Source organism: Podarcis liolepis, assembly GCF_965112155.1.
Source record: "Podarcis liolepis genome assembly, chromosome: 1".
Classification (NCBI taxonomy): domain Eukaryota; kingdom Metazoa; phylum Chordata; class Lepidosauria; order Squamata; family Lacertidae; genus Podarcis; species Podarcis liolepis.
Genome location: NC_139554.1, coordinates 109,541,287 through 110,568,847, shown reverse-complemented (window position 1 = coordinate 110,568,847; position 1,027,561 = coordinate 109,541,287). Strand labels below are relative to the sequence as shown.

The window sequence follows — 1,027,561 nt, the reverse complement described above, 5'->3', positions numbered from 1 at the left end:
GCCTGGGTGGCTTAGCAGATTTCTCGCAAGTTTTATGGCCAAGTGCACATGACACATGACAACATTCTCACTAGAATTCCTGGTATGTGACATGTTGCATGCTACATTGGGCGCTTACAGACTTGTAGCTGCCTGAAATGATAATATATAACCCCCAACTTGAAATATACTTTTAAGTGCTGAAGTAAGGGGAATGCATGTGTAATTTTAAGTTTTTCTGTAGTTACACAGAAAATTAAGTTGATATTTTTTATTTGACCTAACGACTTCTTTTTACTTGTATTATTAATAATAAAAATAGTAATAACAATAATTTTAAGTAGAGATTTTTATCCCAGTCTGCCTCTGTATTGAATTAAAAATTGTTTTTATATGAATTTGTTTACATCGTTCTCTATCTGAGATCATCCTATACATATATTTTGTTCATGTTTTTATTCAAAAATCGCCTTGGGATTTTCCTAGGAAGCAAATTAATGGAAATAAAATTGATGATGATGATGATGACAAACACAACACAATAGGGAAAAATCAGAAAGAAAGTCAGTTAGTTCCACACTGTGTATTCAACTTTTATTGGTGTTTGGTATCCATTTATTTATGTATTTATTTCATTCCGTCCTCTTCAATGTAAAGATTCGCAGAGCAGCTCATAATATAATGCTAAAACAAAAAAACAAAGAATTAAACAACCCAAAACAGAAAGTTTGACAAAACATAACAAAGAAACATTGGAAGATGCCTTATACTAAGGCAGACCATTGTTCCATCTAGCTCAGTACTGTCTACACGGACTGGCAGCCACTTTTCAGGATTGTCAGTCTCAAGTTTCTCCCAGCTCTACTTGGAGAGGCTGGGGATTGAAACTGGGACCTTCTGCATGCAGCTCAGATGCTCTACCACTGAGTTGCAGCCAGAGCATTTTTCAGCCAGAATCCACCAGAACTCAGTTCCAGCACCTTTCAGGTGGGCGCCATTGCCATTACATATTTTTTACCTATTTATAAGAGAACAAGGGAGGCATTCATGATGAGTTCTGGCACTTCCTTTTCTAGAAAAATAAAACTGGTTACAGCCTTTCCCCAGCAGCATCACAGGCAAATGAAAAACAGAATTAAATCCACTGGCGAAGAACAATCGGAGAAACGAAAAGGATTTCAAGAAACTTGGTGCCAGAAGAACCTCTTTGGGGATGTGCACGCTGTGGACTATAAGTAAACAAAATGTTATTTGTAGTATTTCATGGCCTCGGGACAGTTTTTTGACCATTGAACCTGGCAGTGATTTGCAGGGCAGATGGCAAAAAATCATGACCCAGCCATGGCATTTAGTGTGCATTTTTTGTACCTGCAGGCTGAGGTTAAAGCGTGCATGCAGTCGCTTGCCTTGCCCTCAGTGTTAACATACTTTGGAAACGATGTCTGGTGATTTAAAGGGAGCAGGCTTCCAGGTAAGAATATTGGAACGGTGGCCCAAGGCACACCTTCTTTCAATATCTCCTGTAACATGTACGTAACAGGCTATGTTGTTAAGGAATTTACATAAGAAGATCTCTGTTGGATCTGATCATGGGCCCATCCAGTTCAGGGCTAGCCAATATGGTGGCCTCCAGAAGTCAGGGTGGTGTAGTGGTTAAGAGCAGTAGACTCGTAATTTGAGGAACCGGGTTTGCATCTCCGCTCCTCCCCATGCAGCTGCTGGGTGACCTTGGGCCAGTCACACTTCTTTGAAGTCTCTCAGCCCCACTCAACTCACAGAGTGTTTGTTGTGGGGGAGGAAGGGAAAGGAGAATGTTGGCCGCTTTGTGACTCCTTTGGGTAGTGATAAAGCGGGATATCAAATCCAAAGTCTTCTTCTTCTCTTCTTCATTGGACTATAGCCCCCATTGTTCCTGACCACTGGAGTGCTTATTCTTGAATTAACTTTAGCTCTCCTCTCGATATTTAGAGTGGATGTACTGTACCTAACTACTATAAACCACTGGTCATGAAGTTCCTTGTGGCGATACGGCTAGAAATTCCCAGGAACTGGAGAGGAGCAGAACGTCTCCCTTAAGTAAGAATAAGAATAGGAATAAGAATTTTATTTATGGTACCCAGCCACTCTGGGCGGCTCCCAAGAAAATATTAAAAACACAATACAACTTCAGCCATTAAAAACTTCCAGAAACAGGGCTGCCTTCAGATGTCTTCTAAAAGGCAAATCGTTGTTTATCTGTTTGACATCTGATGGGAGGGCATTCCACTGGGAGGGCTCCATTGCTGAGAAGGCCCTCTGCCTGGTTCCCTGTAACTTCATGTCTCACAGTGAGGGAACCACCAGAAGGCCCTTGGAGCTGGACCTCAGTGTCTAGGCTGGACGATGGAGGTGCTCCTTCAGGTATACAGCTATCATATTGGTACAAAAGAGTTTGTCAGCTAGCCTTGTATGAAAAGCTGACCCAGCAAAGGAGAAAGGCATGGGAGGAAATCGAAACTGATAAATTTACAATGATTTGGTATCCTTTTATCCCATTTATTAACAAAAGTGATTCAATTGAATGATACCCCGCCCGTGCCCCAAGCTCCCTCTCTCTGACCTGAGGATCTGCCCTCCCCTATTTCTTCCTCCTTAAAGTTTCTTTAAACCGTTTTCATTCATTTCTTCTACTATTGTAAAAAGTGACACTGCGGTAAATGACTCTTCTGACTGCTGAAAATGACTATCTATATCTATCTATCTATCATCTATCTATCATCTATCTATCTATCATCTATTATCTATCATCTATATCTATCTATCTATCTATCTATCTATCTATCTATCTATCATCTATCATCTATCTATCATCTATCTATCTACCTATCATCTATCTCTATCTATCTATCTATCTATCTATCTATCTATCTATCTATCTATCATCTATCTATATCTATCTATCTATCTATCTATCTATCTATCTATCTATCTATCATCTATCTATCATCTATCATCTACCTATCTATATCTATCTATCAATCTTCCTAGGATATCCATCAATGCAGAATTGAGTAAGTACAGCAGTATTCATGACTGACTGTCAATATGCTGTCATCAAGGTTCAGAGCTTCATGGGGTCAAAAACTATTCAGGTCTACAGGCTTTTTCTTACTCACGCAGATGTGTTTGCTCAACACAACCAAAGCATTTGCAAAGAATATGCCGGTGGACCTGCAAAGGCCTGGAGCCTTTCCAAGCTACTCATCCATCTCTAATGATGTTGAAAAACGTTAACAAAAAACCAGGAATGCCAGAAGTCTGACATACTGATATGTTGCTACATGAAATGCATAATTCAACTGTAAGCAGCCTAAGGCATTGCTTCACAGTGAGGCACTCCATTAAATAACATTATAGCTAAAGCTAGGCAGCTATCCAAGCTTTAGCAGCTATTCATATGTGTGTATCTGCTGTCTTTTAATAATGTACTTTCCACAGTGTTGCATTAAACACAGCAAATGATTCATTTTAATCGTTTTAACACAAAATGAAGTATCAGAAAGTTGCAGGGAACACTGTAATTATTAGTCGTTTCAGGAGCATTTTGCCCAAGCCTCCAGTGACAAGTGTTGAATCCAGGAGAACTCCCAAACCACTCCTTCCTAGGGGGAGCAATCCCATCCAGGGCAGAAGCACCATGACCAACTTGTGTATTTGGCAACCTAGAAAGGCAATTCTTGCTCAGTATATTTATGCTTACGATATACGCATTGGGTTTTTTTTCTTGTTGCTTTGTTATTTTACGTATAGTGCTTTTAAAACACATCAAACTTCTTGTTACACCCCATCCTTTCATTTTTTTTAAATTTAAGCATCTTTAACCCAACTCGCGTGAGACCTTTGTATAATAAAGCCTTGCAATTATGCTGGCAGTAACCTTGGAGATAACAGTTCAAGCCTTAGCAACTGCATGGCAACCCACACTGCAGAACTGATACATTTGTATGTGTGTGTGTGGCGGGGGGGGGGATAGGTTTTTTTTGCTTACAGATCTTGGCAGCAAAGAAGCAGGTTGGAGCTAGTGGATGTGAGGTGTAAAAAAAAAAGCTGAAACTATGATGCAAGAGGAAGTGGTGGGAATAAGGTGGGGGTGGAATATCACTGAGGGGAGAAATGTATCTCTGTGTGTTTTAAGGCAGAGGTTTGAGTAAAAAGGGACTGAGGGACAGTGCAGGGTTGTTTTGAAAACACAAACAAACTAGTTTTAACAAGAAGAAATAATAATAATGATAATGATAATAATAATAATAATAATATATAAAATAATAATAATAATAAATTTATATGCCGCCCATCTGACTGGGTTGCCCTGACAAAGCCTTTCCAAAATCCTTTCTTGCTGTACTCAAATTTTGTTTTAGTTGCCACTCCCCTCTTACCAGTCATTGCTCGCTTTACTTGGAAGCCTGCCATTGTTTAAAATAGCCTCGTTTCAGTGTCCAATCCTTCTCGCTATACTCTTAACACCTCCCTCTTCCATTGCTCAGTTGCTTCATGTGTGAGAGAAAGGATGCATAGCTATCAAATACTCCACAGTACTTTACTCAAACGTCTGCCATTGTTTAAAACTGGCATATTCCCCTCAGTTCCTTCCAACCCTGCTGTATTCAACATACTCTTATTTTAAAGCACCACTTTCCTCCTCTCAGTGGTCCTCTCACTTCCATGCCGTGGCCACTGCTGTTGTGCAACCTCTCTTAACTTTTGCTCTCCTGCCCTGCCTTGACTTCATGCAAATCCAAGATTGTGAGGTGGCTCTACAAATACTCCAATGGAGGATGTGCGATGACATCCTTACGTTTTTGTTATATAGATTCACGTGAAGTAATTCCATCCCTGACAATGAGGAAATATGCGGAAAGTAGGAATTTCTGCATCCATTTAAGTTTCTGTCATAATTCTCCAACATTCCTAACAGAGGGAGTTGGGTACGTTTAGCCTGTGAAAGAAGAGAATGAGAGGAGATATGATAGCCGTCTTCAAATATCTCAAGGGCTGACACGTGGAAGATGGAGCAAACTTGCTTTCTCCTGCTCTGGAGGGCAGGACGTGAACTAAGGAATTCATTCAAGTTACAAGAAAGGAGATTCCAACTAAAAATCAGGAATAACTTTCTGACAGAGCTGTTCGACATTGGAACGGGCTCCCTTGGGAGGTTGTGGACTCTCCTTTCTTGGAGGTTTTTAAACAAAAATTGGATGGCACCTGTCATGGATACTTTAGTTAAGATACCTGCATTGCAGGGGGTTGGACTAGATGACCCTCAAAGTCCCTTCCAACTCTACCATATGAGACCATAGCGCCATGAAAGACTCCCTCCATTTCTTAACATCTCTGAAATGTATACATTTTATTATTTTTCCCATTTTGCTCTGTCTCTGTTTTCTGTTTTTGTTTTGTTTTTTGAAAACCTGTCAAAAGGGTTCCTCTCCTTTCCTTCAGTGTTCGGAGCAAATGGGATTACAAAATAACCCAGATGGTTACGCAGTGATCCATTGGTAACTCTCCCCTTCCCAAAATGCTTTTTGCCCAGCTAAGACCACAATTGTTATCTAAGCTTAGGTGGGAGGGGAGTAAACTGCTTGTAGAAAGAAGCGGTAGTGAAATAACAGAGAGTTCTGCACTCCTCACCTCTTTTTGCTTTTAAATCAGATCCCCTCACTCCACACACGCCTTCATTTTCTACTGCAACCGACACATCTAGTTTGGTCCTCTCATTTTCCACATGTGGCCACTAGGTGCCAGACTTGATTCAAATTTAGATGATTTTAAGAAGACCCTGACTGCAGCCAAGACAAGCAGTAGTCCTTTACACTAGCTTTGAGATGTCAAGACTAGCAGCTAGCAACCCAAGCTGTTCATGTGCTTTGCATTTTTGGATTTTCATGTCACTCCTAAGTAAAGGCCTTCTGGGGAAACCCAGCCAGATGGGCAGGGTATAAATAATAATAATAATAATAATAATAATAATAATAATAATAATAATATCTGAAGAATACAGGGAGAGTAAACAGGAGACATTTCTATTTTCTTGGCCATCAGGGCTCTTGAACTGTATCACATGCATGGATTGAGACTGGAACTTTTCCTACATTAGACACTTTGTATTTAACCTTTCAAATGCCATCCAAAGACAGGTTACTAGTCACCAGTCTTGACATCTCAAACCTCGTGTAAAGGACTGCTTCCGCCTCAGAAAAGGATAATAGTAGAAATCCCTCAGTTTGATATATATCAAAAAATGTGCTTGCTTGGTCAGCTATGGAAACTAGGTTAGCTTGTGATTTAGGGTATATCCAAGGTGTAGCAGCTTTCTGCTTATTTCTTTTGATAAGCAACATGTCCTCTCCTAACGGATACAGCTCAGGACTGCAATACCTCAAGGACCGCCTCTCCCCATATAAACTGCCCCAGACCCTGCAGTCATCATCTGAGGCACTTTTTCATGTGCCTCCTCTACAATAGGTCCAGAGAGCAGCAACACAATAACTGGCCTTTTTTGTGGTGGCTCCTCGCTTGTGAAATGCTCTCCCCAGGGAGGCTCCCCTGGCACCTTTGTTACATATCTTTAGGTGCCTGGCAAATACATTCCTCTTCTCCCAGGCGTTTGGCTAATTTAACAACCTATGGCCTTTTAAACTGTGTGTGTGTGTGGAAGGAGTATTGTTTTTGTTTGTTACTATGGTATGTATTTTGTTTGGTTTTATGTTGTAAATTGCCCTGTGATCCTCAGATGAAGGGCAGTATAGAAATTTGACAAATAATGATAATGATATTCTGAAGCAGAATTGGTTCAGAGAGGGTACAAATGCATATCAGCCAGCTTGCATTAGATGCACCTTACTTCAAAATTGCCTCAGCAAGTTAGTTATCCAGTCTCTCCAGCATAATGATGAGCCTGTGAGTCTATGATTTCTTTGGTCTTGTAATCCTTTAATTAAACTTTCAATCTATCCCCATTGAGTTATTCTTCTCCATTATCCCAATGTATCATTAGGTAACAACAAATGCCTTTTGTTTACAAGGCGTTTTTTTTCTGTAGGAATTAAGTATCACAAGAAGAAGCTCATGTCTTGTGGCACTTTTACAGACTGGAACGTGAAGCACCGAGATTATAGGCTGCTGAAGAATGGAGAGAAATCAATGTCTGTACTTGTGTGTTTGAGCCAGAATGCCACCCTTTCCCATTTCATATAAAGTGGGAGGAAAGATTGGTAGCTCTCCATCCTTCATTTCTTCAAATTTCTTCCAGCCATGTTGTAATGAATCATAGCAGGTTATTTTAAATGTTACATTTTAAAAATATTAAAATTTCCATCCTTGCATTTCTTCAGATCAAGAAGGAGCAACAGGTGGCCTTCCAACTGTGTCTGGACTACAGCTCCCATCAGCCAGAGCCAATATGGCCGGTGGTTATGGATAATGGGAGTTGTAGTCAAACAAAATCTGGACTGGGAAGGGGCAAACTTCCCCATCCCTGGTTTAGATATTCATGTGTGAAGACCAACACGCAATAATTATTCTAGGACTCTCCTCCACAGCATGATGGTGGTGGTCTCAGTATTGGATCCAAATTAATTTTTTTTATATATGTGCTGCTGCAGCTGTTGTTGTTTCTCAAAGGGTTTTACGTATATATCTCATTGTTTTTATAAATGCAGTTGTTCTGTGGGGGAGGTTTATTTATTGATGAATAAATAATTATCTATTTTTTTTTATAAAGCACCTTATTAATATGCTCCAGACCCTGTACAGAAAATTTAAAAATACAAACAAATTAGGCTTTTTATTGCCTCCAGCAGCCTTCACCAACCTTGCCCCCTCAAAATGTTTTGGACAACAACTCCCACCAGACGCAGTCAGCACTGCCATTGTAATCCAAGTGAGAGTTGTAATCCAAAATATCTGGAAGGCAGCATGTTGGCACCTGCAGGCTCACCTTCTAAAATTCACAAGATGGTGGGGGGAATAAGGGGAGTACAATATCAAACCAGGAGAGACTTTAAAAGTAAAGAAGGCAAGTTAAAGAATACAATAAGTTACCCAGGAATTTGGGAGAGGCTACCAAGTAAACAAAAAATCCAAGTAGATTATCCAGAGAAAACAAGCGGAAGGGAGTATGAGTTTTGAATAAGTTCCTTAAGTGAGATGAAGAAAAGGCCAGCCAATTATTTCAAGGAACAGAGTTTCATACTTCAGGGGCCCCAAGGATGGAGACAAGAAATAGCAGAGGAGAAGATTAGTGTTTGATCAGCAGAGGGACAGAAGAGGAGAGCAGAGAGAAAGCAATGGAGATTATAGATAAGAAGGGGGTAAGGTCATGAAGAGATGTAAAGGTTAAGAGAAGAAATGTTTAACTTGATCCAAAGCAAGGGAGGAAACCAGTGAAGGGAAACAGGTGTATAAGCTTTACCTCCAACAACATACTTGCAAATGCAATTGTGCTTCTTTGTGTGCATGGGGTGAAAGGTGGGAAGGGAGAAATTCTCCACCTGGGGAAGAATCCAAAAAAAGAGCTGGATTGTACATAAAATCATAGACTTGGAAGGGACCCTAAGGGTCATCTAGTCCAACCCCCTGCAATGCAAGAATCTCAGCTAAAGCATCCATGACAGATAGCCATCCAACCTCTGCTTAAAAACCTCCAAGTCCAGCACCTCTTGTGGGAGTATCACCTAAGACACAAATACAATAAAGCAATGCTCAAATTCAAAACGTGCAAAAGTGAATGTTGCAACAGGCAATCAAAAGTCGTATATAAGAGCTGAGAGATGCAGTCTAATTCTTCTGTTTTTTATCCTTAATAAAAGCACCTTCAACAGGCTTTCGTTTTTCAGCTAATACCCTCCGCTTTGAAAAATGTGGGCTTCATACACCTCACACACTGAAAGCATCCCCTCCCTGAATCCTGGTCACTGCAGTTTATAAAGGGTGCTAGGAATTATAGCTCTGTGACAGGGTAACTACAGGTCCCAGGATTGTCTAGGGGAAGTCCTGTGCTTTAAAGTACTTTATGGTGTGCACATTCCCTAAAACTTTGCAGACTGAGTTGTAACAGGCCTCCATTGACTTATTACAAAATCTACAGAGAGCCACAAGTTGTAGGCAGATTCTAAAAATTGAAGAGCTGGACACTGAGGGCGGGAGTCAACTGCGTTGCTGTGTGTGTGGAACAACGTCTGCTTGCACAATGGGACTTCCCGCTGCCTTCACTCTGAGACTTCTCCAAGTGTACTTAAGGTCCCAGAACAAGTTTATAGGAAGCACAGGTAGAGGAGGGAGGGGGAAATCATGTTGTGCAAGGACACTTTGTCCTCCATGTACATACCACACTTAGCACAATATTGAATTCCACTCTGGGTTTCAAAATCTGACCCTGGGAACCTTCTGGAATTGACCAATTTCTACCCACACATGTTTTTAGAAGCTGCCATTTTCTTCATTCATCTTTTCATTCATTCCTTCATTTTCAGCCTTTCGACCCTGTACTTTCCACCTCAGCGAAGCTCTCATAGAAAGGAGAGAATGGAAAGGAAGAGAAAATTAAGCTGCCAACGTCGTAATGCTGTTATACAAATCTATTGTGCCACTGCAGTTGGAATACTGTGTACAGTTCTGGCTGCCTGACCTCAAAAAGGATATTGTAGAGTCAGAAAAGAAAAGAAAAGCCAAAATTATCCGTAGGAATGGAGTAACACACACACACACACACACACACACACACACACACACACCGTTGAGGAAAGGTTGCTGCATTTGAGGCTTTAGAGGAAAGGTGAATTTGAAGTGGCATCCTAGAATTTTATATAATTATTCATGGCAAACAGAAAGTGGATGGAGAAAGGTTTTTCTCCCCCTGTCATAACACTAGAACTAGTGGGCCTCCAATGAAGCTGAACGTTGGAAGATAAAGACGAGTTGTACTTCTTTGCACTACTCATAGTTAAACAATGAAACTCGCTCCCAAGGGGAATGGGCAAACTCATGGAGGATCAAGCTGTCAATGTCTACATAGGAAAAAAGGTAAAGGACCTTTGAATTGTTAAGTCCAGTCAAAGGCGACTATGCAGTTGTGGCGCTCATCTCTCTTTCAGGCCGAGGGATCCAGCGTTTGTCCACAGACAGCTTTCCAGGTCATGTGGCCAGCAGGACTAAACCACTTCTGGTGCAACAGGACACCGTGACTGAAACCAGAGCACATGGAAATGCCGTTTACCTTCCCGCCACAGTGGTACCTATTTATCTACTTGCACTGGTGTGCTTTTGAACTGCTAGGTTGGCAGGAGCTGGGACAGAGCAATGGGAGTTCACCCTGTTGTGGGGATTCGAACCACTGACCTTCTGATCAGCAAGCCCAAGAGGCTCAGTGGTTTAGACCACAGCGCATCCTGCAAGATCTACTAGCCATAATGGGGCTAGGCTCTTCTTCTAAATACCAGTTGCTGGAAACTGCAAGACGGGAGAGTTCCCTTGTGCTCAGATACTGCTTGCCAGTTTCCCATAGGCACCTGCTTGGCTGCTGTGAGAACTGGATATTGGGTTAGAAGGGCCATTGGCCTGATCCAGTAGGCTCTTCTTATGTTCTGACAAGTCCAACAACATCTGGAGGGCTTCCCACCACCATGCTCCGACAGACCTGTATAAGTCTACATTTTTCTCCCCATGAACCTGCCCAGTTCCAAAAGCTCTATTCTTCTGGCAAAGCAAGGGATTCAATATACTACCGAAGGCCTTTTTTTTTTTTAATAAATCAAAACAATCTCCAGAGAAGTTAATGCAATAGCTTCGGAGTAAGTGCAGTGTGAAAACAGAAATGGTACCTGTCTCCTTCCTGACAGTGCAGCTTTTAAGATAAGAGATTTTCTATTTATCAGCAGGTTCCCACCCACCCGGACACGATAAGCATAAAAGAACCAGACTCTCTTCTCTCAAGCACCATGTGGAGTAATCCATTAAGGGAAGGATGACCCCTACCTTCATTTAGGGAACTGAGTCACCTTTTTTTCAGATAACAAGATCTTCCACCAGCAAATCCTGCAAAACCCAGCTTTTCCCCTGAGAAGACAACAAAAGGTTTCAGACAAATAAATGCCATTATCTCTTGCACCTTGAGATAATTAGGATGGTTTCTTAAAGGTCAACACATCCTTTTTTATCATCCAGTTGCTGGTGCAGGGGCTGAGGTTGGGCATTTTGTGTATGTGAGATAGAAATATTAAATATGTGTCCCTCAGACAAGGACACATATTTGAAGGACATACCCATGAAGAACAATAGGCAATTTAAGCAAACAGACCTATAAACCTTCCTCTTCAAGATGGGAGAAATATCTTTCGAAACAAAGTGAGCAAGCTTCCCAATGAAATATTAACTTTTCTGCCACGGAGGCAGACATATAAGCTACGACATAAATATAGCCATTCTTTTGTGGTTAAATAGGAGCTGAGTTTACTCCCCATTAGTATTCTCATATATTTTCAGCCTCCTATGTGAGCAAATAAAAATGTGAGTATCAATCACGTGTTGTAGGCACACACAATTTCCTAAACACTTTCAAAGGCTTGCTTTACTCTAGCGGAGAGGCATGAATTAGTTGCTGATGTAATAAATTGTTTGAATGGGTTTTCCAATCTGACAAATGTTTTTTTTCTGCTGGCTCACACATTCCTAATAACTCTTTTTAAAGCAGCATCATTTTTGGGCACTTTGACAGTAGTGGATTAAAATTACCATGCTATAGTAAGTGCTGTGATAGCAGAACAGCTCTGTCGTAAATCTAAACGAGCAGATGTAAAAATATTACCGTAACTTTCCCCTCTTTTGCTTAATGTCTTCAGCAAAGATAGAGAGTAGCGTCTTCACAAGCCCCACACAAATCTTTTGAATATCTGCTATCTAATTTGGTGCCTTCCTCAAAACGGCAACAAATTAATGAGCCCTACAGTAATTATTCGTCTGCTTGATAGGAAACTAAGGCACAACCTTAATTTCCATGTCAGGATTGGGTCTCATTTAATTTGTCTGACTAGGAACAGCCCAAGGAACAGCTCCAGTTCACTACATCCATCCTTCAGTTTCAACCTTTTCTTCACAGCAGTGCTACGCCAATACTGCCCAGAATATAAGAAAAGCCTGGTAGATCAGGCCCAATGGCCCATTTAGTGCAGCATCCTGTTCTCACAGTGGCCAACCAGAAACCTATGAGATGTGCATAAACAGGACCAAAGCACAACAACATTCTTCCTTGCTGTGGTTTCCAGCAACTGGTATAGCAGGTCCTCCGTTAAAGAGGGCACGTGTTGCGGTGAGACCTGGCAACCAAACCCTGTGTTGTGGGTGGGTTGATTGAATAGCCACAACACCCAATTGGTAGGTCCCTTTGATGCTGGAGTCAATCAGGCCAATGGGACGCAAGCTAAACGGATCAAGGGACCTATATATACCTATGCACATGACCCAGAGCTTTCTCTTTCGGTGTGTGCATCAGGCTGCACGGTTGACCTTGCTATGCCGTCATCTGTCGTTGGGACAGGGGCACGGCAGGAATTTTCCCCATGGCTGATTGGCTGGTGCCATTTGGGTTTCGCCTGCCGCATAGCAAATCGTCACAACTTGTAAGGTTGCGGATAGGCTCTGGTTCAAGTGATAGGGATGGGAGAACGCTCTCACCATCCCTATGTGAAGGGTATTCCGTTAAAGGAATCCAGGGACTCAATGGTTCGGTCAACCCCTGAGAGGGAGTTGTGCCCATGCCTGAGTCCAGGGGGGCATTTGGGTGGCGGAGATAGCCTGTTCCTGGCTTTCTGCTTATCCAGGTGTTCACCCTAGGCTGACCTACGCTGGTGCCTTGGGTCAGTGCTGCCTGCAACGGGGCAGGGAGCTAGTCAAACCAGAGCTTATGCAACCACTCACTTGCTGTAATCAATAAAGTTGTGGCCTAAATTCTGCCAAAAACCAAACAAAATTTGAATCTTGTCTGAATTTATTTAAGGGAGAGGTTTAAAGGTCTGAACACGCAATCAGAAGGCTATGTTTGTCACGTTTGGATGAAAAAATGTGGTTTGAGACAATCCAGGAAGAGAAGTGTCAAATCTTTCCTAGGGCTGTGTGGGTGGGTTTGAGGAATGCGGGGATTTGATTAAATGATTTGTACCTGCACCCAATGGGAAGCTGCGCATGCCTCCTCTGCACCGGAAGGAGCGCCAGAAATAGTGTATGCGTATGTGCGCACTCCGGCCCACTGTGGCATCTGCGGGACTGTGAACCGGCCCAAGCCACAAAAACTTTGCCGACCCCTGCCCTAAACTTTAAGTCAGGCTTCCTCAAACTCAGCCTTCCAGATGTTTGGAGACTACAATTCCCATCATCCCTCACCACTGGTCCTGCTAGCTAAGGATCATGGGAGTTGTAGGCCAAAAACATCTGGAGGGCTGAGTTTGAGGAAGCCTGCTTTAGGTGGTGGAAGTTGCTCTAAGATTAGCTAAAGGTGGACAATATATGGAATTGCACCATTATTTACGGGTTGCACTGTTGTTTTTGATTTGTGAAAACCTTCAGAACTGCAGTGGGGCAAAGAAGCTCCTTTTCCACTATACTGTCATAGGAATGTAATGATGACTATTTTATTATTAGGCTGTCCGTCAGTATGTTTTTTATTATGTTTTTAAAACTGATGTTCTGCAATGAGTTTTTATTGTTGTACACTGCCCTGGGATCTTTTGATAAAGCGTGGTATATAAATTGTAATAATAATAATAATAATAATAATAATAATAATAATAATAATAATAATAATTTCATAGCCTGTATAATGTGGACAGCACCTGCAACAATTACCTCTGCTGCAATAGCTGGAATATCCAAATGAACTGGACAGATAATCACTGACAGGACAGACAAGTTCATAGAATCAAGATTACACATGCTGACTTTTTTTACCATTTCCTGAATAAAATAACCATAAATCATAGTGTAATCTGAAGCCTCCGCTTCATGAACTTTGGACTATTAAAACAGATCTACTGTACCTAGTCATTAACAAAGGATTATGGGGAACAGGGCTATTTTCAATGGTGCCCCTTATAAACTGCCTGATACTTTGAGGTAGGGTTACAAAGAAATGTTAACCGCTCAGGATTAAAGTTATGCTGAATGTGGCAGAGTGGAGTGTGTGCCGCCTGCGACTCGCTTCGGCCTGGGCACTTCACGGTTCCAGCTTCTGCACCAGCAGCTCTAGAGAGGGTGTGTTTGCGTTTCTCTGCTCTTGCTCCTCATCTTAAAAGCATCTTTCCAAGTGGAGTTGCAAGTGGAGTTTCAAGCAGAGAGAATGCGGTGGAGCACGTGGTTTGCGTGAAGAGTTTGGCTTCAATCCCCGGCACCTCCTGTTATAAAGGGTCAGGTGGCAGGTACTTACAAAGCCCTCAACTGGAGACACCCTGGAAGGCTTCTGTCACTCACAGGGCACGATGCTGAGCTACGGTGCCCAACAGAACACATTACAAGATGAACAGAGGGCTTCCAACACTGTGCTGGCCTTGTAGGGCTGAAGTAGGAAACTGTGGCGATCACACAGGGTCCCCGGACGTTTCACCGTCTATTGATCCCTGTGCCACCACTTTATTTCTCGCTGCCACCACCCAGGCCCTACCTGGTAAAATACTGATTCCAGCCAGGGTTAAATTGGAACATCAACTTCTGTTTATTTATTGCAGTTTAACAAGCGTGTGGTTTCATAAACGGTCTCAGTCAATTACAATCATGGGCTGCCTATCCAGACCTATAACCTCTGCTACCTGTTCTCACTCACTAAACCACCTCTCAGATATTTACTTGTCTTCCTAGCTCCTAACTGTTCCTGACTCAGCTTATTCCATCGCTACACTAACTCAACCTACCCACAGACTCTTTCCCAATTTACTCCTACTCCAACCAACCACCCAACTCCCAACGAACTCTCCCTTCACACCTTCCAGAGCTGGTTTTATAGTCCCTCTGACTCCACCCCCTGGGTTCTGATTGGGTAACCTGTTTAACTATTTCACCTCCAGCACTCTCATATGTTAACATCACAGAAACAATCAATAACAAGGGATGCTTCCCTTTGCCCATCGCCTACTGATTCCCCTGGGCAAGTGTCATCTCCAAATCCCAGAACCTGGGTAGAGGATCCCCTGCTTCAACTGTACATCTCCTGCTTGGCGCTGCAGTGGGAAGCAAGAATCAGCCCTCTCTGGCATTGTACCCTAGGATCTCCAGGGATTCCCCAAGCACAGGACAAGCGCTGGGGAGATCCCCTACTCCCTCTGCAGCCCCAGGCTTGAGAGGGAAGCCTGTCACACTGTGCTTCTCAGAAGCACAGGGCAACTCAGAGTGCTGGTTCCCCCATCCCACCAATGGCTTCATGTTCCTCCAGCAAGTGAATGTTGGAGTTATGAGCATAAGTACATACGGGAATAGCCCCTTTGTGGCTTGCTTTCTTTATCTATTTTCTGCCTAGTGTTCCGGAATTCTAACTCTGTGGGAGTACAGGAGATTAGAAGGGGAACTGTTTCTGAGCTCTGGCAAACCTGGTTATTGTGATGAAAGTTTGTCGGCAGCTAATGATTGCTGTCATGGCCCGTACTTTGACTAGGTACCCGTGTCTCTGCCTGCCATCTCTCTCCTGTGAAGTGAGCTCGCAAACTGACAGCTCACACCTGTCATGGGAAAGTGGGGCAAAACAGATGTCTCTCAAATCACACCCAAACAACAACCGCTCCACACAGAAAGAATATCGAGGGTCCTTTCCAGATCTTTCACAAGAGTCACCATTTTTCTACTATAATCAAAAGGTTTTCTTTTCCTCTTTTTTTAAGTACGTGATTTCAGAATACAGCGGTACCTCAGGTTAAGTACTTAATTCGTTCCGGAGGTCCGTACGTAACCTGAAACTGTTCTTAACCTGAAGCACCACTTTAGCTAATGGGGCCTCCAGCTGCCGCTGCGCCGCCGGAGCACGATTTCTGTTCTCATCCTGAAGCAAAGTTCTTAACCCGAGGTACTATTTCTAGGTTAGCAGAGTCTGTAACCTAAAGCGTATGTAACCTGAAGAGTATGTAACCTGAGGTACCACTGTACTAACTGGATAATCATGATGAAGGATAATAATAATAATAATAATAATAATAATAATAATAATAATAATGCAACTATACCACTATAAATTGTAAGTGTGAGAAAGGTCACTTTAAGGCAGAGTGTTGTGTGGGACTGTTCAGAAATCCAGCCACAAATGCATTCTGCAACATTGTCAATGGCATGTTGCAGAACATATCGGGGGTGTGGGGCGACAATCTGGAGGGACCCCCCAGTAGTTTGCAACTGATACAAAAATGTACTGCTTCCTAACACCAGATGAAATGGTACTGGGTTCACAGATGTTTTATCTGCTGCTATTATTCTGCACATAAAATAAATTACTTAGAAAATACATTATAAAAGTAATTAACAGGAAAATAATATTAGCCATGCCTTAGTGCTCAAATGGACTGCAGCACAAGGCTTTGTTACACTCAGTAATCCTGAAATGGGAGTGAATGATATTAATGAGAAAATTCCCCGATATGTTAGCATCATTACATCATCAATATATGTGACGCTTTATAAAGCAACGTAAGCAAAACAAAACATTGTTTGGGTGGCAATTCTGTGAGTTTGCAACGGAGAGCAATAAAGCTTGGGCACTGCTGCTAATTGGCAGCAAACCATATTGTGCATTTTTACCTGAGAGCATCTGGTCAAATCAGGGTCCCAAATGACAGTCTGCTCCAGGTTTGGGGTCCTGGCTTTTGGATAAACACTAGCCGTCTTCCGAAATATTGCTCACACATTGATACAGTGCAGGATACGGGCCACACCAATTACCTTGTGCCCAGTGTTGCATGCTTCACTTTGCCCTACTACCCAGGGAATAGTGCAAGGACTTCCCTGGGGCAAATTCTTGTACTATAGATGCAGCTGCCAAGGGGGAAGCTGGAGGGTGCAATGTTAGTGAGTCTAACTGGCACAGCCCCACTCCCACCTTATATCATTTATTGATTTATTGCATCTATACCCCACTTTTCCCCTCCAAGGAACTCAAAGTCCTAGTCTGACACATGAACCTCTGAAGGGAGGCTTGTAGTTTCCCCAAACCAATGTTTGCCATGTTTGAATGAGAGAGAAAATGTGGTTTGAGACAAACAGAAGCACCAAATCTTTCCTAGGGCGTAAAGGAAAGCCCAAGGCTTGCTGCTGCTTATTCTCATAATGGCAAGGACCATTGTGCATTCCCAAAGAAAATTTGGGGGGGAGAAATATGCAATGTTGTGTGGCACTGATGCTTTGCTATAGAAAAATGGATGAATAACTCTTCAGCTGCTCTGTTGCATTGTCAGGCTAATGGATGCTGCCTGTACTTTTTCTTTGAACTTTCTGTATTTAGAATCATAGGGACACAAAGCCTCATACTGAGTCAGACTGCTGTTCTGTCTAGTTCAGAACTATCAGTACTGCCTGGGATTCCAGAGAGCAGGATTTTAATTTGTACAGCCTTACCTAGGGTGCTAGTGGGCAGCTCAGTAGGTTAGAGCGTGGTGCTGGTAATGCCAAGGTTGCAGGTTCGATCCCCATATGGGACAGCTGCATATTCCTATGTTGCAGAGGGTTGGACTAGATGATCCTCGAGGTCCCTTCCAACTCTACAATTCTATGTATTGTATTTTTCGCTCTATAGGACGCACTTTCCCCCCTCCAAAAATTAAGGGGAAATGTGTGTGCATCCTATGGAGCGAATGCAGGTTCCTTGGCTTCAGCAATAGCAACGCAAAGCCTCCGAAGCAGAGAGGGAGCGCTCCCTCCGTGCTCCAGAGGCTTCACGTTGCTTTCCCTGAAGCCTGGAGAGTGAGAAGGGTCAGTGCGCACCAACCCCTTTTGCTCTTCAGGCTTCGAAGATAGCCACCTGAAGCCTCCAGGTGCACTCTGGAGGCTTCGGGTTCCTTTCGCTGAAGGGTAGGTGCCCCTTCAGCTAAGGCGCAGCGCCCCTTCAACTAAGCAGGAGGAGAAATGGAAGGGGCTCTTTTTCTCCTGCCGCTTCGCTGAAGGGGCGCTGCACAAAGAGGCGGAGAATTTTTTCCCCTTGTTCTCCCCCTCTAAAACAAGGTGCGTCCCATGGTCGGATGCATCCTATAGAGCGAAAAATACAGTAATGCTGGGGATTTAACCTGGGATCTTTTGTGTCCAAAGCTGGTGTTGTACCACTAAGTGAAGGTTTATGTTAGCGGTCAGGTAAGGTGCAATTTTTTTTCCCCCTTTTCATAAAAGCTTTGAGTTTTCCCAAGACTTGACTGTGGATGTAGCTTATTGCAGCAAGTAACAATTATTTCCCCATTTTCATTTGTACACTTTACCTATTTAGGAAACTGGAGTTTGGCTTTTGCCATAATTTTCTGTCCCTCTTTAATCATTTATCCTCTCTGAATTTCAAGACGCCTCTATCTCAAAAGCTTGATTCGTTTTGACACACAAAGTGAACTCTGGTCTGAATTCAAATTTTTAACCTTAGTGGCCAGGTCAAGTGTTTGATTTACCAGAAGATTGCGCAACTACTCCGAACAGGAAGGCACTATCAGCTTTTCTGATAACTAACGAAGTGCAAAAACAAACATTTCCCAAACTGGGGAAACAGTCCAAATCATTTCATATCTTCTCAGATTATCAGAAGTATCATTTCCCTTCCCGATACACTTCACTGAGGTCAGATTTTTGGCAAAGGTATTGACTCCACAGAACAATTGGGGCAATACATTTATCGGACCAATTCATGTTCACCATCGTATTAAAGGTGAAGATGCTATTAAAATAATTTGAGGTTGTTTTTTTAAAAAAAATTATGACTTAAGACCCAGATTGATGTTAACTTAATGTTGAATGTTACTTCTATTTTTTTTTTTAAGAAGTAAGAAATTGTAAGTACCGTAGCCATGTATCCAATAATTTTGTAGCTGGTGTCTTCATTAAACGGATTATAGTGTGTTTTAATGTACAGGTACATATATATAATTTTTAATTTATCAAATTGTACACTACCCTATGTTCATAGATCTCAGAGCAGTTCACAACATAAAATTACAATATAATGTTGCTTGTTCTCTCAAAGAGGTACCTTGAATCACAATTCCATCCCTGTTCCCTTCCAAGACAGGTTTATTCCAGAAGACAGGAGCTATTGGTATCTGGATAAAATCATTCCTAGAAAACCATCCTCTGACTCTTGACTGTACTAACAAGCTGTTTTCATACAATCATAGAACTGTAGAATTGGAAGGGACCCTGAGGGTCATCTAATCCAATAGATGTATTCATGTGCTGAAATAAAACTGGAACACATTTTCTGCAACTTTCTAATGCGAAAAAAAATGGCATTACACTTGTATGCTTATTTGATCTTTGCCAAAGAATATTTACACTGCCTTTTAATTTGCCTTTGAGTGACATGCGCTCAGAGGACGCCACACAGCACATGGCCAGGGAACATTCCATTTCCTTTCAACAGCCTGCAAAGGAGAAGGGAGAGAAATCTTTTTTCTTTTTCAACGTGGCCTTCAGATGTTGCAGAAAAGCTAGCAAGCAGGCATCACATTCCTAAACACACAGCATACTCCTCTCACTGCCGTGTTTGGAATCCTGTGCACCTCTCTTGTCCTATAAAGGTAAAGTTAAAGGACCCCTGACAGTTAAGTCCAGTCGCAAACGGTTGCAGCGCTCATCTCGCTTTACAGGCCAAGGGAGCTGGCGTTTGTCTGCAGTTTTTCCGGGTCACCTAAAGACAGCCTTCCCCATTTCCCAGGTAAGATCACCAGCTCCCGCAGAGACTTCAATGGCTTTAAGTTACAAGAAAGGATATTCTGACTAAACACCAGGAAAAACTTTCTGACAGCAAGAGCTGTTTGACACCGGAACGGTCTCCCTTGGAAGATTGTGGACTCTCCTTTCTTGGAGATCTTTAAGCAGAGGTTGAATGGCACCTGTCACAGATTATTTAGTTGGGATTCCTGCATCGCAGGGGGTTGGACTAGATAACCCATCCAACTCTACAGCTCTTTGATTTTATGCGACCATACTGCCATACAATTCTATTATTCTTAACGGCGAGTCTTTCAAGAATTCAGATCTTCAATTTCCCGGGTCATGTAAAAATAATAACCCCTTCCTTAAAACCCACGTGCTCGTGCAAAGTGGGCAACTTGGGACTTCTCTGGCCATGCTCACCTGCCAGGTTCCATGTAGCCAACCTGTGACCATTGCAACTTTTTTTTCTTTGGGGATCAACGGGGGTGGGCAAGATTGGCTGCTGTCAATGGATTCCTGCCTCTCCCCACCCCTGATTTAGGATTTTTCTTGTTGTTGTTAAGACTCGCATTGCAGCTGCTTTGGTCTGGCCAGCTTACCCCTCCAGCCGCCTGTGCCTTGCTGTGAAACCATGACAAGAATTCCAGTGGCAACCCTGCAAGACAAAGCAAACAACAATAGCAGGGGGAATAAAGCCCTTGGGGCAGAAAGGAATGTTTCAGGAGCTGTTGGCCTGTAGAGAATGGAGACAGGCCGGCAGGCAGAGAGAGATTTGGAGAGCCCCTCCCTCCCTCCTCCTCCCCTTCCCCTCTCAGCAGCTCTAGATCTTGTGATGGAGAGATCTGATCCCTTCTTTGTGATTCAGAGGTGCCAGGAAGCTCATTGAATATTCTGATCTGCCCCCAGTGTTTCTTGTGGCTTGACCCCGGTGCTGTGTCGTACCACTACCCAAGCAGCCCTGAACCTGCATAAATCACAACCCCTGCTGAAAACCTTGCACACTCTTGCTCTTTTCCCTTCTGCTTTCCCTTCTCCCTGCTCTAATGGAAACGCCTGAGAGGTTATTAGAGAGTCCTTGAGGGTGCGATCAAGGCAGAAAGAAGAGGGAGTCTGGGATTTTGAGAGACAAGGGCCCTCCAGTAAATAACCAACAGTTCCCAGCTGTCTTGACATTTGAAAGGATATAATTTTGCATGGACTCTTCCTTGCGTTTGGAACATCCAGCAGGGAAGTTCGATCGTGTGAACCTTCCCCCCCCCCAAAGTTAACAGCCCTGGATATGGCCCGAGAGCATAAGGAATCATAAAAAGTAATATAACCAAGTATTACTCTTTGGAGCACGTATTAGCAGAGGCATCCTATTTCGGTCAGAGTTCTCAGATTTAGGTTAAAAATGCACACACCTCAGCAATTTTTAAGGTTTCAGCAAGTTGTGTCGCTGTAAAGGCGGCATTTCTGTTGTTGATTAATAAATGTACCACTTTTTGCCAAAATTTAATGCATACCCAAATTGTGACGTTCTGTAACACGTCTGCCCTTTATTTTCCTGGGCCAGGAGGTCTGTCTTCCACATGGTGACATCAAATTACAGTCATCTGCAACTGTTTCCTTCATAGAACAGACCTTATTCCGGTGCACTGAACTGAAGGTTTGGAGTGTCAAGCTCAGTTAACCAAAACACAAAACAAAAATTCCTAAGTTGTATATACATTTAACCAGAAGAATTAAGGATATTTAAATAATATTTACCATCCAAGGCTTCTGTATTTAGATGTGCATGTAAAAAAGGAAGAGAAATAATTAACTGTCTTGTGCTTCGCTGAATATGGGCAGGTTCACACATGCGTGTTAATCACTTGATAGGCTGGAACCAGACTAGGTTAGCTGAATGAAGTTAGTAACAACTAGGTCAAGTCCTACTGATTTCAACCAGAACTAAATTCAGTTCAGTTTGATTTATTGTGTTTAGCGAGCAGCCATTACGCACATAAAAATAACAATAATACTGCTCATAATAGTGGTTTGCCTTTCTACTCCACAACCTTTACAGAATAAATCATTTCCCATTTCCCCTTTCAGTTTTATTACATGAATTTTTAAAGCCTTGGTAAGAAATTTGGATGTTCTAAAGGATATACAGTGGTACCTCGGGTTAAGTACTTAATTCGTTCCGGAGGTCTGTTCTTAACCTGAAACTGTTCTTAACCTGAAGCACCACTTTAGCTAATGGGGCCTCCTGGTGCTGCTGTGCCGCTGGAGCACAATTTCTGTTCTCATCCTGAAGCAAAGTTCTTAACCTGAAGCACTATTTCTGGGTTAGCGGAGTCTGTAACCTTAAGCGTATGTAACCTGAAGAGTATGTAACCCGAGGTTACATACCTCTCTACATCAGACAACAAAAAACAAGTCTTGGCAACAGACGCCCTTCCCTTCTGCGATCTTAACCACAGGAGAATGTAATTGTTTAAGAACTAAATTCAGCTAAGGTTAGATGCAACCGGATGGCTGTGACATTGCATGTATGAATGGGTCACCAAAGAAGAGCAACATGTGTCATGCTTGTGCCTGGGGCCGGCAGGTATAAAGAGCTTTATGCAATGTCTGGAGGGTGGGTGTATATAGAAAACTTGAAGCCTCAGCCGATGAGCGTGCCTTTCTTCTGCAACTAGTGGGATAGGAAGAGATGGGGCAGGGAGGACGGAAAAAACACAGCAGAGTTGTGCAGAACTTTCATAATGCTGCACATAGGCTAGAGCTGCCAATCAACAAGCGTACAGTAATCATGCAGAGAAGAACTCAAGATGCCTGCAGGCATGAACTAGGTTGACAGCCATAATGTAGATCTCAATCACTTGCTCATGCCAGCTGCAGTCTACGATCTACTTAATTTGAGTGTGATCTTGGAGTAATTCAATGAGTAACAAACTCCAGAGGAAAGGGTTTCTGGGCTGGAAATTAGTTTCTAGTTTTGACAGCCACCCCACACCTTGTATTAACAGGAAACACCTGAGACTCAGAAAGAATGTTTCCCATTGTGTTTGATACTCTGTGGGTGATGCACACTGTGTTGTATCCCACCCTTCCTCACAAGAGAGCCCAGGGTGGCTAACAAGCTCCATAAATTACAACACACAAGCACCACTGACATTACAATTCTAAAATCACGACAACACATTACAATAGTAAAAACAGTCAGCAATAAGAGTTTAGTAAGACCATTTCCATTATGTTCTGAAGACCAGCATAAATCATTAAGATTTTAACAACTGATGGCCGTGGGGAGGGGGGAACACAACCAAATATCCACCAAAACAGAGATTCATTTTTAATAACTGTAGTAACTACATACATTTGTTTTATTTTCATAGTAAACTAATCTGATTCAGTAGTAGTTACCAGGGTGCATGCATATTTTTGATGTGCTATATATTAAGTATGGGCCACAATCCACAATTGAGAGTTTAGAATCCTACCCTCTGGGTTGATGTATATCAGCTAAGCCTCAAAGTGTCTCACAGAGGTCTCTCTGGAAGTGCCAGGGATTGAACCTTGAACCGTCTGCAAACAAAGCACTGTTCTACCACTAAACTGCATCCCCACCCTCCACAGTAATCCCTGAAATTTTTGCAAACACCTGAGGATCACTAATGAAAAACTGTCAGTGACATGAGCATAGCCAAGGGGGGGGGCAGTTGCCCCCATCAATAAAAACAACATAAATGTGAGGTTCTGGCACCCCCTCCACAAAAGCTTGCTCGCCCCAACAAAAATCCCGGCTACGCCCGTGGACAGTGACACCAATTGTTGCAACAGCCTTTCACAACAATAACTTATAACTACTACAGTCCTGGAGAGCTCTTTCCTTAAAACAATAATAACATCGGAGTACGTAATCCTATCTGTTAATGAAGATGTACATTCTGAATTCACAAGAACCAGCATTCTCCGTACTTGACTGTGCAAGGATGCACATTCATTTTAGGTTTCTCAAAACTGCTTGGCTTCAGCTACCCTTTCTTCCATAGCTCTAGGGCTATTTAGTTATTCCCTATTCATCATGTTGGGGCATGTGTGTGTGCAGGGGGAGAGAGATGGAAAATGTGGAATGGGGGGGGGGGGGAGAGAGAAATGACACAGGTCACACCAGGACAGATTTGGGAATAATACAGCTGGTTTGAAAATGTGCAGGTGGGCATAACAGAAGCAAATTTAGTCATCTGAAGACAATGTACGTTGGGAAAACATGTCACTGAACCCATAGATGAAGGTCCACTGAAACAATAACATTAACATAACAGTACTTTGTATGGGGTATTCGTGTTGGGGCTGTATCACACATTTTAAGCACCCCTCTAAGGCCGGCTAGCTGCCCAGCTGCCACTTGGGAACCATTTATAAAGCATTTCATACTTTTAAAAGAAAACTCTCCAATTTCTTTTTATAATTTTTAAAATTAATTTTCAGTTATAATCCAATAATAGCCTCATTATAACAATACCAATTTATAATACAATCAATCATTCAAATACCAAATTCTATAATTTGGAATTATGTGAGAATTGATGGTTTTCTTTATTTCTGTGTTCCAAAACCTTACTGGTATAGTTTGAGATCCTTACCTGTAGTTTTATAAATCATTTAATGTGTCAACACAAATAAAATATTGCAGCTGTTGTATAAGGAATTATGATGATGGCTGGAATGAAATTAAAACTCTCCCATTTGAAATGCCCCCCTCCAAAAAAATCTTGCCTTCACCCCCACCCTTGACAAGCTTTCTTTGAGGGGAGCAGCTCCTCGCGAAAAAGTCCCACTTGAAACTTGCTCAGTATTGTTGGGTCGTGATTCTTGCCCCATCTCGCTCCTGCTGCAAAGGCCAGGGACCCTGCAGGAAGCGACTTGGAAGTTTCGCTTGCAAAGTTGCATCTCCGCGCGCCCCGGTTGCAAAGTGCAATTGAAGGGAGGGGCAAGCGCTGCCCGGGCTTCCCGGGCCTGGAGCAAATGCCTCATGCTAGTTCCGGGGCCGGCGGGTATAAAGAGCTTTATGCAATGTCTGGAGAGGGTGGGAGCGTCGAGGCCAAGCGATGCCTCAGCTGACGAGCGCGCCTTTCTTCTGCAACTAGCGGGATCGGGAAAGACAGGGCGGGCGGGGAGAGAGAGAGGCAGACAGAGGGAGGGCAGCCCCAGAGGTGCTTGCAGAAGCGCGCCTTCCTCGCCAAGCCCGTGGGCTCCCTGCAAGCATCCCCGCGCAGATGGGACCTCGACGGCGCCTGGACGGCGGAGCAGCCGCTGCCTGCCAAGTGCTCGCCTTGCTCGCTGCATGCATCTTGCAAGCTGCCTGCCAAGGTAAGCCCCCCCCCCGCGCCTTTGCAGCTCCAGGGGGAACCCCACAACTTTTAAGTGTTTTTTTTTTAAGGGAGGGGGCAGGCAAGTTCTCTCCCTGTCTTTATGGTGGAGGGGAGAAAGAGGACTGAGGGTGGTGGGGGGGGAGGGGGCTTGCTCTCCTTTAGTTTTTTCCACCTAGCGGGTCCTCTATGGAAAATAACTTTCTCCCTCCCAACAGTGGACGCGCTTGACAAGCGACAAAGAAGCGGGCTCCAGCTTCTTCCATCGCCGAGGAGGGATTTTCCTCACAAGCGCGCTCGCTCAAAGGCGCTCCGAATTCGCACCCGGACCCGCCCCCCGCCCCGCGCGCGCTCAGCCAGCCCGCGTTTGTGTTCGCGAGTTCATCATCTCAACAGTTTTGTAACTGTTGCGGGCCGAGCTGGTGCTAGTCGCTCGTGCGGACGGCCGTTGGTTGGCTTTGCAATTTGGGCATAGATTCATTTCAACTCTAAATCGCGCGCGCACGAGGGCCGTGAGGGTGGTTTTGTTTTTTTGCTGCTGCAAGGTGCATCCGCTTACCATCGTCTTGCAGTGGGGTGGCTTTGGACCGGTGCGCGCGCGCGATTTTTAGTTGCAATGAAATATATACCGGTACATTATACATATACATATACAAATGTATGTATGTATGTATTGGAGGGAAATTTGTGCAAATTTGTACGCTGGATGGGTTGTGTTTGCGCGTTTCCTTTTTGCAAAGCAAAGAACGGTGGTTGTTTTTGTCCAAAGCAGAATAATAAGCCCCCTTCCCATCGGTCAGGCTCTCCCTGGCAGATTTGAAGTTGCAGGAGAGAACTTTTTCTCTGAGCTTTGCTGTTGCTAGGCAACTGCGGGAAGCATGTGACTGGCAGAGCCTTTGGCCGCATCACCACACCTCCTCCTCCTCCTCTTCATCCCCTGGTACTAATCTGACTGTTGAGGATGGAGGCGCTCTATCTCCCCCAGCCTCATTCCCACCTTGTAATGGCAGCCCCTTCCTCCCTGCCCCTCTCCCTCTCTGGCCTCCCGCACAAGCAAAGCGTAATTACCTTACAATTAATGAAAACCCCATTGTTGAAGCAGGATTAGGACTAGATTTCTTGGGGCACATCTGTAGGCCTGGGGAGTGCCCCCTCCAGCCAGTGTGTGTGTGTGTGTTGATTGTGTGGGTGCATTCAAACTGTTAATCTGCTTTCTTTGCTCAACTCTTAGCCTAAGCTCCTTAGAAGGAATCAAGTAAGTAATTATACAGCAACTGCTGCTAACAGCACCCTCTTTCCGAGGGGGGGAAGCAGATACCTGCAAAAGGTCCCACTGAGAAGGTCAACATGGGCAGGAAGCTAATTCCTTGCAGTTATTATTTTCATTAATGTCTGGAGCCAAGGAAGGGCTGGCATGTCTTTGAATTTTCAGGGCCCCCTCCCCTCTCCCCCTAACACTGCTGAGAGGGCATTTTCATTCCCAAACCTTACTTGTGTGGAAAATTCTGGGCTCTGAGCATCGCGTCAGGCCTCAGAGACACATTATGTAGGTTTAAGCCATGTTAATATATTATACCAAATGCAACATTCTTGGTATGTGCATGTGTGATTGGCGGGGGGTAGTAAGTCTGTGATATTTATCGCCAGTATGGTGTAGTGGTTATAGTGCTGGATTTAGACCAATGATGATGATGATAATAATAATTAATAATAATAATAATAATAATGTAATTTATTATTCATACCCTACCCATCTGGCTGGGATTCTCCAGCTACTCTGGGTGGCTCCCAACAGAATATCAAAAACACGATAAAACATCAAACATTAAAAACTTTCCTAAACAGGGCTGCATTCACATGTCGTCTAAAAGTCAGATATTTGTTTATTTACTTGACATCTGATGGGAGGGCGTTCCACAGGGCAGGTACCACTACCGAGAAGGCCCTCTGCCTGGTTCCCTGTAACCTCACTGCTTGAACCACCAGAAAGCCCTCAGAGCTGGACCTCAGTGTCTGGGCTGGAGTGCGGGTGGAGATGCTCCTTCAGAGGCCTGGGTTCAAATTCTTGCTCGACCACAAAGTTTGCTGAGTAAGCTAGGAACATAGGAAACATTGGTTTACGGATCTGTTCATGTTTACATGAACATGAAATGCTTACAACAGAGGTTTTCAACCTTTTTGAGTCCATGGCTCCCTTGTTCCACTGTACATTATTTCTGCGGTACCCCTGTGGGGGGTCAGTTTTGTCACCCCTTGCCTGCACAGCTGGCAGCCTCTCAAAGCTCCTGGCAACCAGCACCCCCTGGCCAGCCCCAGAGGCACCATTTGCCTGGGGAGCTTGTAGCCAGGGCTGCTGCAACAAATAGCTGTGCAAGCCTTTGGGAGGCAGAGACATGAGAGGGTGTCAGAGGAGGGAGGGAAGGAAGGAAAGCAGGACAGAGGCCAGTGTTGCCCGCAGCACCCCGACCATCATTCAAGGCACCCCAGGGTGTCACAGCACACTAGTTGAAAACCACTGGCATACAACATTTATAATTTGAATATAATGGGCAAAGGTCTTAGCGTTGGGTCTTTCTCCTTTAATTTCACTTCATTGCCACCTGCTTTTTGAAAATAAGTATAGATCTTACAATGTGGCTGTGGGGAAAGAAAAACAGTTGTATTTTTTAAAAAGGCATATTACAAAGGAGGACAGCCGCTGACAGTAATTTGAGTTATAAACTCAACTGGAGAATGTTCAAATTTCATGGCTATTGGGGCACCAATTAAGATCCTCCTTAACAAATGTACAGATTTTTTTTAAAAAAAGCTATGAGACAATTAACGGCATATGAGAAAATAGTCATGGGAGAAAACACAATGATAAAGGGTGTGATCTCATTTATATGTAGATAAATTATAGAATCACAATTCTGTCCTCAACAAACTTTGAAAAGTTGGTGGGAATTCAAACTGGAATGGCATAGAAGAAGAGGAACAGAATAAACAATGGCCAAAAGCATCATATAAGTTCTTTCAGCAACAACCAGGGAAAGAACTTTCAAGATTGTACACGGGATGGTATTTAACTCCTAGGCATCTATCCTATATAAAACCAAATAGCTGTCCCATGGGCAGGATGCTCTAGTATAGCTATGTACCAACATTTTCTACTTTGGATGGGAGTGCCCTGTGTCAGGAGTGTGCCAGAGAGTAGAAAAACTTTGGAAGCATATATTTGGAGAGAGATCACTGATTATGGCACAGATAATTCCTATGGCCCTTGGCTTGGCGTTACTCAATTTATATGGTCAGGACACGGAGCAAATCACAAATAAGGAACCATAGGCAGACCCTGGAAATCTTTACAACACAGAGCAGTAGTATAACGTTGTATGGCAGGCAGCACTGCTGGAAAAACTAACACAAAAATTAAAAGTGGCAAAAGAGAAAAAAGAAATGGGACATTTTTTGTGCAGTCTACCACAATTTTATTAATTACACAAGTATATGCCAATGAGTTTAAGAGGGTCTTCTGGCGGTTCTCTCACTGTGAAAAGTGAAGTTACAGGGAACCAGTCAGAGAGGGCCTTTTCGGCAGTGGCACCCACCCTGCGGAATGCCCTCCTGTCAGATGTTGTAGAGATAAACAACTGCACGACTTCTGGAATACATCTGTATAGGGAAGTTTTTAATGTTTGATGTTTTTCTGTGGTTTTATATATGTTGCAAGCTGCCCAGAGTGGCTGGGGAAATCCAGACAGATGCAGATGAGCGCGGCATAAATAATAAAATTGTTGTTGTTGCTGTTATTACTATTACTATTATTTATTATTAACTAAAGGCTATAACATTACAAATGGGACGCAGGTGGCGCTGTGGGTTAAACCACAGAGCCTAGGACTTGCCGATCAGAAGGTCGGCGGTTCGAATCCCCGCAACGGGGTGAGCTCCCGTTGCATGGTCCCAGCTCCTGCCAACCTAGCGGTTCGAAAGCATGTCAAAGTGCAAGTAGATAAATAGGTACCGCTCCAGCGGGAAGGTAAATGGTGTTTCCGTGTGCTGGTCTGGTTCACCAGAAACTGCTTAGTCATGCTGGCCACATGACGTAGAAGCTGTCTGCGGACAAACGCCTTGGCCTATAGAGCGAGATGAGCGCCACAACCCCAGAGTCGGCCACAACTGAACCTAATGGTCAGGGGTTCCTTTACCTTTACCTATAACATTACAAATTGCCAAACTGTGAACCATAACATACCGCGCACAATCAATTATGTAAAGCAAGGGAGTCAGAGTTCATAAGTGTCACCTGCTAGCTTATACTGTACCTAGCTTAACTTCTGTTAGACCTTTGAATCTCCAGTGCAACTTATTGCAATATTCTCTCTCTCTGTGTGTGTGATCACGGGATACCTCAGTCAGTAGAGCCTGAGACTCTTAATCTCAGGGTCATGGGTTTGAGCCCTGTGTTGGGTGAAAGATTCCTGCATTCAAGGGGTTAGACTAGGTGAACCTCATGGTCCCGTCCATCTCTACGATTCTATGATTCTTTCAAAGTGCCACTTTTATCTGTCACAAATCTGTTGGCGTCGCTCAAAACAAAGGGAACCATTTCTGCCTTAGTAAGCCTAATTAGCAAAGGTTTCCGAAATCGGTCTCTTTAATCCCTATAAAAAAGACAGATTAACAAGTAATGCATGCTGTCTTCCACCTGTGGCTGGCCCACATATGCAGAGTCCGTCATATGGGAACCTGTTGTCCGAGACCCCCGTGGACATCGCCTGGAATCTGACCTCCGACCTCCTTAAAGGCATTTTTTAAACCAGGCATGAGTTAGGTATGACATGCTCTGAAAAATGCTCCATTTTCAGAAGTGGGAACCATGGTGAGAATCTGGAATTCCTAATTAAATGCAAATCCCATCTGGATTCTGTCCAGAGGAGCTAGTCCCTAAGTTGTCTCTTATTCATGGTTAAGAGCAGAATTTGACTCTGAGAAGTATAAACATATATAAGCTTTTGTCGTGTAGATGCCAAGTATTCGATATTACACCATTCTGTATAACGCAAAGCAGGAAAACATTCAGCTGAATTACATATATGGCAGAGCAGGACCTGTAGTTTTTTTTACAATGAATGTAGTGTGGTGTATATACTTTACTTTATCTCTCCCCCCCCCCTTGTTAATTTGATTGTTTCTGGCCAGTTATTCAAAGATGAAAACAAAAATGTATGTAAAACCAAATCACTGACATGCTTACAATGTTACTTACCTGTGTTTGCCAGTCTAAAGGATACGTGTAACTAAAATAATTACAATACTGTTATTGTAACTGTTCCATCTCTTTTCTCTCTTCATCCAGTTTATAAAACGTAAGACTTTTATTTCATTTTTTCTTTTGTTTATGTTACCTACACTCATGTAGGTTGCATGCTGTTATGCAGTTTAAGTTTGTATATTTTGCAAGTGGAATATCAGTAAAAAAAAAAAATCAATAAAAATAATAATAGTAGGGAGGATACATATGGATACAGAAGTCAGTTTGTGAATTAAAAGGAAAACAAAATGTTAAACTTTCTAAGAGGTTCCCGTGACCTGTGAGTTTGCAGGATGCTCAGAATGTTGTGGTGGCAATTGAGAGAGAAAGTAGTGCAGTAGTAGTAAGGAAAGAGGAAATTAGCCTGGCTCCTAACAAATTGTCTGGGGGAAGCATTGGTTGTGGTGGGGAAAGTATGTTCTTTAGAACAAATCTCTTTGTACTATGCAGGGATGTTTTAGAAGGGAGAAAAAGAACAGGGTGCCTTTTACCTTTCCTCTCTCTGGACCTTCTTCCAGAGAGTACAGTACAAAATGTAAGTACAGTACAGTAATGTACGTACAGTACAAAAAACCTCAGATTCAAGGCTGGCAGCCCTGAGTCCTCTTCAGTGAAGGTGCCAGGGAGGTAAGGGACTGGTGTGTGCGTGGAACCTTTGTCCCTCCCTTGCTACTGAATCTTCTCATCTCCTCCCCTCCACCCCATGCAACAATTACACTCAGAGTAGACCTATTGAAGTGAATGAACATTGCTAACACAAATCCATTAATTTCAGTGGGCCTACTCATAAAAGATAATTGAGTACCACCCTATAAGGCTCACACAAAAATCCACTCCTCACCCCCTTCCTCAAATCAGGAAAGCTTTTGTGTTGTTCATGTTAAATAATTGGAAATCGGAAATTTGTACATTATCTACCCAGAAAGCTATCAAGAGATCTCAGTACACTAACTGCCAACTTCTGGTATACAAGATAAAAAATCAGACTGACCCATTCACAATGGCATTCCCAACAGCAATGTTAAACATTTAGCTATGTTATCCTAATTCAACAGCTGTTGTGAACTATAATTTTGAATGATCCATCTAGGCTAGAACTTCCTGACAAATTCTCCTTCAGCAGTTTTGAATGTGAGCCTCTCTTTAAAGTCATCTTGTTGAACCATGTTGACTTTCAAGTCAGCAGCAGAGTGCCCTTTAAGGGGAGACTGAAATATTCTCCTTCTGGAAGACAGAAGCTCTTAATTAAGTCATTTCAGAATTGTACCGATTTATTAGCTTCTGTTGAAACATTGGCTTGTTTTATTTATGTAGGCATCATGGCAGGCGATTGCATATGTGGACACATTGGGTGTTGATCAGGTGAATGAACCTCGTGATAGTATGGCAGATGTTACCATGTATTGTCATAGCGTTACCTGAATAAATATGGGAACAGAGTCTGCCTCCGAGTTTGTTCCAGAGCTTAGTTCCTGGGTTTGCATCTTTGTTAAATAGTTGTAGGTGAGTAGCCATTTTAGACTAGGGGCCAGTCTGTGAATGAGAGCTGGTCTCCTCCCCAAGGCATTTGAAGGAGAAGTATCACTCTGAATGGGTTGTAGTTACATTTTGGCTGGGGCCTGTGATTGACATGAAATGTTTTGTCAATTTCTCTTCTGGACCTGTCACAATTGTTTTCTCTTGAGCACCAGTCTGAGCTTCTCAATCAGATTCTTAACTTAATTGGGTGACTACTGCAGTTTTAAGACACCCTGCTGTTGTTCTAGCTCTTGTCTGATGAGCTGTAACAAATGTAGTTGTGTTGTAGAGCATGACTGTAGTTGATGGATTGTGTGATGCACATTTGAGTTAGTTGAAAACAAGCTGATGTGTGGTGGTTAGCAGTGCTCCCCCCCCCTAGAAAAATAGGTGCAAGTACTCACCATGAAGTCGTTACAGTAAGTGCCACACAACATAAAGATGTGCCCTTGACTATCCCCTGAAAAGAAAAGCACTGGTGGTTAGTAAGTTTATGGTATTAGGTGATGGTTGTCCTCATAACTGCATCATGGTGCTTGGAAAATTAACTTGCTGAAGAGATTGTTCCAAGCTCAGGTTGAGGATGGGTTGAATTCTGGTGGAACCTAGATGATGGGTCTAGATCAGCGGTTCTCAACCTGTGGGTCCCCAGATGTTGTTGGATTACAACTCCCATCATCCCTGAGCTCTGGCCTTGCTAGCTAGGGGTGATGGGAGTTGTAGTTCAACAACATCTGTGGACCCACAGGTTGAGAACCACTGATCTTAGATGATGCCAAGCATATCTCCGGTAAACATGAGGTACTGGGAAATGAATTGTTGGCACGGTGGAACCATGTTTGGTGCCAATTGCAATGCATTTAACTTAAAACCCTATAACCCTACTCATAAATAATGGCGGGTGAGGACACAGTGGGAAAGCATGCTATCCAGATGTGCTGTGGCAGCATCAAGGCTAGTATCCCTAGTAGCCCATCTTTGTGGGGGGTGTTAGTGTACAGAACCTCCGGCATCTATGGTTGTTGGAATAGCATTCTGTGGAAGATAGTTAATGGGCTATTGTTATCTCAGGTATGCTTATCTCAGTAAATAACTAGGGATAGCAGCACACAGCTTGTAAATTAAGTCTGTAACTAAAAATCCCTACTGTGATAGTGCCAATGCCACAGACAGCCAGGGTTGTCTGGTTTGTATTTACTCAGATGATAGAACATCTGAATCTCTGAATGAGTAGCCACCACTTCCAGCGGTAAACTCTTCACAGCCCTTCCTTGCATCCAAATGAGTTGAACCATAGTTTGCTTAACCTATGGGTTTGTGAACAAGCTGGAATCCAAAACAATGGTTTGATACTGGCTTGGTCATGGTTTGATAAAATTGGAAGTAGATTTCCAATTTCGTCTTCTGGTGTGGGGTTATTCATGAGTCTACAACTCTTTCACATAGCAGGAAGCCATAGTTTCCAGTTCTGTTTGAACCAGCCCATTATGTTCTCTGGAGTTGTGCTGTTCCATTCTAGTACAGGAAAAAAAATTATATTATAAAGGGCTTTTAGTAAGCCTTGAGCCAAATAAACTGCTATGCACTGGGCTATGTCCTGTACTCTTGTGGAAAGTCTGTAGTGGAGATTTGATTTTGATCAAGGATGAAGGATCTAACTCAACAGGGGGAAAGGATATAAAGGATATTAAATGTTTAAATTTATTGTTTTGTATCCTGCTAACTTTTAGTTGTGATGTATCATTTTACTTTTTCCCAGCTTTTAGGAAATTAGATTGAATGTTGTTGTATTTTCACAGTTTTTATGTAAATGTCTTAGATAATTTTTTTATATTAAGCAGCATAAAATTTTAATAAATACTACCATTTTGTGTTGAATAAATGTAGTAATTTTTACAATTTGCTCTCATTGTAGTGATAACTATTTTGTATTTGCTTTATTCAAGAGTATCGAGTACTAGGGTAATATTTCTGTCATTAATAGTCAGTATTGTTTAGATTTCTCCTTAATTCTTTTAAAATTGTTTAGAACATTGGTGGGTGTTAAGAATAGCAGCTCAGATTCCCTCTTACTCAAAATAAGTATAGCAAAAGGTTATAAACTATTTGTCTAATTTTATGGGGGTTTTCCCCAGAAGAAGATAAAGAAGCTGTTTGCAAGTCTTTTAATAGGTTGACAGCAAATTAAATATCATTTAACTAGAGAATCTTTATCGGTGATGTATTTTTGAATAAATGGTGCTCGGTTTTTGTACTTCCCTTAATCTTTCTTTAATAATTTACTCTTTTTCTATGTCCCAAGCAGGGAAGCGTATCAGGAATTTGCTAAGTAATCACTTAAAGTGGAGAATAGTACAAGAATAGGACAATTTCAGTTACACGTTGAAAGCAGTAACTAGATGACACCTGGTTAGACTTACGGTAAATTCCACTTTGCCAGTGGTTAAAGTTACAGCCAATTATTAAGCTGCAAAACTGAAGACAAACAGGTACTGGGCATCTAAGGAGACTTAAGCTAAGATAGACGTGCAATCTATTTAACACTTCCAGGTCCATGAAAGACTTCCCTTCTTTTATATATTGAGCTAACTAGAAATTTGAGTAACACAATTCCACTTTAATCCAGATTTACTTTCCATGTGTTCTACAGGAAATTAGAACAGTCATTTGAGGGGAGACAGCAAATAGCAATACCAGTAAAGCCTTTTCTCCCTTTCCTTCTGGGCTTTGTGACCTGAAGTAGTATTGTTCTGAGCTTTCCCCTCATATTTGTCTTCTTGCAGTGTTAGGTTTTTGGGAGATCAAAGACCAACCGTGTTTATTTTTCTTTTAGATAGTGAAGAGCTAAACCTGCTGGCCTTTAGCTCAAGGGTTCCCCCCCTTAAGTTTTTTTCCTTTTTTAAGTGCTTACCCCTGCAAAATTCTACCAAATGCAGTGGACTAAGGAAAGCCTTTCAGAATTTGACCCCGAATCATTTGCATTACTTTAGCTGACACAACCTGAATGTAAGATTAACCCAAAGGAAACTTTTATTTCTTGTCATTTAAGAAGAAACTACAGTAAGTTTTAGGATGGTTGGAGTAGTTTCCATACTGGTCTAAAGATGCATGTTAAAACGAATTAGGCATTTCTCTGGTCAGTGCCCAGATACGAGACTTCTTGGCAAACCTACACAGCCCTGAATTAAATGAAGACAGGGTATACATTTAATAAATAGATTCTTCATGTGCCAGGGTGGGGAATGGGGAAGGGACAGGATTTTGTCATATAGTCATCACCTCCACAATTTTCATATTTTGCCAAACTTAGCAAAACTTCTTGCAATTTTCTTGTAAACTTAGAAGATTCTTAATAAACTACAGAATATTTGGGTGCAGGCAATGAAGAATACATAGGTTATCTCCTTGATGAAAATGTGTAGTATAGGATTTCAGCCTAAATATGTCATTTTTTTATGACATCCGCACCCTGACCTGAGCTTTACTCCCATGGCTCCCATGAGGATGTGGGATGCCCCATTGTTTTATAGAAAGCGAAAATCCACTTATGTACATGAAGCCGCAATAGAATCTGGAATAAATTGGTACAGCTCAGGGACGCGGGTGGTGCTGTGAGTTAAACCACAGAGCCTAGGACTTGCCGATCCGAAGGTCGGCGGTTTGAATCCTCGCGACGGGGTATGCTCCCATTGCTCGGTCCCTGCTCCTACCAACCTAGCAGTTCGAAAGCATGTCAAAGTGCAAGTAGATAAATAGGTACCGCTCTGGCAGGAAGGTAAATGGCGTTTCTGTGTGCTGCTCTGGTTCGCCAGAAGCGGCTTAGTCATGCTGGCCACATGACGCGGAAGCTGTACGCCGGCTCCCTCGGCCAATAAAGCGAGATGAGCGCCGCAACCCCAGAGTAGGCCAATTATGGGACCTAATGGTCAGGGGTCCCTTTACCTTTACCTTTACCTTTAACAAAGTAGCTCAGGACCATGTGCCTGTAGGAAATTTTGGCTTAGGTGAGGGGTGAAAGGTTCTGTTGTTCTTTTTCTCATCCTGAATCCAGAACCTGGCCATTTCAGGACAGTGAAAGGCACCGAAAGAAAGGTACAGTGATTAAAGTCCTTTGGAATACAGGCAACTCCCAATTTATGCAGGGGTTACATTGCAAGGCACCACACGTCTAAATGAAATCACACATATTTGAAACACCATTGAGAAAACCTGCAAAGACCCTGCTCTGCCCTGGCCTTGTTCCACCCCTTTTCATGACATTTTTGGGTCGCTTCCGGGTTTGGCGCGATGTGTGTCTGCGCAGTCGTGCCCATATCACATGCACCTAAAACAGTTGCTGCCTGTATGTTCTGAAGATGATTAAAAACACCCCTCCTTGGAAGTTGTTACTGTGAGGCACACAGTTACAGTTTTGTGAACCAAAGACAGCTGCTTTGAGATTGCCAAGTAGTCTTAGGAAGCCACTACAGGCAACCCCAGATTGGGGCGTGTGTGTTTGTGTTCCGAATCATTGCACACTTGCATGGAATTGTGCAATTGAAACACTCTGTTCTGCGCCTGCCCCACCCTTTTAGGGACATATTTGATGACGTTTTCAGGTCAATTCCGGGTTCAGTACTCTGCTCATATCTGTCACGCCTAAAACAGTTTGCCTGTAGTCAGTTGATCAAGATGACACCGGCAGCTAAAGAAAACTTTGCTTAGGTTCTGCGTTGGCTTTACAGTGGTACCTGGGGTTAAGTACTTAATTCGTTCTGGAGGTCTGTTCTTAACCTGAAACTGTTCTTAACCTGAAGCACCACTTTAGCTAATGGGGCCTCCCGCTGCCGCTGCGCAATTTCTGTTCTCATCCTGAAGCAAAATTCTTAACCTGAGGTACTATTTCTGGGGTAGCGGAGTCTGTAACCTGAAGCGTATGTAACCTGAAGCATATGTAACCCGAGGTACCACTGTACTGACTATATCATAAGCCACATTTAAAGCAGATAGCCATCATTGGCACTCAGTGTTTTCTCCCCACCATTAACTCCATCATGAAGCACCCTGGGTTACCTAAGTTATAAAATATCAAGTAAGTCTTACAGTCCTGTCATGGGAATCATTTCAAGGCAGGTGATCACTGGCCTCATTCCTTTTAAAGAGCACTGGAATGTTCTCATCTAGCTTGACCACCAAAGAGAGAAGAAGACTGTTCTCTCTACTGCAAAGAATTTCAGACATTGTTGAACATTCTTCATTGTGGTTGACTGCACCTGTCTGGCCACTTTTGACATATGTTTGAGAGAAAACGTTACTATCAATTTATATCCCCCATAATTGTCAAGATGGTTTCTAAGCTATTTGCAAGTATAAAACAATTATAAAGCACACAGTATTAACATTCACAATATGTGCATGAAAACGTGTGGTATGCATATTTAAAAGGTCTGGGTCAGGGATTTTGTCCCTCAAATTTTTTTTATCTGGTTATGGCCATGCAAGCTTTGTTCAGTGTGTTGTATCGCAGCATGACTGCAATTCTGTGCATGCTTACTCGGAAATAAGTCTCACTGTATTCAGTGGGGTTTACTCGCAGGTAGATGTGCATGGGATTGTAGCCAGAGTTAATTGGAGCATGAACAGCCAACACATTAAATTATCTTAAAATTAAAGTCTATTCCTTGTGATGTGTTGATGGTATTTCTCAGGTTTCCCAGTATGATCAAATTCTGCTTGAACAATTGAGTTCACCTTTTCACTTCATTGGTTTTCAGGTGTTTATTTTAGGGGCATAGCAACCCTAACAGCCCAGGAGTTGTTCAGAGTGGTGGAACCACCACTGCCCTCAAAAGTCCTGCCAACTTAACACGGCTGACAGGATGGAAATGGTGGTTCTTGTCTGGTTTGGCTGTGCCAACATCAGGTTAGCGCAACTGAAGGGCCTCTCTCTAGTAAATGGTTTGGCTTAGGATTCAGGAACTGCACTGTTACAGGACTTTGCGTCAGCTAGTGCTAGCAGCTGCATTGCTAGTCGTGGTTCTGAAACGGGAGACGGAACGGGGTCTTCCCATCTCAGTAATATGGATTGGGTGTTAGTATTGTTGAAGCTAACTTGCCCAGAGGGCAGTCAATATATCAGACTCAAAAGTTAGGAGCAGTTAGTACACAAACCTTTCAATAGTTTTACCATTTTTGGAAAATCTTTTGAAATCAAATCCTTTTTGCACCTTGAGCCCAGCATCGTTCTTTCATATTAAGCTGAGGTTGGATGGGCCTTCTGTGGTGGATGCTCTTTAGTTGAGATTCCTGCCTTGCAGGGGGTTGGACTGGATTGGCCCCTGGGGTCGCTTGCAACTCTACAATTCTGTGATTCTGTATTGTTTCAAGAACTCGACTTACCATGGCCCTTTTGATGTTTTATTGGTTTTCCAGTTCTTACAAGAGACTGAAGGATTAGCGTTGTTCTGTATCTGTAAAAGAAAATGATATAGAAGTGTCATGGTATGTCTGAAATATACTCGGAGTCCTGTAGTGATTTCATACTCTTTATTGCAGCTTGTAGAACACTGGTTGAATTGCCCCCCAAACCTCAGGCTTTTCTATACATTTTTTACACAATGAGTCCCACCTGATTGGCTGATTCTTCTTCCCTCTTGGAGCCTGAGTGGTCTTTTTCTGCAGGCCAATCACTCCTAATAGGCTGATTAACTTATTCCTGGAGCCTGATTGGTCTTTTCCTGCAAGCCAATCAGTTGTTGCATTCTAGGATCCTACTTGCCTATTGTTCTAGGATCCAAGCTTAGTACATAACAATGTCTTTACTAGCAAAATGCTAAGAAAGCAAGATGCTTGGCAGCTTCGATTAAGTACATTGGTTTACACCTTTAGTTTGTGCGAAGGTGAGACAATATGCCTACATCAGATCCATTTGACTTAAATATACATGCGTTTCACAATAATATATTGAAAGTCTTGGGGCCACAGATAGATAGATAGATAGATAGATAGATAGATAGATAGATAGATAGATTCTTTATTGTCATTACACTAGTGCAACATTGCACAAGTGCAACGAAATTGGATGCCATCCCTTAAAAACAACAAAAGCAAAACAACAACAACAACCAAACAAACCACCTTCCACCCACACCCACACCCACACCCATCAACTCCCAGGTCTCACTATCGAGTTACAGCATTCAAAAAGGCCACAGCTCTTGGATAGAAACTGTTTTTCAGTCTATTTGTCCTTGACTTGATGTTTCTATACCTCCTGCCAGAAGGCAGTAGTGCAAACAGACTGTATCCCGGGTGAGATGGATCCTGCAGGATGTTGTTTGCTTTCCTAAGGCAACGGGAACCGTACAGTTCTTCCAAAGGTGGGAGAGGGTGACCAATAATCCTTTGGGCTGTAGTTATGACCTCCTGGAGCACCTTCCTCTCCCTAGCTGTACAACTGGGGAACCAAGCACAAATACAGTATGTAAGTATGCTCTCTATGGAGCCTCGGTAGAAGGACACCAGCAGTCTCTCACTCAGATTGTTCTTTTTTAAAAGTCTGAGGAAATAAATTCTCTGCTGGGCCTTTTTCACCAGAGCAGTGGTATTTGCGCTCCAAGTCATGCCCTGATCCATAGTCACTCCCAAAAACCTGAATTCCGCCACCCTCTCCACCCGTTCCCCGTTGATATACAAGGGCTGAATGTCCGCCTTTTTTTCCCTGTAATCCACCACCAATTCCTTGGTCTTAGCCGTATTAAGAGCCAGGTTGTTCTCTCCACTCCAAACACAGAGCCGCTCCACCTCATCCCGATAGGCGGACTCATCCCCTCCTGAAATGAGCCCCACCACCGTAGTATCATCAGCAAACTTGATGATTTTGTTGCTGGAGTAGATGGCTGTACAGTCATACGTATAGAGAGCATAGAGCAGGGGACTCAACACGCAACCCTGTGGTGAGCCGGTGTTAAGGCTAAGGGCTGTGGACACATGTGACCCTACTCTGACCCTCTGAGAACGTTCTGACAAAAAATCCAAAACCCAGAGACAGGTGGAGTTGGGGAGTCCAATCGTCTCTAGCTTGGACACCAGTCTATGGGGGAGGATAGTGTTAAAAGCAGAGCTAAAATCCACAAACAGCAGCCTCACATAATTCCAAGAACACAAGATCTGTTGCTTGTGCTGACCAGGTTGGAAGGCATGGAAGGGGCAGAGGCGTATCTAGGGGTTGGTGAAAGCAGCCCCTGCCAGGGGTACAGACCTGCTCCCCCCAAAATCGCCTGTTGGACTATAGAGTGTATGACGTATATGTGTGGTGCAACGCGCCATCATTGTTGTGGCAAGATCAAATGTGGGAGGAGCTTCCTATCCTTCTCGCACCATAACACAAAGGTGTGTGGTAAAGCAATTTTTTGGGTTGGTGGTTGGGTAATACAGCTCCCTGCCAAGGGCGCAAGGTACCCTTGGTACGCCTCTGGGGGAGGGGAGAGAGAGAAAATGTCCCTTTGCTGTGCTAGCTCGTAGACTGGCACAGTGAAGAGGTCCCTACACATGACAGCTGCAGAGATGGCTCAGGATCCAGCGCGTTGTTTGCTGGCTGTGCCTCCCCCCTGGCACAGGGGGTGCAGTTGGCAGGGATGCTGCCACCACCAGTTTCTGCCCACCCACTGTTTGGAAACATTGGGGTGCTTCTTTCCGGGGGGGGGTCTTTCCTGCCAACTACAGTGGATTGGAGGTTTGGGTTGCTCTGCCTGTTTTACATATAGCAACCTTGTACATGTTTTGTACTGCCGAAAAAGCCTTGGGAGAGATGTGCAGCACTCTGTATATATTCACCGGGGTGGCAAAACAACAACACTCCGTACTTTGCAGAGTTGCTGCTGGCATCCGTCCGTCTCTGGAGACAATGGAGGATTTGCGCCTTTGGGGGTGAAGTCAAAACTGTTGGAAGGTTGGAAGCAGATCCTTCTACAGATTAACAGTTGTGGTATTCACTGGAAAACTTTGGCAGCTGCCGTACTATTTGTTGAAATGCAGTCAGCCATTTTTTTATTCTGTAGTATTGATTTATATCAGACCTTCAAAAGTTGCAACCTGCCAAACTGAACCCAACCTACCAGCTATGTATGTTGATTGATGAAGGCGGTGGGGGGGGGCAGGTTTGCAAAAGCAGGAAGAGGTGTCAAATCACCTGCTCGCCACAATACGTGGGTGGTGGTCCCAAGGTGCACCGGCGACTGGATCTCTCTTATCCACCCCCACTCAGAGTACTAAACAACAGATGAATGCATTTTGACAGTTCAAATGTCTTAAGAGATTCATGTGGATACAATAGTACAAACATATTTACCAAGCTATTATTGGCAGATTGGTGTGAATACTTAGTGATAATATTTGATGCGAATTGTAATTAATGATCATTTTAGGTAAGGCAAAATTTTGCTGCGCTGAATGTTTGAGTTCTGCCGTCAGTATGGCAAGCAGGAAGTGCAGCAGAGGAGCTCTGATATTTTCTAGGATGCCTACCAAAAGTATAAAAATTGATTAATTGGTAGTGCTAAGAGAGGGCCATAAGTTAAATGTGACATTTGAAAACAACCTTAATGTCTGAGATGACAAATGTCTCAATCTCAGCTCAAAGTCTCCTCTTCCTCTCCCCCCTCCCCTGTGTGTGTGTGTGTGTGTGTGTGTGTGCGCGCGCGCGCTTTTGGAATTGATTCAGTGTTTTTGTTAGCGCTAGGCAGTAAAATACTTAATACCTGCATAATCTAAACAAATTAACATCACATTTTAACGGTAACTGAATACTTCCTGTGGGAGAGAAGTGGTAACCACTTGGGAAGGATTGATAACTTCTGCCACTCTGGTCATCAGTGAATTGGTTCAGATAAATTTAACTGACTGATGGGTGAACAATGTTAGCCGAGATGCACAACCTTTTTGTAAAACTTCCCTAGTTTTGTAGACTTTCATTTCAGTTTGAAGATTCACATGGTTGCTTTCAATGGGTTGCATCTCAGCGTGACAATAAAATAATCTAGTTGAGATATTTGAAACCACAACAGACTCTGCTTATGAATACCGCTGTATATTTTTTTCTGGGCATTATGTATTGGCTTGCATAAAGGCCTATTCATGCATCATTTTTTTTTTGTCATTGTCAAGCATAATAGTTTTTAAAACTATTGCCCTTAGAAGTGAATGGAACAACACACTTGTCTGAAATTAGCAACAGTGCTTCTAGCCTCATGAGTGTGAATGGCTTTCTTTGTTAGCTATTCAGGTTTTGCCTCTTCCTTTCAAGTCAGCGACAGGGTGCACTTTAAATATATGTCTGGTTCCACAGTTGGAACTCCCTTCTTCTCCTGACCATGTGTGAGGGCACCAAAGAGACAGATTCTTTTCATTTCCTCTGTGCTTATGTGTTAGTGATTAATCTTGGGTTTTGAGAAGTATGGATTGGGCTGATTTCAGGACATTTTGCTTTATCTGTCAAAGGCTTCCGAAGGTAGGCACATAGGAATTTTTTTTGGCAAGCGAGGAGGTGGACATGTTGATAATGAGTAACGCTCAAGATCACACTGTGTTTCTTCAGGAAGAATTTTATCCCACCTCCGTTCTGTCTTTGAGGCCATCAAAGTTTCAGCCTTGCTTGGACTATTTCCCATCCTTGTTTTGTTTGAACTAGTAACAACAAAGACAAGTATAGTTGTTTGATGGCAGCACGTCTACAAATAAATAACAACTAGCTAAGCTTTGGGAGAATCTCCATGCTGTTGAACATAGCTCCTAAGTCCCTTTTGTCACTTTTGAAGGCTATTGTTCAGGATGTTGAGCCAAGTCTCTGTGATCTGCTGGTGAAACAAGCTCCAGCATACCCTACCCTTGTTCCACTCGTATCTCTGAATTTTGTCATTGTGCTGTAGGCTGCATGCAGAGGGCACATTTCTGTGCTAGCAGTATTCTGAGCCCCATGCCCCTTCTCTTCCTCCTGCATAAGGTGAAAGAGGCAGGTGAACACAAGGAGGGATCTGTGGTGTAACAATTGAGTGTTAACCTTCAATATAAAACTCCTCAGCAAACTTGGTAGTAGCCCCTGGTGAGATACTTCAGCCCTCCCCAGGTATCCTAAAGCCAGGGCTTCTTTTCAGCCGGAACTCACCGGAACTCAGTTTTGGCACCTCTCAGGTTGGGTGCCATTGCCATTCTGAGAGAACAAGGGTGGCGTTCATGGTGAGTTCTGGCACCTCTTTTTCTAGTAAAATAGCACTGGTTTTCTAATCAGGAGGGATACTGGCTCCGTCAGGGCCGCTCCTCGTATTGGGGTGGTCTATTCACCTACATTTGTAGGTGAGGAGAGCCCTTCCCCACACTGTCTGAATATGTGGGCAGTTGAAAAGTGTTTCTGCCACAGATGACAATGGAGGCAGACCAGTGGGACCAATCCTTTCAGCCATATGGGAGCGGGGTCTTTGCTAACCTCCCGTCAGTCTTTCCTGCTGTACGTCACAAGGGGGCTCTAGACTGGGGAGAACAGATGGTGTGTTGCCTTTCCGCTTCTTCCACTTGTACCTTTGCACTGGGGCTTGGTTGGTTCTTTTCTCAAGATATAGCATTTTGTTAACAGTTCAGTTCTGTCCTGCAGATTGAAGGTCCTTTTGTCCTCAAATCTATCCGTTTCTTTCCTCATTTCTCTGAAACGCTTGCATCGCTTGCCAATAACAGTGAAGTATAGGCATTGTCCGTATTTGAGCAACTATCAGCCAGTGTATAGACCAGGGTTAGCCAACATTAAGCCCTCCACATATTATTAGATTACAAAACCCATCATCTCTGACTGTTGGCAATGCTGGCTGGGGCTGATAAGAGTTGTAGTGGAGGGAGCCACACTGGCAAGCTGCAGTATAAATAGTTCTGAGCCAGTTGAACTATTTGTCTAACTTAAGTTTTGACTAAAATGAACGTGGAACAGTGAAACAATGTCTACTCAATGCACTTTGGCAGTACTGTATTTATATTTGATTATGAATGAACGGACATGAAGCTCATTGAAGCACGATATTTAAATGCCTTGTGAGTGTTGATTCAGATTTAAGAATATTTTGTGGATTTCTCAGTTGGCGAGGAGGTGTGCATCCATGACATTTTTCAGTAGTCTGGGAAGTATTGTAACAATTCCCCCATCTCCTGCAAAAGCCCACAGGAGGGAGAAGGGACTGACTCGGCCAGTCAGTCCCTTCTTCCTCCTTGGGGAATTCCCCCACCTCATAGAAAAGCCCGCAGAAGCCGCGCACCCTTTAAAGTGCGTGCGGCTCCTGCGGGCTTTTCGACCCAGCTTGTGGAGCTGGCAGTGGGGGGAAGCGCTGCTTTCCCCCACCGCCAGCCTCAAAGCCGGGTCGGGGAGCAGCGCTTAGGCGTTGCACGCCTTCTCGCTGCCCCCCCCCCAGCTTGTGGGGCTGGCGGTGGGGGGAAGTGCTGCTTTTGTTGTAAATAAAAATATGCCCTTTTCCCTTATGGGGTATCCAAGAGCCCATATAGAGTCCTTACATAGGTTCCCTATTGGTAGGAGAAAATAACAGAGGCCAACCAGAGAATACTGAGAAGCAAAGCAGCTAGTAAGCTTGATCTTTATTAATCTGTTGCAACAGGGTGCTCCCCTCACACGCAGGAGAGGAAGAGGACCCCCCAAAATTGCTGTGCCAGGGCTTATAAAGACTTTTGAAATTCCCATCCTCTAGATCAAGACCACTCCCAGAAACATTATGCATACATCACAGAAGGGGTGTAACCTAAGACCACCCCTCAGATACATCCCACCTACATCACAGAAATTTAAATGTTGTTTTTCTCCTGTCACAGTTTATCTCCTGTCTGGCAAGTTACTTGATTGGATTGCCTGGGGAGCCTGGCCATTCTTTTGTAGTGGTAAAATACTTATTTCCTGGGCCAGGTCACAGGCTCACACCTTATTCAAACACACATATACTTGAGACAGGATTTGTGAGGAAAGAGACAATGGGGAGGCTTTTCCAGTTTAACCTTGCAGAGAAAGGATTTGGTCAGTTTAGGAATCAAAATGGTTCCAGGTTGGTCTTCCTGTGTTGATCTATGTATGTGCAGTTATGAACATTACCATATATCTAAGACCATAAAATTCCTATCACACTTTCCCCCACCGCCAGCCTCAAAGCCGGGTCGGGGAGCAGCGCTAAGGCATCATGTGCCTTCCCGCTGCCCCCCCCAGCTTGTGGGGCTGACGGTGGGGGGAAGCGCTGCTTTCCCCCACCGCCAGCCTTAAAGAGCAGACTCTCCTGGCTTCAGCGAAAGCAACGCGAAGCCTCCGGAGCGCAGGCTTCGGAGGCTTCGCGCTGCTATCGCTGAAGCCAAGGAGCCTGCATTCGCCCCATAGGACGCACACACATTTCCCCTTCATTTTTGGAGGGGAAAAAGTGTGTCCTATAGGGCGAAAAATACGGTAAGCTGCAACAACAAAGTGTCGGGACAGTGAGTCTACCCTGCCACTCCTGCTGCTACAGGCCCTACACATCTGTGATTTGGTGGGAGCTTTCTCCCAGAAGACATTCAATCTATACAGATTTTGGCCGATTGGGGCGAAAGAGTCTACTTGCTTTAGGATGCAGCTCCACACTGGAACTTTGGTTTGGTCCCTCCTTCAAGGATCTGCTCCACAGTTTGCATTTGGTAGAACATTGCTCTGACTCTGTGATACTTCGGTAAAACTAAATGTTTAGTGGTGTGTATGATTTTCACAGTGTATGCTTCTTAATGTTATCTAGTTATTGTAGTAACAGCAACACCATCATAGGGATCATCTTTATATGAACCATTTAGTTAGTTATTATCAAGGCTGATTTAAACAACAGGTTATTTTATGTGATGTTGAGGCAGGTAGGAAATTTTATATAGCCTGTCATCTCCAGTTCATCTGCTGGAATGGTAAAGATCTGGCTCTGTGTTTCTAGAAATGTTGAAATGTTGCAGTATAGTTTCAGGACTAAGTAATGTAAACTTTGTGGCATAAGAACGTGTGTCAGCCCTTTCAATGGGAAACAAATCTGAGGCCATTTGCTACATATATATCCGGAAGAAATACTTCCTTCAGGCCTCAGGAGATCATTGATGCCAATCTTTAAAATCTCATTTCCCCTTTGTATAATCCTTAGCGGAATGTGTCTTCCACACTCGGGCTCCTGTTAAAAATACACTTGGGTAGATAATTAGATTATTATACTGTGGTTATGATTTGATAGATAGAAAATAGGGTGCAGCAAAAGGAGATGAACAACAACTTTGTAGAAAAAAAGAGGTGGGAAGTTGACAAAAATAAAAGACGAAATTGTGTTTTGACTGTACGTGTTAAAAGTGTTGAAACTTAATAAAATGCAATTGCAAAACTGTGACCGCTGGACACAGTGGGACTTACTTCCAGGTAAACTTGCATAGGATCACACAACATATGTACTTGCAGCTTGACACAGCCACTGTTGCCCCACCTCTCTGCAAATCAATCTTGCGCTACTGTACATGGTAATTTTAAACAAGCATCTAATAACATATGAAGTTGGGCTAATGGTGAGCTTTTGGTTGTTTTAATGTTCGAGGAAGATTTGCAACAGCAATTGCATGGTAGTGGAAGAGGCTTGGTGTTCGTATATGACGATAAGCCAAGTCTGCTGGCTTATCATGGTTTTTATTGGGAGCAAACATTGTGCTAATGTGTGTTGCCCAATCTGTCCTGCTGGTGTGGGCAGGAGAAACCAGCTATGAAGCCGCAGTTACCACTGGCTTCCCATGACATCAGAACCTGAGATTGCAGTTTGTTTTCCCAGTGGATTGCTAGCTAGCCATAAACTAGGGTTTGTTGTTGGCTTGTGAATCCTGCCATGTTGGGTGAAACAGCCCATGATCCTCCGTTTGGATGTCCTAGGAAGCCATGTTCTCCCGCTTGTTCTGTGGGAGAAATGGAAGTAGGAGTCATGAGTTGCTGGGGGAGGGGTACCACTGAAGACCTGGACCTCCAGCGCTGATGTCACTGCTATGTTCTGGGCTGGGAGGGGAGCAGGGATGGTGGATGGCAACATGGGAGCAGTTAAGGTGCACCAGTGGAAGTGCTGAATTGGCTTTTCTGATGTGCCAGAACTGTGTATCTTGCTGCTGACCTAACCAGCCCTCACACCATCCTGGTATGTTGTTGTGGCAGCACAGCTGGGAAGCCAGATCCACGGTGCTGCCCCTCTCTGTCAGCCACACCTGGCAGGAATGAGGGGGCAGCATGTACCAGCATGTAGATCATTAACAGTAAACTACTGCAAGACTGCATACCTAGCTTGTCATTGTGGGAGAACTAGCTACAGTGATTTGCTTTTATAATTCTATCAGAATTGGTAGCGACCTTTGTAAAACTGACTAATTTGTTCCAAACTAAACCAGTATTGCATCTGAAGATTAATATTAAGTAAACATTTTTTTAAAAAAGCATAGCGAGAAATAGATCGTATTTTTAGCAGACTATTTTCATTTATAGCAGCGTTTAAAAATGCTAATTGAAAGTAGCACGTGAGGCTTATGAATTTCTTTTAATTCATTTACCATGTGGGCTCTTTTGAACTTCATGCCCGCAGGAGACTTTAAACTTTATTTCCTTTGAAGACAAAAAGCTTTCCTGCTTAGTTTCAGCAGATTAGAGCTCTGAATTTCTTAAATTCTGGGGTTTATGCAGAGGAATTAATAGCCATGAATCTATAGGCCTCTTATGACTGTATTAAACTGGGGGAATGGGGTGGAGGAGTGGAAATAGCACGGTTTACAAACATAGTAAGCAATTGCCTTTGAGCTATGGAAGGGAATTGATACTGAGCTTTCCTCCCCAGTTCAGATGACTGGCATGGGCGTACCCCGTCCCCTGATCTGGATTGGACCCACAGTGCGAGAAAAAGGTGTTACAGCCCACCTATGCCCCATGTCAGGTTCCCCTCCAGACCATCCCCGCAGCCCCTGCAATTTACATTTAGAAATCAACAGCTGTGTGGATGGCATCGGGTTCAATTTGACCCTTTGAGATGATTTTTACAACCGCTGTGTGGCATTCTCCCCCTCAGCATTTCTAAAGTTTCGCTTCTGGCAAACTTATCTCTTCAACTATTTGTGATACATGAAATAGATTTCTGTTGCATTTGAACTGCCCCAGGGTCTTCACATATCCATCTTTTGCACTTTGGATAGATGTCCCCCTTTCCACCTTGCAATACAATTTACGTGGTGTCACCCATGGTAGCAGACATTAGAGCTTATTTGCAAAAATGCAATGTTTAAAATAGTTGTTTTCACTGATAATGTCATTGTTTTATCCTTTTGTAAACCACTTCGAGGATTTGTTTTGTATTTGCAGTCAAGCAGTGTATAAATGTTATGGAATAAGCAATTCAGTTGCAAGAGAGTTGCAGTTATATGTATACCACTCTACTGTTGTGGTCCTGATTTCGATTTACATTGATAAACTGTGTGCAAAGTCTTCAGATTTGCATGTACAGAGCGGTACGTTGGTTTACAAGCATTATCCATTCCGGAGGTCTGTTTGTAATCCAAAACAGGTTGTAACCCAAGGTGCGCTTTCGCCAATGGGGCCTCCCAAAAAAATTTGTTCGTAATAAAAAAATAATGGGTTGTAATCCAAAAAAAGGTTGCAAACCGGGACACGCACTTCCGGGTTTGATGTGTTTGTAATCCAAAACGTATGCAAACCAGGGCGTCTGCAAACCAAGGTACCACTGTATTTATTTGTAGGCTAATTGCTGCTGTGACAATATATGGGAGTATCTGAGAGTTACAGGGTATCTGGGAATTGTCAGACTGAGACAGTGGTACCTCGGGTTAAGAACTTAATTTGTTCTGGAGGTCTGTTCTTAACCTGAAACTGTTCTTAACCTGAAGCACCACTTTAGCTAATGGGGCCTCCTGCTGCTGCCGCACCGCCGGAGCACGATTTCTGTTCTCATCCTGAAGCAAAGTTCTTAATCCAAGGTACTATTTCTGGGTTAGCGGAGTCTGTAACCTGAAGTGTATGTAACCTGAAGCGTCTGTAACCTGAGGTACCACTGTACTCCAAATGGATCTTGTCAATCGTTTAACACCTCTTGGGTGTTAAGGTTGGCATAGGGGGTCTTCACAGCCCTCAGAGGTTGGGAGAGGTGTGTGACGGTCTAGGAGAGGGCATTCTTTGTGGTAGCCCCTAAGATGTGGATTACTGTTCCACAATGGTGCACTTGGCACCTTCATTATATAGTTTTCACTGTACAAACCCTAGCTTTTGACACCTGAGATGCATATTTTTAGGACCCACCCTATTCTTTTGACTATAAATTCCTTTAACTGATTTTAATGCTGCGTTTTTAAATGGTTATATTCCTGCTTGGGACCTCGTGGTGAAGGATGGCTAGCAATTCAATATTATTATAATTATTACGTAGAAGTTACATTTTCACAAATCACTGTGGGCACAAACATTTAGTCGTGATTGGGATGCGTGACAACGGTGGGTATTTTGTCGCTGAAGAGGACGAACCTGGTTTCCACGGGCATTTTAAAAGTTGTGGATGTGGTGTACAAGAATTAATGACTATGAAAGAAGAAAAAATGGAGGGTGGTTTGTTGTTTAGGTTTGTGTGCATGGATGAATGATAAGACAATTAATCCATTCCACCACCACCCCTTTTCACTAGTGTTGGGTTTCATTTCTTAGATTATTAAAAAAATTCAGGTAGCACAAAACAATCATGCACATAAATACGGTACCAAAGTTACTTAGAATAAAACGACAATTCATCACCATTAAACAAGCAATCTTCTACCCCAACAGTGTAGGAAAAGTTTGAGGAACCTTATTTTAAGGGATACCTTCAGTTTCAGGAATTGTGTTCTGTGTTCTTAATCTTGAAACGGCCTCATGCTCTGGTCCATTGACTAGGACAGCTCTGGTCTTCAGATATCTCTTTCATTTTTGGAATGTTGACCTGCCTCGTATTGCAACCTTCAGTGCAGGGGCAAAAGAATTCCAAAGAACTGCTAAAAAGATAAGGAAAGATCTTGTCACTTAGTTATCTTTTTGGAGAATGTATATGGCACTAGTAAGTGATTGATGCAGTCAGTGTTAGCACTGGGCTTCAAAGCCACAGGGTTTTGATGACTGGTCTGCTAGATGGAAAGGGTAAGGTGCCTTAAAGAATTCCTTTGGGCAGAAATCTTCTTTCACATCATCATCATCATTATCCAAGGAAGGTGTAGCTAAAGTATTTGTAGTCCACATGTTTGTTGTAGAGATTTGGAATATTTTATTCAACCAAATCATTGGGGTACGAAGATGCCAGATTTGTGATAAAACTCTCTTTTTTTAATTGCACCACAAATCTAAGCACACTTACTTTGAAATAGGTGGAATATTTAATCTGGTTTGGAACTCTGGTATGGGATTTTAACACTTTGTCTCCTGCTTCAGTTCTGGTCTGGATCGGTACCTTCACACCAGCAGCTTGCATTGGGGAAAAAATCTCCAACTTGAGAAAATGGAGCTTTTACCCAGCACAAATTGTAGGCAATGACAGACTTTTTTCTTTTACTTATCTATCCACAGAGTCATCCAGTGAAAGTTTTCAGAGTTACGACATGTTTGTCATACCAAGGATTGGTAAAAGTTGATAAAGGGGACTTGGTTGCCCACTCAGGTCTGGCTGTCTGAATCTGTGGTGTGTATAGTGAGGTTTGAGTACTACTTTCCTGATGTTTGGATAAGTGAATTTTCGAATAGCAAGCATTCAGATAGTGAAATCTGTTTGCATACACTTTACTCTTGCTCTTCTTAGCTGATTAAGGCAAATGGGAGAGATCTGGTTGAGTGGGAACAGAGAGGGCTAAATCCATCTTTGGAAGAAGAAGTAATGCCTTAGTTACATCCAGATGGAAAGTGTTGGCAAATGCCTTGGTCACATCTAGATTGATTTATTGCAATGCACTCTGTGCATTTTGAAGTGTTTTGGAAACTGTTTTGAAGTGTCTTTGGAAACTGCAGTAGGTCCAGAATGTAGCAGTGAGAATGGTTGTGGATGCTTGCCTACAGGATCATACAACATTTGTCCTGCAAGGGCTGTACTGCTTACCAAATTCTTTCCAGGCAGAATTCAGACCCAGAAATGGCTTAGGCCTACATATTTTAAGGTTGAGATAGACTCCTGCCTGAAACCCTGACCTGGAGAGACAGTGTAAACAATACAGAGCTAGATAGACCCAATGGTCTGCCCAGTAGAAGGCAACTTCCTATGTTCCTATTCTGTATGAGAATATACACTGTGAACAGGGCTGGCCCACACATGAGGCAAGATGAGACGACTGCCTCAGGTAGCAGGATTCACCGGGGCAGAAGATCCTGAGCTCAGTCTTTCTTCCTCCCTTGTTTCTGATGCAGATCTTCCCTTACCCCTTCTTCCCTAATGGGGAAGAGAGTGCCATTTTGGGGTCTCTCTCAGGTGCCAAAATGTCTTGGGCTGGCCCTGATTCTGAAAATATACTAACAATAAAGCACAGGAACAGGAAAACCCTCCTTTTTCAACGGTCTCCCCCTCATAACTCCACAGTGCAACTTTAACCGTGCTTAGAGAAATAAGTCCTATTGAATTCAACCCTAGAGTCGGACACGACTGGTCCATACGGGCAAGGGTACCTTTACCTTTTTTATTCCCAAGTAAGTGAGGCGAGAACTTCAGCCTTACTTTATTCATAGATACATGTTGTGGATGGTTTCAAAACAACCTTTGATTTAATTGCTTTATTGTGTATATGAAATATACTGGTAATTTCCTACAGGTATCCCTCATGCCCCGTCGTTAGCCCGAAAGAAGCAGCTGTCAAAATAAATCAGTGAAAATTAGCTCATTAGTATAACTTTTTTTTTTTTTGGCAGCCTTCAGTTGATTCCTGCCCTGCCATTTTTTAAAAGGGCTTATTAGGAAGTAAATATTGCCTGTGAAATAAGTGTCAATAATTATTTGCCTTCTTCTTATGAGCCCAATTTCCCCCTCTTAATGCTGAGGCTGTTGTCCACCAGGTTACACTTGCAGTTACGAGTGTTCTTTGGAGTTCTGTGGATTTTGAAAGCTTGATCTGTGCATTTGGTTGCTGTTTAAATGTAACTTAAAAGGCAAAATGATAATGCTTTATATTGCTTTCAGCATGAGGGGAAGCAGATCAAAGGGGAAAGGGAGGCTGTAGGCCCACAAGGATTCTCAGCATTAATTAAAATCCCCAGTGGAATGACCCAAGCAAGCAAAAACATTGTGGGGGGCGAAATCCCCCCATTGACCCCCTACCATGACTCTGACAATCAACATGGCAGGGAGGAGGTTCATAGCTTTCCAAATGTCACATACCAATTGGATTTGCCTTAGCTGGCACTCTTGTCTCATGGTAGGAGCAAGCACTGGGCCAAATTCTCATGATTATATTATTTGAAGGCTCAGGGCAGGCACTGATGCAATACAAAGAGGGAACCAAACGGTTAAAAGACTAATTGCTCTTTAGTGATCATAGAGGTTAAGAATGAGCCCTTAATTATGTAGGAATTCTTTATTCTCCTTTGAACTCATCTCAGTCTTATAGGGCTAAACTATAGATGGCATGGCAGTAGATCCCTATGTGAAGGTATCCTAGATACATTTATAATACATACTGTCTATAAACAAGGGACATAAGCTACCTCAGAGGTTGGTTCAAAATATGAGAAAATGTTATTAATTATATTCTCAACTACCAAGGACAGATCAAGAAGGTCATCAGTTTTTGTTGTAGGGAAAATGATTTTTATCACATTGTCAATTTTTGTGTTAATTTTATTTGTATTTATGAAAAGATTTCTGTGGTGTCTTTTGTGTGCAGCAACAAGGCAGTGTACAGAAAATAGATCAATTATGGATTATAATTACAATGCAGATATATATCTGCACTATCTAGGTTAGTTGTACTGTACTGAAGTTTTGAGTATAAATGGCTGTGGTTGCTAAAGTACATTTTGACTGCAATTTATTGCTCACTAGTTCACAGGTGAAACATGTATTTAAGCCCGTTTGTGACAAAAAAACCTTTAAACTATTGATTACTAGCCTTCATTTCTCACCTCAAAGGACCCTTTCCAGCTTAACGGAATACTTTTTTCTTTGTAGGTGACTACTAAGTGAATAGAAAGCATAAAATCACCCATGTGCCAGGCTGTTTTGCTTTTGTGCAATCATAGTTTGAGGCTGCAGCATTCATGGAATAAGCCAGCAGAGAAGATTACGTTTGGAAAGACTCATGCTATAATTAAGTGAATTATAGTAGGTCTGCTGATGAATTGTGCAAGCGGGCATTGCTACAACACCAACTGTGTGTAGATATGAATGGCTGGGTTTTTTATTTTTTATTTTCGGGTAATGTTAGAATGACTGTAAGGTTTACTATTATTCCATTAAGCTTTAGTAATACTGCTGTTTTTAACTTTGAAAAAAGGCAATGTTATTCTTAAATGGAATTGTGCGACGCATACATTGTAGGGCAGCGTGCTTCCTAAAATCGCATTGCATACACAATACCTATGCAGGCCTTTCCCTGCTATATTAAATGAGTAAATGCGGTGTTTCGTTTGCTTGTTTTACGTACACACCATTTACTTTGTAATTTTCTTTCTTGCTTGCTTTGTTAACAGCCCAGGTTTGTTTGTTTTTTTAACTAGCCCCAAGATTCTCTCATTTGCAGGGCAGAATTCAATCAAAGGGCCAGAGATTCCAGCATGCATTTATACATTCCTTCGGGGCATTTTTTGCAAGGGAGGTTGTTGTGCTTTTAAAGGTACTTGATAAGAGACCTGCACCACCAACCCCAGACCTGCACCACCAACCACCATCATGCATTAGTCTAGAAGGTATTTGGGTGTACATGTTCCTGTACCACCCGGTACCACCATTTATCCAAGCGAAATATCTGACCATTTGTAGGATACATTATAAATCAGGATGTCACTACCAGACAATCAGATTTGAACATTCCTCACATAAAGCCGTTTGCCTACGGTATACACCAAAGGAGTGCATCACTTAGCTGTGTTTATGAGCGGTGATACGCCTGGTTTTTCTGTCGGAGCTCAGATAATCTGTTGTCTGTTTATCTCATTGTGAGTTCAAGGATTTACTGGCATTGCCTGTTTCTCATGAGTTACTTTCCGATGAGTTGTAATTGGAAATAAGTAATTTTTTAACACTTGGTTAATAAGACGAGACAAGATTTTGTTTGGGCCGACAAACGATGAGAGAGGTTATTTTTTGCTGCTGCTTTTTGCCCTTTGAACTGTCATCCTTTCTGAAACTTCATGAAACACGACTTGATTGAACGTGTTTATAGGGAACAGCTATCCAGTTGCCTGTCATTTTCACTGCCTTGTTAATTTAGAACAAATCTCTCCTACAACAGCATGGCTTACCCCCTTTGTGATATTACTAAAGTATTTTCCTGCTGCCCTAGCCATAATCCAGCACACAGAACCAATTCTCAAAAAACAAATTACAGTGGTACCTTGGGTTACATACGCTTCAGGTTACATACGCTTCAGGTTACAGACCCCGCTAACCCAGAAATAGTACCTCAGGTTAATAACTTTGCTTCAGGATGAGAACAGAAATCGTGCTCTGGCGGCGCAGCGACAGCTGGAGGCCCCATTAGCTAAAGTGGTGCTTCAGGTTAAGAACTGTTTCAGGTTAAGAACAGACCTCCGGAATGAATTAAGTACTTAACCGGTGGTACCACTGTACATCTTTTAGATTTGCACCAGTATTCTGCCCATTCCAGTTGCCAAATTTGACATCTTCTTTCCTTTCATTATGTTACTAATAGATTTTTTAAAAAGAAACAATGCATTTCTAAAAATGGAAAGATTTCCATGGAAAAATATTTGTTTGAATTTTTTCCTACACATCACTGGATAGAACAATTTTCCATGTTGTTATACCATATAATGACAGCTTCATAACAGATAAATGGAATAGTGGTATTTTGAAATACACTGGTTGAAGGCTTCTTCTGTACCTGGATAAATGCATGTGAAGAGATAAAAATTACCAATGTTGGACTGTGCATTCCTATAGCAGCTTTACAACCATCTGTATGGGCAGAGTTCAGACCAAGGAATGTCTCTCCAACCATAGAAAACCATTCCCAACCATTCCTAGATTTCCTCTCTCTGCATTATAACTGCAAGGGGATCTAAATGCATGATCCAAACACATTTCATAAATGTGACACTATATTTTAAAATAGAAGTATGTGGATTATTTGTGACAAATGGGTTCAACGCTTGCTGAAATGTTAGCTTTGTCACGGTGCTTTTTGGCTTCTTAACACAGCAGTAATGGGTGTCATTATTAAAAAAATACGAGCAGGTAGATAACTTCTGGTTTGGTGTTTACATGGTTTGACTTGTGGCTGTCTTGTGTGAAATCACATTGGTCTACTATTGAAAGCAGAATTCGGCCGTTTTATGTGTGGCGGGGCATTCTGTACAACTATTGTCTACAGTCATACCTCATGTTATGTCCGCTTCATGTTACGTTCTTTCAGGTTATGTCCTGCGGCGACCCAGAAGTACCGGAAAGGGTTACTTCCGGGTTTCGCTGCTCCTGCATACGCAGACGTGCAAAATGACATCATGTGCATGCGCAGAAGCGGCGAATCGCAACCCACACGTGCGCAGACGCACTGCTGCGGGTTGCGTTCTTTTCATGTTGCGAACGGGCCTCCAGAACAGATCCCGTTCCCAACCAGAGGTACCACTGTACTTGCTGTTTGATACAAAAGTAAGGACACAAGCTGTATTCCTTTCTTTCAGGGTGTGAAAGTGGACAGTTTCGTTGTGGAAATGGACGCTGTATCCCCGCCGACTGGAGATGTGATGGAGCAAGGGACTGTTCGGATGACTCCGATGAAGCTGGCTGCCGTAAGTGAAATTAAGCTCATTCAATGCAGGATAGATCTACCAGTGACTGTTAAGCCACAATAATTAAATGATTTTTTTCCTGCCCAGAGACTGTTGTTCTTGTGTTCTGCTTGTGTATAGTCAGGTCCAGTCAGGCTAGTCATGTTTAGAAGCAGCATGGTGGACCAGGTGGACCTTTGGTCTGACCCAGCAAGGCTGTTTTTACGTTTGTGTGGAAGGCACTTTAACCACCCCTAACCTTGTAGCCTCTCAGACTTTCCGCCTTCTTCCATCATGTGGCATAGTGAACATTGCCGCACTTCTACAATTACGCTGAGAATTGCAAGGAAGCAGAGAGCGCTTACCGAATGGCTGGAGACTATGGAGGACCTCAGCACAATGTTAGAAAAAGGAAATGTAGAACCTTATTTGGATTGGTGGCTGGTTGCAGAGTCTCTCAGATGTCTAATAAATGGACTCTACAATTGACCCATGATGTCATCATACAGCTTTATAGATTTGATTTAAGTGATTTTATTCAGCTTGTGGCCTGAAGCTGGTGGCTTGACATGCCTCCAGTTGGGCTGAGATAAGGGGAAAGACTATTAATTCAAGGAGTAAAACAGTAAATGGAATTTGTCATGTTAGAGTACTGGTTGATAAGTGCTTCTATATAAAAGTCAACACCCACATGGGAGCATCCTCCTCCTCCTTGTCTCTCTCTCTGTCTCTTATTTCAGAGAACTGGGGGTGCTGAGGGAGGAAGAGGAGCCCTTGTTTCCTTAACCCTAGTGGGATGACAGATAAAAGCTATGTAATGGAATAGCCATAACTCCAATTTGTAAGAGGTAGCTGTGGACTGGATGGCAGAGCTGTTGGGAGAGGGAGGAGAGATAGCTTCATCTGAGATGCAGAGATGTGAGTCTTTTGTTTATCGGCAGAACTTAGAAGTTTCGAGCTAAGACTTTATCCAAATAAATGTAACCATGTTTACCCTCCTGTCAGTAGAGTTATCTGATCTTATAATGGATGTATAGGTCTTATTGTGAGGTCTGTTGACTGGTTGAATCAACTGAGTGATTAAGTCTGTTATATATGTTTCCTTCTGGGTCTGTTTTGCTTTGGCTTTCTCTTACAGTCTCCCATGTCTCTTGGATTATGAAACGTTGTCAGCAATGAGGGCTAGGTGGTAACATGAAGTGTTAATTGAGAAGAGGTGCAATATGAAGTCAGTTAAAGTCAGAGTAAGACAGGCATAGTGAATGTGGAGGTTTAAGGTTTAAGAAGAGAAGGAAGTTGCTTTCCATCCCTTCATCGTATGTTTAGGGAATTGGTATTCATAGGACTCTCTGGAACTGGTTATTCCAGGACTCTGGGACACACATCTGTTGACTATGATGTCTGCTCCCTCATGCACCTGTTTGACTTACGTATGTTGACATTGACAGCGTGGCTCTATTTCCTTATTAGAGATCACCGCTGGTTTATAAGATAAACGGAGGATAAAACTGGAGAACTTTGTCAGAGGCAAATTAAAGTTTTTGTCTCCGTTACTGTGACATCGGAAAGGTGTCTTCTAGTCTAGCCCAGCCAAATGGCATGACAAAGCTAGCATACTTGCACCAAGAGCATATTGTTAAGACTTGAAGCCATTTTAGTAGCTAAATCTCTTTATTTACCTAACATCCAAGCTGGTGGTTTCAAACATTATTTGCTTACCCTCACTAGCACATCCCACCTGTGAAGGAAATCAGTTTCAGTGCCACAGCGACGGAGAGTGCATTCCTCTGCCATGGGTATGTGATGATGAAGAAGACTGTGAAGATGGCTCTGATGAACGTCAACAATGTCGTAAGTTATGAACTAGCAGTGACTCCTATAGCTCAGTTGTACAGCACGAATGTTTTGTATACAGAAGGTTCCAGGTTCAATCCCTGTTGTCTCCCAGGTACAGCTGGGAAAGACTCCAGTCTGAACCTTGGAGAGCTCCTGCCAATCAGAGTAGAGAATAGTGAATTAGATGGACTAGTGGTCCAATCTGATAGAAGGTAGCATCCTATTTTACCCATTAAGTGACCTTTCAAGCCTTTGTTGATGGGTGGGTTGTGGGTTTTTATCTTTGTAAGTTGCTTTTTGTGGAAAGAAGCTAACCTTTGGACTTCGTTTTAGGGACCTTAACAGTGCAATCATAAATTCAATCCAAAACTTAAGTGAAATGGGAAGAAGAGCAACTAACCTCACAAGAGTTGCTAGGATGAATTTGGATGAATAAAGAAGTGCAATTACTTGCCCTGAAGTTTAGGGTCCAGGAGGGCTTGTTGTGGGTTTATGTTCAATGTTCAAATTTTCCCTGTGCTCATTTACAGGAATTGCTAAGCCAACCCAAATTCTGCTCAGATACTCACTTTCTGGGAACTAATTTCCCCAGTTGTGCTGCAGATCAAGATTTGGACTATTGACCAAGGATAAGACTTTCAGATTATTATTATTTTTAGCACGCTCTAGAAGAGAAAGACAAGCTCACCTTGTTCTTTGTCCTCATCACCCTTTGACTAGGGGCTAATGCCACAAATAGTTACACATCTACTAAGGAATCAGTAAAGGGCAAAATCCAGGCATTTCTAAGCCATCACTGGACTAAATCATGACACTTGCTTTAGTTTTGCACGTCTACACATTAACTCAAGACCTTTGGGAAGTGGCTGTAAAGCAAAGTCCTGCTTCTGTTTTCGAGTCATTTTCAGGAAGATGCACTTGTTGCTTGCTGTGTGTGGTCACCTAACTATTGTATTAGAGAGCAAGCCACACTTTGGACACTCGCAAAATGTAGCCCAGTGTTACTCTTTCCATCCACCCACAGAACCATAAGCGTTAAAAGTGACCTCAAGGACAGTCTAGTCCAACCTTCTTGTGATACAGGAAACCTACTGTTACAGCAGTATCTCTCTCACGTGGCCATTGCACCACAGTGAACAGGGGTTGTTCATTCTTCTCCTTCAGGCTGATGTTTAGCGGGTTCCAATGACTGAAGGGGGACACAGGTGGCATTGTGGGTTAAACCACAGAGCCTAGGGCTTGCTGATCAGAAGGTTGGCGGTTCAAATCCCCACAATGGGGTGAGCTCCCGTTGTTCCATCCCAGCTCCTGCCAACCTAGCAGTTCACAAGCATGAAGTGCAAGTAGATAAATAGGTACCGCTCTGGCAGGAAGGTAAACGGCGTTTCCGTGCGCTGCTCTGGTTCGCCAGAAGCGGCTTAGTCATGCTGGCTTAGTCATGCTGTACGCCGGCTCCTTTGGCCAGTAAAGCGACATGAGCACCGCAACCCCAGAGTCGTCTGCGACTGGACCTAACGGTCAGGGGTCCCTTTACCTTTACGACTGAAGGATATTATCAGTGATAGTTGATAAGTAATGGCCGCAGCCAACTGCACTTGGTTTGGATTTGTTCATGAGAAATATGACTGCAAATCCCTTCTAAGGCTCTGAAATGTTCAAAGTGAATCCATCTGCATACAACAGAGCCATAGTGACAGCGTTGTTTTTTCCTGTTCAGTTTTTGTACTGAGAGCGAGGACACATAATTCAAGTATTCGCAGGGCATCCTTTGCAGTAGGCATGGTGGCAGCAGGTGCTCCTCCAGCTGGTGTTTTATCTTTTGTGATAAAACTGAGGAGAGAAGTGACTGATAAGTCCTTGGACCACCTCATAAAGGAATCGAGTTTGCAAGCATAACACGAAATTGGGCGACAGTGCATCTTCGGAGGCATCCGGATTGGCACAGTTTGGAACCATCACACCAGATTTGGCAACAGTATATTCAGAGCCTTCCAAATCTGTGCTGTTTGTGATGGCTTGGTCTGCCATCTTGATCCAAAATGGCACCCAATATCAAGCGTAGATGAAAACTGCCTCTGCCACCTCAGACAGACAAACCATTTTACAAAATACATAGTAGAAAATAGAATAAAGTAAAAAAAAAAAAGGATACAGAGAGAAATAGGATACAGCTTCAAACAAAAAAAGTAATATTTTTCTCTCTATATAAGTGATGCACTTCTAAGCAAACTGTGTTTTGCAGCTGGGCGAACATGCTCCAGTCAGCAGTTTACATGTACAAACGGACAGTGTATCTCAGGAGAATACAGGTGCGATCGAGTCAAAGACTGCACAGATGAAACAGACGAGAGAGGCTGCCGTGAGTACTTTTCAATCTTTAGCACTAGATTTGGTTTCATCCCTTGTCTCGCTGGCATTTTAATCAATTTGTAAGACTAAGAGGTTTGTTGATGGACAGAAATGGCCACAATATGCTTCTTGTTATCAAAATTTCATTGCAGATTCTTTCATGGATTAGTGTTGATGCTCTTATAACAGCTACATTGTTTTAAGACTTATTACCTGAATTATTGCTATGTTGTGGGGTATGGTTTGTAAGAATCTCTCTCTCCCTCTCCCTCTCCCTCTCCCTCTCCCTCTCCCTCCCTCCCTCCCTCCCTTCTTTTTTTCTGATGCTAAACAAAGAGATAACAGCCCAAAGTTAGCATAAGCAATTTGGTTTGGAAAAACAAGTATATGCAGAGAGATACAGTTGGGGACACCTGCATATTAACCAGAGGTGCCCCCCCCCATATAGTGTTGAACTCTAGCTCCCATCAACTGCAACCAGCAAGGCCAGGGGTCAGGGATGATGGGAGTTGTAGTCAAGTAACATATTCTGGAGGGGCACAGTTTCCCCATCCTTGACATAATCTATGGAATTTTGGGTGTAAAACATACATGTCAAAGAACCCCGTTATTCAAATGAAGATAAAGTACCTTTTATTTGGGCTACAGAAAGCGAAGTGCTTCTTTCCCAGTTTGATACAGAAATTGAGTGAAGGCACTGGGAGTCATGTAGAAGTGCTAAAGCACTAGGTGTATAGGAGCCAGAGAGTAGAGACTGTGGGTTTCAGGAGCAAAACCAGCCTGCTGTGTCCGCTGTCACTGTGTAGAGTCCTTCTTGAAGGGTCCTTGTTGAATGATATTGTTGTGTAAGAAAAGGCTAATTATAACACAGGTCTGAGGCTGCCTTTTTCAAAGGGATGCTTATAGTACTTCTAAGCTACTCTCAGTTTGCTTTTCTGGCATACCTGACAGATATCGAGTGTGAATTAGTTTTGCCATGAAACAGATTGTGAGGCAGGTGCCCCCCTCCACCTGCCTAGGGCATAACCACATATTGTTTTCTCCGGAAGTAGGTAACAAAATCTAGGCCAAAGTAAACATAGGGTGCTGGAACCTGTGGTTGTCAGGTGGTGAGCCACCAGCCACATCAACCTGCCATTCCTGTTTTGATACCCACTTTTGTAGTGTTTGGTGATAGTATTTCATACATAGAAGATGGGGTTTGCCATGAGTTCTGCATCTGTGACAAGTGATATCCATAAAACAGCTGAAGCTAGATGTTGAAACTCATCTGTAGTGGTATTTAATATATATTTTTAGAACCACTGTGAACATATAGCCTGGCCTCAGTACTTGGGAGGGCAAGCTGGAAAAGAAAGTAGCCCTCTTCATTCCCTTAGCTCAGCATTTTCAAACCTTGGGTCTCCAGCTGGACTACAACTCCCATCATCCTCAGCCAAAGCTCAGAGATGGTGTTAGTGGTAGCTCAACAACATCAGCAGACCTAGGGCTGGGTAAGGCTGCCTTAGCCAATTCCTTACCGGATTGGAATATTCTGCAACTTTATCTATGAGGCAAAAAACATTTGAATGGCTTGCACATGGAAAGATCGCATTTATGATGAGCCAGCAGCCTTTTATCCCTTTCATTCACTAAAATCAATAACGTATCCAAAACGGTAAGCGGTTCAGACACAAACTGGAATAAATGGCATCCAAGAGAAGACAGCTTGCAATTTTCCCATGTAACAGAACCACAGACAACCTCAAAGACTATGAGTATGCCAGCGGCGCTAAAGACTATGAGTATGCCAGTGGTTTAAGGAGCCAAGTACTAGGGCTGGAAAGCAAGTTTCATATCTTGGCAAGTGTGGCCTTTATAGGAGAAAATAGTTTTTAATGTGCCTTTGGTAGAGGAAAACTTGATTACTTGAAAGCATGTTTTTGTTTCTTCTTTTCTCAATGATTAAGTCTCTGGGTGGATGTGTCCAAACTAACTTCTTTCCCATTGTTTCCACACCATCTATGATTTCCACCCTTTTGATTGACAAATGAGGGTCAGCCCAGCTAGTCATGACAAGAGTAGGCTAAAAAGAAACGAGCAGCAGAGAGCTTATGGGGATTACAGTGTAATCGTGGACATCTGCTTGCATCATTTGCTTATTAAACATGGGCTCTGAGTACCATTCCTTATTGCCTATTGTTCATTATGGCCCCGTGTTATCCTACACAACAGTGTTAACTACCAGAGTGGGTATGACAAACAACAACAATATTGTGTGTCGTATTTCTGTGAAACAATTTACGTACGTACATTAGACCAAAGGTGGAACCTTAAGGATGTTAGTTTGGACAAACCACTCTGTGTTTCCCAAAACTGTAGACAAAGGTAGTCTATAGGAACATAACTATTAATTGTGGAACTTCTGAAAGATGCATTATGAATGGGCAGAATCTCTACTGCCTTCCTTACCACATTCTGCTTCCTGCCCTGATATTCTCATAGGCCTGTGATAAAGGTTTTTCTTCCCTCTGGTCAATAATGAATCTCCAGTAATGATTTCCATTCACCATTTCCGTGAGTTCTAAGAACGATTTCTCATCAACACTTACCAGCTGCGGGGACCCAAAGAGGGAGATCCCGGGGCCGCGCCTGCCTTAAATGAGGCAAGGCACGCCCCCCCCCAAGCCAGCCGATTGGCTGGCTCGGGAGATGATGCTGCCCGAGGATTCCCCTGTTCACGCGGGGCTGGAAGCCAGCCCCGCGCGTGTGTTGGTGGCGTGAAGCCCGCAACACCACCTCTTCCTGACATCAGAAGTGGCTTTGTAGTCCAGCAGCATAGGAAGGGCACCGGGTTGGCTATGCTTCTTCAGTCAGTGGATTTAATTGAATTCTGTAGTTTTTGCTAAACTTTGTCAGTGAAGCACGAAAATTAAAGTGTAAAAGTTCAAAAGTACTCTGTTTAATTTTAAAGCCCACACCCAGCCAAATCAGTTAAGTGGGCCTGTCATTGCTTTAAGGTGATTAGTTTCGCACAGCAGTGTGGGAGACCCAGGGTTAATGCCTGATCTCCGTTTAGTAATCCTTGGACCAATAAATCCTGGGATTGTTACAGAGTGGTAGACTCAGCCTTGGACTGAGGGAAGGCTTCATATCTTTCAGCAACAGTCATTATGACTAATTAAAGGGTTGGTGTTGACAAACCTTCTTAATCAACAGAAGGGAGGTGCCTGTTAGTGTGGGGTCTTAAAGATAGGAGCATTGCGCTGATTATGGGAAACCTAATGGCAGCGAATAGCAAAAGTGTGTTAATGTTTTGGAGGGCATACAATGTGGATAAAGTCACAAACAATATGGGCCCCTCATAGCTCTCTTTTACCGCACTCCGTTCAAAGAATCTTTCATGTGGCAGGATCTTCAGCCCTGGAAAGATCCGTCTGCACAGATTTATTGATGCATCAAGGCCATTTAATAGCGTTCACTAATAGAGCAACGTACACCCCTTCTGCAAAATCCCTGTAGAAAAATGTCCCCAATGTCATGAGGCATGTGACTGCCTGTGACTAGCTTCTGTATAAAATTCTCTTGCAAAAGCCAGTGGACTGGGTTCAGCTATAATGTTCAATAGAAGTGAAGATAAATAGCAGTGCTTTGAAGTCAGAATTAAAGAATGGGACCCATGAACGAAAATACTGTCACCCAATAAAGACGAGGAGAGCTTTAAGGCAACGAGCTGCTGTTGAAACAACTCTGAAAATGAAGACATACAGAATTTGGTTTCTCCAGCAGAATTTGAAGAGCCTTTATTCTATTTGGCAATTGGCATTGCTGGAAGTAGGTTTAACTGTGTAGGAGATAAACAATGTTTCTGAATGAGGTATGATATTTAAGAGATTGGTCAAATGCACAGTGCTCTGCAGTTACAGGCAAAGTAAAATGGAACAAGCAGATCGAAGGCCACAGCCCATTTTACTGCTAATGGGATTAACAGCAAGAAAAAACTACCCATGCAAAGGCTAAGATAAACATCAGACCAGCGTTTCAGCTCCAGTCCATTTAATTAGTGTTTCTGCTTCATAAAAATAATGGTTTTCTCCACTTACATAAATGCATTGCTCTGATTTAGAATCCTGGCTTCTCTCTCAAGAACATTTCAGATAAAGCCATTGTGAAGAATGTAGAAGGAAAGCACGGAAATTAGTGTGGGTATAATTGCCTTACACTTAAAGTTCCCCTTAGTTTTATAGGAGCCATTTTTAATCCCATATTTCTTTGATGCTTTCCTATTAACAAAATGTAACCAAGCTTCAACCCTATTCCCCACCCCAGCTGAAGCTCTGAAATTCTAAAACGCCAGGTCTTTTGAAGATTGTAGCAGCTATTATTACAGTCCTGTTCAGACGTAACCTTACATGCATCCTACTAGTTCAGGAAAGCACACATTCTGCCTCCATACAAGCCAACCCTAACCTGATTTCTTGACACATGTAATTTGCCATTTTTATGGACAAGCATCTTAATGCACCAATTATGACTTACTATTTTGCTTCTGCGCTGTGCTGCTAAACTGTAGGGAAACTGTGGTTGGGCCAACACATTTTTGCTATGTGAATCAGAATGCCAACTGATGGCCAGATAAACTATGGCTGACACATAGTGTGCTGGTGCATGCTGCTGAAATCGTCGGTGTTTTGTTCCTCCTCCTCTGCTGCTGCTGTAGATGGTCTCTAGGACCAGGCACAAATCCAAGCATCATCAATGGCAAAGGAATATCACTGCCAGCATTTTCCACTTTTGGGTCATGTTGAGCATTCCCTGTGGTTTTCATGCTGTAGTAGCTGGAGCCCTCATCTACACCAGGTTGAAGATTGGCCGAAGAATGTGTTAATGAAGCATTTCAACTGCACTGTCTACAACACCACATATACGTGCCACTGTCTCTGGAGCAGCTAGCAGCTGTTACAATATTGTCAAGATTAATCCCATTAGCCCCTAATGACCAGCTGTCCCCGATGATTATCCTGCCCTGGGCTCATAAGGTTTTACTACTGTTGCTTCATTTAGACAATGATTTAGAAACGTTGGACAATAGGAAACGTTGGAACAAAAAACTGCGCTTTAAAAATAAATCTGAAATAAAAGCCTTCAAATGAATTAAAATAGTAATAGTTAATGAACTATGGGAAAGATTATGGGAAAACAATGCTATCGTAGTTCCAGGTCTAGAGGTTCTGCAGCTCTGCAGTTGCAGGTACCCTTTGTTTGCAAAGCTTGAACCAGAAATAAGAAATGAATGACAACATCTGAATTCCCCCAGTCATCTGAACATGGGGAGCTGTATTTAAATAAATTTTAAACTCATTGGTGAGAGGAGATCCTACACTGTGAGATCTTCCATTTGGTCAATCACATTTCCTTGTGGCGCTGAGAGAAGTAGGAGTGAGTGTGTGCACAAGCACTTTCCCCCAAACTCTTCCTAGGATTGTTCTGGGTAGGGCCAGACCTACCATTAGGCAGAGTGAGGTTGCTGCCTCGGGCAGCTGATTTTGAGCATTGTGAAATTTTGCTGTTCGTTAGTTAGCAGATCACTAGTTATTTAATGTATTGGTTTTCTATTTCTGCTGCCAGGGAGGAAGAGAAGTGTTTGGGTGATTTTCTGCCATAAGTTCTAGAATAACTTGACTGGCCTTGGATACCATACACCTTGACCTCAGTTGCCATTTGCTGCTCCGTCACAGACAGTGAAATGTCTTGGGTTGGTTTTGGTTCTGGGGAAGAAGTAAATAATGCCCAAGCAGACTTCATAGATTGCTTGCAGTCTTGGGAAAACTGGAGGATGATTCAAGAGCTCAGTGGCAAAGAAGCACGAAGTCAGATGTTTCACAAAGCAACAATGAAAACAAAACTAAGTGACATAATGAACAGCTGGGAGGGGAATAGATGGCCCTTTAGATTAGGCATAGGCAACCTTTGGCCCTCCAGATGTTTTGGCCTACAACTCCCATCATCCCTAGCTAACCGGACCAGTGGTCAGGGATGATGGGAATTGTAGTCCAATACATCTGGAGGGATGAAGGTTGCCTATGCCTGCTTTAGATGATGATGGACCACAACTCCCAAAGATCTCTGATCATAGGCCATGGTGATTGAGGCTGATGGAAGCTGGAGTCCATCTGCCACCATTGCTGATGTATAGCCTAACTGCTTCCTCTGATGCATTAGAGTAAAGCATCTTTCCCCTTGCAGAGTACCCAACATGTGATCAGCTATCGTGTTCCAATGGAGCATGCTTTAATGCAAGCCAACGCTGTGATGGCAATGTGGACTGCAGAGACGCCTCTGATGAAACCAACTGCAGTAAGTACTGCATATGCACACCATGGAGGATTCAACTGGTGTGCTTGGTCGTAATAACCAAAATGCTGGCATTTCTTTCTAGGCCACGTTCATGTGTTTGTCCTTCTTTTCAGCTCGTGGATGTTCCAACTCCCAGTTTCAGTGTGGAAATGGAGAATGTATCCCCCGAGCCTTTGTTTGTGACCATGATGATGATTGTGGAGACAGGAGCGATGAAAATTCTTGCAGTACGTCAGTCTTCACTTGGGCTTCTTTCACTACATTACAGCTTAGAGATAGGGAACTTGTGGCTCGTCAGTTGCTGTTGGACCACAACTCCCACCATCCTTGATAACTGGCCATGCTGGATGGAGCTGATGGGAATTTGAGTTCAACAGCATCTGGAGGGCCACAGCTTCCCCATACCTGACCTAGAGGCTGAGCTTGAATTAAGCATGAAATGTACTGTTTAGAATATTGGACAGCGTACCTGTGAGTTTTACCAGCAGTGGAGCAGGTTCACTCAAACCTGGACCATTTCAAACGTGTGTGTGTGTGTGCGCGCGCGCGGATGTACACTGAAGATTGATGATGCCCCGCTACTGAAATCCCTAGATGGGACATATCTCTGTCAACATAGCTAAGGTCAGTAACATGGGACAAAAATTCTTCCTACTTGTCGCTTTACGGTAGGTTAGAAATACAGGGGATGTTCTCAACTCTGTGCTCTTTGAAGGAAAATTTGTTTGGGGGCTGGAATAGAAGGCACCTCCTTCTTTCCTAAAGCCAGTCTTTTTCCTGCCATTGTAATGTGTGGTTGTGCGTCCCCTCCTGGTCTTCTTCTCTACTGCTTTCATCCAATTCAGATGTCCGTGTTCCTGCTTGCAGGCCTGGTAGAAAAGAAAGAAGTTAAGAAGGCAGCATTGTGCACCAAACCTTGGTGGTCTGAACTTGCTCCAGCAAGTTTTATTTCCGTGTACACATGTCTAGAGTCCAGGAAGGTAGTGTGAAAAGTTTGACATGTGAGGAATTCTTTATTATTATTTTTTGCTGTTCTCTTCCTCAGCATATGCAACTTGTAAAGGGAATTTCTACACTTGTCCAAGTGGTCGCTGTATTCATCAGAGCTGGATATGTGATGGAGATGATGACTGTGAAGATAATGAAGATGAAATAGGATGCGGTAAGCAATGAAATAAGCTGGCTTCAAAAGTAGTGACATTTGCAAATATGACTTTTCTGCCCCTTCTGGGTGACGATTTATACAAATGCAGGTAGAAGATAACTTGCCATATTTTTGCATCCCCTTTTACAATGTCCATTTTTAAAGCAATATGTAGCTTTTCTTCCCAAGTTCAGTCCAGAACATTAGACTATGACGTATCAATCCTCAACTGCACTTTGGCGCTCAAGATGTAATATCAGAGGTTTTGTTTAAACTCAGGGTGCGTTAGTGGGACAATGTGGTAAGTGATGAAATCATAATATACACTTAATGGACAAGATCCTTAAAAAAAAATCTATCTGCCACAAAACTCATAATACATGCCAGAAAAGTCTAATTCCTAGTTAGAAAGATGTGTATGTGGAACCCAAGACATATTTGTCAAAATGGTGTGACCATAGGCTGTCCTAAAGCAGAAGGACATGAGGCCCTATATGCCATCCCAGTTACTTATACCTTGCTCAACTTGACAGATGTTTCTGAAATCAGTAAGAGTTCCACCATTTCACACACATTCTCAGTCTTTTTAAAATTCAGCCTGTATTCTGCCATACTGTTTCCCCCCCTGAAGAAACAGAAGCCACTTCATCCATTTGATTTGTTAGATTTGCACTTAGAGCATTTTAAGTTTATGTTTCAACATACATTGTGTGATTATGAGTGATACCGATTTGCAAACATGGAATATCTTACAAGCGGGCATGTCAAGGAGCTGTGATTGGAGGCAGCCATTGCCTTGTTGGCAAACCCAGGTTCATTTCTGCGTAATCTGTGAATTGGTCTCTGGAAATAATAGAAAAGTTTGTTTTCTTAAGTACCATGAAGCTGAAAGAGAGGCAGAAAGAAGTAAAAGATTGGCTGATGGAGGCTTTTCTAGTTATACTACAGCTCAGATAGCTAGTGACAACCCCATCCCTCAAAATAACAAATGCTTCTTCAAACCTGAAATACTATTTGATACTGTGTAATGATTTTCTCTTCTGTTCCTTAGAGAGCGGGCATCGAGAATGCTACCCTGGTGAATGGGCCTGCCCTCTGTCAGGACAGTGTATTCCAATTGGCAAAGTCTGCGATGGGACTCCGGACTGCCCAGGCAGAGAAGATGAAACAAACATAACTGCAGGCAGACACTGCAGTGAGTAAATAACACATGCAAAAATGTATGGAAGGATCACTCTTGCCATCTAGGCAACTATGGTTCATCTCTGAGAACCTGGTATTGGAAAGAAGAAAAGGGAGCAAGACTTTGTTTAACTTGCATTCACAAAGTCTGGGACACCCTTCCTGATTTTTTGCAATGCTTCTTCTACATAAAAGTTGGCTCAGTAATTTTAAGTATGATTTGTCTACAGAGATCAGTGGCAGTCCCCTAAGATGAATGCTTACCTGGAATCATCCAACACATAACTACTGGGGTGCGATTCCTAAGCTTGAATTGCATACTAGTAGTTATGTGTTTGACAGGGCCTGTGAACATAGCTGTTGGATGAACTCATGGTGCAAAATGGCCACATTTCCCAAGTGATGTCTTTGCATTGTGCACACATTGGCTTATAGTTAAGGTTCCCCATTTGTTCCCTGTTTGCTGAAACAGATATTGTGTATGTGTGACAAAATACCAGTTTGCAGAACCAAGCTGCTCATACTGTGTCTTAAGGGCGATATTCAAAATGACTTTGTTTTTGGCAGACATATCTCGCTGTGCAGCGTTGAGCTGCCAGTACCGCTGTCACTCTTCCCCTTCTGGAGGAACATGCTATTGTCCTGCAGGATACATAATCAGCAGCAATGACAGCCGCACTTGCATTGGTAAGTGAAGAATGTTGAGATATTGATCATCCATCTCTTAACTTCCTCCCCACAATTGGCATGGATGTTAAGAACTTTCAGTCTTCTAAAGCTATTGTTACTATCCATTTTTTCTTTTGTTACGGTGACCCACGGGTTCAGATTTGCTTGATATTGGAACCCATTGATAGATTGCCTGATAGCAATCATTCATGCATTTTAACTGCAAGTTTGCCTGTTTTATAACCATTACTTGACACATCTCAGCAAAACTTTGCTTAACACCCCTATTAATGTGGAAGCTGTTGAGATGTTTATAATGCTTTCCAAGTTATTCATAGTTTTGTTGATGGGAATGTAAGAACACCAGTGACCATCTGATTGCAGGATATTTCTTCATAATCTATAGAAATGTTTTCCAGAAACATACAGGCACACAAACTGTGTCAGATGTCGCGAAACATGAATGGTTTTAATCATTTTATTCCCAATAAAGACCATTTTGACATGTATCAATGGGGTGGTTGAGCTTGCATTTTGCCAAATAGTAGATCAATGCATTTCTGGTGGTGTGAATTTCTGTTGGACAGGGATACTGTGTTAGTACTAGAGCTGTGCCCCATATCTGAACAGGTATTCATGGGACTTTAATGTGGGGCTTCGAATGCAGCAGAAGAAAAATGGTAGCTTGCTTTCCAATGTATGGCACAGCCCGTGCTTTTCTACTTGCTTTTTTCGCTTGTTGTGTTACTCTCGTCTTCAGTTATATATATGGTGATGCCCCAGTGAAAGCAGTGGGCTTTCTGCATGCGTGACAAGGCAGAGTATTGCAGTGTGTGATGCTTAAAGGTGTAAGTTAGAACAATAAGGTCGTGTAATCCTCTCCATTACCTTTTGATCTAGTTCTCTTAAGGTGCATATTGACAGTACCACTTCAGACTATAGATGACGGAAGGAGGGTTGCTCAGACAGCTGAATGTTCTTCCACCATTCAGAAAACTAGCTAGCAGAGTTCAGTCCAGTCCAGCCCAGCCCAGTCCAGTCCAGTCCAGCAGGGTTCAGTCCAGTCTTCTTCCTGTCAGCCTATTTTTCCTATGTGTGGATAATTTTGTTTGTTTGAAGGAGTATGCAAATTTGGGAGCCCCCCTATCTAAAGTGGTACAAGCCCATCCTCCCTGAGGACTAGACCTTTATCTGTTGGTTTGTTCTTCATTCTGCCTTACTCAGACTGCAAACGAAAAGCCATTCACCTGCAAAGTAATCCAATTTCAGTTGTCCTTACAGTTTTTGAGATGGAGGAGTTTAATCTTCTAATGCTGAAAGCCGAGTCCAAATTAGTGTCAATAATCTGATTCTTGCTTGCTCCTGTTATAAATGTTGTGAGATGAGAGAATAAGAGGCATGTCTGGCTTCAAGGTGATTTCTGAAATGTCAGAAGACAAAACTTAGATGATTTGCTTCATTGTTAAGATTGTAGTGCAGCTGAGAAACCCCTAATAAAAACACACAATTGTTTTTTAAAAAAAATTGGTTAGACCTATCCCTTCTGCTAAAGCATGATTTTGTGAAGTCTCTCATAGCTACTGGCATTGTGGTCCCCATCATTTTAAGAAAGGTGGTTTTCACAAATCACAGAGCAAGTTAACTTTCTTGTTTAGTCGTTTAGTCGTGTCCGACTCTTCGTGACCCCATGGACCAGAGCACGCCAGGCATTCCTGTCTTCCACTGCCTCCCGCAGTTTGGTCAGACTCATGTTTGTAGCTTCGAGAACACTGTCCAACCATCTCGTCCTCTGTCGTCCCCTTCTCCTTGTGCCCTCAATCTTTCCCAACATCAGGGTCTTTTCCAGGTAGTCTTCTCTTCTCATGAGGTGGCCAAAGTATTGGAGCCTCAGCTTCAGGATCTGTCCTTCCAGTGAGAACTCGGGGCTAATTTCCTTAAGAATGGATGCGTTTGATCTTCTTGCAGTCCATGGGACTCCCAAGAGTCTCCTCCAGCACCATAATTCAAAAGCATCAATTCTTCGGCGATCAGCCTTCTTTATGGTCCAGCTCTCACTTCCATACATCACTACTGGGAAAACCATGGCTTTAACTATACAGACCTTTGTTGGCAAGGTGATGTCTCTGCTTTTTAAGATGCTGTCTAGGTTTGCCATCGCCTTTCTCCCAAGGAGCAAGCGTCTTTTAATTTCGTGACTGCTGTCACCATCTGCAGTGATCATGGAGCCCAAGAAAGTAAAATCTCTCACTGCCTCCATTTCTTCCAAGTTAACTTACATCTGATTTAGAGTTGCTGTGAGTTTTTATTGTAAAATAAGTGGTTGGGATTGGTTTGAATAAGCATTTGAGCATATAAATTGATATATCTCTTTTTCATTTTGATCAGGGTAGACTGAGCAGTGAGGAGTTGTGATTGGCAAAAGGACACCAAGTTTGTTTCATGGCTGGGCAGCAAAAGCCAGTGATTGAACTTGAAACTTGAAACCAGGGTTCAAACCCAATGTCCTACCTGTTGCATTACATGCTGCCTCATATAGTTAGTGTGTCATCTTTATTAAATGGCAGCCCACATTTTAGCCAAGGCAGCGGTTTTCCAAAGATGGGCATCAGTCTGGGGTGAGTTTAAGGAGAATGGAAACTTAATGCAACCACATAGAGGAGCTGGTTGTTGTGGCTGCTACTGCTGTGTCCTGTGGACCCCTTACTCAAAATACTCTCAGAAGTCTTGGGTATTTTTAGATCCTAAGTTCCTGGAAAATATGGAAGAGGCATGCGTTTATAACATCTGAATCTGATGGGCATCTTTCTGTTAGTAAGGAAGCATGTGCATCCGTGTAAGATAGGACTCCTGCAAATAGGCAGAAAGAAAGTGATGAATTCTGTGGACAGAATGTGCTTGGCAATGTTTGCAACCTTGTCTGTGTCACAGACTTCGACGACTGCAAGACGTGGGGTATTTGTGACCAAGTGTGCGAAGACCGCGTTGGCCACCATCGGTGTCACTGTGCAGAAGGTTACGTCTTGGAGCATCACCGCCACTGCCGAGCCAATACCTCATGTAAGACAGTAGCCCTGGGAGCTGATCTTTCTCCCCTGAGCGATGCTTTGAAAGCTAACATTATCTTGTCATCTCACAGGTGCTTGAAAGGAAAGCCGATTATATGCTTGTGATAAATGGAATGCCCTTGAGTGTAATGCAAGGATGCTTAAAGTTTTGCAAGGCCTCCCAGCACTTTGCTGTCACTGCCTGCACCATTTATTTACCTATTAGCCAGTTGTTGCTGAAAGTCCAGGCAGCAAGTCCCCTCAGTATCCTTCACCAAGTAATGAAAACAAAGACACTCGCCCCCTCTGCCATTAAGGATTTCTAAGTGCCATTGATTTAGATGGGAGAGGTTTAAACAAGACCATAGCTCAGTGGCCAAACTTATGGTCTGCATGCAGAAGGTTCCACATTCCATTATTATATCTCCAGAAAGAAATTCCAGTCTGAGCTAGATGGACCAGTTGTCCGGCTCAGTATGTGGCAGCTTTCTTAAATGTGCATTTATCTCCACAACAGAAATCGGTGATGCTTAAAGGTGCTTTAAATTGGGCAAGTTTGCACACAATGCACATATTTTTAAAGTATGAAAGTCGTCAAAGAGAAATGAATAATTTTTGCCTAGCACTTTAAATATGTGTACTAGTTCATCTTCTCCCAGAGAACGAGACCCAATTTACATGTTACACCAGTTATGTGGCTTCTTCCACAATGTGTAACCATATGGGCACTTCTGCGATATAGTTAGTTACCTGTATGAATTGGTGGTGGTGGGATTAGGTCTTGGTTGTATATTGACCTAAGAAACAATAGAAAATGAAAAATGTTCGGAATAGGGCTATGATACGAACTGCATGAATACCTGTTCATACAAGCAGATAACTGTATAGACCATTATCCAGATAATCTGGGAATCATGACTCTCTGTTTCATGTGTAAATTGGGTCTTAATATTGGGGTTGCCGTAGAGAACCAGATTCTAGAAAATGTGTAGAATAGGAATGCCCGTAAGGTAATATTTTATAGCCTGGCGGTACACCCAGTTGTCACAGTTAACTGTTGGTCGCTACCCACCCTTTCTGTAGTTTTCTAGCTAATGCCCAACTGCACAAGAAATGGCACATTAATGCCATCTGTTCTTTCAGCTGGAGTTGCCTCAGTTATTTTTTCTAATGGCCGTGATTTGCTGGTTGGCGATGTTCATGGACGCAGTTTCCAGACTCTAGTCCGATCCCGGAACCGTGGAGTCGCCGTCGGTGTGGACTTTCATTTTCAGCTGCGTAGAGTATTTTGGACAGATACAGTGCAAGATAAGGTAGGTTGAAATGTCGAGCAAAATGGCATTTTTGGAGCAGAGGGATCCAAGAGCAGGATGTGTTGATAACTTTTCATTTCTCGGAACAGATGCAGGGCCCTCCTTTGTTTCCCAACAAAAACGAACTTTGAGATGGTTTTATGATAATGACCGCACTTGCGAGCTATGCTCTTACATGTGATTTATCAAACAAAGCACACTATTATGCTATGGTACTATCTTGAGCAACTCTTAATATGATTGGAAATGGAGTCCAAAAACCTAATTAAGAGAAATAGTAGACATTCTTTCAAAACTGAGTGTATTTTTTCCTTTGCAATTTCTTGAAACTTGATCATTTAAAATGTGAAAGTACTGTGTTCTCTGAGGAGATAAAAATCAAATATTCCTCAAGTATATTACAGATAATTGAGCTCTAGGTAAGAAATATTGACAGTGTGTTGTGCTATGGGCCAATATTTTATTCCATTGCTTTTATGCATTGCTTATATTAAGTTCATATAATCCAAAAGGTGTATTCAGCTTCAAATCCAAATGGTTCAAGAGTAATTACTTTAAAAACATTGGGAATATGAGTTAAGAAGAACAAGTTGCTTTTTCTCTTGCCTTGCAAATGCCTTTAAAAATATTCTGCTGTCCAGTTACTAAAAAAACAAACTAAAAAACCTATATTTGGGAGCAGGAAGGATTTGTCTCTCAGAACAAATTGGTTAGTAGTGATGTGGAGAACATTTGCCTTCATCTGTAGCCCGTTCTCTGCATCCCCTAGGTCAAGGGCTCCCAATCTGTGGTCCACAAAGTTCACTCTGATGGTCCATGACATGTCTGTGCATTTGTGGTTGAAGATGGGAGATGGCACATCCATCACATTCAATCTTCATGCTGATTTTTAATTGTATTTTTATTCTTTTATTTTTTATATCGTGTTGTATTTTATTCTGTTCTTGTATTGAATTCTATGGCATTCCAATTACTTTACAATAAAATACAGTATATAAGAAACAAAAGAAACATACAATTAAATACAGTGAAAACCCCACAGCATCTAATATAGCACGTTACAATTGCTACAACAGGCAGAAAAATAATTCAAGGGATCTGCCAGGACTCAACAAATTTCAAGTGGTCTGTGCAGACGAAAGTTTGATTGCTGATGCTAGACCTGTATTCAGAGGGGGCTCTAAATGTCCAAAGACCTCACCATTGTCATTCAAACTTTACTTTCAGGTTTTTTCAGTTGGCATTGATGGCTCCGAAATCCATGAAGTTTTAAATGTTTCAGTCGACACACCTGAAAACCTAGCTGTGGACTGGATTAACAACAAGCTCTATATAGTAGAAACCAGTGTCAACAGAATTGATATGGTAAATTTGGATGGAACTAATCGAGTAACTCTTATCGCTGAAAGCTTGGGAAACCCTAGAGGAATAGCTGTCGATCCTACTGTTGGGTAAGTTATAATGCTGAATTAAACAGAATCCCTTCTGTTTGTAAACTGTAAACTTTAAAGCAGTTAAAGTTTTTGAAATATCATGGACTCTTCCTCTTGCAGAATTGCATTATTTTGCTTTACATTCCTTTGTTCACTGCTGTGACAACTGTGTTCCGGAGCAGCAGTACAAGAGTCGTGATAGCAACATTTTGCTGAATCCAAGAGAAGAGGAAGAAATATGGTGCAACTCACTGTGTTTATCTCTGTGGCAGGAGATGGCAGGCACCTTCTTAGTACAGTGGTACCTCTGGTTACGTACTTAATTCATTCCGGAGGTCCGTTCTTAACCTGAAACTGTTCTTAACCTGAAGCACCACTTTAGCTAATGGGGCCTCCCACTGCTGCCGCGCCGCCAGAGCACGATTTCTGTTCTCATCCTGAAGCAAAGTTCTTAACCCGAGGTACTAGTTTTGGGTTAGCGGAGTCTGTAACCTGAAGCGTCTGTAACCCAAGGTACCACTGTACTTGCTGCAGAATCAGTGCCTGGGAAAGATGGGTGTGAACATAAAAATGGAGATAGTGATAATTAGTTATCTCTCACATCAACATGCAGACCATGCATTCAAAGAACATGGCTTCCCTGAAAGAATCGTGGGGACCATAGTTTACCCTTCACAGAGATACAATTCCCACCGCTCATGAAAAAACTAGAGTTCCCAGGATTGTTTGGAGGAAGCCATGAACTTCAAAGGTATGGTATGTATGTGACCTTACTTAGAAATGTCTTCTTACAAAGAGATTTAGTATAACTATACATATGTTGATCAGAAAGACAACTTAGTTGATATCTAGCTTGCTCAAGTTTAGAAGATCTATCCATCTGACAGACACATCTTTAAAGTTCTGTTGCTTTAGGCGATCTACATTAATCAGCTGGTTGTAAGTAGATTGGGGCCTTGGTCTCTGTTTGCTGTAGTTAGTCCACTGTATAAGATGCTGGGAATAGTCTTCTCATTGCAGTGATTCTGCATGGGACAGAGGGCATTACTGGGGAGCTCCTCCATGCAGTTTGAGGGACTGATGTGATAAGAATTTGCATTTCTTGGTGGCTGGTGTAACATATACACTGACCCTAGTTCATCATGTGTCCTATCCTGGCCAGTGAGCAGAACGGCTGGTCTGGTGCCACAAGACTATTTCTAGTATTTCTCTGAAGACTGAGAGGCACTCAGTGGATTTTTCTTTTCTTCTTCCCTTTTATAGTTATTTATTTTTCTCAGACTGGGATAGTCTCTCTGGTGACCCGAAAGTGGAAAGAGCCTTCATGGATGGAACAAACCGCCTAGACTTGGTTAAAACAAAATTAGGCTGGCCTGCTGGGATAACTTTGGATATTGTATCAAAGAGACTTTACTGGGTGGATAGCCGGTTTGATTACATCGAAACCGTAACTTACGATGGACTGCAGAGGTGGGAAGAAGTTTTAATCAATATTTTTGGTTAATTTATTTGTACTATCGCTTGTTCCAATGATAATCTTCATATCAGTTTATGAGAGTTGTGTGTTATGGATTTCCATTAAATCCACACAGGATTATAAAGCAGATGGATAAAAATTTGAAACTATATTATGAAACATCTGGGGTTTTTTTTAGATATTCACCACTGTCCCTGGATCTGTGAGCAGTAAAAGGCCAGGGGTAGCTAACCTCAGATGTTCTTTGGCTGCAACTCCCATAATTCCTTACCATTAGCCATACTAGCTTGGTCTGGTGAGAGCTGTGGTCAACCAACATCTGAAGGACTCTGCTGGCAACTCCTGGGCTAAATTATTAACAGAAAAGTGGTAGGCTCTCCCTGTTTCATGCATTGATAGGAGAGAATAAGGATAAGAATATTGTGTTGATCCTTAGTATTTGTAGGAGTGCAGAAGGTTATTTCATCGCCCATGTTGATTTGTATATTCTTGGGTAGGGGGAGGGAATGGTTTGGGGGCTTCAAATGTTGATCCAAAGATGATTGTAGAGGAGGGGCAGGGTATCCCTTCTGGAAATGTCAATCCCTAAATACTGTACACAACTCTGCACAACTCTGGATGCCAGGGAGTTGGCACCCACACAGCGCCTTCCATCCCATTTGCTCCTTTTGTTTACAGTGGAGAACTTAATTTTAAAGTCCTATCTTTGTTTTTCCTTGTAATCTGGACTTTTCAAGGTCATTTCCACTGTCTAGTGAACCAGGAACGCAAATAGAATACTCTCCCCCACCTTTAAGATAAAAAAGCCTGTTACTTATTGCTGCCTGGAACTTCAGATGTAACATTCCTTCCAGAGAGGAACAGTTGCTAGTTTATTAATATAAAAGTAAATGAGATGCTTCGGTATAAGCAGCATATTTAAGATAACATTAAAAAATGCACTTTTAAGCAAAAGTTTCGATTCGTTTGGATATAGTACAGCAGCAGTTCTTCTGACACATACAGCTAAAGCACACACCCAAATGCACATTTAAAGCGCACAGCCCTCCCCTCAAGAATTCTGGGAACTGTAGTTTGGTAAGGATGTTGGGAGATTTAGCTCTGTGAGGGAAAAACTGCACTCCCCAGGATCCTTTGGGGGAAGTCACATACTTCAAACGTATGGCAGATGTGCTTTAAATGTTTGGTGTGAATCTGCTAATTGCCTTGCTTCATAATTAATGCCGCAATCAATTCCAAAGTCCATTAAGGCTATCAATAGCTATTAGTTCTGATGGTTGTGCTCACTGTCGTCAGATGTCAAGGAAATAAACTAACTATCTGACTTTTAGAAGCCACCCGAAGGCAGGACTGTATTGGGAAATTTTTAATGTCTGATCTTTTACAATTTTTAAAAATATGTGCTGTAAGCCGCCCAGGGTGGCTGGGGAAACCCAGCCAGATGGGCGGGGTATAAATAATAAAATTATTATTATGATGAACAGTTGCTGAGGATTGTAGGCATGCAATTGTGTGCCACTGTGCGCAGGTTCTGCTTGTGGGTTCCCCATAGTCTTCTTTTTTGACACTGTGAGAACAAGATGCCTTTAATCTGATCCAGTAAAGCAGTTAAATTGGTTTTATTGGTTTGAACCCTTTAATTTCTTCCTTACTTTTTTTTTAAAGAAGCTCATCTAGTTGACCACCACCTTATAACCCTTCCTTGATGTCCTGTTCAGTCTTTTCAATTTTACATCATCCCAATAGTTTTCTCCTCTATGATTTTTCTTCTTTGACCCTCAGTGCGCATATTTGTTTATGATTCCGCAAGTCAGTTGCTAAATCCCTTGTGAAGCCACCTTAACCAGAGATGGAATGTAATATTGATCTTGCCTGACTATTAAGTCTTCATTTTCAGATTTTGTTAATGAAAAATAATTCTTTCTGACTCACAAACAGGAGAACAATAGCTCACGGAGGCTCCTTGATTCCTCATCCTTATGGAATAAGCCTTTTTGAACACAATGTGTATTTTACTGACTGGACAAAGATGGCGGTGATGAAAGCTAATAAATTTGAGGATTCTAACCCACAAGTTATTTATCAGTCTTCCTTGCGTCCGTACGGAGTGACAGTCTATCATGCTCTCAGGCAGCCCTATGGTAAGTCAAATGAGGGAGCCAAAGGGAAGTAGCCTCTTTAAAATGGCTGGAGGTGCGATTGGATGCCGTAGATTTGGCTATTAGTTGTGATAAATGTGTTGCATGAATGCTTGGTATGGGTGATGTTCATTCAGTGCCTTATTCCTTTGAAGCTTTCAAAGAATAAAATACAACCAAACAGATGTAAGGCATGTCTGGCTAAACTGCAGCCTTACCATCGACCATGCCATCTTTGATGGATAGGACTTGGAGGCCCTTGGCTCCCCATCTCCGACGTAACGGAATCTTTGCACTTGTAAGGGAAGAAGGAGCCCAATGGATATGACAACAGCATGCAGGACAAGGGATACTTCGTGCATCTAGCAGTTTGGGCTGTATGTGAGCTGTTCTCCTGGTTGGTTTGGTCGCATCCTTGATGTGCATGCACACTATCTGAAGAAGTGTGCATGCACACGAAAGCTCATACCAATAACAAACTTAGTTGGTCTCTAAGGTGCTACTACTGGAAGGAATTTTTTTTATTTTGTTTCGACTACCTACCTGTAACATCACAGCATACTTATTTACGGGTTGGCAGCTGGGATATTAATTATAAGCACCCTGTCCTATCTTCCAAGTGATAAGTGTTGTTAAAGCTGGCAGTGCTGATAATCTTTTGGGAAGGTCTGTGTATGGAAATTCCCTTACAAGAGGATTTCTAGGCCTCAGCCAGCCTCTGAAGTATATTTTGGCATGGAGAGAGAGGGAAAGAGAGAGTGTATATGTTTATATATATGTTTATGTTATATATTTCTCCGATGAAAATAGGGACATCCTATTCCATAATAATAATCTGATTATTTATAGTCTGCCCATCTGACTGGGCGGCTTCCAACATATATAAAAACATAATAAAATATTAAACAATAAAAACTTCCCTATACAGGGCTGGTTTCAGATGTTTTCTAAAGGTTGTGTAAGTTACTTATCTCTATACCCTCCAACATTTCTCCAATGAAAATAGGGACATCCTAAGGAAAAGCGGGACATTCCAGGATCAAATCAGAAACTGGGGCAGATTCTGTAAATCTGGGACTGTCCCTGGAAAATAGGGACACTTGGAGGGTCTGGTGTGTGTGTGTGTGATTTTCTTTTCTTTATTAAGCATACTGTTCTAAGTACTCTTACAGGGGAGAGCGGCATTTTCTTATTAGCTGGAATGAATGAATAAATGTGTTTCAGATGAATTAGGTGTGAGACAGCCTCTGATCCAAGAAGTTACGCAATTCAAGTCCCATTGTTTTCAATAGGAGAGAGGAATGCTTTTTGCTTTCCCTTTTAAATCAATGGGACTTAAATGAACTTGATATGTAGAAAGAAAAACTCAACATGAGTAGAGGAAAGCTGATATTTTGTCCCTCATGTTGTGCATGCACTTAGATAAAAGTACCAATGAAATTAAAAACATCATGAAAACCTAACATTTGATTTAGTTTGGTAAGGCTGTAACTGTATTATTTTTTTCCAGTAAGAAACCCTTGTGGTAGCAATAATGGAGGGTGTGAGCAGATCTGTGTTCTCAGTCACAAAACAGATAATGATGGTCTTGGCTATCGTTGCAAATGCATGTTGGGCTTTGACTTGCATGCTGACGGACGACGTTGCATTGGTAAGGACTCATGCTGACTCTCTTTAAGTAATGCTTCTATGGATGGCTGTATTGCTAGCTGGCTTTTCAGTTTCAGTGTGTGCAATCCTCACAGCTGCTGTGCACCATTATGTAGCAGAGTGCACATGGGACTACTCGCATCTCCCCATAGGGGTGTTGTGCATGTTTCCTATGCTTGCCCAAAGTATTCCACAATGGTGGGAACTGTTGTGTTTAAAAGATAGTCCCATATCTGCAGCCCATCCCAGTTCCTTGGCTTGCATCCACTGCATATGCTTCTCATTTCAGAAATGATTTGGGCGTGTGATTGGGTTCTGTTGTGATCAAGAGCAGGCAAAGTTCCATTGCTGGGTTTAGCCCTTATTTTATTTATTTATCACATTTATATTCCACCTTTCTTCCATCACAAATCTCACAATATACCGTATTTTTCGCTCTATAACACGCACCCGACCATAACACGCACATAGTTTTCAGAGGAGGAAAATCCGTAGGCATGCCACCTGTAGGCATTTCCTCCATAACACGCACAGACATTTCCCCTTACTTTTTAGGAGGAAAAAAGTGAGTGTTATGGTGCAAAAAATACGGTAGGTTTCTTAGACAGTGTCTGATGGAGGCAATGGCCTGATGAAGGCCTGCTTAGTTTCAGCAAGTTGACAACATCATATGCCTTTAGATTGGGCACTTGTTTAAGGTTGTATACATGCTTCGTTGTAATTTTCTGTTCTTCACGTTTCATTTTTAATTGAGTTTGTCTTTTCTGGTAAATGTTCTTGCATGGATATTTTCTCCTCTCAGTTATGTTTTTAAAAGCATTAACTTCCAACTATTAGTTTAGGATCACTGGAGCCTTGAAGTAAGGTAGCTGATTTTTTTTGGTGTTCTTTCCCTTTACAGCTGTGCAGCAGTTTCTGCTCTTCTCATCCCAACTAGCTGTTCGTGGAATCCCATTCAATCTTTCCACCCAGGAAGATGTGATCATCCCTGTGACAGGGACCCCTTCCTATTTTGTTGGGATTGACTTCTACGCCCAGGAGGATACCATCTTCTATTCTGATACCATTAAGGATATAATTTATAAACAAAAAACAGATGGGACAGGTAAGATGCAAATCTCTCTGTTTTGATTTCCTCCTCTGCCTATCTTAGCATATTGAACTGAGCAGGAAAAAATGGGTAATAATCGCTTTTGATCCCATTGATTCAGACTACAAAGCAAAACTGCTGTTTTAAAAGAGCAAAAATAGCTCATCTCTATAGACTGTCTTATGTAATAATAATAATTTATTATTTGTACCCCGCCCATCTGGCTGGGTTTCCCCAGCCACTCTGGGCGGCTTCCACAGAGACCAAAAATACACTAAAATGTCACACATTAAAAACTTCCCTGAACAGGGCTGCCTTAAGATGTCTTCTGAATGTCAGGTAGTTGTTTATCGCTTTGACATCTGATGGGAGGACGTTCCACAGGGCGGGTGACACTACCGAGAAGGCCCTCTGCCTGGTTCCCTGTAACTTGGCTTCTCGCAATGAGGGAACCGCCATAGCTTCATACTGTCTGCATTGATTGGGAGCTGCTTTTCAAGGCAGGGGTCAGCAAACTTTTTCGGCAGGGGGCCGGTCCACTGTCCCTCAGACCTTGTGGGAGGTGAGACTATATTTTGAAAAAAAAATTGAACAAATTCCTATGCCCCACAAATAACCCAGAGATGCATTTTAAACAGAAGGACACATTCTACTCATGTAAAAACATGCTGATTCCCGGACCATCTGTGGGCCGGATTTAGAAGACGATTGGGCCTCTTAGGCATGGGTAGGCAAACTAAGGCCCAGGGGCCCGGATCTGGCCCAGTCGCCTTCTAAATCTAAAATATAGGCCTGAGATGCTTCCCAACTATGGTTCCTCAGTTCCTTTTAACAGGAAATTGAACCTGGGATCTTTTGCACACAGAAAATGTTTTCTACCACTGAGCTTATAGATAGGGATTCCATAGAATTCCTATGGAAATGGGAGTGGAAGTTGCCGTAATTTGCATGTTCAACCTACTTCAGGAATGGAGCAGTATTCACTATCATTATTATTAGTCTGCAAATGGTATGCTGTAGTCTGCACTGGTTTTGATGGTGCCCTTCCACTGGAATTAATTACTGGGTAATTAGGTTAGTTCTAGCCATAGCAAATAGGTTTTAATGGAAATCAAACTGTAGTGGAACGGAAGCAGCGTTGATAGCAATGAACACATGATGAGATAGAAATCTACTGCTTACTTCCCCATCCACTGGCCACTCACTTTGGGGATTGCAGAGGGGAAGTGGTTAAACAAATAGTTAACTATCATATAACGCTTAAATAGAAAGTTCCCCATTTATGTCCATTTTATATGAACACCAGGCAGGGAAATCCTTGTAGCCAACAGAGTGGAAGGAGTTGAAGACTTGGCTTTTGATTGGATCTCCAAGAATATCTACTGGACGGACCCTCCATATAGGAGCATTAGTGTCATGAGATTGGCTGATAAATCGAGAAGAGCTATAGTTCAGAATCTGAATAACCCTCGTTCAATAGTGGTTCATCCTGTTATTGGGTAAGTCTCAGCACTCAGCTGTGTGTTCAGAAATATAACAAGGTAAAGCCCTTCTGTGATGCTGCTGTGTGATGCAGGCAGTGCATCATGTGCTAGAACGCTCTTCTGTGTCAATAGTCCCCTGTCTGGAAAGCTTGAATGCTATAGAAACGATTTCTACTGTAACCTGTTTTTCCACATGCAGGATTGCTATTAAAAATGTGGGTATTCAACCATGCTGTTGCACCGCCTCCATTCTGAAGTGATACCAGGTCCGGGAGGGCTGTACCACATGATATTTCTGAAACTGTAGATTGACTCCAACTTTTTTTTTTTTTACTGTTTGTGTGTGTTTTAAGGGCCATGTGGTTTTGTATTTCAAAAATACTTCTTGCTGTTTTCAGTCCCGGAGCCTCCTTTTCCCATCTCAGATATCTTCCCCTTGTTCAGGCATCCCTCCCCCTCCTCCTTGTTGTCCTGGCACCAGTTACAACATCCAGAGCAAAACGCAAGGTGGTACAAAATCAACACAAAAGGGGTATTCAGCAGAATTATCTATTAAAAAACCAAGAAGCGTTTGTTCTGTGCTCTTTCTTTGGATTGGAACAGAACTCACTGCAGCGTAAGAGTTCCTGTTATCTCCATGGTGTTATCTGTATAAATAACTCTCTTGGAGGAGTGTTAGAGCATGTCTTTCACTTACCTAGTCTCTGATACTCCGTTCTGAGGGCCAAATCCCAGCCTGATGTTTTTGCTCTGTAGAGGAAAAAGAAGTTATTTCAGAATGCAAAGTCCATGCGGAGCTTATTACCATGGTTATGTGTACTGCCTCTGATGACTGGGGCTCCCTCTCCTGGCACTTGGTTACGCAGCTGGAGTCAGTTCCCATTATCTCTGGGCGAGAGGCTAATTTAAACCTTCTATGAATGCCTTGTAACTTTGATTATACTATGGAAAAACCTTCCTCCTATCTATTTCCTTATTTCCATATTGTTAACTGTTGACAGATCTGTAACAAGAAGCCATAATGTTTTTATTTATTGCTGTTTATCCATAATGGATGGGGAGGGAATGCTCCAGTTCTTAGCAATATGGCTGGCACTTGCTTCTCTATTGAGTTAAACTTTTGTTTTGGTGAAAACTGGTCACTGCTACTACTATTACTATTATTATTTAGGGTCAAGTTATCCCTAGGTAATTTTTCATGGATTTTCCCTTGCAGCACACTGTACTTCCCTCCCAAAATACTCCGCAGGGTCACAGTGCCCTTTGGAACATCATGGGAAATAGCACTGTGGGGGGCATAAGGGGAAAAAGAAATAGATGAAAATTTCCTGCCAATTCCTTCCCCCAGTGTAGTTCCCCCTCAAGGGAAATCTGAATCCAATCCATTAATATCCTTTTATTTAGTGAGTGAGTGAGTGTTGAGTTGAGTTGAGTTCAGTTTGTTTTTAAATTTGTTTCCTCTATAAGCGATAGCAAGAACAAGTGTCAGAACATAGTAAGTACTATGTCTAAAAGACCGTTTTTAGTTTGGGGGTTGGGTTTTTATTGCACTGCAGGTGACAGGCCGGGGAGAAATATCAACATTTTGATGACTATTTGTAGTTTCAGTGCATTTTTATTATTCTTTCCAGATACATATTTTGGACGGACTGGTTCCGGCCTGCTAAGATCATGAGAGCATGGAGTGATGGATCACATGCCTTACCAATTGTGAACACAACACTTGGCTGGCCTAATGGCTTAGCTATTGATTGGAGGTAAGAAATCAAATCAAAACAAGGATTTTTAAAAGCAGATATTATGCAACCAGCGGACATTGCAGAAATAATCTTTACACTACAGCAAATGCAGCATCAAAATGACCATTTCTTCCAGAATGCCGATAGTCACGACATTTTCTTGCAAACTACAGATGCTTTTAGTTTGTCACCAAAAGTTGAAATACTTTAGATGGTAGGGAAGTAAGTTATGAAATGCCATTCCGAACAACAGATTTAAGTTTTCAATTACGGCTGGGCTGAAAGGGTGGGAGAGGGTACCTTAGCCAAAGCTTTGATCTGTAGTGATAGGCACCTTTTTTCCAGTGTTCTCCCTGCCTCAAGGTGTGCTTTGAAAGGAGATTGAAATGGTTCACACCTCCGAAGTAAGGGCATTGCTGAGCCAGAAAGCATTGCCCTCATTCTGGATTGACTTATGCAACTGATCCAACTCTGAATGGCTGTATGGAATCAATCATTTTATTATAGTTTTATTAAATTTGTACATCGCCCTTTATCTGAAGATCTTCGGGCAGTTCACAGTATAAAAATGCAAAGTAAAACCACAAAATACATAATAAAAAACAAGAACAAAACAAACCCATATCCCCCCCCCAACACATTTAAAAGGACATTTGTTGTGTGGGCCCCAACTGACAGGGAAGATTTCCCAGGAAGAAGCCTCATTTGAAAAGGGGAGCAGCGAAAACAGTGAGGGAACTTGTGAAAGGTGGATTCTGGAACATTTCATCCTCCTCAAAATACTAATTTTGCTCCGGATGCTTATGGTGCAGAAACCTCCATTGAGATGAATAGCAATTAGATGGGAATTATTTACAGAGGAATTTACCTTCCACCTGCATGTATCTGCAGGCAAACTACCTTTCTGTAAAAATTCAAATAAAACTCTCATTTCTTTCAGTTCTTTAAGGCTTTACTGGGTGGATGCCTTCTTTGATAAGATTGAACATAGTACCTTTGATGGGCTGGATAGGAAGACGCTGGAACGAATTAATCAGATGACACATCCGTTTGGTCTCACTATCTTTGGAGGTCAGTATCTATGTTGAGTCCTCACAGCGGTCCTCAGTCTCTCACGGTATAAAAGGCTTTTGGAATATAGTAGGTTGCAATGCATTGAAATGCAGGTTTTCTTGCAAAAGGATTGTTCACAGCAGGGATGGGGAACTGGTAGCCTTGCAGGTGTTGTTGTGACTCCGACTTCCACCAGCCCCAGTCAGCATGTCCCAAAGTGTAAGGGATGGTGGGAGTTGCAGCCCAACAACATCTGGGTGGCTTCAGTTTCCCTTATCTCGGGTTTATGAGGTTTCACTTCTTCATTTGCTTTTGGAATACACACACAAACAGAAAATGCAGGTTTCAGCCTTGCATCTGACTCTCTTGACATTGCAAGTGCAGCTTTGGTCATTTTCTGTCTGATTTCCAGTATGTTGTTGTTGTTGGTTGGTTGGGTTTGTTTGTTTTTAATGAGGGAAATAATGTTGGTTCTGAAACTCTGTGCTGTATAAGCTGTTGCTGTTTCTTGCTCATATCACCAAATGTGAACGATGCCATTCACCATGGCCTCTTTCTGGAGCAAGTATGTGGAGAAATAGACTGAACCTCACATCACGCATTCATCTTCATGCTGCATCACCCAACTCCCCATGTGAAATTCTACACTGGTCCAGAGATCACTTTTGCAGTATGGATAGAAGAGGAGTTTGGATTTGATATCCCGCTTAATCACTACCCGAAGGAGTCTCAAAGCGGCTAACATTCTCCTTTCCCTTCCTCCCCCACAACAAACACTCTGTGAGGTGAGTGGGGCTGGGAGACTTCAGAGAAGTGTGACTAGCCCGAGGTCACCCAGCAGCTGCATGTGGAGGAGCAGGGAAGCGAACCAGGTTCACCAGATTACGAGACTACCGCTCTTAACCACTACACTACACTGACTCTCACTAATTCTGAGGAAGAGTTGAGAATTGACTAGCACCCTAACTTCCCTAAGTGGAGATCAGCTCAATGGAACAAGGCTTTCTTGCCTCCCCCTTCTCTGTCCTTCACTTCCAGTTTGTTCCAGTTTGTTCCTTCCAGTTGGGGGAACCTCTAGAACAGCATGTGGTGGTGGTGGTGGTGAAAAAGTGGAATCCATAAAAAACCCCACCCACCCCCACAAACACGGCTCACAGCCAGTTGGATCCAAACCAGTACATATGCCCAGTCAGCTTTGGCCTCCGTAATGTTTTGGTTTTTTGGTTGGGTGTTGCAGGTTATGCATATTTCACTGACTGGAGACTTGGCGGAATAGTTCGGGTCCGAAAGTCTGATGGAGGAGAAATGACTATTATTAGGAGGGGAATCAATAATATCATGCACGTGAAAGCATATAATGCTCAGTCTCAAATAGGTAAGCTTATCTATTGTACTTTTTCAAGGATGTATGTCGAAGCATCTTGATTTGCAGTAGCATTATCTGTTCAACTCCTTTAAACAGATTCCCAAGTTTTTGCCCTTCCATTTTCAACTTTTACCTTTTGTGTCTCAGGTATCTTTTCCTTCTTCGGAAAAGGGGGTGTTTTGTAAGTGTTTCCATAGTGTTGCAAATCTTCCAAATTAATTTTTCATTGTGTTTTCGAAGGCAATAACTACTGTAACAGAGCAACAAATCCCAATGGAGACTGCAGCCATTTCTGCTTCCCAGTGCCCAATTTTCAGCGGGTTTGTGGCTGCCCCTATGGAATGAAACTGAGCTCTAACCAGTTGACCTGTGTGGAAGATCCATCCAATGAGCCTCCCACTTTACAGTGTGGTTCATACTCCTTTTCCTGTGGCAATGGCAGGTGTGTACCCAGGTACTATCGATGTGATGGTGTGGATGATTGCCACGACAACAGCGATGAACAGAACTGTGGATCCCTCAGTAAGTATTGTTTGTATTCCCCCCAAATGTCACTTTATTTGTTCAAAAATTTCTCAGTTGCAGTCCACCTATTGCAATAAATCGGAGAACATAGTTTAAGCCTTCGATACCATTTATTTTATTTTATTTTAAAATTAGTTTTTATTAATGATTTTTTGTGTTACAAAACAGATAAACAGGGAAAGGTGCATCTATTGTCTCCACTTTTGATCCATAGTCTTTTTGTTTACATTTAGTGAGAGACAATTTTGTCATAGACATCTTGCAGCTGGAGGAAAAGAGAGCTCGCATTCTCAGTATAAATAAATAAATAAATACATAAACATACCCACACGATGCTGACACAAACCCCTACACCAGTAATAGGCAGTAGAATGAAATACCATTTATGTTCCTCAGACCTAATGAGTTTTCTCCCCCTCACCACCCCCAAATTGTGTTTTTACATTGAGTGGAACATCTTTGTGTGGTAGCCAGGAAGGCTGGTTTTGGTGGCATTATAACTCAGATCTTCTCAACGTTTTATTTTCTCGTCTAGACAATTCTTGTGCTTCGTCGGCCTTTACCTGCAGAAATGGCCAGTGCATTCCTAACCGGTGGCGATGCGATAAGCACAACGACTGTCTCGATAGTAGCGATGAGCTCCACTGCCCTACGCAGGGCCCCACTTCCTGCCCGGCAGCCTTGTTCACCTGTGACAACAGCAAGTGCATTCCCAGAATCTGGCTGTGCGATACAGACAATGACTGTGGTGACGGATCAGATGAAAGAAACTGCAGTAAGCATTCAAATAGGGAGGATACAGCGCTGTGCTTAGTCTTTCTCGGCAATCTGCTTTTCAGCAACAACAGCACAAAACCTCTCCTGCCTTTTAAAACCCAAAGCAGTGTCCATGTGATCCCCATCCAGGCCCTGAACAGTCCCAGATAGTTTAGCTCCAGGGTGCCTTAAGCCCCCTCTTCAAAGTCATTGCTTTTCATTCTCTGCAGCTCAGCTTCTACACAGCTCTGGCTACCATTGTAAGCATTCTTAGTAGGAGTAAGCCACAGGTAGGGTTGGGAATGACTCCCGCCTCAAGGCCTGGGGACCCACTACTAGTGTGCATTGGCAACACTGAGCTAGGAGGACCAGTGGTCTCCTAAGGTAGATTCCTATGTTGGTTCTAGACTGAACTAGTTGCACTTAACATTGAAATGGGTGGGACTTAAGTCATAATGAACTTGTCCTACTGGTTCCAGGGAGATTTTCCTTCTTAGAAAATACATTTAGGATGGTGCTGCACAGAGTGTAGCTCTGTAATATTCTGCATAGTGTGTTAATGCAAAATAGGGCTATGGGAAAATAGGTACAGCGGTAGCTCGGTTCTCGAACGTCTCCATTGACGAGCGTTTCAGAACCTGAACGCCGAAAACCCGGAAGTAAATGCTTCCATTGGAAGCCGAACAGCTTTTCTCAATTGAATTTGCAGACTGCCCTTTGTGCCTCAGTTTTCAAACATTTCGGAACTCGGAAGGTCTTCCGGAATGGATTACGTTTGAGAACCGAGGCACCACTGCATTCTATTAAGTTGGTGTTTTGTTTTTATGCTGTCTTGTTTAGCTTTCACAGAGACATGTGAGCCTGGTCAGTTCCAGTGTCCTGATCACAGGTGCATCGATCCATTTTATGTGTGTGATGGTGACAAGGATTGTGTAGATGGAGCGGATGAACATGATTGCAGTTAAGTATCACCTGCCTCCTCCTTCCACTTGACATTTTCATCATCAGGGCTAGTCACACTTCTCTGAAGTCTCTCAGCCTCACTCACCTCACAGAGTGTGTGTTGTGGGGGAGGAAGGGAAAGGAGATTGATGGCCGCTTTGAGACTCCTTAGGGTAGTGATAAAGCGGGATATCAAATCCAAATCCTTCTTCTTCTTTTTCTTCTTCTTCTTGTACTTCAGGGAAATGGGTGATGCAAGCATTCCTCCTGTTCTCTAGAATCCCCAGGGATATATATTTAGTCGTAATTACTGCCTACCATGTTCTCACTCTTAGTACAATGGCAGAAAAACTGTCCAAAAGCTTGTCACCAAGTGAAACCTGAGATAATCTTTCTTTTTTATTTTAGTTTACAACTGTAGTTCCAATGAGTTTAAATGTGCAAGTGGAGACCAGTGTATCAGCAATTATTACCAGTGTGATGGTGTCTTTGACTGCAACGATCACTCAGATGAGGCTGGTTGTCGTAAGTACACAACTGACCCAAAACGTTTGGCTGCCTGAGGCAGAACAGCAGATGCCTGTCCTCCCAAGTCAAATTACTTATTACCCAAGTACTTGAGGGAGAAAATCCCATATACACCTCCTTTCCTCCTTGGCAGTAAAATGCATCAATGATTGATTGAATAACTAGCAAATTGCTGCCCTTTAATGACATCCAAAGTATCCTGCCTGAGGCAGCTGCCTCACTCTCCATAATGACAGGACTGGTCCTGACTATAGGAACAGACAAAGTTCCCTGTTACTAGTGAAATATTATGAAGAGTTGAACACGCTAGCTGCGGACAAGATGAGATGTCTGCAATAACTCAGCTTGAGGCGCATAATAAAGTGACATTCTCCAATAATAACATGACATGGGTTAGATCTCACATGTCTTCTGAATCCAAATTTGAGTCAAGATTTTGTTATACTGAACTGCTTTGTGTATAGTTTTAGAAACAATTCACACACTGAAAGCAACAAGAGTTTTCCTAATGGCTTCAATGAGATGTGCATTAAATTCCCTTTTTAAATAATACAGGAAAAAAGAAGAAATATCAACACTATAATGGCTGCAAGAGGGAATGATGTTTGAACGAATGAAAACTCTTTTTATATGACTACAAAGTATCCATACTGCTTTATATTTTTAAGTGAAAAAAATCTTAAATCAGTTTACAACCAGCATCAAAACAATCCAAGAGAACATTCCAAAATAAAATATTATAGAAGAAAACAACATACAAAATACACATTAAGAGCAACATAATTAACGGGAAACTGAAAATATCTGAAACATTTCAAGATAAAACAGTACTAAAAGGAAGTGAAATATAGAATGCACATTTAAAACAGCATGCTTAGCAAAGGAATAAAATTAGCAAGAGAAAAACGTCCCGCACTTCAGGCAAAGGCCAGGGGATAGGTGCAAGCTTTTGTATTGAAGCATATCCAAAATGTTTGGTTATATTTTTACGTAAGTAAAATTGCTGCTGTCCACAGACATTAAATGGAATGTGTACTAGTCTCTGATATCTGTGTCTGAAGAAGTGTGCATGCACACGAAAGCTTATACCCAGAACAAACTTAGTTGGTCTCTAAGGTGCTACTGGACAATTTTTTAATTTATTTCAACTGCGTCAGACCAACACGGCTACCCACCTGAATCTAGTCTCTGCTATGCCATTCTGTCATGTCAAGGGTAGTCCTTTTGCAATTCCTCTTAATTTCCAAAAATTTGCTGCCCCTTGTGTCCAAGATGTGTGCCACAGCTCTTCTTGCTTTCCCACCAATGCGTGGACTGTCTCCCACATGCTTCCTATGACTATGTTTCAGCCACGAGGCCAGCTGGGATGTGCCATCAGAATGAGTTCCAGTGCCAGTCGGATGGCAACTGTATCCCTGCCAACTGGGAATGTGATGGGCACCCCGACTGTGTGGATGGCTCAGATGAGCATCATCGATGCCCCCCCAGGACATGCCCTCCTTCCCTTTTCCACTGTGACAATGGGAACTGCGTCTACCGTGCTTGGGTCTGTGATGGTGACAACGACTGCCGCGACATGAGTGACGAGAGAGACTGTCCCACTCAGCCTTTCCGGTGCCCCAGCTGGCAGTGGCAATGTCCTGGCCACAGCATGTGTGTAAACCTCAGCAGAGTATGTGACAATCTTGCTGACTGCCCTAATGGAGCCGATGAATCGCCCTTGTGCAGTAAGTTACCTTTTTTTTAAGGGCAAATGCAGGATGGACCTGCAAGATGCCTGGATATTGGATGGGGCAGGAAACTCCTAGGGAAATCCAGCCTATTCTATTTTACAGGATCATTGTGAAAGGTAAAATGGGAACAGCTATATTTGGAATCCTGAGCTCCTTGAAGGAAGAGTGGGATACCGACATAATAAATTGTAAAATACATAAAGGTTACAATGAAGTATAATATACTTGTTTGTACGGTAAACCTGCAACTTAACGTGGGGGTTACGTTCCAGGGATGGTGCCTAAAGCCAAAATTGAATATAGACAAAGCACATTCAGTGGCAAGTGGGACTGCCACTTTCTGTCTGCTTTTTAATTTAATTTATTATTATTTTTTTCTATGCACATAAAGTTGAATATGGACAAGTTAAATGTGCATAAATTGTGGTCTTACTGTATATTAATTGCAATACCTGGAGCCCGCAGTTGCATGTCCCCACCATAACTTTCAGGCCTTTTGCAACTGTGCAAGACTGTGAGTATGTTCCTTATTTTCGGCAGTGCTTTGGTTGAGTTTAATATGTTAAATGTGTTTCAAACTTTGCTTATATCCTCAAATACTTGTTAAATTCACTGTCTATGAGATTGGGACATAATCAGTAGTTTCTTTTAATTAAAATTAAATTTCATCCGGTCTTTAATATTTTCTGTACAATTTCTAACTTTTATCTGATAATAATCTCAAAAAATGGCAAGCGGCCAGAAGTCGTGTTTGTGATGATTACTGTCAGTGTTGATTTACACTTAATCCTAACTTCTTTCTTTCTTTCCTCCTTTTTTTCTAATCAATGCACATTCTCAGATGAGCCTCAGCCAGGTATGAGTCTAAAGCATACTAGGTTAATATTTTGACACCAAATTGCATTTGTTAACTAAAGGCTTGTTTACAGAAACAGGTATTCCTAAGAAGGTTTCAAAGACTATGGATTTGGGTTTGGTTTTTTCCTGAACCGAAAAACTTTATTGAGGGTTGAGGAGGAAACTCCAGAATGTGGCAGCCATGTATTCATCCTCAATAGCTCAGGGGGCTGTATTATTTCAGATAATCTCCAATCCACTCCCTTGGGCATCTTCAGAATTCTATGTGTGCATGCAAAGGAAGTGCTTTCACATGTGCAAATGAAACCAGCTAAATTTTCAATTCTAACTATAGGCTGTTCTGCCACATCACATATCTCTGTGGGAATTCCCCCAACTCTCAGGATCATGTTGTGGGGTTTGGAGGGGCATTTAACAGGCCGAGGTAGAAAACAATCGCAGAAAACCCTTGGTATGTGTTCACCATACCCGATCCTCTCTATCACAGCCACAGTCACTTAAAAGGGTTCAAAGGGGAGCCCAAAGTTCTGTACAGTGGAACCTCGGGTTGCAAATGTGATCCGTGCGGGAGGCACGTTCACAACCCGCAGCGCCGCAGGTTGCGATTCAGCACCTCTGCGCATGCGCAAAGCGCAATTTAGCACTTCTGTGCATAACTGAAACCTGGAAGTAATCTGTTCCAGTACTTCTGGGTTTGGCGTGGTGCACAGCCTGAAGCGTCTGTAACCCAAAGTACCACTGTACTATCCATATGTTCTTGTTCTCACTTCACTTTGTCTTCAAATTGACACCTTGAGCTTGTGGGGGGATAGGAAGAAACAGCAACTCAGATTTAAGCTACACCAAACCTGTATTCTTCTCTCTGTATACCTGATTATGTAAAAATAAGCCTCCAATTACCACAATTCCTAATTCTGGTATTAAACCATTCCTTTTTATGTGCTAGTGGTGGGAGAGGGTGGGCAATCCAAGTTCTTTTTGAGCTTCTCACAGCCTACATTTAGACTTCTAAATTGATCCATTTTTGTGTTGTTAAACAGTGGTGGGGAACCTGTGGTCCTCCAGATGTTGCCAGACTCCCCAACTCTCATCAGCCTCAGCCAAGATAGCTGATGGTTAGGAATGATGGGATTTGTAGTCCATCAACAACAGAAGGTCCACAGGTTCACCACCTCTGCTGTAGATTTTAGACTTTACACTAGCAGAGGGAAGTGACCTGCTAGAGTATATGAGTATGTTTGAAAGGATCATGAAGTAAAAAGCGAATTATTTTGACTTTGCATCTCATCATAACATCCAATACCATATTTACCTCAATTAGTTTGTGGGGAGTGGGAGGTGGGGAGAACTCATATAGGCAGCAAAGTATTTGTTGTTCATTTGCAGAAACCATAGCTGGGACTTTGAAGTAATGTTTTCCTCATTATTATTTTTTTAAAAGCTAGGATGGCTTTCTGTCTATCAGTTTTCTTGCTATGCCATTTGAGGATTCTGAGCACCGGCTGTTATTTTCAGATGCCTGTTAGCTGACGATACCTTTCAAAATCTTTTTCTGCTTCTGGTACTACATGGATGGCATTTCAGCAATGACAGCCCACAGGAAAAGCAGGCGTTCCGTGCTGGCTATAAGTGTTAATACCTACCAAATTGGCTCAGAATTTACCTCAAAACATGTTAGTTATATGTATACATATTAGTATACATTCCTTTTACTTACTTAGTGCACTTGTGGCCCTCTAGATATTGTTGAGTTCCCAACCTCCCCAGTCAGGGAAGATGGGAGTTGGGAGTCTAATCGTAATATATGGAAGGTTCCCCAATCTCTCCTACTCCTACATAAGAGCAGGCACTGTTGCTTTGCATTTGTTACGACTCCCTTTTCTATACTTTAGGGGAGTTGAGAGGTTTTCATACCTGCTGGTTTATGTCCCTCTCCCACTTATTTGCAGACCAGGAGAGCTGTACGGATAATAATGCCGGGTGCACACACGACTGTATCCAAGGCCCCTTTGGCGCTCAGTGTTCTTGTCCCTTTGGGTACCAGCTGGCCAACGACTCCAAAACCTGCGAAGACATCAACGAATGTGACCCTCCAGGGTTTTGCAGCCAGCACTGCCACAACGAACGAGGGTCTTCCAGATGTTACTGTGACGAAGGTTATGTGTTGGAACCCAATGGGAGGACTTGCAAAGTAGCAGGTGAGGAAGGCAAAGATAAGTCCATAAAGACAAGTGCACATGTAGATCCCCATGTCCCTAGCTATCCTGTGGCCTTGGCAAAAGTTTGTCCACTGTTAAGTCACTTAATATGTGAAAAGAATATGTGAAAAGAAAAGGGGTGGGGTGGGATTGAGCTGGTGAAACTTGCAGGTGTTTCGTTTGGTTGCTCAGCGTTTTCTGTTTAAAATCAGTTGTTAAAAATTAGCAGACAGTCAGTGGTCGTATTTAAATTGGCACGCAGTCAATGGTTATATTTATTTGCACAGAATAATAATAATTTATTATTTATACCCCACCCATCTGGCTGGGCTTTCCCAGCCACTGTGGGCAGCTTCCAACAAAATATTAAAATACGGTAGTGCATCAAACATTAAAAGCTTCCCTAAAGAGGGCTGCCTTCAGGTGTCTTCTAAAAGTCTGGTAGTTGTTGTTCTCTTTGACATCTGGTGGGAGGGTATTCCATAGGGAGGGCGCCACTACCGAGAAGGCCCTCTGCCTGGTTCCCTGTAACTTGGCTTCTCGCAGTGAGGGAACTGCCAGAAGGCCCTTGGCGCTGGACTTCATTGACTGGAAGCCCTCCCTCTCTGTCTCACAGTGAATTATAGCATTTCACTGGAGGGCCCCCCTAAACTCTTTCTTTCTAGATGGCAAAGAGGAACTGCTTCCAGCTGGAAAGTACTGTATATAACATTTTTATTTTATCTTAAATTTGCATACTGCCCTATACCTGCGGGTCTCAGGGTGGAACAACCAAATTAACCCCCCCCCAAAAAAAAAACATTTAAAAAGGGTATTGATGGGTACTGGTGCCTAAAGGTGTATAATGAAGGTGCCAAGCGAACTTCCCTGGGGAGAGCATTCCACAAGCGGAGAGCCACTTTCTTCATGGACAGAACATTCCCATTCCTGTTTGTGGAGCAGAGGAAGCTGTCTTACACCGAGTTAAGACTCTTGGACCCATCTAGCATAGCATTGTCTAGGCCAGGGGTAGTCAACCTTTTTATACCTACTGCCCACTAATGCATCTTTCTTGATGGTAAAATTTCCTTACCACCCACCAGTGCTCAATGGAAGGAGGATTCAGCTTGTGCCATAGAAACCCTACTGCCCACCTAGAATCCTGAAATGCCCACTAGTGGGTGATAGGGACTAGGGTGACAACCTCTGGTCTAGACAACCCCTGGTCTCATGCTTTACTGACTGAGCTATCCCTTAGAGGCCTCTGTAGCATATGCTCTGCTGCTGAGTTCCTGTCACGAAATTGAGGCCACTACTAGTCCAGGGGTGGCAATTTTATGACTGGCTTTTCCTCCAGCAGGTTTTTGTTTTTTTAAAAAAAACTTTTGCAGAATTTACTTGACTTTGCCTGTTTTTGCAGAATTTGGGAATCTCCTCTTGTTGGTGGCAAGCCGTAACCAAATTGTCGTTGACAACATAACTTCCCATGCGCAGCACATTTATTCTTTGGTTCGCGATGGAAGGAACATTGTCGCGGTTGATTTTGATTCGGTTACTGATCGAATCTTTTGGTCTGACACCACACAGGACAAGATTTGGACTGCCTACCAGAATGGGACAGACAGGAAAGTTGTAAGTCTCTCATGGAATGCAGACATTGGCCGCATGTCACAATTGCATGGCACCCCTGTGTGTGTGTGTGTCCACTTCTTCATTTGTACCGTAGCTAACGTCTTTACAGATGTTCATGCAATGCACAGATGTTGAAATGGTGGAGCCAGCTGTTTTCATTTGTGTAATGCATGAAGGGACTTATTCCCATGGCAAATGTCATTGTTTGCATTCTTTGACCCAGTGGAGTGAATAGAGCCACACAAAGGCATGTGCTGACCTCTGCGATTTCCCCAGATGTGGGAAATTTGACATCATAATTTGTGGTAGACCCATCTCTCACAGTTCCCTGCCTTAGCGCTTGTTATGTACGTACGCTGTTGGGAAAGGGAGTAGAAAACAGAGCTTGTTATGCACTGTGGGGATAAGCCTGCATGACTGCTAAATGTTGCAGACTGGGTAGAGGATTTGCTTGTTTCATTTGATGTCTGTCCCTTGTTTCAATCCGCAAGGGTTTCATTTTCTTGATGCTTGCAAGTTTTTGAATGAATCCGTCTCTAAGGGTTTTGTACAGCAGTTTTACTTCCAGCACACTGCTGGGTAGATTCTTCCCATAATAAAGGAAACAAGCTGCACAGGGCACTATATTTCCTAGTACGTAATTGATAGTACTTGTGACTTTTGTTTAACCCTTTGCTACTGCCAAGTCCTCTTGCTTCTCTTGAGCTATTAATGTACCGTTAACGTTACTCAAATACTATCCGAATATGAGAGCAGGCCAACTGCTTCCAGCCATAAGCCATTTGTTTGTAGTAGTTTTAGAACAGCAATGAATCGTTTCATTGCAGTGAATTAGTCTCTTTGGGAACATGAGTTACACAGCATAGCTCTCTTTTTGCTGTCAATAAGAACGAAGCTGCTCCTTTTCTTTTCCATAGACAGTTCATTAATTTTCACTCATTTTGGCTGTAGCAAACTGCAAGAGCACTAACTTGTTCCTTCATGGTTTCCGGCAGGTACTTGACAGTGGTGTTACCGTAACAGAAAGCATCGCAGTGGACTGGGTAGGCCGCAATCTTTACTGGACAGACTTCGTTCTTGAGACAATCGAGGTCTCCAGACTCGATGGGAGCCACAGGACAGTGCTGATCAGTGAAAATGTAACAAACCCAAGGGGACTAGTGTTAGATCCCAGGACAGAGTAAGGTTTTCTCCTTTTTTCAAAAGACACCTTTCGACAATGGGATACTTGCTTCCTTGGGAAGGGCAATTTAGCAAAGAATTACTGAATGAACAAACTGTAGTGTTATATTACCATTTGCTGGTATTTGTATGATCAGACTGGCCATCTTGTGCCACTTGACCACTTCCAGTTCACCCCATTGTTAAGCAGCTCCTTATACAGGGAATGTGAAATTCATAGGACATTAGGTGTAGTTCTGGCTATGTTCTATGGTCCTCCTATTCCATAAGCTGTAGGAAATGGTCTGACCCAACCATGCCAGCCCAATAAATCCAACTCTTTGGCCGGCTTGGGTTAGTCATCACAGATACATTTAGCAAACACTTTTTATTGTTTGCATGGTATATTTGAAAATGCATCAGTCACTTATTTACATAAGAGATTATTTGAAGAGTTGAGGGGCTTTACGATCCCACCTTTATATATTCTCCATGAACTAGGTTGTGTTAGTTCAATTTGAGAAACAGTGGAGCATTCTGGAGAGTTAGCAGCTTGCTGGGCCTGCTCCAAGAGCAGAGATGCTGTTTTGCTTCAACCTAGATGTTTTTTTTTTTTTTTTGCTCCTTGTTTTCCATAGACAGTAAGTTTTGAGAAAAGGGGTCAAAGGACATAAGGAAACATGGGCTGAGACACCTTGCTCTGCATGTATCTTTTTGAAAGAGTATATGCTTCTCTCTCTCTTTCTCTTTTTGCAAATGCAGGATCTTTTCCTCCTTTGCACATTTTATAAATTGAGGTTTATATATCTTTGACTCCTTTGTTTAGAAGCAGTCAGTTCCACTTCTTTCAGGTCTGGGGTTCTTGTGGAAATGTATTAAATCAACTTGGTGTCGGAACCACAGCAAGCATCTTGACAAAGTCTAGTTTAATTAATGTGGTTGCTTATTACATTTCTGAAGCCCTCATGAGGCTGATTTCAAGGCTGAAACTAGGGGCAGTGTGTGATGACAAGTGTTTCTGGGTAGGGCTGTCTGAACTCTGCCCTAAAAATAGAGAAATTAGGCAGAAAATAGCCCCATTTGGGCCCCAAGGAAAGCTGGGCAGGGGACTAAGGCCAAGGGCTTGGCTTGCCTTAAGGCCACCTAAGTGAGCTCTTGGCAGAGGCAAGATTCAAACCAGGGACCTTCTGGCCCTTGGCTCTCTCTCTTAGCCATTACTCTATAGCACCTTTCAATATACCAAAAGCAGCTTTTGTGAATGAGGTCCTTTGACATTTCCGACTGTACCAGTGGTACCATTGTTCCTGCGATCGTTAATCAGTTGTTTTCCACAGTGCTCACGTGATGTTCTGGACAGACTGGGGCCGGAATCCCCGAATCGAAAGAGCAAGCATGGATGGCACATTACGAACCACCATCGTCAGTAAGAAGATCTATTGGCCCAATGGACTTGCCATTGATTACCCAAACAAGCTGCTATATTTTGCCGACGCCTATCTCGACTACATTGATTTCTGTGATTACAATGGAAACAACAGGCGCCAGGTGGTGGCAAGTGACTTGGTATGAAAAGGGAAAAAACAAGGAAATTGGCCGGGGGCGCAGGGTGTGACCATGGATTCCTGTATGGTGCAAATGGCTTCTGTGTTCTTCTGTGGTGAGGCAGCAAGTCCCAATCTTTACTCCAAAACTCTTGCGTCTAAGTCCAACACCTGTCCACTGCACCATGACTGATTTCTGAAGCCATCAGCCTACAATATATTGCTTAAAAGTCACTTATTAAAAAAAGTCCTGTGGCTGGCTGTATAGTTCCTGTATGCGATGCAGTGCTTGGAGAGAAAGAACATAGGTCAACTTTGTCTTGTAGGTGTTGGCTTAAGGCTGACAAAGTCTACTGAACTTAAAAAGACTTAACACATTTGCAGAATTCAGACATCCCACTGTATCGTGATTTTTGGGACCCCAAAACATGGCTTTCATAAGAAGAGAACTATTCAATCTAAGCACAAGAGAGCAAAACTGAGGAGTGCGGCTTATATGATTTTTCTTTTCGGAATAAATTTGATTAGGGTTTATAGAGAAAACTAACAAAACAGTACCAAATATTGTTTCTTCTGTTTTATCCAAACTAAGACTTTGATCTAAATACAATAAAAACATAAAGAAAAAGGAGGGGAAGAGAAAGAAATAAGGAGAAAGAGAGAAATAAAGAAAAAGAAATAGAAAAGAGGTTAAAAGAGAGAGTGGGGAATAAAATCCAGAAGGTAAGGGACTCCTGATTCCTCGTCCGTCCACTATTAACAATATTCACTTTATCCCCTCCAATATAAGACCCAACAAAGCCACTTTCTATAAACAAACATCATCTTCAATCCTCAAATCCAAATGTCATTATTTTTTTTTCACTCAAAAGGTCAATGAGAGGTTTCCAATCTTTAACAAATGTTAACAATGGCTTTTCTCTGATTAAACATGTTAATTAAACATGTCAACATCTCTCAGCTAAGTCCGTTAATTTTAACAGCCATTCTTCCATTGTTGGCAAGAACGGGTCCTTCCATCTTTGTGCATAGCATATAAAAGTCCCGCAGCCTGGAGCGATGCTTAACATCATTTCTCATATTTTATTGGGTCGTGGGAGAAATTATACTTGAGAGTAGCTGTAGAGATTTCTGTGCTGTGCCACTTATTCTGGATACCGGTAACAACTGTAATAGCAACAGTGTTAAAATGAAACTGAGCCCTTTGCCCTTCTTTTAGGTGCTGCGGCATCCTCACGCGCTGACCCTTTTTGAAGATTTTGTATACTGGACGGACCAATACACCCACCGAGTACTTCGAGCCAACAAGTGGCATGGAAGAAATCAAACTGTGATGGTTTATAACATCCACCAGCCTCTGGGCATTGTTGCAGTTCATCCTGTGAAGCAACCGGCCGGTAAGCTCAGCCAATTACGATTTTGCAACAGAAAAGCAAAACCATCCAGTGTAAATATTAGTAGACATCAATAATATTTTGGATACTTCCAGCGATGATATTGGGCAAACTCTCCAGGGCCACAGCGCTAAAGCAGGGGTGGGAAAGAGGGTCCAGCCCCTGCAGGCCATTTTGACATGTGGGTGGGATTGTCCATCTGTCAGTCCCCTGATGTCACAATGATGTCAGGTCATCTATTTATTATTTATTTTTTTAAGTACAGGCGCAGCTCCAACTGTTAGGAGACCCTTAGAAAACTACTGTTCCCAGCATTTTGGGGGGGAAGCCATGATTGTTAAAGCGGTATAAGGATGCTTTGAATGATTGGCGTGGATGAGGTTCATGAGTACAAGGAGTTAAGAGAAAACAGACCTATTTAGAGGGCCTCATAAGCAGCTTTCCTTCCAAATCCCTACTGTTGTTCTAAAAGTATAGGTTTCTTTTCTTTCTTTTTTTAAAAAAGGTTTTTATTAGGGTTTATAAAGAAAAATGCAAAGATTATTGTCAAATATCCTTTTTTGTCCAAACTAAAATGAGAAAGGAAGGGGAAGAGATAGAGAAAAAGGAATAAAAAAATATTTAAGAGTGAGAGAGAGGAGGTAAGAAGCTAAAGAACTTAAAATTCTTCGTCTGTCTGCTATAGATAAACATTATTCACTCCATCCATCGAGTATAACCTAAAAATAAAGGTTTTCAATGCAAACCAAGATTCTGGGAATAGTAATAATAATAATAATAATAATAATAATAATAATAATAATAATAATTTATTTATACCCCGCCCATCTGGCTGAGTTTCCCCAGCCACTCTGGGCGGCTCCCAATCAGTGTTAAAAACAGTACAGCGTTACATATTAAAAACTTCCCTGAACAGGGCTGCCTTAAGATGTACCGAGACGCCCTCAATAACTAGTCTTAGCTTGATGTAAAAAGCCAGATGTGACAAACCAGTTGTCTTGCCTAATTTCCTCATTTCATATCATGCTACACTACTGCTCTGCTTTTTTCCAATTTACCTTATCAGTGCTTTTATTTCTCTCTCTCCCAGGTATCAATTTTTGCAGCTCATCCCCCTGCAGCCACCTGTGCTTGCTTTCTGCATCGGGACCACGGTTTTATTCCTGCGCCTGCCCGTCTGGCTGGACTCTCTCTCCTGATCATGTGAACTGCATGAGAGGTGGGGTCACAGGAACTGTAGCTGGAGAGAGAAAGAAAACCACAAAACATGCCACTATCAGGGAAAGACTTCTCTAATCCCCGTCTGGTATTTCAGCAGAGTATAGGGGAGCAAATCTCCCAGATTTTGTTGTTATCGTTTTCAGGAAACACTGTGCAAATGCAGTTTATAAAATTAGACCGCCAAACCTGAATCAGTAGGCATGTATTTTGAAAACATTTCAGACTTTGCCTTACATGCATTTAATATGTGTAGGAATCCACGTTTTCTAGAATTTTCTGCTATACACTGAAAACATACTGTATTATGATAAATGTTAGAGTTCAGTCAATTGGACTTGATAATGCACAAGAATACCTAACTTCCTTGGAGATGCTCTGGCAGGCCATGGGTCATGAGACTTCAATAGGATAGATTCCCATGGGATTTGAGCATCCTTACTGGATGCTTAACACTGCAATCCTATGCCTCCATACCTGGGACTAAGCGTCTCTGGAAACAGTGGTTAGGAGCCTAAGGTTCCCTTTTCTCTGGGAGAATGAGCTTCCTCAATGGAAGAAGTGATAGAAGGACTTCTTTCCACTGATGAAAAGAACCTTTTGGATCCAGCCTAGCAGGACTCAGCTTCTGAGTTAACATGCACTGCACAGTGGTTTTAACAGAGAAGAGCAGATCTTAACAAACACAAGTATTACACATTCTCATTCAGGATTTGGAAAGAATAGGTTGGGGTGGGGTGGGCTTGACCTTTTCCCCTGCAGAGATTGATTGGGGCTGTAATCCTTGCTGACATTGTTTAGTTCAGCTTGCCAACAAGAAACTTTCAGCAACTGCGCTGAGTCGCGTTTTGCTTGCATTGTTTTCTTTTCACCACAGTGATATTGTTTTAAGTCTGCACAGCTAATTGGTGGAGCCAGTATTGCAAACCGTCACGATGACAGAAAAGCACAAAGTCCCAAGCAGCACTGTTTTCTTGTTTTTTTAATCATCGCATAGCAGTTTGATCCATGATATGCAACCCTTGAACATTTTTGTGTTTCCCTCCTTTCACTGTGAAGCTGTTAAAACCATATTTTTTTGTGTGCTCCCCATCCTCCTTTTTTTAAGCAGTAGAGCTGTGTAGTAGTACGGTGGTCCGGGTCTCTTAATATGCAAGCGGTTCAGAATTTCAGGACATTTCAGGCCTCTGTGATAGGCCACACTTTGATCTCTGAAGGGCTGTGTGGGGAGAGGAAAGTATCTGCTATTGGAGTTGACTTCGTGCTTGCAAGTCAAAAAATAGGGCAACGGCTGCTGAAACGCAGAGTAGCTGCAAAGGTGACAAAGACTTGAGTCTCTCTTGGATGCCGATTTCAAGCGGACTGCTCCAAAATTAGTGCTTTGAGGACATGGATGCCTTATAGGAAGGGACCAAAGCTCAGTGGTGGAGAGACACGCCTTTTATGTTAAAGGTTTCAGGTTTGATCCCAGGCATCTCCATTAAAATTAAATATACCTCGCAGCACAGCCTGGAGAGCCACTGTTAGTCAGAGTCAATAATACTGGTCTGGATGCACAAATAATCTGACCTGGTATAAAACATTCTACTGTGTTCATACGTGTGTTTCAGTAAGCTGAATTTCCCCCCAAAATTTAACAAGCCAGAGAATTACATTTTCTTATTTTTAGGAAATACAGTAGAGTAAAATTTTGCTGCTTGCCATGCTGTTTTGCAGTCGAAGAGCCGTTCCTTATAGCCGTAAGAGATAACATAATTTACGGCATTTCTCTGAACCCCGAGGAGAAGACCAATGATGCAATGGTTCCAATAGCAGGAGTGCAGAATGGATATGATGTTGACTTTGACGACTCGGAACAGATGATCTACTGGGTTGAAAATCCAGTAAGTAAAATGCAGTTGCTTTGTATAGCTGTTGGTTGGAAGCGCTCTGCTTTGTAAAAACTGGTGTAAGGAATTGATGCTTTAGCCCATTGATAGGCATGCTGACTTTTATCTGCAGGGCAGCGCCAAATGGCTTATTGTACTTTGCCTGTTTTGCCACCCTGTGCTTGGCAGGTAGGCAGACACCATCTTGTGAAGCAGGTCATTCATTGCAATCTATTACGAAAGCCGAATTCATTATTTGGCTTGCTTGGAAGAGCTGCCAAATGTCAGGCCTGCAATTTTTTTTTAAAAAAAATATTTTATTCTTAACTGCACTTGTGACTCATATTTTCGCTGAAAGAGCCCCCTATGGTGGCAAACTATATCAAGGTCGCATTCATGCACAATGAGTTGCATTCAGCTAAGTCGTGCTCAGAGTAGACTCACTGAAATTAACGAACCCAAATTAGATGTGTCCATGAGCTTCAGTGGGTCTACACAGAGTAGGACTAGCATTTAAACCACATGGTTTCCCCCAAAGAATCCTGGGAACTAGTTTGTGTAGCTCTCTGAGGGGTAAACTGCGGTTCTCAGGATTCTTTGCATTTGGAGCCTCCTTTTCTCTCTACCCGTGATTCTTTACATCACTGTTTAGGACTGGCACATTTATTTTCATTTATCAGACAGTAGCTGCCATCCTAAATACACTTCCTTGGGAGTTTGTGCAATGGGACAAACTTCTATGTATAGAAAGTGTCTTAATTTGAGGGCTTTGTTTTATTTGGTTCTTTTTTACATTCAATTTGTAGTAGACCCAAACATTCCTCCTTAGAGCTTGTAACACTCTACAATACACCATGTGCAAGACGTTCATGCTTTTTCAATGCTTGGCATTTTTTTTTCTATCTTCAGGGGGAAATTCATAGAGTGAAGTCAGATGGAACAAACAGGACAATATTTGCCCCAGCATCTATTGTTGGTTCCCCTATGGGCCTTGCTTTAGACTGGATATCTGGAAATCTGTACTACAATAACCCTGCCACACAGTCCATTGAGGTAAGCCATTATTATCTTCAGGATAACAATTTTAGGATCAAAAAATATTTGGTTTAACACCTCAGCTAAGTTGCTTATAGGTTCACTGCTGTGCCAGCAAGTGTGCAAAATGTGATTTAAAGTGCCTTTCTTAATTTCTGTGCCATACGGTTCGTTTGGTAGGTACTGACGCTCCACAGAGAAGTAATTTATCGAAAAACACTAATCACCAATGATGGTACAGCTGCAGGATCTGGAAGGCCAGTTGGTATAACCTTGGATCCCATTCATGGGTAAGTTCAATAAATTGTTTCTGGCTCTGTCAAGGTTTTATATTCCTGGCTACCAGGTTTGTTTCCCAGGGAGGTCACTTTCCTGCTTTCCTGGTCACTGGATCCCAGACTAGCTGAGACAAACCAACTCCAAAGCACAGTTTATAAAGCTGGCTTCTTTCAACTAACCATACTTAAGTTTAATCACCGTTTTGGGTTTGAACAGCACATTAAACTGAGGAAACGTCCGGTCTCTTTGTGGCCAAGAGAGGGAAGCGGAAGCCAACAAGCCTGAGGGTTACTGAGGCTCGTAACTGTTGTAGCGCTAAGCCATTTGGTTTAACATTATGTCCAAACACCATCTGTAGTAAAACATGTCATTTTGTACTAATATAAAATGAGGAGTGTTGTTATACACACTTCAATAAGAATTCCACAAAGCAATTCTATAAAGGCCTACTCAGAAGAAAGTCTGAGGCCTTAGGAGCCTGCTCTTAGGTCGGTGTGCATAGGATTGCAACCAGAATGCCAAAACTCTAAATGCATACACACACACACATTGGTTACTGAAAATCCTCATTTCCTGCTTGCTTGATGATTTAAATAACATTACGTTGCAGGAAGCTGTATTGGACGGACCATGGAACTGACAGTGGGGTCCCAGCCAAGATTGGCAGTGCGAATATGGATGGCTCAGGTATCCAAACCCTCTTCACTGGTAATCTGGACCATGTGGAGTTTATCACCATTGATATCAAGGAACAAAAGCTGTACTGGCCAGTCACAAGCACCGGAGTGGTATGTATGCACATATAAACTTGGGTATGTTTGTGGTTCTGACTTCTGCTACTTATCACAGCCAAAGAGTTATGAGCTTTAAAACAGAAATGGTGAGGTGGTTAACGTTGAGGAGGGAAGAGATGGATCCATCACAAAGTATTTAGTGTGCAGCTTCGGGTAGCTCTGGAATAAATACTGCATTGCAAATGTTTAGTGGATGATTAATTTCTAGAGTTAATAGGAATGCTTAGCAGAACAATTCTGTGAACGTCTACCCACGGAATTAAGTCCCATGGTATCCAGTGAAGCTTACACTTCTGTTTATATGATCCAAATGGTTTTTATTTGGGATGAATTTTGGGTGTTTCTGAAAACCGTTCAGTCATAACTGGAAATTTAACTGCCAGACCTAGATATACTTTAATTTCTGGCGTGGAATTCTTGTGGACAGAGATCTGACTTTGCAGTCAGTTGTAATACAGTCCATGTCCTTTACCTCCTAGATTGAACGAGGGAACGTGGATGGCACTAATCGGATAACGCTGGTTGTTCACCTCTCTCACCCGTGGGGAGTGGCGGTCTATGGTTCTTTCCTGTACTACACTGACCGGGATTATGAGGTCATTGAGCGGGTTGACAAGTCCACAGGAGCAAACAAAGTGGTGTTGAGAGACAATGTTTCAGGACTGAAATGCCTCCGGGTGTATTATCGAGACAGTGAGTATAAGATGTCACCTGTGAGAAGGTTTCACAAATTCCTAATTTTGAATTGCTGTTGAGTTTGTTCCTCAGTGTCAAGTACAGTGCTTTAAATAATAGCTAAATAAACAAAAATCCAGAGGGAACAAGTCTTTAACTACAAGTTTTTTTTACCTGTGCAGGTAAAAGTGTCAGATTACTGGATTGGGGTTGGGTTAGCTATGCAGATTGAGCTGGGGCATTGGAAGGAAGAAATTTTCATTTCAGCTCTACATTTATTGTTGTTTGTTGGTTTATTTTAAAAGCTTTTATCAAACCAAACAAGCCAGTTTTGACTCTTGTGGAACCTTACAATTTTATTTTATTTTTAAATACCCTATCAAATCCAGTAAAGTTATCAGAGTAAAATAAAATAAAATCTCACCTTCTTAAAACATAGCAGCCTTGAGCAACACTCCTGCAGCCCACTGCGCCATGGTCACAGACAGCAAGCCCACCTGACGAGCTATGCTTCCATCTTTGTACTAAGGACAGGTAGAGAGATTTCAAAGTGGGCTTCCCCGAGAAGAGAACTCCACAATCATGGCCCTAGATTACAAATTGCCAAATATAATTCTTCTCTCATACATGTTTATTTTTAACAAGTTGGTCCATATAGTGGGAGTTTAATTCACTTGCGGCAATCTGTTGTTACTTTTGGATTTCTTTAAAAATTTGTTTTCTTTTTTTACTAGTAGCTTGGGAAGGTTCTTATTTCATTTACAATCCAAGTTTGCCGTCCCCTTTTTTGATACTGCTTCAGGGTGCTCATGACTCATGCTTGGCAGGGGGTTGGACTTGATGGCCCTTGTGGTCTCTTCCAACTCTATGATTCTATGACTCGCTGTTAAATGTTGGTTCCTATGTATTCTTCTCTCTCCCTGCTTTATAGATTCTGCTGGTTCCTCAAACGGCTGCAGCAACAACCCTGGGACTTGTCAGCAACTGTGCCTGCCTGTGCCTGGTGGACGCTTCTCTTGTGCCTGTGCTACTGGGTTCCGGTTAAATCCAGACAACAGGACCTGCTCCCCTTACAGCTCCTTTGTCGTCGTTTCCATGTTGTCTGCAATTAAAGGCTTTAGCTTAGAGGCATCTGACCATTCTGAAGCCATGGTCCCCATGGCAGGAAGGGGTAGGTTGAGATTACAGGAGACGAGCAAAATCCTTTTATGCTTAGTGCCATAATCTACTGTTGCAGATGGATAATGCCTTCTGTGTCTTTCCTGTAAAACGCGTGTATTTAATGTCCTGAGACTAAAAGTCAAGTGCGCAAACCAGCTAAGCAGAAGCGTTTCGATTTAAGCCAATTTATAAATAGGCTAGAGTCTACAAAGCCTGGAACATGGGGACAGAGGGCAGATTCAGATTCTAGTAATTGTATAGCAGTGCTACACAGGGAGACCATAACACAGGGATACTGCTGGACTCCCAACTGCCTTCCTCCTTGACCATTGGCCATGCTGGTTGGGGTTGTATTCCAACAATATCTGGAGAGCCACAGGGTCTTCCTCTCTACTGTAGCATTTTAAATGTCCTCACCAATCATATGCATAGTTTCTACACAATTGCTACGGAGGCCACAAGTATTGGAGTGGAAGTTGTCCATGTTATTGGGACAAAACACCTTGATAAGTGGTTTCAGGTGTTAAATACTCTCTGTGCAACATCACGTCAGCATGTCTGTAAAGGGTAGAAACTCAGGTGCTGACTGAACACAAGGAAGACTTCCAGAAGAGAGACCCAGGAGAGCTGGTGCACCAGGAATAACCTAGACTGAGATCTTATTAAATAGGATCTAGGCCAGTGTTTCCCAAACTTGGGTCTCCAGCTCCTTTTGGACTACAGTTCCCATCATCCCTGACTACTGGTCCTGCTAGCAAGGGATGATGGGAGTTGTAGTCCAAAACCAGCTGGAGACCCAAGTTTTGGAAACACTGGTAGATTCTACAGCCTTTTCTGGCTGTCAGCCAGGCCCTGATCTGGACAGGCATTTACACAGACTTCCCTTTACTTCCGAGAAGCCTTGTTTGACTAGCTGGGCACTTTTCTGGTGCCTCTGGAGTTCCTGTCTGGCTCATTGTTTCTTCTGCTCTTGTATTCCTGAGGTTTTCCACCTTGCGGTCCATGATGTAGCTGGAAGTTCAGGCAACCAGTATGGAGTCCTCTGGTGCCCATGACTGGAGTGCTGGCATCCAGAGGCTCTGCTTGAACGGTGGGCTCCTCAGAGTTGTTGACAGTGTCAGGGTTCATTGGGACCTTAGCTTTTCCATTACCTAAGCAGTGCATTTTAATACAATGAATTAAACGACCTGCTTCCTTACTCACTATTTTTCAGGGAGAAACGCACTACATGTGGATGTCCACATGCCTTCTGGTTTCATTTACTGGTGTGACTTCAGCAGCAGAACTCCGTCTCAGAATGCAATACGCAAAATCAAGCCAGACGGTTCTTATTTTAGGAACGTCATCACAGATGGCATAGGACTCAATGGGATCCGTGGTATTGCAATTGATTGGGTAGCTGGTCAGTATTACTGCTGCTTAACAAACTTGTTTCTAATACTTATCTTTCAGAAGCACTTATGCCAAGAATCAAGTAACATGAAGAATAATTATAATGACCCGTTAAAGCAGGGATGGGAAACCTACAGCTTAAGGGTCAAATGTAGCCTGGCAAAGGTTTCGGTTTGACCCATGAGGCTATTTCGCCCAAACTGTGTCCTGCCCACCTGTCAAAGTTGGCCCGCAGTGGTGGGGACAAATAAGGATCCAGCCTACAGAAGAGAAGGGGGAGGGGAGCCTGAGACTCACTGGTGCTTGTTCCTGTAATGTTAAGAAATGGTTTAGCATTACATATGAATGTGGGCAATAGGAAATTCAAGTGAAACAATGTGAAATCTGTGAATCTAAGGCTGGCCCTGGAAGGATGTGTGCAGGAAGACACAGGTATAGCTGCTTGCAACCCTTCAGGAAGAGCCAGGGAAACTGCCTTTACCATGGTTTGCTGAGCAAGGATGTAAAATGTAATCATGCAAACCACAAAGTTTGCAAATCCAGTTCAAACCTAACTGATTTGTGGGCATCCATTGACCATGGTTTAGGTATTCAGATGTAACACCTTTTTTTAGCATGTTGGAAACTGATGTAAGAGTTTGACCCTAAAAAGTGGTTGAAATAAACACCTTGAATAAATTATGACTAAGAAAAATCTGATTAAAATCAAGAACATTACAGGACCATCCTGAAAAATTATATACTTTCTGTACTAGGTTATCATACTAGTGTTTTGTTTTATTTCATTGCACATAGGAAATCTCTATTTTACCAATGCATTCCTGACTGGGACATTTGTAGAAGTTCTTCGCTTAAATACGTCTTATCGCCGCGTTCTGCTTAAAACCACTGTGGATATGCCGAGGCATATTGTCGTCGACCCCAAAAACAGATTCCTCTTTTGGGCAGACTATGGACAGAACCCCAAAATAGAACGTGCCCTTCTTGACTGCACTAACAGGACTGTGCTGGTCTCTGAAGGTATTGTGACCCCACGTGGCTTAGCAGTAGATCACAGCAACGGATACATTTATTGGGTGGACGATTCTTTAGACATGATTGCAAGAATCCCACATGACGGTGGAGAGCCTGAGATCGTCCGCTACGGCAGCCGTTACCCAACTCCTTACGGCATTACTATTTTTGAAAATTCCATGATTTGGGTGGATAGAAACTTGAAGAAAATCTTCCAAGCCAGCAAAGAGCCAGGCAATAGCGAGCCACCAACAGTTATAAGAGACAACATCGATTGGCTGAGGGATGTTACCATTTACAACAGCCATTATCAGTCGCTGTCGCCTGCCGACATCAACAACAACCCCTGCCTGGAGAACAACGGAGGCTGTTCTCACCTGTGCTTTGCACTACCTGATACGCAAGCGCCAAAATGTGGGTGTGCGTTTGGGTTCCTAGAAAGCGACGGCAAGAGGTGTTCTGTCTCGACGGACAACTACCTGATCTTTGCTTTGGAGAACGCCATTCGCAGCATCCATCTGGACCCTGAGAATCACAGCCCTCCGTTTCGTACAATGAACGTATTGAGAACTGCAGTAGCTCTGGACTATGACAGTGTGAACAACGTGATCTACTTCACTCAAAGCTCTCCTGCAGGCACAGGAAGAATCAGTTATGTTAGTATCTTCTCAGGAACGGGTAATCCCACTGTAGTGGCATCAGGTAAATATAATTAAACATCGGAAACCAGGAGTTTTATTGCAGCCTAGTCTTAAAAATATTTACTCAGGTGAAAGTTCAAAGTGATCTAGAGTGATCTGGTGAACATTGTATACTTGACACTCTAAAAGCTTTTGATAAGACTCCTAAGTAAGCTTTAGAAGTCATGAGATAAGAGGACAGGTCTTCTTATGGATCAGTAACTGGTTAACTTACAGGAAGCATAAAGATAAAAGGTACCCCTGCCCGTAGGGGCCAGTCGTGTCCGACTCTAGGGTTGTGCGCCCATCTCACTTAAGAGGCCGGGGGCCAGCGCTGTCCGGAGACACTTCCAGGTCATGTGGCCACTGTGACGAAGCTGCTCTGGCGAGCCAGCACCAGCGCAGCACACGGAAACGCCATTTACCTTCCCGCTATAAAGCGGTACCTATTTATCTACTTGCACTAGGGGTGCTTTCGAACTGCTAGGTGGGCAGGAGCTGGGACTGAAGGACGGGAGTTCACCCCGCAGCAGGGATTCGAACTGCCAACCATGCGATCGGCAAGTCCTAGGTTTTACCCACAGCACCACCCGCGTCCCTACAGGAAGCATAGAAGAGGAATAAATGGATAGTGTAGATCAGAGCTTTCCAAACTGTGCCGCGACACGTTAGTGCGCCTACTGCAGTGTGTAGGTGTGTCACACGAATGCTCCCCGTGCTCCTCCTGGGGCTGGAAAGGGTTAGTTGAACCTCCAGTTTGTTAGTAAAACTGAATTACTGCAATCACGAAATGATGCAAAACCGAATTACTGTGTCGCAAAATGATGCGTGTCCAAAAAATGTGTCACCAACTTGAAAAGTTTGGAAAGCTCTGGTGTAGATGATCTTGTGGTAGGGGTTAAGTGTGAGGCATCTAAATTTGGTGACGGCACCAAATTGTTTGTGGTGGTAAAAACGAGAGGGGATTACAATGAGCAGTCTTCCCAGGTACAGTAATGGGGCCTGAACTGTCAATGACTGACCAGGAAAGAGATCTGGGGGTCATGGTGAATAGCTTAACGAAAGTCCCATTGAAGACTGTTGAAGCTAGAATAAGAGCGTTTTTGGTGCATCTTATGGTTGTTTTCACGCAGGGATTTATTTGTTCCCTACATTTTTTTGCTCTCTGCCTCTTTAAGATTTGGGAACTCCGGATGGCATTGCCTTTGACTGGATCAGCAACAGGCTTTATTACAGTGACTATCTAAATCAGACTATCAGTTCAATGGCTGTGAATGGCTCTAATCGCTCTGTGGTGGCCCGTGTTCCACGACCAAGGGCCATCGTCTTGGATCCTTGCCGAGGGTAAGTTATAATTTTTGTGTGATGGAAAAAGGGGTGCCCATTTCTGTATAGCTGCTTGTCTCTCTGACTAGCATTAATATGGGAGTTATTTTTAAAAAATATCCAGTTCTTCTTTGTGATCTGCTCCTTTCCCAAGCATTGCTTAAGGCCTCCTTCCCTTAACTGGTGATTTTCCAACTTCCAACCTCCATCAACTCCAGCAGGGCCAGTTGCCAAGGATGATGGGACTTGTAGTGCCTAGTCCTCCAAGCCAAGGCACAGAAGAAGATGCAATTTTATCCACCACCCCATATCCACCCCCCACTTCCTTTTCTTACTTATAGGTGTCTTGCTGTTCCAGGTGAAAATGAGTTATTTTACTGTCTCTGACTCCTTTTTCAATTGTCAACTGTATTGTCGATCAGGTACATGTACTGGACCGACTGGAGTTCCACTCCTAAGATCGAGCGAGCCACACTTGGAGGTAACTTCAGGACTGCCATTGTAAGCACCGACTTAGTATGGCCAAATGGACTTACCCTTGACTATGAGGAACAGCAGCTGTATTGGGCTGATGCAAGCTTGTACGTATTTTGTGTTCCATTTGCTGCATGTTTTACTGCTAGGCTTTCTCAGCTTCTGTCAGATGTCTGCATGGGGTCCTTTAAATAATATGCAGCTGTTTATTAATTTAGAAACCGCATCCAGAGTAAATACTAATGATTCCAAGTGTTTTAGAAATGTTAATAATGCGAATTAGGGCTCGGCATTACCTGGTTTTCAACATCACGATCAGCTACACAGCACGATATACGGATATATCGCAGTGTCTGAAACAGGGATGTCACCAAGTAGAGATGATCTGGTGGCAGCTGCTACTTAGGCGTCTAAAGCGAATACATTTTTACTTACCTTTAGCACTTGTTACAGGTGTTATTTTATAGTATAGAGCAAAAGGGGCAGCAGGAATCATGAGAGAAGTGATGAGAAGTTTTTTCCCATATCACAATTTTTTACATAGCACACAAACGTTGTGATTTGCGTTATATTGCCATGTCAAATATTATGAAACCATTATGTGGACTACAAACCGATTTTGGATGATGTATTGATACATCACCCAGCCTTAATGTGAATGATCATGTAATGGCTATAGCAGGGGCTCCCAAACTATGGCCCATGAGCTTCATTTGGGTGACGCATGGCATTGCTGTGGATTTGTGGTTGAAGGTGAGAGACAGAGCATTTAATATGAATTAAATGTTCATATGGCTTTTTTATTGCGTTTTTGTGGCTTCTCTTATTTCTTAACATTATTATCGTATTGTATTACAATTTGCAGTCTGTGGAATTTGAAGTACAAGATAGAAGAAATAAAAGAAGCCATAAAATACTTTTTAAAAAATCACCCAGAATTTAGTGCAGCTCATTGCAATTCCCACAGCAGGCAGAAAAAAGCATTTAGAGAGTCTCAGCGACTTTCAAGTGGTCTGTGGGGAAAAGAGATTGGAGACCACTGAATGTAGGTCGCAGGAGAGTCCTGAAACTAACAATGGATAGTTTTGCAGCATCTTAAAGACTGACAGTTTTAACAAAGACCTGGGCTGTATCTTTCAACATCCCAATGGGGTCTGTAGACACTTACAGTTGCATGGAATGTTACAGGCTCATGGTTTGTCTTCAAACACTAACATGTCCTACTTGTTTTAGGCAGAGGATTGAGCGTAGCTCCACTACGGGTGCAGATCGTGAAATTATTATTAGCATTGCCCTGTATCCATTTGCGATGACCCTCTTTGATCAGCACATTTACTGGACAGACTGGAATACCCGAAGCATTTACCGCGCCAACAAATATGACGGGTCGGATCAGATGGTTATGCTCTCGAACCTGCCCTCCAGACCAATGGATATTCACGTTTGGACCAAAAGCAAGCAACAGCAGTGCACCAATCCTTGTAATCAGTTCAGTGGCGGTTGTAGTCACATCTGTGTACCAGGTAAGATATTTCACGGTGCCTTTAATTAAAATGCACGTTGTAGCGGAGTACTGGGTTTCAGCAAAACATCCGATTGGCGGAAGGAATTGTTATTTTAAAGGCTTGCACACTAATGGAATTTTGGCTTGGACCACCTTATCACTCGGCACAAACAAAGCTAAGCCACGGCAAAACCCAACCATACCTGAGGCTGAAATAATAAACTAGACATACTGAATCAGCCCGTTTAGTATGGTATTCCCTGCTCTGACTTGCATCATCTCTCCAGCATACCAGGCAGAGATCTTTCTCATCATCTGCTACCTGATCCTTTTAATATCCATGGAGGTGTCATGGATTGAACCTGCATACTGTCTAGCACTGAGAATAAAATCATAGAATTGTAGATTTGGAAGGTGCCCCAAGTGCCATCTCATCCAACCGCCTGAAATGCAGGAATCTCAGCTAAAGCATCCGTGACAGATGGCCATCCAACCTCTGCTTAAAAACCTCCGAGGAAGGAGAGTCCACAACCTCCGGAGGGAGTCCGTTCCACTGTCAAACAGCTCTTACTGTCAGAAAGCTCTTCCTGATGTTTAGTCAGAATCTCCTTTCTTGTAACTTGGAGCCATTGGTTCAAGTCTTGCCCTGCAGAGCAGGAGAAAACAAGCTTGCTCCATCTTCCATGTGACATCCCCTTAGATATTTGAAGATGGCTATCATAGCTTCTCCCAGTCTCCTATTTCCAGACAATACTTACTGCATTGTCAAGGGAACATGCAGCATTCCCTTAGGCTGGGCACACAGTACAACTTTAATTCTAGGCACTGTAGTTCATTAAGGATAGCTGGGAATTGTAACTCCGTGAGGGGTAAACTGCACTGCCCAGAATTCTTTGAGGGAAACAATGTGCCTCAAAGATACAGTGTGTGCACTGAGACTGATGGAATGCCTCAAAGCAGTTGTAATACACCCACACAGCAGATGCAAGTCCAATACCATGCAAGAGACCTTCCTCTTCTCATGGTGGGGCACTGGCCTTAGGAACCCACTGTGGAGAGTTGGGGGCAGGCAGGAACCATTTTTCAGGTGCACTGGGTGACAGTGGTGGGTGGGTATGAACACAATCCTCTGTGCTTTACAGCTCTTGAGCTGCTCAAAATGTCATTGGTCTGAAGAAGTATTGACTGTTAATACGGGGATGCTGTTTTCCTCGAAATTGTGCTCACCATTTGTGGGTGAGAATGCCAGTGTGGTCATAAGCCCACGACATCAACATTCTTCTGTTTTTTTCCAAAATTGCCGTCTTTTGTATGTCTGCTTTGAAGCCGGTGATTAAATTCCCACTGGTTCCAAATAGAGGAGAACTCAGTTAGTGCTAAGCACAGCTGCCATGTTACGTTAAGCAGCAAAAGACCTGAAGAGACCCTTCTTATATGCTGACATAAACTGTAATATTTGCAGTCCTGAAACCCCTAACTCTGCAGTGGACTCATTATCATAAAAGTGGCTTTGTACTTCAGGGTACAAAGTTAATGGATGGAGTCCCTTGTGCTGTAAAGGAAGCTACGTGTGTGTGTGTGTGTGTGTGTGAGAGAGAGAGAGAGAGAGAGAGAGAGAGAGAGAGAGGGAGAGAACTAACATTCTGGGAAAAGTGTTATGTAGAGATGTTGGCCTGTTATCATTTTCTTGTTGTAATTAAATACAGGTCCAACTGGTGCCGAGTGTCAGTGCCCTTCTGAAGGACACTGGTATTTAGCCAATAACAACAAGCATTGTATCGTGGACAATGGCACCAGGTGTGGAGAAGGGCTCTTCACCTGTCTGAATGGCTGGTGCATCTCAGAACGCTGGAAGTGTGACAACGATAATGACTGTGGGGATGGCAGTGACGAACTGGAAAGTGTGTGTGGTAAGCACTTCAATAATCAAGTCAAGGTCTCACCCAGTTGCTGTTGATTTTGGGGTGGGAGGCGGAAACGTTTTGGAAAAAGTTTGAGCGATAACCAATATGCGTTTGGTCAGAGAACCATTGGGCTTGTGAACAGGGCTGTGTACAAGAGCTGATCTCATTCAGAATGTATTTCTTTTAGTGTAAAAACGAACAAGTAAAACACTCCTTTGGTTACTATGAAGGACATGACAGCAACATTGAAACTACGTTACCTTGTTCAATTTGAGCAGTGTAGAGAAAAATAACTGATTTTCAGAAGGGCTGGGAAGTATCTGCCCAATTGAGAAAAAGTCTGCATGTGCGAGACTTGGGGGTGAGAAGCGCTTTGGAGTAGAAGATGTCCTTAAATAATTCACTAGCAATTAAACATTTCTTAAGATTGTTTCTTCCTCAAAAGATTTTGCAGGGTTAGGACTCTAAGCTACCATTCCCCTCTATGAAATCCATTGGGTGCATAAATCCATCCTGGTAGGACGGTTCTCCATACTGAGCAAGCAAGGAGGGAGAAAAAGGGGAGGGGGTGCATCTGAAGACCCCTTTCTTGTAACACTCAGTTATAGAATTGAGAGTGGATCTACGAAGTGAAATGAAAGTCGTGTTTTTCATTGGCTTTTTAATGGCAACGAGGCCTTGTAACTTTAGGGCTGTGTATTACATAGGAGCCCCAAATAAAATATTTGAGCCCCCCCCCCCAAGTTGATGGGCATTCAAATGGTGTGGTTGCACCGTGCCATGTGATTGATTATTTGGGGTGGGTCTTGCTTCCTCCCCATATTTTATTCAAGTTTGCAGTCCTGCTGTCTTAGCTACAGAACTCCAATCTACTCTCTCCCTCCATGCCCTTCCATTTGAACTTCTCTCTGGCTCATTACATTTTCATTTAGGGCAAAAAAGGGTTCACAGGGGTTTGAAGTGTCTGGAAATTTATTATTCATGTAGAAACAAAAAGAAATGCATTGCCTTCTATATCTGACTGATTCAAGGTGTGTATTTTATTTTACATGCAGTCCGTTTTGCAGCCGTGTTTGCCCTGGCAGGTAAAACAAACCGAGTGCTCTGTGTTTGTGTGTATTTCTTTGATGTGTTTGTCAAGGCCTTCAGATTCTCTTCTGTCAGTGACATTGCTTTGTTGCCTCCTCTCTCCCTTCAGCTTTTCATACCTGTCAGCCAACAGCTTTCACCTGCGGCAATGGGCGGTGTGTACCCTACGCTTATCGCTGTGATCACTACAATGACTGTGGAGACAACAGTGATGAGGTGGGCTGCTTGTTCCGAACTTGTGACTCCCACACAGAATTTACTTGCAGTAATGGAAGGTGTATATCTCTTGAATACGTCTGCAATGGTGTAAACAACTGTTATGATAATGGCACGTCAGATGAGAGAAACTGCCGTAAGTTGATTACAAACTATGTATTGTCCTTTAGGATCTCACTCGTTAGGCTACAGAAGAAGAAATGTCTTCTTAAATCAATCAATCAATCAATCAATCAATCAATATTCTGTAGAAAAGAAGAAAGCACTTTGCAAAAACTGTATTTTTGACACAATGGTATCATTTGCATGTAATGCTAAACCAAGCTGTGACATAGCAAGCTGTGACATAGACTTCCCTTTTCTGCTAGTCCTCCTGATGCTATGCAAACCTGGGATCTGTTTTTTGCAAACTGTTGAGCTGTAAAACAATAGCAAACCTTGGTTACAACTCATGGGTTTCTGGGAGCAGGACAAACCATGAGCTCAGGTTCGCACTTAATGCCAAGCCAAACCATAGTTTCGCTCTGGCAGTATGGCAGCAGCAGGGCTGAGGGAAGAGTGAAATAGTCATGATTTTCTTCTGGGTATTTGCAAGCTTGCTTGTTCTCACTAAGCCATAGTTTGAAGTGTTTTGTGGAAACCAGACCACTGTCAAATCTACAAGGAACATTGAAAAACTGAATGGCTGCTGTTTGATTGTCTGTTGGCACCTAAGACTGACTGATTTATTGCATTTGCCACCATGGAACATTATGGCAAGGACTTGAATCAGTATTTCATGGTGCCATTTGTTGTGCAATTCTCAGGGCAGGAGGAGAGGGGGAATTGGTTTGGTTTGGATTTGTATGTTTCAGGAATGAAATATAAGCGTATATAATCCTAACTGCTTCCTTTTCTGCTCTTCCTGCTGAGCCAGAGAACAAACAAATGAGGGGCTGGTTTCATGTTATTTGTGAACCAGTGACTGTGGTTTGTTTCCTAAGACAAACCATGGCAGGGAAATCAAGGACAAACTTTAAGAACATAAGATGAGCCCTGCCAATGGGAATCTAGTACAGCGGCCGGCCCATGGGAAACTTGTAAGAAGGAGCTGAGAGCAAGAGCTCTCTCCCAACTTCTGATTCCCAGCAACTGCTATCCAGAAACATTCTCGCCTCAGACAATGGAGGTTGGAGGCAGTGTTGCAGTGGATCACCTTGGCTTCCCAGCTGTGGGTTTGTTTGAGAGTTGTAATGAAAAGCCAGCCTCTGGTGTGCTTCCTTTGGGGCACGGCAGGAGTGGGGAGGGAGCAATTTAAGAGCTTTAGAGAAGTGCGCACCAACACTGCTTGTTCAAGCAGAATCATGTTTTAAAGTAGGCTAGTTTAATGTGACATGAACCAGGCCAGTTAAGGATAATGTGTCCCAGACTGAATTATATAGCGTATCATTAGTGCATATTTTATAACCACCCCAATTTGTTAGTTATTTGAAATTATTGGGAATGTTGGCATTTTCTCCATGGGAATGATTAATGTACCCAATGTACCTAGCCCCATAGCTTTTTTAGACCAAGTGCTTAAGATGTGGGTTTTCCTCATGTCTTCTACCTCTGGTTGGTTGCTGATGGAGCAATAGCCAGCAATGCCCCTGTTCATGCAGTGGCCCTGACGCCATCTTTGGTTGGCTGTACTGTTTGTGCATAGGACTGAAATGATCAGAGAATGAGTTTCGTGGTACTGGAGAGGGGTCTCCGGTCTTCCTTTCTCCACTTATATCGCAAGACCAGCAGAAAGAGTTTTCATCTGTGGAACCCTTGACACATATTTTCATTAACAATTCTACTAGATGGAGGTGGAACTGTCAAGGAACAAGAGATTACACTGTCTCATTTGCCAGAGAAACAAATAGTGCCTTGGTAGCTATGGTGCCATAAGCCAATTTTCTTGGAACCTAGAGATGAGTGGACTGATAGGAGAAAGGTGAATAAGGCCCTTGTCATGAAGCCCACCCCTTGCTAGGAGCTGTCTCTCAGGTGCATTGCAATAGTGTGCCCATTCAGTCAGAAGGAAATCCTGTTCTGTTCCATGCATGAACTTTGCAAATGATTTCTAGGATTGCAGTCTAGATAGACCCTTAAAACTTCCAACCCCAAAAGTGCAGTGTTTGGGCTATGAGGGGCTCTCTAGGCTTTTTATTGCTGCATGCTGCCGGCCATGAAACCTTGCTGGGAGGTTGTTTGTGACTTGGTGAGTCGCAGGATAAGCCAGTCTTAACGCTAAATGCTAAACCGGGGGCTTTGTTGTGATGCTGGATTAACATGAAGCAGATGTCCCAATTGTTGCTTGGTTGTTCCAAGACATTTTTATAGAGCAGTTGGCTGTAGCTGATGGAGGAATATATGTTTTGAATCAAGAGGCAGATGCTCTTTAGGAAGACAGAAGAACAGATTCACACATACAGCCCTGTTTAGGGAAGCTTTTAATGTTTGATGTATTGCTGTATTTTAATATTTGGTTGGAAGCTGCCCAGAGTGGCTGGGGAAGCAAAGCAAGATGGGCGGGGTATAAATAAATAGTAGTAGTAGTAGTAGTAATAATAATAATAATAATAATAATAATAATAATTTATTACAAGGGAAAGCTGACTCAAGCCTTTACTACTCACATAACTGTTTTAAATACTTTCATTGAAAATCCATAGTTAAATCTGGCGAATAATTTAGAAAGGATTGTGGTGTTTTTTTAAAAAATATGTGTGTGTGTGTGTGTATAACCATTCTATACAAATATTATAGACGGATGACAAATGTTGCTAGGTTCACTTAAAGTTGTCCAGCTATGACCAAATATGCCATGTGAGTTAGTTTCTGTCTCTCATGATATGAGGCACAACCTGTCTATTCTGTCTAACAGATAGAAATCTGCTCCGTGGAGATGCAGTTTGAAAAGTGTTTTTTACCACATTTTGGATAATTCTCCTAAATGACTGCAGAAAGCAGAGAGGCAGGAAAAAGCTGCAATCATGGTTCAATAGAATGTCTATCTGATTTAAATAATGAGCATATGTCATTGGATAAAATAGTTATTTTGAACATACAGATAATAAGCATGAGCATGATATAGTTAAACTACTGCCCTCAGAGTGAATATATTAGCTCAGTCTTGGAGAAGGCATATTAGGCGTGTCTGGGATTGATTACTGGATACATAAGGGTACCTTTCAAAATTTCATCCCAGAACAACGCTAATAGGGCTGTGTGCAATTACTTTTTGAAAAACAGAAGCATGTTATTTTTTTAAGAAATCGAAAACTCTTTAATATTTTTTTTTTGCCCTTTAAAGCTGACCGTACTTGTCAACCTGGTTATACAAAATGTCAGAGCACAAACATATGCATTCCTCGAACATATCTTTGTGATGGGGATAATGACTGTGGAGACATGAGTGATGAGAGCCCAACTCACTGCGGTAAGCTAATGGTTCCCCCCAATTACCCTCCTCCATTTCCTTCGACTCTGGCTTGATTTCTGGTGAAAAGCCAAACATTCTTTTAGCTTCTCTTCTTTGTTTTTGCTTTTTTGGATTGCCTTCCAAAAGACACAGTTGACATGTGAGAGAAAGGGAGGGAGGGAGGGAGGGAGGGAGGGATGACTATACTGCATTTAAATAAAAGACAGAAGCTCCTTAAATAAGAGAATCATGGACACACTTGGGATATGTAGAAATGGCGAAACTCACTGGAAGATTAAGGAATCAAGATGATAGAGTCTTTAACTTAAGAATGGAAATCATTTATTGAATTTTTTAAAAAAATTGTAAACAAATACAATCATTAGCAGGATTAACGTAAAGATGTGCAGTGAGATAAAATCAGTTTTTAATATATATGGGATAATTAATAATTAAGCTTAAACCAGGAGATTCAGTGAAGATACTATCAATTTAAGCAACCGCAGAAAGGGAGGTCGGTCGGAATGGGGTATTGAAATTTGATGTGAAACAATATCTTTTTTTATTTTATGTAAAATGATAAATAATTAAGAAGAGAGAGAGAGAATCGTGGACTAAAAAGACATACAACTCCGCACAGTTGGGAATCAAAAGGAAAAGAATAAGACAAAACGTAGAAGTTGTGTTTTTTCTTTACCCTTGCAGTTTCGCTGACTTGCAGCAGCAGCGAGTTCCGCTGCTCCTCTGGGCGTTGCATTCCTGCTCATTGGTACTGTGATCAAGCAGTAGACTGCGCTGATGGCTCAGATGAGCCTACCTCTTGTGGTAAGTGAGAAGTTAAAAACAGAGCTGTTTCCAAAGGTATGCCCTGAGTAGAGAAGGAGATGAATTAATTGATTGGCCAATCTTACTGTCAGGTATTGGCAAGTCAAGTCCAAAGAACGAGACAGTGCTGCTCTGCACCCCCACTGCCATGCCCCTCTCCCTCAGCTTAAGAGGCAGTGGGGAGATGGAGAGGAATATTGTCTACCCCTCAGCCCTGCCAACCACTAAAGGCAACTCCCTATTTACGTGGGGTTGTGTTCCGAGGCACTGTGCATTTAAGTGAAATCACGTATGTTGGGAACACCATTGAAATCACCCTCTGAACCATCTGGAAACCCTTGAAAAACCCTTCAAAACCCCAGCAGCACTTGCCAGATTTGCTCAAAAGCCAACTCTCTGCAGGCCTCAAAGGTCAGTGGAAAGGCTCTTGGGATTGCACTCGCGTAGGCTCGTGAGATTGCTGGATGCTGTTTTGTGCCATTTTTTGCACATTTGGGGGGCCATTTTTGCCCCTTCAAGCACCACTTCCAGATTCGTGGTGATGCGTGTGCACACAGGCACACATGACTTGAATGTGCATAAATGGGGAGTTGCCTGTACTAGATACAAAACGTAGATCTGTCTCTTTGCACAACCAAGCTGGTGTGTTCACATTCCAAAGTAGGAGTGCCACAAGTTCCTTTTGCCTACACCACCTAATGCATCTGTTGGCTGCAGGTTTAGCTAGCATTGGCCAAGAGAAAACAGTCACTTATACCTTTTGAGGTTTTAGTTTTGCCATAGTTAGTGTTACGTCTGAATGTGGCTGTCACATGGAACATGACTTTTAATGTGCTAGTAGGAATAATGCGAACACTGTTCTTCTTTTTCCAGTTTCCCCTGTGCGGAGCTGTTCAAGCGAACAGTTCAGATGTGACGATGGCAGATGTATACCAGCAACGTGGATCTGCGATGGTGACAATGACTGCGGTGACATGAGCGACGAGGACCAAAGACACAATTGTGGTAAGTACCTATCAAACAAAAAGCTTTACAGCATGGGTAGGCAAACTAAGGCCCGGGGGCCGGATCCGGCCCAATCGCCTTCTAAATCCGGCCCACGGATGGTCCAGGAATCAGTGTGTTTTTACATGAGTAAAATGTGCCCTTTTATTTAAAATGCAAAGTTGCATTTTAAATAAAAGGGCACATTCTACTCATGTAAAAACATTTGTGGGGCCTGCCTGGTGTTTTTACATGAGCAGAATGTGTGCTTTTATTTAAAATGCATCTCTGGGTTATTTGTGGGACATAGGAATTTGTTCATTCCCTCCCCCCCCAAAACATATAGTCCGGCCCCCCACAAGGTCTGAGGGACAGTGGACCGTCCTCCTGCTGAAAAAGTTTGCTGACCCCTGCTTTACCGTTATGACATTATAATGTTGCTTCTTTACCCCCTAGACATCTTTCTTGGCAAACGCAGGGCTGCAGAAGACTTTGGGAGGTCAAAGAGGGCCAGGGACAAGAGACTTGTGTAAATGACTAATAGGGCAAGTTTAAACCAGCTGCTGAAATATTGTTCTTCCCCCCCCCCCCAGCAAACCGCATCTGCTCAGACTCTGAGTTCACATGTGTGAACAATGCGCCCCCGCTAAGAAGGTGCATCCCTAGGGCTTGGGTCTGTGATGGTGATGCTGACTGCAGCGATGCTTACGACGAGCACCAGAACTGCACAAGGAGACCGTGCATGGCCAATGAATTCGCTTGCAGCAACGGGCTATGCATCCGTAACGCTTACAGGTTTGTAATGATGGGTTGGGCAGTTTCGGCAAAGAAAGTACAGCTAATAGTAAAGGACCTCAGCCTGAACTTAAAAGTCCCATTTTAGCGTAGAGCTCACCGTGTAACCAAATACAGGTCACTTAACTCTCAGCCCCAGTGCCATGTCATTAAGCTTGCATCTAGTGAAAAATGATGTCTACCTAAAAAAGGTAAAGGGACCCCTGACCATTAGGTCCAGTCGTGACTGACTCTGGGGTTGCGGTGCTCATCTCTCTTTATTGGCTGAGGGAGCCAGCGTACAGCTTCCAGGTCATGTGGCCAGCATGAGTAAGCCGCTTCTGGCGAACCAGAGCAGCACACGGAAATGCCGTTTACCTTCCCACCGGAGCGGTACCTATTTATCTACTTGCACTTTGACATGCTTTCACACTGCTAGGTTGGCAGGAGCAGGGACCGAACAACGGGAGCTCACCCCGTCGCGGGGGGATTCGAACTGCTGACCTTCTGATCGGCAAGCCCTAGGGTCTGTAGTTTAACCCACAGCGGCACCCGCGTCCCTGATGTCTACCTACTAGGTGCCAAATGAAAACGTTCCTCTTCAACCAGGCCTTAAGGCAGAACTTTCCAAACTGTGTGTCACAACACATTAGTGTGTCGGCCGCAGGGTGTAGGTGTGTCGCACCAATGCTCCACGTGCTCCTGGAGCTGGAAAGAGTTAGTTTAACCTTTGGTCTACTAGTAAAACTGAATTACTATGTCACAAAATGATTCAAAACTGAATTATTGTGTCCAAAAAGTGTGTCACCAACTTGAAAAGTTTAGAAAACTCTGATCTAAGGCCTTTTAAATGTGTGTGCATGTCTGTGTGAGAGATGTGTGTTGTTGTGTTTTTGTGTTGTGAACTGCCCTGTAATCTTCGAATGAAGGGAGGTATATAATTTAATAATAATATTAATAAACCTTTTCTCTTTCTTAAACCTATGCTGGAATGCTGGCAAAAGTCTGTGATTCTAGACCGCTATTGTTTGATGCTATAACATTGAACCTAGAGCAGTGGAAGGTGGAGTTCTATGCTCACATGCGAGGCAGGGAAAAATATGTCTATGGAGGAGTTTCCCTGCCTATTTGCTTGCTGTGATGAAATGCCCTGTCCAGCCCAACCAGAATACTCCTCCAGAATTTGCCTGATCAGAAGTCGCATATACTGCAGTTTTGTGTGATATTATTGCCATCCTGTTCAGCGTCTTCATTTATCATGATCAACAGAACATTTGTGAAGCTTTCCCTGAAATCTTTTTGTATGCAATCCCTCTGAAGTGGAGCTTCTTCAATGGAATAGTTTCTCGGGTCTGTTTGAATAAGGAGCAATTCTTCTGCCACGATTTTCAAATCAGGCCATTTCACCATACCAGAGCAGTGTGCAAAAGACCTCTCAAAATTCTCTACCTTATTTGCCAGCAGAGAGAATAAGGTGGACTTACTATTATACTGAATTTATACAGGGAAAGCAGACATTCTTCAATAGTTTCTCAAGGATTGTGGGGGGTCCCCAATAGCAGTGGCATAGCTTCTTTCCTCCCCTCCAAGTTTTAACATTCAAACTTGTTGGGAGCCTGGACACCATTTTGTTTCCTCCACTATGCCCCAGACTTAGTGTTAGTTTGAGGCATTATGGGTGGGGTTGGGGTGGGGAATGGCAGCTGCCACAGAGAAATGGAGGATAATATTCAGAGGAAGATATGCAAGGAGGTATTTTTCTAGAGGAGTGTGAGCAAAGAACAATCTGATACATTGCAACTCAGCGCTTGCAACAGATAGACTTCTCCAGTGGTTGAAGAAATGAGAGCTTCAGCTGTTGTATACTAGCATTTCCCCCCCTGGTTCGTATTAACCAGAACTTACATTTCTGCCTGGCTGGCAGTTTCCATCTGTTTTGTAACGTTCCAAAACTGGATTTCTTTTCCAGGTGCGACCGGCGTAATGACTGTGGCGACAGCAGTGACGAGAGGGGTTGCGTCTATCAGCCCTGTGCACAGTATCAGTTTACCTGTCAAAATGGCCGTTGCATCTCCAAAGCCTATATCTGCGATGGGGACAACGACTGTGGCGATGAATCAGATGAACTGGAGCACCTCTGCGCTACCCCAGAGGCAACCTGTTCTCCCCATCATTTTAAGTGTGACAATGGGAACTGCCTTGAATTGGTCAAAGTCTGTAACCGAGTGGATGACTGCTCTGATAACAGCGATGAGAAAGGATGTGGTATGTATAGAACCTTTTTGACTTAGCCGATATTTATACAGTGGTACCTTGGGTTAAGAACTTAATTCGTTCTGGAGGTCCGTTCTTAACTTGAAACTGTTCTTAACCTGGAGCACCACTTTAGCTAATGGGGCCTCCCGCTGCTGCCGCGCGATTTCTGTTCTCATCCTGAAGCAAAGTTCTTAACCCAAGGTACTATTTCTGGGTTAGCGGAGTCTGTAACCTGAAGCATCTGTAAACCTAGGTAGCACTGTATAGTGTTCACCTTCAGCTTCAGAAATTGGGTGGTTTATCTTACCATTTAGTTAACATCCACTGTAAATAATAGTATATAATATAACAGTTGTACTGTTTTCTTGTTGTTAGCTGCCCTGAGCCCGGCTTCGGCTGGGGAGGGCGGGATATAAATAAAATTTATTATTATTATTATTATTATTATTATTATTATTATTATTATTATTATTACCCAGTGTTCTTAGAAGAGCAAATTCATACAGCAGATTCATCTTACCACATGCCCAGGAGTGATTGGTTAGGTGATCCAGGAGGCAACTCCTAGTGAAGGAGGATTGGGAAGCAGTTTGTTCTGCTTATGGTTTCCTAAAGACAAAGGTGACAGAATCTTTGTATTACTGGTCCACCAGGACTGATGAGATAAGAAACCGTTGTGTTATGTGAAACCAACTATGACCATTCTGTGCAGCCTGGATGTTTGCTCCTGTTGTAGTTGATTCAACAGTTGATGGAATCAATCACTATATATAATATAATTGTGGCACATGCAAGGTGAACATTTCCAGTGAAATCCAATGCTGCCATTGCGCTTGTGAAACAACAGAGGGAACTCGTAGTGGAAGAGGGCTGGCAAGCAGTTTTCTCTTATTCCCCCTACACCAACTTCCATGCAGTTCTGAAAGGTCACCTAACCATCTGGAGCAGATTAGTGGTATTAGTGGCATGGGGGACTGCAGCAGGAAGAAGTAGGAAGGAATCTCTTTCCTTGGCTTGCATTAGTGGGCTTCTCTGCTAATCAAAACCCATTCCAAGAGCAGAATGGCAACTCTTTAAGTGTATAAGCAGAGACCAGTGCAGAAATGCAGCTGCTGCATTATTTCCGGATGAAAATTGAGTGATCTATTTTGTTCCGTTTTCTGGCTATAGGTATAAACGAATGTAATGACTCTTCAATCAGTGGCTGCGACCACGACTGCACAGACACCCAGACCAGTTTCTATTGCTCATGTCGTCCTGGATATCGGCTCATGTCCAATGAAAGGTCTTGTGATGACATTGACGAGTGCAGCGAGACGCCATCCGTGTGTAGCCAGATTTGTGAGAATACCATTGGCTCCTATATCTGCAAGTGCGCTCCAGGCTACATCCGGGAGCCGGATGGGAAAAGCTGCCGGCAAAATAGCGACATCTTGCCTTACCTCATCTTCAGCAACCGCTACTATTTGAGAAATCTCACGACGGATGGCCAGTCTTATTCCCTCATTTTGCAAGGACTCCGAAACGTGGTGGCGCTGGACTTTGACAGGGTGGAGAAAAGGCTGTACTGGATTGATGTGGGCAGGAAGGTCATTGAAAGAATGTTTTTCAATGGGACAAGCAAGGAAGTAATCATTAATGATGGCGTGCCCAGTGGGGAAGGCATTGCTGTTGACTGGGTTGGCAGGTAAATCTCAGTACGTTGCAATAGTCATTGCCGAGGTGATTATTTTAATATGGACTAATGTTTCGACCCACATTCTCCAAAATTTGCCAGGCTTTCTTCTAAATGTGAGTTAGAAGGACCATTGTGGTATAGTGGTTAGAGTGTTGCACCTGCGAGACCAGGGTTCAAATTCCTGCTCAGCCAAGAAACTCACTGGATGGCCTTGGGCCAGTCACATTCTCTCAGCTTAACCTGCCTCACAGGGTTGTTGTGAGGGTAAAATGGAGAAAAGGAGGGGGTATAAATGCACTCAGTCAACAGAGGAGGTGGGCTATGAGGGCAATCAATCAATCAATCAATCAATCAATCAATCAAAGAAAGCCATGCATATCTCACTTGTGCCTTCTGTTCACAGTCCTTTGCATGTAGTCCTTAACGACAGCTTTGTACAGTGGTGCCCCGGAAGACGAATGCCTCGCAAGATGAAAAACTCGCTAGACGAAAGAGTTTTCCGTTTTTTGAGTCATTCCGCAAGACGAATTTCCCTATGGGCTTGCGAGTTTGTTTCCTTTTTCTTAAAGCCGCTAAGCCGTTAATAGCCGCTAAGCCGCTAATAGCCGTGCTTCGCAAGACGAAGAGACTCACGGAACGGATTAATTTCGTCTTGCGAGGCACCACTGTAAAGTCATCATTATTGTGATTACAGATGGCAGACTGCATCAGTAGCAGTGTGCTTGGTGGGGCTTGGGTTAAGTCTATTGTTATTTGCTTTTCCAAAGTTCCCTTGGGAAAGCAAAGTGGGTTGCCACGCTGCGTCTTTCTTTCTGTCCTTTGGGTGGGGAGGGACTTATCTGCGGGATGGGGAAGAGAAGTGACCAGAGACAAGCTGATGGCTACAGCTCTTGCTCAATAACCCAAATATGTCCATAGGCTAAGGTTACCAGACGTCCCCGTTTCCCGGGGACAGCCCCCATATTTACAAATCAGTCCCCGGACAAAATCCGTCTGTTTAGTAGGAAGTTGAAAAGTGTTCCCGGATTCATTGGAAAAAAATCTGATAACCTTACCATAGGCCTAAAAAGGTTGGCAACCCTTAAGGAAAAACGACAGTTGATATAAAATAAATAAAATGAGGAGGACTCTGTGTAACAGGCACCTTGTAAAATATTTCAGAAAACTCTACTGGGTAGATTCCTCCAAGGACTGCCTCTATGTGTCAGAGCTTGATGGTCGGTTCCGGAAAAAACTAGCTGATCGGTGTTTGGATCCCAACAACACCTTCTGTTTTCAGTACCCTAGAGCTATTGTTGTTCACCCCAAATATGGGTAAGCTATTTCCACGATTATTTCTTTTGAGTACAATGGTTTTTGGTATCCTGACTGCGGAAAACCATTGGGATAAAGGCTAATAAGGGCATTTTTAAAATCTACGATGAGACGCACAGATTCTGAGCCCAGCTTCGGCTGGGGAGGGCGGGTTATAAATAAAATGTTGTTGTTATTATTATTTTATTATTATTCTGAATGCATTTAACATACTTGCTTGGAGATCATCCTTATCTACCTCTTTCAGAGGTAAGGCTGAATGCATTATCTACTACTCGCGCTGCTACTCATTTATTCTGATTTAGCAGTGCTGCAATGAAAGAGGCAAAGTTTAGAACTGAAAGAACGAAGCTGATATTCACACGAACCTGAATATTACAGAAATACATTTACATTGGGGGAAGCATATATAGCTATATGAGAAAGCCACCAAGTCTGCAGATTTGGGGAGGGGAGGAAGAGGACGTCCTGTTGTAGAAGTCTGTTCTACTCACAGAAGGGCACCACTGGATTTCACCCAATTTTACTTCTAACTAATGAAATAAAAGTATACATTACCTGATGGGTTCCCTGCCTCCTCCCACACATTGTTCCTTCCAAACCAGATTTTTACGTTGGTGCATGTGCTATTGCATTACAAATGAAGACTAGATTAATTTACGTTGTGTCTGTTTAACCAGGCAGGTCTATTGGACAGATTGGGCAGAACGAGCATATATTGGACGCTTGGGAATGGATGGCAAGAACAAGACCGTGATTATCTCTACCAAGTTAGAGTGGCCTAATGGACTCACCATAGATTACACCAACGACAAGCTCTACTGGGCGGATGCCCACCTAAACTACATTGAGTACGTACATAGAGAAGAATAAAGCAACTGGGTAACTCTTCATACCAAATTTTGGGGGTTGCCAAATTAGTCTGCTTCAGCTTTATTAAAGGGACACAACCATGATTACCCATTTAGAATTTATGTTAGTTCAGTTGCGTCGCTGTAACAATTTATGGGCGTTTGTCACTAACATCAAAATGTTTTGGAGAGTTATACTTCGGTTTATGCTTTATAACAAATATGAAAATTACGAGCAAACCGTTTTGCTTCTCTCGGAATGTCTTCATCAGTTTCGCTTCTGCGTTGCATTTCCACCCAAATCTGAAAATCTGTAGTCGGTCACCAAAGTAGTCTTTCGACAGATTTGGTAGTTTAGCATTCTGCATTATGTCATCAATAAGAAAGGTCTGTGAATAACAGGGAAAAGATTTAAAGATATTTAAAATATATCAAAGTATAGAGGACAAACAGCAGAAAGGAATTTGGGGTGCTTAAAATTTAGCAGAAAATATAAATGTATATCAGACGTGAGGAAACTTTTGCAGCCCGAGTGCTGCCTTCCTTTTTGTGCTACTTTCCAATGGTCACATGTCAATAGAGGGTGGGGCATGAGGCAGCAAATATTAATCCTACCTTTGTTCTGCTGGCTAGTTTCTACACACACTCTCCCCCCCTCCATCCTCCACCCAGGCGAGCAAGAAGCATTAGCTGAGTTCAGAGGCATCAGACTAAAACACTCACAGCTGGTACATAGAGCCGCCAGTGAGGGGTGTGGCCTGGGATAGTTTTGAGGGCCAGATAAATATGCCAGAGGGGCCACACCAAGCCTCGGGGCCTGTGGTTCCCTAGCCCTGCTGTACATAGCATATAGCTCAGTCTATCGTTTTAATTAATAAAAAAAATATTATTTGTACCCTGCCCATCTGGCTGGGTTTCCCCAGCCACTCTAGTGTTCCAACAGAACACTAAAAACAGAATAAAACTTCAAACATTAAAAGCTTCCCTAAACAGGGCTGCCTTCAGATGTCTTCTGAAAGTCAGATAGTTGTTTATTTAATTATATGAATATGCTGTTTACATTCTTAATGGTGAAGAAGCCTATGGAAAGCACTCTTTGAAATCCCAAAGGCTGGAAACAGATAATATGGAAGTGTTCTTCTTTCCATCAGCAGCTATGGGAAACATGAGACTTGTGGTCTTAGGGATTGTGACTGTTATGTCCCTTATGCCAGTCTATGGGTAGGTAAAACCCATCTTTTTGGGGCCTCTGTACCCAGGGGTATGCCTGGGAACCCTTGGAAAGACAAAGAGGAAATTTCATTTCCCAGTCTCGTTTTTCTGAGGGCTCCAAGCAGGCGTTCCAGCCACTTGTTTACTCGCCAAATGGCTCAGTGGGAGTGGACAAGAATGGAGATCAGAGTAGCTCCTAGATCGGGCCCGGAGGAGCTAAAGTCTCAAAGGCCTACCTTCTTCCCCTCCTTCCTGTCCACTCTAGAATTCTAGGCGAGGGAATCAAAATACTATAATTGCAGATCTGACTGGAGGCCAAGAGGTTGGAGGTTGGGTTTCACCAGTGATTCTTACGCCCAATACTTCACTCCGCACCCCAATATGTTTTCATGCCCCTGATTTTTTTTAATGTCTTCAGTCACATAGACAGTGAAAGGTAAGCAACATAGAAAGTTGGAGATAACAGTTCATTCTTTCTCTAGAGGGTAGTGAGAGGTAATTTGGGAATACAGGAAGTTGCCTTTTACCAAGTCCCTCTAGTTCAATGTTCAACTGGCAGTTGGCTCTCCAGGGTTTCTCGTAGGGGTCTTTGCAAGCTCTACCAGCAGAGACCAAGGAATGAACCTTGGGACCATCTGCATGCAGATCAGATGTTCTCCCACTGAGCTACAGGCCCTTCTGAACTTGAACCTTCATCTTACTAGCATCTTCTGGAGAGAATGCTTAGGGAGGCGTTGTTTTACAACACAGGAGGTGGAACTGAGTGGAGGTAATCAGTTGTGTGAACAGAATGTCTGGGGTTCCATTTGGAGACCCTTGGAAGAACATAGTTGGTTACATTTCTTTTTCACTCGCTCTGAAGCAATAGAAAAAAGTTCAGCATTACCCATGCTTGCTTTTTTTCCTGCAGGTACTCCGATTTAGATGGCCAACACCGTCACACGGTGTACGATGGGACATTACCTCACCCATTTGCAATTACCATTTTTGAGGACACCATCTACTGGACTGACTGGAACACGAGGACAGTTGAAAAGGGAAATAAGTACAATGGATCAGGCAGGGCAGTTCTGGTAAACACCACTCACAGACCTTTTGATATCCACGTCTATCACCCATACAGGCAGCCACTTGGTAAGCAGAGAGGGGAGATGGATCGTGCAAGTTCTAAACTATGGTTTAGTGTTTCCCCTGAATATAGCCAATGTCATCATCTGGGAACCTTGCCTGCCCATGCACTGTTGCACTTATTGTAAAAGGGTAATTGAATTAATTAAATTTGGATGTTTCTTGTCTGTTTTGATCCCAGCAGCCCTATAACAGGGACTAGGAAAAAGCTGCTGGCAGGTTGGTTGTTGTGTTTCTGCTGATGCCGGTCCCTTGCACCTAACTTACAATACCTTGTTATACTTGGCTCAACTTCTTGTTTGACCCTGGATTTGAATCGGCAATGGTTTCTCTTGATAGCATGTTTTAAACTAAACTCCTTCATTGGGTTGAGCCTTGGCTTGCTTGACTCAAGCCCATACTTGTTCTCATGCTCTTCAGAGACCATGGGGATCTCCCCTTCCTTATAATGAAATACTGGGCACAATCCATAGTCCAACCCAGATAACATAGTCAGGGTACATCTGTCCAATAGGCCAAGATACATGTTGCAGTATTACCTTTTGGTACGTTGAATTTGTTGCAAATATGCATCAATAGGAAACAATCCCAGTATTGTTCGTGAATGCAAGTTGACATGTGCCACCAAAGATGAAAGCATTCTTTGCAATTTAAGTGGCAATAGTTTCATTTGTGGGTTGTTCTTTGCCGGGGAATAATTATATTTTCTTCCTCCTGCCCCGTCTTCTTTTGCTAGTAAGTAATCCTTGCGGGACCAACAATGGTGGTTGTTCGCATCTGTGCCTAATAAAAAGTGGTGGTTACGGTTATTCCTGTGAGTGTCCAGATAACTTCATGGTAATACAGTTTGGAAACACAGCTCACTGCCTCCCGATGTGTTCCAGCACTCAGTTCCTTTGTGCAGACAGTGAAAGGTATGCATATAAATCACACATCATTGTTTTACTTGCTTATTTACATCACACGTGAATATTTCCTACATATACGTGTCCTACCTCCAAGGACTCAAATATGGCATTGTTCCTTGCTCTCATTTTATAGTCTTCGTTTGGCTGGGAATTGGGGGGGGGGGTGCAGTAAAACTCCCAATTCAGGAATCTCATTCCACTCCATCACAATTTAGGCAGCAGTGGCTGTATATTAAGACACAAGAACAGGTGAACGAAGCCCAGAGCCTTAATGGAGATGAAGATTGCCCCACCCCGGTAATCAGACCAATCACTTGATGAGCAGAGAAGGGGGTAATAGCCCCCTCCTCAGCTGATTGGTACAGAGAGAGTGTGGAGTGGCCACGCCCATCACTGGCATGTGTCCCACCCTCCCTAGGGTTGGCCAAGGCTGAACGTGGCTCTCAGGCCAAGACAGCTTAGCTATCCCCGCTATGGAGAAAGGTAGGGTAAGAGGGAAGAGTGACTGACGCAAGGTCACCAGCAGAGCTTCAGGGCTGAGTGGGGATTTGTACCTGGGTGTCCCCAGTACTAGTGTGACATGCTAATCACTATGCTGCACTAGCTCTCCCAAGTCTTGGTGGCACTTGGAAGCATAGAATTGGTGAACAGAGGTAACAGACAATAATACAACACTTCTACTTCTCCAGGTTTATGCCCTGTTGCTGCACTTTGCCTTAGTACAGTGGTACCTCGGGTTAAGTACTTAATTCGTTCCGGAGGTCTGTTCTTAACCTGAAACTGTTCTTAACCTGAAGCACCACTTTAGCTAATGGGGCCTCCTGCTGCCGCCGTGCCACTGGAGCACGATTTCTGTTCTCATCCTGAAGCAAAGTTCTTAACCCGAGGTACTATTTCTGTGTTAGCGGAGTCTGTAACCCGAAGCGTATGTAACCTGAAGTGTATGTAACCCGAGGTACCACTGTACAGTGGTACCTCTGGTTGTGAACGGGATCCATTCCGGAGGCCTGTTCACAACCTGAAAAGAGCGCAACCTGAAGTGTCGCAGGTGCGCGGTGCGATTTGGCGTTTCTGCACATGTGCAAGTGGTGAAACCTGAAAGTAACCCTTTTCAGTACTTCTGGGTCGCCGCGGGACGCAACCTGAAAAGATGTAACCTGAAGTGTCTATAACATGAGGTATGACTGTACTTCCTTCCTGTTGCCGCTCCTTTGTCACACCATGGCACTGCCATGTTTAGGGAGGTTTTTAATGTTTGATGTTTTATCGTGTTTTTAATATTCTGTTGGGAGCCTCCCAGAGTGGCTGGGGAAACCCAGCCAGATGGGCGGGGTATGTATGTATGTATGTATGTATAAATAAATAAATAAATAAATAATTCAGCTTACAGCCTGCCATGCTTCTGACAGTCTCCCTCTATCTCTTGTAGTCGTGGCTGTGGCTGGAGAGAGAAAAATGATGGTGGAATGGCACAGTTGCGTGTTGTGCTTCTGCACTTGCTTTGAGGGCACTATACAGTACTACCTTGGTGCTCAAACTTAATCCATTCTGGGAGTCTGTCCGACTCCAGAAACCGTTTGAAAACCAGGGTGTGGCTTCTCATTGGCTGCAGGAGCTTCTTGCACTCAAGCGGAAGCCGCACAGGATGTTTGGGTTCTGAAAAACATTTGCAAACCGGAACACTTCCAGGTTTGTGGCATATGGGAGCCTATTTGTTCAGCAACTAAGCCATTTGGGAACCAAGGTACCACTGTATAAGCAGCTGAGTAGTCCAATTACTTAATCATTAAAGGTGCCCCCAAACCCTCCATCCCCGGGCATCACATTCCTGATCAGAAGACTGTGTAGCTCTTTGAAGGGTGGCCCTATTCACTGAGCATTGCAGCCTTAGCAGTACTTAGGAGAAAAGTACCTGGAAGAAGGATACATGACACTGATAAATTAAAATCTCTGAAATCACCTGTAGTCTATAAATATACATGCCCATACTTGCTGATTGGCTCAAATGCAGTATTTTCTAGGACAAACTCAGTTATGTGGAAGGGCCTACTAAATGCATGCACAAAGCCTTGGGTCAAGAAAACACATTAATTCTTCATGATGGGAATCATCCCAAAGGCTCTTGTGTTTACAATCCTAAGTGTTCTTGCCAGGAAGTGAGTCCCATTGACTTGCTTCCAAATAAACATGACTATAGAATATGTCAAAGGCATTGCCTCTTTGAAATAAACATTATGGCGTCTCTCTCTGTTTTGTAGGTGTATTCCCATATGGTGGAAATGTGATGGTCAGAGAGATTGCCGGGATGGCTCCGATGAACCGCCCACATGCCCTCACAGGTACTGCCAAGTTGGGCAGTTCCAGTGCAATGATGGCAACTGTACGAGTTCCCATTACTTGTGCAACGCCCTGGCAGACTGCCCTGATGGATCAGATGAAGATCGTGTGCTTTGTGGTATGTTGCAAGTGCTAAGTCTCTAAATCGGGGGTCAGCAAACTTTTTCAGCAGGGGGCCGGTCCACTGTCCCTCAGACCTTGTGGGGGGCCGGACCATATTTTGGAAAAAAATAAAAAGAACAAATTCCTGTGCCCCACAAATAACCCAGAGATGCATTTTAAATAAAAGGGCACATTCTACTCATGTAAAAAACATGCTGCTTCCCGGATTGTCCATGGGCCAGATTTAGAAGGTGATTGGGCTGGATCCGGCCCCCAGGCCTTAGTTTGCCTACCCTATGCTCTAAATTAACCTGTTACTCGGTACAGGCAATAACGGGTCTAGAAATTACTTGTTCCATGAAGAGGAAACTAGTATGGTTAAATAACCTGTTAACAAGGCACTCCCGCTAACAAAGATTTTGTTGTCTTGACATGTAGTTTATAGGGCTAGGCGATATCTTGACATATTGTCCAAAAATGGTTTGAAGTCCATATCGTGATATCAGTTTCATAATTTTTGATCTTGCAATATATTGTGAATCATGGTGTATGTTAGGGCTAATTTGATCAGTAGAATATGCGAAATTGCAATCAGTCCAATTAACACACAGCATCAGTACATTACAGTTGAACTCTTGAACCCGGTGACATTGAGATTGTATTTGTATTCTTTAAGCTCACATTATTTTGAGTTATAGTACGTGTTGCATTGAGATATTTAGCATACAGTATACTCTTATTTCATATACAGAGTTGTGATTGATGAGGTATGTTAGGGTTATGCAAAAATCACAATGTGGGGAAAACTGTGAAGCCAGCCACTGCTCTCGATTCCTGCAGCCCCTGTTAACTCTGTCAGCTCAACTCTCCCCTGCCTCCTTCAGGGAGCAGCGAATCATGACGTGTGAAAAACCATTAAGCCAGCCAATACCTCTACATAGCTCCATCTTTATTTCCGATATCATGACATATATTGTATGTATATTGTGATGTTTAGCTGGTGATATATCACGATGTTGAAAACCAGATATCACCCAGTCTTAGTAGTTTACCCAACATATATTATCTCCATGTCAGTCTTTTCTCTGTTTATACAGTGGTACCTCGGGTTAAGAACTTAATTTGTTCCGGTGGTCCATTCTTAACCTGAAACTGTTCTTAATCTGAAGCACCACTTTAGCTAATGGGGCCTCCTGCTGCTGCTGCGCCGCTGGAGCACGATTTCTGTTCTTATCCTGAAGCAAAGTTCTTAACCCGAGGTACTATTTCTGGGTTAGCAGAGTCTGTAACCTGAAGCATCTGTAACCTGAAGCGTCTGTAACCCAAGGTACCACTGTTTAGCACTCCTATTTAGCTAAACAGCAGCATTGCTCAAAATAGGATTTGTTTGTTTTTATCCCTGTAGCAGTTTGGATAAGTGAGAGCATACTGCAATTTCATTTTATTTCATTTTAAAGAAATCTTCTAATACCACAATTACGTTTGCCTTCTAGCCAATCACCAGTGTGAGTCTCATCAGTGGCAATGCGCCAACAAGCGATGCATCCCAGAAGCCTGGCAGTGCGACCGAGAGGATGACTGTGGAGATAACTCGGATGAAGATGCTTCTCATTGTGCCAGCAGGACCTGCCCTCCAGGCCAATTCAAATGTGACAATGGCCGTTGCATCCCCCAATCCTGGAAATGCGACGTGGACAATGACTGTGGGGATAACTCAGATGAGCCGATTCATGAATGCAGTAAGTAGAGCACAGCTTGTGTTGATTGGCTGATGGATTGCTCGTATAGCTCATCCTTCCTCCTTAATGGAAACCAGAGTAGCTAACAAGAAGACAAATGGCAAATTGGTCAGTTGTTTTCCTAATAATAATAATAATGAGAAGGAAGAGGAAGAAGAAGTTTATTATTTGTTCCCTGTCCATCTGACTGGGTTGTCCCAGCCACTCTGGGTGGCTTCCAACAAATATAAAAGCATAATCAAACCTCAAACATAAAAAAAATTCCCTATACAGGGCTGCCTTCAGTTGTCTTCTAAAACTTGCACAGTGGCACCTCAGTTCTCGAACAAAATCCGTTCCAGAAGCCCGTTCGGCTTCCAAAACATTCCAAAACCAAGGTGTGGCTTCCCATTGGTTGCAAGAGCTTCTTGCACTCAGCGGAAGCCACGTCACATGTTCGAGTTCTGAAAAACATTCGAAAACAAAAGCATTTACTTCTGGGTTTTCAATGTTCGAGAACCGAAACGTACAACAATGGAGGCATTCGGGAACCGAGGTTCCACTGTATAGTCATTTATCTCCTTGTCATCTGATGGGAGGGGGTTCCACATACCAATGACCATGGCTACCCTTTATATTTTCTGCCTCAGGCACCAAAACAAGTTTGCAATGTTATCATTTTCATTTTAAGTATAAAAGCCCTTTTGTACATTTAAATATGAATAAATCTGGGGCAGGCCATGGTGTCTGTACATTGTCTATCCCATGTAACACATTCTCTGAAATGTATTTGGCAGCGGTGTGCAGCAGCTGTGGTAAAAAGGCAAAGTATTCAAATGTTGACTCTTCCTTTTATTTCAGTGGGCCCTGCCTATCGTTGTGATAACCACACAGAATTCAGCTGTAGAACAAATTACCGTTGCATCCCGTTCTGGGCTGTATGCAATGGTCATAATGACTGCAGAGACAACAGCGATGAACAAGGCTGCGGTACGTTTTTGGCCTGCAAAATGTACCTGTAAAATCATTGTGTACTTCAGGTGCTGTTCAAGTTGTGAAGCAATGACCTTGGCCAAAATTCCATGCACTTTCATTTATACCTGCTTCACAAATTAGGCTGCAAATGAAGGTGCAATGAAAACCCTGTTAGCAGCATGTCACTCTAATTGATGCTTGTCATTTGATGTAACCTTGGAGGTCACTTACTATAATTACAGTTTTGGCTATACCTGATGTGAATGTCTTGAGTTATCTGAAGCAGTTTTTGGGTCACTGGGTCACACTGTGCAGGCAATTAGTGTTATCTGTACTTGTGAATGGGAAGTGTTTTCTGCATTATTACCATTGCTGTCTTTTCCTTGAACTTCATTTGAAGCATCCATGATGGCTGCACCTAGAGGTGAAAGGATGGTTAGATTTAAACTAAATAAAGATTCCTTTTAGTTAAATCAAACCATTATGCCACCTCTCGTTGCATCCGTTTTGGATGCTTCAAAGGCATCAGAAGAAGGAAAAACCGTAATCATAACAATGTGGCAAAGCCTTCCCTGTTAAATAGGTGTACATTCTGCTTCATAGCTGACGAGGCTCAGATATGTTTTCATGGTCAGCTTGCAACAGTTCATAATGCTTTGTCTAGGAGACAAATTTGCTCCCCACTCACCCCATGCTTGTTAGCTGTTGCCTTCACCTGTAGTTTGAGCCTCCTGGATTTGCTGTTGCCATCATTATTTCTTCTCCTTCAGTGGTATATATTTTGCTTTTGGCAATCCTTAATGTGGTGTTTGTGAACGAATGCTGTATTTGCATGTCACACTAAAACATGGCTTGGTGAGATATGCAAGAACTGGAAGGACAAGCCTCAAGACTAATATGCTTCTTTTCCCTATCTCCTTTCCCTGCACTGCTAGGAGGAGGATTCTGACAGTGTTTACTTTTCGTGTTCCTGAGTCCCAGTTTGTTGTGTGGTCCAGAGATAGTGGTTTGTCTATAATTGTGGTCAGTTTAAACAGTTTAAGCCAGCTTCATAATCCAAGGTTTGAAGATGGCTTGTTTTTAAACTGAAAGTAAATAAATGCTGCTAAAGTAAGCCTTCTTGCTTCACCGGGGCAGGGGGGCAGAGGCTGAAACTCATGGCAGCACCTTCCTCCTCTTGTGCATTTTACTAAACCATGGTTTAGTGTGACAAGAAAATGCAACCAAAAGCTGAGTTGTGCTTGGCAATTGTTTCCAAAATCTAGGTGGTGCTCTTTACAGCTTCTCCAGCATTTTTTAAAAAAATCATTGATGATGATGATGATGATAATAATAATAATAATAATAATAATAATAATAATAATAATAATAATCTATACCCCGCCCATCTGGCTGGGCCTCCCCAGCCACTCTGGGCGGCTTCCATAAAAACCAAAAATACAGTAAAATATCACACGTTAAAAACTTCCCTTAAGATGTCTTCTGAATGTCAGGTAGTTGTTTATCGCTTTGACATCTGCTGGAAGGGCGTTCCACAGGGCGGGCGCCACTACCGAGAAGGCCCTCTGCCTGGTTCCCTGTGGTGATGTGGTGATTGAGAGGTTTGATCAGCTGAGTATACTGAAGGTATACTCAGCCTGGAGGATGATTTTCTAATTTTGGGAAGTCAAATTATTCCACTTTGTGATAGTTATATCACACATTGCAGTGAAAAGCACTCTGTTTACCTTTTGCAAAAGCTAGACACAGGGAGAATACTTGGATTTTGGGAAGCTTTTTCTCCTCTTCCACAAAGTATATATGTTAAGAAGCCGCTTTGAAAACCTTCCTAAATTGCTTGACATTTCATTGTACCACGTCTGCTGTACCTGTTTTCATATTTGAGAATAGCATGTTAGTCTGTGCTGGTGTATTGACAAATTTAAACTGTGTATGTGTGTTGCAGAGGAGATTACTTGTAATCCTTTGGGAGATTTCCGCTGTGATAACCATCGCTGTATCCCGCTGCGGTGGAAGTGTGATGGAGATAATGACTGTGGAGATGAATCTGATGAACAAAACTGCAGTAAGATATTTCCTTCCTTTCCGACTATTGATAGCCTTGCAGCCAAAGGCTGCCTGTTTGAATGGTGCATTTTGCATTAAGGTCGACATGAGGTGCATGTTTTATATTTAAAAATCTTCATGCTTGTACAGTTTTCTCAGGATTAAGGTATGAAGTTAAGTATCACTGTTGGATATTGCTTCATTGTGGGAATCTAGGATTCACCCGTAACATTTAATGGATACCTTTAGGTGTGCATGTGTGTGAAGTTTCACTGCTTACCTATCAGTTGTTGTTGTTTTTTTAAATCCATAATATAAAATCACTCATTACAGGAATAAAACAAATGCTCCTCTAACTTAGGGTAGATATAGATATATAGTGGTTATTTCAGCCCAGTGTTCCCCAAACTTGTGTCTCCATCTGTTCTTGGACTACAACTCCCATCATCCCTAGCTAGCAAGACCAGTGGTCAAGGATGATGGGAATTGTAGGGGGGGGGACAACAGCTGGAGACCCAAATTTGGGAAACACTGTTTCAGCATATCACTAAAAATAGCCATCCCTGTGACAAGTAATTCCCCTTGCAAAATCCATTTCACAAAATCCACCTAAGCAGTAAATAATAAATTCACCGGGCAGTCCTCAACACACTAAAGATAATGAGATGCAATGCCAAGGAGATGACATTTCCAACATTGAAACTGTTATTTTATACTCTTACATACCAGTTCTGTTAACTAGAATTCGGCAAGGATAGCTTAATCAAACCCTTAACCTCCGCTGGGAGTGGGTAAATGGGCGCAGGGCTGAGTTGCTTGTGAAACATCTTAGCATAAAAACACACCCCACGTTTCATGTATGCTGCGTCTCGTTATTGCAAGGTCCCCGTGAGTGCACAGAAAGTGAATATCGGTGTGACAACCTGCACTGCATTCCTTCTCGGTGGATATGCGACCACGACAACGACTGTGAGGACAATTCAGATGAACGGGACTGTGGTGGGTTGTACAATTTGAGCATATTTATTTGTTTGTTTGTTTTAATCCAGCTTGTCTTTCAAGGCATGTTGCCCTCACTTTTACAAATAAAATTTCAAAACACACAATTCCGTAAAAATGGGCATATAAATCATGAAAATACCACAGTTCTTTTAAAAAACAGTAATGACCAGGCAGTATGTATTTCCCTGGGGATAGAATTTGAAACATGTTGGGGTCACCACCATAAAGCCCTGTCTGTGGTCCTAAAGGATTATGCAATAAATTTAATGTCATATTGAAAATATTGTCATGGAATTCTACTCAATATTGATCCAGAGTAGAACTCCAATGTATGTAGAGTAAAAACTTAAGTACATAGCAGGAGTCTCAAAAAATGGACTAGAGGCAATTGTATTTCATCCAGCAGAGCTTTACTGCTACTGAAGGCAAAAGAGCATAATGGTCACAAATCCAATACATTCAGCATTGGCACTGTCCATAAGAAATCCAGTTGCAACAGACTTAACTTACAATAACTTATAATAAGACTAAACCTTAACACTAAGCATACTATGTACAGAACACCACACCGGAAGGAAAAGAGATAGAAAGAGAAAGTGAAACTCAGGCTCCTTCTGGCCTTACTTTTATAGTCAACATGACCTTGACAGAAAATATAACCAGTTTAAGTCAGCTGTACTCAGCCAGCATGGTGTAGTGGTTAAGAGCAGTGGACTCGTAATCTGGTGAACCGGGTTCGCTTCCCCGCTCCTCTACATGCAGCTGCTGGGTCAGTGGCGTAGCGTGGGGGGTGCCAGGGGTGCCGGCCGCACCGGGCGCAACATCTGGGGGGGGGGCGCGCTCGCTGCCTCCGGAGTCGCCGAAGAGCCTCGGGCGCAGGCTGTAGCGGAGCCGCATGTCTCGCGGAACCGCCGAGCTGTGCGCGCGTCCGGGCTGAAGGCGCCCGGCAGGCAGCGGCTCTCAGCGCTCGCCGTGGAGGACGCGCCAGGCAGCCCCTCTTCACAGCCCCGCCTCCGCCGGTGCTGCTGCAGCTGCTGGGCAGTTGCATTTTCCTCGCCTCTCTGCCCCCCTCCTCCTCCGGGCAAGCGGCAACTCGCGGGTTAGGGGGGGCGCAAATTACTTGCCTTGCCCCGGGTTAGGGGGCGCAAATTACTTGCGTTGCCCCGGGTGCTGAGAACTCACGCTACGCCGCTGTGCTGGGTGACCTTGAGCTAGTCACACTTCTCTGAAGTCTCTCAGCCTCACTCACCTCACAGAGTGTCTGTTGTGGGGGAGGAAGGGAAAGGAGATTGTTAGCCACTTTGAGACTCCTTAAAGGGAGTGAAACGCGGGATATCAAGTCCAAACTCTTCTTCTTCTCTGAAGGAATAACCCAAACATCATGAACCTTCTGCTTCTTTCTTTCACACAGAGAAGCTTCCTGAACCCTCTTGAATTCATTAGAATAGGAAAGATCTCTACACATCAGATCAATACTTTCTGCACTAAGAAATGCAAACTGACAAATATGACATTACAAAAGCACTTTTTGTAAAAGAGACATTTTGATGCCAGTCTACTTTACTTTGTAGAACTAAGGACCTGCCACCCAGGTTATTTCCAGTGCGACAGTGGGCATTGCATTGCAGAACGTTTCCGGTGTGATGGAAGTGCCGATTGTCTGGATTTCTCTGATGAAGCAACTTGCCGTGAGTGCCTAGATCTGGGGCAGAAACTTACTGAAATGCCTTATGAACCTCTCCTTTCTGTGGGGCGGGAGAAATGAAACACCTTAGTATTTTTCTTCTTCCGTTAGAAAGATTCCAAGAAACGCTGAATGCTCTCAAGCAGAGCTTAAATAATGATACAGAGTTGTACACAACTAAGTTATACAGTGGTACCTCTGGTTACGGACTTAATTCGTTCCAGAGGTCCGTTCTTAACCTGAAACCGTTCTTAACCTGAAGCACCACTTTAGCTAATGGGGCCTCCTGCTGCTGCCGCGCCACCGCTGGAGCACAATTTCTGTTCTCATCCTGAAGCAAAGTTCTTAACCCGAGGTAATATTTCTGGGTTAGCGGAGTCTGTAACCTGAAGCGTATGTAACCTGAAGTGTATGTAACCCGAGGTACCACTTTATACAGATTGGACCCATTGAAATTAACATGAATGCCTAAGTCCATTAATTGAAATGGGTCAGAGACCGGTAACCTGTAACTTGCTGCCTCCTAAACTGTTTTTGCTGCGTCAGCAGCACCAAAGTGACCTCCCCGGGGTGCAAGCCTGGGCAGTTTGTATGGAGATCATGGGCTATTCAGATGGCAGGACTCACCTCTTGGCCTCACCACTGATGTGGTCCAAAGGGAAGCAGAGCAATACGCTTGGCACCAGCTTGGCTGCAGAAGTTGCCAGAAGGAGACATAACAGGCACCATCCAATCATCTTAGGGATTTCACTCTGGATTTGTGTAGGGTTTATTTACTCCTTATCCTTTTCTTCTCCCGAAGATGCCCCACAAAGCAGTGGGTACAGGTCTGCATAGTATTATGAGGACAAGTAGATTTTGATATTAAAAGAAGGTGTTTCTGTTTTCCAGCCACTCGCTATCCTAACGGCTCGTACTGCCCACGCACAATGTTTGAGTGCAGAAACCATGTATGTATTCAGCCATACTGGAAGTGTGACGGTGACGACGACTGCGGAGATGGCTCAGACGAAGAACTTAACTTATGCTGTAAGCTGGGGGGGGGGGGAGCCTGAATCGACCCCACCTTGAACCCCGCCCCCTACAACTCTCTTAGTGAATGCCAAAGGGCTGGGCATATCAAGCAGGATGCGTTTGAAACAGAGGCTCTTGGTACCCAATTGCTGTGCGATGTCAAAAGATCCTTTTGAAATTCCCCTTGGCTTTCAGAAGCAGTTTGTTATGTGGCATGGTGGGCTGCCCAAAGAGAAACACAAGCCTTTAGATTCTGGCCTGTACATTTCTTACAGAAACTTCAGTGCATATCTAAAGTCCTAACACAGCCAGTGAAATGCAGGCTTTTCCTGCACGTGAAAACTCTTGTTGCCTCTTCCTGGTTTGTCTGTTTCCCCTTTGGAAACTCAAAATGTTTCTGGGCCAGGAGAACCTCACAGAGTTTGCCTATCTTGTGACTGGTTCAGTGGGGCCAATGTGGGTGTAAAGGAACATGATTATTACATTTGGCCTTTTAGCTAGAATTCAGGGATCAGGAATGAGCTCTGGACCCGTGTATTTGTGTTAACACACATCATTTTACATTAGTCAGATGATCTCAAGAGAACCAAGGTACCGAAAGAGAGATGGGAGGAACTCTGGGAGAGTGCAGGATCTTTCAGTCCTTTTGCCCTGATGAAGGCCAGTGCAACACTGGCATTGGTTTAAACATCACAGTAAATCACTGCAGTTTAGGATTGCTGCCTGGCATTTTGATCACCTTTTAAAATAAGCTTTTATATTTGTATCCTATAAACCAAGTTAGAAATCACTGGCCTGTTTTATTTCAGTGGATATTGCCTGTGAACAACCATTCCGTTTTCGCTGTGGGAACAACCGCTGCATCTATAGCCATGAGCTGTGCAACCAAAAGGACGACTGTGGAGATGGAAGCGATGAGAAAGAAGAGCACTGTAGGTCTATCAACGCGCATAACATTCAAGAATTAAGAGATGAATGTGCCTAATGATGATTGACAGTAATTCTAGGTTAAGGCTGCTCTTAGATCCTACTGTTTTTAATGTTTAATTCACAAACATGTTAGCTAGATAAAAAGGAACACGCAGTGGCTTGTATTTTTCAAGAAATATGTCATCATTCCCCAATTACAGTGGTACCTTGGTTTAAGAACAGTGAAGTAGGTGTTTTGGTTTGTGAACTTTGCCTTGGAAGCAGAACATGTTCCGCTTCCTGTTGAGTGTAAATTGAGTCCCCCGCTGCTATGGGAAAGCACGCCTTGGTTTAAGAACGGACTTCCGGAACGAATAAAGTTTGTAAACCAAGGTACCACTGTATTCAGTACCAGTAGTATGAATATACTGTAGACCTTTATAGCCATGAATGAAACATGGGCTCATCCATACTGTCATTCAATGTGGATAGTACCTCCATGAATTCTCCGTTGTCTATATGAAATTCTCCTCTAGTTCACTACTTCCTCATACTTTCCACTCCCTCAGTGTGGGTTTTCTCATAACCTCTCATTTTCTGAATATCCCTGATATGATAAAAAAAATCTGGATCAAAGGAGGGGAAAATATGGGAAGGCAGTGATTTCAGATACAGACATTAGATGTGTGTGATATGAATAAGTAAGCTACAGGGATGCTGTTGAAGTTCTGTATGCTGAGCTCTGAGAGAGGAACTGAAACGAAAGACAAGCTTTGACAGCGCCTGGATTCTTTAGTGGCTCAGATTAAATCTGAGCTGGGGAAGAATTGCCTGATTCTCAGGCTAACAGGTGCTTTGCACAACCATGAGAGAAATACCTCCCGGATGAGCAAAGGCTTTGTAAGCCAGGGATCGGGGGTGGGGTGGGGCTTTAGCAGCCAGAGCCTGAGCACACTCTGAGCTCTGGCAGCATGCATGCTCTTCAGCCTAACAGTAAATGAAGCCCAACTCTGGAATTTCCCTGTGAGTGTCTCTCAAGACCGGACAGGTAGCTTTAACGGTATTGGAAAGACAAAAGCTGAGATGTGTGGGGGAGCCCACCACAGGGGATTGGGCCAAGTTGCCCTAACACAGTTTGTATAACAACGTCTGCAATATGCATGCTATAAAATGTGCTATATGTTTGTGTGAGGAGGTATGTGTGTGCATTATCTTCATGCAGGCAGAGAACCCACTCCTAAGCCTTGCACTACTGAGGAATTCAAATGTGGCAATGGAAACTGCATCCCACTACACTACGTATGTGATAATTATGACGATTGCGGGGACCACTTTGATGAATTAGGCTGCAGTAAGTACCACAGTAGCTTGCACTGAGTTCAAACTGTATGTTTGTTATGGGGAGGAAAACCAATGTTGAGGTGAGAGCTTTGCGTGTGCCCGTGTTATTGGGAAACGTTGAGAAATCCTCGGGAACAGAATAAATCCTGGAATGCAAACCCAGCCTTCTTCCTCCCCCAGTCCTCTGTACTTGATACCTGATGTGCGTGCCTCCCTCACTCCTTCCACCTTCTCATCTGTTTCCACCCCTCTTCTTTGATGTTCGCTGCAGTGATGGTCCTAAGGTAGCTGAAGGGCTGGGTGAGCCCCTTCCATCCACGACACAACTCAAAGAACATGTGAGCTAAAGCCCACATGATCCCACAGAAGAAAAGGATGCCAGAGCATCCCTACATTACTGGCATATTTTGCTTAGGCCAGCTGTGAAGGAGGAAAGGTCCTATCGGCCTCTATTTGTAAAGAATTTTAAACCGTGGAGGAAAACAGGCCCTTGGAATGTTCCTTAATAGTTCAAAACAACAACAAAAAGTCAGCAGTTTCAAGAGATTTCAGGAGTTCAGTAGATCTGAATTATTATTATTATTATTATTATTATTATTATTATTATTATTATTATTGAGGACCAGAGGTGAGGGAGAAATTTGTTTCAGTTTCTCATTAAAATGCAACCTATGTTTTGTTTTGTTCTTTAGATTCTGGAACGGGTAGGACCTGTGCTGAAAATATCTGTGAACACAACTGTACCAACTTAAGCGAAGGGGGATTTATATGTACCTGCAGACCTGGATACAGCCCCAGTGAACTGAACAGAAATACCTGTGATGGTACCTTTCATCTTGAAATAGATTTCTATCTCCAAATTGCTCAGCTTTAATAAACTCTCTCATCATTTTCATTATGGCACTGCTAAAACATTCTGTGCCAGCTCTCTAAGCATCTCATCACACTGAGATGTTTTGCTTATTTATGTGGAATCCTATTTTTCTCATAGCATTTAGGTGCAGGTTCCTAAAACATTTTAGATAACTTAACCGCCTTAATGCCTTGGATCTCATTGTTTTTCTCTCTCCCTTGTGTTGCTCTTTGGAGCCTAACCAGTTAGGGTGATACTTCTCTGTGTGATGGATTGCTGGTGTAGGTTTCCTCTTCAAACCTGTGAAGACACATTTTCTTTGGAATGGCTACTGTAGTTTCTCACTGAAAAGCAGTGTCTGCTTGCAGAGTGCATTGGATTGGATCCAAAGAACAATGAATGGAATAAAATGTCTGTGCACATACGTCTTTACAGGCTCCCACAGTATGGCTACCGCGGCTGTCATTCTTCTTAATGTTGCGTTATGCACAAAAAGATAAAACATGTTCCATTCTTGTAAGCTCATAGTCTGAATATTCATAAAATGAGGGAGAGAAAAGAGGAAGGGGGAAGATAAAGGAAAGAAGAAAATTGGAATGGACCATGGTAAAAAGGAAAAAGGAAATAGAAAAGGCAAGAGAGAGAAAATGAGTTGAATATTGGGCAGGGATGGACCCAGAACTTAGGTGCCTGGGCTTAAAAAGAAAAGGACCTGAGCAGAGCAAGGGAGACAAGAAAGAGAGTCAAGAGAAGCTAAAGAGGCCCATTCCTGTGATAAAAAGATTGATACATTATATAGGCCTTTGCTGCGACAACATGGCAGTTATTTTGTCATTAAGTTTATAATACTTTCTCTTTGCCTTCAGACATTGACGAGTGTGAGATCTTTGGAACATGCCCCCAGATTTGTAAGAATTCCAAAGGAAGCTACGAGTGTTTCTGTGCAGAGGGATTCAGATCTGTTGGGGATCAGCAAGGAGACCAGTGTGCTGCCAGTGGTAAGCTCAGCCAGCATTTCCATTAGAGCCAAATTAAATTAAAACTAAGCACCATGAACTGTCTTCTGAAACAAGTCTTATTCTTTTCTTGGCCACCATGCTGCATTGCATTGCTGTCTGTTGTCTTCTGCTCGCTTCTTCCCAACTCATTTGTGTAGAATCATGATTGTAAGGCTCAGTAAAACCATTTGACTGCTGTTATGCCGCTGAATCTGAAAACAAACCAGAACTTATCTGTGACATCTTCAGTGTCCTGTCTCTTGTCCTCACAGATAGCCTTGCACATTTCCAGAGAACAAAAGGGCTGTTCATGATGTAGCTGGTTGTCATCAAGAGAAAATTAGCTGTAGTAATTTCTCTAAAGGCAGATTATATTGATATAAATCAAAGACACTTTGCTGACAGACTGTCATGTATGGTTCATGGACCATAAAAAATAAAATAAAATAATTGTCCAGTAGCACCTTGGAGACCAACTAATACTACTAAAATAAATAAATAAAGTTAACTGGAATTCAACTGGTGTCTAAAAGACCACAATATAGGTGGCCAGCCAGCCATTCCTCAGAGTGTATTCTACCGTCAGGACATCACCACTCAAAAAAATGCCCTGTCCATAGTGCCCTGTTTTTCGAGCATCTTCGTGCCGTGTGGCAAGGTACTTTTGAAACTGAGGCAACTTTTGAAAGCTGTTTGTGTTACTGTACAGGGGACTGCTATTGTAAGATAAAATGGGTCATCCAATTTCATTAGGTCTGCACAAGTGACTGATATAAAAACAATGTTTTGGATCTTGACATCCTTCACCTTTGAAGAAGGTTTGAAGAAACCTGCTACCAAGTAGAACTAGGGATAGCAAGGATTTAAAATCCATAGCAGGGGAAACATTGAATATTTGCAGAATGGCCTCTAAATTTTACAGTCCAAAGTGGTCCAAGAGTTTCAGAAAAAAATGTTTTCTTCAAAATGGAAGCAGAAACTTTGACACATCAGTTATTTACCCTGAATTCCCTCATGGAAAGAATTGCTAAACACAAGAGTGACAAAATGTATTAACTGTCTTTTCAGGTAACCCACCAATATTACTCCTGCCTGACAACGTCCGCATTCGAAGGTATAATATGTCATCTGAGCAGTATTCTGATTATATTGAAAATGAGGAGCACATCCAAGCCATAGACTATCACTGGGATCCTGAGGGGATAGGCCTCAGTGAGTATATTTGCTTTTTTCCCCCGGCTATCCCTCAGCTAACTAAAAAAGAAGGTTCTTTTTTTAATCTGGCCTCAGGAACAAAAGTAATGGGTGGAATTCAACAGTACTCTAATTGGGGTATGTTAGCAGGAGCTGAGGTCCACTTGTGCAACAGGACTTTATCTCTTTCCCCTGCATGCCCCCTCCCATGCCCCCCTAAGCCTGCGTTTCCCCCTAAGCCTCCAGAGCAGATTTAGGGGGCACGGATGAGAAGGGGAGGGATGGAAAGTCCTGTTATGTGAGCAAACCTTGTTCCACACGCACAGCAGCTTTGTTAATTAAATATTTTGAGGGGATTCAACTTCACACATAGCCATCTCCCTGTTACCTGTTTCTGAGTCTCCTCTCTGGGATATAAAGTTATTGGGTCTCTAGGACACTATGGGGTTCCCCTCATTAAAAGTGCCCGTTTTAGATGCTAGTCAGGATTTGGGGCAATTCACTTATATTTCGCCTTATAGCTGCAACAGAAGCACTGCATGACCTTAGGGGAGTAAGGTCTCTTGACCTGAGTAAATGACGAATTGTTTCTAATGGCAGAAAAAAGGAAAGTGATCTCTGAACTTTCCACAGGTGTCATATACTACAGCATTATGGGGCGTGGTTCAGAATTTGGTTCCATCAAACGTGCCTATATCCCCACATTTGAAAGCAGCGGAAATAATCCCGTGAAAGAAGTTGACTTGAACCTGAGATACCTGGTCAGTCCCGTTGGTTTAGCTGTGGATTGGATTGGGAGGTAAGCGCAAAAGCTGAATAAAAATGGTTCGGAAAACCTTATTCACCTTTGAACGTATATATAAATATATGAATGTTTTCCCCCAGCCTGGTACCCACCAGATGTTGGGACTACAATACCCATCATCCTTGAGCTTTAGCAATGCAGCTTGAGGCTGATGGGAGTTGGAGTCAAAGGCCAGGCTGGAAGAGCTTGATAATAGAGTAACCTTTTTGGTTAAAAGTCCTGGACTCATTCAGAACATGTATGTCCCAACCATCAGTGCAGGTGCTCATCTAGGGTACTCTACCTGTTTTGAAACAGATTGATTTCTGACCTTTAGCTTCTTTTAATTATTATTAATGCCCTTTTGTCCAGTGCTAGGGAACCACTAATTAAACCTTTCCCAGACCTCAGAGGCTGCCGTGTTGGGCAACCCATGTGCACTTTACCAGGTGTACGGCATCAAGCATGAGAAACTTGAAGCCATGGCCAAAAGGAAGAGTCAGGAGCACAACTCTTCCCCCTCCCCCCAATGCATCTAAATGGCAGCATATTTGGAATTTGGCATCTTTTTTTCTTTAACCCTCCACTATGCCAAATTCACACAAAAAGGTGCCACATTAAAAAAGCAGTGACTTTTTGATGAAAAGGAAGAATCAGGAGCACACTTTACAGCTCTAGCTTAAAATCAGACACAGCTTGAATTAGCACCTCTGATGTTTTTTTCCTTTGAAGTTGGGCCATTGTGACATCGGGTGATTGACAGATGAACCGGTCTGTACCCACAAGTGGTCTGCAGGGGGGAGAATCCCATCAATCAGATCCTATTGCTTTAGATCTGATATCTCTTTCAGATCTAATATCAGTTCTTTTGTGAGCTCCAGAAACCAGGTTTTGAATCCCAACAATGTAATTTAATAAGTGAAACAACTTTAGCTCATGAAGTGGGATTTCTCCATGCCTACCCAAATTTGTTCCAGGGGACTGAGAGGGAAACCCGGAGCAAATAGGGGGATTAGAACAAGGGGATTTACATCTCTCACACAGCAACCATAAACTCGTGTGCATTGTATCACATTTATTTGGCATTGTCTCTGAATTTTTGGCATTTTACTACTGAATATTTTTTAAAGGCCTTTCCCATACACTGTTAGTGGATGTTGACAAAATACACAGTTCATTTTTTATTTTAAAAAAAGTGATTGGATCTCAACTAGGCACCTTTACTGGACTGATTCCGGGACAAATCGAATAGAGGTGGCAAAGCTTGATGGGAGATACCGAAAGTGGCTCGTCTACTCTTCGCTGGACCAACCAGCAGCTATTGCTGTCAACCCCAAACTTGGGTAAGCATTTTGGCAGCTGAAAGCATGAATATAAACGAAAGGAGATGCTGCATGAACTGTCTAAAATATCTAATGAATAGGAAATATCTAATGCACCATAATATCTATATTCTATATGTTACCTGAAATACTTTGAATAACTAGCAGAGGTTGCGATGGGCAAATGTCACAAGACTTCTTGTGGTTATTGTTATGTCACGACTGGAAGCAGAGACAGACCTCAGTAAAGTGGGGCAGATGGTTTCCCTCCCCTCTGTTGTTGGAACCCTTGTGCTGAATTCTGCTGTTTTCTCTTTACAACTGAACTGATAAATACCTAAAGTCACTAGTTACACTCCAATTACATATAACAAGCAGTACATCAGTTCGGGGTTAACTGTGTTGCACGATAATTGTTTTAGCGCAGCTGATAGCTTTCTCATCAGCAGATGGTCGTAAAAATGGGCATAAAAAGCAAGCAGCATGTAAACAAACAAACAAAATAGGCCACAATGAACCCTTACATTGTGGGAAAGTTTCAAAAGCAAATCATCCTCATATTGATGTGCTCTAGTAGCTTTTTACTTTGCCTAGGTATTGGGCTCCACTGTTTGTGCCTTGGCAAAGTCCACATAGCTTAGAAACAGCAAGCATAATTAGTGTCTGTCTGAGTTATTGGCGCCAATCTCCTCTGATGGGAGTCACTGTTATCATTTTAAAGGGAATATTTATCAATGTAAAATGAAAAAGCACATTGTAAAGAAATAGTTTAACGGGGAATTATTGGTGGAAAACACAAAAGAGAGAAAAAGAGAATGGTTCTTAGAAGCAAAAAATAATTTCATGACACAGAGAGAGGCAATCGTTTGGATATTTTGCTGTGAAAACCATTGTCTTGATTTTAGGTACATCGTAATCTTACTTACAGGGTTGCGGAAAGGATAAAAGAGACAAAGAAATACTGTAGAAATAATCAATAAAATGAAATGCATCAAGAACAGATAAACAGAGCCGTGTACACACAATATGAAATAAAGTTGGATAGCTACAAAAGGACTCTGGAGCATATTTCTCTGAGGGAAAAAGTGGTCAGCCATGAACTGCCAAGTTCCTACCAACTTGATTCTCATTTCATGGAGATTTCTCTCTTTTTCTGCATAGTGTTTGTGTGCTTTGCTATGTTATATCTAACCATCTAAAAATACCGATTCTGCTTTCCTCAGGCTAATGTATTGGACTGACTGGGGAAGGCAACCCAAAATTGAAAGCGCCTGGATGGATGGGCAACAGAGGCAGACGTTGGTCTTTGAAGACCTTGGTTGGCCAACTGGCCTTTCAGTTGATTATTTGAACAATGACAGAATCTACTGGAGTGATATGAAGGAAAACCTAATTGAATCAATGAGATTTGATGGAACAGACAGGAAGACTGTTCTTCATGGACGTATGTATATGAATATGGACTGAGACAATTTTAATCAAAGTTTTCCCCAAGATACTTGGAGACTAACTATGGTGGCAGATGGCTGGGGACAGGGTGGTTATTATCGATGAAGTAAGGGACTTGCACTATTACAGTTACTCAAACTGGGGACCTTGGGCCACTTTCAAGTGGCCCTCTGTGTCATAGCCAGCTCAGTGCCACCACACTTGACAACACCACTCCCTAACCTCGGTGCTTTTGGTTCAACCAATGCCAGTACCAATAACTTCTTGTAAAGGTGTGGCCAGGAAACAGAGAAGTGGGGGGAAGGTCTCTCCACTGAGGGAAAGTTGCCAAAGGAGGTGAGGTGTTGAAGAAAATGAGGTATTAGTAGTAGTGTAAATTGGGGATAGAAAGCAAGGGTATAAGAAGGGAAAGCTTTTCCATAAGGAGAAAGTGAATGTGAAGGGAACAAGGGAGGAGGGATCAATGAAACATGCAGTTTGCAGTGAGTGTATGGGAACAGGTCCAAGTTGAACACTGAAAGGAGAATATGAGAAGAAATGGCAGGAGATGGGTAAAACACCCCCAGAGCATATAGCAATGCCTCCAGAGCAAATGTCCGCATTTATCTTGAGGGAAGTTAAGTTGTGTAATCTCTTGCCGCAAGCAAAATGCTGCAACAAATAATTCAGCAATTTTCAAAGATGGATTAGAATGCTGTAGAAAAATATGTCTGTAATTGCCTGCAGATTATGTCAAGCTCTGCTTCTGTTTGCCACTATTTTGTTTGCCTCGGTAACTTTCAGCCAGAGTAGAAAGTTTGAGAACCCCTGCAACAGTATAGATTTGGCAAGTAGTGCAGATTCCTGTGCTCTTTTCATTTGTGAGGAAAAACCTGAAGTCTTTTTGAAAGTACTTCTGGTTTACTTGTGAAATTCCCACAGGTCACTGTGATTTTGCTTCCAAAGCATACATTAATCTCCACTAGAAGGAAAGCTTAGAAAATGGCCATAATATGATGTGGAGGAAGGTATACTTTGGTTTCAAGAATGTTCGTTAGACAAACAACATTGCTCTCCTTTTGCATGTTAACTTACCTACTATTTTATTTCACCGAGAAGTTAGCAGCCCGTACAGCCTTGATGTCTTCGAGGGTCACCTATACTGGATATCTAAGGAAAGAGGGGAGGTCTGGAAAGAAGACAAATTTGGGAAAGGAGAGAAAGTAAAAATGCTGACTATAAACCCTTGGCTTACTCAAGTCCGTATCTATCACCAGCACAGATGCAATCAGTCAGGTAATTGCCAGCCTTGTATAGTGCATCATCTATGAATCTTTGCTTTTTAAAGTAGTTATATTTTATTAAGGTGATTTCAATTAAAAGAAATAAAGTGATACAGAAAAAAGAAGGAAAAGTGAGAAGGAGCAAACAACAAAGATACATATAAAAGTGAAAATATGCAGAAAAAAGCATACATTCTTGTATACATTGGAATAGTTTTATTGCCCTAGTGCTTATGTAAATGTTAATAGCCTACAACAACTCTCCGCTCATGATATTGGTGTTTCTGAAAGCATAGAACTGGTGCTGGCCAGAGTCCTCATCAAGTGAGCTGTTGAATAAGCCTTTCTGGTTGAACTGTGAATTAAGCCTTCTCCCTTTTCCTGTTTCCACTGTACACAATTTTCTCCCCTTCGTGATATGGTGTTGTTATGGTTCTTCATGGCACAAACGGAGAATAGGAAGGAGAGGTGGAGTTCAATAAAGGAGGGGCTATTTCCTCTGGGTGAGGCACTTCTGTTTCTCCTGTGGCCCCTGGAAAGCTGCCCACGATGGAATGTGGCCCTTCAGATGAGACAGATTCCACATGCCCAAAAGAGAAGGTCATTACTGTCCATTTTAAGAGTTTCTGCTCACCTGTCTGGGGAGAAAGGGCAAAGTGGGAATTGGCCTTTGCCCACAAAATGAATGATGGGCGTGGTTGAATACTGAGCACACATGTGCATGGACAGAGGCTTCCCACCTTGTGCAGCAGCACCATTTTGGAAGGGTGCTCTGCATACAAAGCTTCTCATGATTCAGTCATTAAACCAATAACTGGAAGAAAATAACGGCATCGTATTTCTTAAAACATCCAAGAAAGCTGGTTGTGAGCCAGAGAGGAAGCATGTTGTTCCCATTTTATTACTGCAATATATCATTTGTACATCATGCTCCTCTCCTGGCAGAGGCAGTAATGAATTCACCTGCCTGCCTGCATCGCCCATCTCAGGCATGGACTATTTTGTAGCTGCCCTTGCCATTTGGGGCTCTGTAGGGGAGGACAGGAAATAGCATGTATTAGGAGTGTAGTTAAAACAGCAAGACACTACCCGAGGTGTATGCCATGGATAGAAATGGGGCAAAACACTCAAGGTGCTCTTCAGACACATTAATCTTGTAGTGCCTGCTTCTGTCCCAGGAGGTTGGCGCCAACTTAATTCTTCTAGGAAATTAGGCTTGCCTGGTGCTCCCTGTTCCTTTCTCTTCCCCTCTTATGCAGCCTTCCTTCCCTTCCTATGAGCTTTGTAACTTAACTACGGTTTGCATTTTGACTGCCTGTGTTTTCACTAACCACTGTTAGTGAAGCATCTGTTTCTGGTCATGGCTGCAAACTGTGGCTTGGCGCTAACTGCGAATGACAGAAACACCAGTGCAGAGATAACATGACCGATTGGTTCAAAAACTGACAGGGAGGGAGAATGTCTTCGTGAGAGGGGGAGAGACAAGTTTGCAAGTCTATGGAGCAGCACTGTGTCTTCATTGAGTCTACATATCCCCAACCTAGTTCTCTTGTCTGATTGGAAGGATCCCATTAGCTCTCCTAAAAGATCTTCAGGTGTGTCTTTGTTTATCATTACAGTGTCCAATCCATGCAAGGATGTCTGCAGCCACCTCTGCTTGCTGAGACCTGGAGGATACACCTGCGCATGCCCACAAGGAGCTCGTTTTGTGGAAGGCAGTTCGACAGAGTGCGATGCAGGTAAAGAAATGGTGGAAATAATTGGAGATTGATAAGGTGCTTTATGTTTCACAGAGTACATAAAGACGATTAACACATGCTTTCCATTTTTATAGCCATTGAATCTCCTCCTACGATGCCTCCTGCCTGTAGGTGCATGTATGGAGGGACATGCTACATTGATGAAAGTGGGCTTCCTAAATGCAAGTAAGTCTATATGGAAGGGCCAGGTGAGATTTGTAGCACATGAAGATCTGCTCTTTATAACATCACCAAAGTCTGCAAGCGAAAAGAGATGCTCATTACAAAATTTCCCTACCCTGCCTTTCTCCAGTATGCACTCAAGACGACTCGCAAACAATGTACACCAGTCACATACTCACATCCTGCTGACACATGAACAGCATTAGTCTGATGGGCGAGCTATATGCATACATGCCGTATAGTGCTTCCTCCATGGAAGCAGGAACCCTGGTCAGCCAGAGCTTCTGTTTATTTGGAATTCTATTGGGTGCCCATTAACAAAGTGCAGAATCCATCACCATAGAGGGAACCCCACGCATCTACGTATTCTCAGACTGGTCCTGATCTTGCATTGGCCAGGGCGCATCATGGCCCGCATATATGTCAGTGGCCATGGGAGCTGGTCTAGTCAGTGTTTTCTTGATAGCCTCTTCATGTATTCAGTGCTCATGGGTACCGAAAACCAGAATCAATGAGCATCAGCCCCACTGATGAGCTGTATCCATTGCTGGGTTGTGCCATTTCAAGCTGCAGGTGGAAGGGGTGTGTGGAATGTTTGAATGCTTCCTCATCCCACAGCACACATTCAAAACTTAACACATTGGGGCGAAAGCTGTAGGGTATCCCCTTTTCTAGCTTTGAATTTGCATGGAGTAAATTATAGGAGGGGAAGCAGTCTGAAATGGTACAGCCCAAGAACAGATACTCACCTCAAATGAGGCTTTTGCTCATTGTAGCTCTTAAGACCTCATTCTAAAGGTGTTTGTAAAGCTGAATATCTGCTGCCTCGGAAATGGGGAAATGGCAAGCAAAGACGCTTCCTTAAAGATGGACAATTTTAAACGCAGCAAGTCTTTTATTTTTAAGAGAAAGGGTCAGAGGACAAGTTACTCAGATGCCTGTTCCACCAATGAAAGGAATATCTCTTAAGAACAACAAAAAAGAAACACACACACTTGCGTTCAGCTGAGCCTGTAGGGGCCACTGATACTCCACTGAAATGAAATCTTCTTTAATGTTTACAAAGCCGGATTTTTTCATTTGTGACTCAGCATTCCTACATGCTCATTTCCAAGTAAACAGTCAGCAGAGGTGTGTGTGCTCCCCTTGAAACATGTAATTACTAAGGAATGAGTTTGAAAAACCATCCCATGCTGATGTACCTCACAGAGGGCAATAAATAGAGCCAATGTTTTAGTAGTCAATTCCAGTTAGACATCTTGCTTCCCTTTTACAGATGTCCGTATGGCTATACTGGAAATTACTGCGAAGCAGGATTGTCGAGGGGTGTGCCTCCTGGGACAAGTAAGCTTTGAACTATACTTTTATCCAGAATAACCATGCACAGGCCTGAAAACATTTGCATGAGAGAGCCAGTCTATAAGTTATTCTTGAGGCAGTGTTGACATCTGAGCGGTATCTTCCGTATCGTTCGCTTACCCTTTGTCTTCTCTGGTAGCAGCAGTGGCCGTGTTGTTGACCATCATTCTGACTATCATCATTGGATCTCTGGCTGTGGGAGGCTTTTTAAATTACAGACGGACGGGCTCTCTCTTACCTTCGCTTCCCAAATTTCCAAGGTAGGTATTGCAAGGTCTAAATGTCTCAATATACTGTCTCAATATACACATTAAAAGTGGTTCACAATGGCCTCTGCTAATAACGAGCAACAAATTCATGTTTCGAAGCGTCATTTTCCTGCAGCTGCAAGTCCTATATATATGCTTACCTGTAAGTCCCACCGTGTTCAGTGTGGTTCACTTGCAAGAAAAATATGCTTAGAGTTGCTTTGAATTGGAGGAAGAGCAAGAATTTATTGACACTCTTAGAAACATGAAGTCACAGTAGACACAACTCTCTGTGCATTTTCTGGTTCATGTCTCTGGGATTTCAGATTTAGCTACTGATACCTTGTGAGTGCTGGACTCCAGTGCCTAGATTACTTTCCACTTGTCTCTGCATACCCATAATCAATAGCATTGTCCTTCACAAAGTCTTTGTTGAAAACTGACGGCGTCATCCAGCTGTCGCTCAGTTGTTCATCCCGGATAACAAATAAAGAAGTTTTTAGTTATGTTGGCTATCTGCCATGTCTTTGTAGAGCCCTATTTGCCCTTCCAATACATACCCAGACGTTCTTCACGAGTCAGCTTATAGAAGGGACAGAGCAAGAAACATAGATACAGGGGCTGTCTGTGTTCAAGATTGGAGGTGCCCTGTGCAGCTTTCACAGTGAACCCATATATCTTGCCATATCAACAAATCCACACTTTCTAGCCCTTACCCCAAGGACATTTGGCTCACAGTAGAGATATGTTCAAGTGTCTCAGCTTAAGTAGCGATGGAGACTTCTGCTTGCGGTGTTAGAAATGCTTTTCTTCAAGAAATAGTTTGACTTTTCTTTTTTTAATCATATGAGTTATTATTACCACATCAGTTCCAAACAATTAAAACTTGATTTAAAAAAGACACGATGAGAAGGTAATGTTTATTAAACCATCTTCTGCTGGTTGTTTTTTTTTTTAATGTTCTTATTTTCAAAGCCTAAGCATTCTTGTAAAATCCACGGAAAATGGCAGTGGGGTAACATTCCGCCCTGGAGCTGATGTGACCATGGACATTGGTGGGTCTGGCTTTGGAGCGGAATCTGCTATTGACAGAGCAATGCAAATGGTAAGAATCCCCCCCCCCCACTTCCATATGAAGTGCCTCATTTTGCCCTCTCACCGTAGTATTATGATGGGGAAACGCTTTACCTACCAAAAATGGGCATACAGTACTTTGTAAAACGAGGGTCACACTTCCAGAACAATCCTAGCTATTGGTGCATGTTTCCCCCAATCCAAACATTTAGAGAAATTTAGCTTACTCCATCCTTTCCCCCCGGGCTGAGTGTTTGCCAGGTTGCTAGGTCACGTGCCTGAGCTGAAAGAGGTTTGGAGTAGGTGTAAGTCTCTCCTTGCTCCCATGTTTCCCCTGCCACGCCACTTTTGGCGTAAGTAACACTGACTTGAGTTCCACCAGCTAAACCAGGGTGCAGAACTTACGCTGGCATATCTCCAGTTCAGCCAGGGTGAGAACTGAAAAGCAGCTTAGGCCCTCTGAGCCCAGAAAGCCTCAGATCCACTGGATCCAAACTGCCTCACCCTGGTGGATCTTGGATTTGAACCACCCTGTTCGCATGGAACTTTCCTTGCACGTGTTCAGTTGAAATAAATGTGTGTGTTTAAGAGCCAGTTGTGTTTTCAGAGGCGGTTGTGCTGTCTCTGAATATTATATTGAAGATCCCGTAACTATGCCAAAAATCGCACCAGGAAATTCTCTGCACGTGGAATTGTTGGGGAATGTTGTACACTGGAATGCTAGTTGATCGGGAAACTGTAGGAGGGCTTACACACACACACACACACACACACACACACACACACACACACACACACCACCTGACCCTAGAATACATTTCCAGACAAATATAGGATATAGTAAATATTTTTTTCACAGTACAGTTTGCTCCAGGCCACAGCAGTATTGACATTACTATCAATTGGCACTATTGAGGTTTCACATCCTAAAATGCATTGCCTTTCAGCCTCCTTGTGCAGGCTCATCTTCTGCCACTGAGAGGAAAAACAGACTCTGGCTCCCCTCTGTCCATTTCTCTTCCTTCAAAACAGGAAGGCAGCTGGCTGCGCCTTTGACAGAGAACAGTTTCATGCCCTGCCTTTTCTGCCTCATAGGCCCTGAGGAAGAGAGCTCAGTTCCCTCTTTTTCCATAGTTTTCTTGCCAGCTTTTAGACGGCACGTTTGCAGTGTTCTTATTGTTAGTTCCTTAAAATGGGGTTTTTGCTGTATTCCCCTAGGAGATGAATCTCCTCCATTGTCAGATACTCATTTGAAGTTTCAGCCTACCCTTTCATATTCCAACTAACCTTCTGTCCTCAAGGAGAACATAAATTCCCAGTGTAAAACAAAGACTAATGCACATACCCTCCAAAAGTAGCCATTTTCCCACCATGAAAAATAAATAAATCCTCCCAGTTTTTCATTAATTAGCTGATTCTTTTGGGGGTTTTTTTTGAAGACTCTACAGCAAGAGAGGGAGCTTGCAGCCTTCCAGTGATTGTTGGACTCTGAAGCCCATCAGCCCCAGCCAGCACAGGATGATGGGAGTTGTAGTCCAACCATATCTGGAGGGCCACAGGTTCCCGCATCCCTGCTCTACAGTGAGGTATCTATTTGGAAATTATGGTTTTGGAGGTATTTTCTTGCAATATGTTTGATTTGTAGAACCTTGCCTTCTGTTGTGTGGCATTTTTTAGTGACTGATGGGAAAATATTTTTATTTTTACCAGCTGAAATGATTTATGTAGCATCATCCTTCAGCCACCCTTAGGAGAATTGGCTTGGTTTGATAATCTCATACACTATTCTTTTCCTATGTCACTGGAAACAATAATGTATAGTAAATTCCATGCTGAGTTGAATATATTCTAGAGCATATAATGCTTATATTTTGGTTGTTTCTTTTTAAAAGAGAGAAAATATTTATCCCAGAAGAATTAAAATTACATGGAATTCTTATGTTACTGTTACGTTTTGCTTTAAGAATTTATAAAATTAATGGGTGGTATTCAGCTATATTTTACTCAGAGGAGACCCAGTGAAATGAATGACCATGACTAGGTTGGGTTCATTAATTCCACTCTGCTTAAAACTTACTTGAAAACCACACAATATTATTTGGAAGTGAGCATCTCACTGTTGTTCTCAGAATGAAAACTTTGCTGTTGAAACTGGGAAGCAGCCAATCACATTTGAGAACCCGATGTATACGACGAAAGACGGAGGAGCTGGGGACATGAACGTAGTCCCTCCCACACAAGTAAGGGACAAACATAATAGGTGGTCTTTAATATTTCTTAGCCTGTTAACCATTTGATACTGCTTTCGCCAATCTTCCTTCTTCGGAAAGTACATCTGTAGGTTTGATGACGTTTGAGAGCAAGGCAGGCAGCCCAAGACACACACACACACACACACACACACACACGAACACACTCTCAGCGCCCAACGGACACCATCTTTTCCTGTGAGGAGAAGGAGAAAGAGAACAAAGAGGCAGGCAGAGAAGACACCAAGGGGCTCCTTCAATTAAACCTTGGTATCCCAGAGCAAGCTGGTCAGTAAATCGCACAATTCAAAGCTGGAGTTAGTGAAACACAATCTTCACAGACTTGGCTGAGTTTCTGGCCTAGTGGAACACAGCAGCTCATGCCCTGTAGGTCCCTACTCCGTGAAATCTGTTGCCAAGACTAAAAGTCTCTACCTCCCAGCAGCCATATTTATGTCTCCTTCTCTCCAGAGTTTCTTGCAAGCAATCGGAGACTGTGCCTGTGTGGCGCTAATCCCACCTCCTCTCTCTTCATGCTTTTCCTGGTTCTGGGAGACCAGTGAGGAGAGGAGCTTGTCCCAGCAGCAGCAGCAGGAGACACCTGTGCCTCTTCACCAGCCTGACTCATATCTGCCTCTTGACCTCCCTCTTCCTACTCTCCTGCTTCAGCATCTGCCTTTGCCCCCCGATTCTTGACTTCTCTCTGCCACAGACTCTCCCTGCTCACTAAGCCCTGTTACTTCTTCATATTCCAACACCTCTCCCCCCCAGCCTTCTCCCTCTTCTCTCCGTGATCACTCATCATTGTCCCGCCACCACTCCCTTGGTGGTTCCTCCCCAGCTGGTTCCTCCCACCATTCCTCTGTGTCCAACCAGTCCATGACACCTGGTCAATGTTACATTTTATATTATTTGATTTAGTATTATTTTTTTATTAAAAAAAACCCACCTTGAGTGCTTTGGCAGGCAGCTAGTATATAAATGCAATAAAGAAACAAAATAGCTCGCATGTTTTTGCTGTCTTCTCAAACAGTTTTGTGTCAACAGGTAACAGCTTCCAGCAGCGAAGGGAATGAAAACTTTGAGAATCCAGTATATGCCACGCCAGTATCTCCCAGTGCTCCTCAGCCTCCTGCAAGTACAGATGCAGCACCGGTAATAGAAGGCTGTTCCTGCAAAATGTGCCAGGATTGAATATGGAGAATGAGGCATCTTGCTTAGTAGAGCCCTTGGATGTCAAGCTCGTTGTGCCATACAGCGCTTGACTCATGAATGTGGGATATCCAATCCATGCTCAGAGCCAGACCCATTGAAATCAATGGCATCAGTAACTTAAGTGCATTGATTACAATGGATCTGCTCTAATTTTTGCTTCATTGGATATCAGCCAGTAATATTTGCCTTCCATGATACTGCATATAATTTAGATATGCACCAAGAATGCTTAGTTTACCAAAACTAAAGGTAGTCATCACTTGTAAATATCTGCATCTTTATGCCTGTTTATTTCTCGTCTTACACCCATTCTTGCCCTCTTGTGTTTCACTTTATGCACACTTTGACCTGGTTCAGATATGATAACTAAAAGTTGTGCCTGTTTAACTCCGCCATGCATCTGTTTTAGTCTTTCCTCTCTCCACCTTTGCCTCAGTCTGTGCTGCAGGAACAGCGATGATCATCCTTGACATTTGGTTAAACCAGGTGCTAAATAGTCAGACTTTTTTAATTTCTTGGAATAGTTCCGTTTTTCAGCTTGTGTTTGTTGAATCACCATTGATCTAAAAATAGGTGCAAAGTTTCAAACTTCTTTTTTTACACTTCCAGGAGTCAAAGTGGAGCTTCTTTAAAAGAAAACTGAAGCAGAGTACTAACTTTGAAAATCCAATCTATTCAGAGGTAAAGTCAGTTTGCTCAAATTCATTCTTAGGAAAAAAGAAGGGAGTGCTGGATGACATCTGTCTGTCTGTCTCTTGGTCTGTCATTATGACAGATGGTTTAAAACGTAAAACTGGCATGGACCACTAAAATGCTGGTGAATGGGTAATGAACTTGGGAGACATCTATATTGCAACAGTGCTCTCACATCAGCTTTAAGATCTCGGTTCTATCATTGATGATAACCTGGGTCTGGCACAAGGACAAACAACCTTCTCTAAGGACAGAAACCATTTTTTGAAGGGCATGGACCCTTTGATAAATGCCATGCATGAACCTCACCATGACAGTGGTAGGATTTGGGCTCCCAGGCTTTAACCCAACACATCTTCCACTGGAATCAAGTGCTAAGAAGTAGGTCAGATTCTCTGGGGTCCTCAATTCAGCAGGGATGCCCTCTGCTGCTCTGCTCTCTTTCTCAGCAGTGTGTACTCTGGAATGTGTAAGATAGAAGAATTCTGGGCATAGCAGAAAGGATTGCTGTATGTCCTGTAAGATCGTTCGATATGAGACTACAGGCAGAGATCATTTGGGGGGGGGGGCTCCATTCCTGACTCCCATGTGCGTCGGCAGAGCTTGCATAAGCCCCCCCCCTCCCCCGTTCCACTCTGTTTTTGAGCCACTTCTGGATCGGCAGCAACAAGCATGTGAATGATTTGCTCCTCAATCAGAGGCACATAAAGTGTTCGCTGCTGGTACATATGTACTGATCAGTTTTGTGGCAATACATTCCACAAGAGGAAGGAAGGAAGACTGGAGATTACAAAGAGTAGAATGTGTAGATATATGAGATACATAACTTGAGTCCCAAAGGAAGAGGAGAGGAAGCATGAGACGGGAATTAAAGCACTATGGTCACTATTGGGTCTCCCTGATACACCATTCACTGCAGATGAGGAGGCCCCTCCCCAAGCTTCATTTCTCCCGCTGCACCCCCTTTCTGAAGGTCTTCAGTTTCTCTCCCCCTACCCACAAAAAGAACACTCTACCTTTCTCCTCCACAAGCTTCGAACTGCCTCTGACAACAAAGTCAGTTTCACCATCTCTTAGCCTAATCTACTTCACAGAGGTCTTGTGAGGATTAAGTGGGGAGGTGGGGAATCATGTCCACCGCCTGGAGATCCTAGGAGCAGCAGTTCTCAAGCTGTGGGTCCCCAGATGTTGCTGGACTGCAACTCCCATCCCTGAGCTCTGGCCTTGCTAGCTAGGGGTGATGGGAGTTGTAGTTCAACAACATCTGGGGGCACACAGGTTGAGAAAGGCTGCCTTGGAGGATAAATAAAATTCTCAATCCGCCTTCAGGTCCTTAGTGCCCACCATGTTTGTGAAGCCTTTGCCACAGGCCCCTAGTTCCCATGCCCAGGTGTAACAGGGCCTGTAACTAAGTCTAAATATGTATTAGTGACTTGCTGCATGCTTCCCTGTCTCCACTGCCTCTGCTGTTTCCCCTTTGTTGAATGGTAGGTTTTAGGTTCCTCAGACCTGTTCTCTACTCCGTAAAGCACGTTAAGCAATAGATCAACACACACACAGAAAGAGTGTGTGTGTGTGTGTGTTGATCTGTTGCTTATGTCACTAAAACTGAGGCGTCAATTGAGGAGAGCTATGTTCAGAGCATATCGTACAATGCATTTTGTTGTTTCAGATGGACAAGGAACACAGGGGAGATGCTGAAAGTGTCCCTCCCCCATCTCCATCACTGCCTCAGAAGATCATTCTCAAAAGAGATCAACCGTTAGCCTATACAGCAACTGAGGATTCGTTCAAAGACACCGCCAATCTCGTCAAAGAGGACTCTGTTGTATAACTAGCTCAAATAGGGAATAATTAGGCACACTCGTTTGCACATATATTTTTGTAAACAGAAGGAGGAAAAAAATGGTTCACATCTCTTTATAAAGAAATATATTTAGCCTTTAGCTGGAGACATCTGTTGAAACCATGCCTTGTTGTTATTATTTTTTACACATGTCAATGCCTATTTTTATGAGCAATTATCACGGTGTACTATATGTATATCTTTGCACTGACACTCTCTGAAAGTAATGTTATAAATATACTGTACATTTGTAAATTTCTGAAAGATTATCTGGATGTCGATGTTTTCGTATGAATCTATTCTGAAACTGCATCATGAGGGGTGCACCCCCGATGTAATTAATTATACTAAATAATATAGAGGAGAAGGTGGTGGCCCTCTGCGGAGTTGCAACAACCTTCAGAGCATATATTTATAGGCAGCGCTCTGCTAAGTCTGCACTGGTGCTTCTTCTATCCATCTCTGTTTTACATACCAGAGCATATGAAAAATAGGTGCCTCTTTGTATGATACGAAACAGAACATGAACACTTTCCACAACTCTTTTCTTGGGCAACAAAAGAATTACAAGTGGCACAGAATGTTTTTGTCGGGCTAATATTTTTCCTGCTGGAAATAGAATCCTTCTTTCCCTCAGACATCATCTTTCCCTTAAGGTCCCAGTTTTATACACTGTCATTCCAAATGTCTGTAGGAAGCTGGGCTGTCCTTTACATTTTTGCTGCATCCACATTTAATTTAGCAACTTGTTTTCCTGGTCATCAATGGAAGAGTTCTATTCTCAGCTGAAGCCTCTGCAAGTCATTTGTGTATGGTTAAAACCAATTTTAGTCTGCTATCCAAAATGCTTGATTTCTGTGCCATAGCAATATGAACAATGCTGGTACGCTTTAAAATGAGCCGTCTCCGATGTTTTTCATGTGAACATTTTTGATATTTGTCAACTATTTATTTCCTGAGCTGGGCAACAATAGAAAGGGAAACCATTTTTACTGATACAGCCTTGTACTATACATCTTGTTAGTTTTTACTACTGATCAAGACTGCTTTGTAGCCATAATTTGAACCCCTTCAGGAAAATTGTATGTGCCACTCCAGGAATAGTCTGAGCTGCCATTTAGTGTTCCTGACCTAGCTACTCAGAATAACGCCAGGCTTCAAAATTCATAACAGACTAGACTTCTTCTGTTTGGAGCGCATATATATATATATATATATATATATATATATATATATATATATGCACACACACACATACACACACCTGAATTCTCACAAGTCAAGTGCTATCCCTCTTTTAATATGCTTGATTTTATTACCTTGATACGTACTTTGATTAGAAAACTGGAAAATGCTGCTGCTGAATAAATCTAATGTGTGTTTTATCATTGCCTGTGTTATCACTGATGGACTGTAGAGCATTGAGCCACATTCTCATCTAGTGGGTAGAGTTCAGAAGTCGGAAACAACCACCATTTCCCCAAGACTAGATATGCTTATACATAGTTTGTAGTTCGAAAGAAAATTGCAGAAAAGGGAACTTGCAACACAATCACGTGCATATTGGAAAGATTTGAAGTGCTCATTTGTGTTGGCATGTCCTTACTTTATTTTTTTAAAGAGGTGTGAACTCCCCAAATTCTTCTTATTATTTTTTTAAGCACAGATAAGTTCAGGAACCTGGAACAAGAAAACTCTTCAACTTAAAAAAAAAATCCTTATGAATGCTTTATGAAAACTTTTGTTGTTGATTAAGCAATATATAAAACTTATCAAATAAGATAAAATAAAAGTACACTGTTCAGTTCAGGTCCATGGGATTGTTAGCAGCCAAATGCAAGTAAGAAGAGATAAGTCTGCAAAGGGTGATCGTGATGGAAATGCTTTGAGGTTGAATCAAGGTGTTTTCCTCTCTTAAGGACATGGTTGTCATTTATTGTGAGACAGAGCTAGTGATTGGCCACGGTGCCCCTCCCTAGTATTGTGGTGGCTTCAAATGTGCTTACTTAGTCCAAGCACAGAAAAGTCAATAGCCACATCCATAATCACATAGAAGACCTATTCAGGTAGCTTTTCAGCAAACCGGTCAGTTGCAAAGCTGTATGGCATGAGGAGTAAAGGTCTGTTGCGGCCAAGAATGGAGAAGTTTGATTCAGTACATGTTTAAAGCTGAATCTATCTGATTCACACTTCCCAAAATGATATACCAACTAAAATTGCTAGCCATTTATGTGTGTGTGTATTATTGAAAAGTGTTCAGTTTTAGAAGAAGAAGAAGAAGAGTTTGGATTTGATATCCCGCCTTTCACTCCCCTTCAGGAGTCTCAAAGCGGCTAACAATCTCCTTTCCCTTCCTCCCCCACAACAAACACTCTGTGAGGTGAGTGGGGCTGAGAGACTTCACAGAAGTGTGACTGGCCCAAGGTCACCCAGCAGCTGCATGTGGAGGAGCGGAGACACGAACCCGGTTTCCCAGATTACGTGACTACTGCTCTTAACCACTACACCACACTGGCTCTCTCTTATTTATTTTAAAGAAATAAAGTGATGCAAAGGGGAAAAAATGAGAAAGCTAGCCTTAGAAATTTGCATGTACCTGGATTTTGTGGTTAGTTCTCCAGATGAACAATATTTATCAAAATGTATATATTATGGGAACGGCATAATATATAACAACGATGTTGTTAGTAAAAATAACATCCCAAGTGCATTATATTAGGATAAATGTCTTGCAAAAATGTAAAATAGTCAAAACGGCGTATTAAAATGTGCTTATTAGAAATTTGCACTAAAATGCTGATGAATGGGTAATAAACTTGGGAGACATCTATATTGCAACAATGCTCTTACATCAGCTTTAAGATCTCAGTTCTTTCATTCATGATAACCTGGGCCTGGCACAAGGACAAACAACCTTCTCTAATTAGAAGCCATTTCGTGAAGGGAAGTTCCATTTAGGTATCTTTCAAGGCATTTGACAGAAATCTAATTTCAATATCTCGAGCCCTGCTTGGCATTCGCACACAGTAGTGTAGAGGAACATGTGGGATTTTCTTTTCTTGAGCTGCTGTACTGTCCCGTTGTGTGGCTTCCTCTCTTTCTGGTGAACGGAGGTAAACTTAATTGAGCTAGTTTTTAATGATTAATCAGAAAACCTTAAGCAAACAAAACCTTTATCCTGACCTTTTTCCAAGACCATTGTGCACATCAAATCATGTACTGAACCAATAATTTCCTAATAGAAAAAATTCTAAGAAGCTCAGCATTGTAAACTCTTTGGGCATAATTTGTGCCAAGACTCAGTCCCAGCATCTGTTTTTAGCATTAAAATACGAAACAAGCAAAAATGAACATGAGCATTTCCCTCAACACTGAGCAGTTGTATTTTATTTCATTTAGATTTGTATCTCTTCCAGCTCTACAATCCTATGATTTTGTGATTATAAATTTCAGAGAAGTCATATTCACCAGGCAAGATAGAAGAGTCTATAAGAGCACCATGGAGACAACAGTTTGCTTCAAAACATTGGCACATTCACCTGCCTTAAACATCTATTTGATATCTTTTTGCTGGATTACTGTCGCCTGCTGGAACTGGAAAAAGCATTCTCAGCATTGCGTCAGAGAGGAACGTGGGGGCATAGGAGAGCGGGAGCCACAATAGCTTTGCATCCCATCCAACTCCATAGCGCGTCCTTGGGTACTTGGCGGTCAAGGCGTGCTCCATACACTTTGTGACCTTAGAAACATCAGGATCACACAGCCTTCTCATGGATAGCCTTTGCAGCCTTAAATCTGCTAGGAAGATAAAAGACCCCATCAAATCAAGTGAAAATCCAGATTTTTAAAGCTAAGGGAACAGAGATCAAAACACAGCTGTAGTTCTAAAGCAGCAATGCAAACACTTTTCACCCCACTAGTCATGCTGCGCATAAAACCCAGCAACTCCTAATTCATTCAACAGCCGTCAAGTCTGCATAAAATACAGCATGAAACCCCATTACCTGCAGCTAACAAAATTTCTGGAGTCATCTGTGCACCTGTTTTTCTAAATGTGTCCTATGGGGTGTCTTGCTGTGCCAGTCTTGTCCTAGAGGTACCATTGTGAAGTTGCATTTTGCCAGTTTCTGTTCGTAGTAACACATTACAGTTTGGACAAGATGGGAGGACTTTCAGCACTGAAGATGCTGATTCAGTAAGACTCTGCTCAGCAGCTTGTTAGATCTTGCCTGCCTCACAATTCACCGAGATTATTTTACACTCAGAAGGTGCCCTCCCGTTTGCCTTGTCAATGCAATCCAGTTTAAGAGACTGCATATGCATATAGCAAGATATTTTGGATGCGACCTGTAATGATTGACTATATCAGGATCTATGAGACCTCCCTGGATCCTGTGAAAGCTAGGTTGAAGAGCATAGGTGAAGTTATGGCAGGTGAAGTTATTTGCCTACCTAGTTGTCAGTGGCGTAGTGTGGGGGGTGCAGGGGGGGCCGGCCGCACCGGGCGCAACATCGGGGGGTTAGGCAAATCCACGGGTTAGGGGGCGCAAATCCACGGGTTAGGGGGCGCAAATTACTTGCCTTGCCCCAGGTGCTGACAATCCACGCTACGCCACTGCTAGTTGTATATCATCTAATTGACCCTCCAAGGTCTCAGAAAGAGGTCCTACCTACTGCCTGCTACCTGGTTCTTGTAATTGGCGATGCCAAGGATTAAACCCAGGGCCTCTGGTATGCAAAGCTATGCACTACCACTGAGCTATGGGTTGGTCCTCCAAATAATAATCCCCCATGGTCACTTTTCTCTGCCTTCATGGAGTGTGATCTTTTGAAAACACATGTATCTCCCAATGCATTTGATCAACAGCATTCCAACTCAGGAAATGGTTCAGGGTCCCCTCCCCTCCCCTCCCACCCCACCCCATACCTCCCTATCGAAAACGAAGCTCTTTCCCATCACAGTCAACAAAATGATTCGAAGCTGAAAATGATACATTTTCAAAACATTAAGTTTGGTATAATGCCAAGTAATCCTTGCAGAAATCACCACATAACTGGAATAAAATGCAGGCATTCAAACCATCCCAAAGTTTTGTGCTGGACATTTGCACTTACAGTCAAGGAAGTATTTCTCCCCGTATGAGTCTCTGGCCTCTGGAGTCAGCTGGTTCCACAGTCTTTGTAGGTCTCTCTCAATGTTCCCTATATTAGTTACTCCTGTCTTAAAGAATCCTGGCTCGATAATGCTCACCTTTACTCCGAAACGATGCATATCCCTCCTAAGAGAAAAAATTTAAAAACTCATCAGTTTGTGGTGGGTTTTACCAATCCAATTAATGGTGCAATCTGAAGGCTGCGGGGCTGGTGAAACTGGAGAGGATGCACATGGCATAAGCAATGTCCTGCTGGATGTTAATTTAAAAATGGTGAAAGTTAGGCCACATGAGTCTTATTTGTTTGCTTATGGTTCCCTTCCCATTGGAATAAGTGGGATCAAGCTATGCCAGGCAGAGATTAAGATCACCTGCTGCTACCCAAGATCCTCTTAGCCAGAGATGTTGAGGATTGAACATGGGACCTTATGCATGTCAAGCAGACAATGCTGGCGTGTGGCTTGTCACCCAGAATGGGGTCCTGTAGGTGGAATCTGTGCCTGGGTATTGCCTTCTGCAAATCCAAGATTGTGCCACCCTTACAGGAAGCAAATGCTCCTGACTTAGCTTTTTCCATGCTGTAGCCCTGATGCATCCTCTTCCGCGGTATTATAAATGGTTGTTATGACAAATGAGTTTTGGCCTTCCTGTTTTCTTTTCCATGTGAACCCACAATTATACTTTTCAGTCGGTTCAGCCTGAGTTGCAGGCAGTCACAGATGTGATTGAACTTTCTGACAGTAAGAACTGTTGAACAGTGGAGCAGACTCCTTCAGGAGGTGGTGAACCCTCTTTCCATTGGAGGTTTTTAAGCAGAGGTTGGGTGGTCATCTGTCCTGGGTGCTTTAGTTGAGATGCCTGCATTTCAGGGGGTTGAACTTGGTGATCCTTGGGATCCCTTCTACAACTCTACAACTCTATGACCACAGAGACAGTAGTAATCTACCATCTGTCACCCACAAGTCCACGGCAACTCACCGCAAAGTGTCAGAGAATGCCTCCACTCCCCATTTCGACACACAATAGCCACCCCCTAGAAATGCCAGGCGGCCCAGAACACTTGACACGTTGACAATCCTTCCTTTATTTTTTTTCAGGAGGGGGAGGAGCTTCAAGGTGATCCCAATCAGCCCCATTAGATTGACATCCAGGGTTTTGTAGAAATCATCCAGCTGCATCCAGTCAGTGGGGGCCATGGGTATGGATCTCCCAGCGTTATTTACCAAGCCATACAGTCCTATTTGAGTATTTTAGGAATAATTATAAAAAAAAATAATGTGAAGAAGCATGGAAAGGATATCAGAGAATGAACTGGTAATATGGGTTTGGAGACTTGTCCTGACCTCAGATTGTTACATTATATATCTATATATGAAAAATTTCTGGCTGTAATTTGTAACACTATGTATTCTTACACTAGCAGAAGTAAATGATATCACATGAACAATACTTTTATCTTGACATTTTGCACTGTGTATAATTGTGCTTTAAAAACTGGAATGAATCTAAAATGCATATACCTAGGGAAATCTGGAGCCCAGGTGCCTCAAATCAGGCTTAATGTTCAAGAAATAGCGTATGTCATTTAAACCCCACAGACGTCGTAGACCATCTGGACAAATTCTGAGCAAACCATTCTGAATGGATGCTCAATTCAGGTTGCCTCGAGGTGCCCCCTGTCTTTTGAAAGCAAGGTTGTGTTCTATAGGCTGCTTACCTACGCCCTCAGTTTCTGCCCGCACAAACTCCACAGCCTTGTCAATACTGCCAGGGTCCGTTAGATCAAGCTCCACAGTTTGCAATGACAAGGAAGTGTTGGCTAGTAGCTCCTGGCTCCCTTCCTTTGAGAGACACGCAGCAATGATGCGAAATCCTTTCTGGTCGAGGTACTTAGCCAGGGCATGGCCAAAGCCACTGTCACATCCAGTGATGACAATATACTTCCCCCTCAGGCCTTCAACTTTGAGGCAGTCTCTGATGAACCAGCAAACAGCGATGGAAAGGACGACAGCCACCATCCCTATCTCTCCGCCATCTGAAACAAAATCAGGACAGCAGTGTGTGGACCTATCTGCCACAAGTGCTCGCCATTCCCGTCAACTTGGGCCCTTCACAGAGGCTTTTGTTTCCCGTTCCAGTTTCATTGAATCTTCCTGTCAGTATAAGTTGGCAGCTAGAGACTTCTGGCACAACCTGAATAGTATCCAAGAGTAACATGCTTTGGAGGAGCAGATTTCTCCACAGCAGCTTCTCAATAGTTCTCTGCTGCTTTCAAGATGGCATCTGCTCTATATTGGCCACTAACTCCCATCTGAAAAACCCTTCAACGTGAAAAAAGGGAGCTCAGTTAGCAGTTGGGGCAGTGCCCATTATGGTGAACATTCATTAGTATTCAAGGCAATGATAAACATAGGATAGTGAATGGAGAGGGGAGGGGAGGGAAGTTTGATGGCTCTCGAGTGATGTGGAGGACTGTGTTCTTTCTGTTACTTCCCACAATGCCATTCTGCAATGGAAACGGATCGCAACCCTGAGCAAACCACGAACTTTGGGCTCTTTTTGGTGAGTATAATGACCCCTCTGCTTTGTGTTTTGTATGCTGATACTAGTGCTGACAATCTATATTCTGATCTATCAGAGACTAGATTTAGCATGGTGTGAACTCTCTTTCTCTTTCTTTCTTGACTGCCTTTCACTAGCCTGACCATTGTAACAAAAGTGTGTTCACAGTGTTTATTCAGCAAGTGATGTCAAGGAAGTTTTCTATCTGCACATCTTTGTATATGAAGCATGCAAAACACATGTTTGCTTGGGCAAATGAATGCTCTTAATTGTGAGGCGATTTAATGATGATATCTTGGCATGTTGTTAGAGTTACACAGGGAAGTTGTAAGCAATAAAGTCAGCAAATATAGCCAGAAACATTTACAGCAGTGCTATTTCTCTAAAAAAATCGGTGCCGGAACTCACCATGAATGCCTCCCTTATTCTTTTATAATAGCAATGGTGCCCACCTGAGAGGTGCCGGAACTGAGTTCCGGCTGAAAAAATGCCCTGATTTACAGTAATTATTTAAACCCTCCCAAGGTGTCATACAATTAAAATATGTACAGTACAGTACAAAAACAATTAAAAATTAAGAGCCGGTAGAAATAAATTACAAACATTCACCCTAAAAAAATACAAAGACACAAACCATCATCAGAACAAAACTCAAGAAGAAAGAGGCAGAAATATGTGGTCCTTCAGTGCTTCCCTAAACACTTGATGTCAGAAGTGAGGAAAACCACATTCTGAGTGGCAGACGCTAGTGCTAAGTGGGGCCAGAAAAAAGCTTTACCTCAAAGCGATACCCACATTGATACTTTTGTAGAAATGCTTGATAAATTCTCTAAGGAACACCACAGGTATCTCCGCTTACCCTCCCACCAGGAAATTCTTATGCTGATGTTCACATGGGGTGTCATCAGCATAAGATACTAGTAAGGCAGTGCAATTGAGTACCTATGGATCTATCTCCATGAGCTTTTTATCTCTTAAATCTCTGTCAGATAGAAAACTAATTATACCCAGCAGGCTCAAGGAGAGCCCCAATTACAGCAGCCACATGAAATGCAGGCCAAAGATAAAGGGGAATTTAAATCAGGACTGCCCATTTCATGACCCACTGAGCCAGACATAGCTCACCCTGCAGCTGTTGACGGTGGTATACCAGGTCCTTGACAACCTGTCTATGCCACCCACCCCAGGCAGGCTCCCCATTATCAAGCTTTTCGTAGAATTAACTTGCTGGGTCACCAACTGAGCAGACCTGCTTTAAGTGATGGGGGAGGGAGCTCAGGCAGAAACATTAAGGCACATCCATAATTGTTTTGGTAAGGATTTCAGCCCTGTGTGCGCTTACTTGTGAGTAGGTCCCACTGGACTGAGGATTGCTCCCTTGAAAGAGCAAAACACTGAGCCTAAATACACTTACTTTAGGAACCACCAATGAACAAATCTCAGGGCCTGGTCTGACGATATCTGAGGCCACCATTTTCCTGAGATGACTATCTAGGAAAGACATTGACATTGCCTTGGCTTCCATGGTAGAAGAGAGACTGGATATTAATGTAACAGCAGCAGCAACAACATCAATAAATTAAATAAAATGAAGATCACTGTCATCATCTATACAATACTCATAGAGTGGGACCTATTTTTGATTATTTAGCCTATATATGATAGTCACCTGTCAATACACTGACTGCGATATCTTCTGAACCATTTTGCCAAGGCGTTGGTTTCATTCCGTGACTTGTACTTACACTCTGCAGAGACGTCTCTCCAGCTCATTGCAGGGTCAGAACACTCAATTCTTGGGTTTTATGCTGGTTTCAAAATGGATGGTAGTTGGGTTTTCAACTCATGAGGCTTCTCAGTAGCATCTGCACAATTACATCTTTCTGGCAGTCTAAACGAATATACAAGTATGACACTGTGATTTTCTTGCAGGCATTTACTGGCACTACTCAGGTCCTTAAGACGGTGGATATCTTAATGCCAGTGACCCCAGCTGACCCTTTCACTCAGGCTTAGCCTGATTTATATCCTTGATGCGTGCTTCTCCCACCTCAGCTGCCAACAGAAGGAGTGCCAATTCAAATTAGAATAACTTTTTGAAATCTGAAAGCTGCCCCCTACTCATTTGTGTGCTGGTCTCCTCCCTGCACTGTTCAAAGAATAAATAGATTAAGAAATGATTTGAGGTACTTGCCATCTTGTGGGTGTTATCTGCACAGCATCCAACTATTTCATTCATTATCTGGCAGGCAGGTTTTTGGACTTGAATAGTAGAACCTGGCTACCTATTTGAAAAATTGAGAAACAGCACGGGTAAGGAGGGTATCATTACTTCTCTCTTTCTCTTTGGCGATCACTCGTAGCCGAGTAAGATTGTCTTCCATAAACACAGTTTTAACAACGAGTCCATAAGTGACTGTGGAGGCCAATTCTGGATCTACACATCCTTCCACAGTGGAGACATTGGTTCCCAGGCGGGAGTTGATCACAGTGTGGATTTACCAAGTGTGTCTTCCTCTTATCACGTTTCTCCCTTACGTTCTGAGTTCGAGTGTCTTCAAAGCCCACGGCACCTTTGGTAAAGGCTGTTCTCCAACTGGAGTGCTCGCAGGCCAGTGTTTCCCAGTTGTCGGTGTTTATACTACATTTTTTAAGATTTGCCTTGAGACAGTCTTTAAACCTCTTTTGTTGACCACCAGCATTACACTTTCCATTTTGAAGTTCGGAATAGAGCAACTAGCTTTGGAAGACCATAATCAGGCATCCGCACAACATTAATTATAGCCATGGTACCAATGGCAATTTGAAATTCTGAGTCAAACTCTCGATCTGCATGTGAAGCTCTGGATCAGAGTGGAGAATGAGTGTGGGGAAAGCTAGTTTTATTGAGTGTGTTGGGCTCTGAAATGACCAAGCAAGTGTGTCTGCCTCTCTTTGAGGAAGAGGGGGAAATTGCTCCACCAGACAAGCAGAAATGCTGATAAGGAGATCTCATTAGTGTGACGTTGAATTCTTCCCATGATGATTTACTTGTTATGAAGTAAATATGCATATTTATCCTATCAAGTTGCTTTGTTCCCTTTTGCAGCAAAAATAATAATAATAATTAAAAAAAAAAAGTGAGTGAGAATTTTGAACCAAATGGCTTGTCAAAGTGATTCATTCATTTCAGCAGGCTAAATCTAACAGCAACCTCAGGAAGTTTCGGAGTTCATTTTAATTTTGATTGTCTTTTAAACAGATAGTATATTTAGCTATGCCGTGTCTGTGCTAGTAGGCATTTTGCTGCTTTTGCAATGGTTTACAGCTACTAGCAATACAGATTTATGAATGACTTCATTTGTTAGTCAAAAGAAAACTTCCAAAACAGAATCACATCTCACCTGTGCCTGAGATAACACTCTGGTTTCTTCAGAGCTCGAAAGAAAACTCAACGGAACTGAAATGACTGAAGCAATCATGGAAATTGCTTAAGCAGAGTGTGGGCTGGTGTTGCAACATTTATTCAACAAGAACGAAAAGTCTGTCAGCTTCTCATCTATAGCAGGGATTGTGGCTCTCCAGATGTTGTGGACTACAACTCCCATCAGCACCAAAATAGTCAATGGTCAGGTGTGATGAGAGCCGTTGTCTAAGAAAATCTGGAAGGTCACATCTTTCCAGCGCTATAGAAAGCAGTTCTCGAAAAGTCAGCATTTCTCAATGATTCTGTAAGTCCTATCTGATTTTAGAACTCTATCTACAGCTTCTGGAATGTCTGTGAATAGCGCATTAAAATATTTACCTCAGGAACATTCTTACCTATGAATTTTAACATGGAAACACAAGACACTTGACAGTCAAAGATATTGTGCATGTGCAGGGCTACTAAATGGTTTGGGTTGTAATTAGTTTCAGATGAAAGATACAAGTGCAGCATGAAAGATTTGCTATGCATACTGCAAACATACATTCTAAGGGCCTCGAAGTTTTTTGTAGTTTTTCATGAGTCCATCGTATAATGAATGAGAGATTTATTATATAAACATACTCAATGCTGTGGGGGAATGACTAAAATTAATGTTTAGTTACACTGCACTTTCTGTTTTGCCTTCTTATCACTGGTAGTCAAGTTTGGGTCACACCCATGAAGATTGGATCTTGAATTCATAGAACTGGCTCACATAATCAGTTGACCAGATCTTATACTCATTTATGCTCCGCCACGTAGGAATGTGACTCACCTACTGCTTGGTCTCACTTTGTAAAAATACGTCTTGTGAGGTAATTGTCATCTTATGGCGAAGAAAGAGGTGTGTGATTTCTGTGGAACTCCCAAAGTGCTTCTGAACAGTGAAGTGGTTAGATAATTTAAGACTCTGAACAGAATGACCTTATGGAGGCCCACCTCTTTCGATGGGAATGCGTGCTAATGCACACAGCTTCAACTATCAAGGCTGCCATATTTTGAAGAGCAAAATAGAGGACACATTTGCAGACTTCTACTTTTAGCCATGTATCACTACGACAACTCTCATTTTACATACTCCTGGAAAAAAAGGCGTGCCCTGGAAAAAGAGGACATATGGCAAGCCTTCATAAGGAGACTCTTTTGACCAGCTGTGGGGAGACTTTGGCCCTCTAGATGTCGCAGAACTACAACTGCCATCATCCCAGGCCATTTGCCATGCTTGCTGGGGCTGATGGGAGTTGTAGTTCAGCAACATCTGGAGGGCCAAAGATTTTCCATACCTGCTTTTTATTTTTGTAAGATGCCCTTATTTCATAATGTGGTAATAATGATGCTCAGCTGAGTGGGACTTTTGCCTCAAAGTCAGGCCACAACAGCACCACTGTTTCTGGACATAGGATATTCCCAGCGACTGGGATTCGGAGGCGTAATATATCTGAGAGTAGAAGCAGCTGTTGATAACCATGTCCTCTGTCTATAAGAATTTATTATCTTTACTCAGAATAAAGAATTAGACATCTCTTGAAAACAAACAGTTCTTCACTGATTCTTTGGCTATGAACACATCACAGCTTTAAAGCACATATCCATAGTTTGTTACGGGTGCTGGGAATTATAGCTATTTGTGAGGTAAACTACAGTTCCCATGGTTCTTTGAATGTACTTTTTAAAATATAGTGTGTATTCAGCCTCCATTGTACAGATGAACAAACTTCACTAACTTGCAGTCATTAATGAAAGATAATGTCCTTTTATTCAACATTTTGTTTCAGAAAGACAGTCAGCGGGGGAAAACCTCTGCCTGTCTGTCTGTCTCTGTTGAGACCTGCATTCCCTCAGGGATAATCCATCAGGAGCCTCATGCTAAGAGTGGCACAGTCAGGCTGATAATGCATAGAACCAGTGACAAAAGTGTTCTGGATTAACTAATCTAGAATAAAGGCTGCCCTGTTTTGATTTTCACCATGGCTACATCAGATTAGGCTTTCCAGTCCTATGCAGGTCTCCAGAAAAGTAAGCTCCGCAAAATGTTATGGGGTTACTTTCAAAAAAATGCAACTTTTATATTGAATAATCATGTAAATAGATCTATGTGGTATAACCAGAGTTTTTTTCAGACAGAACTCGCCAGAACTCAGTTCCAGCACCTCTCAGGTGGGCACCATTACCATTCTAAGAGAATGAGGGAGGTGCTCATGGCGAGTTACAGCTAGACTTGACATACGTCCGGAAAATTCCTGACGTCCTGATTTTTGGGTATAAAAATGGTGTCAGGGGGGAATTTTGCTGAAACAGAAAAATGTCAGGGGAAAACCCGTATGTATGGGAAAAGCAGTGGAAACAGCTCCAAAAGCTTAAAATCACAATTTTTTTTGGGGGGGGGGAGAGGTTCCCCTTAACAATTTGGGTTTGTTCCCCAAGAAAGTTCAACAATTTTGCAGGTGTCAGGAATTTTACTTTTTGAGATATAGCAACCCTAATTCTGTTACCTCCTTTTCTAGAAAGATAGTACTGGGCATTACAAATAAACTTTTTTAAACCACTAAGATAATGTAGTCAAATCTGGATCTAGGAGCACATGAAGTTGCTCATCTCTTCCTTTAGTGGGAACACATCCTCATCCCGAACAGGCAACTGGCACATCTCTCATCTACAGCAGGTCTATCTTGAAAGGATTGAAACTCTGTTTATTGGCCTGCATCCAGCCCTCTGTTTCATCCAGAGCTTACATAGCCACACCTGACTCAGATATTATCGAGAAATGAAGCTGGGTGTCATCAGCATAGTGATTGGCACCTTGTCCCGAAACTCCTAATGACTGCTCCCACTGGCTTTACATAGATGGAAAAAACAACAACAACCCAGGAGCCATGCTGGATCAGGCCAAGTCCAGCATCCTGTACTCTCAGTAACCAACTGTTAAGTTGTGGGTGAACATATCAGACGACACAGCGATTCTTCAAACAGCTCTTGTTTATTCAGAGGCCAGAACAGAACTGAGCTGAAGGGCTCAGTCAGCCTGCTTATATAGAGCTCCAGTACAACGTTACTGTAGCAACTTTCTAAAACTATCCAATCACTGAACTTTCGATCCTTCATTTGCATAACTATCTACAGTATCCCCCTGCTGGCCCAGGGTGAGAACTTCAGTACATAACACCAACCACTTGCTTATTGGAAGGCCACTAGCAGGGCCTGAGTGCAGCAGCACTGATAATTTGGGGAGAGTTTGGTACTCAGTGGCACCTCATACTGCAAATACCAGGGGGCCAGGGAGCTCTCCCTCGGTGCTATTCTCTGGACATGATACTCTAGACCAGAACCACCTTAAAACAGTGCCCCCAATATCCACCCCATTGTACTGACTCAGAAATGATGGCATGATTGATGGTGTCCAAAGCCACCAAAAGCCCAAGATGCAGCAGCAACAAGGTCTCATTTCCCCTGTCTCTTTGTCTCTGTCGGATAGAGACTGATGGGGTGGAAGAACTGGGTAGCTTTGGAAGGTGCTGGCAGCGGGGGGAGGGTGCCATGTAAAGTGAAGCTCAAGTCACATGTGACCCCTTATAACAGGTTGCTAATCTGTGTTATGCACACATATACCTGAAAGAAAATCCCATTGAATTCAGTGAAGTTACTTCCCAGTAGACATGCATAGGACGGCGATCCTGGGGTTTAAATTTCTGAGCATAATTTTTTTTAGGAAACTTCCTTAATTCAAGAGAGTGCCAGATTCAATGCACAGATACATGCAAATAACTTCCATCCAGGGCAGTGTGAGGTCTGGGCAGTTCTCCTGTCCTATCAAACAAGGGGTTGTTACTATCAGAACTGATAGAACATAAAACCTGAAGGAGTGTCTCCACCCCTGTCCTTCAGCTTGAACACTGCAGTCCAGATTTGAGAGCCTTCTGGCAGTTCCCTCACTACGAGAAGAGAAGTTACAGAGAATTAGACACAGGGCCTTCTCAGTAGTGGCGCCCACTCTGTGGAATGCTCTCCCATCAGATGTCAAGGAGACAAACAACTATACAACTTTCAGAAGACATCTGAAGGCAGCCCTGTATCAGGAAGTTTTTAATGTTTGACATTTTATTATGTTTTTATATGTATTGTGAGCTGGGGCAATCCAGCCAGATGGGTGGGGTATAATAAATTTATTATTATTATTATAATATGTGAGGAGGGATGTCTGAAATCAGGTACTTGTTTGCTTTGTATGTTCTTCAACAAGTTTTCAGTGTTGTCAGAATAGCAGAGCTTAGTGGTGATTTGCCCATGGGGAGATAACAGGCTAATGTTATTACACAACAGGATCACTAGTTACTGACTGGAGTTTTTCAAAAGAGAGGAAATGTGTGTTTGGTCATTAATCTCTAGCTGCTTTTTAAAGACTGTTTGTCTTGCCTTATACAACCCACAACACCACCAAAGGCAGACAGATGGACTAGAGTTCTTTACTCTGTGGGCAGCATAACACATTGCAAATGGGAGGCTTGTAAGTTACTTATTAACTGTGAAAAAGGACACTTGTTTTATTTTCACCAGCCTGAGCAATGGAGCTAAACCTTAGGTTTGCTTGAAAGACACTATTATTCTGAAGCCTATTATCAGATGCTTAAAATGATTTCCAGCAAAGGTAATAATAATAAGTAGGACTGGCCCAGGGCATTTTGGCACCTAAGGTAAACCACAAAATGGAATCCCTCCTTGCCAGGGAAGAAGGGGTGAGTGAAGATCTACATCAGGAACAAGGGGGAAATAAAGATCTACATTGGAAACTGATGCCCCTGCGGATCCTGCTGCCTGAGGTGGTCTCCTCACCTTGCCTCATAGGTGGGTTGCCCCTGATAAGGCTATATAGGATCTAAACATAGACACATGGAAAGTGAATTGGGTGAATTCCTTGAGAATTCCCCCCAAATCTTGCTCTTTATTTCCACAGTTCTCTGTTTCTCAAATAGAGTAATTAATGAAGTAGCCTAATAAGAATCGTTAAGTACTTTGTGTACTACATAATGTGATTTCCTGAAGGTAAGCATGAGCTCTCCAACTTTGGAGCTAAACCAAAAGTGATCAGGCTTTCAGGTCACCATTAAAAGGTCATGAAACCAACCAGTGGCAAGTAAGTTCATGGGGCCATCCCATGATTATATTACACACCCTGGAACTTGTAGTTCCATCAGCCCACGGACTTGTTTGACATGACAACTGGCTGGCCTTGATTCTCAAAATAGATCAAAAGGAAGTTTATATTAACTGGAAATTCTGTTATTCCACAAGAAACCATTGCATATCAGTGTTATAGAAACATATGGACTAATTTAAGGCTTTATTTTAGAGAGACAAGCACTTATAGAACGGACTTCACTATTAGTATATATAGGATGATTCCTCAGAGAGAAAGGTATGTTTATTTAAACAGCACTGAACAGTTAAGAATCACAAGCTTTTTGCATGTAAACCCACGAAAGACTTTCATGAATGACAGAGGAAGCAAGCAAACACAATTGCCCATTGCATGGAAAGTGCAAAACGGAAAAGAAAAACATAGCTTCAGTGGTTTTGCCATGCCCAAACTGAGGTAGAAATATTAACAAGACACAGAAGTAAAATTTCATAGAGCCCACTCCAAAATTCATTAGTCTGTAACCCTATTCAGAGTAAACACATTGAAATTAATAGAAATGGCTAACTTGGGTCCATTTATTTCAGTGGGTCTACTCTGTGTAGGACTAACATTGGATAAACCTATTGCGCTTCAGGCACATTACTCTATAGTCTTCAAGTATTTATTTTATGAATGCCCTTATGTCCATTGGAAGGAACAATTATAAACATGGCAAGCTAGCGTACATTATACCACTGTGTGGGACATGTATGTTGCGTCTAACAAAACGTTACCAATATTTACAATGTACAAATAATGTAATATTGAAATACAGAACAGTATAGTTTGTAACACACAATAAATTAATGATTCCTGCACGGAAAAAAACAATAATACAATACATATGATAATTCTCTGAGATGCACTAAAATGGCTTTAACAGACTCTGAAAATTAGACTGGACAGATGTTTTTATACTGGCTGCTATTTGAGGAGCTTTTCTCAAACAATTGAAAGTTGTCCACTCCCATCGCCGTTCTGGATTTACTCTGCCTTGCAAGCTCTCCTTATGCAACACTAATCATCTGTTTCAAATGTGAACACACAGAGCTTTCCGTGTTCTACAGTCGTGATCACAGATGTGTGGACTGGGGTACTACTGGCCTTAGAAGAATACAACAGGATATGTTGCTCACCCCTCCTAAATACACACACACACACACACACACACACACACACACACACGAGAAAGTATAATTACTACAAAGCAATTTGCAGTGAGGATGCAGTTACTATTAGAATTCTTGCTCCATGATAGCAGTCATAGGATTGTTGTCTATCACATGACGGTGTATGTTTTTACTCCACAAAGTGGGAAGTGACAGAGACAGGATGTTTGTGTTACTGTATTCCGTGAAATGGGACTATTGTCCTTTGTCCTTTCTCTTTGCTGTCTGATGCTAGAGAGAGAGGGAGCCACGTTGCAGTGCTCCGTGTGTGTTTATATATAAATAAAGTAGATTAGCCAGAATGCTGAGTTGCTGAGGTCGGTTACGCAAGCTGCGAAGACTCTGCGGATCCCTAAGTGTGCCGATGTCTGTTGACATCGGTCCTGTGATGTTCCGGCAGAAGAAAGCTTTTGAAGTTCCCGAACAAATGACCGGGAGGGAGAAAACATACCAGTCGGGCATGTGACTCTACCAGGGTCCTACTCAAGCGTAGGGCGAGCTCCTGACAGTTACACCCCACCCAGCTGCCCACCCACTTACCCAGATTTAGGATCAAAGCTGGAGGAGGAGGATTCACCAGTCTCAGGACTCTGCCCTTCTCTGGAATATCTAGCACCAACACCACCATAAATAGGGTGACCTGCACCACTTGAAGAGAAACCTGCCTCATGGTTTGAGAACTGCTGAGATCTCAGAGCAGTTCACAATATAAAAACACAAGACAAAACACAAAATGCATAATAGAAACAAGAACAACCAACCCCCCCCCCAAAAAAAACAATAACCCCCTCCCTGCAAGGTAAACCACCCACAGGTAAATTTTATAAGCCACACAAAGAACTGGTTTGCAGATTGGAATTCAGCCCCAAGGTCCTCTTTTTCCCCCATTGGAAAGTTGAAGACAACTGAAAGTATGTGCCTGACTGCCTCCTACTGCTCAACACTTATAAACCCTTGGATGTACCATCTATAAGGTAAAGGTAAAGGTAAAAGGACCCCTGACCATTAGGTCCAGTCGTGGCTGACTCTGGGGTTGCAGCGTTCATCTCGCTTTATTGGCCGAGGGAGCCGGCGCACAGCTTCCAGGTCATGTGGCCAGCATGACTAAGCCACTTCTGGCAAACCAGAGCAGCGCACGGAAATGCCGTTTACCTTCCCGCTGGAGCAGTACCTATTTATCTACTTGCACTTTGATGTGTTTTCGAACTGCTAAGTTGGCAGGAGCAGGGACCGAGCAACGGGAGCTCACCCCATCGCGGGGATTCGAACCGCCGACCTTCTGATCGGCAATTCCTAGGCTCTGTGGTTTAACCCACAGCGTCACCCACGTCCCTATCTACAAGGTAGAAGATGCTAACTAGAAGGTGGTATTTAGCAAGTGCTCTTTCTCTCTTTCTTTTGGTGGGCAATGCATTCTGATTTATCTGGCTATGGCAGATGACTGTGGTGCCACAGTTCAAACAGCAAGTAGCTGTTTCACACCAGCATTCTGTCACACAACACACTTTCAGCCAGCCCACATAACATGGGGTTGTGACCAGTTGCATTGTGTCAGTTGACACCATCCAGCCATAGCCAAATATGTCATGAGCTCCCTTCTGGAAGTGGCAACCTACCTTCCACCCCCCCAAACCATGGTGTAGCGGTGGGAGAAGTAAGGATGCCTCACTCACCAGCTTTGCAAGAGTCAGGATCACTCATTGCTCATTAGAGCCGGCCCAGGTCATTTGGCCACTGATTTGGGAGTCTCAGCTTGCCTCATGGGCGATAAGCCGCGAAAAGCCGCGAAAAGCCGCGAAAAGCCGCTAATAGCGCTAACAGCGCTAATCCGCTAATCTGTCAATGGGCTTGCTTCGCAAGACGAAAAAACCGCTAGACGAAGAGAATCACAGAACGGATTCTTTTTGTCTTGCGAGGCACCACTGTACTTTGACAACGTTTTGACAAACTGATAATTTCAAACTATTACTCGAACAATATTTGACTGGTCGATTCACTAAGATTTATTTGAGTTGGCAAATGCTAAGCCTGAGTCATCTAGATCTGCCTTCACTACCACTGGGCAAAGCAGTTCTTATGACAACTGCTCTTTAAAAAAGGGGTAAACAAGAAAAGAGAAGCAATTATTGCCAACATCTCTGGATGCTTGATCACCTGTGAACACAGATGTATTCATCTTCATTGTTTGGTATGCACAACTTGAAAAAGCACGAACTGGAGTTTTTTTGGATGCAATTTTACACAGCATTTGGGTCAAGTAGCTGAACTTTGTTCTTCATGAGTACAAAGTCCTGCACAAACGATGGCATTTTTGAAAGTGGTAGCCAAAGAATCTTAGCATCCATGCCTGCACTGTACCGGGCCTTTGGATATTTGCTCATTAAGGCATGTTCCATGCAATTCACAACCAATGAGAGGTCTGTATTCTGACACAGCTTCACTAGTTTCTCCTTCTTTACTGCATCTGCAGAGAGAATGAAACCAGGAGAGGGAGATAAAATATATGCAGCAATAAACTTCAAGAGTCTTAATTCTGTGCACTTCTTTCTTAATTATTTGAAGTACTGTTGACGTGGAGCTACTTTTGCACTGTGCAAAGAGCATTGCCATATTGTTACTTGCAGTTAAATAAAAAGTCTTCCTATCTCCTTTCGTTCCTTTCCATTATCCAGCTGTGCTGCAGGCAGGACATGGAAGTCTTTGGCATTGTGGGTAATCCTTGGGACGATTCCACGGCCTGCCACTCTTCAGTCATGATGTATACTGTGGAGCATGAAGCTGAGGGAAGGAAGCAATAAAGCTTCCCTCCTTTCTACCACATGTTGCCACTACTGCATTCACCTCTGGTAAATGAAGCGAAGGATTAGGAGTGTGCTTTGACCATGGGCTGGTGGAGATGAGAGGAGGTTGAATGCTAGGAACTCTTCTCTGCCCTAGATATTGAGCCGAGCCATAGAAGTTCTCTTTTTAAAATTATTGTTCTGATTTTTTTCAGTGAGACATATTCACTGTATTAAAACAAAATCATGACATATATTGACTCAGTCACAGAGTTCTCCTATTTTTTGAGGTGCCTTTTTGAGTAATTTCTCAACCAGGCTTGGGTGAACTTTGATGGCATCTCTACTTCTGTATTATGTTTAGGCCCTTTCTCCATTAATACAAAACAAAGCAACTCATGGCTTACCTTCCTTTAAGTATTTTTCACCATACTGCTTTTGTATAGTTTGAGGAAGGGTGTCCCAAACAGACATTTTTTGTCTCATGACCATGTCTCTGTCAGAAAGCCCTGTTTTAAACAGCCCTGGTTCAATGCAAGAAACATTCACTCCAAATGGTTTCATGTCCTGTCTGCAAAGAAAGTAAAAAGCTGTCATTAATTTTGTTCAATAATTTGGGCGCATTTTTAGAGAAAGCGCTATGTAGATTCTGTCAGCAGCACATTATAGTTTCTGCACACAAACACAATGATCTTATAAATGAAATTTCTCAGTTTCTGTATAAAATGATTCAAGGTCATGGGATGCCTTTGGAGTCCTTGTGGTAAACCTCACGAATGCAAGAGATCCATCATGCATGTCCTCATATGAACTCCTGCCTATCTCCTTGACATTTAAACCAGATTGTATCTCTTCATTCATTTTATATTCATGGCTCCACCAGATCCCAGGGATCTGGGCCATTCTCTGCAATAACTTGGTAACTGGTTCTTGCTTCACAATTAATGCGCCCAATGCAACTCAAGAAGACATTGGGTTCAGATGTTCAGCACAGACCTTCAAATCCTTTTCATGATGTGCACTTATGTTTCAAGTAAGATATCATTTGTGAACAGACACCAGACATAACATGGGCAGGAGGAGCCCATGATTTACATCCAAATAAGTCTTATATACTAATATCTTGTGTACTATCTTGCAATGTAGGAAAAGTGGAGAAAGTGGAGTAAAAAAACAGATGACCAAGAACTACATTAGTTTTTGAACTGATACATTTAAGGAGCACTGTCTCATGGGTGTACCATTTCGCTGGATGACCCCCTGATTCAGGTAGCATGAGAGATAGATTTGGATGGATGTCAGTGGTGGTGAGGGCAGTGGCATGCTGGAAACAGAATTCTACTAAGCCCAGTTTTATCCCCTGCATGCAGGCACTGAACCCATGCTCAGTTTGGGTTGAATCATACATGCATTACGAAGGCCATCCATTAGCTATCACTTTACCTTAAACTGTCGGTGAATGCTTCTGCCCCATATTTGGATGGACAATAACCACCTGAGCATATTGGTAGAACACCTCCAACACTGGTTACGTTTATTATCCTTCCCTTTGCCTTCTTCACCAATGGCAGCATGTGTATAGTAACATTGATGAGGCCTATTAGATTAACATCAATCGGTGCTTTATAGTGCTCGATGGTCAGCCAGTCAGTTGGTGCTGATACTCCCATAATTCCTGCATTATTGATCAGGCCCCACAGACCTATGGGGGGGGAGGGAGAGATTTAAAAAAACAAATAAAAAGATAATTTATTATGTCTGAGAATGAAACTTTTTTTGAGAAATTGATTTCTGTGATTTAACATCCCCATTATCATTATTATTCAAAAGGCAGAGAATAAGATCATCATCATAATGGTATATAAATATCATTACATCTACGTAAAAACAGAAAGGTCGTAACAGTAACCCAGCTATGTTAATTGGTAGCAATTCCCAATCATGCCATTTCTTTACTCTGAACACTTTAGTCTGAGTGAGCGAGGGCTAATTCACACACGCATGCACACCACTTGACATTTCATCATGCAGAAACTCACTGATGAATGTGTGCATTGCCATTGCTGAAAAGTATTGTAATATTATGAGGGCAATGTAAAAGCTCTGAACAGGACAATTATCTCCACACATACACGTAATTGCTCACTCACTAAAGCAATATTTCGGTCTGCATCCTGTCATATGAGGGAGCTTGTCATATAAAATAGTAAAGTGCCTCCCCAACGCAGGACATAGTTAACATCAAATCCAAATCACAAACAGCGGCTTGACCTTAAAAAGAGCAACTTTAAAGTGTTTCAAAATCAGGCAGGTATTCTTCTCGTTTTTTTGTTGGTTGGTTTATGAGAAACTAGCCTGCTCACCAGGACCATAACAAGAACCTACTGGATCAGGCCAGAATCCTGTTCTCACAGTGGCAACCCAGGTGCCCATGAGAAACCCATGGTCAGGGCCTGAACACAAAACAACACTCTCTGCCCCTGTGGTTTCCTTCAGTTGGTATTCAGAAGCAGACTGCAGTGCTTTCGACAGTGGAGGGAGAATATAGTTATTGTTCTTAGTAGCCACTGACAGCTTGGTCCTCCAAGGATCTGTCCAATCCTGTTTTAAAGTCATCCAAGATGGTGGCCGTCACTGCCTCTTATGGGAGCGATTATTCTAGAGTGCTAGCGTTATGAGATTGGAGGGGGGAAAGACTTATTTATCCCCTTTCTCCATGTCATTTCATACATTCCTATCATTTTGGTATTCTACCGTCCCCCAACCCTGGAAGAATTCCTGAGGATACCCTTATTAAAAATAAGACCACCGTTTTTATTTCTACCCTGCCATAGCCTATACTGCTCCTAATAAGAGTCAAGGTTTGTGTGGCAGTGGCTAAACTAAATTACAACATTGAGTTACAACACTAAGCTTACAACAGTGAAAAGCCGTAATTTTAAAATGCCTGCAATTTCCCTGTAATCGTCACCGCTTTCTCTACTGCTCACATGCTATTACCCCCATACCTACTCAGAAGTAAGCCCCATTTTGTTCAACAAGCCTCTTAATAAGTTTTAGAATTTTACAGCCTCACCCACACTCTGCCACATCATTGCACAACCTACTTCAAATTTCCTTTCTATGCTTTTAAAACATGAAGGCTGTGGAAACAGGAAGGGGGGGGGGGAGAGCTCACTCTGCACAAAACAGCGGATGAAAGACTTACCAACAATTATATATTTACAAATAATTTCAAGTCTGGACCTAAGAGACACAGGAGGTATCCATACTTCCTCTTGCCCCACCGCTTTCCCCCAGGAAAAGCTGCTCTTTAGTGCTCAACCGGAGCAAATGGCAATTTGGGCATTCCTCCAGATTGATGTTTGCTTCGATTTAGCACTAAACAGGGGATTTTCCTGGGAAAAAGCAGGAAAACCACTTGGACCCATGCTTTCGAGGCATGGGACAAGCAGAAGTGTGGATGAGCCCTCACCCAGTGGACAGAAGCCACAATGCATGGTGATCACTTTATACCCCAAACCGTAAGTTTAATTAAAAACTTGCTTTAAGAAGGAAAGGAAAAACCTAAGAAATACCGAAACAATTCATTGGCTTTTTGTGCAGGTTAGCAGATGTGTACCTGGAGGCTATATCTTTAAGGTTGCACAGAAGCAGAAATTCTGTGCGCTAAGCCTTCCTCCTTTACAGCAGCCCCAATTCCATGCTTCTCTTAAATGTGCAGGAGCCCTCTGGGGGTCTATTTAGTAGATTTTGGGAAGAGTTCAGGTGCCCATCACCTACCTTTATCCCCTACTTCTTTCTTAACATATTCCGTAACTGATTTGATGTTCTCTGTGTTTGTCACGTCCAGTAGCACAGCGTGGAGGTGCCTGGAAGTCTCTGCTTTCAGCTCTGCGGCTCCCTGTTGAGTCTGGCAGGCAGCAATCACTTGAAACCCTTTCTTATCGAAGGTTTTGGCTGCCCGCTTTCCAAATCCAGAGTCACAGCCAGTGATGAACACATATTTTCCTACAAGGTACATATCTTTTAACTTCTGCCCTGCTCTCCATTTCCACCAGACGAAGCAGATGACAAACCACATCAACACGTAGTAAAAAAGTCCGCTTTCAAGACCGCTATCTTCCATTTCCTCCTTGAAAGAGACAGAAAGACACGTTACAACAGGCATTTCCCTGCCATTAGCATCATTTCCTGACCGTGAAAATCTAAAGGAAATAAAAAGCGGGGGCAACACGGAGAGCCACTCTCACTTTCCATCACCAGCCTTTAACTTCTGTTAAATTAAGGAAAGCTTCCCTGGGGGCCAGTAAATAAAATGGTCACTTTGCATTCATCAGTGTGTGGAAGTTTTAAGTAGTTAGGAAGCACCACAGACTTGTGGCCTCTCAGTCAGGCTGTATATGGGGAGTAAAGTCCCTTGAACGCAACAGAATATGAAATATAGCATACAATGGGGTTGGGCTGAAAATATAGCGCTTCACATAATCTTGCCAATCCTAACAACCACTCTGTAAGGTAGGTCAATACAGTGGTACCTCGGGTTACAGACGCTTCAGGTTACATACGCTTCAGGTTACAGACTCCGCTAACCCAGAAATAGTACCTCAGGTAAAGAACTTTGCTTCAGGATGAGAACAGAAATCGTGCGGCGGCGGTGCAGCGGCAGCGGGAGGCCCCATTAGCTAAAGTGGTGCTTCAGGTTAAGAACAGTTTCGGGTTAAGAACAGACCTCCAGAACGAATTAAGTACTTAACCCGAGGTACCACTGTATTATTTTTATTGAAGCAACAGGTTTTGAGACTGAGAAATAGTGGCCAGTGAATTAATGAAGGATGTAAGGTAAGATTTGGAGCAACTTGCGCTTATGTATTGTATGATATCTGTTCTGTTGACTACATTAGTATTAGTATTAGTGTTATCATTAACATCCTGCCTTTTTCCCTGACAGGGACTCAAGGCAGCTTACAGTAAAAATAGGAACAGTTTAAAACATAGGGGGGGGGGGGATTAAACATTAATAGAATTAAAACTACACACACACACACACACACACACACACATATATAAGCTCTATTGTTAGCTGCTCTGAGCCCGGCTTTGGCTGGGGAGGGCAGGATATAAATAATTTATTATTATTATTATTATTATTAAAAACATACAGATAACTACAATGAAATTTTCATTCAGAGCCACCAGTCCCTAAAAGCCTGTAGGAATAAGGAAGTCTTCACCTGCCAGCAGAAGGGCAGCAAGGAGGGAGCCAGCCTGGCATTTCTAGGGAGGGAGTATTTATACCCTACATTTCTTCCTTTGAACTCAAGGTATCTTATTATATGGGGCTTCCTGAACATCCCCACTCAGGCACTGGCAGGATCTAGGGATGTACAACTCTGCCAATTTCAGTTTCTCTCAGTTTCACACTTTCCCCAGTCTTAAATTCAGTTTGCCACAATGACAGTTAACTCAGTTGGTCAGTGCATGGTGCTAACACCACCTTTGTCGCTGGTTTGATCCCCATATGGGCCACCGGCATATTCCTGCATTGTAGGGGGCTGGACTAGAGGGCCCTTGGGGCAGTGGCATAGCGTGGGTTGTCAGCACCCGGGGCAAGGCAAGTAATTTGCGCCCCCTAACCCGTGGATTTGCGCCCCCTAACCCGTGGATTTGCGCCCCCTAACCCGTGGATTTGCACCCCCTATCCCTAACCCCCAGATGTTGCACCCGGTGCGGCCTCCCCCCCTGCACCCCCCACGCTACGCCACTGCCTTGGGGTCCCCTCCAACACTACAATTATATATGTTTCTAACATTTCTGCATCAGTCTGTGATATTTGTTTGTTTGTTTGTTTGTTTGTTTGTTTGTTTGTTTATTGGGGGGAAATGCCGTTATGAAATGTTCACCAGCTTTTTAACGTGAACTTCTCAAAATATGCACTTTTTAATGCAGTTTTGCCTAATCTATGCATCTGTTCACGTCACCCTCCCTCGTCTAAATGCATTTTCATGCACACTTTCCAGACCCAGCTGTGCTTAGCTCATTCTGCATGCTGGCTCCACCTTATGCCATCAGCCTGGAACGAGCATGCCTGGAACATTTCCATGGCACCGAATTAATTACAACTATTACTTCACCCATCCTCACAACAACTCTGTGAGGCAGGACATCAGTATCATCGCATCAGAGAGAGGCAACTGAGGTTGGGAAAGAATCATTTGACCAAGGCCATCAAGAGATTTCACAGGTTAGCTCAGACTTGTGTACACCCATTTCTTGCCCTAATTCTGCAGTGTTGGCTGAAGGCGTTGCTAGCTTGACTTCTTCAGTGCCATGGCTTCAGATCACTTGTACGCATAGACGTACAGCAGCATAAAGCAATCACCTGTTTCGGAGGCTGGCTGAAAACTAAAGAGTTGCAAAACAAAACAGAGTCCATCTATACATTTACCTCTGTCATGCTGGCTGTGGCTCCTTAGGGAAAGGGTGTTTCTCCTCCTATATGATCTGGCAGGATCAATATGCTGTTTGCTTATCTTCTCAGAGTAGTTCCCTCTGTGTGGCAGGACTCATTTTAAAAGCAGGACATTGCACACACGATGTTGCAGAACGGAATAGGTAGATGCGGCTGTCTGTCCTCACTTCCTCCGGAATTTCACTCGCAAAGATGCAGTCAACCTATTGGTGAAATAATTACAGAACAATATAGCTGCTCTTTAGTAAGCTCGCACAGATCTGAAATAAGTTTGCAACACTCGCTATGGACTAGTATGTTATGAGCCTCTCATAACATAACAAGTACAGTGGTATCTCGGGTTACAGATGCTTCAGGTTACAGACGCCGCTAACCCAGAAACAGTACCTCAGGTTAAGAATTTTGCTTCAGGATGAGAACAAAAATTGTGCTCTGGCGGCGCGGCTGCAGCAGGAGGCCCCATTAGCTAAAGTGGTGCTTCAGGTTAAGAACAGTTTCAGGTTAAGAACTGACCTCCGGAACAAATTAAGTTCTTAACCCGAGGTACCACTGTAGTTGGGTGTTTTTTTTTTAATTGTATAGTTTATAGCTTTCTGACATTTTTGACCGCGATTATGGAAGAAAACCCACTGAACTCAATGGAAGCTACTTCCCAGTAGGCATGTATAGGGTTGCACTGTTAATGCTGTAAAACAAGGGCAGGGAATCTATGACCCTTCAGCTCCAGCCAGCATGAGCAATGGTCTGCTATGACAGGAGTTGGGAATCCAATGACATCTGGAAGTCAGTGCAAACTATCCTGAATCCAAATTTGGCAAGGGGTGTTATAGCGCTATTTAAAATAAATAAAGATGAATTTTAAAACGACAGACAAACAAACAAACGTATAAATTTGTTCTACCCTGCAAGGAAAATAACCCACCAATTGTGTCATTCCCTGCAAATATTGAACATTCCATACAATTTCCACCCCCAGAACAGTTTGCATGCAGATAACACAGTTACGAAAGTTGATGATAACAGAGCAACAGTTAAAGCACACCTCCAGATACATCCCAAACGCCTGGTGAAATAAGAACGTTTTCACTTGCTTTTGCAAGGAGACCTAGGAGGAACACAGGCAGACCTCTCTTGAAGGGTGTGCCTGCTACAACTTCAGAGCTGCAATTGAATAGGCTCTGTTCTTAGAAGCTTATATCCTCCCCAAGTAGCATGACATTCCTCAACTTCCGTTTGTTTCAAAATCCCCCATTTTTTTTAATCTAAAATTTATTTTAGATCATCCAGGCAGCTTTTCTCAGACAAGTAAGGTTTCTCAGCTTCATTACTTCCTCTTTTTTTAAATGGAAGAAGGATAAATGCTTCTCAGTCTCCTCTCACTTCTTCAGGGAAGGGGAAACCCTTTAAAACTCTCTGTTCTCTTTTCAAACACACATACGAGGAGCCTGGCTGCTGGATAAAACCAGAGACCCATCTAGTCCAGCCTTCTGTTCTCACAGCAGCCAACCAGATACCAAGCCCTGAGCGCAAGAGCCCTTTTCCTGCTCACAATCCCAAGGAGCCAGTGTTCAGAGCTGTACTGCCTCTGAGACTGGACCAGTAGCCACTCATATCCTTATTCTCCACAAATCTGTCCAATCCCTTTTTACATTCACTCTGATTTGCTTACAGGCTGTATATTCACCTTCTCACCAATCAATCATTCATGCATTCCACACTGTTCAAGGCATTTCTTCATCACTTTCCTAACTGCAAAAAGTGGGGTTTTTTGCACAAGGGCAACAAAGCGTTTTAATCCACTTTAATCGCGCAAACCTATTTTTTTTTGCTATACAAAAAGTACCTGTATTTCTCGCTCTATAAGACGCACCAGACCACAAGACGCACTTATTTTTTGGAGGAGGAAAACAAGAAAAAAAAATATTCTGAATCTCAGAAGCCAGAACAGCAAGAGGGATCGCTGCGCAGTGAAAGCAGCAATCCCTCTTGCTGTTCTGGCTTCTGTGATAGCTGCGCAGCCTGCATTCGCTCCATAAGACGCACACACATTTCCCCTTACTTTTTAGGAGGGGAAAAAGTGGGTCTTATAGAGCAAAAAATACGGTACTTAACAGTCTGCAAGAGCCAGTGGAGACCAATTAGGGTTAATGGAGAACCACCTCATCAAACACCTGCCTTGAAGAACACTTGAAGGAGCTGGGTATGTTTAGCCTGGAAAAGAGGAGATTGAGAGGAGATATGATAGCTACATTCAAATATCTTAAGGGCTGTGACATGGAAGAGGGAGTATGCTTGTTTTCTCCTGCTCTGCAGGGCAGGACTCGAACCAATGGATTAAAGTTACAAGAAAGCAGATTCTGACTCAACATCAGGAAGAACGTTCTGACAGTAAGAGCTGTTTGACAGTGGAACAGACAAGAGGTGCTGGACTCTCCTTCCTCGGAGGCTTTTAAGCAGAGGTTGGATGGCCATCTGTCATGGATGCTTTAGCTGAGATTCGTGCACTGCAGGGGGTTGGACTAGATGACCCTTGGGGTCCCTTCCAACTCTAAGATTCTATGATCTTACAACCAATCGGGCTAGCTCCTCTTTTCATTGGCTCTGGCTTCACCTACCAGCATTTCCTTTTAAGAATCCATGCAAATTTAGGAGTTTCCCTTTTCATCTCCAAGTTTATCCTGGAATGCCCATTCAACAGCCACACCTGCCAGGAATAGTGCCTCAGATCATATTCCCATATCTTAACAGTGCATGTTGAATCTGGCAGTCAAGGCACTGACCTGCATTTGCACAGGAAACTTTTTTGGAGAACAGATAAATGAGCAGAGCTCTTCCTTGGCTTATTTAGATGCTTCGGTTTTGCTTTAATTTACAATAAACCAGGTCTGAGATAAGTGGTTCGGTTAGTCTACTGCCACATTCCAATGCCTCCTTTCTGAGAATTTTCTTTTGCAAATTCTGGATTACATGAAACTAATACTTTTTCAAAAAATGAAATGAAATGAAATGAAATAAAATAAAATAAAATATGAAAGCCTCTCATATTGTATTTTAAGAGCCCTCTACGTGCCATACAATTCTGGATTGGAAAGAGTGCCTCAGTTGCTCTTTTCCTGGTCTCACACATGCTTTTCTGTAGTTAGGGGTTTTCTTTGACCGCTCTGTAGCTTGCTGACTGAATAAAAAAGAAATTACAACTTAGCACACAGAAAGGGTGAAATAGTCTCAGAAATCCAAATGGTGTTTAAAATCAGGGTCGACATGTACACTCGTTTCTTCCCCTCTAACAGTATCGTGACCTAGAAAGATGTGGACTTCAGTTTTCAACCCTCTCTGAGATTATGCCATGCTAATTTTTCTTGTTTGATGTCCTGATCTGAGGGAGAAGGTTGTCGTTGAGCTATGTACACTTAGAGGTGAGCTACACTGATCATGAAGGAGATGACAACAAGAATAGTCACCCTTGTGATTGTAAGGAGCTGACTGTTGGATCCACCCAGCGGTTGCTGACACAACTCCCATATTCCTTCCCTGGCAGGGCAGAGCGAGTGTAGCAGATCTAGTGCCCTTGAGGTTCCCTGGTCTCCAGCATCCAAAAGCCTGGGGCTCACATGGCAGGGCCTGGTGATGTCACAAGGCAAGCTCTAGTGATGTCACAAATCCTATGAATCCATGGAGTGAAGATCACATGCCCTTGCAAAGCAGATCACTCAAGGAAATGAGCCAACATTCCTAGAAACCAACACACCTCTCTCTCATACTCATCCTTGGGTGTGTGGGTGGGTGGGTGCGCGCGCATACACGGACACACACACGCACACGCACACAGCAATGCAACCCACATCTACTTTCTTCCTAGCTTTATCTTTCATTCTAAATTGCTTCCTTCTTCCTTTCCTTTATATTCTTTTTTTCTCTCTGACTCCCCTCTTCCTTGGTTCCTCTCCAAATTCTTCCATTTATGGGTGTCCACAGGCACCATTCCAGTGGGGAGTAAAACACTTGAAAGGGGGGAGAGCAGGGTAGCTTCATGCACAAAAGAAAGACAAACAGCAATTGTACGTTTTGTCCCATATCTCAGGGTCTACAAAGGCTAGAAACATACTCTGGTTTAACAAAGAATTCTGGGAATTATGGTTTACTAGTGGGAAGGGACTGCTCATCCCCTTCATGGATGCTCATGGTCCAACCCCTGTTCCCTCCCTCCCTCCTTTTCCCTGTACTACAATAATTTTTGTATACATCATTTGGCACGAGAACTGCATCACAAAATGTGGATCAGGGCACATTTCAAAAGACAGCTGTGTTTCGGCTTGCATGTTGTTTTTGAAAATGTGAAGTAGGTAGGTTCGCTTTTAAATCTGAACTGAACCGAGTCCCTTCCTAATCCTCGCTCCCTCCCAGGAGCCTGGAGAAAATGAACCCAACAATTTAGCAGAGCCCTACCATGTTCACCCCTTGGGATCTTTTTCTCCTAAGCTCTTGACAAAGGCTTTTTGTTGAATCAGGAGTTGTTGGGTCTCTCCCCATCCCATCCTCTTTTAAGAGGTAGAAATTCAGGGGGTGATGCAATGATTATTTAGAAATTTAGCAAATGGGGCTTTGCCTATCAGATAGGCATTAAAGACCTACAGGATATGTGATTTCATTAGATCATTGGGAAAAACTTTGGAGATCAGATATTAATTTCACCGCATTTATAAGTATTAAAGGAAATAATAAGCAACAACAACAACAACAACAACAACAACAATAATAAGTAAATAATAGAGTAGACCCATTGAAACAATCGACGGGAGTCAGTCATACCCATTGATTTCATTCATAGTTTCATAGAGCATGATTTAATTGTTCACAACCCAGCGAGAAGGATGGGTGGATAGTCACACAGACCAACATGCACATACAGTATGCTTCATCTTCTATCCTGTTAAGTGAGGCTATCCATATCAGTAAGGAGAAGTTAGAATAATTAATAACAATAATAATTACGTACCGGGTTGCCCTAAGTTCCCAAAGTACTTGCTATGCATTATCCCTGTCATTGCAATAACCCTTTGTGGTACAGCAACATTATTGTCCCTGCGTTACAAGGGACTGGGTGTCTAGGAGGCTATGGCTGACTTAAAAGCCCACAACAGCTTACGTACGTTTGTTGGGGATTTTTTAGGTGCTACAATACTCTTTGTTGCTTTGGCTTGTAGAAGGCTCCCAGGTGAGTCCATGACAGTATGGAAATTTGAACTACAGGATCACCATCTCATAACTCACACTTTTACAGCCACTACATTACACCAATTAGTAAAATGCTTGCATCCCAAATATGGAATTGGTACCTACCTACTCAGTCGAAGAAAATATGTTGGCAGGTTGGCTGTTAAAGGTGCGCCTTACAAGTACAGCTAGTCCAAAAACTTGTTGTGTTCTCTCTCTCTCTCCTTCTTCCCTGGCAATCTTCTAAAGATGATTCCTGCACAGAACCACCTTTTGACTTTTTAAATTAAGGCATCACAATGAGTGCCTTCTGACTCAAGTCATGAACAAATTGCAGATCTCGTGAGTCACATTGTTGATTACATAAGTCATTTATGTTGTACAGGTGCATTCAGTTTGGCAGTGAGTCACACTCGTGTTTCTTCAGCTACGAAACACACAGTCCAGAGTCAAGGGTCACAGTATTGGTGTAAATGAGTAATACTTCCTTTAAGTGAATTAAATAATTTAGCCAATTATTTAAAATTACTGTATTTTAATGGTGGTGTTATATTTTTGTGAGCCACCATGGGAGTTCCATTGCAAACTGGAGGGCGGGAGAAACAAAACAAAACAAACTGGTAATCTGGATTCCACCTCCTATCAGTCTCAGTCAGCATGGCCAATGGACATCATAGGAATCATGTCCAGCAACATCTTGGGGAACACAGTAAGCCCTGCTCTGGTTGGTTATCAGCTCTGGCAAGACAAAAACCTCCTTCTGGCTGGCACCATTGGCATCCTAAACAACGCTTGTTTACATCTCTCAAGGTTAAGTCTCCCCATTTCCAACTTCATTGTAGGACACCTCTGCCATTCTAGGCAAAACATGGCATTCTAGGCCAAAGCGATTTTGCTTCTTGCAGCAATCTCTGAAGAAGCTGACTGAACTGGAAGTGGACTCTTACTTCAGCGCTGCCATTTTCTACCACAGAAGGCTGCTTAGGGTTACTGAACAGGCTGCATAGCACTCACAGTTCTCTTCTTCAACATAGCGAATGGCGAGGGAGCTCACGAGGAAACGGCAGGAGACTGCTGCTACTAACCTCAACCCTCACACGCCACGTCACTATGCTGAATGGTGAGACCAGTGGTTCCACAGCTACCAGCTGGTGGCCACCAAGATGAGCACCAGCAGGACTGTTGCTGCCATTTTAAAACTCTTGTAACAGCCACAAAAAAAAAGATATAAGGGGGATGAGTGGCACCTTTAGCCCACTAAATAGCTCCATGCTCCCCAGGTAAAAAAAAATATCAGCCATCTGTTGAACTTTTGACCTACCATAGGAGCCAACTCCTAGGGGCCAAAGTCCCTTTGACCCCCCAAAAAAACATATTTGAGGGGGCAAGCCCCCCCCCCATGATAGGCATTGACCTTCCAATGGTGTGCACCGTGTCTTGTGGTCGATTATGTGAGGTGGGGCTTGCCTGGGACCCCCCCCCAAAAAAACTGTTTTGTTCAAGTTGGCGCCCCTGTGACCCACCATTAGTATAAAGGTAAAGGTACCCCTGCCCGTATGGGCCAGTCGTGTCCGACTCTAGGGTTGTGCGCTCATCTCACTTAAGAGGCCGGGAGCCAGCCCTGTCCGCAGACACTTCCAGGTCACGTGGCCAATGTGACGAAGCTGCTCTGGCGAGCCAGCACCAGCGCAGCACACGGAAACGCCGTTTACCTTCCCGCTATAAAGCGGTCCCTATTTATCTACTTGCACTTAGGGGTGCTTTCGAACTGCTAGGTGGGCAGGAGCTGGGACCGAAAGACGGGAGCTCACCCTGACGCGGGGATTCGAACTGCCGACCATACGATCGGCAAGTCCTAGGCACTGAGGTTTTACCCACAGCGCCACCCTTACCATTAGTATAGAACCCTGTTAATAAGCCAGTGAGGTCTCCAATCTGAGCTAGAGGATGAATCGAATATGCAAGTTTCAACAAACATAGAACCAAACTATACTGTCCATCAGGGAACAATAATAGTACAGTCTGTCAGGAATGATAATCACATTACCCTTTTATGCTAGGAATTTTGGTTGATTCATATTCTACAATTTTTTAAATGTGTTTGTGGGAGAGGGAGGTTATTATTTTGTTTTTCTTTTAACTATTTATTTTGTGCTTTTTATCCTTTTTTATCTTGTGAGATCTTCGGATTAAGGGCAAAATATAAATTAGGTAAATAAATAAATTTTGTGCCCTGCAGGAAAGGCAGAAAGAGGGTTCCCCACCCCCACCCAATTCACTTAATCTTCCCCTTCTTGGAAAAACCTCACCTACTAAATTTCTAGCTGCCTTTTGGCTTTTAAAGGCATAGGAGTTTTTGCCACGGGAGCTAGGAAGAAAAGACAATTCTTTGGGTCAGTCATTATTACACAGGGAAGCTATTTCCCTTTGGTGAACATGAGGTAAATGTGTGATCAATCGTGATTCTATATTTAACTTGCAGAGTAGGGGAGAAATACTGATCAAATGAAGTAATCTTCACCTGATGCAGTAAGTGAGGAGACTGGCAGCCAGTGTACACCCTGAGAGCGATTGTTCTCTCATTTTAATACCACTCCCTTTCGAACAAATACTTTCCAACATGGTGTTCATTTCCACCCCATATTCACCACAAGAATATAGGGTGCTGCCTTATACTGAGTCAGACCAGTATAAGCTCCATATTGTTTTCACTGACTGGCAGCAGTTCTCCAAGGTTCCAGATGAGACATTCCCTAGAGATGCCAAGGTTTGAACCTGGGACTTTCAAAGTAGATGCTCTACCAGTGAGCTACAGCACTTCCCACCAAGACTCCACTGCCGTATCAGAGTATAACCTTTGCCAACTCCACGATATCATTAGTACAGATGTACCTCGGAAGTCAAATGGAACCCGTTCTGGTAGTCCATTCAACTTCCAAAATATTTGGAAACCAAAGCACAACTTCTGATTGGCTGCAGGAAGCTCCTGCAGCCAATCAGAAGCTGCGGAAGGCCCATCTGACATCCGGGTTCCAAAGAGCGTTCTCAAACTGGAACACTCACTTCCGGGCATTCAGGAACCAAAACATCCGAGTACCAAGGCGTTTGGGATCCAAGGTACAACTGTATTAATATTTTAAAGTTTGCAGTGGTACAAAATAAAGTGAAAAAGGTGGGCGGAAGAAAGAGAAGGAATACAATACAATATATGGTAATGTAGCTATGATTCTTCTCTGCACACACAAATATTTGTTGATGAGAACTGTCGTTTGTGAAGTGAGCAGGCTGATGTCAGCCCATTGCTACACGAGGTCATTTCCTAAGAATTAATTGGTTGTTGGAAGGCTGTGCTTCCTGCGTGTGTCATGTTTCCTTTTTCAAATGTCATAAAACTGTGGGAAACAGTGCAGCCGCGACTTTTGCTCTAGATCTCACAGCCTTGCAACATTTCTGAGTTGTGTAATGTGATGGGATATGGTACAGTGGTACCTCGGGCTAAGTACTTAATTCGTTCTGGAGGTCCGTTCTTAACCTCAAACTGTTCTTAACCTGAAGCACCACTTTAGCTAATGGGGCCTCCTGCTGCTGCTGCTGCTGCGCCGCCGAAGCACGATTTCTGTTCTCATCCTGAGGCAAAGTTCTTAACCCGAGGTAATATTTCTGGGTTAGCGGAGTCTGTAACCTGAAGCGTCTGTAACCTGAAGCGTATGTAACCTGAAGCATATGTAACCCGAGGTACCACTGTAGTTACAAAGTAAGTGCAGCTGCCGCTAGAGCCACTAGTTGGCGGTAGTGATAATTGGGTGATATAAGATGCCTGGTTTGTAATAGAAATGCCTGCCCTGGGTAGGTGTGGTTCCCTCGACAGTTTGGTGACAGGAACTAGTTGGAACCTTAATTTTACTTAGTTTTGCTTGCTTGCTTTTCTAAAAAATGAGGTGCTGATATTCATCTGTTGATGGAAGCACCATGTGCGCCAGCAGAAAATGGCTGCCATGGGTAGCCAAAAGGGAAAGAAAAGTGATGGTACTCTGTACCAATGAGTACCACCACACACATAGCACTGCCTTTATTGTGAAGCAAGTCCAAGCTCATTTGTAAAAAGGACCCCTAACAGTTAAGTCCAGTCGCGAACGATTCTATGACTCTGGGGTTGTTCACTCATCTCACTTTACAGCCCAAGGGAGCCGGGATTTGTCCGCAGACAGTTTTTCCAGGTCATAGAATCATAGAGTTGGAAGAGACCACAAGGGCCATCGAGTCCAACCCCCTGCCAAGCAGGAAACACCATCAGAGCACTCCTGACATATGGTTGTCAAGCCTTTGCTTAAAGAACTCCAAAGAAGGAGACTCCACCACACTCCTTGGCAGCAAATTCCACTGTCGAACAGCTCTTACTGTCAGGAAGTTCTTCCTAATGTTTAGGTGGAATCTTCTTTCTTGTAGTTTGAATCCATTGCTCCGTGTCTGCTTCTCTGGAGCAGCAGAAAACAACCTTTCTCCCTCCTCTATGTGACATCCTTTTATATATTTGAACATGGCTATCATATCACCCCTTAACCTCCTCTTCTCCAGGCTAAACATGCCCAGCTCCCTTAGCCGTTCCTCATAAGGCATCGTTTCCAGGCCTTTGACCATTTTGGTTGCCCTCCTCTGGACACGTTCCAGTTTCTCAGTGTCCTTCTTGAACTGTGGTGCCCAGAACTGCACACAGTACTCCAGGTGAGGTCTGACCAGAGCAGAATACAGTGGCACTATTACTTCCCTTGATCTAGATGCTATACTCCTATTGATGCAGCCCAGAATTGCATTGGCTTTTTTAGCTGCCGCGTCACACTGTTGGCTCATGTCAAGTTTGTGGTCAACCAAGACTCCTAGATCCTTTTCACATGTACTGCTCTCAAGCCAGGTGTCACCCATCTTGTATTTGTGCCTCTCATTTTTTTTGCCCAAGTGCAATACTTTACATTTCTCCCTGTTAAAATTCATCTTGTTTGTTTTTGCCCAGTTCTCTAATCTGTCAAGGTCGTTTTGAAGTGTGATCCTGTCCTCTGGGGTGTTAGCCACCCCTCCCAGTTTGGTGTCATCTGCAAATTTGATCAGGATGCCCTTGAGTCCATCATCCAAGTTGTTGATAAAGATGTTGAATAAGACCGGGCCCAAGACAGAACCCTGTGGCACCCCACTAGTCACTCTTCTCCAGGATGAAGAGGAACCATTGATGAGTAGAAGTGGCTTAGTCATGTGGCCAGCATGACTAAGCCACTTCTGGAGAAACCAGAGCAGCGCATGGAAACACCATTTACCTTCCCGCCAGAGTGGTACCTATTTATCTACTTGCACTTTTTGGCGTGCTTTCGAACTGCTAGGTTGGCAGGAGCTGGGTCCGAGCAACAGGAGCTCACCCTGTCAAATACCAATGTTGGAGTTTCCCTGAGTCCTGTTGCTCCCTGGCATTAGGGCAGACCCACTGCAAGTTTGCCTCACAAGGTGAGTACCCTCCCAAAACACCCATGGGATACCATAGACTACGTATGTCCCCAAAGAGGGGCAACTTTAGGACCCATTAGTATAACTGAAGTGTGAAAGGTGGATCCCAACATGATCAGCTACACACCTGACTCTTTGATTCTGAATGCCAGTAATTAAAATTGCAGAGAAGCTGTGGATTTAATAAAAAAGATTAGAAAGGTGACAGGTGAATTAAGATGCTTAAACTGCGGTTGCACCGGCTGTTATCGGGGTCCAGTTGCACCACACACCAATGTTCAGTGACCACATGAAGGGTCACCTGTGTATTGGCAACACACGGATGATAAACATATAGCTCAGAGCTTTTGTTGTTGGCTCCTAATTGGTAATGTCTCCATTGGGGCTCCATGAGCTCCAGAAGGGGTTTCTGCTATTTACGCCAAAGAAGACCTTTTACTGCTTCCGTCAAACGTTGCTGTGGGTGGTGAACCCATAAATGACTTCTCTAGAAAGCTTTCAAAAATGCTTCTAGCCTAGGTTGAATCAAAGGGGAACTTTGTGAAGCTTTTCTGCCTAGTTAGCTGCTTAGCCTCCAGCTGAGAAAGATAAAGAATGAATGTTGTGCAAATTTTGGAAAAGGAACAAAGATTTTTAGCTTCAGATTTAGAGATGGACTTTCAAAGTGATTTTTGTACCCATTCCACATACATAAGACTTCATTGTTGACCTTTAATCAAGAATTATTATAATGTTGCCTTTCTGAGACTGCATAAGACATTTGTTTTTGTTTTCTGTGTAGTTTTTCAAAGATTTCTATTTTCTCATTTTGCTGTTCAGCTGTATGATAATTTTACTCAAGTTAAAATTCTACACTGAATGTCAATGAACTCTGAGGACCACTCGGTTACTAACCTTTGTGTAAATAGTCTCTGACTATTTAGAGGCTTAACTCTTGATAAATGGGTTACTACATTGAAAGCTGATGGGTGTTGAAAATGGATGTACAAACTGTTGACTAAACTTCACTCCATAGGATCCTTGGAGCTTGTTTCTCTGTTTCTTCCTCTTTTTACTTCAACTGGTGAGGAAAAATATATGTATTATTACAATGTTAGCTTTGGATAAAACAATAAGAACATGCACCTCAGCAACTTAAATAAATTACAAAATATACTGTGACTAGATCTTAACAGTAATTAAGGAAATAAAGGAACATTCTGTGAAAAGTGTTAAGCTAAGCTGCTTTTTTCTGAAACTCTTGTTTTACTAGGTTATAGAATAAGTAATAATTTGAAATAACTATTTCAAATACTCCTGGGCACAAGATGAATTTGCTATATTAACTGAAGAAGTTTTCAGAGTATTTTATGGCCAAACAGATATAGGAGATCCATGACTGCATGTCTTGATATTTTAAGTTTTATTTAAAAGCAGAGATGTGTGTTGGGAAGGAGGAATCTAAATTGGATTGGAACAGCAGAACTGGAATATGTTGATATCTCTTCCTTCTTGCAACAGTTTTCTGATATAATACGCTGCAGCTACTCTTTTTCCTACTGGGAACAAATATTTATTCTTGTAAGCATGAGTGTTCTTTAAAAGCCTACTTAAAGTCATTGTCTTAAACTGTTATTTTATTACAATGGTGATGATGATGATGTTGCTGCTGTTCTTCGCTAACACAACTCAAAATTCCTATAGAAGAGCAAAGACCATTTGTTAATGGGGGGGTGGTGGTTGGGGACGGGGACAAGTCAGGTCTCTGTTTTTATGCTGATTATGAATCCTGGGGTGGCTGCTGTACCCTCAATTGAATTTTCCCTTCTGTGCAATACTTAAGTATGTTTTCGCCTATCACTTCAGGACTGAAGTTGGCTAAGTGACTTCTGCTGCGATTCTTCCTTCTACTTACCCACTTACTTCTCCCATGTAAGAGTGCATAGAATTTAAACCTTAAAGACACAGGAAATGTCTTAGGTCAGGGTAGCTACAGGCAGATCTGCAAGCTGGTGAAACTGCTGTTACATACAGTGGTACCTCAGGTTACATACGCTTCAGCTTACATATGCTTCAGGTTACAGACTCTGCTAACCCATAAATAGTGCTTCAGGTTAAGAACTTTGCTTCAGGATGAGAACAGAAATCGTGCTTCGGCGGCGCAGCAGCAGCAGGAGGCCCCATTAGCTAAAGTGGTGCTTCAGGTTAAGAACAGTTTCAGGTTAAATACGGACCTCCGGAACGAAGTAAATAATTAACCTGAGGTAGAACTGTATCTTTAGACATCAGGCCTTTGGTTTTTAATTATCTATGGCCTTTTTTGTATGAGTGGGATGTTTTAATCTAGTTTTTTTAATAAAAAAATAGAATGGTCTTTTAGGTTTTTTTAATGGTAACTTTAGTGTGTGTGTGTGTGTGTGTGTGTGTGTGTGTGTGTGTGTTTAAATTTTTAAAAATCCTGTAAGTTGCTTTGCGTTGCCATGGCAAAAAAAAACCCCTAATAAATTTAATAAAGAACAATGATAATAACTGTTGCACTAAGCCGCCTGCAAAACGCCTTGATGAGGGAAGAACTGAGCAGAGGGAGTAAATATTACATTTATGCTTTACTTTCCTGCCCTGCAATCTCAGTCAAAGAGGGTTCCTAAAGTGGAAGCTAATAATGAACTGAAGAGGAATTTGACTATCAAGAACACCCAATAGATACTGGGCAAAGGAGATACAATTTTCTACAACGGCAGTTATTCGGGCAGGGCTGGTCCAAGGCAATTTTGCTACCTGAGGCAGAGCAGCAAAATACTCCCCCTTGACCTCCATGGAGTTACCTCTTCACAATTACATAAATGCCGCTACCAGGTGGTAAAAAAATAAATAAAAATGCAGTAATAATTAATTAAACGGGTAAAAATTTGCTGCTTTTCATGACACCCAAAATCTGTTGCCCGAGGCAGCTGCCTCCCTCTGTCACATGATAGGGTTGGCCTTATATTCAGACTATTCTGCATGAGGGGTGGAATATTCTGAGGCTTAGGTAAGGGTGCAAAGGAAGACCTTCACTTTATGCCCAGAAGTGCTGAAACGTGACCCGCGCATGCGCAGACATGCGGACACGGGTTACGTTCACTTTATTTTTCAGCAACAGCTACCCCAGGGCCCCATCAAAATATTTAGACCACTGCCACCTTTTAGTTATGGGGGGGAGGAATAGAGCTGTCTAACACTGTACAGTGGTAACTCGGGATGCGAACGGGATCCGTTCCACAGCCCCGTTCGCATCCCGAAGTGAACGTAACCTGTGTCCGCATGTCTGCACATGCGCGGGTCACGTTTCAGCACTTCTGGGCATGCTCATGACATAATTTTGACGGTCTGCGCATGCGCGCGTGGCGAAACGCAGAAGTAACGCGCTCCGTTACTTCCGGGTCGCCGTGGAGCGCTACCCGAAAATGCTTAACCTGAAGTGTATTCATCCCAAGGTATGACAGTAAACTACCAGACTGGTCCTGATAGCCTTATGATGCTGTCCCCTAGCTGTTAATTCCTTGTAACTCAAAACAAGACAGCAAGCTCTAGAATCATCTAATGCACCTGCGATTTAATGTACTTGGAGTTAAAAACTGGCTGGCTAGGGTTTAAATCAGTTCTTTCAACTGTACTGTATTTTGTTTTTGCTGCGGTTTTCTTTTCTTTTTTAAAAAATACTAATTGTAACTCATATTGGAAGTTGTCAAGCTGAAGCTCAGAGTTATTTTAAGCAAGTAGGTAAGTAAATAAGTAAGTAAGTAAAGTGAAGCTGAACGATGGACCTACTCAGATTTATTTTAAGTAGGTGGGTAAGTAAATAAGTAAGTAAGTAAAGTGAAGCTGAACCATGGACCTACTGACTTATAAGAATTTCATTCCATTTTACTCAGTAAAATCATACAAGTACAAAAGAGAGCTTTAGAAAATTGTCATTTGGTTTGCAAAGTTGGGGTACATTATTATCATCATTATCATCATCATTATTTAGCAGCATAAAGAGGAAGATCATGCCTGAGCCAGTTACTTTGCGCAGTATTAAGAAAATCGGAGAAGACAACTATGGCTTTGAGCCGGAAGAATCACGTATGATGTTTTCCATTTTATATACCTCTTGACTTTAGGTACACGTCAGTAAATCTCTTCAAGACCCATTTGCTCATATCATTCCAAGCTCATGGGGTTTTTTGGGGGGGTGGGGAGAAAGTATTTGCTTGCCCACTCACTATTGCTAACTCCTCCTCTTCCTCTGGTTGGAAAAGTTAACAAATTATCTGGCAAGATGTGGAAGGAGGATATGCAGCTCAAGAGAATCATCCTCTTCCCCAAGTTCCAGTGTGCAATAGACCAGTTTGCAGGGGTTGCGGTTGGTCCCAAGACTGAAATTCTCTTTTTGAGCATCTCAAGATCTTGGATGCAGAGTGTTACCTTTCTTAGCTGGAGAAGGAGGAAGAGGTAGCAGCAGAGGTGATGAGCAGGCAAGAGGGTGAGGTGAGAGAGCAGGGCTGAAACATTGGTGTTCACTTTACAAGAATGCCCTTCTGCTTGATCTTTTACCTTGAAAACCAAACCAGTTGAAACGTGGAGGTACAATTATAATGAAGGGAACTGTGGATTCTTGGAGAATAGGCCTGGGCATATGAAATGGGATTAGGTCTCAGAGTTTTGAAACAGAGCAACCAGCTGCCCCATCTTGATGTGGTATTTTCTGCATTAGATTGATCCCCCCCCCCCCGTAATATCATGCTTATTATTTTATGTTGTTTCAGAGTTACTTTTTAACTTATTCCAAAGTGGAATAGGAGCCTGGATAAATACACATAAATAATAAAACACAGCGGCCATTTTAATATAGTGGGAATTTTCCCAGTGTTTTGTAATAATAGAAGCATCTTAAAAAACAAAAAAGAGAGCCTTGTTCTGACCTTGACATACAAGCACTCCTGTGCCTGAACATAGTCAGTCTTTGGTTAGCAATGGCAATTCTGTGGAATCTTCTGCATGCAAAACATTGGCACCACTAAGTTATGTCTCTTTCCATTTCCTGAACCTGTTTTGGGAACTGGTTTGTAGAATCAGATCTCCAACATGAATCATTCCAATTTGGTCCATTTGGGATTTTTGTATGAACTCTTTGAGTTCTCTTTAATCAAACACTGCCTGTACATAATTAAAATGGCCTTGTGTGTGTGTGTCTAGGAGTATGGATTAATTTTCAAAGAATGCTAACTATGGGATATATTTGTTTTCCCCACCAGATAACGGCATCTGCAAACCAGAGTAAGTAATGCAGATATTTTCAAAGTATTTGATTACACAAGTAGGACATGCAACAAAATGTTGCAGTGTAGCGAGTCCTTGTGTTCCGGATTTTAGTCAGCCATGCCTCATTCCATTTCCCCTCCCCTGATTTTACATCCTCCCCTTCCTTCACTGTCAAGGAGCATTCTGTGACCACTGAGCATGCTCAGACCTCATTTGTCTGTTTTGCTGGTTTTGCCCCCTTCATTGAACTCCCCCCCCAAAAAATATTTTTTGCATCTCTTTGGTGCTTCGTGGGGGGGCATCTCTCTCTCTCTCTTGAGCCTGCTGATACTTCCCCCGTTGCGAGTGGATGGTGCAGTTTTGGCTATATAAAGATCCACACTATTCATTTATTTGATGCCTAGAAAGCAGTTTTCATAATTCATTGGTGTGTTTGCAACATAGGAAATGCAGCCACTTCAATTTTCTAATCTCTAATATTATGCAACTGGTATGAGTTAAGCAAAAATTCAGAACACAATGTGCAATAACAGAATACCAGAAGAAGGAAAATGCTACTATTTCAATCAATTCCTCTTACAATGCAGGTTGGATCTATTCACAGGTTTCATAGCATGATGTGATGATTAACAATTCCATGTGCAAATATTTTCCACTCTGGCTGCTTTCCTTAGATATGACATTGACTGACAGCCAATCAATCACTTTTGTGTGGGTTCATGGCTGTGGTCTATGCCACAACAGAATATTCTAGAACAGAATACAATATTCTTGCTGGAAAACCCTCTTACAAAAAATAAAACAAAAAACCCCAGAATTAAATACGAAGAGATTTGTACTAGGCTATAATTTGGTGGAAGCAAAACTAATATGTCTTAAAATAGAAACTTGCCTGCTGTATCACTATACAGTTGATGGAGAGAATATAGCCTTAAGCAAATTTCTGAGGAGCTGGGCTCCAGATATGCGGAAATAGAGAAAACACCAAGCCCTTAAATATGTTTTCACAGCTCAGAACCTCACTGAAACTGGTTGTCACAAAGTTTGGTACCAGGTACACACATGAATGGGATTTAAGTTTCAAATTAAGCCTTCTGGTGAGGCGAAACTCAGAGTAGCACGGAGATGCATTTTTACCAGAAGTATAATGTAACCTAACCATTTTAGCAATATGATCAATGCCCTTCAAAACTGAAAATTCATGTTAGTACACGTGAACTTTGTATACGAAAGGTTAATTTATGCTGAATTGGATGGTACTTCTCCCTGATATGGCCCATGCAGATAGGGATGAAGAAGCAATCGCATGCCTTCTCTGCCCACCAATCTGGTCACTTACACTAAACTATGGTTTGTGCAGATGAGGGCAAAGATGAGCATTCCAATGAGAAACCAGTAAAGGTAGGACAGCTATCATTCAGGAAAGTGTTGGCCCCATTAACTGATTTGTATAATGAGGGACACTAATACACTTCTGAGGAACTCCACAAGGTGGTGGTGTTTTATTTGGGGGGTGTTTTGCCTGTGCCTCTGTAATGCAGTGGTTTTCAACAAATGGGCCGTGGCAGCCTGAGGTACCTTGAATGATGGTCAGGGGTGCTGTGGGCAACACTGGCCTCTGTCCCTCTTTCCTTCCCTTCCTCCTCTGATGCCCTCTCGCATCTCTGCCTCCCAAAGGCTTGTACGACTGTTGCAGCAACCCTGGCTACAAGCTCTGCAGGCAAATGGTGCCACTGGGGCTGACCGGGGGTGCTGGTTGCCAGGAGCTGAGGTGGCCTTCAAGTAAGCAGGCAAGCAGGCAAGGGATCCCAGCCAACCAGTCCACCAGCCTTTGCTGTTGGGAATGGACAGACAAGTCCCAGGTGCCTGTGTGGCAGTGTGATGAGGCATCTCTCTTTGGGGCAGGGAGAGGGCAGCTCAGAGACCAGGGGCGGCCATGACTGCCCAGAGGATTCCGAAGCAGAAGGGAGAGGAAAAGAGGCTGAGGGAACACTCCACAAGGGAGGGTGTTCAAAAAAGGGTGAGAGGCCGCCAGCTCTGTGGGCCAGGGGTGACATGACTGGGCTCCTGAGACCCACAGAGATGCTGTAGAAAGAATGTACATTGGTGCCTCGCAAGACGAAAAGAATCCGTTCTGTGATTCTCTTCGTCTAGCGGTTTTTTCGTCTTGCAAAGCAAGCCCATTGACGGATTATCGGATTAGCACGATTAGCGCTATTAGCGACTTTTGGCGGCTTATCTGCTGATCAGATCAGCTGATAAGCGGCTTAGCGGCTTAGAAAAAGGGGGGGAGGGAAAAAACCAGCAGGAACTCGCAAGACATTGTCGTCTTGCGAAGCAAGCCCATAGGAAATTCGTTTTGCGAAGCACCTCCAAAACGGAAAACTCTTTCGTCTAGCGAGTTTTCCGTCTTGCGAGGCATTCTTCTTGCGGGGCACCACTGTAGTTAGTCAAGGGAACTGTGGACTCAAAAAGGTTGAAAACCTCTGCTGTAATGATTTTGGGTAGAAAGGCAGCAGGAGGGAAAGGTGTTAACCATAAAGCACCCTTCTTTGGCCCCATCCCCCCCACTCAACACCCAAAGCTGTTTTTTCCTAGGAAAAGCACAGATATCTGTAGGCATTATTCATGTGTAATTCGTGATGGCAGCTAAGACTGTGAGGACTTGCTTGAGGCCACTCAGGGAGTATAAGAGGAACCTAGGCCTCTAAGGAGTAAATAAAACTCTCTCTCCCTTCTGAACAATACTGATTTTTCAAGTATCCACCCAGGCTGGGGAACAGGATGGTTAATGCTCTTTATACTATAGTGGACCAATTATGGGATTAGCAGGGTCTGGGAAGGGTGCCATCCCCATTATATTCTTCTCTCATTGTTATAGTCCTATGCGAAATTTTTCCTGTGGGAGTGCAGCTAAATGAAGCAATGAGGTGGAATATTAAGACACAGGATAAGACACAGCTTATGATCCTATAACCAGAACTGCCTCAAACACTCTCACATCATGTACCTTTGAAGATCCTCTGAACCTCAGCATTAAGCCAGACAGTCCCAACCTTAAAATTAATGGTGCATTAAAGAATTCTTATTCCTTTCCTTTAAGAGTTCCACTAACACTGCTTTCCTTGTAGAAATGGAAGAGAAATTTGATTTTGTTTGCCTTTTAATGAGATACATTCCAATTCACTCTTCCCCAACAAATACATGAACTGAAATGCAGCTATACTTGAAATTTGACCTCAAATGCCTCTTTTCAAAATGACAGTCCTGTTGCAGCTGAAGCCATAACAATGTCCCAAGATGATAACATACATTTTGATGGATAAAATAAATTTGAATGGAAGTGCATGGGAATAGGCCCCTTAAGAGTACTCACATGGATATTGCCTTGCCTTTCACAGGTATTTCCATAATAAAAAGGAAACTTCTTCAAAGAACAATACAAAAGGGAACAAGTAAGTTAAGCTGGTTACTCTTCTATCAGGATAATTGCCGGGCCCATTCATTCATTCTGCTAAACTTTGCAGGCATGACAGAGGGTGGTAAAGGAGGCAAAATCTCTGTGACAAGGTGTGCTGACAACCATCCTTCAGACAGTTTTCAAATGGAATTAGACAAATAATTCACGGAGGCTAGGGCTATTAACTGGCTGCTAGCCATAATGGTTGTAAATTGTGGCCAGGATCATGATGGGGAGGAACTATGTGTGAGAAAGGGTTATTGCCCCCTTGTGTCCTGTTGGTGGGCTCACCAAATGTATCTGTTGGAAACTGGGTGCTGGACTAGGTCTGGCCTTTGCTCTGATCTTGTGGGGCTCTTATGTAATAAGGAAATGCAACACGTCAGTCCCGAAATGTAATAACCCAGCATGAACCCATTTCTAGAAACTCCTTACTTCTTTACAAAGACCCCATCGTGCACTCACATACCTCACTTTCTACCTCACAAGACCCACTTCATGCCACTGTGTAAGACAGGTAATCATTTACCATGATGTGTGTGTGTGTGTGTGTGTGTGTGTCTGTGTGTAACCAACAACTTAATACTTTAATCATCTGTATCATCCAGATGGATGGTGGCAATAAGATTCTTTTTCACTTCCCTTCTACCAAGTGCTATTTTTCTAGAAAAAAAGAAGTGCTGGAACTCACTATGAACACCTCCCTTGTTCTCTTATAATGGCAATGGTGCCCACCTGAGAGGGGCCGGAACTGAATTCTGGTGGGGGGCGGGCTCAGAGCCCTGCTTCTATGTAATATTTCTGCTCAAGTGCAGAAGATTCACTTCATCATTGGGCAGGGCAATACAGATTGGTGCATAATGTGTGGTAAATTCTGTCAGAATATATTGGGTGTGTTGTTTGGGTGTACTTGTTTGTGTTTTCAATGCAAGTATTGATGCCGTGCAAGTATATGGGTGGTTCAATGACAGCAATAACAAACCACAGCTTGTAACTCTTCAGGCAGCACAAATTTATCCCTCAGATTAATCTGCCAGCCTCTCCCATCTCTGCCTCATTGTTCCAAGAACCGCCTTGCCTTCTGTACTATGCTCACTCTTCTTCTTTTGGGGCCTAAAATAGGTTTCAGTTGTGGCTGGATCTAGAATAACAAGAGTCTCCTTTAATTTGTCAAGGAAAGCACATTCTTTCACAGAAGTCAGAAAAGGGCGTTACAGCAAACTTTTATATGCTATTTTTGCAAATGTTTTGTTATAACACCAGTCAATATCGATTACACGAGGGGGGCTTTTGAGATATGCTCCTGTAGTCCAGCATCTGTAAAACACCACTTAGGGAACATGCCGTGAAACTGGACTTCTCAAGAGCACAGTGTGTGAGTGAAAATACTGGAGAATTCTTGACTGTCTTGGATTGATTCAATGGTGGGGGGAAGAGGCTGCTACTGGTAGGATGGAGCTGCCTTTACACATAGACTTCTTTGGCACTTTCATAATACAACACATTTTGCTTGCTTTCTTTTTTAAACAGGACATCAGAGAAGAATGAAATTCGAGTTGGCTTCTTTGAGTTGGTAATAAAATTGTTGCTTTTCACTACTTCATATATCTGCTGTGGTTCTATAGATCAGGGTGGTCAGATTCCCAGCTTATAGGGTCGTCAAAGTCGCGACTACCCATACAGCTTCTGGGTCTTGTGGCCAGCATGACTAAGCCGCTTCTGGTGAACCAGAGCAGCGCACGGAAATGCCGTTTACCTTCCCACCGGAGCAGTATCTATTTATCTACTTGCACTTGACGTGCTTTCAAACTGCTAGTTGGGCAGGAGCTGGGACCGAGCAACGGCAGCTCACCCCGTCACGGGGATTCGAACTGCTGACCTTCTGATCGGCAAGTCCTAGGCTCTGTGGTTTAACCCACAGCACCACCTGGGTGAAATCCAGTGCTATAGTACCACTCATGGAGTGGCTTTTGACTCAGAAGAGCATCTATTAATGCAAAAGAAGGGGGGTGATTTGCACTGATATCTCTCTTCCATACACAACCCTTGTGCCTTCTTCCGCACTTATCTAGAGGGTCCTACAAGGGTTCTGCAACAGATTTTCAGTTCTCAAGGGACTGTAGCAGGAAGGTGGGATCAGAAAACAACTACCATTTATTTTAGTGGCCACCTCTGTTGGATCAAAGCCATTCTGCCAGTGAAGCAGCAGCCTTGGGTTTCAGCCAGTGTTAGTAAGAAAAACAATTGGAACATTAATATACAAAGGAGCAATGCATAATTTTTTTGTGAATGCTCTTTGTCTGTTTCCCCCCACTTAAAGTTTAGATTTGCTTCTTCATCTGAGAAACTGATGATGGTTTTCGGTGGCATCTGCGCTGCTCTTCATGGAGCTGCCCAGCCAGCCATGTTGATTGTTTTTGGGGTAATGACAGACACATTTATTCAATATGATATTGAGAAGCAAGAGCTTAGTGACCCGAATAAAGGATGTGTGAATAACACTATAGTGTGGATCAACAGTTCCTATCACCAAAACGACAATAATACGCCAGTGAGTTGTGGGTAAGTGAACAAGACATTTTGCATTGTGTCCGGTGCTAATACTACTCAGAGTAGCCCCACTGAAGTTAAAGAACATGACTAACTTGGGTTCATTAGTTTCATCAGGTCGACTATGGGTAGAGGCTGGACATAACCTTATAGTAATAGCTCAATATTTCGATATTTATAGACCTTACAAATGAGCAAAGCATTTTATCTCCTCTGTTATTAAATGACATTGTCTGAAATCTTCTGCATTCTTGCACAGAAGATAAACCAGTGATACTCCAGGTCAGTTTACCAGCCTGCCTTCATATACAGTGGTACCTTGGGTTACATACGCTTCAGGTTACAGACTCCGCTAACCCAGAAATAGTACTTCAGGTTAAGAACTTTGCTTCAGGATGAGAACAGAAATCGTGCTCCGGCGGCGCAGCAGCAGCGGGAGGCCCCATTAGCTAAAGTGATGCTTCAGGTTAAGAACAGTTTCAGGTTAAGTACAGACCTCCGGAACGAATTAAGTACTTAACCCAAGGTACCACTGTACATGTGATTACACCACTGGGCATTGGCTCTGTAGTTTTGCAAACTCCATGTCTTAAATAATATTCCCATACCATGTCCTATCTCAGTTGAACTAATGTCATCTCCTCTCCAGAGCTGGAGGTGTTAGCTACTTTGTTCATTGCCTGGCTGATAATTGCTCATTTTAATTGATACTTGCCCTACCATTGAGTCTAGCCAGCTTTGCCAACTGCTGGCTCTTACTAGAACGCGTAAAAATAGAAATTCATCAGTCATTTTTCTAAGATTTGCTTTGTACTGCCCTGGTTCTGTAGAAGTAAAAAAAGAAAAGAAATATATATCTTTACTTTTGCATTTAGAACTATTGTGCACAATTTCAACAGGAAATCACACAAAGATAAATGTCCTTTGGCTTCAAAAGTTGCAGCTGCAACCCACAAGTCAATAATGGTTGAGTACTTGGATTTCAGGGCCAAAGATAATTGATGTAAACTTAAGGTTGATTCACTTGTTCCACCTAAGCACCGTTTTTTGGCAGTGGTTCAAATTCAGCACTCTTACGCATGTTTACACAGAAGTAAGTCCCACTATATGGAATGGGACTTGCTTCCAGGTACATGTGCATAGATTGCATCATTAGCCTTTCACAAGGAAATAGTTTGAAACTGGATCAGTTTATGCAAATGTTGAACAATAACTAATATTCCTTCTTTGTTTTGCTCTTGTTGAATTACACATCAACCAGTTAGCATTAAATGCTTTTAATGTTTGAGGTTTTACTGAGGTTTTATAATTTGTTGGAAGCCACCCAGAGTGGCTGAGGGAATCCATTCAGATGGGTGGCATATAAATGATATATTATTGTTATTATTAATATTAATGGAGAATATGGTGGACCTTTTTTGTCAGATTGTCTGCTACTTACAGTATATATTATTTTGGAAAGTCAGTTTTTTTGTTTTCACTACAATCCCTTACTCTGCCCTCTCTGAATTCATACCCAAATATTAACTGAGGGAAAAGAACAATGGAAATAAGTTCATCTAGCTGCTAATGAAGTTACATTATTTCTGATATTAAATTTGCCTGCAGGCACATCGATTCAAGATGGACTGATTTACCAAGGTCATATATCTTCTTTAATTCTTTCTTTATCTATCAGGTTGCTGGACATTGAAATGGAAATGAGTTATTTTGCAATTTACTATGGGGGAATAGGCTGTGCAGTGCTTGTGCTGGCATACTTCCAGGTCAGTATTATTATTTACTTCCCCATATTATTTTCCACAATAGAAAATGGTTTAATGTTGGTGGCAGTCACCTGAAAAACAACAAAAAGGCAGCTAAACTCCTTTCTCCACAGTTGGGACACAGTCACAGGGCATTTCCAATTTGGGGTGCAACCACCCAGAAGGCCCTGCCCTGTGTTCCCATTTATCCCTCCCAACTTCCTGTGGACATTTGTTGACTGGAATCCTTCAACGATGGGCACTGTGAGGCAATTTTTATGCTGCTGTCTCGTGGTGATGATCCAGATCCAGTTATATACATGCCCATGTGTTTAGTAGGCCTCTGTTGTCAACATACTGGAGTAGGTTTGTAAGCCTGAGATTTCTTCCCATGCTCCATGTCATGTAGAATGCACACAAAGGGACCAAGTGTTTATTTGCCGTTTAATCATAAGAGTTAACAGAAGTGGCTTGGTTTTTTATAGTTAGCTCCTCAATGTCAAGATCAATAATGGTAGGCAAGGATCTCTGGAGGCAGTTGTTGAGCTTGGGGGGGGATTGCCGAAAATCGCTCACTTGCATGCGTCCAAAAATCTGCCTCTCAAATGTCCCCTCGCTGGCAGAAGCTGCCAATCACCCGCCAAATTACCGCAGATTCAGCCACTCAACGCCAGCCATTGATGCAGCAACCAATAACATGCCCAATAGCCGCTGACAGCCGTGGCAGCAACCAATCAAATGTCCACCCTATGCACTATCCATGTATAAGACAATCCCTACTTTTTAGCATAATTTTTAAAGAATAAAACTTATACCCAGAAAAGTACAGTATATAGTCTGCTCCTGGTTAAAGCCAGGCAATTCCCACTAATGTAACTGTGTTAACGGCTCCTGCCAGCCATTGTAGCATATATCTGTAGATGCCTGAATCAACTTATAAAGCATGTGCAGGGTTTTTATAACAGAAATAATCAATGCCAAATAAACCCAAAATTAGAATATATTTTTTCCATTTAGCTGGCTGTGCTGTCAATATTTGCACCGTGGTTTCGTAGTTGCTAGATGTCACCCCCTCCCCCTTTTAACTGTGACTCTTCCTTATCTCTCATTCTTCCCTACCCCCTACAGATCAGCTTATGGGTAATCTCAGCCGCTCGACAGACACAGAAAATCAGAAAAGCCTATTTCAGGAAAATAATGAGGATGGATATAGGCTGGTTTGACTGTACATCAGTGGGGGAACTCAGTACACGTATTTCTGAGTGAGTAATCTCAGACATCCATTGGTGAATGAGGTCTGCATGTTTTTAAGACGCTGCATTCTAATGAGTAGTCTGTGCAAGGTTATGTGAGTGAAGAATAATATCTACAGTATTACTTGTACCAGACTGGGGTCTGACTCCAAAGCAGAGCTAATATTCCACTGGATTTTGCTAGCAATGTGAGAGAAAATTGGCTTGAATCTGCACTTCTTAGAACAATAAACTAGTTGAAAACAGAGCTGGCTTTCCAAATTCACACTTGTGATGCAGTTCTTCAATTAAAAATGTGTAGAAAAATGCATATATTGGGGGAAAGTGTACATTAAAAATGCACATATTAGTGAAAATCACATACACAAAATGCATTACATAAGGGAATACTGCTTGCAAAAAAATGTGCGCATTAGACAAAATTACATACAAAAATGCATGTTCACACTGAAACCACTTTGAGGTACATTAATTTAATGAAATAATAATAAGGAAACATTGATGCATTTCTGTAAGGACATTAAAAATAATCATCACTAACTGATGAGAAAGTGCTGCAAAGACCAGAAAAAAATGAGAAACTAAAAAAACCAAAACTGATGGATTTGTCCATCTTTAGCAGCTGCTGAAAACAACAGGTATTAAAAGGGTAGAAGATGAAACTATTATCTCTGCTTGAAACTTCCTACCATTAGGAAACCATTACTTTGCATGTGTGTTGAGATGTCGAAAAGGCCACCATAGGCACTTACTTAAGCAGAGATGTAGAAGCAGGTGGGAAGAAGCAGCCATGAGCCTCACAGGGAGAGGGTGGAAACACACAGATAACAAGGCAGGTGTGTCATGTAGACATTTTCCTAGCAAAAACATCTAAGGCCTTCCCTAACCTGGTACCTTCGACATGCCTTGGACTGCATCATCCTCAACCAGTGCAGTCGTAGTCCAAAACATCTGGAAGGCAGCCCTGTTTGCACCATCAACTGGCCTGCCATTTTTTCACAAGCTGGTGATGCTGGTGTTCTGCTTGTGTTGCTAAGTGACCCTGCCAATGCTCATTCACTCTCCTTTTCCATGGCTGACACATAGCACAGCCAGTCTCCAAGCTTACAAGGAGAACTGGGGTGAGGAGGAGAAACACAAGCACAGGTTTGTTGGCAAGTAGAGTCCAAGAGTGGGGTGGTTCGTAAGCCAAATACCTGTCCCAGAAACCCAAGAACCTACAGCCTGCCTGGAATCTAAAAGGAAAGGCTTGTTTACTTCAGACCTCAGTTCCCAAATGTCTGAACAAAGGAACAAAGAGATAGAAGCAAATGAGATAAATGGCTCTCATCAACATTTCTCCAATGTAGAAACAAATTGAATGAATATTTGGGATTGCAATGAGGGTCATATGCAACTGCTGCTTCAACTTTTTTTGTTCTCCACAGTGACGTAAATAAAATAAATGATGCTATTGCTGATCAAGTAGCAGTCTTTATCCAGCGGTTCACCACCTTTATTTGTGGATTCATGTTAGGATTTGTCAGAGGCTGGAAGCTGACCTTGGTTATTATCTCAGTCAGTCCACTACTTGGGGTTGGAGCTGCCATGATTGGCCTGGTAAGGAACAATGCCATTTGTATCTAATTATGGCTGCTTTGTAGTCATGGAGAACTATGGCAAGATTTTAAAGTCACTGGCTGTTTAAAAACAACTACTACTCCACAGATCTCTGCCAAACCACCTACTAAGGGTTTTTTTAAAATCTGTCCAATATCTATTTTTCACTGTTGTTCAGTAGTGCTGTCTGTCTTTCCTATAACCAAACGGAGAGCCTCAGTAAACCCAACTGGATTTTTGCCATTGACTTCAGAGGGATGTTCATGCAGTAATGGAAGCCACAATACCTTAAATCAACCTTTCTCAAACCTGGTGTTCTGCAGATGTTACTGGATTACAGCTGGAGATATTGAACTACAGATATTACTACATCTCCCACCAGTCCCAAACCAGCATTGCCAGGGTTGTTTGGAGTTGTATTCCAGCAACATCTGGGGGGCATCCAGTTGGGGAATGCTTTATTAGGTAATTTTTGTTGTGCCATAAGACTCTTCCTTGGTTTTGCTGCACAAGCAAGCACGTCCAGCCCTCTGAAAGCTGACTCTGTGGAAGGCAGGCATTTAACAAATTCCCTGTCAACCTTGTCTAAACGTTCACAGAGAAATCCTCTGTGAAGCTGGAAGGCTGACAAAATCTTTGTAATAGAAATATTAGGTGTGCTGCGTAACGGTTGTATGATGGCATATGCAACATCAATATTTTATATAGCTGATTCTAGAGCACAGTGGAATATGGTGATGTTGCCTAAAATGCACCTATATAATGCACTAGATAAGCCAACCTGATCTATCACATAAGCTATTTAGCACATGACTATGGGTAGGTGAAGTGAGCGAAAAAGAAAAGAAAAAAAAGAATGAATTTGCTACATAAATGTGTCCTTTGTAAATGTAGATAACCCAGTGTGACAGCAAGGAGCTTGTAAAATCCAAAGGAGAAAAACCTTCACTGCCTAAATGAATCTTCTTACTGATTGGTTTAGGCTGTGGCAAAGCTGACAGGTCGAGAATTAAAAGCTTATGCAAAAGCTGGCGCTGTGGCCGATGAAGTGCTCTCATCCATCAGAACAGTGGCTGCTTTTGGAGGGGAAAGAAAAGAAGTTGCAAGGTTGGTTCGTGTATCATGACTGACTCACAGACCCGAAGAAATTTAAAAGCAGCAAAGCCTATGATTTTTAAGAGCATAATATGTGCAGGAAGATGAATCCTCTCCTTTGCTGTAGCTTAGATCCACCCTGTCTATCATCCCATACAGTACACTTTCCCCCAAACTTTCTAGTACAGGCACCCCCCCTCACTTACATGGGGGTTATGTTCCAGGCCCCTGCACACATAAGCGAAAATTGCGTAAGTGGGGAGCATCCTCTAAAAAGCCTCTAAACCTCTGTATCCCCCCTGCTCCCCAGCTCTCTCTCTGCTTCTCTCTCTCTCTCTTTCTCTCTCCACACAACTCTATCTCCAACTAGAGTTGAAGCTCTGGGATCAGCTGGAGGACGTGCTAAAAAGTGGCTGCTGCTGCTGCTGCTGCGCTACCCTGCACATCAGCTGTTAGGTGGGGAAGCTGAGCAGCCTAAACAAAGCCCCGCTGTGCCTTGGGTCTCTTTGGGGCTTCCTCCGCCCTCACTGACGTTCTCTTCGGGCTCTGGAAAGGGTCTTCTTGCAAGCCACAGGGACTCTCCAGCTCGCTACCACTATTTCTAGGGATGAACGTATCATATCTATCTATCTATCTATCTATCTATCTATCTATCTATCTATCTATCATTTCCCAGCACTGCACATATATGCAGTGACACGCCAGTCAATCATGCGTAGGTGGGGAGAATGCCTGTATTTCAATATGATATGGGGAGGAAATAAGGTGCAGGAAGGGGAAGGGGTCCAGCACCCTTCATCCAAAAAAGTAGAAGATAGACTCCTCCCCCTTGCACTACCCACCCCTTATTTTGAATCAGACCATTGGTCCAAATTGTTCAGCATTGCCTACACTGAATGGCAGCAGATGTCTGGGGTTTCACGTGTGAGTCTCTCCCAGTCTGACCTGGAGAGGTTGGGGACCGAACTGAGCACCTTGCACATGCAAAGTGTGCACTCTGCCACTGAGCTACAGGCATTACACCTGCACCATGCAAGCATGCCTCTTTTGTAACTCCTTCAACCCCAAACATGGCCCTTATTTAGCCCCTTTGCTGTGTTTTATTTTTCTCAAATGCACTTCTTAAATTTTCCTTTTGTTCTTTCCGCAGATATGACAAAAACCTAGTGTTTGCCCAAAACTGGGGAATTAGAAAGGGAATAATAATGGGGTTTTTCACCGGTTTCATCTGGTGCATCATTTTCCTGAGTTATGCGCTAGCATTTTGGTACGGCTCAAAACTTGTTCTTGAAGATGAGGAATACTCACCTGGCACACTTATACAGGTAAGGCTTTCAGTGGTTTCCCCCGTTTCCCCCCTCAAAGCACTTGCACTTCCAGCCACCTCATTGCTTTGAAAAACAAAGTGGGTGATTTGTAAGCTTTTCAGTGTAACCTTAACAGGTGGGACCTGTAGTGTAAAGCTGCAGCGTACCTAGTAGGAGGTATTCTGTTCAGGGTTCCAGCTAGCCTTTGTGCAGAATTCTCCTCTTCTTTTGCCATCCCACACATTTTTCTGTCACACCTCCTTACAGCCAGTCTATACTTACCAAGCATATTCACTGGGCTGATATTTGGGGGGGGTGTCCCTTGGGGCCATTTCCTCCTCTCCCCCTCCAGCTGGCTGAGACCTTCCTCCTATACACAAATGGTGTCATTTTGACTACTCAAGGATTGCCGCTCAGACAACGAATTCACTATTAGCATATAAGATATATTTCAGAGCATCCTTTAACCTTCTTTGGAACCTCCCTCTACTCATCTGAAAATTTGAAATGTTTCCCTTAGTTGAGAAAAGAAAACAATAATGCCATTTTAAATTGCATTCCTGCCTTCAGATCTATAAATATCTTTTTTGTACCCTCCTTAATATATCACACAGGGCGAAAACATTTTTCTGCCTTCCAGAATGATTCCTTCTAATTATAATTTAATTTCTGCTCCAATGCAATTTTTAAAGCCACCCAGAAAACATAATTGTTTTCCCCTACCCCTTTTCTTTCTTTTCAGGTTTTTTTTGGAGTTCTGGTAGCTGCCTTAAGTCTTGGCCAAGCTTCTCCTTGCCTGGAAGCCTTCGCCACTGGCCGAGGAGCTGCAACAAATATCTTTGAGACGATAGATAAAGTGAGTAGCTCAACTGGTTCAGCACCACTAGCTGTGTTGGAGGGTGAAATAAATGAGCCTTGCATCAGCTTAAGGGCTTCTGCCAACAGCACAGATGAGAAATATTATGGTGATTAAGGGAAAAATTGATTGCAGATTAAAGCAAACCAGCACCATGCCTGTGCATTTGACAAAGAGCGCATTCGTCCAAGTGGCAGTTCTAAATGATTGCTTATGAATATTCAAAGTATCAGCAAGCTCCAATATTTATCTATTAGGAGTCAACTCTATAAGCGGCCTGATCGCCAAGACACTCAGCTCCGCAAAGTGGTTTCAGGAATTAAGCCGCTATGGTCTCCCTTGATTTATAAGGAATGAAGTGAAGCCAAAGGCTCAGATAAGGGCATTAATACATATAGTGTTACCAAAGCTTCAGGGAATGGAAAGAATGGAATAGCCAGCAAATATAACCCTTTATAATCCCATTGGGGGCAAAAAGCTACATCCGTAGCAGCCAGCTGTGCTCTTCTGCTTTTAGCTCTCGCATAGCAGAAAATAATGCTTACTTAACAGCTTTGATGCGCATGATTAGAGAACGAGACGAGTGGGTCGTAGGAAAATGTGTATAATGCCTTGCACTTTTTGAAGAATATCTTTAGCAGTGCAATCCTGTGGATGGCTACTCAGATGCAAGCCTGAGTTCAATGGGGTTGACTCCCAGGAAAGCCAAAGTTATTCCCCAAGCATGGTCTGGGCATGTGGTCTCTTTGCATAGCAGGCACATTGTGCCCCTTGACTCAAAGACCAGGTGAAAGGTGGACAGCACAGAACTGGGGGTGGATGAAAACAGGCCAAAACTTTACAGATTGCAGCAAAATGAGCAGAGTTGGCATGGCAAAGGGCCAGGTTCTGTTAACATCCTTAGACTTCACCATCCCAATTCGCCTATTGGGGAGTGCCATGGGAGTTGACTGGCATCTAGGGAGGCAGTGTGGGGGCTACCCAAGTGGCAGGCATCCCATTGGTAATCTGAAATGGGTGGCTCCATCCCCAGCCAACCCCAGACTCTGGCCAGGAGCTGGAGCAACTCCTTAAGACCCTCTTACAAGGGTCTTCCTTATGTTTGGATTCTACCCAGTGCAAAAAAGAGAGAGAAAGCAGCTTTTCTACAAGGGAAGTAATATAACCGATTAACTCTGCCCCAGAAACCTGTTATTGACTGTATGTCAGAAGATGGCTATAAGCTGGATAAAGTCCGTGGTGAAATTGAATTCCATAATGTGACTTTCTACTACCCATCCAGGCCTGACGTAAAGGTAAGAGCTTCACTTTTCTGGTTAACCATTATAGCTGCTTCCAGGTACTGCTTTGAACATCAGGGAAAACACTTTTTAAACATGTGATCTTTTTCATTTTTATTTCCAGATTTTAGAAAAACTCAACATGGTTATCAAGGCAGGGGAAACAACAGCTTTTGTTGGACCCAGTGGAGCTGGAAAGAGCACCACAATACAGCTCATCCAGCGATTTTATGACCCTAGTGAAGGCATGGTGAGAGCTTTACCTAACTTCTTTGTAAGAAAGTGGTCACTTTCATTTTCATCCCTCCCCCCACCCTTTTTAATTAAAAATCCTGTAAAACGACTACATAACTTCCATTTTCATTTAAAGAATCCTGGGACGTGATTCATTCCCACTGTGGGTATAGAGCAGGGGTAGGCAACCTAAGTCCCGTGGGCAGGATGCAGCCCAATCGCCTTCTCAACCTGGCCCGTGGACGGTCCAGGAATCAGTGTGTTTTTACATGAGTAGAATGTGTGCTTTTATTTAAAATGCATCTCTGGGTTATTTATGGGGCCTGCCTGGTGTTTTTACAGGAGTAGAATGTGTGCTTTTATTTAAAATGCATCTCTGGGTTATTTATGGGGCCTGCCTGGTGTTTTTACATGAGTAGAATGTGTGCTTTTATTTAAAATGCATCTCTGGGTTATTTGTGGGGCATAGGAATTTGTTCATCCCCCAGATAGATAGATAGATGATAGATAGATAGATAGATAGATAGATAGATAGATAGATAGATAGATAGATAGTCTGGCCCACCACATGGCCCACCCACGGCTGAAAAGGTTGCTGACCCCTGGTATAGAGCAGGGTAAGGAGGGAAATTAGATTCAGTTTGCATTTAAAGGTGAACATACTTAATTTGCGCTTTCTGAATCAATATATGAAGTGAAATCCCAGCCTTCAAAATTCACAGTTTTCTGAATTTTGCAGTGCAGTTCTCCAGCAAAGTAGCATGTACATAGAATAGGGTAAGGTAAAAAGGTAAAGGACCCCTGTATGGTTAAGTCCAGTCAAAGGCAACTATGGGGTTGCGGTGCTCATCTCGCTTTCAGGCTGAGGGAGCTGGCGTTTGTCCACAGAAAGCTTTCCGGGTCATGTAGCCAGCATGACTAAGCCACTTCTGGTGCAACGGAACACTGTGATAGAAGCCAGAGCACATGGAAACACTACTTACCTTCCCGCCACAGCAGAACCTATTTATCTACTTACACTGGCATACTTTCAAACTGGTAGGTTGGCAGGAGCTGGGAGCTCACTCTATCGTGTGGATTCGAACTGCCGACCTTCCAATTGGCAAGCCCAAGAGGCTCAGTGGTTTGGCTACAGCGCCACCTGCCACCCTCATAGAGTAGGGTACAAAGTGCTTAAAGGCATTGATTAGTAAATATAGCATATAAAACTGCATTGTATTAGGGAAATTGCATTTCAGAAATGTGTGCATTAAGCAATATTCATGCTAAAGAACTTTCATGGGAACTTTTTTTGTTAAAAAAAATCACGTAGTAGTGTGGAAATATGAAAACTGGGAGAAACCAAAATTGACAGATTCATCTATTCCTAGTGTAGAGTCTATTCCAATATCAAATACTGAGTGACTGAACAAGTGTATTATGACTATTTATCCTGCAAACAACTTGTTGTTGTTATGTAGATTACTCTAGATGGACATGATATTCGTTCGCTTAATATTCAGTGGCTGCGTTCTTTGATTGGCATAGTTGAGCAGGAACCAGTCCTGTTTGCTACCACCATTGCAGAGAACATTCGCTATGGTCGGGAAGATGCCACTATGGAAGACATCATCAGAGCAACCAAACAAGCCAATGCCTACGACTTTATCATGGATATGCCTGGGGTAAGGCAAGCTTCAGTTTACAATATTCAAAATCCTGATGTGACTGCATGCCTATCTAGCTTGTGACCTACAAAGTCATGCACACCTCACCAGCCACGCATTGTGGTCTTCCAGAAGTGTTTGTCTGTTTTTGCAGCCTCAGGCAGGCATTGAGAACAGAACGTTTATCACACCTTGGTGGGTTCTTATACATGGCTGGTGGTGGACCATTACTGTGTAGGTCTATCCGCAGTGTTCAAGACAATATGGACACTTGCCGTCTTCTACAGTGGCCACTATCTTTTGAAGTTTATTTGTGGTTCCTTCCTTCGAAGGAGAGAGAGAGAAAGTAGATTTTTTTTGGTGATGCCAATGTTTATTGGCTGCAATTCCAAGGTGTGTGCCTGAGTCACTCATGCACCTACTAGGAGTTTCTTGGGTAAATTGCTTCTCAGCTGACAATCCCCTGTTGGATTAAGACCATTATTGGTATTTCCTTTTCCTTTTCCTGGGTAATGAAGAGGCCATAAAGTGATGTTTAAATGCACATGGTTGTTCTCAGTAAGTTGACTGCTAGTAGAAGGAGGATAAGGACTTTCAATGGCTGTGTTCTACCTTCACTGTCAAAGTTGCTGGGAAACACAAGTTGGGGGATGGAGGACTGCTGTTGCATGCAGGTTGTGGGCTTCCATAGGTACCTAGTTGGCCATTATGGCCAGGTGTTCTTCTCTTCAAAGATACATATAAGAGACTTGCTTCTTCAGGTGCCTTGATATTTTTTGGGTGGGTCAGGGTGTACAACACATGTCATTCTCAAACTTATTTTGATAATTTCGAGGGGACCTAGCCATATCTCCATGGCAGAGCACATGCTTTGATTGTGTAAGCTCCACCAAAAAGACCTTAGCTAGAAAGCCAGCTGAAATTTATTGTCTGAGACCCAGGACACTCAAGAAAGATAGATAGCACCCGGTTAGGTGGATCAGACTTCTTTTCATGGTTCTGTTTCATGCAGAGAGGAATAGAAGCTTGTTTTATTTCCTTAACAAAGAATTGTGTGAATGATACCTGCTTCGGGATCACATGGGGGTTTCCTGCTAGACTAGAGAGACACATGAGCTCACACCGGCACTGGGAGCACAGACAGAGGATGGGTGCAGCTCTCACTATTGAATAGGATCGAGGTAAAGACCTTTGTCACTGGTTTCATATTCCCATCCCACCGTTTTAGAAATTTGACACCCTAGTTGGAGAAGGTGGTGGTCAGATGAGTGGAGGCCAGAAGCAGCGGATTGCTATTGCTCGTGCTTTGGTTCGAAACCCCAAAATCCTTCTACTGGACATGGCTACATCAGCACTGGACAACAAAAGCGAAGCTACAGTGCAAGAGGCCCTTCATAAGGTTTGGCATATTTAATGAATGGGCAGATGGGCAGGGAATAATACTAATAATAATAATAATAATAATAATAATAATAATAATAATAATAAATTCAATATCATGGGGGTGGGGTAGGAAACTTTTAAAAACACACACACCCTTTTAAGTATAATCTCCTTAATGGTAGAGATTAGTCTCTTCTCCCCTCCACAACTTTCTTTTTATAATAAGTTTACAAGATACAAAATTATGGTGAGGTGTGGTTAGGAGACCTAATGTGACATAATCATTATAGTGCCAGAGTAGGAGTGGGAATCCGATATTCAACCCCCACATTCAGGCAGTCACAATCTCTCTTGTGAGGATGAGATCAGAGTGGGGAAGAGAAAGAGGAAGGGCAGGCTAAAATCCAGTTAGCAACAACAACAACGACAGTCCTATTCAGAGCTTTGCATTTGCTCCAATGCACAATTGGTGTTCTCTGGGTGTTCTTGAAATGAACGGAGAAGCCTTTAGGAGCAAGGCTGGGGCCCCGCTATGTGCGCTCTGGAACTTGCTGCATGTTTCCATAAGAAAATCAGTAGAGTGGATGCGAGGTTCTACAGCGTAGAACCTCACACCCTCCCATTAACCAACAAACATGCATGCAGTTTCCAGAATTGTTAGGCTTGTTAACAGTGGAAACGTGGGAAGGGAGCAGTGGCAGATCAGAAGCTCAACCTGTGGTGGGGAAGAGTTTACCCCCAAAGACTTTCCCAACACAGCTCTCAAAGAGCTGTTGGGAAGAGTCATGTTGGGGAATAACATGGAAGAGGTAGGGTTTCCGGGACTGAATGGACCCATTGAAATCCATGGGCACGACTGACTGAAGTCCTTTGATCTCAGTGAGTCTGCTCTGAGTATGTCTTAGTTAAATGAAACCCACAGCTTTTAAGCTTCCAACCTTTCGTACTCATTTATATGGGAGTAGATGAGTGTTCCAATACCAGAACTGCACAGCCAGGAAGCGCACAAGCACAAAGTTAAAAAAGCAGGGGGAATTGTTCAGTAAATAGCAGGCAATGCTGGAGATGGGAGGTAGGCATGCTGCTCTTCAAACATTTGCTTGGCAATGAATATAAATATCAGTGCTGGTGTAAGACAGCTTGACTGGCACACACAGAACGTACAGATTTCTGTGTACCAGCATTCATGCCCCTCTTGCAAGCATCTCATAGGCACCTGGTTTGCAACGGTGAGTGGCCTTGATGGGCCATTAGTCTGATCCAATAGAGCTCTTTGTATGTCCTTACACCAGTTAGGCTTCATTCCATGCTCCGTGACTGACCACACACACAAAAGCAAAGAGACCAAAGCCTACCTGTTTTACTCATCTGTTTGCTTCACCGATATTTTCCCCCCATTGCTTTAGGCTCGCGTTGGGCACACGGCCATCTCCATTGCTCACCGCTTGTCCTCAATCAGAACTGCTGATGTCATAATTGGCTTTGAGCATGGAAGAGCAGTGGAAAGGGGGAAGCACGAGGAGCTGATGGAACGGAAAGGGGTTTATTTCACACTGGTAACTTTGCAAAGCCAAGGGGACAAGGCACTCACTGACACGTCGGTGCAAAGCAAGTACCTTATTCTGCGTTTCTGAAAACGAGGTCAAGGTTTACTAACTCAAGGAATTAATTTCCTTTTCTGTACTAACACAACTATTTCCCTATGGTCCCATGAAAAATCAGTCCTACAGAAACACTGTTTACCTTCCCGCCAGAGCGGTACCTATTTATCTACTTGCACTTTGACATGCTTTCGAACTGCTAGGTTGGCAGGAGCTGGGACCAAGCAACGGGAGCTCAGCCCGTCGCAGGGATCCGAACCACTGACCTTCTGAACGGCAAGCCCTAGGCTCTGTGGTTTAACCCACAGCGCCACCCCCATCCCACTTGAAGTGGTACACCCCAACAAAAACATGTAGCTTTTCTGCTCGCAGGTGTGCCAACTCGAATAAAATATTGGGGGGAGGGCAGGTAAGCCCCATCCCACATAATAGATCGCAAGACACAATGTATGCACGCCATTTGACTGGCAATGCCTGTCTCAACTTGGGGGGGCTTCAAATAGTTTGGGGGGGCAAAGGGACATTGACCCCTAGGAGTTGGCTCCTATGTCTGCTCGCTTCTATTCTTAGTTTGGCAGCTGCTCAAGACCTTTCATGTGCTAGTGGTCTGTTCTTTGTACATGCAAAGAGCATTGTTCTTCATAGCTTCCTTTTGCAAATCCAGTGATTGCCATACAGCTCAACATGGGGTCACAGGACCATGTGTGGACAACTGATGGGCTGCTAAAGGAGCACATCCAGGACCCTTAAAAAGCTGCTCTGCCAAAGAAGTGTACTTTAAGTTAAGCTCACGCTTTTTTGAACTAAAGAGAATTGCTGTGCTTCAGGTAGAATATTTAGCAAACCACCATGAAGCAAAAACTTTCAGCCTTGTAACGGGTTTGCTTCATACACTGTAAACACATACCAAAATATAAGAATGGAATGGATGATCTCACTTTCTGATGGGCTTCTTTGGCTTTGTTTTACAGCAGCCGAACCAAATCTTGAGAAAACGCAGTCTTTCGTCAGGGGAAGTTATCGGGACAGCTTGAGGTAAGCCTTTCAGTGGGGGACAAAACACAACACAATGCAGCCTTGTAACAGCACGTTCCTGTTTTGCTTCAGGTGAGGAAAAAGGATGTAGCACCCCTAGACATATGATGATGATGATAATGATGATGATGATAATAATAATAATAATAATTTATTATTTATACCCCGCCCATCTGGCTGAGTTTTCCCAGCCACTCTGGGCGGCTCCCTATCGACAGGCTCCCAATATGACAGGCAGCAACCAGTTTCTTTTGGAGTTTGACCTGGCAGTTTTATTTTTTTAATGAGAATCAGCCCACCATTGAGAATGGGTATTCTTTGAACTGGCAAAGGGACAGGAGCAGAAGGCTTGTTAATTAATAATAATTGATTGATTGATTGATTGATTGATTGATTGATTGATTTTTAAGTTTTGTGCAAACAAATCGGGATGAAGGCTTAATACTGTGAATAGGTTGTCTGGGGGAGTCCTTATTTGGAAGTTTCCCCTTTGAACTCAGTGAGACTTACTTCTCAGCAAACATGTCAAGCTTTGTGCCATAAATCTCAGGATATAGGTATAGTAAGTATTTCCGTAAACTATGATCGTGATAAGTAATAACGCTAGATGCAAACTCCTTAAACTGCTGTTCCTAAGACTTCACCTTTTCTCTTTATTCTTTCATAGAGCTTCCCTTCGACAGCGTTCCAGATCTCAGTTGTCAAATATAGTACCGGACCACCCAATGTCAGTTGCCCAGAACCATTCGGAGCATATCTATAGCACCGGGCAGTATGAAGAAGATGACAGTCCATTTAAGAAGGTCATTATTTGACAAAAACATCCATTTTGTTTCCTTTCTCTGGTCCTCTTGAAAAGCTCGCTGTATAACCCTTCCTCGAAGTTTCTACTGGGCAGCACGGAAAGAAGAATATCAACATATTTGCCCCTTTTCTCTTTTTAGGAGCAAACGGCTGTAAAAGTGGAAGAAGTGAAGCCTGCTAACGTTACCAGAATTCTGAAATACAATGCTCCTGAATGGCCCTACATGCTGATTGGATCCCTTGGAGCAGGCTTCAACGGGGCAGTCAACCCACTCTATGCCTTGCTTTTCAGTCAGATTCTTGGAGTAGGTCATGACCAATTTCCTCCTTGTATTGAATATGGTTTTTCACTACCCTTGTATTATGCAGGACAACTGCGTGCCAACAGTGTGCCAAGCAGTCCTTATTACTTCATTTCCAACATTTTGGCTTGCTGCTTTTAGTAGTTTTTGAACATTCATGGTCATTTGCCCAATTCCCATGCAGAACACCAGGTTGGGGAAGGGGACTGTTGACAATTGGCTCTCCCAGCAGACCCCCAAGGACCGGGCAGCTGCATTCCAGAATCTTGAGGTTCATAGGCTTCTGGGGGTGCTCTGGAATTCATTGGTGGTGGTGGTGGGGAGAGGTCTATCTTGGGAAGGAGGGTCTTCTGTTACAATGACAGGCCCACCAACAGTTTTGTAAACTGTTGGAGAATGTATGATTGAAACTTGTGGGTTGAGTCAGTTGCAAAAAAAGACACGACTGTTTCCTCAACAGACCCATAAACACCAGTACTCTGGAGATGAGTTTGGGGTCTTGCATTAAGAGCCAGTTTCATGCATTCTAGGAGGCGGACATATTTTCATATATGTAGGCACTATGGTGATAAAGGAGATATTTCAGATCTCCAAAGGGTTTCATTTTTCTTTCTCCTTTAAAGCAGTTATTTGAGCAGCAGCACTGGGGGGGGGGGGTGTCCAGCCTTGTCTTCCATACATTTCTCGATTGAAATCACACACACACACACACACACACACACACACACACACACATCCTGCAACTGGCCCTGCTGGGAGTGGAGAGGGGGAGACAGGCATAATTCAGGTACCTCTCTCCCCCCATACCTCAGTACTGTTAATTTGATTAAGCTTGGAGCATCCCTCCACCTCACACCAATGGCTACTTTCAAGCGAGCAAGTAGAAGACTCTGAGTCTTGTTTGTTTGGCAAATTCCCCTGAGTTCACGGAGACATCTCCCCATAAAACAGTGCATTGGACTGCAACCTTAAATCTGAAAAGAGAAGAATAATTATATGCCCTCTTCCCCTTGATAAATTGTCCCATTCCATGGCATCCTAGTAATCATAAATAGCTCAGTCATTAGAGCATGAAACTCTTAATCTCAGGGCCCTGGGTTCGAGTTTTACATTAGGTGAAAGCTTCCTGTATTGCCAGGGGTTGGGCTAGATAGCCCTCATGCTCCCTTCCAACTCTACAATTCTATGATTCTATAAAGAAGTGAGCAATATAATAAGGGTCTGCTTTTATACATTTACAATATTCCAAAAAATACTTTATCCCTTTCCTACCTGACTGAAGTATGGAGGCATTTTATTATTAGACAGTAAACTCACAGACACAATAGCCAGTGCTGGTGGTGAATTAAATTCACCGGCACTAAAGCCACAAAGGCTTTGAACAACCCCTTTGCATGGTTTTATCAAAGCAACAAAACAGGCATGCTGACAGACTCCCATGAAGGCATTATATGCTTTTAGAAAGCAAATGCATATATTGCTCCCTTTTTGCACCGTGCATTTTATAGTCACTTAAACTCAGCGTTGAATGACTTTGGGCAGCAGTATTGGTTGAAAGTTAATGCGAAGACAGCCATAATTTATTCCACTGCTCTGTTTTATTGTGAACAAAGCATCTCCTTTTGGGAGTCAGCTAATCCCATTTCCTAGAAAAATGAAGCACATTGGCCATCTGCAGAACACCTGAGGCAGGGGTGCCCCGCCGCCATCATTGCCACTGCAGAAGCAATAAGCAGCTGTGGTTTCTGGGATCTTATAGCTCTCTTGTGAGATCTTGACAGAACCAGGAAACCACACACTGAGCAGCCCTGGCAAGCGAGGATTTGGTGGAGGGGTAGTGGGTGGCACCTTCCTGTTTCACCTTAGGTAGCAAAATGGAACACGCTCCCTCTGCCAACTGAGAGCCAGTGTGGTGTAGTGGTTAAGAGCGGTGGACTCGTAATCTGGGGAACCGGGTTCGTGTCTTCGCTCCTCCACATGCAGCTGCTGGGTGACCTTGGGCCAGTCACACTTCTCCGAAGTCTCTCAGCCTCACTCACCTCACAGAGTGTTTGTTGTGGGGGAGGAAGGAAAAGGAGATTGCTAGCTGCTTTGAGACTCCTTAAGGGGAGTGAAAGGCGGGATATCAAGTCTAAACACCTCAACTAACCCAGCATTCTGTTTTCATAGATGCCTATTGGGAAGGACACCCACAGGATTTGAGTGCGATAGATAACTACTTGTGGTTCACAACCACGGGCATCCTGAGCATACTGCCTCTAACAATGGGGCCAGAACTTGTGTCCTGATCCATCTACTTGCTACAGACACAAGGGATGGATCTACACACAGGGCGGAAATGCTATAAATAAGTCAGAAATTAAATCTTTATAACAAAAGAAAAAAAAGCTATGGAAAATTGCTTAGAATTCCCCACCCACCCCCTTCTCTGGCTCAATCTGGTGCTGCATATTTATAATGCATTTAGAACGCTGTTTCTTGACTAAAGTAGCTGAGTCCAAGGTTTCCTCTACCTATAATGTTTAGTTCCAAGGCAGATCCCCCCCCCCTTTTAAGGGGGCAAACTTGAAGACTAGAATCCAGCTGGTTTGGGAATTGCTTCTGCTCAACTTAGTTTTTATTAAAGGATTTTCATAGTTGACAAGGGTACAAACAGTCTCTGTTTGCTTCTTCTAATCAGTTTGGAGTACGTAGTTACAGATTAGTTGACTTACTAAGATTTGCCCTGCATAGACAAACATCAAACGGGAACACAAGCACGTGTTTCATGACCTGGCGATAGTGTAAAAGTTAGTTAGCAAGTCTGGAAGATCAAACTTCAGAGATCAGCATTTAGAGCAATTGCTTTAAAAGTTAGTGTTTAAGTCTGTTGTTGTCAACATGCCTGTGAACTGGTGGCTCAAAAAACTTGTCCGAAAGACATGGGGGGTGGGGAGGGATGGATTTAATGAGCATAAAGAATGACCCCTCTTTGAGCGCTCATACTTTTTCCTATTGGCTACTTTTCCCATTCTGCCAAGGATAACAGGTAGCTTCTGGACCTCTAAAACAAATGTCCCAAAGAGTTAACAAACAGGATCTATGCCCTCCCTTGAAGGCACACTGATTATAGTGTCTCTTAATGACACGGATGTGGGGCTTTGGGCATGTTTATAAGAAAGCAGAAAACTTCCTGTTTTTCCATTTGAGTTTTGACACACACACACACACACATTTAGTTTTACATTTCCCAGTGAGCATGTGATTGCAGCTGACTTTATGAGGATTAGGGGAACGTTTTAAATAAATGCTTACCAAAAAGGAGGCAGTGGGACTTGCTGAGCCTTCTGCTCCTTCTCTGAAGACTTATTAGCGGATTGAAGGGCTTTTAAAACCTGACTTTTTCAAAGACTCGCTACTTGCCATTGTTATTAGTCCCTTATGCCTCTTAAAAGCTGCATGGAAGATTTTTGTGTGGTTTTTCCCCCAACGTCAGTGATTTGTTTGTACTTCAGTTGGGTCCAAGTTCTCTAGTTTCTTGGTGTGGATTAATCCTTTGTTTTTGAAACCCAGGTATTAAACATAGTGCAATCAGTTATGAATAGCGCACATACCATTTAAATGGGATACTTCCCTGCAGCAACTACTGAAACACAGTTTAATTTGCTGGCCTGATATTCTCAACACTTCCTTTTTCTTAATAGTGTTTTATTATAATTATGCTATTTATCGCCTCGAACTACATAAAGAAAAGTAGGGTAATTATTCTATATGAAACAAATACATTTCATTTTTTAAAAAATAAATTTTATGAAAGCGTATAGAGAAAAATACAAAATTTGATACATTTCCCCATTTTTTCACCAAACCAAGACTTTTATAGAGATACAATAAAAACACAGAAATGGGGGGGGGGTGTAGAGAAATAGAGAAGGAAAAAGAAAGAAAAAACAGAAAAGAGGTTAAGAGAGATAGAAAAACAATATTCACTTTGTCTGATCCACTATAGTAGAACCAAATACATTTCAGATTAGAGAGAATGGCTTCTCCTCCTGACAGATTTGAGGCCTGGCACCACTTTATTTTTTTAGTACCAAGCTGTACTTAGGTAGAGGAAAAGTCCCTTATAAAAAAATCTATAGCCTATTGATTACATTTGGGGAAATTCAATAGTTGTTGTTGTTGTTGTTTAGTTGTTTAGTCGAGTCCGACTCTTCGTGACCCCATGGACCAGAGCACGCCAGGCACTCCTGTCTTCCACTGCCTCCCGCAGTTTGGTCAAACTCATGCTGGTAGCTTCGAGAACACTGTCCAACCATCTCGTCCTCTGTCGTCCCCTTCTCCTTGTGCCCTCCATCTTTCCCAACATCAGGGTCTTTTCCAGGGAGTCTTCTCTTCTCATGAGGTGGTCAAAGTATTGGAGCCTCAGCTTCAGGATCTGTCCTTCCAGTGCTGTACTAGGCCAAATTTGCTTGCAGGACTCCACTGAGTTCTCACACAAACACACAAGGCAACTGTAAAACCAAAATGTGCTAAATCAGAGGTACCCAATACAGTGACCCCCTACAATTTACAACAACCATGGCCACTGGCCATGCAGGCTGTAAGTCGGAGTCCAATAACATCTGCAGGCTACCCATGGGCTAGATTGCATGATCCTATGATTTCCAGTATCATTGCAATCATGTGACATGAATTCTGAAGTAGAGGCTCTCAATTCACTGCTTAGAGATGATTATAATGAAGCCATGTATAAATTGCCTAAATAGATAATAAAATTATACTGTTTTAGTTGGCACTTAATATTTTGCCCCTTTCTTTTCTTTCCCAAAAGACCTTTTCTATACTGGATGAAGAAGAACAAAGATTGCAGATCAACAGCATCTGCCTGCTCTTTGTTTTGGTTGGAGTTATATCATTTTTTACACAGTTTTTACAGGTAAATGACCATTAAGATTGGCTGTTCCGTTTCTTTTCTTTACTCGTTTTTAGGTGCCTTGTGGCTGGCATGTCTAGACTTACACATTCTTTAAATGCATTTCAGGGATATACATTTGCAAAATCTGGTGAGCTGCTTACAAGACGGCTAAGGAAGGTTGGCTTCGAGGCCATGCTAGGTGAAGAAATTGGTTGGTTTGATGACCACAGGAACAGCCCAGGGGCTTTGACCACAAGACTAGCAACTGATGCCTCTCAGGTTCAAGGGGTAAGAGATTTTATATAAAAGTAGCTAACACAATTCAGATATTGCCACATCAGCTGGGCATCCACTCAATCAAATTGAGACAAGATAATTATTGTCATGGGTTTATTGGATAAACATGCCTCTGAAAATCCATAGAAATGAAAGCTGCTGGTAAGGTGATTTTAAGAAAAAATGGCTATTTCGCATCTTGATTTTTTTTTTTTTTACACTGGTGCATCTTTTAGCATTCAACGTTCAGCCAAAAGTATATGATCTAGTTCTCACTGAAATGATAAAGCTGTGTCTCAGCTGTACCATTTTGTTCCCAAGTGTGGGCTTACATGAAGGAATGATTCTTCACAGATTAAATTCAAAGATTCCTACACAAAAAACCAAGCACATCAGGGAACAGCCTAGGACTCTTCCCCTTAATGTTCAATTTCCCATGTACAGAGGCAATGGGGATATATAGCTGTTCCCTCATTTGAGCCCCGACCTGCAGTCTGAAGTGGTTGAGATAGAGGCCTAAACGAGAGGGGCAGACAGCATAAATGGGAATTCCTTTCAAATCCATAATTCACACTTTGGACCCAACTTATCTTCCCATATGCCACTTCTTGGAAGGTTTCTACAAACTGGGGGAAATGAACAAAGCCCATTGCAGCCATGAGGGCGGCTTAGCCATTGCAGACCCTCTCCATGAGTGTGTTGCTGATGGGCCTGTTCTCACAATTAGGAGTGCCAGAGGTTTTTTCAGTAACATAGGCAGGAAAAAGAGGTGCTTTGGCAACACATCCTTGCTCAGTCTCCTTGTTCCTGAAGGTGGGTCTAGAACACTTCAGGGAAATAGATTTCGGATAAAATTTTCTGGAGAAACTTTGTAATGGAAAGAGCTGTTTGGCAGTGGGACAGACTGCCTCAACTGCCTTCACTGGAGGTGTTTCAACATCCTGGTTACAGCCTGGTTACAGGAAACCAGGCAGAGGGCCTTCTTGGTAGTGGCACCCGCCCTGTGGAATGCCCTCCCACCAGATGTCAAAGTGAAAAACAACTACCAGACTTTTAGAAGACATCTGAAGGCAGCCCTGTTTAGGGAAGCTTTTAATGTTTAATAGGTTATTGTATTTTAATATTCTGTTGGAAGCCGCCCAGAGTGGCTGGGGAAACCCAGCCAGATGGGCGGGGTATAAATAATAAATTATTATTATTATTATCTGAATGGCTATCTATCAGAGAGGCTGCACTGCAGATCCTGCAATGAGAAGGTGGCTGTGCAACTGATTACCTCCAAAATCCCTTCTAACTCTTTGCTTCTCCTTGGCAATAGGAGCTGGAAGTTAAACAATAGCTCACCTTCCTTCACAGCTTTGAGGTAGCAAAAAGTGTCCCAGTGCGTTGGTGATCTTTTTCTTCTTTCTTTTTTTCCTTTTGCTTATTTTAAGGCAACCGGCAGCCAGATCGGAATGATTGTGAACTCTGTCACCAACATCGGGGTGGCCATTGTTATTGCTTTCTACTTCAGTTGGAAGCTCAGCTTGGTCATCATCTGCTTCTTGCCATTCTTGGCTTTATCTGGTGTGGTGCAGTCTCAGATGTTAACAGGGTTTGCCTCTCAGGACAAACAAGCATTGGAAGCAACTGGGAAGGTAATGTTTAAAACAACTACAAAAAAGCACATCATTTAAGATTAAATGAGATGGTGAGTAACAATGCAATCATCCAGTGTTGTCAATGATAACAGGCATTTTGGGCCTGGCATAGCCATGTAGGGTTGAAATGTCCGCCCCCCTGCCCCCCGCTACTTGTCAAGCAGTATTTTAAAGTCTCTGTTCCTTGGAAGCCTGATTTTTCTTCTCAGAAGGGCAGTGTGACTTCAGAAGGTAAATAAAGTGTTTAGCTTCTGGTTGCAATTGGTTGGATAGAGTTGAAAGATGCACTTGGCATTGCATATATGGGCATCCAAATCACAAAGGGGGGGGTGCTTTAAGTGGGCCTTGACATGTACTGGCAGCCAGTGTAACTGGTACACAATCTATCTTACATATGTCCTTAGCCTCCACAAGCAACTTCAGTTTGCACCAGCTGAGGCTTCTGAACTGTCTGCAAAAGGCAGCCCTGTGTAGAGTGTGTTACAGTAGTCTAATCCGGATGTAACCAGCACTGCATCTGCTTTCTTTCTCCAGTTAGGGATGCAGCCAGAGAATCAGCCGAAGCTGCTAAAAGTTTGATAATAGGACTGAAAGTGACAGTATAGCTACGCAGAACAAATGGCGTAAAAGCCTACAATGAGAGAACGGTGTCTGTCCACAGCTATTACCAGCATCTTAAGAATGTGATAAAGAATTGGAGCAGAACAAGCTAGGACAAGCCATTTGTTTGTTTAGCTCTATTGTCAATGTGTACTTAAGATGCTTATGTAGACAGCATCACCCTCGCCCAGATATGAGAACCCATGCCAGGAATTTCTTCTTGCCCAATATTGGAAAAGTCACCAGTACAGTAAAAAATAATATTAGATTAGGAAACCTGGGGTCAGGCCTTGGTCAGATTCTGAAACTAGCTGCAGTAAGAGGGCCAGAAGGCAAGAAAATGGGCAAATATATGCTAGTAGTCAGGTTCCAGTGGTAGCAGACAAGGATCAGAGAGATAGAATTCAAGGATATGATCAAAGACAGGCTGCTGGTAGAGATAGACAGGCAAGGGTTAGAGGTGGAACACAAAGTGAAAAGCAAAGTAAGTCTGTGTGGCTATTCAATGAGGTACGTTCCTCAGACTGAGGAGATGATTTGGGTATGAGGGCCTAGAGTGTCTCCATTGGCCTGACCTTGGTAAGTTCAACTGAATCAGTTCAAAACTAGAGATTCTTAGTAAACTGGTGTGGAAACCAAAGTTACACTTCAAAACTATAGATAGATAGACAGATGATAGATAGATAGATAGATAGATAGATAGATAGATAGATAGATAATAGGTAGGTAGGCAGGCAGTTAGGTAGGTAGGTGGGTGATAGATGAAAGATAGATAGATGATAGATAGATAATAGGTAGGTAGGTAGGTAGGTGATAGATGAAAGATAGGTAGATGATTGATAGATAGATAGATGATAGATAGATAGATAGATAGATAGATGATAGATAGAGATAGAGATAGAGATAGAGATAGAGATAGAGATAGAGATAGAGATAGATATAGATGATGATAGATGATAGATGATAGATAGATGATAGATAGAGATAGATAGATAGATAGATAGAGATAGATAGATAGATAGATAGATAGATAGATAGATAGATAGATAGACAGTAGCTCACCAGATGTATGGCCCATATCTCTCACACTGACATCTAATAGCTCTTTGCTACTCCTCCATTTCCTTTTCTTTTCAACAGATTTCCAATGAAGCACTTGCAAACATCAGGACTGTCGCAGGAATTGGGAAGGAGAAAAAATTTATTGAAGCATATGAGAAAGAGCTGGAAATCCCTTACAAAGCAGCAGTCAAAAAAGCAAATGTTTATGGATTCTGCTTTGGTTTTGCACAGAGTATTCTGTTTATAGCCAATTCGGTCTCCTATCGGTATGGAGGATTTTTGGTTGACAAGGAAGGACTTCACTACAGCTATGTCTTTAGGTAAAGGAACAGAAACACACCCATACAAATTATCTTTCCCAAATAGAACCTGTTAGTTGATTGTGCATTCTCAACAGACACATTTGTGGGCATGATAAAACTGAATGACAACTCAATGTTAAGAGGCAGTATATCTCTGGATATATAAGTTATTGGAGACCAACCATGGGGAGGGGGGGAGGCTGTTGCCTTCCAGCCTTGCTTGACATAGTTGGCAGGCCACTGATGGAAACAGGATAGTAGACCTGCAGCTCTTCTTCCTAAGCGTCATGTAAGCTGACGTCTTTCCTTCCTGATTTCAGGGTGATTTCTGCTATTGTGACCAGTGGAACTGCATTAGGAAGAGCATCCTCCTATACGCCAAACTATGCCAAAGCAAAAATAGCTGCAGCTCGCTTTTTTCAGCTGGTGGATCGTGTTCCCCGAATCAGTGTTTACAGTGATGCTGGAGAAAAATGGGTAAGAGGAGAAATTCGTGTTATTAGAATCACATAATTGTAGCATCCGAAGGTCATCCAGTTCCCTCTTCTGTACTGGAGCAAAGAAGATTATAGTGTGTCAAGAACCTAAAATTAGAGCAATACAAGGTCTGCTTGTACCTTGAGGGCACAGAGTGTGTTTGATTAAAGGAAACTGCATTGGCTTGAACAAATAATACGTGCCCAGGGTAAGGCAATTTGGGGTCAGTTGTAGTTTGAATAGAGTTAGTGCACATACCCCAGGCACCATGAATGTGGCCCGACTTTTCATTGTACTCTCAGCTTTAGAAGAAGGAATTCTTTAAATGATGATTTCTGGTAAATTTCTCCTCGTCTCAAGATTTATATGCTCTTTGTCTCCAGATTGTCCCTCCAGTCTTAGCCCCTTGTTAAGTCCTCCCAACATACAGTGGTACCTTGGGATACATACGCTTCAGGTTACAGACTCTGCTAACCCAGAAATACTGCTTCAGGTTAAGAACTTTGAGCACTGATGTTTTGAAACTTAGACACATTTCTAAGGTCCTCAAGGCACCTTGTGAAAAATAGGTGGTGTGATTAAAACCGATTAGGAACTAAACCAACAACATAAAAAACACCAGAATTAAAAAAACCAACAACCAGATGGTTAATATCATCAAACCTCCTGGTTTAACAGGCAGCAATTGTGGGTTTCCTTTTTCTTAGTCTGCAAAAAATGTGGTCTGTTAGGAAATCTTTCCTAGGAAGAAGGGGAAGCAGCTGTGCTTTGAGCACCCTTGTGAACCCAGTGCCAGCATAGCCATGTACCTGCTATAGCACTGGCATGGGGGGAGGGCTGAGACTCAGTGGCCATCACAGAGCATTTGCTTCGAATGCAGATGGTTCCCAGTTCAATTCCTTCCATTTTCTGGGTATGTACCCTGTCTGGATCCCTGGAGAGTCACAGCCAGCATGCATGGACAACTCTTCAGGCCATTTAGAACTTGTGGGAAATGTTTCCACCTGAAACAAAGCCATGAACCGAGCAGCTCCACAGAATTTTACTTAGCTTCCTAGTGAAAGTTCACACCACATAATAACTCTTCAGCAGAGTAGATTATGGGCTCACCATGTTTGCCACCTGCTCACTGCAGCCATCGCACAATGACTTGAGCATGTGTGAGTGAAGTATTGATTCAGCATTAAGTGGTGTATTTCTTCAATATTAATTAAAAGTCATATGTGAGACAAAATGTTGCAAAATGTGGAGTTCAGAATACTCTATTCCATTGCTCTTCCACCTGCTTTTCTGTCATTCCCGCCCAACCAAATCAGTCAATCAGCATTTTGTGGCTGCTGCGTGTGCTCAGCCTTCTTGGGGCTATTTTTGCAGCCCCCTCCCACCCTTTTGGGGTTTTCCCCTTAAAGGTTTTTGCACTTGTGCAAACCTTGGGGCTCCCCAGAACCTACTAACACCTCCCTCTTATTTGTGTGTGTGTGTTTGTGTGTGTGGTGCCATTCTAACTGCATAAGGCCTGGCTCCCACTTCATTCCTCCCTTGGCGCAAGTGGAGCAACAAGCCATGGTCCTTAGCTTAGCATACGCAAACCAGGCTTGGGGATGTGTCAAGTCACACACGCCAAAGCACGGTCTGAAGCCAAGGCTCGTTCTCGGCTTCCTGATCATGTCTTGTTTGAGAGAAAACAAACCACAGTGCCTGGACCCAGACATCAACTCTAAGCCAAGGATTCTGGCTTGTTGCTGCCACAAGAGCTAAGGGAGGAATGAAGTGTGAGATGTCTGCTCGTACATGGTAAGCCATGATGTGCAAAGCAGCCCACAGTTGGTCACTTTGATTCCACAAAAGAAAAGTGGAAGGTCTCAAAATAGTCACACACACACAGAGAGAGAGAGAGAGAGAGAGAGAGAGAGAGAGAGAAGAAGAAGAAGAAGAAGAAGAAGAAGAAGAAGAAGAAGAAGAAGAAGAAGAGTAGCAGTAGTAGTAGTTTGGATTTGATATCCCACTTTATCACTACCGAAGGAGTCTCAAAGTGACTAACATTCTCCTTTCCCTTCCTCCCCCACAACAAACACTCTGTGAGGTGAGTGGGGCTGAGAGACTTCAAAGAAGTGTGACTAGCCCAAGGTCACCCAGCAGCTGCATGTGGAGGAGCGGAGACACGAACCTGGTTCACCAGATTACGAGTCTTCTGCTCTTAACCACTACACCACACCGGTGAGAGAGAGAGAGAATGTGTGTGAATACAATATTTCTTGATGAAGGCAGATTTATCAGATGAAGAGCCTGGTATTGCCTGGTAACAGCAAACATTTTATTTTGCCCTTCAGAACTCTGTACAAGCCACAGACTGTAATGCTGGATATGTAATGGACACCTGCACATCAGTGAATTTACTGCGCCTCACTTTGTCATGGTGCAAATATGAGGAACTTAGGCAATACTTGCAGAGAAAGGTGTATTAGGAATCCTGCGCCACTTCCTTTGGCTATTGAAAGTTGGCTGTTCTTTAACAAATGGGGCACAAATGACTCACTAAAAAAATGCACAAAGCAGTTCATCTAGATTAATGAATTTGTAAACTGGCGGCTGTTAGAATGGTTTCACAATATGTACAGAACGGAAACCTCAGCGATATAACTCACCCCGCAGAATGAACAATAGGAGAGAGTGGACTTGCCTTATGTTAGGCCATACAGTACAAGGAAGCTTCCCTTGATACACCAGCCTCTGTTGCTTCATTGGTTCTTCTTTTTGGTTCAGCATCTTCAGGAACCGGACGCTGCTGCTTCAGAATTATTTCAGCCATCATACACATAAAAGTAATGTGAAAACCACTTCCCTTCCTATTGCGCTAGGGGCATTACGCTAGGTTCATTCTGAGGAGTGTCCGGCTCTGAAATGACATGGAATATATTTTTTAAAGTAGTGGTATTTGTGGGGGCAAGTCCCAGGCAGCAGTCCTATGCACACTTATATGAGTAAGCCCCATCTGAACAAAGCGGGTGCTATTCAGTGTTAGAGCAGATGCGCTGAAATCAAAGGGATTAAATGACTTACGTAAGTCTGTTGCCAGTTGATCAATCAATGCAGTTATTCAACTCAATCTCACAGGTTCAGTGTGTCTCCAGATTAATAATTTGGGTAACAGCAAACCAAAGCTCCAGGACTCAGGTTTGTTAGCAGGCTTTGCCAACCTAGCGCTCTCCAAATGATTTGGACCACAACTTCCATCAGCTCCAGCCAACCTGTGCAGGTTGCACACATCCTGACTCCCACTTCCTTGTGCCTAATTTGATGGGAAAGAGACTTAAAGCTCTTAGTTTACATGGAAAATGAGCAAATGGTTTACTTTTCTCAGTGATGCTGGTGCTGTGACATTGTCTCTTAGGTAAGACCCGCAGGAAACAACAGAAGTTGGTAGAGGTCAGTGCAATCATTGTCAACATGTCTTTTAAACCTTCCACACTGTACTGAACGTGTTATATTTTTGCAGCCTGGGGCCTGGGTTGTTTTTTTTATTGCAGTGTCAATGTTGCAAATGTTGCAAATCTGATTGAAATATGCATGAGGTTATTTCCTTCTACCACAAAGTGGTAGATTTTTCTCCTTTTAACCAATGTCTTGTATGTTCCCACACTAAGGTACAACTGTCTCCTTACTCAGTGAGGTTTTGCAATGTGCAAATTGATTTAGGTTCCATCTGCTTATCATTTAAGAGCTACATGGCTAAATGGTTTTAAAAGTGTAATTGATCGTGACAGTTATAGGAATAGTGGTAATAGTAATCATTACTTCCATAAGAGTCATTTGTGAATTCAGTTCAACCACACGCAGAACATTCTCTCTCTCTCCCTCTCTCTCTCTCCCCCTTTGTATAATCAGGATAACTTTCGTGGAAGCATTGAATTCTTGAACTGCAAGTTCACATATCCCTCTCGTCCCAACGTCCAAGTGCTAAATGGTCTTTCGGTGTCTGTGAAATCTGGACAGACCCTTGCCTTTGTTGGAAGTAGTGGATGTGGCAAAAGTACCAGTGTCCAACTTCTGGAACGTTTTTATGACCCTGAGGAAGGAAGAGTGGTATGTAGCCTTCTCTGCTTTCATACATAGTAAAAGAGCGCTGAAGCATTGTTATAAAGCAAACCCTCAGTTCTCCCATCACAACCCCCTGAACCCAACAGTTGGAGGATGCAGAAGCAGCCAGTTCTGGTTTCAGTGCATGAAGTGATTGGATGAGAACTCCTAGGGGAACCTTTCCTGACCATCAGTGCTTATGGGGCCAGAGCCTGGACTCTGGTGGACATTTCCCCCTAAGGGAGCAGGTGCATCTGCAAATCACCCAGCTTGCAGTGCAGGGAATACACCAAGTGGGAGGTCATGGAATAAAAGAGGAATGAAGAGATACTTCAAATATAATTTTACTTAAAGGGGTTTAAGCATTCAGCATAGATTCATGTGAAAATTATTTAAAGTTTAGTAAGTTCAGTGTAAGCTTAACTTAAAATTTAAAACTGAGGTTCCCTTACGACGGTGCCAATATTCCATAAATAAATATTTTGTCTTTTCTGGGGTTTTTTCCTGTGCAGTTGATAGATGGACATGACAGCAAGAAAGTAAATGTCCGCTTTCTGAGATCTAAAATTGGGATAGTGTCCCAGGAACCTGTGCTGTTTGGCTGCAGCATTGCTGACAATATAAAATACGGCGATAACACCAGAGAGATTTCTATGGAAGAAGTGATAGCAGCAGCTAAGAAGGCCCAGCTGCATGACTTCGTCATATCGCTTCCTGACGTAAGCATCTTTTTCTTCACTAGTCTTCAGTGTTGTGAAAGGGAACGGTGGCTAAATAAGGAATCCATGGTGTGTGAGTCACAGAATCTCAGCCATTTTCCTAGATGCAGCTATGCACATGCTATAATATGCTCCTGAACAGCAGCTCACTTTTGGACAGCCAGTGTGGTGTAGCAGTTAGAGTTGTTGGACTAAAATCGAGGAAACCCAGGTTCAAATCCCTTCTCATCCATAAAGATCACTGGCTGACCTTGGTCCAGTTGCCATCTCTCACTTACTTCACAGGTTTATTGTGGGGATAAAACGTGGATTACTCTCTGCCCTGAGAAAGTTTCCATATCCCAAGGGTAGTTCATATCACCAATAAAACACGAATAAGAGTTGTTTCATGCCACATTGCCTCCACAAGCAGCACCATTATTTTCTTCCAGTACTGCAGCACTGTGCATATTTCTGATGGTAAAAGGAGTTGCTTAAAATTCAGCCAATGTATGTTTTCCAGCAATACAAAACGAACGTTGGCTCTCAGGGATCGCTGCTCTCTCGTGGGCAAAAGCAGCGCATCGCTATCGCCCGAGCCATCATCCGAGATCCCAAGATCTTGCTACTGGATGAAGCAACATCTGCTCTGGATACCGAAAGTGAACAGGTAAATAGGAGGGAGAGTAAACCACGTGGACTAAAAAACAACAACGTAGAGCAAGTAGGGCAATTCATACTTGCATATTAACCTTTTGATGATGAGTAAGTCATCCTCACAGATGAAACTTTTCAAGCAGAACTTTCTTACCAACATTCTTCACTGTAAATTTGCTCCTTGGTTGTTGGGGCAAAGCTATTTCACCATGACAGAATCCCATACCGTATCTTAAGGCCAGCTGTGAAGGAATGGTTCTGTAGCATCAATCATGCCTCAAATATAACAAATGAATAGGATGAAAAAGAGCTGCTCTCTCAATTGTGAATCACAGGGTGCAGAAACATTTCTTTGGTTCTTTCCTCTCCCATACATTCATGTGATGATCATGCGATGACTTTCTTAATAATTAGACTGAATGCTTGCGTGTAAAGGTAAAAGGTAAAGGACCCCTGGATTGTTAAGTCCAGTCAAAGGTGACTATGGGGTGTGGCGCTAATATCGCTTTCAGGCCGAGGGAGCTGGTGTTTATCCGCAAACAGCTTTTCCGGGTCATGTGGCCAGCATGACTAAACCGCTTCTGGTGCACAGGACACCATGACGAGTGCCAGAGTACACGGAAATGCTGTTTGCCTTCCCACCACAGTGGTACCTATTTATCTACTTGTGCTGGTATGCTTTTGAACTGCTAGGTTGGCAGGAGCTGGGACAGAGCAATGGGAGCTCACCCTGCCGTGCAGATTCAAACCATTGACCTTATGATCAGCAAGCCCTTAGTGGATTAGAGCACAGCGCCACTTCAGGGGAGAAAGGACTTATTTGGTTACATATATATATATTAATTACAGTGGTGCCTCGCAAGACGAAATTAATCCGTTCCGCGAGTCTCTTCGTCTAGCGGTTTTTTTGTCTTGCGAAGCAACCCTATTAGCGGCTTAGCGGATTAGCGCTATTAGTGGTTTAGCGGCTATTAAAGGCTTAGCGGCTATTAAAGGCTTAGCGGATTAGCGGCTAGAAGGCTATTAGCAGCTTAGCGGCTTAGAAAAAGGGGGGGGAGTGAAAAAAAATCGGAACACTTGCAAGACGTTTTCGTCTTGCAAAGCAAGCCCATAGGGAAAATCGTCTTGCGAAGCAGCTCAAAAATGGAAAACCCTTTCGTCTAGCAGGTTTTCCGTCTTGCGAGGCATTCTTCTTGCGGGGCACCACTGTATGTGAATGACCAGATTAGAATGCAATTGCCAGGAGCAACATCGAGATACTCTGCAGAAAGTTGCCTTTACTACCTTTACTTTGTCACTTTCTCCCTTGTCTTCAGACTGTGCAGGCTGCACTGGATAAAGCTAGAGAAGGCCGAACGTGCATCGTCATAGCTCACCGCCTTTCTACCATTCAGCATTCTGATATCATAGCTGTCATGTCGCAAGGAGCGATCGTTGAAAAGGGCACTCATGAAGAACTGATGGCCCAGCAAGGGGCATACTACAAACTGGTTACCACTGGGGCACCTATCAGCTGAGCTTTCACACTTACTCCATGACACAATCAATGTAATTTACTTGGGGATGTGATAAGACCAAGGATGAACATGTCAATAATCTTTATGCTACACATTCACACTGCTATTGCAAATGTGCAGGAGAAAGCGCACCACCCCCCTGCTTGCCAGCTTGTGACATCAGTCATTAAACTCGCTGTGGTACGAAGAAAGGCAACATCTACTCAAACAGTGATACTGTTGGGAGAGTGCTCAAAACCTGTTTGTTTTTTTAATCAACTAAAGTTTTGCCGAAGTATTTATATGTCTGGATTATTAGGCCACATACCTGTGGCACCAGTGAAGTCAACAACTGCAGATCTGCAGCCCCCGGTCCACCTGTTGGGATACTGCCAGGGAGACAGGCATCTCCAGACGATCCATCGGTCTCTCGTAGGACAGCATCAGACAGTTAGCGACACGAGCCTCAGACACATTCCAGGACTCGTGCATGCCCTTGCAGCAGACTCCGCAACAGAAGATGCACCCAGAAGAGCATATTTACAACTTTATTCAGTGTTGGTCTGAAAAAAGGAAAAACATGACTGCCTGCCTTCACGTCGAGGCAACAGACAGATACAAAAGCTATATACAAAACAGAAACTCCCTGTGACCAGGAAGTACGCAGGCTTGTGACACACAACAGCCTGCTCCCTTTTTAAGGAGGAATGGAAATATCCTAACAGCTTCCACTTGGCACTCTGGGCAAACAGTGGCATCCACTGGCATGACCTACTATGACTCATTTCACAGTTGTGATCATGGAAATATCTAAACGCAGGTGTCCACATATCCATAAACACGAAGGAAGCATTGTAAGGTGGCTGTGTGTGTCCATCAAGAAAGGCCGTCTTACCCATGACACCTGTTCTGCACATGAGTGCACTGCATGTGCCACTGGAGGTTCAGCAAGTTATGAAATTATATTCACCACCGATCAAACAAGGGAGAAATTTTGCACAAAGCCAATGCAGATCTATGTATGGATTTGCATGCTGATCCATATTGCAATCATTCCAGCACACTGAACTGTCTGGATGCATCTTGACAATGGGATGTACAGTTCCATTGCAAACCATTCAGCGCACATGAATATAAATGGATCAGGCAGGGCATGTGTTGCACCAGCAAGCTATAGGTCCTGTTATGGTAGCTTTTTCAAATGGAGAAAAAGTCAGCTGCAGTTTTTCCCTTGCTTGTTAAAAAGGCATCTGGAGCTGCCACAATGCCTTTCTCAAAACAAAGAACACTGATAAAAACAGCTAGGGGGTGCAGGAGGCTGTTCATACTGATGCTGCAGAAAGTGACAGAAAAATTACCATCAGTGTTGCTGAATCAGGAAAAGAAAACACAGGAAACGGCAAATGCAGCCTTACTGCACTCGGTCCTTTGGGGGTATGGAATGTTTGTTGTCATGTGTTTGCAGAAGTGAACAACCAATGCTAACTGAATATCTGAACTAGCTTTCCCCAGCCTCCAGCCACTGTGCTAGTGGGGCTGATGGGAATTGTAGTCCAAAACCTGGTTGGGGAAGACTGGTAAGTAAAGAATCTACACTGTATGGAAGTGGAGATACAGAAAGGAGAATTTGTATCACTACCGTCCTCCTTACTTTACCACTTGGCTACCCAGCTACTTGTGTACAGATATGTTTTCATTAAAGCAAGGGATGAAATTTTGGGTCTTTGCTGTCTTATGTTTTCTGCTGACTAAATATCATTCTTTTAAAAAAGGATGGAAAGAAGTAACTGCATCCAGAACCATTAGGCTGAGTGAGGCGGGTGTCGTGAAAGGGCAGCAAATTGTGGTTTAATTTACTGTTGCTGTTGTTATTATCTGGAATCAGATGTGCTACTCTGCAGTGAGGCGTAGCTCAGGTTGGGTGCAGGACGAGGCCGGCAGGGACCAGGCTGGATGCAGTACAAGGCAAAATTCAGGCTGGATGCAAGGCTCAGGCTGTGCTATAGCAATACAGAGCTCTGGTGTTGCTTCAGCAACAAACAAATTGGATCCTATGCATCAGAAGCAGCTGAATCCCAATGGTTAGCTCTGCCTGCACTGGAAGGTTAAGGGAGTTTCTTCAGTTAAAGTGGCCCCAACCTGCTCTTGTAGCCTCCTACTACAGTGGAGTGGGGGAGCCTCTGGTGGGATCATAAGAAGAGTCTGCTGGATCAGGTCCATGGCCCATCTACTCCAGCATCCTGTTCTTACAGCAGCTATCCAGATACCTGTGGAAAGCCTGCAAGCAGGACCTAGGTACAATGACATCCTGCCCACCTCTGATTCCCAGGAACTGGTATTCAAAGGCAATGGTCTCCCTGGGGTTTCTGCAATGGAATCCCCCAAGTCCAATCATTCTCAAGCTGGAGGGGAACTTCGCCCTGGCTCATCTGGTGGAAGCTGGCCCTGACTGCCTTCTCTGTTCTGGTTCAGAATCCTCAGCCTCATCCCCGGAAGAAGGGGATTCTGTCTCCAGGGCCATGATGGTACCCAGAGGTGGTTGCATCTTCCTTGATGTCCCTGACAGCTGCGTGCTGCCAATTCACAGCTGTCTTTGGCTGATTGAATGGGAAGAGCCAGGCCTATACATGACCATACTTTCTACCTTTTCATCTGGGCAATCCATGGGATTTATTATGGGCTTTCACCATCATAATGTAGAAAGGGAGTTCGAATTAGGCATCAAACAGTGACTTAGAAGTAAAGCAGCTCAAACTGATGAGTCCCAAACAAGGGCTATCCATCGGTATAGAGGTGTGATGTTCCAGAGCGTTGTTTTTTTTAAAAGCATATTTGGTAACCCCAAATCTTAAATAAGATTTGTGGAAAAGGCCTTTTCGTAAACGCAATCTGTTAATTTGGAAATATACATGCTGCCTAAAATCAATAAATTTAAAACTAGATTTCCCTCATGTAGCTGTTAGCAATTTACAGAGAGGAAACCATTAACAGGAAAAGAATAATTGGGATTGTAGCTGGCTTGATATAAACGGTTTTCCCAAATCCCCCTGCTCTGTGTTGGAACTCTTCATGCATTGCAAATTAAGTTCACAAGGTGACATTCTAGTATCCTCCAGGCTTGTTAAGCATTGGTGATTGTCACTTAACAGGAGAATGTCAGAAATGTTTGTGAAAATTACTGACATTTACACCAAGGAAAAAGGGGGGGGGAATCCTTTGGCAATAGCTCAATAATAGAGCAAATGAAGGCAGCAACATTTATAGTACAATCCTTTTCATGTCTACTAAAACTTAGTCCCACTGGGTTCAGTGGGGTTTACCCCCCCCCAGGAAGTGGGTATAGGATTGCTTCTTCTTGCACACACAGAAAAGAAATGAATGCCTCTTCAAATACAGTACCTACTACCATCAAAAGCAAAAGATTTTCCCTTCGCAATTAATATTTTATATTTACGTAAATTTAATTCACTAAAGTGTATCATTCATCAGCTGAGCTTTCTTTACTCAAACACCATCCCTGCTATGATGCACTTCTCTCCCTCTGTCTCTCAAAGGGAACATGCCTTTGTGCCTCTAGAGGAGTTTTGTATTTAAAATAAAAATAAAAAGACAGAACACAAGACAGCAATATAACAATACAATTAGGTATGTGGCTTTTGTTAAAACAAAGCAAAAGCACCGTACTATGAATACAGTATTCAGAATTGATTGTATGCTGCCTGGGTAAGGCACCCTACTTTTTGCATTTGAAAAGTTTGTAGCATAATGTTATGATGCTTTACATAAACAGCCGTGGAGCGCAAGAATGCTGGTGTGAGCAGAACAGTAGACACCCAGAAATGACTGAGATAAGCTGCATTGTGTGCCAATGTGTAGTGGCAGAATTAAAATACAGTACACTCATATTTGCTTATTGTGAGGATATTTTTTGGACCACAACTTCCATCGTCCCTGACCATTGGCCATGTTGCCTGGGGCTGATGGGAGCTGGGAATCAAACATCTGGAGGGCCAAAGGATTCCCCATCCCTGGTTTAGATTTAGTGCATGTTTATTGTTCCAGATGCAAAATGACCTTGCCAAATGCTGGATGTGTGTGAATGATACATAGATTAATCTTTGTGACTGCCACTAATAAAGAAAATTTGGTTAGCTTTGGTTCCGTCTAAACATCTACTTATGGCATGCATCCATGGTATTGCAGTGGATCTTTCCTAGCAGGAGCTGGAATGTGATGAATTAATGGTGCTGAATTTGGCGTGCCAGCTGAATATGAAGAAATGTGGGCTTCAGGTCACACCTCAGCCATGACCTTGGTCAAAGCATTATCTCTCGCATATCTGCGTCTTTCAGTTCCTCGGTCTACCAAGGTGGAAAGGCTGTGAGGCTGAACGTTATTCCATACAAGTTGTATGTAGCACAGAGCATGCATATCAATAAATAGTTTGTCCTTTTCTAAGCTACAACTCTGTATACTTATCTAACAATGATTCAGCTGCTTTCAGAGGGTAAAAACTCCTGACCTGTTAAGTAATGCAGATATTACCAGTATTTGAAAGAGAAGTTTAATGTATAAAAGATGTTTCCATTTTCATCACTAGACTGCACAGTTCAAGGCAAGGGAGGGTGCAGAAATAACATGCAAGATACAAAAACACAAGTGACATATCAGTGCAAAAATACTTGCCTTCCTGTTATGTAATGACCAACTAAGTAGTTACTTTTGCTTCACATTCTTGGAAAAATCTGAGGACAGCATTTTACTAGTAGCCACCTCACAAATTATTATAAGATCCAGATAAGTTGTATCATATAATAGCATAATTTTAGTAAATATTAATCACTCATTTTCTCTCTTTTTAGTGAATAAACAAGACCCAATATTGTAGGGCCTTGACATTTGGTACATGTATAGTCCAAAGCACCCCAGTTGTTACACAAAGTTAAAAATAGGACATTTATACACAGCTCCCACAAAACAGAGTATTCAAAGAACACCCTCAAATGGTTGAGTATCTTCCAAGCTTCCTAGAAAGCTGAAAATTTTGCACATTCATTGTCCAAAACACTCCACAGTTACCTGAAAAATCTGAAAGGCTCTGAAAGGCAGAGAGTAACAGTGCAAATCCTATACATTTCTACTTGAAATCCCATTGAGTTCACTGATTCTTAAGTCCCAGCTAAGTGAGTATAGGGTTGTAGCCTTTGTGTCTTACTAAATGGGATGGGAAGATACAAGACAAAAAATATATACTCCCAAAAGGTGGTGGAAATTCTGGGTCACCTAGCAAATTGGCACATATACAGTCCACAAAGCACTGATTAATAGAAAAGTCTGACAAAATGAATATATTGGGTCTTAACAGTAATAGCTTGGGTCATGACATTTACCTCAGAATAGATGTCAGCATTTCCGCAGAGAGCAAAGTAAGTCACACATGGGTCACAGAGTTGCTTAAGGCTTGGGTGTGAGGGAAGTGTGAGCTCACCAGAAACATAGGTAGGTGCTTGCAGAATGCAAGTTTAATTTACTAGTAACTATACAAATGTACTGGCCAATAAAGCGAGATGAGCGCCGCAACCCCAGAGTCGGCCACGACTGGACCCAATGGTCAGGGGTCCCTTTACCTTTTTATACAAATGTACACATGCCCACACAAATACATAAAATGCAGTGCTGAGTAAAACTATACATCTCCTGGGCTGAGACAGAGGAGCAGGTAGGCGAAGCACTTTTCAGTTTCAGGGCAGAAAAAAATCCAGCATGCTTTGACTACTAGTACATACATATATACAAACTTTTCTAACTGTTGGAAGCTCAGGCAGCCATGTTATAACATTCTAATTGTCAGTATTTGGGTCTTAACCGATCATTATTTCTGGTACGAGAATCTCAGTCCTGGGTGTAAGCGTCTTTTCGATTTTACATATCAGAAATATACCCACCATTGTTCGGAATGGAGAGTGAGAGAAAGTGAAATAACTGTTTTGAGTCTTCGGCCACAGAGCATCCTTGGCATCTTAAGACGTTCCAGGATCTTCCAAGGCAAACCAACCATTAATGCCTACCGAAACTTCTTTTCTGTTGGCTTCATGAGCAAGTATATGCAATACGGAACAAAGGCCACTACCGTAAGCGGTATGGCTGCACTTTTACAGAAAGAAAGAATGTAAAACAGATACTCAGTGTGGGTGGGTATCTTGATAAAATCATAGAGCTGCAGCGTGGCTAAGGATGTAGCTATGCATGACATCCTGAAACTCAGTTTATAGCCATGTTTACCTTTACAGCCCAAGATAAACATCTCAGAGTTAATGCTGAGGCCTAGCCCAAACAGGGCACCTAAGTTCCTCACCAGTCCGGCGAATGGAGTCGTGTCAATATTGATCCACTCTGGGTTGGCACACCACTTCTTTGCCTTCGGAATAGACCACAAAAGATCAATATCGATAAGCTTCAGAACCAAGTAAAAGCCAAGAGCGGAAACAAAGAGGAACACATTTGTCTGGATATATGTTTTTAAACTTGCTGTTTGGATGGCTGGGGCATGTTCAAACGCTTCAGCAACGAGCATGCCTGTGAATGAAGAAACGAGACATTAGAAGTGATGTGTTTACTTGAAACGGATATATTTCCATGCTTAGCCAAAAAAACCCACACACCAGAATGAGAGTTTGGTGTGATATTTAAGGTATTGCAAAATGTATCCCTTCGTAAGACAGGCACCTTTGCTGTTCTCTTTTTGTCATCTGCTTAAAATGTTTTTGTTTAGGCAAGAGTATCCAGACATGAAGAACGCTGGCATGTGTTTAATCCTTTTGTTTACTGTTGATTTTAATCATCTTTTGAACATTTTTAAATACCTGTTATTAACTGCCTTTAGTTACTTTTAATGTTTTACCTTTTTAAAAATCACTTAGAGGTTACACACACACACACACACACACACACACACACACACACACCCATCTGTATTGAAAAGGTCAGCCACAGTCACTCTGCAGTTAAGCTGAGGTGTGTCCACTTGAGAAAGTCATTGCACATGCACAGATGACAACTTCTTGAATGGGTTGCAGGCGTTGGGAAATAGGTCCAGCACATCAGGTGGAGACAGCCACACCGTCACTCTGGTGTGTACCGCAATGTGGAAATGTGACTTGAAATACAGAGGAGTTTATGTCACTAATAGGTACATAGCCTAAACTAAGTACACTTCCTGTTCACTTAAAAGTCTTCACTAGAAGCCAGCAGCTAAAGAAGTTAAAATCAGTGTGTGAAATTTAGCCCTGCTGCCACCGCTTCTTATTCCTTATCGCCTCAGAATTTTGAAAACAACTTTAACATTGACATGGACACCTGGTTAGGTATGCATTCCCACTATAATAATTCCCATAATATACTTATGAACCCACTTTCCCGTAATTTCCAAAATCCTGTACGTAGAAAATCCTGCCACAGAAAAAGAAAGCTCTGTCCTTATTACCAGCAATCACTCCAAGGATGACTTGGTGAGGGAAATGTGTTGCTATGAAGACTCTCGAGACACACACACTGATCTGAATAATCCAGAACATGCTCCACAGGAAAGACCAGGTGAGTCTGTTAAAGAAACAGTTGGAGGAAATAATAACAAAAACCAAATGAAAATTATTAGACTGTTTTCCCCCTCTCTCTTCTCAGCGTCCACATCTCAGTTCAGGGCTGATCAGAGTGGATGCCACAGGGGTCAGTTGGCCTGGACCTCAAAGTCAAAGAGTCCTCAAATTTAGAAACTTGTTTTTTATTCTGGCATTTAGCATGCCACTACAGTGGTACCTCGGGTTACATACACTTCAGGTTACATACGCTTCAGGTTACAAACTCTGCTAACCCAGAAATAGTGCTTCAGGTTAAGAACTTTGCTTCAGGATGAGAACAGAAATTGTGCTCCGGCGGTGCAGCAGCAGTGGGAGGCCCCATTAGCTAAAGTGGTGCTTCAGGTTAAGAACAGTTTCAGGTTAAGTACGGACCTCCAGAACGAATTAAGTACTTAACCCGAGGTACCACTGTACCTGTTTTTTAAGTGCATCAGACCAAAAAAATATTTTATTTTGTTTTCATGTTTTGTCATTTTTAATTGTTTCATGGTGAAAGGTCTCCATAATTGGAAGCGGCATGGGCCTCTCTAGCCTCTGTGAGGGCATGTCTTTATCATCTCACCCTCCGCTCCTCTCTCTTGAGTTCGGCATTAATGGCACATAAAGCTTTAAGTTACCAAAGGAACCGCTGCAAAATCTCCTTTGTATTGTTGCTGCTTGATCAAAAAAACAGTAACAAAAGGTGACCGAAAGCATTTTCACATTTTCGCACTGCCCATCTCGTGGCAAACGTATAACGTTCCTAAACGGGTGGCTTTGGGAAAAAGACTGACCTGTGCAGATTAATGGTTGATTTCCCTTTCTGCCTCACCGTGTAGCTCAGGGCTGCTGACACCATCACATACCAGACACATGATGATCCCATGGCATGTCCAGAGGGGCTTCCTGTAGAGAAATAACAAAACAAGGCAGTGGTAAAATTCCAAAAGGCACCAGTACATCTCCAAAGCCCATGTGTCTGTCGCAAGGTTGTGGGCATCTAGCATTCCAAACGACTTAATAATACTGCAGTTACAGGGGGGATCAGTAAACAGTGATCAGGAGCAGGTAAGAGGTGTCTTATAAACTTCAGATGTGCCCATAGGACTAAATTGCCTGCAGTATTCATATGCAGTTCATGCAGAGCAATTAGATGCCCAATCTTAAGAGACATCTCCCATCAGACCAGAGAAGGAGAAATCACCCATGGAAACTAACAGCCAATGAATCTTCAAAAGCAAAGAAAAGAAAATCCCTAACCATAAAGGTACCAGTAACTGATCCATACTCATGGTAGCAAAATTAGCATTCTAATCTCTAATCTATTAGAGATGGAGCTGCAGACCTTCCATGTGTCCCTATTTTCCAGGGACAATCCTGGATTTACAGAAGCCTTCCTGGTTTCTGATTTGATCCTGGAATGTCCCGCTTTTCCTTAGGACACCCCTATTTTCAGCAGAGAAATGTTGGAGGGTATGAAGTTATGCTACCCCTGAGCCAAGGAGTAACTATAACTAAGTAACTATACAACCTTTATAAGACTTTTGAAGGCAGCCCTGTATAGGGAAGTTTTTCAATGTTTACTATTTAATAATGTTTTTATATATATTGGAAGCCGCCCAGAGTGGCTGGGACAACCCAGTCAGATGGGTGAGACTTAAATAATAAAAGCATATTATTATTATTATTATTATTATTATTATTATTATTATTATTATTAAATAGGACACCTCTATTTTCATCAGAGAAATGTTGGAGGGTATGGAGCTGCCGGGGTGGGACGGGACAGTTATATACAAACATCCCATCCTTACATCAATTTATTTCACTTGTATCCCGTTTGCCCTCCAACTTACATGCGAAACCCAGGTGGTTTCCCATGCGATTGGCTGATTGGGCCAGTGTTCCTTTGCTTCAGCAGTAGAACTGCATCGCATGTCTTCAGGCTAATCGCAATACCATGTGGTGCTGGTGCATGGCACTTGCATCTGGGGAAGGGCCATAGCTCACCTGTTAGAGCATCTGCTTTCCACACAGAGGGTCCCAGGTTCCATCCCCAGCATCCAGGTGGGCTAGGAGAGACTCCCTGCCTGAAATCCTGAAGAGCCACTGCCACTCAGTGTAGACAAGGCTCCACAAGACGGGCTCAGGATAAGGCAGCTTGCTATGTTTCTGTGCCTGGTAAATTGCTCACAGCTCCTTTTTGTCAAATCCATATTTCGCTGGCCTGTAGTAATACTTGGTAACATGGTATGGAGAAGCATGGTATGAAGAAACACTTCAAGCAGCTGTTCTTTGCAGCCAGACTAGATATTAATTTCTCAGGGAAATGGGTACCAAGCCACTTATGTTGCTGGTCCTAAACAGTTTTATTGGTTTCCAGCCCATCCTTATAAATGATTGACTCAGCTACCCTGTAGCTGGTGGAACAAATAGTACCTGATCTATTCATCTGCTACAATGATGGCAGATATGCAAATTTTCCTTCTCTTCCTTCTTTCTTTTCTGCAGTTAATCGTTCTTATGAAACCTACTTCTGAAGTTGAAATCTCCTACTAAGACTAGCATTTTCTACACTGCTTTTCTACAGATGGGGGCAAGGATGTGAATGTTATCACAAACAGTTGAACCAGGTCTTTTCAGTTCTTTGTGCTGTTTTAAATCATTTTGGGGAATTTCTTCCCTAATTTAAATCTCCCCCCCCCCCCAAAAAAAAAAAATCGGACAGCTGGCCATTTGCAACTCCATAGTAGTGAAGACACAGACACATACACAAAATTATTCTCACATTTATTCCCCACCTTCCATCATAGAACCAAAGGCAATGTTGCGTGTTGAGTCCCACAATTGCCACCCCCACAAAAATTCACACTTCACACATCAATTTTTGTTTAGGTTTTTGGCATAATTTTGGCCACAACTTTATTCAAATACAAAAATGTGAGTGGTTGCTTAGGCATTGGTTATGACTATCTGTCCATGCCCTCAGGGACAGAGCTGGCCTTCCGGACACCAGCGGAAGCCAGTATGGGGAAACAAGTATTGGGTGAGAAAATGAAGCTGGGCATCAGTCCCTCACTTCTCACCCTCATGTTCCTGTGGGGCTTGCACGGCCCAAGTCCGATGCCAGGGACAAGGACAAAAAGAATGGCAAGCCCCTGGATTCCTTTAACGGAATTCCCCTCGCATCATTTGGAGGAATAGGCACTTACCCCTCCAAGCACCCATTTAACCAATGCCTAACCGCCAACCTTGCAAGTTGTGACGATTTGCTACGCAGTAGGCAAAAACCAAATGGCACCAGCCAATCAGCCATATGGCAAAATTCCTACCAGGCCCCCGCACCAAGGCGGACGACCCCATGACAGGCATAGCAAGGTCAAGCGATCTAGAAACCACCCTATTAAAGGGAGGGAGGGCGGGTGATCCGATGCAAACGGCCAAGAGGAAGTCCAACGGCTGTCCCCTGTATTTAAAGCCTCTAACCCCTTCTCCAATTTGGCAACAATCAAAACTCCCCAGCAACCCAATCTTAACCCTTTAGAAGGCTTGGGTTTTCCAAATCTGCCTAGTCATGGCAAGGTGGCTTGTTTCCCCAACCGCAACACGTGCTCTCTGGTTAGGGAGAACACGCTTTCCCAGGCAGGCACAGACAAACCCCAGTTCTGCTTTGCAGTGGCATCCAGATCATACTCTATATCTTACCTGGTCCTGTTTCACATGTTATAGGAAACTGCTCAAGGCATGGGGTAGTTTGGTTTGGATAGATCATTGTCTCCTGGACCCACCAATATGGACGATGACCAAACAAAATCCTGCCAGAAAAGAAAGCATTATCCTCAATGGGCACACAAATCCAACACGTTATTTAGCAACATACCAGTCTCCCTTATATTAATGATTCTTGCTTGACTGCTAGATCAGTTTTACCATAATATGCTGAAGCAGAAGCCTTATTTTCCTTTGTCTTGTTTAAAAGGGGGAAAGATAACTCTTCAAAGCTTATATACTACAGGTTGCATCCAACTAAGGGAACAGACCCATTGGAATTAATGAGCCTAAGTTAGTTATACACATCAGTGTTAATGGATCAACTCCGGCTAGCATTGAATGAAACCCTAAATAATTTCAGTAACCAACAGTCCCCGGAAGATTTCTCATCTCAGAAGACTGTGGATCCTGCCATTCCCAAAGTTTCCAAGGAAGCAACAAACCTTACCATTTAAATATAAGATTAAACCAATCACCGATCACTGCCACCCAGATCATTTTTGTCCCAACCACTTGATTAAGCTGGAACCAAAGAGGAAAATAAATTGAAAAAATGTTCCGAGGATCTCCGACATGTGACATGAAGTTTAGAAAGCTCTGGTATGACCTGTAATCCTTCTGCAAATGCTGAATTATGAGCACGCCATGGCTGTGGAGAAGATCCATCTTAACTTGTTAGAAACTGCACTAAAACCGAGTCCCTTGCATGAAGCAAGTTCCCTTCTGTCCTTTAGCTTCAATGGGAGAATTGAAACCATGGAAGGAGAGTAGACGAGGACATGAAAGCAGTGAACGGTAGTTGATTTTTTGCTTTTATATTGTCCGTTCCTGGAGCATGTGACTCTTGGCAAAGACACATGGCTCTCCTGGTTTTGGAAAGAGCCCCCCCCCCTTTGTTTGCTTGCCATTTTAATGGAGGAAGAGAACTGAAGGACCTGCTGATCTGCAGCAAATTGTGAGCAAAGGTGTGTGATGCTAAATACACGTCTTATGTAACCATTATATGAACAGTTGGGCCATGTTTGTCTGAATCTTTTGCACAGCTCATTTCTCTCAAGACTGGGCATTGGCCATTTGCACCCTTGATTAACTACTGCTGCTGCTGCTGCTATAAAAACCAGAAATGCATGAATAATCGCTGCAGGCAGAAGCCATTAAAGCTTTGCATTTTTATTTGAAATTAAAACCTGCTTCTGTTACCATGCCCATCTCTAAGCATAGCCCAGGGCTTTTTTTTTCCAGCAGGAACTCACCAGAACTGAGTTTTGGTACCTCTCAGGTGGGTGCCATTGCCATTATAAGAGAAGAATGGAGGCATTCATGGTGAGTTCCTGCACCTCTTTTTCTAGAAAAATAGCACTGGTATAGCCTATTATACTTCTAAATTGCAATTGTAAACAGTAATAATACATACAGCAGCAAGATCTTAAAAAGAACCATGTGCCTCCAAATAGGTTACCTTCTGTGCATTGGTCATTATGCTGGTCTAGAAAATACTGAGAAAAAGGGCAGAACTACATGTTGCAATGTAAAAGAGGCCTGCTGTTAATAAATACAGTAGTCCATTACGAGATCTCCTTTCTTTCCCTTTTGACAAGGCCTGTTCAAGACATTTTGCCACCTGAGGTGATGCATAGCTGTCAACGTTTCCCTTTTTTTAAGGGAAATTCCCTTATTCCGAATAGGATTCTTCACAAGAAAAGGGAAAAGTTGACAGCTATGAGATGAAGGACAAGATGGCGCCTTCCCCAAGGCACATATAGGAGCCAGCGGGACTGGTAGTAGAATCTTACTCCAATACTGGGAAAGGACAGTGTTTTCCAATGCAGTTGAGGGCAACAGGCTGGCGTAGGCACTCACAGCTCTGGCTGCTCCCGGACCTCAGAATCTGCCACCTGAAGCACCTGCCTCATTCTGCCTCATTGTAGGGATGATGATGAGGAAACCTCACAGTGGGGGTGCCCATTTAAACAGCAGCGCTGTACCGTTCATAATGTGTGGTCCTTTCCTTCCTTAAGGTATCAGGTTTACATGGACAACAGCAGCATTGTAACATATTTGGCCTTAGAGCAGGCTTAAGCAGGGCTTTTTCACATCTGAAACTTGCCAGAACTCCATTTCGGCCCCTCTCAGGTGGGCACCATTGCCATTACAGTGGTACCTCGGGTTACATATGCTTCAGGTTACAGACTCCGCTAACCCAGAAATAGTACCTCGGGTTAAGAACTTTGCTTCAGGATGAGAACAGAAATCGTGCTCCGGCGGCGCAGTAGCAGCAGGAGGCCTCATTAGCTAAAGTGGTGCTTCAGGTTAAGAACAGTTTTAGGTTAAGAACAGACCTCCAAAACGAATCAAGTTTTTAACCTGAGGTATAAGAGAACAAGGGAGGTGTTCATGGTGAGTTCCAGCACCTCTTTTTTTCTAGAAAAATAGCACTGGTTAAGCAAAGGATGCCCACCACATCTGATGTGGCAAAGTCACGAGGAGATTGTTTGAAGTTGTGCTCGATTTCACTCGCGTACAATTAGGAATGCGTCTTGATCCTGGCTGTGTGAAGATGGCTGGTATCTCTACCTGGTCAAGTATTCCTGTTCAATTCTCAAGCTTTTCACTTGACATAAATACCAATTGTCACCACAGGGTGGTGCCTGCATACAAAATATTCCCCAGAGGAAATTAGAATGGTTTTAAAAATAAATATGACACTACCGTATCAAAAATAAAAATAAAAATGTAAATGAATGAGGGAACCAGTCTAGGCTCGATTATTTTGTTATTTTTATGGACGCATTTTTTAAATCAGTGTGCATGGTGCTCCTTGCCAATAAGATGAAAGAAAATAGGAATTAAGAAAACAATAAAAGTAAATAACCTCTTGTGGCTCTTTAATAAAAAATATGAGGGGGTGAGAAGGCGTTCTGCCAACTATATATGTTGTGTGTTTAATGGAATCATATAAAGCTATTGCGTTTGATTCACACAACAGATGGTTTCAATGGGTGAACTTAAAGGACCTTTTCTACAGGAGAGCTATTTCACGCATTTACTTTAGCAGAGATAAATGTGTTTGAAGAAGCCTTTTAGCAGATTCAAGTCCTGCAGTGTTTGATGAAGCTATGAGGAAAGGCATCAGAGAGGTAATTTGACTTCCTAATGCTCTGGGGTTGAGAAGCATTTTTGTTATGTAATTCAGATTGGCGCATCCACCTCCCCCCTCTTTGCCCCTCTCCTGATGAAGTGTGTGAGTGATGTCAAATTCAACCATGCCCCACAAGGTGGCTCGACCATATTATTGTTTGCTAGCTGGCTGGCTAGATATTAATTTAACCGTGTTATTTATCACAATATATAACACACCCATATGTCTTCACTCAACCACTTGAGAAATAAATCAGCAACTGTTTAAAACAATGTAGGATCTAGTTTTATGATGCTATCTCAATCATATAATGTTTAATTTCTAGAGAGAGTTTTAAGCAAGGCATTTATTTATTTAAAGTACTTAAACTCTGCTCTACTCTGCACAACTTCCATTCGGATTTAGGCTGTGTACTCATTGACATTGATTCTGGTTTCAGTGTGCTCCTGCCACTGGCGTTTGAAGCTGAGCACACATGAAGTTATCCACAATCCATATTGTCTCCTGTAGTTCAAGAAATACTGCTGTTTGATGCAGTACGTTTCCGATCACAATTCAAAGTGTTGGTGCTGCCCTTTAAAGCCCTAAACGGCCTTGGTCCAGTATATCTGAAGGAGCGTCTCCACCCCCATTGTTCTACCCGGACACTGAGGTCCAGCACCGAGGGCCTTCTGGCAGTTCCCTCACTGCGAGAAGCCAAGTTACAGGGAACCAGGCAGAGGGCCTTCTCGGTAGTGGCGCCTTCCCTGTGGAACACCCTCCCACCAGATGTCAAAGAGAACAACAACTACCAGGCTTTTAGAAGACATCTGAAGGCAGCCCTGTTTCGGGAAGCTTTTAATGTTTGATGTATTATAGTATTTTAATATTCTTTTGGAAGCCGCCCAGAGTGGCTGGGGAAGCCCAGCCAGATGGGCGGGGTATAAATAATATATTATTATTATTATTATTATTATTATTATTATTATTATTATTATTATTATTATTTTCCCTCAAACCAGCTTCCATCCAATTTGAAAACGTGAAGCTTAGATGTGTACATTTGAGACAGCTGTTGTGCATGTGCAGTTGACAACGCATGCACAGACGACAGCCTCCTTGAACAGGAGTTTGGTGAGGGAAAGCAAATTAGGTAATGTGCATTGGGTGAAGACATTTCCACCCACTCTCCGATGAATACAGCAATGTGAAAAAGCGACTTGAAAAGCAGCAAGGGGAAACAATGTTATTGCATTTTAAGCCTTGAATATGTGCACAGCCTCAGTTCCACCCAGAGCCTTGTGGAAATTATTTTAGCATAAGCATCTTATTGGCATGAGTGGACTGCCTTGCCTCCCAGTCTGTTTCGGAGTGTCAAGACATTGGTCTCTCTTTTTTAAAAAGAACTTTTTATTGCTTCTACAACACAAACTAATCTGTGGCATTGAATTCTTTCTAAATGAAGCTGCCCAGATGGTTAGAGTCATTATTTTTTGAGTCCTTTAAGTGCTCATCCCTGACGGTCCGACAGCTATTTGTTTTTCAGTGTTGGCCCCAACAAAGTACCAGTTGACCTTAAAAAAATTTACTCATGAGGGGGAAATGCTTTGTGCTCTCTTTAACGGATCGAGTCTTCGAAGAATCAATTTCATTTGGAGGTGAAAGGAGCTAGGCAGAGGTTTACTGGTGTCTTTGTAACCTGTGTATTTGTAAATATACAGCTATGAGCGAATAGCATTGAGGGAGGCAGAAAGTAGATCGGGACCTACTGTAGGTCTCTTGCTGATTTACAGTAGACCATGAAAGATTTCTGACTCCCAATGGGATTTTGTATGGAAGGACACCCAAAGTCAACTCGCTCTGAGCAGGGAAAATGCTCTCAGATCCAGACCACTGACAAGCAGTGTGACTTCTAAGTAACTTAGACACTTTCTACACACTCCTAGAGCACCCACCCTCCCGCTTCACATGCCAGTTTATCAGGGCTGTCTTCTCTGACGGTTCTGCTCACCTGTTGGGAGTGAGAAAAGGAAGGAGGCAACTTGGCCAAGTCTAGCCTTGGCTTCTCCTTCCTTCACAGCATAAGAAGAAGTGATCAGCCTCTGACAGTGGTGCCTGTCCAGTGCAAAAGCCACAACATGCACTGGGTATTGGGTTCTGAATTTTAAAACCTAGGAAGCTGCCAAATATCAGATAAGACTATTTTTTGCTTCCTTAGGGAGCAATCTGATCTCCCCACGCCCAGCTGTGATGGGTAAAACTTAGCGGTTAAGGATACTCCAACATGCTCCTTTGTTCAGTGCTTTGAAACTGTGTAACCCCAATGAATTATAATGCCAAAGTGGCAATTTATTTTGCTTTTCTCTACCAGTTTCTCATTTAAATCACTTAACTCTGGATGTGGGTCACAGCTGCAGGAGCTCCTGGGGCTGCCCATGAGGTGCCCAAGATTTGCTCCTGCATGGATATAACCAATTTAAAACTAATTAAACCAATGTAGGAGTTGCACACTCTCTCTCTCTCTCTCTCTCTCTCTCTCTCTCTCTCTCTCTCTCTCTCTCGTGCATTCATTTGCATTTGCAATCTGAATTTTATCCACCAAGTAGCCCATTCATTTCCTTTGGCTCATCGCTCTGCTAGTCCCAGTGGTTTCCTTTAGACGTGCATGATTAAAGTAAACTTTGCCCATCTCCATATTATCCAACTTTGCTATTTCTCTCCCTTTTTGAGTTAGTAAAGACATAAATAGGATTGCAGCCTAGGGGATACAATCTCTACTAAATCCTGGTGCATTTTAATAATAATAATAATAATCAGTGCTTTTTTTCTTTAAAAAATGTTTAGGGGTACTCTCATTTTGACTCAGGGAAAATCACAATTTTATAGTTCAAATTGGGAAAAGTAAACACAGTAAATACAATGAAACTGACCAATCACCGTGCTAGATTACAACTCCTACTTCACACATTAAACGCTCGCTTCCGTCTGAGATTCGGGAAACACCGTGGCAGGAAATGAGGCCGTCATCAGGGGTAGCAACGGAACTGATGATTCACCGTGCTAGAGAAGAAACTAAAAAATTTAATGTTTTTAGCTGCTTCTCCTGTTATAGTCACAAAATGTTTAGGGGTATGCGTACCCTTGCATTCCCCCAGAAAAAAGCACTGATGATGATGATAATGATGATGATGATGATGATGATGATGATGATATCAATACCACTCTTGCAATACCAATCCTTATCCTGGGAAGACTTCACCAACCTTAAAGTGGGGTGAAATGGAACTTGGAGGTGCACTGGGAGAGGTGCATCTTAGTCTGGATCCTCTGCTTGTTCAGGCGTTGATCCCACTCCTGTCACTGCAAAAGAGTTAAAACACTCTTATGGGATTCTGTGGATTCCCTTCCTGCCCCACTCTCACCTCTCACCACGACGCAGGACTGGGTAATTCATAAGCCTGTCATGGCACAGTACGAGGACCTACAAGTCCTAGCAAAGAAACAAACCACACATTTATATGGCCCGCAGAACTGTAAGAACGCAAATACACCTGGGAACTGTACCGAAAGAGTGCACTCTGCACAAGGCAACTGTCACCTGTTCTCAGTGAGTATCCAGGCATTTGGTCAGTTGCCTGCTGGCCCCTGAGTCACCAAAACAAGTATGTGCAGCATCGCGAGTACTGTGAGCGTGGACGCTTTACAGCAGGGGTCAGCAAACTTTTTTAGCAGGGGGCCGCTCCACTGTCCCTCAGACCTTGTGGGGGGCCGGACTATATTTTGAAGGGGGGGGGGATGAACAAATTCCTATGCCCCACAAATAACCAGAGATGCATTTTAAATAAAAGGACACTTTCTACTCATGTAAAAACACACTGATTTCTGGACCGTCTGCGGGCCGGATTTAGAAGGCGACTGGGCTGGATCCAGCCCCCGGCCCTTAGTTTGTCTACCCATGCTTTACAGGGTCAGGCCTACTATTAGACAGAGTGAGGTGGCCATCTCAGACTCCAGGTTTTGAATGACAGTTAATTTATTATTACTCTTATTTTTACTGGCAGTAAAATTGTGGGATTTTCTGCCTCAGGTGACAAAGTACTTGGCTGGCCTCAAATATTATGCACCTTAACATTGGGGGGTGGGGAGACAGGGAGTCATTCCACCTCAGGCAACAAAATGGCATACCTCCCAACATTTCTCCAATGAAAATAGGGACATACGTAATAATAATTTTATTATTTATACTCTGCCCATCTGACTGGGCTGCACCAGCCACTCTGGCCGGCACCCAACATATATAAAAGCATAATAAAACATTAATCTTTTTTTAAAAAAAAAACTTTCCTATACAGGGCTGACTTCAGGTGTATTCTAAAGGTTGTTGGCTCCTTGGCTCAGGGGGTCACAGAACTCCATACCTGCCAACATTTCCCCAATGAAAATAGGGACATCCTAAGGAAAAGCGGGACATTCCAGGATCAAATTAGAAACTGGGGTGGCATCTGCAAATCCAGGACTGTCCCTGGAAGAAAGGGACACTGGGAGGGTCTGACTTGGGCAAGGCCTGATGGTTTAAGTGATGCAGCAGAGTTCAAATCCTTCCCCTAAGAAGTCTGTCTCCTATATGCAGGTCTGCTATTCACCGGCCTATGGAGATTGCTGTATATGGAATTGCAATTCTTCGGTCCTTATTCCCCACCCACAGCCCCACTGGTGAAAAGGCTGGTGCTCCATTAAGGAATGTTGAATGATGTTGGATTGAAATTAAGTGGTTTAAAGCTGTAATTATGATAAAACAAGTTTCTTTTTGTAAGCAAGAATTTAAAGTTATAACAATTTAAGATGTTGGAGAGAAAATAAGGTGTTTCTTTTCTCTATTTTTTTCTTTTTATTTTTTTAAGCTGTAATGCTTTGAGATAAGGATTTGCTGTATAAACAATTCAAACTGGGAATACAAGAAGGGGAGGTATGAGGAGGTCGGGGAAATAGGTTATAAGAAAATAAGCTGTGAAATGTATGTGTTTTTAATATTTTTATGTTTGTTTTTTCTTTATGTTTTGCAAAAAAATGGAAACTTTAATAAATATCTTTTTTTAAAAAAAAGAAAAGGCTGGTGCTCCTAGGAGAGGCTCTCTCTGAAGAGAGACTTGGAGCTTTTGCTGCAGGCAGTGCTTTTTTTCTTAAAAAAATGTCTAGGGGTACTCTCATTTTCCTACTCATATTGAAATACTGCCCCCCAATGAGGCCAAACTTAGATTCACAAAATGTTTAGGGGTAGTATGTGTACCCCTGCGTACCCCCAGGAAAAAAGCAACGGCTGCAGGCCACGGTGCTCTGCAGTGCTGATCAACAGTGGCCCTCCGACAATGGTTCCGGTACAAAAACTTACAACCAATTGTACTTTTGCAATGTTTTCAGTTTACAAAGGGCCTCTTCAGACTGGGGTTTTATTCTGGGTGTGTCCTGCTGTTGCCTCCATGCCCTGCTTGTGGGTTTCCAATTGGCCACTGTGGAAAATGGTCTACTCTATTGGACTGGATGGCTCCATGAATCCACTCCAGTAGGTTCCTTTATGTTTTGAAATTCTGTTCACTCTCGATTGACATTATTTACTGGGCGGGCAGAGCAGGGGGGGCATGGAAATAAAGCAACAAAAAAAGTGATAGTCCAAAGAAGAATTTTGCAAGATTTCTAAGGCCGTGAATATCAACTAGGATTCTGAGGGGTGGTTCTAGAGTGCAAAGCATTTCACACAGGTTGGACCTCACTGTCACCCTGCAAGAGCCTAGGATGACTGCTAGGACACTCCCAAATTTTGTCATGTATGTTCATGACAGGTGTAGCTTTGTAGTGGTTGTCAAGCTGATCTGTCATTGCTGGTCTTCTCACTGAGAAGCTCCTGATAAGCACCCAACAAGCATCTCTGGGATCTCCAGACCTCAGTTTGCAAACCTTTTAACTAATGCAAGAAAATGTCCATGATTACTGTACGCATATTATCAAAGTAAACATGATGTGATAACCGAGGTCAGGTGTTGCTAAGCAAATGTTTGCAAGGAGAAGGACAAGGCAGCAAAGCAAAATGACTTATCTAACAGTGTTAGCTGAAGTCCACTTACCCTTGGTACACAATGTTTTTTCATTCATGGCAACAATAACATTAACTTCAGGCGTCATCAGAGATCAGGCAGCAAATTTCTTTCCCCCTCCACTTAGAGTCAGAATGGAACAGTGATGATAAAATCCATCATCTAGAACAACTGGAATGAAAAATAATGATGATGAAGATCCAAAATTCAGTTAATTTGTTTTGTTCAGAATTATCAAATTTTGATGAGCATCCATTTATCATGTGTCCCATGGAGACTTCTTGGTAAAACTGGTCTGACTGATTGCTGACCATGAGATTCCTTTTCATGCCTCACATGCAAGTTCCAAATAGTGCATCTTATAGTGCATTGTCCAGTACTGACATTTTGGACCTAATGAATATACGTGGTAGCTCCTGGGCTAGGACCAACAATCACAGCAGCATTGTGGACCTTTGTCCTGAACCCCTGACTCCAAGTCCCACTGACAAATACAGTAGGTCACGTCCAAAGCTCAACAGCCGGGATACACAGTCCAGGGTCAATCCAAATAGGCCAAGCACAAAGTCCAATGGTCAGGAAATACAGTCCGGAGTCCAACCCAAAGCACAGTACTGTAGATGTTCTGGAGCTTCCAAGTCAAGGTCCATCAACATAGAAAGATAGGCAGACACAGCTCAACAGCCCTACTCCCCTTTTTGCTTTTGAGTCTTGATTGTAGCACCTGGGCTTGATGAGGCATGTGACCCTCACCTGTCCTGAGTTGAATCCAGCTGAGGAATCACAAACCTTCTCCCAGAGCTAAGGAGCCCCACTTTGCAGGCTGTGGGCCTTTGCCTGCCTCAGCCTCCCAGAACATACTTCCCGCGGCTCCCTACACCTCAGAGCCCACCTTGTTCGTGGAGACCCCTTTGCCTCTGATGATGGGGCCTGCTGCTCTGGTCCCTGCACACTGAACCACATCCCCTCGCTGTTCCCTGTCATCCTGTGAGCACTTCCCACAAAACCACCCTCTCCCCGGCTTGCCCCAGTGGGTCCCAGTTGCAGCTACACCCCTCGCCAAGATCCTCTTTCTCCTCCCCATTGTCCTGCCTGTTTGTGACAACCTTACTGTTTATTATGGGGTCTTGTTGAGCTGCTTGGAAAAGCATCTATTATCAGTTGTACCTTGCATCATCATCATCATCATCATGGTTGCATTTATCAGGTGAGACTGTGCTAAAGACTTAACAGGATTTCCCCACTGAGGCAGAGCTTTCTGTACTCTGTCCTTTATGAGCAGATTTGGAAAAATCTGCAATTTTTTTCATCCTTCTCCAAGGAGCAAAGAAATAAAACTCTGTCATTGTTACATAAAACAGGTGTGTTGTTTTTTTAAATTGGAGATGAGCAATCCTAATAAAAGAACTGAGAATTGCTAACAAACTCTGTCAGGTGAGTGCTGGCTCCTTTTTGTGTTCTGTAGATACATTTTCGTCAATGGGAAAATAATAAAGCCGGGAGGAAGCCATTGCTGCATTTCAAATGCAGTCTCTAATCAGCACCTGCACAGACGGAGAACTGGTATAAGACACGTTGGCAGCTTGCTAGACAACAGGTAAAAATAGAAGAATGCAATATAATTCACTGGATCTAAAAAGTCCAGGGAAACACAAAAGCCCTTTGGAGAGCTATGCTAAAGATCAATGCATGCTGCACAGAACTATTTTTGCAACAGGTAAATGAATGGATTCAGCTCATCCTGCTGCACACAGCACTCATTAGGAAACAACAAACGGCAATTTAAAAAGCAAGAGGATGATGTGTTCCCAAATTCGAGGCAGGTGACATGAAAGAAATATTCAGCCTACAAGTACTGAAGAAGAACCAATTGCAGAGCACACAGTCTATTATTATAAAAGCTGTTTTATTATAGCAGTTCAGCTAGCAGTCTGATTCTTTGCTCTTTATCCCATTCTGGCCCAGAATTTATGAGAGGTGCAAAATAGCCATCTCACAGTGAACTCCTACTCAGAAGTAAACTCCATTTTGTTGGCACTTGCAGCCTAAGGGAGTGAGTCCTTGCAGCCTTAATGACATATATAGAGGTTGTGAAATGGAAAAGAAATATCTACGCTTGCATTAAATTTAATGAAAGGGAAGTGAAAATCAATGCTAACCTAATTTATTTATTGCTAGACATTCTGTGGACAGATGGTTTTAAAAAGATTTTCTCTCTGTCTGCAAAAACAGGATTTCAGAACAACATGTTGACAAGGCAGGGAGAAAATACCCTAGTGTGCTGGGTTTTGTACAACCAGAAGTGCATCCCTATTTCCTTTCTGTGCTGAATATTTAATGGAAAGCTTAGAAAAACATTTTATTATATTGGTGATTACCACCTTACAAATACTATATATAATTTTGAAATAGGTTTTATGGGCTCATTAACTATGTACTCCATATGCTGCTAAATCAGCTTCAAAAATATATGCCATCTACCAACTGTCTTGTAACTTACGGTATATTTTGGGGTTCTGCAAACCCAAACATAATATCAAAGGCAATTCTTCCTGAACCAACTGTTCTTCCCCAGTGGAGATTCCCCAACATTATTACAAATAACCTATGGGATAACGAGCCTCATATAACCAGGATGCTTAAGTCTAAGGGATTAAGACATAGAGTAAGCTGTACTGCCAAGCTTAGCTCACTTTGGGATAGACTAGGTCAGGCTTCCTCAACCTTGGCCCTCCAGATGTTTTGAGACTACAATTCCCATCATCCCTGACCACTGGTCCTGCTAGCTAGGGATCATGGGAGTTGTAGGCAAAAAACATCTGGAGGGCCGAGGTTGAGGAAGCCTGGACTAGGTAATCAAGCCCTTATTCCCCTTCAGTCTACCAGAGAAGTTCAAGGTGTGAGGAGGGCTCAGCTGGTTGCTGCAGCTCAGACCGCATGGCTCTAACAAGCTGCTCTTGAGTTCCTAAACAAATAATTTAGGAACTTTCACCACTGTAACTAAGCCAAGTTTTAGTGTCCCGAACTCTCCAGGAAAGCACATGAATTTGACCTTTGGTGAGTTTGCAAGTAAACCTTTTTTAACTCACCAAACACGTCATTTTCTGTACTAGGGGAGGAACTTGGGAAGGAACTTGGAAGGGCATACAGTGGTACCTCGGGTTACATACTGTCAGGGCTGCCCCCCAGTCCCAGCTCACATAGGACCAAGTCAGCCAGCGTTCAGTTTCAAAGAGTCTTTATTGGATTACAGGTTCCATTTCCAAACTGCAACGTGCAGCCCTACTTCTTCTAGGTCAGAACGACGAAGACCCGTCTGAGTCTCCGCCTCTAGCGCACCAGCTTAATACCCTCGCCTTGCTCCACCTCCTGCGCCTTTCCTTCCGTCTCTGGGTCCTCCTGCCCCCCTGGGTCTCTCCCTTCCTACTCTCTTCTGACGCGGACCCCCCTGACCCTTCCGCCTCCTTGCGGCGGGCTTTGGGACTCGGTTCACTCTCTGGGCTGCTGGCTGCGCCAGCTTCCGTTACATTTGAACTTGGCGCGCGCGCCCAACTCTCCACTTTCCTCTTGATCGTTTCCTCGCTCCCCGAGGTGGGCGTGACTACTCCTGACTCATGCCCTCCCTCCTTCTGAAAGTCTCCGGAGCCCGATATCTGGTCCCCTTTCTCCCCGCTGCTCCCGGCTGGGAACGTGGGTCCCGATCTCCAACTGCTGCTTTCTGATCCCTCTCTGGACCCTTCTTCCTGGGGTGTCCCCCTGCTCTCCCCCCTTGCTCTGGCTGCTGGCGCTCCCTTCTGGGAATCCTCGGACTCGCTAGACAGGCTCGGTGATCTCGGGTCGTCATCCCCACTCATCCTTCCTTCGTATTCCTCCCCCTCGCTCTCTGTCTCCTCCCTTCTCTGCGTCTCTGCTCCTGAACCCCTGACATCCATCCCCCCCTCGAAGCCCCCCCTTCCCCCCTCCCCGCTTTCAAGGGTGGTTGGTGGGTGCTCCGTCATCACGGGAGTGAATGTCGGATACAGTTCGCTCCCCGTTGCTGGCCGCCAACTGAAGACCTCCGAGTCTTCCTCCCCGCGTTCGTCAACAGTGGTCTCCTCCGCCTCCATCTCGGTGCCGCCGTGCTCGAAACCAAGGTCCTCCCCGCAAACGTCCATGTCAGTCTCTGCGTCTGTCGCTGGACCTGGTGTCTCCTGCCACTTCCGGCGCCACTGCTCCTCTGGCCGATCGTCCCACCAATACGAGTTGTCGGACGCCGAACCCTCCGGTGACCCCTCTGGGGAACGTGTGCGCGGTGCGGGTTCCCCTTCCGAGTCGAAGCCATGGAACGTGCTGGAGGAAAGCGTGGGCGTGAACAACCAGTCGTCGAAGAAGCCCGCTGGCATAGGTCTGTGTGGGAAAAGGGCATGAAACTCATCCTTGAGCAGGGGTTCCTCCAAGGCGTAGTCCGGCACCCAGCTATTAGTACTGGCCCGGGTGCCCTCCCTTGCTAGTAGATATTCTACGCCGTCTTCCCCCCATCTGGAGTCCAAAATCTCCGTGACTTCGTTGATGGGGTCCTGCTGTGGCAATCTTCCCACCTCCGTCCGCTCCGGAGACTGACTCGGTGCCGTTCCTGGTTCCTGGAACCTGTGCGGTGCCCTGTAGGGAGTGAGCACCGACCTGTGGAACACCGGATGCATCCTGGAACCCTCTGGTAGCACCAGCCGGAAAGCCACCGGGTTGATCTGCGCTTCGACTCGGTATGGACCGAGTTGCTTGTGCCCTAGCTTCCTCTTGGCTAACGATCGGGTCGGCACCGCGTGGGCTGCCAACCAGACCCAGTCTCCCACTCGGATCTCCTCGCCAACTCGCCTGTGCTTGTCAGCTTGGACCTTGTATGCGTGCTTCGCCAGCTCCAGCTGCCGTCTGAGTTGATCGTGGACCTCTTGCAACTCAGATGCGAAAGCGTCCGCCGTCTGTGGTTCCCCTTCCCCCACTCTGTCCAGTCCCGGGAAGGTTCTGGGATTCCTCCCATTGTTGGCGAAGAACGGCGTCACCCCTGTGGATACGTGTTTCGTGTTGTTGTAGGCGAATTCGGCGAGCGGCAGGTAATCCACCCACGTCGCCGGCTGTTGATTGGCATAGCATCTCAGGTACTGCTGCATGATGGTATTGACCCTCTCCGCTTGCCCGTTGGTCTGCGGGTGCCTTGCCGATGTCAGGTTGATCTTGACGTTCAGGAAGCCCATCAGCTTTTGCCAGAAATTCGAGATGAACTGGCGTCCGCGGTCGGACAGTATAGACCGTGGCAGCCCGTGCACTTTGAACACGTGATCTATGAACAATTTGGCTGTTTGTTCTGCCGTGGCCACCTTCGCACACGGTATGAAATGTGCCATCTTGGTGAACAAGTCCACCACCACTAGTACAGCTGTCTTGCCTCTCGAGCTGGGTAGATCCGTGACAAAGTCCAGGGCCACCCTCTCCCATGGTTCAAACGGCGTTTGCAGCGGTTCCAGCAGTCCCGCCGGTGGTTTGTGCACCGGCTTGGCCCTCTGGCAGGTGTCGCACCTCGCGACGTAGTCCGCGACTTCCCCCCTCAGGCTGGGCCACCAAAAGTCTCTTGCGACCAATTCCACCGTTTTTTCTGTGCCAAAGTGCCCGGCCGTGGGTGCGTCGTGCAGCTGCTGCAGTACCCGGGCGCGAAGTTCGTCTCCCGGCACGTAGACGGCCCCTTTACGTAAGAGCAAGCCGTCTCGTATCTGGAACTCGTCGCCCTTCGCCGTGCCCTTGTGCACCTCTGCCATCTTCGCCTGCGCGAATGAGTCGTCCGTCAACGCCCTTCGCACCGCATCCAGGTCTACTGTGGCTGAAGCGCACGCCCACGCTGTTGGCGCGAAGATGTGCATGGCCGCCGCTGGCGTCGCCTCTTCGAGGTACTGCGGTTTTCGGGACAGGGCATCCGCCATGATGTTGGTGTCGCCCGGGACGTACTCAATTCGGAAATTGAAGTCAGCAAAGAACTCCGCCCAACGGATCTGCCTCTGGTTCAGGAACCGAGCCGTGCGCCAGTGCTCCAGATTCTTGTGGTCCGTGCAGACCTGCACCGTGTGCTTGGCGCCGATCAGGAAATGCCTCCACGCCTTGAAAGCTGCATGAATGGCAAGCAGCTCCCTATCCCAGATGGTGTAGTTCTGCTCCGACTTGCTGAGCTTTCTGGAGTAGAACGCCCCCGGCCTCCAGACCCCCTGCGGGTCCTTCTGCAGCAGTACCGCTCCCACTGCTCTATCGGACGCGTCTGTCTCCACCCTCAGCGGTCTGCTGGGGTCGATATGCAGCAGTTGCTCTTCCGACGCGAAGAGACGCTTGAGTGTCTGAAAGGACCGCTCCGCCTGCTCCGTCCAGATGAATTTCTTTTTCTTGGAGCTTAGCGTGTCCGTAATAGCTGCCGTCTGCATCGCGAACCCCTTGATGAACTTGCGATAGAAATTGGCGAATCCGACAAACCTCTGGACCTCTTTCCGGTTGCGCGGGCTCTTCCAATCCAACACCGCACGAACCTTGGCGCTGTCCATGGCTAGCCCCTTGTCCGACAGCTTGTAACCCAAGAAATCCACCTCCGTCGTGTCGAACTGGCACTTCTCCAGTTTGGCGTACAGTCTATGCTGCTGCAGCCTCTTCAGCACCTCCCGAACGTCCTGGTCGTGTGCTTGCTGCGAGTCAGAGAATATCAGGATGTCATCCAGAAAGCAGACGCACTTCTTGTAGAGGAGTCCCGCCAACACGTGATGCATAAAAGCTTGAAAAACGTGGGAGCCATTTTGCAATCCAAAAGGCATAACTCTATATTCGTAGGTGCCCAGAGGCGTGAACATGGCTGTCTTCCACTCATCGCCCTCCCTCATACGGATGAGATTGTACGCTCCTCGCAGGTCCAACTTGGTGAACACGCGTCCCTTGCGCACCGTCGCCAGCAGGTCGTCAATCCTGGGCATAGGGAAATCGGAGGGCTTGGTCATTCTGTTTAAGAGGCGGTAATCCACGACCAATCTTTTTTGGGGCGTGTCCTTTTTCTTCACGAAGAAAACAGGACTGCCCCCTACTGCGCTGGACTCCCGGATGAAACCGCGCTGCAAATTGTGATCGATGAACTGTTTGAGTTCCTGTAGTTCGTCCTCAGACATGGAATGTAGCTTCCCCTTCGGCAGCGTCGCCCCTGGCAGGAGGTCAATCTTGCAGTCATATTGCCTGTGCGGTGGTAGCTTGTCTGCCTCTTTCTCGCAGAAGACCTCCAGAAAGTCCGCGTATTTGTGGGGAACTGCTTGCAACGTTCCCAACTGCAGTTGTGAGTCCTCCTCCTCCCCCTCCTGCCTGGGCAGGATGCAGTGTTCTGCGCAGTAAGAGGAGCCGAAGATCAGCTGTCTCTGGTACCAAGCCAGCGTTGGACTGTGCCTGTCCAGCCAACTCATGCCCAACACAATGGGCGTGTCCGACAGTCGGGTGACATTAAAACTGATGACTTCCCTGTGGTTACCAAGTTGCATCACCATTGGTGGCGTCTGCTTCACCACCTGCCCCCCTAGCAACTCTCTGCCATCCACTGTGACGACTTGCAGGGGCAGAGTGGCAGGCAGCAGCTTTATAGCGTGCTGCTCCACAAAATCCTGTGCTATAAAGTCTGCGTTGCTTCCAGAATCCACAGAAAGCGGCACTTCGATGGTGACTCCATTGGGTAGCTGGAGAGACGCTGTGAGTTGCACTACTGGTTTGGGTGGGAGGGGGTCCGTGGGTTGCAATATCGCTGGGGACTGCTTCACTGATGCGTCTGGCTGGGCCCCAGTGCCTCTGTCTCCAGCCAGACATCGTCGTTTCCCTGCTGGGCTTCGCTGCATTGTGTGGCCACTTTCACCGTTGCGGAGGCTGCAGTGTGCTTGGAGCTCCTCTGGGGACACTCTTTCGCCAAGTGTTGAGGGCTCTCGCATATGTAACACTTCCTGGTCCCTCTAGGAGGTTTAGTCTTGACTGCTGTCGGTGCAGAGGCTCTGCTAGCTGACTGAGCCCTGGCGCCTCCCACTTCCATAGGTTCCACTCCCCCTCCTGGCGGAGGTGTGGATTGCGCACGCGCTGCTTCCCTTGGAACGAAAGAGAAACTTCTCGCTGCTTCGCGCCCTCCACGTCCTTCATCTCTGCACCATGGACGTTCTTCCAGCCTCACCCCCACAGTCAGCGCCCTTTGGACCACTTCCTGCGTGCTTCGGGGCCTCTCCCCCCTCGCAATTTCATCCTTCACAGCAGAGCTGAGACCCTCCCAGAACAGGTCCCTGACTGGGGGCGAGTCCCGGTCCCATTCCAATGCACTGACCAGCGCAAAAAAGCGGGCGTGGTACTGTCGGACGCTCGCCCTCCCTTGTTTCAGTCCATGAATCTCCCGTCGGGCAAGATCCACATCAATGGTAGACAAAAAACATGCATCCATCGCTTTGATAAAGGCATCTGCACTCTGAAGCGCCGGATCTTTATCCCTCCACAAATTGCGCAGCCACGCCTTCGCATCCCCATGCAAATGGGACAGTATAAACCCCACTTTCTCTTCCTCATCTCTAAAGTCTTTTGCCAGCAGTTGCAGTGCGCACATCACATCTGCTCGAAAGTTGGGGTACTGTTGTAAATTCCCATCGAAGTGAGCCACCAGCCCCCCTGCTCTCCGTGCCAACCCAACCCCCTCCGGTCTGGGTCCTGGCTGCCCATGCTTAACCCATGCTTCAAACCTGGCGTGGAGATCTCGGTAGGCGGCTGCCACATCCTCCTCCCTTTTCTTGGATGCCAGTACCTCCGCATTCAATTGGGTAACTGCCTGTTGCAGCGCTGAAACTTTCTCTGCTTCCGTCATCTTTACCAACCGTCGTGAGCTTGCTCCCACACACCGATCCCCTCCTCCAGCTGCTTCTGTCTCCGCTGCGAGGTATCAGGTGTCAGAAGCTTGAGAGACGGGTCTTACTGTCAGGGCTGCCCCCCAGTCCCAGCTCACATAGGACCAAGTCAGCCAGCGTTCAGTTTCAAAGAGTCTTTATTGGATTACAGGTTGCATTTCCAAACTGCAACGTGCAGCCCTACTTCTTCTAGGTCAGAACGACGAAGACCCGTCTGAGTCTCCGCCTCTAGCGCACCAGCTTAATACCCTCGCCTTGCTCCACCTCCTGCGCCTTTCCTTCCGTCTCTGGGTCCTCCTGCCCCCCTGGGTCTCTCCCTTCCTACTCTCTTCTGACGCGGACCCCCCTGACCCTTCCGCCTCCTTGCGGCGGGCTTTGGGACTCGGTTCACTCTCTGGGCTGCTGGCTGCGCCAGCTTCCGTTACATTTGAACTTGGCGCGCGCGCCCAACTCTCCACTTTCCTCTTGATCGTTTCCTCGCTCCCCGAGGTGGGCGTGACTACTCCTGACTCATGCCCTCCCTCCTTCTGAAAGTCTCCGGAGCCCGATATCTGGTCCCCTTTCTCCCCGCTGCTCCCGGCTGGGAACGTGGGTCCCGATCTCCAACTGCTGCTTTCTGATCCCTCTCTGGACCCTTCTTCCTGGGGTGTCCCCCTGCTCTCCCCCCTTGCTCTGGCTGCTGGCGCTCCCTTCTGGGAATCCTCGGACTCGCTAGACAGGCTCGGTGATCTCGGGTCGTCATCCCCACTCATCCTTCCTTCGTATTCCTCCCCCTCGCTCTCTGTCTCCTCCCTTCTCTGCGTCTCTGCTCCTGAACCCCTGACACATACGCTTCAGGTTACAGACTCTGCTAACCCAGAAATAGTACCTCGGGTTAAGAACTTTGCTTCAGGATGAGAACAGAAATCGTGCTCCGGCGGCGCCAGCAGGAGGCCCCATTAGCTAAAGTGGTGCTTCAGGTTAAGAACAGTTTCAGGTTAAGAACGGACCTCCAGACCACAACCTCACGTATTATGTGATCAGTCTTCACTGAAACAGCATCTGTACAGTCCTTGTATTATCTCTATTACACGTTTGTTATGTACTGAGTTGAATAGGATCCAAAAGGCAGCAGTCTGATTGGTCCTAGAACAATAGGATTCAGAGTGCAGCAGTCTGATTGGTCCACAGGAGCCACCCAATCTAGTTCCAGGTGGAAGGGAATCCGCAACCTGATTGGCCTGCAGGAGAATCACGTGGGGCCCATTGTGTAAATAATGTATATAAGTCAGACATTCTGGGGGAACTCCATTCCTCCTCACCACTATGAGCTGAATAAAGAGCGTGAAATCCACACTCGACTCTGTGTATATTGCAATGTTTGTTTTTTATATGTAAAATTCTCTGCAAACAAAAAACAAAAACCATGGTTGCCCATACCAGTTGCAAAGGTTCAGAAAAGGGAAACCCAAGTGACCAAGGGGTGGAGCAGATTATAAGTAACATTTAGGGCTTTTATGTTTAGAGAAAGGGTAGGAGAAGACATGATAAGAGGTGCAGAAAATTATTCCTGGTGTGGAGATAACGGACAGAGAGGTTCACCCCCTCTCCTTTTCATAGTACAAAGCTTGAGGACACCTATGTTGCAAGATCCGAGATAGATAAAGTATTTAATCACACTCTGTATAGTTAAATTATAGAATCTACTTTCCGAAGATAAGTGAGGGCTGCCAATTTGGATGGTTTTAAGAGCATTAGATATATTCATGGAGAATAAGGTTATCAATGGCTACTAACCACAATGGTTAAGTTCTTCTTCCACTGTTGAAAGCAGTATGCTCCTGAAACCACAGGGAGGGGAGAGGGCTCTTGTGCTCAAATCCTGCTTGTCGTTTTCCCACACGTATCTGGCTGACCTCTGTGAGAACAGAATGCTGGATGAGAAGGGCCTTTGGCCTGATCAGCAGGGACACATCTTAGATGCCACCCTTTATTTCCCCTATGCCTAGGTCGGGCTCAGGACTCCAGTGCACTTACAAGATTCAGGATTCTTTGCCATGACTGTTACCATGACACAAGAGCTTTAAATATAGGTTCCGTCCCTGGGATCTCCAGTTAAAAGGTGTGTTTGTGTGTTTCAGTGTCAGTCAAGTCAGGTAGCATCCTTGAAGAATCACTACCAGGCTATTGGGTTGTTGTTTTTATTTTTGTTAGGTATTTTGTGGTTTTATATCTTGATTTTATTCTGTGAACTGCCCTGAGACCCCTGGGTATGGAGCGGTATATAAATTCAATAAATAGTAGTAGAAGAAGATAGCATTAGCCTATAATTTTATTACTATTATTTTTATTACCTATTACATTTCTATACCTCCACTCTTCCCAGTTTACAGTTTACAATATCAACACACAATAATACACAATATATAAACAACTAGTCTGGAGCTTGGCATAGTTGGGTGGCATCGGTCCTGGAGGCGTTAGTTGAGATTTCCCTGCATTGCAGGGGGTTGGACTGGATTCGGTGACAAGGTAGCACCCCCTGCGGGAAGCAGGATCAGAGAGGCCGTTCGTGATCTGAGAGCAGTCAGACTATTAGGGGACGTGTCGGGCGCTTTAACCCGCTCTCGTCGTTGAGAGAAAACCAAACTACAATTCCCATCATGCAAATCGTCAGCCGTCATCTCTTTGGCCAATAGCGAAGAGAGAACCTGACGTCGCCGGTGACTTTAATGCACGCGGACCAATCGCTGGGTCCGTTGTGCGACGCACGCTGAGCGCGAAGGAGGAAAGCGGCCGTTGGCCGTTGGCAGCGGGCGCGAAGGCGACGCGCGTTTTGAACAAAGCGGCGGCAGAGCTGAGCGAGTCGGGAGGCGGCGCGCGGGGCGTGCGTTGAGTCGCAGCCCCGCTCCGAGAACAAGGCGACCTGGACACGGACCCTTGTTCGCAGCCGGGAGACAGGCTCCGGTTTGCAGCCGCGGCGTCCTTTGGTATGGGGGGGGGGAGGACTCGTCTATCGTTATATAAATATGTAGAGTGTGTGTGTGTGTGTGTGTGTGTGTGTACACATGCGTATGTGTACATGCGTATGCGTATGTGTGTACACACATATAATGGTGTGTATAGATAGTGAGTGGATATTATGTGAATGTGTGTCTGTATATGTGTGTACGTATATGCAGTGTATGTATATGTGTAGTGTGTGTGTATATATATAGTGTGTGGATCTATACAGTATAGTATATCTGTGTGTGTATGTTTATATATGTAGTGTATGTGTATATAGATAGATAGATAGATAGTGTGTGGCTATGTATAGTATATATGTGTTTTTGAGTGGTGTGTATATAGGGGGTGGATGGGCGCACACACACACACACATGCACACACACAGAGAGAGAGAATTCAGTTCTTGCCAGGCAAAGTAGAAACTTTAAAAAAAAAAGAATCTCCTGATTTTTTTCATGTTAAATAGTCTATCTCCATACTTAGGGGGCTGGGGAGCCCCTTACGATCCCTGCTTAGAATCATAGAGTTGTAGATTTGGAAGGGACTCCAATGGAAGGACACTGACAAACTGGAAGGTATCCAGAGGAGGGCAACCAAAATGGTCAAAGGCCTGGAAACGTTGCCTTATGAGGAACGGCTAAGGCAGCTGGGCATGTTTAGCCTGGAGAAGAGGAGGTTAAGGGGTGATATGATAGCCATGTTCAAATATATAAAAGGATGTCACATAGAGGAGGGAGAAAGGTTGTTTTCTGCTGCTCCAGAGAAGCGGACACGGAGCAATGGATCCAAACTACAAGAAAGAAGATTCCACCTAAACAATAGGAAGAACTTCCTGACAGTAAGAGCTGTTTGACAGTGGAATTTGCTGCCAAGGAGTGTGGTGGAGTCTCCTTTTTTGGAGGTCTTTAAGCAGAGGCTTGACAACCATATGTCAGGAGTGCTCTGATGGTGTTTCCTGCTTGGCAGGGGGTTGGACTCGATGGCCCTTGTGGTCTCTTCCAACTCTATGATTAAAAACTTATTAGAGAGACATTGTCATTAACGTTGTGAGGGTCTCATTTTCAGGAAGATTCTTGAAAGAAAGAAAGGAAGGAAGTGGCCGGTCAGAAAGCAGGACTGGCTTTTTATTTACTCCGCCAACTGGATTTCAAAGAATCATAGAATTGTAGGGTTGAAAGGGACCTCAGATGTAATCTATTCCAACCCCGTGTAGTGCCGGAATATTTTAGCCCAACGTGGGGCCTGAACCCACAGCCCTGAGATTCAGAATCTAATGATCTACCAACTGAGCTATCCTGAGGGTGAACAGTTTCATCTCTTCTTACATATGGTTTGATTTTGCTACTGGATTTCTTCCCCTGGAAAGCTTCTTTGACCTCACACCCCTTTTTTAAAATGGTAAAGCTGGCAACACCTGGATGGAGTTGTGCAGCTTGTCTTGTGTGAGGGGAGGGATTTACACTTCCCTTGAAGGTGAGCTGTAGTTGAAGGGAGCATCTGCATCCAAACATTGCCAATGGCGGTGCAAGGAGTATCAGTGGCCAAGCTAGTTTGCCTGCTGCGATCATATTCCTGGGGAAACTTGACCTAGTAAGTCATGCTCTGACTCCTTCCAAGCTGAATTATTAGCACTGTAAGTAAGGTAGCTTTTAAAGATGGTTTGGAAACTCCGTTTGGCACAGGGTGCTGCATATTGCAGCAATTCTGTACTGGTAACATATTTTGGGTTTGGGACTTGTCTATGCGAAGGGTTGCCTGTTCATACAAAACCTTATAACAGAAAATCAGGCCCTGCAGTCTCACCCATCACTAAGAGGCAGTTACCAAGAGCAAGGCTTTCTTGGCAGTTGATGAAACTCACTCTCACTAAAAATTTATTTGGTTCCATCATTATTTAGTATTTAAAGAATTAAGTTGTATTCATTTTGAAGGGTTATGTGTGTGTTAGGATTAATTTTATATGTTTTGTCATGTTGAGAATTACATAGGGTCTTGTGCAAGCTTTTATGGCTAATGATAGCATTCAGTTGTAAACAGCCCAACACCTATTCTGATACCTAGATTTTTGCCCCTTAAAATCTAAATGACTTGGATACATGGGATTTTTCAATAAGCAATTATTTTACGTTTGCCCAGGAAATCAGCAAGCCTGTCTTGGAGAAGCCTGGAGAAACTTCTGAGTGACTATACCATAATCTATTTTTAGAATCATGGCCCAGGAAAAAGGTGATGATGAACTGGCAAAACTTGCAGAACACATGAAGGAATTATGGACTAAGTTCAAAACCACTTGTAGCAATGAGAAGATTGACCAGACGCTGAGGCTGAGTGATTTATGCATGGAGTCTTTATGCAAACTTTCAGGTACAATTTTATATGGGTTATTGCTATTAAATTATTGTTAATTGACACTTCCTACCACGGAGGCAAAGGTGCTCTACACAGAAACAGTTTCCTATGTGCAAGGGATGCTAAACTGCAATTCTGAGAAAATGGTGTTCTTTAAAACATGTGTGGAATGCAGGACACACCCTAGTAGCAGTCCCCTTCCATGGCTGAGAAGCTGCTGGGATGGAGGCTGGTGGGGGAGAAAGAAAAGACAAATTGGGTCCCATGTCATCCCATCTCCTGCACTTGTCTCTCAGCAATGTTGGGTTGGGGAGGCATATCTGGGTATAAATAAAATTTGGTGAGGGCCAAGACTTTCAGCATTGCTTATCAGCAAAAGTTATCTGTTTTGTATACATTGTTTATAAACCATCACAAATGTTTCAGGAGTGGGCTGGCAAATAACTCTGTTTTGTTTTGTTTTTAATTACAGATAAATGGTCGAACAGATTAATAGATGGGGACAAGATGATCACTAAATTTCATGAGTACACAGATGGTAGAGTATGAGTTGTTCATGAAATATTTTTGCATGAGTACATACCTTCTTGTCTCCCCTTTTCTGCAACCCCCACCCTGTACACAAACTAACTTGATGCCACCTTCTTCCTAAGCACCCTTTTCACCTTCTGCCCAATAATGAAGCAAATAGCCCCTCCTGTTCTGAAGTCACTGTCATACTCTTTCACTTCGCAATCATGGCCATGCTGCCCACTCCCTCCTTTTTTGCGAACTCCCTTTGCACTCCCCCATTTTCATCTTCACCTCCCTTTCCCTCCCTCCTTTTCTCAGCTCTTGCTTGCACTGAGACTGGCCCCATTTCCATGCCTCTTCCTCCCTCCAATTCTATAGCCCTCTTACGTTTGCAGACAAATCTTACTGTATCTTTAAGGTGTATAGAAATCTTAGAGCGAGCCTGTCACTTAGCTTGTTTAGTTAGAGACGGTTAAATAATGGATGTTGAAAAGATATTAGTGCTTGCTTGTTAATAAAATACCTGTTCTAAATGGCTACATGGAATCTGGAACTTAATGTAGAAGACAACACATAGTACTAGGAGTCAAACAACATTTGAATCAGCTAAGGAATGGAAGATGGAGAGGTTTGAGTAGAGCAGGGATAAAGCAACACTAAGGGGGGATAGGGAGTGGCAGTTTTGAACCATGGCTGAGGTTTGAGTAGAGCGAGCGAAGGTGGGGGACATGGGAAAATGTGGTGGTTGAAAACAAGGTTTGAATATAGTGAGAAGGGAGTTGAGAAATGCTTTGTTATGTTAGCTTATAGATATTGGCTTCCAGAGATGGCCCAGCCATTAAGCAGGGTGAGCCCACAGCCTCAGGTGTCACTCTTGCAGGTACTCTGCTTTGCCCCTCTGCCAGCAGCAGAGAAGCACTGCCATCAGTGCCAATTTTTGATAAGATCACATCCATTTTATGCAATATCTCACCTCAAATCAGTGAGATATTGTCTGAAAAAAGCACCAGCGCTTCTCTGCCATGGCAAATACGGCAGGGCGTGCAGTGTAACAGCAGGGCAGGGTGCCACTTCCCGTTTTGCCTCAAGCAAATCTAAAATGTCAACCTGTTGTTCTGTTACTAAAGATTAATCAGCAGACTTTGCATTTATGGGATAAGAGGACAGGTCCTTGTCTGGATTAGAAACTTGTTAATGAGCATGAAGCTGATTATAGGAATAAGTGGACAGTTCTCACAATGGTAGTATATAAGAGGTGGGGTCTGCCAATTATTAATATCGGTAGCAATGCTTTTCAACTTGTTTGTAAATTATCAGGAATATGGGGTGAGCAGTGAGCAAAGTTTTCCAAGTTCTCCCTGTTGCTTGTAGAAGCCTGTCAGAAGAACAAATCCATTGAGGAAAAACAAGAGAAATTATCCGAAGTACTTGCTGACCTTAAGGATGGCAGAAAGGAAGAGGCAGACTTGATGGCTACTATTCAAGAGCTCAGAGAAGAATTGATCATAAAAAGTAAAAGTAAGTCACAATCAAAATGGTGATAATGAATTCTAGTTCTGGAGAGATTGGAAAATGCCATACTATTTGAGAAATGTGTGGCAAAGGGCCACATCACGTTAGTTTAACTCCAAGAAGATGATTTCCCCATAGTGAAATGTGTACTAAAATGTATGATATATTTGCCTGTGATTTATAAAAATCTGGCAGCTTAGCAAGTGTCACTTCTGAATAAATGCATTAAAATATGACACTTTTAGGAGCTTTACAAGTGTGTTACATTTAGGGCAATAGAAAGGACTATGACTGCAATCCTTGGCATACTTCTGAGTAGATATACATAGGGTTATATAGTAAGGCTTGCTTTCTAACTTGGGAAGCAAAATGACCCATCAAAATACCTTAATATAAAAAAACAAAACATTGGTGGGAAAGATGTATTCATATTAAAGTATTCAGTTGAGTAGGAACAAGCCACATCAAGAAAATGAAATTTTGATGGGGCAGGTGGCTCATTAAATTGTGTGTGTGTGTGTGTGTGTGTGTGTGTGTGTGTGTTTAAAAGCATGGATTAACTCATTTGTAGAATTCAGACAAGGCAGCAAACAAGAGAGGCCAAGATTTGATAGGTTTATCAAATAGTTTTTTAAAAAATACAACTTTAGGTTAATGGCATGGATGAAAAAAAAAACACTGCGTCTTATTTTGTTTAAATCTCAGTTAAAAGCAAGCCCCCAGAAGAAATCATGGAAAGACTTCATAAGTCTGAAAAACTATTTAAAGAGCGGCTTGGGTTAGAAATACGCAAAACTGGTGGTAAGACTGATGTGTTCATTTCTATAATTTCAGGGTGTGACTAGTATTGTTTTGCTGTAGCAGAATTAATCCATTAACTGCCCAACAAAAAGTGCAACAAGTGTGAACTTGAATAGAAACAGTTTCCCATGCAAGTCTGCCCTACCACCTGTACAAAAGGCTGCTGTAAAGGAGAAAGCCATTGCATCCAGCATATACTCGTGTGCTGCAAGTTCATTGTCTAATGGATAATTGGTGCTGATAGTTCCGGTCCTTTCTGGGTCCTATATAGATGAGTGAGAAGCAGCCATCACAGCTGTTCAGTGCTGTCAGTAATCTCATTTTACAGGGGCAGCAGGGAAAAGAGGATTTTGCAATCATGGCAACAAACAGGTTGCTTTTTTGTTCACAAACCAGCTTTTCGAGATGGAACACCCCAGCATTACATCATGTGTGATTACGCTATCAGTTTTCTAAGTACCTAAACCAAAATGATGCATGCTTCTTTGGGGGGGCGGGTTCATGTTGCCTATCCAATCAATTATCACAATCTTGAATTGTTTTACTTGCGTACAGTGGTACCTCGCAAGACGAATGCCTCGCAAGACAAAAAACTCGCTAGACGCAAAGGTTTTTTGTTTTTTGAGCTGCTTCGCAAGACGATTTTCCCTATGGGCTTGCTTCACAAGACGGAAACGTCTTGCAAGTTTGTTTCCTTTTTCTTAACACCGTTAATACAGTTGCGACTTGACTTCGAGGAGCAACTCATAGAACTCGGTGTGGTAGCCTTTTTTGAGGTTTTTAAAGACGTTGGTGATTTTTGAAGCTTTTCCAAAACTTTCCCGACACCGTGCTTCGCAAGACGAAAAAAATCGCAAGACGAGAAAACTCGCGGAACGAATTAATTTCGTCTTGCGAGGCACCACTGTACTTCCATAAGGAAGAGGCCAGAAATGGGGGTTATTGTACACATTCTCTCTTCCCTTCCAAATGCACTTTTGATTGAGCAATATACTGTGCTAGGAATATGGAAAACGGGTAGGATGGTGGCATTATATAGATGATAATGATATAAGTCATCAGTTAGGGCGATATCAGTCATCAGAATAGGAATCCTATTCACTGAAGAGGCACATGATCTAATGAGGCCTCTGCTCATGGAAAGGGCTCGAAATGATTTTTACTAGTTTGCCCTGCAGCCTCCTCTACCAACTCTCATGTGGTTTGAGGCTTCCTCTCACTTGGAGTCGGGGGGAGGAATTCATGAAACTGTCATTTCTTCATTCTGTGAACAGAAGCATCCCATGAGCAGAACTCCATCCGTGGATCTCTGAATCCAGCCACCTAATCTTCAGAGCATAATTTGAACAAAATAGGATGGCTGGTGCTCTCTAGACTGAGCAGATACATTTCTATGTAATGTGAATCCTTTAACTTGGTAAAAATACAGTAGCAGTTTAAGACTTAGTAAAATGTTGCAGGGACATGAAACGCATGCAAATGAATGTTACCTGACACACTTAACAAAATATTGTTTTTGCCTTCAGCAACTCATTTGCAGTTTATATTCCGTTGTGTTGACCACAAAGATCTTGAGAAACCATACATACTTACCCTTACCATAAATGAAGAGGGAGCTTATGAAGGTATGTATAAAGTTTCTGAGTACTGTTGCATTTCATAGTGGAACTGTTTTCTATAAATCTAATCTCAGATCATCATTCTCTCTCCACACACTGTAAAAAGGCATTAGCGTTTAGCTTCTGCTTTTAAAAATCATCTAATCTTTGCAGCAAGAACTGTTAACTCCAGTATATTAAGATTCACGAACTTCATAGTTTGGATAAAGTAGCAACTTATGCAACAACTTATGTTTTTCCCTATTTTCTCCTAGTGATTTCTTGTTTTCCTCCTCTGGACTGTATAGAAGAACTGCAGCAAAAAGTGAGGGAAACCAGCAATTTTTCTGCATTTATTGCTAACGTCAGGAAAGCCTTCATCGCTTTGACTTATAAATGATATGTTGTTATATATGTACATCTGTCTGGATATCTTGTCTGTTTAAATAAAAGAAAGTAGGCATTTATCGTAACTATTTGACCTTCAGATAGAGTTTGAGTTGCACATGGGCTATGTTGCCTCTGCTTTTCATTAAGACAGATCAGATCCTGGGCTCCTCAGATTTGAACAGGGTTGCATTTGCAGATCAAAAAGTTTTGCTTGATTTAGTAGCACCAGTTTCTAGGTTACCAGCCCCCCCCCCCCGCCCTGCCCAGGCAGGGCAGATGTCATTTCCTCCTAAAGCCTTCTGTTTCATTCAGAGCTGCCCATGGAATGTGGGCACATCAAACTCAGTCTCTCAACAAGGTATAGTAAATGTCTGCTTTCACTGTATAAAAAAAAAACAAACAAAAAGTTTCCTGCGCAGTACAAGCTAACACCAGTCCCATTAAGTGACAGATATCAATATCGTGGTTCCTTAACAATGCAATCCTATACATGTCTACTCAGAAGTAAGCTTCAATGAGTGCAATGTGATTTACTTGCAGTGAACTGTGTATAGCATTGCAACTTTAGTGCTGGTATCACTGCTTTAAAAAAAAGTTAAGAAGGAATTTGGTATTGCAATTGTTTTTAATTATTTACAATAATGACAATAATTTAACGAATGAAAGTTGAGTTTTATATAATGCCTTTCAATATTTTATTTAGAACATGAACAAGTTCTAAACAAAGAAAGAGCAGGCACTTAGAGAAGCTTGAATTGATGTCTTGTCAAAGTGAATAAATCCATATTGTTAGTTGCACTTGCAGTCTGTGCCAGTTGTGGTTTTTCAGTTTAAAAAGACGTTTCGTCATCTTCATTGAGGCTCCTGGTGGTAGAGGGAATTAATTCTTCCACATATGTAGCAGGGAAAATACCTATTTTCCCATTGAGAGAGCCATACCACCATCCATCCTCTTCCTTCTGGTGAATTTCAATCACATCACCTAATAAAGGAATGTACATAGTGTTACTTGAACTTCCTTAGTCAAATAAACCAGATCTTAAACACAAGTTTCTTAAGGAAGCTACATGGCTTTAGAAAGTACTCTGTCTCTATCATCCTTCAAAAGAACTGAAGAGTTTCTCTGTGAAGACTAAACCAGATAAACCATTCTTGAGTATGGCTTGTGCTTTTAAGTGTTCTTCCATATGTATGCTTAGAGCCAAACTACCGTATTTTTCGCCCCATAGGATGCACTTTTTCCCCTCCAAAAATGAAGGGGAAATCTGGGTGCATCCTATGGGGCGAATGCAGGCTTTCGCTGAAGCTTGGAGAGTGAGAGGGGTCGGTGCGCACCGACCCCTCTCGCTCTCCAGGCTTCAGGAAGACATCCGCAGCCTAGGCAGCCCTGCGGCAGTTCCCGCAGGGCTCCACAGGCTGCGGATAGCAGCCTGCCGCCCGGCGCACGGGGCGCCCTGAAGCAGAGCGCCCCTGGCGCCGGGCAGACATCCGCGGGGAGCCCTGCAGAGAGCCCCTTGCACCGGGCAGACATCGGCCAGCCCCACAAGCTCGGGGGACAGCGGGGAGGCGCAGCGCCGCCATCCCGCTGTTCCCCGACCTGGTTTTGGGGGAGAAATAAAGGAAAACATTTTTCCTTTATTCCCCCCCCCAAAAAAACTAGGTGTGTCCCATGGGACGGAGCGTCCTATGGGACAAAAAATACGGTAGATGGAGAGTGGGCAGGTTTTAGTCCTTCCCCCAGGAGTTTATTTCAGCATAAAGTTAAAACTCTACCCCTGGTTTTGTAGCCAGAAATGCTACAAGCTAGTCCCTCTCTTGGCCACTGAGAACAGGATGCTGGAGTAGATGGGCTTTGGGTCTGATCCAGTGGGGCTTTTCTCTTACATTGAGATTAGAGGAGGGAAAATGTTACCGTTACCTTTATTCAAGCAGAGCTCGTCCTCCCTTTCAGCGTGGTAATCATATAAAGCTGTACAAGTTCCATACACTGAATCACCATTCTCTGGCGGTAGAGCTGTTGGCTTTGAATTGCTAACAGCTACTGGAAAGTTTGGACAAAAGTGATAATATTTACAGCAGGCTATAACAAATATAGTCTTGTGGTAATAACTAGCTCTTTTAAAACAACAACAACCCAGTTATAGCTCTTGAATTAATTTTTTGAGATGGAGAGATTTGAAAACAGCTTGGATCTGAAGGGCCAGGTGTATTATGTTCCATTTTAGGTATGTTGACCCCTTTTAAATTATTTAAGAAAACTGATCTTTGATTATAGTTTCCATTTTGGCCTGGCAGTTGTACGGCTGTTTTCCCTTTTTGCAGGGAGCATTATTTGCTTCTGGACAGAAAAAGTACCCTTACTATATAGCTGTACATGCATATTTCTAGAACCTGACAGCCCCATTTCCCACTATCAAGATAAATTTGAAGGACTGGAGGGTGGCAGGCACTCAAAAGATGCAGAGCCTCACCACAGAGGAACGGGGAAGAATAATCCTATTATTCTTTAGAAGACATTTGAAGGAAGCCCTGTATAGGGAAGCTTTTTAATGTTTTATTATGTCAGATGGGTGGGGTACAAATAATAAAATTATCAGCATCATCATTACTAACACAATATTTGAGCCCCCAGAAGGCTCAGCTGCTTTTTATGCTTTTAATTTGTACCGAAACTGTGAGAGATATCTTACTAGCTAGAAACCTTTCACTTGCTCCTTAGCTTTCTACTGTTACAGTGGTACCTCGGTTTTTGAACGTAATCTGTTCTGGAAGACTGTTCCAAGTTGTAAAACGTTTGAAAACCGAACAGCTTGGCCTCAGAATCTTGCACTCGGCGGAAGCCGTGTGGCATGTTCGACTTCCGAGGCATGTTCGAAAACTCAAGCATTTACTTCCAGGTTTACAGTGTTCAAAAACCAAAATGTTTGTCAATGGAGACGTTAAAAACCGCGGTACCATTGTACCAGAATGGCAGCCATTTTGCCAACTATGTGATTATGAGAGAGAAGAGAACCCTAGACTTCACATGCTGATCCTGCAATGGATTGTGTCCTTACCTGGTGGACAACTCCTGTTAATTCCTTCTTCACTGGTGGCCCCTGTGCTCAAAGTTTGCTTAAAATGTTTCTTCTTAACAGGGCAGGTGATTGCCACAGAGTGATGCACACAGTCCTAACAGTTTTGGGGGAAAGAAAAAAACATTGTTAACAGGAGAAATGCTAAAAATTGAATTGTTTGGTGCAAAAGTACTGTACCTAAAGGCACGTGAAAATAAATATACTTGAACAATGCAGGGGTGCAGTTTGCACATAATGCTAAGCCAAACAACAGTGGTGCCCCGCAAGACGGAAAACTCGCTAGAGGAAAGAGTTTTCCGTTTTGGAGGTGCTTCGCAAAATGAATCTCATATGGGCTTGCTTCGCAAGACGAAAATGTCTTGCAAGTTCCTTCCCCCCCCCTTTTTCTAAGCCGCTTATCCAATAAGCCGCAAAAAGCCGCTAATAGCGCTAATCCGTCAATGGGCTTGCTTTGCAAGACGAAAAAACTGCTAGACGAAGAGACTCACAGAACGGATTCTTTTCGTCTTGCGAGGCACCACTGTATAGCTAAGTGTAAACATGTAAACATTTGCATACTCTGAACAAATGTTGGCTATTTCACTCTTCCCCAATTGCTATGATTTGATAGTCTCCCCCAGACAAACAGTTATATTTTCTTACATAAAGCAGCTTTCCACAGGATTCTGTTCCATAATAAGACTGCATCTTTACAAGTAACACTAATAAACTATATCCCTTACCACTTTTGAAGTTGCCAGTAGTACAAGTGAAAAGGATCTAGGGGTCTTTGTAGACCACAAACTTAACATGAGTCAACCGTGTGATGCAACAGCTAAATAAATAATGCTGATGCTATTGTAGGCTGCATCAACAAGTATCCTGATCAAGGGAAGTAATAGACCCTCTCTATTTTGCCTTGGTCAGACTACTGTGTCTAGTTCTGGGCACTCCAGTTTAAACAGAATATTGACAAGCTAGAATGTGTGCAGAGGAGGGTGACCAAGATGATCAAGGGTCTGGAAACCAAGCCTTATGAGGAATGGTTGAAGGAGCTGGGTATGTTTAGCCTGGTAAAGAGGAGATATGATAGTTATCTTCAAATATCTCAAGGGGCTGTCACATGGAAGAGGGAACAAGCTTGTTTTTTGCTCCAGAGGGTAGGACCTGAATCAATGGATTGAAGTGACAAGAAAGAGTCCAACTAAAAATCAGGAATAACATTCTGACAGAGTTGTTCAACAGTGGAATAGACTGCCCTGAGAGGTAGTGGTCTCTCCTTTCTTGGAGGTTTTAAAGCAGAGGTTGAATTACCATCTATCATGTTTGATCTAGTTGACATTCCTGCATTGCAAGGGGTTGGACTAGACCAGTGGTGGACAAACTTGGCCCTCCAGCTGTTTTTGGACTACAACTCCCATCATCCCTAGCTAACAAATTTGGTCATAGCTGGACAAGACCCTCAGGATCCCTTCCATTCTATGATTCTAAGTTGTTTTTATAATTATCCCCTGTACTCAGCTCTAGCAGGCAAAATTTCCAGTGGAAAAATGACCTCTTTATAAAACAGCTAAAAAGTGAGCAGTTGAAAACTAGTGTGCAGCACAATCTAGCAATCTAAAAGACTTCCCAAAGATTACTCTGCCCCATCATAGTAAGAGTTGTGATGCCAAACCAGACACTTAAAGTTCAAGATACAAGATAACTAAAGTACCGTATTTTTCGCCCTATAGGACGCACTTTTTCCCCTCCAAAAATGAAGGGGAAATGTGTGTGCGTCCTATGGGGCGAATGCAGGCCCTCTCGCTCTCCAAGCTTCAGGAAGCCTTGGGAGCCTCCAAACCAGGTCAGGGGGAGCGGGACGGCGTCTTCCCGCTGTCTCCCGACCCGATCTGGAGGCTGGCGACGGGGAGAAGCGCACTTCTCCCCGTCGCCAGCCCCACAAGCTGGGGGACAGCGGGGAGGTGGAGCGCCGCCATCCCGCTGTTCCCCGACCTGGTTTGGGCTTCAAGCAGATATCCGCAAGGCGTGGGAGCCCAAGGCTTGCAGAGAGCTGCCTGTTCTGGGGTCGGGGGAAGCTCGGGCTTGCCCCGCCCCAGCCCCGCGCCTGGGGGGAAAATAAATCCCCCCCCTTCATTCCCCCCCCCAAGAAAAAACTAGGTGCATCCTATGGGGCGAAAAATATGGTACTTTGAAGAGTAAGTAAAAGCTTTTGTTTAGCTGTATTGTAATCATCATCATCATCATCATCTTCCCCAAATGTATGCTCTTACCAGCAATGACATTCTGGTCCCACTAATGGCAGGTGAAAGAACCAGGATGTACAGAAGGCTGTAATAGTTTGTGGGCTTGGGCTGTAAACACATATCCTCCAAATTAGCCTCACACATGTTCCCTAAAAGTGCTTTGACATAGGCCACAACCCTTCATAGTACCTTTTCCTTCCATTTTGAAATGCAGTTCCTGGGTTCAACTGGTTTGGGCATCTGCTCAATTTCTGCAAGCACAGTCGCCAGCTTGAAGTGGTTTGCATGCAGAAGGATAACTTTCAGAGATGTCTAGTAATACATATAGTTTTTAAAAAAATAAAAATACTGTTAGTAAAATGGTATTTTGCTTCATGTTGATTTCGGGTGGGGGCAGGAGTTGACCCTAGGGATGGGGGAATCTCAATTTCGATTTTCCTTCGTTTTCCCTTTTTTCCAATCTATGTTCAATTAAGTTCTACACATTTTCACACATTTGCAGATTTTTCTTAATACGCTCACGTTTGTATGCAAATTTGCCTGTTAAAAGATATTTTTTGCAAAGCAATTCCCTCCATATAATTACACAATCAGACTTCCAGTTTAAAATGTACTACTTCTCTTATTATCTCTTGTCCTAAAATAAATCACACTCAATTTGGCAGGTTATTCTATTCCAAACCTGCCCAGTTGATTTTCTAGTGATTGTTTGAGGCATGGGCATTAGCTATTAGTAAAAGCTGGATGTGAACTGAACACAAATTAAGCCCAGGCAGGCATTAAAAAGATGGTATAAAACTAATCTACAGATTACAGTCAAAAAATGTTACCTCATCAAGCTGCTCAGTGATATCATTCTTATTCTTTGCATCTGAGAACTGTGGAGATTCCGTATAAGCGTTAAGCATTCGTTCCAGGCCTTTAAAAAGAATATTGAAGGAATAACCATTTATAAAAGATTAAACAATCTGTACTATAGTGTTTCTTCACACACACAGAACCTTTACTAATCTTTCATGCATATGTCTCTGGAAAACAAATGCTTCATAAAATGTTTCTGGAAATCAACTGTAAAGCATTATAGTGCCATTAGAAAACTCCCAGGACTTATTTATTTATATTAAAAAATTAAGAGCTGCTTTTTGGCTCAATAGGCCACAAAGTGGTGTACAATCATATTGTGATAAAGCAGACAAGGTAATAAAAGACGCAGCAATAGCAGTCATCTGGAGGACCCAAGGTGATCAACTATTCAAGGGGAACAAATTAACCTAAATTAAATACTGCCTTTATTAACTTTCAAAATGGCAAGAAGGAAGAGGCTAGCCAACCTGGACTATTAAGTGGGCAATTCCTCTGTTAGCTAAGGGTGACTCGTGCATTTATTGTTTGCAATAATGCAACAGGTTGCCAGTTGTTTCCAAACCAATTCAAGTGTTTAAAACCCTAAATGTCTTAGGCCCCAAATATACGAAATACTATCTCCATCCCTACTGGCCCTTCTTGTTAAAACACATCAGAAGTATGAGGAATGGCAGCCTGAGAGGGCTTTTTCTGTGGCAGCCCCGAAAATATATACAGTCGTACCTTGGAAGCCAAACGGAATCTGTTCCAGAAGTCCGTTTGACTTCCAAAACGTTAGACACCCAGGGCACGGCCTCTGATTGGCTGCAGGAGCTTCCTGCAGCCAATTGGAAGCCGCAGAAGCCCTGCCGGACGTTCAGCTTCCAAAAGTGTGGGATGTAAGAATCAGGGTGTGGCCTCTCCTGAAGTAGAAAAGAATCACAGGCTGGTGATCATCTTGTCTCTATCGATGCCATCTTAACAACAGCACTACTAAGATGCACCCTTGGCTCCGGGCCAAGAGAAGAAAAGGGGGGCTTTCTCTCATAAGGAGATAGTCACCACATTTAAACTATGTTATAACCTTTTAAGTTTGCCTTCTGGGAACCTTTGTGTGAACAGATGATTACTTGTGAATGTTTTATACTTTACAGAAGACGGTGTAGCGTCTAATTTTAGGAGAGATTAAATGGGGAAAATACCCGGAAATATTTACAGAGACTCTAACGAGTCTGAGCAAGCTATCTGCTGTGTGTGTGTTTAAAAAAGGGGAATGTTAACTGCTGATTTTGTTGAACTTGTAAAGACAAGTTGGGATAGGATATCTTAGACAATATATCCTCCCCCGCATCCCTAAACATTCCCACATTCAGGAGCTAAAGTGTTTGTCAACCAAGGTACGACTGTACCTCTCCACAGAGATGCATCTAGCATCTTCATTGTACAGCTCTCACATTGGGCTAAAGAGATCTCTTTCCCCTGCTCTTTAAAAATTAAGCTGTTTTGTGGAACCATCTCATACTGTTTTGTACACTGCACTGTTCCATTTGGAACGCTTTTGTGTGCATTATAATTGTAATGGTTTTATCTGTTTTTATAACTGTATATTCTGTTATTGTAACTCCACCCCGGAATCTTATGCTGAAGGGCGGGTAAGAAGTTTTATAAATAAGTATAGGTAAATAACAGGGATGCGGGTGGCGCTGTGGGTTAAACCTCAGCGCCTAGGACTTGCCAATCGCATGGTCGGCGGTTCGAATCCCCGCAGCGGGGTGCGCTCCCGTTGCTCGGTCCCAGCGCCTGCCAACCTAGCAGTTCGAAAGCACCCCCGGGTGCAAGTAGATAAATAGGTACCGCTTTATAGCGGGAAGGTAAACGGCGTTTCCGTGTGCAGCTCTGGCTCGCCAGAGCAGCTTCGTCATGCTGGCCACGTGACCCGGAAGTGTCTGCGGACAGCGCTGGCTCCCGGCCTCTAGAGTGAGATGAGCGCACAACCCCAGAGTCTGTCAAGACTGGCCCGTACGGGCAGGGGTACCTTTACCTTTATAGGTAAATAAGCTGTGTGTTGAAGGGCTAACAATGCACATAGCTTCCTTACACATTTGTCTTCGATTCCAGGGGAATTGGTTTTAGTCTATCAATCTATGGACTCTTGTCTAGGCCAGTTTCCTCTAGAAGCAATGTCAAGGATTGAATGATAACACCCAATATATCAAGGCATACAGGCGGCATTTCAAGGCACCTGCTTTGTCTTGTAACGCCTTCTCCAAGTCCTTTTGAACACGTAGTACTTTGGCTTTGATGGAAGCCTGCCTCCTCTCTTTTTCGATGAGGCTCGTAGCATCTTCCTCCTTTTTGCAGGAAAACAAACCCACGTTTTAGACATGCAGTTCAGATGGAAAAGAAAAAATGCATCCAAGCAGGAAGGTGTTTATTAGAAGTGCAGAAGTACAATGAAGCCTGAATTTGGTACTACTCTAAACTCAAGCACACATTGAGTGTTGACACTGGCATGGTTTGCACAAATCAAGTCCAAGTGACAACATGGTTGACTTCACCGTGGCTTCATGCACCACAAAATGTTTCAGTATTTAGTCTCAGATTAAAAAAAGCAACACTGACAGCAATAGCTCAGTTGGTAGAGCATACAACTCTTAATTTCAGGGTTGTGGGCTTGAGCCACAAGTTGAGCAAAAGATTCCTGCACTGCAGGGAGCTGGAATACATGGTCCCTTGTGGTCCCTTCCAACCCTACAATTCTCTGATTCTAAGGCAAGGCAGCGATCCATCAAAGCACTAAGACCCCGAGAGCATTTTCTTAGAAAAGGAAGGTGAATGTCCTATCAGCCAGAATTTATGGGTCTCATGGTATTCTGGCAATCACAGGTGAAGGCAGTAGAGATTAGCAAGCACTAAACCTGTATATTCTGTCCAAGACTCTAGTTTTCTGAGATATTATCAGAAAGATTATTTGAAAGAAGGTTCGTTAAAAATCAGTGAAAGGTTTAACACACCTCTGATTCTGTCTGGCCCCCAAAACTAATGAACAGGGTAATTACCTTGGAATTCTGATGCTTGCCCATTGTGTGTGTGTGTGTGTGTACATGTGAACAAAGCCCTATAGTTTCCCCCGCAAAGTCTTTGACACATAAAAAATTGAAATATGTTCCCAGCTCAGTTGAATAATAATAGTTACAGACAATAAGCTTATCCAGATCCATTATTTGGATACTCCAGTTCTGCTTATCATATTGTGCTTTTGCAATGCATAAGCATAATTGCTGTGCCAATAAAACCTTGTGATTAAGTGGCATGCAAAGCGACAGTGCTGAAAAAGCAGCTCTCTGTTGCTATTGTATTATAGCTTAGTAATTGCATGATGTTGGATTCCCCCATACAGACAGTCACAGGAGAAAGTATAATAGTCAAGAAGGCACCCGCTGTGGCTTTTGGCCCTGTGGACCCTAGTTTCTGATTTATGTCACCTGCTTCCTCTGTGTGGATAAAGCACTGGCAGCACCCGTTGATTTGTGATCAGTCCTTTGTGAAGCAAAAACAGCAGTGGCGCCAAAATATTACAAGCCCTTTTAAGGATCTAGAATGTGGCTTGACTGCTTCAGATGCTCTACATTTGGGGTGTTAATTTAGAACTTGCATTATGAGCTGAACATGGTTGCAATGGCATTTATTGCAAGAGAGAACAAAACAGTGTTCAGGTAATCACCAACCTATTTGCAACCTGCAAATCAATATTTTCATAGTATCTGTTTGTTAATACACAGGCCGCTTCTCAATGTTTTGTCCCACTCTTGCAACACACTCCTGATTTTTACAAGATGTGGGCCATGGGTAAAGCCTGAATATTCCGTGTGTGCTCAGTCACGGTAAAATGCACGTACCATGGTTTATTCATATGTAATGTTAGCATGCCAGCATAGGACCTTGAGAAGCTGCCCTGTACTAGGTCAGAGCATAGGATGATCTAGCTCAGTTTTGCCCACAAATGATTGGCTGAGGGTGTCCAGGTTTGCAGACAGGAGACATTCTCATCCCTAGCTGGAGATGCCAGAAATTGAACCTGTGCAATACAGATGCTCTACCACTGGACTACAGGGCCAGCATGCTCATCTGGGCCACCAAAGTACTGGTGTGCTAATCGTACACTTGAACGGGCCAACACACATGGTAAGAGCAGTCCTAAGGAACAGAAGAGGCTGGAGGTACGCAGATGGGAGCAATCTTGAGAAATGGGATCACGGGTGGCAAGAAATCTATTCAGTTCCCATATTAATTGTTTCCCCCATTTACTTTCTGCCAAATTGTGTCATTCACCCTGACAGGGAAAGTAAAGTGCCGCAGTTGGGCACTGGTGAAATCAGAGCAAAACCTGCCTACTACTGGGTAGCTGGCTCTCAGTTTTATAGTTTACACAGAATGCAACAAGAGGCATGCCATTACACTTCCTCCAGAGATTCCTACAGCTGTCAGTAGTACTGGGCGATATCTTGTTTTCAACATTGTGATATAGCATTGGCTAAACATTGCGATATACTGTTATGTCATGATGTCTGAAATAAGGATGGAGCTACGTAGAGGCACTGGCTGGCTTCAGTTTTTACTGCATTGTGGTTTTTGCTGGCCACTGCTCTTGTGGTTCGCTGCTCCCTGAAGGAGGCGGGGGAGAGCTGAGCCAGCAGAGCTAACAGGCTGCAGGAATCAAGAGAAGCATTGGTTGGTTCCATGCTTTTTCCTACATTGTGATTTTTGCATAGCACACACACAAACATCCTTATTCACGATACATTGCCAGGTCAAAAACTATGAAACTGATATCTCGATATGGACTTCAAACTGGGTTTGAAAGATATATCGATAAATCGCCCAGCCCTAGCAGGCAGTTCCTATTGCCATACAAACATTGCCCGTCATGATGACAAGCATCTCAGTAGTGCACTTACATAATAGTCTGTTAATAACAGCTCCAGCTTGGTCTCTGTAGCAGGCATGGACATTTCTTCTCCTAACATCTGTGTGTCCTTGTGTGCATCAACTTCACTGACCGCATCATGAAGCCTTGTGTGGCACTAGAATCAGGACAAACAAGATTCGATATGAAAAGAAGTTCTAATAGTATTTAGATGGAAGTGAACAGTGCTTGGAATGAATTAGTCCCATTGAACAAAGTTCACTAACTAGTTCAAAAATCTCTGAACTACACCTGAAAGTAGTACTTGTAAATGTCAGGTGTTCTAAAGGTGAATAAAGTTCAGTTTGGGGGTAGAACTTTGCATGGTTTATAGTTCATCTTCATGTTCATTACTTTTGCCCTCGCCATCCCCCAGCAGGAGGCCTGGACTCTTAACTTTCATTTTTTAAAAAAAAAATCGACCAAACATTTCTAAAGAAAGTTGCAAAGCTAAATGTGGCAGGAACAGTCTAAGGCTTATTAGGCTGTTGCTAAAGACACTAAGTCTGTCACTGTTGCTAAGGAATCAGAAGGAATGTGAGGCATTTCCTGCACCTGTCCCTGCACCTGTACTTCTTGCTGCAAGCTATTCAGGTTAGAAGAAAGAAATGCCTCACATTCCTTCTTTCGGATTCCTTAGCAACAGTGATGCTTTGTGCCTCTAACAGCTGTGTAGGTGGCAGAAATAAAACAGAGTAAGTCTTCTAGTATGGAAATACAATTATGGGGAAAGTTTAACCTGCTTACGTTCTGTCTATCAGACATCTTATTACTTGTGTGTGGCCTCCGATTTGCTTTTGGACTTTGGTTCAGCATACTGGCTGGTAACATTCTGAATGCTGAAAAAATGTATGCCAAGGATGAACTTTTTATGAACTAAAAGGTTCATTTGGATGAACTGGAACTGAGCCAGTTCATTTTGCAAAACAACGTTCTTGAACTGGAAACAGCTCCTTTTTAAAAACAAACTTTCTAACCACTGGAGGTAAAAAAGCGTAATATTACATACCGCAATTAGGTTCTGTGCCAAACTGGAAAGATGCTGGCTGTAACAATTTAATGTATTGCACAGAAGATGCAGTCGCTCCTTTTCGAGTTCTAGGATGCTCTGTTTAAAGGAAGGGAGGAAGCCATTACCACACAAAATGGGCAATCTGCAAGGATTAGATTGGTCTGCTGCACACAGAGCCACCAGAGGAACCCCGTCCCCAATCCAGACTATGCAAAAATAGCTCCTGCAAATGAGAACCTGCCACATCCCAAGACAATCTGCTCCACTGCTGAACAGCATTACCAATAGGAAGTGTTCCTAATATGTCCCCCAAAACCTGCCCTGCAATTTCCATCCATGGTTTCTAGTCATGCTAGAATTATTATTTGGAGCACAATTTCTGTTCTCATCCTGAAGCAAAGTTCTTAACCCGAGGTACTATTTCTGGGTTAGCGGAGTCTGTAACCTGAAGTGTATGTAACCCGAGGTACCACTGTACTATCAACCTAGGTAAAGGTAAAGGACCCTTGGATGGTTAAGTCCAGTCAAAGGCGAATATGGGGTTGCGGCACTCATCTTGCTTTCAGGTCGAGGGAGCCGGAGTTTGTCCACAGACAGCTTTCAGGTCACATGGCCAGCATGACTAAACTGCTTCTGGCGCAACGGAACACTGTGATGGAAGCCAGAGTGCACGGAAACACCATTTACCTTCTCTCTGCAGTGATACCTATTTATCTACTTACACTGGCATGCTTTCAAACTGCTAGGTTGGCAGGAGCTGGGAAAGAGCAATGGGAGCTCACCCCGTCGTGGGGATTCAAACTGCCAACCTTCTGATCGGCAAGCCCAAGAAGCTCAGTGGTTTAGACCACAGCGCCACCCGTGTCCCTACTATCAACCTACTCATTACATCACACAAGTACTTAGGACCCCTGTGAGTGGAAAGGGTGCACCCAAACAGCCATAGGCACACATGTGAAGCACATGATTCTCCCTCCACTGAAATCAACCGGGTTTAAAAGTGTTTTGCTTTGGCTGCATTGCACCCTTCGTCTCTTTTATGTAGGTGTTCCTTTAGCTGAAGAATGCTAAAAGGCTTGGAGCAGAACTCAGCATGTGATTAAAAATACAGTAACTCTGTGGAGGTGGTGATGCTTAACAGCATTTAATTAAATTTCTGCTTCTAGAAAAGAAATGATTGAGTATGAAATTTACGGCCAATCTGTTGATGCTGGTGCTTTTTTGGGGGGTGGGAGGGTGTTTCTTTAAAAAGCCTCTTTGATGAATTACATTTCATTACGTTTCAAGTCAGATTATAACGTTGTCTATGACAAACCAGATGTTGCAGCTTTGTTGGATCTACAGATTTTGCCATGGGGGTAAACGTCCACACTGACCCCATGGGTCACATTCAATGACGCTTCTGAGCCTCTCTCCCAAGCCGTGTCATAGTCCTGGCAGTGAGTGCTGTTTTCCACCCCCAGGCAATACACTAGGCCAAAGTACAACTGAGCTCAACACAGCAGCAAAAATGACCAGGGATCACCAGCAAAGAGGCTGGGATCTCCTCTCCAAGAGCCCAAATGTTTGCTACTTCATAAGCTTGGCTTAGGTGCAACTGGGGCTCTGTGTGAGCCTCCACTCTTTTGAGATGGGTGAGAATCAAGTAATTTCAAGGCTAGATTAAATTGCTTGGTGTGCTGGTGCCAAAGGGATATCTTCCCTTAAGAAACGAGGAAATAGAAGCAGCCCCAGAGAAGCAGGGGAAACCCAGCCACATAGGCGGGACATAAATAACAAAATCAAAATCATCATCATCAAGCAATTCCAGTGGATGCTGCAGGACTGACTTTCTTATTCCCTGGGACGATTTGCTATGCTAGCATTTAAAGTTAAAGTTTGTTTGTGTCTGAAATAAACTACACTCTTCTTTGTTAATTTGAGAAGCTGACTGAGACTAAGTGAATTACCGGGGAGGTGGCAGTGGATTAGTGGTGTACGGGTCAATAGTCTGTGAGACGACCGGGGGCTCCATACGAACGCCACAATCATCATCATCATCAAGCAACTCCAGTGGATGTTGCAGGACTGACTTTTTTATTCCCTGGGACAATTTGCTATGCTAGCATGGGGTGACAAATGCATGCACAAACATATGAAGCTATGTCATTCTGAGGATATGCCAAGTCAGCAGTGCTCCGGGGTTTTATATAGCCTTCTCTGGAGAGATGCCAGAGATGGAATCTTGGACATACCTCCGAGTTCTGGTCTGATTCACCTGGGGTCGTCTGCTCTAACTGGCTCCAGCCTGAGGCCTTTCTAGTTGTAGAGTTGGGGAACTCAACCTGGAACCGTCCGGCTTGCAGAACATGTGCTCAAATCTTGAGCTGCATTTTGATCTGCAGCTCCTCCCTTTAATGTTTATAACTTCAAAGAGTAGTCCTCTGCTCCCAGGACCTTGATTCCCACCCACCCCCTTCTCGAACACACAGCTGTAGTACCTCACTGTTCTCACTGAATTGCAAATCAAAATAAAAAATGGATGGCAGTGCAGAAACGAGGCTTGTTTATATTCAAGGGGAAGTGTCAGAATGAAAATGTACAACAGCACAAGAAAAGAACCTCAAACGACTTGCCTGGTGGCAATTTTCTAAAGTGCTTTCCCATTTCAACCTAGTTTTACAGGCGGCTAGATTCTTGTCATAGTAATCTTCATCGTCCTTTCCCAGTTTCGTCGCAGATTTTTCCAGGTTTCTGAGCAACTGAAATGAAAATATAAATGCAAGTTGTTTAAAAAAAGAGAAAGATGATTGACTTCTCTCACCAGAGGCATTGTTCTCATAGTCGTGTTGGCAGGGGCAAATTATCTTCTATTTATGCACCTGTGAGGTCAGGAGAGGTAAGGCCAACAGCTTAACAGCGTGCTATGTGCATGACAACATGCAGAAAACTGTGTTTTGTGTGTAGCAAATCATGAGTCTTTGCTTCACAATGCTGAAAGTCACCCTCTCCCCTCAAAGACACCTCATAGATTGACTCTTGTCATTTTATCTAGCAGCCTGGCAGGACCAATGCTTCAGAAAAGTAGGCTGTTATTATCGTTACTACTTTTATAGCCCAACGTTCAATTCAATAACCTCACACATGGCTCTTGTCCACCATTTTATCCTCATAATAACCCTATGAGATAAGCTAGGGAGAGAGATAGTAACTGACCCAAGGTCATGTACGGAGCTTCACCATCAAGCGTGGATTTGATTGGGGAAGAAGAAAAGAGGGAGGATAGTGAAAAGAAGTGGTAAACTTATATTAATTAATGTTTCAGTATGTTTTTATATACGTATGTTGGAAGCCATCCAGAGTGGTCGGGGCTACCCTGTCAGATGGGTGGGGTACTATATTATTATGATTATTATTTAAAAAATTGGATGTCCCAATTTTCATCAGAGAAATGTTGGGAGTGTATGGAATCTGGGCCTCTCTGGACGTAGTCCAGCCCTCTAACCATGCCACCACACTGTCTCCATGATTTGTCAACTACCTTAGCTTCTACTGTGGTGGAGATTGCACTGCATCATGTGACCTAATGCTCTTGGCCCAGGGGACACTGGGAATTTTCCTGGGGACACCCATTCTCTTACACACAACCCACATGGTTGCAGGCAGGTAATCTGGCTGTGTAGAAACCCAAGAGCAAGCGCCTGTCTGAAGATTTACCTTCCTTTTGGTCTTTGGTGAAGCCAGCGCTTGGGAGCTCTCTGTTTCGCGGAAGAGCGCTTCGTGGTTCTTGGTTAGCTCCTTTAATTTCTTCTTGGCCTGCCACCAAACACACAGAAATCAATTGGGATGTGAGGGGTTGAAGGAAACTGCATATTTTTCAAGCTGAGCTGGGGATCGAACTGAGTAGGGATCTCTCATAGACAATTTATTATTTGATGTCGTGATTATTGTTCTCTGCCCAGACTCGTCTTTCACTGACGGAAGGGGTTAGGGCGCGACTCTGACAGTGGGTAAGATGTCATTGTCTTGGAATGGCGAGCGCGGCGTATGGTGCAAAGGAGATATCATCAGGCAGAGGACAAGTGAGGACTTCTCATTATGCTGCATTCAGTTACTAGCTGCTCTTGAACACATAAATTAATCCTTGTGTTTGTAAGCTCCACAAATGGTGTTGATCTAAAGACCTCCACTGAGATTCAGTTGCAGCAAACTGATCTGCACAGGCTCACCAACAGCAACCTGGGCTGGAATTCCTGGGAAGTATGTATCTTCTTCACCTGTGTCACAGAGGTCACATCCACACCGTGCATTTAAAGCACATGGCTTCCTCCCACAGAATCCTGGGAATTGTAGTTCCCTCCTCACAGAACTACAATTCCAGGCACTCCACTCCCCCAAACTGAAGTTCTCAGGATTCTTTGGGGGAAGCCATGTGCATTCATAGAGTGGATGCGACCAGAAACTACTTGCAAACATGTACACACACACAATCATTTTTAACTTTGTTAACCTGGTCTGGAACAGCAAAGATGGGCACCACAGATCTATACAGTTTCAAATGCCTGCAAGCGAAATTTTGGGTGCTGGATACCTTTGTAGTTGATAGAAACACAGGAAGGTGCCTTGCACCAGAAAAACGGTACACAGCTTTGTTGTTCCATTGGGAGTGAGGGGAAGGAAAGTTCTATAGCCAAGTGGAAAAACAATTTGGTTTTTTTTTTGGCATGCAAAAGGACCCATCTTCAATCATGGTAGGACAACTAAAGATTCATTTGTGAAGCTCTGGAGAGCCACTGCCAGTCAGTGTAGACAATATAGAGTTAGATGGACCAGTGGCTAGTGTAAGGAAGCTTCCTATGCTCCATTTAACCTATAGAACATATCCTTTGCTGTTTAAGGCTCATACAGATGATACCACATGGGGCTGCCTTTCCTCTCCATATATGGTTTTTCAAACTCCCTCTGTATCTGCATTCTAGCATAGCTAACCAATGCCTTTTATTTCAAACCATGGTACATAATCTAATCAAGCACTTCTTAGCCCCCTTCGCGTAGCTGAATTCAACGGGACGCGGAAGAGTTTCCTGGGGTTGATCTTGACTTGGTACCTTTGCAACGATGAAAAATGGAAACTTGCCTTTATTTGTTGGCGCCAGTTGCCAGTCACCAAGTCCGCTGCCTTCACAACTGTATTATCTAGCTTATGGAAGAGAAACACAATGACATTTGAGAAGCATATCATTGCTTGCTTGCTTGCTTGATTATTTATTTATTTGATTTCTCCTCTGTCCTTAACCATAACATCCCCGGGGAGGCTACAACCATAAAATGTACAATTATATAAAAAAACAAACAACCATGAGACATCGTAGTGCAAAAAACAATTAAAAGCAGTTACCTATATAAAAATAAATGCAAACACTTGAAAGACAATTCCATATATAAAAATGGTTCTAGTACAGATACATGTACAGTACAGATCTTAACTTGTTGAAAACCAAACCCCTAAATGTTAATTACAGGGGGCACGCTAATAATTAATTTTAATTTTTTATATTTAAATCCTTGTTATATTCATATTGTCCTTTGTATTTCTGATATATATTTTTTAATGATCTGTGATATTGTGTGTGTTGACGCTGGTCTGTGACTGTATTAATAAATTCATTCATTCAACTTGTTGAAAAAGGAAGGTCTTTCAACAGAGATAGTTCCTGCCTAATATGTAACAGGAGGGAAATACAAAGGTCTGGAATGGATCTTCTATTAAGATGGCATCCTGCAGAGCACAGTGATGGATTGGGTATATGAGGGGCGAGACAATATGGCTTTGTTCCATTATCAATGTACAGCCTAAGAAAATCTAGCCAGATTGGGCCTTTTAAGGAAAGTCGGAATCCAAAGATTTTAAAGGAAATATATATATTTAGCGCAAGTGGACAATAATATTAGCATCACACCAGATTGGTAAGAGGCCCTTTGCAAAACCAAATCCTCATAGACTTAGGTTGTGATCCTGCTCCTGCTGACGCAACCAGAAGCCACCAGCAATCAGAAGCCATTGACTTTAACGATGCAGAACTGCAGCCTTACTTAGAAACAGAACTTTGTGCATTATGCATCATCACCTGCACAGACATTGCACCAGATCATCAGAAAAGCAAGGTTATTTGAACTCACTGCTTTTTTCCTCTTCTCATGCTCCTCCAGGACGTGATTTGTTGGACTTATAGCTTCCATCTGAATGGCTTTGCCAAGTTTCCTGGGCACAGAACATAAAACATATACACCTGCTGCATTAACATTTGCCTTCCGAAAAATTATTTGCTAGACAACCACCAAGGGAAATGCAGTAAATATTCTCCATGCAATCCCAGAGTAGGCAATAAAAACTGCCATGTTGATTGTACAGGTTTTAAAACCCTCCCAGCTCTCAGTGGACTTTGAATAATGGACCAGACTGTACTTACTTGTGCAAATCGGAGGCAGACTTCATCCCTTCAGAAACACATTGCCAGGCACTGCAAATATAACTGAATGGAGACCAAACAAAAAAAAAGGGGGGGGGAGGAAAAAGGAAATATAGTATACACATTTATTCTTACTTCAACACGTCTGCTAAAAATCTGGTCTCAGACACAATACATTTTAACAGTTCTGCATGGAGATTTACATAGGATGCCATTTTGTGCAACTAACTGGGGATCAAACTCAATCCACAACGGTTGTTTTGCAAGAGGAATTGCAGCTGTTCGGCAAGCCACTGTCACCTTAAAAACACAGAAGATGGCTTTAAACTTGTGCCAGCCATTTTAGAGAAAAGACAAACCTGGGAACAGCTGCCCCATTCTATTAGATGTTGGGGATTCCACTGACCTCCCCCCCCCCATTCTATTATTGAGAATGTGGCAGCAGCATCTGTGTGGCAGCATCCCCTCAATACATATGCCTAGCTCAGAAGGCAGCATACTGTAAGTATGGCTGCCAGGAAGGCAGACCTTTTGTTGAGCAACGGGTTTCCATTGTTGGGCACAGAAGGGCAAAGGACCAGGTACACTTCTGGAGCTCCATCTGCCATAGGAAGCAATGGGAGCCTCATGTACGCCCAGGGCTCTAGACTACAACTTTCCATGACAAAGGAAAAAGAAAACCCCATCGGAGCAACTGGGTTCTAGGTGGGAACTGATGTCACTTACCTGACCTTCATTTTGCCCAACGCTTTGGTGAGCTTGTGGGCCAGTTTATCCAGCCCTTTGCCATATGTGATCTCCAAATCAGCCCTGCCAACAAGGAAACCAGAGGTCATGATGCAAGCAGCTCCTTGTATCTCGACAGCAATGATCTGTCATTTTGGAAGCATATTCTTACTCTTCCATGCTGACCCACAATTCACGTCACTCAGCAGTGCCACAACTACTCCTAAGTGCTCTGCTAATGCACCATCATGAATCAGTTATGTCCTGTTTGCCTTCAACATTCATGTAATTTACCCAAGAAAATTGTTTAGCAATACTCAGCCACTCTTGCTGGCTTTTATTAGAATTTGATTTATCAATCGATGCTCTTCAAATGAGGGGTGTGGCAGGGCATGGATAGCAGAGAAACCGGAGGACAAGGCCTGACATGTAATGAAAAACAATGAGCTCAAATGACAAGCTTTCCAATTCTCTGGTGCAGAAATGGTGCATTAAGGTGAAATGTGTGCACAAGTGGATCTGTTTTCTGCACTGGTTCATACATGTACTGTACCTAAATCGACTTCTTGCACATCATTTAATAGCATGCAATTAAATGTTCAAACTGACTTCACTGAATTGCATTGTCTTTTGAGGTGAAATGAACATTGTATTTGTGCACTGCCTAATCTGCAATGGCTCATTCACACATACACCGTGCAGGCAATAACACTGGTCACCAACACAGTGCCTGTGGGCACCAGTGAGCCCACCAGTACCTTGTGCGATGCCCTCAAAAAGGTCTCAGTAAATCTCCCTTCAAAAATCCACAATACACATGAGACTGTTTGCTCTTCCTGCTCCGCTCCTGCTTGCCCCAAGTCTCCTTAAATATGCCCACATTTGACTGAAGGTAATAATTTGATTACTTCCATCCCTTCTGTTCTGAAGGAAGTGGCGCAAATAGCTTTTCTCTGAGAGTGTGGCGATGACTGATGTAGGTGCTTCTTTAGCTCCCATTGACCGAGGGATGGCATGCTCACACCATTTTGTGGTCCTATTTTCCAGCTCTTTAGATGCGGCAGCCATTTTGTGTTTAAGCCACATCCCCACTGCAGCCATTTTGTAGCTGGCACCCAAGGCACTCAAAATTCCCAAAAGGTTGGAGACCCCAGCATTAATCAAAGGGGCACCAAATAAATATTCAGGGGAGGCAACCATCACTTGATAGTAGAGCGCACACTTCATAGGCAGAAGTTTCCATTCTTTTCATTGCCATGCAAAAGATCAGATCAGCTGATGATGAGGCTTATATGTTCACAAGGTAAATTTATTACCCACCGACGTGATTTAATGTAGTTCATCTCATGACAAATGTCATATTTTATTATCCAAGTAGCATGGAAGTAATGATGATATCCCAAGCTTGTAAAAAGGAAGCTTGTAAAAAAGGAAGAGAATTGAGGGGGTTTTGTGTCTGCCTGAATTTCACTTGTCCTACTGCATAAGTGGTAAAGCATTTCATCATATTTAGAAAAGAATTACTTTCAAAAAGGTGTCTCCTAGAAAGGGGAGCCTTGAGGTTTAAGATGCAAGGCAAATCTTCTATGGAATGGCAATTTCTCTTTGGAATGCACAGCTAATGAAATCCTTGCTCTCTACTCAGAATATCTGACAGTAAAATGAATTAGGTTTTCAGGATGAAATAACAAGTTAGAGCTAAAAGCCTTCCTCCCAGCCTTCCCCTTGGGTGAAATGTGTCTTAGTAAATCTTCCGAAACTCTGTTTGTGACTTTACAAAATCAATAGCAATTGCAGGAACAATATGACTGCTAAATCGGGGCACGATCCAGCAAAAAAAGGCAACCTGGTGAATCAGGTTGGTCACCTTAGTAGAGGCAAGGTCACCAGTCATACGCGCAGGATGTGGCTTTTGGCAATCCAATCAATGAAATCCAAAATTAATGCAATATTGTGGCCCTTGGGAGAGGAGCCTGTTGTTCAAATCTAGGCCTAATCGGACCTAGACTAGATGACTACAACCAACTGTCTCCACGAAAGAGAATCCTTTATCTCTGACCTACATGACCTATCTATATCAGGTACAGGAAATAGGGATGACACCTCCATGATCCAATTGAAGGAATGAAGGACAGGTGACCCCATCTAGGCCCGAAGTCCCCCCCCAAAAAAAGCAGGCTCAAAGCTTCTCAAAGCTTTTCAAAATCATTTTTCTCAGCAGCTAAAATGCATTAGCTAAGCATCAGAAACATTTCGCTCTGCTGTAACAAAGGTCGCTTCTCAGGCTATAGTTGACCTTGCCAAACAGTACATTTGACTTGAAACTTTCTGTCCGGGAACTATGCCAGAACAAGAGATTGAAACATATCTGAACACTCTGAAACTCCTTCACCCCCTTCCTGGGAAGAGCCCAAAAATGGTCCCAAGGCAGGGGAGCTTTCTGTTCATGCTCAGAGGAACTCATGGGGCAGGACTCTGGAAGAAGGAGGAGAAAAGGGGAGGGAACTGGAAGGGGTATATATGTTTGTGCACATGATTGTGAACCCGTGCATGCTTTTTGTGAACTATCACACTTGCTCCTTCTACCAGTTCATGGATGGTAGAAATAAAAGCCTTTTCTCCGAAACTATTCCTTGAGTGTCTGTTGACTCCCACTTCCCTTTCCCGGGCGCAATATTTTTCCCACCCGAGGGCAAAGCCTCATAAGGCTACACAATCAATGCTGGAATTTCCTTTGAGGCTTTTGTTTATGAGAGTGCAAAAACTCCAGGCTTCAAAGCAACAATATTTCTGGCTTCAGGATCTGGTTACTCAGTTCCACTATGAAATCATTTGCTGGATCACTTGTGTGGCTTCTGGCTCCCCAGATCCACCCTGTTGAGCATCACTTCACTGAAAATCACTTTGATGCACATCACTCTACTGAATTGTTTAGTTAGCCAGAGCTCAGGGGTTTGCCTCCCCTACTTCCCCCTTTCTGTCTCTGGACCCTTGCCTGCTGAAGGTCCCCCCTCTTGCTTACAGGTGGCTCCAGGTTAGTTTCACAGGTTAGTTTCACTGCAACCCAGGTTAGTTTCACACTGGTTGGCCTGTCAGAACCAGTGCAAAGGTCTACTCTGGCTGGATCTAGACACACCAAAAAAGAGTTGCAGTTAAATGCGTTGCAAACTTTGTATGGAACTCCACAGTGTGATCTGGTGTCACAGTGTTAGAATGCATGTAAAGCAAATGCATTTTCTTTGCCAATGTAGCTGAGTCCTCTGATTAGGTTTACATAACCAAACGTGTGTCAGAACTGCAGGCAGACGCATAGATCACAAACTGAACATTTCAATGAATGGGAAACTCCAGAAAGGCATCAGAGGAAGCTGCTGTTGTTCAAGCCAAGTAGGGCTATGGAAGTTCAAGCCAAGTGTGATCCTGTTAGAGGAATCTCTAGTGGTTCCCGCCAAATATCCTCTCTGCTGCAGTTGCCGTGCAGGTGAATTTCTCCAGATTAACCAATGTGCATAATGGACTGGGTAAGCGCAAGCCTAATGAATCCCTGGAACTTCTTCCTTATAAAATGCAAATAGCCCTGTTTAAGGATGACCTGGTCATAGGGCAGTGACAGTACGGTAACCTCCAGCAAACTCCTTTTCACAGTAACTGGGTGAAGCCTACATTTATGTTTTCCTGTGAAATAGCCTTCCCCTTTCTGCATAAGGAACATCCCAATCACCCGGCCATGAGTTCTAACTGCACAGAGACCTTGGGGGGACATTCTGCCACAAGGAGTTAGGAAATGTGTGTTGATATGTGTGCAATGACCCAGTACCTGAGTTAATTAACATTTAATGTCCTGTCCACCCAGCCCTGTCCTTAATGAGATTACCCTCTGCGTTAAGAGCTAAGGTCCATATGATATGAGGGACTCTTTCCTATAACTGGGCACCTCTCAGTCTGCACTGCATTTAAGTTATTTGGGATCATCTAGTAGACTGCTCCACACCACTCTTTTTCAAGGGTGCTGCTCCAACACTTCGGATGTCATCAGGAGCAAAGTATCACCATCCCCACTCACTACTCTTGCCTCTTCCCCCTTCCCAGCCATGCCTGTTGCTTTTATTTTGGGTTAGTTGGGACTCTTGTGGGAGGCAAAAGCCAGTGTTGCTCCAGAAGCACAGGTCTTTTAAATATATATATTTAACTCTTATATATATGGTGATATATATATATATAACCATATTTGCTGCATTCAAGGGAATCCAGGGTAGAATTGGACTTTGCACAATCTATGAAGGCTTGCATGCTTTGTTGTTGTTGTTGTTGTTGTTTAGTCGTTTAGTCGTGTCTGACTCTTCGTGACCCCATGGACCAGAGCACACCAGGCACTTCTGTCTTCCACTGCCTCCCACAGTTTGGTCAAACTCATGCTGGTAGCTTCGAGAACACTGTCCAACCATCTCATCCTCTGTCGTCCCCTTCTCCTTGTGCCCTCCATCTTTCCCAACATCAGGGTCTTTTCCAGGGAGTCTTCTCTTCTCATGAGGTGGCCAAAGTATTGGAGTCTCAGCTTCACGATATCCTTCCAGTGAGCACCGCGTTTCCGGACAGCCCTGGGCAGCCGGGCAGCGGATAACTGCTTCTTGCGCAGCCTTCCCTGCACAAGATGAGGTGATCCCCGACAGATGAGGTGATCAGGCACTCCCATTTCTTTAAGAACTTGCCATAGTTTGCTGTGGTCGACACAGTCAAAGGCTTTTGCATAGTCAATGAAGCAGAAGTAGATGTCTTTCTGGAACTCTCTAGCTTTCTCCATGATCCAGTGCATGTTTGCAATTTGGTCTCTGGTTCCTCTGCCTCTTCTAAATCCAGCTTGCACTTCTGGGAGTTCTCGGTCCACATACTGCTTGAGCCTTCCTTGTAGAATTTTAAGCATAACCTTGCATGCTTTAGGTCAAAGCAAAAAGTTCACACCTAACATTAAACTATGGTTTCGTGTCATGGGGATGAGCTGCAGCGAGCCTTGGGCTTGCAAACTCCTCACTCCCCACTTCTCACTGGTGTAGCTTGAAGGGGAACAGCAGCTTCTTCTGTTTTAGATTAACCACAGTTTAGGGTTTGGACAGCATGCTAAAGTCCTGTTAATATTAACAGTGGTTTGTTGAAACGTACTATGGCTTCATGCTGGCTTGTTTAAACAAACTATAATTATGGTTACCACAGTTTACCTGGCTCAGATGACATAGCAACCTGTGCTTAACCAAAAAGGGGGAAACCTTTCAAATTCCTCTGTGTGGCTGTCTTGAAGGAGGAGGCACATAAACCCAAGGTTCCCCTACACTACTTGTCTCAACCATGAAAAAACCATGGTTTAGGGTTACATCCCACTGAGCTCATCATCAGGCCAAAGGAAGAAAATCCACGTACTGTATATGCTACCTTGAAGCTGGTCCTTGCTATTAGACCTTTTCTCCACACCCCTTCTTCACATTCCAGCAGCCAACCTAGTAATTACTGGATGAGCAAGTTATATTTCAAGTGGCATCAGACCAAGCCTTATAGAAACTGTTCAAACATGCAGGGAGGAAATGATAAGCAGTCTTGTATTATAGAAGTCTGTTCCGGAGAACAGTAACTCTCTCCCCGCTCCCTCCGCCAGCACACACATACCATTTGGAGAAAATAATTTGCCATCTGAGCAAACAAGGGAGATTGAAGTCTACCAGGTTGAGGGGACACATACATACCTCTGCTGAAGAATAGACATGAGTTGCTTGCAGAAATTATCTCCATTTTTGGAAAATCTTTTCAGATCTTGATATGCCCTGTCATACTGAAAGCACAAGACACAGACTTGTTTACAGGCTTTAAGGTTTGGGCAACATTTCAGGTCTGCACTCGTTCTGCCTGCCACACAGGAAAAGAAAAGAGCAGCAAGCAGGTGTGCAGCTTGTGTGGGAAGAGAATGAGTATTCGCAGTAGCAAAGGTTTTCTTTTCCTTTTCCATCACTGAAGGGGGCATGCAAAGTGATTGCATACTTTTAAGCCAGAAAACCAGCTGTTGATAATGTACAAGGTCCTTAGGTACTCCTGTATTATTACTATTACTGTTATCATTACTTAGACAACAGGTAGAAGTTCCTGGTGGGTGGATTGCAATGTCTCCCTGAAATCTAGCCAAAATCTCCACCCAACAGAAGTGATATCCACACACAGGGAGGAGACCTTTACAAAATCAACAGAGTTTCTGTAGCACCCACACATCTACACACCCTCTCTGGCATTGAGAGATCTCACACGGCTTAAATAGAACGGTTCTCAGGGTTCGTTTTGTTTCCCATTCCCAATTCCATCACCCCATGCAAACACTGTGCCAAATCAAAGCCCATATGGAAGTGTTTCCATTATAACGCACTCACAGGTCTGAAAAAGAAATAATGGCAATAACCTGTGCTACTCTCCTTTCACATTAAAGGCCCCCCTCCTGCCAATTTGGGGAATGGCCAGTGTATGGAGGGTGGATGGGGCTGTGGCTCAGTCTTAGCTTTGCATCCAGAAGATTCCAGGGTCAGTCCCTGGCATTTCCAGGTAGGGCTAGAAGGACGGACTCCTGCTGGAAGCCTTGAAAGCTCCTGTGTTGTCAGTCTTGAGTTAGAAGGACCCATGGCCCAGTAGAAAGGAGCTTCCTATTTGGTGTGCTAGGTTTCCTTACTTGCAGAAAGCATTCCTGGGAACGCCAGCTTGCTCATTCAGATCTCTCTGCGAGCCAATGCCCAGTTTGTGATTAGGCAAGTCACTATTTTGAAGAAGCTCCTCTGCAACGCGATGCTCCCCTTTCTCTTGGCAAGCCAGAAGTGGAAGGTCACTCTCCCAATGCTGCTATGCACTGCCTCCTTTAATATACTTTCACCGAACATTTTAAAAAAGGAGGCTATCCACAAAAACGTGGCCAGAGATGCTCTCTGCCTCAGATGCAAGTGTTTTGCAAAGGGTGGAGAAGACGCAGGGAGGAAGGGGTCGGGATTTTGCAAGAAAAGGCTCTTTTTTTGTTCGAGGGAAGCACCGCACCTCCTGACATAGTCCTTTGTGAAAAGCATGCTCTGTGACAATTCAGCACAGACCCATTCATTATACCAGTAGAGTTCAACATTCGCAACCGTTACTGCATATAGCCTGCTATTTTATTATTATATTAATAGAACACTGGTTTCATTCAACATAGTGCTAAGGTGAACATTCTGGCAGTGTGAGGATTTTTCCTTGCATGACAGAACCATTTCCTTCCTGCAGTCCTGGCATTCCCGCTAAATGTGTTCTGGGTTCCCCCTCAACAAGCTTCCTCAGCAGATGTGGGGATGGCAAAGGGCATGCGCATAGCAAGAGGAGACGTGGGGAGAACATACCTTCCAACATTTCTCCAATGAAAATAGGGACGTCAATAATAATAATAATAATAATAATAATAATAATAAACCCTGCCCATCTTACTGGGTTGCCACAGCCACTCTAGGCAGCTTCTAACATATAAAAAAACCATAATAAAACAATTCAGAACTTCCTTCGACAGAGCTGCCTTCAGATGTCTTCTAAAGGTTGTATAGTTACTTATCTCCTTGGGTTCAGGGCTCAGGGTTCACAAAACTGCATATCTCCTCCCACCCCCACCCCCAATGAAAATAGGGGAAATAAGGAAAAGCAGGACATTCTGGGATCAAATCAGAAACTGAGACGGCTTCTGTAAATCTAGGACTGTCCCTGGAAAATAGGGACACTTAGAGGGTCCCGGAGAATCGCCTTGGGCTCATCTTACATGCAGAAACTAATGAAGACAGTTTTCTGAGAATGGATGACCAATATGCCCATCAACCATACCATGCCATAATGAAATGTTTAAATATTTCTTTGATTGTCCTTGAATCTTCCTGCCACACTTGCCATCCTCTCCTGCCATGCCAGTGTGGTGCACCACACCCTTTGAGGACCAGTGTGCCAGTGTATAGAGTTTGTTGACCACCACCCTATATTAATTTTAGTATAGCTATGAGAAATACTGCACCATGCCTTTCCTCCCAAAGTGACCAAAGACAGAGCTAACGCCTGCTATAAAATATTATTATTGCTTTCATTAGTTACGATTGTCATGCTGGTAATAGCCTACGAGGGATGTTTCCCTGCAATTGATTACTAGGCATTATGGTAACATTTCTCTTTTCTAGAGATTTTTTAAAATAAAAATGTCAAATCCAAAGAAGCAGATTTAGCAGCAGAAACTTCTGCTGGCTGGCTCCCAGTTCTCCTGCTGTGCAAGATGCAGCTTGCTAGAAGCAGCAGCCATATTAATATTTTATATCGGATGTTAAATCTTTGCAAGGCATCGGCACTCACTGACGAAGCTGAGCTGTACAAAACAACAAAACAGCAGCACTTGGAGCAATTTCCCCCCCACACACACACATAATGGATGCACAGCAAGCCTGGAACTGCAAGCGGTCCTGCCATCTCTTAACAGAGGCAAAGGAAACAAAATGCTTGCTCGAATCCTTGGTAGATGTTGGATGATCAACATGCGCAAGGCATCCAGTGGCCACGTGAACATTATCCCCAGGGTGGTGTGCGGTAAGCTGGTTTGTTTTTGAATGCAGCTGTACGGAAGTGCGGCTCTTGGGGGCGGGACTGGACGCAGTGGGGAATTGTGCTCCTCTCCAGTGGTGTAGAATGGGGGGCACCGGGGCAGTTGCAAAATTGTTAAGGGTGCCAAATTTCAACACCCAGTGCTGCCTCAATAGAGCTTCCATTCCTGGGCTCCAGACAACAGATCAACTCTTCTCTTCTTAGCTCTGCAGCTGAGATCTCCCAGGTGATGTGGATGCCGTTGGGCAGTTGAATGTGCATGCATACTCCATCTGTTTCCCTCCTTCCCACCCACCCCCTCAGCATGGCCCCGGGCTCAGGCAACCCACACTATGCCACTGCTCCTCTCTCTGATTGCATGCTGTGTTCCTGATCAAAACCATCCTCCCTGCGCAGTTTTCCTCCACTCAATCTTCTGTTTAGTCAGAAGCAGATCCCATTGTGTTCCAGTGGGGCTCACTCCCAAGAAAGTGTGTTCACGATTGCAGCCCTGAACTTACAGTTATATATCTTGTCTATATCCCTGTGTCTCCCTAGACAGTTCAGAGGAGACAATTTCATGTGACTTTATGTCCTTATTTTTGATAATTCGCGTTGATGGAGCATAGGGCGACTGATTCTCAGGGTCGTGGGTTCAAGCCCCATGTTAGGCAAATAGACTCCTGCATTGCAGAGGGGTTGGACTAGATGGCCCTTGGTGTCCCTTCCAACTTAACAATTCTATTATTATTCTTTCTCAGCTTCTCACATCCATCTTTGGATACCTCTTCTAAGTTCTCCCCAGTTTTCTGTTGCGTATTTATCCACCTTTCCCTTCAAACTAGCTAAGAAACGCCCCCGTTTTATCCTCACATCAGCCCTGCAAAGTAATGACTGGCTCAAGGTAACCCAGCAAGATTCACAACCAAAGGATGATTTAAACTTGCTTCAGGGAAGTGTGTGTTACTTGGCCCGCTTCTCTGTTCCAATCTACGTTACAGCTTCCGAACCAAACTCAAGGAAACCATTCAAATGATCAGGCATCACATATATGGCTTAAGCCTAACATCTGAGTAGAGATAATCAGCAACAGGAGGCCTTGGGGCCAAATCTGGTCCTTTGAAAACGACAAGCTGCCTAGCTTTGCAAGAGGTGTGCTGGGGTGGGGGAGTTGTGGCTCTGGCAACATCACATGCCCACAATCCTCTCCCAGGGCAGGGTGGGAATGCAACAACCAATATATAAAACTGCCCTGCTGCAAAATAGCAGAAACAGCAACTTAACCCCACCCAGCAGCTCTCTCTGCCTTCCAGTTTCTGACCAGGATACGACGAGACTCCTGCCACCTTCGAAACTCAGTTAGGTCAGTCCAGCATCCTTGGCTACTCTTTGAGCTTTGCTAGACCTCTGTCCAGAAAGCCAGTGCCACATCCGCGAGGCTGGGAAGAGGAATCTTGAAGAAGCAATTGGGGTGCATGCGTGTCGCATTGCCAGCAAAGCACTTTGGAAGATCAATGTCACAGCTCAAGGGCAGGCAGAAAAATCAGTCCCTCTCTCCGATGTAGACCACCAGCCAGGTATTCTTCAGTGGCTGTGAATGATTTCATTGTGGCCCACAAGCCCCACATATACTAAGCTGAGAGAGAGAAGGGGGTGGGCTATGAATGAAATAAGAGGTTACTCACTGTGCAGCCTTCCAGTGGGTTCTTCATTCTGAACTGCCAGATTCTGTTCTCGTATTTCTGCCTCTGCCCTAACTTGCCCACTTGGAATTCTAGGAGGCTGGAAGTTCCATGGCAATCAAGCCGGTGTGTCAGCCAAGCAGCTAATTAAGGGACTAACCCTGCAGCTGATTTCATCCCAGCTACTTCCTGGTAATGCAAACAAGATCCACAGCCCCTCAAATGATCGCGTACAGCCAGGTGACCAACAACTGTTATGGACCCTTGCCTTGTTTTTCTGTTAATGCATTTACAAAATGTTTTGAAATTCTTTATGAATTAATTAATAATAAACCAGGCTTAACTTTTAGCAAATGTTTTGCTACTTGGGTTTGACTGGTCATCTGTACCACATTGTTAGGGTTGTCATACATCTGGAATTTCCAAGTGAAACTAGCAGCTGGGAGGAAGTTTGGGGAAATGGTGATTTTGAGATTGATTCCTAAGAAAAGCCCAACAACTTTGTGTTCCATTTCCCCAAAAAAGCTTAACAAATTTTGTGTCCTGAATTTTACTTATAGAAATATGGCAACCCTATAATTGCACGAATGGGACACAGTTGACCTAGGGCCAGCTGCCTATCTTAGGCTGAACTACCTTGTACACCTGTTGTGTGGATCAAAGGGAATGAGGGGTTTTTTTGGGTGGGGACTCTCTAAGTGTGTTGAGAGAAGGGTGCGATCAACTTTTTTTTTTTTTTTTGCTTTTTCTCTTGTTTCTTGAACATTAGGTCAAAGTCTCTCCCTCCAGCTCCAAAGCTTCTCACCCTGCCAAAACAAAAGATCAGTTTCGCCTTTCTGCAGAATGGGTGCAAGAATCACACAAGTTCCAGCCACGGGTGGATTTAAGGGGAAGAGTGTCTGCAACAGTGCCTGCTCTCATAGGAGAAACCTAGATTGCCACAGAGGGAGAATCAGGGCCAAGACATTTTAGCTGCCCGAGACAAAAAGCGAGAAAATAGCTTTTCTGCCACTGCCGCCGCCTCCACCACCACAACCTGAAGCGACAGGAGGCAGCCTGGGGACGCCATGGTGCACTGAAGGCAGTGGGGGAGAAAAAAGGAGGTCAGAGAGGAGTGGGAAGTGGCGGCAGCAGAGCCCTGTTCTTACCAGGTGACAACCATGAGTGACAAGCGAAAGAGGACCTGCTGTTCCATGTTCAGTTCCTGGCATCCCCAGGGTCTCAGGAAGCAGGGGATGTGAAAAGCTTTGGCCTTAGATGCCAGAGAGCAACTTCCGGTCGGAGTAGACAATGGGGAGATGTAAACAGACAAGTAGTATAAGGCTATGCACACACACACTGCAAAGAAGGCAAGTAAAGAGGCCTAATACTTTAGTGTTTATTATGAAAGTGTTTTCAAATCAAAATTCACAATATTGATTGGATCCAAATATTCCAGGAAGAATTTTAATTTTTCATATTTAAAAGGGGGGGGGGAGAAAAGAAACCCAGAAGCAAAATCCAAGGCTGTATTTCTGACAGTGAAATATACCAGTAAGTTATAGTTCAAAGAGTTCCTCAAACTGTTGGATTGTCTTGAAAACACAGGTGGAAAATTGCACCATTTTGTCCTGACCTGACCTGCTGAAAGTAACCACCATGCAGAGCACACAAATGTGGCTACTGTTTTCAGTATTTAGAAATTTGCAGGGAAATAGAAAAACACTCTCTTGTGTATCAAACCAGTGTGTACCGTTCTTCTTTGAGACGATTCTCATTACCAGTGGTCCTAGTCAACCTACACATCACTAAAGCCCTAGGCTAAAATTAAGGCCGAAATAAATACACATACCCCCTCCTGCCCTCCATTAAAGTAAGTGGAGGCTATTTCCTAAGTGTATAACTTTATACAAGCAGATCAGTTGCTTCAGTTTCTCTGTCATTACAACTGGAACTTCCTTGTAAGGAAAAATGTGCTAAGTAACTTTTCAATAAATAAACAAATAAATACCAAGACAACTATTTTTAAAAGGAGAAGCTAAAAAATATGGGCAGTTTTTAGCAACGTCCCAGTAGAATCCAAACAAACCAAATCACACTCAAGTCATGCCTAAGTGCAATCAGAGGATTTTTGAAGTTTTGATTTGTGATTTCAAGGCAACTCCATTTATTAAACACTGCGGGTTTTGAGTATTTTGGTCATTCTCACAGTGGCCTACAGAACTGTTGTAATTTTATTATTTGACAAGAGGATTCAGTAATGAATACAGGAGGAAATATAACACCAGGAAGCCTTTAAACAAAAATAAAAATAGAACAATTGGGAGGAGGGAGCAAATAAAGAAATCCCATCTTCTTCTCATTTGTGAGAATTACAGAAAGCCGAAATTAATAGTGTATGAGTTTGGGGAGATGAGAAATATGGACTTCAATAGCCCTATATTCAGAACCCTCTACCATACACTGCAAAAGGGAATGGCAGAAGAAGAACGTCGACCTGAACCACCAGAATACTGTGTAACCTATGCCTTAATATGTACAATGTAAAGACATTCAAAACAAGCTGGCATTGGGTTACACAACTATCTGCCCATAGTTTATTGCAAAATACAGCACGCTCACACCTATGCACGCACGCACGCACGCAGGCACACACAATAATTTTATTGTTTGTTGCAACACGCTCCGTTCCAGTAGCAGAATGACTTGAAAGGAAAGGTGCATTAATTGATAAAAGAACCACCATGATCACTCCATGGCTTGATATTGTCACTTTTTTTATTATGTGTGAAGATTGGCAATTACCCTCCTTTCCCTACAGTCCCAAATCTAGGCTTTCGGGGTTTATATGCTCATTAGTTCCTTGCAAGTTACAACATGCCAGCCGTTAAGGAAGAAACCAGCTTCACTGAATGACAGCAGGGAAGGGGGAGAATGTGCTGTGCAAATGCTTCCTAGGGGAAGCTAAGATTTCTTTGCACACGGTTTCCTCTCGTTTAGCAACCCATCTGCAATATCTCCCCCATAAACAAACTCTGGGCTAGTTCACAGAGGGTACTGGCACGTAGACCCTGGAAGTGGCAGGGTACAGGGGGTGAGCTTGGGACTCATGTTCCTTTCTCTCCCTTGTATACAGCAGGGATAGCTGGCATGTTGCCCTACAGGTGTTGCTGCATTCCCCGTTCCCTTCAGCCCAGCATGGCCAGTCACCAGGGATGATGGGAAATGTAGTCCTGAAGCATCTCAAAGATACCACTCTTGGCAATTCTTGGTATAGGGAGCTTAAATATCAGCTAGGGTTTAGACATGCCGGCATCTATGCAAGCCCCACTGAAGTGTGCAGCCAAAAAAAAAAAAAAGGATGCACAGATAATGCGCACAGGCCCAAGATCACATTCAAGGTTCTGCACGCGGGGGGGGGGGGGGGAGCATAAATGAATCCCAGGCTGAACCCGCATCCTGCCAGATTTGCGGCCTACATGCCGGGTCTTCTGTGAACCAGGCCTCGGATATAAACATATACAAAGGGGTGGGTGGGAGAATGGAAAGTAACTGCCCAAGAAATGAAGTCATGTGTTGAACAAATTCAAAAATGGCAACGAGCATACGTGTATTACGTGTATATTTCTTTTTGGCATTTTTTTAAATCTGGCACTCTACAGTCGGGATGGAGAGTGCAAATCAAACCCCACACTTCCATCCTCAAGTGGATATATATGTTGAAGATACCTGGTCTTCACTCATTTGCCCCACTTTAAAAATATACATAAAAACACACTTTTTTGTTTTTGTTTGTTTAAAAAAGTGTGTTTCATGCCAATACTTAACTGAGGAAATGCACACAATAATAGATCTTACTCCACTACCCCAAGAGCTGGCTAATAAAAAAGTTCAGTCTAGCTAAGGGCTACTAACTTCCACACACCGTTTTTTCTTCATTTTTGTCGCTACGCTACACATTTCGGTCACTGCATCTTTTACTCTACTGCTAAAAGAGACCAAACCAAAGAGCTTTTCTTTTCTTCTAACAAGAGCTTGTTTACACAAGACAATTTTGATAATACTAATCCAGGAAACTGAATACCGGTTTGTTTCTAGAAGGGCTTCCTGTGATTGATTACATGTTTTCTTTCTTCCTGGATCCAGTGGCACTTGGCATACACCATAGTGAGAGGCTAACATTGAACTTACGGGCCTACAAAGCGTATCCTCCCTAATTTCAATCCATTTAAGTGAATGGGGAAGCCCTCTTTGCATCAACAGCATCAAAGCGTCTATATCCTTGGTGTTTAAGATTGAGCTGTAATGAAGCCATTTTGTAACCCAGCTAACTTCACAGCGTGCTTTGTAACAGTTTTCTGGTTGCCTGAGGCAAGGTTCAGGAGCTTTCCTCCCCTTAACCTGATTACCGTGCGTTTCACCACAACAGTGTGAGCTTATAGAAGCTAATGTTGGCAGCTGTTGGTTCTACATTCCCTCCAAAAGCAAAGCTTCCACATTCTGGGAAAACCAGACATCTGTCCAAAACTCCTGCCTAAGCAACGCCATAGAGCATTTTGAAAGTCCCAGCCTCCCAATCTGTGTTTGTTGTAAAACTAACCCAAAAACTGAATATAAACTATTGATGCATCCACTTTGCCTTACTATGACAGCGCTTCACATCCAATGCCCATGCAGACGCTCTTTATTCAAGTTCTATGCTGCACAGAGGACTCAAAACTGAGATGCACCGGATTATTAGTTATGAGAAACTTAAGAGCCAACCCACAATGACTCTTAAATGACAGCACGGAAAGAGAGATTCTAGTGGCAACTAATATCCAATATCCATAGCGGTTCTGATATTGTTTTATATCCCTCCACTCTAATATACTTCCTGTTCTTCAGCTCTCAAGTTACTTTTACTACGTTCACTTTATGGGCACCCTTAATTTGTGTTTTGCATGTTGGCACATGTCATATAACCTTTTTTTTTGTATTTTGCAGAGAAACTGATTTTTCCACTGGGTCCTGATGGGCTGAAGTGACACTGCTGAAATATCAACACATGCAACATGAATGAACATAACACAGATATGGAATCTAACTTGTTGCGTCGAGATTTACGAGACCAATCCAGCACACCTCAACCCACTAGGGAACAGCTATTAACCCAAAACATGTTCTGTTGGGTTGGCTTCAAAAATGGCTGCATGAATTGTGATGAAAAATAACCTTTCCTCTGCAAAGAACAACCACCTTTCCATTCTCTCATGTATAGAATAAAGCCAGAGTATAATAAATACTGTATGGCTTGAGCAAATGTTAAGGGTGATTTGGTTGTCGGAGATGTGCAAAAAGGATTTATGGCTCAAAATAATTTCTGGTGGGAGGCAGGGCTCTTATGATTCCAAGCAATTGCTTATTGCTTCTTTCCATCTTTCCCTGCATGTAGTTCTTTGGCATACATGTTACCTCTGTGCCCAACACCAACAGAAAACAAAAATGGCACACAGAAATAGAAGTTGTCTCCTTAGCCAAAACTGGCTTTACTAAGCACAGAAATAATGTGAAAGAAAAGTCGTTTTATCTAAGGATCTTATGGGAAACAAGGAAACCTCTACTGCAGAGAGATGAAGAGTGGGGGGAAGGATCTAACTCTTGTTATTCCTGCTGATTTCCTTTAAGAACATATCAATAGCTACAGGTAAATCTTTATCAGTAAATCAACAGGCTTAGAGTTACTGCCAGCTGTATTTCTCTAGTAATTAAGAAGAGCCTTGGATGCTTGTTGCTGATTCATACAGGGGTACATCTAGCCATCAGTTTTCCATGTTCTGGGTTGCGCTCAATGGCACCAACAGTTGCAAGTGTTGTGGGCTAAGAAAGAGAGAAAAGACTGCTATGAGACTCGTACAACCATCAAAGTTCCCTTGGGGACTCTTCTGTGGTGTGGCACAGGACGAGTATTAGGTAAACTGTCCTCTCACAAGTAAGTTGAGGAAGTGGGAAGAAACAGGGCACTCTCTTCTCTTAAAATCAGAGCCACCTAGCCACACAATCTACCAAGAACACAACCTCATACCAAGCAGGGTTGATGGACTGTGTCCTCGTTGAATCCCGAATGAACTGCCTAATATTTATTTTAAGTGTAGGCAAAAGCTTTCTAGCAGGCACTTAAAAGAAACCTCAGGCAGTAGAACAGGGATGGAAAACCTCTAGATGTTGTTGGACTCCATCAGCCCCAGCCAGAGCTGGCAAAGGTCAGGGATGATGTCCAACGATAATCAGAGCGCCCCAGGTTCCCCATCTGAGCAATAAGGCCTAATTGTCATAAGAAGTATGCGAGGCAGTATAACTGTGTCTGGACTGTACCACTTCAGGGCAAAAGGGGGTGGCACACGTGATTTAATGCAAACAATTCCCTGACTGACAGGAGAACGGCTTTAAGCTTGAACATCCTCAACCTATCCCATGACTTCTAGTTTCTATGCACATGGAATATATTTGTATGGCAAAAGTATTCAGTCAACTTAGTCCCCAATTGCTGTATACAACTTGGTCCCCAGTTGCTGGTACAGTCCAGACACAGGCTGCCAATGCACCATGCCGATATCTTCCCAATGTCTTGTATCTACTTTACTCCCAGTAAGCAATTCTTTTCTGCCTCTATTCTTCTTGATGCTGGTTCTAAATATGATCCAAGTCCAACTTTTGTATACATGACTATGCGCTCAAGTAAGCATCTTTCCTCTGAAACTAAACAAAAGGCATCTCCATAAATTTTTAAAAATCAAACTGGAGGTTAAAACTGCAAGGCCGTAAGACTTGAGCTGTTCCTACCTGATGTAAACATAGTTTGGGCATTTGCACAAACAGTGAGCTCTGATCTAATTTGCCACCAATCTTGTAAAAGACAGCTAAAATCCCATCTTACAATAGTTTCATATGGACTGGCTCCATTACAGGCAGTTTAGAAATACTAATGCATCATTTTAAAACTCCTCTCTAGGGTGAGGGGAGCGACCACTGTGTTTGTAGTGGGAGTTTCTAAAGTCAGCATCCTTCGGCACAAAAACAGCAAATTAAAAAAAAAGCAACCTAGAACTAAAGAGGAACTTTTATAAAGGTTTGTTGTAATGCTAGATACTGGGCTAGAGAAATGAAGCACGGAAACGTACCTTAAAACTTGGCAGTCCCTGGCCCTGATGTGAAGTCTGAAAGAGAATCTTGCTCCCTTTCATCCACAAGTCACCCCCAAATAAGATCTAAAATAAATAATCATCAAAGCCTACAGAAGAAAGTACTGCTCCCATCTGGTCATGTATATATAACTATATACATACAGCATGCCTACATAAAGAACATGGTGTGGCGCTGTCATTCACAAACAGGAAACACAGCAGTACGCTATCAGAAGCTTTAACTACTCCATGTGTTTTGTTTTTCTCTGATGTTGAGAAACAAAAAGAATAAGGGAAGGAAGAAAAGACAAAACGAAACGAAAAACAAAACCCAGCATTCACAACCGATTGACTTCCAGTAGCAAACAGTTCGTCTTGTTCGTGTATCCGTGTTTAATCCAGGGATTAGTGTTCCTCTGCCGAGTTGCCCCCAGTGAGATACCCGTTTGTTCCGTTTGTTCCGCTCGTCCCATTGGTGGTGGCTGAGCTGTGGGAGGTCTTTGAATGAGGAGCTGTGGTGGGCTCTTCGTCTGAACTAGACTCAATGTCACTTCGGTCATCCTTCGCCTGCAAAAACAAAACAAAAAAACGGGTGTGAAAAAGGGGGAGGGAGGTAACGTATTGGAGGTTATTTCATAACGGAAATTAAATCAACCCTCCCCTTGTTCACACACCCCAAATCCGAAGTTAAACATAACCTATCAAGCTTCTATCTAGCCTTTACTCTTAAAGCTTTTCATCTGTGTGCTTTCGAGTGTTGCACACAATAGTATGGTGGGGAATAACTGTGTCTGCCCTGTCTCATATAAAGTGAGGTTTTGTTGTTTTAACATTGAAGGAGGGCCACATGGGTGAGGGGACCTAAATCACCTCCCCCCCCGCCCCCATCTTATCTCCCTACATGCTAGCAGTTCAAGCCTTTCTTCTTCCAGCCCAGCTCACTTCTGGTCTTGGAAGCAGGATGTGAGGAGGTAGAGAAAGGAAGTGGAGGTGCAGGGAGGTGGATTTGATATCCCGCCTTTCACTCCCCTTCAGGAGTCTCAAAGTGGCTAACAATCTCCTTTCCCTTCCTCCCCCACAACAAACACTCTGTGAGGTGAGTGGGGCTGGGAGACTTCAAAGAAGTGTGACTGGCCCAAGGTCATTTCCCATGTTTAAACAAACTGATACATATCTCTCTTTCACTCCTGAGAACATGCTCAATACCTTTGGGCTTCGAAGCCCTTAACAAGTATGCATTTTAAGCAGAGTGGCTGTGCAGAAAGACAACCACTGAGGAAACAAGGAGAGAAGATGCAATAATAATAATAATAATAATGTTTGCGTGGCATGTTTGTTCATTTTCCCTCAGGGAAACTTACATGCAAAGGGTTCCACTTCCCAGCCTTCAAAGGCAGCAGAAAGAAAATAATTAAGAAGGTTAAGAAAGAAGACACATATTGTTTGGTGTTAAACAAGTGACTTCTGCTAGGACGGAAGAGAACAAAATGCAGTTCTGAGAGAACAGACAGAGAACTACCAGAATCATTGAAGGCTCAACTCCATAGAAGCCACATTCTCTGACACAGTAGCACCCTGTTACTGTCTATACAGACTACAATGCAATACTATGGGGTTGCAGAGGAAGCTCTGAATTCCAGAGGCCTAGCGTGAAAGCTCAGGGCTGCTTTGCACATTGCAGTTTTAAGGTGTACCTATAGGTAGGGATGCGAGTGGCGCTGTGGTCTAAACCACAGAGGCTAGGGCTTGCCGATCGGAAGGTCGGCATTTCAAATCCCCACGACGGGGTGAGCTCCCGTTGCTTGGTCCTAGCTCCTGCCAACCTAGCAGTTCGAAAGCACATCAAAGTGCAAGTAGATAAATAGGAACCGCTCTGGCGGGAAGGTAAACGGCGTTGCCGTGCGCTGCTCTGGTTCGCCAGAAGTGGCTTAGTCATGCTGGCCACATGACCCGGAAGCTGTACACTGGCTCCCTCGGCCAGTAAAGCGAGATGAGCGCCGCAACCCCAACGGTCAGGGGTCCCTTTACTTTACAAAACCCTTTAGAAAAAATGCAATGTATGGAAGCAAGCAAACCCATGTTTGCAAGTGCATAGATCATACAAATGTGTTTGCCAGTGAACTGGAACTGATAGCAGCTTCCGGACAAGTTTACCTTTGAAGTGGAAGATGCAAATTTCCTGCCAATATCATGTGTTTGTGGCCTTGAGAAGTATAGCAAACAGCTTCTCTGGTTACAGTAAACAAGTTCCATAGATGAACCAAGATAAGCCTAAGTGGAACAGCTGCCCTGAATCAGCAGCCCATGCTCAATTCAACTGAATGCTCAGACAGTCAATATTAAACATACAGTTTCAAGACCTGATGTGTCTTCTGGAAGGGAGCGACAAGTTTTTGCCATGGATTGATAAAGTCAAGTGACTTGAGGGAACTGTGCTAGTTGAAAAAAAAGCATTACACACTAGAAAGCAGAAGACAGTTTTTGGTTTTTTCCTTACCTTGCCTTTCAAAATTGCTTTATAGGCAGCCTTTACTATTAGATAGGACCAAAAACAGTGGAGAACTTGAAGTACCAGAAGTAAAATGATAAAGATCGTCAAGGAAGGAAAGCCACCAACTGCTTCGGGCAGTTCAAATATTGATGTGTTCAATACCCTGGAGAAAAGAGAAAATGGCAAGTCAATATAAAACAAGAGAGAGATGGTTCATTTCTCAACAATGCTTCCCACCCCTACTGGAGTCATTTTGAATGTAATATCAGAGCATGAAAACTGGTCACTCAATGATCTCCAATATGAACAAGCTCTGGAATGCTTTAAAATCAATACATCTGCATCATGGCTTCCCAAAGCGGTTGATACTGACCTCCTGGGGTCAGTGGAACTGTGCATGAGGTGAATAAAGACTCTGGGGTCAATAGGGGGTCAAAAAGGGACTGGGATTTAAAATAGGTTTGTGAGACTGGGGGGTGGGGGGAATAATTAGGAACTATGAGTTTCAGAAATAAAAGGCATGTGCTTCCTTTGCCAATGAGGAGCCTCTGTATTTAATAAGATGCCTCCACAACACAACAGTACTCTCAGACCACACTGTTTCGTTGCTAAAAGAAACTGTATACAGGTGCAGAGTTTCACTTTTTAAACAATTATTTTTATAGCATCAAAGTAATAATTCCAACACCTCCCACAAAGATATAAAAGGAAGCTGTCATCTGGAAAACTTCAAGCTTTTATTGAGCTACAACCCCACCTGCTGCCCCAACTTATTCATATGCTTGTTAAAAGCCGTAATTCTCATTAGAATGCTATTATTTTCACTCGTTTTACTTCCTTACTCCTTACGTGTTATGATTCCTAGTAATGGTTACTAATGACTGATAAGTGTTGATTGCATATTATTTCTTGACTTTATTTCATTTACATTCCTAAGAATTTGGGTCAGTGTCAATGACACCTTTATAAGCTCATCAATGGGTCAAAATGAGCCCTGAAATTTGAGAAACCCTGTTTCATGGGAGGCAAGTCTACACACTGCTTTGCTTTCCCAGTGACTCCCATTGTATTTTATTTATGTTCCTCCTTTCTTCTATGATGGAACTCAAGGTGAGGCTTCCAAGGCAGTCTTCCCAAACAAGACACTCACCTTAGCCATCTCTGCTTATTTATTCGTTGTTTCACCTCTGAATTATCAACCCGGGACATTCAATCTGAATGAACTAATGTATTCATCTAAAATGCTTACCAGTGCTGTTTCCATTGGACTGGTTCCTGCATATTAAAAGCCCTGCATCAACACTAGCATATCATGTGACTTGAAGTAGTACTGATCAGTTCCCGTAATCTCATTTTGGTGTGAATGATATATGACCCGTTGAATCCCCAAATGGACTAATCAATAATTAACAGAACATCAGCATATTGAAGATTGTACAAGCTATTCTAGGGCTCAACTGATATCAAGTTATCTAATAGAAAAATGAATGATGACTAGCAACCCTATTGTTTTATAATCTTCCAACTTTTTGTGAGGTGGGAGAGACATAGATGTATATATTGGTGAACTGGTAAATGAAATGTGCGTGTTTCATATTACATTCTTCTCTCCCACCCCCACTCTGCATTCTTACCTAATGAATAAACCACCACTCTGATTTGATGCTTTTGACTATTATTCCAGTGGACTGAATCATATTAGAAACTAGTTTAGGTAGTTAGACAAAGATTGCTAGTGCTGCTGACACTCCATGAGACTTCGACTGATCCATTTTATGACCCTAGGCTATGCTAATAATACTGTTATAAGCATTTGATTACTTAGTTTTAAAGGAAATTTAAATACACTATATAAAATGAAATGTTTATTTTTTTTGTAATAAATCATTGTTGTTCAATGATAAAGACACACCTGGCTCTCATAGGTTCTGCAGTAAACATTTAGTAAGTTTGACTAAAGGGGGGGGGACTAATATGGATGATAGCTCACTGAATTAATATTTTCTACAGGGGTTGGGCTTTTGCAGCAAATATAACAGAGAGCTTTGTGGCATCTTAAAGACCAAGAGATTTGTAATTCCATGAAAGCTTATGTCATAATAAATTGGTATTTATTGATATACAAGACTCTTGGCTGAATTACAGGTGTAGTAGACTGAATTTAACCACTAGATGGCATGTTTAGCAAGTTAACGTCAACTGTTTATATGGCATTGGGCTTGTGTCAGTGAATCTTCTGACATACATTGGCTTGGAATGCCGTGCTGTTCTGCAAACTTTTGTGGTGGAAAACTAACATAATCAGTATGGCTGGGTTTAAGCCTCAGACTTGGGGTGGTTGACAACTGGGGCCAGAGGCAACTAAAGTAAAGGTGCCAAGATAACTTCAGATGAAAGATGGAGAATGAGACTCATGGTAAAAAACAACAACACTCAAGTTAATCAGACAAAAGGCTCTGAAGAATCTTCTCGGTGCTTAATTTGGAGGGGGGGTGTGTATTCATTTACTGATTTTTGTATGTTCTTTGGGTAGTTCACAGAACAAAGAAGCCAAAAAAATGTGAGAAAGTAGCTAGGACCTGAAATGCAGAAACATCAAGTTACAGTGGGTGGTATACAAACAAGTTGAAGGGTAGGACTTGACCACAGTTATCAAACAAAGCCCATGGCTTGGCAGGGATTTGAACCAGTTTCCCATTGTCCTAATCCAGGTGGTTTGCAACTCACGACTTGGGAAATACTGACCTATAGGAACCCTGGACTGGCTACAGAGGAGTTAAGACCAGCTCCAATAAAAAAACCTGTGCATTTGGATAAAGTTGGCATTATTCCATTCTAAGTTGATGAGAATCTGTTAGTATTATTACTTAATTTATACGCCGCTTAATGCAAAAAACAGATTTCCAAGAGGCTTCTGAAGTATAAAAACCATGTTTCAAAAATATCACTAAAATGCACACTAAAACAATCCCACATAAACATCCATACTGTCAACTAGACAGAGAAGAAGAAGATCATCAGTTGGAGAGCAGAGCCTTTCCTGACCTGCCTATTTCTCTTAGCTAACTAAGACAAAAGAGTTTATCATTCATAGCCTTGAAACAGGGATACACCTGCGCATGTGTGGATGAGGTTAGCAATGGGGCTAGACAGTCCAGAAGTATGGCCTAGTAGTGGTGGGGGCAGGAGGCAGACCAATATAATTCAGACTCACAAATATGCCACAATGGGAATGGAGAGTGGCTGATGAAAGTTAGAAAACAGCAATAGGAAAACACGAAGAGTCTTCCAGCTTAAAGTATTTAACATTTCCTACGTAAGTTATCTGTGCACTCCTTGACTGAGCTAGAAGAAATCTTTCTAAACTTTTACCGCTGCAGTAACTACACAAGCCATTAACTGCACATTGCTATGGATTCTTCGCTCTCAATGGTCAGTGCACTTGCGTATTACTGATGACATTTCTCTGTTCTCTTCTGCAAAAACACGCAGAAGTGTTAAGTCAACTACAGCAATCTAAAACTACTTGCAAAATGTATGCCACAAAAGAAAGCTAACTGACAAATATATCCTTTCATCATTTTTCAGTATGAGATAGATTAGTTTAAGCTTAATTATCCAGCTGGACTATGCATCTGAATAGGTATTTGTAAAATTTATATGCCACTAACCTGCTCACAGGGGCTATTATAGCAGCCTGCAATAAAATTTTCTTTTGGGTTGATATGCCAGTATTTATTCCTAAACAAGCCAAAAGAGAATTTGCCAGAAAGATGGCTTTTAAACAAAGGAGAAAGATGAGGTGACAAAATGGGAACGTCCTTAGCAACTGCACAACATATACAATTTGAAGCATTAATCATTAAAATAGTGGTGCCTTCTGTTTTAGCATTCTCCACAGAAATTTAAAGTAATGACCACCTCTGAATTTCACATATTGGACAGGGTTCTATTAATTCTTATCTGCTGAAAACTAAGGGGTATATTTAGCCATCTTTTTGCATTAATTTAAAATGCATTTTTAAACCACCCCAGACATTGGATACTAGACTTACTTAAATTTAGCCCAGAAAAATAATTAATGGTGCTTCCTTAGTTTCCCCATACTCTTTAAAAATTAGTACAGTCGTACCTGGGAAGTCGAACGGAATCTATTCCGGAAGTCTGTTCGACTTCCAAAATGTTCGTAAACCAAAGCGAGGCTTCCGATTGGCTGCAGGAAGCTCCTTTGGAATTGCACAAGGAAAAAAAGAGAAGAAAACCTGCCTCTACAGGGGGAGGTCATATGTAAACAAGCAGATTTTTGCAATATCTTCCTACCAAACCATTAAAAGAAGGTTTTTTAAAATTCATGCAAATGTTCAAGGATGCACGTGAATAAACTAACACTACCAAAAAGCAGTGGAGGTAACTATTGTACAGATTTCCTGGCTTATTTATTAAATCCATCTTCCTGATACCATTAAACTAGGCCAAAGCCACAGAATTGATAATGATTACATGAAATTTGTGCTCTATTGTTCCATGCTGTTGCTGCAGAGCCAGCTGGTCAGCTGAATGCCCCCCAAACCACCTTTTGTGGTGCTCTGTTCACATGGACCAGATTAGCAATGCAACTATGATGACTTAATCAAAACAGGGTTGTTTCAACCTGATTTTGTTTGTCCTGTAGGGGCTTTGGGGACCTTCTCTAGGAAGAGCGGAAGAGGATCCTGCACAAACACTGACAGATGAAGAGCTTGAGGAGCTGGTGAAATCATGCGCAGAAAGCGACAGTAAATAAGATGGTGATGTTGAGCACGAGGCAGCAAGCTGGGACCTGTAAAAATATTCCGAACTCTTCCGTGCAATTAAGCACATGAACAATATGATTTATGTCAGGGAACTGCCATCAGCTCAGAGGCGAAAGGGCAGTTGTGTTATAGGGAACATCCAAAAATCTTGCGAAGCAGCTCCTCCTCCGGCGAGGAGGAAAGCCCCACCTCCAGTGGAGAGGAGGTGGTGGGACCAGTGGATGCTAGGGAGAGCCTCAACGCTGAGGCTGAGCAAACCGGAGAGGAGGGAAGTACCCTTTTGCCAGCGCCCACTCTGCGCAGTAGGTTTCGGTGCAAGGAGGGGAGGAGAAGGCTGGGGGTCACGCAACTGTTATGCTGGGGGGGGGGGTACAAGGTCTGCCCACTCCCAGATTCTGCTAGCGATTGAGCCGGACATGAACCTACGACGCTCTTCACTGTAAATAGTTTGCACTAAGAATAAAGCCTGGAAAAGGCAGGTTGGAGCCTTGCCTGTTTGCTCTCGAGCAACCACACCAGCACCTGACAATTTATGACTACGATCCCTCCATAAAACATACCCTGGATGACACTATGGGATTACAGACACCTCAGAGAGAGATGTTTGAAGAGGCAACAGTGGCAGGAGTGATCCTGTGAGGAAGTATTGCTGTAGGTGGTAACAATTAGCCCCCAAAGTGGGAGCATGTGATTGGGCTGGCTGGTTGCCAGAATTGATTGATTAGAAGCTTGGAGAGAGGACTCAGGAAAGCGACCCCCTCCTTGACAATGCTGGGTTGTTTAAAAAAAAATTTAATGGCTTCTTACAGGTTTTCCTTGCATTACGTGTTTGTGTGTAGCTCCCAGGAACTGACCCCATGTGTAAGTTGCAGGCTTATTGTACTTGAACTTTATTTATGGTGCACAACACGAAATGCACAGTTTAGTTGTCTACAGACTCAGATCACATTATATCATATTCCGTGGGTTCCACTATGAGATAAGCTGATTCTTTAGTGGTCCTGCCAAACTAATTCAGTATGAGAAGCAGCAGTACATAAGAAAAGCAACCATAGCCCTTGAGGAATGACAGGAAAGGGGCCCTAGAGCGGCAGTTCCCCAACTCATTTGGCCTAACACTCCCTTTTTTGGGGGGGGGGGAGATACTCAGTGCCCTCCCTGAAATCCACCTTCTTTAAGTGAACAAGCAGAAGGGTGTAGTCACAAATTTGCATTCTTTTATGTATCTATGTTTCTACCTATGCCCCACAACACAGTAAAAGAAAGATGCTGTTGTAAATAGGCAGGCAAACTGTGACCCAGTTTCCAAGCCTGGGTGAAGCCCAAAAGGGTTTACCCAAGCCTGGGAAAGTGGGATCCAAGGGAGACCCAACGACGCCTGACCTGCCAGTAAGCATCATTCCACAACAGATGAAACATGTACGAATGGCTTCCCAAAATTTTCTTATCTTCTTTCTTTATGCTTCCACTGCCCCCTTATTTTTATCCAACGAGCCCCATTGCACCTGAGGCTACTACCGCCTCCCCCTTGATCGTTCCAGCATCCCCCAGGGGGCGGCATCGGCCACCTTGGGAAATGCTGCCCTAGAGGCAGGATGTGCTCTATCTAACCAGACTTAAAACCCCTGTAGTTCCATGGAAGCAGCAGATTTACTCACCATAAAGGATACAATCCAAGCCTTGTAATCATGAAAATGACAGCAAACGAGAGGAAGAGGAAATCACACAACTTTTGACACTTGCAGTAGTTTGCCATTTTGGCTGCCTATAACGAGGAAGGAACACGGGTTATCTCCTTAATAAAGTTACGTCTAAAATAATTATTGCACACAGTACCGGACAATTAATATTCAAATGATGCATAGCATATCAGTGTGAACTCTTTAGCGCCCTTACCTCTTCTACTGACGATGCTTCACACAGCGGCCTCGTTTGCATATCCCACTAAGCCAAACCATGGCTTAGTGTAATCACACAATTGTGCAGGTTCTGGGAGAGGAGATTATGGCTGCCTCGTTCTCCCTGGTTGTTTTGTTGAGCCAAGTCATTGCTTGGCTTCATGAGTCACCCAAACACAGGCTTGCAGTTTAGCTCTCTCCAGACCAACCAAAAGTGGTAATCATGGTTTACTACTCATGGTCTCAGTACAGGAGAGTTAAAAGAACCCCCAAAAGCCAAGATTTTAGCCTTCTTTTCTGTGTGTTTTTTAAAAATAAAAATCAGAAAAACCTGGGGCAAATAAAAATTCAAACAATACTAAAAGCAGCAATAAAAAAGACAGGCGTTAAGGGTGCAATTCTATATACCGTACATTTACATTGGAATAAATTCCATCAAGCAATATGAGATAACCTTCTTACCAAACATGGCATGAATAGGACTGTGCTGCAGAACACAGCAGAAACAGATTTTTGAGAACTCACATTAAAAGCGATTAGGTATTCCATAGACTTGCCTGTCACATCTCATGTGTACAGGGGACAGAAAGCAAGAGCTCTGCAGCTCACCTTAAGTGCCATGCAGGCTCACATGGGAACAGGCAGTTCTGCAGGTAGCCTGGCCCCAAGGCTAAAACCAGCACTTTAAATTGATCCCAGAAACAAACAGGCAGCAATGAAGGTGAGGAACATGGCTAGACTAATAAGCTCCAATCTTTGGACCCTAGTCTGGCTGCCACATTTTGGACTAACTAGGACACGAATAACTGAGGCCAGGTGTGTTTTCAAGAGAGGAGGCAACAGCAGGTAAATCATTCAAAGCTGATGAAAGGAAGTCTTCACTGCTGCCTGTATACCCAAGGCGCAAATAATGTCTCTGCACTGCGCACCTGCCCTTTCAGGGGAAATATAACCATTGTCTGCAACAGGCTTTATATATACACCCAGGTCTCCCAGAATAAAAGTGATGCTAGCTATATAGACCTTTGCTATGATTCAGCAACTACATAGTATGAAAAAGCATTGCTGTAGTCAGTTAAAATGTGGAGATTCTATGGACTCCCAAATCCTATATGGTTTTTTTCCAAGAACTCAGTGAATAGCCATGTTTGACAAGTACAGTCCAACTGAAAGCTTTTCACTGTGCTCACGGTGCTTAAGAAAAGCAGCACTGAGCCACCTCTGAGACAAATTTCAACAGCTAGAAGCTTTCATGGGCTTTAGCAGTGTTTCCTAAATTTGGGTCCCCAGCACCAGCTGTTTTTTAGACTACAATTTCCATCATCCCTGACTGCTGTTCTTGCTAGCTAGGGATGATGGGAGTTGTAGTCCAAAAACAGCTGGAGACCCAAGTCTGGGAAACACTGGGCTGTAGCCTACTACTTTAAAACGTCGTTTGTTCTGGAAGAAATGTTTTGAAGACATGAAGATTTATTATGGCTAAATTTCTCTCTCTTACTCTCACCTCCAGCACGCTGTCCACCACATCATGAAGACACATAGTTAGGACTCCCACTCGGATGAAATTGACTGTGTAGGAGAGGGTTATCAAAATGACTGCTATGATGTGATGGGTAAACATGATGGTAAAGTCCTGAGGTGGAGAGATAAACGGAGTTACAACATTTGTTCACAAATTAATTGGCTTTTCAAACATTTATTCTTACAGATATATAAAATTAAATAAATACCAGATATACAAACTCTGCACATATAGTTTATGAGAGAAGATTAGAATGCAGTCAGGAACTTAGCAGGGGCACAGGAAACGGCCTTGTGCTGAGTTAGGCCATTAATCCATCTATCTTACTATTGTCTGCAAAGAATGGCAGTCACTCTCTGGGGTTTTAGGATGAAATTCATACAGCACCTTCTGAGTCCTGATGCTCTACAGTTTAGTTTTTTTGATTGAAATATTTACAGACTGTCCAGCATACTCAAATATCGCAGTAGCGCACAATAGTAAAAAAACAAATGAGAACAGTTTTCCGAACAGAGATTTGACAGTGCCCACAATTTTTTTTTATCATCCTACCAAAGGTGCACAAGGTTGGAGCCTGTCTTACTTCAAAGGGGGAGTAAAATACAGCCCATTCTAGCGACAGGCCCATTGTGATATTGCAATATTTCCATGCTGCTTTTTTCTATGTAAGCTGATGTTTGTGCAAGTTCGAAGAATTATGACAGAGCCTGAAGTTGTAAAAGGATCAAAGTAGTTTAATACCATACTAACACCCCCAAATTCTTTATTTGCTGGTAACCTGAAGTAGCAAGGCAGAGCTTAGCAGCAGCAGGAGGGCATCTGTTTCTAGGACTTCCCTTGTGATGTATATGATCACAGCATTTTCAAGTATAGTAACATCTAGAAACTGCCAGGGCCTTTGCTAAAACTACATGACTGCATTTCACATGAATCCAACACATTCCTTCCCTCTCAAAAATGCAAATAAACCATTTAATTGAGGTAGCCATTTTCTAAAATCCTTTAAACTGACCTCAAAACAGCATCTCTCTCTCTCAAAATACCATCTGTCATCTGACCAAAACTCAGCAAACACATACATAAATTTGACTGATGTTAAAGTAATGACATTCTGGGGCAGCTATAAGCTTCTTAGGAGACCACACTCCCCACATGACTGTTTCTGTCTTCCATAAATACAATGTAGGAATGTGTAAAAAAAACACACCGCTGCCCCCCCCCCAACTCTTGCGCATACATCAAAACACAAAGTGTGCCACTGTGAACTGGTGAAAAAAGTTCATCTACCCAGTCACATTATTTTCACAGAATGCTGAGCTGATAATACATGCTGGACTGCAGATATTGCTCATTAATCTTCAGTCAGGCAGGGATAATCTACTGGAATTTATACCCCACCAATAACTGAAAGAGGCTTTTGAACATCAGCAGTCAGTTCTATTGGAAGGTATTTTCCCGTCAGGAAATTGCTATTAGGGCAAAGAGCAGGGTAAGCACATCTCTGTGGTAGATTTCACTCTCATTCTAGGATCACACCATTGCCGGACATGATCCAACACATCTTTCCCCTCTACAAAGAATATTCCTTCTCGCTACCAAATTGGCCCAGAAGGCCAAGAAGCTGGATCTCCTGCAAAAAAGACTTCTGTTTGCACAATGGATCTTCCTCCCTCTTCTCTCTGATTGCCCTCTACGCTCCCCCAAAGTGGCTACTGGAAGGTTGGCAGAAACCCCTAAAACAGCACATCATGGGAGAAGCAGGGGGATGGCATGATCAGAACAGTGTGATGTTGAATCCCTCTCCGTACGTTCTGGTACAGAATTCTTCCAAAGCTTTTTGGAGAGGCTGGAGTTTGCTAGCAGATTGTAGTTTGCTAGTAAACTTTAGTTTCTGTAATCACCGTATGTTTGCGCAATGATCTAATAAATTGTCTTAAATGCTTTGACTGCTCAGAGCATTTATGTGACTGAGCAGAAGCCAACCCAAATTATTTGAATTAACTACATTCATTCGATAATTGAGTTAATAAAATGGATGATGAAAATGCTTGTTCTTCTGCTCTCCAGATGTGCATCCACCATCTCTAAGCACCAGTGACATTTGTCTATTCAAAAACATTTTCAGTTGATGGGACTCGTTAGTTGAATCCCATGGCCCCTCCAGACGGAGTTTGGAGTCTGGTGAGTGCTGCTGGTTTTGTAAAGGGTTTCCAGGGTTTAGAGGATGTTTGCAGGCTTTCCCAATGTCGTTTCAAATGTACACAATGTCACTTAAATGTGTGGTGCCTTTGGAAAGTGGCCCCCACGTATATGGGGAGTTGCCTGTATGAACAGTGGCCAATATTGCCACACAGCACTAGAGATGTTAAAAACCATTTCAAGCTGGTTTGCAAATGTCAGCAAATGTTGCTGCCCCAAAATGCAGTTGTTATCCACCGCTGGGATAACAACAGCCTTCTTTAAAAATGGTTGCGCCTTAAAACCCACAGATTGCTCTTACCTTTCTTTTGATGTCAATGAACTGAGAAAACATTAAGGACCAATAGTACGACAGCTGAAGTATGTAGTAGTAATGCATTTCAGGCATCAGCGGCTGAAAGAAGGGGATATAAATAAAGAGATTAAAACAGAGAAGTTAAAAACCTTCAGATCCTCACTTGAATGGCAACCTCAGGCCACTTATAGAATATTTCCTATCTGGTAAGATTTCTAGCGAGTTCCTCTCCCGCATTAAAAAAACTTATGGAGAGAAAAAACACCACCTTACCAACACTTATCCTTTTCTTCCTCTATGTGGCTCACATTGCTTCCTTGTTCTGGCCTGGTCTGCAAACACTAAACCATAGCTGAAATAAACTACAGTGGTGCCCCGCAAGACGAATGCCTCGCAAGACGGAAAACTCGCTAGACGAAAGAGTTTTCCGTTTTGGAGGTGCTTCGCAAAACGAATTTCCTATGGGCTTGCTTTGCAAGACGACAATGTCTTGCGAGTTCCTGCTGCCCCCCCCTTTTTCTAAGCCGCTAAGCCGCTTATCAGCTGATCCGATCAGCAGATAAGCTGCTAAAAGCCGCTAAAAGCCGCTAATAGTGCTAATCCGTCAATGGGCTTGCTTAGCAAGACGAAAAAACCGCTAGACGAAGAGAATTACAGAACGGATTCTTTTCGTCTTGCGAGGCACCACTGTATTGCGTAATCTGAATGAGCTGCATGCCCATTGATCAAATTGTGATGGCTTCCCTCCTCCAAGGCTTATGGTGTGTTTTTTTCTCCAAACAAACCACAAAAGCCCTGGTTTGAATGACAAAAATCCAGACTGTAGTTTGCTTCCCACCAGCACGGCAGGAATGAAGGCGGTCCATAATAATCGTAATCATAATCGTAATAATAATACCCCTCCCCACTCTGGGTGGCTTCCAGCACATATAAAAACATAATAAAACACCAAACATTAAAAACTTCCTGATACAATAATAATTTTATTATTATTGATAATAATATGAGCACAATTTCAGGAGTTTGCAGTAGTATGCCGCTCGTTCACATTCACCCATAATTTATTTTAACTATGATTTAATGTGACACATGAACCAGGCTAGCATTGACGTATTATGAATATGATGCAGGGCAAGCCTTTTTGATAAAGGGAAGAGCCGTGACTCTGCCTAATTCTGGAAATTAGGGCCTCCTGTATGCATTCAAATGCTTTGCACAAACCTTTTTGGCTGGAAACATTTACTTATGTGGCTGGCTGGCACGTGCAACACTTGTCGTTTTCTATTTATGGCACACTGTGGGGAAATGGGTAGGTGAACCTACCTTTCACCAAAGCAGCTGGCCTAGTCAGACTTTGGGTCCTTTCCGACTCTAATTTCAACAGCCATCACCTTAAAACCTCTATATAAATTATTCTCCACATAATGTGCTAATTAAAGGGATGTATTTGCCTTAGTGCTGACACTGAAGCAGAGTTTTATTTATTTATGACTTGGATAACCCAAATTTGTCCCCTACCAGCTAACGGGGATTTAAATGCTGTGCTGTACAGCAAATGTATTTCACATCACCCTTGCAAATGGATAAAGTGCCAACGTCTATGCTCATTACAGTACCTTGAAAACTGTCCAACATTTATTTATTTTTAAATAATAGAAAGCCCCTTCTCCCACCCTGCATGTTCAGATTATTTTTTGTACCCTAAAAGGTTGGGTTCGTTCCAATACCTTTCAGTATGGTTTGCCTTTCAGTCTATAATCAGCTTACACAAGTGGAACCTACAACAAAATGTTGCATTGTGGCATCACCTCTTAACATTAATGCTTTTGTTCAGGGTTCTCTTCAGGCATGTCCTCTTTATGTTGTTGCATTCCACACACAGACACCCCCTCAGTTTGCCAGTTTCCCCCCTCAGTTGAAAAAAATGCAGAGTTCAGTGTTTCATAGCTTTATCCTAAAGCCTTGTTAATTAGTGATGCTGGTGAAGTTCTTTAGAACCAGGCTCAGAACTAGGGACTGGAAAAATCTGCCTCCAAGGAAGAGGAAATGATGATGATGACAAGCCCTGAATGCCTTTCTAGAGCAGAAGTTGTAGCTTCTCCCACCTGTCTTTGCCCCCCTCCCCCCAGCATTCCTCCTTATCTTCCCTCCTCATTGGCAGCGTGTAAGAAGTAGCAGCAATGAGTGGAGAAGAAAAAGAAGAGTGTTTTCCTTCTCCTCCACTTCTCCTTCCCTTCCATCTGTCCACCATCCAGCTAACAGCATCATGGTCTATTTTATACTCATTTCCATGCAATACCCATTACCTGATATGGGTATCCAGTCCAGCATAGCCGAGTGTTCCACACCCAGGGACTCTTTAAAGAAAAAAAAAGGGGGGGGGAGAGAAGCAAACAAGTTTAAATGTTGGGAAATGTTACAGAAATGCAACTAGAGTTGGTGGTAGCTCTACATTTCCCCCCACAAAGAATTTAGACGAGCGTTTTGCACAGCCTCACAATTACTTCCATTGCATTTACAGAAACGAAGTTATTCATATTATTTTGAAACCGTTCATTCATGAAAGCTCTGTACAATTAGTAGCATCCTGAAAACAATAATCTGATTCTAATCAAGCTACGGATAAGATACATATTGTCCCATTTTTGCTTCCTAAACGACAATCACTACATTAGCAAAGAAAAACAAGGGGTGTGCTGCTATTGCTTGAGAATATTTTGACACATACTTACTTAACCAAAATTGCAACGATCATTTTAAAATGATTTGTTTTGAGAATGGAAGCACAAATTAAAATGTCAGTAACTGGGAACTCTTCCACAGAAAGTCAAAAACGGCAAGCTAGGTAGACATTTGAAAAGCCAGTAACTGTTTGGGCTCACTGACTAGTACCTTGGAAGTCAAACGGAATTCATTCCGGAAGTCCGTTCGACTTCCAAAATGTTCGGAAACCAAAGCGCGGATTCTGATTGGCTGCAGGAAGCTCCTGCAGCCAATCAGAAGCCGCGAAAGCCCCGACGGACGTTCGGCTTCCAAAAATAGTTCACAAACCAGAACAGTCACTTCCGGGTTTACTGCATTCAGGAGCCAAAACATTCGAGAACTAAACTGTTCGAAAACCAAAGTACGACTGTAGTTCTAAACCAGGGGTCTGCAACCTTTAAGACAAAAAGAGTCACTTGGACCCGTTTCCGAAGGAAAAAAACCTGGGAGCTGCAAAACTCGTCATTATAAAAATAACTTTTTGTCACTTTTTTATTATTTCTTTGTTTGACCCCTCAGAATTACTCCTCCTCATAGAAATAAATGTTAAATTAACAAGTTACCTTTTTGTGTGTGTGTGTTCTTCACTCCCCTTCAAAACAGTGACCAGCGTACATGCCCCTTACAATGTAGCGGGCGGGCGGGAAGGTGACGTCGGGACGGTGCGTGACTAACGCACGCACCGCCCCCATGCGACGTCACAGCCAGTACAGTGCCCACCACAGTGGGGAGTGACGGGACGCACAATGCGCCTCCTCCCCTGGCTAGTATCCGCCCCGGAGCCGCGGCAAAGGTGTAAAAGAGCCACATGTGGCTCAGGAGCCGCGGGTTGCTGACCCCTGTTCTAAACAAAATGAAACAAAATGGTGCACGTTCTTAGTCTACACTGGATTTCTCAGGATACACCTTAAACAAAGGCAGAGACGAGGAGTGTCTCATGTGTAGATAAAGTCTCTGCAGATCAAATACTGCATCTACAAAATATTTGCCACCTAACATTTACGGTTTCCCAGGAAGCTGCTTTACATATTCAGCTGCCAAATAACAAGTGAAGGGAAATTAAGTGTTGCCTACAGGTGTGCACATATCCACTCTAATAGCATATTTATGGAAATGCAGGAATGCTGCAAACACCGGAATCACCTTGTAACAAAGAAATCTTTATCAAGCTGTTGACCAACTGTAGTTTTCAATAAACTTGAGAAAACCTAAGGATCTCTTTAGAACAAAACCCAAGGCAGATGTGGAGGAAAAACCACAGGCATACGGTTGAAAAACTGCACATGCAATAGCCTTAGAAATGAAGGGACATACGATAGGAGGCAGAAAAAAGGTAAAGGTAAAGGTAAAGGTAACTCTTTAAAAAAAAGATATGAGAAAGATGAAAAAGCTTGCATGCAGAAGAAAGAGACCCGAAGGAAACTGAGCTAAAATGAGAAACTAAAAGAGCAGGCTCATTTGGGCTCTGCACAAAGTACATGAAACAGGAGGTAGGAAAGCAAGGTGTGTTAAAGAAACAGAAGAAAACTCAATGATCTATAGCAAGCGCTACCAGCTTTTGAGAGAAATAACCCTAGAAGGAAGAGAAGAGAACAGATTCGTAGCAGAGAGAAGCTAGTAAAGCCAAATAACTATTTTTCCTAAGATACACTGCACCTGCACATGAAAATTAACAAATATTATTATGCACGGAACCAAAACAAAACTACAGGCTCCAGTCTCTTGAGTGGCAAAAAGAGATGTAGCCCATCCAATCAAGGACATAGCTGAGGGGGAATTTTCCAGGGACAGGATACACTGCTCAAGTGAACCCTATCCTGAAAGACATGTCTGCCCAGAGGAAAAACAATGCTTGTACAGTTGTACCTTGGAATTCGAACGGAATCCATTCGAAAGTCCGTTTGACTTCCAAAATGTTCGAAAACCAAACTGTGGCTTCTGATTGGCTGCAGGAAGCTCCTGCAGCCAATCAGAAGCAACAGAAGCCCCGTTGGACGTTCAGGTTCCAAAAGAATGTTCGCAAACCAGAACAATCACTTCTAGGGTGCAGCATTTGGGAGCCAAAACGTACAAGGGCGTTCAGCAACCTAAGTATGACTGTACCTTATTTAGCAGAGCATACAAGGATGGAGGGTGGGACGTGGGTGGCGCTGTGGGTTAAACCACAGAGCCTAGGGCTTGCCGATCAGAAGGTCGGTGGTTCGAATCCCCATGATGGGGTGAGCTCCCGTTGCTCGGTCCCAGCTCCTGCCAACCTAGCAGTTCGAAAGCACGTCAAAGTGCAAGTAGATAAATAGGAACCGCTCCGGCGGGAAGGTAAACGGCGTTTCCATGCGCTGCTCTGGTTCGCCAGAAGTGACTTAGTCATGCTGGCCACATGACCCAGAAGCTTTACGCCGGCTCCCTTGGCCAATAAAGCGAGATGAGCGCCGCAACCCCAGAGTCGTCTGCGACTGGATCTAATGGTCAGGGGTCCCTTAACCTTTACCTTTACAAGGATGAAGGCAGCCTGTCCAGCCTGTCTACACAAAACACCTCAGTTTAATGCCACTGCAGTAGATCAAGGGTCGCAACCTAAGGCCCATGGGAGACAAGTGGCCCATGGAGGTCGTTTTACCGGTCCACAAGCCACCCACATGGCGAGTCCCTGTGCATTGCACTAAACCGGCACAGCGCAGCACGGGGACTCGCTTCTGCACCACCGGAAATCGTGTCTGCGCAAACACCGAAAATTGCAGGTCTGCGCGCTCATGCGCACCCGCAATCCAGCAAACATAGGGGGCTCTGCGGCAGTAAACCAGCCCAGGCAAGGTAAGCCTTGCTGACCCCTGACAAGATCTTGGTTGGATATAGTAATCTACAAAGAAGCCATTTTATTCTCTCAAACTTTCTCTTATGCCAATGTCTGCCAAGAATCCTGGTGCACGTCTATCCCCTCTTGATTACAGATTTGTGTGGGGTTTTTTTAAAGCAACCCTCCTAAACATTCTCCTGCGTTTGAAAGTATGGTGCAGAATTTTTCAACGTACCAATAATGTGGAAAGTGTGTACATTACCCAGCTGCCAAGGAACATTTTGCATCCATTGTCTTGTCTCGTTATCTTTAGGAAGAGGGGCTAATTAAGCTCAAGCGTCTAGAAGCCCCAGAACATTAATAGCTACACATATAGCTCAAAGTAATGCTTTTATCTAGTGTGTGCCAAATAAAGGTCAGGTTTAATTGTGTGTGTGTGTGTGTGTGTGTGTGTGTGTGGTAAAACTGCTTAAAATTCCACCCCTCATTTTGCATTCAACACCTTTTGCAGAAAGGCAACAAAGCTCTGGGGTTGCTCCAGCTACGGCATTACTCTCTATTTTTCGGCGCTGTTATTTTTACCAAGGTTATTTGTATGTTTGATAAGGCGGAATACATAAACCATGTGCATAAAAGGGTTGATCCAACCTCTTGGTCTCTTGACATTTTCAAAATGACAATAATTTTATTCAAGTGGAGCTGCTAAAAATTAGCATGCATAGCCCACACCACATCCAAATCAATTTCAGCTTTCTTTCCAGCTTCCCTAAGTGGTGCCTGGACACTGGAATGACAGGATAAAAAATATTTATATGAAGAAATAGTGTTAAAAGTCTGACACTTCGTTCCAATTTACTGGACCCATTCAGGTGCAGGAGCTGTAAGACAAGACTTGCCCTTTGATGTTAGTGGCAGCTCTGCATGGGCATTCCATTCCATTATATTTTTTTCACCAGTACTCTTCTGGCAGGTGTATACATTCTAGAAAGAAGAAATTCTAAAACATCAAACACAAGCTGGTTCAAATGTACTACTTTAGACTGCATGCCTGAAAATAGGGGTGTAACCAGTTCTTGACAAATTCCTGAAGTTTTGAAACCCAACCAGAACACCAGTTTGCTAGAGGATCAGAGGCTTCACATTTCTACCAGCCAAATGAAACCCCAAATCAAAATATACAGCATTGAAAAGTGTACTCATGCAGTATTTCCCCAATGTCTTTTAAAAAAGAAAAAGAAAAAATGTTGCTGAATTAAATTTATATTTTGCCCTTAATCTGAAGATCACGGGGCGGTGTACAACACAAAAACACAAATGCATAACATAGTAAAAAACATACAGTAATCCTACTCCTACACGGAATGAGAAGGGAACAACTACAAGGGTAGTTTTACACTTTATACGGCCAATATATTTCCAGTGTGTACATTGTATTTTTAGTGACTCAGCTCAGCCACTTATTGTTATACTATGCAGGGTGCCCGTACAGTTAAGCCACTAGAAAGGTCAAACTTCCTAAGAAAACCTGAACATTCCAAACCTTAATAAAATCCACAATAAAGGATTTTGAATTTTATGACCCACTGCAGGTTACAGGAACAGTCAGGTTGGTGCTATATCAGTGGTTTAACAAGATATACACTTTAAAATTCCAGAACTTTTAATTCTGATAACCAGTCTCCTGCAAGTCTTGTTTTAAAGCTGCAGGGGGCAATCTTCTACATGTTTGACCAAAAGTCAAACTAGCGGAGTAGCTAGTCAGGTTTATCAGAACACCAACATTTTCAGACTTGCCATGTTCCACTTGTAAATTCAAAAGAACATTAGTAATCCATTTTGAAACAATGAACCAGCTATAAAAGGCAAACCTAAGCATGTTTCATCATTATTCACCTCCTCCTTCTACTTCCTGAAACCTTAATATAAAATGCAATCGCTCCAATATCCTTCTGCCCCCTCCAGAAACAAAGATTGCCCCTCCATGGCATCACAGGCTACCATTAATAACACACACACATACATATATGGAAAGCAGAGGGTCAGTGTGCACCTCACTGTCCCTCCTCACACACACATTGTCCTGAGCTGTTGGGTTCCCCCAATCTGCAGAGGAAGAGGACTGTGTCTGAAAAACCTAGAGAGTGTGTGGGTGCATGGATGCTAAGTTGTATGCAAGCATAATATGAATGTTTACTGCTTATATGGTATGGAAGTTAAGTCCAAGAGCCTTAACCCATAGTTCCCAATCTTTTGAGTGAATTGGTAGTTCTATTAACTCCTCTTTTAACTCCGATTATATTTTTAAAACATCTTTGAATTTCCATCATGCGTATCTTTCTCAAGTTCGTACTTTCTATCAGCAAGCCCATATATGTTAGAAAGTTTCCCTTATGCTAATCAGAGGATTATATATGCATTCCATTGGCGCATTTAAACAAGTATTCTTGATTACAAGAACTTCAAGTGGTTTCCTTCCTTCATCCATTCCAATTGCCAGACACCTGCATCTCGTTGACATATGTCAAATTGCTGTGGGGGAACACAAGGAAGTAGACGTGGGCCCCATAATGCAGCAGTCCAAAGCTTACCCAATTTAGGAGCTTGTAATCTGTATATATTTTGGATTAAGGTTTTAAATGCACTCCTTACCTACCCTATTTTTCGCTCTATAAGACACACTTTTTCCCTCCTAAAAAGTAAGAGGAAATGTGTGTGCATCTTATGGCGCAAATGCAGGCTGCGCGGCTATCCCAGAGGCCAGAACAGAAAGAGGGATTGCTGCGCAGCGATCCCTCTTGCTGTTCTGGCTTCTGGGATTCAGAATCCCCCCCCCTTGTTTTCCTCTTCCAAAAACTAGGTGCGTCTTATAGAGCGAAAATACTAACTTTTCCCAACACGGTTCTATAGCTGTTTCCCCAGAAACGTGCATCTGACTAATTTTGACAAGGAAATAATTTCCATCCCATTTATTCAGGAGGAACTGTTCCTATGTCCTAGAGCAGGCATGGCCAAACTTGGCCCTCCAGATGTTTTGGGACTACAACTCCCATCATCCCTAGCTAACAGGACCAGTGGTGGGAACTGTAGTCCCAAAACAGCTGGAGGGCCAAGTTTGGCCATGCCTGTCCTAGAGCATACAACTGAAGCAGGATTTTGAAAATCCCTATTGACATTTGGCTTCACTCTGCCATGTTCCAGCAGTATCCAGTATACAGTATTGCACAGAGGCAAGTGAAAGGAAGGCACACTGAAGCATTCAGCAAAGGCAAAGGATGTGATGTTTTGGAAAGGGTCTCTACCCAAGCTCTGCTTCAAGCTGCATTGAGAGTTGCGCTATAGCACTGCTAGGGCTGGATCTCTGGGCCCCCAAATCCCACCAAAGGACCACCTGGAGAGTGGCAGATGATGGGAGCAGCAGCAAACAGGCCCCACATCAGGTATATTTAATACAGACAGGACAAAAACGGAGGGGAAAAGTGTGATAAATCAGGACTGTGCCTCAGAAAGGGGAGAGTTAATGGGTAACAGACACAGCACGTGACATTCCTATTACGCACACTGCTCAAACCCAATGCTTGCAAAAACATTCTTTTCATATTAGTCTGTCTCTCACTCTGTGCAAAGGATTGAAATATTAATAACTTTGAGGCTCAAGTCCCCCATGTCAGCAGCCTAGACATTCTGCTGCAACCAAAAACTAGGGCAATCTATCAACATGAATGTGCAAGAATAGACAGTCTGGTAACACAGCCAAATATAGCAAAATATGAAATCATGCTCTGCTTCGGTAAGCTGAAAAGGAATGTGTTCTACAACACCCGTTTGACTATTATATGCCATTTGCAAGTCCCAATCCTTATGTGGAATACTGGCAGAAATTATCTGCTAAGACTGCGTGAAACAAGAAGCAACAAGTACAAGATGGGAAAGAACTGGTTTGCCAGTGACAACTAACATCGATTGCACCAATGTCTTCTTCACTAACAATGCAATATAGAATTCAGCTGGAATTGTAAGTTTAACTTGAGTCAATACGAATACCATCATCGACAGGCAGGTGTTTTGAGATCACAATGCAATGTACAATTATATAAAAGCAATGCCAAGTTGACAAGTCACTCAGTGAAAAGTTAACAGTAGCTATCTAGTAGGTTATTTTCCTTGCCAGTTATATGCAAGAGGAACATACAATTCCATTAAAACAAACCTTAAATGAGTGTTTCACCTCTCCTCCCTCTCCCTGATCATTCTCTTTTCACAGTCAAGTTGTGTATTTTATTTTGCTACAATCTACTCTATTGATTTATTTATTTTTTACTGATTTTATGTTTCCTTTCCTAGGGTATAATTCAGTGCTTCTGACCCATGTGTATCATGTTTTGCTATCTTAAAACAGAATGCGGTTAATTTATTTTGAAAAAAACTGTATCTTGGAAGAGATCTAATTAGGATTTTATTATTTTTAATAGATGTATTAAATTAATATCCCACCATTCTTCCCAAGGAAGTCCAGGATGACAGTTTTACAGTACCTAATGTAAGCCCTAATGTTTACAAGCCCTAATGTTCAGACAAATGCCAACACCTTTGAAGTTTCCAGGAGGACACAGGAAAAGCAGCTCAGGGTAATGGAATCCACAAGAACTCTCAGGTATCAATGACTTACTGGACAAACTGGGTGAATTTAGAGGTTGTTCCCTTTCCTTGCAATCAGGATCTATATAATCTTCCAGGTAAAAGCTCCTCTCAGAATGCACTATTTTGTTTGGAACTGGGAAGAGCACATAAATCAGCTCAAAATGTTTAGGATACCAATTTCCAAATAAATAGTTTCCAAATGGCAGTACCTATGGCTCCCTCGCCTCCTTTATAACTATTTTAGCTTCCCTCCTCTAAAGTCTTCCACTTTAATAGTTGCTTGTAATTTTCAGTCATTCTTATATTACAGCACAAGCACATAACCTACAAGGTTATCTTTCATCGGTTTGTGGGTATTTACCTCCTTACAGATTTTCAATATAAACCCTGAATTAAGTGGTTCACAATTTTTGCAATTAAAATAAACCAAATTATAGATTTTGACCAAATAGCAAAACCTGTGTGTGTACTTCATCTGCTTAATTGACAACCACAGCCTCAGCATCCATTGACGTCAGTGGGGTATATGGGTCCTAGCTGTGCATAGGATGCAGCCTTAGGTTCCAATGCCTCTAAGTGCTCTGCTGGCAGAAGTCCCACTCAGCACAAAGGCTTTATCACTAGATAGGAATGCCTTTTCCAAAAGCTCTGAATGAACAAACATTTGCTAGAATTTTAGGAACACGCAGTGTGGGTCTGCTTCGATCTACTTTTGCAAGGTGATTTCTCTGGGACTGAGGCCAATGGTTGCTGTTTGTTTGTTTTAAGCATAATAATATGACATGCAAGTAAAACTTGACTACTTACTAGCAGGCACAGAAATAAGTTGCTCCAAAGCTGGTTTCAACTACCTTTTGGAAATGCATTTCTAATAATTTTTAAAAGACTCTGAGGGTTTTCTGCTGGTTCACTCACTACGAGAAGCGAAGTTACACTGAACCAGGCAGAAGGCCTTCTGGGTATAGGCACCCTCCCTTCACATGTCAAGCAGATAAAGAACTACATTACTTTAGAAGACATCTGAAGGCAGTCCTGTATTGGGAAGTTTTTCATGCTTGGTATTTTAATATGATTTATATAAACTGCCCGGAGTGGTTGGGGAAACCCAGCCAGATGGACCAGGTATAAATAATAAAATTATTATTATTACTGGCCACAGAAGAGTTTAAAAGGGGGACAGGTATGGAATAGATATCTTAATCACAACCTCTCTTCTCCAAACACAAGTTTAGTGTTCACCCCTCTTCTACCGCAACCTTGGCATTTAGATGAAATCCTGCCCCCCTTTGTTCACATTTGTCCACAGTTCTATATTCTAGACATTCTGCTGTTATAATTTAAATACTACTAGAAAAGTAAGGTCAGTGTGCTAAAAGAAAAATAACGAAATCAGGGAGAAGCACTTCTCAACATGGACTCAACATTTGAGCTTCATTTGAACTTGCCTTTTCCAAAGCACATTTTTTAGATGCTACCAGTAATAAATCAGAAGTACATGAAGTTTCTACACCACCACCACATTTCTGCACGTGAGAGGCCACATAGCCCCACAAGGGAAGTGAGTATTTATAGTTTTGTAATTATGAAGGGAAACCATTAGAAATCCATGTCATGTACTTCAAAAGAATTCAACAGTTATATGACAGCTCAAGAAAAACAGCCAAAACCTGGGAAAACAACAGTGTCTTCCATACACTTTACAACATCCTGGAACACCTATACAGGGCCATAATGTTCCAAACCGGCTCTCTCTCTCTAATGTGTCTGTGTTTAAAGACAGTAAAAGTTTGGATTCTGAGCCTTTCCAATGAGGCTGAATAGCCATGTAAGTATTCACCACAGTGTAGATGGTCAGGCTTCACTGATTCCCTTTTCAGAATTTTTGAACTGGAGGGAGGGAGGGAGGGAGGGAGGGAGGGAGGGAGGGAGGGAGGAAGGGAGGAAGGAAGGAAGGAAGGAAGGAAGGAAGGAAGGAAGGAAGGAAGGAAGGATTCAACAAGTCTTCTCGGCAAGTCATTTTCAAGCTTTATTTTTTCCTCCAGAGGAAACAGAAACAGCTGTTCAAGTTAGTACAACATTTGTACATGAGCAACTTCTGCCTGGGGGGGGGGAATATATTCCTTGGCCCCATAGCAGTTTTTAAGTACCATGTGCCTTTGGACCAGAAATATCTGGGTCTCTGTTTTGTTTTAAATAAAACATTTGCCACATGCCGAATGCCACCCTTGTGCCATCACATTTTTCTTCAGGAGGTTTGTGTGTTGGACAGCTCCCTAATTAGTCGAAACCCTGCTCTGATGTTAACTTTTGCCATCCTTTTCTTCAGAGCAAGATTATAATTGGAAACTGGGGGACTGGCTAAAAACTACACACAAATGGGGTGATTTTGAGTGGAGAACCAGTGGAGAAAAAACTTCACACACTACTTGCCTGCTTACTTTTCCATTCCAACTCCTGTCCCATAAACTTTTCCCTCTCACATGGTTTTGAATATCTGGCAGCGTAAACACACATTTTGAACTTTATACTGGGGAAGTAGCAAACAATACGTGTGTGGGGATTTGGTAGGGGAAAAGGGTTCAGCATTCCTCTTTCCCATGTTGCCGTCCAAACATGTCTCTACCCAGAGGAGTGGTTATATTATACATCACTTTTTGGCCTAAATGTCCCCGTCCCTGCAAGTGATAAACAGCATATTAATACAACAAAAATGTATTATGAAATACAATAAATCAATCAAAATATAAAACAGCAACTTATAATAATATAGGGGGACAAGACTGTAAATGAAAGGATTAAATTACCAATCGTGTATATCGACCCTTGTAGAAACTACAAACCTGAACAGATGATGAGATACATTTTCTTTCTTTCTTTTTTTAATGTATACAAACACTTGCTTTTTCTTATGGGAAAGAGGGGCCACTGGGGTTTAGTCACACATATTTGCATGTAGTGCACAGTAGGGGGTACTTGTTAAAAAGAAACGAAGCATGGTTCATTATCTGAGAGAAAAACAATTATCAAAAAGCTCTGTATCAACAAAAAGCTCTCGTTTATTAGAAACAGTTCAAAAGAGAACAGTTTAGTTATCTTACCATGCATTCTCTGTTTGTAACATTATAATGTAAAACGTGTATATTATTTAAAAAATACAGGTGTCTTCATGGTGTGTGTTCCAAGTTAATTTATTATTTGGCATTTTTCTAGATGCTGGAAAATTAAACGCTGGTGCTAAAATGGGAGGGAGGGGTGGTTGCTAGGAGAATGCTACTGATCTATTTACCAGCTATGTTTTGTAAGCAGCAGCTATATAGTGCTTATAAAAATTATCTTCACTGTGGTTCATTTCGACATGTGAGCTGCTTTGGGCACAACTGTGCCGGAAAGCGGCATAAGCATTTTATTTTGAAATTTCTTATCAATGCTTCCTATCCAAAAGAACTGCACAGCAACGAACAAAACAGAAATCAGGTACAATACTATAGAATCTCAAAGCGACGTACAGTCACATCTTCTGCGATTTAGCTTGCACAATTTCAACCACCCGTGGTTGAAGGCAGGCTGGTTGAAATTGCACAAGTTGAACCTCAGCAAGAAGGAGAATTGAAAACCTATTTTCATGCCAGGCCTTGCTTGGGGTTGTCCAGTGTGGAAAGAGCTTTTAAGCTCTCCACTTTGCGGGGGGGGGGGGGACATCAACAGTGCATCAGTTTTGGGATGCTCTCATGAGATCTCTCAGGCCAAATCAAGTTCACATGAGATCCGGCGAGGAGGCGAAAGGAGGTCGCCCCCTGGTTGCATCACAGTTTCAACAGCAAGCGGCCACACACCCCGGCTATCCCGATTGGTCAGCTGGGGGGTGTGACGCAGCCGGGAGTCCCTATGACGTGGGCAGCATCCTTGCACCCACAACCAGGTCATTAGGAGGTCCTGGATTGCTCCCTGGGGAAGGGGAGTGGACCTTTTAAGCTCTCCACCTTCCTTGCTAAGTAAAGCCCACTTGGTGCATGTGCTATGGGAGTACTGCAGATTCTCTCTCTCCTTCCTTCACCCGCCAGGTGAAGAGCTACATCTCTTTTGACTGGCTTTTGACACCTGAGATGTACATTTTAAGACCTGCCTTATTACTGTAGTTTAAAGTTGTTTTAAACTGTTGTTTTAAAATATTGTGTAGTATAGCATTTTAATATTAATGTTGTTTTAGCCAGCCCTGGAACCTTAGGGTGAAGGGCAGGTAATAATTACAATATAGTCAAAATGACACCATCCACACATACAAGGTCTGGGAGGAACCCCAGGATTTCCAGAAGAACAAATATATATATATATATATATATACACCTAAGCTCCCTACCGCTGAGCAGGCTTAGTTAGCATGGAATGCTGCCTGTGAAGGAAAATGGGAAACTCAGGGGATGGAGGAAGAACAAAATGGAAAATCCTTAAAAGGGAATGGCTGACTGAACGCTGAACAGGAACACGAAATTCTCAAGCATAGTGTTGCAGAGCCCACTTGTCTGCTGTTTTCCGAGAGGTTTCTGTGTCGTGATGAAATCCTTAACTGTGTTTCGGGCTACAGTGGTTTCTTGCTATCTTTCTTCTGGCTTTCCATTTCCGCTGCAAATTTATCCTCTAAGTGTACCTGGATCCATTTGGACATATCTAACATTTCATAGAACTGCTTAAAGAGGCTACTATCCATAGAAATCCCTACTAAAATGGGCGAGTTCTTATTTTCTAAAATTTGTTGGCTGCTAACACGTTTCTGCAATTTGCCAACATGCATGCATGACTCTACTGGTTATACTTTGCAACGCTATACAGGAGCGCCACAGATTGAACAGAAGTATTCTGCCAGATTCTGTGTAGAATATTATATAAGAAGAAACACAGCCTCATTTCAAGACAGAATTTGCTCTCCACTTCTAAATATACTTAGACGCTATTAACCTCCAATTTTTCTCTGTGACATCTTGGCAATGACAGCCCAATGTAATGTAATTACTTTATAAGATTATCTTTTGTTTCTCAAAGAAATAAATTACACCAAGGCACTTCAGCAAAGTTAAGGACTTTAACAATCTCTTCCCTTAAACACCATTTCCTTGTCATCTTTGCATAATTGGGTAATACTAGCCTCTTAAAACACAGCTTGTTGATGTCTGCAAAATCATCATCATACAATACAAGAGGGAGTGATGAACATTGGGATCACCACGGATTCCAGTCAATGAAAGGAGGGTGTGTCCTGGACTGAGCTGCTTCCCCCATTTCTATCTAAAGCAGGGCCAAGTATAATTTATCCCTTCCATTGATAGAAGTTTCCAACGTTTTCAGGTCATACTGAGGAAACTTGACAACTGGGGGGGGGGGAGTAAAAATCTGTCGGGGTGTGGCCTGAGGAATCCTAGCAGGAGACAAGAATGCAGAAGCCCAAAGGAAAGTCAGAGATAAAATACTTTACAACAGACTAGAAGGACTTTTTTTGGGGGGGGAGGATCTTAGTAAAATCTTTAGCAAAACTGGTCTCAAACCACAATCTCCTTGATAGTAACCTCCCTCTCCTGATGCTCACAAAGCAAGCAGGTAATGAGATCCTTCTTCCGCTGAATCAAATGAATATTCACTACTCATTGCAACATCCCTTTGTCATGCAAAAGAAAAAAGCATCAGAGATTGTGCTACTCTGACATTCCTCTCTGCAAAGCTATCTGGTCTGTTGAATGTTTAAAAAGCCCTAAACTCAAGTTAATCCCCAACACAGAAAAGTGAATTACTAGGCAGAAGCGTTTTGTCCATCACAATAAATTCTGAAGTACTTCTCTGTGTCACAACCAAGCAAGTGGTGGTGTAATTATGTGCAGGGATGGTATAATGTCGGAGAAGACATGCTTGGATTAGACCTCTTTTTCCAAGCAGTGTGTGGCAAACCAAACAGAATGCAACATTGGCAAAAGCAAATGGCAAGCATAAAACCTGAATGTGTGCATGGATTTGGGAGTCACAGATCTTATTTCCAACTCTTCATAATATTGCCAAACATTTATTCAGCTATCATTATCCTCCCTCTGATAAAGTACTGATATATTTGGATAAAAACTTTAAAGAGCAGTAAGCTGGTGCATCTATCAGAAAAATCCAACATGAGATAGACTTCTTCAACCTTTGAAGCATGAGTCTACAGACCTCCCCATAAGTGTTCAGGAACAAAAGCTAGCCTTTATGGGAGAAGGCAGTTATTTTCCAAGGGTTTACAATAATTGGAAATCTCTCCTTGCTCAGAATCTAGAATTGACAAGATTAAGGGCCACTTCAGACTTTCACTAGAAGCAGCAAATGGAAGCCAGAGCATCTCATTCTCACCTCCAGATTATAGCTGAAGGGAAGAGATATTCACATCACAGGGATATATATATTCTGCCCTGCATCAGTTGAACATGTGCATCCCCAAAGGGCAGGGATGGAGAACTTGTGGCCCTCCAGATGTTGATCAACTCCAGCTCCCATCAACCCCAAGCAGTGCATCCAGTGGTGATTGACGACAGGAGTTTGCTCCAAGAACATTTGGAGGGCCACAGGTTCTCCACCCCACCATAGTAAATGTAGCCCTTTTTTTGGATCTGGCTCATATTGGTGGAAGAAGGAAGCATTGTTCACACTCCCTCTTGCAGCTTCTCATAAACATCTAATGTGGTCCACAGAATCTCGAATTCCGACTTCAGTCATAGGATCATAGAATTGGGTTGGAAGGGATCCTGGGGACCATGTAGTCCAACCCCTTGCAGTGCAAGAATATGCAGCTGTCCCATACGGGGATCAAACCTGCAACCTTGGCTTTTGTTCTCATTTTTTTCTTCATCCCACCCTAGTGCCCCCCCCAACAAAAAACACTCTTTCAAAGAAAAATGCATATTTTCTGAATTTGAAGCTGCAGAATCCTAAATACAGCAGAAGCAATTAACAAAACAGTTCCCCTGCTGCATCCAAAGGCTTACTTATGGACTGATTGTACCACTGGCACAATAGATATTCTTTGCAAGAGTGTGGAGTTCATTATGTTGTATTGATTTTCATGAGTTTCTAAAATGTATTTACAACAATCAGTGAAACCCTCCAAGTGATCAACTGAATGAGGTGAATAACTCGGCGGGATACACGTCACTATTAAAAGAGCCAAGATAAAAAGCATCCATTAAGCACAGAATGGTAACAAGTCTTCCTGCTAATTTCTCAAAATGGCCTCTTTGGGCACCATGGTAACGTGCCTGGAAACTAAAAAGAGAAAAAAAGGGTTTCTAAGAATTTATCCTGTGTCAAGGACACCATTGCCAAGAGATTCTAAAATGCAGCACTTGTATTCTTTGCCTCAAAGTACAAATGTACAAGTGCTGAAACTAATTTTGGACATTAAATTGCTTTAAAAAATGCATATATGTATGCAAAAAGGTTTGATGACACCACTGTAAAATGAATAGATGAAGGCAGGTTTGAAGCCGAAAGATGTCTCAAATCCACTAAGTTACAAGTGGTGAGCCCATGCAACAGTGGAGGAGCGACGGTTTCACCCATCTAGGGATGACAGGAGGTGAGTCCCAACTTCATGTGTTCACTCTGTTATCTTATGTAGCTAATGAGTCATACAAAAATCCTATCTTGCTGGGCAGGGACCCTCCAAGGTATCTATTAGCCCATGCAATCTTCAAAGATGCCGCAAAATACCTTTTCTAGTTATCTGCTGAACATATCATGTACCTATCATACTAATTTGACTACGCCCAAATTCAAAATTACAGGAAGGACCTTTATATTATTTATAATGAAGCTTAATCCAGATAAGGCTAAGGCACGCTTAGTATGTGGTTCCCTAAATAGGAGTGGCAGGGTTCTACTTGTTCCCTCTGAAGAAATAGCCTGGGGATACTTCTGGATCTGCTACTGTTTCTGGAGGCACAGTGGTATGGAATGCCTTCCACTGGCTTCAGCTGATGGCCCAGCTGTGGCTGTACCTAGATGGGGTAGTCTAACTTCTTGTCCATGTTTTGGAAAGCTCCAGGTTAGATAAATGAAATATGTTATACTGAACTGTTCTATGTGGGAGGTAGTTTAGAAACTGCAGCTAATACACAATGTGGGAGCCAGACTACTGAGTAGAACAAGGCAATCCTAGCATATAATACCAATCCTGGCCCAGCTGCCTTGGTTACTGATTGGTCTCTGGGTTCAATTCAGATTTCAGCCCTGACAACTCACTTCCTTTTTTATTGTCTTATCGCTGTCCTGACTCTTAAAAATTTTGCTTCTGTCCTTTTTTTTCTTTCCTTCTAATATCTTATCTAATGTGTTAAAATTAATTTTAGATGTAATTTTGGTGTAAGAGACGAAGCTTTTATATTTTTTGCTTTTCTTTGTGGTACAAGAGGTAAAAATACAGTTTAGATTTCATTACTATCTTTAGGCACCAGGCAAAAACATTCCCCTTCTCTCCCCTGCCTTTGGCTAGTTAAACAATCTATGTAGTCTTTTAAACTTGGGGGGGGGGGTATTGTTTTTGTTTGTTACTATGTGATGTAGTTTTGTGTCTTTACATTGTAAAATGCCCTGTGATGCTCAGATGAAGGGCAGAATAGAGATTTTATTAATTAATAAGGAAAGGCTTGAGTAGAAAAGGGTTTGTTTTCTTACGGAATGAACAATTACAAACAGGTTGATCTTTGCCTGACTTTTTGATTTTTCAGTCTGATCCTTGCAGAGCTATGTTGTCTGAAAGATTCAACAGATGCATAAAGTATCAAGCTTGATTTCTGAAACTTTCCTAAAACCTGGACTCACAGCACCAATCCATGCACTGGACTCCTTCAGCTGACTGTGCTTAGTTTCACAGAATCCCACCATGTAGTTGATCTTACGAATGTTTCTTGCAGTGTCTGAATTAATTAACAGAACTGAAAACTCTAAGGATTCTTTTCTATCTTGTCAACTTCAGCTAGTCATCCTTGCCTGACCTCTCCCTGCCCCCACCCCGCACCTCGCCTTCTCTTCAATTCCTGTCTTGTGTTCACCTCTGATCTACAGCACTATTAAGCTACCTGAACACAGAAATTCCTTGCTCCTTAGAGCTGGCAGAGTAGCCCACTTCCAGAATCGACTCACGACAGTAATGCACATTATAATTTCAGACTGAGAAAGATCTCCACCTAAAAGCCTTGTTCAAAGAGAGAGAGATGCTGGATTAGCTCACACGTTAATTAAGATGCAAGATTCAGATCGGTATGCCTTAATGCGATTTGATATGATTTCATACCACACTGATAACAGTGTGGTACTACAACTGATACAATGTTCAAAGGCCTATTGCAAGCAACAAAATAGGTGGATGCTGTACCGCTCCGGGCACTCTTGGATGACCCGAGATCCAACTCAGTTGCGTCAATATGACTTGCCAGCATAATTAGAAAAATTATCCATCTAGGTTATCCACTATAACTGCCAAATGGAGTATTTAAGAGCAGCATCAGAAAAACAGTGGGCTGGAGAGGACATGGTGAACACAGATAAGATCCACAGTGTTTTCGTCTGGCACTTCATTTCTTCATGATCTGGCCTATATAGGTCTTGGTATGCAGTTGGGCTGCTGTAGCTGCCAGTCAAACTGCTTCAGGGTCAGGCGGGCAGCACGAAAGCAAAGCAAAGGACATAGTACTGACACCACAAACTTTTCCTTCTGCTTCACCTGTGCTGTGCTCAGTTAGGCAACTCTAGCTCACACTTAAATAATCAGAAGTGGGTAACTGCCTCTCTCTCTATATATATATATTCTAAATAAGGAGTAGCAGGTTAATGCTGGCTCTCCAGGAAAGTTCTTTGTTCAGCGGGGCTTACTCTTGGTTAAATCCTTAGCTGTGAAGCCACTGATTTCAGCTTAGAAAAACTTAAGTTCCATTAACAGATCAACCCTTACCAGAACAGAATGAGAATGCTGCCAGGAAAGTAAACAACAAAACCTTTTGCGTTTAGCACTATGTGCTTTGGGCAAATGCACAAGTATGCAAAGCTTAGCGTCACAATTAATTCGGTCAAACAATGATCCAGCAGATTGCACAGGGCAGGCGATCTTGCCAAATGCTACTCGGAATCAACATCTGTTCACAAAATCTCTGATAGCTTGGGATACTGACAAGGGATCCAGAGTGGTAACATAACAGCATAATCATGTTTGTGTATCATGCTCCTTGTTTAATTCCACAGCTGTGAAATATGGGCAAGTTACAGTCAGTACGTTCAGTGTGGGGGGAAATTAATCTTAATATCTTCAGCCTGCTATATATGTCAAGCTGGAAATCTAGAAACAATAAAGCTTATAGAAAAACATCTGCAGCACTTAAGTAGAAATTCTGAAAGCTAAACTGTTCATGTTTTGTTTATGTCCTCTGAACAAGACAAAATCTACTCTTTAAATAAATGCCATCCTTTCCCAGATTGCTTTCAATCCTGAAAATAATGGTTCCTGAATTTTATACACACACACACACAGCGCCATATAAGCTACCAAAGGAGCAACTTGATGCCTGATTACAGGGAAAGGGCGAACAAGAGCTGGTTCTCCCATTCATTTTGAATATACAGGGATCCATAGTGGCATATAAAAGAGCACATTTAACATAGAATGACCAGTGAAGGCAAGTTTAAAGTATGCCAGACTGAGCAATATATTGTAAGCTTTTCATACTTCCCAAATAAAGTAGTGTGATGAATGCTCAGAAACAAGCCAATCCACCCAAACCCCACACTTGTTTTCTAAGGTTTGGAAATGTTTTTTATGATTTTTTGATTTTTTTGATGGCCAGTTGTGGCTTAGCTATTAAATCTATGCAAATGTGATTGTCACATGTGACAAACTAAGTTGGGAGCCTGTCTCCAGTTCATGAGATGCTTCATTTGAGCATCCTGGTGCTAAAAAGGTCTCCCACCCACGTTCTCTGGACACCCCCCCCCCCCATGGAGCGAAGCACATAAAGAGAAGCTTTTCATCCACATTATAAATAAGAGTGAGCAGCAGCTTACACACATATCACAATTCTCTCCAGCTATTGTCTGCAGTGTATTTCTAAATCACCTTATCCTGTGTCATGATATGAAGAGGCTGTGGTTCACCTCCTAGAAGATCCTTTCTCAGACACACATAATAAGAAGCACAATGGGACATTAACACTAATTTCATTATTCAAATGGGCCTTACCTTTTTCAAGAGTCTGGCTCCATAGGTGAATATATAAAGGTAAAATGTAAATCTCCACCTGCAAATAAAGTAAAATATATTTATCTTGTTAACCTTGCTTAGGTTGCCCTGAAAACCTGCTTATAGGAGAGCATATAAATGCCCCCTAAAAATTGTATTTTATGTGTCACACATCTATAAATCAATATTTGGGCCAGAACTGGAATCTGATCAAAAGTTTAATTCACCCATCACAGCCAAACAATTAAATATATACCGTATCTGAGAGCCAGATGAAGCCAAGCAAATTAAACTCAGGTTGGTTCCCCCCCCCCCCAGCTAAATGCAAACTGATCAAAATAATGTCCATGGTCGTTACGTTTGGCTCAGTAAAAGTGTACATTGCTGAGACAAAGGTTGCATACATGGGTCATATACATACAGTGCATACAAAAGAATCATGGTTTCCATTTATGTTAAAGTGTGACTACCTCAATAGCCATGTTAGAAACCCAGATATATAACTTAGGCTCCTTAAACCAGGGTTATAGTTGGCAAAACGGAATGTCTAGTTGCCATTTTTGGACCAGACGGCTTGAAAGTCACATTATTCAATACGACTTTTTGATTCCTGAAATTCATTCTGATTGTCCAGATAAAAAATAATGGGATAGAATTCTACAGGATGTGTTGCTAGTATGTGAAAACAGTCAAGATTCAAGGGTCCCCAGGCCTGCACCTCCAGATGGTGAAGATGTCAGGTGCCATTTTGGTGCTCAGGCATCTTCACTTGACCGCAAGTGACTGACAGCCAGGTGCAAAATATGCCTACTGCCTGGCGAATTTCAAACTCTGCTCAATAGGTGAAACACAAATGCACTGGGGAAAATGAAGAGTTACGAAGCAATGGATTCTAAATATCTCAGTAAAGCTTACTGTTTCAGGGGGACAAGTAACCTCTAATAATGGACTGTAAAGTACCCTAGAAGCATTTATACCAGTGGGAGACCAGTTTTGTCCAACAGTGTAAACATTTCAGAGTCAAAAGATGTGAACTGAACAGACAACAGACTGCAGATAAGCACAGACAACCACTGAATGGATTACTGCATGGAAACATAGGAAGCGACTGTATACTGAGTCAGCCTGTTGGTTCATCTAGCTCAGTATGTAAGGTCACCCTAGAAAATGGTCTGGAAGTTGCAGCTGCTGTTGATCTACCTAGCTTTCTTGCTGTCCAATGAGTATGTGTCAACACTAATTTCGTTGCTATTTGCTACAGTTGCATATAAACTACTTGGATCCCCACAGTTGAAGAGCTGGTAACCATATGGTTGTTCAAAGGCATTCTCTGCTTAAGGAAAAGTATGATGGGCAGATTAGAGCTTGTCATTACAATTTAGGATGCAAGCAAAAAAATTAGTTCAGCGTTTCATTAGTATCTGCACTGACAGTGTCCAACTGTTCTTTTCTGTTCACAAATTCTAACTGGAGTTCTGGAAGGCATCTGTTAGCCAGGAGACACACTTAGATTATATGGCATTATTTGATTGTCACAATTAGCTTTATTTCTTAAACCACCCTCAGTTTGTAGAGGTAGCTTCATATCTGGTTTCAGTTTTTCCGTCTTAAGCTTGTTTAGTGCACAGTGAATAGAATTTTAGAAATATTTCTTGAGAATGTCCAGAGTTCTTGGCTTACTGAGTGGGAGTCAGACTTGAGTTACTCTGGTAACAGTGGGACCTAAGTTGTTTATGATTAACTTTGCACACTGATTTTGGCGGGGCCAAATTATCAAAGAACTTAATCTTGATCCAGCCCACTGTGCCTGCTGTCTAAGTGTGGTCTCTCTAACGTACGAAGGCTTGTAATAGTGGCTGTGTATAGCCCTTGTGTTCAATGAACAGCTTTCAGCTTCATTATCTTCAAGTCTTGCAAATTAGGATAGAAAGTGATATAGCAGTACAGTGGTACCTCGGGTTACATATGCTTCAGGTTACAGACGCTTCAGGTTACAGACTCCGCTAACCCAGAAATAGTACCTCAGGTTAAGAACTTTGCTTCAGGATGAGAACAGAAATCGTGCTCTGGCAGCACAGCAGCAACGGGAGGCCCCATTAGCTAAAGTGGTGCTTCAGGTTGAGAACAGTTTCAGGTTAAAAAAGGACCTCCGGAAAGAATTAAGTACTTAACACGAGGTACCATTGTAACTGGTAATTACTTAATCCTACTGTATTTTCATATGACTGTATGGTGTAGGGGTTAGAGTGTTGGGTGGAATCTAGACACATAAAAACCATTTTGAAAATGCTTTTTTTATAAAGTGTTTTAAAACATACTCTGAATTTTCCATAAGGCTCACTATCCCCACCTAGTGTCACATTGTATATTGAACATAAAACGTTTTATTTGCAGCTGTATAGCTGAGTCCTTGGACTAGAACCTGAGAGACCTGAGTCTGAATCTCTACTCAGGGGGTGGAGACTGGGCCAGGGGGTGACCTTGGGCCAGTTGCAGTTATCCTACCTTGCAGGGTTCTTGTGAGGATAAAGCAAGGAGGTGGAGAAGTTTTCCCTCCACCCTGAAGAAGAAGAAGAATAAGAGTTTGGATTTGATATTCCGCTTTATCACTGCCTGAAGGAGTCTCAAAGCGGCTAACTATCTCCTTTCCCTTCCTCCCCCACAACAAACACTCTGTGAGGTGAGTGGGGCTGAGAGACTTCAGAGAAGTGTGACTAGCCCAAGGTCACCCAGCAGCTGCATGTGGAGGAGCGGAGACGCGAACCCGGTTCCCCAGATTACGAGTCCACCTCTCTTAACCACTACACCACCCTGAGCTCCTTGGAGGAAAAATGGGATACAAATGGAATAAATAAATATTTCTTTTAATGTGACCACCCAATTATTAACTGGGGTGGCAAAGTGGAATCATATGGCACCTCTAGTAAAACACTGAATTCCGGATATAAGGTGCTGCTATTGTTATTTGTTATTTGGAGACCTGAATGGCTTGGGGCCTCCCAAATACTTAAAGGGCTACTTCTCCAATACCTGACAACTAACACCTTGAGATGAACTAGCAGCTTGTTTGTGCTGCAGCCAGTAGGTGGTGGGAGAGTTTCTCCACGATGGTACCCCTTTTGCATTTTCCCTCCGCATTGCCATTGTTTTTACATCAAACAACCATGTGTTTTTGACCAGGACTTTCAGGGAGAGTGACCGAGGCTGAATGGTCATCAGTTCCTCTCTTCCTTTGCTCTGCTGGTGCTGTTTTCTACCGTTTTAATTGGTTGGTGATTTGCTACATCCAGAACTGATAGTCCTGGACTCCTACGGGAGGAAACGCAATGAACAAAATAAATTCACCAAATGGTGGATGCTTCGTCGGAAAGGGCTCATTTCCTGAGGCTAAGGAGCTTGGGCTCCGCAGCCACCTGGATGGCAGACAGGTGAGTTCCCACCTGTTCACATGGCTCACACCAGCTGCAGACTTAAGCAGAGATTGCCAAAGAACAGTGCAGTCTTTTAAAATAAGCCCATATTAATACTGATTATCACTAATATCACTGATAATGTCAATGTAACAAGATCTGTGACGGCAACTATCTTCTCAAAACAATGGAAGGGTAATATTAAAGAAGATCTTCTCCTTCAATTATGAATTTAAAGCACGCAGGCTAAGATCCACTGTATCACCTAAAATGATATAAACTGCCTGTACTTGTTTCTATTTTTGCCCTCTCTGCATGACTCAGGACAGGATTCAAAATGTTCTGAAACCAACAATGTGAAAAAGCTTTAAAATTACATATTGCAAATTGCGAAGAACAAAAAGAAGTCAGCTGGCTTATCTGCAAACGGCTTTAGGGACCAGAATTGCCAGCACAAATGACATTTTAAATTACAAGTTGTAACTTCTGCAGTTACTTAACAATTTCCATAGTTGGCCAGAAAGGGAAGCAAACAAAGCAGCCAAATCTGATAAAGATTTTGTAATTTTCATAGGGCTACATATACCCATGTGGTTATTTCAGGGGATTATGGGTGGGATCACAGGCATTGGCATCTCAAAAAAAATCCACATCAAAGCAAAGAACTCTCAGCCCATGGAATTCTCAGGATCACATTACCTTTGACACAGCAGACTGGACCCACTGATGAAGTCTGCTGTGCAGAAGACAATGTATAAAATGCAAAAAAAAGGAGACAAAGGGTTGCTAAACACTTGGGGTAGTATGCCGGAGCAACACAACCTGAACAATCATGCTTTCATTATGACACCATCTACTCCAGGAAAAACAAACAGGCAGAACCCGCCCCCAACCCTCTCTCTACAACTAGTGCTTCAAACACCAGGAGTCTTCTTTTCTTGCCAATTATTTTTATTGACATTCCATATTTTTTAACAAATTGTCACCAGGTTAATACAAATTCAATACAAATTTAAAAGTGGATTTCCCACCCACCCCAGATGTCCCCACTATTTTCCTTCCTCCGTTGCCGCTCCCAATAAAATAACTTTACCAGCTATAAAATACATTCATCCCTTCACCTCTACACATCACCTGTTCAATTACCAATTTCTGCTATGGCTTTTATACATTGTTATAACCTGTCCTCAAAACAGTCAAGTAGAGTAAATCCTCTTCTATCTATCTTTAATAGTCGTTCATCAATTTTAAAACATTTCCTTCTGATTCCTCTTGAGTAATACTTTGCCTGAGAAAAACAGATATTGCTTCCTCCCAGACAACATACACACATTCCTCCTTAACATGGCCTTGAACATTGCTGTCTGACATGTGGCCCTAGTAATAAACAACTCAGCCTCATGGTGCAGCGTGCAGAGGGTAAAAATAAAACCCCTAGAGTTTTTTGGTATAAATGTATAATATACATTCCTCTCCCCCCCCCCCACAACACTGCCAATCTCCCAGTGTCACCCACCCTTCACATTTCGCCAAATTTAATCTTCAGTTTTACATACAACCAGCTCATTAATAAATAAACGCAATCCATATCTCTTATTTTCTGTCTGTAAGTCTCAGAAGCTGTCAAGATGGTATACACTGTGGTCCATCCTGTCCCTTTCACTGTTCTTCTTTCCAACTTTAGGCTTCAAGTGGGTGGGCTGATGTAATCTCAACAAAATCCATATCTCCTCTCCATCCTCCCCCATAAACTAATTAATCTTCCTGCAAGTCCATCCTGCTGACCCTCAGTTCCATTACATCCAACTCCACAGTTTATTCTCTTCTGAGTGCTTAACAGTCAATCCAGTTGTTACCAATCTTTTCTTCTTTACTATTTTTATTTCATAATACGAAGTTCCAAGGGGTGGTCAAAATCCCTCAAAATTGTTACTCTCCATCTTCAAATCCATTGTGAAGAGGTATCTTTAAAGTCCACTCTTCCCAAAAACTTTGCATTCCATTGCTTTACGGGAGGGTAGATAACACAGATCCTGAAAAAACCATGACTTAAAGTATTGCCTCTCCTCCTTCCACCGTTCAAGAAAAGCATAAATCAGCGCCTTTCATTTGTTACGGAAAAATCCTTCCCAATGTTTTCTCCTCCACCATAAATCAAGATCTTTTTTGGGGGGGGTGCCTCTTCACTTGCCAATTATGTCCGAATTCAAGGGTATTCCACAGCTTGCCATGGTAGCTTGCTGGGGCTGTCCTTGGACAGAGCCAATGAGCCCAGCGCCCTTGCCTTTTCATCTGGAAGATGGAGATTTCCGTCCCCACTCACACACACACGAAAAGGCATTAACAGACGTCTGTGGGTTGTGCCGTTTTGATACCCTCAAAAGGTTAGGGGAGACATGCCCCTTACCCCTCATTAATCTCCACCTGGGACCCCTCCCGGATGCTGGAGCATCCAAGAGGGCGATTTGCCGGGTTCACTGCAAAACAGGAAGTCCAAACACCAGGAGTCTTGCTTCCCATACAACCTCTTAAGCAAATACTGAATATGCAAATCTTGAATAGGAAACAAGTACCGTAATATCAGGCACAAATGATATGTTCTGCAGGAAAGCTGTAAGGGGAACGTCTGGTGTCTATTTTTATTTTAATGCAACACTGGGGAGGGAACACTCCAAATTTCATCAGATCCTGCATGCAAAGGTGGGTGAACAACCACATTTATGGGAGGGATTCTTAAACTCTTTCTTCCCATGCAATCTAAATCCTCCCACTCTCAAAGATGCTGTCAGCTGAAGGGCGGGAGGATTAATTTTTGCATGATTGCTTAAGCATTAAAATCAGCAAGAAGGTGAAATGTCCAGGGCTTTTATCCAATGCAAAAATGGTTTTACTTTTCAAAATAATATTGGCGTGTATGATTAGAACTCTTGCTAATTGAGGTTCTCATCAATCACTGAAGTTAACTCTCTGTAAGTGGGTAATTTCATAAGAAGGGGTTTTTAAAAAAAGTATCCAGGGCTTTTTTTTAACCTTAAAATATATATTTTGGATATACTTTTTATCAAAACTTTTCAATATACAATGCATTAAAAACCAAACTAATCTAAATAAAAAGGAAGAGGAAGAAAGAGGAGAAAGGAAGGAAGGAGAAAAAATATATAGAGAGCCCTCTATCAGAGGTAGATCTTAATCATTATCCCACACAGGAGCTTCCCTTTCTTATCCCAGCCTCCCACCCGGGGAAATCTTCCCTTCCCTGCCTCGCAGACAGACTCAAGTTAATTGCGGGTTTGTAAACTTTCAATAATACACACTACTGATGTTAGGTAACCTGAGCTAGGCATTAAAACTGCTGAAACTTGAACAAGACAAATTTCACAACATGGCAGGTGTAGGGATCCACTACTCAAAATTGCTCATATTGCCCTTTTGATGCATGCAAGGGAAAGATACTTGTGGTTTGATCATTCATGTTATAGAAGCTTTTGGGATGTGGCTGTGTAAGCACAGTTATGGTAAGCTATTTTCCTAAACAGCTGGAACAAATGAATCCTGGTATGGTTGGGAAGAAATGCGGCCATAAAGATGTCCATTTTACTGAAACCTTTCTTCCTTTTATAGCATAGCCTCCAACATTTCTCTAATGGAAACAGGGACATCCATACCCTCCAACATTTATCCGATGAAAACAGGAAAGCCCTAAGGAAAACAGGACATTCCAGCATCAAATCAGAAACCGGGACAGCTTCTGTAAATCCAGGACTGCCCCTGGAAAATAGGGACACTTGGAGGGTCTGTTATAGCCCCACTTTGCCTTGATCACTTACAAGTGGTTTATTTAATGGCAGGAAGAATTGGACAAATTCATCACAATGGGTAAGAAAAGCAGGATTTGCGACAGCACTCTTTATAGGCCACGAGTCAGGGGAGATCTAGGAATGCCAAATTTGAAATTGCACTACGAGGCTCTTTAGCTAAAACATTTAATTCAAACTATAATGATATACCATGGGTACAAATCAAAACACTGCCCCCAGCTTCTGCTGTTCAGGCACTGCCATTATCATACCTTTGCTGGCCAGCCATTCATAAGGTGAACAACCATTTCTCAAAATGAACCTACTGATATGGAAGAGAAGAAGCACTATCGATAATTCCCATTTTGGACCATCCAAAATTCTGCTCAACAGTAAGTATAAACATTTTGAACGCTGCAGTATCAAAGGGATTTGCAATATCGAAGATTTCATCCACAGGGGGCAGCCTGTGACTGCATAGCATATAAAGGGGTAAACTGAAGGATGCAAACCTAAATTGTTTCAAATAACACAGGCAATGATGTGCATGAGCTGAAGAGAGGAGGGGATCTGTTCCCTAATGGTTTACAAACGCTACTGTGCTACTACTTCACTCCCAACACAAGGATTTCACTTATGCTATTTGCATGAATTTAACAGAGTAGACCATGGGTACATCGGAGGGTATTAGGAAAGTGTGGGGAAACAATCTTAGGAACAGTGGGGAAAAGTTTGGTCAAACCCTCCTCTATATACCATTTCTGTGAGAGTACAGAAAGCTATCCTAAAATTAATATTGTGTTGACACTGGACTCCTGTAAACTCTCATATCTAGCAAAGAATGTTCCTCCTCTCTTTTGGCAAAGATGTGGCGAAAGAAGATCACTGTGGTAGAGCGCTCCTCTAGCTCAAATGTTTCAGAAGGAGGTATTCTCAGAGATCAATAGCTTTACCGATCAGCCATTCCACTTAGATATTAGCTCTTTTCAAACAAAGATTTGCTTGCATTGTTACTGGCTGCAGCTCATTTACATAGCAGAAAGGAGAAACGACTCCCACAAAATGTGGACAGTACGATCAAATTTGGAACATTGCCTTGTCCAAACATCTGACCCAAAACAGGAGAGTTGGCCTAGATAGGGGAAAATGAGATCCATTTGATGCAATATGATTCTCATTTATCAGCTATGTTAATACTCATGGAGACACTTCTTGTCCTCCAGCGGCCCACACAACTATGTGGTGTTGTCACAAACAAAGATTGCCATGAAGATTGTAGGACTCAAATGATTTCTTGCTGTGTTTACACTCAGCAGACCTACATTGTTTGTTGATGGTTGCGTTGCGTTCGAGACTTTATGTACTACTATGAAAATCAGTAACACTTTATATATATAAAAAAGAACAGGGAGATGCACCACTGCAAAAGGAAGGCTCTTGTTAAAATATGCAAAGTAGCAGGTAACTTATGCAAAGCAAAATCTTTCTATTGAATTATGGTATGTGGTTGGAGACTTGACTGGCTTCCGGTTTTCTTCTTGGCTGAGGATTTTAACAGTAGCTTTAATATTTTATAGTAACAGCATCACTTGCGACCAGTGTTATCCTAAGCCAACATACTCACCATGCATCTCTGAGATCATCAGAGGAAAATTTAGTGAGGCCAAAAACCCAAGGGTTGGGGGAGGAGGGAGAAGAGATACAACACAATACATTTTTGTAGCTGTATGCCATCAATAATATAGTACGGCTGGATAAGTAGGCCAGAAACACGCAGTTGAACAAACATGTTTCTTAAAAAATAAAATTTCATGAACCCCTCTCCAGCTGTTCCCAGCTGCCTAATTATTCTGGCCACCTGTTCAATCAAGGTCAGTTCAATTCAATTCTTTCCTAAGAGCGTATTTCTAGGAAGGGCTTTGCAAACACTAATGGATCTTGATCATCTGGAGGAAATGAGGAAAAGTGCTCAGCAAGGAAGTACTTTGCCACGATTCAGCCATGCCTGCAAAATGCAGCATTTAAATTACAGTACAATTCTCAATTCGGAAAGCAGATTTTTAAAGAAAATAGATGGAGTAACAGGTTATCCAACGACTGCTGCTGATCTTTGGATTTTGGTCAATTTTCCCCTCCCCCAAAATTAGCTCCAGAGAGTTATAAGTCTCTCCAAAACAAGGTGGAAAATGGCATGGCAAAGAGTGAAATGGCCATCACTAATCCTCTGCTGTTTGCAGAGGTGTCCACTGGATCAAAAGCATTTCTGTGAGTGCAAGATCACCATTTGGATAATTATAGCTTCTGCCAGGGGATTAAATTGGATTGAGTCAGGGCTTTTTCCCAGCTGGAACTTGCTGGAACTCAATTCCGGCACCTCACAGGTGAGTGCCATTGCCATTCTAAGAGAATGAGGGAGGTGTTCATGGTGAGTTCCAGCACTTCTTTTTCTAGCAAAATAGCATTGGATTCAGCTAATATCATTTCAGTTTTTACACTTACCATCTAGCTTTATTTTTAATGGGCTCATTGTTCTGATTTTTGATTTTTTTAAAATCACTTGGGTGGCTTTGAATTCCCCTAACTGATAAGCAGCTAAAATGTAGTAAAGGTAAAAGTAAAGGGACCCCTGACCATTAGGTCTAGTCGTGGCCGACTCTGGGGTTTCGGTGCTCATCTTGCTTTATTGGCCGAGGGAGCCGGCGTACAGCTTCTGGGTCGTGTAGCCAGAGCAGTGCACGGAAACGCCGTTTACCTTCCCGCCGAAGTGGTACCTATTTATCTACTTGCACTTCATGCTTGTGAATTGCTAGGTTGGCAGGAGCAGGGACCGAGCAATGGGAGCTCACCCCGTCGCGGGGATTTGAACTGCCGACCTTCTGATAGGCAAGTCCTAGGCTCTGTGGCTTAACCCACAGCGCCACCCACATCCCTTAAAATGTAGTAATAGTATATAAATTAGTTAAATAAATTTAATAAAGTAGATAGGTGAGCCACAAAATGTTAGTAAAATATCTAACTCGTCAACATTATGATGGTTTGCAAATCAACCATGTTTTATATCCGCTTTTCTCTACCATTTAACCAAAAAGAATTGCCTTTTGGAAGGCATGGGGAGCAGTTGAGTAGTTTTATATAAAGACATCAGCTCTTCAAAGAAATGCAGAACAACTGTTTGGAAATCACTCTGGCTGAACAACATCTACCTCCAAGGGCACTGTATATTCCAAGTTAATTAGTCCCTGTGTCTTGCCTTCATGGGGATGAGAATGGGAGGAGAACACAACTCACCCACGAAGTAAAGATAGCCAAACGGATAATCTGATGGATTTTGCAAGTGTGCTATTTGCTTTGAGCAATTCCTCAGCAACCCTGTTGACAGGATCAGGGAGAGATTTCACTAAGCTAAGAAAAACAAAAAGGTTCTTATAGCTGGATGGATGTTCAGCCGAAACTGAACAGACTGAGACCATCAAGGATGAAACTGATGGTCCAAGTCAGCACTGCATGTTTATGGCAGGATCTGATACGCACAGGATCTGATATGCAGCTGCCTTGGGGGCAGGGAGCTTTAACGGGCATAAGGAGCAACAGCACAGAATAGGGAATTTCTGAAGCCAAGGCTAAAGTGGAGAGATCTGTTGGCCCTTTGGGTTTCTTTCTTTCTTCGGTATCGATCACTGGGGCATACTGGTAGCTGTGAAATGTTTAAGCTACTTATAAATCATCCCTGTCCTTTCTAACACTTTGATGTGTTCTTTACTCAGTGCACACTGTGGCTGCAAAGCGTGTCTCAAGTATGCTTGTGGAAAGTGTTGCCTATGAGCACGTTTATACTAGACAATCTTATTAAAGAAATATTTTGGGTGGGATTCAAAAACCACACTCCAATCAGTCTGTCTACAGAAGCTTTGCTGTTTGCCAGATGGAACAATCCACCCTTCTCCTCCCTGCATGATGATGGTATTATTATTATCTTTATGAAGGTTTTACAATGCTAGAAGCTGAATATCTGCATTCTCTTATGGAACATGTTCAGGAAGGTTGTTTTTGAAGGTGTTCTGGTCTTCAACTTGCCAACATATTGTTTCATTGGTGCCACTGACTTGCCCACACATCACTGACTTGCCCACTAGTCAGGGCACTATGCTACTCATGTGGCTTAAAATATAAAAACATGTAACAAAATATTAGAAAAGTATAGTGTGACTGCTAAAGAAATAGAAGGCAGCCAAGGCAGTTGGCATTATTAAGTAAACAGAATTTACATTTGTGTAAAAAAAAAGCCCAACATGTAGAATAAGCCACTTTAAGAGCCACACACCTATAGATCAAAAACCATTGATTCAACAACAAAAAGCAGGCTATAAATAGGAGGCCTTTAAGAAGGTAACTAATCTCTTTCCATATGTTCCCACGGAATAGGGAATGTGGCACAACTAATAATTTTTTCTGCCTGAAGCCACATGGCATCTCAGTTCATCAAGGTTGGGAGTAGGAGGATGGCAAAGGAGATAAGGCAAAAGTACTTATCTTTTAAGGAAAGCACAGGGCTCCAAGGAAGAGTCTTAGACATGCTTCGTGCTTCTCAAATAAGTCACAGAGCTATTACTGCATACAGTACCATATATAATACGTCACAGCTGCCATTTAAACTTCAAAGTATTTCCTACAGCTGAAATGAATGGTAGATTTTCTCCCACTTCCAGAAACAGCCCCCCTCCCCTGTCAAGTGATCTTCCAGAGCAATATTGTAGGAATAAAGAAAAGCCCCCACCCCACCTCCATTCAGGTGTCCAGAACTGATGCCCACTCCTGGGACAGTGCAGCAAAGAGCCCCGGATTAGACCATGCCAACTGCAGGGCTGGCTCAGGATATAGTGAGTCCTATGCCTGCCCAGCCCTGCCCCAGAAATGCCTTGTTGTGTGGGATACCAAAAGCAGCACATTCTCAGTCCTCTGAATAACAGAGAATAAACCGAAGTCATCAAGTTTTAAGTAATCTTAAAAGCTTAGTCAAATCATTATATAAAGTTTAGGAGTCGCTTTATAAAGGGACAAAACTCTAGTAGAAGGATTCATCCAGGTTTTTTTTAGAGAAACCTAAATGAAGCCTGCAAATTGCTTCCTTTGCTTTGCAGGTCCTCTCCTCCCAGGAGCACGTTTGGCATGTCGTTCATGCAAGAGAAGCAGAATAATCATCAGATAATTTGCCTCTACCACAGTGGAGAGACTAATGGGATAAGCAAGTCACTTTCCATCTTGATATGTGCTTCTAATACAGTGGGAGTTGTGAGGGAGGAATGGTGTTTTTGGGTCTGTTAATTTTCGATAAGGGCTGTAACAAAGCCACATTCTGTGCCAAGTTGGCAGAGGGAGGAGGAGAACAGGAATGAAAGCAAATAAACCTGTTCAGCCCACGAAAGAGGCTATTGCTTTCTCAGAAATGACAAACATCGTAATCAGGCAGCTTCTTCCCAAAAAAAAGGGGGGGTAGGAAAAATATAGACATGTTAAATTTTTAAAAATCTCCATAATCTTCTCTAAGACAAAATCCCAGACAATGTTAATGGCTATGCAGTGGTGACAAGCTATTATCTGCTTCACACACTCCGTGTCATAAAGAAGTGTTAGCTGAGATAAGAGGACAGAGCAGCTTCCAGAAGACACAAGAAATGTTTTTTTTGTATATTGCAAGGTAAAGGGACATCACCTGCAAGGTAAAAAAAATGTAAGGTAAGGACAACACCTGCAGGAAGCTGCTAGCAGTGTATGTCCTCACCTTTTTCATCTTCTGTGGGCACTTGTTGATAAGGAACTATATGCTACTGGACTTGCATGAATGGAATTTCTCCCCTTGTTTTACTTCCCCCTCTTCCCTGCACCTTTTACCTGGGGCCCAGTAACAAACCCTCCCCGAAAACCCAGAAACTAATTGGTAAAAGAGATGTTTCCAGACCTTAGCCCCTCACGGTTGTAAGACCCCCTTAGCAAGTAACACGTGCAATTCACTCGTCGTGTATAACACATGTTTTGAAGGATTATTCTCTAAAACTGAAAAGCGGTGTCTTCTGAGCCACAACAGTTATCGGGGAGGTGAAAGAAGGTTTCGAAAACAAGGCCACGTCGGGTACAAGTTAATTATTGAAAAGACGTTCAAGGGAGCAGTGAAACGTATGGGAGGAATGGTTCATGCTTTCTCGCCTGCTTAAACATTTAGCAGCCGTGTTTACCTCTTTAGTGCAGAGAAGAGGAAAAGCAGTCATTTCCTCCAAGTGCCCTCATTAGGATCTGGCTGTTCTGTTTAGGGTGGAACACTCCAGGGATTCATCAAGGCAATTTCCCCTACCACATAGAGCAGGGATGCCCAACAGGTTGATCGCTATCTACCGGTCGATCCCGGTCGATCATGCCCCCCCCCAACCCACCAACTTCGGCTCACTGCCCCCCACAATAAGCTCAACAATTTTGGCTCATCCTCCCCCCAAAAAAGCTCAACAACTCTGAATGGGTAGATCATTGCCGGTTTTTTTATAGTGGGAATAGATCACAGTCTCTTGGAAGTTGGACGTGGCTGCTATATAGTATTGAAAGATGAGATGGGAAAGCAAATGAAAGGGCATTTTCTTCCCTGGCACCTTGAGCTTATTGCAAAATTGGCTTTGCTGCCCATCAAATTCTATATAAAGTTTGGGGAACAGGGGCCAAGACAACATCAACTCTCCTCTTTTCATAAGTACCATCAGTCTCTCGGGGGCCTACTCCGCAATCGACTTACATGTAGTATGGCTATTCCCCAGCAATTTTGCCTCCAGATCATGTCCATAGGCTGTTTTGGGCTAGAAACACTGAGCAGGAAAACTATAGACTGGACCCAGGTGCAAATTCCTGCTTAGCCACAAAGTCTTTTCAAAGCTCAGTCTAACCTCTCTCGGGGTTATTGTGGTGATGACTAAAACAGGAGTGAATGATTTGCAGGCCGCTGCTACCAAACTGGCCAACCTGTTGACAAAAGATTTGTAGCATAAGACACGATGTACGCAGGAAGGTGCATCGTGCTTATAAATATGCAAAATGCAGTATCTGGTAGAAGCCACAACACTGAAGCCACAAAACCATGAGAACAATTCTCATCCCAGGTGTTCTCAAAAGGGCATTCTAATGCTGCTTTGTTCTTTCTTTCTTTTTCTTTAAAAAGGTTGCACATTTGGAACTAACACAGGTCTCTGGATAGAAAGTTTCAATGCGACGGGGCTCCAATTTTCAGAAGCCTAACTACATGCTATGAAAAAGGAAAAATGAGTGGCAAAAAAAAAAAATTGACTCAAGACTTCCAATTTCTTTTCAAAATTATATGGTTGATTTCTTCATATTCTGTTACTCACAAATCAAAGTTTTTTTTGAATTTTAAAGTGCAATAGTGCACTTTCATTCGTTGTCTTACAGGTCACTAAGCAGGAAGCAACAACAGAGGACATGAATATTACAAAAGCCCTGAATTAGAAACTGTGTTCAACTGAAGAGACAGCTTTTCCCTACAAGGCCAAGATCACAGCAACTTAAAGGCACCTTCAGTAACCTCGGAATAATCTGAAAGGCGAGAGCTTGGCTGGAGTAGCACATTATGCTCTTGCACGTTTTATGAACCTTGGTTTTATAAATTATATATTGAATAGTTCTTTAGGTGCTTCACAACCTCATCTTATTTCTCTATCCAACTTATACGTTGGATACTGCCTAAAGAGTTGTATATTACCTGTTTTTCTATCTGATGAGATAATTTATAATAATTTTCTTAATACCTTAAATTCTAAAAATAAACTGGTTCGAAATCACCATTCCCTTACCTTCAACATTTATTGCACATATTCATATCCTCCCTTTCTGGACACAAATCCTTCTGTGGTAGCTTACAAGCTAGCAACCACTGCGTAGAATGAAATCACAGCAAACAATACTAACACATTAAAAACACATTAGTCCCCTCTCCATTGAGCAGTTGATGGTACCTCGCCCTGTTGGCGTGGAGTGGAGAAGGGAATGTCTAGTTGGAAGAGGCCCTGAGGTGGACTTCATTTGCCCTCTCCCTCCTATTTTGACCCCTAATGGTGGTACTGATGGTACAGCCCCTTCTCCACCCCCCAATGCAGCATAAGAGCACCCCAGTTCACCAGCAAAAATGACTGCTAATGGCCCAGCCACCTTTCTACTTAGCAGCAGTGTCCCAATCCTATGGTGTCTGGAAGCATGGCAGGTTCACTTAAAGCAAAATCTGCTTAAAATATTAGATCTAAGTGTTCATTCTGCCCTGATTAAACCTGCTAGCATAGAAATTTAATTCAAATTTTTGGAAAGCGATAAGAATCCAGCTGACAAATCTGAGCGCAAGGAGATCAGCTCCTGAGATTTTTAGGCAAAATAAAAGAGCTTGCTTGAAATAGACTTCAAGAAGAGAGGCATAGGGCAAATCATTTTATATATTTCCATTTTCATTTCCAGAGCTGGATTTGATCCGTTCCCCAACATATTAATAATGGGGCTACTATGGAAACTAAGCACAGGTAACAGTCTACCCAATGGTCAGCAGCCAGGAGACCTGGCAGATCAATGAAACTAGAACAAAATAATGATAGTGTAATAATAAAATGTAAGGTCTTATATATATAATAAATGTTCACAAATGTACCAACCAAGCACCTACATAGATCAGCACAGGAAGACCAACCTGAAACCATTTTGACTCCCAAGCTAACCAAATGTTTCTCTGCAAGGAGGGAGGAGGTGAAAAAACCTTCCTTGTTACAGGGATTGGGTAATCACCATTTCAAAGGAATGGGCAGACTACCAGGAAAGGCAATCAGATAAGGCATTATCAGATAACCTGGCAAACAGGAAAAACAACAACATTCAAATTTCTGTTGTAGACCACATTTTCTGTGATATAGGTATGATGTTTGTGGGGGGTGGTCTTGGGTTGCACCCCTTCTGTGATGGATGGATGGATGGAGGGGTGGTCTTGAGCTCCAGGGCAGGGAATTTAAAATGTCTATATAAGGGCAGGCACACCTTTGTTCTGGGTCCTCCTCCTCTCCTGCGTGTGAGGGGAGTACCCTGTTGCAACAGATCAATAAAGATCAGGCTTACTAGCTGCTTTGCTTCTCAATATTCTCTGGTTGGCCTCTGTTATTTTCTCCTACCAATAGGGGACCCACGTAAGGACTCTATGCGGGCTCTTGCATACCCCATAAGCGAAAAAGGGCAGATTTTGTTTACAACAATAAGCCATCTTACATCCCTACCCCACAACTGACAACATGCTCTTGGCTGGCAGAGGCTAAAAATCACAAGCCAGGAGAGCATCCTAGATGGGGGCAGCAGGAAACAAGTTGTTTAGTCTGGCTGCTTATAGCTGCTAAGAAGATACAGCTAAAACACAGATCCAGCTAAAGCAGGTAACTGACTGGCAGTCAGGGTTTAACTACCGTATTTTTCGCTCCTGACCATAACACGCACGTAGTTTTTAGAGGAGGAAAATCCGTAGGCATGCCACCCGTAGGCATTCCCTCCATAACACGCAGAGACATTTCCGCTTACTTTCTAGGAGGAAAAAAGCGAGTGTTATGGTGCAAAAAATACGGTAAATTCGGCCCATAGGTCTCTAATTTTACCACAATTGGCATAAGGGACACTAATCACCCTATTAAGTAGGTTCTGCTAAGATGAATTTGCTGCCAAGGAGTGTGGTGGAGTCTCCTTCTTTGGAGGTCTTTAAGCAAAGGCTTGACAACCATATGTCAGGAGTGCTCTGATGGTGTTTCCTGCTTGGCAGGGGGTTGGACTCGATGGCCCTTGTGGTCTCTTCCAACTCTATGATTCTATGAATCCCAGGCCACCTCAATAGCTGCAGAGCCAGCCTTGTACAATAGCTAGCACTGAGTTTGGATGCGGGGAACCAGCTAAATGACAAATCTGTTCTCCTTATATCCTGGTTCCTTTACATAGCTAGAAATTACACCTGATATTCTCAGCTGTGTTTGAAATGATTTTGCAATCCACATGCACTGCAGTTATGAAGCAATGCTATACTATGAGAAGCAAGTGGGGAGGGAGCCTATCCTTGACTGTGGGACAAAAATAAAAAATAAGCAGTGGAGCAAAACAAAGAATCCACTTTCCACAGACCCAAAAGGGAAAGGAGGGAGGCAGGAACAGTTCCTTACAAGCTTTCGCAGAACCTTCTCAGAGTGCTCGGCTTTTCCTGATTGCGTCTCTGTCGAAACCAGCGCTGAATACTGCGAACGTCCCAATCCAGTTGCTTGGAAAGCCCTTCAAGCCTCTTCTCGTCTGGATGCTACCAAACAAACATGGAAAGGATCAAGAAGTCACTCCTTTACTGACAGGATAGCATAAGGTCAATTAGTAACTACAAGCTAATGACTAACATTCCCTCAACCCGGTTGGAGAAGATTTTTTTAGCCCATAACTAAACTTTATTTGCAGACTGTTCTTCATCAGTTAGGTAGTGATCCCAGAATATCGGAAAACATACAGTTACAAAAGCATAAAGTTAAAAGCACCATTAAAATTAAAACTGGTTCTAAACGCAGCATTATAAGTGTATTTTAGAGTATAGTGTATTTTATAGTATAGTACAGTATAGTATAGTATAGTATATTTAGTATAGTATAGTATAGTGTATTTTAAAATGGGGTTTCAGAGTTTTTAGGGGGTTTTGAATGTTTTATGTAGTTTTTCAATTTCATTGTTCTGTATGGGACAATGACAATAAAGATATCTATCTATCTAAAAAAAAACATACTGCAAGCAGGAAGTGGCCACATTGGTTCACCCCACATATCTGGTGTTTAATTTATGTATTAAAGGTATGTGTGCGCGTGTGTTTTAAAGTTTGCAATAATGCTCCTAATGTAGGCATATTACTTGGGTATAAAGCCTATTAATATTTGTGGTGCGTTACAAACTAAGAGTGCTATTATAAAAAGCAGCTCTGACAAAGAGCTTCCAAGTTTTGTAAGCTCTTCATAAATATTCAACAGCTGCATGTAAAGAATGTTCTTAAGAGCTGAGCCGTATGTTCAGCAATATCACATGTTACAGTTGCACTCCTTTAGAATGTGCATGAATGGGGTGGCGGGGGTGGAGCAGGTGGAAGACCCACCTGTTTAATGTGACTCTACAAACAGGGAGGAAAAACTCCTTGGCAATGCAGGTTGCGATCTTAAATATGCCAAGGTCTGCAACTGGTGCAATAAATGATAATAAAGAGTGAATGAAGGATTCTAAGTATCCTGTCTGTTTTTCTAAGGCAGTAATTCCTGTTGCACAGCAGAAAGCTTTAACTGAGCTTCTGGAGGGACACCATACATGGGCAGTGGGCTGCACTGAAGTTAAGAATTGAATCAGAATGAGATTTGCAGGTGGAATAAAGGTACCTCTGCCCGTACGGGCCAGTCGTGTCCGACTCTAGGGTTGTGCGCCCATCTCACTTAAGAGGCCGGGGGCCAGCGCTGTCCGCAGACACTTCCGGGTCATGTGGCCAGCGTGACAAGCTGCATCTGGCGAGCCAGCGCAGCACACGGAAACGCCGTTTACCTTCCCGCTAGTAAGCGGTCCCTATTTATCTACTTGCACCCGGGGGTGCTTTTGAACTGCTAGGTTGGCAGGCGCTGGGACCGAGCAACGGGAGCGCCTCCCGCCGTGGGGATTCGAACCACCGACCTGACGATCGGCAAGTCCTAGGCACTGAAGCTTAACCCACAGCCCCACCCGCATCCCTGCAGGTCGCTAAATCTGCCAACAGGCATACAAAAAAGTATGAATGATTTCAGACCTACCTGGAAGCAAAGAATAATGAAGAACAAGAACAAACCGTCCCTTGTGGTTTTGACATTCTGTTCCACTATAGTGCATGTACCTTGTGCATGTACCTTGTTAATATATCTAATCAGAAGCTTAACACTGTTGTTCCAATCTTGCAATCTTTCTATCTGATCAGTAATTTCAGACAAGGACAAAGGTTGCAGAAAGTTCAGCATACACACACACACACATGTATATACATATACTGTATGTGTGTGTGTATATATATATATGTGTGTGTGTGTGTGTGTGCGCGCGCGCGCGCGTATAAACATACATATATACCGTGCAACCCACATCCCAATCTTGGATCTTGGAGATGAATTGCATTGGCCCCCTTAAAACATTAATCAGTTCTTTTTTACTGCCACCTTGAGCTAGGTGACTGGGTCTTGAAGCACTTTCATACAACACTCACAATGTAGCATCGCTCCAGCGCATTAAATGGTGGCCCCCAGAGCCAGACACTCCCCAGAGCACTGCTACCAAACAGTAAGCCCATCAGGAAGTCCACCAAATGGCATTTTGCCAAGGGGCCCACTCCAACCCAAGTTATTTCATATTTCATGACAAACCTATCCCTTCTCCCAAAGTAAACAATTTTTTTAGGTGCATACTGTACCTTTGTAATTGCAGTGAAGACTTTTTCAAGAATAGCATTAGGCTGAGCTTTCCGTGGTCCATTGGCCTGGACTTTTAGGCCTAAGGCACATGGCTTGGCTATAAACCTACAATGTTTAAGAAAAAAAGTAGAGGAAAAATAAGGCATTAGACACAAGTGGTCAGATAATCAAAACAGCTCGCTGCAACTCATTCACATAGCAGGAGAATGTGTTTTCCCAGTATGTCTCAACTGGCCTCCTGCCATCAAACTTATTCAGAGAGGATGAAAGCATGTTGCAGAAGCTAAATTGTAAATAATAATTATAGAGTATTACAGAGGCTGATTGTCCACTTCTGAAGCTTTACTCCACAGATTCTTGTGCTTCTAGCTGAAGATTTAGAGAAGTAAAAAAAAACCCGGGAATATTAACCTCTGATGCTGTTGCTTGTAACTAAAACAGAAAAGCTCACAATTACAGAGGAATTCCTGGATTACACTAATGAACAGAAGAGAGCAAGTCAAATGCTGGGTTTAAAGACAGAGAAAGCTTAACACCCAATAGGAATTTAAGCTCATTTTACAGAGAGGTGGCCAGAGACAAGAGCAGTTTCTCTCGCTATCAGCTCATCAAATATACAAAAAGAAAAGCATTTCCGCATTAGCAGACAATGGCAATATCCACATACCACAAGGTAGCCAAATACACACAGAGACAAAATTGTGCCAGGGCATTCCTGGGCTGCAGCAGAAATTTATCTCCCCTAATCAGGCTTCTCTTGGCTGACTGGGTATTCACTGCATCAGAACAGACTCTCTCCCTCTCCCTCTCAGTGGCAAAAGCCAAACACGGATGAATTCAACATGGATAAGCAAGGACAGTGTCTAACATAAGCTATGTTCAATTCATATCCCAAAGTAGCTAGATTAGGAAGCGACCTTCAGTTTTGCCCTGTGCCTTCAGTTGCAGAGCCTCCTACAAGTATGCCAGGCCCCTATATCAGCTCCATGATGAGCAAGCAGCTGATAAAAGGCTTCTCGCATCCAACTTTTGAGTCCTACAAGTTGGGGAAAGCTTCAGCATATCATGTTGATTCATAAGACCACTGCCATCCATGACGTGATCATGGATGGAGGACTTGACCTGGCATGTGTGACAGAGACTTGGTTGGATGAAGCAGATGGGCCTGTCCTTGCCGCTGCTTGTCCACCAGGTTTCTCTTACGCACAGCAACCCAGGTCATGTGGGCGGGGAGGGGGGGTTGCAGTGATTTTTAGGAAGTCATTAGTTTGCACCAGGCGTCCTATTGGGAAGACCCAGTTTTCTGAGTGCATGTTCTGGAAGTTGGGCAATAGGGGCAGTACAGGATTCCTTTTGGTGTACCGACCTCCCCGCTGCACCAAGGATTCCCTGCCCGAGCTGCTTCAGGTCGTGGCGGATGTTCTCCTGGAGACACCTAGTTTGGTCGTCCTAGGGGATTTTAACATCCATGCCGACACGACCTTACAAGGGGCCGCTCGGGACTTTGTGGAAAGCATGGCCTCCATGGGGCTGTCCCTGAATAAGTTTGGCCCAACCCATAGCCGCGGACATGCCTTGGACCTGGTGTTTACCTCTATGGATGTTGGTGATCTGACACTAAGTAAAAGCGAAACGAAAGAAGTGCCATGGTCAGATCACTTCCTAGTGCAACTGGACTTCTCTGCGACCCATCCCCTCTGCAGGGAGGTGGGACCAATTCGGATGGTCCGCCCCCGCCACTTAATGGATCCAAATGGTTTCCAGAAAGTGGTAGGGGATGCTTTATCCCATGTTGATGGCCTTTCAGCTGATTCCCTGGTGGCCCGCTGGAATGTGGAGTTAACCAGGGCTATTGACTGTTTGGCTCCGAAGCGCCCTCTCCGATTGCATGGAGCCCGGAGAGCCCCGTGGTTTTCCACGGATCTGAGGGCAATGAAAGAATCGTTGAGATGGCTAGAGCGCCGGTGGCGGATAACTCATTCAGAATCTGACCGGACACAGGTTAGAGCTCAACGTCGAGCCTACCAAGTGGCGATAGCGACGGCGAAGAAGAATTTCTTCACCGCCTCTATTGCATCTGCAGAAAACAGCAGCAGGAGACTTTTTCAGGTGGTTCACAATTTAGCGGAACCACCTGCAACATCGGGGCCCAGTACGGGCCACATGTTCTCCTGCAATGATTTTGCAAAGTTTTTTGCAGATAAAATCGCTCAGATTCGGGAAGAAGTAGACTCCACCGTGGGAGCAGGACCGGGGCGGGAGAGTGCTAGAGTTCTGTCTAGTCAAGTTGAGTGGGATCAATTCCAATCTGTTACCTCCGAGGATGTGGACAGGCTGCTTGGACGAGTGAAACCAACCACCTGTCTCCTGGATCCTTGCCCATCCTGGCTTATAAAAGCTAGCCGGGAAGGGCTGGGCGATGGGCTTCGTGGGGTGGTGAATGCTTCCCTCCGTGAGGGAGCCTTCCCAGACCCGCTGAAAGAGGCGGTTATCAAACCGCTTCTTAAAAAAACATCTTTAGATGCGGTCACGATGGCCAACTATCGCCCAGTCTCAAATCTTCCATTCCTGGGCAAGGTGATTGAGCGAGCGGTTGCCGAACAACTCCAGGCACGCCTGGAAGAAGCGGACCATTTGGATCCCTTCCAGTCGGGATTCAGGCCTCATCATGGGACTGAAACTGCCTTGGTCGCACTGGTTGATGATCTCCGGCGGGCTAGGGACAAAGGTGAGAGCTGTTTCCTAGTTCTGCTGGATTTCTCAGCGGCCTTTGACACCATCGACCATAACATCCTTCTGGACCGTCTAGAGGGGCTGGGAGCTGGGGGCACTGTCATACAGTGGTTCCGCTCCTTCCTCCTGGGCCGTGTTCAGAAAGTGGTGGTGGTGGGGGATGAGTGTTCAGACCCCTGGGCTCTCACTTGTGGGGTGCCTCAGGGTTCTGTCCTCTCCCCCATGCTTTTCAACATTTACATGCAGCCACTGGGAGAGATCATCAGGAGGTTTGGGCTGGGTGTTCATCAGTATGCGGATGATACCCAGCTCTACCTCTCTTTTAAATCAGAACCAGTGAAGGCGGTGAAGGTCCTGCGTGAGTGTCTGGAGGCGGTTGGAAGATGGATGGCGGCTAACAGATTGAGGTTGAATCCTGACAAGACAGAAGTACTGTTTTTGGGGGACAGGAGGCGGGCAGGTGTGGAGGATTCCCTGGTCCTGAATGGGGTAACTGTGCCCCTGAAGGACCAGGTGCGCAGCCTGGGAGTCATTTTGGACTCACAGCTGTCCATGGAGGCACAGGTCAAATCTGTGTCCAGGGCAGCTGTTTACCAGCTCCATCTGGTACGTAGGCTGAGACCCTATCTGCCTGCGGACTGTCTCGCCAGAGTGGTGCATGCTCTGGTTATCTCCCGCTTGGACTACTGCAATGCGCTCTACGTGGGGCTACCTTTGAAGGTGACTCGGAAACTACAACTAATCCAGAATGCGGCAGCTAGACTGGTGACTGGGGGCGGCCGCCGGGACCATATAACACCGGTCTTGAAAGACCTACATTGGCTCCCAGTACGTTTCCGAGCACAATTCAAAGTGTTGGTGCTGACCTTTAAAGCCTTAAACGGCCTCGGTCCAGTATACCTGAAGGAGCGTCTCCACCCCCATCATTCTGCCCGGATGCTGAGGTCCAGCGCCAAGGGCCTTCTGGCGGTTCCCTCATTGCGAGAAGCAAAGCTACAGGGAACCAGGCAGAGGGCCTTCTCGGTAGTGGCGCCCGCCCTGTGGAACGCCCTTCCAGCAGATGTCAAAGCGATAAACAACTACCTGACATTCAGAAGACATCTTAAGGCAGCCCTGTTCAGGGAAGTTTTTAACGTGTGATATTTTACTGTATTTTCGGTTTTTATGTAAGCCGCCCAGAGTGGCTGGGGAGGCCCAGCCAGATGGGCGGGGTATAAATAAATAAATTATTATTATTATTATTATTATTATTATTATTATTATTATTATGTTAGCATTATTGGCTCCGGAGACTTGCCAGAGGGGTGGGGTGAAATAGCTGGCAATCCATCATACAGAAGCAGCTTAGATCCAAGGGTGGGGTGAAGTCTATCACTTATTAATTAAATAATAAAACACTGTTGAGTCGCAGCCAACAAAAATCAAATCAGATATTAGAATGGAGCTGTTGACAACACTTCTGTTTATCAGTGAAGCCTGGAGGCCTCCAGTGAATGTAACGAGACTGCCGACTGGGGAGGAGGAGGCAGTTATACGGCAGCACTGGTTCCCATGATCACAACACTTTAGTCATGTTTACATCTGAGCCAGAGCTTTCTTGCACCATTGCAACTTTGGCATGCAGTGCAAAATGGCAATTAGCTGTAATTACTTATTTTATATCTCCACCCTGCACTTTGTATTTATAATCGGTGCTTTTGCTGTGTTGCACAGGGCTGGAATTTTATCCTGGTTGATTAGCAGATCCACTGCTGGAAGGTGGAGATATATATTTCTGGGCGATGATGGAGAGGTGACATTCCCAGATTTTCCTTTTCTGTGCAATCTGAAATCAAACTGCATGGGCAGAGGGACAGATATTTGGAGGTGCTGGTGATCAGGCTAACTGGGATTTTCAGGCACTGTCAGTTTTGCAGGGAGCGTCTCCATCACATCATATGTTAGGTGTTAGGTAGGAGGGCATGCACTGAGGTAAATGGCCTTGTGGGCCAAATGCTGGACCTAATTAAACACACAGTCCAGAGGTCTCCCCCCCCTTCACTGTCTTTGTTTCCTGTCTATATTTAGCACCAAGCTCACAGGGGCTGTCACCATAGGCTGTACTCCACAGGGGAGGCTTTAATGTAAATACAGTGGTACCTCGGGTTAAGTACTTAATTCGTTCCGGAGGTCCGTACTTAACCTGAAACTGTTCTTCACCTGAAGCACCACTTTAGCTAATGGGGCCTCCTGCTGCTGCCATGCCGCCGGAGCACAATTTCTGTTCTCATCTTGAAGCAAAGTTCTTAACCTGAAGCACTATTTCTGGGTTAGCGGAGTCTGTAACCTAAAGCGTATGTAACCCAAGGTACCACTGTAGTGTATCAGTCCCAGAAGATCTCATCTGTAGTCCTAATGCCTAACACAACACATACATAGACTTCTCCACAAACACCTATGGAAATGAAGCTCCTTCCCAAAGATAGGTAGGTAGGTAGGTAGATAGATAGATAGATAGATAGATAGAGGAATGCAAGTGCATCTTCCCTGCATTAGCAAGCTAAATTCCATGCTGGCCACATCTAAACATCAGCTAGAACCGAATGCCACTTTTTGTCACATGGCTCTCACGACTATGTGCAGTGGGTCAGACTCCTCCATTGCAACGAGTGACACAATTCACTCAGGTGTGGGTGGGTGTACAACAACAACAACAACAACAACAACAACAACAACAAAAACAACAACAACAACAACAACAACAATTTATTATTTATACCCCGCCCATCTGGCTGAGTCTCCCCAGCCACTCTGGGCGGCTCCCAATCACATGTTAAAAACACTACAGCATTAAATATTAAAAACTTCCCTATACAGGGCTGCCTTCAGATGTCTTTTAAAGACTGCTTATTTCCTTGACGTCTGAAGGGAGGGTGTTCCACAGGGCGGGCACCACTACCAAGAAGGCCCTCTGTCTGGTTCCCTGTAACCTCACTTCTCGCAATGAGGGAACCGCCAGAAGGCCCTCGGCGCTGGATCTCAGTGTCTGGGCTGAATGATGGGGGTGGAGACGCTCCTTCAGGTATACAGGTATATCCATCCATTGTTCCCAAGCATTTTCTCTGCCAAGGAATTTCAAGATTTTCTGGATTTGAGCTGTAGCAACTCTGTTTAAAAGCAACTGAGAATATCAGATAACTACAGACGCAACTAGAATGAGCAACAAATGTAGCAGATCCTTTCAATATTTCACCAACTCATTTGTCTTTCAGGTTGTTCCCAGGGAGATAACAAAACCTCAATTCTGCTTGTTAATGTTTTTTTGACCACTAATATGGATGCTATTGAGCAATCTAAAGTCTTCTCAGTTTTTAATTTAAATCCTCCTACTTAAAAGACTTAAGATAAATGACCCCAGTGTACTGCAACCTTCATAAGTCTTCAAGGAACTCAAAAGAAAAAATCCAATAGCTCTTTTCCATTTGACTCATTGGACACAGAACATGATCTGCTTTAAATTCTGTTTGCAACGCAAAGAGGTGAAGTTCATTACCTGCCAACTAGACAAGGGTTCCACCAAAATGTGGTCCATGGACCACCAGTGGTCCATCAGCTTCATTCAGGTGGTCTGCAGAAGTGATGGGGCGGTAAGGTGGCTTTGCCTTCCTTAGAGGATTGATGCCATGGATGGCAGAAAGATAGGGAAAGGCACAGAGCAAAGAGGCTGAGAAGGCAATTGAAAGAAATGGAAGGTGGGAATGAAGGATGCAGCCACAAAAAGAGGGAGGAAACTAAGAGAGGACAAGTACGGTGCATTACAATTCTGAAATAGGCAAAAAAATCAGATGGTCCACCAAGTCCGTCAGCAATTTTCAAGTGGGGGTGTGTGTGCCTGGGAACCACTGAGCTCCATGTGCAGGAGCCCATCATGTGCAATATAAGCTGCTGAACGTATTATCTCCAAGAAGGGAGATGTGTTTCATATGTGAAGGATAGTCAAGTTTAGTGTAAATACAACTCCGTCACTGGGTGATGGCCATCAGCAGCCTTAAACTAACCCCCATGAAAAGAAACAACTTTGCACTTATTGCAAAGTCTGTCTGGGGTGGTTCAGGTTTGTAGATTTCAGACATAATGTGATTTCCTAAAGAGCAAAGGGATGGAAAAACAGAGGGCATGATGGGGAGAGAGTCTCTCTCATATGAAGTGGCATTTCCACTGGTATTTTGAAAAAGACATGCTGTTCCTTTTCCAACAGTTTCACAGCAGATTTCCTCACATTGCCTACATTCTGCTCGCTAAAGGGCAGACTTTTGTTTTGGATTTGTAACTGAACTAATCAGGATTTTAAAATAAAAAATGAGACAGTTATCCAGAAAGAAGGGTTTTTTTCTAAATTACTGCAGGTCACCAGATTAAGTCCAGTGTTCAAGGATATTCCCCCACCCCAACTTCTAGATATGGAAAAAAAACATTTATTCAAACACACAACAGATATCACTGTGCACTTAGTCAAGTCCTTCTATAGTACTGCTTATGAAATAACTGGTAAAGTATGCCAGATATATCTGAGCAGCTTTTATATTAAATGTAGGGCAAATCACAAATGCTTGTGGATGGGGATGGCACTTTCAAGGATTACATTTGTGGGTGGGATGAGGGTCTTAAGTGGCTCAAGATCAGACTTCAATGGAATTGCACCCATTTATGCTAAAACGGATGGTTACAATTGTCCAAAATTACACAGTATTTCGATGTCTTCCAAGGTTTAAGTGATGCAAATGACACGTAACTGCAGACCGTCTAACCCACTAAGCTGTTAGTACTATGTACTTAATAGATACAATACACACTTTAAAAGTCCCAGCCTCCTGCTCCATAGCCTATTTTCCCCAGATGTCCATTCAGTTGCTGTCCCAGGAACTCATGTTCTCACCTTCCAAAGCACTACCTCTCTTATTTCATCTCTCCTATATCTTTACTTCCCACAGCCACCCATTCAGACACTAAAGTTTCATATTTTACCTGCCACACTCTGAAAGCAGCCTGCCTACACCCCTTTCCTTTTCATACTTGATATCCAAAAGTCACTTCCGAAACCCTCCACCTCTCAGACACACACATGCACGCATCACCTATGGTAAATAGAAAGGAGAAGGCAATCACCTATGGTTCAGCTCCCAAGCTACTATTTATGGCATTACAGGCAGACTGGATAGCAGCTTAGGGTGGCATTCAACCAACTTTTACTCGGGGTAGATCCACTGAAATTAAATGGGCCATGACTAACTGGGTTGATTAACTGCAATAGGTCTACCCTTTGCAAAGATTTGTTGAATACCACCCTCAATCTGCTTCAGAGGATTGCTTAAGAATAAAAGAGGAAGAGGGAGCATGTGTGAAAATCCTGAGGTTTTTTGGAGAGCAAGGTCAAGATAACAATTCAGCAAGCAACTTGAACATCAGTTGCGAGCAGAAAGCTAAAGATGGCCACAGCCATACCAGTGTAATTGCCCTTCAGGGAACTACGTAATCTCTGTGAAAGAACAGGCTATTCATTCCATACTTGCTAGCGTTTCCAGGCTGTAAGCCACAGGAACAGTTTGCTGACTGAAGCAATGCAAGAGGTATGAATCGGAATCACCAAATCTGAAGGGGAAATTGTAGTCCTCGTCAGATGCAGAAAACAAATCATTAGCCTTCCATCCAATCTTGCCTTTCACTTCCAAGCCTACTTCCCTCTTGCATAGGGAAGCCATTTCACCTACACCGTTTACTACAACTTGTAGTATCTTGCCCCAACGAGCACAGCTGGCAGAGGCCCAAAGATGCTGAATCCTAAAACCCCTCCAGCAGCATGGCTAGAGGATTAGGATTGCAGCTTTAATGATGGAATTGTTTTTATCTTTGGAGTTGCTTCTACTGTATACCTAGTCAGACACGTTGAGTGTCTCTTTCGGAATAGAAAGGTGGGGCAGAAATTATTCAACAGATACAAATGTTGTAAGCCTACATTCATAACTGTTAGAACACAATTTTAGAAAAGCACATACAGATGTATTGCAAAGTCAAAAATTAATACTTCACAGCCAGCTGGTGAACATCTGATGCAATATCTAAAAATAAATCGCTCTTTAGGCGTAAGTTTTCCAAAACAATTGGGGTGGAGAAGAAACATTTGCTCATTTGTGCTGGTCTGGATGTTAATACTTCTAATGCATTTAACTCAGCATATCAGTGCTTTATAGGAGGAATCTTGAGTATTTATTCCTTCTTTTCTTCAGTGAACATACCACTGTGCTTGTCACATAAGTGATCTGAAACTAAAGGCTAGGAGACTCATTATTTTTGCTATAGGAATGCCACCAAAGAATAAGATTAATAATAATAATAATAATAATAATAATAATAATAATAATAATAATTTATTTATACCCCGCCCTTCCTGGTTCAGAAAACCAGACTCAGGGCAGCTAACAACAAATTTAAAATAATTGATGCAACAAAAAACAGCATAAAATACAGTATAAAACGTGAATAACAATAAATTTAGAATTCAAAAATCAATTTAGGGGGGAAATCCATCCAATAAACATTAGATGATCACCAGGGCTAGTTGGCCAAGTTAGTCCTATTTGGGCCAGTGAGGAGACCAGGGGAGAATTAGCTGTGGGATCATAGAGTGGATAATCTTCATAAAAAGGGAAGAGGGAGGGAAGGAAGGGGCATAAAAGATCAGGCTAAGTTCAAATTGAAAGCCAGGCGGAATAGCTCTGTCTTACAGGCCCTGCGGAAGGAAGTTAAATCCAGCAGGGCCCTGGTGGAGGATAATCTGACTTCCTGACCCTCTCTGGCATCTTATTCCCCTTCCCCAGCTGCCTGGCATATCTGAACGGAGACAATGTCCATACTCCTAATGCTACATCCCTCACAGTCACAGGTAACGGGGGTAGAGTACAGGTGGGGATCCCATTGCCCTTCAGATGTTACTGAACTACAACTCCCATTATCCCTATCCAATTGTCATTCCGATTGCTGCTGGAGGGAGTTGTGTCCAACATCTGGAGGCCCACAAGTGCCTCACCTCTGACTTACGAGTTTCAGGACCCCAAAGGATGGTGCAAATGCTTGCAACAGTTACTCTGTGTCTGGATTCTCTTGTAAAGCAGCTTGGGGGCAACATTCATGATAGGCCCAAATGGCTATCACGCACTCCATCTCTTAAGAGTCAGTTCAGGTGTGCAACGAGCCACATGGTACCTGCCTGAAGCACAACCACACAAGACTCCTCCAAGATTCAAGCTGTTTGCATGGAGCTGCTCACTGTGCATGCAGTTCCACCAACTTTAATCACACAACAGCAAATGCACAGTGGTGGGTGGGAAGACTGGGTTTCAGGGACAACCCATATAAAACTTTATGCATCGAAAGGGAGGGAGGGTGCAGCGAAGGTCTGGCTAAAGAGAAATAAAGCAATCTGTTTTTAAAAAGATGGAACAAAAGGTGCCTTTTTAAAAGTGGCGATGAATATGGATGCACTTGGAGCAACATAGTGGAAAGACGCAAAGCTGAAGGGCACAGAGAACTACTTGCCCTGTGGAACTGTCTCCGTACACCTGGATTCTAAGCTATCTGCATCCATGAATCAGGTCCAACATGGATGGGTGAATCCTCAGAACATTCACCGTGTGCCCACTGTGACAACTATTACCTTAAACACTTGCTTAGAAGGGTAGGAAGAGAAAAACAGCATTTCACTATTCTTCTACCAAACAGAGGAACGGATTCCTTCTTTGGAATTCTTCTACCTGAAGGAAAAGTGCTGAAAAAGCTATTCATGATTTTTACAATTATGACAAGACAACAGTGTGCCATACTCCCTAAATGCATATGTAATCCTTTAAGACGAATAAGAGTTAGCTTCATAATTGATACAGTAGGAAGAAGGCATATAGATTTAAGATAAATGCTCTTCCTTATACAATGGAAGTATATATATATAGAGAGAGAGAGAGAGTTATTATATTTGACATTACAAGTACCTTAAAAATATGAGTCATTTTCTTGACATCTGCTATTTTGTCCCACTATCACTCCCTCTAATAGGGAACTCAAATGATGAGTGCCAATTAGAGCCAAAACGGGACTACAGAAAAAGGAACATTTTGTGTTAGTTTGAAAAGAAAAATGAAGGAAACTGGAAAGAGGAGTGGAATGTTATTACATCTTGTAACTGACGTAGCCAATGTGGTGCCCTCTATATGTTGGACTACAACTCCCATCTGCCCCGGCCAGCAGGAACAATGGGAGTTGATGTTCCACATCTGGAGGGTGCCATGTCTTATGGTATCCTGGAGAACGGATTTAGTGACTGCAACGCTGGGCAGGAGATAGGATAATTATGTATTGCAACATTCTGTTGCTGGTTTCACTTGAATTCTAAAGAATCCAGGTTCAGACCTCTTGTTCGTGGCTTTTTGCGAGAAGAGGGGTAATCCACACTTTGGTAATGTGTTTTAATAAATGAATATTACGGAAGACAGAATTATTTCATGTATGGCAATGAACACAGCTGCATGAGATCTCGTTTATGAGATCCCATTGGCAATATGCTTCTTTTTTATTGATTTTATTGATTTTTTATTGATTTTTTATTGATTTTTAGTTTTTATTGGTTTTTATTGAAAGCCATAAGTTTTCAGTATATTTTTTTAAATATGCAGTATGGCAATTTAAAACCAACCAACCTTGTGTACAGGCTAACCTATAAAACTTGTAAAGTCAGATAGGTATTGTTAATAACCACATTTTGTCAAGAAAACTTTTTTTTTTCATGGTAGCTTCTGGCAGTGTCAGAAACAGCCTTTGGAGATTTTTAGGTACAGTAATTGCTTCTGAAGTGCCTGCCTACTCAGGAAGCATTCCAAATGTATCATTTCAGTGATTTCAGCATGAAGCATGTCTAACTTGTCTTGTGTACTTTTGTGACATCATCCCATTTGCTACATCACCCTCAATTACTAAGTAGCACTTTTCTATGTTCAAAAGTGCTCACCTCCAAATAGGTATGCATGGGATTGCAGCAAAACTCATCTGCACTTTCAAGCGTTATTGTTTAGCATCTTTGCATGTGTACAAAGAGCCAAGCAAAATTCTGTCTCCTGTGAGTCAGATAATTGTGTCGGGCAAAAACCCTATATAAGCTATATGACACAAAGCTGTGAATTATACACCTGGACTGAATAAATAACCCCACAGAAGTTATTAGCTTCCTTGGATTCTATGCTGGTACAAAAAAGAGTTGGGACACTTCCTGAACGCGCGTGTGTGTGTGTGTGTGTGTCACAATAGCAATTAAAATGTAACTGGCTGTATTAGCTTTGACCCAGTTTTAATAATTATAACCAGTTATTATGCATACTTCAACAAATATCTGAATTTCAAATTGAGAAAGTTTAAAATCTAAGTCGTCTGCCATTAGCCACAGGCGACAAGGAAATTGCATGCAGGAAAGTGATCAGGCGGATGGAGAAGGGGCAGAGTGCTCTGCGTTTCCTTGGGTGAAGAGAGGACTATAAATATGGTTGGTAAATAAATAAATAAATAAATAAATAAATAAGGTTGCTCACAGAATGCACAAGACTAGGAATCAGCAACCAATTTGAAGGTGGGCCAACCACCATCCGGGCCCTAGAGATCCAATAATGAGAACTGCTTTTCCAGACCTTCCTCTTTAAACTTTCCATTGTCTGAAATGTCAGTCAAAACATTTAACTATTCATCTCCCTTGCTCATCTTCCACTTGTAATACGTGCAGCCATAGGAACAAGTCCTTCTGTACTATTATATTAATCAATTGATTGGCATAATTAATTATTTCAACCAATTAAAGGCAGGTGTCTGGCAGTCCCTAATATAGAGCATCATAATCATGAAGCTCATCTCACTGCCTCGTGTCAGTGGTTTAATGTGGAGATTAATTACTGGGACACTCAACAGTTTGGAGTAGATACTCCTGTCTTCTGGGAACTGGCTAGAAAAAGATTAAAGGACAGTGGAATTAAATAATGATATACACAGAGTAATTATGAAGATACAGGAAATATTAGATCACAACTTCCTCCAGATATATCACCTTTATACTTTGTTATGCTTTTCTCCTTGGTTTAATGAAACAGGAAATACCGGTATTTCTAATTTGGGGTTTGACTAAGAAATCAGATGCATAGGATATGTACATTTTCCCACTAACATATAACCTCTGGACTAGACCTCAAAGACATTGTTCTGTGGACAATGTGTGAGTATGCGAGAAAGAGAATGAATACACCAATCGTCTAGCAAACAATTAGTTCATTACAGCTTATATTTCAATTGCAAAGATAGTAGGAGAGACCAAATCTGTGATGGATATTTGGCTCTGAAGTCCCTGACATATCATAGTGATGGTGAAAGTCACTCACTATAATGAACCTCTGGGAAAGACAGAGAGACAAGATGCTTTTTGTTTTACTGTGAAAAACCATCTCATGTGAATAAGTCTACCAAGAAATACTAAGTACTGTAAAGAGAGAGAGAGAGAGAGAGAGAGAGAGAGACGTTTTAAGTTGTAGCACTCTTTCTGGTATTTCTTGCATAATTTATTTTGTGTCTGTGCATACAAAAAATGAATTTGTTCAAAAAAGCATAATCTGTACCAATAAACCAACAGATTATCGGAACCCAAATTTTAACATGACCTGTAATTGTAATTAAATTAGAATGAAAAAGGCAATAGGAAAAGAACGGTTGCAAATCCTGGAGTGTGCGCATTCACTGCTCCAGCAACACAGATGGGCATATGCAACTGAATACTGCACAATATTGCAGAATGAGAAGTAAACCCAATGTAACAAAGTAAGTGCGTGTGCACCTTGGCACAAGCACAGCTTGAAATATTCGTTCCAGCATTTGCCTAACCTATCAAATGTACACCCTAAAAATAAGATTGTGAATTTGTCTAACTGGAAATATAGCTGCATTTCAGGCATTTGATTTAAAAAAACAAACAGATTTATAACCAACTTAGTCTGCTATGTTGAACAGTTTGATAGAACTAGGTCAAATCTTTCTCTAGATTTGGCTCTGGCCAATCTCAGTCAATTCACCTATGTCTTGAGAATTTATTTCTTTTCTTTTCTTTTTAGTATTTATTCTAGACCTTGACATACATTGCTCCATGAAAAGGTAGAAAGTGGGAAGCAAAAGAAGGAACCAGATACCAGTAGTCTCTTGTCTATTTCACTAATTCTAATCTTACCAAGTCTGTTCTTAGTTCTTTTTTGTTAACAGATCAGTGACTACATCACTTAGAGAAAAGGGGCAGGGGTGGAGGGATGTCAGAAGAGAAATTGCTTTTTTAAATAGAGGTGACAAGATGATAAAACAAAAAGACAGCAGATGCCAAATAGCCAGGTGTATGGTTCTGAAAGAAAGAAAGAAAGAAACTTGCCAGCAAATCATATAGAAAATAAGATTTTACACAGATGATGAAGAAATGAATTTTCAGACTGGAGCTTACAAGTTAAATGTAAGAGGAGGGCAGTTGCATAGTATTTGAATTATCTTTTCTTTGTTTGCTGGATGTAGGGTGGACGGAGGCGGGTCTGGAATATGTAAGGCTACCTTACCTGATTGGCTGAGCAGTTAAGAGGCTGCTTTAGCATGTGAAAAAGTCAGAGAGTTTGGTGACCCAAGCACAGAGCAAGACCCCAAGGCTAGGCTCTCCATACTCCACCATACTATGAATACTGTCACCGGTAGACATGAAGGCATGGACAAAAGTTGCAGCTTGAAAGGGGAGAAAGCTGCAATTTGAAAAGGGAGGTTTTGCACTATGAATGTCCTTTTCTGGTGACAATCAGCTGCGCACACATGCCCCATTCTTAAGTGTGCAGAGCATAATAAGAACAGAGGGGCAATGTGCTCACTCTCAGTCAAAATGCCCACAAAGTGAATACAATGGTACCTCGGGTTACAAACTTAATTCGTTCCAGGGGTCCGTTCTTAACCCTAAACCGTTCTTAACTTGAGGTGCGCTTTCACTAATGGGGCCTCCCACTGCTGCCGCACCGCTGGCACGCGATTTCCGTTCTCATCCTGGGACAAAGTTCGCAACCCGGAGCAACTACTTCCAGGTTAGTGGAGTTTGTAACTCGAAGCGTTTGTAACCCGAGGTACCACTGTAACATTGGGCTTTCCCCTTTGTGGTTCATTACATCGCTTTCCCCAGGGTTCCCAATTACAGAGAAAGTGCCATACACACAGGAGTTCTGCAGAGACATTCAATTGAAGGTGCATAAGTTGGGGACAGAGCATGTCACCTTGATCCTCTGATACACCCCCATGGGCATTCATTTATTTACAGGAACAGAGTCATTGCAAATTAGGGATTAGAATTTAATTCACAGGCTCGTTGAAGCTTGTTTGAAGCTCCATCTTTTAGTTTGCATCATAGCGTTGTCAGGCTGCCAGACGCAACTCCTTGAGATTTGCAAAACCAGCCACTGCCACACTCTGCTGTTCTTGTTATCATGCACTGGGCAGAAGCCTACATGTTTTAAACACATAACAAAAGAGAGAGGTTTTGTCATAAGCATGCAGGTTGTGCCACGAGAACTGCTCTCACATTGCACTGTAGTAAATTCTGCAGATTTTAGCTGGCATGTAAAGTGGATGGTGTAAGCACAAGAATAGGCTTTCAGAAAAGGGAGGAGAGGGACTATAGATAAGAACGATTCACCACCCACCTTTTAGACTGCAGTGAATTATTCTACCGCACATTTCTTCTCAAACCAATATATGTCTGGATATTGTAGAACTAGGATTGGGGCTACAGTATAAACAGAAGGAGGTGGCATTTTGTTATCGCTACACTGAAAATGTTTCGGGGGGGGGTGTCCAAGCTGCATAAAATTAGCATAACTTTTATCAACATAAGCTGGCAGATCTCATATAACCAGTAGAACATTCTTATCACCTGGGTGAAATACTGTGGTAATGCAATCCAAAATTATAATTCAGCCTTTAAGAAGCACCTTTAGAATTCATAAAATGTTTACAATTCAAAACAGGAGTCAACTGTTTGTTGCATACATCCTATGAAATCATTAAGCAGCTTCCTGTGCAATACGAACACAATTCTATTGTTGATTTTAGTGTGGCCCAGAGTCAGAAATCAGCACCATCAGGCATCTGTTAAGGCCCACTCTCTGGCATGTGGCTACAGCCAACTCTTGCTGCAGCTTCCACCTCCTCTGATGCTTTGACATCCTCTACTGCCTTTCCCAAGCCTCCAAGACTGAGCATATGAGCTGCCAGTACCACCACCGCTGCCCTTCCTAACGCCTGCTGATACAGATTACGCAAACTGCAGTTGCCCAACCAACACATGAAACTCGCGGTATATAAGCTAGGCGCCAAACGGCCATCAAACCAGGGTTTCAGTCGCCAAAATGGAATGCCTGGTTCCTATTTTGGGAGCAGACTGCTCGAAAGCCGTATTTTCCAATACGACTTTGGGGCTTCCTGAAATTCCTTCTGATCATGCAGATAAAAATATCACGGACCGAATTCTACAGGATGTGTTGCTAATGTGTGAAAACAGTCAAGATCCCAGGATCCCAAGCATGCACCTCCAGATGGTGGAGACACACACTGAAATACAAAGCTGACCATTAAGGCTAAGAAGCCAGCAGGTTTACGCTTAGAAAGAAAGGAAGAAAAGCAGAACCTGCCTACCTTGCTCTGCTATGAAACAGTTGATCAGGGCTCACATATTTGGGGAGAGAGAAAAGAGCACATTCCATTTCTCTTCAGTCCCAGGGGCTTAACTTCCCTGTTGAAGCAGGGTTGGGCTGCCTCTTTCACCAAAGGGAACTGCTTCACTCCTGTCGCAAGACTCAGAAAATGGAAGGGTTCAGCTGCACCCAAGATCTTTCGCCTCATGACTTAGTCAAAGCTTTGGAAGTTTCCCTAACTAGTCCTTTCCTCCACTTAAAAATAAATAAATGACAATAACACCATGAGATGATATGCCCTTTGACTCCAGCTGCAAGGGATGCCAAGATAGTCTCTTCACTGGTGTCTTGCAAAGCAATCCGACAGTGGACAAAAGTTTCCTCCCTCACTTCATGGATGGAGGGGAGCAGAGCTAACACCTGCCCCTGTTCTCCCACGAACCAGCACCTGCCCATTTCCTCATGCAGAACTGCAGGCCTCCTGTGTGAAAGAGAGAGAGTTTTGCCCCACCAAACAAAGCCACCCACATTACAGTCATACCTTGGGTTGAAGTAGCTTCGGGATAAGTATTTTCGGGTTGTGCGCTGCGGCGACCTGGAAGTAACAGAGCATGTTACTTCTGGGTTTCACCGCTCGCGCTTGCGCAGATGGTCAAAATGACATCACGCCCAAGCGCAGAAGCGGCGAATCACAACCCGTGCACGCGCAGACACGGGTTGCGTTCGCTTCTGGATGCGAAGGGGGCTCCGGAACAGATCCCGTTCACATCCAGAGCTACCACTGTATGTTTCAAACAGCCAACAACAATGCTTCGGGAAACCTCAAAGACTGCAAAGTTGTTGTTGTTTTTAAAAAGTGTCCTTAAAAAACACTTTAAAAAACAACCCAACAGAGACCAAACATGCCCATTGGGCATGGAATGCTGACAGACCCTTTGGGGTCTGAGAACAGGGTGAGAGGAGAATACAGTGGTACCTTGGGTTAAGTACTTAATTCGTTCCAGAGGTTCGTTCTTAACCTGAAACTGTTCTTAACCTGAAGCACCACTTTAGCTAATGGGGCCTCCTCCTGCCGCCGCGCCGCCACTGAACGATTTCTGTTCTCATCCTGAAGCAAAGTTCTTAACCTGAAGCACTATTTCTGGGTTAGCGGAGTCTGTAACCTGAAGCGTATGTAACCCAAGGTACCACTGTAGAATCTCCTGAAAAGGGCCACAGCTAGCAGGAACCCCACCCAGGAGTGCTCCGTGCTGCAACACTTTATTGCAGGTACCATCTGTTCTTCCAAACAGCAGCTGGGGAGCTACCAGTAGGGGAGAGCTACTGTTTTCATGTCCTGTTTGTGGGTTTATTAGAGGTGTCTGGTTTGTCACTACAGGAAAAGAGTGGTGGATTAGGCAAACTGTTTGATCCAGCAGGATTGCTATGAATCATGAAGCAGTGAGACAATCACAATGGAAGAAACCCAAATACCACAAGAGTGGCACAATCATGAGAGATTATGTTAGGGTGGGGTGGGGGGAGAGACAGAGGGTGCTGCAACGAAACCCATTCTCTAAGTAGTGATTTCTAACTCACCCTATGAAGAACAGAGATATTTCCCCTCCATCCCCTCTATTGACTGTGCAAAAAGACTTATCCAGCTTTACTGAAGATCAGCCTCTCGCTCTCATCTCTGCCTTGCAGTCTTTGTTTCTGGAGCACTGCCTCTACCATATAACTTTATCATTAAAAGGCATTTGTGAGCTGCATTCCCTTTGAAATGAGCACTTTCCGTTAAAAGCTTCTGGACTAGCTTAGTTAAGGTTCAAAGGTTAAGAGCAGGAAAAAATAAAAAAAGAAGGACCTACATCCATTATCACAAATAATTTGGTAAAGCCTCAGTAAACAGACATTAGAATCTGAATTATTTAAAGCTTGAGGGTAAACTGAAACTTACAAGACAATTCTCTGAGTATTCAAAAATCAGCCCTACTGATGTCAATGAAATTACCGTATTTTTCGCCCCATAGGAAGCACCGGCTCATAGGACGCACCTAGGGTTTTTTTTGGGGGGGGGGAATAAAGAAAAAAAAATTTCCCCCCCAGGTGCCGGCAAGCTCTCTGCTACTTCGCGCGGCTCTCCCACGGCTAGCGGAGCGCTGCCCGAAGCCTGGAGAGCGAGAGGGGTCGGTGCGCACTGACCCCCCTCGCTCTCCAGGCTTCAGCGAAAGCCTGCATTCGCCCCATAGGACGCACACACATTTCCCCTTCATTTTTGGAGGGGGAAAAGTGCGTCCTGTAGGGCGAAAAATACGGTATTTCTCTCTTTTTTAAAAAACAAAAACAAAGCACAGGTCCCTAGCATGACAAAGAAAAAGCTATTTCATGCACCTAGGAATGTGATTTCCCCCCACCAGCCCTTCCCCAAGCTGCTGAAGCTTATAAAATATATTTGCTTTCTTTATTACATTTATATCCCAACTTTCCTCCAAGGAACTCAAAATGGCATACTTGGCCTCTCCTCCCAATTTCATTTTCACAGCAACATTGCAAGGTGGGTTAAGCTGAGACTAAGTGAATGACTGGCTCGATGTTATCCAGAAAAGATCATAGCTGAGTGGGGATTTGAATCTGGTCTTACCCTGTCCCTAAAGGTAAAGGTAAAGGACCCCTGACAGTTAAGCCCAGTCACAGTCCACTCTGGGGTTGCGGCACTCATATCGCTTTACTGGCCGAGGGAGCCGACGTTTGTCCACAGACAGTTTTTCCGAGTCATGTGGCCAACGTCGGGCGCAACGGAACACCGAAACCAGAGCAGCGCACGGAAACGCCGTTTACCTTCCCGTTGGAGCAGTACCTATTTATCTACTTGCACTTTTGCCGTGCTTTCGAACTGCTGGGTTGGCAGGAGCTGGGACAGAGCAACGGGAGCTCACCCCTGTCCTAACCCGTGCCTAATCTCTTCATAACAACTGATAACAGTTTCATAACAGTTTGATGTCAAAATTTGTGCTTGACAACTCAGCAAAACTGGAATAAGAGGTTATCTGAGCTTCTACTCCCTTTTCCAGGCAAGCAAGCCCACAGAAAAAGCCAAGCAATTTATTCCCACATAATTCTCGCATGCAATTAGGTATTTGTGGAAAGCAATTATCTCGAAGTGTTGTAATTGAGAGATGTAATACTGGCACTTCCATACAGAAAGCAGAGGCGAGTTCTTGACAAAATGACTAAGGGTACAATCCTCTGTATGTTAACCTTGGAGCCAGCCTCACTGAACTCAGCAGGACCTTGGGACAAACATGGATAGAGAGTTACTTAAGATGTAGGAGTGTACTTTCTGTCAAAATGGCTACAACTTTGTGTTCCTACTACATTTGCATTAAGTGATTTAAGCAACTGAGGAAAGATGAAAAGCAGAATACTGAATGGAATACTATGGTGAATAATACTGAAATCTGAGGTGGTCATGAAGACACCCTGCTAAATAGGGTGAGATTAGCACCATTAGAAGCTGTATCCATTTCTAGGTCAAAAGGAGACTTGCAAATAGAGAGTAAGAAATTCTAATCCTCAAAGCAGGTTGTCAAGTGTATTGTACGTCATGTGTCTTTGGACAGACATTATTAAATCTTTGTGTAAAGCCACACGGAGTCTGGTTCTACGCCTGCTTACTACATTCAATGAAACTTGCATCCAAGTAATCATACATAGGACTGCAAAGAAAGCAATCATTCTCATTAGATTGCTAGCTGTTGCAGTTAGGTTATAATCAGTGAATAAATGTCAACTGATATACAACTGTATTAACTATAAAAGTGAGCGACAGACATATCTCAGCGTAATAAGCAGAGATACAAGTGAGCCTTTTGTATGCCCCAGTCTGCAAACCAGCTGAAAACACTGAAAATGGACACCTTGTCTTGCATATGCACCTTCAGTCTGCAATTTTCATTACGGTATTAGCAAGGCATTTTCAAAAGAAACAATTGACACAAGTTTGAATGAACCTATCTTGGAGGCGCTGTGGTCTAAACCACAGAGCCTGGGGCTTTGCCAATCAGAAGGTTGGTGGTTTGAATCCCCACGATGGGGTGAGCTCCCGTTGTTTGGTCCCAGCTCCTGCCAACCTATCAGTTTGAAAGCACGTCAAAGTTCAAGTAGATAAATAGGTACTGCTCCAGCAGGAAGGTAAATGGCGTTTCCGTGTGCTGCTCTGATTTCTCCAGAAGTGGCTCAGTAATGCTGGCCACATGACCCGGAAAAACTGTCTGCGGACAAACGCCGGCTCCCTCGGCCTATAGAGCGAGAAGAGCGCACAACCCCAGAGCCGTCCGTAACTGGACCTAACGGTCAGGGGTACCTTTACCTTTACCTTGGTTTAACAAGTTGAGATATAAATTAGCTCTTGGCCCATAGGCCCTACACTTCTCCCTTTGTGGCTCAACTGGGTGCAATGACAAAGTCTTCACAATTAACCATAGTTTCTATTAGGGAAGCTTTGGTTACCCACTTCAGGACAAGCCATAACCTGAAACCAATGTCAAACCATCATCCTGAAATTTTGGTTACGCGTTTATATGTAAAAAGAATGCAAACATGACTCCGTAAGAAAAAAAAATGCTTCTGATAAAAGCAAGTAAGTTAACACGATTACTTTCCTAACTTATCCTACAAAATAAAGACCCACTGTCTTAAGACACTTAAGTATCCTTTAAAGGTGGAAAGGTTGGACCTAAGAATATTATTTAGAAAGTACCATTCACAGAAAGCCACATTCTGAAAGGACTCTGAGGCAAAATTAAGGAGACAAAACCCGCTTAAGTAACTTGTGGAATATTCTTATGGAGTCAGTTAATAAGTAGACTCCAGGACCCCATTAAAAGGGTCTGTTAAATAAGACTTTGTCAACGAGGTAAAGTTTGGCACCTGCTTTGAGGCCTATTCAACAACCTGAAGTGATGTAGTCCCCTGTGTTACCTCAGCAGTCTATCAGCTTATTTAAAAATCAATATTTAAGCCTAGTTCAGACGAAAGTGGTAAAACTACCCCTTCAGACCAAGGGGGAGCCCATGGGGCTGAATGCTCCCCTGTACATAAACAAAAAGCACACTTCTATGTCTGAGAGGCGGCTGAAGAGAGAACAGGCCAGACACAGGTTTACCAGCCCAGAGAGAGCTAACTAGAGAACTCATTTTTATCTCGTGTTATTTAGCACTTCAGAATAGCTTGCTTTGTCTATGCTGTGTCTAGGATAATGCAACAAGCGTAATTCAAAGTGTAGTAAAATGATCCTCTGCATACGAAGGGCTGCCTCTGGAAAGCGTTTGGAAACTTTACTGATCCAGAATGTGGCAGCCAGGCAGTTAACTAGACTCTTCTTGGTGAAACTATTTCACTAGCAAACTTACAAGATCGTCACATGCACCCAGTTTGTCTGGGGAACAATGCAAAGGGCTGGTTTTAACCTATAGAGTCACAGTATGGGGTCAAGGTTAACAAGAGGACCACATTCTCCCATATTACCTTGACTAGCAAGTTTTCCAGGTGTCCCCACCTTTTCTGTAGGAGCCCCGAAGGTAGAATTCCCTCTCCACAATTAAATTTGTACTGTCATTACTATCTTTTTTTATGCCAGGATAAGGCCATCCTGTTTACCTAGGTCTTTAATTGTAACTAATCTGCTTTAAATCAATACAGTATTTCACTTAATTACCTTAGGGTTTTTTTTGTTGGTATGTTTTATTGTTCTAAATTGAATTTCTATGTTGCCTTTGTCATGGAATAGCAGGATAAGAATCTATTTGCATAAATAAATCTATATGGGCTTTTTATGCAAGCTTTCTCTCTCTTCCAAACCCAGCAAACAATGGTTTGTCCCCCCCCCCAAAAAACCCCCAAACCAGATCAACATTTTGAGCACAACTTCCAAACAGTTTTGCTGGGGTGGATCTACACACACACAGAAAAAATACTATAAACAAGAAAGAAATTAAATCGTTATAACAAAAGAAAAAAACATTATGGAAAATCACATAGATTTGTTTTTTACTCTCCAGTGCCATCTGGTGCACGTTTATAATGCATTCAAAACACAGTTTTTTTGACTAATGTAGCTGAGTCCATGGTCTTTCCTAATTCATAAGTTCCAAATGTTTATTTTAGAGGGCAAACTCTTGCCCAGGGAATTGGGGGGGGGGCATGGTGGAAAAATCTGAAAAGCATGGGTGTGAAGAAGCTGTAGACGCCTTTCCACCTTCTGTGTGTCTATTCAGAATTCCCATCTACCCAAGCTGCTTCTCATTTAAAAGTAAAATCAAAATAACAGGGAACAGAAGATGGCTGACATGCATTTGTGCATCACATGTAATGAACGTATTGGGGCCAAATCTCTATGGACGCTGGTGGATTTGCTTCCCTCAAGGAACTCTGGGGATTAGAGTTGTGAGAGTCTGAAAATTCTGTTAGAGACCCATATTTCCTTTGCGGGATTTTGTGGGGAGAAGCCATGACGATAAGGGGCGACAGCTGGGCCGAGGACTCACAGCATTTTTACTGACTTCATACCACTTTTTGAAGACATTCCTGGAAGTCAGCAGTTAGTTGGCTAGTTAGTTCAAATAAACTACATTACCTACCGCATCACACCCCTCCCTTGTCCTTCTAAGGTTGCCAGCTCCCTATATTGCCATGATACTGACACCTCGGAGTCAAGAGACTCTAAACCTAGCATACTTATGTATCCCTGGCCTCCTCTGTCACCCTGCCAACAGTACAGAACAACCCATCTCTAGGCCACATGGTTTCCCCTAGTCCTACTTTTCCATTGACTTCTTTCTTCAACTCCAGTTTTTCTACCACCCATTATTCCCTTCAAATCCTTACAAACTGTTCCCTCCAATTCCAGCTTGACAGGGGGCGGCCTACTTTGTGCCCCTTCTTTAAGCCGCTCTCTCTTGACCAAACTCTGTTGTTTCCCTTTAAGCGCCGTGAAGCTGTTCTCTCCTCAGTTCCCCCCTCTCCCATGCCCTTTCACCAAAAATCTCATTCTCTACCCTTCCTATGTTCCACTTCCTCAGTCCATTGCATATGGGGCCTCAGAGCACCATGTTTCCATTGAAAGGCTCTCAGGCACCCCAAGGAGTGCTTTCTTCTCCCAGTTCCTGGGGGGGGGGGGGTGAACACCAATTATGCGGAGATTCAAGTGTAACTGCAAGTAACTAAACCCATCCTCCATAACTCAGTGGAGTACAAGATTTTATGAGCTGGTTTTATCAAAAAACTGTTGTACTACATTTTGCCACTATGGTAGTTTACCTAAGTGAGAATTCTGCATACGTTTTTCCTAAGTTTAGGCAGGAGAAAACGGGAGCTTCTATCTCTTTATAAAAAGCAATAATGTGAACTATGTGAAAGCCACATATTGACATTGCACTATATAATGAAAGGGTAGTTATAAAGGATTCAGAAATAAATATTTGGCCTGGGTATCCTGGTAAACATATGCAGAGCATCAGGTTATCAAATTGCTCAGTGTACATCCAATTCTGGGCTCTTAAAAATGTGCATTGTTAAGAAAGTGTTTGTTCTTTACTGGTGAAGAATAAAAGAGATTATGGGATGTTTGAAGTAGAAGGGAAGAGCAGAATTGTGACATTCCAGATAGGGAATACCTGTGAGCAATAAAAAGCAAAATATTGTGGATAGGAAACAGCCACCTTCTGACAAAGTTTTTTGTGTTACAAACACACCAGTTTATTTTTTATTTGATTAATGTCATACTAGTGTTAGTCCTATTCCTTGGCATTAGAGTATTATCTAAACCCCAGGTGGCATGGTTTTGTTTTGTTTTTAAACTATAGTGTTATCATCCTAAAAGAAGGATCCTTAAGACCAAAGTTCCTTCAGAGAGTCTCCAAGACAATAGTATGTGCTTTAGGACAATCGATTGTAAAGAGTGTTGAGAAGGACAGTCGTAGCTGCAGCTCACCCCATAAAAGAGATGAGATGACAAGGAAAAAAGAACCTGCAGCAACAAGCAGAGGGGAGCAACAGTTGCACCCCTTTCTTGGACTGATAGGAAGCCCCATTTCCACCTATCCAAATGGGCAAGTCTCTTGCAATGGAGACTGAGAACACTTGGAAGGAAAAGAGGCAATATGAAACAGGCAGCAGCATCACCATCATGCACTCCTACCATGGGTGTACTGAGCAGACTTACCCAGCAACACCAAGGGAGGAAAGTCAGAGCTTGTGTTGCTGAGGCTACCATGCTAAGACAGTCCTGCAGCCTAGGCAACAGTCAATAACTTTTGCTCTGTATGTCCTTCTTTTTAAAAATTCTCAAGACTTGCGTGCATGCATCCATCAATCCCATAATGTGTTAACAAAAAAGAGAAGTGGATAAGGTCTGTTTCCCCCTACCCTGCCTCCATTCCATATAGAAGATCACCTTTACCACACAGGTGAAACGCAGAAGGAGTTTAAAGAACTCCACAGCAGAGGATGGAGTGATAGAGACAATTAAGTTACCGTATTTTTCGCTCTATAACACGCACCTGACCATAACACGCACGTAGTTTTTAGAGGAGGAAAATCCGTAGGCATGCCACCTGTAGACATTTCCTCCATAACACGCACAGACATTTCCCCTTCCTTTCTAGGAGGAAAAAAGTGAGTGTTATGGTGCAAAAAATACGGTAATTATAGACAGGTAGGTAATGTAGAAAAGGGAGGGGCACATCACCAAGCACTCCACTACACCAGGAGAAACAATAGCACTATGTCATATTTGAAAGCTTTGAGCTGTTATTTTGATAGGTCTAAAAATCAGTACAAAACAGCACTTAAAAAAACAAACTTTTTTAAAAAAGTAGGACAACGGGGAAAATGAAGGAATGTAACAGTGTGGAAAGCATATTCCTTAGAATCCAGGAGACAAAACAAGTAAACAAATGTTGTCCATCTTGGGAGAAAAGGCTAGGGCAGAAGTACTCAAAATGACCCTCCAGGAAAACTAGACATTTTTACCACACAATATCTTCACACATTGTATTAACTGACATTTAGTGTATGATCAGTTTGGGTTAGTATTTCAGAAAAGTGATATATTCTATGTAGATCATTATAAACACCAACCTTAAAATTTAAGAGGTGTTCTCAGTTAACTATCACAGCACTTATTATTCTGCATTTCCAAAAAAGGATTATTTTCTGTTGTGTTGTTGTCCTGTGTTTATCATGAAGGGAAACAGCTCTTCAATGGAACAACAGGGAAAGCATAAAGGAGATTGCCAACTTAACCATCAGGCTTTTTCCTGGAGCAAATAATTTTGGAGGTATAACAAAGGACTGAAAACCGATAGATTCCTAGCTTAATTAATAATCAGATTGCATTCATGAAGTGTACAGCATTTTACTGTTTTATGACACTGATTGTCTTTTACTTAAAAACCTACAAGCTATGTCACTAGTACACAAGTGACCTTTTAAAGAAATGGGGTTTTTTTCCAGTCAGGTGTTCCACACGGAATAGTGTTGTCAGAATTATTTCGACCAAGGACTTATAAACCCATGAGGTGTTCAAAATGCCGTACATGAGATCCGGAACATGAGGTAAAAGGTATGTGTACCTCTGGGTATGTGCGGAGCATTTTACCTCCTTCTCACAGCTTACCTACTCACAGCTGTGCTATTAGACAGCAGTTTACAGGTCTGAGGCCTGGGCTCCAGGCAGACTTGCCTGAACCCTGCTTTCCTCATTTTAGAAATGAGGCGATTAGCCTATTTCAAGGAAGTTGGTGGAACCATCAATGTGCAGTTCCCATTTTCAAAAACAGCAACAACACTGGATTTTTCAGCAGGGTCAAGAGCATAGTCCCCCCCCCCCATCCAATCCGATACTAGCAAGCCTGCTGGTCATTTATCAATGAATTTTTGCCTTGAATGCCATCACACAGGCACGTTGCCCACCACAAAACCATCTGCATTGGTAGCATCTGAGGGAAGGAGTGACCAGGAAGGTGATCTAAAGCTTAGCTCGAAAAGCCTCTCTAATCAAAATAAAATGCCTCCTTGCCTTTTGAGGGGGCATGGTTTTGGTGTGGTTTTTTTTTTTTTAAGTCAGTGTGGCAGCATTGGACCCATGCTACTAACATCAGACCAATGCTGGCGACCCACACACACCCCTCTTATTCTTCAGGGAAGTTTGATCCATACACCCCCTATAATCCCCACTCATGAGGCTGTTTGCCTACGAACTGCAAAGCCCCCTCAACACCCCCACCCTTAGAGCCAACATCTCCAGAGGCGGAGAGACCCCAGTGGCCCAAATAAAACAAGCCCCACACGAGCGAGTTGGGAGCTTGTTTGCCTATGGGAAGAAGTAGAAGAGGGCAGCCCTTTCCCGGGGGGGGGGGGACGGCTTGTGGGGCTGGAGAGAGAGAGAGAGAGAGAAGCATCCAGATCCCAGATCCCAGCCTCACCTTTCGAAAACCATGCGGATCATGAAGATGCAGAAGGCCAGGGGGAAGGCCAGGTAGAGGTCCTCCACTTGAGGGAAGGTGGCTTCCTCGGTGCTCTTCAGATCCGCCCAGGTGACATTGTGCGGCAGCCAGAACCTCTCGTTCCAGAACCAAGCGAGGATCCCTGCCATCTTTGCTTTGTCTGGCTCGGGCTGCTGCTGCTGCTGCTGCTGCTCCCCCACCGGCTCCCTGGCTGCCCGATGCTGCTGCTGCTGCTGCTAAGGATGCTCAGCAGCTGCCTGCGTCGCGCGCGCGCGCCTGTGCTCGCGTGTGTGCGCGTGGCCGGCTTAAATAAGCTCCTGAACCCTGGAGCGGCGACAAACCGCGATCGCTGACGCCGCTCTCGAAACACCGCCCTAAGCAGCGGCCGAGCTGGGCCCGCCCAGCCTCCCAGCTTCTCTCGCTCGGGGCGAGGAGAGGGAAGGCCGCCTCTGCCTGTCACAAGGTGCTTCAGGGACGCGCCCTCTGATTGGCTTGCAGGGGCGTCAGGCAGCGGGATGCGCGCAAACCCTCGCGCGCCCGACGGCGCCCGAGTCTTGCCTGTCGCTGCTGGGTCTGCTTGGCGCCTGGTTTAAAGGCAGCAATTTGGTGCTTGGCTTCTCTTATCTCTCTCTCTCTCCATATTCATCTCTATCTATCCTATCTCTATACTCACAGACCGTTCGGCTAGGAGAGATTTTTTGTTTATTTATTTGATTCTTGATAAATAAGAACCTCTTTGCTGTTGTTGTCAGGTGCAGAACACCCCAAATGCCTAGGCGTTGATGGGGGAAGTATGTGGGTATGCTTACTGAGTGTGCCCAGAAAAACTGCATCGGGAAAAAGAGGAATTGGAGAAGGAAGTGCTGAAAGGTTCTCAGCAAATCCAAGAAAATTTGTTCTGGTTTAGATTTTTTTTAAAGAATAAGATAAAAATGGTGGGGGGTTTTGGGTAATTTTTCAAAATATACTCGATAATAGCACGAAAGGTACTCCCTGTTGTTAATTTTTTCTTTAGCTTCCTAGTTTGCAAATGACTGAAGATTTTGACAGATTTTTCTGAGCACTTGGGGTCAAAAGAAAGCAATTTAAAGCAAGTGTTCCTGAGACATTTCATTCTGAATCTGCTAGAGCCAGACAGAGGATGATGACAGGTTAGTGTCCTGCCGCCCGCTGACATAAACGATGCCTCCGCCTTTGGACCCTGTGCTTATTTGTTTGAATTCCCTGAAATCCCACTTTTATTGGTTTTAACATGCTCCTATGCTGCTGTTTTAATGGTTTTGCATTGTACATTTGTTTTATTGATATTATCTTTTACATGGTACACAGTGTATTCTTTAAAAGTACTGAGTGGTTTATAAATGGTTTTAAATAATCTACACAAGCAAAGATTCACATTGCTTGACCCTGAGGCAACAAGTTTACTAGTGCCAGCAGTCAGATTTTAACTAGAAGATATTTTTTTCAAACCCTAAGGATTGTGAGAAGTTTATTTGGGATGTAGGGTGTGTGTTGGGATACTCAGTGACAGATTACTTTAATTTATTTTGTTATTGCTACGTAGTACAAGTGCAGAAGCCCCCCAGGGCAAAAAAGTTGGCAACCCCAGTAGACAGTAATTTAAAACAGTAATTTAATGTTTGATGTTTTATATTTTATTGTGTTTTTAATATTCTGTTGGGAGCTGCCCAGAGTGGCTGGGGAAACCCAGCCAGATGAGCAGGGTCTAAATAAATTATTATTATTATTATTATTATTATTATTATTATTATTAAAAGAAGTGTTGTTGAAACATTTCATTCTGAATCCGCTAGATAAAACCAGATGGAGGAAGATGACAGGTGGGTATTCTGCCCCCTCCCAAGATTAATTCTGGCTACACCCATGCCTGGTCTCAGACTTATCATCCGTAAAGCAGAAAAACAAAAGGGAAAACGAAATAATGAGGGGAAAGAGAGAAGAAACAAGCACACCCATGGAACAGAAGACAGATCTTCTCTTTACTACGTTTATGTGCACAACCTTTCCAGCCGAGGAGCTCAGTAGTTCTGGCCTCCCCATTTTATCCTCTCAACAACCCCACAAGGTAGGTTAGGTTAGCGGTATATGAATATTCTGATCAAGAAAGAAAGAAAGTCCCCCCTAGGCCACCACTGGGAGCCATGAGGAAGGGGACATGAAAGTGGTTTGAAACACTGTCCTCCCTAAGGAGCCTTCCTAGTAGGAGTGTATGAGTTATACTACGTCTTGGTCCCACTCCAGGGTTAATAATTTCTACTTTTCTCCTTCTCCCACCCTGCATTGCTGCTTCAGAACTCCAGATTTCCCCAGGAATGTGCACTTTTTGACATGATCAAATTCCACAAAAGATGGATGCAAAAAGTCATGCAACAAGTTTATGTTTTCTACCTTAAGAACCTAAGAAAATGCCAGCATCCTGTTCTCACAGTGGCCAACTAGATGCTTGAAAGCATCACAGTGCGAGCCCCCCCCCCCCGGGCCCAATTTTGACTGCCTAGGGGCCTCCACAGAGTTTAATCCGGGACTGCTCATTGCTGCCAGAAATTAAACCTTGGAACTACTGCATGCAAAACATATCTTCCAGTTATGGCGCTTGCTGTTCAGTGCACAGAAGCAGCCTTCTGCATCTGCATAGCAATGCTTATTTGGGTGTCGTGGTGCGGGTGAATGCATCTTATGATACAAAGAGCACTATGTAACCACATGACCTGTTGCCAATGACCAGAAACAGAGTAAGTCCTCTTCAGAGATTTGGTAGATGTTTTTAAGATGCAGCACTAATCTTTCCCTGCCTGGACCTATTCTGTAGTTGCAATGTATGTGCCCTGCTGCTAAACGATGAATCCTGCTTTAGATGTGCTACCAGGAGCTAAGTATAACATCTGAGAGTTCTGTTGTCCTTCAAAATGACAAGTAAGGAGAGAACTCTTTTTTTAAAATAAAAAAACAACAACCCACCCTGCAAACATTTTTTCAACCCTTGCAACAAAATCTGTTAAAATCACAAACAGGGATTGTTGTTTATCATGCACTGGAATGAAATAAGACTGATTTGGCATGGATCCCAAACTGCTAAAATCATTGTCCTTTTTTTTTATAATAACAGACTGGCATGCTGCCTACATGAGCGTCCATTGTTTTGCATTACCTGAGGCACAAACTATGAATGTAAATTTGTGACAGCAAGGTCGAAATCCTTAACATAACGGGGGCAATTGCTCAGACTTGACTGTGTTGCTTTGTGCTTCCAAAGTGACTATCTTTCAACCTCTTGACAACAGGGGACACGTTTGAATATGGGAAAAAAAGGTTATTCCATTTTGAAATGCACAGCAAATGTGAGTCATTCTGCCAGCGAATCAATTTTGTTGGAATATTATGCATTGTGAAACGAAAATAATAGCGATAATTTCACTGTTGCTTGCCTCAGAGATCATGACCAATGTTTTTGAGGTTGGCGGTCCCCAACTTCGCAGTTGCCCATGGATACAGATATTAAACGGCATCCTGTTAATTGCTGCCGTGTGGGAACTTTTTTGTTTTACTGTCGTGGCTGCTTGCATCGCTTTCCTTCAATCCTGCCTTTTGTCTGAGTTCAAAGGGGAAGCAGAAATTCTGAATACAGATGAAGGCTAAACTGTAATTTGTAGACGTTTTTATAATGCTGAACAGCTGTTTTACAAAATAAAATAAAATAAATCTGTGAGGTTCCTTGGTTCCCTCACGGGGGGGCCTGTCTCCAGGTGGTTTGCTCAACTACTCCACTGAGTCCAGACTTGAGATATTCAACTCAGTTTGCATTTAAATGTGAGCCTAATTCACACTTCCGAAACAGTATGCAAACCAAAGCTTAGTCACCTTTCAAATTTCGCTCACTATAAGAATTCTGCAACACAGCTCTTTAGCCATGCAGTGTGAACAAAAATTCATATACTAGGGTGAAGTTTGTATGGAAGCAGATATATGAGTGAAAAAAGTACACAGAAATGCATTAGGGAAAGATGATTTGCGAAAAATCATATGAGGCAAAACCATAGAAAAATGTGCGTATTAGGAGGCATTTGCGATACAACGCTGATAACTTTAACTTTTTTTAAAAAAAACTTTTTTTAAATGACAAACTGATGGAAATATGGGTTGCTGAAGACGGGGCCAATTATTTTTCAGTTTGTTTGTTTGAGGAAGCGGTGATGGGTTGTGATTGAATGGGGTGTTATTGGAAGAGAGTAATGTTGTTGAATGTTTTGTTTGTTATATGAACAAAAATCTCACTTTTTTATTCACATGAAGTGACCTGTGCAAATTCAGCCAGTTTTCAAACAATTAATATAAACATGTTCACATAGCAGAGAAGTCATCTGGCAAATTCTGCATCTTTTGAAAGGCTTTTCAAAATTCAAATTTTCAGAACATTGGGCAACCATAATTTCACTGAAAACGTATCAATAAAGGATTAATAAACTCACAGCATTATTAATAAATCATGAACAAATACAAAAAAAACAGGTTGAAAAAGCAAAAACTAGAGATAGCTGCAAAATTTGGGGGAGATATTTGCTAGGGACTCTCAGGCCTCAAAGCAAAAAGCATACGTTCCAACTTTCCTCCAATAAAAATAGGGACATCCTGTTCCATAACAACAATTTTATTATTTATACCCTGCCCATCTGACTGGGCTGCACCAGCTACTCTGGGCGGCTTCCAACATATATAAAAACATAATAAAACATTTTTTTAAAAAAACTTCCCTATATGGGGCTGCCTTCAGGTGTCTTCTAAAGGTAGAATAGTGACTTATCTCCTTGGCTCAGGGATTGCATAACTCCATACACTCCAAGATTTCTCCAATGAAAATAGGGACGTCCTAAGGAAAAGCAGGACATTCCAGGATCAAATTAGAAACTGGGGTGGCTTCTGTAAATTCGGGACTGTCCCTGGAAAAAAGGGACACTGGGAGGGTCTGAAAGAGAGGAAGGGGGCTGGCCCCTAACTTTTTGTGATGACCCCATAGGCAGTTACTAGTTTTTAGAAGGCTACAAGAAACAACTTACTTTACTAAAATTGGAGGGGTTGATGAAGGGGCTCTCAAATAAAACTGCCACTTCCCTCCTATTTTGAGTACTGAGGACGTAATATCACCCACCACTTTCACTGAGAAATCTTGCCGATATATAGAAAGATTTTGAAACAGTAATACATTTATTTCCACTCAGTAATGTTTTCTTGTCTCTGTTACTGCCCATATCCTGAAGTAAAATTATCTCATGTGTGTCGTCTTACTCTCTCAGCACAAACATACAACTGAAAGGGGCAGGGAGAGAACTACCTTCCCTTTGACACCTTTTTAAAAAACGTTGTATTTGATCCTTACAGAGCCTTCTGTGAAAATCCTTTGGTAGGAAAAATATTTGTGCTTGAGAAGTCTGCCCACTGCTGGGCTAACTGAGCATCATCCAGTCTGTGGAATTATTCTGTAGTTGTGATTTATCAAAAATCTTTTCCCTGAATTTCTGTGTACCCTCTCCCCAACCCAGATAGACAGACAGACAGATTTTTATCCCTATGTAGGGGAAACCTGTATTTTGAAATAGGTATTGGTTTGTACAATTTTTCCCTCACTGGTTATTGGCACCTTTGAGACTGGGAAGGATTTTGGGTTTGGTTTATTGTTTGGGTTCCAGGGATAAGTGGCAGCAGGATGTGGGAAGATCTACTTGTGGGTCAAATGAAGGCTGAGTGGGTCTGCAGGCAATAGTGCACTGCAGGGTTGATAAATGGAGTTGGCCCCTGTATATCGGCTTAGCTTACCAGGTGGGAGGAACTGAGATATTAGGTCAGCCAGCATCCAGCCACCAAAGGTCTAGAGCATATAAATTTGTTTGACTCCTGAGTTTTGATGTGGTCCCGAGCAAGAGTGCAGCTGGAGTCTCTTTATTATTGTTTGCTGAAGCTCCTGGTAATAGAATGGCGAAGTAGTTTAACTTGTTCATGCTGTGCTCTTTTGCTTAAAGACTATTTCACTGCTTTGCCTTGCGCTATTAATTAATAAGAACACCGAACTTCCCTCCACCTGTGCTGTTATTGCCATTGAGTCCAAACTGTACACGCACTGGTTATGTCCTGCTTGGACTACAGCAATGCACTTTACATGGAGCTACCTTTGAAGTTGACTTGGAAACTACAACCAATCAGCTAGACTGGTTACTGGGAGCAGCCGCTCCCAGGATGTTTCCGAGCACAATTCAAAGTGTAGGTGCTGACCTTTAAAGCCCTAACCGGCCTTGGCCCAGTATACTTGAAGGAGTGTCTCCACTCCTATTGTTCAGACTGGACACTGAGGTCCACCTGCAAGGGACTTCTGGCAGCTCCCTCACTGCAAGAAGTGAAATTACAGGGAACCAGGCAGAGGGCCTTCTCGATAGTGGCCCCCACCCTGTGGAACGCCTTTCCATCAGATGTCAAACAGATAAACGACTATACAATTTCTAGAAGACATCCGAAGGCAGCCCTCTATAGGGAAGTTTCTAAGGTTTGATGTTTTATTATGCTTTTATATTTGTTGGAAGCCGCCCAGAGTAGCTGAGGCAACCCAGCCAGATGGGTGGGGTACAAATTATTATTATTATTATTATTATTATTATTATTATTATTATTATTATTTGCCCTGGTAGGGGAAGAAGTCTACTCAACAAGACACTGAGCTGCATCTTTCCTTGGTTGGCTCAGCACAGGTGTTTCGGCACCATTGACTCAAGTATCGAACTGGCTAACTCTGCCAGTGTCATGAGATTTGGCTGAGATTGAGGGGCCCTAATAGCTTACCTTTCCCGCCCCAACCTGGCCACAGTGATCCATGCAACGGTCACCTCCAGGCTTGACTACTGTAATTCACTCTACGTGGGGCTGCCCTTGAAGCTGTCCCAGAAACTCCAGCGGGTGCAGAATGCTGCAGCAAGGCTCCTCACGGGGTCTCTGCCATGGGAGCATATTCACCCAGTGCTTTTCCAGCTGCACTGGCTCCCGGTGGAGTACAGGGTCAGATTTAAGGTGCTGGTTTTGACCTTTAAAGCCCTTCACGGCCTAGGACCCTTGTACCTACGGGACCGCCTCTCCCAGTATGCCCCATGGAGGACCTTAAGGTCCATAAATAGCAACACCCTTGTGGTCCCGGGCCCTAAGGAAGTTAGATTGGCTTCTACCAGAGCCAGGGCCTTTTCAACACTGGCTCCGGCCTGGTGGAACGCTCTGCCTCATGAGACCAGGGCCCTGCAGGATCTGATTTCTTTCCACAGGGCCTGTAAGACAGAGTTGTTCTGCCTGGCCTTTGGCTTGGAGCCAATTTGATTCCCTCCCTCTCTTTCTTTTTCCTTTTTCCTTTCTCCTCCTGTAATGAGGCTGCATTTTAATATTTTAATGTTGTATTTTAATCTTGTTTTTAAGTTGTATTCATTCAACTTGTTTTTATTATTGCTTGTTAGCCTTCCCGAGCCCGGCCTTGGCTGGGGAGGGCAGGGTATAAGTAAAAATGTTATTATTATTAATACATGCAGATACTGGGAGGTTGGCAGAAAGCAGCGACAGGGCTGGGACAAGTCCTGCTCATGGCACTCTGTGGTACGGGGAAACAGCTGGGAGCTCCTCAGAATAAAGTATGCTGGCAAATTGATGAAATAAGTGCTTTTAAAGAATAGCAGGCGCTGCTGCGTTAGGCATTGGGAGGTGTGCAGGGCAAAGAGGATTTAGCAGGTGAAAGGGCTGTTACCCCGTTTGCTGTGTTAGGACATTGCAGACAGGTTAAAAGGGGTTGCATTCAGTGGTATGTGGTCAGTGGGCTAGGGAGACAAGTCTAGTCCCCTAAATGTTCCCAGTAAATTTGGGAAGGAGGCAAGAGGGCTCCAACGTCCTGTCAGAGGCCTGGCACTTTCTTCTCAAAGGCCGGGAAGCTTCTGCCCAGCTTAGGGAAGAAGGAGCTATGCTCACGTGTACAATGTCAGGACGTCATATGCACTTCATGTCCCGTCCCCCCATTGCCCTCGCAGCTGGAGCCTCTGGCCCTAACTGTTCCCCTAAATATACACCACTGGTTGCATGCCTGACCCTCACAGAAATCTCATTAAGTCCCGTGACTGGAGTCCTGATAACTGGAATTGGGACACCTGGGAGACTGATAATGACTTAGACTGGACTGTGTGGGATGGTGCTGCTGATGAGAAAGTATGGGCAGCTGAAGACAGATCCCTAATTAGTAATAAATCTAAGGGGCTGCCAAGTGGCAGGGAGTACTCCAGGCAACTTGCATTTGTCAGGGACTACGGCCAGCAAATTTCTGAAAATGCCAATCAGGGTCAATATAAGCTTTGGAGCATGTGGTTAGTTTGCCTTTGGGGCCAGCATTGTATGCAAGTGAGGTGGGGTGGTGGTGCAAATTTTGGCATTGCACAGGGTGCCACAGGTCAAGCCCTGAAGCCTTGCAGCCTGACATGCATCTCCTAGGCTAACCTACTGCCTTGAGGTGCAGCTGACGCAGATACATATTCATGCATCCTAAAAGCATCTGTACACGCAAGTCTGAAGTCCCTGGCCCAATCAGGGTTCTCAGATGTGTGCACATAGTGTTTAAAGAGGCATGTATAATAAAATGTGTATCATCAAACCTTTCCACATTTGCCATAGTGAAGGGAGAGGGGAGGGTTGCTTTCTATATGCTTTCTATACCTTGTACCTTGTACCTAAGAAGGATCTTCATATGTACCTAAGAAGGATCTTCATATTTTCTGTCTAAGTCAATTTCTTAGCTAGAAATAACTTCACCTGCAAAAAGGGCCCCCCGAAGGAATGCAAGATAAGACAGAGACTGCAAGTTAGAAATAGCCTCGCTTTCTTACCTTAGGAATGCAAGATAAAAAGGACACATACGGGGAGACGGGAGGAGGAGACGGAAGGATGCAGGACGCTTAGAAAGACACTATAGGGAACAATAGGGAGGGCTGTTTAGAGGGCTATAGACATGCTAAAAATAAGTTGAAAACTTTCCAGTTGATTGGGGAGGAGGGAGAAAGCCCACTCAAGGTATAAGAAAGTCTGCAGAGGTGTATTTTTTGGGCAGTCAGTTTTCCAGAATTTATTCTGCTGGCTGTCTCCTGTGCACAGAGAATAAAACTGCTTTCCTCCAAAGAAGGATCTTTCCTGGTGTTTTCTATTACTCTCTCTCTGGATCTGAGGACGCGGGCCAACGATTCCCTGGCATGGACTAGGCTCAGCCTACAATATGAATTGCGTAGCTGCCATAACTTAAGCCTGGGCACTTTACTAGCTTACGTTAGAAGTAGCATACTCCAAGCAAATTCAGTATCCTGCCACAGGAGGCCACTGTGGTCGGCCAATTATCATTTCTAGAGTTGCATATGATGCTGTTATGGGTCTGAGCCTTACTTCCTGTCGAATTCAGTGGAGCCGATGGTTCCTATTAACACGATGTGAGCAGGAACCGTCGCCATGAATTCCGGTAACATTGATTGACGGGTAACGGCACCAAATCGTCAACACCAAGTGAATTTACTTCCATCACAGAAACATGCCAAAACAAAAGCTCTCTCCCAGGGAGTGGGAAAGATGAATACATAATTTGCACTTGGTACTTTGCTCCTGGAATAAAGTATGCTTAGCACAGAGACATGAAAGCTCTGTTGAAGCCATTTAAAGTAGAAGCAAATACATACGATCCTATAAGGCAGCAGAGGGGAAACCTGCAGCCTTCCTCACATTGTTGGACTCCAATTCCAGCTCTCATCAGCCCCAGCTAGGATGGCCAATGGTCATGGATGATGGGAACTGTAGTCCACCCACATCTGGAGGGCCACAGGTTCTCTGCTATAAGACTACAACATATAAACTACCTTTTCAATCAACCCTTTGGTGCAGAATGGCCTGGGCATGGCTGTGCCATAGACTTTTCATTTTCTACACATAGCAGATGGTTGTCTACCCGCTGCTTCCAGAAATAATTGCCTGCTATAGAATAGACAGATATTAATAATCAAAGAGGCACTGCACAGAGGCATAACATTAAGCAGGGACTGTTTAAGCCATGCATTTTTAAAGACATCTCTTAGAAACATCAACTCATCCATTGCTTACAAAGTGGAGACGGTTTCCCCAAGGTGAAAAAGGTGCACTGCAAGAATAAATTAAGCCACATATTTTCTGATGGCAGAGAAACTTCTGACCCATTTAGGAGCTCCATCTACCTGTAAGCTAAACACAGAAGTGGGGCAGGAGCGGTGCTGTTTTTCTAGTAAAAGAGGTGCCGGAACCCACCACGAACACCTCTCTCGTTCTCTTAGAATGGCAATGGCGCCCACCTGAGAGGTGCCGGAACGGAGTTCTAGCGAGGACTGCACCCACTGCCATTCCCACTCGTCTTCCCTGCAGCTTCCGCACAGACAGACAGATGACGTCTGCAAAGGATTAGGGTGACACCTGCACACAATCACCTCTTTGCACATGTCATCTTGACCCTGGGAGCAGGGCCAGCGGCTCAGAGGTCCCATTTCCTCCACGAGTTAAGCCTATGCAGGGAGGAAAGACCTGAGCAACCTTATAACCACAGTGATTCCTTGAACAAACATGACGTTTGAATCTGTATGCTAGCGCTCAAAAAGTGTAAGAGTACATTTAGCTCTGTTCCGCTTGAATTAAGTTATTTGCATTTCATGTGTACCTTATTGCAAAGAGTAAACACATACATCCAATCCAGCCAGTTTGGGCTTACCCAGATTGCAGTATTATCCAGCTTTTCCAATTGGAGTTGTGGCCTTGGCGCACTTAAGTGGGATGGCAACTTTTACCCTTATGGTTCTGAGTCTCTCTTTGCAAGCTGTGACTAGGGGCCAAATATTCTGGTGATAAGAGTGGCTAGAGCAACCAAGGGGTATAAATACTAAAATTATAATTATTGTTATTATTAACATCAGAGCTTTCTAAACTTTTCATGTCAGTGACGCACTGTTTAGACATGCATCATTTCATGACACAGTAATTCCAGTTTACTAGCAAACCGGAGGTTAAACTAACCCCTTTTCAGCCCCAGAAGGAGTGTGGAGAGCATTCGTACACACTGCAACCAACACACTAACATATCGTGACACACAGTTTGGAATGCTCTGAGTTACATAAATGGCTCTTACAAAGTGAATGGGAGAAAAAGGAACCCTGATCTTGACCCCTGTGAGTGGAGCATGTGGTCGAGTGGGTGCACGTAGGGGAAAGCAATCTCCTAGCTAAACTGGCCCCCGGTTGTAAAACGCTTTATATGCTAATAGTAACACCTTGAGCTTGGCCTGACAGCAAATCAGCAACCAGTGCAGATCTCTGAGCACAGGTGTTATATGCTGACAAGGCCTCACACCAGTCAGCATTCTGCATCGGCTGCAGCTTCTGGATCAAGCGTGAGGGAAGCCCCACATAGAGTTCATTGCAGTAATCCAGTCTTGAAGCAACCAATCCATGAACTACTGCGGGAAGCCTTTCCCGGTCCAGCAGTGTCTGTAAAAGGCATTTCTAGCCACGGACACCACCTGAGCTTCCGGTGACAAAGCCGGATCCGGAAGTACCCTCAAACTGTGAACCTGCTCTTTCAGGGGAAGTGCAACCCCATCCAGAGCAGGCAACTGACCAATTTCTCAGATACAGGGACGGCTCACCCCCAGGGACTATGTCTTGCTAGGATTCAAGTGCAGCTTGTTCTTCCTTATCCATTTCACCACTAAGTCTGGGCAACAGTCCAAGGACTGCACGTTCTCTCCTGATACAGATGTTACAGAGAAATAGAGCCAAGTGTCCTCAGCATATGGATCCCGAAACACCTAATGACCACTCCCAATGGCTTAATGTCAATATGAGATAGCACCAAAGAGAGTCCCCTGTGGCACCCTCATAACATAGCCGCTGGGCTAAAAGGCACTCTCCTTAAGGTAGGATTGGAGCTACTGTAGTACAGGGGGCCTAGTTCCCATTTCCCAGAGCCAGTCCAGGGGGATACCATGGTTAATGGTATCAAATGCCTATGAGATATCAAGAAGCAGGAGCAAGGTTACCATTCGCCTGTCTACCATTCCTTAAAGGAGCTCAGAGCGGCTTACATGCCCTCCCCTTAGTATCTTCGTAACTGTCCTGTGAAATGTGGTCAGGCTGAGAAGACTGCACTCAACCCATTGTAGTCCAGGGAACGCCGCTGGTCAGTGGCATACCATGGGTTGCCAGCTCCCGAGGCCACGCAGGAGGTGAGTGGGAGGAAGGGAAACGGACAGAGTACGTATGTGCAGTCAACTGCCTAATGGCATCCACCTGGAAAACCACAGCCACAAAGATAAGAAGAGTTGTTCCCTTATCTGGAGAGGTCACTCCCTGGTTCTCATGGAGAAGCCGTTTTCAGTGGAGCCCAGCAACAGAAGTGCACAACTGTATTGAGGCAGCACCAGGTGTTGAAATTTTGTGCCCCCTAACAATTTTGTGCTTCCCATGCCACTGTCATTGCCAACTGGGGACTTGAAGTGGGCCTCTCAGATTTAACCCTATAGGCCAAAAGCACAGGGTTGCACGCAATCCTTGCAGTTCACTATGCACATGGACTTTACAATTCAAATAAACAAGCAGAATTAATTTATACTGGTTTGGTTAGTGACCCTTAACTAGAATTCAATTCTAAGAGCTCAGTCACTCATACAAGTTACAGCAAAGTCTACTTGTATCTCATTCCCTGTTTTCCTGTGTTGGGGCACATTTGAAAAAGTACTGCTGCATCCATTCTACCACAACACAAAGCCGTATCTGAAACCTCCTGCCTTCATTTATTAAAGAAGAAACAGCCCGAGACGCCTGATATGTAGTCATCAATTTGAATAATGAGATGGGTTTATTCATGAGCTTGGCTCAGTCTAGAGCTGCTGATGAACGAAACAAGAGAAGAGTCCTAAAGTAAAAAGTAAAACACTGACTTTGAATTTCTGCCCCAGACATTCTCTTCAGTTTTGTGTTTCAGGATGTGAAATAAGACTTCCTTTGCATACTTATCATTGACTTCATGGATTGCAATAGAACTTTATGGTAACCTGAATACTGAGAGAGCAGGGATGTTGTCATTCTTTATATCAAGATATAAAATCAAAACAAAGGTTAGCAAATATGCAAACCGAGCGTTAAGATACTGAGCATATTAAAATATTGTTGATTATTTTGTAATGTGTTTACAAAATGTGTGTTGCATGCACATATCCACAATGTTATGCCATTATAATTGCAATGAACTGGTACTAGACTGCTTAGTATACTAATGTTTTGATATGTATTCCTGTTTAGTATTTCATTTCTATACCATTCTGTCGTTTGTTGGGGCACACTTATGTAGAAAAAGCAGTAGCCAAGTTTAAATAATAAATAAAGAACAAATGAGCTTCATAGGTGAGTGGAAATTTGAACCTTGGTCTCCCAGGTCTTAGTCTGGCACCTAACCACTATTTGTTGTTGTTGTTTAGTCATTTAGTCGTGTCCGACTCTTCGTGACCCCATGGACCAGAGCACGCCAGGCACTCCTGTCTTCCACTGCCTCCCGCAGTTTGCTCAAACTCATGCTGGTAGCTTCGAGAACACTATCCAACCATCTCATCCTCTGTCGTCCCCTTCTCCTTGTGCCCTCCATCTTTCCCAACATCAGGGTCTTTTCCAGGGAGTCTTCTCTTCTCATGAGGTGGCCAAAGTATTGGAGCCTCAGCTTTAGGATCTGTCCTTCCAGTGAGCACTCAGGGCTGATTTCCTTCAGAATGGATAGGTTTTATCTTCTTGCAGTCCATAAAGAAGGCTGATTGCCGAAGAATTGATGCTTTTGAATTATGGTGCTCTAGAGTCTCCTCCAGCACCATAATTCAAAAGCATCAATTCTTCGGCAATCAGCCTTCTTTATGGTCTAGCTAAACCTATAGCAATACCTAACCACTATACCAAACTGGATTTCCTTCCTCCCCACTGCATCCACTGGGGACCTGCACCTTCCAAGTTTCACTAGGAGACAAGTGCACTGAACATCCATGGGATCCTCCAAAACAGATCTCTCTCTATCTGCTCCATTTCCCAGAGTTCACTGCGTTTCCTGTCCTTGTGCGGCTCAAACCCATCATTTCCATTTGTGCTTTCTCTGGTGCACCTGCAGGCCTCCAGTGCCACCTACCAGATCTGCATCACTCACTTCTCCTTATATGGTAGGATTGGGGAACTTGTGGCCTTCCAGATGTTACAGAACTACAACTATCAGCCCCAGAAAGCAGGGATAGTGGGCACTGTTGCTCAACAACATCTGGATGCCCAAAGCAGCCCATGGAAACACCATTTACCTTCCCACTGGAGTGGTACCTATTTATCTACTTGCACTGACTTGCTTTTGAACTGCTAGGTTGGCAGGAGCAGGGACCGAGCAATGGGAGCTCACTCCATCGCGGGGATTCGAACCGCCGACCTTCTGATCGGCAAGTCCTAGGCTCTGTGGTTTAACCCACAGCGCCACCCGCGTCCCTTTTGAACCCTAACTGGGACTTAGTGGTTCTTGCTAATCCACATGCCTCCATCCAAGTAATAAAAACATGGTTCAACTTTCATAAGGCATGGCATGACTCTGCACCCGAGAGCTTGAAATACCACATCTCTGGGGTAACACGTTTGCACGTGTGTTGAGTGCAACCTGTGTCGATGTGGTAACAGCTTTCAGTTGCTGCAGGATTGTCTCATACTATTGATTCCCATTGATTTTCCCATTTCTCCCACCTCTTTGTTTTCAGAAAGTATAGAAAGCTGTGCAGAGGTTGGGAGAACCATGGCTGTTGCTGAACAAGTAAGAATGAAATTAATTAAACTCAAATATTAACTGAGTGGTCCTTTTCCAAAAAAATTTAAAAAATTGAGTGGCAGCTAAGTAATGTCTGACTGCCTATAGGCAGGACTGGAAAATAAATATTTAACACAATCAAGGTGATTGAACTGTAAGTAACATCTGCCTTCTCATCAGAATTCCACTTGGTTTCAGTTAATAATGAAGGTGTTAAACTGCCAACTCGAAATATACATGTTAAGACCCCATGGCAACTACTCCCATTCCGGTTAGACTGTACAGATCAGACATCTGTCCGAACGGTTAAAATCTCTACATTCCCTGACTCGTATTCTATCTCGTGTCTGGAGGACAACATTTTCCGCAGCCTCTTTGTCTTTTGCATGGAAATTAGCCAACGTTCTTTGGACTGAGCTGACCTTTCCTGCTGGAGAAGTGTATATAGCGATCATCACAGCCGTCAGAATCTGAGAGTGCCTACTTAGTAACCAGGTCCAACCCTCTCCAAAGCCAGACTGCCATTCTGCAGTCTTGGCAGGTACTTCTGCGAGGATCAGCCAGTCAAGAAATTGGGGACTGTAGAAGCTGCAGAAGCCGAACGACCATACAGGAGTGGCTGCACCACTGCGTCTGTGAGAGAGTTGGCCAGATCTGGCAATCGCTGCAGATAATCACAATGCCTGCTTAAAAACAAACAAGTAATGCCATTGGAGACATTCTATGCAGAGACTCTACACAAGAGGGATACTGCTGGTTGTCCTACTCATTGGACATTTGGCAAGTATAACAGCTTCACCTTTAGAGTTCGTCTGCACAAGACTCCAATCCAGGCAACTGCTATTAGCGTAACATGCAAGTATGACATACTAATTATGCAAATGTAATGGGGGGGAATCAGCATGTCTAATTTACACATCATTCCAAACACATCATTCCATTCCATGGCTGCTCCTCCCATATTTTGAAGGCAGCAAAGAAAGTAGTTAATTTATGGTTGTTCATTATGCAGCTGATTCTGCAACAGTAGCTGGCCATGGGAATTGCCCCAGTACCAAGTAGAGAACAGGAATGAGGGGTTGCCTCTTCCATATATATTTGTATTCAGGGCTGGGTGCTGATTAATGGACTGTCAGTCCTAAGCAGACTTCTGGGGGTGGGGACAGGGATTGAGCTTCTGGCAGGAGGAGCAAATCTAAGAAGGACCAAAATCGGCGCATCAACCCTTTAGTCTGCACAAAAAGACTCTCCTGTGGCATCCCATGGGATGGGATGGGGAATTGATACTTTCCATTGTTGTTCATGGTATTCCATCGGAACCAAAACTTTAATTTCACAAGGTGCTGTACAATATGCAACATAAGATTGGTAGTAACAATTTATTATGTAAATCAATTTCCCCCAACCTGATGCCCTTTATATGTTTTGGATTATAATTCCCATTAGCCACAGCCAACTTGATCCATCCTGGCAGGTGCTGTTGGGTGTTGTAGTCCAAAATATCTACAGGACACCAGGGTGGGGAAAGCTGATCTAAACAGACAGAAGAGGAAGCTGGAGTTAAAGGAAGGAAGGAAAGAAAGATAGGCACAAGCTCTTGGGACTGCTGAATTTAGAGACTGATTCCAATACATCCAAATATAGGATAACCAGAATAAAATTGTGCACTTAATGGTGCAATCCCATACTGAAGATACAGCAGCTGGTGGTCCCACTAAATTTGTGGAATGCAAAGTATAGAAAGCATGCTGGCAAACATCTAAAATGTGTTGGAGTCATGGACAAGACATGAGTGTTCCTCCAGTGTTGGTACGGAATTTGTATGGTTTATTCACCTATTTACACTTTCAGTCTGCATGAAGGGAGTCCAGATCTTACAGCCTGGTAATTTAAAGAGGGGATTGTACCCCACAACAGTGCAGCCAGCCTTCAGCCAGCCTGCCCAAGATGGATTCCAGCCTTCTTCCTGCTTCTTCTTCACCAAACCCCTTGCTACGAGACTCCCTTTTCCTGCCACGTCATACACACAGCTACCCTGGCAACCTTCCAAACCCGTCTCTGTTCACACCTTAGGGCAAGGGGGAAGGCAATTCTCTTGCATTGCCAATGGCCCTCAATGGCCTTGTATTGTTACTTAATGGCCCTCACTTGGTCAGGCCGTTTTTTTTTATAGGCTAGCCCTGGAATTCCTCTGCGGCTTGTATTCTCCCTTCATATCCCAAACAATCAAAATCCTACCATTTATTAATTTCTAGGGTTTAGGGAGTCCCGCCCCCCCCAAAAAAAACAACTACAACACCAACTACAGAATTCACAGATCCCACCCCCACCTTTAGAATGCACAAGTGGTGGCCCAAAACTTTCCTAGCCCTTACTCAGGTACAGTCAGAAGGGAAAAGCTGTAATTTAAATGTGGGCACCCCTCATAATAGATGGTATATTCTGAATAAATGACAAGTACCAAACAGACAATACAATGTATTCCTTGTTGTGAGGATGGGAGGGTGAGACAGGACTCTGCTCATGTCATCATCACTTCAAAATCCCTTCTGATTTTTTCCCAAAGAGTTTACATGCACAATGGTCAGCCCGTGAGGTAGCGTATGAAATCTAGTGATCAATGGGCCCCTAGCTCAGGATGCAATATTAAAAGCTATAAACAAAGTTACACATAATGAAGAAATGCGGCCGCAAAATGCATTCCCAAGCCCGATATCTCATTAAAAAAGGGTGCCTTTATTTATGATGCAAGTGAACAGAGGTATTCAGATTGTTATCACTTTGTACGTAGCAAGTTTCACACTTTGTCGTTGCAGACAGAGCATTTCATTAAGTCATGGTTACAAAATAGATCATTCATCTACATCATCTAATTGAATTGTCTGGTTTGCCGGAAGGATATAAGTGAAGTCTGAAGAAACTGATAATACTCATGTTGTGATCAATAATGCGTGTCTCAAAAAGGTGTCTCGGGGCTGATTATGAACGCTTGGCAAAAATCAGGAAGGCCAAACTGTGTCTCCAGCAAGCTTATTGAATGAAAAGGAATTGCATAGAATTGTAGAATTGGAAGGGACCCCAAGGGTCATCTAGTCCAACCCCCTGCAAAGCAGGAATCTCAGCTAAAGCATCCATGACAGATGACCATCCAACCTCGTGAGTAGGAACCTCCAAGGAAGGAGAATCCACAACTTCCTGAGGGAGACCATTGTTGGGATTTTCCATTCCACCTTTAGTTGCAGACATGGGCTTGTTATGTGTCTCATGTCTGTTTACATTCCTGCACAGTTTGCTGGTGTAAGCGGAACTTCCACTGTATGGCTTTTGTTTGGATTCTCTCTCTGAGAAGTCGGCAAGGAGAGACGACATGTTTCTTTGTCTTGATTTATGATTAATAAATCCGTAGTTCATAGTATGCGTCCACAGCCTCAGCCTCTTCTGTTTGTGTGGTTTACACTGCTGAATATAGTGTGCACAAGTCTGAGAGGCTTGAGTCACTGATTTATGTCGGAGCCAGAGGTCGATGGATCTTCACAGTAGCATGGCTGGAAGGAGACAATCCAACTGGGCTTTTGACCCAAGGATGCTGACAACCATTCCACTGTTGAACAAGTTCTTACTGTCAGAAAGTTCTTGCAGACGTTTACTCGGAATCTCCTTTCTTGTAACTTGAAGTCATTGGTTCGAGTCCTACTGTCCAGAGCAGGAGAAAACAAGCTTGCTTTGCATTCAAAGCAATTCCATCAGGTTTGGGCAAAGAGATCTCTCAGAACCTTGTGGGTTCCCCTAGAGACAACCTGCAAAAGATCCCTCCGCATGTTCATAGGTCTGTAGGTCAAGTTGACCATTTCAGGAACCAAAACACAGAAGCAGTGATTTCACATATACTTTTATATCCCAGAAAGGAAAGAAACAGGTCAGAGTGAGAAAGAAATGGAAACCATTGCATATGAGATCAATTTTCATTTCTCTATATACCTATTATTAGCTAATTTTTTCTGCCCAACAAAGAATTAAATTCATTTTGGATACTTCCATATAATTACAGCTACAAAGCTGGTCCAGCAAAAATATATGGTATTAACTCTTTGCGATAAAGCTCTTGTGTGTAGGTTGGTAGGTAGCCATTTATTTAAAAGCATTTCTATACCACTTAATTTGTAATAACCTCTAAGCCAGCGGTTCTCAACCTGTGGGTCCCCAGATGTTGTTGGACTACAACTCCCATCATCCCTGAGCTCTACAACTCCCATCATCCCTGAGCTCTGGCCTTGCTAGCTAGGGGTGATGGGAGTTGTAGTTCAACAACATCTGGGGACCCACAGGTTGAGAAAGGTTGCTCTAAGCAGTATGCAAGAAATACAACATGAAAACAACAGTATCATAAAAACAGATACAACATGAAAGACAATAAAACACAAATTCAGTTGACTAGGTTGACCTCAGTTAAAGAAGCTGAATCACTGTCTTCCTGAAGATTACAGCTTCTAAAAAAAGAAGGCAAATAAATGCACGTGCACCAACGAAGAGAGAAATAAATAATTGTAACTAGGCAGGCATTTCTTCACTGCATGATTAATGTATATAATTAACAGGTACAAGCTGTGATGATGATGTCGAATGTGCTTAGATGGATTGGGCAAATTAATTGTGGATAGACCTATCAGTGACTCTTAATCATGATGGCTGTATAGTACCGCCATGTTCAGCAGGAGTTATTGCTTTTGTGCCCATGTGACTTCCTGGAGGCATCAGATTGGACGCTTTTGAAATGAGGATGATGAACTAGAGCATGGGTAGGCAAACTAAGGCCCAGGGGCCAGATCCGGCTTTCAACACATGTGTGGCTTTCAACACATAAAAACATAGTATAGGAGGAACTCATATTCTTAGGTTGAGATGAGAGAGTACCCTCCAACATTCCTCAGGTGAAAATAGGGACATTCTATTCTACATCAGTATTACTGCTGGGGGGGTTCTCTCTCTCTCTCTCTCTCTCTCTGCATGTTAAGTTTTTTATTAAAGTTTTTCATGATACAGTCAACCCCTGAACTCTAACAAGGTGGGCATTATCTCTCCCTACCTCTTTTATGTTTTTACTTTGTTAAAAATATAATTATAGTACTTCTTTTCCCCCCTGCAGTCTACCCATGCACACTAGTCCTAAATCTAACACCCTTCCTGGAGGAAGTGAGAAGAAGAAAAACCGGCCAGCCTCCAAATCAACTTTCAGCAACAAGCTCACCAAAAAGCTCCTTTAATTCCAAAAGAGAACCCATTTTCTCCCACAGGACTTGGGGAAACAGGCCACAAAAGCAAACTCAAATTGCACCACTGGAAATGAGGAAGTTACCAGGGAGAGGGGCAAAAGCTCATAATTCACCTGTGGTACAGATGAGCCATTTATACCCATCTAAGGTCTAGCACAGCACGTTCTCTTCCTACTCCCATTTCCTCTCCCACCCACCGGACCTCTAGGGAAGTTCAGGCATGATCAAACTGTAACCTGTCCCAAAGGTATGATTAAAATGATCTAAAGCAATGCATGCAAAAGCAAGCTGCAGCAGAAAAATGAAAAGAAATAAACCGCAGGACTTGTTGAGTTCACCATTGAACTGTAGAATTGGAAGGGATCTCTAAAAACCATCCAGTCCTAAACCCCAGCAATGCAGTGGGGAGTGAGTTCAATAGGGATTGCTCACAGGTTGCAATCCTACACTTACTTATCAAGGAAGAGGTTCCAGTGGGCTCATCAGGGCTTACCTCCAAGGAGACATGCACACAGCCTCCCACAGAAGAAGAAGAAGAGTTTGGATTTGATATCCCACTTTATCACTGCCTGAAGGAATCTCAAAGCGGCTAACATTCTCCTTTACCTTCCTCCCCCACAACAAACACTCTGTGAGGTGAGTGGGGCTGAGAGACTTCAGAGAAGTGTGACTGGCCCAAGGTCACCCAGCAGCTGCATGTGGAGGAGCGGAGACGCGAACCCGGTTACCCAGATTACTTAAAGAACCCATTAAACCATTAAACGAGGCATATACCCACCCACCTACCTACCTACCTATAATTGTAGAGTTGAAAGGGACCCAACCCCCTTCAATGTAGGAATCACAGTGAACGAAAGCAAGGTAGGAAGAAGTAGGTTGTTTCCATACAGCCCAGGTCACTCACTCTCCCTTCTTAAACTTACTATTGCTAGAATAATAAAAATTCATCATGTTTAGTGAGGCACAATTGGTCCTCTGCTCTCCTCCTTCATAACAACCCTGCAGAGTAGCACTGTAGAATGATGAATGGCCACATGGATAGCTTGGCAGGCAGGCAGGCAGGATCTGAATCAGGGCTTTCCCCATACAGCAGCTTTAACACCACCACTGCCCTCGATTTCGCTGAGCCCCCTCTGCAAAAGCTCACATGGAGGCAATTCGCTGCCCATCCCATGTTCTGCTTGCTCACTGAGGCAAGAAAGGGACACATGTAGGACTACCCAGAGTCTTATGCACAGGCTAACGGCTTCTGGCATATCATACACAGTAGAAAAACACAGGATTCTCTTCATCGACTCCAGACAAGCTGCCCAAGGGAGGAGACTGGTGGCTGTGGCCATGGAGCAGCGATGGGGTGCTCCCTCCAGTGGCGTAGCGTGGGGGGTGCAGGGGGGCTGGCCGCACCGGGCGCAACATGGGGGGGCGCGCTCGTACTTGCAGCTCTCTGCCCCCTGTTAAAATCCATGGGTTAGGGGGCGCAAATTACTTGCCTTGCCCCGGGTGCTGACAACCCACGCTACGCCACTGGCTCCCTCACAGACGTCACGGTTGTCATTGTCACTTGGGACAAGCGCTGTCTCATCCTCGTCCCCCAAGCTTCGCAGTGGCAGTGCTGGTGGGGAATTGAGACATTCCAGGATCCAACCAGAAGCTGGGATGGCAATAGTAATTCCAGGACTCTTTTGGCAAAATTGGGACACTTGAAGGGTATGCTAGAGTCCCTTTTCCCAGGAACCACTTCAGCCAGCATTCCACACATCATAGTCTTAGGTAAGAGGAAAGCCAACGCACCTTCTGCTCATGCTCAAGAAAGAAGACAAAATGGCGGACTGGCAACAGAAAGTGGGACCCACAGGTGAGTCCACCATTTCCCCCTTTGCCTACAGTTTGCTTAACCTCTGTGCTGAAGATTTTCCCTCGGCAGTACAGTTATTGTGGGATTTCCACTCTCCATTCTTTTCTGTAATCAAATAAAACAAATAACTTTGCGGTTCATGTGAATAATCGGAAGACCCGAATGCATGGAGGCAATCTCCCTGGGTCATTTGCAAAGCAAATTAGCTGGGATGTAGAAGAAAGATAAAGGGCTTCAGTCTTCATGGTGGCTCATATGACATATTTCATGAAAAAATAACCTTGACTTGGCACGGCCAGATCTTATGTCTATAACAACAAGAATTACTTGAAAGAAACCATTATTGAGTCTACCCACACAGAAGGTTTAAATGCGCAATTTGTTGGCAGAGGAAAGGCCAGCTAAAGCCGGTTGGGAAATGCCAGCGGTGCTACAAATCAATACAGCTGACTTCCTTGATTTATGGGGTGTGTGCATTTGTGTCAAGTGTCTGGTGCAGCATCTGAATATAGCTTATTTAATTACTCTACTTGACCTGTCTGGAAACAAACAAACAAATACTGAGTAAAAGTCTGTACAAAATCCCTGATGCAGAACTATCCTGAAATGTGTTCCTTCTGTAATTTCAAACCATCACTATCTGTTCCCGCTGAAGCTGTTTCGGTGGATTTTAAAGTTTTGATCCTATGACTCGGCAGAAAAGAATGGAATTTGCTGCCAAGGAGTGTGGTGGAGTCTCCTGCTTTGGAGGTCTTTAAGCAGAGGCTTGACAACCATATGTCAGGAGTGCTCTGATGGTGTTTCCTGCTTGGCAGGGGGTTGGACTCGATGGCCCTTGTGGTCTATTCCAACTCTATGATTCTATGATTCTAAATCTTTCATTTAACATTTTCTGTTGTAGCATGCATTCCTTTATGCAGGAAGTGCCAGGAGTCCGTTTGGGGGAGTTCTAAGTAAAATATAAAACTGTAAACATGTAAAACTTCTAAGTAAAACTGTGCTGATTGACCTATATGCAAGAAACTGACAAAGGAATCCCATGCATGTCTATTAAGAAGTACTCTCAGGTAACTCTTTGTATAGCAGAAGTGTGGAAGCTTTTTCATCCTGAAGGTTGCATTCCCTTCTGGGCAAATTTATGGCAACCAGATATCTTTGGACCTCAGAGCAGGCACACCAACGCTAGGGGGCAGAGGTGTCGTCATTCCCCTCAATATAGCCCCAATATTGAGTGTGAGTAGATAAATAGGTACTGCTGTGGCGGGAAGGTAAACATGCACTCTGGTTTCCATCACGGTGTCCCGTTGCACCAGAAGCAGTTTAGTCATGCTGGCCACATGACCCGGAAAGCTGTCTGTGGACAAACGCCAGCTCCCTTGGCCTAAAAGCGAGATGAGCGCTGCATCCCGTAGTCACCTTTGACTGGACTTAACCATCCAGGTGTCATTTACCTATTGCCTTTACCTATTGATGGGGCAGAGGAGGCCGAACTGCCAAGCCGAGCGTGGCACAGCACCAAAGGCAGACTCCTCGTGAGCGTGCATGGCCTTTCAAGCTGCATGGCATTGGGCAAGGCCTCTTCCCGACAGTGCGCCTCCTCCTGATGACACGCATGCAATGTTACAAGAGTGCGCAACATCACACGCACGACGCACCCCTGGGCCCCCCAAGGCAGCGCCTCTGCCTGAGACCCAAAAGTGGATGGAGCACGGAATATAAATTTTACCATATACGGTAAGATAGTTTCTACACCCATGCACACACACACATAGAAGACAACTCCTAGGGGCCAAGGTCCCTTCGGCTCCTCCCAATAAAATATTTGAAGGGTTTATTGTCTGCCCCCTAGTTGATGGGCATTGCCATTCAAATGGTGTTTGTGCACTGCGTCCTGTGATCGATTATGCGGGGTGGGGCTTAACTGCCCCCTCCAATATTTTACTCCTGCGTATACCCCTGCGTATACATCTCTCTGTCCTCCTTCTAGACAAGGAAGAGGCATCATCAGGGGTTAGCAACACATTCCAGGCAGGGAAAGCCACTCAGAAGGTGTGAAGCTGGGCATGTGAGAGGGAAGGGGTCATGGCGTAGATAGATTCCTGAGGGCCACATAGAGAGGCCTGGAAGCTCCCCCCCCCTTTCCTGATATACAGGATGACACCCTTAAAGTGAACGTAAATGCCTGAGGTAGCAGTAACTACACTAGCAGAATGCAAACCGAAAACTAAAACACACACGCCTGTGTTAGCATCAAAGGTCGGTATAGAATTGCAATTGCCACTGTGAACCTAATGCTGTCAGTATGAATGAATGGCCAGGATACAATACTGGCTGACTGGGCCATTTTCAAGATATCCTCCTGCATGAATTAAAGCACCTGCCATATTCAGGTCATTCTGGTCCTGCCAGCCTTCAGCTCTGCCCTTTTTCTATCGATCACTTCTCCTACCTGGGCAGTTATCTTCCCACAATGGCCAACATTGATGCCGAAATCCAGCATCGCCTGAGCTCTGCGAGTGCGGCTTTCTCCCAGCTGAAGTGTAGAGTGTTTGAGGACATTCACTGGGAAACCAAAATGCTTGTTTACAAAGCTATTGTACTACCAACCTTACTGTATGCTTGCGAAACATGGACCAATTATAAACACCATCTCCAACTCCTCGAAAGATTCCATCAACAATGTCTCCAAAAAATCTTACACATCACTTGGGAAGACAGGCGAACTAATGCCAGCGTACTGGAAGAAGCAAAGATCACCAGTGTCGAATCAATAATTCTTCAACATCTTTTTTTTTTTTTAAATAATATTTATTACTTTTCCAACAATTTAAACACAACAACAAAAAAAGGCAATACAATACAATACAAAGACACTACATAACACTAACACATTAAACTAACAAAACAAAACAAAAACCGTTTAAAACACATGAAACAATTTCAATATCTTATCTTTCATTCACTTATTTCAACGACCTCCTCACACCTCCCTTTTTGTATTCCACTTCTGTTAATTGTTTCAGCAATTCCTTTCCATTTTCCTCTGTTTTCTATCCTATAATTATCTTGACACATTCTAACCTTATTTTTTCCTTTAATACTCTATTAATCTATTTATACTTAATTCCTTATAACATTTCTACTAAAGCCATATAACTTCATTCCAACATTTTTCTAACATTCATTAATTTTACAGTATTTCTGTAAATAGTCTTTAAACTTTTTCCAGTCTTCTTCCACCGACTCTTCTCCCTGGTCTCGGATTCTGCCAGTCATTTCCGCCAGTTCCATATAGTCCATCAACTTCATCTGCCATTCTTCCCGGGTGGGTAAATCTTGTGTCTTCCAATACTTCGTGATAACTATTCTTGCTGCTGTTGTTGCATACATTAAAAAGTTCTATCCTTCTTTGGCACCATTTGGCCGACCATGCCCAGAAGAAAGGCCTCTGGTTTCTTCAGGAAGGTATATTTAAATATCTTTTTCATTTCGTTATAAATCATCTCCCAGAATGTCTTAATCCTTGGGCATGTCCACCAAAGGTGAAAGAATGTACCCTGATTCTTCAACATCAACTTCGTTGGACTGGTCATGTTGTGCCAATGCCTGATGATCGTCTTCCAAAGCAACTGCTCTATTCCGAACTTAAAAACGGAAAGCGTAATGCTGGTGGTCAACAAAAGGTTTAAAGACTCCCAAGGCAAATCTAAAAAAATGTAGTATAAAGATTGTGCTCTCTTCTTTTGCCACGGTACAGGCTATGAAGCGGGCAAGTGCAACCCGCTTGTAGGACTTCTTCTTCTTTGGCAACCACTCGTAGCCAAGTAAGATTGTCTTCCATGAACATGGTCTTAACAGTGAGTCCGTAAGTGACTGTGGAGGCCAGTTCTGGATCCACAGGTCCTTCCACAGTGGGGACATTGGTTTCCGGGCGGGAGTTGATCATTGTGAGGGCTTGCCAAGCGTTCCTTCCTCTTAGCACGTTTCTCCCTTTCGTCCTGACTTTGAGTGTCTTCAAAGCCCATGACACCTTTGGTAAAGGCTGTTCTCCAACTGGAATGCTTGCAGGCCAGTGTTGCCCAATTGTTGGTATTTGCAGAAATGTTTCTTGTAGTTGTTTCACAGCTGAGCGCTAGGGGGCGCCAATAAACATGAGAATGAGTTCTCAAGATGTCTGCCTAAAAAACCTACCCTAATTTAACCTGATAGGTCTTGTCTTCTGGATTCATGAAATTAGCAGGATTTATGAACGAAACGGTTTGCACAAGGATCATAATTCATATGTGGAAGTACTACGGGTAAGAGGAAAATCCAATTTTTGAAAACCCCTTGCTATGTAAATTTTCTTCCCTCCATCCCCCAAAGTTTTTATGAAAGTTTTCACAATACTACAGTAAAATACCGTATTTTTTGCTCTATAAGACTCACTTTTTCCCTCCTAAAAAGTAAGGGGAAATGTGTGTGCATCTTATGGAGCGAATGCAGGCTGCGCAGCTATCCCAGAAGCCAGAACAGCAAGAGGGATTGCTGCTTTCACTGCACAGCAATCCCTCTTGCTGTTCTGGCTTCTGAGATTCAGAATATTTTTTTTCTTGTTTTCCTCCTCCAAAAACTAGGTGCGTCTTGTGGTCTGGTGCGTCTTATAGAGCGAAAAATACGGTAATATCTAGAACAAATAAAATCAAAAAGACAAAACGGAAAGGAAAGAGAGAAGAACAAGAAAAGATAAAGAGTAAAAAGAAGAAAAGAGGAATCAGAGAGCTAAAGAACATTAAGAATAAGAGCAATAATAATAACAACAATAAAGCTGTGTAAATTGTCAAGGATTTTTGATTCCATGCAATTGGCAATATAGCTTATTAATAACAGAGGATTTTGTACACATTATTGTGGCAATGTAGCTGACATGTCCTTCATGCTCCTTTTTTCAAACAAAAGCTGAAATATACCAAATGATCATTGTTTATTGCTCTTGCCAGTGGTTCCCAAACCCCATGAGCCACCTGAAAATTGCTGAGGGTCTTGGCAGACCCCTTAATTATTTTTCTGCCTGTTGTAGCAATTGTATTGAGCTGCCCTCGATGCTGGATGACTTTAAAAAGTATTCTTATTTCTTTTATAGTCTTTTCATAATTGCATTCTAATTGTGATACAATAAAATACAATACAGTGGTACCTCGGGTTACAGACGCTTCAGGTTACGTGTTTTTGGGTTGCGCACCGCGCCAAACCCGGAAGTACCGGAACGGGTTACTTCTGGGTTCCAGCGCATGCACAGAGGCACTAAATCGCGCTTTGCGCATGCGCAGACGCAGCACTGCGGGTTGCGAATCCTGCGGGTTGTGAATGTGCCTCCCGCACGGATCACATTCGCAACCCGAGGTTCCACTGTATAAGAAATAAAAAAGCCACACACCCCAATTAAAATTCAATATTGATATTTAATGCAGACATGCTACGGACGACTCAGATGAAGTTCATGGACCATTGGTAGTTCACAGACTACAGTTTGGTAACCCCTGATTGATACCATGTGGTACCATTCAGAAGTTCTACTGGCAGGCAAAAAAGATATTGTGGGCACCTGAAAGGACCAGGATGGCACAGACAGATGTATGCATTGCTGAGCTATAAGGCAGCGTTCTGTGTTCCTGGCACGAGGGCCCAGGTTTAATCCTCAGCATAGCATTGCAGAACCTCCTAAGTTTTCCTATTTTCCAGGGACATCCCTGATTTGAAGAAGCCATCCTGGTTTCTGATTTGATCCAGGAACGTCCCACTTTTCCTTTGAATGTCCCTATGACAGCAATCCTCTATAGGGAAGTCCCCCCCCCCCCACAATCCCATTTCTATTGGTTTTAACATGCTTCTATGCTTCTGTTTTACTGGTTCTGCATTGTTCTATTCAAATTGTTTATTATCTTTTTACATTGTACACAGTGCAGAGATTCTTTAAAATTATCAAGTGGCTTATAAATGGTTTTAAACAAACTACACGAGCAAAGATTCACATTGGCTGATCCTGCAGCAAAAAGCTTACTAGACCCAGCAGACAGATTTTAACTAGAATATAATTTTTCAAACTCTAGGGATTGTAAGACGTTTATTTGGGATGTAGGGTGTGTGTTGGGATTCTCAGAGATAAATTATTTTATTTTATTTTTATAGCTATGTAGTAAAACAGGTACAGGAGCCCCGAAGGGCAAAAAGTTGGCAACCCCAGGAAGGAGCCAACCGTGATTTCTCTTCTGTGTCTCCATCTTCCCCTCAGCCTCCTTCTCCTGAGGCTTTTCTCTCCTTCCCCACTCCCCCTAATAACTGCTTCTGCTCCTTCAGGCACCATGTCCTTTTGTGACATCAGAGGCAGCCTGTTGCTAATGGCAACAGCTGAGAGGCATCATCACAACCTCCCTAGGCCTGACCATTGTGGGGGCATCTTAGGAGCGAACTGTTTACCATTAAAAAATATGTACCATCCGCCCTTCATGTATACTAATATCGGGGTGGGGTGGCAGTTTCACACCACAAATGAAGGTATTTGCCCTTCCATTATCAGTCTTTGAGAAAAGAAGATAGAATAGACACTACTGCTAGATGTAGGTGGTGGTGGGGGAATAGAAGTATAAGATGGTTTGCACTTAAGACCTGCAAGTTCTGCTCATTGCTTTCACAGGGGGTGGCCGTGTTTTGAGAAAGCCTTGCTGGCTTCAGGCTGCCCTATGTTCCCTCTTCACTGCTTTCAAGCACATTCCTGGCTTCAGAGATCCCCGGGAGAAGAAAATGACAGATGTGACAAGAGGGATGGCTACCATCCCTCAACATCACCCAGAAGCACTTCCACTGGCTTCTGCCTGGCAACTTCATCTGCTAACTTCTACCCTTCGCCTTGCCCACTTTCAAAACCTCCTTTCCACAGACATAAGCTTACGCCAGCCAATATTCATGAAGAAGACGCATTCACTCACCTTTTGCTCTTCGTTCATTCACGGAAGTGCCCTGGCTTCGACCTACAAATAGCCGCAGGCTTCTGTCGATCAGCTTCCGAAGGTGAATTTCAACCAGCTCACATCAACAAACATCATTGCCCTGTTTCAGCCTCGCAACATCCAAATGAGAACTCCATTGGCTTCCACCCACCAACACCTGCCAGCTTCTCCTAGGTCTACCACTAGACATCATACAGCTTGAACCATGGATATCAGCTGCCTTCAAGCCACAATTCCACACTGCAAGTGAACTTGCCTTATTATTGCTCCGTAGCATCCTATAGCCAGATGATCATCTCTGTCCATCTGCCTATTCACCTCCTCCAGGTGGAAGAAGACGGAACATCACAGTTGTTGCTTGCTGTGTTCTGTTGGGGAAGAGGAAAAGGCCCACCTTCATATCCACTCAGCTGCCATGTACTTTTGTGATGTCACAGGTGGTCTGTAGCCAATGGCAACAGCTGGAGATGCTTCATTATAATCTCTGCAGGCCTCACAATTGTGGGTACACCTCAGCAGTGACTTACTTGTGTGCTTGTTTATTGTTAAAAATATTTGGAGACCAACCTTCATCTGTACTGATACTAGGGAGGGGCATATTATAAAACTGTTGCTGGGGACCTTTTTCGGTACAAGGGGAACATTTTCATGTAGGGAACCACCCACCCCCCTTCTGGGGCTGCATGCCAGTGACTAATGGGGGTCAGAGGCAGGTGGGAGTAGAGCAGCCAGGTGACTCATACCTTTGTAGCCTAGGCTCCATTCCAGCTATGCAAATCGAGAGGCTTCTATAGTCCCCCTGCCCATTTTTCAATCCACTAAATAAGAAGGATAATACAAGGAGTACAAGGAAATAAGGGACTGCAACTGGTGAGGGGAATAATCTGAAGCAGAATCCAGTGATCTGCTCTTGATTTGTGGACTAGAGGTTCCCCACCCCATAATAAAACCCAAGGGTTATATCCAACATGAGTTGTATTCAGAGTAGACCTACTGAATCAAAAGACTTAGTAAATCCAGTGATTTCAACAGGTCTCATTTCAATGAAGTATTTGGATATTGCTCCAATAATTAAAAACAAAGCCCCACTCCATACACACACACAGACAGACACACACGTACATATATTTTGCTTCATTTTTTTAAGTTTTGCACCTTATCTGTCATGGTATTATCCCAATCATAATTTCTTTTGTTTCTCCTTCCTGGAAGAGAAAGGATAAAATATTACAGTTTTCTCAGACTAAGACGATTAAGACTATAAAAGCTTATAAAATTTATCTAAGCTTTTATATCCTTAATTGTCCCCTGTTTGCTTATGAATTGTTATATGTGCTGAAATTAATCATGTCACCAATGTTTATTTTATCTTACTTGTTTAGACAATATTTTACACTGTGTATTTATCTGATTTCCATTATTGTATTAACATCGTAATACAAATTATAATTTAAATCAACAACAGAGCCAACCCAATTAAAACAACAAAACACTATGACAAATTAATTACATTTGATTAAACATTGATTACAAATTGGACCTCACATCTTTTTCTTCAGTGTTGCAGGTGGAAAGCTGTTGCCACAACAATGAGTCATGCCCACAATCGCTGATCACGATCAGAGTGTCTTCCTTTGATGACGTTTCCCAGCACAATTCACCTTTAAAGCCCTAAATGGCTTCAGCCCTGTATACCTGAAGGAGAATTTCCACCCCCACTCCAGCCTGGACACTGAAGTCCAGCTCCAAGGGCCTTCTGGAGGTTCCCTGATTGCAAGAAGTGGGGTTACAGGGAACCAGGCAGAGGGCCTTCTTGGTAGTGGCGCCCACCCTGAGGAATGCCCTCCCATCAGATGTCAAGGAAATAAACAACTATCTGACTTTTAGAAGACTTTGAAGGCAGCCCTGTATGGGGAAGTTTTTAATGTGTGATATTTTGCTGTGGTTTTTATAATTTGCTGGAAGCTGCCCAGAGTGGCTGGGGCAACACAGTCAGATGGGCGTCAAATAAATAATAAATTATTATTATTATTATGACCCCCGCAAACACATAGGGCTGTGGGTTGGGGCTTCAAGCAACTATACACCTTGTATCAGAACTCCAAAGTCTGTTCTTTTGCTTGGTTGTTCTTTGAGTAAGGTTATGAGGTGGCTTTTTTTCAAACGCTTGTCTTCAGAACATAAGAAGACCTCAATGGCCCATCAAGTCCAGCCTCCTGTTCTCACAGAAACTAACAAGATGCCATTGATAAAGCTGCAAGGAGGACATAGCACAACTGCACGCTCCTGTCCTGTGACTTCCCATAACTGGTATCCTGAACCACAGGGCCTCCAACAGTGGAGGTAAACCACAACCATGCTGGCAAGTAGCTGTTGTTGCCTTGTTCCCCCTGAAATACTATTTTAGTATTTATTTATTCTATTTATTAGACTTACATACCACCCTCTGTCATAAGATCTCAGGGCAGTTCATAAGATAAAAATGCAAGGTAAAAGCACAAATAAATAGTTAAAACAAAAGCAACAACAAAATCCCCCCCCCAAAAAAAATATTTAAAAGGCTGTAGGATATTAATCAGTCTAAGGCCAGTTTAAAGAGTTTGTGCCTGGTGCCTAAAAAGATATAATAAAGGTGCCAGGTGAACCTCCCTGGGGAGGGCATTCCACAAACAGGGAGCCACTGCAGAAAAGGCCCCGTTCTCGTATTGCCGCCCTCCAGACCTCACGGGAAGGAGGCACACAAAGAAGGGCCTCTGAAGGTAAGCTTTGCTTCTGCACATGACTGTGGCATGATGGGAAGCTTTGCTTCTGCACATGATGCTACACAAACTGTTCTAATACTAAGACATTCCTTCATCATCCCAGAATGTTCAGTTCATATTTCGTTCATGAAAACATTATACTCTGACCTGTTCTTAATGCATAGTTGACCACATTTATCGGAATGTAATTGTTTAAGTCTTGCTATATCAATCACTAGTTATAATTTAATTAGGAGGTTTTCATGCCTGTCTAGTTCTGTGCTCCCTTTCCCAGCCTTTAATCTATTGGTGATTAATGCCAATATGTAACCTTTGCTTTGTACTTGTGTTAACCAATCAGCAGTAAGCACATACGTGGCAATTGCTGTAATATTCAATAAAAGGGACTCCCCGAGACTTACTCGGGAGATGCCTCCCACATGACACTTGCTACTCGTCTGTCGGTTATTTCAACCCAACAGGCCTCAGATGATGAACACAGAGTCGGGGGTGGTTTATATGGGGAGAGGCAGTCCTTGAGGCCTTGTTGTTGATGGATAATAATAATAATAATAATAATAATAATAATAATAATAATAATTTATTTATACCCCGCCCATCTGGCTGGGTTTTCCCAGCCATTCTGGGCAGTTTCCAACAAAACACTAAAATACAATAACCTATTAAACATTAAAAGCTTCCCTAAACAGGGCTGCCTTCAGATGTCTTCTAAAAGCTTGGTAGTTATTTTTCTCTTTGACATCTGATGGGAGGGCGTTCCACAGGGTGGGTGCCACTACCGAGAAGGCCCTCTGCCTGGTTCCCTGTAACTTGGCTTTTCGTAGCGAGGGAAACTCCAGAAGGCCCTTGGCGCTGGACCTCAGCGGTACATTGAGTTGAATACAAGTAGAGGGCATACAGCAAAGGTGTGCTTTTATTTTATTTTTTTAAAACAGAACTGAATGCTAATGCTGCACAATACTACACTATGAAATTATTCATGCTGTAGCCTTGTTAAAACAAATGAGGTGCCCCCTGGCCAAATATACAGCCCGTTATTTTAATTGTTGTAAGCTGCTCTGAGTGATCTAAAATGCTCAGAGACGTGCGTGTGCAAATGTGCTCATACACAGGAGCTGTACCTGAATGAGTGACAAATCTTCTCAGCACGGGACATTAATCTTGACCGTGATATTATCTCAAGCCTGAAAAAACGCACCAATCATCACTCTCTTCCTTTCCTCACAGGGTGACAGAGATGACTTAACACCTGCATTTCCACACAATTTTTTAAAAAAACTTATCTGAGGAGTTGATGGCTTGTTCATACTCTAAAATAGGAGGGTGCCCTATTTGATCAGACATATTTAAAACAGTAGCGCACAGTGGTTTAAAAAAGAGAAGAGGCCGCCATGCAACCTTCTGTTAAGATCACTTAAAAACATTAATGAGCTGTGACTTAAGGATGCTGCTGCACTGAAATCAGTGGTATTTGGGTTGGTTTCAACTGGAGCAGAATTGCACCTGTGCAGTGTGAGCCTAAGTATACCTACTGACAAGTAAGCCCTACTTTGTGTAATGGGACTTGCTCCCTAGTCTTTGGTGTGTTACTTTTTCTCCCCCTTAACATCAAGGTACACATTTACTTTGTGTTTTCAGACATGTGCTGGGTTCTCCATCCATTATTGTGGTTGCCACCCTAGACGAACAAACAGAAACTTTTTGAGGGGTAACATATGGAAAGGCCTTTAGGTGCATGTTTCTCCAGACTATCAACACAATCTAGAAGCACCTTGAGTTGATTGTACAGTGGTGCCTCGCAAGACGAAAAGAATCCGTTCTGTGATTCTCTTCGTCTAGCGGTTTTTTCGTCTTGCGAAGCAAGCCCATTGATGGATTAGCGGATTAGCGCTATTAGCGGCTTATCAGATCAGCTGATAAGCGGCTTAGCGGCTTAGAAAAAGGGGGGGAGGGGAAAAAAACGCAGGAACTCGCAAGACATTTTCGTCTTGCGAAGCAAGCCCATAGGAAATTCGTTTTGCGAAGCACCTCCAAAACGGAAAACTCTTTCGTCTAGCGAGTTTTCCGTCTTGCGAGGCATTCGTCTTGCGGGGCACCACTGTACATACTGCAGCTGCTGCACCTACAAGGATTGTCTTAGTCACTTCAGTGAGGGGACATCTCTGCCCACACAATGGAAAGTGTGTGTTGCACTCTCCACAGCGAAGTAAGTTAGGTAGTTTTTTCAGGTGGGGCATCCCAATCAAGCAAACTGCTATGTTGAGAGGACATAATATCAAAACATTAACCCAACGGGGCAAATCCATCTATATTAGTGGGAGATAAATTATAAAAAACATCACTTATTTATGGCCTTCCGATTTAATATCCTACTTTGTGGTGCTGACTTCCCAGCCCTAATTACACAATATAATTTACTTCTTCCTATGCAAAGTCTGTTTGTCATATGATGTACAATGTACAGAGGACAGGAGTCGAATGCAAACAGTGTTCCTCCTTCTCTTTTCTAATTGCTGAACATATACCATTCTTTAATTGCTCCATATTTTCACTTCTTTCAAGCAATGAATTTGTGAAAGGAGATTAATATGTAAGCAGTCAGTGCGAACAGCATTTTTCCAGGCTTCCTTTCTCAATGGTAAAATTGGAAGGAGCAGAAGAAAGAGAATTTGAAGGTCGTATAAATCCTGCACGCCAAGCAGCCAAAAAGCCGTCCATAATTCTAGAATTATACAGAGCAGCAGGAAAAGCACAAAAAGACAGTTGCTTTATAAAATATACTCTAGGTCACTCATCTTATTTTTTAAACCATTCTGTGCTAGTATGTGTGGAAACTAGCCTACTGTACGAAGATAAAAACGGCATTAAATGCTTCTTTCACTTTTGATTTTGGTGCTGCTCTCCACAGCTGTTCGGCCTCCAAAAGACTTCTCAGAAGGGAATATGGCCCTCTAGATGAAAAAGATTCAATACCCCTGACATACATGGAACAGGAACAATGAAGCTATTACAGACGGCGAGATTAAAAGATAAAATGTTGTGGAAGTGGAGATAATCACGCATTAATCAATTACAAGAAAATATGTTGACGGTATATTACGAGGGCTCAAGATCTAGTAGAATCACACATCTAACTAACCATTGCCAATACCTTTGACTAATTTGTTTTGGCTAGCCTTCCTAACTCACAAGTGCCAGAAGTGTTTGATTACATTTTTTTAAAAAGTAAATAGATGAGTTAATAAATAATAAATAATGTTAATAAATAAATGGGACGCGGGTGGCGCTGTGGGTAAAACCTCAGTGCCTAGGACTTGCTGATCGTAAGGTCGGCGGTTCGGATCCCCGCAGCGGGGTGAGCTCCCGTCGTTCAGTCCCAGCTCCTGCCCACCTAGCAGTTCAAAAGCACCCCTAAGTGCAAGTAGATAAATAGGGACCGCTTTATAGCGGGAAGGTAAACGGTGTTTCCATGTGCGGCACTGGTGCTGGCTCACCAGTGCAGCTTCGTCACACTGGCCACGTGACCGGGAAAGTGTCTTCAGATGGCGCTGGCTCCCGGCCTCCCGCACAACTCTAGTGTCGGTCACAACTGGCCCTGTCGGGCAGGGGTACCTTTACCTTTACCTTTAATGTTAATAAATAATACATATTTATTAACATACTTACATTGATTTTCTATCTATACAATACCTTCCAAGCAGCTATATAACTTCCATTGCAAGTGGAAATCAACACCAAAAAGTACAATGAAGCAGGGAGAACAATCAAACCAAAGAGGGTCAAAATCAAGCTCATAGGCACATTGTAATTGTAGTGTGATGTTGTGTCTCTAAAGACAGATATAAATTCAGGAAGCCAAGCGAATGAATCCCAAAAGTTGCCACTGAAAAGCCCTTGTCCCGTGCATCCTATCCTTTGTCATATATCTCACCTGGCAGCTGAGACAAACCAGGAAATCTGAAGATCATGCTCATCTACTGTTCTATAGAGCCAGCATGTGTAGTGGTTATAGGAACTGGGAGACCAGGGTTCAAACCCCACTGCCTCTCAGCCTAACCTACCTCACAGGGCTGTTGTGGGGATTAAACGAAGAGGAAAAGAACCATGTACACCACTTCAAACTTCTTGGAGACAAAGGTGAGCTAGAAATACAGTAAAGCTAATTAATAAATAACAAACTGTGCCTTTTGGGTGCAGTTGGGATCTGTTCTGAATTTAATTTTGGACTGTCCCAAACACACACCTATCTACACACCTTAGAAACATTTCCAGGGGCCTTGTACAGATGCACATTTTTGTGAACAGCTGGAATTCTTGGAAAGAGAAAAGGAACTGCAAAGGGCAGCTTTCCTTCTGTCAAGGATTCTGCACTTTTAACAGCTGCATATCAGGCATCTATATTCCTGAACGGCAGCTGTCGAAGCACATTTGCAGCTGTCGGTTGTTTTGATGCCCTCACTCTGGTTTTTTTTTTTTTTTATGTCCTGTTTCTTAAAACTATTACCTCCACCCTGGAAAAAAATACCTCCAGTAATCCTGTCACCTGTTAATTTCTCCTCTGTGAAACACCATTCATTTAAAGCACATGGCTTTACCCAAAGAATCCTACAGAGCTACAGTTCCCAGCACCTGTAACAGACTGCAGTTCCCAGGATGCCTTGCGAAACCATGTGCTTTAAACATACGATTGTGGATGTGACCGCTGATGGTAAAGTCACAAACTAGTCATTGGCAAGGGGGAGAGGAGAGAAGAGAAGGAAGGCAACGCCAGTGCTACCATAGCATAAGCCATACAGGATGTGGGTGAGTATTGCCCAATTCAAACTAAGGAGGTTTTCAATGCCTGGAAACAGCAGCACAGAGGCAGAAAAAACAACCCTCCACCAATGTTTTCAGTACCTCAGTTGATGGCATGATAATTTCTTTAATCTTTAAGGACCCACAATAATACGCTGTTTTCGGACAGGGTTCTCTTTCCTGTGAAGAATTTTGCCTTGCTTATGGGCATCTCTTTTTTCTTTTCAAATCCTTGCCTATGTTATGAGAAAAAAACTGCTCCTTTTCCATTATGGGGTACCCAAGAGCCCATATAGAGTCCTTTTGTAGGTTCTCTATTGGTAGGAGAAAATAACAGAGACCAACCAGAGAATATTGAGAAGCAAAGCAGCTAGTAAGCCTGATCTTTATTAAAGCTGTTGCAACAGGGTGCTCCCCGCCACACACAGGAGGGGGGGAAAGACCCCGAGCCATGCACACAGGCCCTTATACAGTGGTACCTCGGGTTACAGACACTTCAGGTTACAGACTCTGCTAACCCAGAAATAGTACCTCGGGTTAAGAACTTTGCTTCAGGATGAGAACAGAAATCGTGCAACAGCAGCGGGAGGCCCCATTAACTAAAGTGGTGCTTCAGGTGAAGAACAGTTTCAGGTTAAAAACAGACCTCCAGAATGAATTAAGTTCTTAACCCAAGGTACCACTGTATAAGGGACGCGGGTGGCACTGTGGATTAAACCACAGAGCCTAGGACTTGCCGATCAGAAGGTCGGCGGTTCGAATCCCCGCAATGGGGTGAGCTCCCGTTGCTCGCTCCCTGCTCCTGCCAACCTAGCAGTTCAAAAGCACGTCAAAGTGCAAGTAGATAAATAGGTACCACTCCGGCGGGAAGGTAAACGGCGTTTCCATGTGCTGCTCTGGTTTGCCAGAAGTGGCTTAGTCATGCTGGCCACATGACCCGGAAGCTGTACGCTGGCTCCCTCAGCCAATAAAGCGAGATGAGCGCCGCAACCCCAGAGTCGGCCACAACTGGACCTAATGGTCCCTTTACCACTGTATACATTTTTAATTGCCCGCCCTGGAGTCTAAGACCACCCCCAGAAACATCATACATACCTCACAGAAGGGGTGTGGCCCACGACCACCCTCTTAATATATCAGAGAAGGGGCGGAAATCTGGGTGTGTTGTTCCTTCCTGTCTGCCAGGTTACCTGATTGGATTACCTGGGCATCCTGGCCACTCTTGTTATGATAACTACTCAATTCCTGAATCCAGGTCACAGTTCCACACTTTATTCATATCTTAAATGTGTCCTTAAGACAGGATTTGTGAAAGAGACAATGGGGAGATTTCCCTTTTCCTTCGACCTTGCAGAGAAATGTTTGAGGTCATTTTGGGAGAGAAAATGGTTTCAGGACTTTTCTGTGGGTTTCAGACATGGGCTTTACACATTTGTATGTGTTTGTTTGGTACATTTATGAACATCTATTTTATATATATAAGAACTTAAAATTATTATAACACCTACACAGCAATGTTTCAAGTAGCATCTGCTTCCATCTGCATCTGCACAGCAACAAATCTATTCCATTAACCTCTTTATGGCATGCACTCCATTTGATCAGTAATCAAGTTTTTATTATTATTATCGTTTGTTCTGATCTGTGCTGCCGTGGAGTCCGACATTATTTTGATGTAACCTTCAAAATCTGTCAGCAGCAAGCAAAATTAAAGCAGTTGCTCGTTCAGTATATGGAACGTATTACATTTTTTAAAAAAAAGTTCCAAAGGACATATAGCCCCATTTACAAAAGTGGGGACCATACCTTGGAAAACACACACATTCGAGCTTTCGGTAGCTTTGCGAAATGACAAAAGTAAGAAGACCGTATCGATAAGACTAGAAGTTCTGTGTTGTAGAGAAAAGCTAGAGAAAAGTTTTTTTTTTCAATTTAAGTATACAATAGGCAACCCTTGCAGAAATGTTAAGAGTTCAAAAACAATGGCTGCATTTCTACAGTTGTTGTCATCTCTTCATATAACTGGGGGGACAAAAAACACAATTTATCAAGTTTGTTTCAGGCTTTTAAATTTGCAATTTTGAAACCACTGCAGTAGCCTTGAATCATATGCGTATCTGTCAGAAGCTGAGAGAACTACGGGAGAAACCTAAGTTCCTTTGCTGTTTGTTCCACATGTCCAGCTACCTAAAATGTGTTGAAACGGAAGACTGTTGCCTTGATGTGTGTAAAACCCATTGCCTGCGCAGATCTGAAAAAGCAAATAAACAAACTGATGTAAAATGGAAAGACTTCCCTGTTACCTCACAGGAAACTGACTGATTCTCAACATCCCACATTTGCTCTCTTCATTCAGAGCTAGATTACAGCCACACTAATAGCTAGGCAGTGGTTTCTACATAAAATGCCGTTTCCCCTTAAAGTTTTTTTTTGGGGGGGGGGGTAAAGCACTTGCATTTGATTTTGTTTTTGAATGGGCATTTGGCATATCAAATATTTTCCTTAGTACTCTGAATGACTAGAAATGGTTTTGCCAGATCCACAGGGCAATCCTATGCATGTTTGCTCAGAATTAAACCCCACTGTGTTCAGTGGGGGCTACCCCTAAGTGTGCATGAGCCTAAAGTACCAATCCCATGTCCACTACGTCAGCCCTGCAGTGTAGGATCGCGAGGCACACCTTTTCCTGGGTTCAGAACTCGAGATGCAAAATGACTGGAGAAGACACGCCCTTGAAATTTCATGGGAGGCGTGCAATCCTTTCTATGCTTACCTGAGAGTAAGGTCCACTGAATTCACTGGGCCTTCCTTCCAACTGCACAGAGAGTCATAGAATCTTACAGTTGGAAGGGACCCCGGGGTCATCTAGTCCAACCCTCTGCAGGGCAGGAATCTCAGCTAAAGCATCCGTGACAGATGGCCATCCAACCTCTGCTTAAAAACCTCCAAGGAAGGAGAGTCCACCATCTCTCGTGGGAGTCTGTTCCACTGCTGAACAGTTCTTACTGTCAGAAAGTTCCCACCCTGAATGTTTAGTTGGAATCTCCTTTCTTGTAACTTGAAGCCATTGCCTCACCTGGAGTTCTACCGAGCAGAGCAGGAGAAAACAAGCATGCTCCCTCTTCCATGTCACAGCCCTTAAGTCGACATGCGTAGAATTGAGCCGTCAGAATATACAGCGGCACCTCTGGTTACAAACGGGATCCATTCCAGAGGCCTGGCCATATTCCGAAAACTTCGTAACCAGGGGTGCCTTTCTGCGCACACATGCGGTGCGATTGAGGTACCACTGTATATGACCACGTTATATGTGCAATTGTGTAACTGATTTCTATGCTAGGAATAAACAAAGGCAGATTAGTACTAAGCTCCTAGAACTCCACAGGCATCTTATATTTTATCAATATTTTTAAACAAAGTTATACTATTTTTTTAAATCACATTTTGATTCAGTTTTCTTTTTCATTCATTACATACATCTCATACCCATAACATTTTCTATTCCTTCCTCCCTCCCTCCCCTCCTAGGCTTCCCCCAAATTCCGCTTCTGGTTCGTTTCTCCTTTCACCCACCTTGCTACCTCCTAAAAGAAAAAATACTAATGGTATACTTATACAATAACATCTAACCTAAAAACATAAAAATGAAAATAAGTACACCATATTATTTCCCTATCTTCTACACATTTTATAATACTAATGATGTGAATGTTTATTTAAATCCTGCCATCAAGTCTATACTTTCTTTGTTTCTGCAGATATAATCTAAATGGTTCCCATTCTTTTTCAAAGTCACTGTTGTCTTTTTCTCGTAGTCTGTCAGTCAAAAGTTATACTATTTCATGTACAGACTTCATCGCCAAATGCAGGCATCTGCCACACAGCAGTATCTTGGTTGCTCGCGTCACTTACCCTCTGATCGGGAAAGCTTCTCCTCTGATCCTAAAGACATGGCATTTTGTTGATATTACTCAACCATGAAGACATATGGATAGCTCAGTTGGTTAGAGCATGGTGCTGGTAATGCTAAGGTTGCAAGTTTGATCCCTGTATGGGATGGCTGACTGTACATCTGCATCTATATTGTAAGAAGCGCTTTTCTTTATTGTTTCTCATTGCCAAGCCTGTGCCTTGGATTTGGCAACGTGTTCCTGTGTTGACCCTTGTACTTCCTGCAGTGTCTGCTTCTGTATGGTTCCTATTGCGTAAAAGAAATAATAATACTGTGATAGATTCTCATCTGTGAGCATGGGCTACAGCTCCTCCAGCATGCGAGCAGTGGGAAATTTTAAATTCAGGTGCGATAGCAGTAATTTTCCTGAAAATCTTTATTATAGTGTATTTAGCACAGCAATGTAATCCAAGACCTGCAAATAAATTAATTTAAATGAGAGCTGGGTGGGCTGAATGGAAAGAAGATGGAATTAATGGGTGACTATAGGCAGAAAAGGTAACTTACAAGAAAACGGAATTATTGGACTGGGGGATTTTTAGGGGAAAACGAACACAGTGTGATGTGAATCATCACTTCTTGAAAGTTACGAGTAGGAATGATTCACTCAAAAAGAAAATGAGATACACCTACTCTGTCACATGAACAATTTTAAACAGAACTGCCACAAACTATTAAGTTTCTGAATGTTAGCACCAATAAATTTAATGGGAAAAGGTATTGTCAGAAATGTACATTTGATTTAAAAAATGGCCCAAGTGCTGTTAACAACATTCCCAGACTTAAAAAAAAGGTATTTGCACTGTTTCTTATGAAAACAGTGACATACTGTGCAAGTTTGTGAGGCCTAGGTTTCAAACTCAGCATATACAGAGTACTGAGGCTTGTAGTATGGTTGACTGTAATATCAGTCTCAAATTTCTGCATAATGTTGGCACTGCACATCTTGCAAAATAAATGCACAATCACATACTAAATGCAAAATCTTCCTTCCATTTTATTGCTGTTCAACTGTGCAAACAATGGAGTTTGCTAACTAGGGGGTGCCCTGTGGGAAAACCCAACATTTATTGTGTATAAATACATTATGTTACGCATGTTAAAATGGTCCACACGAGCCTCCTCTGCTCCAGAAAGTAACCTTGTACAGAACTGTATAAAGTACACACAGGCATCTTTCACAAGTTAAATCACCAAACCACAGTGGGCAGGAACCAAGATGAAGCTTTTGTGCTTCGGTAACCTGAGAGGCAACAGTCACCCTGTAGTCCCTTTCTTGCAAACGTTTTGGATTTAAAACTCCCGGCTTTGATTATCCATATATAACAAGAAAGTTTTTATCCGCTCCTCTGCTACCCACATTGTGTGCTGCAGTACGTTTAAAGAAGTGTATTGAATGGTAAGCGATCTGAATTGAACAGATCAGGGCCGCATGGCAGGGAAAAACAAATGCTTGGTTGGCTCCCCAATTTTTGGAACCGGCGAAGAGTCACAAACCGCATAAAACCACTCCTCTCACCCATCGCCTTCCTATGCAGCAGAATGCAATGCCTGCTGACTCGGAAGTAATAATAGTAACAAAAAGAAACGAAAGAAAACCCCCTGCCCGCGGAGACCTGCTCATTCCCACAACGAGGCTGTGCACTTGCTTGAGAGGAAGTCCCTCCGAACTCACTGGGACTTGCTTCCGAGTAAGCATGCACAAGAAGAGGATCGGGCCCCTTAAACGTTATTATTGCACCCATCCTCTCGGCGGAGAGGAGGAGCGTCGTTTGCAAACCTCCTTCCCGGCAGGGCTGGTTTTACCCCTCTCTCTTTTCTTTTTGAGCAACTATCCCTCCTCAATATTATTTATGGTTTGTGCCAAGCGGATCAATTCCTGCTCTCGACTGCGTAGGGCTACTCCTGCTTCTAACGCGTGTAGCAGCAGCAGCAGCAGCACAGCCTCCGCCCCCTCGGTGCGCTCCCTCCCCCACCGCGCGGCTGGCTGGCTGGCAGGAAGGATGGGAAAGAGGGAGGGAGTGGATGAGCGAGCTGCGGATGAGGGTTAAAGGTGCTGCTGGCAGGGAAGTTTGAAGGAGGTCGCCGCCGCTTGTGCGCTCCGGCAGCATCATGGCGGAGCAGAGCGACTCGCCCGTTCACGTCCAGCAGCAGCAGCAGCAGGAGCAGCCCCAGCAACAGCCGTCGCCGCAGCCGTCGCCGCCGCCGCAGCAGCCGCCGCCCCAGCCCCAGGTTCAACAGACCCAGCCGGCGCCCGCTGCGCCGCCCCCGACCCCCGCGCCGCCGGCCGTCGGCTGGCCCATTTGCCGGGACGCCTACGAGCTGCAGGAGGTGATCGGTCAGTGGCGCGTGTAGCAGGGAGCGGCGGCTCAAGGGGAGGCGGGTGGGTGTCTGGGATGCCTCGTCAGCCGGCTTTGGGGCCTACCGGCTTTTTTTCCCCTCTGAGCTTCCCCAGCCCAGAGGCTCTCATTGCGGCGGATGCGCCCGGCACTGCAGTGCCCGATGCTGCAAACTTGACTTCCTCCTGCTTCAGGCACCGGCTTTTTGCACAGCGCCGCTTTCATCTCGCTTCCTCTTGTTGCAACGTTCCGTGATCCGGGGGAGGAGAACGGAGCCCGGCTCGTTCTAGAACACTTAGGGCCGGCTCCCCTGCCTGCCTTCATTGAGGGGTGGGGCATCAGCACCCCCCCTCTTTGCTCTCTCGATTTCTCTCCCCCACCCCCACCTCGCCTCCCCGGAGTTTTCCCTTAAGCATTGCGGCTTCTGCCGGCCTCCTAAGCTGCCATGGCACTTCTTGCCTTTCTGACTCCCAACTTTCTCTCTCTCCTGTTAGTGGGGAGATGTAAGTCCGCCCCGGCCTCCCTGAATCTCTCTTGTCCACCTCCCCCACGCCCCCACCCTCCAACTCTTTCTCCAGGTGCAGCGTCACTCTTGCATCCAGAAACGTCACGTCTATCAGTTTTAGATGACAGTTTTCTGCACATTGCCCTGGCTTCAGTTACTGCTCTCCTTTCTCTCCCCTCCGTACCATCCGTGCCCCACCCCTTTAACATATTCTTCACTCTTTAAGTAGGTTTCTTTTGCAATGGCATAGCTATTGCTTTAAGTTTTTTTTAATGCCAGTGCCCATCTTTCTACCTTCCCCAGTTTAATAATCTGCTCGTTTGGTGTTGTTAGCACCATGTAGGTTGGGTCTATTTCTTGTTTCTTTCACGTTCCCCGAGAAGTTAATTAAATAAGCCTGAGGGGAGACTTGGATGCTATTCGCTGGGCATTGGTTTGCAAGTCTGGTTTATAGAGAGAGATAACACGGCTAAAGCCTGCAAATGCAACAAAACTCCAAATCCAGGAGTGTCATTGCTTTGTGAGCTAGGCCGCATCCAGCAGTGGGGTAGGGCTGCCTCCAGTATCTCTTGCAGTTGTTTTTAATATTGATGGCCTCAGAACTTCTGAAATGGGCATTTAAAGAAAAGAAGAGAGCAGACTCTCCTTTGGGACGTTTTGGCACCCCTCTTGTACTTGTCGAGATGTGCGTCTGTATTGCATGTGGTCCCTGAAGCCTCCTAAGGACTGCTAACAAGAGAAACCGTATCCTTTTGTCCTTTGGATTTTTTAGTCTTTTTGTCCTGCTGCCTGTCATCCTACTTCTTTCTTGGCCTTCTCACAGCCATGGCACTGAAATAGCTGAAGGATGCTGCTGTGCAAGCAAGGTGCCTAAGCTCTCCTCTTTTCTGCTTCTGGAGCAGGGTGGTATTCTGCATCAGCTCCACTTGTGGATTGCCAGCATCCTCATCGTCCAGGGGGAAGAATACCAGCAAAAGCACCTTGTAAAACTGTTTGCCCACTTAACATTCTTCATCAAGATTTTGGAGACACTTAACAGAGTCGCACTGGACTCAGCAGGGCTTACTTCTGAGTAGAGATATAGGACCGTACTTTTCTGTTAACTATATGTTCCAACATTTATTGCACCAGTTTAAGTGGTTAGTTTTTTAAAGATCAGCTCATTGACAGAGAACATTGCAGGGAGAGTAAAATAATATCTTTATTGGGGCCAGTTGATGTTCATTATGTGGCTTCTGCTCAACTTTTCCTCGGAGAGGGATTTATTTTAAAAAGCAAATTAAAATGATAATTTTTTTCTGGGTGATGGTCTGCCTTGGTTTCTGTCCGGTTAGCCTTAGAGACCTTGTGTTGACACAACTTACATTGCAAATGGACACTCTGCTTTTGGAAATAGCTCAGTTGGTAGAGCATGAGACTCTTAATCTCAGGGTTGTGGGTTCGAGCCCCACATTGGGCAAAATGATTCCTGCATTGCAGGGGGTTGGACTAAATGATCCTCATGGTCCCTTGAAACTCTGCAATTCTGTAAATTTGTGAAATGTAAGAGCCAGCCATGTCTGGCCATGTTCTTCAGAGACTGCTGCATCATGGTAGGAGTTAAACAAGCCTCTGCAAGAAATCAGTGAATCACTTTCTTAGAGTGGTAGCCTAAGTGTATTTATTTGGAAGTAAGTTCTATTGAATTCCGTGGTAGTTGTTCCCAGTCCTATGTGCTTCGTAAATGAAGCTGTAATTTGTCACTTGTCCTCCTTTCCAAAATGCTTAATAAACTTTTTATTAAGTAAGCTAAGCAGGATAAAATTCCATTGACTTTTAAATGAATTGCAGACTGTCTTTATTTAAATCAAGGTGACTTCTTTCTCCAAGAAAACAAAATCTGAATTAAATAGGAAACTTTAGAAAATCAGTGAACAAGCATGCACATTCCTTGGCTGCCACAACAGTTAAAACATACTGGTTTGTAACAAAAATCTGGCTTTGTTCAGTTTAGGCACATGCTCTCTTGCCACATAGCCCACACACTTTTTGTGGTATAAAACTTACTAGGGAGTTGTGAAATGAAGGATTTCTGTTTTGTGCTGCCATCTTAATTCTAAGCAAGATTTGTTTACTAGGAAGTGAGCACCATTGAACACATGGATAGGACTGTACTTTAAGTGCCCCATGCTTTCTAGGTATAAGATCTGGTAGTGGACTAGAGACATCAAATGGCCATACTGTTTGGAGAACAGCCTAAAGATTCATAGTTTGCACAATAACAAATACAGTACAAAAAGTTGGGTTACCAAGAGAATCAGGCTTTAACTGATTGATAGAGGGTTCTGAATTAACTTTTAAGAGAGCCAGGGTGGATTTTTAATATTTTGGGTCCTTATATTAAATCCAGACTTCGTTTAAACCAAATGCTGTCCCTTCGAGTGTTGCTTAATATAATCAAACTTTTAAAAGCAACTATTTTTTTTATCTTGGTCCTTTAATTCCGTATGATGACTTGTAGCTTCTTTGTATTATGTATTGCTTACAAAATGAGGAAGATGAAGGCCTAAACTAGTCGTGTGAAAATCAGCTTTGGATATGAGCTAAGCATATTCACCTTTCAAAGAAGAACAAACAGAAATAGTGCAATCTTGAACTTGTGAGAATAAATGTAACTTAAATCAAAGTTGGATCTTTTCTCAATGTTTCATAATTACCATATTTTTAATAAATATGGTACAGTAATAAATATGCTGATGTTATGATAGGCACTAGGTCTGAAAACCCTAACCGGTGCAATTAGTCGGTTCATTCATTACAACATGAGCATGTAAGATTCTTGATCTTGGCTTAGTTTGAATTCATGGATGTTCAGTACTTATGGCATTGTTATAACACATGTCTCTCTGAGTTGCATTTTTGGAAGGGTGTTCCAGATGGATCCTAATTTAATCCAGAGCAATGCTCCTTTTGAATTAACTTTTCAGATAAGTAAAAGCAGTGACAGGCCACAAAAAACCACACTTTTATTATTGTAGTTGCAAGGTAGCTGTGCACAGAGTCTTGTAAAATGCTTGTCCTGATTAAATGTGGCTTACCTGCAAGATTGTTTTAAAAGCATGATCGGACTAGTGTAACAACTGTGATTCCTGACTGAAGCATATTTGACAGCTAAAAGTGCCAGAGGAATGGATTTTAACTTTCTCTGGTCTAATCCAGATGACACTTACCTGCTGGCTTTCTGTTTCCTTTTGTGTGATTTGCATTGCATTCATTTTCAGGTCAAGATAATGTAATCTCTGAATTGGCTCTTAAAAACTTTATACTTACAACAAGAGCATGCAGTGTGTACCCACTGCAGCAGTTAGACATACTTTATTCTAGGTCTTTAGTTTTCATTGGGGAAGCCCTCATTCTGACAATTGGCTTCAAATATCCCATTGCTGTTAATGGGTTTGAATACCTTACTGGTGCATATCTAGTAGACGAGGACTCTGCCTTACGTTCTTTTAACAGTATTAGATAAATGGAGAATAAGGTGATCTATTGTCCACTTCTTCCTACTCTCTGTTTCCTGCTACTTAACCAATTCCCAATGCACAAGAGAGCCTCCCCTCTCATTCCAGGACTAGTAAGCTTACTCAGAAGTCTTTTATGAGGTACCTCATTGAAAGCTTTTTGAATGCCTTGAGTACACAATGTCAGCTGGATCTCCTCTATCTATATACACTTGTTGACACTCTCAAAGAACTGCCATGGGCTTGGGAGGCAGGACTTGCCCTTGCAGAAGCCATGTTGGCTTTGCTTTAGCAAGGCTTGTTCTTCTATATGCTTGGCTACTGTATCTTTAACTGTACTTTTTAACAGTTTTAGTTTAGAGAAAAAGTAAGAGATGACATGATAGAAGATTATAAAACTATGTCTGCCATGGAGAAAGGGGATAGAGAAAAGTCCCCCGTCCCCCCGCCATAACACTAGAATGTTTGGACACCTGGCAAGGTGAAGTGTTCAGAGGTTTAGGGCTGATAAAAGAAATTACTTCGTGCAGTGTATAATTGAACTATACGGCTCACTCCAAAAGTAGGCAGTGAGGGCTACCCAACTCGGAGGCTTTGGTTAGATAAATTCATGGAGGTTAAGGCTGACGTCTATTAACCAGGGTCACCATGTTTCATCTCCACTGTCAAAGGACATACATGCCTCTGAATACCAGTTTCTGGGGACTACAAGGGAGCAGAATCTGGTTGTGTTTAGGTCCTTCTTAATGCTTCCCATGGGCATTTGGTTGGCCACTGTGTGAACAGGATGCTGATAACGCTAGCCTTTGGCCTGAGCAAAGAGAAACCAGAGGAGGAGGATGGATCACCGAGCCCACCACCCCATACACTCTTGAGTACTTTTTGGAAGATGCCACACACAGCTCAATAGGTTTTGTATTATATCCACCCTCTTAAAATTGGGACCCCAGTAGTCCATTTAATAGATACAAAACACAGGTTTTCTGTGTATGAAGGTCTGCTGGCTTAGTTTAGTGTACGAGAACTGTACTGGCAAAAGGGCTACCAGGCAGCATCCAGGACCCTTGGGAATCTGGTTGGGAGGTTCTGCTTTCCCTTTAGAAACCACAGGAAAGTAAGATAGCAAAGGCCTTTCTTTCATCCTTAGTGGAAGCCTTCCTTATTCCATGGACTAAGGAAAGCTGCTCCTGGCATACTGTTGTCATTGCATCAAACTTGCAGGGTTGAGCAAAGGGGTTCATAAAGTTTCAGCTAGATGTGTTTTGCCCAGCTTACCCATTGCCATAGTTTCCCACTTTAGTAGTAGCTCTTTCCCTGTAGTTCACTATAGTTACTTGAGGAGTTCGTGATTTCGCTTGTGGATTAAAGCGAAGCCTCCCAGGGAGCTGTTAATACAGTTAGCAGACCAGCAGGTTACTTGCAGCTTAAATAGGAGGTAACAGCATTTTTCTATTTTTAGGCTTTGGTTAAACACTCAGGAGTGACTTTAAGGGGGCGGGAAGAGTCTATTAGCTCCTGCATTCAAGATGTTGCTTCTTGGCCAGTATATCTGAATTGCTGTATATACCCTGAGCTTCAGGCTTGACAACTGGCATTGAGGTCCCAGCCTTTCAAGCAACATCTGTTTGTACACAGGCGAAAGTTCATTGTGAGTCGCTTTACTCATGCAGATAAAATTAAGCACATACCTGTGCACATACCTTTTTTCTGAGGGTGCAGTTCAGTTCAGCTTCCTGATTATGTCAGCATATTTACATGAATAAAACATACCACTCTAACAAATGTCAACTTGGTTTTACTGATTATTTTAAAAGCTGTTGTCCTTGTATGGAGTCGTTCCCCCAAGTTTGTGAGACTGCTGTACGCACAAGAACAAAGGGCTCCTATGAGAGCTATTTGAGGGTTTTTTCTTACTTCTGTTTACATGTGGCTGTTTTTGATAAGAATGCATCTCTCAGTTTTCCCTGCCAAAGGAGGATTATGTTCATTGATGAAAAATGTATGAAGATTTTCTGGAATTCTCCACTCTGTAGAAGAGGATATAGTTGTTGCTTTTCAACTGACAGAGGCATCCTGGGAAGAGATAGCTCCGGTCTGCTAATGATCCCATGAAGAAAAAGTTAAGGAGGTCTGTGCCTCTTTGCCTTAATGTAAGGACGAAACTTCCTTTGACAATAATACAAAAGCAGGAGTTCACAACTGAAGTAAGCAGCCATGTTTGCCTGTCACACTAAACCATGGTTAAATTAATATGATATGCAGGAGCAGTGTGCAACTCATACCTCCTTCCACATGGGGGCAGGATTTTGGAAGCTCTTGCCTCCACTTTGCCTGTGGGGTTTGTTGGTTTGTTTTAATGGTGGATTATACTGTTGTGTTGTGCGACTGTTTTCAGTACAACTACTTTTAGTCTGTTTGAATTGTATAGTATGTATTCTGTATATTTCTGCTGTATTAATGCAAATTAACTTGAGACCTTGTGGTAATAACGTGAACACATAAGGGAATGATAATTTGCGGTTTGTTGTGCTGTCTGGACTTTACCTTTAATTATGGTCTGTTGCAAACAAGTCTGCTTCAGACCATGGTGTCTTTTCAAACTATGGTCAGTTTTATGTCAATGGCCATTCTGTGTCCAGATAACATGGCAAGCTGTGATCAGGGAAGAAAGGCAGAATAAACATTTAATAAATGAAATAAAAGCTTAACAGTGGAAGCAAAAGCTTCCAAACTTCTGCTGACAGTGTGGGAAGACACAAGGAGAGTATTCTAGCCCAGAGGTTTTCGTAGCTTGTTCCTAGTCATGCAGCTTGGGTATTAAACCATTTGAGAAATATGAATGTTGCCCCTATCTGCAGGCATGACCTGAATGGCAGAATGTTAGTTCGTTCATTTTGTACTATGTACATTGTGATGGCTGACATTGCCAGTGTTTTGGTGTTGGATCACTCTGTTAAGGACTTACAATAATAATCTAGTTTTGCAAACACTTAGTTCTCGATTTTATTACTTTAGCCTTGCATATAGTTGAGGCCCACTGTGTTCCCCTAGGCCAGTACTTTTCAACCGGTGTGCCATGGTGCCCTGGGGTGTCTTGAATGTTGGTCAGGGGTGCTGGGGGCAACACTGGCTTCTGTCCCTCTTTCCTTCCCTCCCTCTTCTGATGCCCTCTTGTGTGTCTGCCTCCCAAAGGCTTCCACAGCTGTTTGTTGCAGCAGCCCTGGCTACAAGCTCCTCAGGCGAAGGGGTGCCTCTGAGGGTGCTTCCCAGGCCCCTGTGGGGTGGTGGGAGAAGGCACCTCTATTTGGGGCAGAGTGGATAGCTCAGAGACCAGGGGCAGCAGCTGTGGCTACCCAGAGGACTCCTAAGGAGAGGGGAGAGGAGAGGAGGCTGAGGGAGGGTGTTAGAAGGGTGAGAGGCTGCCAGCTCTGCAGGCAAGGGGTGACCTAACTTGGCTTCAGAGCCCCACAGAGGTGCCGCAGAAAGAATGCAGTTGGTCAAGGGAGCCGTGGACTCAAAAAGGTTGGAAACCTCTGCCCCAGGCTGTTGCTTTCCCCTCTTCCAGTTAGAGTCAGGGCCATGAATGGGAGAGAGAGTTGTAGATGCTGCTGCCAAAGTACTGCTAAATTTCTCCAGCTATAGGAAAGTGCTAAGGAGGATAATATGGTTGTGAGAGACTGGGCAGGTACAAGTATAGTTTTTGACTGTTGATCAGATGAGCAGGTAGTCTCGATTCCAAGCACGTTGCATGGTGGTGATATAGGTCCTGTTGCTACTACAGCTATCTCTGTTTTGAAAAATACATGTACAGTGGTACCTCTGGTTACATACTTAATTCGTTCCGGAGGTCCGTTCTTAACTTGAAACTGTTCTTAACCTGAAGCACCACTTTAGTTAATGGGGCCTCCCGCTGCCGCCGTGCCACCGCCGTGTGATTTCTGTTCTCATCCTGAAGCAAAGTTCTTAACCCGAGGTACTATTTCTGGGTTAGCAGAGTCTGTAACCTGAAGCGTATGTAACCTGAAGCGTATGTAACCTGAGGTACCACTGTATGTGGGGTTGGTAGTCTGGATTATATGGGTAAAGGAAACAGAAATACGCTCATAGTTCATAATTTTGCCTATAAATCTGCTCCAGCCTTTCTTCCTCTTTCTCAAAGGCAGGGCATTTTTGAACTCTTGATTTCCCCTTCCTCTGCAGTCTTGCATGAAGATTTACCTGAAATTGTGATGTAACACCATCTTTTTGTTTTTAGGATGGGAGCAAATGTCTCATGAAGAAGATAGGAAGTTGCATCAGATCCAGTGATCCACCCAGCTCCTAATCATTTGCCAGTGTTTCCCAAACTTGGGTCTCCAGATGTTTTTTGGACTGCAGTTCCCATCACCCCTGAGTACTTGTCCTGCTACCTAGGGATGATGGGAGTTGTAGTCCAACAACAGCTGGAGACCCAAGTTTGGGAAACAGTGAATTATACACAGACTAGCAGTGGATTGCCAGGCTTTCAGTCATGAGACTCCCTCACATCCATGTAGCGTTAGAAACTCAGATATATTAGCTACCATAATTGCAAAATGTTACTTAAACCTAGGTTACGGTCACCACAATAGAATGCTTAGATGCCTTTTTTTTTTTGGCAGTGGAATTTATTTTTATTTTTATTTATTTCATTTCAATACCACTTTATATTAAAAATAATAATCTCAAAGCGGTTTACAACAAATCAAAACACCAAGCAATCCAGAATAAAACAAATTCGAGCGCCAGGGGAAATATTTCAGATCCTCCTGTCAGTCACAATTTGCTTTCCCTGTATTTTTTTTTATCTACAGTGGTGCCTCGCAAGACGAAAAGAATCCGTTCTGAGAGTCTCTTTGTCTAGCGGTTTCTTCGTCTTGCGAAGCAAGCCCATTGAAGGATTAGCGGATTAGCGCTTTTAGCGGCTTATCGGCTTATCGGATCAGCTGATAAGCGGCTTAGCGGCTTAGAAAAAGGGGGGGAGGAACCCCCCCCCAGGAACTCGCAAGACCTTTTCGTCTTGTGAAGCAAGCCCATAGGAGATTCGTTTTGCGAAGCACCTCCAAAATGGAAAACTCTTTCGTCTAGCGAGTTTTCCGTCTTGCGAGGCATTCGTCTTGCGGGGCACCACTGTACTTAATTTATATAACCGCCCCATAGCAGAAGTACTCTAGGAAACCAATGTGGTGTAGTGGTTAGAGTGTCAGGCTATGACTTGGGAGATCAGGGTTCAAACCCTCACTCGGACATGAAGCTCACTGGGTGACCTTGGGCCAGTCGCAGCCTCTTAACCCACCTCACAGGGTTGTTGTAGGGATTAACTGAGGAGCAGGGTGAATCCTGTACTCTTTGGAGAAAAAGGTGGGATATAAATGCAATAAATAAGCTCTTAGGTAAAGGGACCCCTGACTATTAGGTCCAGTCGTGACCGACTCTGGGATTGCGGCACTCATCTCGCTTTATTGGCCGAGGGAGCTGGCGTACAGCTTCCGGGTCATGTGGCCAGCATGCCCAAGTCGCTTCTGGCAAACCAGAGCAGCACACAGAAACGCTGCTTACCTTCCCGCCGGAGTGGTACCTATTTCTCTACTTGCACTTTGACGTGCTTTCGAACTGCTAGGTTGGCAGGAGCAGGGACCGAACAACGGGAGCTCACCCCGTTGCGGGGGGATTCGAACTGCTGACCTTCTGATTGGCAAGCCCTTGGCTCTGTGGTTTAACCCACAGCGCCACCCATGTCCCAAATAAGCTCTTACTTACCTGCAAAAGAAAGTTGGAGGGGCCAGCCAGATGGAGATGTCAATCACCAAACTGGCATCCAGAGATCTCCACGTGGTCCCAATTAAACCCGCGCCAGTCGCAAAACTTGCCTGGCATGTGGGGGATTTCGAACCCTGCCTATGTGGAGATGATGGGGACTGAACCTGAGACATTTTGCATGCAAAACAGATGCTCTGCCATCAAGTCACAACCCTTTCCCTTCTCTTGTAGATGTCAGGTGCCAAGTCTTCTGAACTTGAAACCCTACCTGAACCCGAAAATAAAGTCGCCAGACTAAGTGGTGGAAATCTCAGAGTGGAATTGCTTGGTTGGGTGCACATTTGTCTTAGTTTTGCTACAGTTCCCAGAATAGTTTAATAATCATTCCCTATTCCCTGAGAACTCTGGGAATTGCAACTCTCTGAGGGGAATAGGGTTCTCCGAAGAGCTCTCAGCAGCTCCCAGAATTCCCTGGGGGAAGCCAGGACTGTTTAAAGTAGCATCATTGAGCTCTAAATGATGGTTGTGAGTGTGGCCCTAGTGAGGACCACATGCTTTACTTGCATCTTGGTGCAATTGTGTGAATAAAGCCATCCATATGACCAGTGTTGTTTTTTTCTGGGGGAGAAGGTAGAGGAACTCACCACAAAGTTTGTTTATTGTGGGCCCAGTCACAGTGCCACCCCCCCCCCCTTGGGCAGTGGCTAAATGTAAGATATGATTAATAAAATCAAGCAGACAACAATCTGGATTAGAAATGGACACACTTTTATTGATTACAGATTATAGGTAGATTTTGGCTCAGGCATTGGGTACATACCTATTCCAGCCATGCCACCCAACAAAAATAATAAGTACTATTATTATTATTAAATCTTTATTAATTTGAATTAAAAAATATCAAAATGCAACATTTAATGCAGACACAAAGTGAGAAAATAAAGAAGAAAGAAAATAAAAAGAGAAAAAAGATAAAAAGCAAAAAAAATACTATACATTTCATATATGTAAATACTATATCATCTTTACAAACTCACAAAAAAGAACAAAAACATTACTGTGAATTAGCTAAAAAAGACTTCCAAATATTTTCATTTACTATATCTATTCTTTCCTTTATAATGCACAGTCTCAAATTAACTTAATTATTTTCATATGTCCAAACATAATATCATTTCCACCTTTTATTTACAAGAATCACTATAGTTCTGCCAGGAGATTCTTATTCTTACAATAATTGTTTAGATATTCTTTAAATATTCTTCATTCTTTATATATTCTGTTTCTATTGATCTCTTACTCTCCCTGTCATCTTTGCTAGCTGTAGATATTTTATCATTAGGGCTTGCTACTCTGCTATTGTAGGTATTGCTTCATTTTTCCAATTTCTTTCCACTAATATTTTGCATACATGAACAATGTTTTTATATTTTTTCCTATTTCTATTGGCAGTATGCCTAGAAGGAGGGTTTCTGGTCTTTTTTTAAAATTAAGTTTAAATATCTTTTCATCATAAATATTGTTCCAGAAGTGTCGGATAACTATGCAGTTCCACCACATATGCAAATAAGATCCCATCTCTTTTTCCAGCAGATAGGTGATCTATTTTTGTACATTTTTGCCAATCTTGCTGGAGTAAGGTGCCATCTATATATCATCTTCATAATATTTTCCCTGAGATTACAGCACGCCATGAACTTGATGTCCTCCCTCAATAATGAAACAATAATTAATTTTTAAAAGTCAAGGGAACTTGGTTCCCCCAACTTCTTGCTCACAAAACCCCCTTCGTATGGCCAGCTGCTGAATGAGTAGCTTCCCTACCAAATACCACTAATATTATGCCACAGTTGAAATATTGCTTAGTAAAAGCCTAAACTTCTGTTCTGGCATGCTTGATCTCAATGTCAGCCTGGACAGTGCTGGCTCTGCAAAGTTTGGCACCGGGTAACGCGGCCGGATTCTTCTTCCTGACAGCTGCATTTGTAACCAGCTGCAGTATTCCTTACTAATTCTGTTGTCCGAGGAAACCACAGCCAGATGGAACTGGCTTTGGAGGGACAACTGAATATCTAGTCATATGCTGCAAGAGAGAGGAATCAGCTGTCCTGGGAGAACAGCCCTCCTGAGCGCACTTTAGTTTCAAGTGCGTTTACAGTTCTGCTGCAGAATAATAAGTAAGCGCAATGATAACCGAGTATCTGCTGTGCTTTCAAGTGTTCAAAGGGGGTTCCTTACAACAACCCTGAACATAGGCCAGTATCATCCCAATGTAGTGAACAAAGGATTTCCTTTTTTATTTTTGTTTTAAATTGAAATTTTTCAGCATGGAATCCAATTAAAAAACACTAAATAAGAATAATAAACAACAAAAAAGAGAAAGAGACGGAAAGAGAGAGGAACCCCCCCCCCAAGCTCTCCATCAGAGGTGGATTTTAACCCTTGCCTCTCAGCTCTCACCTGGGGGAACAAGGGATTTTTTGATTCACCACACTCTTTTTGGGGCTGCTGTGTATAGGTAGACCAACTATGTGTTGGCTACTCTGCTGCTGGGCAAGCTCTGCTCAATTTCCAGGTGCCCTTTCCCCCTTAAATAGTCTGCTGGAATGTACATTGCCTTCTCACTCCTCTGTCCTTTAGCTTGTCTCCTGCCCCCTCTTGCATGCTTTGTATGAATTTGTTTTGCCCTATGAGATATTTTTCTTAAACTTTAACCTTGGAAAATTGCTCTTGATGGGGAGGAGGTAGCTTTCTGATGGTTGTCATTTTGATTTACTGCTACAGCCTAAGGTACCACCAGCACACGTTGCAAAAAATAAAAATAAATAAAATAAAAATACTTTATTTGCTGTACAGAAGTACTGCAAAGTATTAAATAATACTGTTAAAGTATTATTTAAATAAGTAGGTATTTACTTATTTAAATAATACTTATTTAAGTATTATAAACACTTACAATAATAAGTATTATTACTTAACAGTATTTATATCCTGCACTTCACTGAATGTTTTCAATCTTGGAGCGGAGAACTAAGTAATACAAATAAGCAGGGAAAAATAATACAGAAATTGCAAAAATTGTATTAGCAAGCCCTATAAGCAATATCTCAAAAATTCAGTCATAAGGTAAGCAAGCGAAACTGCAGTAACAAAAAATTGCATTTCCAATTTAACCAAATACCTAGGTAAAAACAAACAAGACAGCTGGGATAGCTCAGTTGGTAGAGCACGAGACTCTCAATCACAGCTTTTTGAGCCCTACATTGGGCAAAATATTCCTGCACTGCAGGGTGTTGGACCAGACGGTTTTGTGCCTTCTAATTCTACAGTTCCAAGACATTCAAATAGATTAAATAACCAGTGGTCTTAGCAACAGTTCCCACCCTGTTTTTCACTTGCCATAGCCCTCTTCCTCCCTCTTCTGCCTCTCACACAAAGAAGACCCCACTCTGAGCCAATAGACCTCAGTGGCATTTGAGTAACTCAACATTTCCCCCTTCCCATCTAATCCACCCAGCCTCCCCCCACACCATGAACTGCTGCCCACAAGCATCTACAGCAAGAAACTCCAGCCCTTTATCTACAGTAGCAACAGCCATGCACAGAAAAAGGAGCGTCAACATGCCACAGCTGGTGTTTCTCTCCCTTTCCCAGTAGGGCTGCTAGATGGGTTTGCTTCCTCCTAGGGGCCAGATCTACCGAGACGAGTTGCTGTGCTCACTAGGTAGGCCTGATAGAATCATAGAAATGTACAGTTGGAAGGGAGCCTGAGGATCATCTAGTCCAACCCCCTGCAAATGCAGGAACATGCAGCTGTACCTTATGGGGATCGAACCTGCAACCTTGGCGTTATCAATGCCATGCTCTAATCAACTGCTCCTGACAGACATTTAGGTAAGAAGTTAGTTGTTGTTGAGTCGTGTCCAACTCTTTGTGACCCCATGGGCCAGAGCACGCCAGGCACTCCTGTCTTCCACTGCCTCCCACAGTTTGGTCAGACTCATGTTTGTAGCTTCGAGAACACTGTCCAACCATCTCGTCCTCTGCCGTCCCCTTCTCCTTGGGCCCTCCATCTTTCCCATCATCAGGGTCTTTTCCAGGGAGTCTTCTCTTCTCATGAGGTGGCCAAAGTATTGGAGCCTCGGCTTCAGGACCTGTCCTTCCAGTGAGCACTCAGGGCTGATTTCCTTAAGAATGGAGAGGTTTGATCTTCTTGCAGTCCATGGGACTGTCAAGAGTCTCCTCCAGCACCATAATTCAAAAGCATCAATTCTTCGGCGATCAGCCTTCTTTATGGTCCAGCTCTCACTTCCATACATCACTACTGGGAAAACCATAGCTTTAACTATATGGACCTTTGTAAGAAGTTAGTAACCATCAAAATAATTCCACAGATGATACAACATTTACTAGTCATAATACTAAATTTAAAAAAACAACAATGGGGTGTGTGTGCTCCAAATTAGAGAGTGTGGTTGAGGACTGCTTCTCATGACATTTTTCCACTTTGAGGGGGATACAGGAGTAGGACTTGTGTGCTTATTTTTTACCCTTGCACAAGCAGCAGACCAGAGCATCACTTTCCCGATTGCTGCCTTGCCTGGCGTTCATTTCAAAGCAACATTTCCACCCCTCCTCCAGATTAAAGCTGTGATTTAAGTGTCCGTACATGATTCACAGCTGATTCAAGGAGAGGGCTTTGTATTTGTCGTTTGGGATGTATGTACCTGAATGCGAAACTGTCAAGGGAGAAGGAGCCCTGGAATGTAAGCAGGAGCAACTATCTCAGAACAATGTTCCTAAGGTGGTTTAAGTTTTTTAATAAGCCTTCAGTGGGTGGCATTATAGGTCGATCTATGGCATGAAGAATAAGAGATTCACCTTCGTCTTAAGTGGGTCGTAGTTAAAGCCACAGTGTTGGCGGTGGTGATGGTAAGGGAGGCAACTGCAGAATCGGACAACAGCTACTCAAAATGCAACAAATCCAATAGCTACTCAAAATGGCTGAACTTATTTTGAATGACACCACAGGATGACTGGCTCCATTCAGATGTTAACAAGCATGGCCAATGGGCCACGTAAATAGCTTTGATGGTAGTGCTTGATAAGTGGTCCACAGAGGACTCTTTATGTGTGGAGATGCACATGTTGTCCCTAGGAATGAATTTTCTCATGTCCAGCAAGCAAAGCCTCTTCAAACTTGATTCCCCCTCCCCTTTTTTTTTGCCGGATAGATGGTGCACTGAGAGAGATTTATCTTTTTTTCTGTTACAGAACTGCTTTTCTTTTCAGAGGCTTCCAGGGTGCAATGGAGAGAGCCTGAGTGAAGATGTTAATAATTAGTTACTTGTTAATTAAGTGGCAGATTGTTATGACATCTGTAGGGTTAATATTTCCACTTTTTCTCCCCTCTGGGTATTTGACCTGATTTGAGTGCCCTGTATGCTGAATTAATATTGGTTTTATTCCAGTTGTATGATTAATACCAACTTAAATCATCTCACCAGACTAATTACATCTCAATACTCTGTGGACAGAAGCTGCTTTGTGAACTTGATGTGAATCCACAGTTTCGGGAGAGGTGTATTTAAAGTTTTAAATGATAAAATGGCCTCGCTTTTGGTATATGTGTTAGGTAGAAAGGTGGGGGGTATGGATTTAAGAAGGCGTCAAGGTGGTGATTATTAATCCAGAATGCGGCAGCTAGACTGGTGACTGGGAGTGGCCGCCGGGACCACATAACACCAGTCCTGAGAGATCTGCATTGGCTCCCAGTACGTTTCCGAGCACAATTCAAAGTGTTGGTGCTGACCTTTAAAGCCCTAAACGGCCTCGGTCCTGTATACCTGAAGGAGCGTCTCCACCCCCATCGTTCAGCCCTGAGGTCCAGCCACTGAGATCCAGCGCTGAGGGCCTTCTGGCGGTTCCCTCATTGTGAGAAGTGAGGTTACAGGGAACCAGACAGAGGGCCTTCTCGGTAGTGGCGCCTGCCCTGTGGAACACCCTTCAGATGTGAAGGAAATAAGCAGCTATCCTATCTTTAAAAGTCATCTGAAGGCAGCCCTGTTTAGGGAAGTTTTTAATATTTAATGCTGTATTGTTTTTAATACTTGATTGGGAGCGACCCAGAGTGGCTGGAGAAACTCAGTAGCCAGATGGGCGGGATATAAATAATAAATTATTATTATTATTATTATTATTACCCTCATGCTAGTGGTGATTTGTACCATGTGTTGGACCTCCAGATTTGCTGAGCTCCCATCAGCCCCTGCAAGCATGGTCCATGGCAAGGGATGATGGGAGTTGTAGTTCAGCAACATCTGGAGGGCCAAAGATTCCTCACACTTGCGGTAGTGAATCACTCTGTGCAGAAATACTTACATGTGCAAGAGTAGCATAAGCAGACCTTCCTCAGCTGGTAGATCTTAGGTGCTATTAAAGGTTGACAGTGTGGGAGGCACTGTTTGCTTCGTTAAAGTTCTTGCGTGTTAAGATCCCAAGACCTCCCTCAATAAATAAAGACACAATTGACACGGAATTTAGTTTAAGGCTATTGGCATAATTTTGACCACAACTTTATTGATTACAGATCATGAGTGGTTTGCTTAGGCATCGGTTCTTGACTAGTTTCACCTGACCTTAGCAGGGCAGCACTGACGCCTGGACTCCAGCAGATGTCAATAAGGGAAAACATCATGGGGGAGCATTGGGTCAGGTTCAGACTTAAGCTCACCCCAGATGCTCCCAGGGGCTCTGGCATGGCCCTAACCCTTGGAATGGGATGGAACAAAAGCAAGGCGAGCCCCTGGATTCCTTTAACGGACTACCCTAGCATTGGAGGGGCAGGCACATCCCCTCCGCCACCATTGAACCAATGCCTAACTGCCAAACCTTACAAAGTTGTGGCGATTTGCTATGCGGCAGGCGAAACCGAAGTGGCACCAGCCAATCAGCCAAATGGGAAAATTCGTACCGGGCCCCTGTCCCAAGAACAGACAACCCACGACGGCATAGCAAGCTCATAATGAACCCTAAGTATAGGGAGGGTGGGCGGGTGATCTGATGCACGAGGCAAAAAGAGGAAGCTCAACGCAACGTGCAGCGGTATATAAAAGGCCCCTCGGTTAATGCATGGAATGATCCCATTGGCCAGAATTACCCCAGCAACCGAGGGACCACCAATTGGGTTGTTGTGGCTATCTAGTCGCTCCCACCCACAACAGCTGTGAAGTCAGCATTGATGATCTGACCGCAACGCGTGCTCTCTGAGAGGAAGACACAATTTCCCACGCTCCTGCTGTCAGAAAACAAGCCATGGTCTAGTTGTCATTATATCCAAACGTTGACCCATGGCTTGTTTTTTCTCCCAACAAACCATGGAAACTCAGGACAGACCTAGGCTATAGTTTGTAGTTTGTGTGGAGAGAAACAAACCATGAGCTCAGCTTCAAGGAACATGGGAAAGTAGACTCTGGCTTGTTTCATCTGCAGTGCAACAGCAGGAACGGCGGAGAAGCATTTAAGTCATAATTAATTTTAAATTATGGTTTAATATGATGTGCACGCCAAATCGTGGTGATACTGTTGGCACTAGATGGCAGAACTGCTACAAGAAGTGTCAAATGTTATATGGGATATGCCTTTGTTGGGTCATCAAATGTTTGATGCCATATGGTCAATAGGCTAGTGTACTATGCACGTCAGCATAAAGATAGAGGAAAGAGGATGCAAGACAGATGTTGCTAGTTATGTTGTAAAAACTGTTCCTGTGCATACTTACTCAACATTGTGCATGGGAATGCAGCATGAATAATTTATGATTTTTCAGTACATTTTTCTAACTCTTGAATCTTTTAATTATTCTTAACAATGTTTTTTTCTGGCTTGGAGTTACCTCATTAAGAGGCAATGAGAGCAGGATGGTTAGTGTTTTGAGTTGTACCAAAGAAACTTTTGCATTTCTTTCCTTTCCTCTTCATGCTTAACTAGTATTTTCTAGATCTCTGTTTAATAAATTAACTACTAGTTGATGAAATTTGATGTCTTAGCATTCAGCTTTAAAAATCTAGGATATAAAATGTTGTATCTATTTATGGTATTGGACTATCCATAAGTAGGCGGACTATTCATAAGTAAGTCCTGTTGAGTTCAGTGGGCCTTATTCCCAGCTAAGTAAGAACAGCATTGCTGTCTTAGTCTAAAATAGTTTAATCTTGATATGATCTGGTTGTTACGGCCTCTTTGCTGTTGTCTGCAAACTTTTACAGCTATGGTGAATAGGAAGAGAAATTGTGGTTGGTTTCAGTGCTTTTCCTTTTGTAATGAATTCTCACCTTCCCTTTAGTTAATTGCTATTAAAGTTCAGATTTGCATATTATGTTTCCACACCCTGCAAAGGGGACCCTGGAAGTTTTTCGTAGTTGTGGATTGTACAAGTAAGGTAGGAAAGAGATCCCTGAGCAGCAAACAAGACTGACAGATGCCCAGAAAACGTAAGGGGGCGGATTGGCCTTCAGGCAATTTATGAGATTAGAACTGCTGCCTTTTCAGACTTTGCCCTCTGATCCCTATGCAGCACGTTATAGCAAAAATATATTATTCAGCGCTGGCATGTGGGGAGACCGCATCCCATTGTCTTGGTAAGTGCTCCTATCTCCTGGCAACATCTTGCCACTGATGGCAGGAGACGGAGCACTACAGAAGTGGCCCCTTGCCACTTGCCACAGGTGCAAACCTGTGTCAGAAAACGTGTGGGAAATGTGTCTTTCTAAAAAAAGTTTGCTGCTTACATAGAGCAAGGGCCAGCGTCCAGTAGGTGATGCCGAAAATGAACTAAGCCAGGCCTCAAGCCTGACGGGGAGTCAAGTAGGCTGCACCTTCCATCTGAGCATGCGATGTTGGGTCAGTGAGGAGGGAGTAGAACGACACTATGGGCTTTTATTAATTGCTTTGTATTCTGGGAGTCTGTTGTGGTGCTGAAAACTGATTCCCCAGCTGAGCCCTGTTTGTGCCACACCTGCTACACGAGAGTCAGCTCAGGCTGCCAAAGACTTTGCGTTTCACTTCCTGAACCGCGGCACCTCCAGGCTTTCTGTTGCTTTTCATACACACCTGTCAGTGTGGCGGAAAATCCCCCCTCCCCACACTCACGTATTTCAAGCGGAAGGTGTTAGTCCGTGGGGGGGGGGGAGACGAGGTTTCTTGGTTCAAATCATTCGTTAGACAGCTCTGAGGTGTTTTTCATATTTTTAATGATAACAGATAGATTTTATCCAGACACACCCAGCGGTTCTGTTCCGTGGCCTGGATTGTATAGCAATTCACAGGCCTTGGGCTGCAGCGAACTCTGAGGCATAATTGTGGGGATGCTTTGCCCTCCCGGTTGCACCCCCAGCATCAGTGGGGAGGGAGACATGCTCGTTAATTAGGGGAGAGGCTTTTTTCTTCAGTTATCCACTGAGATGAGCAAAAAGAGAAAAGGGGCATAAAGGTTCTAATTTCTAGACTGTAGGCCCTTGCTGCCTTTTTTCTTCTTTTCCCTATTCTGCAAGCTATGCCAGTGAGAAAAGACAGGAGGTTTCTACTGGCAGTCAGCCTGGAAGGCTAATTAACTGGAGGAGGGGCTAGTATTTTTCCAGTACCTCTCCGGAGAGAGCTGCATTTAGTCTATTTTTTTTCTTTAATAAAAGAAACCTTATATCAAGTTTGTTTTCCCCATAAAGCTCCTCCTCGCATTTTGCAAACAAGGCTTCATGGCACAGAAGTGAGACCCATGGATGATTATAATTTCCTGAAAAGATTTAAGTAGTAAATTTGAATATGCATTTGATCTTAATTCAGATTTCATACTCATTAAGAGTATCTGATGAACAGCTCCTGGTCTTAACTTTGCACTCTGTGTACCAGCTGCTCGTGAGTGTGTGTGCCTGATTTGTGTCTTATTACAGGAGCATTTTGTCCAAGATGTGCCCATTTAGTTGCAAAGTAGATTTAAAAATAAAATAAAATATGCTCATCATTGGAATGAGTCTTAACAACTTTTTCCAATTGCCAGGCATACTTATTGTCACAGTTTTGGGAACTAGAGCTGTATGATTGCTGGGGCTGGGGTGGAAATGTCAATTTGAAACAACTTTCAGAGAGTTAGTTTTGTTTGCCACAACAAATCAAGACAATTTTACTGTGGCATATGCTTTTTTTTTTTTGGTACCACCAGACACAGGGAATTTAAGAATTGCCTCATGTTTTGCTGAAGTGCACTCTAGTCCATGGAAGTTAATACTATAATAAATTTGTTTGTCTTTTCAAGCAGATTTGCAGGTAGATGGGCATGTATTTTCTACATGCCAGGGAAAGAGATTTCTCTCTCTGAATACTTAAAATAAACATATTGGAGCATGCCAGTTGTTGGTTCCATGGAAGCAGGTTGGCATCCTTTCTAGATGATCTGAAGGAGCATATGCTTAACACACAAAAAATAGAATTATTTTTTTGTTTGATGTAGGTATCCTATCCTCCCCAAAGGAGGATTGATGATGACCTAGAACGGACATGTATAAAATACTAGTTTGAAACTGTCTTAAAATGGTAAATACTATGCTGGTTGGGACTGTGATGGGAATCCTAGCAACGACTGCAGGGTTCACAGGTTCTCCACCCCTGGGGAAATATAAAGAAGGGTTTGTTGCTTACACCCACAAAAGTTTGTTGTTGGGTGAGGAGGGTGCCCAACTCTTGTGGGGTAGACACAGAATACATTGGTTAACTCTTTGACACTTTAAATATTAAAGTAGAATATAAGACACTGCCTCCTCTGCGGTATATTGGGCCTGTAGATATGTCTAGAAACATAGTCTATTAGCTGTTTTACCTTAATTTATTTCTCATCTAATGCAAAATAGAGGGACTGTGATCATAATTGCTGAGATGAACTCATCCATTCCTCTCACAATTCTTAGAAAAATAAAAAAATTCCTTCCAGTAGCACCTTAAAGACCAACTAAGTTAGTTCTTGGTATGAGCTTTCGTGTGCATGCACACTTCTTCAGATTTCGTGCATGCACACGAAAGCTCATACCAAGAACTAACTTAGTTGGTCTTTAAGGTGCTACTGGAAGGAATTTTTTTATTTTGACTATGGCAGACCAACACGGCTACCTATCTGTAACCAATTCTTAGCAAGTGTTTGAATTGCCTGGTACTTGGGTAATCATGATGAGTTCATGGTTTTTCTCCTCTTCCCCCATACTTATTATCATGTTAATTCATAGCTTCATTAACATAATTCCTCTCAAAGGTTTACTTGACCTTGTGCAGGGGTCAGCAAACTTTTTCAGCAGAGGGCTGGTCTACTGTCCCTCAGACCTTGTGGGGCCCCAGACTATATTTTTTTGGGGGGGGGGATGAATGAATTTCTGTGCCCCACAAATAACCCAGAGATGCATTTTAAGTAAAAGGACACATTCTACTCACGTAAAAACATGCTGATTCCCAGACTGTCTGCGGGCCGGATTTAGAAGGCTTTAGGGCCAGATCTGGCCCCATAGCCTTCGTTTGCCTACCCATGACCTGGTGTGTCCATAACTGCTAAGGCACATTAGAACCCTCCCTGTCTTGAAAGTATTATAGGAAGACTGTAGAAAACCTCTGCTCTTCAACTGCTCCAAGGTTAAAGGCCCTGAAATACACAAGTAGTAACTTAGGACAGTTGGTTCATGCTGGAGTATAACATGGCTGGAGTGTGGAGTATGGAATATCTACCGTATTTTTTGCACCATAACACTCACTTTTTTCCTCCTAAAAAGTAAGGGAAATGTCTGTGCGTGCTATGAAGGGAATGCCTACGGGTGGCATGCCTATGGATTTTCCTCCTCTAAAAACTACGTGCGTGTTATGGTCGGGTGCGTGTTATAGAGCGAAAAATACGGTATATTGTTCATCATAAAAAATTATCCCATGGCAATTTAAAAATAAAGACATAAAGTACAATGAGCATATAAGATAACAGTAAAACTGCAGTAGCGAAGTATGTTGTTTACTTAGGAAAAGCGTATTTCCAAATGTTGCAGGTGGGATATTGGGTTTATTTCAGTGCTTTCAAGTCTGAGTTGAAAAGCACTGGGAATGAGGTAGATATTTTGGAGTAGGGAGGCTGAATCCGTTGAAGAGTCAACTATCAAGCTTTACTCCAGGTTTGTTAACCTGAGCTAACGACTCCCAGTGAGGCGTTCCATATTTTAGTTGCATCACTGCTTCCCATACAAAGTCATTTGTGGGTCGTGATATTTGCTTGTGTTATTAACACAATCACTTTATCTTTTTTATCCCAGGATGAGTCAAGAAAATCTGTCCTTTTCAGATGATCTTGCCACCTGATTCACCCTTTGATATATAAACAGAGGTTGAAGGAGGTTGAAGCCGGTTCATGGGTGATTTTCTTGGATGAACCAGTGCATTAGTGCGAAAGATGTGTGGGACATAGAAGGGAGTGAAGTGGCTTGTTTTTCCTCGCAGTATGACATGATGGGGGATGTGGGTGTTCAGAGTTTTCAACTTGCCTGTTTCTCCTGACACCTCCTAGCAGTGATGCTTTAACATATCTGCCAGGAAAAAAATACCTCCCCAGATTTTACTGCTCCATTTACTTAGTTCGGTGTTTTGTTTTATATTCTGCCTTTCTTTCATCACAGAACGTCATGTGGGGCTCTGGATGGTCCATTCAGGCACTGTTCAGGCCAAAACATGCTTGGCTTTAGTAGGGGGACTGCATTGTTAGACTTCAGAGCATAGTCTGCTATTCTTTAGTCTCTTCTTAACAGCTGCTGTTGCTTTGTATTCACTGCAACCCATTCACTGTATCTTTTAATATTAAACTGTTCAGATGGGTGAAGGATCATGGTAATTAAAATGAATATTCACAACCTGGCAAGAAACTTACCTGGACTACTGCAGAGTGTATCCAGAGGTGGATAGCTATTAGCTGTGGGCCTCTTGTGGAAGTTCACTGCCTGGCTTTTGGCCAGGCCCATAGATTGAACTTTTGTTCTAGCTGTTAGTAGCAGATGCTTCTGAACACGTGGGTCTCTGGGCTGCTTCCTCTCTCCCCAAAGCAGTTTTTTCAACATTTAAGAAGATTGACCCTGGCTGATTTTTAAAAGTACAGCTGCCATGTGGGTTGTGAGAGTTGGACGAAGCCAACCTTGAACCACAGGAGAGATCCAGAACATTCCAGATTTGCAGACCATATAGCATGCTTCTTTTATACCTTGCACTGCCTCTCTTCCCCAACCCATGGGTTTGTTCCAGATTTTATTCCCATGTCTCATCTCTTAATGGTACTGTGTTGCAAATGGATGGAAAGTCAAGCCTATAAAACAGATTGCCAAATGTGTGATTGAAACTGAACATCCGCCTTTGCTTGCCCAACCACTAACCAGAGGCTCAGAGTGATAAACTCTTAGCCACTTACGGTGTCTTTCCATCATCCACTTGGAGCGTGCAAAATGCTCAACTCCATGCGTACTTCCCCTCTCTCTTCACAAATGGTAAGTGAATCATTTTCCCGTTGCATCAAAGGTTTATGCACTCCACTGGTAGATTTCAGCGGTGAGAAATCTCCCTGTGGAGTGGAGAAAGAATGCTCAGTGGCTTCTGATGCCACCAGATGAAGTATGGAATATTTCTCTGTGTGTATATGTGTTGTGTTGTGTGTGTGTGTGTGTGTGAGAGAGAGAGAGAGAGAGAGAGAGAGAAGATCTGAAAGATGTTAACATATCAAAGGCATATGGAAAACCAGGCTTCTGTTTGTTCTGTAAAATGCAGATGTTCTCCCTTTTCCTTTTTTCTGTTGCTGTGGTTAGCTTTGCAGGCCTCCTCCCATTTTAAAACAGAACGCAAGACAATTTTATTTTATTTTTACTCTGATGTTATATTTTGTGTGTTTGTGCCAAGGAGTAAGGACTTCTTTCTTTTAATCTCTTACTGAATTGTTACAACTTTATCTGTGTTCTCATCCTCACCTAAAGCGGAGGAAGACAGTGACTCAGCAGGCAACTAATAATATAATGGAGTTGCTTATAAAAGGAGCTCTCAAGCCTTCGCGAATGCCTCAGAAGCAGTAATGCATGGGCTGTTCTTTTCCTATCACACTCCTCTTTCAGCTGGCGTGTAGGGGGACAAAATTGAGCACAAGAGGAGTGTTTGAAGGAACTGGTCTCAGCTCCACATAGCAGTACCTTATCTCTTACTCTCAAAATGGCTCATTGTCACTATGACAGCGATGGCATCTGTGTCTCTGTAACTCTTCCCACTGGTCAAAGGTGGGAAGAGGCATTTCAGGTTCACCTTTGAACCCACATACTTCTTCTGTAATTTTTTAAAAATGGAACATGGAAGAATCTCTCTAATGATCTCTCTCAGCTGCTTAACCTCAGGCCAGGCTCATTCTGTTTTCTTCCTCAGTTTCAACACACTGTGCATTGCTGCAGGCAGTGGTGTAGGTTTTCCGGAAAAGTTTTCATTGTGCAAGTTTCAGTTTATAGGATACTCTCTAGAGCGGGGCTGTCCCGAGACATTATGGCACCTGAGGTGAACCACAGAATGGTGCCCCCCCCCCGGGGGGGGGGGAGAGCTACATTAGGAAGAAGGATGGGGGAATAAAGATCTACATTGGGAACAAAGAGGGGGATCCAGTTAACCTTACCCAACAATTGAAGTGGCAATCAAAGTATGTTGTGGGGGGGAATTGGTGAGAAAGGTGGGCTATTGGCCAAGATTATAGGGGCTGCCGTGGAAGTGGCAGATCCAGCATCCTAAGAGCACATTGCTGCCACCACGGCAGCAGCAGTGGGCGGTGCATTGCTTGGGAGGCCAGATCTGCCCCTGTGGGTCCTGCCACCTGAGGCGGTCACCTCACCTTGTTATACACCACGGGTGTAAGCGAACAGGCAATATGGAACACCCCTGCTCTGCTGAAATGAAGGACCTTGAATATGTAATCTTTTGCAACCTTCCCGAGATCTTCAGGTGTAGGGCAATATAAATATAAATGCAGTGGTACCTCTTGTTAAGAGCTTAATTAGTTCCGGAGGTCTGTTCTTAACCTGAAACTGTTCTTAACCTGAAGTACCACTTTAGCTAATGGGGCCTCCTGCTGCTGCCGTGCTGCCAGAGCACGATTTCTGTTCTCATCCTGAAGCAAAGTTCTTAACCTGAAGCACTATTTCTGGGTTAGCGGAGTCTGTAACCTGAAGCGTCTGTAACCTGAAGCATCTGTAACCCGAGGTACCACTGTACAGTATAAAGAACAGAATAGAATAGAATAGAATATGCCCTCTCTTGTGGCACAGCAGTGATCCCATGTTACAGCACAGCTTGCAGCAGACAATGTCCAGCCTTACCTGCAATTCAATTGTCTTTTTAAATTTCCTGTTTGACTGAGGAAGGCGGCCAGATCGAAAGAGTGAACAACAAGAGATATCACTAGAGTGAACCAGCAGGCCGAGATGAGCTTGAAACAAGCCGTGGCTGTTTTTGTTTTCTAACCCCCCCCCCAAAAAAATTGATAAAGCAGCCTATTTAGGATTTCCATCACCCCCCCATCTCCATAAGAGCAGTAACAAATGGTCTTTGTGTGCTTTAGAACTGAAAGAACAGAATGTGACGGAATCCGAGCACCGAGCTCTCCCTGCTTTTTGGAACTTCAAAGCTGCGTGCTTCTGGCGGCGGCGGATGGTTTGCAGTGCCTGTGACTTCTAGGTTCAGCGAAAGCTTTGGCCGGGTGGCCACTTAACATGCAGTGTTAGGGTCTGCTGAGGACGCGTGCCTTAGCTTCTGTTGACACATGTTTTAAGTGCAGACATTTTCCCCGCTAGAAGGGCCATGTTTGGCGAACTCTTGCGGGCGGGGAGAGGAGAATATCCCAGGATTTTTCTTGGCTCTGCTTGCTAGAGTACAGATACACATTCTCTCTTCCAGCCAGGGGCATTCCGAAGAGAGATCCATTTTTCTCGAAAGGAGAGGAACAAGGAGGACTCATCTTTAAACGGCTCTCTGCAGTGAATAGCACACAGTGTTGGGGGAACATTAACAGATGGGTATGTCTGGTAGTTGTCACCTAGCTGTGCTCATCGACTTACGAAGTTGGCTTATGCTAAGGCAGCATTCACACTGCAGTTTATTTAGTTTCCCTGACATTTCCCTGTTGCTTTGCACATTATATTTGAGCTTTCACACAGTGTAAAAGCCACTTCCAGAAAAGCTAATGGAATAGAACGTAGAACAAGTTTAGCACTCATTTCTGTGCCGTTGGATTCCTGGAAAAAAAAATCACTTTGCCGCTTCCGCAACCTAGCTCAGGGTTTCCCAAACTTGGGTCTCCAGCTGTTTTTGGACTACAATTCCCATCATCCCTGACTGCTGGTCCTGCTAGCTAGGGATGATGGGAGTTGTAGTGCAACAACAGCTGGCGACCCAAGTTTAGGAAACCCTGCTCTAATGCGATGAACTCCACATGTGAGTACAGTCCAAGTCTCAGTTGCGTCCACTGTTGCCCATCCCAGTTGGCAGATGTTCTCCAGGGTCTCAACACAGTGTGAGTTGTGTGTGCAAACTGCCACATCAGTTGTGCACAAGCCTTTGTGTGTGTGTATGAGAGTGGGTGCAGACAAGATGTAGCGCAGGTAAGAGGTGCATGGGTATTTGGGTGGTTAGTTTCCAGACTGGTGTAAATGCATGGCAAACCATAAAAGCAACTGTGGCCGAAGACAGGGTGAGGACCTGTAGGGCATCAGATGTTACAGGACTACAGTTCCCATCATCCCTGCCTTTTGGTCATGTTGGCTGGGGCTGATAGGAGTTGGAGTCCAGCCACGTCTTCAGTTCTGCAGGTTCTCCATGCCTGGTCTAAGAGAATTTCTTTTGCTAAGAGCATGGCTAATCTTGTGGCCACCAAAGGGGAAGTGAAAGGGAAAGAAAGGCAAGAAAGGGAAAGGATCTATGAAGAAGAAACCATCACCATTGCCACCCCCCCCCATTGCAAATTCCCAAGTTGTTTTCAGAAGCGTTTTCTTTGAGGGCGACTGTAAATGCTGATAGCTGCATAATACAATTAAGCAGAGGAATTGTTGACATCAATTATACTACAAAATCAAAAACTGGGAGCTAGCCTGTTGTCATAAGAGCCCAGTTTATTTTGTAGCTCCCTGCAGTTTTTGGACTGCTTGAATCCATCTGGATTGCTTTGATGGAACATGCAGCCCCCCAGTCTGGCCAATTTCAGTTCCTCTTTCTTTCACAGATTGAATGTGGGCATCCAGTCTTTCCACAGTTTCTGGTCTGCACCCTGGTGACTTGTCTGCACAGCAGTGGTATTTTATTACAATTTGCACACCACACAGCCCTCTCTTCCGCCTGAAATGCCAGGAGTGGTTGGGTGGATTGTCTACAAAGAGTCAGCTGGCAAGGAGGAATCTTGTGCTCCTGATACCAAGAAGTAGTCTGTTTTGGGGGTCTGTAGAGGGACACGGGTGGCGCTGTGGGTAAAACCTCAGTGCCTAGGACTTGCCGATCGTATGGTTGGCGGTTCGAATCCCCGCGGCAGGGTGAGCTCCCGTTGTTCGGTCCCAGTTCCTGCCCACCTAGCAGTTCGAAAGCACTCTTAAGTGCAAGTAGATAAATAGGGACCGCTTTATAGCAGGAAGGTAAACGGCGTTTCCGTGTGCTCTGCTGTTGCTGGCTCGCCAGAGCAGCTTCGTCACGCTGGCCACGTGACCCGGAAGGGTCTTTGGACGGCGCCGGCTCACGGCCTCTAGAGCGAGATGAGCACGCAACCCCAGAGTCGGACACGACTGGCCCGTACGGGCAGGGGTACCTTTACCTTATGTGAAATGGAGCCATGCATCTTGCTTCCCACTCTGTTCCTTCTCCAGTCTGGTGCCACCCTGTTGTGTTGTATGACCGCCATGCTGCCTAGGGCTGATGAGAGTCTTTGCCTGAAATATCTGGAGTTCACCAGATTGGGGAAGTCTGTGCTAGACTTCTTGCTACTTAATCGTGTAGGCAAAGCGTGGAAAGCAAATACTGTATGCAGGATGTTTACTTCTTAAGCGAAACAAAGATACTAAAGCGGACCTTCTGCCAGGATCACTGCAAGACAAACTTCAGTTGTATAAGAGTGTTCTGGTCTGTGTGCTTATTATGATCTGTACTCGTTTGGCTGTACTGCAGAAGTGGGCTGGGCAACGCTTCTCGTTTGTCAGCCTAACCTGAGGGAAAGGATTTGGTGTGGTGAGGCAGAAATCGTAAGTTCCAGGTAAAAGAAAATGGCTGACTGGGGATGCAATTGCAAACAAAGTTGATTAGTGTTACGATACTTCAGTCAAGACTGTGCAGCCGTATTCTTTCCATAAAATTCAAAATAAGTGAAGTGTTTGCCAGTCAGTCACTTTAGTGCCTTGGCATTCATTAGCCAGGTGGAATTATGTTCTTTATTACTACTTAACCCAGCAGTTTTGGTATAATATGACCTGCCTAGGATGTGGGTGTTCTGGGAACCTTTTTTTTTTTTTTGGGTGTGTGTGTGGGGGGGATTGCACTGCTCTAAGTAGCTTGAGATCTGATCCAGTATATTCAATCTATGTTGAGTAAATTAAAACAAAAATGCTGACATATTTCAATTTTCCAGTAATTTTCAGAAGTAGTTGAACCTGAAATAGTTGATCAAGGAAAATCAGCAAATCACTTGGGCTGCAATCCTATACATTCACCTGGCAGTAATTACCACACAAACTCATGGGAACTTACTTTTGAATAGACTCGCATAGGGTCACTTTGGATTGCACTGCTAATGTGGCTTAATTCTTTATCTTCAAGCAAATTCAAAGCTTTACCTGGAAGTTCTGTTTTCATTGGAATGCAACTCTGCTAAGAGAAGAAAAACAAGCCAACTTGGCTTCTTGGTTTTAAACCAGAATCTCCAGTTTGCACATGATGAAAAACCAAGAATCTGAGAAACAAAGGAAATTCTACTGAAGGTCTTCTCCTGGTTGCGTAAGAGACGAAAATGTGTGAACTACAGGCCTTACTTTGGACCCCTTCCTGCACATGCACATAGCACTAAACCATGGTTTACCAATTACTTGAGGTCCTGCACATACCTTCCTAGTTAATTTTAGGAAATGCCAGTTTTCCAAAGGAAAACATAGGCAGCTGACAGTGCTGCCTGTGAGATTTCGTTTCTTGGAAGTAAGAAGGTTGGATGTTTTCAGAAATATCCCTGAAAGGCAAATGCCCTCACAGACATTAGCATAGTTTCAACCCTACACAGTTTCTGCTCAGTGAGAATAGTCTTACACTTCATTAAGTACACACTTCTTAGATGCTTTGATTACAAATTTATGCCTCAAATTGGCTTTTACTAGGTGGGAGAGAATTGTGCTAGCTTATATTGAATCTCTCTTCCCTGCCTCCCCCCTTTAGCACTTTCCCTTTTAATGTGTTTTGGTTTGACTATTTCATTGCCAAGATGCAAAATAAACCCATACAAATTCCTATTTCAACATCCCTCACCCCCCCCCCCGGAGTTCTTATTTAATCTCACAAGAAAAGGGGAAATTGGCATGTATGGTTTTAGCAAAGCAAGGGGAGAATATCCAGGTTCTCCTTTTTGGCTGCAGTTTGTTCTGAGATGTCTAGCATCAGAAATGTGTGCAGTGCAAATGTCAAAATGATGTGATTAATTCTAAGACTGTTGTCAACTCTCCACTGCGGTTTATTCATCCCTCGCCTGGGGTGTTTTTTGTTCAGTTGTGCGCAATGTGGTTCGTAATCAAAGGTGGGGCAGGTGACATGCTCATTTACATTGAGAGGACATAACACCTTCAGTGTGAGCCGGCAAGAGAGCTCTTTACTCCTCTAACAAGGATCTGGAAAATGTAAAAGTTAGAATAATAAGCTGAGGGGAGGGGAGGCCTTTGCTTTAATTCTTCTGTTTGGAATTCTTTGTACAGTATAGATATCAAATTAAATTTGGTGTGTTTGTTTGGGAATCAATGCAGTTTTACATTAGAAGTTGAAGATAAGCTCTCTGCCCCCTCAGTTTAAAGGATAACCCAAGAAAAGATGCATTAGAATGGAACAGTAAGTGACAGGTTTGATCTGTGGGAGGAAGCCTTGACCTTATGAACTTGCTGATCACTTTCCATGATTAGGGAATTCCAATCTAGTTTTAGCAGCAAACCATTGTACGCTGTTCTGCCCAAGTTCAACTGTGGTTTGCCATCCAGGATTGCAGATCTACCATGGTTTTTAGCAAACCATTGTTTACCAGGTTCAGATAGAATAGTAACAGTATTGTTTGCTGCTAAACCAGGATTGCATAGTTTCTCACAGAAAGCAAGGTGAAGATGAGGAAGGAGCTCATTATTCCCATGCTCCTTAGGTCTCACTGTTGTAATGCTAAAAATGGTATGTGTGTGTATATGTAGATATGTGTGTGTGTATAAATATATATGTATGTGTGTATGTATGTATAAATATGTGTTATGTATGTGTATGTATCTATATCTATATCTATCTGTATATCTATCTTCTATCTATCATCTATCTATCTATCTATCTATCATCTATCTATCTATCTATCTATCTATCTATCTATCTATCTATCTATCTATCATCTATCTATCTATCTATCTATCTATCTATCTATCATCTACCTACCTACCTACCTACTATCTAGCTCCCCTCATATTATAACACAATAGTTGGGAGGTTTCTTTAACTCTGTATTTTTAGAAAGCTAAACAGCCAAGGAATTGACAGGTAGTGAGGACAAAACGGGGCAGGTGAGAACTGCCTGTGCTTCCTTGAGGTCCTCACAGGGACACCACAGGATTAAAAATGAAATAAGTAAAACTAAGTAGATCCGTTGTATTGCAGCTGTGGGGCCTGAGGCTGAATCAGTAGCTCGCTGTAAGGCCACCTAGTGGGCTTCTGGCCGAGATTACTTAAATTGGGAGCTCCAAGCTCTCTCACCCGTAGCTGCTCTGCTACAGCAGCTCTTGCCAGTTTGCTTCAGCTGTTATTGCATAATACCAGTTGTTTAGCTAAAACGTAGTTGGAGTCCATTCTTGGAAGATTAAAGTTGTTATTCAAAGGAAGCCCCTCCTGGCCATTTAATTCAGTAAATGGATTTTGAGGCCTAGCAGCTTTTGTCTTCCTTTGGCCTGGTGCACACTAAGCATCATCTCAGTTTACAGCCCCCCCTCCCCCGCCCACCAAATTCTCTCGGCCTCTTTGGATCATTGCTCAGCTTGACTTGTTCGCCATTGGCAGTTGTTTGCGTTGCTTTGAAACAATTAGCAGAATGGTGAATTCCTAGGTCTGTGTGCTCTTGTGAGAAATGAATACCCGGTTTCCAGCCATGCTTCTTAGACATTTATAGGCACTGACAGCAGCAGATTTCATTGTGGCAGGCCTTGCGCTGTGGCTGAGAGGAAAAGTTAAGGAATTAATGTGAAAATTATATCCTATTCTATCCTGTCGCAATCCTCTTTCACTGAATTGGTTGAGAAGCATAATTTGCTCAGTACCTTTTGTGAAAACCCAAGTTTTCTTCCATGGCAGAAGAATAAATCTCTTCTCGTTTTACGGTGGCATGGATTACAAAATTGCTCGGTTACTCTCGTGTCAGACCAGCGTAGGTTGCCAGGTTAGAAAAGCCACATTCCCCTCCTTTAAAAAAAGAAGACAGCTGCAGGGTATTTATTATAAAGAGAGTCATTTTTGTTCTACATCTGCAAAGATCATTAACTTTCACAAACATTTTCTGCTAGCCTAGATCCTTTTCCTGCCCCCTCCTATGTAATGGTGGTTTTCAAAATACGTTTTGGTGAATGGCAAGCTCCTCCTTTTGGAACAAGTCAGAATGTGTGAGGGTAGGAATGCAAACATTAAGCTACAGTCAGGTCTCTGGTGCTTTAAATTGGCTATATAATTGCAGTCTAGGCTCAGCTAACACTCTCTGTAGGTTGACCAGGTAGATGGGGCTGACATGGTAAAGTCTCTGCGCAATGACATCTAACTCGTGTGTGTGTGTGTGTGTGTGTGTGTGTGTGTGTGTGTGTGTGTCCCGTCCAATTCTTTGAAATATTTCTCTGATAGAGAAAGCCGAACTGTGACAAACAGTTTGCAAGATAGAAAGCACCTTTAGTTGCCTGGTACTCTTTTTTTCATAGAATTCTGATCTAGCTGAATTTTGGATGCTCTCTGCACCCTATTAATATTAAATCAGCCTCAGTTCTCTTGTGGGGGAAGGTAGCCAGCTGATGCAGGTAAATGAGAAGCCGTTTGTGTGCCTCTTTCGCAGCGCCGTTGTATCCTTTTACATCTGGAGAGTATCTTCTGCAAATGCCTCGGGGATTGCACATTCTCTCTGCCAATGGATCATATGTTCTCCTGTCAATGCTACCTTCAGTTAGCCGGAAAGGAATACAGGGAGCGACTGCAGAAGTTGTCTGCAAAATAGGAACACAGTGGTGTGTGGCTGGTTTTAAAAGTCTGTGCCTACTTCCTCGTCAAGCAAAGTAGCACCAGACATTTTTGCTGACGGGTGGTGCTGTGGATTAAAACAAAAAGCCTAGGACTTACTGATCAGAAGGTCGGCGGTTCGAATCCCTGCGACGGGGTGAGCTCCCGTGGCTCGGTCCCTGCTCCTGCCAACCTAGCAGTTCAAAAGCACATCAAAGTGCAAGTAGATAAATAGGTACCGCTCTGGCGGGAAGGTAAACGGCGTTTCTGTACGCTGCTCTGGTTCACCAGAAGTGGCTTAGTCATGCTGGCCACATGACCTGGAAGCTGTACGCTGGCTCCCTCGGCCAATAAAGCAAGATGAGCGCCACAACCCCAGAGTCAGTCACGACTGGACCTAATGGTCAGAGGTCCCTTTACCTTTACCTTTAAGGTGGTTAAAGTACATCCTGGTACCGATTGCAGTACATCCTGTCCCTGAAAGGTAGCAAGTTAACTTGTGTGTTCCTTGCACATGGGCAGTGTTGATGGTCAGTCCTTATTCCCCTCAGAGAGTTACAATTCCCAGAGTTCCCTGCGAAGAGGGATTGATTGTTAAACCACTCTGGGAATAATGGCAGCACCTGTAACAAACCGCAGCACCCAAAATTATTTGGAGGAAGCCATGACTGTTTAAAGAATGTACCATATTTTTCTGTGTATAACATGCCCCCATGTATAAGACTCCCCCTATTTTGGGGGACTCAAAATTAAGAAAATGGGGGGAGATTGCCCCCATGTATAAGACTACCCCCCCTTTTAACATTATTTTTAGTACAAAACTAGTCTTCTACACGGAAAAGTACGGAATGTTGCTGCTTTAAATGTCCAGTTTAGTTGCAGCCTAGATGGAGAGCTGCTGGAACCCAGAGGTGATGATTTCACATAATCCCTGGTGTTTTCTGTTGGAGTTCATTGACACCTTCAGCTTTCAGCAGTGAAATGTAGAGGGCTAAAGTGATGTGCAAGCATGCATGACGCGGCTTGGGGGACTAAGTGCAGTGAGTGCGTATTTGTATCTGAAAGTTCATGTTTCGTGTTCTAGAGAAAGAATCTGAGAAGAAGATAATTTGGCCTTACTATTACTTTGAAACAAAAAGTTTGTGTAACAAACTCAACTTGACAGCTGACACCTCAATAGCCTTAAGGACCAAGTTATAGGTTACAAATAAAAGACTTATATAAAGTGCATGTGTGTGTGTAAAATAGAAATGTGAGCTGCTCACGAGAATTTTACTGTAGGAACCAGTGGCTGGTGGTGAAAGTTGAAGGTTCCCCCCTCCCCCGACTGGTTACGCCAGCAAAATTTACAGTTGCTATTAATTTTTTTTTAAAAAATGGAAGTTATAAGTGCGTCACTTGTGACAATCTAGTTTTAGAAGACGTTGTGTTTGCCTTTTCAAAAAAAAATAAATAAAATTCTCTCATCACATGTTAAAATGATGCATATTGGCAAAGAGATTAACTTCTGTTGTGCTCAAAACTTTCCCAGGTCTCTTCCTCCTTCTGACTTCAGCTATTGGAAATGTTCTCAAAATAAACTCTCGGAGCTCTCCAAGTGGACAGGAGCAACTTCTACTGGCGCATTTTAAGGAGATGAGCAAAACCCACCTTGAAAAAGCTGGGAAAGGCTCATGGTTTCTCTTTTCTCCCCAAATAACCTCTCCATCAGACTAAATGGACTGAGTCATCATCAAATGCATTTTTTTACACTACAGTGGTGCCTCGCAAGACGAAAAGAATCCATTCTGTGATTCTCTTCGTCTAGCGGTTTTTTCGTCTTGCGAAGCAAGCCCATTGACGGATTAGCGGATTAGCGCTATTAGCGGCTTTTAGCGGCTTATCTGCTGATCGGATCAGCTGATAAGCGGCTTAGCGGCTTAGAAAAAGGGGGGGGGACCAGCAGGAACTCGCAATACATTTTCGTCTTGCGAAGCAAGCCCATAGGAAATTCGTTTTGCGAAGCACCTCCAAAACAGAAAACTCTTTCGTCTAGCGAGCTTTCCATCTTGCGAGGCATTCGTCTTGCGGGGCACCACTGTATACCTCTATTGCATTACTGGAGTCCTGCAAAGAAATGCTGCCTCTTAGTAGTAATACTCACGAGAGGGAAGCCTAATTTTGGCCCTGGCGGTGTAAATTTCACACTCGCCTTTCTGCCATCCTGTTCTGATTTACAGGGGGCAAGATGTCTGGTGCATAGATGATTTTCCTCTTTCAGACTGTCTGTGCAGTTGCACCCTCAGATCACTGTGATACATTAAACGGCCCGTGTTTTTAAAGGCCTAAAACTCAGGTTATTAGAATTATGGTTTGCTCAGCCTCATACTTTTAGATGGCTTGGGCAGTTTTTGACACCAATTTGGGCCTCATCCTGAACGGTTTACCCCTTAAACTTTCCACCAGCCTTCCTTAAAACCCACTTCTTTGTAATTTTATTGTTGGTATGATTATGCGGCTGGATTAAAAACAACAACCCATTTTTCCCCCACTGCTACTTCAGCCTATATTTCTCACTAGGTTTTGGGAGACAGGAATACTGGTTTTTGGGATTGCATTCAATGCTGTAAAGATCTAATGCTTAAGCTGGTTCAAGCTGTGTTAATGATGGTCATGTAGGGACCACCATTTTAAAAAAATGGAGGGAGCTGGTGAGTTCTCCTAGTTTTGGGACTTCTTGGTAAGCTGCATCATCCTAGTTAGTGGCAAGGAAGGTTTTTTTTAAGCACACGGTGGGTTCTAATATCAAAAACTAAAAAAGGTTTGTGTGTGTGTCCACTTGTTTGAAGGGCAAGCCAAGAACAAAGGATAGTCTTGCTGATTGCTAGGCTGAAATTGTATAGACATGTTCTCTTCCAGGAACTTCCGTGTGAAGTGAGACTTAAATGACAGAGGCTTATGAGGCTTTCTTAACAATAACCTATTGTGGGCTATTGTTTGTATAATGATCCAATGAGTTGCCGTTTCTGATGGTGTGCCAGGGGCAATTCCTTTGTACCTTGCAAGGTGGAATATGTCGTAGTTCGGTCTTTTGCAGCACCTGCACGATTGCTCCCCTCCCTACCTCTACATTCCTTTTACACTAAGTTCAGCAGCTTAGAGTATGGTACTCCTCGGGCAAGTATATCATCTGTGTTCTACACCGGTGGAGCTGCTCATAAAAATAAAATTAGGGGTGTGTGTGCATATTGGCACACTCACCACATGCCAGTTAGAATTTTCCCACCTGTTAAAGCTGTCTTCTAGGGGAATGGATTTCCTCTTTTCCCTGTGACAAGCAATTTCACTCCTCCCTGCCTCCTTCCCAGCAAGAGTGCAGGTATGTTCCTTACTTTTGCAACTTTTAATGTATCCTCCCCATTGGTGTTCTGAGACCATTGTGGAACTGCTGGTTCTGGGAACTGGCTCAGCGGGCCCTTTAGCTCAGTTGGTAAAACATGAGACTCTTAAACTCAGGGTCGTGGGTTCAAACCCCCCATTGGGCAGAAGATTCATGCATTGTAGCAGGTTGGAGTAGACCGCCCTTGTGGTACCTTCCAGTTGTGCGATTCAAAGGTTCTTTGGCCTTTTGAAGCATCAGCCTAGCCTTGCAGGATGTTGCTGAAACCGATATGCTGATACAAGTCTTCTGTTATTTTCTTCTCATAAAGTTTTGTGGTTTCCTTCCCCTTCCCACACACTGCTTGTAAGTTTATGCAGTTTGCTCCTTACGTACGCACATCGCAGTAAATGTAAGTAGTAAGTAAGGAGGAGATACTGGAGACCAGGCTGGTGGTCACTTCCTTGTTTGATTTCCAGTAGTCCCTCTTTATACCCCCCCCCAGTCTTCCCCCCCTAATTTTAGTTGTTGCTCAAAAGCCACGAGTCCATGCCACGTGGATGTAAGTATGCAGTAGTACAAAGTGAGCATTTCATACAAGGCAAAAATTAGTCAAGTAATGAAGAGTTGGGACAATGCTTAAAAACATTAAGACCAACAACAACAAGATAATATATTAGTAGCAGGCAGCAGTCTAGGGAGGTGGTTAGACCCTAAAGGAGGATAAGGAGATTGCAGTGGTGCTGAATGAATTCTTTGCATCTGTCTTCACAGCAAAATATATAGGGCAGATCCCAGTGCCCAAACTAAACTTTTCAGGAGGTGAGTCTGGGGAACTCAGGATTTGTGAATGGATAAGCTGTGAGAATATCTTTACATTGCCAATGGTGTATAAGCTCATACCTAGAAAGAACATTAAGTGGAACAATAAATAGCAGTGAATCTTAAGAACTAAGGGTGAATAAAGAGAACCAATTTGCCACATGATTAAACTGTCACAATTAATTTATTAAACGTGTTCTGAAGCCCCCTAATATAGGCAGCCACGGCTGTTACTGTTTCCACAAGCTGTTTAGTGGAGATATTCTATTTCTCCATGGGTTTCTTCCATGTTTTGGCACCACTTCCCGATTCTTTGTCTCTGGAGCTAAACTGGCTCGTTGCTGCCTTCTAATAGTACAGCAACTTGCACTGAAAGTGAAGTTTGTAAAGTACAACGGTATTCGTTTAAAATATTTAACATCCTGACGAAGTAGTTGTATGTGTGTGCATGTGGGTTGTTATTTATAAAGCTACGGGAGAAAACCTTGCCATGTACTGGTTCTGTGCCTTCGTCTGCTTTGATTGCCAGTGGCAAGTTTGCCACAAGTGGACAGTGGACAGTGTGCGGTACCTTTCAGAAGCTTTAGCTGGCATGGTTCGCTTTGTACCACCAAAATGCCAAGCCAAGATCCTCCACTGTTCTGAGTATTGTATTAATGAAGATTAGAAGAACAAGGCAAGGAAACTTGCGTGCTCTTGGGTTGTCTGATTATGTACTGCTGGAAGAATTACTACATTGGGATAAAACAACGCTCATTTATTTCATTTAGGGATATTGATGTTTCAGATGAGGTCAGTATTGCCTCCACCCCTACCCTGTAGAACAGAGCTTTCCAAGCTGTGCGTCGCAGCACGTCAATGTGTTGGCTGTAGTGTGTAGGTGTGTTGTATGATCGCTTCCTGTACCCCTCCCGGGGGCTGGAAAAGGGTCCGTTTAACCTCCGGTTTGCTAGTAAAACTGAATTACTGAGCCGCAAAATGATGCATGTCTAAAAATTGTGTCACCAGCATGAAAAGTTTGCCAAACTCTGCTGTAGAACCTAAGACCCTCTGAGTTATACTAGTAGTAACTCTGCCTCAACGCAGTCACTACTTCATTCCTGCCCTTGACATGGTTGCTTCCATTCCTTCCTGCATGTGCCCCTTTTAAGGATTAATGCCTAACCCATAATCCATTGTTTAGGAAAAAGGAAGAAAACGAGAGGACAGGGAATGAAATCCATTTGTGTTGCCAGGCAAGGAAGATCTGTCTCCTATGAAGACAAGGCAGCAGTAACTATTGATGCAAGTTTCCCCAATAAAACAAAAGTGCAAGGGAATCCCCACCACTGCATCATCAAGAGTCACTCTCCTGGCTGTAATTACACAGCCGAAATGATAAGGAAGGGATGTTCATAAGCAATAGGTCTGGCAGCCTCAGTGAGACCTGCACACGATGGTTCACAAAGTTGCAAACTTACATATGGTCCTGGCCCATTTGCATTTTGAGCCGCTCCAGCGATAGCTGTGCCCCCTACCCTTTGATTTGGGGGTGTTCTCTTATTTCGTGAGTACAGTTGTACCTTGGTCGTTCCAGAAGTCCATTTGACAACCATGGCTCGGCTTCCACTTGGCTGCAGGAATTTCCTGCATGCAATTGGAAGCTGCGGAAGCCTGTTGGACATTTGGGTTCCAAAGAACATTCGCAAACCGGAACACTCACTTCCCGGTTTGCGGAATTCGGTAGCCAGAAAGTCCGAGTGCCAAGGCATTTGGGATCCAAGGCGCGACTGTATATTGCTCTGCCGAGATCCTTATTTTTGTGGGTCTTCTTCCTTGCCTGTTATATGTTTGTCCCCTAAGAGGACCAAGTGTTGCCAGCAGGATGATCCTGGTGTCTTAACACTTCCAAATTTAAAATGCTAGCATCAGAAATATATTATTGCGAATATGAACACAAGAAGAGCCCTGCTGGATCAGTGACCCATCTAGTCCAGCAACCTGTTCTCACAGCATCCAATTAGATACCTATGGGATGTCTGCAAGCTGAGTGGGGCCACACTCTCCTCACCTGTGGCTTTGGGCATTCAGAAGCATACTTTCTCCAACAGTGGAGCCTTTGCTCCAGCAGTTTAATTTACATTGAAGTAAATTAATGCCAGCAGGACTTCGGCAGTTAGGAATTAGCACTGGGATCTACGAGGTATTCATAGCTGGGTGTCTGCAGTAAATTTTCTCCAGTATGCGAGCGGGGTGCGCTCTTGAGTGTGTTTGCCCATTTGCACTTTAATGGGTTTTTTAAAAAAAGAAATAAAACAAAAAAGACCACAGGGTGAAAAAGGGTACAACCCACTGGAGTGTGTATCAAAGCACTTGTTGCTACGTTGTGGTGTCGGTTTTGTCTGTGTATCTTGGTAATATAATTGAGTGGATATGCTGAGCTACAAGCTTTGTCTTCAAAGCGTGGCAGGGCGAAAATTGCATACAAAACATCCTACTTCTAAATAACTAAGCAAACATCAATTAACACAGAGACAATAACTTCCAGTCATGAGGTATTGTGTCAGTTCTGTTGTCCGATGGGAGGGAAGAGCGCCCTATTATTCTGGATTAGGCACGTAACTGAATTCCCATTGTAAAGCTGCGTAACAAAAGGCTCTTTATGCACACGTTGTGTTAGTTTAGGGCATGCCAGTTTTGCTGGCAGAATGAAACCCAGTGTTTGAGAAGGCCAATTGGGGTATCTCACAAGTGTGGTCTGTTCACTGAATTTGTAAAATGCAAAATAATGTATTTTTTAAAAAATAAAAAAGGGGATCTTAGCAGAAACGTCAAGTGCTGATTTGTGAACCAAGCAAGGGTTACGTATAGGAGTAACAGAGTTGTATGCTGCTTTCAAAACTTTGCTTATTCACAGAAGATACTCAAGTGCTTGCAAAGTATTCCTGTTTTGCAAATTACTAGCTTGTCTCAAAGGAATCCACTCATCTTGAACCTGCCGTAGAGGATGCTTGCTTCCATGACGGATTTAACCAAGGAGCGCACTGTTCTGCTAGCTTTGGGTCCTGAATTTTTAGCTCCATCCAAAATACCACTTGGCAACCTTTGCACAAGGCTTCCATATTTCTGCACTCAGGCCAGCTTCTTATGCAATGTCTAGGGTTTCAAAGGGTCCATGTTCCCATCGGCCCTTTAGCATCTATTAAATAAACAAAAGAGCTCTTTTGCCTAATTGTCACCTCAGATGGTCCCAAATCTGAAACGTTTTTTCTGTCAAGGTCGGCTTTATTCCCTAAGCTTTTTGTCTGCCATCAGTTGGGTAGGTAGGGGTGTCACTGAAACCACTGGCAAGAGAGTCCAGTGTATCTAATCAGACAAGCAGAAGTTGTGTAACTTGAAACTGAGCCCTCTTTTTTTTAGGTTCACCAAACCCTCTTTCCACAGAGCGGCTGGAAAGCTACGGGAGTTTAAAGCTTACCCAGCGAAGCTTGATCAGGGTGAACATTTTTCAGCTGAAGTGTGTTAACACACTCTCTCAGAAATTATTTTCAGATGTCTATTGTTGTCACTGGGGTGCTTTAAAGAATGCCCTGTTGACATCAGTGCAGCGTACATTTTCAGCCTGTAAAGGTTCTGAGTTACCACCTCCAACGCCTTAAAAAGTTGGAGGCAGGGTGGATAAAAACCAATGATTTTTATATAAATAAATAAATAAATCAGATTTTTAAAAATTTAAATTGGATTTTTAAAATAAAATGCTTTCAGAGGAAAAATCTTTCTAAAGATAGTTTTCTATTTAAGTTACATTATAGTCCAAAGGCTATTCATCAGGAAATAAGGATTTGTTTTAAGTTTTTCATGTGTGCTAAAGCTCAGTCAAAGTTATTTTTTTTTTTTAAAAAAAGTTTTAACCACATCAGTCAACAAACATGGATGCATATGCTATAATGTTACTGTTTTGGTTAAATAAATTGTTTAAAATGTTAGTAAGGAAATGAGTATTTTTCTCCTTCCAATAAAGTACAGCAGAAAAGTTGTCCAAATATAAACAGTTAACTTATTAAACCTCACAATAATTTCATAATTACTGGTATTTGTCTATGTATTTCTAAATAGTATAACCAAATTTTTGATATAACTGTAAAAACTACTCTGAAAATGTATTATTCCAAAAATAAAAACCTTCATCCCGCAAGAATACCAGCAAGAATGAATCTTTCTGTAAAAAAAATGATTTAAATCAAGTCTTACTGACTGGTGATTTAAATCAAATCCACCCGGCTTGGTGATGCACAGATCATAGAGGCAGCTGGTATATAAGGAGAACACCAGGAATAATAATATTTTTTTACCTTCCCATCTGTCTGGGTTTCTTCTGGGAAGTCTGCCTCCTTGTGTATCTATTATTTGCTACACTTGCTCTAGAGTTCCCAGCCTGACCATAACTCTGGGAAGACCACATCTGAGGGAGGGGGCTCTGCCGAGGCCCCCAGAACCACTAGGGACCTGTGAAGAGCCTTCAGCTGCCATCACACAGCCTGAGTTTCCTAGCCCCAAAGACGCCTTCCTTGGCTCCTCTTAAGACCACACACACCTGGCTTGATCCCTTCCCTTTTGCTTCCAGGTTCATATCCAGTGGAGGCTTTGCTCACCTGGCTTGCAGAGAGGACTTTGTCACCAGGTGTCTTCTTTGGAGGAGGGAGAAGCCAGGGAAGGCCCCAGGTGTTCCCAAAAGTCTGAGAGGATGAAAACCTTCCATCTCGGCTGGGTCTTTGTTGGGCTAACAGCTCCCCATTGGGCTCCCTTCGGCACCTTTTCCTTGTCTTGTTTCCTAGTACTTGACACTGTACAAGAGTCTGCATGCCTTGCTCCTTGTGACTGCATTGCAAGTGATGGGAAGGAGGACATGATGGGCAAGATACTCTCATTGAGGATGGGCCTGAGAAGCTCCTCTGAAACCACAGTCTTTTGCAACCCACAGTTTAAAATTTGCTGCAGCAATAGGTAACTCTGAACCTCGTTTCGTCTGTCTCTCCCAGGTAGTGGTGCTACAGCTGTGGTCCAAGCGGCGCTATGCAAACCCAGGCAAGAACGCGTAGCAATAAAAAGGATCAACTTGGAAAAATGCCAGACCAGTATGGATGAACTGCTTGTAAGTTAAACTGAGATGAAGGACATGTATACGTGTACATACTAGACTCCCTAACGTTTGAATGATGTTCATGAAAATCTAGTATTTTTATAACAAGGAAAAACTCTTAAAGTTGCTGCCCACCCAGAATCTTTAATCAGGTAATGGAATCAATGGCCAGTTGGCATGTTTCATCTCTGTCTTTTTATAATTCAAGAAAATTCATATTTGGGTTCAAACATTTATTCAACTTGAGGGCTATAGCTTTCTGGCCCCCTTCACGAATAATATTTGTGCACATAGGGAGATGTCCTGTGTTAGTTATATTCAGAGTAGACCCATTGAAATGAATGAATTTAAGTAAAGTTCATTACTTTCAGTGGGTCTTCTCTAAGTATAACTAACATGGCAATCACCCATATACTCTTAGTCAAGGGTAGTCAGCGTGTTGCCTTCCAGATATTTTTGGATATCCAGCATGGCCAAAGAACAGGGATGATGGGCGTTTTGGTCCAGCAACATCTGGAGGGCATGATGTTGGCTATCCCTGATCTGAGCCATATTTTCCCACTCTGAAAGCTGCAAGTATAAGTTGCTAGTTTTTAAAAGATGTCCATTCTGCCACATAACTTAATTTCCCTAGCTCTACATAATAATGCCTCTCTTGGGTTTGAATAGCTGGAACATATCTTATAGAACATTTTTGTTTCCTTGCCAAAATATTATACTTGCATTTTGCATTACTTATAGAAAGAAATTCAAGCCATGAGTCAATGCAACCATCCCAACATAGTTACATATTATACGTCTTTTGTGGTCAAGGATGAGCTCTGGTTGGTTATGAAACTGCTAAGTGGAGGTAAGTCTCTGTAGTTTATCTAAATTGATGCAGTGAGATATTGAGATTAACTTTAGCTAATCAAATCTGTGATCGTGAGCACCGAAATCAGTGTTTCCCAAACTTGGGTCTCCAGCTGTTTCTGGAGTACAATCCCCATCATACCTAGCTAGCAAAACCAGCAGTCAGGGATGATGGGAACTGTAGTCCAAAACCAGCTAGAGACCCAAGTTTGGAAAACACTGACCAAAATAGTGTGTTGAATTTCTTTACTTCTTTCTGTTTTCCCCCCCTCCTCCGCTTCAAGGCTGCTTTTATAGTAGCATAGCTCATTATCTAAAATATTCAATAAATCCACATCAATACTAACAATTTGGTATGTGTGGTGTAAATTTTTAAAGCTGTACAAATAGTTTTCTTTAGAAATAGGCTGCATGTTGCTACACTGACCTGTAATAGGGTGTGTGTGTGTGTGAGAGAGAGAGAGAGTTTTTTCATTAGTGAAAAGCAACACATTTTTGGGTAATTTTGGGGAACGAGTCCTGAGAAAATGAGGCAGAAGTGTTCCCTGCTCCAGAGTGAAGGCAGTGCTAAAGCCCTTATTCGTGTCTTAATCTCCTACTCAGTATATCATTTGGCTCAGATCACTCCCCAGGAAGAGAGAGGGCCCTAGTTTTTAAGGGTTGTGGTGGCATATGCCCATGTTTGTGTTCGGAACTGGAGAAAAAGCATTTGGCCCACCTGAAAGCACAACCTCTATACCAAACATGTTAATGGGGTGACATTCAGCAAAGCTCTACTTGTTGGAGGTCTTCGTATGTATGTCAAGGTTGAGTTGAAAACGAAATGCTAAAGTATACATCATTAAGCTTGAATTGCAAGATGACTTCCTAAAAAGAACATTTCTCTTTTTATTCCATTATATGTATATGTGTGAAAATCTAGGCTCCATGTTGGACATCATAAAGTATGTGGTCAACAGAGGAGAGCACAAGAGTGGCGTCCTTGAAGAATCAATAATAGCAACAATTCTTAAAGAGGTTTTGGAAGGCTTAGATTATCTACACAGGAACGGACAGATTCACAGGTAAAAAAAGCTAATGCGCCGTGTGTATTAGTACAATTTCTCTTCCGTGATTTTCTAAAACGGCATTTACCTACCCCTTAATTGTTAGCATTTCTAAGCGGTATGTGTAAAAACAAACCATATAGAGAATAAAACAATTTAAAAATTGCCATGAAACAAGACGAACAAAAAACACTAACCTGAAATGCAAGCTGGAGTAAGAAAGTCTTTGTCATATACGTGAAGTCCAGCCAGAAGGGTGTCTGTCGAACTACTTGTTTCAGACCACAACACTGAATTGTGCCTCCTCCTTTTTGATTGGCGCCCAGAATTTGATGCTGAGAGGAACAGAGAAGGAAGAAAAACATGTGTGGCTGGGAGTACTGATGCTTCCTGGTTTCCACTTGGGTTCTCTTCCTATGTCACCTCATCTAAAGAAATTAAATGGGATGGTTGTTGGTGGAATCTTCAATCTGCCCCAACCCTTTATTTGCTATACTAGAATGGGAGCAGTTTGAAGGGTATAGCAAGTTGAGATGTGGGGGGAACTTTATATCCCGTGATCCGCAGCGCTGCAGACACTTCCAGCTCGGCATGTGATTTAAAAGATAAGCTTTCAAGTGCGTGGAATAATACCCGTTTTTTGCAATCTCGTTTTAAAAGTGGCAATTTCAGTATTAACGAGAAGATCATATAATCACTGCGTTTTGAGTAGCTTTTAATTTATCCTGTGGCATGTTTCTCAACAAAAAAAATTCCGTCGAGTGTGATCATATTCTCGTTTACTTGAACTGAAATGACTCCTATTCATCCATTTTTATAGGGATTTAAAAGCTGGTAATATTCTTCTGGGGGAAGATGGCTCGGTACAAATAGCAGGTAATAATCATGATCATCAAAGCTTCAAAATGTGTATGGAGAATCTGAAATGTGCTAAGAGACCCAATTGAAGTTTTAACCTTTTAAAAATGTTGCCAGGTTGAAGAGCCCTGGTGTTCATTGATGACGAGCCATAGGCTGAAGCACCCACTGTGCGCTTAGAAAATGCTTATGTGGGTTGTGAGGTTTAATCCTTGCAAGGCGTGAAGCTAATGTCAGAGCATTGGTTAAGAGTGGGAGCTGGCGAGTCCTCAGTTCAAATTTCAACACTCACAGGACCTTACTTAGAAAGCCTTAGGCAAGCCGTTTCTACGTCTTCCTTCTGCAAAACTTTATTTTTAAGATACAGTGGTACCTCGGGTTAAGAACATAATTCGTTCCGGAGGTCCGTTCTTAACCTGAAACTGTTCTTAACCTGAAGCACCACTTTAGCTAATGGGGCCTCCCACTGCTGCCACACCACCAGAGCATGATTTCTGTTCTCATCCTCAAGCAAAGTTCTTAACCGGAGGTAATATTTCTGGGTTAGCGGAGTCTGTAACCTGAAGCGTATGTAACCTGAAGCAGATGTAACCTGAGGTACCACTGTACAAACAGAGAGGTGATGGATAGAAAAGGGAGACCTGGGTGGAAGACGGGTCAGAGTGGGTTTTCCTCAGGATGTGAGGCTGAGGAGGAGGGAAGCTTCTTCAGGTGAGAGAAGAGATGACACACCTCTTTGTGGATTGAAGATTAAGGTATAATATTAAGATTATTATTAGTGGTACCCTCAATGCTTGTTATTTCTCTGCTTCTTTTCTTCCCTTTCTTTTCTAGTTCTTTTCTCTTTCCTTTTTAAATTTTATTTGTTCTAGGTATTATTTCACTGTAATGTGAAAACTTTAATAAAATCTTGGGGGACGGGGACACACCAAACAATAGTGGGTAGTATTGACAGTTTATTTTTTTAAAATTACCGATATATCATAGTAAAGTGATTTTTTATGTACACAATACTATGTAAGCAGAAGGATGTCCCTTAAAAACAAACACTATGGTCCATTGTTCTAACAAGTGCGGGGGGGCGGGCGGAATCAAAACCTTTTCTTTGGCCTTTTATCAAAATAGCAAGGAGACATAAATTGACAAGGCTGGAAATTTTAATTTTGTACCTCTTTCGTAGTTACTTGATGAAAGATTTTCATGAAGCTAATTCATTGTGGCCACTGATCCATCTCATGACCAGTGTTCCACAGTAAGGACAGTTTTGTATACTTTAAGCTTACATCTTGGCACAGTGCTTAGGTCTTAACAGTTGCACTAACACAGTTACGTGACTTTTTAAAAAAACAAAAAACACATGCTCTTCATATATTTGCATAGTTTTACTTTGCTAGACAGGCAGAGTTGTAAAGAGCTTTTGGCAAGCTGCTGGAACCCCACCTCCAGAACAATGGAAATCTTGTTGCTAGCATTTTGACCCCGGGCTCTGGGCCTTCAGCAGGTGTTGATCAACAACTTAGGGCCTTTCCCCCCCCATATCCATTGGTATTGGTATGGTTTCTGGGCACAGGGGACAGTCGTACCTTGGATCCCAAACGCCCTGGAACTCAGACGTTTTGGCTCCCAAAAGCCGCAAACCTGGAAGTGAGAATGGACTTCTGGAACAGATTCCGTTCAACTTCCAACTTCCTGTATTGATACATCGCCCAGGACTGGTTTGAGGGTCAGAGCTCGATGGCACCTTCACCCTGCGGCATATGACGAGTGAAACCACTTCCAAGCCCCTCCAACACCAGTACCTGGAGTGCCAAGGAAAACCCAATTTACAGTTGGACACTGGCAGCGGCAGTTTCACTCATGATATTCTGCTAAGTGAAGGTGCCATCGTGCTTTCGCCTCAAACCGCAGAGGGAGGAACCAGCTGCATTGGTGAGGCGCTGGGCCCGATGCAGCTTGTTCCTGCCTCGGCTGCCCGTACCTCAGGGGAGAAGTTTAACAAATAATAATAATAATAATTATTTATTATTATTCCCCACCCATCTGGCTGGGCTTCCCCAGCCACTGTGGGTGGCTTCCAACAAAATATAAAATAATAATATAAAATAAAACAGTAATGCATCAAACATTAAAAGCTTCCCTAAACAGGGCTGCCTTCAGATGTCTTCTAAAAGTCTGGTAGTTGTTGTTCTCTTTGACATCTGGTGGGAGGGTATTCCGTAGAGCGGGTGCCACTACCGAGAAGGCCCTCAGCCTGGTTCCCTGTAACTTGGCTTCTCGCAGTGAGGGAACCACCAGAAGGCGCTTGGTGCTGGATCTCAACAAAGCCCTCTGCCTCTGGCTTGCATGACCCTGAGAGGCATTGGGGCTCGTTCAGCTGGGGGACAGGAGGCTTCTCCCCACCCCCAGTTGAGGGGGTTCAACAAAGCTCTGATGCTCCTCCAGACTGGGCGGTGTATTTCCGCTTCTTCTTCCCACCTTAGGAGACATTGTGATATATCAGCATATCCCAGTATTTAGCTGCTGATATATCACAATGTTGAAAACCAGGTATCGCCCAGCCCTAGTTGCTGTATTTTTCCAGATTTTTTTGGCGTGCTGCCTTTCGGCGTGTCGCCTTTGTTTAGCAAGTGCTCCAGAATAACGCACTCAGAAAACTGCTTTTCCTTCTACCATGAAAAATCTGACATGTGAAAGATCCGTAATGGAACCTCAATATTTTCATTTGTATGGCATGTGTACAAACAACATACTGGTTTTGGTGCAGAAGGGTGTGATGAGCGTGGTGTAGGAGATACCTTTTTCTTGCCGCTTCTCTCTGACTGGCGTGAGCTGTCAGTTTGCAAGATTAGTTCAGAGGACAGAGATGGCAGATACAGAGACAGTGGTACTGAGTCAAAGTATTGTCCATGACAGCAGTCATTTGCCATAGCTCAGGCAGACATGTACAGTGGTGCCTCGCAAGACGAAATTAATCCGTTCCGTGAGTCTCTTCGTCTAGCGGTTTTTTCATCTTGCGAAGCAAGCCCATTGACGGATTAGCGCTATTAGCGGCTATTAAAGGCTTAGCGGCTATTAAAGGCTTAGCGGATTAGCAGCTAAAAGGCTCTTAGCGGCTTAGCGGCTTAGAAAAATGGGGGGCGGGGCGAAAAAAAATCGGAACACTCGCAAGACGTTTTCATCTTGCAAAGCAAGCCCATAGGGAAAATTGTCTTGCGAAGCAGCTCAAAAACGGAAAACCCTTTCGTCTAGCGGGTTTTCCGTCTTGCGAGGCATTCGTCTTGCAGGGCACCACTGTATTTCCCCTTTGGATCTCCTATATCCCCACGATACTAGATTTCCAGAATACTATGCATTAAGTCAGGCACCCCCAGACTCGGCCCTCCAGATGTTTTGGGACTACAGTTCCCATCATCCCTGACCACTGGTCCTGTTAGCTAGGCATGATGGGAGTCGTAGTCCCAAATCTGAGTTTCGGGGTGCCTGCATCAAATAATAATAATATAGAGCTATCCACATGCTCTTAATTCTAATACCTACTGGCCGAAATAAAACAAAGTCTTTCCTTTTTCCATGTAACCCCCTATATTTTATTTCTTTTTCTATGTTCACAGACATTTGTGTGTGGTAATAACTGTATTAGTCCAGAACATGGGAGCCAACTCCTAGGGGCTGAGGTACCTTGCCCCCCCCCAAAAAAATATTTGAGGGAGTGGGGCTCCCCAAGTTGATGGGCATTGCCATTCAGATGGGGTGTGTGTCGCGTCCTGTGATTATGTGGGGCTTAACTTGCCCCCCCCCATTATTTTTTCAAGTTGGCACCCCTGGCTCAGAATAATTCTGGGAAGTTGTTTGTGGGGGTTATTGACACCTTAACAGCATTGGATAAGTGTTGGTGACTACCTCTTAAATTAATCTGTAATGACTTTATTGGTGAAAGCGATGTTTGCGGTGGTCTGCTTGTCTACCACAACACTCCATATCGTTTAATCGAGTCTTTGTTTTCCTCCCTCTTGAACTCTTGATATTCAATATCAGGAGTAAGAACAGAGGGCTTGTCTTTAGTAAAAATTCAGAATGCCACTACTTTAAGGTGCTGTAATTTTATTCCAGGGACCAGTGAATTTGAACTGGCTGCATAAGGAGGGGCAGAAGAAACAGATGCTGATAAAGGTTTCTCTGCGCTCAGGAAAAGCGAGCTGTTGTTGTTCCTTTGATCAATGTCTCACAAAGAGCATCTTGATCAAGTGGCTCTTTATTTTTCTGGAGGGTTGCATTTTTTCCCATCCTTCATCGTATGCTAGAAAAACTCTTCTGCTCTCCTGCTGTTGTGGATATCTTTGCAGAAAACAAGGCAGTTCAGACAAAAAAGGCAAGCATGTGGCTTTGAGGATGTGGTATATCCTTGAGCACAGAACTTATAAAAAAACCCCTTCAAAATAAGAACGGCTCCCTCGTTGTGGGCTTCCCATAAACACCTGCCTAGCCATTATAGGAAATAGCCCTTGTCATCCAAAATTCTTTGGTCTGTCCAAGCAGCAGGACTGCTTTTATTAATTGCCTCTTTATTTACACCCACACTTAGCATCTTAATCACTTTCTCCCACAGCCCTCACATGACTGTTTAAAATTCTCCCTCTGATCTTGCAACTTCCAAAGTTACTTGAAGCAGAATATGAAATAACTGTGCAAGCAGCTCTCTGTTGAAAATTTGATGCATAGCTAAAAATAACACTCTTTAAATTCTCAATGGAGCGTGTGGAAAACTGACCCAGAATGCTGCTTTTGGAGCAATAGACCTCTTGTTCATGTCCATGGGTATTGCATGCCTTAATACATAAGGACAAATATTATTTAAAGGTATGATTCACGAGGGGGAGAGGCGTCTATGCAGTTTATAGAAGTGTTATTGTTACACCTACTGAGAAAACATTTAACTTCACAGCTTCATTTAAATAGGCGTTTCATATTTTATGTAGGAATCCAAGTGGAAATAGCATAGTTACCTCAGTATAAGCTAATCAAACACTAAAAGGGTTTCCTGTCTCTTCTATTCCTAGACTTTGGCGTTAGCGCATTTTTAGCCACCGGAGGAGACGTTACTCGGAACAAAGTAAGAAAGACATTTGTTGGTACTCCATGTTGGATGGCCCCTGAAGTCATGGAACAGGTACCTGTGTGATACACCATTCACCTGGCCTTCCTTGAGTTCAGCATCTCAGCACTAAACTAACCTGTCTGTCTTATGTTTTCATGCAATAGGTGAGAGGCTATGACTTCAAGGCTGATATTTGGAGCTTTGGAATAACAGCCATTGAATTAGCAACAGGAGCTGCGCCTTACCACAAATATCCTCCGATGAAAGTAAATACAGTTCTGAAAATAAGAATGAAGTCTAATTTTGTATAAAAAGTAGCATTGCATAGATGGCACTGTTGTGATTCCCCCCTCCCCCCATTTTGTTCCCCGCTAAAAGTATGAAGTGATGTTGCAAAGGGGTTTGTGTGCGCCATCTTGGAACTTAGATGTTGGGCTTACCAGATGAGACACCTAAGGGTGTTATCCTCCTCCTTCCATGTGACAAAAAAAAATCCTCAGCAGTCCAGTGGTGTTCTCTTCTGTTTTGGTACAGATTGCCCAATGGAAACCATGCAGCACTATTCACAAGAGAGTTCTTGGGAGCAACACTCCATTGTGATGGACTGTTGTTCCTGTGAAGCCTTCTTTCCCAGTTTAGGAGGGAATGCCACTGGCATGCTGAGGGCAGCCTAGCTTCCTGTTTTGAAACAGCAGTGAAGCACTTTTTTCGTAATTAAAAAAAGAGAGAAACTCAAGCCAGGTCACCTAGATTTCTGAGAATATGCCAATCTCTCTCTCTCTCTCTCTCTCTCTCTCTCTCTCTCTCCCCCCCCGCCTCCCACCTTTCATGGAGTAGCACAGGCATCCCCAAACTCGGCCCTCCAGCTATTTTGGGACTACAATTCCCATCATCCCAGACCACTGACCCTGTTAGCTAGGGTTGATGGGAGTTGCAGTTCCAAAACAGCTAGAGGGCTGAGTTTGGGGGTGCCTGGAGTAAGCAAGTTGTCCCATGGAAGGAAAGCAGGATGTCATTCTGTGGTGAATTGTCAACAGAGTTTTACGATACAGTAAAATCCATAAAACCCAATTATTAAAACCAAATCAAAACAATAGGGTGGGTTAGGAACCGTGAGAAAAGTAGACACCGGAGCTTTCTGGCTTGTTTTCTCTAAGGTGACTAACATAAGCTTCTTTCTGAAAAAGGATTGCCAGAATAACACGCAACAGTGGCCTGTGTTGAATCCCTTGTGTGCTTAAAAGAAATCTTGTCAAGCTACCAAGTAAAATACCAGCCCTTCCTGAGCAAATCCGAAAATGTGAAGGTTGAGATACGCATTGCAAGATTGGACGGCATTGCTAGTTATTGTTGCTTGGGGCTTGTATAAGTGCCAGGTGTACTGATGTGCCAACTTGATATTTGTTTTGATTCAGGGGTCTGTTAAACATGCGTAAGTGCGTACACATGCACACACGCACTATTGCTAAGATGGCCAAAAAGGTCTGAGCAAACAGATCCGAACATTGAAAATGTCTTATAGTCAATGTCTGCATAGCAGCTTCCTCCTAGGCTGTTGACTTGCTGAAGTCCTTCTCCTTCCTTCTTCCTTCCCTGTATCCTTTCCCCAAAGGATGTGCCAACATCAGTGATGCCAATTGCACAGCCAGTGCTAATATTATCCCCCCCCCATTTTTTACTCTTTGGATCCATGGGACTGACTGAGAATGACAAGCTTATATCAACTTGGCGCAAGCATCTTTAAGGTGTAGGTGCTTGCATGCACCTGTAAATGCTCATATGTGAATCTTTGTGGCCTTCTAATCATCCAGTTTTAATCAGAAATAAAATTTGCATATATGAAGTAATTTTTTGAGGAATTTAAAGTATTGAGTCATGTATGAATTATGTGTTAATTAAAATTATAATGCATAAGATATATATTAATCTTGCCAGTTGTAGGAATCGGGAATCTGTTCTAGGTTTCTGCTTGCAGTATTGTTGGTAATTTATACCGGGGGTGATGGACCATAGGCTAAAAAAGAAAGTGGACGACAGATACAACTTTCGTTCCTTCAATATTTTATGCAATACAGAAAGAATAAGGCAGGAGTCTCTGAGGCAAAGACCCCCAGAAATACCAAAACATATGTTAGGATCATAAGTGAATTTTATTTAGGAACATAAAAGGAGCTACGAACTTGCAGAAAGTGAATGTCATATTTATATAATGACATAAGAATAGTTGCCATAATATGAGCGTGTATATTTTGCAGTGGCTATTTAGATGTCCTGGACACCGCTCTTAAAAGAATGGCAACCCATAGGACAAGTTTGAACAAGCTCACTCTCCTTGGCCGTGTCTGTCACAGGGCTGGAAAAACACTGCAAATTCCTAGGATCCAGTTTCACATATTCAGAAACTAACCCTTAACAGAGCTGAATATAGCAGTGTAAATTCCTAACCAAACAGGCTTAAACTTTTCGGTGCCTAAGAAACCAGATACCTGGTATGTTTTTGGTCCTGGTGTTGCAACTTCCGTGACTCTTGGCTCAGTGCTATGACCTCTGGCCCCTCAGTTTGATAGTAACAAGAGCAGGCAGACGTTTTGAAGATGGCAGTGCCCGGTTTCGTTTTGATTTCAAAAAGAGGATGCCCGTTAGCAAGGGTGTTGTGCAAAGCCCTTAAAGGCGCCAGTGCGTAGGCTCATGACACAACTTGCACGAGTGTACAGAGTGCGTCAGAACAAATTAGGAAGGCACGGATGGCTGGGGTCTAACTTGGCACTACAGTATGTCCTGCCGCTGTGTAAGGTCTAAGGGCAGAATATTGGTCCCGGCAAAAAAGATCCAGTGCTTGGAGCCCCAGAACCACCTCCTATAGTGGGGTAGCATAGCTGACAATAATGCCAATATATTTTACACCTAGCAACCAATGTGCCCCTTGGGTTTCAGATAGTACATGGGTAAAGGTAAAGGGACCCCTGACCGTTAGGTCCATTTGTGGACGACTCTGGGGTTGCGGCGCTCTTCTCGCTTTATTGGCTGAGGGAGCCGGTGTACAGCTTCCGGGTCATGTGGCCAGCATGACTAAGCCGCTTCTGGCGAACCAGAGCAGCGTACAGAAATGCCGTTTACCTTCCCGCCAGAGCAGTACCTATTTATCTACTTGCACTTTGACGTGCTTTTGAACTGCTAGGTTGGCAGGAGCAGGGACTGAGCAACAGGAGCTCACCCCGCTGCAGGGATTCGAACCGCTGACCTTCTGATTGGCAAGTCCTAGGCTCTGTGGTTTAACCCACAGCGACAGCCGCTTCCCTAGTACATGGGTAGATGAGTCTAAAAAGCCTGTCACACAAATTTTCATGGCTGTACAGCGGCTACGGTGGCTCATTTTCCAGAAGTAATGTATTTAGTGTTACTCCGGAAGTGTATACTTGATTCTGGCCAAACGAGGCCTCCTCGGAGAGTTAATGCTAACTACAAGACTCTCATCATAATTTGATTCGCCTTTCGTATATGTTTCTAACTGCTATCATGACATAGTGTTTGTTTTAACCTGTTTGTCTGATACCGTTTCTCTTGTCGCCTTTGGTTTTAAAATAGGTATTAATGTTGACATTGCAAAATGACCCCCCAACGTTGGAAACGGGTGTGGAAGATAAAGAAATGACAAAAAAGTACGGCAAGTCCTTTAGAAAATTAATTTCGCTGTGTCTTCAGAAAGACCCTTCTAAAAGGTATGTCTCTTTAAAAGGAAAAGAAAAGGGAGGTGGGTAGGCTAGAGTTTGCTGAAAGTTACGCAAAGCTTCTCTGGAGTAAGGGAGAGAATAACTTTAAACTGCCTTGTTTAACAGGGTTTCTTTTGTTTAAAGGTCCATCTGAAATATATTAGGCACCGTGTTAGGTTATAAAGATGCCATTTTCATCACACTTGAGAATTTGATTCTGAGAACTTCAGGCTGTAGGAACATTGGCTATGAAGACTATATGCAGTATTTTTGCATTGGGAAGCCATGTTTCCTTTTCTTTCTTTCTTTTCATCTTTCTGAGTCTTGCTTTGGATAAACTCAGTAATTATTTGAGATGTTATTCTGAAAAAAGAGAGGGAGAGGGGAGAGCGAGCGAGCATGCGTGAGAGCAATCTCAGATTTTGAACAACCCAGGGCTTCAGATAACCCCCCACCTGTTTCAGTCACCTTACCCAGTCCGCAGAAGCAAGCCCCCACCTCAAAAACATATTTTTCTTCTCTTTTAGGTAGCAGTGATAGTAGCAAAGGTGCCTGGTTTGAGGGAACAAATACCTCCCTTACCTCTATCCCTCACAGTTGCCTGACCTGCTGGATAATAGCATTCAGGGCTGGGTACCATATAGTTCTCACAAAGGTTGCTATGATTGTTTGGCTGTCTAGTTGGGGGAAGGTGATTGGGGCAAGCAGGGTGGAGGAAGCTGGGAATAAATATTTGAGCCAGAAAAGTTTTGGGGGCTTTAAAAGCCCCCTCTTACTTTTTTGGGTACTTTTTGTATTTTTATGTTGTGAACCTCCTTGTGATCTTTGGATGAAGGGCAGTATATATGTTCTGAACCTGGCTTTGAACAAATTCACCAGTATCATTGTTGTTATTAATTGAACGTGTATCCCTCTCATTCTCTTGTGGCAGACACATCCACAACAAACATGCATTTCTTAAAAAATAAAATAAAAAAAATCTAAAACAGTTTAAAGCGCTCCAGAAAACAGTTTCAGTTAAAAACAGGCAAAACAATTAACAGTTCTAAAAACCTCTCATACAGTGATTTTAGGGTTGCCAGGGAGTTCAACTTATGTAAGGAATGTAGCTATAATGTGTTTGCATTTCTTAAGATCAAGGCATAAAAGAAATTTCAGTAGTTCATTTCCAGTGATCTTACTTGGGTTAATTGCAAATAAAAACAGTGAAACAAGCCACATGCCCATTCTGTTTGTTTGTTTGTTCCAGTTCAAATGGAGCAGTTGTGATCATAACTGAGAAATTTGGAGTTGCGAATGTCTGCTATAGGTTAGCCTTTTGAATTCTCCAAGATTCCCTGATTTTCTTCTCTTCTGCATCCTGTCTTCAAATTCTTTGGCCTTCCACTGTCTCTCTTATTAATTTCTTATTAATTCTCAATCTCCAGGGCATGTGCTTTGAAAGCAAAGGTTTGCCACTTGGCAGCAGATAGAAATGTGTTTAGTTATTCAGTCTGGAATGCTCTAGACAACTCATTTCTGCTAAGCTGCTAACTGCGCACAAATGGCCTACTGTTTCATTGTTGGAATAAAATAAAGCAGATGAGCAGTTATCTCCTGGGAAAAGGCATCAGGACTATCCATATTTGATGATGATGATGATGATGATAATAATAATAATAATAATAATAATAATAATAATAATAATAATAATAATAATACAAGTTTAATATTTTTGTTTTGCACAAGTTGTGGTTTTTCTTTTAAGTTCACAGTAGCTTGATGGATATACAGTGGTACCTCGGGTTAAGTACTTAATTCGTTCTGGAGGTCCGTTCTTAACATGAAACTGTTCTTAACCTGAAGCACCACTTTAGCTAATGGGGCCTCCTGCTGCCCTCACGCCACCAGAGCACTATTTCTGTTCTCATCCTGAAGCAAAGTTCTTAACCTGAGGTACTATTTCTGGGTTAGCGGAGTCTGTAACCTGAAGCGTATGTAACCTGAAGCGTCTGTAACCCAAAGTACCACTGTATCTAGCATCTGGCATCCCACAATATGCCAACGCTTGCTGCAAAATGTTCCTGTTTTCATTTTTATTAACGGCACCATCAAAGTCCTATAGCCCTGGCTGCAGATTGAGAACTGATCTAGAACTTCCTTCCATACCTGATTGCAAACAGTGTTTGCTGCAGCTGTGGAATATTGCTGTGGATACAGAGTAAATGTGAAACCGGACTGGTATAAGGTAGAACCAGTCCTGTTTCAAACAATATGTGCTTATGGTCAGTGAATACACACACAAAATAGGGGGTATATCAAGAGAGTCATATGTATCGGTTCAGTGAAAGGAATTGGCTAAATGCAAGGTTTCTTGGGTGATTTCCTATCAAGGTTTTTTCCTTATTTTTTATTTTTAATTCAGATTTGTGCAAAAGTGAAGTACTGCTGCTTTTTGAACCCACATTTTATTGGTTTTCTCAGTGTTTGCAGAACAGTTATTCCTATTCAAAGCTGCTCCCGCCCTCTTTCCCCCACTTTCCAGAGGATCACTGCATTGGGTGCTGCGCTGTAGATCAGAGGAGGCAGAGAGTGCAGTGATGGGAGACCTCAAGCATGGTTAGGTCTTACCAGACGTTGCCAGTGGTGTCATTTTCCCATTAGCAGGCAAGATCACTACACATGAGAGCTTTCACTATTTCTGGCTGTAGTTGCTGAGCCACCAAAGTGGCTTTTATCTCTTTGGGTTGCTTTGTGAGAGGCGCCTTGAATTTCCAGTCGGTTATTTCTAGATTATAATTAATAATTTTTAAAGTATTCAAGGTGAGATGAGCCAAATGAGATTTATTAGTGCCCTCGGCCACCACCTCGAATGCTGCTGTTTATTCAGGCACGTTTAGAAGGCCTTATGTTTTTACGTATCATTTCTTAGGGGTTTTTGTTTTGCTGCCTATGTTGATCTGCTGAGGACACAATGTTTGCACTTCCCCAGTAACTGTTTGCCTTAATTTTTTTTTAAAAAATAAATATTGTCAGCCAACTTCAGTTTGCAAAATAAGGACTGTTTATACTGCCCTCTCTCTCTCTTTTTAAAGTATCTGTTCTTCCCTACCTAAAACAGTAAGTTGGGTTAAAATTCAAGGCAATATTTGGGTACCAAAGGACTGATAATGCATGTTTTAATAAACAATTGGAACAGATTCTCAATCCTTTTGTAATGAACTTGTTGAAAGCAGCTTTTTAAGCTGTGAGGTGAACTAGAAAATGTGAGTTTCTAGACTCTGTGGCATCTTTACATTTTTAATCTCATATGTAGATCACAACTGTAATTGACTTTTTAAAAAAGTCATACATTTTGAAAGCTTATGTACCTCTGTGTGTGTGTGTGTGTGTGTGTGTGAGCGTGTGTGTGCGTGTGTGTGCACACGCACGTATCCAGAATGGTACATGCAATACCATTCTGAACACCTGTCTCAAAAAATATGTTTAATCACTGGAAGTTTAATGTTGGATTTTTGAACAACAGCTATCACTGCTGAATACATTAAATCATATGTACTGAGCAGTGTTTTGAACTGTATATATTAGGAAATAGTTTTGTGTTTATACAAAACTATTATACAAAACTAACCTAACTTTTAATCTCTTTCAGGCCTACAGCAGCAGAACTTTTAAAATGCAAATTCTTCCAGAAAGCAAAGGTAAAAATAATTAAGGCCACAAGTAAACTGACCCTGTCTTAATATCAGTTGATTACTTATTTATTTATAATTTTACTTTCTCGGGGCTGCCCGGCCTTAATTATAAGCATGTTTTGCTTTGCAGACTAGAGAATACTTGATTGAAAAACTGCTTACAAAGACACCTGACATAGGACAAAGAGCCAAAAAGGTAAGGATTCTCACAATTTTTATTCCCTAAAGTGTAAGCCTCTTTGTTGGGGTGTGGCAGTAATTGCTTTGGACTGCCGGGGGTCCCAAGTTGGCCTACAAGGCAAACCATGCCCACCTGTCCATTCAGGGTTCAATCCTGCTGGGATCTTCTTCACTTTCAAGTTAATGTGTATCAGCCCTCCAAGGCGCAGTGACTGACCACTGTAATTATTTAATGCCGGATATTCAACTGCAGTTGGCAAAACAGAGTCTATAGCTGAGTGTCTTCTGTTGCGTTACTTGACCAAATACATGCTAATATGATTAAAGCCTGGAGCTGATACTGTACTACTCTATTATTCTTAGATATTGAAAGCCAATTTCCTCTCACACAGAGATATAATTTTTTTCCATTACAAATGCATAAGATTTATCTACAATCTATATAGAGAAGCAATATTTCAGGGTGACTTTGGTCCTGTATTTTAGTACTGGAATATACAGCAGAGGGCAGCAGTGCACTTGCAAGTGTTTAATATTGGTTCAGATGAAAGGGGGGGGGGGAAGAAACAATGGCATTTTCCATTTTTTTAAATGTAGTAATTTGCAGTACCAATATAATACCAATACCATTCATGTTAGAATATTTCTACCCGTTACTTTTTATTTTTTGCCCTTTGCCGACGATTGCACCAGCAACAATGTAGGCTATTTAGTATTTATATAGGAGATTTACAATACACTCAATACGTTTAATGAGCGCTCCACAGTACTGCAGCAAAGCTGTCATTGTATCGGTTTGAAAAATAAATGTTGGGGAGTCACTGCTGTTTATTATTAAGAACCATTCTGATAAAACCAGTCCTTGACTTCTGAGAAAAGGGCTGCTCTGAGGGAGAAAGAGGTTCTCTTTGGAAGTAGTGCATGAGTGTTTCCGGGTGCAATGTGTCAAATGCCCGAGTACAGTTTTATGACAGATTTTGCATTTTGGCCTTGATACATGTTTCTTTTTTAGGGGGGCATCCTCTGGCCCTCCAGATATTGCTGGACTCCAAACTCCCATCATCATTGACTGGTGGCCATGCTGGTTGGGACCGATGGGAGTTGGAGTCCATGCTGGCTAAGGTTGATGGGAGTTGGAGTCCCTGCTGGCTAGGGCAGATGGGAGCTGAGAGTCCAGCATAGGGCCATTATGGTGTGTTTCACCCTTCCCTTCCCAGTTCATATTTACTGTATAGTCTTGCGGCTAGAACCATGGACTACTTAATTGCAGTAGAAAAATAATTTTGAGATGCAGAATAGAGTGCTCTTCATTGCCCACAGTTACTTAACTCTGTTCTTCAAAGATTTAATCTGTGTGGGGTAGCTCTGGGTTTATACACCTAGATTAGGTGTTAAAATTCTGAAATCAGAAATGGTGATTTTATCACCATTGATATAAAACTGAAAGCAAATGAAGAGCAGAAATTGCAGCACATTTGTATGGGTTTATCTTTCCTGTTCCCCTGATCTTGCATACTTGCTTTAAATGCCTGTGCATGCAATCCTAAATCTGCCATAGTGCTCTTTTGCTGCTGGAGAAAATTTACTGGGACATGATTATGTCCGCCACTAGAGGGGGCAGCCAGAACAGATCATTTCAGAGCCTGGTTTGAACACCATATATGTAATCTTATTTTCTTTCCCCCATTCTTCGGAACTTGATGGGAAAACTCGATTCCCTGCATGTTTTCCCTTTCAGGTTCGGCTGTTCCACTCAGACTCTCGGGCTGATTTTTATCATGCATTCACAGCAACCTCTGTAAGGCATAAAGCTAGCAAGCAAATAAAGTGGATAGATGGTTAAGGGACATTTTTATTTTATCTTAATGGGATGAAGGAGAGAGGTTCACCTGCAAACTCCCTGCTGAATGATGCATGCCTTCTTATCTGCATAGCTTGATAATGTCACAGCAATGTACTTGAAGACCTAATTATTATTATTTTTTAAAAAGTGGAGAAAGAAGACTCACAAGGCTTCTGGTTACAAATCTATATTCAGGTATTCACTTAGGCTCCCAAAATACTTGTAGCAGTGCTATACAAAGCACCAGGCTTCCAGATTATGGCTTAATGTAGAACAGGAGGAGGAAGTCCCTGCTGTTAGCCATTTCTTTTAGATCCCTTATCTTAAAAGATTAACATTGTGAATGAAACTTGCATGTCTTACCCTTGCGGCATCTGGCATGTGAATATTTAAGGTGGAAAAGTAGAATACAGTGGTACCTTGGTTGTCGAACAGATTGGCTCCCTAACAAATCGGCTCCTGAACGCTGCAATCCTGAAAGTGAGTGTTCCAGTTTGTGAACATTTTGCAGAAGCCAAATGTCTGACACAGCTTCCGACTGAGTGCAGGAAGCTCCTGCAGCCAATCAGAAGCCACACCTTGGTTTTTGAACCATTTGGGAGTTGGAACGGACTCCCGGAACAGATTAAATTCGCGAACCAAGGTACCACTGTACACATTGCTCATTTTTTTCAGTTAAACCTTTTTGGGCTTGTTCAATAACCCAGCCCCCCCCACCCCTTTGTAGCTTTGCTAGGTTGCTGCTGTGAATATTGAAAGTTTGTCAGTCAGCTGGTAAAACCTGGTTTTTCCTGATAGTTGGGAAATGTCTGGGAAGGGAGTGGTAAAATGGATGGCTTCCCAGTCAGGCAGGTCTGGAAAGATATGTGCATAAACATTGGGTTGCAAACCAACTCAATTTCCGGGTGACTCAACCCTGGAATGTTTATTTATTTATTTAAATTTATATCCCCCCCCCACTTCCCAAAGGAGCTGGGGCGGTTGGGAAAATCACCAAAAACGACAGAGCGATACAATTAAAAGCAGTATAATAACATAACGTTCAAAAACATTAAAACATGCACATTGATAAACATACTGTATTTACACAACACAGGCTTGGCAGAGATTGATTCAATAACTGCTGAACTGGTGTTACCTTGAGCCAACAGTCCTTGTTCCGAGCGTTTTCATGACAACCACATTTAGAATTGTAGAATTGGAAGGTTGGAAGGGGGTCCCTGAGGGTCATCTAGTCTAACCCCCCATGGCTCTTGGTTTTGTGCTGATTACTGTGTGCCTGCAGCGAATTGCTGGATTTGTTAATCATGGATACTTTTCAGCTGGCTTGGGCCTGATGTTATGGACGGGATTCTTCGATGCAGGAGTGAGATATTCCGCTTGCCCCCTTACCCAACCTGGCAAATTCCACCAAATGACACTGCATACCCACCATACATTTAAAGCACATAGCTCCCCCCTAAATAATCCTGTAGTTTGGTAAGGATTCCCCTGGGTTCTGTAGTTCTGTGAGTTGCAAGCTACAGTTCCCAGGATTCTTTGCGGGGGAACCATGAGCTTTAAATACATGGTTTGTACATAGCCTGAGTGAAAGGATATTAGTTTCTTCTTATTAAGAGAAGGTCTCCTACCAGAAGCTTTAAAGGAGATTGAGGTGGTGAGACTTTTGCTGAAAATGCCTTCACTAGATCCTATCTAGGCATGTAACTGTATGTAATCAGATTAGTCACCATATCTACCCATTTTGACCCGTATAATCTGCACAGACTGGTTGTGGTTCTCCAAGGTTCTCCAGGGTCTCAAGCTGAGGTATTCACCATCACCTGAAGCCCTTTAACTGGGGCTACCAGAGACATTGGGATGCGGGTGGCGCTGTGGTCTAAACCACTGAGCTTCTTGGGCTTGCCAATCAGAAGGTCGGCAGTTCGAATCCCTGCGACGGGGTGAGCTCCCATTGCTCAGTCCCTGCTCCTGCCCACCTAGCAGTTTGAAAGCACATCAAAGTGCAAGTAGATAAATAGGTACCTCTCTGGCGGGAAGGTAAACAGCGTTTCCGTGCACTGCTCTGGTTTCGCCAGAAGCAGCTTAGTCATGCTTGCCACATGACCCGGAAAAGCTGTCTGCAGACAAACGCCGGCTCCCTCGGCCTGTAAAGCGAGATGAGCGCCGCAACCCCAGAGCTGTTCGCACTGGACTTAACTGTCAGGGGTCCTTTACCTTTACCAGAGACACTGAACCTGGCACCTTCATACAAGTCTATGCCGTACCCCTGAGTTTCTGGTTGCTCCCCAGCGTGGGGGGGGGAATAATTATACTTCATTGGGGGGGTTTTGAGGGACATTTTTTCTATTGCTTTTGTTCAATTTTTCATCCCATTCTGTTGTCATGTTTTAGCAAACTTGAAGGTCAATATTGAAGGATATAAATATACTGATTATCATCTTAGTATTAAATTAGTTATTTCAAAGACATTGTGGTTCAGTGTATAGTATAGTGGGCCTAGACTTTGACTGCAGGAGATCAGTGTTCAAATTCTGCCTCCCCTCAGACTTGCTTGTGTGGGCAAGTCACACATTTTTAATTCTCTGTCTGTAAAATGGGGCCATAAAGATATAATTGGCTAGCATAAACAAGGCAAGAGAGGAAATGACTTTTTTTTGTTTCCTTAAACATTTTAGCTTATTCACTTGCCAACAGGAAAAAAGACCGGTGTTTAAAATCTCAAATTCATTCCCCAAAGCAGGATTGCCAAGGATAGTAAAATGGCAATTCATATTTATTCTCTTTTTTATTACTTTCCCTTGCCTATATCTTTTGACGGCTATTAACAAGCAGTGTGATGTCATCAGCAAAAGTTGAAAGAACCGCTTTTAAAGCACATCTCCTTTCTCTCTATAAATTCTCCTAATTGCCTTAATTAAATGAGATGATATTCATTTTTTATAAACATCTTTTATGGTAATTAAACGTATTTAATTATAACTGAACAAACGAATATTTGATGAGTTGCTTGTAGTGCGACAATGGTTCCAATTTGCGTATACTTTAAATTGAGTTGCAGTGGCTTAAAACTGAATGAACCATGTTTCATAATCCAAAACTGCTTTTAAATCATGGAGTATTGTCAAATAATCACATTTTTGGAACCTTAACAACTAAAAATGAAATTTATATACTAGCGGTACTGAGCAGCTATTTCAGAGTTGACAATATACATCCTTTTAATGGGGATCAAAAAATCCTAGTTGTCCAGATTTTTTGTTTTTAATGGGAAAGGTAATTTTAGCTCCTATCAGTTTTTGATTCTGGTCCAAAGATGTTTAGAACTTCTTTTTTTGTATTCATAGCTACTAAATTTGGGGAAAGCAATGTGTAGAACCATTGTTTACATCTATCTGGATTGTTACTTAAGAGTGAGACGCCAGTAGAGTACAGTGGTTCCTCGGGTTAAGAACTTAATTTGTTCTGGTGGTCCATTCTTAACCTAAAACTGTTCTTAACCTGAGGTACCACTTTAGCTAATGGGGCCTCCTGCTGCCGCTGCGCGATTTCTGTTCTCATCCTGAAGCAAAGTTCTTAACCTGAGGTACTATTTCTGGGTTAGTGGAGTCTGTAACCTGAAGCGTCTGTAACCCGAGGCACCACTGTGCTCATATCTTAGCCTGAATTTAGCATCTCCACAATCCGTTACTGAACTGAGGCATCATATACGCCACCAAATTCAGAGGGTGACTCCCCCTCCCTTCCTATGAGGAACGTAAGGAAGGACAAAGGTATTGTATACAAGTACTGCAATGGAAGTGAAGAAAGACTTGCCAAAGAACACATTCTCCAACTTGCTCATGAATTGCATCCAAGGCTGAAAAGAGCCCATACAGTTAGACCGAGAGCTTGCGAAACAAACGTGTCTTGTTCATTCCTGGCGGTTTGCAATGCCTGCTGTCATTTGAGACAGTCCGTGACGGGCTACCTAATCCTAAAGGTGACCTTCGGGATCTTAGATGCACCTTCAGGTGACACTAGCTGCAGTTGTACTGCCTGCTCCGAATTAATGTCTTCTCTTTTCTCGTTAGCACAGGACTAAGCTACAATGAGTTCTTAGAAATGACCTTTGTTAGAAGATTTCTGGCACCTTCTGACACAAATTGCTTGAGTAGTAGCCAGAAAAAGGGAAGAGAGAAAAAAAAGCACAAACACATCGCACCTCAATAGAAGCTTGTGTTTTTTGTGCGGGTGGCTTGCTTTTTTGCCATTTCTGTCATTGTGGTGTTGGTGTTGGTGTGTGTGTTTGTGTGTGCTTACCCTCTAATTTGTCCTGCATTCTGATGTTCCAGCTGACGTTTGTATTGTCTCCTTCCACAGCTGTGACAGTGTTGGCAGCAGCTTGCGAATTTCCCCCTCCTTCCCTGCGTGAACAGCTTTCTGTTGCACATTACCATGTGCTGAACTGCTGTTGTGTTACCTACATTTTAAATGTCAGCCGCTCTTATTCATTCTTTTTTATCACCTGCGTGTTTGTCTGATTCATGTGCGCCGTGCCCTCTATATGTGTTAATTTGTCTTTCTGAGAGTGAAGGTTCCTTTTTGTTTTCTTTATGAAAGTTACAAATAAGTTTGCCTTTCCTGCTGGAAGGAACGCTTTTGTTGCAGGGAGATAATAGGACCCAAATTAGAAGCTCTTTTTTATTATTATTATTTTCCTCCTCCATCTGCCAAAGCAGTTCTAATTGTGGCACATGGTATGATGCAACTTGTGCTATTTCCAGTCCCCAAATTCCCTAAAATTCTTGATACTGGCACCCAGTTGTGCAGTGCCCTTTTCTCTCAAGTGCTGACCTTGGTGGGTTTTTGGCACCAGCTGAAAACTTATTTATTCACCCATATCTTGAATATTTATTGCTGAAGGTGAGCCCTGCCGTTGCTAGACATGCTGATTTCCCCCCTTGCTGTCTAAGGGGATAGTAGTTTGTGGTTTATAATGTGGTCTTATTACAGCGGTTCCTCGGGTTAAATACTTAATTCGTTCCGGAGGTCCGTACTTAACCTGAAACTTTTCTTAACCTGAGGTACCACTTTAGCTAATGGGGCCTCCCGCTGCCGCCGCACCACTGGAGCCCGATTTCTGTTCTCATCCTGAAGCAAAGTTCTTAACCTGAAGCACAATTTCTGGGTTAGAGGAGTCTGTAACCTGAAGTGTACGTGTAGTGGTTCTAGGGGTTCCTCGTGCGTAAGCCGGTGCAAACACCTGGCTGGGTTGCCTGAGTGAACCTTTTCTATCCGGACAGCCACTCACCCGTGGCTGTCTCAATTGCTGGCAGAATCCGTCAGTGGGCGTTTCTTAAACTTCTTTCAGCAAAGAAGCTCTTTGACGCCTAATCTCCTCCTACTCTCTCTGCGCGAAAGCCTTCTGCGCAAGGAGGGCAGAGGCAGTGGAGGACCTCTACTCTCCCCGCTGGTCCCCGGCAAGGAGTCATGGGACCGCCTCGCCGCTTCCCCCATCTGCCCCCCTTCTCCACTGGTGCTACGCTGATTCTCTTCCCCAGAAGATGGGCTGCCTCTCCCCATCTGGAATCCCTCTGGATTTTGCTCTCTCCCTCCGGCACTGATGGCAGTTCCCTGACAGTATGTAACCTGAAGCGTATGTAACCTGAGGTACCACTGTACTTAGAAAATGTATTTGATGGGGGCGGGGTTCTCCAAGTGGTATAAAACTAAATTACTATGTTTTATGCATTGGGGACGAGATTCAATGAATGAGTCCTGTCAGTGGAAACCCTGTGCATAGACTTCCATGTGTGCAGTGGGGCTTTCCCCACTCTCTCCTGCTTTGTGCCCCTTAAATTCACTCTGGGGAGGAGCTGGGAGAAGACACAGGAGCAGTGCATGGAGGAAGGAGAGCAGGATCATCCCTTCCGGCAAGCCAAAATGTCTGTCCTGACAGAACAATTGACGTGGCACCATGGTGAACTCCTCCCTCTGTGCCCTTCTCTAGGATTGTATTTAATGAACAGCAGGCTAGCAGTGAGCGCGTTACTTCCGGTTTTTGCCGCTCGTGCTTGTGCAGACGGTCAAAATGACGTCATTCGCAGAAGCAGCAAAACGCGACCTGCACAGATGCGCTGTCGCAGCTTACATTCTGTTCAGGATGTGAACAGGGCTCCGGAACGGATCCTGTTCGCACCCCGAGGTCCCACTGTATCATGATGTTTGGCAGGTGATACATCGCAATGTTGAAAAGCTTGACATCACCCAGTCCTAGTGTCCATAACATCTTTTACTTATGTTTTTCTTGGGAGACCATCCGAGTTATATATGTGATTAATTCTTGATGGTTGTTCTTTAGCCACCTTGCCAAGTTTGTAAAAAAATAATAATAATAAAGGCAGGCAATAAACTCTAAAATTAAGTTCCTGTTCATAATCCTGGAAATTAAGATTAGGGCACTCATTTCCTCATCCCGCCATTTTCATGAATACTTTGAGCCTTGCCGTTTTGTATGCTGTGCTTTATTCTTCGCCCCCTGCTCCCTTCCTGTGTCTCAGTAAACCTTGGGCAATGTGAACTAATTTAATTTTAATAATTATGTCCTGGTGCATCTGCTGATTTACTGAGCATTGCTCTTAGTCATCATGTGATTTCTGAGAATAAGAAGCGTCAAACAGCCTGGCAACCTATTATTTTGATCAAGCAGGCTGAGGCATAACACAATAAACTAGGAGGATACTGGAAATGTACTGTAGCATCAGAAGGCCTCTCGACTTTAAATTCTGATGTGTGGCTTACATTATATTGGTACGCTTGATTGCCAGGCATATGTCCTGTCAGCAGTACATTTCTTAATAGGAATGAATCCATTTTAAATATTACATGTCATATGCACCTATTCATTTATAATGATAGGAACTTGACCAGCAAGGTCAGAACGCTATGGAAAAGCCTTTTTATCACTCTCTTGTGTTGCCGGTGGTATTCTGCCTTCACTCTTCCTTTTATAATGAATCTGTTAGAGATACAAATGCTAATGTGGAAAAAGGGAGGCGAACAGAAAAAAGCAGCTTGGAATTTTGTTTCTGCCTATAAGTTTAATATGTGCACAATCCCAAGGACACTTTGAAATTTTTCATCTTGAATCTTGTGCGAGAAGAATTCTGTGTGCTTAATTCCTTCACACACACTCACAGCAAGGAAGGTTAGGGGAAGGGATTAAGGGCCACATACTATAAATTAATTATTCTACTTAAACTTTTTTGTTTTTCCTTTTTAAGAAAAGCAGTTTAAGAGCCAAAGAATTCCAAGTCTGTTTCAGGACCTTGGTGTGGTGGGGTGACAGTCTTCCTGATAAGAATCCGCTACTGTGAGTGTGAATGGCATATTTGAAAGGAGAGGGGGGGGGCATTTTCATTGGGACCATGGTGCAGAGTTAAAGGGTTAACCCGTGCATCATAGTCACAATCTGGTTTTGGCTCCCCTCTGTGTTTAAACATTAAACATTTAAAGATCTGCAAATATGACAATGCATTTAGTGCATCATCCAAGTTGCCTCTAGTTGGAAACCACAGTTTTGACCCGTACTGAGATTCTGGTGGCTCAGAAATCTGTCCTGGAAACAGAAGCTGACAGGTTCATAAGCTTTGGGGGTGGGATGGGGAGAAAGATGATGGGCCAGAGTGGGAGGAAGTTGGCGCCTTCTCTTTTTCTTGCCTTGTGCGATGGAGCTGTTTTCCACAGAAAGTCCCACAGTATGGATATTTTTCTCTCAGGATAACGTTGCAGTTTTATTTCACCTACCTGGAACCAACAAGCACCCTCAACCTGCAAGTCCTCAGCTTTTGCAGACCAATCTGGAGACCTGCATTTTAATATTACACCATAGATTTTGTACAGCGGTAGTTTTGCTGCTGTGACCTGCCCTTAGTGTCAGCATCGCCCTTGAGCCAGTGCCACCAACTGGACTCATCCACTTCAGCCCCGACTGGGCTAGGCGAGCTGGGTAGCACTTCCAGAGACCACCTTCAGCACAGGAACAGGTCAAAGTGCTGTGGACTCACAGCTTAGAGTTGTGAGCACCGGATTCACTCCCACAAGAAGACAGTCGTCGCACAGCAGAGTCTAGCAGAGTATATAAACAACTCGGAGAGCAGCTCTGTAGAATATCTTCTTTATTCTATAACTACAACTATAATACAACTATATACAGAGCTAAATAGGTCTAAGCATAAATGAATGCTGAACCGCACTGAGTGTCTGCAGCTGCTCTTAGCAGCAACCTTATCTAAACACACAATCTCTCTCTAACACTCTCTCTCTCCGACACACTGACTGACTCTTTGATGTGGTGCTGGAGCAGAATAAGTAGAGAGCAGAACACACCTCCTCCTCTCTGGAGAATCAACAGACTCCTCAGGAGATTCTTGGATATGGGAGGGGTGAAATCTCCTCACTTAGGTCAGGCTGTGACCGGAAAGCAGAAAACCAATGCCGGCTATGCCATGTCTTTGGTGTGATACCTGAAGGCTACTGGCATCCTTTCCTGGAATTGGGTCCCTGCATGAGCAATAACTGTCCTTTGAAAGCGAGACAGTACAGCAACCTGGAAGCACAAAATTGTAAATTCTGCTTTGTGAGGCCTGCTTCTGGCTTCCCTCTCCCACCCTTCTGCAGGATTGCTCTTCAATACGGAGGCTGAGACTGCTACCCTTATATTTGTCTGGAAAGTCCAAACTCTGAGATGGGGAAAAAAGAACCTTCTGGTATAGGAATCTTCTTATCCTCTCAGTGGGGAAGATAGGAAGAGGGCCAAATCAGTTGGACAAAATGGCCGCTTTGTGAAACGTGTCTCCATATTCTTGCACCTAGTGCAAGTGAATGTCAATGTCCCACTGTTGGAACCTGATTGTAAAAGCCTGGATTTTCACCTGCACTTACTGGCATTTCTAAAGTAGTGATTGTGAGAGTCCTAATAGTTTGGGAATTTTAAAATATTGACCAGCCTTACATAAAAAAACCACAATACTGGATTGTAATGAGTGTGGGGTTGCTCGTGCGTAAGTTACCGCCACTCCTAGCTGTGTTGCCTTGTTAAACCTTTCTGTCTCGACAGCCCTTCACCTCGTGGCTGCCTCAGTCGCTAGCAGAATCCGTCAGTGGGCGTTTCTTAAACCTTTTCCAACATAAAAGTTGTTTGACGCCAAGTCTCCTCCTACTCTCTCTGCGTGGAAGTCTTCTGCGCAGGGTGGGCGTGGGTAGCGGAGGACCCGTGCTCTCCCCGCTGGTGTCCGGTGAAGAGTCCTGGAGCCCTCTCTCCGATTCTCCCATCAGCCCCTCTATATCCCTGGTGTTGCGCTGATTTGCTTCCCCATCTGCGGAGCTGCCTCTCTCCCTGCTGGGCCCTTCTCCAGCATCATTTGAGAGCCTTCCCTCCGCCTCTAGCTCCGATGTCAGTTCCCTGACATGGATGTACAGATTCTGCTAAAAAACAACAACACCCTATCACCCTGCTTTCCCACAAATGCAGGCCTTTAAAAGCATGAGCCTGCATTACAAAAATGCTTCCCATGTTGTCTTTTCTTAATAAAACTCATTCGATTCACTATTTTTTTCCCCTTTGCGAAGTACACTTGCCTTGTACTTTTTCAATTATTCAGCTAAGAGCAAGAGAAAGCAAACTGATCAAGGGAATGCAGACTGACTCTGTGGCAATAGGTGGACCTCACACAGAGCGAGGCTGTTTGTGCGAAACAGTAAGAAAGCTTCTGGAAGGAAGTAAAAACACTCCGCAGGGTATACTGACCATGGATGGGGTTTTTTGTTGTTGTTTTGAATGGCCAGTCTGTCAATGGGCACATGATACAAATGAGCACCTGAGACTCTTAATCTCGGGGTCATGGGTTTGAGGGCCACATTGGGCAAAAGATTCCTGCATTGCAGGGGGTTGAACAAAATGACCTTCACGGTCCTGTCCAACTCTACAATTCTATAATTCTGTGATACAAATGAGCACCAGCTCATCTTGCAGGACAGCTCCTACTACCACCCAGTGATCAGCTCCTACTACCACCCTGTGGTTATTTTCAAGCTTGCTAGTCACCATATACTGTTACGGAGACAAGTGTGTTCAAATTTGGTTCTTCTTCTTGAATTGTTAATATGTTCTATAGGGGTATTATTTCTTTATGATCTCTACCGTATTCTTAAAAGCCAGGCATCGTGGTTGAGTACACTGTATGAAATTGCACTTTGATAGAGGTTATTCTACTAATAATTTTGTAACCCTTTGAGAGCCTGAGGGGAAACCATTCTTTTTAAAATTATTATCATTTATTGAACGTATGATTTTTAAAATTAATATACTGCCCTTCATCCAAGGATCACAGGGTGGTTTGCAGTTACTGTTGTGAGGTATGCGTATTAAAAATAAATGTTTTAATGTTATAAGATGACCAAAGTATGTTTTTAAAAAAATGGCTAAGAGGACCAGAAAGAAAAGGCTGCGGTGTTGTTGCTTTTATATATAAGTGGTATAATATTTTGTTTTTGTTAGGTTAGAAGAGTACCAGGTTCCAGTGGCCACCTCCACAAGACAGAAGATGGAGATTGGGAATGGAGCGATGATGAAATGGATGAGAAGAGTGAAGAAGGCAAAGCTGCATTTTCCCAAGAAAAGGTGACTTTTGGAAACTGCCCACTGTTACACACTTATGTGGAACTTGGACCTTTTGCTCGTTTTCTGAGGCCCTTTTCCATGTGTCCTCTCCAAGGGAGTGTGAAAAGGGTGATGACATGAGAATGGGCCTTCTCAGTGGTGGCTCCTTGTTCTATGCAATGATCTCCCAAAGGAGACACACCTGATGCCATCACTATCTGATTTTATATGTGATCCAAAAATATTTTTATTCACCCAGGCCTTTGGACCTTAAATCTCCTGCATATCTTTTAGTGAGTTGGGGTTGAGGTGTCTCAGTTCTTATATATATATTATTAGTGAACATTGTAGGTTATTTTTTTCTCCTGCTTTTATTCATTTGTAATGCTTGTTTCTGTGAGTTGCTTTGGGTTCACCTTTCTGAAAAAAAGACTAATAAATACACATAAATAATTATTATTTTGGCACTTAAAAGCATGCAACAAGTAACTCTGGATGCTTCTCTTCTAGTCACGAAGAGTAAAAGAGGAGGATGCTGCTGAGGTAAATAACTGTGCTCTTATCTCTTATGTTCTGAATAGGTGAATGGTCCTTTTTATATTTTTGTCTGTGATCACGCTAGGCATTGTTGGCATCTTAAAATGTGAAGCTTTAGGCTTGTATTGTCCTCAGAATAGATAATATATGGGTGAGGTGTAGATTTCAGCTAAAAACCCTCAGCATTTATTAAACTATTTTGAAAAGGCACCACAGCAGATAAAGAACTTGGAGCATAATCTCACGCTCTAACCAACTGAGTTATCCACATAATTATACACCTCTAGAGCTTTTGCGGTTGCATTTTAAAGAAGGTTTTACTTGCTTAAATTCTGCGTGTCGCCAAAGTGGTTTGCAATCTGTCCAATTAAAACCTATCGACTCAATACAAAGCCCTTTTTAAAAAAAAAAAAAAAGTCGCTCGGTTCTAAATAAAAGGAGCAAGGGAGACCAAGTGCCTACCTAAAACAATAGGTTTTATTTGCCACTGGTACCTGAAATGCATTGTGTCAAAGGCAGTGGCGTAGCGTGGGTTGTCAGCACCCGGGGCAAGGCAAGTAATTTGTGCCCCCTAACCCGTGGATTTGCGCCCCCTAACCCGTGGATTTGCGCCCCCTAACCCTAACCCCCAGATGTTGCGCCTGGTGCGGACGGCCCCCCCTGCACCCCCCACGCTACGCCACTGGTCAAAGGAATTCCACACAACTAGTGTAGCTTCAAAAAGGAATAGGTGGAAAACGGGACAGAAGTTTAAGACTATAAGGAGCTCTCCTTATACTCTTAATGAACCCAGGATAGTTTAGGTCCATCTAAGTGAGTCTCCTGTTTCTGGCAATGGTCAACGAGATGCTACCGTTGTTGTTCCTCAGCAACTAATACTTAGAGCTTGACTGCCTCTGAACCTGTAGGATGCATCAAGCTATGATGAGTAACTAGACTTCTTCCAGGAATCTGTCTTAATTCTCTTTAAAAGCTGCCTGGGCTGGTGTCCACCACCTCTTGTTGTGTGAAGTACTTTGCTTTTGTCTGTTCTGATTAGTCTGTTGGTTCCATTGGACGACCCTAAGTTCAAGCAGTGGTGTGAAATTCCATGCAGGTGCTTAGGTTATAGTAATTGCAGACAGTGTTGTCCTTCCATTCACAGCAGGCTCTTTGATCCAGCAGAAGCTTCCATGAGTAGAGCAGGAAAGGAGGGAATGTGCACTGATTTCCTCCCTCCTGCTGTGTCTCTCCCAAATCTGCCCCACAACAGTTTGAGAGGTGGCACAGAGGTCTGGAGCTGCAGGAGAAAGGGAGCATTTGAGATTCACTTCCCTCTCTGTTCTGCTTATAGAAGCTTCTGCTGTTGCGTTGAGCCTTCTTTGAATGGGAGGGCAGCATGGTCTCCATTTCTTTAAATTCTTCCTTGAACTTGTGCAATGTTGGGATACAAAAACAAGCAAATGAAATTCACCGTGCTTTCTTTTAAACAGATTTCCATGAATTCCAGCAATATCCCCGATCAAATACAGAATCTATCTATTAAAGGTTCTGAGGTACGACCACTATTAACATTACTTACGGTTTGGGTTGATGTGGTGGATTTTATGAGGTGTTTTGCACAATCAAACTAGCATGGGGTGTACGAGAGAGCACCGAGTAAGCAGCCTAAGGCTGGGTTTGGCATTCGGTGAAGTGGTTTCATGATAGCTCTCCACAACGCCAGTTTTCAACTTGCTACAGGTTTCCTGTGCTACCAACTAGATTAGAAGTTATGCCATAACACATATTTTTTACCATGCGCCACAGTGATCGGTCCACATACTAACTGTGCAAAGTTAGCTGAATGTATTGGCCTTAAGCAAAATGGGCATTCGTGGTGAGAGGAGTTGAAATTATGCCCCTGTCCAGAGTCTTCCTTCCTTCCTCTCCCTGTTCTCAGTTAGCCACAGTGATTCTTCGTTTAGAGGCCCTTAACCTCATATTTGGGACGCGGGTCCCGCTGTGGGTTAAACCACAGAGCCTAGGACTTGCCGATCAGAAGGTCGGCGGTTCGAATCCCCTTGATGGGGTGAGCTCCCGTTGATCGGTCCTTGCTCCTGCCAACCTAGCAGTTCGAAAGCATGTCAAAATGCAAGTAGATAAATAGGTACCGCTCTGGCGGGAAGGTAAACGGCGTTTCCGTGCACTGCTCTGGTTCACTAGAAGCAGCTTAGTCATGCTGGCTACATGACCCGGAAGCTGTACACCGGCTCCCTTGGCCAATAAAGCGAGATGAGCGCCACAACCCCAGAGTCAGTCACGACTGGACCTAATGGTCAGGGGTCCCTTTACCTTTACCTAACCTCATATTTTATGTGTTGGACATATAAACAAAATGCACATTACCTGGTTTCTTACTAAATTCAATTCGACGTTAAACCAGGGGGTGGCATAGTTAATACAATGGCGTTAAGCTGTGCCCTCTTAAGTGCAGGTTTGCAGTATATTGGATTAATCTGGGAAATAGATTTAAGGTGAGTGCTCTGTTATTGTCTTGTATCCATTTTAAAGTTTGTTTTTGTAAGGTGAATTGTTTCTTCTGAAAGAGTAAGTGTGTACTACTTTCTCTTTCTCTCGCTCTCTCTCTCTCGTTGGAACTTAGACTCGGCCTGCTGTTAGTAATGAATTTGGTGAAGTTCCATGTGCTGTGAATCTTGTTTTAAGACTAAGGTAAGACGTTTCATCTATTTGCCTTCATAGACTTGGTGGGGTGGGGGGTCAGTGTTGTTAACTTTAATAACATTAGCAGAAACTAAGTGTTCACATAATCCTTTCTCAGTATGACCAATATGAATGGCATTCCCATGACTAATTGCTCTCTTTTAATTGCTTACTAAAAGAGAAGGGGTGGGGGTGGGGAGAGAAATAACTGAATATGACTGTAGCTCCAGGCTAAGGGTACCCTTCATTAAGTATTTTCTCTCCCCCCCCCCTGCCTTTTTCATTCCATTGCAGGATCACAGTGAGAGATTTTTAATGAGTTTCTTTCACACTTCAGCAGTCAACCTCTGACGGAAATAAACCATGGCTGTATTACAACTCGCCTGCTCAGAACATTTTTACTGGGCAGGTTTGATCTGCAGCTGCAGGGGAAAAAATGACTGATATATTTTCAAAGAACATTTAGCCTTTTAGGAAATGATACAAATATGGTGTCAGGCTTTATAGTTTTTTTGGCAGTAGACAAAAGTTGATTTCCATTTTAAGAAAATGAGTCTGTAGTCTATTAATTGCTTCTTAACGAGCAAGTTTTTCAGAGGCCTAATTAATTTCCAGAAAACTAGCTTAACATGCTTTTCATGTAGACCTAACCTAGTTTTTCTCTTTAGCTAACCTAAAATAACTTTGGAAACTGAAACTTCTTTCGTGTTGATCTATGCCTTATTCCTTCTTTCAATGGAAGGAAGTCGTTGTTTCTAATGTACTGTGGAAAGATTGAGTACTGGTCTCTTAGCTGTAGCAATGAGATTAATCAATGATACAGAAGAGCTCACTACCACCCGTCCTCTTTGCATGTCCAAAGATCTTTCCTCTAGTTTCACATGTGATGTGGTCCTTTGCAAGTTTTCTGGAACCAGCCCAGTCGGTAGTTGCTAATATAAGGACTTCTTTTGCATTTCCCATGTACTCTGTGAAGGACGGTATTTGACATGTATTTTGACATGTATGACATGAACTCCTCATTTTGTCAATAATGCAAAAAAGGGGGGGAAAGAGAATTTAAAAATGGAAGCAAAAGTCACTTGGGCTTTATCTTCCTAGTCAACCTTGCGCTCCCACGCCCTGGGAGATAGGGAAAATGCTGCATGTTCATGTGCTCACTTCCTCCTGACTTAAATTCTCTTTTCCCCTGATCTCAACAGGTCACCACATTTTGAAATTTTTCCTGTAGCGTGCCTATCCTGATGTCATGATGAAAAAACTTTCATTAGACATTCCAATTATGCACTGTAAATGTAGGGCAAAATCCATTGTAGCTCTGTATCTCTTCTTTGTCAGTGGAATAATTTCTCCTTGCTCAATGGAATATTGTCCCTGTTTTGTCCCCTCCCGTGTCCCCTGAAACATTTTCTCAGGGTTCCCTTAGCTCTTTGGAGCAAATTTGAGGAGGGTGTGGCAGGAGGAGAGGGGAAGGAAGTCCCATTGTGCAAGTGAAAATCCTTGTGCTGATGGGACACAGTAGTATACGTTATACAAAATGTACTCCCCTTGATTATAAAACAAAAATACCCTTTAAGCAGTTCTATGTATGCTTATCTGGGAGTAAGACCCATTAGATATAGAGAAACTTGATTCTGAGTAAACCTGCTTAAGATTGCTTTGTTGGTCTCTTTATTTACTCTTTTCCTCTGCCTCCATAGCAATAGTATTTTAGCAGTGCTCGAAAGAGATTTAATTTTATTGTAACTCCTTTTGTGACTATTACAGATTGTGAGACTCTGTAGAACTCTGTGTGCATTCATCTTGTAGAAGGAAAGGGCAGGCAATATTTCTATTCCTGCCAAATTTACAACGGCAGTCCAAGATAAGGAGTTTTATTTTTGCTATTTCACATGTTAAAGGAAAGTGCTATAGCCAGTGTAGGAATGGCACAACCTGTTTTTGCTATTCATAGATGGGGGTTTGGTGGGATTTTTTTCCTCCTCGTCTTTTTAAAGCCTTTGTCGTAAAACTATTTGCCATTAACAAAAGCTGTGAGAGCACAATAAGCTATAACTATTCTATAAATTGTATTCAGTCTATCTGTTGCTTTCATCAGCCCTTTCTGCATGGAGAAAAGCGCTTATATTTTGTACCCTCACAAACCCAATCTCTTGGTTTTATACGGTTTGCTTTGTAATGCGTTGCATTGAGTTGGTATTAACACGAGTTCAAGCAGCTAAAATCTAGGGTTTTTGGCTTTACCCATCTTGACTACTTTCCTCCCGAGAAATTTTGTACCACCACCCGCTGAGCTGATAGTTAAATCAAGTCGTTGATGTGACCTAAAAAGCACATTGAAGAATTTCCACTAAGAGCTGGCTGTAGTCTGATGAGTTTTTGCCAAGGAGCAATCGAACCATTACATGTTAAACACATTCTCCTGGGAATTCCTATGCTTTTGTGATCGATCTTCACATGTACACACAAGGGCGAAGGGTGGAGAAGTGTCTTGGTGATCAAATCCCATTTTGGCTTCCCTTTTTTTTAAACTGCTTTAAATTCTTTAATGACTAAATCTTTTCTTAAAAGCATTAGTTTTCCTTTTAAGAGCGGCAAACATTTCTAAAGCCATTTCCTAGGCTCGTCACGAAGCAGTTCAGTATTAGTAATGCTTCTCTTACATCTGTCATTGCTGCAAAAATTGTAGGGGTTTGGTTGAATTCATGCTGGGTGCTGCAGAAAGGAAACGCTAGCAGAATTAGTGCTGTTCCACTGCAAATGGTGTCCCTGTACCCGCGATTAGTATTCCTGATCATGCAGGGACCCTGATCGCACCCATAAAGCCTACACTTTGTGGTTTCCAAGTATACATGAGAAGCAGTGCTCCTGAGCAGAATCCCAGCCACACTCTCTACTTGCACTCCATGTAATGTGTAAGGAGTCCTGTTGTGAAACGCAGAAACACTCTCTCCTCTGCCCTGGCTTGTGGCCATGGACTAACAATTTGATAACTGAATTATTCTGATATTTGGCAAAAGGCACAGATTTTAAACCATCTATACGGGCCTGGTGTGCCCTTAAAGCTGCTATGTTGACCATTTCTCCATATAGACGTTCACATCCTGCTACCAAAAAACACTAGTAGCTAGAGAAAATTGAATTGTAGCTGCTATACTTCTGAGTTTAGACATGACTTAGTGCTGCACAGCATACAGTAATTAATTGAAACACTTTACAATCTTCAAGAGCTAGTATGTCTGTTAATGGGGGAAAATATCTTTTCTTCTTGGGATCCAGGAATATTTCTAAAATATTTGATCTCCAGTTTTAATTGCTTGACTTGCCTATACTTGTTTCTTGGCATTTTGTGACAAAAATGTAATATATAGCTTGTGCCAGAGGAGGTGGTTCCCTGGACAGTTAAGTCCAGTCAAAGGCAACTATGGAGTTGCGGCACTCATCTCGCTTTTCAGGCTGAGGGAGCCAGTGTTTGTCCACAGACAGCTTTCCGGGCCATGTGGCCAGCATGACTAAACCGCTTCTGGTGCAACAAAACTGTGATGGAAGCCAGAACACACGGAAATGCCGTTGACCTTCCCGCCACAGCAGTCCCTACTTATCCACTTGCACTGGTATGCTTTTGAACTTGCTAGGTTGGCAGAAGCTTGGACAAAGCAACAGGACCTCACCCCGTCATGGGGATTCGAACTGCTGACCTTCTGATTGGCAAGTCCAAGAGGCTCAATGGTTTAGACCACAGTGCCACCTGTGTCCCTTTTAACACAGAGGAGGACTCTGTGCCAAGAGCTGGTACAATGCATTTTACTATTTTTCAAAGCATTTTAAAATTCTAGGCTTGTTTGGTATTTTCACAGATCCAGAACACTCCAGTTAGAATATAGTGATTGTTTTGGCTGTAGGAACTAAGACAGCTATTCCTAGAGTACAGTTGACAAGTTCCAATGTTCCTTTTTAATGGCTTTAATTATCCCCCAAGTATCTGGTGTAATCTGAGTTGGACTTGTTTACATAAAATGAATATAATCCAGGCCCATGCATGCATTATTTTATTTATATACTGCCTTTTTAACTATGGAAATAGTTAAGAGATAAGAGATCTGTGAACAGATCTTTGAGGGGCCAAAACTGTGTGTTTCAGCAGAGTCTGAATTGTAGCCCAAATTAACATCTCTATTCTCCCTGTAGTTTCACTTACCTGTGATACTATTGCATTCCCCTTGTCCCCATTACTGGTCATTGACCATAATGAAGAGATGGAATTGAACTGCATTTTCCCCAAGGTTTTAAACTGATCTAATAGCTGTTCACCGTGGTTTTCCAGTTTGAAGAAACTTGGAAAATATGGTTAATTCAACTATGATTTTATTGCTTGATGCATGAACCACCTGTGTGTACAGTCAAAAGGCTCATTCATATCTCAGATAATAATGGTGATTCTAAGATATGATCCTCTGAACTCTGCCCCTGAGATGCAGTTATTGGCAGTAACTGAAACGAGTGACATTTATGATGAAACGTAAGCATAACATTCCTGTTGAAATTTGCACCATAAATGTACACTGCTTCTTTACAGCTTAATCGAAATGGTCAAAATGCAAACTTTAGAAAGTTAATTCTAATGCAAAGTTATTTTCAGTTCACTTTGATTTTACTTCTACAAAGACTTTCCCTCCACCTTGCGTTTAGGTGTATTGCATCATTTTTATCAAGGTTTCCCTGAACAGTAAAACTTAAATCAAACCATGATAACATATCTTATAGTAAAATTGACTTTGTGACACTCTATCAGTAAATCACCATCCAGAGAGACAGTGAACTCATTATAGTAGCCTTGAAATAGAAGTTGGGAGAACTGTAAAAGATTAATTTTGCATTTTCCCATCTTCCGTTCTTGGGAGCAAAACTTTTTTGAGCGTCCGAGGCTTAATATAGTAGCCTGCCCCCACAAGCGTTACCTAATAATGAGGGCCGTGCTTAACTTTTGTCAGTTATTTCCAGAATGAAAAGAAGTAAAGTAAATGCAATTATAAAAGAGGTTTGGGGAAAAAACCTGAAAGAGGAGCTGGAGCTCACAAGAGCAGTAATTTATAGCCAAATTACTGTTCCTTCCCCACCGCCGCCCCTCAGAAATGCTGTGTGTGTATATAACAATACAGAATTTTTTGATGCAGTCAGAGTAGGGGATGCTAGAGGCAGATTGGCAGTGCGAGAGAGGGATGGGCGGGGAGGAAAGAAAGAGCTGAACAGGAGGGATGGGTAATTGGAGCCGGCTCCTTTCTACTGGAGTGTTCAGCCCCTTCTTCAGCTTGCTTGCTTGCTTCCAATTTAAGGCAGCTGTCAGATGAATCCTTTACTTTAAGACTGGATTTTTTTTTGTGTGGAGAGCTTTTTTCCTCAGTTGATTTTCTTACTCATGAGCTGAGGCTGGGGCCAGAGCCCCTGGGTGTTTCACATGCACATAACCATCTCGTTTCCATGATTGGAAAAATGGCTGCAATCCCATTTGACCCAAGTGCATGGCAGTGCGGGTGCCCTAGGCATTACATACACACTTTGTGCATAGCTCCCACCTATGGGTACATGCAGAGAATGCCAAACAGCTTTCATAACTGATAAGGATTGCTCTCCTGCAGTGTGCAAATCCTGCCTTCCTTAATGGAACCCATTGGGTGGCATCCATCCTAGCACTCACAGTTGGCAGACTTGCCAACTCATCTGCCTTCAGACCAATTATGTTGGATTGTGGACAGACGAGTGCTCAATAGCCTTATTGTGAGGGGAATAAGGTTACCAGGTATGGAATATATTTTGACAGACAAGGAGGGAAGGGTCAGGATTTACTCTGTGGACAAAGGACACCCCAGTGCCAGGATATGCCGTGTGTGGAAGGGTGGGCAACCAAGGTTTGTCAGTAATCTTTTGGTGAAGGAAATATCCATGTAAATATAGGGGAAGGAGGACTAGAATTGGGCAGAGTGGATAAAAATCAGTGATTAAAAAAATAAAAAAAATCAGATTTTAAAATTTTTTAATTGGATTTAAAAAAAATTAAATTGGATTTTTAAAATAAAATGCTTTTGGAGGAAAAATCTTTCTAAAGATAGTTTTCTATTTAAGTTACATTATAGTCCAAAGGCTATTCATCAGGAAATAAGGTTTTGTTTTAAGTTTTTCATGTGTGCTAAAACTCAGTCTAAGGGTTTTTGTTTTTTCAAAAAATTATTTAACTACATTAGTTAATAAGCATGGATACATATGCTATAATGTTATTGTTTTGGTTAAACAAATTTTTATTAAGGAAATGATTATTTTTCTCCTTCCAATAAAAGTTGTCCAAATATAAACAGTTAAGTTATTAAACCTAACAATAATTTCATAATTATCTATGTATTTCTAATAGGATAACAAAATCAGTAATTTTTGATAAAACTGTAAAAACTACTCTGAAAATTTATTATTCTAAAAATGAAATCTTCTTCTGGTTGCAAATATTAAGATTATACCAGCAAGAATGAGTATTTCTGTAAAAAAAAATATTTAAATCAAGTCTTACTGACTAGTGATTTAAATTTATTTGATTTAAATCATATCCACCCTGGAATTGGGCCGTTTATTCAGAGGCATGGTTTCAAATACCACGTGTGCTTGACATGTGTTTGACATTACCTTCTCAGGAGATAAATTTATATGTTTAAAGTGGTATTATACCAAAGAATTCTGGGAGGTGTTCTTTGTTTAGGATGCAGAGACGTGCTCAGTGGCCCCTATTCCCCTCATGAAGCTACTCAGAGTGGTTTAGGAATCAATCTATCTTCCCAGGGAATGGGCAGAAATCACAGCCTGTTCATAAAGATTGGTCTGGCCATTCCATAAGATTTATATTCTTTGCCCAAACTGAGAGAAAGACAGGATGTATTCCAATTTGTATGAAGTTCCTTGCTGTCAGAATTCTTCCACAGATGCAGGCTGTACACACATAGGAGATGGAAAGTCCAATAGTTTTGAGCAACTGCACATTGGGAGTTCTCATTTGAACCTCATTAGGGAGAAGGCAATGTCTTCTATCAAATTCTTCGCTTCTATTGAAGAGACATACAACATCACCAAGTAAAGCCACATCTTACCGCCCAAACAAGGTCTAATTCCTTAAAGGTTAGAATATGCCCATCATCTTCCCAGTGAGTCTCCAGATTCAATGCACATTAATGTTTTGTGGGTTTTCGTGTGCGAAGAAGCTCACTGGTTCAGGAGATGCAAGACTGCAATCTCTGGTTGAAACACTGGAAGCAAGTTGACCTCATAACTCCTATCAATTCTTGTGCCGATTGTTCTGAGGAATGCTGAATATTGACTTAGTTGTACCATCTTTGAACAGGCAAGCACAATGTGTGCCTGCACACATTTTCCAAGCAGAGTGATTTCAAATCTTGAAACATGGTCAAAGAGCCCTTGGAACAATGGCACTGATCTTCAGCAGACTTTGGACATACTTGAGATAGTGGTATGTTCTGATAGCTTTCATCATAACAGTCGCTGGTGTTGAGAATACTTAGGTAATGACTGTGCCAAATTGGGGTGACCGGATTTAAAATGACATTTTTGAAATTAGCAGAACTAAATGATATTGAAACCAGGCGTTATGGAATCTCAGCGCTGTTGAGCAAGCCAATAACATCTACAGGCGATCTGCCACCTTCAATCACAGAGGACAGCCATCATTTTAAGTGGATAATTTAGAGAAATTAAAGTCTGGATTTTTGTAAGAGCCTGATTATGATGAAGAATAAGAGTGAGATTATTTCAACCTTTGGTGTTCTACAAGAGCTTCTGCAAATTGGGAGAAATATGAAATGGTGGGAGGGGGCAGTGATTTTTGCTTCTCGCTGTTCCCCCCACCCACCCAAAAAAATCTCCAAAGGGTTGTGGAACTGGTAGTATGTTAATATACATTTAGGTTTAGGCCTTTAAAATTTTAGGTCACGATATCATAGTCTACTGGAACAAGGTATTGGTTCAGGACCTATATGCAAAAGCAGCCATGGTTTAGTGTTATGAGCTGCAGTGAACTTTTTCACCCCAAGCCCCACATCCCTTCTGAGAAGACCCCGTTGTGTGGGGGGTCAGCAGCCAAAGTGGGCAGAGCAATCAATGTAAATTTCATCTTTGTGCAACAGGCTAGTTTTTACACAAACTCACAGAACCCTCCATCATCCAAGCAGGCAGGCAGGGAAGAAGCATGATCAGAGTTCGTGTGCACATTCTAGCCAGGCAAAACCACTTGTGGGGTGAAACAGGGCCAATGAAGGATGTGGCCTGAGGAGAAGGGATGTACAGTGGTACCTCGGGTTAAGAACGTAATTCGTTCTGGAGGTCTGTTCTTAACCTGAAACTGTTCTTAAACCTGAAGCACCACTTTAGCTAATGGGGCCTCCCGCTGCCGCCGCTGCACGATTTCTGTTCTCATCCTGAAGCAAAGTTCTTAACCCAAGGTAAGTTCTTAACCCAAGGTTTCTGGGTTAGTGGAGTCTGTAACTTGAAGCGTATGTAACCCTAGGTACCACTGTAGCCTGCATCATCAGAGGGCCAGATAGGGAGGCCTGGAGGTCCCCGTTTGGTCTCTTGGGCCTGAGGCTCTCCATTCCTGGTCTAGCCCATGGACATGTTTGCATTGCAAAGCCTATCTTCTGGATTTGTGGTTTTATTTGTTTTATATACTACATGCTGGGTAGCTAGAATACATAGAAATAGGCTTTAAGTTCCCATCAGATATTTTCATTAGCTGCTGCTTGGGGTGTGAGGGGATCTTGCCTAATATGTGTAGCAGATAACACAGCGATTGTAAAGTAGCCATGTGGATTCATCCGCAATGTGTAGTAATGGTCTCACATTCATCACAAAAGGCATGTTGTTAGAGAACACCATCAGTTCCCTGTTGCGTGGGGATTATAAAAGAATTTTCTTTTCCTTAGGTGTGCAATTGTAAAGGCTATTCCGTTCATCCTCCTAGGTCTAACTAGAGTTAAGTATAAAACTGTGTCTTCACATTAGCATTGCAGAGAGCTGTGTGCACAGGGAGGAATTTGCGTTGGGCCTGAGGTGTTGTGGCTCCAATTGTTGATGGGTTCAATCCCAGCGGTGATTCGTTTCCAGCTGAGTGAGAGTTAACGAGTAGAGATTCATGGCAACTGCAAGCATATCTTTACATTTAATTGGTGGTTCTGTCTGTTGAGATCATGCGATCTTTCCCCCAACTTATTTTACCCAGAGCTCTTGGATAATAAAAACACAAATTGCGAATGCTGCCTCCACATAGAAAGGTAGAATTAGCCCACTGGAGAAGTTTATTGGTTTGTGCTGTTTGGTAGTGTTCAGCAGCTAGAGGCTATGTTGTTTTTGCATTTTACAGTACTTTCCTCTTGTAGAGAGGTCAGTGTTGTGAATGGCAAGCACAGCCATGGTGCTATACTGTTAGCTGAAATTCTCCCCTTTCCCCCTTTTTATGAGGAGCTGGGGAAGTGAAATGAAAGTACGCCACATCAGACATTAGCCCGGGTGCTTTTATTTCATGAAGTCTCTATGCTAGATTACGGCACGTCTTAGATTGGAGACAAACAGATCTATGCTGCCTGATAGTTTAATCTGGTGTGCATGCTCATCCCTTTATGCAACATTTGTCTGCATCCTTTAACAGGCTTTGAGGATTTTTGAAGCACTGCCACTGCAAAATACTAGAAATCTGCATGACTGGAGATGACAGTTGGAATAAGCTTGCACTTCGGTTGCGGGGTGAAATGTCTTCAGCCATACAGTCTGATCTGCAGAGTGTTTGTCCAGATGTATGTCACACTGAGTTCAGCAAGACTTGCCATTTTAAAGTTTAGGATTGAGGCCATGTAGCACAATCCTATGCATGCTTTGCTCCGGAGCTTGCTCCTAAGGTAGATGTGCATAGGATTGCAGCCTTGGATTGCATACATTGTATGCAACCCAAGGCACATATCTTTGCTCCAGATGCATAGTGTGGAATATGGTTGGAACCAATATTTTTCCGGAAGGAAAGAGTGGTAATTCCAGCCACTATCAGTCCCATGAAGTTTGAGTATAGGGAAAGATGCTCTGAATAGAGGAAGGACAGGCAGTGTGCAGAGTGCACAGGGTCAGGGTATGGAAGGAATTATGGAAGGGACAAGATAAAATGGAGGTTGGGAAAATGGACTACCCTGTAAGAAATGTTACATTCTAAATCTTTATAACAAGGAACCGAGTAAAAGTGCTGATGTACATGGGAGCCTGTCAGTTTGAAGTATGAATGTGAGTTCTAGGTATTTTTATGTGTGAGGACTCAGTCCATTTAAAAATGGGAATGAATGAGGCTGTCTATAAAAAGCGAAATGACCAAAAATCAGTAAGACTCGTGGTATTAAACTTGAATAAGGAATTATAATGCAGCGGTCTGGCAGCCAATATTTTACTATATAGATATAGAACTATGCAAGTAATTTCCTACTATATCCTTGTTGAGTGAATTATTTTAGAATGGGGCTCTTCTCTAAATAATGAATGATTAATATAAGCACTTTGCCCAACTAATTGTTATAGAACACTGCTATTCTTAAGTATGTATGGGTTTTATGTACCTTGGTTTAAATCCCATTTTTACACTCAATTTTATTCAGCTTTGTAGTGCCAGAGACATAGCAGAAGAAATATATTATTTGCTGCTCTTGCATTTCAAGTGGATTTTTAGAAGCTGGGAAGGAAAATCATGTTTGGAAAGACCAGGGAACACAATGGATCATTTATTAGGGTTTTCCTGGAGTTTTTCAAAGAATAATTGCACTATGTATTTAAGCTGCATTCAACCGGATCCAATGATACCTCTCATTGGAGGGGATTGCGAGCCAGCTTGTCTCACCTCTGAGGTCTCTAGCTGTCTGTGCAAGGGAATAAATACTGAACAGAATCCACCAGAGTAAAATCATCCCACTCAGACCTATTTCATATGGTCAATTTCCACACAAAATCTGGCAATTGACTGCATGATGTGGACCTAGATACAATGAATTTTGGGTGAATTGCCTCTATTCCAGCATCACACCCTCTGAATGTGGGTGTCCAGGGATGTTTGGGGCGGGCACACTCCCTCACCTCTGATCCAGTCCACTAGAGATTTTCCTCCTAATTACAGGCACTCTCCTTTTTTAAAGTCATTGTTGTAAATGTCATTTATCCCATGATCAACCTGTCTCAAGGGATCAGATTAATACAAAAATGGGTGTGAATATGTTAAGTAATTTCAGTAAAAAAAGTCAATATTGAGGTTTGTGGCCATGGAAGGATTGTTGGGAAACAGAAGGATGGGGTTTATTGGAGGTGGGTGTAGTTGCCGAAATGGATCTTGCACACACCATTGTGCCATGTAACCTTTTGGTGGAAACTTCTGCTGTTCCGGTAGAAGTGTGACTGGCTAAGCACTCGTCGTGTCAACAAGGCACTCAGTAGCATCTAGTCAAGATAGCTCTCTGCCATCCATTGCTTATTGGCTGCATTTGACTCCCTCATAGGGCCACACATTCACTGCCCTTCCTAATGCTTGTACCAACATGTTCTGCGCACAGAGCCCAAACTTGTCTGTCTTAAAATCTGCATTTGGCTTTATCTAACCTGAAAGGAGTCTTGACCACTCTGTAGTCTGCCCCTTTTAGTGGCCTTTATCACATCCTTTGCAAGCTGTACATGGCCCGTCTTCTTAGCCACAGTGCATTGATTAGTTTCTTTGCCACAGTTTCTTCAGTTAGTTTCTTAGCCACGGTGCATTGATTAGTGGTGCCTCTTCTTGTCATTTCTTGTAACTGCTATCTCAAGGAGTACAAAAAAGAACAAAAAAGGAACTGAGATCCAGATGAAACAAACGTCTTTACAAAACTCCTCCTGGACACAGGGAGAGATCTGGAGGTCTACAAACACTGCAATATCCTCATCCACCAATATTCTCCCTGGTCTTGAGAGAGTAGGGATGCCACAATTCCTCTTCAATTGGGTAGGTGGGTGTGGTGTTTTGTGTTAAAACAGTGTTTATGGACTGTACCAGAGGGTCTCTGCTGTTGGACAAACAGTTTAGCTTTGGGGTTGTGCCGGAGAACGGAGAGCCTAGGAAGCAAGATCTCAAAACCCTGACTATGGGCATTGGCAAGTCCACCTTGCATATAGAATGCATGTAGAAACACAAAGGTCAGAGATTATTGTTTCCGGGTTTCTGAAAACAGAACTTTGGGGTACCACAGAGAGTTTAAGTCAAGTGTTTGTGCAGGAGGTCCTAATTTCCCTGAAGCCCTAAGTAGCAAATTACAGTCAATAGTCTCTTCTCGGTGGACAGTACTGAGGGTCATTTTTAATTTTTAATTTTTGCATTGTGGGATTGCACTCTGTGCTGTAAGACATTTAATTTTTTTGTTTTTAATCTTGCCGCTTTTACCTGTGTGAATGATCAATTTCGTTTTTTTCAACAGCTGAGTGCCTCTCCCTCTCTATTTTTTTTTTTAATCACATATAAATGGTTGATGCAATTTATTAAGGTAAATCGAACTCAGTACCTTTTTGGACAGCTCAGTAACTCACGTTATACAGCTGCATGTAGACTGCTGCACTTTCAGCATCCAAAGTCATATTTTCTTTTCTTTTTGCATATGGCATTGGCTCATACTAACAGTAGCTTTATATCTGTCTCGTAGATTATAAGGAGAGGTTCAAGGAGCCCCATTTGCTTCTCTCTCCGCCCCTAATATTCATAGGGACATCTGTGTGAGTCCAGATGCAAGTGAATAGATGGGGCTTTCAGCTAAAGCCCCCTCTCTCCAGCATCTTGTGAGCAGATCTGATACTTCCTGTGGGCTCTGAAAAGTTCCTACTTTCCACCCTTCAAAAGAAAAGAAACCTTCTGTTTAATGGTCGGAGCTACTGAAGGCAGCAAATGAACTTTACCATTGCCTCTCACTAATCGAAACAGTTCTGCATGGTTGTTTGGCTGCATAATACTGCACTATGCAATATCCATTTGGTCTGACTAAAGAACGGGATAACAAGAAATTAATTCACCTTTTGAATCGCGCCTGCTATACTTAGCAGCTGGATACTTCTTTTGCTGCGCTCATTTTGCAAAAGTTGTATCTGTTGTCTTGCCAATCCATTTTTGTTGTTCTTGCGTGATCGTGTTTTTGTGACTGTGTGACATTTTCTTAATATGTGTTTAGCAAGTGATAATAGTTCTGAGTCATGGCTGAGCGTGCCTGGATGTTGGATTTAGTTTTCCCACAGCAAGACTTCATGGCCTGGTACACTGAAATATGAGTCTGCTTACAGTTTCCATGCTGAGGAACAGAAGAATAATGGACCGCAAAACACATTTCACTGCTATTAGCTTTTCAAGCAGATTGAGCTATTCGCCAGGAGAGGAAAAAAGTGCGCTACAGCAATTATGTTTGTATCTGGTCTTTGCCCACTTGCTGTTTCCAAAATGAGATGGCTGTCTTCTTTTTTCCTCTCCCTATGCCCCCACTTCTGTCCTCGGGCAAAGGAGATTGTTTTATTGACAAATGGGAAAGTGTCAATCAATATGAAAGTGGAAGTGCAGAATTAGCCGCATTATCAGAACATAAAGTTGTTTATGTTGTGTGTGGCACACATGTTAAACATGCTCTATCCTGCATGGGCAGATTGACACCGAACTCAGCGAAAATGTTAAAATAAATGATGTAATTAAATAGAAACATGTTAATGTTAACTACCTGCCCACCTTCAGGCGTATTCTAGAAGGGATTGCCAGGATTAATATCTCCTTATGTTATATGCATTCTTACATACAAAGCTGTCACAAAATCCATGCGCTACCGAACTTTTTCTTATGGTACTAGCAAAACACCTATCACTATGAATCGAGGAGTGAAATTAGTCTCGTGCTGCTCTGGAGCTGTCTATATGCACAATACCTTTTTCTGTTTTTTAGTGGAAGGTGAGGAGAGGAGGTTTTCTCTCAATGAAATGTGTCATCAGGAGCAGGACTTCAGAAACACAGGAAGTTGCTGCCTTAATCCATCTACCTCAGTATTATCTAAAGTTGACTGGCAGCAGTTTCCCCGGGGTTCAGGGAGTATGTCTCAGGTGTACCTGGACATGCCGTGAATTGAACTTTGAATTTTTTACATTCAAAGTAAGTGGTCTGCAGCTGAGCCATGGCCTTTTCAATCTTAACTGTGTGGCCTTTCTGCAATCTACGTGCCCACAGGTGTGAGGGGCAGCCATAGTAAAGGACACTGTTGGGAAGTAGCTAAACCCGGTGATCCAACTTTTGCCCAGGTGAGCTGGTTTTCACTCCCCCACCCCTGAATCGTCCTGCTGATTAGTTGAATTTTACATATGTGATCTCAAGGCTGAAATCAAGTGATTTCTTGCAGCCCATTCCTGAATTTTCTAAAAATGTTTTTTAATTTATTTATTAAATCAAATGATTTCTTGCAGCCCATTCCTGAATTTTTAATGTTTTTTAATTTATTTATTAAATTTATATTCCATCCTATACCCAAAGGTCTCAGTGCAGTTCACAGAACAAAATAAAAATATAAAACCACAAAATATATAATCAAAATTAAAACAACCCAATAACCCACCCCCTAACAAACCCCCAACATTTCAAAAGGGCGTAGGACATCAATGAAATCAACCAAAGGTCTGCTTAAAAAGGAACGTTTTTGCCTGGTACCTAAAGGTGTACAATGAAGGTGCCAGGCGAACTTCCCTGGGGTGAGCATTCCACAAATGGGGAGCCACTGCAGAGAAGGCCCTTTCTCATGTTGCCACCCTCTGGACCCCACGGGGAGGAGGCACACAAAGAAGGGCCTCAGGAGATGATCTCAGGGTCCGGGTAGGTTTATATAGTAAGAGATAGTCCTTGAGGTATTGCGGTCCTGAGCCGTTTAAGGCTTTATAGGTCGAAACCAGCACTTTGAATAGGGCCCAGAGAAACCAATAGGTAGCCAGTGCAGTCAGACAGATCGGTGTAATATACTCAAACCGTCTTCCTCCGGTGAGCAACCTGGCCGCTGAATTCTGTACTAGCTGAAGTTTCCAAACTGTCTTCAGAAGTAGCCCTACATATTAAGTTCCCTTTATAAAAGAAGGGCAGCATTTTTCAAAACAGATGTGCAGACTAATTTTGTCAGCTTTTTTTGTTGAAAGCTCAGCTTATAAAACTGAAAGAGAAATATAACTTAACCTGCCGACTTTAGCATGCTTGTAAGTGCTCTACTGAGTGTTTGGGCAAGTGATAGCACTTCTCTCGTGAATTTGATTCTGTAATGCTTGTTTGTTTTCTTCCTTCTCATTACTCCTCTTCAGCTTAGTGATGCTGTGAAAATAAAGTCTCAAAAGAATGCCTGAAAGCTCTTGGGGCGGCACATAAGGGGATTCAGCCCCTTATGATGGTTGCCCCCCCCCATATTTCAGCGGCAGAGTATAGAATTTGCGATGTATGAGTGGGGAGCCTTCAGCTCTCTAGATGTTCTTTGACTACCACTCCCATCATTCCTGACCATTGGCTATTCTGATGGGATTTGGAGTGCTGCAACATCTGGAGGGTCACAGGTTTACCACCTGTGCCTTAAGCTTATGTATAAGCACAGTTGCACTCAGAAATTAGGGTAGAAATACAAAACAGAAACTTGGAGGAACTTGAATTGAGTTTTCTGATTGTAATCTAACCCTTTACTATTCAGGGAGAGAGTGCTGAGTTATATTTATACTTCTTTTGGTGCAGAACAAAACTTCTCTCTCATACTTTTTTCTTAAAAAAAATAGATGCTCATAAAACTGAATGTAAAAGTGTGTAATTTTAGATTTATTTGAAAAAAATGCAATATGGTTAAACTCCCCCCCCCCTTTTCAGGGTTTTCCCCTTGTGTTGATGCCCTTGTGCATTTGTGATGCACTTGGGGAAAGACAAGGCCATAAAACTGCAAAATACTGCCTACATATTAATAGCAACTTATTTATGAAGCTTGAATACATTTGGAATGCACAAGGCTTGCACTTCATTACATTTTGATGTGTTTACCGTGGCTCCTTTTTTTCTCCCTCCAGGAATTCCAGAAAGGAACTTAATGACATACGATTTGAGTTTACTCCAGGCAGAGGTAAGACTTTTAATTGAAATTATGCTTTTATGGCTCCAAATGGTATTTCAGAAATTGATTTCTGCTTTATAGTTTAATATAAATTAGCTCTGTGAAATCGCTTGTACCAACCAAATGTTTTATATTACGCTACTTAACTGAAACAAAACTAGTGCCAAGTGTGTAAATTTTTAGTGGCATAGTTGTGGAATGTTTTGGTTCAAGGTAGAGGATACTAAAGAGAGAAAGGGAGAGAGGGAAAGAACGAGAAAGAGAGCACTCTATCAGTCTCTCTGAAAATTAATGTAATGAAGTGCGCAGTTCAAAGCAATCCTGCTGATAACTGACCTCAGAGTTGTACAGCATATGAGTTACTGTGGCATACCAATAAGTGATGGCTATGTAAAAATTGTTAACTGCAGGGCAGAATATAAAGAGTGTGGGAGCCTTGGCAGTGAAGATTCTACTAACCGACCCCCTAGGGTACAATCTAGCAGTTTCAATTGCAGGGAGACACTGCAGCGTTGTAGCTCTTCTCATCTCTGCAGGATGTTTCGCCTAGTGCTGACTCCTTATCGATGTGCCCCAAAGGCACCACATGGGACCATCTTGGGTACTAAGCTTCAGCACAGTTGACTTCTCATTATGAGCACATTTGCGACCCGGGGGGTGGGGAAGAATTGGCTGCATTGTGTGTCAGGCTGCCATTTCCCAAGTGCCATTGTGGCAACTTGCCTGCATGGCACTGTTCCTGTCATCAGGATTCCTTGCTCCGAGGAAGTTTGCGTGCAAGAAAATGGCTCTGGCATTGCGATGCACGAATCTACACTTCCTTGGATTGTTAAAAAGGGAGTCATCTTCTCGTGCAGCTTTCCCCATGCTGCCTCTTGCACAATGCCACAGTTGCAGGTTGCCGGTTAAGCTGGTCAATGAAGCCCCGGGCAGTAGTGATAAGATTGTGCAAACGACGTCTCTTTGGGCCACTGCTTCAAAGTGGGAGGGGCTGCCAAAGATGGTTCTGGCCATTTGAATCTTCTGAAAAAGTCGGGTGGGGAGGTTGCAAGTTGCTGTTCGCTAGTTCTGGGACTACTTTTGGATATTAATTGGCCTGCTGGTAAGTTTTTATGCTCACTTAATTTTATTTAATATATTTAAAATGAACTGTTACTTATAGAACTGTTAGCGCTGTAGGGAGATTGCAAGTTTGATTACCTATTAGGAGTATTTTATTTAGGCTGTTATTTTTGTAAGCTGCCTTTCATGTGGAAAATGTCGCATATACTACAATGAAACCTTTGAGGTTTTTGGTAAGAAAATTCTATTGGGGACACCAAGATACAGCGGGTGTATTTTTTGTAGTATGTTTGCTTCTAGTGCTGCTAACTTTGGGTGATAATGGCATTTGGTGATGATACAGTAATTCAGACTGAAATAGATACTGGCCGGGGGTTGACCCCCTTTTGTTACAAAGGTCCATACAGCACCCCTAATGCCTATTGCTATGGTCAAGCCATTTGCAGTACTTAAGAACAGAGAACACATGTCCTTTATCACAAACCCTGGTTCTGATGAAACAAGTATGTAAAGCATGCATCTGCCTTTAAATGGTAGACAGAATTGCTGCTAGTATGCCAGCAATGCTGTGCAATGTCCGGAAACCCTGGAACATTGCATTTGTCATCAAGTAGCAGTTTGCACATGGCAGCTCATAGAATCCTAGAATTATAGAGTTGGAGGGGACCCTGAGGATCATTAAGTCCAGCCCCCTGCAATGCAGGAATAAGCAGTTGTCCCATATGGGAATCGAACCTGCAACCTTGACATGATCAGCACCACGCTCTAACCAACTGAGCTATCCAGTTTCCGTTTGCTGCATAAACTGTGGGCCTGCCTTAACGGCGTGCACACTTCCAAAAGCCATCTTGATGAACTTAAACACTTTCAATATACAAAATATTACGATGGAAGGCTTTATCCAAAGCTGTTCAAGCTTAACCTTTTCACCAAGTAAACGGTAAACTTGGACTTTATTGCCTGCACGAAAGAGAACGATGCACTCAACAGGGCTTTCCTTTTTTGAAGTTTTTGTTGCAGCAAATCTGAGGGCTGAAGACATAAGTCACTTAGGGGGAAAACATACAGCAGTGGCATGTGTTTATATGGCTGCTAGAGCTTCTGTGGTGGAAACTCTTTAAAAGACCCAGCTGTCCACATGTCTCTCTCCTTATATATCCATTTAGGGTTTTTATTTATTGTGGCATCAAGTGCTGCCATGTCATTGTGGTCCCAATACAGGAATACGTTACTTTTAGTTGAGATAACTAAAATGTCGTAGCATTGAAGGGTTACACAGATCATGAAAGTCTTGGAAGTCTTATACGCTACTCAGTACCTGTAGGCAGGATCGTATCCATCCTTTGCAGGGGGAGAAAGTTGTTTAGAGCGTTGTCTTTCCCCCCACAACACTTTTACGTTGAGCCAGTTCAAACGCTTGCTTCCGAAGCTGTTGATTAATTTGGGTCTAGCTGCTCCTTGTGTCCTGAACTGAAAGCTCTTATTAAAAGTGAGGGATGGAGAAAGACCGTGTGGCTCTCAAGCCCTGTTTATTTCATAGGCTCCCTTAACTTTCCCACATTCATTACAATGTGGATACCTAATTACATGGCTGAGGAGGAATTCCACTGGCTTAAACAAAGGAGCTTTATAGGATTGGTGAAGAATTAAACAATTAACCCTGTGCTTTTGAATGTGTGTAGAAAATGAGAGAACTATCAGTGGTGGAGTACATGGTGCCTCTAACAAAAATAAGTTTTGGTTTTAAGCACCCTTTGGTAATGGACGTCCAAGGATTAAAATTACTTTTAAAACAAATTTCCCTGGCTTATTGATTTTTGTTTCGTTTTGTTGCCCCCCCCCCAGTTTAATTATGACTAATACATATTCATTTCACGTTCCACACAGACACAGCAGATGGCGTTTCTCAAGAGCTGTTCTCTGCAGGCCTGGTTGACGGCCACGATGTAGTCATAGGTAAATCATGTTTCGTTTTGAAATTGCACTGTTGCTGTAACTCAGTATGGTTAAATGGATAAGGGCCCATTCACAACCTCTCTTATTCTTTGGTTTTGCACAAAAAGGACCCGTGTTATCAAAACTTCATTGACTACCATCGATTCTCAAGGGAATCCTCAGCATGATTTCTAATATAAATAAGCAATACGGTACTTCACTGTGGTTTAACTAAGATATTTTTATTTAGCTTCAGTGATTATCTCTGCCTCCTGGTGGAATTCTTGCTTGTTTGGTAACATAAAATGTTCAGCTTCATTTGGAACTCTTCTGTATCTGTGGTGTTAGGATCTATGCGTATGCTTCTAAAAGTATGAGGTTTTCTTCTCTTCTGACCCCCCCCCCAAAAAAAACACCCCCACACCCCACAGCATTTCAGGCTGAGATTTTCACAGAAATAGGCCTTACAAAAGGCTCCAACATATCTTTTGGGCACCAACATCCTGTCCCTAAGAAAAATGAGGTTTCTTTATGGTTCTCATAACCTTCCAGTGTCCCCCATAGATATGAGAAGGAGATCCAGCAAATGAAAGAGAAGAGAGTGTGCAACTTCCTCTGATATAAAGACAGGGCCTATTGGATGAACTCATTAAAGGGGGAAGATTCCCAGTGTCTGCCAAAAATGCATATAAGCTCCTTGCTTACTGCTGTGTGCTTCTTAATTTACTGACATTTCCCCTCACCAAAACAATCTTCTCAGGGGGTTTTTCCTACAGGGACTGCTGTAGAAGCTTAGTTTAGCTAAATTTATTTTTTTTAGGAAGGAACAGGTTCCATCAGTTCCCGAAGCACCCTGAATGAAAGCAACTGGTACGTTGCAATTCCACTTTTCAGCTGAAGCATGCAGAGAAGCAACCTGTAGATAATAATAATTTATTATTTATACCCCGCCCATCTGGCTGGGTTTGCCCAGCCACTCTGGGCGACTCCCAACACAATATTAAAAACACAATAAAACATCAAGCATTAAAAACTTCCCTAAACAGGGCTGCCTTCAGATGTCTTCTGAAAGTCAGATAGTTGTTTATTTCTTTGACATCTGATGGGAGGGCAGGCGCCACTACTGAGAAGGCCCTCTGCCTGGTTCTTGGTAACCTCACTTCTTGCACCAGAAGGCCCTTGGAGCTGGACCTCAGTGTCTGGGCTGAACGATGGGGGTGGAGACGCTCCTTCAGGTATACTGGGCAGAGGCCGTTTAGGGCTTTGAAGGTCAGCACCAACGCTTTGAATTGTGCCCAGAAACGCACTGGGAATCAGTGTAGGTCTTTCAGGACTGGTGTTATGTGGTCTCAACGGCCACTCCCAGTCACCAGTCTAGCTGCTACATTCTGGATTAGTTGTAGTTTCCGGGTCACCTTCAATGGTAGCCCCACGTAGAGCGCGTTGCAGTAGTCAAAGTAGGAGATAACTAGAGCATGCACTACTCTGGCGAGACAGTCTGCGGGCAGGTAGGGTCTCAGCCTGCGTACCAGATCAAAGTGCAGACAAAACTCTCAAGTTCTGTGAAAGCCTTGTGAGATTTGATCTTCCAGTAGGCTTCATAGAATTGTAGAGTTGGAAGGGACTCGGAGGGCCATCTGGTCCAACCCCCTGCAAGGCAGGAATCTCAACTAAAGCATCCTTGACAGGTGGCCATCCAACCTCTGCATAAACACACCCACACCCACACACCCAAACCCACACACCCCTGAAGCTACAGAAGCAGAAAGATAATGGTTTAAGATGGTAGGTGGCATTTACCTCTGCCCCTTTTTTCTTCCTATTGCATCGGCCAAGAACTTCATTGAGGGAATCTGGAACAGTGTCCCATAGCACACACCAGACCTGCTGTTTGTCCTCCAAAGCCATTGGGTCATGAGTGTGCTTGCTTTTTAAGTTAGAACCTTTATTCCTGATCCTAACTTTGGTACGTGGGTGAAACGTTCATGTGTAGAGAACTAACCGGTCAGGTGAAGCCCCCTCCCCCACCACCTGTAGTCAAGTGGTTCAGTCTAGACATAGGTTTTATTACTTAAGTGAGAAATTGAGCCCTCTGGTTCTAATTTAAACCTTTTTGGTGTTGACTGGCTGTCCTTCCCACCAGCCCTAGCCAGCACGGCCCAGTTCTCGGGGATGATGGTAGCTGGAGTCGTACAAACATCTGGAAGGCTACAGATTAAGCACCCCGCCTATATAAATAGGTAACGAAGATGGTAACTGCAACTGGCTGGGAAATCTCTGGTGTAAAATATCATTGAAGGAATTTTCTCCAGTGCCCTCTTCAGTCTATGAAGTTTGTACAGCAAGCTTTGCATTTTGAATTTACTCTGAATATATATATATTTAAGATAATAGGGGGCTTATGCCTTGGTAACCAAGAGGGGTTGAAATATTATATGACATTGACTTCTGGTGAGACTTGAGTAAAGAAGAATTGTTTGTTTAGTCTTTGCGCAATGTGTTTAAAAAGAAAAGGCATAAAAGGTTAACCGAAATAGCGCACTTTAACATAATTTCTCGCCATACTTCAGTCGGGTTGGTCAGACACATAAGAGTGAATTTGCTTAAGGATATGAAAATAACAGTATTCTTTCTCTTGAAAAATCCCATAGTGACTTGCTCCATGGCATGGTTTGCCTTCGTAATGTAAAAGTCGCTTGCTTCAGTTTTATATTAAAAGAGAGATCAAAGTGTCTGCATACAGTCTCTACCTAATTTGCAATGGCATTTGTAGTTAAAGCACAGGAGAATATTGTAAAGCTTCTGAAGACTTGCCACTTCTGCTTTCATCATTTTCCCTGCCTATTTATTTCCCCGTCTTCTACACCTCCGTCTCTTGATACATACATCTAGCTGAAGATGGAATTTAGATGTCTTTTTGCGCAGCTTTCCATCCTGCTCCTTAATGCATTGTGAATCGTTAAGATACGGGAAAGCCATGGAACAGTAACATGCATGGCCAGGGGTACAAAACACAATAGGAACCCTTTTCACAAAGCACTCTCTGTCTTCAAACTTCATGACTCGATCCTTGTTTCAGAAAGCTTTGGGTTGTGTCTTTTTTTCTTTTTCTTTTGTATTTTCTTCAGGTTGCTTCTTGGATAAAATAGTGATGTTAATTTCCCCACCTGTTCTTGATCTCCACATTGAGTGTTCCTGTCCTTCAAAACCTCGTTCACAAATCACCAGGATTCACTTTAGTATTCCTCAGAGAGAATTTGATAATGTAACTGGGGGCTAAACTAAATTTTGGACAGCAGACCCCCTGTAACAATCTCACAGCTTTTATTTTTTATTTTTTAAGGAAAAGCTGCTGTAGCAGGTGACCATTTTGAGCAGTGAATCAATGCGGGAGAGAAACCATTTGACCCTTTTAGTTTTTCTGCTCAGAACTAGGATTGAAATACAGGAATGTGTGTCTGCACTTGTGCACATCAGAGGTTATTTTTAACCTTATGATGTTTCTGAGCAAAGTGTGGCTTCTCTTCTTAACAGTTAGCTGACAGTGCAATTTGCAGGGATTACTTGCAGGCATTCCCTTGATCTGCACCTCTATCTGCCATTGCATCCTATCTCAAAACTCAAAGTAGTTTCTTCAGGGGAGATACCTTGAGTTAACAGGAATTGGTTGTCAAATAACATTTCCTGTTTTGATTAAAATATAAGGACTGAAATTTGTCAAGAGCTTCTGCTTGATCTTTCTTCAGTAGTCAGTTTCATGAAAGTGATGGTAGATGTTGACAATGGAGGCACTGATTGATAACTGCCAGGCTAGTATGAAGTGGCACACTTTGATTTTTAAAAACCCACACAAGTACTTTATGCTGTACTGTGTATGTTTTTCAAGTGTTCTCCCATGACTGCAAACCTGCCTTTTGAGGCTCTCTTGTGTGTATTGACGTGGAATGTAGGCTGTGGGAGAGTCTGAACCAGGGTTGTAGCGTAGGTTACCAGAGCCTGGTGCCGTCGGAGCATTGGGTGGATGGAGTACACATGTGCATTCAACTGCCTAATGGCATCTGCGTAACCCAGGAGGTCACAGCCATAGAGATAAGAAGAGTCATTTCCTTGTCTGGAGAGGTCACTTCCAGGTTCACATGCAGAAGCCGTTTTCAATGGAGCCCACAGCTGTATTGAGGCAGCACTGGGTGTTGAAATTTTGTGCTCCTAACAATTTTGCAAGGGACGCGGGTGGCGCTGTGGGTTAAATCACAGAGCCTAGGACTTGCCGATCAGAAGGCAGTTCGAATCCCCGCGACGGGGTGAGCTCCCGTTGCTCAGTCCCTGCTCCTGCCAACCTAGCAGTTCGGAAGCACGTCAAAGTGCAAGTAGATAAATAGGTACCGCTCCAGCGGGAAGGTAAACGGCATTTCCGTGTGCTGCTCTGGTTCGCCAGAAGCGGCTTAGTCATGCTGTATGCTGGCTCCCTCGGCCAATAAAGTGAGATGAGCGCCGCAACCCCAGAGTCGGTCACGACTGGACCTAATGGTCAGGGGTCCCTTTACCTTTACCTTTAACAATTTTGCTCCCAGGCCAACCACCCCTGTGGCCCCTCCACACTATGCCACTGGTCTGAACTGTAGCCAGCACAAGAGTGTTTTGTGGCACCTTTGATGACCAACAGATTTATTATGACATAAGATTTTGTGAGCATGGGAAAATGTACAAGGTACTTCCAGTATTGTATGGAAACTTCCTTAATCAATATCCATGTGTAATATTCAAGTAGGTTTTACTCAAAATAGACCCATTGAAATGAATGGCCCTAACAGACATGTTCAGCATGCCTACTTTGAGTAAAACTTAGTTGACTACAAGTTCTGCATATTGTGCTCAAGCTGAAATGTTGTGAAGCTTGTCCCCCCCCCCCCCCAATTTCAGCAAAGAAACTTGAACCAAGGTATTTTCATTCTGTGAGTCTCTAATCTGGGCCTACTGTGGCCCTGTTCTTTGGCGAGAGTACTGCTTTTCTTCACCTAGTGCTGCCTCAGCTGGGATCCTTCTTTTCAAGAAAACTTTGGATAAAGGCTGACTGATTGAGTTATTCTGGAACCTAGTTAATCACAAAATCAGTTCCTTCCACTCTTGCAGTGCAGCAGGTTTAATGAACCAACGACTTTCAAATGTCAAAATTAACATAGTAATGGCATCAGATCAATGCAGAAATAAGTATCTTAAAATGCTTGTCAAAGAACACGAAGTAATTTCCAATGGTTTCTTCATACTTCTAAAGCTGGGCTATACCTTATGCTCACCACTGAAAACATGAACAGCCTAGCCTAGCCTGTTGAACTCTTAAATAACTCCCAGTAATGGGCAGAAATAACAGGAGTGGGGATTGCTCACAATCAAACTCAGAGGAGAGGAGGAGCTACTGTCTTGTCTTTGTCCATTGTCTGTCTCTACTGCCTCTTTCCGGAGTGGCTAATTTTCCCAAGGATTTGGGAGGATGAGGTCTAGGGACTGTTAATTGTGAGACTTCACACCAGGAACGTTGCATCTCTATTTGTTTCATCATTATAATTTGTATTTACATATCATAAAACCCATGTGGCACAACTCACTTTTTGATAGATGCTTGAATTTATCACTGGAGGACATGGGCGGGACTAACCAGGTTTTGTTGGACTCCACTTCCAATCATTACCAACCATCATGGCCAATGGTCAGGTATGATGGTAGTTGTACATCATTTGCCCATTTTATCATAATAAAGAGTGAAAGATTGCTTATGTAAGCACATAACTAGAAGAGAAACAGAATTACAATAAGAAATTATTGTCAACACACTGATGTTTTTCTAATAGCCAGAGAACAAAATTACTGTTTGCGTTAAAAGAAAACAAAAGGGACAGGAAGGGAGCAATGACACTTAAAAACAAACAGTGTTTGTGACTTAAGAGTATTTGACTGCATATGATCAAGCTCAGGTTGGATTGGGGTGGAGCTCATGCCGTATTTGACATGCTGCCTGAAGCATCCTGGTTGCAAAGTTTGCACCATGTTGCTGCTGTTGCATTTGCAAATACTTTTCACAAGCATGTTCAAATAAGTATATTCTTAAATGCTGTTAGGGCAGTGGTGGTGATGGTGAACCTGCCACTGGGATGCCACTTGTGATATTATCCACTACTCTTAGAGCAGATATACATTTCTTCAAACTGACCAAGAAAAGTGCACCCAGGGACCATGTATTTTAGGTGTTAGAAAATGGTATCAAGACCCATCTTCACTATACCAGGCAGCTGACAGCAACAGAAGGGTAATGAAGTTGGTGGTGGGGCACCAGAGGTGACAGGTGAGCTAAATTCAACTTGGTGGGTCACAAGAGATAAAATGAAAGTTTACCTCCTGGGATTAGCATTGAATAGATAAAAGCTGTAGACTCAGGAGTCAGAAGGTGCCAGCTGACTATTATTTTTCTGCATTTAGAATATATAAAGTTCATACCTCTTCTTAGTGGAGAGAAAAACCCACACTTTCCCCTTAAAAAATAAATCTATTTCTTCTACTACTTAGCAAGAAAACGAGGCCATATAGATCTTTTTTTAAACTTGCGTTCCTACAGAAGATGATGGTCTTGTGGGTTGTGTGTTAATTACTACCCTGTTGTTTCTCTTTTTAAAGCTATAAATAACGTTCTGTTTACCCACTTAATATGCTGGGTTGAAATGGCTATTAAATTATCATAGTCTTCAGAAGTTGAGTGCAAGTGTGCAACTAATACAATATATATTTTCCCGTCTGTCTAAGTCCTGGTCCCTACAAAACAAGCTCTGCGAAAATGTTAGAACAGAAACCATATCGAGATGAAATTTTGTATTTTCCCCCCCATGAGGATCCATCTACAGAGGACAAATATTAAATTAGGACACAAGGAAACAGAGCAGGTGCTTGCCATGTATCTGTTGCATTCAAGCGAAAATTTGTGTAATTTGGGGTGCAGCTTCTTACAAGTGCGCTATTCTGCTTCTCCTGAATAAATGTATTCAATGATTAACTGTATACCATGTTGCTTTCTGTGTACTCCATTTTCTATGCTTTGTTTTCCTCAGTTGCTGCTAATTTACAAAAAATAGTAGATGATCCCAAGGCCTTGAAAACATTAACCTTTAAGCTGGTAAGTACAGTACTGTGGTCAATAAAGTAATGTAATAAATAGAAAACAATTACTGATCTTTTGAGCCAGGTCTTCTTAATTTCTAGTGCTTTATTAGCTGCCTTTCTGCACTGAACATTGACCTTTTCAACATTTTATTACCCTACACAAACTGAAACAGGAAAGCAGAAAACAGTTTTAATGGTCTCTTTTTTTGAAAAAACAAACAGTTCACTAACTGGAAAGGATAATTTGCAGAAAACAGCACTACTTAATTGCGAAGAGAAAAAACCAAACTTGGCATATGTATCCAAAGACTCAACAGCTGCTCTTGAAGTTAAGCGACTATTGATGTCTCAGGTTTATTACTTAGGAAAATAGCCAAGGCTTTCTGATTGGGACCAGCTGAACCAATGGCTCTACAGTATTTTCTATAAAGAGAGCAGAATCTGAAGTATTCTTTGTGGAGGGGACTTTCTGTTGTTTTGTGTTAACAGCGCTGTGCTTGAATTGCAATAAGCACTGCATTGTTCCTGAGATCCAGAGTGCAGTAATAGCATGCCAGCACCACATGTTTAGTCAGATGAAATGGTGGCTTGCACTTCTTACACAGCATGCACTTAGTTGCACGGGCGCTGCTAATTCTCCATGTTCATAAACTTGCAGCTAAACGTGGCAATTCCTTCCTTGGTGCATAGTGGCTTGGATAGTAAGATAAGTTAACTTAGAGGTTCATAGAAGGAAAGTTTGCCTTCCCCTCCGTCCCTCTGCAGCCACCTCAAAAAGCCTCTCCAGAGGACCCTTCTGAACAATTTGGAATGGGTTGCAAATAGCTCCTACCTGATATGGGGCGTTTCTCCATTTGTGAGCGATTCTCCCCTTTCCCAGACCCCCACCACACCATTCGATACCGAGGAGCTAATGTTCTCTGCTCTATTTGCTAAGGGAGAGTGAAAGAAACAAGTGAGATTTATCAGCAAAACTGGAGAATTCATGGATCACTTGCCAGAAAAACGTTGTGCAGGTAAAAAGTTCCTGCTGCGGAGCCACCATTTTTAATGATACATTTTGTAGGAGCCAAACTGGGAAACATGGATCTGAAAACTATTTTCCTATCTTCTAATATTGTAGCTTTAACACGTATATGTCCAGTAATTTAAAATGGATCGCAGCGGTGGTTGTTCTAAAGAAGCATTCTGGTGGAGCCAATTGACTAAGATCTGTTTAGTTGTGAAAGATAACTGCGACATGTGATAGGAAGCAACTGTAGAATGGCCCAGGTGAGAGGCTGTCATACAAAGCCATCAAATCACAATAACGGTCATTTATGCCAGGGCTGTGTTTGGGAGCCATTGAACCATAGATGTAATTGGTTTATCGGGGCTATAATGTAATATGGGTGGCATTCAGGTTACTCAAGATAAACATGAAGCCATGATGTAGCAACAGTTGTCTTAGCGATTACATACAGTTCAGAATTTAGTGCAATTCTTAGATGTTGAAAGGGGGATTGTGGTGGAGTAGCAGCCACAGTTAAAGCTTGCAATGAGTAGATTTCAGTAAAAAGTGTTTATTATTGGATGTGCTTCTGTATTACATTCTGCACACACAAAAAACCTCCTTTCAGCGCTTGGAATCAATAATATACTTCATTTATTTGCATAAATGCAGTGCTTTTGCATTTAAAAAAGGTATTGTCTGCATTGGGCTCTGAAGATAAGTGCTGCAGACACTATGGTGGGTTGCAATTTTAGATGCAAAAGAAACACAACTTACTTCCTTTCTATAAGGCTTTGTGGGGAAATGTATGGCCTCATTTAGGAAACAGTGCTTGGGAGGAAACTCTTCAGTTATTTATTATTTTAAAAATGGCGAGCCACTAAGCAGCAAGGAAATTACTATGCTTATACTATATGGCCTGTTCCCAAATAAGGATTAAATAAATAAATAAAGCAATCCATGATTGCAATTTTACACATAACATGAATTCAAGTGCCAAAATGTTAAGGCACCATGGCTGCTGTAATCACACACATTTCGCTAACGAAAGCTAGCTGGAAGGCTCTGGGCAAGTGGGTCCAGGGAGCAATTAATGCTTCTGTGGGGAAGGCCTGGCCTGATTGAGACGGCTGTAAGGCATCTTCTCAAGAGTCCCTCCACAGATGCAGAGGTATTAGATAACAGGAGTGTGTCCGTAAGATAATTGAGAATGTGTGTGAGGGCTGGTCGACTCTGGTTGTACCTGAATGTAGTTGATTGTCTATCTAGATCAGTCTCTCTCAACTTTAGGTCCCCAGATGATGTTGGACTACAACTCCCATCATCCCTAGCTAGCAGGACCCAGCAGTCAGGGATGATGGGATTTGTAGTCCAACGACATCTGGGAACCCAAGTTTGAAAAAGACTGACATAGACCAAGGATGGGAAACTTTTTCTGGTTGGAGGGCCAGATCTTTTATCTCCTCCTACCCCTGGAAAGTTAAAGTTGACAGTTGGGCGGAGCCACTCTTGATAGTCACCTGATGTCATAGTGATGTCAGGTGATGTGTCCCTATGAAGCCCTGATGGTTGGGAGTTTAATGTGAACTGCAGGACTCTCAGAACCTGCCTTGCAATTCTCCCTCTCTTTTAGGCATCCAATAAGAGACATTTGTTTCTTTAGGCAGGCTTATTGAAATAGCTGGTATAAAACCTCAATTGTTCCCGGATTCTTTTTTTAGTTGTGAGGTGCTTTTTAAAAACTTCTTAAATTTATACAATATATGCTCTTGCTTCTTTTATCTTTTTAATAATATTTCAATGAGATAATAACAAAAAAAGTTTTGCTTTTTTTAAAGACAACAACAAAATTATATTCTGCCTGCAATAGATGAAGCCTATTCAAGAATGGCTTAAAATGGATATATTCACAGAACGATTAGGACATGTTAACACTTGGGATCATTGACACAGGGTAGTTAATTGCAGAAGTGCTAAATTTATGTTCTTGACAAACGTATCAGTCTCTGCTGATTTAAAATGTCGGACAACTGTGGCTTATTTTTCAGCTTGCCCTCAATAGGGAGAGGGGAGTGTGTGTCTCCAAGCTGTTGTTTTAATTAGTAATATTGATTCAAAGATCTATCACATCTTGATAAAATAAACGCGAACTTGAGTTAATGAAGGTCAGCTACATTAGCCCTGTTGCATTTTCCAGGAAATTGGCTAGGGCAGGCTTGGAACAAGGGAGAAGTCCAATGCTGCATATTGAAAGGTCTTGCATTTTGAAACATAAAGAAAATAGTTTGCAGCAGGAGTAGCCAACATAGTACCCTCAAGCTGTCGTTAGTCTACAATGCCTATTGTCCCTGACAACAACAACAACAACAACAATTTATTATTTATACCCCTCCCATCTGGCTGGGTCCCCCCAGCCTCTCTGGGCGCCTTCCAACAAAACACCAAAATACAATAACCTATTAAAAATTAAAAGATTCCCTAAACAGGGCTGCCTTTAGATGTTTTCTAAAAGTTTGGTAGTTATTTTTCTCTTTGACATCTGGTGGGAGGGCATTCCACAGGGAGGGTGCCACTATTGAGAAGGCCCTCTGCCTGGTTTCCTCTAACTTGACTTTTCGCCGTGAGGGAACTGCCAGAAGGCCCTCGGCACTGGACCTCAGTGTCTGGGCAGAACGATGGAGGTGGAGACGTTCCTTCAGGTACACTGGACCGAGGGAGCTTCAGTCACATTAGCTGAAGCTGTTGGGAGCTGGTGCCTTTCAGATGCTATGGGATGTATGTTGGCTATTCCTGGTTTAACTACTAAAACTTTTTCTCATAAACATACAGGTCCAACCCCCTTTTAACAGGTAGCTGCCCCCTCTACCCATTCAGGTGTCATGATTCAAGCTACATCCCCCACTCTTGTAGATACCCCTTTGGCAGTGAATATTAGCATGCAAGGGTTTTCTTAACACTTATTGGTGTTAGAAAGTAGGAATAGGAGTAGGATATACCCAGAGCTTTTTTTTCAGCTGGAACTCAATTCCGGCCCCTCTCAGGTGGGCACCATTGCCATTCTAAGAGAACAAGGGAGGCATTCGTGGTGAGTTCCAGCACCTCTTTTTCTAGAAAAATAGCACTGGATATACCACGAATAAATCCTTGCTGCGATAGAGGCCAAAGGCTGCTTGGTTGAACTTAAGGCAAGAGAGATATTTTGCTCCTTGTCTGTATTAGAAGGTGTAAAAAAAAACCATAGTTCTCACCCCCCAGTAAACTTGTTAAGATGTACAGACAAGGGTCTAATATATGCTGGAAATGCTCAGAGGTTGAGGGATCATTTATCCATATGTGATGGCAGTGTAAACCTGCCCCAAAATTCTGGGGGATGGTTTATGACGAGCTCAAAAAATTTCTCCAGATCACATTTTCAAAACAGAAACAAAAAGCGGAAGATTTCCCATTAACGATCATTGGAGGTGAGATCCCCACAAAGGCTCATAACTTATTTCTCTATGTGACGGCAGCAGCCAGACTAGTATATGCCAGAAGTTGGAAAGGGGGAAATATACAACTAAAGAACAATGACGGTATAAACTAAAATAATTTGCAGAACTTGCAAATCTCACAGCTAAAATAAGAAATCAAGATGGAAAAACAAGAAGGGTGAATGGTACAGCTTTGAGGAATATTTTTAAAAAATTCGATACTAAAATCAATCTACAAGTAAGGGTAATTCTATAAACAACAGTTAAACACAATGAAGGAATAGGGGGAGAAAACAAGGGTGGAGTAACAAACTGATATGCAGCAAGAGCTAGGTTTGTTTAAGAATGCCATGGAATGTAAGGTTGGGAAGTCTGCGCAAAATTTCTGTACAATGGTAAAATGTGCATAAATAGAAAAAAGGAAAATGCACAGGTTTTTTTTAAAGTATAATGTGCATTAAATTAAAGAGGTTATGAAGATATTATGCAAGCATATAGATAGGTATGCCTCAACGCATTATGGCTTGATGCCTATACGATATGCTGTGTATCTGTTAGATGTAACATAATAAAGGGCTTTAAAAATGCTTGCAAAACAAACAAACCATAGTTCTCCTTACACATATTGACATTTTTGTGGGGTATCCCTCCTCCTTTTTTCCCTCCAGGCTTCTGGCTGTGATGGTACCGAGATCCCTGATGAAGTAAAACTGATTGGGTTTGCTCAGTTAAGTGTCAGCTGATGCCAATCACTTGACCCCCAGCGAAACGGTGAGATTGCGAAGAGGCCAGCTTTACATTGCAAAGGAAAATTTTCAAGCACCACACACTGAATTTCTGCTTCATTCTCTAGCAATTCACCAAGTTGGAACCCAAGCAAAAGTCCACAGCTACACTGCTTCTGCTAACATTCCAAAAGCTACTAAATGTGTCTCTAGCAATCAGTTTGGATTTCCCTGAGTAAAAAAAATAAAATAAACAGACAGATTGGAAATGTGCTCAGGTGGCTATGTATCCATTGGTTACAAAAGGAATTTTCTATCAGAGCTATTCTTTAATTAAAATAATAATGCAGTAATAACTATATTAGTGGATGATACCAACTCTCTTTTGTTGTATGTAGAAATGAACATAATGGTAAATGCTAGAGTTTATTAGCCAAACTTGAATTCTAGTTTTAAAACCCAACTGTGAATTTTATTTCCCCCTATATTTATGCATTATACATCCTAGGTGTAAGAAATTGATTTCTCCCTCTCCATTTCTTGATTTATGTGCTTATTGCAGTTAAACATGTTTGTTTTAAAGAGTTTCAGGTTTATCTTTGAAGTATTTGTCACTATCTCTGGTTTCCCCCGTTTTGAACTGTTGTAGGCATTTAGTTTTGGTTTTGTTTGGTTTGTGTGTCCTTTTAAAATCCGCAAGTGGATTGTCAAGAGTGTGGGAGGTGCCTTGCAGATATTAAATGTTCTAAGACTGTGCCTGAAGCTGGGTGAATCTGAGCTCATCTCATCTCTAGGCCTGCCATGTCTAGATTGCTGAGTAATGAGGAAGATTTATTGTAGCAGAGACTTGAGAAAAATATGGCCTACGTTCTGCTTTGTTGGGGGAGTCTACAAGCTGAGACCTTATAAACAGTTGCCATTAAGCTAAAAATGCCTTTACTTTGCCCATCTCTGATTTGGCTTATCTTTAAGGGATAGGAATTGTTTTATAATGATAAAACTTGAAGAGAATCTGAGCTTTACTTGAAATTCTGCAGAACACCCAGGTGGAGTGCAAATAATAAGAAAGGGCTTTGTGCAATGACTTAAAAGGTAAAAGATACAAAATTCTGTTACAAGACCTTTTTAAATACTTCAGACCGAAGTAGTCATACGCTTAACCTGTGGCATAGATATTTTGGAGCTAGTAAATGTTAGAATGATTCTCTAATCTGAAGCGTATTTTCAGAGAAGTGGGTTTCTTGGATGTTATCATGTTAAACAACTTCCTTGCTAAACTTAGATAAATGGCAGCTCTCTTAACATACTGGGGGGGGGAGTGGCAAATGTGTTATTTAAGAGTTATTTATAATGCCTTGTCATAAATGTTTGAGGTGTTCTAGAACCATTTGCATACAACTCATTGTAATTCCATTCCATTCTATTGTTTACACAATTACTCAAAGACTGACTGCAGAGGTAAAAGGAAAATAAAAGTGTATTGCACAAATAAGTTGTTGACTTTCCTTTAAGGGTGAAGCTGCGTTGTATTAAGTCAGAATTCCAAGTAACCGTGAGAGAGGAATAAAAAATTCACCCACCCCAGGTGACTGGTTACTGTCTCCAATTGCTGTTGGTTCAGTGTATATATGGGGCACTTCAAAATGCGCCCCACGTGTTGCACATGCTCAGTTCAAGGATGAGTCAGTCTAGCATCCCAACACTTCTTACCAACCAGAAGCAGTCTGCTTTTCTTCATCTTTATGGCGCCACCTTCATTGTTTTTGCTGCAGCAGATTTAACTCTGGAAGTTAACTCCATTTTCTTTCCATTTCCTGCTTTCCTTGAGTTCATGTCATTTCTAGTTTGTTAGTAATTAGCAGTCAATCCCTGCACATGTTTAACTGGTGAGAAGCCTCTTTACTTCCATTTTTTCTTTTCTTTTTTGAGTTTTAGTTTTTCAAAAACAAAAACCACTTGTCATCACAGAACAATTGTTTAAAGCTGTTGTGTTAATAAGTACTTGGTTTTCTTTTTCAAAAGTTTTTTTGCGGGGAGGAGGCAAGGAAGTCTAAAAATCCATTCCTGTGGGCAAGGAAGACCAGAAAAATGGGGGTGTTCCTCTATGGGTGAATAGAGACCATGTGGAGAATTTATACCAGAGCCTGTATACCACCACTATAGAGTAGGTAACAGGCAGTATTAGAGAGTAATGGTGCAGAGACAAAATGCTAAAGCTATTTAAACATTGCTATGAATGAAAACAGGGTTACTGCGCACTACCTTGAAATAAGAGGAAAAGCTGTTACCTGGCACAGACAAATGATCAAGGAAGAACACAATAAGCTCAGCTGAAGTAAGAGCACGCATAGGAAATCAAACACCTATGGCTTTTTAATGAACCAGTTGACAGCTTTCTGCTGTTCAGTCTCTCCCCCCCCCTTTTAAAGTAAAAATCAGAATAGTTTAGATATGTAAGCAGTGACAAAGCACCATAAACATTGCATAAGAAGCCTCTTCACTGCAACTCTATTTATTTATTTAATTCATGTATTTATATACCATCCTCTAAGAAAACAGAGCAGTGTACAGCAGCATAAAAAAAACCTTTAAAAGGAATACAGCACAATTGTTAAAATGACTGGCTGCCCAAGACATTTTTTAAACAGTTGCCTAGGTATGTTGGCATAAGGAAGTCTTCCAAGGGTTTCCTGACAGTCAGAAGTAAAGATTCCTGGTGAATTTCTGCTAGAAGAGTTCTCCAAAGCATGGGACTGGCAAAACTAAATGCCCAACTTTCTTCTGGGGCCATGGTGTAACACAAAATGGCTGCCATGTGAAAAAAGCAGAAAAAGAGACAGGACCATAAAAGAGTTGACACGCCCCCCCCAGCCATTTCTTTCATTGGGGGCAAGGTAAAGGTAAAGGTACCCCTGCCCGTACGGGCCAGTTGTGTCCGACTCTAGGGTTGTGCGCTCATCTCACTTAAGAGGCCGGGAGCCGGCGCTGTCCGAAGACACTTCCGGGTCACGTGGCCAGCGTGACAAGCTGCATCTGGCGAGCCAGCACCAGCGCAGCACACGGAAACGCCATTTACCTTCCCGCTATAAAGCGGTACCTATTTCTCTACTTGCACTTAGGGGTGCTTTCGAACTGCTAGGTGGGCAGGAGCTGGGACCGAAAGACGGGAGCTCACCCCGCCGCGGGGATTCGAACCGCCGACCATACGATCGGCAAGTCCTAGGCACTGAGGTTTTACCCACAGCGCCACCCGCGTCCCTGGGTTCATTGGGGGTAGGAGAACCAAATTGAGCAACCACTCAGAGAGAACAGCTATTTGCACCTCTTATTTCAGAAAGGAAGTAAACGAGGGTGTCCGGTCTTGGCATCCATTGAAACGTGGGCATGTGTAAGGGGGCACATTCAAAACAGGAGAGGCCAAGCCAGTGTAGATGGGAACCAAGTGGGAAGAGCAATCTCTTGTGTAGCATGGATTTCAGGTGAGATATTTACCTTATGCAAGCATCCTGTGAGATTTTGGTAGATAGCCTGGTGGTGCTTGTGGGTGCCATGTTGGCAGTCCCTGAAACAATTATCCCACAATGCTTTGCTGCACTGTGCTATAAGAAGACTTTGTTAGCCCGTGGAAGAGTTCACAGTGCATCACTAACACATTTTTTTCTCCCCGAGCCTCTTTCTATTCAGCATTCCTGCAGAAATAACAGTGGTAGTCACCTGAACTCCTTACATAGTTACTATTGACAGAAGTAGAGGCCACGCTAATACCCAGAGAGCGAGCGCCTGTAATATGAAGTGAAAAGTCAACACCATCTTGGAAAAGTAAACTACAGCAGCTAATGCTCATTCATGCATTAATGATCAATGTAGAGGCGCAAAAGCTTTCAAAGGTTTTCTGAATACATAGAATGAAGCATTGGTATTGTTAAAAGCTGTTCACTTGAATACTAAAAAAGAGGAAAAATAACCAGTAAAGTTGTGTTAACATTAATTTACAAGATTTATATAACTAAGGGAAACTGACGCTGAGGTTGGAAGCGAAGATTGCTTAAACTGCAGGGGGTGGGAATGTGAAACCTTGAGGTGGCAAGATGGTTCACTTCCCAGAATGCAACACCTGAAGCCATTTTATCTAATGCTCAGTGTCTTTACTGAATTTAAATTGAGCTACAGCAGAAAGTTTGCTTACTTTCACTTGTCAGGGGAAGAATACCCCCCACCCCACCCGGCCCCACAATTGTAAGAAACAGAAACATTTCACAATGTTGCATCTTGTTGATTTTGAGTCAGATGCAGTGGTGATTTTGTGTTCACAGACAATGTTTCTGCTCAGTTAAGACAGCTCACCTAATTTTCACATATCAGCCTTCATCAGCCAGGAGCAACATTTGAAGTCCATTGGAGTTTACTGAACATCACAAGTGTACACTGAAGCACACAGGGTGTGTTTTTCTTTGACTTGTCAACAGGTAGCAAGTGACTTGTCAACAGGTAGCAAATGCTTTCCTATGTTATCGACTTGATGCTATAGCAAAAACCCAGAGGCTGAAGAAGGCTTTTGTGGGAAAGCAGCTGTCATGGACCTAACTCTTTGCAAGTGATCATGGGAAACCACATATGACGAATTGAACAATATATGGCCTTTTAAACTCTGTTTGTGGGGTTATTGCTTTTGTTTCTTACTATGCTATATATTTTTGTGTTTTTATATTGTTAACTACATTGTGATCCTTGGAGTGTATAGAAGTTGTTGTTGTCCAGTCTCGGAGTTAGTCCTCACCAGATAGTCCTCACCAGGAGCCACAGTGGGGAGAATGAAAATTGGTTTGCTTGAACTGCTAATAGCTTCAAGTATCCTGGAGGAAGGTGTGACTGGAACCCTGAGTGGGACTGATCCTGTTTCAGGGTGAGGAGGATATAGTACAACATCACATTGCAGTTCCTGCATGTATAAAGCAGTATTGAAGGCTGCACAAACCCGTCCTCTCTTAAATTTATCCTGATGTTCTACATGATATGTTATTTGCACTCCTGGTAGTGATATGTTAGGTGTGGTTAGGACATCAGTTTCTGTGGGAAAATGTGCTTCCAACCATTGACTTAGAGCGCAACCGCTGAGAATTCAGAAGTTGGTCCCCCTTCCATTTGGCAAACTGCATGTGTGTCTGTTTTGCTGTTTGTACATTCTGTGAAGCTCTGATTCTGGACCACACGATTGTCACCAGAGATGATCTCCATTAAACTCGAGCCGTTGTTTTTCTCTGCTCTTTTCCAGTTGCTGGGGGTGTGTCCCACTGAGCACAGTGTTTTTTTGTGTGTGGAATTCAGCGATTCAAGTGGGTCTGTGGTAATTCATGAAGCAGAAACCGAAACCCACATAGCTGGTGATAGTAAAGTATACAGCGACTTGCCTCAGAGGCATGAAGTTGAGAGCATGACAGGCAGCTGTATGAGAACGGCAATACACAGGAGGAAAAGAGCAGCATTAGTAAGCTGGCATTCGAAGGCGAGAAGGCCTTTCAAAGGCCAAATTTACATATCTCACACTGTGAAGGGGAATATCGGTGAGATCACTCTGAGTGACAATCAAAACCGAAAATGTGGACAGCGGCTCGGCTGGTTCATCGCAAGCCTGCCTCTCTAGTTCAGCTGGGTCTAATGAGCCTGTAGTGCAATTAGCGTAAAATTTGGCCCTGCTGCTTAGCATAAGAATTTAATCAGTCAAGAATGGGATAAAAGGTCAAAAGGAAACAGCCAAACACTTGTACTGCTGTGAATGCATTAGCCTTTCCTTGGTTGTGGTCTTTCTTGTCAGGGCTCCCAATTCCCCTGAGGGCACACACAGTGCCTCAGATTTTGAAAACCTTTGCCAAAATTGCATTATGTGGTCAAATAATCTGCGCGGGGCTGCCTGTTTATGCCTTTTCCATGCCCGGTATCTGCTGCTGCACAGACTGACCTGACCTCCTCACAAAGTGTCAGGCTGTGTAATAAATTTTATGTAGGAAACTAACTCCATTTGGGGGGAATAAATGAAAAGCGCAATAGCTCTGACCTGCTTCCCAACCTTTTATTTTAACTCCTAACTGCAGGGATCTTTGGATTAGTGCTCTCATCGTCCCTGATTGTTGGCCGTGCTGGCTGGAAGTGATGGCAAGTGGAAGTACTACGAGAAGGCCTCATTTTTGCCCTATATAATACTTCTTCTGTGTCTATTTTGCCTTTCTTTGGAGGCATCCACAGCTCTGCAAGCAGCCCATATTCCCTCAATGTGAAGGATATTACACAATGTGAAGGGGCTTTTTTTTCCCAGATGGAACTTTCCGGAACTCAGTTCTGGAACCTCTCAGGTGGGCGCCATTGCCATTCTAAGCAAGAAAGGCGTTCATGGTGAGTTCCAACACTTGTTTTTCTTTCACGGCGAGTTCCATCACTTCTTTTTCTAGAAAAATAGCACTGGCCCTAGATAACCTGTGAGTTTTGCAGCTGGGCAGGGATTCATATGCAGGACTCCTTAAATCCAAATCGAGTCCTCTAACTGCTACACTATACCGCTGAGCTTTCCAAACTGTGTGTCACGACACGTTAGTGTGTCGGCTGCAGTGTGTATGTGTGCCACACAAACGCTCCTCCCAGTCTTATAAGGGGTTAGTTTAATCTCCAGTTTGCTAGTAAAACTGAATTGCTGTGTTAAGAAATGATGCATGTCTAAAAAAGTGTGTCACCAACATGAAAAGATTGGAAAGCTCTGCTATACCGGTTCTCAAATAGCATTTGCGAATGTCCCAGTTTCAGTCCTCAGCATCTCCAGGTTGGGCTGGGAATGTCCCCTGCCTAAAAACCCTGGGGATTGACAGCCATTTGGAGTAGATAATGTTGAGCTAGAGAGACCATTGGTCTGACTCAGGAAAAGGCAGTTTCATATGTAGAGCCCAATCCCTTGTGAGGAGATCTGTGTCAAAAGGTACTGGGATTCTGAAAAAGCTGCAGCTGCCCACGCATGGACTCTTAGATCACATATCCAATTTCAGCTGGAATTTCAAGGATGCTCTTGAAAGAGCAGGGAGCTTTGGCAAGGAATCTGTTTTTCTATACTTCCATTCTCTACATTTACTGACTCTCACATAATATCCTTCATATCCTTAAGTCCTTAACTTGTGTCTAATTTTTATTTCCTCTGGGCAAGTTGAAGAACAGTTGTATAATGACAAGTCTATATAGAAAACTTGCTGCTTTGTGTTTTGTTGTTAGTTTTACGGTATTTAAATTGGTTTCTTTTTAAATGTGAGCTGCTTTGGAGGTCCATTCTGAGAGTGAAAAGTGGCATATATTTTCCAGAATGCCTTCCATCTGCTTAATGTGAAGGTGAAGCGACTGATGGACGTCAGATTAGGTTACACATATACCTAATGCCTGCTAACTGACTCACCTTCGTGCATTATCTGTTATGCATGCTTTTTTATTTTCTGCTCGTGAAACATTTAATTGTGTTAATGTTGGCTCCCACCACATTGCCCATCATTGTTCTCTAGGTGTGCAGTCTTCACCTTCTCAGAGCCAATCCTGTGAACTACCTTTAATCCAAACATGGATTTGGGGACCCTTTCTAATTTTTCAATCAGATTGGTGGTTGTGAATGATGCAGTTGTGACCCTCCTAGATTACACCCTACCCACCTGTTGTGTGTGCTTATAATAGCCACTTTTTAAAAATCTTTTTGCCATCTTTGCTTTCTGGGATCTCTTGCTTTCTCCTCCCTAGATTATAGCCACATGAACGATGCCACCCAGTTAGAGAACTTAACCCGGCAAACCAGGGTAAGGACAGATATTCAGCACTATATCTTCATTCTTCATTCTGTAGACATGTAAGAGCTACTTGTTCTTGAATTTGTGTCCATGAAAGTAGCTTTATTTTCATGCATCATTAGTTCTCCGCTAATGAACTGCAGGATTTGCCCGCCTAAGCAGGAACCGACCCCCCCCCCGCAACCCTGCTTTTTTCCACTGCTAGAAAATGTCCTTTGTTTTTACTTGTCTTTCATTTACATGATGGCCCAACTGATTAGATATCCAGATTTAATGGCTGAGCACTGCGACACTCTGTAATTCATTTTGCCACTGTGAATAAACTCAACCTTACAGGGTACATAAAAACCGAGGTTTTATGGCTGTTTTTATGATTGCTGGATTGCTACTTGTCAAGCTTATATGCATAGCCAAGGCAATCAGACCTGCTCAATGAAACCAAGTTAAGTGAGAACTCCCCAATTATGGAAGGCCGGGGCAATGCTGGCTCATCATGCAGATGAGACACTGAAGAGGTTCATTCAGAAAAGCTTATGCCCCAAAGCAAGAAGTCTTCTAAACTGCTGACAGGCGGGGTTTTTTGTACAAAAAAAAAAGGCCACGTGTGGGTGAATTCTTGCCACCCATTATACAAACATGCCTTTGGAAATGGCATCATTCTGTTATCTCAGTAGGGTACACAGAAGGCCATTATGGCAGCTTATGTGAAGATATGGAGTTATGAGGCAATTAGATACTCCTAGACTATTTTCTGCTCATTCCTCCCCTCCACCTGTTTCCCTGTCTGCCTTACTGTTCAAACCAACATTTTCCCCTTTATCTCCTTTTGTTCTACAGTTATTAAATCCATTGAGCTTTCACTGGGGTGTGTTAGGGAGTCGGTATTACTGAGATTTGTCTTAAACAATGTAGATAATATTTTATCATGCAATCTACCACACCTCTACACCTGGTCAGTAGTTGAATGCCCCTCACCACTTGGCAGTTTCATACAAGCTACTCATGGCTCCCTACCCCCGTTTATATATTTTGCTCATTTCCTGTGTCTATGGTTAAATGGCTCCAGAATGCAAGTCTGTTATATCTGTTCCTCCTCCCCCAAAGAGAGCTCTTTCTTTCTGAATTCCTGGGTTTGCTTTTCAGCCTTCATTGGCGGGAAAACAATGTCCTCTTCAGAGTTAAATGGAATTAAGGTAAGTAGGGGAAACATCCTGCAGCCTTGGTTTCCATCTGAAATATTAAAAGATAATCCAGAGGTAATGAAGTGGGCTAAGCCATGATTTATAGGAGGGATTTTAAGTTATTTTAAAGATTAATAGGAAACAAACTATAAATCATCATTCCCACTTGCAAAAGCACTGTGTGGGAGTTGGGACAAATTAATGGTTCGAGGAGAAACTGAAGTGTCTTGTGTTTGTATGCTCATGTGACTGGGGGGGAAATTGAGAGAGAGAGAGCTCATGCTGGGCACAGCAATTTGGGATGCTTTGCTAAAGGAAAGCTTTGTAGCCACTTTCCTGGCTTTCAGTTGATATGCTTTTGCTTTGATGCTAAAAGCCACGTATCAGTCCCGTAATAATAACAAAGGCAGAAAACTCTGCTGTTTCCATATATAATTTTTACTTCCGCAGACTACTGCTAAGATGAATTACACATTTTTTAAAAATGAGGGTGCTGGGCTTCTAAACTGGATGTGTGTGTGTACTTGGAATGGGGAAATGGCCTGGTTAGTAACAGGCTTGGTAAAGGTAAAGGGACCCCTGACCATTAGGTCCAGTCATGACTGACTCTGGGGTTGCGGCGCTCATCTCGCTTTATTGGCCAAGGGAGCCGGCATACAGCTTCCGGGTCATGTGGCCAGCATGACTAAGCTGTTTCTGGCGAACCAGAGCAGCACACAGAAACGCCATTTACCTTCCTGCTGGAGCGGTACCTATTTATCTACTTGCACTTTGATGTGTTTTCGAACTGCTAGGTGGGCAGGAGCAGGGACCGAGCAACGGGAGCTCACCCCGTTGCGGGGATTCGAACCACCAACCTTCTGATCAGCAAGTCCTAGTCTCTGTGGTTTAACCCACAACGCCACCCGTGTAACAGGCTTGACTGACTGCCAAATCAACCTGGAAGAACTCATTCTTCCAGGGGAGTGGAAGCCATAGTCTTACGTCAGGGGTTGCCAATGTGCCACCCTCAGGCACACATGTATCCACAGAACAGAACAGAACAAAATAGAGTGGAATGGAACCAAACAGAACCTGAAGGCCCCCTTCAAGGCAGGTATGGATGACAGCTTGGGCTTTTTCAGTGGTGGCCCCTAATTGTGGTATGCTCTCCCCAAGGAGACTTGCCTGGTGCTGACATTATCAGCTTTTTAACACCAGGCAAAGACATTCTTGTTCTTCCAGGCTGTTTGGTTTTTTTTAGTCTGATTTTTTAGCCTGGTGTTCCATCTTTCGGTAGTGTGGGGAAATGTGCATACAGTGGTACCTTAGGTTAAGAACTTAATTAGTTCTGGAGGTCCGTTCTTAACCTGAAACTGTTCTTAACCTGAGGTACCACTTTAGCTAATGGGGCCTCCCGCTGCCGCTGCGCCACTGCACGATTTCTGTTCTCATCCTGAAGCAAAGTTCTTAACCCAAGGTACTATTTCTGGGTTAGCGGAGTCTGTAACCTGAAGCGTCTGTAACCCGAGGTATATCAATTATCTATATCTATGCACGCACATCTATTCTATGTTGTGTTGTTCATGGATGAACACTCATAGTATGTCTGTTTTTTATTTTCCTGGCATTCTTGCATTTTACATCTTTGTAAGTCACTCTTAAGACTCTTGCGAAAAGCTAGGAATACATTTACATAATGATGATAGATAAACAAATAAATGCATTCAATAGAGCTTACTGCTGAGCAAATATGCACTTCACCTTTCTCAGCCTGTTTGCTCCCCTTGGTGGCCCCTGATCAACTGTTTTCACCTTTCTGAATTAGTGACATGCGTAATCCCACCCAGTTATGGATCTTCAAACTGTAAACACAACAGCACAGTATTATATTACATAACTAAGCACATTTGGCTACAAGGGGTTACACGATGATGGAAGTGAGGGCAATATAAATGAATTTGCAAATAAAAAGCTTGACTCCCAAGCAAACAACTGACTCCCGATATCCTTGAGTTGAGTTTAGGTCATCAAGGCTTTTGAAAAAATCCATTTATAAGCTATTCAATATATAAACCTGTCTCTTACTCCATTTATAAGCATATCCTAAAGGCTTGGGGGAAGTCCCAACGGGACTTATTAGGAAGCAAGTATTTTATGATTGCAAGCTTACTTTCTGATGTGAAATGAAATCATGTGCATACCATTGTCTAACTTTCTATCTGGCTCCAATGTAGCCAGCCTCCACATCACATCCTTTGCCAATGAACAGAAGCAGTAGTCACAGGAATTAGAAATCGGATCATGGTTTGGTTGCTCAGTAAGAAAGAAAACATCAAACATACTACAGTAAAACCCTATGTGAAACTTAAAAAACAACATGGCTTCTGGTAGTTATGAGCCACATTGAGTTCCACCTTGATCTATCGATCTCCAGACTAGTTACCTTTGGCTATAGTCTTTGTCTGCTTGCCCCCTGCTAAACTTTCACAATGGTGTTCTACTGCCTTTTTATTCATGTCTCAGGGTATAGCTAGCTACCCCAATGGTCCCCAAAGACCCAACAAGAATTATATGTATTCCCATAAAATACACAACAATCCATAAAATAAGGCCCATTCATTTCAGAGCAGCCAAGTCCATCAGGAAAGAGAAGGGAGCCAATCTTTTCTTATTCCTTGAGTTTTCTAGAAAGTTCTGCTCATGTCTTATCTACCACATCCCCAAATGTGTGACCATAGGGAGGATCATTAAACAGCAGCCCTGTTTTTCTGAATATAAATGGAATGAAATCCACAATTTTGCCTGGGTCAGAACAACATTAGGCATTGACAAATAGGCTGTCTGCTCTCTAGTTTTACAGCCAGAGGGTGAGATTTCCTCCTGTTTTCTTATGTCTTTGCTGTAAGCACCCAGGCTTACAAAATATGTCCACTAGATTTCAGCCATTAAGATCATGATAACGTTTTCACAGCCATTTGGTTGCAATATGAATTTTTAGCATATGTGTGTGTGTGCGCGCAAATATATATATATATATATATATATGCAAATGCCTGCATATGTTAAAGCAACTGCTTGTGGCACAAAAGTGACATCAGCTGAGTGATATTAATGACAAGTTGAAATGAGGCAGGGAAGCATAGATAAAGGTGTGCCTAAAATGCTCTGTCAAATAAAAGTATAATAAATCATCCCTTTCTTCCATTCCAGAACTTCTTTATATTATTCCTATCCCACCCTGCCACTCCGTATTGTTGTTGGAATTCGTCTTTCTTGGAAGACAATGCATCTCTGGGGGTGAAGTCAAACCTCTGTGTTAGGAGCACCGAAGTGACCTCCCTGGGGCACAAACAAGCCTGGGCAGTGTGTATGGAGGCCCTGGGCTGCTTAGATGACAAGACCCCCTCTCTTGGTCTCACTGATGAGGTCCAAAGGAAAGCAAAGCAATACATTTGGCACCAGCTTGGCTGCAGGAGTTGCTGGAAGAAGGAGTACAAGATGCCATCCAACCATCTTAGGGACTCCACCCTGGATTTGTGTAGGGTTTACTCCTTAGTCTTTCTTCTCCTGAAGATGTCCTGCAAGGCAGTGGAAGTTTAGGATCTGAGTTTTGGATGGACTATCTTCCCAGGTTGATGAGCCCCTTCTGCACCTTACTTCCTTCTATAGCACATTCAGAAACCTCCTTCTAGACTGTTGGACCCACTATTGGTCTTATCTACTCAATCCGCTGGAGCCATTCTTCACATGCAGGGGAAGTCCCTAACTTACCAAGGGTTTAAAACCCATTGGCTACCCTCACCTGGTTTAGCCACCCAGTCGAAGCCATTCTAGGAGCTACAGGTGACAGCTGAGTGCAGGGAGGGGACTAAAGGTGGACAAACTACCCTAGAAGAAGCGCAATGTGTTCCCCACCAATGATACTAACCCTCCCGTAACACTCCATGCACCCCATTCCATACTGTGACCTACAGAAAAGAACCAAGCATCAGTAGCACTTTTTGCTTTTAGCCTAACAATGTCAACAGTAAAATGTGAACTAGTTTCACTCTGCATCACTTTAATGTTGAGAAGTTAAGTATCCAGTCACCATACATGGTACTCTTACAAAGTTCTGGAAGCTTCTAGACAGTTGCTCCAATGTATTTAAAAGTGGAACCCAAAATTTTCTGAGTATCAGTCATTCTTACTCCTGTCAACCTCAGAATATACACGGGAGGGTTTGAATCTGTTAACTTCATCCAGATCAGAATATGTTCATCTGTTCAGGTAAACATGAAGAGCTATAGAGCTCAAGTAATTTGGACGTCATTAAGAGACTTCAATGGGGATAAAAGCCAAGGCCCAAAGACATCTTCTGCTCTTGGGTACATTCAAGACTGAATTATTAGTGTGTTTTAAGAGTAGGTGTCTTTTTCTTTTTCTTATTTTAATACCTTACAGTTACAACAGCATTAACAACACAATTGCAACTTTTGTGAAGGGATTTGTGCCTTTACAATTCCTATCTGATGTATAGTTCCATTTGCAAGTTTTCCAATAGCCAGCTATTCAGTGTTTAGAACTAGTAGGCTCTCCAAATTGTGGTCTGAAGAACAGCAAATAGCAAGTATCTTACCCCCTGCCATTGTCTTTCCAAAATGGTGGCCATACCTGTGTACTTATTTCAGAACACGCACACCCCACACATTGTACACTAAATAAATAAACTGGGTACATTATAAAACTGATGGGAGAGTGTTTTGATGTGATGCATGCTTGGACAAACACATCAGCATTTTGGCCCCTTCTGTGAACTATTAAATTTGGTGGTATGCACAAATGCAATAACCAAGTAAATTAAATGTGATTTGCTGGATTCCAGCAGTCATCTCATTTTCCTCTCCAGGGCATTTTCAGTTGTTAGTCCTATATGTATTTGTGACACTTTGTGAGTATCTCAGCAATAATTTCTTACTTCCATTTCCCCCTTGCTCTGAATTACAGAGCATCTATACTCACTTGGTGGTACTTAACTTTGTTTATCTGTGAGAGATGAAACTTACCTAACTTTAATCTCTGACAATTTTTTCTCCTTTTTTCTGCTACCTTATTCTCCGTAATGACCAATTTAATTTTCTCATCAGAGCCATTGTATTTTATTAGCACTCCCCAGCATTTCATTTACTAGCGCCTGTGGAGACACAAACAATCAGTATGGATTCCCTCTCAAAATTAAAACTACCCACATCTCGATAACAATCTCTACACAGATCCCCAGAGATTCCTTGCACTCCTGTGTGACTGAATTCTTCTTCTTCCTTTGAAAGTTTCCATGGCTGAGATTCAGTTGCAACCACTGTGTTGTTCATGTTCTTTTTTCAAAATATTCCTCTGCTCCTTGGAAGTATTTATCCTATGGTTCTCATCACCACTTCTAGGTTGGAAAGAAGGACTATGGACTCCCCTTCTTTGGATGTCTCCAGTTTAAGCCTGGACAACGGGTGTTTTCCCTTGAATGGGAATGAGTCCCACTCAACACAGTGAGGCTTACTTATGAGTGGCTTCCAACATATATAAAAACATAACAAAAATTACACATGAAAAAGCTTCCCTCTACAGAGCTGCCTTCAGATGTCTTCTAAAGGTTATACAGTTACTCATCTCCTTGACATCTGATGGGGCGGTGTTTCATAGAGTGGGTGCTACTACTGAGAAGGCCCCCTCTCTGGTTCCCTGTAACCTCACTTCTCATGGTGAGGGAACGGCCAGAAGGCCCTTTGTACTGGATCTCAGTATCCAGGCTTATTCACAGCTGGTCCAGCAAAATGCTGTGATGGGTGATATCAAAAGCTGCTGAGGGATCAAGGAGAAGCAAAAGCCCCAAATGGGAAGCATACCATTAAAATAAGGGAAAATAAGATGAAATGTGAGTACACAACTCAGGGGCTTCTGTTTTTAAAATGCACTGTAACCCATAGGAGCAATTCAATGAATGACAAACTTTGCTGGTGTGCGTAAATTCAAATAAAATAGATTTCTGCGTGAGTGTATTGTGGTGTGTTTTTGAAAAGCTACTTGAGAACTACTAGGTACAAATGTTTACTTAGACGCCTGTCGCCGTACGTGATTATCCAGACAAGTCCTTGAGAAGAATTGCAATATGAATCACAAATAATTGTCAAGGAGCTGCCAACTATCTAAGCAGAGCCCTGCATTTGAAAGTAATGCGCAATCAGTGATGTAGTCCAAATGGATCTGTGCTGGGAAAATTCTCTCCTGTCTCTCTTACCACTAGGTAGAATTTCAAACATGCCATTGGCACTTCTCACTCATAGCCTTGCCATGACAATGCTGGGTTTTTTCTGGAAGCTGCAACTAGGGCAGAATGAAGGGCAGGGTTGCTAAAGGCAGTGGCTGGCCATGTAACTGTGGACTATTGGCAATACAGTCAAACCAGCAATGCATGTTTGCTAGATAGGCACATGATAGGAGTGGAAGCTCAAAAAGTTTCCCTCTAAGTTGCTAGAGAGAACTCTGAGAGCCATTGCCACTGTGCTCTGATAGGGGGAGTATGTAGCCATATATAGTCTCCTCACCTGGCTAGGCTCTTTCCTCTTTGACCTCATTGCTGTAATGTAGAACACCTGCATGTCTGAGCTCCACAGCTCAGACACCATTTTAAATTAGACTAAAGCATGTCTTTGTAAGTGGATTACCATTTTAAGCCTGCCTGTACAAAGCTGCTGTTATCGATTACTCTTCAACAAGTATTCTGAGTGAGTAAATGCTATTTTTACCTTTGAAAAGACTGTGTGATGACTGCTTTAAGGGGGGAGAAATACCAGGAGAATCATCTGCCTTAAAGCATCCTGGATTACTTAAACTAAAAGGCTAAAACTAGCCTATCTAAGCTTCCCTTTTAAGCTGCAAAGGGTTGCACTCTGCTCAACTCACAAACATGGGGAAGGAAGGATAATTTCTAACAAATACATTCTCTCCTACCATCTATACACATGCCAACAATAACACCATTATTAAAAGAACTGCACTGCCTGCCAGTTTGCTACCAGGCCACGTTTAAGCTTTTGGTATTAACATAGAAATCCCTTAACAACTTGGGACTAGCTTATGTGAAGGAACACCTTCTGCCACATAGAATCTGTCCATTCATTAAAGTCAGGGCTTTTTTACTCACTGGAACTCAGTTCTGGCACCTCTAGTGGGCGCCATTGCCATTCTAAGAGAATGAGGGAGGTGTTCATGGTGAGCTCCAGTACCTCTTTTTCTAGAAAAATTGCACTGATTAAAGTCATCAGTTGAAGCACTCCTGACTCTGCCACACTCTGCAAAAGTTCATTTTGCAGCAAAGGGATGTGGGTGGTGCTGTGAGTTAAACCACAGAGCCTAGGGCTTGCCGATCAGAAGGTCGGCGGTTTGATTCCCCGCGATGGGGTGAGCTCCCGTTGCTCGGTCCCTGCTCCTGCCAACCTAGCAGTTCAAAAGCACGTCAAAGTGCAAGTAGATAAATAGGTACTGCTCCGGCGGGAAGGTAAACGGCGTTTCCGTGTGCTGCTCTTGTTCGCCAGAAGCAGCTTAGTCATGCTGGCCACATGACCCGGAAGCTGTACGCCGGCTTCCTCGGCCAATAAAGCGAGATGAGCGCCACAACCCCAGAGTCTGTCACGAATGGACCTAATGGTCAGGGGTCCCTTTACCTTTACCTTTACTGTAGGTGGAGGATCTTTCAACCTCCCCTCAGAAATAAGGTGAGTGCCAACAGTTCACTGCGTGCTAAAAACTTTCCTGTATACTGAATTGTTTGTTGTCTGTTGGCCCTTTATTCTAACATCTGTGCTGACTGAGGCTGCATACACACCATGCGTTTGAAGTATATTTAAAGCATATATTATCCCTCACTGAGCTACAATTCCCAGCACTGCATAACTACAGTGACCAGGATTATTTTGGGGGGAAGCCATGCACCTTAATTGGGCTTTCAGTGTATGGTGTATACTCAGGCTGTTTTACTGGAATGGCTTTTATTGAAAACCACCTTGAGATGTTTTCAAAAAAGCATCTCCAGCTAACTGACTGACTGACTAAATGCCTTTTGAATTACAAGAAAGGGAGAGGTAGATATCTATCTGTATCTCTCTCTCTCTCTCCACATAATGCTGGGAAACCTTGCTACAGAGCATGATTTGGGATAACTAGCCACTGATAACCAACATGCTTAAGTCTAATTAATGCATGAAGGGGTTAAGACCATAGAATAAGCTGTCCTGCAAGGCTTAGCCAAATTCACTCCCCCTCACCTTGGGAGGAATGGCTATCAAGCTCTTTGTTCTTTCATTCCATTATGTGAACGCCTACGAATAAGGAGGTCTGAGATGGTTGCTTCAAGTTTAGAGTGCGCGGCTGACGGAAGCCATCTTTGTGATTCTATACAAATGATTTAGAAACTGTAACCATTTTGGAACCTAAGTTTTACTGCCTGTGTTTTCTGACTGCTGTGTGGAAAAGCACACAAATCTGACCTTTGAAGAGTTTGTAAGCAAAACCTTTTTTTTAAATTTACCAAATGTGTGGTAGAGGGGAATCTTGGAAGCAACTCAGAAGGGGGTACAGTGGTACCTCTGGTTGTGAACGGGATCTGTTCCGGAGGCCCGTTCGCAACATAAATAGAATGTAACCCGCAGCAGCGCGTCTGCGCATGCGCGGGTTGTGATTCGTCGCTTCTGCACATGCGCGTGATATCATTTTGCACGTCTGCGCGAGCGGCGTAACCCGTAAGTAACCTTTCCCAGTGTTTCCGGGTCGCGGCGGGACGCAACCTGAAAAAACGTATCATGAAGCAAATGTAACATGAAGTATGACTGTATTTGAAAGGTCCAATAACCTAATTTCCATGTGTTACTTTGCTGCATATTTTGTGATTTTAAATATCTGCTGGGGTTCTCTCACCAAAGAGTACATGCACCAGACCTGGATCTTAGGCATCCAGGAAGCCTCCTTTAATTGTACCTATATTTTTCTTTAACCAAAATCCAACATAAGGTTGGGCAACTTTTTGTCTGTGGAGGACTGCATCCCCTTGGGGAAAATTTGTCAGGGACTGCATGACATGTGTGGGAAGAGTCAAAGACAAGTGTGGATGGGGCTACTCCTTTTCTTCTCACTTTCTGTGATCCCCTTTCTCTGATTGTCGAGTAGGTAATTCTGTTTTTAATAAAGTTTTATTATACGTTTTATCCTTGTTCTTTTAAAAAAAGAGGAAACTGAAAAATCCCTCCTCAAAGTTTGGATTGCTTTTTAGTTTTCATTGTGCTATTCAATCTGTAGACATCAAATAAATTATGTCTGCTGTATCATCTGCAAAAAGTCTCTTAGTAGAATCTCTGAACCATTATGTAATTTATTGAACTTAATTAACACAAGCCAATATTTTACATAAGTAATTAAATGAGTTGAAAGTGTTGCACGACTCTCCCATCTGTTGGAAGCAACAGCTAAATTGCAGTACAAATTAAAACACATAGTGTATGTCTTCCATGTGTGACTATATACCATTTTTGACTATGTGTCTATTTACATATAAATTATGCTATTGAAATGCCTCGCAGTATATATATTCCTTATTGTGGCCCATTAGTTTTATTCCTGGCTGTAGAAATGCTGATTCCAAGGAATATGGCGGTAAACAATAGAGCTTAAGGACCATTTAAACCAGCCTAACCTCCACCTTGACATCTGTTGAACTGTAGCTCATGGATTACTGTCGCCTTTTAAAGGTGCACCTGCCCATTGATCCTCCTGATTATATGCACCTCACATTTGCCCTCTATATTGTTTTGAAAAGCATCACTAAGCCGGTCTCATCAAACTACTCGTAAATTGTCAGATGAACTTTGGAAAATTTAGCCGTTACTGAAGAAGATTAGTATCTCTCATTAAAGTACCATGGAGTCATGCCAGTTTCACTGCCCATGCAGAATAACATTTAGGGAATAGTACATTTGGTGGATTTCTCTCTCAGTGTAGAGGGCACTCAAATGTCAAGTTGTTGTTGTTTAGTCGTTCAGTCAAGTATCTATCCACTATGTTTGTGTTCTGGCCTTCCCCAAAGCAAGGTTGTCCGTCCATCTTAAAACTAAATGGAAGCTTATAAACAGTTGTACTCATTGCTATTTTTCTAGAAAAAGAGGTGCCAGAACTCACCATGAGAACTCTCCCTTCTTCTCTTAGAATGGCAATGATGCCCACCAGAGGGATGTCAGAGTTGTGAGCTCTGGCTGAAAAAACACACCCTGTTTGTACTTCAGAATGGTCTCAAAAATATAAGAAAGCATTTCAGGCTGGAAAAATAAGAGCACTGGAAGATGAGGATCATGAAAACTAAAAAGATGGGGCATGGTGTCCAGATTCAACAATGTCACTAAACCTTGAAATACAGTGGTACCTCGGGTTACATACTGTCAGGGAACTGACATCAGAGCGAGAGGCGAAGGGGAGGCTCTCTGATGATGCGGGACCCAGCAGCAGGGGGAGAAACAGCCCAGTAGAGGGGGAAGCAATTCAGCGCAACACCAGGGATAGAGGGGGGCTGATGGGGGAATTGGAGAGAGGGCTCCAGGATTCTTCACTGGACATCAGTGAAGAGAGCCCAGGTCCTCCGCTGCCCATGCCCTCCCTGCGCAGGAGGCTCCCGCGCAGTGAGAGAAGGCGGAGACTGGGCGTCAAACAACTTTTATGCTGGAAGAGGTTCAAGAAACGCCCACTGACGGATTCTGCCAGCGATTGAGGCAGCCACTATGAGAAGGGGCTGCGCAGTCAGAAAGGTTTAACAAGGCAAATTAGCCTAGAGAGGCACCAGTTTACGCACGAGTAACTCATACCTACTACACATACACTTCAGGTTACATACGCTTCAGGTTACAGACTCCGCTAACCCGGAAATAGTACCTCAGATTAGGAACTTTGCTTCAGGCTGAGAACAGAAATCGTGCTCCGGAGGCACGGCGGAAGCAGGAGGCCCCATTAGCTAAAGTGGTGCTTCAGGTTGAGAACAGTTTCAGGTTAAGAACGTACCTCCGGAACGAATTAAGTACTTAACCCAAGGTACCACTGTATACCTTGACACCTGCCAATATTCCCTCCTTGTTCAAGGCCAGTATTGGGATTTCGATGGAAAAATCTGTTTTCCTACACAGCAACAGCACAGGTTTGCTGCGTTCTCAGCAAGGTATATCTCAGCTTCCGCTGCATCTGGATTGAGTAAACTATGGGCAGTGAAGAGGTACAGGGAGAACTTAGATTTAGTTCTCATCTGAAGGTGAACATACCTAATTCACTCTCTCTGAAACAATACACAAATTGAAAGAACAGCCATCCACAACAGGCACTTTTCTGAATTTTGCAATGCAGTTCTCCAGCCAAGCAATGTTTTCAGAAATGCACAGTCTAGGGTAAACTGCATTTTAAATGCATATGTTGGTGAAAATTGCTTTTTAAAACTGTATATTGGGCAAAATTTCATTAAAAAGGCATATTTTGGGAGAAATTTGCCCTAAAATTTCCAAGAGAACTTAAAAAATAAATTCATAACTGACATAGAAATGTGGAGAACTGAATTTAAGACTGGGAAAATTAGAAATGGAGGGGAAGTGAAATGGACAGGTTTTCCATCCCTTGGTCCTGTGTTGCTCATGCTGAGTGACTGATGACCCATTGTACTTCCAAGGCAGCATCTAGAGTAAAAGATATGAGTGTGGTAATTTAATCAGCTGCAACTCCTCAGACAGCCAGTCAGAGAACAGTGACGCTGGGATGATCGAGAGGGGATCACAGCTGGATTTCAAGCTGCTGTGGCAGCGAAATAAAGAAACAAAAAAATCCATGGGGAAGGTGGACAACTTAAAGAAGGTGTACCAGACAGGGAGATAATAGCCTGCCCTCTGAACTGACCTGCACAAAACTCTATTTGTGCTTGTTAGCTCAGGTCAGGACTGGCCTCTGTGTCAGAAGCTCATTAACAAACTGGACACAGCTCAGAGGGCAACAGCCAAGAAGCCATTTCTGCTTCCTCTTTCCTTTCCAGTGGCAAGTCTGAGTGTGGTAATATTACTCCCAGCAGGTTTTGGACCTTTTTCTTATTTTATAGCAGGGGGTGGAATGAGGGAGGCCTGGCTTTCTGCTGAGGGGATAAATCTGTAACTCTACTAATTACGGGCATGGATGCGAGCTCCCTTGGTTCAATGCTGTTGGATAATGCTGTTGTTGCTTTGCAATGTTGTGTGTGAATGAATGAATGGGTGTGCATTATGTGTGGATGGATATATGTAGGTGTTATGTGTGGATTCTTATGAATTCTGTGGATTCTGTGTGTTGGAATGAGTGGGTGTGGGTGTGTGTATAAATGGATAAGAACCCACCTTTTCCTGTAAGGGGGAGAGTTAGAAAAATTATACACCCCACAATTCCCTTCTACGACACAGTGCCTGAAGGCAAAGGAATCCCAGGCTCATACTTCCTGCCAATCGTGGCACATCCACCATGCTTATCAAAGCATGCTGCAGACTCACACAAAGCTTTTATCCAAGGCTGCCTCTGCTTGCTGATTTAAATCCGCAGAGGAAACCTTCACGAATCCTCTGCTGTTGTTTCCACAAAATATGAACCCTCCTGAAGCAGGCCATCTGGCCCGGCATCCTGTTTCTCACAGTGGCCAATTAGATGCCATGGGGAATCAGACAACCAGGATCTGAGTACAACAACACTTTTCCCGCATGTGATTCCTAGCAACTGGCGTTCAGAGGTATTCTGCCTCTGTATTGGAAGTTGTATATAGCTATCATGGCTAGTAGGCGTTGATAGCCTAATCCATGGGTAGGCAAACTAAGGCCCGGGGGCCGGATGCGGCCCAGTTGCCTTCTCAGTCCGGCCCATGGATGGTCCGGGAATCAGCATGTTTTTACATGAGTAGAATGTGTCTTTTTCTTTAAAATGCATCTCTGGGTTATTTGTGGGGCATAGGAATTCGTTAATCCCCCCCAAAAAATATAGTCTGGCCCCCCACAAGGTCTGAGGGACAGTGGACCTCGGCCCCCTGTTGAAAAAGTTTGCTGACCCCTGGCCTAACCCTCTTTTAAAACAGGTATACAGTGGTGCCTCGCAAGACGAAAAGAATCCGTTCTGTGATTCTCTTTGTCTAGTGGTTTTTTCATCTTGCGAAGCAAGCCCATTGACGGATTAGCGCTATTAGCGGTATTAGCGGTATTAGCAGCTTTTAGTGGCTTATCGGATCAGCTGATAAGCAGCTTAGCGGCTTAGAAAAGGGGGGGGAGGAAAAAAACCCTGCAGGAACTCGCAAGACATTTTCGTCTTGCGAAGCAAGCCCATAGGAAATTCATTTTGCGAAGCACCTCCAAAACGGAAAACCCTTTCGTCTAGCGGGTTTTCCGTCTTGCGAGGCATTCGTCTTGCGGGGCACCACTGTAATATCGAATAAACAGACTTTTTGTTGTAAGGAAGCTAAATGTGTTTTTTAACCTTCTGCACAAGCACAAGCGGCAGCTGTGCCGACTGCCTCCACCACCTTTCTGAGTAGTCTTTTCTTCAATTTCACAAATGTCTATTTTTAAGTCCAAAGGTTGGCAGGTATTGTTCAGGGCAAAGTTTTTCATTGCATGCATATTCTTTCGAGGCAGACATACTCTCCTGAGAGGCCTCCTTTCAGTACTTTTAAGAATTATATTGGCTTCTTGTGCAGTACTGTGGATACGTTGGGAGATCTATGACAATTAACCAAATGAGAAAATAGAGTGCTTGTAATTAAGATAATCAAGCTCAGGAAAAACCCACCCTCCTAATACTAATAGCCATGCAGCTTTAAGCTGTACATTAATTAAACCCTGGATAACAGTTACAGTCACTCACAGGCAATTTGGGGGAGAGAAAAAAATACGCAAGATCTGTGGCATGGAGACAAAACTACTGCTAAAACACATCTACTTCTTCTTTGGCGATCACTCGTAGCTGAGTAAGATATAAACACGGTTTTAACAATGAGTCTGTAAGTGACTGTGGAGGCCAGTTCTGGATCCACACGTCCTTCCACAGTGGGGACATTGGTTTCTGGGTGGGAGTTGATCACAGTGCGGATTTGCCAAGCGTGCCTTCCTCTTAGCACGTTTCTCCCTTGCGTCCTGAGTTCGAGTGTCTTCAAAGCCCATGACACACTGCCCCTGACTTTATCTGCAAAGGTTATTTGTCCATTTTAAGCAGTTGCCAGGATGATTTAATGTGCTTTTTGCTTAAGGTCATCTTCCTGCAAGAGCAATGAATGTGCCCAACATCTGTTTCTGATCTGCAATTCTGTTTTGAAGCCTATATATGTGGCACAATCCCAGCAGCTCCTCGTTGATCTAGAGGCTCTGATCTGCTCTTAATACGATGATAAAATACAACAGGAGATTTGTGTGAATGGTGTATGATCTCTGCTCTTTTGAAACTGCTCATCCCAAGGGAGAGCCCATTTCTCTGTTGCATCTGATCATGCTAAAACATGGCAGTACTTGCCCCAACCTGCAATGGCATCTCCATCCATGTCAAAGGACAAAAATGTGTCTGTGCTGCATAGAGATGTCCTCTCCTATGAAGTAATTGGATCACAGGGCTCTGGATATATATGGTAGTGAGCATGGGTGAAGCTACATTTGTTTGAGTATTTTGCAGCACTGGAAAGTTCCCAGTGCGTCAGACGAAATTCATCACTTTAGGAGGACTAAGATACAGAATAACTGTAAAAAATACAGGGAATAATAATAATAAATTTTATTATTTATACCCCACCCATCTGGCTGGGTTTCCCCAGCTATTCTGGGCTGCTTCCAGAAAAATATAAAAAATATATTAAAATGTCAGACATTAAAAACTTCCCAATACAGGGCTACCTTCGGATGTCTTCTAAAAGTTGTGTAGTTCTTTATCTCTTTGACATCTGATGGGAGGTCATTCTTCAGAGAGGGCACCACTGCCGAGAAGGCCCTCTGCCTGATTCCCTGTAACCTCACTTCTCACACTGAGGGAACCGCCAGAAGGCCCTTGGAGCTGGACCTCAGTGTCTGGGCTGAATGATGGGGGTGGAGACGCTCCTTCAGGTATACTGGGCCAAGGCCATTTAGGGCTAAAGATCAGCACCAACACTTTGAATTGTGCTTGGAAACAACTGGGAATCAGTGAAGATCTTTTAGGACCTGTGTGGTCCCAGCGGCTACTCCAGGACCACATGTAAAAGAAACATGTAAGATAAACATAGTGATCAGCAGAGTATATTTAATGGGTACAGCAAGCTCCAAATTCTAACAAAGATGTGCAGGTAGCCAGCAGGCGGTGCAATAAAGGGGTAAACAGGAAGCCTTGACAGTTATTTAAATATGAAGCAATTGCATTATCCATTGTTAAAAGAAGCCCCTCAAGCAGTGAGCTTATTACTGGAGAAAAAAGAAAAAGATGGGGAAAAAAATGAAGGAAGATGGATCTTTTTGGTTTCTCTTATGAAATAAAAAGAAGAAAATAATTCAAAAGATGCTGACCAAAGGAAATGTGGATTACTTTTCTCCAGGTCTAAAGTTCATGGGAAGAGATTATCATGAGACCAAGGATGCCGCTTGGGTAATGAGTTCTGCTGAGTGGGTTAGAAATAGGTGATCCATGGAGTGAGTGTCAAAAGGCAGTGTGCCGCTCAGACTGGAAGGTGCAATGCTAGAGTTTCAGTGTCCAAGTGTGCAGTGATTGTATGTGTCATGTAACTAACAGGAGCGAAGAAACATCAGGTTTGCACCACTGTGATCAAGTATATGGTGCAAGAGGTACTGCTGTACTGGAACACCTAATCTATTTTCTTGCCTCAGTAGGTGTTACCTAGAGCTATCAAAGCTTTGGTATATTAGGGCAAAAATGATGACAGGAAATCGGTACAGGGGTGGAAATTTGGGATAAATCTTGACATCGAAGATTTGTCAAGAAGTACTTAATTTGTTCCGGAGGTCCGCACTTAACCTGAAACTGTTCTTAACCTGAAGCACCACTTTAGCTAATGGGGCCTCCTGCTGCCGCCGCGCCGCCGGAGCACGATTTCTGTTCTTATCCTGAAGCAAAGTTCTTAACCTGAAGCACTATTTCTGGGTTAGCGGAGTCTGTAACCTGAAGCGTATGCAACCTGAAGCGTATGTAACCTGAGGTAGCACTGTATGGAAGTTTTAGAATGGTTTTATGCAACTGATCAGATGATTACATATATCACCAAACTTAGATGTGGCATAAATTCACCACGCCGTGCAGAATATTGCTGTTTTGAATGAGGTCCCACTCCCTTGACAACAGTTCTGACATCCTGGTTGTCCTGATATGGGAAGCGCTGGAATACTCATTGTGTGGATGATGATGAATGAATAAATGAAAGTCAATGAATGAATACCAATGAAGGATTTATATGGGATGCTTATAAATGGCAGGCCTTTTGTGGTTGCTGTTGAGCTTGCTAGCAATGGGAGGCTGAGGATGTCAGGAAGTTCTGATCAAAGCTATATGTGCACTTCTTTTGTTTACCTGCAGCAATTATGCCACTGTGTGAGGAAACAGAAACTTGTGGATACTTAAAATGCAGTGGTATACCGGAGGAGATAGTGTTTTGTTGATGGGAAAAGAATAAGGCTCCTTGGTATGTCTTCCATTTTTTCTCTTGAGCTAATGGGAGCAGACCAGAATGAAACAAAAGGAGTAGGTATAGAAATACTTCTTGTCCACAAAATGAGACCAAACAAAGATAAAGTACTGTTGATGGGGGCAGATATCCATATTGATAAAGTATTTTATTCTGTTCAACCTCATACAGAATATCCCATACACAAAATGTGCAGGTTAGCACATTTACCCTCTACTCTCAATGCAGTTATCATGGTGCAAAGGGAAGAGTCAGGCCAGATTGGCTGGCCCTGCCCCCAACATTGTGTCTTCCCCCTCTCATCTATACCAGTGGTTCCCAAACTCCCCCCACCTCCCAGCATGGACCACTTGAAGATTGCTGCAGATCTTGGTGGACCACTTAACGCTTATTCTGCCACGTGTAGAAATTCTAATTTCATAGAATCTAAAATGTAAAACAATAAAAAGCAGAACAGGAATTGAAAGGAGTAATAAAATAGAATTGAAAATCAATATACATATTCAGTGCAATGGATGTGCCATTTCCCACCTTTAACCACAAATCCACAGACACCCTGCAGAACACCTGAATGAAGCTCATGGGCCACAGTTTGGGATTTATGCATTGGAGGAAGAAGGTCTGAGGCAGAGAGCCTGCTTTAAGTATGTTGACTCCTCTTGCAGTTTAAAGCTCTGACAGTGCAGGGACCCCACACATGTGTAGCAGGCTCTCCATCTCACACCTTTCCCCTCCAATGCATGCAAGATGATGAGGGCCAGGTGATGGGGCTGGAACAGAAGGGGCAAGGTATAACCAGCAAGTAGAACCTGTGTGGTGTAGTGGTTAAGACTTGTAATCTGGTGAACCGGGTTCGCGTCTCCGCTCCTCCCCATGCAGCTGCTGGGTGACCTTGGGCTAGTCACACTTCTTTGAAGTTTCTCAGCCCCACTCACCTCACACAGTGTTTGCTGTGGGGGAGGAAGGGAAAGGAGAATGTTAGCCGCTTTGAGACTCCTTAGGGTAGTGATAAAGCAGGATATCAAATCCAAATCCAAACTCTTCTTCCCCTCACTTGTTTGAGGGTGAGCTAACATAGTACAGGGCTATGCTACTCCCAGCTCCAACAGGAAATTCTCCAAAGAAGAAGAGTCAGAGCAGCTAGATAAGATGCTCTTACGACGTCCTCCCTTCTTATGATGAACTTGTCTCCCATTCATGTAAACTTGCTTCATATTGTGCAGCTGTGGAAGCATGACCAATGGATGGTGTTTGAGTCTTGGCCAAATTCTGACCTATCTCTTCATGCGTCTCTTTTGCCCTGGCATCCTATTTGTACTGTGAGTCAATATATTTCAGTTTCCTAAAGAGCAGATTTCACTCTTGAAGAGACCTGCTAAGTTACTATGAGAAGTGTTAACCCTGTAATTGAACGGATTTTGACCTGAATTTAGCATGGCTTACTACAAGGAGTCTTATCTGTATGCTTGCAATATATCTAGCTACAGTTCCATAGGATACATAACTTATTCAAGAAACATGAAACAACATGTTTGAGGAAAGCATTGTAGAAATGACGACCTGATACAACTTTATTTTTCCTTAATTTATTTCCTCACCCCCCCCTGCAATTTTTAAAAACAATCAGCAAAACAACACTCTGTCCTCCTCAGATGTGGTTATAGCTTGGCTTCGTGCTGTCTGAGTCTAGTTTACATTTCAGTAAGGAATGACAAAAAAAGAAAACTGTACAGGACACTTTCATTTTCCCCCTTCATCTTTTTTTGAACATTTATATATATGTTTATAAAAACTTGATTAGCAGCTTGGCTGGCACCCCCACAACCCCCTAGATAATACTTTTCAACTAGAAGAAATGCACTTTTAGACAATTACACTAGATAAAACAATATATACAGTTTTGACAAATAAATACATAAATACAGCCATCTGTATATAATGGTACATTTAAACTTCAGATAATGTCAACAAGTTTTCTTAGTTCATTACCTTTTTTCCTTCCTAAATTGTACTTCTCTACATGACTCTATAAAGGTTTAATCCCAATAAGGGGTCATCTAATCCACCAAATCTTAATGACTCTGGAATCCTCCAAAGTCGCCCACTAAGGAAATCTATTATTATATAGTTCTTCAGAAGATAAGACTTCTGAAAGCTTATTGGCAACATGTGCTTTGTCCATTCAAATTTCAACAAAAATCAAACATGACTTTGATTCGGATGTTGGTTGCAATTGTAAAAAAAAGAGTGGTTTGTTCAAAAGTAACGTAATCACTTATTTTCCTCAAAGATTTTTTTTTTTAAAAAAAAACCCAGTAGTTGTTGGTTCTTTACAATCTCTCTGTGACCAAATACTTCCAAGTAACAGAACTTGTATGCAGGTTTCAGGTTCCAAAATTGGTCTCCCTTTGCTGATTTAACCCCCTCCCAAATTTGCTCAAAATAATTAAGAAAAGTATAAAAAACCAGTTATTTTTAAAAACTTCTTGTACATTCAAAAATCAGGGCACTCATGCTTAAGGCTTTTGAAACACTAAGAGATAAAAAGCCTGTCGCAGCTCCATGCAGAACAAAATGTTACATTGCAAGCTGACTCTACAGACATATGCAGTGGGAAAGAGAATAAATTGATTTAAAATATATACAACACTTTCCGTGATGAATATTTACAAATCTGTCAAAGAAAAAAAAGAGAGAGAGGAGAGAATGCTAAGCATAAATGCAACACTGAGGGAAATTTCAAAATCTCTTGACTTAGGAAGATCTTATTTCTTCACTGTTGAAAATGTGTTTTTCCCATAGTAATCTTGCCATTTTTAGATTTTTTCTTTAAATAGCTGCTGGATTTGAACTTAGATTGCCTTGTACTCTTTTAAAACACTGATTACATCTTGATGTATTGCTAATTGTGATTCAATACTGCATTGAAACCATATCTCTCATCTATATTCCAAGAATAATTCATACGGTAAGCCAACATACTTAGATATTTTATAGAGCCTGCCAGCTTCTCTAAGAATGTAATGTAGGATCCTATGATGTGAAATGTGCAGTTTGTCCTTCCTCCTAATGAAAGCACTCCTGTGGAGGGTTTCATCCAGCCATTCCCTCAAGCTGAGCATTTCATTCGTTTCTCCATGCCCCTGCTTTTCCATTTTTCTTGCCAACAGACATCCAATCATATGTGGCTACTGAGGATGCTCACTGGACTCCCTTTTTTTGCCCTGTTTGTGGGTGTCTTAAATATTTTTAAAAGCTTGAGAGTTCCTTGAGATATGATACCTCCTCCTTATTTCTCAGTTTTGCCACCAATTCTATTGAAACGTACTAAGTTTGTTACTGGAGGGATTCATGATATGGCCACAGACCAGCAGGGAACCGGTTTATATGTTACTCAGTCTATACATCCCCTGCTATTTCCGAATGATGAGTTTCCATCTGTGCACTTTAATATCTGCAAACATTCTCCATGTGACATTGTTGTCATATGGTGAGTTTTAACTCACCATGTGACAACACTGCGTCACATCTCACAGTGAATGTTTTGTTGACATTACGGTCCAAGAATGTCTCAGGCACAGGTTCAATAACATCTCAGTCACTGTGAGTTTTCAGTCCTGTGTAATGCTGGATTGCAAATTGCTGGCCACCACTTAGTGCCTGTGTGCTAATGAGAAAGCAGCTCTCATATAAGAAAACGAATAAGCAGTGTCAGAAAAATGCTGAGGTTCTGCATAAGCTGTTAATCAAGCCGAAATACAGGAACCCTTTAACAGCCACTACAGAATGCCTTCCAGCATGTTGGTAGTAAAATGTTAGTCAATCTACCCAAAGTACCCAAAGATGAAGTGATTTATTGAAGCCGTAACTGTAATGAGTTCCACTTCTTTCCTGAGACATTCTTGGGCATCAGTGCAACTGGTCATTGCTTATAACTAACACTCACCATCACTGTCACTATTTTTTTCTCCTAGTTTGGGTTGTGTTACACAACCAGTAGGCACACCGACATCCAGTAGTTCCTTTACAAAATATTGAGCAAAGGTATCAGTTCTTACAGATTATTTGCACAGTACATTAAATGCATGCGGCATACTTAAAACATACTTTCTAAAATAAGTCAAACTATCTTAAAAGATAGAAAGATTTTACACTGGTGTCTTTGTCCTGTAAGTATGATAAAAATGTATCTGAATGTCTTTCTTCCTGGCTAGAGAGCAGCTTTCATCGGATGATGCGGGTCTAGTGAAATGCTACTTTCCCTACTACATCCTAAAGCTGATGTATGCATCATGTGAACACATATCAGTGTCTGATATAAAAACTTCTTCTCTGCAATGTTTGACCTGTGACATACGATAGGCATTTCACACATTGAGCTATCATTTGCTATTGCAGTCATTTGGGGGCAAGTTAAAGAGAAGCCCTTTTCAAGCATTCACCATGAATGAATTAAAGTGGACACAGGCACAATCCCTGCCCTTAATGTCCTCATCCCCACAGGAAACCTTTGCACATTGAGTGTGAAGTTCAGAACGAGACTTGCAAGTACATTCAGCTGAGCATGCTTAGAAATATCTGCATGATGAGAAATCCTGCATTGTTCAGATTCCCTATCAAGTGGAGATTTCTAAGCATTTATTTGCCCACTCAATGTGGGAAAGTTGAGGTGATGTATGTGGGATGGAAACACTGAGTAAGCAAGCCTATGCACCTCCTAAATGCTGTCTCCCTCCCATGTTTCTCGGATGCCCAACTAGTCCTGAGCTTGTTGGCTGCAGCAAAATCCAGATGCATTGCTTTGAGCATATCAATTCTGAAGAAAGCCCCATCTGAGTTCAATGGGACCTACTCCCAGGCATCTGTATATAAGGTTGCAGCCTAAGTGATGACTAACTTCTGCCAGTTACTCAGCTACATGAGTAAAGAAAAAGCGCCTTGTATGTGTTATAACACTGTGACACCAGGTGGCACTGTGGAGTTCCATCTTTCGCCAATGCGATTTCCCCCTTTGAAGTGTACAATGCGTTTTTCTGAAACAATTTTTTTGATGTGTGTAGATCCAGCCGATGTCCACCAAGCAGCCACAAGCGTGTGTGGACTTGCTTGCATTTTCTAGGACTGATATGGGAAGTCTCTACCAAACCGACATGCGCAGCTACCATGTGATATTAGAACAAAACACCTTTACATCTCTGATATTAGATATTTAGAATTTAAACTCTATTGATATGCTGAGATGTGCTCTGTCCATTGCCTGCACATATTCTCTTTGCCAGTAACGCCATCTAAGTTAAATGGAAATTGTTAATTACTTGGCCTGCTTTTATTTGCTGTTTGTTCAGCAGTTTTAAAATTCAGATTTATTCCCCAAATTATTTTTCAAATTTAATATAGTTATGTGTGATCAGAAGTGGGCTTATTTTTCTTTGCTGCTATTTTCAAAATTCCTTATTTGCATAGCAGGTGTTCTGTGCTGTTATACTTTTTAATGTGGATTATCACCAGCATGAATTAGATGGATATGAAACTTTTCTCTCTGCTTGGGCTAAGGAAGCAGGTATGTGGGGTTGGGCTGGAAGTGGACATCTTCCTGGAATCTCTTGACAGAACTGGTGCACTCTGTGGCATCACACAAATGACACTAGCGTTCAAGAGAAGGAGGGAAAGGAATAGGTGGTTTTTGAATGTTCAACTTGAGACACTTTTGTTAATTTCAAATCATGAGGCAATCATAATGCCACTGCCCTTTTGCTTTTTGGCAAATGCAAGGGTCAAATTTTACATGACACTGAGCCACATGCATTGTTTACTAGAGTGGGAGATGTGTTTGTGTGTGGCATGAACCTTTCCCCCTCGAATAGTATTTTAAGCTTAAGGGGGGGGGGGAATGACCCCCAGCTGCTTCTTCCACTGCCATGGGAAAAGCAACAGGGGATTGTTGATTTTTAGGGAAAGGCATTGAATGCAACAGGGATAGAATCATGGAATGGTAGAGCTGGAAGGGACCCTAAGGGCCATCTAGTCCAACCCCCTGCAATGCAGGAATCTCAACTAAAGCATCTAGGACAATCTCTGCTTAAAAACCTCCAAGGAAAGGGAGTCCACATCCTCTTGAGGGAGACCACAACCTCCACAGAGGAAGCTTCTCCTCCCATGCAGAACTTCTACCACAGATTGAAGCATCAATGGCAGGTGAAAACAACAAATGACTGAGCATCTGTAATAGATTTGCTCTAAATCTTTGAGTAGTATTTCCAGCATAAACACTTTCCTTAGTAAAAGAAGCAAAGAAAAAAATGAAATGGAACCTGTGCTGTGTAGGGGGCTTTGAAATATTTTTCTTCCACCCTTTATTTCAGAAAATATCTCCCGAGTCCAGACTATTAAATATGCATCAAAAACGTTCCAATCCCTTCAACTAAAGGAGAGCATGCTCATTAGTGTTTTAACGGACCCTGCCCCTGCTCAATTGTAACTTCTGAATTCACTTGTGGCACATAGGAAGCAGCAAGGGGGCGGGGAAAGGAGGTTGTTAACAATATTCCATTCAAACTATGTGTTGTGTATACAGAGCAAAACAAGCTGAGGATTTATCTGCTACTCTTCTAAGTGGAAAGAAATTATCGCCCATTCCAGGGGTACTAAACTGGTGCCTTTCAGATGTTGTGGACTCCAGCTCTCATCAGTTGCCAGCCAGCAGGGCCCAATGGTCAGGGATGATGGGAGTTATGCTCCACAGCAGCTAAAGGGCACCACATTGGCTATTCCTGAACTACTCCTTCCAGAGTGCCCTGTGGTTCTGCTGTCCAGAAAAAAATAAATCAAATAGTTATGAGATGTATGAGATGGCCCATAAAAAATACTGGGAATGGTCCACAAAGTTGCTTTAGTTCAGGAGTGGGAAGGTTTTGGCATCCTTAACCATGAGCTGGTATCCAATGACACCTTGAGGAACCCAGTTTCCTTGCCACCCAGCTTGAGTTGCTGGTAAATTTAGGAAAGATTTTGAGTTGTGTCCACTGCTTGATTTTGTAACAGCAATCTCTTTGTTTTTTTAATATTGGGTATCGCTGCTTTTAATTGACCTAGCGATGAGTGCGGCTTATTATTACGAAGTTGTCAATGTGTCTGTCAAATGATGATAACTGCTGGCTTCAAATCTAATTACTACTAGTGTCACTGGGAAAGGCATGCAGGGAGTAATAAACAGAAAGCCCTCCCCTTTCTATTGGTTCTCTATGTAGCTCTTAGGCCTTTTAATTATGGGGAAAAAACTAATTATGCTTATATCTACAGAATACAGTGCTATAATTCCTATGGGCAGCCTTTTATAATTGAAAAAGCACTTAGGCTCTTCGAAAAGCAAAGTGCCGTAACAAACGGTTTTTAACACTGAACTAGTGAAAGTGTCGGCTGAGGATTTGCTTCCCTCCCACAGCAGTTACAGATGTTTTCCAGTTAACATTTTGTTTTATTTAACAATACTGCATATCCTTAATAATCATGTGATCTTTAATTCTGTGTCTACAAATATAATAATAAAACGGAAAATCTTATTTTGATAAATGGGCATGTCACCATCTGTATTAAAACTGCAAAGTTCTAAAAGGTTCCTTTTTTGCAGTTTACATACTGGAGAAATTTGCCTTTTGTAAAGAATATAATGTAATGTATTTTGGCACGCACTTTTTGTTCTGTATTTTAACATCATCATCATTATTGTTAGTGTATTTTGAGGCCTTACGTTGCATCTCAGTGAAGAAATTGTGCATAGTGATTTTTTAAAAAATAAAAACCCTACACCATCCCATTTTGGGGTCTGTGTTTTAATCTCTAACAATGCATGTCTACTCAGAAGTAAGTCCAGTGGAATCCAGTAAGGCTTACTTCCTATTCTGGAGGTGTAATAGGAATAGATTACACAGCATCTAGCAGTCATTTGTCCCCTTTATGCAGTTATGAGACTGGCCAAGACAGATGTGACCCTACCTTTTTTGACAACTGCATTATGTGGTCTGTAAACCAGAAATCAAAGCCGTAAAGAAGAACAAAAAAAAACAAACAAAAAATACAGAAGATCTTCCCCTCCTGAAAGTTAGCATCCCATTTTCCAATCAGAAGACATCCATTTACTCTCTACTCAATTAATTTTTTTGTGTGGTTTTTTTTTACAAAAAGCATTTACATCTGCAAAGTGTCCTAACACCTGAGGTGCTTCTTGCTTGACATGTCATTCCAAATTCTGTGCATTTCCTCAGGTGATATCTGATGCACTGTGATAACACGCCGGTATCTACATAGGCTGTAGGCCATCTTCCAGTGATTAAAGCCACTGTTTTGAAAAGGGTGGATGCCCAGCTTCCGCAGGCAAAGTCCCACGTACACATCTTCAAGATGAAGAAGTCTTGTGTGGAGGGAGGTTTTGTAAATCATCTCCGCTACATCCGCTGAAAAGATGTAGCCAGTGCCGGAGCAAAATGGCGGGTAGTTACTGTCAGGGTACAAGTCCCTAGGCATGTACCACTTGCTACGGACATCCCTTATCGGGCCTCCGTTGATGACGTAGCCAGTGAAGTACCTCCGCCTCGGCTTGGTATTGGGTTTTAGCAATTTGTAAATGAGGTTGTCCATATTCACGAAGATGTCGCTGTCCGTTTTCATGATGTACTTGGCTTTCGAACAAAATGTTGCCACCCACCTCATTCCCATCAACGTCTTCAGAGTCAGGTTGTGATAGGAGTCGATGAAATCCTCCACGATGATGTCATGGAAGATTTGACTTTCCTGCTCCACCATCTGATTTAACACGGGGTCTGTGTTTTTCCCCAGGAGAAAGAGAGTAGAGATCTTAATACCTTTGAAGTTGTTCTCGTCTCCCCATGTCTCCCGAATGGCTTGCCTGGCATCAAATTCTTTGTGTGTGGTGCTTATGAGAATGACCAGGAAGGGGGCATTCTTTTCGCATTTCTCCGGCTCGTTTATGAGGAAATCAAACGAGTGAGGATTGATTGGCCGAGTCCTTATATTGCCGAAGGAGACATTCTTTCTAGCTATTGAGATAGTGCGGAAACTTTTGTGGACTGTGTAGGACGAAGTGGGTCGTGTTATACTTAAGTACCACAGAGCACTTGCCCAGCAAACGACCGTCAAGACATACAAACAGGAGACTTTTGAAGCCATTGTTCTTGGAGCTCTCCTATTCAGCAGAACAAATGAATAGCCTCGCTACCTCTGGCATCTCCCACAAGGGCAGCATGTTACTTTCCAAGCCGTAAAGTTCGACGCAGAGAAGCAACTTGGAACGCATTCATGGAGCTTGGAGAAAAGCTTTAACGTCTTGAGGGGTGTTCCTTTTCCTGTGTAGTCCCCATTCCTTGTGGCAACGTGCTATTTCTGAAAAACATGAACAGAAAATGATTTTTTTTGACAGGGGCTGGTTCATGTTGATGCTAGCAGCAAAACATTTGAAATGCTAAATGATACCAGTTGAAGGTGTTTTAAGGTTTTGTGCAGAGATAAATGAATGGTAACTATTATCAACAGGTCACGACTGTAAGGAAGCAAATAAAGCATCATTAACTTAACATGGCAAAGTGATGCAGTTCACTTGGGTACTTTGATATTTTCAATATTGCCTAACAATTATGGTAGCCCATCTAAGATCTTCAGCAACAGGTCACAAATATCCATACCGATGTCTTTCTCTTACAACTAGTTTTGGCAAGCCGCCCCGCCCCGTAATTGGCTGACCTAACATTCATCTGAACCATATGAAAAGAACCATTTATTGTAGGCTCATATAGCACAAAATATCAGCTGCCTTCTGAGGTTCAGGCAGCCCCTCACTTACCCAGGGGTTACGTTCCGAGGCATCGTATGCATTGGAAATTGCGTATAATTGAAACCCTTTGAAAAAGCCTGCAAGCACCCCACTCTGCCCGTTTAGTGATGTTTCAATGACGACCTTATGACATTTCCGGGTCACTTCTGGGTTCAGTGCAATGCACATGTAGTCATGCACATATTGTACGCACATAAATAGGGGGCTGCCTGTATTGCATATATTTATATTTGTCCTTTCCTCAGAGTTCAAGGTGACAAACATTAAAATAATCAACACTGAATAAATATAAAAAGAAACAACAAGAACATGGTTCAGCGGTCTGAGAACTGATGATACCCAGTTACAAGCAATTCCTGGTCAAAGCATTTGGTCTAGGTTCTCCCCAAAAAACTTGGTGCAAACTGTACAGATAAGGGCTTCAATAGCATTAAAATACAGAGACCACTAAGCAGGGCATATAAGGGAGGCTTCATCCTGCCTCCTCTCTAAGGACCTGCTTTAGGCTGGTCAAAAGCTTTCTTCCTTGGCAGCCCTTTGAACAATAAATGGTTGCCCCCTGTTAATTGTTTCTTGCCAGTTGTTTTCGAAGGTTCATATTTTTGTATTTAACTTTGCTATACTTAAACCTTTGCTCTCTCTGCTGCTTTTGTACTTTATGGCTGCTTTACTCTATTGTGGTCAAAACCTGACCCTCAAACTCAGTTCCTGTTTTAACGTATGTGAGTTGCTGCCTTGCGTTCACTGAAGAATGGCGGGGTAAAAGTGTTTGAAATAAAGAAATGGAGTACCATTTGCTACATTTGATTCTGATGGTTCTGCTGTGGGGTACCTCAGGCCACTATTAAATGCTATTTAATATCTATATGAAGCTGCTAGAAAGAGCCAGTAGGAGATCTGGGGCAAGGTGCTACTCGTACATCGATGATGTTTAGCTCTATTTCTCCATTATATCTGAGTGAGGAGAAGCTGTCTGGGCCCTGGACTAGTGCCTGGTTGGAATGGTTTGAGGGGAAATAAGCTTAGCTTGAATCCTGGCAAGATGGAAGCACTGTGGGGAGAGTGGTTTCTGTATCAAAAAATTTGACAATTGCCAGCCCTGAATGGGATTGGTACACAGTCTAATAGTGCTTCTGGAACCCCCTTTTCTCAGTGGAGGTCCAGATAACCTCGGTGGCTAGAAGCCCCCTTTACTAGCTGAACCCGGTAGGAAGCTACAAGTGTTCCTAGACGGGGATTTCTCCAGTATTCCACCCCCTCCCGGTTAAAAAAATGAATCTTCTTTTTTAATTTTCAAAATGCAATAAATGCAACTAAAAAATGCTGGTAATAAATTTATGTGGTACTGCAAATCCCCTACAGTTCAGATTTTATATATATATATATATATATATATATATTTGTTTTCGTAGATTTTCACGGGTACAGGAATGCAGGTTTTGGTGTCCTCGGGTGTCTTCCCGTGTAAAAGTTGGGGTGTCTAGGCGACGTTTCGACGAGGTCTCACTCGTCATCTTCAGGCTGGTGCTTTCGGCTTCTTGTTACTGGAACAGAGCGGGATCTCAGTGTTTGAGTTCCTATAAATACTGTAGAGGGGTGTGGTGTATTGCCTCAAAAGTTCTGGGCAGAGGGGAAGTTCCCAGGCTAGTGTTCTTTTCTTCTTTTGTTCCTTAATTACTTGAGGGATATCTTGAGTGATTTCTTGAGTGATATTCTGAGTACCACTTAGGTGGGTCATTAGGTGTGGATTAGTTGCTAAAGCCTTCGTGTCTTGACCTCTTGAATTTGTGAAGAGTTTTTCTGGGAAGATGGCTGTACTGCACTTAGTTGTGCTTTGGCTTGGCTTCGTGTATAGGGGCGAGCTGTGGTTTTGTGCCCTGTGCCAGCCAGATCTGTGTAGGGATTGCAGGGGGGTGCAGCATCCGGAGTTGCCACTATGGTTTGGTTACTGGATGGTGTCTGTAATTTATCTGTGGAGAGGGTCTGGGTTTGGGTCTGGTGTGGTTGATTGGTGGTGGCGTTCTGTGTGCCTCTGGATCTGGTGTCGGTTTTTGTGGGGAGGGCTAATTTCCAGATGTCTGGCAGGCGGGACGTGTCGTCACGCTTGTTCATGTTGTGAGGGTGTTTCTCTATCTCGATGGCTTCCATGATTATTCTCTTGTGGTGATGTTCCATGTTAAAGAGCAATTTGGAATCTGCAAAATTAATTTCGTGTCCTGTTTCTTTCATGTGTTGGAAAAGAGAGGAAGATTTTTCTTCTTTTTTGACGGCATTCTTGTGTTCTGCGATACGTGCATTTATTCGTCTGTTTGTTTGTCCAATGTACGTGGCTGGGCAGACTTTGCAGGGTATTTCATAGACCCCTTGGTTTTCCAACTGGATTTTATCTTTGGGGTTTCTGAGGATATTGGCTATTTTTTGGTTGGTGCAAAAGGCTGTTTTGATATTGTGTTTATGGAGGATTTTGCTAATTTTATCTGTAGTGCCCTTGATATAAGGAAGGAGGGCCATGCCATTGTTTTCTTCCGTGTCTTGGTTTTTGGGGGGTGTTTCTTTTTGGATTAGCTTCTTAACCCTGTTTTGCTGGTATCCATTGGCGATTAACACATTTGAGAGATTCTGTAACTCAGTTGTCAAGTGGTCTTTGTCAGCCAGGCGTTTGGTTCTGGAGATGAGGGTCTTGGCTACGGAGTTTATTTGTGCAGGGTGGTGGTGTGATTGAGCATGTAAGTAGCGGTTGGTGTGTGTTAGTGAGACCTCGTCGAAACGTCGCCTAGACACCCCAACTTTTACACGGGAAGACACCCGAGGACACCAAAACCTGCATATATATATATATATATATTTGTTTTCGTAGATTTTCACGGGTACAGGAATGCAGGTTTTGGTGTCCTCGGGTGTCTTCCCGTGTAAAAGTTGGGGTGTCTAGGCGACGTTTCGACGAGGTCTCACTCGTCATCTTCAGGCTGGTGCTTTCGGCTTCTTGTTACTGGAACAGAGCAGGATCTCAGTGTTTGAGTTCCTATAAATACTGTTGAGGGGGTGTGGTGTATAGCCTCCAACGTTCTGGGCAGAGAGGAAGTTCCCAGGTTAGTGTGCCTTTTCTTCTTTTGTTCCTTAATTACTTGAGGGATATCTTGAGTGATTTCTTGAGTGATATTCTGAGTACCACTTAGGTGGGTCATTAGGTGTGGATTAGTTGCTAAAGCTTTCGTGTCTTGACCTCTTGAGCTTGTGAAGAGTTTTTCTGAGAAGATGGCTGTACTGCACTTAGTTGTGCTCTGGCTTGGCTTCGTGTATAGGGGCGAGCTGTGGTTTTGTGCCCTGTGCCAGCCAGATCTGTGTAGGGATTGCAGGGGGGTGCAGCATCCGGAGGTGCCACTATGGTTTGGCTACTGGATGGTGTCTGTAATTTATCTGTGGAGAGGGTCTGGGTTTGGGTCTGGTGTGGTTGATTGGTGATGGCGTTCTGTGTGCCTCTGGTTCTGGTGTCGGTTTTTGTGGGGAGGGCTAATTTCCAGATGTCTGGTAGGCGGGACGTGTCGTCACGCTTGTTCATGTTGTGAGGGTGTTTCTCTATCTCGATGGCTTCCATGATTATTCTCTTGTGGTGATGTTCCATGTTAAAGAGCAATTTGGAATCTGCAAAATTAATTTCGTGTCCCTTTAACATGGAACATCACCACAAGAGAATAATCATGGAAGCCATCGAGATAGAGAAACACCCTCACAACATGAACAAGCGTGACGACACGTCCCGCCTGCCAGACATCTGGAAATTAGCCCTCCCCACAAAAACCGACACCAGAACCAGAGGCACACAGAACGCCATCACCAATCAACCACACCAGACCCAAACCCAGACCCTCTCCACAGATAAATTACAGACACCATCCAGTAGCCAAACCATAGTGGCACCTCCGGATGCTGCACCCCCCTGCAATCCCTACACAGATCTGGCTGGCACAGGGCACAAAACCACAGCTCGCCCCTATACACGAAGCCAAGCCAGAGCACAACTAAGTGCAGTACAGCCATCTTCTCAGAAAAACTCTTCACAAGCTCAAGAGGTCAAGACACGAAAGCTTTAGCAACTAATCCACACCTAATGACCCACCTAAGTGGTACTCAGAATATCACTCAAGAAATCACTCAAGATATCCCTCAAGTAATTAAGGAACAAAAGAAGAAAAGGCACACTAACCTGGGAACTTCCTCTCTGCCCAGAACGTTGGAGGCTATACACCACACCCCCTCAACAGTATTTATAGGAACTCAAACACTGAGATCCTGCTCTGTTCCAGTAACAAGAAGCCGAAAGCACCAGCCTGAAGATGACGAGTGAGACCTCGTCGAAACGTCGCCTAGACACCCCAACTCTTACACGGGAAGACACCCGAAGACACCAAAACCTGCATTCCTGTACCCGTGAAAATCTACGAAAGCAAATATATATATATATATATATATATATATATATATATATATATATATATATATATATTGGTTTGCTGCGTTTGTTTTTATTTGAGTTGTTAAAAAATGGAAAATTGTGGCTTATGCTTTCATGCATGCAAATTAAACAAAAGGGACAATAAATATCTGCTTTTGAATAAAAAGCCACTCTTCTTTTTACACTGTGAAAAAGTTGTTGGTGCATTTTTTTTTTTATTATGACAGAAACGAGATTTCTCTGTTGTGAAATACTAGAGGCTAGGGAATTACTTTGGGGAACTTTTAAATAGTCTTAATGTTTAAAATTTCCCTTTATAGTAAATCAAGAGCCACTGTAATGAATGGGGAAATATGATTCCCAACCATATTTATCCTAGAACATAAGACTCTTCTTTATGCTTAATGCACTTACCATTTAGCACAAGACATTTTGCTTTAAAGAGATTTGAAGGCCTTTCAGGAAACGTTCAAAAACATTCTGGACAGAAATAAATCTGATTATATAGGATGTTGTTGATGTTTTTTTTTTAAAAAACCCTTAGTTCTTTTTACTACTAAATATACTTGCATAAAAATAGGATCATTGGCACCAGAAAAGAGTTTGGGAATTCCCTAGGCTTGTAGAAAACTTTGGAAAATCCAAAGTTTGGATGACTTTTTGGCTTCTTTTTTTTCAGTTTCCCCCTGAATATAAGTTATAGTATCTCCCACAGAATACAATGGAACCAGTTAATCACTGCTGCCTTAGGTTAGACCCAAACCATATCTGATCCCACCTAACTTGGTTAATTAAGCTTCTGCTGAACTTTTTCTCACTGAACTCATGGAGGCTTAAAGGTGTTTTAACACCTCTACATTTCCACTCAGATCTCCCATGATCCTCCGCAGTTCAACTAGACATGCCAGGTACTGAACCCATGGACCTTCTACTCTACCACTGAGCTTATAAGCCTTTGTATATATATTTAGGTTAGCACATCCCCCCACCCCAGATACTGTGCCGTACTTTCAGAGTGGAATGCTTTTTTAGAAATTTGTCCCAGAGGCATCTAACTCTTGTATTTCCCCTCTCATTGCCTTTAAGAAATTGTTCTTGGAACTTCCTCGGATTCCGTGTTGCGCGATAGGTCGCCCGTGATTACATCGATCACATTCCGCTATGGCAGTAACGTGGAAATTGCATCCTGGAGAGATTATAAACTGATGCAAATAACACATTTCACCTTCAGTTGCCATAGCCACTGTGATTATTCCTCATCACGTATGTGCCACGCTCTCCTCCAAGCTTTCTCAGCGAGCCTCCTTCCCTCTATTAAATCAACTATAGTGTTTTTCGTTTGATGGAAACTTTACCACAGCAACAGACAGGGACCCCCACCCCCATACGAGCCCTCGGCGCCTTTCTTTTTGGGCAGGGATGTCTTTCAATGCTATTTAATGAATTCTTCATTATCTCTGCAATAATGCTACTGACAATAATTGCCACCGGAGCCTGTTAAATTATATCGTAGTAAGGAGCTGTTTCTCTGCTCCTTGTCTTAATCTCAAGCCTATTCTTTCCTGTAGTGTTCATAAAGATGCTTGTGGCGTGGCAGCCTGGGTTGTGACTTTCAGGAGGGGTGACAATGGCCTTGGTGATATAGAAGCCTCTTGGCGGAGCAGCGCAGCTTTCAATTAATCTGTGTCAGGATGAGAGGAGCTAATACTAATATGATGGCTCAAACATCTGAAAGCATACTTACGATGTCCGGGGTGTTAGCTCACTGAACTGAATAATGAATCGGCCTCCTATAACTCAACAAGTTATCACGACAAACAATTTAAAACTTGGGCATTTACTGGGCAAATTTCTAGGAGAGCTTACACGTCAGATTATCCACACAAAATTATCCAGGTATTCCTAGTGCCTTTCACTCCAAATTCAGTTCTCCACATTTCTTTTTTTAAGTCATCAAGAAAATTCATTAGCATTTTAGCGCTAATTACCCGCGGCAATAATTTTGACAAATCCCAGCTTCCTTACTCTTGGCCATGCCATTTGTGCCATCTTATTAATTGTCATCTTATTAAAATCACTCACTTTTGATCTTGCTTCACTTACTATTTATAGTGGCACACTAACTGTTTTGGAGTTGGTTTTTTATTTATTTTTTGCACGCTGCCATGTGATGTCATTATTCAGCAAGTATTCCAGAATAGTGTTCTTAAAAAACAACACAACCCTGCTTTTCCTTCTCTACCACAAAAAAATCTGATACTTCGAGAAAGATCTGGAATGGCTCTGTGTGTGGCATTATTCTGGTTTTTGGTGTGGAGGGGATGGCGGTTGGTGGATGTGGTTTGGGGGACGCCTGTTTCATGCCACTTCTATTTGACTGGTGTGAGTTGTCAGTTTGAGAGTTCAATTCCGAGGAGAGTGGTGGGAGTCAAAGTACTGCCCATGACATCAATTCTTTGGTGCAGACAAACTTTCATCAGAACAACCAGGTTTGCCATACCTAAGGCAGACACATTTTCCTCTTTTAATCTCATATACTGCACACCCACATGATTAGAATTCCTGAATGCTAGGCATTAAATACAAAAAACAAACAAACAAACAAACAAACAAACAAACAAACCCCAATAAAATGGCTGTCCACAAGTGCAAACTCATAACTACAGCATTTACTGGCTGAAGGAACATGAGGGTATGTAAAGGGTGGGACTTCGGCTTTGGAACTTTTTCCAGCTTGGGCACAACTTGTCAATTGTGTGGAAAGTAAAACCCCACACTCGCTCTCTGATAACAGGGGCATGTGACCAAAGCTGCAGATACAATTTCACTCCTCAAAACATCACAACAGACAGCAGTTATACAGCGGTACCTCGGGTTACAGACGCTTCAGGTTACAGACTCCGCTAACCCAGAAATAGTACCTCGGGTTAAGAACTTTGCTTCAGGATGAGAACAGAAATTGCACGGTGGCAGCGGGAGACCCCATTAGCTAAAGTGGTACCTCAAGTTAAGAACAGTTTCAGGTTAAGAATGGACCTCCAGAAGGAATTAAGTTCTTAACCCGAGGTACCACTGTATCACAATGACTGGTAAGTGCAGACAGGCCTTTCAAAAACTTTGGGTCCAAAATCAACTACAGATACTTTAAGTGTCCCTATTTTCCAGGGGCAGTCCCAGATTTTCAGAAGCCACCCTGGTTTCTGGTTTGATCCTGGAATGTCCTGCTTTTCCTTAGGACGATCCTATTTTCATCAGAGAAATGTTGGAGGGTATGCAACTATACCACTACAAATAACATCTGCAGAAGGCCCCCTTGTTTGTAAAAATAAAATAAAAAGTGGCCAACACCACTTCTCCCAAGAGCAATGCCCCACTTCATGAATATTTTACTTAATTATTTTGAAATCTGAGACAGAAAAACACACACCCATGGTGTCCTTCCAAGCCACACATAGGTGCTGGCTCCCTGCGGACCTGGGTGCCTGAGCACCCACAAAATTCCCCATGAAGTGGCCGGGCACCCAGACATTTTGGTGCCAGGGCCACTTCATGGCACCCACAGGCCCAGGCACCCACAGTTGCGGGGCCAAGCTGGCACTCCTGAAACTGCGTATTTAGTGCAACAGATAGTTTGCATTGGAGCAAAGGCTAAAATAGGGTTGAGGGCCACACACTCACACACTTTCTGAATAAGCAGAAAATTGAGCACCTAGAAGAAATGTTTTGCATCTAATACTCTGCTAGCATGGTTCCACTAGTGCAATGGGGTTCTCCTTCCACTGTGTGCCCCCAAAATCTTCTTTTGAGGGTGCACAGGGAACTAGAGGGGACAGGAAAAGAAGTTCTATCGTGTGCACGGAAGTCCCTTATGCCAATGGTCCATTCTGGTTTAGGACTAAGGAATCTACTATATATAAAGAAACAGCAATCAGAAAACCATAATAACTATTTTCATTATTAATAGGATTTCAGTTGTATTCAGTATGATGAATGCAACAATGGCAATGAGTAGAAGAATCAGACACCTTAATTTTTTTACCCATTAACTTCTATTCTTTGAAAATAATTGATCATGGAAATCATAATATCTCAATGCAGATGTCATGGAGGGCATTTAATGATGTTAATTGGCTCTCTAGACTCAGGGACAATAGAAAAATCATGTACCGTTTTGAATATCATAATCTTCAATGAATTCTGTTTGAAGCAACATACGTGACAAAATTGCTTAGAATAAAGGTCATCAGCACTGATCCTTTTCTACAGGAGACATCTTTGATTAAACTCTGTTCAATCAACAGACTCATATTCTAAAATATGTGATTAATCCATCATTTCACAACCCATTAGGATTTTCAGTCCAGACATTGTGCAGAAGGAACTGAACTCTTTGACTTTTTATGAAAATGAAACATCTGAGTTTTAGATTTATAAAGGGGAAATTGGACAGCAATATGAATGTGCAGCAAGAATGTGTAATAATCTAAACAGGAAGGGAACCTGAAATTCTACCTTTTCTGTAACAAAAAAGAGATTGTTTTAAAAAAATGCTTTTTAAAAGAAATGATGTCTTATAGATGTAAACATTTTAAGTGTCAACAGATACGAAGCAGCAAAATATTTTATAATGTTTAAAATTGTGACGTGTAATTATAGCTTTTTATCAACATAATTCTGGAACCTACTGAAGATATATAACACAAGGTCTCTAAACTTCCAGTTACCCACCACAAATAAAAGCAGACATAAGCTACACAGGGAACATGCCCATCACAACATGACTGAGTGCTCTCGCTCTCTCTCCACCCCACCCTAATTTCTAAATAAAATGTTAATATGCCGATTCCTACCTGGAAACGATTTCTAACCTGCAAGCCGTGTTCCTTAATCATGAACATGAACTTAGTCAGGCCGACTATATGTGTGAATTCTGCTTGCTGGTTTCGCTGCAGCAAATGTTCAGCCACTGTGTGAACAGAATGCTGGACTAGATGGGCCACTGGCCTGATCCTGCAGGATGATCTTAAGTGAGCTCTATATGCAGAAGGGTCCACAAGGCATCACTCACTCCCCTGAGATGCGCAACATTCTCATCACTTTCCTTAACCTTTGATGGGGAGCAAACGGCCAACACTGACTCCAGGGAAAACATTGCACATTTGAGGTAACCTGAAAGTTTGCTTCGTTATTTGGTCTTTGTTCTGCCCTCTGTCACCTAAGTGTCCTCGGTTTGACTCCCAATTTCAAAAAAGAAAAGAGAATATGGTCAGCATAGAACAGTGATGGGGATCCTGTGGATCCCCCAGATGTTGGAGTATTCCACCTCCCATCAGCACCAGCTAGCATGGCTGGTAGTCAAGGATGATGGGAGCTGTAGTCCAACAACATCTGGAAGGCCGCAGGGTCCCTACTCCTGGCACAGAAGATCAGAAAACTACAAAAACAGCAGGTAAAAGATGATTGTTGTTGTTTTGAAAGCAGCTTGAAAAGATTTAAAGGTTGGTAGAAAACAGAAATGGTATTTTTGGATGTTATGTTATCAAGGGCAGATGGGGAGAACATTCCTCAGGCTGGCTGCCACAAGATGGCCGCCGTCTCCAGTTGCCATCTGCCTCAGGACATTCAGAGGAGAGTCTCTTGGAGTCTTCTGCCTCTTCAGTTCCAGCCATTTCCCAGTCCCAGCCTGTTTCAGTTACACTCAAGAGGGTGGTGGTAGGTGAAACACCTATATAGTTCACCCCCATTTTGAAATTGGCTGGGGTGGGTGGGTAACAGAGGTCTGGATTTTGTCCTTCTCCTCTCCTCCCATAAGCAGATGACTGACCATATCAAACCACTTCTAACAGTAGGCCTTCATGCATTAGGTCCCAACATCTGGAGCAAGTTTCTCAGTTTGGGAAAATGTATGCACGGCACCCTTGTGTATGCAGGTTCTCGCCTGTTGGATCATGGCACATGTCTTTAAATTGTAAGTGTTTAAAATGTAAAGCGTAAAATAGAAGTTACCAAGGGGTCTAAGGAAGAAAGTGCTATGTGAGTATTTCTGTCTCCTGTTTCCATAGCAGCGATATTAAAAAAGTCCTGCAAGCCACTCCAGAAAAAAGGTTCTTTTTTCCCCAACAGAAAACTCCAAATCGTAATTCTCATTCATTGCAGAATTTTGTTCCTAGGTCTGTGTGCAGGAAATATGGTATGCTAGTTAAAAATGACACGCTTTAGGCAAAAATATGCATCTACTTAAATGCACAGCTGGCTGATTAACGAAATTTACAACCGCTGTCAGGGTAGCTGTTAAATCTAGGAACAGAAGACGGAAACTAGGTTCAGATGTGTTTAAGAGGAACAGCTATGCAAGAACGAGCTTGATGGGTCCACTTATTACTTTGAATGGGGAAGTTCTGACATCTTTGTTAAATTCTTATTGAAAATAAGGCAGAGCTGCTCACTTTGGCAGGCCTGGATCAAGAGGCTGTTTGTTGATGAACAGCCCAACATGCAACTGCAGCGGAGAATGAAAGGAACCACAAGAACAAATTAACGGGTGGAGTTTTAGCTCCAGCCACTACCACATTCTTCTTTTGAAAGTCCAGTCCGAGACAGGGAATTGCTCTGTAAGTTTATGTGAAGGTAAGCAACCTGAGCGTTCTGACTCTTCCTCCACCCATTAGATACCACAGAGGCCACGACCCCTTGTGTTTAACCAGGGTGCTGCCGCTAACCTAAATGCAACAATGAGAGGATTCAGACTTCTTGCTCGGTCTCTTATTTCTTTCTCAGCACCATTAGAATTACCTCTAGTAGATGTTCTTGTGTTTTTATTTGAGGTGCATAAAGTTCCTGGAGTGCTGGAACCTCTGGTCAAACATGCTAGTCCAGACCTTATCTTATCTTATCTTATCTTATCTATCTATCTATCTATCTATCTATCTATCTATCTATCTATCTATCATCTATCATCTATCATCTATCTATCTATCTATCTATCTATCTATCTATCTATCTATCTATCTATCTATCTATCTATCTATCTATCTATCTATCATCTTCCTTCCTTCCTTCCTTCCTTCCTTCCTTCCTTCCTTCCTTCCTTCCTTCCTTCCTTCCTTCCTTCCTTCCTCTGCATCTGCATCGTTTGATTTATTGCAATTGTTGCTCCCTGTTGAACAAAACCCCCTGGGTAATCCCATGTGCTCTGCCTTTCCATACTGTGAATTGTTTCTTCAGCAAGGTATGAAAGTGGGGTTTCTCTCCCACATCCTCATTAGGAAGCCTGCACATTATACTTGCATTTTCTCCCCCGTCGCACTCCCGCTAGAGGAGCATGAGCCAGGCAATCCCTGCATCCCAATCTAATTGGAGGTTTCAGAATATTCTGCCTGTAACCTTTTGGCTCCCTATTGGGATGAGGCAGGTGCAGTTGGGCTTAGTGCCTTTCCCCATACAAAGCAGTGTAACTATGGACTAATGGAACTGCAGGCTTCAACAGAAGAGAGATAAAATGTGTATACAGTGGTGCCTCACAAGACGAAATTAATCCGTTCCGCGAGTCTCTTCGTCTTGCGGTTTTTTCGTCTTGCGAAGCACGGCTATTAGCGGCTTAGCGGCTATTAACGGCTTAGCGGCTTAGTGGCTTTAAGAAAAAGGAAACAAACTCGCAAGAACTCGCAAGACGTTTCGTCTTGCGAAGCAAGCCCATAGGGAAATTCATCTTGCGGAACGACTCAAAAAACGGAAAACTCTTTCGTCTAGCGAGTTTTTCGTCTTGTGAGGCATTCGTCTTGCGGGGCACCACTGTATCTCAGAGTTTGCTTGTGCTGGAACACCAGGGAAGTATGCAGAGTACATTCCTTATAATATGGAGGTGTTACCAATAATTTCCTATTCTTCTCCTTCATCCACATGCACACTCACTAAAGCACATGTGTGAAACTCCCCTAAACTGGCCAAGGCTATCAACGAAGGCATGACTGCCCTGAGATTTGATCCCAGCACGTTCATGTCTAGGTCTTACCCCCCTCAGCCCCAGCAACCACTTTTGGGTTTCCCCCAACTTCTTAGGATTTTCAAAGCGGAAAACTACAAACTAATTCCAGACACTTGTATAAGGCTGTGATGCTTGGTGGAACAAAGGCTTTTTCAGCTGGAACTCTCCAGAACTCAGTTCTGGCACCTTTCAGGTGGGCACCATCGCCATTCTAAGAGAACAAGGGAGGTGTTCATGGTGAGTTTCATCATCTTTTTCTAGAAAAACAGCAGTGGCTAAAACTGGTGGAGTGGAAGGCAGGGAGGCCAAGAGGTGGCAGAGCCAGAGCCCATCACAGGCAGAATCAGCTAATCTCTTCTTTCGCCCCCATCCTCCCCACTGCTAAGTTCCAAAATGGCAACACTGCGACTAAAGAGTCTTTTAGTCTGTGCCAGCTGCTGAACTGGGTGTAAGTAATAAGGCAGGAAGGCTAAGGGCAGACTGTGGGTGGTGAGGCAATGTTCCATTTGCCCTGACGGACCAGCCTGCCCTGGTGTCAGGTGACTTGTGGTGGCAAGACTAGTCTTGGCTGGTCCTATCAGCTATGCAAATTGAACCAAGAGAGACCTCACCACCAGCGGTAGACTTACAGTGGGCACCCAATGTTAGCATGGAGCCACGTTGACTAAAAACCTGTATTAATACTTGCCATGATTCCCAGCAAGCAATGTGCGGTACCTCCAATGGGAATTTCCTCTAATGTAATTTGGTTCCCTCAGGATTTTGTAATTGTCTTTTCTGAGCAGCAGTTGCTGACTTTACCTTTGGGGGTGTTTTTTAGATGAAATCTGGTGGCAGCTCTGTCCATTACTGAGCATTCATCCTCATTTGCTTGCACAAGGTTTATGCGGAGGTTAGACTCTATCCAGTCTTTATTGTGTATCCGTTCTGATTTGCTTGCGGGACAGTTATAGGTGAATAAGCATTTCTCCCACATTCATTCTGATCTGCTTGTGGGGTGTTTATACATCTTTTCTTTAGGGCTTGCCCACACTTCTGCTTGTGCTGTCCTTAGAAATAGCAAATTTCCCACTTGACCCGCACTTTCTAGGAAAGGGGCCAAGTTGTTTCCCCCTTGCCCCACTCCTTTCCAAAGGAAATTGCGCTCTTTAGCAATAGATAGGAACAAATGGCAATTTGGGGGAAACCTGAACTGCTGTTTGCTCCAATTGAGTGCTAAAGAGTGGTTCCCCCTGGGGGAAAGCAATGGGAAAAGATAAAGTGTGGAGTCATTCAACCCAAACTTTTCAATGCATTTCCCCAACACTTCCCAACCACAGAATGCTTTTTTTTTTTTAATGGATTTGTTTTGCTAGGGAGGCAGGGCCCTTTGATCTGCTTCAAATGTGAAAACCTAAAAGTTCTGATATGTGATGGAATCTCTCCCACAAAACAGTGGTGGTGCCACAGGTCCAACAAATGCTGTTTAATCGGGATAGCTCAGTTGGCAGAGCACAAGTCTCTTAATCTCAGGGTTGTGGGTTCAAGTCCCACGTTGGGCAAAAGATTCCTGCATTGCAGGGGGTTGGACGAGACGATCCCAATGGTCCCTTTCCAACTTTATGATTCTAGGATTGTGATGCTACTCTTTGTGTTCAGGGTTTGTTTGCTGCTATTCTTGGTTTGGTAATTTGTGTTTCCAATGGTTAGATCGCTGTCGTCTTTATGTTTGCTTTTATATTCATAAGTCACTTGGGGAATTACCTTCCCTGGAGAAAAGCAGGGAATCTTTATGTACTGCCCCATATTTTAATGGCCTAGGAAGGTGAGAAACAACTTTGACGGTTGTCTTTTATCAATGCAAATTTGTATTGTCTTTTCTCTTCCAAGGCTTTTCAGTCCTTTGTGCAGGTGAGGAGAGCGCTCTTGCACCCAGGTCCTTCTTGAGGGCTTCTCACGGGCACCTGGTTGGAGACCAGGGCTCTAACCTTCTTACCCAGCTTGCTGTTTTGTTTTGTTTTAAATTCCATGGACTGCTTTTGTACTGCTCTCTTACGTTACGGTGTCCTGACGGTCTTGTTTTTATTTTAATTTGTTTTACTGTTAATGCTAACTTCCTGTAAGCTGCTCTGGGAATTAGCCGAAAGATGGGGGATAAATTAAATCAATGCATACATTGCATCCACGACAAGAGGGGGGGGGGGGAAACGATGCTGGCGTGTTGTGTCCACATTCAGAGCTGGTCCTTTAGAGACGAGGCGCAGAGCTGCCAATGCAATTTGCATCTCTCGCTTAATACTTTAATAGTGCCTTCCTTTGGGGGAAATGGCAAGGGCTTTAAAAATATTAGCTCACTGAGCATCTCTGAGGCTGGCAGAAAAGTAATAAAATCTACTAGACCAAAATACCTCCTTAGAGGTGGGGAAATTCAGCAGAGTGTTTTTCCTCGAGAGCCATTCTCGAGGAAATGTATCGAGACAATGCATTCATACTCCATTCTGGGATGGTGTAGCCTTTCCTGAGTAATTTACTAAGCTGTGAGGGCAAACAAGTACATCCGCTCAAACAGCAGTGGCTCGGCTCTAATGATCTCGAACCCGGAGCTGCTCAGAAAGAAGCCCCCCGTGCGTGGGCTCTTGAACTCTGAACATCTCACCTCCGCTATTCTTTGGCCTCTTTCTGTCATGCCTTGGAAGCTGCCACCACAATTTTAATCTGAGAGCTGTCTTGGAACAAAAGGTCTGTCTGCCCACCCTCCCCTGCACCTCTTGTGTCCCTTGAACCTGTTCTTTCTAACTATTCATTTCTCTGACACGAAGAGCAGCCTGAGGCAAAAGCGACACACAATTCAGCACAGCAGCTGCTAAAGCCAACTGGTATGGCAGTTCATATTGAGGCTGGGGTGGTGTTGGGAGACATTATTCAGAGTAGCACTTCTGAGTTCAGGCAGGAAAGTGAATATGTGTTTGTTTGTTTGTTTGTTTGTTTGTATGTATGTGTCAGAGAGTGTCTGTTTCATTCATATTGGAGGAAATATGAACAATATAATTACAGAATATAATTATAATTACAGAAGGAAATGCACTCTCTCTTTCCACAGTGGGTGGGATCCAGCATTCCTGTTCTGCTACCACACAAGACTTTCACTCATGAAACAGAATTTCCCCCTAATATATATAATTTTGTACACACTGTTCAGCTGCAGAACTGCACTGCAAAATTCAGAGATGTGCCAAAACTGGTAAGATTAATGTGTTTTGCTTTGAGGATTGGTTTGAAAAGTGTGAATTCTCATTAAACGGCAAAGGAAAACAAAATTCGCCCCCACCCCTAACCCTGGGAGCTTTTTGGTTTCTCTGTTTTGTTTGGGTCCCCCCCCCCGAAAAAGTGGGGTAAGATTGCTTTACATAAACAAATAATAATATTCAGTGCAGTCTGTTGAATGTTATGATATGCCCCACATGTATGGTAACATTAAGCCTTTTCGCACTGTTGGAAATTGTGTGGGCCTGAGTGTGGGTTAAGGCATTCATATACCACCCTTCTTCCAAACCTCACTCACATGTGTGTGTGTGTGTGTGTGTGTGCGCGCGCGCACACACACACACACACACAGGATTGCAGCTTGGAAAATGAACATACCGTATTTTTTGCACCATAATACTCACTTTTTTCCTCCTAGAAAGTAAGGGGAAATGTCTGTGCGTGTTATGGAGCGAATGCCTACAGATGGCAGGGGGATCTGCTGCAGTTGTGAGCAGAGGATCCATGGTTCCCCTTCCTTCCCTCCTCCGTGGCTCGCTTTGAAACAGCAAAGCGGGAGAAGAGCTGCTGAGGGGGGGGGGGGAGGAGAGAGACAGAGAGCCTGCTTGCTTTAAAGGAGCAAAGCGGGAGAGGAGAGGAGCCTTCTCCTCTTATACCCCTCTTCTGCATTATTAACAGCATCCTTCTCCACCCACCCTATGCATGTTCCTTGTCCCTTGAGTGCTTTTCCTTCCCTCCCCACTTAAAACATGGTTACAGAGCACAGATCCACATGGATCCTCAGGATTTTTGCACTGGGTCACCCCAAATTCACCATCAGATCACATAGCATGTCCATGGCTACAGCTTGCACCAAAAAAATCACACACCCACTGTTGCCCGGGGCCACAGTGGTGCAAAAATGTGGTTACAAAGCATGGATCCACATGGATCCTCAGGATTTTTGCATTGGGCTACCCCAAACTCACCATCAGATCACATGTCTGTGGCCACAGCATGAACCACAAAAAACATACATCCACTGTTTCATTTAGAATATATTTTTTTCTTGTTTTCCTCCTCTAAAAACTATATGCGTGTTATGGTCGGGTGCGTGTTATAGAGCGAAAAATACGGTACTTTAAAGGGCATAATCCAAATCTCTTTCCACACATCCCCCTGGCACAAGTTCCAACAGTGTGTGTGGGAAAGCTATTATGGCTTACCACCAACTCTCTGCTATGCTTAATGTTCAAGTGGTAGTGCTCTGTGGTCTCACTAAATATATACAATGCATAAGAAAACACCTAGAACTGGACAATGTAGCCTGGTGCTGCAACCAAGCTGATTATGCAAACCCATTCTCATTGTAAGAGAAGTCTAGGTTAGAATCATAGAGTTGGAAGGGACCCTGAGGGTCATCCATCCCAACCCCTGCAAAGCAGGAATCACAACTAAAGCACCCATGACAGATGGCCACCCAACCTCTGCTTAAAAACCTCCCACGAAGGAGAGTCTACAACCTCCCAAGGGAGTGCATTTAGGATAGCACAGTTGGGTGAAATCTAGACACATATAAAAAAACTCTGTGATAATGGTTAAAAAAAGTTTTGAAAAATATATTGAATTTGCCATAACTCACCATCGCCATCTAGTGTTGCATTTGTATAATGCACGCAAAACATTATATTTGCAGATGTGCAGCTGAGTCCTTGGTTAGAGCGTGCTGCTGATAATGCCAAGGTTGCAGGTTTGGTCCCTGCATGGGATGGCTGAATATTCCTGCATTGCAAGGGTTTGGATTAGATGTTCCCCGGGGTCCCTTCCAATACGACTGTTCTATTATTCCATCCCACTGTCAAACAGCTACTATTTTCTTTTCTTATACGATACCTTCCTTTCTGATCCTGTACAATCAACAAGAATGTTTCTTGTTGGATTTGAATTGCAACACACTGACTTTGCCCAAAAGTCTGCTGTTCTGCTAAAATAACAGAATCGCCTTATTCCAGTTCCTGGAGGAAAGTTGGCAAGTAATACAAAAGCAAGAGCTGGAGAGCCTTATGCAGCTGCCATGGCTATTAAGGTTACCAGCTGGTTTGGATGTGAACCTTAATAACTTAGAAAGTGGTGGCAATGTTGACTAAGCTTTGACAGCCAGAACTAGGATATGCCAGGTAAACGGATGGAAGAAAGTGTGGTGAGCAACCTGCCATTCTCCACAGCATATTAAGTAAAGAACAGAATAATAGTTGTGCTCTGCTTGATTTTATTCTGTGTACCTATTTTGAAGTTTGGGCATCCTTTCAACCCTATGCGCAGAGAGGTCAGTGAACATGCCAAATGGTGCCTGGCAATGGTGCGGGTGAGGCTAGCATCACAATCCTGCTCGCTTCTCCACTCCCTCTTACCTACTACTGAGCAAACCTGATACTACAGCATTCATTTCCTTCTTTCTCTCTGTTCCCCAAAATGCAATTTCTGGCATTCTGTATTTTTTGTTGTAAACAAATTTATGTTTTTCCGTTTGTGGCAGTGCAGTGCATATGCACTTTGTAGGAACACACCATCTGCTACTTTGTTTAACATCTAGGGAGGCAGGACAAGAGTGAGTGAGTTCACAGCACAGAAAGAAAAGTAAAAGGAGCTTATTTTTATTTTCTATGTTCAGCAGTGGGAGCGATTCCATAGCCACTCAGGAAGAGTCATGTAAGTGCCAATTGCAATCTTCTTATATAAGCTGCTAATTTAGTTCTTTTGAAACAGTTGCACATCTTGGAACATTGGAGTTTTGTAACTAGTTCGCAACTCTACTTCCACCCACTCAGAAAACAATGTTTGTGTGGTTGCTTTGTGGTTGTTGTTTTTTTAGCTTAAGGTTTGCTTCTTCCTAGAAAAGAAAATGGGCTATACCAAGGTTCTCTTGCACTAGACCTTGAAATAGTCTTTTGGGTGTCAGCACTGACATACCCTCCAACATGTTGAGTCCCAAAATCGGGAGACACCTGTTTGTGACTTGTATGAGATCAGAGAGCCCAAAAGACACACTTTCTTTCAGGGCTGTGCTTTCATGGTGCCCCAAAACACATGTTTTAGGGTGCCATGTCAGATCACAACCCTGAAAAAGCAGGGGTTTTTTCTGGGCAACATCTCAGCACGAAATCACGTGAGATCAATGACCAAAATGACCACCATGCTCTCATGGGGAAAAAACAGGATGTTCCTATTTTTTCCAGAACACTTGCGGGGTATGCACTTAGTCCTGGCAGATATGTGGTACATAAATGCCTTCAGTCATGCACCTTGGAGTTAGAGGACCAGGCTTATTGGCCAAAGTGTGCGTACATCTGGCACTTTGAGCTCTCAAAGCAACTGGAACACCCTGATGGCTGAGGGCTGGATCTAGAAGAGGCTCGACCACCGCATGACCCCTCTGTTGCCCACAAGGACAAGAATATGGCGAGAGGCGGAATTAGACTGGGATTCACATCTTTCACCAATTTGTGGACGATGACTGTTGGAAGTGGAAAGCCCCTTGTACTCATGGAGGACTCCTGTGCATTTTGGAACTCCAATCTTCTGGGGTTCTAAAATGTGTGTGGAGCCTCCATTAAGTATGAGAAGGTCCCTGCTTCAGACCTCTACCCTCTAGCCCATGGAGGACTGATAACCGGACAAAGAGGACATGCTGGAAGGAGAGGGACTTGGCCACATACCTCTCCTGTCTCTTGTGCGCTTGCTTAATATGTGGATAATGTGAACGCCTGAACAGAGGCTGTGGACGGAGCATCGGATGGTTCTATTTGTACATCATAAAGTGCCAATCTGCTATGATAGTATTTGCAATGATGTATGAACGCCTTCCATCATATAACAAGCCACTGTGATTACATTGGTTCCTCTGGCTCTCTTGGCGTCATGGAAGGCACACACACCTTTAGAATCTCGGTAGCAGAAAGCAACAACCTTTGGCTCAGGACACAGCGAGCAGAATAATTTGGTCTGCCTTCTGAATGGCCAAGTGAAAAGAAAAGAAAAGAAAGTACAATGCAACCAATTGTTAAAGAAAACCGCTCCTAGGGCAGTACGAAGCTGTACTCAGCAGTCCTGCCTAGTTGTGTTTCTCAGGGGTTCAGTAGCTCTTGTTCTGAAAGGGCTCGAGGAAAATGTACTTGAAAAGTTATTAATGCTCCTCCAAATTGCTACCCAGCCACACAAAGTTTTCTCCTGCAATGTCATGCTGTAAATCAAATATAACACGAGAAGCTAAGTTATATTGGGAAGAAAACTTGCCAGATGAAGATCCAGGACTACTACTTTTTTTTTTAGCAGAGAAAGGAAACATGGAAAAAACAATAATATATTCTTACAAAAGTCGGGTGCCTGCCTCTCTCTCTGCCGAGCAGTGGCAAGAGCCCATGGGGTTTCTGGCACTCACCCAGGGTCTGTATCCTTTGGAGAATGGAAGACACAGCGGAGACTGTTGTAGCTTTAAGAAATATGCATGGAGCGAGTCCAGATCTTACAGCATGGTCCTTTCAAGAGGGGCTTGTACCCTCACAGAAGTGCAGCCATGGAGTCCAAGGCCTCTCTCCCAGCCAGCCTGCAACCAACCTCCCTAAATATGAATCCCAGACCTTCTTCCTTCTACTTCCCAGCAACCTTTGCTTGAAACTCCCTTTTCTTGTCACCTCAAACACACACCCATCACACTGGGAACATCTGACTTCCTAGGCCAAAGGATTCTCCAATGGCCCATTAATACCTTTTGTCATGTTAATAGACTGGCTCTTCACTAAACCAGCCAGGCTGGTTTGCATAAGCCAGCTCAGGGATTCCTCTGCAGCTGGTATTTCTCCCTTCACATCCCAAATAATCAGAATCCTAGCATTTATTATTTTATAGAGTTTTGGGGGTCCCCTCTCCCAAATCTGTAACAATATAATACTCACAGAATAGATTTACCACAAAAGGTTTTCACGGTAAAGAAAAGAAAGGTCTAAGGTTGACAATGATTTCAAGTTCCATTGGAGTGGCCTGGGGCAAGTGACTGGTTCTGCTTCATTTATTTATAAAAATGTGATTGGCATCTTACTCTGGAGAGCTGTTGTGAAAACGCTAAGGCAGGTGAGGGTAGCCAATGGGTCTCAAACCCTTGGCTGGACAGGATCTGGCAGATTGAGCAGATGAGATCAATAGTGGGTCAAACTGTCAAGAGGGCAGTTTCTGCATGTTCTTCCCATCATTCCTCTGCACCCAACCATTCCATGACATTCCTGGTTGGAACTGGAGTCCAACAGCATCTAGGCAGCACCCAGCTGCAGACAGTCAGACTAGACATTTCTTTCAGGGAAGGCAATCAATCACACAAATCAGCCTACGCAGAAAGGACCTGCCTTTAATTAGCATTAGGAACCATGCTAATAACTAAACATTAAAACTTGTCATATATTATTGGCAGACATCTCGACTGACAATTGGACTTGTTGCATTTTATAGATTAGTATTGTATGTAAATAACTGGCAGATATCTCAAATGACAGACGGCTCGATTGTTTTCATAATGCTGCCCTCTTAAAACCATGTTGTGTGTAATGATACCTTTGGTTTCCCCGCAAAAAAAGTCAGTCCCCTGCAGAGCTCCGAAGTATATATAAACCCAGCAATCGAGAAATAATGCTGAATAGTAACCCCTGGCAAGTGTGAAAGAAAACCCACCAGACAAATCCAGACAAATAACATTTATCTCTGTGTGCTGTGACCCACTGTGAACAAAAAAGCAGCCGTCCACTCAGGATGCTGCGTAGGCAGTTCTTTGAAATGGAAGAATGCTTGTATCCAGCACTCAGAGGTGGCATGTGCCTCCTCACGCTAGATTTGGAACTGTGCACACAGCACTAACATGATTGACTCAATTTCCCTTCCCACCAGTGCATCAGGTTGGACTCACTTTTTCCTCTGATTCAGGTGACCATCACCAGCAGAGCTGGCAGTTCCACATAGCCATGAGGCTGAGAAATGCAGCCAGAAACCCATATATACCTGCACATGGTATATACGGCCCAGTATACCTGAAGGAGGAGATGCGGGGCTGTGGGTTAAACCACAGAGCCTAGGACTTGCCGATCAGAAGGTTGGCGGTTTGAATCCCTGCGACAAGGTGAGCTCCCGTCGCTCGGTCCCAGCTCCTGCCAGCCTAGCAGTTCAAAAGCACATCAAAGTGCAAGTAGATAAATAGATACCGCTCCAGCGGGAAGGTTAACGGTGTTTCCATGCGCTGCTCTGGTTCGCCAGAAGCGGCTTAGTCATGCTGGCCACATGACTCGGAAGCTGTACACCGGCTCCCTCGGCCGATAAAGCGAGATGAGTGCCGCAACCCCAGAGTCGGCCATGACTGGACCTAATGGTCAGGGGTCCCTTTACCTTTACAATACCAGAAGGAGCGTCTCCACCCCCATCGTTCAGCCCAGACACTGAGGTCCAGCTCCAAGGGCCTTCTGGTGGTTCCCTCCCTGTGAGAAGTGAGGTTACAGGCAACCAGGCAGAGGGCCTTCTCGGTAGTGGCACCCGCCCTGTGGAATGCCCTCCCATCAGATGTCAAGGAAATAAACAACTATCTGACATTTAGAAGACACCTGAAGGCAGCCCTGTCTATGGAAGTTTTTAATGTTTGAGGTTTTATCATGTTTTTAATATTCTGTTGGGAGCCACCCAGAGTGGCTGGGGAAACCCAGCCAGATGGGCAGGGTATGAATGAATGAATGAATGAATGAATAAAGACAGACAGACAGCACAAAGGCAGATCACTTTTGCATGCCCATATTTCTGAATCATGGGGCTCAAATTTGCTTTGGAAAGCATGATGGCTAATGGTGCACCACCATTTAATTTGTGGTAAGAGGGAACTAACTGCAGCTTCTACGCAGCACCCTGAAAGCAAATTTCCTGAAGAAGGACTTGGGTTCATCTGTCAGTCTCTTTATTGGAGAAGCTAAATAGATTTGTATGCAGAGTATCATTGGCATTCCACAGTGGAGATGACCTGGGGGTGGGGGTGGGAATCCATTCTATTCTTAGGAACAGTGGCTTAATCAGAAGCAACTGTATTCTTTTTAAAAGGCACATGTCAATATGTGGCATGTGTACTGTGGAAAAATAATTGCACAAATTAAGCGGTACTCAAGGAGAAAAATGAAACACCCCCCCCACCCCAATGCCTTCCAGGCCTGAAGCCCATATCTATAATGAACGGAGGCAGAAAGGTAGCACCAGATATGCAAATTATAATACATTGATTTAATATAGTTATGGGTTTGAATCCAGAGCAGCTGAGCCTCCAAAAAACACAAGGAAAAACAAAATAGAAACACAGGCTGAATGCAGGATACAATTAACTCTTGGTTGACCTTGCTCCAAATGGATGCTTCCCCCCCTTTTTTTTGAGGCGCTTGTGTATTTGAGAAGAACAGACGCAAGCTGCAATATTCCATGGTTGAAAAAGGATAGGGGCCCTCCTGTGCAGGAGCTGGTGGGACAAGAGGCAGAGTCTGGCAGCCTAGTGGTGTGATGTGGTGGGGGACAGAGGCAGGGCCAACATGGGCCAGAGTCAATGTGCTCTTCATGTGTTGGAATTTTTACCTGGAAGCTGGGTTCCAGTGTGGTGTAGTGGTTAAGAGCGGTAGTCTTGTAACCTGGGGAACTGGGTTCGCGTCTCCGCTCCTCCACATGCAGCTGCTGGGTGACCTTGGGCCAGTCACACTTCTCTGAAGTCTCTCAGCCCCACTCACCTCACAGAGTGTTTGTTGTGGGCGAGGAAGGGAAAGGAGATTGTTAGCCGCTTTGAGACTCCTTCGGTTAGTGATAAAGCGGGATATCAAATCCAAACTCTTCTTCTTCCCTGTCCCTCCACAGGGCTCTGAATATTATGTCTTGGAGGCGTATGAAATCGGCTAGTGTTATACAGTCATACCTCGGGTTACAGCCGCTTCAGGTTGCATTTTTTCAGGTTGCAGACCACTGAAACCCGGAAGTACCAGACTGGGTTACTTCCGGGTTTCAGTGATCGTGCATGCGCAGAAGCACTAAATTGCACTTTGCGCATGTGCAGAGGCACCGAATCGCAACTCATGCATGTGCAGATGTGGGTTGCGAACACTGCATCCCGCACGGATCACGTTTGCAACCTGAGCGTCCACTGTATAATGCTACTAATGAATGTTTTTGCACACAATTACCATATTTTTTCATGTATAACAGGCCCCCATGTATAAGACAACCTTATACCTTGGACCACAACAACAACAACAAAAAAAAATGGGGGGGGGGAATTGCCCAAAATTGGGGGGGGACACAGATAGCCACAGCCAACAATCATCTGTACAGCTCGCTGCCAAAAGACCACCTGCCCACTAAACACAACCACAGCTAATTGCACACACACCTCGTTACTGCCGTAAATTAACCGCCCAATTGCCACAGCTGCAGCCAATCATCAACAGGCCTTGCCGCAGCAAACAATCACACGCCCAATCAGTGCTGCCAATCTCCTGCTGGCTGCTGCCACCAATCGCCTGTCCGCCCTCTGCTATCCGTGTATAAGATGACCTGCAATTTTTGCCTATTATTTCTAAGGGAAAAATATTGTCTTATACGTGGACAAATAGGGTAAATAGTGAGACAGGCGTCAGCCACCGGGTGTGGCAGAAGGAGACTCCCGAAAGAAGTTAATGGAATTCATCATACATCAATTATAGCTGGAATTTCCTGTCCAGGCTGTTGCAATTTATGTCTAGCCGGGAGCCTATCCCGTTTCAATATTTTGAATCTCCAGGAAGGAACACTGTCTAGGGCAGATTTCATGCATTGCTGGAAGGCCGGATTTGATACCACTGAGCCTGCAGAGCATGTTTCAATGCGGATGGAGACAATTCTTCAGATACTTTGACCAGGGTCCAAAGAAGAGTGACACTAGCGAGGCCAATGGGATACTACACTTGCGCTGTTCTCCAACAGTAGATTAGGCTGAATAACTGGCCCCAGGTCAGCCTGTGAGCATGACTTGAGTGAGGATTTGAACCCGGGTCTCCTGGGTCCAAGATGGACGCTTTAGCCACTGTACCAGCCACTGGCTGTTAGACTTTGATATGGATCCATAATATACAACAGCAGTGTCCGTGACACTCACACAGTAAAACGGTCAGGGAAGGAAATAAACCTGCAGTTTAAGTGTTTAGACAATTTGTCTTTCTGTTTTATTACGTTTACATGCTAGCTTTCTTTCATACATATCAGACCCCCCACAAGGCAGCATGAAGCAGCCCCCTCTGCTGCATGAACCCCCAAGGTGACACACCTGTGGGAATGCTGGTAAAACGCAAACCTGGGTGGAATCTACATATATATATATATATATATATATATATATATATATATATATATATATATAATGCTGTGAAAATGAATATATTGAATTTGTCATTAGCTCACAGGTGCCATCTAATGTCACATTTGTATATTGTATACATTTGTATAATGCACTGAAAACATTATAATTGCAGCTGTATAGCTGAGTCCCTGCATAACTTCAGGTGCCCTCATGTGTCTTCAGAACACACACGGGAACATTTAATGGCTACTGAATAGTAGCATGATAATAACGAACCTTGCAGCCAGATTTGGGCCTACATGTCTATATAATTTTCTTTGTTAGTCCCCCTGTATGATTTCTAATAGTTTTAAATAACATTTGTTTTTTTGTTTGTTTCGGTTTTTCTTCTTCATCTGGCAACCAGATGAATCTAGTAATTTTACAGACCACATAGCTTTTAATCACCCAGTTTCAATTTTCACGGGGCATGGAAAACAATGACTGTACGAGAATGTATAACATAGTGTAGGAAGTTGCGTATTGATTTGTGGGGTGGGGGGAGAAAAAGATATTAAAAGCCAAGCTTTGCAGCTTTTCTCTGCGATTGTCTAGGGGCCTTGGGTTATAAGTGGAAAGAGCTTAATTTTCGACAACAGCATTGTTTGTGACAGTGTTCGAAAGCTACTTCTGTGAGGTTTCTCCTTCTACTTAGGACTCTCTTCTCTATCTTGTTCAGTTATTGGCTCATAATTCCTAAGCACTATGAAAGTCATAGACTGAAGATCTTACTCAGTGAACTTGAAGTGTGCTGCATAAGCTGAAGATTTAAGGAGATTTTTTTTAAAAAAGCTGTTATGTACTGATGTTCTCACCCTGGGCCAGCAGGGGGATACTGTAGATAGTTATGCAAATGAAGGATCGAAAGTGACGTTCTGTGATTGGATAGTTTGTATGCAAATGAAGGATTGAAAAGTGATGTTCTGTGATTGGATAGTTTTAGAAAGTTGCAACAGTTACAATTGTTCTGGAGCTTTATATAAGCAGGCTGACTGAGCTCCTCAGTTAGTTCTGTTCTGGCATCTGAATAAAGAAGAGCTGTTTGAAGAATCGCTGTGTCGTCTGATATGTTCACCCACAACATAACAAAAGCCACACAAATGGATGTGGAAGAGGAACAGGATTGTAAAGAAGAAAGAAGGTGAGTTTGGTGAATGTATGGGAAGGCCTTTGGGAATGAGAAGACCATACCCTCCAACATTTCAACAATGAAAAATAGGGACATCCTATTCTATTATGAAGGGACGCGGGTGGCGCTGTGGGTTAAACCACAGAGCCCAGGACATGCTGATCAGAAGGTTGGTGGTTCAAATTCCCACGACGGGGTGAGTTCCCGTTGTTCAGTCCCAGCTCCTGCCAACCTATCAGTTTGAAAGCATGTCTAAGTGCAAGTAGATAAATAGGTACTGCTCGGGCGCGAAGGTAAACGACGTTTCTGTGCACTGCTCTGGTTCGCCAGAAACAGTTTAGCCACATGACCCGGAAGCTGTACGCCGGCTCCCTCGGCCAATAAAGCGAGATGAGCGCCACAATCCCAGAGTTGGCCACGACCGGACCTAATGGTCAGGGGTCCCTTTACCTTTACCTATTCTTTTATGATTGTGATTATGATTATTCCCCACCCATCTGACTGGGTTGCCCCAGCCACTCTGGCTGACTTTCAACGTATATAAAAACATAATAAAACATTAAGCATTAAAAATCTTCCCTATGCTAGGGCTGCCTTCAGATGTCCTCTAAAGGTTGTACAGTTATTTATCTCCTGGGCTCGGGGTTGCATAACTGCATACGCTCCAACATTTCTCCAACGAAAATAGGGATGTCCTGAGGAAAACTGGGACATTCCGGGATCAGAAACTGGGGCAGCTTCTGTAAATCTGGGGCTGTCCCTGGAAAACAGGGACACTTGGACAGTCTGGGACATAGGAAGATGTGGAGCAAGACCAGGACTGGTGTGAACAGTCAGGTTGAGCACTGCCAAGGGAACCAGGACTCAGGAGGGGGCCTCGCTTGCTCAGTTAGAGGGATAAGGAAAAAGAAGCCCCATCCCTCACTGGTCCAACTAGTCGTCCATCCCCACCCCATCGGGCCTAGTTCCCATCCACCACAGCCAGCTTGTCAGACAGTTGGCTCCATCCTCTACATCCCTCCTTTGCCTGAGCTCTGAGTAAGATTCAAGGAACTCCTTCTTCTCAGAGTCTGGCATTTTGGGTGAGGTGGCCATTAGAACTCCTGAACTACTGCCTCAGTTTGCCTTGGTGAATAGGAAAGTTTTAAACTTAGATTTTTTTACATACAGTGGTACCTCGGGTTACATATGCTTCAGGTTACATACGCTTCAGGTTAAAGACTCTGCTAACCCAGAAATAGTGCTTCAGGTTAAGAACTTTGCTTCAGGATGAGAACAGAAATTGGGCTTTGGTGGCACGGCGGCAGTGGGAGGCCCCATTAGCTAAAGTGGTGCTTCAGGTTAAGAACAGTTTCAGGTTAAGTACGGACCTCTGGAACGAATTAAGTACTTAACCTGAGGTACCACTGTATATTCTTAAAAAAGCGTCTCACTTTCTCCCAAATAATTAAAAAACAGTTGGTGCCCCGAAATGTAGTTTGTACACAGAAAATGGCCGAAAACAGCCACACTGCGGTGAAATTCCACATCCTGAAGGACAGGCTGCCGAGTTTTCCTTCGACACCTCTAAAGCCCATACTTCATTTGTATCCAGCTTGAACTTTTGCCCTGTTCCCCATCCTCAACGAATTAAGAGCGATGTGCACTGCGTGTATGAAAATATATGGTTGAATCAGTATAATAAACCTGTTCTTAGTCAACTCTGGGAAATGAAGTGGTTTTAATCTTGCCTGTACATGGCCCTTAAATTAGAGTTCTAATGGGAATTAATACCTCATTAATTCCTTACAAGGATGAGCCCTGGCACTGAAAATAGATTCTAGCCCTGGCGAGTCCTGGCACAAATTAAAGCTCGGAGGGTGGCAAGGGGGGAAAAAAAGAAGCAAATTGAGGCTGACTTCTTCAGATGGAAAGGCGCTGGAAATGAGAACCTTTTGAAAAGATTGTAAAATAACAGGAAAAAGGAAAGAGGATAAAGAATGAGATTAGAGTCGAGCATGAGGAGGGCGGTCCAGCAGGAGTCCCAATTTGGCCCATGAGGCCATTTCCCCCAAGCTGCACACCCCTGTCCTGCACCTGACATCACGCATGGCATTGCATGTGGGGCAGGTGAGGACAAAGCTCACAGCCGAAAGTGGGGCTTGCAGATGCTGCCAACCAGTTTTCACTGGCAGCAGCTGCAACCCTTGTGCCTTTGCCTGTGTGGCTTAATTTCAAACTGTGCAGGCAAAGGAAAATGCTTCACTTGACATCATGGTCAAAGTCAGGTGTTTGACAGGTCAGTAGCCCCAGACACCTATCAATTTGGCCCACACGGGTTGCAGACCCTCCAAGTGTCCCTATTTCCTCCAAGTGTCCCTATTATCTGATTTGAACCTGGAATGTCCCGCTTTTCCTTAGGACACCCCTATTTTTATCAGAGAAATGTTGGAGGCTATGGAGTTATGTGACCCCTAAGGAGATAAGTAACCATACAGCCTTTAGAAGACATCTGAAAGCAGACCTGGATAGGGAAGGGTTTTTTTAAAAAAATGTTTTTATATATGTTGGAAGCCACCCAGAGTGGCTGGGGCAACCAAGTCAGATGCGCGGGGTACAAATAATAATTTTTTTACTATTATTATTATTACAGTGGTACCTCAGGATGTGAAGGGGATCCATTCCAGAGCCCCATTCGCATCCTGAAGCGAACGCAACCAGTGCCTGTGCGCCTGCACGGGTCACGATTTGCCGCTTCCGCACATGCGCTTGACATCATTTTGAGCATCTGCGCATGAGCGAGTGGCAAAACCCAGGAGTAACGCGTCTCGTTACTTCTGGGTCACCACGGAACGCAACCCGAAAGCGCTCAACCTGAAGCGTATTCAACCCAAGGTATGACTGTATTATGGAATAGGACATCTCTATTTTCACCAGAGAAATGTTGGAGGGTATGGGGGGAGATCAGGATCAGGCCTGTTGGCTGGATCCAGTTCCCTACCCATGTTCTAAATTGTATAACTTTATCCCAGTGCAAAGTTGGTTGATGCCAAAGCTGCTTTCAGACAAGCTGCACTTTTAGAGATGACAGGTGTGCTGATTCCACATACCTGGCAACCATGTGGAAAAAAACAGTGCTCTCCCGGCTGCTTTCCCAAATTGTGAGGCTCAGGAGTGGCACAGCTTGGGGCAGTGTCTGTCACACAGAGGTGATATGTTGGTTGAGCCTGTTCGAGGTACCTTCTGGTACTTCTAGTTTAATGCTTCAGCGGTAACATCTGGAAGCTGTTGTCCGGAAAGCCAGCGGCAGGAGAAGATGAAATAAACCAGGCAGTGCCTTTGACAGAGTGCAGCTTGCACATGTAACTTTCGATCACACCCTTGTGGTATTTAGTGTTCATTTTAAAAACATCATTGCATCGATGGCTGAGAGATGCAAACACGCCTAGCTATGATGAGACACATTCCTGGTAATCCTCCTAGAAGAAAGCAATATTACACCCCAAAATGAAACCCCAAATTTTAGCTCATGCCCAGTTTTCAGCCAGGAAGCAGCCTGTCACAGGATGTCTGAATGCTTGGCACTGTCTTCACAGATACCAGCTGAAAATGTGGCTTGTCTCGAGTGCCCTGGCCTGGTAGCAGCAGCCGCCGTGGGCATTGGGCGCCATATGTGTTTGATTACTTGCAGCACGTTCTATGTTGGGGGAACAAAAAGCTGATCCAAGGCTTGCACAGTTACTGCAGATGGCGACACAGCAGTCATCTGTCATTAGGGGTCAGCTCAGGAGAGACTTCATGCCTGCTTTATCCCTCCATGCCCCCCAGGAGCTGGTACCACAAGTAGCAACCGTTTTAGATTACAGTTTTGACATTTAAATCTATAAATGGTTCCAATCTCCCCCTTCCCCCACCTAAATCGGCTTGCATGTCAAGTATCATCTCAGATTCTCCCACGCTGAATGGGATGATCCAACTAATCTCACAGGGAAAATAACTACACTAGTATTAAGAGATCTTTGGTTTCCAGAGTATTTATGTTCGGGCCCTAGAACAGAATGTGTTATCCGGATGCATAAAGTTTATATAAGACAACTCCAGCCCTTTATTTCCTTCCTTCTTCCTTCTTGGTTATTATTTATAAAAATGCACAATGCATGTGATCAGAACAGTGTGGGAAGAAAGGTGCAGATTGCCTCTCTTTCATTTCCTATAGAATTACTATAGATTCCCAGTAGTAATTCATTTATTTCGGTGCCCGCTAAATAATTTTTTTGTTTTTGTTTCAGCAAGCCTACCCAGAAATGTGACATTAACATGTCAATGTCAATGTTTTATTTTAATACACACAGTTGTTTTAAAACCGCTGATTATTATTTTTTGGTAATTTTTTAGATCAACTTCTTTTTAATATTTGCATTCATTAATATTTTTTTTAAATGAGTATTGTAGATTGCTCCATGTAAACTCCTTAGAGGTTGTCGTCATCAATTACATGGTATGTACATTTTGTTAAATAAATTTTGTGTGTGTGTGTGTGTGTGTGTGCGTGTGTAGCACCATTTTATGGAAGTTTCTAAAAAGCTGGGTATAAATACATAAAATAAATACATAGAGTAACTTGACAAAAAGCGCTAAAAGAAATACTTTCAAAGAAATGCCATATGATATCGTCCTTGCATTAGTGGGTGGAAGGTTAACTATTCAAAGACTACAAGATAATTGCAGGGAGAGTTTAAAAAGATCACAACAGCAGGAGCAGCAAAGCTCTAGCATTCAAATGTTTGAAGACAACAAAACATTACATTTTGTAGGAGGTTGTTGTACTGGGTGTTCTATCCTAACACCCCATGAGTTTTGTTTTTGAAACCGTTACTGTGCAATCCTATTTATTTAATTAATTAATTTGTCAGTCACTTTATCTTGCCCACGACAACCCAAAGTGACATACAATCCTATGCAAGTCTACTCTGTGACGCGGCAGCTAAAAAAGCCAATGCAATTCTGGGCTGCATCAATAGGAGTATAGCATCTAGATCAAGGGAAGTAATAGTGCCACTGTATTCTGCTCTGGTCAGACCTCACCTGGAGTACTGTGTCCAGTTCTGGGCACCACAGTTCAAGAAGGACACTGACAAACTGGAACGTGTCCAGAGGAGGGCAACCAAAATGGTCAAAGGCCTGGAAACGATGCCTTATGAGGAACGGCTAAGGGAGCTGGGCATGTTTAGCCTGGAGAAGAGGAGGAGGTTGAGGGGTGATATGATAGCCATGTTCAAATATATAAAAGGATGTCACATAGAGGAGGGAGAAAGGTTGTTTTCTGCTGCTCCAGAGAAGCGGACACGGAGCAATGGATCCAAACTACAAGAAAGAAGATTCCACCTAAACATTAGGAAGAACTTCCTGACAGTAAGAGCTGTTCGACAGTGGAATTTGCTGCCAAGGAGTGTGGTGGAGTCTCCTACTTTGGAGGTCTTTAAGCAGAGGCTTGACAACCATATGTCAGGAGTGCTCTGATGGTGTTTCCTGCTTGGCAGGGGGTTGGACTCGATGGCCCTTGTGGTCTATTCCAATTCTATGATTCTATGATACTCTGAAGCAATCCCAATTGAGTTTGATGGAGCCAACTCTTAGGTAGAACAGCTGATTCCATTTCTCCTATTACTACATTGAACTGTTTGGCAGAGGGCATTTTGTTCAGCGCTTGCAGACTACAGCATGCAGTTGATCTTTCCGGAGTTACACAAATGCGCAGTGCATTGTATTTGTAAAGGCAACAAGTGATTCTTGTGGGGTATAAATAATAAATTATTATTATTATTATTATTCTATCCCCATTTCCCTCCTTTACTATAGCTAACAAACCTGACCCAGGACTCTTGCTGTCACACAGCCAATGTATGTCCATCTGCACTTTGTTAGCATACATGAAACCAGAACCATCTTTTATGATGTCTTTTCATTTTGAGGGTTTTAGCGCTGCCACTTCAGTACTGAGACTGATTTCTCCCTACTACCAAGTGGTTGTGGATTATGTATTGAACCTGCACTAGGGAACCAGCTATGTTTGTGCATTTTGTAAATTTGTAAGCTGCATCACCTGCTCAGTTGATTTTTTTTTTAAAAAACCATGCTTTGCAGTAATTAATTTATTGTGACTTTGCTGTTATTTTTATTGATTATAATTTATTAATGATTTGTTATAATTGCTGGGACTGATTTTCTGTTCAGTAATGCTTTGCTGATATTTTGAGTTGACCCCCCCCCCCCAGAATATTATATTTCAAGTAGATCATTAAATATGTAATTTATTTCAGTTGTTTATTTTGATAGTCATGGATATTTACAGGATGTGTGGGCTTTGTTGTTTATTTTGTTGTTTCCATGGCTTGCAAAATGCCTTGTACATAGCAGTGTACAGTGGTACCTCGGGTTACAGACGCTTCAGGTTACAGGCGCTTCAGGTTACAGATTCTGCTAACCCAGAAATAGTACCTCAGATTAAGAACTGTGCTTCAGGATGAGAACAGAAATCATGCGGTTGCAGCACGAGGCCCCATTAGCTAAAGTGGTACCTCAGGTTAAGAACAGTTCCAGGTTAAGAACGGACCTCCAGAACAAATTAAGTTCTTAACCCGAGGTACCACTGTATAAAGCTGGCATACAAATTAAAAATGAAATGAAAAAAAAATACGAAACAGTAACTCAGAAAGTTGAGATTTCCCTTGATGCATAGGTGATACCAATGGATTCTAACCTAATATTAGCCTTCTTAGTTTCCTCATTTTCTTCCCTAAACCTTATCAAATGTGCATGCATAATTATAATCAATGCATTCCAAATTCATTTCAACCCGTCAGCACTTTCCAAATTCATTCTAACCTGTCTGAAGTCCTTTATTTTTTCCAGTTGTGTGCTAGTTCCACTCTTGCTACAATGATTAAATTGACTATGAAATCCTGTTACTTACACTGTTGCTTACGCTTGAGTGTTTCCTTCAGCAATGCCAGCCAACCAGTCAACGGACTTAAAGGGACCTACCTACATGATGTAAGATAGCAAAAGTTGTCACCTTCCAGGGGTGTCAACTTGAATAAAATATTGGGAGCGGCAGGTAAGCCCCGCCTCACATAAGTGATTACAAGATGTGGCACACACACAATTTGAATGGCAATACCCATTGACTTGGGTGTGTGTGTGTTGGCCACTCAAATATTTTATTGGTGGGGCTGAAGGGATCTTGGCCCCCAGGAGTTGGCTTCCAACCAGTATTTTTTGATGACCAAGCATCCCCATGATATATGGTAATAATGAATCACCGTGACTCCCCCCCCCCTCAGTATTTATGGTTCTAGTAGATGGTGGTAGCATAGTGGTTAAGAAACTGAGCTGCAAAAGACGAAGTATTTCACTCTACTCTATGCCATGAACCCTTAGGCATGGGAGACCAGCAAAAGTGCCTCATCGACTCTTAGCTGTGGTCCAGTCCCTGCAATATAGAGATATAATCTCGTCAGGTGGTTTGTAAATTGACAGCAATGTAATGTTGGTAGTAATGCATGGCTCAAGTACTCCATGCCTGCAAAGTGGTAGTAAAGATACATTTACTTCCAGAACAATGAAAAACCAGCACTTTAAGATTACCGAGGGCCATGTGAATATGCACAAACTCTCTCGCATGCAGTGCAGATGCAACACTACTGATCTCAAACAATGATTAGATCAGACGTGAGCCATAACCTTCCCTTCCCCCTTACCTATGCAAATCTCCACTTTTTCCCCTTGTAAAAAAGAACAGCATTTGTCTTCCACAGGGATGCTTTGTCTTTTTTCTAACCTCATTTCTTTCCCTGGGAGGAAGAGGCTGTATTGCCATAAATCTGTGGTGTGGGGGACAGAAGCCAACACCCCACCAATGACTCTTGAGATAAGAGTGTTCTTGCTGGTGCGCACACAACATTTCCCCTCTCCCAGCCGTTCCTGGGAGCGCACACATACAAGTTCTGTGCAATTTATAGGCCTTCAACTCATAAAGCAGATGTGGGGACATCCAGATGTTGCAGGTCTACAACTCTCACCAATCCCTGGCCACTGACCATGCTTACTGGGGCTTGCCAGGAACCAGTGGCGTAGCGTGGGTTGTCAGCACCCGGGGCAAGTCAAGTAATTTGCGCCCCCTAACCCGTGGATTTGCGCCCCCTGACCCATGGATTTGCGCCCCCTAACCCTAACCCCCAGATGTTGCACCCGGTGCGGCTGGCCCCCCTGCACCTCCCACGCTACGCCACTGCCAGGAACTGTAGTTCAGCAAAACATCTGGGAGGCTAAAGTCCCCCCGTAGTTGTCATAAATGTTGGTGGAAGGATCAAGGGGCATGACCCCAATATCCCTTTTATCATGTTCACATTACACTTGGCTATGCTTGAACAGCTTATGGGAAAAGCCAATATATTTGGAAGAAAATACATCTTATTTCTTAACCATAAACCTGTGCTCTTGTTTAGTTGGAAAGCAAACCAAATGCATAATTCTTTCCAGATGTAGTTTAGCTCACAGAAAAGAAACTGTTTAGAAACTTTCAGGATAGTCTCATAAACTTTTCTGATGGATACTGCAAGCCCCTGAGATCAAGATACTTATCCAAAACCTGGATAATTGATTTTGTCCGCAAGCTAATTCATCAGTCTTGGTGCTTATTTTTTTGCTTTTAAATTCCAGGTCACATAAGCAGTATCATCAGCAATGAATTCCTTTTCTGTCTTGGGGTGAGGTGGTGGGAACTTTCAGAGTAACTACCCAACACAATTCCCCGCCCCAAGCCAGTTAGTTACATTTTTAATCCATAACATCCTTTCCACTCTAATATTAAAATCTTTTAAATGCACAGTGGGGAGACCAGATAGGCTGGCATAGCTCTTTTAATTCTTCTCTTGCCCTGCTAACCTTGCACTTGAATCTGTAAACACTCCAAGGGCTCATTCGCTCAGCCCATTGAGGAGAGAGCGATGGGCTAAGCTTGCTTCCATGGGAAGCAAAGGCCCACGAAGATCAATCCATGCCCTTTCCATTTGGAGGCTTAGCAACATGACGCTGTTCCTCGATTCCCGTTACAGTAATTGTGGGTATAAAACAGAAACACATATTGGCCACAACACAACAGCTAATCTTAACTGTGATAAGCTTGAAACCTACTAGTTTGTCTCTATCTAATATTCACCCCCTATCCTATGTTTACTGAGATGTCTTCACTCTCAGTGTACTCAATGGGGATTACTCACAGGTAAGTGATACAGGATTGCAGCTTTAAACTTGTGGATTACCATGTGTTGTTGTTTTTTTTTTGGGGGGAGAATCTACTCTTGGAAACACCAATTTACACATCTGGCCTACTTTGATTAGGGATCCTGTGCAATCCAAAACCTAGTCATTGCCTGGAGATGAAAAGCCACATCCACAGCCTTGCTGCTCATGCCAACAAGGGGGAAGGTGGGGTGGCAGGTAAATTGTTGCTCCAGCCTAAAGGGAATGCCACGTGATGCCATTGTTGAAAAGGCAATGTCCAGGAGGGAGGGGGGAGTGACAGAAACAACCACTGACCCTGCTAGAACCTGCTTTTTGAGGAACTAAGCCCCTCAAGTCTCACGGAGGACTGACCACAAGGTTTCTCCTTTGCTATCAATGTCTGCCTCCTTGACTTTAGCAAAACATGCCTATGATCTTGGGTTGTTCACATGTAACTGTTTTGGGACAGTCATGTGCTCCTTTGAGTCGTGCAAATTCTTTGGGTATTAACCTAATCTCATACCCTTCAACATTTCTCCGATGATGATAATGATAATAATAATAATAATAATTTTATTATTTAAACCCCGCTCATCTGACTGGGTTGCTCCAGGCACTCTGGGTGGCTTCCAAAACATATAAAAAAATAGTAAAACTATACAGATGTCTTCTAAAGGTTGTACGGTTACTTATCTCCTTGGCTCGGGGTTTGTATAACTCCATACCTCCAACATTTCTCTGATGAAAATGGGGACTTGTTCCATTCCCTCCAACATTTATCTGATGAAAACATGGACATCCTAAGGAAAAGCAGGACATTCCAGGATCAAATAAAAAACTGGGATGGTTTCTGTAAATCTGGGATGTCCCTGGAAAATAGGAACACTTAGAGGGCCTGTAAGCTGTGCCTTCTGCCATCACTAAATAAACTATTTGACTTTCCATCCCAGCGTGTTCATTGGCTACGTTGCTCACTAATTAGTGACAGTTTAGTTGTCCATAATAAACATGCTTTATTATGGCACTTTGACCCTGAACCAAGCTACTTATTCCTCTGATGAGTTTATTTGATGAATTTACTCTGTAAACACATAACACACACACACACACACACACACACACACACACAGAGATTTGGCATGCAGGGGAATGGCAACAAGCACACATGGGGTTGACATCATTGTCTCTGCACTGAAATCAATGGTGGCAGTTCATCCTTGCCCATCCCTGGAGCAATTCATACCTGCCCCTGCTGATAACGCTGTTCTCTGTGCAATTGTGCATCTGAGCATGGTCAAGAGGAATTGAATGGGAGCCAATGGCATGTGTGAATTATTGATCCATTGCTTTTTTTTATCCGGGTGTTCACTGTTAAACAAAACCTGAAGTTCAAAAGAGCCTGTGGGATGCAACTAATTCCGCACTGAAAAAAACTGGACGTGGATATATGATGTTGCTGTGTTATTTGAGCTGCCTTATTCATTCTAGGCCTACTGCTCACAATACAAAAATACCAGAGCCCTGCTAGCTGTTCCCATCCCTCTCGCACTCTGTCTTCCTGTCTCATAAAATGAATTGTCTAGTTTGCCTCCTTTGGTCTGAATAATGCCATTGCTACTGGAGCGGCTGGTGGGGGTTGGGGGGGGGAAGAGGAGAGAGACAACAGCTGCAAATCTGAGTTAATGTATGTTTATTCTTTGGGAGATATTTCTCCTCTGAAACTCTAAAACACATTCCTCCTTGATCCTGAAATGTGGCTCATGATATATGACTATGAGTATTTTTAATCAGACTAGATCTATTATTTTCTGTTTTCTCTCTCTACCCGAATGCAATGAATTTTACCACTCCTAGATGTACTTTCTCTCCCTCTCTTTACAATGTACATGTATAATAAAACCCTGCATTAACTCTCAACCTCCCACAGTCACATACTCTCTTAAAATATTACTCCTTTGAAATGTATTTCTTTCCACCCTAATTTCTTTCTTTCCTGCAGCCCATACCGTGCCAGAACCCCATTCTTACAAGTGCTACTGACTATTAATGAAACACAACTGATAAACATAGGCAAATATTTTGATTATGTACATATGCTAGGAGGCTGCTTCCAAAGATTTGGGTAGTTATTCTGAACCTGAACCAATATTTGAACAGCTTTCATCTCCTGCCTTCATCAGATCCTACTGAGTATACTGTTCCTTTAGTGCCTTGGCCCCGTATAAATTTTTTCCTCAGCCCCCTCTACCTGACATCCCTGCTTCTCAAATCCCCCTTGTTATCGGTCCTTCTTCACTTAGTCCCTACATGATTCCTCCCTTGCAGGGTAGAACAATAAAATTATTTTCTGCTTCTCTCCATTGTATTTTCAGCAACTGATAGACCAGTTCCCGTTTGAAGTTAGAATGTTTGAGGACATTCTGTATCACCAACAGGGCCACCTTCTCCCACACAAACCTTCCTGTACACTGAGTTAGTCTTTGGAGACCTTTTAGCTGGGTATCTCTGCCTTCTGAGGTTAGATGGATGGGGACTGGAGAGAGGACCTTTTCAGTTGTTGCAATCTCCCTTTTGGCACTTCCCCCAGAGATGTTTTCTTCCTGCCTATCATCTTGTAAGTGCCATGCAAAGACCATTTTATTTCCCTGGGCCTTTTAAGATAGCATCTGAATTGGATTTATCATGGTGCTGACATACTTTATACTGCTTTGGATATTTTAATGTGTATGTAATTTTTGCTGTGATATGCTTGTTTTCTTACTTTAATAAGAAAACCACCCTGGGAAATAGGAAAGGGTGAGATGATGATAATGATAATAATATATAAAAGTGACACCTTGGCCTTTACTTCCTTGATTCCAGCTCTGTGTGAATGTAAGATTTGGAGAATATGTGTGAATGTAAGATTTTGAACAGATGGTTTGAAAAGCATTTTTATGCAACAGTTTTTAAGGATAAATTTTCCAAGGCTTGGCTTAGATGATTCCTAGCCCCTGGAAGGTTAGGGTGAATCAGTAATGCAAATATCTGTTACTGGAACTGTGGGACAAGAAATGTGGATTATTTCAGTTGGTGGTTATATCTTACAATACAGAGGGTTGTTGGGTTTTTTTTAATAGAAAATGTCCAAAAATGATCCTAGATATAATGGGCTGGTTATTATGAATGGACCACTTGGCTATAGAACTGGAATATAAAAGAGGTTTGGAATTGGTACTAAATCTATTAATTCTGGTTTGAATAGAGTTGGGAAGTGGGTAAGAAAACCCCCCAAATGTTTTTGTCAAGTCTTTGGTTTGTGGCTGAAATGTTCAAATTAACTATTTTGTTAGGCTAAGGAGGATAATGAGTAATGATTTTCCGCTGAGATGGGAACCATTTGTTAAGTTATATGTTGGAATCTTTCTCTGTTATGCATTTCATGGCTGAAATATTTCATTTTGTTCCTTAATTGCAATGATGAATAATTTTAGATCAATACATACTGCTCAGAAAATACTGCCTACAGGTTTTCAGTGAGAATCTGAGCTGAAGGAGTATAATCTCACATTTATTTATTCAACTCCTCTGCTGTGGGAACTGGAATCCCAGAAACTAAACATCTAGAGTTTCACTGCTGCTGAAGAATCAGCATGAGCTACACTTCCGACTAAAGGTCAAGATGATCAGTTTGCTACTGGCTACCAAAGGGATGGATGTACACTTAAGACGGAAGCAAGGGAATAGTTGTCTTGAGTTCCAAGTCTTGTATGCCTTTTTGTCGTGTGATCCACATGCGGGCATCACTTACTGCCAATCACCATTTGTGTCCCAAACTCAGACACATAAAGAAGAAGAAGTGTTTGGATTTGATATCCTGCTTTATAACTACCCAAAGGAGTCACAAAGCGGCTAACATTCTCCTTTCCCTTCCTCCCCCACAACAAACACTATGTGAGGTGAGTGGGGCTGGGAGACTTCAGAGAAGTGTGACTAGCTCAAGGTCACCCAGCAGCTGCATGTGGAGGAGCGGGGAAGCGAACCCGGTTCACCAAATTACGAGACTACCGCTCTGAACCACTACACCATGTAGTTTGAAATCCTTAAGAATCTTTATAAGAACGCACAATACTTCAGTGACCTGTTAAAGAGGCCACATAAATATCTGTGGCAAAGCATAATTGAAGATTCCAGGACTTTAAAAACTGGACTATTGTAATGAAGGAGAAATGATGCACCGCGAAGCAAAATATCCATCTGCCATAGCAGTCTTGCATGCAATTCAGTCTTTTTATGCTGTTCTACATGGAGTGCTACAAGAAACTTTACACTCCCCTGCAAACTTTACAGTGAAGATGTGGAACAGCTGTAGCTCAGTGCTAGAGCATTTGCTATGGGGGCAGAAGGTCCTGGGGTGAACCCCTTGCTTGTCTGGGCAGGGCTGAGCAAGACTCCTGTCAGAAAAACCTGGGGAGTTTCTTCCAGTCAATGTAGAAACTCCTAAGCTAAATGGACCAGTAGTCTGACTCAGCTTCCTATGTTCCCATTAAAATGTCCTTATGTTCAGCTGGTCAACCACAAAATTTGCATGTGGAGGTCTAACAGCCCAGTCACTTGTGCATGTTCACTCAGATGTTCTGTTGAGTTCAACTGGACTTAGTTGGCCAGGTATTAAAGGAAGGGTCTGGCAAGGAGGGGGGTGTTTGAGTTGCCAGGAAGGCAGGGTTGGTGAGGAAGGTGAACTAAGTAAAAGAATACTTAGCATATCTTGAATCAAAAGTTCCTGAGCAAAAAAGACTTCCAGGTGCAAAAGGGTTCTTCATTTTCAGCAAAGTCTCCCTGCACCATATATCACGCCATTCCAGAGGGTTCTGCAACATGAAGGAAGAATGGAAAGTGGGTTGAACCAAGAATAGTCCTGAGAGCACCCCAGAGCTCATGGTAGACAGACAGACAGACAGATAGATAGACAGACACTCACCCAACCACCTGAATGGCACAAACTAGGAATATAACACAGGGAATGTTCCTGTTCATTGTGAGCTATTGGAGAAAGACTCCCATTGATCGACTAGCCTGCTTTTGTGTTGACATGCCCAAGATTAAAATATTTGAGAAACTTTATACCTAAGGAAGCAAACCAGACAGATGGAAAAGAGGGTTGTTTCTATATGATCTCAGATAGGATTCCACATTTTACTTTGTTTCTGTGTATTAGAATTGGATGGAACATAAATGTCCTCCTTTCAAGACCCTACAGTTCTGCAAAATGCCACAGAACCAGACTTAAAAAAATAATAATTCTGAGTTTTCACTCACAAACCAATTTGGGGACTAATGCCATTTTGCACTGCTGTTATCTGTAATGGCTACTGTTTAATTACTGCTTTATTCTCCACACAATAAACAGATAGTGACCCTCCCCCCCCCCCATTCTCAAAGTGTTTACACGGCAGTAATCCCATTGACCTTGAAGGGATTAAGCCAGAGTAAATGGTTTGAAATGTGTAGCTAGCAAAAGGTGTTTATCTCCTAGAACAACACACACACACACACACACACACACACACACACACACACCAACAAAAAAATAAAATGAAAAACAGGCAGTGAGAGAAAGCAGAGCCGAACTGATTATTTTTTTTTCTTCAAAGAGAAGGGATGAGAGGCAAAACATTGCTAAGGGTCACTGACTTTCCACATTCCTTGTTGAAGTAAACGGGGGATATTTCTAGAAGGCCAGTTTCTCAGCAGGCATAAAACTGTAATGTGAGGTGGGGCAAAACACTGCCTACAATAAACTTTACTGGGTGAATTATTTAAAATGGAGACATTTTTACACTACCTCAAGGATGGTGGGAAGAGGATGCTTCTGAGAGCAGAGCTGTGTACGCATCACCAGGGATATATGGGAAAAAGAAGCAAAACTTAAGTCTTATTTGGCTTTATATATCAAGTACTAGCATCTACATTCTCTCATATTACACAAGCCACCCTTCCTTCTCCTCCTCTGTTTTGTCATCTGTTGCCAGAATGTAGGTACAAAACTTTATGAGTAGTGCCTTTTCTTTTTTCTCTTTCTCTTTCTCTCTTTAGGTTCGTGAAACTTCTGAAAGTGACTGGTTTATTCATGTATTTCATATTTAGAAGAATTTTTTAAAAATCCACCCCACTTTTCAAAGAAATCACAAAGCGCTGACCAACCTCTGACAGCATTTAAGATGACATAAGCACATGTATAAACCAGTAACTGCATGTAGAAGCAGCAATTGGGGGGGGGGGGGGAGAGACCAGTGACTCCATGGTAAAAGGGGGAAAGGGTGTGTGTGTGTGTGGAGAGAAAGGTCTTAACTTGCTTTGAAATGGCTGCAGGACTGTTTCTTGCCAGAGGTTAATCCAAAGCATTGGGGCCGCATAGGGGCTTCACATAGTCCAATCCACAGAAGGTAGAATCAGAAGACATCTAAATTCTAGCCCAGCACAACACCACTGCAGGCTGTTCTGAGCTTAGCTTTGAGTCCCCAGTGTGCTTTTGGCTGCAAATGTAGTTTGCAACATCCTTCTTTGCATTGACAGGATTACCGTATATCCCAGTTGACTAGTAACTATAGGAGTTCTGCAGCCAGATATGTCGGTCCTTTGTTGGAAATCCACCATCACAAAAAATATAAAATAAAGTAAAAATCCTACTATTCCCCCCCCCCGTAAGATGTCTTCTAAGACTGGAAAGCTTTTACAAACATTAATTGACTAATTATATGGTTGAATATATATGCTTTATCTTATGAAAAGAGAGAAAATGTTCATTCTAAGATACTTTCCCTACATCATACATTATTTTCTTGATGTGATTAATCCAAAATGCACCCAGCCTTTGGGTGTTTGCTATTAACACAACTGTCACAGCCTGCACTTCTAAGGCTGCAATCCCTAAATGTACTTACTAGAGGGGAGGTCCCATTGAATTTAAGGAGGTTTACATATGTGAACTCATGCAATTTTGCAATCATTTGCTATTTTAACAAATTTCCAATTTCAATTAGCATTATTTTTTAAAAAAAGTTTAGATGAACACTACATACTCCCTAAAGAAACAGAAGCCCTACAACAGCGCCAATAGGTTAAATATCCCTTTGGCTCAGAGAAAAAACTCATGGTATCTTTGTAACGTTTGATTACAGTGATACCTCTGGTTAAGAACTTAATTTGTTCCGGAGGTCCGTTCTTAACCTGGAACTGTTCTTCACCTGAGGTACCACTTTAGCTAATGGGGCCTCCTGCTGCCGCCACACCGAGGGAGCATGATTTCTGTTCTCATCCTAAAGCAAAGTTCATAACCCAAGGTACTGTTTCTCTGTTAGCGGAGTCTGTAACCTGAATCATCTGTAGCCTGAAGCATCTGTAACCTAAAGCATCTGTAACCCAAGGTACCACTGTATGTACAAAGAGACAAGCAGGGAATAGTGCGAGCAAACAGAATCCTACAGCATGCAGCACTACCACCAATCCTACATCAGATTCTCAAGGCAATAATCTGGACCATTCACAAGCCTGAAGACTTGTAGCTAACCTAAACTCACAGCTCTTTCCCATAGTCTGAAAATTCAAATTGCTTCTGGCTGTTTTTCTATCCCTCCCCTGTAAACCAACATTCTTTCCCCCGAGGAAGGGTAGAAGATATGCTCCAAATGCAGAAGGTCCTATGTTAGCTCCCCAGCATCATCAAATACAGCTGGGAATGTTTCCTATCTGAAATCATGGAGAGTCGCCCCTCCTAGTCAGGGTAGAAAATGGTCTCACTCTGCATAAGGCAGCTTCTTCTGTCCCTGTTTTCTATGTAGAAATTCATCCAAGTTGGAGATAAATGCATGCTTCAAAAACTTTATGCAGCACTTTGTGCGTCTATGTCATGCCCAACTTCTTGCAGTGTAAATCTTAGCAGAATACTCGCTGGCAGTATCCAAAAGTATTGTGCGTTTTACTTTTTATATTGTTTTATAAAGGATCCCATGTGATTCCGATAATTCTTGTGCATAATTCTAACATGAGTCAAGTTTTAAATAACAAAATGCTGTGTGAATAAAATGATTTTTAAATTAAAAAAAGAAATTCATCCAAGTGAATCTGATGAATTGTGGTTTGTGAGTTCTTTGCCTACTGTGCACCAATTTCCCAATTTACTCTGTTGTGTCAGTGTCTCATTGCATCAGGATGTGAGTGCAAATCTTTGCAAAAGTTGGTTACTAAAAGCACATAGAAAAAAGCAACACATAATTGCTGCATCACACAACTTTCATGCACTGCCAAACAAGTCTCACTTCCTCACAATCCACACTGAAGCACATTTCATCTAAATCAGCCCATTACCATCAAGAGAAAGATTTGGGGATTAGAATATAATTGATTTCACATGCAAGTATACAATTCCCAGTAGTATAATGAGAGCAGAATTGGATCCCCTGGTACATATGGATAAGTTCTGTCGGTAAATAATTTCCTAGATGTTTGTGTCTTGGTCCTGACAGAGCTTATGTCTGATGAGTCCTACTGAAATATGAATGCTTTGAATAATGAGTCTGTGAATGTGTTTGTGTGTGTAATCATTAATCAATATTAGCTCCTAGCTATTATGTTATGATCAATTGTGTGTCCTTGGATAAGGAGAAATTAAGCCAGTCACTGGTATGTATATAAAATGACAGTTTTTATTTGTGTTTCTTATTTGGAATTTCATTTCCAAACCAAGCACATAATTAACAGTTCCTTGAAAGGCTTTGGGAAAATTCTCCTTGAACCAGTGAAGGTCCAAGAGGTTTGCTGCCTGAGGCAAAGGACAAGATGCCACTCTTCCACAAAATCCCACATACAGAAGATAGTTGGACATCAATGCTGGCTGCTTCTACCACACCTGAGGTCCAGGATTAGCCACCTGAGGCAGTTGCCTGACTCCACCTAATGGTAGGGCCAGCTCTGCCTGGAACCTTATCCCACAACTGAATTATTCTCAGGCTCAATCTATATATACGTTCTGCCACAAAGGTGACTGCTTGAAGTGGAACCATATGAGTGCAGATCTGTGTGGCAAGATGGTGCCCCAGTGCCACTGCAAACTTGCTTTTCAGCGGGAAAGAGTTACCCTCCCACCAATTGTTGCAACGATGCAATCTGGTGTCATGTGGGAAGTTTTGTGGAGCCCATTCAAAAAAACCCGTTTCTAATTGGGCGGAGAGGAGGGAGAGGGAACTTCAGCATCCTATTGCACTTTCAGTGCTCACAAGAATTGTGATTAAATTTACAATTAATCCTATTTGCTAAAACAGGGGGTTCCCAAATTGGGCTCGTGTCTGCATTAAATAGTCATACTGATTTTCAATTGTCGTTTGATTGCTTTTTTTAATTTCTTATATTGTATTTTATTGTTTTGCCATTTGAATTCCAATGCACTCACGAGTTTGGGGTGGCGGTGGCAGCTTGGGAGAGGGAATTATTTGTGATAACTTCTAGAGTTCCATTTCTACAAAGGTGTGCCAGGCACTTACATTACTTAGGACTGGGCCAGATTTCCCCCAGTCATTACTGGTATTTCAAAGGCGGAATTGATTGGGGGGGGGGGATTTCTGAAAGGCAGCGGTTTGTCCTGGATCTTAGACAAGTTAATTGAAAAATCGCTTTTTGTGTGTGTATTTGTAAAAAAAGGCTCAACAGCTTTCAGGGTGTCCTGCTTTTTACTTTTTGAATTATGGCAAGCCTATATTACATAGTTTTTGACATGTGCTGAAAATGTATCTTGCTATCCTGGCCTTTGACACCTGATAAATATATTTAGGACCCGCCCCATTCCCTTGATCAAAATCTGTTTTAACTTTTTTTAATATTGTATTTTGAAATTGTTGCACGCCCTTGAACCTCAAGGTGAATGGCTGGCAAGAAATGTAATAAATAATGGTAATAGTAATATTACTGAAATTTGGACAATTATTTTGGATGCATTCCTCAAGTCAACTTATAAAACAATAGCAAAATAATAATGTAAGTTAGGCAAAAGCCACCGTCTGCCCCCACAGTACTTAGGAGTTGAAGCTGAACTGTTCAGGCACTATTGTTACTGAATAATAATGATATGCAAAGTACTAGAAAGAAATTAACAGTTAAAGCCTATTTCTCATCTGAAATATAGCAGTTAGCTGCTGGAAGAACAGTCCCCCCCCCTTTGCCTTTGTGGAAGAAAATAAGGATGTTCAGCGTATGCATTATAAATATTCCAAATAAAGCTGTTCTTTAAATGTTACGTTAAATTGGATTTGTTTGAATAGAGTATGAATTCATTATGTTCACTGCAAGACTTCAGTTTACTTTGTGGTAATAAAGCTGAGAAATAATTGAACCAAGCTGGTATTAAACACAAGAGAACTAGAGCCATGTTTCAAGAACAAGTTTCAGATGTGAGAAGTGAAAGTTGACGTTGGGTGGGGGGAAGAGAGGGAAGAAGGCATAAAGATGTCACGACCCAAAGTTCTCCCTTTAAGAAAAAGAAAAGAAGAGTTATGCAGCCCCGTTCAAAGCTTAGCAGATGCCGCAATGCGCAAATCTGAACTTTTCTAACTGTGGAATGTCCCATTCACTTTGACCGGGGGGGGGGGTTATAGTTCGCCTAGAGTTGAGTTGCCTAGTTCTGGTGGCTGCTTCTACTTGGTCTCCAGCCCTTGATTTCTGGTCCTTGCCGTCTTCATTAGGGAACTGCCTCCAGAAGAAGTGTTGGGTGGGGGGTATTTTGAGGGTTAAGGTAAAGGTCCCCTGGATGGTTAAGTCCAGTCAAAGCCAACTATGGGGTTGCGGTACTCATCTTGCTTTCAGGCCGAGGGAGCCGGTGTTTGTCCACAGACAGCTTTCTGGGACATGTGGCCAGCATGACTAAACCGCTTCTGGCACAATGAAACACTGTGACGGAAATCAGAGCACACAGAAACACTGCTTACCTTCCTGCCACAGCAGTACCTATTTATCTACTTGCATTGGCATGCTTTCGAACTGCTAGGTTGGCAGGAGCTGGGACAGAGCAATGGGAGCTCACTCTGTCGTGGGGATTTGAACCGCCAACCTTCCGATCTTCAAGCCCAAGAGGCTCAGTGGTTTAGACCACAGTGCCACCCGCTTCCCTTTTAGGTTACTCAGAGCTGGACCATAAAGAAGGCTGATCGCTGAAGAATTGATGCTTTTGAATTATGGTGCTGGAGGAGACTCTTGAGAATCCCATGGACTGCAAGAAGATCAAACCTATCCATTCTTAAGGAAATCAGCCCTAAGTGCTCACTGGAAGGACAGATCCTGAAGCTGAGACTCCAATACTTTGGCCACCTCATGAGAAGAGAAGTCTCCCTGGAAAAGACCCTGATGTTGGGGAATATGGAGGGCACAAGGAGAAGGGGACGACAGAGGACGAGATGGTTGGATAGTGTTCTCAAAGCTACCAGCATGAGTTTGACCAAACTGCGGGAGGCAGTGGAAGACAAGAGTGCCTGGTGTGCTCTGGTCCATGGGGTCACGAAGAGTCGGACATGACTAAACGACTAAACAACAACAACAACAATGCCATCAGCGTTGGGGCTATTTTGGATGGGAAGCATTGAATACTGTTACTTGGACCATTGCTAAGCTTTATGCTCATTTTAACGTGCAATTGTAAAACCGCCTGTCAATTGTTAGCATGTTGTGATACTATAACTTCATTGGGCTGGTTTGGGGGCTTCCTCCCCCCTTTTCATAGTACAAGCGTATACCTCAAGCCTGCTGATATCTTCCTGCTTTATGTGCATTGTGCTATTTTGGTCACTGAGGCAACAGACCTCATGGTAGGACACCAGAAACAGAGGAAAGCCACTACATATCAGAGACATTTGCGCTGAGCACTATGCTACAAGGCTGAAGACAGTCACATTCCTTGAAGTCTTATAGGAACTCATGGAACATATTTGCAGAGTTGTGGACTAGCAGATTATCTCACTGTTCTCTTAAGATATCTGTTGTGCAGCTCACACAGGTTTCCGAGTGAGACAGCCGCAAATTAAGACATGATGCATTTGTAACTCCCTGTGACACGTTATTCAGTCTTCTGCATAAGTTATGAAATAAGACAGAACAGCTCTTTATTATTTATGGAAGATCGTTGTTCATACAGAAAGCTGTAACATTTTGAAGCTGATGAGTGTTCCTGTAACTTTCTCTTTACTTCATAATGCAGCATTACATTTTGTGGCTATTTCAGGTTTCTACAAGGCATCTTGTAGGGTAGTCATTTCATTTTGGTTGTTTTATTTATTTTTGCCTTTTGGCACTGTTGGCTGGAAGTTGTGGGAGGCAAGTTTCCCCCCCTCCGGACGAGCCAGTTTTCAGACCAGTTTAGCAGGAGTGGCTCATCAGAGGTTGTTGGACCCCCAACTCCCATAATTCCCAGTCTGCATGTCCAGTAGATGGGAGTTGTAGCTGAACAACATCTGGAGCCACAGGCTCCTCACCCCTTTTTTCAAGGGGAGCAGATGTAGGAATCATTTATAGGTCAGGCTGTTGGCAAAATAAGAGCAGGAGGAACAAATTCAAAGTTCTAAATCCATCTCATACTTCCACCTGAGTTATGAAAAGCATTCAATACGTTATATACCCAGTTAGCAGAAAACGCTACAACTGTGCATCCTTTTTGAGATCTTGTAGAATGGTTTCCTTTTGCTTGTGCATTACCAAGCATTATTAGTTTGTTGCCGTATCTACAAATACTTTTGATCTGATCAATCTCATTCTGTTGCTCTGGGTTCCTTTGGAAGGATATATTTAACAAATATATAAACAAATAAATGAGTATGTTCAACCAACAAGCCATGAAGCATGAAAGAGGTGGAGAAGGCGAAGGTAATTTAGTGAATTTGAACTGAAGGAAGGCAGGACAGAGGAGGAAAAGGCGAAATTGCACTGAAGGAAATGGTGCAAGTTGATGAGGGAGACGGTGGTGGAAGAGATTTGGCTATGAAGGCAATGGTATTCAAGGCGATTCAAGGTGATGGTATTCAAAGTGTATTGCAAAACCTGAGGAGAGGCTCTTGAATACTGCTTTGTTGGTACCTTTGGTGCTGTGAAAACCATGTAAAGAAATGGTACCAGTCTGGCCTGCTTAGAAGGAAATTTTCCTGTTAGGCTCTGGAAACGATTCTTTCAGACTGAGCTGCTTTGTGACACTGGTTTGTCACATTTGATGTATCTAGAGATGGAATTTTGTGTGGGGTTTCTTGCCATCCCTGCTGTATTTTCTCCTCTCTTGGGGTGCCAACAGACTGTCACTATTTTGAGGAAAGAAACCGAGCACATAAAAGCGGATTAAAGTGCCCTGTGGTTCGAGTGCAAGAAATTCACTTAAAAAGCCAACAAACCCAGACTTTTGCAGTTTGAAAAGTGATGTGGGGGGTGGGGCATGGGTGAACACCCCTCAAGTAAATCTGGGTGAATGCTCATTGTTTCACAACTGTCCTGCAAACAAATCAGAACAAATGGACAATAAAGGCTGGCTTGGGGTAAGCTCCCGTTGCTCGGTCCCTGCTCCTGCCAACCTAGCAGTTCGAAAGCACGTCAAAATGCAAGTAGATAAATAGGTACAGCTCCAGTGGGAAGGTAAACGGCATTTCCCTGCGCTGCTCTGGTTCGCCAGAAGCGGCTTAGTCACGCTGGTCACATGACCCGGAAGCTGTATGCCGGCTCCCTCGGCCAATAAAGCGAGATGAGCGCTGCAACCCCAGAGTCGGCCACGACTGGACCTAATGGTCAGGGGTCCCCTTACCTTTACCTTTTTATGCTGCAGAAGCTTTGCACCAGCGAATTAAGATGAATGCTCAATAAATAGGTGATGTGGAAGAGCCCTTGACTGTGTGTTCCGGGGCCCAGTCAAGAAGGCCACCAAAATGTGCCCCTACCTTATAGATCTTTACGATAGAATGATTAGCAGGGCAAAGAATCATCCTGTGTTCAGATGAAGACAGGTTCGGGAAAGACTCAAAGCCATCGAGGTGATCTCATTTCACGCTACTTAAGTTAAAAGCCACCTTGCAGCCATAAAAGCAGCACAGCTTCTAATATCCTTTCCCTCCTTTCTCTAAAAGTTTATATTACAGCTTTCCCGTTGTAAATCCAACCCTTTGCCTATGTCTTCATTCTCCAGTTACTCTGATCAATATATACGAGGCATTTAGAATGAGTATTCAAGACCCCAAACTGAACCACCCCGTATGCGTTCCCAAAGCCCTACTTATTCAGTTCGGGGATTTTAATGGGTATTGCAGACCACGGGAACCCCCATTCAGAGGCAGCTGCGCTAAACTCTAATCTAAAATGGTAGGGTGACTTAAAGACACACACACACTCAAGCAACTGCAACTGCAGAGTTTCACTGCTGTTGTTTCCTCATTCCCCTTTCCTTAGGTAACTGTGCTTCCTTTGTTTGTCTCTGCCAAATGCTTAGTTCATTAATGGTGGAGAACTGCATCTGCAATACATTATACAAGGCATGAACAGGACAAATGTGAGAAATGACTCCATAAATAATGAAAATTGACATTATTACAATGTGCCAAAAAAGCAGCTAAACCAGGACTTCATCAAAGTATATCATACTAATAATGATATAATTCACAATGAATAATTTATCTGATGAATTTAGCCCCTATTTCTCTGCTGCTGTAATACTAGTAATTAGCCTGTGATTTCCCAACATCATTCAAATTTATTTGACTTTTTTGTTATGGATTGATGGCAGTTAGAGGAAAACACATCTCACAGAGCTTGACTATAGCAGCTCACTTCACTTAATTGCAAATCCGTTGTACCAGGTCCTTGACTAAAATGATTGCTGCGGACATCTGTGCTGGGATGACTCCCCTCCACACCTTCCTTTTAACTGGAAACTTCAAATCCCTGCCCCCACTTTTAAAAAAACCTGGTCTAAGGGACCAGAGTTTATGGTGTTGATTCTCAAATGCAAAATACAAGGAAACAAAAAGACACAAACAACTACAGTGCAATAAGAGAATACGACCTCATGAAATACAAAAGCTAACATTTGACACCAGCTTAGAGAAACTCTATGAATAATGTAAAAGTAAGGCACACGGGTGGCGCTGTGGGTTAAACCACAGAGCATAGGGCTTGCCGATCAGAAGGTCAGCGGTTCAAATCCCTGTGACGGGGTGAGCTCCCATTGCTCGGTCTCTGCTCCTGCCAACCTAGCAGTTCGAAAGCATGTCAAAGTACAAGTAGATAAATAGGTACCACTCCAGCGGGAAGGTAAATGGCGTTTCCGTGCACTGCTCTGGTTCGCCAGAAGCAGCTTAGTCATGCTGGCCACATGACCTGGAAGCTGTACGCTGGCTCCCTCGGCCAATAAAGTGAGATGAGCGCTGCAACCCCAGAGTTGGTCATGACTGGACCTAATGTCAGGGGTCCCTTTACCTTTACCTTTACCTTTAAAGGCACAATTGCACATCCTTGTCAAACTCTATTCCCGCCACATTTATTATTACTTTTTCAAGGGCAACAGTTTGCGCAGGCCTCTCTTCAACTTGGGTGGAACTGCCCTGCACAGGTTGTAATTAACTGTGGCTGATGAAATGCTCCTGCAATCTTAGACTGCATCATATGCACCAGCAACCAGGGGCCAAGGTAGTTACCCTCCCCTGATTTTTTTGAAGGGACTAGCCCCCCCCCCAATGTTCTGAGGATGTTTGGCAATACCCCCTGGCTCTTCACCACATCAGGACATCACATCAGTTCCCTCAATCAACCTGAGAAGATGGCGCCTCTGGGCTGCATCAACAGATCCCTGCTACATCCTGTGTGCAACTTTTGGTACCACCAATGGACAATGATCAACTGGCGTATGACCAGAGGAGGGTGACCAGGATCCCAAAGGGTCTAAAAACCAAGTCCCATGAGGAAAGTTGAAAGAGTTGAGTACAGTGGTACCTTGGGTTAAGAACTTAATTCGTTCTGGAGGTCTGTTCTTAACCTGAAACTGTTCTTCACCTGAGGTACCACTTTAGCTAATGGGTCCTCCCACTGCTGCTGTGCCACTGCTGCACAATTTCTGTTCTCATCCTGAAGCAAAGTTCTTAACCTGAGGTACTATTTCTGGGTTAGCAGAGTCTGTAACCTGAAGTGTCTGTAACCTGAAGTGTCTGTAACCCAAGTGTCTGTATGTTTAATCTGGAAAAAGGGGGAGGTTAAGGAAGGACACAAGAACAGTCTCCAAGTAACTGAAGTGCTGCCATGCAAAACAGGGAGCGGGCTGTTGTTCTCAGCTGTTCCAGAAGGCAGGATTGGATCCACTGGGTGAAAATTGCAGAGAAGCAGATTTTGGTTAAACAGTAGGAGAAACTTCCTAATGGGAAGACCTGTCTGCTTCAGGAGGTGGTGGGCTCTCCCTCATTGGAGATGTAATAAGCTAAGACTGGATTGCCATCTTGCACCGAGCAAGAGTCAGACTGACTTCCAAGCTCTCTTGCAACTCTTAACGATTCTGTTCTCAATCGTTATTTTCCTTTGTAACTGGTTTTTTTTAAAAAAATATCTACTTCTGTTTACTCATTTTAAATAGTTTTTAAACAGCAACTTCTGCTTTAATGTCAGCTTTGTAGGTTGTCATGCACCTCGATAGGTTACACAATCCTTCAGAAAAAAATCTATCTGTTTTATCCAGCAATGAGCAGCAGAGGATACAATAGCTCTGAAATCCCTTGGCATGTTCGGCAGTGTTGGCCAAATTGGCAGCTGTCAGATACATACTGTTAGGCTCAATTTACTATTCTGTTTTCATGCAAACTGACACACAGCAGGTTCCATGTCCTTTTCTGAAACATTTCTCCCAGGTGCTGGCTTTTGTATTCACCAAAATGCCCAAATAATTCCCTTGGGAAGAGTTAGAGGGAAATATTTCAGGAATCAGTCAGAAATAAGGGATTTCTTGCAGTATTAATGAAATGTTATAGTGCAAAACGAGAAGCAGCGTTCATGATATATGAACCAGCATATTCAGATGCCATTTTAATAAGCATACAGAACTGCTTCACAATGCCAGATGTGCATAAGAATAGGTGTGTGTGGGGGGGAAATCAAATCTTTGTACATGACGGATAGCTTAGTTGGTAAAGCAGGAGACTTAATCTCAGGGTTGTGGGTTTGAGCCCCACGCTGGGCAAAGGATTCCTGAATTTTAGGAGATTGGAGTAGATGATCCTCGTTGTCCGTTCAAACTCTACAATTCTGTGATTCTATCTTATGCCCAGAAGGTTTCTGAGGAAATGAAGCCTTGTTACTTTGCTACACAATGCCCCAAACCACCCAACACGTTTCCAAATGCATTTTTTTAAATAAAAAAAGAGGTACGTTTCAGCGACTATTGTCAACACCCAAGGTATCTTTCCTGCTGTACTGTTGCACCCCATCATCTGTTGCTGCCCCTGGTGTAATGGTTAGAGTGTTGGACTAGGATCTGGGAGACAAGGGTTTGAATCCCCACTCAACCATGAAGCTCCATAGGTGACCTTTGGCCAGTCACCATCTCTTACCTTAACCTACCTCAGAGGGTTGTTGTGAGGATGAAATGGGGAGGAGGAGAACCACGTACAACACTTTGAGATCCTTGGAAGATAAATGAAACAAACAAACAAACCACAAACATTTGGGCCCCCAGGCACTTCAGGCTTGGGCTCCAAAGTTCAACTGTAACACCACCACTGGCTTAGGTTGTGAGACCCCAATGGGCTTCATGGCTGAATGGAGGTCCCGGGTCTCCCTAGGCTGACATTCACAGTGGGTATACTATACTGGGTCACAACATTCACAGCACTGCTTTGTGTTTAGACTGCTGCAAGCTGCTGGTAGGAATGTTTGGTGGCGACACACTTTATCTTAATGCAGAAAGCAAGTGCCACATGCCTGGAGAAGTGCCCCCCAGGTACATAAAAGGGGACACTGGCGATGAAGCAAAATGATGGGCTTAGCGGCAGCCTCTGTTTCGTATGCCTGTGTCAGGACCATTCCTCTCTGCACCAAGAGCTTTGATGGACTTTTGCATTCCTGAAGACACTCAGGGCCATTAGGAAGAAAACAAATGCCACTGTTTGCTGCTCAATGAAGCCTAACATTAAAGGCTGATGTCCGTGGTGTGTGAATCCAATTAGCAATTTGATCAATGTTCTCGGTGCGAACGGTTGATATCATACAGAGGCCCTTATTCCAGAAGCCCATTGTAAATTTAGCACAGTTTGTTACAATGCAGATGGGCATACTGTTGCAAATGTTCTCGTTACTCACTGTTTGTTTTTATTTACTATTTTAAGCAAGAAGTTTCTGTTTCTCATCAGGGGTAGCTACCAGCTTTTGTGTAAGGAAGAGAAAACCAGAAGCATCATTACTCTCAACTCAAGACAGCCCTACAGATATCTTTCTGCTGTACTGAAGAAACATTTCAACACATCGATGTCACAGCTATCTGCTGGCATATTTATCTTGGATCAAGGAGCTTTGCTCCCTCTTCTGAAGCCCACCTCTCTCCATGTCAGAGGTACCAGACAACACAAAGTTACAGCAGCAGAGACAGCTGTAGAAGGGAAGAGGGAGAAGAGGAAAGGGCAGAGGAGCCTGCACTTTTGTTAAGGCACAACAATTGGATGACCAACCTGCTGTGGATGTGTGTCCCCATTTCGGCACGCGTCGGCATCCACGTCGATTACATGTGTGGATCTTCCAGTCGCTGGACTGAGGTAGATAAATGCACAGGGCTTAGACAACCCCACAAGTTCCCCTTGAGCAACAGACTTTTCCAGAACTGCTTTGCTGGGAACCAGGCTTGGTTTGAAAACAACAAAGACTCCGGGGACTTCCGAAGGAAGGGCTTTGGCATTGTCTAATGATTTAGGCAGAGCTTTATTTCACACTTCATTTAGTTAGATGATTGGGACTGGAAATGAAGAGTAGGGGAAATGTGCCAATCTCTTTTAAATGACTTACTGTGTGTGGTTTTTATCGTCATGTCCCCTTCTGGGTTCCAGTGCAAGTTCTGGCTGTTTTGTCAGACCATCTCCTTAATTTATTATAATTAGTTGCTGCTGCTGCTGCTGTTATTTTCCAGTTAGAAGATGTGGCTTCACTACCAGGATTGGGTATATATGTATTTTTTTAACGAGTAAGCCAATTGAACCTTGGTGGATTAGAGAAGAGAGGCTTTCATAAGATCCTTAAAAGTACAAGAGAGAGGGGTGGCAATGTACAGGCTTCTCCCCTGCTCAGCAGAAGAGGTAAAACCCACATAGGCACATAGGGTGAAGGTCTAGTTTTTCACTTTATGAGAAATCAAGTGATGCACATGTATGTGTGTACCTGTCAGGAGGTGGAGTCAGGAGCAGGTCAGCAATATGTTACAGACTGTTTGGATGCAGATGAGTGGTGCGAGGCATCAGCTGTGGATGAAGGCTCAGAGCCAGGGGACTGATGGTGGGACGATGGTGAGTGGTCAGAGGGAGAAGAGGGAGGAGACTGGGAGGAGGAGGTGTCAGAAGAGGCAACAGGGTTTAGTGAGCAGGAAGAAGCTTGGGCAGACAGCAGCCCTGTTTCAGAGGTAGGAGAGGAAGGGGGCCAGGAGACCAAGATGACGTAGGCTGCTGAAGAATCCAGGGAGTCTCCTCCTGCTGTGACCAGCTCCCCTCTTGGCTGGTCTCCCAGAACATGCAGAGAAGTGAAAAGAGCAGAGGAGAGATTGGTTGTGAGCAGACACAGCCTCTAATTGCTTGGGGGGGGGGAACCTTGGAGAGAAGGGGACTTAGGTAGCTGTGGGAAGGTGAGGACCTTCAGTCCTCACAACTGCCTCGTTGGGGCAAGACCTACTGAGAAGAGTTGCTTGCACTGTTTTGGTTTCTTTGAACAAAGAGCTAACTTAACAGGCACTGGGTGCTTTCTTGTTTTATTGCGAGGATATGGGAACCACATACCCACAGAGCTTCTGCTGAAAGTTGCTTGAGAACTGTTCTGCCGCTGAACTGAGTGCAGTTAGCTCAATGGTACAGCATCTGCTTTGCGTGCAGAAGGTGCCAGGTCCGTTCCCTGCACTCCTGCCTGAAAATCCTGGAGAGATGCTGCCAGTCAGTGTGGACAATACTGAACCACATGGACCAATGGTCTGACATGGTACAAGGCAGCTTCCTTTGTGCCTTCTGGCTCTCATCCTCCCATGGCAGTCAATCCACACACACCACAATGACATCTTCTCCAACTCCATCCAGTCAAGAGTTTAATAATCTAGCAGGGGAGAGTAGGGTGCTCTTCATCTAATAAAAAAGGGATAATCACGAGCAGGAGTTGAAGATTACACACTCCATGAGCCTTGCTTGTTTAATCGGCAGGTTTTGTAGTGTACAATAAAGCTCGATGCAGAGAGGCATGTAGCTTTTACCATTACTGCATTCAGGCAGGTGACTATGTAGTAAAAATTTTAAAAAGTGCACCTGCAAGGACAGCCTTGACGAGTATAAGCAGATTAGTAGCAAAGACCTTGGTTATAATAATAATAATAATAATTTATTATTTGTACCCCGCCCATCTGGCTGGGTTTCCCCAGCCACTCTGGGCGGCTTCCACAGAAACCAAAAAACACTAAAATATCATACAAAGCTTCCCTGAATAGGGCCGCCTTAAGATGTCTTCTGAATGTCAGGTAGTTGTCCATCACCTTGACATCCGATGGGAGGGCATTCCACAGGGCAGGCGCCACCACCGAAAAGGCCCTCTGCCTGGTTCCCTGTAGCTTCGCTTCTCGCAATGAGGGAACCGCCAGAAGGCCCTCGGCGCTGGACCTCAGTGTCCGGGCAGAACGATGGGGGTGGAGACGCTCCTTCAGGTATACTGGGCCGAAGCCGTTTAGGGCTTTAAAGGTCAACACCAGCACTTTGAATTGTGCTCAGAAATTGTGCTCCTCTCCGCTTTAAAGGAGATGTTGGAAAATGGCAGTGCTCTGCACTTGAAAGACCAAGAACCAAGTTCATGCAAGGCAATTTTATGGTCAGAAACAACGAAAGCTCTTCCAACTCTTCTTCTGCCCTTTTTTTTTTGCAGCGGAATAAATTCCTGGTCCAGAAGATATTAGTGAGCTTTGGCTGTGCTGAAGAATTTGAGATGGGAAGGGAAAAGAGAAATGCTAATGCTGTGAGAGTGGGTCTTTGTCCCAGAATTAGGCCAGATCTGTATTTCCCCTTATTTTTTCCACATAGTTCCATGTTGCAACCCCTTCCCCAGCCAGGACAGTCAGTTTGCCAGATTTTGGATATGAGGCCTGCAGCTTGCATGGGTGGGCAGGACCTGTCCAGAACCTTGAGAGGATACTTCAAGGCTACATATTTTTTTTTAAAAAAAAGACGTGTACAGAATAGTTGCACCTAGAACGAAAGACCCCCCCAATTCTAGCCCCAGTGGTGGCTCCTCATAGTGATGTGAGTTTTTCCTGAAGTAACCATGCAACCACAATATGTCCTCATATACATTTATATAGCAATAACAACAGCTTTCTAGGGTTAGGCTTATTCTTCTTCCTCATCAGCTCTATATGTTTTGCTGTAGTCTTTACCCAAGCAGGATATATATATTTATTTTTAAAAATGTGATTCTGGAGATTCAAAAATTAATCAGGTTCTGCTTTCTTAACCACCACAGGACACTCTCTTTAATTACCTTCAGCGGAAAGCAAGTGATGAGGTTGCTTAGCAACTGGAAAAGTCTCACCCTCCATACTTGGAAAAATGGCCATCCAAGCTGTGACTAAAATGCTCTGCTCCATTGGATATATGAGATGTTTGTTGTGTGTGCTGTTCTTGCATGAGCAGAGCTCATCCCTTGTAGGACAGGGATGAATTGTACCTTTATCTATTGAAAATTCTAACACCTATATTCATACAACGCTGTAATGAAGTAGATATATCTTTATCTACTCCCACCACAAATACGTTTAGGAAATCTAGAATGAAAATCACTTGGGCTTTTCAAAACTTATAAAAAGCAGAACAACGCCTCCCTATTCTGGGCAAAGAAACGCTAGCAAATTCACTTAGATAATGCAGATGGTATCCAGAGAGAAAAGTCCTGATTGCACTTTATTGTGGAACCAGAACAAAACTGTATATAACATGAGGAGAAATAAGCATAGTTTTTGTCTTTCTTATTTCAGGCTTTGCACGTAGCAGGACAACATTCAACCAAACATACAGAGGAAAACCCCTCAGAACTACACAGCCAATCAGAACTCATGCTCCTTCAGCAAAGATCCTGCTGAACTAATCTCTTAAATAACAAAGTGAATGATCCCTGCTGTTGAACTTCCAACAAGAAATGCATAAAAAAATTCAGTAATCAATCTTACCTTGTTTTCCTACTTTTGTTAGAAAGCCTTGAAAAGGCAGTTTGGAAACAATAAACCTACAAACAACCTGGTTTTTCTTTCTTTCTTTCTACTCAAAAAGCAGCCATTTGCACGCATACCCAATCCTGTGAGAAATGGTTTCCCAAATTCACATCTCCTCCCTCTCTTCTCTATGTAATAACTCCACTCTGACATACTTATTTGTGCAGCGTTGGGGATTCATCTCAGATTCTTCCCCTTTGAAATGATGGCCCATGGATCAACTGCAAGTTGGTCATGTGACATATGATGCACTGCTAGGATATGGCTGTTTTATGTCTTGGCTAAATAAATTCTGCTTGGCTGATTAAGTGGCCTTCATCCTATCATGCTTGTGCCTTCTCCTCCTTTTTGAAAAAATGGAATTTGTGTGAAGGAAACTATAAATGAACACAACATAAATTCTTTATACCCTACCAGGATGAGGACTCTGATGCAGAAAGCCAAGTTACCTCTTGGGTGGATAATGCCATTGTATGGTTTTGCCACTAGGTGGCACTGGAGTTTAGTTGTGTCAGGATGGAGATAGGACAGGCATAGGCAAACTCCGGCCCTCCAGATGTTTGGGACTACAATTCCCATCATCCCTAGCTAACAGGACCAGTGGTCAGGGATGATGGGAATTGTAGTTCCAAACATCTGGAGGGCCGGAGTTTGCCTAGGGCTGAGAAAGGAGTTTTCTGTTGTTTTTCTGTCCATGTTTCCAGGAGAAGATTCTTGGCAAGCTTCCTCACTGTGTGTCTTCTAAGCTTCCTATGACACTTGCCCACTATACAAAGTGTGCAAAGTTCTTTCCATTCACAGGCTTGAGAAGTGAATGAGTAAATCTGATCCTACCGTGCAGTACAGCAAATATGAGGTTTAGGCCAAGGCTGGGGTGAATAACGTCAGCACCAGTAACCCAGGTGCGCTATCCACATAAAACCTGATGGCAATCTGCTTCTACCAAGGTCAATAGTAAAGCCACCATTGGTTTTAATGGAGGACTGCAAGCCCTGCATGTCACTTAAAACTATATGCAATATATTAAAATACTAGTGAGAGCGCTTGAAGCATAGCAAGGAAAACATACAAGCCTCTTTTAATCTAATCTACTTGATAGACCCTTTTCCTTATCTGTTCTATGATTGCTCAGTTCTCCAGAGATATTGCTGGTGTAAACCTAATTAGCATCCCTGGTCTGTTTATTTATCTTAAGTGTTTGATATAATTTGATGTGTGCAGATATATTGATTAACTTAATGTATCTATAGAGTTTGTTTTAACCCTATTAGGAGAAAAGAAAGTGTGGGAGGAAGTTACCCAAAAAACACAAGTTTATCTCTTAAGCATTTGCTGTTATAGCCTGGTCTACTTAATGCTATAAATTGCAAAGCACTTGCTAATTCTTGAATGAGCTAAATAATCTACAGTTCTAAATGCATATGTTGAGGATTTAAAACAAAACAAAACAGGTAAGTTGCTATAGAACAGATATATACATTCAAGTTCCAAAATATATAGCACTGGATTTTTTTTATTTTATATTATGACCTTATCTTAATAGCTTCTTCTTATATTAATAACAAGAACATATACTATAAATATATGTATGTTATAAATATGCTAACTCTGAAACTTTTAAAAACCTGGTATGCCAAGGTAAGGAATAAAACAGCTACACATAATGCAAAAGCAATGTGTATTTGTAATAAAAGTATTAGTAATAATTCTCAATATTTTAGGGGTTTAGACTACATATATGATTTTTATGCATTCATCTCTGTATATTCCGGTGACCCAGTTAAGGTGGCCACCCAGTCAACTGAATTTCCATGCTAAATAAGACACCGTTTCTGCTTAGGAACTTGGGCCAGACATTTCCAGGAGAAGCGCATTGTGCTCTACAGTGGTACCTCGGGTTACATACCCTTCAGGTTACATACGCTTCAGGTTACAGACTCCGCTAACCCAGAAATAGTGCTTCAGGTTAAGAACTTTGCTTCAGGATGAGAACAGAAATCGTGCTCCGGCGGCGCGGCAGCAGCAGGAGGCCCCATTAGCTAAAGTGGTGCTTCAGGTTAAGAACAGTTTCAGGTTAAGTACGGACCTCCAGAACAAATTAGCACCGTATTTTTCGCCCTATAGGACGCACCTTTTCCCCTCCAAAAATGAAAGGGAAATGTGTGTGCATCCTATGGGGCGAATGCAGGCTTTCGCTGAAGCCTAGAGAGCGAGAGGGGTCGGTGCGCACCGACCCCTCTCGCTCTCCAGGCTTCAGGAAGCTATCTGCAAGCCTTGGGAGCCCGCGGGAGTTCCCGCCGGGCTCCCAAGGCTTGCGGAGAGCTGCCTGCATCCTGAAGCCAGGGGCGCGCGCCCCGGGCTTCGGGCAGATATCCGCAAGCCTGGGGAGACCAGGGCGACTTCCCTAGGCTTGCGGATAGCAGCCTGTTCTGGGGGCTGGGGTCGGGGGAAGCTCGGGCTTCCCCTGCCCCAGCCCTGTGCTGTGGGGGTATTTTTTTTCTTTATCCCCCCCAAAAAAACTAGGTGCGCCCTATGGGCCGGTGCGCCCTATGGGGCGAAAAATACGGTACTTAACCCGAGGTACCATTGTATGTCTAATGCCAAATGTACTTCATGCGTTTATGCTATTGCCCCACAAATGCAGACTCGGACCCCCTTTGTATCATGTTTATTAATGCATGCTAGAAGTATTCAGCCCGGCCATGTTCATAGTCACCAGGGGATGGGTGTGTGACAATGGCCTCCAAAGTTTATTGTGATTTTTTCGGAGCTTTGAAATTTGGTGGCGGCCTGGCTTATTTGAAAGATATAAGGTGGCAGAAGTTTGCAATTAGTCTCTGCCCCCCACATTGTTGCTAATTTTGCTGTTGCTGCAAGCAGCGGTGGAGCTGCAATTAAATGCAGCAGCCTTGATAAATGCCCCACAGGAGCCATGCTATGTCATGACTTAACATCATTCCCACAGGCATTCTTGACACACCAGTACATCTTCAGAATATATAATCAACATTTTTTCCCATTGAGTTAATTTTTCTAAGTGAAAGAAAAGGACCAAGTTCAGCTAAAATAATTTCAGTACTTGAAAATACTGAAATCCACCTCTCCTGTTTCCCGTACAACCACTTCCCTAGCCAAGAATCTACCATCAATAATCAGCTCCCCAACTTTAGTCAGATTATTTAATTCCCATATTCTAAAATCATCTGACCACCCCCCTGGATTGAATGTTTTATGCCACACTAACTATTGCAGACCCTCCAAGTGTCCCTATTTTTCAGGGACAGTCCCGGATTTACAGAAGCTGTCCTGGTTTCTGATTTGACCCCAGAATGTCCCACTTTTCCTTAGGACGTCCTATTTTCATTGGAGAAATGTTGGAATGTCTCTATTTTCATCAGAGAAATGGTGGAGGGTATGCTATTGATATTAATGTATATAATCTTAGATATAATTCACAATAAATGTAGATGTATGACTAATATACCTACAGGACTTGCTGCATGTTTCTATGTTAACAAATAATCCTCTTTCTGAATGGTTTTGCCCAGAAGTTTTGCTTGCGGATTTTTTAATTTTATTAAAAATACCTATTCTTGTGTTGTAGCAGCGTTTACATTTGGTAAGGCCCCATGATGTTAAAGGCTCGTTCTAGATTAATGAAGACACCCTGCTAATTAGTCAGTTCACGGGCTAAGTTTACACAATTGATGCGTTCCTTCAATCTTTTCTGTTTCTCTATGTCTTGGGAACCACAGCCTTGACATCCAGCACCTGCCAACACTTGATTTACCATTATTATAGATTGTGTTAAGTGGAGGCTGTACAAGAAGATGATAAATGTACCAATGCGCCTTGAATTCTCAAATGGCAAAACTTCACAAAGGGCTCCCCTAACACAGAACTGTGCATTAGCTTATCTATTTGTTTTGTTTTGTTTGTAGGGCTTTCTGACCCGCTCAACTTATAAGATACCAGAATCTTGTGCATTTTAAGACTTGAAAGCATCTGCAAAATAAAATACAGGGGGAAAACCAACAACAGCATGGCTGTGTCACACTACTGGGAAAGTCTGTGTCAATGTTTTAAACACCCAAAGCATGGATGGGGAACCTTTGGCTCTCTAGATATTGATGGGCTTCAACTTCTTCAGGCTGCGTCAGGGATGATGGCAGTATATCAACATCAGGACAGCCAACAGGTTCCTACCCCTAGTCCTACCCATAGCACCACAGATGCTTGCTGGATACCTAAGGGAGGGATTTCCACAAAATAGTCGTGGCAATGGTAAAAGCCGTGCCCTAGGTGGTCACAAACTGTACCTCAGAAGTGTGTGGCATAGTCAAAAGCGCCTTTCCTGGGCTTGGGGCTCAAATAGGCTGGTCCCAAGTTGTTTAGGGCTTTATATACCAACATGGTTTTCCCAGTAGTGATGTATGGAAGTGAGAGCTGGACCATAAAGAAGGCTGATCGCCGAAGAATTGATGCTTTTGAATTATGGTGCTGGAGGAGACTCTTGAGAGTCCCATGGACTGCAAGAAGATCAAACCTATCCATTCTGAAGGAAATCAGCCCTGAGTGCTCACTGGAAGGAAGGACAGATCGTGAAGCTGAGGCGCAGGACTTTGGTCACCTCATGAGAAGAGAAGACTCCCTGGAAAAGACCCTGATGTTGGGAAAGATTGAGGGCAGAAGGAGAAGGGGACGACAGAGGACGAGATGGGTGGATAGTGTTCTTGAAGCTACCAGCATGAGTTTGACCAAAGTGCAGGAGGCAGTGGAAGACAGGAGGGCCTGGCGTGCTCTGGTCCATGGGGTCACGAAGAGTTGGACATGACTAAATGACTAAACAACAACAAATACCAACATGAGCCTATGTGATACCATAGAGGGATGTGGGTGATGCTGTGGTCTAAATCACTGAGCCTCTTGGGCTTGCTGATCAGAAGGTTAGCGGTTTGAATCGCCACAATGGGGTTAGCTCCCGTTGCTCTGTCCCAGCTCCTGCCTACCTAGCAGTTTGAAAGCACGCTAGTGCAAGTAGATAAATAGGTACCTCTCCGGCGGGAAGGTAAATGACGTTTCTGTGTGCTCTGGCTTCCGCCATGGTTTCCCATTGCACCAGAAGTGGTTTAGTCATGCTGGCCACATGACCTGGAAAGCTGTCTGTGGACAATTACCAGCTCCCTCGGCCTGAAAACAAGATAAGCACCACAACCCCATAGTCGCCTTTGACTGGACTTAACCGTTCACGGGCCCTTTACCTTTTTTATGTGGTACCTTAAGCATTTCCTTGTTTTTATAGTAAGCATTATTAAATGGGCAAGACTAACTATACATTTAGCAGATAGTCGAATAAAATGATGTTACTCTCAACAGATGGGAAAAACGTTAGCTTCTGGTGATCTGATATCCACAGATAAACAAGAACAGTTTTAGACTTGAGTAACAGCACTGCCATATATGTGGGTGACTTTTGTGTAAATCCAGGGCGTTAAAGATTCCTGACATGTTTCTCACTGAGATGTCAAATAACTGAAACCCCCTCCCCATTTTATTTGACAGGAAGCGACTATGTCTTTGAGAAATATGCTGGGTACCTCATCATTTAATTAATTGTGTTACTCTTTGGAAAGCAACAACGAGGTCAACTCTTGACAAGCAAACTTCTGCAACCATCCTGCTCAATGAAAATTTACTCAACATATTGGTATTCATCCACATATCTGAGACCTCCTTTTGCCTCAGTAAGGGGTTTATTATCATTTTTCTCGATGCTAAATTTCTGCGTGCTCCTGCTACAAGGAGAAGGAGGAAGGAAGGAAGGAAATGGTATGTCAGGCTGAGAGATGGCTTGTCACATTTCTGAAAGCTACATGGAGGCAGGTGAATTCATGGATCCATTTCAGATGATTAAGGTCAGCTGTTTGTCAGGGTCTCTCTTAACAGTTTGATCATAACAAACAAGTGCCTCAGCAATAACTTTAACTAGCTAAATTTTGGGAGATTTTTGTGTTCTATTTAAATAAACCAATGGCCCTTATAGCTGGCCCTTGAATTTCATGACCTGCCACCATGGGAAGGGGGGAGGGTTTAGGATGGTATCCCTAGAGCCTTGGATATAAGCTCTCTGAACATGTCACTCTGCATTCTCAATCATAATACACATCCCTTTAATTTTAAAGTATTTAAGATGCAATCTTCATTGTCATCAAAACCTGTTGCAAGAGTTGAAATGTGACAGGTTGTTGAATCATTGCTTCAAAGGAGAGCTCTCTCCCCACTGGTCTGATGCACCTCCCATACAATTATGTACCACATCCAGCAATATAGTAATATTGTTATTTTATAAAATATATTTGCATAGAGTAATAGTTTTATGTTGCCTTTGATCATTGTGCAACTGCTTACCTAGAACTAATCTGATTTCCCATAGTGTTTCTTGCTTATCTTAAACACCCTGCAACCTTCTCAAAAGACAGTCAAATAGGGCAGTTTTGCTGAGCACTAGAGATGCTTAGAAAATTCAGTATATATCAATGTCAGAACAGATATTTACTTAACCAACAGAAAGTGTTGAAGCTTGACTTAACATTATTCTTCCTGATGTAAGATGCCAAGGAGAGTATGAAATAAATGAGAAAACGTAGTGTTGTAGAACTTGGCTTTCTCTGTTCAGAGAATTTAAGCCACATTAAATACTTAACATGTTCAGAGGGATGAAATAAAATACAGTCTCTCCATAAGAATTTTTTTTTTAAAACGGAGATGGAGATATACAGAAAAGCTGCTTTTTCATCTTCCCACAAGTATGCTACACCCCACATAATAAAGAGTTACATTTATACCAATAGCATAATTACAACATTAAAGAGCTGAGCTCTAAAGAATGGCATCGTCAAGAGAGTTTCAGTGACTGCATTATACCCATTTTGCACATGGCTTTAATTAAGAACAGAAACTAAGACCGGGGCAATAAAGAAAACAAGCACATTACAAAAAAATAAATAAAATAAATTACCGTACATATTCTTAACACATTTTCCCATGGGCTTCACTGAGCCAGACTCTAAAATGTCCTCTTCCAGCCCAATAGTATGTTACATCCATCTCTATAATCTATCTATCCCCTGAATCTTGTGAAATGTTTATGACTATCGCTATCACTAATTTGTTTAGTGATGCTATTTCCCATGTTTCCCCAGAAATCATGTTATTGGAAAACTATTCCATGCCACCGTCATAGTCACTTCCTAACATTCTGTCACACTCCAGTATGATTGACAGCTTGATCCTATGCAGTTTTAAGTTCCATGTATTACTGCTATGGAAAATACTCATAAACGCTTTGTTTCAAGGCTTAAGAAGGCCTCCCCTGCCATTTTGTTTTGTTTTGTTTTATGGGAAGCAAGTGGAATTCAGTATTAACAGGACAGTCTTATGCACGCTTAATCAGAAGAAAGTCCCATAAGTTCAGTGGGACTTACTCCCAAGCGAGTGTTCTTAAGACCAGGGTGTAACATGGAGGGGGGGGGCTACCAGAGTGATCGCCCTGGGTGCATTTTTGGGGGGAGGGGCGCTGGTCACGCCACCCTCCCTGAGCCAACCCTGTGTCACTTTGTGAGGCTGGGATCATTCCAGCCTTGCAAAGCGGCTTGGGGTTGGCATCACTCCATCATCACTGTTGCCGTCGAGGGCTGGGCTGGTGCACGGTGGGATCCTTTCGCCCTCTGCACCTGGCCCCAACCCACAGGCCAGCCCCCACAGTGTGTGTGCGCACTCTGGGCATTATTAAAGCATGCCCTGCAGCTGCTTAAGACCCAATGAAATTATTTGGAGAACGAAGGTTGGGAATGGGGTAGAGATAGACAGATCTGTCCCTTCTCAGTTTCTCATTTCCCCAGTTTGGGTTCTCACCCAGTGCCCAAACAAGCTCTCAGCAAAAATCCCAAAAGTCTCACAACAAGAACAGTTCCTAGAAACAGTGGACATCACCCTAGCATCACACTCTAGACTTGCTTTTCCAAGGTGTATGGCACTTCCTCAAGTGTCACCCAGTTCCAGATGCAGCAAGTTGGAGTTTCCCAGGTGGTTCAAAGGATGGGAAGAGGGGTTCCCTCCACCCCACTTTCTTCACTCTCTGTCCTCTGCTTCTCCTCCTCCTCCTCCATCTCCAGTGGTGTTGGGGAGGAGTCTTGCCAGTTCCTCTTCTCTGCAGCATCCGTTATCCCCTTCTACACCATTCCAGAGGTTTGGGGGACTCTCCTCTCAAACAGTGTGGTAAGTGGCACTGGGGGTTACTGTGGGGATGGGAATCATTTTGGTTAAACCAACAGCCTTGTGGACAAAAGGAGACTTTCTGTCCCGTAAGGCGCTGTCTGAGCACAACCCAGGGCGTTCTTACACATGTGACACGCACAGAAGACCAACCCTTTTAAACAGTAGCCACCTTTTCTGCCTAGCATCTTCTGTACCCACCAAAAACTGCTGAATTGCAGAATAATCTTACATTGTTAAGAGTAATTAAGTTTTTGGATCAAATTAGCCTGAAAGGCTAAGTTTAATAATGTGTCTAAGAAACATGGTTTTGAATTGGGTAATTTATTGGGAGACATTATTACCAAAGTATTCCGTATGAGACGCTATATTTGTCTATATAACAAAAATAATGTGCATGCCGTTAAGTTTAAAAAGGTCTATTAAAACTACAGCGAGGGAATAAGCATTACAAATTACTGTGCAGCCATAACAACAATAAACTTTTTTGTGGCTTAAATCTGCTAATAATAACCTTGCAGAATTCAAATATGGGGTATGAGCCAAAGTCCTGTTGATGTCAGCTATTCAACTCTCTCCCATTTAAAACAACAGGGCATATAAATGTACTCAGTTTTGGCTGGATTGTGTTGAGCTCTCCCACTATTACTAGTAATTTAATCAGCAGCTCTGTCTTCTCCTCCCTAGCCACCAGCTTCCTAGTTTATTCAGAAACGATTCATTCATCCTCACCCCCGCAGCCGGAAACAATTCTATTTAATCACAATTATTAACAGAACCATGCTATTCATTCTACATCCAGTGTGGTGTTGTGTAGTGACTATAGCAAGGGGCAGGGAGTTGTCACCCCCTATAAAGTGTCAGACAACAATTCCCATCAATCCAGACCATTGGCCATGCTGGCTGGAGCTGATGGGAGCTAGATTCCAGCAATATTTGTAGGGCCACAGGTTCTCACTTGACATACAGTGGTACCTCGGGTTAAGTACTTAATTTGTTCCGGAGGTCCGTTCTTAACCTGAAACTGTTCTTAACCTGAAGCACCACTTTAGCTAATGGGGCCTTCCTGCTGCTGCCACGCCGCCAGAGCACAATTTCTGTTGCGTGTCGAGGTCCCGAGGTCCACCCCAATAACTCACACATCACACAGAAGTTTTTGTTTAAGATTTTTGGCATAATTTTGGCCACAACTTTATTAAAATACAAATTTGTGAGTGGTTGCGTAGGCATTGGTTGCGACTATCTGCCCCCACCATGGGGGACAGACTGACATTCCGCACGATGCGGAAGTCAGAATGGGGGAATACACTTGGGGGTTACGCGGAGCAGGGAACCTGCCCTCACCCCAAGTGCAACCAGGAGCTCATTGCTATGGCCCAAGCCCCCTTGACAGAGTGGACAAGCAATAGTTAGCCCCCAATTCCTTTAACGGAATCCCTTGCAGTAGCAGCATTAGAGGGGCAGGCGCAGCCAATCCATGCCCCTCAACCAACCAAACCATAAACCAATGCCTAACCGCGAACCTTACAAGTTGTGACATTTGCTACGCAGTAGGCAAAAACCAAATGGCCCCAGCCAATCAGCCAGATGGACAAAATTCCTACCAGGCCCCCGCTCCAAAGCAGACGACCCCATGACAGGCATAGCAAGGTCAAAGCGAACAACCCTATTCTAGGGAGGGAGGGACGGGCAATCTGATGCACGGGCGAAAAGAGGAAGCTCTAGCCTCGTGCAAGGAGTTTTACTATTTCTGGCTGTCAATCAAAAAATGGCAACATTAACTTCTTCCCAACAACAAGGGAAGCCCCAATCGTATCAGTGGCCAACAATCAATTAGCCCGCCCCCCAACTTTGGAGTGTCCTGGCAGCCCCCACCGCAACACGTGCTCTCCATGAAGGAGAACACGCTTTCTCATCCTGAAGCAAAGTTCTTAACCTGAGGTATTATTTCTGGGTTGGCGGAGTCTGTAACCTTAAGCATATGTAACCTGAAGTGTATGTAACCCAAGGTACCACTGTATTAAGAGTGTCAGGTTGGCATCAAGGCCAGTGGCGTAGCGTGGGGGGTGCAAGGGGGGCAGGCCGCACCGGGCGCAACATCTGGGGGGGCGCGCTCGCTGCCTCCGGAGTCGCCGAAGAGCCTCGGGTGCAGGCTGTAGCGGAGCCGCATGTCTCGCGGAACCGACGAGCTGTGCACGCGTCCGGGCTGAAGGCGCCCGGCAGGCAGCGGCTCTCAGCGCTCGCCGCAGAGGACGCGCCAGGCAGCCCCTCCTCACAGCCCCGCCTCCGCTGCTGCAGCTGCTGGGCCGTTGCATTTTCCTCGCCTCTCTGCCCCCCTCCTCCTCCGGGCAAGCGGCGTCGTTTGGGCGGCAGCGCCAGCGGCAACTTGCAGGTTAGGGGTTGGGGGGGCGCAAATTACTTGCCTTGCCCCGGGTTAGGGGGCGCAAATTACTTGCGTTGCCCCGGGTGCTGACAACTCACGCTACGCCGCTGATCAAGGCAGCTCAGGTTCACATTCCTACTTAACTAGCCTAGACTACCTTTTCAGGGTTGTTGTGAGAATAAAATGGGGGGCAGGGTGAGCATGTATACATAAATGAACTCCCTGGAGGAATCTATATGAAATAAATAAGTAAATATCCCCCTCCTGCCAAAAGTGGCAGTAGCACAAACAGATCAATCTTCATTAACCACTTCTGTGTCTTCTCCAGCCAGTCTCTTCTAGCCAGTCGTTTTTTATTGGCGAAATAATGTGCAGAACATTTTGTGAATTTCCCAAAATGCTTAACATAATAATTACCATTCAGATATAAATCATACCTCTACTCTAAATTTCAATAATGTTTTCCACTGTATCATTTATGTATTTATTTCATATACAACTCACCATTTACGATGACATCTGAAGGCATTGAGCCATGTAAAATAGCACATAGAAGATTCAAAAAAAGGGGGGGGGATTCATACAAAATATACAACATCCCCCCTCCTGAAATCCAAACTTGAAACACAATAAAAGTAACAAGCACTTAAAAACATAGGTTATTTCTAGCACCTCTCATTTCATATTAAATAAACTGAGTCCTATCCCAGGCATACTCAGAGTACACCAGTGAAATAAGTGAACCGATTTCCATGGGGTTGTTCTGAGTAGGACATACATTGAGTTAATCACCCATTAATCTGATTTACAATCCTGATGACACTTAATACTTTCATATGTTTCATAATAAACGAGCGTTTAAAAATAAGTGACTTCGGATTTAAAACATTAATCAGGAGTATCGAGAATATGAGACCGAATGACATGAATTCTCATGTGAAAATGCCACAGTCAACATTCTATCATTTCTTACCCTGTTCTTGCCCTCTCTGACCCTCTTATTATGTTTGTTAATTTAATCATATAAACTATATCCCATATTTTTGTTACCCAGCTTTCTACTGAAGCTCTGTCCCCCCCTCCCCCATTCCTGACATACAGTCTTCTAAGCTACTATTATCCAGTCTCTTCTGTAGTTGTGTCAGAGATCCCACACTCTGTGGATCCCAATAGCTGCACTGTGAAGTGGGAAGGGGGCTTTTGAGTTTTGAACCTGATGGGTCTTGCCTGTAAATTGGTGAGCTAAGAGCTCCCTGAGGACAAAGGAACTAAAAGATGGCACACATTTTCATGCGCTGAGCATATTTTTCTATGTGCATGTGAGGTGGGAATCATATTTATAAGGAGGCAGGGAAACACTGGTTGATGTCCCGTGGATGGCTCCTCAACACTTTATGTCCTCATGTCCTTGACATTTTATTGTCAAATCTGTCTCCTATCCCCCTTGCAGAGAGACAATTCCCAGAGTGGTTTAACAATCTACCCCCCTTCCAAGGGAACTCTGAGAATTCTAGCTGTGGGAGGGCAATAGGGGTTTCCTAACAACTCTCAGAACTATTAATCAACCCAGAATTCTTTGTGGGAAACCATGATTGTTTACAGTGGTATGAGGGCTTGCCCCCCTAGCTAGAACTCTCCTCTCAGGTGGGCACTGTTGCCATTCTAAGAGAATGAGGGAGGTGTTCATGGTGAGTTCTGGCACCTCTTTTTCTAGAAAAAATACTACTGAGTGGCATCATAGTGCTTTTAATGCATGGTGTGAATGTGACCTAAATTCAGTGGTGGACTTGGGTATTATGGAACCCTGTGCAAAGCCAAAATTTGGTGCCGCCCCAGCCCTCATGCTGCCTTCTGAAAGGAGGGTAAAGAGGTGACCGGCTTTGGGAAGGAGACACGAGGGCTCTGGGACAGAGTCCTAGAGCTGTCTCACCTCCTCCCCAAATCTTAGAAAGCGCTAACTAGGCTTTGGGAAGGAGATGAGAGGACTTTAGGACCCTGTCGGAGCCTCACACCTCCTTCTCAGAACTCCAGTGCCTCACTTACCAGGTTTTGAGACAGTGCCCCCTTGGCCCTGTGCCCAGTGCATGCTTGCCCAACCCTAAATCTGCCCCTAAGTTGCACGTCTCTGCAGTACAAAGTTCACTGTAGTGAATGTCCACCTACATATGGCAAACACTCCTACTATGTCAGCTGTTAATTGGCTATCAGTGTGCAGAATCTTGTTAAATGTCTGGCCATGCCATCCACATGGCACGAGAGAGAGTGGTGATCGGAAATGGCAGTACCATTGTAGAAGATAGCAGAGAGAGGAGAAAGGTTTCCCAGTTGTCGTCTCCTCCTCCTCTAAAACCTGACAAATAGCAGGGAAATTATTATTTCCCAATGTTTTTGTCAATTTTGGATAGCGGTTTGATGCAGTACCTCTCTGAGTTATTACCTTTTGCTTGACATGCGTCGGAATAAGATTCTTGCTCCTCAAATGAGACTGAATAGCCGTTTTTCATGCAAAATGCCCATGCTGACATTCAAAGAACGATTTTTGCCTATTTGTGGTCGAAATGTGCAGATACTTAAGCAGATCCTGTTATCTGGTGGTACAGCAGAAACATTATGCTGTGATTTAGAGGGCTGAAATCTAACCAAGATGGATCGTTGGAAGCACATTAAAATGAATACTTAGCAAAAGTTTGTGATCGAAGCAGCTATATTCATTTCTCATCTGTCCTTCCCCCTGCCCCACTTAGCTTTCTGGTGTGTGTGTTTTAATTTTTTAAAAAAACACTACTGCTATACGTTATACAAATATGATAAGCAGAAATGACCTTCAATACTGAAGTGATATTTTTTTTGGGGGGGGGGGATTGGGGTCAGGAGAGACATGGGCTACAGTCTTAAAGCCATAATAGTGTGATGTGCATGTGGGGTTAAGAACCTTTGGAAGTTTCTACTCCATAAATGTACTGTAAATGTTGACTGCTGCTAATAATAGTAATGGGCAGAACAGTTCTATGGATTAGACTGCCCCTGACATACCCCCACCCTCCTCGACAACAGCCTCTCTGCCATTCTTCTGAAAGCACAGGGTTGGTCTCCAAATGTAAATTCCTTAAATAAGCACTTCAGAGGAACAGACAATGCACAAGCCTTGCTCTTTCCTTGAATGATGTAACATTTGTGTTGTGTTTATTTCCCCCTGCATCAGAGATATGTTGATGGCAATGAGCAGATCACAAGGGGAAGGGTGCCAGAGCACATGCTTTACATAGGGATCAGTTTTCTTACGTTTCCAGTCAAATCTTTCCATTTGTTTGTTTATTTATAAGAGTTTGTACTCGCCTGTTACCATAAGGTCCCAGGGCAGGTCACAATAATAGAACCATATGTTCTAAAAACAACTAAAACCGTTTCAAACTATTTTATGAAAAGATTAAGGTAATATCGATACGATACGATACGGTATCTTTATTGTCATTGTCCCTTGCGGAACAATGAAATTGAAAACTACATAAAAACTACATAAAACTACCACAAAACTACATAAAACTACATAAAAACTACATAAAACATTCAAAACCCCCTAAAAACTCTAAAACCCCATTTTAAAATACACTATACTACAGAGACCCCTTATGCTGCGTTTAGAACCAGAATTGCATTAGCGTAGAAACTGTTTTTCAGGTGGCTAGTCCTGGCCTTTATAACCCTATACCTTCTTCCAGAAGGCAGAAGCTGAAAGAGATCATTTCCCGGGTGTGTACTATCATGTGCTATCTCTGCCGCTTTCTTATGGCACCTGGCAGCATAGATTTGATCTAAGGTGGGAAAGAGCGCACCCAATAATTCTCTCTGCAGCCTTTACAATCCTGGATAGCATTGTTTTTTCCCTGGCCGTGCAGCTCCCAAACCACACGCACAGACCATAAGTTAGTACGCTCTCCACAGTGCAATGGTAGAATGCCATCAACAGGTCCTTTGAGAGATTGTTTTTCCAGAGGATTCTCAGAAAATACAACCTCTGCTCTGCTCTCTTCACCAGGTCTTTGCTGTTCTCTCCCCAGGTTAGGTTGTCTCTCAACTCCATTCCCAGAAATCGAAACACTGAGACCTGTTCCATGCACTTCCCCTCAATAATAAATGGCTGAATATTCAATTTACATTTCCTAAAGTCCACAATGATCTCTTTTGTTTTCTTTAAGTTAAGCAGTAAGTTGTTTTTCCTGCACCACTCCCCCAACCGCTCAACTTCCTTCCTATAGTCCGTCTCCCCCTCTCCAGCCGTAAGTAAACCAACCACCGTTGTATCATCTGCGAACTTAATGATCTTATTACTGGGGTATTTGGGGGCACAGTCAGCTGTATAGAGCGTGTATAAAAGCGGGCTCAACACGCACCCCTGCAGCGTCCCCGTATTCGTGATGAGATCCGCAGAGACGTGGGAACCCAACCTGACCCTTTGGGAACGGTTTGATAGAAAGTCTAATATCCACCTGCACAAACATGATGGAAGTCCCAGGTCTAATAATTTGGGCACCAATCTATGCGGAAGAATAGTATTAAATGCAGAACTAAAGTCTACAAATAACAGTCTCGCGTAGTTCCCTTGTTTCTCCAAATGAGTCAGGACAGCATGTAAAGCCGTTGCCACAGCATCCTCTGTGGATCTCTTTGCCTTGTACGCAAACTGGTAAGGGTCAAGTCCCACTGGCAGACAAGATAAGATGCGCTTCGTCACCAGTTTTTCGAAACATTTCATTATAATGGGTGTCAGCGCCACAGGGCGAAAATCATTCAGACTGTCTATCTTTGATGTTTTTGGCAGGGGTATAATGGCAGCGGATTTCAGGCAGGGTGGAACAGTGGCTTGGGCCAGAGACTGGTTAAAAATCTTCGTAAAGACTCCTGCCAGTTGGTCCGAACAATCTCTTAGCACCCTGCCAGCCACCCCATCCGGGCCCATAGCCTTCCTCATGTTTACCTCCTTTAATATTCGCCTCACTTCTCCCTCTTCCACCCTGGCAGCATTTCCTGTAGGTAGTGACGCCAATAGCTCTGGCATCCCTGTTGGAGTCACTGTTGGTGTCACCTCAAATCGGGCAAAGAAGGTATTCAACTCTCCCACCAAGGAAGCAGTACTCTCTACCACTGATGAATTCCTTGATTTATAACCAGTCAGATGTTGGACTCCCTGCCATATTTGTCTAGTATCATGATTTCTCAGATGGTCCTCAATTTTTCCTCTGTACTCCGCTTTTGCTTTCCTGATACCCCTCTTCAAGTTCGCTCTTTCTATGCCATATAATACCTGGTCCCCAGTTCTAAAGGCAGAATTTCTGGCCTTCAATAATCTCCCAACCTCTCCTGTCATCCAGGGCTTCCTATTCGGATACAACTTAACATACTTTCCCCTGGTGACATTTGCTGTGCAGAATGTAATATAATCCAGGACCATTGATGTATAAGTTTCTAGATCTTGATGATCGAAGATATTCCATCAGATACCAGGTGATGCAGAAGACCTCATTTTTGAGACTCCACAGAGATGCCGCCAGTAGATAATATTGACCAAGGTGGACATTAGCTTGAGCTGGTAGTTTCCAGTGTTTGTAAGCAGGTCCCTGTTTTCATTACTGAAAATCTGGAATGTCTGCTGAATTGGCCCACAGTCAACAGTTGGTGGGTTTAGCAAAGTATTACTCAGAGTAGACTCATTGAAATGAATGGACCTAACTTAGTCATGTTCATTAATTTCAATGAGTGTAACTCTTGAATAAAACTTAGTTGACTACCACCCAGTGTTTCTTCAGAAGAATACCGAGGCGTGCTAAAGCTTACGAAGATTGTTCCTTGGCGTTTTGCATTACGTACAAACATTCTTCTTGCTGTAAACCCCCCAGTCCCTCATCACATTCACAAACACTGTCAATATTTTGAAAAGAAGCAGCCAGGCAACTCCAAGTGAATAAGGTATTTCTGGAGAAATGCTGATGCGGTGATACCATTCCCTGGCAATCCATTAGTATGCGGTGTGTGCCTTTTTGCTGCATGACACCTTGTCAAGAGATAGAAAAATGTCTCTTCACCCCACCCCAAATAATAACATAGATGAAATAAGCAGAGCTGGCAGGACAGGAACAATTGCATATTCCTACAGCAATTGATTAAATCAACCCCAGAATTACTGTCTCCTTAGATGTGTCTCGAACGTTGCAATCTCAGGAAAGGCATAACTGCCTAGTAGATACGCTTCAAAATGGGGGAAAAGCCTGTTATCTCTCTGACTGGCATTTTTTAGGGTGCTGAAAACGAACTCTTCCCCTGAGAACTTGCTATAATGGGCCAGACTTCCCCAAAGCAACACACAAGGGATGCATGCTAACGCCCTGTGATTTCACAGAATCAATGAATCTTAAGAGTTGGCAGTCTAGCAATGCAGGAATCTCAGCTAAAGCATCCATGACAGATGGTCATCCAACCTCTGCTTAAAAACTTTCCATAAAAGAGAGTCCACCACCTCTTGTGGGAGTCCATTCCACTGCCAAACAACTCTCACTGTCAGAAAGTTTTTCCGAATGTTTAGTCGATACCTATACAGTGGTACCTCAGGTTAAGAACTTAATTCGTTCTGGAGGTCCGTTCTTAACCTGAAACTGTTCTTAACCTGAGGTACCACTTTAGCCACCACGGGATTTCTGTTCTCATCCTGAAGCAAAGTTCTTAACCAGAGGTACTATTTCTGGGTTAGTGGAGTCTGTAACCTGAACTGTCTGTAACCTGAAGCGTCTGTAACCCGAGGTACCACTGTATTTATAATATTAGTATATCTCGCTAGTGAGTGCATCTGTATGAGTGAAAAGACCTTCCTGCCCCCCGAACCTGCATTATAATGCTTTCCTTCCTTGCCAAGCCCTACTGACACAGGGCATTCTGCTGGTATCCTATGCAGCATGCATTGAGCAAGGCCATTGGTCCATCGATGTCTGCACTGATTGGTGGCAGCTCTCTGTGGCTGGAGGCATTCCTACCTAGAGACACTGAGGATTCAACCAGAGAGACCTGATCCATGTAGAGAAGATGCTATGGCCCTTTCCAGTATACCTCCTCCACCTGTGAGGGCAACATCTCTCCAAGTGCATCAAGTAGCTTATTTACTGAGAGTGCCTATGAAGATGCAGGCCACTGTTAGAATTCCTGCTCCGTGATTGCAGTCATGGGATTTTTGTCTGTCACATGACCGTATATGTTTTGACTCCGCAGAGTGGGAAGTGACGGAGACAGGATGTTTGTGTTACTGTGTTCCATGAAGTGGGACTACTGTCCTCCCCCCCCCTTTGCTGCTTGATGCTAGAGAGAGAGGGAGCCATGTTGCAGTGCTCTGTGTGTGTTTATATGTAAAAAAGTAGATTAGCCAAAATGCTGAGTTGCTGAGGTCTGTTACGCATGATGTGCAAACTCTGTGGATCCCTAAGTGTGCCGGTGTCTGTTGGCACCAGTTGCTGTGATGTTCATGCAGAAGAAAGCTTTTGAAGCTTCTGAATGAAAACCAGGAGGGAGAGAACATGCCAGTTGGGCATGTGTCTCTGCCAGGGTCCTACGTGAGTGTAGGCTGAGCTCCTGATAGCCACTGGGTGCTGCAGCATGAGGAGTGGGAGGCCTCAGCTTCCTCTGAAGGGCCTGAGGTGCTCCACTGGGCCTGACATGTCCCTGATGTGCCTTGTGACTGGCCACGGGGCTGGGGAAGGAGTAAAGAGGATGACAGCAGAGTCCTGTGGGAAGTTCTTTTCACTCTGCTCCTTACTCGCAGCAGTGAAAGGATTCCCCCCTACAAAACCACTTCTCACTACTCTCATTTTGTTTTCATCCCCCCCTTATTTTCAGTTAATTCACATTACATGTTAATTGCCATACACCTTCATCATTATACGTAACATGAATACAGTGGTACCTCGGGTTAAGAACTTAGTTCGTTCTGGAGGTCCATTCTTAACCTGAAACTGTTCTTAACCTGAGGCACCACTTTAGCTTAATGAGGCCCCCCGCTGCTGCCGCGCTGCCGTCATGCGATTTCTGTTCTCATCCTGAGGTAAAGTTCTTAACCTGAGGTACTATTTCTGCGTTAGTGGAGTCTGTAACCTGAAGCGTCTGTAACCCGAGGTACCACTGTATATTATTTCTGCAAATTTCCCACATCTAAGCCTGCAACCACCTCCCCTTATACCCAAATGCCCGTGTGACTTCCTTCACCCACATGTGTGATATCCAACTTCTTACTTAATAAAAACCTCTAATATTGTGTTCATTTTTATTCATTGCAATAATCATTCATCTATTAAAAAAAGAGAGGGAAACATAACTTCTTAAATTAATAGGTTCAGTCTATACTTCTCCAGAGATTTGTATGGTGATTTTGCAAAGGACCCCCTGAAGATCTGAGCAGGATCTGACCACAACCAAGCACTGTTTAACAATAAGTCAATTTGATGCCAACAGGAGAGATTTAAGTATGAGCTTCTCTCCATGTATCGAAGTTAATGGAACTTGACGGTGCTGAAATTTGGCTTATGTTTAGGATATTAGTCACCTGTCCTGATTATTTCTGCTCTGAATACTCCACAGGTGCTTCTACCTCCACCCTTAAGGTACATATTTCCAAACAATTCAATTTTTGTTGCAATGTAATGGCCCGGCATTGTTGTTTTGGGACACCGCCTGGTTGGAAAGTTCACCTGAATGTCTCTTTTCAAAAAAGTTCAGGCAAATTCAGTAGTTACTCTACTTGTCTTTTGATAGCTCTCTTCCCAATGGGCAACTTGTAGGGCTGAATGGATAAACAAGCCTTTATTATTTGTTTATCTGCACTCTCTCTCTACTTGTGAGGCTAAGTAGAGATCTTCTTACATCCTGGAAGCCTGTATTTGTTGTTCTTTGTCTGTGGACAATTGAAAACTGTATTTTAATTTATGTTTAAACCCAAGTTTGCTTTTTGAATGAAAATAGGAGCATTATCCACAGGGAAGGCTCGTGACCGACTATCAGGCAAGAATGAAGTACACACCAGATAAAGCTCCCAGCTTATACACCCTCTGGGATGAAATTATAGAAACAGATTTAGAAATAAAAGTCGTTATTTGTGCTGTGAAGTAAGCTTTTTTTAAAAAAAGAAGAAGAAGGAGAAAAGGAAAAAAAATCGGTTTCTGCAGAAGAAAAGAATTTCTGCCTCCAGGATCTTATCAGCACAGCCTTAATTTAGCAAAATCCTTCTTACGCCTAAGCCCCACATATAGTAAAAAGCAAGGAAGCTAAGCAATAGTAGGAACCTTTCTTTCCTTCCTAAAAATCCTATTTTTAGAGGAAAGCCTCCTACTGAAACAAGGTGTTGCTAAATGTTGGATGGAATATAAATCTTTTACAATGCTGCTTGCTCATTTTGATTGCTTTCTTTGATTCCTTCCAATGCTTCCTTTAATAATTTAAATTTATTTATTTATTTCTTCAGGTACCTTTTCTTGGCCAATGCTTTGAGGTTTCTTTTGGCATATTGATTTTGATCTTTGATATTGCAGCTGTTCCACAACAGCCCATGTCAAGGAGAGACAGGTATCCGATATTTACACTTTGGACCAGTGCTTAGAAAGTACATTTTTAAAAAGGAACCAGTTCCAGTTCAACTCCATCCTTTCACAAAATTAACTAGTTTCGTTCTAGTTTAGTTCAAGTTCTACCCCCCCAATGAACTTAATTCGTCTTTAATTCATTCAACAATAATGGGAGCTACGTCTGAATGTGGTTTGGAAAATTCCAAACAAGTTCATCCCAAGCAAAGAGGAAATGTAGCACCAAAAAAGTGGGCAAATAAGGTATGTGTACAGTTCTGGAGGTCCGTACTTAACCTGAAACTGTTCTTAACCTGAAGCACCACTTTAGCTAATGGGGCCTCCTGCTGCCGCCGCTGTGCGATTTCTGTTCTCATCCTGAAGCAAAGTTCTTAACCCGAGGTATTATTTCTGGGGTAGCGGAGTCTGTAACCTGAACCGTCTGTAACCTGAAGCACCTGTAACCCGAGGTACCACTGTATATGCATATGGCAATTTATATGTATAGAATATGTATACAATTTTAGAAATAGTTGCCATAATGTAAAGATTTTTTGAACAAAACATACCTCATCCCAGTGTAGCAGGAAACTTGGGTTCCTGTTTGGTCTGCAAATTCTAGGCTCCACCCCTCCCTTCTCAGGATTATTCATCTTTAAAACCAAACTTGACCACCCCCGCATTTAGAAAGGCACCCGCGTAAGCCAAATTTATCATCTTGCCATCTGCACTATTGGAAGGCAGATACAGAACTAGATTCCCCATGGCGAGTGGATCTGCCCATGGAAGAGAGGTCAAATTAAAACCGTAGGTGCAGATCTTATTCAGGTATCAGAGCCTCCTTCATAATCCCGCCTGTATGAAAAGTACCAGGGAGGATGGAGGAATATTTTTAAAGTTACTTCTTGTCTGACTGGAATCCCTATGTCACCAGAAATGTAGCTAGTTTTGGTGCAACAGCCATAAGTCAAAGAAACCAAAAGACTACATGGCTCCACAAACAGTCATAATCTGACACAGCTCACAGTAAAATTCTTCTATTTTTTATTTTTTTTAAACTTTGAATGGAGTTTATATTTCCTTGGATGCATATTTTAAATCTATTGAATTAGTATATTGATTGTTAAATTCCACTTTGACTGTTTTAATGTTTACGGAAAAATGATGCTGAATTTCTGATTTTAATATGCTGGCTGTTTAGCCGTAATAATAAACATTCATATCTTTAAAACAGACAGTCCTCCAAACAGAGGACTGTAGCCTGTAAAGTAGGATACATGGCAACTATTAATTAAACAACCACTTTCTTATTTCGGTTTAAGGGAAAAGGAAAAGTCAACCTGGTTTTCAACACACTGTAAGCTTGAATAAATTCCTTAAACCTTAAAACTACTGGCCATATTAGATCCTACCACAAATAAGGATCCCTCACACGAGAAGTGACATTTAAAACTGGCTTCAGAGCTTAGGCCTGGCTGAGTGCTAGCTCCAAGTCTATTCTGTCGGGGAGCACCAAAGACAATACCATTGCTCTGAGAAAGCAGCAATGTCAACACAGCCATCAGCAAGGCATTTTGCTCCCTGAGGTGGAGCAGCAAATCCTCCCTTTTCCCAAAAAAATGAATCAAGATGGACCCAAGGCAGGTCAAGTTATTTTGGTACCTAAGGCAGAACATTCCACAAGCCTTTCTCTCGACTCCCTGGCAGTAAAAATACAATAAAGGGGCCCCTGACCATTAGGTCCAGTCGTGGCTGACTCTGGGGTTGCGGCGCTCATCTCGCTTTACTGGCCGAGGGAGCCGGCGTACAGCTTCTGGGTCATGTGGCCAGCATGACTAAGCCACGTCTGGCAAACCAGAGCAGCGCATGGAAACGCCGTTTACCTTCCCGCCGGAGCAGTACCTATTTATCTACTTGCACTTTGGCGTGCTTTCGAACTGCTAGGTTGGCAGGAGCAGGGACCGAGCAATGGGAACTCACCCCGTCGCGGGGATTCGAACCACTGACCTTCTGATCGGTAAGCCCTAGGCTCTGTGGTTTAGACCACAGCGCCACCTGCATCCATGCAAAAATGCAATACAATGCTTTAAATAAATGGCTGCCCTTTCTTATCACCAAAACTTCGCTGATGGAGGTAGCCATTTCACTCTGTCTAATGGAAGGGCCAGCATAGAACTGATGCAGATGAACACAAACATCTGCATGTGCCTTCCTCATCTGCAGGGCAATACCATGTGGTCCTGACTGGAATTGCAATCATATCATACATTTAAAGAACAATGATACCACTTTAAACAGGAATGGCTTCCCCCAAGTAATTCCAGGAGCTGTAGTTTGTTAATGGGGAGCTATAGTTTGTTAGGAGGCCCCTGTTCTTGTCACCTATCTACAGTTCCCAGAGTTCCCCATGAAGAGGGATTGATAGTTAAACCACATTGGGCTGAGGGGCGGGGGGGGGGACAGGGGGCTCTTTATAACAATAATAATTTATTGTTTATACCCTGCCCATCTGGCTGGGTTCCCCCAGCCACTCTGGGCGCCTTAACAACTCTCGCCAACCTTAACAAATTACAGCTCCCTGAATTCTTTGAGGGCAGCCATGACTGTGTCAATTGGGATGATAGTGCTTTAAATGTATGGTGTCAGTGTGGCTTAGCTGCATCTTGTCATATGGATGGATACGTATAGCACCACTTGGGACCAAAAGTTGCTGCGATGAGCAACTAGTTGTTTGCAACCATTGCTGGGTTAAAGCTTTTAAGCGTTTCCCTGTTAAGAATGATGGCAGAACATATGGTTGGGTGGTTTTAGCGTCTCAGTGACTGAATGTAGAGCACTGTACCCTTCAGGTAAACATCACATGGCAACGAAACCACATTTTCCAAGCCACTACCCTCATTTCGTACTTGCAATTATACCCCTCGTTCTAATTCTGTGCAAAGGTTAACAAACGTGATCTGATGAAAACCAAGACCCGAAGCATTTTGGAGTTGTTGTTATTTGAATCTAACAATTCTGAACATGGTAAACAAAGCTCTCTTGAAATGTTGCTAATAAATCAGGATAGGAAAATTAATGGGAATTCACGAGCACTAAATCAATGCTCATCAACAGGAGCAATTTAAACCCAACCCTTTGGCTGAAGGTCCATGCAGTTTTTAAAAAAGAGAGCAAAAAAGCACAAGAGAGAAGATCTGTTCAAGCCATGCCAAAGTGTGAACTCTATTGGAAATCAGTGGAGATTTTGCCTACAGAACTGAGGCCACGGTGCTAATTATGCTTACTAGGGAGTAACATGTCTTTAACAGCCAGGAGGAGAGCAAAGCTGCCCATAAGCCAACACTGAACTAGCAAAGACATCCTATTCTATCATCATCATTTTTATAACCTGCCCACCTGACTGAGTTGTCCCAGCCACTCTGGGCGATTTCCAACATGTATAAAAACATAATAAAACATTATACATTAAAAAAATCCCTGTACAGGGCTCCCTTCAGATGTGTTCTAGAGCAGGGGTCTGCAACCTTTAAGACAAAAAGAGCCACTTGGACCCGTTTCCGAAGAAAAAAAACCTGGGAGCCGCAAAACCATTGCGACATTTAAAACAAATATATCTCTGGAGCCGCGATCTGACAGCGGGTGGGAAGGTGACGTCAGGACGGTGCGTGACTAACGCACACACCGCCCCCATGCGACGTCACAGCCAGTACAGCGCCCGCCACAGTGGGGAGTGTCGGGGCGCACAATGCGCCTCCTCCCCTCGCTAGTATCTGCCCCGGATCCGCGGCAAAGGTGTAAAAGAGCCACATGCGGCTCCGGAGCCGCGGGTTGCTGACCCCTGTTCTAGAGGTTGTATGGTTACTGATTTCTTTGGTTCAAGGGTTACATAACATCATAGTCTCCAACACTTATCTGATGGAACGCAGGTGGCGCTGTGGGTTAAACCACAGAACCTAGGACTTGCTGATCAGAAGGTCGGCGGTTCGAATCCCTGTGACGGGGTGAGCTCCCGTTGTTTGGTCCCAGCTCCTGCCAACCTAGCAGTTCGAAAGCACGTCAAAGTGCAAGTAGATAAATAGGAACCGCTCCGGCAGGAAGGTAAACGGTGTTTCTGTGTGCTGCTCTGGTTCGCCAGAAGCGGCTTAGTCATGCTGGCCACATGACCCGGAAGCTGTCTGCGGACAAACGCTGGCTCCCTCGGCCCATAGAACGAGATGAGCGCCGCAACCCCAGAGTCGGTCACGACTGGACCTAATGGTCAGGGGTCCCTTTACCTTTAAGAAAAAGCAGGACATTCTATGATCAAATAAAAAACCAGGACTGCTTCTGTAAATCCAGAACTGTCCCTGGAAAAACACTTGCAGGGTCTGTAATCGATAGCCCTGCCTTCCTTCTCATCCAGGTATCTGTTTGTTTCATAAAGTGTAAGACCCCTTGGGCACTCACCTGCATCAAAATTGGACTTTCTATAGGGCCTGTTGCAATGTTAGGTAGCAGTCTTGTCATAAGTACCTTGAACACCATGAGAAAGCAGGGCACATTAAAGCCAAGAGGACATTAACCTGAAGTGCTCCCATTCATATAGTGGGAGGAGTGCGCTTGTCAAATGTTGGCAACTGCTTCTTATTTCCATCATAATAAATACATGGTTGCAGCATTTGCTTTCAAATCCACACACTGGCAAACCACTTCTGTTGGTGGGTATGTGCGGGAGATCTTCCAGTGCAGGGCAGTGGTTAGAGGCCTGTATTGTGACCCGGGTCCAAATCCCCTCCTATCCATGAAGTTCACATGGTACCCTCGGGCCTATCACCAATGCTCAGCCTCACCTACCTGACAAGACAGTGATGACATGGAGAGCCAGAGACCACTTGGAGGAAAGGGGGGGGGTATAAATACAATAATTAAATGAATAAATCTGCTACCACCAGATTCCTCTTCTGTGTTAAGAATAACTGGCAGTGGTATAACAGAGGAACATTACTCTTAACAGTGGTTACAAACAGTGCTATTTTTTGAGAAAAAGAGGTGCTGGACCTCACCACAAATGCCTCCTTTGTTCGCTTATAAAGGCAAACGTGCCCACCTGAGAGGCCCCGGAACTTAGTTCCGGCTGAAAAAAACACCCTGCTTACAAATAGAGGTATGCAACACAAAATGTGGCAGCTGAAAATTGCTGCTTTTGTGATTTGGAAAATGTGCAGAAGGATCGTGGTCTCCAAGTATGCAGAGACCATTGTAATCCCAGACCTAATAAAACACCTGCCTGTCACAGTCCCTCGTCTATATTTAAACCAACAGTGCTTTATTCTTTTCTAAATTTACTTGACTGTTAAGCCATTGGCTCGGCATTTATTTTGCGCACACTTCTCGAAGAAGACGTTTGATTTTGTATGAAAGTCAAATTCAAAGCAAACTTGATTGCACAGACGACACAAGCATCGATTCCCTCTGTAGCCTCAGATAAAAAAAGAGGAAGGAATATGCTAAGTATCTGAAAGGGAGGCAAAGAGAACTGGCCTGGTACATCTCCCCCACCCCCTGGGAATCAAATCAACAGAGAACAACTTTCTTCCTGCTGAGGACTTTGTGGGACTTTTGCTCCCACCCAACAGGAATCAGCCAGTTCTTTACAAGTCATCTCAACTGCTTTGTGTACCCTTATCCTTCTAGCATTCCAAGTCTTATTCACTCTTTTTTTCTTCTTCCATTGCACATTTTACTGCATACTTCCTGTTTTTGCAAACTGTCTATCTTCAAAAGCCGCTCAAACTGTTGCTACCCCCTTCTTTACACCCCTTCCCCAGTGCTCAGAGATGCATGTGCTGATTTGAGAGGACTCCTTCTGCAGTTTCACTCTATAGTTAACTCAGCAGAAGCTATGCGATAGCACAGGCAGCGGAGTGACTGTCTTTGGTCACGGAGGGCGCTCAGCTCTTCTGTGCCAAACAAAAAGCGGAGAGCCCAAGCGTGACTGCTGGCATCACTATGTTTACTTGGCAACGTATCAAGTGCTTGGCAAGATTCGAATAAAAATTCCAGTGAAACTCTACAATGCTCTCTCACAAAGTTCATTCTCATGCTTTCTATAGCAGCAAAAATGCACCCAAGTTAGAAATACATAGGAACACGTAGGAAGCTGCCTTATCTCGAATCTGACCATTGCTCCACCTAGATCATTATTATCTACACTGACTTGTAGCTCCTCAGGCAGAGGGCATTTCAGCCCCACCAAGAGATGCCAGGGATTTGAACCCAATACCTTCTACATGCAAAGCAGACTCTCTGCCTCTGAGCTACAATCCTTCTCCTTCACGTTCATTTATTATAACTTGCCTTTCCATTAAAAGAAGAAGCAAAAGCCACAGAAATCGTAGCCTCATAGTTAAAGACAGGAAGATCTGATTATGATCCATATACTATTTAATGATACTCTGCCTTTATCTCCACTGGGCCACAAGGTACCATATGATGCCTTAGTGTTGTAAGCCCTCACTCTTGCCACGTGAACAAAATATCCTCAAACTAATAATACCACAAGTTGAATTGACTGTGTTAGTTCGGTGCGGCCAATATTTTGTTTGAATGCATTTGTCCCATGGCAAGAGCTACTATCTTCCACATCAAAGAGAGGCCTTCGTTTCAGTAGCTTGCCATGGTGTGATAAATACCAGCGCTCAACACAGGAGGGCACATTTACACAAAACATTCCCCACGTGAAACTGATATGGTACTGCTACTTTGTAGTAACTTTATCACATCACATAATACCTTCATTGCCATTACTGTTTTAGTCTTGTCAAGAACTCCACAGTACGTCGCTGAACAAAATGCATGCTAATACACGACCAAAGTGCTGTTACACTGATAGCTTCATTCTGCTGAGAACTGTGGAGCTATTGGAGCAATGGGGCCTAAGGCCATTTTCATAGCGGATAATAAAGGCTGGAGACAGGCATGCACAGGCCATTTTAAATAGCTGCAATGGACAGGTTGGATACAGGTGACAGGAGCGAGCCAGCAGCAAATTAAACCAAGTAAGTTGGAGTTAACTCTTTATTAGCAAAAACAAGATCTGCACAGCAGGGTCAGGCTTCATGAGCACACCTGTGGGCATCACATTGGTGACCTTCGCATAGCATCATGGAGGCAAATTGTCTGATTTACATTGGGAGCTTGGGCTTGTATCCAAGGCAGCACCAAGTAACTGTGCAAGGATTTACACTTGCCCAATGAGAATTTCCTCCTCCTCCTCTGCTGTAGGTACATTATATCCTCCCAAAATCTGCTCCAGAGGGTTGGGGGACACACACACATAATTTGGGGTGCATATGGGGAAATGTCCTGCGGCACAAATGTAAATCCACGGGTTGATGTGACATTTCCTGCCACTGTGTTGGATAGAAGCCTATGTGTGTGCAAATTTTTGAGATACTCACCCTATTCACCTGTCACGGAGATCAGTATTAAAACTTTCATTGGCTTTAATGCAACTTAATTGTTGCTTTACATCTTGAGATTAGGAGGAATGATTAATATAAGCCATTCAACGTTGACTTTCATTTTTAAGTAGTTCAGGCTTTTGTTATAAAATCGATAAATGGGTTGTACCTATTGAAATGCACACGTAAAGTTCTTCAAAAGCACTATCCATACCTTTTAAAAGTCGTCCATGTCACTAGCATTAATCTCCTGATGGAACTATTACTATATTTAATGGTATTACTGCAACTTTCCCCCCCTTGGTCCCATTTTCATCTTGGGAAAGTGCTTTGATGTCTAAGTTAAACTCATTGCATATTTGTAACTCTTCTTACAGCATAAAAGCTTATTTGTGTGTCAAAGGGGCAGGCGATTCATTACTTTCAATTGACAAGAATCACAGAAGAGAATGCACTGCAGAAGTGTTTGATTTTGTGTCTCATTTTACAGTGGCAGAAATAATCAGTTGACAAAGGGAAGGACTGTGAGGATAACCCCAGCTGTGTGCTAAATTAATTAATGCCATCACGTTTCGGAAAATACCTTGGTAATAATTAGGAATAAATTAAAATTTGATCCTGTTTGCTCTAGCGCTGTAAAATGCCTAATTGTAGACAGGAATGGTAATTGTACCTTTGTGGTGGCCGCATGAGGCTCTTAAACACAATGCATAAGAGAGAATATGGTTGAGTCAAGTCCTAGTAAATCAAAAGAGACAGACGTCTAATTCCAAGGACATTCTAAGCGAAACTTCAGTTTCCAAAGAATTAACACACACTTTAAATAACTGGCTAAGTGAGATGCCACACTCTAGGATTTCACTGATTAAATAATGTTTCTTAATAAAGCACCTCGTGATAGAGAGCATACTACCAAGTAACAAAGACTACATTTTAATCTAAACACGTCACATTTCTATTGTGGAAATCTACACAACTGGGAGAAAAACCCAAAAGGCTTACAATTAATTTCTCATGGCATATTCATGCCAAAGTTAAGTGCTTTTATAAGTTCCATTGATTTTACAGGGAGAATTGGCCATACACTTAAATCAATGGGATTCGAAAGTGCTTCACTTTGGCTAGATCACAATGTCAGCTTCTAGACTTTTATGGAAGTTCATTCCCTCTTTCCCCCCAACTTGAGGCATTCACCTAGACAAATTCACCTGCAGGAGGAACACATCCATTGCATTTGCAAGCTGCACATAGCTATACCAAGTATTCCCAAGATCACAACAGTGTAGACCGGGGGGGGGGGGAAGAACCCAACACTATCACATGTGATTACATAAGACACACAAGCCATTAAGCACAATCAAAGACGTAATCCAATTGTTTTCCATTCAGCAAAAAACAAACAAACCCCAAAACTTGTGTCAGAATGCATTCAACCAAGTAGATTGCTGTACAGAATTTAAGACCCACAGATAAATGAGTTAAGTGGCAAAGCACTTACCATATACTTGGCATCATCAAGCGAAGTTTGCCCAAAGGTCCCGAAAACATTGCCAACAGCTGATTAGAGGATGACCTGGGGTTCTTCTTTCTCCCCTTCTTTTCGTCAGAAGCGCATCATCTGGAATCAGAGCACATTTTGTTCATACTTAAACCTATCCTGCCCTGTTGTCGTTTTAAAAAGACTGCTTGTCCATGAAATAATCGGGCTTGACAAACGGCCACCGAATGTGAGGACGGTGCTTCTTCTTCAGAAGGCTTCTCCATGTGTGTGTGTGTGCGTACGTACGTAGGTGACTGATACAGGGCTTGTGTTAGGAATTTAGATTCCATTTCATGAAGCGGGATTCCAGCAGACTGAGTTAAAGAAACAGATGGGAGGAAGAGCAGGACAGATGGGGGGTGGAAGGGGGGTGGTGGAGAGAAAGCAAGCAAAAGGACCGAGGCTGAAACTGTTTTCATTACCTGTGTGTTTTGCGATTATGGAACAACCAGCATTTGGTTTATTGAAATGGGGGAGAAAATATCGGAGTTACAAAGCAGCTCTGCTTTATGGGAGATTCCATTTTAGGAGGTGCTTACTGGCACTCGGCAGTACTTTTCATTCAAGTTACAGAAATGATACTGAAGTCCTCAAAACCAATTTCTGGGCATGATTATTGAATGGTGCACACAGCACAGTCACCAGTTTTGTTTACATATTCTGGGTTTCACCCCCCCTTTCCTAATGAAATAAAACACCAGCAGGTGTTTTGTACTCATTTGACATCTATGCCGGATCTAAGCAATGCTATCCATCTTTAGGTGCCAGCTAAAGACCTGCCTTTCCCTTCAGGCCTTTGAATGTGAAGGAATTGGCTGACAGATGGCAGAGGTTTTATCTAATTGCACCGAGTTGCTTATTGTGTTTTAATGTTGCCGATTGTTTCATGTGCCTTATTGCTGTAACTGGCCCTGGGCTCACGAGAACGTAAGGACAGCCCTGCTCGGATAGACCAGTAGCCACTCTCTTATCACAGATGCCTATGGGAAACCCACAAGCAGGAGGATCTGAGCACAACACGACTCTCCACTCCAGTGGTTCCCATCAAATGGCTGCACAACAAAGGGTGGGACACAAGTCTTTCAAATGAAAGTGCAACAAAATGAGGCCCTTGAGAAGGTGTGTGCCAGAGGCATATGGGGGAGGGTCTTTGGATCTGCAGGATCTAAAGGCGCCCCCACATTCAATCACAGCATACCACAGATAAGGGAGATGAACTACACCAGTAGCAAATCTGAAATATTTCTCCTCCAGCTGAAAGCAACTTGAGATATATATATATTTTAAGTTCAATGGAAGAGGGGGAAAGCCATTCCTGCCACCTCCTCGCTTGAGCTTAGAAAGCTACTTCACCACACACCCTAGACTTCCTCGCGATTGCTCTACATTTGAATGGTTGCAGCTACGGAGTGTTCCAGAAGCAACTGAAAATGAATGTACAGGGGAATCAGAGGGATGCGCACAAGTCCGTTCAGCCCTGTTCCACCCCCTGCTCTGCCCCTGTCCCATTCGGCCCCCGTTCTGCCCCCTTTTGGTGCCGAAAACAGCACACAGGTCAGCGGTCGAACGCGTGCTGATTGTGCGTGAGTGGGGAGGTGCCTGTCTTGCAATTTTATTGGTTATATTTCTCCAAAGAACTCAAAATGGCATACATGGTTCTCCAATGGCCACATTTTATCCTCCCAACAGCTTTGTAAGGTAGGTTAGGCTGAGGGACAATGACCAGCTGAAGTGAACTTCATAGCTGGGTGGGGATTTGAACCCTGGCTTCCCAGGGCATAGTCTGATAAACTAACCACTGGACCACACTGCTTCTGAGGCACTCCCTTAGCAAAATTAGAACCTTCCCCTCACCAAGAATGCAGCTAATTTCAACTGAAACAACAGTCATCATGAAAGTCATCATGGCTGTGACTCAATGTTTCATTGGCATCCCCCATGGTGCTTTGCAGCTTGAGTCCACATTTGCCAAAGGTCTTGACCCTCATGAAGTTAAGTTTGCTTTGGGACACTTAATGCATCAAACCTTAGAGGTTAGACAATAATAGATCACTGTTGTTCAGCATGGCATAAATTCTTCTCCTATGTTAGCTCAGATGCAAAGCCCACTAAATCCCCAGTTTCCCAGGTAAACATATGGAGAGGTCTTTATAGAAAATTAAACTGCCTTTCTTCCCTTCCTTTGCATATTTTATTAACAATTGCTGTATTAAGCTTGCATTGCACATTTCGTAATTTTCCTGTTTCCTTGCTGTCCCCCATCCCCTTACGTTCAACCACTGGTATTACTACCGTATTATGCCTTTATGCAAGTCTGTAAAACTATTCTTATGAAAAAATGTCAACAAAAGTCTTTACGAAAAGAAGTTTGCATTCAAAGGCGAATCTACCTAATTCACACTTCCCTAAACAGTATGTGAACCAAAATACAGCCATCCCTTGAAATTTGCACTTTTATGAATTTTGCAGTGCTGTTTGCCAACAAAATAGCGTTGCTTAGAGAAATGCTCAGAGGAGGAGAAAGTGTGCATAAACGTGTACATTAGCATAAAACAACATACACAAATATATTCAGTATTGGGAACTTGCTTGCAAAAATATGTATGTCTGGAAAGAAATGTGTATCAAAACATGGGGAGAAATGCCCACTTTTTAAAAAAATACATTCACAAACTTAATGCAGAAATGTGGAGAGCTGAACTTAACACTTGAAAGAAAGCAAGAAAGCAAGAAAAGAGAAACTGAAAGAAACCAAAATTGAGAGGCTCATCCATCCTTACCCTGCACCCTCCTGGAAATTCAAGCACCCTTCCTAATTTCTTCCTATTGTATTTTGTATTAATCTGCACAGTGCTTCATGGTAGCAGCTATCAGCCCTGAGTGCTCACTGGAAGGACAGATCCTGAAGCTGAGGCTACAATACTTTGGCCACCTCATGAGAAGAGAAGACTCCCTGGAAAAGACCCTGATGTTGGGAAAGATGGAGGGCACAAGGAGAAGGGGACGACAGAGGATGAGATGGTTGGACTGTGTTCTCGAAGCTACCAGCATGAGTTTGACCAAACTGCGGGAGACAGTGGAAGACAGGAGTACCTGGCGTGTTCTGGTCCATGGGGTCACAAAGAGTTGGACACGACTAAACAACAACAACGGATTCTCTGTTGTAAGGGGCAGTGGGTGCTCTGCCACCCTCCCTCCCTCCCTCAATCCTGCAACAGAGATCACCCTGCTTCAGCAAGCTGACACATGAGCAACCACTGCTTTGGACTGTAATGTTCACTTTTGTGTATGCATGTATATTGAGCCTCCTGCAGAACTACATACATGGTGTGTGTGCAAATGGCAACAATGGTGCTCACTTCCATTTTCCGTTCAGAAGCAGGTCTCCAGTGATGGTACTGGTCAGAGCGCTGTCCCAGGGATAGTGACAGGGCCCTGTTCATTGACACCCTCCTTCCAAGGATGACACGTGGCCTTTCTCATGAACCAGAAGGCACAAGGGAGACAGCCGAATGTCAGGAGGTCATATGTTTAAATGTCTCTTAAAGTGAATCCAAAGTTGAGGAGGCAGGGGGGAAGTGTAAGCCGTACTGGGAGCAAGAGAATGGATGGAATGAATCTGATGGATGACTTACAATAAATGTGTTTTTCAGGGCCTCAGGAGAATGAGCAAGGGTGAATTGATCTGTGTCTAATTGATTTAAAATCAACCTTTTTTGTGCTAGAGGAGGTAGATGAATTGATCCAATTATTAAGTGATAAAAAGTGCAAAGTCCCTGAACTGGAAGTTACTGAGAAGTCGGCTAACTTAAAGCAGGATTATCAATGAAGAGGAAAAGAAATTATCTGCAATACATTCATCTGGATATTATTTTTTTTTTAAAAAAACCTGCTGCCTTGTGGGACATCTTTGGGGGAAGAAAAGGCTAAGGAGTAAACCCTACACAAATCTGGAGTGGAGTCCCTAAGGTGGTTGGATGGCGTCTTGTATGCCTCCTTTCAGCAACTCCTGCAGCTAGGTAAAGGTAAAGGGTAAAGGGACCCCTGACCATTAGGTCCAGGTACCTCAAGTCTCCAATTCCTCTCTCGGTGACCTCAGAATCCTGAATTTACTGTGCTTTTAATCTAAATGGACAGTGGTGGGGGTTTGTGAAGTTGGTACTTTTAAAGCTTTTCTGAGTTTGGCCCCCTTCTTCATTTCCTCATCTTCTGAACATATATTTCAAATTATAGGGAGCATTTCATTATGATGACCCTGTTGAATTGCTCATTTCATCCTATTTCCATCTCTGAATTGATGAATTTCATTCATCAATACTCTTTTATCCGTAAAACTCTTTCCCAATCCAATTAGGCTGCAATCCTATATCCATTTGCCTGGAAACAAGTGCCAGTGAACTCAAAAGAGGATTTCTTCTGAGTGGACACATATAGGATTGCATTGTTATACTTAGCTTTTTATTCTCTGAGAACAGGGTTTTAACTGCTTAACAGATGCTTTTCAAACATTACCTCATGAAAGCGACTCTTGGATGATTGAATATTATGCTGAAGGGTTCCCCCCTTTTCCTTTCCCCATCTTTAGGCCACAAATGATAGGCACTTTAAGAAAAAAAAATTCCCCAGCGGTGCAGAAGAAAATCAGCAGATTTTTAGGGGCATCGGGTTCACTAGAAAAAAAGTAGTGAAAGCAACTTCCTCTTGGCATCTTCTTGTAAAAAATTTCTAGAAGCTTCAAGTGGCAGCACAGTTCCAACTCGCAGCCTGGCAGCAGACTCGTTATCCCACAATGCTTTGTTACTAGGAACAACGCTAAATGTAGGGATATTGTTGAGAAAAAGATGGCCGCTTCCGCTGGCCAATGGTGGGGTCTGCCATCTTTGTTTTTGTAAAAATGTCACATTGTGAAGCATTATGGCAAAATATGGTGGCTGCTGGGCCACTGGCTGCAGCTCCACAACTGCTTAAAGTGGCGGGAAATATATATACATATATTTCCCAAGACTTCTCATAATATATGTGTGTGTATGAAAAAAAAGTGTTTCCAGTGCTGTTCCTAGGACGTCCTCTCCTGAAAATTTCCACTTAACGTTATTCCGCCCCCCTCTGTTTTCATATTCTTCTTGTTACCGTTATTACCTCTCTGTGGGATTTCTTCAAGATGGTTTATGTTTCACTGCCAAACTTATATTCTATTTATGAACTTCAGCAGAGAGTGCCCGCCTTTGTGTAGCGCCCACATACAACAGGGATTTGGGGAAACTCTTCAGTTTTGGAGAATTAATAGTGAAAAACCCCTGGAATGGGGGAACCTTTCTCCACTCCGAATGTAATGTTGAGATACTGAGACTGACGGCAGGAGGATGACTGACAACCAGATGTGAAGATTAGGGAAGTACAGAATGGTGTACCTGGAAAGGGAGGGAGGGAGGCAGGCAAGAGATACACAGAGATAAGAGTGCAGTCATTATCCTGTGACCTTCCCTGAGACCTGCAGGTATAGGGCGTTATACAAATTTAATAAATGAAAACAACAACAACATCATTGTGCTGGGAGAGGCATCTGCAGCAACCCTCCATATCCCTATTACAGGTTGGAGGGCTGTGCTGACACAGAGTAACTTAAAGCAGCCCTGCAATACAGTCAAGCATTAATATTGTAGGCCAGAGGTGAGACTGAGACTTGCTGTGGATTCCCAGCCCCAAACTGTCATACTTCTCAGGTTGTAGCAAAGGTCTATCAACTTAAATTCCCTGCTCAGACTCACAGATATTTTCAAAGTACAGTACATTATGGTGTTGTAATACATTCTTGTAGCCATAAAAGGATAGGAATGACTTAAAATGAAAACTGTCAGTTTACAGAGGTCCTCTGGGAACTTTTGTTTTCCTGACGTCTGCTGAATAATCCCAATCTTGGCTCCCCCACCCCAAGTGACAGAATATATGGGCTGGAAAACACCAGCTCTCCTTAATGCTCCGTCTCAGCAAAACACTTTCCCAAGTCGTTTCTGCCAATTCATATCTATGTTTACCTCACAGAGATATCTGGGTATCAGCTGGATTGCTTTGTTCTAATGTGCAGGGATAAGACTCCCTTGAATTACTGGGCTAGTGTTTATAGACTGCTTCTTTTTTCTTAGTTTTGTAATTACAATGTTTTAGCAGCATTTTATGGATTTAATTGTTTATATGAGCCACATGGTAAAGGTAAAAGACCCCTGGATGGTTAAGTCCAGTCAAAGGTGACTATGGGGTGTGGCACTCAACTCACTTTAGGCCGAGGGAGCCGGTGTTTGTCCACAGACAGCTTTCTGGGTCACATGGCCAGCATGACTAAAATGCTTCAGGTGCAACACAAAGCCAGAGTGCACGGAAATGCCATTTACCTTCCCACCACAGCGGTACCTATTTATCTACTTGCACTGGTGTGCTTTTGAACTGCTAGGTTGGCAGGAGCTGGGACAGAGCAATGGGAGCTCACCCTGTCACATGGATTCAAACTGCTGACCTTCTGATCAGCAAGCCCAAGAGGCTCAGTAGTTTAGACCACAGCGCCACCCTTAAGGAGCAATGGCTGGTGGGGGGGGTGAGGTATAAGTCAGCTTTCTTCTCCTTTTTCCCTCTTAAAATGAAAAGTGAATGGCTTTCAAGAACTGCATTAATAAAAGGGAAAAAAGTAGTTCATAAAATGGCAAAGCATTCCTGCTGGATAATAACACAGGTAGAAGGAAAGGTGTAATGTTGTCAAGGGCGATGGCACATGAGTTGTCCAACTGGTGCTTGTGACACCCTCACTCATTCCACCTCCCACACCAGCTCAATGTAAGTACTAGCTGGGGGAAAATTTGCTTTTCCTTGGCAATAAAACATTGTGCTTTTGAGTGCAGTGAAAAGGTTTCCTCGAAACAGTTCTGCCACAAACAACAACTGTACATTTATTGTGCAATAAAGCAATCATTTGGAAGTTCTGAAAAGCTATTCAGCTACTATATTGCTTGCTGACTTTCTCACCTTCCCTTACATCCATTTTTACCCTACAGCGAGGGAAGAATTAGTTTTGCTCTGTATTCATTCTTCACACATTCATTCAGTCTTCGCACAAGACACACAAGTATCACTGAGCGGAAACTGGCATGTATTCGCTGTGTATACAGTCGTCATGCCTTATGGGTTCAGACACGTTTGTTTCATTGCACAGACATGCTGTAGACACACATGGACAACTGCTGCTCTCCCCATGTGCACATGCTGTCAATTATTGTTATTAGAATGTATATACCGCCGTATACCTGGAGTTCTCAGGTAGGTCTCAATTAAAGTCTGCTCTCAGTATGTGACGGTGTGTTGTTGCCATCTGTCTGTCTCATCAGACAATGGAGTAGATCTTGGGGGGTGAAGTCAAACCACTGCATTAGCAGCACCAAAGTGACCTCCCCAGGGTGCAAGCCTGGGCACAGTATATGGGACTACTGGGCTGCCCAGACTACAAGACCCTCCTCTTGGCCTCACTGTTGTGGTCCAAAGGAAAGCAGAACAATATTTTGGCACAGTTTGGTTGCAGGAGTTGCTGGTTGGAGGCATACAAGGCACCATTCAATCGTGTGTAGGGTTTACTCCTTAGCCTCTTCTTCTCCCAAAGATATCCCAGAAGAAGAAGAAGAAGAAGAAGAAGAAGAAGAAGAAGAAGAAGAAGGAGGAGGAGGAGTAGAGAAGAGTTTGGATTTGATATCCTGCTTTATCACTCCCCTTCAGGAGTCTCAAAGCGGCTAACATTCTCCTTTCCCTTCCTCCCCCACAACAAACACTCTGTGAGATGAGCGGGGCTGAGAGACTTCAGAGAAGTGTGACTAGCCCAAGGTCACCCAGCAGCTGCATGTGGAGGAGCGGAGATGCGAACCCGGTTCCTCAGATTACGAGTCCACCGCTCTAAACCACTACACCACACTGGCAGAAAGCATATGTCAGGCAGAAGTTTCTGTCCTAGCCTTCTCCTTGATATGCCAGCTTTCTCTCTCTGTAAGGTCTTTTTTAGATGTGAAAACATTCAGACGTGCCCCCCAACATGAAGTTTGAAATTGTCTAGCTCAGCAACAGCTGCATTGTAAGAGACTCTTGACAGTGTTGCTTGACTGTTTGGGGGTGGGGGGTGGGGGAGGAGGAAGGGGCCAAGAAAGCACGTTGTTTCTTTCATGTGAAAAGCACCCCGTTTGATTAAACACAGTTTTGTAAGTGGTTCTCGAACCCCCTCCTCCAAGGCATCCTCAAAGGAAAGCATTATGTATTGAATGAGAACGGCATTTGGAAACAAAAGCAAGATACTGGAGAGATGAAACAATCTGCTTTTGCTTTCGGAGCTATGTCAGAAGGTCGCTATTCCCATGTGCTGGGATCAAGAAAAACACTACGGCTTCGATGACTTGCCTTCAAGAGTACACCACTGAGTCAGGTCTAGAGATGGACTGGGGAGCAGAGTACTTTGCAAAATGAACCGTCATTGATTTGATTTTGTTTCGGCTGTGAATGCTACTATTCCTCAGGCATAATGACACCTAATCCCTTCCGCTGGGGATTTCTTTGCAGAACTCTCTATCTCTGCAAAACCCTTCTTACTGCTCCCCTCCCAACCTCCAAATCTCCAGCCTTTCCCGTTTCTGCATCTGAAGCGGAAAGAGATGAAGTAGCCCATATATTCAATAGGAGAATGAAGGCATCCTGTTCCTTCCGTCAGACAGCAGACTGAATTTTGAAAACTGTAACCCAATGAGGTCTTTCCAAAACACTGGTAAAGTCTTCGCAGTTATTTGTAACTTAATTATACAATGCGTTAGTCTTGTAATTCTGCTTTTAAAAAAAGAAAAGAAATCCCTGTAAGATTGTCTTTAAAGGACAAACCAGACAGTACCCGATTGCTTTCTCTGTGCCCGAGTTAAATGTATTTTCTGAAAGGTAGCTGTTATCACTGCATCACTGTGTGGCTCATAGATCTCTGTCATACAGCAATAGTGAAATCAGATTTGCATGGGAAGAGAGCATTGGTTAATTTTTACTAATTCAAATCAAGAGAAGCATTCCTACAATTGTTGTGGGTGTGCTGGAGTCCATATACCTTTTCTGCATGAAGAAAGCAATGACGAATCTTGTGTTAATATAATACATAGAAAGGGTTGCATTCAATTTTACTTCTACTCAGAGTAGACCCATTAAATTAATGGACATGCCTAAGTTTAAGTCCATTGATTTCAGTGGGTCTGCTTTGAATACAACTTATACCTGTATACCTGAAGGACCATTTCCACCCTCATCATTCAGCCCAGATACTGAGGTCCAGCTCCAAGGGCCTTCTGGTGGTTCCCTCATTGTGAGATGTGAAGTTACAGGGAACCAGGTAGAACGCTTTCTCAGTAGTAGCACCCACCCTGTGAAATGCCCTCCTGGCAGATGTCAAAGAGTTCAACAACTATAAAAAATTTTGTAGACATCTGAAGGCAGCACTTTTGTCAAGCTTTTAATGTTTGTTGTTGTTGCTGCTGCTATTGTTTTCCTGTATTTTTGTTGGAAGTCCAGAGTAGTTGGGGTAGCCCAGTCAGATGAGCAGGATATAAGAAATTACTATTACTATTATTATTAGTTGGATGCAACCCATAATGTTGCACAAGATTTTGTGGGCCATATCCCATTATGTCAAATATATGAAGTGGGAAGGTATGAATACCTACAATTATAAACAGAGGACAGATCCCCACTCCCAACCACAGTGCGCCCCAAAGACCAAGGAATGCCACAGGTATCAGGTAGGTGTGCCATAAAGTGAATATTAGACCCAATCAACTGAATACTAAGACTAGTAGGTCCAATTAGTGTGGGTAGCAGCTGCTAGTAGTAAATGGGCATAGATTGATGTACAATGTAAACCAGGAACAGCCAAGCCTGATGTCTTCCATATGTTGTGGGCTAAAATTCTCATCAACCCCAGGCAGCATTGTCAAGAGTCAGGGCTCATTGAAACTGTAGTCCAACAACATTTGTAGGTTGTCATGCTGGCTACCTTTGATGCAAATAAACACCTAGAGGGACAAGTACTTTCTTAGTGAGCTGCTCACTTCTCATCTTCTTATCTAAGTTCTACATTTTAAGGTTTGATTAATGATTTTAACTTTTGGGTGGCTTAACCTTGGGATATCCCTTCATCAGATCACTATTGCAGTAGAGCGTCATAATAGAAATGGATGCACCAATTGAAGCCTAGACTTTATTTCCTCTCTCCTTCCAAGCTATTTTGAGCTACTTCAATACAGAAATGTATCTGCTTCATGTCCCAAATATTTTAAAAATATAAAATGAAAACCTTACCTATATTCTAACTTTAGCCATAAAAAAGGACTGTCAGACATCACCACCTGTTCTTGCTGTATTCCGAAATGAGGCATTCTTGGGAAAGTAAGCTTCTACCATAGTTTGCAAAGACTCATTATGAAACTTAATATCAGATTCAAATTGTAATTACCAGACTGAAACAGTCTTCGCTGATTTCTTTCCTCTCCCATCTTTCTCTCTTCCTTAATTGGGTATCGACTGATTAACTTGAAATAAGCTGATCTATAAGGACTCGAGGAGCATCTAAAAATTTGCTCCCAAATGTGGCCAGTGTTTACAATCAAACCCATCAGAGATTGCCTGATTGCCAGGAATGGCGTTACTTTATCCATTAGTAACTTTAGCAAAGCAGATAATCCATTTTTTAAAAAAAGTTCTTAATTGTCGAGAAAGAGGAGGGAAATGGCAGGGAGAAACAAACAGCAAGGGAGGTGTGTGGATAAAGGCTCCAGGTCTGTAAATAATGAATGCTGCTGGTTCCATCTATTACATCAAGAGTTTTTGAGAGTCAGAGCGATGGAACAAGAGATAACTCCTGAATGTGGGGTTGATGGATGGGATTTGAACTTGCTCAGCTTGCACTGCTCAGACATACTGAGTGCCCTCCAAGAGTTCTTTTCTAGGCTGGATAATACTCTGAGCCATGGGACCCATCAGCCCCGTCCTGTTGCCCTCATTCCATTCAGTTGCTGTATCAATGAGGACAGTGGTATGAAAGAAGGAGATTGGGAGACTGAAGTGATTGGGCAATTTAAGTGCAAGAGACTCTTGGGAACATAGTTTTCTACATGCCAGGGAGGAAAGGAAGGGGAGGGGAGGGGAGGGAGGACTCCAAGGCCTTCAGATCTCTCTCCACTACCCTCATTTTTGTTGTTCTAAAGGCTGCCACTAGGCTAAGCCAGGTAACTGAAGGAGTAGAGTATTTGGGCAGTATTTGCAGACGCCCTGGGAAAAGGGGACAGGGAATCTTGCAAGACATTTGGAAAACCTAATGAGCTCCTGATGATGATGATGACGACAGAAGCATGGCAGGGTTGTCAAATACAAAACCAAACACTCTCTCTCTCTCTCTCTCTCTATATATATATATATATATCTTGCACCCTGCCCAATATATTGGTAAAATTACTTGGTTTACTAAACCCAAACCCAAGTCAAAATGGAGCGGGGAGGGAGGTATCACTGAAAACCTTTTGCAATCATTAGTGCTCATAAAGAAGTCTTGGTGTTTAAAAGTCATCACCTTCACCTGTGCATTCTACTGCACTTTAGGGAACAGTGGTATTTATGGGTCACAATCCAAAAGCAGCAATGTGTAAAAGCAAAAAAACCCCATGCTTTTCTGATGCAAAAGTTTATGCTACAGAATGTGTTCCTTCGTCTTTAACTGAACTCGCTACAACCAGGTACCCACTCTGGAATTTTACATTATGTGCAAGGTTGTTGCATATTTTACAATGGATTTCTTTTTTTAAAAAAAGAAGCTTTGAGATCTACTTATTAGATGTATATCCATCTTATTATTCCTTTATTAATGGCTTATATCCCAGTGGTCTTCCTTCCAGGTCTGATCCAGCCTGTATTGCTTTGCTTCCACATTGCAAATGCTGCAACACTGGGTCTACCATTCGCTGGGATCTATGGGAGCTTCCGCAAACCTTTACAGAGCTGGAAAACACATTCAAAACCATCTGCCATTCACAGACTAGGCACTCAAAAACACAGCTGCTATGTTGGCGTTTCGTTGGCCATTCACTGCTGAAGTTTTAATTGACCTGAACTTTCCTGGGGAAAAAATGGGGATGTAATTTACAGAACAGCGTTGTGGCTTTTCACATTCACCCGCAGGGCTTATACCTGGCTCACGTGTTTGTGATCTTTACAAAAGAAAAGGCTACTCTTGTCCTGTGGACTGAGAGGTTTTCTTGTCTGTCAGGTTTTCTTGCTTGCTTTTCCAAGTGTTTCTGGTTTGCCAGAAACAGCTTAGTCATGCTGGCCACATGACCCGGAAACTGTACGCCGGCTCCCTCGGCCAGTAAAGCGAGATGAGTGCCGCAACCCCAGAGTCGGTCACGACTGGACCTAATGGTCAGGGGTCCCTTTACCTTTACCTCATCACACTTCATTCTCCTTCCTGTCTCCTTGGTTGTGGCATCAATGGAAGATAAAGAGAGGGCCAGAAAGCAGGAAGAAAAGCTTTTTGTGGATTTTTAAAAATTTCATTTTGGGAAAAAAACCATTCTCCCCTGCCCCAGGGATAAAAGAAAGGACAAATGCCTGTGGCTGTATTTAACAGAATTTACAATGATGTCTCAAAGCAATTGAGATCAGTTGGGGAAGTCTGAGGGGGGCGAGGGAAATGGATTTAACAAAGAGATTATTAAGACAGGTGAGAAAAATGACAAGAAGTATCACCCGACCTCTCCGATACTTGAAATACCAGATTTTTCGCTCTATGAGACGCACCTAGTTTTAGAGGAGGAGAACAAGAAGAAAAATATTCTCTCCCTCTCTGTGCAGCGCCCCTTCTGTGAAGTGGCAGGAGAAATGGAGCCCCTTCCGTTTCTCCTCCTGCTTCGCTGAAGGGGCGCTGGTGCAGAGAGGGAAAGTTGCGCAGCGCCTCTCCAGTGAAGCAAAGCCAGGAGAGCAAGAGGGATTGGTACGCACCAATCCCTCTTGCTTTCCTGACTTCAGTGAAAGCAACGCAAAGCCTCTGGAGCACAGCGGGAGCTCCCGCTGCGCTCCGGAGGCTTTGCGTTGCTTTCGCTGAAGCCATGGAGCCTGCATTCGCTCCAGAAGATGCACACACATTTCCCCTTACTTTTTAGGAGGGGAAAAGTGTGTCTTATAGAGCGAGAAATATGGTAATAGCAAAGGGTGGAGGAAGAAGGACAAGCAAATAAAGACAGAACAGGTGGTGGAGAGAGAGGAGAGCTCACTAAAGAAAGAATCCAAAGGCAAAACAGAGAATTGAGGAGGAGCCCTAGCACAGCTGTAGAGCTTGTGCCTTGCATGCAGAAGGTCGCGGGTTCAATCCCCGGCATCTCCAAGGAGGGTAGGGGATATGCCAGCTGTCTGAAACCCTGGAGAGCTGCTGCCAGTCAGTGTAGACAACACAGAGCTTGATGGACAAATCCTACAAGGCAGGCATCTATGCTCCTAAACAAGGAGGGGAGGCAAAGAGGTAAGGGAGAAAAGAGCAGGGCAACAAGATGCAGAATGACAAAAATGTAGAGGAAAGAAGTAGAGGACAGTAGTGGGAAGAGGGGGAAATATTAATTCACTCTTCAGGGAGCCATTTTTCTTCTAAGAACAAGGCTTCTTCTCTGTTGTATGTGCAATAAACAATGTATCATTCACAGGGAAGGGTGGCAGGTTTTTAGAGATAAGGATGAATTTCATCTCATGCACGCAATGTCAGATAGCTGGAGGCTGAAAATGTGACAGAGCCCTTCACTGTCAATATTTTGGAAGAGAAATTGTTTACCTATATTGGGTCAGCCCTCCTGCTCCACTTAACTACCTATGTAATGCAAACAGCACCCACTGTTGGAATGAAGTGAACAGGGATGCCTATTCTGGATTCACCCCCATACTTCTGTGTCCTGCCGAAGACGGTTGGCCCCAGGAATTCCAAACGGCAAGTCATTTGTAATGAAGGCAATCTCTTTTCCCTATTAGGTGAATGTCTGCATTGACTCTGAAGGAAATACCTTAAGGAAGGATGACTGGACTTTCAAATTCAGATTTTGAGATGGCTCTCAAAACTAAATGATCTACCAGGATCAACATGGAGGAATATAACAATGATTGGATGAAATAAGCATCAATAGCACCCAATCCTCAGGCTAGATAGCACACATTCCTTCACTTCTTTTGACATAATCAGGGCTAGAGAAAATGCATTGGGTTGTAGACATTGCTGCTCTGCTAGCCCAAAAGACTTCCACTTGTGCAATGAAACTTACCTCTCCTCTCCCCTCCCTTGCCCCCTCAAAATGTGCTCCAGAGGGTTGGGGGACAGGGGAAGTCCTGTTAGAATTTTGCACACATGGCATTAGATACAACCCTTAGATCTCCCTTTGGCTTCCTTGATGTTGTTAGGCCACGGCTCCTATCACCCCTCAGCATTGGTCCTATTGACCTCTGGCCATTCCTTAGCCACAGTGATTGGGGCTGGTGAGAGTAGGCAACCAACAATATCTGGAGGGTCACAGGATGCCCATTCTTGACTTAGCCTATGAACCAGTTCACACAGAAGTCTTCTAAACGAAGCCTCACATGTACTGAGTTCTCAGTGTTGAGTCGTGAGCTCTTCTTGAGAGAGAGAGAGAGAGAGAGAAAAGGACTGGTGACTTAGTAGGTTGGACTACTGTAATACATTATACATTGGGCTGCCTATGGAGACTATTCGGAAAGGGCAGATGACACAAAATTCAGCAGCCCAACTGTTGATTAGGGCAGGATGGTTGGAACATATAACACCAATGGTCATGACCGCACCCTCTAAGGCAGCGGTTCTCAACCTGTGGGTCCCCGGATGTTGTTGGACTACAACTCCCATCATCCCTGACCACTGGTCGTGCTGGCTAGGAATGATGGGAGTTGTAGTCCAACAACATCTGGGGACCCACAGGTTGAGAAACACTGTTCTAAGGGTTTCAGTGTTTGAAGGGGTCCAGTTCCTCCCTCCTCAGGTCAATCAGCCTCCTGCTTTGCTATCCCTGTGCAGAATGTGCAAAGAGACCCCTTTGCCAACTATGGTCCCTTTCCAGCAGCCTCGGTCGTTGCCGCTGCTTTTGATCAAGGCACCACTTACTCCCTGTCTGGTTTCTAATTGTGCCACTCTTTGTCTCTGTAACTTTTTATCTCCTTTGATAATGCAATGACCGGTGCTGAGTATATTTTAAACAATAGCTTATCATAATATTTTACAGTCTCATTAAAACTTCCTCAAACGTCTAGCCTGCAATTTCATCTCTCTCTTTTCTAATGTGTTCCCATTTCCTAGATATTGCCTGCACAGACTGAATTTAGAGGCGAGCACGCCTCATAAAAAGGCTCGCTTCTGCTTCTCCTGCAGTCACTTCGTATTTGTTTTATCATTACGCACGGTGCGTACTGTGCATGTCATTCGGTTTTGTGGCGAGCGCCAATTCCCAAGTTAAAATGCAATTTGCAGCTATTGCACACTCCAGGCAGGGGGTACGGAAAGGAAGCCTCAAAGTAACTAGATGATCCCTCCGCAGTTCATTCTGCTTCTCGACCATTACAGGAAAACAGCTCTTGGTAGTATTCATGGCAGGCTGTTTTATCCAAGTCCTCGATTCCTTCCTAGGTCCAAGTCCAAAACCATTTTGTTGCAATCTGATATGGCACGGAAGGCTCTTTGAAAGTCCAACCTAATTTACTGATACAACAACAACACTTAGCCCGATATTGAGTTTTTAATTAATAAATCATTATAATTCCACAGTTGCTGCGAAGGAGAGCGAACTGCAGTGGTATGATGAAAAAGAAAGTACTTAAATCTTCATTAAAGGAAATCCGGAGACCTAATTAAAAAGCATTTGGGGATTTTTTGCCGGAGTCAGAGTTCACTGGTTATTCAATATATCCCACAAATTTGAGAAGAAAACTCAGCAGCATACCAAAGGAATAAAGCAAAGTCACTGATGCTTTCAACACACACTTAAAAAAAATAAAATTCTACCAATGGAATTCAGGAGTTGTTTACATAACTGACATTTCATTCATACCACACTGAGAAGAGTGGGGGGTTTGTAATATTTTTATCTGTAATGAACCGAGAAGGTTCATTAACTTCAAAGTATTGCTACAGTGACTTGTATACTCTGCAAATGAAATGCATATTTACAGTACAATGCATTTATCCTTTCCCCTGTTTCAAGCCATGCACTCATTGTACAGAAAACCAAGTAAACAAGTAATAGAGCTACAATTAACTTTACAGAAGACTAATTAGGTTGATTCCATTACACTATCTTCACTGAACATATTTCCTTCCGACAAAAGACATTTCCATGCAGTGGTGTAGTGAAAGAGAGAGAGAGAGAATATGAGCATTTGCTAGTTAAAAAGGTAATCATAGAATAACGCACTGTGCCTTTATGTTCAGCCAGATGGTAAGAACTGAATCTACTTAATTGTGAGTAACTTCACAGAATGCAACACCAGAGACTCAATACCAATTCAGATGTTACTGGTTGGTCACGTGGGGGAGGGGGGTCTCATACTTCCCAGAGGATGCCCTGCCCCCATGGGGCGAATGGTATCCATTGGCAGGCTAGTTTGCTGGGGTGGGGGGAACCTGAACAGAGTTTCAGCCATCTTATGAGAACAGTCATTTGATCAAAGAAGCCTGTTTTTTTTCTATTCTATGAGAGCTTTTAGCAGCTGTTGAAGCTGGTAAAGAATTAAAGGAAGAATAGAAGGCTGTCCAGGAAACCAGAAGAGCTCCAAAATAGAGATGGATGCACCTGTCAATTTCGTTTTCCTTCAGTTTCCTTATTTCCCAAACTTCAGTATAAAGGTAAAGGTACCCCTGACCGCTAGGTCCAGTCGTGGACAACTTTTGGGGGCCTTTTGCAGGAAAAACAGATACTCTTCCACCAAGCTACAGCCTTTCATCAAAGAAGTGCTTTGACTGAGTCAGGTGAGTAACCACTGTAGACACAATGCTTCCCAGACCTGCAGCACCAACATTTTGATATGGTTCCGTGAATCAGCTCTAACTCTCTTGTACTCCTCAAGCTTAAAAATAGAATACCTTCATCTCACCCGGAAAATCAAAATTTTAAGTCATAAAAAGGTAATTTAAAAAGGGAAACAATTATGTCCCTCTTAAGGAGCTAATTGACACCATGCTACAAGAAGGAACAAATCTCACTAAAATGTATTTCCAGAGTAAAAGGACATGTTCTTTGCTCATCAGACCTTTGAAACCACTAAGATTTTCCAAACACAAAGGATGCACAAGAACGAGTGCACGGGGAGGCTTCTATTCAAAGGATGGACTAGGCACAACCTTGGTTTTCCTCCATATCAGATAACACCAGCCTCTGTGCCTGTTTTAAGTATTTGATTTTCCTCTTCTGTTTAAGGCAGTCGGCTCCTGCTGGTTTCCATGACCACAGCTAGGCTGTTCATAACTCTCTTTTCAAGATCAGTTAACTTCTTACTTTAACAAACATAATTATGATCAATGACCTGTCCAATAAAAAATCCCATCAGCACTCTTTCCCAAATTCAGAGATCTGGAGGCCCTCCACCCCACCAAACAAACAATGCTGTTTTTTTTTTCTTGCAGAAGGGGTTATCATCAAAACTATATATAAAAAAGCCTTCATTGACTGAGCTTTCATCAATTGTTCAATTAATTAATTGATTACCCCTGAATACATTTTGCATTTAAAGGAAACAATACAGGTTGGTTTTCAGACTTAGTCATGCCTGCAGTAGGCCCACTGAAATCTTAAATCACATTGATTTCAATGGGCCTAACTCAAAGCATGGTTAATAGTGCAATCCTAAACATGTCTATTGAGGAGCAAGTCCAATGTTGAGTCCAAAGGGGTAGGAGTGGGGGACGCTTGGCATCATTTTTAGAAGTGTGGTTCATTCTTCATTCTCTCACAGGACAACCTCCTAAGATGACTTTTGCAGTTTATAAAAATAAAAAATAAAATAAGCAGTTGTATTAAATACAATGATTTTTATTTAGGAAAAAAATCTACTGTCCAACTGACAAAGTTTTTTTTATTTTTAATTACCATAAATGCATTGCAGTCACCTGCCCGTTATTTTTATTTCCACCCTCTGGTGTGAGGACTGATAAGAAACACGCCATCCCAGTCTTTCCTATGTACTCAAGAGATGCTTCCCACTGAGTTCAATGGGACCTTACTTACAAGGAAGGGTACAGAAGACTGCAGCCTTCCTGTGGCACCCTATGCATGCTTACTCAAAAGTAAGCCCCTAAAGCTGCCATCAAGACACTTACCTGAAAGCAAGCCCATTGTACACAGTGGGACTTCCTTTCACAGTAAACATCCATGGAATTGTGCCATTAGTTCGTGCTATTTTACATGCCACAAATCTTTCCCCCAATGATGCCTTAATTCCTTCTCTGTATTTTGATGTGATTTGGACACTTATCACTGGGCATTTAGGCTTCCCCGTCACATAAAATAAATTGCCCATAGTTATGTATATGCAATCTGGCAAATAAAGCAAATCACCCACAGAAGCACATATTGTGAGCCTCGTGCACACTTGATCTGAAACCAGAATTTAATAATCACAAGAGAAGAGGCATCCATTGCCTTTTACAAAAACATTAGTCACTCCAAGGTATTAATAAACTAACCGGAAAGTCTCACTGGAAATTATGCACCTAAGCATCCAAATCATTTTGCATGCATTTACAAACTCCCAACACAATCCATTTGCTTCAGTGGGATGTGCTAAACATCTAGGTACGCATCTTTTAAACAAAGCATGTAATTATACACTTCAGTTGCACTATAATTATTCCAAGCTGCTATCTCCAAAGCATGCCAGATGTGATGGCGCTAGAGGTAAAGACCAAAGGGCAGTTTCCCCTGACTGTTAACAGTGCAATTCTTTGTATGTCTACCCCAGGTGTAAGCCTCACTGGGTTCAATTGGACTTAAAACTATTAAGCAAATGTGTACAGTACTGCAGCCCTCAGATCTCCACCAGAGAGTTTATTAACACTTTATAGGACATCTGAAGTGGAGTGCACACTTAGATGGCAGTAAGTCCCATTGAACTCAATGGGGCTTACTTGTGAGTAGACATGCATAGGATTGAATTGCATTTCAAGTCTCACAGGTTTCAAAGGAGAGAGGTCATGCTCACATCTATAACATCTAATGGGTATCTATAGCATCTAAAAGTGCTTCGCTGTCTCAGATCACCCTCTGAGTAATGAGGGAAAACATAGTGGCAGTGTATCTTGAAAATTAAGGATGCTAATTTTCATTTATTCAAGCAGGAAAGAATTGAGCAGCTTCTTAATTCTGTGGTTGAAATTGGAAATCCTGTGCGAATATATGCAGAGTTAAGTCCTGTTGAGATCAGTGAGGGTTACTCCCACTAAAAGGAGCATAGGATCAAAGCCTTAATTAATTAAATAATAATAATAATAATAATAATAATAATAATAATAATAATAATAATACATTTTTATTTATACCCTGCCCTTCCCAGTTCAGAAAACCGGGCTCAAGGTGGCTAACAACAAATTTAAAACACTTAATTGTGATACCAAAAAAACAACAACCCCAGCATAAAATACAGTATAAAAGCATGAATAACAATAAATTCAAAGTTCTAAAATCAATTTAGGGGAAAATCCACCCAATAAACATTAGATGATCACCAGGGCTAGCTGGCTAAATTAGTCCTACTTGGGCCAGCGAGGAGGCCAGGAGAAAATTAGCCGTGGGATATCAGAGAGGGTAATCTTCATAAAAGGGGAGGGGGAGGGAAGGAAGGGGAATAAAAGATCAGGTTAAGTTCAAATTGAAAGCCAGGTGGAATAGCTCTGCCTTACAGGCCCTGCGGAAGGAAGTTAAATCCTGCAGGGCCCTGGTCTCAGGGACAGAGCATTCCACCAGGTTGAAGCCATCACTGAAAAGGCCCTGGCAGAGGATAATCTGACTTCCTTAGGGCCCAGGACCTCTAAACTATGATTATTCATGGACCTTAAGGTCCTCTGCAGGGCATACCAGGAGAGGCGGTCCCGTAAATATGAGGGCCCTAAGCCCTAAGTCTTAAGCAGGGCTGGCTCAAAACATTTTGGCACCTGAGGTGATACACAAAATGGCGTCGCCTCCTTGCCAGGGAAGAAGGGATGAGTGAAAAACTACATCATGAACAAGGTGGGAATAAAGATCTACATCTGGATCTGCTGCCCCATGGATCCTGCCACCTGAGGCAGTCACCTCACTTTGCCCCATGGGTGGGCTGGCCCTGGCCTGAAGTGGCTAACATAGTTTGCATTGTGTTAAATGTAAAGAAGGAAAAAATGAAGACAAAATAAAAATGGAACAGGATAAAGCAGGAAAGAGTAACGAAAAAGGGAGGTGGCAATGCCAGTTCTATAGCTTTTTATTAACTGTGAGGTTCCAGTATATGTTTTATTTTGATTTTCCATGATTTTTCTTTAGTTGCATAATATTACGATAGTAGATTGTGAAGCCAGATATACTAAACAAACTTTTGTTGCCATATTGCTTCCCTGCAATTGTTTCTGGTCTTGGATACTGCCTGACCCCCTGCAGACATTCCACTTAGAAACTTCCAAGGAAACTTCTTTGGCTTTTTCACCGGCCATGTATTTTTATGGTCCTGTGAGTTTCAAACTGGTGATGCAATGAAGCTTTGCAAGAGGTGTAATTGAACTGCATTGCTCACTGGTTTTCTGATTGCGAAAGAACAAACTAGCCAATGAGCGCCGAAATTAAAACACAATTTCTGGACCAGCGGACCTGAAGAGAAAAACTCCTGTAAGTAAAGGGCAGCCCAGCCTTACCTTCTGTTCTGTTCGACTCTAACGAACACAAATGTCATCCCATCTGCTATGGACTTAATTCAGATATGCCAAATAAGCTACTTATTCCGAGTATTTATGCTGCTCTGCTTTACGCTGCTCTTTCTCCCTTCCCGCACTTATTTCAGTCATTCTTTACAACGGCACTTTGAGGTAGGCAAGGAGAGGAACACAGGGAGCTACCTACTGGTCCATTAAACTGAAGCAGTGGCGTAGCGTGGGTTGTCAGCACCCGGGGCAAGGCAAGTAATTTGCGCCCCCCAAACCCGTGGATTTGCGCCCCCTAACCCATGGATTTGTGCCCCCTAACCCTAACCCCCAGATGTTGCGCCCGGTGCGGCCGCCCCCCCGCACCTCCCACACTACGCCACTGAACTGAAGTGTTGTTTGCACCAGGGATCACAAGACCTTTGAGGACCAGTGGGCACATGTTGAATTTTTGGGGAGTTCTGGGGGCAGCGTTGTTATCTCCTGCTTGGATTGCTGCAGTGTGCTCTATGTGAGGCTACCTTCGAAGGTGACTCAGAAACAACAACTAATCCAGAATGCGGCTGCCAGACTGGTGACTGGGAGCAGCTACTGGAGCCATATAGTATTACTCCTAAGGGATCTACATTGGCTCCCAGTACATTTCCGAGCGCAATTCAAAGTGTTGGTGCTGACCTTTAAAGCCCTAAATGACCTTGGCCCTGTATAACTGAAGATCCCACCCCACTACAACCTTTTTTTGTGAGGGGTTGAATCTCCTGGAAAATAGCTGAAATGCCCTCCCTTGCCTGCCTTCCACTGGGGCAACACATTTTATGGAAAGGCAGGTTCAATTAGGTGTGTAATGCCCTGGTCTCAAGCTTACCGTCACAAGGACTGCTGTGTCACTGGCTGAAGAGCTAGACTTGGCTCACGGCTTGCTGAACCAGAGCTGGCCTTCACAAGACCCTTCCCTAGAGTCTCTATTTCCATGCCTACTCAGGAATGAAGAGAAAAACTGTGGGAAGCCACAGAAAGATGAGGCAGCACCCATCTCCAGATCAGGTGGTTGGTCTTTTTTCCTGAGAAATGGTTTAGAGCAGGGTTTCCCAAACTCGGGTCTCCAGCTGTTTTGGAACTACAAATCCCATCATCCCTGACCACTGGCCCTGCTAGCTATGGATGATGGGGGTTGTAGTCCAAAAACAGCTGGAGACCCAAGTTTGGGAAACCCTGGGTTAGAGCTTAGGAGGGGTGAACTGGAGACCAATGCTCAGAAGATCTAAGTTCACTTTTAGCCTGGGGGGGGGGAGAGGACTTGTTCACTCAGAATTGTTCATGGTGCCCTAACTTGTCTTGCTGCCTTGTGGATGTCCTCTCAGGCCGAAGACAGGATAATCCTTAGAGAAGGGATGGGGACTCCTATCAGTCCCGGCCAGCATGGTCAAGAGTCAGGGATGGCAGGAAGTCTAACAATACGTGGAGGGCCACAGGTTCCTCACAGCTGCCCCAAAATCTATGGAGCCTCTGTCTCAGAGCAAAAGTCTGTGCATTAGTATTATTGATGGAACATAGCCTTAAAGAGCTGGCTGGGTGTTTCCTCCTAGGCCCCCATTATGTAATCGGCATTCTTTGAAGATAAACAAGCAATCTCATTGTATAAAGTCAACTTGTTATGATGTAATTTAAAATAAGGCAACTAACAAGACACTTATCCTGAGGGCACTGATATAATGTAATGTAAAATATTGGCAATATAATTTCATTCTTCCCATAAATATTTAAGAGCTTAGGGAATTTATGAATGTGTAAATTGCTATCGGTTAAAGAGAAATCCAGTCTAGGAGTTAGAAGTACAAGGGTGACTTTTCTTAAAATAATAATTAAAAAATATGCGTGGTGTTTGAGAGATTATAATTAATCTCTGCAACAATCACACCAGAGTCATGAAGCGGGATTTATATTATACTTAGTTTACATAAACAAGAATAATGCCAGAGGGAGGCATAAAACCTAGCCATGATTAGAATGCCTAATACCTTGTAGATAAATCTTCCACATGTCTGATTAAAACACAGTCGTCTCCCCACCAAAAAAAGAGTAACAAGTGAAAATATTCAAAAAAATGATTGCATCCAACACTCTGGAGAATATGCATCTGATTTGACTATTCCAGCCTGTACACTGATATTGCACCTCTTGCTCCTTTACTCCATTTAGCACGGAGGAGAGTGATGAGAGTCATTTTTGGCTATCAATTGTCTGTCTGGAACAGACCAGAGACCCAACAAGCGCAGCACCTGGTTTCTGACCCTGGGCAGCTGGGTGCCCTTAGGATGTGCATTGCCAACCTGCTGCCCCCAGATGTTTTGAACTACACCTCTGCTGGCCCCAGCAAACCCAAAACATCTGGAAGGCTCCAGGTTTCCACATGTTTGGCATGCAGGAAGTCCCAGGTTGCAATCCCTGGCATCTGTAGGTAGGGCTGGGAATTGCTCCTGTCTGAAAACCCTGGAGAGCTTTTGCAGTCAGTGTTGGCAATACTGAGCTTGGTGTGACTTGCTACAAGGCTGCTTCAAAGAATTATAGATTGGAAAGGGCTCTGAGGGTCATCTAGTCCAACCCCTGAAATGCAGGAATCTCAACTAAAGCATCCATAAACATGACAGCTTTATAAGCTTTGTAGCCAGTAGCCAAAGGAGGTGTGCAAACATTTCTCTTTCCTTCAATCCCAAGTGCATAGTGTTATGTGCTCTGTAGTGTGTGGTTTATGGTGCTGACAAGGGACAGGCAGCAGACAATGTGCTTATTTCTGGCAGGCTATTTGTATCTTTGGGATTCCTCCTCTGGGGCTGATAAATCAGCTGGCCTTGCTCCCTCCCTATCTGATTGATCTGATCAATTGCTACCGGTGAGATCTGTGTGTCCCATTTTAGAAATTATGTTGGGCACAAGAAATCCAAACTGCAAGTCATTCATAATTCAGCAACCTCTTCTCCACATCTGATGAATGTTTGCATTGGCCCTGAGGCAAGGACGTTAGAGAACGAGGCCGGGGCTTTCAGATCCAGATACTGAGATGGCTTCTATACATGCAAGAGCTGCGTAGAAGGGGAAATTTATTCTCCAACCCAGTGTTTCCTAGATGTTTTAAACTACAGCTCCCATCATCTGTGATCATTGCCCACGCTGGCTGGGACTGGTGGGAGTTGTAGTGTACACTAGTGGCCAAAACTGTGGAAACCATTTGGAAAAAGTGTATTTCTGAGGTTTGATGGCTCATAAAACTCCCTTTTTTGGAGTAATGCCATAGAATTATATATCAATGGAATGATAATAAAGAATGTAAAAAAGTTTGTTCAATTATCTGTATTCTATCAAAAGTTATAAGCCAAATATCCAGAAAAAGGAAGCACAACTTGCTTAGGCTGATTTGCAGTAGTTTTCCTTCATTTGAATGTAGCCAATGAGAGCCAATCAGATGTCATCTTGTTTTGGCAATGATTCAATCAGGTCACAGTAGAATTCAGCTACTGGAGCTTGAGAGGAGGACATTTTCCAAAAGGTTTCCACAATTTTGGCCACTAGTGTAACAACTGTGGCGTCCCATCACAGAAGAGAATTGCACCACAAGGAAATTGTGCGATACTATCAACATTTCCCTTGGCGCATCAGGAGAAGGATTTAACATTGCTTGCTATCTGAAACCTATGCTTGTAGGGTGCTAGTATGAATCTGTATATTTAGCAGTTACTCTGTAGAAAATAGTGGGATGTCACTTGGCTGACAAACAATGCACTAACTGGGTGGCTCAAAAGCTGAAACTGGTTTAGCTTAAAACTATGAGAATATCTACAGCAGACCTCCCTTTCCCGAAGAAATGCATGTAGCCTAGGTGGATGTGATGAACACACCAAACAGCCTTGCCAGCATAGTGCAACAATATATAAGAGGGAAGAATGATAGAATTGTCTCTCCTGTAGATATACATCAGAGTTGGAGAAGCTGTGGACCTCTGGATGTTGCTGCAGTACAAATCCCTGACCAGTGGCTGGGCTAATGGAAGTTGGGAGTCCAACCACTTCTGGACTCCTAGATGGCAACAGGTTCCCCAGCCCTGATCTAAGTTTATATACAGGGACATGTGGACACCAGCAGTCCTTAAGGGCTTTCTTCTACTAATCTGTTTTCAGTTAGGTTTCCTTACCTTTTTGGTGTAGGCTCTCTTCCCCCACCCTTAATCGCAAGAGCAAATATACCTTTCAATGACGCAGACATGAGCTAGTTAAATGTTGCGAGTCTCTCACTGTTCTAATATCTCACAGGCATGTGAGTTTTTGTTGCTGCTGGTTTTTTTTAACTGGCTATCGAGTCTGGAGCACCGATAGTTCTCCAAAGCTGATTAGTGCTACCTGTGTTACGAGTTCTTTATAATGTTGTCACTGCTAATTGGCTCGTTAGCGCCAACAGCACACTAATTACCTCTTTTATCTAAACCTAAATTATCCAACAAGTTGTAGTGTCCTTAAAAATGCTGGATACTTAATGAAACTGCTGCAGATGGGGGTAGCTTTCGGTATAATATTATGAAAAAATATGCAGATCGTGTCTGCAGTTAAGCTCTACAGCTCCTACCTTCTAGTATTTTGATGTATAAAATGTTGTACCTTTCCTGAGCGAACATATCACCAAGTTCTTCAAAAGGATATTGTTTATTCCCTGTTGCTATTTTTATTAATCATAGCTTCTACAGCTAACGCTCTCTCTCTCTCTCTCTCTCTCTCTCTCTCTCTCTCTCTGTGTGTGTATGGTTATATATAACAAACAGTTGCCCTCTTTCCCACTTTGTCAAATATCAGTGACCTGATTACAGAATGGCCTCAATTTGACTTGATGTTAGTAAGAGCTGCTCAAAACCCCACCCTCAGTAATGGGGAAAAAAAGCTGCAGTACAGCAGGGGCAACCAAAGTGGAACACTCTAGATATTGTTGGACACCAACTTCCATCAGTCCCAGCCATCTCTGGCCAGTGCTCAGAGATGATGGAAGTCATTGGTCAACAGTATTAACTAATACAGATTAATGGCAACATGGCTAAGTGGTTTACAAAACATAAAAACCAATTTGCACAATGTTGTTAAAATATGGAATGAAAAAACACACCCTCAATAAACCACACAATAGAATGATCCCATCAGAACATAGCCACTCATGATTAAAATATGCAGTAGAACAACCCCATTAAAACTGAAGCAGGAGACTAAGGTCAAGAGATCAAGGGGAATGCCTGTGAAAACAGATGCATCTTCAAAAATTGGTGGACTGCCAATTCAGATGAGACAACACTGTTCATCCCTTGTGTGCATGTTTCTCAGAAATAAGTTTTTTTCCTAGTTCAGTGGGGTTCATTCCCAGGTAAGCGGATATAGACTTGTACTCTTAGGAAGCACAGGATTCTCCACATTCTGCAACTCTGGGTCCTTCTGCCTGGTGTTTCGCTCCTACTGAATTATTGTTTAACCAGGGGAATTTCTAAAATTACGAACGAATTATTGCAGCTTTCAGTTCCTTCAGTTTACTTGTATCTTTCCCCTCTTTGGGTTACCAATGCTCCAAACGTCTTAATTCCAGGACATCCAAAAGATTGTTTAAAACCCTTTAATCCTTGCAATACCCTCTTTCTATATAGGTTAGCAGACAGCTGGTTCACAGACCCTCCTGATTAATAATAATAATAATAATAATAATAATAATAATAATAATAATAATTTTATCATTTATAACCCATCATCCATCTGGCTAGGTTTCCCCAGCTACTCTGGGCAGCTCCCAACAGAGGACTAAAAACAGAATTAAACTTCAAACATTAAAAACTTCCCTAAACAGGGCTGCCTTCAGATGTCTTTTAAAAGTCAGATAGTTGCTTATTTCCTTGACATCTGGTGGGAGGGCATTCCACAGGGTGGGCACCACTACCAAGAAGTCCCTCTGCCTGGTTCCCTGTAACCCCACTTCTTGCAGTAAGAGAACTGCCAGAAGGCCCTCGGCGCTGGACCTCAGCATCCGAGCTGAACGATAGGGGTGGAGATGCTCCTTCAGGTATACTGGGCCTAGGCTGTTTAGGGCTTTAAAAGTCAGCACCAACACTTTGAATTGTGCTCAGAAACATACTGGGAGCCAATGTAGGTCTTTAAGGACTAGTGTAATATGGTCTCAGCGGCCACTCCCATTCACCAGTCTGACTGCCCACATTCTGGATTAGTTGTAGTTTCTGGGTCACCTTCAAAGGTAGCCCAACGTAGAGCGCATTGCAGTAATCCAAGCGGGAGATAATTGGAGCATGCACTACTCTGATGAGACAGTCTGCGCGCATGTAGGAACTCAACCTGCATACCAGATGGAACTGGTAGACAGCTGCCCTGGACACATAATTGACCTGCACCTCCATGGACAGCTGTGAGTCCAAAATGACTCCCAGGCTGCGCACCTGGTCCTTCAGGGGCACAGTTACCCCATTCAGGACCAGTGAGTCCCCCACACCTGCTCTCCTGATGTCCCCCCAAAACAGTACTTCTGTCTTGTCAGGATTCAACCTCAATCTGTTAGCCGCCATCCATCCTCCAACCGCCTCCAGGCACTCACACAGGACCTTCACTGCTTTCACTGGTTCTGATTTGAAAGAGAGGTAGAGCTGGGTATCATCCACAGGCTGATGAACACCCAACCCCCCCGATGACTCCAGCATCAAGTAGCAACTTGCTGTAACTGAATCATTGCAGATCATAACCACAGGCACAATTTATACAAGCTCCCGCCAAGCTTTCAAACTTTAATCTGCAGTGATTATTATTTATTATGTTCATATCTCACTTTTCCTGAAAGCTCAAGGGAGTGTAAAAGGTCGCTGCCCCGATTTTGATCCTCACAATGACTTTGTGAGGTAGCTTAGGCTGGGGCATCCAGCAAGCTTCATGGTTGAATTTGATTTGAGCCTGAGTTTCCCTCTATGGCTTCATCTGCACTATACATTTAAAGCAGTATTATATCAAATTAAACAGTCATGGTTTTCCTCAAAGCATCCTGTTATTTGCTAAGGGTGCTGAGAGTTTCTCAGAGACCTAATTTTCCCTCACAGAGCTACAAATTCTGTGGCTTTTAATAGCCAATCCCTTTTCCTAGGGAACTCTGGAAAGTGTAGCTCTGTGAGGAAATATAGGGTTTCCTAACACTCTCAGCACCTGAAACATGGTTCTTAAAAATAAACAACCAAACAACCGAAGGGTGCATTTATCCGTCCAAGCAATCCTGCTATTTCAAATCCTTCATCTTACTTCTAAATACCTATTTCCCATTGAGCAGAGTGCCTTCCCCTCTAAGTTCAAATGTAAAAAAAAAAAAAAGTCTGGTTACCCCCTCTCCCACACCTAGGCTTTTTGGGCCTTTGGAAGATGGACTTCCTTCTCCTATATTATATTTATGTAGTAATTCTGGTACTGGAGAGGGCTCAGGGGTGACGGCATCTTGACAGCAATGGGGAAGCCATAGTGGCAATGCTCCATTTCCCCTCAGAGCCCGAGTCACCTATGGGAACACGAGCTACAGCATGAATCAGTTTGCAAGAATGAATTCCATGCAGATCTCTGCCATGAAGCAGCAGTCACTTAGCAACCACGTGAATCAACCAGTCTCTGCTGAAAAAGTTTAATATAGCTGCCTGTCTTCTGCAATGTTTTGAAAATCAATTCCGATGTGAATTTCCGTGTTGATGAACAGGTGCCAACAAGATGCTTGTCAATTAGCATGCTGTGTTTGCGGGGGAAGCTAAACCTTATTTTAAGATGGTGTTTTTCCTTCCAACGTGTGACATCTTATTTTTTTAAATAAATAAATAAATATGCAGGCATTATTCTGCACCTGAAATGTTTTCATAAGTCTCCCCCTGCCTCCCCACACCTGATTGAAAAAAGGAAAGAAATTAGCATTTAAATAGCACCGTGTAGTACATTGCAGCAACAGAAGTTTTGTAAGCTGGTTAGCCCTTGTTGAAGGGTGTTACAGAATGGAAACATACAATGATGTCTGGAGAGAGAGAGAGAGAGAGAGAGAGAGAGAGAGAGAGAGAGAGAAACACACCCTGGAATTATGGTCTCTAATTTACAACTGTCTTTGTAACTGGAAGGGAAACGAAGGTGCTCAGCTGGTGATAAAAAGACCACAAATGAGAGAGAGAAAGGCTAGCTATTCAAATGTGATAAGGACCATAAGGGAAAGGGCTGTAGCTCAGTGGTCAAACACCTGCTTTGCATGCAGAAAGTCTCTGGTTCATTTCTAGGTAGGGCGAGGAAGGAGACTTCCATAGAATTGTAGAGTTGGAAGAGAGACCACAAGAGTCATCTAGTTCAATCCCCTGTAATACAGGAATCTTTCCCCCAACATGGGGCTCGAACCCACAACCCTGAGATGAAAAGTCTCATGTTCTATTGACTGAGCTATCCCTCTGAGTATCCAGAATCCCCGGGAAGATGCTCTCAGGCTTTGTAGATCATATTTAGATAAAGGGAAAGAAAGGGGACAGTTTCTGGGCCTCACAGTGGGATAGAGCCAACCTTTCCCCTCCAGCCCTACAGCTCAGTAAACTAGGGGCAAAACCAGACAAAGGGGGCAGGGAACGTGTATATGAAAATAGTGAGTGTCAAAGAGCACCAATGCAGGTGTGGCCCACCAGATGTTGTTGCACTCTTATCCCTGACCGTTGGTCATATATGTTGAGCAACATCCGCAGGGCCAGAGATTCTCCATCCTGAACAAATGATTTGGACAAAGTCACTCCTGTGTTGCCCATCACTTTCTAAAAGCACACGCCTATAATAAGTACAATAAGTCTAGGATCAAGTACCAGGTTTCAGAACTGCCATGCACACATGGAGAAGACCATTTCTCACTTATGCCTACTGGCACTGCAGGAGAATATATGTGTGTATCCCGAGAAGAATTTCCTTTGGCCTCATCTCTGAACCTAGCAAAATTAACTGCTGCTCACGCTGCAAAGCAGAGCACGGTTTCTTAGAATGCTGGTCAGCAGGCTGGTTCTACGTAACATCCCTCAGCATTCATGCTGTCAATAAATAGCAGCCATTGAGACATTGGCGACACCATCTCTGTGACAAATTCCACCCTTTTAATCACTGTCATGACTTGGAAGTCACTGAAGAAGGAGGACAGCAAAATGTCTTGGTGAGAGGGCATAAGAAGGAGGAAGTCTCTTGAGGTGTGGCTGAGGCTTCCCAAAAAGCTAAATGTATTATTCTGGACCTTAGCACAACATGATGTGTTAATCCAAGGATGGGGAACCATTTTCCACCAGGCTGAGGGCCAAATTTCCTTCTGGCGAACCTTCCAGGGGCCATGTGCAGTGGCAAAAGTAGATTAAACAATAAATATAAAGTTTTTTCCCCATTTAAAATGACTTCCGAAATGTTCTGAAACCAAGGCGCGGCTTCTGATTGGCTGCAGGAGTGAAGCCAATCGGAAGCTGCGCCGGACATTCGGCTTCTGAGGCAAAATTCGCAAACCAGAATACCTACTTCTGGGTTTGCGGACTTTGAGTTCCAAGTTGTTCGTGAAATAAGCTGTTCAAAAACCGAGGTATGACTGTACTGCCATGCAAGTGTGTGCGTTTTAAAGTGTCTTTGCGGCCTACACGCCTTATAGCTCTTCCTCATCAGGCTGAATATCCATGTTTCCAATCATGGTATTAAAATGAAGATATTAAAATGAAGTCTTCTGCCTACACATATTCCCCGCCCCCCCCCCCGCCCAGCAAATAACAAATGCGCTCTTAATGAAATTCATTAAGGGCAACCTGAGGGAACATTCCCAGATGGAGGAGACACTGACAGGTGTGAGGGCAGCTGGGCAGCTGTGGAACCGTGGGAAGAATGACGAGACTCGAATAAATGCTTGAATGCCTCAGGGTAAGAAGTATAAGACACGGAGACAGGCAACACCAGGAGGAAAACATTTAAAAAGTGATTTGTTTGTAAACAGCTTGCAAGATTTAATTTGGTACAATTTCAACAACTAAGCCTTCTCCCAAATGGCTCCTTGTCAAAAAATGAAAGCCTGGTGGTTTTTCTCTCCTTTTTCTTTTTCATTGAACAAGTTGCATTTAAACCTAAAACTCTTAATGTACAGCAGCAGCAGAAGCAGCAGCTCTGAGAGAAAAGGTGAAACACTGTTTTCAGCCAAACTCATACTTATAATGCTTTTCAGATGAAGAAGAGACATGCTTCTTTTTTTGTTGCCTGCTTGCTTCTCTATTGTGCTCCACCGCCAATTTTGTTGTATAGAATCCCAACCATTTCTAAATTACAGTGTGAAGAAAACAATAGCAGCATGAGAAGAATGATATAAGCACTGTTATTTATTTATTTGTTTATTATTTTAGCAATTTCTTTTCATCAAAAAGCCAGGCCCTTCAAAGGGAAGAAAAATGGTCCCACAAAAAAAGGACAAAAATGAAAAAGTACTTTGAGAGTAACGGTTATTTATCTTTATCTAAAAGCCACTTCCTGTGTCCTCTCACAGCCTAGCCATGACCACAAACATAAGTTTGTGGTTATGGAGATGTTATATAAATGGACATATGGCACTGGGCTCTGTGGGTTTCGCTGAGTTCCAGTCAACAGACTATTATTTGGGATGGGGGGCATACCACCTGCCCCAGTCATTGGAGTTGACATGGGTGGGGCATGTTTGGACCCCCTCCAATGGTATACCTGAGTGCAACCCTTTATTTTCTGCCATTGAAGTGAACGGCTGAATTGATTATAGTAATGATGTTCCTTATACTAAACAGAGCTGGAATGATGAATAATAATAATAATAATAATAATAATAATAATAATTTTATTATTTATACTCCTGCCCATCTGACTGGGATGCCCCAGCCACTCTGGGTGGCTTACAGCATATACAAGAACATAATAAAACATTAAACATTAAGAAATTCCCTATTCAGAGCTGCCTCTAGATGCCTTCAAAAGCTTGTATAGTTACTTAGCTCCTTGACATCTAATGGGAGGGTGTTCCACAAGATGGGCACCACTCCTAAGAAGGTCCTCTGCCTGGTTCCCTGCAACCTCACTTCTCACTGTGAGGGAACCACCAGAAGGCCCTTGGACCTGGATCTAAGTGTCTGGGCTGAGCGATGGGGGTGGAGACACTCCTTCAGGTAGACGGGGCCAAGGCCATTTGGGGCTTTAAAGGTCAGCACCAATACTTTGGATTGTGCTCTGAAACATACTGAGGTTCAGGGGCAAAATCTAAGAGTGGCCTGTGGGGAGGAGGAAAGCCCACCACCACCATGGACAACTTGTGAGGGTGGATTCCCTCCCCCATTCTTAGTTCTGATCCCTGCAGCTCTTTATTCTGAACTCCTTAAATGCCAAAATACACTGAATGAGGTTAGAATAAAGAGGAGCAGGGACTAAACCTGACAGCAGACAGGGAAGCACATGCCACAAGCCCTCCATGAGGGATGGTCTCCAACCCCACCTTTGGTTCCCCTCTACCTGCAGGGTCTTAATCTTCACCAGTTACATGTAATGGAGTGAGGAAGCATCAATGCTGCTCCTCCGTGGATTTTAATTCAAAGGGAAGCATTATGTGATTTGAAGAGTTGACATCTTCCCTGAGGCAGGTTCAACAAACCCACCAAATTCATTTCTAAGCCTAGCTCAGGAGGATTTTCCTAGCATCTCAAAATGGCAACTACTGCAAAGGGTTGCAGCCCATTGTGTGTATAAAAAAGAAAAATCCTGGAAGAAACATGGTAGCTTTTTGATATCACCCATTTATTCATTACTTCAGGGGTGGGGAGCCTAGGGCCCTCCAGATGTTGCTGGACTTCAAACCCCATCAGCTTTGGCCAGAATGGCAAGTGGTCAGGGATGATGGGTGGTGTAGTTCAAGACCTGCCCTAGTTAATCCATCATGAATTTGCCTATGTCCTAAGTTTGCCCTTAGATGCCCTGTTCTCTGGCCTGTCAAGAGATTCACTGGAGACATGGCCTTTTCAGTGGTGGCACCAAAGATTTGGAAGGTTCTACCTTGTGAGATCTGTCAGGCTCCCTCTCTTCCTTCATTCACATGGGATTTGAAAACTCACCTATTTAAAATTCAATCAGGCTTTAACACAAATGTTCATATGCCTATATATGTTTGTGTGTGTATCCAACAAAGTAATTCCATTAGAACAAGAACTTGTAGCTTCACAATGGAATTTCTCCTCCCTATCTCCTTGGGCACTCCCAAAATCTGTTCTAGGTATTCCCCCACCCCTCCATAGCAGATTTGGGGAGGGTGTTGATAGTTCCATTGCACAAATGGAATTGCACTAATTAAACAACTTCATTTATTACTGCCCTTGATTTTTGAACACACTTTAATTATCTGCTGATTTAAAGACTGTATTAGTCCAATGTCAATTAGTCCAATCTCTTATAATTTTAACAGCAATGGTATTTTGGTTTTAACTGTTCAAATTTATTACTGCCATTTACAAGCTGTTTTGGGTTTAATTCCTTATTTTAAATAGCTGGATACAAATAACAATATATTTAGGGTGTGAGATCAAACAATATTTTTAAGAGCTATGTGCAGCTACTAACTGGCCACAGTAATACTGGCAAAAGCATAAAAGAAAATATGGCAAACATTTGCTGGCCTTTTTCATGACTAACAGGACATTTCACACCACTCTTCCGAACATGCCAGGAACATGGGGGTAAACATGCCATTTACCTAATAGCTACTGGAAAACACATGGACACCATAATTCTAAACATTCAGAATAAACCACTTAGTGAGTTTTGAGCCAAGATTTATTTTCCAAATTATCAATAAATACAGAGAAATCACTATTTGCTTAGGCACTGTTCATTAAAACAGAAAGAGGGGAAAATGTGAAATAGATTATTTATAAACTTGTTCATCTGTAACATTTGCTGTTGAGCATATCTTTAAAAGATTGAAATGTCTACCACAAAGATTTTACATTGTTTCAGCTTGACTCACACAACTACTGTCTATCTCCCTCCCAGCAATTTTGTAATTATTCTATGGATGAGATTCATGCAATATTTAGAGTTGTCAATTAAAAACAACCCCAAATGGATCCTTAGTTGTCATATGAACCAGTGTTTCACATTGCTGTTTACACAGTGCCTCAGAATAATATATATGGATTTAGAATCCTTTCATGATGGAAATTCATGTGACTATCGTAGTTGGGATGAACACAAAAATAATCCCATGGTGGGCATGGATCAACCTTTCACCTTTTTTTTGCCTTAACTGAGTTCTGACAGCAGACCTTGCACTACTGAAATACTGCAAATTCCAACAAATATTGACAATATGCATGCATATTTCCTGAACTGAAATACATGTATGCATGTTTGTTCATATGTGTAATCTAATGGACTTCAAGTGGAGAGTGCTGAAGCTGAGCACATCACAAAGCTGTTAAGAGACTAAGCTCCAGCAAAACAGTGGCACTGAAGCCTGGTTCATGGCAATGGCATGGGACTTGATTTGCTGTGATTTCTTTCCTTGCTATCCTATGAAGAATTCAGGAACCATGTCAGCAGCGCCAATGATGTAACATTTCCCCCTATGTTATCCAAGAGCCACCTTTTGGAGGGAAGACTGTGTGTTTTGATTAGTAAAGAACCATATGACTGGCCCTCCTTATGAGGTTTCTGGATGTTAGAAAATGAGTCAAAATATCCAGATTAATTGCAGTCTTTTGGCATAAGGGAAACAAGGATCCAAACCATCAACTTTCTCAACTCACTCTCTTATAAAATTCTCCATGATTTTTAACTTGGACTGAAAATGCTTGATGGTATTGCACTGATGACCTTACAACAACATGGATCCTTAGTCATCAAATGAATGGATGTTTCAAACCTACTTTCGATCCATTGTAGATTTATTTTCTTGCATGTTCATTTATCTGCATTGATACACTAAAACAGCATGTAATGGAGAGAACCACTGAGTGTTTGAAGTATTTCTAACATAGCATGTTCCCAGTCTTCATTAACTTTCTTGCTGCAACTATGATACAGTACATAGCAGAAATGCGTCTCATATTTCCTAAATCCCGAGCTTAACTTGCAATTCAAATGGCCTTGTCACATAAAGAAGCAAATAGATGCCATGGCTTTAGAAGAATACTCAATGCTTTCTCATTTACAAAATGTGAGATTTAGCTTCTGTTCAACAGCAAAGCAATCAACTTTTTCAATGGTGTATAAAGAGGATTTTTTTTTCATATTTAAAAGTCAAAGGAAACACAAAACCTTTGCAAAGATTAGATAGTCTACAAAGATCACAGAAGTCTATGGAGAGCTTTTGAAATGCATACATCACAGAAGAGACCAATGTGTACATTTACTGAAAAGAAGATGTAAGAACCACTTTTCAAGAGAGCCGTGACTGATGATTTACCAACTGTATGCACCAAAGGAGGGGGGAAAATCAGTTTCTTCAAATGAGCTATTCTGTATTAGTTCCCCAAACTTCTCAAAGGAATATGTGCTCTAAAGCTGTATTGTGCTGTAATTTCTTCCTATTTAATGCATGAGTAGATATGTTCATTTTTTTTTAAAAAAAAGATAATCTAATTATGCATGTATTTCTATGGTCTGATAGCTGTGTATACACGGAGGTGAAAGGGTCTGATAATTATGCGGCACTAGATGTCAGACACTCTGTATTATGGCTTTCTGTTGTCCTGGAATCAAAGAGTGTATCGTGAGGGAAAACTGGCCTGGCACACCTCAGCCTCATTCAGATCAAGCAGTGCCTTCTTTAATAGAGAATTTTCCTGACAGATAGGTCAGTAAACAGCCTGCAACTAGGCTGGATTATGTTAAAAAAAAGAATTACGTTTGAAGAACTGCCCCTTGCCTGGCTTCAGCCGAGCCTGAATTACCGTAGTTAACTTTTTCACTTCAGCATATTTTGGATCAGTTGGGAGCAATTTCTGTGTGAGTAATCGCCTTAAAAAAAAAAACAACTATGAGAAAACAATGGGAGTATCCTAAAACACATGGACTATGAGGTCTCATAAAATTAGATGTCTTGGAAAAGGAGGTGTGGCCAGGATTCTCTTGCCTAGAAATGAAAGGCCAGGAGCTCAGGCTTCAAGCGTCAACCTGGAACTGCTGAACTGATCATTTTAGTCTATTCCAGCAAAACCAACACTATAAAGCACCTTAAAGATGAGCAGTTTTATTATGGCATAAGCTTTTGTGGACTAGACTCCACTTTGCTAGATTTAGTGGATTCCAGTCAACAAAACATCTCTGTAATAGATTTTCTTTAAGATTCTTTGCTGGTGTTGTTTGAACTGTCCACGGTGCTGAAGCCTACCCCAGCCAGCCTGTGTTGTGGACGATGTGTGAGAATTCCCATATATTTACCAAAAACCGAGGACCCTTTGCACTCTCGTTTGCAATTCAGGGGTTGTATTAATGGGCAGCAAAGAAGCAATTCCTAATGTGTCCAGCATGAGCGAGTGAGTGGGCTTGAATGCAGGAGATAGGGTAGATTATTTCAGCTTTGGTGAATAACATTAGCAGCTTTCCAAGTTTGATTGCCACAGTGGCGCAGAAAACAGGAGGAAAATGTTGCAGATCCCAGACAATCAATTAGGAAATACTCTTCAAGCTGTGTAGGATTTATTGGCCCCAGTGACTTTAGTTTGATTTAGAATATTCCCCCCTCAAGAAAAGCAAAGCAAAACGAAACAAAACAACATACACCTAAAGAATACGGAATAAAAGAAAGAAAGGAAAGAAAATGCTGCAGACAAAATATTATTTGAAGATTGATGCCTCCTGCTATTTTAAATAATTTAAATCAAGTCAAAACAGAGGCCCCAGGACCCTTAAGATCCTGAACAACATTTTTTACCAAAGCACTTCTTCAGTGGAAGCAGATCCTGCCTGCACGCTATAGCATATGATGAGGGGGCCTTTGAAGTCACTGTGCCTTGGACTGCAGCTGTTTCCAATTCCGCAGAGATAACTGACAGCTGCTTTCTGTTTCTGTTTTAACTTTTTCTACTGACAGGCAGCTTCAATTAAGGGTCACAGTAAAATCAGAAACACAATTAAAATGGCCGAAACAACTGATGTTCCAATAGTTTCAGACTGGAAGAGCTGGCATTAACACACATAAAAATGAGGTAGTGTTTTTTGTTTTTAAAAATAATAATAACAACAAAGTGTTCCATGGTATCTTCAGGTATATATTTTAGGCTGCCCTCCTTTACCCCGACATAGGTTTTCTGCCTTCTCCAGCTTGGGAGAATGCAGGTAATGTTTGTTCTATATATTATTGCACAACACCCAGTGTTAATCAACTTCACCATCATCAGTGATTGTCTTCTGCAGGAAAGAGAATTGTATCTTTTGGCAGAAACTAAAGAGAATATAGAAAAATGCATGACTTGAGGAAAGGAATACATCATCATCAACAACCGAAAAACGACGACGACAACATCCAGACTAAATTAGTCAAACTTAAGTTTCCTTGAAATCAATGGAAAAAAATATTATAAATTGGCTTAGGTTGCCATTCGAACCTCATTTACTTGGTAGTAAGTCCCACTGAATCCAGTAGGGAGGGGGTACCCAAACGGTGATCTATGAGCTTCATTCAGGTGATTGATGGTGTGTCTGTGGATTTGTGGTTGAAGATAGGAGATTGCATATCCACTGCATTCAGCAGTGTGATTTTAACTGTATTTTTATTGCTTATTTTATTTCTTATCATTCAAACTGCAATAAAATACAGTACACAGGAAATAAAAAGCAATAAAATACAATTAAAAATTATACAGCATTGTGCATTAAAATTGCTGCAACTGGCATAAAAGTCATTAAGTGGTCTGCCAAGACCCTTAGCAATTTTCAAGTGCTCTACAGGGAGGAAAAACATTTGGGAGCCTCTGCAATAGGACTACTCAGTAAATATGGTTAGGATTGCACTGTCAGTTCCCATTGAAATCAATGGAACTTGAGTTTAATTAGTTGAGTGGGCAATCCAAACACAAAATCCACTGGGATGAGTGGAGTTTGGGGACAGGTGGGTCTCCAGCTGAACTGACTGATCCTGGGCTCAAGCAGAGTTATGTCAGCCAAAATCCCTCATCCTGGCTCAGCCAAAGATACACGGGCACAGGTGCTCCGCCCAGGCTCAGCCACCACAAGCAAAGCCAGCTGAGCTGAAGAAAGGATAAGTTCCAGAGAGTAGCATTCTGGAGGAGTGGCAAAGGAGTTGTGTCGTAGAGAGAGACTCCTGTTCCAAACTCCCTTCAGCTCAGTCACAGGATCTTAACAACCCAGGGGACGCTACACTGGAAGAGAGGGTGGTGTTAAATCGAACACTCCCTTAAAGGCTTGCTTTTTCTCTGCCAGGCTCTGCCTGTTCCTGAATAGAGTTTGGAACACAGGAAAGTTACACTAGCATAATTTCCCACTGGGGAACTCTGGGACTTCTTCACTGGGAACTCTGGGACTTATAGCTCTGTGAGGGGTATAGGGGTCTCTTAACAACTCTCAGACCCTTTAAAAACTACACATCCCAGGATTCTTTGGAGGAAGCCATGTATGGTGTGGGTGTGACCACAGCCGTGTGAACCAACCACCTACTCTTCCCAGCAGGGGCGGAGGAAGGAGGGGTGAGGTGGGGGGGTGTCGGGATCTCTGCTCAGCCAAGCTGATAAAGCTCATCTTCCTCTGGCCGAGTCCTTCAGAATCGCCTCCGACGTGATTAACGACCTGAGCCTTTGATGAGGCCTCAGGCACATTCCCATCCAGCAGAGAATCAAAGCAGCACACGGAAGTGATGAGATTTATGGCTACATTGCAAAGACTTTTATTTTCCTAACTACGCAGACAAAAAACTCTCTGTGAGAGCAGAGAGCAACTGAACAACAAAGGAACAGGAACAGGAACAGGAAACCACTAACGTCACATCCGTCTCCCGTGAGACTTCCAACAGCCTGGACTGTGTGGAATGTAAACAGAGTCTTGTGACTCCAAAGCACTGCTCAGTGGCAAACAGAAACTAACAGGGGGGTGGGCCGCCCCGAGTGTCACCACTGAAGGGGTGTGTGACAAAATGCAGGGCGGCACTCACCGTGGGGCCTGCAGCACACCTGTGCCATGCGTCTCTCCTGGGAGTGACGTGGTGGCTTGGCTGCCCCAGGCTCCGTGCTGCCCCAAAGAGTCTGCTCACTGCCTCCTCCCCCCAGCTGTAGGGTGGCTGAGTGGGAGGAGGCAGGCAGACTCCTCAGAGGCCCTGCGGGGTGTCCTGCCCCGGCTGGCCCCGCCCCTGGGCACAGGGCATGCGGCTGCTCCAGGCATCCAATCGGCTTGCTCCGCCGCTGCTTCCCCAGTACATTCAGCTTGCACACTTTCTCCTTCACACATTTCCCTCTTCTCCCCTCTGGCATGGCAAATTAGTTAAATTACCCTGCACAAACCAGCCTTCCAGTGCCAAGTGTTATTTTATATACATATATTTATGTATTGGCGAAAGAAATGTTTTGATGGGTTCTTCAAAGAATTATTAAAAATGACACAAAACTGTGGTGCTAAATGAACAAATAGACCCATTCAAGGATTGCTCAGGTCAGAATCATGGCAGCGCAGTTTAATATAGCTTGAAAGGTTAATTTGTCTATTCATTTTACTTCAGTGGTATTTTGTGGCCTTTCCCAAGCAATGATGGGCTTTTGTGTTGCAGGAGGGGGAAACGAAACAAAATAAAACAAAAACCCAGTTAGACTTGGACTTTGGAAAGAAGCACTTTATGTGTTCTTATTTTTCAACCAACCAAAAACCTTCTAAAATTAAGATAATTTTCTTCCCAGGAATGAGGGGGAAACAAGCTATCATGATTCATACTTGGGGAATTGCTCCCTGCTTTATTCTCCTGCCTTCTTTTCCTTTACAGAACACAATCTGGCCCAGGGGACAGTAAATCCTTTGATGTGATAGGAAATCACTAGCTGGCTGATCAGTTGGGATTGTCCAATCTGTAAGACAATGACTTAGGCAGATTTATTATTAAATAGTAGAAAAAAGAGGAACAATTATAGGCCATTTCCATTAATATATCCCTGTAGGCCATAGATGTTTGCCGCTTATACTGTTCTATTGAATATCAATATCATTATAAGGAAATGACAGACATTGGTGGGGGGAAGAAACATTCATAAACTGTGTGGCAGTGGACAAATGCTGGAAAAGATTAAAGAGGCCTTCTTGTATATTATTTAAAACGATGATTCCTGGCTTGGCATTGAGGTTCAAATATGTCTGTCTCCCCCCCCCCCGCAAAACGTGCTTTTGCTAATCCTGATTTGGAAAGCAGCCAAAATGATTCCTTCCTTGTGTCACAGCACAAGAGATTTATTACAGCAGTGGTGATGCCAGATACTGGCTGGGATCCAAAGTATTATGAAGTTACACAGGGGGCTTTTCTACTACCCCTTTTGGCAAAAGCCCTCCCCCAAAAAGCCTATCCAGAGCAGCTTTAAGGGAGTGTGAAGGACTGCAAACATGGTGGTGGAGTATTGGCAACTCTCATGCAAAGGCATGCCTTCTGTTCGTATATAGCTTGGATCCAATCCATTGTTCTTTCTTGCTGGGAGCTACAGCTATCTTGAAAGAGGATGCAAATATTGTGCTTAGCTGCAAAAAGGCTGATTAGGCTTAGGAGACGGAAGAAGAGGAGGCATGACTGATGCATACCTGGGATCACCAGATCTTTGTAACTTCCCCTTGTTTTGAAGGATATCCAGAGGACACCAGTCTTTCAAATGCACTCTCTTTTTCCCATAGCAGTGGGAATTCTAACTATGCCTTTCACAGAGAATTGCCAGCTATGATTCTGCTCAGGATCGGCTGATATTGAAACCTTGAGAATGGATAAACACTGATAACACATTAAATCTAGGATACAAGCTACAATAGCTACAGGAAGTCAATTTGGCTTAATTGTCACACACACACACACACACACACACACACACACACACACGTCCCTTCCCCTGCTTATAAATTGTTAATCACGTGAAGTTGGCTTCCATTCCATAATGTTCTTATATGCTCAAGTAATAAGCCAAGGGCAATTTCATCAGAGGTGGAGATGGTGGAGCTCCAGTTGTTAGGAGCTGGACCCTCTTGGTAGTTCTACCACCCTCAGAAGCTTGTGGGTAGCAGCCTGGGAGAAGGCATTCTCTGTTATGGAATTCCCTCCCCACAGAGGTGCATCTGGTACATTCATCATGTCATTTTTGAATTAGGCTGAAGGTGCACAACTTTACCAAGGCCTTACGCACACACAAACATTCTTTTGACTGGAATCCATTTTACGTTAACTCTTTTTTATATTGTAACCCGCTCTGGGACTTCATGGTGAAGGACAGATAAGACATCTACTAGACAACAACAACAACATCATGACATTCTCAGTTTCTCTGTAATGTTCAGTCTGTCTTTCATGGAGAATTTAAATAAGCCCAAGTTTTATTTTTAGTTGTTGTTGTTGTTTAGTTGTTTAGTCGTCTCCGACTCTTCGTGACCCCATGGACCAGAGCACGCCAGGCACTCCTGTCTTCCACTGCCTCCCGCAGTTTGGTCAAACTCATGCTGGTAGCTTTGAGAACACTGTCCAACCATCTCATCCTCTGTCGTCCCCTTCTCCTTGTTTATTTTTAGTAGGCAACCATTACTGAATGCTATATATCATCAATATTCTGACGCAGCTTTTTGAGTCTGAACATTCTTGTCTGACAGAAAGCTCCTTTAACACATAATATTACTGGGAAGAGCAGCATATGCTGTAATAGTCCATTTACATCTCCTAATGTTTTAGGAATGTGGTTTTATATCATGCAGTGCTCTAAGATCCACTGGTATATAGCCATAGAGTATGAGGCGCACTTAAGTTATTTATTACGTTTTGCGTTTAGAGTTCCCATGTTTACATACACTGCATATTTATTGGTGGGGAAGGGGGGAAGCACATTTCTGAGCCAGGAAATATTTTTAAGAATATTTCAACATAAAGAGATGCATGCATATGATGTACATAGCTGTTCTAATTATATGAGGCTGGGAGAGTAATATGGTACGTCTTTGCATCTGTTTACATCAAACATACATCTGCAAAGAATGTGATGCTACAAACATGACCTTTCAGTGTACAGAAAATGCCGACTATTAAAGAAGGCAACTTTTGCTAATGCTCATTCCTTACTTAGCCTGGCCTTTTTCATTCCTTTTCCAGTTGTGACACCTCTCTCCTTCACTGCCCAGACCTAAATTGCAAGGTTCTTGGGAGCCATGTGCAAACAACACACAGGTAGAATTTAAGAACAGGGGGCCTCTGAACACATTCTTAGCCTAGGAATTCATCATCAGTACCAGAACTGAGCTGAGCTCACAGCCCAAAGCCCACCCATGGCTAGCTTTCTTCATTTCAGCAGCCCAGTTTAGGTGGGAAAAGTCTGTTTGTTGTTGCTATTGTAAAACAATTGGGAGTCAGAACCCCTTGATTATCTATTACCCAGAGATCTACAAGTAGATCCTGATCTACCTTCTTCCCACCTCTGCTATCCTTTCCAAAGAGCAATGGAGCTGTTGGTGGTTGGGCCAGGTACAAGTCAATATTGCTTTTTTATCCCAGGATAATTTTTGCACCAGGAATGGGGAAACTGCTATCCTCCAAATGTTATTGAATAAACTTCTCATCATCCCGGACTGCTATCCATGTTGGCTGGGTCTGATGGGAGTTGGGAGTCGTCAACAAGAACAACAACAGCTATACAGGGCTGCCTTCAGATATCTTCTAAAAGTTGTCTAGTTATTTATCTCCTTGACATCTGATGGGAGACATCTTTCATGGGGGGATGCCACTACCGAGAAGGCCCTCTGCCTGGTTCCCCATAACTTCACGTTTTGTGGTGAGTGAACTGCCAGAAAGCCCTCACAGCTGGACCCTCAGTGTCTGGGCTGAACGATGGGGGTGGAGATGCTCTTTCAGGTATACAGGGCTGGGGTCATTTAGGGCTTTAAAGGTCAGTCCCAGGTCCCTCATTTCTGCTCTATACCATAACTAGGCAGCCTGTCTACAGAAATGTGTCCATAAGTAATTTCACCAAGCAGAAAACTGACAAATTGAGTAAGGAGTGGAGAATCTCTTACTTATACTGTCAAATGTAAGCATTAGCAGTACATAGATCTTTTTCCTAAGAAGCAGAATGAAAGAAGAAATATGCAATATTCAGTACGATCATGCAATATTAAACATTATAGAGCTGTGGCCAAGTATAGCACTTTTATGGGTTTAAATTTTTATACCTATATCTCTCATCATTCACAATTTCCTTGGCATTTCTTAATCCCAAATTCTCATTGCCCCTCAGACACATGTAATATGTTATCAAAATATTAATAGTCCATTTCTTTCCATTACAGTCTTTCTTGGAACTCAAAGGCGTTTTCTTAGATCCAGAAGTTGTGAAATGTAGTGGGGAGCATTGCAGGTCACAAGTTCTTTTAGAGATTCAGAAATAAATCAAGCATTTGAGAAACAGGTTTATGAAACTTCCCTTGAATTCATTGCGGAACTAGAGATTGACATACACACAACTTCTCTTTTTGCTGCCCCAAAGCGATGCAGCAGTGCCTTGAACTTCTAAGCATACAAGCTTGATTCATACACCGTCCACGCAACACAGCTGCTGTCTCACAATAACTGCATTTTATACCACTCTAATAATGTATAAAACAGCATTAGCAGCTTGTGGAGTGGGATGGAGCCAAGCTCCTAGCAGCAACATGGTTGAGGAACCTGGACAGGCCTAGGAAAGGTCTGAATGCAGAGGATCCCAGGTTCAATTCCTGGCAACTCCAGGCAGGGCAGGGCAGGACTCCTGTCTGAAACCTTGGAAAGCCACCGCCAGCCAATGCGGATGATACCGACCATGGTGAGAGAAGTTCCCTACCAGGACAGACTTTGCTCGTGTGCTCAAGACATTGATTCCATAAAACATATTTTGTTGCACTGTGCAAAATATGAGTAAGCCAGGGCTGAACTGATACTACCCTTGCTGGTACCTTCCCCGGGAAAATCAGAGGCTCACTATGTCAGGTTCCTATTGGAAGACCGGACAAATGCTAGAACATTAGCAGTTGCAAAGTTTTTATCGGTGGTTGCAAGAACCAATGATCCCTATACAGTGGTACCTCGGGTTAAATACTTAATTCGTTCTGGAGGTCCGTTCTTAACCTGAAACTGTTCTTAACCTGAAGCACCACTTTAGCTAATGGGGCCTCCCGCTGCTGCTGCACCGCTGGAGCACAATTTCTGTTCTCATCCTGAAGCATAGTTCTTAAGCTGAAGCACTATTTCTGGGTTAGCAGAGTCTGTAACCTGAAGCGTATGTAACCTGAAGCGTATGTAACCTGAGGTACCACTGTATGCTAAACAAAATGCTTGTTTAACCTGGAGGTAGGCTGTATGAACTGTGCATTGCTTTGTAACAATTTGTTGGGTCTCTGGACCGTAATAAAGATTGTTGTTGTTGTTGTTGTTGTTGTTGTTGTTGTTGTTGTTGTTGTTGTTGTTGTTGTTGATACTGACCATGGAAGAATGGTCTAAGGTAGCTTTCTGCATTGCTGTGTTTGGGATGGAGCAGGTGGCAGTATTTGCACCAGTAGAGCCAATCTGGCATTCTCATCAGCGCACCTGCCCAGTCCTGGCATCACCACCACCCTGCCCTGCCCCAGCCCTGCTCAGGTAAGGTGCGGCAATGCCATTGTTGGCAGGACAACTCCAAGGTTTTGTCCCTCCACGTAGGCCAGTACTGGAAAACGGGGAAGTTTCATGGAAGGTGAAAATACCATAGGAAGTTCCTCTGTTGTGCAATCTTGTAGCACTTAAACACCACAGTTCCACATTATTCTTTCCACCATTCCACGCATTGCTCTGAACGCCACACAGAACACAGCCATAGAAGGCCCAAGATATGGGGGATCTGAAGTAAGAGTATGACAAATGGAGGGTGGCATTCAATGCAAGTTTTATTCAGAGTAGACCCATCAATACGACTCATTTAGGTTCATTAATTTCAGCGGGTCTGCTCAAATTAGCTGAAGGCCACCTGAACTCTCCACCACCAAATCGTAAAAATGTAACTAAAGATTTGACAGTTTGCTGTCCTTTCTTAGTCCAGTGGTGCCTCTGATTGTGAATGGGATCCATTCCAGAGGCCCATTCGCAACGTGAAAAGCCCACAACCTGAAGTGCCGTATCTGCGCAGGTGCGAGGCGCGATTTGGTGCTTGTGCGCATGCGCGAAGCACGATTTAACGCTACTGCACATGTGTGAGCGGCGAAACCTGAAAGTAACCCTTTCCGGCTCGCCACGGGACGTAACATGAAGCAAACGTCACATGAGGTATGACTGTACCCTCAAAAGCTACCATCTTCTACCTAAACCACAGGGTCAGCTCTGATTACCAAGACCTGAGGATTCAGCAACTATGCCCCTCAGCAGATGCCCCTATAATCCTTTAAACCACCATTTCCTTTGACACATTTCTGGCATGCTGCAGCATTTGATTTGCTAATATTCATTCTGGCTTTATGTAGAACTTGAAGTACCAAAGCCTCTTGGTGTGTGTCTGTGTGTGTGATATTGCACAAAGGAGTCTAAAAATGTGCAACCCCTTACTGACCTGGCTGTGGGTGATTTTAAGCTTGCTTATTTTGTCCATTTCTAGAAAATCTGTTTACTATACTGGCCATTTGTTCTCTCTCTCCTTGCTAAATAATGGTTTCTATATTACTGAGAATAAATAGCACTGGGGCAGCATTTCCTTCATTTCAGAATGCTTTGCTTCTCTATCTTTATACCGATCTTGTATGCATATACCACTGGAGTAAGGGAAATTAAGCTGTAAGAGGTCACAAAGCAAAATACCTTGCCTCCTTGTTGCATTTCCTCTGTGCTTCGCCCATCAGCTCTGTTCCCTCGGTGTTATCAAACAGCTCCTCATTTCTTTGTTTGTGGGTGTTCACACAGCGATGCGGAAGAGGAAGCTTTGCAATTATAACGCCACAACAAAATATTGGCAGGAGACTCAGGCAGCTGAAATGACTTCTTAAGAATCTCCTCAAGAAGGTACCCTGGAGCATCTAAGCATTCAAGGCAGCAGCATGCATTTGAAATATATATTTCATACACACAGGCTGCATGAGGGTGTATCATCAGCCGAAAGTCAGAGAGTGTCTAACAATCATGTCACTGATAGTTCAAGGCTTCTTTCTGATAAGAGGTAATCCCAGCTTATATGAAAAGGGAGCAGTGCAGCGATTCAACGAACAAATGTTGTACTTCAAACCATTAGAGGAATAATAATAGGTCTTCTTCAAAGGCTTGGCAGTTGGCATCAGGAGAAACCCGCTGTGAGCTGTCCCTGCAACAAATGACTCGCATTTGGACAATGTGAAAAGTACTGACCTCCATGGAAAAGTATTGGTTTTTGAGGTGATACAAGATCTCTCTGCGAGGTTAAGCAACAAGGACTGTTGTATACATGGCTAGGTAAAGTTTTCCAATTTGGCATCTCTTGAAGATGATGATTCCCCCCCTAGCACAGCTTCTGAAATAAATCTGCAACTTTTAAAATATAAAAACTGCATAGTTCTCTCTCTTTCTCTCTCTGCCCTCCCCAGTTTTCCACCTATCCAAGAATCAGACAGAGCCTCATTTGAATGTCTGCACCTCCTCCCACAATCTGCCTCAAGACTCTTCAAAGAGACTCACATGACAGCTACTAGGAGTGTGATGCCACAGGAAGGCTGCTAGGAACACCATGTGCAGCATTCTGAAATGACACAGCGTGGCACCGTCCTGAATGATTGCCAGTTCCCGCATCACAAAGTCTTAGAAGTAAAGGTAATCCTTAGCGACCCTAGTTTTTTCTTTTCTTTTTAACTCCACAGAAAAACAGGCAGAAGTGGCCATATTTTTCAGATGCCGCCTGTGGTGTGTCTGACCCACTGTGTGGAAGCTGATCACTCCTTGAGCTTGACGAGAAGCAATTTTTCATTTTACCTGCTCCACTAAAAACATGTACAATTATTGCACATGATTTGCATGATTACAAACATTATTATATCCAGTGCTATTTTTCCTAGATACTCACCATGAAGGCCTCCCTTGTTCTCTTAGAATGGCAATGGTGCCCAACCTGAGTTTGGGCTGGAAAAAAGCCCTGATTATGACTATAATATTATATGCATGTTGTACACATACACACTCTAGGTTTCCTACAGTAACCAATGCATTATCAGATACATATTACAACACATATTAACACATTGAAATATCTATGCATGAATACTTGTAATTTTATGCTGCAGAAGTACAGTACTACATGGGACTAGACTCTTTTTTATGTATTATATATACAACATACTTTTTTGTTGCATATACTTAGTTGGACTGGTTTTTATGTGTGTGTTTTTTTAAAAAAAGCTTGACAAAGCATAAGCAATTTGGACATAAGCAGGTCTTTGAAGCAAGATGTAGTCCGATCCAGGGATTGGTCAGAACCACCAAATTCTGTGCAAAAAGTTGCATGCATTTAAGGCACATTCCCCTGCAACAGAATGTGCAGTTTATCCCATCACAGAGCTAAAATTCCCAGCATGCTTAAAAACACACAGTTCCCAAGATTCTGTGTGTTTGTGTGTGCGTGTGCACACACACACATTTTTAATGTATGTTGGGCATGCAGCTTATTACGAGGTGAAAACAGATTGCTCCTCCACCCTTATTCCCCCCACCCGCCCCATGCTGGTCCTGCTCCCAACTTCACAGCAAGCTGAAGTCATCACAATGCCAATGGGGAAAGCAACTGCGCCACAGAGGTTTATGTTGACTGCTAACAAATGGTAACTTATCCCAGTGGGCACACATCCACGTAGAGCACCCTGGCAGTTGACTCCATTCCCCTGTTAATTTTGGCCCTATATTTGAGCTTTCACACAATGTGAAAGTCACTTCCGGAAATATAATGGGATATACTGCCATGCTGCACCTCAAGCACAGTGATTCTACATACCTGGAAGCAGGTAATCCGTTCTTTTCAATAGGCTTCATGGGGGAATGGGGGAATTGGCCCCAGTTTCCTGTGCAGCAAGAAGCATACACCGAATACTTGCATTTTTACTGCATTTTTAAATAACAAAATAACCTTTTTCCTTAATTTGGTTTATGTGCAGCCTGACCTATGAGGTTGTATTTATGTGTGCGCTGATTGACACATATTCATTTTTTGTTTGTTTTCTCCCCTCAATCCCTCTCAGTACATATGCGGGTCCCTCAGCGCTTTGGAAAGTTCTGCTGTTAATGATTATATATGAAGACATTTTTATCAGCTGTCTTCGAGTAACGTGGCAAGAGAAGGCAATCCATCAGCACTCCACTTGCGCTATCTTTCACATTAAGCAATCTGTTAAGCAGCCATTTCCATGCAGAGTAGGGTGGATTTTATTATTTCCGAGGACTGCAAATGACTTCAGAGGCTCCCAATCTGGAGCATTCGTGACGGCAGATGCAGCAATAACTGTGAAATGGCAAGGCAAATATTTTAATAATGTAAACTCCAGAGTTTCACCACGATGGGAGTACCCACTCAGCAGCTAACACTTTAATAGTCTGTCCTAAGGGCAATTCAGATTTCTCTCCCCCGCCAACCCCCGGATTGTTTTGAAAGAGAAGACAACAAAGCACTTTTGCTTCCTCTCCCAGATGTACTAAGGCCAGATATAGATGTTATGGAAGAGGCTGCCTCTCTGCCTGTTTCTGACACTATTTTTTAAAAAATAAGTTTAGCTAAAAAATGTATACGCTACCTGGAAAGGAGAAGCCTTAGACCAGGGGTGTCCAACTTCCAAGAGACTGCAATCTACTCCCACTATAAATAAACTGGCAGTGATCTACCCATTGGATTGGCCAAAGTTTTTTGGGAAGGGTGAGCCAAAGTTTTTGGTCGATCGATGGGAAGCGGGGGTCAAAGACCTATTGCTTTTTCTACAGCAGGCTCCCCACTGGGTCCCTGTCTCCAGTGTTTTAGAGCTGCCCAATCAGCATGGAAGGGGTTAGGGTTAGGGTTGCATGCTCCAACGCTAAGCTTTTAGGAACACTGAAAAACAGAAGATGCTTCAGTGTCAAAAGAATTGTGTACAGCTTCTGTTACATACCATGGAACTTCATGGAAAACACAACTTAAGTCACTCCAAAAAACGGTATTGGAACCCTCAGAATCATTTGCCCATGCACAGAAAAGAATAGATCTAGCTGAAAGGCAACACATGGCCATCTGTACTGATCATGGCAACATATCCCTAATTATTATTCTTGCACAATTGTAAGATTTCTGAATAATCTTAGAAAGTTGTATCATCTTAGAAGGGGTGTGGCAGTGACTATCATGAAGGGACTCTTCTGAATTTGTCACTACATTACCATGAAGGGGGAGAAACTGTAGTGGAAGGGCACAGATGTCTTCATTTGATCCTACTTGCAGAAAGGGGTGCAGGTGGCACTGTGGTCTAAACCACTGAGCCACTTGGGCTTGCCGATCAGAAGGTTGGCGGTTCGAATCCCTGTGATGGAGTGAGCTCCCATTGCTCTGTCCCAGCTCCTGCCAACCTAGCAGTTCAAAAGTACACAAGTGCAAGTAAATTGGTACAGCTGCGGTGGGAAGGTAAACTGTGTTTCCATGCACTCTGGTTTCCATCATGGTGTTCCATTGTGCCAGAAGCAGTTTAGTCATGCTGGCCACATGACCTGGAAAGCTGTCTGTGGACAAACGCCGGCTCCCTTGGCCTGAAAGCGAGAGGAGCACTGCAACCCCATAGTCGCCTTTGACTGGACTTAACCGTCCAGGGGTCCTTTACCTTTTTACCTTACTCGCAGAAAGCTCAGCTCTAAAAATGGGTGTGCCTGGGAGGGCACTGAACTAATCAAGGTGCCATGATAAAACCTGGAGGTAGGATGGTGACTTGTAGCCCTACTTGGAATTGATAGGAGGACAGATCTAGAAACAAAGCAAGAAATTAGGAGAGCATGAGCGACGTGTGTGTGTGTGTGTGTGAGAGAGAGAGAGAGAGAGAGAGAGAGAGAGAAAGAGAGCATGTAAAGGACAGAAGTCAATGGACTAATAGAACTTCGACAAAAGATATGTTAAATTAGGAAGTAGGGAGAGGATAAAACTTTGCTCAAGGGGATTGAGTTTCATGTCTGAGAGAGCCTGAAGAATAAAGGCTGAGAGTTAAAATGTTGGGTACTGAGTTATAAATTAAGCAGCTCAGTGGAGTTAGGAAATTGGTTTTGACTTTGCATCTGTGGCAAGCCTCCCCAAGGCATCTGTGGGACTCTATTCCTTTGGGGCATTCTCACCAAGCAGAAGCTGAGTGAGAGGACTGATCAGGTATTCTGAGAAGCTGCTACTGCAAATGCGTAACACGGCCCGTTTTCAAAAAGAACCTCAAGGCAGCAAACAAATACAAACATCACTATGACATTCACATACATCATAATCACCATTCCAAACCCCACCATAAATCAAAATTATTAATAGTGAGAACAAAACTAGAATGAGGAATTTCAAAATAGCCACTAGAACTATCTCATCATAGCAAAACCAGAAAAAGAAAAACAGTTCAGTTTTCTTTTTAGAAAACTAACACAGGAATCTCAGTTGAAGGCCTTTTTAAACAACCAGGTTTTCACCAGCTGCCTAAAACAGTACAGCGGTCTGATGCAGCTCCCCTGATAAGGTGCCATGGTAGAAAAGACAGCCATGAACACTTGCCTTTACATTGTCAAAAAGTTCTTCCAGATATTTAGTCAGAATCTCCCTTCTTGTAACTTGAAGCCCTTGGTTTGGCTCTTACTGTCTAGAACAGGAGAAAACAAGTTTGTTCTATTTTCTTTGTGATGCCCCTTTAGATATTTGAAGGGGACTATCGTATCTTCTCTCAGTCTCCTCTTTTCCAGGCTAAACATACCCAACTCTCTCATAAGGCTTGGTTTCCAGACCCTTGATCATCTTGGTCACCCCCCCGCTGCACACATTCCAGCTTGCCAATATCCTCCTTAAATTGTGGCACCCAGAACTGGACACAATATTCCAGATGTGGTCTGATCACCACCCTAGATGCAAATACCAACTTTTTTAAAAAAGATAATTTATTACGGTCAAAGACCAGCTCACAATAAAAACAGCATTCATAAAGATAAAATATACAAGCAGAGCAGATTGCAGCAATAGCTCATGAGTTAAAATTGAGATATATACATACACCCGTACAACTGAGATTTGGGCTACCATAAAAATTGACCCTGAGGCGCTCCAAAGGGAGACTTCAACATTTCCCTAGTAAGCTATTTTATTCTAGAGGATGATCTGTGCCTACAAATCTGGGTGCAGAATCTGGCTACCAGCCAGGTTTTTCTCTCGTGATCTTTGCCTAAGAGGAGAGAATTAAGATTAGACTTGTCTGAAAGATCGGCGAGCCTCTTCAGCAAAGGATCAATGGTGTCTCTGCAAATCTCAACATAAAAAGGACATCTAAAAAATATATGTTCGGGGCTTCCTATTTCCCCTAATGGGCAGGCACAAAGTCTCTGTGTGTACGGGACTCTTCTAGAGGAGCCTTCCAGAACCGGTGAGGGCAAGGCCGAGCTTCTAGCAAGAGTGAAAGCCCTTATTGCGTTTCTGGATGCGATGCAAATACCAACATGAGAGTGGCACCACTGACAGGAAAACAGGGTAGGGGAGCGGGAAAATGACTACTCCTTGTTCCTTCTCTTGCATTGACTATTTGCTACCCGCAACATGAAAAGAAAAAAATGGATAACAATTGAAATACAGATCACATTTAAGGCTGCTTTGCATTCATCACATCATGACGGCAGCATCAAATGGTAATCTCCATGTGTGAATGGACAGGTTGATCATTGGTGGTCCTTCCACACTGCCTATCACCACTGCAGCGGTGCTGTTCAGTGGAGTCAGTTCACACACACAGTTGAAAATCAACCAGTGTGGAACAGTGCAGAAGCAAGTGTAGACTGACCCTGTCAGAAAAGTAGGCCCATCAGCATGGAGACAGATGCTCCGATTCTTTGTCAAAATTGCACATGATGCTTGGTTGTATCAAGTTGGAAGGCTGGCCATTATAAATTGCTGAGAATTATGTTAGGTGTTCAGTTTAATTGGACAAAAACCCATTTTCTCAGATATTTGGGTGGCATTCATTATGAGATCACCAGGACCAGAATCCCTCTCCCCCTTGCCAGTCAAGTGCTAGAGTGTATTTGTTACCCAGCTTTTCACATAATATAACAGGAGCCAGAAAATTGTCAAAAATCCCAATAGAGTTATTTATCTAACTCACACAGGAAATGGACGTGTGTCACACATCACACTTGATGAGCCATTTAAGTGAGTTATGGGGAGAGGCTGATAGATACTCCAGGAGGGCTGATAATATTCTAGCATGTATCTCTGTCACTCTTCGTTCCTTACCTTAAAGTGCATGTACTTTATTGGAACAGAAATTTTGGAACAGAAATCCATCACATCCTGAACTTACTTTTTTAATTGGAAGCAAATATCATTGAAACAAACAGTAGCTGCTTCCAAGTAAACAGGTTTAACTTGGACTGTAAGTCAGCTTCGCAAAGTGAACTTTGATAGAACAAACTTTCCTAAGTATGGGGTTTTTTTCTTTGAAAAAGAAAGGGTGTATGTGTGGTTGATTTCATTTAGACACCGAGATGCAGTATGGGTGGGTGGGTGGGTGGGGAGAGACCAAAATAGCCCAGAGTTCTGAGAGAAATCTTATCCAAAAGACAAGAATGCTCAGGGCAAACAGAACTTCCCTTTTGGGTAGGCTCCAGGTTTTGATCAAGCTATTCATCCCCTGCACTGATCGGTCTGGTCCTCCTTCACTTAAGCCAAGTGATGCAGCCCTTCCTCATCACTTTATATATGTTCTGATTCCAATCACTTTTTGAGCCAAACCACTGAAGTCTGCATGGCTTCCTTCCTTCCTCCCCCACTGCCTCTCTGTTACAAGGGCAGATTCTGCTGCCAAAGCTGGAGCAGGCAATTGATTACCAACTAGCCTTATCATGGAACAATAGGCCATCCTGCTGCACTGCATAGCTGGCATCAGGAAAGCAGAGTCCGCTTGTTTGGATCAGCACTACATTTCCATTTTGCCAGGACGTTGTACTACCAAGAATATGCAGTGGAAACTGTCTGTTCAAGTCTCTTCTTCCAGGGGCAAAATCAATTTTATAGGTGTACATAAGAGCATAGCAACCAGTTGCATTTAACAGAATCAGACCATTGGTCCACCCAGCTTTGTATGCCTAGACAAACCAGCAGTGGCTCTCCAGAATTTTCAGACATTCCAAGCCCTACCTAGACATGCCGAGAATTGAACTTCTGCATGCAAAACAGATGTTCTACCACAGAGCTTTGGTCCTTCTCCCTATGTGAAAAATTCGACATTGCCTTTGTGGATTCTTTTCTGAATATACACCTGGCACCTCAAAATGTGCATCCCTCAAAGGCTGCCTGTGTATTTTGCAGTCCTCAGGTATTTACTCCCCAAATGTTAACGCTCTCCAAATGTTTGCCCATCAGTTCAGAAACGCTTGTTTGCTATACAAAATTTGATCGCAGACTCTTTTCCGTTTTACTATTATTTATCATTTCTGCTCATTTAGGCTGCAGTCCTTCACACTGTGGACACAGAGAGCAGGGCACGAAGTAGCTCACATCGAGATCTGCTGCAGCTCTTACCTTCTCTGCAAAAACCTCTGTGAGGGATGCATACCTGGTACAGTAGGCGTGCCTCAGTGCAACTTGGCAGTTAAATCTGAGTCCCACACTTACCTAAGAGTATCCAGCCAATTGCTTGTCACCAGGCAGTGACATATCCCCCCCCCTGAAGATGTAGCACTGTTTATCTAAGAGGCCATTTCACACATTGCAATAGTACACTTGCCAGAGGGTTTGGGGTCGGCCAAAGTATTGTTCCCTGAGAAGGGCAGCAGTAAGAAAAGATGCGTTTGCCACACTCACAGTTTAAAACAATCACACAAAATAATGGCAGAAACATTATTGTCTTAATAGAAAAGCACAGTGCACGTGTTAAATAAATCAAGGCCATATTCATGCCAGTCATTTAAAACACTATGCTATTACTTTAAACCAGGCATGTCCAAAGTCTGTGTTATCTGCCCCTGTGGCAGTTTGTTTATTGGCGTCAAATCCTTTAAAAAGCTCAACAACTTTGGTCGACCCTCACGCATGTCCACTTCATCAAATCTGGCCCTCTTTAAACAGTCATGGCTTTCTCCATGACTCCTGGGAATCCTGGGAACTATTGTTGGTTTAAATGTGCCTTAAAAGTGTGGGTGAATGTGGCCTACATGTTATATTCAATTCTATCTATCTATCTATCTATCGGGTTTATATACTGCCCTATACCTGGAGGTCTCAGGGTGTTTCACAGAACAAAATCAGAATACAAAACCACAAATATATAATCAAAATAAAAACAACAACCCAATAACCCCACCAAACCACATTTTGAAAGGGTATAGGATGTCAATCAAATCAACCAAAGGCCTGGTTAAAAAGGAATGTTTTTGCCTTGTGCCTAAATGTGTATAATGAAGGTGCCAGGTGAACTTCCCTGGGGTGAGCATTCCACAGACAGGGAGCCACTGCAGAGAAGGCCCGTTCACATCATTGTAAGTTTCTTTAAAAAGTCATTAGCATTGGCATGCAAATTTCTCCTTACACAGTTTCCCCTAATTTTTTTGCTAACTAGTTTCCCCTAAGATAATGCATTTTTGTTATGCTCTTTTAATCAATATATGCATTTACATGAACACTTTGCCCTAATGGATGCATTCTCTGTGCACATGAGTTGGTTGGAGAAAATAAATGCACACAGGGGCACAATTTCTCCAAAGATACAGAATTTTGTATATTAGGTTGGAAAATCACTTTGCAAAATCCAGGGAGGTGACAAGAGAAGGATGGATGTTTTGGTTTGCAAATTGTTTCGGGGTATGTGAATTAGGTAGGTTTCCCCTTAAATGTGAACTGAATCAATTTCTTTTCCATTTATGCTCCTCCCATATTGAAGTTCAAACCTTTGCCAAGCCCCATCCATCCAGCTAATCCATTTCCCCCTTGTCCAAGATACCAGGTAACCACAATATTAACAACTTTGCTGCATCTTTTTTTTAATTTACAGAAGGAAGTAGACATAGTGGTGTGTCAGAATGTCTTTTTTTTTTAATGATGTCTTTTAAAAAAATCTTCTGAGGGACATTCTTGTCAGCACTCAAGGTAGCCATGGGTGAAATGCCCTTTCTTATTAAATGTCACAAGATTTAATGTCATAGTATAATTGGGATGGAAGGATAATTGAACTCAGCTCAACATGTCTTTTCCCACAACCACGTTATTAATCGGCAGGAGAATTGAAATATATTACGGAAAGGCCCAAGTCTCTCAGAAATGGTTGGCAGCTGTGAGGGGGGTGGGGGGTGGGAGGAGAAATTACAGCATTTCACTCTGAAGCCCAGACATGAAGAATTTGCAGAGAAATTTGATTTGCAAGTGGAACGTCAAACAGGAGGGGGCCTGCGACAGAAGTAGGCATTTATTCGTCAAGCATATGATTTTCAGGATATAAAATGCCCATATGCTTGATCTATAATATCTTGGTGTCAAGGCAGTCACTGCGGAATAAGCTCGAGAAAAGGTTTCAACACAAAGCTTCTATTCTCTCTCCCCCCCCCCTTCTCATTTTCTATCTACCTTCATGTATAAAAACATGAGACAGAGGTTGAGGGGGCGGGGAAGGGGGGAATTCTCACCCAGAACTGTACAGAACCAAATGACATAATGTATTACTCGGAGTACTGTTTGCAATTAAATGCATCCATTCATCTTTCTCTCAGGGTTCTTATTGCCAGCCATCACCAAAGTGTTTGAGTGCTTTCCATGAAAAATTCATTAGGTAAGATCTGAGCGTATTTTACAGGGCTTCCATCTCTCTTTTGGAATTTGGGAAGAGACAAGGGGCTTGATAACATTTTTGCTTCCGCAAGGGTTTCAAGTTAGGGCTTCACTTCAATTAATCCCACGTTGCCCTTTCTTCTCGGTGCATTTATTCAACTATGTTTTTCCCCACTTGCTTTCCCAAGACAGCTTTGTTGTCTGGTGTGCATCACGCTGAACACCCCCCTGCCTTTAACCTTTCAGCTCCTTCCTTCCTTCATTCATTCATGGATATCCTTTACTTATACAAGCCAGCAGAGCTCTGTGTTTCCAGCTAGATGACATCTGCAATCTGGAGTGCTGCATCTGGACCTTGGAGAGTTTGTAAGTGGCACTTTGTGGCTGTGACGTGAAAGCTCCCAGGCTGCATGGGGAGCTGGTTCCCACGGGTGGCCCAGAATGAAAAGGAAGGGCCACAGCTCAGTGGTGGAGCATCTGATTTTCATGCTGAAGTCCCAGGTTCAAACAAGACAGCGCAGGGAATGTCCCCAGCCTGAAACCCCGGAAAGCTACTGCCACGCAATGTAATAATATTGAGCTAGGTGGAGCTTCCTATGTCCCTATTGCCCAAGAGTGTTTAGCCTAAGAGTATCAATTAAAAGCTAACATATTTAGAAGCAGGCCGTGGGGCATATTCCCAGGTGTAAACATATCACAGGTATTCCCAATAGGCATTGCATAATGAGTAAATAACACATGAATGGCATCTTAGGAATATGTCTCACTGAATACTGTATAGGAATGGAGTTGCAGGCTGTAATTCTGCGCATTTGTCCCTGAGAGTGGGGACCATCACTGCACTTAATAGGATAGACTTCTGAGTAAATACAAAGAGCACAAGGATACCCGGGATATATAGTTCCCCCCATCCCAGGTTCTGAATGGTATAATAAGAGCCAGGGAGAAAGACGAGTCACCTCCACAAATGCAGTTGCTATCCCTTCCATTTGTATATATCAGGGGTGTCCACCAGCAGGTCAATTGTGATCTACTGGTTGATCGTGAGGTGTCCTGCAAAAAAAGCTCAACAACTTTGATGGGTAGATCACTGGCAGTTGTTTTTTTAAAAAAATATATAGTGAGAGTAGATCGCAGTCTCTTGGAAGTTAGACACCCCAGTATATATGAAGACCAACAGATCACTTGCATGTACTAGCAGCAGCTGATTGTGAAAAGCCATTTGGGAAAAAAACAAGCAAATTTTAAACCCCCAAACATCATGTATGAAGTTGAGTCTTGCATCCTGCTTTTTCTCCTGAACAGCCAGTCAGCAGAGTACATTATTATTATTATTATTACAGTGGTACCTCGGGTTACAGATGCTTCAGGTTACAGACACTTCAGGTTACAGACTCTGCTAACCCAGAAATAGTACCTCGGGTTAAGAACTTTGCTTCAGGATGAGAACAGAAATCGTGCTCCGGCGGTGTGGTGGCAGCGGGAGGCCCCATTAGCTAAAGTGGTCTTCAGGTTAAGAACAGTTTGAGGTTAAGAATGGACCTCCGGAACGAATTAAGTACTTAACCCGAGGTACCACTGTATTATTATTATTTCTACCACTATTATCAACCACCACCACTGTGTTCACAGCCCTTCCTCTTGGATCAAGGAGGGCAGCTGATGGATCTCTTCGTACCCAACCAGATGAGAATTATGCACACAGAAGCTTCCTTTCACAAGCACTTAATTCCTAGCCAGTGTATTGAGCTGCGGTAGCAAATCTCTCAAAAGACGGCCTGATTGAAAAACAGTAGATGCTTTTCAATCTGATATATGTTTGCATGCATTTGAATATACCGTATTGGCCTGAATATAAGCCTCACTTTCCCCCCAAATTCCGACTGTGAAAAGTTGAAGTGCAGCTTATATTCGTGACCTTACGGTATGCAGCCAGGAGCGCAGGGCAGTGTGTAGTCCCCCATTCTCTCCCCCAAGATCGGGAAGGGAGAGAGCGAGGAAGGGGAAAGGCCTCTGGCGACGCAGTGTGGCACCCCCCCCCCCAGTATGCAGCCAGGAGCAGCGAGGAAAGGGGCGGCTTATATTTGGGCATTTCCCCATCCCCCCCCCAATTTTAAAGGTGCGGCTTATATTCGGGTGCAGCTTATATTCGGGCCAATATGGTATTTTCAGCTACTGAGAATCAAAATTGGACACCCTCTCTATCTATTCCCTATGAGAAAGAAAGATGAGCACACTGGGGAACCTTGAGACACCCAGTCTTTCACTTCACATAGAATGTGATGTGAACTGTAGAGTTGGAAGGGACCCTAAGGGTCATCTAGTCCAACCCCCTGCAACGCAGGAATCTCAGCTAAAGAATCCATGGCAGATGTCCAGCCAACCTCTGCTTAAACACCTTCAAAAGGAAGGACCGTCCACAACCTCCCAAGGGAAACTGTTCCACTGTTGAATAGCTCTTGTGGTCAGAAAGTACTTCCTAATGTTAAGTCGGAATCTCCTTTCTTGTAACTTGAAGTCATTGGTTCGAGTCCTACCCTTTACAGCAGGTTGCTATGAAGGTTGTTACGAAGACAAAAGGGGGAGGAGGAAAACCATGGATTCCACTTTGAACTCCTTGGGAGAGAGGTGGGATATAGAGATAATCATGTAATAATAACTAAAATATCGTAGGCACAATGTGGATGGTGAGGGGTGAGGTTGGGGCCAGGAAGTGAAACCGCATTCCACACAATTTGCTATACACAGGATCTGAACTCTTGCTGACAGGATAGCATCTTCCACTGTACCTGTGGATACCAAGTTAGCTGAGAAGCTGCATAGCACACATTGTCCAGACCACCAACCATTTGCTCCCACTCTCCAGTCCCCAGCATCTCCTGCCTAAGGCAGTTTCTTCACGCTGTCTAATGGCTGGGCCGGCCCTGTGTATAAAACTTTAATCAACAGACAAATACTTCCTTCTCTCATACAGGCTGGGCAGCAAAACTCTTCCTCAGCACCTGAACATTCAAAACCAACCTGCTAGCTAAGCCAATCAATGCCAGAGGCACAATTTAGTATAGATATGAAAGGTATATCTCTAACCCTTAATTTATTTCTCTCTTTTTTCATTTGTTAGAATATGAGGGAAGTGTAGAACACAAATCTACCTTTGCTACTGTTAATTTTCTTTATTCACCACCCATAAGAAGGGGGAAATATGAACTTGTCTTCATAGCCAAAATGTCAATTAGAGTTTGTTCCATATAATTAAATGTGACCTCTTCAGATTTGTTGGATTATAGTGATCCATAAGGAAAGGATCAAGGATCAGGGATTGGGCAAAATGCACCATACTAGAACTTCTGTAGGAAAAAAATGAATAACACTTACATAAAGCCAGATGGCTCAAGCAAATAATCCCTGCCATTTACCATAATTTAAAATAATCCGCAGAGACACCAACAAACTTTGACCCTGAGGGGAAATTCCTATCCAGTCAGAAGGCAAATCTATAGCATGTTTTGACGTGAGAGAAATTCTTTCCTGAGACCAAATAAAGATTTAGACTGTGGTCACATCTGCACTGTGCATTTAAAGCACTTTAGCAGTCATGGGAACTCCCAAAGAATCTTGGGAATTGGTTAAGGGAGAGTTCTTAGGAAACTCAAATCCCCCTCACAGAGCTACAATTGCCAGAGTGGTTTAACAAATCAATCCCTCTTCCCAGACAATTCTGGGAACTGTAGCTCGGTGAGGGAAATCTCTTAACAACTCTCAGCACCCTTAACAAACCACAGTTCCCATAATACGTTGCGGGGACTGTAAAAAGACTGTAAAAATGGTATAATACTGCTTTAAATGTGGCCTTTGGGAGGAATTCAGCACCTCACTGTTCTGATCACCGCAAGTATTTCGGCTTGCCAGAAGAAAGAATCTCCCTTGTCTCACCTGTGCTGCTCTGGGGGGGTCTTCTGAATTTGTGGGGTGCAGGGAGTGCACAGGGAAAGGAGGGGGGAAGCCCCACTGAACAAGCGGTAGTCCTTGTGCAGGGCTTACTGATTTTCCTCAAAATGCTAAAGTATAACCTGTAATACAAACTTAAAATCTCTATCTGCATTGCAAACATTGTACCACTTTGTACGTGGTATTATAATGGGTCCAAGTCGTTTTGTTCCCTCAGCAGGAACAACATGTGGGGCAATCCAGTCAAGGTGCATAGTACCCAAAGCCAGCCAAGTTGCCGGTATTTTCTCACCAGAGGCAGAAAAATCCCACAACCGCCTGCTGCTTGGAGGAAAACACAATGGAAACAAATTAAACAACTAACCATTTGCTGCCTTTTCATCACAACCCCAATCAGCTGCCTGAGGCTGTCTGTGCCAGGATGAAATTCCCACTGGGGTGTTCAGCAGCTGCAAGTATCTCCGTGTACTTTAAGTAACAGAGAGGTAGAGAAAGGGAGAAATCCTCAGCCACTTCATTTGGAATATTGAGCTAGATGGAGCAATGTTAGGCAGCTTCCTAGGTTCCCAAGATTTTTTTTTGGGGGGGGGGCATAAAGTTTGATTAAGACTTCTCACAATACAATAAAGAGCAAACTATTCTAAGCCTAAAATAATAGAAAAGAAAAAAAGAATAAGAGCTGGAAGAATGCAAAGTAAAGGGAAGTAATAAAAGAACACGAGAGAAAAATAAAAGAGGGATAGGTAAAAGCTAAGGGATAATAACAGAATAAAGCCAAAGAGAAGAGTGACTTCTAAGTATCCAACTGTCGGTTGTATGTTCCTAAGAATTTACCAGGACCTCCACAAATTTAATGCAAGGTTTGGAGACTGTTTCTGTGCTCTCCCCAAATGTCCCCCCACCCAGGTCTGGCCCCAATCGGCCTGCCCTATACTATTAAATGGCAGATTGGAAGGCACTTTTGATTGAGGAGATAGAAAGAGTGCACAATTAATGTCAATTTTCCACTACAGGTGCAGTTCCATGCAAGACCAGGGAGGGGCAAATATGTCCATTTCAATTTATCATTTTCCCCCCAGACCTAAGCTCAGTTCTTCACATTTTTGCATCAGTTTGCGCTTCCTTTAAAAAAAAAAAGTCCTCGTGAAAATTCACCAGCATTTTATTGTGCATTTCTCCCAATACATCTTTGCATGCGCCTTTTGCCTGAAATGAACATTCTGGCAAGCAACGTTCCCTAACGTAATGCACTTTATATGTTCATTCTCTCAAATATAAGGCTCTTTATGCACACCCCTCCCCTGATCTACACATTTATTTATTTTTGGATGCATCATTTGCTTCCAAAAAACTGCACCGCAAAATTCAGAGAAGTGAATTTTTGTAGGATAGCTGCGTTTTGTTTTGCATGTTGCTTCAGGATGTATTGATTAGGTTCCCGCTAAAATGCAAACTGAACCAAATTTCTCCTCCATTCATATTGTACAGAGGTGGGCTCAGCTCTCAGGAATGGTTTATTTTTGAAGGGGGTTCAATGATGAGCTCCAGTGGAATGGAGGAGGGAGGCCTGCAGCTCTATGGATTCTGCCCATGGCGCACCAGATAGCCTTTTCTAGTATATTATTTGAGAAAGGGGCATTTCTCAGTGTTAGAGAATCTGCTTTGCCTGCAGAAGAACACTGCTTCAATTCCTGACATCTCCAGGTAGCGCTGTGAGAAAGCTCTGTCTGAAATCCTTGGCATCTGCTGCCAGTCAGTGTGGACAATACTGAGTTAGATGGACCAATAGTCTGACTTGGTATAAGGCAACTCCCTGTATTCCTATGATCCTAGTTTATCTAACCGCATGACTGGCAAAAGGTTTCAGCTTGCCTATTTTGTACCTCCCAGTTTGGTTTTCAGCATTCGATGTCTGGGAGGAAGGAGGCGGCTGTGAATGTCTTGGTGGGGGAGGCAAGCACCCTCCTGACGCCCACAGGCTGCTGTTGTCAAGTGAAACCTGTCAATCCATTTGTGACAACCCTATGCAATATCAGCAAAAAGGTATCTGTCATCCTGAATACCGGAGCGTAGCCAAGCGTGAGCGGAGTCTATAAAAACTGAGACGCCTGGAGAATCGCAGAAGAAGAGGTGATCATCCCCAGGGAATTATGCAACAATTCTTGCAGAAGAGTACACTCCTGCTTGGTGAGCAGGAGGGAAATTGCTACAGCTCTTCTTGTAAGCTCGAAAGAATGTTTCTTGGGATGTGTGGAGAAATGGCAGATTCTATTCGTCTCATAGTTTCTTCATCGGGAAAGTCAAATAAATCAATAAATGGAACCCCACCCCTATCCTGGCCAACTGATTGCAATTTGTAAACCAGCCTATACAGTGGATGCTCGGGTTGCAAACATGATCAGTGCAGGATGCATGTTCGCAACTCGCAGCATTCGCAACCCACGTCTGCGCATGTGCAGGTTGTGATTTGGCGCTTCTGCGCAAACAGAGATTTAGTGCTTCTGCGCATGCATGGCTGCCGTAACCCAGAAGTAACCCGTTCAAGTACTTCCTGGTTTCTGCAGTCCATAACCTGAAAAAACGCAACCTGAACCGTCTGTAACCCGAGGTATGACTGTAGTTTGTCTAGTTTTAGTGTCAAGCATATGTGGCATGGTAAGATTTAGGGTTTGATTTTTTTGTTTTTGTTTTGCAGGGATCACTGGCATGATGAAGTTCCCACAGGAATGTCAACCCTACTGATTACTAGGGCTGGTTGAGCTCCACACTGAACTTGGTCTTGCAGCCACGTCTCAAACATCCCCAAACCTGATGTCACATATGATCTCACGAGTGGAGCCGGTGGGCGTTTGGGGAGGGAAACAGCTTCATGGGCCAAACTAGGATGCATGCTGGGCCAGAGCTCACCTGTGGGCTGGAGGTTCCTCACCTCTGTTGTAAAATGTCTCTGATGTAAGCACGATGGGCAGAGGTATTCTGAGACCAGAGCAGTGCAGTTCCTGCTTCTGCACAGTTTCATGGTCTTGCAACCCCACTAATGGTTGATACATAGAGACCCCAGTAAGAGACGCAGAGGCGTGAAGGCAGCACAATCTCTCTCCTGTGTTAATGGAGTGCTTTTCTCCCATTTTTAAAGGCAAGCACAGGCTCCAGATTATTGTTGTTTTTGCTGTGCCCCTCGTATCCCCAGCCCCTAATCTCCACAGTGCTAAGACATTTTTGTTCACAGTGACTGTGTGTGAGCAATGGAACGAGCTGGGGGCATTTTCAAGCTCTGTGAAATGGATGTGAAAACAGCGCTGGACATAAATTGCCTGGGAAAGAAAAAGAGACACGGATTCCGAACGCAGCTATAAAAATAAGAGTATGTTTCACTGAAACTCAGGTCAGTGCCTTCTGCTCTTCCCCCACCTCTTGCTAGAAGACACCACTGCCGCTGGCACTCTTTTACATGGTCACAAAACATCTATTTTCTCCCAGGCTAAGAGGAGGAAATTTAATTTTGCTCCTCAGGAGATTGAACCAAGTGCAAGTGCACCAAGTAATTAACCATCACCAACTGATGCATGTTTCCAGCATTGGAGAAGGTACTGCAAAGAGTGTGAGACAATTATCTCCTCCTTGTAAAGCTCCCAGGAGCCTCTCCCTCCTTTTCCACTGTAAGCTACAACAGGAACTGGAAAGGAGAAAGTTCAAAAACTTTGCATCCTGAAATTTTACTGACCAGCTGTATGCAAGCATCAGAAAAGGCTCTGGCTCCTTTCTCTATAAGCAACATCAGCATCACCCCATCTAGAGATGTTGCGGTGGGGTGCACATCTGCCACAATTATGCTAAAGCAACGAGCAGTACTATTTTATAAAACTGAATTATCAACTGTGGCATACATGGAGCTTGTATCTAGATTTGTGGAGCTGCACATTTACCTACTTTCTCCATAAAGCCACAGTGTTTTATATTCTCTCTGGCAGAGATGAGCAACCTCTGGATAATTTTGGAACTTCAGCTGCAATGGCCTGGTGTTCAGGGATTATAAGAGTAGCAGTCCATCAACATCTGGAGGGCCATCCCTGCTCTATGACATTTCAGCTAGGCTGCCAATCATTTGCCTGAGCTCACAGGAGGTGAACGAGAACTCCAGGAACAAAAGTCCCTGTTCAGGGAAGTTTTTAATGTGTGACATTTTAATGTATTTTTAATCTTTGTTGGAAGCCACCTAGAGTGGCTGGGGAGACCCAGCCAGATGGGTGGGGTACAAATAAATTATTATTATTATTATTATTATTATTATTATTATTATTATTATTAACAAGCTCCAAGCGACAATGGGCTCAGGACAACAGTTTGTTTCACTCATTATTCCCTGGCTCAGCTGAAGAAGATACTGACCTCTCTTGGTCAGTATCTGCACAAGTGCAGCAATGGTGATGGTGAAGGACCAGGTCTAGAATTGGTTTCTCTCTCTATTGCAAGGAATATCCATCTGATCTCAAAAACCTGGAGATACGACATGGAGAGGTGGTGTGTGTGTGTGTGTGTGTGTGTGTGTGTGTGTGTGTGCGCGCGCGCGTGCCACTTCCACTTCTGTTGATTAGCAGTACTTTACACTGATATAGTTTTTGAATGTTCATTCCCATTACATTATTCTGAGTTTTCTATTTCTGCTGGGCCCAACAGATGAGTGTGACAGCAATTATCTGTCCCCAAGAGTAGATATTCATTGGTGAGCTAACAACCCTTTCCAACAGTGCAGTAATTACCTTTGTATAAAAGGATAATAAGCTGGTGCCATTGTCAGTGCTTTTCAGGCTAGTTATGAATATACCAGAGAGTTGGCTCTTGTAGACTGAAGGCTGTCATAGGAGGAGGGCTTGCAGGGTTAAGGGGATCTGTCAGGGAAAAATTAAGGAAGCCTGTAAAATTATTTTCTCGACTCTCCTAGAAGAAAGATAAATTCTGATGTTCCTGGGAAGGAACTGTCAAGAAGCTGGAAGAAATCCATAAGGGGCCTTTGCTGGATTGCTTTGAAAACTTCTAACAACCCAGTGAAAAAGTTGAGCATTCTTGAAGCCAGTTTTCTAACACGAAAGCTACTTAGCCATCAATAATTCCCATCGTGGCTTTTGGTGGGATGTCACAGAGTCTGTATCCAGATGGTCAGCCTGAATGCTTAATTGGCACAATGATGAACTACCTAAAGTTAAGGGACATCCCATAAGTTGTTGCTGAAGTAAACCTGTTTATATTTTCACAGGATTAGCATGTTGAACTCCAGATGCCAAACAGGTGGAAGGAGAGCAAGGAAAAATAGAGAGAGGTCTAAATATAATTACCGCAACATGAGAAAGCAAGGCAGCTACGTTAGGAAACAAGGCTAGTTAGGGACCTCTGGCTTCTTAAGACACTTTAATTGCAGCTCAGCACAGAATACTAATATCTTGCCAGATACACCATTTGTCCCATCTTATATCTGAAGAACTCATTAGGACTTCTAGTGCTCACAATGTTCATTTTTTGGCTGTGACCCAATGCAGTGATTTATTATTACTTGTGATTTACTCATGAGTTATGACACAGGATACACATGAAACACACACACACACACACGAGGTTCCACTACCAAGGAGGCAAACTCATGGTCAGATTAGAAAGAGGGAATCACAGAAATAATGGTCTGGTTTGCACATGATGGCTTATTGGGACTGCACAGATTTACCAGTTCCAAGAGATAAGCCCATAGTCACTTTGCTCCTCTTTGGTCTTTCCTACTGTTGTGCCATGCTGAGCTAAACCAAGGTTTGGCTAAGTGTGCCATCCAAATTTAGGCTTGTGGTTCTGCTCTCCCTTGGCTAACCACAAACGGTAGCCAAGGTTTATTCTTCCCAATCCCAATAAAGCATAATTTATAAATTATGTGCAAAACAGGCCACTGCAAGAAGCTGCTGGTATGAGGTTTGCTAAATTATATTTGGATGTAATATCTGTGGAGGAACGATCGAGGGAAAACATTTCATCAGAAGGCATATTGGTCATGCAATTCTATTTGTCTCTGCTCGTAAGTAAACCCAGGATACAGGGTTGCAGCCCTATAGTACTTCCACACTGGATGTTTTAATTTGCCACTCTTTGCTCTGTAAAAAGTGTGAGAACACTGGCATGACAGAAGATAGCAAGATGAGGAAAGTGTGGAAAGTTATGTACCTTACAGTGGAAGAGCAATGAGTGGGCAGTGCTCACTCCACCTTGAAGAATCCTTAAGAGCCAATTTTGCAGCATAATACTAATATTAATAATAAAATCACAGGCAGAAGACTGCTTAGTTTGCATTGATCCATACTCCAAAATACATACAGATTCTGCAGTAACATTCTCCATGTTTATTCCACCATGAACATTTTTCCACAAAGAAAAACATTCTGAAAGAATTTACCTAAGGCTGGATCTAGACACATCTAAGACGTGTTTCAGTTAAATGCATTTTAAACTTTGTATGAGAAATCGGGTTGGCAAAAACAGAACTCCACAGCGCCATCCGGTGTCACAGAGTTAGAATGCATAAACAACATATACAGGGCACTTTTTCTTTACCAATATAGCTGAGTCCTGAGTTACATATGGAAAATGAGAGAGTTTGTGATGCAGAAAAAAAATGAGGCAACATTATCTTTACTTTTGTGTTGTTCCTTTTGCTTTTGATGAGGCATCGCTGATGGGCTCCACATCCTGTCACTTCTTTCCTCACGGTGTCAAGAACGAACACAGGAATAATAGAGAGCCTACTTGTGCAACTCGCTTCAGAACAAAGTGGCACAGAAACAAGCAGCAACTAAAACAAGGAACGGATTCAAATTACAGGAAAAGAGATTCTGGATAAACATCAGGAAGAACTTTCGAAGAGTAAGAGCAGTGGAATGGACTCCCTCGAAAGATGGCAGGCTTGCTTTCGCTGGAGGTTTTTCATCAGAGGCTGGATGGCCATCTGTCAGGGATGCTTTAGATGAGATTTCTGTGTTTTAGGGAGTTGGGCTAGATGACCCTTTGGGTTCTTTCCAATTCTATGGTTCTATGAATCTGAGGATGCGGTATTTATTGCATTTTATGGTTTTAATGATGGTTCTTATCGTTGCAGTCCTTGTGTTGTTTGCTGCAGTGCACTCCAGGCCCTGGTGGAGGAAGAGGAGTGCGGGGGGAGTGCACTGCCCCTGGCAGTGCGGATTCTGCTGCTGTTTTTTTTGTTTTTTAAAATACCTTTTAAAGGGGGATGGTGGCGAGCATACCAACCCTTTTTAATGGGGTGGGGGGTGGAAGGAGATAAAAACAGAAGGCCTGTAAATTGGGAATGGGGAATTGGGGGGAGGGGGCTCAGGCCCCCCCTCAGGGGTCCCTCATCACGGCCTTCTTACATTGTGCCCCCCACACCTTGTTACCGGCCTGAAGGGCTTCCTAAACCTCTTTCCCACCCCCACAAAAATAAAAGTCAAGGCAATAGACCCTAAAACGGGTTGAAATAAAGGGGCCGGGCTCTTTCTAGTCCTGGGCCACAAATATTTCCGGGTGGGGGTGAAAGGGATAAAGGGAGGGGAAGAGAGAAATCCTGTCTTCTCCTCAGGCTGCTGCCCAGCGCCCCACTCGCGTCTTCCGCCACTGATAGTCCTTCCTGTCCCGCCGGCGTCTGGCTATGACTGTCCGCCCCGGCAGTGCGATCCTGGTGGGGTGCCATCGCGGCTGCCCTACTGCCCGTGCTGGGCACCACGCCCCTACAGGCGGTGCGCCATGCCCCCAGGACACGCACCAGCCCCGCCCCTGCCTGCTCTCTGCCCCCCGGTGCCAGAGCATGAAGCTCCGCCACTGACTCCAGGTTGGAAGCAGAGTGGGATATAAAAATATGAAACACAGAAGAAGAGCCGGGCTGCTGGATCAGACCAAAGGCCCCTCTAGGTGAGCATCCTGTTCTCCTAAAAGCCAAGCAGGTGGGGTGCCTGCAAGCAGGTCACGAGTGCAACAGGACTCTCCTCACTTGTGGAGCCCAACGGCTGGAATTCAGATGCACACTGCCTCCGGCAGTGGAGCCAGATCTATGCTTTGTCACTGTGAATGTAAAAGAGCCCACCTGGATTGGGGCAAAGGCTCATCTAAGTCCAGCATTATGTCCCCACAGTGACCAACCAAATGCTGACAGGAACTGCTAATATGGATGACTTCCTCTTTTCTCTCCTCTATATTGTGCGGCTCCTCACCACTATAGCATTAAGTGGTGCACATGAATTCCTGAATATATGCTGCATGTGGTAGGAAGAGTGAATAACTCTTGCTTTGCTCTTTTAACGCATCTCCTCCTCCCTCAGAAGCATTAGCAGAAGATGATAGAAAAGGAGCAGAGGCATCTGTTACCTTCCCGCAAGAGCACCAAAGTCCCTAATGGCAAGAAATTTACCTTTTCTTAACACTCAGGAAAAACACCTGCCACATTTCGAAGGCCAGTGGTTTCTTAGGGACTAGTTCCATTAATTAGAATGCACCTGGTAAAAATGGAGAGAGAGAGAGAGAGAGAGAGAGAGAGAGAGTTGCCAGATCCAGTTGAACACAGAGATGAACATCTCTGTCTCCCTCAACAGCATATAAATACTTCATTTTCATTCATTAGTGAAGAAAATTAAATATAAGTAATCCTTCATACACTTCGCCCACCTGCTTGCATGATAGATCAGGGCCTGAAAAACCTGAGCAAAAATTAGCAGATGGGATCTGGTAGCAATTTCCCTTTGAAAAAACGTTTTTGTATCAAATACTCAAGAGCCAGAGTTGATCTGGCTCTGCAGGGCTAGCTTCTCAGAAGGAAATAGCGGGCAGCGGGCAGCGGGCAGCAGACATGCAAGAAGGGTCCAATGGCTTCTTATAGGCATCTGGTTGGCCACTGTGGGAAATGGCAGGTAGGATGCTGAACAGGATCTGATCCAGTTGTGCTCTCAATATATTCTTAAGGGTGTGCTGCTTTGGCCACTCCAGATGATATGGTTTGCCAGCATGATGCAATGTCAAAGCCATCTGTTGAAGCTTCTTCTTATTCACATACAGATGTGTTTGTGTTCTTATATTATTGGTGGCACCCGTCTGTCTTGAGAGACAATGGAGTATGACTCCGTTGGGGGGTGGTGTCAAACCTGGGCAGTGTGTATGGAGGTCCTGGGCTGCCCAGATGACCAGACCCCCTTTTGGCCTCACTGATGTGGTCCAAAGGAAAGCAGAGCAATACGCTTGGCACCAGCTTGGCTGCAGGAGTTGCTGGAAGGAGGCGTACAAGGCGCCATCCAATTGTATTGTGGACTCATCTCCATATTTGCGAAAGGTTTACTCCTCAGCCTTTTCTCCTCCCAAAAATATCCCGCAAGGCAGCAGAGGTTCAGGACCAGAGTTTTCCTTGACTTAGATGGGCTACCTTCCCAGGTTGATGAGCCCTTCTGCCCCTCGCTTCCCTCGTTCAGAAACCACCTTCCTGATATTAACATTAATACTGCAAGACTACAAATGGCAACCTCAATGCTTATTTTATAAGCTGACAAGACAAATTTACCAAATTCATATTTTTTTAAAAAAATCCTCTGTGCACTCACTCAAAGACACAGGCAGAGCTGCCACCCAGTTAAACAAATCCTAGCTGAGTGATCATGTGATCAGTTGATCAAGTTGACTACTCAGTTAATCAGATAATTAAGATGAATGCGCAGATAACACACAAAATAGTTTTGAAGTAGAAAGCATTTATTATTAGATGCAGGCCTGTTTTGTAGCAGATATCACCTTCAAGAGGGTATGTCAAATACTTCATTTAGGATGGTGCTTGCCGCTGGCAATTTTGGAAAGTAGTAGTATTAAAGGTTTCTATATAGTCAGTATCCAAATCTCAATGAAAACAAAAATGAAATATTCCACCACATCTGAACGACAGAAGGCTACACACTGCAGTGTCTCACATTAAGTCATTTCTGAAAAATAACAAAGGGTTTCAAAGCGTCAAAAGTGAACTCCCTGCTCAGAAACATGAATTGATACCTCAATTAAATCCATGAAATAAGGCACCTGTGATCCTGAAATTATAATATCAGCCCTTTGGCTAACCCTTCAAACGAGCCTTAATTAAATACAGTGGTACCTTGGTTTTTGAATGGAATCCATTCCAGAAGCTTCCGAAACATTCGAAAACAGAGGCGTGGCTTCCTATTGGTTGCAAGAGCTTCTTGCACTCAGTGGAAGCCACGTCATTCAGGTCCCAACAAAGTTCACAAACAGAAGCATTTACTTCCAGGTTTTTGGCGTTCAAGAACCGAAACGGGGGTGTTCGGGAACTGAGGTACCACTGTATATGTTCTCCAAAGGCAGCTTATATTGGTCAATAGCTAACGTTTTCAGTTTTGCTAGTTAAAACATGTCCTAAAAAACTTACTTTATCATATTCAAGTACACAGAAGTACTTGATTAGTACATTACTTTTAGTTTGCTTAAAAACTGTAGCTTGACCATTGTCCCATAAATAATATGAAAAGGTTTCCATTGAAATAAAATCCCAATATTTTCTAGGCTTCAGGGGTGCATCTTTCTTTTTATTGCTTCAAGGGGGTCCATTTCTTCCTGAAGTACCAATATTTTGGAGAACAGTCTGTCTGACTGTTCAGCTCTGCCGGAGGCTGAAGGAGCAGCACTCCCAAAAGCACTTGAGGAGTTTCTTCTGACTGGTTAGTGGAAGAGGGGAAGAATGTACTCTCTGTGAAAAGGAGGGAAGGCTGTACCCACTCCTCAGGGAATCTGGAAATGGGCTTTATGAGTGCAGTAAGGGCTGTGCAACTTGAAGACCTCTGGATCGGAGCCAGTGTTGCAGGATACAAATCTACCCCTCTCAGCTGGGAATCCTGGAGGAATTCAACTGCTGAGAAGTCCCGTACAAAACTTGTAGTTCTGCACCATAATAATAATAATAATAATAATAATAATAATAATAATAATAATAATAATTTATTATTTCTACCCTGCCCATCTGGCTGGGTTTCCCCAGCCACTCTGGGCAGCTTTCAACAGAACATTTAAAAGAGAATAAAACTTCAAACATTAAAAACTTCCCATTTGAGACTAAGCTTGAGATCAGAACTTAACTATGCAGCGGAATCAGCACTTGCTTGAATGGTACATTGCGGCTCAACAGAGGACCTATCAAAGCATATGTTTGAATATTTATTCTGAGAGAAGACACACTTTTAAATGCATATTTTGAGATTAACGTAGAAATGGAATATGTGCAAAGGTGACATGGGCTGAAATGATGGACGGAATCATATATCCCTTCTCTTAGAGAGTAGGAATGCAAACTTTTTGGGTGTGTGTGTGTGCCAATCTGCAATTCTGCATATGTATCATTCCTACTGGGTGAGGACACTTGTGGGTTTGAGAAAAACAATCACAGGAAAAGAATGCATATACACATTCCACTAACATTAATTAAGCAACAATCAATGGAAGAAAGGGACACAGGGAGATTCGTAGGGATATTTATGTATATGGTTTGGAGCAAAAGAAAAATAAATGTCTAATTGACTGGGAAAGTGGTCACCAAAGAATAGGCTACGGAATCTAACAAATAAAAGAGCCTTTTGTTAGTTGTCTTCTAGTCTTCAAGCTTAATGCAGAGTTTAACATTACTGACAACCAAGACCATTTGGGAGAGAATGGCTTTGTGTTTCCACATTTTACAAGGTTAAACTGGCATTCTGAAGCCACTTAGCCCTGGCATGCCTCTAGGAGACATTAAAGCAGAAGAACGTTTTCCATTGTATGGTTAGACAACTGTAGACAAGTTCTGTTTCATTTCTTCAAAACAGTGCTCATTTCCTAATTAACGAAACAAAGCTATATAATTGAGACAGTCAAATTTGTCCTCTTATGTACCCCAAAGAAGCTTTACTTTAAAAGCAACAATTACATACAATTGTCTGTTTTTGTTGTTTTCTTTTAAAAGATGATGCCTACAATAATGGCATTTCTGCAGAGAAACGTATATGTGTGATTAGTGTGATTACAATACAACAATAACCCATCACCGCTAACTATTATAAAACCGTAAACTATTATTCAGTACACTATAAAATTCAAAGCCTAATTGAAAATGCTAGTTTAGCATAATTCCCACAAGCCATCATTCTTTAATATTGTGAAATGAATGAGGTTTTCGTGGAGCTATTAATTGATACTGACAAGCAATAACCACTGGAATGAAACTCCAATTATGAGAGGCAATTAATCACTTTTACTGTCATCTGTGGTGTCAAACAAAATTCAATAAAGTTCTAAACAGTAAGAGAAAAAAAAGAGAGAGAGAAATGTATACCTCTTGTGGATGAATGCAATTCAAGCAAATCAGATAGCCTTTTGTTGAGGGAAATCATGTCAGTTCAAACATGTTATTTTTGCAGAAGTAATAGGACATTTGACTTTCTGTTGTATTCCCCAAGATTAAATTTCCATCTGATTTAGACTTGCCATAATAAGGGTTTGTTCTGAAGCAGCTGGCATTGTCATGGCATAATTAACAACAAGCATGGGTTTGTGGCAGATAAATCATTAACAAAAAATAATCTACGGAATCCAACTAAGTCATTTCTAAGATTCTAATTGCAGTTCTAAGATTCTAATGTTGTCCATGACTTAGTTTTGGGGCCAGGGTGGGCATAGTCTCTAATGAATATGGCTGTCAGGAGCTGCCAGGGCTTGAAATGAGAATTTTTGGTACTGTTACAGTTTCCCTGTGTGTTGAAGCATTAGAACTGTTGCTTGGAACATCTTGTTTGTAATGAACTAAACTGGGGAACTGGACCCATCACTCTAGGCCTATAAGAGACTTCCTGTTTGAGTTTGGAATTTACAACCAACATCAACAATGGGCTTCTTGGCTCTGGCAAGTTTCTGTGTATCTGTTTCCTTAGCTTTCTCTTCTAGCTCAGCCCGTTGGCTCTGACTATTGCCTACAATTCATCCTTTGCAAGAGTCAAGCACCAAACTGAGAGGCACTTCCATGAAACCATTAACTACTATATGCAACTCTTTGAAGGCCACAAGACAGTCAACTTTGCAGTGGGTCAGAAAAAGAGAAATGTTGTGAGCCATTAGGCAAGTGGGGCCATCAGTTACTCACACTCTTCGGGACTCTTCCGTATAAAGATGACTAGCTGATAGCAGCCCAATCAGTACCTATATTAATATAAAGCAAAAAAAAACAACAACCCCAGGCACCAAGGATATTAGATTTTGTAACGTGCCTTGGGTTCATTTTCTTGCAGAGGGGTAGGATATACCTTTAGTTGCCATTCCAGAATGAGGCTTCTGTTAAACTCCCATTTCAAATATGACTGAATCTGCTCAGTATGCTGTTGGTTGCTTCCAGCCAGAACAATTGCCAAGTTAAAATATATGAAAATATTCACAACTTGTACTCTGGCCTTCAGAGGGGAGAAGAAAGGTACATCAAACGGATTACAGAATAACACAGTATTGATCCAAGAGACTACCCACACGGCCAGGAAAATGCGCTCAGGGCAAAACCACCCATTATGCAGAGAAACCTACATCTGTCAACCTGAATTGTGGAGTGGGAGGCAGAGTGAAGATTTGTTGGGGAGAAGTGTTGGATGGGAGCGGGGAATGGCAGTGTCAAATCCTTTCTGCACCTTCCAACTCTCCCCTGCAGGTGGCTCCCCCAGTTATTTCTCCATGGAGCCAGCCTTTGAGATAGGAATGGGCAAATCCAGCCATTCTGGATTTTCCCAGGTTCTCATTTTTTCAGCCAGTCCTCCACATTTCCATATCAGTTTGTGGTTGCTTTTTTTTTTTAAAGATCCTTATGATTTTTTTTTAATCCTTTAAAAAATAGGCATTTTAGTACAAATTTCTCCTGAAACACAGAGAGTAGTGCAAATTTCAGCTAATGTACACATTTTTGTATACAGTCTCCCCCAGTAGGATTCAATTTTGTGCATTCTTTTCACTCATAGGTGCATTTTCAAATGCTTCTTTTTTATAACCCTGGTACATGCATTCGCTTGCACATTGCTTGGCTGGAGAACTGCACTGAACAAATTTTGAAGAATGGCTGTGCTTGTGTGCTGTTTCAGAAAGCACAAATTAGCTAGCTTCAACTTGCTGGTGGAATATTTGCATGTGCCTCCTTTGATGTTGCCAATGGCTCTGGAGCATTTTCTCCACTGACCTATCCCATTCCTTTCCATCTTCACTAGATGTTTGCAATTCATCAACCCCTCCCCCTCCCTGGATAGGTAAAGGGCTATTCTGCACCAAGTTCCCCAAAAGCCTTTCCTCAAGAAGCTAGGGCCAACCCTCTTTCATAGTTTTCAAAACTGACAAAAATGTACTGTACAATTCCAACATAGCTTAATAACACAGGTGCTTAAGGAGGGGTTGAGGGAAAGCCAAAAGCAGTTGAACCATCTCATCCAACACCTTGCCAGGCCTGCTTGGAGATTCAGAAGGCATCAGATCCTTCAGATCCAGGTCAGTCCCAGGCCACCTTCCAAGCCACCCATAGCATGACCCCTTAGTACTTCTGTCGACACCAGAGCTCTGACATTAGTAGGACAAGGATGCAGGTGCTTCTATGGAAAAGAGGCACCTGACACCAGACCTCTCTTGCTTTGATGTCTTTGCGTTGTTTCTTATGACCTTGGGATGCCCGCCTGAGGACGACAGCATTGCAGAACGAGAAATGCTTTAAAACACAACTACAAAATGCAAACAATAAAATATCTTATGATGCCATATCTCTTTTGCCACCTCCAATAATTAAGAAAAGAACATTTCCAGTAACAAACATCCTTCATTTCATCTCTACGTCTTTTCTTTTCTTTTTAATTCTCCCTTTCAACAATATCTTGGATTTTTCCTAGCCAGCCAAAGACAGATGGAACACTTTGTCCTGTCTGGTATCTAGCCCACACAATTATTCCAGCAATAAACACATTAACATTATCAATGAAGGCCAAATTATTATATGAGCCCAAATCAATTTCTGCAACATATTTCCAGTATTGTCTTTTCTACTATAGATGGGGTAAGGAAACAGGTGCGCTGGGACCTTCTAAGTCCATAAATTCAATCCATAAATTCTTCCTAGAGCAACTTCCTGCCTTGTGCTGGCCACCAAGAAAACTCTTTATCTTGTCTCCCGATTCTCCTGTGCTCTTGAGGTTCTCCTCAGTGTCATGATACTCAGGTCACTTCCAGGTGACCTGCTAATTGAGCATTTATCTTGATTTGTTGTGGGGAGGTTAGAAGACGTCAGCTATCTACTGAGCTTTCATCCTCCTTTGCTTGCGGGAAGGATATATTACATTGCGTCAAGCAAAGGTCACCCCATACTTCCCAAAGCATCTCCCCATGGCTTTCCATGAAGCATTAGGAGAAGAAGGTTTGCTGTGCAAGACCTCCAAATCAACTTTAATTGTGCTACCTGAATTTGCCAGTGCGTGATTCACTCCTGCCTTAAAACAGCGACAGTTTGGAAGCAGCCTCTGTTTGTGTGTCTGCTTGCTCATTCCTGCTCCAGCTCTTCCAGTCACCCAGCTGGATCCTCCTGGGGAGGAAACCTACGGGTAATTCTATCACCCACTTCCTGTCCTTCCTCTAAAGAATAAGAGTAGCTAAGCCCAAAGGAATCCTTTAATAGCTTGCGATATATGTAAATAGGTCAAGCCATTGGATCTCACACTGTTTAAAATTCCATTATCAAGACATCATAATCGTCCCTACAGCTCACAGTCCTTCCAATATTAGATGAAACAGTACTGAGATTCTACATCATCCCACCCCCCAAAAAACGCTTGGGGTTTTTTTTGGGCTATAATTCAAGACACCTTTCTTTCCCTTTACTATGACTTCAAATGAATTGAAAAACCTTTAAGAGGAGGAGAACCCATCACACAACTAATATGCAGTACGTAATGACAATGGTTTTGTCAGCGATTAAATTAAGCAGACTTCCCATTTGACCTCAGATGCTTCCAAGCATCTGAGAGGGAGAAAAGTCTCTCTCTTGGCTGGGAGTTAAAGACTCTTGCGGCTTTACTACTTAGATGTTTTGATATAATTTGGGGTCATTACAAGACAGACAACAGGCTATAATCAAAGGAGTGAGTTCTTTTGAGCTGCTTCCAAACAAGAGTCAATATTTTCAGCAACTTTAACATAGTAGTTCCATTCCATTCCATATATATATGATTTAAAAATTGAGTTTCTCTTGTTCAAAGGCCAACTTTGGCGGTCCACACCGAAAAACAGCAAAAGCCATTTCCAGCATTTTCATCTTTTTTACATTTTAGCAAAGACAGTTTTATTATCAGGGTAACTGACTTTTGCCAAACACTTGGAAAATTTTAATACTGGGGAGGGGGGCACACCACAAAGGAAATATTCAATGTGCAGCTTTCAAAGAAATGTCTGGTCTGTCAAACATCATTTTTCTCACATTCACTGAAAAATAATAGGGATGCAAATGCAGATATGCCAAACGCAACAAAACCCCAGAGCTTTAAAAGAAATCATTGTGCTCTTCTCTTAACTGGCAGACAAATTAATTTTAGTGGGATGATTCTGAAAAGTTCATGCTCCGGCAACAATTGCTTATGACATTTTAAAGAAAGGGGGTTCTCATTCCAGAAATTATTTAAAGTTGTTCAAATTCTAGTGGCTGCTAATGTAAAGAAAGCAATCAGGATGGCCATAGATTTCAACAATAGAGGGCAGCATTTTAAAAATTAGGGCTATCCTGTTGTAAAACACACACACACACACACACACACACAGAGGAGTTGTATCTTCTGATGATTATTGGAGACTATTGGTGTCATGTAGAAGCACAGTGGGTATAAAGGCTATTAACTCACTTCCTATGAGATTGGGTGATACTATCCTAAGAAACTGCCTTATACCATGTCAGACTATTTGTCCATGTGGCTCAGTATTGTCTGTTTTGACTGCCAATGGCTCTCTAGAGTCTCAGAAAAAGGTTCTTTTTATAAATAAATGTAAAAGTCATTGGTATGTGCTGGTGCGGCTGTCCTACGAGTTACTTCCATGCAAGCACCATATTGTAGCATTGTGCAAAGGGAAACGAGCTACATGATTGATTGCTATGGGAACGGGAACAGGGATATTTAGATTTCTGATACTAAGGTTATTACATATATGCACATTATAACAACTAAATATGAACCATACATAAGGTATTTCTCATATAAGACATGTGTTGCCATTTTCTCTTATGCTGTCTTGTGAGGGGGAACATCTGTAACAAGAGGGGTTCTATATGTGTTCAACTCACACCCAGGACACACAGACAGGCTTTGCATCAGATTTTGTTACATCCCAGATTCAGAACCTAATAAAGTAGGGCTGCCACAAGTCCGGATTTTGTCGGACATTACCAGGATTTCAAAGGCGGAATTGAAGCCCAGGGGGGATTTCTGAAAGGCGGCGCTTTGCCTTGGATCTTAAGCAAGTCAATCGAAAAATCGCGGGGTTTTGGGTGTTTTTGTAAAAACAAACAACAAAACCCCAACCCCCACGCTCAATAATTTTAGGGTTTACCCCCCAAAAGCTCATATTTTGGGGGTCTTCCTAAAAAAAGTTCAACAACTTTTGGGGTCTCCAGGTTTTTACTCTTTGAAATATGGCAACCATAAATGAAGTGATTCAGCTCAACCCATAATTTGTCCAGAACAGGTAGAGGCAGCCCCAGATCACCCACCCACCAGGGCTGTCAAAAGGATTGATGGACTGGCATCGAGGGGAGGGGGAGCAGATATACAAGCAACCTGCATGCACCCCCACCTTCCAACGACATTTAATTAGGGGTTTAAGCCCCAATTAAACACTGTGCAATGCCCCTGAATTGGGTCAGGTCAGTCAGAGATCATCGTGGGTCAGTCTGGGGCTGCTCCAAAACACCTGATTCGGGTCCAAAATTGGATTGCAGGGCCCAATGCATAGCCCTACATACTGCTTAAGTGACCAATTCAGGAGCTGATAAGGTGAGCGCTAGCCCATGAAAGCTTACAGCAAAATAAGTTTTTAGGATGGCACATGACTCACTGCTGTTTTTGTGGCAAAAGGCCAACAGGGTTACTCCTCTAGAATCTGTAGCAATAAAAGATAACCCCTGGAGAACTTAGCCTTTCTAAATAAACCAATAGTATGGTAAAAGAAACTGCCGTGCTGAGCTCCACATGAAGTGTCCCTCATAGGCTACATGCTCTGAGAACACGGGGCACATGGTGTCCTTTTCCACAGCTGGCCATGCATGCGCATCATCCAATGGTTCATAGCCAAAGTTTTCCACTGAATTCACAGCAACTTTCTTCATTGCTAAAAGAACCCACTTAAATCTTTCATGCCGTGAGATGCCTTTGGAATGTGCTGCAGTATTTAAAGTCCAAACCCACAGAATTCAATTTGGTAGCGAGGGCAATTTCTCTTTTTGCCATAGCCTGCCAGTTTATTACATTGCAACAGGATTATTTTAATGCAAAACACAGAAACTTGACTAAATAGTTCACCATCCAAGAAGTAAACGCGGCAGAAGATGCAGAGCAAATCAAATACAGTTGTTCCAGTGCTTTATTCCCAAATATTTTATAAGCCTTCAGCCTAACTCCAGCAGATGGAATGAGGACAAGTCAGGCTCGGAGCTGATTTTTGCAATAGGTAAAATACAGCCTTAAGACTACAAAACCTATGGCGCATATGAAAAACACAGCAGCGACAACAAACAAGGAGAATCTTTACTTTGCCGGGGGCTCTTTGTTAAATCTTGAGTTTCACTCCTCTGCCTCTCGGGAGCCAGCAGTGATGCTCGGTGTTCGGAAGGCAGGTGAGCAACACCAGCTTGTCCTATTGAATGCCACTGGCTTCCAAAACACGTTTTGGACACCAATTAACTTCAAGCTGTTATTTAAAGTGTGTGACCCTTTACGTTGTAACTGTTGGCATTTGTTGCATCTGGAAATCAATGTCAAAATACCCTGACATATTCTGATATCAATTAGTGGATGTGGATAAAACATCTGCCCTTTTGTTTTTTTGTTTTTACTCCAGGAGAATACACAGGCAAAAACTGAAATAGCTCTGACCAGGTAGGTTCTGTCTTTGGTTCTGTATAATGTTACTATGACCACCGTTATGCACATGCCTTACACCACAGCTTTCCAGACTGTGTGTCGCGATACACACAGTGTGCCAGCTGCAGTGTGTCACTTGAATGCTCCCCGTGCTCCTCCTGGGGATGGAAAGGGGCTAGTTTAACCTCTGGTTTGCTAGTAATACTGAATTACAGTGTCACAAAATGATGCATGTCCAGAAAGTGAGTCACCAACCTGAAGTTTGGAAAGCTCTGCTTACATGCATAAGAGTCCTAGATTCACTTCCAGGTATGGAGTACTGAGATTTAAGGAAGGCCATGAGGTTTCAAATAAAACAACAACAACACCACATTGGAAGGCCATGGCTCATGGGCAGAGCGCATGCTTTGCATGCAAAAATCCTCAAGTTCAACTCCTGGAATGTCTAGACACAACTGGGAAAGACCCCTGTCTGGAATCCTGAGGAGCTGCTGCAAGTCAGTCTTGACAATACTGAATTTGGTGGACCAGTGGTCTGATTTCGCATATGGCAGCTCGCTATGCTCCTTTCTGTGGGTATTTGCAGGCAAAGAAGCTCGCTGTCCCTTGAGCTCTGTGACACAGTGGCACAGTGAGTGCTTCGGTTCTGTCACTGCTGCAGAAGGTCACAAGTGGGATAATGAGATGGAACGAAGTTGCATGAAGACGGAACCCACTGTTTAAAGGCACAGTCTGAAAGTGAACCAAGAATGGATGTGGACAAACTATTTGCCTTTTTTTAACACCAGGATAATGCACAGTCTCCCTGCTTATTTAACTTATATGCAGAATTCATCATGCGAAAGGCTGGGCTGGATGAATCCCAAACTGGAATTAAGACTGCCGGAAGAAATACCATCAACCTCAGATTTGCAGATGACACAACCTTGATGGCAAAAAGTGAGGAGGAATTAAAGCACTTTTAAATGAGGGTGAAAGAGGAGAGTGCAAAATATGGCCTGAAGCTCAACATCAAAAAAACTAAGATCATGGCCACTGGTCCCATCACCTCCTGGCAAATAGAAGGGGAAGAAATGGAGGAAGTGAGAGATTTTACTTTCTTGGGCTCCATGATCACTGCAGATAGTGACAGCAGTCATGAAATTAAAAACGCCTGCTTCTTGGGAGAAAAGCGATGACAAACCTAGACAGCATCTTAAAAAGCAGAGACATCACCTTGCCGACAAAGGTCTGTATAGTTAAAGCTATGGTTTTCCCAGTAGTGTTGTATGGAAGTGAGAGCTGGACCATAAAGAAGGCTGATCGCCAAAGAATTGATATTTTTGAATTATGGTGCTGGAGGAGACTCTTGAGAGTCCCATGGACTGCAAGAAGATCAAACCTATCCATTCTTAAGGAAATCAGCCCTGAGTGCTCACTGGAAGGACAGGATCCTGAAACTGAGGCTCCAATACTTTGGCCACCTCATGAGAAGAGAAGATTCCCTGGAAAAGACCCTGATGTTGGGAAAGATTGAGGGCACAAGGAGAAGGGAACAACAGAGGATAAGATGGTTGGACAGTGTTTTCAAAGCTACCAGCATGAGTTTGACTGAACTGCAGGAGAAGATGGGAGTGCCTGGCGTGCTCTGGTCCATGGGGTCATGAAGAGTCAGACATGACTAAATGACCGAACAACAACAATGCACAGTCAAAACCAAAACAAAAATACACTAGGATCTTTAGCTAGCAGCTTTCCTTCAGGCAACTGTTTCATTTATTAAAAGCCACTTGCATTTTTAAATTAGATTTGCATTATTTTCACAGTGGATTAACCTGACACTTTGTTTTAAAAAAGAATCTGTGGGTTTTTCCACTCTTCCTCCTTGCTAAATCCTTCTCACTTGTCCCAATTTTGAAATAATTTAAGAATATTTTTCTTTAATCCCTTTCAGTAAATGAATTTTTGTTAATGTTAATACCACTCAGCCTGTGGACATATTTGCTACAGCTACGCATATGGAGAATCTCTTTTGGAGATTATTGGATTAACATTTTTTGGAGATTACCCTAGAAAATCTGATGCATAGTTGCGTTGCAATTGTTGAAAAGCTTGGGATTTCTCAGCTTTGATTACTTTTGATTTGTCTGAGGGGCTTTTAAATAAAATAGTTGGGAGATTTCTTCCTGTTCAGATGTTCCTAATAGGATTACATTGTCTGTTCAGCACTAGGGCCTTGAAAATCGTCCACCAAGCTCTCTGTGGTATTTCACTCCTCCCCTCTGCCGTATCTCAATTAGATATCACACTGGTGTTATCAAGGACTACAGTAGGTTAACTTCTGATTATCATTCTATTCACCTTGAAATGTTCACTTCTCTTTTAATCCTTAGCACATTCCCAGAGGAAATAATAAATAATATCGTGCCATATGGCAAATGGGATCAGCTGCAACTCCATGCAGCTTGTAGCTGAGGAGTACTGCCTCTTGTAACACAGTCATAGCTGGCATATAAAACCTGCTCCTGAATTCTCAGTAGAAGACAAAGAACTGGGCGAACCAGATCTCTGTACACAAAGTCAGGCAGAACTTTCTACTGTTCCTTCCCATTATGGCTCAGTCCATAACCTGCTCTCCTCCAACTGAACCAACCCTCAGTCAACCTCCTCTCTAGGTGAGCAAACCTATGGACACCAACAATAGAATAATTTCCATTTTCGTCAGTGACATTTACAACTAATTCAGAATGTGGCAGCTAGACTGGTGACTGGGAGTGGCTGCCGGGACCATTTAATACCGGCATTAAGGATCTACACAGGCTCCCAGTATGTTTCTGAACACAATTCAAAGTGTCGGTGCTGACCTTTAAAGTCCTAAACGGCCTCGGCCTTGTATACCCAAAGGAGCATCTCTCAACAGATACTGTCCAGATACTGAGGTCCAGCTCTGAGGGCCTTCTGGTGGTTCCCTCACTGCGAGACGTTACAGGGAACCAGGCAGAGGGTCTTCTCAGCAGTGACGTCCTCCCTGTGGAACACCCTCCCAGCGGATTACAAAGAAATAAAGAACTACACAGCTTTTAGAAGACATCTGAAGGCAGCCCTATATTGGGAAGTTTTTAATGTTTGATGTTCTATTATGTTTCTATATGTGCTGGAAGCTGCCCAGAGAGCCAGTGTGGTGTAGTGGTTAAGAGCGGTAGTCTCGTAATCTGGTGAACTGGGTTCGCTTCCTCGCTCCTCCACATGCAGCTGCTGGGTGACCTTGGGCTAGTCACACTTCTTTGAAGTCTCTCAGCCCCACTCACCTCACAGAGTGTTTGTTGTGGGGGAGGAAGGGAAAGGAGAATGTTAGCCACTTTGAGACTCCTTCGGGTAGTGATAAAGCAGGATATCAAATCCAAACTCTTCTTCTTCTTCTTCTTCAGAGTGGCTGGGGCAAGCCAGACAGATGGGTGGGGTATAAATAATAATTTTTAAATTATTATTTACCCAAGATTCAGGACAGACCAAAGAAAGTACTTCTTCACATGCCTAAATCATGGAATTTACTCTCAGAAGAGGTAGTGATTGCTACCAATGGGAAGCTATCAATGGCTCCCAGCCACAATGGCTCTGTTCTGCCTCTGAAGGCCAGTTGCTGGGAATCAGAAGTGGAGAGAGCGCCATTGTGCTCAAGTCCTCCTTGTGCGCTTTCTTTCGGTATCTGGCTGTTCACTGTGAGAATAAAATTCTGGAGTAGATGGGCCATTGGCCTAAGCCAGTAGGCTTTTCTTATGTTGACGCTTAGGATTGTGTTGTATAACAACCTGATCTAGTCCTCTTTTCTGTCACTCATACCACAAACCCTTCTCATAACATGGTCCCACCTCTCTCTCTCTCTTTTCGTTCAAATCCCCCAGTCTCAAATAAGTCCAAGCACATTTAACACACAACCTCTTTAACACACCCGTCTCTTGTTAACTGTTGGCCTCAGGCCTTGTTCTCACCATCCATGTTTCGGTCTTGGCACATGAAGGCTTCTCCCATAATTTGGAATCCTGCAAGATCAGGATTCTACAGCACAGAAGGAGCTTGCACACATATACTAGGTTTGCCTTTAAAGAGAGCCCTTTCCGAAGCATGAGGGGCAGTGCCAATGGGAATATGGAGGTGCATGGGTAAATACATAGAGGAGAAGACCTGAATAGCAATAGATAGATAGATGATAGATAGATAGATAGATAGATAGATAGATAGATAGATAGATGATAGATAGATAGATGATAGATAGATAGGAGACACATAATAAATTAATCTCTTGAGGATGTTGTTGTTGCTGTTGTTTTTTCAACATTAGAGAAATGTTACACTGTTTCCGCATAATTACATTTTTCAATGCAGCTTTCTGAATTACTCACCTAACTTCTCAAGACGTCCTGTTTTTTCTGCTTCCGTTTAAAAATCTGACATTCTTGCCATTGCATCGCCACACCCATCTTGTCAATAGTTCTTCATTCTCTGCCATACTTGACTGTGTCCACCCCACTTGACATCAAAGAGAATAGGGCTGCCTGATGCTGAACCTTTTTTAAAAAAAACAAGAAACAAACCAAGAGAATTACAGTTTATATCAGAAAAGCTCTTAATGACCTGTTTAGAGAGCAGACATTAAGATAATCCCATCATGAATGAAGGAGAAAATAAAATCCAGTGGAACCTGCCTGTGAGGGGGTTGCCTTTAACTGATGGGCTGGTCAGCTGATTATCTTTTGGTGGAATGGGAGGAGTGGCTGAGAAGACAAGATGCTGTTTATTGGTTATTAGCTCAGCAGTGGTGCTAATGGTCAGCCACAGCTCACAGTCTGTTGAAGTTGCAATAGGGAATAAGCTTGCAGTTTTCCCTTACTGAACATGCCTGTGTGTTGGGCACTTGAGACTAGCAGGCATCCTTCTGGAAGATTTAGGGCAGGGTAGCTTACTCCTCAAGATATTGCTGGACTACAATTCTCATTCTCCCTGACCATTGTCCAGGCTGGCTGAAGCTGATGGGAGTTGGAGTGTAATAACATCTGGATGACACCATGTTAGCCACTCATTAGTTAAGGGGAATGGAGATGGGGCAAGAAATTCTGCAGTGGGGCAAGTTCTATAGGATTTCTATCAATGTCCAAACAGAAGAGAGTAATGAATGGCTTTTGCTCTGTGGCAAGCAGTACTGAAGGAGCATCTTTCTCCACCCCCATTGTTTAGCCTGGACACTGGGATCCAGCACTGAGGGCCTTCTGGCAGTTCCCTCACTGAGAGAAGTGAAGCTACAGGGAACCAGGCAGAGGGCCTTCTTGGTTGTGGCACCCACCCTGTGGAATGCCCATCAGATGGTATACAATGAGTAAAGGTAAAGGTAAAGGACCCCTGACAGTTAAGTCCAGTCACAAATGACTCTGGGGTTGTGGCGCTCATCTCGCTTTACTGGCCAAGGGAGCCGATGTTTGTCTGCAGACAGTTTTTCCGGGTCATGTGGGCAGCATGACAAGCTGCTTCCTGTGAAACCAGAGCAGCACACGGAAACACTGTTTACCTTCCCACTGGAGAGGTACCCATTTATCTACTTGCACTTTTTGGGCATGTTTTCGAACTGCTAGGTTGGCAGGAGCAGGGACCAAGCAACAGGAGCTCACACCGTCGTGGGGATTCAAACCGCTGACCTTCCTATCAGCAAGCTCTAGACTCAGTGGTTTAGACCACATAATATATATGAGTAATTATATAACATTTAGGAAACATCTGAAGGCAGCCCTGTATAGGAAAGGTTTCTAAGGCTTAAATGTTTTACTATGTTTTTATATATGCTGGAAGCTGCTCAGAGTGGCTGGGGCAACCCAGTCAGATGGACGGGGTACAAATAATAAATTATTATTTTGAATTGCCTTAGCTCTGCATTTCTCAAAATTTGCCTAATTATCTTCCCCTTTGCCAAGTTAGACAAAGCTAAGGGATGGGACCTGCTCTCTGGAGAGTTAAGCACACTTTGGGATTGTCTCCCCTAAGACAGAATCAAGGAATTGTAGAGTTGGAAGGGGTGTCAAAGGCCATCCACTCCAATCCCTGCAATGCAGGAATCACAGCTAAAGGACCCTTGACAGACGGCCACCCAGCCTCTGTTAAAAAGCCTCCAACGGAGATGGCATCTCCATCCTGACAACAGTAGAAAGAGGAGGAGGAGGAGGAGGAGGAGGAGGAGGAGGAGGAGGAGGAGGAGGAAGAAGAAGAAGAAGAAGAAGAAGAGGAGGAGGAGGAGGAGGAGGAGTTTGGATTTGATATCCTGCCTTTCACTCCCTTTAAGGAGTCTCAAAGCGGCTAACATTCTCCTTTCCCTTCCTCCCCCACAACAAACACTCTGTGAGGTGAGTGGGGCTGAGAGACTTCAGAGAAGTGTGACTGGCCCACGGTCACCCAGCAGCTGCATGTGGAGGAGCGGAGATGCGAACCCAGTTCCCCAGGTTATGAGACTACCGCTCTTAACCACTACACCACACTGGCTGGATCAGAGGGGCCTTCTCTCACGCATGGACACATAGTAGTGGACACTACTGTTGAGCTGATTCCCAAGGAACCTGCCATCTCCTCTTGCGGCATGCTAGTTTGCTCCCTTGGCATATAGCTTGGGAAATGCCGGCTTAGCCTGCCAAGCAGAATGCAGTAGTAAGCAAGCCACTCCCAGGCATGCGCAGAACAAATGAGCTCCAATATACAAGTTTCAGGACCCGACTTCTTAAACCTCTTTTTGGAATTTGTGCCTCGGGAAGAAAGCTCATCATTGCCTGCACCACCTCAAATGCTCCACAAAGCACACATACCCAGATTCCCAAATCAGCAAGCCACTGTTATCTGTAATGTTGCTTCTTACAGAGCACCGGGTTTAATCATGTCTTAATGCAATTTGCATTTGTGTGGGTCCGCTGTGCATTTCCTTGGAGCATGCCACATTCTATTAAAGCGTCCGGCTTCTTGCAGGGAGAATATTAAATGAAAGCAGCCCGTAATTTGCCTGGAAATGCATGTACTACACGAAAAACACACACAATGTTATCTGTGATTAGTTTGCAGAAGCCATCTGTCATCTCTGCGCACACACGCACACACCGCCTTGCACTCAACCAAACCAAGGATGACAGAGGAACTGGGAAAAGAAAAGTATATTTACTTTTGACAATGGAATCTACCAGCTTCCTTTTTTGCTATGGTTATCCAGCTTGGAGGAAAATGTGTTGGAGGGAAAGGATGTGGATTCTAATTTACAAGAGGAGAGGCATGCCTAGTCCAGACCAGCAGGCTTTTAACATCTTGAAGAAATGTGTGTGCAAAGTTCACGGCAGGCAGGTGCGCATTGAGTCTATTTGCAGCTGGAAGCAAGAACCGAGATGCTTGATGAGGTCGGGTATATCAGGGAACGTGTCTTTTCGGCATCCTTTCCTGAGAGAGCAAATCATTTGCCTGTAATGAGAATACTCGTTTCGAAATTAAGCGCTGCAGGTGGGGAAAAATCTTTCCTATTTATGCCCCAAAATATGTAGGTTTAGCGAACAAAGCCAAACAAAGAATAGTGGATACCAATCTTCAGAGTTTGGGGGCCAAAGAGGGGAAATGGGAAACAGGTTGGATGCATGTAGCTGTCACAAGCAAAGAGGAGGGGTGAACAGCAATCAAGCAGTGAGCAGCAATGGTTTGCTGAGCTGGTATTGTCCTGGGATTCTCAAGTCTTACTGCAACAAACATAGTGTAGTGGTTAGAGCATGGGTAGGGAAACTTTTTCTCTGAAGGCCAGGCAGAGAGGCTTAGAGGACTAGGTTTGAATCCCTGGGTTTGAAGTTCTGTAATCTGTACCACTGGGTCAGAGTGTCAGGCAAGAATAAGGGAGATCCAGGTTCAAATCCCCCCGGTCCACTGAGTGACCTTGGGCCAATCCCTATTTGACAGCCTAACTTTTCTGGCAGGATTGTTGGGAGGGTTATGGGAGAGGGAGTGGACGATGTATGTTGCTCTAAGCTTGCTGTGGGAAGCGCAATATAAAAACTGGAGTAAATAAAGATATAACGCCTATATATTTTTTGCATAAAACTGCCCCTCCCCGGCAATATTCAGAAATGCCAGAGAAAATGGCAGCGGAGGCCAAAGGGAAATATGAAGAGCCTAACCTTGGGATCCCATGGTTTGAACCCAGGGCACAGCATGTGCCTTGCCACTGAACAGTGTTCTGTAGTCAGAAAGCTCCCTGTTTTCCAACAGCCACATAACAATCCTTGCCTTGCCTACTAAAGTTTGTATTTTATTTCTCCCTTATGAGAACAGCAGAATAATCTATTGAAATTTCCAGTCCCAGAGATGAAAAGTAGGGGAGCCAACAATAGGCATTCTGCTGTTCTCATAAGGGATGCGCTTATGTACCCAAAACACACCCTTCCTTTTTTGGTGCTAGAGGACGAAAGGCAAGTTTCTTTGTTTTGCCTGGAAAGGGGAAGAGCTGCCACAGAGGGCTGGCTAACAGAAGTGGCATTCTCCATCTTAAGCCAGAACTGAATTCAAAGGTGCTGGCTTGCAACAAGGGGTTCTATCCAACTAAATCTACTCAGACGAAACCCATTTAAATGAATAGACCAAAGTAAGCTGTGAAGAACCTTTTAATGAGGGTGAAAGAGGAGAGCGCAAAATATGGTCTGAAGCTCAACATCAAAAAAATTAAGATCATGGCCACTGGTCCCATCACCTCCTGGCAAATAGAAGGGGAAGAAATGGAGGCAGTGAGAGATTTCACTTTCTTGGGCTCCATAATCACTGCAGATGGTGACAGCAGTCACGAAAATAAAAGACGCTTCTTGGGAGAAAAGCAATGACAAACCTAGACAGCAGCTTAAAAAGCAGAGACATCGCCTTGCCGACAAAGATCTGTATAGTTAAAGGTATGGTTTTCCCAGTGGTGATGTATGGAAGTGAGAGCTGGACCATAAAGAAGGCTGATCGCCGAAGAATTGATGCTTTTGAATTATGGTGCTGGAGGAGACTCTTGAGAGTCCCATGGATTGCAAGAAGATCAAACCTATCCATTCTTAAAGAAATCAGCCCTGAGTGCTCACTGGAAGGACAGAATCCTGAAACTGAGGCTCCAATACTTTGGCCACCTCATGAGAAGAGAAGGCTCCCTGGAAGAGACCCAGATGTTGGGAAAGATGGAGGGCACAAGGAGAAGGGGACGACAGAGGACGAGATGGTTTGGACAGTGTTCTTGAAGCTACAAACATGAGTTTGACCAAACTGCAGAAGGCAGTGGAAGACAGGAGTGCCTGGCGTGCTCTGGTCCATGGGGTCACAAAGAGTCAGACACGACTATGTAACAACAACAAAGCTGTGCTCATTCATTTCAGTGAGCCTACACTGAGTAGAACTAACATTGGCTGTAACCCAGAGTGAATCTGTATTTCAAACCTGGCTGCAAATCTGCTCCCAAAAATAACTAAAATAACTGAATTATCTCATAATGGTGAAGTGGGGATCTTAGTATGTCTCATTAGGAAAGATATTCTAACTGGGATTTTAATATACCTGCTACCTCCTTGCTTGCTTGCTTTAACCATTAATTTCTAATGGCAGACGCTTGTCAAATTAACAGTATACTAAATCTACGGCCTTCCTCTCATCCATCACGGTAATAATATTCTTCAGATGACTCCTATGTGTTAGCAAAGCATGACCTTCTCTGCCTGAATCTATAGAAGTGACTCTTAATCAAACTCTTCATTCCCAGGTGTTCGCTGAAAGCGTCTACTTAAAAAAACCTATTTTCTTTCCACAGCTTCTGGGTGATGACCAGTTTTTTTCGGCACAATCCTAGGCATGTCTACTCAGAAGTAAGCCTCATTCAGTAAGCTCGGCTGGATTTACTTCTTTTTCAGGTAAGTGCGCATGGGACTGAGACATTGGTCTGATGGTATTCTAACAAGAAAATTTCCTACATTGTTGTCTGAGCTCTTGAAAATTTATCTTCTTTTTATTGCTTTTTTATTAAATTATAAAGATTTCTTGGTTTACAAAAGTATGTGCAATGTCTCTTTTTCCAAGTTACATTTTCTACAGGTCAATTTCATTTGTTGAGACGTTAGTGTTACATTAGGAAGAAAAGGGGGGGAAAGGTGGAGGGGGCAATGGTGGGTGGGGATGGGGATGGGTGGCGATGTTTCTCTTTTACTTAACGTATGTTTGGGGTTTTGCGTCATTTCTGCAGGTTCTCCTTGCCAATCGCATTGTGTACCAAAAATGATGGCTATTTAGGGAATGATTACTCAATATTAAGATTTATGTATGCATACACTTAAAACACTTCCTAGCTAAAAGATACCAAGGTGGGGTAAGAGAGGTGCAAATAAAACTTAAATATCAATGCAATATAAACAATACACAATATACTGGCCAGAACAGAGGGAGAGGTGGTGATGGTGGTCCACTTTTCAGGCACTGCATATACGCAACTGAACACCTGAACAATGCAGGTTGCTTTGGTCATGCTCATCCTGTGAGGGTAAGGATGATGTGAAGGTACCGTATTTTCCGCTCCATAAGACACTTTTTTCCTCCTAAAAAGTAAGGGGAAATGTCTTTGCGTCTTATGGAGCAAATGTGTGGTCCCTGGAGCCGAATTGCCCAGGGGCAAAAAACAGATCGTGGAGGGGGGAGGGAAAGACAGCGAACTTGCAAGGAGAGGAGACTGGAAGATTAAAGCAATGAGGAGAGAAATTAGAAGAAAAGGAGGAGCAAAAAACTGCTCCAGCTAAGGAAAAGACACTAAGGCAAACAAGAGGGAAGGGGGTATTGAAACAAAGCCGCTGAACAGCTGATCGGCAAGGGATCGGGAGGGAGATAAGGAACTCTAGAGATAACGGAGGCTGCCTGGGAGGGGGGAGGTAAAAGCACCTGGATCCTCAGGAGTTTTGCATTGGGTCATCCCAAATTCTCCATCAGATTACATAGCATGTCCGTGGCTACAGCCTGCATCAAAAAACACACGCATCCACTGTTTCGTGGGGCCGCAATGGCGCAAAAATGTAGTTACAAAGCACGGGTCCACATGGATCCTCAGGATTTTTGCACTGGGGTACCCCAAACTCACCGCCCAATCACATATCATGTCTGTGGCCACAGCATGAACCACAAAAATCATACAGCCACTGTTTCGTTCAGAATATTTTTTTTCTTTCCTCTTCTAAAAACTAGGTGTGTCTTATGGTCAGGTGCGTCTTATGGAGCGAAAAATACGGTACTCTATTCCTTCTCCCTTCTCCCCCAATAGGGGATCAGCAGAGTCACATCTGAAAACTGATCATTTCTGTGGCGTGAAGGTGATTCTTAAAGAGTAAAACAGTGATGTTTTGCACAGAACTCTCTGTATGCATTGTTCCCCTTGTTTCATTTTTCTTTTTCTTTTTCTGCAACAACTCAAAATTCAGCATATAAACTCATATTTTAAGAAGTTTAATGCAATAACAGCAAAACATTATGGGTCTGCCTAGATTACAATAAGAAACCACGGTCTTGAAGATAAGTTTATTCAACTCTATTGTGGGTGTTTCCAATTATTCTATTTAAATTATGGTGGGCTCCCCCCCCCATTTCTTTGTGTATTTCTTTCCTCTAGTCCCATGCCTCTTTTTTTTATTTCATTTGCCTTTTCTACAACGTCAGCTTATTTCGTGCTCTCTATCCTTTGAAGCGGTATTTATCATCATTTCAAAGTGGGGGATATTGTGATTATAGAACAAACAAGTTTGCATAAATGAGTAAATGGATCAGATTGACTCTTTATTCTTTTGCATTACATAGTTCAGTAGCCACTGTTGCTTGTTCAACTTCTAAATAAATGTGTGTGCTTAAATAAACACAAGCCCATGGCAAACTTGATTTGACATTCAGGGTGCATTTCTGTAATTCTCTGTGCCAAAATCCTATCCCCAATGCCTTTGTGGTCATCTCCCACAAAAGTGGGAACGGCTTGGGGACTTTTGTGGAGTTGGGATAAATTTCTTAATTTGTGGGGGTCATGGGGTCAAATACCCCTCGAGATTTTGTTTGCTGGCTGAAAAGTACAGTTCTATTCCAGCAGAATTTTGACTGCTGAGTATAAACAGTGGAGGTTATTTTTCACCTGCGATCTTGGCTCTTGCTACTTTTAAAAAGGATGTTAAATGCCAAGGATTTTATGTAATGCTATCGTTGTATTATTTGTATTTCAATGCGTTTTGATTTTATTTTGATTTCAGATTGTCACAAGCTGACCTGTGTGGTGCACGTTCATTAAGAGGGTGGGGGAGAAATAGACAGATAGATAGCTATGAATTAAAAATGAAGACAATGAGAGTGAAGTAATTTGATGCATTTTTTCCTGAGATGGAAGCCCTGTGCAGATATTCTTAAAGTGGGTGCACTCACTGCATGGAGAGGGTGATTGGGATAACAATGCCAGCCCTCCTTCGTTCTCTCTGCATGGATCAGTCATTGTGCATCAGAGGCTTCATATGCAGGATTGGTGTCCTGCCAAAAGTCTGCAGACTTTTGGGTACAGGATCCAGAGCCTCCACATGCTGGTTGCATGCAAAAGGTCCGATCAATGCACGTGAATCAAGACAGGGCCCAGTTAGCAAGAACCACCTTGAATTCACAGGCCAGTCTTTTGTTATCCCAGTTTCTACACAGTACAACAGATTAAAAGAGATTGTGGACACCCAAGTTTCAGCCATGAAGCTCCTTGATTGGTCATAGAGAAATAAAGCATGCACTTCAGAAGGCTATTGTGAGAACAAAGTAGGACAACCTCATATGTGCTGCCTGGAGCTCCCCAAAGACAGAAAACAAATGAAAGCACACCAGCAAGGAAGTGATTGAATGGATGGTTGACCTTTGCGACTGTAACTGCTCAGCTTGTATTGAATTATGAAATCACAGAGCAAGGTCTTGCAAAGAATCAAAGCAACATTCAACAAATAATGAAGAAGTGCCTCCATCATCTTTAAAAGAGATAGAATAATGTGTTGGGAAAAAGACAGGATCATTTAACCCTGCTGACTAGCCTTCCTAGACCTGGGGCCTCCAGATCTTTTGGACAACAACTGCAAAGAGTCCCAGCCAGTGATCTGGGATGGTGGGAGTTTTGGATTAAAAACATCTGGGAGGAACCAATTTGGAGAAGGCAGTTTTAAACCAAAGCAGGAGACAGGTTTTTGTTTTTTAAGGGTTTGGGATTTATTTCCTCACTTTTACTTGCAAGGCTCAACAGTGCTAAGGCATTAGTGATTTTTTCCAGTGAGAAGTCACAGAAACGTTCATTTGCATTCTTTGGGTACTTTTTCTAAAGCCTGGAAAAATGAAGGAGGCACAAATGAGTCAAAGGATCTGGGTGAGGAAATTACTACGTTGAAATATGCTGATGAAACCTAATATAATTTCAGGTGTAAAAACCCTCCTTCAAGTGCTCTCCTTCATTTCAGTAAAGCTTACTCAGGAGAACCTGCCAACAGATTGTGTCCTGTGTCATTATAGCACAGGGCTAGAAATGTAGTTTCCGATCATAAGGATGACTCCATGTTGGGCTGTAGAAGTTTAACACCTTTAAAACAACATCTGGAATCTAATTAGCAATTGCAGCAGAGATGGGGAAACATTAGTGTTGCCAGCTGCCTTTATTTTGCGGGACAGCTTGGATTTAAGAATCACACAGTTCCATAGGACAGAGTGGGTTAGAACTCAGAAGGCATCCCGTATTTCAGAGACCATAGATCAACAGCAAGGGTGGGGAACCTGAGGCCTCAGGGCGAAATGCAGCCCTCCAAGTGTCTATCTTGCCCTTAGAATGCTCCCTAGCTCATACCAATTCTCCCCAGGCCACATCCTTGCTGCCTCTGTTTTTACCAAGCTGGGATGTATCCTTGAACTCTGAGGATGCTTTTTGACTTCTTGAATGGAGGATGGAGACGGGTGTGTGAGTGTCTAGAAACCAGCATGCTGTACAAAGGTAAACGTTTACATTTGCTGTTAACAGCCATGTGCATCTCTGGCTCTGCACACCACTGACAAGCAGCTCTTGGATGCTTGTTTAGAAGGAGATGTAGCTCTAGGGTTGAAAGAGAGTGAAAGAGTACTGGGAGATAATTTATAATGAATTGAAAAAAGTGTTTAAGAGTACTTTTCCAAAAACAAAACAAAACAAAACAAAAAACAGAGTCCTTTTTGTCGGGGATAATTCAGATGGGAATTCCCAGGTGTCAAAAAATGCTATTTATGTATGCCACTACTGCGGCCCGTGTTTTGTTAGTCCCAAAATGGAAAATGAGTGAGGTCCCAACTAAAGAAGAACGGCAACTTAAACTGATGGAATATGCACAGCTTGCAGACTTAACTTATAGAATAAGAGAACAAGAAGAATATACGTTTAAAGAAGATTGGAAAATGTTTATTGAATATATGGTTGAAAATTGTGTACATTGAAAACATTGGCAGCTTTAAGATAAATTCAACAGTGTAAATAAGTTTTGGTGGATGTAAAAATGCAATAAATGATTTAGTTTATGTAAAATACGCAGGGATCTATGGCATGAAAACTGAACCATGGAAAGAGAAGAAGAGTCACTGATATTTTGAGGTTGTTTAAATGAATATTCTAAAATGTAAAATAGAAAAACTTAATAAAAATTGTACCAAAAAAGAAAAGAAACAATACTTCTCACCTCACTCTACAGTGTCCCTCACTAATGAAACTTTGTTCTGTGATGCTGTAGAAGGTGCAACAAACACTGCAGGCCACAAACAGCTGCTGCAATCTTTCCCTTCGAATTGCATTTCAAATGCCTCTGAAATCTAGAAGGAATATGGAGCAAGGATCCAAGACAAAAGCCAAATATATGGCAATATATAAATGGCAATATATAAATGCACACATACATAAGTATGACGGCATTTGCTTCCTTGCTTCCAGTCCATGGCACAGATCAGCACCAGCCAAACTTCCCTTTGCAACAGGGGAAGGACTACAATAACTGCAATTTGTCAGAATTAGGGAAGCTGTGGGAAACGCTGGGCTGAAAGTGGTGAGCAATTTTGTTGCAGTCATTGCCTGAGAGGTTGACAGACCACAAGGGAAAAGCACAGCATATTGTGGGCAGAACTATGGAACCCATCAGTTTAGGATTATTAGAAACACAACAACAAAAGCAAAGGGCAGCCTTCCCCATCCTGGTGTGTTCTAGACATTTGGGCCGCCAACTCCCACCAGCTCTAGCCAACATTGCCAGTCATCATCTGGAGGATACGAACTTAGGGGAAGGCTGATTTGGGGGACAAAATCACAAGCCATTTCACTAAGCAGTCAATTTACACAAGTAGCACTTGATTGACCCTGTACAGATTGTGTGGGTTAATCTACAGGGTTGCCTAAAACTGGTGGTTAGGCATGATGATTTATGATGACCCACCTTTTGCTGGGCTTCTCTGGGAAGGAGCTTTTTGAGAAAAGAAGGTGGTACGTGAAGTTCGTGAAGTGCAAGGATGATGGGCCTATGCTATTCACTTCAACTGAAAAGAAATGGCTGAATTAGGATAGGACTTAGAAAGAAATGTTTCGCAATGTGTGTGCTTTTATTTATTTATTTAAAAAATCTTAACCTGTGCCTTTTATATGGCTATGTCTGAAATGAAATCTCATACTTCCAAACATAAAACGGTTGCCACAGATCAAACACCTCAGTCAAAGCTTTCACATCACCTGGATTCTGTCAAACTTAATACTTTTCAGCAGTGGCAGTTCACCTGTTAATCTGGTAGTCATCCAGAGATAATTCCTGGAGTGAAAGCTGAAATATCTAGTGATGCATGTAAACATGCAAATTAGCTATCAGTTAGATGTGTAAGCTCTTTTCCTCACCCCATCACTTATCAAAATTATTTTAACCACCTTCCACATTTCCTCTGAGCAGGGGAACCCCCCCCCCCCAATTTTTTTTACCACTAGGTGAAATTTCTATAGACACACAAAAAGCCCCGGAAAAAATTCCACAAATCTCTGAATAATTTTACTTTACCTCCCAATTCCTACAGATGTTTAGCTTGACTATGACTCTTCAATAGCTCACTTCAAATCTTGCCGTAGGCAACATTTGATGATAATTATAGCTGTGTTATACCCACACTCGGAGTGAACAGAAAACTTCCAGAACCAAACTTCCAACATTGTGTGTGTTATTTGAAGCCCTTGAACTGGGAGATTTTAGAAATAGGATTCAGACTTTTAAAAAATGGTTTCAATGATGGTGGGAAGAGAACAGTGATCTCCTGTTCTTCTATTGCTGAAGTGTTTTTTGTTTTTTTAAATAGTTTTAAAGTTGTTTGTGGTGGCATCTGAATTTATTTGCAATGAACAACCGGCAGCTACCATTCCAATGTCCCTGTTGTGTTTTGGTCCAATGTTGGATCTCACAGAGTCAGCAGAGTGGCAAGGCAGAAGTTGCTGGACCATGGATAACTCTAAATAAGTAACTTACTCTGGCAAATGTTGGCAGCAGACTGAGCCCTTTTAAGTCTCTGTCTCCAGACTATCTTTTCTAGGCTTCACCCTCTTGTAGAGAACTTCAGAGCTTTAAAGGGCCAGTCCTCTGGCTTGTAGACAGGAACCCCTCCTCTCTTTCATTGCCTCCCTCCCGGTGCGCTCCATGAGCCACTAAATTGATGACATGCAGTGGGAGGTACCTGGTCCAGGAGAAGGTGCCTGTGAGGGTCCAGGCTCTAGCCCAAGGGTTTCCCAAACTTGGGCCACAACTCCCATCACCCCTAGCTAGCAGGACCAGTGGTCAGGGATGATGGGAACTGTGGTCCAAAACAGCTGGAGACCAAAGTTTGGGAAACCCTCCTCTAGCCCTACAGGTGCTAGTGATTCTGGGAGGTCCTTCTAGGGGCTGAACTTGACCCAGCTCCCTATCTGGTGCCTCTGCACCCTCCGATTCGGTGTCTGCATTGCTGCTGGATTCAAGGGTCATGACAGTTCCCCACTCCTGGAATTATTTCTACCACCACCGTAAGTGGCCAATACTGACAAAACTATTCAAAAATTCTAGGGTCCTGAAATCCCCCCTTCCCTCTGTTACTGGAATTTCTGTTCCACTGATTTTTAATGCAGTCATAGTTTAGGCATGACGTGGTAAGCAATTTTTAAAAAGAAGTCTAAAACCATATTTGAGGTGGGTTTTTAGAAGGTCCTTTTCACACTTTCACCCCCTACTGCCAACATTGTTTTTTTTTTCCGGAGGGGTGGGGCTGTACAAAAAATTGCCTTCAACAATCCCATCACTTGCAACGGGCTGAGGAATTCTGGGAGGTCGTATCATCAGACGTTGTTCAAAACAATGAAGGGCTAGGTTCAGCCACAGGACCTGCTAGTGGAAGTCAATGCAAGGACTTTTGCTAGCACAGTGTGTCAATAGACCCTCTAGAATAGCATAGCGGGGAGAGGGACAAGTGCTCTATAGGGCAAGCAGAAATGCTTGCACTGATGGAGCCATCTCCTTATTGCTGCATCGAATTCCTCCTCAGATATTGTTTAAGGGAAGCTTTACACAGAAAGGCATTCCTCATATGCCAGAGTGAAGTTTAATCACCGTGAGAAGCCCGTAGAAACGTTACACAAATAGTTAATAGTGAAAAAAATCTGTCAAAAGTGATATGTGTGGACTTAAAATGCAGCTCTTTGCTTTTTATTATTCATAAATCTCAGAGCCCACCTTGTTCCATTTTACCTCCCTCAGAGAAACTCTTTAGAAAAGCAAAAGTTGAAAAAAGGACAGAATCAGCCAAAGGGAAGTCTGTGCTGGCTCTAGAGAATATTTGACATTCACATCTTTTCTCTTTGCAAAGGGGGAAAAAGTATTAACATTTTTCCAAATTACAGGTGTGAAAATTAAGTCAGCTGGAGGCATGTGTCTGAAATATGCATTATATATCTGAGAACCTTTGGAATGTTAAAAGTCAACCTAGGAAATGCACAACAAAAACAAATAATAATGAGGTGATTAATGAACTAGAAAATCACCAGTAGTGGGGTACCAAGATTGCGTAGTGACCTGAATGAAAAGCGATGGCAGGTCCTAGGGCCTTATTCATTGTGGCCATGTATAAGTGAGTCACCACTTGTCAAGCTTTCAGGACAGCTATTGCATTTGCCGTAGAAAGTGCCTAAATGTTTTATGCCTGAATCGTAAAATGAGTGAATGCACTTTAAATCAGAATATGAAATTTCTCTTGTGGAAGTTATTCAAATACTTACGAAATGACAAAAGATTTTGGAGCAGGCAAAAAAGGAAGGAAGGAAGGAAGGAAGGAAGGAAGGTGGCTACATTTTTTGAAACCCCATTGGAACTGTCCTGTACAATTATCCCTACCATCCAAGGAAAGGAAGAAGGCTTTTAAGCTGTATGCCTTGCTTATTGGGTTCTGGGACACTCTTGTGAGATCTTGTGGGGCCATCCAAGTTCCCACAAAAGCCTCCCAAAGCCTAGGAGGCAAGCTTGAAAGCTTAAAAGCTCTTTCTGCACCAGGAAAACCCAGCACAAAAGGAGCTTTTAAGATCTCCAGCTTGCGTGCAATTAATTTGCAGGATTTCAACTGTCCAGCTTTCAAAGTTGAAATTGTGCAGGTTGATTGCACCAAATTTTGAAAAAGTCACACAAGGAGTTATACAGTGGTGCCTCGCAAGACGAAAAGAATCCGTTCTGTGATTCTCTTCGTTTAGCGGTTTTTTTCGTCTTGCAAAGCAAGCCCATTGAAGGATTAGCGGATTAGCGCTTTTAGCGCTATTAGAGGCTTTTAGAGGCTTTTAGCAGCTTATCTGCTGATCGGATCAGCTGATAAGCGGCTTAGCGGCTTAGAAAAAGGGGGGAAAGGGAAAAAAACCCAGCAGGAACTCGCAAGACATCGTCGTCTTGCGAAGCAAGCCCATAGGAAATTCATTTTGCGAAGCACCTCCAAAACGGAAAACTCTTTCGTCTAGCAAGGCATTCGTCTTGCGGGGCACCACTGTACAACCATACAAATGTCTTTATGTGAAAATGTTTTCAAAACAGATTTGGGGGTTCTTTTCTTTTCATTGATATGGATGTAAAGGGGGGTTTAGACCACATTCTGGGCCATTGAGTGGGGTTAATCTCATAGCCTATGTCATTCTCCCATTGTTTTTTGATTGCATCTAGGGGATTTGCAGGATTTTGGAGTAGTATTTTGTATATTGCGGATACCGTCCCTTTACCGTTTCCCTTTGTTGTTAGGAGGAGGTTTTCGAAGGTTGTCAGGGGCCTAGTTGCTGCTGATTTTACTGTTGGGTTGTTTAAGAGGGTGAAACTAACAGAAACTCAAATGACTTCAGAGTCTAGCAGGTGACACTGAGTCAAAGCCTATAGTGCCATCAGTTAAGGAGCCAGACTCCATTCCTGATCTCCCCTGTTGGAGATCAGGGGAGCCTATGGCAGAAGCTCATTGAACCAGATGCCACATGATTCCCCACAAGTTGCTCACTAGGAGCTCTCCATGGTGCTGTAGCAACCAACCACCCTTGTCTATGGGCTCCTATGTGAGGCACAGAACAGGGCAGAAACAAATATGCCTTGAAGGCACTGTTCCTCTCTGTGCAGCAGCCATTTTAAAGGTACTGGGAGAGAATCAACGTTGCATTAAGCTGATTGCACCATCACAGCATGCATTTTGATTGCCTGGTATCACAGTCTGCTGCCCTCTCACCCCTCTGAGATTTTCTCAACCTCCTGAGTGAATGTGTGGAGGCAGCAGGACTGCACCTGTGGGAGTCTTCGTTCTTGCTTCTGCTGGTGGGGCTTGTTTGTTGAATCCTGCCCACTGTATACACGAACACTGTGTTTAATTTGGCACCACCAGCATAGAAAAGATTATGGTGGTAGCAGGGATGTGGAAGCTGCAGTATGGCCGGAGACAGAAACATCTGTTTCAGAAAGGTGAAAGCAAAATTTGTGTTGTGGTGTGTGTGTGTGTGTGTGTGTGTGTGTGTGTAGGACAAATGAGAAAGACTGGATGGGAACATGGGGTCAGGTACGAATTTTTGACTTACACCTTCAAAGCTAAAGCTACCTTTGATTATTCAGGTAATGGAACAAAAGACGGGGTGCTATGTTATGCAAAAGGCTGAGAGCAAGGTACCGTGAGGTATCACAACCACCTGAATGCTAAACATCAAATACTGGAAAATGGTCTCCCTAGTAGAGAGAACTGCTCAGAAAAAGATGTAGGCTATTTCTTCCCTTCTTTAGCTTGCCAGTGCTTTCATCACCATTAGCTTTTACTAAGAAACGGAAGGTAATCACAGAGTACCTGGTCATAAAGGTCATGAAATCCCACATCATGCATCTCTATTCCCTCTGCTTTTCCAAGAGGAAAACAATACGGAGGTTACAGTCCGGTTGTTGCTACCTTATGCCATATCAAGGACATTGAGTGAGCTGTTCATCACGACTTTGTATTCACCGTTGAATCAAAAGAGCTTTTCAGTAGGGGGCAAGGGAGAATGATCTTCAAAAGAAGTCATGTAGAAATACAACAAACCTGGCTTTGAAGTTACCAGTATTGAGCAAGCACATGAGAAATGCCAAAATGAAATGAATATATATATATGTGTATGTGTGTGTGTGTGTGTGTATGTATATATATAGCAATTTTATGAAATTAAGCACAGTTGGTTGTTTTCCCAGTTTGAGCCAACTAAAAAGATCTCACTTCTCTGGATCAATCCCCCCCTCCTCTTTATGATGTGGCGTTACACAATGAGTTAGCAATACAGCTCAGTAATTAGATTTTTCAAAGTAGAAATATGTAGGGGAGGAAAGCGAGCTGAATATTAAACTTTCATCCCGCTTTTCAGTATGGAGCTAAAACTTGGTCTTCTGAGGTCACCTCGAAAATAGTCCATTCTTCCCGCTGGCATCAATTTCCTAGATCAATTAAATTTAATATAGCCCATTATTCCCTGCAAAACTTCCACTCCTCCTTCTAAGCTCCTTGCTAAGAATTGTTAAAATGAGGTTTTGCCTTCATCAAATCACCAAGGAGATGAGTAATAGAAAAACGAGAAAAACTAAACAAAAGCTTCCATTAAACTCGTCCTCTCAATTTTGCCTTCCTTCTTGATAACACTATTTTATAAAGGCAGTCTGAAGCCAGGTACAAACCCTAAACATTTCAAGGGAATCCAATAGAGAGACTCTCCTCTGAACACTTAGCAAAACCCGAATATGTCGCTCATGGCAAGGCTTGCCCCTTGTTCTTTGTTTCTAGGAACGGTCCTTTATCTGAATTTATTTAACAAAATTTATATATCACTTGATTCTATAATTGAGATCTGGCTTGCTAGAATGGCTCAGCTAGAAACTAGGCCTTTATGGAAGCGGCTCCTGAACTTTGAAATGTTCGCTCTGAGACAATGATGAAACTTTGGATGATTTTTTTTTTCTTATACTTGTTAGTTGTATTTACTGTTCAACATTGGTTTTATGCTCTTTGTGACCACTACTTGGGGAAAAAACAATTTATAAATATCTATTTATCCATATCTACTTTAGTAACTTTGTAACAGCAGAAGTGCAATTACATAAGAAATTCAGGGCAAATTCTGAAGTTGGCATCTTTCGAGCCCAAATCCTTATTAAACAGAAAAAAGGGGAAACTATGTTTTGTTAATCTCTTTTGTGAAATTCAAATCATGTTTATACCTCAGGGAAAAGGCCAGAGGCTAAGATTGCAGGCATGAGCTTGGAGACGATTAACCTACTTTACATTGCTCTTGCTACATTGCATTCAGTTAATCATTAATTTTTTACCGCAGTTTCTTTAACAATTAGGCAAAATCAGTGTTTATCTGCTTGCTATATTTAGAATATGAAGCTAAGCACTGTTTTCTGTTCACATTTCCAGCAGGATATTTCATATGTCAAGTCCTGGAAGTTCAGTTAGCAAGCAAAACGCACAATTGTGGTTCCAGTGACTTTGACTGATGAGCTACATCTTCCTTGCTGTTAAGTCTTCTGTTAACATTCATGTTTAAGGAGTAGGTGTGGATATGAGCAGCAAATGGGTCTTCGCCCCCATTCAGCTTCACAGCCAGGCAGGGATTCTCCCCCCCCCGTCCAAAACCTATCTCTATGTCCTTAAATCTTTCTAATCTACTGATAACTAATATATGGGAAATGACACTTATCCTGGAGTGTAACCTACATAGGGTGGCCTAAGTGGAATGGAAACTATTTTCATTCTGTTTCAAATCAGGCAGCCACCGTGCTGCAGCATAAATGGAAGGGTTTCCAGTGCACGCTCAGACTACATTTAGCATGGGGAAATGTCCTATTCTTGTCAAAACGTTGGACCATTTCCTTCTTGGCATGTTAGAAATTCTGCATGGTGCTCCCGGGGCAAAGACTACAGGATAGTACAGAGGTCATTGGACACTAGCTCCCATTGGACACTTTGCTAGCTAGCTCCCAGCCCTAGCTAGCAAAGTGAATAGTCAGGATTGTTGGAAGTTGTAGTCTAGCAGCACCTATAAGGTACCATGTTGGCTATCCCTGGGTAGTTCCTTCACTGGCAGCATTTTGTATGCAGATCAGAGCTCCACAGAGCTCTGGGTTGTGCCTAGGATGAGGGAGGGAGGGAGGGAGGGAGGGAGGGAGGAAGGAAGAAAGGAAGGATCTGGCCCTGATTTGGCCACAGTGATCCATGCGGCGGTCACTTCCAGGCTTGATTATTGTAACTCGCTCTACGCAGGGCTGCCCTTGAGGCTGCCCTAGAAACTCCAGCGGGTGCAGAATGCCGTGGCGAGGCTCTTTACGGGGTTCTTGCAGCGGGATCACATTCATCCAGTGCTTTACCAGCTGCACTGGCTCCCGGTGGAGTACGGGGTCAGGTTTAAGGTGCTGGTTTTGACCTTTAAAGCTCTATGTGGCCTAGGACCCTCGTACCTATGGGACCGCCTCTCCTGGTATGCCCTGCGGAGGACCTTAAGGTCCACAAATGACAACACCTTGGAGGTCCCAAGTCGCAAGGTGGTTAGATTGGTCTCAACTAGGGCCAGGGCCTTTTCAGTACTGGCCCTGACTTGATGGAATGCTCTATCACAAGAGACCAGGGCCCAACGGGACTTGACATCTTTCTGCAGGGCCTGCAAGACAGCTGTTCTGCCTGGCCTTTGGTTTGGACTCATTCTGACCCTTATGTTTCCCTCCCCTTATGGTTTTGATCTATGGGCTACTTTTAAAATGAGGCTGCATTTTAAATTATATTTTAACCTGTATTTTAAATTGTTTTTTTATTTTATTGTAATTTTACTGGTGTTAGCTGCCCTGAGCCCGGCTCTGGCTGGGGAGGGTGGGGTATAAATAAATTATTATTATTATTATTATTTAAAGAATATGTTTGCTTGATGTATATATTCATATGCGGTGTTGCTTTTTTCTTATATAGAATTATAGAGCTGGAAGAGTCCCCAAGAACCATCTAGTTTGACTACTTGCAATGCAGGAATCTGAACACAAAGTCCCCCATCCAACTTGAAACCATACTGGAACCTGCTTAGCCTTGTGATTATGCTAGCTGTTTTATCGCTGCACCGCATGCTACACAGATTGATCCAACCAAGGAGTAGCTCCTAAAACAGGTGTGAATTTATTTGTCATTAAGGGTGTATGACGGGGTGTTAGGGGAAGGGTGGGGGACATGTTGCACACTTTTTGGGGTAGTTTGTCCACTTTTGGTCCCCACCCTGCACTCAGCTCTCACCTAGAAGCTCCTAGAAGCTGTCAGCATGCAACAGCAGCCACACTCTGAGGAACGGCTTTGACTGCCTGGCAAAATCAGGTGAGGGTAGCTGATGGGTCTCAAACCCTCAGTGAATTAGGAACTTCCTCTGCATGCAAAGACAGGCTTTGGCAGATTGAGCAGATGAGAGAGCAAGAGTGGGTTCAACGGTCAAGAAGTTGGCTTCTGCACGTGCTCTAGAGCAGCAGTTCTCAACCTGTGGGTCCCCAGGTGTTGTTGGACTACAACTCCCATCATCCCTGACCACTGGTCATTCTGGCTAGGAATGATGGGAGTTGTAGTCCAACAACATCCAGGGACCCACAGTTTGAGAAACACTGCTCTAGAGGAAAGTGAGAGGCTGGTGGGTCTCGTCAACCTGGGATCTAGGAGAAGGAAAACTCTGATCCTAAACCTCCATTGCTTTGCAGGATATCTTCAGGAGAAGAAAAGGCTAAACCCTACACAAATTTGGAGTGCAGTCCCTAAGATGATTGGATAGTGCTTTGTACGCCTCCTTCCGGCACCTCTGGAAGCCAAGCTGGTGCCATATTTATTGCTCGGCCTTCCTTTGGACCACACCAGCAAGGTCAGGAGGGAGATACTGCCATCTGGGCAGCCCAAGATTTCCATACAGCCCAGGATCTCCCAACTTGTGCACTTTGCTGCTGCTAACACAGCGACAGACGGATGCTGCCCAGCTTTGTAGTTATATCTGTATTTCTTGTCTGCAGTTTGTTGGAGGTAGAGTTATTAATGGCTAATCAAATTTTGGTGACTTCAAGCTCTATTAGTGTTTTTATATAGCTTTTCTATAAGAAACGCTAACTACTATATTGACAGGGACCGGAAGGGCTCCGAAAAGTGTGGGGCAAAGGCAGGGGACCAGGGGAGTGACCCAGGAGAGGAGACCAGCGATTAGAGTTTGGTGCCACCCATGAGGCAGGAGCCAGCACAGGGGGAGGAGGAAGAGTCAGGGCAGTCCAAGAAGGAGGAAGGCATCTAGGATGTGGTCAAAAATAAAAGGCTGTTCTGCCAACAGATGGGTCAGTAGCTTTTTTTGTCAATAAAGATTTAACTATCAAACGTAGGCCTTCCTCAGGTGTGGTAGGCCAGGACACATTCACACCAAATGTACCCATTCTTATGATTAGTCCCTCATGTGGACACAAATATTTTTAAAAATGGCATATTTAGTTTATGATCATCTAATGGAAACCCAGACAAAAGCAGAATATATTCTAAAGGGTTTTAGCTCTCTCTTATGGCAGATCTGATTTATAATTCATTTCTCAGTTATGAGCCTTTTGCTTTGTAAAGGAAACCTGACGATAATCCTTGGCATATGAAGCAAAGTAATAAATTGATATTGCAACATCTCCGCTGATGAGAAAAAGCCCAGCTCCATTCTCATTAAAAATTAAAAGGGGACTGAGATGGGACTTTAATCTTAAGATTTTGATAATGCAAAAAAAGTAAATATAAGGAGAATCAAAATACTTGCTGGCATACTAAAATGCAAGGTCCCTCTCCACTCAAAAGGATTTCGGATTAATTTTTGTGAGTGTTTGGAAATAGGTATATATTTCACCTTTTTTTGAGCATATACACAAAAATTTGACTTGAACTTAGATTTTTCAAATGTTCACTATATTTGGAACGACCATTCAGGTATGCTGACAGTGTAAATAAACTACAGTCAGTCATGCATATCAAATAATGGAAAACAGATGTGGGTTTTGAATTTTGACTCTTGTTTAGATTCTGAAACCTCTGGCGGAAACTTGTAATTTGGGTAAGGGCCAAAGCGCAGTTGCAAAGTACCAGCTCTGCATGCAGAAAGTCCCAGGCTCAATCACTAGCAGTTAATGTAGACAGTATTGAATGGAACAATGGTCTGGCTCACTACAAGGCAGCTCCCCATCTTCCTAGGATGCTTGTATTCTGTAGCACTGAACGTGCTGTTGGTTATAACTGAACGTGCAAGAGAATAGTTGAACTTGCTACCACCATCAAAACAATACCCTTTCCCTGGAATATTTGGCTGAACAGTGCAGTTCCACCAAAAATCTCCTGATAACTGAAAATATGTTATGCCTGCACCATTGCCATGGTTACAATATATGCTTTGTTGAGTTAGAGTTCTCTATTTGCCTAGTATCTGCTTTCTCCTAATACAATGCTGTCTCCATCTCTTGGAAGGCTCTTGGGTTGTGGGTCTCTGTTTCCCTGGGCTTCCTTATTCCTCTGCAAGGCACTGCTGCCCCTCACACAGCTACAATTCTCAGAGTGGCTTAGCAATCGATCCCAGGGAATTCTTTATAGCTATATTTTTTCCACCAGGACTGCAGTGACAAAGGGAAGAGAGGAAGGGGGCCTTCTTTTTCTTAAAGTACTAGAATTTGGTTTGGATAAGTAAGAAGTTCACAAAAGTTTGTGGTCTGCCTGGTAATAGACTGTAAAACGGCCTCGGTCCACTCCTTGTGCAGCCAAGCTTTAAATGAATAATTGACAAAAAAACGACTGGAGCGGTGAAAAGAACTAAAGGGCCATAAATTCTTTGTTAGGAGACGATAGATTGCTTAATATGGTACATGATTAGTTTGGAAGCATGCCATGTTTATATCATAGCTGAAATCAAGGTGTAAATGAGGCCCCATAGAGTGAGGCCAATGGCAACGATGGGTCTGTTGCGCCATGGAAAAGAAAGTTGTGCCATCTTTACAACTGTTGTAAGGAGTCTTGGCTTTGTCCAGGGCAGTATTCTCACTGATACTGCTGTATTTTTGTGCAAATGCTGGAAAAAAAGACCCAGTGGTTGCATCAGCAGAATGTCAACTGTGCAACCAATATTTTGCACACACCCTGATCAGCTGCCCAAACAATGGGAGCCATACATGGGAAAGGGGGGGGGAGGGGAAAACACCAGAAAGCAAACAGAGGAATCTTGAACCACCAGAACTGCCACTGGATCTCTCCCCTCCCCCCAATTTACAGGTAATCCCTCTGCAAATAGTAGCCTTCAGGCCTTCTTAACCACCCGGAGAGGGATGTGAAATGGAATTAGTGCTGGGAGAGAAATTAGATTCAGTTCAAATATACAGGCAAACTAAACCTAAGCTGCACTTCTAAAAACAATACATAAAACTGTGTATTGTCATTCCCCAGCCACATAATGGGTGCAAAAATGTACACACAGGGGTAAACTGTGAAAAACTGTGTGTGTGTGTGTGTGTGTGTGTGTGTGTGTGTGTATGTGTGTGAAATAACATGCACCATCCATTGTATTAGTGGAAATTGCTTTGCAGAAAAAGTGAGTAGTGGGCAAAATTGAATAGAAACGTATGTACACAAGGAGAAATTTGCACTAAAATGCGGATGAATTTTCATGAGGTTTTTTTTAATAAGAATGCAGATAGATGTGGCAATGTGGAGAAATGAACCCAAGCCTAGAAAACTGAGAGAAACCAAAGTTGGCGGATTCACCCGTGGCTAGTAGGATATAGGGGGCTGCAAGAAGTGAGGAGGGAAAGAAAACAAAGATCAGTTGTGCAAGCTGTCTTCCATGCATGCAACTTTTCACACACTCTTGTTCTTTGCAGTGTCTCTATGCACCAGCTAATTAATTATACCCCTCATTTCCAAGCAAATGGCCCCCACAATGCGACTGCCCTAATCTTCCTGCAGGCCCTGGTGGACACTAACTTGCACCTTATCTGACAGCGGAAACCTTCTTTCACCCCACACCCCCGTTTTAGCTACATAATAATGCAGGCTGCTTAGTAGTAGCCTTTGAGGATTTAAAATTATAAACCGCAGGAAGATATCTCTTTGCATAAAAGAGTTGACACAATGCTTCTCTCCTGCTTTACTCTGGCATTCTATTTTATACAATTCCTAGCGGGGGTGGAGCGTATATTTTTGGGGATGGGGTGGGGGACCTTGAGCGTGTTGATCAGTTGTGCATTGTGATTTGGAAAGATTGAAAGCCTGTGTGCCTACTCAACTATAATACTATATCCCCATCGTGAATTATTACTTCTTTCCAGGAAGGAAGAATTACTATACATAATGCATATAAATAGCCTCGTGTGGAATTTTGTTGGGAACAAAGGAACGGTAAGGTATTCATGAGAAATACTAGACTGTTCTGGTTCAGAAAGTTGCTGCGCGTTGGTCCTAGGGAACGAGAAATACAAGTGGATAACAAAGCAGCATCCCTTTTCCTAAAGTTATTGCCAAATCATTGATACTCTGGTGTACTTATTCTGGGCACCACTTGCCTCTGAGCATCTACTGAAAAATATTTCGAGTGACCGCTTGCCCAAGCTCCCTGCTACCCGATACGTGCATTGCTGTGTTGCCAGAGAACGTTCTGACTGAGGGGCGTAGGTCTGTTTCCAAATGTGGAGCTGGCGGGCCATTCTTGGGGGTGGTGTGGTGTCAGGGACAACTAGACACTGAGAAATGGTGGCTGGATCCTGAGCAGGGAGGCAGGGGGTTTGGAGACTGACTTGGAAGAAGGGAACAGTGATCTGGAGGAACCTGTAGCAGCTGTGAGATGAGAGTCAGAGGCAAGAGAAGCTGCAGGATTGGAGATCGAAGAACAGATGCAGGAGGAAAGAGAGAGGTCAGTCAGGCTAGTGCAGAGGTCGGCAACCCGCGGCTCCGGAGCCGCATGCGGCTCTTTTACACCTTTGCCGCGGCTCCGCAGATCCTCGGGGACCCTGAGCAGAAAAGCAGAAGCGCCAGAAAGAGGAGGGGGATGGAGCTGGGCAGCCGAGCCGGGCAAAGCAAGGCAGCGGCGGCAGCGGAGCTCGAGAGGCGGCGGCTGCTGGGATGGAGTAGGAGGCGGCGGCCAGAGAAGGGCTGCTGCTGCTGCTGCCGCCGCCGGAGGGAAGTTCTGCCAGGCGGCTTCATGGCTCATAGCTTCCCCCGCCCACCCAGGCCACGCTCTCCTCAGCCCCCCGCGCGAGGCACCTGAGGCGAGGGGGAGAGAGAGAGCGCGCTCGAGATGGCGGGCGGTATGTGTGTGTGTGTGTGTGTGTGTGAGAGAGAGAGAGAGAGAGAGAGGGGGGGGTGGCGGTGGTGCTTCGGCTGCTGGGATGGAGGAGGTGGCGGCGGCCAGAGAAGGGCTGCTGCTGCTGCTGCTTCTGCCGCCGGAGGGAAGTTCTCATAGCTTCCCCTGCCCACCCAGGCCACGCTCTCCTCAGCCCCGCGCGCGAGGCACCTGAGGCGAGGGGGAGAGAGCACTTTTCCGTGCCTTGCTTCTGAGTGGCTGCCGAGTTGAGGGAGAGCACCTGAGGTGAAAATGGGCCCGCCCTCCCTGTCAGGGAGGAAGGGGTGAATAACATCAGTGACGAGGAGGGGGTCCAGAGGTAGCCAGCAGGAGAGGCGGGGGAGCACGAGAGCAATTGCAGAGGGAGGGGGGCTGTTAGGCACCAAAATCCTGCATGCGGGATTTCCCCCGTTCTCTTGTGCCTATGCAATTCCTGCCCTTCTCCCTTCCCCCTCAAGATTTGCTGCAGAGACAAGCAAATGAAGAAGGGAAGAGTATTAGCTGGCATGTCCCCGGATCCCATGGAAAGCACTACAGATTCCTTTGCTTATTTTAAGTTGGCTTCAAACCTGTAATTGTGCAGGTGTATGTATGTATACATATACACATATAAATATTCATATCTCTTCCCTCTCACCTTCCTTTCACCCAGTTTCTCTGGCACTGGTTTATAAATGCTGCTACGTAGAAATGATGAGAAAGTTGCACCAGCAGAAGGAATGGATATGTACTGTTAGTAAAAAGAGAGGGAGTTGAACTGCAGGGAGGGACAGAACACTTTTCTATGTATTAATTTGTATAATGCCCTCTATGCACATGGTGCTTTGCAAAAAATGGATATGAGAGGTACCATACCCCTCTTTGCTATCTGAAATAGACTCAGGGAAAAGAGAGAGAATGGGGGAAGGGGAAGAATGTGTGGTTATTTACATTTGGCTTGTTTTGCGGCTCCCAGTTTTTTTTCCCCCTTCGGAAACGGGTCCAAGTGGCTCTTTTTGTCTTAAAGGTTGCAGACCCCTGGGCTAGTGCAAAGGCAAGGGCTCCCACACCTCCTCCTCCTCTTCCTCCTGCTCCTGCTCCCACCTCTCCTGCGCTCCACTGTCTCCCAGAACCAGGATAGGATTGAAGTGGGAGAAGCAGAAACAGGTTACAAACAGGTAGACCCTCTGCTTGCTTGTGTGCAGCGTGGAGAGCATAGCTGTCAACTTTCAGATTTGAAAATAAGGGATCAACAGCCTCAAAAATAAGGGATCAGCAGCCTCACCTGTCCCGGGGACAGTCTACGGGATATCTAACAATCCGGGATAGCAGTGGGAAGCAGCGCTGGAATAAGGGAATTTCCCACAAAAAAGGGAAGGTTGACAGCTATGGTAGAGAGGGGAGATACATAAGCCAAGGTCAGAGGTGGGGGGCCCTCTCTGTTGTGGCAACTGCCTCATCGGGTGTACACCCAGGAGTAGCTGAGAAACAAAGAACTGGTGGACATGCCTTTTCCTAATTTGTTATGTGTACTTTTGACACTAAAGAGCCAAATACTCACTCTGGACACTCCTTGCCTGACAGGTGGAGGTCAGTCCCATGGGATCCTCCTGCTCCAGCTTGTCCACTCTCCTTTCCTGGCTGATGTCCTTGTCCGTTGCTAAGGATGGAGCAGGAGAAGTTGCCAGTGGCACTGCCTCCCCAGCCTCTACAGGCCAAAGGGCGAAGCCTCTGTCCACCCTCCTGGGCCAACCCCTGCCAAGGGCACCCTCCATGTCATCCTCCTTCTCTGATAGCTAATCTAACAACAGCTGCCACTCCAGCCGGTTGGGATCATGGGGTGCACAACAGAGATGGCCTGACCTGTGCAAAATAAGAGTGGACCTATTACTTCCCACGATTTGCAGAGAGGCTGTGGGTTAGAGCACTAGCTCTGCAAGCAAATCCCTTGCATTGCCAGAAATCCTGGACAGCTGCTGCCAGTCAGTTTAGACAATACTGACCTAGATGGGCCATTGGTCTAATTCAGCATAAGGCAGCTTCCTAGGATTCCTTTAAATCTGGACACAATGCAGCCTAGAACCGAGTTAGCTTTTTAGCAGCTGCAATGCACTACTGGCTCATGCTGGGCGTGTGATCAACTGAGATGCAAATATCCTTTTCATATGCTTCCAAGACACACCTCCACCACCCACTGAAACACACACACACACACACACACACACACTATATGGGGTGCCTCAGTACAGGATTTTACATTTATCTCTCTTTAATTTTATCTTGTTGGTGCGGTTCAGTGCTCCAACCTGTCACGATGGTTTTGATCGTGTCTTCGGTGATGGTGTTAGCTATTCTTCCCAGCTTCATGCCATCTGTGAATCTGACTGGCATCCTTTCTGAGGCATCATCAAAGTCATTTATAAAAACCTTATGCAACTTTTCAGATACTCTACTTGTGAAATAATACCCGCTGAACCCCACGAGGCTTACTCCCAGGTAAGCTGCAGTCTGGATCCAATAAAATCAGTGCCGAACATGTAAATAAACTAAGCTATAGACTAGAATGGAGAACATAGCAAGGCTGCCCAATGACTACTTAAGTGAACTGGAATTTGAATCCAGCTTTCAAGGAATCACTTCCAGTCTTCAGCCCACTGGACTGCACCAAGATCTAGGCAGGAGAGTGAGGAATGAGTATCCCTGGCAGATTGAGAACATGATGGAGCTCAGGGGAAGCCGACATGGACCACAACTCCCACAACCCACAATAACCTTGGAAGAAGGAGCAAGCTTGTTTTCTGCTGCTTCAGAGGTAAGGACCCCTGGAAATCCCTTCCAACTCTACAATTCTATCCATGACCATTCTATCCTTGACTCTTGACCCATGTGGGCTGGTGGGAGTTGGAAACCAAAACATCTGGAAGGTACCAGGTAAATCATCCCACTTATAGACCATTTGCTAGTGAAAGGAAACTGAAAAGCTAAACCCTCCAAAACTTTGGCAGGGGAAACAGGAAGGCTGTAGGACAGGGAGCTGAAGCAGCACAGGTCCTAATGAGGCATTAGCCTTTATCCAATGTACCTGTATGGAAAGAGGTGGGATTGAAGCACCCAACCCAGGTATGTTTGTCCTAGATTATCTACACCATCGCTATGCAAATGTAAGAGAAGCGCTATTCCGTTGATGAGAAGAGGTGCAAAGAAGAGGCAGGAGTGAAATTCAAAATAATTGGTTAGTATTTTGATCTGGGAAGAAAGAGAGAGAGAGAGAGAGAGAGAGAGAGAGAGAGAGAGAGAGAGAGTTGAGTGGCCAAGGTGCAATGTGAAAAAAAAACAACTTCCCCCATCAAATTGAAATCCCCAGCCAAAACTTCACCCCGCGAGGATCTAGCACATTTTCATTCCTGAGCACATCTTTGTACAGGTGTTAAACAATCTCCCTTTTTAGCGCAAGAGATGGGAGATCAGAGAGGAAGCAATCATGTTGACAGGCATGCTCAGCCACAGGTGAGACTAGACCAAAATAACTTTCTTCAAATGATGTTTGTCGGTGTGCTCCTTACTTCTATTAAATTTGCATTTTATTGCCTTTAATAGCGATCCAATAACAGGCTCTCTTCTAGAAACAACAATATCAATCTGGGTTTATTATTTATGAAGCGCCTCAGAGATCTGAGGTGCTGCGCCATAATTAAGTTTTAAAAGAAGAAACTCTGCCTACGGGCTCTGCGACCTTAACAGACAAATGCAACAAGGGGAGGAGCAGGGAAACGAGATGGAAGGGGGGCAGGGAGAGGAAGGAAAAGAGGAGATCAGAGGTTAAAACCTTGGGAGAGGGGAGCCACATTCACAGAGACCATCTAAAAATCAGCAAGGAGAGGGAGTGGTGTAAATAACAGGGATGATGAGCACCACAGAAACAGGCAGAAGAGAAGAGAAGAGAAGAGAAGAGAAGAGAAGAGAAGAGAAGAGAAGAGAAGAGAAGAGAAGAGAAGAGAAGAGAAGAGAAGGAAATATTAGTGACCCTTCAGCCATCATTTTTTTAGTGTGGCCTCATGATTTGTGTTCATGAGGGCAATCCCGCTATCCAGGCTGCTTGCACCCGCGAAAATGTTGGGGGCGGTCACATGGCTTCCTTTCCAGTCAGTGCACAGCCTGTAACTTCCTGATGAATCTCCATAACTTTTTATACCGCAAATGTTCCGGGGGCTTGTTTTCGCCTCGCTTTGGCTGTGCTGCAGCCTCTCTCTCAGCAGCAATAATGTGATTTTGGCATTGGGGAAAGCATCTCAGAAGAAGCTGAATCAGAATTAATCCACCATTAAGGCACTGTGATTGTTGTCAACACAATGCTGCTGAAGACACCCGCAATAAAACACCTTTCTGGAGAGGCTGTGTGTGAAGATGATAAGAGGGCGAATAAAGAGAAAGAAGAAAAGATAAGCTAAGGAAGAAAGGGCCCCAAAAGGGAAACTTCTCCCAAGACAAAAGGACCAACCTGAACAGAGAACGCTCATGTTCTACCTATGAGAGAAACGTATTGCATTTGTACAAAAATTATCCACCCTGAGTCATGTATTCAGTACTTTCTGGGACACTTCCTCCCAACTGAAATCAGACAGGCAGGTTGTTGGACTACAATTCCCATTATGCCTGACCATTTGCCATGCTGGATGGGGCTGATGGGAAATGGAGTCCAACAACTTCTGGAGTGTACCACATTGGCTATCACTGAAGGATAGGATGAAGCTGAAAAAAAAAGGCTAACTAGAGAGAAGAGAATTGATCAACTGAGAAAAGAGACAAAGAGTAAACCATGCCGTTAAACTCCGGCTCCCATAAGCCCCCAACACTATAGTCAATGATGAGGGATGCCGAGGGTTGTGGTTCAGCATCTAGAGGTTCCCCTCCCCTGGAATAAATCAGAACTTTGCAAGAAGTGGAGAGCAAATTAATAATAATAATAATAATAATAATAATAATAATAATAATAATAATAGAAAAATATTTCTTGCAATATTGAAAAATTGAACTGAGAAGACTTTGCAGCAGTTCAAATAAAAATAGAAGAAAGTAAGATGTGGTCTAAGTGGCTTTGGCTTTGACATATATTCATTGAATTTCAAAGCATTTGTTTTTCAGGTAGAGTGTGGCCTGGTTTGCACGACACAGCAAGCCAAACTAGGGCTTACTGGAACCATGTAAATGTGTAGGACTTTGAAGATGACCTCACAGCTGTTTTGCTCCTATCTAGTCTTTTTGCTCCGGCACTGTGCTGAGCTAACCCAGGTGCTCTTCTTGTGCACTTCCATTTCTTCTGAAAGAGTGAATGCATGATAAGCAGCAAGGTTATCCTCGAAGATAGCACACCATTCACTCCTGAGGCTATTGGGTGATCCACCGTTCCTAACCATTTGGTTACGTGTGCCATTTCCTGATTTCTTCACAATCAGGTATGGTCTCAAAATAAGATTCCGGCCTTCAAAAAATGCCACCCCCCCAAAGCACCATCAATGTACAGGACTGCTTCCCTATTAATTAATTTATCCTATTAACTTCAATGGGATGAAGTGACCTCATAGTCTTGTCCATTGTGCTGCAAGGGTATAACTGAGTTTATTCGGCTTTAGTCCTGTTTATAACAAAGAATACATGGTCCCTGCATAATGCCCCCCCCCATCTATTTCAGATGAGGCACACACAAACAAAAAAATAGGTTTAAGACTCCACTTACACAGATCATTTGAAGCACAGCTAGACAATTCAGTGGCACTTAATCTGCATTCTAAAAGATGTATGCATTTTATGACACATCACTCCTTAAAAGCATCTTAATACTTCCAGTCTTAACTGTAGCATATTACTCATTTTCATTTGCCTGGGTTTTTCTTATTATTATTGTAACTCTTTTTGTTCCCCTGTTTGCATTCTTTCCCTTCTCTTCCTCTTCTTTTTTATATTTCTGCCTTTGCAGGCATTCTATCATACGGCAGCCTCAGTACCTTGCTGTTTGCTTCCAACCCTTGGGGAGAACTAAAGCAAAGCGCTCAGGACAGGTTCAAAGTAATATCTTGTCATATTACCCTGTAGCACTACAAATGTACTGCTTGTGCAAGTCATCTCACCGCCCCACTCCCAAGTTATGCCATTAAAACAGTGAAACAGTGACCCTTTACCCTGAAAGCAAGCACAACTAAGTTTCTCCCACATGCTTTTCTCTCTCTGCCCTCCGCTGAAACCATGGCTTTTATTTCCAAAGACCAGCAGAACATGCACTTTAAGAGTTTAACTGTTCTAGATTTTTATAAGACAGTCCTCTGAAGTGCTTCTAAAACAGAAAAGTTGAAGTGCATAGCTCAGAAGCAAAGCACATGTTTTGCATGAAGAAGATCCCAGTTCATAGAATCACAAAATTGTAGAATTGTAGAGTTGGAAGGGACCCCAAGCGTCACCTAATCCAACCCCCTGCAATGAAGGAATCTCAGCTAAAGCGTACCTTTTGACATCTCTAATTAGGAAGCACAAGCACTTAAGACCTTTGTAGCACTTCAATGCTCTTCCCGGGAGGTCTACCTGCTACCAACTTTGTCATAATTTCAGCACTAGGTGAATATCTATTTGTTTTCCTGGGCATCTGAGCAGCACCAATAGTTGAAGGATTACCGGTATATTCCAACTATGTTTCTAACAAGGGACGCGGGTGGTGCTGTGGGTTAAATCACAGAGCCTAGGGCTTGCCGATCAGAAGGTCAGCGGTTCGAATCCCCGCTACGGGGTGAGCTCCCGTTGCTCGGTCCCTGCTCCTGCCAACCTAGCAGGTCGAAACCATGTCAAAGTGCAAGTAGATAAATAGGTACCACTCCGGCGGGAAGGTAAATGGCGTTTCCGTGCGCTGCTCTGGTTCACCAGAATGACCCTGGCCACATGACCCAGAAGCTGTATGCCAGCTCCCTCGGCCAGTAAAGCGAGATGAGCATCGCTACCCCAGAGTCAGCCATGACTGGACCTAATGGTCAGGGGTCCCTTTACCTTTATGTTTCTAACATGGCTATTTGTTTTTATTATTGCATTTTTACTGTGGGTGTAAATTGCTTCCAGACTTTACGTACTGGGAAGCAATACATTAATTTAACAAACCTAATCCTAAATTTTTGTACGGCACAGTTATTAGTGTTTGAGTGACGCAAATCTCTCTTCTTTTTGCAAATGGCATACTGAGTCCAGAAGATCTTGCTTGCAAGCCCAGTTAATGCTTTGCTATCCATGCAGGAAAATTTGGATGGTATTCAACCACATTTTACTCAGTGTTGTCCCGTTGACGTTAATAGATCCAACTGAGTCATGCCAATCAATTCCAGTGGGTCTACTTTGAGTAAAACTTAGCTGACTATTACACTAAATATGTGTCATGTACTTTTGTTACTTTCTTTTAAGGCGGCATCATATTGATCATTCAGAGTCTTCTGTCCTCTTTGCCTTTTTCCACTTGGCAAGACTCCAGCAGCCAGGAAAGAAAACCACTTATTGATTGCTTGTTCCTGAACACATGACCTGGCCCTTTGTGCTACTAGGTGTCACAATGCTCCTTTCACTCTAGAACACATAGTCACCCATTTCATCCTGGATTATTTACTGATGAGAACCTGAAGGATAAAATGAATGTTTTCCACCATCAGTTTTGATCAACACGCCTCCACTGCCATCATTAGCAAAAATATTTTGCAAGGTATGTTGCAAGACTGAATGGGTTGCATCCCACTCCTGTTACAAGATTGCCTGAGATGACTGGTATTATAAATACAATGACACAAAAGTGGAGTGGAAGCCACCTAAACGGAGCTGATATCTGTAATAATTGGTACTGGCACAAATGTCAGTCCACTGCCAACCTGATATAAAGTTGCATCGGTGGCTGAATGCTGACTATTCAGTCTGCAAAGAAATTTTCTGTTCACTCTAATTAAACTGGATAAAGAAATTCATGAGCTGTTTCTGGATCATTGCTTCTCTTACTTTAATGGAAATCAATGAAAAATAAGTAGGCTTTCTGAAGAGGAAGTGAAAGTGCATTCTCAGGCACAGGGAAAACAAAGCATGACCATTGTTCAATTGGACTGGAAGGTATCAGCATAAACACACATGATGTAGAGGATTGTTAAAAGCCACCAAACTCTGCATGGTGTTTGGGTGACATTTGAGTGACACCTATATTCGGAATACTTGGCTTTATCTTAGTTGCACGTGGCTGGCTTTTTATTTACGTATTTCTGGGACTGTAAAAAAATGAGCTGTGTCTGCACTCGTTTGAAACGAGCTCTCTCATTTAATGTTCGTTTATGCAGCTGCAGTAATGGAAAAATAGCACTCAGTGTTACATTATCCTGAGTCCAGTTCTTTAATACTAAGAAAGTTAGAAGAGCCCAACTGCATTGGGCTATTGTACTCAGGTCCTGTTTCCAAGTTTCTCATCAGCATCTGGTTGCTGGATTAGATGGGCCTGTGGTCTGATCCAGAAGCGCTCTTCTTATGCAGTTAAAAATATATAACTTATTCTGAACAATAAATAATCATAACCTCAATGTGGATCTTGCTGTCACACATTTTCATAACTTAAGTTTTATACACTTTTAAAATCCTTTCTCAGTCTTTTGTTTAACAACTACACCGCCATCAACAAATTGATTGAATGTATAAGCTGTTCTGAGCCCGCATAATAGGCTTTTTATCTATATAATTTCCCCCTGCAAGGTGTCTGCCACAGGATGCAAACCACATGAATAAAACATGGAAGTGTTGGCTTCACTGAGATGTAGACCTGCAGATTGGTGGTGGTTTAAGATATCGACACTGAATTTGTTTGCCAGTCTCATGCAGTGGCGTAGCGTGGGTTGTCAGCACCCGGGGCAAGGCAAGTAATTTGCGCCCCCTAACCCGTGGATTTGCGCCCCCTAACCCTAACCCCCAGATGTTGCGCCCGGTGCGGCCGGCCCCCCTGCACCCCCCACGCTACGCCACTGGTCTCATGGAAAATCTTCCTGTGGAAGAGTTGAATGTTGGGTTTCATCCTAAGCGCCTGGTGTGCCAATATTTACACACACACATGGTCTGCCAATGTGTGAATGATACTTCATATGCTACTGTACATACATGAACCTTCAAGAGAATTTCATCTCGCAGGACATGCAACAAACGTCTAGGTGAACTAGACCTCCCAATCACATTTCTGACTTATCTGGATTGACACCTCAGTTTATTTACTTCCCGTCCCCTGCACACACACACACAACTGCCTTATCATAGAATCATAGAGTTGGTAGGGACCCAAGGGTCATCTAGTCCAACCCCTTGCAATGTCTTGAAGTACTTATTTAAGCAATTCACCTTAAAGAATTCACCTGGATCAGATGTAAAAGAGAAAGGGAACTTGGTGTTAATAATAATAATAATTTATTATTTATACCTCGCCCATCTAGCTGGGTTTCCCCAGCCACTCTGGGTGGCTTCCAGCCGAATATTAAAAACAATACAGCATCAGACATTAAAAACTTCCCTAAACAGGGCCGCCTTCAGTTGCCTTTTAACAGTGAAATAGTTGTTTAGTGCCTTGACATCTTCTGGGAGGGCATTCCACAGGGCAGGTGCCACTACCGAAAAGGCCCTCTGCCTGGTTCCCTGTAACCTCACATCTCGCAGCGAGGGAAACACCAGAAGGCCCTCGGAGCTGGACCTCAGTGTCCGGGCTGGATGATGGGGGTGGAGACGCTTCTTCAGTATTCTGACAGCACCATACTCAGAGGACTCTGTCCCAGGAATGAAAAAATGGAAACGCACAGGAGCCCCACAGGACAAATCCCATGGGGTGGAGCAGGCACCTCCCAGCATCAACAATAGAGTTTGGAACCTGCCTTTTAGCCAGGATGGGAAGCGCTGTCTAACTGTCAAACCTAGCCAAGTGATTCAGAAGGGAGCCACAGTCAATGGCAACTTTTCCCAATCTGTTTTGGACTATGGCTCTCAGGATTCCTGACCATTGGCCATGCTGGCTGGGGTTGATGGGAGCTGTACTTGAAGGATGCCGGGTTGGGGAAGGTTGGTCACCAGTAGCAAAATTGGCCAAGAAATCTTTGCCACGCTCCAGCTTCTAAAAATGTTATATAAGGACATGACTGAATTTGAGGCTACCATAGCTTTACCCCCCACCCCAACCCAGTCGGTGTAATTTACATAATATGCAAATTAAGAGAGCTAATTACACAATTTGGGTGTGCTAAATTAGCTTGCCTTATTTGCATAATTCCCAGCCAGCATTATCCCTCTTCTTACCACATGCTGAACGCAGCAGGGGAGGGAGCAATAGGAGGTCTTAAGTGTCTCTTACAGCTGCTAGAAGGAAAGGTCTACTCAAACCAGGTTTACTCTCAAGCTGTATCCATGTTTTCTGGTGACATTTTGCCCCACCTGTGTACTTCTGCCTTCTCTCTCTGGCCTCAAGTCAATGTCTATGAAATTCCAGCACCTCAGATCCTGGGCTTGGTATCTCGGTTCAAAGCAGTTATTCTCCTCTATGGTGGCCCCTCAGTTATTGAACTCCAAATCCATAGAGGTGCATTTGTCTTCTAGAGTGGCATTTTTCTCACCACCAGTTAAAAGCACACTTGCTTGAGCCTGTGAGGAAGAGTGACTCGGGCTCAGGTTTTTTTTATCCCTGGGCTCCTTTGGAGGAAGGGTGGGGTAAAAATAGAAAACTATAGAAAATTATAGTCTTCCCCATCACAAACTTGGATGCTGTGGAGGTTGACTGGAGGATGGCTCAGACAGTAGAGCATGAGACTTTTAATCTCAGGGTCAAGACCCAAATTGGGCAAAAGACTTCTGCATTGCAGGGGGTTGGGTCATAGCTGTCAAGTGTCCCTTATTTGAAGGGACAGTCCCTTATTCCAGCGCCATGTCCCGCTGCTGTCCCTTATTGATAGATGTCCCTTAAATGATTTCCCTTAAATTTCAAAGGAAGCAGCTCCTCTTCCCTCCCTCCCTGCTGGCCAGGGAGGAGGGAGGCTCCAACTGTGTTGCTTGGCTGTGTTGCTAACCCAATAAGAGGTTCTTAAATGACTGGGGGGGTGGAGCTTGCATGCCTTCTGTGTGGCTAGTTAATGCAAGCTGAGGGGGGTTTTGAATGCTGGACGCCATTTTGTTGCACGTGCTGCTGCAAACTTTGCAGTGCAAAGCCAGGCCAGGGAGCCATCTTAAGTTGAGGCTGCATAGGCCTTGTGGTGCATGTGATTCGGATTCTATTCAGTTGAACCTCTGGTTACAAAGTTGGTTGGACAGTGTTCTCGAAGCTACCAGCATGAGTTTGACCAGACTGCAGGAGGACAGGAAGACTGGTGTGCCTGGAACAGGTGAGGCTGCAGGTCCCTTATTTTGGCTGCTGGTCCCTTATTTTCAAGGCTGCTGGTCCCTTATTTTCAAATCTGTAAGTTGACAGCTATGGGTTGGACTAGATGATCCTTGGGATCTCTTCCAACTCTAAAATTTTATGATCCTATATGGCTCCCCACTTGAATGTACACCATGGCCAGGGGTTGAGTTTAAGTCTTGTTAAAACCCCCCCTTTTTAAAAAAGGTATACACTAGTTACAGCTTCCACACAAGCATCAGCAAGGACGCTGCCTCAATCTGAATTTACTCCTTACAGCAATCCACCAGCTTTACTAGTTACTTGAAAGCTTTCAAATCGGCCCAGGAAATGAGAAGCCTTCATTTAATTCGGCGGACATGATGTTCTGGATGCTTGGTTGTTTGTGCCCGTAAGCCAAAGTGTTACGCTTGGTGCCTTGGTATCCAGCTAATTCCCGAATCTTGGTCGTGTTGGCAAAAAACCCCACCTAATATAAATTATATGTTCCCGAGAGGGTCCTCTGCACATCTTCCAGCACACCCTGTGAAACTATTTTCCGGGAAGGTTTAATAGGTTATGCCACCTGACATTTTATGTTGTCAATCATCGTGCCTCGTTACAATTTATAAAGCAGCGCTCGACATGAAGGATTTTGAAGCGCTCTGCAAATTAGAGCAGTCTCCAAATGGCCAGGGATGCCACACCAGCCATGCCAGCTGCATCTCCTTCCCACGAGCCAACCAGGCTCACCTCAGTGTCAAGTCAGCCATAGCCAGCAGGAACGCTGCAGGCTTCCTTCCAGAGCTGAAGCTCCAGCCTTTCCCCTTTCTGCCCCCCTCAGCCATATGGCTCAGAGTCAGCTACCACCATCCTGTCAGGGCCATCTCACACTTTACTGTGCTGGCATATTATCTGCTGCCCTTGCAACACTGCTTGCTGTGGGGAAATACACAAAGTCCGAAGGGATGTGCCTCTCTATATAGTCAAAGGCCGTGTGGTTGTGGAAGGATGAGGAGAGCAGGGTTCGCCAAGACTAGGGCTGCTTTTCAACATTGTTATGCATCACCAACGAAACATCACAATGAAGGGATATATCATGATGTCTGAAAATGAGGAGAAAGGAGGACTTCAAAGCCGTTTGAACTGGCTCGGTACAGTAGCCAGCAAGCCCTCCATAGCCATTCCTCCTTTGGAGGAAAACTGGGACATTCACAGGGAAACCAAATGCTTGTTTACAAAGCTATTCTACTACCAACCGTACTGTACGCTTGTGAACCAAGGACCACTTATAAACGCCATCTCCAACTCCTTGAAAGATTGCATCTGCAGAAATTTTTACATATCACTTGGGAAGACAGGTGAACTAATGTTGGTGTACTGGAAGAAGCAAATATCACCAGTGTTGAAACAATGGTTCTTCAACATCAGCTTTCTTGGACTGTTCATGTTGTTCGAATGCCTGATAATCGTCTTCCAAAGCAACTACTCTATTCCCAACTTAACAATGGAAGGCGTAATGCCGGTGGACAACAAAAGAGCTTTAAAGACACTTGCAAGGCAAAGCTAAAAAAAATGTAGTGTAAACACTGACAACTGGGAAACACTGGCCTGTGAGCGCTCCAGTTAGAAAATAGTCTCTACCAAGAGCTTTGAAGAAGCACTAACTCAGGACAAAAAGGAGTAACAAGCTATGAGGAAGGCACGTTCGGCAAATCCTCACCATGATCAACTCCTGCCCGGAAACCTATGTCCCCACTTTGGAAGGATGTGCAGATCCAGAATTGGCCTCCACAGTCACCTATGGGCACACTGTTAAGACCATATTCGTGGAAGACAAATTTACTCAGCTACAAGTGATTGCCAAAGAAGAAGAAGAAGAAGAAGTAACTGCACCAATGGGACAGCATACACCAACAGCATTGCTTCACCTTGGTACCTCTTGCCACCCCTAAGCAGACACGCCAACTCCCTGACTTACCCCATGGTCTTTGCTGCCTCATGGGTACACCCACTACCTCCCACTACATGGTCAATCCCACTACCTCCATCTTTTGGGCAGGGGCTTGAGGGGAAACAAGCTACCAACACCGCTAATCCAACATGGTTCAGCCTGGAGATGAGGTAGAGGAGCCAGAACTGATACTGATCCCCATGTGCTCCCACCACAGGGACTCGCAGGACACAGTCATGTTTCCACTTCCCGGTGCCTGGTGGAAAGGAGGAAGGAGGCAGCCAACTTCCTCGGCCGGAGAAGCAATGGTGACATCTGCTGGAATTGGCAGTATATTGCCTGGCTTAAAATGGTGAAATCGTGACCATGGTGCAGCTTTTGAAACCAGTTTCGGTACATTACATTGCCCAGGCCTAGCCAAGACCCCAGGAACTGTTGCTGGTTGGAGCCAGCATTACCAGGTTCAACCTAGGTGGCATTCACAAGACTGTTCATTCCATTTTCATGACTTCCCCCTAACTGCTAACTTCTGTGTTATATTTCAGCTTTCAGGTGATGTGAAAGCCACTTCTGGAACTATAGTGGTATATAGTGCCAGTTTAGTGCTCACTTCTGTGTTGTTTTCAGAAAAAAAAATCATTCTTCAAATACAGTGGTACCTTGGAACTCAAAACATAATCCATTCCAGAAGACTGTTCAACTTCCAAAACATTCGAGTTCCGAGGTGCAGCTTCCGATTGGCTAACAGCTAGGGTTTTGCACAGAGAGTGATAAGCATCTCCTAATGTTTCGCAGCAACTGGCAAGCTGCCTTGGATCCCGGAGACAGAATGAAACCATCATGCTTAGGAGCCACTGATAGACTGATTCTCCATGAACTCCCCTTTAAGACTGTCCAAGTTGGTGGCCGTTGCTACATCCCGTGGAACCAATTTCCACAGTTTGACTATGCACTGTGAAAAGTAGTGATACTTTTTGTCTGCGCTGAATCTCACACTGTACAGCTTCACTGAATGACCCCCTAGGTTCTAGTACTAGGAGAGAGGGAGGAAAAAAATCTTTTATCTATTCTTTTCCTCTGAACCGTGCATAATTCCATATACACCTCCATCGTGTCCCTTGTTTGCACATCTCTCCCCCCCCTTCTAAACACTCCAATTGTTGCCATCTTCCGTCATGCAGGGAGTCTTTCCAGCCCCCACATCATTTCGCTTGCCCTTTTCCAGCTCTACAATTGCCATTCAAAAGAGAGAGACAACATTAGACTTCAGCATTCATGAACCTGGATTTATACCTCGTTCAATCTGTCAATGTTTATAGCTTTTTCAGCAGCTGCCATCTGCAAAACAAGAAACACTCTTTTCTGCCACTTAAGATTTATACATTCTTGCAAAACCTGGCTTCGCTATGGTGACAAGCTATAGGTAAACAATGAACAGAGAGAGGGGGAGAAGTTGTTTTCACTCCCTGATGATGATGAGAATTGTCTGGCATGGAGAATTACACTGAGCTGTTCCAAGAATAGATGTCCCTATGATCCTCTGCCTGCCGGATGCGGTTGTCTGCAAAATGGAAAGTATCCCTGCTGCCTTCTCTTAATGCGTATTGCAGAAATGACTTGAAAAGCTTCTAAGCTGAAGTGGTGGTGGTGGGTTTCTTTGGCCTTCCTTATATCAGCTCCAAACAACCCTTTTTTAAAGGTTTGCAGAGCTGGTTTCCTTTGGAAACCAATTTCAAAAACAGTAGTAATTTCACTATCATGCATCATGAGGATCCATATTTTTATTGCTTTGGATAACTTGGCATGGAGCAGAAGCTGCCTGGCAGATTGCCACAAAATCCTGACTGCAAAGATTTAACAGTTTTGTACTATTTTTTTTTATTCTAGTTGGTATTACAAATGTCATCGCTTTTAAAAACAGCAGCACTACTGCAAACCTCCCTGAGGCAAAAAAATCAGAATGAATAATAAATAATAATAAAAAATGAAAAGATAGGCGCACTGAAAATGTTCTAAACTGTCTAGACAGGATTGGTCAAAGGCACCATTTCCCAAACTCGGGTCTCCGCCTGTTTTTGGACTACAACTCCTATCATCCCTAGCCAGCAGGACCAGTGGTCAGGGATAATGGGAACTGTAGTCCAATATCAGCTGGAGACCCAAGTTTGGGAAACCCTGGTCTATGGGAATTGGCCACCCAAGGCTATGATAATTCCGTTCCTCTCTGGGGGATGTTTTAACTGCTCAAGAAAAAAAGGTGAAGCAGAGACATGATAGTGTGAGGACTTGATCCCTGGTCACATCCCACAGTTGGCCACAATTAATATTGTATTTATATATTGTTGTAACTTGCTCTGGGATTTTATGATGAAAAATGGCTAAGGACCTGAAATTATTATTACTACATTACTGTTATTATAACAGTACTAATATAACTGTTGAACTGTTAAGTTCATATCATATTATATTTTAATTTAATTAAATTATGGTTATGCTATTAAAACTGTTTATCCTGTGAACTGCTCCAAGCACAATGTATTTGTGGAAACGGTATTATACAAATAAATGTGACTTTGAGGCTTGTGTTCGAAATGGACCCTAGTTATTCCTAGCAGGTCTTATCTGCACTGCAGAAAGAAAGAAAGAAAGAAAGAAAGAAAGAAAGAAAGAAAGAAAGAAACCAAGAAACCTCTATGGTCCCTTATGGAAAAACTAACATGTGTTTTCATTACTTAAAAACATAGTGTTTCATATCATTTCTCTCTCCTTTTTTAAACTTCAAAGGGCTGCAAGAATGGACTCGGGGTTTTAGTTGTACTGCACATTTTGGATTCTCCATTCAAGTGTCAGGAGAGCTCTTGGCTTTCAAGTGTAGGAAAAACTAAAAAGAATTGCAGTGTATCTAATTTACGTTTATTGTCAGACAGCGTCTGAAAGAAAACCAGAAGGGAAGGAACGTGATTGCAGCTGAGTGTGCTAAAATATCTCAATATGTTGAACTGCAGATGATGCAATTTCTGGTGATGTAGGGAAGGGAAGGCAAGTGTTAATGCTTCACGTTAAAGATGGAGGCGATGTACACAAGCTTCGGACTCAGATACAAAATTTGTGATCATAAATTTTCATATTATAGAAGAAACAAGGGAGCCACCATATTCTTCTTCAGCTTGGATTCAAATCTGAACCAAAGAACTACTCCAACCTTACTCCCGCCAGAGCCCTCAAGCCTTCTTCCATACACCAATCGCCAACCCTCTTCCTTGTTAAAAAGTTCCAGTGAAGAATCAGCGGCTCTGGTCCTCCTGTCAATATGTGGAGAGGAAGGAAGGGAGCCCTTTGGGAACTGTTTTGGATGGAATAATTCTCAAGGGTCAGCGGAAGTGCAAGGGAAGGAAGGGTAAGACCTTTCTCAAAGAAAAGAACGGAACTGGGTAGGGAGATGTAATGCAGGGTGGGCAGTTCCTATTGCCTTAGAAAATAAGCCAAGCCATTTCCAAATTTTTGAGAAGCAGCCTGGCTTATTTTTCCAATCCAATGCAATCAGACACAAGCCCAAGGGAATGTGCCCATCCCTACTTGGTTAACACAAGGTCCTTGGTGCAATTCCTACCATATCCACCTTGGGTGGTGAAGAATGGGGAAGAGCTCCACTTAAGAAATGCGGGAGGAATAGACTACAGTCTGGGTGAACGTAGGGCTAGAGGAGCCCCAAAGGTCTGGTTCAGTACAAGTCAGCATAAGAATATATCACCCAACATAGGGGTTTAACAGATGTTCAGCTATGCTTGAGAATCTTTTTCTTTTGTTGTCTCCAGTTGAAAGACTGTCATGTGTTCTATCTTCAAGGCTGCCATCTTATGCATACCTACCTAGGAGTTCGTCTCATTGGACCCACAGGTTTGCTCTGTATAACTGCTTGACGATGCAACCTTACACATGTCTACTCAAAAGTAACACCCATTGAGTTCAACAAGGTTTGTTTTCTTGTATATAGCTGCTGCCTGAAAGCTGTGCAAAATGTGAGGGTAATGGGATTAATATTATCCAATCTGCAGCTTGAAAAGCGATTGCTTTTCTCCACCTCTGCTGTATGTATTAAATATGTAACAGGAAGAAAGACATTCTGGTTGCGGCAAGTCCTTTGCCCTCCACACTTCTACACGGGCAGGAGAAATTTGTGTGTTATGTACAGAGTTTCTATGAGAATCACTTGGCCTTTGTTAGTATGATGGAAGTCGGAAACAGCCTTAGGTATTCCACCTCTACTTGCGCAATGGCAGAAAAGGCATTTCAAAATTAACAAGGAGATGTTTGGACCTGAAGGCAAATGAAAGATGAGAGCAAGAAAATGTGCATTTGAAAAAATATTTAGTGTGCCTATTCAGCAAAGTTTTGTTTTGAACGTTTCTTAGGTTCTCCTCTTAGCACCTACAAACATTCATTATAATTCAGACAATTAAGTGGAGAGGAACAAAATTAACACACAAAAAAAACAAATGGTTTTTGAGTTTAGGGAAATATTGATATTGCATATCTGTTTCTTGGAATTGAATTTTGTTTGCGGCTTTCTTAAATGTTTATGGTAGTTGCTCCAGTTTTCTTTGTAAGTCACTTAAAAAAAACAACCTGTTTAAATGTATTTTAGTTTTCTATCATTTTAATTAACTTTAAAAGATTTTGCATTTTGCTGAGTGACTGAATATATGCATAATGATGACCACAGTTTAATTTTGTTTTTTTTAAAAAATGAGTACAGATGCAGTATATTCTTGTTTGTCATTACAGTATTTTTGTTTGTTTGTTTGTGAGGGGGGTAACAGGTAACCTGGAATCTGTTAGGAAGATGAATACAGTGGTACCTCGTGTTAAGAAATTAATTCTTTCTGGAGGTCTGTTCTTAATCTGAAACTGTCCTTAACCTGAGGTACCACTTTAGCTAATGGGGCCTCCCACTGCCACCGCACGATTTTTGTTCTCATCCTGAAGCAAAGTTCTTAACCTGAGGTACTATTTTTGGGCTAGCGGAGTCTGTAACCTGAAGCATCTGTAACCTGAAGCATCTGTAACCCGAGGTACCACTGTATTAATTTTAAATTGTCAACAAGCTAGGATGTGTTTGCCTGTTCAGTTCTTACAATGTAAGTGTAATTAGTTTATTTTTAACAATCTTTGACCCTGCTTTATGTATTGTATTTGTTTTGCTTTTATGTTTTAGTCTCCAAATTAATGCAAAATATAAACATTTGAAATTTAATTGAATATTACAGATTTAGCTGTTAAGCTATACCTGGGAACCTTGGCATCTCCTGGAGAAAATATCTGATGAGTTCCACTTCTCAATTAAGAGAATTAAAAGCTAATGGTCTTCAGAAGGCAGCCAACAGGAAAGGTGCACACACCCCTGTTGCTTTCATCACCCTCTCTATTAGAAATTCAGCTGGTGAATGCCAACAGGAAGGACTCCAAAATGGGGTCATTGAGAAACAAGGTAAAAGTAAAGCACCCCTGGATGGTTAAGTCCAGTCAAAGGTGACTATGGGGTTGCGGCTCTCATCTCGCTTTCAGGTTGAGGGAGCTGGTGTTTGTCCATAGACAGCTTTCCGGGTCATGTGGCCAGCAGGACTAAACCGATTCTGGTGCAAAGGGACACTGTGACGGAAGCCAGAGAGCACAGAAATGCCTTTTACCTTCCCGCCGGAGCGGTACCTATTTATCTACTTGCATTGATATGCTTTGGAACTGCTAGGTTGGCAGGAGCTGGGACAAAGCAATGGGAGCTCACCCCGTCGCGGGAATTGGAGCCGCCTACCTTCCAACTGGCAAGCCCAAGAGGCTCGGTGGTTTAGACCACAGCGCCACCTGCGTCCCTATCATTGAGAAACAAGAGGGAGGTGGTAACACACTCAAGGGAAACCCAAGTTTTGAAAAAAGTTATAGAAATCTTTTTTTAAAAGTGGGACCCCCCCCCCCAAGCCCAATGAGGACTGAGGGTGTTCAGTTATAGCAGGATGTGGAGTATTTGTTGGGGATGGGAGGTGCTCTTCCAGTGCTGAACAGGACTGGAGATGAGAAGCCTCTCACATCCTTTATGAAGTCTCATATGGGGTTGAAGAAATAGCGATGGCAGCACTTGAAGAGGAAGGTCCATAAGAGAGAAGAGGTGCAGCAATAAAACTGCTAGCACATGCACAAAGCTAAGCAGGGTCCAGTATGGTTTCAAATTGGATGGGGGACTGCGAGTTGAGATTCCTGCATTGCAGGGGATTGGACTAGATGACCCTCGGTTCTGCTGACAACAGCAGCTAGAATATTATATGCGCAGAAATTGAAAGAAGAGAAGGTTCAAAGGAAGGGGAATGGCTTCTGAAAGTAATGGACTATGCAGAAATGGCAAAACCGACAGCGAAATTAAGAGATCAAAATGAGGAACTTTTTGTAGAAGAATGGAGGCTTTTTGTGGACTATTTTTTTTAAAAAATACAGTCAAATGAAATCGCGGGCAGGATTAGAGATTAAAAAATGACAGAATAATTGCAACAGAGAAACTTTTTGTATTAGATAAAGATTTAAGGCAGTAGGAAAGGTTTGAGTAAAAACACGGTGGAGGTGAGAGTAGGAAGTCAGTTTATGATTTGACTTCCCTGTAATTTGAAAGGAATTGTGAAAATGTTTGGAAAAAGTTAAAAATTAAATATAGATGACCCTCAGTGTCCCCTCCAACTCTGCAATTCTATGATTGTCAGTGCTGGGTGTTTGGGAAGGATGCTGCAGAGTAAGGAATGCAGCTCGGGGGTAAAACATCTCTTCTGCATGAAGGCGGTCCGAGGTTCAGCCCCTGGCCTCTCCAGATAGGGCTAAGAAAGACTCCTGCCTGGAACTGTGGAGAGGCACTGCCAGTCGGGCTGGATAGAACTGAGGTAGATAGACAGATGCACAAGTACAAGACAGCTTCTTATGACCTTCCTGCATAGGATCCTGCTTCATCCTTGGCATAGCAGATCCCCCAGCTGGAGCTTGTTTCCGCACACAGAGATCCGTTCCCAAAATTGGGCAACAGTGTGTTTCTTTCTCCCTTCATGTATTACCTTGGTCCCAAGACACCCCTGTCTTGTCATCAACTCCACAGCCAGAGGTCCCACCACATCCAGTTGTATTAAATTAAGTGCCACAATCGCATGTGTTAACCCTGGGCACTTCTATAAAAAGGCTGCACATGGTTTCAAGGAAGCAGCAGCAGCAGAAGCAGAGGAGCGAGTCACTAACTTGACACAAGTCCTGAGAGGTAGAGGGCTCTGTAAGAACCTAGCAGAAGATAAGTCATGCGCTGTAACAGTTGCACTGCTAGCTTCAAACATGACAGCTTCACAAATCTTCAGAATGGCTGCCTGATGTTGCCTGAACGATACACTTACAATCAGCCCGCAGAGAGCCATTGTCCTAGGGTCAGGTCTACCCAAGGAAACCAAATCGCTTTAGTCTCCCTCCCCATTTTGTTTCCCTTTCTAATGAAGAAGTAAAGTAAGATGTCAACAGATGTCTCCTCAAAAGTGTCTCTTGCTGGAAACAAGCCACCAACAGAAGGCTTTGAGGCTGCGCAGTGCCTCATTTTATTGGGCCCCCCGAAAGGATCTCGGTCTCTAGGAGTTGGCTTCTATGTCTGTTCTTAACACTTGTGTGCTAGGTCTGACAGAAATGGTTCCCTGTAGACATCGCCAGATGTAGGGATAGTGAGAATGTGTGACATCAGAAGTGGAGCTATTCTGTGTGAACCTAGGAGGAATGGAACACAAGACCCATGGAACAATAAAGGAAAGGAACTAGAGGAAATCTTCGCAAATATGTTGCAGTGTTCTTGAGAGGTTGAAGCATGACTCTCACCCCACATCAATTTTTAAATTATTATTTTTTTGAAGCGCAATTCAATTTGCGCTGCAAATTAACAAGAATAATTGTGGGACATGCCTATACAGTGGTACCTCTGGATGCGAACGGGATCCGTTCCGGAGGACCGTTCGCAACATGAAAAGAATGCAACCCGCAGCAGTGCGTCTGCGCACACGCGGGTTGCAATTCGTCACTTCTGCGCATGTGTGTGACGTCATTTTGCGCATCTGCGCATGTGCGAGCGGCGAAACCCAGAAGTAACCCTTTCCGGTACTTCGGGTCGCTGCGGGACGTAACATGAAAGAACGTAACATGAAGCGGGCGTAACATGAAGTATGACTGTATTTAAAAGTGGGTGTGTCTATCCTTATTGTATGAAGGAAGGTCTGTTTAATAAGAATGTAAATAGATTTTGCCAAAGCCTGTCCTTGAAAAGTTGAGGTCTCTAATATTATGATTTATACACCTGCTCAAAGTTGTAGACAAGACCAAAACATTAAAAAATAAAGACATGCACAACAGTCCTCATGTCTCCTTGCCTGCAAATTGAAATCTTTGGTTCCCGGCTCTTTACAGCAAAATGTAACCTTCAAGTACTCCAATACATAAACAACCACCTGCAAGCTCCCCAAAGCTACTCCCATGCCCTGTTACAGAGAATGTTCATTACAAGCCTGATCTCCCTCCAGGCCAATCTGACAAAAGGTGGGATGACTGTGTTTCTAGCTTAGGCAACAGAGGGGAGAAAACCAAGGTGGTAACTCCTCCTTCTACCTCCACGCTGAGCGGCCTGCTTCGCACAGACTTTACGAGGCGGAAACCCGTTGTTCGCCCCTTTTAAAAAACAAGGCTCTAATTTGTGTGTCAAAAATATCCATTTGCAAGTACCACTCCTAGTGCTTTCAGACCTGCAGATAGGTGTATCAATTTAAACTCTCTCCCACGTTGTCAAATGTGCCAATTATACCAACACTGAGAAGCTACTGAACTACTCTGTCTTTTAAGCCTGTTATTACAAAGTAGCTCTCAGGGCACTAGGATGGGCTGAGCCTGGCACTTTCCTCTTAGTAATAAATTAAATCCAACAGGGTTTCTTTTATCACCAGCAATCCTACATCTTCCTCCCCAAGAAGGCAATCGCTTTGCCATAGATAATTCATTAAAAAACACACACAAAAACCAAAGTCCTACAGATCCGAGATTTCTGAAAATTGGTTTGCTTGCATCACAGAAATAGTGAGAGAAACATGAAAGAGGAAATCTATTACGAGGATGGAATGATAGCTAGTCAATGCCTCAAAATTCTGTCCTGCGTAAAGGGGGGTGCATGAAACGAAGAAGCAGCCCATCAAACGCCAACGGTGGGGAGGCAGAGAGCTTCCAGCTCACAAAAATCTTGGTGCAGCAGCCACATTTGCTTATCATTTCATTTCCACAGTGCAAACAGTCTTATTTCTTTATCTTTTTATACTGCTTAACACCTTAGTCTCTAAGCAGTGTAAAGATAAAAAAGATACAGTGAAAATAAAACCAGCTGAAACTACAGTGGTACCTTTAGATGCGAACGGGATCCGTTCTGGAGCCCTGTTCGCATCTAGAAGCAAACGTAACTAGCGATGGCACGTCTGCGCGCACATGTGCGCCACTTTTTGCGGCTTCTGCGCATGCGCGTGACGTCATTTTGAGCGTCCGCGCGCGCGCAAGCGGCGAAACCCGGAAGTAACGCGCTCCGTTACTTCCGGGTTGCCGCGGAGTGCAACCTGAACGCACTCATCCCGAAGCACATTCAACCCAAGGTATGACTGCATCTGTAACATAAGGAAACTTACTTAAAACGGCTGCTGAAATGAATCCCAGTGATCCTATCTAAACTATATAAGCGATCCTATAAAAGAAATATAAAATTGTTTGCAATTTGGGCATAACAAGGGCATATCTACAGTTCCGAAATGGAAGCACCAATGGTTCACAGCAATTGCACTACTGCATGGATGTGGCCCTTCCAGAATCCCAGTGGTCCTATAAAAGCAAAAACATTTGCAAAAACAATGTGCAAATTGCTACCACAAAATGGAGTTGCAGAAATCCTTGAGCACTGTTTGGCTGCCTACGTGCACAGCTTTAGTCACACTTAAGTCCTATTGATTCCAGGGTAACTTGGGATGCCTGGGAAAGTACCTTAAGGCCAGAGTAGGCAGTGGTTGGTTTTTTTTGAGAGAGCTGAAAGTTGTTTGAAAGTGATGGTAATTGTGTGTGTGTCCTTGCCAGGATCACTTTTACATTGTTTTCACCATCTCACCGAATGCAACCACCTAAACGAAGAAGACAAGACCGTGGCCTTCTCATGGGAACTGCAATGGCAGAGATCATAAGCGGATTCTTTGTGGAAGGATCTCTGTTAAACTAAGAGCTATATAAAAAAGAGTGTTTCCAAGTGAGGTGATCTGCCTGTCTTGTATGCCCTTCTGCAGTTCCTATTCTTTCTTAACTTGCTGGACCGAGAGCAATCAGTGGCCTTTGTTCTCTACTTATTTCTAACTACAAAATACGGCTCGCTCACTCTCTCCATTATCCTCTCTCTTTGCAATCTGGAGAGGCAAATACTTTCCCCATTTGACATTCATATTAATTCAGCTCTGCCTGAAGAATAAATTACATCTATCAACAATTACTTGCTCACCTTCCCCTAGACTACATTTTACACTTCAGTCTCATTAGTGAGCGAGAGCATGTGTGTAAAATAATTCCAGTTGGATAACCGCTTCTAGTTTGCTGCTAGCCTGCTTACAACCATTCCACGGCATTATGAAATGTTGCAGAGTATGTCAGGGCCCTTAATTGCCTCTTCTCCAATTTCTTTTTTTATGATCTGAAATGCACACTGCCACTCCAGCTGCGTCATAGAGAGGTGTTGCAATGCTAACCAAAGACTGCCTGATAAATTCTGCTCCCAGGCTCCTCAGTCATGCTTTCTCTGCAGCCACCAATACAACTCAAAGGCATTTCCTCTTTTTTCCCCAGTCTAGCAAAGAAAAGTCACACTTGGTAGCAGCTGACCACAGCTTGCTGTAATGGAATGAACTCACTGACATAGGTCTTGGCAAAGCTCTTCTTTCTACCACCAATCTCCTGTATCTAAACCTTCCTCGTTAAACAAAAAAAGTTATTAGAAGGATCTAAGTTCCAAAGGGTAACCTTTCAGCCAACTGCCTGTTCAGCTGTTTGAATTCCAACTAGGCTGTCTTTTAATGTGCAAAAGGAGCGAAGGGGAACTTAGCACACATCAGGGCGGCAGCAATTGTTTTTCCTCTTTGGCTGGCTTACATTAACTCACTGAGTCCAGTTCTCCTGAAGTTAATGGGAATTTTGTCATTGGATCAGGACTGTTATTCAGAGTCCTTTGAATTAAATGGGTGAAAAATGGGTGAGAGAATCAAACACACCGCAGTTGTCTAGGGCAACTGAAAGAGGGGGAAAAGAAGTGTCATGGCAATTCAGTAACAGAAAGGTTAGGAAAGTGGAGAATGTGTAAATGTGGGGCAGGGGCAGAATCTACTAATGTGAAATTGCTTTGTTCTAGATGGTGTGGTACTGCATACCTGGGGAACAATTTCTTAAAATTCTTTGTGCGAACCGTTATGAGATCAAACAGCAGTGGAATGACATGGAAAGACTTACTAGAGTCATGAGTGACTGACAGTGTGATCCTATTCCTGTAAATGCACATGGAAGACCCACTGTGTTCAATGGGGCGTACACCCAAGTAAGTATGCATAGAACTGTAGCTGACTGCAGTCATACACTTACCTGTGAGTAAGCTCTTTGAATAAAGTGAGACATACCTCTGAGTAAGTACGCATAGGACCACACTGCAAATTACATACTGGGATGTGAGATAGGTTCAAAGGAATGCCAAACCAAAGCAAGATGCTTTGCAGGCATTGCGGGCTTGTCTGAGCAGCATCCGCCCAATTCACCCTGAACCAAAGTGAGGACCTGTGAAGCGCTTTGTGGCACCTTAGCAAATCTGACATAAAAAGCCAATGTCCATACAAGCAGAACTAATGTTTTAAAGCTTACAGTAAAAGCAAAATGCCAAGGAGAGCAGAGCAGAGCAGAGAAGAAGCCCGTCATGGTTACTGACAGGTCTAGCTCTCCAATCCCAATGCTTCGAGGGAGCGGTGCTGAAGCCTTCAAGGGAACGCAAGGGAATGATCAGAGTCAACAACTAAGCCTGGAATCTTGTTAGTCGCATAGCTGCTGTTGCATAGCAGATATTGTTTTTATTTTATTTTAAAATTAGTGACTTGGAAAGAAACATGCTTTTGCTTGTAAAATGGGGATGTATTGCACTGCAGGGGGCTGGACTAAACGACCCTTGTGGTCTCTTCCAATTCTGTGATTCTATGATATTTTCTTATCTTCATTGGTGGGGGAAACCCCAAACCTTGTTGGAAGCTCTGCTAAAGGTTTAGAAAGCTGAATAGATGTGTGTGTGTGTGTGTGTGTGTGTGTGTGTGTGTGTGTGTGTGTAAGGGTGTGTGTGTGTGTGTAGCTCACACCAATGAACAGAGTATCAGGGATTTTTGCATACAGTAGTTCTTTGGTAACAGATTTTTTGCATTCAGTGGTTCTTCCAAGCATCATAACCATCATCTTCTTGAGCAATGGGCATCTCTAATTAGTGACTACCTTCAGCTCAATTCAGAATTGGTTCAGTAGCTACCAGCTCTGAGGCTGGTGACTCCCACCAATGAATGTTTGTACTTTTCAAAAGTCAGATTATGCGGGGGTGAAGGGGAACTCAAGCTCATACATAAATTGTAATAAAGTTTAAACTAAGTACATTAATGCTCTCTTATGAGTCAGAATGTCAATTCAGTAGAGGAAGAGGCTGAGATTGCAGACATAATACACTTTTAATTGCTGTGCTTTTCCCATAGAGTTAGTTTATTATGTTCTTAATTCACCTAATCCTCAGAATACTAGAATCATTCTACTTCATATACGATAATCTGTTTCCACATGGCTCTCATTTGGGCATTTTATTAAGTGGCACTTTCTGCTAGGGTAAATCTACTAAGGTGGTGGTAACCAAATCTACACACAGCCTGAAGAGCAAGGGGGACCAGTCTTTAGCAGCCAGGAGATCTCCTAAAAACCTGGATGCTTTCAGGGAGGAGCAGATGACTAGTTAAAAAGGGAGCATTGACAAATGGTTCTAATAACCCTGCTGCAGTAGTCGCCGCAGTCGAATTTGTAATGCACTCAATTATATTTTGTTAGACATGCTCGTCTGGTGGCATTATTTTCCATAACACGGTCTAGTAATTTATAATAGAGATTAAATGATAGCAATCAATTATGGAATTACTCTTGCATTTTCCCCTGGACACTACTTTTCCTGCTATTATTCCAAGCCTGATTATAGTGTCTCCCCTTTTCTTTCAAGCATCCATTGCTTTGCTTTATTGTCAAGGTTCACCCACTGTTGCCACTTTCAATATGCAGCATAATTCTGGGGGGAGACGGTATTGCACAACAGACAAAAGCTTTTGCTTTGCACTGACATTCCATCTAATGAGGTAAAATCCTGCAGCTCTTGCTCTGGTTCTTTACTACGGCCGTCTTCAAGCATCATTACTGTGAGTTTAGAAAACTGCCACCAGTTTTTAGCCACCCTCCACCTCATAGAGTATGATCTTCTGAAGCATGACGCCCCTGTCTCGCCACACATTCTAGAACCTAGATTTTCTAGGGCTCTATAACATGTTGGGAGCTTCCATGAGTACCATGGGGAGGAGGGGGACTTCAGAAATTCATTTTTCCATTTGCGAGGGCAACAAGAATGGCAATGGAGGGGTGGAGCTCATCACTGTTTCCCTTCCTTTTGTGTTTACTAAACTTGCCATAGGGAGGAAAGACTTGCCGTGTGTCGGGAAGACTCACCTTAAGAGTTGGTTTCACCTTCAAAAATACTCAACAACTACAACTAGCTTGGTCATAAGGCTGTTTTTTTATCATTAAAAAAAAAATCAATCAAATTTACCCATTACATACCTTATAATATGTGTGCTTATTCCTTGAAATTATTTCTACACTGATTCCCTACAATGAAGCATCCTCAAGGCAATAAAGCCACAATTTATTTCTTAAAAGAAGAAATATAAGCACAACAATGAAACAGTAAGAAGCGGCAGCAATTGAAACACCATAGGCCAAATTTAGAAAATGCTTGCTGGAGTAAGATTCTTTACCGCCCACCAAAAGACGGGGATTAAGCGTGCAATGCACCAAGCATACCTTCCCATCACATCAGTTTGTTATCACTGATATTCTAATGAATTACTCCTATCTTTATATCCTTTCAGTTCATCCATCAATAATCCTGTCCTTTGATACTCTTATTTACCCATGTATTTCTTATAGCAAATTGCCCAGCATAGTGAGAGGGGTGTGAGTGTGTGTGTGTGCGTGTGTGTGTGTGTGTGTGTGAGAGAGAGAGAGAGTGCAGAGTGTGTGTGAAGAAAAATGCTACAATGGCCTTTGGAGTAGTGATGGCGAACCTGTGTCCTACCAGGTATTGCTAGACTCCAACTCTCATCATCCCTGACTATTGACCACATTGGTCATTGGAGCTGGACCTGCAACATCTGGGTGGTTGAAGGATCAACACTCCCTGCTGTGTTTTACAAACTACTTCAGAAGTCTTACCAAAGAGGGTCTGAGTATTAGGGATGGGGGAGCAGACTTTGCCCTCCCTAGGCCACTATCTTCTTTTGCAGGGCTTCATTCTTACACATTGGGGTGGGATGATTCATTATATGTGATAAGCCACTGGAGGGCTATAGTATTCCCACTGGGGATGTCAACTACTGAGCCCAACTACATGACCACCATCCAAATAGTAGCATTCTGTGTTCTGCTTCCTGCATGCACCAGAAAGGCTCCATCCCGATCTACTAATCTTTTCAGCCAAGAGGACCAGGGCACCTGAAAGGTCTGCAAGGTTGGAGACAGGAAAGTTCCTGAGTAATTTACTCCTTGCACCCACCAGTTCTTTGCAACCTTGTGCATGGGGCTATCAGCACCCTCCTCTCCAGATACAAGGGAGAGGTACGTAGCCTTGTGCACCTTTAAGTATGCAAACCCCATCCTGTGTTGAGATTTGCAGGTAAGTATCAGCACCTGTCTAGTTTGAGTTTCAGTTCCCTTGTCATATTTTTATGTAAATGTGGGTGGGTGGAGGGGACAAATTACCTGAAACCCTGTGGATGTATTACTCATTCGCTTTGTAAATGGAGGCAAAGCTATTAGAAAGAGGCTTCCAGTTCTAGCCAGCTTGCTGCTCAATTAATAGAGCAGAGTACATGTATTTAAGAGAAAAATAATGGATGCCTTCCAGCATGACGCCTGCTTCACAGCACACATGCGGAGAAAGTAGCTGAGTCAGTCTTTTAAAGAAGAGGGAAGGCAAGCTGTGGCCAAAAGCACCTTAGAAACAAGGTGGGATGTTCTGAATTCAACGCTAGTTTTCTTTCCCCTGGAACACAAAGAAGCACCTTTGACAGCGATCAGCTCCCTGAGAAGGATTCCATTCTGACTTGAACCATAGCGACTCCAGCTTAGATGGGCTCAGCCCACAGCACTGCGGCAATACAAGTACATGCAGTTGAGTTCTAAATCAATTGGTCAGTTTGCATTAGGATAGGGACCCATGACCCTCCACATATTGTTAGACTCCCATCATGCCAAAGATCAAGGATGATGGGAGTTGGGAGTCTGGCAACATCTGGTGGGCCACAACTTCCTCATTTCTGCACTAGGTGCTTCCAAATGCTATCTTTACCTTGTGACCATAGAATCCTTGCAGAGTTGGAAGGGGTCCTGAGTGTCATCTAGTCCAGCCCCCTGCATGATAGATGGTGATCCAACCTCTGTTGAAAAACCTCCAAGGAAGGAGAGTCCACCATATCTTATGGGTGTCTGTTCCACTATCGAACAGCCCTTACTGTCAGAAGTCCTTCCTGATGCTTGGTTGGAATCTCCTTTCCTGTGACTTAAATCCATTGGTTCAGGTCCTACACTCTGGAGCAGGAGGAAGCAAGCTTGCTCCACCTTCCACGGGATAGCCCTTTCCATATCTGAAGATGGCTATCACATCTCCTCTCACTCTCCTCTTTTCCAGGCCAAACATACCCAACTCCCTCATCCATTCTTCATAAGGCTTGCTTTCCAGATCCTTGATCATATCGGTCACCCTTCTCTGCACATGTCCGGCTTGTCAATATCCTTCTTAAATTGTGCTGCCCGAAACAGGACTCAGTACTCCAGGTATGGTCTGAACAAGGCAGAATAGAGTGGGGCTATTACTTCCCTTGATCAGAACACTGTAAATGCAGTCTAGAACAGCATTAGCATTTTTTTTTGCTGCTGCATCATTCTGTTGACTCATGTTAAGCTTGTGGTCTACTAAGACCCCTAGATCCTTTTCACATCTACTACTGGCAATCAAAGTGTCCCCCATCTTATATTTGTGCAGCTGGTTCCTTCTGCCCAATTGTAGGACCTTCCATTTGTCCCTATTGAAATTATTTTGTTAGTGATGCTGGTGACTATCACAGCATAAGGCCAACACTGAGGAGGATGTGAACCTATCCAGTGAAATTGAAAGGTTACATGTTGCTGGTTTTATGAAAGCTTGCATGCTTTATGATGCATATTTTGGTGGCAAAGGCACAGCAGAAGTACAGTGGTACCTCGGAAGTCAAATGGAATCCGTTCTGGAAGTCCGTTCAATTTCCAAAACATTCAGAAACCAAGGCGTGGCTTCTGATTGGCCGCAGGAAGCTCCTGCAGCCAATCGGAAGCCGCGTAGGACATTCGGGTTCCGAAGAACGTTCGCAAACCAGAACACTCACTTCCACGTTTGCAGTGTTCGGGAGCCAAAACGTTCAACTCGCAAGGCGTTCGGGATCCAAGGTTCATGTATATACATGAATCAACTTCTGTCCTCTAACTTCCTATTGTATCAATGCTGCAAAAGGGGAAGGTGCTGACACAGGCTGATTCTTAAATACCAGCTGGCTTCTGGCACATTTATTCACTAGATTTCTGAAAAATATTCTGGTACTTCTGAAACAACAGTGTTAACTCATCTGCCAAAATGATGACACACTATTGATTGCAGAAGGTTACATCTGTCTTTTCGGAAGAACTGCCATGATGTTGACTCTGTAGCTGCCAAAAATCTGTCCTTGGGTGAGTCTTGAAAGGGCCAGAATTGTGAATATAAAAGGATGGTTCACCAGGGAGAAAGGAGATAGGATTGTAAAGTTGATATTTAGTCTTCATGTCAGTCAACTTGCCTCTTTAAATAGCAACAGAGACATTGATAATGAGTATTAGATGCCACAAAGGCTGCTTACAGACTTGGTATTTTGCGTGCAGGGTGAATTGCACACTAGCAAATTGACCTTGCATATTTAAAGTGAACTTGGCACTCTGGTGTTTTTTATTTTTTAAAAAGCAGATTTGTTGCACAAGACTTTTTGCTGTAAGGACAGTGGCAGGAAAATTCACTGGAACGTGTAGGGTAATAATTGCTGTACATGACATTGTATAACCTCCCCATAAACAAATCAGAATTATTGCTCAACAAACAGAAAAGGGGATGGTAACAGGTGTTGCCTGTCATGCCAGAGGAAGAAAAGTGGCACTTGCTGGGGGGGAGGGACCACACATTTCCCCCCCTACAACAGACCTGTTATTTGCCAATAGCCTCTCTATTGGAAAGCAACAAGAGTTTGGTTCTGTTCCCTGGGAATAAAGTGGACAGCCATTGATGTTTCCATTACTCGGGGCTGGCCTAAGACATTTTGCTGCCTGAGGAGCAAGTCAAGATGACACACAATCCATATACAGAAGCAGACTAGAGTAGAAGCTGAAGCTGAATTCAGTGCTGGAAACAGGACAGCATCCTTCACCACACCTGAAGAGTGCAGGTACACACCACCATCACTATCATTTATATCCCCGCTTTTCTCCCCAAAAAGCCCAAGCTGGCAAACACACAAATGATAAAACACCTAAAAACAATTCTAATACAGACTTAGGGGGCCACATGGTGAACACAACTCCAACAGAGGGGAACAGCTGAAGGCGGAAACAGGAAGTGTCAGCAGCTCGTCCTACACTCGAGTAGGACCCTGGCAGAGACACATGCCCAACTGGCATGTTCTCTCCCTCCTGGTCAATCGTTCAGGAGCTTCAAAAGCTTTATTCAGCTCGAACATCACAGCAACCGATGCCAACAGACACCGGCACACTTAGGGATCTGCAGAGTCTGCGCAGTTTTCATGACAGACCTCAGCAACTCAGCAGTTTGGCTAATCTACTTTATTTACAAATAAACACACACGGAACACTGCAACATGGCTCCCTCTCTCTCTAGCATCAGACAAGAAATAATAAGAACAAAGGACAATAGTCCCACTTCACGGAACACAGTAACACAAACATCCTGTCTCCATCACTTCCCACTTTGTGGAGTCAAAACATACACCGTCATGTGAAAGACAACAATCCCATGACTGCAATCATGGAGCAGGAATTCTAACAGGATGATGGTCCGGATGCCACTGCTCCATCACATACTCCAAGTATCTGACGCCTGAGGCAACTTCCTCAGTATGTCTAATGAAAGAGCCGGACCTGCAATTTCTTCATGAGTGTGCCTGAATGCAGACCATCTTGTTTACTCTGGCTGGATACTACATACTGCATACTGATTTTGAAAACTTATTTTGAACAAAGATAATGCTGTGCTATTGAAACACTCTGGTTTGGGGAAACTGTTGCAATGATATGCAAGCTTAAATAAAAAAATGCCTGTTGAAAATGACTTTTTGGTCACATTTCTTGCATTATTCATCAGTAACAAACTTCTGTCAGAACTGTTTTTTTAATTAAAGCATATTCTGGACTATCTTAAATGAGTTTTGAAATTAATTAGAAAATCCAGCCTCTTTATCACCTCCTGTCAGAACTATTTGCAGAAATAAGGTAATAACCAGAGTTATCTTTTTATGAAAATTTGCAAGCGTGACATAAGGATTCCATTTGCCTAATTAACACCTTGAAATAAAAAAGATAATATTTACACATGATTTATGAACAAAATCCAAATTGTTTCCAATTTATTATTGGCACACATGCAACTTGTTCTAATTAAGGAGGCTCCGTTCCACGAGAAATACCTCCGATACGTTTGTGCTGGTGATAAATCCTTGGGAACGTCTTATGCCAGTGAGGTGTTTGGGTTATTTTCCCAGGTAGGAAGACTCTTGCTGACTTTGCCTATGCAAGAATTTCAATATGTGGTTGTGGCTCACACCTTCAGCTCAGGCAGCATAAATGAACTGCTGTTGCTGCAAACACAGTGACGTGGCATGTCCAAAATGCAGCACTCATATAGCAGAAGACAAGGGCAGCAACAACAGCATTATTCCAGGCCAAGTGAACGAGCATGGGGGTGACAGGTGGGAAACCAAACACATCCGTGTTTTGCTTTTGACGACATAAAATGCATCAATAGCCATTTTATGCCCTGCTTGAGTCGCCACCCAAGGAAAGGTGACTAGCATATACTCTTAGCTAGAACTAGGTAATGAGTGTGGGACTTATTTCTCCATGCGACGCCACCTTCCTTTTGTTCCAGGAAAGCTGACTTTTCGCATCAGAGCACACCTTGGGGAGAGAAGTTTGGACAAAGACAATGGACACTAATGCATACAGTACAGTACACATAGATTAAGTGTGACAGCAATGGCTACTCCAAGTCCACAATAGGTTTGTGCAAATTCAACAGAAGCATGGCAGATTTCAATATTTGAAGAGCAGGAGTCAGATTTACTGGACCAGTAATACCCAAGGTAAAGTGGGCAGTATTTAAAATAAAATAAAATCCTGTAATATTTATAATCTGGGGTATCAGTTATTTAACCCCTAATTGTTTGTAACATTTTTACGATATCCATCCCAACGTGGAATAAACCCATCAAGATTGCAATTTAAAGGAATTTACTTCCCATACATCTCTTTTATGGTTAGAAGAATACAATTATATATATATATATATATATATATATATATATATATATATATATCCCAGCTATGTGTTCAAGCACATTTCCTCAGCCTTGGTTCACTCTTATTTGTTCTTTTCCAGTCTCTTGATTTATACTAGATCATGTTTAGTGCCTCATTTCACTCAGGGCCAGACCTCACTTACCTTGAAAGATATGAAGATGTTCAATTTAAGCAAACAAAATATTGCTTTTGGGGTATAATAATAAATTCCAACCCAATATATTTCCTCCCCAAAATCATTCACACCTGAATAACGCAAAGCACTGTGTGGTCCATTAGTCTACGCAAGCCAGCTTAATGTATGGAAAACACATAAGGCTGTGATATATTATAGCAGCACCATCTCTAAATGTGATGGGGAGAGTGAGATGGGGTGAAAATATTTGAAAAAGACACCTAGCATAGGCAGAAAGGAGGCCGCTGGCATAGGCATTCCTGCTATCATGACAAACAAAAACGATATATAAACTGTCACCCAAAACAAAACTCTTCAGCTTTATCATATCCAACAGTGATGCACATTGCTTTATCTAGCTTTTGAGCATGGAATGTCTTCCATTCCTTTGCAATTCAGACAACTTCAGCATTCATTTAAAAATGTATGGCACTATCCAGCCAAAAATAATAACTTTAAAGTTTTATGAATTTCAGTGGGAGAGAGGGAGGCCTATGGCCAACTCTTCCACTAAAATCAAAGGGATTTAAGTATGACTGGATCGCAGCCATATATTTTCTCACTTCAAAATAATGATTTCAAAATAGCTCAGCTTCTCCTGATGTTTACTTATGAAGAAGTGGTTCTAAAGCAAACTGATTAGGAATTCTTCAGCGTTGAGATATTCCCCTTCTCCCACCCCAGCAATACTCGAGAGATACGAAAGATCTAGCAATGTGAAATCCATGAATACAGAGATTACTTGCCAAATACTGAGGAGTTTTAAGAGATCTTTCTCTTTCAAACTTGGTAGATGCCAAACTAAAAATTTCTTATTTATGAGTGACTCATTGCATTTTTAGCCCACCTTTCCTTCAAAGAGCTGAAGGTGGCATGCATTTTTCTCTCCTCCTTCATTTTATCCTCAGATTGAGAGGGTGAGTGAGTGCGTGACTGGCCTAACAAACTTCATGGCTTATTTCGGATTTGAACCCAGATCTCTCAAGTCTGCTCCACCACACTGATTCTATTACTCTATGACACTAGACTGGTATAACATGAGGTTATTGAACTTTTTGGCTGCAATCCATTCTACACACACCAACCAGAGAGAAAACTGCATTAAACAGAAAGGGGCTCAGGTCTGAATAAGCACCTTCCAATTATAGGACTCTCGCTATTCTGTTATTAAAATGAATGGAACACAGAAAAGAAAATTAAAGTAATTTTCAGTGCTCACTGTGTCAGTTATAAAAGATAGGTTTTTCCTACCTTTGTTTTTAAAATAAGTCTTTCCCTTGAACTTGTTTCCAAATCACAAATATGTTATCATGGCAGGTTTTCGATAGCGTTCAGTAGAAGTGGTTAGAAAAAGTAAGAATGCTAAGAAGCTCTAAGTATTGGCATTGTTAGCAATATAAATTACTCACGTTAGTTTATTAGCTCAGAGAGATACACACATTGTGCCTGCTGAGATTTGTAACAAAATATCAATAGAAAACAAAGCACGATGGCTTCACTCCCCTAAAAGAAACAATACTACCAGTTGGTTTAGCACACACAGAGCTAATTCCTTAACCTTCCTCAGCAAGTTCTCATTCTTAAGGGGCAACTGCAGGTTGAGTCATGTCATCTAAACAGCCAATTACTATTTGGGTTGAGTAAAAATTGCCCTCAGGTGATCGGGCAACGAAACACTTCTAAACGGGAAGAGAGCTGGGGTGTGTGTGCTTAATTCTTTTGGGCTTTCAGTGTACGACAGCTTTATTTCTTTAAAGCATACATGTGCCTCTATTAAGGGTAAAGACTCTCCCCAAGGTTGCTTCTGTCATAAAACACTAGCAGGCAGCATGTGATATTTTCCACAACTCTCATAGCAGTCTCACCACCAAAGGTCAGAGCTTAGAGCCACTCTTGGTTCCTGACTGTAGACCTAGGAGCCCAAAGCTCATCATAACATAGGATTCGGGACAGCAACTCCCTCCTACAAATGGGCGATATATCATGATGTTGAAAACCAGATATCTCCAGCTAAACACAGTGATATACAGTGGTACCTCGGGTTACAGACGCTTCCGGTTACAGATGCTTCAGGTTACAGACTCCGCTAACCCAGAAATAGTACCTCAGGTTAAGAACTTTGCTTCAGGATGAGAACAGAAATCGCGCCGTGTGGCACGGCGCCAACAGGAGGCCCCATTAGCTAAAGTGGTACCTCAGGTTAAGAACAGACCTCCAGAACGAATTAAGTCCTTAACCCGAGGTACCACTGTACTGAAATAAGGATGGAGCTATGTAGAGACGGGAGGCGGGTGGCACTGTCGGTTAAACCACAGAGTCTAGGACTTGCCGATCAGAAGGTCGGCGGTTCGAATCCCCACAACGGGGTGAGCTTCCGTTGCTCGGTCCCTGCTCCTGCCAGCCTAGCAGTTTGAAAGCCCATCAAAGTGCAAGTAGATAAATAGGTACCGCTCCGGCAGGAAGGTAAATGGCGTTTCCGTGCACTGCTCTGGTTCGCCAGAAGCGGCTTAGTCATGCTGGCCACATGACCCGGAAGCTGCACACCGGCTCCCTCAGCCAATAAAGCGAGATGAGTGCAGCAACTCCAGAGTCGGTCACGACTGGACCTAATGGTGAGGGGTCCCTTTACCTTTACCTATGTAGAGACACTGGCTGACTTCATGGTTTTTCCTGCAACGTGATTTTTGCCAGCGCCCGCTCTTGTGATTTGCTGCTCCCTGAAGGAGGCAGGCGAGAGCTGAGCCAGCAGAGTTAACAGAGGCTACAAAAGTCCAGAGAAGCATTGGCTGGCTTCGTCATTATTCCCACATTGTGATTTTTTGCGTAGAACACCGACACACATCATGATTTGAAATACATTGCCAGGTCAAAAATTATGGAAAGTGATATAATAACATAGACTTCAACTTGGTTTGGGACGATATATCTATATCTCGCCCGGCCCTACTATACCCCTTGAGATGACACCTCCCTTGCCTCTGCTCTTCCAACTCCAGCCTCCAGCAACATGCCTGGGCTTGATTCCAAACCACTGGAGCGGGTAGGGAGTCAGAATGGACAATACTGGACTGGGTGGGCAGATAGTCTGACTCTGAACTGAGCTAAAGAATCTTCCTATGTTCCTCTCAGAACTAGAGCACTAGTTGCCTCAGGCAGCTGATTCTGGTTTTATGACAGGACATCAAAACATCAGTTATTTTATCATATGTGTATCGTATACGTAATGTCATATCATATACATAATGCCATATTGTGTTTTACTTTGTTGGAAGCCGCCTACAGTAGCTGGGGGTACCCAGTCAGATGGACGGCATATAAATAATAAGTAAAATGTATTTTAATGCCAGGGAGGGGAAAACAGGCTTGTAGGATTTTTTGCCTCAGGTATCAGATTGGAGAAGAGTCACAGGTCAGTGGGAGAGAATATGTTTTACACAGAGAAGCATCCTCTGTGGTAATCCTCACAGAACTCTAGCCCAACAGTTGCCATTGATTTGATTTGAACTGATTTTATAATGAATTGATTTTAGACTGCTGTATTATTTTATTTTTGTTAGCCGCTCTGAGCCCGGCTTCGGCTGGGGAGGGTGGGTTATAAATAAAAGTTTATCATCATCATCATCATCATCATCATCATTAAGATTCAACCCCCAGCATCTCCCTGGCAGGAGACCGCCTCAAATTCAGACCAATCTAGCTCAATATTTTCTGCATTGGTGGAGAACAGGTCTCCAGAATTTGGGGCAGTCCTGCCAAGCTTCCTGTGTGACAAAATAACATAGCTGGACTGGCATACTAGGCACCTGACAAGTGGCGACATGTCGAGGGATGACATTGCTGTTCTGTCATACCACACCTTGCTGGCGTGGATGAAAATTTAGTATGGCGTGTCAGTATAAGTGACCAAAAAGTTGCAGTTTCATAATGCAAGAAGCAATGCAGTGTAAAATAAGCCTTGGAAACCGTGACAGACGTGCTGGCATTGTAATGAGGAAAACTAGCACAATAATCCTCACATCGAATGCAGCCACTGGAACTTCGTTCCAAGTTTATCTAATAATAATAATAATAATAATAATAATAATAATAATAATAATAATAATTTATTATTTATACCCCACCCATCTGGCTGAGTTTTCCCACCCATTCTGGACAGCTCCCAATCAATGTTAAAAACAGTACAGCGTTACATATTAAAAACTTCCCTGAACAGGGCTGCCTTAAGATGTCTTCTGAATGTCAGGTAATTATTTATCTCTTTAACATCTGATGGGAGGGCGTTCCACAGGGCGGGCACCACTACCAAGAAGGCCCTCTGTCTGGTTCCCTGTAGCCTCACTTCTCGCAATGAGGGAACCACCAGAAAGCCCTCGGCGCTGGATCTCAGTGTCCGGGCTGAACGATGGGGGTGGAGACGCTCCTTCAGGTATACAGGACCGAGGCCGTTTAGGGCTTTAAAGGTCAGCACCAACACTTTGAATCGTGCTCAGAAACGTACTGGGAGCCAATGCAGATCTCTCAGAACCGGTGTTATGTGGTCCCGGCGGCCACTCCCAGTCACCAGTCTAGCTGCCGCATTCTGGATTAATTGCAGTTTCCGGGTCACCTTCAAAGGTAGCCCCACGTAGAGCGCATTGCAGTAGTCCAAGCGTGAGATAACTAGAGCATGCACCACTCTGGCGAGACAGTTCACGGGCAGGTAGGGTCTTAGCCTGCGTACCAGGTGGAGCTGGTAGACAGCTGCCCTGGACACAGAGTTAACCTGCGCCTCCATGGACAGCTGTGAGTCCAAAATGACTCCCAGGCTGCGCACCTGGTCCTTCAGGGGCACAGTTACCCCATTCAAGACCAGGGAATCCCCCACACCAACCTGCTCCCTGTCCCCCAAAAACAGTACTTCTGTCTTGTCAGGATTCAACCTCAATCCGTTAGCCGCCATCCATCCTCCAACCGCCTCCAGGCACTCACACAGGACCTTCACCGCCTTCACTGGTTCTGATTTAAAGGAGAGGTAGAGCTCTCTGCAAACCTGCTTCACTAGCACCAGACTTCATTCAGGAGATCCAGTGCTAGTGATGGCCACATGGACACGAACATATTCCATGTATCCAACATAAGCATGTTGCAATGAATTCCACTTTGCCTTCTCCAACTTCATTTCCTTTTGAGGGGTTTCAGTTTTGCTTTTCCTGAGCGGGAAACCTGTAATCTGGATTCAAAATGTTATTCAGGTTTTAATGAGAAATCCATGTAGTTTTTGAAACTCATGGAAGACTTCATAACAAGCAAGGGAAAGAGCTCATATTTGTGTGTTTCCGTGCAGCGAAATTCCAGTCATTGTTTTGGGAGTTTTTGCTCGTATTTTGTTTTACATTTCTAGTGCCACTGGGACTTTTACTAAATTAAAAGGTTTTCTAAAAATTAATTTCTCTCTTGCTAGAGCCCATAATGAATTTCACATCTGAGTTAGTACAATTATAAACATCAAAGAAAGGTCAAAGCCCACAAGTGTTCCTAATGGTACTAAAATTCTCATCTAGGAAGCGAGACTCTCGTTTTATGAACTTGCATTTATTACGCTGCCATCCTATCTACTGTATATCTCTTTCAACATCTCTCCCCACTACCAATATATTTTCACAACTGTAGACAAATGTCAAGCAACGTTATGTATTTTCTTTGGATCACTGAAATCTGCATCATATTGTAAGTAATCATGTTTAAAACTATTATTTAATAATCCCTAACTGTAAAATTTGTAAGGGCTACATTACACTTATATTAAAAATATATTAAAAATTGCGGTGTGCCTTGAATACAGTGCTGTCTGTCTCCTAAACTTGTGTAGTATTTCCTTCTTGTTGATTCTATACAATAAAAAAGCATGCTAACCTTGGAGTAAACTCCGCTGAATCCAATGAGACATGCCTCTGAGCAAATACCCTGGGGACCGTGCTCTCAGTGATGTACACGCAGGTACAGGGATCCTATGCGAGAACTGTAATCAAATTCCACATAAAGCAAACTTTACCAATTTAACAGCTCTGTTACAGGTACTGTAACAGCTCTAACCCAGTCAAAATAAATAAAAATTGTCCAGTAGCACCTTCGAGACCAACTAAGTTTGTTCTGGGTATAAGCTTTCGTGTGCATGCACTTATATCCAGAACAAACTGAGTTGATCTCTAAGGTGCTACTGGACAATTTTTTTATTTATTTTGCCTGTGTCAGACCAACATGGCTACCTACCTGAAGCTCTAACCCAGGCACATGAATTCCTGCTCTTACTTAACGTTTTTCAAATTGCTGTCACTTCTAAACTCTCAAAAGTCTTTGTAAGCCCAACCAAGAATGCAGAGCTACTTGTGATAAGGTAAACTTATGTGTGTACATATTGGAGCTATCCAGATCAGAACAGGCGTTTTTAGAAAATAAGTCATGAACGTCTGCAACATTTCTGGATATTATGTTTGCATGGAAACTTACCTTTCCAGATAAATTGTCTAGTATGTGGTTTTGGAAGGTATTTTCAGAAGCAAAAGGTGGGATTTGCCGAATAAGCCTCATCAGTTGAAGCCCTGTGCGAGGACTTATGCCTGTGTGATAGGGTTTACAACCTCTCCTCCTCCTCCTGCACCCCCTGAAATTGGCTTTGAGTGGGTTGTGAGAATCCCTAAAACAGTTCTTCAATGTATTTTAAGGTCAATACCCAATGCAGAACTCCAAAGCAGAGATCTTTTCGATGTGGTGAAGAGACAAGCTACTGTTCAGTTAAAATAGGCTAAGAGTAAGCGAGTCTCTTTGACAATGGAATTTTCTACAGTGAAACCGTTTTCTCTCTCGCGGTCTGATAGCCTTTCTTTTGGAATACAGCAGAACGGTCATTCACTGTATGAGTCGTAAGCCAAGCAACCCCCAGTTTATGCTGCACCTCAGCCATGAATTCAGTAAGTGGCCTTAAGCGAGCCATTGCCTGATCCTTACATGGCTTGATCACTTTCTAAGTGTTATTCAATATTGTTAAATATCTAGCATATGTTAAGAAAGCCACTAAGAGCATCAGAGTAGATTTTTGTCATCTTGCAGAATGGAAGCCACGAGCACAATTGTATCTGCCACTCCTAATTGAATGCCGAATGATTTCAATGAATAACAAATAAATTTTTGGATGGTTAGTAAGATATTCATAGATAAATTGCAAGCAAAGTGATTAGAAGTACCGAATTATTCACTGCAAATTACTTGCCCAACTCTTGTTAATTATCTGCAAGTAGCAATTCCTGTTCTATCATTTGCAGTCTCCTAAAAGGGAAATTAGAATCCAATGACTGGGCAAGAGGGAAAGCCAGCAAGTTTAAAAGCCTCTCAAGAAAATCAAGATATTATGAAATAAATAACAGCCTAAAACATTCAGATAGCTTTGGCAAGGGCTTGGTTTCTAAGGTGTAAAGTTCCTGGATATGCCTTTTAATAATCTGTCAGTGGTAATGTGTGTGTTCATATAAAATAATGATTTACTGATGTTGTGTTGAATAGTATGGAACACTTTTTGCTACTTTGGTTTATAGTTGACATATGAATTCCATCTACTACCTTTGCCATCAGTGTATATATCTGAATCAGTAGCGTAAAAAAGATGGCACTGAATCACAATGTGCGTATCTATGTATAAAATACGATGGTCGATATAATATGGATGATACGTGTAGGATATTAGATCGCCTCCCATCTCCATTTCCATATTTTACAATGCAACGCTTCTTTAGTTTTTCTTTCTTTCTGGTAATACATATAGCTATCCATCCATCTATCATTCCAGCTACAGAATTGGGGGAGGCAGTTAGGTGATTTGGGTACTGTGCCATGTAGGAATTAGAAACTGATTCCCTGGGTAAGGTTAGAATAGTAAAAGGTAAAGGTAAAGGGACCCCTGACCATTAGGTTCAGTTGTGGCCGACTCTGGGGTTGCGACGCTCATCTCGCTTTATTGGGCGAGGGAGCCGGCGTACAGCTTCCGGGTCATGTGGCCAGCATGACCAAGCAGCTTCTGGCGGACCAGAGCAGTGCACAGAAACACCGTTTACCTTCCCGCTGGAGCGGTACCTACTTATTTACTTGCACTTGGCGTGCTTTCGAACTGCTAGGTTGGCAGGAGCAGGGACCGAGCAACGGGGGCTCACCCCGTTGTGGGGATTTGAACCACCGACCTTCTGATCAGCAAGCCCTAGGCTCTGTGGTTTAACCTACAGTGCCACCCGCGTCCCACCCAAGGTTAGAATAAGAGAAGGCAAATTACTCTTGATGTTACAAACATCTAACACACCTCCCCTACCTATTCCGTTTTGTAGAGAGCGTCCCCAAAAGGTCGCCATGTCTGAGACTTTTATCATCATATCTCTGATTAGATGTGGTGATTGTATATGCAAGCTGCTCTGCAATTAAGGACATGCAATGGGCAACAATGATTCTGAGCTGCATTCTGCTGGCTATAGAGATGTCTGTGCTTTTTAATGGGGAACGTGAGTGGCAGCTAAACCAATTCTGGATAATATTATTCAGCAGCCATTTGAATCTGCAGGTCTCATGTTCTATTCAGCACCATTTGGGATCGAGGACAGAGCTGAAAACACATGCAGAGAAGGATTATAGGGTGCGACTCTTGCTGAGTCATAACCATGCCAGATTGCAAGTCTTCTTTTCTTTTCTTTTTTAAAAAGAACCTCACTGCATATAGAAATCTGGAAATTAGGACCCTCCTCCCAGACGTGTCTCTCCCCCCCCCCCTTGTATAGGCCTATGATGGGGTGTTGAAACATGTAATTCCTGTGCTTAGACCACAATCTGAAATGACTGGTGGGATTTTAGAGATTTTGCAATCTGCATCCCTACCACCACCAGCCTAAAATACTGGGCAGCTAAAAAAGCCTGTGTCTGCTCATTGTCAGCAGCTCGGACTTTAGGATGATAGGACAATCACTGACTCACCAAGATTTCTTGCCTCAATAAAACCAGCACTCAAAAGAGGCTGACTACCAGGGAAGGAAAACAATAAAACCACAGACTGGCTGGCTGACACAACGAAAGTTCGCTTGCATGAGAGATGACATTCAGACAACTAATGTTCTAAAAGTGGGGGAGGGGAGCGACGAGATTTGGGAGTCCAGGGGTGTGCGAAAGGGGTGAAAGATGTGAGATCCAGGTGTCTGATAGTGGGATAGAACAGTGAAGAACAGAGAGATCTGAGCCTCAGCTGTGAAAGGTCCTTACATCCTGGCATCCTGGCAAAGGAGATCTAAGTTGAGGATCCCACCAGAGCTTCAGAGAAGTTTCACTTTGACACTCAAAGAGATAATAAAGCAACAGCAAGAAATCCTCCCTCCCCGAGCAAATGTAAAACGGACAGTGCAAATAAAATGTATAAAGAAGTGCAAATAAACAGATTGTTTAGGAAAATTTAAGGTACAGTGGTACCTCAGGTTAAGAACGTAATTCGTTCTGGAGGTCCGTTCTTAACCTGAAACTGTTCTTAACGTGAGTTACCACTTTAGCTAATGGGGCCTCCCGCTGCCGCCGCACAATTTCTGTTCTCATCCTGAAGCAAAGTTCTTAAACCGAGGTACTATTTCTGGGTTAGCGGAGTCTGTAACCTGAAGTGTCTGTAATCTTGGTACCACTGTATATGAAGGGACAATGGTTTAGACCCATACTAGAGCTCTTGGACGGGGGGAAGGCTCTCCTCTCTCTACAGAACTGACCATCCCATGGTGAGACCCTTCAAGGTTGGTGCCATGAATTTTTATTTGATTCTTCCCCCCACCCCCCCATGTCTTTTGCTATTACCTTTAAAAGTCATAGTCTGGCCTTTTGAAAACACTTAGAACCTTAATAATTAGCAAATACTTGATGTCCTTCACTTTGCTGTTGCTAAAGCAACCACCGGCTGTCTTGTGTTAAGAGAGGACAACAGTGACGGCCAGCTGGGTGGCATTTGGGCAGCTGTGACAAAACTAGAGAATTAAATCCTCCCAAATAATCTTGGGCTGCTTCAGACTTGAGGCTTGAGCTGTGAAAGGATTTCATTCCCAGGAAGCCCATAGAGGGATCCTGGGCAGCAAAAGGAACTTCTGGATGGGTGGGCGATAGGAGGATCATTCCAGGGCAGTCCCTGTCCCTCTCTCGATACTGTGGGACTCCAGCTCCCATCAGCCTCTGCCATGATAGAATGATGGGTGCATACCTTCCAACATTTCTCCGATGAAAATAGGGGTACCCCATTCCATAAAGATAATTTTACTATTTATAACCCACACATCTTACTGGGTTGCTCCAGCCACTCTGGGGTAGCTTCAAACATATATAAAAACATAATACAACTTTTATATATATATATAACTTCCCTATACAGCTTGGGGGTTGGATAACTCCAAACCCTCCAACATTTCTCCAATAGGGACATCCTACCATACCCTCCAAGATTCCTCCAATGAAAATAGGGACATCCTAGGGGAAAGTGAGCCATTCCAGGATCAAATCAGAAACTGGGACGGCTTCTCTAAATCAGGGTCCTCCCCGGAAAATAGGGGCACTTGGAGGGTCGGTGGGAGCTACAGGCTGACCCTATGTTCTAGATGTTGTTGAACTACAACTCCCATCATCCCTAGCTAGCAAGGCCAGAGCTCAGGGATGATGGGAGTTGTAGTCCAACAACATCTGGGGACCCACAGGTTGAGAACCGCTGTTCTAGAGTGTAGTGGAAGGGAAATAAAAGGCAGTTTGTACCAGTACTGTACATATAGCAAGCTGGATCTCACCTCAATAAGGTCATGGATGCTTCTGATTCCCACCCTAGTCTTCTGGGATTTAAGCTGTGGGAAGAACAGGTTCAGCCTCATGGTGTGGCCCAGTGTGAAACTTCTGAGCATGTGTTTCCACTCTTAGACTGGTGATGAGTGCTCCTGGTGGGAAGGAAGGAAGGAAGAAGAAAAATACAGCATTTCATTAATGTTCTCAGCTTTTGGGAACCTGCACTTCATTATTTTTTATTTTCGCCTCTGCTCATTGTAAGCATTCCTCCTCCCTCCTTTTTAATTTTCCTGTTCTCTAATCTTCTCAATCCTCCCCACCCACTGCTTAGCACTGAACTAATCTGTACTGTCTGAGAGAGTTGATGGCCCAAAACAGAGAATTGTTGCAGGAAATGACATCATTTAAAGACTGAAAGGGAGGGAGGATTTTTTAAGAGAAAGAAAGAAAACAATTTAGGAATTTGTTTTCATTCGACTTATTAGTTACCACTTTATAGTGCATCCTTTCCCTGAATAAGTTGTCCCCACGCCCTTAGCTCAGTCTGGAAGAACTGAAAAGGGAGGGAGGATTATTGAAATTCAGAAAGCACTCCAACCTTTGAAAGAGCTTTAAATGTGAGAGGAGCTTTTATCAGCTCATGGGTGTAATTGGTTGCCTTGTAAAAGCAATGATATGGAGTGATAGGACAGCCTCAAATGCAATCCATCCATAGTAACTACAGATTATGTCTGGACTTTCTTTGGGATGCTCTGAGTAAATCTTTAACTCCGGACATTCCAAATCAGCGAGAGTACTATTATGCAGCTTGTTTCACACACAGCAATAATCTTCCTCAACCTTGTGTACCTTGTAAACCACACGGCTGAACTGGTAAATCCTCCTCTTAATCTAGCCTGGAAGTAGACCCTCTGGTTCTCACAGTTCATCTCTCTGGAGAGCCTAGCCCAGACCTTTTCCATTACTCCACAGGTGAAAGAGACATTTACGCATTCTTGCACTGAGCAGCATTGCTCCCCCCCCCCACCATAATGTGAAAGTAGAGGGCCCTTCCCCAATCTAGCACCCTTCAGATCTTATGGGCTCCCAACCGCTAGAGGACCTTCTCTGACTTTTATATCCTCTGGTTCCTGAATTGCAGAATGTTGGATTAGATGGACCCGGAGGTCCTTTCCAGCTCTACAATTCCATGACTTTTGAGTAGCTCAGCATCTTGTGCTGCTCTTGTTTGCTTTGCAGTGGCATATGTATATTGCTCAAGGGCCGCAATCCCTTTCGAGGGACGCATGCCAATTCTGGGGAGGGTCAGGTGAAAAATTGGGCAGGTCAATTATTGTACGTTTTCCCTTTGCGAAGTAGGTTGGTTTCTACTCACACCCTTACATATTTTATCCTTCATCCAGGCAAGCAAAAAAAAGAGAGAGAGAGAGAGAGAGAGAGAGAGAGAGAGAATAGAATAGAATAGAATAGAATAGAATGATGATGATGATAAATAAATAAATAAATAAATAAATAAATAAATAATTTTTTATTTATACCCCACCCTTCCTGGTTCAGAAAACCGGGCTCAGGGCAGCTAACAACAAATTTAAAACACTTAATTGTATGAAATACAGTATAAAAACATGAATAACAATAAAATTCAAAGTTCAGAAATCAATTTGGGGGAAATCCATCTAATAAACATTAGATTGTCACCAGGGCTAGCTGGCTGAATTAGTCCTACTTGGGCCAGTGAGGAGGCCAGGGGAGAATTAGCTGTGGGGTCTCAGAGCGGGTGATCTTCATAAAAGAGGAGGAGGAGGGAAGAGAAGGGAAATAAAAGATCAGGCTGAATTCAAATTAAAGGCCAGGCGGAATAGAACCAATGCTCAATACAAGGAAGGGTCACAGAGCAGGTGTGGCCTTAGGAGAATCTCAAGGGTCAGACAGAAAGTTCTAGAAGGCCACATTTGGCTGTGGAGCCAGGGGTCCCCCATCCCTGCTGTCTTTGTTTTATATTATTCTATGTTGCATTTTTATTTCTTTTAAAACTCATTTTGCTAAAGAACTCTTCATTCCATCAGTGAAGTGACTTTCTCTGCATCACTTTGGCACCTGTGCTCTTTCAGGGGGAGGAAGAGGGGGTCATTTTCCTTACTATTCCTGTTTTGTCTACTTTTCTGGAAAGAATTTCAAAAAAATGAATTATTGTAACGAGGTTACAGACAAATGCAAATACTAATTTAACCAACCGACGAACAAATTAAAATAATCTCTCAGACTTCTTACTAGCAAATTTCCCAAAGGGCATTCCCAAAATCTCCCTCCAAATTAATACATGGTGCTAAAAATCGGGACGCATTCAAAAGCTGACATTGCATATGATCATGTTAAACGAACGCCAAGATTCAGAGCCTTATTTCCCCCTTAGTAGTGATCTTTTTCGCCTTCCACCGATGATATGCATTAACCGGCAAAGCAGGAGACAGGGTGTTTATTCTTTGAGTGGAATTATTATTCCTACTCCACCGAGGAGACATTAGTGCCAATAGATCCCCTTGAGTAATTTTCAACACACTATATTAGGTATCACCTAATTCAGCACCCGGAAGTGCAGAAAAGCCAGCAAGTTCACACACAGCATGCTTCTGCTGCGGCAAAGTTGCACCAGAGAAATTGCATTTGAAGCAGCTCCCAATCCCCAGCCATTACATGTGGGGAGCAGAGAGCATACATCTTTCTCCACCATCTGCAAGGCACACAGGATTCCAAGTTTTTATAACCATGGCAGCTGGCAGCAGATGTCTGGGGGGGTCGATGCTGCCTGTCCCCTAAGGAGAACATTAGCACCAAACCCGTATACACCAGTCAATTCAAATTTATTTGTACTGTAAGATTCAGATGTACAATAAACAGGGGCCTTGGGGGAGAATTCACTATGTGCAGCATAGTGGGAGAAAAAAGAAAAGGGAAAAAGAGACAGTCCAGAATCTAGGATAAAACTATTCTTGCTCTCCACTCCTCCTCCTTTAACTGAACCCATTTCAGATCAACATCCTTGTTAAGAGAAAACATTTCTCCAGAGATGGATGAATGGATGCCATATTTCAATGGATTTGTCCGAGTCCTGGGTGTTATTTAGCACGTTTATGTGTTGAGTCAATTTCTCCATCAGGGCTCTCCTGTGCGAGATGAAGATGGTCTAAACACTTTCAGTTCTGTTCAATAACTTGCCTTGGCACTACAAGTAGGGAGGTTATGAGTTCTTTATGAAATTATTTATGCTGCTGTTCTTTGTGAAGCATAAATACTGTTCTTCTCCAACACTGCATTCATAGCATACCTCATAGGCCTTATTTTTCTCTTGAATCTTTCTCTTGTGGTACAAGAATTCCACTCTTTAGACTGCCTGTTCTCATGGTTTCACTAAACATTTATAACTAGGGCTGTATCCAAGTTATACTCAGACCCATTGAATTTGACGGGCATTTAGCTATGTCCAGGGATTTAAATGGGTCTACTCTGAGCAGGACTAATGTTAGATACAACCTACAGACTGTGCCTATATAGTACATTCAAAAAACTCATGTCAGTTTATCTGTTCTGATCTTAATTCCCAGAAGTGTCAATTTGGCTTATTTTGCTTAAGCCATGGAGGTCCTCGGCTGCCCAGACAACAAGACCCCTCTCTTGACCTCGTTGATGTCCCGTCGTCTCTCGAGACAGATGGATGACAGAAAGAAGGTTAAGCCATTCACCTTAGTCTCTCCAGTTCTATTTGTATGCACAACTTTATTTGTACAGTCACTCCGAAAACAGGATGCTAGACTAGATGAGCTTTTCGCTTAATCCAGCAGTGTTCATTGTTCGTTGTACCCGAGAGTAAGGCACGCAATTAGATTGTGCTATTGTGGTTACCGAAGAACAAAACACTGCGATGATCATCTAGCTATGACACCTTCTGGCGTGCCAGGTGTTTAAAATATATCAGTTGCCAAGGAGAGCTAGTCTAGCTTCACAACGACCTGTTCCTGCAATCCTATAAACACTTACCTGGGAGTAAGTTCCACTGCACTCCATGGAACTTACTTCTGAGTAGGCATGCATAGGCTTGTGCTACATCATGGAGCCTTCTAGCTCCCCACCACCAGCTACAGCAGTCTAGTTGCAACGTCTACCACATGGTCTGAAGAGAATGGCCCTGCTCCCAGAGCTTTGTATCTGCTTCAGAGGGTTGTTTTGAGTTTCAATTTGCACAAAGCAAATCCCCCATTATATTGAAGAGAAATACAAGGCTACTGCTGGTGGTGGTGATGGGCAAAGGGTGGGTGGATACGTTTTGTGATAGCTTAAGCTTCCGATCCAGAAACAACCTTTCCTGCGCTTTCCAATCACAGTGCTTTAGGGAGGAAGTAACTTGCCCGAAGTTGTTCCATTTCTATTGACTCTACTTGGCACAGCAACTTTCAGAGTTGCGGAGTTGCGGGCAGTAGTGGTTGAACATGTATGATCTTATTGCAATCCAGATCAATTCTTTCCTAAAATCCAAACCCTTGTTGTTGTTCTGTTAGTTTTACTCTTTCTGTTGGTTGCTTTTAAGTCACTTATCTTCTTCCCAACCCCAATCTCATTCCTGTTCTGGCCTTGGTTGCATTTGATTAAAGTTTGGCATTAAATCATTGCAGAGTTCTGTATCTGTGAGTTATAGTAGAATATCTGTCTGACTGTGTGTGTGTGTGTGTGTGTGTGTGTGTATACACTATACTATGTACAAGCAGGCCTGTGCAAAGCTTGTCTGAGGCCTGCAGCGGAAGCCCTGTCCATGAGACTCACCATTGCAGCACCCCCACCTAATCTGATCTGACGTTACACACTGGTATATAGCAATGCAGGTCCAGATTTTACTATTGAAGCCTTGCCATGCAGACAGACAGGCGTGGGCATTCCGCCCATGGCCATTTGACTCATTAAGTCCCCAGTTGGCTGGGAGGCACAGGGCATTCTTGGCATGACAGTGTAACTCCGTCAAGTCCCTGGCAGGGTCCCCTGACTGGCTTAACCCTCCAAGACCTGGGGGGGGGGCAAGTGAACCTGGCTCCACCCCCACTGCACAGGCCTGTGTACAAACACTGTATTGGTGTACACTTTTAAATTTCAATAAAGTGTCATACACTCCATCAAGCAGGAGCCTGGCATGGTTTGTTCTGTCCCTGCCCAAGGTAGATGTGTATTTTTGGAGGACAATCTCAATCCTCTCCCCCAAAATCAACTTTAAATGTGCCTGGGGTGTGTGTGTGTGTGTGTGTGTGTGTGTGTGCATGCGCGCACACACATACACACACACACACCCTGCATTTATTTGCCTGAAATTTGGCAGGTTTCATCACTTCGGATAAGTCTATAATGCCTGCACATTCCATGCAAATCCCATCCCCCCCCCCTCTCTCTCACACACACACTACTGCAATTTGTGGATTTCCCAACTACAGTTAGATATACAAAGATTTGTATTTTCTGAAGTGAGGCTCTGCTTTGAATCTAAAACACATTGAAACAACCGTCTGAACCACTGAACCTCAATGACACACTATTTGAAGTGCTGAAGTGGGTTCTTAAGTGATTCCCCCCCCCCCACACCCCAGCTGGAAACGCACTTATGAATTGGGGTCGCTTATTCAAGGATTCCTTCTGTTTCAGAGTATAAGCCAGTATCTGCATCAGATCTTCAAAATGTATATTATGTTTTACATAGATATCCTATACCTCGGATTAAGAACTTAATTCGTTCCAGAGGTCCGTTCTTAACCTGAAACTGTTCTTAACCTGATGCACCACTTTAGCTAATGGGGCCTCCTGCTGCTGCCGCGCCGCCGGAGCACAATTTCTGTTCTCATCCTGAAGCAAAGTTCTTAACCTGAAGCACTATTTCTGGGTTAGCGGAGTCTGTAACCTGAAGCGTATGTAACCCGAGGTACCACTGTATTATCTATCCCAAATTTCCCAGGGTTGCATCCCCCCCCATCAGTGTGAAACTCTCTGATGTACAGGGGTTAATTGCGGACCCCCATGTACATTGGTGGGGCCTGCGTAACGCATTCTGCTCCACCCCACCCCCGTTCCACCCTTTTAGTGATGTTTTAGTGACATTTGGGGGTCACTTCTGGGTTTGGCACTGTATGCGTACGCGCAATCACGCATCAACAGGACACTTGTAAATCAACCATCGCCTGTCTTTCATTTCTTCCATAGATGTGAAAGGATCCCACCAATTCAGGCAGGATAAGGTGACTCCCAGTGTCATTGAGGTGACAGCAAAACGTGTCTCCCATTCTTACTAAGCTGGACAGAAGGGCCTAAATCTGCTTTTTAAAAGTCTTTTTGATTTACATTGTCTAATAAAAGTCAATGGGAGCAATTGGTGAGGGCAGATGAAACCTCTGCAAGTAGGGAAGCAATAGGTCTCACCTCTTCCCTAAGGGAAGGGTAGCCACACGTTGCCCTCCCAATATCGTTGGCCTGCAGCTCTCATCATCTGTGCTATGGCTGTGCTTTCAGTGACTGAAGGGAGCTGCAATCCACCAGGTTATGGAGGGCACCATGCTGACTATCCCTGCATATCTTGTTGACTTTCCGGCATCTGCACACCCCTTCCAGCAGAGGAGGGTCCACTGCATCGAACCCCCAGCATGACCAAGCCACAAACACTGAACTGTCAACCTATCGTCTTCATCTCTTCCATCTCCCCCCACTCCTGCTTCTCTGTAGTGGGCTTTCTTAATTCAGGCAGTGCTAACACACTACTTTGTTGAACCATCTCTACAGAATATGAGTTTCACACCGGGGTGCTCATAAATCACCCAGAGAACCCATTCAGTACAAGATACATTATAAGGAAAATTATCTTTGTAGCGACAGAGGAGAAGTTAAAATCTTGTGGGCTGCAAAGAAAATGCCAACCAGCCAGCTAAGTCACTGAAGGCCATTAAATCAGATTTTAAGTATTGTCCCACCAGGGGGAAAAATCAATCGGGGCTAAGTCCTTAACTTTATGACCTAAAGGCTTTCTAAATTATCAGCAAGTGACTTGCATAAATTGTAAGCAACACCATATAATGTACCAAGAGTGTCGCTAAACATTGCAGCTTCTTTCCCTGACTCTTCTGAGCAACATGCACAGTCGTAGGTGAAACTTATTACTAATGAAAGCATAAACAAACAGGCCAAGTGACCCCAACACCAAGCCACACACTCCAGCAAGGTTTCAATGGCAGGCTATGGCTGACCATCCTCTTCCATAACTAGTAATGGGAAAGCCTGGCATGTGCTCCTGGGCCCACCAAGCCAACAGCTCTTCCCTCCTCCCCAAACAAGAATTGCATAGCCGTGAGCTATGCTGTGACGGACAGGTCATAGCCAAAAGTTTAAACTAAATGTGATCCACCTGGAGAAGGAACTGGCAAACCACTTCAATATTTTGCCAAGAAAACTCCATGGACATAAAAAAGGAGACGCTTTGAGAAGAAAGTGAGAGTTTCCAAGGCATGCTGTGGTTCACAGGGTCACGGAGAGTTGAACACGACTAAGACGACTAAACAACAAGCAAAATGAATCATGTAAGTATTTACTACATGAGGTGCCACCATTCTGTTTCAAGTCTCAACACTCTTCTTTCAAAGGCTAGTGGGGCCTTGAGATGCACAGTGTGATGGCAATGTTCCCCATAGAGCAAAGTGTGCAAGGAGGGAGCACCAGGGCATATACAGTCATACCTCATGTTACGTTTGCTTCAGGTTGCGCGTTTTCGGGTAGCGTCCTGCCGCGACTCAGAAGTACCATAAAGTGTTACTTCTGGGTTTCGCCACCCATGCATACGCACAAAATGACGTCACATGCATGCGCAGAAGTGACGAATCGCGACCCGCGCGTGCGGGTTGTGTTCTTTTCAGGTTGCAAATGGGCCTCCAGAACGGATCCCATTCACAAACAGAGGTACCACTGTAGCTCATTCCCACACCGGGTGACTGTTTCCACAGCTTCATTAACATGCAACCCCAAAATTCTGGATCCCCCCAAACTGATGCCAAAGCTTACTGCCAGTTCTGTGCTGTTTTGTGCCATGAACCAAAAAACCCAACCTTGTCCGGTTGACTCCAAACAGGCGCCAAAGTTTTGTATTATGTTTGTGCCGTTGGCTTACAGTTTTGTGTCTTGGCAAACAGTAATGGCTGTCATCACCCCTGGTCTTCCCATTTTATCTAGTTGCCTGTGCATCTTATCCTGCTTTGGATGTTAAACACAGAGAAGATGTGAAACACACCATGAGGGTGACTTCACAGATCAACGTTTTTACAACCTAGTGTCTGCTGGACTTCTGTTGGCCCTATAAAGACCAAAACATCTGTAGAGAGCCATGTTCGGGAGAGCTGTCATTGCCACAAACAAATAAGCTAAATACTGTGTGTTACTTGCTGGAAAGCAGAACCACAACTGATAAAATGAAAACGTGGCCACTTTGAAGGCAAACTAATTCTATCGCTGTGATATTCAGTAAACTTTCATTTAGGCATTAGCGGCATTTCCTACTCACAGTATGGGACAATCTTTCCTGCCAGTAGATGTACCCAGCAATTTAAAAAATTGAGCCATCATTGTATTTTACTTCGCTGTACTGTTCAGACTGCCAAGTCTAGAGTAAGCCTAAGGCACAACCTTTGACCTGAAAGACACTTAAAAATAAAAAAGCTGTAAGTCACAATGGTCAAGTTAAGCCATCTAAAAATTGATTCAATGTTTCTTTTTTATCACACTTGTTTTAAGGTAAGGTGAACTGAAGGCACTTAAGAGATTTTAGTTCTTGCTATAAAAAAATATTTCATTAAATGGGAACAATTATGTCTCTGGCTGATGTATGAGCTAATACTTCCAGTTGTGACCTAATTAAACGGTACTTCATGGCAAGAGTCCTGGAAAAAAAAAGAAATTATTTGTACATTCACAGTTCATGTTAGAAATCTCAGGAGTTCTCATTAACTGAAAATTACAGTAGCGCAATCATCAGCGCCTTTGTCATTTGCAGCTAAAATAGTCTCTGGGAAGCTGTGAAGTATTTCAAGGTCTCTATGATTCTGTCTGAGCCACAAAAGCTAGCTGTTACAACTCTTATTTACCTTGCCGAGCGCTCATTTGCTGGAGGAGACAGAGATAGTCTGCCTTGCGGACAAGTTTGTCTCACAACAAAGCCCCACAGAAAGTGGTTAGGCTGCTTGCCACATATTTTAGAAGGCAAGTGGGTATGGAGCCAGATGCAGGATGGGGAACCCCGGGCCTTGGGGCCAAATGAAGGCCTTCAGGACTGACCCCTCTGCACCACCACCACTTGTCCCTAGGACTTATCCCTCATGGTCCCTGCTTTCCAGTCTGCTTGAAACGTGTCCTTGAACTTTGATAGTGTCTGCTTGCCTGGATAGAAAATAGAGGGCAGTGTGCTTGCAGAAACTACTACTCTACTGTACAAACATATCCTTTAAATATTGCTCTCCCTACTTTTGCCTTTGGCCCTGCCCCTCACTGGCAAAAGGCACCTGGAAAGTTGCCCATAAGGAAATATGGCCCTCAGTGTGGAAATTGGTTTCTCATCCATGAGCAGAGCTGGGCTGTGAGACTGGGGACTTTGGAGGCAGGCTTTTAACTATATCTAATGATAACTTTAATATTTCTTGTAAACCGCTTAGAGGTTTCATTATAGGCATTTTGCTATAAGGAATAAATAAAAAGACGGCCAGTCATGGGAAGATGAGTACGTTGAACAGCTTCCCCAGATTGCACAATGGCTCTACGTGCAATGTAAAAACACAGATTTATGGCTGCAGGTTCCATTTATTAATGAGAACATGGGTCCCCCCCCCTAACCGTGTGGGATCCCGGTCCATGTTTTTGTGCCTTGAAACCTAACTCAATGTTAGGCTGGAGGAAGAGTCATACAGCTGGGTTATTCTTATGCCAAATTTGGATTCCCAGAGTTTGTTTGGTTATTATTCTTTATTTATTTTTAAAAATAAATAAATTGCTGTGAAGCGTTTGGGACAAGTTCCAGTATTTTTGGAACAGCCTTGCCACCATCTGGTACCTGTACCCACAAGGGTATTCAGCTCTTACTCAAAGAGGCAACACATTCATTAACAATTGCTTGTCTCTGCGAGGACACAGATGTGTCTGGGACCGAGCTTCATAGATTATAGCTCCAGGAGATTAATGATGCTATTTCATGTTCCTTCAATGGGCAATGGACCTCACCTCTGATTCTATGCAATGTTCGAAGCTCCAGAAGATGCCATCCTCCAGGGTAGCAGCAGCTGAATGCAGGAAAGAGGTGGCATCTGTGCATAAGGATGAAACATTGATTCAACTGAACATCTGAAGCTGCCTTGCATGCAGTCAGATTATCCCTCCATCTATTTAAAACCAAGATAGCCGAAGCTGATGGGAGCAACTTCCCAAGCTCTGTCTGGTAGAAATCTTCCACAGCCCTACAATCCAAGTTCTTCTTAAAAGGAGATGTTGCCTTAGAAGGAACCTAGAACTTTCTGTATTTAAGGTATGGACTCTGTCACTGAGCTACAGGTTCCTCAAAGTGCAACTGACACAATATTCCAGGATTGCAAGGAATGTTGTCTCGAAAGAACCTCCATGCAGCCAACATTTCAGATATATGAATGCAGGGAAGGCACTAGGGATGTCACTAGAGCTGCAGTGCTTTAATTTCCCCTTTTCACAACATCTCTCTAAGGATAGGCAACCCCTGCCTTCAAACAGCAACACACACAATGGAAAGGAAGCAGAAGGGTGGTTGTCGGCAGTGCTGCAAATGTTTGTGGGTAACAGTGAGCAATTTTGGATCAGCCCTAATGTTGACGGTAAAATCAAAGTGTGGCAATTTGCACATTCAGATTTTCTGCTGAAAATTCGTCTTAGTTCCTCAGACACACTTTACTGATATTCCCTCACATCGCTTCTTTTTTATTTTCTAGTTTTTATTTTTTCTTCCTCCTACCCGCAATCCTCTGAGGTAACTTTGTCATTCAACTTCAACACTTTGAATCAACACTTTTTGAATCCACAGTCTCCTATGTCTTTTACATTTATCTCTTCTGAGATGTTTACCTAGCATAATTTTGTTTTCCCTTCTGTCTCTCTCCACACAAACACACACCTTTGCATCAGCCTGCCTGCATCCTAAAATCAGCCACAAAGCCCCTATTCAAAAGCTTAGAATCACAGAATTGTAGAGTTGGAAGGAACCAACTCTTTTGCCCAACGTGGGTTTCAAACACACAACCCTGAGATTAAGAGTCTCATGCTCTACCAACTGAGCTATGGCTTGCCACTAAACTCCAGACTTGTCCTCCCCTCTCCCTGGCTCCATCCTTATGCAATGCCCTCCCATGGGAAAGTCTGTCAGGCCCACTCCCTGACTACTTTTAAATTGGCCTTAAAGATCTGGAGACTTCTGTCCACTTTTACTTGAATAAAGTCTGCTGATTTACATCTTTTAAAAAGCTGTAGTTTCAACTGCTGCTTGTATTTTTTGGGTTGTGTTGATGTAGAACATTAATGCTGATGCTCAGTTAACTGTATTTTACAATGTTTTTGTTTTACATGTGTTATTTGTAAATTGCCTTGAAAGGGGATATAACATATTTTTAAAAATAAGTAAATAAGTGCATATGCATGATATTTTCTCTCTCTCTCTCTCTCTCTCTCTCTCTCTCTCTCTCTCTCTCTCTCATATTTTTCACCTCTGTGCAAATGCTGTTTACTCTTCCAGCCTAGTCCTTTTTTCATTCTTCTCATACAGAGGCAGATGCTATTTCTCCAGTGCCACATTCCATGCAGATTTATTCCACATTTATTTTATTTATTGAAGTTTTGCTCTTTGGAAAATGTCACTAGTGCTGCAGCAGGTAGAAATTATTTTAATTGTTTAAAATTCATCCCTTTAATGTTTTGTATTAACATTAAATAGCTATGCAGAGTGAAAAGGGGGCACAGTGCCCTTGCTTGCAATCCAAAACAACCACAAAAATAAATAATTTATTTTTTAATCTTGACAACTGCATGATTTACTGTTTAAAGAGGTTTTAAAAAGAAGGATGGGGTGGGGGAATAACAAATATTCTACCAAGGTATCATAACCATGGTGTATTTGGAATAGTTCAGCGTTAGCAGAATGAGTGAGAAGTTCAGAAAGCTCTCTCAAAGGCAAATGTATGTTTCTCCCCACCAGGCACCTATACAATTTGAGAGTGGAACTGGGCACACTCACCAAACAACCAGTGCTGAAACTGACCAAATATTCAAACTGACAACACAAATGTAAGTGGTATAAAGAGCAGTGGTGGACTTTGTCTCTCAATTTTCACTGGCACCCTGTGTGACTAAAATTTGGCATGCGTCCGCCTCTCATGCTTCCCTCAAAAGCATATACCCTAAAACAACTTCTGTGAAGAGGATTCATAAGCAAAAACATGACTGGTTGTCTGCTTTTTAAATCCAAGGTCTTTCTCCTTCAGTAACTGGGTCACTTTCTATTTAAAAAAAGTGAAGTGGTGTCTGTTGCATTAGGATGTGTTTACACATTGTGGCATTATCCACTGGTGAGTTAGGGTTGGGAGGATGTTTTCATCTTTCTGTTTGATCACTCCAATTTTAAGTGGTTGCTGGCAAGCTGTCCTACTACGGAATTTAGAAGTGCTCTTCCCTTTTTACAGATTGCTTTTCCATCCAGAAAAACCTCACCACACTCAAGACAAAGAGCAATCGGAAAAGATAAATATCACTTAGCAGATTTACACATCTTATTTGAATAGCGTGACTTCCAGCAACCCTGTGTGAAATTATGTGTGTTTTGCATGAATCTTGACAAATCTAGGTCTGTGAAGGTATACTTTGCAAACCCAAAAGTAGGCCACCTGTAAATATTTATTACTGTTGCTACAGCCAAACAGATTTGAAAACAATCCTCACTGATGTCAACTTATCTCTTTCCAACAACCCCCCCCCCCCGGTCCTCAAATGAAGACGTGGATTAGTCAAGCCTCTGCCATTTTTAAATTAACCCGCTCCAACAATAAGACATTGTAACAAATTATTCCTCTGAAATTGAGGTATTTCTAAGTTAATTGCCTCCCACACCTTTTTATTCTCACTCCAAACCAGTTTCAGTTTATGATATTTCCTAGCTCAGTATGGCTTTGCTTTTATTTTTAATTAACTCTGTTGCCGCCTTTTCTTCATTGGATGTTGCAGTTGCTGTGCTGCCTTGGAAAGCAATTTTTGTGCTAGATATTCCTGCTATCTCTCCTGCCACGGCTGTGCTCTGAGCTGCCAGAGAAATGTGCTATGGTTATGGTACCTCTTAGCATTGTGGTGGAGTGGGAGCGCGGAACCCTTGTTTCCACAACTGTCATCCCTGGCTATTGGCCATGCTTCCTGAAGCTGATGGGAGCTGAGTTCAGCAACATCTGGAGGATCAAAAGTTCCCTCCAACTGTAGTAAAAAAAAATGGGGGGGGGGACCCCTGGATGGCTAAGTACAGTCAAAGGTGACTATGGGGTGTGACACTCATCTCACTTTAGGCCGAGGGAGCTGGCGTTTGTCCACAGACAATTTTCCAGGTCAAGTGGCCAGCATGACTAAACTGCTTCTGGTGCAACGGAACAGTGTGATGGAAGCCAGAACGCACAAAAATGCCGTTTACCTTCCCGCCACAGCGATACCTATTTATCTACTTGCACTGGCATGCTAGGTTGGCAGGAGCTGGGACAGAGCAATGGGAGCTCACCCCATTTGTCTCAATCATTCACGATATGCAGCAACACTCCATCTTATGCAATGCGTGTTTCCCATGCTGTACAACATCAGAATATGTTTTCTCCAGCCCACGACATTCAAGGGGTAGGGAAATAAAATATATAATGTGATGCCTTGACATGGACATATCTGCACTTATGGGGGGTGGAGATAGTCTAGTGCAGGGTTTCCCAAACTTGGGTCTTCAGCTGTTTTTGGGCTACAACACCCATCATCCTTGCCAACTACTCCTGCTAGCTAGGATGATGGGAGCTGTAGTCCAACAACATCTCGAGACCCAAGTTTGGGAAACCCTGGTCTAGTGAGAAGGTATTGGATGGGCCACAACATAAATGTGTTGGCATCTTTCTATCTCGGGAGTAAATGGAGGATTGCACCTTTGCTGATGAAGTCAAACTATTGAAAGTTGCAGTGCCTCTTGTGGCTGTAGAGACTGATACAGAAGAGACAAGTTTTGTTGCAGCTGGAGCAGATGAATGTTTCTGGTCGTGCTGCTACAGATGCACCACGGCGTTTCTTCTCTGTGCTCCTCCCAGTGGTCATTCCTCCACTGGTCACTGCTGTGGATACATGACCTGTCTGTCTGTCTCCAGGCACTGTGGTTGTCTGAAAGCAATTCGAACATAGCGAGGTTGATATTGGCAACCTTCATGTCATGTTTACAGACAACTTTGTAAAGCAGAGCTGGTCTGCCAATGGGCCTGGTGCCTGAAGCCAGCTCCCCATAGAGCACATTGTTGGGGATTCTGTGAACATGACCAAGTCAGCATAGATGTAGCTGAGATAGGAGTGCAAACATGCTGGGAATGTCGGGAGAGCACATCTTTGTTTGAAACTCTGCCCTGCCATATGATAGACTAAGTATGTTCCTGATAGATTGCATGTGGAAGGCATTGAGGTGCCACTCCTGATAGCTCATCTTGGTATTGGATGTTAGCATCAAATTCTCCCATATCCTTTTTGAGAGGTGAGCCATTGCTGTAGTTGCCTTGCCAATATGCTTGTCCAGCTCGGCATCAACAGAGAGGCTGCTGTTTAGGGTGGAATCCAGGTGGTAGTAGAATAGAAAGAAATGTCTATGAAATACAGGGGGGATGGGACTCACACACCAGTAAATATTTCTCTTCACAAGCCAACTTGCTACTTCCTCCCTCTAAAACCGTGAATTTTAAAAATGCTTCCTTTCTTGTCTTCCTCAACTCTTTCATTTTGAGCAAAGTAGTAATTTGTAGGTGAACACAAGCTGTAATTTAATTTGAGATGGTGCTGTCATTAAATAATGCCACACAGTTGCCTAACAAAATCCTGTGTAAACAAAAAGTAATTCGGCAAATTGGGTAAGTGCATCAGCAACACTAATGTAGTTGTGCTGCGTTCCTTTATAAGCAAAGTGAATAAAAGTAATAATGTTGACAGATGTTCCCTTTTTTAAAACCTTAATAGCTTATTCCAAAATACTTAAATTCTACAAAAAAGCCATAAAACAGGACTGCAGGCTGCTGCTCATGATAGGACCTGGGATAGCTCAGACTGCAGAGCAGGAGACTTGATCTTAGGGTCATGGGTTTGAGCCCCATGTTGGGGGAAAGAGTCCTGCATTGCAGGGGTTGCACTAGATGACGCTTGTGGTCCCTTCCAACTCTGAGTCTATGATTCTGTGAGCAAGCAGCTTCCTTGCATTTGATTGGAGTAGCTACCGGCACTTTGTTGCTTAGTCGTTTAGTCTTGTCCGACCCATGGACCAGAGCATGCCAGGCACTCCTGTCTTCCACTGCCTCCCGCGGTTTGGTCAAACTCATGGTGGTAGCTTTGATAACACTGTCCAACCATCTCGTCCTCTGCTATCCCCTTCTCCTTGTGCCCTCCATCTTTCCCAACATTAGGGTCTTTTCCAGGGAGTCTTCTCTTCTCATGAGGTGGCCAAAGTATTGGAGCCTCAGCTTCAGGATCTGTCCTTCCAGTGAGCATTCAGGGCTGATTTCCTTCAGAATGGATAGGCTTGATCTTTTTGCAGTCCATGGGACTCTCTAGAGTCTCCTCCAGCACCATAATTCAAAAGTATCAATTCTTCGGCGATCAGCCTTCTTTATGATCCATCTCTCACTTCCATACATCACTAGCTACCGGCACTATACAGGGATAAATCTTTCTACTGACCAGCTGTTAAGCAAGAGGATTGAATCCTGCAAGGTGCTGCTTCAGGGGTGAGAAGGGGGAGAAGCCTGGCAGGAAGAAGAAAAGCTCAGGTGGGAAAGCAGCCACCCACCCTCAACTTCTACCATGAAGATGATTGCATCTCCTTCTTCCGATCTACACATCACCCTTGACAGCCCTGAATTAATATGGACCCTGCAACCCAGCCAAGGGTATATCAACCCAACACAACTCACATTCGGAGCCCTCCAAATCAGTCTAATCTGTTGCATTGTCTGAAACATGGAAATGTTCTATTTTCGTGTTCACATTACTCTCTTTCCTGTTCAGTTGAAGCTATTTAATTATAATAATATAATAATAATAATTTATTATTTATACCCCGCCCATCTGGCTGGGCCTCCCCAGCCACTCTGGGCGGCTTCCATAAAAACCAAAAATACAATAAAATATCACACGTTAAAATTAGGTTAATTAGGTTACTTTATACAATGTTTAGTTTAAACTGTTGAAATAGATTAGCGTATTTATATCATTTTCATACAAATATAATTTTTTGTATTTATTGATATGCTAATTGTTTCTAACATTTCTCAATGTTTATATTTATTGTTGCCCGTTTTACATGTTGTGAGCCACTTTGGACACAATTTTGAGCAAAGTGGCATATAAACAAACAGACGATGTCCCATTTAGCAGAATAAGCAGGCGGGCCCACAATACATAGTTCAGTTGGTTAGAGGGTGGTGCTAATAATGGTAAGGTTGCAGGTTGGATCCCCATGTGGGAATGCTGTATATTCTGCATTGCAGGGGGTTGGAATAGATGAACCTCGGGGTCCCTTCGAACTCTACCATTCTGTGAGTAGTCTATGAATCTGGTGCACAGCCCTAGCAGAAATCTGGTTTTCAATGCTACCCTAGCAAGAAAGGGTCACAGTAAAGTAGAGAAGTAAAAAGATAACTCCACTAATACACTATCATTCCACACTGTATATACACCTTATTTAAGCTGTAACTAACCACCCACTTTTCTCTGTACTGACAAGCCCGGGGTGACTAAATAGAACAACGTTTTTAACTGTAACTGCTTTTAGATGTTTTCAACTGTAATTGTTCTTAGAATGTTTCAATTGTTTTGGAATGTTTTTGCTTTCAATTGTGGATCTGTTTGCTGCCTTGGGCTCCTGTGGCAGGAAGGGCAGGATATGAATTCAGTAAATGCCTCAGTGCTGTTTTACTCGCTGTTTTCCATGTTGTGCACATAAATGCTTTAATCATAATAATTGTGTGTTTCTTTGCTAAATTTCCCCTACTAATCAAGGAAACGGAGACAGAGTATTGGTGTTCACCGCGATAATCTCTGCAGTACAGAACTGTCTTCACAGTTCCATTACCACACATGTTAAGGCAGGAGTTCACACACGTTGTGTGCATATGTTTATAAGCAGGTCAGCAAAACCGGGTCACTATTTTTGAAACTTTAATCCAACAACCCAAGGCACATGATAGCTGATTTACCAGAGTATCATGTGACTCAGTGACATGGTCAACTGGCCTATTGGAGCCTTGGATGACTGCTTGGCTAACCTATGGAAGCCTACTGGGGGAACTTGAGTGTTGTCAAAGAAAAGGGAAGCAGAAAGGCTGAATAAGGAATATAGCCCTTTAAAAGTATAGCTGCCAAGCAGCATTGAAACTCAGATATATAAGCTAGACACCAAATGGCTCCTTAAACCAAGGTTACAGTCGCCAATACGGAATTGTCTAGTTGCCATTTTGGAGCAAGATGGTTCTAAAGTCTTTATTTTTCAATTGATGCACTGACTGGGATTATGAGCTAAGCATCTGGCTAGTTCAGATGACAACCTTGAGCTAGGTTAAGAACTTTGAGAACCCAAAGACGAAAAGTCACTTGATCCAGGGACAGTCCACACGTATCTATATTGGCCTATGCCTACCTCTCTTTCTGAATGGCGACACGAACCATTCATAACGTAGGGATAATTCTTCTCAACTGTGAGCAGGACAAGGGACAACAATTAACTATAACATTATTCACTGCTCCTGCTCAGGCTGCACCGAAAAAGTATTTTAATTCCTGAAATTCAAATGTGCAGATAAAATATAACTGCTAGAAGTCTGCAGGATGTAGTATTAAGTGTGTAAAAACAGGCAAGGTCCAATGATTCCCCAGGCATGTACCTTCAGATGGCGGAGATGTCAGGCACCATCATGGCACCCAGGCATCTTCACTTGCTTGGAGGTGGCCAATAGTCAGGTGCAAAGTTGCGCCCGGCTAATTTTGAACACTGCAATTAAGTGAGGAGTCAAAGAAATCTGCTAAGCAAGCCTCACAGCGTGCTTGAAGTTGACAGAGTACTCAGAAGTCTTTGTGAAAACCACGTTCTTACACACTTTCACACAAAAGTGGTGAAAAAGAGAGGCCAGATGATTTAAGAAAAGTCATTTTTCAAAGTGTACAGCTGGCACCAAGACATTTCACTACCAGAAATGAGCTTACAGCCCCCTACACACACTTAGCATACTGGGTTTCAGGGGTGATGGGGATACAGCTTAAAGGTGTAAAGGCAGAGCAGGATCAGCTTTAAAATATGCATTATCCAAATAGCCTCCATGGGAAGGAAAGGTAAGATCCAGACAACACCTGTCTCATCCAGTCTTCTCTAAGCTGGAACTGCAACTCCCAGCATTCCTGGGCATCGGTTGTGCTGGCTGCAGCTGATGGGAGTTACAGTCCAGCAACAAGTGTAGGACACCAGTTTGAGGAAGGCTGCCTATGATCCTACAACTCTGGAGTTTTGATTGTGGCTCACCAGGCTCCTGATTAAACTGAAGCAGAGGTCATGTGGGCATTTGGGAGTCCCACGTCCCCCTGGATCTTAGTCACTTGACACATTTCATTCTGAAGGAATACATGAACGAATGGCGGACACTGTCCGGAAATCAACTTTATAGACCATCTGTTTCGATAAATCAAGATGCAAGATACTGCACCAGCCAGTTGTCAAGAATGAAGAGTTGTACCTGCTAGCAGAGATGTTTTCCATTTCTTAACCACCATCCCGGTCCATGACAGAACTGATTGGCTTTTCGACATATTCTTCTACACGCGGAGATAAAAAATGATCTCTCTTCAAATCACTATCTTTACGCCAAATTTGTTCAGGTCAGACCTGCTCAATATTGTAAATGTTTTGTGTTTTGGAAACAGAGAAGTGCATTAATCCAAAGCTACAGGGCTGTGGCGTTTATCTTTGGAGAAATGCATTTTTTCCCCTAAGCAGAATCTGCAGAAGGAGAGCATGAGAAGGAGCTTGTGTATTTGTCATAATGCAAGCACAGTGCATGGGATTTGCTCCTCCACCACGGTGTTAACCACAAACCCACATTTTGGGACTGAGACAGACGTTAAATTAATCAACTCCAATCTCCAGCTTTGTAAATGGTTAATATACAGCAATATTTTAGTAAGGTTGATAAATGTGCACTATATAAAGACTGTGGTTAAGGCAATAATTTTAACTGGTTGCAAAGAGATAAGCCAAAAATTAGAAAAAGTCCAGCATGAATTGCCTCCTTTGTCTAGATGGGCCATGTTCAGATTTTTTCTAAAGCAAATGTGAGTGCTGTCCATGGAAATCAATCTGGAACTGTTGTTTGACTATGGGTAGACACTATCCTGTCCATCCTCAATTAAACAGAAGAAGCAAGCAGATGTGTTCCTGGCAAAACAGTCAGAGCATCAATGTAAAGTCCTCTCCCCCCTAGGGGTGACGATGGTAGATTTGCTCTGGGGCAGGGCAGGGGGTAGTCAGCTGTCACTATTGCTTGGAATTCCCACTGGGTATACAGCAACCTCCATCTTTTTTGTGATGACCATCCTAACCAATCGGTACAGGTCTACCTGTGCTCACTACTATGAGGAATGACGGACCTCCTCCAGCACCTCTCAATTTAGAAATGAAACACTGACGAGCAAGAGAATCAAGTTCATTGAAACCTTGTATTTTAGAACATCATTTCCGATCGCTATGAAGTTGAGCTTACATGTGCAAAAGGAAGCTCAATGAATAGGATGACTGAGCTGGAGGAGCCACCGGCCATTGAAGCCATGCCATGCCACACTGGGCTCCACACTTGGCCTCCTTCCAACGTTGCAGGCATGATGCTGCATGTGCGGAATGCACACCAAGCTCCCTCAATCTTGGGCACAAGTCGGCGCCTCTGGTGCTTGATAATCCCACTTGTGGTTCCAGGCAGGCAACAGAATCAGTTGGTTTTTAATCGATGGTTTACCAATCCAAACAGTAGCTGCAAAGGAGTGGTGCTGTGGTCGGATGAAAAGAGGATAAATACAGCCATATCCGGAGGACCACATGCGTCTTGCTCTTATGCGGAGGACTGCATGAGTAAGTCATTCAAATTTTGCTCCAAGGCCCAGTTCAAGGCTTCCTGGTTGCCTGTCCTTATTCCTATCCAAGGCAGGTTACATTATTGTTTTCTTCCTTGAAGCTATTCAAACAAAAGCCAATGAAGAGTAAAGGCATCCATCAGGTGTGCTTTAGGTATATGTTCTGCAGCCTCAGGACCGTTGTCTACTACTAGATGAATGATGAATACCTAACATTTAAAATCTATAATCCCACAATTCAAGAAATATAGACACCTACAAGCCCTGCATACTTCAGATTAGACTGAGTGATAAATAAAGGCTAGAGCATTGTTAACAGGGACACTGGAAAGCCAGGTGGGTTGCGAGAATAGGATTTCTCCCAATGGCACTTGCCAATTGTTGGAAGTTTGGGTGCAAACTAAAAAGTTTTCTATCCAAGTTATGCATTTCCTCAGTAAACAACTTTATTATTTTCTTACCTATAAGCATATCATTGTGTAACAGGTAAAGTCTATTCTCTAAGCAAGATTCACTAGTCAAACATTGCTCATTCTGCACAGAATCACAGAATTGTTGGAAGGGACCACAAGGGTCATCTGGTCCAACCCCCTGCAAAGTAAGAATCTTTTGCCCAACGTGGGGCTTGAACCCAAGACCCTGAGATTAAGAGCCTCATGCTCTACCAACTGAGCTATTTCAATGAGTAACTGACCCAGTTATCCCAATACAAAGTCTTATTTCAATCAGACTTTTCCTCATGACCTTAAATGAGTTTTTCATGTAGCGACATTAAATAGCAAACATGCTGCCCTGAAAGTAATAAAATTATAATGAAAACAATCATAAGAATATTTTCCTGTATCTTTTGACACATACACTTTTATAAAAAGTAAAATAGAAAGGGCTTACTACTTTGGAACATTAGATTTGGGTCATGTTAAATTACACACACTTTCTGCATTTTAAAAAAATCCTTTCTCGACAACTTTACTTTTTCAACCCACTACTGCAATTCCTTTGAGGCAGAGAGGCAAAGCATAGATCTAATTATGCAAACATGAAGCAAATGTGTGGCTCACTTTTTAAAAGTGTTCTTGCATGGTCATAGTAAAGAGAGCGAGAGCGAGAGCGAGAGCGAGAGAGAGAGAGAGAGAGAGAGAGAGAGAGAAGAGAAAGGAGGATTGAAATTGTGGTTGCATAGAGGATACCATTCCTGGAGAAAAGACCTTCTACAACATCTCTCAGCAGTTCTGTTTCACAGTGATTCAATACATTAAAATGTTTGCATTTGGAGGCTACCCATGAAATGCCATCTATAAATTTGTAACACTGCAGGATTATAAATTTATAAACCTACAAATGTTGTGAATTCAATAAAGCATGGGAGAACCGTGCGGTTCTGATGTGGGAAAAGGAACCATAGTCCTGATTCAGTAACACTGGATTTCCTCAGGCAGAGCTCAAGGTGTGGAACTAAGGGATCAGCACAATGCCACAAAGCTGGAAGGAAGCCTTCGTGGAAAACTGCAACTTGCTTCCCAACAAATATGCACAGATAACATCAAGCTGTAAGTAGAGATGCAGGAGAATTCGGATGAAAACAGACACAGGAGCAGAATTGGCAGTATTTGCTTATTTGCCCCATGTCCAGAACGGAAACCTATCTAGCCAACACAATCAGGATTTGCTGTTTAACGAACAATAAGTAACTATTACATTCCTCTCCATTTGCGCTGTGTTTTCTTTGGATTGAAACGAATGGGGTGGACTATCATAATGACAGAGTCACTTATGCAATTTACATAATTATTTATGTTACATCATTTCATCACAGCAGACAGTGTGATGAATAATGTAGGGGGGGTTGGCAGAAGACAAACTGCAGCAGAACAGAAAGAGCACAGCATGCGATGAATAGAGGGTGGAACAGAAAATGGTGCATGTTTACATTCCCAGGTGTAAGACCATCTTGACTGTGAGTCCTGGAAGCCCTGCTCCCTGTATTGCAGGCCTTTGCTCACCTGGACTGAGAGGGCAGGGCCCAGACTGACTCCAGCTACAAAAGCTGAAGCTGCTGAAGAGACCAGAGACCATCTTCGCTGTATCTTAGCGCAGACCCAGATCTTCATGCCTGAACTACCACTATTGCTACCTACCTTGAGCCACCATTGGCAGGATTGGCAGCAACAGCAGCGGACATGTTCTATGCTTATGATAACATTGTATTCTCTTGCTTATTATGCTGTTTCAAGTCTGCATTTTATATTTGACTTTCTTTAGTAATGTTTTCTTTTGAAATGTTTACAGCATTTTTCTTTGTTAACTTTGATGCAATAAACGTGCCTTCTGTAGTTGGCTTCCTTTGTAACATTTTTTTTTTTTTAAATCTTTAAAGTAATGTTTTAGGTAAAGGTAAAGGTACCCCTGACCATTAGGTCCAGTCACAGACAACTCTGGGGTTGTGGAGCTCATCTCGCTCTATAGGTCGAGGGAGCCAGCATTTGGCCGCAGACAGCTTCTGGGTCATGTGGCCAACATGACTAAGCCGCTTCTGGTAAACCAGAGCAGCGCACGGAAATGCCATTTACCTTCCCGCCGGAGTGGTACCTATTTATCTACTTGCACTTGAAGTGCTTTCGAACTGCTAGGTGGGCAGGAGCTGGGTCCGAGCAATGGGAGCTCACCCCATCATAGGGATTCGAACAGCCGACCTTCTGACTGGCAAGCCCTAGGCTCTGTGGTTTAGACCACAGCGCCACTAAAATGATATTTTAGTTTCCTTTTAATTATGTTGCTTTGAATGTGTACTTTGTGTGTTCCACCCTGTGGAATGCCCTCCCATCAGATATCAAGGAGATAAATAACTACACAACTTGTGGAAGATATCTGAAGGAAGCCTTGTATAGGAAAGTTTTTAATGTTTGGTGTTTCATTATGCTTTTATATTTGTTGGAAACCACCAAGTGTGGCTGAGGAAACCCAGTCAGATGAGCAGGGCACAACTAATAAAAGTATTATTATGACTATTGCTGCTGCTGCTACTACTTTATAGTTGACATTCTTCAGTAATGTTTTATTCTGGATAGTTTTATTTGATGTTTTAATGTGTTGTAAGCTGCTTTAAGATTTTTTCCAGAAAGATATAAAGTGATATAGAAATGCAAACAATAATAAGTCCATGTATCATTTGCAAACAATAATAAGTCCATGTATCATTTGCAAACAATAATAAGTCCATGTATCATTATGTCTGTTGGACAGAAGCATACCAAGGGTTTGTGATTTGGCATGGAAGAGGAGCTACTGTTCAAAATGACACTTTCATATTTCCCACGGGAGACATCCCAAAAAGTGCCCTCTGGATTATCTCCAGTCACATGTTTAAGCACGCTTCGCGGCTGGGGGGGGGGGTCAAGGAGGCATATAACCAAAGAAAAAACACATTAGGTTACACCATATTTTCCAAGCCTTGGGAAATTACCAGACTTAAAAAAAACCCCAGAAGCATAAAAATGAATGATATTGAGTGCGCTAACAGTACGACGTTCAGTCTTGCTTAGGAAAAAAATGCCAGTATAATGCTTCCAGGAAGATTGATTGGTCTGACTAGTAAATTTCAAAAGAAATAAAAGATTAAATTACTTTTCTGCAAAAAAAAGAAAGAAAAGAAAAGAAAAGTGTAAAGACTTAGTGATATCTTAGTACAGTTACAGGAAACCAAGCACTTAAACACATAAGCTATAATATATTGTTGAGAAAATTCATTAGCTACTATGACTATGAGACGTTTGCATAAAGAAAAATGAAAGAAGTTATTTGTCCAGGGAAGCAGGGTCTCTATGGCTACTTTCTTGACAGGAAATGCATGCACTATCAACATATCCTGGAGAGTTGTCCATTGATCATTGCTGGATTGGATCTTTAGCTGCAGGCATTGCTCTGACCATCTGTCAATCAGTTCTGACAGTTCCAATCACCTGCTGCGAGGGCAGAAGCTGGACCTCCTCTTCCCAGAACAGGGGATCACTGCTGCCAGACCAGACACCCTATGCTTGCTGATGGCACATAAGAATCTGTTTACAGAAGCCTGTATGTCAAAACTCTACTGTGTTGAGTTGTGTGTGTTTTTTTAAGCAGACTTTTAAAGAAATAAAAATAAAGAGTTAAACTTGATTTGAGACCACTATCAGCCCTGTCGCATCAGAATCAAAGGCAGCAGAACCATTATGAACAGGAATGTTAATCTCAAAAGGGAGCGTTGGAGAAATCTGAAAATAATCAGTTCTGCTGTTTAGATTTAGACACAGAGGGACAAAGTCCAGAGCTACTTGGGTGTCTGGTCTTACTATTTATAAGGTAACTCACTGCACCTTAAAAATAACTAAAAGCAAAATCACAAAGCCCCTCTTAAAGTTATATTAACTAAAACAGAAGCCCTAAAAAACTATGTACAAACCAGGGCCAAGGAATACCCTTTTACAGCTTCAGGTTTCACAATGAGCAGCATTAACGAATAGGTCAGTTATGTAGTTTTTCTGCCCTTATTGCACCTGCCGATCTTGGCGGCCACAGGCTCTACCTCAAAGGGTGAAATCCCTGTGGCTCATGCCCTTTGGTTCCCGCTAGAACCTCATGCATGAATTTTAGTTACCCAAGGGAAACAAGAAATGCAGAGCTTTCTGAAACAGTCCCAGGTGAAGTCAAGTCAGGCAACTGGATTCTGGGTCAGGCTTTCATATGTGGCAGAACAGCTCCCTCAGTGGAATCTATTGAAGGAATAGGCCTATTGCAATGGAGACATCATTACATTTTACAAAGTCAGTAGGCTGAAAAGGATGATAAGGACTATTAACGCTGAAGGATGAAGACAGCTTCAAATGGCAATTTCTCTAAAGTCTTTTGAACATTTTAAGAAGTCAGCAGAGAAGCTAACTTGGAGCTGTAGGTTGGCTAGAGGTGAAGTACAAGGGGGTAAATCTTCTGAAATATGGCTTCCTTCTGCTGCATATGTTAACCGCAATGGCAATGTGCTGCAACCCTCAGCCTTTCCAAGGTCTGCTTGGTTGGATTGGCTCACAATATAAATTACTGCTAGTGCCTGGTACAGACTGTATCACTGCAGACATACTGAAACTGCAGGTATCTACTGTTGAATTATTGCTTTTGTTTATTATCAAAATTCAATTAAAACATTGAAAAATGAAGAAGAGGGTGTTCCCTTCTCCCCACCAACCACTGTCTTCACCCACTGCTTTCCCTTCAGTGCTGCTTTGTGGAACTTTTCCAGAAATGAATTGCCTGTTAGTGGACTCTGTTGAAATGTCAGGAAAGTAGTTTCTCCTAGAAACAAGTTGCCACCACTTAGTTACAAGCTGATGAAATATGTTTTTTGTGCCACTGTAGATCGCATTTTTTTGTTAGAACTAGGTATAATTCAGGCCAAAGGCTTAGCTTTTAAATTTTAAAAGGAGGAGGAAAAACAAAATAAAAAGACTAAACTGGAAGGCAGCCTGCAAGAAAAACATGAATAGAACTCATCTACTCACCCTAGCCAAAAGGCGCTGTGCAGAAGATGGGTTGGCACATGCTGTTAGGAACCAAGAAGTGCAAAGTGCCAATAGCAAACATAGCAGCAAGCACTTCCATCAGAACAGAAAAGTCCAAGCTAAATACGCAACACAGGCTGAACACACACACACACACACACACACACACATTTTAAAAAAATCTGTCAGAAACACAAGCTATGGAAATTTGTAGTTTGAGGGATTTGCAAAGCACAGTATGTCAAAGCCCACAATTTGCAAAGCACAGTATGTCAAAGCTCAGAATTTTCTTTGTGACAACATTCCTCCCTCTCCCTCTTCCTCCCTCCCTCTCTCTCTGTCATACACACACCCCATGCAATGTGAGGCAGACTGATGGTTCATTCCTATGCTGAACAATGCAGGATCTGGTACACTCTAGGATTCCTATTGCCAACACAAAGCTGCAGTGGAAAATGGACCATAAGGGCTTCCTAAGACCAATGAAGCTGAACTCTGCAGTTTGGCCACACGTGGCCTGACATGGGATGCTGCTTTAACTGCCCTGGTGTAAGTGTGTGCTTGGCTGCTACAGCTAAGGTGGCAGCAAAAGCCATAAAGCAGCAGGTGAGGATGTTATGGCTGGAAGCATCGCCCTAAGGATGAAGGAGTGCAGCGCTGCTTAATACTGATAATGGTCAGAAGAAGCATCATTTTCCATCTGACCTTGTCAACTAACTACAAATTGCAATCCGAGCACAAGCGTGTGTGTGTGGCTGTCAATCCCATCTACATCACCATTACATTCAGCGGGGGAGGAGGGGGGCTTTAAAAATCCAACACAAAAAACCCCAACATTAAAACTATAAAAACGTCGTGGTAGCTAAATAACTTGCTCTGTTGTTCCACTTGCATCAGCCAAGGAATTCTAGAGAGACAGAAGCTCAACTTTAGCTCAATAAACCACAGTTTATCTCCGTTGTACCCATAAACTCCCTGCTCCTTCCTCTCACATGCCTTAGTTAATGCAATATTTCTGGGGTATTTTTAAACACAGTTTCTTGTTGCCTCTAAACTGGGAAAGTGGGCTAAGCTTCTAACAGAAGCCACGATCAGATCTGGATCCAAGTTCTCCACCATTATTATTATATATATATATTTGCCTTTTCAGGAACCTGAGTTATCGCAGGAGATTTATGTTTAATTTTGCTTGATTTCTGTTTACTAAATGATATGTAAATTCTATCAAAGAGAGACAGCTGCCACAGCATAACTTGTTATCAGAGGAAGTGCAATTAGGAAAGTTGCAGAATGCAAGCTATCATTTACTGAGCAGTAGTTTAATCAAGTTTCACCCCCCATAACAACTCTTCAAAGAAATCTTTGTGCAAGATGAGTATGAATGAGAGCAGCAAAAAACAACCTAGGAGACTAGCAAGCAGATCATACAATATGATTAAGGAGACATGGCTGCATTTGCACGTCACATTTAACCATACTTAATGTTTAATTATGGTTTAATGGAAATGAGCAGAATGCCGCTCTGTGCTGCTCAAAAGTCCCCACTTCAGTCCTCCTCCTCTCCCGGCCACTTGCCTTGGCCTGTCAAGTCACTTGAACCCAGAGTCATGGCTTGTTTCCCTCAAACAAACTACAAGTGGAAAGCCAAGAACAAACTTTGATTGCTGCTCATGGTTTGTTTGGAAGGGAAAAAACCATGAGGACAGGGCCAGACTACACAACAAGCCAAGGTTTGTGGTTTGTTGCTCCCGGTGCAGTGCAGTCAGAACCAGGAGAGGGAAACCGTAATTTTTGCAGAGAATGTGCACCTTGAAAATAAACCAAACAAGCATTAAGTAGGGCTTAAAGCAGCCTAGGGGGACGTGGGTGGCCCTGTGGGTTAAACCACAGAGCCTAGGACTTGCCAATCAGAAGGTCAGTGGTTCGAATCCCCGCGATCGGGTGAACTCCTGTTGCTTGATCCCAGCTCCTGCCCACCTAGCAGTTCGAAAGCACGTCAAAGTGCAAGTAGATAAATAGGTACCGCTCCGGCGGGAAGGTAAACGGCGTTTCCGTGCGCTGCTCTGGTTCACCAGAAGTGGCTTAGACATGCTGGCCACATGATCCGGAAGCTGTACGCCGGCTCCCTCGGCCAGTAAAGCGAAATGAGCGCCGCAACCCCAGAGTCGTCCACGACTGGACCTAATGGTCAGGGGTCCCTTTACCTTTAAAGCAGCCTAGAATTTCTCAGAGCTCTGGGTCAGAAAATAAAAATGTGTAAAAGGAGAATTCAGGGCATGCCAGTGGTGGGTCCGGACAGATTGCTGGGTCCCTGGCAGGTGTCTAACAACACTGGGTACCAACGCCAGCCCTGCACAGTTTTTTTAGGGAGTTTTAGGGAGTTACACCATCACAGTGCAGGAATTTTGTAGATCAGGACATAATGTGGAACAATCCATGAAATGCAACAACAACTAACTTCTCTGTGTGTAGACAATATGGAACGTTTTGGGAATTTTTTCTGTCTGGGAGTATCAACAAGGGACATTGCACAATTGAAATAAAAAGTGTTCTGACTTTAATTTTCCACTCAACTGAGCAGTTATTTGGGAGATAGTTTTCAGAAATAATGCCATCTCAAAATGCAATATAAATAAGATGTTAGTGTTTATTAAATAAAACGTTACTATCCAAAAGGCCGATTCTGTGTTTCAGAATAGAAACACAACATCTTCCTCTTTGATGTTGTGTGCTCAGATACCTTGTATAATAACACTGGATATTTACACCCAGATATGCTCGGTTCTTGATAGGTGTCAGTGTAATTGCACAATTCAGTACAAACACTGCTAGAGTTATTCTCTGCATAACCCAGGAACTAAAATTCACTTCTCATCTGCTTTCTCCAGAAACTGAGTTGTGAAGAAAAGGACCTGCACATGACTTCTGTAACCCCTCTCCCATTAATAGGAGGTAATTAACTGCACTATGAACTTCTAGGATGGCATTACTGAAGGGTTTTACAAGGAGGTATCCTGGGGGAACGGAGGTGACATTAGGACCCTGCAGATTTAGTGATTCCCAACATACCTCAATACCCACCACCAATGGGGCATGTATGTTTGAGGAAATGGGAAAGACTCCAGCAGCATTAGTGCCATCCCAATTACAGGCCTCTCTCTCTCATGTTTATGCTGCTTTGCACGGCCCCAAGCCAACTTTTGGCCAGTTTTAAGATAAAGTTCTATAAATATTTGTGCATGTGCATCTCCTGCCTTGAAGTCTATCCCAGCCATCAAGGGTCCGAAGTATTCATAAAATGCAATCGAGTTGATCTGCATAGCAAATTATAACCCAACCACAAAAACAGCAGCAAAGTAAGCTTGTTGGAGGCACTGCTCAATAATAATAACAATAATAATTATAATTATAAAAAACAAAAACAAAACCCTGATGTTCTGATTACATTCATGATTTAAAAAGCATCTCAGCAGTCTAAAAATAAATGAAATATAACAGTAGTCACCAAAATAAAAAAAAATCCTTCCAGTAGCACCTAAGAGACCAACTAAGTTTGCGATTGGTATGAGCTTTCGTGTGCATGCACACTTCTTCAGATACCAAACATGGGTAAAGGATATGAAAGCCTAGGGGGAAATGGGAAAGGCTGTGGGAGAAACAGAGCCCTCTCCGTTTTTCCTGAAACATTGGCAATCGGGGGAAACTGGGTGGTGTTGGGAACCACTTATCAAGGACTTACTTTGGTCTTTCAGACTTCCACGGCACCCTGTGCAAGCCCAAAATTCAGCACCGCCACCTCTCGCCTTCCATTCAGTTCACTACATCACCCTCTAGGCTCAGCTTCCAGTGTGGCGGAACTGCCCTAAATCTGCCCTCTGCTCTTTCAAATCATTTTCTCTTTTACAACAACATGGGAAATGTTTTATAGATTTGAAAACTGTTTTAGTTGCACTTTGCACCCTTAAAATAATTTGGGAGGCAGTATGTCGCATTAGGAAATTACATTAGCAAACGATTCCTGTATGTTGTTGACGTGAACCAGTCTGTGGTCAGAGGCAGTAATCTTTCTGAATACCAGTTGCTGGAAAACGCAGGAATGAAAGAGTGATGTTGTGTTCGAGTCCTGCTTGCGGGTTTCCCGCAGGCATCTGATTGGCCACTGTGAGAACAGGAGGCGGGACTAGGTAGGCGGGACTCTTCTCAGGTAGAGAGAAACATTCTTTTAGGTGAGTAGAAAACTGCTTCAAAGAGAGAGGGATGGTTATAGCATGTAAAAGCAACCTAGTCACCTCATAGAAGTATGTGGTTTTGGGGGGGTGGGGTGGTTATGGATATTATTTCTTCTGTTCCTGTATAATACTGAGCATGGATATTCTTTCTAAGCCCAAATAGGTTTTTTTACTTCTGTTTTCCTTCTGTGCAAATTTTCCTTCTGTTTACTACAATGTTGATGGGTTCTATTCTTAAACTCTCATTTTCCCTGTTTTCATAAATATGGAGCAGCAAGCTGTTATAACCTAACACTGAATATATTTTTAATGATCGTTTGAACAAAAGTAAAACATTCAAAATTTTAAACATAATTATTTTAGCAACTGTATGTGCTAAGTTATTCATAATGCATTTTATGTTCTTAAGCAGTAGTTTACAACAGAGAAGAGAATAGTATTGCAGATATTTCATTTCCCCCATTTTTTTTCATTTTCCAAAAAAAAAATGAGGGTGTGTGTTCTTACCTGGCTTCAAAATGTCTGAAAACTCCACATCTCTAATCTCTAATACCAACAGCAGCTGCTAGAACATTGTTGTTGTTTAGTCGTTTAGTCATGTTCGACTCTTCGTGACCCCATTATATGCACATAAATGGAAAGAAAAGAAGTTTGCAACAAAGGAGGAATGGCTTTTGAAAGTAACGGACTATGCAGGAATTGCATAGCTCACAGAGAAAGGAAGAGATCAAAATGATCAACTTTTTATAGAAGACTATTTTATGGTGGACTATTTTAAAATATATTACAGTCAAATAAAATAATGGGCAGGATTTGAGATAAAAGCAGTGGAAAAAATGATAAAATAATTATAATAGAGAAACTTTTGTAATAGATATAATGTAGTAGAAAAGGTTTGAGTAAAAACACCGTGGAGGTGAGGGTAGGAAGTCAACTTACAAAACAATCTAATTATTTGATTTGAAGGTGGTTATTGTTAAAATGTTTGAAAAAATCTAATAAAAATTACACACACACAAAGATATATCCATCCGTAATAAATGGGCAATTACAGTGCAATCCTATATGTACCTACTCAGAAGTTAGCCCCATTGGGTTCAAAGTAGACTCTACCACATGAAAAGTTTAATACCCCAGTTGTAATAACACAGCTTATCAATCAGTACTGCATGTCGGCAGAGGCCAAAATAAAAGTGTTATTTTTTGGAAGGGGGGGGGGTTTCAATATTTAGCCCGATTGACTTTCTAAGAAGCTCACTGCTTCAGTTGGCACCCTGATCTGTGAATGTCTCTTTGAGGTTGAAAGCTTCGCATAATGTCATTGATGATCATCAGAAAGAAGTGGAATATGTCAAGTGATTAATGCCGCTAAGATGCAGAGCAGCCCCATGGCTTCAAAAGATCAGAACTGGCACTCTGCAGAAAGAAAGATACAACTTCCTAGAAGTGGCAGATGAGAACAAGACTGGACACTGGGCAACACAACCCAGTTATCTTTTGAAGTAGATAAAAAGAACGGATATAGTTCTCATCAGATTTTCTACATGAGGTCTAGGGCTAGATTAAAGAGGCCAACCCCCTGTTACCTTTCACGGGCTTTTTACATGTTGGCTTTAAAAAGAATTTGAACACAGTGCTTTCTAAAAACTGTATGCCTTCCAAACCAGGGCCTTTAAATTCCAGTGGCAGAGGATGTGCTATGCCCTCCTTGACCCCTGGCTCAAACCTGCATTGTCTCCCATTGAATGACCTCAAGAAGAAAGGTTATTGCTGAGATCCAGCCATATATATTCGCATCTGCCAGGTGTAAGAAGAGTGACCTGAGATGGGCAGATTCACTGACCTCAAAAGGAGCAAGCCAGTCCTTATCAAAGGCTTTTTAAAAAAGTGTAGGAAACCAGAAAAATTGCACCTGCTGTTGCCCATTTGTTCAGGGTTTGGATAAACTTCACTAGATTATGAAATTACAGGGTTTCATTGCAGTTTTCTCCTTGCAGACACTCAGCCCCATAAACAGAGATGTTTTCCTCACCTCTCTTAGAAGTAAAATGTTTTCTGAGGACAGAAAGGAATGGCAGACTTCCAAATTCTTCTTACAGATACAGAAAGCGTGAAAGTGTGTGAGAGAAAGCAGGGTGGGGGTGGACGAGAGAAAAGAAAGCAAGCCAAACATATCTGGTCAGCAAGAGCTAATGTATTATTGGGAGTGGGTATTGGTTTTTATATGGGGTAAAGGTGGGGAAATAAATGTGATCAAGCTTCCAACTAGTTTTTCTCAGTATATAAACTTTTTTATATATATAACCGCACAAAGGAGCATACATTTGACTTTCTGTTACATACAGGAGTCGTAAACCTTGAGCGCTGCCCAGCCAAATTGAAAAAGATGGCTCAAATTGGGTTTCATATTTGCCACCAAGTGTATTAGAGCTACAGTGCAGGAATATTGAGCTCAATGGGGGGCTCAAACGCATGATTAAGAGTCTCATGCTCTACTGACTGAGCTGTCCCTCAGGGCTGAAGAAGTGGTGAGGAACCCTGGACCTCCAGATGTTGTTGAACACCAACTTCTATCACAGCCATCGTAGCCAATAGTCAGGGAGGATGAGAGTTGTATTTCAACATCATCTAGAACAGGGGTAGCCAAAGTGGTGTCCTCCAACTATTGAGGACCACAACTCCCATTATGAGGTTGATGGGATTTGAGCTCCAAAATATGTGAAGGGTACCACACTGGCTATTCTATATCTAGACATTTTTGGACTACAACTACCACCCCACAGGTTCCTCATTCTTGGTATACATGCTCTTATATCCAAAACCTGGTTTTTTAAAAATATTGAAAGAACCTGCTAAGCATCCAATCCGTTAGTGTGGCCTACAAAGCCTTTCTACAGTGCCCTTTCCCTACTGCTGCTCTCCCCCCCCCTTGACACACGTGACAAGGATATGTTACTTGGAAAGGGGAAGGAACTAATAGTGGGGCTCAAGACAAGCTCTCTCAAGCTTGGCATTTCTGAAACTCCTCAGGGGGGAAAACTGAGCCCCACCCCCACCCCATATCCCATGATTTCTCTGCAAAAGCAAAATTAATTATGAGGTAAGCCTGAGGGAGCTCACCCATCCCTATTTATTTTTCCTCATGCCAGTGCTCTAAGCATAGTTATTTTCAGCTATGTCCATGGTAATAACTATACTGAGACAATCGCAGATCCACAAGTTGTAATTAAGGCTTGTTAGTTCCCAAGAAGCTTTTGCTGTTGCTAAACAGCAGAAATGAAGGCCCCTTTTGTTTGGCAGGAAGGAGAACATTTGCTCTTTTTTCACCTCCTGCTGCTGAGTTTGGTGTAGAGCTGAAAGCCCAAAGACAACCCTTTCCTTGCTTGGTGCTGTTTCTGGGATCCTACAGACCGGTACCCATTAGAAACCTTAACATTCCCAGAAACATAACCAGCAGATCAGCTTAGAGATGGGCACATTCCCTCTTAAGGTCTTCTCTCACTTAATATTTCAGCCCACACCTAAGACAGCAATCTGGAGAAAAACAATCTGGGGAGGAAAAAATGCTGAGAATTGATTGGATCCAGATGCCTGCATACATAGCAGCCAATGCTGCATATGTATAGTTCTCTGAAGAAATAGGGGTGAAATCTACCTGGCTGGTATGGCACCTTTTGGCACAGCCAGTTCTTTCTCCTGCGCTCTATAACGAATGCACAGAACAGTGGATGCCTATCCTGGCTGGCTTATTTACTACCATAAATAAGACAGGCCAAATGTCCCCTCGATGGAAAATGAGTTTAATTTTATTGATTTATAAGAAAAAGGATAGGAAGGATCCACAAGCTATAGGTCAATTGGCTTGTTAGACATATCCTCAAAGCTATATGCGCGGCATTGCCTTCAAAAGCGATCAGACCAGTTGCAAAAACAACAGCATTATTCATGAAGAACAAATGGGATTCAGAGGAAGACACAGTACCATTGATCACTGTTTTACTCTGAACCATATTGTAAGGAAATATACTAAGAGCATTAAGAATAATCTTTATGTAGCCTTTATTGATCTTCCTGCTACATTCGACTCTATTAATCGAAACAGACTGTGGGGGCAATTTCAAATTGTTAACATCAACTGCAGACTTTTGCTATTGATCCAAGAACTATAAAGCAATACAGAAATGAGGGTCAGTGTAGGTTTAAATGGTGGCGTGGCTGATGCTTCTAAAATGTCACGAGGCATGAAGCAAGGCTGAATTCTGGCTCCCACTCTAACTTTTATATTAATGATTGATGCCAATGCAAACTCCCTCTCTCCAATAATTAGAAACAAAAAGATCTCAATCTTGATGTATGCAGATGATTTAGTGCTCCTCTCTCTTTCTTGACTGGGCCTCAAAAATCGCTTGGAGGTGTTCAGCACATAGTGTAACTAAGACCAAGATTATGGGTTTGGGCAAACACAGTCCTGGGAATAAACAGAGCTTATATCAGCAAGCTATAGAACAAACTCGCTTATTTAGATATCTGGGTGTATCATTTAGTGAAACCCTCTCTGCCCATCCCATCTTGGATGGTTGCTACAATAAGGTCCCAAACCCAGACAGACTGTATTTGTGGTCAACCTCAGGTGGAATACATCACACATTATCTGTTAGCCTGCTCCTTATACAGACATCCAAGAGATCACTTTCCAAAACATTTATTCACACATGTGCAGAAATGGTTCAATTTCTTTTCAGTGACAATAATAGCTTCGTAACACAGAGAGTAGCCCTCTATGCACTGGCTACGAAAAACAAAAAACAAATAAATTAGAAAAAAGGAATAAATTAAAAAAAAATTGCCCAGTAGCACCTTAGAGACCAACTAAGTTTGTTCTGGGTATAAGCTAAAAAAAAAAAAGGAATTTGCTAAAATTGCTACAAATTGATTTGGTGATTTGGATGTTTAATCCGAAATCAAGCTGGCTTTGAGTTTGTTGGTGTCTCTGGTAACTTCTCTCTCTTACACCATGGAAGTTGGCAAATTGGATTTTAAAAAGGCAAAATAATATTAGAATTGGAGCTGTCAGATATGTACAAGGGAAACTTTTAATGCTCGGAACTTCGCAAAATCTTTTTTTATATTATGGAAATTAAATAATCAGTCAATGGCCATGGGTAATGGGAATTGTAGTCTAGGGGTAGCCAATATGGTGCTCTACAGTTGTTGCTGGACTACAGTTCCCATTATTCTTGATCATGCTGGCAGGGGCTGACAAGAACTGTAGTCCCACAAAATATCAAGGGCACCCCTTCGGGTACCCCGTTGTAGTCCGATAACATCTGCAGTGTCATCTCTGGGTTAAACCGTTATAATGATTCATTATCCTTATTCAATCCCTTTGTGTTCTGTATTCAATGGGATTAAAAATTTTAATTCCCAAGCATTTCTTATTCACATTTCCTCTTATGATAAGGACTAAGAGCTTAGAAAGAGAGAGAGAGAGAGACTGAGAGGATGAAAATAGTCAGGTTGGGGGGAAATATTACGCAGCAGGCAACTGTGACTTCTTTCCTCCAGAAATGCTACAGCAACATGTTGAAAACCCAACTACCACTGCATGCACAATAAACATATGCAGCTAAGGAAGTAGTTTCAGAATACATTTTCTGAGGCAAGAAAACAGTATGGTAATCTAAGGCCACCAATCCCTACTTTGGCAGGTCTTTAGCCCTCCATGAGCTTTCTCCACACCCTATCTTTCATTAACCCCTCTTTTTTCAACTGTGCTTTATCTGCTGTTGTTTCCCCTGGCCATCTTCTGCACCTGCCCTCCTTAAGGTTGATGTAACTCTCTCCACTCTGCTACTTTCTTCAACTTCCCTCTTCTAACTTCTCTGCCCCTTGGATTTCCCACCCGCTGGGATATTGCTACACTCAACTATCTAGTATTCGTGTTTGTTCCTGGGGTCTGTATGAAGCCAGACATACGGACATATTTCCTCACACCTGCTTGAAGGTCCATAAAAATTCCACGATACCACAGAAGCTTAGCCCATCTCTGCCAAAGGCGAAAAACTTCAATGCCTTCATTACAATCTAGTTATAGAAGAATCCTTCCAAAGCTTATATGGACACTGACAGAGACATATCCGCACCTGTCAACCATCCTTGTATTGTGACTTTATTGAGCTTGATTTCTCATGACTCCCTCCCCCTTCCCCTCATCACTTTATGATGGATTATGGCACAGCTACCTTTGTACCAGAAAAACTGCCACCACCTGACAAACATATTCTATTTTTATCCTTGTTTACCGCATCTTCAGATTTTGCAAGAAGACAAATATAACGAGAGAGCAGCTTTTAACTTGCAAATAGTACTGAAAGATTATTCCAAAATTTAAAATAAAAAAATACTAATAGATACAGAAAATCACTAATTTTAAAGTTAAATTATGTGAAACCACATGAATACAATGTAGAGTTAAGCATTTTGTTATCTATATATATAATTTTCCTGATATTACTCAAGTTCTTTCTCTGCTTCACCAGAAAAGAATAAAACTTCCGTTAGGTTAAGAATGTCTAGGGAACACAGCAAATTTTCTCACAATGTTCCCTTACACAATCTGAAGAAAGAAAAATCAGTTTTCTTTCAATGCCTGCCTTAATATACATTGAAAGCAAAACTAAGCTGTAAACTATTTTTCGGGAATATGGTTTTTGAACTTCTTTGGCCAGCTGTGTCAAATGTTGCGAGCAAACAAAAAATAAATAGTGCCCCTTTCCGAATCTTTGTTGCTTTTTTAAAAAAAGGTTTCTCACAACAAAAATGGACTTGTATGTCCCTGACCTTGTTTGGATCTCAAGCTGAGCACATGAGAGAAATCTGTACTAGCTCCCTGTGACAATTTACCATCCTCCCACCAACACTGAAAGGAAGATTCTCTGCATTGATTTTACAAAAGGGTATCTAGAAGCCCTCCTGTCACTTGTCACTCACTCTCTATCCTGTAAGAGTGATGTGAGCAAACATTTTAACCCCGTCCAACTAATAGGATATTATCTGAGAGGAAAGCAGCTTTTCCAAGATGTCTGCCTTGGAGAGCAACAGCGTGAGGGAGCCAGTGACAGCTGGATTCAGAGCCCATTAAGTGTAGTTCTGTCCCCATTTCACTCTCTGCAGAATTCTGTAGTTTAACACTTAAGACTAAGGGGTGGGGGACCAGATAACCAGAGCTACCCCTGGACTGGTCGCAAGGAAGAAGGCAGGCAACTGGGAGCTGGCTGAGGCAGCGGCGTAGCGTGAGTTGTCAGCACCCAGGGCAAGGCAAGTAATTTGCGCCCCCTAACCCGGGGCAAGGCAAGTAATTTGCGCCCCCCCTAACCCCTAACCTGCCAATCTGAGGCGAGTTGCCGCTGGCGCTGCCGCCCAAACCACGCCGCTTGCCCGGAGGAGGGGGGGGGCAGAGAGGCAAGGAAAATGCAACATGGCCCAGCAGCTGCAGCAGCAGCGGCGGAGGCGGGGCTGTGAGGAGGGGCTGCCTGGTGTGTCCTCCGCGGCGAGCGCTGAGAGCCGCTGCCTGCCGGGCGCCTTCAGCCCGGGCGCACGCCCAGCTCGTCGGTTCCACAAGACATGGGGCTCTGCTACAGCCTGCGCCGGAGGCTCTTCGGCGAGTCCGGAGGCAGCGAGCGCGCCCCCCCAGATGTTGCGCCCGGTGCGGCTGGCACCCCTGGCACCCCCCACGCTACGCCACTGGGCTGAGGGCAGGCTTTGGTTGGAGGAGCAGCTCCCCGTTTGTCCCAATGGACCAGCCTTCACTAGTGTAAAATCAGTTTAGGACTCTGCATATGAGAGGGTGTTAGCCAGACCTCTGTCCAGCTGGCTTACTATGATCACTCTCCTTGAAAACATCCGATGAAAATTTTCCTTGAGCACTGTCTGGCTGCTAATTAACTTTCAACAGAACAGCAGAAAGTGGAGAGAGATGAGACGATGCTTAAACACTTTCAAATATCTGCAGAAGACTCTCTTGGGCCCCATTTACATTTAAAGCAGTATCATGCCACTTTAAACAGTCATGGCTTCCTCCAAAGAATCCTGGGAACGGTCGCCTTCTCAGGGTGCTGAGAGTTAAAGGTAAAGGGACCCCTGACCATTAGGTCCAGTCGTGGCCGACTCTGGGGTTGCTGGCCGAGGGAGCCAGCGTACAGCTTCTGGGTCATGTGGCCAGCATGACTAAGCCGCTTCTGGCGAACCAGAGCAGCGCACGGAAACGCTTTTTACCTTCCCGCCGGAGTGGTACCTATTTATCTACTTGCACTTTGATGTGCTTTCGAACTGCTAGGTTGGCAGGAGCAGGAACCGAGCAACGGGAGCTCACCCCATCGTGGGGATTCAAACCGCCGATCTTCTGATCGGCAAGTCCTAGACTCTGTGGTTTAACCCACAGCACCCGCGTCCTTGAGAGTTGTTAGGAGAGCCCTATTCCCCTCACAGAGAGTTACAAATGACAGCCAATCCCTCTTCCCCAAGGAACTCTGAGAATTCCCAGGTGGTTATTTTATTTCTGAGTGGGTGGAGATGCCACTTTCTGAATGGCAGTCAAGCTATGTTCCCATCCACAGTGGCCTCCCGCCATTTTAATTTACCCAATCTATGATTTCACAGATCTATAGCGTAGGGTAGGGCATGGCATGGCATGGCATTTTGGGTAAATAAGGTGGCACTGCCATTTCCTCATTGCTAAAACACTGCTTGGGGAAGAGAGTGAGTGATGACAGAAATAGATAGATAGATAGATAGATAGATAGATAGATAGATAGATAGAAAGAATAGCCACATTGGATGGGGTGGGTGAGTGGGACCATGACAAGGGTTTCCCAAAATCTGGCCCTGATCAACAAACAAGGAATGCGTTCCCTCAAAATTATATTTTAATCAACTTTATGGTCAACTGTGAAATACATGGAAATGTCTTGTCAAGCCAAACACGACTGAGCCTAGGAAGTTACTTAAAGTTGTGCCCAGAGCTGTTTACTGGTATAATGTGTAAGCAAGATTCCTAGGAACCAAGGCTCTCAATTTCTTATACCAGTGGAGTTGTAGGCCATGCAACCTTTATCCATTCAGAACCATCCTGTTACTCCTTGGGACATGTGGACCTCAACTGATTAAACTAAACAAACACGAACATGCCAACAAACAATTACATTGCCATCTGACAACACATTTTCCTCCCAAATCATTTGCTTTTTAAAAAATGGTATACAATAAACTGAAAAAGAATTACTCTGTTCGTCTCTAAAGTCTCAAGGGTAAAAGTTTATTGGGCAGGCTTTTGCTAGCCGAACACACATCTGTTGAGCTACATCAGGTCAAATTGTACTCCACATTACCAATTTTCTCTGATTTTTTAAAAATATATATATTAGAACAGGATGCAAGCTATAACAATCTTTTGCCAGGTATTTCCAGAATTTTTTTTAAAAAATAATAAATGGGACTGAATAAGAATGAAAACTGTTTTGCAATTTCGGTAATTGTCTTTCTACCATATGATGTATATTAAGGCAAGAAATAAGTAACCACCAGCTTAAAGCTGCATGCAACCCCTTTGGATAGTTGTTTCAGCTATATGATCTCTATGCACAGCTTATGTCATTCACAAATCACTCAGCATCTTTATGGCAGCCGCTAAGAAGCAAATCACACACACCAAGGCTTTATATGATTACTTATCCAAGGAACGAAGAGAAGTATAAAAAAAATTAAAAAATAAAAATTGGTGGATGACTCTTTGGAGCCACCGTCAACTTCTGAGGCTTGATTCACACTTTGCAATGCAAACTTTTCCTCTGATGTTTGCACTGCCACAGACAGCACCATTAAATATGAGATCATTGTTAGTAGAATACCAGGTATCATGGGACACGGGTGGCGCTGTGGGTAAAACCTCAGTGCCTAGGACTTGCCGATCGTCAGGTCGGCGGTTCGAATCCCCGCGGGGGGTGCACTCCCATTGCTCGGTCCCAGCGCCTGCCAACCTAGCAGTTCGAAAGCACCCCCGGGTGCAAGTAGATAAATAGGTACCGCTTTCTAGCGGGAAGGTAAACGGCGTTTCTGTGTGCTGCGCTGGCTCGCCAGATGCAGCTTGTCACGCTGGCCACGTGACCCGGAAGTGTCTCCAGACAGCGCTGGCCCCCGGCCTCTTAAGCGAGATGGGCGCACAACCCCAGAGTTGGACACGACTGGCCCGTACGGGCAGGGGTACCTTTACCTTTACCTTAACAGGTATCATTCAATTGGTAACCTACAGGTTAATTCTCTTGACAGTCAGCCAACCAACCAACCAACCAGAGGGTGATGATGGAGGTTTTGCCTAGCAATGAGTCAAGATTGCCATGATCCTTGCTGAGGTAACTTGTTGATTGGCTGTGTGGTTCTGAGGGAGTTTTGCCCAGTATATGTAGTTGTATGTCTTCCTGCTATGTACTAGTCCTGAGCTACTAATATAACTGCCCTCTGCTTATTTCTCCCTCAAGTAATAGACTTTTCTTTTTCAGTTTGCTCAGTGAAGTATTATCAGTTTCTTTTAGTCTCTGGACTCTGACTGCATTATTCAAGTGACTCCACTTACACCAATGTCTCACCCTAAACATGCACTGAACCAGAGTGCCCTCCACATGTTGTTGGACTACTTCTCCCATCAACCTTGACCATGCTGGAAAGGGGTGATGGGAGTCCAACAATATCTGCTGGGTTCCCCATTGACAAGCCATGCACTAGGGTGCAGTAATCATTCATAGCTCCCCAGCAAGAGCTGTTGTGTTTCCCCTATTTGAATGTCTCCCATTCAGAAGTTATAGTGTTTGTCAGGTCTAGATGAGGTATTTGTTCTTATAGTGAAGAAGCGGGACCTCCTCCTCCTTGGAGTTCACAATATAATGTGGGTGATAAATCCTATCCACATATCCATCAGTGTGAAGGACCAAATCACACAATTCCCCTCCCTCTTTCTCCTGCAGCGTTAGGACTATAATGTATATGAAATGCGAATCAGTCCTCATTCATGCCCTTGATCATTTTTATAAGGCTGAAGGGAGTTCAGTGGTTGTTATCCCAGGAGAACTGATCTTATGAACAGGCTCAGAAATGGGACACAACCAAGCACAAAATGCTCCTGCTCCCAAAACTCTGTATATCAAAAGTAACCAATCTTTATTCAGAGAAATAAAACTCAAACCACATGCCTTTTTAATCATCAGTGTCTTGTATTTCATCAGGAGTGTCTTGCAGGAAGGAAATAACACCAGTATAAAACAAATAAACCTCAATATTTACCTCCTCTGTTCTTGACTTGATATGTAGCTTGCACGTCTAGTGATACTTTTAGTTTCCTATTGACGTTAGAAACATTTCAAGTGAAAGAGAAACCAGTGGTTTGTCAGCATACTAATCTGATGTGAAACTAATATGAAAGGAATGCTGACAGTCTACAAAATATTTCTCTTTCCTGAATACATGACACTGTCTCCTCTAGCTCCAAATAAAAAACTGACTCAAACCAATTTTCAACAGGACTGGTGTGTAACTTTTGAAAACCATGGTACAGCTGCAGAGCAATAAAGATTCTCAATTTTGGAAAATGCATACCGCTAGGTTTAAAACATAGAGGTTAGTTCACCTCAATGTCCACTCAAAACCCTACAATGTGAAATAGCCATCAAGGCATTTCTTTGCTTTATTTCACTTTGAAGGGAAAAAAAATTAAATGCATTAACATTTCTAGCATTATCCAAGTTTTAATTGTATTGGTCACTGGCAGTCAGAAACAAATGCATTTCAATTATTTAACAGAGTATTTTAATTATTTAATAAATTTCTATGCCATCCATCGTAAAGAACCTCAGGGCAGCTTACACAAACAATACTTGTTATTAAAACTACAAAACACTATTGAACACAATACAACTAATTAAGATCAGTACCAAAATCCATACCAAACCTACAGCAGAAAGCAGTTGCTCATTATAAATGGACTACACTGATGACCTTGCCAGTTGCCTTCAGCTAGCATCAATCCCATACAATGTAGAGGGGCTGAACATATTGCTGATGAGAGGGAGTTCCACAGCTGGGTGCCACCACTGAAAAGGCCCTATCTCGAGTCCCCACTCATTATATCACAGTTACTGGCAGGACCTCCAGAAGGGGCACGCCTGCAAATCTCATATGGCAGGGATAAGAAACCCTTTTCAGCCTGTGGACTGTATTCCCTTCTTATCATTCTTCCAGGGACCACATGCCACTGGTGGATGGGTCCATATCCAAAAGTAGAACAATGAATGAATATTACCCTCGTACATTAGATTAGTATCTACATACAGACCTCTCTCCACCCTTCAGCCATGCATGTGAGAAGCATTATCAGCATCCAAGTACACATTCCAGCCAGGCATAAACACCGAAGCAGGGTGCAAATGAGGGGTAGTGACTGGTGTAGCTGAGGAGAGTCAAGAGCCAGATACAGAGGCCCACATATGGAACCCAGTTTTGAGGCTCCCCATTCATGTTATACAGTGGTACCTCAGGTTAAGTATACGGTACTTAATTCGTTCCGGAGGTCTGTTCTTAACCTGAAACTGTTCTTAACCTGAAGCACCACTTTAGCTAATGGGGCCTCCTCCTGCTGCTGCAGCAGCCTTCATCCTGAAGCAAAGTTCCTAACCTGAGGTACTATTTCTGGGTTAGCGGAGTCTGTAACCTGAAGTGTATGTAACCTGAAGTGTCTGTAACCCGAGGTACCACTGTATACCCACAAACATACCTCACACACCCCAATTCAGGCATGGTTGATACATATCACACTCCCACACCCCACGTATTTGCCTTGATAGGATTTTCAGAATTACATTTTTCTCTACCCGCATCATTCCTATTCTTCAGCCTGAGTCCGTTTCTTACACGTGAACGATGAATTCCTAGAGCTTAACCTTCTTGCCTGATGCACGCTTCGGTTAAAAGCATCTCATTTCCGCATGTTTCCACTAATCAAGGCGCGTTTAACTCTGCAGCAAATTTAAGATTTTTATTTGTTGCAGAAGTGCTTCGGAATACCGATGTCAAAATGGGTGCCTTCCTCAGATGATTGACTCAGACCCTAAGCAGAAGTGATGTTAACTGCGGGTTTTTGGCACCTAATGAGCAGGTTTTTGAAAATGCAAATTGCACCCACCTACCTGCCTGATGCTATTTGTGTTTAAAGAAGCTGCACCTTAGATGTGAAGGAAGGCACATCCATCTCATGATGCAATCCAGACTGCAGCCCCTTTTGCTTGGGAGGCAAAGCTGCGCTCGTATTTTTTGCTTATGCAGTTGCTGTTTGCAGAGCACACGTATGGAATATAATGCTGGATAAAGGCAATTGTGTGTTGCAGGCGACTGGGGGGGGGGTCCAATAATCATGTCTACTGTATTGTCCCACCATGCAATATAGGAAGTGTGTGGTGCTTGAAAGGCCACTCCCCCCCCCGTACATCCATGTGCACTTCCACACCTGCCCAGATATGTAATGCACATTAACAGATTTATCTCTCCCTTAACTTGCATAGGGGAAAAGAAGAGTCTCCATCCCCAGAAACAGCTGGGGAGGAAATCTCACCACTGGTGTATATGTGCTAGTGGGGAGATATTCTCCACCAAAACCAATCATTTCTGAAGATCCAGTCCCTTCTTTTCCCCATGCAAGCTAAGGGAGGAATCGCTCTCTCAGTTAACTTGTATTGGGGTAAATAGGAGGCACTCCCACTTCCCCCAGAAAGGGTTGCAGACTGCATGCAGCTACCACCACAGTCACATTCCCCAATCCCTGTGAAAGCTGAAGATCTGGATGAACAGGGCTTTTAAACTTCAGCACAGCTGTGCAGTTGTGCATTAAACATTTCCAAAGAAACTATGACTGTCCAGTCAGAAATGTGGATAACACTAGGTTTCCAGTCTATTGGCAATGCAGGCACAGTTCCTGGAAGCAGGAGGGAGCAGAGCTCTCTGAGGGCTGAGCATCCCCAGATATGATTGGGGACAGGGACTGCTGTTGTAGTCGAGGGTGGCTGATGTTCTTCCATGTTTGTTTTGCTTAGCTACTAGTTATTATATGATCACTGGGAGAAGTGAAGAGAGAAGAAATGACATGGGGCACTTGTAGCAGGAAAACCAGGTGCCTTCATCTGCCCCACCTACAACAAAACATGTCTCTTCTGCAGTGTTAGAAACTGAGATATGAAAGCTAGGAGCTCAATGTCACCTTAAAACTAGGTTATGGGCGCAACAATGGAATGCCTAGGCACACTTTTTTTTATAAAAAGAATACAAAGCTAATAATGAACGAGCTGCAGCTAAAATATGTTCATTTTTCATATGGTCTAGTCCTTCCCTTGCCCACCCCCCTAATATTCTTAAGAGGGTCTCTTCTCTAATATTCAGAGAGTATATGGAAGTGGGGAGGCAAAAAAAGGTCCTCCTTTCCTTCCACTCTGCAGTTTTAATCTGAAATCTTAAGTGCAGTACTGTGCTCAGAGCTCAGAAACTGCTCGCGTGAATGAAATTCCCTATTGCAAAATGCGCCTAGAACATCGGGAGTGTCGGCCACTGCTCTCCTGTATTGGTCTCTAAAGCCACACTTCTGCTGTCTCCCGAGACAGACGGATGGCAACAAGTTAATATATTTTTCTCTCCTTGTGCATATGAGTGCAATCAGCTCATTTCAAAAATATTGAATGTGATAGTTTATAGCTTTATACTTTGCCCACTAAATAAGCTGATGTCATAATGAACATGAAATGTGGGCAACATTCATCATGCCCTCCTGACTGCCTTGGGCATTCTCACCCACCTAAAAATACTCCTGGTGTCCATCAATACAGACAGAGGCTAGATCTGAATAGCTAAAGCCTCAGCTGCCAGGGGGACACACTTGCATTGCACGGGGGGGGGGGGGGAGCTATGACAAACAGACAACAAATCTTCCTTATCAGAGCCATCTCCACTATATGCATATAGCTGGCAGCAAAATATCTATTATTAAAATACTCACATTGCCCCCATCTAAGTAAAAGGCTTTGTTATTGTTCCTGACAGGGTTTTCTTCTCCCACACTGAGCTGCCTTAGCACTTCAGAATTAATTAAAAGGGGGGAGAGGTTTTCATTTTAAGCAGCAACCAAGCTTGCTCTTAAAAGAAACTTTTCAAATCTGCTAAGACCACCACAGTGGAGCCACTCTCATTAGTGGTTCCATGTTCCAGCCCACAATTAAGCCCCACAGGTAAAGAGGACAAATTATCTCCAACAGATAACACACAAGCCATCCATTTCAAGCGCATGACTTCCTCTCAAAGAAGCCTGGGGACTGTGGTTTACCCTTCACAGAGCTATAACTCCCAGCACCCTTAAACTACAGTTCCCATGATTCTTTGGGGGATAGACACATGGTTTAAACGGACGCTGCACACACAGCCAATATGTGAGGAGCTAACATCTTAAAAAGGCTGAGGAAAGTTCGGAAAAGAGCGAGACAGGGAGACCATAGCAACACAGAGAAAGCCAATGCGTTTTGTTTTGTTTATGGCATGGAGGCAGTTCTACACAGAGCAATTTAAAAATGCCTCAAGTGCATGCAAGTTATTCACTCTCACCTTGTTTTGCTGCCTTTTAACATACATCATTTAAAAATATTGTGCTTTTGGCAGCCCACCCTGTGTTGCATGTCTTGTATAACTGCCACAGATGTGCTGTCTGACAGTTCTATCAACATCTGCATTATCTTCTTATTTTAAACCAGAAGATTCAGACTTTTAAAGGCAACCGTCAGCCATAACCTGTTTCAGAGAAATTATCAGCCTCCTGTGTTTCCCATTAACACACTGCAAGCAGCTCCTAGCAACTGTAGCAAATGGAAGGAACCCACACCTCCCTCTTTTTGTTCTTTCTGCAAGGAGATTACTGTACTTAGCTCTTTTCATATTACAAGTACATGTTGCCTTGCTTCCATTATTCCGATTCACTAAACATTACTTAAAAGGGGGTAAATGTACATTTTCAAAAGATTAGGAAGTGAACAGACTTTATCTCCCTGTCTCAGTTCCCCACCCCCACCCCGCCAAGCAATTGACAGGCAGACCCACAACATAAAATCAGCAATCTGCACTCATCAGAAAACTCCAGTTTTAGTAATGGCCTTCAACGCAGTACGTGACAAAATGTGCTTTAAAGGATTCTCTAGCCTTCAGCTGGTCATAAACAAGTCATGTTGACTTGGTTTGCGTCGCCACAGCAGCACTACCACCACTGCCAAACAAATTATGAAACGAGGCCCTGGTTTGGGTTCAAGGTGGGTCCTTTCAAAGGGGACCCTACCTCCATTTGGTTTGTCCTCTCCCAGCAGTGCAATTTCCATTGCACAAGGTGAAGAGGCTAATCTGCAGGCAGGAGAGAGGCTGACCTTCTGGCACAGAGAGCAAACTGTACGCAAGGAAGCTCCCTGCATGATCAACAACCCTGACCTTCCAAGCTTTTAAGTCAGGTGGGTGTCATAGTCTCGTTGCTGAGCAACAATGTGCAGAGTTCAGTTGAATGGGAGGCCAGCCATCCAGAAGAGTCTCTGAGGTGTACTTGCCTGGAGTCAGAGTCAGCATCTGAAGTCAGGTCCAGTCCCAGGGTCAGACGAAAAGCAATCCATGTGGTCAGATAGTCCAGGGGTCAGGGAATCCGATGATCATGGGGTGAAGATGAGCACCAAGATAGGACCAGGAACTACAAACGTTGTTACCAGCATCTGACTGCTGCTGGAAGCTCTGCTTAAGAAGGCTGAAGCCAGCTGGTTCTCATCAGTGCCTCCTCTGTGTCCTTAAATGGCTGATCAGCTGCAAGTGGAGTCACTCTGCCTTCTCTACCTTCAAGCGGCTGTTCAGCAGGCAAAGCTGACTCCTGGCCCATGATAGTGGGGAACATACACAAGTAGCAAAGGCTTCCTGCTACCCCCTCCCCTCCCTCTCTCTCTCTCTCTCTCTCTCTCTCTCTCTCTCTCTTATTGAGAGTGCTCATTCCTTGCTAAAACAGCGCTGTGAAGAGGTTAAGGGGCTAAAAGATTTTCCACTGCTTTTACCACTCACCTGGGGATTCCACCCCTTCTGAAAGAAAGAATGCTGGCCTTTGAAGAGAATGGAAAATGGGTGTCCCTTGGCTGCCAAGACAGTTGCCACTAGTATCAGTTGTAGCAGCAGCAAAACAAGAGAAAAACAACCACTGCTAATGGCGAGCCTCATATCCAAGAAACTGTTGGAACATTTTGCTAGGGGAGGAGAAATGATTCCCATTTGTCCACTAAGAGGGTGGGGTTTCAAGAGGCCATCTGACACATCTCCGGACTTCTGTAGCATAGGAGTTGCTTGGTAACACTTTTGAATCAACTTGCAACATAAACTCAGAAATAATAATAATAATAATTTTATTATTTATATGCCACCCATATGACTGGGTTGCCCCAGCCACTCTGAGCAGCTCCCAACAAAATATTAATACACAGTAAAACATCAACCATTAATAGGGAGTGGCAGGGGATGGGGTAGGAATGACCCTGGCTGATGTCTCCCAATCAGGAAGAGTACTAAATGCAGTGGTACCTCGGGTTAAGAACTTAACTCGTTCTGGAGGTCCGTTCTTAACCTGAAACTGTTCTTAACCTGAGGTACCACTTTAGCTAATGGGGCGTCTCACTGCTGCCGCACCGCCACTGCACAATTTCTGTTCTCATCCTGAAGCAAAGATCTTAACCTGAGATACTATTTCTGGGTTAGCGGAGTCTGTAACCTGAAGCGCCTGTAACCTGAAGCGTCTGTAACCTGAGGTACCCCTGTAGCTTCCTCTGGTTGCCATGCTGTTCCCATGGACTCAGAATCCGGTCACCCAAATGAGGTGTAGAGTCAATAGGAGCACAGCTCCACCTTCTCCATCATGGAGGCTGAAGGACTATGGTTCTGTGGTAAAGCACATGCTCTGTGTGCAACAGGTCCCAGGTTCAAATCTGGCATCTCCAGTGAAGGCTGGGAAAGATCTCTCCCTAAAACCTTGGGGATCCCTTAGCAGTGCATGTAGATGCAACTGAACAAATGGATCAATGGTCAAACTCCATATAAGGCACTTCCCTAGAATCCCAGCTGGAAGATTTAATTAGGCTCCTGCTTAAATGTCGCAAGCTTTAGACCATGCCATTAATAAACTTTGCCCTTTATGTCTACGTTAACTTGTATTACCTGAGAACGCATAATGATGCTCACAAAGAAATGTTCATTGAAAAGTGGATAATGTTTGCAATGTACTGGAAACACCACATTCCAGGATAATGCTCACCTATAATCTTTCTTCAATTATTATAAGAATAACCTTATTTAATTTTTAAAAAGCTGCACATTGACGTAATTAAAGTAACTTGCTCCTCCAGAAACAACCAACTTTCAGATGATAAAAAACTTACTTCTTATCATTCTTCTGCCACCTAGGAAAAAAATAATATTCCCGCCTTGCCATGGAATAAAGTAAATAATACAATAAAAAGTAGTAGTATGAATTTCAGGAAACTATTTTATATTTCTTCATTATGGGTTCATCCCTACGAAGACACACCTAAATGGATCCCAACTCAAAAATACTGTGTGTTAGTGAGTCTTGTTTAAAATACTTCTCTTCAGTGAACTAGACTAGTATATCTTAAGTGCAGAACCAGCGAACAGGGAAATTCAATTTGTGGGTGTGCTCCAAGGGTGGCTTCCCCAGTGGAAAATGTTTTAATTGCAGCTCCAAAGTGATAGAGTTCATTCTTAATAACTTGCATTAACTGCATCAGGGCTAGGCAATGGAGAGGAAAATGTAGCAGCCTGCTCCGCCCCTTAATGACTGCGAAGAATCAAAGGTATGCTGAAATGTGGCAGCTTCCTTTCACCGCAGTACATCTACTTAGCAAAGCTCCTTCCATATATCTGCCCAATAGAGGGGAAGTGGGTCTGTGCCTCTCCAGTGTCTTCCTCCCGTGCCCCCAATGACCACAGACTGAGAGGAATGGTGGTGGGGGAACTACATTTTGTGATTCGAGGACCCGTCCCCCTACTTGGGAATAATAAAGACACGTGGACACAGTATATTAGGTTAATGGGCTAGAAAAGGCCACAACTTTATTGATTACAGCATGTGAGAGGTATTGGGCTTAGGCATTGGGCAACAGAAAATCTTGACTCCACCCACTCATAAGCTCTCCCCTGATGTCACCGGGGGTCGTGCCATGGCCCCAGCCATGCAGGGCATCGGACAGGATCCACAGCTGCCAGATTCCTTTAACAGAATACCCATAAGTGAAGGGGTAGGCGATGGCCACACCCTGCCCTTCCATACACCAACAACACATTCCAATGCCTAACCGCCAATATCGGGAAAGTTGTGACGATTGCTACGAGGTAGGCGAAAAACCAAGAGGCCAGAGAGACTTCCGGGTTGACGCGATCTGGAAATGGCGGATTTCCTCCGAGCTCCGGAGGGAATCGGCTCCACTGAGGATGGGTCTTTGCCGCGCCGGCGACGCGGGGACCCTTAAAAACCGCAGGCGCGGAAGCCTGCGGACTGAAGACTCGGCGGGTGCCTTAAGCGCCCCCCCTGATTCGCAAAGAGCCTTTTTAAAGGCTGCGGAGGGGATACAGGGGTGGCGTGGCACTGAGAGTCGATCGCTACCTCGGTGGAGCGAAGCCGCGAGCCATAACCAGAGAGCGCCGACTTCCTTCCTTGAAAATCTGGACTGAAAGAACTACCCGTGAGTAAGACGGATTGGGACTTTAAAATTTTTTACCCTGAATTAGAGACGACCGGGGGGTGTGCTAAAAGGAAGTCCGCACCCCCCCCCCCTTGCAGACGATCTAAGCAACGACACAAGAGCTAAGCTGGAGAGCCTACCCTTGGCGGGGTGAGTGAAAAAGGACATTAACTTCCAAGATTTAATTAAAAGAAATTTTGGGCTGGAGAGCGGAGTTTTGGGAACCTTCCTTTTGTTTTAAACAACCCCCCCTCCCGGGCTCGGGAACGTCCTGCTTTTCTGCCTGCGTAAGAGCTGCGGAGTTTGACAGCTGTCAAAGCTGCCAAACGGGCGGTTTAAAGTGAGAAATTGCCATTTAAGATCCCTCTGGACTAAGACGAATTATAATTGAGACACAACTGTTGGAAATAAAGTAACAATAATCAGTTAAAGGATTGTTGGTGAAAAGGCAAATAAGTAACCAGATTCCCCCTAGGGGGAATTCTGTGAAACTACAATGGATACAATGGCTGTGGAAGGAAAGTTACTGGTGGAAATCGAAAGGATGTTTCAACTGGTGGGAATCTTACAAGAGCAGAGCTTGGCCATGAATAAACAACTTGAGACTATGACCTTGGGAACAGGCAACTCTGCTCTTTGTATTGAGGACCTTAATGAGAAAGAATCCACAGCTGAATGGGAAACAATATCTACAGAGCTGGAAGAGACTAAACAACAAGAAAAAGAAGAAGTAATCCTGGGAAGCAACAACCAAAAGTTGACATCTGCGGAATACAAGCAAGGAGACGCTGGGAACATATCTACCACAAGTCTGCGAAAGACACAGAAGAAGAAGGAGGAGGTCCCAAGACAAAATGGAATACAGGAATTTAAAATAAAGAAATATGATTGGGGCCTCCGTGTGGACTTAGACTTTGAAGGGATAGACTTTGTGGAAATTCCTCAGCAGTCACTTTGGAATCTTCTTGTGGGAAGAGGATACACTTTGATGGTGAAAGAACTTTTCCCAGACTTGACGACTGACATAAAGGACTACCAACAGGACAGGCGAAGAGGGACTGAAAGAGATTTGAAAGCCTTGGACGTGAGGAACCCAGGCTGAGAATCTCGAATTTGGATTTTTATTGGGAAGGGACAAAAACCGGGATGGGAGGGAGGGAAGAAGAGACTCTTATAAACTCTTAAGACTTCTAGGTTTGGTTAAGATGACTCTTAATTAAGATAAAATGAAAATCGATGGAAGAGAGCTTAAGTCCAACTTATGAAAATCAATTTTTATTATAAAAAAGGTAATAAGATGAATAAGATTGTTAAGAGGAGAAACACCAACTTGCTGATATAATCTTGAAACTGGGATGCACGAGGGGAGGTGGGGGGAAGTCAAGGAACAAGGTTATGAAATGGGGATTTGCTGATTTTATACATGTTTTTGTCTTTTGTCTTCTTTGTGTATGTTTTGTCTTTATAAAAGCAGAAAACCAAATAAAAATTTTATTAAAAAAAAAAAAAGAAAAACCAAGAGGCCAGTGCCAATTTGCCAAACTCCTACCAGGCCCCCTGGGCAACCAAGGCGACCAACCATGGGTCCATAGCAAGGTCAAGCGTGAAGCGATGAACTAAAGGGAGTGGTGGGTGGGTGACTCGAAGAAATCTGGCAGCGCAATGAGGGGGAGAGCTGCCACGGCTGCATTTGAGCAGCTAAACCCCGCCCCCGAGCTTCCCACTGATTGGAAGCCTATCCGGGGAGCGGCAAGCGTCAGTGATGATGGCAAGCAGGGGCCGGAACGCCCCCTGCGAAGCACAGGAATCAGTTCCCAATCACAATCCCTCCCCTCCAGGAGGAGGAGAGGCTTTTCTAAGTGAGCAGACATCTAAGGGAAGGGACAAGAAGCACACAGATGCCTGGGACATAGCTAAGAGGTGCAGTCCCATACACACAATCATCCTAACACCCCCAGGGAGACTTACTCTATTGCGTTCAAAGCATGCAGTGCCAAGGAGTGCTGCTTCCTAGAAGTTTGAAAGGAGAGAAATCTCTTTTGGAGGAACAGAAGAAATGCTGCAGCCTTCAGACCACCTCAATCCCAATTAACTTTTAAAAGATGGAAGGATGGGAAGTCGCCAAGATAAATAAACAGATTTTGATGTAAACTGTACGTTACATCATCTTAAAGTAAATCAATGTAAAAGAATATTTCCAGAAAACAACAGCATAAAAATACATTGGGTGTTTCCTTATGATATTTTAAGGGTTTCCCCTAAATATTCTGCTCGTAAATGGGATGGACTTGCCAACACCCTTGCAGAACGGGGGTGAACCAGACTTTAATAAGGTCTATCCATCCCTAGATACCAATTAGTTTATGGGCCAGATGGGATCGTCATTACCATATGGTTGAATAAATGAGGTAGCTTAGGTAATAAGTTGTTTCACTATGTGTGAGGAAGGTTGATTATGTTCAATAAATAGCCAAAAATAAATAGTTACCTGTTGGGGGCTATAATTTTCACACATTCTGCCCAATTTGGGCCCAAGACAGCTGAAATTGAGTGCAAAACATCCATAATGTAGTGACATAATTTTTAGAAGCAGCACTGAAAAAATGTTGGACAGTGCAAAACCTGTAAATAATACAAGGGTTGGGTAATTTAACCCAATCCTCCATCATAATGTTGTGACCTACATCTTGTGCCCATTTAATCATAACTGATTTTACCTCTTCATCTTTCATCTCCCATTCTAATAGTATGCTATATGCGGCCTATAAAAATAAAATTATTAATCATACTAGTTCTCAGTAATGAGTAGCTTACATGGGGCAGGGAGAGAAAGGAACCTTAAGTGCACAGAACAGCAGCTCAGCATACATACTGTAATGGTAAAGGTAAAAGGTAAAGGGTCCCTGGACGGTTATGTCCAGTCAGACTTGACTAGGGGGGGGGGGTGCTCATCTCGCTTCAGGCTGAGGGAGTCGGTGTTTGTCCGTAGACAGCTTTCCGGGTCATGTGGCCAGCATGACTAAACCACTTCTGGCACAACAAGACACTGTGATGAGTGCCAGATCACACGGAAACCCCGTTTACATTCCCGCTACAGCGGTACCTATTTATCTACTTGCACTGGTGTGCTTTTGAACTGCTAGGTGGGCAGGAGCTGGGACAGAGGAACAGGAGTACACCCCATTGCGTGGATTTGAACCGGCGATCTTCCGATCGGCAAGCCCAAGAGCAGGGGTGGACAACCTAAGATGTGGCCCAATCACCTTCTCAATCCAGCCCGCGGATGGTCGGGGAATCAGTATGTTTTTACATGAGTAGAATGTGTCCTTTTATTTAAAATGCATCTCCGGGTTATTTGTGGGGCATAGGAATTTGTTCATTCGCTCCCAAAAAGTATAGTCCAGCCCACCACATGGTCTGAGGGTCGGTGGACCAGCCCATGGCTGAAAAGGGTTGCTGACCCCTGCCCAAGAGGCTCAGTGGTTTGGACCACAGCACAGTGCCACCCACTCCCTGGTCACACTGTAATACTCAGCTATGAGCAACAAAACAGCAAAATATCTTGACAAACACAACGTATTCTAAAGCCAGAGAACTGAAAATAGAAGATAACTCAATTCCATGAGAAATTGAGCACGTTGTTACTATACATTCATTCACAAATCCACAAAAACAGCAGAGCTGGAGTATGTTTTGTCCAGCATTTTAATGAAGCATAAAACCATTGTCACCATTCTCTATTTAAAAAGGGCAGGCTCAAAGTCATATTCAGCAGCTTGCTTGTCACAATGGCTTACTGTCATGCACATCAAATAACTCTTCTTACAGGTACATATAGAGGACACTCTCCTAGAGGTACAGGCATGCGATTTGTAGTAGTCCAAACTCACTTCTATCTGCTTATTCTCTTCTTCGTATTTTGCCTATTAGTGGCATGGGGCTACCATGCTTGACAGTGTCTGGTGCCCAAATGATGCACTGGGCCAGATGTCATGCCTTGTGATTTTGTAGAAGACACAACCCTGGAAGTGTGGATGCATCATTTGTTGAGGACCAACAAACTGAAGTTCAGTTGACCCAAGATGGAGGTTCCACTGGTGGGCAGTTTAATGAAACAGAGAGGTGGCACTCAAAGTGCGCTGGAGAGGTTTAGAAAGGTCAGGTTCATGGATTGGGGTTATTCTTAGATCAGCGGTGGAGAACCTGTGGTCCTTTAGGTGACCCCAACTTGGGTTTCCAGCTGTTCTTGGACTACAATTACCATCATCCTTGACCACTGGTTAGTTAGGGATGATGAGAGTTGTAGTCCAACAGCAGCTGGAGCCCCAAATTTGGGAAACCCTGCTGTTGGTAATCTTTGATCCCAATTCCCATTGTTTTCAGGAAGCATAACCCATAGGAGGTGCCACTTAGAAACAAGCTGAAGGACACCAGGATGGGGAAGACTACTTGATTGCATCAGAGTTGCTCAGACAATGGCTGTATGCATATAAACAAGCCCTTGCAGTCCCTTCCAGCTCTACAATACTATGATTCTAAGCAGGTGAAAACTCTTTTTTTCCCCTGGGTCTTTGATGACATGAGTGTATTAGGCATATAGCAAATACAGTGGTGCCCCACAAGACGAATGCCTCGCAAGACGAAAAACTCGCTAGACGAAAGAGTTTTCCGTTTTGGAGGTGCTTCGCTAGACGAATTTCCTATGGGCTTGCTTCGCAAGACAACAATGTCTTGCGAGTTCCTGCAGGTTTCCCTTCCAGCTCTACAATACTATGATTCTAAGCAGGTGAAAACTCTTTTTTTCCCCTGGGTCTTTGATGACATGAGTGTATTAGACATATAGCAAATACAGTGGTGCCCCACAAGACGAATGCCTCGCAAGACGAAAAACTCGCTAGACGAAAGAGTTTTCCGTTTTGGAGGTGCTTCGCTAGACGAATTTCCTATGGGCTTGCTTCGCAAGACAACAATGTCTTGCGAGTTCCTGCAGGTTTCCCCCCCCTTTTTTTTCTAAGCTGCTAAGCTGCTTATCAGCTGATCCGATCAGCCGTTAAGCCGCTAAAAGCCACTAATAGCGCTAATAGCGCTAATCCGCTAATCTGTCAATGGGCTTGCTTCGCAAGACGAAAAAACTGCTAGACGAAGAGAATCACAGAACGGATTCTTTTCGTCTTGCGAGGCACCACTGTAAGTAAACTAAAATTGAATCTGATTGTGTCGTTACAGATACATTAAAAATATTACAGACATGTAGTACAAAAGTGATGTTGTTCCCATAACATAAATCTTTGTAATTATATTGACTAAGGCAGTAATGGAGCACAAAAATGTGAGGGCCACCGATGCAGGATTCAGGGCCAGCTTCCGCTCTGAAGTATCCTTAGTAAAGCTCTTCTCAGCGATGCCGGTAGGCTCCCAGCCAAGAGGTTTTCCTCACAGCAGCAGTAGCAGCAGCAAATGAACACTTTAATTTCCCACAGTGCCTGCATGACACTATGCAAAGCACTGTGGGAAGATAAAACACCTCCTTGATGTTGCCACTCACAGATAAGCCTGTGGCCATCAGTCCAGGACTGGCACCAACATGGATGGACCATGCTAGGGTTCCAAGGGTGCTGGGCATTGATGCCAAGCCTGCTGCGGCCTGGCAGGAATGGCTTCTTAGGTTTCTTCCCTGGCAAAATGCAGCCTTTTTGTGGAAAGAAGAATGAATAAGAAGTGCAATGGAGGCTAAAGTTCCCAACTCTTGCATCGCTTCCTCACAACAGTTATTTTATAGCCTTCTTTGGGAATGGGCCACTTTCCCTTCTTCTTTAGTTCCTCTATATTTCTTACTTTTATGCAAATTTTACCCTAGATACAAAGAGAGAGATGAAAGTCCTGTATCAAGGGGAAAGGAGCTCTGTGATAATGAAGAGCAAATTATACCGAGGTGTCATTAAAATGCAGGTTGTTGTTTGTTTGTTTTTTAAAAAAGAGATCCTCCTTAAGACAATAGTATGCTTTCCATACTTACTATGAAAACATGCTATCAAGTAAACAGAGTGTTGTTCATTTTTTTACAGCGTGGCTAATTATTTACATCCTTTCTTTCTTCGTCTTATGTGGTGTAGATGGGCAGGTCTGCAATAAGTGGAAAGCCCCTATTAGCACTAATGAGAACTGAAGGGGAAATAGACTCCCCACCCCACAAAAAAAATATATTTTAGAAGAAAAATATTTAATCATCAGTTTAATTATGCAGTGTCCTCCTTATTCTGAAAAGCCTCTTTTTCTTAAGAGCAAGGCATGGAATGGAGAACTAAATCACAAAGATCTAAGCCCTTCCCTTAGAGAACTGAAAATCCCTATTTAAAAATGGGGGGGGGGGCACTTGTGTTCATGTTAACATACATTAGGTTTCCAGTGTATATTTCTAACCAGAACTCATATATTTTCCCCGTCTCTACCCCATCATATCTTCCATTTCTATCAATATTTTGGCACATTTCTACATTGGTCTCCTGGTCAGATTGGATTGCAAGCTTAATTCCACTGGAATGAAGAGATTTAAGCACACAAGTAAGGACTAATGGGCTGTTTCGGATATAAGTCCTGTTCTGACATAAGTGGGGGGGGGGGAGGCAGAGAATGAAAATACCTTAAGGGAGCTGCATTGTGGCAGCAGACTCCTCCCACCACCTAGGCACATTCATTCAAACATGTAGAAACCCTCCTATGATATATAGCTTCTATGTGTGGGAAATCCCCATTCTAAACAAACGTGTGCTGGTTGTGGAAGGTGCCTTGCTGCTGGGATCCTGATCCCTCCTTATAAATCTCTATAATGTGAGTAACCCCAGTCGTCCCCAACTGCCTATCCCCATGCTCAAACATAATGCAGGAATCAGGCACTGACAACAATTTCAAAGAACAGGGTCGGTCCTACCATTAGATAGATGAGGCCTCTGGCCATTCCCTTCTGTTAGGGATCAGAGCTCTGTGTGTGCGCGTCACACAACCTGTCATGCAACCTGCTAAACTGACCTGCTACCTTCAGGTGCAGAAGATGAGGAGGCTAAATTGTTGGTAGCGTCAAGTAAGATTCAACTGCTAGTCCAGCCTGCTTCTGTACAATGAATAGGAAAGGGAACCTTCACCTGGGGCAGCAGCAGGTCTTGAACCAGCCCTATCTAGGAAGAGGGTGACACAATGATTCACCAGCTTTTGAGATCATCCATACATGCAGCAAGTGGACATTCAGACAGCCAATGTAGCTTGTGTGAGCAGAGGATTGCAGGAGCTGATAATGTCTTAACTGGTTTTAATATTGTATTTCCAAATGGTTGTGACTGCTCTGGCCCCTCACAGCAAAAGGTAGGTAAGAAATCTAATACAGTGGTACCTCGGGTTACAGACACTTCAGGTTACAGATGCTTCAGGTTACAGACTCCCCTAACCCAGAAATAGTACCTCAGGTTAAGAACTTTGCTTCAGGATGAGAACAGAAATTGCGTGCTGGCGGTGCGGTGGGAGTGGGAGGCCCCATTAGCTAAAGTGGTACCTCAGGTTAAGAACAGTTCCAGGTTAAGAACGGACCTCCAGAACGAGTTAAGTTCTTAACCCGAGGTACCACTGTAAATAACAGCAGCAGCAATGGCGATTCAAATCAGGTGCACCTACTATTCTGCAGGAATTCAGGGAACTCTGCTGAGAAACTTTCCTAAATGCATTTATATTGCTTTGCCATTCGCCGAAATTCCTCAGATGTTTTTCTTGATGAGAAACTCTCTCCCTATCCAGTTCACTTGATTTCCGCTGCAGGTAGCATTTCCATGCCAAAGCTGCTTCTTTGTGTCTTGAAGGCATTAGTACTGCATTTGTATGTGATGGATCTGAGCGAGCAAGGGGACAAGACATGGTCTCTCTTTCAACATTTATTCATTCCATTTCTAAAGTGCTTCTTAGCAAACTCCACAAACAATGCCAAATAAATAAAAGAATGACTCTTTGGTTCACCCAACTACACCAATACTAAGTAACTTCTGGCCTGATGAAAAGTTCTGGAGAACTTTAAAGCTCACAGTGTATTTGTGATGTATTAATTAGTCCTAAAGGCATTATCCAACTATGGTTAATTTTTTTTAGAATAAACCAAGATCCAATAAAATCAAAATACAAAACATATTTAAGACCATAATTGAAATCCAAAGTAAGAAGTGTTAAAATAAAGTAGATCAGAAACCAGCCCACACTTTCAGGATCTAATTAAGCTTTTGGGAAATCATCACTTTCTCCAGTTTTGAAAAAGTTTTGCTTTTTGAAAAAGAAGAAGTAAGGCATATGAGTCATGTAGGACAAGAAATCCCACCAATTCCAAGGGCCTGTACCACTGATGAGCGATGAACTATTTTAAATTTGCACATAAAACACGCACATGTGTATCACTGCCTTTTGCCATTATGGAATTCTAACCAGTTCACTCCCAAAAACATACCTCAAGAATCAACTTTTTAAAAGAAATCTGCTTCCCAATTAGCAACAGAACAAGTCATTACTGATAATATAAGCACTTCCATAAACTGCAGATAGCAGGCATAATCTTTGAACAGACATTCCCCTTCAGTTTCACACAAAAGCAAATGCATCTTTTGTGACATCTACATGTACCACCTAAAAAGAAAGGAGCGTGGTTTTGATCAAAACTATTGTTTTAGTCGTATGCAAACGTATGCAGCCTAAATCAAAAATTAAAATTACTTTGATTAGTTGACAAAGATTTCTTTAATTGGATGACATCCCTTATCTCTCTCTTTCTCCCAGCGATTACATTTCTTGGTATAGCCTTTCAGACCAAGCTGGCAGCAAAGTGCTGTAAATCATCCAGATATAAAAAAAAAGAACCACCCAATTCTAAATCCCAACACCATTCCAAGCCTGATATTAATTAGATAAAGAAAGGTTAAAAGAACCGTGCACATTCATTCTCTGTGAATCCTGGCACTCGGGTATTCAATGGGGGGGGGGGGGTGGACAGCAGGTAAAGGAAACAATTCTTCCCTGGCCCAAGGAAGAGGGCCAAAGGACTGCAGCAGCATCAATTTAGATTGAATAACAACAGCTAGGAAATTGAACATGTTGCCCAGAAAAGCTATGGGATCTCTTATCACTGGAGGTTTTAAGGAAGCTAGATAGAAATCTCAGCGGGATGCTTTCAGTACAGAATTCCCTCCTCTAAGCTTGGCCTGGATGATGCCTGCCAGCGTCTTATGTTTTAGCGATTCTACTGGGCTTCAATTTGCAATTCTGGCAGCAAAGGCAGTAAGCAGAAATTTCAAGCAGGGTTAGATGAAATGCCGTGAAATGGTACAGAAGACTTGTGGGTCTAGAAGCCCGACAAACCACATGAATAAATCTATCCAAGAAGCAAGGACAAGGGATTTAGCCGCGAAGATTTTGCTATTAGTCATAAATCATCAAACAAACAAAAATAAATAACATTTGACAAAGAGCAAGATACAAAGGAAAGCTCCCTTCATCAATACCATGGAGTGAGCAATATACCAGATTATAGCAGCGTCTTCTCAGAGCCCATTATTCAGAACGAAGCCTACTTGTTATATAGTTATATAGTTCAATGTGTTGGGGTTCATTTCTCTATTGCTTGAAGTCAACAGCAGAACTTTCCACTTGCTCGAAGATGAGACGTTATTGATTCCAAAGATGTACCACAGACACAAAAACTTTAATGGGGAAGTTACTGCTACATTCTGGGTCACACCATGGGAAAATGAGTTGTACTGTTCTTGGGGCAGAGTTGCAATTGGTCAATCATCTGTTTGGAGTATTGTAGCTATTTGCAAACAAAACTTGTATTTTCCTTTTTTATATGAAGTTTCTGTTTTAGGACTGAAATCCAGGATGGAGGCAAGGGTGGGGGTGTGCTCTTCTGCTTCACCATCCTTTGTGGGCATTTTTTTTTTAATTCTATTTTATTTTAGTCGGGCAGCAGCAATGAGAGAAAAATCAGAGCGTGAGAAAGGTTTAAACCAGCTCCTGAGCTGGTCTAAACATCTCCATTTTCCAGAAGTGTTGTGCACCAAGACAGCATTGGGTGAAAGCCATTTACTGTTCCTCCGTTCTTACGCCCCCAAGCTGTCCTTGATATCCTAAACATTTGGCCCTACCAATAATGGTAAGCCACTATCAGTTGAGCCAAGACACCAGAAGTTTCACAGTAGCATGCTGTGGCGGATCTGATATTGGAGCTCTCACTCCAACGTCAGAGTGGGAGACCTGGAATATTCTATCACGCCTATGATGCCAAGAGAACCAGGATTGCGGGGCAAATAACAAATGCAAGGAACGAAAAAACAAAAGAAGCAGCAGCATTTTGTTTTGAAATGCCTGTTTCAGAAACCTATCACTATGCTGACAGTCTTTTCTCTGGAAGCATTCAAGTTCCTGGCATTCATTCATTATCACAGAATAATATGTCTTCAAAAAAATAACAGCCACATGTTTTTAATATTACCTACTGCAATTACTCCAGGATTTTGTTTCACCGTTAATCCTGGATATGATTAAATTGCTTCGCGTGGTATCACCAGCACAAATCTTAATAATTTTTATTTAGTGGGGACTGATACAATGTATCATTATAACTTGACAATACAATCGGAAAAAGCAATTAAATTTGTAAACACGTTACTGTGCTCCACAGGAAACATTTGACCAATAAATATTTTTCAAGCAAGAATAAAAAAATTAAGTTGAGAGTTCTTTGTTCAAAAAAGACCTACTAAGAGAGTTTCTCAATCTGACAATCACCAGCTTAAGTTCCAATTTAACCATTTTCATTATTTCATAGTTACCCATATAAAGGAATGCTATATCTTTTGTCCTTCTAGAACAGGGTTTCCGAAACTCTCGCTCATTTTTGGACTACAACACTCATCATCCCTAGCTAGCAGGACCAGTGCTCAGGGATGATGAGAATCATAGTCCAAAAACAGCTGAAGACCCAACTCTGTTCTAGAAGGTAACAAGTGATTACATGTGGTCGATTTTTACTGACAATAGCTATTCGTTCAACAGCATTTATTTAGTACCTATTTGCCCCTATAAACAGGATGGCGGCCTAACACCCTGATCCCAAGAGCACAATCAAAACCCTGGTGGTGGGAGGCAGTGTTGGGGTTTAATGAAGCAATGGAGCCACTGCAGCCCCACAACTTGCAATGGTCAGGATGGAAGGTAGCAAGGGCAGGAAAATGTTATACCTTTACTTCAACAACTTCAGAATGGAACAGCAGAGAGCCCTGAATCAGGCCTACTGCTATTTTATGGTGGCTGGTCCATCTTAGGATTCAGTCTTTGCCCAATCCAACTCCTCCCTGTCCCCACCAAACAAAAGTCACTGAACTCCAACTCCCATCAGCCAGCAGGGCCAATGGGTGGAGGACAATGGGAGTTGGGAGACCAAAACAAAAGGCTGCTATACTGCATATTCTTTCTTCTTCTTTTTTGCTGCTGATAACTGCGTTCTCTTTCTCCAGCTTTTGGGCAGAACCATGTAGAAACAGGAGAAACAACAACCCAAAATGCCCTCACACTGAGAAGTTTGCATTTTGATGATGCGGTAGGTGATTTGTTTAAATACCGTATTTTTCTGTTTGTAAGACTAGGTCCCCCCCCCCCAAAAAAAATAATGTCAAAAATTTTGGGGCGTCTTATACACAGAGACACCCCCCCAATTTTCTTAAATTGGAGTTCCCCAAAATAGGGGGCGTCTTATACATGGGAGTGTCTTATAGACAGGAAAATACGGTAAATAAATAACTAGCTAGCTCCTGACAATCAGAACCATGCAGCAATTCAAAGGCTTCTCCAAGCTTTCGGTGTCTCTCCTCCAAGACCTCTCTGGTTTTAGCATTTGTAATTATTAATAGCTTCAGAGAACCTGGAACGAGGTATTTGGGTAGGTGGGAGAAGACTCTACATTTGCCAATATTAATCCAGCCCTGGTTGCACTGAAGAGTAGAACTACAGTCCTGAATCCTTCAGGCAAGAAGAGGGGTGCCAGGGAGCTGGCTTCTAGTATTCAGTGAATAGAGCTCAGTCAAATGCCGTTTTGACCTGCTTATTGATATCACAGCCACAGCCACGGGGCTCCCTTATGCTCAAACAAAAGCCTCAAGTGATGCCACTGAAAGAAAGAAAACAGGGAGGGAAGCTACTTTTGAAAAGATACAGGAGCTTCTTCTCCCCACCCCCCACTACTAAGGCTGACTTTTGGCTTTCAAGAGATTGCACAAACGAAGCCTCCATCCTGGAAAAGACAGGGCAGGTTCACAGACATGCTCACAGTTGTGAAGACTATTCCTACACTATGAATGGTCCATGCCACCTTTAAGAAAAAGAGGTAGGAATAGGCTGATATATAGAGGGGGCAAGAAATGGAGGCAGTAAGAGATTTTACTTTCTTGGGCTCCATGATCACTGCAGATGGTGACAGCAGTCATGAAATTAAAAGACGCCTGTTTCTTGGGAGAAAAGCAATGACAAACCTAGACAGCATCTTAAAAAGTAGAGACATCACCTTGCCGACAAAGGTCTGCCATAGTTAAAGCCATGGTTTTCCCAGTAGTGATGTATGGAAGTGAGAGCTGGACCATAAAGAAGGCTGATCGCCAAAGAATTGATGCTTTTGAATTATGGTGCTGGAGGAGACTCTTGAGAGTCCCGTGGACTGCAAGAAGATCAAACCTATCCATTCTTAAGGAAATCAGCCCTGAGTGCTCACTGGAAGGACAGATCCTGAAGCTGAGGCTCCAATACTTTGGCCACCTCATGAGAAGAGAAGACTCCCTGGAAAAGACCCTGATGTTGGGAAAGATGGAGGGCACAAGGAGAAGGGGATGACAGAGGATGAGACGGCTGGACAGTGTTCTCGAAGCTACTAACATGAGTTTGACAAAACTGGAGGAGGCAGTGGAAGACAGGAGTGCTTGGTGTGCTCTGGCCCATGGGGTCACGAAGGGTCGGACACAACTAAATGACCAAACAGCAACAACAACAACAAGTTCTTAACCTAGCTCAAGGTTGTCATCTGATGTAGCCAGATGCTTAAGTGATAATCCCAGTCAGTCCATCATTTGAAAAATAAGGTTTTAGAGCTGTCTTTGCCCTAATATGGCAACTAGACATTCCTTTTTGGCAACTGTAGCCTTGGTTTAAGGAGCCATTTGGCACCCAGCTTATATATCTGAGTTTCTAACACTGATTGGGGGCAATTCCGGATGTCACATTTCTGGTGCATCACATTAAAGAGTGCTTTCCACCAGCACAAAGTCCATACTAGATATTGCCCAATGCATCTACACTTTTTAAAAAATCTTGTTTAACAATCCTTCCATGCAGCTTTTTTTTTTTTTTTTTTGCTTTTTGCATGAGCAGACTTTTAACAGAATGTGGCTAATTATGTCAAGTGATAGGCAGTGATTTTATAATACAGAGACCAGCCTGCTGGGGGGCAAACGGAAGTCATCTAATTTGTTTAACTAAAGACAGAATGTTCTATGAACACCATCACCCCCAAAGAGTTGAAAGTGCAGCCCCTTCTTCCTGCAATTCCTAATCTTTGACATTCTTCCCTGTTTAGAATTTTTATCACCCATTATTTCAATAAAGTTTCTATGGTTACAAACCTATTAGAGTTTGAGCAGTAGATGCTAGATAATCATATGAAAAATTCAAGTTTTCTCCTTTTCTGGACTATGCTAGAGGCAGAAGATACCCATGTATGATGCCCCCCCCCCCCAAGTAGCCTGACAGGACATTTGAAGCAGCTTCTTAATTCTTAGACCTAAGGTGTATTGTTTACAATGGTCTAATGGATAGAGGACAGTTGGGAGTCAAATCTCCCATTGGTGGGATTTTCCCAGCATGCCTTGTGTAAGGATGAATGAATCTGTCAATTTCAATTATATCCTCTCAATTTCTTGGCATTTTAATGCTAATTTCTCTTAAAATAGACATTTTTGTACAAAGGTCTGATGAATATGCATGTTTTTTGCAAGCAATTTTCCCTAATATAATCCTTCCTTGTATGTTATTTTCATGAATGCAATACATTTTTTGCACATCCTCTCCCCTAATAAGTTCATTTTTGTTCACAGTGGCTAGAGGCCCACGTCACAAAATTCAGAGAATAGCAGATTTCAAGGGATAACCATGTTTCGGTCAGCATAGTGGTTTGAAAAGTGTAAATTGGGTAGTTTCTTATTAAAATGCAGACAAAATCTATTTTCTTCCCTATTCAAAATTTATGGGTCAGCCGTGATCTCTTAACCTCACCCTCTCAGCCTTACAGAACCGGGGTTTTTTTTGGGGGGGGGAGAATGGAATCACCCCCATTGTTTGCTGCCCTCAGCAACTTAGGTGCCATCAACACCATACATTCAAAACCATTATCATATCACTTTGAACAGTTGTGATTCCTCCCCAAAGAATCATGGAGACTGCGTAGTTTGTTAAAGGTGCTGAGAGTTGTTACAGACCCTTATTTCCCTACAATTCTCAAGAGTTCCCTGGGAAGAGAGGCTGATTGTTAAACCACTTTGAGAATTGTAGCTCTAAGGAAAATATGGGTCTCTTAACAACCCTCAGCACCCTTAACAAACTACACTCCCAGGATTTCTTGGGGGAAGCCAAGCAGTATCACAGTGCTTTAAATGTATAGAACAGATGGGACCATGGTGGAAGGATAGGAAAGAAATGTGAGCAACAGCAACAGCCATAAAAATCTGTGTTGTACTGCAGGCTGCCTCTGTTGTGTTAGTTCTGTGGAAAGCTCATCCTCGAAAGGCCTCTCTTCTTTCCAAGCAGAGTTATTTCGTGCCCTGGCTCCAGGGACAAAATCATTGCTGAATGATGCCAATAATTAATATGAGTCATTGGAGAGGACCTGCGCAGGGCAGTCCTAGAGAGCCGGAGCAGTTTCAAATGCCAGACTCCTTGAGTCCTGAAGAAGACCTCACTCAGTCTCAGAGCTCCAACACCAAGGGATAGAGATGGACTGGAAGACCGAAAGGAAGTCCCTTACAAAGAGGAGGATACAACAGGAAAACTCTGACGGAGCAGTGACGAAGTTCCAAGGTGAGCAGAAACAAGGAGACGCGACTGAGCAAGAAAACCGTATCAGCTATGAAAAGCCAATGGTTGGATCTAGAATTGCCCCTCTGTGACTAGAAGGGCATTTGATGGAACTGTATTCAACACCACCTTCCATGCAGGATCCTCAGTCTTCGAGTTCAACTTTTCAGGAGGCAAAGTGGGTTGCAAAGGGAAGGAGGAATAAGCAAAAATAATTTCACTACCCCTTCCTCCAGCATGAGCAGAACTCTGCTGAGGGCTAATCCGGATCTAACCCAACAATTTTTATTCCCAGTCGCCAGTAGGGAAAGCACTCCATTGGGGAGGGGGGAGAACATGCTTAGAGACCTCTGAGAAATTTAAAAATCTTTCTAAATAAAATAAATAAAAACAAATCTAAAGGGGGGGAGGAGGTCAAGATACATCTCTTTATGGCTATACAGTGCATTTTTTCAAATATGGAAATGTGCTTCTCAGGTTCCTCAATAAAAGCAGAGGGGTGCTTCCTTACTTATAAAATGCAGTAAATAAATCTGCAATATAATTTAATGTATTGCAGAGGACATGCGATTTGAAGGTAGAGGGAGGGAGCAAGGTGGTGCTTGCTAACCCCAATCTGTTGTGCAGAAGACCTGCTTACCGTACAGCAGAAACAAAGAAGGAGCTGTGCTCAAAATCACTTCAAAAACTGTGATTGACTGGAACTGATTAAAATTCAAGCATTCCAAAAAAAATAAAAAAGGCTTCATTTTATCAGGTTGTGGCACCATCATGGATTCAAAGCATCACTCCAATCAAAGCCTAGCACTGCAGACATCCCACTCTCGCTTGGAGAACATGGGAGTCGCAATGGCCCATTTCATGTTACAATTCACAAACGTCTCTTCAAAAGAAGAACTACCCCCCGCCCCCACAAAAGAAATCCCTGGGGAAAAGAAGAGAATTTTTAAAACCTTGCAGTTCTCAGGGTTTGTACCATAAATCATTTCATAAAAGCAAAAAATAACAATAAAAAACAAAACAAAATCACATCCACACCTGCTGTGTGATGCATAATAAAAGCAGAAACCCAAAAGAAAGGCACAGAAACGAGAAGGAACACAAAAAGAAAAACTTGTTCTCAAAAGTGCCGGCTTGGGAGGATTTATCATAGCTCAGTACATTTCAGAACACAGATCCCATCTTCTGGCACCAATACTTAAAAGAGCTGAAGCTACTACTCGCACAACTATGGCTGCCTGTTTGGCATCAAGCAGAAGACAATAGCAGCAGGCCAATAAGGCATTTAAACAAAACAAAACAAAACAAAACAAAACAAAACAAAACAAAGCCTGAAAAGGGCCAAACAGCTCCCTCCAACACACTGGCAACCCAAATCAAATTCACAAGCTCTGACATGACTTCTCATGGTTTATTGGAGCTTTAGAGAAAGCAGCTCATAAGGTGAGGAATGCGAAACTCAGGTCACTACTCCAAAACACTCCAACCCAAATATAGTAGATGCTGGGTTTCAGTCCAACTCCTCAGTATAGGTATGTTAACTTTCTTGGGGTCACAGAATATAATAGGGCAACCTGCATGGGCAATGGTCAGGAATGACAGCAGTTGTAGCCCAACAACATCTCCACCCCTAGTGTAGAGACAAGGAACCAGAAATACAGTACACAATTTCTGGAACTCAGGGACTGCCCAGATAACTCCACTATTATTTTAAAAGAGGCATATAATCAATACTCACATTCAACCCTTTAGGGAGTAATTGAATAAAGCCTCACAATCTTCTCTGCTTCTTTCTTAAGAAGATTTTTCTTATGCCTCTCTTTAGGGGGGTATTTGCTCTATAATAATACAACAGAACACAAAGACTCCATCAGCAGGAGAGGGGTGGTTGGTTTTTTTTAGCAGAAAGCAGAAAGCTTCGTAGCAAAGTTCAAAAGTCTGATCTTGGATATATTTAAGAATATATGAGAGAGGGTGGAGTGGAAGAAGCATTGCATTCCAATGAGAATTTGTTGTGTTTCTTGTTTACATGTAACAATAACCATAGCAATGCCTTTTGAAAGCAAAAGAGGATGTGGGGTTTTTTGTTTTTTGGGGGGGTCTTTTGATACCTAGTACATAGACCGCGGGTGGTGCTGTGGGTTAAACCACTGAGCCTAGGACTTGCTGATCAGAAGGTCGGCGGTTCGAATCCCCACGACGGGGTGAGCTCCCATTGCTCAGTCTCTGCTCCTGCCAACCTAGCAGTTCAAAAGCACGTCAAAGTGCAAGTAGATAAATAGGTACCGCTCCAGCAGGAAGGTAAACGGCGTTTCCGTGCGCTGCTCTGGTTTGCCAGAAGCAGCTTAGTCATGCTGGCCACATGACCCGGAAGCTGTACGCCGGCTGCCTCGACCAATAAAGCAAGATGAGTGCCACAACCCCAGAGTTGGTCATGACTGGACCTAATGGTCAGGGGTCCCTTTACCTTTACCTTACATAGACCAAGTTCAGCAGAAGGAAGACTGGGATCTATCAGTGATGCTCTGGATGCTTTTCAACCAGTTGACAAGGATATTTGATTCCTAATTGGCTAACAATGGCAACATATCAGATTCCCACAGAATCCTGAGGGAAAGTCAACTTTTTGTCAGTCTTGTGTATTATCCCTACACTATGTCTTAGGTAAAGGGACACGGGTGGCGCTGTGGGTAAAACCTCAGTGCCTAGGACTTGCTGATCGTATGGTCGGCAGTTCGAATCCCCGTGGCGGGGTGAGCTCCCGTCTTTCGGTCCCAGCTCCTGCCCACCTAGCAGTTCGAAAGCACCCCTAAGTGCAAGTAGATAAATAGGTACCGCTTTATAGCGGGAAGGTAAACGGTGTTTCCGTGTGCTGCGCTGGTGCTGGCTCGCCAGAGCAGCTTCGTCACACTGGCCACGTGACCCGGAAGTGTCTGCGGACAGCGCTGGCTCCCGGCCTCTTAAGTGAGATGAGCGCACAACCCTAGAGTTGGACACGACTGGCCCGTATGGGCAGGGGTACCTTTACCTTTTTATGTCTTAGGTACAAGCCCATGGCCATTCTCAGTGTTCCCTACCCATGCCACTGACTTCAGTGTTACATTCCAGACAATGTTGTGTCCTGTACCAGCCAGCTTAAATTCAATTAGCCTTCATCTCATCTAAAGAGCAGTCAAAAATGTTTCCCGGGTGAGGATCGCTCCTCCTGCCCTGAATAACTGCTCTCTAAGCAAACCATTCATTATAAACAGACCCCATCTTCTGCGACTAAAGAAAACTAACACTTTGCCAATTGAAAGGCTTTTATGGTACAATGATATTTTAATTATATTGCAGGTGACAGCTACTTAAATGAAAAGCAGCTTCTTTGAAAGTTATCCACACTGTCACTATCTAGATTCTGTTATTATTGATATAATACGATTACTTCTTCAGTATGATGCAGTTTTCGTAGTGTCAACAGAATTGCTGCTGCTTTCTGTACCCCAATTAGATATTTATATATATATCAAGTGGTAGAGAAATGGTCTAAATCAGGCACATCCAACAGGTAGATCGTGATCACTGGATGTCTGTGGTAGATCATTGGTCGATCACCGGCTCCCCCCAAAAAACAAACCTTCCTCCTCTCTGAACCCCCCAAAACAGGGCTTTCCTTCCTAAAAATAGCTCAACAACTTTGACCTGAACAGTCTCACAGTCTCTTGTGAGTTGGCCACCCCTGATCTAAATAAATATTTTCTTCCTTCTCCCACACCTTTTGAAGGCAGGACACAATACCCTAAGAAGAAGACAATTGCAGATTTCCCCCATACCGTGAATATGGCTGATCTCATATGTCACACAATAAAGATACTGTAATTTCGTATAATTTGTATATCATAATGTTTAATTGCTCAATCCACTGTTGTCGTTATTGGGTGTTTTTTTTAAAGCCACACACTTTAGCAGCAATCTATGCATCTCCTCAGAATCAAGCCCCACTGACATCAATGTCCCAGGAAAGTGTACATAGGATTGTAGTCTTTATCACTTATCACTTTATCAAGTTGCCCTTGTGAAATTGGGCTGCAGGTTTCATATTTACTTATTGCTAGTATGCTGATTAACCAGAAAAAAAACCTTTAAGTGGTTTACATAAAATATACATTAAAATTGTTGAAGAAAAACATAGTTAAAAACAAATTAACAAAAAACCCCTAAAAATATAAATAACATCAGCAGTTAAAAAATAGAATAAAGTCATATACTGTATTAAAAGGCACGTCAACTCCACATATCTAGGTAGGTTCAGCTAAACAGAAAAGTTTTCAGTAGCCTCCAAGTACAGTGGTACCTCGGGTTACAGACGCTTCAGGTTACAGACTCCGCTAACCCAGAAATAGTACCTCGGGTTAAGAACTTTGCTTCAGGATGAGAACAGAAATCATGCGGCGGCAGCAGGAGGCCCCATTAGCTAAAGTGGTGCTTCAGGTTAAGAACAGTTTCAGGTTAAGAACGGACCTCCAGAACGAATTAAGTTCTTAACCCGAGGTACCACTGTACATTTAAAAAATGCAGGGGGCAGGCAATGATTGAGGTAAGGTATTCTCCCTCTTCTGTCACATTGTGATGTCTGCTGCCTGAAAGTGCAGAGGAGAAGAGAAGAGAAGAGGGGGATGTTCAAATGGAGCAGCAGTGTTGGATACAACCTGAAAAATCCCTTTCAGAGAGTGAGAGAACGGGAGGCCATTATGGAAGACTTAGAGGACATGCAAGTCAGGAAGCTGGGTAAGAACTCCATTGTCTCTTTCAAATACGAAGAAAAGAACTGAAGACAATTTCTGCCACATATATGTAATTTAAGTTCATTAGTAACTAAAGTAAGGGTTGCAATGTACGCTGCAAGACTGGAGTTCTGCTCACTCAACAGGACTTCCTTTTTCCTCTCCCATTCCCTGCAGCCCCAAACTTCCCCCTAAAACTGCTCTAGAGGGTAAACAGGAAGCCAGCCACACCTTGTCACATCAGATTAAATAAGGCTTTGGTCGGCCCAAAATTCCAGCTGATATGTCTTTCTCTAGGTATGTTAGGAGGGAAAAGCCAGCATAACCTATTTGGAGCTGTCCAGGGTCCTGTTGTGCTTCATGTAAGAGAACTTTGCTCTGACTTTGCCTTCATTGACTGGGCTGGACCTGCTTGCTCTACCCTTACCTACCTATCCCTGTCCAGATAAAGGTGCAGCTGGGCCACAAGACAAAGCTGATGGAAGGCACTCCATGCTACTGAGGCCACCTGAGCCTCAAGTGACAGCAAAGAATCTAGAAGGACCCCCAGGCTATGTATCTGCTCCTTCAGAACAAGTGTAACCCCAGCAAGAGCAGGCAGCCTCCTAACCATCCAGTCTAGGGAACCACCCACTAACTGTCAGGAGCTCGTCCTACACTTGAGTAGGACCCTGGCAGAGATATATGCGCAACTAACATGTTCCCTCCCTCCTGGTCTTTCGTTCGGGAGCTTCAAAAGCTTTCTTCTCTCTCAACAGAGGTCTTCATACAGCTGGTCATCAAGCAGTTTCTGTCCCAAAACTGGGCCTAAGCCCTGTTTGAAATGGATCCAGAAAATCAGTTTCCTGCAAGAGTGCCTGGATCTGGTCCACAATCATCAGCTCAGGGATCTTGCCCAAGAAATTGAGATTGGCAACTATATGCACACTTTCCCCATATGTATTTTTGTATGCATTTTCTATTGGATAACAGCAGCATTTGAATAAGTTTGAGCTGTGAAAGATAGAACTGTATTTCAGTTTGCGTATTGTTTCAGGAAGTGCATATCAGGTAGGCTTGCCTTAAAAAGAGAACCAAATCAGATTTCTGCCCCCAACTCTACTCTTGATAGAATACGATCTGGGCATTTCATTTTCCCCAGTACTTGGATTCTGCCATGCCTTTTCTCTCCCACCACCAGGTGCCTTTTGAAATTGTAGTAAAGCCTCTCATTCAGTCAGCTTTGGGGCTCAGGGTTAAGTTGACTGAGGATGGGAATTATATTTAATGATATTCTAGCATGATAGAATTCTATTCTGTTTTGCTGTGGAGGGAAAGCAGCTGTTCCTACCTTTGGGTTGACGTTAGCTATAAAGATAAGAAATTGGATTTATTTTTTTTTAAGTGTCTAAAGTAAGGAAATGAAAACATAACTCTTCTCTGGTAGAAAAATAGCAAAGAACCTCAATAGGGTAGAGGGTATTCTGATTTTTATGTTAGGTGGTTTACTTTGAGGTTGATGTGTTTTGTTTTAACATGTAATTTACAAACAGGTGGGTATTTTTGATGCATTGTTTCATATTTTAAAGTAAAATTAACCACAGAAGCAACTAAGCTGAATCAACACATAATGAGACCGAAAGATGTTGATATTCACTGAAATGTTTGAAGAGTTCTGCCTATTTCTTCAGTCATCACAAAGCTTACGGAATCAAAGGAGAACACAATAACTGCATGATCCACCTAATTATTCATCCTCCTTTAATTTAGTCATTTATATGGATGCCGTGTGCATGAGCCCAAATATGCTATGCCTCCAATTCTTTAGCCAAAGCAAAATCACACATGCATTTTAAAGCACATGAATCACCACTTAGGTATCTTACTCCTGTCCGTTTTATGTGCATTACTACCATTTACAAGATAATACCTTTCCCAGTTCAAATGTCACCTACACATTCCTTCAGCTAATTTAAGAGTATCCCCTTGACTTTGCCTATCCTGGAATCTAGAAACATAGGAACACAAGTAGCTGGAGAACATCCGGTCAATGGGTCAAATTAGGCCCACCAGGGGTTCTAATTCAGCCTGTGGGACAATTTCCCTCAGCTATGCCCACCAACCACACACATCAGCTGTAGGGCAGGTAAAATTACTACTGCAAAAGCAACAATCAGAAACTTTGAAATAGATTCTCAGTTGTTCTTGCATTTGGTGTCTTTTAAATCTGGCCTCAGAAGCAAGCCCAGCTAGGACTGATTCCTGAGTGCAGCTGATCCCTGCCAGAAGTAGGGCTTGCAGCTGCCCCCCTAAAATTTATTCCATTCAGGAGGTCCCAACTACAAGCTCCCAAGTGGAGCTGAAAACAGTGAGCTTAAATTCAGCACCGACAGCAGGTCCTGAATTCAAGTACTCCATCATTCAAAGTTGATCCAAAATCAGCACATCTGTCATTTTGTAAATAATATTCCACACAATGGAGCTACGATTAGCAACGTGAAATAGAGGACAGAGTAAAAGGATTTGGATTATAATAGGATAGAAGCTGCCAAATGAGCCTTTGCAAAAATTTCTGAGGCTTCTAAATGTGTTTCAGAGATGATCTTGTCTCTCTCATCTCCTCCCACTTGAGACTTTTGATGGATATAAAAATTCCATTATGTTGACCATCTTCTAATTGAACAAATCTGCAGCTGTTACAGGCTTTAGGGTACAATCCTACTCCCACTTTATACTTATTTCTGAGATGTATTGCACTGTTAAAATATGTATGTGTGTGCATATATATATATATACACACACAGAGACACACATGAAATCAAAAGGATAGTTGATTCAATCTATTTTTGGCCCCTGTCTCTTTCATGAGAATTATACACCACCCTCTGAGTGCAGAGAGGACGTCTCTATTGCATGTATCTAAGCTCCGGTGACCATAAACGGGAATCTACTAGGGATGAATGAATTAGTGTATTTGTGGTTCATGTCACTTTTGCATGCACTCACCTATAAGACTGTCCCATCCTGCATGTACATTACTTCAGCATTATTTGCTGCTTCTTTTCACACACACACAATCTACATGAAAATTCACATTTAAATTTCTAAGCACATTTTTCTCCCAGGAGATGCATTTCTAAACGTGATCGTGTGAACAGAAAACATGGAGCATCCCAGAAGTGCAAAAGTTGCTGGATAACCACATTCCTATTTGCACACTAGTCCAGGAGGGGTGGATCAGCAATGAAAGATTGAATCCTCCAACCATTCCTACCGCTATGGCAAAAAATTTACTCATTTGTTGCAAGTTAGCCTAACACTCTCAACCTAGAATCAGAATGTGCTCCACAACAGGTTTAGCACTGAAGTGGAAATGAGCCAACAAAAGGATAACATCAACAAAAACTCTTCCTGCAAAACATCAGCAGAGGCTTGCAGAAGAATGTCATCTCACATGCTTCTTCAAACAGGCTAGAGCACAGAAACAGAAAGCAGCTTTATATACTAACCCATTGGGCTAACTAACTCAATACTGTCCACACAGACTGGAAATGGATATTTGGACAGGGTTGTTTTCCCAATCCTGTCTGGCAATGTTGGGGATTGAATCTGGGAACTTCTGCATACAAGGGAGATGAACTACCACTTAGCTACATCATTTCACCTATTTTGCCTCTCAGGTTAAGTAGCATTAGCCATGGGTGACACTTGGAAAAGCCACCCACCCACTATTGCTGAAGGAAGACAGATGGGAGAATTACCACAGCCAGAGGCATCTCTCTCTCTCTCTCTCTCTCTCTCTCTCTCTCTCTCACACACACACACACACACACACACACACACAGTCAAGGTGGATAGAATCCAAGGCTGGCCAAGTTATTATGGTGCATTGTTTATATTTTATAAGATACCACATATGGTGAGAAGAAAACAACTCTCTTAAGCATTTTAATTTCCATGGCAAAACCTCAAATGGTTTCAAAGTAAACAAATGTGTCCTTCCTTTTCAGCCCAGTGATTAAAATGTGCCCTTGATTAATCAACAAAAGCATAGTAATTGGTCTACCAATTACACCAGTAAAGACTGCAGCCTTACTTGCTGGACATGCCTTGAATGGACAGTATTATCCCTAAGCATTCCATCCTAAAACATGCTTGCTAGCAAGTCAGCTCCATTGAAGATAATGGGACTAATTTATGGGTAAACATGCATAGAATTGGGCTGCACAGCCAGCCCTCTATCTAATTATATTTTTTTAGAGACATAGCCTCATAATTAGGAACAAAGACTTTCTTCCCATCCTTCCTTTCTCCCTGGCTCAGCTCAGAAGCACTCCTGAAAGACACAGCTTTAGGTAGACAATCTATTTGTAATGTCTTCCTGATTGAATATCAGCGCTTTCTTCTGTCACACTGAACTAATTGGTTTCCTGGAAAACAAATTTGCGACCCTAACTTTGCTTCCTCTGCTTCTTTGTTAAGAAATGTTCGTGTAAAAATACTGTGGAATTCCAACGGAAATGAAAAGATGTTTTCTTGCCTGTAGCAATAGAAACTGGATAAGGGGTCAGCCATAGATGTCCATGAGCGGCAGAGGTACCCAGCCTCTCCAAAATGTCAAAACCTCACTTTTAGCACTGTTTCCCAAATTCTAGAGCGGTGGTTTTCAAATTTACAACAGGGAAAACCTTTGCCTGCCAAAGGGCCCTTTTGTATTTGTCTCTGGAGTTGACAACACACAACAGAAACTGCTCAACATTCCCCAGCCACTGGCCTTTGCAAGGGAAGATCAACAATAGCAAAGAAACAACTACTTAGGGCACCTTGTCTATCAGTTAACAAATTTTCTCTTTAAGAAAGCCATAAGAAACTTCCAATGAAGTCCAGGACCCTAGAGGATATAGTTATTGATATTGATTAAAACTGTATTTGCAAAATTTATAATTTTAATAAATATAAATGACTACATCATCTAGGGGGTTTCCTGCAAAAAAACCAAACCCCAAAATCCATCATTTAGTGTAGTCCTTTAAAAAAAAATTAACAGAGGGAACACAGTTTGAAAACCATCATTATAGAAAAATAGCAATAAGAGTTGCAGACTTTTTATTGCAGTGGTAGTGTGATCCAGTTGCTTTTGTGGACCTCACTAGAAGTTCTCCTGACATTTTCTGCATCTACATGTCATTAGTTAACTTCCTATGGAACTTTTCTTTACCTCTTATTTATTGCTCTCTGCATACAAAGGATTTGGGCAGTTAAAATACTGTAATCAAACTGCAACTATGGCACTCAAAATTCCCCTCTTCCCTTCTTATACACAAAGTCAACTGGAAATTCCACTGCTTCCTGAAGACAATCACATTTGCATCTGAATAAATCAACAAAAGAATCAAAATCCAAAGTTAAGAAGCCATCATATCCTCTCTGCCTATATGGCTTTGCTATGTATGCCACACTGAATCCATTCTTTGGGAAAAGGTGGAATATAAGTCTTTAAAAATAAATAAATGCCATTGCAGCTTGGTGTATGGCTTGTAAACATAACACAGTATTTCCAGTTGGTCTTCCAGGTTGTGATGGGACAAAGGGGTGGATATGTTCTCTCAGGTATGATGAACTCAAGTCACTTAAGGCAATATGGGCCATCACCAACATTGTCAGCTAAGAGAAGATGGTAATAGAGAAACCAATTCTCTAACCCTGGGGTGGGGGATCTGTGGCCCTCTCGACAGTACAGGACCACAACTCCTGTCATATTTGTCCATTGGCTGAGCTGGATGGGCTGGACAGAAACATCTGAAGTCCAACAACATCTGAAAGGTCAAAGGTTCCCCACCCCTGCTCTAAGAAGAATGATAAAGAATTTAGTTTGTCAATAATATACAACAAATACATTGAAATATTATTGAAGGTAGCAATACTACAATGGCATCAGTCTCCAGAACCTTCATATACTCTGCGTTTCCACTCTTTCTGGGGGTTGAGACTACTAGATGACAATTGTCCAGCTGGTCTTTTTGAGTTGTGCACTGATTTTGCAAGCCATTACATGGTTCTGCATCAAAACACCTGTCTTGATGTATGTGGAGAGACTTGGATGAAGAATCCAGACCTCAGACTAGGTGGTGGTGGGAGGGCATCAGAGAAATTAGGAAAATGTTCTTCTAACCAAGATCAAAGTTCCTTCATGCAAATGAAGGATAATCTATGCATGTCCCAAAGTAAACCATCAAGTAACTTGGAAGATGTAAGGCAGCAACTGACAGATCAGTGTAGTTTCGTCTCTTGGTTGCCTTGGTAGCCCGTGGGAGGTCTGCTGAGTGCCTGAAAAATGTGCATTTATAAAAACATCATTTCAATGGGAGACATAGATGTCACCAATTAACTTTAGTTCAAGGAGAAGAGTAACTTTCCCATGTCAGTCAGAACGCAATTTTGAAGGGTTCATAAAATTACTAAATTAACAAGAAGAACACCTCTGCACTTCTTAAAAACCACTTTAGCAGTTCGACCTGTTGTATACAAACACAATATTTAAGGGCTTTGTTTTCTCCTGCTGTACCCTTGTAAGTCGCTTTATTGCTGCCAATTTCACCACTGAGATTTTAGTGCTGTGATATAATCTTTATTTGGGCAATTAAATCAGGCAGCAGGTTGGCATGTGCAAAAATGACTGTTTCATTCCATTTTTTAAAAAAGCCGAACACATACATAAATTAATTGTTTACATCCCATTCGTGCAATGAGGAAAATAAGGAAGTTTCTTTTTCAAAGAAATATAGTAGCTTGCTAATTATCCAGGCAATAGGATTCAAATATATTTTCAAAAGAAACTTAAATTTCTTCTACCATTTTGAAAGGCAGAATGGAAACTGAATGCTCTTTTTGACATTTCATACTTTAATGCAAAGACAAAACACAAAAAATATGGCAGATATGCCCTGTGGTAGTTGAGTCATTTTAATTTTTTTAAAAATAGTTATTCTGTAGTAGTAGCATTTACAGCTTTATTGTGGTTAAGTTTGGTGTATTCAACAATTAGAACACAAAGGAGTGTAATAATGTAAAAAAAAAAAAAAAAGTTCTTGATCCATTAAAATAACAATACCATACACTGAGGAAGCAGTCCTGTGGCTGCTTACCAGGGAGTAAGCCTCAATGAACTTGGTGTGCCTTAGTTATTTGATATATCTGCATTGCACACGGTCTTTTAAGGGCTGGCTCCCTACCAGATCCATTTCATTTAGGGCAAAGAAATGCCCCTTTCATCAGGCCTTTGAAATGGAAGCTTTTGTGTTATGAATTACTTTTACGTTGCTTTGATTTTATTCTTATTCTTATAATATCATTCTTATTTGCACCAAGTAGTTTTCAATGCTAGTCCTACTCAGAGCAGACCCACTGAAATTAATACACATGCCTAACTTAGGCCCCTTCGTTTTAATGGGTTTACTCCAAGTAGGGCTAGCATTGTTGACAACCCATTATTTTGTAATTCCAAACGAAATAGCTGCCCAGAGGACCATTAGCTTAAGAGGTAAGGCAATACAATAAAAATAAGGGAGATTTCCTATATTTCTATTCAGATGAATAATTGCGCTGAAGTAAATAGGATTTCCCAAGTGAGTACGCAGGAATCAAATGAACAATGGATTGAAGCCCCAATATACAATGTAAGGCACAAGGAAAATCAGTTTGGGGGTTTCAACCTTGCCTTTTGACCAAACAGCATTTGTCTATGTCACTAAACCGCTAGAAAAAATTGACACTGACTGCACCCAGTGGTGTAGGTCAGGAAAAACTAGAATGGAAGCACTAGGTAGGAATAGAACAAACTGCACACAGCTCTCTGCAACATACCTAGCTACCGAAAAAAATCTTAAATAGATTTCATTAACTGCATCACATCAGTTTAACACTTTTTAAGCACCATATGGCAAAAATTCATAAATCTGATAAAGTACCATTTCAGTTCTGTTTCCTGTAAATAAATATATTTTTCTCTGATAAGTGCATTGCAGGGCAGAAGATTTGTGTTTTATAGGGACCAATGAAAGCATTGAGTATTAAAACCTACCCTTAATATTTACAATTCAGCTATAAAAGCTTATTAGTGCAAAACACAAACATGCTGTTAATGACAACCTGATTTGACCAAAGGATTAAGTATTCTAAAGCCCATTGGTGTCAATATGTAGCTTTCATTAACTTCCCATTAGTTTTTCAACTATTATGAATGGATTTGTGCATCCAACCAAGACACAGTAACCCAGGTTGCACCATGTTTTGGAGGTCTGGGAGTGTCTTGTGGGTTTAAACACTCCATCCTCTTCCCCCTCCCTGATACTTCAATTACTCATCCATTTCTAAGTTGCCCTAACCACAGCTTTCCAATGTAGCATCCAAGTCTGAATCAAGTAAAACATGATTGGTGCTAACACTCAAACAAAGCACAACTTGAAACCATGGTTTGATGTCGGTTTGCAAAACATGAATTATTAGTGAATGCTAACCATGGTTTACCCAATTCAGACATCAAGGGAAAGTGTGGATAGTACAACCTGGAAACAGAGAAGAGAATTCATGTGTGTTAGAGAAGGAGGTCGCATAAGCAACATGGCACATTCCTAGACTTCTAAACTATGTGAGACTTTTCCAGAGCTAAAAATGCCAACAGGGAACCAGATGGTTTTAGCAGAACAAAATACCATCTTAAATATTTGAGCAGTCTCCCTACCATTCCACCACTGGCTTTGAATTAATAAGGCCAAGGTATCTGCAGATCACAATCCATTATTTAACAAATCATTAGAATGGTATGTAGATTAGACTCTACATCAGATGGAAGATCATAGATATGCTACACTTTCCCCAATGTGTTGGTGTTTGGCTGCTAATTACATCAGTGGCACAATGCTTCAGAAAATTTAGAAGCATTAAGCACCATAAAAAATAAAAATAAAGATCGCTCTCGTAATTATGAGGGTTAGCTACTGCTCTATTAGAGAGTTAATGTTTTGCATCAAGGAGTCGTTCCTTTTTAAGAAAGATATGAGAACAACCAATGCATGCTAAGATAACAAAACACTACTAACCAACTCAGAATCTAGTGTTCTGCAGCCCAAACCTGTGCATATTTACTCAGGAGTAAGTTCCCATTGAGGTCCACGGTGCTTACTCCCTAGGAAGTGTGTACAAGATTGGAGCCAACAGAGCAACATATTAGACCACTGGATAAGCTGAAGTTTTGCTTTGTTTTATTGCTTCCAGTCTTCAAGAAGAAAGAACACATCCCAGTAAATCCAGAACTCATCTGGTGAGACCTAAGGTTTGGAAGAATTTAATACTGTGATCCTAACTACGCTTACAAAGAAGTAAGCCCCCCCCCCCCCAACGCAACTGAACTTATTTCAGAGTAAACATGCCAAGAGCAGCACTGCACATTATTATCCGCAAGTCAAGGTCAGGGATTTTGTAATAAACTTTCTGCAACCAAAATCTCAGCCAAGTTGCTATTCTCTTTAAGTAGCTCTTGTGCATGTGTCTTTTGACCACTAGCTTGCTCTTTCTCAGTATGCACAGAGTAGCTTTTTCTGCTTCATTTCTGTATTGCTTTTACCCCTCAAAGAACCACGAGAAGACAAACAGGCGACTGACAGGCGACTGAATTACTTCACCTTACTTCTGAGAAAAACTGCTTACTTTTAGGTTGCATATCTCTAAGGAAAAAACAGGGAAAGTTCTGATGTATCTTTAAGACTTACAATGTATCATGCCAAAAGGTTTTGTGGCTACAAACAACCCACTTTGTTATATTCAAGAGTATACATATGGCTGCAGCCACAATCCAATGCACATTTACTTGAGAGTAAACCTCACAGACTTACTTTTGTATAGGATAGCAAGCGACTTCTCGTCCATGAAACCTTATACCACAAGACCCTTTCTTCAATGTTGCTACAACAGACTAACACCATTACCTCCTCTTGGATCAATATTCATGGAGTTCTTCTTTTAAAAATAATAAGGAACAAGCATCAATGGGTCATCCCATCCACTTCCCAAAGTTGCAAGGTTCCAAATCTACCAACCAACCAGCATTAGCCATCTGCAGAGTTGGGAACAAAAAAAGCCCTTTTCATTTAACGCAATTTCTGTGGGAGAATAAAATCAAACCCAGTCCCCTGCGGAGATGGTTACAAAAACAGAAGGTTAACGCTGTTTTCTTAATTGGCAATCTGTCTTTTAAAATAAATAAATAAATCCCCGCATCTTATTTGGGAGGGGAAAAAAGCAAAGTAACAGCTGCCCTGACATCAATACACTTTGGAAGTCCAACAGTGCAGGCTGGCAAATAATCCGGCATCCCATTGTGGGGAACTGACAGTTCACAGCTGAGAGCCACTGGACTTCTCAACTCTCTCTCTCAGACATGAAAACAAAAGCTTGCTCTTCTCCACCAACCCCCAGCCAAACACACGCCTCCAGTAGTACTCTCTCACGCACGGGAAAAGCTCCAGAAAAGTAGGCGAGCTGAACCCAAAGCGGGGCATCCACAGGGTGGATCTATAGGTATTGGAACCAAGGCAGAGGTGGGCAGGGAAGGAGTTGGGCGGCTGCCTACCTGACTCACCCTAAGGTCTGAGGAGGTCGAAGCTGCTAGGAGAGATCAGTCCAGGGGCTCGCCTCCTCAACTTCGGGCATGGGCTGCGGGGCAAAGCCCGCCAGGCCACGGCTCCAGCTGAAGTTTCGCTTGCAAGAAGCAAAAAGAACCCCAAAACAAGCAAACCCTCTTGCTCTCCAGCAACCTGCGCCCAGGGCATTGCCTTGCCAATACGCGCTTCCCCTCGCCATGCAAATCCTCTTTTAATTAGGCCAATAAAGTTCCATCTTCGGGGCTTCCTGGATGCTCCTTCGTCCTCGCGTTCCGGCTGCCGGCGAAGCCTCCTTGAAGGGCATACGAGCATCAGGGCGGTGCTCCGGAGGCGGCTGGGCGCCTCTGCCCCGCCAAGTGCGCCCAAGCCCTCCAGGCGCCCATGCCGCGCTCGCCCCTCGCCCAGACATCTTGCTCAACGCCCCCCAGCCCAGCCCAGCCCTGCCCGGGAGCGGCCGATCCCCTGCCCTGCGCCGCCCGAGTCCAGCCCTTCCAACAACGGATGCTGCGCGGGGAGATCCTGCCCCTCGCGCACAGCCACAATACACACACACATACACACACATCCAGAAAGAATCCTGCCCGGCGCCAAACCTCACCGGCGGGGCTCGGCTCACGTCCTTCCCTTGACTGGCAGCAGCAGCAGCAGCGCGGACGCTTCTCAGCGGAGTTCCGGCTCCCGCTCGCCGCTTTCCTGCCCGGCCGCCCATTCCGCCAGCATCCCTTCTCCCTCCGCCGCCGCCGCGCCGCCAGCCCCGCTCTCCCCGCAGCTGCACCAGCCGCCGCGGCAGCAGCAGCAGCAGCGATTCACGCCGCACGCCCAGCCAGCAATGGAACTCGGCCCTCGCCGACTGACAAGCGCCGGCAGCCAATCGGTGCCTCCTCGGGCTCCCCGGGAGAGAGGGGCACCCACCAATGGCGGGAGGAGGGCTGCCCGCCCAGCCGCTTCCCCCGCCCACCCAGCCCCCGTGGTCGCCTCCTCGCGTTCTTCTTCTCCCCCTGCCTCAGTCGGCAGCTCGGCTTCCGGGAGAGCGGGAAGGAAGAGGCCGCCGGCTCCCGGTGGGGCTTTAGGGGTCCGCAGCGCCGAGGTGCGCCCGCCTTGCCCGAGGCTACCTTTAAGGTGGCTTCGGCCATCCCCTTCCACCTTAACCGGGGGATCGGAGGGACGCGGCGGTGGGAGGGACCCAGGGTCGAAAGAGAGGGGGCGGGGGACGAATCGGTACCAAAGGAATCACTGCTTCTTCGGGAGAATACCTTTAGAGTAAGCGTTGCACGCAAGGAAGGTGGGATTAGCATCACGGGGGGTGGGGAGTATAGGGCAGAGCTAGCAAAATATGCACCCATGCTGAAGGAAGGTTTGCACCTGCCGCAAGCAGAAAGTGCACCTTTCTGATGCCTTGTCCCTGGTCACTCCAGCCTTCCCCGTTCCTTTCCTCCCCAGCCCCTCTCCCCATTTCCCTTTTCTTATCTGAAAGCTGGTATCGTTGCGTTTCTAATAGGTATTTAGGAATGGGGCTGTGGGGTGAGGGAATGTAGCAGAGCCACTGGTAACAACAAAGGAGAGATTCGTGGCCAAGGATGGAGATTGTCCCCAGCAATAGGGAGAGAACTTGTTTTTGGTTTTTGAGTTTCATGCAACATAGTCTGCTTCTCATTCTCAAAGGCTATGTACAATTTAGCAACTTAGTCTTAGAACACAGTAAGGTTGACTTCACCCAATATGCATTGCCTGTTTGGTTTCATCTACACCTGCTACCCCCCACCCACCCCACTGGAAAACGCCTATTCTCACAGCTGGCATTTGCACATGTGTCGAAGCAGTCTCGGGTGTATACATCACAGTTTCATCATGAAGTGAATGTGCCTTACATTTTCAAATCAGATGGAAGCGGGTTTGAGGGGAAGTACATCCAACAGCTGTATTTCTCAAAAATTACAAGGCAGATAAAAATTGTGGCTAATGTCATAGAGCCATAGAATTGTAGAGTTGGAAAGGACCCAACAATCCAGGAATCATAGCTACAGAATCCTGGACAGATGGTCCCATAACCTCTGCTTAAAAGCTTCCAAGGATGGTGAGGCCACCACCTTCTGAGGGAGCCCATTTGACTGTTGAACAGCTCTTACTGTCAGAAACTTATTCCCAATGTTTAGTTAGAATCTCCTTTCTTGCTATTTGAATCCATTGGTTCATGTTCTACCCCTTGAAGCCTCAGCAAACAAGCTTGCTCCATCCTCCATGTGACAGCTCTTCTAATATTTGAAGATGCCTATTATATCTCCTCTCAGTCTTTTCTTTTCCAGACTAAGCATAACCAACTCCCTCAACCTTTCCTCATAAAGCTTGGTTTCCATACCCTCGATCATCTTGGTCGCCCTCCCGTGCACACGTTCCAGCTTGTCAATATTCTTCTTAAAACTAGTGCCATGTCATATGCACATGGCTTCAAACACTATTGGCGGGGGCACCAGTAATGTGTCCAGAGCCAAATGAATGGGAGAGCCCATAACCAAATATTTATAACAATTTTGGAGTGTATACAATGTCCATGGGTTAAAAGGAAGATGGAACACATACACTGTTATGTATTTCATTGGCTTCAGAACAAAAATAACTTGGAGAGTAAAGCATGGAAGAGAATCCTGTAATCCCTGTTGTCTGGTGACAATGTTAGAAAAAATCTGTTATTTGAGAACTTGTGGATTCAGTTCCACACATTTGTGTGTGTTGATACGCATTTGTCTCACTTCAAGATTAGCACCCTGTATTTGGTGCATGTGTGGTGGAAGTGAACTCCAACTAAGTCATACTCAGACCCACTGAAATCAGTTATCTACTCTGAGTACAGTATGACCAGTATTGTATATTACCCAGCTGTAGCATGTCTTTGCATCCTTTACTGTGTGAATTTGGCAGTATATACTGTATATTTATAGGCACCTGTCAACCATACCACCGCAGGAGAAACATCAAAGTTTTTCTATAATGCTAAGGCACTTGTTCCATTAATATATTGGTCTTTCTGTGAGCATTTAAGCCTTTCGACAACCCTTTGAGATAGGCTAGGCTGCAAGATTGAGACTTGAGCAAGACCACCCAGTGAGCATCATAGCCAAGTGTGGATTTCAATAGGGACAAAGGTGAGGTTCTTCATTTAGGCAGGAAGAACTAGCTGCATAAATATAAGATGGGAAACATCTGGATTGCCAATAGTCCATGTGGAAAGGATCTAGAGGTCTTAGTAGACCACAAGTTTAACATGGGTCAACAGTTTGATGCAGTGGCAAAAGATATATGCTAATAATGTTCCAGACTGCATCAACAGAACTATAGTGTCCAGATCACAATACGTTTCCGAGCACAATTCAAAGTGTTGGTGTTGACCATTAAAGCCCTAAACGGCCTCAGCCCAGTATACCTGAAGGAGCGTCTCCACCCCCATTGTTCTGCCCGGACGCTGAGGTCCAGCACCGAGGGCCTTCTGGCGGTTCCCTCATTGCGAGAAGCAAAGCTACAGGGAACCAGTCAGAGGGCCTTCTCAGTAGTGGCGCCCTCCCTGTGGAACACCCTCCAATCAGATGTCAAAGAGATAAACAACTACCTGACATTTAGAAGACATCTGAAGGCAGCCCTGTTCAGGGAAGTTTTTAATGTGTGACATTTTAATGTATTTTTAATCTTTGTTGGAAGCCGACCAGAGTGGCTGGGGAAACCCAGCCAGATGAACAGGGTACAAATAATAAATTATTATTATTATTATCAAGGGATGTTACAGTCCTGCTCTATTCTGCCTTGGTTAGACCACACCTGGAGAACTGTGTCTAGTTCTGGGAACCACAAGTTAAGAAATATATTGACAAGCTGGAACATGTGCAGAGGAAGGCAGCCAATATGATCAAGAGACTGGAAACCAAGCCTTCTAAGGAACGGTTGATGGAGTTGGGCCTGGAAAACAGGAGCCTGAGAGGAGATATGATAGCCATCTTCAAATATCTGAAGGGATGTCACATGGAGGATGGAGCGAGCCTGTTTTTAACTGCTTTGGAGGCTAGGACGTGAACCAATGGATTCAAGTTACAAGAAAGGAGATTCCAACTAAGCATCAGAAAGAACTTTCTGACAGTAAGGGCTATTCAACAGTGAAAGAGACTCCTATGAGAGGTGGTGGCCTCTCCTTCCTTGGATGTTTTTAAGCAGAGGCTAATTGGCCGTTTGTCATGCATGATTTAGTTGAGATTCCTGCATTGCAGGGGGTTGGACTAGATGACTCTCAAGAACCTTTCCAACTCTACAATTCCATTATTCTATGCTTTAACATCTCAGATTCTTACACTGTGTAATTTATGACAGAAAATTATAAGTTCTCTTAAAGCCTTACAGCTTGAAACATTTTTCAGGCCTGAGGGGACTTAGGATGTTTGTGTACATAGCATGTCAATATAAAATAGCTAAAAGCCCAGCAGGAAACTGCATTTTAAACAAGTTACCGCAATGTATACTGCCGATTCTGTTTAATTCAGAATTAGTTACAAGTATCATCAATATCAACGCCGCGTTGTATGTATTTTGTCAATCCACAGAGATCTGCAGCAACTGTACAGAAATCCAAAGTGCCACAGCAAACGGAACACGAAGACACTTTTCTTCCATCTAGCAACTCAACTTACAAAAACTAAAAACAAAACCTTTCAATCTCTTCAGTAAAAGCACCCCACATTTCTTAAACTGCAAAGCACTTAAAGAGCAAAGCATTGATCCCAGCGCTAATAAAATCCATGGCTGCATGTCAACATTGCTTGGGTTAATTACCCTTGGGTACCGGAGGATTAAAAACAAATGTGTGCAAAGAGATGTCTTAAAGAGAGCTAGCTAGCTTAAGAACAGCAATACACCTTTTGCAAATATAAGATGATCTGCATTGGCAGGAAGACAGGACTCCTGAACAGACTGACAGCAACACCAAAACATGCTAAACTTCATCAGAAGTTGGACTTGGAAAGAAAAAGCCCAGAGGACGGCAAATGAACTCCCAGCATTATATTGGTCAGGATGCAAGTAATAAAAGCTTCCCCTCCTCCCTGTCCAAACACAATAGTGTGTTACCATCATACTCAGCCACAATAGACTCTTATCTAAAGTTATTTATTACTTAAGACAGAGCACCAGGCACTCCTCACCTCAAAATGTCAAAATCTTAGAAGATGATACAAAGCAGTGTCTCCTATACAGTTTTATGGATGGGAAGAGCTGTGAGAGAATGGCTTAGCCCAGAGTCGATGGCAGATAATAAAGATTAGCAGTATAATAACTTGCTTTTTCCTATTATGCTACCGTAAGGAGAAGGGTTCAGGCCATACGCCATTGCCAAGCTTCTGTTGTGCTTTGTAGCTTCCTGAAAAATCTTTCTGCATTTTTAAAAGTCATTTTCCTGTCATGTTTTCAGATAGAACTTTAAATTATGAGGGCAGCACATTTGAAAGGCAACATAACCGGGAAGCAAATAAACTGCACATACGTTGTGTTTTCCAAGCTTGTGATTCCTAAACCAAGATTTCAGTTGAAGGCCTCAGTGCTATACTTGGGAGTAAGCCCCGCTGCAGACTTATTTCTGAGTAGACATGTACAATTGCACCATTAGGATATGATCTTAAAGCCACTTTCTTGGGAGTAAGTTCTACTGACCTTGGTTGGATGTCCTTCTAAGTAAATATGCACATGTGGTACTGCAGTCCTTATTTTATGCTTTTAGAGCAATATCAGAGTTTCTGTCCAGGAAGCTTGAAGGTCCCTCCCTCTTTGACCAGTTCCATAATTGCATAGCTGTTTGTGGGCAATATTCTGAGTGGTGCATGGTAAATGCCTTCTTGTTCCACCAGCCAAAAACAGTCACATAGATATACCATGCAAAATAAATCCTCACACTCATGTTTTCCCCATTTCTGATAAGGTCATTCTGTTCTTTTGCGTGCTCACCAAAAGACCCAAAACAAAAGAATTTTGTTAGGCATTATGAAACTGTGGGACAAACTCTGAATGTTATCTCCCCGGCAGTGGGGTGTCTTTCCTGCTTCAGTTTTCTCCAGTTTCTACAAAGGCAACCGTTGTCAAATTCACACAGCAAAGGATGCAAAAACAGATAGACAAACACAGTCATGGAGTATATTGTTGCTAGGGCAACATCAGGGCCTGCTGGAGTTGGACTGACTCCTTTCCTTCCCAGGGCCAAGGGGGTCTGCCCTGTGACAAGGAAGAAGAGAGGAAATATGTCAAACAGTCCCCTCCTCACACAGTGCAAAATGACACTACCTGCCCTGTGAGAAGGAAGGAGAGAGTGAGAGAGGCAGGGCCTGTGCCCTCTCCCCTTGCCTTTGTCAGGTGCAACTTTTACATATGTGTGTGTGTGTATTTCCGGAAGTCTGTTTGACTTCCAAACATTCAGAAACCAAGGTGTGGCTTCCGATTGGCTGCAGGAAGTTCGTGCAGCCGAGCCGTGGAAGCCGAGCCAGATGTTCAGGTTCCAAAGAACGTTCACAAACCAGAACACTCACTTTGTGGTGTTCAGGAGCCAAAACATTCGAGTTGCAAGGCATTCGTCAACCAAGGTACGACTGTATACATACATACATACAGAATATTTTATTATGTTGCAAAACAAAGTACATATAGCATCTCCACTTTCGATTTATAAAGTCTTGTATCATTTTTTTGTGTTAGCATTTTAACATTGTAAACCACCTTGGGGGCATTGGCAGAAAGGCTGTGTATAAATGCAATAAACAAATAAAACAAACATGAAAGGTAAAGGTAAAGGACACCTGACAGTTAAGTCCAGTCGCGAACAACTGGGGTTGCAGCGCTCATCTCGTTTTACTGGCCGAGGGAGCCAACGTTTGTCCGCAGACAGTTTTTCTGGGTCATGTGGCCAACATGACTAAGCCGCTTCTGATGAAACCAGAGCAGCACATGGAAACGCCATTTACCTTCCCGCTGGAGCGGTACCTATTTATCTACTTGCACTTTTTGGGCATGCTTTCGAACTGCTAGGTTGGCAGGAGCTGGGACCGAGCAACTGGAGCTTACCCCGTCACGGGGATTTGAACTGCCGACCTTCCGATCAGCAAGCCCTAGGCTCAGTGGTTTAGACCACAGCGCCACCCACGTCCCACATAGATACGCATAAAACAAACAGATACACATAAATGTGTGTCACTACAGTTCTCTTCTGCTTCCTGCCTCAGGTGGATCCTCTATGTCCTCTTCAGTCCTAAAGACACATCCAAATAACTGCTAGATTCTCTGGTTTCCAACAGTACAGGGGAACAACCATCATTGTTTCTTTGTTCTGGCAGTCCTCAGTGCAACACTGTTTTGCACCTTGCAGAGCCAAACATGGTCTGCCTACCACCTCCTGCACCCCTGTCTGCAGACTCTGCAGCGTCAACATCATGCTCAGCAATTCCTCTCCCTTTCTTGTGCCTCCTCCTTCACTGTGGTTCTAACTTCCAGCCTAAGCAGTTCTGGAGAACTTGAAAGTTGGCTTCTACTCTGTGTGGCATTTTTCTTAATAAAGATTGTGCCTCACTGAGACTTTGCCTTGTGTTTCCCCCTCCTAAAGTACTGTTTTTGTAAACAGATTCTCAATATAATTTATTAAGGCTAAGTATTGCTAAGTATTTGCTTTGTCATTGCCACATTTCCCCTTTCCACTGTGAAATAGGAGGAGTTAAGAACACCTCTTTATTACTGCATCCTAAGGGGGTGATTAGAAGGGACTCGGGTGGCGCTGTGGGTTAAACCACAGAGCCTAGGACTTGCCGATCATAAGGTTGGCAGTTCGAATCCCCATGACAGGGTGAGCGCCCATTGCTCGGTCCCTGCTCCTGCCAACCTAGCAGTTCGAAAGCAAGTCAAAGTGCAAGTAGATAAATAGGTACCGCTCCAGTGGGAAGGTAAACGGCATTTCCGTGCGCTGCTCTGGTTCGCCAGAAGCGGCTTAGTCCTGCTGGCCACATGACCTGGAAGCTGTACGCCGGCTCCCTCGGCCAATAAAGCGAGATGAGCGCAGCAACCCCAGAGTCGGTCACGGCTGGACCTATAGGTCAGGGGTCCCTTTACCTTTACCTTTTTAAGGGGGTGATTTGACTGTCAGGGGTCAGCAAAAATCAGCTGCACAGCTGAATTATCACTCCTCACCTTTTTTGGGTGACACCAACCTTCCACATTGCCAAATATCTTCACTTGGGAACTCATGGGGAACTTGGCAGCTAAACTAATTCCTGTAGGGAGTGGGATTTGAGGATTTATTTAGATGGTTTGAGGGAGCTGCTAAGTTGTAAATTTATTCCTTCCAGTCCTTGTCTCATTTTACTGGCTTGACCATCTGATCCCGAGATTATAGATGAGACAACCTGAAGCAAAAATTTGCAAGCTTCTGAAACTGGAGATGGTCAAGCAAAGTTCTGGGAAATGTGCCGAAAATCCCGTGGGAAAGCAGTACCATAAAAAGCAAGGAGAGTTCTGAGAAATTGAAAGCTCAGTGCTGAAAACCAATATTATGATTTTAATTCATTGTGAGGTGTGTTTTTTTAAAGGAAAAAGTCAAAAATTTTAGATGATATGATTTGCAGTACATTAATCAAGGTACTTGAACTGCTTAAGCTTACAGGATTGAAGGACTGTAAGCCAATTAATTGTGCTGAATTCGTCATTGGATTTCCAAACATGTGTGCCTGCAATTCTTTATTTCAAGGCATTTTGAACAGTTTACACTAGCAATAGTACCTTTTTCTTCTTCAGTGCACTTGCTGTAATCATAAGGCTTCACAATAATTTTTCAGAGAGAAAGCTGACTGCACAGAGGATGGACAGCACAAGCTACAGCTCAGCATCCTTTTGACAAGTTGGGTACCACTGTATCAACTGACAACATTCTTAGTTACAAAACCTTGTGTCATTTGGAACACGACAGTGATACAAATAAGCAAGCACCAAAACATCTGGAAAGAATGATATATATGCAGGGTGGTTTAAGGAAATAGGGAGCCTGTGGTCCACATCCATCAGACAGCCGACAAGAGATGATACAAGATGAGCTCAATGTGTATGGGGCATCGCTGTATTTGTAGATTAAGGTTGCTGCCTTCTTACAAAACACCCTTTTGCACATGTGGCTGGAAGCTCATCCCTAACAGGGATGAGGGAGCCTGTGGCCCTCAGGACATTGTTCAGCTCTCACCACGCCTGACCTTTGGCCTTACTTGCTGGGGCTGATGGGAGTTGGAGTCCAACAACCTCTGGTGAGGTCACAGGTTCCTCATCCCTCATCCAGAAGAACAATCCACATGATGTTTCCTTTAATGAGTTGCTGTTACAGGATGAGGGTAAAAGATGTCAATGGAACGTAATGCACTAAACTGTGCACAGGCTAATGCAATGTTCCTGCAGTCACAAGGGCTCAAGCAGATATGTGTAGTTCCTCAGGAGTTTATTAACGTTGATGGAAGAGGCAGTTCCATGCACAGAAAGGAATGTGCATGTGAAGTGGCGTCCTTCACTGAAACGAATGGTGACACCTGCATGTGCGAGTATGGCACCCGTGTCAAAGCCTTCTTTATTGGGGCATCAAAGTCCAATGCAACCACCAGTTTTCAAAATGTGACTCTTGGGATGCTGCAGAATTGAATTAAAAACTAATTATCAGCTGTAAGTTACTCAGACCTTCAATGAATATTCAAAAGCTAGCCTACGGTATTGTATGTGAGTTAAAACAGATATTTAGCAGTAGAAATGTTTAGTTGTCTTTAGAACATAAATATTTAAAGTCTGCAGTTTTACATATAATGTATTTTACATTTTCCCTTTGTGGGATTCATAAATCCTTCAAGCCAGGGGGGAAAAAGGGAATAATTCTGTGTTCAGTCATTTCTGAATAGCTAAGAGAAATATTTTTGTATTATCTGAAAAACGTAAACAAAAACCTTCAGCCATTCCGCTTGGACAATATTGGCCATCTCATAAATATAACCTTCAAGACTCAACATTCTGGTGCAGTTTCTTCCCATAATATAATAGCTCTGGTGCACACAGTAGCTATTTTCTTGTCCAGAAAAGCCTGCCCTCAGCCTACTCAGAATCAGTAATATGTCTAACCCAATTCATCAAAAGTGTTGGAAGATAACTAAACAGCATTTGGTTGGAATACAAAAACCATCTATCACATCTCAACAGCTGTATTGTTGCAGATTCTCCCAAAAGTGCCTGCTGGAAGAATCTTGGTGGAGGCAGAGATAAAGGAAACAAACCGTTTAAAAATCACACTTTGGGGAGGGGTGTGCGTGGAAATCACATCAATGATATGCCTAAAATTTAATTTAGCTAGCACTTATTATCTCATATTTTTTTTTAGCTCTCCCTGTTAGTAAGAAATGCCCCACATAGGCGAACTCACTGCACAGAAAAACCGAATCAAGAAGAACCAGGTCCTAGTTTTCAGCACTGTCGAGGCTGGATATTATTGTATTAGTAGTGCTAGATTTTACTGAGGATTTTCTGTCCATTGCTGTATTGCATTGCACTACACCTATCTGCACTATACACTTAAAGCAGTATCATGCCACTTTAAAGTACTCATAGCTTTCCCCAAAGGATCCAGCGTTTCTCAAGGAGGCTGAGAGTTGTTAGGAGACCATTATTCCACTCACTGAGCTACGATTCCAAGAGTGCTTTAACAGTCAATCCCTCTTCCCAGGGAACTCTGGGAATTGTGCCTCTGTGAGGGGAATAGGGGGCTTCTAATGATACTGCTATGATAACAGTGGTATATGATACTGCTCTGGTTTAAATGTACAGTGCAGATGTGGCCTGTGTTTCGTTATTGAGGCCTTTTGCTTTTTTAAAATTCTGGAACCTGAAACTGTAACTCCTCCTCCCCAGAATCAGACAGAACATATTTCTGCGAAGATGAAATCACAGTTTGGAACTGTTCCATAAGCAGACTCCACCCTTTCCCCTTCCTGCTAGCGAGCAGAGGTATTTGGATCCTGGTTAATACTCCTCAGGGACCTTCGTTTTGACTTTTAGCGAAATGATCCCGCTTTCCAAACAACCTGACTGAGACAGGCCTGCCAGTGTCTGGACTCCTTCCCAAAAAGTCACGCATCATCCCTGCCATGGGAAAGGGAAACAGGTTATCTTCTCATGATTATTAGCAGCAGCAATTGCCAGATAATCCCATGAAAAGCCTTTACAAAGAAATTACAAGCAAAATTATAAATAAAATGAAAATATTAATCATGATTAAGGAAACCACTGAACAAAACTACAGATTTATGCAAGCTGAAAACTGAATGTTCTTTCCCTCGGTTAATCCAGTTCAGATTAATTTTTTGTATTAGAAAATCAATTTTTGCATTCTTGATAGCATTAATGTTCCTTGAAACAGATGGTCTGCTACTGTCTGGTGAGGGGGTGGAGAGACATATTCTAACCGGGGGGTGGGGGTGGGGGTGGCAGGGGGTGGGGGTGGGATGTGAAATAGCTTAACCACTCACAGATGCAAAGGAAGATTGAACAAAAGGAACAAAAGTCCATTCTGCAGTCCACTCACCTTGCTTGAGTCAGAAATTAGTTTAATTTATGGGGGTTGTGCTCTCACATGACCTCCAAATCTAGATGCATTCCATCTCCCACCATCCCTGACTTTTAGTCATGCTGGCTGGGGCAGCAATATATGGAGGGGGCCACATGGTCTAGCCTGCTGTACTTGTCTGGAGAGTAAATCAAGGACAGTGCAATCCTACCTGTGTCTACTCAAAAATAAGCCCTACTAAATTCATTGGAGCTTACTCCCAGGTACGTGGGGTTAGGATTGCAGTCTTACTTCAGAGTGGACATGCATTGGCTTAAGCTATATATAGTTTAGAGCCTCATTTCCTGTACCAAATTTACAGTGCAGAAGGTCAGTGTGCTACAGTTCACAACCAGATGTACTAGATATGTACACACACAAAAGAGAACACCATGCAGCTTGCATCACTCACTGGTTCCATAATCATTCTGCACCATAGACTGAAGCCCTTTGAGCATATGCACTGTGGCAATTTCATGTGCCATTGGCCAAAGAGATGCGTGGAAACATTTTTAATGAGAAGTCTTCATGCATTTATCACAGCATTACATGCTTCTGTACATTGCTTAAGGTCAAGGTAGATAATCAAATTGATAAAGTGACCTTCAGAAGCCCTTCTCTGGGTACCCCCACCAAGTGAGCTATGACTAATGGGTATTGGGGAGATGGCCTTCTACCTTGCCTTCCACCTTCTTGACTTGCACCCACTCGGTATCCTTCTTGGATTTTAGGTGCAGACCCAGTTAAATGCCGACAACAACAACTACTCAGTGTTTCTACAGTACAAAGCTGTTTTAACACAAGATGCTCTTCCTAGGAAACCCTGAGAACCTGTAGGCGAGAATGGGATATGGCATTTACCTGACCTCCTAGCAGCAGAGTCTCTACAGCTCACCTGGACGGATAGTGGGAAGGGCAAGGAAGCAGGGAGGTCAGTGCTGTGCAAACACACCAGCAGGAGCACCATGCCAGTTGAAGTCTCTACTGCCTTGCCTCATTCACGCTCCCTCTTGGTAAGCGTTAAGAAATTGGAGTTCTTGTGGAGAATGCACTGAAAAGGATAAACCAAGAACTCTGGCCACAAGTTTCAATGTAAGGATTAATTACTACTCAAGAGTTGAAAAGAAAAAAACGTGTATATTCTGCAAAGAATGACAGTTTAAAGCTAATAGTAAATTTGAACACAACGTGTGAGTACAATGGTTTTAAGATAATAATAAATTTAGATATTAGTATACAATAATATAGTATAAAGGTACATAAAATACCAGTACACAACAATAGTTTTATATAAGTCTCAATGGTAGTCAAAAAGAGTCCATATTATATAAACTCAGAATAAAGAATAAAGAGCCAAAAAGGAGTATCCGGAGTATGAATCAGATGTACGACTCAGTAGTGGTGACCAGGACAGGGCCCTGTTTCGGAGTAAACGCCTTCTTCAGCTGGTAATATCAAATAATATGTCAAAATAAATCAAGGTTCTTCAATTCCATAGATCATAAATATAATAAAGTATATACATTCTAAAGTGAATTAGCACATATCATGATATTTGGTTCCATACCTCGGTTTTTTGAGGACTATAAATCTGTTGGAAGTCTATATTATATCATATAGTTCTTTTATGTTTCTTTTTCAACATGCGTCTAGAAATAAAAATTTACAAGAGTTATTATTTCCAGTCAAATTGTTTTTAAAAACGGACATCAGATGAGTGTTTTCTCACCTTAGATAATTGAATCCAAGTTTTCTTGCGTTTCTCTGTGCGTTTTCTATTAGGGAGTGAGATCATTGTCTTATATATGTGTCTGTGGGGGAGGAGGAGGAGGATAGGCTCTCCCTTCTTAAAGGTGTAAACAGAGAAGAGATTTGAAATCCAAGGTCATCTATAATGGTTTTTTAAAGAAAAGAATTGTAGTCTTGATGTTCATTCAAGCCCTTGGGGGACATCGTTTCAAACAGATGAATATATCGTGCTTCCTGTTGTAACAATAGTCTATCAATATTTCTCCTGGTATATAAATCTACTTTTGGTTTCCAGATAATGAAGAAAACAAAATCATCCTCCGTGTGTTTTTGCTGTATATAATGTTCCACCATTGGGGCTTCTAGCACTCTGTTGCGGATCCGTGATCGATGTTCATTTATGCGTAGTTTGATTGGTCTGGTGCTTTTGCCTATGTATATCTTGTGGCATGGACACATCCATGCATACACGCTATTCTTCGTGTTACAGTTACTAAAGTGTTCAATCTGAAACTTGAAGCCGGTCTGTATGTTGGTGAACTCCTTTACTTGTAGTGCGTATTTGCATACATTGCAACTACCACATTTGTAGTGGCCTTTAGTTGATGCTTCCGGGTATGTAAGTTGGTCCGATTTCACCAAATAATCCCTCAGTGATTTTGTTCTTTTTAGACCAATTATAGGTGGTTTTTGACATCCTGGGATGTTGGATAGCAAATGCCAATGTTTATATATGAGTTTCTTAATGCTAGAAGTATGTGGTGTAAATTGCAGTGATGTGCAAATACGATCTTCTCTGGGTTTATCCGAGGTTTTTATAGCAAGAAGGTCTTTCCTGTTTTTCACTTCCGCTCTATCTTGAGCTGCAGTAAGAGTCCGTGATGTGTATCCTCGTTGTAATAAGGACTGTGTGAGTTGATAGGCCGCTATTTTATAGTCATGTTGGGACGATGCATTTCTTTTTAGTCTTAAGTACTGTCCATACGGTAAGTTATTCAATAAATGTGGAGCGTGAAAGGATGAAGCGTGTAATAATGAATTTCGATCGGTTGGTTTATGGTATGGGCGGATCTTAAGTTGTTGAGAGTGATCTTTAAAGACTGTGACATCCAGAAAATTAACTGATGTATCATGAATGGTACCAGACAGTCGTATATTTGGATCTTGGTCATTGATCCATTGGAGGAATTGTGTTGCTGTGTCTTGATCCTGTATGACAAAGAATAAATCATCTATAAACCGATAATACTTGATTATTTTAGATCTGAAAGGATTGTTGTCATGAAGGATGAAAGTTTTTTCAAAGTGTATCATATAAATATTTGCAATAGAGGGGGCACAGGAGGAGCCCATTGCTACGCCTTTGATTTGCAGATAGAACTGTATACAAATGTCCCGTTACCTGAAGTCAGGACGATTATAGAAACACTTTTGGATTCCAGACCCACGAGAGAACCTCCAACACATTTTTTGCTCGACATTCTGGATATCATTTTGGATTATAACTTTTTTCGTTACTTAAAACAGTTCTATCTGCAAATCAAAGGCGTAGCAATGGGCTCCTCCTGTGCCCCCTCTATTGCAAATATTTATATGATACACTTTGAAAAAACTTTCATCCTTCATGACAACAATCCTTTCAGATCTAAAATAATCAAGTATTATCGGTTTATAGATGATTTATTCTTTGTCCTCCAATGGATCAATGACCAAGATCCAAATATACGACTGTCTGGTACCATTCATGATACATCAGTTAATTTTCTGGATGTCACAGTCTTTAAAGATCACTCTCAACAACTTAAGATCCGCCCATACCATAAACCAACCGATCGAAATTCATTATTACACGCTTCATCCTTTCACGCTCCACATTTATTGAATAACTTACCGTATGGACAGTACTTAAGACTAAAAAGAAATGCATCGTCCCAACATGACTATAAAATAGCGGCCTATCAACTCACACAGTCCTTATTACAACGAGGATACACATCACGGACTCTTACTGCAGCTCAAGATAGAGCGGAAGTGAAAAACAGGAAAGACCTTCTTGCTATAAAAACCTCGGATAAACCCAGAGAAGATCGTATTTGCACATCACTGCAATTTACACCACATACTTCTAGCATTAAGAAACTCATATATAAACATTGGCATTTGCTATCCAACATCCCAGGATGTCAAAAACCACCTATAATTGGTCTAAAAAGAACAAAATCACTGAGGGATTATTTGGTGAAATCGGACCAACTTACATACCCGGAAGCATCAACTAAAGGCCACTACAAATGTGGTAGTTGCAATGTATGCAAATACGCACTACAAGTAAAGGAGTTCACCAACATACAGACCGGCTTCAAGTTTCAGATTGAACACTTTAGTAACTGTAACACGAAGAATAGCGTGTATGCATGGATGTGTCCATGCCACAAGATATACATAGGCAAAAGCACCAGACCAATCAAACTACGCATAAATGAACATCGATCACGGATCCGCAACAGAGTGCTAGAAGCCCCAATGGTGGAACATTATATACAGCAAAAACACACGGAGGATGATTTTGTTTTCTTCATTATCTGGAAACCAAAAGTAGATTTATATACCAGGAGAAATATTGATAGACTATTGTTACAACAGGAAGCACGATATATTCATCTGTTTGAAACGATGTCCCCCAAGGGCTTGAATGAACATCAAGACTACAATTCTTTTCTTTAAAAAACCATTATAGATGACCTTGGATTTCAAATCTCTTCTCTGTTTACACCTTTAAGAAGGGAGAGCCTATCCTCCTCCTCCTCCCCCACAGACACATATATAAGACAATGATCTCACTCCCTAATAGAAAACGCACAGAGAAACGCAAGAAAACTTGGATTCAATTATCTAAGGTGAGAAAACACTCATCTGATGTCCGTTTTTAAAAACAATTTGACTGGAAATAATAACTCTTGTAAATTTTTATTTCTAGACGCATGTTGAAAAAGAAACATAAAAGAACTATATGATATAATATAGACTTCCAACAGATTTATAGTCCTCAAAAAACCGAGGTATGGAACCAAATATCATGATATGTGCTAATTCACTTTAGAATGTATATACTTTATTATATTTATGATCTATGGAATTGAAGAACCTTGATTTATTTTGACATATTATTTGATATTACCAGCTGAAGAAGGCGTTTACTCCGAAACAGGGCCCTGTCCTGGTCACCACTACTGAGTCGTACATCTGATTCATACTCCGGATACTCCTTTTTGGCTCTTTATTCTTTATTCTGAGTTTATATAATATGGACTCTTTTTGACTACCATTGAGACTTATATAAAACTATTGTTGTGTACTGGTATTTTATGTACCTTTATACTATATTATTGTATACTAATATCTAAATTTATTATTATCTTAAAACCATTGTACTCACACGTTGTGTTCAAATTTACTATTAGCTTTAAACTGTCATTCTTTGCAGAATATACACGTTTTTTTCTTTTCAACTCTTGAGTAGTAATTAATCCTTACATTGAAACTTGTGGCCAGAGTTCTTGGTTTATCCTTTTCAGTGCATTCTCCACAAGAACTCCAATTTCTTAACGATTACCATGGCCAAATGGGCTGAGACCTTTTCGTATTCTGCTGATGAGAAAGAGAAGATATTTGGTTCCTTACCTTCCCTTACAAATGAGACTCCTACTAAACCTAACAATGATTGGAACACTTATCTAAACATTTTAAAAAGGCAAACTAGATATAACCTACACGCTAGACTCATGGCCGATTATACTAAAGTCCAGAGGATACCCAGAGGATTACGCATTCAAAAAGCTCCAACTTTATTTTCCAATAATGAAGAATTTAAAATTAAATGGATGTCTATTCTAAATAGATGTTCTTTTGACCTGATGACTTTAATCACAGAATTTGCAATTAAAGAGACTGAACGTCTGGATAAAGAAGTCAGTGGAATCACTGAGGAATTACATAAACAATTCGATTTGGAGACATTTGAATCTAAATTTAAACAATTACAAACTGAACTTAAGAATTATTCGGACAATATAAAAATTGAGAAATTACGGAAGTTTGAACGCGATCGCAGGGATTACGAATCAGATCACGTTTTCCCATGGATGCAGAAATCCATGAACAGGAGTACTCAATCTAGATCAACAACCGGATTTTCATCCAGCAGTGCCGAATCTTCCGAACAAAGTGATTCACAGGAACAAATTCCACATCGACTGACAAGACAACCCAGACAATTAAGACAATATGATTTACGTCCACATACCATTGATCATTCTAAACAACAGGGTTTTCCCAAGCGCCGCAATCAACAACGACGTCTTTAGTTGTAAATTTATCCAAACGCATTCTAACCCATGAAGAAGAGAGAATTCTAAATCTTGGACTGGGATTTGTTCCCACACCTAAATATAATGCGTTTCAGACAAGGGTGGATATCTTCAAACTTGTACGTCTTGTTAAATTAAGGTGCCATTTTGGCAATTTTCAGACTACACCATCGCTTTTCCGTGTTCATTCATCATTTAACCCGCACGTAGATAATGCCCGCTTGAATGCATTCTATCAGGTTCTACTAGAGGACATCAATAAAATAGAAAAGAGAAGACCACCTCCACACAAAAGGAATTTTACCGCAAAGGATAGAGAAATCATTGCTAGCCTTCAATCGGATGAGAATATCGTGATAAAACCAGCAGATAAGGGCGGAGCCATAGTTATTATGAACACTCAGGATTATACCGCAGAGGTAAATAGACAATTGCAAAATAGCAATTTTTATAAACCACTGCCCAAGGACCCTACCGACGATGTATCCAGAATAATCAGGACCACCTTATCAGAAGGCATATCTTTTGGATACCTCGACAAAAAAACAACTGAATTTTTATTCAACAAATATCCACGTACCCCAGTATTTTACATACTTCCAAAAATTCACAAATCACTCAATGCTCCACCAGGTAGACCGATTGTCTCAGGTAATGACTCTCTTTTGGAACCCCTTTGTCAGTATATGGAATATTATCTGCATCCATTCGCCATCGACACTCCGTCTTATATTTTGGATACGAAAACATTTATTGGACACGTCGAGAATACCACTATACCAAAGGAGGCCTCCCTTGTCACCCTGGATGTCGAGTCTCTGTATACAAATGTCCCGTTACCTGAAGTCAGGACGATTATAGAAACACTTTTGGATTCCAGACCCACGAGAGAACCTCCAACACATTTTTTGCTCGACATTCTGGATATCATTTTGGATTATAACTTTTTTCGTTACTTAAAACAGTTCTATCTGCAAATCAAAGGCGTAGCAATGGGCTCCTCCTGTGCCCCCTCTATTGCAAATATTTATATGATACACTTTGAAAAAACTTTCATCCTTCATGACAACAATCCTTTCAGATCTAAAATAATCAAGTATTATCGGTTTATAGATGATTTATTCTTTGTCATACAGGATCAAGACACAGCAACACAATTCCTCCAATGGATCAATGACCAAGATCCAAATATACGACTGTCTGGTACCATTCATGATACATCAGTTAATTTTCTGGATGTCACAGTCTTTAAAGATCACTCTCAACAACTTAAGATCCGCCCATACCATAAACCAACCGATCGAAATTCATTATTACACGCTTCATCCTTTCACGCTCCACATTTATTGAACAACTTACCGTATGGACAGTACTTAAGACTAAAAAGAAATGCATCGTCCCAACATGACTATAAAATAGCGGCCTATCAACTCACACAGTCCTTATTACAACGAGGATACACATCACGGACTCTTACTGCAGCTCAAGATAGAGCGGAAGTGAAAAACAGGAAAGACCTTCTTGCTATAAAAACCTCGGATAAACCCAGAGAAGATCGTATTTGCACATCACTGCAATTTACACCACATACTTCTAGCATTAAGAAACTCATATATAAACATTGGCATTTGCTATCCAACATCCCAGGATGTCAAAAACCACCTATAATTGGTCTAAAAAGAACAAAATCACTGAGGGATTATTTGGTGAAATCGGACCAACTTACATACCCGGAAGCATCAACTAAAGGCCACTACAAATGTGGTAGTTGCAATGTATGCAAATACGCACTACAAGTAAAGGAGTTCACCAACATACAGACCGGCTTCAAGTTTCAGATTGAACACTTTAGTAACTGTAACACGAAGAATAGCGTGTATGCATGGATGTGTCCATGCCACAAGATATACATAGGCAAAAGCACCAGACCAATCAAACTACGCATAAATGAACATCGATCACGGATCCGCAACAGAGTGCTAGAAGCCCCAATGGTGGAACATTATATACAGCAAAAACACACGGAGGATGATTTTGTTTTCTTCATTATCTGGAAACCAAAAGTAGATTTATATACCAGGAGAAATATTGATAGACTATTGTTACAACAGGAAGCACGATATATTCATCTGTTTGAAACGATGTCCCCCAAGGGCTTGAATGAACATCAAGACTACAATTCTTTTCTTTAAAAAACCATTATAGATGACCTTGGATTTCAAATCTCTTCTCTGTTTACACCTTTAAGAAGGGAGAGCCTATCCTCCTCCTCCTCCCCCACAGACACATATATAAGACAATGATCTCACTCCCTAATAGAAAACGCACAGAGAAACGCAAGAAAACTTGGATTCAATTATCTAAGGTGAGAAAACACTCATCTGATGTCCGTTTTTAAAAACAATTTGACTGGAAATAATAACTCTTGTAAATTTTTATTTCTAGACGCATGTTGAAAAAGAAACATAAAAGAACTATATGATATAATATAGACTTCCAACAGATTTATAGTCCTCAAAAAACCGAGGTATGGAACCAAATATCATGATATGTGCTAATTCACTTTAGAATGTATATACTTTATTATATTTATGATCTATGGAATTGAAGAACCTTGATTTATTTTGACATATTATTTGATATTACCAGCTGAAGAAGGCGTTTACTCCGAAACAGGGCCCTGTCCTGGTCACCACTACTGAGTCGTACATCTGATTCATACTCCGGATACTCCTTTTTGGCTCTTTATTCTTTATTCTGAGTTTATATAATATGGACTCTTTTTGACTACCATTGAGACTTATATAAAACTATTGTTGTGTACTGGTATTTTATGTACCTTTATACTATATTATTGTATACTAATATCTAAATTTATTATTATCTTAAAACCATTGTACTCACACGTTGTGTTCAAATTTACTATTAGCTTTAAACTGTCATTCTTTGCAGAATATACACGTTTTTTTCTTTTCAACTCTTGAGTAGTAATTAATCCTTACATTGAAACTTGTGGCCAGAGTTCTTGGTTTATCCTTTTCAGTGCCCTCTTGGTAAGCAGCAGGAGGTTATGTAACTACTGCTATCCTACCGTATCAACTACTACTGCTCAGAACTGAAGTTCTGGAGTGGTTAGAGTTTTTTAGGAGGTGGGGTGCAGACAAGCAAACATCTGAAGACACACCAGCTATGGTCTAAGGCATTTATTTTCAGGGCAGGGAATGTTTTCCGAAATGTATTCCACTAAACGTAACAGGATGTAGGAATTCCCAGCATTTTTACCAAACTACCATTCCCAGAAGCCCTGACAGTTAAAATGATATAAAACTGGCATAAGTAAACTGGCATAAGTTTGTATTGTAGCTGCACTGCTGCCCCCAATGAATGGATTATAGGTGCTTCTGGAGGACATTCTGACAAATGGACCACCACTGTCTCTAAATGGTACCATGACCACACTCTTGGGGGGGGGGATGATTTCTGCATGTTTCAAAGAATCCAGCTGGTGATAACAAAAGATTGTGAATATAATTAAGTTAAACATAATGATAAAAAATTCTGAGACGGGGCTGAGTGATTTGCTGGTGAATCATGATGACACAACAACTCTATTGTTAAAATGTTGTTGATCAAGAAATATCTTTCTGGCTTCCAACCGATGGCTATTAACAGCTGTCTGTTTACCCTTGGGCTCAGCACAAAGCCATCAAAAATATGCAAATGAATAAAAAAATGGATTTTAGAATGCAGTGTAATAGAGCACATCTCTCCTTGAACAAAAGGAGGTAAATTGGAGACAATATGAATAGGGTGGAACCAGTAGCTTGCAAACAACTTTGTGTCCTGACCAATCTAAAATGTTCATTGTCTAAAATACACCACATGGAATGCATTCCCTGGTGCCTAAGACCTGGAATAGTCCCATGTGCATGTTAGCAGATTCAGCTTAAGAAGAGGTGTTTGGATCCCCCAGTCCTACTACGTTAGTAACTTCATAATGCAAACCAAACCAGGGTCCATGGACAAGTGTTTGATTTGGTATTTCTCACTAACTTGGACATATCAAATGTCAATGGCTCCCAGGACATTTCCGAGCACGATTCAAAGTGTTGGTGCTAACCTTTAAATTCCTAAATGGTCTTGGCCCAGTATACCTGAAGGAGCATCTCTACCTCCATCGTTCAGCCCGGACACTGAGGTCCTCCTCCGAAGGTCATCTGCTGGTTCCCTCACTGTGAGATGCAAAGTTACAGGGAACCAGGCAAAAGGCCTTCCCGGTAGTGGCACCCTCCCCAGGGGCACTTTTGGCTCACTTTTTGAAATATGGCAACCCTACAATAGCCCTTTCCTGCTCATGATCCCCCAAAATTGGTGTTCAATGCGGCTTCTGATATGGGAGGTAATATAATCACCATGAATGTTCCAATCCCTCTTTAAAGGTAAAGAGGTAAAGATACCCTGACCGTTAGGTCTAGTCACGGACGGCTCTGGGGTTGTGTGCTCATCTCGCTCTATAGGCTGAAGGATTTGGCGTTTGTCTGCAGATGGCTTCCGGGTCATGTGGCCAGAATGACTAAGCCGCTTCTGCCAAACCAGAGCACCGCACGGAAACACCATTTACCTTCCTACTGGAGTGGTACCTATTTATCTACTTGCATTTTGACGGGCTTTTGAACTGCTAGGTGGGCAGGAGCTGGGACCGAAAACCGGGAGCTCACCCCATTGCGGGGATTGGAACTGCCGACCTTCTGATCGGCAAGCCCTAGGCTCTGTGGTTTAGACCACATCCCATTATTACCTATATGACCATTAAAGTTCCTTTGAAGTGCTAACTACTGTCTTCCTATGCATCTTTTAGACCAGTTAGGATGCTTAAGCTCTGAAGATTCAAGACTGCTGTATTTCAAGGATCTTTGGGGATATACCCACTAATTTGGGGGATGTAGTCATGTACCCCTAATGCAGCAGGGCAGATTGAGTAAGAGGAGGAAGAACCCTAATATCTCTCTCTCTCTCTCTCTCTCTCTCTCTCTCTCTCTCTCTCTCTCACACACACACACACACACACACACACACACACACACCCTAAACTTAGAACTGCAAGGTAAGTTGGGTGGGAATAGGATCACATATGGTATGAAGTAAGGTATGTAGAAAATCGCTTAAAGTTGTGGAACACAGCAAGTACAAGTGGGATCAGGGTGTGGGAATTGTTTTCACACTTGTTCACTGCCCTGGAATCTCCTGATAAAGGACACTTTGGAAATATTTCAGCTGAATAACTAAATATATAAAGCAAACAAAGCTCAAGCTACCTGAGCAAATTAAAACAGCTGAAGGTCAATAAAGAAGGGCAATCATAGGTCTCAGAGAAGAGTTTATTCCGCAGCATTGGGGCAATGTAGTCACGTACACATTTATACATAAAGTAATTAAGAAACATGAACATGTCCTGCCACTCTGCCTTTGCCCTGGACATAGCACTCAGGTTGTACATCTGATCAGAATAGTTGACAATCGAAGCCCACAGAAATTATTTCATCAGTTTGATCCTTCAATAGCCCTTACAATATAATCCTGTACACGTATACTCAGAAATAAGCCCCTTTGGCTTCAATGGGATTTACTCTCAGGTAAGTTGGTATAGAGTTGTAGCATTAGTTGAATTGATCAGAAGGTGCTTGTGATACAGAGGATGTGGCATTCCAGCCTCTGGCATCTCCAGCTTCTCCAGATGATTGAAGGCCCCTGACATGTCATCCTGACATTGCGCACATGATGATATGTGATGTCCTGATGTCACACTTGGAACTCTCTGAATTTTGAGGGGGCCCAACCCCTGCAAAAAAGATCAGGGCCCAAAGTGCCTTGGGCCCAGAAACTGGTGCCCTTGTACCCAGGGGACTTTTACAGACTAAGCAGATGCTCCTCCACTGACCTCCAGCCTTTCTCCAAATGGTAAAATGGGGAAGAGACAATAGGAACATAGGAATACACCTTATACCAAGCCAAGCCATTGGTGCATCTGTTGACAATGACAGGAAGCAGCTCTCCAGATTTTCAGACCAGGGTATTTTTCAGTCCTACCTGGAGATGGAACCTGCAACCTTCTGCATACAGAGCAGAAGCTCTGTCACTGCAATAAACATCCCTCCCCCCTCCCAATATATGTACCGTAATCTCTCTCATTGGTTTTAGAAAAATGCTAATTATCTGATATTGCCACAACCCTGCTTCTGAAAACCAGGTGACTTAGGTGGTGTTCCAGCTGTGCAGAGCTAAGTGGGACAGAGGCAAGAAGAATAAACGTTCAAAAATAGTGGTTTTGATCCCGAAATGTGCCAGTTCTTTGAAGTGCTAAGAATCCTCCAGGGCTAGAACTATATAATGAACAGATCAGAAGGAGACATGCCTTCATTTAGAATGGTGGCAGGCTGTTCTGTCCTGTAGCCTCTTCCAGTCCCCGAATGCTGAACCAGGCACCTAACTTTGTACTAGAAGGTGACTTTATTCCGACACGGCGCACAGTCTCTCCAGTCAGAGCATCTCCCTCTTCTGCACATTTATTTTCCTGATGGTTTCTCAGCCTTGCTTGTGGAGCCCACGTGAGCTTTATTATGTCAGGCTACCGTAAAGCACCAGTGAGCTTGACAGTGAATCATTTCATCGCAACATTAATCTGGGCTTGGGTTGTGGGTATTTGGGGGAGGGTTTGTATCTTCCTTTCTGGCTGTGCCATATGGTGCCTTACCAAAAAAAAAAAAAAAAAAAAACAGCTTCCAAGGTGTGATCGTGCACAAATTGCTGGCTTACGTGCTTCTGAGGAATAAAAGAAAAATGGGGAAAGGCTCCTGGCGATGCTGCTTCACTCCACAAGCAGGGTTCACACGGCTTCTCTTTTGTTGCACTCCGACAGCAGAGACAACAGCCAAGAGCCTTTCAAATTGTTCTCCGTTGCCTCTTTCCCAAGTATCAAAATAGCTGTGCCTGATGGCGATGGAAATCTCTCACCAGCCTTCCTCACAAAGGCACAATTTGTATCTTTTTTTGAAAAATGAGCCCCATACTGATGAATTATAAGCATTGACTCAGCAAGCAAAGGAAGATAGAAAACAAGAGGATGCAAAAAAAATGTGCAGGCATTAATTTCTTCCCCTTCGCTCATTGCTTCACCCTAAGCCAGGGTTAGAGGACCTGGAGAGCTCCAGATGTTGATGGACTTCAATGCTCATCAGCACCGGCGAGCATGGCCAAAGGTCAGGGATGTTGGGGGTGGTAATCCAACAGAAGATCAGGAGGAAAACTGGTTTGCTGTCCCTGCCCTGGGTTGCCCAAGGCTCATAAAATAAGAATGGAATATATAATAACATCTAGCTGTTCACTGCACACTTTCCCCTCTTAACTGCTTTTATAGTATGCCTACCTTAAGGGGGTGATCCAGAGAAGACAGGGTACCCCTCATTGCAAGAAGATTTATACACTGAATATATTGTACCTGCCAAGTGCCCCAGAAAAAAATGGGACATCCTGTTTTTTTGCACAAGATTGTGGTGGTCATTTTGGGTACGGTGCTCTCACTCTGCATTCTCACCCCTAAGCAGTGTTTTTGGGGGGTTGCATGAGATCTTGCCCTCCAAAAGTGCTTTTTCGGGGCAAGAGGAAGATCTGGGTCAGGTGACTCTCCCAGAAGCACATCCTGGAAGACGTGTGCCCCAGTTTGGGGTCTGGAAGTGTTGGACAGTGTGATAGATACAGTGCTTTTTTTCCTTAAGAAAATGTTTAGGGGTACTCTTATTTTGACTCAAGAAAACTACCATTTTATAGTTCAAACCAGGGGAAATAAATTAAGTAAATGGACAAAAGTACAAAGAGTCACAAAATGTTTAGGGGTATGCGTACTCCTGCATCCCCCCAGAAAAAAAGCACAGGATAGATACTTCCTGATGGTTAGTTAGTTGGCAGGGCTTCCAATCACAGGGCACAGAGCTGGGCACAGGGCCTTTGCAGGTACTTCCAATCTGCTGGTTGGTGGTGCCTGGAAACAACCTGTTGGCCCAGTCTCTTAGTTACCTCCCCACCACCTCCACTTGACACATACCCTCCATTTTCCCAATGAAAATAGAAATGTCCCCTCCAACATTTCTCTACTGAAAATAGGGGTGTCCTAAGGAAAAACAAAGGACGTGGGTGGCACTGTGGGTTAAATCAGAGCCTAGGACTTGCCGATTAGAAGGTCGGCAGTTCGAATCCCCACGACGAGGTGAGCTCCCGTTGCTCAGTCCCTGCTTCTGCCAACCTAGCAGTTCAAAAGCACGTCAAAATGCAAGTAGATAAATAGGTACCGCTCCGGCGGGAAGGTAAATGGTGTTTCGTGCACTGCTCTGGTTCGCCAGAAGCGGCTTAGTCATGCTGGCCACATGACCTGGAAGCTGTACGCTGGCTCCCTTGGCCAATATAGCGAGATGAGCGCCGCAACCCCAGAGTCATCCGCGACTGGACCTAATGGTCAGGGGTCCCTTTACCTTTACCTTTAAGGAAAAGCAGGACATTCCAGTACAATTCAGAAACCAGAATGACTTCTGTAAATCCAGGACTGTCCCTGGAAAACAGGGATATTTAGAAGGTCTGTATATAATATGTGGCATCAGGTGTAAGGCAAGTGGGCATGGCTTGACCAAAACAGCCTTGTGGGCCAGCTGTGGAAGCCTGGGAGGCCTAAAGAGGCCTGATGGTCAGAGGTTCCTATCTGCTGCTATGTAGGTTGGAAGGAAAAGCATCCAGCAATGTTCTCCAGGCTCATGCTGTATCTTTATTCCAGGTGGAAGGGGTTGTTGAGGCCTTCGCTATCAAACTGGCTAGACAAATTGCACTTAGAGGTGGCACTTTCACGCATGACACATGAAAATGTTTCTTTACTGTGTTATCACTATGCCAGAAAACCCTCCACTATTTTTCTCATGCTGGGCAGCTGTTAAAGGCATAGACAAAAAGTATGGGGGGAAAGGTAGCAACTCTAGTAGCAAAGTGCCCCGTGTCCCAAGTGTGAGGGAAGGCAGAAAGTAATCTGTTACAGTGCCTTTCAATAACTTCCTGAACTTCTTGTTTGTTTGTTTTTAAAAACACCCTGCAAAACAAATGCTTCACAGCCTATTCATGATGGATTTAATTTTTAGTTGCAAGTTCTGTTTATATACCTAGAAGCCATTAGCACTTATGAAATATTTCATTTAGATTATTATAATTAGACATTTGATAGTTGTTACGCATTTTTTGCTTTTGCCTGTCGTTTGCTCTGCATTTGTTTGTTGTGCGTTGTTCACAGTGGTAATTTAATATGCTTGCAACTGCATTTACCAGTTGGAAGTTAACTCCTGTGACCTAAATCTTACATAAATAATTCTGGTAATTATCCTCCACGTTGGAACAGAAGCCTTGACTGTAAATATTTATAGCTGAGATTCTGCAGAAAGTGCTTTGTGGGGTGCTAGATAAGGTTGGGCTCTAGCATGACAGGAAGAGTTTCCTTGAATGTTGCTGGGGAGGAGTTTGGAAGCTTCCATCCATTTAACCACCTACAAGACGATCCTCTGTAGAGAACTCTCACCAAACCAGCATCCTGTCAAGGCAATCCAACCCATACTTGCCTTAAAAAAACAACCATCCCTTGCCTTCAGTTTGGTGGGGCTGGGGCAAGGTTTTTCTTGGCTCAGAGTATTTTCTTGGCTACCTCAGCCAGCCTCCAGATCCCATGAGTTGGTGGGCAGATTATGCAGCAGGATAAAAAATTCAGCACCCGGTGCTGCCTTAATACAGTCGCACACTTCCATCACTGGGTACTTTTGAAAATGGCTTCTCCATGCAAACCAAGAAGTGATCTTTCTAGACAATGGAACACTCTTATCTCATCTCTGTGGCTGTGATCTCCTGAGTGATGTGGATACTGTCAAGCAGTTGAATGCGCATGCATACCATGTCCGTTTCCCTCTCTCCCTCCCTCCCACCCCTCTGCGCAGCCCCGGGCACTGGCAACCCATGTTACACCACTGATCTAATTCCATCACCAGGGCAGGGTGTGTGTGTTTTGTTTTAACACACGGTAACCTCCAGGTTTGGTTGGACTACAACTCCCATGAGCCTTGATAATTGGCCATACAGACTGGGGCTGATGGGTATTGGAGTCCCAAACACCTGGAGGGCACCAGGTTGCAGAAGGCTGCTTTAGATGAAATGAAGTAGTGATGGATTTTCTCTCTTTTGGGTGTAGGAAGGGTTTTGTCACCCAACTTCACAAAATTTCTAGGATTCAACAGCTAGGATTTATGCAAAGGGCATAAAATCATAGAATCACAGAACCGCAGGATTGGAAGGGTCCCGAAGGACTGCCTTGCAGTGAAGATGAGAAAGTTGCTATTTCCTACTAAGGACTTTCACACGCACACTTTCCTCTCAGTCCTCCTTCCTCCCCCCTCCCCACCTTCTTGGCTAGTCTCTAGGGATCTGAACCCCCAAGGTCATCTAGCATTCATGGATCTAAGAGGAGCAAAATTCCTAGCTAGGAGAACTTTACAGTCGCCACTAAAACTTCCTGGGTCATTTTATGATGCTAATATATGTATGTGTGCTGTGGGCCATAAAGTTGGCTATGTTTCACAGAAAACACAAATACTACCAAGACAGTACAAGAGCCATCCACTTCCTTTTCGTGGCCACACATCCCAATGAAAATAAGGACACCTCAGGCAGACATTTACAGTTATGATCTATGTTCCATTTTTTATAGTTGTCAGGATGCACCTCGTTGATCATGCAAACAGCACCAATTCAGGTTGTTCCAAGCTGGCCCGGGTGCTAAGCCAACTATGTTAATGAAGCTGCAAAGGGCCTCCTCTCCCTCCCCTCCACACATTTATAAGCCCCATAAAGCCTAGTACTAGAAATGCAAAAGTCTCTTAAGGACACATCAACTCACATCCTTTGATTAGTGCAGAAGAAAACATGTCCACTCTTGGGGCCCTGTGATACACAAGTGGGTGCTCTGCCCCCTGCTAATAGGCTGGCTAGTTTTAGAAGCAGGCATTCTAACTGTTCCTTTAACAGCCGTCTGATTTGCAGCAATTAGCAGGTGACCTGGTTTAGCTTCATAGCCTGAAAAGTCCAAGCTGCTGCTATCAAGCTGCTGTTAAAACAACAGGGATTGAGACATGCCGTTTTTCCCCCTTGGCTGGCTGGCAACCTTAAGTGCCGATACGGATAGAGAGATCTAGACTGTGCTGTCCCGACAGCTATGGATCAGTTGAATTGTTTACATTTTAGGGACATAGGTAGAAACATAGAAAGCAACCTTATATTGAGTCAGACGATTGGCACACCCTTCAGCATTTCTCCTATGAAAATAGTAACACTAAAGGGACCCCCCTTTAGGAGCAGGGACCGAGCAACGGGAGCTCACCCCATCACGGGGATTTGAACTGCCGACCTTCTGATTGGCAAACCCTAGGCTCTATGGTTTAACCCACAGCGCCACCCACGTCCCTATGAAAATAGGGACGTCTTATTCCGTAACAACATCTCTACTATTTATAGCCCACCCATCTGACTGGGCTGTCCCAGCCTCTCTGGGCAGCTTTCAACATGTATAATAACATCATGAAGCATTATACATTTAAAAACTTCCCTGTACAGTGGTACCTCGGGTTACAAACACTTTGGGTTACAGACTCCGCTAACCCAGAAGCAGTACCTCAGGTTAAGAACTTTACCTCAGGATGAGAACAGAAATTGTGCAGCAGCGGCAGGAGGCCCCATCAGCTAAAGTTTTACCTCAGGTAAAGAATGGTTTCAGGTTAAGAACGGGCATCCAGAATGAATTAAGTTCGTAACCAGAGGTACCACTGTACAGGACTGCCTTCAGACAGCTCGGGGGTTGAGAATAGTTTCCTACCCTCCAACATTTCTCCAGTGAAAATAGGGATGTCCTAAGGAAAAGCAGGACATTCCAGGATTGAATCAGAAACTGGGACGGCTTCTGTAAACCTGTGACTGTCCCTGGTAAATAAGGACACTTGGAGGGTCTGCATTGGTCCATCTAGCTAAGGGCTGGGGAACCCTTGGCCCTTCAGATGTTGCCGAACCACAACTCCCATCAGCCCCAGCAAGCAAGGGCAATGGTCAGGGATGGTGGGAGTTGTAGTTCAGGAACATTTGGAGGGCCACAGATTCCCCACCCATGATATAGCTCACTATTAGCCACACTGGCCTGATTCACACTGCGCAGTCAGCCAAACTAAGGTTAGCATGAGCTTAATCACAGTTTGGACAACACAGTAAACTGAACGTTGGCTTATCTCAGTATTGGGCAGCAACAAAAAGCCCTGGGAAGGAGCAGAGTGACTGCAAGTTCCTCTCCAGAAGTTCACACCCTTGCACAGTCTTCACTTAGCACATAGCGCAAGTGACGGGTAGTGGCTTTTCAGGATATCAGTCAGCAGTCGCCCCCAGCAGGAGTCTCCCCCAGCCCAATCCAGAGATGCCAAGGATTGCACTTTGGTCCTCTGCAGGTGGAACACATGCTCTGCCATTGAGTTGTGGCCCTTCTATGCAAAAGAGGAGAGGCAGTCCTGTGCCAGATGGCACCCTACATTGCAGGGCGATGAGTGCTGTGCCAGGGCTGTAAAGTGATTAAATAATGTTTGATTCTTGCCTCTTAAAGCAGTTCCTCAACAGCTGAGAAGAAAATGGTTCAGTAAATGTCCTGAACCCCTGGCTTACCTGGTGGCAAGCGCCCAGTCCAGGGTCAATCCATATGTCCAAAGTCCAAACTGAAGCACAGTCCCACAGCGATCCTACCTCATCCAAGCTGGGGTCCATCAACATGGGCACTTGAGCAGACACAGCACCTCAGCTCTGCTGCTGTTTTATAGTTTGCCTGCTGATTGTAGCACCTGAGCTTGGCTTGGTGAGGCAAGTGACCTTCACCTGTTCCAAGTCTACTCCAGCTGAGGAATCACACACTAGTGAGCCCCACCTGGCTTGCCAGTGAGCTGGGCTGTGGGCCCTTGCCTGCCTCTGCCTCCTAGAGCACCCTGCCTGTTGCTCCCTATGCCTCAGAGCCCTCTGTGTTCGTGGAGGCTGGGATCCCTGTGGCTCTGGTGATGGGTCTTGCTGCTCTGGTTCCTGTGCACTGACCCCCATCCCCTTGTCATCCTCTGACACTCCATGAGTACTTCCTACACCAACCTCTCCTTGCCCATCCTCAGCTTGCCCCGGTGTGTCCCAGTCCCAGCTACACCCCTCACTGGGATCCTCTTCCTCTTCTCCATTGTCCTGCCAGTCCATGACCCTAAACTAAAGGCTTTCATTGTAAGAATGAGAGTCTGTTAGAAATAAAAACGCCTAACAAATTAGAAAGCATGTAAGAACTGACATGCCACATATTGCACAAGTAATTTTAGTCATCATCCTTCATGCTAGAATTGAATCCTTAACTATAATTATTTGAACTATAATAATATAAAAAATAAACAAAGTTGTGACACAATGTAACTGAAGGTGGTGTACCGGAGAGTGACATTTTATTGCTAACATGATATTTATTTATTTTTTTAAATCTTGTAAGTGTGTGTGTGTGTATCCTAAGCAGGTATGCTTTTACTTCATATTTTCACCAACTAAAAGTAGACCCAACTAAGGAATCAGCTGGACCAGATGCAAGTCTGCATCCTCAGTTTGTACTCACAGTTGTGAGAAGAAGAAAAAAGTCACCTGTCATTTTTTCCGTGTTGAATCTGTATTTGTTGAAGTGCCCCCATGTGGTTCTATGGCCCATCCCATGGTCACTTTCCCTCTGTCATAAATGATGACACAAACTGATACTTAAGAGGAATTTGCATGACTCTTTTCAGATGAAAACTAATGAATTGTCAAACCAACACAAGGTTGGGAGAAGGGCATAGTAAGTGGTGTGATACCCCCCCCCACTTTCTCCTCCCTCTCTCCCCCCCTCTCCTTCCCCACAAATCCCACCTGCAAATCACCTGGGCTCCCAGTTCTCTTGCTATAGTGACAAGATGGCACTAATGACAAAACACAAGTGTTGCCTTTTATACAATGATGTGTTGTGGACCACATCCAAGCCAACATATTTAGCAAACAACAATGATAGCTCCAGGGAAGAGGCGTTTTACCCTTGGAATGACCACCAGTGAAAAGTAGCCCCTTTCTGTTTTGTGGGCTGTTTTGCTTCTTTATTGCAGTCTCTAGCGTCTGCAGCAAAGAGTCATTCTGAGTTAAATATGGATCTGACAAAACTGAAAATGAAACTGTCCCAGGATGGCATTTTTACAAAAGAGTTTTAGATTTTTATCTCTCTTCCACCAGATTAACTTTTCTACTTAAGAGAGGCACTGTCTTATGAGTCAGAGCAAATGTTGAAAGGTTTAATGTAGCTTTTAGTCACAGTTCTGTAGCGAGGCCACAAAATGGCCTTTCCCCTCCTGCTCAGTCTTAGCAGAGCTGACTGGATTTTTGGCAGCCCCTGATTTCAGAGGTAGCAATTCTACAGGTTTATGTATATAAAAGAACCAGGTTTGAGCTGAAAGTCCAGTTTCAAAAACCCTCATGGTAGCCTCCCCCCCCCTTTTGGCAGATAGTCTGAAGAAAATGTGCAAGTAGAGTCACTGATGATATTTCACATAAAGCAAAATTCAAAGTGAATTTTGTGGCAGGGCCTGAGGTGCAGCCAAGGAATTTCAAATTCAATAAAGCTAGTGAACCTTCCCAAGGGGCTCCTGTGCCTTCCTAGGTTGACAAAGGAATTCAATTTTTAAAAAGCTTTTAAAGAACATTAGAAGAACTCTCTCTCTGTTGGATCAGACCAAAGGTCACTGTAGGTTGAGGCCACCACCTTTATTTCCACCAGATGCTTGCAGAAAACCCATGTGTAGTCTGAAGGCAACATTTCGGTTTATACCCCATCTCTGCCCATGCCGATCGTATTCAGTGATCAATAGGTTCTGGATATAGACATTTCTTATAGCCACCCATCACAGACAGGCCCATGAATCTGTGACACAGCATTGATCCTCCTTTCTCTTTTAAAGGCATTTGGCAGAGCAACCCAAACCCGCTTTGCGCCAGGCTGAGGGAGGGGTTGGATTCACAGAAGTGCCCCTCTGTCCAACTCCGCCAGCCTCCATTGGCCTCCCACCCACTGCTACCTGTGGATTGACTCTGGTATCGCTCTACTGAGGTGCAGCTCCACCTGCTGCCCACCAAACAAGTGGATGGAAGCAGGGCTGGCTTGAGGTACTTTGGCACCTGAGGCAAACCACAAATGGTGCCCTTCCCCCACAACCAGGGAAGATGGGCTGAGTAAAGATCAACACCTGAAACAAGGTGGGAATAAAGATCTCTATCAGGAACCAGGGAGGTAATCAAATTAACCATACCTAGTCTTGGGGATCAAAGACCATTGCAGGGGAGAAAGGGGCTGGCTTTGAATCAGAGCCCCGGAGACCCCAGAAAGTGGTCCCAGCCATTTCCTCCCTAGAGGTGGAACAAGACCAGCAGTATCCTCTTTTCACTGAAAGGTTGCTGTAGAGGGAGGGCAGGGCGGATGAAGAGGTGGTAGGGTTGGCCTCCAAGGACAGCACAGCTGATGCCTTCCTCGGAGGCAGGACCTACTGCCCCTTTGGATCTTGTTGCTTCTTTGGAACCTACTGCCTGAGACCTTTGCTTCACCTTGCCTTGTGAGTGGAAGTGCATTGGATCCCTACCAGCGGAAACCCCCCAAATAGGTCCCCTTGGATCCTTGGCAAGGCCCTATTGCCGTGCAGCAATCTGCTTGTCCCTCCCACCTTATTATTATTATTTATTAAATTTTGCATACTGCCCTATACCCATAGATCTCAAGGTGCAGATGGACTGTGAAGGTGGCGGTGGTCCCAGCCCTCTGGAAAACTCCACCAGGGTGGAGTAGGTTTGGGATCGCAGCCTAAGCCATTGGCCATCACCACATTTCAATTATGCTCCATCATTCAAGGCCAGTTCCTGTCCTGTCAGGTAAGCTCAATTACATGTTTCTGGGAGACGAGAGAGAAGTCAATCCAGGCTTGCCATTGCTGGTAGCAGCTCATTTCCCACCACAACTCTGTGCAATCCATTCTCTGCAGGTTATGCAAGAGGACAGGAAGGTGGAATCCAAGCCACACAGGAAGAAAGTTCATTGTCTACCTTCTACCTTTCACTTTTGCTGCAGAGCAGAAAGAGAACGAGGAGAAGTCAGAGCAGCCCTAAATTGGCCAGGTCTGCTCCCCCATGATTGGTCACCATGGCCCAGATGACCTTGCCCCTTCTTCTTTAGGAAATTCCTGTCAGCCTCTTTCAGGAAAGTCGGTAATGGTGCAAACTCACCTCTGCTAAAAGATGCTTCCACATTGCTAATTTGCCTGTTTGTCCTGACAGCTCCAGGGCTCCCACAGCATGGTTCTTCCAAAGCTTCTTAGATTTGATTTCAGCATACTATTGATATTACAAAGAGCACAATCACATCCAACCCCAACACCATTTCCCCCCAAGTTTTGCAATGGAGAGTTGCTACAGTCATTTTCTATTAGCCTGATGAGAAATACTTTCAAGAATGCCACTTCCCCGATCTCTTTGACTTCAACTTTTTTATTATTATGCTAACGGCTGCGCTGCACAGACTGGTTTGGCTTTACTTTCGCATTCTCTTTCTTTCACTCAGCGTTCTTCACTGAAATTGATGGGGATTTGGGCAAGTGATCCATGTGTCTCATTTCTGGTATGGATGAGCTGCCTCATTTTTATCTCCTTTAGGGGAGATTTAGAGTACTGCTTAAAGTTTTAGACTATTGTGCAATGAATATATATATATATATATATATATATATATATATATATATGGAAAATCTTTTCAGGGAGCACTTTGGGCTGGTAATCATTTGTGCAATGGAATTTACACTTGCAAAGTCACACTCCCTGCCAATCACTTAGATGCAGGTCATAATACCACATTTATTTCATCGGAGGCAAGGGTGAAGGATGCAACCTCTTTCTCAGAAACAAATAAAAATGATCAGCATCCAAAAGGCCATGTGAGATGGTTATGATGATGGCAAATCTCTGAGTAAATGTTCGATGAGTTGTATAATAGGAACAGTTCAAGGCAAAGTGCTCTGAAGTGGAGGGAATGTGCATCTTAAAAAAGAAACAACTACCCACAATTTTTTATACAGTACAGCCCTGTAACATTAATTTCTTCGCTGGAGTGAGGCTGGGCTTCTTGCTCACAGTGTGAGAAGTGGGTTTCTCCACACAAAGTGCATCTCAGTCTGTTCTCCCAAGTCCCCCCCCTTTTTTTGAAGCATCACTTAAGCTGAGTGCTTTACACAGAGCAGAATTGATAGCTCGCTGTTTTTTGCCACACCCAGCCTTGGCCAGCGCTCCAGGAGCTACATGGCAGTGGGGGCCACACCACATTCTGTCACACATGTACAAAATACATACCCAGATCCTGAGCTTTCCTGCTCCTCAGCTGATCTATGCAGATCAGCTGAGAAGGGTGGAAATTGCCCCCTCCCTGCTCATCAAATAATCAATCCCGGAAACTACAACTAATCCAGAATGCGGCAGCTAGACTGGTGACTGGGAGTGGCCACCGAGACCACCTAACACCAATCCTGAAAGACCTACATTGGCTCCCAGTACGTTTCTGAGCACAATTCAAAGTGTTGGTGCTGACCTTTAAAGCTCTAAATGGCCTCGGCCCAGTAAACATGAAGGAGCATCTCCACCCCCATCGTTCAGCCCAGACACTGAGGTCCAGCTCCGAGGGCTTTCTGGAGGGTCCCTCACTGCGAGAAGTGAGGTTACAGAGAACCAGGCAGAGGGCCTTCTCGGTAGTGGCACCCGCCCTGTGGAATGCCCTCCCACCAGATGTCAAAGAGAAAAACAACTACCAGACTTTTAGAAGACATCTGAAGGCAGCCCTGTTTAGGGAAGTTTTAAATGTTTGATGTTTCATTGTGTTTTTAATATTCTTTGGGGAGCCACCCACTCTGGGGTGGGCAGGGTATAAATAATAATAATAATAATTACTACTACTACTACTACTACTACTACTACTACTACTACAATATGATGACCAGGGAAGGGGCAACTTGCATTCCCATCTGGATGCTGGGCTGCATGGTGAGGTTGAAATCCCAACTCCCAAAACTGCATTAACGGGACAGTTGACAAATTCATGGTCTACCACTGGCTCTTGTTGTGATGCTCATGCCGTCACTGAAAAAGTGTTTATGTGCATAGGAATGCTTTTACTCATGTGTCCCACTTGTGGGCTTCTCACAGGCATCTGGTTGGCCACCTCAAATTAGATGGGCCTTTGGCCTCACCCAGCAGCATCTTCCTTCTGTTCTCATCATGTATATTACTTTAGTTTTATGAGCCAGTGTTCCCAGAGAGGAATAATTATGAACGTTAGGCTTCAGTTTGGTTTTCAGTGCTGCTGGACTTTATTTAATTTATTTTTTATGTTCACCACAAAGTAATTCTCTTATGCTAAAACCATTATAGTAACTTGCTATTACCAAACTTTTTCAAAAGTGTTGGGCTTAAAAATAAACTCAAAAGCTGCATTTTGTAAAGTGCTTTTTTATTATTAGGCATTGTCAACTGCTCAGTGAAGTGCTTTCATGCAAGCTCAACTACTGTTAACCTAGAAAAATCACTGCTATTCAGTACATAAAAGTCAGTCATCAAAAGTGCTACATGTTTCTAAAACTGAACCAGAGCCTGGTTTCGTTTCCAGTCACGTTGGAATATTTCAGTGAATTAACACTGGCTCACCAGCTCACTATTTCTGTAGATATCTGAATGCATATCAGCCCAGCTCAAGCAAGCTGAAGTCCTATTGATTCCAATGGGAGAAACTTAGCTTACTGTTTTCTCATTGAGCTAAATGGGACTTTTAGTGTGCAAATCTATGCAGGTAAGCCATATTGAACTTAGTAGTACTTACGTTTAAGAAAATATGCAAAGGATCTTGCTGCATACTGCTTAACTTTGGTTGGATCATGCACCTTATTTTTGGTTTTCAGGCAACATAATGTATACACTGGATTAAAAAATGTGAAGGCACATCATACCTCAATGACAAAAATGATATGTATAATGTGCAAATGCTGGATAAATGGTTTATGGTGCATTATGATGATCTATTTCAACCAAGGACTCTGATTCAATATTTCTTTTCTTAAAAAAAATGAAAAAGAAACAATGCTACTCCTATAGCTAAGAAAGCAAATGTACATACCATATCATGAAACAACAGCTCATTTACTTACAGTAATAACAGTAGGTGAAAAAATATCTTTAGAAACCTTTGTCTTCCTCTTAGAGCACACCAGGTGCATCATCTCCAAGTTTATTACAACAGATAAAGCATATATTTGAAAAAGTGCAGTAGAAGAGAATAATATTGTAGCCTGTTTTTCCAGCGATGGAGTCACACATGCATGCTCATCTCTTGAATGCAACACTAACACAATGATCTACAGCATGTGTGAAGGGACCCATCATAAGAGCTAAAACCACAGTGAGAATTTTCATACACTCAATGTCACCTCAAACTAGATACATTTCAGTTCACACCTTTAGCCAGAGCTATCAAGCATTGGGTAAACAGGAGATGCGCTTGCATGTATGAAGTAGCCCTTAATAAACATTTTTTAAAAATACAGATTATCTTTGTCTTGAACAGACATGACAGATATTTCTCAGCTATACATGAATTCCAGTACACCTCCAGCAAATTAAGTGTAAATCATTGGTGAAATAGAGTACAAATAAATGTTTTCTGGTGCGACCTCATGGTTTAAGTGTTTACAAAAAGTTATGGCAGGTAGCCAGATGTGAAAGGTATATTTCATAAATAATGGATATATAAACGTTTAACCACAGTTAACAAATTATGCTCGGTCAATTGGACTGCATTTACTCATTATCGTCATACTGTGTATTTCCTTTAAATTGATCTCCATCAGCTGGCTTCCTCATCTTGACATAATCTTCTTGAGAAGACAGAAGAGCTCTACAGCTTGAGTCCAGTGCATTTACGCTTGTATCTTTCTGCATAATTTCCTTTGCTTGACAGATATTAATACGACCATTCATATCGTCTTTTGAATGCGGTCTGGAAACATCTTTGGTTGCGCCAAAAGAGCCCAACAGACCAATGCTGTCATTGCGGGGTAAACAAAAAGTATCTGCGTTACTGGATGAAATAGTATATAACTTTTTAGCATGTCTGACTGCTTCCCTGGTGCCTAGTAACTCACTATCCAAAGGATATGTTGCATTAGCCACCTCCTTTAAAATGATGGCATTGCTAGCGCGTGGTTTTTGACAACTGGCAATTTTATTATTATGTCGAATAAGATTATCTGAGGTAGTGGTAACTTTCCTTTTGATGCTTTCTTCAACGAGATTTAAAGCCTCAGTGGAGTAGCCCATGTCAGGGTCAGTTCTGCTGAGCTGTTCTGAATTTCCTGTGTCTCTCTCTAGCCTTTCAAATGCATATTCATAGGGAGCGCTCTTTGCGTGGCTCAGTTCTCCTAACAGAGAGTGCATATCACCAAGATATACTTCCTGTCTCCCAATGTTCTGATGCAGAAAAGCGGATGCACAACTGTTGTTGTTGTTGTTGTTGTTGTTGTTGTTATTGCTGCTGTTGAAAGTGATATCCTTATTATTCGGCAACATGATGTCCTCATCTGTGTTAGTAACTGGTATAACTTCCGCAACATCAGCCTTGCTATTTCTTCTATTCATCTCCTTTTCTGTACCCTTCATAGTCGTGTTACCACATTCTTTCACATTCTTTCCACTTTCCTTCTCCTTTTCTGATTCTTCAGCTTCACTTGTTTTCCCTTGCCTAGTTTCGTTTCCCCCCTTTTTGCCTATTTCACATGTCCTTGTCATACTGGTATTTGTGGCTTCCACTCCCTGAGATGCAGGAGTAGGAAAGGGCTGGCCATTTGATTGGGAGTCAACAGTTTCACCTCTCTTTTTCTCCTTGGTTTCCCAAATATAGTCATCGCCATTTGCCAGTTGATGCTGGTTTCGGTCACCCACACATGGATTTAGACAGGTCCTGGCGGCCTCTTGTTCAGGAACTTCTGGTGGCCATTTTGGTTTATTCACTTTAACCTCCTCCTCAATAGAAAATGATTTTTTGGGTGTTTCCATAGAAGGAGGCCATGTGACATTTAGTTTCCCCCACTCTGTGTTTTGTTTTAAATTCTCACCCAAAGTTTCATGATGCCCTCGCCGCCTGCCAGAATTTGAAATTTGATCGGTTGGTTTATCTGTCTTTGAGATGGATGGATGGACTTCTTGAGCACGAACACAGCCAATGGGACCTTTTTGATCTTTGGGAATCCATAATTCTTTATGTTGCTTGTGTCCAAAACCTTCATCATAATTTCCTTTGGATTTGAAAAGTTGCTTAAAATGGGGTTTACAGTATATTTTTCCATGGAGAGAAGCGTAATTTCCCAAGCTGCCAAATCAAAGAGAAAGTGTTTTATGGCATCTATCTATCACAAATGCTCCAAGAATATCCAATTTCAGTTGACATTTTAAGTACCTATAAATAACAGTTTCTATAAATATGGCCCTAACTCATATCATTTTAGAAAAGAAATAATAAATGCATTTTATTTAATGTATTCTCAGAGATTATAGATTCGATGTATTCTAACAGATTATGTCTACTAGCAAGTGATATAACATTCACTTTCAATCTTGGTTTTATAACTTTGTTTTAAATGTGGAAATTGGTTTTTCAGGGCCATCTGCTATCTTCCTGTGCAAGAAGTGGCACAAACCATAGCAGTGTGCAGCACTAGATAGAAATTGTTCTTTGTGAGGCAGTGTGGAATAAGAGTAGGTTGAAGGTGCCTATTCTTTTGACGGATCAGTCTTCAACTCACTATTGGGTTGTGGCCTGATCCAAAGGAGGTTGCAACAGGAGCACCACCACCATGCAAATATATGGCCACAAGAAGAAGAAATGAGTCCTCACATGCATGCCTGGATACCCAGTGGGTTAGAGGGTGGTGCTGACAATGCCAAGGTTGCAAGTTTGATCCCTGCATGGGGCAGCTACATATTCCTACATTGCAGAGGGTTGGACTAGATGATCCTCAGGGTCCAACACCACAATTCTATTGTTCTTTGTTTGGGTTAAAAGTAGGCCATGGGTCTCCAAAGGCTGAAGACACCCGCTTTAGATAAACATATTAAAAGAGACAGAGAAGATAAATTAGTTGGTTGGGCTAGTCTGGTGTGAAAGAGTGAGAGAATTTGTTAAGAGGAGTCAGTCAAACAGTTGAGATAATCAGTCAGAAGGTATTAGGAAGGTATAGGCCGGTAAAGAAACTGAAGTTAAGATACTGACAGGAATATTATCTGAGAAACCATAAACTTGTTAATGTTTGTAAAATAAACTTGTTTATTTGGTTCACTTTTAACAACTGTCTGGACTCAGTGTTTTACCCGAGAGTAACAGGTTGGTGGCAGCGGGGAAGCGAGCACAGTGGTGGCACAGGGATCAATAGAACGTTAAACGCCCGGGGACCCTGTGTGATCGCCACCACCAAGGAACATCAGACCTTGCATATGATAGCCACACATCTCCCTGCATGGTATGTGAGCCGGACATTTCATACATGACCCCCCAAGTGTGGAAAGAGGAACCACAACCCATTTGTACTTTCTGTTTGAACACTTTTCAGATAAACCAAGGTGTGTTTCAGATTCATTACACAAGTATTGATTAACTACAGCGTACTGAAATACAGCACAGCAATGCAAGCGTGGTGAGGCTGTCCAGTCACATCACTACTATTCCTGGGAGCCAAATGGGAATGGGCAACGTGGTAGGAGAGCAGTGCAGTGCACCTCTTCTCTTTTGGTTGATCTATACTTTGCTGCTTTTTCTTGGAATCATTTTACATGTTTTTTTTTTTTAAATAATCATACATAAACTGATATATTTCTTTTCTTTGTTTTTTAATTGCATGATTGTATTACTGTAAGCTGTCCTGAGGCCTTTTGTTGAAGGGCAAGTAATGAATTTTTCAACTAAATAAATATTATGAGTTCCTTGGGAAACACAGCATATTTAGTGTCCATGTGCAATATTATTTTGCAAACATAGCAAATGGAAAATAATTTCCAGGGAACAGATCCACCCCATCATTCTTGTCGCTCTGATTCTACCTACAAGACTTACATCGCACTTTGCATCCAGCTCTGACAAGTTCTAAAATATGGAGAACCGATACCCCCCCCCTTAGATGGAAATGTCCAAAGAGAAAGAGCTTAAGTGACCTGCCAAACGACCATTTCGGTGCTAGAGTTCGGCAGGAATTCCCGGTCTGTTGACTTTTGACCCACTCTCCTGGATATCACTCATATGAGAACAGATGCCGGCTATGACAGTATTTGTATGTCAACGTGTTAATTGTTCACTTCATCTTACCTTAATTTACTGCCACAATGGTGACACCGGAAACATGATTTATGAAAGGTCTGCTTGTCGGCAACCAGGCATTCCATTGGATAGACTCTCTTTTGACAAAGTAGGCACGTTTCCTTTCCCTGAAGTTGCAGTTTCTAGAAATAAATAAGACAGGGTCTCAGAGCTATTACTCATTTTTCCCCCCTTCAAGCTCTGCACCAAATGTTTTGCCACCACTAAGAAAGCTGAAATGCTTGACTCACATTGAATTAACACCTAAGATTCCAGTTTAAAGGGCCAAATAAAATCCATGTTGCATCATAACCTATACATCCTTGGGAGACTAGGCTCACCTGTTTACTTGGAAGGCACAGATTGCGGTTTAATATTCCAAGAGGAAGAGTGACTCATGCTTCCTACTTTTACATTTTCACTGTCATGTGCCAAGCAGGAGCTTGCATAGCGAAGCTGCATATTTCTGCAGCCGGAGCTCGCCCACACCTTCCCACTGGGGAGGCGATGCATATGTTCCCCCTTAGCACATATTTCAGTGGAAATGCCTGTTTTTCCTCTTTCACTGCATTGGGGATTTTCTGCAGGCAGCAGATCATACATTTTTAAAGGGTTGGCTCAACAGCGTTGATCAATAGTCCAAGACATTTTGTGTTATTTACTTTGTTGAATCAGACCTGTTCTCCTTGGACAACGTGGATTATTACAGTGATGTTGATCCCTTTGTGTGTGTTTGGGGGGGGGGGCTTGATGCTGTTTAGCAATGAAGTTGCTGCCAAGGTTTGCATTGCTGTGCTCTCTGCGAGGGACTGTGTTCCATCCAGGAATGGATGAAACCAGCTGACCAACTCCACAGTCCCACCACCTGCATACTGAAACTATAAACCAGGGCTGACTCACCTGTGCCCCCTCCCCCAGATGTTGTTGAATTACAACTTCCATAAGCCCCAGCTAAATTTGGCCAATGTTCAGGAATGATGGGAGTTGTAGTCCAACAACATCTGGGGGAAGGGGCACAGCTTAGACATCCTTGCTAAAAAGAAGACACCAGAATAGATGACCGCAATCTGGATTTTTTTCCTTTTCTTTTTGAATTACATTTGGCCAGAAGAAGAGAGAATGGGTCTTGGAAAGAAATTTTGTTCTTGAAATACCCTATGTAGGTTGAGCTAATCTTTTGAATTATGGTACTGGAGGAGACTCTTGAGAGTCCCATGGACTGCAAGAAGAGAACAAACCTATCCATTCTTAAGGAAATCAGCCCTGAGTGCTCACTGGAAGGACAGATCCTGAAGCTGAGGCTCCAATACTTTGGCCACCTCATGAGAAGAGAAGACTCCCTGGAAAAGACCCTGATGTTGGGAAAGATGGAGGGCACAAGGAGAAGGGGACAACAAAGGATGAGATGGTTGGACAGTGTTCTCGAAGCTACCAGCATGAGTTTGACCAAACTGCGGGAGGCAGTGGAAGACAGGAGTGCCTGGCGTGCTCTGGTCCATGGGGTCACGAAGAGTCGGACATGACTAAACGACTAAACAACAACAACAATCTGTGAATATTTTACATGTGCTCCTCTATGCTTAAATGTATTGACACTGTGGGGTTTTTTTTGCATTTAGACCATTCATACAGTTCTTGGGTTGCTGATTTAACTGTTTTTAGCATTATTTAATTGGAAAAGAGAGAGAGAGAGAAATGCCCCCAACTCTGCCAGAAAAGGTTTAGGTAAGGCGATAGTCCCACAACTCTGATTTTCCCTGGGATCAGATTATTCTGATTCGGATTGTTCTGTTATTATACTTTTGACATTGATGTATTTACTGACATGTTGTACATATTATTGCTATGAAGCACTTTGAGCTCAACTTTGCTGTTGGAAAAGTGGCATGCAAGTAAATCAGATGAAATCCCTCACAGATGAAGCCCATCACCACTTTTATTATAGCAATTAAAATGGATTAATATGGCATCAATATCATCACCCTTTGTTTTTAGTCTCTTAGCTGTGATATAATGACCTGAAATGTTTTTATTGCTGTTATTATGACCCTGATTATATTGCTTATATTTTACAAGGTTTTTAATTGTTTTAAATCTTGTATACTACTGTGGGAAAATATTTGGAATGAAGGCTAATAATTTCTTTAAATAAATAAATATCCAGGGAGGCCAAAGAGTTGTTGGGGAGGGGAGAGAAAGGGGCAGGAAAGTCCCTTTCTATGAGCTTCTTTTTGTTTCCTATTCATGGGTTCCAAGCCCATAAGTTGGTTTCACATTTACGTATACTGTAACAGAGAGTTTGGAAATCCCAAAATCCTATAGATGTAATCACCCTAAAAAGTTCTGGTAGTGCAAGCATTTCTGGCAATGCAATTAAACTTCCCCTGTGGTGTAGTGGTTAAGAGTGGTAGTCTCGTAATCTGATGAACTGGGTTCACGTCTCTGCTCCTCCACATGCAGCTGCTGGGTGACCTTGGGCTAGTCACACTTCTCTGAAGTCTCTCAGCCCCACTCACCTCACAGAGTGTTTGTTGTGGGGAGGAAGGGAAAGGAGAATGTTAGCCGCTTTGAGACTCCTTCAGGTAGTGATAAAGCGGGATATCAAATCCAAACTCTTCTTCTTTTCTTCCTGTTCAACCCCATGAGCCACTTAAAGCTGTTCCAGATGGTTGTGGAGAAATCGGGGATGTGCAGGCAGAGAAGAGGGAGAGGAAGTTCTGTGGTGCAGCCAAAAGTGTTTACACAAGCGGAACTATTTACCTGGATAACATCTAGTGATTATATCCATAACTTCACCACTCCTTTTCACAATGTTTTTCTTACTGCTCTTAGTGTCTTCAGTCTCTCCTTCACTATAACATGTATTTGCAATAGTATGAATGAAGTGTTTTCACCAAATCAGTGCAATATTATTGTGCTTCCTTTCCCTGCTCCATCAATTTGTGCCCATCCCTTGGCACAAACATCATTGAGAATGCCTTCCTATGGGAGAATCATTTTTGACAATAATACCACACTCCACAGAGTAGAACTGCAAATAAATGCAACATTTTATGATGTCTTCTTTCTCTCTGTCTGGCATTCTGAGTTTCAGCCCTAAACACACTTCTATAATTGGATCATTACCATGGAGCACATTGTAAGGGTTGGGCTATAAATCTGTTTAAAGGCCTGCACATATAAAACAAAATGAAGTTGCATTAAGGCAGGGGTCGCTAACCTGCCACTTTCCGAATGTTGATGGACTACAATATCCCTGACCGTTGGTCATGCTGGCTGGGGATGACGGGAGTTGTAGTCCATCAACATCAGGTAGCTGGAGATAAGACACCCCTGCATTATGGGCATACTCTTCTAGGAAAAAGTCAAGCACTAGCCACTTTTTTAACAAAAAATGATGGCTGCAAAAGATCATATTAATTTTATACGCCATGCAGATCCAAACACCTTCATTCAATTAAGTGCAAAAAAACACACAAAACAACCCACACAGGTTAGCATACTTTTAAAACTGAAGGAATCAACAAAAGTATCTTAAAACAAATGTCATAGTATGTTAATTATTTTGTTCTAATTTTAGTGCTCAGGAAAATGTCATTCCCAGAAATCAAATTTAACATTTGCCTTTTTCAACCTAAATCTAGGTTAGTCCCACACTTGGCACATATATCAAAGCACATGCCTTTGGAAAGGAAAGGGAAGGAAGAAGAAAGATTTCTGAGACACGGAGAGAGTTGGGTAAGTGGGAGGGGAAAACACCAGCAAAGAATTGTTAGTTGGAGTTATGTAACTTCACTCTTCCAATAGACACATTAATTGCACTCCATGTTTCATTGCCATGGCGCCATACTCTTCCCAAGCTGTTAATACCTGCTTCACACGCTGCATGCTTATTTACCACTGATAAACTCTGCCTCCTCGTGGAAGCTACTTCTCACTTCTGCTTCGGCAGCATCAGACACGGTGTAGCCGAGGCTTTTGAAGACTCTCTCGCTTTCTTGCCAAGTCTTCTGAAAATTCCTTAGCAGCTCTTCTGGTGAATCAGCAGCAGAAATATCCAAGATATGCCCTGAGATGACGTCTTCATAGGTTGGCGGTGCACGCTTGAAGCCAAATCCTGACTGCATCCCATCTGCACTTTGTGATGTGGAGGTGGCAGTTCTCGATTCCACGACGGTGTTCTCAAATGTATCCATGCCGGAGGAGCATTCAGTGTGGAACTTTGCATCAAAGCACACCCTGGGTTCCAAGGGATGCTCTTTAATGGCACATTGCTTTTGCTTGCAAGGTGCGTTTTCCTTGGGTTCTCTTTGCCACTTGCCTGGAAACTTTTGGAAGCTATCTAATCTCTTCTCACTCTCTTGGGAACTTTGGCTCAATTCCTCCTTCCTAACCCTGTGCCTTTCTTCTTTTATTTTACCACTGATTACACCATTCTCAACATACTTTTTCTTTGTTTTCACCTCAGCCACTGGCTTATCATGAAGTGTTCCTAACACTACATGTATTTTATCCTCACTCTCCTTTCCCAATCTTTCAGATGCAGACGGTTCCTTCCTTATGGGAATAATCAATTCAGGGACTTCGGCCTTCTGCGCAAGACCTTGGGGACCAGTCTTGGAAACCTCAATATTTTGAGTCCTGCAGACAGAGTCCATATTTTGTCCATGTGGCTCTAAGCCTTCTGGAATGTTTCCTCCCTTTTTGGAGATGTGAGTCTTGTTTGTTTTGGAATCTTCACTAGCTTTTTTCACTGTACCAGCAGTTGTTTGGGATTCATTTATGGACGACATTTTTGAAGTTAAAACATCAGATTGCCGTGCCTCAATCTTGATTTGTCGGCGGAGTGTTGCAGGAGATTTCACTATCTCTGACCTCTTTTCCACAATAGGAACTGGGGTTACTGATCGGTTTTGCGTTGCTCCTTGAGCGAGTTTTACTGTGGTGTCTTTAAGCTTGGCCAGCTGCTCAGAACGGCTTCTTGGAGGAGAGGGGGAGAGGCAGGCAGCTGGCCGCTGCACCTTAGACGTTGGTGTAGTAGACCTGGGAGGTGGTGATGGTGGAACCGGGGTACTTTCCCTTTGAACAGGAGACAAGACCTCCCTGAGAGGAGATTCAATGCATCTAGATTCAATTGTAATGTAAGTAGGTGAAGGTGCTCTCATTCTTAGGGTTGAGGGTGAAGAAGTTCTGGTTTCCGAAAACCTGTGTTCACTAACTTGCTGTTTCACCTCTCGATGTGCCCTTGTGTCTTTGATCATCTCTTTAGTCTCCTGTGATTCTTTCCTGCTTGAACCAATGCTTACTTTAGCTATCTTTTGCAATGATCCCCCAACTTTAGGAAACTCTTTTCTTGGTTTTTGGGGTTTTGTGGAATTCATGGCTGTCTGGATGGCCTCCTCAAAGGATCCAAGCATTTTGGTGGCTTGATCTTTAATCAGCGATAACTCTTCTTTCATCTTCTCAACATCATTCCCTTGTGTGAAGTAAGCTAAGTTTTGCTTCCTGTCTTGTTCTACCAACCACTCTGGAATGACATTTAAGAATGCCTGTAATGTTTTGAGCCCATTTTTATTCGGCTCAGTTTCAAACTCCTTCACTCTGGACAACACCTGCTGTACTTCCTCACGTTTCCTCAAAAACTCTAATATATCGACTGGGCTTTTCTCGTTGCTCTGCAGTGATCCTCCTGGTGAAATGGATGATAATGTCTTTTTCTGTGCCAGCTCTTGTTTCATCTCTGTTGCCTTTAAAAGGCCTTTTTTCTGCTGTGTGGACTTTTCCTGGGCATATTCCTTTCCTTGTAGGCTGCTAGTTTTCTGGGGCAGTTTTTTATTTTGGGCATTTGTTTCTGAAACAAATGTTTTCTCTTTCTGTGAGATAGATGCCTGTGACTCCTGATGCATATCAATTATCTTTTGCTTGACCATTTTCTCTGATTTATTGCTAACCTCGTCTTGTTTTCTTTGGATTATTACTTTCTCTTCCTTGGGGCAAGCAATGACTTGCTTCTGCTTTCTTTCCACAGCCAAGGAGACTCTTTCTTGCTTCATTTCTTCTGTCCCTGTTTCTTTCCTTTGAACTAATATTTGCTTCACTTCACTTGAATCTTTCTCTCTTCCATCCTGCTTGCCTTCTGTATATTGTAGGAGTCCTTTCCCCACGTGCAACTTCTCATCAACGTTCACCTGGTTATTTGTCTTTGTGGTGCTTTGCTTTTTTCTGATAGAATTGCTTACATTGTCTTTCTGTTTCTCTTTAACTTCTTGCTTCACAGCATTCTGGAAGCTAGTTCCCTCTTGCTTTTTATGCATCTCAGACTCCTTGTGGGTTTCATATGAACGTTGTTCTAAGGTGGGAAGCTTGACGGTTCTTACATTGAAAGTAGGAGAGACCAGTTTGCTTTTGGGCATGTGCAAATGCTCCACAGTTTTCTGTTGCTCTCCTGCATGCATAGGATGTTCTTCATGGGTCTGTACCTTCTGAGAAGACACACAGTGCTTTGTTAGGTTTTCTGACTCATGCGTTGATGTTTTTTGAGTGTGTTCCTCTGCTGAGATCCTAACGATGGTTTGAGACTGTTCAGCAGCCAATACCGTTGACATAGACTGCAGTTTATTGCTTTGTGACACCACAACCTGCGCCTTTCCCTGACATTCAGGCTGAGTGGGCCGATCTGGAGCTGAGGGCAAAAGGCCTGGCAGAGGGGTTTGATCCTGTTTGTCTGGTTTTAGTATTGGCAGACAATGTTCTGGCTCTGTCTGAACTGAACTTCCCGAAGCTTCACTGTTTCTTCTCATAACCACTTTGCAAACATCTTGGGTTTGCTTCTGCTCCATCTGTTCCCTTTGCTGCCTGTATTTTTCTTCTGCGATCATTAAAGGGGTTTTGAATTTTCGCACATAAGGCTTAGGACTTGCTTGTGTCACATCTGCTGGCAGGGAAGGAGATTTGACAAGCGGGAATGGACTTGTTCTCTTTAATGGCGAGGGCTCCAGCTTGATCACTTCCATAACTGATGCCGGCCTTCTAACCTCTTCAGCCCTTGCACAAACTCTTTCTTCTCTCTTTTCACAGCTAACAACATTCCTCGTTGTTGTGCTCTCCATGTTTTCTTCCATTATTTTTGTGGCATTGTTTTCTTGGTGCCTCTGGACAATGCTTGGGTGAACTTTGTGAGATGTTTTCTGCTGGGGTGCTTCTGACTCTTTCGTAAGTTCTATTGGAGGATGTTTCTTGGTGTGTGGGGCCTTGCCAGGCTTAACACTGGCATGAAGCTGAGTCGACTGCTGCAAAGTGTTGTCTAGACGTTTGAGGAAATGTTCTTTCCTTTGCTTTGCCTGATGAACAGCAAAGGGCTGAGGAACTGGAGATGAAGCCAAAGCCACCAATTCATGCTCATCTTCGATAGGGGGTGGAGGTGGAGGAGGAAAATGTTCATATTCGGCTTTAGCCTGTCCTATGGGGGGCGGAGGGGAAGGAAAGCTTTGTCTGTCAGAAGCCATCATGAAATGAGTCAGAGGAGGAGGAGGAGGCAGAGGAAGATCTGCTTCAGATGAAGTCACTGAGATTGGGGGCGAAGGGGGAGGGGGAGGCGGAGGCGGAGAATCAATTTCTGTCCTGTCTGGGCCTTTGGGGTTTTTGTTTGGATTCAGTGGATTTTTCACCACACCTCTGAAGTTCGATGCCGCAGCTTCCACTTTAGCTTTTCCTTGAAACTTCACTGTGGATTTTTCATTTTGCTGGATAATGTCTTGCTTCCTCTCGGCTTCTTTAAATTGGCTGTGCATTTCCTGGGTGACTCTGACTTTTTTATTGGTTTTAATATTCTGCTCTGATGCCATGGAAACCTCCGCTTGGGTCGCCTTAACATTCTTTTTCTTCTCTTGGCAAACTGCCTTTGAATACTGAGATTGTTTTCTATCTTGCTGCGCCCCTTGCGCTTCAACATGACCACTTGCTTTGGAAATCATGCCAGTTGACATGTTGACCAGCTGCTCCACACCCCTGCGATGAGAGCTGTGCTCACGGGCCGACAATTTTGATTTTTCTTTCCTCTCCTCCTGAACGCTCATGTCAAAATATTCTTCATCTTTACATTCCTGGAACACATTCTGCTTCTTTCCAGTCATTACTTGCTTTGCAGACGGTCCAATGCCGGGTGAACTGCCTTTCCTCAGCATTCCACCTCCCTCTGACTTCTCTGTTCTTTCGCTTTCCTGAATACTGCTAGGAAGAGCAGGTTGATCAATCACATATTGATCTGTATGACTTTTTGCTTCCCTTTTCACAGTGTTCTGGACTCTGACCTTATTCATGGACTTATCCACTTTCCCGGTGACCTTGTGCTGGGAATTAGATAAGCACTTCACATTTTTCTTATCTGACTCATGTGCCTTGCTGCTCCATTTCTGAACAGAATGGATTGCTCTGGTGCCTCCAGTGAGAACGCTTGTCTCCCCAGACTTCATTCCTTCATGAAGTTCCTGGTGACATTCTTCAATATTATTTTGTGAACTTTCAGTTACATTAACTTGCTTCTTGACTAATTGCTGAGGTGGCTCATGCAGTTGCTCGGTGAGCCTCTTCATCTCTCGGCCTGTTTGCTGCAGCTTTGTTTTAGTTTCTGCAGAAGTTTCAAGAAAGCTCTCTACCTCCACCTGAACATCCCTCCTGACCATTTCCTCTTTGCTGATGCTCTTGAAAGACTGATGTGCTGCTTTTAAAGACCTCAGTGTGGATTCAAGGTCACCTCGAACAACCTCTTCTCTCAATACCTGGCTTTTTGTGTTTCTTGCTTTCTCCAGAGATTCAATCGCTTGCTTAATATCTCCAGGGATGACATCAGGCTTTTCTGTTTCCTTCAGCTGAGAAGCCGATTCTTTAAGGGACTTCAGAATTGCAAGGATGTCAGCTTTTATAATTTCTTCCTTCTCTGTAACAGTTGTTTGATTTATGGCCTGGCTGAGGGAATTTAAAGCTGCCTTCAAATCACCCCTTATAATTTCTTCTTTGCATACATGACAATATGTATTTTGTGGCTCTGTTGTAAAGATTTTAACTGCATTGCACACATCTCCAGGGATTATGTCAATTTCCTCAACTGTCCGCTGAATTTGAGACTTCTTTTTCTTAAGCAACAGTTTTGTAGCTTCAACATCACCACCGATGATTTCCTCCTCCTCCTCTTCTTGATTGCGTCTTGCAAATGTTTCGTTTTCGCCTGTCTGGAGTAGTCTCAAATAATCTAGTGCCCCAGCTTCTATGCATGTTGTAAAAAACTGAACATTTCCCCTTTCTGAATCATCTATTTTAGGTCTTTCTGATATTTCATAATTCATTGCAGAAGAGAGAAGGCTATGAATTGTACGCTTCACATCGCCACATATCACTTCTTCTTGCTCGATTTTATCACTATCCTTTTTGTGAAAGAGAGAATAGACTGTCATGTTAATATCACCTCTCTCGTTTTCCTGAATTAAAATTCCACGTTTTACAGAGCTGTCCTTACTAAACAGGTTTTTTATGGCTTGCTGTATATCACCTCTCACTACCTCTTCCTTTTCAATGTGAACATCTGTTGATCTATTCAGCAGTTGCTCTTTTGCTAAATTCACATTTCCCTTTTCATCTTCATTGACTTTAGTTTCCCTTTCAATGGGGCCTGGTCTGGACAGCAGGTTCAACATGATGTTGGCTAAATCTCCTCTGATTATCTCTTCTTTTTGTATTTCAGGAGCCTCCTGATTCATGAGTTTATATTTTGTCATTCGGACATCGCCAATTTCATCTGCTTCCAAGATGATCCCATGGGATTCTACGACTTTGTGAGAATAAAGTTCCTTTAAAGTTTCTTTCACACTTTTCCCTATGATTTCTTCCTTTTCAACTCTGCTTTCATTGAATTCATGGAAAGGAGTTGTTTCAAACAGCCATGTCGTAGTCTTTACATCTGCCTGTGGAATTTCTTCTTTATCTATTTTTGTATCGTTTTCGTCAGTTTCCTTAATGGAGTCCAGAGGCTGGTTTTCAAAAAGCCACACTGCATGCTGAACATCACCTTCTTGCACATCCTCCTTTGTTACTGTCTTGACATCTTTATACTCTGACCCCTCTCCTCTAATCTCATCCATGGTGTGTGTTTCAAATAACCAAGTAGACGTTTTGACATTGCCTTGCTGTATTTCGCTGACACTCACTGTTCTTACATACATGCCTCCTTGGCTTTCTTCAGACTCAAATAATTTCTTGTTGGCCTTCACGTTGCCACCCTGCACAGTGTCGACTGTGGGTACAATGAATTTTTCCTCATCTGAAATGGTGTCCAGCGGCTGTGTTTCAAATCGGTATCTGACCGAACTAACATCTCCTTTCTGAATATCTTCCTGGGTGACAGATTTTATAACATACACATTATCTGATTTGTTTATCGATCCTAAAGGCTTTGTTTCAAACAACCACCGCGTTCCACGTACATCCCCATGAATTACTTCTTCCTTCTTCACGGTAGTCACCTCATGATAATACCCTTCTTTGTCTTGAATTGCGTAAAGTGGCTGGGTCTCAAAGAGCATTCTGTAGCTTTTCACATCCCCTTTGGCTATTTCTTCTTCACTTATGGTTTTCTTGGTGCTGACATCTACAGAAGATTCATCTTTAATCTGGTCCAAAGAAAACGTCTCAAAGATGAAACATCCTTTCCTCACATTTCCACCTTGTATGTCTGTAACAGTTTTAACTGAGGTCCTGTCTCCCTGGTGGTCTGTTATTTCGTCAATTGACTGGTTCTCAAAAAGCCAACAGCAGCGCAAAACATCCCCTTTCTGTATATCTTCACTTTGGATGGTTTTAATTTTGTTCACAACTTCCTCTGAGCTGACATTTATTGAGTCTAACGATTGATTTTCAAATTTATACCGCATGGTGGAGACATCTCCAGGCTGGATGTCAATTTCCACCACCCGCTTGAGTTCTTTCTCTTCTTCTCCTTGGATATTTTCTAGGTTTTCAGTCTCAAAAAGGAAACAAGCTGTGCGGACGTCACTTCCCTGAATGTCCTCCTGCTCCACAGTGTGAAGTTTTATGGCTGTTTCTGCTTCTTCCCTTATTGTATCGAGAGGCTGAGTTTCAAAGAGCCAGGTACAGGTCTTGACATCTCCTCTGCGGATTTCTTCACTGTCTGTCGTGACCTTCTCTTTGTCATATAGAGATTCCATTGGCTGGGTTTCAAATAACCACCTGCATGTTTTAACATTCCCCTTCACAATTTCAGTTGTCTCAGACTGTTCTGTGCTTTCTTCATCTTCCACGTTGCTAAAGTATTTAATGGAGTCAAGGGGCTGAGTTTCAAACAGCCACTTGGCTGTTTTCACATCACCTGACTGTACTTCTTGTGAGGAGATCCCTTTGATGATCTCAATTTTTTCAATACTCTCGTCAAACTGGTCAATGGGCCTCGTCTCAAAGAGCCACCTGCAGTTCCTGACATCCCCTCTCACGACTTCCTCTTGTCGAATTGTTTTAACTTCATGATATTTGCCATGCCTATCTTGGATGGCATATAATGGAGTTGTTTCAAAAAGACCTTTGTTTAATTTTACAGCACCTCTTGTTACACCTTCCACATGGATTTTACATGAGTCGTCGTGTTTTCTGAAACGGCACATTTCAAATGCATGTTTGCAGCTGCTCACATCCCCCTTGTCAATTTCCTCCAGTCTCACAGTTCTTATGACTTCTTTCTTTTCTTCTCTAATCTGTTCAAGGGGCTTAGTCTCAAAAATCCATTTCTGATGCCTCACATCCCCTTTTTCTTCCTCAGTGGCAGCCATTTTCTGAAGCTTCCCAACATCTGGGCTGTCTTTCAGCATATCCATTGGCAGTGTTTCAAACAAGTGTTTTGTGGTATTTACGTCACCTCCGATTATTTCTTCTGTGGGTAGAGGATTTTCATCTCCACTTTCCTTTAGAGTGTCAAGAGGCTGAGTCTCAAAAAGCCAGCATTTTCTGCAGACATCAGTGCCTAGGATGACTTCTTTTTCCACCACAGTTTCTTCAGTCTCCTCCTTAATGGCATCTAAAGGCTGGGTTTCAAAGAGCCATTTTGCCCTGCCTACTTCACCTCTGACACCCTCCTCCATGGAGATTCCACGGACAACTTTGATTTCCAAGGAATCTTTGTTGATCGTGTCCAAAGGCTGCGTTTCAAACATCCAGCGCACTGTCCTGACATCTCCTCTCTCAAGGTCTTCTCTGTGGACAGTTTTAATCTCTAGCATTTGGCCCAAATTGTTTCTAATAACATACATCGGTAGAGTTTCAAAATGCCTTATACTTCTCTTCACACCGCCTTTAATCTCCTGCAATTCAGATCGGAGCTGCAGCAGCTTAGCTTCATCCACTGAATAAAGTTGTCCAATGCTATCCAGATGTTGTGTTTCAAACATATACCTCACCGTTTTCACATCTCCACCAGTGATCTCCTCATCAGAGGTTTCATTGGATTCCTGGTCTTTCTCATGGTGAATTTTATTCATTGAGTCCAGTGGCTGAGTTTCAAACATCCACGCAGCTGTGCGGACATCACCTCGAGCCAATTCAGGAATTCTGTCTGCGCTTTCAGTGTTGTCTGAAGAATGTCCACCCAGTGCATCAATGGGCTGGTTTTCAAACATCCAGGTGGTATACTTAACATCCCCACCTGCAATGATTTCTTGACTGGCAATGCTTTTAACATTGTCCGGGTCAGGAGATTCATCTTTGATGGAATCCAGAGGCTGATTCTCAAAGATCCACCTCATAGATTGGACCTCTCCCTTGAGGATTTCATCCCACTCCAGATATTCCCTTTCTGGGCTCATGCACTTCTGAGGGCTGCTCTCTGTGTTTTCAAAGACGTACCTCGCCTGGCGTACATCTCTTGCAGCTGAGCTGCTTATTTCAGTGTCACTAGACACGATATCAGAAATATCATTGAAGTAATCTTTTTCCAAATTCTTTCTCAATTCTGGGTGGATGTGTTTGTACAAACGCTTTAATTCGTAAAGGTTTCGTTGCTTGGAATACAGATCTTTGGGAAGGGGCAGCTTCGATGGAGAGGGAGAGGATTCAGGGGACTGGGAAAACTCTGTCATTTCAGGTGGAGCCTGTAGTAAGTCTGGAGAAGGTGGAGGAGGAAACTCCTCTGTACTTGCATATTTGGAAGAGCAGCTATAAGCTGCAGCTGAGGCAGCAGATGTGCACTCGGTTTCCCTCGCCATATATATTCCTTGCTGTCTATTTGCAGAAGCCACTTCAGCAGAAGAGGAAAAGGCTGCAGAAGGCCAGGCCATTTCTGGATACTCATTTTCAATCTTTAGGGGACAAAATTAGTTGTTTCTTTTTAAAAAAAACTGTTTCCTTGAATTCATTCTATATAGTTCACTCAGCCCTGCCAAGTGCTAAGCAGCAGGAGCTCAAATTTCTAATCTACCTGAGAACAAAACTAATGTCCAACAGTGTGAGTCAACATACTGGGGAAGGGCCATTGCTCAGTAGTAGAGCATCTGCTTTTCAGGCAGAAGGTCCAAATTTCAATTCCTGGCATCTGTAGGCAGGGCTGTGAGAGTCCGCAGCCTGTTATGCTTGAGAGCTGCTACCAGTCGGTGTAGACAATAATAGGCTAGATGGGCCTACCTGGTAGAAGGCAGCCTCCTACATTCTATGAATTAGAACTGGTGCAATTCATCCATAGCCTCCATTACTTCAACAAGGTAGTTTGTTCCGATATTATTTATCTGCACTATAGTATATACACATTCTGAGATAATCTTGATCTTGCCTGCTTTTATCTCATATTAACAGATGCAGCAGTCATAGGCCTATGCCTTCTTGTAAGAATTGTAAATAGACAGAACACAGAGCAAGGAGCCAGATAGTTTATACCTGTAAAATATCATTTATCTACACTATAGTGTGTGTGCCTTCTTCTAAGAATTGGAAATGGAATACAGAACATGCAGCCAGAGAAAAAGAATTTAACAGCACACAAAGGATATTTTAAAAAGGAAAGCTGTACCTTATAGGTGGGTGTTGATCAAAAAAATACACTTAAGGATGTTAGAGAATTCCAGATTATGTCTGTAAAATTTAGACTAAACACTTGCAAGATCTTCCTGGATCTCTCCCAAACAGGCCTAAATATAATTTAATATACAAACAGCACTGTCCTGTGAGTCATTGGTTTATGGGATCACGCTTAAGGAGCCCAATGTTGTTATGACGCTTTAACAGGTACATGGGAAGGTAAGGGGGGGTGTCACAACCCCAACTCTGCTATTGGCTGCCATGCTCACAGCATCCTAACAACTTTTTCAATCAAAGAAAAGCCAGTGTAATCAAATCCCACTACTTCATTGCAGCAAGGACTTGGCAGGAAAAACAGTGAGCACACTCTGTCTTGCTAGCAAGTGATCAGAGGACACTCTAGCTGGAGTCACTGTTTGCCCTGACACAGTTTTAATTTGCCCCCAAATAACTGGAGCATACCCCCCCTTGCCACACACATCCCTTGTTTACAGACTTAAGATTTGCACTGGAAATATCACTTAAATGAATGTAACATGGCTATTCTGAATTTAAAGGCACTGCAACTCAGAAAAGAATGTTAACTATATGCAAAAAATGATAACAATTCAGGATTGTTTGGATGGCGATAATCCTGTTTTCGGCACCACCGACCTTGATCTGCTTTGCAGGCGTTCCACTCTCTCGGCCAGAATGGAACTGGGCTGTTTTTTCAAAGTGCTGCTTTAAGGATTGCGTAGAAATCTTTGGGATCTCCTCCTCTGTAGCTGCATTGACCACTGTGATACAGAAAGAAAATGAAAAGAAAAACGAAAACTTGAATCTATATTGGCTGCATGAAAATTCATCAGCATTTTTCTGTGCGTTTCTCCCCACAGGCACATTTTTGTATGTGACCCCCCCCCCCAAAATATTGCATTTTTATAACATATTTTCACAAATGTATGCATTTTTATGAACAACTCCCCCTAATGTATGCATTTCATCCCCCCCTCAAAGTGCAAATTTCAAAGGACGGTTTGCATTTTGGTGTGCATATTATTTGGGATGTGTGAGTTACACCCTTGTGCAAGTTAATTGAAACAATGAATTTAGTAGTTTATTGTACAAAACTCACATACAAAACTAGCAGACGTGACCTCTGCTATTTTTAAGCAGCATTTGAACATGGTTTGGCATGGAATCTACTAGTTTTGAACAGTCACTGTTGATTTTCGGATCCCTGTACCACACCTGAACCAGCTTCTCCATAGTCGTACAGTCTACAGAACGGAGGCAACTTTTGCATATAGCCCACAAATTCCCAATGGGATTTACATCTGAGGAATTCCCTGGCCAATCAAGTACCTGTATTTGCTGCTCTGTCATGAATTTCTTCACCACTTTCAATATGTGACAGGGGGCTAGGTCCTGCTGCAATATCCCAATACCATCAGGATACCTATTTTTCAGCTCTGGAATAACCCTCTTTTATAGAACCTCAATATATTGTGGCGAGCACATCATTACTTCTGTTGGCTTCCGGCTTCCGGCACCATAATGATCAACTGACTTTTTGTGTTTGTTTTGAGTACAGGATTACGAGTAAGACAGAAAACATGCTTTGTTTCAATTAATTTGCACAAGGATGTAGATAGTGTTGCAAACCAGAGCAACACTCCTCCATCCCTACTTCAGGAATCCCCAAAGGCTTGAGCCTTCCCAGTAGCGTGATTGGTTGGAAGATGCTACCAGAAACCACCAGGGTGGATCTGGTGGGCCTCTGGTCAAAGTCTAGCCTGGAGACTCTATGGTTCTTATTCTGCACTATTTCTCTCGCATTGATAGCAGAGAACCTTTCATAGATAGAAAGTCCTAGCCATGAGCTGGAAGCACAGTGAACCAGAGTTTATTTGCTGAGTGACATAGCAGCACCTCTTTCACATGTCAGATCAGAGCTGATTGAACACTGCAATAACAGGGACTGCGAGCCTTTATTAATTTCTGCCTAGGTGATCAGTCCAAGGGTAATTATATCCTTTGATATTCATGACATTAAAATATCTGCTAGGGGAATTGTTACAATAATAATACAGAAAGAAAAATTGTTTGCCTAAGCCCAGGGCACTTGTGAAAAACACTCAAGCATATATTAGGTAATTTTAAGCACACCACCATTCATATCAATGGGATGTATGAATGTGCTTAAGAGGAGATGCAAAGGCTTCTGGGCTGGAGTGAGTGTAAATAACCTTAATTATATTCTAATCTTTATGGCCACAATCCATCCAAAGTTAAGTCCCACTGATTTTGATGGATGATATTTAAGTAGGTGCTTAGTTCTCCAGTCAAAATTAATGGCACTCCCAGGACTTAATTGTGGATGGATTTTGTCTTTCATCCATATGCATACAACAGAATTTGCTGTGTGAAAGGGTAGCTGTCGCTTCTTGCCTCCCAGTATATTCTCAGATTTCTCTTACCTGTTTCCTCAATGCTTTGAGTGACGTTAGAAGCTCTCATAGCCTCAGACAAAGCTTGTTCACGATGAGAAACCTGCAAACACAAATACACACCACAAAATAATTAAATAAACCAAATCTCAATGAAAAATCAACATTTTAATTTGATCTATTGTATGCTTTATGCAACTCTGGGAGGAGGAGGAACAAGTGCTTTAAGGAGGGAACAGTGTGAGTCCTTCCTACACTAGAACTGATGCTCTGTAGTTATCTGTGAGTCAGAAAATCAGCAGTTAAAATTTCACCTCTGCCAAAAATTCACAAGGTAGGCAAGTTGCCATCTCTTCATCTCTTGAAATGCAATTATTTATGTATTTTATTGATGTATATACTACTATTTATAAATATGTAAGAGCAGTGCTTGAATTGGGGGGACAGAGAGGGTCCAGCCTCTCTTATTTTAGGGGTTAGTCCTCCTACATGGCTGCATCATTCGGCTAAGCTTAGTATGTTAGGGGATGAGAGATTTCCCCCACCACCTCCCCATCACCATAATTTAAGCCCCATATAATTGGACATGCCATCATCATCGTCACCATCTGAAAGCATTCTGTGATAATACTGGGACAATAATTTAGCCTATTTTACAGGGCAGTTTCAGGGATAACTGAGACGAAGTATGTGAAGTACTTTGGGGACTCAATAACTTCCATTTGAATGCAGAAAAGATCAAATACACAACATCAGTGACTGAATTTGGAGCAGCTCACACAGAGCACAAACTCTGCAGCCAGTGGTTTGTTTGTTTTTTGAGGCGGTACACGCAGGGACAATGCACACCACCTCTCCCCCCATCTTGCCACTGTTTGCCTACCCCCCTTGCTTCCCTCACACTTTTGCTGCCACCGCCTCCATTGCTGCAAATGCTTCCTGGGCTTGGGGAACAAGGCACAAGGCTCTGTCAGGATCCTGACTACCTGCTGCCTCATTCCCTAAGCCAAGGAAACACTTGCCCGGCTTTAGGAAGGATGCAGCAGCATGCTGGGATCCTGATGGAGCCTGACAGACCCTCACACCCTCATCCTGCAAGCTGGACAAGCACATCCTGGGCTCAGGGAACGAGGCCCTGCCAGCATCCTGGAGCCTGAAATGAGAGGGCTCTTGGACCCTGTCAGAGCCCTCCTGCCTCCATCCCAAAGCTGAGCAAGTGCTTCCTGCACTTAGGGAATGAGGCAAGAGTCCTGCTGGAGCCCTGCTGCCTCCTTCCCTGAGCATGGGCAGAGCGCCTCCCCCCCCCTTTGCCCACTTGGTTGTCCCTCCTCCAGCCATTTCTAGGCAGCGAGTACCAGCACCTTATTTTCTAGAGACTGAAAAGCACTGGGTACAGCAATACAAACTTACACATCGGTACAAGACATCTGGACCAGCAGTTCTTTAATTTCTGTAGGAAAGTGTCTATCCGGTAGGTATAGCATATTGCATACAATGTTCACTTGTTCCAGTTTAGCATGGGGCAACCCAAAGAGGAGAGACCAAAGAAGAAAGTGGAAATGGGTTTGAGGAGGAACGGGTGTGGTTAACAGGAAGGTGTCAAAGAAGGAAAGTTGCGGTGAAAGGAGGAAGGGGCAGTGTCCAATGGGATCCACTGCTCTTCTGTCGCCCAAGGCCCACACAAACCTGAAGCCTGCCCTGCCAAGTTGCAAAATTTTGGCACAAATACTTTTATCAGTGGTACTTCAATTATTTCCTGAGACAGGTAATGGGGATGGGTAATGAGTACAGGTGCAAATTGTCCCATATAAAACCCCTCCTTGCCACCAAAGCAAGGACGGATGCCGTAAGCACCAGAAGGCAAAAGTGGCACAGGCAAAATGGTATCTCATTGCATTGAGACAGTTACCTTTTCTGATTGAAAGGCTTCACGCTGCGTTGTCTTTGATGCCACCTCGTTCACCCTGGTTTCTGTGCTGCTGCTGCTTGACATTGTGGCTTGGCTTCGACTCGTCACCTTCTGAAGATGAATAGAAAATAATTCTACGTTGGCAAGTTTACGGTACACTCAAATAAACACTTTCTTATTTCCTTTTCTTTTCCTTTTATTTCTTGTACACGGGCCTTTCCTTATACAGAGCCCACAGGGACTAACACCCGCATTAAAAAAACACAAGTAAAGCCACAATTGGCAATGCAACAGCATGTGGCAATCAGCGAAACAGGTTGACCAAGAGGGCCACTCCCGCGATGCTTTGAAGACCTGCAAAAATAAATGGTTCTTAAGCTGGCGCATGAATCAATACATAATGCGGGTGAGAACCAGATCTGTACTGGGAGGGAGTTCCAGAAATAGAACTGCCTCCATAATCATAAATGATTCTACGGTATATAAGAGGAAAGAGCCAGTTATTTAGTAACAGGGCATAACTCATAATATAATTGGCAAGGATAAGATAAGAAAAAAAATACTGGGATGGCTTTTGCCGTAACACACATTGTGGTTTCATTACTATAGTGCATCCAGGAGATTTCCTTTGCTAGGCTCTGTGGCATAAGATATGTATTAAAAGTAGTAGTACAGGACACAGTGACCTGGGTTTTAATGGAAGCTCTGTTGATTTAATCGTCAAATTCCTATTTACAAGCAAGTACGTGACTGGAATATATAGGAGAAAGTTCCCCAACTTGAAGATGATGTGAAGGTCTTGTTCGGAGGATGTAAATATGCGGAGCTAGAAGTCCCAGCAGTTGGGACAGAGGAAAATTTCTAGCGTTGCTAGAAATTGTTGCAGCTTAAATCCCTGATTACAAACCACAGCAACTCTTAATCTTTGCCTTCAATACAAGCTGTGCATTATGGCTCTTCAGCCCTCAGATTTCAACCCTATTCGAGCTGAACAAGGACTCCCCCCCCCACCTTTCCACCCGATTTCTGCCACAGTGGGGGCAACTGCCACAAAGAAGAAGGTTGTCCTCCCTCTTCTGCTCCTCAGGGAAGGACACCTCTGTAATTTCCTACTTGCTCCCTGGTGCTTGGGATGCTGTTACTACAGTGCTCCAGACATTGGGGGACGGAGAGTGGAAAGAGACACCTCTTTCTTCCACCACCAGTGCCAAAGAAGAGGAAGGTGAGAAAGAGCACTGTGCTGTTTGTATGAATTGTTTTGGGTTGCTAGCCTCAGCCTGAGTCAAGCCTGGAGAATTCACTCCTCACTGCCTGTTTCTCCAAGGGACAAATGAGGGAGGAGCCCATTCACATGCCGGAAACTGTAAAGTAATGAGGTCTCCAGCAAACAGCATAATGGTGGGAAGCAACATCTGCAGTGTGTGGCAATTATTATGACAATGTAGCTAGTTTTTTCAGCATGATGGCCATATACAAGCCCAAGTTAAATCCCCATGGATTTCAAGGGGAGCATTAGCAGAAGTCAATAGGAATTAATAAGGGCTTAACTTTGGCTGGGCCATGCACAAGAGGGCTTCCATTGCATTCCCTAAACAATGGCTTAATTGGCCATTCCTGGGGTTGCTCAGCTGGTAGTTCACGAGACTCTTAATCTCAGGGTTGTGAGTTTGAGTCCCACATTGGGGAAAAGATACCTGCATTGCAGGGGGTTGGAATAAATGACCCCCATGCTCCCTTCCAACTCTACAAGTTGATGATTCTATGATCCTCCTCGGATCCATGTTATCATGGATGTTCATGCCAAATTTGAAAATCAGATGCCTGGCTCTACGGATCTGTAGGACCTGGAGCACATGGAAATAGTCAGAGACACACAAATGGTTCTGGGTGTGATGGACTGTTCAGCTCATGTTCCCAAAGCCCTTGGGCAGGGACAATGGGTGTGGGGGTGATTTTCAAAGGAAATAATCTATTTCATTGTTTGATGATTCATAGGTTCATAAATATTTCCCAATGTCCAAAGGGAAAGAGAGCATGTGAATTGCAGAATGTAAAGGTTTGAACTTTCCAACTGTTGCTTGCAACGGCAATTATGTTAAGCGGAGGCAACCATGAGGCAGAACATATCGTTCAAACTAGGTGGGAAGGAATGGTAGGAAGAATGGGCAAGATTATTTAGATGGGCCATGTCCCTCCGCCCCAATAAATGTAATTGTGGAAATGCTGTTGTAAAGTGATTTTCACATAAAAATAGTGTGCGGTTGAAAGCAAATGCGGGTCAGGGGGAGGAATCAATGCATGTCCCACAGGTAAGAATAAATGTTAAGAAGTGTTCAGGATTGATTTTTTTTATATATATACAAAAGTCTCTGGAGTAGATCACAGTTGAAAGGAAGCAGAAGTCAAGGAGTCTAGATGGCATCATCCACTGGCATCTCTCTCATTTTGAGATGCACCTTAAAACTACATTATATTAAGCATTTTCCTAATTATGGTTCCATTAGGGATATAACTGACAGTTCAAAGACAGCTAACAATGGTTAGTAAGTGTATGAGGGCTTGCTTTGTATTTATAGTTGAATCTTTCCTACAGCGCCAATGGGATTGTTATGTAGCTAAGTGGCTTGAGAGCTACAGGCATTCCATTTACAATTTGCCTCATCTTTCTTCCTTGCCGAGACTGAGTGATGGGCACAGCACACAATTTGCAGGGAACACAACTGGTTCTATTCTACGCGGTTCACCTACAGCTGTTGTTATCGCAGTCTGTGTGCTTTTTATGTCCAGTGCCAAAAATAAAGGCTCCTCTCTTAAGTTATAACTCCAAGTAACTTCATTGGGTAAAAGAAATGGGATGAGTTGCCAGTCTGGTCCAGGCACTCTTGAAGGAGATGGGGTTTCTGGATCCATGAAATCCTGGTTTTGGTACTTGGTCACCCTGCAGGATAACCTCTGTGGGAATTAAGGATAGAGCATGAGACTCTTAATCCAAAGTAGTGGGTTTGAGCCCCACATTGGGTGAAAAAATTCTGCATTGCAGGGCCCCTTGTGGTTCCTTCCAACTCTACAATTTTATGATTCAATTATTCTAAGACGGGGGAGTGTGACCCTGTTGATTCCCCTTGTCCGCACAGCAATGGCTGTGGTATTTCATTGTGGTGGTTCCACTCATCCAAAATGTAGCACTGGGGTTTTTTTTTCTGCTTCAGGGTTCTATCTTATCTACTTTTCTGTTCATCGTCTACAAAAGACCACTGAATGGTCTTTTAATATATTACTAATTTAATACTTTACGGACTTGAAATTGAACCTGTTCACACACACACACACACAAATGAGAGAGAGAAATTCTTCTTCATCCGGATATAAGAAGGTCCAATTTCAGGTCTGCCAACCACGTTCTTATCCATTAAATGGAAGTTATGTGTACAACATTTTAGAGTCTTCTCATGACACATATGCCGATAAGCAAACTCTGCGTTAAAGATACTAATTTTTTGTAAGACAACACCACAGGAGATGTTGGACTACGCAGCATGGGAGAATAACAGGTTCTCACGCATTTGACAATGAACCATATTAGTAATCAGCGTTGTTTAGTTTGTGTATCTATCACTTGCAGTGACATCCTATTCATGTCTACTCAGAAGCTGGACCCACCCCCAGGGAAAATGGGTGCAGGACTGCAAGCCTCACCTACTATGCTCATCCTTTGATCTACCAGCCTTGGCCTGCTTTTGTGCAGCCCTGGCAAAGAGCTGTCAATCCCCTTCAAGCAAATCCCAAAATAGAGTGGATGAGCCCTACACGTTAGTGACCAATATTATTTGTAATCACATTCTTCGGAGAGATGTGCAGCCAGAGGTCTCTAAAGGGAATGATGATCATATTCTTCAGCAGTGACTCAGGTGCACTACCCTGGTTTTACTAGCAGTAATCCATTTTCCTGAGCTTTCTGTGCTTTTTATGATGAGCCAGACTTCATATCAGTTGATGCTCTTTGTTATGGCACAATGTCCTCTGGTCTATAAGAATTCAGCTTTATCCCTTCCCATGGAGAAGGCTGCCTGCTCTTTGTCTGAGAGTGTTTGTATCTGACAGCCAGGTTTATGCCGTATTGACGGACTGGCCTCCTTGTCCTTCAAAATCAATTGAGTAGCTGCGACTGAGATGATTTTTGGCCCCTTCAAGAACAGAAGAGGTTCTTTCCAATTTCACACAGTGCAGTGGTGAACTTCTGTAGCTAAATTGCATGCTACACCCCGCCACACGCACACAAAGATACCAGGCTCTGAAACAAAGATCCTAGTGTTTAGTAGTGGTCTGCATGCCTAGACACATTGTGAAGATAGTGAGAGAACAGTCCCCAACCTTCTCCAAATGATATGATCAGCACTGTCAAAACGGAGAGCATCGGCCATGCATTTGGTACTATAACATGGATCCCAATGCACACTGCAGGAACCCTACATCAGTCCTTGGTACCAGATGTAAGGAAGTTTGTTTTAAAAACAAACAAGTTCAAGTTCAACATGTCTGCAAAGGAGCTAATTCTGGCTCACAGCTGTCCCTTTGCAAAACAAAGTTGCTGTGCCAAAGTATAAAACATACTTAAGAAGTCTAAGAAAACATCTAAACACACACACACAAATATGTGTGTGAATTTTGTTTCATTTATTTCCCCCAGCAATTAGGATCTTTAAACTAAAAGGCTCAAAGTGTGAATGAACTTGAAGATGAACAAGAAATCATTCAAAAATGAACTTAATTCATGTTCAGCTCACTTGGCAATTATGGGAACTATTTTCAGATACAGTTCAGAAATTTTTGAACTAATTCAGTGAATTTCATTGAACCAAACTAGGTCATCCCAAGGCCTGGTAAGAATTTGGCAAAAGGAACTGCAGGCATGACCCTCATTTGCACATGTGGATCCTTATCCATTAGGGCTTCAGCCCTGCACAAACAAACCAGGAGGATGCTCCATTTAATACAGTGTGACTTACATCTGAGCATACATATGCACAGGACTGAGGTTCACCGACGCTGGGTGGTGGCATTCCATGCCAAAGAGTTTAATATTTGATGCTACAATTCTATGCAGTTCTCTTTGCAATGTTAAGTTGTGCATGTATTACAGTATACAGTGGTACCTCGGGTTACAGATGCTTCAGGTTACAGACGCTTCAGGTTACAGACTCCGCTAACCCATAAATAGTACCTCGGGTTAAGAACTTTGCTTCAGGATGAGAACAGAAATCACGCGGCGGCAGTGGAAGGCCCCATTATCTAAAGTGGTACCTCAAGTTAAGAACAGTTTCAGGTTAAGAAGGGACCTCCAGAACGAATTAAGTTCTCAACCTGAGGTACCACTGTATTTGTTTCTGAAGAGCAAGAGACATATACCAGGCAGATGATTTTTGGAGAGCAGATTACGCTTGCTTTGGTTTCCAGAACACTGGCTGCTGCTCCCATCAATGGCTGTTGCTTAAATGCCATTCAAAACTATTTCATTGTGTTCAGTAGCATTGTGTGAAGGAGACAGGAGGGGGCTTCCTAGCAGTATTTACAACCAGAGTTTGAAAGCACTTCACCACATGCTGCTTTTTTCTTTTCTTTTTTTTTACTTTTACTTTTACTTAGAATTGAACACCACCCTGGTGGGAAAGTCAAATGAAAGAGCTCCATCTATCTGGCTCCTGCTAATGCATGGCTTTTTAGATCTATTTGAGTGTGCTGGTTGTGTGGGAAAGCTACACAAAAGCAGGATGGAATTACTAAGCCCTGTGTTGTGATGCCTGTTATTCTCTATGAGTTCGAGGATGAAATTTGAAATGTGTAGACTGCTCTATGCTCCCCATATGAGTTAGAAGCTAAGTTTTGCAGAACAAAACTGTCCTAACTCCCCTCCCAACCCGGTCCTTTACCTAACTTATTATCTGACTTTGAACTTTGGGTTCCGTTGTTTCCCTGTTCTTGTGGTAGTTTTCAATATCCACCCCAATAACTCTGATGATTCAGATGCTTGATGTCATCTTGCGCGTTTGTATCCCCATCCCTCAATTTTTCTACCTCTTTGGCCCACTCACAGATCATGTCAGTTTTTTCTATATTTCCATTTTCTGATGGTCACCTTCTTTTTCTCTCATTCTTCTTTGTGCAAACCTCTTACTAGATCATCGAATTACCTTCAGAATCTGGATTTTGATGGCTTCGCCCCTGTTAGGTCCTTCGGTTGATATCTCCTGTTTATTTATTCCCTGCATCTTCTTCCAGTGTTCCTCTTTCCCTATGTAACTGCTCTTCTATATTGTGCCTGTCATCCTTCTCCTACTTTGCCTTTAGTTCCTCATTGTAGTAACTTTGGTAATGAACTTGGGCTGCTTTATAAGTTATAGGGCAAGACTAAACACATTTCTTCTCCCTGGCATAAATTAATGTACATCTCTTTTCTTCTTCCTTCTGCTCAACCTTACTATTTGCCAAAATGAATTGCTTCTTTTCCTTCTCCTCCTTGCTTTTTAACTGTTAATTTTGTGCTCTCCCTTTTTTCATCCCCTCCCCAAGTCTCACATCTCAGATTTTTGCTTAGTTCCCCTGCCCACCATAATAAATCAGCAGCTCCTGACTTTTCTATTTCTGTAACTTACATCTCCTGGTCCTTTATAGAACTCTTATTTCTAAACCTTCTCAACCAAATGGGTCATAGCTCATTGGCAGTGGACCTGCAGTGCATGGAGAAGGTCCCACATTCAATCCTGGGCATCTCCAGGGCTGGAAAAGACACCTAGTTAGTATAGATAATACTGAGCTGGACAGATCATCTAAAGAAATAGCAGTGGAAGAAGGAAAGCAATGAGCAGAAGAAATAAAGGAAGCCGCTTTGCTACAAGGCAGATTCCTATGCTTCCCCCTATGCCTCTTGATTTTCTTCTTTCTCTACTATCAGAAGATCTTTCTGGTTTTGTCCTCACCCTCACCTACATCCAGTCCTTTTTGATCCCATTTCTTCTTCTTCTCATTAAATATATTGCTTTAGCTCATTTTGCTTTCTTTCTCTAACTATTCCCTCCTTGATTTCTGGTTAGTTTTATTTGACCTTTAACTCTAATTTTAATTTAAGAACACAGAAGTGTCAACAATGGTTGATTCTTCTTCACTTGCTATTGGCTAGTTTTTCATCTTGCTTTTCGGTGGCATCCAGTGTTAGTCAAACTTAGAGAGACCCATTTAAATCAGTGGTTGTCTGTTGAATTCAGTGGGCCTACTCTGAAAATAACTAACATTGGATATCTCCCTTTGTTTCTTAATTACTTGAACAAATCTTATTTGAATTTTATCAAATACTCTTTTTGAGTCTTATCAATCAGATCTTCATGCTAACAGAACAGAAACAATGTTCTTTTCCTTAGCTAATTTATCTGAATGCCCCTTGTATGCTGATCTCTTCCTGATCTCTCCTCTGCATTAAATATTATTAGTAATTCTCTTCTTCCTTCTGTTTTCCATATTGTTAATCATACTCTTCTTTCTTCCTTGCATGAGTCTAGTTTCATGGTTCTCCTCATATATTTTTTAACAACGCTTGTGTTTCTATTATTTGAAATTCCTAAAGGTTTTGATTCTTGTTGTTTACCTTCATTAGAGTTTTAGATACTCTCATTTAGTCTTTTCATATTGATCAGCATGTTCAGGACGATATCCAGCTACTCTTTTCTATTTCTGATCTGTCTTCTTCTTTTGCCAAGCTTTCGTCATGTCTTCTTGCTGCTTCCACATGGCAGCCTGCTCATTCTTTGAAGTTAAATCTTCAAACAGAAAATAGAATATCTTATTTTTCCTGTCTCTTCTCTTCCCGTTCTTTTTGCTTCTTTGATTTATGGCTGATGTTATCAGTTGTCCTTCTCTTCGAACCAGAGATCTCAGAACCTTTTCCTTCTTTTTTCTTCAGAGACTTTATTTTCAGCTAAGCTCTGTCATTTTCGGTTGTCAAAGCCAGCTAAAATTCATTCATTTCTTTTTGTTTATTCTGTCCATCCTTTGAATCATTCTCTTATTTTCTGACACTTGGTTTATTGCAGTGCTCTTTTGGTTGGTCTTCTGAATTACCCTCTTGTTGCTTTCATTTTGTCACCTGCCTTATTTTTCCTCACACAAATATGATCATGTTTCTCTGCCTTTGATTCCTCTTCAGTGGTTACCTTTTCCTTTTCACATTCAATTTATGATTCTGCAACTTGCCACAAAATGTATTCAATCTCGGACTTCCTGTTATGCAATGAACCCAGCAAGTCGCCCTCTCAGGTGCTCTGATGTCTGGGAGGGGTCCCCATGGAGATTAATGGGTATGGGGCATGTCTCCCCTATCCTTTTGAGAGTAACAAAAGGGCATGACCTGCGGTCGTCCATTAATGCCTTTTTGGTAACAACTGGACTGACTGTCTGTAAAGCACTTGGAAGAGAATAAACTGTTGAGTTGGATGTAATGTAACTGAGGATTGGCAGGATGGACTGCAGGAAGATTAATTAGTTTAGGGAGGAGGATGGAGAGGAGATATGGATTTTGTTTAGATTACATCAGCCCACCCTCTTGAAGCTTGAAGTTGGAAATAAGAACAGTGAAAGGGACAGGATGGACCACAGTGTATACCAACTTGGCGGCTTCTGAGACTTTCAGACAGAAAAGAAGAGATATGGATTGTGTGTATTTATTAATGAGCTGGTTGGATGTAAAATTGAGGATTAAATTTGGCAAAATCTGAAGGGTGGGTGATGCTGGGAGATTGGGAGTATTAAGGGGGGGATGTTTATTATATATTTTTACAAAAAAAAATCTAGGGGTTTCATTTTCACGCTCTGCACGCTGCACCAGTGAGGCTGAGTTGTTGATTACTGGGGCCAGATGTCAGACAGCAATGTTCAAGGCCATGTTAAGGAGGAATGTTTGTATGTTGACTGGGAGGAAGCAAGATCTGTTTTTCTCAGGTAAAATGTTACTCAAGAGGTATCAGAAGGAAATGTTTGAAAATTGATGAACAACTATTATAGATAGATGAGGGTTTACTCTACTCAACTATTTTGAGGACAGGTTATAACAATGTATAAATGCCATAGCAGAAATTGGTAACTGAACAGGTGTAGAGGCGAAGGGATGAATGTATTTTGAATTATAGCTGAAAAAGTTATTTTATTGGGAGCAGCAAAGGAGGAAGGAAAATAGAGGGGACATCTGGGGTGGGTGGGAAGTCAACTTGAATTTGTATTAATTTGGTGACAATTTGTTAAAAGTTATGGAAAATCAATAAAAATAATTGGCAAAAAATGTATTCATTCTCTAGATCCTGCTCGCCTTCATCTCTGGTTTCTCTATATTCTACTTTCCTTCCTTTCCATTTTTCTGTTTCTTATTATTTGTCACATGCTGGACTTCTTCCTCTCATGCTTCATGCTTTTTTTCCTTTTTCTCCTTCACTATGCAACTCTTTAGCAAACAATATTTGTTAAATTAATTCTCATACTTTTGATTTTAAAATGCCTTTAGAATGCAATTCTATAATCAAATCTGAAGTTTATGCTGAAATCCTAATCCTCTTTAACTATGAGTAACCCCAATTTAATTCAATAGGTCTTATTTCTGAGTATACATGGTTTGGATGGTGTTATAAGTCCATTTGAAGTGGTGCTTGCTTCTGAGTAGAGATATATAACTGCACTGTCTTATCTATTTCAGCTAGTTTCTTGCTGCCTTCTCCAGTGTTTAGCTTCATTTTTAGTATATTATTTCAGTATTCGCAGATTGTTTCTTACATAGATAGTAAGACCACTAGGTAAGACCTGTCTTTGGGTCAAGCAGAAAAGAGGTATCCATAATGGGTCTCCAAAATAGATAGTGTATTGCAAATTCACTAGGATGTATATCACTGGAATACAATGGGACTGAGACCTGGGTTAAATGTGAAACAAACTCACCCATGCTAGGTTCCATGCACCTGGTGTCACACCTGTTGGCATCTACATGTGCAGCATTAGTACACAAGTGATCTGTGCCTCAGGAGTATTTTGTGCTGGCATGTTCATTATGCACACAGAACCGGTGACACTGTGTGCGCAATTCCTTTTCTTCTTTTTTGCTCAGCACATTTAAACCGGGCTGTATTTTTGTAAATGCGGAATCTAATATAATCTGACAGATGGAGGCATTCACATGGCATCTTCAGTTTGCTTCCAGCGCAGCCATGATGTGCATTTTGTGGCCTTTAGCAAGTCAGCATTACCTATCCCACCAGGATGCCATGAGGATGAAAGGAGATCATTGCAAGTGTGCCACCCTGAGTTCTTCAAAAGCCAGAATAGAAGGATTACTAATAAATATATTTATTGCAATCCAGAGATGAGTGATGTTTGCCCTTTAGCTGGACTTTGCTTTCAGTTCTGCTAGAAGCAAGTACTAACCATTATTCAGCCACTCGTTTTATGTGAAGAACTGCACATAGCTCAAAAGCTTGCACAACTAATATATAATACCTTTGTAATTAAATGGTATCAGTGCTCAAATTACAGACAGCAGAAGAGAATCAGAGTTGAATAAAGAGGAGTCAGCCACACCTGAGGCTGCTGTACCACTCACTGGGGAATTGGACCAGGTTCACTGTGTGCTCCTACAGAAGCTTGGGCTGATTTGGAAGCCATGGAACCTGAGGCTTGTGGTCTGGAGTCTGCAGAGCTTAGGTCCTTAAGGGACGCTATTAGCCCCAAGACAGATAGAGGAATCAGACCTGCCCAGCAATGCAAGGAGAACATCAGAAGGAAGGTCACAGAAAGAGTAAGTACTTGTCTTCAGGACAGAGTGCTGGCCAGAACCACAGATGCCAGGCCAAGGTGGTGGAGCCTGGGGAAGGTAGACTGAACGAAGAGATGTATTAGGTCTCGGTTCATGTCCAGTCTTCCTCAGAGCAAGTTGTTCACTTGGTGCTGCAACCACAGAACTGCCTTGCTGCCTTGGCCTCATGGGTACCCAATGAGTATGGTCAGAACCATCTTCCACTCGGACACTCAGGGTGGGGTGAGTTAAAGCCAAATCAGTGTCTCGGATCCAAAATGTTCCTCCTAGTAGAATATCCACAGCAAATCATTTGAATGAACGCTTACAGAGGAAATCATTCAAGGAGGATCCTGTCAGTGATCAGAAAAGAGCAAGCCTTCTTCCTTCAGCCTCCCAGATCTTACAATGTCATGGAACTGATATGCTTTCCTGGTTCGTTGCTAGCTTTCAAAAATGAAGATTTAACTTGCTTTCCACTGTTTATTGCCAAATGTTCCTTCTAGAACAAAGATCTTTTATAGTAAGACTGTACTGTGTGCTCCTACACACACACTCTCCTGAAAGGAGAGGCAAACAGCTATTGACCTGAAAACTGCAGTATGAAAGAAAATTCACGGTAAAATCGGGTATTTTTTTGCCTATTTGACTCTAATGCACAACAATAACATTAGCAGATTTTTCCCCCTAAGGAACATGGGCTCAACAGTCATTATTATTTCTAACTGAGGTGATGCATGCTTCAAGTCCAATGTTTAAAATGCAACTTGATCAAGCTTCTATTGCTCTCTTTGGTACACTGCATTGAATATTGACCCAAGATACTAAAGTTAAATAAGGACAGGATGCCATTCTGGATTTCCTTGTTACCATTAGCTACGTGAATCCTGGCTTGCAATAGGGCAACACAGCAGACCTGATCTTTATATTTGCTCGGGTGGCTTAAAACAGCTTTCAGACTGGGGATGCATCACATTGATTAAAAGGAATTGAATAATTTCCTGTGACAGGCTATGGATTCCCTTAAGAGTTGTCAGAAATCTGTGGACAGAAAACCCATGCAGTTTCAGAACGGGAAGTGAATGCATAACTTGATTAGATGAGATTTTTTGCTGGAGGCTACTCTCCCTGTCTGTCTCCCATATACCTCAAGGGATATGACTACCATATGCATTTCGATCTACACTTATTTTTAGCATTAGGTTTACTTTAAGTAAGTGAAATGCACTAAGCATAGGTAAGTACCAGTTGAGATTGCACCCGTGAGAGTGTAGTACATTACTGACAAATCATGTTAAATCAAATGGTGAGCACCTTTTCTTTTTTTAACTAGGGGTGTGTATTATTTATGATCCTACAGAAGAGAAAGCTCCATTGGATATAAATACAGCACCATCAATGAAAGCAGCAGAGAAAAAAAAATTGAGCTCCTAAAGGATTAGGTAAAGGTAAAGGAACCCCTGACCATTAGGTCCAGTCGTGACCAACTCTGGGGTTGCGGCGCTCATCTCGCTTTATTGACTGAGGGAGCCGGTGTACAGCTTCCGGGTCATGTGACCAGCATGACTAAGCCGCTTCTGGCAAACCAGAGCAGCGCACGGAAACGCCATTTACCTTCCCGCCGGAGTGGTACTTATTTATCTACTTGCACTTTGACGTCCTTTCGAACTGCTAGGTTGACTGGAGCAGGGCTGAGCAACGGGAGCTCACGCCGTTGATGGGATTTGAACCACCAACCTTTTGATCGGCAAGCCCTAGGCTCTGTGGTTTAACCCACAGCACCACCCACGTCCCATCCACAGGCCAGGAAACTCTGAGTAAATATGCAGAGGACCAAGCTCTTGTTTTTATCCAGACAGTCCCACTTTCTGCTCTGCCCTATTCTATTAAGACCAAAAAGATAATCTCTGTTCTCTCTGTGAGTGTCTTTTGTGCCCGGAATTCCTTTTCAGCCCAAAAGACTATGGTAGTTGTTTGTTTGTTTTTAGCCTTGCAGTACATATTGCTGCTAATCGGATTTATTTGTACAAAGCCTGCATACATAGAAGACAAAGAAGATGCCTAGAGGTCTGTGCTTGTTTTGGTTTTTGGTTTTTTTTACAAACCTGTAGTAGGTATGCTGATTTCTTCTTCATGATGCATTTGAAAATCAAATTAAGAGTGGCGTAATTCATGGGACATTATTAATTGGGCAAAAGCTTCTTTTCAGTCTCAAGAAGTTGAAAGTTTAGTATTATACTAAACTTCTAATGCAGGGATATCCAACCAGTCAACCGCGATTGACAGGTCGATCCCCGGGTGATAGTGGATGATCGTGGGCTCACTTTCCTCTGTGGGGGAAAAATAGCATCCCCCCCACCCCCACTCCCACCCCCTCGGTCTTCCCTTCATTCATGCATGATTGCAAAAACGGAAGACTGAGTTATTGCTGCTGTGTTTACTACTCAGTAAGCATTTCATGGCGCGTCCCCCCCAAAAGCAGCAGAAGTATGGCATCCCCCCAAAAAAAGCTCAACAACTTTGGCCTGCCTCCCTAGCTCAACAACTTTGGGTTCCCTCCCAAATGCTAGATCACTGCTAGATTTTTTTATCCGGGAGTAGATCGCAGTCTCTTGGGAGTTGGATGTCCCTGTTCTACTGCATGCACATCCTATCTCCTGCTGTAAACCAGTCCCCCCCCCCCCAAAAAAACTTGGGTCCGCCCAGCTGTTTTTGAACTACAGTACTCATCATCCCTGACCACTGACCTTGCTAGCTAGGAATGATGGGAGTTGTAGTCCAAAAACAGCCAGAGACACAAGTTTGAGAAACACTGCTGTAAATACTACACAAAGAAGATAGTCTTTTCACTTTATTGTGGGGAACCTGCCAGGTTCTCTCCCACCTCCCATCTCCACTCACATCTAGTCCTTGGCTGAAGTATTTGGCCCAGTCATTTTCATACATTTTGAGGAGAATGTCCTCTGATGATTGGATTAATCTTTGGGGAATGGACAAATTGTTAAGAATTTTCATCGTTGACTTCAAATTCAAGGTGCTCTCAGTTTGTTCATTTCTTTTTTAAAACAACAGAAATGGCTTTCCACAGTGTAGCTGCTCAGGCTCCATTCTCGGAACAGACTGCTCTTTGGGACTAATGCTACATCATGACATGTACAATATAGTGCTCTTTGGGACTAATGCTACATCATGACATGTACAACATAGTGTTCTCATACACATCACTTGGCTGGAGAAGTTACCTTCGGAGAAGTGCAAATTTTGAGAGTTGGCTGTGTTTTGATTTGCATATTGTTAAGTGTGAATTAAGCAAGTTTGCCTTTAAATGAAAACTGGATCAAATCCCCCCCCCCATTCCCAGTTAAAAAGTAACATGGGAAGTAATTATTAACTACATGGAAGGGAACAGCTACTTCTGACCAGCCTGGAGAGATCAGGGAACTGCTAACATGGCATAAAGTACCTGAAGATAAAGCCCAGTATCAATAAAAACACTTTTAACACACTCTAAAAGGCTTTATTTACGCTTGTTTTGGCTGACCTCTATAACTCACTCCTGGTTTTTCTGCTGAGGCATGTTAAACTTGCACCAATGAAATGTACCGTGCCACAGAGAGCTGTCAGAATGGTTCATTGTATCACCATAGCTGGCAGAATTTCTGACTGTAGATATGAGATGGTCTGAGGAAATTGCATATGCAAATCTATTAAATATAGGCCTTTTGTGTTTCACACCTTTAATTATTTGGCTTTTTTCTCCCTCAAGTTTCACCTAAATTTGCTTTCCTGTAATGGAGGGTTAGCTAACATGGTGCCCTCCATCTGTTGTTGTTGTTGTACTCCTGCTCCCTGTAGTACCAGCCAGCTTGGTTAATAGCCAGGAATGATGGTAGTTGAAGTTCAGCAATATCTGCAGAGCACCACATTGCTCACTTAAAACACAGAATTTCTATGTGGTGCACGTAAAATATTTAAACAAAATAACCCTCTAGGATAAGGACACTTAAAATCTATCCTAGAAACAGAAAACTACCTTTAATTCCTGCCAAAATAGGAAAGTCTTTTTCAAGCACCTGAAGTTTACCAGAGAGGATGCCTACCTAATCTCAACTGGAAGGGGGTTCTATAGGATTCCCCCCCCATACTGAATGCATAGCTTCTGGTAGTTACAAGCCATGTATCTGAACCATGGGGAAGAGGGGGGCTAACTGAGATTCCTTTCAAAGATCACAGTGGTTGGGCAGAGATATAAGGCATCAGGAGGCGCTGAAGGTATCCTGCACCCAAGGGCCTTGTACATTAAGACAAGAACCCCGAACCTGGTCCAGTATAATATGGTATAATAAGTATAATAAGTACAGTGGTGCCCCGCAAGACGAATGCCTCGCAAGACGGAAAACTCGCTAGACGAAAGAGTTTTCCGTTTTGGAGGTGCTTCGCAAAACGAATCTCCTATGGGCTTGCTTCGCAAGACGAAAATGTCTTGCGAGTTCCTGCGTTTCCCCCCTCCCCCTTTTTCTAAGCCGCTAAGCCGCTTATCAGCTGATCCAATAAGCCACTAAAAGCCACTACTAGTGCTAATAGCGCTAATCCGCTAATCCGTCAATGGGCTTGCTTCGCAAGACGAAAAAACCGCTAGACGAAGAGAATCACAGAATGGATTCTTTTCGTCTTGCGAGGCACCACTGTACCAGTGTTATGTGCTGACATGTTCCCATCAACAATCTAGTCTCAGCTGTTGAGTGGGATCAATTCCAATCTGTTACCTCTGAGGATGTGGACAGGCTGCTTGGACGAGTGAAACCAACCACCTGTCTCCTGGATCCTTGCCCATCCTGGCTTATAAAAGCTAGCCGGGAAGGAATGGGCGATGGGCTTCGTGGGGTGGTGAATGCCTCCCTCTGTGAGGGAGCCTTCCCAGACCCGCTGAAAGAGGCGGTTATTAAACCGCTCCTTAAAAAACCATCTTTAGATGCAGCCACGATGGCCAACTATCGCCCAGTCTCAAATCTTCCATTCCTGGGCAAGGTGATTGAGTGAGCGGTTGCCGAACAACTCCAGGCACGCCTGGAAGAAGCGGACCATTTGGATCCCTTCCAGTCGGGATTCAGGCCTCATCATGGGACTGAAACTGCCTTGGTCGCACTGGTTGATGATCTCCGGCGGGCTAGGGACAAAGGTGAGAGCTGTTTCCTAGTTCTGCTGGATCTCTCAGCGGCGTTTGATACCATCGACCATAGCATCCTTCTGGACCGTCTTGAGGGGCTGGGAGCTGGGGGCACTGTTATACAGTGGTTCCGCTCCTTCCTCCTGGGCCGTGTTCAGAAAGTGGTGGGGGGGATGAGTGTTCAGACCCCTGGGCTCTCACTTGTGGGGTGCCTCAGGGTTCTGTCCTCTCCCCCATGCTTTTCAACATTTACATGCAGCCGCTGGGAGAGATCATCAGGAGGTTTGGGCTGGGTGTTCATCAGTATGCGGATGATACCCAGCTCTACCTCTCTTTTAAATCACAACCAGTGAAGGCGGTGAAGGTCCTGCGTGAGTGTCTGGAGGCGGTTGGAGGATGGATGGCGGCTAACAGATTGAGGTTGAATCCTGACAAGACAGAAGTACTGTTTTTGGGGGACAGGAGGCGGGCAGGTGTGGAGGATTCCCTGGTCTTGAATGGGGTAACTGTGCCCCTGAAGGACCAGGTGCGCAGCCTGGGAGTCATTTTGGACTCACAGCTGTCCATGGAGGCACAGGTCAAATCTGTGTCCAGGGCAGCTGTTTACCAGCTCCATCTGGTACGTAGGCTGAGACCCTATCTGCCTGCGGACTGTCTCGCCAGAGTGGTGCATGCTCTGGTTATCTCCCGCTTGGACTACTGCAATGCACTCTACGTGGGGCTACCTTTGAAGGTGACTCGGAAACTACAACTAATCCAGAATGCGGCAGCTAGACTGGTGACTGGGGGCAGCCGCCGAGACCATATAACACCGGTCTTGAAAGACCTACATTGGCTCCCAGTACGTTTCCAAGCACAATTCAAAGTGTTGGTGCTGACCTTTAAAGCCCTAAACGGCCTCGGTCCAGTATACCTGAAGGAGCGTGTCCACCCCCATCATTCTGCCCGGACGCTGAGGTCCAGCGCCAAGGGCCTTCTGGTGGTTCCCTCATTGCGAGAAGCAAAGCTACAGGGAACCAGACAGAGGGCCTTCTCGGTAGTGGCGCCTGCCCTGTGGAACGCCCTTCCAGCAGATGTCAAAGCGATAAACAACTACCTGACATTCAGAAGACATCTTAAGGCAGCCCTGTTCAGGGAAGTTTTTAACGTGTGATATTTTACTGTATTTTTGGTTTTTATGGAAGCCGCCCAGAGTGGCTGGGGAGGCCCAGCCAAATGGGCGGGGTATAAATAATAAATTATTATTATTATTATTATTATTATTATTATTATTATTATTATTATCAGCAGCAGCACTGGGCACCAGACAAAGCAAAAGGGTAGGCCCGTATGGAGCACATTGCAATGATCAAGCCTTGAGAGCGAATGCTCATTAAATAGCCAACTTTGTCTAATACTACTGCAAAGAAATCATGATGAAGGGTCATCTGGAAGCTGCACTGATGACATATCCAGGTTGTCACATTATCAAGACATGTGTTTCCCTGCACCTGTGCAGGGAACAATGGCTGCCTGCTGGAGGAGAGAGAGAAAATGCAGAATGTGTTGATGTCATAACACAGCCTCTTCCAGAAGAGTTTGCAACACCAGCCCTGTTACGTACTGAAGTTCTCACCCTGGGCCAGCAGGGGCATACTGTAGATAGTTATGCAAATGAAGGATCGAAAGTGATGTTCAGTGATTGGATAGTTTTAGAAAGTTGCAACAGTTACGTTGTTCTGGAGCTCTATATAAGCAGGCTGACTGAGCACCTCAGTTCAGTTCTGTTCCAGCTTACAAATAAAGAGCTGCTTTGGAAGAATCACTGTGTCGTCTGATATGTTCGCCCACAACCTAACAAGCCCTGCCTCAATTTAAGGAAGCATAGTGAAGTATTGTCAATGGCTAATTTTAAAATTCACAGGCTGATAGCCAGCTGTCAATGCATGAGTGGAATGGACTTCCCCTTCCCCTCCTCCCCTTTGGATCTCTAACCAAGGAACATCCCAAGAGGAAGAGGAAGTCCTGTTGTACAAGCAGTAGCCCCCTCACACAACATTGGGTTTTACCCACAGTTTAAAAGCAAAGCAGCCTAGATGCAAAATGGATTTGTTTACAGTACAACCACATGCACACACAGAAACTCTCTCACATACATTTACTATACATTATGGTATACTCGCGGGACGCGGGTGGCGCTGTGGCTAAAACCTCAGTGCCTAGGGCTTGCCGATTGCATGGTCGGAGGTTCGAATCCCCGCGGCGGGGTGAGCTCCCGCCGTTCGGTCCTAGCTCCTGCCCACCTAGCAGTTCGAAAGCACCCCTAAGTGCAAGTAGATAAATAGGTAGCGCTTTCTAGCGGGAAGGTAAACGGCGTTTCCGTGTGCTGCGCTGGTGCTGGCTCGCCAGAGCAGCTTTGTCACGCTGGCCACGTGACCCGGATGTGTCTCCGGACAGCGCTGGCCCCCGGCCTCTTAAGTGAGATGGGCGCACAACCCTAGAGTCGGACACGACTGGCCCGTACGGGCAGGGGTACCCTTACCTTTACCTTTACTATGGTATACTCAGTCCCTGGTCCATACATGTCAGCTCCTAGGGGCTGAGGCTGTTTTGGCTCCCCTGATTTTTTTAAGAGGGTCGGTCTCCCTCAATGTTCAGAGGGCATTTGGCTCTGTCCCATGGCTCCTTGTGACAACATTAGGACGTTGCATCAGGCCCCTCAATCAACTTGAGAAGCTGTTGCCTCTGCCCAGTCCTAGTCAAGATTCCAGGCTACTCTGAGTAATTTCAGGCTGCTTCATCCTAATGGACTTCTCTGGGAAGAAGAACCAAGAACCTTAACCTTTATTTGAAACCAGGCACACAAACCCAGGCACGGACAAACACGATATGACATTTCTCTAGGGATGAAACATTTCCTAATACAGATTGTGTGAAAGGATTCAATCGCAATTCTCCATGTGAAAACCCATGATTTCATTGACATGTACCTCCAGCATTAGACTCAAAACATTTTCTGGTGATGCTTTTAATTCTTTCCATATTCACAACTGGAGAAAAATCCTGCCTTCGGATACAGAGTTCTCATTTTATGTAAATAAAACCTGCTCACGTTGATACCCAAAGGCAGCTAGCTGTCTCACTGTGGACTGTAAAAGCTGGATGACATAATTGACAGTGACCTTGTGTATGAATGACCTTGATTTAAAGCACCTCGGGACCATGGAATTTTATTTATTGGTTCAGCAGAGTTTTAGGCTAACATCATTTTGTTATTTCATAGATGAGCGCTGAGCATTAGAGTAAATGTGGCTGTTTATCAAGCCGTTACTATTTCTCAAAATGAACAGCACATAGATAGTGCAATGAGTTTCATTATACCATCCCTTACATATTCCAAAAATCATTAACTTGGCTGCAACAGTTTTTTTCCATGATATATGATAATGAAGTAATAAAATACATAAACCTCTTATCTAAACCAACATTTGGAAGCTGCGTTTATATGGCTTTGTGTAGCATCTGGGTTCCTCTGTGCCATTTTTGATCTATTTAGAGAAGCTGATTAAATTTAACACAAAGAAAACAGCAAACTCTTTCCCAAAGAGAACAGCTTAGCGCAGCTCCAAGAAAAATATATGCAAAACACTCACAGATAGTTTATAATGAATTATAACCCCAAAGACGTGGTTCACATTTTCATATGTTTGGGGGCCATAGAACAGAGGTGTGTTTGGATCACTGTTCTACAATATGAGTTTTGACTGGCACTTCATTCATTTGTTTGTTTTACCTTCAGATACAGTAACCACCACAGGGACGCGGGTGACGCTGTGGTCTAAACCACTGAGCCTCTTGGGCTTGCCGATTCAGAAGGTCAGCAGTTCAAGTCCCTGTGATGGGGTGAGCTCACATTGGTGAGCCAGTGTGGTGTAGTGGTTAAGAGCGGTAGATTCGTAATCTGGGGAACCGGGTTCGCGTCTCCGCTTCTCCACATGCAGCTGCTGGGTGGCCTTGGGCTAGTCACACTTCTTCGAAGTCTCTCAGCCCCACTCACCTCACAGAGTGTTTGTTGTGGGGGAGGAAGGGAAAGGAGAATGTTAGCCGCTTTGAGACTCCTTCGGGTAGTGATAAAGTGGGATATCAAATCCAAATTATTCTTCTTCTTGGCTGGCCCAGCTTCTGCCAACCTAGCAGTTCAAAAGCATACCAGTGCAAGTAGATAAATCAGCGCCGCTGTGGCAGGAAGGTAAATGGCATTTCCATGCACTCTGGCTTCTGTTGTGCCAGAAGTGGTTTAGTCATGCTAGTCACATGACTCGGAAAGCTGTCTGTGGACAAACGCCGGCTCACTCGTCCTGAAAGTTAGATGAGCACCACAACCCTATAGTCACCTTTGACTGGACTTAACCATCCAGGGGTTCTTTACCTTTACCTTACGGTAACCTTGTAAAACAGAACATTGAAAATTACCAATATTCATGTGCATCCAGGAAAATGGCCAATCAGGGAAGCAGCTCATATTACTTTTTTTGTTTAAAGCCAAGTGAACATTCCCATGTCTCATCCTCTTTCAGATGGCGATGCAGGGCCGGCGCTATCATTAGGCAGAGTGAAGGGGCTGCCTCAGGCAGTTGGTTTTGAGTGTCATTAGAGAGCAGCAAACTGTTAATTGTTTAATGTATGTTTATTGCATTTTTGCTCCCAGAGAAAGGGACTTGTGGGGTTTTCTTTGAAAACAACTTAGCCAGCTTGGGTTCCTTATGTGCATAGGGATAGGTTTGGGGAAGCTGTTCTGTTGTTCAGTCAACAAAATGCCATGGGCCAGCCCTCTTGCAAGCTGGAGAATTTCACAGTCATCAAACTTTAATGCAAGCTCTGTAATGTTTGCTTATTCGCCAACCATATGAGTATGCAGAGTTTTATGCAAGAACTAGCAATATTTAAGGATACATTGTAAATCAATCAATCAATCACAAACTTCATGACAATGTTGTCAAACCCAGACCATTATACTAATGGTACTCTGTTCACTGACATTGTTTTGGAGTTACCATCCAATCTGATATGCTGAAATGTATATTGCCTTGAAGTGATGATGGTAGCCATTAACAATAATTGTTATATTTCTTATCCTGTCTCTCTACCTATATAACTCTGTTATATTAGTTTTTGTTGTGAACAGTCCTGAGACCTACAGGTATAGGACGGCATACAATATAAATAAATAATAAAATAAAATAAAATATTTTGTGCTTCTATCTTTTTTTATGCTGTGAACTTTTTATGCTGTATTTTTATGCTGTGAACTGCTCTGAGATCTACAAATGAAGGGTGGAATACAAATTTATTAAATACTAAATAATAGTAGGAGGGACACATTACTCTGTCCCAGCTCCTGCCCACCTAGCAGTTCGAAAGCGCGTCAAAGTGCAAGTAGATAAATAGGTTACATTCTCTGGTGGGAATGTAAACGGCGTTTCCGTGCGCTGCTCTGGTTTCGCCAGAAGCGGCTTAGTCATGCTGGCCACATGACCTGGAAGCTGTCTGTGGACAAACACCGGCTCCCTCGGCCGGTAAAGCGAGATGAGCGTGCAATCCCAGAGTTGTCCACAACTGGACCAAACGGTCAGGGGGTACCTTTACCTTTAAATAATAGCAGTAGTAGCAGGCAATAAATATGTAGGCAGATTATTTTAAAAAGTAAGAACGATTATCTCAGCTTCCCTCAGAGGTACTTGAGGAAATCCTATCAATGGATGGCTCAGTAATCTGCACAATCAATGTTGGGTAGAAATCTGTATCCTGAGGCAAAAAGTATCATCAACAAGCTGAGAGGAGGAGGACTAGAGGGCGGGCCTTATGAATAGAAGCAGAAACATTACCTATACAATACTGGGTGGTGGATCCCGCCTTATCAATTTTGGTTTGAGTCACACTTCACAGTCCCACCAAGTAACTGTAAGGCCAAGAGACATGATCACAGTGCTTGAAGGCTTAAAATAAAGCCATCCAGACATGTGACACTTCTCAGTATCAACCCTCACCCCCAAGGAAAAAGCCCAGTTAGGACCAACAACACAATTGAGATTTGAGGATTGAGTAAACATTTAAAACATAAAATAGTGAAGCAGATTACAGTGTTCAGCTGCATGCACAAGTCTCATTAAATTTAAAAAAAAGGGAAAGAAGAAAGGGACATGTCAAAATTAATGTGATGCTGCCACAAGACAGATGAATTACAATGCGCCTGGTGGGGGTGGGGTGGGTATATGATGGGATACTTGATGATGGGCAATAAATAACAGTAGCCGTACTGTCAATAACAATATCCGTTACACAAGCAACGCCAGCAACACTGTCAGGAAGATCGAAAGCACTTACGTAAACCACCAGATTTGGCCAAGATCATATATGTTTAACAAAATATGAACTGCAAAAGACCAAGTTTGGGTTATGGTAACATGATGAAAAGATTCAGTAAGCCCTGTTCTTAGTGATGACAGTCTTTAGTTGCAATCTATACACATATAAAAAAAGTTCTAGGAATGCTTTTTCCAAAAAGCGTTTTTTTAAAAAATACATTGAATTTCCCATAAGCTCGCCATCGCCATCTAGTGTCACATTGTGTATTGCACTTAAAACACACTTAAAACGTTTTATTTGCAGCTGTATAGCTGAGTCCTGTAAATATGAATGGGCTATCACACATTTGAAACAAAAACAAAAAACCGCCCATAAAAGTCATCTGTAAGCATACACCCTGATTTATATGAAGGTGGCTTACAAGGTCAATACATCTTGCTGTTGCTTAAAACTAGGACTACCCTCCACACAAGCACCATTGCTAATTCAACTACTTCTTACCTGTACAGATTTCTGCTGGTATTGGTACTGAGCACTCTGCGATGTGGTCGTTTCTGCTTTTTCAAATTGGTTCTTCACACTTGCCAAGCCTCCAGGTATCCTACAAGCCTCTGTTTCTTCGAGAGCCTGATGGGACAAATAAGGGTGGTATAGTGGTTAGAGCGTTTGATTAGGATACATGAGAGGAGGGTTCATATCCTCACCCAGCCATGAAGCTTGCCGGGTGAATTGAACCAGTCGCTGTCTCTCAACCACCATCTTACTTAACCATAGTTGCTATTCTGCCTGTGCTTCCAAATGACGCTTCTGCATTTTGTAGGATTGTTTTTGTTTTGTTTTTCTAAAAAGTCAGTTTTTTAAAAAAGGAGTTTTAAAATATTAGAAGTGCACAAAGTGTAAGATGCGAATTATTATGCAATGATGATGATGATGTTGTTGTTTTTTTATGCAGAAAATGCCTTTTGACACTTGTTCCTTGTATCCCGAACAGCAGCTCATTCGCATACATTTCTTAATAAGCCATGCCAAAGTTAGAAAGCAAACCTATTAGGAGGCTGTCATCAAAATCCTTAAAATATGAATGGGTTGTACATTATGAAGATTCCTACTTAGAGAAGCTTGCTGTGGTATTATTACCTCATTGATTTAAAAGATTAAAGCCATACTAACAATAAGCAGATTTCAGAATCCCCTAATCCAGAGCTTCTTCAGTACCATTAACTACTTTACACTGTCAGGTGTTCAGAGACAACGAAGAGATTCTGCCGTTACACAGCTACGAATTAATCTCTTTTCAAAACCAACATGCAAAGTCTCAGAGGCCCCTTCCATAATGCAGATGGATTAGCACAATAATGCACGCTGCACTCTGTGTTTGGAAAGAACTGCCTTTCAGACACTGACCCAGAGAGAGCCACAAAGTAAGTTAGAAAAGCCGAGGCTCAATGACAACTTGGAAACTGGGATTCCAGCGAGACTTTTAAAACAGTGGCGGATCCACAATGCATCTGGAAGCCACTGGCTCCTGACAACCACAATGATGACTAATCACCACCACTTAGGATCTGCCCATTACCTATCTATCTTCCTTTGTTTTCCTCAGTGCTAATAGGATCCTTTTATTTTTACCATGTAAGAGGAGGAAGCAGGAGGCAGGAAGGGAGTGTGAACCAGCAGGTAATTTTAGGACAGGGGTGGGAAACTGTGAACCCCAACTCCCCCCAACCACAGTCACCATGGCCAATGGTCAGGAAAAACAAGAGCTGTGCTTCAAAACCATCTGGGGAGCCACAGGTTCCTCATTTCTGCTTTAGGGTAATAACCCAGATCCAAAGCTCTGCCTGGAGTTTGGGTCATGCACGTGCATGTTTGGCCTGGGGCAAGCTATATACATCATGCACAAATGCACATGACACACTGACAATGACTGCTCTTTCTAAAGAAAAGCAGCCTGTTTGAATCTAGAAGTGTGTTTCCCAAACTTGCACAGCCAGCTATTTTTTGGGACTACAATTCTCATCATCCCTGACCACTGGTCCTGCTAGCTAGGGACGATGGGAGTTGTAGTCCAACAAGAGCCGGAAACACTGATCTAGAAGCCTCAGGTGACCAGGAGGTGCCTCATCCTTTCTCCATTTTTTCTACTGGCCATTTCCCCTTTCCTCCAAACTATCCCCAAGATCCACATGTGTATACCAGATGTGAGGGGGGAAGGCAGATCTTGAGTAGGAAGATGACCCATCGGAAATGGTAAAGGACCCTCACCCTACTCATGGCTTCTCTGATAAAATTTGCTGCAGCTGCATTGCGTGCATTTCTGTATAACATGTTGTTTGCCCCTAAGTATAGAGATCCCATTTGTTTCTTATACATCACTGTGTTGTTCTCTAATATCCAAGTGTGAGTGGGTGACGCATATATTTCATTCTTTGGGTGCCAGCTTGACAAATCTGCACATTTGCTTCCAGCGTTCTTATATATTAAAGCTGTGAGAAACAGATGAGCACACACTTTGCAAATCTCCAATGCGCACTTTGTTTTCCAGGAATGCAAGGGGATATATTGCCAGAGTGCATTGTGCAAGTTTGTGGGATTTAAAAAAACCACAACAACACCCAAACAAACATGTTTTGGACAGGTATGAATTCACTCAGAGACTTCATAACTCCAAGGCTAAGAAACTGCCTCCCAAAATAGCTTCAAAAACATATTGATTTTTTAAAAACAAAAACAAAAAAACACATGCTATTTTGCCACTAACATCCACAAAGAAGAAGAAGAAGAAGAAGAAGAAGAAGAAGAAGAAGAAGAAGAAGAAGAAGAAGAAGAAGAAGAAGAAGTGGCAGCAATGGGATACTTTTTAAATGGTATATTTGCCCACTGATATCAGAACCATCTCTACCATTAGGTAAAGTGAAGAAGCTGCCTCAGGAAGCAGAAACTTGGGTGGGGGCAGGCAGCAGCAATGAAGTATTGGAAGAAACAGTTGAATATGCTACACAACATGCCTTGAACCTTCAAGCCATCCTGCCATCCTCTGGTGTGGTGAAGGGAAAATTAAACTAGAAGTCCAGTTGGTTTCAGTACGTGGAATGGAGAGGGGCACCATCTTGATCTTCACCTTTATTCACAACGATTTACATGTCACAAGGAGTTGACTTCCTAGGTAATGTTGTTACAAAAAAGAATCTCACTCATCTCCCCCACAGCAAGAAGGGGGAGTTGCTGCCTCCCATCTGGATCTCACCTTTTGCAGACTATTATGGAAGCACAAAAAGACACGCTTTTCTCTGTATCAGGGCTGGAAACGGCATGGGAAGAATAAGAAACCCACCGAAGGGCCAAGAACATCACGTTCAAGGGAAGCGAGGGGCAAGGAGACCATGGCAAAGAGATATGAAGAAGGGTATAGTGTCAAAAAGTAAAGAACTTAAACTAAAAATCCTAGCAAGGCGTCCTTCCCCTCCCAAACAAATCAAGCAAAAATTCTGCGTCATGTTCTATCTAACCTAGTGGTACAAGTAACTTTCGTTATTGTGGTTTGCAGGGCATTAGGGCCATCCAAAGACAGATGGGAAGCAGCAACATCGTGGCAGGGGGATTGGACACCACTGCTTTGTGACAAATTACCTTGCTGACTGGACCTCATTAGAATATAGCACTCTGCCTGTTTAACTGAACACTTTGTTGCAAACTAGGAGATAGTGGAAGCAGTGACCTTGGGAAAGGCTACCTCTAGCAAAAAGAGTCACGTCTTGTCTATCGAAAGAGAAGTGAACTCTAATAAACCAGGTATGGTATTTTTAAAATGTCTTTTTAAACCACCAAAAAGTCTTTAAAAACACTCTCCTGATAAGGAACTGGCAACTTCATCCCCTAGTTTGGTGGGAAACTGTTCTCAGTTTAGTGCGCAGAGCTTTCCATTAAGATTTTCCACATTAACAAAAGGCATGGAAGTTCTTGTCCTGCACAGTTTGTTAAAAATCAAACCCTGTTTATGACCTTGTGTGTCAACCCCAGACACACGCTTGGGGGCTGTGCTGCTCCTTCTTCCACACACACCTCTGTTGCCTTGCACAAAATTCACATGGACCTTATTTTCCCAACAAAGACGGCTCCCTCCTGGTTCCTGCCGAATGGCAAGCATTTTGGACTATATCAAGGGGAAGTTGAGGTGTCACACCTTACATTTAAATTTGGGGTCCTCTGTTTTGAAATGGCAATTTCACACCAGGGCACTAAATAGCCAAAGCTGCCAGGATCTGACATATTTCTTCACAACAATAACAACAACCCCAAAACACTATAGCAGCTAGCAAGTCAGTGGGGAATGTAATTTTCTTGAAATGTCCAAGTCATTTTGGGTAGCTAGTACATATATCTGAGGAGCAACTAGGCATGTCCTAACAAAACAGCACCGGTTTCCAAAGGATGCAAAAGACATGAAGTTACGTTTGAAGATCTATGTTTTGGCAGAGCAAATGTGAACAGCCAGTTATATTAGCAAGCGGCCATTTCATGCATGCCTAGCGCAAGCCAGTGAATTTTCAATGATTTGTGGTGGGCAATTTTAGTCTGACACTCTTTAAGCTCTCCGATGAATGTTACTTATATAAAAGGCCACTAGCAAATATCTACTGTCTGTTCAGACATCCTGTTTGGGAGAAAGTAGCTCTAATTTCAGTGTTAAGTTTAGCTACGTATTGAGTCCTTAAATGGCACAAAACATTCAATAGTCAGTAAATTTACAATGCAAAGGTGTGTAGAGTTCATAATACAGTTCTTGGATTTGGAGAGAGATTACAGGTTTCCATTAAATTCTCTATTTTAATTATGGAAGCAGTGTATCTCTTTCTCTCTCCAGCACAAAAACAAACAAGCAAAATCTCCTTGCAACACACATTTTCTCTGACCAAAAGTGAAATGTCAATCAACCAAGCAGCTCGAATGCAACAGTTGTCATATGATAGGTAGAAAAGGTAATAATAGTAATAATAATAATAATAATAATAATAATAATAATAATATACAATGGCCCTTTGTTGGATGATTGTTTGAGGTGTTAGAAGGCAATGAGAAGCAATTGTAGGATGGTTGATTACAGTAATTTCACTATTTTCGAACAAATGAAAAACACAAGTTACATTTGAATACTGCATTGTGTGAAGGCACTCAGAGAAATATATACATACATACACACACACACACACACACACACACACACACACACACATATATATATGAATGAGAGAGAATATGTTTTGTCTAATTAAATGTATGAGGCCTGTTCTTCAGATAGGAAGGACAGTAGCTCAGTGGTAGAGCATTTGCGCTGCATGCAGAAATTTCCAGGTTCAATCCCTAATATCTCTACAGGTAGGTAAGGCTGGAAATGCTCATTGCTCTGAAATCCCAGAAAGCTGCTGCCAGTCAGTGTGGACAATACTGAGCTAGATGGACCAAAGGTTTGTTTCAGCATAAGGCACTTCCTATATTCCTTTGTGAGTGGCAGGAATTGGCAACCCCCTCCCAGTGGCAAGTCCTGTTCCTGTGGCTCCTGTGTACTGGACTGTGTGCATGCTTAGGGCAGAGTAGAGGCATCACGACACAATACGCAAATGACCCATAGTATCCTGCACAACACACAAAAGTACACTTCATTCACCAGCCTTCTCAGCTACATATTGCAGTGCTATGCAAAAGGAGCAAGCCGTTTCCAGCTGTGCTGGTCTAAAGAACTGCAAGGCATTTGCTACTGCTGCTTCATCATGCCCAATGGACACCTGTTGGTCATACATCACTATCAGGGATGGGGAGCATGTGGCCCATCAGATGTTGTTCAACTCCAATTCCTAGGCACCAATTCCTAGGGACCTGCTCTCTCTCCCCACCCACAATGATCAGGGAGTGGAGAAGGCCGAGTGCGGAGGCAAGCGTGGCGTGGCTTCAGTGGCTGGCTCTTCTTCCTCCTGCCCCAGAGGGGAAAGAGGGAGGAAGCAGTCCCTGGTTGGTGGCAGCGACAGGAGGAGGAAGAGGCGGCCAGCCGTGGAACCCAGCAAGGTGCGGCACAACTTCAGCGGCTCATGGTTCCTTCTCCTGCTGTTGCTGCTGCATAACAGAAAGACGGGGGAAGCAGCTCCTGGCCGGTGGCGGCAACAGCAGGAGGAGAAGGCCAAGCACAAGAGGGGAGGAGCTGCTGGCCATTGAAGCCACACTGCCACTGTGTTTGGCTCTGGTCCCTAGCTCTTCCTGGCATCCTGACGTCACATATGTGTCATCAGCCCCCCCCCCAATCTTCTGTGCAGGTTGGTGCTTCTGACAGCCAGTATGACCCATGCTCAGGGATGATAGGACTTGGAATCCAGAAAAATCTGGAGGTCCACATGTTCCCCTGCTGTAGAGTTTGGGGACCAATAATAATAATAATAATAATAATAATAATAATAATATATTTATACCCCACCCATCTGACTGGGTTTCCCCAGCCACTCGGGGCAGCTTCCAACAAAACACTAAAATACAATAACCAATTAAACATTAAAAGCTTCCCTAAACAGGGCTGCCTTCAGATGTCTTCTAAAAGTTTGGTAGTTATTTTTCCCTTTGACATCTGGTGGGAGGGCATTCCACAGGGTGGGCGCCACTACCAAGAAGGCCCTCTGCCTGGTTCCCTGTAACGTGGCTTCTCGCAGCGAGGGAACCGCCAGAAGGCCCTCGGCGCTGGACCTCAGTGTCTGGGCAGAATGATGGAGGTGGAGACACTCCTTCAGATATACTGGACAAGGCCGTTTAGGGCTTTAAAGGTCAGCACCAACACTTTGAATTGTGCTCCCACCAACTAAACAGCAAGAAGTAGATTAGGCAATACCTTTAAAGTCTCCACATTACCTGGGTACTTCCTCTGAGGCACTTAGTAATGCCAAGCTCTAAGTATTATACGTGGAACTTTTATTTTGATACTTGTATTCTGGCACTATTAAATGGGGCTGTCAAAAGAAGATTTGTAGTTCCTTAATTGCTTGACTTTTAAACAACCAACCGATTTTCATATTAAATTTGCATATTACCCAAACTGCCGTATGGGCGTGTTTTTAATATATCAAAGAAGACAGATTTTGTTTGCGAAAATTTAAGTGATCACTCACTGTTAGCAAGGAACGGGACCTTTAATATTTTATTGCTCATTCCTCCTTACCCAGAAACACACCGAAAGCAAAACAGCCTCAAAAATAAGTATTGTGCCATGAACTTACAGCCTCATGAATTAAAATTTGCCCCATCTCTGTTTCAAGTTACCCTCTATGTATAAAACAACTATAACAGTGCATTCCAGCGCATGACTACTCAATATTAAGTGCTTCTGAGTTCAATGGGACTTGTTCCCTGCTAAGTGTGTGTAGCAGGGATGGAGAGCTTTTCACCAGACCTCCTCATTTGGCCCAGAAACCACGCCCATCTGCCCCAAATCTGATGTCATATGTGACATCAGGTGTGGAACAGGAACAGATGCAGCTGAATTGGCAACTGTTGTGGCCAAAATCTGTAGAAAGCAGGAATGATGTCTCTGTGCATCGGAAGTTCAATCCTGTGTGGTTCAGGTGCGTGAGAGAATTCCCTTGCATTTTTCCTTTCGCTATTTCTTTAGTGGCAGCATTGAGACCCTCCACCCCATCCCTCCCTTATTTGCTCTGGGAAGGGAGAAGTTGGAAAGCCTCTCTGGGTTGATAGGTGGTGGCAGAGCTAGTCAGGCAGCAGGGCTGCCAGCTGTAGCTGCCAGTGTCAGGTGTGGCCCCCTCCCCACAAAGCATGGGGTCTAAGAGAGGTGACCTTTCCCCACCACAACAGGGGTGTCCCTAACTGTGAGCATAGCTGCATCTTGTGCGTTGACACAGGTTTTCACATGCAGGTGAGATGGAATGGGTATACCCTAAATGGCCTCAGCCCTGTATACCTGAAGGAGCGTCTCCACCTCCATCCTTCTGCCCAGACACTGAGATCCAGCACTGAAGGCCTTCTGGTGGCCCCCTCAATGTGAGAAGTGAAGCTCCAGGGAACCAGGCAGAGGGCCTTCTCGGTAGTGGCATCCACCCTGTGGAACGCCTTCCCATCAAATGTCAAGGAGATGAGTAACTATATAACTTTTAGAAGGCATCTGAAGGCAGCTCTGTATAGGAAAGCTTTTTTATGTGCAATTATTTTTTATGTTTTTATGAGTGTTGGAAGCCACCAAGAGAGGCTGAAGCAACCCAGTCAGATGGGTATGATATGAATAATAAAATTATTATTATTATTAGTAGTAGTAGTGGTATTATGCAACATGGAGGATATGGACAAAACAAGGGCATCTGTAACACTCTGGTAATGGTGTATTACCCTATGTAAAGCAGCCAATTTTATAGAACCATGGATATGACTGCAGGCATCAAGCCTTCTGCTGGTTCCATATTTCCTGGGATTAGAGAATCCATCTTCATTACAATTCACTAATTATTTCAATGATCTTTTAACATTCCTGTTGCTTTTCTTACAACAGGAGGCAGCTGTGGCTGCACTGCAGTCATTTCAAGCAACAACAACTCCTACAACAATACTAAGCTGCCGCCACCATGGGAATCTGCAGCTATTCCTACTCCTTTAACTGGTTTATCAAGTGACAAGAGTGTAAACAGATCTCATTTCTCTGTTGACTAAGCCAATTCGAACAGATTTTATGCCTTCAGCAGCAGGAAGAAGAGAAATTGGCCAGCAGTATGATGTACACAGTACAAATTTTTATCTGTCATACCTTATATTTAACCCTAGGTAATTTTAAAGATGCTACACAGCAGTCATAAAGTACCATTAATGCTGGAATGTAGCTAAAAAAATTCTAATCAGAGTAAACCCACTGAAACCAATGACCAAAATCAGTCCCATCCATTGATTTCAATTAGTCTGCTCTAAATATGAGCAGTACCATACAATTCATTGGGTGGTAAACAATGATAGTCCTACTCAGAGTAGACCCACTGAATTTAATATACATTACTAACTTAGGTTCATTAATTTCAGTGGGTCTTTTCTGAGCAGGACTTGGTTGAATACAACCCATTGGGCCAAATTCAACTAACTGGTCTCATTATGGCCAGCCCATACAAGGACTTCCCCCTTCTTCCCTCCCCACTGAATTGGCTGTGTGTGTGTGTGTAATTAAGTAAGTAGAACTGCTTACATATGGAGGAGAGGAGAGATTGTTCCATTGAGCAAGCAGGAATGCATGTGCTGACAACATGTGTGGCAGTGTGACATTGAATCCAACCTATTGTACAGGGTGAGTCTTTTAAAAGAGGCCCTGTGGAACAGGTGTACTCTGTATCCATGGGGCCTCTTTTAAAGGACTCACCCTGTATATTAGCTTGGGTTATGTATGCATGTATTTTATTTACTGAATTTATATTCCACTTTTTTCTCCAAGGAGTTCAATGTAGCATACCCTGAGAGTAAGAGTCTTATGCTCTACCATATAGATACAGACCCGGCTTTTTCCCAGTTGGATATGCAATATGCCCCCTCCATCCAAACTGTTACTGGAGGCTGAAGGGTTGGGAGGCAATTTTCAGCTCCATCTGAAAGATGTCTACAAGCGCAGAGCTTCATTTATCTTCACACGAGTGAATAGCAGACATTCACTTACATAGGGAGAGTAAAGGGCTTTTTATGTTCCATTCGGCGTTCCATAAAAAAAAGTTGGACTCCTTTCTGAAGGTTAAAAATCCATCATACACACTGCTATGGATTTACTTCACACACACTTTTAAAAGATATCCTTAATTTGGGATGGCTCCCTTTGCATCATGAAACGAGATTATTCTGATATATCTGGTTGACTTTTGTTTCCTTGACTTTAGGATTTGCCAAACATCGCAAAAGCAAACAGGAGTCCAGGCTCATTTTATTATGCCTTGGACGTGAATTCTCATATGCAGCTAAGCAAAGATTAATCCGTGAGCAGAAGCTTCCATTGGGAGAGCTGACGTCAGCACTTCTGAGCAGAAAGCAGGCACCCAAGTGGGAGCACAGCGGCGATCCCTCTGACCCACGTTATTATCTTTGCAGTGAGCAATTTATTTTCCTGAGCTCTCCAGGAATTAGTTACACCTTCAGAGCAAACCCCAAGAGTTTAGCTTCTAATCATTTTTGTTATCCCTCAGTAGGGCCCACAATCAGACACTTTCCTTGGACTTCCAGTTGAGGACAGGGTCAGTTCTTACCGCCTTTCAAATATGACTACCAGGTCCCTAACTCCAAAAGAGGTGCATCCACTATACATTATTTGGAAGAACTGTGGAGCTAAGTAATGGGCCTCTTAATCCCAGGATATTTTGTCAGTATTGTCATACCTTGGGAAGTCGAGTGCCTTGCTAGTCGAACGTTTTGGCTCCCGAACGTCACAAACGTTACGGTTTGACTGTTCCGGTTTGCGAACTATTTTTGGAAGCCAAACATCTGAAGGGGCTTCCGCAGTTTCCGATTGGCTGCAGGAAGCCGTGCTTTGGTTTCCGAACATTTTGGAAGTTGAATGGACTTCCGGAATGGATTCCATTCGACTTCCAAGGTACGACTGTATGACAAGCACATTCTGTAATGGCGTGTGTGCTAGGGAGGAGCTACAGAGCCAACTCCCCAGCACCAACATCACTGATGTTTATCAGGGATAGAAGTGTGTCAGGGCAGGGTGATGGTGAGGTTGGGACCATGCGAGTACATTGGCAGGACAATCACTGATCACCATCAGCCTGTCCCAGCCCAACCCCATCAAGGTAAGCAGCAGCTAATTAGAGAACTCTTTTGGATTTTTGTGTGTATGTGTGGGGAAAGGAAAATGAATTAATTTGAGACATTTGGGTCTGAAGATTGGGGAAATATTGCTGAAGAGAAGGTAGAACAAGTTGGATGTCATCCTAGAGTGAGTTTTTTGAATAATTTCTTTTATGTAACTGACAGGTAGAAAACCAGAAGTCCTTGTCATTTCTCTTTCTTCTTCTTTTTCTTCTTCTTTCCTTTCCTTCTTTTATCATTTTTTCTTTCTTTCTTTTTGTTTTGTTTTCCTTTGATGTCCTCTGGTCTGGGCCATTATTGGGGTCCAAGGATTAGAGACACATGAAGGTGATGGATGGTTGGGTGAAGGACATTGACTGAGTGAGAGGCAGGGAAGGGAAGACCTGCCAGAGTGAGCAAAAGGAAAGCTCCCAGGTAAGAGTTTGGAGGAGGGTCCACCACTTTCTGTGTGAGACAAGGGTTAAGATCCACCTTTGAGAGAGGACTCTGTGTTTCCTTCCTTCCTTCCTTCCTTCCTTCCTTCCTTCCTTCCTTCCTGTTTTTATTTAGATTAGTTTATTTCATCTTACTCTATTATGAAAAAACTTTAATAAAATCTTACAGGGTGGGGGGAGTAAGCAGGGGCAATGCCTCCACATGTGCTGCTACTAAAACAAGCTATGACAAATGGTCACGTTGCTCTGCTTACCTGTTTGCCTACTGGTTGTGTGAACAGCCTAAGGTGGACCAGACAGGGAAAATTGTGCCTTCTTATCACGTGACTCATGAAAGAAAGGCAGGATGGAACATTATCACTTGACAAATATTTGCTCCGAAGGGATGGTATGAAGGCAAAGAACACTGGCACACTATCAAACTAAAGGCTTAGGAGGGAAAGGTGGCTCACTTACATTCGCAGAGGAATTGCTGATCTCTACTTTGGACACGGCTGCTTGATACAAAGCCATCCTCTCCTTCAGTGAGACCACCTCCTGGGGCTCCTTGTTGCTCTGGCTAGTCCCTCCTGGCTGTCCACTGGCTGATTTCTTACCACCTACGGAACCTAAAACAGAACAAAACAAGACAAGAACACAAGGGTATGAAGAAAAGGATTATTTCTGTGTGAAGTAAGGAGGAAGTGGAATGGTTTATATTTATTTATTAAAGGCTGCATTTATACAGTGGCGTAGCGTGGGTTGTCAGCACCCGGGGCAAGGCAAGTAATTTGCGCCCCCTAACCCGTGGATTTGCGCCCCCTAACCCGTGGATTTGCGCCCCCTAACCCTAACCCCCAGATGTTGCGCCTGGTCGGCTGGCCCCCCCTGCACCCCCCACGCTACGCCACTGCATTTATATACCCTTTCCATAAACAAAAGTCACACGGGAGCTAGTTTGGATTGGATTGTGGTATAAAAGAGTAACATCTGCAACAAATGATTAAAAGCCCCTAAAACACAATTAATGAGTCATTTTAAAATCATTTTGCTTGTACCAGAGATAGGCAAAACTGCTACTTTCTTTGTTTTTTCCTTAGAGAATTATACAAACGGCCACTGTGCTGCATCTATTCAATATTTCTATAGTGCGTAGATGCAGCTGTTTATTATATTTAGTACAATGAGCTGATTACCTGTTATCAGATTGTTTTACCCGTTGTGACCTGCCGCTGGCTTTGTTGTTTGTTTATTTGTGATATGCTTACCGGGCTGCTTTCCTATGATGCAAGCCGGCCTTACAATGGGAATATGGGTTATAAATGTTTTAAATACGTGTTTTTAATGCTGCATGTGGCAGCTATGAATCAACAGGAGGCACCTATTGGCTTTCCTTGCGTCGGGAACCTTTCCTTGGATTCTCAAGGGCGTTCAACGCCTACTGAATGGGAAAGCGGGATAGCAGTAACACCAGTTCCAGAAACTGGTTAAGGTTAGAAGGCTTCTTGCTAGAAAAGAGGGAAAATCTAGATAATCAGAGGATGCAGGGAAAAATAAGACCTTCTGAAGGTCTTCCTTCAGAACCCCTCCATCATAGGCTCAGGTTGTATATATGTGTGTAAATAAACCACATATCATAAAGACACCGCAGTCTCCACTGTGCCTCATTTCCAAACAAAATACAAATCCTGGGGAGCACCTAGGAATCTTGCTCTGCTCAGCTATAGCGGTGGTGTGCAACAATACAATAATGGGCTGGATGAGCTTTGGGGTCCCTTCCAACTCATTCTATAATTCTATGAATGTGATCTCCACAATTCAGTCTTTTACTATTAATTATTTTGCCTGCAGGACTGTGATAAATCCTTCGCAATAATTAATTATTTTGACCTCCCTTGAAGTACTGCAAAATGAAGTCACTGTGCAGGGGCTGACTACTCCCAAGCCCACAGGTTGTCCCCTTAGTTCTGTAAAACTTTTTGTGAAAACGCAAAACATAAATTACTTCCTCTATTAGCCTCACAACCAGGTCAGTAATTTTCCTTCCAACCGGCAATTAATGACATTATTCCTGTCAAATATGTGCATTTTCTTGTCATAATATGCTTTTTTATTTGCAGCTTAATGAGCTTAACAACCATTTTATTGAGCTCTTAGCTGGGCTACAATATAACCTTTTCAGCAGAGGGGAACAGGAAACCCAGCGTTTGTAAATTTGACCAAAAAATATACCTATGTATTACACCTGTGCTTGTTGATTTCAACCATACATTCACACTTTTCCAAGCGTGCGACTGAAATGAGCAAAATTACAAAAGACTATGGAGCCAAACACCATTTAGGATCAATTTATGCACTTAATGTTCCAGAAAGAACAGCGCCATTTCCATGCGCCTTCCATTCGACTCTGTAAGCACAATCCAGCATGTGTCTTACTCAGAAATAAACCCCACTGAATTCAATGGAACTTGCTCGCAGAGCATCGGATTGCAGCCTATGAGGCTTGCAGGTGATGTCATCGTGATTTGTTACCAACACTAAAGGTAAAGGTAAAGGTACCCCTGCCTGTACGGGCCAGTCTTGACAGACTCTAGGGTTGTGCGCTCATCTCACTCTAGAGGCCGGGAGCCGGCGCTGTCCGCAGACACTTCCGAGTCACGTGGCCAGTGTGACATCGCTGCTCTGGCGAGCCTGCAGCAGCGCAGCACACGGAACGCCGTTTACCTTCCCGATTTAAAGTGGTACCTATTTATCTACTTGCACTTTTAGGGGTGCTTTCGAACTGCTAGGTGGGCAGGAGCTGGGACCGTAGACGGGAGCTCACCCTGCCGCGGGGATTCGAACCGCCGACCATGCGATCGGCAAGCCCTAGGATTTACCCACAGCGCCACCCGCGTTACCAACACTACTTTGCTTTAAAAGTCCTTACATTTTTATTGGTGTTTGTTCCTTCTGCTTCGATCACAGTAGGGGATGTGAGGCTGGGAAATTGTTACAGGCTCTCCATGCACAGCTGATGAGATTCATGAGTTTGCTAGGATTTTCAGCGTCTCAGTCATTTTCAGCCTCACTTTATAACCCTGTCCTTTTGAAAGTTTTATTTCTTAGAACACAACTTTACAACAATAACTCCAGAGACATGGTGGGGCTTCATACAGGATGGCATGAGTTGAGACACCAGTGAGCAAGGAGGAAGGAAATCTTGGCCTCACTACCACACAAATGCTGAAAATCCACATATGCTTGAGAAGCCAGTCACACAAACGTTAGAGCAGCGTTTCTCAAACTTGGGTCTCCAGCTGTTGTTGGACTACAAATCCCATCACCCCTAGCTAGCAGGACTAGTGGTTAGGGATGATTGGAGTTGTAGTCTAATGGCAGCTGAAGACCCAAGTTTGAGAAACACTGTGTTAGAATATGCAGAAGGGTCAAGCTTTTTCTAAAGGTTGCAACAAGGCATTAAAACAAGATCTGCAAAGCTTGACTTTGGGTATATACAGTAAGAATGACATGAACTCCCTCTCCCACCGGCAGTGACAGCCTATAGGACTAGTATTAGTACTATAGTACTCAAAACATTTCTTGTTTTCTTGTCATTTAGTTATGCCCATTGTAGAATGTAAACTTGGTTTCATATGAGCTGTTCTATTTCCGTCTGGAAAGAGTATCCTGAAAACCTTTCAGGTTGCTCACTCACAGAGAATAGGCAATTGCATTCAAGAACAAGTAGTGCTATTTCGTTCTTTCTTATTCTCACTTCCACTTGTTATATTCAAATAGCAAGTAATGGTTGGAATTGGGAAAGGATTTCAGAGAAGCAGCTCTTCCAAGAATTACTGGTCCTGAGCACTATGTATCACCTCCAGCATCAAAGCACAAGAGTGGGAAACAAGATATTATTATTATTGCCTTAATTTTGTATGCTGCCCTGTACCCATCGATCTTGGCACTTCACAACATAAAATTACAATATAAAGCATTATGCCAATAAAGGCCAGTAAGGTAAAGGTAAAGGACTCCTGGATGGTTAAGTCCAGTCAAAGGAGACTATGAGGTTGTGGCGCTCATCTTGCTTTCAGGCTGAGGGAGCAGGCATTAGTCCACAGACAGCTTTCTGGGTCATATGACCAACATGACTAAGCCGCTTCAGGCGCAACAGAACACCGTGACGGAAACCAGAGCGCACGGAAACGCCGTTTACCTTCCTGCCACAGTGGTATCTATTTGTCTACTTGCACTGGTGTGCTTTTGAACTGCTAGGTTGGCAGGAGCTAGGACAGAGCAACGGGAGCTCACTTCGTCATGGGGATTCGAACCACTGACTTTCTGATCAGCAAGCCCAAGTGGCTCAGTGGTTTAGACCACAGCGCCACCCACGTCCAATAACAACAATATAAAACACACAAAATACATAATAAAAACAGAATCCAGCAGGGCTTTTCTTTATGTTCTTAAGATACAAATAGATTCTCTGCCCCACCCCCACCCCTTCTGGTCAAAAGTGTCATAAGACTAAATCTTGTAAGTTTACGTGAACTTACATCCATATACCATGAGCAGTGAATTCCTTTTCAAACTCTTGGGCTGTGTGTGGCACGTCCCCTATAATGGCTTTGTTACTATTACCAGAATACTAACTTAGTTTAGTAGCTAGAATTTGCAAGATTTTTCATTGGTTCTTAAAATAGCTTACTGATATTTCTGGGCTGATTCTTCTTCTTCTTCTTTTTTTATGAACAAGGGACAGAACAAAGCAATAGAGGCTAAAGCCAGACAATAGTTTCTTTCTTAGAGAGTTGAAGGTGATACAGTTAGCATTGCTCCCTGTGGTTTCCTATAAACTTGTTTCTTTTTATCCTGCTACCAGCTGTGGTGTGCCTGGATGGCAGAAGCGGCAGACAAACCTACAGCTGGAGAAAAATACACCTCTGTGCTGTTGCTGTTTTAAGCGCACCTATCTAGAAATACTGGTTTAAAGAGCAGCAGATTCATGCTTGTGCTGACTCAATGGGAAAGTTGCATGAGGCTGTTAACATGAAGTTTTGATTATACACCACATCTTTGATATGGCTGCTATCATAAGAGGAATATAATTAGCCCTATGTCTGAATTGAAACCCAGTGGACTCAGTTACACTTCTTCTTATAATACAAGAAGATTCCTGCTGGATCAGACCAAAAGCCCCTTGAATCCAACACTCAAAATAGCTAAACATATGTCAGTAGGAAGTCCACAAGAGACTCATGAGTGTAACAGCGGAATGGAGTGTCATTACCCGCACTGGGATCCCACAGCTAATTCTCCCCTGGTCTCCTCACTGGCCCAAATAGGACTAATTTAGCCAGATAGCCCTAGTGATCATCTAATGTTTATTGGATGAATTTCCCCCCTAAATTGATTTTTGAATTCTGAATTTATTGTTATTCACGTTTTATATTGTATTTTATGCTGTTTTTTGTTGCATCAATTTAGTGTTTTAAATTTGTTCTTAGCTGCCCTGAGCCCGGTTTTCTGAACCGGGAAGGGCGGGGTATAAATAAAAAGTTATTATTATTATTAAAGAGCGGAGCTATGGGTGGCTCACCCATCTTGGGTTCAGGCCCTGCCCACTGCTAACATGCCAGCAGAACCCCCCCTCAAGGAAATGCTGCAATATTGACAGAATAAGTGTTCCTCAACCCTGCTTTTATGTAGTGGAGATTACATGATGGACTACAGCAGTGCAAAGTAGTCTCTGTCCTTCATTCTGCTACGGTTGAAACACAGCTGGTGCAGGGCAGTAAACCTTCCTTGTGATAAAGGGCTTTCTCCAGTGAAAATAGGGGTGTCCTGTTTAATAATAATAATAAAAATAAATAATAATAATTTTATTATTCATACCCTGCCCATCTGACTGGGGTGCCATTCTGGGCAGCCTCTAACATATAATAAAACATTAAACATTTAAAAACTTCCCTATACAGGGCTGCCTTCAGATGTCTTCTAAAGGTTGTATAGTTACTTATCATCTTGGCTTGGGGGTGGGGGGAGAGGTTGCATAACTCCATTCCCTCCAACATTTCTCCAATGAAAATAGGAATGTCCTAAGGAAAAGCAGGACATTCTCAGATCAAATTAGAAGCTGATATGGCTTTTGTAAATCCAGGATTGTCCCTGGAAAATAGGGACACGTGGAGGTCTGTGCTTAGAAACCAGAGCAGCAAGGTCAATTTCCCCTCAGTTGGTTAATACTATGAAATAGCTGTTTCTCATGCCGTGGGGACAACACTGTGCTCTTAAAGCACATTCAGAGCACATCCCCCCCCCCAAAAAAAAATAATTCTAGGAAATGTAGGTTGTTAAAGGATGCTGGGAATTGTAGCTCTGTGAGGGGTAAACTTACAGTGTCCAAAATTCTTTGAGGGAAAGAATATGCTCTGAATGTGCATTAAAGGCATTGTGTGTTAGCCACATCGGAGTGCAGTAATACTCAGAAACACACCAGCAGGTGGAGTCTTCCCCTATAGTTACTGGAGGAATATGCTGTTCTGATGGCCCGTAAAACATTACACATGTAGCAATTTCCTTTTGGCAAAGTCATGCTGATTGTTAATAAACAGCAGTCATCTGCATAGCTCTTCCCCTTTCTTCTGTATTAGGTCTAAGGAGAAGAGAATGTACTAAAAAGATAATAATTGTAAGCCCACCAAAAAAACACTTCCTTCGAAAATTACTGGAAGAGCATTTGCTCCAGTTGACTAGAGAGGGATCTGCTGCTGTATATTAAACAAAAATAACGTCCATTTTTAATCCGTGCTCCTGTCTTCCAGGCTGCTAGCTGTGGCGAGCCACAGCGGTGATCAAATTATAGCTCCACCACCCATCCCCAGTCTGTCCCCCTTACCCTTTTCTGAAGGCCTTCTCAGCTATTGTTTTTAGAAGGTAACAGGTGAAAGGAGCTCGAAGGGGGGGAGCATTTAAGCAGTGTGGGAATGTGATTTTCATTAAGAGCCACTCTACATTATCTGCTCTAACTTGAGCACTGGGTCATAGTTTTGTTTTTAAACTGCATATTCATGCAAAGTAGAGATTGTCGTTAAATGCTGGCTATGTGTGTGTGTGTGAGAGAGAGAGAGAGAGAGCAAATGGGAGAGAGAGAGGAATGCAAAACAGGTAGAGCAGAACTCTGCCCAAACTCTTGCTTCCTTTGACTTACTCTGTGAAACTAATATATGCTGCTTGATCCAGGAGTACAGAGAAATGCATACGCAGCCATCTCTAGCACCTCAGAAATGTCTCCATTCACAAACAAGTACCCAGCAGTCTCTTCTGTTGGCATTTTCCCTATTCCCTTGCCAGGCTAAGAGAATCATTTATAATTGAAAGGATGCCTTAAAAGCATCACCATGAATATCTTCGCTCTTGGTGTACGCAGGGATGAAGAAAATAAGTTGTGAACATCCTCTGGCTTATTAATAATCTCTCTGTAGAGAATCAACCACCCATCTCCCCCAAGTTTACCTCATAAAAATTGCACCATTCCTGTGTGGGCAAGCTTTACGCTGCTTGGAAACTTTGATTTGGCAGCACACAAACTTCTGCGAACAGGATGTTTTCCTCTAGAAAATGGGAAGTGTTCAGCCTGCAATTCTGTATTGATTGAAATGCTGCCTTGCTATCAATTCCCACATGGACATACTGTGGTAACCTTTGAGCATCTTGGTGCGGCGAAGGGTTAGTACAGGCAATAATGTACAGCTCTCAGGCCGAACACACTGTGTCCTGAATTCAGCCTCTTGTTACAATCTTGGGATTCCTCCACTTTCATTGATGTGTGGGCAGACAGAGGCATCCAACAAAATAGTTCCATATGTGCAAAGATTTCCACCTGCACAACAGAACTCCCCCTCCTCTTCCCATGTGCCCCCTCCAAACCCTCCCCAAATCTGGTCCAGATGGTTGAGGGAACCACAGAACAGACAGGAGGAGCACAGAAAGAGGCGAGGGAGAAGTTTCATTGCACAACCAAGTATCCTTGAGCTAATGGAACAACTTTGTTTGATAGCACCCAGAGTGTTTGAAAGGTTCAGCAATTAGCAAATATGGAATTGCTGCAATATTCAGAGGCAAATATTGCTGGTTTTTATATTTTTGAAAGGGAAACAGCCATGATGTCCTAGTAACATTTGGTGAACCTGAAAGCTCTTTTGCATACATCATGATCTAATTTAATTAGTGCTGGGAAAAAGCCCATTGAGCAAAATATACCTTTCTTCTTACTACACATGTATAGGATTGCACTGATAGTTTGGATAAGACTTCATGTGCGCCATCTTAAGACTGCAAGAATGGACAGTAGTCTGGGCCTTTTCCTTCATACCCAGTTTTCTCATTCTCTCCTCCACCGCTTTTTAAAAAGTTTTATTATATATTTGTTTAATGTCCAGCTGGATGAAGAATTGTGGGCTCAAAAGCTTGTTCACTACACTCTGTCCTTGTCGTAGGTCCTAAGGAAAGTATTATACCACTGTTGTTGTTTTTTATTCCCCCCTCCCCACTCCATAGACACACAATGGACTAACACAGCTATCTGTATTTTTTTGCATTGATTATGATTACCACCATATCTTCTCATGACTTTCTGGGACTATATTATGACATTAAATATATGAGCCCCTCCAAGTGAGAGTCCCAGATTTACAGAAGCTGTCCTGGTTTCTGACTTGATCCTGGAACATCCCACATTTCCTTAGGACGTCCATATTTTCATCAGATAAATGCTGGCAGGTATGGTTACCTGAGCCAAGGTGATAAGTAACTATATAATCTTTAGAAGACAACTGCAGTCCAGTATAGGGAAGGTTTTTTTTAAAAAAAATTAGGTTTATGTATATGTTGGAAGCTGCCCAGAGTGGCTAGGGGAAACCTTTTAGATGGGTGGGGTATAAATAAAATTATTATGGAATAGGATGTCCCTATTTTTATCAGAGAAATGTTGAAAAGTACGAAGTAACAGGAGGATTTTGTACATTTCAACAAATTTATAAAGTGCTTATAAGTGATTAGACCATGATTATTTCTCTTGCCAACAACACACAGTCCTTCCTGTTTCATCTGCAGGTGTTGTCCGAATTCTTTCTCCCAAGCAAATGGATCTTTCACTTCCTTCATGGAAGCTGCGCAGTCAGCATTCCAACCACTTTCTGGAAATGGCCAGGAAATAGGAGTGGAATCACTGAAGTACAGTGCCCCCAGTCCCCACATTCCTGGGGTGCTCTGGAAAGATACCAAGGATCAAAAGCTACTGAAAGATTGAGCGGAAACAAGTAGGGTCACACTCTCCCCATCTTTCTCCTGATAAATGTCACCAACAAGGGTGACAAAGGCAGTTTCAGTGTTATGACCAGGTCTGAGGCCTGACTGGAAGGGACCCAAGTAATCAGCTTCCTCCAAGCATGTCCACTACCACCTTCTCAAGCATTTTGCCCCCAAAGGGGATATTTGACAATTGGCATTAGTGGTTTAGCACTTCTGGATCCAAGGAGACCTTAAGGAAGGGGGCACACCACCGTCTCCTTCTCCAGGAAAGCATTCATCACACCCTGGACCCACCCTGTCAACCTCCTACAGCTAGTTCTAAGAAGCCAAGATGGGCAAAGGTGGTTGTCCAAATCTCTTCAAACAGCTTGTCCACATCCTCAGACTGCAATAACCATGACACTTTAAAACCACAAAAAAAATTAAGTGTAGTATTTTGGAGAGGTTAGAAGAAAAGAAAACTGCTAATCAGCAGAGCACCTTAGCCCATGTGAAAGTTGCTGGAACAAGCCTAGATTATTCCATTAGTTTAGGAATGGGGTGAGTGGGAAGGTTCTTATAACACTCTATCAGGAGGTTAATTTAATTCCTATGTTGTAGATGTTCACAACGGTCTGTCGCTTTTGTTCTAAATTTCAAAATGCATTTAATCTGATGCGTCTGACATCATGTAATTTAATTTTAAAGAACTCCTCCTGAGATATATACCGGCATCTGGTCATTTCCCAGTAGCTCAACAGGCATTTACTGTTAAGGGCATTGTAGTTGCTAAAAGAACTATTTTAGAACACTTGGAATCTGCTTCCTCTCCAATCAATATGCAGTATGCACAATTAGCAATTTCATTTACGAATGGAATAAAGGCATACAAAGGGAGAAGGAAACTTGAGACTTTTTTTGGACGTGGGCCTTCCCGCCCAAATTATGCTGCCCAAATCAATGGGCTATTGGATTTCAAAAAAAAAAAGAGGCTTGGATGCTTATTTTAGCTATGCTTTAATACATTTCTTTTCACATACTGAAATTACCTAGAAATAATAAAAATAAAAGAACCTGGCCTCATTTCACATGCCATTGCAGAACACATATAAGTGAAATAATGGGGGAAACCCTTTGGAAGAATACATCAGTGTGCAACATAAAAAAAACAACAACCCCACGAACTCCAACTAATAAAGGCGTTTGAAGGGTGCTATGATTCATCTATAATATGTAAATTGTGATTATGTTTTTTTCCGGCATTTGTTTTCTATGCCTCATAATTGCACACACATATTAAATAATGTTGCCATGCCGTTCTCAGCTTAATGAGGGGTATTTATTATTATAAATGGAACCAATGAAAATTGGATGTGTTGGATGCAAAGCAAGGATTAGAATGGATTTTGCCTCCCATCAAGTCAGTCTCTCAGCCTTATAATAACTACATCTGAATTACTCAGCTATAACTTCCAGAAAGATATGATGTCATAATCAATATAGACCGATCCATAACGAGGGCTTTGCTAGTGCAACAGGGGTACTCTCCTGCCTTAATAATTTCCTGCCTTAAGTGCTCTCATCGCAGCTTCCTTTTCTTTCCCCCCTTCATAAATTAAGCCTAGAGAAGTAACAGAATCTGACAGAAGAACTGCTGGGAAAGGGTTTATAGAGGTGGGTGCACTCAAATTGCACATAAAGTGGGACATACTGAAATATTCAACCTCATGGGTAACCCAACCTATAAGGTATGTGAGAGCCTAGAAGTGTACAGTTTAATTCAAAGGGAAGGAGAGGGGGAGCGAGAGAGCGAGACAGAGGAGTAAAAAGCAGAGAGCGTGTGTCTTATTTCTTGCCATTGAAATGTCACTGCTCCCTTTCTGACAGCCGTGCGGTTCTCAAAATCTGCCTGACTCACTCTGAAATTATTTCCCAGTGCCACAATGTTTTTTTAAGCATAGAAATCACCTTTTTTAAAAGTTGATGAATGCAAACCTGACATTCTGCACAAATGTCCCTGCAAGGACACCTGAGACTACTTGCCAGGCTATCATGTTTATCAGCTGAGACCTAACCATTTGAGGGAGGTGGGGGCACATTTGTGAGAAGCTTGTCAATTCTTGGGGCAGAGCTGACAACTGACATCTTAGAGGGTACCTGATTTTTGTTTTCTGACAGAGAAACAGCTTTTGTCCTTTTAAGAACCCCAAGGAAGTTAGAAGGTGCAAAGTGCAGTTTCTGATGTCACATCGTGATGGCGGGTGGTGGAGATGGGAAGGCCCTTGCTCTTGCTAAATGCTTACCCAGGCATAGGCAAACTTTGGTCCTCCAGATGTTTTGGAACTACAATTCCCACCATCCCTAGCCAACAGGACCAGTGTTCAGGGATGATGGGAGTTGTAGTCCCAAAACATCTGGAGGACTGAGTTTGCCTATGCCTGCGCTTACCTGTTTCAGATAACTTAAAAGAGACAGAAACTATGTTAGACTGTGGCCACATCTTTGAGGTTCATGAGAGCTTCACTGCCAACATCCATCCCATGAGAACAAACCAAACTCCCTCATTATATCTGCAGATGAGACCCATTTGCAATGGTCTTTGCATGGCAATGCAACAGTTGTTTCAAATGGCAGGGCTTTATGGCTGCTTTTCCTTTCTGAACAGGCTGCCCTTGACAAGGATGTTCAAGGAAAGATAAGGATTAGGAAGGAGTTGATTGGTTTTTGCCCTCACAAAAATTACCTTTCCTGTTCAGGGAAATCTATATTCTCCCTCTTCATGATGGCAGATAAACCTGAGAGCAGCTAAGGTTACCTCTTGCCCCTGCCCTCCTTTATTCTTCCCATTTTCCCTTTTCTTTTAATTATATAGTCTTTGCCCTAGTCAACGAGCAGTTTTAAATGTGCAATCTTTCTAAGTGTGATAAATGCACAAGTGAACAAATGCATGCGGATTATTCTGTCTGGAAGAGGTACAGCTGACCTGTACTTAAAACAACTTTGGGAGCCAACTTCAAGAGCAAAGTTCTTGTGTTCCATATATACTGCTGCAACTAAATTCTCCATTACCTAAACAGGTTTTATTTAAGGGAGGGGGCTCATGGATGATATACGCTACAACAATGAACTGCGGTTACCTAAACCAGGCATATGCAAACTCGGCCCTACAGATGTTTTGAGACTACAATTCTCATCATCCCTGACCACTGGTCCTGTTAGCTAGGGATGATGGGAGTTGTAGTCCCAAAACATCTGGAGGGCCGAGTTTGCCTATGCCTGACCTAAACTAATGAGAGTAATCACATGCACATTTGTGTTGCATACCTCCCAACATTCCTCAGATGAAAATAGGGACATTTCTCACTCCCCACAACTGACCCTCCTCGGCCCCCCATTTTTGGCCCATCCGCTGCCACAGAGCGTTTCCGCAACTGCAACACAAATCGAACACAGCACACACACCCTCCACTGTCCAGGGGAAAACCCCTTAATCCTGATTTTATTTTACTTCATTCTTTGGTAGATTTACTGAACGAAAAGCAATAAATAAGTTTCAGAAAGGGGCAGGATTAGATGTGGGGGCACAAAGCGCTTTTTAAAGAAATCAAGACTCCTTGCACTTCACTCCACTCCCCCCACCCAAGGTGGCCTCTGCCTGCCCCTCAGAGCCAGTGTGTCACACTGGGTTGTGCCTTGATGGTAGCAGCCTCTCCTTCTCTCCACCCATTCTCTGCTACAAGCGGCCCAAAGGTGGAGGCCAACAGTGGCGGACATGGAAAGGCCATGGGATGTTCCCTCACAGCTGTTATTGCCACTGCTGGCCCTGCTCGAGAAAAGCAGTGGTTCATCCTTCTCCCCGAGTTCGGTGGCAGCAGTACTGGCAGGGAAATTAGGGACATTCCAGGATCAAATCAGGAGCCAGGATGGCTTTTGGTAATTCCAGGACCGTCCCTGGAAAATAGGGACACTTGGAGGGTATGTTGCTGTGTTTTGATAGCAGTTTGTATCATATAAGGTGTGCTCTGCTTCACCTCTTTAAAGCCAGAGCAAAAAACATGTGCCGGGAATATCACTTAAGTAATTATCTTTGCAGCACTTATAAGGCATGAAAGAATGGGAATTAAACTCCCCTGGCAGATTAAAAATAGAAGGCTGCTTTGAACCTCTGAACCTCCTATAACACAATCAAACTTACTGCCAAAAATCCTCCGAAAGGTGCCACATGAGCAAGTGAAGATTAAAACTACAAAACTGTTTGTATGGAAAGCAAAACACGTACCTATCGGGCTTTGCGCCAATTCCGTTCCCTGCCAGAAGTTGAATGTTTCCATTATTGCAGCACAGTGAAAGGCAATATTTATTTGTGTCTGAAAACTTTACCCCACCCCACTAAACATAAAGATTTCTTTTTGATGGTGGCCAAATCGCAACATTTGCTCATGTGGTTGTGAGATTAGAAAACTCAGCCTTGGACACAGTGGCCTTAGTCTGCCATCTGTCCATGGAAGTTGGTGGGAAATAACACTGAGCAAATGAATCTTGGCAGGGAGTGCATATTCTCTCACCAAGTTTTCACCTTCACCTCCATAATTTAATTATGTACATAATGCATAGCGATAAGGGAAGAAATGAGCTCACGGTTAAAGGTGAACCTCCCTAATTTGCACCTTCCAAAAAAATAAAAATACAAAAATACAAAAACCAAAACACTACCATCCTTTGAAACTCATGAATTTTGCATGGCACTTCTCCAGTCGAATAATGTTACACAAATGCACATGCTGGGGCAAAGTGTGCATAAAAATGCATATGTTAGCAACCATAGCATAACAAAAATGCATTATATTAAGGAAATTGCTTTGCAAAAATGTGTATAACAGGGGAAAATGCATAGAAGCACGGGTACATTAACTCCAAAATCCTGGCTGGATCTAGACACACCAAAAAAGCATTGTAAACCTCAAAGTGGGAAGTCATGTTGGTGGAAGACGGACCTCCATAGCGTCATCTGGTGTCGCAGTGTTGCTACGCATATAAAACGCTTTTTCTTTGCTAATGTAGCTGAGTTTCACAATTAATTTTCATGAGGACATAAAGAAAAAGAGGAAACTGATCAGAAACATCAGTTTTTAAAGAGTGGGAAAACGGGGAACTGAAAGAAGCAGAAATTGACAGATTTGCCCATCCCTGATAATACAAAGCATATGTTTATGCATTTATACATACAATCATAGAGCTGGAAGAGACCCTGAGGATCATCTAGTCCAGGCATAGGCAAACTCGGCCCTCCAGATGTTTAGGGACTACAACTCCCATCATCCTTAGCTAACAGGACCAGTTGTCAGGGATGATGGGAATTGTAGTCTCAAAACATCTGGAGGGCCGAGTTTGCCTATTCCTGATCTAGTCCAAACCCCTGCAATGCAGGAATATGCAGCTGTCCCATCAAACCTGCATATATACATACATATACACATGCAACCAGGGAGGAACAAGAGGCAAGGGAAGTCAACAGAAAAGCCTGCTTCATGTCCTAATCCCACAAGGATTGGAAGGGGCAGAGTAGGCAGGGCACTCAGTTCCGGCACCTCTAAGGTGGGCGCCATTGCCATTCAATGAGGATGGTGCTCAAGGTGAGTTCCGGCACCTCTTTTTGTAGAAAATAGCACTGAGAGTAGGCCTTCTGTGGGATCTGGAAGCCTGATTGTGCATGCTTCCAGGTCAACTAGAAATCTATGCATGCTGGTTTCCTCAGCTTAGAAAGCCATGCTCAATACGTGGGCACTGGGAGACAGGGAGCTGCACAATGCTGGGGACTGGCTGGTGCCATAGTCCAGTGCTTCCCTTTCCAGTGCCAGATGCTCCTTCCCATAATAAACACATGACAGGAACTAGAGAGAGTGTTATGTACTGAGTTGAATAGGATCCAAAATGTAGCAGTCTGATTGGTCCGCAGGAGCCACCCAATCCGCTCCAGGTGGAAATGAATCTGCAACCTGATTGGCCTACAGGAGAATCCCGGAATTAGCCAATCACATGGGGCCCATTGTGTAAATAATGTATATAAAGCAGAGAGTTTGGGGAAACTTCCATTCCTCGCTACTATGAGCTGAACAAAGAGCATGAAATCCACACGCGACTCTGAGTATATTTCAGAGAGGAGAGACAATGTAGAGGGAGTAACGTAAAAAGCATTCTGCATGTGAGCAAACTTAAGGAATGGTGTAGGATAGGTGACCTTTGTGTAAGTTATTGTGTGTTTGGTGGGAGGACTGTTTCTATCAGTTTATTCATGTGAGAGGGACCTGTGTGTACCTGTAGCCCCTATCCAGGACCAGGCCTTAGTCTTTCTTATTTTGTTCTCTCTTGTACACTCCCAGGTTTGCTTGTGTATCCTCAAAAAGTGTCATGGGGCATAAGTATCATGTAGCAGGCAAACAAAAATACAAAATTCCCTGATGATTAAATTCAGGCGCCTTCTTCATCATCAGTTAAGCTTCCCTTCAAGCACAACCTTTCTATTTAAAACTAGGATCCCCGTGAGGTCCCACACATTTAAATATGCAACCAACAATTTTTAGAGCACAACTCACAGGCAGACAGAATGTGAGGAAGGCTCTCAGTATGGTGGCATTTGATGCGCAACTAGCACAGCAATCTCCCAAAATAAACCGTTTTAGGATCAGTTTTATGACAGGTCAGATTATCGGCTCAAACCAAACGTTTGTCTTTTTAAAAATCCTTTCAAGTAAAATTGACACAGCTCAATTTGGGACAGACAAGGCAATTACAACTTTCTTGGACAAATCCAGTAAGCCGAGGGAGATATTTCAAAGACGCTCTGTGGAAAATGATACGCATCCAAGGTGGGGGAGGGGTGGATGTGAGAGAAGGACTCATATAACATGGATGCTGAACAGCTTATAGCACATACCCAGGGTGAAAAAATAAATCACTTCTTTTATTTTCAGCTTTCATTATTCATAAGGTCATATTCCTTTCCCCGTTAACACAACTATTTTTAAAACTTGTGGAAAACAAAACAAAGAATGGATATGGGGCGATCTGTCCCATCTGCCTGGATGAGTAGGGAACTAAATGAATACCATAGGGCACCTGGTGTTTCCATACCGTATTCAACGCTAACATTTCTAATTTCCCCCAATTATATATCAGGTTGGCATGACCCCAGATGACCCTAAAGCCACAGTATCTTGTAAACTTTAGCAACTTTAGCTCTTTGGACAGAGATAGCCTGTCACACTCTGGTAACAACTAGCCTACCTAGACATGTCTTTTAAAATTTATTTTGTACAATTTTAAAACCATTGGTTTCATTTATATATTTTTGTTTTTATTGAAATCTTTCATGGATATTTTATAGCATTTTACACAAACTACTTAGAGACTTTTAAATGAAATGACATTTTGCTAAATCAATCATTCAGTCTACAAGTGGGCCAAAGGTTTGCAAAAACAAACTTTTCCAATGTGTGTGAGCATGACTGTATGCGTGTGCAAAAGATTTCGAACCTCTGAATTCGGAGGCAATTTCAAGGGTGGGGAGTAAATTTTTCAGATAGCTAGTGTATGTTGACTACAGTCGTGAGCAAAGGCAGCTCCCCCAATAAGACAACTGGGAAGATGAAGATGATGAATATCTAAACCACTTCTGTACTTCACTCAGTTACAGTTATGGTTACAGCTACGGTTGTTGCTTTCCTCCTTTGATTGATTTGTGCACCTTGTTGACTTTTTGCAGTTGTATTTTTGAAAATTAATAAACATATGGTAAAACTAATGCACACACCTGGAATAATGTCACTGCAAGTGGCATCCAAAGTACATTTTTCAGCCACTGTTTTTTTAATGAGGAAAAGGAGATAGCCGCCATCTTTGCTTTTATCACATGTATCTAGAGTATTCAAGGTATTACCGAAAGTGCATAAAAGCCCTTAAAACACCCTAGGAGCCAGTTACCTGAAGGATCTCCTTGTCTCTTATACACTGGGCAGATTGCTGTGATCACCTGGAGAAGTCCTCTGTCTCACACTTATTTTATGCTCTCTTGTTTTCCATGCAAGCCAAGGCTCTCAGCAAACTGGCCCCAGCAATTTGGAACACTCTTCCTATTAAATTCCAGCAGGCGCTGCTAATTCTGATATTTCATCACCTACTGAAAAACATTTTTGTTTCTCCAAGCATTTTTAGGGAATTAATTTGATTCAGTGCTAGTCATTTGTTCTGTGTTTTATAGCTTTATGGTGTTTTAATGATTTTATCGTACACTGCCTTTTTTTTTTTTAATGCTTTGCTGGCCTTTAAATATCCCCCACACCACCACCCCAACTGAAGACCTGTCTTCCCAATTCACCACCACCAAATGGCATAGTAAAATTGGGAATGAGTACTTTGTTGCGGCCTTAAACTAACATCCCTGTTAGAGTGCTGCAGAGTGTTGTATGCAAGGCTGCCTTTGAAGAATATCTGGAAACTTCAATTAGGTCAAAATACAGCCAGTTTTGGGGATAATAATGCAATATGTGTAAGGTTGGTGCGGTTTCTCTACTTAGGTTTTGAAAACCTTTGTTTGTGACATTTATTTATGTCTTGAATATGGTTTTATGTTTTTTGTGGTATTTACTATTTTTTTTAATAACAAGAAATACGAAATACAAATGCAGTCACTAGACAATTGACTTCAACAGTCTGGAAAGAAAATATATTGGTGTTTTAAAACCAACTAACTGGCTCCTGGTCTTTTTTATAGCACAATTCAAATCATAACAATTAGAGCTCTCTACAGATTGGCATTTGAATATCTAAAGCACTGACTTCTTGTCACATGAATTGGCCCATGTCAAGAGACATGGAGACATCATGGGGAGAGTGGTCAGATGAGCAGCAGGTGTGGGAGGAGATTGGGGAGTTGGAGGAGCCTGATGCAGAGGAAAGCCCTAGAGGAATGCTGGGAGGGCCCTTATGGCTTGGGAAGCAGAGAATTGGATTTGGGGACAGGGCTAAGCAGAAGAGTGACCCACCTCTGGGCCATCAGATACCATTAGCATAACATAAGTGTGGTGGCCTTGGTGTTTGCCCGTGGCTTTCAGGGAGGAGGCATCTAAGGGTAGATCTGGATTCAAGTTGTCCCATTGCCTCCATCTCTACCTCCAAGGATGCAGAGATGACTGCACCAGCAGGAACAGACAGTGCAAACTTTTTGTACTCATAAGGATGCCCACTTGCTTGCCTGGTGCTGAGACTAGGGGGCATGTCAAGTGTTGAAACAACTAATAATAATAATAATAATAATAATAATAATAATAATAATAATAATAATACAGTCATACCTCATGTTACGTTTGCTTCAAGTTGCGCATTTTCAAGTTGTGTCCTGCTGCGACCCGGAAGTACCAGAAAGGGTTACTTCCGGGTTTCGCTACTCACGCATGTGCAGACACGCAAAATGACATCACACACATGCGCAGAAGCGGCAAATTGCGACCATGCATGCAAAGATGCAGGTTGCGTTCTTTTCAGGTTGCAAACGGGCCTCCGGAATGGATCCCATTCGCAACCAGAGGTACCACTGTAATAATAAATTTTTATTTGTACCCCGCCCTCCCTAGCAAGAGCTGGGCTCAGAGTGGCTAACATCATATAAATAATACAATATGCATAGAAACAAGCAATCAATCGATTAAAATGCATCCTAAAATTAATTCAAATAAATTAAAATTAAAGTTAAAACTGAACTGATGACAATCCGCAGGTTAAAATTGAAAGTGGTTAATACTCACCAGGACCAACTGTTTCCACTGATATTATAAGGACCTGTGAGTGGTACGTTTACACCTAGCCATATATTGTAGAGCTCTGCCATGCCTTAAGAATGTGTATCCAAGCCTTTGTTGGGACAGTGTACTGATTTTTGCAACAGAGCCTTTCATCACAAACTGATAGTTTGCAGAGGGCTTTAAAAATTAGTCAGAGAGCTGGATACAGGCCCAGAACCACACATTGCCCACCCCTGATGTATGGGTTGAGATTATCATGGCTGCAACCCTTTGACCCTGCAGTTATTGTGCATTCTCACAGCTCACTGCAGAAAAGCCATGGCAGCTTTCCCAATTCACAGGTCCCCCCACCCCCATTAAGTACTAAAGCAAGGTTTGTATCTAATGTAGCACCGAGTAACCATCCTACCAGTGTAAGGATTTGTGTTTGTGCAGCAGGACGTCTGCTGTCCTCCGCTTGCACATGCCCCATCTGCTCTGGAAGGTTAGGGGAACACCTAGAACAGATTCAGATGTTATGTACTGAAGTTCTCACCCTGGGCCAGCAGGGGGATACTGTAGATAGTTATGCAAATAAGGGTTTGAAAGTGACGTTCAGTGATTGGATAGTTTTAGAAAATTGTTACAGTTACGTTGTACTGGAGCTCTATTATAAGCAGGCTGATTGAACCCTTCAGTTCAGTTCAGTTCTGTTCTGGCCTCTGAATAAACAAGAGCTGTTTGAAGAATCGCTGTGTCGTCTGATATGTTCACCCACAACTTAACAAAAAGTGTAAATCCTTGGAGTTTCTCAACACTACACTGGAAACTGTTTTCCTGTTTGTCCCTTTCCTGGATCTATTCAAAATAGTCAGGAACTACTTGTTCGTCTAATTTTAGCATCCTCCAAAGTACACATACCTTTTCATCCCTGGCTAATTTGACATTAAGTGTTTAAGTGATAAGGAGGGAAGAAAACAACATAACTTGTTTGAATGTCAGACATCGAATGATGCCAAGGCACTGCTTGATTAAACCGAAAGCTGCAGATAGACTCACAGCCCAAAATAATCTGCCCCAGGATGAACTTGAATCTGTATCTTCAGTGCAATCCTGAGGCAGCAGTCTTGAAGTTGATTAGGACCTCTGCTGGCCTTAGAAGTTCAGAAGTAAAGATGAACCTCAGATATAACATGGATGGTCAACAATGCTAAATTTTGGGGAGCTGGAGATGGTGGCGACAAAGAGATAAGCGCCTACTAGACAATGTGGGAACATAACTTGAAAGATATTGGGAGAGTAAGAAGAACCTAAATGAGAGGCATGTGAAAGAACTATTAGAAAAAGAAGGGGGGAACTTAATGTTAGAAGCTTGTGGTAGGTGTGGCCTGCACATATTCATTCATGTGTACATAGTCTCTCTCTCTCTCTCTCTCTCTCTCTCTCTCTCTCTCTCTCTCTCACACACACACACACACACACACACACAGACATCCTCCCTCACACACACTTAAAAATGGGAAGAGTGCAATCCACACTCTCACATACCCTCCAACATTTCTCCAATGAAAATAGGGACATCTGTAATTATTATTCCATAGCAATAATAATAATATTTATACCCCGCCCATCTGACTGGGTTGCCCCAGTCACTCTGGGCAGCTTCCAGCATACATAAAAAACATAATAAAACATTAAGCATTTAAAAAAACTTTCCTATACAGGGCTGCTTACTTAGCTCCTTGGCTCGCGGGTCACATAACTCTATACCCTCCAACATTTCTCCGATGAAAATAAGGACATTCTAAGGAAAAGCAGGACATTCCAGGATCAAATCAGAAACCAGGATGGCTTCTGTAAATCCAGGGCTGTCCCTGGAAAATAAGGACACCTTGAGGGTCTGCTCTCAAAAGCTCTCCTTGCTGAAACAGAGAAGACTGGACCACTCCCTACTCCAGCAGGGAGAGAAAGAACTTTGAAAGTGCTGGTAGTGCTAGTGCAAGGAATTATCTCCACTGCTGATACTTTGCCTTCCTTTTTATTTCCATCATCCTGGTTTGAAAAATTCAATTTCAGGCCAGAATATCAGTGCAAAATATCAATAAGTAGAAAACTTGTTAGATCAGTTGTCTTGAGCTATGCTTATGGTGAAAAAAAAGGACTAATTGCACAGTTGCACAGCCATTTTTCTGCAGTCATTGCACGTTGACTGTGCCATTTTGGGCTGAGCTGGCTGTGTGTGAGAGCATACTAACACCATATGCTGAAGTCAGCGTAGATATGATTTTGGAATGAAAAACAGATAATTCTTTTGGGAAGTTGTGTTGAATGCTAGGTTCAACAAGCAATAACTTCAGGTTTAATTAAACTTTGAAGTCCAAGTGGAATGCTCTTGGGGGTAAGGGAGGTAGGGAAAAGCAACCCAATGCCTATTAATACCACAAACATTTCAGTCAGAATCCCTAGATCTTCACCACAGTGCTAATTGTAATGCACTAAGCTGTTGGTTTATATTAGCGATAGAGGGACATGCCTCTTTATTTTCAGCATGTCTATTTTTATAAGGATTGCAGCTTGGTAATGGTCCTTAAATACATGCTGGAGTAATGGGGTAGGCTGCATGAGGATTGCTTCTGAATACCTTGTGAACTTATTAGTCAACATGGCACAATTAGGGGCGGTGATCTCACTGAAGGAACAAGTCATATGTAATCTAATACCCTATCGTATTAGCTCACCATTGAAATAAATAATTAGGAGGCAAAAGAACCAAAAACAAAGCCCCTACCTAGCATGAAATACTTGGGAGTATTACTAGCCAATCTTTCCAAAGATAAAACAACAAGAGAACATACCAGCGCAATAATTACTGTCGTGACAATGTAACCAGAAACAAATTAACACTAACCATATATGACATTTGAAAAGTTATTGTACTCAGTGCTGTATAAAACTTCTGCTAGTTTCAGTGCTAGTTTCTAAGATCTGTTCAAAACTTTTCAGACATCATACACACTATTCAAAAGCAAGCTAAAAAGATAAACTGTTTAAACTATCTGTATTTCTTATTCTTAATTACTAGTTTTGCTTCTAGGCCCCCTTCTGTGTTCTTGCCTTAAGTTGTTGAATGCATGAAGTGAGGTCCGCTCACACAACGAGACCCCCCCATCTCACCCACCTGCATACCCCCACAACCCTTAAATCTGCTCCGGGCGTTGGGGACACCCCAAGAACAGGCTCAGGGGAGCACAAGGGGGGGCCTCATTTCCCACCACACTGAATTCCTCTTGCATCAAATTCCACCCGGTGATTTTAAACATCCATGGCAATTTTAGTTCTCACTTCAATCCTACATTTGCACAGTGCCATAAATGCTACCTTTAGATGGTGCGCTATCTCTTTACAACAAAACCTTTGTGCCCTCCAGATGTTTTGGACGTCCCCTCCTGTCAGCCCCTGACAGCAAAGGTCAGAGAATTGTGCTTCAAAACATGTGGAATGCATCAGGTTCAGGAAGGCTGTGTTAAATGTTAGGATGTACTTGAGCTGCTATGAAAATGACGATTGCTGTTTTAATTTAAAAATGCTGATGCACTCAGGAATTAGAGAGAGAGATTTTCATGCAGCGGGTGCTATTAACTTCAGTGGGGTTTGTTCAGATCAAACCAAGGTTTATGTCCAACGAAGTGGAATTGGGAGTGCAATCTTGCAGTTTGGGGTTTGCTCTCCAGCTGCAATCATTATGATGAGGTGCTGAAAATGTATCCATGTGGTGTATAGCCAATATATCAGTGTGTGTGATGTTTGCATGCACAAACCTGACCAGTCCACAGCAGCTCAGCTAGAAGTCCACACAAACTAACAAAGCAAAGCCAGTGACTGCCACAGATTGAGAGAGTGGTGTGAGATTAAAAGTATTAGCCATTTTGCTGCTGTTGTTGATTCTAAAATAACATTTAAATGCCACTCATGTGTTCTTGCTCCCTCTCAGCCCTGTATCAATAAATGCCATGCTGTATCTATAATCTCCACATAAAACCCATGTCTTGAGAGGGAAGCAGTTTCTGTTCACCGCTCACACAGGAATGCCTTGCTCCCAACTCACACGAACAGAGAGAATAATGCCCAACCCACTTACCTTTCCTAACGTTCAGAACTCTGTGAGAGAACCGCAGCCTCTTTGTCACTGAAAAATCTTTATAGTCCTCTCCACACAGACTTGGTTTTGCTTGGTTTTCTTTGCAAGACAAAGTTCCCAGTCCCCTGAATACAGAGTCTAGTGGAGACCAGCTCCACTGAAACACGCACCTCTCCCTTCTCTCAAGCGAGTGGATTGAGACAGCTGGTTTTATTTTAGCCCTGCATGCAGAACATGGCACTTGGCACCTATTTTTAGGGGCTGAGGCCTGATGAGCCAGTGCCTGAGTCGACTACTAGCTCTAGGAACCTGTTAGTAAAGGCCATCTTAGAGTGTCCTTTTGTCATATCTCTATGCATGGCATAAGCACTTGTTCAGTCAATCAAAGTTTCACTTACCTAACCCTCTAGTCATTCCTCCTTAAGTGTTTTCTCCCCTATATAAAACAAGAACTCCAATTATCCTACCAAAATAGGAACAACCCCACAATGCTTTGGATTAACATTTCTACCCCTTTCCCCTTAATTTATGCATACCAAGTTATTTTTTGAGGGAATTTTTATTATTATTTTAAACTCCTATTCTACCAAACAATATATATGCTTTGGATTAGCATTTATTTAATGGAGGTTATACAGCAGGTTATTTTGTGAGGGAAATGTTTCCTTTAAACCAAGAAGTCCATATTTTTTAGGAAGTAGCACATTAAACTCTGGGGATGTGCATGAAAAAAAGCACTGGGAGAAGAGGTAGGCAGCCAGGTGAGAGCTGCGGGAGTCTGCCTTTCTTTCTAGGAATGATATGATATGCATGACATAAATGTGATAGTTAAAGAATAACTAAAAATACTTTTTATTCTCTTTTTTCCTCTCTGCTTTCTGTTTTGTATTTTCTTATGAGTTTGAATTTTCATGTTTAATATGTTAAAAATAACTTTCAACAAAATTGATATTATTATTTTAAAATGAAATTGACCCTGACTGGAACAGGGTTTTTTAATTTTTAACCTGAGCCAAAACTCAGTCCCACAACTTGCTCAAAGTGTCAAGTTCAAAGTGAAGTAGCCATGAGTGCATTTTTCCCCCCTGGTCACCTCCGCATCACGACTCTCTATTCCCAAGCCTGTGAGGTTGATAATAGATTCACCAGTGAAACTCTGCTTACTGTGAAATATGAATTGAATTTGGAGGAAGGGTCATCAGTCAAAACATCTGAGGAATGTTGATAGGGTTTTGAGAAAAGGAGTGAAGCTCCTCACAGGAATTCCACACATCCCAAAGCTGTCATCCCAAGTTTTGCCTGTATTATTGGGAGCACCCTGATCAAGTGAGACAATTGTGGAATTTGGAGGGAAGACCATTTGTGTAAGTCTAGCCAAATGTCTGGATCAGGGTGGTGGTGGCAGTTTCGTGCATACATACAAGTGTATTTTCTAAGTTAGAAAATGCAGCTTCTAGACAGGAGCATACATTAGTACATTTCTTTTAAGCATTGAGGATATCATGGAAAGCTTAGAGGCAAACCAGTCAGAAAGTTAGACAAAAAACTTTATTGTCTCTCTCTAGCAAAAACAGAGGTGACACAGGGAATGCCTGACTCCCGCAAATACAACTAAGTCAAGTGCCACCTAGTGAGTTGACTGTATAATTACCCCTAACCACAAAGAGGGCAGCCACACTTTCCAATTCTATTGTGAAGCTAATTTTATACACAAGGAAGAATGAGTACTGAGTATTAAAATGAAACAATGGTGTGGATCCCAGGCCAGTAAATGCTTTCACTATTTTCACACAGGATGGTGACAAAGTATGCCTTTATTTGGATCCCTAAATTATCTATCACCTTTTTGTCATGTATTAGCATGATCAAGGAACATAATCCAGGGCAGGTCTAAACAAATATAGGGTGATGATTATCAGTTCTTGAATTAGCAACCCCCCCCCCATGAATAGAGGGATCCTTTATAAAATTTAGAATTCTTGACTACCTAACTCTGCCTAAAAAGTCCTGTTGCACTGATTGATCTTGTTCTGCACACACAACAATTCCACCCTCAATATTTATTTTATCCCCCCCCCCAAAGAGTTACATACTCTGGTATATTTCCAGATGATATATAATCATCCTATATTCAATTTAAAGTCAAGTTTTCAATAGTTCTGCACTCAACTTGTGAGTCACATCCTTGAATAAGTGAAGGAAGGTTCATTAAGGAGATGAACAGCTAATAGGAATACGAGGCCTCTTACCAAACCTCTCACTACCCACCTTTATTTTTCCTGGCATCTTATTCCATAAACTATGGAACAATAGAATCATAAAATTGTAGAGTTGGAAGGGACCTTAAGGGTCATCTAGTCCAACTCCCTGCAATGCAAGAACCTCAACTCTCAGGCCCCCATCCAACTTGAAACCATACTGTACCCTGATTAGCTCTGCAAATGTGCTAGTAGTTTTACTGCTGCACCACTAGGAATGGCATGGATGTCATGGAGTCAAGATACCATCTGCTTATTTATGTATGACATCTGTCTGCTGCCCCATAACTTAGAGTTCCCTGAGTAGCTTACAATACTTAGAAGAAGAAAGAAATACAAATTGATACATGCAATCATACCAAGGGGTAGAGCTCTCCTTCTCAACCATTATCTTATAGATCATCTTTGTGCTCTACCAGCTCTCTTGGGGAGCTTTTGTACATCCTTGGTTTGTTTTGAAGTGAATGCCTTCATACCCATCTTACTTTTCATTGGAGCTGCTCAGTGGCGTAGCGTGGGGGGTGCAGGGGGGGCCGGCCGCAAGATCTGGGGGTTAGGGTTAGGGGGCGCAAATCCATGGGTTAGGGGGGCAAATTACTTGCCTTGCCCCGGGTGCTGACAACCCACGCTACGCCACTGGAGCTGCTTCCTACCAGCACTGCCTCTCTGTTAATCAATTCATAAACACAGAAGTGGGGACCCTTTCTCAGCTCAAGGGCCACATTGCAGCCTGGATAGCTCAGGCTGCAGGTTCTATCCCTGTATAGGACAGCTGCATATTCCTGTACTGCAGGCGTTTGGACTAGATGATCCTCAGAGTCACTTCCAACTCTACAATTCATTGATTCTACTATTCCTTTCTGAAAGCAACATACCAATGGTGGGTGGGAACAGAGGCAAAAGTGGGCGGAGAATGAAATGTGGATTTTACCTTTGTACAGTAGGCTAGCTTCTCCACACCCCACTCTATCCTCCCTCCATGCATGATCAGAGCTCAAGGCCAGGTAAAAACATTCAAGAAGGTGGCAAAGCCAGTCTGAGTGAGTAGTGTGGCTCAGGAGGGTGTGTGGCCTAAGGACCAGTCAGGGAATCCTGGTTCCCTGTTTGGCCCCCAGATCTGAGGATGTCACACTTTGGGAAGTCTCAGCTGTTTGTCTCTCCCTCCACCCCACTTTTTTGGTAGGAAGCTTAGCAAACTTCAGTTTTGTTCCTCAATTAGTAAGCATGGATTAAAACTGTATGAACGGTAGCTAAGATTCATCAAGTAAGTTAGAGGTATGATCCAGCTGCCATCAAGCATGCAGATTGCTTCTCAGCTTTGCCTCCACTAGATATTTGGTTGAGTCAATTAAAGCAATTAAAGCCTGAAGTAATTAAGGACAGCGATCCATGCTGATTGATCACATGGCGCCTGATGGCAGCGTTTTCACACATTTATGGAAGGAGGCTGCAATTATCCTGTGAGGAACACAGACCCTGTGACCTGAGAGTGGGGGAAAAGTAGCCTTGTTTTCACTGTCTTTCTCTTTTTTACTCAAGTTTTTGTATGTTGACAGATGTACCCAGGATGGTAGAAACAGGCCCAAATGGTGAAAAAGAAAAGAAGGGGGGAAGATGATAAATCTGTTAAAGGTGGGACTTAAATCCCAGAGAGATAAAATAAGACAGAAAATACACAACACACACACACTCTCATACAACTAAAATGTCTGGCAAGAGGGTTTAAAATAATAAATAAGAATTCTAATCTTGTTTACCAATGTGACAAAGACTGATGTGTGTACCGACATCAGCTCTCCAAATGCTTGTCAGATTTAAGGAAATACGTGTTTCTATCTGCCGCTGAAATAAATTCCCTGGAACAAGGGCATAGAATCCAAGTCCTCTAGCACACAATCTGGGATAAATGAGCAATCACTCTGGGCATGACATTGTTATAAAGCCAACAAAAGTGCAAGGTGAACTCCGTCGATGACTATTCACATTTTTCAAATTATGTTAATCCAACAGCAGCTAGCTACTGGTACTTACTGCTGCGGTTTATCAATTACAGTTTCCATGCTCTAAACAAGTATAATTTCAAGGTTGATGGAAGCCACACTCCCACATAACTGAGGGCGTGTGCTTTTTTTCAAAAAGGAAAAGGCTTAACCTTCACTTCCTCTCAACAAGCTAACAACATCCATCTCTACTAGATGAAAACGTTCAGGTTCTATTTCAACTTCGTTTCCCAGACTTCAATACATTATCTTCCTCAGCCATGATTCTGGTTAGCAGCAAACAAGATTAGCCGGGGAGGTGTGCAATTAACAGTTTGCTGACAGTATTTAAATTGCCTAAATTACAGGGCGATCCTATGAACCTTGGTATGCTGGGAAATCGCTATGCCAGGGCTGCCACAGACATAATGTCACAACCCGATAGCAAACCAATATCAAGGTCAACAGCAAAATAGCTGCAGAAACGAAAGCTAATGTGCCAATGCCAACACTCCCTCAAGCGTTCCTGGAAGCTCTGCTTCCAACCCTCAATCATGCCACTGATGTTCTCTAATTGTGCATAGAAAGTACCGGTCGGTGCACGGCAGCTGGACATTCTCATTATGCACACATGGCCTCCGCACAATGCACAAGCAACCACCAGGAATGAGAGGACAGCAATGTCCACCCTCTGCACAAACAGTCATGATGCTCCAGGAATGAGACCTGCATGGAGAATGTCAGAGTACACAGGTTCGAGCCCTACTGTGACAAACATGGCTCCGCACAAGCAGTGTCTCCGACACTGCATAAAGCACATCTGTATTGTAGCCTCTGTGCATGGAAGTCAGCATCATGCAAGAAAGAGGTGAGAGCTACATATGCAAGGAAGGTTGAGAATTGCAGCAGCACTGGGAGCTGCTCAGTGGGAAAGGACAATGCAATGGGAAAATTTAACTCCCACCTAGAGCTGACGCTAGAGAGGGACTCAGGTGGTGCTGTGGGTTAAACTACAGAGCCTAGGGCTTACTGATCAGAAGGTTGGTGGTTCAAATCCCCATGACGGGGTGAGCTCCCATTGTTTGG

At 43.0% G+C, this 1,027,561-nt stretch overlaps 13 protein-coding genes and 4 long non-coding RNA genes across 38 annotated transcripts; 9 read left to right on the top strand and 8 right to left on the bottom strand.

Moving 5' to 3' along the window:
- The first annotated feature begins 24,863 nt into the window (after positions 1-24,863).
- On the top strand, positions 24,864-165,549 carry LRP2 (LDL receptor related protein 2). The gene is made up of 79 exons (XM_083495707.1): positions 24,864-25,230; positions 55,940-56,047; positions 57,755-57,877; positions 60,105-60,221; positions 66,437-66,547; positions 66,661-66,774; positions 67,593-67,709; positions 68,743-68,886; positions 69,441-69,560; positions 72,471-72,599; positions 73,730-73,899; positions 75,127-75,350; positions 76,596-76,802; positions 78,748-78,950; positions 80,458-80,598; positions 81,499-81,702; positions 82,994-83,186; positions 84,803-84,928; positions 85,851-85,981; positions 87,201-87,338; positions 87,570-87,851; positions 88,390-88,629; positions 89,451-89,570; positions 89,961-90,077; positions 91,430-91,807; positions 94,621-94,869; positions 96,269-96,480; positions 97,476-97,660; positions 98,976-99,204; positions 100,402-100,579; positions 101,667-101,795; positions 103,511-103,677; positions 104,572-104,715; positions 104,878-104,987; positions 105,587-105,764; positions 106,250-106,463; positions 107,377-107,616; positions 108,820-109,008; positions 109,794-110,714; positions 111,871-112,036; positions 112,441-112,599; positions 113,726-114,015; positions 115,703-115,906; positions 117,099-117,341; positions 120,528-120,653; positions 121,341-121,460; positions 122,334-122,465; positions 123,038-123,239; positions 125,188-125,483; positions 126,645-127,161; positions 128,314-128,466; positions 129,147-129,317; positions 131,440-131,663; positions 132,394-132,571; positions 134,824-135,020; positions 136,498-136,743; positions 137,584-137,712; positions 139,643-139,762; positions 140,626-140,742; positions 142,317-142,433; positions 143,321-143,458; positions 144,253-144,375; positions 145,575-145,703; positions 146,386-146,517; positions 147,413-147,544; positions 148,613-148,756; positions 149,372-149,537; positions 150,737-150,865; positions 152,068-152,288; positions 153,392-153,568; positions 155,175-155,294; positions 155,390-155,480; positions 156,754-156,821; positions 156,976-157,096; positions 158,060-158,189; positions 160,288-160,398; positions 161,455-161,562; positions 162,232-162,303; positions 163,988-165,549. Exons 1-79 carry the CDS (start codon positions 25,137-25,139, stop codon positions 164,147-164,149), a joined length of 13,977 nt encoding a protein of 4,658 aa, XP_083351833.1. The 5' UTR covers positions 24,864-25,136; the 3' UTR covers positions 164,150-165,549.
- Positions 165,550-167,548: 1,999 nt separating this feature from the next.
- On the bottom strand, positions 167,549-174,047 carry LOC310704153 (retinol dehydrogenase 5-like). 2 transcript variants are annotated; one of them, XM_083497237.1, is made up of 5 exons: positions 173,622-174,047; positions 171,032-171,349; positions 170,293-170,551; positions 169,277-169,440; positions 167,549-167,959 (listed from the first exon to the last, which is right to left on the bottom strand). In XM_083497237.1, exons 1-5 carry the CDS (start codon positions 173,647-173,649, stop codon positions 167,706-167,708), a joined length of 1,023 nt encoding a protein of 340 aa, XP_083353363.1. In that variant the 5' UTR covers positions 173,650-174,047; the 3' UTR covers positions 167,549-167,705. The 2 variants fall into 2 exon arrangements, with proteins under 2 accessions (XP_083353363.1, XP_083353364.1); XM_083497238.1 differs by having other exon boundaries at positions 167,549-167,956; positions 173,622-174,046.
- A 9,598-nt stretch (positions 174,048-183,645) lies between these two features.
- Positions 183,646-196,277, bottom strand: DHRS9 (dehydrogenase/reductase 9). Of its 3 annotated transcripts, none has more exons than XM_083497196.1 (6): positions 196,259-196,277; positions 190,895-191,121; positions 188,230-188,581; positions 185,890-186,148; positions 184,854-185,017; positions 183,646-184,130 (listed from the first exon to the last, which is right to left on the bottom strand). In XM_083497196.1, exons 2-6 carry the CDS (start codon positions 190,901-190,903, stop codon positions 183,904-183,906), a joined length of 1,011 nt encoding a protein of 336 aa, XP_083353322.1. In that variant the 5' UTR covers positions 190,904-191,121; positions 196,259-196,277; the 3' UTR covers positions 183,646-183,903. The 3 variants fall into 3 exon arrangements, with proteins under 3 accessions (XP_083353322.1, XP_083353321.1, XP_083353320.1); XM_083497195.1 differs by lacking the exon at positions 196,259-196,277 and adding an exon at positions 194,380-194,545; XM_083497194.1 differs by lacking the exons at positions 190,895-191,121; positions 196,259-196,277 and having other exon boundaries at positions 188,230-188,632.
- A 6,274-nt stretch (positions 196,278-202,551) lies between these two features.
- On the top strand, positions 202,552-246,933 carry ABCB11 (ATP binding cassette subfamily B member 11). Of its 3 annotated transcripts, none has more exons than XM_083495869.1 (29): positions 202,552-202,685; positions 205,614-205,708; positions 206,881-206,902; positions 210,289-210,342; positions 211,878-211,920; positions 212,668-212,909; positions 214,576-214,663; positions 215,771-215,904; positions 217,323-217,494; positions 218,477-218,601; positions 219,740-219,914; positions 220,639-220,752; positions 221,937-222,047; positions 222,157-222,282; positions 223,727-223,930; positions 225,141-225,311; positions 226,702-226,903; positions 227,868-227,931; positions 228,599-228,734; positions 228,876-229,040; positions 233,851-233,955; positions 234,061-234,222; positions 235,644-235,847; positions 237,591-237,832; positions 238,135-238,291; positions 242,177-242,374; positions 242,881-243,087; positions 243,590-243,736; positions 245,040-246,933. In XM_083495869.1, the coding sequence occupies exons 2-29, from the start codon at positions 205,633-205,635 to the stop codon at positions 245,238-245,240; spliced, it is 4,047 nt and encodes a 1,348-aa protein (XP_083351995.1). In that variant the 5' UTR covers positions 202,552-202,685; positions 205,614-205,632; the 3' UTR covers positions 245,241-246,933. The 3 variants fall into 3 exon arrangements, with proteins under 3 accessions (XP_083351995.1, XP_083351996.1, XP_083351997.1); XM_083495870.1 differs by having other exon boundaries at positions 202,563-202,685; positions 205,617-205,708; XM_083495871.1 differs by lacking the exons at positions 202,552-202,685; positions 205,614-205,708; positions 206,881-206,902; ... (1 more) ...; positions 211,878-211,920; positions 212,668-212,909 and having other exon boundaries at positions 215,771-215,937.
- A 2,836-nt stretch (positions 246,934-249,769) lies between these two features.
- G6PC2 (glucose-6-phosphatase catalytic subunit 2) lies at positions 249,770-257,750 on the bottom strand. Its single transcript, XM_083497143.1, has 5 exons — positions 257,055-257,750; positions 256,541-256,650; positions 253,630-253,741; positions 252,703-252,818; positions 249,770-251,795 (listed from the first exon to the last, which is right to left on the bottom strand). The coding sequence occupies exons 1-5, from the start codon at positions 257,270-257,272 to the stop codon at positions 251,284-251,286; spliced, it is 1,068 nt and encodes a 355-aa protein (XP_083353269.1). The 5' UTR covers positions 257,273-257,750; the 3' UTR covers positions 249,770-251,283.
- Positions 257,751-277,431: 19,681 nt separating this feature from the next.
- Positions 277,432-284,956, top strand: SPC25 (SPC25 component of NDC80 kinetochore complex). Of its 2 annotated transcripts, none has more exons than XM_083497414.1 (7): positions 277,432-277,691; positions 279,917-280,074; positions 280,532-280,597; positions 281,944-282,090; positions 282,790-282,885; positions 284,412-284,510; positions 284,759-284,956. In XM_083497414.1, the coding sequence occupies exons 2-7, from the start codon at positions 279,921-279,923 to the stop codon at positions 284,881-284,883; spliced, it is 687 nt and encodes a 228-aa protein (XP_083353540.1). In that variant the 5' UTR covers positions 277,432-277,691; positions 279,917-279,920; the 3' UTR covers positions 284,884-284,956. The 2 variants fall into 2 exon arrangements, with proteins under 2 accessions (XP_083353540.1, XP_083353541.1); XM_083497415.1 differs by having other exon boundaries at positions 277,477-277,691; positions 279,847-280,074.
- Positions 284,957-285,479: 523 nt separating this feature from the next.
- Positions 285,480-314,575, bottom strand: NOSTRIN (nitric oxide synthase trafficking). Of its 4 annotated transcripts, none has more exons than XM_083496815.1 (16): positions 314,452-314,575; positions 309,904-309,989; positions 304,172-304,255; positions 303,446-303,508; positions 303,156-303,237; positions 302,113-302,175; positions 300,693-300,791; positions 299,612-299,737; positions 296,994-297,092; positions 295,977-296,102; positions 293,261-293,369; positions 291,006-291,094; positions 290,365-290,487; positions 287,930-288,044; positions 286,792-286,911; positions 285,480-285,855 (listed from the first exon to the last, which is right to left on the bottom strand). In XM_083496815.1, exons 1-16 carry the CDS (start codon positions 314,476-314,478, stop codon positions 285,704-285,706), a joined length of 1,563 nt encoding a protein of 520 aa, XP_083352941.1. In that variant the 5' UTR covers positions 314,479-314,575; the 3' UTR covers positions 285,480-285,703. The 4 variants fall into 4 exon arrangements, with proteins under 4 accessions (XP_083352941.1, XP_083352942.1, XP_083352940.1 ...); XM_083496816.1 differs by having other exon boundaries at positions 286,792-286,887; XM_083496814.1 differs by having other exon boundaries at positions 286,792-286,914; positions 314,452-314,573.
- LOC310704296 lies at positions 313,020-319,503 on the top strand. 2 transcript variants are annotated; one of them, XR_014524708.1, is made up of 3 exons: positions 313,020-314,343; positions 314,545-314,640; positions 319,414-319,503. It is a non-coding gene; the product is annotated as an uncharacterized lncRNA (long non-coding RNA). The 2 variants fall into 2 exon arrangements; XR_014524709.1 differs by having other exon boundaries at positions 314,545-314,688; positions 319,414-319,469.
- CERS6 (ceramide synthase 6) lies at positions 315,805-403,386 on the bottom strand. 2 transcript variants are annotated; one of them, XM_083496957.1, is made up of 11 exons: positions 402,886-403,355; positions 375,929-376,034; positions 373,647-373,777; positions 356,223-356,280; positions 337,095-337,145; positions 334,795-334,887; positions 332,277-332,405; positions 330,533-330,639; positions 324,088-324,244; positions 322,952-322,975; positions 315,805-322,157 (listed from the first exon to the last, which is right to left on the bottom strand). In XM_083496957.1, exons 1-11 carry the CDS (start codon positions 403,053-403,055, stop codon positions 321,996-321,998), a joined length of 1,188 nt encoding a protein of 395 aa, XP_083353083.1. In that variant the 5' UTR covers positions 403,056-403,355; the 3' UTR covers positions 315,805-321,995. The 2 variants fall into 2 exon arrangements, with proteins under 2 accessions (XP_083353083.1, XP_083353084.1); XM_083496958.1 differs by lacking the exon at positions 322,952-322,975 and having other exon boundaries at positions 402,886-403,386.
- Positions 369,068-371,104, top strand: LOC310697692. Its single transcript, XR_014521147.1, has 2 exons — positions 369,068-369,146; positions 370,873-371,104. It is a non-coding gene; the product is annotated as an uncharacterized lncRNA (long non-coding RNA).
- Positions 403,387-403,440: 54 nt separating the features above from the next.
- Positions 403,441-406,630, top strand: LOC310704342. Of its 2 annotated transcripts, XR_014524725.1 has the most exons (3): positions 403,442-404,057; positions 404,721-404,992; positions 405,220-406,630. It is a non-coding gene; the product is annotated as an uncharacterized lncRNA (long non-coding RNA). The 2 variants fall into 2 exon arrangements; XR_014524724.1 differs by having other exon boundaries at positions 403,441-404,057; positions 404,721-406,630.
- A 13,884-nt stretch (positions 406,631-420,514) lies between these two features.
- LOC310704407 lies at positions 420,515-660,588 on the bottom strand. Of its 2 annotated transcripts, none has more exons than XR_014524771.1 (2): positions 660,569-660,588; positions 420,515-420,952 (listed from the first exon to the last, which is right to left on the bottom strand). It is a non-coding gene; the product is annotated as an uncharacterized lncRNA (long non-coding RNA). The 2 variants fall into 2 exon arrangements; XR_014524772.1 differs by lacking the exon at positions 660,569-660,588 and adding an exon at positions 442,399-442,413.
- Positions 439,387-551,478, top strand: STK39 (serine/threonine kinase 39). 6 transcript variants are annotated; one of them, XM_083496691.1, is made up of 18 exons: positions 439,387-439,475; positions 487,263-487,375; positions 488,105-488,213; positions 489,138-489,279; positions 490,082-490,137; positions 495,177-495,286; positions 495,379-495,480; positions 498,800-498,933; positions 502,556-502,604; positions 502,729-502,794; positions 515,162-515,284; positions 515,774-515,806; positions 517,273-517,335; positions 518,424-518,491; positions 534,617-534,669; positions 537,610-537,678; positions 544,752-544,816; positions 549,933-551,478. In XM_083496691.1, the coding sequence occupies exons 2-18, from the start codon at positions 487,361-487,363 to the stop codon at positions 550,005-550,007; spliced, it is 1,332 nt and encodes a 443-aa protein (XP_083352817.1). In that variant the 5' UTR covers positions 439,387-439,475; positions 487,263-487,360; the 3' UTR covers positions 550,008-551,478. The 6 variants fall into 6 exon arrangements, with proteins under 6 accessions (XP_083352817.1, XP_083352814.1, XP_083352818.1 ...); XM_083496688.1 differs by lacking the exon at positions 439,387-439,475 and adding an exon at positions 445,030-445,759; XM_083496692.1 differs by lacking the exon at positions 439,387-439,475 and adding an exon at positions 445,037-445,752.
- Positions 555,214-643,456, top strand: LOC310704244 (uncharacterized protein; the record flags this gene model as incomplete). The annotated part of the gene is made up of 4 exons (XM_083497453.1): positions 555,214-555,474; positions 557,755-557,803; positions 558,938-558,987; positions 643,205-643,456. The coding sequence occupies 4 exons, from the start codon at positions 555,214-555,216 to the stop codon at positions 643,307-643,309; spliced, it is 465 nt and encodes a 154-aa protein (XP_083353579.1). The 3' UTR covers positions 643,310-643,456.
- On the bottom strand, positions 577,233-906,776 carry B3GALT1 (beta-1,3-galactosyltransferase 1). Of its 2 annotated transcripts, none has more exons than XM_083497242.1 (5): positions 906,378-906,776; positions 825,213-825,356; positions 756,335-756,499; positions 672,626-672,745; positions 577,233-585,058 (listed from the first exon to the last, which is right to left on the bottom strand). In XM_083497242.1, exon 5 carries the CDS (start codon positions 584,843-584,845, stop codon positions 583,865-583,867), a length of 981 nt encoding a protein of 326 aa, XP_083353368.1. In that variant the 5' UTR covers positions 584,846-585,058; positions 672,626-672,745; positions 756,335-756,499; positions 825,213-825,356; positions 906,378-906,776; the 3' UTR covers positions 577,233-583,864. The 2 variants fall into 2 exon arrangements, with proteins under 2 accessions (XP_083353368.1, XP_083353369.1); XM_083497243.1 differs by lacking the exon at positions 906,378-906,776 and adding an exon at positions 905,758-906,320.
- Positions 906,777-920,864: 14,088 nt separating this feature from the next.
- Positions 920,865-926,565, top strand: LOC310711268 (uncharacterized protein). 3 transcript variants are annotated; one of them, XM_083513017.1, is made up of 4 exons: positions 920,865-922,051; positions 922,132-922,213; positions 922,336-926,048; positions 926,171-926,565. In XM_083513017.1, exon 3 carries the CDS (start codon positions 923,914-923,916, stop codon positions 925,711-925,713), a length of 1,800 nt encoding a protein of 599 aa, XP_083369143.1. In that variant the 5' UTR covers positions 920,865-922,051; positions 922,132-922,213; positions 922,336-923,913; the 3' UTR covers positions 925,714-926,048; positions 926,171-926,565. The 3 variants fall into 3 exon arrangements, with proteins under 3 accessions (XP_083369143.1, XP_083369142.1, XP_083369141.1); XM_083513016.1 differs by having other exon boundaries at positions 920,865-922,213; XM_083513015.1 differs by lacking the exons at positions 920,865-922,051; positions 922,132-922,213 and having other exon boundaries at positions 922,220-925,886; positions 925,967-926,048.
- Positions 926,566-942,180: 15,615 nt separating this feature from the next.
- On the bottom strand, positions 942,181-1,022,464 carry XIRP2 (xin actin binding repeat containing 2). Its single transcript, XM_083495718.1, has 9 exons — positions 1,022,239-1,022,464; positions 999,526-999,677; positions 988,319-988,444; positions 965,487-965,597; positions 963,608-963,680; positions 961,800-961,924; positions 950,980-960,433; positions 947,091-947,224; positions 942,181-945,104 (listed from the first exon to the last, which is right to left on the bottom strand). Exons 2-8 carry the CDS (start codon positions 999,580-999,582, stop codon positions 947,130-947,132), a joined length of 10,041 nt encoding a protein of 3,346 aa, XP_083351844.1. The 5' UTR covers positions 999,583-999,677; positions 1,022,239-1,022,464; the 3' UTR covers positions 942,181-945,104; positions 947,091-947,129.
- Positions 1,022,465-1,027,561: the final 5,097 nt, after the last annotated feature.

Excerpts from the sequence above, each read along its gene's own strand:
- LRP2 (XM_083495707.1), top strand. The coding sequence starts at position 25,137 with ATGGGACCTCGACGGCGCCTGGACGGCGGAGCAGCCGCTGCCTGCCAA. Across the intron at positions 107,617-108,819 it reads GGTCCCCATGGCAGGAAGGG|GGAGAAACGCACTACATGTG; the intron begins GTAGGTTGAGAT and ends ACTATTTTTCAG. Across the intron at positions 146,518-147,412 it reads GAACAGAAATACCTGTGATG|ACATTGACGAGTGTGAGATC; the intron begins GTACCTTTCATC and ends CTTTGCCTTCAG.
- LOC310704153 (XM_083497237.1), bottom strand. The coding sequence starts at position 173,649 with ATGAGCTGGAGAGACGTCTCTGCAGAGT. Across the intron at positions 171,350-173,621 it reads GAGAGACGTCTCTGCAGAGT|ATGGCGGAGAGATAGGGATG; the intron begins GTAAGTACAAGT and ends ATTTTGTTTCAG. Across the intron at positions 167,960-169,276 it reads GGAGAAATACTTCCTTGACT|CAGATTTAAGGCTGCAAAGG; the intron begins GTAAGTGCAAAT and ends TTATCTTCCTAG.
- DHRS9 (XM_083497194.1), bottom strand. The coding sequence starts at position 188,617 with ATGCCTGTTGTAACGTGTCTTTCTGTCTCTTTCAAGGAGGAAATGGAA. Across the intron at positions 185,018-185,889 it reads GCATTCACCGACAGTTTAAG|ACAGGACATGAAACCATTTG; the intron begins GTAAAGTGATAG and ends CTTTCTTTGCAG. Across the intron at positions 184,131-184,853 it reads TGAAAAATACTTAAAGGAAG|ATGCAGTAAAGAAGGAGAAA; the intron begins GTAAGCCATGAG and ends TTCTCTCTGCAG.
- ABCB11 (XM_083495869.1), top strand. The coding sequence starts at position 205,633 with ATGCCTGAGCCAGTTACTTTGCGCAGTATTAAGAAAATCGGAGAAGAC. Across the intron at positions 206,903-210,288 it reads AACGGCATCTGCAAACCAGA|GTATTTCCATAATAAAAAGG; the intron begins GTAAGTAATGCA and ends TGCCTTTCACAG. Across the intron at positions 227,932-228,598 it reads AGTTATCGGGACAGCTTGAG|AGCTTCCCTTCGACAGCGTT; the intron begins GTAAGCCTTTCA and ends ATTCTTTCATAG.
- G6PC2 (XM_083497143.1), bottom strand. The coding sequence starts at position 257,272 with ATGGATCTTCTCCACAGCCATGGCGTGCTCATAATTCAGCATTTGCAG. Across the intron at positions 256,651-257,054 it reads TTTAATCTTATATTTAAATG|GATTTTGTTTGGTCATCGTC; the intron begins GTAAGGTTTGTT and ends CTTTTCTGGCAG. Across the intron at positions 253,742-256,540 it reads AACATGTGAAACAGGACCAG|GAAGCCCCTCTGGACATGCC; the intron begins GTAAGATATAGA and ends ATTTCTCTACAG.
- SPC25 (XM_083497414.1), top strand. The coding sequence starts at position 279,921 with ATGGCCCAGGAAAAAGGTGATGATGAACTGGCAAAACTTGCAGAACAC. Across the intron at positions 280,075-280,531 it reads GTCTTTATGCAAACTTTCAG|ATAAATGGTCGAACAGATTA; the intron begins GTACAATTTTAT and ends TTTTAATTACAG. Across the intron at positions 284,511-284,758 it reads TGAAGAGGGAGCTTATGAAG|TGATTTCTTGTTTTCCTCCT; the intron begins GTATGTATAAAG and ends ATTTTCTCCTAG.
- NOSTRIN (XM_083496814.1), bottom strand. The coding sequence starts at position 314,478 with ATGAAGAACCCACTGGAAGGCTGCACA. Across the intron at positions 303,238-303,445 it reads TCTGCCTCCGATTTGCACAA|GAAACTTGGCAAAGCCATTC; the intron begins GTAAGTACAGTC and ends TTCTGTGCCCAG. Across the intron at positions 296,103-296,993 it reads TGGCACAGAACCTAATTGCG|TGCCACACAAGGCTTCATGA; the intron begins GTATGTAATATT and ends TCCTGATTCTAG.
- CERS6 (XM_083496957.1), bottom strand. The coding sequence starts at position 403,055 with ATGGCAGGGATCCTCGCTTGGTTCTGGAACGAGAGGTTCTGGCTGCCG. Across the intron at positions 373,778-375,928 it reads TCTTCACTGCAATTACAAAG|CATCCAGACGAGAAGAGGCT; the intron begins GTACAGTATGCA and ends TTTGTTTGGTAG. Across the intron at positions 337,146-356,222 it reads GAGCCAGACTCTTGAAAAAG|AGTCCCTGGGTGTGGAACAC; the intron begins GTAAGGCCCATT and ends TTTTCTTTAAAG.
- STK39 (XM_083496688.1), top strand. The coding sequence starts at position 445,534 with ATGGCGGAGCAGAGCGACTCGCCCGTTCACGTCCAGCAGCAGCAGCAG. Across the intron at positions 487,376-488,104 it reads CCAGTATGGATGAACTGCTT|AAAGAAATTCAAGCCATGAG; the intron begins GTAAGTTAAACT and ends CATTACTTATAG. Across the intron at positions 495,481-498,799 it reads ACAAATATCCTCCGATGAAA|GTATTAATGTTGACATTGCA; the intron begins GTAAATACAGTT and ends GTTTTAAAATAG.
- B3GALT1 (XM_083497242.1), bottom strand. The coding sequence starts at position 584,845 with ATGGCTTCAAAAGTCTCCTGTTTGTATGTCTTGACGGTCGTTTGCTGG.
- LOC310711268 (XM_083513017.1), top strand. The coding sequence starts at position 923,914 with ATGAACACTCAGGATTATACCGCAGAGGTAAATAGACAATTGCAAAAT.
- XIRP2 (XM_083495718.1), bottom strand. The coding sequence starts at position 999,582 with ATGGCTTTGTATCAAGCAGCCGTGTCCAAAGTAGAGATCAGCAATTCC. Across the intron at positions 961,925-963,607 it reads TCAAAGCATTGAGGAAACAG|TGGTCAATGCAGCTACAGAG; the intron begins GTAAGAGAAATC and ends TCTGTATCACAG. Across the intron at positions 960,434-961,799 it reads CGCCTGCAAAGCAGATCAAG|ATTGAAAATGAGTATCCAGA; the intron begins GTCGGTGGTGCC and ends TGTCCCCTAAAG.